This window comes from Giraffa tippelskirchi, chromosome 8 (assembly GCF_054371585.1).
Source record: "Giraffa tippelskirchi isolate mGirTip1 chromosome 8, T2T-mGirTip1v1.2.pri, whole genome shotgun sequence".
NCBI lineage: Eukaryota > Metazoa > Chordata > Mammalia > Artiodactyla > Giraffidae > Giraffa > Giraffa tippelskirchi.
In genome coordinates, this window is record NC_137282.1 from 67,334,185 (window position 1) to 68,292,500 (window position 958,316).

The 958,316-nt window shown below is 54.3% G+C and overlaps 99 protein-coding genes and 3 long non-coding RNA genes across 128 annotated transcripts; 4 read left to right on the plus strand and 98 right to left on the minus strand.

Annotated features, from left to right (window-relative positions):
* Positions 1 to 4,211: 4,211 nt before the first annotated feature.
* On the minus strand, positions 4,212 to 6,022 carry LOC145517302 (uncharacterized). Its single transcript, XM_081519581.1, has 3 exons — positions 5,837 to 6,022; positions 5,125 to 5,437; positions 4,212 to 4,872 (listed from the first exon to the last, which is right to left on the minus strand). The coding sequence occupies exons 1-3, from the start codon at positions 5,969 to 5,971 to the stop codon at positions 4,244 to 4,246; spliced, it is 1,077 nt and encodes a 358-aa protein (XP_081375707.1). The 5' UTR covers positions 5,972 to 6,022; the 3' UTR covers positions 4,212 to 4,243.
* A 5,843-nt stretch (positions 6,023 to 11,865) lies between these two features.
* LOC145517205 (uncharacterized) lies at positions 11,866 to 13,672 on the minus strand. Its single transcript, XM_081519473.1, has 3 exons — positions 13,480 to 13,672; positions 12,768 to 13,080; positions 11,866 to 12,515 (listed from the first exon to the last, which is right to left on the minus strand). Exons 1-3 carry the CDS (start codon positions 13,612 to 13,614, stop codon positions 11,887 to 11,889), a joined length of 1,077 nt encoding a protein of 358 aa, XP_081375599.1. The 5' UTR covers positions 13,615 to 13,672; the 3' UTR covers positions 11,866 to 11,886.
* Positions 13,673 to 19,508: 5,836 nt separating this feature from the next.
* On the minus strand, positions 19,509 to 21,314 carry LOC145517204 (uncharacterized). The gene is made up of 3 exons (XM_081519472.1): positions 21,122 to 21,314; positions 20,410 to 20,722; positions 19,509 to 20,157 (listed from the first exon to the last, which is right to left on the minus strand). Exons 1-3 carry the CDS (start codon positions 21,254 to 21,256, stop codon positions 19,529 to 19,531), a joined length of 1,077 nt encoding a protein of 358 aa, XP_081375598.1. The 5' UTR covers positions 21,257 to 21,314; the 3' UTR covers positions 19,509 to 19,528.
* Positions 21,315 to 27,151: 5,837 nt separating this feature from the next.
* LOC145517167 (uncharacterized) lies at positions 27,152 to 31,132 on the minus strand. Its single transcript, XM_081519430.1, has 3 exons — positions 28,764 to 31,132; positions 28,052 to 28,364; positions 27,152 to 27,799 (listed from the first exon to the last, which is right to left on the minus strand). The coding sequence occupies exons 1-3, from the start codon at positions 28,998 to 29,000 to the stop codon at positions 27,171 to 27,173; spliced, it is 1,179 nt and encodes a 392-aa protein (XP_081375556.1). The 5' UTR covers positions 29,001 to 31,132; the 3' UTR covers positions 27,152 to 27,170.
* A 3,647-nt stretch (positions 31,133 to 34,779) lies between these two features.
* On the minus strand, positions 34,780 to 38,773 carry LOC145517114 (uncharacterized). Its single transcript, XM_081519374.1, has 3 exons — positions 36,405 to 38,773; positions 35,693 to 36,005; positions 34,780 to 35,440 (listed from the first exon to the last, which is right to left on the minus strand). The coding sequence occupies exons 1-3, from the start codon at positions 36,639 to 36,641 to the stop codon at positions 34,812 to 34,814; spliced, it is 1,179 nt and encodes a 392-aa protein (XP_081375500.1). The 5' UTR covers positions 36,642 to 38,773; the 3' UTR covers positions 34,780 to 34,811.
* Positions 38,774 to 42,429: 3,656 nt separating this feature from the next.
* Positions 42,430 to 44,669, minus strand: LOC145517128 (uncharacterized). Its single transcript, XM_081519390.1, has 3 exons — positions 44,047 to 44,669; positions 43,335 to 43,647; positions 42,430 to 43,082 (listed from the first exon to the last, which is right to left on the minus strand). The coding sequence occupies exons 1-3, from the start codon at positions 44,281 to 44,283 to the stop codon at positions 42,454 to 42,456; spliced, it is 1,179 nt and encodes a 392-aa protein (XP_081375516.1). The 5' UTR covers positions 44,284 to 44,669; the 3' UTR covers positions 42,430 to 42,453.
* Positions 44,670 to 50,075: 5,406 nt separating this feature from the next.
* Positions 50,076 to 54,057, minus strand: LOC145517150 (uncharacterized). Its single transcript, XM_081519412.1, has 3 exons — positions 51,690 to 54,057; positions 50,978 to 51,290; positions 50,076 to 50,725 (listed from the first exon to the last, which is right to left on the minus strand). The coding sequence occupies exons 1-3, from the start codon at positions 51,924 to 51,926 to the stop codon at positions 50,097 to 50,099; spliced, it is 1,179 nt and encodes a 392-aa protein (XP_081375538.1). The 5' UTR covers positions 51,927 to 54,057; the 3' UTR covers positions 50,076 to 50,096.
* Positions 54,058 to 65,358: 11,301 nt separating this feature from the next.
* On the minus strand, positions 65,359 to 67,316 carry LOC145517118 (uncharacterized). The gene is made up of 3 exons (XM_081519379.1): positions 66,976 to 67,316; positions 66,264 to 66,576; positions 65,359 to 66,011 (listed from the first exon to the last, which is right to left on the minus strand). The coding sequence occupies exons 1-3, from the start codon at positions 67,210 to 67,212 to the stop codon at positions 65,383 to 65,385; spliced, it is 1,179 nt and encodes a 392-aa protein (XP_081375505.1). The 5' UTR covers positions 67,213 to 67,316; the 3' UTR covers positions 65,359 to 65,382.
* Positions 67,317 to 73,002: 5,686 nt separating this feature from the next.
* Positions 73,003 to 74,960, minus strand: LOC145517170 (uncharacterized). The gene is made up of 3 exons (XM_081519434.1): positions 74,620 to 74,960; positions 73,908 to 74,220; positions 73,003 to 73,655 (listed from the first exon to the last, which is right to left on the minus strand). The coding sequence occupies exons 1-3, from the start codon at positions 74,854 to 74,856 to the stop codon at positions 73,027 to 73,029; spliced, it is 1,179 nt and encodes a 392-aa protein (XP_081375560.1). The 5' UTR covers positions 74,857 to 74,960; the 3' UTR covers positions 73,003 to 73,026.
* Positions 74,961 to 80,645: 5,685 nt separating this feature from the next.
* On the minus strand, positions 80,646 to 82,455 carry LOC145517243 (uncharacterized). The gene is made up of 3 exons (XM_081519514.1): positions 82,263 to 82,455; positions 81,551 to 81,863; positions 80,646 to 81,298 (listed from the first exon to the last, which is right to left on the minus strand). Exons 1-3 carry the CDS (start codon positions 82,395 to 82,397, stop codon positions 80,670 to 80,672), a joined length of 1,077 nt encoding a protein of 358 aa, XP_081375640.1. The 5' UTR covers positions 82,398 to 82,455; the 3' UTR covers positions 80,646 to 80,669.
* Positions 82,456 to 88,291: 5,836 nt separating this feature from the next.
* LOC145517198 (uncharacterized) lies at positions 88,292 to 90,098 on the minus strand. The gene is made up of 3 exons (XM_081519465.1): positions 89,906 to 90,098; positions 89,194 to 89,506; positions 88,292 to 88,941 (listed from the first exon to the last, which is right to left on the minus strand). Exons 1-3 carry the CDS (start codon positions 90,038 to 90,040, stop codon positions 88,313 to 88,315), a joined length of 1,077 nt encoding a protein of 358 aa, XP_081375591.1. The 5' UTR covers positions 90,041 to 90,098; the 3' UTR covers positions 88,292 to 88,312.
* A 3,673-nt stretch (positions 90,099 to 93,771) lies between these two features.
* LOC145517350 (uncharacterized) lies at positions 93,772 to 217,601 on the plus strand. Its single transcript, XR_014061987.1, has 61 exons — positions 93,772 to 93,894; positions 100,552 to 100,809; positions 101,425 to 101,536; positions 108,198 to 108,455; positions 109,071 to 109,182; positions 111,278 to 111,394; positions 113,376 to 113,601; positions 115,844 to 116,101; positions 116,719 to 116,830; positions 118,922 to 119,038; positions 121,020 to 121,245; positions 123,488 to 123,745; positions 124,361 to 124,472; positions 128,662 to 128,887; positions 131,130 to 131,387; positions 132,004 to 132,115; positions 134,207 to 134,323; positions 136,305 to 136,530; positions 138,773 to 139,030; positions 139,646 to 139,757; positions 141,849 to 141,965; positions 143,947 to 144,172; positions 146,415 to 146,672; positions 147,288 to 147,399; positions 149,491 to 149,607; positions 151,589 to 151,814; positions 154,057 to 154,314; positions 154,931 to 155,042; positions 157,134 to 157,250; positions 159,232 to 159,457; positions 161,700 to 161,957; positions 162,574 to 162,685; positions 164,777 to 164,893; positions 166,875 to 167,100; positions 169,343 to 169,600; positions 170,217 to 170,328; positions 172,420 to 172,536; positions 174,518 to 174,743; positions 176,986 to 177,243; positions 177,860 to 177,971; positions 180,063 to 180,179; positions 182,161 to 182,386; positions 184,629 to 184,886; positions 185,504 to 185,615; positions 185,836 to 185,933; positions 189,805 to 190,030; positions 192,273 to 192,530; positions 193,148 to 193,259; positions 195,351 to 195,467; positions 197,449 to 197,674; positions 199,917 to 200,174; positions 200,790 to 200,901; positions 205,091 to 205,316; positions 207,559 to 207,816; positions 208,433 to 208,544; positions 210,636 to 210,752; positions 212,734 to 212,959; positions 215,202 to 215,459; positions 216,076 to 216,187; positions 216,408 to 216,505; positions 217,009 to 217,601. It is a non-coding gene; the product is annotated as an uncharacterized LOC145517350 (long non-coding RNA).
* On the minus strand, positions 95,932 to 97,741 carry LOC145517259 (uncharacterized). The gene is made up of 3 exons (XM_081519533.1): positions 97,549 to 97,741; positions 96,837 to 97,149; positions 95,932 to 96,584 (listed from the first exon to the last, which is right to left on the minus strand). The coding sequence occupies exons 1-3, from the start codon at positions 97,681 to 97,683 to the stop codon at positions 95,956 to 95,958; spliced, it is 1,077 nt and encodes a 358-aa protein (XP_081375659.1). The 5' UTR covers positions 97,684 to 97,741; the 3' UTR covers positions 95,932 to 95,955.
* On the minus strand, positions 103,570 to 105,387 carry LOC145517223 (uncharacterized). The gene is made up of 3 exons (XM_081519493.1): positions 105,195 to 105,387; positions 104,483 to 104,795; positions 103,570 to 104,230 (listed from the first exon to the last, which is right to left on the minus strand). The coding sequence occupies exons 1-3, from the start codon at positions 105,327 to 105,329 to the stop codon at positions 103,602 to 103,604; spliced, it is 1,077 nt and encodes a 358-aa protein (XP_081375619.1). The 5' UTR covers positions 105,330 to 105,387; the 3' UTR covers positions 103,570 to 103,601.
* Positions 111,227 to 113,033, minus strand: LOC145517193 (uncharacterized). Its single transcript, XM_081519460.1, has 3 exons — positions 112,841 to 113,033; positions 112,129 to 112,441; positions 111,227 to 111,876 (listed from the first exon to the last, which is right to left on the minus strand). The coding sequence occupies exons 1-3, from the start codon at positions 112,973 to 112,975 to the stop codon at positions 111,248 to 111,250; spliced, it is 1,077 nt and encodes a 358-aa protein (XP_081375586.1). The 5' UTR covers positions 112,976 to 113,033; the 3' UTR covers positions 111,227 to 111,247.
* Positions 118,871 to 122,853, minus strand: LOC145517140 (uncharacterized). The gene is made up of 3 exons (XM_081519401.1): positions 120,485 to 122,853; positions 119,773 to 120,085; positions 118,871 to 119,520 (listed from the first exon to the last, which is right to left on the minus strand). The coding sequence occupies exons 1-3, from the start codon at positions 120,719 to 120,721 to the stop codon at positions 118,892 to 118,894; spliced, it is 1,179 nt and encodes a 392-aa protein (XP_081375527.1). The 5' UTR covers positions 120,722 to 122,853; the 3' UTR covers positions 118,871 to 118,891.
* Positions 126,514 to 128,304, minus strand: LOC145517260 (uncharacterized). Its single transcript, XM_081519534.1, has 3 exons — positions 128,127 to 128,304; positions 127,415 to 127,727; positions 126,514 to 127,162 (listed from the first exon to the last, which is right to left on the minus strand). The coding sequence occupies exons 1-3, from the start codon at positions 128,259 to 128,261 to the stop codon at positions 126,534 to 126,536; spliced, it is 1,077 nt and encodes a 358-aa protein (XP_081375660.1). The 5' UTR covers positions 128,262 to 128,304; the 3' UTR covers positions 126,514 to 126,533.
* On the minus strand, positions 134,153 to 138,138 carry LOC145517139 (uncharacterized). Its single transcript, XM_081519400.1, has 3 exons — positions 135,770 to 138,138; positions 135,058 to 135,370; positions 134,153 to 134,805 (listed from the first exon to the last, which is right to left on the minus strand). The coding sequence occupies exons 1-3, from the start codon at positions 136,004 to 136,006 to the stop codon at positions 134,177 to 134,179; spliced, it is 1,179 nt and encodes a 392-aa protein (XP_081375526.1). The 5' UTR covers positions 136,007 to 138,138; the 3' UTR covers positions 134,153 to 134,176.
* Positions 141,795 to 145,780, minus strand: LOC145517115 (uncharacterized). The gene is made up of 3 exons (XM_081519375.1): positions 143,412 to 145,780; positions 142,700 to 143,012; positions 141,795 to 142,447 (listed from the first exon to the last, which is right to left on the minus strand). Exons 1-3 carry the CDS (start codon positions 143,646 to 143,648, stop codon positions 141,819 to 141,821), a joined length of 1,179 nt encoding a protein of 392 aa, XP_081375501.1. The 5' UTR covers positions 143,649 to 145,780; the 3' UTR covers positions 141,795 to 141,818.
* LOC145517188 (uncharacterized) lies at positions 147,287 to 151,676 on the minus strand. Its single transcript, XM_081519454.1, has 3 exons — positions 151,054 to 151,676; positions 150,342 to 150,654; positions 147,287 to 150,089 (listed from the first exon to the last, which is right to left on the minus strand). Exons 1-3 carry the CDS (start codon positions 151,288 to 151,290, stop codon positions 149,461 to 149,463), a joined length of 1,179 nt encoding a protein of 392 aa, XP_081375580.1. The 5' UTR covers positions 151,291 to 151,676; the 3' UTR covers positions 147,287 to 149,460.
* LOC145517154 (uncharacterized) lies at positions 157,080 to 161,064 on the minus strand. The gene is made up of 3 exons (XM_081519415.1): positions 158,697 to 161,064; positions 157,985 to 158,297; positions 157,080 to 157,732 (listed from the first exon to the last, which is right to left on the minus strand). The coding sequence occupies exons 1-3, from the start codon at positions 158,931 to 158,933 to the stop codon at positions 157,104 to 157,106; spliced, it is 1,179 nt and encodes a 392-aa protein (XP_081375541.1). The 5' UTR covers positions 158,934 to 161,064; the 3' UTR covers positions 157,080 to 157,103.
* Positions 164,723 to 168,708, minus strand: LOC145517153 (uncharacterized). The gene is made up of 3 exons (XM_081519414.1): positions 166,340 to 168,708; positions 165,628 to 165,940; positions 164,723 to 165,375 (listed from the first exon to the last, which is right to left on the minus strand). The coding sequence occupies exons 1-3, from the start codon at positions 166,574 to 166,576 to the stop codon at positions 164,747 to 164,749; spliced, it is 1,179 nt and encodes a 392-aa protein (XP_081375540.1). The 5' UTR covers positions 166,577 to 168,708; the 3' UTR covers positions 164,723 to 164,746.
* On the minus strand, positions 172,366 to 176,351 carry LOC145517169 (uncharacterized). Its single transcript, XM_081519433.1, has 3 exons — positions 173,983 to 176,351; positions 173,271 to 173,583; positions 172,366 to 173,018 (listed from the first exon to the last, which is right to left on the minus strand). Exons 1-3 carry the CDS (start codon positions 174,217 to 174,219, stop codon positions 172,390 to 172,392), a joined length of 1,179 nt encoding a protein of 392 aa, XP_081375559.1. The 5' UTR covers positions 174,220 to 176,351; the 3' UTR covers positions 172,366 to 172,389.
* LOC145517127 (uncharacterized) lies at positions 180,009 to 183,994 on the minus strand. Its single transcript, XM_081519389.1, has 3 exons — positions 181,626 to 183,994; positions 180,914 to 181,226; positions 180,009 to 180,661 (listed from the first exon to the last, which is right to left on the minus strand). The coding sequence occupies exons 1-3, from the start codon at positions 181,860 to 181,862 to the stop codon at positions 180,033 to 180,035; spliced, it is 1,179 nt and encodes a 392-aa protein (XP_081375515.1). The 5' UTR covers positions 181,863 to 183,994; the 3' UTR covers positions 180,009 to 180,032.
* On the minus strand, positions 187,653 to 189,404 carry LOC145517065 (uncharacterized). The gene is made up of 3 exons (XM_081519340.1): positions 189,270 to 189,404; positions 188,558 to 188,870; positions 187,653 to 188,305 (listed from the first exon to the last, which is right to left on the minus strand). The coding sequence occupies exons 1-3, from the start codon at positions 189,402 to 189,404 to the stop codon at positions 187,677 to 187,679; spliced, it is 1,077 nt and encodes a 358-aa protein (XP_081375466.1). The 3' UTR covers positions 187,653 to 187,676.
* LOC145517184 (uncharacterized) lies at positions 195,297 to 199,281 on the minus strand. The gene is made up of 3 exons (XM_081519449.1): positions 196,914 to 199,281; positions 196,202 to 196,514; positions 195,297 to 195,949 (listed from the first exon to the last, which is right to left on the minus strand). Exons 1-3 carry the CDS (start codon positions 197,148 to 197,150, stop codon positions 195,321 to 195,323), a joined length of 1,179 nt encoding a protein of 392 aa, XP_081375575.1. The 5' UTR covers positions 197,151 to 199,281; the 3' UTR covers positions 195,297 to 195,320.
* LOC145517066 (uncharacterized) lies at positions 202,939 to 204,690 on the minus strand. Its single transcript, XM_081519341.1, has 3 exons — positions 204,556 to 204,690; positions 203,844 to 204,156; positions 202,939 to 203,591 (listed from the first exon to the last, which is right to left on the minus strand). Exons 1-3 carry the CDS (start codon positions 204,688 to 204,690, stop codon positions 202,963 to 202,965), a joined length of 1,077 nt encoding a protein of 358 aa, XP_081375467.1. The 3' UTR covers positions 202,939 to 202,962.
* Positions 210,585 to 212,376, minus strand: LOC145517327 (uncharacterized). The gene is made up of 3 exons (XM_081519607.1): positions 212,199 to 212,376; positions 211,487 to 211,799; positions 210,585 to 211,234 (listed from the first exon to the last, which is right to left on the minus strand). Exons 1-3 carry the CDS (start codon positions 212,331 to 212,333, stop codon positions 210,606 to 210,608), a joined length of 1,077 nt encoding a protein of 358 aa, XP_081375733.1. The 5' UTR covers positions 212,334 to 212,376; the 3' UTR covers positions 210,585 to 210,605.
* LOC145517301 (uncharacterized) lies at positions 216,050 to 220,019 on the minus strand. Its single transcript, XM_081519580.1, has 3 exons — positions 219,842 to 220,019; positions 219,130 to 219,442; positions 216,050 to 218,877 (listed from the first exon to the last, which is right to left on the minus strand). The coding sequence occupies exons 1-3, from the start codon at positions 219,974 to 219,976 to the stop codon at positions 218,249 to 218,251; spliced, it is 1,077 nt and encodes a 358-aa protein (XP_081375706.1). The 5' UTR covers positions 219,977 to 220,019; the 3' UTR covers positions 216,050 to 218,248.
* A 5,847-nt stretch (positions 220,020 to 225,866) lies between these two features.
* LOC145517135 (uncharacterized) lies at positions 225,867 to 229,852 on the minus strand. Its single transcript, XM_081519396.1, has 3 exons — positions 227,484 to 229,852; positions 226,772 to 227,084; positions 225,867 to 226,519 (listed from the first exon to the last, which is right to left on the minus strand). Exons 1-3 carry the CDS (start codon positions 227,718 to 227,720, stop codon positions 225,891 to 225,893), a joined length of 1,179 nt encoding a protein of 392 aa, XP_081375522.1. The 5' UTR covers positions 227,721 to 229,852; the 3' UTR covers positions 225,867 to 225,890.
* LOC145517346 (uncharacterized) lies at positions 225,927 to 238,590 on the plus strand. The gene is made up of 6 exons (XM_081519629.1): positions 225,927 to 226,037; positions 228,019 to 228,244; positions 230,487 to 230,744; positions 231,358 to 231,469; positions 235,659 to 235,884; positions 238,127 to 238,590. The coding sequence occupies exons 2-5, from the start codon at positions 228,043 to 228,045 to the stop codon at positions 235,726 to 235,728; spliced, it is 642 nt and encodes a 213-aa protein (XP_081375755.1). The 5' UTR covers positions 225,927 to 226,037; positions 228,019 to 228,042; the 3' UTR covers positions 235,729 to 235,884; positions 238,127 to 238,590.
* On the minus strand, positions 233,507 to 237,491 carry LOC145517146 (uncharacterized). The gene is made up of 3 exons (XM_081519408.1): positions 235,124 to 237,491; positions 234,412 to 234,724; positions 233,507 to 234,159 (listed from the first exon to the last, which is right to left on the minus strand). The coding sequence occupies exons 1-3, from the start codon at positions 235,358 to 235,360 to the stop codon at positions 233,531 to 233,533; spliced, it is 1,179 nt and encodes a 392-aa protein (XP_081375534.1). The 5' UTR covers positions 235,361 to 237,491; the 3' UTR covers positions 233,507 to 233,530.
* Positions 238,591 to 241,147: 2,557 nt separating the features above from the next.
* LOC145517164 (uncharacterized) lies at positions 241,148 to 245,133 on the minus strand. Its single transcript, XM_081519427.1, has 3 exons — positions 242,765 to 245,133; positions 242,053 to 242,365; positions 241,148 to 241,800 (listed from the first exon to the last, which is right to left on the minus strand). The coding sequence occupies exons 1-3, from the start codon at positions 242,999 to 243,001 to the stop codon at positions 241,172 to 241,174; spliced, it is 1,179 nt and encodes a 392-aa protein (XP_081375553.1). The 5' UTR covers positions 243,002 to 245,133; the 3' UTR covers positions 241,148 to 241,171.
* A 3,660-nt stretch (positions 245,134 to 248,793) lies between these two features.
* LOC145517147 (uncharacterized) lies at positions 248,794 to 252,776 on the minus strand. The gene is made up of 3 exons (XM_081519409.1): positions 250,408 to 252,776; positions 249,696 to 250,008; positions 248,794 to 249,443 (listed from the first exon to the last, which is right to left on the minus strand). The coding sequence occupies exons 1-3, from the start codon at positions 250,642 to 250,644 to the stop codon at positions 248,815 to 248,817; spliced, it is 1,179 nt and encodes a 392-aa protein (XP_081375535.1). The 5' UTR covers positions 250,645 to 252,776; the 3' UTR covers positions 248,794 to 248,814.
* Positions 252,777 to 256,424: 3,648 nt separating this feature from the next.
* Positions 256,425 to 260,418, minus strand: LOC145517157 (uncharacterized). The gene is made up of 3 exons (XM_081519419.1): positions 258,050 to 260,418; positions 257,338 to 257,650; positions 256,425 to 257,085 (listed from the first exon to the last, which is right to left on the minus strand). Exons 1-3 carry the CDS (start codon positions 258,284 to 258,286, stop codon positions 256,457 to 256,459), a joined length of 1,179 nt encoding a protein of 392 aa, XP_081375545.1. The 5' UTR covers positions 258,287 to 260,418; the 3' UTR covers positions 256,425 to 256,456.
* Positions 260,419 to 264,067: 3,649 nt separating this feature from the next.
* LOC145517242 (uncharacterized) lies at positions 264,068 to 265,885 on the minus strand. Its single transcript, XM_081519513.1, has 3 exons — positions 265,693 to 265,885; positions 264,981 to 265,293; positions 264,068 to 264,728 (listed from the first exon to the last, which is right to left on the minus strand). The coding sequence occupies exons 1-3, from the start codon at positions 265,825 to 265,827 to the stop codon at positions 264,100 to 264,102; spliced, it is 1,077 nt and encodes a 358-aa protein (XP_081375639.1). The 5' UTR covers positions 265,828 to 265,885; the 3' UTR covers positions 264,068 to 264,099.
* A 5,832-nt stretch (positions 265,886 to 271,717) lies between these two features.
* On the minus strand, positions 271,718 to 273,527 carry LOC145517294 (uncharacterized). The gene is made up of 3 exons (XM_081519572.1): positions 273,335 to 273,527; positions 272,623 to 272,935; positions 271,718 to 272,370 (listed from the first exon to the last, which is right to left on the minus strand). Exons 1-3 carry the CDS (start codon positions 273,467 to 273,469, stop codon positions 271,742 to 271,744), a joined length of 1,077 nt encoding a protein of 358 aa, XP_081375698.1. The 5' UTR covers positions 273,470 to 273,527; the 3' UTR covers positions 271,718 to 271,741.
* A 5,826-nt stretch (positions 273,528 to 279,353) lies between these two features.
* On the minus strand, positions 279,354 to 281,171 carry LOC145517226 (uncharacterized). Its single transcript, XM_081519496.1, has 3 exons — positions 280,979 to 281,171; positions 280,267 to 280,579; positions 279,354 to 280,014 (listed from the first exon to the last, which is right to left on the minus strand). The coding sequence occupies exons 1-3, from the start codon at positions 281,111 to 281,113 to the stop codon at positions 279,386 to 279,388; spliced, it is 1,077 nt and encodes a 358-aa protein (XP_081375622.1). The 5' UTR covers positions 281,114 to 281,171; the 3' UTR covers positions 279,354 to 279,385.
* Positions 281,172 to 286,995: 5,824 nt separating this feature from the next.
* Positions 286,996 to 290,989, minus strand: LOC145517100 (uncharacterized). Its single transcript, XM_081519358.1, has 3 exons — positions 288,621 to 290,989; positions 287,909 to 288,221; positions 286,996 to 287,656 (listed from the first exon to the last, which is right to left on the minus strand). The coding sequence occupies exons 1-3, from the start codon at positions 288,855 to 288,857 to the stop codon at positions 287,028 to 287,030; spliced, it is 1,179 nt and encodes a 392-aa protein (XP_081375484.1). The 5' UTR covers positions 288,858 to 290,989; the 3' UTR covers positions 286,996 to 287,027.
* A 3,657-nt stretch (positions 290,990 to 294,646) lies between these two features.
* Positions 294,647 to 298,632, minus strand: LOC145517124 (uncharacterized). The gene is made up of 3 exons (XM_081519385.1): positions 296,264 to 298,632; positions 295,552 to 295,864; positions 294,647 to 295,299 (listed from the first exon to the last, which is right to left on the minus strand). Exons 1-3 carry the CDS (start codon positions 296,498 to 296,500, stop codon positions 294,671 to 294,673), a joined length of 1,179 nt encoding a protein of 392 aa, XP_081375511.1. The 5' UTR covers positions 296,501 to 298,632; the 3' UTR covers positions 294,647 to 294,670.
* A 3,657-nt stretch (positions 298,633 to 302,289) lies between these two features.
* Positions 302,290 to 304,247, minus strand: LOC145517155 (uncharacterized). The gene is made up of 3 exons (XM_081519417.1): positions 303,907 to 304,247; positions 303,195 to 303,507; positions 302,290 to 302,942 (listed from the first exon to the last, which is right to left on the minus strand). The coding sequence occupies exons 1-3, from the start codon at positions 304,141 to 304,143 to the stop codon at positions 302,314 to 302,316; spliced, it is 1,179 nt and encodes a 392-aa protein (XP_081375543.1). The 5' UTR covers positions 304,144 to 304,247; the 3' UTR covers positions 302,290 to 302,313.
* Positions 304,248 to 309,931: 5,684 nt separating this feature from the next.
* LOC145517104 (uncharacterized) lies at positions 309,932 to 313,917 on the minus strand. The gene is made up of 3 exons (XM_081519362.1): positions 311,549 to 313,917; positions 310,837 to 311,149; positions 309,932 to 310,584 (listed from the first exon to the last, which is right to left on the minus strand). The coding sequence occupies exons 1-3, from the start codon at positions 311,783 to 311,785 to the stop codon at positions 309,956 to 309,958; spliced, it is 1,179 nt and encodes a 392-aa protein (XP_081375488.1). The 5' UTR covers positions 311,786 to 313,917; the 3' UTR covers positions 309,932 to 309,955.
* A 3,657-nt stretch (positions 313,918 to 317,574) lies between these two features.
* Positions 317,575 to 319,532, minus strand: LOC145517142 (uncharacterized). Its single transcript, XM_081519403.1, has 3 exons — positions 319,192 to 319,532; positions 318,480 to 318,792; positions 317,575 to 318,227 (listed from the first exon to the last, which is right to left on the minus strand). The coding sequence occupies exons 1-3, from the start codon at positions 319,426 to 319,428 to the stop codon at positions 317,599 to 317,601; spliced, it is 1,179 nt and encodes a 392-aa protein (XP_081375529.1). The 5' UTR covers positions 319,429 to 319,532; the 3' UTR covers positions 317,575 to 317,598.
* Positions 319,533 to 325,211: 5,679 nt separating this feature from the next.
* On the minus strand, positions 325,212 to 327,029 carry LOC145517253 (uncharacterized). The gene is made up of 3 exons (XM_081519526.1): positions 326,837 to 327,029; positions 326,125 to 326,437; positions 325,212 to 325,872 (listed from the first exon to the last, which is right to left on the minus strand). Exons 1-3 carry the CDS (start codon positions 326,969 to 326,971, stop codon positions 325,244 to 325,246), a joined length of 1,077 nt encoding a protein of 358 aa, XP_081375652.1. The 5' UTR covers positions 326,972 to 327,029; the 3' UTR covers positions 325,212 to 325,243.
* Positions 327,030 to 332,863: 5,834 nt separating this feature from the next.
* On the minus strand, positions 332,864 to 334,673 carry LOC145517199 (uncharacterized). The gene is made up of 3 exons (XM_081519467.1): positions 334,481 to 334,673; positions 333,769 to 334,081; positions 332,864 to 333,516 (listed from the first exon to the last, which is right to left on the minus strand). Exons 1-3 carry the CDS (start codon positions 334,613 to 334,615, stop codon positions 332,888 to 332,890), a joined length of 1,077 nt encoding a protein of 358 aa, XP_081375593.1. The 5' UTR covers positions 334,616 to 334,673; the 3' UTR covers positions 332,864 to 332,887.
* Positions 334,674 to 338,330: 3,657 nt separating this feature from the next.
* LOC145517351 (uncharacterized) lies at positions 338,331 to 469,837 on the plus strand. The gene is made up of 66 exons (XR_014061988.1): positions 338,331 to 338,468; positions 345,126 to 345,383; positions 346,001 to 346,112; positions 352,770 to 353,027; positions 353,646 to 353,757; positions 355,849 to 355,965; positions 357,947 to 358,172; positions 360,415 to 360,672; positions 361,292 to 361,403; positions 363,495 to 363,611; positions 365,593 to 365,818; positions 368,061 to 368,318; positions 368,937 to 369,048; positions 371,140 to 371,256; positions 373,238 to 373,463; positions 375,706 to 375,963; positions 376,581 to 376,692; positions 378,784 to 378,900; positions 380,882 to 381,107; positions 383,350 to 383,607; positions 384,224 to 384,335; positions 386,427 to 386,543; positions 388,525 to 388,750; positions 390,993 to 391,250; positions 391,866 to 391,977; positions 394,069 to 394,185; positions 396,167 to 396,392; positions 398,635 to 398,892; positions 399,509 to 399,620; positions 401,712 to 401,828; positions 403,810 to 404,035; positions 406,279 to 406,536; positions 407,155 to 407,266; positions 407,487 to 407,584; positions 411,456 to 411,681; positions 413,925 to 414,182; positions 414,801 to 414,912; positions 421,570 to 421,827; positions 422,445 to 422,556; positions 424,648 to 424,764; positions 426,746 to 426,971; positions 429,214 to 429,471; positions 430,089 to 430,200; positions 432,292 to 432,408; positions 434,390 to 434,615; positions 436,858 to 437,115; positions 437,733 to 437,844; positions 438,065 to 438,162; positions 442,034 to 442,259; positions 444,502 to 444,759; positions 445,377 to 445,488; positions 445,709 to 445,806; positions 447,580 to 447,696; positions 449,678 to 449,903; positions 452,146 to 452,403; positions 453,020 to 453,131; positions 455,223 to 455,339; positions 457,321 to 457,546; positions 459,789 to 460,046; positions 460,663 to 460,774; positions 462,866 to 464,198; positions 464,964 to 465,189; positions 467,432 to 467,689; positions 468,307 to 468,418; positions 468,639 to 468,736; positions 469,240 to 469,837. It is a non-coding gene; the product is annotated as an uncharacterized LOC145517351 (long non-coding RNA).
* Positions 340,506 to 344,491, minus strand: LOC145517099 (uncharacterized). Its single transcript, XM_081519357.1, has 3 exons — positions 342,123 to 344,491; positions 341,411 to 341,723; positions 340,506 to 341,158 (listed from the first exon to the last, which is right to left on the minus strand). The coding sequence occupies exons 1-3, from the start codon at positions 342,357 to 342,359 to the stop codon at positions 340,530 to 340,532; spliced, it is 1,179 nt and encodes a 392-aa protein (XP_081375483.1). The 5' UTR covers positions 342,360 to 344,491; the 3' UTR covers positions 340,506 to 340,529.
* On the minus strand, positions 348,142 to 349,955 carry LOC145517224 (uncharacterized). Its single transcript, XM_081519494.1, has 3 exons — positions 349,767 to 349,955; positions 349,055 to 349,367; positions 348,142 to 348,802 (listed from the first exon to the last, which is right to left on the minus strand). The coding sequence occupies exons 1-3, from the start codon at positions 349,899 to 349,901 to the stop codon at positions 348,174 to 348,176; spliced, it is 1,077 nt and encodes a 358-aa protein (XP_081375620.1). The 5' UTR covers positions 349,902 to 349,955; the 3' UTR covers positions 348,142 to 348,173.
* On the minus strand, positions 355,799 to 357,752 carry LOC145517145 (uncharacterized). Its single transcript, XM_081519407.1, has 3 exons — positions 357,412 to 357,752; positions 356,700 to 357,012; positions 355,799 to 356,447 (listed from the first exon to the last, which is right to left on the minus strand). Exons 1-3 carry the CDS (start codon positions 357,646 to 357,648, stop codon positions 355,819 to 355,821), a joined length of 1,179 nt encoding a protein of 392 aa, XP_081375533.1. The 5' UTR covers positions 357,649 to 357,752; the 3' UTR covers positions 355,799 to 355,818.
* Positions 363,441 to 365,250, minus strand: LOC145517217 (uncharacterized). Its single transcript, XM_081519486.1, has 3 exons — positions 365,058 to 365,250; positions 364,346 to 364,658; positions 363,441 to 364,093 (listed from the first exon to the last, which is right to left on the minus strand). Exons 1-3 carry the CDS (start codon positions 365,190 to 365,192, stop codon positions 363,465 to 363,467), a joined length of 1,077 nt encoding a protein of 358 aa, XP_081375612.1. The 5' UTR covers positions 365,193 to 365,250; the 3' UTR covers positions 363,441 to 363,464.
* On the minus strand, positions 371,086 to 372,895 carry LOC145517210 (uncharacterized). The gene is made up of 3 exons (XM_081519478.1): positions 372,703 to 372,895; positions 371,991 to 372,303; positions 371,086 to 371,738 (listed from the first exon to the last, which is right to left on the minus strand). Exons 1-3 carry the CDS (start codon positions 372,835 to 372,837, stop codon positions 371,110 to 371,112), a joined length of 1,077 nt encoding a protein of 358 aa, XP_081375604.1. The 5' UTR covers positions 372,838 to 372,895; the 3' UTR covers positions 371,086 to 371,109.
* Positions 378,722 to 382,715, minus strand: LOC145517148 (uncharacterized). Its single transcript, XM_081519410.1, has 3 exons — positions 380,347 to 382,715; positions 379,635 to 379,947; positions 378,722 to 379,382 (listed from the first exon to the last, which is right to left on the minus strand). The coding sequence occupies exons 1-3, from the start codon at positions 380,581 to 380,583 to the stop codon at positions 378,754 to 378,756; spliced, it is 1,179 nt and encodes a 392-aa protein (XP_081375536.1). The 5' UTR covers positions 380,584 to 382,715; the 3' UTR covers positions 378,722 to 378,753.
* On the minus strand, positions 386,365 to 390,357 carry LOC145517158 (uncharacterized). The gene is made up of 3 exons (XM_081519420.1): positions 387,990 to 390,357; positions 387,278 to 387,590; positions 386,365 to 387,025 (listed from the first exon to the last, which is right to left on the minus strand). Exons 1-3 carry the CDS (start codon positions 388,224 to 388,226, stop codon positions 386,397 to 386,399), a joined length of 1,179 nt encoding a protein of 392 aa, XP_081375546.1. The 5' UTR covers positions 388,227 to 390,357; the 3' UTR covers positions 386,365 to 386,396.
* Positions 394,019 to 395,824, minus strand: LOC145517299 (uncharacterized). Its single transcript, XM_081519578.1, has 3 exons — positions 395,632 to 395,824; positions 394,920 to 395,232; positions 394,019 to 394,667 (listed from the first exon to the last, which is right to left on the minus strand). The coding sequence occupies exons 1-3, from the start codon at positions 395,764 to 395,766 to the stop codon at positions 394,039 to 394,041; spliced, it is 1,077 nt and encodes a 358-aa protein (XP_081375704.1). The 5' UTR covers positions 395,767 to 395,824; the 3' UTR covers positions 394,019 to 394,038.
* LOC145517317 (uncharacterized) lies at positions 401,660 to 403,442 on the minus strand. The gene is made up of 3 exons (XM_081519596.1): positions 403,275 to 403,442; positions 402,563 to 402,875; positions 401,660 to 402,310 (listed from the first exon to the last, which is right to left on the minus strand). The coding sequence occupies exons 1-3, from the start codon at positions 403,407 to 403,409 to the stop codon at positions 401,682 to 401,684; spliced, it is 1,077 nt and encodes a 358-aa protein (XP_081375722.1). The 5' UTR covers positions 403,410 to 403,442; the 3' UTR covers positions 401,660 to 401,681.
* Positions 409,304 to 413,289, minus strand: LOC145517138 (uncharacterized). The gene is made up of 3 exons (XM_081519399.1): positions 410,921 to 413,289; positions 410,209 to 410,521; positions 409,304 to 409,956 (listed from the first exon to the last, which is right to left on the minus strand). Exons 1-3 carry the CDS (start codon positions 411,155 to 411,157, stop codon positions 409,328 to 409,330), a joined length of 1,179 nt encoding a protein of 392 aa, XP_081375525.1. The 5' UTR covers positions 411,158 to 413,289; the 3' UTR covers positions 409,304 to 409,327.
* Positions 416,950 to 418,907, minus strand: LOC145517109 (uncharacterized). The gene is made up of 3 exons (XM_081519368.1): positions 418,567 to 418,907; positions 417,855 to 418,167; positions 416,950 to 417,602 (listed from the first exon to the last, which is right to left on the minus strand). Exons 1-3 carry the CDS (start codon positions 418,801 to 418,803, stop codon positions 416,974 to 416,976), a joined length of 1,179 nt encoding a protein of 392 aa, XP_081375494.1. The 5' UTR covers positions 418,804 to 418,907; the 3' UTR covers positions 416,950 to 416,973.
* LOC145517105 (uncharacterized) lies at positions 424,597 to 426,481 on the minus strand. Its single transcript, XM_081519364.1, has 3 exons — positions 426,211 to 426,481; positions 425,499 to 425,811; positions 424,597 to 425,246 (listed from the first exon to the last, which is right to left on the minus strand). The coding sequence occupies exons 1-3, from the start codon at positions 426,445 to 426,447 to the stop codon at positions 424,618 to 424,620; spliced, it is 1,179 nt and encodes a 392-aa protein (XP_081375490.1). The 5' UTR covers positions 426,448 to 426,481; the 3' UTR covers positions 424,597 to 424,617.
* On the minus strand, positions 432,238 to 434,477 carry LOC145517171 (uncharacterized). Its single transcript, XM_081519436.1, has 3 exons — positions 433,855 to 434,477; positions 433,143 to 433,455; positions 432,238 to 432,890 (listed from the first exon to the last, which is right to left on the minus strand). Exons 1-3 carry the CDS (start codon positions 434,089 to 434,091, stop codon positions 432,262 to 432,264), a joined length of 1,179 nt encoding a protein of 392 aa, XP_081375562.1. The 5' UTR covers positions 434,092 to 434,477; the 3' UTR covers positions 432,238 to 432,261.
* LOC145517201 (uncharacterized) lies at positions 439,886 to 441,686 on the minus strand. The gene is made up of 3 exons (XM_081519469.1): positions 441,499 to 441,686; positions 440,787 to 441,099; positions 439,886 to 440,534 (listed from the first exon to the last, which is right to left on the minus strand). The coding sequence occupies exons 1-3, from the start codon at positions 441,631 to 441,633 to the stop codon at positions 439,906 to 439,908; spliced, it is 1,077 nt and encodes a 358-aa protein (XP_081375595.1). The 5' UTR covers positions 441,634 to 441,686; the 3' UTR covers positions 439,886 to 439,905.
* LOC145517166 (uncharacterized) lies at positions 447,518 to 451,511 on the minus strand. The gene is made up of 3 exons (XM_081519429.1): positions 449,143 to 451,511; positions 448,431 to 448,743; positions 447,518 to 448,178 (listed from the first exon to the last, which is right to left on the minus strand). The coding sequence occupies exons 1-3, from the start codon at positions 449,377 to 449,379 to the stop codon at positions 447,550 to 447,552; spliced, it is 1,179 nt and encodes a 392-aa protein (XP_081375555.1). The 5' UTR covers positions 449,380 to 451,511; the 3' UTR covers positions 447,518 to 447,549.
* Positions 455,161 to 459,154, minus strand: LOC145517119 (uncharacterized). The gene is made up of 3 exons (XM_081519380.1): positions 456,786 to 459,154; positions 456,074 to 456,386; positions 455,161 to 455,821 (listed from the first exon to the last, which is right to left on the minus strand). Exons 1-3 carry the CDS (start codon positions 457,020 to 457,022, stop codon positions 455,193 to 455,195), a joined length of 1,179 nt encoding a protein of 392 aa, XP_081375506.1. The 5' UTR covers positions 457,023 to 459,154; the 3' UTR covers positions 455,161 to 455,192.
* LOC145517112 (uncharacterized) lies at positions 462,804 to 465,051 on the minus strand. The gene is made up of 3 exons (XM_081519372.1): positions 464,429 to 465,051; positions 463,717 to 464,029; positions 462,804 to 463,464 (listed from the first exon to the last, which is right to left on the minus strand). Exons 1-3 carry the CDS (start codon positions 464,663 to 464,665, stop codon positions 462,836 to 462,838), a joined length of 1,179 nt encoding a protein of 392 aa, XP_081375498.1. The 5' UTR covers positions 464,666 to 465,051; the 3' UTR covers positions 462,804 to 462,835.
* A 610-nt stretch (positions 469,838 to 470,447) lies between the features above and the next one.
* LOC145517106 (uncharacterized) lies at positions 470,448 to 474,441 on the minus strand. The gene is made up of 3 exons (XM_081519365.1): positions 472,073 to 474,441; positions 471,361 to 471,673; positions 470,448 to 471,108 (listed from the first exon to the last, which is right to left on the minus strand). The coding sequence occupies exons 1-3, from the start codon at positions 472,307 to 472,309 to the stop codon at positions 470,480 to 470,482; spliced, it is 1,179 nt and encodes a 392-aa protein (XP_081375491.1). The 5' UTR covers positions 472,310 to 474,441; the 3' UTR covers positions 470,448 to 470,479.
* Positions 474,442 to 478,091: 3,650 nt separating this feature from the next.
* LOC145517137 (uncharacterized) lies at positions 478,092 to 482,135 on the minus strand. Its single transcript, XM_081519398.1, has 3 exons — positions 479,717 to 482,135; positions 479,005 to 479,317; positions 478,092 to 478,752 (listed from the first exon to the last, which is right to left on the minus strand). The coding sequence occupies exons 1-3, from the start codon at positions 479,951 to 479,953 to the stop codon at positions 478,124 to 478,126; spliced, it is 1,179 nt and encodes a 392-aa protein (XP_081375524.1). The 5' UTR covers positions 479,954 to 482,135; the 3' UTR covers positions 478,092 to 478,123.
* LOC145517344 (uncharacterized) lies at positions 481,386 to 806,803 on the plus strand. 27 transcript variants are annotated; one of them, XM_081519625.1, is made up of 25 exons: positions 682,228 to 682,434; positions 689,092 to 689,349; positions 689,966 to 690,077; positions 696,735 to 696,992; positions 697,609 to 697,720; positions 704,378 to 704,635; positions 705,252 to 705,363; positions 712,021 to 712,278; positions 712,895 to 713,006; positions 719,664 to 719,921; positions 720,538 to 720,649; positions 727,307 to 727,564; positions 728,182 to 728,293; positions 732,483 to 732,708; positions 734,947 to 735,204; positions 735,821 to 735,932; positions 738,024 to 738,140; positions 740,122 to 740,347; positions 742,586 to 742,843; positions 743,460 to 743,571; positions 750,225 to 750,482; positions 751,099 to 751,210; positions 757,863 to 758,120; positions 758,734 to 758,845; positions 759,066 to 760,259. In XM_081519625.1, exons 17-21 carry the CDS (start codon positions 738,030 to 738,032, stop codon positions 750,244 to 750,246), a joined length of 729 nt encoding a protein of 242 aa, XP_081375751.1. In that variant the 5' UTR covers positions 682,228 to 682,434; positions 689,092 to 689,349; positions 689,966 to 690,077; positions 696,735 to 696,992; positions 697,609 to 697,720; positions 704,378 to 704,635; positions 705,252 to 705,363; positions 712,021 to 712,278; positions 712,895 to 713,006; positions 719,664 to 719,921; positions 720,538 to 720,649; positions 727,307 to 727,564; positions 728,182 to 728,293; positions 732,483 to 732,708; positions 734,947 to 735,204; positions 735,821 to 735,932; positions 738,024 to 738,029; the 3' UTR covers positions 750,247 to 750,482; positions 751,099 to 751,210; positions 757,863 to 758,120; positions 758,734 to 758,845; positions 759,066 to 760,259. The 27 variants fall into 27 exon arrangements, 1 of the variants encoding a protein (XP_081375751.1); XR_014061976.1 differs by lacking the exons at positions 682,228 to 682,434; positions 689,092 to 689,349; positions 689,966 to 690,077; ... (19 more) ...; positions 757,863 to 758,120; positions 759,066 to 760,259 and adding exons at positions 758,601 to 758,636; positions 765,503 to 765,760; positions 766,376 to 766,487; ... (10 more) ...; positions 804,560 to 804,671; positions 805,246 to 806,803; XR_014061963.1 differs by lacking the exons at positions 682,228 to 682,434; positions 689,092 to 689,349; positions 689,966 to 690,077; ... (20 more) ...; positions 758,734 to 758,845; positions 759,066 to 760,259 and adding exons at positions 773,883 to 773,921; positions 774,019 to 774,130; positions 780,784 to 781,041; ... (8 more) ...; positions 804,560 to 804,671; positions 805,246 to 806,803.
* On the minus strand, positions 485,736 to 489,729 carry LOC145517121 (uncharacterized). Its single transcript, XM_081519382.1, has 3 exons — positions 487,361 to 489,729; positions 486,649 to 486,961; positions 485,736 to 486,396 (listed from the first exon to the last, which is right to left on the minus strand). The coding sequence occupies exons 1-3, from the start codon at positions 487,595 to 487,597 to the stop codon at positions 485,768 to 485,770; spliced, it is 1,179 nt and encodes a 392-aa protein (XP_081375508.1). The 5' UTR covers positions 487,598 to 489,729; the 3' UTR covers positions 485,736 to 485,767.
* On the minus strand, positions 493,380 to 497,372 carry LOC145517144 (uncharacterized). The gene is made up of 3 exons (XM_081519406.1): positions 495,005 to 497,372; positions 494,293 to 494,605; positions 493,380 to 494,040 (listed from the first exon to the last, which is right to left on the minus strand). The coding sequence occupies exons 1-3, from the start codon at positions 495,239 to 495,241 to the stop codon at positions 493,412 to 493,414; spliced, it is 1,179 nt and encodes a 392-aa protein (XP_081375532.1). The 5' UTR covers positions 495,242 to 497,372; the 3' UTR covers positions 493,380 to 493,411.
* LOC145517161 (uncharacterized) lies at positions 501,024 to 505,017 on the minus strand. Its single transcript, XM_081519424.1, has 3 exons — positions 502,649 to 505,017; positions 501,937 to 502,249; positions 501,024 to 501,684 (listed from the first exon to the last, which is right to left on the minus strand). Exons 1-3 carry the CDS (start codon positions 502,883 to 502,885, stop codon positions 501,056 to 501,058), a joined length of 1,179 nt encoding a protein of 392 aa, XP_081375550.1. The 5' UTR covers positions 502,886 to 505,017; the 3' UTR covers positions 501,024 to 501,055.
* On the minus strand, positions 508,667 to 512,659 carry LOC145517122 (uncharacterized). The gene is made up of 3 exons (XM_081519383.1): positions 510,292 to 512,659; positions 509,580 to 509,892; positions 508,667 to 509,327 (listed from the first exon to the last, which is right to left on the minus strand). The coding sequence occupies exons 1-3, from the start codon at positions 510,526 to 510,528 to the stop codon at positions 508,699 to 508,701; spliced, it is 1,179 nt and encodes a 392-aa protein (XP_081375509.1). The 5' UTR covers positions 510,529 to 512,659; the 3' UTR covers positions 508,667 to 508,698.
* Positions 516,311 to 518,128, minus strand: LOC145517298 (uncharacterized). Its single transcript, XM_081519576.1, has 3 exons — positions 517,936 to 518,128; positions 517,224 to 517,536; positions 516,311 to 516,971 (listed from the first exon to the last, which is right to left on the minus strand). The coding sequence occupies exons 1-3, from the start codon at positions 518,068 to 518,070 to the stop codon at positions 516,343 to 516,345; spliced, it is 1,077 nt and encodes a 358-aa protein (XP_081375702.1). The 5' UTR covers positions 518,071 to 518,128; the 3' UTR covers positions 516,311 to 516,342.
* On the minus strand, positions 523,955 to 525,756 carry LOC145517262 (uncharacterized). The gene is made up of 3 exons (XM_081519536.1): positions 525,580 to 525,756; positions 524,868 to 525,180; positions 523,955 to 524,615 (listed from the first exon to the last, which is right to left on the minus strand). The coding sequence occupies exons 1-3, from the start codon at positions 525,712 to 525,714 to the stop codon at positions 523,987 to 523,989; spliced, it is 1,077 nt and encodes a 358-aa protein (XP_081375662.1). The 5' UTR covers positions 525,715 to 525,756; the 3' UTR covers positions 523,955 to 523,986.
* Positions 531,599 to 535,592, minus strand: LOC145517102 (uncharacterized). The gene is made up of 3 exons (XM_081519360.1): positions 533,224 to 535,592; positions 532,512 to 532,824; positions 531,599 to 532,259 (listed from the first exon to the last, which is right to left on the minus strand). Exons 1-3 carry the CDS (start codon positions 533,458 to 533,460, stop codon positions 531,631 to 531,633), a joined length of 1,179 nt encoding a protein of 392 aa, XP_081375486.1. The 5' UTR covers positions 533,461 to 535,592; the 3' UTR covers positions 531,599 to 531,630.
* Positions 539,250 to 541,059, minus strand: LOC145517258 (uncharacterized). Its single transcript, XM_081519532.1, has 3 exons — positions 540,867 to 541,059; positions 540,155 to 540,467; positions 539,250 to 539,902 (listed from the first exon to the last, which is right to left on the minus strand). The coding sequence occupies exons 1-3, from the start codon at positions 540,999 to 541,001 to the stop codon at positions 539,274 to 539,276; spliced, it is 1,077 nt and encodes a 358-aa protein (XP_081375658.1). The 5' UTR covers positions 541,002 to 541,059; the 3' UTR covers positions 539,250 to 539,273.
* LOC145517176 (uncharacterized) lies at positions 546,893 to 550,878 on the minus strand. Its single transcript, XM_081519440.1, has 3 exons — positions 548,510 to 550,878; positions 547,798 to 548,110; positions 546,893 to 547,545 (listed from the first exon to the last, which is right to left on the minus strand). Exons 1-3 carry the CDS (start codon positions 548,744 to 548,746, stop codon positions 546,917 to 546,919), a joined length of 1,179 nt encoding a protein of 392 aa, XP_081375566.1. The 5' UTR covers positions 548,747 to 550,878; the 3' UTR covers positions 546,893 to 546,916.
* On the minus strand, positions 554,536 to 556,341 carry LOC145517222 (uncharacterized). Its single transcript, XM_081519491.1, has 3 exons — positions 556,153 to 556,341; positions 555,441 to 555,753; positions 554,536 to 555,188 (listed from the first exon to the last, which is right to left on the minus strand). The coding sequence occupies exons 1-3, from the start codon at positions 556,285 to 556,287 to the stop codon at positions 554,560 to 554,562; spliced, it is 1,077 nt and encodes a 358-aa protein (XP_081375617.1). The 5' UTR covers positions 556,288 to 556,341; the 3' UTR covers positions 554,536 to 554,559.
* LOC145517130 (uncharacterized) lies at positions 562,171 to 566,164 on the minus strand. The gene is made up of 3 exons (XM_081519392.1): positions 563,796 to 566,164; positions 563,084 to 563,396; positions 562,171 to 562,831 (listed from the first exon to the last, which is right to left on the minus strand). The coding sequence occupies exons 1-3, from the start codon at positions 564,030 to 564,032 to the stop codon at positions 562,203 to 562,205; spliced, it is 1,179 nt and encodes a 392-aa protein (XP_081375518.1). The 5' UTR covers positions 564,033 to 566,164; the 3' UTR covers positions 562,171 to 562,202.
* LOC145517101 (uncharacterized) lies at positions 569,814 to 573,807 on the minus strand. The gene is made up of 3 exons (XM_081519359.1): positions 571,439 to 573,807; positions 570,727 to 571,039; positions 569,814 to 570,474 (listed from the first exon to the last, which is right to left on the minus strand). The coding sequence occupies exons 1-3, from the start codon at positions 571,673 to 571,675 to the stop codon at positions 569,846 to 569,848; spliced, it is 1,179 nt and encodes a 392-aa protein (XP_081375485.1). The 5' UTR covers positions 571,676 to 573,807; the 3' UTR covers positions 569,814 to 569,845.
* LOC145517252 (uncharacterized) lies at positions 577,458 to 581,449 on the minus strand. Its single transcript, XM_081519525.1, has 3 exons — positions 579,083 to 581,449; positions 578,371 to 578,683; positions 577,458 to 578,118 (listed from the first exon to the last, which is right to left on the minus strand). The coding sequence occupies exons 1-3, from the start codon at positions 579,317 to 579,319 to the stop codon at positions 577,490 to 577,492; spliced, it is 1,179 nt and encodes a 392-aa protein (XP_081375651.1). The 5' UTR covers positions 579,320 to 581,449; the 3' UTR covers positions 577,458 to 577,489.
* LOC145517103 (uncharacterized) lies at positions 585,102 to 589,095 on the minus strand. Its single transcript, XM_081519361.1, has 3 exons — positions 586,727 to 589,095; positions 586,015 to 586,327; positions 585,102 to 585,762 (listed from the first exon to the last, which is right to left on the minus strand). The coding sequence occupies exons 1-3, from the start codon at positions 586,961 to 586,963 to the stop codon at positions 585,134 to 585,136; spliced, it is 1,179 nt and encodes a 392-aa protein (XP_081375487.1). The 5' UTR covers positions 586,964 to 589,095; the 3' UTR covers positions 585,102 to 585,133.
* Positions 592,752 to 596,737, minus strand: LOC145517152 (uncharacterized). Its single transcript, XM_081519413.1, has 3 exons — positions 594,369 to 596,737; positions 593,657 to 593,969; positions 592,752 to 593,404 (listed from the first exon to the last, which is right to left on the minus strand). The coding sequence occupies exons 1-3, from the start codon at positions 594,603 to 594,605 to the stop codon at positions 592,776 to 592,778; spliced, it is 1,179 nt and encodes a 392-aa protein (XP_081375539.1). The 5' UTR covers positions 594,606 to 596,737; the 3' UTR covers positions 592,752 to 592,775.
* On the minus strand, positions 600,387 to 602,204 carry LOC145517238 (uncharacterized). Its single transcript, XM_081519510.1, has 3 exons — positions 602,012 to 602,204; positions 601,300 to 601,612; positions 600,387 to 601,047 (listed from the first exon to the last, which is right to left on the minus strand). The coding sequence occupies exons 1-3, from the start codon at positions 602,144 to 602,146 to the stop codon at positions 600,419 to 600,421; spliced, it is 1,077 nt and encodes a 358-aa protein (XP_081375636.1). The 5' UTR covers positions 602,147 to 602,204; the 3' UTR covers positions 600,387 to 600,418.
* Positions 608,030 to 609,925, minus strand: LOC145517160 (uncharacterized). Its single transcript, XM_081519422.1, has 3 exons — positions 609,655 to 609,925; positions 608,943 to 609,255; positions 608,030 to 608,690 (listed from the first exon to the last, which is right to left on the minus strand). The coding sequence occupies exons 1-3, from the start codon at positions 609,889 to 609,891 to the stop codon at positions 608,062 to 608,064; spliced, it is 1,179 nt and encodes a 392-aa protein (XP_081375548.1). The 5' UTR covers positions 609,892 to 609,925; the 3' UTR covers positions 608,030 to 608,061.
* On the minus strand, positions 615,682 to 617,476 carry LOC145517232 (uncharacterized). The gene is made up of 3 exons (XM_081519503.1): positions 617,299 to 617,476; positions 616,587 to 616,899; positions 615,682 to 616,334 (listed from the first exon to the last, which is right to left on the minus strand). The coding sequence occupies exons 1-3, from the start codon at positions 617,431 to 617,433 to the stop codon at positions 615,706 to 615,708; spliced, it is 1,077 nt and encodes a 358-aa protein (XP_081375629.1). The 5' UTR covers positions 617,434 to 617,476; the 3' UTR covers positions 615,682 to 615,705.
* On the minus strand, positions 623,329 to 625,283 carry LOC145517120 (uncharacterized). Its single transcript, XM_081519381.1, has 3 exons — positions 624,943 to 625,283; positions 624,231 to 624,543; positions 623,329 to 623,978 (listed from the first exon to the last, which is right to left on the minus strand). The coding sequence occupies exons 1-3, from the start codon at positions 625,177 to 625,179 to the stop codon at positions 623,350 to 623,352; spliced, it is 1,179 nt and encodes a 392-aa protein (XP_081375507.1). The 5' UTR covers positions 625,180 to 625,283; the 3' UTR covers positions 623,329 to 623,349.
* Positions 630,970 to 634,954, minus strand: LOC145517168 (uncharacterized). The gene is made up of 3 exons (XM_081519432.1): positions 632,587 to 634,954; positions 631,875 to 632,187; positions 630,970 to 631,622 (listed from the first exon to the last, which is right to left on the minus strand). Exons 1-3 carry the CDS (start codon positions 632,821 to 632,823, stop codon positions 630,994 to 630,996), a joined length of 1,179 nt encoding a protein of 392 aa, XP_081375558.1. The 5' UTR covers positions 632,824 to 634,954; the 3' UTR covers positions 630,970 to 630,993.
* Positions 638,612 to 640,499, minus strand: LOC145517126 (uncharacterized). The gene is made up of 3 exons (XM_081519388.1): positions 640,229 to 640,499; positions 639,517 to 639,829; positions 638,612 to 639,264 (listed from the first exon to the last, which is right to left on the minus strand). Exons 1-3 carry the CDS (start codon positions 640,463 to 640,465, stop codon positions 638,636 to 638,638), a joined length of 1,179 nt encoding a protein of 392 aa, XP_081375514.1. The 5' UTR covers positions 640,466 to 640,499; the 3' UTR covers positions 638,612 to 638,635.
* Positions 646,255 to 648,064, minus strand: LOC145517220 (uncharacterized). The gene is made up of 3 exons (XM_081519489.1): positions 647,872 to 648,064; positions 647,160 to 647,472; positions 646,255 to 646,907 (listed from the first exon to the last, which is right to left on the minus strand). The coding sequence occupies exons 1-3, from the start codon at positions 648,004 to 648,006 to the stop codon at positions 646,279 to 646,281; spliced, it is 1,077 nt and encodes a 358-aa protein (XP_081375615.1). The 5' UTR covers positions 648,007 to 648,064; the 3' UTR covers positions 646,255 to 646,278.
* Positions 653,898 to 655,707, minus strand: LOC145517212 (uncharacterized). The gene is made up of 3 exons (XM_081519480.1): positions 655,515 to 655,707; positions 654,803 to 655,115; positions 653,898 to 654,550 (listed from the first exon to the last, which is right to left on the minus strand). The coding sequence occupies exons 1-3, from the start codon at positions 655,647 to 655,649 to the stop codon at positions 653,922 to 653,924; spliced, it is 1,077 nt and encodes a 358-aa protein (XP_081375606.1). The 5' UTR covers positions 655,650 to 655,707; the 3' UTR covers positions 653,898 to 653,921.
* LOC145517113 (uncharacterized) lies at positions 661,542 to 663,781 on the minus strand. Its single transcript, XM_081519373.1, has 3 exons — positions 663,159 to 663,781; positions 662,447 to 662,759; positions 661,542 to 662,194 (listed from the first exon to the last, which is right to left on the minus strand). Exons 1-3 carry the CDS (start codon positions 663,393 to 663,395, stop codon positions 661,566 to 661,568), a joined length of 1,179 nt encoding a protein of 392 aa, XP_081375499.1. The 5' UTR covers positions 663,396 to 663,781; the 3' UTR covers positions 661,542 to 661,565.
* LOC145517129 (uncharacterized) lies at positions 669,185 to 673,170 on the minus strand. Its single transcript, XM_081519391.1, has 3 exons — positions 670,802 to 673,170; positions 670,090 to 670,402; positions 669,185 to 669,837 (listed from the first exon to the last, which is right to left on the minus strand). Exons 1-3 carry the CDS (start codon positions 671,036 to 671,038, stop codon positions 669,209 to 669,211), a joined length of 1,179 nt encoding a protein of 392 aa, XP_081375517.1. The 5' UTR covers positions 671,039 to 673,170; the 3' UTR covers positions 669,185 to 669,208.
* On the minus strand, positions 676,822 to 678,639 carry LOC145517290 (uncharacterized). The gene is made up of 3 exons (XM_081519567.1): positions 678,447 to 678,639; positions 677,735 to 678,047; positions 676,822 to 677,482 (listed from the first exon to the last, which is right to left on the minus strand). The coding sequence occupies exons 1-3, from the start codon at positions 678,579 to 678,581 to the stop codon at positions 676,854 to 676,856; spliced, it is 1,077 nt and encodes a 358-aa protein (XP_081375693.1). The 5' UTR covers positions 678,582 to 678,639; the 3' UTR covers positions 676,822 to 676,853.
* Positions 684,464 to 688,457, minus strand: LOC145517180 (uncharacterized). The gene is made up of 3 exons (XM_081519445.1): positions 686,089 to 688,457; positions 685,377 to 685,689; positions 684,464 to 685,124 (listed from the first exon to the last, which is right to left on the minus strand). The coding sequence occupies exons 1-3, from the start codon at positions 686,323 to 686,325 to the stop codon at positions 684,496 to 684,498; spliced, it is 1,179 nt and encodes a 392-aa protein (XP_081375571.1). The 5' UTR covers positions 686,326 to 688,457; the 3' UTR covers positions 684,464 to 684,495.
* On the minus strand, positions 689,965 to 693,924 carry LOC145517292 (uncharacterized). Its single transcript, XM_081519570.1, has 3 exons — positions 693,732 to 693,924; positions 693,020 to 693,332; positions 689,965 to 692,767 (listed from the first exon to the last, which is right to left on the minus strand). The coding sequence occupies exons 1-3, from the start codon at positions 693,864 to 693,866 to the stop codon at positions 692,139 to 692,141; spliced, it is 1,077 nt and encodes a 358-aa protein (XP_081375696.1). The 5' UTR covers positions 693,867 to 693,924; the 3' UTR covers positions 689,965 to 692,138.
* On the minus strand, positions 697,607 to 701,567 carry LOC145517296 (uncharacterized). Its single transcript, XM_081519574.1, has 3 exons — positions 701,375 to 701,567; positions 700,663 to 700,975; positions 697,607 to 700,410 (listed from the first exon to the last, which is right to left on the minus strand). The coding sequence occupies exons 1-3, from the start codon at positions 701,507 to 701,509 to the stop codon at positions 699,782 to 699,784; spliced, it is 1,077 nt and encodes a 358-aa protein (XP_081375700.1). The 5' UTR covers positions 701,510 to 701,567; the 3' UTR covers positions 697,607 to 699,781.
* LOC145517181 (uncharacterized) lies at positions 707,393 to 711,386 on the minus strand. Its single transcript, XM_081519446.1, has 3 exons — positions 709,018 to 711,386; positions 708,306 to 708,618; positions 707,393 to 708,053 (listed from the first exon to the last, which is right to left on the minus strand). Exons 1-3 carry the CDS (start codon positions 709,252 to 709,254, stop codon positions 707,425 to 707,427), a joined length of 1,179 nt encoding a protein of 392 aa, XP_081375572.1. The 5' UTR covers positions 709,255 to 711,386; the 3' UTR covers positions 707,393 to 707,424.
* LOC145517293 (uncharacterized) lies at positions 715,036 to 716,853 on the minus strand. Its single transcript, XM_081519571.1, has 3 exons — positions 716,661 to 716,853; positions 715,949 to 716,261; positions 715,036 to 715,696 (listed from the first exon to the last, which is right to left on the minus strand). The coding sequence occupies exons 1-3, from the start codon at positions 716,793 to 716,795 to the stop codon at positions 715,068 to 715,070; spliced, it is 1,077 nt and encodes a 358-aa protein (XP_081375697.1). The 5' UTR covers positions 716,796 to 716,853; the 3' UTR covers positions 715,036 to 715,067.
* Positions 720,537 to 724,496, minus strand: LOC145517295 (uncharacterized). Its single transcript, XM_081519573.1, has 3 exons — positions 724,304 to 724,496; positions 723,592 to 723,904; positions 720,537 to 723,339 (listed from the first exon to the last, which is right to left on the minus strand). Exons 1-3 carry the CDS (start codon positions 724,436 to 724,438, stop codon positions 722,711 to 722,713), a joined length of 1,077 nt encoding a protein of 358 aa, XP_081375699.1. The 5' UTR covers positions 724,439 to 724,496; the 3' UTR covers positions 720,537 to 722,710.
* Positions 768,525 to 770,411, minus strand: LOC145517357 (uncharacterized). The gene is made up of 2 exons (XR_014061994.1): positions 769,430 to 770,411; positions 768,525 to 769,177 (listed from the first exon to the last, which is right to left on the minus strand). It is a non-coding gene; the product is annotated as an uncharacterized LOC145517357 (long non-coding RNA).
* Positions 783,810 to 785,593, minus strand: LOC145517337 (uncharacterized). The gene is made up of 3 exons (XM_081519617.1): positions 785,423 to 785,593; positions 784,711 to 785,023; positions 783,810 to 784,458 (listed from the first exon to the last, which is right to left on the minus strand). The coding sequence occupies exons 1-3, from the start codon at positions 785,555 to 785,557 to the stop codon at positions 783,884 to 783,886; spliced, it is 1,023 nt and encodes a 340-aa protein (XP_081375743.1). The 5' UTR covers positions 785,558 to 785,593; the 3' UTR covers positions 783,810 to 783,883.
* Positions 791,445 to 793,192, minus strand: LOC145518973 (uncharacterized). Its single transcript, XM_081524237.1, has 3 exons — positions 793,058 to 793,192; positions 792,346 to 792,658; positions 791,445 to 792,093 (listed from the first exon to the last, which is right to left on the minus strand). The coding sequence occupies exons 1-3, from the start codon at positions 793,190 to 793,192 to the stop codon at positions 791,519 to 791,521; spliced, it is 1,023 nt and encodes a 340-aa protein (XP_081380363.1). The 3' UTR covers positions 791,445 to 791,518.
* Positions 799,068 to 800,862, minus strand: LOC145517338 (uncharacterized). Its single transcript, XM_081519618.1, has 3 exons — positions 800,692 to 800,862; positions 799,980 to 800,292; positions 799,068 to 799,727 (listed from the first exon to the last, which is right to left on the minus strand). Exons 1-3 carry the CDS (start codon positions 800,824 to 800,826, stop codon positions 799,153 to 799,155), a joined length of 1,023 nt encoding a protein of 340 aa, XP_081375744.1. The 5' UTR covers positions 800,827 to 800,862; the 3' UTR covers positions 799,068 to 799,152.
* Positions 806,804 to 958,316: the final 151,513 nt, after the last annotated feature.

Here is a 958,316-nt window from a genome sequence, read left to right on the forward strand (position 1 = left end):
GTGTCTGACTCTGCGCGACCCCATGGCCTGCAGCCTACCAGGCTCCTCCGTCCAGGGCATTTTCCAGGCAAGAGTACTGGAGTGGGTCGCCATTGCCTTCTCCGATACTCTCCTGAGGATCCTAGTTTGGTCGTCTAATTTCCTTTCACACAACCTTGGATGTCCATATCGGGGCTTTTTCGTCGGATTGTATTGACAATTTAGGCTCTTTTCTGTTTCCGTACCCCTTTTGCAATTCTTGGTTGGGTGCGAAAATGCATTGGCATTTTGGGAGGAATAGCATCGAAGCTGTGGATTGCCTTGTGGGGCTGGGATATCATTTTCCAAATAGGAATTCTTTCAAGCCCTGAGCACAGCTTCTCTTTCCAGGGATTGGTGTGGGCTTGATCTTCCTTCTTCCATCTCTCGCCGTTTTGTGAGAACAGGTCCTTCCTTCCCTTCTGGGTTAGATGGACCCGTGGGGATCACTTCAGTGAATGGCATTGTCAGTGGGGGTGATAATTCCCTTCTCATTGGAAGACTTTGCTGTGAGTATTAGAAATGCAAGTGATTTCTCTTCCCCTTCCTCCCTGTCCATCTCTCAGAGCCACCGGGAAACAGAGGCCTCACCCAGGGTCACACAGGCCTGAGGAGGTACAACTAGACTGTTGATTCTTCAGGCCCTCAGTGCTGGACATCATCCGGGATACTCTGTGTGTGTCTTCCTCAGTCTGGTGTCCCTTCAGACCTTTCCCTAGTTTTCACAGGCTTGTTGTGTTGGTGTTCTTTGTCTGTTTGGAGACACATCCTTGATAAGCTTTGTGTTTCCACTCATTCGTCTCGCGATGTATGACCTGTCTTTTGCTTTTGTACTGAGGTCTTTCCCACAGTAGATATCTTTGATTTTGCAAAGTCCACTGTATTCTCCTGGTTTTTTTTGTGGACTGCCTTTTAGTTTTGTGTGTGAAGACTCAAAGCACGTGTCCGGTTTCGGCTCATTGTTCCTCTAGATTTGTGACAAGTTTTCATGGAGTGTTTGTCTAGGGATAACTGGAAGTGAACTCGGTGTAAGGTGTCAAGTCTCCATCTTCATTCATGTCATCCCCTGCAGTTTCCAATACCCTGTTCCTGAGTGGTATTGGAGACCTTGAGGGAAGTTTGCTTGCATTGGAGTTTGCGTTTCCACCTTGATTAACTTCACACTGTTCTGCCCTCAGGGACACTGTCAAGGGGGAGTGAGGAGCAGCCTGCACTTCCAGCAGTGACCACACGGTGGGGCGAGTGCTGCTCTCCCCTCTGGGAGCCCCAGGCCACAGGCATCCCAGTGAGGAGCCAGCTCTGTGCTCAGCTGAAAGGAGTTAGTCTCTCAGGAGCCTCTGAGCCCTTCCGTTTGGATCACCCAGGGTGGGCATTTACTGTGACAGAAAAAATTGCCCTGAATTCCATGGACGGAAGAGCCTGGCTGTGTAGAGATCGTGAGTTGCCGTGAATCAGACACAACTGAGGACACAAAAATTCAATAGATTAAAACACTTTTTGGGTGTGGGGGGGAGTAAAAGGGGGTGATGTGGGTTTTTTTGTCTTATAAAATAGCCAAGGGAAATCTAGTTTAAACCTAAATTCACATATATGGGATAGGTATAGCTCTCCGTCACCCTATTAAAAAAACTACTAAACTTTTTTGAAAGTTTATTTTGTAGCTTCCTTGAGCACTTCATTGTGAAGCTTTTTTTTTTTTTTTTTCTGTGACTTTGGCCTCATTAAAAAGTACGGTTTGCCTTTACTGGATAATTTTGTTCATTGGTTTCTTAGGGAATCTTGGTAATATTTGAGTTTCCTGGGGAGTATGGTCACATGACCTGGCCCTGGCCAATCGGTGCCTTCCACCTCCTTGGCCACTGTGATTGGCTCCGGACTGGGGCAGTGCCCAATCGGGGCCCAGGGCCGGGCCTCACGTTAGAAGCCAGGGGAAGAGGAGCTCTCGTCCTGCTGGGGTAGGGGAAGGGGTGGGGCCGGGGGAGGTCAGGCTCCATAAGTGGGAGGGGCGTGAGGTCCGCCTGCGGCAGTTGGTGACCTTCCTGCTCCCCTCAGGGCAGAGCCGCCGGCGTGAGAATGAGGGCGCTGCTGAGCCCAGGGACTGGGATGGCCTGTTGCTGCTGTGGTCCCAGAGCTCCACCCGAGACCTGAGGGAAGCCGTCTGCCCGTGAGTCCTCTCCCGCTTGTCTGTCAGCTTGTTTGAAACATGCTGGGTTTTCTGCCCAGCTGGCTAAGGGGAGTCCCTGGAAACGCAAGGGTGTGGGTTTTGGCAGACTTCAGGGAAGACATGCCAGATGAGCCTGGGAGACTCCAGCTTAATCTGGATTCAGGAGATATCTCCTCGGGCCAGCTAGTAATTGTAGGATAAGCCTAATGAGTCTTCACAGGATGAAGAGAGTAACGTGCCAAGGTAGCAATCGATGTCCTCATTCGAGAGGTTGAAGCTGGTGCTCAGAGAAGCGGGGAACTTGGCCAGAACAAGCAGGTGTGCACCCAGACAGAACCCCCAGATCCGGCCATTGGAGCTCAGGGAGGCCACTGGTGTGGCTTGTCCCTGTGGCAGGGGCCGAGGCATGCAGCCCACCCTGATTCCTGCGGGGGCCTGACTTGGGAAGTGCCATCTGGTAGCTTTGAGACTCACCAAACCAAATTGCACTGGAGAGAGGAAGGACACCTTCCTTCATCCACCCCCCACCCCCGCCGGATTCCCACATACCCTGACCCCTTTCTCTGGATTTCGGAGCCATTTCCAGAGTCCCGCTCATATGACCTCATTCGAAGTGCACTGTGGACGAGCTGCCATCTGCAGCTGCTACCACAGCAGCCAAGGGCTTTAGCTCCCGAGTACCTCCCTTCCTTTGGAACTTGGGGGCCCTCTACTCCCCACTTGCACACCACACACCTTTGCTGAGGATTGTGGGGACCCTCACTCAGTTTGCAGCACGTTGTAGCCATCCCTGTCCTCTCAATACCTCCCTTGAAACTCAGCTTGTGAGCTCCTTTGGAGCAGCGTGGCCCACCTGCAACACTGCAACGGAAGAGACACAGCTGACAGTGAAACAGCAGCTTAGATCTGACGGCCGGAAAGCTCTGTCAAAAGGGACCTCCCTCTTCACACCGTAGAGGCTCTAGGAGCCGCCAGGGTTTCGGAACCAGTGCTGGGGCCAAAAGGACTCCACAGCTGTTTTCCTTCCTGGGGAGGGTTCTGGCTCGAGTGGGAATGGCTCAAGTCTCCTAAGGTTCTGAAAGCCCACTGTGTGCAGATTCACGGTACACAGAGAGCAGAAGGTGGAGTCCTGTCCTGGAGGTGGTCACAGCTCACGGATGAGCCAGGCAGGCAGGCAGGCAGGGCATGAGAACACCTGAGCTGCCTTCATGAGTGAATGGTGTGGGGGCAGAGGAAGAGAAGCCGGTCTGCTCCCTCGTGTGGTGCCCAGGGCAGGTTGTCCCCAGAGGAATCCCTTACGACAGTGAGGACTATCACGGCTGTTTCCCAAGGGGTTCTGTCAGTGCGTGTCTTCCCCGGAGCGGTCAGGCCGTCTCTAAAATACACTGGCCATGGGCATTGCCTCTCCTTGGAACTTCCCATCTGTTTCTCTTTTTTATGGAACAGTGAATTTCTAGAGGGGTTCTGGGCCACAAGGATGTTGGGTCATTTTCTAGCCTTCTGTCATGAAGAACGCTTTCCTGGGCGTTGGGGTGGTTTGTTGTTCCAGCTCCCTTTCTTGGCTTCTTTTGGGAGCTGGTGCAACAAGAGGAGCTCAGCCTCTGCCTTCTGGCTGAGATGGCACCCTTCAAACAGCAATGCCTGCCTGGAGATAATGATGGCATTTGCCAAAAGGGCTTCGTTTGGCACATGGTATCTTGAAAGGACGTACAACGTCCTTTCGGCTATCAAAGGCTAGTTCAAAGGACATAAACATGAGAACTCTCCAGTGGAGTCTTACAGTAGGTGGAGCGTCCGAAAAAAACTCCTTCAGTCATTTCACTGAGAGTCATTGATTGGGGACACCAAGAATATAGGAAGGAATGCAGAAGGAAAAGATGAAACTGTGTTCAGGATCGGGCGGAGGGATGAACAGGGCGTGCTTGCCTTGAATCCAGGCTTTGTTGGGGGGTGGGGCATAAAGATGGAACGGGTCTGAAACTACAAAGTGGTGATGGTAACACAGTATCACCAGAGTTACACAACAGTGTTCCCAAATTGCAACAATGATGAAAAAGTTTACTAATCCCAACTTAACCAACAAAAATACAGGAAACCACGCAAAAAAGAAAACATCACCAGAAAGGTGGAAACAAACCAAATGCAAAGCAGTTCGGGGGAAAGGAACTCCATGTCCCCTGGGGGCAGACCGAGTTGACGGCGTCCACGGTGAGCAGACAGGGGTGGAGGCTGCAGAGCCGACCGCTCCCCTGGACGTGGTGTTTCCGGCAAGGGCTCTGGGTCTCTGTCCAGAGCGGGGGCTCGTTCTCCCTGCAGGGGTGGGTGAGTCATCGTGGGCGTCTGGGTGTTGCGCGGGAGCCAGGGCAGGCTCTCCCTGCCGAGGCGGTGACTCCTCCTCTGCCTCGGGTTCTCCTGCCAAAGGCCGAGCAGGTAGAGGTGCACGTGGAGGTGGAGGTTCTGGCTGAGGGGGTGGGACATCAGTGCCTGGGGCTGGGGGTCCTGCAGGCACGGAGATCCGATCTGCCCGGTGTGCTGGCCAGTACCCAGCTGGCCTGGTGTCTCTGCGAGGGCAAGTCTCGGTTCTCCATCTGCCCTCGGTGGATCCCTGGGTCCTGCACCTGGAGCCACCACCTCTGTAGGGACAGGTCTGGGAAGTGGAGCCTGGTTCCAGTTGGAGGCCAGTGCTAGAGCTGTGGGAGAAGCATCGTTTGCCCGCAGGCCAGCCTTGGCATGTGCGTATCCCGGGACAGAAAGCTTCCAAGAGATTCCCAAAGAATACCCAGGGTCGGATGTCTTTTGGGACTGAAGTGTGCAAGATGGGGGGCGGGGGGTGTGAGGCCAGCGCTTGCTGCAGGCCCAGCAGCAGCTTTCGGGGACTCGTCCCTGTGTAGCTCAGCACCCCCTCCGCACACACTCCCGTACACCAGCCCCAGCGTCCTCACCTCTGTGCTCTGGCGTGCTGGGCTCCAGGTCCTCCTGCTGCCTCAGAGGCCGGGGTTCTCGGGACTCTGGGTCAGAGCCGGGTGTGCTGAGCTCCGTGGCAGCCTCAGACTGGGCCGCCGGGTGTATCCTGGGCGGTGTCTCGGCAGCAGGCCTTCCCCGCCTCCGCTTCGCCCCCGGTGGGGCTGATGCCTCCGTGGGCACGCTCACCTGGAGCCTGCACTGGGCCTCACGGGCGGGGGGGTGGTGCTCCGACCCCTCCCTCCGGGAGCTGGATGGGGTGTCCCCGTCCTCGGCCTCATCACGTGGGAAGCTCTGCAACGACAGTGACCGTCAGCCAGCCATGCTGGGAGTTTTCCGAGCTGGGCCTGGCCAGTGGAGCCGCTGCTTCGGCCTGCTCGAACTTCTCTGCCCAGAAGGGTCAGAGACGTGTGTCTGCTCAGATCCCCACCCGGGAGGAAAGAGACCCACCTGAGGGTGTGAGGTCAGCCTGGGCGGCCGGCCCTGCCCGCACTCTCCCCATCCCGCCCAGCATGCTCTCCCCTGGGGTGTGGACACAACTTGTCCGCAGGCTTCTGACCCCACATCCACCTGGGCTTCCTTGAGGGAGACACACCCCGAGAAACCCGCATCCACACACACAGGCAAAGGACCCGGTGTTTCCGGGTGGCATGGGAGAGGTGGCCTGGCCCGGCCTGGGGCTCCCCGTGTTACCTTTCTGTTTCTCCGGGCAAAGGGCCAGAGGCGTCTCGGGGGTGCCCTGAGCCAACGTCGACAGGGTGCCCACGCACACTGCCTGTGAGCTCTCCTGAGGCCCCGGCCTCTGGGCAGGGGCAAACAGCAGAACATCTCGGCAGCAAGTGATCTGGCTGGGGGCTCCTCTCCGCTCTCGAGGCCTGGATACCCGGGTTGCGGGTTCTGTTGGGTTCTGTTGCCGGCAGGTGACATCATTTCCTGGGGTTCGTGCTGAGGTCCCTTCCCCAAAACTTCCCAAGGGAATCCCTGGGTTTCTGACTGCTCGACCACCACCCTTAAGCCATGTGCAGGCACAGTGACACCCACCCAGCCCAGCCGACAGCCCTGGGGAGGCCTGGGTGCAGCCAGGGCCTGAGCTCCGAGGGCCCCGCTGCTCTCAGACCAGGCTCCTTCTTCTCATAAGTGGTGTGGCCCTGGACAAGCATATGCCCCTCAGGGTTTCCCCAGTCTCTCCATCTGCAGAGTGGCGGTCATTCTCCCATCTGCTTCCTAGGTCTGTCGGCCTACGAGCAGCTCCATGCCTTTCCACCTGGGGCCGATATCACGTGGAGCGTGTGCGCTGAGACTTCAGAAAGAAAGATTCCTTCCTGGGCTGACACAGCACAGAATGGGGCAGAACGAGGCCTGGATGTGCCGTGGTACCCAGGAAAAGGCACTCCCCCTCCTGACTGTTTTGAGACCCCGCATCCAAGTTGGAGGACCGAAAGGAAGACTCGAAGGTCTCCCTCTCTTATAGAAAAGAGTGGCCAACTTTCTGGTCCTCTGTTTCCATTGAGATTCTGTTCAAGTGTCCCAGCTCGGCTTCTGCGGGTGGCTGAGCTTCTAATGGCTCCCTGCGTTCTTGTCTTTTCCTCTCCAAACCTTCCGTCCTTTTCCCCCTTCTGGGGTGGATGGGCGCTGTCATTGCTTCTACCTTCGAGACAGATTGATGAAAAGTCTGGACCATCGACTCCTTTCCTCTCTTTGGTTCCGTGTCTCTCTCTGGCTGTGTCCCTCTCTTTTCCTTTCTCAATTCAGTCTGTGTCTTCCTCTTTCTCTCTCGTGTGTGGACGGATGGATGCTAGGAATGCACATGTATATGATTAGATGAGGGTTATGTTTTAGGGATAGGTTAGAGGGAGAGAAAGGCTTTAGGTCGGAGTTGGTCATGGGGGAAGGGTCAAGGGTGGTGGTGGTGTTTCTTGGAATCTGAGTGCTGTGCATTCTTCGTCTCTTTCCATATGAACCCCTTCTCAGATACACCACTTGCAAGGAGTCTCTCGTGTTCCGTTTCCTCTCTTTTGCATTTGTGAATGCTTGCTTAGCTTCTCTGTTGTGAAGAGGTTCCATTGGATGGAAACCCATTGGTGTACTTCGTGTACCTCTTTCCCTTACTTGAAGAGACCCATTTCTACCTCCGCCCAGCAAATGGCAAGGAGACTCTGATGTTAAGGAGCCTTTGACCTACGCTTCTTTCTAGCTATCTCATGACATCAGCCTTTAGGGTGAGGTTTTCCCCGATATTGAGGTGGTCTGAGATCAAAACCAATAGCGTTCTTCAGATGTAGCTGTCTGGTTTTCCCATGGACATGTATTGAAGAGGCTTTCTTGTTCCCATTTGGATATTCTCCCCTTCTGTGTCAGAGATGAGTTGAGCATGGATGCTGGGGTCTGTGTCTGGACCCTCAACTTTATTCCATCGATCTGGATCTGTGTGTGTTGTTGTATTCCCAATAGCATACTGTCCGGCTCCTGCTGCTGCTGCTGCGGCTAAGTCACTTCAGTCGTGTCTGACTCTGCGCGACCCCATGGCCTGCAGCCTACCAGGCTCCTCCGTCCAGGGCATTTTCCAGGCAAGAGTACTGGAGTGGGTCGCCATTGCCTTCTCCGATACTCTCCTGAGGATCCTAGTTTGGTCGTCTAATTTCCTTTCACACAACCTTGGATGTCCGTATCGGGGCTTTTTCGTCGGATTGTATTGACAATTTAGGCTCTTTTCTGTTTCCGTACCCCTTTTGCAATTCTTGGTTGGGTGCGAAAATGCATTGGCATTTTGGGAGGAATAGCATCGAAGCTGTGGATTGCCTTGTGGGGCTGGGATATCATTTTCCAAATAGGAATTCTTTCAAGCCCTGAGCACAGCTTCTCTTTCCAGGGATTGGTGTGGGCTTGATCTTCCTTCTTCCATCTCTCGCCGTTTTGTGAGAACAGGTCCTTCCTTCCCTTCTGGGTTAGATGGACCCGTGGGGATCACTTCAGTGAATGGCATTGTCAGTGGGGGTGATAATTCCCTTCTCATTGGAAGACTTTGCTGTGAGTATTAGAAATGCAAGTGATTTCTCTTCCCCTTCCTCCCTGTCCATCTCTCAGAGCCACCGGGAAACAGAGGCCTCACCCAGGGTCACACAGGCCTGAGGAGGTACAACTAGACTGTTGATTCTTCAGGCCCTCAGTGCTGGACATCATCCGGGATACTCTGTGTGTGTCTTCCTCAGTCTGGTGTCCCTTCAGACCTTTCCCTAGTTTTCACAGGCTTGTTGTGTTGGTGTTCTTTGTCTGTTTGGAGACACATCCTTGATAAGCTTTGTGTTTCCACTCATTCGTCTCGCGATGTATGACCTGTCTTTTGCTTTTGTACTGAGGTCTTTCCCACAGTAGATATCTTTGATTTTGCAAAGTCCACTGTATTCTCCTGGTTTTTTTTGTGGACTGCCTTTTAGTTTTGTGTGTGAAGACTCAAAGCACGTGTCCGGTTTCGGCTCATTGTTCCTCTAGATTTGTGACAAGTTTTCATGGAGTGTTTGTCTAGGGATAACTGGAAGTGAACTCGGTGTAAGGTGTCAAGTCTCCATCTTCATTCATGTCATCCCCTGCAGTTTCCAATACCCTGTTCCTGAGTGGTATTGGAGACCTTGAGGGAAGTTTGCTTGCATTGGAGTTTGCGTTTCCACCTTGATTAACTTCACACTGTTCTGCCCTCAGGGACACTGTCAAGGGGGAGTGAGGAGCAGCCTGCACTTCCAGCAGTGACCACACGGTGGGGCGAGTGCTGCTCTCCCCTCTGGGAGCCCCAGGCCACAGGCATCCCAGTGAGGAGCCAGCTCTGTGCTCAGCTGAAAGGAGTTAGTCTCTCAGGAGCCTCTGAGCCCTTCCGTTTGGATCACCCAGGGTGGGCATTTACTGTGACAGAAAAAATTGCCCTGAATTCCATGGACGGAAGAGCCTGGCTGTGTAGAGATCGTGAGTTGCCGTGAATCAGACACAACTGAGGACACAAAAATTCAATAGATTAAAACACTTTTTGGGTGTGGGGGGGAGTAAAAGGGGGTGATGTGGGTTTTTTTGTCTTATAAAATAGCCAAGGGAAATCTAGTTTAAACCTAAATTCACATATATGGGATAGGTATAGCTCTCCGTCACCCTATTAAAAAAACTACTAAACTTTTTTGAAAGTTTATTTTGTAGCTTCCTTGAGCACTTCATTGTGAAGCTTTTTTTTTTTTTTTTTCTGTGACTTTGGCCTCATTAAAAAGTACGGTTTGCCTTTACTGGATAATTTTGTTCATTGGTTTCTTAGGGAATCTTGGTAATATTTGAGTTTCCTGGGGAGTATGGTCACATGACCTGGCCCTGGCCAATCGGTGCCTTCCACCTCCTTGGCCACTGTGATTGGCTCCGGACTGGGGCAGTGCCCAATCGGGGCCCAGGGCCGGGCCTCACGTTAGAAGCCAGGGGAAGAGGAGCTCTCGTCCTGCTGGGGTAGGGGAAGGGGTGGGGCCGGGGGAGGTCAGGCTCCATAAGTGGGAGGGGCGTGAGGTCCGCCTGCGGCAGTTGGTGACCTTCCTGCTCCCCTCAGGGCAGAGCCGCCGGCGTGAGAATGAGGGCGCTGCTGAGCCCAGGGACTGGGATGGCCTGTTGCTGCTGTGGTCCCAGAGCTCCACCCGAGACCTGAGGGAAGCCGTCTGCCCGTGAGTCCTCTCCCGCTTGTCTGTCAGCTTGTTTGAAACATGCTGGGTTTTCTGCCCAGCTGGCTAAGGGGAGTCCCTGGAAACGCAAGGGTGTGGGTTTTGGCAGACTTCAGGGAAGACATGCCAGATGAGCCTGGGAGACTCCAGCTTAATCTGGATTCAGGAGATATCTCCTCGGGCCAGCTAGTAATTGTAGGATAAGCCTAATGAGTCTTCACAGGATGAAGAGAGTAACGTGCCAAGGTAGCAATCGATGTCCTCATTCGAGAGGTTGAAGCTGGTGCTCAGAGAAGCGGGGAACTTGGCCAGAACAAGCAGGTGTGCACCCAGACAGAACCCCCAGATCCGGCCATTGGAGCTCAGGGAGGCCACTGGTGTGGCTTGTCCCTGTGGCAGGGGCCGAGGCATGCAGCCCACCCTGATTCCTGCGGGGGCCTGACTTGGGAAGTGCCATCTGGTAGCTTTGAGACTCACCAAACCAAATTGCACTGGAGAGAGGAAGGACACCTTCCTTCATCCACCCCCCACCCCCGCCGGATTCCCACATACCCTGACCCCTTTCTCTGGATTTCGGAGCCATTTCCAGAGTCCCGCTCATATGACCTCATTCGAAGTGCACTGTGGACGAGCTGCCATCTGCAGCTGCTACCACAGCAGCCAAGGGCTTTAGCTCCCGAGTACCTCCCTTCCTTTGGAACTTGGGGGCCCTCTACTCCCCACTTGCACACCACACACCTTTGCTGAGGATTGTGGGGACCCTCACTCAGTTTGCAGCACGTTGTAGCCATCCCTGTCCTCTCAATACCTCCCTTGAAACTCAGCTTGTGAGCTCCTTTGGAGCAGCGTGGCCCACCTGCAACACTGCAACGGAAGAGACACAGCTGACAGTGAAACAGCAGCTTAGATCTGACGGCCGGAAAGCTCTGTCAAAAGGGACCTCCCTCTTCACACCGTAGAGGCTCTAGGAGCCGCCAGGGTTTCGGAACCAGTGCTGGGGCCAAAAGGACTCCACAGCTGTTTTCCTTCCTGGGGAGGGTTCTGGCTCGAGTGGGAATGGCTCAAGTCTCCTAAGGTTCTGAAAGCCCACTGTGTGCAGATTCACGGTACACAGAGAGCAGAAGGTGGAGTCCTGTCCTGGAGGTGGTCACAGCTCACGGATGAGCCAGGCAGGCAGGCAGGCAGGGCATGAGAACACCTGAGCTGCCTTCATGAGTGAATGGTGTGGGGGCAGAGGAAGAGAAGCCGGTCTGCTCCCTCGTGTGGTGCCCAGGGCAGGTTGTCCCCAGAGGAATCCCTTACGACAGTGAGGACTATCACGGCTGTTTCCCAAGGGGTTCTGTCAGTGCGTGTCTTCCCCGGAGCGGTCAGGCCGTCTCTAAAATACACTGGCCATGGGCATTGCCTCTCCTTGGAACTTCCCATCTGTTTCTCTTTTTTATGGAACAGTGAATTTCTAGAGGGGTTCTGGGCCACAAGGATGTTGGGTCATTTTCTAGCCTTCTGTCATGAAGAACGCTTTCCTGGGCGTTGGGGTGGTTTGTTGTTCCAGCTCCCTTTCTTGGCTTCTTTTGGGAGCTGGTGCAACAAGAGGAGCTCAGCCTCTGCCTTCTGGCTGAGATGGCACCCTTCAAACAGCAATGCCTGCCTGGAGATAATGATGGCATTTGCCAAAAGGGCTTCGTTTGGCACATGGTATCTTGAAAGGACGTACAACGTCCTTTCGGCTATCAAAGGCTAGTTCAAAGGACATAAACATGAGAACTCTCCAGTGGAGTCTTACAGTAGGTGGAGCGTCCGAAAAAAACTCCTTCAGTCATTTCACTGAGAGTCATTGATTGGGGACACCAAGAATATAGGAAGGAATGCAGAAGGAAAAGATGAAACTGTGTTCAGGATCGGGTGGAGGGATGAACAGGGCGTGCTTGCCTTGAATCCAGGCTTTGTTGGGGGGTGGGGCATAAAGATGGAACGGGTCTGAAACTACAAAGTGGTGATGGTAACACAGTATCACCAGAGTTACACAACAGTGTTCCCAAATTGCAACAATGATGAAAAAGTTTACTAATCCCAACTTAACCAACAAAAATACAGGAAACCACGCAAAAAAGAAAACATCACCAGAAAGGTGGAAACAAACCAAATGCAAAGCAGTTCGGGGGAAAGGAACTCCATGTCCCCTGGGGGCAGACCGAGTTGACGGCGTCCACGGTGAGCAGACAGGGATGGAGGCTGCAGAGCCGACCGCTCCCCTGGACGTGGTGTTTCCGGCAAGGGCTCTGGGTCTCTGTCCAGAGCGGGGGCTCGTTCTCCCTGCAGGGGTGGGTGAGTCATCGTGGGCGTCTGGGTGTTGCGCGGGAGCCAGGGCAGGCTCTCCCTGCCGAGGCGGTGACTCCTCCTCTGCCTCGGGTTCTCCTGCCAAAGGCCGAGCAGGTAGAGGTGCACGTGGAGGTGGAGGTTCTGGCTGAGGGGGTGGGACATCAGTGCCTGGGGCTGGGGGTCCTGCAGGCACGGAGATCCGATCTGCCCGGTGTGCTGGCCAGTACCCAGCTGGCCTGGTGTCTCTGCGAGGGCAAGTCTCGGTTCTCCATCTGCCCTCGGTGGATCCCTGGGTCCTGCACCTGGAGCCACCACCTCTGTAGGGACAGGTCTGGGAAGTGGAGCCTGGTTCCAGTTGGAGGCCAGTGCTAGAGCTGTGGGAGAAGCATCGTTTGCCCGCAGGCCAGCCTTGGCATGTGCGTATCCCGGGACAGAAAGCTTCCAAGAGATTCCCAAAGAATACCCAGGGTCGGATGTCTTTTGGGACTGAAGTGTGCAAGATGGGGGGCGGGGGGTGTGAGGCCAGCGCTTGCTGCAGGCCCAGCAGCAGCTTTCGGGGACTCGTCCCTGTGTAGCTCAGCACCCCCTCCGCACACACTCCCGTACACCAGCCCCAGCGTCCTCACCTCTGTGCTCTGGCGTGCTGGGCTCCAGGTCCTCCTGCTGCCTCAGAGGCCGGGGTTCTCGGGACTCTGGGTCGGAGCCGGGTGTGCTGAGCTCCGTGGCAGCCTCAGACTGGGCCGCCGGGTGTATCCTGGGCGGTGTCTCGGCAGCAGGCCTTCCCCGCCTCCGCTTCGCCCCCGGTGGGGCTGATGCCTCCGTGGGCACGCTCACCTGGAGCCTGCACTGGGCCTCACGGGCGGGGGGGTGGTGCTCCGACCCCTCCCTCCGGGAGCTGGATGGGGTGTCCCCGTCCTCGGCCTCATCACGTGGGAAGCTCTGCAACGACAGTGACCGTCAGCCAGCCATGCTGGGAGTTTTCCGAGCTGGGCCTGGCCAGTGGAGCCGCTGCTTCGGCCTGCTCGAACTTCTCTGCCCAGAAGGGTCAGAGACGTGTGTCTGCTCAGATCCCCACCCGGGAGGAAAGAGACCCACCTGAGGGTGTGAGGTCAGCCTGGGCGGCCGGCCCTGCCCGCACTCTCCCCATCCCGCCCAGCATGCTCTCCCCTGGGGTGTGGACACAACTTGTCCGCAGGCTTCTGACCCCACATCCACCTGGGCTTCCTTGAGGGAGACACACCCCGAGAAACCCGCATCCACACACACAGGCAAAGGACCCGGTGTTTCCGGGTGGCATGGGAGAGGTGGCCTGGCCCGGCCTGGGGCTCCCCGTGTTACCTTTCTGTTTCTCCGGGCAAAGGGCCAGAGGCGTCTCGGGGGTGCCCTGAGCCAACGTCGACAGGGTGCCCACGCACACTGCCTGTGAGCTCTCCTGAGGCCCCGGCCTCTGGGCAGGGGCAAACAGCAGAACATCTCGGCAGCAAGTGATCTGGCTGGGGGCTCCTCTCCGCTCTCGAGGCCTGGATACCCGGGTTGCGGGTTCTGTTGGGTTCTGTTGCCGGCAGGTGACATCATTTCCTGGGGTTCGTGCTGAGGTCCCTTCCCCAAAACTTCCCAAGCGAATCCCTGGGTTTCTGACTGCTCGACCACCACCCTTAAGCCATGTGCAGGCACAGTGACACCCACCCAGCCCAGCCGACAGCCCTGGGGAGGCCTGGGTGCAGCCAGGGCCTGAGCTCCGAGGGCCCCGCTGCTCTCAGACCAGGCTCCTTCTTCTCATAAGTGGTGTGGCCCTGGACAAGCATATGCCCCTCAGGGTTTCCCCAGTCTCTCCATCTGCAGAGTGGCGGTCATTCTCCCATCTGCTTCCTAGGTCTGTCGGCCTACGAGCAGCTCCATGCCTTTCCACCTGGGGCCGATATCACGTGGAGCGTGTGCGCTGAGACTTCAGAAAGAAAGATTCCTTCCTGGGCTGACACAGCACAGAATGGGGCAGAACGAGGCCTGGATGTGCCGTGGTACCCAGGAAAAGGCACTCCCCCTCCTGACTGTTTTGAGACCCCGCATCCAAGTTGGAGGACCGAAAGGAAGACTCGAAGGTCTCCCTCTCTTATAGAAAAGAGTGGCCAACTTTCTGGTCCTCTGTTTCCATTGAGATTCTGTTCAAGTGTCCCAGCTCGGCTTCTGCGGGTGGCTGAGCTTCTAATGGCTCCCTGCGTTCTTGTCTTTTCCTCTCCAAACCTTCCGTCCTTTTCCCCCTTCTGGGGTGGATGGGCGCTGTCATTGCTTCTACCTTCGAGACAGATTGATGAAAAGTCTGGACCATCGACTCCTTTCCTCTCTTTGGTTCCGTGTCTCTCTCTGGCTGTGTCCCTCTCTTTTCCTTTCTCAATTCAGTCTGTGTCTTCCTCTTTCTCTCTCGTGTGTGGACGGATGGATGCTAGGAATGCACATGTATATGATTAGATGAGGGTTATGTTTTAGGGATAGGTTAGAGGGAGAGAAAGGCTTTAGGTCGGAGTTGGTCATGGGGGAAGGGTCAAGGGTGGTGGTGGTGTTTCTTGGAATCTGAGTGCTGTGCATTCTTCGTCTCTTTCCATATGAACCCCTTCTCAGATACACCACTTGCAAGGAGTCTCTCGTGTTCCGTTTCCTCTCTTTTGCATTTGTGAATGCTTGCTTAGCTTCTCTGTTGTGAAGAGGTTCCATTGGATGGAAACCCATTGGTGTACTTCGTGTACCTCTTTCCCTTACTTGAAGAGACCCATTTCTACCTCCGCCCAGCAAATGGCAAGGAGACTCTGATGTTAAGGAGCCTTTGACCTACGCTTCTTTCTAGCTATCTCATGACATCAGCCTTTAGGGCGAGGTTTTCCCCGATATTGAGGTGGTCTGAGATCAAAACCAATAGCGTTCTTCAGATGTAGCTGTCTGGTTTTCCCATGGACATGTATTGAAGAGGCTTTCTTGTTCCCATTTGGATATTCTCCCCTTCTGTGTCAGAGATGAGTTGAGCATGGATGCTGGGGTCTGTGTCTGGACCCTCAACTTTATTCCATCGATCTGGATCTGTGTGTGTTGTTGTATTCCCAATAGCATACTGTCCGGCTCCTGCTGCTGCTGCTGCGGCTAAGTCACTTCAGTCGTGTCTGACTCTGCGCGACCCCATGGCCTGCAGCCTACCAGGCTCCTCCGTCCAGGGCATTTTCCAGGCAAGAGTACTGGAGTGGGTCGCCATTGCCTTCTCCGATACTCTCCTGAGGATCCTAGTTTGGTCGTCTAATTTCCTTTCACACAACCTTGGATGTCCGTATCGGGGCTTTTTCGTCGGATTGTATTGACAATTTAGGCTCTTTTCTGTTTCCGTACCCCTTTTGCAATTCTTGGTTGGGTGCGAAAATGCATTGGCATTTTGGGAGGAATAGCATCGAAGCTGTGGATTGCCTTGTGGGGCTGGGATATCATTTTCCAAATAGGAATTCTTTCAAGCCCTGAGCACAGCTTCTCTTTCCAGGGATTGGTGTGGGCTTGATCTTCCTTCTTCCATCTCTCGCCGTTTTGTGAGAACAGGTCCTTCCTTCCCTTCTGGGTTAGATGGACCCGTGGGGATCACTTCAGTGAATGGCATTGTCAGTGGGGGTGATAATTCCCTTCTCATTGGAAGACTTTGCTGTGAGTATTAGAAATGCAAGTGATTTCTCTTCCCCTTCCTCCCTGTCCATCTCTCAGAGCCACCGGGAAACAGAGGCCTCACCCAGGGTCACACAGGCCTGAGGAGGTACAACTAGACTGTTGATTCTTCAGGCCCTCAGTGCTGGACATCATCCGGGATACTCTGTGTGTGTCTTCCTCAGTCTGGTGTCCCTTCAGACCTTTCCCTAGTTTTCACAGGCTTGTTGTGTTGGTGTTCTTTGTCTGTTTGGAGACACATCCTTGATAAGCTTTGTGTTTCCACTCATTCGTCTCGCGATGTATGACCTGTCTTTTGCTTTTGTACTGAGGTCTTTCCCACAGTAGATATCTTTGATTTTGCAAAGTCCACTGTATTCTCCTGGTTTTTTTTGTGGACTGCCTTTTAGTTTTGTGTGTGAAGACTCAAAGCACGTGTCCGGTTTCGGCTCATTGTTCCTCTAGATTTGTGACAAGTTTTCATGGAGTGTTTGTCTAGGGATAACTGGAAGTGAACTCGGTGTAAGGTGTCAAGTCTCCATCTTCATTCATGTCATCCCCTGCAGTTTCCAATACCCTGTTCCTGAGTGGTATTGGAGACCTTGAGGGAAGTTTGCTTGCATTGGAGTTTGCGTTTCCACCTTGATTAACTTCACACTGTTCTGCCCTCAGGGACACTGTCAAGGGGGAGTGAGGAGCAGCCTGCACTTCCAGCAGTGACCACACGGTGGGGCGAGTGCTGCTCTCCCCTCTGGGAGCCCCAGGCCACAGGCATCCCAGTGAGGAGCCAGCTCTGTGCTCAGCTGAAAGGAGTTAGTCTCTCAGGAGCCTCTGAGCCCTTCCGTTTGGATCACCCAGGGTGGGCATTTACTGTGACAGAAAAAATTGCCCTGAATTCCATGGACGGAAGAGCCTGGCTGTGTAGAGATCGTGAGTTGCCGTGAATCAGACACAACTGAGGACACAAAAATTCAATAGATTAAAACACTTTTTGGGTGTGGGGGGGAGTAAAAGGGGGTGATGTGGGTTTTTTTGTCTTATAAAATAGCCAAGGGAAATCTAGTTTAAACCTAAATTCACATATATGGGATAGGTATAGCTCTCCGTCACCCTATTAAAAAAACTACTAAACTTTTTTGAAAGTTTATTTTGTAGCTTCCTTGAGCACTTCATTGTGAAGCTTTTTTTTTTTTTTTTCTGTGACTTTGGCCTCATTAAAAAGTACGGTTTGCCTTTACTGGATAATTTTGTTCATTGGTTTCTTAGGGAATCTTGGTAATATTTGAGTTTCCTGGGGAGTATGGTCACATGACCTGGCCCTGGCCAATCGGTGCCTTCCACCTCCTTGGCCACTGTGATTGGCTCCGGACTGGGGCAGTGCCCAATCGGGGCCCAGGGCCGGGCCTCACGTTAGAAGCCAGGGGAAGAGGAGCTCTCGTCCTGCTGGGGTAGGGGAAGGGGTGGGGCCGGGGGAGGTCAGGCTCCATAAGTGGGAGGGGCGTGAGGTCCGCCTGCGGCAGTTGGTGACCTTCCTGCTCCCCTCAGGGCAGAGCCGCCGGCGTGAGAATGAGGGCGCTGCTGAGCCCAGGGACTGGGATGGCCTGTTGCTGCTGTGGTCCCAGAGCTCCACCCGAGACCTGAGGGAAGCCGTCTGCCCGTGAGTCCTCTCCCGCTTGTCTGTCAGCTTGTTTGAAACATGCTGGGTTTTCTGCCCAGCTGGCTAAGGGGAGTCCCTGGAAACGCAAGGGTGTGGGTTTTGGCAGACTTCAGGGAAGACATGCCAGATGAGCCTGGGAGACTCCAGCTTAATCTGGATTCAGGAGATATCTCCTCGGGCCAGCTAGTAATTGTAGGATAAGCCTAATGAGTCTTCACAGGATGAAGAGAGTAACGTGCCAAGGTAGCAATCGATGTCCTCATTCGAGAGGTTGAAGCTGGTGCTCAGAGAAGCGGGGAACTTGGCCAGAACAAGCAGGTGTGCACCCAGACAGAACCCCCAGATCCGGCCATTGGAGCTCAGGGAGGCCACTGGTGTGGCTTGTCCCTGTGGCAGGGGCCGAGGCATGCAGCCCACCCTGATTCCTGCGGGGGCCTGACTTGGGAAGTGCCATCTGGTAGCTTTGAGACTCACCAAACCAAATTGCACTGGAGAGAGGAAGGACACCTTCCTTCATCCACCCCCCACCCCCGCCGGATTCCCACATACCCTGACCCCTTTCTCTGGATTTCGGAGCCATTTCCAGAGTCCCGCTCATATGACCTCATTCGAAGTGCACTGTGGACGAGCTGCCATCTGCAGCTGCTACCACAGCAGCCAAGGGCTTTAGCTCCCGAGTACCTCCCTTCCTTTGGAACTTGGGGGCCCTCTACTCCCCACTTGCACACCACACACCTTTGCTGAGGATTGTGGGGACCCTCACTCAGTTTGCAGCACGTTGTAGCCATCCCTGTCCTCTCAATACCTCCCTTGAAACTCAGCTTGTGAGCTCCTTTGGAGCAGCGTGGCCCACCTGCAACACTGCAACGGAAGAGACACAGCTGACAGTGAAACAGCAGCTTAGATCTGACGGCCGGAAAGCTCTGTCAAAAGGGACCTCCCTCTTCACACCGTAGAGGCTCTAGGAGCCGCCAGGGTTTCGGAACCAGTGCTGGGGCCAAAAGGACTCCACAGCTGTTTTCCTTCCTGGGGAGGGTTCTGGCTCGAGTGGGAATGGCTCAAGTCTCCTAAGGTTCTGAAAGCCCACTGTGTGCAGATTCACGGTACACAGAGAGCAGAAGGTGGAGTCCTGTCCTGGAGGTGGTCACAGCTCACGGATGAGCCAGGCAGGCAGGCAGGCAGGGCATGAGAACACCTGAGCTGCCTTCATGAGTGAATGGTGTGGGGGCAGAGGAAGAGAAGCCGGTCTGCTCCCTCGTGTGGTGCCCAGGGCAGGTTGTCCCCAGAGGAATCCCTTACGACAGTGAGGACTATCACGGCTGTTTCCCAAGGGGTTCTGTCAGTGCGTGTCTTCCCCGGAGCGGTCAGGCCGTCTCTAAAATACACTGGCCATGGGCATTGCCTCTCCTTGGAACTTCCCATCTGTTTCTCTTTTTTATGGAACAGTGAATTTCTAGAGGGGTTCTGGGCCACAAGGATGTTGGGTCATTTTCTAGCCTTCTGTCATGAAGAACGCTTTCCTGGGCGTTGGGGTGGTTTGTTGTTCCAGCTCCCTTTCTTGGCTTCTTTTGGGAGCTGGTGCAACAAGAGGAGCTCAGCCTCTGCCTTCTGGCTGAGATGGCACCCTTCAAACAGCAATGCCTGCCTGGAGATAATGATGGCATTTGCCAAAAGGGCTTCGTTTGGCACATGGTATCTTGAAAGGACATACAACGTCCTTTCGGCTATCAAAGGCTAGTTCAAAGGACATAAACATGAGAACTCTCCAGTGGAGTCTTACAGTAGGTGGAGCGTCCGAAAAAAACTCCTTCAGTCATTTCACTGAGAGTCATTGATTGGGGACACCAAGAATATAGGAAGGAATGCAGAAGGAAAAGATGAAATTGTGTTCAGGATCGGGCGGAGGGATGAACAGGGCGTGCTTGCCTTGAATCCAGGCTTTGTTGGGGGGTGGGGCATAAAGATGGAACGGGTCTGAAACTACAAAGTGGTGATGGTAACACAGTATCACCAGAGTTACACAACAGTGTTCCCAAATTGCAACAATGATGAAAAAGTTTACTAATCCCAACTTAACCAACAAAAATACAGGAAACCACGCAAAAAAGAAAACATCACCAGAAAGGTGGAAACAAACCAAATGCAAAGCAGTTCGGGGGAAAGGAACTCCATGTCCCCTGGGGGCAGACCGAGTTGACGGCGTCCACGGTGAGCAGACAGGGATGGAGGCTGCAGAGCCGACCGCTCCCCTGGACGTGGTGTTTCCGGCAAGGGCTCTGGGTCTCTGTCCAGAGCGGGGGCTCGTTCTCCCTGCAGGGGTGGGTGAGTCATCGTGGGCGTCTGGGTGTTGCGCGGGAGCCAGGGCAGGCTCTCCCTGCCGAGGCGGTGACTCCTCCTCTGCCTCGGGTTCTCCTGCCAAAGGCCGAGCAGGTAGAGGTGCACGTGGAGGTGGAGGTTCTGGCTGAGGGGGTGGGACATCAGTGCCTGGGGCTGGGGGTCCTGCAGGCACGGAGATCCGATCTGCCCGGTGTGCTGGCCAGTACCCAGCTGGCCTGGTGTCTCTGCGAGGGCAAGTCTCGGTTCTCCATCTGCCCTCGGTGGATCCCTGGGTCCTGCACCTGGAGCCACCACCTCTGTAGGGACAGGTCTGGGAAGTGGAGCCTGGTTCCAGTTGGAGGCCAGTGCTAGAGCTGTGGGAGAAGCATCGTTTGCCCGCAGGCCAGCCTTGGCATGTGCGTATCCCGGGACAGAAAGCTTCCAAGAGATTCCCAAAGAATACCCAGGGTCGGATGTCTTTTGGGACTGAAGTGTGCAAGATGGGGGGCGGGGGGTGTGAGGCCAGCGCTTGCTGCAGGCCCAGCAGCAGCTTTCGGGGACTCGTCCCTGTGTAGCTCAGCACCCCCTCCGCACACACTCCCGTACACCAGCCCCAGCGTCCTCACCTCTGTGCTCTGGCGTGCTGGGCTCCAGGTCCTCCTGCTGCCTCAGAGGCCGGGGTTCTCGGGACTCTGGGTCGGAGCCGGGTGTGCTGAGCTCCGTGGCAGCCTCAGACTGGGCCGCCGGGTGTATCCTGGGCGGTGTCTCGGCAGCAGGCCTTCCCCGCCTCCGCTTCGCCCCCGGTGGGGCTGATGCCTCCGTGGGCACGCTCACCTGGAGCCTGCACTGGGCCTCACGGGCGGGGGGGTGGTGCTCCGACCCCTCCCTCCGGGAGCTGGATGGGGTGTCCCCGTCCTCGGCCTCATCACGTGGGAAGCTCTGCAACGACAGTGACCGTCAGCCAGCCATGCTGGGAGTTTTCCGAGCTGGGCCTGGCCAGTGGAGCCGCTGCTTCGGCCTGCTCGAACTTCTCTGCCCAGAAGGGTCAGAGACGTGTGTCTGCTCAGATCCCCACCCGGGAGGAAAGAGACCCACCTGAGGGTGTGAGGTCAGCCTGGGCGGCCGGCCCTGCCCGCACTCTCCCCATCCCGCCCAGCATGCTCTCCCCTGGGGTGTGGACACAACTTGTCCGCAGGCTTCTGACCCCACATCCACCTGGGCTTCCTTGAGGGAGACACACCCCGAGAAACCCGCATCCACACACACAGGCAAAGGACCCGGTGTTTCCGGGTGGCATGGGAGAGGTGGCCTGGCCCGGCCTGGGGCTCCCCGTGTTACCTTTCTGTTTCTCCGGGCAAAGGGCCAGAGGCGTCTCGGGGGTGCCCTGAGCCAACGTCGACAGGGTGCCCACGCACACTGCCTGTGAGCTCTCCTGAGGCCCCGGCCTCTGGGCAGGGGCAAACAGCAGAACATCTCGGCAGCAAGTGATCTGGCTGGGGGCTCCTCTCCGCTCTCGAGGCCTGGATACCCGGGTTGCGGGTTCTGTTGGGTTCTGTTGCCGGCAGGTGACATCATTTCCTGGGGTTCGTGCTGAGGTCCCTTCCCCAAAACTTCCCAAGGGAATCCCTGGGTTTCTGACTGCTCGACCACCACCCTTAAGCCATGTGCAGGCACAGTGACACCCACCCAGCCCAGCCGACAGCCCTGGGGAGGCCTGGGTGCAGCCAGGGCCTGAGCTCTGAGGGCCCCGCTGCTCTCAGACCAGGCTCCTTCTTCTCATAAGTGGTGTGGCCCTGGACAAGCATATGCCCCTCAGGGTTTCCCCAGTCTCTCCATCTGCAGAGTGGCGGTCATTCTCCCATCTGCTTCCTAGGTCTGTCGGCCTACGAGCAGCTCCATGCCTTTCCACCTGGGGCCGATATCACGTGGAGCGTGTGCGCTGAGACTTCAGAAAGAAAGATTCCTTCCTGGGCTGACACAGCACAGAATGGGGCAGAACGAGGCCTGGATGTGCCGTGGTACCCAGGAAAAGGCACTCCCCCTCCTGACTGTTTTGAGACCCCGCATCCAAGTTGGAGGACCGAAAGGAAGACTCGAAGGTCTCCCTCTCTTATAGAAAAGAGTGGCCAACTTTCTGGTCCTCTGTTTCCATTGAGATTCTGTTCAAGTGTCCCAGCTCGGCTTCTGCGGGTGGCTGAGCTTCTAATGGCTCCCTGCGTTCTTGTCTTTTCCTCTCCAAACCTTCCGTCCTTTTCCCCCTTCTGGGGTGGATGGGCGCTGTCATTGCTTCTACCTTCGAGACAGATTGATGAAAAGTCTGGACCATCGACTCCTTTCCTCTCTTTGGTTCCGTGTCTCTCTCTGGCTGTGTCCCTCTCTTTTCCTTTCTCAATTCAGTCTGTGTCTTCCTCTTTCTCTCTCGTGTGTGGACGGATGGATGCTAGGAATGCACATGTATATGATTAGATGAGGGTTATGTTTTAGGGATAGGTTAGAGGGAGAGAAAGGCTTTAGGTCGGAGTTGGTCATGGGGGAAGGGTCAAGGGTGGTGGTGGTGTTTCTTGGAATCTGAGTGCTGTGCATTCTTCGTCTCTTTCCATATGAACCCCTTCTCAGATACACCACTTGCAAGGAGTCTCTCGTGTTCCGTTTCCTCTCTTTTGCATTTGTGAATGCTTGCTTAGCTTCTCTGTTGTGAAGAGGTTCCATTGGATGGAAACCCATTGGTGTACTTCGTGTACCTCTTTCCCTTACTTGAAGAGACCCATTTCTACCTCCGCCCAGCAAATGGCAAGGAGACTCTGATGTTAAGGAGCCTTTGACCTACGCTTCTTTCTAGCTATCTCATGACATCAGCCTTTAGGGCGAGGTTTTCCCCGATATTGAGGTGGTCTGAGATCAAAACCAATAGCGTTCTTCAGATGTAGCTGTCTGGTTTTCCCATGGACATGTATTGAAGAGGCTTTCTTGTTCCCATTTGGATATTCTCCCCTTCTGTGTCAGAGATGAGTTGAGCATGGATGCTGGGGTCTGTGTCTGGACCCTCAACTTTATTCCATCGATCTGGATCTGTGTGTGTTGTTGTATTCCCAATAGCATACTGTCCGGCTCCTGCTGCTGCTGCTGCGGCTAAGTCACTTCAGTCGTGTCTGACTCTGCGCGACCCCATGGCCTGCAGCCTACCAGGCTCCTCCGTCCAGGGCATTTTTCAGGCAAGAGTACTGGAGTGGGTCGCCATTGCCTTCTCCGATACTCTCCTGAGGATCCTAGTTTGGTCGTCTAATTTCCTTTCACACAACCTTGGATGTCCGTATCGGGGCTTTTTCGTCGGATTGTATTGACAATTTAGGCTCTTTTCTGTTTCCGTACCCCTTTTGCAATTCTTGGTTGGGTGCGAAAATGCATTGGCATTTTGGGAGGAATAGCATCGAAGCTGTGGATTGCCTTGTGGGGCTGGGATATCATTTTCCAAATAGGAATTCTTTCAAGCCCTGAGCACAGCTTCTCTTTCCAGGGATTGGTGTGGGCTTGATCTTCCTTCTTCCATCTCTCGCCGTTTTGTGAGAACAGGTCCTTCCTTCCCTTCTGGGTTAGATGGACCCGTGGGGATCACTTCAGTGAATGGCATTGTCAGTGGGGGTGATAATTCCCTTCTCATTGGAAGACTTTGCTGTGAGTATTAGAAATGCAAGTGATTTCTCTTCCCCTTCCTCCCTGTCCATCTCTCAGAGCCACCGGGAAACAGAGGCCTCACCCAGGGTCACACAGGCCTGAGGAGGTACAACTAGACTGTTGATTCTTCAGGCCCTCAGTGCTGGACATCATCCGGGATACTCTGTGTGTGTCTTCCTCAGTCTGGTGTCCCTTCAGACCTTTCCCTAGTTTTCACAGGCTTGTTGTGTTGGTGTTCTTTGTCTGTTTGGAGACACATCCTTGATAAGCTTTGTGTTTCCACTCATTCGTCTCGCGATGTATGACCTGTCTTTTGCTTTTGTACTGAGGTCTTTCCCACAGTAGATATCTTTGATTTTGCAAAGTCCACTGTATTCTCCTGGTTTTTTTTGTGGACTGCCTTTTAGTTTTGTGTGTGAAGACTCAAAGCACGTGTCCGGTTTCGGCTCATTGTTCCTCTAGATTTGTGACAAGTTTTCATGGAGTGTTTGTCTAGGGATAACTGGAAGTGAACTCGGTGTAAGGTGTCAAGTCTCCATCTTCATTCATGTCATCCCCTGCAGTTTCCAATACCCTGTTCCTGAGTGGTATTGGAGACCTTGAGGGAAGTTTGCTTGCATTGGAGTTTGCGTTTCCACCTTGATTAACTTCACACTGTTCTGCCCTCAGGGACACTGTCAAGGGGGAGTGAGGAGCAGCCTGCACTTCCAGCAGTGACCACACGGTGGGGCGAGTGCTGCTCTCCCCTCTGGGAGCCCCAGGCCACAGGCATCCCAGTGAGGAGCCAGCTCTGTGCTCAGCTGAAAGGAGTTAGTCTCTCAGGAGCCTCTGAGCCCTTCCGTTTGGATCACCCAGGGTGGGCATTTACTGTGACAGAAAAAATTGCCCTGAATTCCATGGACGGAAGAGCCTGGCTGTGTAGAGATCGTGAGTTGCCGTGAATCAGACACAACTGAGGACACAAAAATTCAATAGATTAAAACACTTTTTGGGTGTGGGGGGGAGTAAAAGGGGGTGATGTGGGTTTTTTTGTCTTATAAAATAGCCAAGGGAAATCTAGTTTAAACCTAAATTCACATATATGGGATAGGTATAGCTCTCCGTCACCCTATTAAAAAAACTACTAAACTTTTTTGAAAGTTTATTTTGTAGCTTCCTTGAGCACTTCATTGTGAAGCTTTTTTTTTTTTTTTTCTGTGACTTTGGCCTCATTAAAAAGTACGGTTTGCCTTTACTGGATAATTTTGTTCATTGGTTTCTTAGGGAATCTTGGTAATATTTGAGTTTCCTGGGGAGTATGGTCACATGACCTGGCCCTGGCCAATCGGTGCCTTCCACCTCCTTGGCCACTGTGATTGGCTCCGGACTGGGGCAGTGCCCAATCGGGGCCCAGGGCCGGGCCTCACGTTAGAAGCCAGGGGAAGAGGAGCTCTCGTCCTGCTGGGGTAGGGGAAGGGGTGGGGCCGGGGGAGGTCAGGCTCCATAAGTGGGAGGGGCGTGAGGTCCGCCTGCGGCAGTTGGTGACCTTCCTGCTCCCCTCAGGGCAGAGCCGCCGGCGTGAGAATGAGGGCGCTGCTGAGCCCAGGGACTGGGATGGCCTGTTGCTGCTGTGGTCCCAGAGCTCCACCCGAGACCTGAGGGAAGCCGTCTGCCCGTGAGTCCTCTCCCGCTTGTCTGTCAGCTTGTTTGAAACATGCTGGGTTTTCTGCCCAGCTGGCTAAGGGGAGTCCCTGGAAACGCAAGGGTGTGGGTTTTGGCAGACTTCAGGGAAGACATGCCAGATGAGCCTGGGAGACTCCAGCTTAATCTGGATTCAGGAGATATCTCCTCGGGCCAGCTAGTAATTGTAGGATAAGCCTAATGAGTCTTCACAGGATGAAGAGAGTAACGTGCCAAGGTAGCAATCGATGTCCTCATTCGAGAGGTTGAAGCTGGTGCTCAGAGAAGCGGGGAACTTGGCCAGAACAAGCAGGTGTGCACCCAGACAGAACCCCCAGATCCGGCCATTGGAGCTCAGGGAGGCCACTGGTGTGGCTTGTCCCTGTGGCAGGGGCCGAGGCATGCAGCCCACCCTGATTCCTGCGGGGGCCTGACTTGGGAAGTGCCATCTGGTAGCTTTGAGACTCACCAAACCAAATTGCACTGGAGAGAGGAAGGACACCTTCCTTCATCCACCCCCCACCCCCGCCGGATTCCCACATACCCTGACCCCTTTCTCTGGATTTCGGAGCCATTTCCAGAGTCCCGCTCATATGACCTCATTCGAAGTGCACTGTGGACGAGCTGCCATCTGCAGCTGCTACCACAGCAGCCAAGGGCTTTAGCTCCCGAGTACCTCCCTTCCTTTGGAACTTGGGGGCCCTCTACTCCCCACTTGCACACCACACACCTTTGCTGAGGATTGTGGGGACCCTCACTCAGTTTGCAGCACGTTGTAGCCATCCCTGTCCTCTCAATACCTCCCTTGAAACTCAGCTTGTGAGCTCCTTTGGAGCAGCGTGGCCCACCTGCAACACTGCAACGGAAGAGACACAGCTGACAGTGAAACAGCAGCTTAGATCTGACGGCCGGAAAGCTCTGTCAAAAGGGACCTCCCTCTTCACACCGTAGAGGCTCTAGGAGCCGCCAGGGTTTCGGAACCAGTGCTGGGGCCAAAAGGACTCCACAGCTGTTTTCCTTCCTGGGGAGGGTTCTGGCTCGAGTGGGAATGGCTCAAGTCTCCTAAGGTTCTGAAAGCCCACTGTGTGCAGATTCACGGTACACAGAGAGCAGAAGGTGGAGTCCTGTCCTGGAGGTGGTCACAGCTCACGGATGAGCCAGGCAGGCAGGCAGGCAGGGCATGAGAACACCTGAGCTGCCTTCATGAGTGAATGGTGTGGGGGCAGAGGAAGAGAAGCCGGTCTGCTCCCTCGTGTGGTGCCCAGGGCAGGTTGTCCCCAGAGGAATCCCTTACGACAGTGAGGACTATCACGGCTGTTTCCCAAGGGGTTCTGTCAGTGCGTGTCTTCCCCGGAGCGGTCAGGCCGTCTCTAAAATACACTGGCCATGGGCATTGCCTCTCCTTGGAACTTCCCATCTGTTTCTCTTTTTTATGGAACAGTGAATTTCTAGAGGGGTTCTGGGCCACAAGGATGTTGGGTCATTTTCTAGCCTTCTGTCATGAAGAACGCTTTCCTGGGCGTTGGGGTGGTTTGTTGTTCCAGCTCCCTTTCTTGGCTTCTTTTGGGAGCTGGTGCAACAAGAGGAGCTCAGCCTCTGCCTTCTGGCTGAGATGGCACCCTTCAAACAGCAATGCCTGCCTGGAGATAATGATGGCATTTGCCAAAAGGGCTTCGTTTGGCACATGGTATCTTGAAAGGACGTACAACGTCCTTTCGGCTATCAAAGGCTAGTTCAAAGGACATAAACATGAGAACTCTCCAGTGGAGTCTTACAGTAGGTGGAGCGTCCGAAAAAAACTCCTTCAGTCATTTCACTGAGAGTCATTGATTGGGGACACCAAGAATATAGGAAGGAATGCAGAAGGAAAAGATGAAACTGTGTTCAGGATCGGGCGGAGGGATGAACAGGGCGTGCTTGCCTTGAATCCAGGCTTTGTTGGGGGGTGGGGCATAAAGATGGAACGGGTCTGAAACTACAAAGTGGTGATGGTAACACAGTATCACCAGAGTTACACAACAGTGTTCCCAAATTGCAACAATGATGAAAAAGTTTACTAATCCCAACTTAACCAACAAAAATACAGGAAACCACGCAAAAAAGAAAACATCACCAGAAAGGTGGAAACAAACCAAATGCAAAGCAGTTCGGGGGAAAGGAACTCCATGTCCCCTGGGGGCAGACCGAGTTGACGGCGTCCACGGTGAGCAGACAGGGATGGAGGCTGCAGAGCCGACCGCTCCCCTGGACGTGGTGTTTCCGGCAAGGGCTCTGGGTCTCTGTCCAGAGCGGGGGCTCGTTCTCCCTGCAGGGGTGGGTGAGTCATCGTGGGCGTCTGGGTGTTGCGCGGGAGCCAGGGCAGGCTCTCCCTGCCGAGGCGGTGACTCCTCCTCTGCCTCGGGTTCTCCTGCCAAAGGCCGAGCAGGTAGAGGTGCACGTGGAGGTGGAGGTTCTGGCTGAGGGGGTGGGACATCAGTGCCTGGGGCTGGGGGTCCTGCAGGCACGGAGATCCGATCTGCCCGGTGTGCTGGCCAGTACCCAGCTGGCCTGGTGTCTCTGCGAGGGCAAGTCTCGGTTCTCCATCTGCCCTCGGTGGATCCCTGGGTCCTGCACCTGGAGCCACCACCTCTGTAGGGACAGGTCTGGGAAGTGGAGCCTGGTTCCAGTTGGAGGCCAGTGCTAGAGCTGTGGGAGAAGCATCGTTTGCCCGCAGGCCAGCCTTGGCATGTGCGTATCCCGGGACAGAAAGCTTCCAAGAGATTCCCAAAGAATACCCAGGGTCGGATGTCTTTTGGGACTGAAGTGTGCAAGATGGGGGGCGGGGGGTGTGAGGCCAGCGCTTGCTGCAGGCCCAGCAGCAGCTTTCGGGGACTCGTCCCTGTGTAGCTCAGCACCCCCTCCGCACACACTCCCGTACACCAGCCCCAGCGTCCTCACCTCTGTGCTCTGGCGTGCTGGGCTCCAGGTCCTCCTGCTGCCTCAGAGGCCGGGGTTCTCGGGACTCTGGGTCGGAGCCGGGTGTGCTGAGCTCCGTGGCAGCCTCAGACTGGGCCGCCGGGTGTATCCTGGGCGGTGTCTCGGCAGCAGGCCTTCCCCGCCTCCGCTTCGCCCCCGGTGGGGCTGATGCCTCCGTGGGCACGCTCACCTGGAGCCTGCACTGGGCCTCACGGGCGGGGGGGTGGTGCTCCGACCCCTCCCTCCGGGAGCTGGATGGGGTGTCCCCGTCCTCGGCCTCATCACGTGGGAAGCTCTGCAACGACAGTGACCGTCAGCCAGCCATGCTGGGAGTTTTCCGAGCTGGGCCTGGCCAGTGGAGCCGCTGCTTCGGCCTGCTCGAACTTCTCTGCCCAGAAGGGTCAGAGACGTGTGTCTGCTCAGATCCCCACCCGGGAGGAAAGAGACCCACCTGAGGGTGTGAGGTCAGCCTGGGCGGCCGGCCCTGCCCGCACTCTCCCCATCCCGCCCAGCATGCTCTCCCCTGGGGTGTGGACACAACTTGTCCGCAGGCTTCTGACCCCACATCCACCTGGGCTTCCTAGAGGGAGACACACCCCGAGAAACCCGCATCCACACACACAGGCAAAGGACGCGGTGTTTCCGGGTGGCATGGGAGAGGTGGCCTGGCCCGGCCTGGGGCTCCCTGTGTTACCTTTCTGTTTCTCCGGGCAAAGGGCCAGAGGCGTCTCGGGGGTGCCCTGAGCCAACGTCGACAGGGTGCCCACGCACACTGCCTGTGAGCTCTCCTGAGGCCCCGGCCTCTGGGCAGGGGCAAACAGCAGAACATCTCGGCAGCAAGTGATCTGGCTGGGGGCTCCTCTCCGCTCTCGAGGCCTGGATACCCGGGTTGCGGGTTCTGTTGGGTTCTGTTGCCGGCAGGTGACATCATTTCCTGGGGTTCGTGCTGAGGTCCCTTCCCCAAAACTTCCCAAGCGAATCCCTGGGTTTCTGACTGCTCGACCACCACCCTTAAGCCATGTGCAGGCACAGTGACACCCACCCAGCCCAGCCGACAGCCCTGGGGAGGCCTGGGTGCAGCCAGGGCCTGAGCTCCGAGGGCCCCGCTGCTCTCAGACCAGGCTCCTTCTTCTCATAAGTGGTGTGGCCCTGGACAAGCATATGCCCCTCAGGGTTTCCCCAGTCTCTCCATCTGCAGAGTGGCGGTCATTCTCCCATCTGCTTCCTAGGTCTGTCGGCCTACGAGCAGCTCCATGCCTTTCCACCTGGGGCCGATATCACGTGGAGCGTGTGCGCTGAGACTTCAGAAAGAAAGATTCCTTCCTGGGCTGACACAGCACAGAATGGGGCAGAACGAGGCCTGGATGTGCCGTGGTACCCAGGAAAAGGCACTCCCCCTCCTGACTGTTTTGAGACCCCGCATCCAAGTTGGAGGACCGAAAGGAAGACTCGAAGGTCTCCCTCTCTTATAGAAAAGAGTGGCCAACTTTCTGGTCCTCTGTTTCCATTGAGATTCTGTTCAAGTGTCCCAGCTCGGCTTCTGCGGGTGGCTGAGCTTCTAATGGCTCCCTGCGTTCTTGTCTTTTCCTCTCCAAACCTTCCGTCCTTTTCCCCCTTCTGGGGTGGATGGGCGCTGTCATTGCTTCTACCTTCGAGACAGATTGATGAAAAGTCTGGACCATCGACTCCTTTCCTCTCTTTGGTTCCGTGTCTCTCTCTGGCTGTGTCCCTCTCTTTTCCTTTCTCAATTCAGTCTGTGTCTTCCTCTTTCTCTCTCGTGTGTGGACGGATGGATGCTAGGAATGCACATGTATATGATTAGATGAGGGTTATGTTTTAGGGATAGGTTAGAGGGAGAGAAAGGCTTTAGGTCGGAGTTGGTCATGGGGGAAGGGTCAAGGGTGGTGGTGGTGTTTCTTGGAATCTGAGTGCTGTGCATTCTTCGTCTCTTTCCATATGAACCCCTTCTCAGATACACCACTTGCAAGGAGTCTCTCGTGTTCCGTTTCCTCTCTTTTGCATTTGTGAATGCTTGCTTAGCTTCTCTGTTGTGAAGAGGTTCCATTGGATGGAAACCCATTGGTGTACTTCGTGTACCTCTTTCCCTTACTTGAAGAGACCCATTTCTACCTCCGCCCAGCAAATGGCAAGGAGACTCTGATGTTAAGGAGCCTTTGACCTACGCTTCTTTCTAGCTATCTCATGACATCAGCCTTTAGGGTGAGGTTTTCCCCGATATTGAGGTGGTCTGAGATCAAAACCAATAGCGTTCTTCAGATGTAGCTGTCTGGTTTTCCCATGGACATGTATTGAAGAGGCTTTCTTGTTCCCATTTGGATATTCTCCCCTTCTGTGTCAGAGATGAGTTGAGCATGGATGCTGGGGTCTGTGTCTGGACCCTCAACTTTATTCCATCGATCTGGATCTGTGTGTGTTGTTGTATTCCCAATAGCATACTGTCCGGCTCCTGCTGCTGCTGCTGCGGCTAAGTCACTTCAGTCGTGTCTGACTCTGCGCGACCCCATGGCCTGCAGCCTACCAGGCTCCTCCGTCCAGGGCATTTTCCAGGCAAGAGTACTGGAGTGGGTCGCCATTGCCTTCTCCGATACTCTCCTGAGGATCCTAGTTTGGTCGTCTAATTTCCTTTCACACAACCTTGGATGTCCGTATCGGGGCTTTTTCGTCGGATTGTATTGACAATTTAGGCTCTTTTCTGTTTCCGTACCCCTTTTGCAATTCTTGGTTGGGTGCGAAAATGCATTGGCATTTTGGGAGGAATAGCATCGAAGCTGTGGATTGCCTTGTGGGGCTGGGATATCATTTTCCAAATAGGAATTCTTTCAAGCCCTGAGCACAGCTTCTCTTTCCAGGGATTGGTGTGGGCTTGATCTTCCTTCTTCCATCTCTCGCCGTTTTGTGAGAACAGGTCCTTCCTTCCCTTCTGGGTTAGATGGACCCGTGGGGATCACTTCAGTGAATGGCATTGTCAGTGGGGGTGATAATTCCCTTCTCATTGGAAGACTTTGCTGTGAGTATTAGAAATGCAAGTGATTTCTCTTCCCCTTCCTCCCTGTCCATCTCTCAGAGCCACCGGGAAACAGAGGCCTCACCCAGGGTCACACAGGCCTGAGGAGGTACAACTAGACTGTTGATTCTTCAGGCCCTCAGTGCTGGACATCATCCGGGATACTCTGTGTGTGTCTTCCTCAGTCTGGTGTCCCTTCAGACCTTTCCCTAGTTTTCACAGGCTTGTTGTGTTGGTGTTCTTTGTCTGTTTGGAGACACATCCTTGATAAGCTTTGTGTTTCCACTCATTCGTCTCGCGATGTGTGACCTGTTTTTTGCTTTTGTACTGAGGTCTTTCCCACAGTAGATATCTTTGATTTTGCAAAGTCCACTGTATTCTCCTGGTTTTTTTTGTGGACTGCCTTTTAGTTTTGTGTGTGAAGACTCAAAGCACGTGTCCGGTTTCGGCTCATTGTTCCTCTAGATTTGTGACAAGTTTTCATGGAATGTTTGTCTAGGGATAACTGGAAGTGAACTCGGTGTAAGGTGTCAAGTCTCCATCTTCATTCATGTCATCCCCTGCAGTTTCCAATACCCTGTTCCTGAGTGGTATTGGAGACCTTGAGGGAAGTTTGCTTGCATTGGAGTTTGCGTTTCCACCTTGATTAACTTCACACTGTTCTGCCCTCAGGGACACTGTCAAGGGGGAGTGAGGAGCAGCCTGCACTTCCAGCAGTGACCACACGGTGGGGCGAGTGCTGCTCTCCCCTCTGGGAGCCCCAGGCCACAGGCATCCCAGTGAGGAGCCAGCTCTGTGCTCAGCTGAAAGGAGTTAGTCTCTCAGGAGCCTCTGAGCCCTTCCGTTTGGATCACCCAGGGTGGGCATTTACTGTGACAGAAAAAATTGCCCTGAATTCCATGGACGGAAGAGCCTGGCTGTGTAGAGATCGTGAGTTGCCGTGAATCAGACACAACTGAGGACACAAAAATTCAATAGATTAAAACACTTTTTGGGTGTGGGGGGGAGTAAAAGGGGGTGATGTGGGTTTTTTTGTCTTATAAAATAGCCAAGGGAAATCTAGTTTAAACCTAAATTCACATATATGGGATAGGTATAGCTCTCCGTCACCCTATTAAAAAAACTACTAAACTTTTTTGAAAGTTTATTTTGTAGCTTCCTTGAGCACTTCATTGTGAAGCTTTTTTTTTTTTTTTCTGTGACTTTGGCCTCATTAAAAAGTACGGTTTGCCTTTACTGGATAATTTTGTTCATTGGTTTCTTAGGGAATCTTGGTAATATTTGAGTTTCCTGGGGAGTATGGTCACATGACCTGGCCCTGGCCAATCGGTGCCTTCCACCTCCTTGGCCACTGTGATTGGCTCCGGACTGGGGCAGTGCCCAATCGGGGCCCAGGGCCGGGCCTCACGTTAGAAGCCAGGGGAAGAGGAGCTCTCGTCCTGCTGGGGTAGGGGAAGGGGTGGGGCCGGGGGAGGTCAGGCTCCATAAGTGGGAGGGGCGTGAGGTCCGCCTGCGGCAGTTGGTGACCTTCCTGCTCCCCTCAGGGCAGAGCCGCCGGCGTGAGAATGAGGGCGCTGCTGAGCCCAGGGACTGGGATGGCCTGTTGCTGCTGTGGTCCCAGAGCTCCACCCGAGACCTGAGGGAAGCCGTCTGCCCGTGAGTCCTCTCCCGCTTGTCTGTCAGCTTGTTTGAAACATGCTGGGTTTTCTGCCCAGCTGGCTAAGGGGAGTCCCTGGAAACGCAAGGGTGTGGGTTTTGGCAGACTTCAGGGAAGACATGCCAGATGAGCCTGGGAGACTCCAGCTTAATCTGGATTCAGGAGATATCTCCTCGGGCCAGCTAGTAATTGTAGGATAAGCCTAATGAGTCTTCACAGGATGAAGAGAGTAACGTGCCAAGGTAGCAATCGATGTCCTCATTCGAGAGGTTGAAGCTGGTGCTCAGAGAAGCGGGGAACTTGGCCAGAACAAGCAGGTGTGCACCCAGACAGAACCCCCAGATCCGGCCATTGGAGCTCAGGGAGGCCACTGGTGTGGCTTGTCCCTGTGGCAGGGGCCGAGGCATGCAGCCCACCCTGATTCCTGCGGGGGCCTGACTTGGGAAGTGCCATCTGGTAGCTTTGAGACTCACCAAACCAAATTGCACTGGAGAGAGGAAGGACACCTTCCTTCATCCACCCCCCACCCCCGCCGGATTCCCACATACCCTGACCCCTTTCTCTGGATTTCGGAGCCATTTCCAGAGTCCCGCTCATATGACCTCATTCGAAGTGCACTGTGGACGAGCTGCCATCTGCAGCTGCTACCACAGCAGCCAAGGGCTTTAGCTCCCGAGTACCTCCCTTCCTTTGGAACTTGGGGGCCCTCTACTCCCCACTTGCACACCACACACCTTTGCTGAGGATTGTGGGGACCCTCACTCAGTTTGCAGCACGTTGTAGCCATCCCTGTCCTCTCAATACCTCCCTTGAAACTCAGCTTGTGAGCTCCTTTGGAGCAGCGTGGCCCACCTGCAACACTGCAACGGAAGAGACACAGCTGACAGTGAAACAGCAGCTTAGATCTGACGGCCGGAAAGCTCTGTCAAAAGGGACCTCCCTCTTCACACCGTAGAGGCTCTAGGAGCCGCCAGGGTTTCGGAACCAGTGCTGGGGCCAAAAGGACTCCACAGCTGTTTTCCTTCCTGGGGAGGGTTCTGGCTCGAGTGGGAATGGCTCAAGTCTCCTAAGGTTCTGAAAGCCCACTGTGTGCAGATTCACGGTACACAGAGAGCAGAAGGTGGAGTCCTGTCCTGGAGGTGGTCACAGCTCACGGATGAGCCAGGCAGGCAGGCAGGCAGGGCATGAGAACACCTGAGCTGCCTTCATGAGTGAATGGTGTGGGGGCAGAGGAAGAGAAGCCGGTCTGCTCCCTCGTGTGGTGCCCAGGGCAGGTTGTCCCCAGAGGAATCCCTTACGACAGTGAGGACTATCACGGCTGTTTCCCAAGGGGTTCTGTCAGTGCGTGTCTTCCCCGGAGCGGTCAGGCCGTCTCTAAAATACACTGGCCATGGGCATTGCCTCTCCTTGGAACTTCCCATCTGTTTCTCTTTTTTATGGAACAGTGAATTTCTAGAGGGGTTCTGGGCCACAAGGATGTTGGGTCATTTTCTAGCCTTCTGTCATGAAGAACGCTTTCCTGGGCGTTGGGGTGGTTTGTTGTTCCAGCTCCCTTTCTTGGCTTCTTTTGGGAGCTGGTGCAACAAGAGGAGCTCAGCCTCTGCCTTCTGGCTGAGATGGCACCCTTCAAACAGCAATGCCTGCCTGGAGATAATGATGGCATTTGCCAAAAGGGCTTCGTTTGGCACATGGTATCTTGAAAGGACGTACAACGTCCTTTCGGCTATCAAAGGCTAGTTCAAAGGACATAAACATGAGAACTCTCCAGTGGAGTCTTACAGTAGGTGGAGCGTCCGAAAAAAACTCCTTCAGTCATTTCACTGAGAGTCATTGATTGGGGACACCAAGAATATAGGAAGGAATGCAGAAGGAAAAGATGAAACTGTGTTCAGGATCGGGCGGAGGGATGAACAGGGCGTGCTTGCCTTGAATCCAGGCTTTGTTGGGGGGTGGGGCATAAAGATGGAACGGGTCTGAAACTACAAAGTGGTGATGGTAACACAGTATCACCAGAGTTACACAACAGTGTTCCCAAATTGCAACAATGATGAAAAAGTTTACTAATCCCAACTTAACCAACAAAAATACAGGAAACCACGCAAAAAAGAAAACATCACCAGAAAGGTGGAAACAAACCAAATGCAAAGCAGTTCGGGGGAAAGGAACTCCATGTCCCCTGGGGGCAGACCGAGTTGACGGCGTCCACGGTGAGCAGACAGGGATGGAGGCTGCAGAGCCGACCGCTCCCCTGGACGTGGTGTTTCCGGCAAGGGCTCTGGGTCTCTGTCCAGAGCGGGGGCTCGTTCTCCCTGCAGGGGTGGGTGAGTCATCGTGGGCGTCTGGGTGTTGCGCGGGAGCCAGGGCAGGCTCTCCCTGCCGAGGCGGTGACTCCTCCTCTGCCTCGGGTTCTCCTGCCAAAGGCCGAGCAGGTAGAGGTGCACGTGGAGGTGGAGGTTCTGGCTGAGGGGGTGGGACATCAGTGCCTGGGGCTGGGGGTCCTGCAGGCACGGAGATCCGATCTGCCCGGTGTGCTGGCCAGTACCCAGCTGGCCTGGTGTCTCTGCGAGGGCAAGTCTCGGTTCTCCATCTGCCCTCGGTGGATCCCTGGGTCCTGCACCTGGAGCCACCACCTCTGTAGGGACAGGTCTGGGAAGTGGAGCCTGGTTCCAGTTGGAGGCCAGTGCTAGAGCTGTGGGAGAAGCATCGTTTGCCCGCAGGCCAGCCTTGGCATGTGCGTATCCCGGGACAGAAAGCTTCCAAGAGATTCCCAAAGAATACCCAGGGTCGGATGTCTTTTGGGACTGAAGTGTGCAAGATGGGGGGCGGGGGGTGTGAGGCCAGCGCTTGCTGCAGGCCCAGCAGCAGCTTTCGGGGACTCGTCCCTGTGTAGCTCAGCACCCCCTCCGCACACACTCCCGTACACCAGCCCCAGCGTCCTCACCTCTGTGCTCTGGCGTGCTGGGCTCCAGGTCCTCCTGCTGCCTCAGAGGCCGGGGTTCTCGGGACTCTGGGTCGGAGCCGGGTGTGCTGAGCTCCGTGGCAGCCTCAGACTGGGCCGCCGGGTGTATCCTGGGCGGTGTCTCGGCAGCAGGCCTTCCCCGCCTCCGCTTCGCCCCCGGTGGGGCTGATGCCTCCGTGGGCACGCTCACCTGGAGCCTGCACTGGGCCTCACGGGCGGGGGGGTGGTGCTCCGACCCCTCCCTCCGGGAGCTGGATGGGGTGTCCCCGTCCTCGGCCTCATCACGTGGGAAGCTCTGCAACGACAGTGACCGTCAGCCAGCCATGCTGGGAGTTTTCCGAGCTGGGCCTGGCCAGTGGAGCCGCTGCTTCGGCCTGCTCGAACTTCTCTGCCCAGAAGGGTCAGAGACGTGTGTCTGCTCAGATCCCCACCCGGGAGGAAAGAGACCCACCTGAGGGTGTGAGGTCAGCCTGGGCGGCCGGCCCTGCCCGCACTCTCCCCATCCCGCCCAGCATGCTCTCCCCTGGGGTGTGGACACAACTTGTCCGCAGGCTTCTGACCCCACATCCACCTGGGCTTCCTAGAGGGAGACACACCCCGAGAAACCCGCATCCACACACACAGGCAAAGGACGCGGTGTTTCCGGGTGGCATGGGAGAGGTGGCCTGGCCCGGCCTGGGGCTCCCCGTGTTACCTTTCTGTTTCTCCGGGCAAAGGGCCAGAGGCGTCTCGGGGGTGCCCTGAGCCAACGTCGACAGGGTGCCCACGCACACTGCCTGTGAGCTCTCCTGAGGCCCCGGCCTCTGGGCAGGGGCAAACAGCAGAACATCTCGGCAGCAAGTGATCTGGCTGGGGGCTCCTCTCCGCTCTCGAGGCCTGGATACCCGGGTTGCGGGTTCTGTTGGGTTCTGTTGCCGGCAGGTGACATCATTTCCTGGGGTTCGTGCTGAGGTCCCTTCCCCAAAACTTCCCAAGCGAATCCCTGGGTTTCTGACTGCTCGACCACCACCCTTAAGCCATGTGCAGGCACAGTGACACCCACCCAGCCCAGCCGACAGCCCTGGGGAGGCCTGGGTGCAGCCAGGGCCTGAGCTCCGAGGGCCCCGCTGCTCTCAGACCAGGCTCCTTCTTCTCATAAGTGGTGTGGCCCTGGACAAGCATATGCCCCTCAGGGTTTCCCCAGTCTCTCCATCTGCAGAGTGGCGGTCATTCTCCCATCTGCTTCCTAGGTCTGTCGGCCTACGAGCAGCTCCATGCCTTTCCACCTGGGGCCGATATCACGTGGAGCGTGTGCGCTGAGACTTCAGAAAGAAAGATTCCTTCCTGGGCTGACACAGCACAGAATGGGGCAGAACGAGGCCTGGATGTGCCGTGGTACCCAGGAAAAGGCACTCCCCCTCCTGACTGTTTTGAGACCCCGCATCCAAGTTGGAGGACCGAAAGGAAGACTCGAAGGTCTCCCTCTCTTATAGAAAAGAGTGGCCAACTTTCTGGTCCTCTGTTTCCATTGAGATTCTGTTCAAGTGTCCCAGCTCGGCTTCTGCGGGTGGCTGAGCTTCTAATGGCTCCCTGCGTTCTTGTCTTTTCCTCTCCAAACCTTCCGTCCTTTTCCCCCTTCTGGGGTGGATGGGCGCTGTCATTGCTTCTACCTTCGAGACAGATTGATGAAAAGTCTGGACCATCGACTCCTTTCCTCTCTTTGGTTCCGTGTCTCTCTCTGGCTGTGTCCCTCTCTTTTCCTTTCTCAATTCAGTCTGTGTCTTCCTCTTTCTCTCTCGTGTGTGGACGGATGGATGCTAGGAATGCACATGTATATGATTAGATGAGGGTTATGTTTTAGGGATAGGTTAGAGGGAGAGAAAGGCTTTAGGTCGGAGTTGGTCATGGGGGAAGGGTCAAGGGTGGTGGTGGTGTTTCTTGGAATCTGAGTGCTGTGCATTCTTCGTCTCTTTCCATATGAACCCCTTCTCAGATACACCACTTGCAAGGAGTCTCTCGTGTTCCGTTTCCTCTCTTTTGCATTTGTGAATGCTTGCTTAGCTTCTCTGTTGTGAAGAGGTTCCATTGGATGGAAACCCATTGGTGTACTTCGTGTACCTCTTTCCCTTACTTGAAGAGACCCATTTCTACCTCCGCCCAGCAAATGGCAAGGAGACTCTGATGTTAAGGAGCCTTTGACCTACGCTTCTTTCTAGCTATCTCATGACATCAGCCTTTAGGGTGAGGTTTTCCCCGATATTGAGGTGGTCTGAGATCAAAACCAATAGCGTTCTTCAGATGTAGCTGTCTGGTTTTCCCATGGACATGTATTGAAGAGGCTTTCTTGTTCCCATTTGGATATTCTCCCCTTCTGTGTCAGAGATGAGTTGAGCATGGATGCTGGGGTCTGTGTCTGGACCCTCAACTTTATTCCATCGATCTGGATCTGTGTGTGTTGTTGTATTCCCAATAGCATACTGTCCGGCTCCTGCTGCTGCTGCTGCGGCTAAGTCACTTCAGTCGTGTCTGACTCTGCGCGACCCCATGGCCTGCAGCCTACCAGGCTCCTCCGTCCAGGGCATTTTCCAGGCAAGAGTACTGGAGTGGGTCGCCATTGCCTTCTCCGATACTCTCCTGAGGATCCTAGTTTGGTCGTCTAATTTCCTTTCACACAACCTTGGATGTCCGTATCGGGGCTTTTTCGTCGGATTGTATTGACAATTTAGGCTCTTTTCTGTTTCCGTACCCCTTTTGCAATTCTTGGTTGGGTGCGAAAATGCATTGGCATTTTGGGAGGAATAGCATCGAAGCTGTGGATTGCCTTGTGGGGCTGGGATATCATTTTCCAAATAGGAATTCTTTCAAGCCCTGAGCACAGCTTCTCTTTCCAGGGATTGGTGTGGGCTTGATCTTCCTTCTTCCATCTCTCGCCGTTTTGTGAGAACAGGTCCTTCCTTCCCTTCTGGGTTAGATGGACCCGTGGGGATCACTTCAGTGAATGGCATTGTCAGTGGGGGTGATAATTCCCTTCTCATTGGAAGACTTTGCTGTGAGTATTAGAAATGCAAGTGATTTCTCTTCCCCTTCCTCCCTGTCCATCTCTCAGAGCCACCGGGAAACAGAGGCCTCACCCAGGGTCACACAGGCCTGAGGAGGTACAACTAGACTGTTGATTCTTCAGGCCCTCAGTGCTGGACATCATCCGGGATACTCTGTGTGTGTCTTCCTCAGTCTGGTGTCCCTTCAGACCTTTCCCTAGTTTTCACAGGCTTGTTGTGTTGGTGTTCTTTGTCTGTTTGGAGACACATCCTTGATAAGCTTTGTGTTTCCACTCATTCGTCTCGCGATGTGTGACCTGTCTTTTGCTTTTGTACTGAGGTCTTTCCCACAGTAGATATCTTTGATTTTGCAAAGTCCACTGTATTCTCCTGGTTTTTTTTGTGGACTGCCTTTTAGTTTTGTGTGTGAAGACTCAAAGCACGTGTCCGGTTTCGGCTCATTGTTCCTCTAGATTTGTGACAAGTTTTCATGGAATGTTTGTCTAGGGATAACTGGAAGTGAACTCGGTGTAAGGTGTCAAGTCTCCATCTTCATTCATGTCATCCCCTGCAGTTTCCAATACCCTGTTCCTGAGTGGTATTGGAGACCTTGAGGGAAGTTTGCTTGCATTGGAGTTTGCGTTTCCACCTTGATTAACTTCACACTGTTCTGCCCTCAGGGACACTGTCAAGGGGGAGTGAGGAGCAGCCTGCACTTCCAGCAGTGACCACACGGTGGGGCGAGTGCTGCTCTCCCCTCTGGGAGCCCCAGGCCACAGGCATCCCAGTGAGGAGCCAGCTCTGTGCTCAGCTGAAAGGAGTTAGTCTCTCAGGAGCCTCTGAGCCCTTCCGTTTGGATCACCCAGGGTGGGCATTTACTGTGACAGAAAAAATTGCCCTGAATTCCATGGACGGAAGAGCCTGGCTGTGTAGAGATCGTGAGTTGCCGTGAATCAGACACAACTGAGGACACAAAAATTCAATAGATTAAAACACTTTTTGGGTGTGGGGGGGAGTAAAAGGGGGTGATGTGGGTTTTTTTGTCTTATAAAATAGCCAAGGGAAATCTAGTTTAAACCTAAATTCACATATATGGGATAGGTATAGCTCTCCGTCACCCTATTAAAAAAACTACTAAACTTTTTTGAAAGTTTATTTTGTAGCTTCCTTGAGCACTTCATTGTGAAGCTTTTTTTTTTTTTTTTCTGTGACTTTGGCCTCATTAAAAAGTACGGTTTGCCTTTACTGGATAATTTTGTTCATTGGTTTCTTAGGGAATCTTGGTAATATTTGAGTTTCCTGGGGAGTATGGTCACATGACCTGGCCCTGGCCAATCGGTGCCTTCCACCTCCTTGGCCACTGTGATTGGCTCCGGACTGGGGCAGTGCCCAATCGGGGCCCAGGGCCGGGCCTCACGTTAGAAGCCAGGGGAAGAGGAGCTCTCGTCCTGCTGGGGTAGGGGAAGGGGTGGGGCCGGGGGAGGTCAGGCTCCATAAGTGGGAGGGGCGTGAGGTCCGCCTGCGGCAGTTGGTGACCTTCCTGCTCCCCTCAGGGCAGAGCCGCCGGCGTGAGAATGAGGGCGCTGCTGAGCCCAGGGACTGGGATGGCCTGTTGCTGCTGTGGTCCCAGAGCTCCACCCGAGACCTGAGGGAAGCCGTCTGCCCGTGAGTCCTCTCCCGCTTGTCTGTCAGCTTGTTTGAAACATGCTGGGTTTTCTGCCCAGCTGGCTAAGGGGAGTCCCTGGAAACGCAAGGGTGTGGGTTTTGGCAGACTTCAGGGAAGACATGCCAGATGAGCCTGGGAGACTCCAGCTTAGTCTGGATTCAGGAGATATCTCCTCGGGCCAGCTAGTAATTGTAGGATAAGCCTAATGAGTCTTCACAGGATGAAGAGAGTAACGTGCCAAGGTAGCAATCGATGTCCTCATTCGAGAGGTTGAAGCTGGTGCTCAGAGAAGCGGGGAACTTGGCCAGAACAAGCAGGTGTGCACCCAGACAGAACCCCCAGATCCGGCCATTGGAGCTCAGGGAGGCCACTGGTGTGGCTTGTCCCTGTGGCAGGGGCCGAGGCATGCAGCCCACCCTGATTCCTGCGGGGGCCTGACTTGGGAAGTGCCATCTGGTAGCTTTGAGACTCACCAAACCAAATTGCACTGGAGAGAGGAAGGACACCTTCCTTCATCCACCCCCCACCCCCGCCGGATTCCCACATACCCTGACCCCTTTCTCTGGATTTCGGAGCCATTTCCAGAGTCCCGCTCATATGACCTCATTCGAAGTGCACTGTGGACGAGCTGCCATCTGCAGCTGCTACCACAGCAGCCAAGGGCTTTAGCTCCCGAGTACCTCCCTTCCTTTGGAACTTGGGGGCCCTCTACTCCCCACTTGCACACCACACACCTTTGCTGAGGATTGTGGGGACCCTCACTCAGTTTGCAGCACGTTGTAGCCATCCCTGTCCTCTCAATACCTCCCTTGAAACTCAGCTTGTGAGCTCCTTTGGAGCAGCGTGGCCCACCTGCAACACTGCAACGGAAGAGACACAGCTGACAGTGAAACAGCAGCTTAGATCTGACGGCCGGAAAGCTCTGTCAAAAGGGACCTCCCTCTTCACACCGTAGAGGCTCTAGGAGCCGCCAGGGTTTCGGAACCAGTGCTGGGGCCAAAAGGACTCCACAGCTGTTTTCCTTCCTGGGGAGGGTTCTGGCTCGAGTGGGAATGGCTCAAGTCTCCTAAGGTTCTGAAAGCCCACTGTGTGCAGATTCACGGTACACAGAGAGCAGAAGGTGGAGTCCTGTCCTGGAGGTGGTCACAGCTCACGGATGAGCCAGGCAGGCAGGCAGGCAGGGCATGAGAACACCTGAGCTGCCTTCATGAGTGAATGGTGTGGGGGCAGAGGAAGAGAAGCCGGTCTGCTCCCTCGTGTGGTGCCCAGGGCAGGTTGTCCCCAGAGGAATCCCTTACGACAGTGAGGACTATCACGGCTGTTTCCCAAGGGGTTCTGTCAGTGCGTGTCTTCCCCGGAGCGGTCAGGCCGTCTCTAAAATACACTGGCCATGGGCATTGCCTCTCCTTGGAACTTCCCATCTGTTTCTCTTTTTTATGGAACAGTGAATTTCTAGAGGGGTTCTGGGCCACAAGGATGTTGGGTCATTTTCTAGCCTTCTGTCATGAAGAACGCTTTCCTGGGCGTTGGGGTGGTTTGTTGTTCCAGCTCCCTTTCTTGGCTTCTTTTGGGAGCTGGTGCAACAAGAGGAGCTCAGCCTCTGCCTTCTGGCTGAGATGGCACCCTTCAAACAGCAATGCCTGCCTGGAGATAATGATGGCATTTGCCAAAAGGGCTTCGTTTGGCACATGGTATCTTGAAAGGACGTACAACGTCCTTTCGGCTATCAAAGGCTAGTTCAAAGGACATAAACATGAGAACTCTCCAGTGGAGTCTTACAGTAGGTGGAGCGTCCGAAAAAAACTCCTTCAGTCATTTCACTGAGAGTCATTGATTGGGGACACCAAGAATATAGGAAGGAATGCAGAAGGAAAAGATGAAACTGTGTTCAGGATCGGGCGGAGGGATGAACAGGGCGTGCTTGCCTTGAATCCAGGCTTTGTTGGGGGGTGGGGCATAAAGATGGAACGGGTCTGAAACTACAAAGTGGTGATGGTAACACAGTATCACCAGAGTTACACAACAGTGTTCCCAAATTGCAACAATGATGAAAAAGTTTACTAATCCCAACTTAACCAACAAAAATACAGGAAACCACGCAAAAAAGAAAACATCACCAGAAAGGTGGAAACAAACCAAATGCAAAGCAGTTCGGGGGAAAGGAACTCCATGTCCCCTGGGGGCAGACCGAGTTGACGGCGTCCACGGTGAGCAGACAGGGATGGAGGCTGCAGAGCCGACCGCTCCCCTGGACGTGGTGTTTCCGGCAAGGGCTCTGGGTCTCTGTCCAGAGCGGGGGCTCGTTCTCCCTGCAGGGGTGGGTGAGTCATCGTGGGCGTCTGGGTGTTGCGCGGGAGCCAGGGCAGGCTCTCCCTGCCGAGGCGGTGACTCCTCCTCTGCCTCGGGTTCTCCTGCCAAAGGCCGAGCAGGTAGAGGTGCACGTGGAGGTGGAGGTTCTGGCTGAGGGGGTGGGACATCAGTGCCTGGGGCTGGGGGTCCTGCAGGCACGGAGATCCGATCTGCCCGGTGTGCTGGCCAGTACCCAGCTGGCCTGGTGTCTCTGCGAGGGCAAGTCTCGGTTCTCCATCTGCCCTCGGTGGATCCCTGGGTCCTGCACCTGGAGCCACCACCTCTGTAGGGACAGGTCTGGGAAGTGGAGCCTGGTTCCAGTTGGAGGCCAGTGCTAGAGCTGTGGGAGAAGCATCGTTTGCCCGCAGGCCAGCCTTGGCATGTGCGTATCCCGGGACAGAAAGCTTCCAAGAGATTCCCAAAGAATACCCAGGGTCGGATGTCTTTTGGGACTGAAGTGTGCAAGATGGGGGGCGGGGGGTGTGAGGCCAGCGCTTGCTGCAGGCCCAGCAGCAGCTTTCGGGGACTCGTCCCTGTGTAGCTCAGCACCCCCTCCGCACACACTCCCGTACACCAGCCCCAGCGTCCTCACCTCTGTGCTCTGGCGTGCTGGGCTCCAGGTCCTCCTGCTGCCTCAGAGGCCGGGGTTCTCGGGACTCTGGGTCGGAGCCGGGTGTGCTGAGCTCCGTGGCAGCCTCAGACTGGGCCGCCGGGTGTATCCTGGGCGGTGTCTCGGCAGCAGGCCTTCCCCGCCTCCGCTTCGCCCCCGGTGGGGCTGATGCCTCCGTGGGCACGCTCACCTGGAGCCTGCACTGGGCCTCACGGGCGGGGGGGTGGTGCTCCGACCCCTCCCTCCGGGAGCTGGATGGGGTGTCCCCGTCCTCGGCCTCATCACGTGGGAAGCTCTGCAACGACAGTGACCGTCAGCCAGCCATGCTGGGAGTTTTCCGAGCTGGGCCTGGCCAGTGGAGCCGCTGCTTCGGCCTGCTCGAACTTCTCTGCCCAGAAGGGTCAGAGACGTGTGTCTGCTCAGATCCCCACCCGGGAGGAAAGAGACCCACCTGAGGGTGTGAGGTCAGCCTGGGCGGCCGGCCCTGCCCGCACTCTCCCCATCCCGCCCAGCATGCTCTCCCCTGGGGTGTGGACACAACTTGTCCGCAGGCTTCTGACCCCACATCCACCTGGGCTTCCTTGAGGGAGACACACCCCGAGAAACCCGCATCCACACACACAGGCAAAGGACCCGGTGTTTCCGGGTGGCATGGGAGAGGTGGCCTGGCCCGGCCTGGGGCTCCCCGTGTTACCTTTCTGTTTCTCCGGGCAAAGGGCCAGAGGCGTCTCGGGGGTGCCCTGAGCCAACGTCGACAGGGTGCCCACGCACACTGCCTGTGAGCTCTCCTGAGGCCCCGGCCTCTGGGCAGGGGCAAACAGCAGAACATCTCGGCAGCAAGTGATCTGGCTGGGGGCTCCTCTCCGCTCTCGAGGCCTGGATACCCGGGTTGCGGGTTCTGTTGGGTTCTGTTGCCGGCAGGTGACATCATTTCCTGGGGTTCGTGCTGAGGTCCCTTCCCCAAAACTTCCCAAGCGAATCCCTGGGTTTCTGACTGCTCGACCACCACCCTTAAGCCATGTGCAGGCACAGTGACACCCACCCAGCCCAGCCGACAGCCCTGGGGAGGCCTGGGTGCAGCCAGGGCCTGAGCTCCGAGGGCCCCGCTGCTCTCAGACCAGGCTCCTTCTTCTCATAAGTGGTGTGGCCCTGGACAAGCATATGCCCCTCAGGGTTTCCCCAGTCTCTCCATCTGCAGAGTGGCGGTCATTCTCCCATCTGCTTCCTAGGTCTGTCGGCCTACGAGCAGCTCCATGCCTTTCCACCTGGGGCCGATATCACGTGGAGCGTGTGCGCTGAGACTTCAGAAAGAAAGATTCCTTCCTGGGCTGACACAGCACAGAATGGGGCAGAACGAGGCCTGGATGTGCCGTGGTACCCAGGAAAAGGCACTCCCCCTCCTGACTGTTTTGAGACCCCGCATCCAAGTTGGAGGACCGAAAGGAAGACTCGAAGGTCTCCCTCTCTTATAGAAAAGAGTGGCCAACTTTCTGGTCCTCTGTTTCCATTGAGATTCTGTTCAAGTGTCCCAGCTCGGCTTCTGCGGGTGGCTGAGCTTCTAATGGCTCCCTGCGTTCTTGTCTTTTCCTCTCCAAACCTTCCGTCCTTTTCCCCCTTCTGGGGTGGATGGGCGCTGTCATTGCTTCTACCTTCGAGACAGATTGATGAAAAGTCTGGACCATCGACTCCTTTCCTCTCTTTGGTTCCGTGTCTCTCTCTGGCTGTGTCCCTCTCTTTTCCTTTCTCAATTCAGTCTGTGTCTTCCTCTTTCTCTCTCGTGTGTGGACGGATGGATGCTAGGAATGCACATGTATATGATTAGATGAGGGTTATGTTTTAGGGATAGGTTAGAGGGAGAGAAAGGCTTTAGGTCGGAGTTGGTCATGGGGGAAGGGTCAAGGGTGGTGGTGGTGTTTCTTGGAATCTGAGTGCTGTGCATTCTTCGTCTCTTTCCATATGAACCCCTTCTCAGATACACCACTTGCAAGGAGTCTCTCGTGTTCCGTTTCCTCTCTTTTGCATTTGTGAATGCTTGCTTAGCTTCTCTGTTGTGAAGAGGTTCCATTGGATGGAAACCCATTGGTGTACTTCGTGTACCTCTTTCCCTTACTTGAAGAGACCCATTTCTACCTCCGCCCAGCAAATGGCAAGGAGACTCTGATGTTAAGGAGCCTTTGACCTACGCTTCTTTCTAGCTATCTCATGACATCAGCCTTTAGGGTGAGGTTTTCCCCGATATTGAGGTGGTCTGAGATCAAAACCAATAGCGTTCTTCAGATGTAGCTGTCTGGTTTTCCCATGGACATGTATTGAAGAGGCTTTCTTGTTCCCATTTGGATATTCTCCCCTTCTGTGTCAGAGATGAGTTGAGCATGGATGCTGGGGTCTGTGTCTGGACCCTCAACTTTATTCCATCGATCTGGATCTGTGTGTGTTGTTGTATTCCCAATAGCATACTGTCCGGCTCCTGCTGCTGCTGCTGCGGCTAAGTCACTTCAGTCGTGTCTGACTCTGCGCGACCCCATGGCCTGCAGCCTACCAGGCTCCTCCGTCCAGGGCATTTTCCAGGCAAGAGTACTGGAGTGGGTCGCCATTGCCTTCTCCGATACTCTCCTGAGGATCCTAGTTTGGTCGTCTAATTTCCTTTCACACAACCTTGGATGTCCGTATCGGGGCTTTTTCGTCGGATTGTATTGACAATTTAGGCTCTTTTCTGTTTCCGTACCCCTTTTGCAATTCTTGGTTGGGTGCGAAAATGCATTGGCATTTTGGGAGGAATAGCATCGAAGCTGTGGATTGCCTTGTGGGGCTGGGATATCATTTTCCAAATAGGAATTCTTTCAAGCCCTGAGCACAGCTTCTCTTTCCAGGGATTGGTGTGGGCTTGATCTTCCTTCTTCCATCTCTCGCCGTTTTGTGAGAACAGGTCCTTCCTTCCCTTCTGGGTTAGATGGACCCGTGGGGATCACTTCAGTGAATGGCATTGTCAGTGGGGGTGATAATTCCCTTCTCATTGGAAGACTTTGCTGTGAGTATTAGAAATGCAAGTGATTTCTCTTCCCCTTCCTCCCTGTCCATCTCTCAGAGCCACCGGGAAACAGAGGCCTCACCCAGGGTCACACAGGCCTGAGGAGGTACAACTAGACTGTTGATTCTTCAGGCCCTCAGTGCTGGACATCATCCGGGATACTCTGTGTGTGTCTTCCTCAGTCTGGTGTCCCTTCAGACCTTTCCCTAGTTTTCACAGGCTTGTTGTGTTGGTGTTCTTTGTCTGTTTGGAGACACATCCTTGATAAGCTTTGTGTTTCCACTCATTCGTCTCGCGATGTGTGACCTGTCTTTTGCTTTTGTACTGAGGTCTTTCCCACAGTAGATATCTTTGATTTTGCAAAGTCCACTGTATTCTCCTGGTTTTTTTTGTGGACTGCCTTTTAGTTTTGTGTGTGAAGACTCAAAGCACGTGTCCGGTTTCTGCTCATTGTTCCTCTAGATTTGTGACAAGTTTTCATGGAATGTTTGTCTAGGGATAACTGGAAGTGAACTCGGTGTAAGGTGTCAAGTCTCCATCTTCATTCATGTCATCCCCTGCAGTTTCCAATACCCTGTTCCTGAGTGGTATTGGAGACCTTGAGGGAAGTTTGCTTGCATTGGAGTTTGCGTTTCCACCTTGATTAACTTCACACTGTTCTGCCCTCAGGGACACTGTCAAGGGGGAGTGAGGAGCAGCCTGCACTTCCAGCAGTGACCACACGGTGGGGCGAGTGCTGCTCTCCCCTCTGGGAGCCCCAGGCCACAGGCATCCCAGTGAGGAGCCAGCTCTGTGCTCAGCTGAAAGGAGTTAGTCTCTCAGGAGCCTCTGAGCCCTTCCGTTTGGATCACCCAGGGTGGGCATTTACTGTGACAGAAAAAATTGCCCTGAATTCCATGGACGGAAGAGCCTGGCTGTGTAGAGATCGTGAGTTGCCGTGAATCAGACACAACTGAGGACACAAAAATTCAATAGATTAAAACACTTTTTGGGTGTGGGGGGGAGTAAAAGGGGGTGATGTGGGTTTTTTTGTCTTATAAAATAGCCAAGGGAAATCTAGTTTAAACCTAAATTCACATATATGGGATAGGTATAGCTCTCCGTCACCCTATTAAAAAAACTACTAAACTTTTTTGAAAGTTTATTTTGTAGCTTCCTTGAGCACTTCATTGTGAAGCTTTTTTTTTTTTTTTTTCTGTGACTTTGGCCTCATTAAAAAGTACGGTTTGCCTTTACTGGATAATTTTGTTCATTGGTTTCTTAGGGAATCTTGGTAATATTTGAGTTTCCTGGGGAGTATGGTCACATGACCTGGCCCTGGCCAATCGGTGCCTTCCACCTCCTTGGCCACTGTGATTGGCTCCGGACTGGGGCAGTGCCCAATCGGGGCCCAGGGCCGGGCCTCACGTTAGAAGCCAGGGGAAGAGGAGCTCTCGTCCTGCTGGGGTAGGGGAAGGGGTGGGGCCGGGGGAGGTCAGGCTCCATAAGTGGGAGGGGCGTGAGGTCCGCCTGCGGCAGTTGGTGACCTTCCTGCTCCCCTCAGGGCAGAGCCGCCGGCGTGAGAATGAGGGCGCTGCTGAGCCCAGGGACTGGGATGGCCTGTTGCTGCTGTGGTCCCAGAGCTCCACCCGAGACCTGAGGGAAGCCGTCTGCCCGTGAGTCCTCTCCCGCTTGTCTGTCAGCTTGTTTGAAACATGCTGGGTTTTCTGCCCAGCTGGCTAAGGGGAGTCCCTGGAAACGCAAGGGTGTGGGTTTTGGCAGACTTCAGGGAAGACATGCCAGATGAGCCTGGGAGACTCCAGCTTAGTCTGGATTCAGGAGATATCTCCTCGGGCCAGCTAGTAATTGTAGGATAAGCCTAATGAGTCTTCACAGGATGAAGAGAGTAACGTGCCAAGGTAGCAATCGATGTCCTCATTCGAGAGGTTGAAGCTGGTGCTCAGAGAAGCGGGGAACTTGGCCAGAACAAGCAGGTGTGCACCCAGACAGAACCCCCAGATCCGGCCATTGGAGCTCAGGGAGGCCACTGGTGTGGCTTGTCCCTGTGGCAGGGGCCGAGGCATGCAGCCCACCCTGATTCCTGCGGGGGCCTGACTTGGGAAGTGCCATCTGGTAGCTTTGAGACTCACCAAACCAAATTGCACTGGAGAGAGGAAGGACACCTTCCTTCATCCACCCCCCACCCCCGCCGGATTCCCACATACCCTGACCCCTTTCTCTGGATTTCGGAGCCATTTCCAGAGTCCCGCTCATATGACCTCATTCGAAGTGCACTGTGGACGAGCTGCCATCTGCAGCTGCTACCACAGCAGCCAAGGGCTTTAGCTCCCGAGTACCTCCCTTCCTTTGGAACTTGGGGGCCCTCTACTCCCCACTTGCACACCACACACCTTTGCTGAGGATTGTGGGGACCCTCACTCAGTTTGCAGCACGTTGTAGCCATCCCTGTCCTCTCAATACCTCCCTTGAAACTCAGCTTGTGAGCTCCTTTGGAGCAGCGTGGCCCACCTGCAACACTGCAACGGAAGAGACACAGCTGACAGTGAAACAGCAGCTTAGATCTGACGGCCGGAAAGCTCTGTCAAAAGGGACCTCCCTCTTCACACCGTAGAGGCTCTAGGAGCCGCCAGGGTTTCGGAACCAGTGCTGGGGCCAAAAGGACTCCACAGCTGTTTTCCTTCCTGGGGAGGGTTCTGGCTCGAGTGGGAATGGCTCAAGTCTCCTAAGGTTCTGAAAGCCCACTGTGTGCAGATTCACGGTACACAGAGAGCAGAAGGTGGAGTCCTGTCCTGGAGGTGGTCACAGCTCACGGATGAGCCAGGCAGGCAGGCAGGCAGGGCATGAGAACACCTGAGCTGCCTTCATGAGTGAATGGTGTGGGGGCAGAGGAAGAGAAGCCGGTCTGCTCCCTCGTGTGGTGCCCAGGGCAGGTTGTCCCCAGAGGAATCCCTTACGACAGTGAGGACTATCACGGCTGTTTCCCAAGGGGTTCTGTCAGTGCGTGTCTTCCCCGGAGCGGTCAGGCCGTCTCTAAAATACACTGGCCATGGGCATTGCCTCTCCTTGGAACTTCCCATCTGTTTCTCTTTTTTATGGAACAGTGAATTTCTAGAGGGGTTCTGGGCCACAAGGATGTTGGGTCATTTTCTAGCCTTCTGTCATGAAGAACGCTTTCCTGGGCGTTGGGGTGGTTTGTTGTTCCAGCTCCCTTTCTTGGCTTCTTTTGGGAGCTGGTGCAACAAGAGGAGCTCAGCCTCTGCCTTCTGGCTGAGATGGCACCCTTCAAACAGCAATGCCTGCCTGGAGATAATGATGGCATTTGCCAAAAGGGCTTCGTTTGGCACATGGTATCTTGAAAGGACGTACAACGTCCTTTCAGCTATCAAAGGCTAGTTCAAAGGACATAAACATGAGAACTCTCCAGTGGAGTCTTACAGTAGGTGGAGCGTCCGAAAAAAACTCCTTCAGTCATTTCACTGAGAGTCATTGATTGGGGACACCAAGAATATAGGAAGGAATGCAGAAGGAAAAGATGAAACTGTGTTCAGGATCGGGCGGAGGGATGAACAGGGCGTGCTTGCCTTGAATCCAGGCTTTGTTGGGGGGTGGGGCATAAAGATGGAACGGGTCTGAAACTACAAAGTGGTGATGGTAACACAGTATCACCAGAGTTACACAACAGTGTTCCCAAATTGCAACAATGATGAAAAAGTTTACTAATCCCAACTTAACCAACAAAAATACAGGAAACCACGCAAAAAAGAAAACATCACCAGAAAGGTGGAAACAAACCAAATGCAAAGCAGTTCGGGGGAAAGGAACTCCATGTCCCCTGGGGGCAGACCGAGTTGACGGCGTCCACGGTGAGCAGACAGGGATGGAGGCTGCAGAGCCGACCGCTCCCCTGGACGTGGTGTTTCCGGCAAGGGCTCTGGGTCTCTGTCCAGAGCGGGGGCTCGTTCTCCCTGCAGGGGTGGGTGAGTCATCGTGGGCGTCTGGGTGTTGCGCGGGAGCCAGGGCAGGCTCTCCCTGCCGAGGCGGTGACTCCTCCTCTGCCTCGGGTTCTCCTGCCAAAGGCCGAGCAGGTAGAGGTGCACGTGGAGGTGGAGGTTCTGGCTGAGGGGGTGGGACATCAGTGCCTGGGGCTGGGGGTCCTGCAGGCACGGAGATCCGATCTGCCCGGTGTGCTGGCCAGTACCCAGCTGGCCTGGTGTCTCTGCGAGGGCAAGTCTCGGTTCTCCATCTGCCCTCGGTGGATCCCTGGGTCCTGCACCTGGAGCCACCACCTCTGTAGGGACAGGTCTGGGAAGTGGAGCCTGGTTCCAGTTGGAGGCCAGTGCTAGAGCTGTGGGAGAAGCATCGTTTGCCCGCAGGCCAGCCTTGGCATGTGCGTATCCCGGGACAGAAAGCTTCCAAGAGATTCCCAAAGAATACCCAGGGTCGGATGTCTTTTGGGACTGAAGTGTGCAAGATGGGGGGCGGGGGGTGTGAGGCCAGCGCTTGCTGCAGGCCCAGCAGCAGCTTTCGGGGACTCGTCCCTGTGTAGCTCAGCACCCCCTCCGCACACACTCCCGTACACCAGCCCCAGCGTCCTCACCTCTGTGCTCTGGCGTGCTGGGCTCCAGGTCCTCCTGCTGCCTCAGAGGCCGGGGTTCTCGGGACTCTGGGTCGGAGCCGGGTGTGCTGAGCTCCGTGGCAGCCTCAGACTGGGCCGCCGGGTGTATCCTGGGCGGTGTCTCGGCAGCAGGCCTTCCCCGCCTCCGCTTCGCCCCCGGTGGGGCTGATGCCTCCGTGGGCACGCTCACCTGGAGCCTGCACTGGGCCTCACGGGCGGGGGGGTGGTGCTCCGACCCCTCCCTCCGGGAGCTGGATGGGGTGTCCCCGTCCTCGGCCTCATCACGTGGGAAGCTCTGCAACGACAGTGACCGTCAGCCAGCCATGCTGGGAGTTTTCCGAGCTGGGCCTGGCCAGTGGAGCCGCTGCTTCGGCCTGCTCGAACTTCTCTGCCCAGAAGGGTCAGAGACGTGTGTCTGCTCAGATCCCCACCCGGGAGGAAAGAGACCCACCTGAGGGTGTGAGGTCAGCCTGGGCGGCCGGCCCTGCCCGCACTCTCCCCATCCCGCCCAGCATGCTCTCCCCTGGGGTGTGGACACAACTTGTCCGCAGGCTTCTGACCCCACATCCACCTGGGCTTCCTTGAGGGAGACACACCCCGAGAAACCCGCATCCACACACACAGGCAAAGGACCCGGTGTTTCCGGGTGGCATGGGAGAGGTGGCCTGGCCCGGCCTGGGGCTCCCCGTGTTACCTTTCTGTTTCTCCGGGCAAAGGGCCAGAGGCGTCTCGGGGGTGCCCTGAGCCAACGTCGACAGGGTGCCCACGCACACTGCCTGTGAGCTCTCCTGAGGCCCCGGCCTCTGGGCAGGGGCAAACAGCAGAACATCTCGGCAGCAAGTGATCTGGCTGGGGGCTCCTCTCCGCTCTCGAGGCCTGGATACCCGGGTTGCGGGTTCTGTTGGGTTCTGTTGCCGGCAGGTGACATCATTTCCTGGGGTTCGTGCTGAGGTCCCTTCCCCAAAACTTCCCAAGCGAATCCCTGGGTTTCTGACTGCTCGACCACCACCCTTAAGCCATGTGCAGGCACAGTGACACCCACCCAGCCCAGCCGACAGCCCTGGGGAGGCCTGGGTGCAGCCAGGGCCTGAGCTCCGAGGGCCCCGCTGCTCTCAGACCAGGCTCCTTCTTCTCATAAGTGGTGTGGCCCTGGACAAGCATATGCCCCTCAGGGTTTCCCCAGTCTCTCCATCTGCAGAGTGGCGGTCATTCTCCCATCTGCTTCCTAGGTCTGTCGGCCTACGAGCAGCTCCATGCCTTTCCACCTGGGGCCGATATCACGTGGAGCGTGTGCGCTGAGACTTCAGAAAGAAAGATTCCTTCCTGGGCTGACACAGCACAGAATGGGGCAGAACGAGGCCTGGATGTGCCGTGGTACCCAGGAAAAGGCACTCCCCCTCCTGACTGTTTTGAGACCCCGCATCCAAGTTGGAGGACCGAAAGGAAGACTCGAAGGTCTCCCTCTCTTATAGAAAAGAGTGGCCAACTTTCTGGTCCTCTGTTTCCATTGAGATTCTGTTCAAGTGTCCCAGCTCGGCTTCTGCGGGTGGCTGAGCTTCTAATGGCTCCCTGCGTTCTTGTCTTTTCCTCTCCAAACCTTCCGTCCTTTTCCCCCTTCTGGGGTGGATGGGCGCTGTCATTGCTTCTACCTTCGAGACAGATTGATGAAAAGTCTGGACCATCGACTCCTTTCCTCTCTTTGGTTCCGTGTCTCTCTCTGGCTGTGTCCCTCTCTTTTCCTTTCTCAATTCAGTCTGTGTCTTCCTCTTTCTCTCTCGTGTGTGGACGGATGGATGCTAGGAATGCACATGTATATGATTAGATGAGGGTTATGTTTTAGGGATAGGTTAGAGGGAGAGAAAGGCTTTAGGTCGGAGTTGGTCATGGGGGAAGGGTCAAGGGTGGTGGTGGTGTTTCTTGGAATCTGAGTGCTGTGCATTCTTCGTCTCTTTCCATATGAACCCCTTCTCAGATACACCACTTGCAAGGAGTCTCTCGTGTTCCGTTTCCTCTCTTTTGCATTTGTGAATGCTTGCTTAGCTTCTCTGTTGTGAAGAGGTTCCATTGGATGGAAACCCATTGGTGTACTTCGTGTACCTCTTTCCCTTACTTGAAGAGACCCATTTCTACCTCCGCCCAGCAAATGGCAAGGAGACTCTGATGTTAAGGAGCCTTTGACCTACGCTTCTTTCTAGCTATCTCATGACATCAGCCTTTAGGGTGAGGTTTTCCCCGATATTGAGGTGGTCTGAGATCAAAACCAATAGCGTTCTTCAGATGTAGCTGTCTGGTTTTCCCATGGACATGTATTGAAGAGGCTTTCTTGTTCCCATTTGGATATTCTCCCCTTCTGTGTCAGAGATGAGTTGAGCATGGATGCTGGGGTCTGTGTCTGGACCCTCAACTTTATTCCATCGATCTGGATCTGTGTGTGTTGTTGTATTCCCAATAGCATACTGTCCGGCTCCTGCTGCTGCTGCTGCGGCTAAGTCACTTCAGTCGTGTCTGACTCTGCGCGACCCCATGGCCTGCAGCCTACCAGGCTCCTCCGTCCAGGGCATTTTCCAGGCAAGAGTACTGGAGTGGGTCGCCATTGCCTTCTCCGATACTCTCCTGAGGATCCTAGTTTGGTCGTCTAATTTCCTTTCACACAACCTTGGATGTCCGTATCGGGGCTTTTTCGTCGGATTGTATTGACAATTTAGGCTCTTTTCTGTTTCCGTACCCCTTTTGCAATTCTTGGTTGGGTGCGAAAATGCATTGGCATTTTGGGAGGAATAGCATCGAAGCTGTGGATTGCCTTGTGGGGCTGGGATATCATTTTCCAAATAGGAATTCTTTCAAGCCCTGAGCACAGCTTCTCTTTCCAGGGATTGGTGTGGGCTTGATCTTCCTTCTTCCATCTCTCGCCGTTTTGTGAGAACAGGTCCTTCCTTCCCTTCTGGGTTAGATGGACCCGTGGGGATCACTTCAGTGAATGGCATTGTCAGTGGGGGTGATAATTCCCTTCTCATTGGAAGACTTTGCTGTGAGTATTAGAAATGCAAGTGATTTCTCTTCCCCTTCCTCCCTGTCCATCTCTCAGAGCCACCGGGAAACAGAGGCCTCACCCAGGGTCACACAGGCCTGAGGAGGTACAACTAGACTGTTGATTCTTCAGGCCCTCAGTGCTGGACATCATCCGGGATACTCTGTGTGTGTCTTCCTCAGTCTGGTGTCCCTTCAGACCTTTCCCTAGTTTTCACAGGCTTGTTGTGTTGGTGTTCTTTGTCTGTTTGGAGACACATCCTTGATAAGCTTTGTGTTTCCACTCATTCGTCTCGCGATGTGTGACCTGTCTTTTGCTTTTGTACTGAGGTCTTTCCCACAGTAGATATCTTTGATTTTGCAAAGTCCACTGTATTCTCCTGGTTTTTTTTGTGGACTGCCTTTTAGTTTTGTGTGTGAAGACTCAAAGCACGTGTCCGGTTTCGGCTCATTGTTCCTCTAGATTTGTGACAAGTTTTCATGGAATGTTTGTCTAGGGATAACTGGAAGTGAACTCGGTGTAAGGTGTCAAGTCTCCATCTTCATTCATGTCATCCCCTGCAGTTTCCAATACCCTGTTCCTGAGTGGTATTGGAGACCTTGAGGGAAGTTTGCTTGCATTGGAGTTTGCGTTTCCACCTTGATTAACTTCACACTGTTCTGCCCTCAGGGACACTGTCAAGGGGGAGTGAGGAGCAGCCTGCACTTCCAGCAGTGACCACACGGTGGGGCGAGTGCTGCTCTCCCCTCTGGGAGCCCCAGGCCACAGGCATCCCAGTGAGGAGCCAGCTCTGTGCTCAGCTGAAAGGAGTTAGTCTCTCAGGAGCCTCTGAGCCCTTCCGTTTGGATCACCCAGGGTGGGCATTTACTGTGACAGAAAAAATTGCCCTGAATTCCATGGACGGAAGAGCCTGGCTGTGTAGAGATCGTGAGTTGCCGTGAATCAGACACAACTGAGGACACAAAAATTCAATAGATTAAAACACTTTTTGGGTGTGGGGGGGAGTAAAAGGGGGTGATGTGGGTTTTTTTGTCTTATAAAATAGCCAAGGGAAATCTAGTTTAAACCTAAATTCACATATATGGGATAGGTATAGCTCTCCGTCACCCTATTAAAAAAACTACTAAACTTTTTTGAAAGTTTATTTTGTAGCTTCCTTGAGCACTTCATTGTGAAGCTTTTTTTTTTTTTTTTTCTGTGACTTTGGCCTCATTAAAAAGTACGGTTTGCCTTTACTGGATAATTTTGTTCATTGGTTTCTTAGGGAATCTTGGTAATATTTGAGTTTCCTGGGGAGTATGGTCACATGACCTGGCCCTGGCCAATCGGTGCCTTCCACCTCCTTGGCCACTGTGATTGGCTCCGGACTGGGGCAGTGCCCAATCGGGGCCCAGGGCCGGGCCTCACGTTAGAAGCCAGGGGAAGAGGAGCTCTCGTCCTGCTGGGGTAGGGGAAGGGGTGGGGCCGGGGGAGGTCAGGCTCCATAAGTGGGAGGGGCGTGAGGTCCGCCTGCGGCAGTTGGTGACCTTCCTGCTCCCCTCAGGGCAGAGCCGCCGGCGTGAGAATGAGGGCGCTGCTGAGCCCAGGGACTGGGATGGCCTGTTGCTGCTGTGGTCCCAGAGCTCCACCCGAGACCTGAGGGAAGCCGTCTGCCCGTGAGTCCTCTCCCGCTTGTCTGTCAGCTTGTTTGAAACATGCTGGGTTTTCTGCCCAGCTGGCTAAGGGGAGTCCCTGGAAACGCAAGGGTGTGGGTTTTGGCAGACTTCAGGGAAGACATGCCAGATGAGCCTGGGAGACTCCAGCTTAGTCTGGATTCAGGAGATATCTCCTCGGGCCAGCTAGTAATTGTAGGATAAGCCTAATGAGTCTTCACAGGATGAAGAGAGTAACGTGCCAAGGTAGCAATCGATGTCCTCATTCGAGAGGTTGAAGCTGGTGCTCAGAGAAGCGGGGAACTTGGCCAGAACAAGCAGGTGTGCACCCAGACAGAACCCCCAGATCCGGCCATTGGAGCTCAGGGAGGCCACTGGTGTGGCTTGTCCCTGTGGCAGGGGCCGAGGCATGCAGCCCACCCTGATTCCTGCGGGGGCCTGACTTGGGAAGTGCCATCTGGTAGCTTTGAGACTCACCAAACCAAATTGCACTGGAGAGAGGAAGGACACCTTCCTTCATCCACCCCCCACCCCCGCCGGATTCCCACATACCCTGACCCCTTTCTCTGGATTTCGGAGCCATTTCCAGAGTCCCGCTCATATGACCTCATTCGAAGTGCACTGTGGACGAGCTGCCATCTGCAGCTGCTACCACAGCAGCCAAGGGCTTTAGCTCCCGAGTACCTCCCTTCCTTTGGAACTTGGGGGCCCTCTACTCCCCACTTGCACACCACACACCTTTGCTGAGGATTGTGGGGACCCTCACTCAGTTTGCAGCACGTTGTAGCCATCCCTGTCCTCTCAATACCTCCCTTGAAACTCAGCTTGTGAGCTCCTTTGGAGCAGCGTGGCCCACCTGCAACACTGCAACGGAAGAGACACAGCTGACAGTGAAACAGCAGCTTAGATCTGACGGCCGGAAAGCTCTGTCAAAAGGGACCTCCCTCTTCACACCGTAGAGGCTCTAGGAGCCGCCAGGGTTTCGGAACCAGTGCTGGGGCCAAAAGGACTCCACAGCTGTTTTCCTTCCTGGGGAGGGTTCTGGCTCGAGTGGGAATGGCTCAAGTCTCCTAAGGTTCTGAAAGCCCACTGTGTGCAGATTCACGGTACACAGAGAGCAGAAGGTGGAGTCCTGTCCTGGAGGTGGTCACAGCTCACGGATGAGCCAGGCAGGCAGGCAGGCAGGGCATGAGAACACCTGAGCTGCCTTCATGAGTGAATGGTGTGGGGGCAGAGGAAGAGAAGCCGGTCTGCTCCCTCGTGTGGTGCCCAGGGCAGGTTGTCCCCAGAGGAATCCCTTACGACAGTGAGGACTATCACGGCTGTTTCCCAAGGGGTTCTGTCAGTGCGTGTCTTCCCCGGAGCGGTCAGGCCGTCTCTAAAATACACTGGCCATGGGCATTGCCTCTCCTTGGAACTTCCCATCTGTTTCTCTTTTTTATGGAACAGTGAATTTCTAGAGGGGTTCTGGGCCACAAGGATGTTGGGTCATTTTCTAGCCTTCTGTCATGAAGAACGCTTTCCTGGGCGTTGGGGTGGTTTGTTGTTCCAGCTCCCTTTCTTGGCTTCTTTTGGGAGCTGGTGCAACAAGAGGAGCTCAGCCTCTGCCTTCTGGCTGAGATGGCACCCTTCAAACAGCAATGCCTGCCTGGAGATAATGATGGCATTTGCCAAAAGGGCTTCGTTTGGCACATGGTATCTTGAAAGGACGTACAACGTCCTTTCAGCTATCAAAGGCTAGTTCAAAGGACATAAACATGAGAACTCTCCAGTGGAGTCTTACAGTAGGTGGAGCGTCCGAAAAAAACTCCTTCAGTCATTTCACTGAGAGTCATTGATTGGGGACACCAAGAATATAGGAAGGAATGCAGAAGGAAAAGATGAAACTGTGTTCAGGATCGGGCGGAGGGATGAACAGGGCGTGCTTGCCTTGAATCCAGGCTTTGTTGGGGGGTGGGGCATAAAGATGGAACGGGTCTGAAACTACAAAGTGGTGATGGTAACACAGTATCACCAGAGTTACACAACAGTGTTCCCAAATTGCAACAATGATGAAAAAGTTTACTAATCCCAACTTAACCAACAAAAATACAGGAAACCACGCAAAAAAGAAAACATCACCAGAAAGGTGGAAACAAACCAAATGCAAAGCAGTTCGGGGGAAAGGAACTCCATGTCCCCTGGGGGCAGACCGAGTTGACGGCGTCCACGGTGAGCAGACAGGGATGGAGGCTGCAGAGCCGACCGCTCCCCTGGACGTGGTGTTTCCGGCAAGGGCTCTGGGTCTCTGTCCAGAGCGGGGGCTCGTTCTCCCTGCAGGGGTGGGTGAGTCATCGTGGGCGTCTGGGTGTTGCGCGGGAGCCAGGGCAGGCTCTCCCTGCCGAGGCGGTGACTCCTCCTCTGCCTCGGGTTCTCCTGCCAAAGGCCGAGCAGGTAGAGGTGCACGTGGAGGTGGAGGTTCTGGCTGAGGGGGTGGGACATCAGTGCCTGGGGCTGGGGGTCCTGCAGGCACGGAGATCCGATCTGCCCGGTGTGCTGGCCAGTACCCAGCTGGCCTGGTGTCTCTGCGAGGGCAAGTCTCGGTTCTCCATCTGCCCTCGGTGGATCCCTGGGTCCTGCACCTGGAGCCACCACCTCTGTAGGGACAGGTCTGGGAAGTGGAGCCTGGTTCCAGTTGGAGGCCAGTGCTAGAGCTGTGGGAGAAGCATCGTTTGCCCGCAGGCCAGCCTTGGCATGTGCGTATCCCGGGACAGAAAGCTTCCAAGAGATTCCCAAAGAATACCCAGGGTCGGATGTCTTTTGGGACTGAAGTGTGCAAGATGGGGGGCGGGGGGTGTGAGGCCAGCGCTTGCTGCAGGCCCAGCAGCAGCTTTCGGGGACTCGTCCCTGTGTAGCTCAGCACCCCCTCCGCACACACTCCCGTACACCAGCCCCAGCGTCCTCACCTCTGTGCTCTGGCGTGCTGGGCTCCAGGTCCTCCTGCTGCCTCAGAGGCCGGGGTTCTCGGGACTCTGGGTCGGAGCCGGGTGTGCTGAGCTCCGTGGCAGCCTCAGACTGGGCCGCCGGGTGTATCCTGGGCGGTGTCTCGGCAGCAGGCCTTCCCCGCCTCCGCTTCGCCCCCGGTGGGGCTGATGCCTCCGTGGGCACGCTCACCTGGAGCCTGCACTGGGCCTCATGGGCGGGGGGGTGGTGCTCCGACCCCTCCCTCCGGGAGCTGGATGGGGTGTCCCCGTCCTCGGCCTCATCACGTGGGAAGCTCTGCAACGACAGTGACCGTCAGCCAGCCATGCTGGGAGTTTTCCGAGCTGGGCCTGGCCAGTGGAGCCGCTGCTTCGGCCTGCTCGAACTTCTCTGCCCAGAAGGGTCAGAGACGTGTGTCTGCTCAGATCCCCACCCGGGAGGAAAGAGACCCACCTGAGGGTGTGAGGTCAGCCTGGGCGGCCGGCCCTGCCCGCACTCTCCCCATCCCGCCCAGCATGCTCTCCCCTGGGGTGTGGACACAACTTGTCCGCAGGCTTCTGACCCCACATCCACCTGGGCTTCCTTGAGGGAGACACACCCCGAGAAACCCGCATCCACACACACAGGCAAAGGACCCGGTGTTTCCGGGTGGCATGGGAGAGGTGGCCTGGCCCGGCCTGGGGCTCCCCGTGTTACCTTTCTGTTTCTCCGGGCAAAGGGCCAGAGGCGTCTCGGGGGTGCCCTGAGCCAACGTCGACAGGGTGCCCACGCACACTGCCTGTGAGCTCTCCTGAGGCCCCGGCCTCTGGGCAGGGGCAAACAGCAGAACATCTCGGCAGCAAGTGATCTGGCTGGGGGCTCCTCTCCGCTCTCGAGGCCTGGATACCCGGGTTGCGGGTTCTGTTGGGTTCTGTTGCCGGCAGGTGACATCATTTCCTGGGGTTCGTGCTGAGGTCCCTTCCCCAAAACTTCCCAAGCGAATCCCTGGGTTTCTGACTGCTCGACCACCACCCTTAAGCCATGTGCAGGCACAGTGACACCCACCCAGCCCAGCCGACAGCCCTGGGGAGGCCTGGGTGCAGCCAGGGCCTGAGCTCCGAGGGCCCCGCTGCTCTCAGACCAGGCTCCTTCTTCTCATAAGTGGTGTGGCCCTGGACAAGCATATGCCCCTCAGGGTTTCCCCAGTCTCTCCATCTGCAGAGTGGCGGTCATTCTCCCATCTGCTTCCTAGGTCTGTCGGCCTACGAGCAGCTCCATGCCTTTCCACCTGGGGCCGATATCACGTGGAGCGTGTGCGCTGAGACTTCAGAAAGAAAGATTCCTTCCTGGGCTGACACAGCACAGAATGGGGCAGAACGAGGCCTGGATGTGCCGTGGTACCCAGGAAAAGGCACTCCCCCTCCTGACTGTTTTGAGACCCCGCATCCAAGTTGGAGGACCGAAAGGAAGACTCGAAGGTCTCCCTCTCTTATAGAAAAGAGTGGCCAACTTTCTGGTCCTCTGTTTCCATTGAGATTCTGTTCAAGTGTCCCAGCTCGGCTTCTGCGGGTGGCTGAGCTTCTAATGGCTCCCTGCGTTCTTGTCTTTTCCTCTCCAAACCTTCCGTCCTTTTCCCCCTTCTGGGGTGGATGGGCGCTGTCATTGCTTCTACCTTCGAGACAGATTGATGAAAAGTCTGGACCATCGACTCCTTTCCTCTCTTTGGTTCCGTGTCTCTCTCTGGCTGTGTCCCTCTCTTTTCCTTTCTCAATTCAGTCTGTGTCTTCCTCTTTCTCTCTCGTGTGTGGACGGATGGATGCTAGGAATGCACATGTATATGATTAGATGAGGGTTATGTTTTAGGGATAGGTTAGAGGGAGAGAAAGGCTTTAGGTCGGAGTTGGTCATGGGGGAAGGGTCAAGGGTGGTGGTGGTGTTTCTTGGAATCTGAGTGCTGTGCATTCTTCGTCTCTTTCCATATGAACCCCTTCTCAGATACACCACTTGCAAGGAGTCTCTCGTGTTCCGTTTCCTCTCTTTTGCATTTGTGAATGCTTGCTTAGCTTCTCTGTTGTGAAGAGGTTCCATTGGATGGAAACCCATTGGTGTACTTCGTGTACCTCTTTCCCTTACTTGAAGAGACCCATTTCTACCTCCGCCCAGCAAATGGCAAGGAGACTCTGATGTTAAGGAGCCTTTGACCTACGCTTCTTTCTAGCTATCTCATGACATCAGCCTTTAGGGTGAGGTTTTCCCTGATATTGAGGTGGTCTGAGATCAAAACCAATAGCGTTCTTCAGATGTAGCTGTCTGGTTTTCCCATGGACATGTATTGAAGAGGCTTTCTTGTTCCCATTTGGATATTCTCCCCTTCTGTGTCAGAGATGAGTTGAGCATGGATGCTGGGGTCTGTGTCTGGACCCTCAACTTTATTCCATCGATCTGGATCTGTGTGTGTTGTTGTATTCCCAATAGCATACTGTCCGGCTCCTGCTGCTGCTGCTGCGGCTAAGTCACTTCAGTCGTGTCTGACTCTGCGCGACCCCATGGCCTGCAGCCTACCAGGCTCCTCCGTCCAGGGCATTTTCCAGGCAAGAGTACTGGAGTGGGTCGCCATTGCCTTCTCCGATACTCTCCTGAGGATCCTAGTTTGGTCGTCTAATTTCCTTTCACACAACCTTGGATGTCCGTATCGGGGCTTTTTCGTCGGATTGTATTGACAATTTAGGCTCTTTTCTGTTTCCGTACCCCTTTTGCAATTCTTGGTTGGGTGCGAAAATGCATTGGCATTTTGGGAGGAATAGCATCGAAGCTGTGGATTGCCTTGTGGGGCTGGGATATCATTTTCCAAATAGGAATTCTTTCAAGCCCTGAGCACAGCTTCTCTTTCCAGGGATTGGTGTGGGCTTGATCTTCCTTCTTCCATCTCTCGCCGTTTTGTGAGAACAGGTCCTTCCTTCCCTTCTGGGTTAGATGGACCCGTGGGGATCACTTCAGTGAATGGCATTGTCAGTGGGGGTGATAATTCCCTTCTCATTGGAAGACTTTGCTGTGAGTATTAGAAATGCAAGTGATTTCTCTTCCCCTTCCTCCCTGTCCATCTCTCAGAGCCACCGGGAAACAGAGGCCTCACCCAGGGTCACACAGGCCTGAGGAGGTACAACTAGACTGTTGATTCTTCAGGCCCTCAGTGCTGGACATCATCCGGGATACTCTGTGTGTGTCTTCCTCAGTCTGGTGTCCCTTCAGACCTTTCCCTAGTTTTCACAGGCTTGTTGTGTTGGTGTTCTTTGTCTGTTTGGAGACACATCCTTGATAAGCTTTGTGTTTCCACTCATTCGTCTCGCGATGTGTGACCTGTCTTTTGCTTTTGTACTGAGGTCTTTCCCACAGTAGATATCTTTGATTTTGCAAAGTCCACTGTATTCTCCTGGTTTTTTTTGTGGACTGCCTTTTAGTTTTGTGTGTGAAGACTCAAAGCACGTGTCCGGTTTCGGCTCATTGTTCCTCTAGATTTGTGACAAGTTTTCATGGAGTGTTTGTCTAGGGATAACTGGAAGTGAACTCGGTGTAAGGTGTCAAGTCTCCATCTTCATTCATGTCATCCCCTGCAGTTTCCAATACCCTGTTCCTGAGTGGTATTGGAGACCTTGAGGGAAGTTTGCTTGCATTGGAGTTTGCGTTTCCACCTTGATTAACTTCACACTGTTCTGCCCTCAGGGACACTGTCAAGGGGGAGTGAGGAGCAGCCTGCACTTCCAGCAGTGACCACACGGTGGGGCGAGTGCTGCTCTCCCCTCTGGGAGCCCCAGGCCACAGGCATCCCAGTGAGGAGCCAGCTCTGTGCTCAGCTGAAAGGAGTTAGTCTCTCAGGAGCCTCTGAGCCCTTCCGTTTGGATCACCCAGGGTGGGCATTTACTGTGACAGAAAAAATTGCCCTGAATTCCATGGACGGAAGAGCCTGGCTGTGTAGAGATCGTGAGTTGCCGTGAATCAGACACAACTGAGGACACAAAAATTCAATAGATTAAAACACTTTTTGGGTGTGGGGGGGAGTAAAAGGGGGTGATGTGGGTTTTTTTGTCTTATAAAATAGCCAAGGGAAATCTAGTTTAAACCTAAATTCACATATATGGGATAGGTATAGCTCTCCGTCACCCTATTAAAAAAACTACTAAACTTTTTTGAAAGTTTATTTTGTAGCTTCCTTGAGCACTTCATTGTGAAGCTTTTTTTTTTTTTTTTTCTGTGACTTTGGCCTCATTAAAAAGTACGGTTTGCCTTTACTGGATAATTTTGTTCATTGGTTTCTTAGGGAATCTTGGTAATATTTGAGTTTCCTGGGGAGTATGGTCACATGACCTGGCCCTGGCCAATCGGTGCCTTCCACCTCCTTGGCCACTGTGATTGGCTCCGGACTGGGGCAGTGCCCAATCGGGGCCCAGGGCCAGGCCTCACGTTAGAAGCCAGGGGAAGAGGAGCTCTCGTCCTGCTGGGGTAGGGGAAGGGGTGGGGCCGGGGGAGGTCAGGCTCCATAAGTGGGAGGGGCGTGAGGTCCGCCTGCGGCAGTTGGTGACCTTCCTGCTCCCCTCAGGGCAGAGCCGCCGGCGTGAGAATGAGGGCGCTGCTGAGCCCAGGGACTGGGATGGCCTGTTGCTGCTGTGGTCCCAGAGCTCCACCCGAGACCTGAGGGAAGCCGTCTGCCCGTGAGTCCTCTCCCGCTTGTCTGTCAGCTTGTTTGAAACATGCTGGGTTTTCTGCCCAGCTGGCTAAGGGGAGTCCCTGGAAACGCAAGGGTGTGGGTTTTGGCAGACTTCAGGGAAGACATGCCAGATGAGCCTGGGAGACTCCAGCTTAATCTGGATTCAGGAGATATCTCCTCGGGCCAGCTAGTAATTGTAGGATAAGCCTAATGAGTCTTCACAGGATGAAGAGAGTAACGTGCCAAGGTAGCAATCGATGTCCTCATTCGAGAGGTTGAAGCTGGTGCTCAGAGAAGCGGGGAACTTGGCCAGAACAAGCAGGTGTGCACCCAGACAGAACCCCCAGATCCGGCCATTGGAGCTCAGGGAGGCCACTGGTGTGGCTTGTCCCTGTGGCAGGGGCCGAGGCATGCAGCCCACCCTGATTCCTGCGGGGGCCTGACTTGGGAAGTGCCATCTGGTAGCTTTGAGACTCACCAAACCAAATTGCACTGGAGAGAGGAAGGACACCTTCCTTCATCCACCCCCCACCCCCGCCGGATTCCCACATACCCTGACCCCTTTCTCTGGATTTCGGAGCCATTTCCAGAGTCCCGCTCATATGACCTCATTCGAAGTGCACTGTGGACGAGCTGCCATCTGCAGCTGCTACCACAGCAGCCAAGGGCTTTAGCTCCCGAGTACCTCCCTTCCTTTGGAACTTGGGGGCCCTCTACTCCCCACTTGCACACCACACACCTTTGCTGAGGATTGTGGGGACCCTCACTCAGTTTGCAGCACGTTGTAGCCATCCCTGTCCTCTCAATACCTCCCTTGAAACTCAGCTTGTGAGCTCCTTTGGAGCAGCGTGGCCCACCTGCAACACTGCAACGGAAGAGACACAGCTGACAGTGAAACAGCAGCTTAGATCTGACGGCCGGAAAGCTCTGTCAAAAGGGACCTCCCTCTTCACACCGTAGAGGCTCTAGGAGCCGCCAGGGTTTCGGAACCAGTGCTGGGGCCAAAAGGACTCCACAGCTGTTTTCCTTCCTGGGGAGGGTTCTGGCTCGAGTGGGAATGGCTCAAGTCTCCTAAGGTTCTGAAAGCCCACTGTGTGCAGATTCACGGTACACAGAGAGCAGAAGGTGGAGTCCTGTCCTGGAGGTGGTCACAGCTCACGGATGAGCCAGGCAGGCAGGCAGGCAGGGCATGAGAACACCTGAGCTGCCTTCATGAGTGAATGGTGTGGGGGCAGAGGAAGAGAAGCCGGTCTGCTCCCTCGTGTGGTGCCCAGGGCAGGTTGTCCCCAGAGGAATCCCTTACGACAGTGAGGACTATCACGGCTGTTTCCCAAGGGGTTCTGTCAGTGCGTGTCTTCCCCGGAGCGGTCAGGCCGTCTCTAAAATACACTGGCCATGGGCATTGCCTCTCCTTGGAACTTCCCATCTGTTTCTCTTTTTTATGGAACAGTGAATTTCTAGAGGGGTTCTGGGCCACAAGGATGTTGGGTCATTTTCTAGCCTTCTGTCATGAAGAACGCTTTCCTGGGCGTTGGGGTGGTTTGTTGTTCCAGCTCCCTTTCTTGGCTTCTTTTGGGAGCTGGTGCAACAAGAGGAGCTCAGCCTCTGCCTTCTGGCTGAGATGGCACCCTTCAAACAGCAATGCCTGCCTGGAGATAATGATGGCATTTGCCAAAAGGGCTTCGTTTGGCACATGGTATCTTGAAAGGACGTACAACGTCCTTTCAGCTATCAAAGGCTAGTTCAAAGGACATAAACATGAGAACTCTCCAGTGGAGTCTTACAGTAGGTGGAGCGTCCGAAAAAAACTCCTTCAGTCATTTCACTGAGAGTCATTGATTGGGGACACCAAGAATATAGGAAGGAATGCAGAAGGAAAAGATGAAACTGTGTTCAGGATCGGGCGGAGGGATGAACAGGGCGTGCTTGCCTTGAATCCAGGCTTTGTTGGGGGGTGGGGCATAAAGATGGAACGGGTCTGAAACTACAAAGTGGTGATGGTAACACAGTATCACCAGAGTTACACAACAGTGTTCCCAAATTGCAACAATGATGAAAAAGTTTACTAATCCCAACTTAACCAACAAAAATACAGGAAACCACGCAAAAAAGAAAACATCACCAGAAAGGTGGAAACAAACCAAATGCAAAGCAGTTCGGGGGAAAGGAACTCCATGTCCCCTGGGGGCAGACCGAGTTGACGGCGTCCACGGTGAGCAGACAGGGATGGAGGCTGCAGAGCCGACCGCTCCCCTGGACGTGGTGTTTCCGGCAAGGGCTCTGGGTCTCTGTCCAGAGCGGGGGCTCGTTCTCCCTGCAGGGGTGGGTGAGTCATCGTGGGCGTCTGGGTGTTGCGCGGGAGCCAGGGCAGGCTCTCCCTGCCGAGGCGGTGACTCCTCCTCTGCCTCGGGTTCTCCTGCCAAAGGCCGAGCAGGTAGAGGTGCACGTGGAGGTGGAGGTTCTGGCTGAGGGGGTGGGACATCAGTGCCTGGGGCTGGGGGTCCTGCAGGCACGGAGATCCGATCTGCCCGGTGTGCTGGCCAGTACCCAGCTGGCCTGGTGTCTCTGCGAGGGCAAGTCTCGGTTCTCCATCTGCCCTCGGTGGATCCCTGGGTCCTGCACCTGGAGCCACCACCTCTGTAGGGACAGGTCTGGGAAGTGGAGCCTGGTTCCAGTTGGAGGCCAGTGCTAGAGCTGTGGGAGAAGCATCGTTTGCCCGCAGGCCAGCCTTGGCATGTGCGTATCCCGGGACAGAAAGCTTCCAAGAGATTCCCAAAGAATACCCAGGGTCGGATGTCTTTTGGGACTGAAGTGTGCAAGATGGGGGGCGGGGGGTGTGAGGCCAGCGCTTGCTGCAGGCCCAGCAGCAGCTTTCGGGGACTCGTCCCTGTGTAGCTCAGCACCCCCTCCGCACACACTCCCGTACACCAGCCCCAGCGTCCTCACCTCTGTGCTCTGGCGTGCTGGGCTCCAGGTCCTCCTGCTGCCTCAGAGGCCGGGGTTCTCGGGACTCTGGGTCGGAGCCGGGTGTGCTGAGCTCCGTGGCAGCCTCAGACTGGGCCGCCGGGTGTATCCTGGGCGGTGTCTCGGCAGCAGGCCTTCCCCGCCTCCGCTTCGCCCCCGGTGGGGCTGATGCCTCCGTGGGCACGCTCACCTGGAGCCTGCACTGGGCCTCACGGGCGGGGGGGTGGTGCTCCGACCCCTCCCTCCGGGAGCTGGATGGGGTGTCCCCGTCCTCGGCCTCATCACGTGGGAAGCTCTGCAACGACAGTGACCGTCAGCCAGCCATGCTGGGAGTTTTCCGAGCTGGGCCTGGCCAGTGGAGCCGCTGCTTCGGCCTGCTCGAACTTCTCTGCCCAGAAGGGTCAGAGACGTGTGTCTGCTCAGATCCCCACCCGGGAGGAAAGAGACCCACCTGAGGGTGTGAGGTCAGCCTGGGCGGCCGGCCCTGCCCGCACTCTCCCCATCCCGCCCAGCATGCTCTCCCCTGGGGTGTGGACACAACTTGTCCGCAGGCTTCTGACCCCACATCCACCTGGGCTTCCTTGAGGGAGACACACCCCGAGAAACCCGCATCCACACACACAGGCAAAGGACCCGGTGTTTCCGGGTGGCATGGGAGAGGTGGCCTGGCCCGGCCTGGGGCTCCCCGTGTTACCTTTCTGTTTCTCCGGGCAAAGGGCCAGAGGCGTCTCGGGGGTGCCCTGAGCCAACGTCGACAGGGTGCCCACGCACACTGCCTGTGAGCTCTCCTGAGGCCCCGGCCTCTGGGCAGGGGCAAACAGCAGAACATCTCGGCAGCAAGTGATCTGGCTGGGGGCTCCTCTCCGCTCTCGAGGCCTGGATACCCGGGTTGCGGGTTCTGTTGGGTTCTGTTGCCGGCAGGTGACATCATTTCCTGGGGTTCGTGCTGAGGTCCCTTCCCCAAAACTTCCCAAGCGAATCCCTGGGTTTCTGACTGCTCGACCACCACCCTTAAGCCATGTGCAGGCACAGTGACACCCACCCAGCCCAGCCAACAGCCCTGGGGAGGCCTGGGTGCAGCCAGGGCCTGAGCTCCGAGGGCCCCGCTGCTCTCAGACCAGGCTCCTTCTTCTCATAAGTGGTGTGGCCCTGGACAAGCATATGCCCCTCAGGGTTTCCCCAGTCTCTCCATCTGCAGAGTGGCGGTCATTCTCCCATCTGCTTCCTAGGTCTGTCGGCCTACGAGCAGCTCCATGCCTTTCCACCTGGGGCCGATATCACGTGGAGCGTGTGCGCTGAGACTTCAGAAAGAAAGATTCCTTCCTGGGCTGACACAGCACAGAATGGGGCAGAACGAGGCCTGGATGTGCCGTGGTACCCAGGAAAAGGCACTCCCCCTCCTGACTGTTTTGAGACCCCGCATCCAAGTTGGAGGACCGAAAGGAAGACTCGAAGGTCTCCCTCTCTTATAGAAAAGAGTGGCCAACTTTCTGGTCCTCTGTTTCCATTGAGATTCTGTTCAAGTGTCCCAGCTCGGCTTCTGCGGGTGGCTGAGCTTCTAATGGCTCCCTGCGTTCTTGTCTTTTCCTCTCCAAACCTTCCGTCCTTTTCCCCCTTCTGGGGTGGATGGGCGCTGTCATTGCTTCTACCTTCGAGACAGATTGATGAAAAGTCTGGACCATCGACTCCTTTCCTCTCTTTGGTTCCGTGTCTCTCTCTGGCTGTGTCCCTCTCTTTTCCTTTCTCAATTCAGTCTGTGTCTTCCTCTTTCTCTCTCGTGTGTGGACGGATGGATGCTAGGAATGCACATGTATATGATTAGATGAGGGTTATGTTTTAGGGATAGGTTAGAGGGAGAGAAAGGCTTTAGGTCGGAGTTGGTCATGGGGGAAGGGTCAAGGGTGGTGGTGGTGTTTCTTGGAATCTGAGTGCTGTGCATTCTTCGTCTCTTTCCATATGAACCCCTTCTCAGATACACCACTTGCAAGGAGTCTCTCGTGTTCCGTTTCCTCTCTTTTGCATTTGTGAATGCTTGCTTAGCTTCTCTGTTGTGAAGAGGTTCCATTGGATGGAAACCCATTGGTGTACTTCGTGTACCTCTTTCCCTTACTTGAAGAGACCCATTTCTACCTCCGCCCAGCAAATGGCAAGGAGACTCTGATGTTAAGGAGCCTTTGACCTACGCTTCTTTCTAGCTATCTCATGACATCAGCCTTTAGGGTGAGGTTTTCCCCGATATTGAGGTGGTCTGAGATCAAAACCAATAGCGTTCTTCAGATGTAGCTGTCTGGTTTTCCCATGGACATGTATTGAAGAGGCTTTCTTGTTCCCATTTGGATATTCTCCCCTTCTGTGTCAGAGATGAGTTGAGCATGGATGCTGGGGTCTGTGTCTGGACCCTCAACTTTATTCCATCGATCTGGATCTGTGTGTGTTGTTGTATTCCCAATAGCATACTGTCCGGCTCCTGCTGCTGCTGCTGCGGCTAAGTCACTTCAGTCGTGTCTGACTCTGCGCGACCCCATGGCCTGCAGCCTACCAGGCTCCTCCGTCCAGGGCATTTTCCAGGCAAGAGTACTGGAGTGGGTCGCCATTGCCTTCTCCGATACTCTCCTGAGGATCCTAGTTTGGTCGTCTAATTTCCTTTCACACAACCTTGGATGTCCGTATCGGGGCTTTTTCGTCAGATTGTATTGACAATTTAGGCTCTTTTCTGTTTCCGTACCCCTTTTGCAATTCTTGGTTGGGTGCGAAAATGCATTGGCATTTTGGGAGGAATAGCATCGAAGCTGTGGATTGCCTTGTGGGGCTGGGATATCATTTTCCAAATAGGAATTCTTTCAAGCCCTGAGCACAGCTTCTCTTTCCAGGGATTGGTGTGGGCTTGATCTTCCTTCTTCCATCTCTCGCCGTTTTGTGAGAACAGGTCCTTCCTTCCCTTCTGGGTTAGATGGACCCGTGGGGATCACTTCAGTGAATGGCATTGTCAGTGGGGGTGATAATTCCCTTCTCATTGGAAGACTTTGCTGTGAGTATTAGAAATGCAAGTGATTTCTCTTCCCCTTCCTCCCTGTCCATCTCTCAGAGCCACCGGGAAACAGAGGCCTCACCCAGGGTCACACAGGCCTGAGGAGGTACAACTAGACTGTTGATTCTTCAGGCCCTCAGTGCTGGACATCATCCGGGATACTCTGTGTGTGTCTTCCTCAGTCTGGTGTCCCTTCAGACCTTTCCCTAGTTTTCACAGGCTTGTTGTGTTGGTGTTCTTTGTCTGTTTGGAGACACATCCTTGATAAGCTTTGTGTTTCCACTCATTCGTCTCGCGATGTATGACCTGTCTTTTGCTTTTGTACTGAGGTCTTTCCCACAGTAGATATCTTTGATTTTGCAAAGTCCACTGTATTCTCCTGGTTTTTTTTGTGGACTGCCTTTTAGTTTTGTGTGTGAAGACTCAAAGCACGTGTCCGGTTTCGGCTCATTGTTCCTCTAGATTTGTGACAAGTTTTCATGGAGTGTTTGTCTAGGGATAACTGGAAGTGAACTCGGTGTAAGGTGTCAAGTCTCCATCTTCATTCATGTCATCCCCTGCAGTTTCCAATACCCTGTTCCTGAGTGGTATTGGAGACCTTGAGGGAAGTTTGCTTGCATTGGAGTTTGCGTTTCCACCTTGATTAACTTCACACTGTTCTGCCCTCAGGGACACTGTCAAGGGGGAGTGAGGAGCAGCCTGCACTTCCAGCAGTGACCACACGGTGGGGCGAGTGCTGCTCTCCCCTCTGGGAGCCCCAGGCCACAGGCATCCCAGTGAGGAGCCAGCTCTGTGCTCAGCTGAAAGGAGTTAGTCTCTCAGGAGCCTCTGAGCCCTTCCGTTTGGATCACCCAGGGTGGGCATTTACTGTGACAGAAAAAATTGCCCTGAATTCCATGGACGGAAGAGCCTGGCTGTGTAGAGATCGTGAGTTGCCGTGAATCAGACACAACTGAGGACACAAAAATTCAATAGATTAAAACACTTTTTGGGTGTGGGGGGGAGTAAAAGGGGGTGATGTGGGTTTTTTTGTCTTATAAAATAGCCAAGGGAAATCTAGTTTAAACCTAAATTCACATATATGGGATAGGTATAGCTCTCCGTCACCCTATTAAAAAAACTACTAAACTTTTTTGAAAGTTTATTTTGTAGCTTCCTTGAGCACTTCATTGTGAAGCTTTTTTTTTTTTTTTTTTCTGTGACTTTGGCCTCATTAAAAAGTACGGTTTGCCTTTACTGGATAATTTTGTTCATTGGTTTCTTAGGGAATCTTGGTAATATTTGAGTTTCCTGGGGAGTATGGTCACATGACCTGGCCCTGGCCAATCGGTGCCTTCCACCTCCTTGGCCACTGTGATTGGCTCCGGACTGGGGCAGTGCCCAATCGGGGCCCAGGGCCGGGCCTCACGTTAGAAGCCAGGGGAAGAGGAGCTCTCGTCCTGCTGGGGTAGGGGAAGGGGTGGGGCCGGGGGAGGTCAGGCTCCATAAGTGGGAGGGGCGTGAGGTCCGCCTGCGGCAGTTGGTGACCTTCCTGCTCCCCTCAGGGCAGAGCCGCCGGCGTGAGAATGAGGGCGCTGCTGAGCCCAGGGACTGGGATGGCCTGTTGCTGCTGTGGTCCCAGAGCTCCACCCGAGACCTGAGGGAAGCCGTCTGCCCGTGAGTCCTCTCCCGCTTGTCTGTCAGCTTGTTTGAAACATGCTGGGTTTTCTGCCCAGCTGGCTAAGGGGAGTCCCTGGAAACGCAAGGGTGTGGGTTTTGGCAGACTTCAGGGAAGACATGCCAGATGAGCCTGGGAGACTCCAGCTTAATCTGGATTCAGGAGATATCTCCTCGGGCCAGCTAGTAATTGTAGGATAAGCCTAATGAGTCTTCACAGGATGAAGAGAGTAACGTGCCAAGGTAGCAATCGATGTCCTCATTCGAGAGGTTGAAGCTGGTGCTCAGAGAAGCGGGGAACTTGGCCAGAACAAGCAGGTGTGCACCCAGACAGAACCCCCAGATCCGGCCATTGGAGCTCAGGGAGGCCACTGGTGTGGCTTGTCCCTGTGGCAGGGGCCGAGGCATGCAGCCCACCCTGATTCCTGCGGGGGCCTGACTTGGGAAGTGCCATCTGGTAGCTTTGAGACTCACCAAACCAAATTGCACTGGAGAGAGGAAGGACACCTTCCTTCATCCACCCCCCACCCCCGCCGGATTCCCACATACCCTGACCCCTTTCTCTGGATTTCGGAGCCATTTCCAGAGTCCCGCTCATATGACCTCATTCGAAGTGCACTGTGGACGAGCTGCCATCTGCAGCTGCTACCACAGCAGCCAAGGGCTTTAGCTCCCGAGTACCTCCCTTCCTTTGGAACTTGGGGGCCCTCTACTCCCCACTTGCACACCACACACCTTTGCTGAGGATTGTGGGGACCCTCACTCAGTTTGCAGCACGTTGTAGCCATCCCTGTCCTCTCAATACCTCCCTTGAAACTCAGCTTGTGAGCTCCTTTGGAGCAGCGTGGCCCACCTGCAACACTGCAACGGAAGAGACACAGCTGACAGTGAAACAGCAGCTTAGATCTGACGGCCGGAAAGCTCTGTCAAAAGGGACCTCCCTCTTCACACCGTAGAGGCTCTAGGAGCCGCCAGGGTTTCGGAACCAGTGCTGGGGCCAAAAGGACTCCACAGCTGTTTTCCTTCCTGGGGAGGGTTCTGGCTCGAGTGGGAATGGCTCAAGTCTCCTAAGGTTCTGAAAGCCCACTGTGTGCAGATTCACGGTACACAGAGAGCAGAAGGTGGAGTCCTGTCCTGGAGGTGGTCACAGCTCACGGATGAGCCAGGCAGGCAGGCAGGCAGGGCATGAGAACACCTGAGCTGCCTTCATGAGTGAATGGTGTGGGGGCAGAGGAAGAGAAGCCGGTCTGCTCCCTCGTGTGGTGCCCAGGGCAGGTTGTCCCCAGAGGAATCCCTTACGACAGTGAGGACTATCACGGCTGTTTCCCAAGGGGTTCTGTCAGTGCGTGTCTTCCCCGGAGCGGTCAGGCCGTCTCTAAAATACACTGGCCATGGGCATTGCCTCTCCTTGGAACTTCCCATCTGTTTCTCTTTTTTATGGAACAGTGAATTTCTAGAGGGGTTCTGGGCCACAAGGATGTTGGGTCATTTTCTAGCCTTCTGTCATGAAGAACGCTTTCCTGGGCGTTGGGGTGGTTTGTTGTTCCAGCTCCCTTTCTTGGCTTCTTTTGGGAGCTGGTGCAACAAGAGGAGCTCAGCCTCTGCCTTCTGGCTGAGATGGCACCCTTCAAACAGCAATGCCTGCCTGGAGATAATGATGGCATTTGCCAAAAGGGCTTCGTTTGGCACATGGTATCTTGAAAGGACGTACAACGTCCTTTCAGCTATCAAAGGCTAGTTCAAAGGACATAAACATGAGAACTCTCCAGTGGAGTCTTACAGTAGGTGGAGCGTCCGAAAAAAACTCCTTCAGTCATTTCACTGAGAGTCATTGATTGGGGACACCAAGAATATAGGAAGGAATGCAGAAGGAAAAGATGAAACTGTGTTCAGGATCGGGCGGAGGGATGAACAGGGCGTGCTTGCCTTGAATCCAGGCTTTGTTGGGGGGTGGGGCATAAAGATGGAACGGGTCTGAAACTACAAAGTGGTGATGGTAACACAGTATCACCAGAGTTACACAACAGTGTTCCCAAATTGCAACAATGATGAAAAAGTTTACTAATCCCAACTTAACCAACAAAAATACAGGAAACCACGCAAAAAAGAAAACATCACCAGAAAGGTGGAAACAAACCAAATGCAAAGCAGTTCGGGGGAAAGGAACTCCATGTCCCCTGGGGGCAGACCGAGTTGACGGCGTCCACGGTGAGCAGACAGGGATGGAGGCTGCAGAGCCGACCGCTCCCCTGGACGTGGTGTTTCCGGCAAGGGCTCTGGGTCTCTGTCCAGAGCGGGGGCTCGTTCTCCCTGCAGGGGTGGGTGAGTCATCGTGGGCGTCTGGGTGTTGCGCGGGAGCCAGGGCAGGCTCTCCCTGCCGAGGCGGTGACTCCTCCTCTGCCTCGGGTTCTCCTGCCAAAGGCCGAGCAGGTAGAGGTGCACGTGGAGGTGGAGGTTCTGGCTGAGGGGGTGGGACATCAGTGCCTGGGGCTGGGGGTCCTGCAGGCACGGAGATCCGATCTGCCCGGTGTGCTGGCCAGTACCCAGCTGGCCTGGTGTCTCTGCGAGGGCAAGTCTCGGTTCTCCATCTGCCCTCGGTGGATCCCTGGGTCCTGCACCTGGAGCCACCACCTCTGTAGGGACAGGTCTGGGAAGTGGAGCCTGGTTCCAGTTGGAGGCCAGTGCTAGAGCTGTGGGAGAAGCATCGTTTGCCCGCAGGCCAGCCTTGGCATGTGCGTATCCCGGGACAGAAAGCTTCCAAGAGATTCCCAAAGAATACCCAGGGTCGGATGTCTTTTGGGACTGAAGTGTGCAAGATGGGGGGCGGGGGGTGTGAGGCCAGCGCTTGCTGCAGGCCCAGCAGCAGCTTTCGGGGACTCGTCCCTGTGTAGCTCAGCACCCCCTCCGCACACACTCCCGTACACCAGCCCCAGCGTCCTCACCTCTGTGCTCTGGCGTGCTGGGCTCCAGGTCCTCCTGCTGCCTCAGAGGCCGGGGTTCTCGGGACTCTGGGTCGGAGCCGGGTGTGCTGAGCTCCGTGGCAGCCTCAGACTGGGCCGCCGGGTGTATCCTGGGCGGTGTCTCGGCAGCAGGCCTTCCCCGCCTCCGCTTCGCCCCCGGTGGGGCTGATGCCTCCGTGGGCACGCTCACCTGGAGCCTGCACTGGGCCTCACGGGCGGGGGGGTGGTGCTCCGACCCCTCCCTCCGGGAGCTGGATGGGGTGTCCCCGTCCTCGGCCTCATCACGTGGGAAGCTCTGCAACGACAGTGACCGTCAGCCAGCCATGCTGGGAGTTTTCCGAGCTGGGCCTGGCCAGTGGAGCCGCTGCTTCGGCCTGCTCGAACTTCTCTGCCCAGAAGGGTCAGAGACGTGTGTCTGCTCAGATCCCCACCCGGGAGGAAAGAGACCCACCTGAGGGTGTGAGGTCAGCCTGGGCGGCCGGCCCTGCCCGCACTCTCCCCATCCCGCCCAGCATGCTCTCCCCTGGGGTGTGGACACAACTTGTCCGCAGGCTTCTGACCCCACATCCACCTGGGCTTCCTTGAGGGAGACACACCCCGAGAAACCCGCATCCACACACACAGGCAAAGGACCCGGTGTTTCCGGGTGGCATGGGAGAGGTGGCCTGGCCCGGCCTGGGGCTCCCCGTGTTACCTTTCTGTTTCTCCGGGCAAAGGGCCAGAGGCGTCTCGGGGGTGCCCTGAGCCAACGTCGACAGGGTGCCCACGCACACTGCCTGTGAGCTCTCCTGAGGCCCCGGCCTCTGGGCAGGGGCAAACAGCAGAACATCTCGGCAGCAAGTGATCTGGCTGGGGGCTCCTCTCCGCTCTCGAGGCCTGGATACCCGGGTTGCGGGTTCTGTTGGGTTCTGTTGCCGGCAGGTGACATCATTTCCTGGGGTTCGTGCTGAGGTCCCTTCCCCAAAACTTCCCAAGCGAATCCCTGGGTTTCTGACTGCTCGACCACCACCCTTAAGCCATGTGCAGGCACAGTGACACCCACCCAGCCCAGCCAACAGCCCTGGGGAGGCCTGGGTGCAGCCAGGGCCTGAGCTCCGAGGGCCCCGCTGCTCTCAGACCAGGCTCCTTCTTCTCATAAGTGGTGTGGCCCTGGACAAGCATATGCCCCTCAGGGTTTCCCCAGTCTCTCCATCTGCAGAGTGGCGGTCATTCTCCCATCTGCTTCCTAGGTCTGTCGGCCTACGAGCAGCTCCATGCCTTTCCACCTGGGGCCGATATCACGTGGAGCGTGTGCGCTGAGACTTCAGAAAGAAAGATTCCTTCCTGGGCTGACACAGCACAGAATGGGGCAGAACGAGGCCTGGATGTGCCGTGGTACCCAGGAAAAGGCACTCCCCCTCCTGACTGTTTTGAGACCCCGCATCCAAGTTGGAGGACCGAAAGGAAGACTCGAAGGTCTCCCTCTCTTATAGAAAAGAGTGGCCAACTTTCTGGTCCTCTGTTTCCATTGAGATTCTGTTCAAGTGTCCCAGCTCGGCTTCTGCGGGTGGCTGAGCTTCTAATGGCTCCCTGCGTTCTTGTCTTTTCCTCTCCAAACCTTCCGTCCTTTTCCCCCTTCTGGGGTGGATGGGCGCTGTCATTGCTTCTACCTTCGAGACAGATTGATGAAAAGTCTGGACCATCGACTCCTTTCCTCTCTTTGGTTCCGTGTCTCTCTCTGGCTGTGTCCCTCTCTTTTCCTTTCTCAATTCAGTCTGTGTCTTCCTCTTTCTCTCTCGTGTGTGGACGGATGGATGCTAGGAATGCACATGTATATGATTAGATGAGGGTTATGTTTTAGGGATAGGTTAGAGGGAGAGAAAGGCTTTAGGTCGGAGTTGGTCATGGGGGAAGGGTCAAGGGTGGTGGTGGTGTTTCTTGGAATCTGAGTGCTGTGCATTCTTCGTCTCTTTCCATATGAACCCCTTCTCAGATACACCACTTGCAAGGAGTCTCTCGTGTTCCGTTTCCTCTCTTTTGCATTTGTGAATGCTTGCTTAGCTTCTCTGTTGTGAAGAGGTTCCATTGGATGGAAACCCATTGGTGTACTTCGTGTACCTCTTTCCCTTACTTGAAGAGACCCATTTCTACCTCCGCCCAGCAAATGGCAAGGAGACTCTGATGTTAAGGAGCCTTTGACCTACGCTTCTTTCTAGCTATCTCATGACATCAGCCTTTAGGGCGAGGTTTTCCCCGATATTGAGGTGGTCTGAGATCAAAACCAATAGCGTTCTTCAGATGTAGCTGTCTGGTTTTCCCATGGACATGTATTGAAGAGGCTTTCTTGTTCCCATTTGGATATTCTCCCCTTCTGTGTCAGAGATGAGTTGAGCATGGATGCTGGGGTCTGTGTCTGGACCCTCAACTTTATTCCATCGATCTGGATCTGTGTGTGTTGTTGTATTCCCAATAGCATACTGTCCGGCTCCTGCTGCTGCTGCTGCGGCTAAGTCACTTCAGTCGTGTCTGACTCTGCGCGACCCCATGGCCTGCAGCCTACCAGGCTCCTCCGTCCAGGGCATTTTCCAGGCAAGAGTACTGGAGTGGGTCGCCATTGCCTTCTCCGATACTCTCCTGAGGATCCTAGTTTGGTCGTCTAATTTCCTTTCACACAACCTTGGATGTCCGTATCGGGGCTTTTTCGTCGGATTGTATTGACAATTTAGGCTCTTTTCTGTTTCCGTACCCCTTTTGCAATTCTTGGTTGGGTGCGAAAATGCATTGGCATTTTGGGAGGAATAGCATCGAAGCTGTGGATTGCCTTGTGGGGCTGGGATATCATTTTCCAAATAGGAATTCTTTCAAGCCCTGAGCACAGCTTCTCTTTCCAGGGATTGGTGTGGGCTTGATCTTCCTTCTTCCATCTCTCGCCGTTTTGTGAGAACAGGTCCTTCCTTCCCTTCTGGGTTAGATGGACCCGTGGGGATCACTTCAGTGAATGGCATTGTCAGTGGGGGTGATAATTCCCTTCTCATTGGAAGACTTTGCTGTGAGTATTAGAAATGCAAGTGATTTCTCTTCCCCTTCCTCCCTGTCCATCTCTCAGAGCCACCGGGAAACAGAGGCCTCACCCAGGGTCACACAGGCCTGAGGAGGTACAACTAGACTGTTGATTCTTCAGGCCCTCAGTGCTGGACATCATCTGGGATACTCTGTGTGTGTCTTCCTCAGTCTGGTGTCCCTTCAGACCTTTCCCTAGTTTTCACAGGCTTGTTGTGTTGGTGTTCTTTGTCTGTTTGGAGACACATCCTTGATAAGCTTTGTGTTTCCACTCATTCGTCTCGCGATGTATGACCTGTCTTTTGCTTTTGTACTGAGGTCTTTCCCACAGTAGATATCTTTGATTTTGCAAAGTCCACTGTATTCTCCTGGTTTTTTTTGTGGACTGCCTTTTAGTTTTGTGTGTGAAGACTCAAAGCACGTGTCCGGTTTCGGCTCATTGTTCCTCTAGATTTGTGACAAGTTTTCATGGAGTGTTTGTCTAGGGATAACTGGAAGTGAACTCGGTGTAAGGTGTCAAGTCTCCATCTTCATTCATGTCATCCCCTGCAGTTTCCAATACCCTGTTCCTGAGTGGTATTGGAGACCTTGAGGGAAGTTTGCTTGCATTGGAGTTTGCGTTTCCACCTTGATTAACTTCACACTGTTCTGCCCTCAGGGACACTGTCAAGGGGGAGTGAGGAGCAGCCTGCACTTCCAGCAGTGACCACACGGTGGGGCGAGTGCTGCTCTCCCCTCTGGGAGCCCCAGGCCACAGGCATCCCAGTGAGGAGCCAGCTCTGTGCTCAGCTGAAAGGAGTTAGTCTCTCAGGAGCCTCTGAGCCCTTCCGTTTGGATCACCCAGGGTGGGCATTTACTGTGACAGAAAAAATTGCCCTGAATTCCATGGACGGAAGAGCCTGGCTGTGTAGAGATCGTGAGTTGCCGTGAATCAGACACAACTGAGGACACAAAAATTCAATAGATTAAAACACTTTTTGGGTGTGGGGGGGAGTAAAAGGGGGTGATGTGGGTTTTTTTGTCTTATAAAATAGCCAAGGGAAATCTAGTTTAAACCTAAATTCACATATATGGGATAGGTATAGCTCTCCGTCACCCTATTAAAAAAACTACTAAACTTTTTTGAAAGTTTATTTTGTAGCTTCCTTGAGCACTTCATTGTGAAGCTTTTTTTTTTTTTTTTTCTGTGACTTTGGCCTCATTAAAAAGTACGGTTTGCCTTTACTGGATAATTTTGTTCATTGGTTTCTTAGGGAATCTTGGTAATATTTGAGTTTCCTGGGGAGTATGGTCACATGACCTGGCCCTGGCCAATCGGTGCCTTCCACCTCCTTGGCCACTGTGATTGGCTCCGGACTGGGGCAGTGCCCAATCGGGGCCCAGGGCCGGGCCTCACGTTAGAAGCCAGGGGAAGAGGAGCTCTCGTCCTGCTGGGGTAGGGGAAGGGGTGGGGCCGGGGGAGGTCAGGCTCCATAAGTGGGAGGGGCGTGAGGTCCGCCTGCGGCAGTTGGTGACCTTCCTGCTCCCCTCAGGGCAGAGCCGCCGGCGTGAGAATGAGGGCGCTGCTGAGCCCAGGGACTGGGATGGCCTGTTGCTGCTGTGGTCCCAGAGCTCCACCCGAGACCTGAGGGAAGCCGTCTGCCCGTGAGTCCTCTCCCGCTTGTCTGTCAGCTTGTTTGAAACATGCTGGGTTTTCTGCCCAGCTGGCTAAGGGGAGTCCCTGGAAACGCAAGGGTGTGGGTTTTGGCAGACTTCAGGGAAGACATGCCAGATGAGCCTGGGAGACTCCAGCTTAATCTGGATTCAGGAGATATCTCCTCGGGCCAGCTAGTAATTGTAGGATAAGCCTAATGAGTCTTCACAGGATGAAGAGAGTAACGTGCCAAGGTAGCAATCGATGTCCTCATTCGAGAGGTTGAAGCTGGTGCTCAGAGAAGCGGGGAACTTGGCCAGAACAAGCAGGTGTGCACCCAGACAGAACCCCCAGATCCGGCCATTGGAGCTCAGGGAGGCCACTGGTGTGGCTTGTCCCTGTGGCAGGGGCCGAGGCATGCAGCCCACCCTGATTCCTGCGGGGGCCTGACTTGGGAAGTGCCATCTGGTAGCTTTGAGACTCACCAAACCAAATTGCACTGGAGAGAGGAAGGACACCTTCCTTCATCCACCCCCCACCCCCGCCGGATTCCCACATACCCTGACCCCTTTCTCTGGATTTCGGAGCCATTTCCAGAGTCCCGCTCATATGACCTCATTCGAAGTGCACTGTGGACGAGCTGCCATCTGCAGCTGCTACCACAGCAGCCAAGGGCTTTAGCTCCCGAGTACCTCCCTTCCTTTGGAACTTGGGGGCCCTCTACTCCCCACTTGCACACCACACACCTTTGCTGAGGATTGTGGGGACCCTCACTCAGTTTGCAGCACGTTGTAGCCATCCCTGTCCTCTCAATACCTCCCTTGAAACTCAGCTTGTGAGCTCCTTTGGAGCAGCGTGGCCCACCTGCAACACTGCAACGGAAGAGACACAGCTGACAGTGAAACAGCAGCTTAGATCTGACGGCCGGAAAGCTCTGTCAAAAGGGACCTCCCTCTTCACACCGTAGAGGCTCTAGGAGCCGCCAGGGTTTCGGAACCAGTGCTGGGGCCAAAAGGACTCCACAGCTGTTTTCCTTCCTGGGGAGGGTTCTGGCTCGAGTGGGAATGGCTCAAGTCTCCTAAGGTTCTGAAAGCCCACTGTGTGCAGATTCACGGTACACAGAGAGCAGAAGGTGGAGTCCTGTCCTGGAGGTGGTCACAGCTCACGGATGAGCCAGGCAGGCAGGCAGGCAGGGCATGAGAACACCTGAGCTGCCTTCATGAGTGAATGGTGTGGGGGCAGAGGAAGAGAAGCCGGTCTGCTCCCTCGTGTGGTGCCCAGGGCAGGTTGTCCCCAGAGGAATCCCTTACGACAGTGAGGACTATCACGGCTGTTTCCCAAGGGGTTCTGTCAGTGCGTGTCTTCCCCGGAGCGGTCAGGCCGTCTCTAAAATACACTGGCCATGGGCATTGCCTCTCCTTGGAACTTCCCATCTGTTTCTCTTTTTTATGGAACAGTGAATTTCTAGAGGGGTTCTGGGCCACAAGGATGTTGGGTCATTTTCTAGCCTTCTGTCATGAAGAACGCTTTCCTGGGCGTTGGGGTGGTTTGTTGTTCCAGCTCCCTTTCTTGGCTTCTTTTGGGAGCTGGTGCAACAAGAGGAGCTCAGCCTCTGCCTTCTGGCTGAGATGGCACCCTTCAAACAGCAATGCCTGCCTGGAGATAATGATGGCATTTGCCAAAAGGGCTTCGTTTGGCACATGGTATCTTGAAAGGACGTACAACGTCCTTTCAGCTATCAAAGGCTAGTTCAAAGGACATAAACATGAGAACTCTCCAGTGGAGTCTTACAGTAGGTGGAGCGTCCGAAAAAAACTCCTTCAGTCATTTCACTGAGAGTCATTGATTGGGGACACCAAGAATATAGGAAGGAATGCAGAAGGAAAAGATGAAACTGTGTTCAGGATCGGGCGGAGGGATGAACAGGGCGTGCTTGCCTTGAATCCAGGCTTTGTTGGGGGGTGGGGCATAAAGATGGAACGGGTCTGAAACTACAAAGTGGTGATGGTAACACAGTATCACCAGAGTTACACAACAGTGTTCCCAAATTGCAACAATGATGAAAAAGTTTACTAATCCCAACTTAACCAACAAAAATACAGGAAACCACGCAAAAAAGAAAACATCACCAGAAAGGTGGAAACAAACCAAATGCAAAGCAGTTCGGGGGAAAGGAACTCCATGTCCCCTGGGGGCAGACCGAGTTGACGGCGTCCACGGTGAGCAGACAGGGATGGAGGCTGCAGAGCCGACCGCTCCCCTGGACGTGGTGTTTCCGGCAAGGGCTCTGGGTCTCTGTCCAGAGCGGGGGCTCGTTCTCCCTGCAGGGGTGGGTGAGTCATCGTGGGCGTCTGGGTGTTGCGCGGGAGCCAGGGCAGGCTCTCCCTGCCGAGGCGGTGACTCCTCCTCTGCCTCGGGTTCTCCTGCCAAAGGCCGAGCAGGTAGAGGTGCACGTGGAGGTGGAGGTTCTGGCTGAGGGGGTGGGACATCAGTGCCTGGGGCTGGGGGTCCTGCAGGCACGGAGATCCGATCTGCCCGGTGTGCTGGCCAGTACCCAGCTGGCCTGGTGTCTCTGCGAGGGCAAGTCTCGGTTCTCCATCTGCCCTCGGTGGATCCCTGGGTCCTGCACCTGGAGCCACCACCTCTGTAGGGACAGGTCTGGGAAGTGGAGCCTGGTTCCAGTTGGAGGCCAGTGCTAGAGCTGTGGGAGAAGCATCGTTTGCCCGCAGGCCAGCCTTGGCATGTGCGTATCCCGGGACAGAAAGCTTCCAAGAGATTCCCAAAGAATACCCAGGGTCGGATGTCTTTTGGGACTGAAGTGTGCAAGATGGGGGGCGGGGGGTGTGAGGCCAGCGCTTGCTGCAGGCCCAGCAGCAGCTTTCGGGGACTCGTCCCTGTGTAGCTCAGCACCCCCTCCGCACACACTCCCGTACACCAGCCCCAGCGTCCTCACCTCTGTGCTCTGGCGTGCTGGGCTCCAGGTCCTCCTGCTGCCTCAGAGGCCGGGGTTCTCGGGACTCTGGGTCGGAGCCGGGTGTGCTGAGCTCCGTGGCAGCCTCAGACTGGGCCGCCGGGTGTATCCTGGGCGGTGTCTCGGCAGCAGGCCTTCCCCGCCTCCGCTTCGCCCCCGGTGGGGCTGATGCCTCCGTGGGCACGCTCACCTGGAGCCTGCACTGGGCCTCACGGGCGGGGGGGTGGTGCTCCGACCCCTCCCTCCGGGAGCTGGATGGGGTGTCCCCGTCCTCGGCCTCATCACGTGGGAAGCTCTGCAACGACAGTGACCGTCAGCCAGCCATGCTGGGAGTTTTCCGAGCTGGGCCTGGCCAGTGGAGCCGCTGCTTCGGCCTGCTCGAACTTCTCTGCCCAGAAGGGTCAGAGACGTGTGTCTGCTCAGATCCCCACCCGGGAGGAAAGAGACCCACCTGAGGGTGTGAGGTCAGCCTGGGCGGCCGGCCCTGCCCGCACTCTCCCCATCCCGCCCAGCATGCTCTCCCCTGGGGTGTGGACACAACTTGTCCGCAGGCTTCTGACCCCACATCCACCTGGGCTTCCTTGAGGGAGACACACCCCGAGAAACCCGCATCCACACACACAGGCAAAGGACCCGGTGTTTCCGGGTGGCATGGGAGAGGTGGCCTGGCCCGGCCTGGGGCTCCCCGTGTTACCTTTCTGTTTCTCCGGGCAAAGGGCCAGAGGCGTCTCGGGGGTGCCCTGAGCCAACGTCGACAGGGTGCCCACGCACACTGCCTGTGAGCTCTCCTGAGGCCCCGGCCTCTGGGCAGGGGCAAACAGCAGAACATCTCGGCAGCAAGTGATCTGGCTGGGGGCTCCTCTCCGCTCTCGAGGCCTGGATACCCGGGTTGCGGGTTCTGTTGGGTTCTGTTGCCGGCAGGTGACATCATTTCCTGGGGTTCGTGCTGAGGTCCCTTCCCCAAAACTTCCCAAGGGAATCCCTGGGTTTCTGACTGCTCGACCACCACCCTTAAGCCATGTGCAGGCACAGTGACACCCACCCAGCCCAGCCGACAGCCCTGGGGAGGCCTGGGTGCAGCCAGGGCCTGAGCTCCGAGGGCCCCGCTGCTCTCAGACCAGGCTCCTTCTTCTCATAAGTGGTGTGGCCCTGGACAAGCATATGCCCCTCAGGGTTTCCCCAGTCTCTCCATCTGCAGAGTGGCGGTCATTCTCCCATCTGCTTCCTAGGTCTGTCGGCCTACGAGCAGCTCCATGCCTTTCCACCTGGGGCCGATATCACGTGGAGCGTGTGCGCTGAGACTTCAGAAAGAAAGATTCCTTCCTGGGCTGACACAGCACAGAATGGGGCAGAACGAGGCCTGGATGTGCCGTGGTACCCAGGAAAAGGCACTCCCCCTCCTGACTGTTTTGAGACCCCGCATCCAAGTTGGAGGACCGAAAGGAAGACTCGAAGGTCTCCCTCTCTTATAGAAAAGAGTGGCCAACTTTCTGGTCCTCTGTTTCCATTGAGATTCTGTTCAAGTGTCCCAGCTCGGCTTCTGCGGGTGGCTGAGCTTCTAATGGCTCCCTGCGTTCTTGTCTTTTCCTCTCCAAACCTTCCGTCCTTTTCCCCCTTCTGGGGTGGATGGGCGCTGTCATTGCTTCTACCTTCGAGACAGATTGATGAAAAGTCTGGACCATCGACTCCTTTCCTCTCTTTGGTTCCGTGTCTCTCTCTGGCTGTGTCCCTCTCTTTTCCTTTCTCAATTCAGTCTGTGTCTTCCTCTTTCTCTCTCGTGTGTGGACGGATGGATGCTAGGAATGCACATGTATATGATTAGATGAGGGTTATGTTTTAGGGATAGGTTAGAGGGAGAGAAAGGCTTTAGGTCGGAGTTGGTCATGGGGGAAGGGTCAAGGGTGGTGGTGGTGTTTCTTGGAATCTGAGTGCTGTGCATTCTTCGTCTCTTTCCATATGAACCCCTTCTCAGATACACCACTTGCAAGGAGTCTCTCGTGTTCCGTTTCCTCTCTTTTGCATTTGTGAATGCTTGCTTAGCTTCTCTGTTGTGAAGAGGTTCCATTGGATGGAAACCCATTGGTGTACTTCGTGTACCTCTTTCCCTTACTTGAAGAGACCCATTTCTACCTCCGCCCAGCAAATGGCAAGGAGACTCTGATGTTAAGGAGCCTTTGACCTACGCTTCTTTCTAGCTATCTCATGACATCAGCCTTTAGGGCGAGGTTTTCCCCGATATTGAGGTGGTCTGAGATCAAAACCAATAGCGTTCTTCAGATGTAGCTGTCTGGTTTTCCCATGGACATGTATTGAAGAGGCTTTCTTGTTCCCATTTGGATATTCTCCCCTTCTGTGTCAGAGATGAGTTGAGCATGGATGCTGGGGTCTGTGTCTGGACCCTCAACTTTATTCCATCGATCTGGATCTGTGTGTGTTGTTGTATTCCCAATAGCATACTGTCCGGCTCCTGCTGCTGCTGCTGCGGCTAAGTCACTTCAGTCGTGTCTGACTCTGCGCGACCCCATGGCCTGCAGCCTACCAGGCTCCTCCGTCCAGGGCATTTTCCAGGCAAGAGTACTGGAGTGGGTCGCCATTGCCTTCTCCGATACTCTCCTGAGGATCCTAGTTTGGTCGTCTAATTTCCTTTCACACAACCTTGGATGTCCGTATCGGGGCTTTTTCGTCGGATTGTATTGACAATTTAGGCTCTTTTCTGTTTCCGTACCCCTTTTGCAATTCTTGGTTGGGTGCGAAAATGCATTGGCATTTTGGGAGGAATAGCATCGAAGCTGTGGATTGCCTTGTGGGGCTGGGATATCATTTTCCAAATAGGAATTCTTTCAAGCCCTGAGCACAGCTTCTCTTTCCAGGGATTGGTGTGGGCTTGATCTTCCTTCTTCCATCTCTCGCCGTTTTGTGAGAACAGGTCCTTCCTTCCCTTCTGGGTTAGATGGACCCGTGGGGATCACTTCAGTGAATGGCATTGTCAGTGGGGGTGATAATTCCCTTCTCATTGGAAGACTTTGCTGTGAGTATTAGAAATGCAAGTGATTTCTCTTCCCCTTCCTCCCTGTCCATCTCTCAGAGCCACCGGGAAACAGAGGCCTCACCCAGGGTCACACAGGCCTGAGGAGGTACAACTAGACTGTTGATTCTTCAGGCCCTCAGTGCTGGACATCATCCGGGATACTCTGTGTGTGTCTTCCTCAGTCTGGTGTCCCTTCAGACCTTTCCCTAGTTTTCACAGGCTTGTTGTGTTGGTGTTCTTTGTCTGTTTGGAGACACATCCTTGATAAGCTTTGTGTTTCCACTCATTCGTCTCGCGATGTATGACCTGTCTTTTGCTTTTGTACTGAGGTCTTTCCCACAGTAGATATCTTTGATTTTGCAAAGTCCACTGTATTCTCCTGGTTTTTTTTGTGGACTGCCTTTTAGTTTTGTGTGTGAAGACTCAAAGCACGTGTCCGGTTTCGGCTCATTGTTCCTCTAGATTTGTGACAAGTTTTCATGGAGTGTTTGTCTAGGGATAACTGGAAGTGAACTCGGTGTAAGGTGTCAAGTCTCCATCTTCATTCATGTCATCCCCTGCAGTTTCCAATACCCTGTTCCTGAGTGGTATTGGAGACCTTGAGGGAAGTTTGCTTGCATTGGAGTTTGCGTTTCCACCTTGATTAACTTCACACTGTTCTGCCCTCAGGGACACTGTCAAGGGGGAGTGAGGAGCAGCCTGCACTTCCAGCAGTGACCACACGGTGGGGCGAGTGCTGCTCTCCCCTCTGGGAGCCCCAGGCCACAGGCATCCCAGTGAGGAGCCAGCTCTGTGCTCAGCTGAAAGGAGTTAGTCTCTCAGGAGCCTCTGAGCCCTTCCGTTTGGATCACCCAGGGTGGGCATTTACTGTGACAGAAAAAATTGCCCTGAATTCCATGGACGGAAGAGCCTGGCTGTGTAGAGATCGTGAGTTGCCGTGAATCAGACACAACTGAGGACACAAAAATTCAATAGATTAAAACACTTTTTGGGTGTGGGGGGGAGTAAAAGGGGGTGATGTGGGTTTTTTTGTCTTATAAAATAGCCAAGGGAAATCTAGTTTAAACCTAAATTCACATATATGGGATAGGTATAGCTCTCCGTCACCCTATTAAAAAAACTACTAAACTTTTTTGAAAGTTTATTTTGTAGCTTCCTTGAGCACTTCATTGTGAAGCTTTTTTTTTTTTTTTTTCTGTGACTTTGGCCTCATTAAAAAGTACGGTTTGCCTTTACTGGATAATTTTGTTCATTGGTTTCTTAGGGAATCTTGGTAATATTTGAGTTTCCTGGGGAGTATGGTCACATGACCTGGCCCTGGCCAATCGGTGCCTTCCACCTCCTTGGCCACTGTGATTGGCTCCGGACTGGGGCAGTGCCCAGTCGGGGCCCAGGGCCGGGCCTCACGTTAGAAGCCAGGGGAAGAGGAGCTCTCGTCCTGCTGGGGTAGGGGAAGGGGTGGGGCCGGGGGAGGTCAGGCTCCATAAGTGGGAGGGGCGTGAGGTCCGCCTGCGGCAGTTGGTGACCTTCCTGCTCCCCTCAGGGCAGAGCCGCCGGCGTGAGAATGAGGGCGCTGCTGAGCCCAGGGACTGGGGTGGCCTGTTGCTGCTGTGGTCCCAGAGCTCCACCCGAGACCTGAGGGAAGCCGTCTGCCCGTGAGTCCTCTCCCGCTTGTCTGTCAGCTTGTTTGAAACATGCTGGGTTTTCTGCCCAGCTGGCTAAGGGGAGTCCCTGGAAACGCAAGGGTGTGGGTTTTGGCAGACTTCAGGGAAGACATGCCAGATGAGCCTGGGAGACTCCAGCTTAATCTGGATTCAGGAGATATCTCCTCGGGCCAGCTAGTAATTGTAGGATAAGCCTAATGAGTCTTCACAGGATGAAGAGAGTAACGTGCCAAGGTAGCAATCGATGTCCTCATTCGAGAGGTTGAAGCTGGTGCTCAGAGAAGCGGGGAACTTGGCCAGAACAAGCAGGTGTGCACCCAGACAGAACCCCCAGATCCGGCCATTGGAGCTCAGGGAGGCCACTGGTGTGGCTTGTCCCTGTGGCAGGGGCCGAGGCATGCAGCCCACCCTGATTCCTGCGGGGGCCTGACTTGGGAAGTGCCATCTGGTAGCTTTGAGACTCACCAAACCAAATTGCACTGGAGAGAGGAAGGACACCTTCCTTCATCCACCCCCCACCCCCGCCGGATTCCCACATACCCTGACCCCTTTCTCTGGATTTCGGAGCCATTTCCAGAGTCCCGCTCATATGACCTCATTCGAAGTGCACTGTGGACGAGCTGCCATCTGCAGCTGCTACCACAGCAGCCAAGGGCTTTAGCTCCCGAGTACCTCCCTTCCTTTGGAACTTGGGGGCCCTCTACTCCCCACTTGCACACCACACACCTTTGCTGAGGATTGTGGGGACCCTCACTCAGTTTGCAGCACGTTGTAGCCATCCCTGTCCTCTCAATACCTCCCTTGAAACTCAGCTTGTGAGCTCCTTTGGAGCAGCGTGGCCCACCTGCAACACTGCAACGGAAGAGACACAGCTGACAGTGAAACAGCAGCTTAGATCTGACGGCCGGAAAGCTCTGTCAAAAGGGACCTCCCTCTTCACACCGTAGAGGCTCTAGGAGCCGCCAGGGTTTCGGAACCAGTGCTGGGGCCAAAAGGACTCCACAGCTGTTTTCCTTCCTGGGGAGGGTTCTGGCTCGAGTGGGAATGGCTCAAGTCTCCTAAGGTTCTGAAAGCCCACTGTGTGCAGATTCACGGTACACAGAGAGCAGAAGGTGGAGTCCTGTCCTGGAGGTGGTCACAGCTCACGGATGAGCCAGGCAGGCAGGCAGGCAGGGCATGAGAACACCTGAGCTGCCTTCATGAGTGAATGGTGTGGGGGCAGAGGAAGAGAAGCCGGTCTGCTCCCTCGTGTGGTGCCCAGGGCAGGTTGTCCCCAGAGGAATCCCTTACGACAGTGAGGACTATCACGGCTGTTTCCCAAGGGGTTCTGTCAGTGCGTGTCTTCCCCGGAGCGGTCAGGCCGTCTCTAAAATACACTGGCCATGGGCATTGCCTCTCCTTGGAACTTCCCATCTGTTTCTCTTTTTTATGGAACAGTGAATTTCTAGAGGGGTTCTGGGCCACAAGGATGTTGGGTCATTTTCTAGCCTTCTGTCATGAAGAACGCTTTCCTGGGCGTTGGGGTGGTTTGTTGTTCCAGCTCCCTTTCTTGGCTTCTTTTGGGAGCTGGTGCAACAAGAGGAGCTCAGCCTCTGCCTTCTGGCTGAGATGGCACCCTTCAAACAGCAATGCCTGCCTGGAGATAATGATGGCATTTGCCAAAAGGGCTTCGTTTGGCACATGGTATCTTGAAAGGACGTACAACGTCCTTTCAGCTATCAAAGGCTAGTTCAAAGGACATAAACATGAGAACTCTCCAGTGGAGTCTTACAGTAGGTGGAGCGTCCGAAAAAAACTCCTTCAGTCATTTCACTGAGAGTCATTGATTGGGGACACCAAGAATATAGGAAGGAATGCAGAAGGAAAAGATGAAACTGTGTTCAGGATCGGGCGGAGGGATGAACAGGGCGTGCTTGCCTTGAATCCAGGCTTTGTTGGGGGGTGGGGCATAAAGATGGAACGGGTCTGAAACTACAAAGTGGTGATGGTAACACAGTATCACCAGAGTTACACAACAGTGTTCCCAAATTGCAACAATGATGAAAAAGTTTACTAATCCCAACTTAACCAACAAAAATACAGGAAACCACGCAAAAAAGAAAACATCACCAGAAAGGTGGAAACAAACCAAATGCAAAGCAGTTCGGGGGAAAGGAACTCCATGTCCCCTGGGGGCAGACCGAGTTGACGGCGTCCACGGTGAGCAGACAGGGATGGAGGCTGCAGAGCCGACCGCTCCCCTGGACGTGGTGTTTCCGGCAAGGGCTCTGGGTCTCTGTCCAGAGCGGGGGCTCGTTCTCCCTGCAGGGGTGGGTGAGTCATCGTGGGCGTCTGGGTGTTGCGCGGGAGCCAGGGCAGGCTCTCCCTGCCGAGGCGGTGACTCCTCCTCTGCCTCGGGTTCTCCTGCCAAAGGCCGAGCAGGTAGAGGTGCACGTGGAGGTGGAGGTTCTGGCTGAGGGGGTGGGACATCAGTGCCTGGGGCTGGGGGTCCTGCAGGCACGGAGATCCGATCTGCCCGGTGTGCTGGCCAGTACCCAGCTGGCCTGGTGTCTCTGCGAGGGCAAGTCTCGGTTCTCCATCTGCCCTCGGTGGATCCCTGGGTCCTGCACCTGGAGCCACCACCTCTGTAGGGACAGGTCTGGGAAGTGGAGCCTGGTTCCAGTTGGAGGCCAGTGCTAGAGCTGTGGGAGAAGCATCGTTTGCCCGCAGGCCAGCCTTGGCATGTGCGTATCCCGGGACAGAAAGCTTCCAAGAGATTCCCAAAGAATACCCAGGGTCGGATGTCTTTTGGGACTGAAGTGTGCAAGATGGGGGGCGGGGGGTGTGAGGCCAGCGCTTGCTGCAGGCCCAGCAGCAGCTTTCGGGGACTCGTCCCTGTGTAGCTCAGCACCCCCTCCGCACACACTCCCGTACACCAGCCCCAGCGTCCTCACCTCTGTGCTCTGGCGTGCTGGGCTCCAGGTCCTCCTGCTGCCTCAGAGGCCGGGGTTCTCGGGACTCTGGGTCGGAGCCGGGTGTGCTGAGCTCCGTGGCAGCCTCAGACTGGGCCGCCGGGTGTATCCTGGGCGGTGTCTCGGCAGCAGGCCTTCCCCGCCTCCGCTTCGCCCCCGGTGGGGCTGATGCCTCCGTGGGCACGCTCACCTGGAGCCTGCACTGGGCCTCACGGGCGGGGGGGTGGTGCTCCGACCCCTCCCTCCGGGAGCTGGATGGGGTGTCCCCGTCCTCGGCCTCATCACGTGGGAAGCTCTGCAACGACAGTGACCGTCAGCCAGCCATGCTGGGAGTTTTCCGAGCTGGGCCTGGCCAGTGGAGCCGCTGCTTCGGCCTGCTCGAACTTCTCTGCCCAGAAGGGTCAGAGACGTGTGTCTGCTCAGATCCCCACCCGGGAGGAAAGAGACCCACCTGAGGGTGTGAGGTCAGCCTGGGCGGCCGGCCCTGCCCGCACTCTCCCCATCCCGCCCAGCATGCTCTCCCCTGGGGTGTGGACACAACTTGTCCGCAGGCTTCTGACCCCACATCCACCTGGGCTTCCTTGAGGGAGACACACCCCGAGAAACCCGCATCCACACACACAGGCAAAGGACGCGGTGTTTCCGGGTGGCATGGGAGAGGTGGCCTGGCCCGGCCTGGGGCTCCCCGTGTTACCTTTCTGTTTCTCCGGGCAAAGGGCCAGAGGCGTCTCGGGGGTGCCCTGAGCCAACGTCGACAGGGTGCCCACGCACACTGCCTGTGAGCTCTCCTGAGGCCCCGGCCTCTGGGCAGGGGCAAACAGCAGAACATCTCGGCAGCAAGTGATCTGGCTGGGGGCTCCTCTCCGCTCTCGAGGCCTGGATACCCGGGTTGCGGGTTCTGTTGGGTTCTGTTGCCGGCAGGTGACATCATTTCCTGGGGTTCGTGCTGAGGTCCCTTCCCCAAAACTTCCCAAGGGAATCCCTGGGTTTCTGACTGCTCGACCACCACCCTTAAGCCATGTGCAGGCACAGTGACACCCACCCAGCCCAGCCGACAGCCCTGGGGAGGCCTGGGTGCAGCCAGGGCCTGAGCTCCGAGGGCCCCGCTGCTCTCAGACCAGGCTCCTTCTTCTCATAAGTGGTGTGGCCCTGGACAAGCATATGCCCCTCAGGGTTTCCCCAGTCTCTCCATCTGCAGAGTGGCGGTCATTCTCCCATCTGCTTCCTAGGTCTGTCGGCCTACGAGCAGCTCCATGCCTTTCCACCTGGGGCCGATATCACGTGGAGCGTGTGCGCTGAGACTTCAGAAAGAAAGATTCCTTCCTGGGCTGACACAGCACAGAATGGGGCAGAACGAGGCCTGGATGTGCCGTGGTACCCAGGAAAAGGCACTCCCCCTCCTGACTGTTTTGAGACCCCGCATCCAAGTTGGAGGACCGAAAGGAAGACTCGAAGGTCTCCCTCTCTTATAGAAAAGAGTGGCCAACTTTCTGGTCCTCTGTTTCCATTGAGATTCTGTTCAAGTGTCCCAGCTCGGCTTCTGCGGGTGGCTGAGCTTCTAATGGCTCCCTGCGTTCTTGTCTTTTCCTCTCCAAACCTTCCGTCCTTTTCCCCCTTCTGGGGTGGATGGGCGCTGTCATTGCTTCTACCTTCGAGACAGATTGATGAAAAGTCTGGACCATCGACTCCTTTCCTCTCTTTGGTTCCGTGTCTCTCTCTGGCTGTGTCCCTCTCTTTTCCTTTCTCAATTCAGTCTGTGTCTTCCTCTTTCTCTCTCGTGTGTGGACGGATGGATGCTAGGAATGCACATGTATATGATTAGATGAGGGTTATGTTTTAGGGATAGGTTAGAGGGAGAGAAAGGCTTTAGGTCGGAGTTGGTCATGGGGGAAGGGTCAAGGGTGGTGGTGGTGTTTCTTGGAATCTGAGTGCTGTGCATTCTTCGTCTCTTTCCATATGAACCCCTTCTCAGATACACCACTTGCAAGGAGTCTCTCGTGTTCCGTTTCCTCTCTTTTGCATTTGTGAATGCTTGCTTAGCTTCTCTGTTGTGAAGAGGTTCCATTGGATGGAAACCCATTGGTGTACTTCGTGTACCTCTTTCCCTTACTTGAAGAGACCCATTTCTACCTCCGCCCAGCAAATGGCAAGGAGACTCTGATGTTAAGGAGCCTTTGACCTACGCTTCTTTCTAGCTATCTCATGACATCAGCCTTTAGGGCGAGGTTTTCCCCGATATTGAGGTGGTCTGAGATCAAAACCAATAGCGTTCTTCAGATGTAGCTGTCTGGTTTTCCCATGGACATGTATTGAAGAGGCTTTCTTGTTCCCATTTGGATATTCTCCCCTTCTGTGTCAGAGATGAGTTGAGCATGGATGCTGGGGTCTGTGTCTGGACCCTCAACTTTATTCCATCGATCTGGATCTGTGTGTGTTGTTGTATTCCCAATAGCATACTGTCCGGCTCCTGCTGCTGCTGCTGCGGCTAAGTCACTTCAGTCGTGTCTGACTCTGCGCGACCCCATGGCCTGCAGCCTACCAGGCTCCTCCGTCCAGGGCATTTTCCAGGCAAGAGTACTGGAGTGGGTCGCCATTGCCTTCTCCGATACTCTCCTGAGGATCCTAGTTTGGTCGTCTAATTTCCTTTCACACAACCTTGGATGTCCGTATCGGGGCTTTTTCGTCGGATTGTATTGACAATTTAGGCTCTTTTCTGTTTCCGTACCCCTTTTGCAATTCTTGGTTGGGTGCGAAAATGCATTGGCATTTTGGGAGGAATAGCATCGAAGCTGTGGATTGCCTTGTGGGGCTGGGATATCATTTTCCAAATAGGAATTCTTTCAAGCCCTGAGCACAGCTTCTCTTTCCAGGGATTGGTGTGGGCTTGATCTTCCTTCTTCCATCTCTCGCCGTTTTGTGAGAACAGGTCCTTCCTTCCCTTCTGGGTTAGATGGACCCGTGGGGATCACTTCAGTGAATGGCATTGTCAGTGGGGGTGATAATTCCCTTCTCATTGGAAGACTTTGCTGTGAGTATTAGAAATGCAAGTGATTTCTCTTCCCCTTCCTCCCTGTCCATCTCTCAGAGCCACCGGGAAACAGAGGCCTCACCCAGGGTCACACAGGCCTGAGGAGGTACAACTAGACTGTTGATTCTTCAGGCCCTCAGTGCTGGACATCATCCGGGATACTCTGTGTGTGTCTTCCTCAGTCTGGTGTCCCTTCAGACCTTTCCCTAGTTTTCACAGGCTTGTTGTGTTGGTGTTCTTTGTCTGTTTGGAGACACATCCTTGATAAGCTTTGTGTTTCCACTCATTCGTCTCGCGATGTATGACCTGTCTTTTGCTTTTGTACTGAGGTCTTTCCCACAGTAGATATCTTTGATTTTGCAAAGTCCACTGTATTCTCCTGGTTTTTTTTGTGGACTGCCTTTTAGTTTTGTGTGTGAAGACTCAAAGCACGTGTCCGGTTTCGGCTCATTGTTCCTCTAGATTTGTGACAAGTTTTCATGGAGTGTTTGTCTAGGGATAACTGGAAGTGAACTCGGTGTAAGGTGTCAAGTCTCCATCTTCATTCATGTCATCCCCTGCAGTTTCCAATACCCTGTTCCTGAGTGGTATTGGAGACCTTGAGGGAAGTTTGCTTGCATTGGAGTTTGCGTTTCCACCTTGATTAACTTCACACTGTTCTGCCCTCAGGGACACTGTCAAGGGGGAGTGAGGAGCAGCCTGCACTTCCAGCAGTGACCACACGGTGGGGCGAGTGCTGCTCTCCCCTCTGGGAGCCCCAGGCCACAGGCATCCCAGTGAGGAGCCAGCTCTGTGCTCAGCTGAAAGGAGTTAGTCTCTCAGGAGCCTCTGAGCCCTTCCGTTTGGATCACCCAGGGTGGGCATTTACTGTGACAGAAAAAATTGCCCTGAATTCCATGGACGGAAGAGCCTGGCTGTGTAGAGATCGTGAGTTGCCGTGAATCAGACACAACTGAGGACACAAAAATTCAATAGATTAAAACACTTTTTGGGTGTGGGGGGGAGTAAAAGGGGGTGATGTGGGTTTTTTTGTCTTATAAAATAGCCAAGGGAAATCTAGTTTAAACCTAAATTCACATATATGGGATAGGTATAGCTCTCCGTCACCCTATTAAAAAAACTACTAAACTTTTTTGAAAGTTTATTTTGTAGCTTCCTTGAGCACTTCATTGTGAAGCTTTTTTTTTTTTTTTTTCTGTGACTTTGGCCTCATTAAAAAGTACGGTTTGCCTTTACTGGATAATTTTGTTCATTGGTTTCTTAGGGAATCTTGGTAATATTTGAGTTTCCTGGGGAGTATGGTCACATGACCTGGCCCTGGCCAATCGGTGCCTTCCACCTCCTTGGCCACTGTGATTGGCTCCGGACTGGGGCAGTGCCCAATCGGGGCCCAGGGCCGGGCCTCACGTTAGAAGCCAGGGGAAGAGGAGCTCTCGTCCTGCTGGGGTAGGGGAAGGGGTGGGGCCGGGGGAGGTCAGGCTCCATAAGTGGGAGGGGCGTGAGGTCCGCCTGCGGCAGTTGGTGACCTTCCTGCTCCCCTCAGGGCAGAGCCGCCGGCGTGAGAATGAGGGCGCTGCTGAGCCCAGGGACTGGGATGGCCTGTTGCTGCTGTGGTCCCAGAGCTCCACCCGAGACCTGAGGGAAGCCGTCTGCCCGTGAGTCCTCTCCCGCTTGTCTGTCAGCTTGTTTGAAACATGCTGGGTTTTCTGCCCAGCTGGCTAAGGGGAGTCCCTGGAAACGCAAGGGTGTGGGTTTTGGCAGACTTCAGGGAAGACATGCCAGATGAGCCTGGGAGACTCCAGCTTAATCTGGATTCAGGAGATATCTCCTCGGGCCAGCTAGTAATTGTAGGATAAGCCTAATGAGTCTTCACAGGATGAAGAGAGTAACGTGCCAAGGTAGCAATCGATGTCCTCATTCGAGAGGTTGAAGCTGGTGCTCAGAGAAGCGGGGAACTTGGCCAGAACAAGCAGGTGTGCACCCAGACAGAACCCCCAGATCCGGCCATTGGAGCTCAGGGAGGCCACTGGTGTGGCTTGTCCCTGTGGCAGGGGCCGAGGCATGCAGCCCACCCTGATTCCTGCGGGGGCCTGACTTGGGAAGTGCCATCTGGTAGCTTTGAGACTCACCAAACCAAATTGCACTGGAGAGAGGAAGGACACCTTCCTTCATCCACCCCCCACCCCCGCCGGATTCCCACATACCCTGACCCCTTTCTCTGGATTTCGGAGCCATTTCCAGAGTCCCGCTCATATGACCTCATTCGAAGTGCACTGTGGACGAGCTGCCATCTGCAGCTGCTACCACAGCAGCCAAGGGCTTTAGCTCCCGAGTACCTCCCTTCCTTTGGAACTTGGGGGCCCTCTACTCCCCACTTGCACACCACACACCTTTGCTGAGGATTGTGGGGACCCTCACTCAGTTTGCAGCACGTTGTAGCCATCCCTGTCCTCTCAATACCTCCCTTGAAACTCAGCTTGTGAGCTCCTTTGGAGCAGCGTGGCCCACCTGCAACACTGCAACGGAAGAGACACAGCTGACAGTGAAACAGCAGCTTAGATCTGACGGCCGGAAAGCTCTGTCAAAAGGGACCTCCCTCTTCACACCGTAGAGGCTCTAGGAGCCGCCAGGGTTTCGGAACCAGTGCTGGGGCCAAAAGGACTCCACAGCTGTTTTCCTTCCTGGGGAGGGTTCTGGCTCGAGTGGGAATGGCTCAAGTCTCCTAAGGTTCTGAAAGCCCACTGTGTGCAGATTCACGGTACACAGAGAGCAGAAGGTGGAGTCCTGTCCTGGAGGTGGTCACAGCTCACGGATGAGCCAGGCAGGCAGGCAGGCAGGGCATGAGAACACCTGAGCTGCCTTCATGAGTGAATGGTGTGGGGGCAGAGGAAGAGAAGCCGGTCTGCTCCCTCGTGTGGTGCCCAGGGCAGGTTGTCCCCAGAGGAATCCCTTACGACAGTGAGGACTATCACGGCTGTTTCCCAAGGGGTTCTGTCAGTGCGTGTCTTCCCCGGAGCGGTCAGGCCGTCTCTAAAATACACTGGCCATGGGCATTGCCTCTCCTTGGAACTTCCCATCTGTTTCTCTTTTTTATGGAACAGTGAATTTCTAGAGGGGTTCTGGGCCACAAGGATGTTGGGTCATTTTCTAGCCTTCTGTCATGAAGAACGCTTTCCTGGGCGTTGGGGTGGTTTGTTGTTCCAGCTCCCTTTCTTGGCTTCTTTTGGGAGCTGGTGCAACAAGAGGAGCTCAGCCTCTGCCTTCTGGCTGAGATGGCACCCTTCAAACAGCAATGCCTGCCTGGAGATAATGATGGCATTTGCCAAAAGGGCTTCGTTTGGCACATGGTATCTTGAAAGGACGTACAACGTCCTTTCAGCTATCAAAGGCTAGTTCAAAGGACATAAACATGAGAACTCTCCAGTGGAGTCTTACAGTAGGTGGAGCGTCCGAAAAAAACTCCTTCAGTCATTTCACTGAGAGTCATTGATTGGGGACACCAAGAATATAGGAAGGAATGCAGAAGGAAAAGATGAAACTGTGTTCAGGATCGGGCGGAGGGATGAACAGGGCGTGCTTGCCTTGAATCCAGGCTTTGTTGGGGGGTGGGGCATAAAGATGGAACGGGTCTGAAACTACAAAGTGGTGATGGTAACACAGTATCACCAGAGTTACACAACAGTGTTCCCAAATTGCAACAATGATGAAAAAGTTTACTAATCCCAACTTAACCAACAAAAATACAGGAAACCACGCAAAAAAGAAAACATCACCAGAAAGGTGGAAACAAACCAAATGCAAAGCAGTTCGGGGGAAAGGAACTCCATGTCCCCTGGGGGCAGACCGAGTTGACGGCGTCCACGGTGAGCAGACAGGGATGGAGGCTGCAGAGCCGACCGCTCCCCTGGACGTGGTGTTTCCGGCAAGGGCTCTGGGTCTCTGTCCAGAGCGGGGGCTCGTTCTCCCTGCAGGGGTGGGTGAGTCATCGTGGGCGTCTGGGTGTTGCGCGGGAGCCAGGGCAGGCTCTCCCTGCCGAGGCGGTGACTCCTCCTCTGCCTCGGGTTCTCCTGCCAAAGGCCGAGCAGGTAGAGGTGCACGTGGAGGTGGAGGTTCTGGCTGAGGGGGTGGGACATCAGTGCCTGGGGCTGGGGGTCCTGCAGGCACGGAGATCCGATCTGCCCGGTGTGCTGGCCAGTACCCAGCTGGCCTGGTGTCTCTGCGAGGGCAAGTCTCGGTTCTCCATCTGCCCTCGGTGGATCCCTGGGTCCTGCACCTGGAGCCACCACCTCTGTAGGGACAGGTCTGGGAAGTGGAGCCTGGTTCCAGTTGGAGGCCAGTGCTAGAGCTGTGGGAGAAGCATCGTTTGCCCGCAGGCCAGCCTTGGCATGTGCGTATCCCGGGACAGAAAGCTTCCAAGAGATTCCCAAAGAATACCCAGGGTCGGATGTCTTTTGGGACTGAAGTGTGCAAGATGGGGGGCGGGGGGTGTGAGGCCAGCGCTTGCTGCAGGCCCAGCAGCAGCTTTCGGGGACTCGTCCCTGTGTAGCTCAGCACCCCCTCCGCACACACTCCCGTACACCAGCCCCAGCGTCCTCACCTCTGTGCTCTGGCGTGCTGGGCTCCAGGTCCTCCTGCTGCCTCAGAGGCCGGGGTTCTCGGGACTCTGGGTCGGAGCCGGGTGTGCTGAGCTCCGTGGCAGCCTCAGACTGGGCCGCCGGGTGTATCCTGGGCGGTGTCTCGGCAGCAGGCCTTCCCCGCCTCCGCTTCGCCCCCGGTGGGGCTGATGCCTCCGTGGGCACGCTCACCTGGAGCCTGCACTGGGCCTCACGGGCGGGGGGGTGGTGCTCCGACCCCTCCCTCCGGGAGCTGGATGGGGTGTCCCCGTCCTCGGCCTCATCACGTGGGAAGCTCTGCAACGACAGTGACCGTCAGCCAGCCATGCTGGGAGTTTTCCGAGCTGGGCCTGGCCAGTGGAGCCGCTGCTTCGGCCTGCTCGAACTTCTCTGCCCAGAAGGGTCAGAGACGTGTGTCTGCTCAGATCCCCACCCGGGAGGAAAGAGACCCACCTGAGGGTGTGAGGTCAGCCTGGGCGGCCGGCCCTGCCCGCACTCTCCCCATCCCGCCCAGCATGCTCTCCCCTGGGGTGTGGACACAACTTGTCCGCAGGCTTCTGACCCCACATCCACCTGGGCTTCCTTGAGGGAGACACACCCCGAGAAACCCGCATCCACACACACAGGCAAAGGACCCGGTGTTTCCGGGTGGCATGGGAGAGGTGGCCTGGCCCGGCCTGGGGCTCCCCGTGTTACCTTTCTGTTTCTCCGGGCAAAGGGCCAGAGGCGTCTCGGGGGTGCCCTGAGCCAACGTCGACAGGGTGCCCACGCACACTGCCTGTGAGCTCTCCTGAGGCCCCGGCCTCTGGGCAGGGGCAAACAGCAGAACATCTCGGCAGCAAGTGATCTGGCTGGGGGCTCCTCTCCGCTCTCGAGGCCTGGATACCCGGGTTGCGGGTTCTGTTGGGTTCTGTTGCCGGCAGGTGACATCATTTCCTGGGGTTCGTGCTGAGGTCCCTTCCCCAAAACTTCCCAAGGGAATCCCTGGGTTTCTGACTGCTCGACCACCACCCTTAAGCCATGTGCAGGCACAGTGACACCCACCCAGCCCAGCCGACAGCCCTGGGGAGGCCTGGGTGCAGCCAGGGCCTGAGCTCCGAGGGCCCCGCTGCTCTCAGACCAGGCTCCTTCTTCTCATAAGTGGTGTGGCCCTGGACAAGCATATGCCCCTCAGGGTTTCCCCAGTCTCTCCATCTGCAGAGTGGCGGTCATTCTCCCATCTGCTTCCTAGGTCTGTCGGCCTACGAGCAGCTCCATGCCTTTCCACCTGGGGCCGATATCACGTGGAGCGTGTGCGCTGAGACTTCAGAAAGAAAGATTCCTTCCTGGGCTGACACAGCACAGAATGGGGCAGAACGAGGCCTGGATGTGCCGTGGTACCCAGGAAAAGGCACTCCCCCTCCTGACTGTTTTGAGACCCCGCATCCAAGTTGGAGGACCGAAAGGAAGACTCGAAGGTCTCCCTCTCTTATAGAAAAGAGTGGCCAACTTTCTGGTCCTCTGTTTCCATTGAGATTCTGTTCAAGTGTCCCAGCTCGGCTTCTGCGGGTGGCTGAGCTTCTAATGGCTCCCTGCGTTCTTGTCTTTTCCTCTCCAAACCTTCCGTCCTTTTCCCCCTTCTGGGGTGGATGGGCGCTGTCATTGCTTCTACCTTCGAGACAGATTGATGAAAAGTCTGGACCATCGACTCCTTTCCTCTCTTTGGTTCCGTGTCTCTCTCTGGCTGTGTCCCTCTCTTTTCCTTTCTCAATTCAGTCTGTGTCTTCCTCTTTCTCTCTCGTGTGTGGACGGATGGATGCTAGGAATGCACATGTATATGATTAGATGAGGGTTATGTTTTAGGGATAGGTTAGAGGGAGAGAAAGGCTTTAGGTCGGAGTTGGTCATGGGGGAAGGGTCAAGGGTGGTGGTGGTGTTTCTTGGAATCTGAGTGCTGTGCATTCTTCGTCTCTTTCCATATGAACCCCTTCTCAGATACACCACTTGCAAGGAGTCTCTCGTGTTCCGTTTCCTCTCTTTTGCATTTGTGAATGCTTGCTTAGCTTCTCTGTTGTGAAGAGGTTCCATTGGATGGAAACCCATTGGTGTACTTCGTGTACCTCTTTCCCTTACTTGAAGAGACCCATTTCTACCTCCGCCCAGCAAATGGCAAGGAGACTCTGATGTTAAGGAGCCTTTGACCTACGCTTCTTTCTAGCTATCTCATGACATCAGCCTTTAGGGCGAGGTTTTCCCCGATATTGAGGTGGTCTGAGATCAAAACCAATAGCGTTCTTCAGATGTAGCTGTCTGGTTTTCCCATGGACATGTATTGAAGAGGCTTTCTTGTTCCCATTTGGATATTCTCCCCTTCTGTGTCAGAGATGAGTTGAGCATGGATGCTGGGGTCTGTGTCTGGACCCTCAACTTTATTCCATCGATCTGGATCTGTGTGTGTTGTTGTATTCCCAATAGCATACTGTCCGGCTCCTGCTGCTGCTGCTGCGGCTAAGTCACTTCAGTCGTGTCTGACTCTGCGCGACCCCATGGCCTGCAGCCTACCAGGCTCCTCCGTCCAGGGCATTTTCCAGGCAAGAGTACTGGAGTGGGTCGCCATTGCCTTCTCCGATACTCTCCTGAGGATCCTAGTTTGGTCGTCTAATTTCCTTTCACACAACCTTGGATGTCCGTATCGGGGCTTTTTCGTCGGATTGTATTGACAATTTAGGCTCTTTTCTGTTTCCGTACCCCTTTTGCAATTCTTGGTTGGGTGCGAAAATGCATTGGCATTTTGGGAGGAATAGCATCGAAGCTGTGGATTGCCTTGTGGGGCTGGGATATCATTTTCCAAATAGGAATTCTTTCAAGCCCTGAGCACAGCTTCTCTTTCCAGGGATTGGTGTGGGCTTGATCTTCCTTCTTCCATCTCTCGCCGTTTTGTGAGAACAGGTCCTTCCTTCCCTTCTGGGTTAGATGGACCCGTGGGGATCACTTCAGTGAATGGCATTGTCAGTGGGGGTGATAATTCCCTTCTCATTGGAAGACTTTGCTGTGAGTATTAGAAATGCAAGTGATTTCTCTTCCCCTTCCTCCCTGTCCATCTCTCAGAGCCACCGGGAAACAGAGGCCTCACCCAGGGTCACACAGGCCTGAGGAGGTACAACTAGACTGTTGATTCTTCAGGCCCTCAGTGCTGGACATCATCCGGGATACTCTGTGTGTGTCTTCCTCAGTCTGGTGTCCCTTCAGACCTTTCCCTAGTTTTCACAGGCTTGTTGTGTTGGTGTTCTTTGTCTGTTTGGAGACACATCCTTGATAAGCTTTGTGTTTCCACTCATTCGTCTCGCGATGTATGACCTGTCTTTTGCTTTTGTACTGAGGTCTTTCCCACAGTAGATATCTTTGATTTTGCAAAGTCCACTGTATTCTCCTGGTTTTTTTTGTGGACTGCCTTTTAGTTTTGTGTGTGAAGACTCAAAGCACGTGTCCGGTTTCGGCTCATTGTTCCTCTAGATTTGTGACAAGTTTTCATGGAGTGTTTGTCTAGGGATAACTGGAAGTGAACTCGGTGTAAGGTGTCAAGTCTCCATCTTCATTCATGTCATCCCCTGCAGTTTCCAATACCCTGTTCCTGAGTGGTATTGGAGACCTTGAGGGAAGTTTGCTTGCATTGGAGTTTGCGTTTCCACCTTGATTAACTTCACACTGTTCTGCCCTCAGGGACACTGTCAAGGGGGAGTGAGGAGCAGCCTGCACTTCCAGCAGTGACCACACGGTGGGGCGAGTGCTGCTCTCCCCTCTGGGAGCCCCAGGCCACAGGCATCCCAGTGAGGAGCCAGCTCTGTGCTCAGCTGAAAGGAGTTAGTCTCTCAGGAGCCTCTGAGCCCTTCCGTTTGGATCACCCAGGGTGGGCATTTACTGTGACAGAAAAAATTGCCCTGAATTCCATGGACGGAAGAGCCTGGCTGTGTAGAGATCGTGAGTTGCCGTGAATCAGACACAACTGAGGACACAAAAATTCAATAGATTAAAACACTTTTTGGGTGTGGGGGGGAGTAAAAGGGGGTGATGTGGGTTTTTTTGTCTTATAAAATAGCCAAGGGAAATCTAGTTTAAACCTAAATTCACATATATGGGATAGGTATAGCTCTCCGTCACCCTATTAAAAAAACTACTAAACTTTTTTGAAAGTTTATTTTGTAGCTTCCTTGAGCACTTCATTGTGAAGCTTTTTTTTTTTTTTTTCTGTGACTTTGGCCTCATTAAAAAGTACGGTTTGCCTTTACTGGATAATTTTGTTCATTGGTTTCTTAGGGAATCTTGGTAATATTTGAGTTTCCTGGGGAGTATGGTCACATGACCTGGCCCTGGCCAATCGGTGCCTTCCACCTCCTTGGCCACTGTGATTGGCTCCGGACTGGGGCAGTGCCCAATCGGGGCCCAGGGCCGGGCCTCACGTTAGAAGCCAGGGGAAGAGGAGCTCTCGTCCTGCTGGGGTAGGGGAAGGGGTGGGGCCGGGGGAGGTCAGGCTCCATAAGTGGGAGGGGCGTGAGGTCCGCCTGCGGCAGTTGGTGACCTTCCTGCTCCCCTCAGGGCAGAGCCGCCGGCGTGAGAATGAGGGCGCTGCTGAGCCCAGGGACTGGGATGGCCTGTTGCTGCTGTGGTCCCAGAGCTCCACCCGAGACCTGAGGGAAGCCGTCTGCCCGTGAGTCCTCTCCCGCTTGTCTGTCAGCTTGTTTGAAACATGCTGGGTTTTCTGCCCAGCTGGCTAAGGGGAGTCCCTGGAAACGCAAGGGTGTGGGTTTTGGCAGACTTCAGGGAAGACATGCCAGATGAGCCTGGGAGACTCCAGCTTAATCTGGATTCAGGAGATATCTCCTCGGGCCAGCTAGTAATTGTAGGATAAGCCTAATGAGTCTTCACAGGATGAAGAGAGTAACGTGCCAAGGTAGCAATCGATGTCCTCATTCGAGAGGTTGAAGCTGGTGCTCAGAGAAGCGGGGAACTTGGCCAGAACAAGCAGGTGTGCACCCAGACAGAACCCCCAGATCCGGCCATTGGAGCTCAGGGAGGCCACTGGTGTGGCTTGTCCCTGTGGCAGGGGCCGAGGCATGCAGCCCACCCTGATTCCTGCGGGGGCCTGACTTGGGAAGTGCCATCTGGTAGCTTTGAGACTCACCAAACCAAATTGCACTGGAGAGAGGAAGGACACCTTCCTTCATCCACCCCCCACCCCCGCCGGATTCCCACATACCCTGACCCCTTTCTCTGGATTTCGGAGCCATTTCCAGAGTCCCGCTCATATGACCTCATTCGAAGTGCACTGTGGACGAGCTGCCATCTGCAGCTGCTACCACAGCAGCCAAGGGCTTTAGCTCCCGAGTACCTCCCTTCCTTTGGAACTTGGGGGCCCTCTACTCCCCACTTGCACACCACACACCTTTGCTGAGGATTGTGGGGACCCTCACTCAGTTTGCAGCACGTTGTAGCCATCCCTGTCCTCTCAATACCTCCCTTGAAACTCAGCTTGTGAGCTCCTTTGGAGCAGCGTGGCCCACCTGCAACACTGCAACGGAAGAGACACAGCTGACAGTGAAACAGCAGCTTAGATCTGACGGCCGGAAAGCTCTGTCAAAAGGGACCTCCCTCTTCACACCGTAGAGGCTCTAGGAGCCGCCAGGGTTTCGGAACCAGTGCTGGGGCCAAAAGGACTCCACAGCTGTTTTCCTTCCTGGGGAGGGTTCTGGCTCGAGTGGGAATGGCTCAAGTCTCCTAAGGTTCTGAAAGCCCACTGTGTGCAGATTCACGGTACACAGAGAGCAGAAGGTGGAGTCCTGTCCTGGAGGTGGTCACAGCTCACGGATGAGCCAGGCAGGCAGGCAGGCAGGCAGGGCATGAGAACACCTGAGCTGCCTTCATGAGTGAATGGTGTGGGGGCAGAGGAAGAGAAGCCGGTCTGCTCCCTCGTGTGGTGCCCAGGGCAGGTTGTCCCCAGAGGAATCCCTTACGACAGTGAGGACTATCACGGCTGTTTCCCAAGGGGTTCTGTCAGTGCGTGTCTTCCCCGGAGCGGTCAGGCCGTCTCTAAAATACACTGGCCATGGGCATTGCCTCTCCTTGGAACTTCCCATCTGTTTCTCTTTTTTATGGAACAGTGAATTTCTAGAGGGGTTCTGGGCCACAAGGATGTTGGGTCATTTTCTAGCCTTCTGTCATGAAGAACGCTTTCCTGGGCGTTGGGGTGGTTTGTTGTTCCAGCTCCCTTTCTTGGCTTCTTTTGGGAGCTGGTGCAACAAGAGGAGCTCAGCCTCTGCCTTCTGGCTGAGATGGCACCCTTCAAACAGCAATGCCTGCCTGGAGATAATGATGGCATTTGCCAAAAGGGCTTCGTTTGGCACATGGTATCTTGAAAGGACGTACAACGTCCTTTCAGCTATCAAAGGCTAGTTCAAAGGACATAAACATGAGAACTCTCCAGTGGAGTCTTACAGTAGGTGGAGCGTCCGAAAAAAACTCCTTCAGTCATTTCACTGAGAGTCATTGATTGGGGACACCAAGAATATAGGAAGGAATGCAGAAGGAAAAGATGAAACTGTGTTCAGGATCGGGTGGAGGGATGAACAGGGCGTGCTTGCCTTGAATCCAGGCTTTGTTGGGGGGTGGGGCATAAAGATGGAACGGGTCTGAAACTACAAAGTGGTGATGGTAACACAGTATCACCAGAGTTACACAACAGTGTTCCCAAATTGCAACAATGATGAAAAAGTTTACTAATCCCAACTTAACCAACAAAAATACAGGAAACCACGCAAAAAAGAAAACATCACCAGAAAGGTGGAAACAAACCAAATGCAAAGCAGTTCGGGGGAAAGGAACTCCATGTCCCCTGGGGGCAGACCGAGTTGACGGCGTCCACGGTGAGCAGACAGGGATGGAGGCTGCAGAGCCGACCGCTCCCCTGGACGTGGTGTTTCCGGCAAGGGCTCTGGGTCTCTGTCCAGAGCGGGGGCTCGTTCTCCCTGCAGGGGTGGGTGAGTCATCGTGGGCGTCTGGGTGTTGCGCGGGAGCCAGGGCAGGCTCTCCCTGCCGAGGCGGTGACTCCTCCTCTGCCTCGGGTTCTCCTGCCAAAGGCCGAGCAGGTAGAGGTGCACGTGGAGGTGGAGGTTCTGGCTGAGGGGGTGGGACATCAGTGCCTGGGGCTGGGGGTCCTGCAGGCACGGAGATCCGATCTGCCCGGTGTGCTGGCCAGTACCCAGCTGGCCTGGTGTCTCTGCGAGGGCAAGTCTCGGTTCTCCATCTGCCCTCGGTGGATCCCTGGGTCCTGCACCTGGAGCCACCACCTCTGTAGGGACAGGTCTGGGAAGTGGAGCCTGGTTCCAGTTGGAGGCCAGTGCTAGAGCTGTGGGAGAAGCATCGTTTGCCCGCAGGCCAGCCTTGGCATGTGCGTATCCCGGGACAGAAAGCTTCCAAGAGATTCCCAAAGAATACCCAGGGTCGGATGTCTTTTGGGACTGAAGTGTGCAAGATGGGGGGCGGGGGGTGTGAGGCCAGCGCTTGCTGCAGGCCCAGCAGCAGCTTTCGGGGACTCGTCCCTGTGTAGCTCAGCACCCCCTCCGCACACACTCCCGTACACCAGCCCCAGCGTCCTCACCTCTGTGCTCTGGCGTGCTGGGCTCCAGGTCCTCCTGCTGCCTCAGAGGCCGGGGTTCTCGGGACTCTGGGTCAGAGCCGGGTGTGCTGAGCTCCGTGGCAGCCTCAGACTGGGCCGCCGGGTGTATCCTGGGCGGTGTCTCGGCAGCAGGCCTTCCCCGCCTCCGCTTCGCCCCCGGTGGGGCTGATGCCTCCGTGGGCACGCTCACCTGGAGCCTGCACTGGGCCTCACGGGCGGGGGGGTGGTGCTCCGACCCCTCCCTCCGGGAGCTGGATGGGGTGTCCCCGTCCTCGGCCTCATCACGTGGGAAGCTCTGCAACGACAGTGACCGTCAGCCAGCCATGCTGGGAGTTTTCCGAGCTGGGCCTGGCCAGTGGAGCCGCTGCTTCGGCCTGCTCGAACTTCTCTGCCCAGAAGGGTCAGAGACGTGTGTCTGCTCAGATCCCCACCCGGGAGGAAAGAGACCCACCTGAGGGTGTGAGGTCAGCCTGGGCGGCCGGCCCTGCCCGCACTCTCCCCATCCCGCCCAGCATGCTCTCCCCTGGGGTGTGGACACAACTTGTCCGCAGGCTTCTGACCCCACATCCACCTGGGCTTCCTTGAGGGAGACACACCCCGAGAAACCCGCATCCACACACACAGGCAAAGGACCCGGTGTTTCCGGGTGGCATGGGAGAGGTGGCCTGGCCCGGCCTGGGGCTCCCCGTGTTACCTTTCTGTTTCTCCGGGCAAAGGGCCAGAGGCGTCTCGGGGGTGCCCTGAGCCAACGTCGACAGGGTGCCCACGCACACTGCCTGTGAGCTCTCCTGAGGCCCCGGCCTCTGGGCAGGGGCAAACAGCAGAACATCTCGGCAGCAAGTGATCTGGCTGGGGGCTCCTCTCCGCTCTCGAGGCCTGGATACCCGGGTTGCGGGTTCTGTTGGGTTCTGTTGCCGGCAGGTGACATCATTTCCTGGGGTTCGTGCTGAGGTCCCTTCCCCAAAACTTCCCAAGGGAATCCCTGGGTTTCTGACTGCTCGACCACCACCCTTAAGCCATGTGCAGGCACAGTGACACCCACCCAGCCCAGCCGACAGCCCTGGGGAGGCCTGGGTGCAGCCAGGGCCTGAGCTCCGAGGGCCCCACTGCTCTCAGACCAGGCTCCTTCTTCTCATAAGTGGTGTGGCCCTGGACAAGCATATGCCCCTCAGGGTTTCCCCAGTCTCTCCATCTGCAGAGTGGCGGTCATTCTCCCATCTGCTTCCTAGGTCTGTCGGCCTACGAGCAGCTCCATGCCTTTCCACCTGGGGCCGATATCACGTGGAGCGTGTGCGCTGAGACTTCAGAAAGAAAGATTCCTTCCTGGGCTGACACAGCACAGAATGGGGCAGAACGAGGCCTGGATGTGCCGTGGTACCCAGGAAAAGGCACTCCCCCTCCTGACTGTTTTGAGACCCCGCATCCAAGTTGGAGGACCGAAAGGAAGACTCGAAGGTCTCCCTCTCTTATAGAAAAGAGTGGCCAACTTTCTGGTCCTCTGTTTCCATTGAGATTCTGTTCAAGTGTCCCAGCTCGGCTTCTGCGGGTGGCTGAGCTTCTAATGGCTCCCTGCGTTCTTGTCTTTTCCTCTCCAAACCTTCCGTCCTTTTCCCCCTTCTGGGGTGGATGGGCGCTGTCATTGCTTCTACCTTCGAGACAGATTGATGAAAAGTCTGGACCATCGACTCCTTTCCTCTCTTTGGTTCCGTGTCTCTCTCTGGCTGTGTCCCTCTCTTTTCCTTTCTCAATTCAGTCTGTGTCTTCCTCTTTCTCTCTCGTGTGTGGACGGATGGATGCTAGGAATGCACATGTATATGATTAGATGAGGGTTATGTTTTAGGGATAGGTTAGAGGGAGAGAAAGGCTTTAGGTCGGAGTTGGTCATGGGGGAAGGGTCAAGGGTGGTGGTGGTGTTTCTTGGAATCTGAGTGCTGTGCATTCTTCGTCTCTTTCCATATGAACCCCTTCTCAGATACACCACTTGCAAGGAGTCTCTCGTGTTCCGTTTCCTCTCTTTTGCATTTGTGAATGCTTGCTTAGCTTCTCTGTTGTGAAGAGGTTCCATTGGATGGAAACCCATTGGTGTACTTCGTGTACCTCTTTCCCTTACTTGAAGAGACCCATTTCTACCTCCGCCCAGCAAATGGCAAGGAGACTCTGATGTTAAGGAGCCTTTGACCTACGCTTCTTTCTAGCTATCTCATGACATCAGCCTTTAGGGCGAGGTTTTCCCCGATATTGAGGTGGTCTGAGATCAAAACCAATAGCGTTCTTCAGATGTAGCTGTCTGGTTTTCCCATGGACATGTATTGAAGAGGCTTTCTTGTTCCCATTTGGATATTCTCCCCTTCTGTGTCAGAGATGAGTTGAGCATGGATGCTGGGGTCTGTGTCTGGACCCTCAACTTTATTCCATCGATCTGGATCTGTGTGTGTTGTTGTATTCCCAATAGCATACTGTCCGGCTCCTGCTGCTGCTGCTGCGGCTAAGTCACTTCAGTCGTGTCTGACTCTGCGCGACCCCATGGCCTGCAGCCTACCAGGCTCCTCCGTCCAGGGCATTTTCCAGGCAAGAGTACTGGAGTGGGTCGCCATTGCCTTCTCCGATACTCTCCTGAGGATCCTAGTTTGGTCGTCTAATTTCCTTTCACACAACCTTGGATGTCCGTATCGGGGCTTTTTCGTCGGATTGTATTGACAATTTAGGCTCTTTTCTGTTTCCGTACCCCTTTTGCAATTCTTGGTTGGGTGCGAAAATGCATTGGCATTTTGGGAGGAATAGCATCGAAGCTGTGGATTGCCTTGTGGGGCTGGGATATCATTTTCCAAATAGGAATTCTTTCAAGCCCTGAGCACAGCTTCTCTTTCCAGGGATTGGTGTGGGCTTGATCTTCCTTCTTCCATCTCTCGCCGTTTTGTGAGAACAGGTCCTTCCTTCCCTTCTGGGTTAGATGGACCCGTGGGGATCACTTCAGTGAATGGCATTGTCAGTGGGGGTGATAATTCCCTTCTCATTGGAAGACTTTGCTGTGAGTATTAGAAATGCAAGTGATTTCTCTTCCCCTTCCTCCCTGTCCATCTCTCAGAGCCACCGGGAAACAGAGGCCTCACCCAGGGTCACACAGGCCTGAGGAGGTACAACTAGACTGTTGATTCTTCAGGCCCTCAGTGCTGGACATCATCCGGGATACTCTGTGTGTGTCTTCCTCAGTCTGGTGTCCCTTCAGACCTTTCCCTAGTTTTCACAGGCTTGTTGTGTTGGTGTTCTTTGTCTGTTTGGAGACACATCCTTGATAAGCTTTGTGTTTCCACTCATTCGTCTCGCGATGTATGACCTGTCTTTTGCTTTTGTACTGAGGTCTTTCCCACAGTAGATATCTTTGATTTTGCAAAGTCCACTGTATTCTCCTGGTTTTTTTTGTGGACTGCCTTTTAGTTTTGTGTGTGAAGACTCAAAGCACGTGTCCGGTTTCGGCTCATTGTTCCTCTAGATTTGTGACAAGTTTTCATGGAGTGTTTGTCTAGGGATAACTGGAAGTGAACTCGGTGTAAGGTGTCAAGTCTCCATCTTCATTCATGTCATCCCCTGCAGTTTCCAATACCCTGTTCCTGAGTGGTATTGGAGACCTTGAGGGAAGTTTGCTTGCATTGGAGTTTGCGTTTCCACCTTGATTAACTTCACACTGTTCTGCCCTCAGGGACACTGTCAAGGGGGAGTGAGGAGCAGCCTGCACTTCCAGCAGTGACCACACGGTGGGGCGAGTGCTGCTCTCCCCTCTGGGAGCCCCAGGCCACAGGCATCCCAGTGAGGAGCCAGCTCTGTGCTCAGCTGAAAGGAGTTAGTCTCTCAGGAGCCTCTGAGCCCTTCCGTTTGGATCACCCAGGGTGGGCATTTACTGTGACAGAAAAAATTGCCCTGAATTCCATGGACGGAAGAGCCTGGCTGTGTAGAGATCGTGAGTTGCCGTGAATCAGACACAACTGAGGACACAAAAATTCAATAGATTAAAACACTTTTTGGGTGTGGGGGGGAGTAAAAGGGGGTGATGTGGGTTTTTTTGTCTTATAAAATAGCCAAGGGAAATCTAGTTTAAACCTAAATTCACATATATGGGATAGGTATAGCTCTCCGTCACCCTATTAAAAAAACTACTAAACTTTTTTGAAAGTTTATTTTGTAGCTTCCTTGAGCACTTCATTGTGAAGCTTTTTTTTTTTTTTTTCTGTGACTTTGGCCTCATTAAAAAGTACGGTTTGCCTTTACTGGATAATTTTGTTCATTGGTTTCTTAGGGAATCTTGGTAATATTTGAGTTTCCTGGGGAGTATGGTCACATGACCTGGCCCTGGCCAATCGGTGCCTTCCACCTCCTTGGCCACTGTGATTGGCTCCGGACTGGGGCAGTGCCCAATCGGGGCCCAGGGCCGGGCCTCACGTTAGAAGCCAGGGGAAGAGGAGCTCTCGTCCTGCTGGGGTAGGGGAAGGGGTGGGGCCGGGGGAGGTCAGGCTCCATAAGTGGGAGGGGCGTGAGGTCCGCCTGCGGCAGTTGGTGACCTTCCTGCTCCCCTCAGGGCAGAGCCGCCGGCGTGAGAATGAGGGCGCTGCTGAGCCCAGGGACTGGGATGGCCTGTTGCTGCTGTGGTCCCAGAGCTCCACCCGAGACCTGAGGGAAGCCGTCTGCCCGTGAGTCCTCTCCCGCTTGTCTGTCAGCTTGTTTGAAACATGCTGGGTTTTCTGCCCAGCTGGCTAAGGGGAGTCCCTGGAAACGCAAGGGTGTGGGTTTTGGCAGACTTCAGGGAAGACATGCCAGATGAGCCTGGGAGACTCCAGCTTAATCTGGATTCAGGAGATATCTCCTCGGGCCAGCTAGTAATTGTAGGATAAGCCTAATGAGTCTTCACAGGATGAAGAGAGTAACGTGCCAAGGTAGCAATCGATGTCCTCATTCGAGAGGTTGAAGCTGGTGCTCAGAGAAGCGGGGAACTTGGCCAGAACAAGCAGGTGTGCACCCAGACAGAACCCCCAGATCCGGCCATTGGAGCTCAGGGAGGCCACTGGTGTGGCTTGTCCCTGTGGCAGGGGCCGAGGCATGCAGCCCACCCTGATTCCTGCGGGGGCCTGACTTGGGAAGTGCCATCTGGTAGCTTTGAGACTCACCAAACCAAATTGCACTGGAGAGAGGAAGGACACCTTCCTTCATCCACCCCCCACCCCCGCCGGATTCCCACATACCCTGACCCCTTTCTCTGGATTTCGGAGCCATTTCCAGAGTCCCGCTCATATGACCTCATTCGAAGTGCACTGTGGACGAGCTGCCATCTGCAGCTGCTACCACAGCAGCCAAGGGCTTTAGCTCCCGAGTACCTCCCTTCCTTTGGAACTTGGGGGCCCTCTACTCCCCACTTGCACACCACACACCTTTGCTGAGGATTGTGGGGACCCTCACTCAGTTTGCAGCACGTTGTAGCCATCCCTGTCCTCTCAATACCTCCCTTGAAACTCAGCTTGTGAGCTCCTTTGGAGCAGCGTGGCCCACCTGCAACACTGCAACGGAAGAGACACAGCTGACAGTGAAACAGCAGCTTAGATCTGACGGCCGGAAAGCTCTGTCAAAAGGGACCTCCCTCTTCACACCGTAGAGGCTCTAGGAGCCGCCAGGGTTTCGGAACCAGTGCTGGGGCCAAAAGGACTCCACAGCTGTTTTCCTTCCTGGGGAGGGTTCTGGCTCGAGTGGGAATGGCTCAAGTCTCCTAAGGTTCTGAAAGCCCACTGTGTGCAGATTCACGGTACACAGAGAGCAGAAGGTGGAGTCCTGTCCTGGAGGTGGTCACAGCTCACGGATGAGCCAGGCAGGCAGGCAGGCAGGCAGGGCATGAGAACACCTGAGCTGCCTTCATGAGTGAATGGTGTGGGGGCAGAGGAAGAGAAGCCGGTCTGCTCCCTCGTGTGGTGCCCAGGGCAGGTTGTCCCCAGAGGAATCCCTTACGACAGTGAGGACTATCACGGCTGTTTCCCAAGGGGTTCTGTCAGTGCGTGTCTTCCCCGGAGCGGTCAGGCCGTCTCTAAAATACACTGGCCATGGGCATTGCCTCTCCTTGGAACTTCCCATCTGTTTCTCTTTTTTATGGAACAGTGAATTTCTAGAGGGGTTCTGGGCCACAAGGATGTTGGGTCATTTTCTAGCCTTCTGTCATGAAGAACGCTTTCCTGGGCGTTGGGGTGGTTTGTTGTTCCAGCTCCCTTTCTTGGCTTCTTTTGGGAGCTGGTGCAACAAGAGGAGCTCAGCCTCTGCCTTCTGGCTGAGATGGCACCCTTCAAACAGCAATGCCTGCCTGGAGATAATGATGGCATTTGCCAAAAGGGCTTCGTTTGGCACATGGTATCTTGAAAGGACGTACAACGTCCTTTCGGCTATCAAAGGCTAGTTCAAAGGACATAAACATGAGAACTCTCCAGTGGAGTCTTACAGTAGGTGGAGCGTCCGAAAAAAACTCCTTCAGTCATTTCACTGAGAGTCATTGATTGGGGACACCAAGAATATAGGAAGGAATGCAGAAGGAAAAGATGAAACTGTGTTCAGGATCGGGCGGAGGGATGAACAGGGCGTGCTTGCCTTGAATCCAGGCTTTGTTGGGGGGTGGGGCATAAAGATGGAACGGGTCTGAAACTACAAAGTGGTGATGGTAACACAGTATCACCAGAGTTACACAACAGTGTTCCCAAATTGCAACAATGATGAAAAAGTTTACTAATCCCAACTTAACCAACAAAAATACAGGAAACCACGCAAAAAAGAAAACATCACCAGAAAGGTGGAAACAAACCAAATGCAAAGCAGTTCGGGGGAAAGGAACTCCATGTCCCCTGGGGGCAGACCGAGTTGACGGCGTCCACGGTGAGCAGACAGGGATGGAGGCTGCAGAGCCGACCGCTCCCCTGGACGTGGTGTTTCCGGCAAGGGCTCTGGGTCTCTGTCCAGAGCGGGGGCTCGTTCTCCCTGCAGGGGTGGGTGAGTCATCGTGGGCGTCTGGGTGTTGCGCGGGAGCCAGGGCAGGCTCTCCCTGCCGAGGCGGTGACTCCTCCTCTGCCTCGGGTTCTCCTGCCAAAGGCCGAGCAGGTAGAGGTGCACGTGGAGGTGGAGGTTCTGGCTGAGGGGGTGGGACATCAGTGCCTGGGGCTGGGGGTCCTGCAGGCACGGAGATCCGATCTGCCCGGTGTGCTGGCCAGTACCCAGCTGGCCTGGTGTCTCTGCGAGGGCAAGTCTCGGTTCTCCATCTGCCCTCGGTGGATCCCTGGGTCCTGCACCTGGAGCCACCACCTCTGTAGGGACAGGTCTGGGAAGTGGAGCCTGGTTCCAGTTGGAGGCCAGTGCTAGAGCTGTGGGAGAAGCATCGTTTGCCCGCAGGCCAGCCTTGGCATGTGCGTATCCCGGGACAGAAAGCTTCCAAGAGATTCCCAAAGAATACCCAGGGTCGGATGTCTTTTGGGACTGAAGTGTGCAAGATGGGGGGCGGGGGGTGTGAGGCCAGCGCTTGCTGCAGGCCCAGCAGCAGCTTTCGGGGACTCGTCCCTGTGTAGCTCAGCACCCCCTCCGCACACACTCCCGTACACCAGCCCCAGCGTCCTCACCTCTGTGCTCTGGCGTGCTGGGCTCCAGGTCCTCCTGCTGCCTCAGAGGCCGGGGTTCTCGGGACTCTGGGTCGGAGCCGGGTGTGCTGAGCTCCGTGGCAGCCTCAGACTGGGCCGCCGGGTGTATCCTGGGCGGTGTCTCGGCAGCAGGCCTTCCCCGCCTCCGCTTCGCCCCCGGTGGGGCTGATGCCTCCGTGGGCACGCTCACCTGGAGCCTGCACTGGGCCTCACGGGCGGGGGGGTGGTGCTCCGACCCCTCCCTCCGGGAGCTGGATGGGGTGTCCCCGTCCTCGGCCTCATCACGTGGGAAGCTCTGCAACGACAGTGACCGTCAGCCAGCCATGCTGGGAGTTTTCCGAGCTGGGCCTGGCCAGTGGAGCCGCTGCTTCGGCCTGCTCGAACTTCTCTGCCCAGAAGGGTCAGAGACGTGTGTCTGCTCAGATCCCCACCCGGGAGGAAAGAGACCCACCTGAGGGTGTGAGGTCAGCCTGGGCGGCCGGCCCTGCCCGCACTCTCCCCATCCCGCCCAGCATGCTCTCCCCTGGGGTGTGGACACAACTTGTCCGCAGGCTTCTGACCCCACATCCACCTGGGCTTCCTTGAGGGAGACACACCCCGAGAAACCCGCATCCACACACACAGGCAAAGGACCCGGTGTTTCCGGGTGGCATGGGAGAGGTGGCCTGGCCCGGCCTGGGGCTCCCCGTGTTACCTTTCTGTTTCTCCGGGCAAAGGGCCAGAGGCGTCTCGGGGGTGCCCTGAGCCAACGTCGACAGGGTGCCCACGCACACTGCCTGTGAGCTCTCCTGAGGCCCCGGCCTCTGGGCAGGGGCAAACAGCAGAACATCTCGGCAGCAAGTGATCTGGCTGGGGGCTCCTCTCCGCTCTCGAGGCCTGGATACCCGGGTTGCGGGTTCTGTTGGGTTCTGTTGCCGGCAGGTGACATCATTTCCTGGGGTTCGTGCTGAGGTCCCTTCCCCAAAACTTCCCAAGGGAATCCCTGGGTTTCTGACTGCTCGACCACCACCCTTAAGCCATGTGCAGGCACAGTGACACCCACCCAGCCCAGCCGACAGCCCTGGGGAGGCCTGGGTGCAGCCAGGGCCTGAGCTCCGAGGGCCCCGCTGCTCTCAGACCAGGCTCCTTCTTCTCATAAGTGGTGTGGCCCTGGACAAGCATATGCCCCTCAGGGTTTCCCCAGTCTCTCCATCTGCAGAGTGGCGGTCATTCTCCCATCTGCTTCCTAGGTCTGTCGGCCTACGAGCAGCTCCATGCCTTTCCACCTGGGGCCGATATCACGTGGAGCGTGTGCGCTGAGACTTCAGAAAGAAAGATTCCTTCCTGGGCTGACACAGCACAGAATGGGGCAGAACGAGGCCTGGATGTGCCGTGGTACCCAGGAAAAGGCACTCCCCCTCCTGACTGTTTTGAGACCCCGCATCCAAGTTGGAGGACCGAAAGGAAGACTCGAAGGTCTCCCTCTCTTATAGAAAAGAGTGGCCAACTTTCTGGTCCTCTGTTTCCATTGAGATTCTGTTCAAGTGTCCCAGCTCGGCTTCTGCGGGTGGCTGAGCTTCTAATGGCTCCCTGCGTTCTTGTCTTTTCCTCTCCAAACCTTCCGTCCTTTTCCCCCTTCTGGGGTGGATGGGCGCTGTCATTGCTTCTACCTTCGAGACAGATTGATGAAAAGTCTGGACCATCGACTCCTTTCCTCTCTTTGGTTCCGTGTCTCTCTCTGGCTGTGTCCCTCTCTTTTCCTTTCTCAATTCAGTCTGTGTCTTCCTCTTTCTCTCTCGTGTGTGGACGGATGGATGCTAGGAATGCACGTGTATATGATTAGATGAGGGTTATGTTTTAGGGATAGGTTAGAGGGAGAGAAAGGCTTTAGGTCGGAGTTGGTCATGGGGGAAGGGTCAAGGGTGGTGGTGGTGTTTCTTGGAATCTGAGTGCTGTGCATTCTTCGTCTCTTTCCATATGAACCCCTTCTCAGATACACCACTTGCAAGGAGTCTCTCGTGTTCCGTTTCCTCTCTTTTGCATTTGTGAATGCTTGCTTAGCTTCTCTGTTGTGAAGAGGTTCCATTGGATGGAAACCCATTGGTGTACTTCGTGTACCTCTTTCCCTTACTTGAAGAGACCCATTTCTACCTCCGCCCAGCAAATGGCAAGGAGACTCTGATGTTAAGGAGCCTTTGACCTACGCTTCTTTCTAGCTATCTCATGACATCAGCCTTTAGGGTGAGGTTTTCCCCGATATTGAGGTGGTCTGAGATCAAAACCAATAGCGTTCTTCAGATGTAGCTGTCTGGTTTTCCCATGGACATGTATTGAAGAGGCTTTCTTGTTCCCATTTGGATATTCTCCCCTTCTGTGTCAGAGATGAGTTGAGCATGGATGCTGGGGTCTGTGTCTGGACCCTCAACTTTATTCCATCGATCTGGATCTGTGTGTGTTGTTGTATTCCCAATAGCATACTGTCCGGCTCCTGCTGCTGCTGCTGCGGCTAAGTCACTTCAGTCGTGTCTGACTCTGCGCGACCCCATGGCCTGCAGCCTACCAGGCTCCTCCGTCCAGGGCATTTTCCAGGCAAGAGTACTGGAGTGGGTCGCCATTGCCTTCTCCGATACTCTCCTGAGGATCCTAGTTTGGTCGTCTAATTTCCTTTCACACAACCTTGGATGTCCGTATCGGGGCTTTTTCGTCGGATTGTATTGACAATTTAGGCTCTTTTCTGTTTCCGTACCCCTTTTGCAATTCTTGGTTGGGTGCGAAAATGCATTGGCATTTTGGGAGGAATAGCATCGAAGCTGTGGATTGCCTTGTGGGGCTGGGATATCATTTTCCAAATAGGAATTCTTTCAAGCCCTGAGCACAGCTTCTCTTTCCAGGGATTGGTGTGGGCTTGATCTTCCTTCTTCCATCTCTCGCCGTTTTGTGAGAACAGGTCCTTCCTTCCCTTCTGGGTTAGATGGACCCGTGGGGATCACTTCAGTGAATGGCATTGTCAGTGGGGGTGATAATTCCCTTCTCATTGGAAGACTTTGCTGTGAGTATTAGAAATGCAAGTGATTTCTCTTCCCCTTCCTCCCTGTCCATCTCTCAGAGCCACCGGGAAACAGAGGCCTCACCCAGGGTCACACAGGCCTGAGGAGGTACAACTAGACTGTTGATTCTTCAGGCCCTCAGTGCTGGACATCATCCGGGATACTCTGTGTGTGTCTTCCTCAGTCTGGTGTCCCTTCAGACCTTTCCCTAGTTTTCACAGGCTTGTTGTGTTGGTGTTCTTTGTCTGTTTGGAGACACATCCTTGATAAGCTTTGTGTTTCCACTCATTCGTCTCGCGATGTGTGACCTGTTTTTTGCTTTTGTACTGAGGTCTTTCCCACAGTAGATATCTTTGATTTTGCAAAGTCCACTGTATTCTCCTGGTTTTTTTTGTGGACTGCCTTTTAGTTTTGTGTGTGAAGACTCAAAGCACGTGTCCGGTTTCGGCTCATTGTTCCTCTAGATTTGTGACAAGTTTTCATGGAGTGTTTGTCTAGGGATAACTGGAAGTGAACTCGGTGTAAGGTGTCAAGTCTCCATCTTCATTCATGTCATCCCCTGCAGTTTCCAATACCCTGTTCCTGAGTGGTATTGGAGACCTTGAGGGAAGTTTGCTTGCATTGGAGTTTGCGTTTCCACCTTGATTAACTTCACACTGTTCTGCCCTCAGGGACACTGTCAAGGGGGAGTGAGGAGCAGCCTGCACTTCCAGCAGTGACCACACGGTGGGGCGAGTGCTGCTCTCCCCTCTGGGAGCCCCAGGCCACAGGCATCCCAGTGAGGAGCCAGCTCTGTGCTCAGCTGAAAGGAGTTAGTCTCTCAGGAGCCTCTGAGCCCTTCCGTTTGGATCACCCAGGGTGGGCATTTACTGTGACAGAAAAAATTGCCCTGAATTCCATGGACGGAAGAGCCTGGCTGTGTAGAGATCGTGAGTTGCCGTGAATCAGACACAACTGAGGACACAAAAATTCAATAGATTAAAACACTTTTTGGGTGTGGGGGGGAGTAAAAGGGGGTGATGTGGGTTTTTTTGTCTTATAAAATAGCCAAGGGAAATCTAGTTTAAACCTAAATTCACATATATGGGATAGGTATAGCTCTCCGTCACCCTATTAAAAAAACTACTAAACTTTTTTGAAAGTTTATTTTGTAGCTTCCTTGAGCACTTCATTGTGAAGCTTTTTTTTTTTTTTTTTTCTGTGACTTTGGCCTCATTAAAAAGTACGGTTTGCCTTTACTGGATAATTTTGTTCATTGGTTTCTTAGGGAATCTTGGTAATATTTGAGTTTCCTGGGGAGTATGGTCACATGACCTGGCCCTGGCCAATCGGTGCCTTCCACCTCCTTGGCCACTGTGATTGGCTCCGGACTGGGGCAGTGCCCAATCGGGGCCCAGGGCCGGGCCTCACGTTAGAAGCCAGGGGAAGAGGAGCTCTCGTCCTGCTGGGGTAGGGGAAGGGGTGGGGCCGGGGGAGGTCAGGCTCCATAAGTGGGAGGGGCGTGAGGTCCGCCTGCGGCAGTTGGTGACCTTCCTGCTCCCCTCAGGGCAGAGCCGCCGGCGTGAGAATGAGGGCGCTGCTGAGCCCAGGGACTGGGATGGCCTGTTGCTGCTGTGGTCCCAGAGCTCCACCCGAGACCTGAGGGAAGCCGTCTGCCCGTGAGTCCTCTCCCGCTTGTCTGTCAGCTTGTTTGAAACATGCTGGGTTTTCTGCCCAGCTGGCTAAGGGGAGTCCCTGGAAACGCAAGGGTGTGGGTTTTGGCAGACTTCAGGGAAGACATGCCAGATGAGCCTGGGAGACTCCAGCTTAGTCTGGATTCAGGAGATATCTCCTCGGGCCAGCTAGTAATTGTAGGATAAGCCTAATGAGTCTTCACAGGATGAAGAGAGTAACGTGCCAAGGTAGCAATCGATGTCCTCATTCGAGAGGTTGAAGCTGGTGCTCAGAGAAGCGGGGAACTTGGCCAGAACAAGCAGGTGTGCACCCAGACAGAACCCCCAGATCCGGCCATTGGAGCTCAGGGAGGCCACTGGTGTGGCTTGTCCCTGTGGCAGGGGCCGAGGCATGCAGCCCACCCTGATTCCTGCGGGGGCCTGACTTGGGAAGTGCCATCTGGTAGCTTTGAGACTCACCAAACCAAATTGCACTGGAGAGAGGAAGGACACCTTCCTTCATCCACCCCCCACCCCCGCCGGATTCCCACATACCCTGACCCCTTTCTCTGGATTTCGGAGCCATTTCCAGAGTCCCGCTCATATGACCTCATTCGAAGTGCACTGTGGACGAGCTGCCATCTGCAGCTGCTACCACAGCAGCCAAGGGCTTTAGCTCCCGAGTACCTCCCTTCCTTTGGAACTTGGGGGCCCTCTACTCCCCACTTGCACACCACACACCTTTGCTGAGGATTGTGGGGACCCTCACTCAGTTTGCAGCACGTTGTAGCCATCCCTGTCCTCTCAATACCTCCCTTGAAACTCAGCTTGTGAGCTCCTTTGGAGCAGCGTGGCCCACCTGCAACACTGCAACGGAAGAGACACAGCTGACAGTGAAACAGCAGCTTAGATCTGACGGCCGGAAAGCTCTGTCAAAAGGGACCTCCCTCTTCACACCGTAGAGGCTCTAGGAGCCGCCAGGGTTTCGGAACCAGTGCTGGGGCCAAAAGGACTCCACAGCTGTTTTCCTTCCTGGGGAGGGTTCTGGCTCGAGTGGGAATGGCTCAAGTCTCCTAAGGTTCTGAAAGCCCACTGTGTGCAGATTCACGGTACACAGAGAGCAGAAGGTGGAGTCCTGTCCTGGAGGTGGTCACAGCTCACGGATGAGCCAGGCAGGCAGGCAGGCAGGGCATGAGAACACCTGAGCTGCCTTCATGAGTGAATGGTGTGGGGGCAGAGGAAGAGAAGCCGGTCTGCTCCCTCGTGTGGTGCCCAGGGCAGGTTGTCCCCAGAGGAATCCCTTACGACAGTGAGGACTATCACGGCTGTTTCCCAAGGGGTTCTGTCAGTGCGTGTCTTCCCCGGAGCGGTCAGGTCGTCTCTAAAATACACTGGCCATGGGCATTGCCTCTCCTTGGAACTTCCCATCTGTTTCTCTTTTTTATGGAACAGTGAATTTCTAGAGGGGTTCTGGGCCACAAGGATGTTGGGTCATTTTCTAGCCTTCTGTCATGAAGAACGCTTTCCTGGGCGTTGGGGTGGTTTGTTGTTCCAGCTCCCTTTCTTGGCTTCTTTTGGGAGCTGGTGCAACAAGAGGAGCTCAGCCTCTGCCTTCTGGCTGAGATGGCACCCTTCAAACAGCAATGCCTGCCTGGAGATAATGATGGCATTTGCCAAAAGGGCTTCGTTTGGCACATGGTATCTTGAAAGGACGTACAACGTCCTTTCGGCTATCAAAGGCTAGTTCAAAGGACATAAACATGAGAACTCTCCAGTGGAGTCTTACAGTAGGTGGAGCGTCCGAAAAAAACTCCTTCAGTCATTTCACTGAGAGTCATTGATTGGGGACACCAAGAATATAGGAAGGAATGCAGAAGGAAAAGATGAAACTGTGTTCAGGATCGGGCGGAGGGATGAACAGGGCGTGCTTGCCTTGAATCCAGGCTTTGTTGGGGGGTGGGGCATAAAGATGGAACGGGTCTGAAACTACAAAGTGGTGATGGTAACACAGTATCACCAGAGTTACACAACAGTGTTCCCAAATTGCAACAATGATGAAAAAGTTTACTAATCCCAACTTAACCAACAAAAATACAGGAAACCACGCAAAAAAGAAAACATCACCAGAAAGGTGGAAACAAACCAAATGCAAAGCAGTTCGGGGGAAAGGAACTCCATGTCCCCTGGGGGCAGACCGAGTTGACGGCGTCCACGGTGAGCAGACAGGGATGGAGGCTGCAGAGCCGACCGCTCCCCTGGACGTGGTGTTTCCGGCAAGGGCTCTGGGTCTCTGTCCAGAGCGGGGGCTCGTTCTCCCTGCAGGGGTGGGTGAGTCATCGTGGGCGTCTGGGTGTTGCGCGGGAGCCAGGGCAGGCTCTCCCTGCCGAGGCGGTGACTCCTCCTCTGCCTCGGGTTCTCCTGCCAAAGGCCGAGCAGGTAGAGGTGCACGTGGAGGTGGAGGTTCTGGCTGAGGGGGTGGGACATCAGTGCCTGGGGCTGGGGGTCCTGCAGGCACGGAGATCCGATCTGCCCGGTGTGCTGGCCAGTACCCAGCTGGCCTGGTGTCTCTGCGAGGGCAAGTCTCGGTTCTCCATCTGCCCTCGGTGGATCCCTGGGTCCTGCACCTGGAGCCACCACCTCTGTAGGGACAGGTCTGGGAAGTGGAGCCTGGTTCCAGTTGGAGGCCAGTGCTAGAGCTGTGGGAGAAGCATCGTTTGCCCGCAGGCCAGCCTTGGCATGTGCGTATCCCGGGACAGAAAGCTTCCAAGAGATTCCCAAAGAATACCCAGGGTCGGATGTCTTTTGGGACTGAAGTGTGCAAGATGGGGGGCGGGGGGTGTGAGGCCAGCGCTTGCTGCAGGCCCAGCAGCAGCTTTCGGGGACTCGTCCCTGTGTAGCTCAGCACCCCCTCCGCACACACTCCCGTACACCAGCCCCAGCGTCCTCACCTCTGTGCTCTGGCGTGCTGGGCTCCAGGTCCTCCTGCTGCCTCAGAGGCCGGGGTTCTCGGGACTCTGGGTCGGAGCCGGGTGTGCTGAGCTCCGTGGCAGCCTCAGACTGGGCCGCCGGGTGTATCCTGGGCGGTGTCTCGGCAGCAGGCCTTCCCCGCCTCCGCTTCGCCCCCGGTGGGGCTGATGCCTCCGTGGGCACGCTCACCTGGAGCCTGCACTGGGCCTCACGGGCGGGGGGGTGGTGCTCCGACCCCTCCCTCCGGGAGCTGGATGGGGTGTCCCCGTCCTCGGCCTCATCACGTGGGAAGCTCTGCAACGACAGTGACCGTCAGCCAGCCATGCTGGGAGTTTTCCGAGCTGGGCCTGGCCAGTGGAGCCGCTGCTTCGGCCTGCTCGAACTTCTCTGCCCAGAAGGGTCAGAGACGTGTGTCTGCTCAGATCCCCACCCGGGAGGAAAGAGACCCACCTGAGGGTGTGAGGTCAGCCTGGGCGGCCGGCCCTGCCCGCACTCTCCCCATCCCGCCCAGCATGCTCTCCCCTGGGGTGTGGACACAACTTGTCCGCAGGCTTCTGACCCCACATCCACCTGGGCTTCCTAGAGGGAGACACACCCCGAGAAACCCGCATCCACACACACAGGCAAAGGACGCGGTGTTTCCGGGTGGCATGGGAGAGGTGGCCTGGCCCGGCCTGGGGCTCCCCGTGTTACCTTTCTGTTTCTCCGGGCAAAGGGCCAGAGGCGTCTCGGGGGTGCCCTGAGCCAACGTCGACAGGGTGCCCACGCACACTGCCTGTGAGCTCTCCTGAGGCCCCGGCCTCTGGGCAGGGGCAAACAGCAGAACATCTCGGCAGCAAGTGATCTGGCTGGGGGCTCCTCTCCGCTCTCGAGGCCTGGATACCCGGGTTGCGGGTTCTGTTGGGTTCTGTTGCCGGCAGGTGACATCATTTCCTGGGGTTCGTGCTGAGGTCCCTTCCCCAAAACTTCCCAAGCGAATCCCTGGGTTTCTGACTGCTCGACCACCACCCTTAAGCCATGTGCAGGCACAGTGACACCCACCCAGCCCAGCCGACAGCCCTGGGGAGGCCTGGGTGCAGCCAGGGCCTGAGCTCCGAGGGCCCCGCTGCTCTCAGACCAGGCTCCTTCTTCTCATAAGTGGTGTGGCCCTGGACAAGCATATGCCCCTCAGGGTTTCCCCAGTCTCTCCATCTGCAGAGTGGCGGTCATTCTCCCATCTGCTTCCTAGGTCTGTCGGCCTACGAGCAGCTCCATGCCTTTCCACCTGGGGCCGATATCACGTGGAGCGTGTGCGCTGAGACTTCAGAAAGAAAGATTCCTTCCTGGGCTGACACAGCACAGAATGGGGCAGAACGAGGCCTGGATGTGCCGTGGTACCCAGGAAAAGGCACTCCCCCTCCTGACTGTTTTGAGACCCCGCATCCAAGTTGGAGGACCGAAAGGAAGACTCGAAGGTCTCCCTCTCTTATAGAAAAGAGTGGCCAACTTTCTGGTCCTCTGTTTCCATTGAGATTCTGTTCAAGTGTCCCAGCTCGGCTTCTGCGGGTGGCTGAGCTTCTAATGGCTCCCTGCGTTCTTGTCTTTTCCTCTCCAAACCTTCCGTCCTTTTCCCCCTTCTGGGGTGGATGGGCGCTGTCATTGCTTCTACCTTCGAGACAGATTGATGAAAAGTCTGGACCATCGACTCCTTTCCTCTCTTTGGTTCCGTGTCTCTCTCTGGCTGTGTCCCTCTCTTTTCCTTTCTCAATTCAGTCTGTGTCTTCCTCTTTCTCTCTCGTGTGTGGACGGATGGATGCTAGGAATGCACGTGTATATGATTAGATGAGGGTTATGTTTTAGGGATAGGTTAGAGGGAGAGAAAGGCTTTAGGTCGGAGTTGGTCATGGGGGAAGGGTCAAGGGTGGTGGTGGTGTTTCTTGGAATCTGAGTGCTGTGCATTCTTCGTCTCTTTCCATATGAACCCCTTCTCAGATACACCACTTGCAAGGAGTCTCTCGTGTTCCGTTTCCTCTCTTTTGCATTTGTGAATGCTTGCTTAGCTTCTCTGTTGTGAAGAGGTTCCATTGGATGGAAACCCATTGGTGTACTTCGTGTACCTCTTTCCCTTACTTGAAGAGACCCATTTCTACCTCCGCCCAGCAAATGGCAAGGAGACTCTGATGTTAAGGAGCCTTTGACCTACGCTTCTTTCTAGCTATCTCATGACATCAGCCTTTAGGGTGAGGTTTTCCCCGATATTGAGGTGGTCTGAGATCAAAACCAATAGCGTTCTTCAGATGTAGCTGTCTGGTTTTCCCATGGACATGTATTGAAGAGGCTTTCTTGTTCCCATTTGGATATTCTCCCCTTCTGTGTCAGAGATGAGTTGAGCATGGATGCTGGGGTCTGTGTCTGGACCCTCAACTTTATTCCATCGATCTGGATCTGTGTGTGTTGTTGTATTCCCAATAGCATACTGTCCGGCTCCTGCTGCTGCTGCTGCGGCTAAGTCACTTCAGTCGTGTCTGACTCTGCGCGACCCCATGGCCTGCAGCCTACCAGGCTCCTCCGTCCAGGGCATTTTCCAGGCAAGAGTACTGGAGTGGGTCGCCATTGCCTTCTCCGATACTCTCCTGAGGATCCTAGTTTGGTCGTCTAATTTCCTTTCACACAACCTTGGATGTCCGTATCGGGGCTTTTTCGTCGGATTGTATTGACAATTTAGGCTCTTTTCTGTTTCCGTACCCCTTTTGCAATTCTTGGTTGGGTGCGAAAATGCATTGGCATTTTGGGAGGAATAGCATCGAAGCTGTGGATTGCCTTGTGGGGCTGGGATATCATTTTCCAAATAGGAATTCTTTCAAGCCCTGAGCACAGCTTCTCTTTCCAGGGATTGGTGTGGGCTTGATCTTCCTTCTTCCATCTCTCGCCGTTTTGTGAGAACAGGTCCTTCCTTCCCTTCTGGGTTAGATGGACCCGTGGGGATCACTTCAGTGAATGGCATTGTCAGTGGGGGTGATAATTCCCTTCTCATTGGAAGACTTTGCTGTGAGTATTAGAAATGCAAGTGATTTCTCTTCCCCTTCCTCCCTGTCCATCTCTCAGAGCCACCGGGAAACAGAGGCCTCACCCAGGGTCACACAGGCCTGAGGAGGTACAACTAGACTGTTGATTCTTCAGGCCCTCAGTGCTGGACATCATCCGGGATACTCTGTGTGTGTCTTCCTCAGTCTGGTGTCCCTTCAGACCTTTCCCTAGTTTTCACAGGCTTGTTGTGTTGGTGTTCTTTGTCTGTTTGGAGACACATCCTTGATAAGCTTTGTGTTTCCACTCATTCGTCTCGCGATGTGTGACCTGTCTTTTGCTTTTGTACTGAGGTCTTTCCCACAGTAGATATCTTTGATTTTGCAAAGTCCACTGTATTCTCCTGGTTTTTTTTGTGGACTGCCTTTTAGTTTTGTGTGTGAAGACTCAAAGCACGTGTCCGGTTTCGGCTCATTGTTCCTCTAGATTTGTGACAAGTTTTCATGGAATGTTTGTCTAGGGATAACTGGAAGTGAACTCGGTGTAAGGTGTCAAGTCTCCATCTTCATTCATGTCATCCCCTGCAGTTTCCAATACCCTGTTCCTGAGTGGTATTGGAGACCTTGAGGGAAGTTTGCTTGCATTGGAGTTTGCGTTTCCACCTTGATTAACTTCACACTGTTCTGCCCTCAGGGACACTGTCAAGGGGGAGTGAGGAGCAGCCTGCACTTCCAGCAGTGACCACACGGTGGGGCGAGTGCTGCTCTCCCCTCTGGGAGCCCCAGGCCACAGGCATCCCAGTGAGGAGCCAGCTCTGTGCTCAGCTGAAAGGAGTTAGTCTCTCAGGAGCCTCTGAGCCCTTCCGTTTGGATCACCCAGGGTGGGCATTTACTGTGACAGAAAAAATTGCCCTGAATTCCATGGACGGAAGAGCCTGGCTGTGTAGAGATCGTGAGTTGCCGTGAATCAGACACAACTGAGGACACAAAAATTCAATAGATTAAAACACTTTTTGGGTGTGGGGGGGAGTAAAAGGGGGTGATGTGGGTTTTTTTGTCTTATAAAATAGCCAAGGGAAATCTAGTTTAAACCTAAATTCACATATATGGGATAGGTATAGCTCTCCGTCACCCTATTAAAAAAACTACTAAACTTTTTTGAAAGTTTATTTTGTAGCTTCCTTGAGCACTTCATTGTGAAGCTTTTTTTTTTTTTTTTCTGTGACTTTGGCCTCATTAAAAAGTACGGTTTGCCTTTACTGGATAATTTTGTTCATTGGTTTCTTAGGGAATCTTGGTAATATTTGAGTTTCCTGGGGAGTATGGTCACATGACCTGGCCCTGGCCAATCGGTGCCTTCCACCTCCTTGGCCACTGTGATTGGCTCCGGACTGGGGCAGTGCCCAATCGGGGCCCAGGGCCGGGCCTCACGTTAGAAGCCAGGGGAAGAGGAGCTCTCGTCCTGCTGGGGTAGGGGAAGGGGTGGGGCCGGGGGAGGTCAGGCTCCATAAGTGGGAGGGGCGTGAGGTCCGCCTGCGGCAGTTGGTGACCTTCCTGCTCCCCTCAGGGCAGAGCCGCCGGCGTGAGAATGAGGGCGCTGCTGAGCCCAGGGACTGGGATGGCCTGTTGCTGCTGTGGTCCCAGAGCTCCACCCGAGACCTGAGGGAAGCCGTCTGCCCGTGAGTCCTCTCCCGCTTGTCTGTCAGCTTGTTTGAAACATGCTGGGTTTTCTGCCCAGCTGGCTAAGGGGAGTCCCTGGAAACGCAAGGGTGTGGGTTTTGGCAGACTTCAGGGAAGACATGCCAGATGAGCCTGGGAGACTCCAGCTTAATCTGGATTCAGGAGATATCTCCTCGGGCCAGCTAGTAATTGTAGGATAAGCCTAATGAGTCTTCACAGGATGAAGAGAGTAACGTGCCAAGGTAGCAATCGATGTCCTCATTCGAGAGGTTGAAGCTGGTGCTCAGAGAAGCGGGGAACTTGGCCAGAACAAGCAGGTGTGCACCCAGACAGAACCCCCAGATCCGGCCATTGGAGCTCAGGGAGGCCACTGGTGTGGCTTGTCCCTGTGGCAGGGGCCGAGGCATGCAGCCCACCCTGATTCCTGCGGGGGCCTGACTTGGGAAGTGCCATCTGGTAGCTTTGAGACTCACCAAACCAAATTGCACTGGAGAGAGGAAGGACACCTTCCTTCATCCACCCCCCACCCCCGCCGGATTCCCACATACCCTGACCCCTTTCTCTGGATTTCGGAGCCATTTCCAGAGTCCCGCTCATATGACCTCATTCGAAGTGCACTGTGGACGAGCTGCCATCTGCAGCTGCTACCACAGCAGCCAAGGGCTTTAGCTCCCGAGTACCTCCCTTCCTTTGGAACTTGGGGGCCCTCTACTCCCCACTTGCACACCACACACCTTTGCTGAGGATTGTGGGGACCCTCACTCAGTTTGCAGCACGTTGTAGCCATCCCTGTCCTCTCAATACCTCCCTTGAAACTCAGCTTGTGAGCTCCTTTGGAGCAGCGTGGCCCACCTGCAACACTGCAACGGAAGAGACACAGCTGACAGTGAAACAGCAGCTTAGATCTGACGGCCGGAAAGCTCTGTCAAAAGGGACCTCCCTCTTCACACCGTAGAGGCCCTAGGAGCCGCCAGGGTTTCGGAACCAGTGCTGGGGCCAAAAGGACTCCACAGCTCTTTTCCTTCCTGGGGAGGGTTCTGGCTCGAGTGGGAATGGCTCAAGTCTCCTAAGGTTCTGAAAGCCCACTGTGTGCAGATTCACGGTACACAGAGAGCAGAAGGTGGAGTCCTGTCCTGGAGGTGGTCACAGCTCACGGATGAGCCAGGCAGGCAGGCAGGCAGGGCATGAGAACACCTGAGCTGCCTTCATGAGTGAATGGTGTGGGGGCAGAGGAAGAGAAGCCGGTCTGCTCCCTCGTGTGGTGCCCAGGGCAGGTTGTCCCCAGAGGAATCCCTTACGACAGTGAGGACTATCACGGCTGTTTCCCAAGGGGTTCTGTCAGTGCGTGTCTTCCCCGGAGCGGTCAGGCCGTCTCTAAAATACACTGGCCATGGGCATTGCCTCTCCTTGGAACTTCCCATCTGTTTCTCTTTTTTATGGAACAGTGAATTTCTAGAGGGGTTCTGGGCCACAAGGATGTTGGGTCATTTTCTAGCCTTCTGTCATGAAGAACGCTTTCCTGGGCGTTGGGGTGGTTTGTTGTTCCAGCTCCCTTTCTTGGCTTCTTTTGGGAGCTGGTGCAACAAGAGGAGCTCAGCCTCTGCCTTCTGGCTGAGATGGCACCCTTCAAACAGCAATGCCTGCCTGGAGATAATGATGGCATTTGCCAAAAGGGCTTCGTTTGGCACATGGTATCTTGAAAGGACGTACAACGTCCTTTCGGCTATCAAAGGCTAGTTCAAAGGACATAAACATGAGAACTCTCCAGTGGAGTCTTACAGTAGGTGGAGCGTCCGAAAAAAACTCCTTCAGTCATTTCACTGAGAGTCATTGATTGGGGACACCAAGAATATAGGAAGGAATGCAGAAGGAAAAGATGAAACTGTGTTCAGGATCGGGCGGAGGGATGAACAGGGCGTGCTTGCCTTGAATCCAGGCTTTGTTGGGGGGTGGGGCATAAAGATGGAACGGGTCTGAAACTACAAAGTGGTGATGGTAACACAGTATCACCAGAGTTACACAACAGTGTTCCCAAATTGCAACAATGATGAAAAAGTTTACTAATCCCAACTTAACCAACAAAAATACAGGAAACCACGCAAAAAAGAAAACATCACCAGAAAGGTGGAAACAAACCAAATGCAAAGCAGTTCGGGGGAAAGGAACTCCATGTCCCCTGGGGGCAGACCGAGTTGACGGCGTCCACGGTGAGCAGACAGGGATGGAGGCTGCAGAGCCGACCGCTCCCCTGGACGTGGTGTTTCCGGCAAGGGCTCTGGGTCTCTGTCCAGAGCGGGGGCTCGTTCTCCCTGCAGGGGTGGGTGAGTCATCGTGGGCGTCTGGGTGTTGCGCGGGAGCCAGGGCAGGCTCTCCCTGCCGAGGCGGTGACTCCTCCTCTGCCTCGGGTTCTCCTGCCAAAGGCCGAGCAGGTAGAGGTGCACGTGGAGGTGGAGGTTCTGGCTGAGGGGGTGGGACATCAGTGCCTGGGGCTGGGGGTCCTGCAGGCACGGAGATCCGATCTGCCCGGTGTGCTGGCCAGTACCCAGCTGGCCTGGTGTCTCTGCGAGGGCAAGTCTCGGTTCTCCATCTGCCCTCGGTGGATCCCTGGGTCCTGCACCTGGAGCCACCACCTCTGTAGGGACAGGTCTGGGAAGTGGAGCCTGGTTCCAGTTGGAGGCCAGTGCTAGAGCTGTGGGAGAAGCATCGTTTGCCCGCAGGCCAGCCTTGGCATGTGCGTATCCCGGGACAGAAAGCTTCCAAGAGATTCCCAAAGAATACCCAGGGTCGGATGTCTTTTGGGACTGAAGTGTGCAAGATGGGGGGCGGGGGGTGTGAGGCCAGCGCTTGCTGCAGGCCCAGCAGCAGCTTTCGGGGACTCGTCCCTGTGTAGCTCAGCACCCCCTCCGCACACACTCCCGTACACCAGCCCCAGCGTCCTCACCTCTGTGCTCTGGCGTGCTGGGCTCCAGGTCCTCCTGCTGCCTCAGAGGCCGGGGTTCTCGGGACTCTGGGTCGGAGCCGGGTGTGCTGAGCTCCGTGGCAGCCTCAGACTGGGCCGCCGGGTGTATCCTGGGCGGTGTCTCGGCAGCAGGCCTTCCCCGCCTCCGCTTCGCCCCCGGTGGGGCTGATGCCTCCGTGGGCACGCTCACCTGGAGCCTGCACTGGGCCTCACGGGCGGGGGGGTGGTGCTCCGACCCCTCCCTCCGGGAGCTGGATGGGGTGTCCCCGTCCTCGGCCTCATCACGTGGGAAGCTCTGCAACGACAGTGACCGTCAGCCAGCCATGCTGGGAGTTTTCCGAGCTGGGCCTGGCCAGTGGAGCCGCTGCTTCGGCCTGCTCGAACTTCTCTGCCCAGAAGGGTCAGAGACGTGTGTCTGCTCAGATCCCCACCCGGGAGGAAAGAGACCCACCTGAGGGTGTGAGGTCAGCCTGGGCGGCCGGCCCTGCCCGCACTCTCCCCATCCCGCCCAGCATGCTCTCCCCTGGGGTGTGGACACAACTTGTCCGCAGGCTTCTGACCCCACATCCACCTGGGCTTCCTAGAGGGAGACACACCCCGAGAAACCCGCATCCACACACACAGGCAAAGGACGCGGTGTTTCCGGGTGGCATGGGAGAGGTGGCCTGGCCCGGCCTGGGGCTCCCCGTGTTACCTTTCTGTTTCTCCGGGCAAAGGGCCAGAGGCGTCTCGGGGGTGCCCTGAGCCAACGTCGACAGGGTGCCCACGCACACTGCCTGTGAGCTCTCCTGAGGCCCCGGCCTCTGGGCAGGGGCAAACAGCAGAACATCTCGGCAGCAAGTGATCTGGCTGGGGGCTCCTCTCCGCTCTCGAGGCCTGGATACCCGGGTTGCGGGTTCTGTTGGGTTCTGTTGCCGGCAGGTGACATCATTTCCTGGGGTTCGTGCTGAGGTCCCTTCCCCAAAACTTCCCAAGGGAATCCCTGGGTTTCTGACTGCTCGACCACCACCCTTAAGCCATGTGCAGGCACAGTGACACCCACCCAGCCCAGCCGACAGCCCTGGGGAGGCCTGGGTGCAGCCAGGGCCTGAGCTCCGAGGGCCCCGCTGCTCTCAGACCAGGCTCCTTCTTCTCATAAGTGGTGTGGCCCTGGACAAGCATATGCCCCTCAGGGTTTCCCCAGTCTCTCCATCTGCAGAGTGGCGGTCATTCTCCCATCTGCTTCCTAGGTCTGTCGGCCTACGAGCAGCTCCATGCCTTTCCACCTGGGGCCGATATCACGTGGAGCGTGTGCGCTGAGACTTCAGAAAGAAAGATTCCTTCCTGGGCTGACACAGCACAGAATGGGGCAGAACGAGGCCTGGATGTGCCGTGGTACCCAGGAAAAGGCACTCCCCCTCCTGACTGTTTTGAGACCCCGCATCCAAGTTGGAGGACCGAAAGGAAGACTCGAAGGTCTCCCTCTCTTATAGAAAAGAGTGGCCAACTTTCTGGTCCTCTGTTTCCATTGAGATTCTGTTCAAGTGTCCCAGCTCGGCTTCTGCGGGTGGCTGAGCTTCTAATGGCTCCCTGCGTTCTTGTCTTTTCCTCTCCAAACCTTCCGTCCTTTTCCCCCTTCTGGGGTGGATGGGCGCTGTCATTGCTTCTACCTTCGAGACAGATTGATGAAAAGTCTGGACCATCGACTCCTTTCCTCTCTTTGGTTCCGTGTCTCTCTCTGGCTGTGTCCCTCTCTTTTCCTTTCTCAATTCAGTCTGTGTCTTCCTCTTTCTCTCTCGTGTGTGGACGGATGGATGCTAGGAATGCACATGTATATGATTAGATGAGGGTTATGTTTTAGGGATAGGTTAGAGGGAGAGAAAGGCTTTAGGTCGGAGTTGGTCATGGGGGAAGGGTCAAGGGTGGTGGTGGTGTTTCTTGGAATCTGAGTGCTGTGCATTCTTCGTCTCTTTCCATATGAACCCCTTCTCAGATACACCACTTGCAAGGAGTCTCTCGTGTTCCGTTTCCTCTCTTTTGCATTTGTGAATGCTTGCTTAGCTTCTCTGTTGTGAAGAGGTTCCATTGGATGGAAACCCATTGGTGTACTTCGTGTACCTCTTTCCCTTACTTGAAGAGACCCATTTCTACCTCCGCCCAGCAAATGGCAAGGAGACTCTGATGTTAAGGAGCCTTTGACCTACGCTTCTTTCTAGCTATCTCATGACATCAGCCTTTAGGGTGAGGTTTTCCCCGATATTGAGGTGGTCTGAGATCAAAACCAATAGCGTTCTTCAGATGTAGCTGTCTGGTTTTCCCATGGACATGTATTGAAGAGGCTTTCTTGTTCCCATTTGGATATTCTCCCCTTCTGTGTCAGAGATGAGTTGAGCATGGATGCTGGGGTCTGTGTCTGGACCCTCAACTTTATTCCATCGATCTGGATCTGTGTGTGTTGTTGTATTCCCAATAGCATACTGTCCGGCTCCTGCTGCTGCTGCTGCGGCTAAGTCACTTCAGTCGTGTCTGACTCTGCGCGACCCCATGGCCTGCAGCCTACCAGGCTCCTCCGTCCAGGGCATTTTCCAGGCAAGAGTACTGGAGTGGGTCGCCATTGCCTTCTCCGATACTCTCCTGAGGATCCTAGTTTGGTCGTCTAATTTCCTTTCACACAACCTTGGATGTCCGTATCGGGGCTTTTTCGTCGGATTGTATTGACAATTTAGGCTCTTTTCTGTTTCCGTACCCCTTTTGCAATTCTTGGTTGGGTGCGAAAATGCATTGGCATTTTGGGAGGAATAGCATCGAAGCTGTGGATTGCCTTGTGGGGCTGGGATATCATTTTCCAAATAGGAATTCTTTCAAGCCCTGAGCACAGCTTCTCTTTCCAGGGATTGGTGTGGGCTTGATCTTCCTTCTTCCATCTCTCGCCGTTTTGTGAGAACAGGTCCTTCCTTCCCTTCTGGGTTAGATGGACCCGTGGGGATCACTTCAGTGAATGGCATTGTCAGTGGGGGTGATAATTCCCTTCTCATTGGAAGACTTTGCTGTGAGTATTAGAAATGCAAGTGATTTCTCTTCCCCTTCCTCCCTGTCCATCTCTCAGAGCCACCGGGAAACAGAGGCCTCACCCAGGGTCACACAGGCCTGAGGAGGTACAACTAGACTGTTGATTCTTCAGGCCCTCAGTGCTGGACATCATCCGGGATACTCTGTGTGTGTCTTCCTCAGTCTGGTGTCCCTTCAGACCTTTCCCTAGTTTTCACAGGCTTGTTGTGTTGGTGTTCTTTGTCTGTTTGGAGACACATCCTTGATAAGCTTTGTGTTTCCACTCATTCGTCTCGCGATGTGTGACCTGTCTTTTGCTTTTGTACTGAGGTCTTTCCCACAGTAGATATCTTTGATTTTGCAAAGTCCACTGTATTCTCCTGGTTTTTTTTGTGGACTGCCTTTTAGTTTTGTGTGTGAAGACTCAAAGCACGTGTCCGGTTTCGGCTCATTGTTCCTCTAGATTTGTGACAAGTTTTCATGGAATGTTTGTCTAGGGATAACTGGAAGTGAACTCGGTGTAAGGTGTCAAGTCTCCATCTTCATTCATGTCATCCCCTGCAGTTTCCAATACCCTGTTCCTGAGTGGTATTGGAGACCTTGAGGGAAGTTTGCTTGCATTGGAGTTTGCGTTTCCACCTTGATTAACTTCACACTGTTCTGCCCTCAGGGACACTGTCAAGGGGGAGTGAGGAGCAGCCTGCACTTCCAGCAGTGACCACACGGTGGGGCGAGTGCTGCTCTCCCCTCTGGGAGCCCCAGGCCACAGGCATCCCAGTGAGGAGCCAGCTCTGTGCTCAGCTGAAAGGAGTTAGTCTCTCAGGAGCCTCTGAGCCCTTCCGTTTGGATCACCCAGGGTGGGCATTTACTGTGACAGAAAAAATTGCCCTGAATTCCATGGACGGAAGAGCCTGGCTGTGTAGAGATCGTGAGTTGCCGTGAATCAGACACAACTGAGGACACAAAAATTCAATAGATTAAAACACTTTTTGGGTGTGGGGGGGAGTAAAAGGGGGTGATGTGGGTTTTTTTGTCTTATAAAATAGCCAAGGGAAATCTAGTTTAAACCTAAATTCACATATATGGGATAGGTATAGCTCTCCGTCACCCTATTAAAAAAACTACTAAACTTTTTTGAAAGTTTATTTTGTAGCTTCCTTGAGCACTTCATTGTGAAGCTTTTTTTTTTTTTTTTTCTGTGACTTTGGCCTCATTAAAAAGTACGGTTTGCCTTTACTGGATAATTTTGTTCATTGGTTTCTTAGGGAATCTTGGTAATATTTGAGTTTCCTGGGGAGTATGGTCACATGACCTGGCCCTGGCCAATCGGTGCCTTCCACCTCCTTGGCCACTGTGATTGGCTCCGGACTGGGGCAGTGCCCAATCGGGGCCCAGGGCCGGGCCTCACGTTAGAAGCCAGGGGAAGAGGAGCTCTCGTCCTGCTGGGGTAGGGGAAGGGGTGGGGCCGGGGGAGGTCAGGCTCCATAAGTGGGAGGGGCGTGAGGTCCGCCTGCGGCAGTTGGTGACCTTCCTGCTCCCCTCAGGGCAGAGCCGCCGGCGTGAGAATGAGGGCGCTGCTGAGCCCAGGGACTGGGATGGCCTGTTGCTGCTGTGGTCCCAGAGCTCCACCCGAGACCTGAGGGAAGCCGTCTGCCCGTGAGTCCTCTCCCGCTTGTCTGTCAGCTTGTTTGAAACATGCTGGGTTTTCTGCCCAGCTGGCTAAGGGGAGTCCCTGGAAACGCAAGGGTGTGGGTTTTGGCAGACTTCAGGGAAGACATGCCAGATGAGCCTGGGAGACTCCAGCTTAGTCTGGATTCAGGAGATATCTCCTCGGGCCAGCTAGTAATTGTAGGATAAGCCTAATGAGTCTTCACAGGATGAAGAGAGTAACGTGCCAAGGTAGCAATCGATGTCCTCATTCGAGAGGTTGAAGCTGGTGCTCAGAGAAGCGGGGAACTTGGCCAGAACAAGCAGGTGTGCACCCAGACAGAACCCCCAGATCCGGCCATTGGAGCTCAGGGAGGCCACTGGTGTGGCTTGTCCCTGTGGCAGGGGCCGAGGCATGCAGCCCACCCTGATTCCTGCGGGGGCCTGACTTGGGAAGTGCCATCTGGTAGCTTTGAGACTCACCAAACCAAATTGCACTGGAGAGAGGAAGGACACCTTCCTTCATCCACCCCCCACCCCCGCCGGATTCCCACATACCCTGACCCCTTTCTCTGGATTTCGGAGCCATTTCCAGAGTCCCGCTCATATGACCTCATTCGAAGTGCACTGTGGACGAGCTGCCATCTGCAGCTGCTACCACAGCAGCCAAGGGCTTTAGCTCCCGAGTACCTCCCTTCCTTTGGAACTTGGGGGCCCTCTACTCCCCACTTGCACACCACACACCTTTGCTGAGGATTGTGGGGACCCTCACTCAGTTTGCAGCACGTTGTAGCCATCCCTGTCCTCTCAATACCTCCCTTGAAACTCAGCTTGTGAGCTCCTTTGGAGCAGCGTGGCCCACCTGCAACACTGCAACGGAAGAGACACAGCTGACAGTGAAACAGCAGCTTAGATCTGACGGCCGGAAAGCTCTGTCAAAAGGGACCTCCCTCTTCACACCGTAGAGGCTCTAGGAGCCGCCAGGGTTTCGGAACCAGTGCTGGGGCCAAAAGGACTCCACAGCTGTTTTCCTTCCTGGGGAGGGTTCTGGCTCGAGTGGGAATGGCTCAAGTCTCCTAAGGTTCTGAAAGCCCACTGTGTGCAGATTCACGGTACACAGAGAGCAGAAGGTGGAGTCCTGTCCTGGAGGTGGTCACAGCTCACGGATGAGCCAGGCAGGCAGGCAGGCAGGGCATGAGAACACCTGAGCTGCCTTCATGAGTGAATGGTGTGGGGGCAGAGGAAGAGAAGCCGGTCTGCTCCCTCGTGTGGTGCCCAGGGCAGGTTGTCCCCAGAGGAATCCCTTACGACAGTGAGGACTATCACGGCTGTTTCCCAAGGGGTTCTGTCAGTGCGTGTCTTCCCCGGAGCGGTCAGGCCGTCTCTAAAATACACTGGCCATGGGCATTGCCTCTCCTTGGAACTTCCCATCTGTTTCTCTTTTTTATGGAACAGTGAATTTCTAGAGGGGTTCTGGGCCACAAGGATGTTGGGTCATTTTCTAGCCTTCTGTCATGAAGAACGCTTTCCTGGGCGTTGGGGTGGTTTGTTGTTCCAGCTCCCTTTCTTGGCTTCTTTTGGGAGCTGGTGCAACAAGAGGAGCTCAGCCTCTGCCTTCTGGCTGAGATGGCACCCTTCAAACAGCAATGCCTGCCTGGAGATAATGATGGCATTTGCCAAAAGGGCTTCGTTTGGCACATGGTATCTTGAAAGGACGTACAACGTCCTTTCGGCTATCAAAGGCTAGTTCAAAGGACATAAACATGAGAACTCTCCAGTGGAGTCTTACAGTAGGTGGAGCGTCCGAAAAAAACTCCTTCAGTCATTTCACTGAGAGTCATTGATTGGGGACACCAAGAATATAGGAAGGAATGCAGAAGGAAAAGATGAAACTGTGTTCAGGATCGGGCGGAGGGATGAACAGGGCGTGCTTGCCTTGAATCCAGGCTTTGTTGGGGGGTGGGGCATAAAGATGGAACGGGTCTGAAACTACAAAGTGGTGATGGTAACACAGTATCACCAGAGTTACACAACAGTGTTCCCAAATTGCAACAATGATGAAAAAGTTTACTAATCCCAACTTAACCAACAAAAATACAGGAAACCACGCAAAAAAGAAAACATCACCAGAAAGGTGGAAACAAACCAAATGCAAAGCAGTTCGGGGGAAAGGAACTCCATGTCCCCTGGGGGCAGACCGAGTTGACGGCGTCCACGGTGAGCAGACAGGGATGGAGGCTGCAGAGCCGACCGCTCCCCTGGACGTGGTGTTTCCGGCAAGGGCTCTGGGTCTCTGTCCAGAGCGGGGGCTCGTTCTCCCTGCAGGGGTGGGTGAGTCATCGTGGGCGTCTGGGTGTTGCGCGGGAGCCAGGGCAGGCTCTCCCTGCCGAGGCGGTGACTCCTCCTCTGCCTCGGGTTCTCCTGCCAAAGGCCGAGCAGGTAGAGGTGCACGTGGAGGTGGAGGTTCTGGCTGAGGGGGTGGGACATCAGTGCCTGGGGCTGGGGGTCCTGCAGGCACGGAGATCCGATCTGCCCGGTGTGCTGGCCAGTACCCAGCTGGCCTGGTGTCTCTGCGAGGGCAAGTCTCGGTTCTCCATCTGCCCTCGGTGGATCCCTGGGTCCTGCACCTGGAGCCACCACCTCTGTAGGGACAGGTCTGGGAAGTGGAGCCTGGTTCCAGTTGGAGGCCAGTGCTAGAGCTGTGGGAGAAGCATCGTTTGCCCGCAGGCCAGCCTTGGCATGTGCGTATCCCGGGACAGAAAGCTTCCAAGAGATTCCCAAAGAATACCCAGGGTCGGATGTCTTTTGGGACTGAAGTGTGCAAGATGGGGGGCGGGGGGTGTGAGGCCAGCGCTTGCTGCAGGCCCAGCAGCAGCTTTCGGGGACTCGTCCCTGTGTAGCTCAGCACCCCCTCCGCACACACTCCCGTACACCAGCCCCAGCGTCCTCACCTCTGTGCTCTGGCGTGCTGGGCTCCAGGTCCTCCTGCTGCCTCAGAGGCCGGGGTTCTCGGGACTCTGGGTCGGAGCCGGGTGTGCTGAGCTCCGTGGCAGCCTCAGACTGGGCCGCCGGGTGTATCCTGGGCGGTGTCTCGGCAGCAGGCCTTCCCCGCCTCCGCTTCGCCCCCGGTGGGGCTGATGCCTCCGTGGGCACGCTCACCTGGAGCCTGCACTGGGCCTCACGGGCGGGGGGGTGGTGCTCCGACCCCTCCCTCCGGGAGCTGGATGGGGTGTCCCCGTCCTCGGCCTCATCACGTGGGAAGCTCTGCAACGACAGTGACCGTCAGCCAGCCATGCTGGGAGTTTTCCGAGCTGGGCCTGGCCAGTGGAGCCGCTGCTTCGGCCTGCTCGAACTTCTCTGCCCAGAAGGGTCAGAGACGTGTGTCTGCTCAGATCCCCACCCGGGAGGAAAGAGACCCACCTGAGGGTGTGAGGTCAGCCTGGGCGGCCGGCCCTGCCCGCACTCTCCCCATCCCGCCCAGCATGCTCTCCCCTGGGGTGTGGACACAACTTGTCCGCAGGCTTCTGACCCCACATCCACCTGGGCTTCCTAGAGGGAGACACACCCCGAGAAACCCGCATCCACACACACAGGCAAAGGACGCGGTGTTTCCGGGTGGCATGGGAGAGGTGGCCTGGCCCGGCCTGGGGCTCCCCGTGTTACCTTTCTGTTTCTCCGGGCAAAGGGCCAGAGGCGTCTCGGGGGTGCCCTGAGCCAACGTCGACAGGGTGCCCACGCACACTGCCTGTGAGCTCTCCTGAGGCCCCGGCCTCTGGGCAGGGGCAAACAGCAGAACATCTCGGCAGCAAGTGATCTGGCTGGGGGCTCCTCTCCGCTCTCGAGGCCTGGATACCCGGGTTGCGGGTTCTGTTGGGTTCTGTTGCCGGCAGGTGACATCATTTCCTGGGGTTCGTGCTGAGGTCCCTTCCCCAAAACTTCCCAAGCGAATCCCTGGGTTTCTGACTGCTCGACCACCACCCTTAAGCCATGTGCAGGCACAGTGACACCCACCCAGCCCAGCCGACAGCCCTGGGGAGGCCTGGGTGCAGCCAGGGCCTGAGCTCCGAGGGCCCCGCTGCTCTCAGACCAGGCTCCTTCTTCTCATAAGTGGTGTGGCCCTGGACAAGCATATGCCCCTCAGGGTTTCCCCAGTCTCTCCATCTGCAGAGTGGCGGTCATTCTCCCATCTGCTTCCTAGGTCTGTCGGCCTACGAGCAGCTCCATGCCTTTCCACCTGGGGCCGATATCACGTGGAGCGTGTGCGCTGAGACTTCAGAAAGAAAGATTCCTTCCTGGGCTGACACAGCACAGAATGGGGCAGAACGAGGCCTGGATGTGCCGTGGTACCCAGGAAAAGGCACTCCCCCTCCTGACTGTTTTGAGACCCCGCATCCAAGTTGGAGGACCGAAAGGAAGACTCGAAGGTCTCCCTCTCTTATAGAAAAGAGTGGCCAACTTTCTGGTCCTCTGTTTCCATTGAGATTCTGTTCAAGTGTCCCAGCTCGGCTTCTGCGGGTGGCTGAGCTTCTAATGGCTCCCTGCGTTCTTGTCTTTTCCTCTCCAAACCTTCCGTCCTTTTCCCCCTTCTGGGGTGGATGGGCGCTGTCATTGCTTCTACCTTCGAGACAGATTGATGAAAAGTCTGGACCATCGACTCCTTTCCTCTCTTTGGTTCCGTGTCTCTCTCTGGCTGTGTCCCTCTCTTTTCCTTTCTCAATTCAGTCTGTGTCTTCCTCTTTCTCTCTCGTGTGTGGACGGATGGATGCTAGGAATGCACATGTATATGATTAGATGAGGGTTATGTTTTAGGGATAGGTTAGAGGGAGAGAAAGGCTTTAGGTCGGAGTTGGTCATGGGGGAAGGGTCAAGGGTGGTGGTGGTGTTTCTTGGAATCTGAGTGCTGTGCATTCTTCGTCTCTTTCCATATGAACCCCTTCTCAGATACACCACTTGCAAGGAGTCTCTCGTGTTCCGTTTCCTCTCTTTTGCATTTGTGAATGCTTGCTTAGCTTCTCTGTTGTGAAGAGGTTCCATTGGATGGAAACCCATTGGTGTACTTCGTGTACCTCTTTCCCTTACTTGAAGAGACCCATTTCTACCTCCGCCCAGCAAATGGCAAGGAGACTCTGATGTTAAGGAGCCTTTGACCTACGCTTCTTTCTAGCTATCTCATGACATCAGCCTTTAGGGTGAGGTTTTCCCCGATATTGAGGTGGTCTGAGATCAAAACCAATAGCGTTCTTCAGATGTAGCTGTCTGGTTTTCCCATGGACATGTATTGAAGAGGCTTTCTTGTTCCCATTTGGATATTCTCCCCTTCTGTGTCAGAGATGAGTTGAGCATGGATGCTGGGGTCTGTGTCTGGACCCTCAACTTTATTCCATCGATCTGGATCTGTGTGTGTTGTTGTATTCCCAATAGCATACTGTCCGGCTCCTGCTGCTGCTGCTGCGGCTAAGTCACTTCAGTCGTGTCTGACTCTGCGCGACCCCATGGCCTGCAGCCTACCAGGCTCCTCCGTCCAGGGCATTTTCCAGGCAAGAGTACTGGAGTGGGTCGCCATTGCCTTCTCCGATACTCTCCTGAGGATCCTAGTTTGGTCGTCTAATTTCCTTTCACACAACCTTGGATGTCCGTATCGGGGCTTTTTCGTCGGATTGTATTGACAATTTAGGCTCTTTTCTGTTTCCGTACCCCTTTTGCAATTCTTGGTTGGGTGCGAAAATGCATTGGCATTTTGGGAGGAATAGCATCGAAGCTGTGGATTGCCTTGTGGGGCTGGGATATCATTTTCCAAATAGGAATTCTTTCAAGCCCTGAGCACAGCTTCTCTTTCCAGGGATTGGTGTGGGCTTGATCTTCCTTCTTCCATCTCTCGCCGTTTTGTGAGAACAGGTCCTTCCTTCCCTTCTGGGTTAGATGGACCCGTGGGGATCACTTCAGTGAATGGCATTGTCAGTGGGGGTGATAATTCCCTTCTCATTGGAAGACTTTGCTGTGAGTATTAGAAATGCAAGTGATTTCTCTTCCCCTTCCTCCCTGTCCATCTCTCAGAGCCACCGGGAAACAGAGGCCTCACCCAGGGTCACACAGGCCTGAGGAGGTACAACTAGACTGTTGATTCTTCAGGCCCTCAGTGCTGGACATCATCCGGGATACTCTGTGTGTGTCTTCCTCAGTCTGGTGTCCCTTCAGACCTTTCCCTAGTTTTCACAGGCTTGTTGTGTTGGTGTTCTTTGTCTGTTTGGAGACACATCCTTGATAAGCTTTGTGTTTCCACTCATTCGTCTCGCGATGTGTGACCTGTCTTTTGCTTTTGTACTGAGGTCTTTCCCACAGTAGATATCTTTGATTTTGCAAAGTCCACTGTATTCTCCTGGTTTTTTTTGTGGACTGCCTTTTAGTTTTGTGTGTGAAGACTCAAAGCACGTGTCCGGTTTCGGCTCATTGTTCCTCTAGATTTGTGACAAGTTTTCATGGAGTGTTTGTCTAGGGATAACTGGAAGTGAACTCGGTGTAAGGTGTCAAGTCTCCATCTTCATTCATGTCATCCCCTGCAGTTTCCAATACCCTGTTCCTGAGTGGTATTGGAGACCTTGAGGGAAGTTTGCTTGCATTGGAGTTTGCGTTTCCACCTTGATTAACTTCACACTGTTCTGCCCTCAGGGACACTGTCAAGGGGGAGTGAGGAGCAGCCTGCACTTCCAGCAGTGACCACACGGTGGGGCGAGTGCTGCTCTCCCCTCTGGGAGCCCCAGGCCACAGGCATCCCAGTGAGGAGCCAGCTCTGTGCTCAGCTGAAAGGAGTTAGTCTCTCAGGAGCCTCTGAGCCCTTCCGTTTGGATCACCCAGGGTGGGCATTTACTGTGACAGAAAAAATTGCCCTGAATTCCATGGACGGAAGAGCCTGGCTGTGTAGAGATCGTGAGTTGCCGTGAATCAGACACAACTGAGGACACAAAAATTCAATAGATTAAAACACTTTTTGGGTGTGGGGGGGAGTAAAAGGGGGTGATGTGGGTTTTTTTGTCTTATAAAATAGCCAAGGGAAATCTAGTTTAAACCTAAATTCACATATATGGGATAGGTATAGCTCTCCGTCACCCTATTAAAAAAACTACTAAACTTTTTTGAAAGTTTATTTTGTAGCTTCCTTGAGCACTTCATTGTGAAGCTTTTTTTTTTTTTTTTCTGTGACTTTGGCCTCATTAAAAAGTACGGTTTGCCTTTACTGGATAATTTTGTTCATTGGTTTCTTAGGGAATCTTGGTAATATTTGAGTTTCCTGGGGAGTATGGTCACATGACCTGGCCCTGGCCAATCGGTGCCTTCCACCTCCTTGGCCACTGTGATTGGCTCCGGACTGGGGCAGTGCCCAATCGGGGCCCAGGGCCGGGCCTCACGTTAGAAGCCAGGGGAAGAGGAGCTCTCGTCCTGCTGGGGTAGGGGAAGGGGTGGGGCCGGGGGAGGTCAGGCTCCATAAGTGGGAGGGGCGTGAGGTCCGCCTGCGGCAGTTGGTGACCTTCCTGCTCCCCTCAGGGCAGAGCCGCCGGCGTGAGAATGAGGGCGCTGCTGAGCCCAGGGACTGGGATGGCCTGTTGCTGCTGTGGTCCCAGAGCTCCACCCGAGACCTGAGGGAAGCCGTCTGCCCGTGAGTCCTCTCCCGCTTGTCTGTCAGCTTGTTTGAAACATGCTGGGTTTTCTGCCCAGCTGGCTAAGGGGAGTCCCTGGAAACGCAAGGGTGTGGGTTTTGGCAGACTTCAGGGAAGACATGCCAGATGAGCCTGGGAGACTCCAGCTTAGTCTGGATTCAGGAGATATCTCCTCGGGCCAGCTAGTAATTGTAGGATAAGCCTAATGAGTCTTCACAGGATGAAGAGAGTAACGTGCCAAGGTAGCAATCGATGTCCTCATTCGAGAGGTTGAAGCTGGTGCTCAGAGAAGCGGGGAACTTGGCCAGAACAAGCAGGTGTGCACCCAGACAGAACCCCCAGATCCGGCCATTGGAGCTCAGGGAGGCCACTGGTGTGGCTTGTCCCTGTGGCAGGGGCCGAGGCATGCAGCCCACCCTGATTCCTGCGGGGGCCTGACTTGGGAAGTGCCATCTGGTAGCTTTGAGACTCACCAAACCAAATTGCACTGGAGAGAGGAAGGACACCTTCCTTCATCCACCCCCCACCCCCGCCGGATTCCCACATACCCTGACCCCTTTCTCTGGATTTCGGAGCCATTTCCAGAGTCCCGCTCATATGACCTCATTCGAAGTGCACTGTGGACGAGCTGCCATCTGCAGCTGCTACCACAGCAGCCAAGGGCTTTAGCTCCCGAGTACCTCCCTTCCTTTGGAACTTGGGGGCCCTCTACTCCCCACTTGCACACCACACACCTTTGCTGAGGATTGTGGGGACCCTCACTCAGTTTGCAGCACGTTGTAGCCATCCCTGTCCTCTCAATACCTCCCTTGAAACTCAGCTTGTGAGCTCCTTTGGAGCAGCGTGGCCCACCTGCAACACTGCAACGGAAGAGACACAGCTGACAGTGAAACAGCAGCTTAGATCTGACGGCCGGAAAGCTCTGTCAAAAGGGACCTCCCTCTTCACACCGTAGAGGCTCTAGGAGCCGCCAGGGTTTCGGAACCAGTGCTGGGGCCAAAAGGACTCCACAGCTGTTTTCCTTCCTGGGGAGGGTTCTGGCTCGAGTGGGAATGGCTCAAGTCTCCTAAGGTTCTGAAAGCCCACTGTGTGCAGATTCACGGTACACAGAGAGCAGAAGGTGGAGTCCTGTCCTGGAGGTGGTCACAGCTCACGGATGAGCCAGGCAGGCAGGCAGGCAGGGCATGAGAACACCTGAGCTGCCTTCATGAGTGAATGGTGTGGGGGCAGAGGAAGAGAAGCCGGTCTGCTCCCTCGTGTGGTGCCCAGGGCAGGTTGTCCCCAGAGGAATCCCTTACGACAGTGAGGACTATCACGGCTGTTTCCCAAGGGGTTCTGTCAGTGCGTGTCTTCCCCGGAGCGGTCAGGCCGTCTCTAAAATACACTGGCCATGGGCATTGCCTCTCCTTGGAACTTCCCATCTGTTTCTCTTTTTTATGGAACAGTGAATTTCTAGAGGGGTTCTGGGCCACAAGGATGTTGGGTCATTTTCTAGCCTTCTGTCATGAAGAACGCTTTCCTGGGCGTTGGGGTGGTTTGTTGTTCCAGCTCCCTTTCTTGGCTTCTTTTGGGAGCTGGTGCAACAAGAGGAGCTCAGCCTCTGCCTTCTGGCTGAGATGGCACCCTTCAAACAGCAATGCCTGCCTGGAGATAATGATGGCATTTGCCAAAAGGGCTTCGTTTGGCACATGGTATCTTGAAAGGACGTACAACGTCCTTTCAGCTATCAAAGGCTAGTTCAAAGGACATAAACATGAGAACTCTCCAGTGGAGTCTTACAGTAGGTGGAGCGTCCGAAAAAAACTCCTTCAGTCATTTCACTGAGAGTCATTGATTGGGGACACCAAGAATATAGGAAGGAATGCAGAAGGAAAAGATGAAACTGTGTTCAGGATCGGGCGGAGGGATGAACAGGGCGTGCTTGCCTTGAATCCAGGCTTTGTTGGGGGGTGGGGCATAAAGATGGAACGGGTCTGAAACTACAAAGTGGTGATGGTAACACAGTATCACCAGAGTTACACAACAGTGTTCCCAAATTGCAACAATGATGAAAAAGTTTACTAATCCCAACTTAACCAACAAAAATACAGGAAACCACGCAAAAAAGAAAACATCACCAGAAAGGTGGAAACAAACCAAATGCAAAGCAGTTCGGGGGAAAGGAACTCCATGTCCCCTGGGGGCAGACCGAGTTGACGGCGTCCACGGTGAGCAGACAGGGATGGAGGCTGCAGAGCCGACCGCTCCCCTGGACGTGGTGTTTCCGGCAAGGGCTCTGGGTCTCTGTCCAGAGCGGGGGCTCGTTCTCCCTGCAGGGGTGGGTGAGTCATCGTGGGCGTCTGGGTGTTGCGCGGGAGCCAGGGCAGGCTCTCCCTGCCGAGGCGGTGACTCCTCCTCTGCCTCGGGTTCTCCTGCCAAAGGCCGAGCAGGTAGAGGTGCACGTGGAGGTGGAGGTTCTGGCTGAGGGGGTGGGACATCAGTGCCTGGGGCTGGGGGTCCTGCAGGCACGGAGATCCGATCTGCCCGGTGTGCTGGCCAGTACCCAGCTGGCCTGGTGTCTCTGCGAGGGCAAGTCTCGGTTCTCCATCTGCCCTCGGTGGATCCCTGGGTCCTGCACCTGGAGCCACCACCTCTGTAGGGACAGGTCTGGGAAGTGGAGCCTGGTTCCAGTTGGAGGCCAGTGCTAGAGCTGTGGGAGAAGCATCGTTTGCCCGCAGGCCAGCCTTGGCATGTGCGTATCCCGGGACAGAAAGCTTCCAAGAGATTCCCAAAGAATACCCAGGGTCGGATGTCTTTTGGGACTGAAGTGTGCAAGATGGGGGGCGGGGGGTGTGAGGCCAGCGCTTGCTGCAGGCCCAGCAGCAGCTTTCGGGGACTCGTCCCTGTGTAGCTCAGCACCCCCTCCGCACACACTCCCGTACACCAGCCCCAGCGTCCTCACCTCTGTGCTCTGGCGTGCTGGGCTCCAGGTCCTCCTGCTGCCTCAGAGGCCGGGGTTCTCGGGACTCTGGGTCGGAGCCGGGTGTGCTGAGCTCCGTGGCAGCCTCAGACTGGGCCGCCGGGTGTATCCTGGGCGGTGTCTCGGCAGCAGGCCTTCCCCGCCTCCGCTTCGCCCCCGGTGGGGCTGATGCCTCCGTGGGCACGCTCACCTGGAGCCTGCACTGGGCCTCACGGGCGGGGGGGTGGTGCTCCGACCCCTCCCTCCGGGAGCTGGATGGGGTGTCCCCGTCCTCGGCCTCATCACGTGGGAAGCTCTGCAACGACAGTGACCGTCAGCCAGCCATGCTGGGAGTTTTCCGAGCTGGGCCTGGCCAGTGGAGCCGCTGCTTCGGCCTGCTCGAACTTCTCTGCCCAGAAGGGTCAGAGATGTGTGTCTGCTCAGATCCCCACCCGGGAGGAAAGAGACCCACCTGAGGGTGTGAGGTCAGCCTGGGCGGCCGGCCCTGCCCGCACTCTCCCCATCCCGCCCAGCATGCTCTCCCCTGGGGTGTGGACACAACTTGTCCGCAGGCTTCTGACCCCACATCCACCTGGGCTTCCTTGAGGGAGACACACCCCGAGAAACCCGCATCCACACACACAGGCAAAGGACCCGGTGTTTCCGGGTGGCATGGGAGAGGTGGCCTGGCCCGGCCTGGGGCTCCCCGTGTTACCTTTCTGTTTCTCCGGGCAAAGGGCCAGAGGCGTCTCGGGGGTGCCCTGAGCCAACGTCGACAGGGTGCCCACGCACACTGCCTGTGAGCTCTCCTGAGGCCCCGGCCTCTGGGCAGGGGCAAACAGCAGAACATCTCGGCAGCAAGTGATCTGGCTGGGGGCTCCTCTCCGCTCTCGAGGCCTGGATACCCGGGTTGCGGGTTCTGTTGGGTTCTGTTGCCGGCAGGTGACATCATTTCCTGGGGTTCGTGCTGAGGTCCCTTCCCCAAAACTTCCCAAGCGAATCCCTGGGTTTCTGACTGCTCGACCACCACCCTTAAGCCATGTGCAGGCACAGTGACACCCACCCAGCCCAGCCGACAGCCCTGGGGAGGCCTGGGTGCAGCCAGGGCCTGAGCTCCGAGGGCCCCGCTGCTCTCAGACCAGGCTCCTTCTTCTCATAAGTGGTGTGGCCCTGGACAAGCATATGCCCCTCAGGGTTTCCCCAGTCTCTCCATCTGCAGAGTGGCGGTCATTCTCCCATCTGCTTCCTAGGTCTGTCGGCCTACGAGCAGCTCCATGCCTTTCCACCTGGGGCCGATATCACGTGGAGCGTGTGCGCTGAGACTTCAGAAAGAAAGATTCCTTCCTGGGCTGACACAGCACAGAATGGGGCAGAACGAGGCCTGGATGTGCCGTGGTACCCAGGAAAAGGCACTCCCCCTCCTGACTGTTTTGAGACCCCGCATCCAAGTTGGAGGACCGAAAGGAAGACTCGAAGGTCTCCCTCTCTTATAGAAAAGAGTGGCCAACTTTCTGGTCCTCTGTTTCCATTGAGATTCTGTTCAAGTGTCCCAGCTCGGCTTCTGCGGGTGGCTGAGCTTCTAATGGCTCCCTGCGTTCTTGTCTTTTCCTCTCCAAACCTTCCGTCCTTTTCCCCCTTCTGGGGTGGATGGGCGCTGTCATTGCTTCTACCTTCGAGACAGATTGATGAAAAGTCTGGACCATCGACTCCTTTCCTCTCTTTGGTTCCGTGTCTCTCTCTGGCTGTGTCCCTCTCTTTTCCTTTCTCAATTCAGTCTGTGTCTTCCTCTTTCTCTCTCGTGTGTGGACGGATGGATGCTAGGAATGCACATGTATATGATTAGATGAGGGTTATGTTTTAGGGATAGGTTAGAGGGAGAGAAAGGCTTTAGGTCGGAGTTGGTCATGGGGGAAGGGTCAAGGGTGGTGGTGGTGTTTCTTGGAATCTGAGTGCTGTGCATTCTTCGTCTCTTTCCATATGAACCCCTTCTCAGATACACCACTTGCAAGGAGTCTCTCGTGTTCCGTTTCCTCTCTTTTGCATTTGTGAATGCTTGCTTAGCTTCTCTGTTGTGAAGAGGTTCCATTGGATGGAAACCCATTGGTGTACTTCGTGTACCTCTTTCCCTTACTTGAAGAGACCCATTTCTACCTCCGCCCAGCAAATGGCAAGGAGACTCTGATGTTAAGGAGCCTTTGACCTACGCTTCTTTCTAGCTATCTCATGACATCAGCCTTTAGGGTGAGGTTTTCCCCGATATTGAGGTGGTCTGAGATCAAAACCAATAGCGTTCTTCAGATGTAGCTGTCTGGTTTTCCCATGGACATGTATTGAAGAGGCTTTCTTGTTCCCATTTGGATATTCTCCCCTTCTGTGTCAGAGATGAGTTGAGCATGGATGCTGGGGTCTGTGTCTGGACCCTCAACTTTATTCCATCGATCTGGATCTGTGTGTGTTGTTGTATTCCCAATAGCATACTGTCCGGCTCCTGCTGCTGCTGCTGCGGCTAAGTCACTTCAGTCGTGTCTGACTCTGCGCGACCCCATGGCCTGCAGCCTACCAGGCTCCTCCGTCCAGGGCATTTTCCAGGCAAGAGTACTGGAGTGGGTCGCCATTGCCTTCTCCGATACTCTCCTGAGGATCCTAGTTTGGTCGTCTAATTTCCTTTCACACAACCTTGGATGTCCGTATCGGGGCTTTTTCGTCGGATTGTATTGACAATTTAGGCTCTTTTCTGTTTCCGTACCCCTTTTGCAATTCTTGGTTGGGTGCGAAAATGCATTGGCATTTTGGGAGGAATAGCATCGAAGCTGTGGATTGCCTTGTGGGGCTGGGATATCATTTTCCAAATAGGAATTCTTTCAAGCCCTGAGCACAGCTTCTCTTTCCAGGGATTGGTGTGGGCTTGATCTTCCTTCTTCCATCTCTCGCCGTTTTGTGAGAACAGGTCCTTCCTTCCCTTCTGGGTTAGATGGACCCGTGGGGATCACTTCAGTGAATGGCATTGTCAGTGGGGGTGATAATTCCCTTCTCATTGGAAGACTTTGCTGTGAGTATTAGAAATGCAAGTGATTTCTCTTCCCCTTCCTCCCTGTCCATCTCTCAGAGCCACCGGGAAACAGAGGCCTCACCCAGGGTCACACAGGCCTGAGGAGGTACAACTAGACTGTTGATTCTTCAGGCCCTCAGTGCTGGACATCATCCGGGATACTCTGTGTGTGTCTTCCTCAGTCTGGTGTCCCTTCAGACCTTTCCCTAGTTTTCACAGGCTTGTTGTGTTGGTGTTCTTTGTCTGTTTGGAGACACATCCTTGATAAGCTTTGTGTTTCCACTCATTCGTCTCGCGATGTGTGACCTGTCTTTTGCTTTTGTACTGAGGTCTTTCCCACAGTAGATATCTTTGATTTTGCAAAGTCCACTGTATTCTCCTGGTTTTTTTTGTGGACTGCCTTTTAGTTTTGTGTGTGAAGACTCAAAGCACGTGTCCGGTTTCGGCTCATTGTTCCTCTAGATTTGTGACAAGTTTTCATGGAGTGTTTGTCTAGGGATAACTGGAAGTGAACTCGGTGTAAGGTGTCAAGTCTCCATCTTCATTCATGTCATCCCCTGCAGTTTCCAATACCCTGTTCCTGAGTGGTATTGGAGACCTTGAGGGAAGTTTGCTTGCATTGGAGTTTGCGTTTCCACCTTGATTAACTTCACACTGTTCTGCCCTCAGGGACACTGTCAAGGGGGAGTGAGGAGCAGCCTGCACTTCCAGCAGTGACCACACGGTGGGGCGAGTGCTGCTCTCCCCTCTGGGAGCCCCAGGCCACAGGCATCCCAGTGAGGAGCCAGCTCTGTGCTCAGCTGAAAGGAGTTAGTCTCTCAGGAGCCTCTGAGCCCTTCCGTTTGGATCACCCAGGGTGGGCATTTACTGTGACAGAAAAAATTGCCCTGAATTCCATGGACGGAAGAGCCTGGCTGTGTAGAGATCGTGAGTTGCCGTGAATCAGACACAACTGAGGACACAAAAATTCAATAGATTAAAACACTTTTTGGGTGTGGGGGGGAGTAAAAGGGGGTGATGTGGGTTTTTTTGTCTTATAAAATAGCCAAGGGAAATCTAGTTTAAACCTAAATTCACATATATGGGATAGGTATAGCTCTCCGTCACCCTATTAAAAAAACTACTAAACTTTTTTGAAAGTTTATTTTGTAGCTTCCTTGAGCACTTCATTGTGAAGCTTTTTTTTTTTTTTTTCTGTGACTTTGGCCTCATTAAAAAGTACGGTTTGCCTTTACTGGATAATTTTGTTCATTGGTTTCTTAGGGAATCTTGGTAATATTTGAGTTTCCTGGGGAGTATGGTCACATGACCTGGCCCTGGCCAATCGGTGCCTTCCACCTCCTTGGCCACTGTGATTGGCTCCGGACTGGGGCAGTGCCCAATCGGGGCCCAGGGCCGGGCCTCACGTTAGAAGCCAGGGGAAGAGGAGCTCTCGTCCTGCTGGGGTAGGGGAAGGGGTGGGGCCGGGGGAGGTCAGGCTCCATAAGTGGGAGGGGCGTGAGGTCCGCCTGCGGCAGTTGGTGACCTTCCTGCTCCCCTCAGGGCAGAGCCGCCGGCGTGAGAATGAGGGCGCTGCTGAGCCCAGGGACTGGGATGGCCTGTTGCTGCTGTGGTCCCAGAGCTCCACCCGAGACCTGAGGGAAGCCGTCTGCCCGTGAGTCCTCTCCCGCTTGTCTGTCAGCTTGTTTGAAACATGCTGGGTTTTCTGCCCAGCTGGCTAAGGGGAGTCCCTGGAAACGCAAGGGTGTGGGTTTTGGCAGACTTCAGGGAAGACATGCCAGATGAGCCTGGGAGACTCCAGCTTAGTCTGGATTCAGGAGATATCTCCTCGGGCCAGCTAGTAATTGTAGGATAAGCCTAATGAGTCTTCACAGGATGAAGAGAGTAACGTGCCAAGGTAGCAATCGATGTCCTCATTCGAGAGGTTGAAGCTGGTGCTCAGAGAAGCGGGGAACTTGGCCAGAACAAGCAGGTGTGCACCCAGACAGAACCCCCAGATCCGGCCATTGGAGCTCAGGGAGGCCACTGGTGTGGCTTGTCCCTGTGGCAGGGGCCGAGGCATGCAGCCCACCCTGATTCCTGCGGGGGCCTGACTTGGGAAGTGCCATCTGGTAGCTTTGAGACTCACCAAACCAAATTGCACTGGAGAGAGGAAGGACACCTTCCTTCATCCACCCCCCACCCCCGCCGGATTCCCACATACCCTGACCCCTTTCTCTGGATTTCGGAGCCATTTCCAGAGTCCCGCTCATATGACCTCATTCGAAGTGCACTGTGGACGAGCTGCCATCTGCAGCTGCTACCACAGCAGCCAAGGGCTTTAGCTCCCGAGTACCTCCCTTCCTTTGGAACTTGGGGGCCCTCTACTCCCCACTTGCACACCACACACCTTTGCTGAGGATTGTGGGGACCCTCACTCAGTTTGCAGCACGTTGTAGCCATCCCTGTCCTCTCAATACCTCCCTTGAAACTCAGCTTGTGAGCTCCTTTGGAGCAGCGTGGCCCACCTGCAACACTGCAACGGAAGAGACACAGCTGACAGTGAAACAGCAGCTTAGATCTGACGGCCGGAAAGCTCTGTCAAAAGGGACCTCCCTCTTCACACCGTAGAGGCTCTAGGAGCCGCCAGGGTTTCGGAACCAGTGCTGGGGCCAAAAGGACTCCACAGCTGTTTTCCTTCCTGGGGAGGGTTCTGGCTCGAGTGGGAATGGCTCAAGTCTCCTAAGGTTCTGAAAGCCCACTGTGTGCAGATTCACGGTACACAGAGAGCAGAAGGTGGAGTCCTGTCCTGGAGGTGGTCACAGCTCACGGATGAGCCAGGCAGGCAGGCAGGCAGGGCATGAGAACACCTGAGCTGCCTTCATGAGTGAATGGTGTGGGGGCAGAGGAAGAGAAGCCGGTCTGCTCCCTCGTGTGGTGCCCAGGGCAGGTTGTCCCCAGAGGAATCCCTTACGACAGTGAGGACTATCACGGCTGTTTCCCAAGGGGTTCTGTCAGTGCGTGTCTTCCCCGGAGCGGTCAGGCCGTCTCTAAAATACACTGGCCATGGGCATTGCCTCTCCTTGGAACTTCCCATCTGTTTCTCTTTTTTATGGAACAGTGAATTTCTAGAGGGGTTCTGGGCCACAAGGATGTTGGGTCATTTTCTAGCCTTCTGTCATGAAGAACGCTTTCCTGGGCGTTGGGGTGGTTTGTTGTTCCAGCTCCCTTTCTTGGCTTCTTTTGGGAGCTGGTGCAACAAGAGGAGCTCAGCCTCTGCCTTCTGGCTGAGATGGCACCCTTCAAACAGCAATGCCTGCCTGGAGATAATGATGGCATTTGCCAAAAGGGCTTCGTTTGGCACATGGTATCTTGAAAGGACGTACAACGTCCTTTCAGCTATCAAAGGCTAGTTCAAAGGACATAAACATGAGAACTCTCCAGTGGAGTCTTACAGTAGGTGGAGCGTCCGAAAAAAACTCCTTCAGTCATTTCACTGAGAGTCATTGATTGGGGACACCAAGAATATAGGAAGGAATGCAGAAGGAAAAGATGAAACTGTGTTCAGGATCGGGCGGAGGGATGAACAGGGCGTGCTTGCCTTGAATCCAGGCTTTGTTGGGGGGTGGGGCATAAAGATGGAACGGGTCTGAAACTACAAAGTGGTGATGGTAACACAGTATCACCAGAGTTACACAACAGTGTTCCCAAATTGCAACAATGATGAAAAAGTTTACTAATCCCAACTTAACCAACAAAAATACAGGAAACCACGCAAAAAAGAAAACATCACCAGAAAGGTGGAAACAAACCAAATGCAAAGCAGTTCGGGGGAAAGGAACTCCATGTCCCCTGGGGGCAGACCGAGTTGACGGCGTCCACGGTGAGCAGACAGGGATGGAGGCTGCAGAGCTGACCGCTCCCCTGGACGTGGTGTTTCCGGCAAGGGCTCTGGGTCTCTGTCCAGAGCGGGGGCTCGTTCTCCCTGCAGGGGTGGGTGAGTCATCGTGGGCGTCTGGGTGTTGCGCGGGAGCCAGGGCAGGCTCTCCCTGCCGAGGCGGTGACTCCTCCTCTGCCTCGGGTTCTCCTGCCAAAGGCCGAGCAGGTAGAGGTGCACGTGGAGGTGGAGGTTCTGGCTGAGGGGGTGGGACATCAGTGCCTGGGGCTGGGGGTCCTGCAGGCACGGAGATCCGATCTGCCCGGTGTGCTGGCCAGTACCCAGCTGGCCTGGTGTCTCTGCGAGGGCAAGTCTCGGTTCTCCATCTGCCCTCGGTGGATCCCTGGGTCCTGCACCTGGAGCCACCACCTCTGTAGGGACAGGTCTGGGAAGTGGAGCCTGGTTCCAGTTGGAGGCCAGTGCTAGAGCTGTGGGAGAAGCATCGTTTGCCCGCAGGCCAGCCTTGGCATGTGCGTATCCCGGGACAGAAAGCTTCCAAGAGATTCCCAAAGAATACCCAGGGTCGGATGTCTTTTGGGACTGAAGTGTGCAAGATGGGGGGCGGGGGGTGTGAGGCCAGCGCTTGCTGCAGGCCCAGCAGCAGCTTTCGGGGACTCGTCCCTGTGTAGCTCAGCACCCCCTCCGCACACACTCCCGTACACCAGCCCCAGCGTCCTCACCTCTGTGCTCTGGCGTGCTGGGCTCCAGGTCCTCCTGCTGCCTCAGAGGCCGGGGTTCTCGGGACTCTGGGTCGGAGCCGGGTGTGCTGAGCTCCGTGGCAGCCTCAGACTGGGCCGCCGGGTGTATCCTGGGCGGTGTCTCGGCAGCAGGCCTTCCCCGCCTCCGCTTCGCCCCCGGTGGGGCTGATGCCTCCGTGGGCACGCTCACCTGGAGCCTGCACTGGGCCTCACGGGCGGGGGGGTGGTGCTCCGACCCCTCCCTCCGGGAGCTGGATGGGGTGTCCCCGTCCTCGGCCTCATCACGTGGGAAGCTCTGCAACGACAGTGACCGTCAGCCAGCCATGCTGGGAGTTTTCCGAGCTGGGCCTGGCCAGTGGAGCCGCTGCTTCGGCCTGCTCGAACTTCTCTGCCCAGAAGGGTCAGAGACGTGTGTCTGCTCAGATCCCCACCCGGGAGGAAAGAGACCCACCTGAGGGTGTGAGGTCAGCCTGGGCGGCCGGCCCTGCCCGCACTCTCCCCATCCCGCCCAGCATGCTCTCCCCTGGGGTGTGGACACAACTTGTCCGCAGGCTTCTGACCCCACATCCACCTGGGCTTCCTTGAGGGAGACACACCCCGAGAAACCCGCATCCACACACACAGGCAAAGGACCCGGTGTTTCCGGGTGGCATGGGAGAGGTGGCCTGGCCCGGCCTGGGGCTCCCCGTGTTACCTTTCTGTTTCTCCGGGCAAAGGGCCAGAGGCGTCTCGGGGGTGCCCTGAGCCAACGTCGACAGGGTGCCCACGCACACTGCCTGTGAGCTCTCCTGAGGCCCCGGCCTCTGGGCAGGGGCAAACAGCAGAACATCTCGGCAGCAAGTGATCTGGCTGGGGGCTCCTCTCCGCTCTCGAGGCCTGGATACCCGGGTTGCGGGTTCTGTTGGGTTCTGTTGCCGGCAGGTGACATCATTTCCTGGGGTTCGTGCTGAGGTCCCTTCCCCAAAACTTCCCAAGCGAATCCCTGGGTTTCTGACTGCTCGACCACCACCCTTAAGCCATGTGCAGGCACAGTGACACCCACCCAGCCCAGCCGACAGCCCTGGGGAGGCCTGGGTGCAGCCAGGGCCTGAGCTCCGAGGGCCCCGCTGCTCTCAGACCAGGCTCCTTCTTCTCATAAGTGGTGTGGCCCTGGACAAGCATATGCCCCTCAGGGTTTCCCCAGTCTCTCCATCTGCAGAGTGGCGGTCATTCTCCCATCTGCTTCCTAGGTCTGTCGGCCTACGAGCAGCTCCATGCCTTTCCACCTGGGGCCGATATCACGTGGAGCGTGTGCGCTGAGACTTCAGAAAGAAAGATTCCTTCCTGGGCTGACACAGCACAGAATGGGGCAGAACGAGGCCTGGATGTGCCGTGGTACCCAGGAAAAGGCACTCCCCCTCCTGACTGTTTTGAGACCCCGCATCCAAGTTGGAGGACCGAAAGGAAGACTCGAAGGTCTCCCTCTCTTATAGAAAAGAGTGGCCAACTTTCTGGTCCTCTGTTTCCATTGAGATTCTGTTCAAGTGTCCCAGCTCGGCTTCTGCGGGTGGCTGAGCTTCTAATGGCTCCCTGCGTTCTTGTCTTTTCCTCTCCAAACCTTCCGTCCTTTTCCCCCTTCTGGGGTGGATGGGCGCTGTCATTGCTTCTACCTTCGAGACAGATTGATGAAAAGTCTGGACCATCGACTCCTTTCCTCTCTTTGGTTCCGTGTCTCTCTCTGGCTGTGTCCCTCTCTTTTCCTTTCTCAATTCAGTCTGTGTCTTCCTCTTTCTCTCTCGTGTGTGGACGGATGGATGCTAGGAATGCACATGTATATGATTAGATGAGGGTTATGTTTTAGGGATAGGTTAGAGGGAGAGAAAGGCTTTAGGTCGGAGTTGGTCATGGGGGAAGGGTCAAGGGTGGTGGTGGTGTTTCTTGGAATCTGAGTGCTGTGCATTCTTCGTCTCTTTCCATATGAACCCCTTCTCAGATACACCACTTGCAAGGAGTCTCTCGTGTTCCGTTTCCTCTCTTTTGCATTTGTGAATGCTTGCTTAGCTTCTCTGTTGTGAAGAGGTTCCATTGGATGGAAACCCATTGGTGTACTTCGTGTACCTCTTTCCCTTACTTGAAGAGACCCATTTCTACCTCCGCCCAGCAAATGGCAAGGAGACTCTGATGTTAAGGAGCCTTTGACCTACGCTTCTTTCTAGCTATCTCATGACATCAGCCTTTAGGGTGAGGTTTTCCCCGATATTGAGGTGGTCTGAGATCAAAACCAATAGCGTTCTTCAGATGTAGCTGTCTGGTTTTCCCATGGACATGTATTGAAGAGGCTTTCTTGTTCCCATTTGGATATTCTCCCCTTCTGTGTCAGAGATGAGTTGAGCATGGATGCTGGGGTCTGTGTCTGGACCCTCAACTTTATTCCATCGATCTGGATCTGTGTGTGTTGTTGTATTCCCAATAGCATACTGTCCGGCTCCTGCTGCTGCTGCTGCGGCTAAGTCACTTCAGTCGTGTCTGACTCTGCGCGACCCCATGGCCTGCAGCCTACCAGGCTCCTCCGTCCAGGGCATTTTCCAGGCAAGAGTACTGGAGTGGGTCGCCATTGCCTTCTCCGATACTCTCCTGAGGATCCTAGTTTGGTCGTCTAATTTCCTTTCACACAACCTTGGATGTCCGTATCGGGGCTTTTTCGTCGGATTGTATTGACAATTTAGGCTCTTTTCTGTTTCCGTACCCCTTTTGCAATTCTTGGTTGGGTGCGAAAATGCATTGGCATTTTGGGAGGAATAGCATCGAAGCTGTGGATTGCCTTGTGGGGCTGGGATATCATTTTCCAAATAGGAATTCTTTCAAGCCCTGAGCACAGCTTCTCTTTCCAGGGATTGGTGTGGGCTTGATCTTCCTTCTTCCATCTCTCGCCGTTTTGTGAGAACAGGTCCTTCCTTCCCTTCTGGGTTAGATGGACCCGTGGGGATCACTTCAGTGAATGGCATTGTCAGTGGGGGTGATAATTCCCTTCTCATTGGAAGACTTTGCTGTGAGTATTAGAAATGCAAGTGATTTCTCTTCCCCTTCCTCCCTGTCCATCTCTCAGAGCCACCGGGAAACAGAGGCCTCACCCAGGGTCACACAGGCCTGAGGAGGTACAACTAGACTGTTGATTCTTCAGGCCCTCAGTGCTGGACATCATCCGGGATACTCTGTGTGTGTCTTCCTCAGTCTGGTGTCCCTTCAGACCTTTCCCTAGTTTTCACAGGCTTGTTGTGTTGGTGTTCTTTGTCTGTTTGGAGACACATCCTTGATAAGCTTTGTGTTTCCACTCATTCGTCTCGCGATGTGTGACCTGTCTTTTGCTTTTGTACTGAGGTCTTTCCCACAGTAGATATCTTTGATTTTGCAAAGTCCACTGTATTCTCCTGGTTTTTTTTGTGGACTGCCTTTTAGTTTTGTGTGTGAAGACTCAAAGCACGTGTCCGGTTTCGGCTCATTGTTCCTCTAGATTTGTGACAAGTTTTCATGGAGTGTTTGTCTAGGGATAACTGGAAGTGAACTCGGTGTAAGGTGTCAAGTCTCCATCTTCATTCATGTCATCCCCTGCAGTTTCCAATACCCTGTTCCTGAGTGGTATTGGAGACCTTGAGGGAAGTTTGCTTGCATTGGAGTTTGCGTTTCCACCTTGATTAACTTCACACTGTTCTGCCCTCAGGGACACTGTCAAGGGGGAGTGAGGAGCAGCCTGCACTTCCAGCAGTGACCACACGGTGGGGCGAGTGCTGCTCTCCCCTCTGGGAGCCCCAGGCCACAGGCATCCCAGTGAGGAGCCAGCTCTGTGCTCAGCTGAAAGGAGTTAGTCTCTCAGGAGCCTCTGAGCCCTTCCGTTTGGATCACCCAGGGTGGGCATTTACTGTGACAGAAAAAATTGCCCTGAATTCCATGGACGGAAGAGCCTGGCTGTGTAGAGATCGTGAGTTGCCGTGAATCAGACACAACTGAGGACACAAAAATTCAATAGATTAAAACACTTTTTGGGTGTGGGGGGGAGTAAAAGGGGGTGATGTGGGTTTTTTTGTCTTATAAAATAGCCAAGGGAAATCTAGTTTAAACCTAAATTCACATATATGGGATAGGTATAGCTCTCCGTCACCCTATTAAAAAAACTACTAAACTTTTTTGAAAGTTTATTTTGTAGCTTCCTTGAGCACTTCATTGTGAAGCTTTTTTTTTTTTTTTTTCTGTGACTTTGGCCTCATTAAAAAGTACGGTTTGCCTTTACTGGATAATTTTGTTCATTGGTTTCTTAGGGAATCTTGGTAATATTTGAGTTTCCTGGGGAGTATGGTCACATGACCTGGCCCTGGCCAATCGGTGCCTTCCACCTCCTTGGCCACTGTGATTGGCTCCGGACTGGGGCAGTGCCCAATTGGGGCCCAGGGCCGGGCCTCACGTTAGAAGCCAGGGGAAGAGGAGCTCTCGTCCTGCTGGGGTAGGGGAAGGGGTGGGGCCGGGGGAGGTCAGGCTCCATAAGTGGGAGGGGCGTGAGGTCCGCCTGCGGCAGTTGGTGACCTTCCTGCTCCCCTCAGGGCAGAGCCGCCGGCGTGAGAATGAGGGCGCTGCTGAGCCCAGGGACTGGGATGGCCTGTTGCTGCTGTGGTCCCAGAGCTCCACCCGAGACCTGAGGGAAGCCGTCTGCCCGTGAGTCCTCTCCCGCTTGTCTGTCAGCTTGTTTGAAACATGCTGGGTTTTCTGCCCAGCTGGCTAAGGGGAGTCCCTGGAAACGCAAGGGTGTGGGTTTTGGCAGACTTCAGGGAAGACATGCCAGATGAGCCTGGGAGACTCCAGCTTAGTCTGGATTCAGGAGATATCTCCTCGGGCCAGCTAGTAATTGTAGGATAAGCCTAATGAGTCTTCACAGGATGAAGAGAGTAACGTGCCAAGGTAGCAATCGATGTCCTCATTCGAGAGGTTGAAGCTGGTGCTCAGAGAAGCGGGGAACTTGGCCAGAACAAGCAGGTGTGCACCCAGACAGAACCCCCAGATCCGGCCATTGGAGCTCAGGGAGGCCACTGGTGTGGCTTGTCCCTGTGGCAGGGGCCGAGGCATGCAGCCCACCCTGATTCCTGCGGGGGCCTGACTTGGGAAGTGCCATCTGGTAGCTTTGAGACTCACCAAACCAAATTGCACTGGAGAGAGGAAGGACACCTTCCTTCATCCACCCCCCACCCCCGCCGGATTCCCACATACCCTGACCCCTTTCTCTGGATTTCGGAGCCATTTCCAGAGTCCCGCTCATATGACCTCATTCGAAGTGCACTGTGGACGAGCTGCCATCTGCAGCTGCTACCACAGCAGCCAAGGGCTTTAGCTCCCGAGTACCTCCCTTCCTTTGGAACTTGGGGGCCCTCTACTCCCCACTTGCACACCACACACCTTTGCTGAGGATTGTGGGGACCCTCACTCAGTTTGCAGCACGTTGTAGCCATCCCTGTCCTCTCAATACCTCCCTTGAAACTCAGCTTGTGAGCTCCTTTGGAGCAGCGTGGCCCACCTGCAACACTGCAACGGAAGAGACACAGCTGACAGTGAAACAGCAGCTTAGATCTGACGGCCGGAAAGCTCTGTCAAAAGGGACCTCCCTCTTCACACCGTAGAGGCTCTAGGAGCCGCCAGGGTTTCGGAACCAGTGCTGGGGCCAAAAGGACTCCACAGCTGTTTTCCTTCCTGGGGAGGGTTCTGGCTCGAGTGGGAATGGCTCAAGTCTCCTAAGGTTCTGAAAGCCCACTGTGTGCAGATTCACGGTACACAGAGAGCAGAAGGTGGAGTCCTGTCCTGGAGGTGGTCACAGCTCACGGATGAGCCAGGCAGGCAGGCAGGCAGGGCATGAGAACACCTGAGCTGCCTTCATGAGTGAATGGTGTGGGGGCAGAGGAAGAGAAGCCGGTCTGCTCCCTCGTGTGGTGCCCAGGGCAGGTTGTCCCCAGAGGAATCCCTTACGACAGTGAGGACTATCACGGCTGTTTCCCAAGGGGTTCTGTCAGTGCGTGTCTTCCCCGGAGCGGTCAGGCCGTCTCTAAAATACACTGGCCATGGGCATTGCCTCTCCTTGGAACTTCCCATCTGTTTCTCTTTTTTATGGAACAGTGAATTTCTAGAGGGGTTCTGGGCCACAAGGATGTTGGGTCATTTTCTAGCCTTCTGTCATGAAGAACGCTTTCCTGGGCGTTGGGGTGGTTTGTTGTTCCAGCTCCCTTTCTTGGCTTCTTTTGGGAGCTGGTGCAACAAGAGGAGCTCAGCCTCTGCCTTCTGGCTGAGATGGCACCCTTCAAACAGCAATGCCTGCCTGGAGATAATGATGGCATTTGCCAAAAGGGCTTCGTTTGGCACATGGTATCTTGAAAGGACGTACAACGTCCTTTCAGCTATCAAAGGCTAGTTCAAAGGACATAAACATGAGAACTCTCCAGTGGAGTCTTACAGTAGGTGGAGCGTCCGAAAAAAACTCCTTCAGTCATTTCACTGAGAGTCATTGATTGGGGACACCAAGAATATAGGAAGGAATGCAGAAGGAAAAGATGAAACTGTGTTCAGGATCGGGCAGAGGGATGAACAGGGCGTGCTTGCCTTGAATCCAGGCTTTGTTGGGGGGTGGGGCATAAAGATGGAACGGGTCTGAAACTACAAAGTGGTGATGGTAACACAGTATCACCAGAGTTACACAACAGTGTTCCCAAATTGCAACAATGATGAAAAAGTTTACTAATCCCAACTTAACCAACAAAAATACAGGAAACCACGCAAAAAAGAAAACATCACCAGAAAGGTGGAAACAAACCAAATGCAAAGCAGTTCGGGGGAAAGGAACTCCATGTCCCCTGGGGGCAGACCGAGTTGACGGCGTCCACGGTGAGCAGACAGGGATGGAGGCTGCAGAGCCGACCGCTCCCCTGGACGTGGTGTTTCCGGCAAGGGCTCTGGGTCTCTGTCCAGAGCGGGGGCTCGTTCTCCCTGCAGGGGTGGGTGAGTCATCGTGGGCGTCTGGGTGTTGCGCGGGAGCCAGGGCAGGCTCTCCCTGCCGAGGCGGTGACTCCTCCTCTGCCTCGGGTTCTCCTGCCAAAGGCCGAGCAGGTAGAGGTGCACGTGGAGGTGGAGGTTCTGGCTGAGGGGGTGGGACATCAGTGCCTGGGGCTGGGGGTCCTGCAGGCACGGAGATCCGATCTGCCCGGTGTGCTGGCCAGTACCCAGCTGGCCTGGTGTCTCTGCGAGGGCAAGTCTCGGTTCTCCATCTGCCCTCGGTGGATCCCTGGGTCCTGCACCTGGAGCCACCACCTCTGTAGGGACAGGTCTGGGAAGTGGAGCCTGGTTCCAGTTGGAGGCCAGTGCTAGAGCTGTGGGAGAAGCATCGTTTGCCCGCAGGCCAGCCTTGGCATGTGCGTATCCCGGGACAGAAAGCTTCCAAGAGATTCCCAAAGAATACCCAGGGTCGGATGTCTTTTGGGACTGAAGTGTGCAAGATGGGGGGCGGGGGGTGTGAGGCCAGCGCTTGCTGCAGGCCCAGCAGCAGCTTTCGGGGACTCGTCCCTGTGTAGCTCAGCACCCCCTCCGCACACACTCCCGTACACCAGCCCCAGCGTCCTCACCTCTGTGCTCTGGCGTGCTGGGCTCCAGGTCCTCCTGCTGCCTCAGAGGCCGGGGTTCTCGGGACTCTGGGTCGGAGCCGGGTGTGCTGAGCTCCGTGGCAGCCTCAGACTGGGCCGCCGGGTGTATCCTGGGCGGTGTCTCGGCAGCAGGCCTTCCCCGCCTCCGCTTCGCCCCCGGTGGGGCTGATGCCTCCGTGGGCACGCTCACCTGGAGCCTGCACTGGGCCTCACGGGCGGGGGGGTGGTGCTCCGACCCCTCCCTCCGGGAGCTGGATGGGGTGTCCCCGTCCTCGGCCTCATCACGTGGGAAGCTCTGCAACGACAGTGACCGTCAGCCAGCCATGCTGGGAGTTTTCCGAGCTGGGCCTGGCCAGTGGAGCCGCTGCTTCGGCCTGCTCGAACTTCTCTGCCCAGAAGGGTCAGAGACGTGTGTCTGCTCAGATCCCCACCCGGGAGGAAAGAGACCCACCTGAGGGTGTGAGGTCAGCCTGGGCGGCCGGCCCTGCCCGCACTCTCCCCATCCCGCCCAGCATGCTCTCCCCTGGGGTGTGGACACAACTTGTCCGCAGGCTTCTGACCCCACATCCACCTGGGCTTCCTTGAGGGAGACACACCCCGAGAAACCCGCATCCACACACACAGGCAAAGGACCCGGTGTTTCCGGGTGGCATGGGAGAGGTGGCCTGGCCCGGCCTGGGGCTCCCCGTGTTACCTTTCTGTTTCTCCGGGCAAAGGGCCAGAGGCGTCTCGGGGGTGCCCTGAGCCAACGTCGACAGGGTGCCCACGCACACTGCCTGTGAGCTCTCCTGAGGCCCCGGCCTCTGGGCAGGGGCAAACAGCAGAACATCTCGGCAGCAAGTGATCTGGCTGGGGGCTCCTCTCCGCTCTCGAGGCCTGGATACCCGGGTTGCGGGTTCTGTTGGGTTCTGTTGCCGGCAGGTGACATCATTTCCTGGGGTTCGTGCTGAGGTCCCTTCCCCAAAACTTCCCAAGCGAATCCCTGGGTTTCTGACTGCTCGACCACCACCCTTAAGCCATGTGCAGGCACAGTGACACCCACCCAGCCCAGCCGACAGCCCTGGGGAGGCCTGGGTGCAGCCAGGGCCTGAGCTCCGAGGGCCCCGCTGCTCTCAGACCAGGCTCCTTCTTCTCATAAGTGGTGTGGCCCTGGACAAGCATATGCCCCTCAGGGTTTCCCCAGTCTCTCCATCTGCAGAGTGGCGGTCATTCTCCCATCTGCTTCCTAGGTCTGTCGGCCTACGAGCAGCTCCATGCCTTTCCACCTGGGGCCGATATCACGTGGAGCGTGTGCGCTGAGACTTCAGAAAGAAAGATTCCTTCCTGGGCTGACACAGCACAGAATGGGGCAGAACGAGGCCTGGATGTGCCGTGGTACCCAGGAAAAGGCACTCCCCCTCCTGACTGTTTTGAGACCCCGCATCCAAGTTGGAGGACCGAAAGGAAGACTCGAAGGTCTCCCTCTCTTATAGAAAAGAGTGGCCAACTTTCTGGTCCTCTGTTTCCATTGAGATTCTGTTCAAGTGTCCCAGCTCGGCTTCTGCGGGTGGCTGAGCTTCTAATGGCTCCCTGCGTTCTTGTCTTTTCCTCTCCAAACCTTCCGTCCTTTTCCCCCTTCTGGGGTGGATGGGCGCTGTCATTGCTTCTACCTTCGAGACAGATTGATGAAAAGTCTGGACCATCGACTCCTTTCCTCTCTTTGGTTCCGTGTCTCTCTCTGGCTGTGTCCCTCTCTTTTCCTTTCTCAATTCAGTCTGTGTCTTCCTCTTTCTCTCTCGTGTGTGGACGGATGGATGCTAGGAATGCACATGTATATGATTAGATGAGGGTTATGTTTTAGGGATAGGTTAGAGGGAGAGAAAGGCTTTAGGTCGGAGTTGGTCATGGGGGAAGGGTCAAGGGTGGTGGTGGTGTTTCTTGGAATCTGAGTGCTGTGCATTCTTCGTCTCTTTCCATATGAACCCCTTCTCAGATACACCACTTGCAAGGAGTCTCTCGTGTTCCGTTTCCTCTCTTTTGCATTTGTGAATGCTTGCTTAGCTTCTCTGTTGTGAAGAGGTTCCATTGGATGGAAACCCATTGGTGTACTTCGTGTACCTCTTTCCCTTACTTGAAGAGACCCATTTCTACCTCCGCCCAGCAAATGGCAAGGAGACTCTGATGTTAAGGAGCCTTTGACCTACGCTTCTTTCTAGCTATCTCATGACATCAGCCTTTAGGGTGAGGTTTTCCCTGATATTGAGGTGGTCTGAGATCAAAACCAATAGCGTTCTTCAGATGTAGCTGTCTGGTTTTCCCATGGACATGTATTGAAGAGGCTTTCTTGTTCCCATTTGGATATTCTCCCCTTCTGTGTCAGAGATGAGTTGAGCATGGATGCTGGGGTCTGTGTCTGGACCCTCAACTTTATTCCATCGATCTGGATCTGTGTGTGTTGTTGTATTCCCAATAGCATACTGTCCGGCTCCTGCTGCTGCTGCTGCGGCTAAGTCACTTCAGTCGTGTCTGACTCTGCGCGACCCCATGGCCTGCAGCCTACCAGGCTCCTCCGTCCAGGGCATTTTCCAGGCAAGAGTACTGGAGTGGGTCGCCATTGCCTTCTCCGATACTCTCCTGAGGATCCTAGTTTGGTCGTCTAATTTCCTTTCACACAACCTTGGATGTCCGTATCGGGGCTTTTTCGTCGGATTGTATTGACAATTTAGGCTCTTTTCTGTTTCCGTACCCCTTTTGCAATTCTTGGTTGGGTGCGAAAATGCATTGGCATTTTGGGAGGAATAGCATCGAAGCTGTGGATTGCCTTGTGGGGCTGGGATATCATTTTCCAAATAGGAATTCTTTCAAGCCCTGAGCACAGCTTCTCTTTCCAGGGATTGGTGTGGGCTTGATCTTCCTTCTTCCATCTCTCGCCGTTTTGTGAGAACAGGTCCTTCCTTCCCTTCTGGGTTAGATGGACCCGTGGGGATCACTTCAGTGAATGGCATTGTCAGTGGGGGTGATAATTCCCTTCTCATTGGAAGACTTTGCTGTGAGTATTAGAAATGCAAGTGATTTCTCTTCCCCTTCCTCCCTGTCCATCTCTCAGAGCCACCGGGAAACAGAGGCCTCACCCAGGGTCACACAGGCCTGAGGAGGTACAACTAGACTGTTGATTCTTCAGGCCCTCAGTGCTGGACATCATCCGGGATACTCTGTGTGTGTCTTCCTCAGTCTGGTGTCCCTTCAGACCTTTCCCTAGTTTTCACAGGCTTGTTGTGTTGGTGTTCTTTGTCTGTTTGGAGACACATCCTTGATAAGCTTTGTGTTTCCACTCATTCGTCTCGCGATGTGTGACCTGTCTTTTGCTTTTGTACTGAGGTCTTTCCCACAGTAGATATCTTTGATTTTGCAAAGTCCACTGTATTCTCCTGGTTTTTTTTGTGGACTGCCTTTTAGTTTTGTGTGTGAAGACTCAAAGCACGTGTCCGGTTTCGGCTCATTGTTCCTCTAGATTTGTGACAAGTTTTCATGGAGTGTTTGTCTAGGGATAACTGGAAGTGAACTCGGTGTAAGGTGTCAAGTCTCCATCTTCATTCATGTCATCCCCTGCAGTTTCCAATACCCTGTTCCTGAGTGGTATTGGAGACCTTGAGGGAAGTTTGCTTGCATTGGAGTTTGCGTTTCCACCTTGATTAACTTCACACTGTTCTGCCCTCAGGGACACTGTCAAGGGGGAGTGAGGAGCAGCCTGCACTTCCAGCAGTGACCACACGGTGGGGCGAGTGCTGCTCTCCCCTCTGGGAGCCCCAGGCCACAGGCATCCCAGTGAGGAGCCAGCTCTGTGCTCAGCTGAAAGGAGTTAGTCTCTCAGGAGCCTCTGAGCCCTTCCGTTTGGATCACCCAGGGTGGGCATTTACTGTGACAGAAAAAATTGCCCTGAATTCCATGGACGGAAGAGCCTGGCTGTGTAGAGATCGTGAGTTGCCGTGAATCAGACACAACTGAGGACACAAAAATTCAATAGATTAAAACACTTTTTGGGTGTGGGGGGGAGTAAAAGGGGGTGATGTGGGTTTTTTTGTCTTATAAAATAGCCAAGGGAAATCTAGTTTAAACCTAAATTCACATATATGGGATAGGTATAGCTCTCCGTCACCCTATTAAAAAAACTACTAAACTTTTTTGAAAGTTTATTTTGTAGCTTCCTTGAGCACTTCATTGTGAAGCTTTTTTTTTTTTTTTTTCTGTGACTTTGGCCTCATTAAAAAGTACGGTTTGCCTTTACTGGATAATTTTGTTCATTGGTTTCTTAGGGAATCTTGGTAATATTTGAGTTTCCTGGGGAGTATGGTCACATGACCTGGCCCTGGCCAATCGGTGCCTTCCACCTCCTTGGCCACTGTGATTGGCTCCGGACTGGGGCAGTGCCCAATCGGGGCCCAGGGCCGGGCCTCACGTTAGAAGCCAGGGGAAGAGGAGCTCTCGTCCTGCTGGGGTAGGGGAAGGGGTGGGGCCGGGGGAGGTCAGGCTCCATAAGTGGGAGGGGCGTGAGGTCCGCCTGCGGCAGTTGGTGACCTTCCTGCTCCCCTCAGGGCAGAGCCGCCGGCGTGAGAATGAGGGCGCTGCTGAGCCCAGGGACTGGGATGGCCTGTTGCTGCTGTGGTCCCAGAGCTCCACCCGAGACCTGAGGGAAGCCGTCTGCCCGTGAGTCCTCTCCCGCTTGTCTGTCAGCTTGTTTGAAACATGCTGGGTTTTCTGCCCAGCTGGCTAAGGGGAGTCCCTGGAAACGCAAGGGTGTGGGTTTTGGCAGACTTCAGGGAAGACATGCCAGATGAGCCTGGGAGACTCCAGCTTAGTCTGGATTCAGGAGATATCTCCTCGGGCCAGCTAGTAATTGTAGGATAAGCCTAATGAGTCTTCACAGGATGAAGAGAGTAACGTGCCAAGGTAGCAATCGATGTCCTCATTCGAGAGGTTGAAGCTGGTGCTCAGAGAAGCGGGGAACTTGGCCAGAACAAGCAGGTGTGCACCCAGACAGAACCCCCAGATCCGGCCATTGGAGCTCAGGGAGGCCACTGGTGTGGCTTGTCCCTGTGGCAGGGGCCGAGGCATGCAGCCCACCCTGATTCCTGCGGGGGCCTGACTTGGGAAGTGCCATCTGGTAGCTTTGAGACTCACCAAACCAAATTGCACTGGAGAGAGGAAGGACACCTTCCTTCATCCACCCCCCACCCCCGCCGGATTCCCACATACCCTGACCCCTTTCTCTGGATTTCGGAGCCATTTCCAGAGTCCCGCTCATATGACCTCATTCGAAGTGCACTGTGGACGAGCTGCCATCTGCAGCTGCTACCACAGCAGCCAAGGGCTTTAGCTCCCGAGTACCTCCCTTCCTTTGGAACTTGGGGGCCCTCTACTCCCCACTTGCACACCACACACCTTTGCTGAGGATTGTGGGGACCCTCACTCAGTTTGCAGCACGTTGTAGCCATCCCTGTCCTCTCAATACCTCCCTTGAAACTCAGCTTGTGAGCTCCTTTGGAGCAGCGTGGCCCACCTGCAACACTGCAACGGAAGAGACACAGCTGACAGTGAAACAGCAGCTTAGATCTGACGGCCGGAAAGCTCTGTCAAAAGGGACCTCCCTCTTCACACCGTAGAGGCTCTAGGAGCCGCCAGGGTTTCGGAACCAGTGCTGGGGCCAAAAGGACTCCACAGCTGTTTTCCTTCCTGGGGAGGGTTCTGGCTCGAGTGGGAATGGCTCAAGTCTCCTAAGGTTCTGAAAGCCCACTGTGTGCAGATTCACGGTACACAGAGAGCAGAAGGTGGAGTCCTGTCCTGGAGGTGGTCACAGCTCACGGATGAGCCAGGCAGGCAGGCAGGCAGGGCATGAGAACACCTGAGCTGCCTTCATGAGTGAATGGTGTGGGGGCAGAGGAAGAGAAGCCGGTCTGCTCCCTCGTGTGGTGCCCAGGGCAGGTTGTCCCCAGAGGAATCCCTTACGACAGTGAGGACTATCACGGCTGTTTCCCAAGGGGTTCTGTCAGTGCGTGTCTTCCCCGGAGCGGTCAGGCCGTCTCTAAAATACACTGGCCATGGGCATTGCCTCTCCTTGGAACTTCCCATCTGTTTCTCTTTTTTATGGAACAGTGAATTTCTAGAGGGGTTCTGGGCCACAAGGATGTTGGGTCATTTTCTAGCCTTCTGTCATGAAGAACGCTTTCCTGGGCGTTGGGGTGGTTTGTTGTTCCAGCTCCCTTTCTTGGCTTCTTTTGGGAGCTGGTGCAACAAGAGGAGCTCAGCCTCTGCCTTCTGGCTGAGATGGCACCCTTCAAACAGCAATGCCTGCCTGGAGATAATGATGGCATTTGCCAAAAGGGCTTCGTTTGGCACATGGTATCTTGAAAGGACGTACAACGTCCTTTCAGCTATCAAAGGCTAGTTCAAAGGACATAAACATGAGAACTCTCCAGTGGAGTCTTACAGTAGGTGGAGCGTCCGAAAAAAACTCCTTCAGTCATTTCACTGAGAGTCATTGATTGGGGACACCAAGAATATAGGAAGGAATGCAGAAGGAAAAGATGAAACTGTGTTCAGGATCGGGCGGAGGGATGAACAGGGCGTGCTTGCCTTGAATCCAGGCTTTGTTGGGGGGTGGGGCATAAAGATGGAACGGGTCTGAAACTACAAAGTGGTGATGGTAACACAGTATCACCAGAGTTACACAACAGTGTTCCCAAATTGCAACAATGATGAAAAAGTTTACTAATCCCAACTTAACCAACAAAAATACAGGAAACCACGCAAAAAAGAAAACATCACCAGAAAGGTGGAAACAAACCAAATGCAAAGCAGTTCGGGGGAAAGGAACTCCATGTCCCCTGGGGGCAGACCGAGTTGACGGCGTCCACGGTGAGCAGACAGGGATGGAGGCTGCAGAGCCGACCGCTCCCCTGGACGTGGTGTTTCCGGCAAGGGCTCTGGGTCTCTGTCCAGAGCGGGGGCTCGTTCTCCCTGCAGGGGTGGGTGAGTCATCGTGGGCGTCTGGGTGTTGCGCGGGAGCCAGGGCAGGCTCTCCCTGCCGAGGCGGTGACTCCTCCTCTGCCTCGGGTTCTCCTGCCAAAGGCCGAGCAGGTAGAGGTGCACGTGGAGGTGGAGGTTCTGGCTGAGGGGGTGGGACATCAGTGCCTGGGGCTGGGGGTCCTGCAGGCACGGAGATCCGATCTGCCCGGTGTGCTGGCCAGTACCCAGCTGGCCTGGTGTCTCTGCGAGGGCAAGTCTCGGTTCTCCATCTGCCCTCGGTGGATCCCTGGGTCCTGCACCTGGAGCCACCACCTCTGTAGGGACAGGTCTGGGAAGTGGAGCCTGGTTCCAGTTGGAGGCCAGTGCTAGAGCTGTGGGAGAAGCATCGTTTGCCCGCAGGCCAGCCTTGGCATGTGCGTATCCCGGGACAGAAAGCTTCCAAGAGATTCCCAAAGAATACCCAGGGTCGGATGTCTTTTGGGACTGAAGTGTGCAAGATGGGGGGCGGGGGGTGTGAGGCCAGCGCTTGCTGCAGGCCCAGCAGCAGCTTTCGGGGACTCGTCCCTGTGTAGCTCAGCACCCCCTCCGCACACACTCCCGTACACCAGCCCCAGCGTCCTCACCTCTGTGCTCTGGCGTGCTGGGCTCCAGGTCCTCCTGCTGCCTCAGAGGCCGGGGTTCTCGGGACTCTGGGTCGGAGCCGGGTGTGCTGAGCTCCGTGGCAGCCTCAGACTGGGCCGCCGGGTGTATCCTGGGCGGTGTCTCGGCAGCAGGCCTTCCCCGCCTCCGCTTCGCCCCCGGTGGGGCTGATGCCTCCGTGGGCACGCTCACCTGGAGCCTGCACTGGGCCTCACGGGCGGGGGGGTGGTGCTCCGACCCCTCCCTCCGGGAGCTGGATGGGGTGTCCCCGTCCTCGGCCTCATCACGTGGGAAGCTCTGCAACGACAGTGACCGTCAGCCAGCCATGCTGGGAGTTTTCCGAGCTGGGCCTGGCCAGTGGAGCCGCTGCTTCGGCCTGCTCGAACTTCTCTGCCCAGAAGGGTCAGAGACGTGTGTCTGCTCAGATCCCCACCCGGGAGGAAAGAGACCCACCTGAGGGTGTGAGGTCAGCCTGGGCGGCCGGCCCTGCCCGCACTCTCCCCATCCCGCCCAGCATGCTCTCCCCTGGGGTGTGGACACAACTTGTCCGCAGGCTTCTGACCCCACATCCACCTGGGCTTCCTTGAGGGAGACACACCCCGAGAAACCCGCATCCACACACACAGGCAAAGGACCCGGTGTTTCCGGGTGGCATGGGAGAGGTGGCCTGGCCCGGCCTGGGGCTCCCCGTGTTACCTTTCTGTTTCTCCGGGCAAAGGGCCAGAGGCGTCTCGGGGGTGCCCTGAGCCAACGTCGACAGGGTGCCCACGCACACTGCCTGTGAGCTCTCCTGAGGCCCCGGCCTCTGGGCAGGGGCAAACAGCAGAACATCTCGGCAGCAAGTGATCTGGCTGGGGGCTCCTCTCCGCTCTCGAGGCCTGGATACCCGGGTTGCGGGTTCTGTTGGGTTCTGTTGCCGGCAGGTGACATCATTTCCTGGGGTTCGTGCTGAGGTCCCTTCCCCAAAACTTCCCAAGCGAATCCCTGGGTTTCTGACTGCTCGACCACCACCCTTAAGCCATGTGCAGGCACAGTGACACCCACCCAGCCCAGCCGACAGCCCTGGGGAGGCCTGGGTGCAGCCAGGGCCTGAGCTCCGAGGGCCCCGCTGCTCTCAGACCAGGCTCCTTCTTCTCATAAGTGGTGTGGCCCTGGACAAGCATATGCCCCTCAGGGTTTCCCCAGTCTCTCCATCTGCAGAGTGGCGGTCATTCTCCCATCTGCTTCCTAGGTCTGTCGGCCTACGAGCAGCTCCATGCCTTTCCACCTGGGGCCGATATCACGTGGAGCGTGTGCGCTGAGACTTCAGAAAGAAAGATTCCTTCCTGGGCTGACACAGCACAGAATGGGGCAGAACGAGGCCTGGATGTGCCGTGGTACCCAGGAAAAGGCACTCCCCCTCCTGACTGTTTTGAGACCCCGCATCCAAGTTGGAGGACCGAAAGGAAGACTCGAAGGTCTCCCTCTCTTATAGAAAAGAGTGGCCAACTTTCTGGTCCTCTGTTTCCATTGAGATTCTGTTCAAGTGTCCCAGCTCGGCTTCTGCGGGTGGCTGAGCTTCTAATGGCTCCCTGCGTTCTTGTCTTTTCCTCTCCAAACCTTCCGTCCTTTTCCCCCTTCTGGGGTGGATGGGCGCTGTCATTGCTTCTACCTTCGAGACAGATTGATGAAAAGTCTGGACCATCGACTCCTTTCCTCTCTTTGGTTCCGTGTCTCTCTCTGGCTGTGTCCCTCTCTTTTCCTTTCTCAATTCAGTCTGTGTCTTCCTCTTTCTCTCTCGTGTGTGGACGGATGGATGCTAGGAATGCACATGTATATGATTAGATGAGGGTTATGTTTTAGGGATAGGTTAGAGGGAGAGAAAGGCTTTAGGTCGGAGTTGGTCATGGGGGAAGGGTCAAGGGTGGTGGTGGTGTTTCTTGGAATCTGAGTGCTGTGCATTCTTCGTCTCTTTCCATATGAACCCCTTCTCAGATACACCACTTGCAAGGAGTCTCTCGTGTTCCGTTTCCTCTCTTTTGCATTTGTGAATGCTTGCTTAGCTTCTCTGTTGTGAAGAGGTTCCATTGGATGGAAACCCATTGGTGTACTTCGTGTACCTCTTTCCCTTACTTGAAGAGACCCATTTCTACCTCCGCCCAGCAAATGGCAAGGAGACTCTGATGTTAAGGAGCCTTTGACCTACGCTTCTTTCTAGCTATCTCATGACATCAGCCTTTAGGGTGAGGTTTTCCCCGATATTGAGGTGGTCTGAGATCAAAACCAATAGCGTTCTTCAGATGTAGCTGTCTGGTTTTCCCATGGACATGTATTGAAGAGGCTTTCTTGTTCCCATTTGGATATTCTCCCCTTCTGTGTCAGAGATGAGTTGAGCATGGATGCTGGGGTCTGTGTCTGGACCCTCAACTTTATTCCATCGATCTGGATCTGTGTGTGTTGTTGTATTCCCAATAGCATACTGTCCGGCTCCTGCTGCTGCTGCTGCGGCTAAGTCACTTCAGTCGTGTCTGACTCTGCGCGACCCCATGGCCTGCAGCCTACCAGGCTCCTCCGTCCAGGGCATTTTCCAGGCAAGAGTACTGGAGTGGGTCGCCATTGCCTTCTCCGATACTCTCCTGAGGATCCTAGTTTGGTCGTCTAATTTCCTTTCACACAACCTTGGATGTCCGTATCGGGGCTTTTTCGTCGGATTGTATTGACAATTTAGGCTCTTTTCTGTTTCCGTACCCCTTTTGCAATTCTTGGTTGGGTGCGAAAATGCATTGGCATTTTGGGAGGAATAGCATCGAAGCTGTGGATTGCCTTGTGGGGCTGGGATATCATTTTCCAAATAGGAATTCTTTCAAGCCCTGAGCACAGCTTCTCTTTCCAGGGATTGGTGTGGGCTTGATCTTCCTTCTTCCATCTCTCGCCGTTTTGTGAGAACAGGTCCTTCCTTCCCTTCTGGGTTAGATGGACCCGTGGGGATCACTTCAGTGAATGGCATTGTCAGTGGGGGTGATAATTCCCTTCTCATTGGAAGACTTTGCTGTGAGTATTAGAAATGCAAGTGATTTCTCTTCCCCTTCCTCCCTGTCCATCTCTCAGAGCCACCGGGAAACAGAGGCCTCACCCAGGGTCACACAGGCCTGAGGAGGTACAACTAGACTGTTGATTCTTCAGGCCCTCAGTGCTGGACATCATCCGGGATACTCTGTGTGTGTCTTCCTCAGTCTGGTGTCCCTTCAGACCTTTCCCTAGTTTTCACAGGCTTGTTGTGTTGGTGTTCTTTGTCTGTTTGGAGACACATCCTTGATAAGCTTTGTGTTTCCACTCATTCGTCTCGCGATGTGTGACCTGTCTTTTGCTTTTGTACTGAGGTCTTTCCCACAGTAGATATCTTTGATTTTGCAAAGTCCACTGTATTCTCCTGGTTTTTTTTGTGGACTGCCTTTTAGTTTTGTGTGTGAAGACTCAAAGCACGTGTCCGGTTTCGGCTCATTGTTCCTCTAGATTTGTGACAAGTTTTCATGGAGTGTTTGTCTAGGGATAACTGGAAGTGAACTCGGTGTAAGGTGTCAAGTCTCCATCTTCATTCATGTCATCCCCTGCAGTTTCCAATACCCTGTTCCTGAGTGGTATTGGAGACCTTGAGGGAAGTTTGCTTGCATTGGAGTTTGCGTTTCCACCTTGATTAACTTCACACTGTTCTGCCCTCAGGGACACTGTCAAGGGGGAGTGAGGAGCAGCCTGCACTTCCAGCAGTGACCACACGGTGGGGCGAGTGCTGCTCTCCCCTCTGGGAGCCCCAGGCCACAGGCATCCCAGTGAGGAGCCAGCTCTGTGCTCAGCTGAAAGGAGTTAGTCTCTCAGGAGCCTCTGAGCCCTTCCGTTTGGATCACCCAGGGTGGGCATTTACTGTGACAGAAAAAATTGCCCTGAATTCCATGGACGGAAGAGCCTGGCTGTGTAGAGATCGTGAGTTGCCGTGAATCAGACACAACTGAGGACACAAAAATTCAATAGATTAAAACACTTTTTGGGTGTGGGGGGGAGTAAAAGGGGGTGATGTGGGTTTTTTTGTCTTATAAAATAGCCAAGGGAAATCTAGTTTAAACCTAAATTCACATATATGGGATAGGTATAGCTCTCCGTCACCCTATTAAAAAAACTACTAAACTTTTTTGAAAGTTTATTTTGTAGCTTCCTTGAGCACTTCATTGTGAAGCTTTTTTTTTTTTTTTTTCTGTGACTTTGGCCTCATTAAAAAGTACGGTTTGCCTTTACTGGATAATTTTGTTCATTGGTTTCTTAGGGAATCTTGGTAATATTTGAGTTTCCTGGGGAGTATGGTCACATGACCTGGCCCTGGCCAATCGGTGCCTTCCACCTCCTTGGCCACTGTGATTGGCTCCGGACTGGGGCAGTGCCCAATCGGGGCCCAGGGCCGGGCCTCACGTTAGAAGCCAGGGGAAGAGGAGCTCTCGTCCTGCTGGGGTAGGGGAAGGGGTGGGGCCGGGGGAGGTCAGGCTCCATAAGTGGGAGGGGCGTGAGGTCCGCCTGCGGCAGTTGGTGACCTTCCTGCTCCCCTCAGGGCAGAGCCGCCGGCGTGAGAATGAGGGCGCTGCTGAGCCCAGGGACTGGGATGGCCTGTTGCTGCTGTGGTCCCAGAGCTCCACCCGAGACCTGAGGGAAGCCGTCTGCCCGTGAGTCCTCTCCCGCTTGTCTGTCAGCTTGTTTGAAACATGCTGGGTTTTCTGCCCAGCTGGCTAAGGGGAGTCCCTGGAAACGCAAGGGTGTGGGTTTTGGCAGACTTCAGGGAAGACATGCCAGATGAGCCTGGGAGACTCCAGCTTAGTCTGGATTCAGGAGATATCTCCTCGGGCCAGCTAGTAATTGTAGGATAAGCCTAATGAGTCTTCACAGGATGAAGAGAGTAACGTGCCAAGGTAGCAATCGATGTCCTCATTCGAGAGGTTGAAGCTGGTGCTCAGAGAAGCGGGGAACTTGGCCAGAACAAGCAGGTGTGCACCCAGACAGAACCCCCAGATCCGGCCATTGGAGCTCAGGGAGGCCACTGGTGTGGCTTGTCCCTGTGGCAGGGGCCGAGGCATGCAGCCCACCCTGATTCCTGCGGGGGCCTGACTTGGGAAGTGCCATCTGGTAGCTTTGAGACTCACCAAACCAAATTGCACTGGAGAGAGGAAGGACACCTTCCTTCATCCACCCCCCACCCCCGCCGGATTCCCACATACCCTGACCCCTTTCTCTGGATTTCGGAGCCATTTCCAGAGTCCCGCTCATATGACCTCATTCGAAGTGCACTGTGGACGAGCTGCCATCTGCAGCTGCTACCACAGCAGCCAAGGGCTTTAGCTCCCGAGTACCTCCCTTCCTTTGGAACTTGGGGGCCCTCTACTCCCCACTTGCACACCACACACCTTTGCTGAGGATTGTGGGGACCCTCACTCAGTTTGCAGCACGTTGTAGCCATCCCTGTCCTCTCAATACCTCCCTTGAAACTCAGCTTGTGAGCTCCTTTGGAGCAGCGTGGCCCACCTGCAACACTGCAACGGAAGAGACACAGCTGACAGTGAAACAGCAGCTTAGATCTGACGGCCGGAAAGCTCTGTCAAAAGGGACCTCCCTCTTCACACCGTAGAGGCTCTAGGAGCCGCCAGGGTTTCGGAACCAGTGCTGGGGCCAAAAGGACTCCACAGCTGTTTTCCTTCCTGGGGAGGGTTCTGGCTCGAGTGGGAATGGCTCAAGTCTCCTAAGGTTCTGAAAGCCCACTGTGTGCAGATTCACGGTACACAGAGAGCAGAAGGTGGAGTCCTGTCCTGGAGGTGGTCACAGCTCACGGATGAGCCAGGCAGGCAGGCAGGCAGGGCATGAGAACACCTGAGCTGCCTTCATGAGTGAATGGTGTGGGGGCAGAGGAAGAGAAGCCGGTCTGCTCCCTCGTGTGGTGCCCAGGGCAGGTTGTCCCCAGAGGAATCCCTTACGACAGTGAGGACTATCACGGCTGTTTCCCAAGGGGTTCTGTCAGTGCGTGTCTTCCCCGGAGCGGTCAGGCCGTCTCTAAAATACACTGGCCATGGGCATTGCCTCTCCTTGGAACTTCCCATCTGTTTCTCTTTTTTATGGAACAGTGAATTTCTAGAGGGGTTCTGGGCCACAAGGATGTTGGGTCATTTTCTAGCCTTCTGTCATGAAGAACGCTTTCCTGGGCGTTGGGGTGGTTTGTTGTTCCAGCTCCCTTTCTTGGCTTCTTTTGGGAGCTGGTGCAACAAGAGGAGCTCAGCCTCTGCCTTCTGGCTGAGATGGCACCCTTCAAACAGCAATGCCTGCCTGGAGATAATGATGGCATTTGCCAAAAGGGCTTCGTTTGGCACATGGTATCTTGAAAGGACGTACAACGTCCTTTCAGCTATCAAAGGCTAGTTCAAAGGACATAAACATGAGAACTCTCCAGTGGAGTCTTACAGTAGGTGGAGCGTCCGAAAAAAACTCCTTCAGTCATTTCACTGAGAGTCATTGATTGGGGACACCAAGAATATAGGAAGGAATGCAGAAGGAAAAGATGAAACTGTGTTCAGGATCGGGCGGAGGGATGAACAGGGCGTGCTTGCCTTGAATCCAGGCTTTGTTGGGGGGTGGGGCATAAAGATGGAACGGGTCTGAAACTACAAAGTGGTGATGGTAACACAGTATCACCAGAGTTACACAACAGTGTTCCCAAATTGCAACAATGATGAAAAAGTTTACTAATCCCAACTTAACCAACAAAAATACAGGAAACCACGCAAAAAAGAAAACATCACCAGAAAGGTGGAAACAAACCAAATGCAAAGCAGTTCGGGGGAAAGGAACTCCATGTCCCCTGGGGGCAGACCGAGTTGACGGCGTCCACGGTGAGCAGACAGGGATGGAGGCTGCAGAGCCGACCGCTCCCCTGGACGTGGTGTTTCCGGCAAGGGCTCTGGGTCTCTGTCCAGAGCGGGGGCTCGTTCTCCCTGCAGGGGTGGGTGAGTCATCGTGGGCGTCTGGGTGTTGCGCGGGAGCCAGGGCAGGCTCTCCCTGCCGAGGCGGTGACTCCTCCTCTGCCTCGGGTTCTCCTGCCAAAGGCCGAGCAGGTAGAGGTGCACGTGGAGGTGGAGGTTCTGGCTGAGGGGGTGGGACATCAGTGCCTGGGGCTGGGGGTCCTGCAGGCACGGAGATCCGATCTGCCCGGTGTGCTGGCCAGTACCCAGCTGGCCTGGTGTCTCTGCGAGGGCAAGTCTCGGTTCTCCATCTGCCCTCGGTGGATCCCTGGGTCCTGCACCTGGAGCCACCACCTCTGTAGGGACAGGTCTGGGAAGTGGAGCCTGGTTCCAGTTGGAGGCCAGTGCTAGAGCTGTGGGAGAAGCATCGTTTGCCCGCAGGCCAGCCTTGGCATGTGCGTATCCCGGGACAGAAAGCTTCCAAGAGATTCCCAAAGAATACCCAGGGTCGGATGTCTTTTGGGACTGAAGTGTGCAAGATGGGGGGCGGGGGGTGTGAGGCCAGCGCTTGCTGCAGGCCCAGCAGCAGCTTTCGGGGACTCGTCCCTGTGTAGCTCAGCACCCCCTCCGCACACACTCCCGTACACCAGCCCCAGCGTCCTCACCTCTGTGCTCTGGCGTGCTGGGCTCCAGGTCCTCCTGCTGCCTCAGAGGCCGGGGTTCTCGGGACTCTGGGTCGGAGCCGGGTGTGCTGAGCTCCGTGGCAGCCTCAGACTGGGCCGCCGGGTGTATCCTGGGCGGTGTCTCGGCAGCAGGCCTTCCCCGCCTCCGCTTCGCCCCCGGTGGGGCTGATGCCTCCGTGGGCACGCTCACCTGGAGCCTGCACTGGGCCTCACGGGCGGGGGGGTGGTGCTCCGACCCCTCCCTCCGGGAGCTGGATGGGGTGTCCCCGTCCTCGGCCTCATCACGTGGGAAGCTCTGCAACGACAGTGACCGTCAGCCAGCCATGCTGGGAGTTTTCCGAGCTGGGCCTGGCCAGTGGAGCCGCTGCTTCGGCCTGCTCGAACTTCTCTGCCCAGAAGGGTCAGAGACGTGTGTCTGCTCAGATCCCCACCCGGGAGGAAAGAGACCCACCTGAGGGTGTGAGGTCAGCCTGGGCGGCCGGCCCTGCCCGCACTCTCCCCATCCCGCCCAGCATGCTCTCCCCTGGGGTGTGGACACAACTTGTCCGCAGGCTTCTGACCCCACATCCACCTGGGCTTCCTTGAGGGAGACACACCCCGAGAAACCCGCATCCACACACACAGGCAAAGGACCCGGTGTTTCCGGGTGGCATGGGAGAGGTGGCCTGGCCCGGCCTGGGGCTCCCCGTGTTACCTTTCTGTTTCTCCGGGCAAAGGGCCAGAGGCGTCTCGGGGGTGCCCTGAGCCAACGTCGACAGGGTGCCCACGCACACTGCCTGTGAGCTCTCCTGAGGCCCCGGCCTCTGGGCAGGGGCAAACAGCAGAACATCTCGGCAGCAAGTGATCTGGCTGGGGGCTCCTCTCCGCTCTCGAGGCCTGGATACCCGGGTTGCGGGTTCTGTTGGGTTCTGTTGCCGGCAGGTGACATCATTTCCTGGGGTTCGTGCTGAGGTCCCTTCCCCAAAACTTCCCAAGCGAATCCCTGGGTTTCTGACTGCTCGACCACCACCCTTAAGCCATGTGCAGGCACAGTGACACCCACCCAGCCCAGCCGACAGCCCTGGGGAGGCCTGGGTGCAGCCAGGGCCTGAGCTCCGAGGGCCCCGCTGCTCTCAGACCAGGCTCCTTCTTCTCATAAGTGGTGTGGCCCTGGACAAGCATATGCCCCTCAGGGTTTCCCCAGTCTCTCCATCTGCAGAGTGGCGGTCATTCTCCCATCTGCTTCCTAGGTCTGTCGGCCTACGAGCAGCTCCATGCCTTTCCACCTGGGGCCGATATCACGTGGAGCGTGTGCGCTGAGACTTCAGAAAGAAAGATTCCTTCCTGGGCTGACACAGCACAGAATGGGGCAGAACGAGGCCTGGATGTGCCGTGGTACCCAGGAAAAGGCACTCCCCCTCCTGACTGTTTTGAGACCCCGCATCCAAGTTGGAGGACCGAAAGGAAGACTCGAAGGTCTCCCTCTCTTATAGAAAAGAGTGGCCAACTTTCTGGTCCTCTGTTTCCATTGAGATTCTGTTCAAGTGTCCCAGCTCGGCTTCTGCGGGTGGCTGAGCTTCTAATGGCTCCCTGCGTTCTTGTCTTTTCCTCTCCAAACCTTCCGTCCTTTTCCCCCTTCTGGGGTGGATGGGCGCTGTCATTGCTTCTACCTTCGAGACAGATTGATGAAAAGTCTGGACCATCGACTCCTTTCCTCTCTTTGGTTCCGTGTCTCTCTCTGGCTGTGTCCCTCTCTTTTCCTTTCTCAATTCAGTCTGTGTCTTCCTCTTTCTCTCTCGTGTGTGGACGGATGGATGCTAGGAATGCACATGTATATGATTAGATGAGGGTTATGTTTTAGGGATAGGTTAGAGGGAGAGAAAGGCTTTAGGTCGGAGTTGGTCATGGGGGAAGGGTCAAGGGTGGTGGTGGTGTTTCTTGGAATCTGAGTGCTGTGCATTCTTCGTCTCTTTCCATATGAACCCCTTCTCAGATACACCACTTGCAAGGAGTCTCTCGTGTTCCGTTTCCTCTCTTTTGCATTTGTGAATGCTTGCTTAGCTTCTCTGTTGTGAAGAGGTTCCATTGGATGGAAACCCATTGGTGTACTTCGTGTACCTCTTTCCCTTACTTGAAGAGACCCATTTCTACCTCCGCCCAGCAAATGGCAAGGAGACTCTGATGTTAAGGAGCCTTTGACCTACGCTTCTTTCTAGCTATCTCATGACATCAGCCTTTAGGGTGAGGTTTTCCCCGATATTGAGGTGGTCTGAGATCAAAACCAATAGCGTTCTTCAGATGTAGCTGTCTGGTTTTCCCATGGACATGTATTGAAGAGGCTTTCTTGTTCCCATTTGGATATTCTCCCCTTCTGTGTCAGAGATGAGTTGAGCATGGATGCTGGGGTCTGTGTCTGGACCCTCAACTTTATTCCATCGATCTGGATCTGTGTGTGTTGTTGTATTCCCAATAGCATACTGTCCGGCTCCTGCTGCTGCTGCTGCGGCTAAGTCACTTCAGTCGTGTCTGACTCTGCGCGACCCCATGGCCTGCAGCCTACCAGGCTCCTCCGTCCAGGGCATTTTCCAGGCAAGAGTACTGGAGTGGGTCGCCATTGCCTTCTCCGATACTCTCCTGAGGATCCTAGTTTGGTCGTCTAATTTCCTTTCACACAACCTTGGATGTCCGTATCGGGGCTTTTTCGTCGGATTGTATTGACAATTTAGGCTCTTTTCTGTTTCCGTACCCCTTTTGCAATTCTTGGTTGGGTGCGAAAATGCATTGGCATTTTGGGAGGAATAGCATCGAAGCTGTGGATTGCCTTGTGGGGCTGGGATATCATTTTCCAAATAGGAATTCTTTCAAGCCCTGAGCACAGCTTCTCTTTCCAGGGATTGGTGTGGGCTTGATCTTCCTTCTTCCATCTCTCGCCGTTTTGTGAGAACAGGTCCTTCCTTCCCTTCTGGGTTAGATGGACCCGTGGGGATCACTTCAGTGAATGGCATTGTCAGTGGGGGTGATAATTCCCTTCTCATTGGAAGACTTTGCTGTGAGTATTAGAAATGCAAGTGATTTCTCTTCCCCTTCCTCCCTGTCCATCTCTCAGAGCCACCGGGAAACAGAGGCCTCACCCAGGGTCACACAGGCCTGAGGAGGTACAACTAGACTGTTGATTCTTCAGGCCCTCAGTGCTGGACATCATCCGGGATACTCTGTGTGTGTCTTCCTCAGTCTGGTGTCCCTTCAGACCTTTCCCTAGTTTTCACAGGCTTGTTGTGTTGGTGTTCTTTGTCTGTTTGGAGACACATCCTTGATAAGCTTTGTGTTTCCACTCATTCGTCTCGCGATGTGTGACCTGTCTTTTGCTTTTGTACTGAGGTCTTTCCCACAGTAGATATCTTTGATTTTGCAAAGTCCACTGTATTCTCCTGGTTTTTTTTGTGGACTGCCTTTTAGTTTTGTGTGTGAAGACTCAAAGCACGTGTCCGGTTTCGGCTCATTGTTCCTCTAGATTTGTGACAAGTTTTCATGGAGTGTTTGTCTAGGGATAACTGGAAGTGAACTCGGTGTAAGGTGTCAAGTCTCCATCTTCATTCATGTCATCCCCTGCAGTTTCCAATACCCTGTTCCTGAGTGGTATTGGAGACCTTGAGGGAAGTTTGCTTGCATTGGAGTTTGCGTTTCCACCTTGATTAACTTCACACTGTTCTGCCCTCAGGGACACTGTCAAGGGGGAGTGAGGAGCAGCCTGCACTTCCAGCAGTGACCACACGGTGGGGCGAGTGCTGCTCTCCCCTCTGGGAGCCCCAGGCCACAGGCATCCCAGTGAGGAGCCAGCTCTGTGCTCAGCTGAAAGGAGTTAGTCTCTCAGGAGCCTCTGAGCCCTTCCGTTTGGATCACCCAGGGTGGGCATTTACTGTGACAGAAAAAATTGCCCTGAATTCCATGGACGGAAGAGCCTGGCTGTGTAGAGATCGTGAGTTGCCGTGAATCAGACACAACTGAGGACACAAAAATTCAATAGATTAAAACACTTTTTGGGTGTGGGGGGGAGTAAAAGGGGGTGATGTGGGTTTTTTTGTCTTATAAAATAGCCAAGGGAAATCTAGTTTAAACCTAAATTCACATATATGGGATAGGTATAGCTCTCCGTCACCCTATTAAAAAAACTACTAAACTTTTTTGAAAGTTTATTTTGTAGCTTCCTTGAGCACTTCATTGTGAAGCTTTTTTTTTTTTTTTTTCTGTGACTTTGGCCTCATTAAAAAGTACGGTTTGCCTTTACTGGATAATTTTGTTCATTGGTTTCTTAGGGAATCTTGGTAATATTTGAGTTTCCTGGGGAGTATGGTCACATGACCTGGCCCTGGCCAATCGGTGCCTTCCACCTCCTTGGCCACTGTGATTGGCTCCGGACTGGGGCAGTGCCCAATCGGGGCCCAGGGCCGGGCCTCACGTTAGAAGCCAGGGGAAGAGGAGCTCTCGTCCTGCTGGGGTAGGGGAAGGGGTGGGGCCGGGGGAGGTCAGGCTCCATAAGTGGGAGGGGCGTGAGGTCCGCCTGCGGCAGTTGGTGACCTTCCTGCTCCCCTCAGGGCAGAGCCGCCGGCGTGAGAATGAGGGCGCTGCTGAGCCCAGGGACTGGGATGGCCTGTTGCTGCTGTGGTCCCAGAGCTCCACCCGAGACCTGAGGGAAGCCGTCTGCCCGTGAGTCCTCTCCCGCTTGTCTGTCAGCTTGTTTGAAACATGCTGGGTTTTCTGCCCAGCTGGCTAAGGGGAGTCCCTGGAAACGCAAGGGTGTGGGTTTTGGCAGACTTCAGGGAAGACATGCCAGATGAGCCTGGGAGACTCCAGCTTAGTCTGGATTCAGGAGATATCTCCTCGGGCCAGCTAGTAATTGTAGGATAAGCCTAATGAGTCTTCACAGGATGAAGAGAGTAACGTGCCAAGGTAGCAATCGATGTCCTCATTCGAGAGGTTGAAGCTGGTGCTCAGAGAAGCGGGGAACTTGGCCAGAACAAGCAGGTGTGCACCCAGACAGAACCCCCAGATCCGGCCATTGGAGCTCAGGGAGGCCACTGGTGTGGCTTGTCCCTGTGGCAGGGGCCGAGGCATGCAGCCCACCCTGATTCCTGCGGGGGCCTGACTTGGGAAGTGCCATCTGGTAGCTTTGAGACTCACCAAACCAAATTGCACTGGAGAGAGGAAGGACACCTTCCTTCATCCACCCCCCACCCCCGCCGGATTCCCACATACCCTGACCCCTTTCTCTGGATTTCGGAGCCATTTCCAGAGTCCCGCTCATATGACCTCATTCGAAGTGCACTGTGGACGAGCTGCCATCTGCAGCTGCTACCACAGCAGCCAAGGGCTTTAGCTCCCGAGTACCTCCCTTCCTTTGGAACTTGGGGGCCCTCTACTCCCCACTTGCACACCACACACCTTTGCTGAGGATTGTGGGGACCCTCACTCAGTTTGCAGCACGTTGTAGCCATCCCTGTCCTCTCAATACCTCCCTTGAAACTCAGCTTGTGAGCTCCTTTGGAGCAGCGTGGCCCACCTGCAACACTGCAACGGAAGAGACACAGCTGACAGTGAAACAGCAGCTTAGATCTGACGGCCGGAAAGCTCTGTCAAAAGGGACCTCCCTCTTCACACCGTAGAGGCTCTAGGAGCCGCCAGGGTTTCGGAACCAGTGCTGGGGCCAAAAGGACTCCACAGCTGTTTTCCTTCCTGGGGAGGGTTCTGGCTCGAGTGGGAATGGCTCAAGTCTCCTAAGGTTCTGAAAGCCCACTGTGTGCAGATTCACGGTACACAGAGAGCAGAAGGTGGAGTCCTGTCCTGGAGGTGGTCACAGCTCACGGATGAGCCAGGCAGGCAGGCAGGCAGGGCATGAGAACACCTGAGCTGCCTTCATGAGTGAATGGTGTGGGGGCAGAGGAAGAGAAGCCGGTCTGCTCCCTCGTGTGGTGCCCAGGGCAGGTTGTCCCCAGAGGAATCCCTTACGACAGTGAGGACTATCACGGCTGTTTCCCAAGGGGTTCTGTCAGTGCGTGTCTTCCCCGGAGCGGTCAGGCCGTCTCTAAAATACACTGGCCATGGGCATTGCCTCTCCTTGGAACTTCCCATCTGTTTCTCTTTTTTATGGAACAGTGAATTTCTAGAGGGGTTCTGGGCCACAAGGATGTTGGGTCATTTTCTAGCCTTCTGTCATGAAGAACGCTTTCCTGGGCGTTGGGGTGGTTTGTTGTTCCAGCTCCCTTTCTTGGCTTCTTTTGGGAGCTGGTGCAACAAGAGGAGCTCAGCCTCTGCCTTCTGGCTGAGATGGCACCCTTCAAACAGCAATGCCTGCCTGGAGATAATGATGGCATTTGCCAAAAGGGCTTCGTTTGGCACATGGTATCTTGAAAGGACGTACAACGTCCTTTCAGCTATCAAAGGCTAGTTCAAAGGACATAAACATGAGAACTCTCCAGTGGAGTCTTACAGTAGGTGGAGCGTCCGAAAAAAACTCCTTCAGTCATTTCACTGAGAGTCATTGATTGGGGACACCAAGAATATAGGAAGGAATGCAGAAGGAAAAGATGAAACTGTGTTCAGGATCGGGCGGAGGGATGAACAGGGCGTGCTTGCCTTGAATCCAGGCTTTGTTGGGGGGTGGGGCATAAAGATGGAACGGGTCTGAAACTACAAAGTGGTGATGGTAACACAGTATCACCAGAGTTACACAACAGTGTTCCCAAATTGCAACAATGATGAAAAAGTTTACTAATCCCAACTTAACCAACAAAAATACAGGAAACCACGCAAAAAAGAAAACATCACCAGAAAGGTGGAAACAAACCAAATGCAAAGCAGTTCGGGGGAAAGGAACTCCATGTCCCCTGGGGGCAGACCGAGTTGACGGCGTCCACGGTGAGCAGACAGGGATGGAGGCTGCAGAGCCGACCGCTCCCCTGGACGTGGTGTTTCCGGCAAGGGCTCTGGGTCTCTGTCCAGAGCGGGGGCTCGTTCTCCCTGCAGGGGTGGGTGAGTCATCGTGGGCGTCTGGGTGTTGCGCGGGAGCCAGGGCAGGCTCTCCCTGCCGAGGCGGTGACTCCTCCTCTGCCTCGGGTTCTCCTGCCAAAGGCCGAGCAGGTAGAGGTGCACGTGGAGGTGGAGGTTCTGGCTGAGGGGGTGGGACATCAGTGCCTGGGGCTGGGGGTCCTGCAGGCACGGAGATCCGATCTGCCCGGTGTGCTGGCCAGTACCCAGCTGGCCTGGTGTCTCTGCGAGGGCAAGTCTCGGTTCTCCATCTGCCCTCGGTGGATCCCTGGGTCCTGCACCTGGAGCCACCACCTCTGTAGGGACAGGTCTGGGAAGTGGAGCCTGGTTCCAGTTGGAGGCCAGTGCTAGAGCTGTGGGAGAAGCATCGTTTGCCCGCAGGCCAGCCTTGGCATGTGCGTATCCCGGGACAGAAAGCTTCCAAGAGATTCCCAAAGAATACCCAGGGTCGGATGTCTTTTGGGACTGAAGTGTGCAAGATGGGGGGCGGGGGGTGTGAGGCCAGCGCTTGCTGCAGGCCCAGCAGCAGCTTTCGGGGACTCGTCCCTGTGTAGCTCAGCACCCCCTCCGCACACACTCCCGTACACCAGCCCCAGCGTCCTCACCTCTGTGCTCTGGCGTGCTGGGCTCCAGGTCCTCCTGCTGCCTCAGAGGCCGGGGTTCTCGGGACTCTGGGTCGGAGCCGGGTGTGCTGAGCTCCGTGGCAGCCTCAGACTGGGCCGCCGGGTGTATCCTGGGCGGTGTCTCGGCAGCAGGCCTTCCCCGCCTCCGCTTCGCCCCCGGTGGGGCTGATGCCTCCGTGGGCACGCTCACCTGGAGCCTGCACTGGGCCTCACGGGCGGGGGGGTGGTGCTCCGACCCCTCCCTCCGGGAGCTGGATGGGGTGTCCCCGTCCTCGGCCTCATCACGTGGGAAGCTCTGCAACGACAGTGACCGTCAGCCAGCCATGCTGGGAGTTTTCCGAGCTGGGCCTGGCCAGTGGAGCCGCTGCTTCGGCCTGCTCGAACTTCTCTGCCCAGAAGGGTCAGAGACGTGTGTCTGCTCAGATCCCCACCCGGGAGGAAAGAGACCCACCTGAGGGTGTGAGGTCAGCCTGGGCGGCCGGCCCTGCCCGCACTCTCCCCATCCCGCCCAGCATGCTCTCCCCTGGGGTGTGGACACAACTTGTCCGCAGGCTTCTGACCCCACATCCACCTGGGCTTCCTTGAGGGAGACACACCCCGAGAAACCCGCATCCACACACACAGGCAAAGGACCCGGTGTTTCCGGGTGGCATGGGAGAGGTGGCCTGGCCCGGCCTGGGGCTCCCCGTGTTACCTTTCTGTTTCTCCGGGCAAAGGGCCAGAGGCGTCTCGGGGGTGCCCTGAGCCAACGTCGACAGGGTGCCCACGCACACTGCCTGTGAGCTCTCCTGAGGCCCCGGCCTCTGGGCAGGGGCAAACAGCAGAACATCTCGGCAGCAAGTGATCTGGCTGGGGGCTCCTCTCCGCTCTCGAGGCCTGGATACCCGGGTTGCGGGTTCTGTTGGGTTCTGTTGCCGGCAGGTGACATCATTTCCTGGGGTTCGTGCTGAGGTCCCTTCCCCAAAACTTCCCAAGCGAATCCCTGGGTTTCTGACTGCTCGACCACCACCCTTAAGCCATGTGCAGGCACAGTGACACCCACCCAGCCCAGCCGACAGCCCTGGGGAGGCCTGGGTGCAGCCAGGGCCTGAGCTCCGAGGGCCCCGCTGCTCTCAGACCAGGCTCCTTCTTCTCATAAGTGGTGTGGCCCTGGACAAGCATATGCCCCTCAGGGTTTCCCCAGTCTCTCCATCTGCAGAGTGGCGGTCATTCTCCCATCTGCTTCCTAGGTCTGTCGGCCTACGAGCAGCTCCATGCCTTTCCACCTGGGGCCGATATCACGTGGAGCGTGTGCGCTGAGACTTCAGAAAGAAAGATTCCTTCCTGGGCTGACACAGCACAGAATGGGGCAGAACGAGGCCTGGATGTGCCGTGGTACCCAGGAAAAGGCACTCCCCCTCCTGACTGTTTTGAGACCCCGCATCCAAGTTGGAGGACCGAAAGGAAGACTCGAAGGTCTCCCTCTCTTATAGAAAAGAGTGGCCAACTTTCTGGTCCTCTGTTTCCATTGAGATTCTGTTCAAGTGTCCCAGCTCGGCTTCTGCGGGTGGCTGAGCTTCTAATGGCTCCCTGCGTTCTTGTCTTTTCCTCTCCAAACCTTCCGTCCTTTTCCCCCTTCTGGGGTGGATGGGCGCTGTCATTGCTTCTACCTTCGAGACAGATTGATGAAAAGTCTGGACCATCGACTCCTTTCCTCTCTTTGGTTCCGTGTCTCTCTCTGGCTGTGTCCCTCTCTTTTCCTTTCTCAATTCAGTCTGTGTCTTCCTCTTTCTCTCTCGTGTGTGGACGGATGGATGCTAGGAATGCACATGTATATGATTAGATGAGGGTTATGTTTTAGGGATAGGTTAGAGGGAGAGAAAGGCTTTAGGTCGGAGTTGGTCATGGGGGAAGGGTCAAGGGTGGTGGTGGTGTTTCTTGGAATCTGAGTGCTGTGCATTCTTCGTCTCTTTCCATATGAACCCCTTCTCAGATACACCACTTGCAAGGAGTCTCTCGTGTTCCGTTTCCTCTCTTTTGCATTTGTGAATGCTTGCTTAGCTTCTCTGTTGTGAAGAGGTTCCATTGGATGGAAACCCATTGGTGTACTTCGTGTACCTCTTTCCCTTACTTGAAGAGACCCATTTCTACCTCCGCCCAGCAAATGGCAAGGAGACTCTGATGTTAAGGAGCCTTTGACCTACGCTTCTTTCTAGCTATCTCATGACATCAGCCTTTAGGGTGAGGTTTTCCCCGATATTGAGGTGGTCTGAGATCAAAACCAATAGCGTTCTTCAGATGTAGCTGTCTGGTTTTCCCATGGACATGTATTGAAGAGGCTTTCTTGTTCCCATTTGGATATTCTCCCCTTCTGTGTCAGAGATGAGTTGAGCATGGATGCTGGGGTCTGTGTCTGGACCCTCAACTTTATTCCATCGATCTGGATCTGTGTGTGTTGTTGTATTCCCAATAGCATACTGTCCGGCTCCTGCTGCTGCTGCTGCGGCTAAGTCACTTCAGTCGTGTCTGACTCTGCGCGACCCCATGGCCTGCAGCCTACCAGGCTCCTCCGTCCAGGGCATTTTCCAGGCAAGAGTACTGGAGTGGGTCGCCATTGCCTTCTCCGATACTCTCCTGAGGATCCTAGTTTGGTCGTCTAATTTCCTTTCACACAACCTTGGATGTCCGTATCGGGGCTTTTTCGTCGGATTGTATTGACAATTTAGGCTCTTTTCTGTTTCCGTACCCCTTTTGCAATTCTTGGTTGGGTGCGAAAATGCATTGGCATTTTGGGAGGAATAGCATCGAAGCTGTGGATTGCCTTGTGGGGCTGGGATATCATTTTCCAAATAGGAATTCTTTCAAGCCCTGAGCACAGCTTCTCTTTCCAGGGATTGGTGTGGGCTTGATCTTCCTTCTTCCATCTCTCGCCGTTTTGTGAGAACAGGTCCTTCCTTCCCTTCTGGGTTAGATGGACCCGTGGGGATCACTTCAGTGAATGGCATTGTCAGTGGGGGTGATAATTCCCTTCTCATTGGAAGACTTTGCTGTGAGTATTAGAAATGCAAGTGATTTCTCTTCCCCTTCCTCCCTGTCCATCTCTCAGAGCCACCGGGAAACAGAGGCCTCACCCAGGGTCACACAGGCCTGAGGAGGTACAACTAGACTGTTGATTCTTCAGGCCCTCAGTGCTGGACATCATCCGGGATACTCTGTGTGTGTCTTCCTCAGTCTGGTGTCCCTTCAGACCTTTCCCTAGTTTTCACAGGCTTGTTGTGTTGGTGTTCTTTGTCTGTTTGGAGACACATCCTTGATAAGCTTTGTGTTTCCACTCATTCGTCTCGCGATGTATGACCTGTCTTTTGCTTTTGTACTGAGGTCTTTCCCACAGTAGATATCTTTGATTTTGCAAAGTCCACTGTATTCTCCTGGTTTTTTTTGTGGACTGCCTTTTAGTTTTGTGTGTGAAGACTCAAAGCACGTGTCCGGTTTCGGCTCATTGTTCCTCTAGATTTGTGACAAGTTTTCATGGAATGTTTGTCTAGGGATAACTGGAAGTGAACTCGGTGTAAGGTGTCAAGTCTCCATCTTCATTCATGTCATCCCCTGCAGTTTCCAATACCCTGTTCCTGAGTGGTATTGGAGACCTTGAGGGAAGTTTGCTTGCATTGGAGTTTGCGTTTCCACCTTGATTAACTTCACACTGTTCTGCCCTCAGGGACACTGTCAAGGGGGAGTGAGGAGCAGCCTGCACTTCCAGCAGTGACCACACGGTGGGGCGAGTGCTGCTCTCCCCTCTGGGAGCCCCAGGCCACAGGCATCCCAGTGAGGAGCCAGCTCTGTGCTCAGCTGAAAGGAGTTAGTCTCTCAGGAGCCTCTGAGCCCTTCCGTTTGGATCACCCAGGGTGGGCATTTACTGTGACAGAAAAAATTGCCCTGAATTCCATGGACGGAAGAGCCTGGCTGTGTAGAGATCGTGAGTTGCCGTGAATCAGACACAACTGAGGACACAAAAATTCAATAGATTAAAACACTTTTTGGGTGTGGGGGGGAGTAAAAGGGGGTGATGTGGGTTTTTTTGTCTTATAAAATAGCCAAGGGAAATCTAGTTTAAACCTAAATTCACATATATGGGATAGGTATAGCTCTCCGTCACCCTATTAAAAAAACTACTAAACTTTTTTGAAAGTTTATTTTGTAGCTTCCTTGAGCACTTCATTGTGAAGCTTTTTTTTTTTTTTTTTTCTGTGACTTTGGCCTCATTAAAAAGTACGGTTTGCCTTTACTGGATAATTTTGTTCATTGGTTTCTTAGGGAATCTTGGTAATATTTGAGTTTCCTGGGGAGTATGGTCACATGACCTGGCCCTGGCCAATCGGTGCCTTCCACCTCCTTGGCCACTGTGATTGGCTCCGGACTGGGGCAGTGCCCAATCGGGGCCCAGGGCCGGGCCTCACGTTAGAAGCCAGGGGAAGAGGAGCTCTCGTCCTGCTGGGGTAGGGGAAGGGGTGGGGCCGGGGGAGGTCAGGCTCCATAAGTGGGAGGGGCGTGAGGTCCGCCTGCGGCAGTTGGTGACCTTCCTGCTCCCCTCAGGGCAGAGCCGCCGGCGTGAGAATGAGGGCGCTGCTGAGCCCAGGGACTGGGATGGCCTGTTGCTGCTGTGGTCCCAGAGCTCCACCCGAGACCTGAGGGAAGCCGTCTGCCCGTGAGTCCTCTCCCGCTTGTCTGTCAGCTTGTTTGAAACATGCTGGGTTTTCTGCCCAGCTGGCTAAGGGGAGTCCCTGGAAACGCAAGGGTGTGGGTTTTGGCAGACTTCAGGGAAGACATGCCAGATGAGCCTGGGAGACTCCAGCTTAATCTGGATTCAGGAGATATCTCCTCGGGCCAGCTAGTAATTGTAGGATAAGCCTAATGAGTCTTCACAGGATGAAGAGAGTAACGTGCCAAGGTAGCAATCGATGTCCTCATTCGAGAGGTTGAAGCTGGTGCTCAGAGAAGCGGGGAACTTGGCCAGAACAAGCAGGTGTGCACCCAGACAGAACCCCCAGATCCGGCCATTGGAGCTCAGGGAGGCCACTGGTGTGGCTTGTCCCTGTGGCAGGGGCCGAGGCATGCAGCCCACCCTGATTCCTGCGGGGGCCTGACTTGGGAAGTGCCATCTGGTAGCTTTGAGACTCACCAAACCAAATTGCACTGGAGAGAGGAAGGACACCTTCCTTCATCCACCCCCCACCCCCGCCGGATTCCCACATACCCTGACCCCTTTCTCTGGATTTCGGAGCCATTTCCAGAGTCCCGCTCATATGACCTCATTCGAAGTGCACTGTGGACGAGCTGCCATCTGCAGCTGCTACCACAGCAGCCAAGGGCTTTAGCTCCCGAGTACCTCCCTTCCTTTGGAACTTGGGGGCCCTCTACTCCCCACTTGCACACCACACACCTTTGCTGAGGATTGTGGGGACCCTCACTCAGTTTGCAGCACGTTGTAGCCATCCCTGTCCTCTCAATACCTCCCTTGAAACTCAGCTTGTGAGCTCCTTTGGAGCAGCGTGGCCCACCTGCAACACTGCAACGGAAGAGACACAGCTGACAGTGAAACAGCAGCTTAGATCTGACGGCCGGAAAGCTCTGTCAAAAGGGACCTCCCTCTTCACACCGTAGAGGCCCTAGGAGCCGCCAGGGTTTCGGAACCAGTGCTGGGGCCAAAAGGACTCCACAGCTCTTTTCCTTCCTGGGGAGGGTTCTGGCTCGAGTGGGAATGGCTCAAGTCTCCTAAGGTTCTGAAAGCCCACTGTGTGCAGATTCACGGTACACAGAGAGCAGAAGGTGGAGTCCTGTCCTGGAGGTGGTCACAGCTCACGGATGAGCCAGGCAGGCAGGCAGGCAGGGCATGAGAACACCTGAGCTGCCTTCATGAGTGAATGGTGTGGGGGCAGAGGAAGAGAAGCCGGTCTGCTCCCTCGTGTGGTGCCCAGGGCAGGTTGTCCCCAGAGGAATCCCTTACGACAGTGAGGACTATCACGGCTGTTTCCCAAGGGGTTCTGTCAGTGCGTGTCTTCCCCGGAGCGGTCAGGCCGTCTCTAAAATACACTGGCCATGGGCATTGCCTCTCCTTGGAACTTCCCATCTGTTTCTCTTTTTTATGGAACAGTGAATTTCTAGAGGGGTTCTGGGCCACAAGGATGTTGGGTCATTTTCTAGCCTTCTGTCATGAAGAACGCTTTCCTGGGCGTTGGGGTGGTTTGTTGTTCCAGCTCCCTTTCTTGGCTTCTTTTGGGAGCTGGTGCAACAAGAGGAGCTCAGCCTCTGCCTTCTGGCTGAGATGGCACCCTTCAAACAGCAATGCCTGCCTGGAGATAATGATGGCATTTGCCAAAAGGGCTTCGTTTGGCACATGGTATCTTGAAAGGACGTACAACGTCCTTTCAGCTATCAAAGGCTAGTTCAAAGGACATAAACATGAGAACTCTCCAGTGGAGTCTTACAGTAGGTGGAGCGTCCGAAAAAAACTCCTTCAGTCATTTCACTGAGAGTCATTGATTGGGGACACCAAGAATATAGGAAGGAATGCAGAAGGAAAAGATGAAACTGTGTTCAGGATCGGGCGGAGGGATGAACAGGGCGTGCTTGCCTTGAATCCAGGCTTTGTTGGGGGGTGGGGCATAAAGATGGAACGGGTCTGAAACTACAAAGTGGTGATGGTAACACAGTATCACCAGAGTTACACAACAGTGTTCCCAAATTGCAACAATGATGAAAAAGTTTACTAATCCCAACTTAACCAACAAAAATACAGGAAACCACGCAAAAAAGAAAACATCACCAGAAAGGTGGAAACAAACCAAATGCAAAGCAGTTCGGGGGAAAGGAACTCCATGTCCCCTGGGGGCAGACCGAGTTGACGGCGTCCACGGTGAGCAGACAGGGATGGAGGCTGCAGAGCCGACCGCTCCCCTGGACGTGGTGTTTCCGGCAAGGGCTCTGGGTCTCTGTCCAGAGCGGGGGCTCGTTCTCCCTGCAGGGGTGGGTGAGTCATCGTGGGCGTCTGGGTGTTGCGCGGGAGCCAGGGCAGGCTCTCCCTGCCGAGGCGGTGACTCCTCCTCTGCCTCGGGTTCTCCTGCCAAAGGCCGAGCAGGTAGAGGTGCACGTGGAGGTGGAGGTTCTGGCTGAGGGGGTGGGACATCAGTGCCTGGGGCTGGGGGTCCTGCAGGCACGGAGATCCGATCTGCCCGGTGTGCTGGCCAGTACCCAGCTGGCCTGGTGTCTCTGCGAGGGCAAGTCTCGGTTCTCCATCTGCCCTCGGTGGATCCCTGGGTCCTGCACCTGGAGCCACCACCTCTGTAGGGACAGGTCTGGGAAGTGGAGCCTGGTTCCAGTTGGAGGCCAGTGCTAGAGCTGTGGGAGAAGCATCGTTTGCCCGCAGGCCAGCCTTGGCATGTGCGTATCCCGGGACAGAAAGCTTCCAAGAGATTCCCAAAGAATACCCAGGGTCGGATGTCTTTTGGGACTGAAGTGTGCAAGATGGGGGGCGGGGGGTGTGAGGCCAGCGCTTGCTGCAGGCCCAGCAGCAGCTTTCGGGGACTCGTCCCTGTGTAGCTCAGCACCCCCTCCGCACACACTCCCGTACACCAGCCCCAGCGTCCTCACCTCTGTGCTCTGGCGTGCTGGGCTCCAGGTCCTCCTGCTGCCTCAGAGGCCGGGGTTCTCGGGACTCTGGGTCGGAGCCGGGTGTGCTGAGCTCCGTGGCAGCCTCAGACTGGGCCGCCGGGTGTATCCTGGGCGGTGTCTCGGCAGCAGGCCTTCCCCGCCTCCGCTTCGCCCCCGGTGGGGCTGATGCCTCCGTGGGCACGCTCACCTGGAGCCTGCACTGGGCCTCACGGGCGGGGGGGTGGTGCTCCGACCCCTCCCTCCGGGAGCTGGATGGGGTGTCCCCGTCCTCGGCCTCATCACGTGGGAAGCTCTGCAACGACAGTGACCGTCAGCCAGCCATGCTGGGAGTTTTCCGAGCTGGGCCTGGCCAGTGGAGCCGCTGCTTCGGCCTGCTCGAACTTCTCTGCCCAGAAGGGTCAGAGACGTGTGTCTGCTCAGATCCCCACCCGGGAGGAAAGAGACCCACCTGAGGGTGTGAGGTCAGCCTGGGCGGCCGGCCCTGCCCGCACTCTCCCCATCCCGCCCAGCATGCTCTCCCCTGGGGTGTGGACACAACTTGTCCGCAGGCTTCTGACCCCACATCCACCTGGGCTTCCTTGAGGGAGACACACCCCGAGAAACCCGCATCCACACACACAGGCAAAGGACCCGGTGTTTCCGGGTGGCATGGGAGAGGTGGCCTGGCCCGGCCTGGGGCTCCCCGTGTTACCTTTCTGTTTCTCCAGGCAAAGGGCCAGAGGCGTCTCGGGGGTGCCCTGAGCCAACGTCGACAGGGTGCCCACGCACACTGCCTGTGAGCTCTCCTGAGGCCCCGGCCTCTGGGCAGGGGCAAACAGCAGAACATCTCGGCAGCAAGTGATCTGGCTGGGGGCTCCTCTCCGCTCTCGAGGCCTGGATACCCGGGTTGCGGGTTCTGTTGGGTTCTGTTGCCGGCAGGTGACATCATTTCCTGGGGTTCGTGCTGAGGTCCCTTCCCCAAAACTTCCCAAGCGAATCCCTGGGTTTCTGACTGCTCGACCACCACCCTTAAGCCATGTGCAGGCACAGTGACACCCACCCAGCCCAGCCGACAGCCCTGGGGAGGCCTGGGTGCAGCCAGGGCCTGAGCTCCGAGGGCCCCGCTGCTCTCAGACCAGGCTCCTTCTTCTCATAAGTGGTGTGGCCCTGGACAAGCATATGCCCCTCAGGGTTTCCCCAGTCTCTCCATCTGCAGAGTGGCGGTCATTCTCCCATCTGCTTCCTAGGTCTGTCGGCCTACGAGCAGCTCCATGCCTTTCCACCTGGGGCCGATATCACGTGGAGCGTGTGCGCTGAGACTTCAGAAAGAAAGATTCCTTCCTGGGCTGACACAGCACAGAATGGGGCAGAACGAGGCCTGGATGTGCCGTGGTACCCAGGAAAAGGCACTCCCCCTCCTGACTGTTTTGAGACCCCGCATCCAAGTTGGAGGACCGAAAGGAAGACTCGAAGGTCTCCCTCTCTTATAGAAAAGAGTGGCCAACTTTCTGGTCCTCTGTTTCCATTGAGATTCTGTTCAAGTGTCCCAGCTCGGCTTCTGCGGGTGGCTGAGCTTCTAATGGCTCCCTGCGTTCTTGTCTTTTCCTCTCCAAACCTTCCGTCCTTTTCCCCCTTCTGGGGTGGATGGGCGCTGTCATTGCTTCTACCTTCGAGACAGATTGATGAAAAGTCTGGACCATCGACTCCTTTCCTCTCTTTGGTTCCGTGTCTCTCTCTGGCTGTGTCCCTCTCTTTTCCTTTCTCAATTCAGTCTGTGTCTTCCTCTTTCTCTCTCGTGTGTGGACGGATGGATGCTAGGAATGCACATGTATATGATTAGATGAGGGTTATGTTTTAGGGATAGGTTAGAGGGAGAGAAAGGCTTTAGGTCGGAGTTGGTCATGGGGGAAGGGTCAAGGGTGGTGGTGGTGTTTCTTGGAATCTGAGTGCTGTGCATTCTTCGTCTCTTTCCATATGAACCCCTTCTCAGATACACCACTTGCAAGGAGTCTCTCGTGTTCCGTTTCCTCTCTTTTGCATTTGTGAATGCTTGCTTAGCTTCTCTGTTGTGAAGAGGTTCCATTGGATGGAAACCCATTGGTGTACTTCGTGTACCTCTTTCCCTTACTTGAAGAGACCCATTTCTACCTCCGCCCAGCAAATGGCAAGGAGACTCTGATGTTAAGGAGCCTTTGACCTACGCTTCTTTCTAGCTATCTCATGACATCAGCCTTTAGGGTGAGGTTTTCCCCGATATTGAGGTGGTCTGAGATCAAAACCAATAGCGTTCTTCAGATGTAGCTGTCTGGTTTTCCCATGGACCTGTATTGAAGAGGCTTTCTTGTTCCCATTTGGATATTCTCCCCTTCTGTGTCAGAGATGAGTTGAGCATGGATGCTGGGGTCTGTGTCTGGACCCTCAACTTTATTCCATCGATCTGGATCTGTGTGTGTTGTTGTATTCCCAATAGCATACTGTCCGGCTCCTGCTGCTGCTGCTGCGGCTAAGTCACTTCAGTCGTGTCTGACTCTGCGCGACCCCATGGCCTGCAGCCTACCAGGCTCCTCCGTCCAGGGCATTTTCCAGGCAAGAGTACTGGAGTGGGTCGCCATTGCCTTCTCCGATACTCTCCTGAGGATCCTAGTTTGGTCGTCTAATTTCCTTTCACACAACCTTGGATGTCCGTATCGGGGCTTTTTCGTCGGATTGTATTGACAATTTAGGCTCTTTTCTGTTTCCGTACCCCTTTTGCAATTCTTGGTTGGGTGCGAAAATGCATTGGCATTTTGGGAGGAATAGCATCGAAGCTGTGGATTGCCTTGTGGGGCTGGGATATCATTTTCCAAATAGGAATTCTTTCAAGCCCTGAGCACAGCTTCTCTTTCCAGGGATTGGTGTGGGCTTGATCTTCCTTCTTCCATCTCTCGCCGTTTTGTGAGAACAGGTCCTTCCTTCCCTTCTGGGTTAGATGGACCCGTGGGGATCACTTCAGTGAATGGCATTGTCAGTGGGGGTGATAATTCCCTTCTCATTGGAAGACTTTGCTGTGAGTATTAGAAATGCAAGTGATTTCTCTTCCCCTTCCTCCCTGTCCATCTCTCAGAGCCACCGGGAAACAGAGGCCTCACCCAGGGTCACACAGGCCTGAGGAGGTACAACTAGACTGTTGATTCTTCAGGCCCTCAGTGCTGGACATCATCCGGGATACTCTGTGTGTGTCTTCCTCAGTCTGGTGTCCCTTCAGACCTTTCCCTAGTTTTCACAGGCTTGTTGTGTTGGTGTTCTTTGTCTGTTTGGAGACACATCCTTGATAAGCTTTGTGTTTCCACTCATTCGTCTCGCGATGTATGACCTGTCTTTTGCTTTTGTACTGAGGTCTTTCCCACAGTAGATATCTTTGATTTTGCAAAGTCCACTGTATTCTCCTGGTTTTTTTTGTGGACTGCCTTTTAGTTTTGTGTGTGAAGACTCAAAGCACGTGTCCGGTTTCGGCTCATTGTTCCTCTAGATTTGTGACAAGTTTTCATGGAATGTTTGTCTAGGGATAACTGGAAGTGAACTCGGTGTAAGGTGTCAAGTCTCCATCTTCATTCATGTCATCCCCTGCAGTTTCCAATACCCTGTTCCTGAGTGGTATTGGAGACCTTGAGGGAAGTTTGCTTGCATTGGAGTTTGCGTTTCCACCTTGATTAACTTCACACTGTTCTGCCCTCAGGGACACTGTCAAGGGGGAGTGAGGAGCAGCCTGCACTTCCAGCAGTGACCACACGGTGGGGCGAGTGCTGCTCTCCCCTCTGGGAGCCCCAGGCCACAGGCATCCCAGTGAGGAGCCAGCTCTGTGCTCAGCTGAAAGGAGTTAGTCTCTCAGGAGCCTCTGAGCCCTTCCGTTTGGATCACCCAGGGTGGGCATTTACTGTGACAGAAAAAATTGCCCTGAATTCCATGGACGGAAGAGCCTGGCTGTGTAGAGATCGTGAGTTGCCGTGAATCAGACACAACTGAGGACACAAAAATTCAATAGATTAAAACACTTTTTGGGTGTGGGGGGGAGTAAAAGGGGGTGATGTGGGTTTTTTTGTCTTATAAAATAGCCAAGGGAAATCTAGTTTAAACCTAAATTCACATATATGGGATAGGTATAGCTCTCCGTCACCCTATTAAAAAAACTACTAAACTTTTTTGAAAGTTTATTTTGTAGCTTCCTTGAGCACTTCATTGTGAAGCTTTTTTTTTTTTTTTTTTCTGTGACTTTGGCCTCATTAAAAAGTACGGTTTGCCTTTACTGGATAATTTTGTTCATTGGTTTCTTAGGGAATCTTGGTAATATTTGAGTTTCCTGGGGAGTATGGTCACATGACCTGGCCCTGGCCAATCGGTGCCTTCCACCTCCTTGGCCACTGTGATTGGCTCCGGACTGGGGCAGTGCCCAATCGGGGCCCAGGGCCGGGCCTCACGTTAGAAGCCAGGGGAAGAGGAGCTCTCGTCCTGCTGGGGTAGGGGAAGGGGTGGGGCCGGGGGAGGTCAGGCTCCATAAGTGGGAGGGGCGTGAGGTCCGCCTGCGGCAGTTGGTGACCTTCCTGCTCCCCTCAGGGCAGAGCCGCCGGCGTGAGAATGAGGGCGCTGCTGAGCCCAGGGACTGGGATGGCCTGTTGCTGCTGTGGTCCCAGAGCTCCACCCGAGACCTGAGGGAAGCCGTCTGCCCGTGAGTCCTCTCCCGCTTGTCTGTCAGCTTGTTTGAAACATGCTGGGTTTTCTGCCCAGCTGGCTAAGGGGAGTCCCTGGAAACGCAAGGGTGTGGGTTTTGGCAGACTTCAGGGAAGACATGCCAGATGAGCCTGGGAGACTCCAGCTTAATCTGGATTCAGGAGATATCTCCTCGGGCCAGCTAGTAATTGTAGGATAAGCCTAATGAGTCTTCACAGGATGAAGAGAGTAACGTGCCAAGGTAGCAATCGATGTCCTCATTCGAGAGGTTGAAGCTGGTGCTCAGAGAAGCGGGGAACTTGGCCAGAACAAGCAGGTGTGCACCCAGACAGAACCCCCAGATCCGGCCATTGGAGCTCAGGGAGGCCACTGGTGTGGCTTGTCCCTGTGGCAGGGGCCGAGGCATGCAGCCCACCCTGATTCCTGCGGGGGCCTGACTTGGGAAGTGCCATCTGGTAGCTTTGAGACTCACCAAACCAAATTGCACTGGAGAGAGGAAGGACACCTTCCTTCATCCACCCCCCACCCCCGCCGGATTCCCACATACCCTGACCCCTTTCTCTGGATTTCGGAGCCATTTCCAGAGTCCCGCTCATATGACCTCATTCGAAGTGCACTGTGGACGAGCTGCCATCTGCAGCTGCTACCACAGCAGCCAAGGGCTTTAGCTCCCGAGTACCTCCCTTCCTTTGGAACTTGGGGGCCCTCTACTCCCCACTTGCACACCACACACCTTTGCTGAGGATTGTGGGGACCCTCACTCAGTTTGCAGCACGTTGTAGCCATCCCTGTCCTCTCAATACCTCCCTTGAAACTCAGCTTGTGAGCTCCTTTGGAGCAGCGTGGCCCACCTGCAACACTGCAACGGAAGAGACACAGCTGACAGTGAAACAGCAGCTTAGATCTGACGGCCGGAAAGCTCTGTCAAAAGGGACCTCCCTCTTCACACCGTAGAGGCCCTAGGAGCCGCCAGGGTTTCGGAACCAGTGCTGGGGCCAAAAGGACTCCACAGCTCTTTTCCTTCCTGGGGAGGGTTCTGGCTCGAGTGGGAATGGCTCAAGTCTCCTAAGGTTCTGAAAGCCCACTGTGTGCAGATTCACGGTACACAGAGAGCAGAAGGTGGAGTCCTGTCCTGGAGGTGGTCACAGCTCACGGATGAGCCAGGCAGGCAGGCAGGCAGGGCATGAGAACACCTGAGCTGCCTTCATGAGTGAATGGTGTGGGGGCAGAGGAAGAGAAGCCGGTCTGCTCCCTCGTGTGGTGCCCAGGGCAGGTTGTCCCCAGAGGAATCCCTTACGACAGTGAGGACTATCACGGCTGTTTCCCAAGGGGTTCTGTCAGTGCGTGTCTTCCCCGGAGCGGTCAGGCCGTCTCTAAAATACACTGGCCATGGGCATTGCCTCTCCTTGGAACTTCCCATCTGTTTCTCTTTTTTATGGAACAGTGAATTTCTAGAGGGGTTCTGGGCCACAAGGATGTTGGGTCATTTTCTAGCCTTCTGTCATGAAGAACGCTTTCCTGGGCGTTGGGGTGGTTTGTTGTTCCAGCTCCCTTTCTTGGCTTCTTTTGGGAGCTGGTGCAACAAGAGGAGCTCAGCCTCTGCCTTCTGGCTGAGATGGCACCCTTCAAACAGCAATGCCTGCCTGGAGATAATGATGGCATTTGCCAAAAGGGCTTCGTTTGGCACATGGTATCTTGAAAGGACGTACAACGTCCTTTCAGCTATCAAAGGCTAGTTCAAAGGACATAAACATGAGAACTCTCCAGTGGAGTCTTACAGTAGGTGGAGCGTCCGAAAAAAACTCCTTCAGTCATTTCACTGAGAGTCATTGATTGGGGACACCAAGAATATAGGAAGGAATGCAGAAGGAAAAGATGAAATTGTGTTCAGGATCGGGCGGAGGGATGAACAGGGCGTGCTTGCCTTGAATCCAGGCTTTGTTGGGGGGTGGGGCATAAAGATGGAACGGGTCTGAAACTACAAAGTGGTGATGGTAACACAGTATCACCAGAGTTACACAACAGTGTTCCCAAATTGCAACAATGATGAAAAAGTTTACTAATCCCAACTTAACCAACAAAAATACAGGAAACCACGCAAAAAAGAAAACATCACCAGAAAGGTGGAAACAAACCAAATGCAAAGCAGTTCGGGGGAAAGGAACTCCATGTCCCCTGGGGGCAGACCGAGTTGACGGCGTCCACGGTGAGCAGACAGGGATGGAGGCTGCAGAGCCGACCGCTCCCCTGGACGTGGTGTTTCCGGCAAGGGCTCTGGGTCTCTGTCCAGAGCGGGGGCTCGTTCTCCCTGCAGGGGTGGGTGAGTCATCGTGGGCGTCTGGGTGTTGCGCGGGAGCCAGGGCAGGCTCTCCCTGCCGAGGCGGTGACTCCTCCTCTGCCTCGGGTTCTCCTGCCAAAGGCCGAGCAGGTAGAGGTGCACGTGGAGGTGGAGGTTCTGGCTGAGGGGGTGGGACATCAGTGCCTGGGGCTGGGGGTCCTGCAGGCACGGAGATCCGATCTGCCCGGTGTGCTGGCCAGTACCCAGCTGGCCTGGTGTCTCTGCGAGGGCAAGTCTCGGTTCTCCATCTGCCCTCGGTGGATCCCTGGGTCCTGCACCTGGAGCCACCACCTCTGTAGGGACAGGTCTGGGAAGTGGAGCCTGGTTCCAGTTGGAGGCCAGTGCTAGAGCTGTGGGAGAAGCATCGTTTGCCCGCAGGCCAGCCTTGGCATGTGCGTATCCCGGGACAGAAAGCTTCCAAGAGATTCCCAAAGAATACCCAGGGTCGGATGTCTTTTGGGACTGAAGTGTGCAAGATGGGGGGCGGGGGGTGTGAGGCCAGCGCTTGCTGCAGGCCCAGCAGCAGCTTTCGGGGACTCGTCCCTGTGTAGCTCAGCACCCCCTCCGCACACACTCCCGTACACCAGCCCCAGCGTCCTCACCTCTGTGCTCTGGCGTGCTGGGCTCCAGGTCCTCCTGCTGCCTCAGAGGCCGGGGTTCTCGGGACTCTGGGTCGGAGCCGGGTGTGCTGAGCTCCGTGGCAGCCTCAGACTGGGCCGCCGGGTGTATCCTGGGCGGTGTCTCGGCAGCAGGCCTTCCCCGCCTCCGCTTCGCCCCCGGTGGGGCTGATGCCTCCGTGGGCACGCTCACCTGGAGCCTGCACTGGGCCTCACGGGCGGGGGGGTGGTGCTCCGACCCCTCCCTCCGGGAGCTGGATGGGGTGTCCCCGTCCTCGGCCTCATCACGTGGGAAGCTCTGCAACGACAGTGACCGTCAGCCAGCCATGCTGGGAGTTTTCCGAGCTGGGCCTGGCCAGTGGAGCCGCTGCTTCGGCCTGCTCGAACTTCTCTGCCCAGAAGGGTCAGAGACGTGTGTCTGCTCAGATCCCCACCCGGGAGGAAAGAGACCCACCTGAGGGTGTGAGGTCAGCCTGGGCGGCCGGCCCTGCCCGCACTCTCCCCATCCCGCCCAGCATGCTCTCCCCTGGGGTGTGGACACAACTTGTCCGCAGGCTTCTGACCCCACATCCACCTGGGCTTCCTTGAGGGAGACACACCCCGAGAAACCCGCATCCACACACACAGGCAAAGGACCCGGTGTTTCCGGGTGGCATGGGAGAGGTGGCCTGGCCCGGCCTGGGGCTCCCCGTGTTACCTTTCTGTTTCTCCAGGCAAAGGGCCAGAGGCGTCTCGGGGGTGCCCTGAGCCAACGTCGACAGGGTGCCCACGCACACTGCCTGTGAGCTCTCCTGAGGCCCCGGCCTCTGGGCAGGGGCAAACAGCAGAACATCTCGGCAGCAAGTGATCTGGCTGGGGGCTCCTCTCCGCTCTCGAGGCCTGGATACCCGGGTTGCGGGTTCTGTTGGGTTCTGTTGCCGGCAGGTGACATCATTTCCTGGGGTTCGTGCTGAGGTCCCTTCCCCAAAACTTCCCAAGCGAATCCCTGGGTTTCTGACTGCTCGACCACCACCCTTAAGCCATGTGCAGGCACAGTGACACCCACCCAGCCCAGCCGACAGCCCTGGGGAGGCCTGGGTGCAGCCAGGGCCTGAGCTCCGAGGGCCCCGCTGCTCTCAGACCAGGCTCCTTCTTCTCATAAGTGGTGTGGCCCTGGACAAGCATATGCCCCTCAGGGTTTCCCCAGTCTCTCCATCTGCAGAGTGGCGGTCATTCTCCCATCTGCTTCCTAGGTCTGTCGGCCTACGAGCAGCTCCATGCCTTTCCACCTGGGGCCGATATCACGTGGAGCGTGTGCGCTGAGACTTCAGAAAGAAAGATTCCTTCCTGGGCTGACACAGCACAGAATGGGGCAGAACGAGGCCTGGATGTGCCGTGGTACCCAGGAAAAGGCACTCCCCCTCCTGACTGTTTTGAGACCCCGCATCCAAGTTGGAGGACCGAAAGGAAGACTCGAAGGTCTCCCTCTCTTATAGAAAAGAGTGGCCAACTTTCTGGTCCTCTGTTTCCATTGAGATTCTGTTCAAGTGTCCCAGCTCGGCTTCTGCGGGTGGCTGAGCTTCTAATGGCTCCCTGCGTTCTTGTCTTTTCCTCTCCAAACCTTCCGTCCTTTTCCCCCTTCTGGGGTGGATGGGCGCTGTCATTGCTTCTACCTTCGAGACAGATTGATGAAAAGTCTGGACCATCGACTCCTTTCCTCTCTTTGGTTCCGTGTCTCTCTCTGGCTGTGTCCCTCTCTTTTCCTTTCTCAATTCAGTCTGTGTCTTCCTCTTTCTCTCTCGTGTGTGGACGGATGGATGCTAGGAATGCACATGTATATGATTAGATGAGGGTTATGTTTTAGGGATAGGTTAGAGGGAGAGAAAGGCTTTAGGTCGGAGTTGGTCATGGGGGAAGGGTCAAGGGTGGTGGTGGTGTTTCTTGGAATCTGAGTGCTGTGCATTCTTCGTCTCTTTCCATATGAACCCCTTCTCAGATACACCACTTGCAAGGAGTCTCTCGTGTTCCGTTTCCTCTCTTTTGCATTTGTGAATGCTTGCTTAGCTTCTCTGTTGTGAAGAGGTTCCATTGGATGGAAACCCATTGGTGTACTTCGTGTACCTCTTTCCCTTACTTGAAGAGACCCATTTCTACCTCCGCCCAGCAAATGGCAAGGAGACTCTGATGTTAAGGAGCCTTTGACCTACGCTTCTTTCTAGCTATCTCATGACATCAGCCTTTAGGGTGAGGTTTTCCCCGATATTGAGGTGGTCTGAGATCAAAACCAATAGCGTTCTTCAGATGTAGCTGTCTGGTTTTCCCATGGACATGTATTGAAGAGGCTTTCTTGTTCCCATTTGGATATTCTCCCCTTCTGTGTCAGAGATGAGTTGAGCATGGATGCTGGGGTCTGTGTCTGGACCCTCAACTTTATTCCATCGATCTGGATCTGTGTGTGTTGTTGTATTCCCAATAGCATACTGTCCGGCTCCTGCTGCTGCTGCTGCGGCTAAGTCACTTCAGTCGTGTCTGACTCTGCGCGACCCCATGGCCTGCAGCCTACCAGGCTCCTCCGTCCAGGGCATTTTCCAGGCAAGAGTACTGGAGTGGGTCGCCATTGCCTTCTCCGATACTCTCCTGAGGATCCTAGTTTGGTCGTCTAATTTCCTTTCACACAACCTTGGATGTCCGTATCGGGGCTTTTTCGTCGGATTGTATTGACAATTTAGGCTCTTTTCTGTTTCCGTACCCCTTTTGCAATTCTTGGTTGGGTGCGAAAATGCATTGGCATTTTGGGAGGAATAGCATCGAAGCTGTGGATTGCCTTGTGGGGCTGGGATATCATTTTCCAAATAGGAATTCTTTCAAGCCCTGAGCACAGCTTCTCTTTCCAGGGATTGGTGTGGGCTTGATCTTCCTTCTTCCATCTCTCGCCGTTTTGTGAGAACAGGTCCTTCCTTCCCTTCTGGGTTAGATGGACCCGTGGGGATCACTTCAGTGAATGGCATTGTCAGTGGGGGTGATAATTCCCTTCTCATTGGAAGACTTTGCTGTGAGTATTAGAAATGCAAGTGATTTCTCTTCCCCTTCCTCCCTGTCCATCTCTCAGAGCCACCGGGAAACAGAGGCCTCACCCAGGGTCACACAGGCCTGAGGAGGTACAACTAGACTGTTGATTCTTCAGGCCCTCAGTGCTGGACATCATCCGGGATACTCTGTGTGTGTCTTCCTCAGTCTGGTGTCCCTTCAGACCTTTCCCTAGTTTTCACAGGCTTGTTGTGTTGGTGTTCTTTGTCTGTTTGGAGACACATCCTTGATAAGCTTTGTGTTTCCACTCATTCGTCTCGCGATGTATGACCTGTCTTTTGCTTTTGTACTGAGGTCTTTCCCACAGTAGATATCTTTGATTTTGCAAAGTCCACTGTATTCTCCTGGTTTTTTTTGTGGACTGCCTTTTAGTTTTGTGTGTGAAGACTCAAAGCACGTGTCCGGTTTCGGCTCATTGTTCCTCTAGATTTGTGACAAGTTTTCATGGAATGTTTGTCTAGGGATAACTGGAAGTGAACTCGGTGTAAGGTGTCAAGTCTCCATCTTCATTCATGTCATCCCCTGCAGTTTCCAATACCCTGTTCCTGAGTGGTATTGGAGACCTTGAGGGAAGTTTGCTTGCATTGGAGTTTGCGTTTCCACCTTGATTAACTTCACACTGTTCTGCCCTCAGGGACACTGTCAAGGGGGAGTGAGGAGCAGCCTGCACTTCCAGCAGTGACCACACGGTGGGGCGAGTGCTGCTCTCCCCTCTGGGAGCCCCAGGCCACAGGCATCCCAGTGAGGAGCCAGCTCTGTGCTCAGCTGAAAGGAGTTAGTCTCTCAGGAGCCTCTGAGCCCTTCCGTTTGGATCACCCAGGGTGGGCATTTACTGTGACAGAAAAAATTGCCCTGAATTCCATGGACGGAAGAGCCTGGCTGTGTAGAGATCGTGAGTTGCCGTGAATCAGACACAACTGAGGACACAAAAATTCAATAGATTAAAACACTTTTTGGGTGTGGGGGGGAGTAAAAGGGGGTGATGTGGGTTTTTTTGTCTTATAAAATAGCCAAGGGAAATCTAGTTTAAACCTAAATTCACATATATGGGATAGGTATAGCTCTCCGTCACCCTATTAAAAAAACTACTAAACTTTTTTGAAAGTTTATTTTGTAGCTTCCTTGAGCACTTCATTGTGAAGCTTTTTTTTTTTTTTTTCTGTGACTTTGGCCTCATTAAAAAGTACGGTTTGCCTTTACTGGATAATTTTGTTCATTGGTTTCTTAGGGAATCTTGGTAATATTTGAGTTTCCTGGGGAGTATGGTCACATGACCTGGCCCTGGCCAATCGGTGCCTTCCACCTCCTTGGCCACTGTGATTGGCTCCGGACTGGGGCAGTGCCCAATCGGGGCCCAGGGCCGGGCCTCACGTTAGAAGCCAGGGGAAGAGGAGCTCTCGTCCTGCTGGGGTAGGGGAAGGGGTGGGGCCGGGGGAGGTCAGGCTCCATAAGTGGGAGGGGCGTGAGGTCCGCCTGCGGCAGTTGGTGACCTTCCTGCTCCCCTCAGGGCAGAGCCGCCGGCGTGAGAATGAGGGCGCTGCTGAGCCCAGGGACTGGGATGGCCTGTTGCTGCTGTGGTCCCAGAGCTCCACCCGAGACCTGAGGGAAGCCGTCTGCCCGTGAGTCCTCTCCCGCTTGTCTGTCAGCTTGTTTGAAACATGCTGGGTTTTCTGCCCAGCTGGCTAAGGGGAGTCCCTGGAAACGCAAGGGTGTGGGTTTTGGCAGACTTCAGGGAAGACATGCCAGATGAGCCTGGGAGACTCCAGCTTAATCTGGATTCAGGAGATATCTCCTCGGGCCAGCTAGTAATTGTAGGATAAGCCTAATGAGTCTTCACAGGATGAAGAGAGTAACGTGCCAAGGTAGCAATCGATGTCCTCATTCGAGAGGTTGAAGCTGGTGCTCAGAGAAGCGGGGAACTTGGCCAGAACAAGCAGGTGTGCACCCAGACAGAACCCCCAGATCCGGCCATTGGAGCTCAGGGAGGCCACTGGTGTGGCTTGTCCCTGTGGCAGGGGCCGAGGCATGCAGCCCACCCTGATTCCTGCGGGGGCCTGACTTGGGAAGTGCCATCTGGTAGCTTTGAGACTCACCAAACCAAATTGCACTGGAGAGAGGAAGGACACCTTCCTTCATCCACCCCCCACCCCCGCCGGATTCCCACATACCCTGACCCCTTTCTCTGGATTTCGGAGCCATTTCCAGAGTCCCGCTCATATGACCTCATTCGAAGTGCACTGTGGACGAGCTGCCATCTGCAGCTGCTACCACAGCAGCCAAGGGCTTTAGCTCCCGAGTACCTCCCTTCCTTTGGAACTTGGGGGCCCTCTACTCCCCACTTGCACACCACACACCTTTGCTGAGGATTGTGGGGACCCTCACTCAGTTTGCAGCACGTTGTAGCCATCCCTGTCCTCTCAATACCTCCCTTGAAACTCAGCTTGTGAGCTCCTTTGGAGCAGCGTGGCCCACCTGCAACACTGCAACGGAAGAGACACAGCTGACAGTGAAACAGCAGCTTAGATCTGACGGCCGGAAAGCTCTGTCAAAAGGGACCTCCCTCTTCACACCGTAGAGGCCCTAGGAGCCGCCAGGGTTTCGGAACCAGTGCTGGGGCCAAAAGGACTCCACAGCTGTTTTCCTTCCTGGGGAGGGTTCTGGCTCGAGTGGGAATGGCTCAAGTCTCCTAAGGTTCTGAAAGCCCACTGTGTGCAGATTCACGGTACACAGAGAGCAGAAGGTGGAGTCCTGTCCTGGAGGTGGTCACAGCTCACGGATGAGCCAGGCAGGCAGGCAGGCAGGGCATGAGAACACCTGAGCTGCCTTCATGAGTGAATGGTGTGGGGGCAGAGGAAGAGAAGCCGGTCTGCTCCCTCGTGTGGTGCCCAGGGCAGGTTGTCCCCAGAGGAATCCCTTACGACAGTGAGGACTATCACGGCTGTTTCCCAAGGGGTTCTGTCAGTGCGTGTCTTCCCCGGAGCGGTCAGGCCGTCTCTAAAATACACTGGCCATGGGCATTGCCTCTCCTTGGAACTTCCCATCTGTTTCTCTTTTTTATGGAACAGTGAATTTCTAGAGGGGTTCTGGGCCACAAGGATGTTGGGTCATTTTCTAGCCTTCTGTCATGAAGAACGCTTTCCTGGGCGTTGGGGTGGTTTGTTGTTCCAGCTCCCTTTCTTGGCTTCTTTTGGGAGCTGGTGCAACAAGAGGAGCTCAGCCTCTGCCTTCTGGCTGAGATGGCACCCTTCAAACAGCAATGCCTGCCTGGAGATAATGATGGCATTTGCCAAAAGGGCTTCGTTTGGCACATGGTATCTTGAAAGGACGTACAACGTCCTTTCAGCTATCAAAGGCTAGTTCAAAGGACATAAACATGAGAACTCTCCAGTGGAGTCTTACAGTAGGTGGAGCGTCCGAAAAAAACTCCTTCAGTCATTTCACTGAGAGTCATTGATTGGGGACACCAAGAATATAGGAAGGAATGCAGAAGGAAAAGATGAAATTGTGTTCAGGATCGGGCGGAGGGATGAACAGGGCGTGCTTGCCTTGAATCCAGGCTTTGTTGGGGGGTGGGGCATAAAGATGGAACGGGTCTGAAACTACAAAGTGGTGATGGTAACACAGTATCACCAGAGTTACACAACAGTGTTCCCAAATTGCAACAATGATGAAAAAGTTTACTAATCCCAACTTAACCAACAAAAATACAGGAAACCACGCAAAAAAGAAAACATCACCAGAAAGGTGGAAACAAACCAAATGCAAAGCAGTTCGGGGGAAAGGAACTCCATGTCCCCTGGGGGCAGACCGAGTTGACGGCGTCCACGGTGAGCAGACAGGGATGGAGGCTGCAGAGCCGACCGCTCCCCTGGACGTGGTGTTTCCGGCAAGGGCTCTGGGTCTCTGTCCAGAGCGGGGGCTCGTTCTCCCTGCAGGGGTGGGTGAGTCATCGTGGGCGTCTGGGTGTTGCGCGGGAGCCAGGGCAGGCTCTCCCTGCCGAGGCGGTGACTCCTCCTCTGCCTCGGGTTCTCCTGCCAAAGGCCGAGCAGGTAGAGGTGCACGTGGAGGTGGAGGTTCTGGCTGAGGGGGTGGGACATCAGTGCCTGGGGCTGGGGGTCCTGCAGGCACGGAGATCCGATCTGCCCGGTGTGCTGGCCAGTACCCAGCTGGCCTGGTGTCTCTGCGAGGGCAAGTCTCGGTTCTCCATCTGCCCTCGGTGGATCCCTGGGTCCTGCACCTGGAGCCACCACCTCTGTAGGGACAGGTCTGGGAAGTGGAGCCTGGTTCCAGTTGGAGGCCAGTGCTAGAGCTGTGGGAGAAGCATCGTTTGCCCGCAGGCCAGCCTTGGCATGTGCGTATCCCGGGACAGAAAGCTTCCAAGAGATTCCCAAAGAATACCCAGGGTCGGATGTCTTTTGGGACTGAAGTGTGCAAGATGGGGGGCGGGGGGTGTGAGGCCAGCGCTTGCTGCAGGCCCAGCAGCAGCTTTCGGGGACTCGTCCCTGTGTAGCTCAGCACCCCCTCCGCACACACTCCCGTACACCAGCCCCAGCGTCCTCACCTCTGTGCTCTGGCGTGCTGGGCTCCAGGTCCTCCTGCTGCCTCAGAGGCCGGGGTTCTCGGGACTCTGGGTCGGAGCCGGGTGTGCTGAGCTCCGTGGCAGCCTCAGACTGGGCCGCCGGGTGTATCCTGGGCGGTGTCTCGGCAGCAGGCCTTCCCCGCCTCCGCTTCGCCCCCGGTGGGGCTGATGCCTCCGTGGGCACGCTCACCTGGAGCCTGCACTGGGCCTCACGGGCGGGGGGGTGGTGCTCCGACCCCTCCCTCCGGGAGCTGGATGGGGTGTCCCCGTCCTCGGCCTCATCACGTGGGAAGCTCTGCAACGACAGTGACCGTCAGCCAGCCATGCTGGGAGTTTTCCGAGCTGGGCCTGGCCAGTGGAGCCGCTGCTTCGGCCTGCTCGAACTTCTCTGCCCAGAAGGGTCAGAGACGTGTGTCTGCTCAGATCCCCACCCGGGAGGAAAGAGACCCACCTGAGGGTGTGAGGTCAGCCTGGGCGGCCGGCCCTGCCCGCACTCTCCCCATCCCGCCCAGCATGCTCTCCCCTGGGGTGTGGACACAACTTGTCCGCAGGCTTCTGACCCCACATCCACCTGGGCTTCCTTGAGGGAGACACACCCCGAGAAACCCGCATCCACACACACAGGCAAAGGACCCGGTGTTTCCGGGTGGCATGGGAGAGGTGGCCTGGCCCGGCCTGGGGCTCCCCGTGTTACCTTTCTGTTTCTCCAGGCAAAGGGCCAGAGGCGTCTCGGGGGTGCCCTGAGCCAACGTCGACAGGGTGCCCACGCACACTGCCTGTGAGCTCTCCTGAGGCCCCGGCCTCTGGGCAGGGGCAAACAGCAGAACATCTCGGCAGCAAGTGATCTGGCTGGGGGCTCCTCTCCGCTCTCGAGGCCTGGATACCCGGGTTGCGGGTTCTGTTGGGTTCTGTTGCCGGCAGGTGACATCATTTCCTGGGGTTCGTGCTGAGGTCCCTTCCCCAAAACTTCCCAAGCGAATCCCTGGGTTTCTGACTGCTCGACCACCACCCTTAAGCCATGTGCAGGCACAGTGACACCCACCCAGCCCAGCCGACAGCCCTGGGGAGGCCTGGGTGCAGCCAGGGCCTGAGCTCCGAGGGCCCCGCTGCTCTCAGACCAGGCTCCTTCTTCTCATAAGTGGTGTGGCCCTGGACAAGCATATGCCCCTCAGGGTTTCCCCAGTCTCTCCATCTGCAGAGTGGCGGTCATTCTCCCATCTGCTTCCTAGGTCTGTCGGCCTACGAGCAGCTCCATGCCTTTCCACCTGGGGCCGATATCACGTGGAGCGTGTGCGCTGAGACTTCAGAAAGAAAGATTCCTTCCTGGGCTGACACAGCACAGAATGGGGCAGAACGAGGCCTGGATGTGCCGTGGTACCCAGGAAAAGGCACTCCCCCTCCTGACTGTTTTGAGACCCCGCATCCAAGTTGGAGGACCGAAAGGAAGACTCGAAGGTCTCCCTCTCTTATAGAAAAGAGTGGCCAACTTTCTGGTCCTCTGTTTCCATTGAGATTCTGTTCAAGTGTCCCAGCTCGGCTTCTGCGGGTGGCTGAGCTTCTAATGGCTCCCTGCGTTCTTGTCTTTTCCTCTCCAAACCTTCCGTCCTTTTCCCCCTTCTGGGGTGGATGGGCGCTGTCATTGCTTCTACCTTCGAGACAGATTGATGAAAAGTCTGGACCATCGACTCCTTTCCTCTCTTTGGTTCCGTGTCTCTCTCTGGCTGTGTCCCTCTCTTTTCCTTTCTCAATTCAGTCTGTGTCTTCCTCTTTCTCTCTCGTGTGTGGATGGATGGATGCTAGGAATGCACATGTATATGATTAGATGAGGGTTATGTTTTAGGGATAGGTTAGAGGGAGAGAAAGGCTTTAGGTCGGAGTTGGTCATGGGGGAAGGGTCAAGGGTGGTGGTGGTGTTTCTTGGAATCTGAGTGCTGTGCATTCTTCGTCTCTTTCCATATGAACCCCTTCTCAGATACACCACTTGCAAGGAGTCTCTCGTGTTCCGTTTCCTCTCTTTTGCATTTGTGAATGCTTGCTTAGCTTCTCTGTTGTGAAGAGGTTCCATTGGATGGAAACCCATTGGTGTACTTCGTGTACCTCTTTCCCTTACTTGAAGAGACCCATTTCTACCTCCGCCCAGCAAATGGCAAGGAGACTCTGATGTTAAGGAGCCTTTGACCTACGCTTCTTTCTAGCTATCTCATGACATCAGCCTTTAGGGTGAGGTTTTCCCCGATATTGAGGTGGTCTGAGATCAAAACCAATAGCGTTCTTCAGATGTAGCTGTCTGGTTTTCCCATGGACATGTATTGAAGAGGCTTTCTTGTTCCCATTTGGATATTCTCCCCTTCTGTGTCAGAGATGAGTTGAGCATGGATGCTGGGGTCTGTGTCTGGACCCTCAACTTTATTCCATCGATCTGGATCTGTGTGTGTTGTTGTATTCCCAATAGCATACTGTCCGGCTCCTGCTGCTGCTGCTGCGGCTAAGTCACTTCAGTCGTGTCTGACTCTGCGCGACCCCATGGCCTGCAGCCTACCAGGCTCCTCCGTCCAGGGCATTTTCCAGGCAAGAGTACTGGAGTGGGTCGCCATTGCCTTCTCCGATACTCTCCTGAGGATCCTAGTTTGGTCGTCTAATTTCCTTTCACACAACCTTGGATGTCCGTATCGGGGCTTTTTCGTCGGATTGTATTGACAATTTAGGCTCTTTTCTGTTTCCGTACCCCTTTTGCAATTCTTGGTTGGGTGCGAAAATGCATTGGCATTTTGGGAGGAATAGCATCGAAGCTGTGGATTGCCTTGTGGGGCTGGGATATCATTTTCCAAATAGGAATTCTTTCAAGCCCTGAGCACAGCTTCTCTTTCCAGGGATTGGTGTGGGCTTGATCTTCCTTCTTCCATCTCTCGCCGTTTTGTGAGAACAGGTCCTTCCTTCCCTTCTGGGTTAGATGGACCCGTGGGGATCACTTCAGTGAATGGCATTGTCAGTGGGGGTGATAATTCCCTTCTCATTGGAAGACTTTGCTGTGAGTATTAGAAATGCAAGTGATTTCTCTTCCCCTTCCTCCCTGTCCATCTCTCAGAGCCACCGGGAAACAGAGGCCTCACCCAGGGTCACACAGGCCTGAGGAGGTACAACTAGACTGTTGATTCTTCAGGCCCTCAGTGCTGGACATCATCCGGGATACTCTGTGTGTGTCTTCCTCAGTCTGGTGTCCCTTCAGACCTTTCCCTAGTTTTCACAGGCTTGTTGTGTTGGTGTTCTTTGTCTGTTTGGAGACACATCCTTGATAAGCTTTGTGTTTCCACTCATTCGTCTCGCGATGTATGACCTGTCTTTTGCTTTTGTACTGAGGTCTTTCCCACAGTAGATATCTTTGATTTTGCAAAGTCCACTGTATTCTCCTGGTTTTTTTTGTGGACTGCCTTTTAGTTTTGTGTGTGAAGACTCAAAGCACGTGTCCGGTTTCGGCTCATTGTTCCTCTAGATTTGTGACAAGTTTTCATGGAATGTTTGTCTAGGGATAACTGGAAGTGAACTCGGTGTAAGGTGTCAAGTCTCCATCTTCATTCATGTCATCCCCTGCAGTTTCCAATACCCTGTTCCTGAGTGGTATTGGAGACCTTGAGGGAAGTTTGCTTGCATTGGAGTTTGCGTTTCCACCTTGATTAACTTCACACTGTTCTGCCCTCAGGGACACTGTCAAGGGGGAGTGAGGAGCAGCCTGCACTTCCAGCAGTGACCACACGGTGGGGCGAGTGCTGCTCTCCCCTCTGGGAGCCCCAGGCCACAGGCATCCCAGTGAGGAGCCAGCTCTGTGCTCAGCTGAAAGGAGTTAGTCTCTCAGGAGCCTCTGAGCCCTTCCGTTTGGATCACCCAGGGTGGGCATTTACTGTGACAGAAAAAATTGCCCTGAATTCCATGGACGGAAGAGCCTGGCTGTGTAGAGATCGTGAGTTGCCGTGAATCAGACACAACTGAGGACACAAAAATTCAATAGATTAAAACACTTTTTGGGTGTGGGGGGGAGTAAAAGGGGGTGATGTGGGTTTTTTTGTCTTATAAAATAGCCAAGGGAAATCTAGTTTAAACCTAAATTCACATATATGGGATAGGTATAGCTCTCCGTCACCCTATTAAAAAAACTACTAAACTTTTTTGAAAGTTTATTTTGTAGCTTCCTTGAGCACTTCATTGTGAAGCTTTTTTTTTTTTTTTTTCTGTGACTTTGGCCTCATTAAAAAGTACGGTTTGCCTTTACTGGATAATTTTGTTCATTGGTTTCTTAGGGAATCTTGGTAATATTTGAGTTTCCTGGGGAGTATGGTCACATGACCTGGCCCTGGCCAATCGGTGCCTTCCACCTCCTTGGCCACTGTGATTGGCTCCGGACTGGGGCAGTGCCCAATCGGGGCCCAGGGCCGGGCCTCACGTTAGAAGCCAGGGGAAGAGGAGCTCTCGTCCTGCTGGGGTAGGGGAAGGGGTGGGGCCGGGGGAGGTCAGGCTCCATAAGTGGGAGGGGCGTGAGGTCCGCCTGCGGCAGTTGGTGACCTTCCTGCTCCCCTCAGGGCAGAGCCGCCGGCGTGAGAATGAGGGCGCTGCTGAGCCCAGGGACTGGGATGGCCTGTTGCTGCTGTGGTCCCAGAGCTCCACCCGAGACCTGAGGGAAGCCGTCTGCCCGTGAGTCCTCTCCCGCTTGTCTGTCAGCTTGTTTGAAACATGCTGGGTTTTCTGCCCAGCTGGCTAAGGGGAGTCCCTGGAAACGCAAGGGTGTGGGTTTTGGCAGACTTCAGGGAAGACATGCCAGATGAGCCTGGGAGACTCCAGCTTAATCTGGATTCAGGAGATATCTCCTCGGGCCAGCTAGTAATTGTAGGATAAGCCTAATGAGTCTTCACAGGATGAAGAGAGTAACGTGCCAAGGTAGCAATCGATGTCCTCATTCGAGAGGTTGAAGCTGGTGCTCAGAGAAGCGGGGAACTTGGCCAGAACAAGCAGGTGTGCACCCAGACAGAACCCCCAGATCCGGCCATTGGAGCTCAGGGAGGCCACTGGTGTGGCTTGTCCCTGTGGCAGGGGCCGAGGCATGCAGCCCACCCTGATTCCTGCGGGGGCCTGACTTGGGAAGTGCCATCTGGTAGCTTTGAGACTCACCAAACCAAATTGCACTGGAGAGAGGAAGGACACCTTCCTTCATCCACCCCCCACCCGCGCCGGATTCCCACATACCCTGACCCCTTTCTCTGGATTTCGGAGCCATTTCCAGAGTCCCGCTCATATGACCTCATTCGAAGTGCACTGTGGACGAGCTGCCATCTGCAGCTGCTACCACAGCAGCCAAGGGCTTTAGCTCCCGAGTACCTCCCTTCCTTTGGAACTTGGGGGCCCTCTACTCCCCACTTGCACACCACACACCTTTGCTGAGGATTGTGGGGACCCTCACTCAGTTTGCAGCACGTTGTAGCCATCCCTGTCCTCTCAATACCTCCCTTGAAACTCAGCTTGTGAGCTCCTTTGGAGCAGCGTGGCCCACCTGCAACACTGCAACGGAAGAGACACAGCTGACAGTGAAACAGCAGCTTAGATCTGACGGCCGGAAAGCTCTGTCAAAAGGGACCTCCCTCTTCACACCGTAGAGGCTCTAGGAGCCGCCAGGGTTTCGGAACCAGTGCTGGGGCCAAAAGGACTCCACAGCTGTTTTCCTTCCTGGGGAGGGTTCTGGCTCGAGTGGGAATGGCTCAAGTCTCCTAAGGTTCTGAAAGCCCACTGTGTGCAGATTCACGGTACACAGAGAGCAGAAGGTGGAGTCCTGTCCTGGAGGTGGTCACAGCTCACGGATGAGCCAGGCAGGCAGGCAGGCAGGGCATGAGAACACCTGAGCTGCCTTCATGAGTGAATGGTGTGGGGGCAGAGGAAGAGAAGCCGGTCTGCTCCCTCGTGTGGTGCCCAGGGCAGGTTGTCCCCAGAGGAATCCCTTACGACAGTGAGGACTATCACGGCTGTTTCCCAAGGGGTTCTGTCAGTGCGTGTCTTCCCCGGAGCGGTCAGGCCGTCTCTAAAATACACTGGCCATGGGCATTGCCTCTCCTTGGAACTTCCCATCTGTTTCTCTTTTTTATGGAACAGTGAATTTCTAGAGGGGTTCTGGGCCACAAGGATGTTGGGTCATTTTCTAGCCTTCTGTCATGAAGAACGCTTTCCTGGGCGTTGGGGTGGTTTGTTGTTCCAGCTCCCTTTCTTGGCTTCTTTTGGGAGCTGGTGCAACAAGAGGAGCTCAGCCTCTGCCTTCTGGCTGAGATGGCACCCTTCAAACAGCAATGCCTGCCTGGAGATAATGATGGCATTTGCCAAAAGGGCTTCGTTTGGCACATGGTATCTTGAAAGGACGTACAACGTCCTTTCAGCTATCAAAGGCTAGTTCAAAGGACATAAACATGAGAACTCTCCAGTGGAGTCTTACAGTAGGTGGAGCGTCCGAAAAAAACTCCTTCAGTCATTTCACTGAGAGTCATTGATTGGGGACACCAAGAATATAGGAAGGAATGCAGAAGGAAAAGATGAAATTGTGTTCAGGATCGGGCGGAGGGATGAACAGGGCATGCTTGCCTTGAATCCAGGCTTTGTTGGGGGGTGGGGCATAAAGATGGAACGGGTCTGAAACTACAAAGTGGTGATGGTAACACAGTATCACCAGAGTTACACAACAGTGTTCCCAAATTGCAACAATGATGAAAAAGTTTACTAATCCCAACTTAACCAACAAAAATACAGGAAACCACGCAAAAAAGAAAACATCACCAGAAAGGTGGAAACAAACCAAATGCAAAGCAGTTCGGGGGAAAGGAACTCCATGTCCCCTGGGGGCAGACCGAGTTGACGGCGTCCACGGTGAGCAGACAGGGATGGAGGCTGCAGAGCCGACCGCTCCCCTGGACGTGGTGTTTCCGGCAAGGGCTCTGGGTCTCTGTCCAGAGCGGGGGCTCGTTCTCCCTGCAGGGGTGGGTGAGTCATCGTGGGCGTCTGGGTGTTGCGCGGGAGCCAGGGCAGGCTCTCCCTGCCGAGGCGGTGACTCCTCCTCTGCCTCGGGTTCTCCTGCCAAAGGCCGAGCAGGTAGAGGTGCACGTGGAGGTGGAGGTTCTGGCTGAGGGGGTGGGACATCAGTGCCTGGGGCTGGGGGTCCTGCAGGCACGGAGATCCGATCTGCCCGGTGTGCTGGCCAGTACCCAGCTGGCCTGGTGTCTCTGCGAGGGCAAGTCTCGGTTCTCCATCTGCCCTCGGTGGATCCCTGGGTCCTGCACCTGGAGCCACCACCTCTGTAGGGACAGGTCTGGGAAGTGGAGCCTGGTTCCAGTTGGAGGCCAGTGCTAGAGCTGTGGGAGAAGCATCGTTTGCCCGCAGGCCAGCCTTGGCATGTGCGTATCCCGGGACAGAAAGCTTCCAAGAGATTCCCAAAGAATACCCAGGGTCGGATGTCTTTTGGGACTGAAGTGTGCAAGATGGGGGGCGGGGGGTGTGAGGCCAGCGCTTGCTGCAGGCCCAGCAGCAGCTTTCGGGGACTCGTCCCTGTGTAGCTCAGCACCCCCTCCGCACACACTCCCGTACACCAGCCCCAGCGTCCTCACCTCTGTGCTCTGGCGTGCTGGGCTCCAGGTCCTCCTGCTGCCTCAGAGGCCGGGGTTCTCGGGACTCTGGGTCGGAGCCGGGTGTGCTGAGCTCCGTGGCAGCCTCAGACTGGGCCGCCGGGTGTATCCTGGGCGGTGTCTCGGCAGCAGGCCTTCCCCGCCTCCGCTTCGCCCCCGGTGGGGCTGATGCCTCCGTGGGCACGCTCACCTGGGGCCTGCACTGGGCCTCACGGGCGGGGGGGTGGTGCTCCGACCCCTCCCTCCGGGAGCTGGATGGGGTGTCCCCGTCCTCGGCCTCATCACGTGGGAAGCTCTGCAACGACAGTGACCGTCAGCCAGCCATGCTGGGAGTTTTCCGAGCTGGGCCTGGCCAGTGGAGCCGCTGCTTCGGCCTGCTCGAACTTCTCTGCCCAGAAGGGTCAGAGACGTGTGTCTGCTCAGATCCCCACCCGGGAGGAAAGAGACCCACCTGAGGGTGTGAGGTCAGCCTGGGCGGCCGGCCCTGCCCGCACTCTCCCCATCCCGCCCAGCATGCTCTCCCCTGGGGTGTGGACACAACTTGTCCGCAGGCTTCTGACCCCACATCCACCTGGGCTTCCTTGAGGGAGACACACCCCGAGAAACCCGCATCCACACACACAGGCAAAGGACCCGGTGTTTCCGGGTGGCATGGGAGAGGTGGCCTGGCCCGGCCTGGGGCTCCCCGTGTTACCTTTCTGTTTCTCCGGGCAAAGGGCCAGAGGCGTCTCGGGGGTGCCCTGAGCCAACGTCGACAGGGTGCCCACGCACACTGCCTGTGAGCTCTCCTGAGGCCCCGGCCTCTGGGCAGGGGCAAACAGCAGAACATCTCGGCAGCAAGTGATCTGGCTGGGGGCTCCTCTCCGCTCTCGAGGCCTGGATACCCGGGTTGCGGGTTCTGTTGGGTTCTGTTGCCGGCAGGTGACATCATTTCCTGGGGTTCGTGCTGAGGTCCCTTCCCCAAAACTTCCCAAGCGAATCCCTGGGTTTCTGACTGCTCGACCACCACCCTTAAGCCATGTGCAGGCACAGTGACACCCACCCAGCCCAGCCGACAGCCCTGGGGAGGCCTGGGTGCAGCCAGGGCCTGAGCTCCGAGGGCCCCGCTGCTCTCAGACCAGGCTCCTTCTTCTCATAAGTGGTGTGGCCCTGGACAAGCATATGCCCCTCAGGGTTTCCCCAGTCTCTCCATCTGCAGAGTGGCGGTCATTCTCCCATCTGCTTCCTAGGTCTGTCGGCCTACGAGCAGCTCCATGCCTTTCCACCTGGGGCCGATATCACGTGGAGCGTGTGCGCTGAGACTTCAGAAAGAAAGATTCCTTCCTGGGCTGACACAGCACAGAATGGGGCAGAACGAGGCCTGGATGTGCCGTGGTACCCAGGAAAAGGCACTCCCCCTCCTGACTGTTTTGAGACCCCGCATCCAAGTTGGAGGACCGAAAGGAAGACTCGAAGGTCTCCCTCTCTTATAGAAAAGAGTGGCCAACTTTCTGGTCCTCTGTTTCCATTGAGATTCTGTTCAAGTGTCCCAGCTCGGCTTCTGCGGGTGGCTGAGCTTCTAATGGCTCCCTGCGTTCTTGTCTTTTCCTCTCCAAACCTTCCGTCCTTTTCCCCCTTCTGGGGTGGATGGGCGCTGTCATTGCTTCTACCTTCGAGACAGATTGATGAAAAGTCTGGACCATCGACTCCTTTCCTCTCTTTGGTTCCGTGTCTCTCTCTGGCTGTGTCCCTCTCTTTTCCTTTCTCAATTCAGTCTGTGTCTTCCTCTTTCTCTCTCGTGTGTGGACGGATGGATGCTAGGAATGCACATGTATATGATTAGATGAGGGTTATGTTTTAGGGATAGGTTAGAGGGAGAGAAAGGCTTTAGGTCGGAGTTGGTCATGGGGGAAGGGTCAAGGGTGGTGGTGGTGTTTCTTGGAATCTGAGTGCTGTGCATTCTTCGTCTCTTTCCATATGAACCCCTTCTCAGATACACCACTTGCAAGGAGTCTCTCGTGTTCCGTTTCCTCTCTTTTGCATTTGTGAATGCTTGCTTAGCTTCTCTGTTGTGAAGAGGTTCCATTGGATGGAAACCCATTGGTGTACTTCGTGTACCTCTTTCCCTTACTTGAAGAGACCCATTTCTACCTCCGCCCAGCAAATGGCAAGGAGACTCTGATGTTAAGGAGCCTTTGACCTACGCTTCTTTCTAGCTATCTCATGACATCAGCCTTTAGGGTGAGGTTTTCCCCGATATTGAGGTGGTCTGAGATCAAAACCAATAGCGTTCTTCAGATGTAGCTGTCTGGTTTTCCCATGGACATGTATTGAAGAGGCTTTCTTGTTCCCATTTGGATATTCTCCCCTTCTGTGTCAGAGATGAGTTGAGCATGGATGCTGGGGTCTGTGTCTGGACCCTCAACTTTATTCCATCGATCTGGATCTGTGTGTGTTGTTGTATTCCCAATAGCATACTGTCCGGCTCCTGCTGCTGCTGCTGCGGCTAAGTCACTTCAGTCGTGTCTGACTCTGCGCGACCCCATGGCCTGCAGCCTACCAGGCTCCTCCGTCCAGGGCATTTTCCAGGCAAGAGTACTGGAGTGGGTCGCCATTGCCTTCTCCGATACTCTCCTGAGGATCCTAGTTTGGTCGTCTAATTTCCTTTCACACAACCTTGGATGTCCGTATCGGGGCTTTTTCGTCGGATTGTATTGACAATTTAGGCTCTTTTCTGTTTCCGTACCCCTTTTGCAATTCTTGGTTGGGTGCGAAAATGCATTGGCATTTTGGGAGGAATAGCATCGAAGCTGTGGATTGCCTTGTGGGGCTGGGATATCATTTTCCAAATAGGAATTCTTTCAAGCCCTGAGCACAGCTTCTCTTTCCAGGGATTGGTGTGGGCTTGATCTTCCTTCTTCCATCTCTCGCCGTTTTGTGAGAACAGGTCCTTCCTTCCCTTCTGGGTTAGATGGACCCGTGGGGATCACTTCAGTGAATGGCATTGTCAGTGGGGGTGATAATTCCCTTCTCATTGGAAGACTTTGCTGTGAGTATTAGAAATGCAAGTGATTTCTCTTCCCCTTCCTCCCTGTCCATCTCTCAGAGCCACCGGGAAACAGAGGCCTCACCCAGGGTCACACAGGCCTGAGGAGGTACAACTAGACTGTTGATTCTTCAGGCCCTCAGTGCTGGACATCATCCGGGATACTCTGTGTGTGTCTTCCTCAGTCTGGTGTCCCTTCAGACCTTTCCCTAGTTTTCACAGGCTTGTTGTGTTGGTGTTCTTTGTCTGTTTGGAGACACATCCTTGATAAGCTTTGTGTTTCCACTCATTCGTCTCGCGATGTATGACCTGTCTTTTGCTTTTGTACTGAGGTCTTTCCCACAGTAGATATCTTTGATTTTGCAAAGTCCACTGTATTCTCCTGGTTTTTTTTGTGGACTGCCTTTTAGTTTTGTGTGTGAAGACTCAAAGCACGTGTCCGGTTTCGGCTCATTGTTCCTCTAGATTTGTGACAAGTTTTCATGGAATGTTTGTCTAGGGATAACTGGAAGTGAACTCGGTGTAAGGTGTCAAGTCTCCATCTTCATTCATGTCATCCCCTGCAGTTTCCAATACCCTGTTCCTGAGTGGTATTGGAGACCTTGAGGGAAGTTTGCTTGCATTGGAGTTTGCGTTTCCACCTTGATTAACTTCACACTGTTCTGCCCTCAGGGACACTGTCAAGGGGGAGTGAGGAGCAGCCTGCACTTCCAGCAGTGACCACACGGTGGGGCGAGTGCTGCTCTCCCCTCTGGGAGCCCCAGGCCACAGGCATCCCAGTGAGGAGCCAGCTCTGTGCTCAGCTGAAAGGAGTTAGTCTCTCAGGAGCCTCTGAGCCCTTCCGTTTGGATCACCCAGGGTGGGCATTTACTGTGACAGAAAAAATTGCCCTGAATTCCATGGACGGAAGAGCCTGGCTGTGTAGAGATCGTGAGTTGCCGTGAATCAGACACAACTGAGGACACAAAAATTCAATAGATTAAAACACTTTTTGGGTGTGGGGGGGAGTAAAAGGGGGTGATGTGGGTTTTTTTGTCTTATAAAATAGCCAAGGGAAATCTAGTTTAAACCTAAATTCACATATATGGGATAGGTATAGCTCTCCGTCACCCTATTAAAAAAACTACTAAACTTTTTTGAAAGTTTATTTTGTAGCTTCCTTGAGCACTTCATTGTGAAGCTTTTTTTTTTTTTTTTTCTGTGACTTTGGCCTCATTAAAAAGTACGGTTTGCCTTTACTGGATAATTTTGTTCATTGGTTTCTTAGGGAATCTTGGTAATATTTGAGTTTCCTGGGGAGTATGGTCACATGACCTGGCCCTGGCCAATCGGTGCCTTCCACCTCCTTGGCCACTGTGATTGGCTCCGGACTGGGGCAGTGCCCAATCGGGGCCCAGGGCCGGGCCTCACGTTAGAAGCCAGGGGAAGAGGAGCTCTCGTCCTGCTGGGGTAGGGGAAGGGGTGGGGCCGGGGGAGGTCAGGCTCCATAAGTGGGAGGGGCGTGAGGTCCGCCTGCGGCAGTTGGTGACCTTCCTGCTCCCCTCAGGGCAGAGCCGCCGGCGTGAGAATGAGGGCGCTGCTGAGCCCAGGGACTGGGATGGCCTGTTGCTGCTGTGGTCCCAGAGCTCCACCCGAGACCTGAGGGAAGCCGTCTGCCCGTGAGTCCTCTCCCGCTTGTCTGTCAGCTTGTTTGAAACATGCTGGGTTTTCTGCCCAGCTGGCTAAGGGGAGTCCCTGGAAACGCAAGGGTGTGGGTTTTGGCAGACTTCAGGGAAGACATGCCAGATGAGCCTGGGAGACTCCAGCTTAATCTGGATTCAGGAGATATCTCCTCGGGCCAGCTAGTAATTGTAGGATAAGCCTAATGAGTCTTCACAGGATGAAGAGAGTAACGTGCCAAGGTAGCAATCGATGTCCTCATTCGAGAGGTTGAAGCTGGTGCTCAGAGAAGCGGGGAACTTGGCCAGAACAAGCAGGTGTGCACCCAGACAGAACCCCCAGATCCGGCCATTGGAGCTCAGGGAGGCCACTGGTGTGGCTTGTCCCTGTGGCAGGGGCCGAGGCATGCAGCCCACCCTGATTCCTGCGGGGGCCTGACTTGGGAAGTGCCATCTGGTAGCTTTGAGACTCACCAAACCAAATTGCACTGGAGAGAGGAAGGACACCTTCCTTCATCCACCCCCCACCCGCGCCGGATTCCCACATACCCTGACCCCTTTCTCTGGATTTCGGAGCCATTTCCAGAGTCCCGCTCATATGACCTCATTCGAAGTGCACTGTGGACGAGCTGCCATCTGCAGCTGCTACCACAGCAGCCAAGGGCTTTAGCTCCCGAGTACCTCCCTTCCTTTGGAACTTGGGGGCCCTCTACTCCCCACTTGCACACCACACACCTTTGCTGAGGATTGTGGGGACCCTCACTCAGTTTGCAGCACGTTGTAGCCATCCCTGTCCTCTCAATACCTCCCTTGAAACTCAGCTTGTGAGCTCCTTTGGAGCAGCGTGGCCCACCTGCAACACTGCAACGGAAGAGACACAGCTGACAGTGAAACAGCAGCTTAGATCTGACGGCCGGAAAGCTCTGTCAAAAGGGACCTCCCTCTTCACACCGTAGAGGCTCTAGGAGCCGCCAGGGTTTCGGAACCAGTGCTGGGGCCAAAAGGACTCCACAGCTGTTTTCCTTCCTGGGGAGGGTTCTGGCTCGAGTGGGAATGGCTCAAGTCTCCTAAGGTTCTGAAAGCCCACTGTGTGCAGATTCACGGTACACAGAGAGCAGAAGGTGGAGTCCTGTCCTGGAGGTGGTCACAGCTCACGGATGAGCCAGGCAGGCAGGCAGGCAGGGCATGAGAACACCTGAGCTGCCTTCATGAGTGAATGGTGTGGGGGCAGAGGAAGAGAAGCCGGTCTGCTCCCTCGTGTGGTGCCCAGGGCAGGTTGTCCCCAGAGGAATCCCTTACGACAGTGAGGACTATCACGGCTGTTTCCCAAGGGGTTCTGTCAGTGCGTGTCTTCCCCGGAGCGGTCAGGCCGTCTCTAAAATACACTGGCCATGGGCATTGCCTCTCCTTGGAACTTCCCATCTGTTTCTCTTTTTTATGGAACAGTGAATTTCTAGAGGGGTTCTGGGCCACAAGGATGTTGGGTCATTTTCTAGCCTTCTGTCATGAAGAACGCTTTCCTGGGCGTTGGGGTGGTTTGTTGTTCCAGCTCCCTTTCTTGGCTTCTTTTGGGAGCTGGTGCAACAAGAGGAGCTCAGCCTCTGCCTTCTGGCTGAGATGGCACCCTTCAAACAGCAATGCCTGCCTGGAGATAATGATGGCATTTGCCAAAAGGGCTTCGTTTGGCACATGGTATCTTGAAAGGACGTACAACGTCCTTTCAGCTATCAAAGGCTAGTTCAAAGGACATAAACATGAGAACTCTCCAGTGGAGTCTTACAGTAGGTGGAGCGTCCGAAAAAAACTCCTTCAGTCATTTCACTGAGAGTCATTGATTGGGGACACCAAGAATATAGGAAGGAATGCAGAAGGAAAAGATGAAACTGTGTTCAGGATCGGGCGGAGGGATGAACAGGGCGTGCTTGCCTTGAATCCAGGCTTTGTTGGGGGGTGGGGCATAAAGATGGAACGGGTCTGAAACTACAAAGTGGTGATGGTAACACAGTATCACCAGAGTTACACAACAGTGTTCCCAAATTGCAACAATGATGAAAAAGTTTACTAATCCCAACTTAACCAACAAAAATACAGGAAACCACGCAAAAAAGAAAACATCACCAGAAAGGTGGAAACAAACCAAATGCAAAGCAGTTCGGGGGAAAGGAACTCCATGTCCCCTGGGGGCAGACCGAGTTGACGGCGTCCACGGTGAGCAGACAGGGATGGAGGCTGCAGAGCCGACCGCTCCCCTGGACGTGGTGTTTCCGGCAAGGGCTCTGGGTCTCTGTCCAGAGCGGGGGCTCGTTCTCCCTGCAGGGGTGGGTGAGTCATCGTGGGCGTCTGGGTGTTGCGCGGGAGCCAGGGCAGGCTCTCCCTGCCGAGGCGGTGACTCCTCCTCTGCCTCGGGTTCTCCTGCCAAAGGCCGAGCAGGTAGAGGTGCACGTGGAGGTGGAGGTTCTGGCTGAGGGGGTGGGACATCAGTGCCTGGGGCTGGGGGTCCTGCAGGCACGGAGATCCGATCTGCCCGGTGTGCTGGCCAGTACCCAGCTGGCCTGGTGTCTCTGCGAGGGCAAGTCTCGGTTCTCCATCTGCCCTCGGTGGATCCCTGGGTCCTGCACCTGGAGCCACCACCTCTGTAGGGACAGGTCTGGGAAGTGGAGCCTGGTTCCAGTTGGAGGCCAGTGCTAGAGCTGTGGGAGAAGCATCGTTTGCCCGCAGGCCAGCCTTGGCATGTGCGTATCCCGGGACAGAAAGCTTCCAAGAGATTCCCAAAGAATACCCAGGGTCGGATGTCTTTTGGGACTGAAGTGTGCAAGATGGGGGGCGGGGGGTGTGAGGCCAGCGCTTGCTGCAGGCCCAGCAGCAGCTTTCGGGGACTCGTCCCTGTGTAGCTCAGCACCCCCTCCGCACACACTCCTGTACACCAGCCCCAGCGTCCTCACCTCTGTGCTCTGGCGTGCTGGGCTCCAGGTCCTCCTGCTGCCTCAGAGGCCGGGGTTCTCGGGACTCTGGGTCGGAGCCGGGTGTGCTGAGCTCCGTGGCAGCCTCAGACTGGGCCGCCGGGTGTATCCTGGGCGGTGTCTCGGCAGCAGGCCTTCCCCGCCTCCGCTTCGCCCCCGGTGGGGCTGATGCCTCCGTGGGCACGCTCACCTGGGGCCTGCACTGGGCCTCACGGGCGGGGGGGTGGTGCTCCGACCCCTCCCTCCGGGAGCTGGATGGGGTGTCCCCGTCCTCGGCCTCATCACGTGGGAAGCTCTGCAACGACAGTGACCGTCAGCCAGCCATGCTGGGAGTTTTCCGAGCTGGGCCTGGCCAGTGGAGCCGCTGCTTCGGCCTGCTCGAACTTCTCTGCCCAGAAGGGTCAGAGACGTGTGTCTGCTCAGATCCCCACCCGGGAGGAAAGAGACCCACCTGAGGGTGTGAGGTCAGCCTGGGCGGCCGGCCCTGCCCGCACTCTCCCCATCCCGCCCAGCATGCTCTCCCCTGGGGTGTGGACACAACTTGTCCGCAGGCTTCTGACCCCACATCCACCTGGGCTTCCTTGAGGGAGACACACCCCGAGAAACCCGCATCCACACACACAGGCAAAGGACCCGGTGTTTCCGGGTGGCATGGGAGAGGTGGCCTGGCCCGGCCTGGGGCTCCCCGTGTTACCTTTCTGTTTCTCCGGGCAAAGGGCCAGAGGCGTCTCGGGGGTGCCCTGAGCCAACGTCGACAGGGTGCCCACGCACACTGCCTGTGAGCTCTCCTGAGGCCCCGGCCTCTGGGCAGGGGCAAACAGCAGAACATCTCGGCAGCAAGTGATCTGGCTGGGGGCTCCTCTCCGCTCTCGAGGCCTGGATACCCGGGTTGCGGGTTCTGTTGGGTTCTGTTGCCGGCAGGTGACATCATTTCCTGGGGTTCGTGCTGAGGTCCCTTCCCCAAAACTTCCCAAGGGAATCCCTGGGTTTCTGACTGCTCGACCACCACCCTTAAGCCATGTGCAGGCACAGTGACACCCACCCAGCCCAGCCGACAGCCCTGGGGAGGCCTGGGTGCAGCCAGGGCCTGAGCTCCGAGGGCCCCGCTGCTCTCAGACCAGGCTCCTTCTTCTCATAAGTGGTGTGGCCCTGGACAAGCATATGCCCCTCAGGGTTTCCCCAGTCTCTCCATCTGCAGAGTGGCGGTCATTCTCCCATCTGCTTCCTAGGTCTGTCGGCCTACGAGCAGCTCCATGCCTTTCCACCTGGGGCCGATATCACGTGGAGCGTGTGCGCTGAGACTTCAGAAAGAAAGATTCCTTCCTGGGCTGACACAGCACAGAATGGGGCAGAACGAGGCCTGGATGTGCCGTGGTACCCAGGAAAAGGCACTCCCCCTCCTGACTGTTTTGAGACCCCGCATCCAAGTTGGAGGACCGAAAGGAAGACTCGAAGGTCTCCCTCTCTTATAGAAAAGAGTGGCCAACTTTCTGGTCCTCTGTTTCCATTGAGATTCTGTTCAAGTGTCCCAGCTCGGCTTCTGCGGGTGGCTGAGCTTCTAATGGCTCCCTGCGTTCTTGTCTTTTCCTCTCCAAACCTTCCGTCCTTTTCCCCCTTCTGGGGTGGATGGGCGCTGTCATTGCTTCTACCTTCGAGACAGATTGATGAAAAGTCTGGACCATCGACTCCTTTCCTCTCTTTGGTTCCGTGTCTCTCTCTGGCTGTGTCCCTCTCTTTTCCTTTCTCAATTCAGTCTGTGTCTTCCTCTTTCTCTCTCGTGTGTGGACGGATGGATGCTAGGAATGCACATGTATATGATTAGATGAGGGTTATGTTTTAGGGATAGGTTAGAGGGAGAGAAAGGCTTTAGGTCGGAGTTGGTCATGGGGGAAGGGTCAAGGGTGGTGGTGGTGTTTCTTGGAATCTGAGTGCTGTGCATTCTTCGTCTCTTTCCATATGAACCCCTTCTCAGATACACCACTTGCAAGGAGTCTCTCGTGTTCCGTTTCCTCTCTTTTGCATTTGTGAATGCTTGCTTAGCTTCTCTGTTGTGAAGAGGTTCCATTGGATGGAAACCCATTGGTGTACTTCGTGTACCTCTTTCCCTTACTTGAAGAGACCCATTTCTACCTCCGCCCAGCAAATGGCAAGGAGACTCTGATGTTAAGGAGCCTTTGACCTACGCTTCTTTCTAGCTATCTCATGACATCAGCCTTTAGGGTGAGGTTTTCCCCGATATTGAGGTGGTCTGAGATCAAAACCAATAGCGTTCTTCAGATGTAGCTGTCTGGTTTTCCCATGGACATGTATTGAAGAGGCTTTCTTGTTCCCATTTGGATATTCTCCCCTTCTGTGTCAGAGATGAGTTGAGCATGGATGCTGGGGTCTGTGTCTGGACCCTCAACTTTATTCCATCGATCTGGATCTGTGTGTGTTGTTGTATTCCCAATAGCATACTGTCCGGCTCCTGCTGCTGCTGCTGCGGCTAAGTCACTTCAGTCGTGTCTGACTCTGCGCGACCCCATGGCCTGCAGCCTACCAGGCTCCTCCGTCCAGGGCATTTTCCAGGCAAGAGTACTGGAGTGGGTCGCCATTGCCTTCTCCGATACTCTCCTGAGGATCCTAGTTTGGTCGTCTAATTTCCTTTCACACAACCTTGGATGTCCGTATCGGGGCTTTTTCGTCGGATTGTATTGACAATTTAGGCTCTTTTCTGTTTCCGTACCCCTTTTGCAATTCTTGGTTGGGTGCGAAAATGCATTGGCATTTTGGGAGGAATAGCATCGAAGCTGTGGATTGCCTTGTGGGGCTGGGATATCATTTTCCAAATAGGAATTCTTTCAAGCCCTGAACACAGCTTCTCTTTCCAGGGATTGGTGTGGGCTTGATCTTCCTTCTTCCATCTCTCGCCGTTTTGTGAGAACAGGTCCTTCCTTCCCTTCTGGGTTAGATGGACCCGTGGGGATCACTTCAGTGAATGGCATTGTCAGTGGGGGTGATAATTCCCTTCTCATTGGAAGACTTTGCTGTGAGTATTAGAAATGCAAGTGATTTCTCTTCCCCTTCCTCCCTGTCCATCTCTCAGAGCCACCGGGAAACAGAGGCCTCACCCAGGGTCACACAGGCCTGAGGAGGTACAACTAGACTGTTGATTCTTCAGGCCCTCAGTGCTGGACATCATCTGGGATACTCTGTGTGTGTCTTCCTCAGTCTGGTGTCCCTTCAGACCTTTCCCTAGTTTTCACAGGCTTGTTGTGTTGGTGTTCTTTGTCTGTTTGGAGACACATCCTTGATAAGCTTTGTGTTTCCACTCATTCGTCTCGCGATGTGTGACCTGTCTTTTGCTTTTGTACTGAGGTCTTTCCCACAGTAGATATCTTTGATTTTGCAAAGTCCACTGTATTCTCCTGGTTTTTTTTGTGGACTGCCTTTTAGTTTTGTGTGTGAAGACTCAAAGCACGTGTCCGGTTTCGGCTCATTGTTCCTCTAGATTTGTGACAAGTTTTCATGGAATGTTTGTCTAGGGATAACTGGAAGTGAACTCGGTGTAAGGTGTCAAGTCTCCATCTTCATTCATGTCATCCCCTGCAGTTTCCAATACCCTGTTCCTGAGTGGTATTGGAGACCTTGAGGGAAGTTTGCTTGCATTGGAGTTTGCGTTTCCACCTTGATTAACTTCACACTGTTCTGCCCTCAGGGACACTGTCAAGGGGGAGTGAGGAGCAGCCTGCACTTCCAGCAGTGACCACACGGTGGGGCGAGTGCTGCTCTCCCCTCTGGGAGCCCCAGGCCACAGGCATCCCAGTGAGGAGCCAGCTCTGTGCTCAGCTGAAAGGAGTTAGTCTCTCAGGAGCCTCTGAGCCCTTCCGTTTGGATCACCCAGGGTGGGCATTTACTGTGACAGAAAAAATTGCCCTGAATTCCATGGACGGAAGAGCCTGGCTGTGTAGAGATCGTGAGTTGCCGTGAATCAGACACAACTGAGGACACAAAAATTCAATAGATTAAAACACTTTTTGGGTGTGGGGGGGAGTAAAAGGGGGTGATGTGGGTTTTTTTGTCTTATAAAATAGCCAAGGGAAATCTAGTTTAAACCTAAATTCACATATATGGGATAGGTATAGCTCTCCGTCACCCTATTAAAAAAACTACTAAACTTTTTTGAAAGTTTATTTTGTAGCTTCCTTGAGCACTTCATTGTGAAGCTTTTTTTTTTTTTTTTCTGTGACTTTGGCCTCATTAAAAAGTACGGTTTGCCTTTACTGGATAATTTTGTTCATTGGTTTCTTAGGGAATCTTGGTAATATTTGAGTTTCCTGGGGAGTATGGTCACATGACCTGGCCCTGGCCAATCGGTGCCTTCCACCTCCTTGGCCACTGTGATTGGCTCCGGACTGGGGCAGTGCCCAGTCGGGGCCCAGGGCCGGGCCTCACGTTAGAAGCCAGGGGAAGAGGAGCTCTCGTCCTGCTGGGGTAGGGGAAGGGGTGGGGCCGGGGGAGGTCAGGCTCCATAAGTGGGAGGGGCGTGAGGTCCGCCTGCGGCAGTTGGTGACCTTCCTGCTCCCCTCAGGGCAGAGCTGCCGGCGTGAGAATGAGGGCGCTGCTGAGCCCAGGGACTGGGATGGCCTGTTGCTGCTGTGGTCCCAGAGCTCCACCCGAGACCTGAGGGAAGCCGTCTGCCCGTGAGTCCTCTCCCGCTTGTCTGTCAGCTTGTTTGAAACATGCTGGGTTTTCTGCCCAGCTGGCTAAGGGGAGTCCCTGGAAACGCAAGGGTGTGGGTTTTGGCAGACTTCAGGGAAGACATGCCAGATGAGCCTGGGAGACTCCAGCTTAATCTGGATTCAGGAGATATCTCCTCGGGCCAGCTAGTAATTGTAGGATAAGCCTAATGAGTCTTCACAGGATGAAGAGAGTAACGTGCCAAGGTAGCAATCGATGTCCTCATTCGAGAGGTTGAAGCTGGTGCTCAGAGAAGCGGGGAACTTGGCCAGAACAAGCAGGTGTGCACCCAGACAGAACCCCCAGATCCGGCCATTGGAGCTCAGGGAGGCCACTGGTGTGGCTTGTCCCTGTGGCAGGGGCCGAGGCATGCAGCCCACCCTGATTCCTGCGGGGGCCTGACTTGGGAAGTGCCATCTGGTAGCTTTGAGACTCACCAAACCAAATTGCACTGGAGAGAGGAAGGACACCTTCCTTCATCCACCCCCCACCCGCGCCGGATTCCCACATACCCTGACCCCTTTCTCTGGATTTCGGAGCCATTTCCAGAGTCCCGCTCATATGACCTCATTCGAAGTGCACTGTGGACGAGCTGCCATCTGCAGCTGCTACCACAGCAGCCAAGGGCTTTAGCTCCCGAGTACCTCCCTTCCTTTGGAACTTGGGGGCCCTCTACTCCCCACTTGCACACCACACACCTTTGCTGAGGATTGTGGGGACCCTCACTCAGTTTGCAGCACGTTGTAGCCATCCCTGTCCTCTCAATACCTCCCTTGAAACTCAGCTTGTGAGCTCCTTTGGAGCAGCGTGGCCCACCTGCAACACTGCAACGGAAGAGACACAGCTGACAGTGAAACAGCAGCTTAGATCTGACGGCCGGAAAGCTCTGTCAAAAGGGACCTCCCTCTTCACACCGTAGAGGCTCTAGGAGCCGCCAGGGTTTCGGAACCAGTGCTGGGGCCAAAAGGACTCCACAGCTGTTTTCCTTCCTGGGGAGGGTTCTGGCTCGAGTGGGAATGGCTCAAGTCTCCTAAGGTTCTGAAAGCCCACTGTGTGCAGATTCACGGTACACAGAGAGCAGAAGGTGGAGTCCTGTCCTGGAGGTGGTCACAGCTCACGGATGAGCCAGGCAGGCAGGCAGGCAGGGCATGAGAACACCTGAGCTGCCTTCATGAGTGAATGGTGTGGGGGCAGAGGAAGAGAAGCCGGTCTGCTCCCTCGTGTGGTGCCCAGGGCAGGTTGTCCCCAGAGGAATCCCTTACGACAGTGAGGACTATCACGGCTGTTTCCCAAGGGGTTCTGTCAGTGCGTGTCTTCCCCGGAGCGGTCAGGCCGTCTCTAAAATACACTGGCCATGGGCATTGCCTCTCCTTGGAACTTCCCATCTGTTTCTCTTTTTTATGGAACAGTGAATTTCTAGAGGGGTTCTGGGCCACAAGGATGTTGGGTCATTTTCTAGCCTTCTGTCATGAAGAACGCTTTCCTGGGCGTTGGGGTGGTTTGTTGTTCCAGCTCCCTTTCTTGGCTTCTTTTGGGAGCTGGTGCAACAAGAGGAGCTCAGCCTCTGCCTTCTGGCTGAGATGGCACCCTTCAAACAGCAATGCCTGCCTGGAGATAATGATGGCATTTGCCAAAAGGGCTTCGTTTGGCACATGGTATCTTGAAAGGACGTACAACGTCCTTTCAGCTATCAAAGGCTAGTTCAAAGGACATAAACATGAGAACTCTCCAGTGGAGTCTTACAGTAGGTGGAGCGTCCGAAAAAAACTCCTTCAGTCATTTCACTGAGAGTCATTGATTGGGGACACCAAGAATATAGGAAGGAATGCAGAAGGAAAAGATGAAATTGTGTTCAGGATCGGGCGGAGGGATGAACAGGGCGTGCTTGCCTTGAATCCAGGCTTTGTTGGGGGGTGGGGCATAAAGATGGAACGGGTCTGAAACTACAAAGTGGTGATGGTAACACAGTATCACCAGAGTTACACAACAGTGTTCCCAAATTGCAACAATGATGAAAAAGTTTACTAATCCCAACTTAACCAACAAAAATACAGGAAACCACGCAAAAAAGAAAACATCACCAGAAAGGTGGAAACAAACCAAATGCAAAGCAGTTCGGGGGAAAGGAACTCCATGTCCCCTGGGGGCAGACCGAGTTGACGGCGTCCACGGTGAGCAGACAGGGATGGAGGCTGCAGAGCCGACCGCTCCCCTGGACGTGGTGTTTCCGGCAAGGGCTCTGGGTCTCTGTCCAGAGCGGGGGCTCGTTCTCCCTGCAGGGGTGGGTGAGTCATCGTGGGCGTCTGGGTGTTGCGCGGGAGCCAGGGCAGGCTCTCCCTGCCGAGGCGGTGACTCCTCCTCTGCCTCGGGTTCTCCTGCCAAAGGCCGAGCAGGTAGAGGTGCACGTGGAGGTGGAGGTTCTGGCTGAGGGGGTGGGACATCAGTGCCTGGGGCTGGGGGTCCTGCAGGCACGGAGATCCGATCTGCCCGGTGTGCTGGCCAGTACCCAGCTGGCCTGGTGTCTCTGCGAGGGCAAGTCTCGGTTCTCCATCTGCCCTCGGTGGATCCCTGGGTCCTGCACCTGGAGCCACCACCTCTGTAGGGACAGGTCTGGGAAGTGGAGCCTGGTTCCAGTTGGAGGCCAGTGCTAGAGCTGTGGGAGAAGCATCGTTTGCCCGCAGGCCAGCCTTGGCATGTGCGTATCCCGGGACAGAAAGCTTCCAAGAGATTCCCAAAGAATACCCAGGGTCGGATGTCTTTTGGGACTGAAGTGTGCAAGATGGGGGGCGGGGGGTGTGAGGCCAGCGCTTGCTGCAGGCCCAGCAGCAGCTTTCGGGGACTCGTCCCTGTGTAGCTCAGCACCCCCTCCGCACACACTCCCGTACACCAGCCCCAGCGTCCTCACCTCTGTGCTCTGGCGTGCTGGGCTCCAGGTCCTCCTGCTGCCTCAGAGGCCGGGGTTCTCGGGACTCTGGGTCGGAGCCGGGTGTGCTGAGCTCCGTGGCAGCCTCAGACTGGGCCGCCGGGTGTATCCTGGGCGGTGTCTCGGCAGCAGGCCTTCCCCGCCTCCGCTTCGCCCCCGGTGGGGCTGATGCCTCCGTGGGCACGCTCACCTGGAGCCTGCACTGGGCCTCACGGGCGGGGGGGTGGTGCTCCGACCCCTCCCTCCGGGAGCTGGATGGGGTGTCCCCGTCCTCGGCCTCATCACGTGGGAAGCTCTGCAACGACAGTGACCGTCAGCCAGCCATGCTGGGAGTTTTCCGAGCTGGGCCTGGCCAGTGGAGCCGCTGCTTCGGCCTGCTCGAACTTCTCTGCCCAGAAGGGTCAGAGACGTGTGTCTGCTCAGATCCCCACCCGGGAGGAAAGAGACCCACCTGAGGGTGTGAGGTCAGCCTGGGCGGCCGGCCCTGCCCGCACTCTCCCCATCCCGCCCAGCATGCTCTCCCCTGGGGTGTGGACACAACTTGTCCGCAGGCTTCTGACCCCACATCCACCTGGGCTTCCTTGAGGGAGACACACCCCGAGAAACCCGCATCCACACACACAGGCAAAGGACCCGGTGTTTCCGGGTGGCATGGGAGAGGTGGCCTGGCCCGGCCTGGGGCTCCCCGTGTTACCTTTCTGTTTCTCCGGGCAAAGGGCCAGAGGCGTCTCGGGGGTGCCCTGAGCCAACGTCGACAGGGTGCCCACGCACACTGCCTGTGAGCTCTCCTGAGGCCCCGGCCTCTGGGCAGGGGCAAACAGCAGAACATCTCGGCAGCAAGTGATCTGGCTGGGGGCTCCTCTCCGCTCTCGAGGCCTGGATACCCGGGTTGCGGGTTCTGTTGGGTTCTGTTGCCGGCAGGTGACATCATTTCCTGGGGTTCGTGCTGAGGTCCCTTCCCCAAAACTTCCCAAGCGAATCCCTGGGTTTCTGACTGCTCGACCACCACCCTTAAGCCATGTGCAGGCACAGTGACACCCACCCAGCCCAGCCGACAGCCCTGGGGAGGCCTGGGTGCAGCCAGGGCCTGAGCTCCGAGGGCCCCGCTGCTCTCAGACCAGGCTCCTTCTTCTCATAAGTGGTGTGGCCCTGGACAAGCATATGCCCCTCAGGGTTTCCCCAGTCTCTCCATCTGCAGAGTGGCGGTCATTCTCCCATCTGCTTCCTAGGTCTGTCGGCCTACGAGCAGCTCCATGCCTTTCCACCTGGGGCCGATATCACGTGGAGCGTGTGCGCTGAGACTTCAGAAAGAAAGATTCCTTCCTGGGCTGACACAGCACAGAATGGGGCAGAACGAGGCCTGGATGTGCCGTGGTACCCAGGAAAAGGCACTCCCCCTCCTGACTGTTTTGAGACCCCGCATCCAAGTTGGAGGACCGAAAGGAAGACTCGAAGGTCTCCCTCTCTTATAGAAAAGAGTGGCCAACTTTCTGGTCCTCTGTTTCCATTGAGATTCTGTTCAAGTGTCCCAGCTCGGCTTCTGCGGGTGGCTGAGCTTCTAATGGCTCCCTGCGTTCTTGTCTTTTCCTCTCCAAACCTTCCGTCCTTTTCCCCCTTCTGGGGTGGATGGGCGCTGTCATTGCTTCTACCTTCGAGACAGATTGATGAAAAGTCTGGACCATCGACTCCTTTCCTCTCTTTGGTTCCGTGTCTCTCTCTGGCTGTGTCCCTCTCTTTTCCTTTCTCAATTCAGTCTGTGTCTTCCTCTTTCTCTCTCGTGTGTGGACGGATGGATGCTAGGAATGCACATGTATATGATTAGATGAGGGTTATGTTTTAGGGATAGGTTAGAGGGAGAGAAAGGCTTTAGGTCGGAGTTGGTCATGGGGGAAGGGTCAAGGGTGGTGGTGGTGTTTCTTGGAATCTGAGTGCTGTGCATTCTTCGTCTCTTTCCATATGAACCCCTTCTCAGATACACCACTTGCAAGGAGTCTCTCGTGTTCCGTTTCCTCTCTTTTGCATTTGTGAATGCTTGCTTAGCTTCTCTGTTGTGAAGAGGTTCCATTGGATGGAAACCCATTGGTGTACTTCGTGTACCTCTTTCCCTTACTTGAAGAGACCCATTTCTACCTCCGCCCAGCAAATGGCAAGGAGACTCTGATGTTAAGGAGCCTTTGACCTACGCTTCTTTCTAGCTATCTCATGACATCAGCCTTTAGGGTGAGGTTTTCCCCGATATTGAGGTGGTCTGAGATCAAAACCAATAGCGTTCTTCAGATGTAGCTGTCTGGTTTTCCCATGGACATGTATTGAAGAGGCTTTCTTGTTCCCATTTGGATATTCTCCCCTTCTGTGTCAGAGATGAGTTGAGCATGGATGCTGGGGTCTGTGTCTGGACCCTCAACTTTATTCCATCGATCTGGATCTGTGTGTGTTGTTGTATTCCCAATAGCATACTGTCCGGCTCCTGCTGCTGCTGCTGCGGCTAAGTCACTTCAGTCGTGTCTGACTCTGCGCGACCCCATGGCCTGCAGCCTACCAGGCTCCTCCGTCCAGGGCATTTTCCAGGCAAGAGTACTGGAGTGGGTCGCCATTGCCTTCTCCGATACTCTCCTGAGGATCCTAGTTTGGTCGTCTAATTTCCTTTCACACAACCTTGGATGTCCGTATCGGGGCTTTTTCGTCGGATTGTATTGACAATTTAGGCTCTTTTCTGTTTCCGTACCCCTTTTGCAATTCTTGGTTGGGTGCGAAAATGCATTGGCATTTTGGGAGGAATAGCATCGAAGCTGTGGATTGCCTTGTGGGGCTGGGATATCATTTTCCAAATAGGAATTCTTTCAAGCCCTGAGCACAGCTTCTCTTTCCAGGGATTGGTGTGGGCTTGATCTTCCTTCTTCCATCTCTCGCCGTTTTGTGAGAACAGGTCCTTCCTTCCCTTCTGGGTTAGATGGACCCGTGGGGATCACTTCAGTGAATGGCATTGTCAGTGGGGGTGATAATTCCCTTCTCATTGGAAGACTTTGCTGTGAGTATTAGAAATGCAAGTGATTTCTCTTCCCCTTCCTCCCTGTCCATCTCTCAGAGCCACCGGGAAACAGAGGCCTCACCCAGGGTCACACAGGCCTGAGGAGGTACAACTAGACTGTTGATTCTTCAGGCCCTCAGTGCTGGACATCATCCGGGATACTCTGTGTGTGTCTTCCTCAGTCTGGTGTCCCTTCAGACCTTTCCCTAGTTTTCACAGGCTTGTTGTGTTGGTGTTCTTTGTCTGTTTGGAGACACATCCTTGATAAGCTTTGTGTTTCCACTCATTCGTCTCGCGATGTGTGACCTGTCTTTTGCTTTTGTACTGAGGTCTTTCCCACAGTAGATATCTTTGATTTTGCAAAGTCCACTGTATTCTCCTGGTTTTTTTTGTGGACTGCCTTTTAGTTTTGTGTGTGAAGACTCAAAGCACGTGTCCGGTTTCGGCTCATTGTTCCTCTAGATTTGTGACAAGTTTTCATGGAGTGTTTGTCTAGGGATAACTGGAAGTGAACTCGGTGTAAGGTGTCAAGTCTCCATCTTCATTCATGTCATCCCCTGCAGTTTCCAATACCCTGTTCCTGAGTGGTATTGGAGACCTTGAGGGAAGTTTGCTTGCATTGGAGTTTGCGTTTCCACCTTGATTAACTTCACACTGTTCTGCCCTCAGGGACACTGTCAAGGGGGAGTGAGGAGCAGCCTGCACTTCCAGCAGTGACCACACGGTGGGGCGAGTGCTGCTCTCCCCTCTGGGAGCCCCAGGCCACAGGCATCCCAGTGAGGAGCCAGCTCTGTGCTCAGCTGAAAGGAGTTAGTCTCTCAGGAGCCTCTGAGCCCTTCCGTTTGGATCACCCAGGGTGGGCATTTACTGTGACAGAAAAAATTGCCCTGAATTCCATGGACGGAAGAGCCTGGCTGTGTAGAGATCGTGAGTTGCCGTGAATCAGACACAACTGAGGACACAAAAATTCAATAGATTAAAACACTTTTTGGGTGTGGGGGGGAGTAAAAGGGGGTGATGTGGGTTTTTTTGTCTTATAAAATAGCCAAGGGAAATCTAGTTTAAACCTAAATTCACATATATGGGATAGGTATAGCTCTCCGTCACCCTATTAAAAAAACTACTAAACTTTTTTGAAAGTTTATTTTGTAGCTTCCTTGAGCACTTCATTGTGAAGCTTTTTTTTTTTTTTCTGTGACTTTGGCCTCATTAAAAAGTACGGTTTGCCTTTACTGGATAATTTTGTTCATTGGTTTCTTAGGGAATCTTGGTAATATTTGAGTTTCCTGGGGAGTATGGTCACATGACCTGGCCCTGGCCAATCGGTGCCTTCCACCTCCTTGGCCACTGTGATTGGCTCCGGACTGGGGCAGTGCCCAGTCGGGGCCCAGGCCCGGGCCTCACGTTAGAAGCCAGGGGAAGAGGAGCTCTCGTCCTGCTGGGGTAGGGGAAGGGGTGGGGCCGGGGGAGGTCAGGCTCCATAAGTGGGAGGGGCGTGAGGTCCGCCTGCGGCAGTTGGTGACCTTCCTGCTCCCCTCAGGGCAGAGCCGCCGGCGTGAGAATGAGGGCGCTGCTGAGCCCAGGGACTGGGATGGCCTGTTGCTGCTGTGGTCCCAGAGCTCCACCCGAGACCTGAGGGAAGCCGTCTGCCCGTGAGTCCTCTCCCGCTTGTCTGTCAGCTTGTTTGAAACATGCTGGGTTTTCTGCCCAGCTGGCTAAGGGGAGTCCCTGGAAACGCAAGGGTGTGGGTTTTGGCAGACTTCAGGGAAGACATGCCAGATGAGCCTGGGAGACTCCAGCTTAATCTGGATTCAGGAGATATCTCCTCGGGCCAGCTAGTAATTGTAGGATAAGCCTAATGAGTCTTCACAGGATGAAGAGAGTAACGTGCCAAGGTAGCAATCGATGTCCTCATTCGAGAGGTTGAAGCTGGTGCTCAGAGAAGCGGGGAACTTGGCCAGAACAAGCAGGTGTGCACCCAGACAGAACCCCCAGATCCGGCCATTGGAGCTCAGGGAGGCCACTGGTGTGGCTTGTCCCTGTGGCAGGGGCCGAGGCATGCAGCCCACCCTGATTCCTGCGGGGGCCTGACTTGGGAAGTGCCATCTGGTAGCTTTGAGACTCACCAAACCAAATTGCACTGGAGAGAGGAAGGACACCTTCCTTCATCCACCCCCCACCCGCGCCGGATTCCCACATACCCTGACCCCTTTCTCTGGATTTCGGAGCCATTTCCAGAGTCCCGCTCATATGACCTCATTCGAAGTGCACTGTGGACGAGCTGCCATCTGCAGCTGCTACCACAGCAGCCAAGGGCTTTAGCTCCCGAGTACCTCCCTTCCTTTGGAACTTGGGGGCCCTCTACTCCCCACTTGCACACCACACACCTTTGCTGAGGATTGTGGGGACCCTCACTCAGTTTGCAGCACGTTGTAGCCATCCCTGTCCTCTCAATACCTCCCTTGAAACTCAGCTTGTGAGCTCCTTTGGAGCAGCGTGGCCCACCTGCAACACTGCAACGGAAGAGACACAGCTGACAGTGAAACAGCAGCTTAGATCTGACGGCCGGAAAGCTCTGTCAAAAGGGACCTCCCTCTTCACACCGTAGAGGCTCTAGGAGCCGCCAGGGTTTCGGAACCAGTGCTGGGGCCAAAAGGACTCCACAGCTGTTTTCCTTCCTGGGGAGGGTTCTGGCTCGAGTGGGAATGGCTCAAGTCTCCTAAGGTTCTGAAAGCCCACTGTGTGCAGATTCACGGTACACAGAGAGCAGAAGGTGGAGTCCTGTCCTGGAGGTGGTCACAGCTCACGGATGAGCCAGGCAGGCAGGCAGGCAGGGCATGAGAACACCTGAGCTGCCTTCATGAGTGAATGGTGTGGGGGCAGAGGAAGAGAAGCCGGTCTGCTCCCTCGTGTGGTGCCCAGGGCAGGTTGTCCCCAGAGGAATCCCTTACGACAGTGAGGACTATCACGGCTGTTTCCCAAGGGGTTCTGTCAGTGCGTGTCTTCCCCGGAGCGGTCAGGCCGTCTCTAAAATACACTGGCCATGGGCATTGCCTCTCCTTGGAACTTCCCATCTGTTTCTCTTTTTTATGGAACAGTGAATTTCTAGAGGGGTTCTGGGCCACAAGGATGTTGGGTCATTTTCTAGCCTTCTGTCATGAAGAACGCTTTCCTGGGCGTTGGGGTGGTTTGTTGTTCCAGCTCCCTTTCTTGGCTTCTTTTGGGAGCTGGTGCAACAAGAGGAGCTCAGCCTCTGCCTTCTGGCTGAGATGGCACCCTTCAAACAGCAATGCCTGCCTGGAGATAATGATGGCATTTGCCAAAAGGGCTTCGTTTGGCACATGGTATCTTGAAAGGACGTACAACGTCCTTTCAGCTATCAAAGGCTAGTTCAAAGGACATAAACATGAGAACTCTCCAGTGGAGTCTTACAGTAGGTGGAGCGTCCGAAAAAAACTCCTTCAGTCATTTCACTGAGAGTCATTGATTGGGGACACCAAGAATATAGGAAGGAATGCAGAAGGAAAAGATGAAATTGTGTTCAGGATCGGGCGGAGGGATGAACAGGGCGTGCTTGCCTTGAATCCAGGCTTTGTTGGGGGGTGGGGCATAAAGATGGAACGGGTCTGAAACTACAAAGTGGTGATGGTAACACAGTATCACCAGAGTTACACAACAGTGTTCCCAAATTGCAACAATGATGAAAAAGTTTACTAATCCCAACTTAACCAACAAAAATACAGGAAACCACGCAAAAAAGAAAACATCACCAGAAAGGTGGAAACAAACCAAATGCAAAGCAGTTCGGGGGAAAGGAACTCCATGTCCCCTGGGGGCAGACCGAGTTGACGGCGTCCACGGTGAGCAGACAGGGATGGAGGCTGCAGAGCCGACCGCTCCCCTGGACGTGGTGTTTCCGGCAAGGGCTCTGGGTCTCTGTCCAGAGCGGGGGCTCGTTCTCCCTGCAGGGGTGGGTGAGTCATCGTGGGCGTCTGGGTGTTGCGCGGGAGCCAGGGCAGGCTCTCCCTGCCGAGGCGGTGACTCCTCCTCTGCCTCGGGTTCTCCTGCCAAAGGCCGAGCAGGTAGAGGTGCACGTGGAGGTGGAGGTTCTGGCTGAGGGGGTGGGACATCAGTGCCTGGGGCTGGGGGTCCTGCAGGCACGGAGATCCGATCTGCCCGGTGTGCTGGCCAGTACCCAGCTGGCCTGGTGTCTCTGCGAGGGCAAGTCTCGGTTCTCCATCTGCCCTCGGTGGATCCCTGGGTCCTGCACCTGGAGCCACCACCTCTGTAGGGACAGGTCTGGGAAGTGGAGCCTGGTTCCAGTTGGAGGCCAGTGCTAGAGCTGTGGGAGAAGCATCGTTTGCCCGCAGGCCAGCCTTGGCATGTGCGTATCCCGGGACAGAAAGCTTCCAAGAGATTCCCAAAGAATACCCAGGGTCGGATGTCTTTTGGGACTGAAGTGTGCAAGATGGGGGGCGGGGGGTGTGAGGCCAGCGCTTGCTGCAGGCCCAGCAGCAGCTTTCGGGGACTCGTCCCTGTGTAGCTCAGCACCCCCTCCGCACACACTCCCGTACACCAGCCCCAGCGTCCTCACCTCTGTGCTCTGGCGTGCTGGGCTCCAGGTCCTCCTGCTGCCTCAGAGGCCGGGGTTCTCGGGACTCTGGGTCGGAGCCGGGTGTGCTGAGCTCCGTGGCAGCCTCAGACTGGGCCGCCGGGTGTATCCTGGGCGGTGTCTCGGCAGCAGGCCTTCCCCGCCTCCGCTTCGCCCCCGGTGGGGCTGATGCCTCCGTGGGCACGCTCACCTGGAGCCTGCACTGGGCCTCACGGGCGGGGGGGTGGTGCTCCGACCCCTCCCTCCGGGAGCTGGATGGGGTGTCCCCGTCCTCGGCCTCATCACGTGGGAAGCTCTGCAACGACAGTGACCGTCAGCCAGCCATGCTGGGAGTTTTCCGAGCTGGGCCTGGCCAGTGGAGCCGCTGCTTCGGCCTGCTCGAACTTCTCTGCCCAGAAGGGTCAGAGACGTGTGTCTGCTCAGATCCCCACCCGGGAGGAAAGAGACCCACCTGAGGGTGTGAGGTCAGCCTGGGCGGCCGGCCCTGCCCGCACTCTCCCCATCCCGCCCAGCATGCTCTCCCCTGGGGTGTGGACACAACTTGTCCGCAGGCTTCTGACCCCACATCCACCTGGGCTTCCTTGAGGGAGACACACCCCGAGAAACCCGCATCCACACACACAGGCAAAGGACCCGGTGTTTCCGGGTGGCATGGGAGAGGTGGCCTGGCCCGGCCTGGGGCTCCCCGTGTTACCTTTCTGTTTCTCCGGGCAAAGGGCCAGAGGCGTCTCGGGGGTGCCCTGAGCCAACGTCGACAGGGTGCCCACGCACACTGCCTGTGAGCTCTCCTGAGGCCCCGGCCTCTGGGCAGGGGCAAACAGCAGAACATCTCGGCAGCAAGTGATCTGGCTGGGGGCTCCTCTCCGCTCTCGAGGCCTGGATACCCGGGTTGCGGGTTCTGTTGGGTTCTGTTGCCGGCAGGTGACATCATTTCCTGGGGTTCGTGCTGAGGTCCCTTCCCCAAAACTTCCCAAGCGAATCCCTGGGTTTCTGACTGCTCGACCACCACCCTTAAGCCATGTGCAGGCACAGTGACACCCACCCAGCCCAGCCGACAGCCCTGGGGAGGCCTGGGTGCAGCCAGGGCCTGAGCTCCGAGGGCCCCGCTGCTCTCAGACCAGGCTCCTTCTTCTCATAAGTGGTGTGGCCCTGGACAAGCATATGCCCCTCAGGGTTTCCCCAGTCTCTCCATCTGCAGAGTGGCGGTCATTCTCCCATCTGCTTCCTAGGTCTGTCGGCCTACGAGCAGCTCCATGCCTTTCCACCTGGGGCCGATATCACGTGGAGCGTGTGCGCTGAGACTTCAGAAAGAAAGATTCCTTCCTGGGCTGACACAGCACAGAATGGGGCAGAACGAGGCCTGGATGTGCCGTGGTACCCAGGAAAAGGCACTCCCCCTCCTGACTGTTTTGAGACCCCGCATCCAAGTTGGAGGACCGAAAGGAAGACTCGAAGGTCTCCCTCTCTTATAGAAAAGAGTGGCCAACTTTCTGGTCCTCTGTTTCCATTGAGATTCTGTTCAAGTGTCCCAGCTCGGCTTCTGCGGGTGGCTGAGCTTCTAATGGCTCCCTGCGTTCTTGTCTTTTCCTCTCCAAACCTTCCGTCCTTTTCCCCCTTCTGGGGTGGATGGGCGCTGTCATTGCTTCTACCTTCGAGACAGATTGATGAAAAGTCTGGACCATCGACTCCTTTCCTCTCTTTGGTTCCGTGTCTCTCTCTGGCTGTGTCCCTCTCTTTTCCTTTCTCAATTCAGTCTGTGTCTTCCTCTTTCTCTCTCGTGTGTGGACGGATGGATGCTAGGAATGCACATGTATATGATTAGATGAGGGTTATGTTTTAGGGATAGGTTAGAGGGAGAGAAAGGCTTTAGGTCGGAGTTGGTCATGGGGGAAGGGTCAAGGGTGGTGGTGGTGTTTCTTGGAATCTGAGTGCTGTGCATTCTTCGTCTCTTTCCATATGAACCCCTTCTCAGATACACCACTTGCAAGGAGTCTCTCGTGTTCCGTTTCCTCTCTTTTGCATTTGTGAATGCTTGCTTAGCTTCTCTGTTGTGAAGAGGTTCCATTGGATGGAAACCCATTGGTGTACTTCGTGTACCTCTTTCCCTTACTTGAAGAGACCCATTTCTACCTCCGCCCAGCAAATGGCAAGGAGACTCTGATGTTAAGGAGCCTTTGACCTACGCTTCTTTCTAGCTATCTCATGACATCAGCCTTTAGGGTGAGGTTTTCCCCGATATTGAGGTGGTCTGAGATCAAAACCAATAGCGTTCTTCAGATGTAGCTGTCTGGTTTTCCCATGGACATGTATTGAAGAGGCTTTCTTGTTCCCATTTGGATATTCTCCCCTTCTGTGTCAGAGATGAGTTGAGCATGGATGCTGGGGTCTGTGTCTGGACCCTCAACTTTATTCCATCGATCTGGATCTGTGTGTGTTGTTGTATTCCCAATAGCATACTGTCCGGCTCCTGCTGCTGCTGCTGCGGCTAAGTCACTTCAGTCGTGTCTGACTCTGCGCGACCCCATGGCCTGCAGCCTACCAGGCTCCTCCGTCCAGGGCATTTTCCAGGCAAGAGTACTGGAGTGGGTCGCCATTGCCTTCTCCGATACTCTCCTGAGGATCCTAGTTTGGTCGTCTAATTTCCTTTCACACAACCTTGGATGTCCGTATCGGGGCTTTTTCGTCGGATTGTATTGACAATTTAGGCTCTTTTCTGTTTCCGTACCCCTTTTGCAATTCTTGGTTGGGTGCGAAAATGCATTGGCATTTTGGGAGGAATAGCATCGAAGCTGTGGATTGCCTTGTGGGGCTGGGATATCATTTTCCAAATAGGAATTCTTTCAAGCCCTGAGCACAGCTTCTCTTTCCAGGGATTGGTGTGGGCTTGATCTTCCTTCTTCCATCTCTCGCCGTTTTGTGAGAACAGGTCCTTCCTTCCCTTCTGGGTTAGATGGACCCGTGGGGATCACTTCAGTGAATGGCATTGTCAGTGGGGGTGATAATTCCCTTCTCATTGGAAGACTTTGCTGTGAGTATTAGAAATGCAAGTGATTTCTCTTCCCCTTCCTCCCTGTCCATCTCTCAGAGCCACCGGGAAACAGAGGCCTCACCCAGGGTCACACAGGCCTGAGGAGGTACAACTAGACTGTTGATTCTTCAGGCCCTCAGTGCTGGACATCATCCGGGATACTCTGTGTGTGTCTTCCTCAGTCTGGTGTCCCTTCAGACCTTTCCCTAGTTTTCACAGGCTTGTTGTGTTGGTGTTCTTTGTCTGTTTGGAGACACATCCTTGATAAGCTTTGTGTTTCCACTCATTCGTCTCGCGATGTGTGACCTGTCTTTTGCTTTTGTACTGAGGTCTTTCCCACAGTAGATATCTTTGATTTTGCAAAGTCCACTGTATTCTCCTGGTTTTTTTTGTGGACTGCCTTTTAGTTTTGTGTGTGAAGACTCAAAGCACGTGTCCGGTTTCGGCTCATTGTTCCTCTAGATTTGTGACAAGTTTTCATGGAGTGTTTGTCTAGGGATAACTGGAAGTGAACTCGGTGTAAGGTGTCAAGTCTCCATCTTCATTCATGTCATCCCCTGCAGTTTCCAATACCCTGTTCCTGAGTGGTATTGGAGACCTTGAGGGAAGTTTGCTTGCATTGGAGTTTGCGTTTCCACCTTGATTAACTTCACACTGTTCTGCCCTCAGGGACACTGTCAAGGGGGAGTGAGGAGCAGCCTGCACTTCCAGCAGTGACCACACGGTGGGGCGAGTGCTGCTCTCCCCTCTGGGAGCCCCAGGCCACAGGCATCCCAGTGAGGAGCCAGCTCTGTGCTCAGCTGAAAGGAGTTAGTCTCTCAGGAGCCTCTGAGCCCTTCCGTTTGGATCACCCAGGGTGGGCATTTACTGTGACAGAAAAAATTGCCCTGAATTCCATGGACGGAAGAGCCTGGCTGTGTAGAGATCGTGAGTTGCCGTGAATCAGACACAACTGAGGACACAAAAATTCAATAGATTAAAACACTTTTTGGGTGTGGGGGGGAGTAAAAGGGGGTGATGTGGGTTTTTTTGTCTTATAAAATAGCCAAGGGAAATCTAGTTTAAACCTAAATTCACATATATGGGATAGGTATAGCTCTCCGTCACCCTATTAAAAAAACTACTAAACTTTTTTGAAAGTTTATTTTGTAGCTTCCTTGAGCACTTCATTGTGAAGCTTTTTTTTTTTTTTTCTGTGACTTTGGCCTCATTAAAAAGTACGGTTTGCCTTTACTGGATAATTTTGTTCATTGGTTTCTTAGGGAATCTTGGTAATATTTGAGTTTCCTGGGGAGTATGGTCACATGACCTGGCCCTGGCCAATCGGTGCCTTCCACCTCCTTGGCCACTGTGATTGGCTCCGGACTGGGGCAGTGCCCAGTCGGGGCCCAGGCCCGGGCCTCACGTTAGAAGCCAGGGGAAGAGGAGCTCTCGTCCTGCTGGGGTAGGGGAAGGGGTGGGGCCGGGGGAGGTCAGGCTCCATAAGTGGGAGGGGCGTGAGGTCCGCCTGCGGCAGTTGGTGACCTTCCTGCTCCCCTCAGGGCAGAGCCGCCGGCGTGAGAATGAGGGCGCTGCTGAGCCCAGGGACTGGGATGGCCTGTTGCTGCTGTGGTCCCAGAGCTCCACCCGAGACCTGAGGGAAGCCATCTGCCCGTGAGTCCTCTCCCGCTTGTCTGTCAGCTTGTTTGAAACATGCTGGGTTTTCTGCCCAGCTGGCTAAGGGGAGTCCCTGGAAACGCAAGGGTGTGGGTTTTGGCAGACTTCAGGGAAGACATGCCAGATGAGCCTGGGAGACTCCAGCTTAATCTGGATTCAGGAGATATCTCCTCGGGCCAGCTAGTAATTGTAGGATAAGCCTAATGAGTCTTCACAGGATGAAGAGAGTAACGTGCCAAGGTAGCAATCGATGTCCTCATTCGAGAGGTTGAAGCTGGTGCTCAGAGAAGCGGGGAACTTGGCCAGAACAAGCAGGTGTGCACCCAGACAGAACCCCCAGATCCGGCCATTGGAGCTCAGGGAGGCCACTGGTGTGGCTTGTCCCTGTGGCAGGGGCCGAGGCATGCAGCCCACCCTGATTCCTGCGGGGGCCTGACTTGGGAAGTGCCATCTGGTAGCTTTGAGACTCACCAAACCAAATTGCACTGGAGAGAGGAAGGACACCTTCCTTCATCCACCCCCCACCCGCGCCGGATTCCCACATACCCTGACCCCTTTCTCTGGATTTCGGAGCCATTTCCAGAGTCCCGCTCATATGACCTCATTCGAAGTGCACTGTGGACGAGCTGCCATCTGCAGCTGCTACCACAGCAGCCAAGGGCTTTAGCTCCCGAGTACCTCCCTTCCTTTGGAACTTGGGGGCCCTCTACTCCCCACTTGCACACCACACACCTTTGCTGAGGATTGTGGGGACCCTCACTCAGTTTGCAGCACGTTGTAGCCATCCCTGTCCTCTCAATACCTCCCTTGAAACTCAGCTTGTGAGCTCCTTTGGAGCAGCGTGGCCCACCTGCAACACTGCAACGGAAGAGACACAGCTGACAGTGAAACAGCAGCTTAGATCTGACGGCCGGAAAGCTCTGTCAAAAGGGACCTCCCTCTTCACACCGTAGAGGCTCTAGGAGCCGCCAGGGTTTCGGAACCAGTGCTGGGGCCAAAAGGACTCCACAGCTGTTTTCCTTCCTGGGGAGGGTTCTGGCTCGAGTGGGAATGGCTCAAGTCTCCTAAGGTTCTGAAAGCCCACTGTGTGCAGATTCACGGTACACAGAGAGCAGAAGGTGGAGTCCTGTCCTGGAGGTGGTCACAGCTCACGGATGAGCCAGGCAGGCAGGCAGGCAGGGCATGAGAACACCTGAGCTGCCTTCATGAGTGAATGGTGTGGGGGCAGAGGAAGAGAAGCCGGTCTGCTCCCTCGTGTGGTGCCCAGGGCAGGTTGTCCCCAGAGGAATCCCTTACGACAGTGAGGACTATCACGGCTGTTTCCCAAGGGGTTCTGTCAGTGCGTGTCTTCCCCGGAGCGGTCAGGCCGTCTCTAAAATACACTGGCCATGGGCATTGCCTCTCCTTGGAACTTCCCATCTGTTTCTCTTTTTTATGGAACAGTGAATTTCTAGAGGGGTTCTGGGCCACAAGGATGTTGGGTCATTTTCTAGCCTTCTGTCATGAAGAACGCTTTCCTGGGCGTTGGGGTGGTTTGTTGTTCCAGCTCCCTTTCTTGGCTTCTTTTGGGAGCTGGTGCAACAAGAGGAGCTCAGCCTCTGCCTTCTGGCTGAGATGGCACCCTTCAAACAGCAATGCCTGCCTGGAGATAATGATGGCATTTGCCAAAAGGGCTTCGTTTGGCACATGGTATCTTGAAAGGACGTACAACGTCCTTTCAGCTATCAAAGGCTAGTTCAAAGGACATAAACATGAGAACTCTCCAGTGGAGTCTTACAGTAGGTGGAGCGTCCGAAAAAAACTCCTTCAGTCATTTCACTGAGAGTCATTGATTGGGGACACCAAGAATATAGGAAGGAATGCAGAAGGAAAAGATGAAATTGTGTTCAGGATCGGGCGGAGGGATGAACAGGGCGTGCTTGCCTTGAATCCAGGCTTTGTTGGGGGGTGGGGCATAAAGATGGAACGGGTCTGAAACTACAAAGTGGTGATGGTAACACAGTATCACCAGAGTTACACAACAGTGTTCCCAAATTGCAACAATGATGAAAAAGTTTACTAATCCCAACTTAACCAACAAAAATACAGGAAACCACGCAAAAAAGAAAACATCACCAGAAAGGTGGAAACAAACCAAATGCAAAGCAGTTCGGGGGAAAGGAACTCCATGTCCCCTGGGGGCAGACCGAGTTGACGGCGTCCACGGTGAGCAGACAGGGATGGAGGCTGCAGAGCCGACCGCTCCCCTGGACGTGGTGTTTCCGGCAAGGGCTCTGGGTCTCTGTCCAGAGCGGGGGCTCGTTCTCCCTGCAGGGGTGGGTGAGTCATCGTGGGCGTCTGGGTGTTGCGCGGGAGCCAGGGCAGGCTCTCCCTGCCGAGGCGGTGACTCCTCCTCTGCCTCGGGTTCTCCTGCCAAAGGCCGAGCAGGTAGAGGTGCACGTGGAGGTGGAGGTTCTGGCTGAGGGGGTGGGACATCAGTGCCTGGGGCTGGGGGTCCTGCAGGCACGGAGATCCGATCTGCCCGGTGTGCTGGCCAGTACCCAGCTGGCCTGGTGTCTCTGCGAGGGCAAGTCTCGGTTCTCCATCTGCCCTCGGTGGATCCCTGGGTCCTGCACCTGGAGCCACCACCTCTGTAGGGACAGGTCTGGGAAGTGGAGCCTGGTTCCAGTTGGAGGCCAGTGCTAGAGCTGTGGGAGAAGCATCGTTTGCCCGCAGGCCAGCCTTGGCATGTGCGTATCCCGGGACAGAAAGCTTCCAAGAGATTCCCAAAGAATACCCAGGGTCGGATGTCTTTTGGGACTGAAGTGTGCAAGATGGGGGGCGGGGGGTGTGAGGCCAGCGCTTGCTGCAGGCCCAGCAGCAGCTTTCGGGGACTCGTCCCTGTGTAGCTCAGCACCCCCTCCGCACACACTCCCGTACACCAGCCCCAGCGTCCTCACCTCTGTGCTCTGGCGTGCTGGGCTCCAGGTCCTCCTGCTGCCTCAGAGGCCGGGGTTCTCGGGACTCTGGGTCGGAGCCGGGTGTGCTGAGCTCCGTGGCAGCCTCAGACTGGGCCGCCGGGTGTATCCTGGGCGGTGTCTCGGCAGCAGGCCTTCCCCGCCTCCGCTTCGCCCCCGGTGGGGCTGATGCCTCCGTGGGCACGCTCACCTGGAGCCTGCACTGGGCCTCACGGGCGGGGGGGTGGTGCTCCGACCCCTCCCTCCGGGAGCTGGATGGGGTGTCCCCGTCCTCGGCCTCATCACGTGGGAAGCTCTGCAACGACAGTGACCGTCAGCCAGCCATGCTGGGAGTTTTCCGAGCTGGGCCTGGCCAGTGGAGCCGCTGCTTCGGCCTGCTCGAACTTCTCTGCCCAGAAGGGTCAGAGACGTGTGTCTGCTCAGATCCCCACCCGGGAGGAAAGAGACCCACCTGAGGGTGTGAGGTCAGCCTGGGCGGCCGGCCCTGCCCGCACTCTCCCCATCCCGCCCAGCATGCTCTCCCCTGGGGTGTGGACACAACTTGTCCGCAGGCTTCTGACCCCACATCCACCTGGGCTTCCTTGAGGGAGACACACCCCGAGAAACCCGCATCCACACACACAGGCAAAGGACCCGGTGTTTCCGGGTGGCATGGGAGAGGTGGCCTGGCCCGGCCTGGGGCTCCCCGTGTTACCTTTCTGTTTCTCCGGGCAAAGGGCCAGAGGCGTCTCGGGGGTGCCCTGAGCCAACGTCGACAGGGTGCCCACGCACACTGCCTGTGAGCTCTCCTGAGGCCCCGGCCTCTGGGCAGGGGCAAACAGCAGAACATCTCGGCAGCAAGTGATCTGGCTGGGGGCTCCTCTCCGCTCTCGAGGCCTGGATACCCGGGTTGCGGGTTCTGTTGGGTTCTGTTGCCGGCAGGTGACATCATTTCCTGGGGTTCGTGCTGAGGTCCCTTCCCCAAAACTTCCCAAGCGAATCCCTGGGTTTCTGACTGCTCGACCACCACCCTTAAGCCATGTGCAGGCACAGTGACACCCACCCAGCCCAGCCGACAGCCCTGGGGAGGCCTGGGTGCAGCCAGGGCCTGAGCTCCGAGGGCCCCGCTGCTCTCAGACCAGGCTCCTTCTTCTCATAAGTGGTGTGGCCCTGGACAAGCATATGCCCCTCAGGGTTTCCCCAGTCTCTCCATCTGCAGAGTGGCGGTCATTCTCCCATCTGCTTCCTAGGTCTGTCGGCCTACGAGCAGCTCCATGCCTTTCCACCTGGGGCCGATATCACGTGGAGCGTGTGCGCTGAGACTTCAGAAAGAAAGATTCCTTCCTGGGCTGACACAGCACAGAATGGGGCAGAACGAGGCCTGGATGTGCCGTGGTACCCAGGAAAAGGCACTCCCCCTCCTGACTGTTTTGAGACCCCGCATCCAAGTTGGAGGACCGAAAGGAAGACTCGAAGGTCTCCCTCTCTTATAGAAAAGAGTGGCCAACTTTCTGGTCCTCTGTTTCCATTGAGATTCTGTTCAAGTGTCCCAGCTCGGCTTCTGCGGGTGGCTGAGCTTCTAATGGCTCCCTGCGTTCTTGTCTTTTCCTCTCCAAACCTTCCGTCCTTTTCCCCCTTCTGGGGTGGATGGGCGCTGTCATTGCTTCTACCTTCGAGACAGATTGATGAAAAGTCTGGACCATCGACTCCTTTCCTCTCTTTGGTTCCGTGTCTCTCTCTGGCTGTGTCCCTCTCTTTTCCTTTCTCAATTCAGTCTGTGTCTTCCTCTTTCTCTCTCGTGTGTGGACGGATGGATGCTAGGAATGCACATGTATATGATTAGATGAGGGTTATGTTTTAGGGATAGGTTAGAGGGAGAGAAAGGCTTTAGGTCGGAGTTGGTCATGGGGGAAGGGTCAAGGGTGGTGGTGGTGTTTCTTGGAATCTGAGTGCTGTGCATTCTTCGTCTCTTTCCATATGAACCCCTTCTCAGATACACCACTTGCAAGGAGTCTCTCGTGTTCCGTTTCCTCTCTTTTGCATTTGTGAATGCTTGCTTAGCTTCTCTGTTGTGAAGAGGTTCCATTGGATGGAAACCCATTGGTGTACTTCGTGTACCTCTTTCCCTTACTTGAAGAGACCCATTTCTACCTCCGCCCAGCAAATGGCAAGGAGACTCTGATGTTAAGGAGCCTTTGACCTACGCTTCTTTCTAGCTATCTCATGACATCAGCCTTTAGGGTGAGGTTTTCCCCGATATTGAGGTGGTCTGAGATCAAAACCAATAGCGTTCTTCAGATGTAGCTGTCTGGTTTTCCCATGGACATGTATTGAAGAGGCTTTCTTGTTCCCATTTGGATATTCTCCCCTTCTGTGTCAGAGATGAGTTGAGCATGGATGCTGGGGTCTGTGTCTGGACCCTCAACTTTATTCCATCGATCTGGATCTGTGTGTGTTGTTGTATTCCCAATAGCATACTGTCCGGCTCCTGCTGCTGCTGCTGCGGCTAAGTCACTTCAGTCGTGTCTGACTCTGCGCGACCCCATGGCCTGCAGCCTACCAGGCTCCTCCGTCCAGGGCATTTTCCAGGCAAGAGTACTGGAGTGGGTCGCCATTGCCTTCTCCGATACTCTCCTGAGGATCCTAGTTTGGTCGTCTAATTTCCTTTCACACAACCTTGGATGTCCGTATCGGGGCTTTTTCGTCGGATTGTATTGACAATTTAGGCTCTTTTCTGTTTCCGTACCCCTTTTGCAATTCTTGGTTGGGTGCGAAAATGCATTGGCATTTTGGGAGGAATAGCATCGAAGCTGTGGATTGCCTTGTGGGGCTGGGATATCATTTTCCAAATAGGAATTCTTTCAAGCCCTGAGCACAGCTTCTCTTTCCAGGGATTGGTGTGGGCTTGATCTTCCTTCTTCCATCTCTCGCCGTTTTGTGAGAACAGGTCCTTCCTTCCCTTCTGGGTTAGATGGACCCGTGGGGATCACTTCAGTGAATGGCATTGTCAGTGGGGGTGATAATTCCCTTCTCATTGGAAGACTTTGCTGTGAGTATTAGAAATGCAAGTGATTTCTCTTCCCCTTCCTCCCTGTCCATCTCTCAGAGCCACCGGGAAACAGAGGCCTCACCCAGGGTCACACAGGCCTGAGGAGGTACAACTAGACTGTTGATTCTTCAGGCCCTCAGTGCTGGACATCATCCGGGATACTCTGTGTGTGTCTTCCTCAGTCTGGTGTCCCTTCAGACCTTTCCCTAGTTTTCACAGGCTTGTTGTGTTGGTGTTCTTTGTCTGTTTGGAGACACATCCTTGATAAGCTTTGTGTTTCCACTCATTCGTCTCGCGATGTGTGACCTGTCTTTTGCTTTTGTACTGAGGTCTTTCCCACAGTAGATATCTTTGATTTTGCAAAGTCCACTGTATTCTCCTGGTTTTTTTTGTGGACTGCCTTTTAGTTTTGTGTGTGAAGACTCAAAGCACGTGTCCGGTTTCGGCTCATTGTTCCTCTAGATTTGTGACAAGTTTTCATGGAATGTTTGTCTAGGGATAACTGGAAGTGAACTCGGTGTAAGGTGTCAAGTCTCCATCTTCATTCATGTCATCCCCTGCAGTTTCCAATACCCTGTTCCTGAGTGGTATTGGAGACCTTGAGGGAAGTTTGCTTGCATTGGAGTTTGCGTTTCCACCTTGATTAACTTCACACTGTTCTGCCCTCAGGGACACTGTCAAGGGGGAGTGAGGAGCAGCCTGCACTTCCAGCAGTGACCACACGGTGGGGCGAGTGCTGCTCTCCCCTCTGGGAGCCCCAGGCCACAGGCATCCCAGTGAGGAGCCAGCTCTGTGCTCAGCTGAAAGGAGTTAGTCTCTCAGGAGCCTCTGAGCCCTTCCGTTTGGATCACCCAGGGTGGGCATTTACTGTGACAGAAAAAATTGCCCTGAATTCCATGGACGGAAGAGCCTGGCTGTGTAGAGATCGTGAGTTGCCGTGAATCAGACACAACTGAGGACACAAAAATTCAATAGATTAAAACACTTTTTGGGTGTGGGGGGGAGTGAAAGGGGGTGATGTGGGTTTTTTTGTCTTATAAAATAGCCAAGGGAAATCTAGTTTAAACCTAAATTCACATATATGGGATAGGTATAGCTCTCCGTCACCCTATTAAAAAAACTACTAAACTTTTTTGAAAGTTTATTTTGCAGCTTCCTTGAGCACTTCATTGTGAAGCTTTTTTTTTTTTTTTTTCTGTGACTTTGGCCTCATTAAAAAGTACGGTTTGCCTTTACTGGATAATTTTGTTCATTGGTTTCTTAGGGAATCTTGGTAATATTTGAGTTTCCTGGGGAGTATGGTCACATGACCTGGCCCTGGCCAATCGGTGCCTTCCACCTCCTTGGCCACTGTGATTGGCTCCGGACTGGGGCAGTGCCCAATCGGGGCCCAGGCCCGGGCCTCACGTTAGAAGCCAGGGGAAGAGGAGCTCTCGTCCTGCTGGGGTAGGGGAAGGGGTGGGGCCGGGGGAGGTCAGGCTCCATAAGTGGGAGGGGCGTGAGGTCCGCCTGCGGCAGTTGGTGACCTTCCTGCTCCCCTCAGGGCAGAGCCGCCGGCGTGAGAATGAGGGCGCTGCTGAGCCCAGGGACTGGGATGGCCTGTTGCTGCTGTGGTCCCAGAGCTCCACCCGAGACCTGAGGGAAGCCGTCTGCCCGTGAGTCCTCTCCCGCTTGTCTGTCAGCTTGTTTGAAACATGCTGGGTTTTCTGCCCAGCTGGCTAAGGGGAGTCCCTGGAAACGCAAGGGTGTGGGTTTTGGCAGACTTCAGGGAAGACATGCCAGATGAGCCTGGGAGACTCCAGCTTAATCTGGATTCAGGAGATATCTCCTCGGGCCAGCTAGTAATTGTAGGATAAGCCTAATGAGTCTTCACAGGATGAAGAGAGTAACGTGCCAAGGTAGCAATCGATGTCCTCATTCGAGAGGTTGAAGCTGGTGCTCAGAGAAGCGGGGAACTTGGCCAGAACAAGCAGGTGTGCACCCAGACAGAACCCCCAGATCCGGCCATTGGAGCTCAGGGAGGCCACTGGTGTGGCTTGTCCCTGTGGCAGGGGCCGAGGCATGCAGCCCACCCTGATTCCTGCGGGGGCCTGACTTGGGAAGTGCCATCTGGTAGCTTTGAGACTCACCAAACCAAATTGCACTGGAGAGAGGAAGGACACCTTCCTTCATCCACCCCCCACCCGCGCCGGATTCCCACATACCCTGACCCCTTTCTCTGGATTTCGGAGCCATTTCCAGAGTCCCGCTCATATGACCTCATTCGAAGTGCACTGTGGACGAGCTGCCATCTGCAGCTGCTACCACAGCAGCCAAGGGCTTTAGCTCCCGAGTACCTCCCTTCCTTTGGAACTTGGGGGCCCTCTACTCCCCACTTGCACACCACACACCTTTGCTGAGGATTGTGGGGACCCTCACTCAGTTTGCAGCACGTTGTAGCCATCCCTGTCCTCTCAATACCTCCCTTGAAACTCAGCTTGTGAGCTCCTTTGGAGCAGCGTGGCCCACCTGCAACACTGCAACGGAAGAGACACAGCTGACAGTGAAACAGCAGCTTAGATCTGACGGCCGGAAAGCTCTGTCAAAAGGGACCTCCCTCTTCACACCGTAGAGGCTCTAGGAGCCGCCAGGGTTTCGGAACCAGTGCTGGGGCCAAAAGGACTCCACAGCTGTTTTCCTTCCTGGGGAGGGTTCTGGCTCGAGTGGGAATGGCTCAAGTCTCCTAAGGTTCTGAAAGCCCACTGTGTGCAGATTCACGGTACACAGAGAGCAGAAGGTGGAGTCCTGTCCTGGAGGTGGTCACAGCTCACGGATGAGCCAGGCAGGCAGGCAGGCAGGGCATGAGAACACCTGAGCTGCCTTCATGAGTGAATGGTGTGGGGGCAGAGGAAGAGAAGCCGGTCTGCTCCCTCGTGTGGTGCCCAGGGCAGGTTGTCCCCAGAGGAATCCCTTACGACAGTGAGGACTATCACGGCTGTTTCCCAAGGGGTTCTGTCAGTGCGTGTCTTCCCCGGAGCGGTCAGGCCGTCTCTAAAATACACTGGCCATGGGCATTGCCTCTCCTTGGAACTTCCCATCTGTTTCTCTTTTTTATGGAACAGTGAATTTCTAGAGGGGTTCTGGGCCACAAGGATGTTGGGTCATTTTCTAGCCTTCTGTCATGAAGAACGCTTTCCTGGGCGTTGGGGTGGTTTGTTGTTCCAGCTCCCTTTCTTGGCTTCTTTTGGGAGCTGGTGCAACAAGAGGAGCTCAGCCTCTGCCTTCTGGCTGAGATGGCACCCTTCAAACAGCAATGCCTGCCTGGAGATAATGATGGCATTTGCCAAAAGGGCTTCGTTTGGCACATGGTATCTTGAAAGGACGTACAACGTCCTTTCAGCTATCAAAGGCTAGTTCAAAGGACATAAACATGAGAACTCTCCAGTGGAGTCTTACAGTAGGTGGAGCGTCCGAAAAAAACTCCTTCAGTCATTTCACTGAGAGTCATTGATTGGGGACACCAAGAATATAGGAAGGAATGCAGAAGGAAAAGATGAAATTGTGTTCAGGATCGGGCGGAGGGATGAACAGGGCGTGCTTGCCTTGAATCCAGGCTTTGTTGGGGGGTGGGGCATAAAGATGGAACGGGTCTGAAACTACAAAGTGGTGATGGTAACACAGTATCACCAGAGTTACACAACAGTGTTCCCAAATTGCAACAATGATGAAAAAGTTTACTAATCCCAACTTAACCAACAAAAATACAGGAAACCACGCAAAAAAGAAAACATCACCAGAAAGGTGGAAACAAACCAAATGCAAAGCAGTTCGGGGGAAAGGAACTCCATGTCCCCTGGGGGCAGACCGAGTTGACGGCGTCCACGGTGAGCAGACAGGGATGGAGGCTGCAGAGCCGACCGCTCCCCTGGACGTGGTGTTTCCGGCAAGGGCTCTGGGTCTCTGTCCAGAGCGGGGGCTCGTTCTCCCTGCAGGGGTGGGTGAGTCATCGTGGGCGTCTGGGTGTTGCGCGGGAGCCAGGGCAGGCTCTCCCTGCCGAGGCGGTGACTCCTCCTCTGCCTCGGGTTCTCCTGCCAAAGGCCGAGCAGGTAGAGGTGCACGTGGAGGTGGAGGTTCTGGCTGAGGGGGTGGGACATCAGTGCCTGGGGCTGGGGGTCCTGCAGGCACGGAGATCCGATCTGCCCGGTGTGCTGGCCAGTACCCAGCTGGCCTGGTGTCTCTGCGAGGGCAAGTCTCGGTTCTCCATCTGCCCTCGGTGGATCCCTGGGTCCTGCACCTGGAGCCACCACCTCTGTAGGGACAGGTCTGGGAAGTGGAGCCTGGTTCCAGTTGGAGGCCAGTGCTAGAGCTGTGGGAGAAGCATCGTTTGCCCGCAGGCCAGCCTTGGCATGTGCGTATCCCGGGACAGAAAGCTTCCAAGAGATTCCCAAAGAATACCCAGGGTCGGATGTCTTTTGGGACTGAAGTGTGCAAGATGGGGGGCGGGGGGTGTGAGGCCAGCGCTTGCTGCAGGCCCAGCAGCAGCTTTCGGGGACTCGTCCCTGTGTAGCTCAGCACCCCCTCCGCACACACTCCCGTACACCAGCCCCAGCGTCCTCACCTCTGTGCTCTGGCGTGCTGGGCTCCAGGTCCTCCTGCTGCCTCAGAGGCCGGGGTTCTCGGGACTCTGGGTCGGAGCCGGGTGTGCTGAGCTCCGTGGCAGCCTCAGACTGGGCCGCCGGGTGTATCCTGGGCGGTGTCTCGGCAGCAGGCCTTCCCCGCCTCCGCTTCGCCCCCGGTGGGGCTGATGCCTCCGTGGGCACGCTCACCTGGAGCCTGCACTGGGCCTCACGGGCGGGGGGGTGGTGCTCCGACCCCTCCCTCCGGGAGCTGGATGGGGTGTCCCCGTCCTCGGCCTCATCACGTGGGAAGCTCTGCAACGACAGTGACCGTCAGCCAGCCATGCTGGGAGTTTTCCGAGCTGGGCCTGGCCAGTGGAGCCGCTGCTTCGGCCTGCTCGAACTTCTCTGCCCAGAAGGGTCAGAGACGTGTGTCTGCTCAGATCCCCACCCGGGAGGAAAGAGACCCACCTGAGGGTGTGAGGTCAGCCTGGGCGGCCGGCCCTGCCCACACTCTCCCCATCCCGCCCAGCATGCTCTCCCCTGGGGTGTGGACACAACTTGTCCGCAGGCTTCTGACCCCACATCCACCTGGGCTTCCTTGAGGGAGACACACCCCGAGAAACCCGCATCCACACACACAGGCAAAGGACCCGGTGTTTCCGGGTGGCATGGGAGAGGTGGCCTGGCCCGGCCTGGGGCTCCCCGTGTTACCTTTCTGTTTCTCCGGGCAAAGGGCCAGAGGCGTCTCGGGGGTGCCCTGAGCCAACGTCGACAGGGTGCCCACGCACACTGCCTGTGAGCTCTCCTGAGGCCCCGGCCTCTGGGCAGGGGCAAACAGCAGAACATCTCGGCAGCAAGTGATCTGGCTGGGGGCTCCTCTCCGCTCTCGAGGCCTGGATACCCGGGTTGCGGGTTCTGTTGGGTTCTGTTGCCGGCAGGTGACATCATTTCCTGGGGTTCGTGCTGAGGTCCCTTCCCCAAAACTTCCCAAGCGAATCCCTGGGTTTCTGACTGCTCGACCACCACCCTTAAGCCATGTGCAGGCACAGTGACACCCACCCAGCCCAGCCGACAGCCCTGGGGAGGCCTGGGTGCAGCCAGGGCCTGAGCTCCGAGGGCCCCGCTGCTCTCAGACCAGGCTCCTTCTTCTCATAAGTGGTGTGGCCCTGGACAAGCATATGCCCCTCAGGGTTTCCCCAGTCTCTCCATCTGCAGAGTGGCGGTCATTCTCCCATCTGCTTCCTAGGTCTGTCGGCCTACGAGCAGCTCCATGCCTTTCCACCTGGGGCCGATATCACGTGGAGCGTGTGCGCTGAGACTTCAGAAAGAAAGATTCCTTCCTGGGCTGACACAGCACAGAATGGGGCAGAACGAGGCCTGGATGTGCCGTGGTACCCAGGAAAAGGCACTCCCCCTCCTGACTGTTTTGAGACCCCGCATCCAAGTTGGAGGACCGAAAGGAAGACTCGAAGGTCTCCCTCTCTTATAGAAAAGAGTGGCCAACTTTCTGGTCCTCTGTTTCCATTGAGATTCTGTTCAAGTGTCCCAGCTCGGCTTCTGCGGGTGGCTGAGCTTCTAATGGCTCCCTGCGTTCTTGTCTTTTCCTCTCCAAACCTTCCGTCCTTTTCCCCCTTCTGGGGTGGATGGGCGCTGTCATTGCTTCTACCTTCGAGACAGATTGATGAAAAGTCTGGACCATCGACTCCTTTCCTCTCTTTGGTTCCGTGTCTCTCTCTGGCTGTGTCCCTCTCTTTTCCTTTCTCAATTCAGTCTGTGTCTTCCTCTTTCTCTCTCGTGTGTGGACGGATGGATGCTAGGAATGCACATGTATATGATTAGATGAGGGTTATGTTTTAGGGATAGGTTAGAGGGAGAGAAAGGCTTTAGGTCGGAGTTGGTCATGGGGGAAGGGTCAAGGGTGGTGGTGGTGTTTCTTGGAATCTGAGTGCTGTGCATTCTTCGTCTCTTTCCATATGAACCCCTTCTCAGATACACCACTTGCAAGGAGTCTCTCGTGTTCCGTTTCCTCTCTTTTGCATTTGTGAATGCTTGCTTAGCTTCTCTGTTGTGAAGAGGTTCCATTGGATGGAAACCCATTGGTGTACTTCGTGTACCTCTTTCCCTTACTTGAAGAGACCCATTTCTACCTCCGCCCAGCAAATGGCAAGGAGACTCTGATGTTAAGGAGCCTTTGACCTACGCTTCTTTCTAGCTATCTCATGACATCAGCCTTTAGGGTGAGGTTTTCCCCGATATTGAGGTGGTCTGAGATCAAAACCAATAGCGTTCTTCAGATGTAGCTGTCTGGTTTTCCCATGGACATGTATTGAAGAGGCTTTCTTGTTCCCATTTGGATATTCTCCCCTTCTGTGTCAGAGATGAGTTGAGCATGGATGCTGGGGTCTGTGTCTGGACCCTCAACTTTATTCCATCGATCTGGATCTGTGTGTGTTGTTGTATTCCCAATAGCATACTGTCCGGCTCCTGCTGCTGCTGCTGCGGCTAAGTCACTTCAGTCGTGTCTGACTCTGCGCGACCCCATGGCCTGCAGCCTACCAGGCTCCTCCGTCCAGGGCATTTTCCAGGCAAGAGTACTGGAGTGGGTCGCCATTGCCTTCTCCGATACTCTCCTGAGGATCCTAGTTTGGTCGTCTAATTTCCTTTCACACAACCTTGGATGTCCGTATCGGGGCTTTTTCGTCGGATTGTATTGACAATTTAGGCTCTTTTCTGTTTCCGTACCCCTTTTGCAATTCTTGGTTGGGTGCGAAAATGCATTGGCATTTTGGGAGGAATAGCATCGAAGCTGTGGATTGCCTTGTGGGGCTGGGATATCATTTTCCAAATAGGAATTCTTTCAAGCCCTGAGCACAGCTTCTCTTTCCAGGGATTGGTGTGGGCTTGATCTTCCTTCTTCCATCTCTCGCCGTTTTGTGAGAACAGGTCCTTCCTTCCCTTCTGGGTTAGATGGACCCGTGGGGATCACTTCAGTGAATGGCATTGTCAGTGGGGGTGATAATTCCCTTCTCATTGGAAGACTTTGCTGTGAGTATTAGAAATGCAAGTGATTTCTCTTCCCCTTCCTCCCTGTCCATCTCTCAGAGCCACCGGGAAACAGAGGCCTCACCCAGGGTCACACAGGCCTGAGGAGGTACAACTAGACTGTTGATTCTTCAGGCCCTCAGTGCTGGACATCATCCGGGATACTCTGTGTGTGTCTTCCTCAGTCTGGTGTCCCTTCAGACCTTTCCCTAGTTTTCACAGGCTTGTTGTGTTGGTGTTCTTTGTCTGTTTGGAGACACATCCTTGATAAGCTTTGTGTTTCCACTCATTCGTCTCGCGATGTGTGACCTGTCTTTTGCTTTTGTACTGAGGTCTTTCCCACAGTAGATATCTTTGATTTTGCAAAGTCCACTGTATTCTCCTGGTTTTTTTTGTGGACTGCCTTTTAGTTTTGTGTGTGAAGACTCAAAGCACGTGTCCGGTTTCGGCTCATTGTTCCTCTAGATTTGTGACAAGTTTTCATGGAATGTTTGTCTAGGGATAACTGGAAGTGAACTCGGTGTAAGGTGTCAAGTCTCCATCTTCATTCATGTCATCCCCTGCAGTTTCCAATACCCTGTTCCTGAGTGGTATTGGAGACCTTGAGGGAAGTTTGCTTGCATTGGAGTTTGCGTTTCCACCTTGATTAACTTCACACTGTTCTGCCCTCAGGGACACTGTCAAGGGGGAGTGAGGAGCAGCCTGCACTTCCAGCAGTGACCACACGGTGGGGCGAGTGCTGCTCTCCCCTCTGGGAGCCCCAGGCCACAGGCATCCCAGTGAGGAGCCAGCTCTGTGCTCAGCTGAAAGGAGTTAGTCTCTCAGGAGCCTCTGAGCCCTTCCGTTTGGATCACCCAGGGTGGGCATTTACTGTGACAGAAAAAATTGCCCTGAATTCCATGGACGGAAGAGCCTGGCTGTGTAGAGATCGTGAGTTGCCGTGAATCAGACACAACTGAGGACACAAAAATTCAATAGATTAAAACACTTTTTGGGTGTGGGGGGGAGTGAAAGGGGGTGATGTGGGTTTTTTTGTCTTATAAAATAGCCAAGGGAAATCTAGTTTAAACCTAAATTCACATATTTGGGATAGGTATAGCTCTCCGTCACCCTATTAAAAAAACTACTAAACTTTTTTGAAAGTTTATTTTGCAGCTTCCTTGAGCACTTCATTGTGAAGCTTTTTTTTTTTTTTTTCTGTGACTTTGGCCTCATTAAAAAGTACGGTTTGCCTTTACTGGATAATTTTGTTCATTGGTTTCTTAGGGAATCTTGGTAATATTTGAGTTTCCTGGGGAGTATGGTCACATGACCTGGCCCTGGCCAATCGGTGCCTTCCACCTCCTTGGCCACTGTGATTGGCTCCGGACTGGGGCAGTGCCCAGTCGGGGCCCAGGCCCGGGCCTCACGTTAGAAGCCAGGGGAAGAGGAGCTCTCGTCCTGCTGGGGTAGGGGAAGGGGTGGGGCCGGGGGAGGTCAGGCTCCATAAGTGGGAGGGGCGTGAGGTCCGCCTGCGGCAGTTGGTGACCTTCCTGCTCCCCTCAGGGCAGAGCCGCCGGCGTGAGAATGAGGGCGCTGCTGAGCCCAGGGACTGGGATGGCCTGTTGCTGCTGTGGTCCCAGAGCTCCACCCGAGACCTGAGGGAAGCCGTCTGCCCGTGAGTCCTCTCCCGCTTGTCTGTCAGCTTGTTTGAAACATGCTGGGTTTTCTGCCCAGCTGGCTAAGGGGAGTCCCTGGAAACGCAAGGGTGTGGGTTTTGGCAGACTTCAGGGAAGACATGCCAGATGAGCCTGGGAGACTCCAGCTTAATCTGGATTCAGGAGATATCTCCTCGGGCCAGCTAGTAATTGTAGGATAAGCCTAATGAGTCTTCACAGGATGAAGAGAGTAACGTGCCAAGGTAGCAATCGATGTCCTCATTCGAGAGGTTGAAGCTGGTGCTCAGAGAAGCGGGGAACTTGGCCAGAACAAGCAGGTGTGCACCCAGACAGAACCCCCAGATCCGGCCATTGGAGCTCAGGGAGGCCACTGGTGTGGCTTGTCCCTGTGGCAGGGGCCGAGGCATGCAGCCCACCCTGATTCCTGCGGGGGCCTGACTTGGGAAGTGCCATCTGGTAGCTTTGAGACTCACCAAACCAAATTGCACTGGAGAGAGGAAGGACACCTTCCTTCATCCACCCCCCACCCGCGCCGGATTCCCACATACCCTGACCCCTTTCTCTGGATTTCGGAGCCATTTCCAGAGTCCCGCTCATATGACCTCATTCGAAGTGCACTGTGGACGAGCTGCCATCTGCAGCTGCTACCACAGCAGCCAAGGGCTTTAGCTCCCGAGTACCTCCCTTCCTTTGGAACTTGGGGGCCCTCTACTCCCCACTTGCACACCACACACCTTTGCTGAGGATTGTGGGGACCCTCACTCAGTTTGCAGCACGTTGTAGCCATCCCTGTCCTCTCAATACCTCCCTTGAAACTCAGCTTGTGAGCTCCTTTGGAGCAGCGTGGCCCACCTGCAACACTGCAACGGAAGAGACACAGCTGACAGTGAAACAGCAGCTTAGATCTGACGGCCGGAAAGCTCTGTCAAAAGGGACCTCCCTCTTCACACCGTAGAGGCTCTAGGAGCCGCCAGGGTTTCGGAACCAGTGCTGGGGCCAAAAGGACTCCACAGCTGTTTTCCTTCCTGGGGAGGGTTCTGGCTCGAGTGGGAATGGCTCAAGTCTCCTAAGGTTCTGAAAGCCCACTGTGTGCAGATTCACGGTACACAGAGAGCAGAAGGTGGAGTCCTGTCCTGGAGGTGGTCACAGCTCACGGATGAGCCAGGCAGGCAGGCAGGCAGGGCATGAGAACACCTGAGCTGCCTTCATGAGTGAATGGTGTGGGGGCAGAGGAAGAGAAGCCGGTCTGCTCCCTCGTGTGGTGCCCAGGGCAGGTTGTCCCCAGAGGAATCCCTTACGACAGTGAGGACTATCACGGCTGTTTCCCAAGGGGTTCTGTCAGTGCGTGTCTTCCCCGGAGCGGTCAGGCCGTCTCTAAAATACACTGGCCATGGGCATTGCCTCTCCTTGGAACTTCCCATCTGTTTCTCTTTTTTATGGAACAGTGAATTTCTAGAGGGGTTCTGGGCCACAAGGATGTTGGGTCATTTTCTAGCCTTCTGTCATGAAGAACGCTTTCCTGGGCGTTGGGGTGGTTTGTTGTTCCAGCTCCCTTTCTTGGCTTCTTTTGGGAGCTGGTGCAACAAGAGGAGCTCAGCCTCTGCCTTCTGGCTGAGATGGCACCCTTCAAACAGCAATGCCTGCCTGGAGATAATGATGGCATTTGCCAAAAGGGCTTCGTTTGGCACATGGTATCTTGAAAGGACGTACAACGTCCTTTCAGCTATCAAAGGCTAGTTCAAAGGACATAAACATGAGAACTCTCCAGTGGAGTCTTACAGTAGGTGGAGCGTCCGAAAAAAACTCCTTCAGTCATTTCACTGAGAGTCATTGATTGGGGACACCAAGAATATAGGAAGGAATGCAGAAGGAAAAGATGAAATTGTGTTCAGGATCGGGCGGAGGGATGAACAGGGCGTGCTTGCCTTGAATCCAGGCTTTGTTGGGGGGTGGGGCATAAAGATGGAACGGGTCTGAAACTACAAAGTGGTGATGGTAACACAGTATCACCAGAGTTACACAACAGTGTTCCCAAATTGCAACAATGATGAAAAAGTTTACTAATCCCAACTTAACCAACAAAAATACAGGAAACCACGCAAAAAAGAAAACATCACCAGAAAGGTGGAAACAAACCAAATGCAAAGCAGTTCGGGGGAAAGGAACTCCATGTCCCCTGGGGGCAGACCGAGTTGACGGCGTCCACGGTGAGCAGACAGGGATGGAGGCTGCAGAGCCGACCGCTCCCCTGGACGTGGTGTTTCCGGCAAGGGCTCTGGGTCTCTGTCCAGAGCGGGGGCTCGTTCTCCCTGCAGGGGTGGGTGAGTCATCGTGGGCGTCTGGGTGTTGCGCGGGAGCCAGGGCAGGCTCTCCCTGCCGAGGCGGTGACTCCTCCTCTGCCTCGGGTTCTCCTGCCAAAGGCCGAGCAGGTAGAGGTGCACGTGGAGGTGGAGGTTCTGGCTGAGGGGGTGGGACATCAGTGCCTGGGGCTGGGGGTCCTGCAGGCACGGAGATCCGATCTGCCCGGTGTGCTGGCCAGTACCCAGCTGGCCTGGTGTCTCTGCGAGGGCAAGTCTCGGTTCTCCATCTGCCCTCGGTGGATCCCTGGGTCCTGCACCTGGAGCCACCACCTCTGTAGGGACAGGTCTGGGAAGTGGAGCCTGGTTCCAGTTGGAGGCCAGTGCTAGAGCTGTGGGAGAAGCATCGTTTGCCCGCAGGCCAGCCTTGGCATGTGTGTATCCCGGGACAGAAAGCTTCCAAGAGATTCCCAAAGAATACCCAGGGTCGGATGTCTTTTGGGACTGAAGTGTGCAAGATGGGGGGCGGGGGGTGTGAGGCCAGCGCTTGCTGCAGGCCCAGCAGCAGCTTTCGGGGACTCGTCCCTGTGTAGCTCAGCACCCCCTCCGCACACACTCCCGTACACCAGCCCCAGCGTCCTCACCTCTGTGCTCTGGCGTGCTGGGCTCCAGGTCCTCCTGCTGCCTCAGAGGCCGGGGTTCTCGGGACTCTGGGTCGGAGCCGGGTGTGCTGAGCTCCGTGGCAGCCTCAGACTGGGCCGCCGGGTGTATCCTGGGCGGTGTCTCGGCAGCAGGCCTTCCCCGCCTCCGCTTCGCCCCCGGTGGGGCTGATGCCTCCGTGGGCACGCTCACCTGGAGCCTGCACTGGGCCTCACGGGCGGGGGGGTGGTGCTCCGACCCCTCCCTCCGGGAGCTGGATGGGGTGTCCCCGTCCTCGGCCTCATCACGTGGGAAGCTCTGCAACGACAGTGACCGTCAGCCAGCCATGCTGGGAGTTTTCCGAGCTGGGCCTGGCCAGTGGAGCCGCTGCTTCGGCCTGCTCGAACTTCTCTGCCCAGAAGGGTCAGAGACGTGTGTCTGCTCAGATCCCCACCCGGGAGGAAAGAGACCCACCTGAGGGTGTGAGGTCAGCCTGGGCGGCCGGCCCTGCCCGCACTCTCCCCATCCCGCCCAGCATGCTCTCCCCTGGGGTGTGGACACAACTTGTCCGCAGGCTTCTGACCCCACATCCACCTGGGCTTCCTTGAGGGAGACACGCCCCGAGAAACCCGCATCCACACACACAGGCAAAGGACCCGGTGTTTCCGGGTGGCATGGGAGAGGTGGCCTGGCCCGGCCTGGGGCTCCCCGTGTTACCTTTCTGTTTCTCCGGGCAAAGGGCCAGAGGCGTCTCGGGGGTGCCCTGAGCCAACGTCGACAGGGTGCCCACGCACACTGCCTGTGAGCTCTCCTGAGGCCCCGGCCTCTGGGCAGGGGCAAACAGCAGAACATCTCGGCAGCAAGTGATCTGGCTGGGGGCTCCTCTCCGCTCTCGAGGCCTGGATACCCGGGTTGCGGGTTCTGTTGGGTTCTGTTGCCGGCAGGTGACATCATTTCCTGGGGTTCGTGCTGAGGTCCCTTCCCCAAAACTTCCCAAGCGAATCCCTGGGTTTCTGACTGCTCGACCACCACCCTTAAGCCATGTGCAGGCACAGTGACACCCACCCAGCCCAGCCGACAGCCCTGGGGAGGCCTGGGTGCAGCCAGGGCCTGAGCTCCGAGGGCCCCGCTGCTCTCAGACCAGGCTCCTTCTTCTCATAAGTGGTGTGGCCCTGGACAAGCATATGCCCCTCAGGGTTTCCCCAGTCTCTCCATCTGCAGAGTGGCGGTCATTCTCCCATCTGCTTCCTAGGTCTGTCGGCCTACGAGCAGCTCCATGCCTTTCCACCTGGGGCCGATATCACGTGGAGCGTGTGCGCTGAGACTTCAGAAAGAAAGATTCCTTCCTGGGCTGACACAGCACAGAATGGGGCAGAACGAGGCCTGGATGTGCCGTGGTACCCAGGAAAAGGCACTCCCCCTCCTGACTGTTTTGAGACCCCGCATCCAAGTTGGAGGACCGAAAGGAAGACTCGAAGGTCTCCCTCTCTTATAGAAAAGAGTGGCCAACTTTCTGGTCCTCTGTTTCCATTGAGATTCTGTTCAAGTGTCCCAGCTCGGCTTCTGCGGGTGGCTGAGCTTCTAATGGCTCCCTGCGTTCTTGTCTTTTCCTCTCCAAACCTTCCGTCCTTTTCCCCCTTCTGGGGTGGATGGGCGCTGTCATTGCTTCTACCTTCGAGACAGATTGATGAAAAGTCTGGACCATCGACTCCTTTCCTCTCTTTGGTTCCGTGTCTCTCTCTGGCTGTGTCCCTCTCTTTTCCTTTCTCAATTCAGTCTGTGTCTTCCTCTTTCTCTCTCGTGTGTGGACGGATGGATGCTAGGAATGCACATGTATATGATTAGATGAGGGTTATGTTTTAGGGATAGGTTAGAGGGAGAGAAAGGCTTTAGGTCGGAGTTGGTCATGGGGGAAGGGTCAAGGGTGGTGGTGGTGTTTCTTGGAATCTGAGTGCTGTGCATTCTTCGTCTCTTTCCATATGAACCCCTTCTCAGATACACCACTTGCAAGGAGTCTCTCGTGTTCCGTTTCCTCTCTTTTGCATTTGTGAATGCTTGCTTAGCTTCTCTGTTGTGAAGAGGTTCCATTGGATGGAAACCCATTGGTGTACTTCGTGTACCTCTTTCCCTTACTTGAAGAGACCCATTTCTACCTCCGCCCAGCAAATGGCAAGGAGACTCTGATGTTAAGGAGCCTTTGACCTACGCTTCTTTCTAGCTATCTCATGACATCAGCCTTTAGGGTGAGGTTTTCCCCGATATTGAGGTGGTCTGAGATCAAAACCAATAGCGTTCTTCAGATGTAGCTGTCTGGTTTTCCCATGGACATGTATTGAAGAGGCTTTCTTGTTCCCATTTGGATATTCTCCCCTTCTGTGTCAGAGATGAGTTGAGCATGGATGCTGGGGTCTGTGTCTGGACCCTCAACTTTATTCCATCGATCTGGATCTGTGTGTGTTGTTGTATTCCCAATAGCATACTGTCCGGCTCCTGCTGCTGCTGCTGCGGCTAAGTCACTTCAGTCGTGTCTGACTCTGCGCGACCCCATGGCCTGCAGCCTACCAGGCTCCTCCGTCCAGGGCATTTTCCAGGCAAGAGTACTGGAGTGGGTCGCCATTGCCTTCTCCGATACTCTCCTGAGGATCCTAGTTTGGTCGTCTAATTTCCTTTCACACAACCTTGGATGTCCGTATCGGGGCTTTTTCGTCGGATTGTATTGACAATTTAGGCTCTTTTCTGTTTCCGTACCCCTTTTGCAATTCTTGGTTGGGTGCGAAAATGCATTGGCATTTTGGGAGGAATAGCATCGAAGCTGTGGATTGCCTTGTGGGGCTGGGATATCATTTTCCAAATAGGAATTCTTTCAAGCCCTGAGCACAGCTTCTCTTTCCAGGGATTGGTGTGGGCTTGATCTTCCTTCTTCCATCTCTCGCCGTTTTGTGAGAACAGGTCCTTCCTTCCCTTCTGGGTTAGATGGACCCGTGGGGATCACTTCAGTGAATGGCATTGTCAGTGGGGGTGATAATTCCCTTCTCATTGGAAGACTTTGCTGTGAGTATTAGAAATGCAAGTGATTTCTCTTCCCCTTCCTCCCTGTCCATCTCTCAGAGCCACCGGGAAACAGAGGCCTCACCCAGGGTCACACAGGCCTGAGGAGGTACAACTAGACTGTTGATTCTTCAGGCCCTCAGTGCTGGACATCATCCGGGATACTCTGTGTGTGTCTTCCTCAGTCTGGTGTCCCTTCAGACCTTTCCCTAGTTTTCACAGGCTTGTTGTGTTGGTGTTCTTTGTCTGTTTGGAGACACATCCTTGATAAGCTTTGTGTTTCCACTCATTCGTCTCGCGATGTGTGACCTGTCTTTTGCTTTTGTACTGAGGTCTTTCCCACAGTAGATACCTTTGATTTTGCAAAGTCCACTGTATTCTCCTGGTTTTTTTTGTGGACTGCCTTTTAGTTTTGTGTGTGAAGACTCAAAGCACGTGTCCGGTTTCGGCTCATTGTTCCTCTAGATTTGTGACAAGTTTTCATGGAATGTTTGTCTAGGGATAACTGGAAGTGAACTCGGTGTAAGGTGTCAAGTCTCCATCTTCATTCATGTCATCCCCTGCAGTTTCCAATACCCTGTTCCTGAGTGGTATTGGAGACCTTGAGGGAAGTTTGCTTGCATTGGAGTTTGCGTTTCCACCTTGATTAACTTCACACTGTTCTGCCCTCAGGGACACTGTCAAGGGGGAGTGAGGAGCAGCCTGCACTTCCAGCAGTGACCACACGGTGGGGCGAGTGCTGCTCTCCCCTCTGGGAGCCCCAGGCCACAGGCATCCCAGTGAGGAGCCAGCTCTGTGCTCAGCTGAAAGGAGTTAGTCTCTCAGGAGCCTCTGAGCCCTTCCGTTTGGATCACCCAGGGTGGGCATTTACTGTGACAGAAAAAATTGCCCTGAATTCCATGGACGGAAGAGCCTGGCTGTGTAGAGATCGTGAGTTGCCGTGAATCAGACACAACTGAGGACACAAAAATTCAATAGATTAAAACACTTTTTGGGTGTGGGGGGGAGTGAAAGGGGGTGATGTGGGTTTTTTTGTCTTATAAAATAGCCAAGGGAAATCTAGTTTAAACCTAAATTCACATATATGGGATAGGTATAGCTCTCCGTCACCCTATTAAAAAAACTACTAAACTTTTTTGAAAGTTTATTTTGCAGCTTCCTTGAGCACTTCATTGTGAAGCTTTTTTTTTTTTTTTTTCTGTGACTTTGGCCTCATTAAAAAGTACGGTTTGCCTTTACTGGATAATTTTGTTCATTGGTTTCTTAGGGAATCTTGGTAATATTTGAGTTTCCTGGGGAGTATGGTCACATGACCTGGCCCTGGCCAATCGGTGCCTTCCACCTCCTTGGCCACTGTGATTGGCTCCGGACTGGGGCAGTGCCCAGTCGGGGCCCAGGCCCGGGCCTCACGTTAGAAGCCAGGGGAAGAGGAGCTCTCGTCCTGCTGGGGTAGGGGAAGGGGTGGGGCCGGGGGAGGTCAGGCTCCATAAGTGGGAGGGGCGTGAGGTCCGCCTGCGGCAGTTGGTGACCTTCCTGCTCCCCTCAGGGCAGAGCCGCCGGCGTGAGAATGAGGGCGCTGCTGAGCCCAGGGACTGGGATGGCCTGTTGCTGCTGTGGTCCCAGAGCTCCACCCGAGACCTGAGGGAAGCCGTCTGCCCGTGAGTCCTCTCCCGCTTGTCTGTCAGCTTGTTTGAAACATGCTGGGTTTTCTGCCCAGCTGGCTAAGGGGAGTCCCTGGAAACGCAAGGGTGTGGGTTTTGGCAGACTTCAGGGAAGACATGCCAGATGAGCCTGGGAGACTCCAGCTTAATCTGGATTCAGGAGATATCTCCTCGGGCCAGCTAGTAATTGTAGGATAAGCCTAATGAGTCTTCACAGGATGAAGAGAGTAACGTGCCAAGGTAGCAATCGATGTCCTCATTCGAGAGGTTGAAGCTGGTGCTCAGAGAAGCGGGGAACTTGGCCAGAACAAGCAGGTGTGCACCCAGACAGAACCCCCAGATCCGGCCATTGGAGCTCAGGGAGGCCACTGGTGTGGCTTGTCCCTGTGGCAGGGGCCGAGGCATGCAGCCCACCCTGATTCCTGCGGGGGCCTGACTTGGGAAGTGCCATCTGGTAGCTTTGAGACTCACCAAACCAAATTGCACTGGAGAGAGGAAGGACACCTTCCTTCATCCACCCCCCACCCGCGCCGGATTCCCACATACCCTGACCCCTTTCTCTGGATTTCGGAGCCATTTCCAGAGTCCCGCTCATATGACCTCATTCGAAGTGCACTGTGGACGAGCTGCCATCTGCAGCTGCTACCACAGCAGCCAAGGGCTTTAGCTCCCGAGTACCTCCCTTCCTTTGGAACTTGGGGGCCCTCTACTCCCCACTTGCACACCACACACCTTTGCTGAGGATTGTGGGGACCCTCACTCAGTTTGCAGCACGTTGTAGCCATCCCTGTCCTCTCAATACCTCCCTTGAAACTCAGCTTGTGAGCTCCTTTGGAGCAGCGTGGCCCACCTGCAACACTGCAACGGAAGAGACACAGCTGACAGTGAAACAGCAGCTTAGATCTGACGGCCGGAAAGCTCTGTCAAAAGGGACCTCCCTCTTCACACCGTAGAGGCTCTAGGAGCCGCCAGGGTTTCGGAACCAGTGCTGGGGCCAAAAGGACTCCACAGCTGTTTTCCTTCCTGGGGAGGGTTCTGGCTCGAGTGGGAATGGCTCAAGTCTCCTAAGGTTCTGAAAGCCCACTGTGTGCAGATTCACGGTACACAGAGAGCAGAAGGTGGAGTCCTGTCCTGGAGGTGGTCACAGCTCACGGATGAGCCAGGCAGGCAGGCAGGCAGGGCATGAGAACACCTGAGCTGCCTTCATGAGTGAATGGTGTGGGGGCAGAGGAAGAGAAGCCGGTCTGCTCCCTCGTGTGGTGCCCAGGGCAGGTTGTCCCCAGAGGAATCCCTTACGACAGTGAGGACTATCACGGCTGTTTCCCAAGGGGTTCTGTCAGTGCGTGTCTTCCCCGGAGCGGTCAGGCCGTCTCTAAAATACACTGGCCATGGGCATTGCCTCTCCTTGGAACTTCCCATCTGTTTCTCTTTTTTATGGAACAGTGAATTTCTAGAGGGGTTCTGGGCCACAAGGATGTTGGGTCATTTTCTAGCCTTCTGTCATGAAGAACGCTTTCCTGGGCGTTGGGGTGGTTTGTTGTTCCAGCTCCCTTTCTTGGCTTCTTTTGGGAGCTGGTGCAACAAGAGGAGCTCAGCCTCTGCCTTCTGGCTGAGATGGCACCCTTCAAACAGCAATGCCTGCCTGGAGATAATGATGGCATTTGCCAAAAGGGCTTCGTTTGGCACATGGTATCTTGAAAGGACGTACAACGTCCTTTCAGCTATCAAAGGCTAGTTCAAAGGACATAAACATGAGAACTCTCCAGTGGAGTCTTACAGTAGGTGGAGCGTCCGAAAAAAACTCCTTCAGTCATTTCACTGAGAGTCATTGATTGGGGACACCAAGAATATAGGAAGGAATGCAGAAGGAAAAGATGAAATTGTGTTCAGGATCGGGCGGAGGGATGAACAGGGCGTGCTTGCCTTGAATCCAGGCTTTGTTGGGGGGTGGGGCATAAAGATGGAACGGGTCTGAAACTACAAAGTGGTGATGGTAACACAGTATCACCAGAGTTACACAACAGTGTTCCCAAATTGCAACAATGATGAAAAAGTTTACTAATCCCAACTTAACCAACAAAAATACAGGAAACCACGCAAAAAAGAAAACATCACCAGAAAGGTGGAAACAAACCAAATGCAAAGCAGTTCGGGGGAAAGGAACTCCATGTCCCCTGGGGGCAGACCGAGTTGACGGCGTCCACGGTGAGCAGACAGGGATGGAGGCTGCAGAGCCGACCGCTCCCCTGGACGTGGTGTTTCCGGCAAGGGCTCTGGGTCTCTGTCCAGAGCGGGGGCTCGTTCTCCCTGCAGGGGTGGGTGAGTCATCGTGGGCGTCTGGGTGTTGCGCGGGAGCCAGGGCAGGCTCTCCCTGCCGAGGCGGTGACTCCTCCTCTGCCTCGGGTTCTCCTGCCAAAGGCCGAGCAGGTAGAGGTGCACGTGGAGGTGGAGGTTCTGGCTGAGGGGGTGGGACATCAGTGCCTGGGGCTGGGGGTCCTGCAGGCACGGAGATCCGATCTGCCCGGTGTGCTGGCCAGTACCCAGCTGGCCTGGTGTCTCTGCGAGGGCAAGTCTCGGTTCTCCATCTGCCCTCGGTGGATCCCTGGGTCCTGCACCTGGAGCCACCACCTCTGTAGGGACAGGTCTGGGAAGTGGAGCCTGGTTCCAGTTGGAGGCCAGTGCTAGAGCTGTGGGAGAAGCATCGTTTGCCCGCAGGCCAGCCTTGGCATGTGCGTATCCCGGGACAGAAAGCTTCCAAGAGATTCCCAAAGAATACCCAGGGTCGGATGTCTTTTGGGACTGAAGTGTGCAAGATGGGGGGCGGGGGGTGTGAGGCCAGCGCTTGCTGCAGGCCCAGCAGCAGCTTTCGGGGACTCGTCCCTGTGTAGCTCAGCACCCCCTCCGCACACACTCCCGTACACCAGCCCCAGCGTCCTCACCTCTGTGCTCTGGCGTGCTGGGCTCCAGGTCCTCCTGCTGCCTCAGAGGCCGGGGTTCTCGGGACTCTGGGTCGGAGCCGGGTGTGCTGAGCTCCGTGGCAGCCTCAGACTGGGCCGCCGGGTGTATCCTGGGCGGTGTCTCGGCAGCAGGCCTTCCCCGCCTCCGCTTCGCCCCCGGTGGGGCTGATGCCTCCGTGGGCACGCTCACCTGGAGCCTGCACTGGGCCTCACGGGCGGGGGGGTGGTGCTCCGACCCCTCCCTCCGGGAGCTGGATGGGGTGTCCCCGTCCTCGGCCTCATCACGTGGGAAGCTCTGCAACGACAGTGACCGTCAGCCAGCCATGCTGGGAGTTTTCCGAGCTGGGCCTGGCCAGTGGAGCCGCTGCTTCGGCCTGCTCGAACTTCTCTGCCCAGAAGGGTCAGAGACGTGTGTCTGCTCAGATCCCCACCCGGGAGGAAAGAGACCCACCTGAGGGTGTGAGGTCAGCCTGGGCGGCCGGCCCTGCCCGCACTCTCCCCATCCCGCCCAGCATGCTCTCCCCTGGGGTGTGGACACAACTTGTCCGCAGGCTTCTGACCCCACATCCACCTGGGCTTCCTTGAGGGAGACACGCCCCGAGAAACCCGCATCCACACACACAGGCAAAGGACCCGGTGTTTCCGGGTGGCATGGGAGAGGTGGCCTGGCCCGGCCTGGGGCTCCCCGTGTTACCTTTCTGTTTCTCCGGGCAAAGGGCCAGAGGCGTCTCGGGGGTGCCCTGAGCCAACGTCGACAGGGTGCCCACGCACACTGCCTGTGAGCTCTCCTGAGGCCCCGGCCTCTGGGCAGGGGCAAACAGCAGAACATCTCGGCAGCAAGTGATCTGGCTGGGGGCTCCTCTCCGCTCTCGAGGCCTGGATACCCGGGTTGCGGGTTCTGTTGGGTTCTGTTGCCGGCAGGTGACATCATTTCCTGGGGTTCGTGCTGAGGTCCCTTCCCCAAAACTTCCCAAGGGAATCCCTGGGTTTCTGACTGCTCGACCACCACCCTTAAGCCATGTGCAGGCACAGTGACACCCACCCAGCCCAGCCGACAGCCCTGGGGAGGCCTGGGTGCAGCCAGGGCCTGAGCTCCGAGGGCCCCGCTGCTCTCAGACCAGGCTCCTTCTTCTCATAAGTGGTGTGGCCCTGGACAAGCATATGCCCCTCAGGGTTTCCCCAGTCTCTCCATCTGCAGAGTGGCGGTCATTCTCCCATCTGCTTCCTAGGTCTGTCGGCCTACGAGCAGCTCCATGCCTTTCCACCTGGGGCCGATATCACGTGGAGCGTGTGCGCTGAGACTTCAGAAAGAAAGATTCCTTCCTGGGCTGACACAGCACAGAATGGGGCAGAACGAGGCCTGGATGTGCCGTGGTACCCAGGAAAAGGCACTCCCCCTCCTGACTGTTTTGAGACCCCGCATCCAAGTTGGAGGACCGAAAGGAAGACTCGAAGGTCTCCCTCTCTTATAGAAAAGAGTGGCCAACTTTCTGGTCCTCTGTTTCCATTGAGATTCTGTTCAAGTGTCCCAGCTCGGCTTCTGCGGGTGGCTGAGCTTCTAATGGCTCCCTGCGTTCTTGTCTTTTCCTCTCCAAACCTTCCGTCCTTTTCCCCCTTCTGGGGTGGATGGGCGCTGTCATTGCTTCTACCTTCGAGACAGATTGATGAAAAGTCTGGACCATCGACTCCTTTCCTCTCTTTGGTTCCGTGTCTCTCTCTGGCTGTGTCCCTCTCTTTTCCTTTCTCAATTCAGTCTGTGTCTTCCTCTTTCTCTCTCGTGTGTGGACGGATGGATGCTAGGAATGCACATGTATATGATTAGATGAGGGTTATGTTTTAGGGATAGGTTAGAGGGAGAGAAAGGCTTTAGGTCGGAGTTGGTCATGGGGGAAGGGTCAAGGGTGGTGGTGGTGTTTCTTGGAATCTGAGTGCTGTGCATTCTTCGTCTCTTTCCATATGAACCCCTTCTCAGATACACCACTTGCAAGGAGTCTCTCGTGTTCCGTTTCCTCTCTTTTGCATTTGTGAATGCTTGCTTAGCTTCTCTGTTGTGAAGAGGTTCCATTGGATGGAAACCCATTGGTGTACTTCGTGTACCTCTTTCCCTTACTTGAAGAGACCCATTTCTACCTCCGCCCAGCAAATGGCAAGGAGACTCTGATGTTAAGGAGCCTTTGACCTACGCTTCTTTCTAGCTATCTCATGACATCAGCCTTTAGGGTGAGGTTTTCCCCGATATTGAGGTGGTCTGAGATCAAAACCAATAGCGTTCTTCAGATGTAGCTGTCTGGTTTTCCCATGGACATGTATTGAAGAGGCTTTCTTGTTCCCATTTGGATATTCTCCCCTTCTGTGTCAGAGATGAGTTGAGCATGGATGCTGGGGTCTGTGTCTGGACCCTCAACTTTATTCCATCGATCTGGATCTGTGTGTGTTGTTGTATTCCCAATAGCATACTGTCCGGCTCCTGCTGCTGCTGCTGCGGCTAAGTCACTTCAGTCGTGTCTGACTCTGCGCGACCCCATGGCCTGCAGCCTACCAGGCTCCTCCGTCCAGGGCATTTTCCAGGCAAGAGTACTGGAGTGGGTCGCCATTGCCTTCTCCGATACTCTCCTGAGGATCCTAGTTTGGTCGTCTAATTTCCTTTCACACAACCTTGGATGTCCGTATCGGGGCTTTTTCGTCGGATTGTATTGACAATTTAGGCTCTTTTCTGTTTCCGTACCCCTTTTGCAATTCTTGGTTGGGTGCGAAAATGCATTGGCATTTTGGGAGGAATAGCATCGAAGCTGTGGATTGCCTTGTGGGGCTGGGATATCATTTTCCAAATAGGAATTCTTTCAAGCCCTGAGCACAGCTTCTCTTTCCAGGGATTGGTGTGGGCTTGATCTTCCTTCTTCCATCTCTCGCCGTTTTGTGAGAACAGGTCCTTCCTTCCCTTCTGGGTTAGATGGACCCGTGGGGATCACTTCAGTGAATGGCATTGTCAGTGGGGGTGATAATTCCCTTCTCATTGGAAGACTTTGCTGTGAGTATTAGAAATGCAAGTGATTTCTCTTCCCCTTCCTCCCTGTCCATCTCTCAGAGCCACCGGGAAACAGAGGCCTCACCCAGGGTCACACAGGCCTGAGGAGGTACAACTAGACTGTTGATTCTTCAGGCCCTCAGTGCTGGACATCATCCGGGATACTCTGTGTGTGTCTTCCTCAGTCTGGTGTCCCTTCAGACCTTTCCCTAGTTTTCACAGGCTTGTTGTGTTGGTGTTCTTTGTCTGTTTGGAGACACATCCTTGATAAGCTTTGTGTTTCCACTCATTCGTCTCGCGATGTGTGACCTGTCTTTTGCTTTTGTACTGAGGTCTTTCCCACAGTAGATACCTTTGATTTTGCAAAGTCCACTGTATTCTCCTGGTTTTTTTTGTGGACTGCCTTTTAGTTTTGTGTGTGAAGACTCAAAGCACGTGTCCGGTTTCGGCTCATTGTTCCTCTAGATTTGTGACAAGTTTTCATGGAATGTTTGTCTAGGGATAACTGGAAGTGAACTCGGTGTAAGGTGTCAAGTCTCCATCTTCATTCATGTCATCCCCTGCAGTTTCCAATACCCTGTTCCTGAGTGGTATTGGAGACCTTGAGGGAAGTTTGCTTGCATTGGAGTTTGCGTTTCCACCTTGATTAACTTCACACTGTTCTGCCCTCAGGGACACTGTCAAGGGGGAGTGAGGAGCAGCCTGCACTTCCAGCAGTGACCACACGGTGGGGCGAGTGCTGCTCTCCCCTCTGGGAGCCCCAGGCCACAGGCATCCCAGTGAGGAGCCAGCTCTGTGCTCAGCTGAAAGGAGTTAGTCTCTCAGGAGCCTCTGAGCCCTTCCGTTTGGATCACCCAGGGTGGGCATTTACTGTGACAGAAAAAATTGCCCTGAATTCCATGGACGGAAGAGCCTGGCTGTGTAGAGATCGTGAGTTGCCGTGAATCAGACACAACTGAGGACACAAAAATTCAATAGATTAAAACACTTTTTGGGTGTGGGGGGGAGTGAAAGGGGGTGATGTGGGTTTTTTTGTCTTATAAAATAGCCAAGGGAAATCTAGTTTAAACCTAAATTCACATATATGGGATAGGTATAGCTCTCCGTCACCCTATTAAAAAAACTACTAAACTTTTTTGAAAGTTTATTTTGCAGCTTCCTTGAGCACTTCATTGTGAAGCTTTTTTTTTTTTTTTTCTGTGACTTTGGCCTCATTAAAAAGTACGGTTTGCCTTTACTGGATAATTTTGTTCATTGGTTTCTTAGGGAATCTTGGTAATATTTGAGTTTCCTGGGGAGTATGGTCACATGACCTGGCCCTGGCCAATCGGTGCCTTCCACCTCCTTGGCCACTGTGATTGGCTCCGGACTGGGGCAGTGCCCAGTCGGGGCCCAGGCCCGGGCCTCACGTTAGAAGCCAGGGGAAGAGGAGCTCTCGTCCTGCTGGGGTAGGGGAAGGGGTGGGGCCGGGGGAGGTCAGGCTCCATAAGTGGGAGGGGCGTGAGGTCCGCCTGCGGCAGTTGGTGACCTTCCTGCTCCCCTCAGGGCAGAGCCGCCGGCGTGAGAATGAGGGCGCTGCTGAGCCCAGGGACTGGGATGGCCTGTTGCTGCTGTGGTCCCAGAGCTCCACCCGAGACCTGAGGGAAGCCGTCTGCCCGTGAGTCCTCTCCCGCTTGTCTGTCAGCTTGTTTGAAACATGCTGGGTTTTCTGCCCAGCTGGCTAAGGGGAGTCCCTGGAAACGCAAGGGTGTGGGTTTTGGCAGACTTCAGGGAAGACATGCCAGATGAGCCTGGGAGACTCCAGCTTAATCTGGATTCAGGAGATATCTCCTCGGGCCAGCTAGTAATTGTAGGATAAGCCTAATGAGTCTTCACAGGATGAAGAGAGTAACGTGCCAAGGTAGCAATCGATGTCCTCATTCGAGAGGTTGAAGCTGGTGCTCAGAGAAGCGGGGAACTTGGCCAGAACAAGCAGGTGTGCACCCAGACAGAACCCCCAGATCCGGCCATTGGAGCTCAGGGAGGCCACTGGTGTGGCTTGTCCCTGTGGCAGGGGCCGAGGCATGCAGCCCACCCTGATTCCTGCGGGGGCCTGACTTGGGAAGTGCCATCTGGTAGCTTTGAGACTCACCAAACCAAATTGCACTGGAGAGAGGAAGGACACCTTCCTTCATCCACCCCCCACCCGCGCCGGATTCCCACATACCCTGACCCCTTTCTCTGGATTTCGGAGCCATTTCCAGAGTCCCGCTCATATGACCTCATTCGAAGTGCACTGTGGACGAGCTGCCATCTGCAGCTGCTACCACAGCAGCCAAGGGCTTTAGCTCCCGAGTACCTCCCTTCCTTTGGAACTTGGGGGCCCTCTACTCCCCACTTGCACACCACACACCTTTGCTGAGGATTGTGGGGACCCTCACTCAGTTTGCAGCACGTTGTAGCCATCCCTGTCCTCTCAATACCTCCCTTGAAACTCAGCTTGTGAGCTCCTTTGGAGCAGCGTGGCCCACCTGCAACACTGCAACGGAAGAGACACAGCTGACAGTGAAACAGCAGCTTAGATCTGACGGCCGGAAAGCTCTGTCAAAAGGGACCTCCCTCTTCACACCGTAGAGGCTCTAGGAGCCGCCAGGGTTTCGGAACCAGTGCTGGGGCCAAAAGGACTCCACAGCTGTTTTCCTTCCTGGGGAGGGTTCTGGCTCGAGTGGGAATGGCTCAAGTCTCCTAAGGTTCTGAAAGCCCACTGTGTGCAGATTCACGGTACACAGAGAGCAGAAGGTGGAGTCCTGTCCTGGAGGTGGTCACAGCTCACGGATGAGCCAGGCAGGCAGGCAGGCAGGGCATGAGAACACCTGAGCTGCCTTCATGAGTGAATGGTGTGGGGGCAGAGGAAGAGAAGCCGGTCTGCTCCCTCGTGTGGTGCCCAGGGCAGGTTGTCCCCAGAGGAATCCCTTACGACAGTGAGGACTATCACGGCTGTTTCCCAAGGGGTTCTGTCAGTGCGTGTCTTCCCCGGAGCGGTCAGGCCGTCTCTAAAATACACTGGCCATGGGCATTGCCTCTCCTTGGAACTTCCCATCTGTTTCTCTTTTTTATGGAACAGTGAATTTCTAGAGGGGTTCTGGGCCACAAGGATGTTGGGTCATTTTCTAGCCTTCTGTCATGAAGAACGCTTTCCTGGGTGTTGGGGTGGTTTGTTGTTCCAGCTCCCTTTCTTGGCTTCTTTTGGGAGCTGGTGCAACAAGAGGAGCTCAGCCTCTGCCTTCTGGCTGAGATGGCACCCTTCAAACAGCAATGCCTGCCTGGAGATAATGATGGCATTTGCCAAAAGGGCTTCGTTTGGCACATGGTATCTTGAAAGGACGTACAACGTCCTTTCAGCTATCAAAGGCTAGTTCAAAGGACATAAACATGAGAACTCTCCAGTGGAGTCTTACAGTAGGTGGAGCGTCCGAAAAAAACTCCTTCAGTCATTTCACTGAGAGTCATTGATTGGGGACACCAAGAATATAGGAAGGAATGCAGAAGGAAAAGATGAAATTGTGTTCAGGATCGGGCGGAGGGATGAACAGGGCGTGCTTGCCTTGAATCCAGGCTTTGTTGGGGGGTGGGGCATAAAGATGGAACGGGTCTGAAACTACAAAGTGGTGATGGTAACACAGTATCACCAGAGTTACACAACAGTGTTCCCAAATTGCAACAATGATGAAAAAGTTTACTAATCCCAACTTAACCAACAAAAATACAGGAAACCACGCAAAAAAGAAAACATCACCAGAAAGGTGGAAACAAACCAAATGCAAAGCAGTTCGGGGGAAAGGAACTCCATGTCCCCTGGGGGCAGACCGAGTTGACGGCGTCCACGGTGAGCAGACAGGGATGGAGGCTGCAGAGCCGACCGCTCCCCTGGACGTGGTGTTTCCGGCAAGGGCTCTGGGTCTCTGTCCAGAGCGGGGGCTCGTTCTCCCTGCAGGGGTGGGTGAGTCATCGTGGGTGTCTGGGTGTTGCGCGGGAGCCAGGGCAGGCTCTCCCTGCCGAGGCGGTGACTCCTCCTCTGCCTCGGGTTCTCCTGCCAAAGGCCGAGCAGGTAGAGGTGCACGTGGAGGTGGAGGTTCTGGCTGAGGGGGTGGGACATCAGTGCCTGGGGCTGGGGGTCCTGCAGGCACGGAGATCCGATCTGCCCGGTGTGCTGGCCAGTACCCAGCTGGCCTGGTGTCTCTGCGAGGGCAAGTCTCGGTTCTCCATCTGCCCTCGGTGGATCCCTGGGTCCTGCACCTGGAGCCACCACCTCTGTAGGGACAGGTCTGGGAAGTGGAGCCTGGTTCCAGTTGGAGGCCAGTGCTAGAGCTGTGGGAGAAGCATCGTTTGCCCGCAGGCCAGCCTTGGCATGTGCGTATCCCGGGACAGAAAGCTTCCAAGAGATTCCCAAAGAATACCCAGGGTCGGATGTCTTTTGGGACTGAAGTGTGCAAGATGGGGGGCGGGGGGTGTGAGGCCAGCGCTTGCTGCAGGCCCAGCAGCAGCTTTCGGGGACTCGTCCCTGTGTAGCTCAGCACCCCCTCCCCACACACTCCCGTACACCAGCCCCAGCGTCCTCACCTCTGTGCTCTGGCGTGCTGGGCTCCAGGTCCTCCTGCTGCCTCAGAGGCCGGGGTTCTCGGGACTCTGGGTCGGAGCCGGGTGTGCTGAGCTCCGTGGCAGCCTCAGACTGGGCCGCCGGGTGTATCCTGGGCGGTGTCTCGGCAGCAGGCCTTCCCCGCCTCCGCTTCGCCCCCGGTGGGGCTGATGCCTCCGTGGGCACGCTCACCTGGAGCCTGCACTGGGCCTCACGGGCGGGGGGGTGGTGCTCCGACCCCTCCCTCCGGGAGCTGGATGGGGTGTCCCCGTCCTCGGCCTCATCACGTGGGAAGCTCTGCAACGACAGTGACCGTCAGCCAGCCATGCTGGGAGTTTTCCGAGCTGGGCCTGGCCAGTGGAGCCGCTGCTTCGGCCTGCTCGAACTTCTCTGCCCAGAAGGGTCAGAGACGTGTGTCTGCTCAGATCCCCACCCGGGAGGAAAGAGACCCACCTGAGGGTGTGAGGTCAGCCTGGGCGGCCGGCCCTGCCCGCACTCTCCCCATCCCGCCCAGCATGCTCTCCCCTGGGGTGTGGACACAACTTGTCCGCAGGCTTCTGACCCCACATCCACCTGGGCTTCCTTGAGGGAGACACGCCCCGAGAAACCCGCATCCACACACACAGGCAAAGGACCCGGTGTTTCCGGGTGGCATGGGAGAGGTGGCCTGGCCCGGCCTGGGGCTCCCCGTGTTACCTTTCTGTTTCTCCGGGCAAAGGGCCAGAGGCGTCTCGGGGGTGCCCTGAGCCAACGTCGACAGGGTGCCCACGCACACTGCCTGTGAGCTCTCCTGAGGCCCCGGCCTCTGGGCAGGGGCAAACAGCAGAACATCTCGGCAGCAAGTGATCTGGCTGGGGGCTCCTCTCCGCTCTCGAGGCCTGGATACCCGGGTTGCGGGTTCTGTTGGGTTCTGTTGCCGGCAGGTGACATCATTTCCTGGGGTTCGTGCTGAGGTCCCTTCCCCAAAACTTCCCAAGCGAATCCCTGGGTTTCTGACTGCTCGACCACCACCCTTAAGCCATGTGCAGGCACAGTGACACCCACCCAGCCCAGCCGACAGCCCTGGGGAGGCCTGGGTGCAGCCAGGGCCTGAGCTCCGAGGGCCCCGCTGCTCTCAGACCAGGCTCCTTCTTCTCATAAGTGGTGTGGCCCTGGACAAGCATATGCCCCTCAGGGTTTCCCCAGTCTCTCCATCTGCAGAGTGGCGGTCATTCTCCCATCTGCTTCCTAGGTCTGTCGGCCTACGAGCAGCTCCATGCCTTTCCACCTGGGGCCGATATCACGTGGAGCGTGTGCGCTGAGACTTCAGAAAGAAAGATTCCTTCCTGGGCTGACACAGCACAGAATGGGGCAGAACGAGGCCTGGATGTGCCGTGGTACCCAGGAAAAGGCACTCCCCCTCCTGACTGTTTTGAGACCCCGCATCCAAGTTGGAGGACCGAAAGGAAGACTCGAAGGTCTCCCTCTCTTATAGAAAAGAGTGGCCAACTTTCTGGTCCTCTGTTTCCATTGAGATTCTGTTCAAGTGTCCCAGCTCGGCTTCTGCGGGTGGCTGAGCTTCTAATGGCTCCCTGCGTTCTTGTCTTTTCCTCTCCAAACCTTCCGTCCTTTTCCCCCTTCTGGGGTGGATGGGCGCTGTCATTGCTTCTACCTTCGAGACAGATTGATGAAAAGTCTGGACCATCGACTCCTTTCCTCTCTTTGGTTCCGTGTCTCTCTCTGGCTGTGTCCCTCTCTTTTCCTTTCTCAATTCAGTCTGTGTCTTCCTCTTTCTCTCTCGTGTGTGGACGGATGGATGCTAGGAATGCACATGTATATGATTAGATGAGGGTTATGTTTTAGGGATAGGTTAGAGGGAGAGAAAGGCTTTAGGTCGGAGTTGGTCATGGGGGAAGGGTCAAGGGTGGTGGTGGTGTTTCTTGGAATCTGAGTGCTGTGCATTCTTCGTCTCTTTCCATATGAACCCCTTCTCAGATACACCACTTGCAAGGAGTCTCTCGTGTTCCGTTTCCTCTCTTTTGCATTTGTGAATGCTTGCTTAGCTTCTCTGTTGTGAAGAGGTTCCATTGGATGGAAACCCATTGGTGTACTTCGTGTACCTCTTTCCCTTACTTGAAGAGACCCATTTCTACCTCCGCCCAGCAAATGGCAAGGAGACTCTGATGTTAAGGAGCCTTTGACCTACGCTTCTTTCTAGCTATCTCATGACATCAGCCTTTAGGGTGAGGTTTTCCCCGATATTGAGGTGGTCTGAGATCAAAACCAATAGCGTTCTTCAGATGTAGCTGTCTGGTTTTCCCATGGACATGTATTGAAGAGGCTTTCTTGTTCCCATTTGGATATTCTCCCCTTCTGTGTCAGAGATGAGTTGAGCATGGATGCTGGGGTCTGTGTCTGGACCCTCAACTTTATTCCATCGATCTGGATCTGTGTGTGTTGTTGTATTCCCAATAGCATACTGTCCGGCTCCTGCTGCTGCTGCTGCGGCTAAGTCACTTCAGTCGTGTCTGACTCTGCGCGACCCCATGGCCTGCAGCCTACCAGGCTCCTCCGTCCAGGGCATTTTCCAGGCAAGAGTACTGGAGTGGGTCGCCATTGCCTTCTCCGATACTCTCCTGAGGATCCTAGTTTGGTCGTCTAATTTCCTTTCACACAACCTTGGATGTCCGTATCGGGGCTTTTTCGTCGGATTGTATTGACAATTTAGGCTCTTTTCTGTTTCCGTACCCCTTTTGCAATTCTTGGTTGGGTGCGAAAATGCATTGGCATTTTGGGAGGAATAGCATCGAAGCTGTGGATTGCCTTGTGGGGCTGGGATATCATTTTCCAAATAGGAATTCTTTCAAGCCCTGAGCACAGCTTCTCTTTCCAGGGATTGGTGTGGGCTTGATCTTCCTTCTTCCATCTCTCGCCGTTTTGTGAGAACAGGTCCTTCCTTCCCTTCTGGGTTAGATGGACCCGTGGGGATCACTTCAGTGAATGGCATTGTCAGTGGGGGTGATAATTCCCTTCTCATTGGAAGACTTTGCTGTGAGTATTAGAAATGCAAGTGATTTCTCTTCCCCTTCCTCCCTGTCCATCTCTCAGAGCCACCGGGAAACAGAGGCCTCACCCAGGGTCACACAGGCCTGAGGAGGTACAACTAGACTGTTGATTCTTCAGGCCCTCAGTGCTGGACATCATCCGGGATACTCTGTGTGTGTCTTCCTCAGTCTGGTGTCCCTTCAGACCTTTCCCTAGTTTTCACAGGCTTGTTGTGTTGGTGTTCTTTGTCTGTTTGGAGACACATCCTTGATAAGCTTTGTGTTTCCACTCATTCGTCTCGCGATGTGTGACCTGTCTTTTGCTTTTGTACTGAGGTCTTTCCCACAGTAGATACCTTTGATTTTGCAAAGTCCACTGTATTCTCCTGGTTTTTTTTGTGGACTGCCTTTTAGTTTTGTGTGTGAAGACTCAAAGCACGTGTCCGGTTTCGGCTCATTGTTCCTCTAGATTTGTGACAAGTTTTCATGGAATGTTTGTCTAGGGATAACTGGAAGTGAACTCGGTGTAAGGTGTCAAGTCTCCATCTTCATTCATGTCATCCCCTGCAGTTTCCAATACCCTGTTCCTGAGTGGTATTGGAGACCTTGAGGGAAGTTTGCTTGCATTGGAGTTTGCGTTTCCACCTTGATTAACTTCACACTGTTCTGCCCTCAGGGACACTGTCAAGGGGGAGTGAGGAGCAGCCTGCACTTCCAGCAGTGACCACACGGTGGGGCGAGTGCTGCTCTCCCCTCTGGGAGCCCCAGGCCACAGGCATCCCAGTGAGGAGCCAGCTCTGTGCTCAGCTGAAAGGAGTTAGTCTCTCAGGAGCCTCTGAGCCCTTCCGTTTGGATCACCCAGGGTGGGCATTTACTGTGACAGAAAAAATTGCCCTGAATTCCATGGACGGAAGAGCCTGGCTGTGTAGAGATCGTGAGTTGCCGTGAATCAGACACAACTGAGGACACAAAAATTCAATAGATTAAAACACTTTTTGGGTGTGGGGGGGAGTAAAAGGGGGTGATGTGGGTTTTTTTGTCTTATAAAATAGCCAAGGGAAATCTAGTTTAAACCTAAATTCACATATATGGGATAGGTATAGCTCTCCGTCACCCTATTAAAAAAACTACTAAACTTTTTTGAAAGTTTATTTTGTAGCTTCCTTGAGCACTTCATTGTGAAGCTTTTTTTTTTTTTTTTTTCTGTGACTTTGGCCTCATTAAAAAGTACGGTTTGCCTTTACTGGATAATTTTGTTCATTGGTTTCTTAGGGAATCTTGGTAATATTTGAGTTTCCTGGGGAGTATGGTCACATGACCTGGCCCTGGCCAATCGGTGCCTTCCACCTCCTTGGCCACTGTGATTGGCTCCGGACTGGGGCAGTGCCCAGTCGGGGCCCAGGGCCGGGCCTCACGTTAGAAGCCAGGGGAAGAGGAGCTCTCGTCCTGCTGGGGTAGGGGAAGGGGTGGGGCCGGGGGAGGTCAGGCTCCATAAGTGGGAGGGGCGTGAGGTCCGCCTGCGGCAGTTGGTGACCTTCCTGCTCCCCTCAGGGCAGAGCCGCCGGCGTGAGAATGAGGGCGCTGCTGAGCCCAGGGACTGGGATGGCCTGTTGCTGCTGTGGTCCCAGAGCTCCACCCGAGACCTGAGGGAAGCCGTCTGCCCGTGAGTCCTCTCCCGCTTGTCTGTCAGCTTGTTTGAAACATGCTGGGTTTTCTGCCCAGCTGGCTAAGGGGAGTCCCTGGAAACGCAAGGGTGTGGGTTTTGGCAGACTTCAGGGAAGACATGCCAGATGAGCCTGGGAGACTCCAGCTTAATCTGGATTCAGGAGATATCTCCTCGGGCCAGCTAGTAATTGTAGGATAAGCCTAATGAGTCTTCACAGGATGAAGAGAGTAACGTGCCAAGGTAGCAATCGATGTCCTCATTCGAGAGGTTGAAGCTGGTGCTCAGAGAAGCGGGGAACTTGGCCAGAACAAGCAGGTGTGCACCCAGACAGAACCCCCAGATCCGGCCATTGGAGCTCAGGGAGGCCACTGGTGTGGCTTGTCCCTGTGGCAGGGGCCGAGGCATGCAGCCCACCCTGATTCCTGCGGGGGCCTGACTTGGGAAGTGCCATCTGGTAGCTTTGAGACTCACCAAACCAAATTGCACTGGAGAGAGGAAGGACACCTTCCTTCATCCACCCCCCACCCGCGCCGGATTCCCACATACCCTGACCCCTTTCTCTGGATTTCGGAGCCATTTCCAGAGTCCCGCTCATATGACCTCATTCGAAGTGCACTGTGGACGAGCTGCCATCTGCAGCTGCTACCACAGCAGCCAAGGGCTTTAGCTCCCGAGTACCTCCCTTCCTTTGGAACTTGGGGGCCCTCTACTCCCCACTTGCACACCACACACCTTTGCTGAGGATTGTGGGGACCCTCACTCAGTTTGCAGCACGTTGTAGCCATCCCTGTCCTCTCAATACCTCCCTTGAAACTCAGCTTGTGAGCTCCTTTGGAGCAGCGTGGCCCACCTGCAACACTGCAACGGAAGAGACACAGCTGACAGTGAAACAGCAGCTTAGATCTGACGGCCGGAAAGCTCTGTCAAAAGGGACCTCCCTCTTCACACCGTAGAGGCTCTAGGAGCCGCCAGGGTTTCGGAACCAGTGCTGGGGCCAAAAGGACTCCACAGCTGTTTTCCTTCCTGGGGAGGGTTCTGGCTCGAGTGGGAATGGCTCAAGTCTCCTAAGGTTCTGAAAGCCCACTGTGTGCAGATTCACGGTACACAGAGAGCAGAAGGTGGAGTCCTGTCCTGGAGGTGGTCACAGCTCACGGATGAGCCAGGCAGGCAGGCAGGCAGGGCATGAGAACACCTGAGCTGCCTTCATGAGTGAATGGTGTGGGGGCAGAGGAAGAGAAGCCGGTCTGCTCCCTCGTGTGGTGCCCAGGGCAGGTTGTCCCCAGAGGAATCCCTTACGACAGTGAGGACTATCACGGCTGTTTCCCAAGGGGTTCTGTCAGTGCGTGTCTTCCCCGGAGCGGTCAGGCCGTCTCTAAAATACACTGGCCATGGGCATTGCCTCTCCTTGGAACTTCCCATCTGTTTCTCTTTTTTATGGAACAGTGAATTTCTAGAGGGGTTCTGGGCCACAAGGATGTTGGGTCATTTTCTAGCCTTCTGTCATGAAGAACGCTTTCCTGGGTGTTGGGGTGGTTTGTTGTTCCAGCTCCCTTTCTTGGCTTCTTTTGGGAGCTGGTGCAACAAGAGGAGCTCAGCCTCTGCCTTCTGGCTGAGATGGCACCCTTCAAACAGCAATGCCTGCCTGGAGATAATGATGGCATTTGCCAAAAGGGCTTCGTTTGGCACATGGTATCTTGAAAGGACGTACAACGTCCTTTCAGCTATCAAAGGCTAGTTCAAAGGACATAAACATGAGAACTCTCCAGTGGAGTCTTACAGTAGGTGGAGCGTCCGAAAAAAACTCCTTCAGTCATTTCACTGAGAGTCATTGATTGGGGACACCAAGAATATAGGAAGGAATGCAGAAGGAAAAGATGAAATTGTGTTCAGGATCGGGCGGAGGGATGAACAGGGCGTGCTTGCCTTGAATCCAGGCTTTGTTGGGGGGTGGGGCATAAAGATGGAACGGGTCTGAAACTACAAAGTGGTGATGGTAACACAGTATCACCAGAGTTACACAACAGTGTTCCCAAATTGCAACAATGATGAAAAAGTTTACTAATCCCAACTTAACCAACAAAAATACAGGAAACCACGCAAAAAAGAAAACATCACCAGAAAGGTGGAAACAAACCAAATGCAAAGCAGTTCGGGGGAAAGGAACTCCATGTCCCCTGGGGGCAGACCGAGTTGACGGCGTCCACGGTGAGCAGACAGGGATGGAGGCTGCAGAGCCGACCGCTCCCCTGGACGTGGTGTTTCCGGCAAGGGCTCTGGGTCTCTGTCCAGAGCGGGGGCTCGTTCTCCCTGCAGGGGTGGGTGAGTCATCGTGGGCGTCTGGGTGTTGCGCGGGAGCCAGGGCAGGCTCTCCCTGCCGAGGCGGTGACTCCTCCTCTGCCTCGGGTTCTCCTGCCAAAGGCCGAGCAGGTAGAGGTGCACGTGGAGGTGGAGGTTCTGGCTGAGGGGGTGGGACATCAGTGCCTGGGGCTGGGGGTCCTGCAGGCACGGAGATCCGATCTGCCCGGTGTGCTGGCCAGTACCCAGCTGGCCTGGTGTCTCTGCGAGGGCAAGTCTCGGTTCTCCATCTGCCCTCGGTGGATCCCTGGGTCCTGCACCTGGAGCCACCACCTCTGTAGGGACAGGTCTGGGAAGTGGAGCCTGGTTCCAGTTGGAGGCCAGTGCTAGAGCTGTGGGAGAAGCATCGTTTGCCCGCAGGCCAGCCTTGGCATGTGCGTATCCCGGGACAGAAAGCTTCCAAGAGATTCCCAAAGAATACCCAGGGTCGGATGTCTTTTGGGACTGAAGTGTGCAAGATGGGGGGCGGGGGGTGTGAGGCCAGCGCTTGCTGCAGGCCCAGCAGCAGCTTTCGGGGACTCGTCCCTGTGTAGCTCAGCACCCCCTCCCCACACACTCCCGTACACCAGCCCCAGCGTCCTCACCTCTGTGCTCTGGCGTGCTGGGCTCCAGGTCCTCCTGCTGCCTCAGAGGCCGGGGTTCTCGGGACTCTGGGTCGGAGCCGGGTGTGCTGAGCTCCGTGGCAGCCTCAGACTGGGCCGCCGGGTGTATCCTGGGCGGTGTCTCGGCAGCAGGCCTTCCCCGCCTCCGCTTCGCCCCCGGTGGGGCTGATGCCTCCGTGGGCACGCTCACCTGGAGCCTGCACTGGGCCTCACGGGCGGGGGGGTGGTGCTCCGACCCCTCCCTCCGGGAGCTGGATGGGGTGTCCCCGTCCTCGGCCTCATCACGTGGGAAGCTCTGCAACGACAGTGACCGTCAGCCAGCCATGCTGGGAGTTTTCCGAGCTGGGCCTGGCCAGTGGAGCCGCTGCTTCGGCCTGCTCGAACTTCTCTGCCCAGAAGGGTCAGAGACGTGTGTCTGCTCAGATCCCCACCCGGGAGGAAAGAGACCCACCTGAGGGTGTGAGGTCAGCCTGGGCGGCCGGCCCTGCCCGCACTCTCCCCATCCCGCCCAGCATGCTCTCCCCTGGGGTGTGGACACAACTTGTCCGCAGGCTTCTGACCCCACATCCACCTGGGCTTCCTTGAGGGAGACACGCCCCGAGAAACCCGCATCCACACACACAGGCAAAGGACCCGGTGTTTCCGGGTGGCATGGGAGAGGTGGCCTGGCCCGGCCTGGGGCTCCCCGTGTTACCTTTCTGTTTCTCCGGGCAAAGGGCCAGAGGCGTCTCGGGGGTGCCCTGAGCCAACGTCGACAGGGTGCCCACGCACACTGCCTGTGAGCTCTCCTGAGGCCCCGGCCTCTGGGCAGGGGCAAACAGCAGAACATCTCGGCAGCAAGTGATCTGGCTGGGGGCTCCTCTCCGCTCTCGAGGCCTGGATACCCGGGTTGCGGGTTCTGTTGGGTTCTGTTGCCGGCAGGTGACATCATTTCCTGGGGTTCGTGCTGAGGTCCCTTCCCCAAAACTTCCCAAGCGAATCCCTGGGTTTCTGACTGCTCGACCACCACCCTTAAGCCATGTGCAGGCACAGTGACACCCACCCAGCCCAGCCGACAGCCCTGGGGAGGCCTGGGTGCAGCCAGGGCCTGAGCTCCGAGGGCCCCGCTGCTCTCAGACCAGGCTCCTTCTTCTCATAAGTGGTGTGGCCCTGGACAAGCATATGCCCCTCAGGGTTTCCCCAGTCTCTCCATCTGCAGAGTGGCGGTCATTCTCCCATCTGCTTCCTAGGTCTGTCGGCCTACGAGCAGCTCCATGCCTTTCCACCTGGGGCCGATATCACGTGGAGCGTGTGCGCTGAGACTTCAGAAAGAAAGATTCCTTCCTGGGCTGACACAGCACAGAATGGGGCAGAACGAGGCCTGGATGTGCCGTGGTACCCAGGAAAAGGCACTCCCCCTCCTGACTGTTTTGAGACCCCGCATCCAAGTTGGAGGACCGAAAGGAAGACTCGAAGGTCTCCCTCTCTTATAGAAAAGAGTGGCCAACTTTCTGGTCCTCTGTTTCCATTGAGATTCTGTTCAAGTGTCCCAGCTCGGCTTCTGCGGGTGGCTGAGCTTCTAATGGCTCCCTGCGTTCTTGTCTTTTCCTCTCCAAACCTTCCGTCCTTTTCCCCCTTCTGGGGTGGATGGGCGCTGTCATTGCTTCTACCTTCGAGACAGATTGATGAAAAGTCTGGACCATCGACTCCTTTCCTCTCTTTGGTTCCGTGTCTCTCTCTGGCTGTGTCCCTCTCTTTTCCTTTCTCAATTCAGTCTGTGTCTTCCTCTTTCTCTCTCGTGTGTGGACGGATGGATGCTAGGAATGCACATGTATATGATTAGATGAGGGTTATGTTTTAGGGATAGGTTAGAGGGAGAGAAAGGCTTTAGGTCGGAGTTGGTCATGGGGGAAGGGTCAAGGGTGGTGGTGGTGTTTCTTGGAATCTGAGTGCTGTGCATTCTTCGTCTCTTTCCATATGAACCCCTTCTCAGATACACCACTTGCAAGGAGTCTCTCGTGTTCCGTTTCCTCTCTTTTGCATTTGTGAATGCTTGCTTAGCTTCTCTGTTGTGAAGAGGTTCCATTGGATGGAAACCCATTGGTGTACTTCGTGTACCTCTTTCCCTTACTTGAAGAGACCCATTTCTACCTCCGCCCAGCAAATGGCAAGGAGACTCTGATGTTAAGGAGCCTTTGACCTACGCTTCTTTCTAGCTATCTCATGACATCAGCCTTTAGGGTGAGGTTTTCCCCGATATTGAGGTGGTCTGAGATCAAAACCAATAGCGTTCTTCAGATGTAGCTGTCTGGTTTTCCCATGGACATGTATTGAAGAGGCTTTCTTGTTCCCATTTGGATATTCTCCCCTTCTGTGTCAGAGATGAGTTGAGCATGGATGCTGGGGTCTGTGTCTGGACCCTCAACTTTATTCCATCGATCTGGATCTGTGTGTGTTGTTGTATTCCCAATAGCATACTGTCCGGCTCCTGCTGCTGCTGCTGCGGCTAAGTCACTTCAGTCGTGTCTGACTCTGCGCGACCCCATGGCCTGCAGCCTACCAGGCTCCTCCGTCCAGGGCATTTTCCAGGCAAGAGTACTGGAGTGGGTCGCCATTGCCTTCTCCGATACTCTCCTGAGGATCCTAGTTTGGTCGTCTAATTTCCTTTCACACAACCTTGGATGTCCGTATCGGGGCTTTTTCGTCGGATTGTATTGACAATTTAGGCTCTTTTCTGTTTCCGTACCCCTTTTGCAATTCTTGGTTGGGTGCGAAAATGCATTGGCATTTTGGGAGGAATAGCATCGAAGCTGTGGATTGCCTTGTGGGGCTGGGATATCATTTTCCAAATAGGAATTCTTTCAAGCCCTGAGCACAGCTTCTCTTTCCAGGGATTGGTGTGGGCTTGATCTTCCTTCTTCCATCTCTCGCCGTTTTGTGAGAACAGGTCCTTCCTTCCCTTCTGGGTTAGATGGACCCGTGGGGATCACTTCAGTGAATGGCATTGTCAGTGGGGGTGATAATTCCCTTCTCATTGGAAGACTTTGCTGTGAGTATTAGAAATGCAAGTGATTTCTCTTCCCCTTCCTCCCTGTCCATCTCTCAGAGCCACCGGGAAACAGAGGCCTCACCCAGGGTCACACAGGCCTGAGGAGGTACAACTAGACTGTTGATTCTTCAGGCCCTCAGTGCTGGACATCATCCGGGATACTCTGTGTGTGTCTTCCTCAGTCTGGTGTCCCTTCAGACCTTTCCCTAGTTTTCACAGGCTTGTTGTGTTGGTGTTCTTTGTCTGTTTGGAGACACATCCTTGATAAGCTTTGTGTTTCCACTCATTCGTCTCGCGATGTGTGACCTGTCTTTTGCTTTTGTACTGAGGTCTTTCCCACAGTAGATATCTTTGATTTTGCAAAGTCCACTGTATTCTCCTGGTTTTTTTTGTGGACTGCCTTTTAGTTTTGTGTGTGAAGACTCAAAGCACGTGTCCGGTTTCGGCTCATTGTTCCTCTAGATTTGTGACAAGTTTTCATGGAATGTTTGTCTAGGGATAACTGGAAGTGAACTCGGTGTAAGGTGTCAAGTCTCCATCTTCATTCATGTCATCCCCTGCAGTTTCCAATACCCTGTTCCTGAGTGGTATTGGAGACCTTGAGGGAAGTTTGCTTGCATTGGAGTTTGCGTTTCCACCTTGATTAACTTCACACTGTTCTGCCCTCAGGGACACTGTCAAGGGGGAGTGAGGAGCAGCCTGCACTTCCAGCAGTGACCACACGGTGGGGCGAGTGCTGCTCTCCCCTCTGGGAGCCCCAGGCCACAGGCATCCCAGTGAGGAGCCAGCTCTGTGCTCAGCTGAAAGGAGTTAGTCTCTCAGGAGCCTCTGAGCCCTTCCGTTTGGATCACCCAGGGTGGGCATTTACTGTGACAGAAAAAATTGCCCTGAATTCCATGGACGGAAGAGCCTGGCTGTGTAGAGATCGTGAGTTGCCGTGAATCAGACACAACTGAGGACACAAAAATTCAATAGATTAAAACACTTTTTGGGTGTGGGGGGGAGTAAAAGGGGGTGATGTGGGTTTTTTTGTCTTATAAAATAGCCAAGGGAAATCTAGTTTAAACCTAAATTCACATATATGGGATAGGTATAGCTCTCCGTCACCCTATTAAAAAAACTACTAAACTTTTTTGAAAGTTTATTTTGTAGCTTCCTTGAGCACTTCATTGTGAAGCTTTTTTTTTTTTTTTTCTGTGACTTTGGCCTCATTAAAAAGTACGGTTTGCCTTTACTGGATAATTTTGTTCATTGGTTTCTTAGGGAATCTTGGTAATATTTGAGTTTCCTGGGGAGTATGGTCACATGACCTGGCCCTGGCCAATCGGTGCCTTCCACCTCCTTGGCCACTGTGATTGGCTCCGGACTGGGGCAGTGCCCAATCGGGGCCCAGGGCCGGGCCTCACGTTAGAAGCCAGGGGAAGAGGAGCTCTCGTCCTGCTGGGGTAGGGGAAGGGGTGGGGCCGGGGGAGGTCAGGCTCCATAAGTGGGAGGGGCGTGAGGTCCGCCTGCGGCAGTTGGTGACCTTCCTGCTCCCCTCAGGGCAGAGCCGCCGGCGTGAGAATGAGGGCGCTGCTGAGCCCAGGGACTGGGATGGCCTGTTGCTGCTGTGGTCCCAGAGCTCCACCCGAGACCTGAGGGAAGCCGTCTGCCCGTGAGTCCTCTCCCGCTTGTCTGTCAGCTTGTTTGAAACATGCTGGGTTTTCTGCCCAGCTGGCTAAGGGGAGTCCCTGGAAACGCAAGGGTGTGGGTTTTGGCAGACTTCAGGGAAGACATGCCAGATGAGCCTGGGAGACTCCAGCTTAATCTGGATTCAGGAGATATCTCCTCGGGCCAGCTAGTAATTGTAGGATAAGCCTAATGAGTCTTCACAGGATGAAGAGAGTAACGTGCCAAGGTAGCAATCGATGTCCTCATTCGAGAGGTTGAAGCTGGTGCTCAGAGAAGCGGGGAACTTGGCCAGAACAAGCAGGTGTGCACCCAGACAGAACCCCCAGATCCGGCCATTGGAGCTCAGGGAGGCCACTGGTGTGGCTTGTCCCTGTGGCAGGGGCCGAGGCATGCAGCCCACCCTGATTCCTGCGGGGGCCTGACTTGGGAAGTGCCATCTGGTAGCTTTGAGACTCACCAAACCAAATTGCACTGGAGAGAGGAAGGACACCTTCCTTCATCCACCCCCCACCCGCGCCGGATTCCCACATACCCTGACCCCTTTCTCTGGATTTCGGAGCCATTTCCAGAGTCCCGCTCATATGACCTCATTCGAAGTGCACTGTGGACGAGCTGCCATCTGCAGCTGCTACCACAGCAGCCAAGGGCTTTAGCTCCCGAGTACCTCCCTTCCTTTGGAACTTGGGGGCCCTCTACTCCCCACTTGCACACCACACACCTTTGCTGAGGATTGTGGGGACCCTCACTCAGTTTGCAGCACGTTGTAGCCATCCCTGTCCTCTCAATACCTCCCTTGAAACTCAGCTTGTGAGCTCCTTTGGAGCAGCGTGGCCCACCTGCAACACTGCAACGGAAGAGACACAGCTGACAGTGAAACAGCAGCTTAGATCTGACGGCCGGAAAGCTCTGTCAAAAGGGACCTCCCTCTTCACACCGTAGAGGCTCTAGGAGCCGCCAGGGTTTCGGAACCAGTGCTGGGGCCAAAAGGACTCCACAGCTGTTTTCCTTCCTGGGGAGGGTTCTGGCTCGAGTGGGAATGGCTCAAGTCTCCTAAGGTTCTGAAAGCCCACTGTGTGCAGATTCACGGTACACAGAGAGCAGAAGGTGGAGTCCTGTCCTGGAGGTGGTCACAGCTCACGGATGAGCCAGGCAGGCAGGCAGGCAGGGCATGAGAACACCTGAGCTGCCTTCATGAGTGAATGGTGTGGGGGCAGAGGAAGAGAAGCCGGTCTGCTCCCTCGTGTGGTGCCCAGGGCAGGTTGTCCCCAGAGGAATCCCTTACGACAGTGAGGACTATCACGGCTGTTTCCCAAGGGGTTCTGTCAGTGCGTGTCTTCCCCGGAGCGGTCAGGCCGTCTCTAAAATACACTGGCCATGGGCATTGCCTCTCCTTGGAACTTCCCATCTGTTTCTCTTTTTTATGGAACAGTGAATTTCTAGAGGGGTTCTGGGCCACAAGGATGTTGGGTCATTTTCTAGCCTTCTGTCATGAAGAACGCTTTCCTGGGCGTTGGGGTGGTTTGTTGTTCCAGCTCCCTTTCTTGGCTTCTTTTGGGAGCTGGTGCAACAAGAGGAGCTCAGCCTCTGCCTTCTGGCTGAGATGGCACCCTTCAAACAGCAATGCCTGCCTGGAGATAATGATGGCATTTGCCAAAAGGGCTTCGTTTGGCACATGGTATCTTGAAAGGACGTACAACGTCCTTTCAGCTATCAAAGGCTAGTTCAAAGGACATAAACATGAGAACTCTCCAGTGGAGTCTTACAGTAGGTGGAGCGTCCGAAAAAAACTCCTTCAGTCATTTCACTGAGAGTCATTGATTGGGGACACCAAGAATATAGGAAGGAATGCAGAAGGAAAAGATGAAATTGTGTTCAGGATCGGGCGGAGGGATGAACAGGGCGTGCTTGCCTTGAATCCAGGCTTTGTTGGGGGGTGGGGCATAAAGATGGAACGGGTCTGAAACTACAAAGTGGTGATGGTAACACAGTATCACCAGAGTTACACAACAGTGTTCCCAAATTGCAACAATGATGAAAAAGTTTACTAATCCCAACTTAACCAACAAAAATACAGGAAACCACGCAAAAAAGAAAACATCACCAGAAAGGTGGAAACAAACCAAATGCAAAGCAGTTCGGGGGAAAGGAACTCCATGTCCCCTGGGGGCAGACCGAGTTGACGGCGTCCACGGTGAGCAGACAGGGATGGAGGCTGCAGAGCCGACCGCTCCCCTGGACGTGGTGTTTCCGGCAAGGGCTCTGGGTCTCTGTCCAGAGCGGGGGCTCGTTCTCCCTGCAGGGGTGGGTGAGTCATCGTGGGCGTCTGGGTGTTGCGCGGGAGCCAGGGCAGGCTCTCCCTGCCGAGGCGGTGACTCCTCCTCTGCCTCGGGTTCTCCTGCCAAAGGCCGAGCAGGTAGAGGTGCACGTGGAGGTGGAGGTTCTGGCTGAGGGGGTGGGACATCAGTGCCTGGGGCTGGGGGTCCTGCAGGCACGGAGATCCGATCTGCCCGGTGTGCTGGCCAGTACCCAGCTGGCCTGGTGTCTCTGCGAGGGCAAGTCTCGGTTCTCCATCTGCCCTCGGTGGATCCCTGGGTCCTGCACCTGGAGCCACCACCTCTGTAGGGACAGGTCTGGGAAGTGGAGCCTGGTTCCAGTTGGAGGCCAGTGCTAGAGCTGTGGGAGAAGCATCGTTTGCCCGCAGGCCAGCCTTGGCATGTGCGTATCCCGGGACAGAAAGCTTCCAAGAGATTCCCAAAGAATACCCAGGGTCGGATGTCTTTTGGGACTGAAGTGTGCAAGATGGGGGGCGGGGGGTGTGAGGCCAGCGCTTGCTGCAGGCCCAGCAGCAGCTTTCGGGGACTCGTCCCTGTGTAGCTCAGCACCCCCTCCGCACACACTCCCGTACACCAGCCCCAGCGTCCTCACCTCTGTGCTCTGGCGTGCTGGGCTCCAGGTCCTCCTGCTGCCTCAGAGGCCGGGGTTCTCGGGACTCTGGGTCGGAGCCGGGTGTGCTGAGCTCCGTGGCAGCCTCAGACTGGGCCGCCGGGTGTATCCTGGGCGGTGTCTCGGCAGCAGGCCTTCCCCGCCTCCGCTTCGCCCCCGGTGGGGCTGATGCCTCCGTGGGCACGCTCACCTGGAGCCTGCACTGGGCCTCACGGGCGGGGGGGTGGTGCTCCGACCCCTCCCTCCGGGAGCTGGATGGGGTGTCCCCGTCCTCGGCCTCATCACGTGGGAAGCTCTGCAACGACAGTGACCGTCAGCCAGCCATGCTGGGAGTTTTCCGAGCTGGGCCTGGCCAGTGGAGCCGCTGCTTCGGCCTGCTCGAACTTCTCTGCCCAGAAGGGTCAGAGACGTGTGTCTGCTCAGATCCCCACCCGGGAGGAAAGAGACCCACCTGAGGGTGTGAGGTCAGCCTGGGCGGCCGGCCCTGCCCGCACTCTCCCCATCCCGCCCAGCATGCTCTCCCCTGGGGTGTGGACACAACTTGTCCGCAGGCTTCTGACCCCACATCCACCTGGGCTTCCTTGAGGGAGACACGCCCCGAGAAACCCGCATCCACACACACAGGCAAAGGACCCGGTGTTTCCGGGTGGCATGGGAGAGGTGGCCTGGCCCGGCCTGGGGCTCCCCGTGTTACCTTTCTGTTTCTCCGGGCAAAGGGCCAGAGGCGTCTCGGGGGTGCCCTGAGCCAACGTCGACAGGGTGCCCACGCACACTGCCTGTGAGCTCTCCTGAGGCCCCGGCCTCTGGGCAGGGGCAAACAGCAGAACATCTCGGCAGCAAGTGATCTGGCTGGGGGCTCCTCTCCGCTCTCGAGGCCTGGATACCCGGGTTGCGGGTTCTGTTGGGTTCTGTTGCCGGCAGGTGACATCATTTCCTGGGGTTCGTGCTGAGGTCCCTTCCCCAAAACTTCCCAAGCGAATCCCTGGGTTTCTGACTGCTCGACCACCACCCTTAAGCCATGTGCAGGCACAGTGACACCCACCCAGCCCAGCCGACAGCCCTGGGGAGGCCTGGGTGCAGCCAGGGCCTGAGCTCCGAGGGCCCCGCTGCTCTCAGACCAGGCTCCTTCTTCTCATAAGTGGTGTGGCCCTGGACAAGCATATGCCCCTCAGGGTTTCCCCAGTCTCTCCATCTGCAGAGTGGCGGTCATTCTCCCATCTGCTTCCTAGGTCTGTCGGCCTACGAGCAGCTCCATGCCTTTCCACCTGGGGCCGATATCACGTGGAGCGTGTGCGCTGAGACTTCAGAAAGAAAGATTCCTTCCTGGGCTGACACAGCACAGAATGGGGCAGAACGAGGCCTGGATGTGCCGTGGTACCCAGGAAAAGGCACTCCCCCTCCTGACTGTTTTGAGACCCCGCATCCAAGTTGGAGGACCGAAAGGAAGACTCGAAGGTCTCCCTCTCTTATAGAAAAGAGTGGCCAACTTTCTGGTCCTCTGTTTCCATTGAGATTCTGTTCAAGTGTCCCAGCTCGGCTTCTGCGGGTGGCTGAGCTTCTAATGGCTCCCTGCGTTCTTGTCTTTTCCTCTCCAAACCTTCCGTCCTTTTCCCCCTTCTGGGGTGGATGGGCGCTGTCATTGCTTCTACCTTCGAGACAGATTGATGAAAAGTCTGGACCATCGACTCCTTTCCTCTCTTTGGTTCCGTGTCTCTCTCTGGCTGTGTCCCTCTCTTTTCCTTTCTCAATTCAGTCTGTGTCTTCCTCTTTCTCTCTCGTGTGTGGACGGATGGATGCTAGGAATGCACATGTATATGATTAGATGAGGGTTATGTTTTAGGGATAGGTTAGAGGGAGAGAAAGGCTTTAGGTCGGAGTTGGTCATGGGGGAAGGGTCAAGGGTGGTGGTGGTGTTTCTTGGAATCTGAGTGCTGTGCATTCTTCGTCTCTTTCCATATGAACCCCTTCTCAGATACACCACTTGCAAGGAGTCTCTCGTGTTCCGTTTCCTCTCTTTTGCATTTGTGAATGCTTGCTTAGCTTCTCTGTTGTGAAGAGGTTCCATTGGATGGAAACCCATTGGTGTACTTCGTGTACCTCTTTCCCTTACTTGAAGAGACCCATTTCTACCTCCGCCCAGCAAATGGCAAGGAGACTCTGATGTTAAGGAGCCTTTGACCTACGCTTCTTTCTAGCTATCTGATGACATCAGCCTTTAGGGTGAGGTTTTCCCCGATATTGAGGTGGTCTGAGATCAAAACCAATAGCGTTCTTCAGATGTAGCTGTCTGGTTTTCCCATGGACATGTATTGAAGAGGCTTTCTTGTTCCCATTTGGATATTCTCCCCTTCTGTGTCAGAGATGAGTTGAGCATGGATGCTGGGGTCTGTGTCTGGACCCTCAACTTTATTCCATCGATCTGGATCTGTGTGTGTTGTTGTATTCCCAATAGCATACTGTCCGGCTCCTGCTGCTGCTGCTGCGGCTAAGTCACTTCAGTCGTGTCTGACTCTGCGCGACCCCATGGCCTGCAGCCTACCAGGCTCCTCCGTCCAGGGCATTTTCCAGGCAAGAGTACTGGAGTGGGTCGCCATTGCCTTCTCCGATACTCTCCTGAGGATCCTAGTTTGGTCGTCTAATTTCCTTTCACACAACCTTGGATGTCCGTATCGGGGCTTTTTCGTCGGATTGTATTGACAATTTAGGCTCTTTTCTGTTTCCGTACCCCTTTTGCAATTCTTGGTTGGGTGCGAAAATGCATTGGCATTTTGGGAGGAATAGCATCGAAGCTGTGGATTGCCTTGTGGGGCTGGGATATCATTTTCCAAATAGGAATTCTTTCAAGCCCTGAGCACAGCTTCTCTTTCCAGGGATTGGTGTGGGCTTGATCTTCCTTCTTCCATCTCTCGCCGTTTTGTGAGAACAGGTCCTTCCTTCCCTTCTGGGTTAGATGGACCCGTGGGGATCACTTCAGTGAATGGCATTGTCAGTGGGGGTGATAATTCCCTTCTCATTGGAAGACTTTGCTGTGAGTATTAGAAATGCAAGTGATTTCTCTTCCCCTTCCTCCCTGTCCATCTCTCAGAGCCACCGGGAAACAGAGGCCTCACCCAGGGTCACACAGGCCTGAGGAGGTACAACTAGACTGTTGATTCTTCAGGCCCTCAGTGCTGGACATCATCCGGGATACTCTGTGTGTGTCTTCCTCAGTCTGGTGTCCCTTCAGACCTTTCCCTAGTTTTCACAGGCTTGTTGTGTTGGTGTTCTTTGTCTGTTTGGAGACACATCCTTGATAAGCTTTGTGTTTCCACTCATTCGTCTCGCGATGTGTGACCTGTCTTTTGCTTTTGTACTGAGGTCTTTCCCACAGTAGATATCTTTGATTTTGCAAAGTCCACTGTATTCTCCTGGTTTTTTTTGTGGACTGCCTTTTAGTTTTGTGTGTGAAGACTCAAAGCACGTGTCCGGTTTCGGCTCATTGTTCCTCTAGATTTGTGACAAGTTTTCATGGAATGTTTGTCTAGGGATAACTGGAAGTGAACTCGGTGTAAGGTGTCAAGTCTCCATCTTCATTCATGTCATCCCCTGCAGTTTCCAATACCCTGTTCCTGAGTGGTATTGGAGACCTTGAGGGAAGTTTGCTTGCATTGGAGTTTGCGTTTCCACCTTGATTAACTTCACACTGTTCTGCCCTCAGGGACACTGTCAAGGGGGAGTGAGGAGCAGCCTGCACTTCCAGCAGTGACCACACGGTGGGGCGAGTGCTGCTCTCCCCTCTGGGAGCCCCAGGCCACAGGCATCCCAGTGAGGAGCCAGCTCTGTGCTCAGCTGAAAGGAGTTAGTCTCTCAGGAGCCTCTGAGCCCTTCCGTTTGGATCACCCAGGGTGGGCATTTACTGTGACAGAAAAAATTGCCCTGAATTCCATGGACGGAAGAGCCTGGCTGTGTAGAGATCGTGAGTTGCCGTGAATCAGACACAACTGAGGACACAAAAATTCAATAGATTAAAACACTTTTTGGGTGTGGGGGGGAGTAAAAGGGGGTGATGTGGGTTTTTTTGTCTTATAAAATAGCCAAGGGAAATCTAGTTTAAACCTAAATTCACATATATGGGATAGGTATAGCTCTCCGTCACCCTATTAAAAAAACTACTAAACTTTTTTGAAAGTTTATTTTGTAGCTTCCTTGAGCACTTCATTGTGAAGCTTTTTTTTTTTTTTTTTCTGTGACTTTGGCCTCATTAAAAAGTACGGTTTGCCTTTACTGGATAATTTTGTTCATTGGTTTCTTAGGGAATCTTGGTAATATTTGAGTTTCCTGGGGAGTATGGTCACATGACCTGGCCCTGGCCAATCGGTGCCTTCCACCTCCTTGGCCACTGTGATTGGCTCCGGACTGGGGCAGTGCCCAGTCGGGGCCCAGGGCCGGGCCTCACGTTAGAAGCCAGGGGAAGAGGAGCTCTCGTCCTGCTGGGGTAGGGGAAGGGGTGGGGCCGGGGGAGGTCAGGCTCCATAAGTGGGAGGGGCGTGAGGTCCGCCTGCGGCAGTTGGTGACCTTCCTGCTCCCCTCAGGGCAGAGCCGCCGGCGTGAGAATGAGGGCGCTGCTGAGCCCAGGGACTGGGATGGCCTGTTGCTGCTGTGGTCCCAGAGCTCCACCCGAGACCTGAGGGAAGCCGTCTGCCCGTGAGTCCTCTCCCGCTTGTCTGTCAGCTTGTTTGAAACATGCTGGGTTTTCTGCCCAGCTGGCTAAGGGGAGTCCCTGGAAACGCAAGGGTGTGGGTTTTGGCAGACTTCAGGGAAGACATGCCAGATGAGCCTGGGAGACTCCAGCTTAATCTGGATTCAGGAGATATCTCCTCGGGCCAGCTAGTAATTGTAGGATAAGCCTAATGAGTCTTCACAGGATGAAGAGAGTAACGTGCCAAGGTAGCAATCGATGTCCTCATTCGAGAGGTTGAAGCTGGTGCTCAGAGAAGCGGGGAACTTGGCCAGAACAAGCAGGTGTGCACCCAGACAGAACCCCCAGATCCGGCCATTGGAGCTCAGGGAGGCCACTGGTGTGGCTTGTCCCTGTGGCAGGGGCCGAGGCATGCAGCCCACCCTGATTCCTGCGGGGGCCTGACTTGGGAAGTGCCATCTGGTAGCTTTGAGACTCACCAAACCAAATTGCACTGGAGAGAGGAAGGACACCTTCCTTCATCCACCCCCCACCCCCGCCGGATTCCCACATACCCTGACCCCTTTCTCTGGATTTCGGAGCCATTTCCAGAGTCCCGCTCATATGACCTCCTTCGAAGTGCACTGTGGACGAGCTGCCATCTGCAGCTGCTACCACAGCAGCCAAGGGCTTTAGCTCCCGAGTACCTCCCTTCCTTTGGAACTTGGGGGCCCTCTACTCCCCACTTGCACACCACACACCTTTGCTGAGGATTGTGGGGACCCTCACTCAGTTTGCAGCACGTTGTAGCCATCCCTGTCCTCTCAATACCTCCCTTGAAACTCAGCTTGTGAGCTCCTTTGGAGCAGCGTGGCCCACCTGCAACACTGCAACGGAAGAGACACAGCTGACAGTGAAACAGCAGCTTAGATCTGACGGCCGGAAAGCTCTGTCAAAAGGGACCTCCCTCTTCACACCGTAGAGGCTCTAGGAGCCGCCAGGGTTTCGGAACCAGTGCTGGGGCCAAAAGGACTCCACAGCTGTTTTCCTTCCTGGGGAGGGTTCTGGCTCGAGTGGGAATGGCTCAAGTCTCCTAAGGTTCTGAAAGCCCACTGTGTGCAGATTCACGGTACACAGAGAGCAGAAGGTGGAGTCCTGTCCTGGAGGTGGTCACAGCTCACGGATGAGCCAGGCAGGCAGGCAGGCAGGGCATGAGAACACCTGAGCTGCCTTCATGAGTGAATGGTGTGGGGGCAGAGGAAGAGAAGCCGGTCTGCTCCCTCGTGTGGTGCCCAGGGCAGGTTGTCCCCAGAGGAATCCCTTACGACAGTGAGGACTATCACGGCTGTTTCCCAAGGGGTTCTGTCAGTGCGTGTCTTCCCCGGAGCGGTCAGGCCGTCTCTAAAATACACTGGCCATGGGCATTGCCTCTCCTTGGAACTTCCCATCTGTTTCTCTTTTTTATGGAACAGTGAATTTCTAGAGGGGTTCTGGGCCACAAGGATGTTGGGTCATTTTCTAGCCTTCTGTCATGAAGAACGCTTTCCTGGGCGTTGGGGTGGTTTGTTGTTCCAGCTCCCTTTCTTGGCTTCTTTTGGGAGCTGGTGCAACAAGAGGAGCTCAGCCTCTGCCTTCTGGCTGAGATGGCACCCTTCAAACAGCAATGCCTGCCTGGAGATAATGATGGCATTTGCCAAAAGGGCTTCGTTTGGCACATGGTATCTTGAAAGGACGTACAACGTCCTTTCAGCTATCAAAGGCTAGTTCAAAGGACATAAACATGAGAACTCTCCAGTGGAGTCTTACAGTAGGTGGAGCGTCCGAAAAAAACTCCTTCAGTCATTTCACTGAGAGTCATTGATTGGGGACACCAAGAATATAGGAAGGAATGCAGAAGGAAAAGATGAAATTGTGTTCAGGATCGGGCGGAGGGATGAACAGGGCGTGCTTGCCTTGAATCCAGGCTTTGTTGGGGGGTGGGGCATAAAGATGGAACGGGTCTGAAACTACAAAGTGGTGATGGTAACACAGTATCACCAGAGTTACACAACAGTGTTCCCAAATTGCAACAATGATGAAAAAGTTTACTAATCCCAACTTAACCAACAAAAATACAGGAAACCACGCAAAAAAGAAAACATCACCAGAAAGGTGGAAACAAACCAAATGCAAAGCAGTTCGGGGGAAAGGAACTCCATGTCCCCTGGGGGCAGACCGAGTTGACGGCGTCCACGGTGAGCAGACAGGGATGGAGGCTGCAGAGCCGACCGCTCCCCTGGACGTGGTGTTTCCGGCAAGGGCTCTGGGTCTCTGTCCAGAGCGGGGGCTCGTTCTCCCTGCAGGGGTGGGTGAGTCATCGTGGGCGTCTGGGTGTTGCGCGGGAGCCAGGGCAGGCTCTCCCTGCCGAGGCGGTGACTCCTCCTCTGCCTCGGGTTCTCCTGCCAAAGGCCGAGCAGGTAGAGGTGCACGTGGAGGTGGAGGTTCTGGCTGAGGGGGTGGGACATCAGTGCCTGGGGCTGGGGGTCCTGCAGGCACGGAGATCCGATCTGCCCGGTGTGCTGGCCAGTACCCAGCTGGCCTGGTGTCTCTGCGAGGGCAAGTCTCGGTTCTCCATCTGCCCTCGGTGGATCCCTGGGTCCTGCACCTGGAGCCACCACCTCTGTAGGGACAGGTCTGGGAAGTGGAGCCTGGTTCCAGTTGGAGGCCAGTGCTAGAGCTGTGGGAGAAGCATCGTTTGCCCGCAGGCCAGCCTTGGCATGTGCGTATCCCGGGACAGAAAGCTTCCAAGAGATTCCCAAAGAATACCCAGGGTCGGATGTCTTTTGGGACTGAAGTGTGCAAGATGGGGGGCGGGGGGTGTGAGGCCAGCGCTTGCTGCAGGCCCAGCAGCAGCTTTCGGGGACTCGTCCCTGTGTAGCTCAGCACCCCCTCCGCACACACTCCCGTACACCAGCCCCAGCGTCCTCACCTCTGTGCTCTGGCGTGCTGGGCTCCAGGTCCTCCTGCTGCCTCAGAGGCCGGGGTTCTCGGGACTCTGGGTCGGAGCCGGGTGTGCTGAGCTCCGTGGCAGCCTCAGACTGGGCCGCCGGGTGTATCCTGGGCGGTGTCTCGGCAGCAGGCCTTCCCCGCCTCCGCTTCGCCCCCGGTGGGGCTGATGCCTCCGTGGGCACGCTCACCTGGAGCCTGCACTGGGCCTCACGGGCGGGGGGGTGGTGCTCCGACCCCTCCCTCCGGGAGCTGGATGGGGTGTCCCCGTCCTCGGCCTCATCACGTGGGAAGCTCTGCAACGACAGTGACCGTCAGCCAGCCATGCTGGGAGTTTTCCGAGCTGGGCCTGGCCAGTGGAGCCGCTGCTTCGGCCTGCTCGAACTTCTCTGCCCAGAAGGGTCAGAGACGTGTGTCTGCTCAGATCCCCACCCGGGAGGAAAGAGACCCACCTGAGGGTGTGAGGTCAGCCTGGGCGGCCGGCCCTGCCCGCACTCTCCCCATCCCGCCCAGCATGCTCTCCCCTGGGGTGTGGACACAACTTGTCCGCAGGCTTCTGACCCCACATCCACCTGGGCTTCCTTGAGGGAGACACACCCCGAGAAACCCGCATCCACACACACAGGCAAAGGACCCGGTGTTTCCGGGTGGCATGGGAGAGGTGGCCTGGCCCGGCCTGGGGCTCCCCGTGTTACCTTTCTGTTTCTCCGGGCAAAGGGCCAGAGGCGTCTCGGGGGTGCCCTGAGCCAACGTCGACAGGGTGCCCACGCACACTGCCTGTGAGCTCTCCTGAGGCCCCGGCCTCTGGGCAGGGGCAAACAGCAGAACATCTCGGCAGCAAGTGATCTGGCTGGGGGCTCCTCTCCGCTCTCGAGGCCTGGATACCCGGGTTGCGGGTTCTGTTGGGTTCTGTTGCCGGCAGGTGACATCATTTCCTGGGGTTCGTGCTGAGGTCCCTTCCCCAAAACTTCCCAAGCGAATCCCTGGGTTTCTGACTGCTCGACCACCACCCTTAAGCCATGTGCAGGCACAGTGACACCCACCCAGCCCAGCCGACAGCCCTGGGGAGGCCTGGGTGCAGCCAGGGCCTGAGCTCCGAGGGCCCCGCTGCTCTCAGACCAGGCTCCTTCTTCTCATAAGTGGTGTGGCCCTGGACAAGCATATGCCCCTCAGGGTTTCCCCAGTCTCTCCATCTGCAGAGTGGCGGTCATTCTCCCATCTGCTTCCTAGGTCTGTCGGCCTACGAGCAGCTCCATGCCTTTCCACCTGGGGCCGATATCACGTGGAGCGTGTGCGCTGAGACTTCAGAAAGAAAGATTCCTTCCTGGGCTGACACAGCACAGAATGGGGCAGAACGAGGCCTGGATGTGCCGTGGTACCCAGGAAAAGGCACTCCCCCTCCTGACTGTTTTGAGACCCCGCATCCAAGTTGGAGGACCGAAAGGAAGACTCGAAGGTCTCCCTCTCTTATAGAAAAGAGTGGCCAACTTTCTGGTCCTCTGTTTCCATTGAGATTCTGTTCAAGTGTCCCAGCTCGGCTTCTGCGGGTGGCTGAGCTTCTAATGGCTCCCTGCGTTCTTGTCTTTTCCTCTCCAAACCTTCCGTCCTTTTCCCCCTTCTGGGGTGGATGGGCGCTGTCATTGCTTCTACCTTCGAGACAGATTGATGAAAAGTCTGGACCATCGACTCCTTTCCTCTCTTTGGTTCCGTGTCTCTCTCTGGCTGTGTCCCTCTCTTTTCCTTTCTCAATTCAGTCTGTGTCTTCCTCTTTCTCTCTCGTGTGTGGACGGATGGATGCTAGGAATGCACATGTATATGATTAGATGAGGGTTATGTTTTAGGGATAGGTTAGAGGGAGAGAAAGGCTTTAGGTCGGAGTTGGTCATGGGGGAAGGGTCAAGGGTGGTGGTGGTGTTTCTTGGAATCTGAGTGCTGTGCATTCTTCGTCTCTTTCCATATGAACCCCTTCTCAGATACACCACTTGCAAGGAGTCTCTCGTGTTCCGTTTCCTCTCTTTTGCATTTGTGAATGCTTGCTTAGCTTCTCTGTTGTGAAGAGGTTCCATTGGATGGAAACCCATTGGTGTACTTCGTGTACCTCTTTCCCTTACTTGAAGAGACCCATTTCTACCTCCGCCCAGCAAATGGCAAGGAGACTCTGATGTTAAGGAGCCTTTGACCTACGCTTCTTTCTAGCTATCTCATGACATCAGCCTTTAGGGTGAGGTTTTCCCCGATATTGAGGTGGTCTGAGATCAAAACCAATAGCGTTCTTCAGATGTAGCTGTCTGGTTTTCCCATGGACATGTATTGAAGAGGCTTTCTTGTTCCCATTTGGATATTCTCCCCTTCTGTGTCAGAGATGAGTTGAGCATGGATGCTGGGGTCTGTGTCTGGACCCTCAACTTTATTCCATCGATCTGGATCTGTGTGTGTTGTTGTATTCCCAATAGCATACTGTCCGGCTCCTGCTGCTGCTGCTGCGGCTAAGTCACTTCAGTCGTGTCTGACTCTGCGCGACCCCATGGCCTGCAGCCTACCAGGCTCCTCCGTCCAGGGCATTTTCCAGGCAAGAGTACTGGAGTGGGTCGCCATTGCCTTCTCCGATACTCTCCTGAGGATCCTAGTTTGGTCGTCTAATTTCCTTTCACACAACCTTGGATGTCCGTATCGGGGCTTTTTCGTCGGATTGTATTGACAATTTAGGCTCTTTTCTGTTTCCGTACCCCTTTTGCAATTCTTGGTTGGGTGCGAAAATGCATTGGCATTTTGGGAGGAATAGCATCGAAGCTGTGGATTGCCTTGTGGGGCTGGGATATCATTTTCCAAATAGGAATTCTTTCAAGCCCTGAGCACAGCTTCTCTTTCCAGGGATTGGTGTGGGCTTGATCTTCCTTCTTCCATCTCTCGCCGTTTTGTGAGAACAGGTCCTTCCTTCCCTTCTGGGTTAGATGGACCCGTGGGGATCACTTCAGTGAATGGCATTGTCAGTGGGGGTGATAATTCCCTTCTCATTGGAAGACTTTGCTGTGAGTATTAGAAATGCAAGTGATTTCTCTTCCCCTTCCTCCCTGTCCATCTCTCAGAGCCACCGGGAAACAGAGGCCTCACCCAGGGTCACACAGGCCTGAGGAGGTACAACTAGACTGTTGATTCTTCAGGCCCTCAGTGCTGGACATCATCCGGGATACTCTGTGTGTGTCTTCCTCAGTCTGGTGTCCCTTCAGACCTTTCCCTAGTTTTCACAGGCTTGTTGTGTTGGTGTTCTTTGTCTGTTTGGAGACACATCCTTGATAAGCTTTGTGTTTCCACTCATTCGTCTCGCGATGTGTGACCTGTCTTTTGCTTTTGTACTGAGGTCTTTCCCACAGTAGATATCTTTGATTTTGCAAAGTCCACTGTATTCTCCTGGTTTTTTTTGTGGACTGCCTTTTAGTTTTGTGTGTGAAGACTCAAAGCACGTGTCCGGTTTCGGCTCATTGTTCCTCTAGATTTGTGACAAGTTTTCATGGAATGTTTGTCTAGGGATAACTGGAAGTGAACTCGGTGTAAGGTGTCAAGTCTCCATCTTCATTCATGTCATCCCCTGCAGTTTCCAATACCCTGTTCCTGAGTGGTATTGGAGACCTTGAGGGAAGTTTGCTTGCATTGGAGTTTGCGTTTCCACCTTGATTAACTTCACACTGTTCTGCCCTCAGGGACACTGTCAAGGGGGAGTGAGGAGCAGCCTGCACTTCCAGCAGTGACCACACGGTGGGGCGAGTGCTGCTCTCCCCTCTGGGAGCCCCAGGCCACAGGCATCCCAGTGAGGAGCCAGCTCTGTGCTCAGCTGAAAGGAGTTAGTCTCTCAGGAGCCTCTGAGCCCTTCCGTTTGGATCACCCAGGGTGGGCATTTACTGTGACAGAAAAAATTGCCCTGAATTCCATGGACGGAAGAGCCTGGCTGTGTAGAGATCGTGAGTTGCTGTGAATCAGACACAACTGAGGACACAAAAATTCAATAGATTAAAACACTTTTTGGGTGTGGGGGGGAGTAAAAGGGGGTGATGTGGGTTTTTTTGTCTTATAAAATAGCCAAGGGAAATCTAGTTTAAACCTAAATTCACATATATGGGATAGGTATAGCTCTCCGTCACCCTATTAAAAAAACTACTAAACTTTTTTGAAAGTTTATTTTGTAGCTTCCTTGAGCACTTCATTGTGAAGCTTTTTTTTTTTTTTTTTCTGTGACTTTGGCCTCATTAAAAAGTACGGTTTGCCTTTACTGGATAATTTTGTTCATTGGTTTCTTAGGGAATCTTGGTAATATTTGAGTTTCCTGGGGAGTATGGTCACATGACCTGGCCCTGGCCAATCGGTGCCTTCCACCTCCTTGGCCACTGTGATTGGCTCCGGACTGGGGCAGTGCCCAGTCGGGGCCCAGGGCCGGGCCTCACGTTAGAAGCCAGGGGAAGAGGAGCTCTCGTCCTGCTGGGGTAGGGGAAGGGGTGGGGCCGGGGGAGGTCAGGCTCCATAAGTGGGAGGGGCGTGAGGTCCGCCTGCGGCAGTTGGTGACCTTCCTGCTCCCCTCAGGGCAGAGCCGCCGGCGTGAGAATGAGGGCGCTGCTGAGCCCAGGGACTGGGATGGCCTGTTGCTGCTGTGGTCCCAGAGCTCCACCCGAGACCTGAGGGAAGCCGTCTGCCCGTGAGTCCTCTCCCGCTTGTCTGTCAGCTTGTTTGAAACATGCTGGGTTTTCTGCCCAGCTGGCTAAGGGGAGTCCCTGGAAACGCAAGGGTGTGGGTTTTGGCAGACTTCAGGGAAGACATGCCAGATGAGCCTGGGAGACTCCAGCTTAATCTGGATTCAGGAGATATCTCCTCGGGCCAGCTAGTAATTGTAGGATAAGCCTAATGAGTCTTCACAGGATGAAGAGAGTAACGTGCCAAGGTAGCAATCGATGTCCTCATTCGAGAGGTTGAAGCTGGTGCTCAGAGAAGCGGGGAACTTGGCCAGAACAAGCAGGTGTGCACCCAGACAGAACCCCCAGATCCGGCCATTGGAGCTCAGGGAGGCCACTGGTGTGGCTTGTCCCTGTGGCAGGGGCCGAGGCATGCAGCCCACCCTGATTCCTGCGGGGGCCTGACTTGGGAAGTGCCATCTGGTAGCTTTGAGACTCACCAAACCAAATTGCACTGGAGAGAGGAAGGACACCTTCCTTCATCCACCCCCCACCCGCGCCGGATTCCCACATACCCTGACCCCTTTCTCTGGATTTCGGAGCCATTTCCAGAGTCCCGCTCATATGACCTCATTCGAAGTGCACTGTGGACGAGCTGCCATCTGCAGCTGCTACCACAGCAGCCAAGGGCTTTAGCTCCCGAGTACCTCCCTTCCTTTGGAACTTGGGGGCCCTCTACTCCCCACTTGCACACCACACACCTTTGCTGAGGATTGTGGGGACCCTCACTCAGTTTGCAGCACGTTGTAGCCATCCCTGTCCTCTCAATACCTCCCTTGAAACTCAGCTTGTGAGCTCCTTTGGAGCAGCGTGGCCCACCTGCAACACTGCAACGGAAGAGACACAGCTGACAGTGAAACAGCAGCTTAGATCTGACGGCCGGAAAGCTCTGTCAAAAGGGACCTCCCTCTTCACACCGTAGAGGCTCTAGGAGCCGCCAGGGTTTCGGAACCAGTGCTGGGGCCAAAAGGACTCCACAGCTGTTTTCCTTCCTGGGGAGGGTTCTGGCTCGAGTGGGAATGGCTCAAGTCTCCTAAGGTTCTGAAAGCCCACTGTGTGCAGATTCACGGTACACAGAGAGCAGAAGGTGGAGTCCTGTCCTGGAGGTGGTCACAGCTCACGGATGAGCCAGGCAGGCAGGCAGGCAGGGCATGAGAACACCTGAGCTGCCTTCATGAGTGAATGGTGTGGGGGCAGAGGAAGAGAAGCCGGTCTGCTCCCTCGTGTGGTGCCCAGGGCAGGTTGTCCCCAGAGGAATCCCTTACGACAGTGAGGACTATCACGGCTGTTTCCCAAGGGGTTCTGTCAGTGCGTGTCTTCCCCGGAGCGGTCAGGCCGTCTCTAAAATACACTGGCCATGGGCATTGCCTCTCCTTGGAACTTCCCATCTGTTTCTCTTTTTTATGGAACAGTGAATTTCTAGAGGGGTTCTGGGCCACAAGGATGTTGGGTCATTTTCTAGCCTTCTGTCATGAAGAACGCTTTCCTGGGCGTTGGGGTGGTTTGTTGTTCCAGCTCCCTTTCTTGGCTTCTTTTGGGAGCTGGTGCAACAAGAGGAGCTCAGCCTCTGCCTTCTGGCTGAGATGGCACCCTTCAAACAGCAATGCCTGCCTGGAGATAATGATGGCATTTGCCAAAAGGGCTTCGTTTGGCACATGGTATCTTGAAAGGACGTACAACGTCCTTTCAGCTATCAAAGGCTAGTTCAAAGGACATAAACATGAGAACTCTCCAGTGGAGTCTTACAGTAGGTGGAGCGTCCGAAAAAAACTCCTTCAGTCATTTCACTGAGAGTCATTGATTGGGGACACCAAGAATATAGGAAGGAATGCAGAAGGAAAAGATGAAATTGTGTTCAGGATCGGGCGGAGGGATGAACAGGGCGTGCTTGCCTTGAATCCAGGCTTTGTTGGGGGGTGGGGCATAAAGATGGAACGGGTCTGAAACTACAAAGTGGTGATGGTAACACAGTATCACCAGAGTTACACAACAGTGTTCCCAAATTGCAACAATGATGAAAAAGTTTACTAATCCCAACTTAACCAACAAAAATACAGGAAACCACGCAAAAAAGAAAACATCACCAGAAAGGTGGAAACAAACCAAATGCAAAGCAGTTCGGGGGAAAGGAACTCCATGTCCCCTGGGGGCAGACCGAGTTGACGGCGTCCACGGTGAGCAGACAGGGATGGAGGCTGCAGAGCCGACCGCTCCCCTGGACGTGGTGTTTCCGGCAAGGGCTCTGGGTCTCTGTCCAGAGCGGGGGCTCGTTCTCCCTGCAGGGGTGGGTGAGTCATCGTGGGCGTCTGGGTGTTGCGCGGGAGCCAGGGCAGGCTCTCCCTGCCGAGGCGGTGACTCCTCCTCTGCCTCGGGTTCTCCTGCCAAAGGCCGAGCAGGTAGAGGTGCACGTGGAGGTGGAGGTTCTGGCTGAGGGGGTGGGACATCAGTGCCTGGGGCTGGGGGTCCTGCAGGCACGGAGATCCGATCTGCCCGGTGTGCTGGCCAGTACCCAGCTGGCCTGGTGTCTCTGCGAGGGCAAGTCTCGGTTCTCCATCTGCCCTCGGTGGATCCCTGGGTCCTGCACCTGGAGCCACCACCTCTGTAGGGACAGGTCTGGGAAGTGGAGCCTGGTTCCAGTTGGAGGCCAGTGCTAGAGCTGTGGGAGAAGCATCGTTTGCCCGCAGGCCAGCCTTGGCATGTGCGTATCCCGGGACAGAAAGCTTCCAAGAGATTCCCAAAGAATACCCAGGGTCGGATGTCTTTTGGGACTGAAGTGTGCAAGATGGGGGGCGGGGGGTGTGAGGCCAGCGCTTGCTGCAGGCCCAGCAGCAGCTTTCGGGGACTCGTCCCTGTGTAGCTCAGCACCCCCTCCGCACACACTCCCGTACACCAGCCCCAGCGTCCTCACCTCTGTGCTCTGGCGTGCTGGGCTCCAGGTCCTCCTGCTGCCTCAGAGGCCGGGGTTCTCGGGACTCTGGGTCGGAGCCGGGTGTGCTGAGCTCCGTGGCAGCCTCAGACTGGGCCGCCGGGTGTATCCTGGGCGGTGTCTCGGCAGCAGGCCTTCCCCGCCTCCGCTTCGCCCCCGGTGGGGCTGATGCCTCCGTGGGCACGCTCACCTGGAGCCTGCACTGGGCCTCACGGGCGGGGGGGTGGTGCTCCGACCCCTCCCTCCGGGAGCTGGATGGGGTGTCCCCGTCCTCGGCCTCATCACGTGGGAAGCTCTGCAACGACAGTGACCGTCAGCCAGCCATGCTGGGAGTTTTCCGAGCTGGGCCTGGCCAGTGGAGCCGCTGCTTCGGCCTGCTCGAACTTCTCTGCCCAGAAGGGTCAGAGACGTGTGTCTGCTCAGATCCCCACCCGGGAGGAAAGAGACCCACCTGAGGGTGTGAGGTCAGCCTGGGCGGCCGGCCCTGCCCGCACTCTCCCCATCCCGCCCAGCATGCTCTCCCCTGGGGTGTGGACACAACTTGTCCGCAGGCTTCTGACCCCACATCCACCTGGGCTTCCTTGAGGGAGACACACCCCGAGAAACCCGCATCCACACACACAGGCAAAGGACCCGGTGTTTCCGGGTGGCATGGGAGAGGTGGCCTGGCCCGGCCTGGGGCTCCCCGTGTTACCTTTCTGTTTCTCCGGGCAAAGGGCCAGAGGCGTCTCGGGGGTGCCCTGAGCCAACGTCGACAGGGTGCCCACGCACACTGCCTGTGAGCTCTCCTGAGGCCCCGGCCTCTGGGCAGGGGCAAACAGCAGAACATCTCGGCAGCAAGTGATCTGGCTGGGGGCTCCTCTCCGCTCTCGAGGCCTGGATACCCGGGTTGCGGGTTCTGTTGGGTTCTGTTGCCGGCAGGTGACATCATTTCCTGGGGTTCGTGCTGAGGTCCCTTCCCCAAAACTTCCCAAGCGAATCCCTGGGTTTCTGACTGCTCGACCACCACCCTTAAGCCATGTGCAGGCACAGTGACACCCACCCAGCCCAGCCGACAGCCCTGGGGAGGCCTGGGTGCAGCCAGGGCCTGAGCTCCGAGGGCCCCGCTGCTCTCAGACCAGGCTCCTTCTTCTCATAAGTGGTGTGGCCCTGGACAAGCATATGCCCCTCAGGGTTTCCCCAGTCTCTCCATCTGCAGAGTGGCGGTCATTCTCCCATCTGCTTCCTAGGTCTGTCGGCCTACGAGCAGCTCCATGCCTTTCCACCTGGGGCCAATATCACGTGGAGCGTGTGCGCTGAGACTTCAGAAAGAAAGATTCCGTCCTGGGCTGACACAGCACAGAATGGGGCAGAACGAGGCCTGGATGTGCCGTGGTACCCAGGAAAAGGCACTCCCCCTCCTGACTGTTTTGAGACCCCGCATCCAAGTTGGAGGACCGAAAGGAAGACTCGAAGGTCTCCCTCTCTTATAGAAAAGAGTGGCCAACTTTCTGGTCCTCTGTTTCCATTGCGATTCTGTTCAAGTGTCCCAGCTCGGCTTCTGCGGGTGGCTGAGCTTCTAATGGCTCCCTGCGTTCTTGTCTTTTCCTCTCCAAACCTTCCGTCCTTTTCCCCCTTCTGGGGTGGATGGGCGCTGTCATTGCTTCTACCTTCGAGACAGATTGATGAAAAGTCTGGACCATCGACTCCTTTCCTCTCTTTGGTTCCGTGTCTCTCTCTGGCTGTGTCCCTCTCTTTTCCTTTCTCAATTCAGTCTGTGTCTTCCTCTTTCTCTCTCGTGTGTGGACGGATGGATGCTAGGAATGCACATGTATATGATTAGATGAGGGTTATGTTTTAGGGATAGGTTAGAGGGAGAGAAAGGCTTTAGGTCGGAGTTGGTCATGGGGGAAGGGTCAAGGGTGGTGGTGGTGTTTCTTGGAATCTGAGTGCTGTGCATTCTTCGTCTCTTTCCATATGAACCCCTTCTCAGATACACCACTTGCAAGGAGTCTCTCGTGTTCCGTTTCCTCTCTTTTGCATTTGTGAATGCTTGCTTAGCTTCTCTGTTGTGAAGAGGTTCCATTGGATGGAAACCCATTGGTGTACTTCGTGTACCTCTTTCCCTTACTTGAAGAGACCCATTTCTACCTCCGCCCAGCAAATGGCAAGGAGACTCTGATGTTAAGGAGCCTTTGACCTACGCTTCTTTCTAGCTATCTCATGACATCAGCCTTTAGGGTGAGGTTTTCCCCGATATTGAGGTGGTCTGAGATCAAAACCAATAGCGTTCTTCAGATGTAGCTGTCTGGTTTTCCCATGGACATGTATTGAAGAGGCTTTCTTGTTCCCATTTGGATATTCTCCCCTTCTGTGTCAGAGATGAGTTGAGCATGGATGCTGGGGTCTGTGTCTGGACCCTCAACTTTATTCCATCGATCTGGATCTGTGTGTGTTGTTGTATTCCCAATAGCATACTGTCCGGCTCCTGCTGCTGCTGCTGCGGCTAAGTCACTTCAGTCGTGTCTGACTCTGCGCGACCCCATGGCCTGCAGCCTACCAGGCTCCTCCGTCCAGGGCATTTTCCAGGCAAGAGTACTGGAGTGGGTCGCCATTGCCTTCTCCGATACTCTCCTGAGGATCCTAGTTTGGTCGTCTAATTTCCTTTCACACAACCTTGGATGTCCGTATCGGGGCTTTTTCGTCGGATTGTATTGACAATTTAGGCTCTTTTCTGTTTCCGTACCCCTTTTGCAATTCTTGGTTGGGTGCGAAAATGCATTGGCATTTTGGGAGGAATAGCATCGAAGCTGTGGATTGCCTTGTGGGGCTGGGATATCATTTTCCAAATAGGAATTCTTTCAAGCCCTGAGCACAGCTTCTCTTTCCAGGGATTGGTGTGGGCTTGATCTTCCTTCTTCCATCTCTCGCCGTTTTGTGAGAACAGGTCCTTCCTTCCCTTCTGGGTTAGATGGACCCGTGGGGATCACTTCAGTGAATGGCATTGTCAGTGGGGGTGATAATTCCCTTCTCATTGGAAGACTTTGCTGTGAGTATTAGAAATGCAAGTGATTTCTCTTCCCCTTCCTCCCTGTCCATCTCTCAGAGCCACCGGGAAACAGAGGCCTCACCCAGGGTCACACAGGCCTGAGGAGGTACAACTAGACTGTTGATTCTTCAGGCCCTCAGTGCTGGACATCATCCGGGATACTCTGTGTGTGTCTTCCTCAGTCTGGTGTCCCTTCAGACCTTTCCCTAGTTTTCACAGGCTTGTTGTGTTGGTGTTCTTTGTCTGTTTGGAGACACATCCTTGATAAGCTTTGTGTTTCCACTCATTCGTCTCGCGATGTGTGACCTGTCTTTTGCTTTTGTACTGAGGTCTTTCCCACAGTAGATATCTTTGATTTTGCAAAGTCCACTGTATTCTCCTGGTTTTTTTTGTGGACTGCCTTTTAGTTTTGTGTGTGAAGACTCAAAGCACGTGTCCGGTTTCGGCTCATTGTTCCTCTAGATTTGTGACAAGTTTTCATGGAATGTTTGTCTAGGGATAACTGGAAGTGAACTCGGTGTAAGGTGTCAAGTCTCCATCTTCATTCATGTCATCCCCTGCAGTTTCCAATACCCTGTTCCTGAGTGGTATTGGAGACCTTGAGGGAAGTTTGCTTGCATTGGAGTTTGCGTTTCCACCTTGATTAACTTCACACTGTTCTGCCCTCAGGGACACTGTCAAGGGGGAGTGAGGAGCAGCCTGCACTTCCAGCAGTGACCACACGGTGGGGCGAGTGCTGCTCTCCCCTCTGGGAGCCCCAGGCCACAGGCATCCCAGTGAGGAGCCAGCTCTGTGCTCAGCTGAAAGGAGTTAGTCTCTCAGGAGCCTCTGAGCCCTTCCGTTTGGATCACCCAGGGTGGGCATTTACTGTGACAGAAAAAATTGCCCTGAATTCCATGGACGGAAGAGCCTGGCTGTGTAGAGATCGTGAGTTGCCGTGAATCAGACACAACTGAGGACACAAAAATTCAATAGATTAAAACACTTTTTGGGTGTGGGGGGGAGTAAAAGGGGGTGATGTGGGTTTTTTTGTCTTATAAAATAGCCAAGGGAAATCTAGTTTAAACCTAAATTCACATATATGGGATAGGTATAGCTCTCCGTCACCCTATTAAAAAAACTACTAAACTTTTTTGAAAGTTTATTTTGTAGCTTCCTTGAGCACTTCATTGTGAAGCTTTTTTTTTTTTTTTTCTGTGACTTTGGCCTCATTAAAAAGTACGGTTTGCCTTTACTGGATAATTTTGTTCATTGGTTTCTTAGGGAATCTTGGTAATATTTGAGTTTCCTGGGGAGTATGGTCACATGACCTGGCCCTGGCCAATCGGTGCCTTCCACCTCCTTGGCCACTGTGATTGGCTCCGGACTGGGGCAGTGCCCAGTCGGGGCCCAGGGCCGGGCCTCACGTTAGAAGCCAGGGGAAGAGGAGCTCTCGTCCTGCTGGGGTAGGGGAAGGGGTGGGGCCGGGGGAGGTCAGGCTCCATAAGTGGGAGGGGCGTGAGGTCCGCCTGCGGCAGTTGGTGACCTTCCTGCTCCCCTCAGGGCAGAGCCGCCGGCGTGAGAATGAGGGCGCTGCTGAGCCCAGGGACTGGGATGGCCTGTTGCTGCTGTGGTCCCAGAGCTCCACCCGAGACCTGAGGGAAGCCGTCTGCCCGTGAGTCCTCTCCCGCTTGTCTGTCAGCTTGTTTGAAACATGCTGGGTTTTCTGCCCAGCTGGCTAAGGGGAGTCCCTGGAAACGCAAGGGTGTGGGTTTTGGCAGACTTCAGGGAAGACATGCCAGATGAGCCTGGGAGACTCCAGCTTAATCTGGATTCAGGAGATATCTCCTCGGGCCAGCTAGTAATTGTAGGATAAGCCTAATGAGTCTTCACAGGATGAAGAGAGTAACGTGCCAAGGTAGCAATCGATGTCCTCATTCGAGAGGTTGAAGCTGGTGCTCAGAGAAGCGGGGAACTTGGCCAGAACAAGCAGGTGTGCACCCAGACAGAACCCCCAGATCCGGCCATTGGAGCTCAGGGAGGCCACTGGTGTGGCTTGTCCCTGTGGCAGGGGCCGAGGCATGCAGCCCACCCTGATTCCTGCGGGGGCCTGACTTGGGAAGTGCCATCTGGTAGCTTTGAGACTCACCAAACCAAATTGCACTGGAGAGAGGAAGGACACCTTCCTTCATCCACCCCCCACCCGCGCCGGATTCCCACATACCCTGACCCCTTTCTCTGGATTTCGGAGCCATTTCCAGAGTCCCGCTCATATGACCTCATTCGAAGTGCACTGTGGACGAGCTGCCATCTGCAGCTGCTACCACAGCAGCCAAGGGCTTTAGCTCCCGAGTACCTCCCTTCCTTTGGAACTTGGGGGCCCTCTACTCCCCACTTGCACACCACACACCTTTGCTGAGGATTGTGGGGACCCTCACTCAGTTTGCAGCACGTTGTAGCCATCCCTGTCCTCTCAATACCTCCCTTGAAACTCAGCTTGTGAGCTCCTTTGGAGCAGCGTGGCCCACCTGCAACACTGCAACGGAAGAGACACAGCTGACAGTGAAACAGCAGCTTAGATCTGACGGCCGGAAAGCTCTGTCAAAAGGGACCTCCCTCTTCACACCGTAGAGGCTCTAGGAGCCGCCAGGGTTTCGGAACCAGTGCTGGGGCCAAAAGGACTCCACAGCTGTTTTCCTTCCTGGGGAGGGTTCTGGCTCGAGTGGGAATGGCTCAAGTCTCCTAAGGTTCTGAAAGCCCACTGTGTGCAGATTCACGGTACACAGAGAGCAGAAGGTGGAGTCCTGTCCTGGAGGTGGTCACAGCTCACGGATGAGCCAGGCAGGCAGGCAGGCAGGGCATGAGAACACCTGAGCTGCCTTCATGAGTGAATGGTGTGGGGGCAGAGGAAGAGAAGCCGGTCTGCTCCCTCGTGTGGTGCCCAGGGCAGGTTGTCCCCAGAGGAATCCCTTACGACAGTGAGGACTATCACGGCTGTTTCCCAAGGGGTTCTGTCAGTGCGTGTCTTCCCCGGAGCGGTCAGGCCGTCTCTAAAATACACTGGCCATGGGCATTGCCTCTCCTTGGAACTTCCCATCTGTTTCTCTTTTTTATGGAACAGTGAATTTCTAGAGGGGTTCTGGGCCACAAGGATGTTGGGTCATTTTCTAGCCTTCTGTCATGAAGAACGCTTTCCTGGGCGTTGGGGTGGTTTGTTGTTCCAGCTCCCTTTCTTGGCTTCTTTTGGGAGCTGGTGCAACAAGAGGAGCTCAGCCTCTGCCTTCTGGCTGAGATGGCACCCTTCAAACAGCAATGCCTGCCTGGAGATAATGATGGCATTTGCCAAAAGGGCTTCGTTTGGCACATGGTATCTTGAAAGGACGTACAACGTCCTTTCAGCTATCAAAGGCTAGTTCAAAGGACATAAACATGAGAACTCTCCAGTGGAGTCTTACAGTAGGTGGAGCGTCCGAAAAAAACTCCTTCAGTCATTTCACTGAGAGTCATTGATTGGGGACACCAAGAATATAGGAAGGAATGCAGAAGGAAAAGATGAAATTGTGTTCAGGATCGGGCGGAGGGATGAACAGGGCGTGCTTGCCTTGAATCCAGGCTTTGTTGGGGGGTGGGGCATAAAGATGGAACGGGTCTGAAACTACAAAGTGGTGATGGTAACACAGTATCACCAGAGTTACACAACAGTGTTCCCAAATTGCAACAATGATGAAAAAGTTTACTAATCCCAACTTAACCAACAAAAATACAGGAAACCACGCAAAAAAGAAAACATCACCAGAAAGGTGGAAACAAACCAAATGCAAAGCAGTTCGGGGGAAAGGAACTCCATGTCCCCTGGGGGCAGACCGAGTTGACGGCGTCCACGGTGAGCAGACAGGGATGGAGGCTGCAGAGCCGACCGCTCCCCTGGACGTGGTGTTTCCGGCAAGGGCTCTGGGTCTCTGTCCAGAGCGGGGGCTCGTTCTCCCTGCAGGGGTGGGTGAGTCATCGTGGGCGTCTGGGTGTTGCGCGGGAGCCAGGGCAGGCTCTCCCTGCCGAGGCGGTGACTCCTCCTCTGCCTCGGGTTCTCCTGCCAAAGGCCGAGCAGGTAGAGGTGCACGTGGAGGTGGAGGTTCTGGCTGAGGGGGTGGGACATCAGTGCCTGGGGCTGGGGGTCCTGCAGGCACGGAGATCCGATCTGCCCGGTGTGCTGGCCAGTACCCAGCTGGCCTGGTGTCTCTGCGAGGGCAAGTCTCGGTTCTCCATCTGCCCTCGGTGGATCCCTGGGTCCTGCACCTGGAGCCACCACCTCTGTAGGGACAGGTCTGGGAAGTGGAGCCTGGTTCCAGTTGGAGGCCAGTGCTAGAGCTGTGGGAGAAGCATCGTTTGCCCGCAGGCCAGCCTTGGCATGTGCGTATCCCGGGACAGAAAGCTTCCAAGAGATTCCCAAAGAATACCCAGGGTCGGATGTCTTTTGGGACTGAAGTGTGCAAGATGGGGGGCGGGGGGTGTGAGGCCAGCGCTTGCTGCAGGCCCAGCAGCAGCTTTCGGGGACTCGTCCCTGTGTAGCTCAGCACCCCCTCCGCACACACTCCCGTACACCAGCCCCAGCGTCCTCACCTCTGTGCTCTGGCGTGCTGGGCTCCAGGTCCTCCTGCTGCCTCAGAGGCCGGGGTTCTCGGGACTCTGGGTCGGAGCCGGGTGTGCTGAGCTCCGTGGCAGCCTCAGACTGGGCCGCCGGGTGTATCCTGGGCGGTGTCTCGGCAGCAGGCCTTCCCCGCCTCCGCTTCGCCCCCGGTGGGGCTGATGCCTCCGTGGGCACGCTCACCTGGAGCCTGCACTGGGCCTCACGGGCGGGGGGGTGGTGCTCCGACCCCTCCCTCCGGGAGCTGGATGGGGTGTCCCCGTCCTCGGCCTCATCACGTGGGAAGCTCTGCAACGACAGTGACCGTCAGCCAGCCATGCTGGGAGTTTTCCGAGCTGGGCCTGGCCAGTGGAGCCGCTGCTTCGGCCTGCTCGAACTTCTCTGCCCAGAAGGGTCAGAGACGTGTGTCTGCTCAGATCCCCACCCGGGAGGAAAGAGACCCACCTGAGGGTGTGAGGTCAGCCTGGGCGGCCGGCCCTGCCCGCACTCTCCCCATCCCGCCCAGCATGCTCTCCCCTGGGGTGTGGACACAACTTGTCCGCAGGCTTCTGACCCCACATCCACCTGGGCTTCCTTGAGGGAGACACACCCCGAGAAACCCGCATCCACACACACAGGCAAAGGACCCGGTGTTTCCGGGTGGCATGGGAGAGGTGGCCTGGCCCGGCCTGGGGCTCCCCGTGTTACCTTTCTGTTTCTCCGGGCAAAGGGCCAGAGGCGTCTCGGGGGTGCCCTGAGCCAACGTCGACAGGGTGCCCACGCACACTGCCTGTGAGCTCTCCTGAGGCCCCGGCCTCTGGGCAGGGGCAAACAGCAGAACATCTCGGCAGCAAGTGATCTGGCTGGGGGCTCCTCTCCGCTCTCGAGGCCTGGATACCCGGGTTGCGGGTTCTGTTGGGTTCTGTTGCCGGCAGGTGACATCATTTCCTGGGGTTCGTGCTGAGGTCCCTTCCCCAAAACTTCCCAAGCGAATCCCTGGGTTTCTGACTGCTCGACCACCACCCTTAAGCCATGTGCAGGCACAGTGACACCCACCCAGCCCAGCCGACAGCCCTGGGGAGGCCTGGGTGCAGCCAGGGCCTGAGCTCCGAGGGCCCCGCTGCTCTCAGACCAGGCTCCTTCTTCTCATAAGTGGTGTGGCCCTGGACAAGCATATGCCCCTCAGGGTTTCCCCAGTCTCTCCATCTGCAGAGTGGCGGTCATTCTCCCATCTGCTTCCTAGGTCTGTCGGCCTACGAGCAGCTCCATGCCTTTCCACCTGGGGCCGATATCACGTGGAGCGTGTGCGCTGAGACTTCAGAAAGAAAGATTCCTTCCTGGGCTGACACAGCACAGAATGGGGCAGAACGAGGCCTGGATGTGCCGTGGTACCCAGGAAAAGGCACTCCCCCTCCTGACTGTTTTGAGACCCCGCATCCAAGTTGGAGGACCGAAAGGAAGACTCGAAGGTCTCCCTCTCTTATAGAAAAGAGTGGCCAACTTTCTGGTCCTCTGTTTCCATTGAGATTCTGTTCAAGTGTCCCAGCTCGGCTTCTGCGGGTGGCTGAGCTTCTAATGGCTCCCTGCGTTCTTGTCTTTTCCTCTCCAAACCTTCCGTCCTTTTCCCCCTTCTGGGGTGGATGGGCGCTGTCATTGCTTCTACCTTCGAGACAGATTGATGAAAAGTCTGGACCATCGACTCCTTTCCTCTCTTTGGTTCCGTGTCTCTCTCTGGCTGTGTCCCTCTCTTTTCCTTTCTCAATTCAGTCTGTGTCTTCCTCTTTCTCTCTCGTGTGTGGACGGATGGATGCTAGGAATGCACATGTATATGATTAGATGAGGGTTATGTTTTAGGGATAGGTTAGAGGGAGAGAAAGGCTTTAGGTCGGAGTTGGTCATGGGGGAAGGGTCAAGGGTGGTGGTGGTGTTTCTTGGAATCTGAGTGCTGTGCATTCTTCGTCTCTTTCCATATGAACCCCTTCTCAGATACACCACTTGCAAGGAGTCTCTCGTGTTCCGTTTCCTCTCTTTTGCATTTGTGAATGCTTGCTTAGCTTCTCTGTTGTGAAGAGGTTCCATTGGATGGAAACCCATTGGTGTACTTCGTGTACCTCTTTCCCTTACTTGAAGAGACCCATTTCTACCTCCGCCCAGCAAATGGCAAGGAGACTCTGATGTTAAGGAGCCTTTGACCTACGCTTCTTTCTAGCTATCTCATGACATCAGCCTTTAGGGTGAGGTTTTCCCCGATATTGAGGTGGTCTGAGATCAAAACCAATAGCGTTCTTCAGATGTAGCTGTCTGGTTTTCCCATGGACATGTATTGAAGAGGCTTTCTTGTTCCCATTTGGATATTCTCCCCTTCTGTGTCAGAGATGAGTTGAGCATGGATGCTGGGGTCTGTGTCTGGACCCTCAACTTTATTCCATCGATCTGGATCTGTGTGTGTTGTTGTATTCCCAATAGCATACTGTCCGGCTCCTGCTGCTGCTGCTGCGGCTAAGTCACTTCAGTCGTGTCTGACTCTGCGCGACCCCATGGCCTGCAGCCTACCAGGCTCCTCCGTCCAGGGCATTTTCCAGGCAAGAGTACTGGAGTGGGTCGCCATTGCCTTCTCCGATACTCTCCTGAGGATCCTAGTTTGGTCGTCTAATTTCCTTTCACACAACCTTGGATGTCCGTATCGGGGCTTTTTCGTCGGATTGTATTGACAATTTAGGCTCTTTTCTGTTTCCGTACCCCTTTTGCAATTCTTGGTTGGGTGCGAAAATGCATTGGCATTTTGGGAGGAATAGCATCGAAGCTGTGGATTGCCTTGTGGGGCTGGGATATCATTTTCCAAATAGGAATTCTTTCAAGCCCTGAGCACAGCTTCTCTTTCCAGGGATTGGTGTGGGCTTGATCTTCCTTCTTCCATCTCTCGCCGTTTTGTGAGAACAGGTCCTTCCTTCCCTTCTGGGTTAGATGGACCCGTGGGGATCACTTCAGTGAATGGCATTGTCAGTGGGGGTGATAATTCCCTTCTCATTGGAAGACTTTGCTGTGAGTATTAGAAATGCAAGTGATTTCTCTTCCCCTTCCTCCCTGTCCATCTCTCAGAGCCACCGGGAAACAGAGGCCTCACCCAGGGTCACACAGGCCTGAGGAGGTACAACTAGACTGTTGATTCTTCAGGCCCTCAGTGCTGGACATCATCCGGGATACTCTGTGTGTGTCTTCCTCAGTCTGGTGTCCCTTCAGACCTTTCCCTAGTTTTCACAGGCTTGTTGTGTTGGTGTTCTTTGTCTGTTTGGAGACACATCCTTGATAAGCTTTGTGTTTCCACTCATTCGTCTCGCGATGTGTGACCTGTCTTTTGCTTTTGTACTGAGGTCTTTCCCACAGTAGATATCTTTGATTTTGCAAAGTCCACTGTATTCTCCTGGTTTTTTTTGTGGACTGCCTTTTAGTTTTGTGTGTGAAGACTCAAAGCACGTGTCCGGTTTCGGCTCATTGTTCCTCTAGATTTGTGACAAGTTTTCATGGAATGTTTGTCTAGGGATAACTGGAAGTGAACTCGGTGTAAGGTGTCAAGTCTCCATCTTCATTCATGTCATCCCCTGCAGTTTCCAATACCCTGTTCCTGAGTGGTATTGGAGACCTTGAGGGAAGTTTGCTTGCATTGGAGTTTGCGTTTCCACCTTGATTAACTTCACACTGTTCTGCCCTCAGGGACACTGTCAAGGGGGAGTGAGGAGCAGCCTGCACTTCCAGCAGTGACCACACGGTGGGGCGAGTGCTGCTCTCCCCTCTGGGAGCCCCAGGCCACAGGCATCCCAGTGAGGAGCCAGCTCTGTGCTCAGCTGAAAGGAGTTAGTCTCTCAGGAGCCTCTGAGCCCTTCCGTTTGGATCACCCAGGGTGGGCATTTACTGTGACAGAAAAAATTGCCCTGAATTCCATGGACGGAAGAGCCTGGCTGTGTAGAGATCGTGAGTTGCCGTGAATCAGACACAACTGAGGACACAAAAATTCAATAGATTAAAACACTTTTTGGGTGTGGGGGGGAGTAAAAGGGGGTGATGTGGGTTTTTTTGTCTTATAAAATAGCCAAGGGAAATCTAGTTTAAACCTAAATTCACATATATGGGATAGGTATAGCTCTCCGTCACCCTATTAAAAAAACTACTAAACTTTTTTGAAAGTTTATTTTGTAGCTTCCTTGAGCACTTCATTGTGAAGCTTTTTTTTTTTTTTTTTCTGTGACTTTGGCCTCATTAAAAAGTACGGTTTGCCTTTACTGGATAATTTTGTTCATTGGTTTCTTAGGGAATCTTGGTAATATTTGAGTTTCCTGGGGAGTATGGTCACATGACCTGGCCCTGGCCAATCGGTGCCTTCCACCTCCTTGGCCACTGTGATTGGCTCCGGACTGGGGCAGTGCCCAGTCGGGGCCCAGGGCCGGGCCTCACGTTAGAAGCCAGGGGAAGAGGAGCTCTCGTCCTGCTGGGGTAGGGGAAGGGGTGGGGCCGGGGGAGGTCAGGCTCCATAAGTGGGAGGGGCGTGAGGTCCGCCTGCGGCAGTTGGTGACCTTCCTGCTCCCCTCAGGGCAGAGCCGCCGGCGTGAGAATGAGGGCGCTGCTGAGCCCAGGGACTGGGATGGCCTGTTGCTGCTGTGGTCCCAGAGCTCCACCCGAGACCTGAGGGAAGCCGTCTGCCCGTGAGTCCTCTCCCGCTTGTCTGTCAGCTTGTTTGAAACATGCTGGGTTTTCTGCCCAGCTGGCTAAGGGGAGTCCCTGGAAACGCAAGGGTGTGGGTTTTGGCAGACTTCAGGGAAGACATGCCAGATGAGCCTGGGAGACTCCAGCTTAATCTGGATTCAGGAGATATCTCCTCGGGCCAGCTAGTAATTGTAGGATAAGCCTAATGAGTCTTCACAGGATGAAGAGAGTAACGTGCCAAGGTAGCAATCGATGTCCTCATTCGAGAGGTTGAAGCTGGTGCTCAGAGAAGCGGGGAACTTGGCCAGAACAAGCAGGTGTGCACCCAGACAGAACCCCCAGATCCGGCCATTGGAGCTCAGGGAGGCCACTGGTGTGGCTTGTCCCTGTGGCAGGGGCCGAGGCATGCAGCCCACCCTGATTCCTGCGGGGGCCTGACTTGGGAAGTGCCATCTGGTAGCTTTGAGACTCACCAAACCAAATTGCACTGGAGAGAGGAAGGACACCTTCCTTCATCCACCCCCCACCCGCGCCGGATTCCCACATACCCTGACCCCTTTCTCTGGATTTCGGAGCCATTTCCAGAGTCCCGCTCATATGACCTCATTCGAAGTGCACTGTGGACGAGCTGCCATCTGCAGCTGCTACCACAGCAGCCAAGGGCTTTAGCTCCCGAGTACCTCCCTTCCTTTGGAACTTGGGGGCCCTCTACTCCCCACTTGCACACCACACACCTTTGCTGAGGATTGTGGGGACCCTCACTCAGTTTGCAGCACGTTGTAGCCATCCCTGTCCTCTCAATACCTCCCTTGAAACTCAGCTTGTGAGCTCCTTTGGAGCAGCGTGGCCCACCTGCAACACTGCAACGGAAGAGACACAGCTGACAGTGAAACAGCAGCTTAGATCTGACGGCCGGAAAGCTCTGTCAAAAGGGACCTCCCTCTTCACACCGTAGAGGCTCTAGGAGCCGCCAGGGTTTCGGAACCAGTGCTGGGGCCAAAAGGACTCCACAGCTGTTTTCCTTCCTGGGGAGGGTTCTGGCTCGAGTGGGAATGGCTCAAGTCTCCTAAGGTTCTGAAAGCCCACTGTGTGCAGATTCACGGTACACAGAGAGCAGAAGGTGGAGTCCTGTCCTGGAGGTGGTCACAGCTCACGGATGAGCCAGGCAGGCAGGCAGGCAGGGCATGAGAACACCTGAGCTGCCTTCATGAGTGAATGGTGTGGGGGCAGAGGAAGAGAAGCCGGTCTGCTCCCTCGTGTGGTGCCCAGGGCAGGTTGTCCCCAGAGGAATCCCTTACGACAGTGAGGACTATCACGGCTGTTTCCCAAGGGGTTCTGTCAGTGCGTGTCTTCCCCGGAGCGGTCAGGCCGTCTCTAAAATACACTGGCCATGGGCATTGCCTCTCCTTGGAACTTCCCATCTGTTTCTCTTTTTTATGGAACAGTGAATTTCTAGAGGGGTTCTGGGCCACAAGGATGTTGGGTCATTTTCTAGCCTTCTGTCATGAAGAACGCTTTCCTGGGCGTTGGGGTGGTTTGTTGTTCCAGCTCCCTTTCTTGGCTTCTTTTGGGAGCTGGTGCAACAAGAGGAGCTCAGCCTCTGCCTTCTGGCTGAGATGGCACCCTTCAAACAGCAATGCCTGCCTGGAGATAATGATGGCATTTGCCAAAAGGGCTTCGTTTGGCACATGGTATCTTGAAAGGACGTACAACGTCCTTTCAGCTATCAAAGGCTAGTTCAAAGGACATAAACATGAGAACTCTCCAGTGGAGTCTTACAGTAGGTGGAGCGTCCGAAAAAAACTCCTTCAGTCATTTCACTGAGAGTCATTGATTGGGGACACCAAGAATATAGGAAGGAATGCAGAAGGAAAAGATGAAATTGTGTTCAGGATCGGGCGGAGGGATGAACAGGGCGTGCTTGCCTTGAATCCAGGCTTTGTTGGGGGGTGGGGCATAAAGATGGAACGGGTCTGAAACTACAAAGTGGTGATGGTAACACAGTATCACCAGAGTTACACAACAGTGTTCCCAAATTGCAACAATGATGAAAAAGTTTACTAATCCCAACTTAACCAACAAAAATACAGGAAACCACGCAAAAAAGAAAACATCACCAGAAAGGTGGAAACAAACCAAATGCAAAGCAGTTCGGGGGAAAGGAACTCCATGTCCCCTGGGGGCAGACCGAGTTGACGGCGTCCACGGTGAGCAGACAGGGATGGAGGCTGCAGAGCCGACCGCTCCCCTGGACGTGGTGTTTCCGGCAAGGGCTCTGGGTCTCTGTCCAGAGCGGGGGCTCGTTCTCCCTGCAGGGGTGGGTGAGTCATCGTGGGCGTCTGGGTGTTGCGCGGGAGCCAGGGCAGGCTCTCCCTGCCGAGGCGGTGACTCCTCCTCTGCCTCGGGTTCTCCTGCCAAAGGCCGAGCAGGTAGAGGTGCACGTGGAGGTGGAGGTTCTGGCTGAGGGGGTGGGACATCAGTGCCTGGGGCTGGGGGTCCTGCAGGCACGGAGATCCGATCTGCCCGGTGTGCTGGCCAGTACCCAGCTGGCCTGGTGTCTCTGCGAGGGCAAGTCTCGGTTCTCCATCTGCCCTCGGTGGATCCCTGGGTCCTGCACCTGGAGCCACCACCTCTGTAGGGACAGGTCTGGGAAGTGGAGCCTGGTTCCAGTTGGAGGCCAGTGCTAGAGCTGTGGGAGAAGCATCGTTTGCCCGCAGGCCAGCCTTGGCATGTGCGTATCCCGGGACAGAAAGCTTCCAAGAGATTCCCAAAGAATACCCAGGGTCGGATGTCTTTTGGGACTGAAGTGTGCAAGATGGGGGGCGGGGGGTGTGAGGCCAGCGCTTGCTGCAGGCCCAGCAGCAGCTTTCGGGGACTCGTCCCTGTGTAGCTCAGCACCCCCTCCGCACACACTCCCGTACACCAGCCCCAGCGTCCTCACCTCTGTGCTCTGGCGTGCTGGGCTCCAGGTCCTCCTGCTGCCTCAGAGGCCGGGGTTCTCGGGACTCTGGGTCGGAGCCGGGTGTGCTGAGCTCCGTGGCAGCCTCAGACTGGGCCGCCGGGTGTATCCTGGGCGGTGTCTCGGCAGCAGGCCTTCCCCGCCTCCGCTTCGCCCCCGGTGGGGCTGATGCCTCCGTGGGCACGCTCACCTGGAGCCTGCACTGGGCCTCACGGGCGGGGGGGTGGTGCTCCGACCCCTCCCTCCGGGAGCTGGATGGGGTGTCCCCGTCCTCGGCCTCATCACGTGGGAAGCTCTGCAACGACAGTGACCGTCAGCCAGCCATGCTGGGAGTTTTCCGAGCTGGGCCTGGCCAGTGGAGCCGCTGCTTCGGCCTGCTCGAACTTCTCTGCCCAGAAGGGTCAGAGACGTGTGTCTGCTCAGATCCCCACCCGGGAGGAAAGAGACCCACCTGAGGGTGTGAGGTCAGCCTGGGCGGCCGGCCCTGCCCGCACTCTCCCCATCCCGCCCAGCATGCTCTCCCCTGGGGTGTGGACACAACTTGTCCGCAGGCTTCTGACCCCACATCCACCTGGGCTTCCTTGAGGGAGACACACCCCGAGAAACCCGCATCCACACACACAGGCAAAGGACCCGGTGTTTCCGGGTGGCATGGGAGAGGTGGCCTGGCCCGGCCTGGGGCTCCCCGTGTTACCTTTCTGTTTCTCCGGGCAAAGGGCCAGAGGCGTCTCGGGGGTGCCCTGAGCCAACGTCGACAGGGTGCCCACGCACACTGCCTGTGAGCTCTCCTGAGGCCCCGGCCTCTGGGCAGGGGCAAACAGCAGAACATCTCGGCAGCAAGTGATCTGGCTGGGGGCTCCTCTCCGCTCTCGAGGCCTGGATACCCGGGTTGCGGGTTCTGTTGGGTTCTGTTGCCGGCAGGTGACATCATTTCCTGGGGTTCGTGCTGAGGTCCCTTCCCCAAAACTTCCCAAGCGAATCCCTGGGTTTCTGACTGCTCGACCACCACCCTTAAGCCATGTGCAGGCACAGTGACACCCACCCAGCCCAGCCGACAGCCCTGGGGAGGCCTGGGTGCAGCCAGGGCCTGAGCTCCGAGGGCCCCGCTGCTCTCAGACCAGGCTCCTTCTTCTCATAAGTGGTGTGGCCCTGGACAAGCATATGCCCCTCAGGGTTTCCCCAGTCTCTCCATCTGCAGAGTGGCGGTCATTCTCCCATCTGCTTCCTAGGTCTGTCGGCCTACGAGCAGCTCCATGCCTTTCCACCTGGGGCCGATATCACGTGGAGCGTGTGCGCTGAGACTTCAGAAAGAAAGATTCCTTCCTGGGCTGACACAGCACAGAATGGGGCAGAACGAGGCCTGGATGTGCCGTGGTACCCAGGAAAAGGCACTCCCCCTCCTGACTGTTTTGAGACCCCGCATCCAAGTTGGAGGACCGAAAGGAAGACTCGAAGGTCTCCCTCTCTTATAGAAAAGAGTGGCCAACTTTCTGGTCCTCTGTTTCCATTGAGATTCTGTTCAAGTGTCCCAGCTCGGCTTCTGCGGGTGGCTGAGCTTCTAATGGCTCCCTGCGTTCTTGTCTTTTCCTCTCCAAACCTTCCGTCCTTTTCCCCCTTCTGGGGTGGATGGGCGCTGTCATTGCTTCTACCTTCGAGACAGATTGATGAAAAGTCTGGACCATCGACTCCTTTCCTCTCTTTGGTTCCGTGTCTCTCTCTGGCTGTGTCCCTCTCTTTTCCTTTCTCAATTCAGTCTGTGTCTTCCTCTTTCTCTCTCGTGTGTGGACGGATGGATGCTAGGAATGCACATGTATATGATTAGATGAGGGTTATGTTTTAGGGATAGGTTAGAGGGAGAGAAAGGCTTTAGGTCGGAGTTGGTCATGGGGGAAGGGTCAAGGGTGGTGGTGGTGTTTCTTGGAATCTGAGTGCTGTGCATTCTTCGTCTCTTTCCATATGAACCCCTTCTCAGATACACCACTTGCAAGGAGTCTCTCGTGTTCCGTTTCCTCTCTTTTGCATTTGTGAATGCTTGCTTAGCTTCTCTGTTGTGAAGAGGTTCCATTGGATGGAAACCCATTGGTGTACTTCGTGTACCTCTTTCCCTTACTTGAAGAGACCCATTTCTACCTCCGCCCAGCAAATGGCAAGGAGACTCTGATGTTAAGGAGCCTTTGACCTACGCTTCTTTCTAGCTATCTCATGACATCAGCCTTTAGGGTGAGGTTTTCCCCGATATTGAGGTGGTCTGAGATCAAAACCAATAGCGTTCTTCAGATGTAGCTGTCTGGTTTTCCCATGGACATGTATTGAAGAGGCTTTCTTGTTCCCATTTGGATATTCTCCCCTTCTGTGTCAGAGATGAGTTGAGCATGGATGCTGGGGTCTGTGTCTGGACCCTCAACTTTATTCCATCGATCTGGATCTGTGTGTGTTGTTGTATTCCCAATAGCATACTGTCCGGCTCCTGCTGCTGCTGCTGCGGCTAAGTCACTTCAGTCGTGTCTGACTCTGCGCGACCCCATGGCCTGCAGCCTACCAGGCTCCTCCGTCCAGGGCATTTTCCAGGCAAGAGTACTGGAGTGGGTCGCCATTGCCTTCTCCGATACTCTCCTGAGGATCCTAGTTTGGTCGTCTAATTTCCTTTCACACAACCTTGGATGTCCGTATCGGGGCTTTTTCGTCGGATTGTATTGACAATTTAGGCTCTTTTCTGTTTCCGTACCCCTTTTGCAATTCTTGGTTGGGTGCGAAAATGCATTGGCATTTTGGGAGGAATAGCATCGAAGCTGTGGATTGCCTTGTGGGGCTGGGATATCATTTTCCAAATAGGAATTCTTTCAAGCCCTGAGCACAGCTTCTCTTTCCAGGGATTGGTGTGGGCTTGATCTTCCTTCTTCCATCTCTCGCCGTTTTGTGAGAACAGGTCCTTCCTTCCCTTCTGGGTTAGATGGACCCGTGGGGATCACTTCAGTGAATGGCATTGTCAGTGGGGGTGATAATTCCCTTCTCATTGGAAGACTTTGCTGTGAGTATTAGAAATGCAAGTGATTTCTCTTCCCCTTCCTCCCTGTCCATCTCTCAGAGCCACCGGGAAACAGAGGCCTCACCCAGGGTCACACAGGCCTGAGGAGGTACAACTAGACTGTTGATTCTTCAGGCCCTCAGTGCTGGACATCATCCGGGATACTCTGTGTGTGTCTTCCTCAGTCTGGTGTCCCTTCAGACCTTTCCCTAGTTTTCACAGGCTTGTTGTGTTGGTGTTCTTTGTCTGTTTGGAGACACATCCTTGATAAGCTTTGTGTTTCCACTCATTCGTCTCGCGATGTGTGACCTGTCTTTTGCTTTTGTACTGAGGTCTTTCCCACAGTAGATATCTTTGATTTTGCAAAGTCCACTGTATTCTCCTGGTTTTTTTTGTGGACTGCCTTTTAGTTTTGTGTGTGAAGACTCAAAGCACGTGTCCGGTTTCGGCTCATTGTTCCTCTAGATTTGTGACAAGTTTTCATGGAATGTTTGTCTAGGGATAACTGGAAGTGAACTCGGTGTAAGGTGTCAAGTCTCCATCTTCATTCATGTCATCCCCTGCAGTTTCCAATACCCTGTTCCTGAGTGGTATTGGAGACCTTGAGGGAAGTTTGCTTGCATTGGAGTTTGCGTTTCCACCTTGATTAACTTCACACTGTTCTGCCCTCAGGGACACTGTCAAGGGGGAGTGAGGAGCAGCCTGCACTTCCAGCAGTGACCACACGGTGGGGCGAGTGCTGCTCTCCCCTCTGGGAGCCCCAGGCCACAGGCATCCCAGTGAGGAGCCAGCTCTGTGCTCAGCTGAAAGGAGTTAGTCTCTCAGGAGCCTCTGAGCCCTTCCGTTTGGATCACCCAGGGTGGGCATTTACTGTGACAGAAAAAATTGCCCTGAATTCCATGGACGGAAGAGCCTGGCTGTGTAGAGATCGTGAGTTGCCGTGAATCAGACACAACTGAGGACACAAAAATTCAATAGATTAAAACACTTTTTGGGTGTGGGGGGGAGTAAAAGGGGGTGATGTGGGTTTTTTTGTCTTATAAAATAGCCAAGGGAAATCTAGTTTAAACCTAAATTCACATATATGGGATAGGTATAGCTCTCCGTCACCCTATTAAAAAAACTACTAAACTTTTTTGAAAGTTTATTTTGTAGCTTCCTTGAGCACTTCATTGTGAAGCTTTTTTTTTTTTTTTTTTTCTGTGACTTTGGCCTCATTAAAAAGTACGGTTTGCCTTTACTGGATAATTTTGTTCATTGGTTTCTTAGGGAATCTTGGTAATATTTGAGTTTCCTGGGGAGTATGGTCACATGACCTGGCCCTGGCCAATCGGTGCCTTCCACCTCCTTGGCCACTGTGATTGGCTCCGGACTGGGGCAGTGCCCAGTCGGGGCCCAGGGCCGGGCCTCACGTTAGAAGCCAGGGGAAGAGGAGCTCTCGTCCTGCTGGGGTAGGGGAAGGGGTGGGGCCGGGGGAGGTCAGGCTCCATAAGTGGGAGGGGCGTGAGGTCCGCCTGCGGCAGTTGGTGACCTTCCTGCTCCCCTCAGGGCAGAGCCGCCGGCGTGAGAATGAGGGCGCTGCTGAGCCCAGGGACTGGGATGGCCTGTTGCTGCTGTGGTCCCAGAGCTCCACCCGAGACCTGAGGGAAGCCGTCTGCCCGTGAGTCCTCTCCCGCTTGTCTGTCAGCTTGTTTGAAACATGCTGGGTTTTCTGCCCAGCTGGCTAAGGGGAGTCCCTGGAAACGCAAGGGTGTGGGTTTTGGCAGACTTCAGGGAAGACATGCCAGATGAGCCTGGGAGACTCCAGCTTAATCTGGATTCAGGAGATATCTCCTCGGGCCAGCTAGTAATTGTAGGATAAGCCTAATGAGTCTTCACAGGATGAAGAGAGTAACGTGCCAAGGTAGCAATCGATGTCCTCATTCGAGAGGTTGAAGCTGGTGCTCAGAGAAGCGGGGAACTTGGCCAGAACAAGCAGGTGTGCACCCAGACAGAACCCCCAGATCCGGCCATTGGAGCTCAGGGAGGCCACTGGTGTGGCTTGTCCCTGTGGCAGGGGCCGAGGCATGCAGCCCACCCTGATTCCTGCGGGGGCCTGACTTGGGAAGTGCCATCTGGTAGCTTTGAGACTCACCAAACCAAATTGCACTGGAGAGAGGAAGGACACCTTCCTTCATCCACCCCCCACCCCCGCCGGATTCCCACATACCCTGACCCCTTTCTCTGGATTTCGGAGCCATTTCCAGAGTCCCGCTCATATGACCTCATTCGAAGTGCACTGTGGACGAGCTGCCATCTGCAGCTGCTACCACAGCAGCCAAGGGCTTTAGCTCCCGAGTACCTCCCTTCCTTTGGAACTTGGGGGCCCTCTACTCCCCACTTGCACACCACACACCTTTGCTGAGGATTGTGGGGACCCTCACTCAGTTTGCAGCACGTTGTAGCCATCCCTGTCCTCTCAATACCTCCCTTGAAACTCAGCTTGTGAGCTCCTTTGGAGCAGCGTGGCCCACCTGCAACACTGCAACGGAAGAGACACAGCTGACAGTGAAACAGCAGCTTAGATCTGACGGCCGGAAAGCTCTGTCAAAAGGGACCTCCCTCTTCACACCGTAGAGGCTCTAGGAGCCGCCAGGGTTTCGGAACCAGTGCTGGGGCCAAAAGGACTCCACAGCTGTTTTCCTTCCTGGGGAGGGTTCTGGCTCGAGTGGGAATGGCTCAAGTCTCCTAAGGTTCTGAAAGCCCACTGTGTGCAGATTCACGGTACACAGAGAGCAGAAGGTGGAGTCCTGTCCTGGAGGTGGTCACAGCTCACGGATGAGCCAGGCAGGCAGGCAGGCAGGGCATGAGAACACCTGAGCTGCCTTCATGAGTGAATGGTGTGGGGGCAGAGGAAGAGAAGCCGGTCTGCTCCCTCGTGTGGTGCCCAGGGCAGGTTGTCCCCAGAGGAATCCCTTACGACAGTGAGGACTATCACGGCTGTTTCCCAAGGGGTTCTGTCAGTGCGTGTCTTCCCCGGAGCGGTCAGGCCGTCTCTAAAATACACTGGCCATGGGCATTGCCTCTCCTTGGAACTTCCCATCTGTTTCTCTTTTTTATGGAACAGTGAATTTCTAGAGGGGTTCTGGGCCACAAGGATGTTGGGTCATTTTCTAGCCTTCTGTCATGAAGAACGCTTTCCTGGGCGTTGGGGTGGTTTGTTGTTCCAGCTCCCTTTCTTGGCTTCTTTTGGGAGCTGGTGCAACAAGAGGAGCTCAGCCTCTGCCTTCTGGCTGAGATGGCACCCTTCAAACAGCAATGCCTGCCTGGAGATAATGATGGCATTTGCCAAAAGGGCTTCGTTTGGCACATGGTATCTTGAAAGGACGTACAACGTCCTTTCAGCTATCAAAGGCTAGTTCAAAGGACATAAACATGAGAACTCTCCAGTGGAGTCTTACAGTAGGTGGAGCGTCCGAAAAAAACTCCTTCAGTCATTTCACTGAGAGTCATTGATTGGGGACACCAAGAATATAGGAAGGAATGCAGAAGGAAAAGATGAAATTGTGTTCAGGATCGGGCGGAGGGATGAACAGGGCGTGCTTGCCTTGAATCCAGGCTTTGTTGGGGGGTGGGGCATAAAGATGGAACGGGTCTGAAACTACAAAGTGGTGATGGTAACACAGTATCACCAGAGTTACACAACAGTGTTCCCAAATTGCAACAATGATGAAAAAGTTTACTAATCCCAACTTAACCAACAAAAATACAGGAAACCACGCAAAAAAGAAAACATCACCAGAAAGGTGGAAACAAACCAAATGCAAAGCAGTTCGGGGGAAAGGAACTCCATGTCCCCTGGGGGCAGACCGAGTTGACGGCGTCCACGGTGAGCAGACAGGGATGGAGGCTGCAGAGCCGACCGCTCCCCTGGACGTGGTGTTTCCGGCAAGGGCTCTGGGTCTCTGTCCAGAGCGGGGGCTCGTTCTCCCTGCAGGGGTGGGTGAGTCATCGTGGGCGTCTGGGTGTTGCGCGGGAGCCAGGGCAGGCTCTCCCTGCCGAGGCGGTGACTCCTCCTCTGCCTCGGGTTCTCCTGCCAAAGGCCGAGCAGGTAGAGGTGCACGTGGAGGTGGAGGTTCTGGCTGAGGGGGTGGGACATCAGTGCCTGGGGCTGGGGGTCCTGCAGGCACGGAGATCCGATCTGCCCGGTGTGCTGGCCAGTACCCAGCTGGCCTGGTGTCTCTGCGAGGGCAAGTCTCGGTTCTCCATCTGCCCTCGGTGGATCCCTGGGTCCTGCACCTGGAGCCACCACCTCTGTAGGGACAGGTCTGGGAAGTGGAGCCTGGTTCCAGTTGGAGGCCAGTGCTAGAGCTGTGGGAGAAGCATCGTTTGCCCGCAGGCCAGCCTTGGCATGTGCGTATCCCGGGACAGAAAGCTTCCAAGAGATTCCCAAAGAATACCCAGGGTCGGATGTCTTTTGGGACTGAAGTGTGCAAGATGGGGGGCGGGGGGTGTGAGGCCAGCGCTTGCTGCAGGCCCAGCAGCAGCTTTCGGGGACTCGTCCCTGTGTAGCTCAGCACCCCCTCCGCACACACTCCCGTACACCAGCCCCAGCGTCCTCACCTCTGTGCTCTGGCGTGCTGGGCTCCAGGTCCTCCTGCTGCCTCAGAGGCCGGGGTTCTCGGGACTCTGGGTCGGAGCCGGGTGTGCTGAGCTCCGTGGCAGCCTCAGACTGGGCCGCCGGGTGTATCCTGGGCGGTGTCTCGGCAGCAGGCCTTCCCCGCCTCCGCTTCGCCCCCGGTGGGGCTGATGCCTCCGTGGGCACGCTCACCTGGAGCCTGCACTGGGCCTCACGGGCGGGGGGGTGGTGCTCCGACCCCTCCCTCCGGGAGCTGGATGGGGTGTCCCCGTCCTCGGCCTCATCACGTGGGAAGCTCTGCAACGACAGTGACCGTCAGCCAGCCATGCTGGGAGTTTTCCGAGCTGGGCCTGGCCAGTGGAGCCGCTGCTTCGGCCTGCTCGAACTTCTCTGCCCAGAAGGGTCAGAGACGTGTGTCTGCTCAGATCCCCACCCGGGAGGAAAGAGACCCACCTGAGGGTGTGAGGTCAGCCTGGGCGGCCGGCCCTGCCCGCACTCTCCCCATCCCGCCCAGCATGCTCTCCCCTGGGGTGTGGACACAACTTGTCCGCAGGCTTCTGACCCCACATCCACCTGGGCTTCCTTGAGGGAGACACGCCCCGAGAAACCCGCATCCACACACACAGGCAAAGGACCCGGTGTTTCCGGGTGGCATGGGAGAGGTGGCCTGGCCCGGCCTGGGGCTCCCCGTGTTACCTTTCTGTTTCTCCGGGCAAAGGGCCAGAGGCGTCTCGGGGGTGCCCTGAGCCAACGTCGACAGGGTGCCCACGCACACTGCCTGTGAGCTCTCCTGAGGCCCCGGCCTCTGGGCAGGGGCAAACAGCAGAACATCTCGGCAGCAAGTGATCTGGCTGGGGGCTCCTCTCCGCTCTCGAGGCCTGGATACCCGGGTTGCGGGTTCTGTTGGGTTCTGTTGCCGGCAGGTGACATCATTTCCTGGGGTTCGTGCTGAGGTCCCTTCCCCAAAACTTCCCAAGCGAATCCCTGGGTTTCTGACTGCTCGACCACCACCCTTAAGCCATGTGCAGGCACAGTGACACCCACCCAGCCCAGCCGACAGCCCTGGGGAGGCCTGGGTGCAGCCAGGGCCTGAGCTCCGAGGGCCCCGCTGCTCTCAGACCAGGCTCCTTCTTCTCATAAGTGGTGTGGCCCTGGACAAGCATATGCCCCTCAGGGTTTCCCCAGTCTCTCCATCTGCAGAGTGGCGGTCATTCTCCCATCTGCTTCCTAGGTCTGTCGGCCTACGAGCAGCTCCATGCCTTTCCACCTGGGGCCGATATCACGTGGAGCGTGTGCGCTGAGACTTCAGAAAGAAAGATTCCTTCCTGGGCTGACACAGCACAGAATGGGGCAGAACGAGGCCTGGATGTGCCGTGGTACCCAGGAAAAGGCACTCCCCCTCCTGACTGTTTTGAGACCCCGCATCCAAGTTGGAGGACCGAAAGGAAGACTCGAAGGTCTCCCTCTCTTATAGAAAAGAGTGGCCAACTTTCTGGTCCTCTGTTTCCATTGAGATTCTGTTCAAGTGTCCCAGCTCGGCTTCTGCGGGTGGCTGAGCTTCTAATGGCTCCCTGCGTTCTTGTCTTTTCCTCTCCAAACCTTCCGTCCTTTTCCCCCTTCTGGGGTGGATGGGCGCTGTCATTGCTTCTACCTTCGAGACAGATTGATGAAAAGTCTGGACCATCGACTCCTTTCCTCTCTTTGGTTCCGTGTCTCTCTCTGGCTGTGTCCCTCTCTTTTCCTTTCTCAATTCAGTCTGTGTCTTCCTCTTTCTCTCTCGTGTGTGGACGGATGGATGCTAGGAATGCACATGTATATGATTAGATGAGGGTTATGTTTTAGGGATAGGTTAGAGGGAGAGAAAGGCTTTAGGTCGGAGTTGGTCATGGGGGAAGGGTCAAGGGTGGTGGTGGTGTTTCTTGGAATCTGAGTGCTGTGCATTCTTCGTCTCTTTCCATATGAACCCCTTCTCAGATACACCACTTGCAAGGAGTCTCTCGTGTTCCGTTTCCTCTCTTTTGCATTTGTGAATGCTTGCTTAGCTTCTCTGTTGTGAAGAGGTTCCATTGGATGGAAACCCATTGGTGTACTTCGTGTACCTCTTTCCCTTACTTGAAGAGACCCATTTCTACCTCCGCCCAGCAAATGGCAAGGAGACTCTGATGTTAAGGAGCCTTTGACCTACGCTTCTTTCTAGCTATCTCATGACATCAGCCTTTAGGGTGAGGTTTTCCCCGATATTGAGGTGGTCTGAGATCAAAACCAATAGCGTTCTTCAGATGTAGCTGTCTGGTTTTCCCATGGACATGTATTGAAGAGGCTTTCTTGTTCCCATTTGGATATTCTCCCCTTCTGTGTCAGAGATGAGTTGAGCATGGATGCTGGGGTCTGTGTCTGGACCCTCAACTTTATTCCATCGATCTGGATCTGTGTGTGTTGTTGTATTCCCAATAGCATACTGTCCGGCTCCTGCTGCTGCTGCTGCGGCTAAGTCACTTCAGTCGTGTCTGACTCTGCGCGACCCCATGGCCTGCAGCCTACCAGGCTCCTCCGTCCAGGGCATTTTCCAGGCAAGAGTACTGGAGTGGGTCGCCATTGCCTTCTCCGATACTCTCCTGAGGATCCTAGTTTGGTCGTCTAATTTCCTTTCACACAACCTTGGATGTCCGTATCGGGGCTTTTTCGTCGGATTGTATTGACAATTTAGGCTCTTTTCTGTTTCCGTACCCCTTTTGCAATTCTTGGTTGGGTGCGAAAATGCATTGGCATTTTGGGAGGAATAGCATCGAAGCTGTGGATTGCCTTGTGGGGCTGGGATATCATTTTCCAAATAGGAATTCTTTCAAGCCCTGAGCACAGCTTCTCTTTCCAGGGATTGGTGTGGGCTTGATCTTCCTTCTTCCATCTCTCGCCGTTTTGTGAGAACAGGTCCTTCCTTCCCTTCTGGGTTAGATGGACCCGTGGGGATCACTTCAGTGAATGGCATTGTCAGTGGGGGTGATAATTCCCTTCTCATTGGAAGACTTTGCTGTGAGTATTAGAAATGCAAGTGATTTCTCTTCCCCTTCCTCCCTGTCCATCTCTCAGAGCCACCGGGAAACAGAGGCCTCACCCAGGGTCACACAGGCCTGAGGAGGTACAACTAGACTGTTGATTCTTCAGGCCCTCAGTGCTGGACATCATCCGGGATACTCTGTGTGTGTCTTCCTCAGTCTGGTGTCCCTTCAGACCTTTCCCTAGTTTTCACAGGCTTGTTGTGTTGGTGTTCTTTGTCTGTTTGGAGACACATCCTTGATAAGCTTTGTGTTTCCACTCATTCGTCTCGCGATGTGTGACCTGTCTTTTGCTTTTGTACTGAGGTCTTTCCCACAGTAGATATCTTTGATTTTGCAAAGTCCACTGTATTCTCCTGGTTTTTTTTGTGGACTGCCTTTTAGTTTTGTGTGTGAAGACTCAAAGCACGTGTCCGGTTTCGGCTCATTGTTCCTCTAGATTTGTGACAAGTTTTCATGGAATGTTTGTCTAGGGATAACTGGAAGTGAACTCGGTGTAAGGTGTCAAGTCTCCATCTTCATTCATGTCATCCCCTGCAGTTTCCAATACCCTGTTCCTGAGTGGTATTGGAGACCTTGAGGGAAGTTTGCTTGCATTGGAGTTTGCGTTTCCACCTTGATTAACTTCACACTGTTCTGCCCTCAGGGACACTGTCAAGGGGGAGTGAGGAGCAGCCTGCACTTCCAGCAGTGACCACACGGTGGGGCGAGTGCTGCTCTCCCCTCTGGGAGCCCCAGGCCACAGGCATCCCAGTGAGGAGCCAGCTCTGTGCTCAGCTGAAAGGAGTTAGTCTCTCAGGAGCCTCTGAGCCCTTCCGTTTGGATCACCCAGGGTGGGCATTTACTGTGACAGAAAAAATTGCCCTGAATTCCATGGACGGAAGAGCCTGGCTGTGTAGAGATCGTGAGTTGCCGTGAATCAGACACAACTGAGGACACAAAAATTCAATAGATTAAAACACTTTTTGGGTGTGGGGGGGAGTAAAAGGGGGTGATGTGGGTTTTTTTGTCTTATAAAATAGCCAAGGGAAATCTAGTTTAAACCTAAATTCACATATATGGGATAGGTATAGCTCTCCGTCACCCTATTAAAAAAACTACTAAACTTTTTTGAAAGTTTATTTTGTAGCTTCCTTGAGCACTTCATTGTGAAGCTTTTTTTTTTTTTTTTTTCTGTGACTTTGGCCTCATTAAAAAGTACGGTTTGCCTTTACTGGATAATTTTGTTCATTGGTTTCTTAGGGAATCTTGGTAATATTTGAGTTTCCTGGGGAGTATGGTCACATGACCTGGCCCTGGCCAATCGGTGCCTTCCACCTCCTTGGCCACTGTGATTGGCTCCGGACTGGGGCAGTGCCCAGTCGGGGCCCAGGGCCGGGCCTCACGTTAGAAGCCAGGGGAAGAGGAGCTCTCGTCCTGCTGGGGTAGGGGAAGGGGTGGGGCCGGGGGAGGTCAGGCTCCATAAGTGGGAGGGGCGTGAGGTCCGCCTGCGGCAGTTGGTGACCTTCCTGCTCCCCTCAGGGCAGAGCCGCCGGCGTGAGAATGAGGGCGCTGCTGAGCCCAGGGACTGGGATGGCCTGTTGCTGCTGTGGTCCCAGAGCTCCACCCGAGACCTGAGGGAAGCCGTCTGCCCGTGAGTCCTCTCCCACTTGTCTGTCAGCTTGTTTGAAACATGCTGGGTTTTCTGCCCAGCTGGCTAAGGGGAGTCCCTGGAAACGCAAGGGTGTGGGTTTTGGCAGACTTCAGGGAAGACATGCCAGATGAGCCTGGGAGACTCCAGCTTAATCTGGATTCAGGAGATATCTCCTCGGGCCAGCTAGTAATTGTAGGATAAGCCTAATGAGTCTTCACAGGATGAAGAGAATAACGTGCCAAGGTAGCAATCGATGTCCTCATTCGAGAGGTTGAAGCTGGTGCTCAGAGAAGCGGGGAACTTGGCCAGAACAAGCAGGTGTGCACCCAGACAGAACCCCCAGATCCGGCCATTGGAGCTCAGGGAGGCCACTGGTGTGGCTTGTCCCTGTGGCAGGGGCCGAGGCATGCAGCCCACCCTGATTCCTGCGGGGGCCTGACTTGGGAAGTGCCATCTGGTAGCTTTGAGACTCACCAAACCAAATTGCACTGGAGAGAGGAAGGACACCTTCCTTCATCCACCCCCCACCCCCGCCGGATTCCCACATACCCTGACCCCTTTCTCTGGATTTCGGAGCCATTTCCAGAGTCCCGCTCATATGACCTCATTCGAAGTGCACTGTGGACGAGCTGCCATCTGCAGCTGCTACCACAGCAGCCAAGGGCTTTAGCTCCCGAGTACCTCCCTTCCTTTGGAACTTGGGGGCCCTCTACTCCCCACTTGCACACCACACACCTTTGCTGAGGATTGTGGGGACCCTCACTCAGTTTGCAGCACGTTGTAGCCATCCCTGTCCTCTCAATACCTCCCTTGAAACTCAGCTTGTGAGCTCCTTTGGAGCAGCGTGGCCCACCTGCAACACTGCAACGGAAGAGACACAGCTGACAGTGAAACAGCAGCTTAGATCTGACGGCCGGAAAGCTCTGTCAAAAGGGACCTCCCTCTTCACACCGTAGAGGCTCTAGGAGCCGCCAGGGTTTCGGAACCAGTGCTGGGGCCAAAAGGACTCCACAGCTGTTTTCCTTCCTGGGGAGGGTTCTGGCTCGAGTGGGAATGGCTCAAGTCTCCTAAGGTTCTGAAAGCCCACTGTGTGCAGATTCACGGTACACAGAGAGCAGAAGGTGGAGTCCTGTCCTGGAGGTGGTCACAGCTCACGGATGAGCCAGGCAGGCAGGCAGGCAGGGCATGAGAACACCTGAGCTGCCTTCATGAGTGAATGGTGTGGGGGCAGAGGAAGAGAAGCCGGTCTGCTCCCTCGTGTGGTGCCCAGGGCAGGTTGTCCCCAGAGGAATCCCTTACGACAGTGAGGACTATCACGGCTGTTTCCCAAGGGGTTCTGTCAGTGCGTGTCTTCCCCGGAGCGGTCAGGCCGTCTCTAAAATACACTGGCCATGGGCATTGCCTCTCCTTGGAACTTCCCATCTGTTTCTCTTTTTTATGGAACAGTGAATTTCTAGAGGGGTTCTGGGCCACAAGGATGTTGGGTCATTTTCTAGCCTTCTGTCATGAAGAACGCTTTCCTGGGCGTTGGGGTGGTTTGTTGTTCCAGCTCCCTTTCTTGGCTTCTTTTGGGAGCTGGTGCAACAAGAGGAGCTCAGCCTCTGCCTTCTGGCTGAGATGGCACCCTTCAAACAGCAATGCCTGCCTGGAGATAATGATGGCATTTGCCAAAAGGGCTTCGTTTGGCACATGGTATCTTGAAAGGACGTACAACGTCCTTTCAGCTATCAAAGGCTAGTTCAAAGGACATAAACATGAGAACTCTCCAGTGGAGTCTTACAGTAGGTGGAGCGTCCGAAAAAAACTCCTTCAGTCATTTCACTGAGAGTCATTGATTGGGGACACCAAGAATATAGGAAGGAATGCAGAAGGAAAAGATGAAATTGTGTTCAGGATCGGGCGGAGGGATGAACAGGGCGTGCTTGCCTTGAATCCAGGCTTTGTTGGGGGGTGGGGCATAAAGATGGAACGGGTCTGAAACTACAAAGTGGTGATGGTAACACAGTATCACCAGAGTTACACAACAGTGTTCCCAAATTGCAACAATGATGAAAAAGTTTACTAATCCCAACTTAACCAACAAAAATACAGGAAACCACGCAAAAAAGAAAACATCACCAGAAAGGTGGAAACAAACCAAATGCAAAGCAGTTCGGGGGAAAGGAACTCCATGTCCCCTGGGGGCAGACCGAGTTGACGGCGTCCACGGTGAGCAGACAGGGATGGAGGCTGCAGAGCCGACCGCTCCCCTGGACGTGGTGTTTCCGGCAAGGGCTCTGGGTCTCTGTCCAGAGCGGGGGCTCGTTCTCCCTGCAGGGGTGGGTGAGTCATCGTGGGCGTCTGGGTGTTGCGCGGGAGCCAGGGCAGGCTCTCCCTGCCGAGGCGGTGACTCCTCCTCTGCCTCGGGTTCTCCTGCCAAAGGCCGAGCAGGTAGAGGTGCACGTGGAGGTGGAGGTTCTGGCTGAGGGGGTGGGACATCAGTGCCTGGGGCTGGGGGTCCTGCAGGCACGGAGATCCGATCTGCCCGGTGTGCTGGCCAGTACCCAGCTGGCCTGGTGTCTCTGCGAGGGCAAGTCTCGGTTCTCCATCTGCCCTCGGTGGATCCCTGGGTCCTGCACCTGGAGCCACCACCTCTGTAGGGACAGGTCTGGGAAGTGGAGCCTGGTTCCAGTTGGAGGCCAGTGCTAGAGCTGTGGGAGAAGCATCGTTTGCCCGCAGGCCAGCCTTGGCATGTGCGTATCCCGGGACAGAAAGCTTCCAAGAGATTCCCAAAGAATACCCAGGGTCGGATGTCTTTTGGGACTGAAGTGTGCAAGATGGGGGGCGGGGGGTGTGAGGCCAGCGCTTGCTGCAGGCCCAGCAGCAGCTTTCGGGGACTCGTCCCTGTGTAGCTCAGCACCCCCTCCGCACACACTCCCGTACACCAGCCCCAGCGTCCTCACCTCTGTGCTCTGGCGTGCTGGGCTCCAGGTCCTCCTGCTGCCTCAGAGGCCGGGGTTCTCGGGACTCTGGGTCGGAGCCGGGTGTGCTGAGCTCCGTGGCAGCCTCAGACTGGGCCGCCGGGTGTATCCTGGGCGGTGTCTCGGCAGCAGGCCTTCCCCGCCTCCGCTTCGCCCCCGGTGGGGCTGATGCCTCCGTGGGCACGCTCACCTGGAGCCTGCACTGGGCCTCACGGGCGGGGGGGTGGTGCTCCGACCCCTCCCTCCGGGAGCTGGATGGGGTGTCCCCGTCCTCGGCCTCATCACGTGGGAAGCTCTGCAACGACAGTGACCGTCAGCCAGCCATGCTGGGAGTTTTCCGAGCTGGGCCTGGCCAGTGGAGCCGCTGCTTCGGCCTGCTCGAACTTCTCTGCCCAGAAGGGTCAGAGACGTGTGTCTGCTCAGATCCCCACCCGGGAGGAAAGAGACCCACCTGAGGGTGTGAGGTCAGCCTGGGCGGCCGGCCCTGCCCGCACTCTCCCCATCCCGCCCAGCATGCTCTCCCCTGGGGTGTGGACACAACTTGTCCGCAGGCTTCTGACCCCACATCCACCTGGGCTTCCTTGAGGGAGACACACCCCGAGAAACCCGCATCCACACACACAGGCAAAGGACCCGGTGTTTCCGGGTGGCATGGGAGAGGTGGCCTGGCCCGGCCTGGGGCTCCCCGTGTTACCTTTCTGTTTCTCCGGGCAAAGGGCCAGAGGCGTCTCGGGGGTGCCCTGAGCCAACGTCGACAGGGTGCCCACGCACACTGCCTGTGAGCTCTCCTGAGGCCCCGGCCTCTGGGCAGGGGCAAACAGCAGAACATCTCGGCAGCAAGTGATCTGGCTGGGGGCTCCTCTCCGCTCTCGAGGCCTGGATACCCGGGTTGCGGGTTCTGTTGGGTTCTGTTGCCGGCAGGTGACATCATTTCCTGGGGTTCGTGCTGAGGTCCCTTCCCCAAAACTTCCCAAGCGAATCCCTGGGTTTCTGACTGCTCGACCACCACCCTTAAGCCATGTGCAGGCACAGTGACACCCACCCAGCCCAGCCGACAGCCCTGGGGAGGCCTGGGTGCAGCCAGGGCCTGAGCTCCGAGGGCCCCGCTGCTCTCAGACCAGGCTCCTTCTTCTCATAAGTGGTGTGGCCCTGGACAAGCATATGCCCCTCAGGGTTTCCCCAGTCTCTCCATCTGCAGAGTGGCGGTCATTCTCCCATCTGCTTCCTAGGTCTGTCGGCCTACGAGCAGCTCCATGCCTTTCCACCTGGGGCCGATATCACGTGGAGCGTGTGCGCTGAGACTTCAGAAAGAAAGATTCCGTCCTGGGCTGACACAGCACAGAATGGGGCAGAACGAGGCCTGGATGTGCCGTGGTACCCAGGAAAAGGCACTCCCCCTCCTGACTGTTTTGAGACCCCGCATCCAAGTTGGAGGACCGAAAGGAAGACTCGAAGGTCTCCCTCTCTTATAGAAAAGAGTGGCCAACTTTCTGGTCCTCTGTTTCCATTGAGATTCTGTTCAAGTGTCCCAGCTCGGCTTCTGCGGGTGGCTGAGCTTCTAATGGCTCCCTGCGTTCTTGTCTTTTCCTCTCCAAACCTTCCGTCCTTTTCCCCCTTCTGGGGTGGATGGGCGCTGTCATTGCTTCTACCTTCGAGACAGATTGATGAAAAGTCTGGACCATCGACTCCTTTCCTCTCTTTGGTTCCGTGTCTCTCTCTGGCTGTGTCCCTCTCTTTTCCTTTCTCAATTCAGTCTGTGTCTTCCTCTTTCTCTCTCGTGTGTGGACGGATGGATGCTAGGAATGCACATGTATATGATTAGATGAGGGTTATGTTTTAGGGATAGGTTAGAGGGAGAGAAAGGCTTTAGGTCGGAGTTGGTCATGGGGGAAGGGTCAAGGGTGGTGGTGGTGTTTCTTGGAATCTGAGTGCTGTGCATTCTTCGTCTCTTTCCATATGAACCCCTTCTCAGATACACCACTTGCAAGGAGTCTCTCGTGTTCCGTTTCCTCTCTTTTGCATTTGTGAATGCTTGCTTAGCTTCTCTGTTGTGAAGAGGTTCCATTGGATGGAAACCCATTGGTGTACTTCGTGTACCTCTTTCCCTTACTTGAAGAGACCCATTTCTACCTCCGCCCAGCAAATGGCAAGGAGACTCTGATGTTAAGGAGCCTTTGACCTACGCTTCTTTCTAGCTATCTCATGACATCAGCCTTTAGGGTGAGGTTTTCCCCGATATTGAGGTGGTCTGAGATCAAAACCAATAGCGTTCTTCAGATGTAGCTGTCTGGTTTTCCCATGGACATGTATTGAAGAGGCTTTCTTGTTCCCATTTGGATAGTCTCCCCTTCTGTGTCAGAGATGAGTTGAGCATGGATGCTGGGGTCTGTGTCTGGACCCTCAACTTTATTCCATCGATCTGGATCTGTGTGTGTTGTTGTATTCCCAATAGCATACTGTCCGGCTCCTGCTGCTGCTGCTGCGGCTAAGTCACTTCAGTCGTGTCTGACTCTGCGCGACCCCATGGCCTGCAGCCTACCAGGCTCCTCCGTCCAGGGCATTTTCCAGGCAAGAGTACTGGAGTGGGTCGCCATTGCCTTCTCCGATACTCTCCTGAGGATCCTAGTTTGGTCGTCTAATTTCCTTTCACACAACCTTGGATGTCCGTATCGGGGCTTTTTCGTCGGATTGTATTGACAATTTAGGCTCTTTTCTGTTTCCGTACCCCTTTTGCAATTCTTGGTTGGGTGCGAAAATGCATTGGCATTTTGGGAGGAATAGCATCGAAGCTGTGGATTGCCTTGTGGGGCTGGGATATCATTTTCCAAATAGGAATTCTTTCAAGCCCTGAGCACAGCTTCTCTTTCCAGGGATTGGTGTGGGCTTGATCTTCCTTCTTCCATCTCTCGCCGTTTTGTGAGAACAGGTCCTTCCTTCCCTTCTGGGTTAGATGGACCCGTGGGGATCACTTCAGTGAATGGCATTGTCAGTGGGGGTGATAATTCCCTTCTCATTGGAAGACTTTGCTGTGAGTATTAGAAATGCAAGTGATTTCTCTTCCCCTTCCTCCCTGTCCATCTCTCAGAGCCACCGGGAAACAGAGGCCTCACCCAGGGTCACACAGGCCTGAGGAGGTACAACTAGACTGTTGATTCTTCAGGCCCTCAGTGCTGGACATCATCCGGGATACTCTGTGTGTGTCTTCCTCAGTCTGGTGTCCCTTCAGACCTTTCCCTAGTTTTCACAGGCTTGTTGTGTTGGTGTTCTTTGTCTGTTTGGAGACACATCCTTGATAAGCTTTGTGTTTCCACTCATTCGTCTCGCGATGTGTGACCTGTCTTTTGCTTTTGTACTGAGGTCTTTCCCACAGTAGATATCTTTGATTTTGCAAAGTCCACTGTATTCTCCTGGTTTTTTTTGTGGACTGCCTTTTAGTTTTGTGTGTGAAGACTCAAAGCACGTGTCCGGTTTCGGCTCATTGTTCCTCTAGATTTGTGACAAGTTTTCATGGAATGTTTGTCTAGGGATAACTGGAAGTGAACTCGGTGTAAGGTGTCAAGTCTCCATCTTCATTCATGTCATCCCCTGCAGTTTCCAATACCCTGTTCCTGAGTGGTATTGGAGACCTTGAGGGAAGTTTGCTTGCATTGGAGTTTGCGTTTCCACCTTGATTAACTTCACACTGTTCTGCCCTCAGGGACACTGTCAAGGGGGAGTGAGGAGCAGCCTGCACTTCCAGCAGTGACCACACGGTGGGGCGAGTGCTGCTCTCCCCTCTGGGAGCCCCAGGCCACAGGCATCCCAGTGAGGAGCCAGCTCTGTGCTCAGCTGAAAGGAGTTAGTCTCTCAGGAGCCTCTGAGCCCTTCCGTTTGGATCACCCAGGGTGGGCATTTACTGTGACAGAAAAAATTGCCCTGAATTCCATGGACGGAAGAGCCTGGCTGTGTAGAGATCGTGAGTTGCCGTGAATCAGACACAACTGAGGACACAAAAATTCAATAGATTAAAACACTTTTTGGGTGTGGGGGGGAGTAAAAGGGGGTGATGTGGGTTTTTTTGTCTTATAAAATAGCCAAGGGAAATCTAGTTTAAACCTAAATTCACATATATGGGATAGGTATAGCTCTCCGTCACCCTATTAAAAAAACTACTAAACTTTTTTGAAAGTTTATTTTGTAGCTTCCTTGAGCACTTCATTGTGAAGCTTTTTTTTTTTTTTTTCTGTGACTTTGGCCTCATTAAAAAGTACGGTTTGCCTTTACTGGATAATTTTGTTCATTGGTTTCTTAGGGAATCTTGGTAATATTTGAGTTTCCTGGGGAGTATGGTCACATGACCTGGCCCTGGCCAATCGGTGCCTTCCACCTCCTTGGCCACTGTGATTGGCTCCGGACTGGGGCAGTGCCCAGTCGGGGCCCAGGGCCGGGCCTCACGTTAGAAGCCAGGGGAAGAGGAGCTCTCGTCCTGCTGGGGTAGGGGAAGGGGTGGGGCCGGGGGAGGTCAGGCTCCATAAGTGGGAGGGGCGTGAGGTCCGCCTGCGGCAGTTGGTGACCTTCCTGCTCCCCTCAGGGCAGAGCCGCCGGCGTGAGAATGAGGGCGCTGCTGAGCCCAGGGACTGGGATGGCCTGTTGCTGCTGTGGTCCCAGAGCTCCACCCGAGACCTGAGGGAAGCCGTCTGCCCGTGAGTCCTCTCCCGCTTGTCTGTCAGCTTGTTTGAAACATGCTGGGTTTTCTGCCCAGCTGGCTAAGGGGAGTCCCTGGAAACGCAAGGGTGTGGGTTTTGGCAGACTTCAGGGAAGACATGCCAGATGAGCCTGGGAGACTCCAGCTTAATCTGGATTCAGGAGATATCTCCTCGGGCCAGCTAGTAATTGTAGGATAAGCCTAATGAGTCTTCACAGGATGAAGAGAGTAACGTGCCAAGGTAGCAATCGATGTCCTCATTCGAGAGGTTGAAGCTGGTGCTCAGAGAAGCGGGGAACTTGGCCAGAACAAGCAGGTGTGCACCCAGACAGAACCCCCAGATCCGGCCATTGGAGCTCAGGGAGGCCACTGGTGTGGCTTGTCCCTGTGGCAGGGGCCGAGGCATGCAGCCCACCCTGATTCCTGCGGGGGCCTGACTTGGGAAGTGCCATCTGGTAGCTTTGAGACTCACCAAACCAAATTGCACTGGAGAGAGGAAGGACACCTTCCTTCATCCACCCCCCACCCGCGCCGGATTCCCACATACCCTGACCCCTTTCTCTGGATTTCGGAGCCATTTCCAGAGTCCCGCTCATATGACCTCATTCGAAGTGCACTGTGGACGAGCTGCCATCTGCAGCTGCTACCACAGCAGCCAAGGGCTTTAGCTCCCGAGTACCTCCCTTCCTTTGGAACTTGGGGGCCCTCTACTCCCCACTTGCACACCACACACCTTTGCTGAGGATTGTGGGGACCCTCACTCAGTTTGCAGCACGTTGTAGCCATCCCTGTCCTCTCAATACCTCCCTTGAAACTCAGCTTGTGAGCTCCTTTGGAGCAGCGTGGCCCACCTGCAACACTGCAACGGAAGAGACACAGCTGACAGTGAAACAGCAGCTTAGATCTGACGGCCGGAAAGCTCTGTCAAAAGGGACCTCCCTCTTCACACCGTAGAGGCTCTAGGAGCCGCCAGGGTTTCGGAACCAGTGCTGGGGCCAAAAGGACTCCACAGCTGTTTTCCTTCCTGGGGAGGGTTCTGGCTCGAGTGGGAATGGCTCAAGTCTCCTAAGGTTCTGAAAGCCCACTGTGTGCAGATTCACGGTACACAGAGAGCAGAAGGTGGAGTCCTGTCCTGGAGGTGGTCACAGCTCACGGATGAGCCAGGCAGGCAGGCAGGCAGGGCATGAGAACACCTGAGCTGCCTTCATGAGTGAATGGTGTGGGGGCAGAGGAAGAGAAGCCGGTCTGCTCCCTCGTGTGGTGCCCAGGGCAGGTTGTCCCCAGAGGAATCCCTTACGACAGTGAGGACTATCACGGCTGTTTCCCAAGGGGTTCTGTCAGTGCGTGTCTTCCCCGGAGCGGTCAGGCCGTCTCTAAAATACACTGGCCATGGGCATTGCCTCTCCTTGGAACTTCCCATCTGTTTCTCTTTTTTATGGAACAGTGAATTTCTAGAGGGGTTCTGGGCCACAAGGATGTTGGGTCATTTTCTAGCCTTCTGTCATGAAGAACGCTTTCCTGGGCGTTGGGGTGGTTTGTTGTTCCAGCTCCCTTTCTTGGCTTCTTTTGGGAGCTGGTGCAACAAGAGGAGCTCAGCCTCTGCCTTCTGGCTGAGATGGCACCCTTCAAACAGCAATGCCTGCCTGGAGATAATGATGGCATTTGCCAAAAGGGCTTCGTTTGGCACATGGTATCTTGAAAGGACGTACAACGTCCTTTCAGCTATCAAAGGCTAGTTCAAAGGACATAAACATGAGAACTCTCCAGTGGAGTCTTACAGTAGGTGGAGCGTCCGAAAAAAACTCCTTCAGTCATTTCACTGAGAGTCATTGATTGGGGACACCAAGAATATAGGAAGGAATGCAGAAGGAAAAGATGAAATTGTGTTCAGGATCGGGCGGAGGGATGAACAGGGCGTGCTTGCCTTGAATCCAGGCTTTGTTGGGGGGTGGGGCATAAAGATGGAACGGGTCTGAAACTACAAAGTGGTGATGGTAACACAGTATCACCAGAGTTACACAACAGTGTTCCCAAATTGCAACAATGATGAAAAAGTTTACTAATCCCAACTTAACCAACAAAAATACAGGAAACCACGCAAAAAAGAAAACATCACCAGAAAGGTGGAAACAAACCAAATGCAAAGCAGTTCGGGGGAAAGGAACTCCATGTCCCCTGGGGGCAGACCGAGTTGACGGCGTCCACGGTGAGCAGACAGGGATGGAGGCTGCAGAGCCGACCGCTCCCCTGGACGTGGTGTTTCCGGCAAGGGCTCTGGGTCTCTGTCCAGAGCGGGGGCTCGTTCTCCCTGCAGGGGTGGGTGAGTCATCGTGGGCGTCTGGGTGTTGCGCGGGAGCCAGGGCAGGCTCTCCCTGCCGAGGCGGTGACTCCTCCTCTGCCTCGGGTTCTCCTGCCAAAGGCCGAGCAGGTAGAGGTGCACGTGGAGGTGGAGGTTCTGGCTGAGGGGGTGGGACATCAGTGCCTGGGGCTGGGGGTCCTGCAGGCACGGAGATCCGATCTGCCCGGTGTGCTGGCCAGTACCCAGCTGGCCTGGTGTCTCTGCGAGGGCAAGTCTCGGTTCTCCATCTGCCCTCGGTGGATCCCTGGGTCCTGCACCTGGAGCCACCACCTCTGTAGGGACAGGTCTGGGAAGTGGAGCCTGGTTCCAGTTGGAGGCCAGTGCTAGAGCTGTGGGAGAAGCATCGTTTGCCCGCAGGCCAGCCTTGGCATGTGCGTATCCCGGGACAGAAAGCTTCCAAGAGATTCCCAAAGAATACCCAGGGTCGGATGTCTTTTGGGACTGAAGTGTGCAAGATGGGGGGCGGGGGGTGTGAGGCCAGCGCTTGCTGCAGGCCCAGCAGCAGCTTTCGGGGACTCGTCCCTGTGTAGCTCAGCACCCCCTCCGCACACACTCCCGTACACCAGCCCCAGCGTCCTCACCTCTGTGCTCTGGCGTGCTGGGCTCCAGGTCCTCCTGCTGCCTCAGAGGCCGGGGTTCTCGGGACTCTGGGTCGGAGCCGGGTGTGCTGAGCTCCGTGGCAGCCTCAGACTGGGCCGCCGGGTGTATCCTGGGCGGTGTCTCGGCAGCAGGCCTTCCCCGCCTCCGCTTCGCCCCCGGTGGGGCTGATGCCTCCGTGGGCACGCTCACCTGGAGCCTGCACTGGGCCTCACGGGCGGGGGGGTGGTGCTCCGACCCCTCCCTCCGGGAGCTGGATGGGGTGTCCCCGTCCTCGGCCTCATCACGTGGGAAGCTCTGCAACGACAGTGACCGTCAGCCAGCCATGCTGGGAGTTTTCCGAGCTGGGCCTGGCCAGTGGAGCCGCTGCTTCGGCCTGCTCGAACTTCTCTGCCCAGAAGGGTCAGAGACGTGTGTCTGCTCAGATCCCCACCCGGGAGGAAAGAGACCCACCTGAGGGTGTGAGGTCAGCCTGGGCGGCCGGCCCTGCCCGCACTCTCCCCATCCCGCCCAGCATGCTCTCCCCTGGGGTGTGGACACAACTTGTCCGCAGGCTTCTGACCCCACATCCACCTGGGCTTCCTTGAGGGAGACACACCCCGAGAAACCCGCATCCACACACACAGGCAAAGGACCCGGTGTTTCCGGGTGGCATGGGAGAGGTGGCCTGGCCCGGCCTGGGGCTCCCCGTGTTACCTTTCTGTTTCTCCGGGCAAAGGGCCAGAGGCGTCTCGGGGGTGCCCTGAGCCAACGTCGACAGGGTGCCCACGCACACTGCCTGTGAGCTCTCCTGAGGCCCCGGCCTCTGGGCAGGGGCAAACAGCAGAACATCTCGGCAGCAAGTGATCTGGCTGGGGGCTCCTCTCCGCTCTCGAGGCCTGGATACCCGGGTTGCGGGTTCTGTTGGGTTCTGTTGCCGGCAGGTGACATCATTTCCTGGGGTTCGTGCTGAGGTCCCTTCCCCAAAACTTCCCAAGCGAATCCCTGGGTTTCTGACTGCTCGACCACCACCCTTAAGCCATGTGCAGGCACAGTGACACCCACCCAGCCCAGCCGACAGCCCTGGGGAGGCCTGGGTGCAGCCAGGGCCTGAGCTCCGAGGGCCCCGCTGCTCTCAGACCAGGCTCCTTCTTCTCATAAGTGGTGTGGCCCTGGACAAGCATATGCCCCTCAGGGTTTCCCCAGTCTCTCCATCTGCAGAGTGGCGGTCATTCTCCCATCTGCTTCCTAGGTCTGTCGGCCTACGAGCAGCTCCATGCCTTTCCACCTGGGGCCGATATCACGTGGAGCGTGTGCGCTGAGACTTCAGAAAGAAAGATTCCTTCCTGGGCTGACACAGCACAGAATGGGGCAGAACGAGGCCTGGATGTGCCGTGGTACCCAGGAAAAGGCACTCCCCCTCCTGACTGTTTTGAGACCCCGCATCCAAGTTGGAGGACCGAAAGGAAGACTCGAAGGTCTCCCTCTCTTATAGAAAAGAGTGGCCAACTTTCTGGTCCTCTGTTTCCATTGAGATTCTGTTCAAGTGTCCCAGCTCGGCTTCTGCGGGTGGCTGAGCTTCTAATGGCTCCCTGCGTTCTTGTCTTTTCCTCTCCAAACCTTCCGTCCTTTTCCCCCTTCTGGGGTGGATGGGCGCTGTCATTGCTTCTACCTTCGAGACAGATTGATGAAAAGTCTGGACCATCGACTCCTTTCCTCTCTTTGGTTCCGTGTCTCTCTCTGGCTGTGTCCCTCTCTTTTCCTTTCTCAATTCAGTCTGTGTCTTCCTCTTTCTCTCTCGTGTGTGGACGGATGGATGCTAGGAATGCACATGTATATGATTAGATGAGGGTTATGTTTTAGGGATAGGTTAGAGGGAGAGAAAGGCTTTAGGTCGGAGTTGGTCATGGGGGAAGGGTCAAGGGTGGTGGTGGTGTTTCTTGGAATCTGAGTGCTGTGCATTCTTCGTCTCTTTCCATATGAACCCCTTCTCAGATACACCACTTGCAAGGAGTCTCTCGTGTTCCGTTTCCTCTCTTTTGCATTTGTGAATGCTTGCTTAGCTTCTCTGTTGTGAAGAGGTTCCATTGGATGGAAACCCATTGGTGTACTTCGTGTACCTCTTTCCCTTACTTGAAGAGACCCATTTCTACCTCCGCCCAGCAAATGGCAAGGAGACTCTGATGTTAAGGAGCCTTTGACCTACGCTTCTTTCTAGCTATCTGATGACATCAGCCTTTAGGGTGAGGTTTTCCCCGATATTGAGGTGGTCTGAGATCAAAACCAATAGCGTTCTTCAGATGTAGCTGTCTGGTTTTCCCATGGACATGTATTGAAGAGGCTTTCTTGTTCCCATTTGGATATTCTCCCCTTCTGTGTCAGAGATGAGTTGAGCATGGATGCTGGGGTCTGTGTCTGGACCCTCAACTTTATTCCATCGATCTGGATCTGTGTGTGTTGTTGTATTCCCAATAGCATACTGTCCGGCTCCTGCTGCTGCTGCTGCGGCTAAGTCACTTCAGTCGTGTCTGACTCTGCGCGACCCCATGGCCTGCAGCCTACCAGGCTCCTCCGTCCAGGGCATTTTCCAGGCAAGAGTACTGGAGTGGGTCGCCATTGCCTTCTCCGATACTCTCCTGAGGATCCTAGTTTGGTCGTCTAATTTCCTTTCACACAACCTTGGATGTCCGTATCGGGGCTTTTTCGTCGGATTGTATTGACAATTTAGGCTCTTTTCTGTTTCCGTACCCCTTTTGCAATTCTTGGTTGGGTGCGAAAATGCATTGGCATTTTGGGAGGAATAGCATCGAAGCTGTGGATTGCCTTGTGGGGCTGGGATATCATTTTCCAAATAGGAATTCTTTCAAGCCCTGAGCACAGCTTCTCTTTCCAGGGATTGGTGTGGGCTTGATCTTCCTTCTTCCATCTCTCGCCGTTTTGTGAGAACAGGTCCTTCCTTCCCTTCTGGGTTAGATGGACCCGTGGGGATCACTTCAGTGAATGGCATTGTCAGTGGGGGTGATAATTCCCTTCTCATTGGAAGACTTTGCTGTGAGTATTAGAAATGCAAGTGATTTCTCTTCCCCTTCCTCCCTGTCCATCTCTCAGAGCCACCGGGAAACAGAGGCCTCACCCAGGGTCACACAGGCCTGAGGAGGTACAACTAGACTGTTGATTCTTCAGGCCCTCAGTGCTGGACATCATCCGGGATACTCTGTGTGTGTCTTCCTCAGTCTGGTGTCCCTTCAGACCTTTCCCTAGTTTTCACAGGCTTGTTGTGTTGGTGTTCTTTGTCTGTTTGGAGACACATCCTTGATAAGCTTTGTGTTTCCACTCATTCGTCTCGCGATGTGTGACCTGTCTTTTGCTTTTGTACTGAGGTCTTTCCCACAGTAGATATCTTTGATTTTGCAAAGTCCACTGTATTCTCCTGGTTTTTTTTGTGGACTGCCTTTTAGTTTTGTGTGTGAAGACTCAAAGCACGTGTCCGGTTTCGGCTCATTGTTCCTCTAGATTTGTGACAAGTTTTCATGGAATGTTTGTCTAGGGATAACTGGAAGTGAACTCGGTGTAAGGTGTCAAGTCTCCATCTTCATTCATGTCATCCCCTGCAGTTTCCAATACCCTGTTCCTGAGTGGTATTGGAGACCTTGAGGGAAGTTTGCTTGCATTGGAGTTTGCGTTTCCACCTTGATTAACTTCACACTGTTCTGCCCTCAGGGACACTGTCAAGGGGGAGTGAGGAGCAGCCTGCACTTCCAGCAGTGACCACACGGTGGGGCGAGTGCTGCTCTCCCCTCTGGGAGCCCCAGGCCACAGGCATCCCAGTGAGGAGCCAGCTCTGTGCTCAGCTGAAAGGAGTTAGTCTCTCAGGAGCCTCTGAGCCCTTCCGTTTGGATCACCCAGGGTGGGCATTTACTGTGACAGAAAAAATTGCCCTGAATTCCATGGACGGAAGAGCCTGGCTGTGTAGAGATCGTGAGTTGCCGTGAATCAGACACAACTGAGGACACAAAAATTCAATAGATTAAAACACTTTTTGGGTGTGGGGGGGAGTAAAAGGGGGTGATGTGGGTTTTTTTGTCTTATAAAATAGCCAAGGGAAATCTAGTTTAAACCTAAATTCACATATATGGGATAGGTATAGCTCTCCGTCACCCTATTAAAAAAACTACTAAACTTTTTTGAAAGTTTATTTTGTAGCTTCCTTGAGCACTTCATTGTGAAGCTTTTTTTTTTTTTTTTTTCTGTGACTTTGGCCTCATTAAAAAGTACGGTTTGCCTTTACTGGATAATTTTGTTCATTGGTTTCTTAGGGAATCTTGGTAATATTTGAGTTTCCTGGGGAGTATGGTCACATGACCTGGCCCTGGCCAATCGGTGCCTTCCACCTCCTTGGCCACTGTGATTGGCTCCGGACTGGGGCAGTGCCCAGTCGGGGCCCAGGGCCGGGCCTCACGTTAGAAGCCAGGGGAAGAGGAGCTCTCGTCCTGCTGGGGTAGGGGAAGGGGTGGGGCCGGGGGAGGTCAGGCTCCATAAGTGGGAGGGGCGTGAGGTCCGCCTGCGGCAGTTGGTGACCTTCCTGCTCCCCTCAGGGCAGAGCCGCCGGCGTGAGAATGAGGGCGCTGCTGAGCCCAGGGACTGGGATGGCCTGTTGCTGCTGTGGTCCCAGAGCTCCACCCGAGACCTGAGGGAAGCCGTCTGCCCGTGAGTCCTCTCCCGCTTGTCTGTCAGCTTGTTTGAAACATGCTGGGTTTTCTGCCCAGCTGGCTAAGGGGAGTCCCTGGAAACGCAAGGGTGTGGGTTTTGGCAGACTTCAGGGAAGACATGCCAGATGAGCCTGGGAGACTCCAGCTTAATCTGGATTCAGGAGATATCTCCTCGGGCCAGCTAGTAATTGTAGGATAAGCCTAATGAGTCTTCACAGGATGAAGAGAGTAACGTGCCAAGGTAGCAATCGATGTCCTCATTCGAGAGGTTGAAGCTGGTGCTCAGAGAAGCGGGGAACTTGGCCAGAACAAGCAGGTGTGCACCCAGACAGAACCCCCAGATCCGGCCATTGGAGCTCAGGGAGGCCACTGGTGTGGCTTGTCCCTGTGGCAGGGGCCGAGGCATGCAGCCCACCCTGATTCCTGCGGGGGCCTGACTTGGGAAGTGCCATCTGGTAGCTTTGAGACTCACCAAACCAAATTGCACTGGAGAGAGGAAGGACACCTTCCTTCATCCACCCCCCACCCGCGCCGGATTCCCACATACCCTGACCCCTTTCTCTGGATTTCGGAGCCATTTCCAGAGTCCCGCTCATATGACCTCATTCGAAGTGCACTGTGGACGAGCTGCCATCTGCAGCTGCTACCACAGCAGCCAAGGGCTTTAGCTCCCGAGTACCTCCCTTCCTTTGGAACTTGGGGGCCCTCTACTCCCCACTTGCACACCACACACCTTTGCTGAGGATTGTGGGGACCCTCACTCAGTTTGCAGCACGTTGTAGCCATCCCTGTCCTCTCAATACCTCCCTTGAAACTCAGCTTGTGAGCTCCTTTGGAGCAGCGTGGCCCACCTGCAACACTGCAACGGAAGAGACACAGCTGACAGTGAAACAGCAGCTTAGATCTGACGGCCGGAAAGCTCTGTCAAAAGGGACCTCCCTCTTCACACCGTAGAGGCTCTAGGAGCCGCCAGGGTTTCGGAACCAGTGCTGGGGCCAAAAGGACTCCACAGCTGTTTTCCTTCCTGGGGAGGGTTCTGGCTCGAGTGGGAATGGCTCAAGTCTCCTAAGGTTCTGAAAGCCCACTGTGTGCAGATTCACGGTACACAGAGAGCAGAAGGTGGAGTCCTGTCCTGGAGGTGGTCACAGCTCACGGATGAGCCAGGCAGGCAGGCAGGCAGGGCATGAGAACACCTGAGCTGCCTTCATGAGTGAATGGTGTGGGGGCAGAGGAAGAGAAGCCGGTCTGCTCCCTCGTGTGGTGCCCAGGGCAGGTTGTCCCCAGAGGAATCCCTTACGACAGTGAGGACTATCACGGCTGTTTCCCAAGGGGTTCTGTCAGTGCGTGTCTTCCCCGGAGCGGTCAGGCCGTCTCTAAAATACACTGGCCATGGGCATTGCCTCTCCTTGGAACTTCCCATCTGTTTCTCTTTTTTATGGAACAGTGAATTTCTAGAGGGGTTCTGGGCCACAAGGATGTTGGGTCATTTTCTAGCCTTCTGTCATGAAGAACGCTTTCCTGGGCGTTGGGGTGGTTTGTTGTTCCAGCTCCCTTTCTTGGCTTCTTTTGGGAGCTGGTGCAACAAGAGGAGCTCAGCCTCTGCCTTCTGGCTGAGATGGCACCCTTCAAACAGCAATGCCTGCCTGGAGATAATGATGGCATTTGCCAAAAGGGCTTCGTTTGGCACATGGTATCTTGAAAGGACGTACAACGTCCTTTCAGCTATCAAAGGCTAGTTCAAAGGACATAAACATGAGAACTCTCCAGTGGAGTCTTACAGTAGGTGGAGCGTCCGAAAAAAACTCCTTCAGTCATTTCACTGAGAGTCATTGATTGGGGACACCAAGAATATAGGAAGGAATGCAGAAGGAAAAGATGAAATTGTGTTCAGGATCGGGCGGAGGGATGAACAGGGCGTGCTTGCCTTGAATCCAGGCTTTGTTGGGGGGTGGGGCATAAAGATGGAACGGGTCTGAAACTACAAAGTGGTGATGGTAACACAGTATCACCAGAGTTACACAACAGTGTTCCCAAATTGCAACAATGATGAAAAAGTTTACTAATCCCAACTTAACCAACAAAAATACAGGAAACCACGCAAAAAAGAAAACATCACCAGAAAGGTGGAAACAAACCAAATGCAAAGCAGTTCGGGGGAAAGGAACTCCATGTCCCCTGGGGGCAGACCGAGTTGACGGCGTCCACGGTGAGCAGACAGGGATGGAGGCTGCAGAGCCGACCGCTCCCCTGGACGTGGTGTTTCCGGCAAGGGCTCTGGGTCTCTGTCCAGAGCGGGGGCTCGTTCTCCCTGCAGGGGTGGGTGAGTCATCGTGGGCGTCTGGGTGTTGCGCGGGAGCCAGGGCAGGCTCTCCCTGCCGAGGCGGTGACTCCTCCTCTGCCTCGGGTTCTCCTGCCAAAGGCCGAGCAGGTAGAGGTGCACGTGGAGGTGGAGGTTCTGGCTGAGGGGGTGGGACATCAGTGCCTGGGGCTGGGGGTCCTGCAGGCACGGAGATCCGATCTGCCCGGTGTGCTGGCCAGTACCCAGCTGGCCTGGTGTCTCTGCGAGGGCAAGTCTCGGTTCTCCATCTGCCCTCGGTGGATCCCTGGGTCCTGCACCTGGAGCCACCACCTCTGTAGGGACAGGTCTGGGAAGTGGAGCCTGGTTCCAGTTGGAGGCCAGTGCTAGAGCTGTGGGAGAAGCATCGTTTGCCCGCAGGCCAGCCTTGGCATGTGCGTATCCCGGGACAGAAAGCTTCCAAGAGATTCCCAAAGAATACCCAGGGTCGGATGTCTTTTGGGACTGAAGTGTGCAAGATGGGGGGCGGGGGGTGTGAGGCCAGCGCTTGCTGCAGGCCCAGCAGCAGCTTTCGGGGACTCGTCCCTGTGTAGCTCAGCACCCCCTCCGCACACACTCCCGTACACCAGCCCCAGCGTCCTCACCTCTGTGCTCTGGCGTGCTGGGCTCCAGGTCCTCCTGCTGCCTCAGAGGCCGGGGTTCTCGGGACTCTGGGTCGGAGCCGGGTGTGCTGAGCTCCGTGGCAGCCTCAGACTGGGCCGCCGGGTGTATCCTGGGCGGTGTCTCGGCAGCAGGCCTTCCCCGCCTCCGCTTCGCCCCCGGTGGGGCTGATGCCTCCGTGGGCACGCTCACCTGGAGCCTGCACTGGGCCTCACGGGCGGGGGGGTGGTGCTCCGACCCCTCCCTCCGGGAGCTGGATGGGGTGTCCCCGTCCTCGGCCTCATCACGTGGGAAGCTCTGCAACGACAGTGACCGTCAGCCAGCCATGCTGGGAGTTTTCCGAGCTGGGCCTGGCCAGTGGAGCCGCTGCTTCGGCCTGCTCGAACTTCTCTGCCCAGAAGGGTCAGAGACGTGTGTCTGCTCAGATCCCCACCCGGGAGGAAAGAGACCCACCTGAGGGTGTGAGGTCAGCCTGGGCGGCCGGCCCTGCCCGCACTCTCCCCATCCCGCCCAGCATGCTCTCCCCTGGGGTGTGGACACAACTTGTCCGCAGGCTTCTGACCCCACATCCACCTGGGCTTCCTTGAGGGAGACACGCCCCGAGAAACCCGCATCCACACACACAGGCAAAGGACCCGGTGTTTCCGGGTGGCATGGGAGAGGTGGCCTGGCCCGGCCTGGGGCTCCCCGTGTTACCTTTCTGTTTCTCCGGGCAAAGGGCCAGAGGCGTCTCGGGGGTGCCCTGAGCCAACGTCGACAGGGTGCCCACGCACACTGCCTGTGAGCTCTCCTGAGGCCCCGGCCTCTGGGCAGGGGCAAACAGCAGAACATCTCGGCAGCAAGTGATCTGGCTGGGGGCTCCTCTCCGCTCTCGAGGCCTGGATACCCGGGTTGCGGGTTCTGTTGGGTTCTGTTGCCGGCAGGTGACATCATTTCCTGGGGTTCGTGCTGAGGTCCCTTCCCCAAAACTTCCCAAGCGAATCCCTGGGTTTCTGACTGCTCGACCACCACCCTTAAGCCATGTGCAGGCACAGTGACACCCACCCAGCCCAGCCGACAGCCCTGGGGAGGCCTGGGTGCAGCCAGGGCCTGAGCTCCGAGGGCCCCGCTGCTCTCAGACCAGGCTCCTTCTTCTCATAAGTGGTGTGGCCCTGGACAAGCATATGCCCCTCAGGGTTTCCCCAGTCTCTCCATCTGCAGAGTGGCGGTCATTCTCCCATCTGCTTCCTAGGTCTGTCGGCCTACGAGCAGCTCCATGCCTTTCCACCTGGGGCCGATATCACGTGGAGCGTGTGCGCTGAGACTTCAGAAAGAAAGATTCCGTCCTGGGCTGACACAGCACAGAATGGGGCAGAACGAGGCCTGGATGTGCCGTGGTACCCAGGAAAAGGCACTCCCCCTCCTGACTGTTTTGAGACCCCGCATCCAAGTTGGAGGACCGAAAGGAAGACTCGAAGGTCTCCCTCTCTTATAGAAAAGAGTGGCCAACTTTCTGGTCCTCTGTTTCCATTGAGATTCTGTTCAAGTGTCCCAGCTCGGCTTCTGCGGGTGGCTGAGCTTCTAATGGCTCCCTGCGTTCTTGTCTTTTCCTCTCCAAACCTTCCGTCCTTTTCCCCCTTCTGGGGTGGATGGGCGCTGTCATTGCTTCTACCTTCGAGACAGATTGATGAAAAGTCTGGACCATCGACTCCTTTCCTCTCTTTGGTTCCGTGTCTCTCTCTGGCTGTGTCCCTCTCTTTTCCTTTCTCAATTCAGTCTGTGTCTTCCTCTTTCTCTCTCGTGTGTGGACGGATGGATGCTAGGAATGCACATGTATATGATTAGATGAGGGTTATGTTTTAGGGATAGGTTAGAGGGAGAGAAAGGCTTTAGGTCGGAGTTGGTCATGGGGGAAGGGTCAAGGGTGGTGGTGGTGTTTCTTGGAATCTGAGTGCTGTGCATTCTTCGTCTCTTTCCATATGAACCCCTTCTCAGATACACCACTTGCAAGGAGTCTCTCGTGTTCCGTTTCCTCTCTTTTGCATTTGTGAATGCTTGCTTAGCTTCTCTGTTGTGAAGAGGTTCCATTGGATGGAAACCCATTGGTGTACTTCGTGTACCTCTTTCCCTTACTTGAAGAGACCCATTTCTACCTCCGCCCAGCAAATGGCAAGGAGACTCTGATGTTAAGGAGCCTTTGACCTACGCTTCTTTCTAGCTATCTCATGACATCAGCCTTTAGGGTGAGGTTTTCCCCGATATTGAGGTGGTCTGAGATCAAAACCAATAGCGTTCTTCAGATGTAGCTGTCTGGTTTTCCCATGGACATGTATTGAAGAGGCTTTCTTGTTCCCATTTGGATATTCTCCCCTTCTGTGTCAGAGATGAGTTGAGCATGGATGCTGGGGTCTGTGTCTGGACCCTCAACTTTATTCCATCGATCTGGATCTGTGTGTGTTGTTGTATTCCCAATAGCATACTGTCCGGCTCCTGCTGCTGCTGCTGCGGCTAAGTCACTTCAGTCGTGTCTGACTCTGCGCGACCCCATGGCCTGCAGCCTACCAGGCTCCTCCGTCCAGGGCATTTTCCAGGCAAGAGTACTGGAGTGGGTCGCCATTGCCTTCTCCGATACTCTCCTGAGGATCCTAGTTTGGTCGTCTAATTTCCTTTCACACAACCTTGGATGTCCGTATCGGGGCTTTTTCGTCGGATTGTATTGACAATTTAGGCTCTTTTCTGTTTCCGTACCCCTTTTGCAATTCTTGGTTGGGTGCGAAAATGCATTGGCATTTTGGGAGGAATAGCATCGAAGCTGTGGATTGCCTTGTGGGGCTGGGATATCATTTTCCAAATAGGAATTCTTTCAAGCCCTGAGCACAGCTTCTCTTTCCAGGGATTGGTGTGGGCTTGATCTTCCTTCTTCCATCTCTCGCCGTTTTGTGAGAACAGGTCCTTCCTTCCCTTCTGGGTTAGATGGACCCGTGGGGATCACTTCAGTGAATGGCATTGTCAGTGGGGGTGATAATTCCCTTCTCATTGGAAGACTTTGCTGTGAGTATTAGAAATGCAAGTGATTTCTCTTCCCCTTCCTCCCTGTCCATCTCTCAGAGCCACCGGGAAACAGAGGCCTCACCCAGGGTCACACAGGCCTGAGGAGGTACAACTAGACTGTTGATTCTTCAGGCCCTCAGTGCTGGACATCATCCGGGATACTCTGTGTGTGTCTTCCTCAGTCTGGTGTCCCTTCAGACCTTTCCCTAGTTTTCACAGGCTTGTTGTGTTGGTGTTCTTTGTCTGTTTGGAGACACATCCTTGATAAGCTTTGTGTTTCCACTCATTCGTCTCGCGATGTGTGACCTGTCTTTTGCTTTTGTACTGAGGTCTTTCCCACAGTAGATATCTTTGATTTTGCAAAGTCCACTGTATTCTCCTGGTTTTTTTTGTGGACTGCCTTTTAGTTTTGTGTGTGAAGACTCAAAGCACGTGTCCGGTTTCGGCTCATTGTTCCTCTAGATTTGTGACAAGTTTTCATGGAATGTTTGTCTAGGGATAACTGGAAGTGAACTCGGTGTAAGGTGTCAAGTCTCCATCTTCATTCATGTCATCCCCTGCAGTTTCCAATACCCTGTTCCTGAGTGGTATTGGAGACCTTGAGGGAAGTTTGCTTGCATTGGAGTTTGCGTTTCCACCTTGATTAACTTCACACTGTTCTGCCCTCAGGGACACTGTCAAGGGGGAGTGAGGAGCAGCCTGCACTTCCAGCAGTGACCACACGGTGGGGCGAGTGCTGCTCTCCCCTCTGGGAGCCCCAGGCCACAGGCATCCCAGTGAGGAGCCAGCTCTGTGCTCAGCTGAAAGGAGTTAGTCTCTCAGGAGCCTCTGAGCCCTTCCGTTTGGATCACCCAGGGTGGGCATTTACTGTGACAGAAAAAATTGCCCTGAATTCCATGGACGGAAGAGCCTGGCTGTGTAGAGATCGTGAGTTGCCGTGAATCAGACACAACTGAGGACACAAAAATTCAATAGATTAAAACACTTTTTGGGTGTGGGGGGGAGTAAAAGGGGGTGATGTGGGTTTTTTTGTCTTATAAAATAGCCAAGGGAAATCTAGTTTAAACCTAAATTCACATATATGGGATAGGTATAGCTCTCCGTCACCCTATTAAAAAAACTACTAAACTTTTTTGAAAGTTTATTTTGTAGCTTCCTTGAGCACTTCATTGTGAAGCTTTTTTTTTTTTTTTTTTTCTGTGACTTTGGCCTCATTAAAAAGTACGGTTTGCCTTTACTGGATAATTTTGTTCATTGGTTTCTTAGGGAATCTTGGTAATATTTGAGTTTCCTGGGGAGTATGGTCACATGACCTGGCCCTGGCCAATCGGTGCCTTCCACCTCCTTGGCCACTGTGATTGGCTCCGGACTGGGGCAGTGCCCAGTCGGGGCCCAGGGCCGGGCCTCACGTTAGAAGCCAGGGGAAGAGGAGCTCTCGTCCTGCTGGGGTAGGGGAAGGGGTGGGGCCGGGGGAGGTCAGGCTCCATAAGTGGGAGGGGCGTGAGGTCCGCCTGCGGCAGTTGGTGACCTTCCTGCTCCCCTCAGGGCAGAGCCGCCGGCGTGAGAATGAGGGCGCTGCTGAGCCCAGGGACTGGGATGGCCTGTTGCTGCTGTGGTCCCAGAGCTCCACCCGAGACCTGAGGGAAGCCGTCTGCCCGTGAGTCCTCTCCCGCTTGTCTGTCAGCTTGTTTGAAACATGCTGGGTTTTCTGCCCAGCTGGCTAAGGGGAGTCCCTGGAAACGCAAGGGTGTGGGTTTTGGCAGACTTCAGGGAAGACATGCCAGATGAGCCTGGGAGACTCCAGCTTAATCTGGATTCAGGAGATATCTCCTCGGGCCAGCTAGTAATTGTAGGATAAGCCTAATGAGTCTTCACAGGATGAAGAGAGTAACGTGCCAAGGTAGCAATCGATGTCCTCATTCGAGAGGTTGAAGCTGGTGCTCAGAGAAGCGGGGAACTTGGCCAGAACAAGCAGGTGTGCACCCAGACAGAACCCCCAGATCCGGCCATTGGAGCTCAGGGAGGCCACTGGTGTGGCTTGTCCCTGTGGCAGGGGCCGAGGCATGCAGCCCACCCTGATTCCTGCGGGGGCCTGACTTGGGAAGTGCCATCTGGTAGCTTTGAGACTCACCAAACCAAATTGCACTGGAGAGAGGAAGGACACCTTCCTTCATCCACCCCCCACCCGCGCCGGATTCCCACATACCCTGACCCCTTTCTCTGGATTTCGGAGCCATTTCCAGAGTCCCGCTCATATGACCTCATTCGAAGTGCACTGTGGACGAGCTGCCATCTGCAGCTGCTACCACAGCAGCCAAGGGCTTTAGCTCCCGAGTACCTCCCTTCCTTTGGAACTTGGGGGCCCTCTACTCCCCACTTGCACACCACACACCTTTGCTGAGGATTGTGGGGACCCTCACTCAGTTTGCAGCACGTTGTAGCCATCCCTGTCCTCTCAATACCTCCCTTGAAACTCAGCTTGTGAGCTCCTTTGGAGCAGCGTGGCCCACCTGCAACACTGCAACGGAAGAGACACAGCTGACAGTGAAACAGCAGCTTAGATCTGACGGCCGGAAAGCTCTGTCAAAAGGGACCTCCCTCTTCACACCGTAGAGGCTCTAGGAGCCGCCAGGGTTTCGGAACCAGTGCTGGGGCCAAAAGGACTCCACAGCTGTTTTCCTTCCTGGGGAGGGTTCTGGCTCGAGTGGGAATGGCTCAAGTCTCCTAAGGTTCTGAAAGCCCACTGTGTGCAGATTCACGGTACACAGAGAGCAGAAGGTGGAGTCCTGTCCTGGAGGTGGTCACAGCTCACGGATGAGCCAGGCAGGCAGGCAGGCAGGGCATGAGAACACCTGAGCTGCCTTCATGAGTGAATGGTGTGGGGGCAGAGGAAGAGAAGCCGGTCTGCTCCCTCGTGTGGTGCCCAGGGCAGGTTGTCCCCAGAGGAATCCCTTACGACAGTGAGGACTATCACGGCTGTTTCCCAAGGGGTTCTGTCAGTGCGTGTCTTCCCCGGAGCGGTCAGGCCGTCTCTAAAATACACTGGCCATGGGCATTGCCTCTCCTTGGAACTTCCCATCTGTTTCTCTTTTTTATGGAACAGTGAATTTCTAGAGGGGTTCTGGGCCACAAGGATGTTGGGTCATTTTCTAGCCTTCTGTCATGAAGAACGCTTTCCTGGGCGTTGGGGTGGTTTGTTGTTCCAGCTCCCTTTCTTGGCTTCTTTTGGGAGCTGGTGCAACAAGAGGAGCTCAGCCTCTGCCTTCTGGCTGAGATGGCACCCTTCAAACAGCAATGCCTGCCTGGAGATAATGATGGCATTTGCCAAAAGGGCTTCGTTTGGCACATGGTATCTTGAAAGGACGTACAACGTCCTTTCAGCTATCAAAGGCTAGTTCAAAGGACATAAACATGAGAACTCTCCAGTGGAGTCTTACAGTAGGTGGAGCGTCCGAAAAAAACTCCTTCAGTCATTTCACTGAGAGTCATTGATTGGGGACACCAAGAATATAGGAAGGAATGCAGAAGGAAAAGATGAAATTGTGTTCAGGATCGGGCGGAGGGATGAACAGGGCGTGCTTGCCTTGAATCCAGGCTTTGTTGGGGGGTGGGGCATAAAGATGGAACGGGTCTGAAACTACAAAGTGGTGATGGTAACACAGTATCACCAGAGTTACACAACAGTGTTCCCAAATTGCAACAATGATGAAAAAGTTTACTAATCCCAACTTAACCAACAAAAATACAGGAAACCACGCAAAAAAGAAAACATCACCAGAAAGGTGGAAACAAACCAAATGCAAAGCAGTTCGGGGGAAAGGAACTCCATGTCCCCTGGGGGCAGACCGAGTTGACGGCGTCCACGGTGAGCAGACAGGGATGGAGGCTGCAGAGCCGACCGCTCCCCTGGACGTGGTGTTTCCGGCAAGGGCTCTGGGTCTCTGTCCAGAGCGGGGGCTCGTTCTCCCTGCAGGGGTGGGTGAGTCATCGTGGGCGTCTGGGTGTTGCGCGGGAGCCAGGGCAGGCTCTCCCTGCCGAGGCGGTGACTCCTCCTCTGCCTCGGGTTCTCCTGCCAAAGGCCGAGCAGGTAGAGGTGCACGTGGAGGTGGAGGTTCTGGCTGAGGGGGTGGGACATCAGTGCCTGGGGCTGGGGGTCCTGCAGGCACGGAGATCCGATCTGCCCGGTGTGCTGGCCAGTACCCAGCTGGCCTGGTGTCTCTGCGAGGGCAAGTCTCGGTTCTCCATCTGCCCTCGGTGGATCCCTGGGTCCTGCACCTGGAGCCACCACCTCTGTAGGGACAGGTCTGGGAAGTGGAGCCTGGTTCCAGTTGGAGGCCAGTGCTAGAGCTGTGGGAGAAGCATCGTTTGCCCGCAGGCCAGCCTTGGCATGTGCGTATCCCGGGACAGAAAGCTTCCAAGAGATTCCCAAAGAATACCCAGGGTCGGATGTCTTTTGGGACTGAAGTGTGCAAGATGGGGGGCGGGGGGTGTGAGGCCAGCGCTTGCTGCAGGCCCAGCAGCAGCTTTCGGGGACTCGTCCCTGTGTAGCTCAGCACCCCCTCCGCACACACTCCCGTACACCAGCCCCAGCGTCCTCACCTCTGTGCTCTGGCGTGCTGGGCTCCAGGTCCTCCTGCTGCCTCAGAGGCCGGGGTTCTCGGGACTCTGGGTCGGAGCCGGGTGTGCTGAGCTCCGTGGCAGCCTCAGACTGGGCCGCCGGGTGTATCCTGGGCGGTGTCTCGGCAGCAGGCCTTCCCCGCCTCCGCTTTGCCCCCGGTGGGGCTGATGCCTCCGTGGGCACGCTCACCTGGAGCCTGCACTGGGCCTCACGGGCGGGGGGGTGGTGCTCCGACCCCTCCCTCCGGGAGCTGGATGGGGTGTCCCCGTCCTCGGCCTCATCACGTGGGAAGCTCTGCAACGACAGTGACCGTCAGCCAGCCATGCTGGGAGTTTTCCGAGCTGGGCCTGGCCAGTGGAGCCGCTGCTTCGGCCTGCTCGAACTTCTCTGCCCAGAAGGGTCAGAGACGTGTGTCTGCTCAGATCCCCACCCGGGAGGAAAGAGACCCACCTGAGGGTGTGAGGTCAGCCTGGGCGGCCGGCCCTGCCCGCACTCTCCCCATCCCGCCCAGCATGCTCTCCCCTGGGGTGTGGACACAACTTGTCCGCAGGCTTCTGACCCCACATCCACCTGGGCTTCCTTGAGGGAGACACGCCCCGAGAAACCCGCATCCACACACACAGGCAAAGGACCCGGTGTTTCCGGGTGGCATGGGAGAGGTGGCCTGGCCCGGCCTGGGGCTCCCCGTGTTACCTTTCTGTTTCTCCGGGCAAAGGGCCAGAGGCGTCTCGGGGGTGCCCTGAGCCAACGTCGACAGGGTGCCCACGCACACTGCCTGTGAGCTCTCCTGAGGCCCCGGCCTCTGGGCAGGGGCAAACAGCAGAACATCTCGGCAGCAAGTGATCTGGCTGGGGGCTCCTCTCCGCTCTCGAGGCCTGGATACCCGGGTTGCGGGTTCTGTTGGGTTCTGTTGCCGGCAGGTGACATCATTTCCTGGGGTTCGTGCTGAGGTCCCTTCCCCAAAACTTCCCAAGCGAATCCCTGGGTTTCTGACTGCTCGACCACCACCCTTAAGCCATGTGCAGGCACAGTGACACCCACCCAGCCCAGCCGACAGCCCTGGGGAGGCCTGGGTGCAGCCAGGGCCTGAGCTCCGAGGGCCCCGCTGCTCTCAGACCAGGCTCCTTCTTCTCATAAGTGGTGTGGCCCTGGACAAGCATATGCCCCTCAGGGTTTCCCCAGTCTCTCCATCTGCAGAGTGGCGGTCATTCTCCCATCTGCTTCCTAGGTCTGTCGGCCTACGAGCAGCTCCATGCCTTTCCACCTGGGGCCGATATCACGTGGAGCGTGTGCGCTGAGACTTCAGAAAGAAAGATTCCTTCCTGGGCTGACACAGCACAGAATGGGGCAGAACGAGGCCTGGATGTGCCGTGGTACCCAGGAAAAGGCACTCCCCCTCCTGACTGTTTTGAGACCCCGCATCCAAGTTGGAGGACCGAAAGGAAGACTCGAAGGTCTCCCTCTCTTATAGAAAAGAGTGGCCAACTTTCTGGTCCTCTGTTTCCATTGAGATTCTGTTCAAGTGTCCCAGCTCGGCTTCTGCGGGTGGCTGAGCTTCTAATGGCTCCCTGCGTTCTTGTCTTTTCCTCTCCAAACCTTCCGTCCTTTTCCCCCTTCTGGGGTGGATGGGCGCTGTCATTGCTTCTACCTTCGAGACAGATTGATGAAAAGTCTGGACCATCGACTCCTTTCCTCTCTTTGGTTCCGTGTCTCTCTCTGGCTGTGTCCCTCTCTTTTCCTTTCTCAATTCAGTCTGTGTCTTCCTCTTTCTCTCTCGTGTGTGGACGGATGGATGCTAGGAATGCACATGTATATGATTAGATGAGGGTTATGTTTTAGGGATAGGTTAGAGGGAGAGAAAGGCTTTAGGTCGGAGTTGGTCATGGGGGAAGGGTCAAGGGTGGTGGTGGTGTTTCTTGGAATCTGAGTGCTGTGCATTCTTCGTCTCTTTCCATATGAACCCCTTCTCAGATACACCACTTGCAAGGAGTCTCTCGTGTTCCGTTTCCTCTCTTTTGCATTTGTGAATGCTTGCTTAGCTTCTCTGTTGTGAAGAGGTTCCATTGGATGGAAACCCATTGGTGTACTTCGTGTACCTCTTTCCCTTACTTGAAGAGACCCATTTCTACCTCCGCCCAGCAAATGGCAAGGAGACTCTGATGTTAAGGAGCCTTTGACCTACGCTTCTTTCTAGCTATCTCATGACATCAGCCTTTAGGGTGAGGTTTTCCCCGATATTGAGGTGGTCTGAGATCAAAACCAATAGCGTTCTTCAGATGTAGCTGTCTGGTTTTCCCATGGACATGTATTGAAGAGGCTTTCTTGTTCCCATTTGGATATTCTCCCCTTCTGTGTCAGAGATGAGTTGAGCATGGATGCTGGGGTCTGTGTCTGGACCCTCAACTTTATTCCATCGATCTGGATCTGTGTGTGTTGTTGTATTCCCAATAGCATACTGTCCGGCTCCTGCTGCTGCTGCTGCGGCTAAGTCACTTCAGTCGTGTCTGACTCTGCGCGACCCCATGGCCTGCAGCCTACCAGGCTCCTCCGTCCAGGGCATTTTCCAGGCAAGAGTACTGGAGTGGGTCGCCATTGCCTTCTCCGATACTCTCCTGAGGATCCTAGTTTGGTCGTCTAATTTCCTTTCACACAACCTTGGATGTCCGTATCGGGGCTTTTTCGTCGGATTGTATTGACAATTTAGGCTCTTTTCTGTTTCCGTACCCCTTTTGCAATTCTTGGTTGGGTGCGAAAATGCATTGGCATTTTGGGAGGAATAGCATCGAAGCTGTGGATTGCCTTGTGGGGCTGGGATATCATTTTCCAAATAGGAATTCTTTCAAGCCCTGAGCACAGCTTCTCTTTCCAGGGATTGGTGTGGGCTTGATCTTCCTTCTTCCATCTCTCGCCGTTTTGTGAGAACAGGTCCTTCCTTCCCTTCTGGGTTAGATGGACCCGTGGGGATCACTTCAGTGAATGGCATTGTCAGTGGGGGTGATAATTCCCTTCTCATTGGAAGACTTTGCTGTGAGTATTAGAAATGCAAGTGATTTCTCTTCCCCTTCCTCCCTGTCCATCTCTCAGAGCCACCGGGAAACAGAGGCCTCACCCAGGGTCACACAGGCCTGAGGAGGTACAACTAGACTGTTGATTCTTCAGGCCCTCAGTGCTGGACATCATCCGGGATACTCTGTGTGTGTCTTCCTCAGTCTGGTGTCCCTTCAGACCTTTCCCTAGTTTTCACAGGCTTGTTGTGTTGGTGTTCTTTGTCTGTTTGGAGACACATCCTTGATAAGCTTTGTGTTTCCACTCATTCGTCTCGCGATGTGTGACCTGTCTTTTGCTTTTGTACTGAGGTCTTTCCCACAGTAGATATCTTTGATTTTGCAAAGTCCACTGTATTCTCCTGGTTTTTTTTGTGGACTGCCTTTTAGTTTTGTGTGTGAAGACTCAAAGCACGTGTCCGGTTTCGGCTCATTGTTCCTCTAGATTTGTGACAAGTTTTCATGGAATGTTTGTCTAGGGATAACTGGAAGTGAACTCGGTGTAAGGTGTCAAGTCTCCATCTTCATTCATGTCATCCCCTGCAGTTTCCAATACCCTGTTCCTGAGTGGTATTGGAGACCTTGAGGGAAGTTTGCTTGCATTGGAGTTTGCGTTTCCACCTTGATTAACTTCACACTGTTCTGCCCTCAGGGACACTGTCAAGGGGGAGTGAGGAGCAGCCTGCACTTCCAGCAGTGACCACACGGTGGGGCGAGTGCTGCTCTCCCCTCTGGGAGCCCCAGGCCACAGGCATCCCAGTGAGGAGCCAGCTCTGTGCTCAGCTGAAAGGAGTTAGTCTCTCAGGAGCCTCTGAGCCCTTCCGTTTGGATCACCCAGGGTGGGCATTTACTGTGACAGAAAAAATTGCCCTGAATTCCATGGACGGAAGAGCCTGGCTGTGTAGAGATCGTGAGTTGCCGTGAATCAGACACAACTGAGGACACAAAAATTCAATAGATTAAAACACTTTTTGGGTGTGGGGGGGAGTAAAAGGGGGTGATGTGGGTTTTTTTGTCTTATAAAATAGCCAAGGGAAATCTAGTTTAAACCTAAATTCACATATATGGGATAGGTATAGCTCTCCGTCACCCTATTAAAAAAACTACTAAACTTTTTTGAAAGTTTATTTTGTAGCTTCCTTGAGCACTTCATTGTGAAGCTTTTTTTTTTTTTTTTTTTTCTGTGACTTTGGCCTCATTAAAAAGTACGGTTTGCCTTTACTGGATAATTTTGTTCATTGGTTTCTTAGGGAATCTTGGTAATATTTGAGTTTCCTGGGGAGTATGGTCACATGACCTGGCCCTGGCCAATCGGTGCCTTCCACCTCCTTGGCCACTGTGATTGGCTCCGGACTGGGGCAGTGCCCAGTCGGGGCCCAGGGCCGGGCCTCACGTTAGAAGCCAGGGGAAGAGGAGCTCTCGTCCTGCTGGGGTAGGGGAAGGGGTGGGGCCGGGGGAGGTCAGGCTCCATAAGTGGGAGGGGCGTGAGGTCCGCCTGCGGCAGTTGGTGACCTTCCTGCTCCCCTCAGGGCAGAGCCGCCGGCGTGAGAATGAGGGCGCTGCTGAGCCCAGGGACTGGGATGGCCTGTTGCTGCTGTGGTCCCAGAGCTCCACCCGAGACCTGAGGGAAGCCGTCTGCCCGTGAGTCCTCTCCCGCTTGTCTGTCAGCTTGTTTGAAACATGCTGGGTTTTCTGCCCAGCTGGCTAAGGGGAGTCCCTGGAAACGCAAGGGTGTGGGTTTTGGCAGACTTCAGGGAAGACATGCCAGATGAGCCTGGGAGACTCCAGCTTAATCTGGATTCAGGAGATATCTCCTCGGGCCAGCTAGTAATTGTAGGATAAGCCTAATGAGTCTTCACAGGATGAAGAGAGTAACGTGCCAAGGTAGCAATCGATGTCCTCATTCGAGAGGTTGAAGCTGGTGCTCAGAGAAGCGGGGAACTTGGCCAGAACAAGCAGGTGTGCACCCAGACAGAACCCCCAGATCCGGCCATTGGAGCTCAGGGAGGCCACTGGTGTGGCTTGTCCCTGTGGCAGGGGCCGAGGCATGCAGCCCACCCTGATTCCTGCGGGGGCCTGACTTGGGAAGTGCCATCTGGTAGCTTTGAGACTCACCAAACCAAATTGCACTGGAGAGAGGAAGGACACCTTCCTTCATCCACCCCCCACCCCCGCCGGATTCCCACATACCCTGACCCCTTTCTCTGGATTTCGGAGCCATTTCCAGAGTCCCGCTCATATGACCTCATTCGAAGTGCACTGTGGACGAGCTGCCATCTGCAGCTGCTACCACAGCAGCCAAGGGCTTTAGCTCCCGAGTACCTCCCTTCCTTTGGAACTTGGGGGCCCTCTACTCCCCACTTGCACACCACACACCTTTGCTGAGGATTGTGGGGACCCTCACTCAGTTTGCAGCACGTTGTAGCCATCCCTGTCCTCTCAATACCTCCCTTGAAACTCAGCTTGTGAGCTCCTTTGGAGCAGCGTGGCCCACCTGCAACACTGCAACGGAAGAGACACAGCTGACAGTGAAACAGCAGCTTAGATCTGACGGCCGGAAAGCTCTGTCAAAAGGGACCTCCCTCTTCACACCGTAGAGGCTCTAGGAGCCGCCAGGGTTTCGGAACCAGTGCTGGGGCCAAAAGGACTCCACAGCTGTTTTCCTTCCTGGGGAGGGTTCTGGCTCGAGTGGGAATGGCTCAAGTCTCCTAAGGTTCTGAAAGCCCACTGTGTGCAGATTCACGGTACACAGAGAGCAGAAGGTGGAGTCCTGTCCTGGAGGTGGTCACAGCTCACGGATGAGCCAGGCAGGCAGGCAGGCAGGGCATGAGAACACCTGAGCTGCCTTCATGAGTGAATGGTGTGGGGGCAGAGGAAGAGAAGCCGGTCTGCTCCCTCGTGTGGTGCCCAGGGCAGGTTGTCCCCAGAGGAATCCCTTACGACAGTGAGGACTATCACGGCTGTTTCCCAAGGGGTTCTGTCAGTGCGTGTCTTCCCCGGAGCGGTCAGGCCGTCTCTAAAATACACTGGCCATGGGCATTGCCTCTCCTTGGAACTTCCCATCTGTTTCTCTTTTTTATGGAACAGTGAATTTCTAGAGGGGTTCTGGGCCACAAGGATGTTGGGTCATTTTCTAGCCTTCTGTCATGAAGAACGCTTTCCTGGGCGTTGGGGTGGTTTGTTGTTCCAGCTCCCTTTCTTGGCTTCTTTTGGGAGCTGGTGCAACAAGAGGAGCTCAGCCTCTGCCTTCTGGCTGAGATGGCACCCTTCAAACAGCAATGCCTGCCTGGAGATAATGATGGCATTTGCCAAAAGGGCTTCGTTTGGCACATGGTATCTTGAAAGGACGTACAACGTCCTTTCAGCTATCAAAGGCTAGTTCAAAGGACATAAACATGAGAACTCTCCAGTGGAGTCTTACAGTAGGTGGAGCGTCCGAAAAAAACTCCTTCAGTCATTTCACTGAGAGTCATTGATTGGGGACACCAAGAATATAGGAAGGAATGCAGAAGGAAAAGATGAAATTGTGTTCAGGATCGGGCGGAGGGATGAACAGGGCGTGCTTGCCTTGAATCCAGGCTTTGTTGGGGGGTGGGGCATAAAGATGGAACGGGTCTGAAACTACAAAGTGGTGATGGTAACACAGTATCACCAGAGTTACACAACAGTGTTCCCAAATTGCAACAATGATGAAAAAGTTTACTAATCCCAACTTAACCAACAAAAATACAGGAAACCACGCAAAAAAGAAAACATCACCAGAAAGGTGGAAACAAACCAAATGCAAAGCAGTTCGGGGGAAAGGAACTCCATGTCCCCTGGGGGCAGACCGAGTTGACGGCGTCCACGGTGAGCAGACAGGGATGGAGGCTGCAGAGCCGACCGCTCCCCTGGACGTGGTGTTTCCGGCAAGGGCTCTGGGTCTCTGTCCAGAGCGGGGGCTCGTTCTCCCTGCAGGGGTGGGTGAGTCATCGTGGGCGTCTGGGTGTTGCGCGGGAGCCAGGGCAGGCTCTCCCTGCCGAGGCGGTGACTCCTCCTCTGCCTCGGGTTCTCCTGCCAAAGGCCGAGCAGGTAGAGGTGCACGTGGAGGTGGAGGTTCTGGCTGAGGGGGTGGGACATCAGTGCCTGGGGCTGGGGGTCCTGCAGGCACGGAGATCCGATCTGCCCGGTGTGCTGGCCAGTACCCAGCTGGCCTGGTGTCTCTGCGAGGGCAAGTCTCGGTTCTCCATCTGCCCTCGGTGGATCCCTGGGTCCTGCACCTGGAGCCACCACCTCTGTAGGGACAGGTCTGGGAAGTGGAGCCTGGTTCCAGTTGGAGGCCAGTGCTAGAGCTGTGGGAGAAGCATCGTTTGCCCGCAGGCCAGCCTTGGCATGTGCGTATCCCGGGACAGAAAGCTTCCAAGAGATTCCCAAAGAATACCCAGGGTCGGATGTCTTTTGGGACTGAAGTGTGCAAGATGGGGGGCGGGGGGTGTGAGGCCAGCGCTTGCTGCAGGCCCAGCAGCAGCTTTCGGGGACTCGTCCCTGTGTAGCTCAGCACCCCCTCCGCACACACTCCCGTACACCAGCCCCAGCGTCCTCACCTCTGTGCTCTGGCGTGCTGGGCTCCAGGTCCTCCTGCTGCCTCAGAGGCCGGGGTTCTCGGGACTCTGGGTCGGAGCCGGGTGTGCTGAGCTCCGTGGCAGCCTCAGACTGGGCCGCCGGGTGTATCCTGGGCGGTGTCTCGGCAGCAGGCCTTCCCCGCCTCCGCTTCGCCCCCGGTGGGGCTGATGCCTCCGTGGGCACGCTCACCTGGAGCCTGCACTGGGCCTCACGGGCGGGGGGGTGGTGCTCCGACCCCTCCCTCCGGGAGCTGGATGGGGTGTCCCCGTCCTCGGCCTCATCACGTGGGAAGCTCTGCAACGACAGTGACCGTCAGCCAGCCATGCTGGGAGTTTTCCGAGCTGGGCCTGGCCAGTGGAGCCGCTGCTTCGGCCTGCTCGAACTTCTCTGCCCAGAAGGGTCAGAGACGTGTGTCTGCTCAGATCCCCACCCGGGAGGAAAGAGACCCACCTGAGGGTGTGAGGTCAGCCTGGGCGGCCGGCCCTGCCCGCACTCTCCCCATCCCGCCCAGCATGCTCTCCCCTGGGGTGTGGACACAACTTGTCCGCAGGCTTCTGACCCCACATCCACCTGGGCTTCCTTGAGGGAGACACACCCCGAGAAACCCGCATCCACACACACAGGCAAAGGACCCGGTGTTTCCGGGTGGCATGGGAGAGGTGGCCTGGCCCGGCCTGGGGCTCCCCGTGTTACCTTTCTGTTTCTCCGGGCAAAGGGCCAGAGGCGTCTCGGGGGTGCCCTGAGCCAACGTCGACAGGGTGCCCACGCACACTGCCTGTGAGCTCTCCTGAGGCCCCGGCCTCTGGGCAGGGGCAAACAGCAGAACATCTCGGCAGCAAGTGATCTGGCTGGGGGCTCCTCTCCGCTCTCGAGGCCTGGATACCCGGGTTGCGGGTTCTGTTGGGTTCTGTTGCCGGCAGGTGACATCATTTCCTGGGGTTCGTGCTGAGGTCCCTTCCCCAAAACTTCCCAAGCGAATCCCTGGGTTTCTGACTGCTCGACCACCACCCTTAAGCCATGTGCAGGCACAGTGACACCCACCCAGCCCAGCCGACAGCCCTGGGGAGGCCTGGGTGCAGCCAGGGCCTGAGCTCCGAGGGCCCCGCTGCTCTCAGACCAGGCTCCTTCTTCTCATAAGTGGTGTGGCCCTGGACAAGCATATGCCCCTCAGGGTTTCCCCAGTCTCTCCATCTGCAGAGTGGCGGTCATTCTCCCATCTGCTTCCTAGGTCTGTCGGCCTACGAGCAGCTCCATGCCTTTCCACCTGGGGCCGATATCACGTGGAGCGTGTGCGCTGAGACTTCAGAAAGAAAGATTCCTTCCTGGGCTGACACAGCACAGAATGGGGCAGAACGAGGCCTGGATGTGCCGTGGTACCCAGGAAAAGGCACTCCCCCTCCTGACTGTTTTGAGACCCCGCATCCAAGTTGGAGGACCGAAAGGAAGACTCGAAGGTCTCCCTCTCTTATAGAAAAGAGTGGCCAACTTTCTGGTCCTCTGTTTCCATTGAGATTCTGTTCAAGTGTCCCAGCTCGGCTTCTGCGGGTGGCTGAGCTTCTAATGGCTCCCTGCGTTCTTGTCTTTTCCTCTCCAAACCTTCCGTCCTTTTCCCCCTTCTGGGGTGGATGGGCGCTGTCATTGCTTCTACCTTCGAGACAGATTGATGAAAAGTCTGGACCATCGACTCCTTTCCTCTCTTTGGTTCCGTGTCTCTCTCTGGCTGTGTCCCTCTCTTTTCCTTTCTCAATTCAGTCTGTGTCTTCCTCTTTCTCTCTCGTGTGTGGACGGATGGATGCTAGGAATGCACATGTATATGATTAGATGAGGGTTATGTTTTAGGGATAGGTTAGAGGGAGAGAAAGGCTTTAGGTCGGAGTTGGTCATGGGGGAAGGGTCAAGGGTGGTGGTGGTGTTTCTTGGAATCTGAGTGCTGTGCATTCTTCGTCTCTTTCCATATGAACCCCTTCTCAGATACACCACTTGCAAGGAGTCTCTCGTGTTCCGTTTCCTCTCTTTTGCATTTGTGAATGCTTGCTTAGCTTCTCTGTTGTGAAGAGGTTCCATTGGATGGAAACCCATTGGTGTACTTCGTGTACCTCTTTCCCTTACTTGAAGAGACCCATTTCTACCTCCGCCCAGCAAATGGCAAGGAGACTCTGATGTTAAGGAGCCTTTGACCTACGCTTCTTTCTAGCTATCTCATGACATCAGCCTTTAGGGTGAGGTTTTCCCCGATATTGAGGTGGTCTGAGATCAAAACCAATAGCGTTCTTCAGATGTAGCTGTCTGGTTTTCCCATGGACATGTATTGAAGAGGCTTTCTTGTTCCCATTTGGATATTCTCCCCTTCTGTGTCAGAGATGAGTTGAGCATGGATGCTGGGGTCTGTGTCTGGACCCTCAACTTTATTCCATCGATCTGGATCTGTGTGTGTTGTTGTATTCCCAATAGCATACTGTCCGGCTCCTGCTGCTGCTGCTGCGGCTAAGTCACTTCAGTCGTGTCTGACTCTGCGCGACCCCATGGCCTGCAGCCTACCAGGCTCCTCCGTCCAGGGCATTTTCCAGGCAAGAGTACTGGAGTGGGTCGCCATTGCCTTCTCCGATACTCTCCTGAGGATCCTAGTTTGGTCGTCTAATTTCCTTTCACACAACCTTGGATGTCCGTATCGGGGCTTTTTCGTCGGATTGTATTGACAATTTAGGCTCTTTTCTGTTTCCGTACCCCTTTTGCAATTCTTGGTTGGGTGCGAAAATGCATTGGCATTTTGGGAGGAATAGCATCGAAGCTGTGGATTGCCTTGTGGGGCTGGGATATCATTTTCCAAATAGGAATTCTTTCAAGCCCTGAGCACAGCTTCTCTTTCCAGGGATTGGTGTGGGCTTGATCTTCCTTCTTCCATCTCTCGCCGTTTTGTGAGAACAGGTCCTTCCTTCCCTTCTGGGTTAGATGGACCCGTGGGGATCACTTCAGTGAATGGCATTGTCAGTGGGGGTGATAATTCCCTTCTCATTGGAAGACTTTGCTGTGAGTATTAGAAATGCAAGTGATTTCTCTTCCCCTTCCTCCCTGTCCATCTCTCAGAGCCACCGGGAAACAGAGGCCTCACCCAGGGTCACACAGGCCTGAGGAGGTACAACTAGACTGTTGATTCTTCAGGCCCTCAGTGCTGGACATCATCCGGGATACTCTGTGTGTGTCTTCCTCAGTCTGGTGTCCCTTCAGACCTTTCCCTAGTTTTCACAGGCTTGTTGTGTTGGTGTTCTTTGTCTGTTTGGAGACACATCCTTGATAAGCTTTGTGTTTCCACTCATTCGTCTCGCGATGTGTGACCTGTCTTTTGCTTTTGTACTGAGGTCTTTCCCACAGTAGATATCTTTGATTTTGCAAAGTCCACTGTATTCTCCTGGTTTTTTTTGTGGACTGCCTTTTAGTTTTGTGTGTGAAGACTCAAAGCACGTGTCCGGTTTCGGCTCATTGTTCCTCTAGATTTGTGACAAGTTTTCATGGAATGTTTGTCTAGGGATAACTGGAAGTGAACTCGGTGTAAGGTGTCAAGTCTCCATCTTCATTCATGTCATCCCCTGCAGTTTCCAATACCCTGTTCCTGAGTGGTATTGGAGACCTTGAGGGAAGTTTGCTTGCATTGGAGTTTGCGTTTCCACCTTGATTAACTTCACACTGTTCTGCCCTCAGGGACACTGTCAAGGGGGAGTGAGGAGCAGCCTGCACTTCCAGCAGTGACCACACGGTGGGGCGAGTGCTGCTCTCCCCTCTGGGAGCCCCAGGCCACAGGCATCCCAGTGAGGAGCCAGCTCTGTGCTCAGCTGAAAGGAGTTAGTCTCTCAGGAGCCTCTGAGCCCTTCCGTTTGGATCACCCAGGGTGGGCATTTACTGTGACAGAAAAAATTGCCCTGAATTCCATGGACGGAAGAGCCTGGCTGTGTAGAGATCGTGAGTTGCCGTGAATCAGACACAACTGAGGACACAAAAATTCAATAGATTAAAACACTTTTTGGGTGTGGGGGGGAGTAAAAGGGGGTGATGTGGGTTTTTTTGTCTTATAAAATAGCCAAGGGAAATCTAGTTTAAACCTAAATTCACATATATGGGATAGGTATAGCTCTCCGTCACCCTATTAAAAAAACTACTAAACTTTTTTGAAAGTTTATTTTGTAGCTTCCTTGAGCACTTCATTGTGAAGCTTTTTTTTTTTTTTTTTTTCTGTGACTTTGGCCTCATTAAAAAGTACGGTTTGCCTTTACTGGATAATTTTGTTCATTGGTTTCTTAGGGAATCTTGGTAATATTTGAGTTTCCTGGGGAGTATGGTCACATGACCTGGCCCTGGCCAATCGGTGCCTTCCACCTCCTTGGCCACTGTGATTGGCTCCGGACTGGGGCAGTGCCCAGTCGGGGCCCAGGGCCGGGCCTCACGTTAGAAGCCAGGGGAAGAGGAGCTCTCGTCCTGCTGGGGTAGGGGAAGGGGTGGGGCCGGGGGAGGTCAGGCTCCATAAGTGGGAGGGGCGTGAGGTCCGCCTGCGGCAGTTGGTGACCTTCCTGCTCCCCTCAGGGCAGAGCCGCCGGCGTGAGAATGAGGGCGCTGCTGAGCCCAGGGACTGGGATGGCCTGTTGCTGCTGTGGTCCCAGAGCTCCACCCGAGACCTGAGGGAAGCCGTCTGCCCGTGAGTCCTCTCCCGCTTGTCTGTCAGCTTGTTTGAAACATGCTGGGTTTTCTGCCCAGCTGGCTAAGGGGAGTCCCTGGAAACGCAAGGGTGTGGGTTTTGGCAGACTTCAGGGAAGACATGCCAGATGAGCCTGGGAGACTCCAGCTTAATCTGGATTCAGGAGATATCTCCTCGGGCCAGCTAGTAATTGTAGGATAAGCCTAATGAGTCTTCACAGGATGAAGAGAGTAACGTGCCAAGGTAGCAATCGATGTCCTCATTCGAGAGGTTGAAGCTGGTGCTCAGAGAAGCGGGGAACTTGGCCAGAACAAGCAGGTGTGCACCCAGACAGAACCCCCAGATCCGGCCATTGGAGCTCAGGGAGGCCACTGGTGTGGCTTGTCCCTGTGGCAGGGGCCGAGGCATGCAGCCCACCCTGATTCCTGCGGGGGCCTGACTTGGGAAGTGCCATCTGGTAGCTTTGAGACTCACCAAACCAAATTGCACTGGAGAGAGGAAGGACACCTTCCTTCATCCACCCCCCACCCCCGCCGGATTCCCACATACCCTGACCCCTTTCTCTGGATTTCGGAGCCATTTCCAGAGTCCCGCTCATATGACCTCATTCGAAGTGCACTGTGGACGAGCTGCCATCTGCAGCTGCTACCACAGCAGCCAAGGGCTTTAGCTCCCGAGTACCTCCCTTCCTTTGGAACTTGGGGGCCCTCTACTCCCCACTTGCACACCACACACCTTTGCTGAGGATTGTGGGGACCCTCACTCAGTTTGCAGCACGTTGTAGCCATCCCTGTCCTCTCAATACCTCCCTTGAAACTCAGCTTGTGAGCTCCTTTGGAGCAGCGTGGCCCACCTGCAACACTGCAACGGAAGAGACACAGCTGACAGTGAAACAGCAGCTTAGATCTGACGGCCGGAAAGCTCTGTCAAAAGGGACCTCCCTCTTCACACCGTAGAGGCTCTAGGAGCCGCCAGGGTTTCGGAACCAGTGCTGGGGCCAAAAGGACTCCACAGCTGTTTTCCTTCCTGGGGAGGGTTCTGGCTCGAGTGGGAATGGCTCAAGTCTCCTAAGGTTCTGAAAGCCCACTGTGTGCAGATTCACGGTACACAGAGAGCAGAAGGTGGAGTCCTGTCCTGGAGGTGGTCACAGCTCACGGATGAGCCAGGCAGGCAGGCAGGCAGGGCATGAGAACACCTGAGCTGCCTTCATGAGTGAATGGTGTGGGGGCAGAGGAAGAGAAGCCGGTCTGCTCCCTCGTGTGGTGCCCAGGGCAGGTTGTCCCCAGAGGAATCCCTTACGACAGTGAGGACTATCACGGCTGTTTCCCAAGGGGTTCTGTCAGTGCGTGTCTTCCCCGGAGCGGTCAGGCCGTCTCTAAAATACACTGGCCATGGGCATTGCCTCTCCTTGGAACTTCCCATCTGTTTCTCTTTTTTATGGAACAGTGAATTTCTAGAGGGGTTCTGGGCCACAAGGATGTTGGGTCATTTTCTAGCCTTCTGTCATGAAGAACGCTTTCCTGGGCGTTGGGGTGGTTTGTTGTTCCAGCTCCCTTTCTTGGCTTCTTTTGGGAGCTGGTGCAACAAGAGGAGCTCAGCCTCTGCCTTCTGGCTGAGATGGCACCCTTCAAACAGCAATGCCTGCCTGGAGATAATGATGGCATTTGCCAAAAGGGCTTCGTTTGGCACATGGTATCTTGAAAGGACGTACAACGTCCTTTCAGCTATCAAAGGCTAGTTCAAAGGACATAAACATGAGAACTCTCCAGTGGAGTCTTACAGTAGGTGGAGCGTCCGAAAAAAACTCCTTCAGTCATTTCACTGAGAGTCATTGATTGGGGACACCAAGAATATAGGAAGGAATGCAGAAGGAAAAGATGAAATTGTGTTCAGGATCGGGCGGAGGGATGAACAGGGCGTGCTTGCCTTGAATCCAGGCTTTGTTGGGGGGTGGGGCATAAAGATGGAACGGGTCTGAAACTACAAAGTGGTGATGGTAACACAGTATCACCAGAGTTACACAACAGTGTTCCCAAATTGCAACAATGATGAAAAAGTTTACTAATCCCAACTTAACCAACAAAAATACAGGAAACCACGCAAAAAAGAAAACATCACCAGAAAGGTGGAAACAAACCAAATGCAAAGCAGTTCGGGGGAAAGGAACTCCATGTCCCCTGGGGGCAGACCGAGTTGACGGCGTCCACGGTGAGCAGACAGGGATGGAGGCTGCAGAGCCGACCGCTCCCCTGGACGTGGTGTTTCCGGCAAGGGCTCTGGGTCTCTGTCCAGAGCGGGGGCTCGTTCTCCCTGCAGGGGTGGGTGAGTCATCGTGGGCGTCTGGGTGTTGCGCGGGAGCCAGGGCAGGCTCTCCCTGCCGAGGCGGTGACTCCTCCTCTGCCTCGGGTTCTCCTGCCAAAGGCCGAGCAGGTAGAGGTGCACGTGGAGGTGGAGGTTCTGGCTGAGGGGGTGGGACATCAGTGCCTGGGGCTGGGGGTCCTGCAGGCACGGAGATCCGATCTGCCCGGTGTGCTGGCCAGTACCCAGCTGGCCTGGTGTCTCTGCGAGGGCAAGTCTCGGTTCTCCATCTGCCCTCGGTGGATCCCTGGGTCCTGCACCTGGAGCCACCACCTCTGTAGGGACAGGTCTGGGAAGTGGAGCCTGGTTCCAGTTGGAGGCCAGTGCTAGAGCTGTGGGAGAAGCATCGTTTGCCCGCAGGCCAGCCTTGGCATGTGCGTATCCCGGGACAGAAAGCTTCCAAGAGATTCCCAAAGAATACCCAGGGTCGGATGTCTTTTGGGACTGAAGTGTGCAAGATGGGGGGCGGGGGGTGTGAGGCCAGCGCTTGCTGCAGGCCCAGCAGCAGCTTTCGGGGACTCGTCCCTGTGTAGCTCAGCACCCCCTCCGCACACACTCCCGTACACCAGCCCCAGCGTCCTCACCTCTGTGCTCTGGCGTGCTGGGCTCCAGGTCCTCCTGCTGCCTCAGAGGCCGGGGTTCTCGGGACTCTGGGTCGGAGCCGGGTGTGCTGAGCTCCGTGGCAGCCTCAGACTGGGCCGCCGGGTGTATCCTGGGCGGTGTCTCGGCAGCAGGCCTTCCCCGCCTCCGCTTCGCCCCCGGTGGGGCTGATGCCTCCGTGGGCACGCTCACCTGGAGCCTGCACTGGGCCTCACGGGCGGGGGGGTGGTGCTCCGACCCCTCCCTCCGGGAGCTGGATGGGGTGTCCCCGTCCTCGGCCTCATCACGTGGGAAGCTCTGCAACGACAGTGACCGTCAGCCAGCCATGCTGGGAGTTTTCCGAGCTGGGCCTGGCCAGTGGAGCCGCTGCTTCGGCCTGCTCGAACTTCTCTGCCCAGAAGGGTCAGAGACGTGTGTCTGCTCAGATCCCCACCCGGGAGGAAAGAGACCCACCTGAGGGTGTGAGGTCAGCCTGGGCGGCCGGCCCTGCCCGCACTCTCCCCATCCCGCCCAGCATGCTCTCCCCTGGGGTGTGGACACAACTTGTCCGCAGGCTTCTGACCCCACATCCACCTGGGCTTCCTTGAGGGAGACACACCCCGAGAAACCCGCATCCACACACACAGGCAAAGGACCCGGTGTTTCCGGGTGGCATGGGAGAGGTGGCCTGGCCCGGCCTGGGGCTCCCCGTGTTACCTTTCTGTTTCTCCGGGCAAAGGGCCAGAGGCGTCTCGGGGGTGCCCTGAGCCAACGTCGACAGGGTGCCCACGCACACTGCCTGTGAGCTCTCCTGAGGCCCCGGCCTCTGGGCAGGGGCAAACAGCAGAACATCTCGGCAGCAAGTGATCTGGCTGGGGGCTCCTCTCCGCTCTCGAGGCCTGGATACCCGGGTTGCGGGTTCTGTTGGGTTCTGTTGCCGGCAGGTGACATCATTTCCTGGGGTTCGTGCTGAGGTCCCTTCCCCAAAACTTCCCAAGCGAATCCCTGGGTTTCTGACTGCTCGACCACCACCCTTAAGCCATGTGCAGGCACAGTGACACCCACCCAGCCCAGCCGACAGCCCTGGGGAGGCCTGGGTGCAGCCAGGGCCTGAGCTCCGAGGGCCCCGCTGCTCTCAGACCAGGCTCCTTCTTCTCATAAGTGGTGTGGCCCTGGACAAGCATATGCCCCTCAGGGTTTCCCCAGTCTCTCCATCTGCAGAGTGGCGGTCATTCTCCCATCTGCTTCCTAGGTCTGTCGGCCTACGAGCAGCTCCATGCCTTTCCACCTGGGGCCGATATCACGTGGAGCGTGTGCGCTGAGACTTCAGAAAGAAAGATTCCTTCCTGGGCTGACACAGCACAGAATGGGGCAGAACGAGGCCTGGATGTGCCGTGGTACCCAGGAAAAGGCACTCCCCCTCCTGACTGTTTTGAGACCCCGCATCCAAGTTGGAGGACCGAAAGGAAGACTCGAAGGTCTCCCTCTCTTATAGAAAAGAGTGGCCAACTTTCTGGTCCTCTGTTTCCATTGAGATTCTGTTCAAGTGTCCCAGCTCGGCTTCTGCGGGTGGCTGAGCTTCTAATGGCTCCCTGCGTTCTTGTCTTTTCCTCTCCAAACCTTCCGTCCTTTTCCCCCTTCTGGGGTGGATGGGCGCTGTCATTGCTTCTACCTTCGAGACAGATTGATGAAAAGTCTGGACCATCGACTCCTTTCCTCTCTTTGGTTCCGTGTCTCTCTCTGGCTGTGTCCCTCTCTTTTCCTTTCTCAATTCAGTCTGTGTCTTCCTCTTTCTCTCTCGTGTGTGGACGGATGGATGCTAGGAATGCACATGTATATGATTAGATGAGGGTTATGTTTTAGGGATAGGTTAGAGGGAGAGAAAGGCTTTAGGTCGGAGTTGGTCATGGGGGAAGGGTCAAGGGTGGTGGTGGTGTTTCTTGGAATCTGAGTGCTGTGCAGTCTTCGTCTCTTTCCATATGAACCCCTTCTCAGATACACCACTTGCAAGGAGTCTCTCGTGTTCCGTTTCCTCTCTTTTGCATTTGTGAATGCTTGCTTAGCTTCTCTGTTGTGAAGAGGTTCCATTGGATGGAAACCCATTGGTGTACTTCGTGTACCTCTTTCCCTTACTTGAAGAGACCCATTTCTACCTCCGCCCAGCAAATGGCAAGGAGACTCTGATGTTAAGGAGCCTTTGACCTACGCTTCTTTCTAGCTATCTCATGACATCAGCCTTTAGGGTGAGGTTTTCCCCGATATTGAGGTGGTCTGAGATCAAAACCAATAGCGTTCTTCAGATGTAGCTGTCTGGTTTTCCCATGGACATGTATTGAAGAGGCTTTCTTGTTCCCATTTGGATATTCTCCCCTTCTGTGTCAGAGATGAGTTGAGCATGGATGCTGGGGTCTGTGTCTGGACCCTCAACTTTATTCCATCGATCTGGATCTGTGTGTGTTGTTGTATTCCCAATAGCATACTGTCCGGCTCCTGCTGCTGCTGCTGCGGCTAAGTCACTTCAGTCGTGTCTGACTCTGCGCGACCCCATGGCCTGCAGCCTACCAGGCTCCTCCGTCCAGGGCATTTTCCAGGCAAGAGTACTGGAGTGGGTCGCCATTGCCTTCTCCGATACTCTCCTGAGGATCCTAGTTTGGTCGTCTAATTTCCTTTCACACAACCTTGGATGTCCGTATCGGGGCTTTTTCGTCGGATTGTATTGACAATTTAGGCTCTTTTCTGTTTCCGTACCCCTTTTGCAATTCTTGGTTGGGTGCGAAAATGCATTGGCATTTTGGGAGGAATAGCATCGAAGCTGTGGATTGCCTTGTGGGGCTGGGATATCATTTTCCAAATAGGAATTCTTTCAAGCCCTGAGCACAGCTTCTCTTTCCAGGGATTGGTGTGGGCTTGATCTTCCTTCTTCCATCTCTCGCCGTTTTGTGAGAACAGGTCCTTCCTTCCCTTCTGGGTTAGATGGACCCGTGGGGATCACTTCAGTGAATGGCATTGTCAGTGGGGGTGATAATTCCCTTCTCATTGGAAGACTTTGCTGTGAGTATTAGAAATGCAAGTGATTTCTCTTCCCCTTCCTCCCTGTCCATCTCTCAGAGCCACCGGGAAACAGAGGCCTCACCCAGGGTCACACAGGCCTGAGGAGGTACAACTAGACTGTTGATTCTTCAGGCCCTCAGTGCTGGACATCATCCGGGATACTCTGTGTGTGTCTTCCTCAGTCTGGTGTCCCTTCAGACCTTTCCCTAGTTTTCACAGGCTTGTTGTGTTGGTGTTCTTTGTCTGTTTGGAGACACATCCTTGATAAGCTTTGTGTTTCCACTCATTCGTCTCGCGATGTGTGACCTGTCTTTTGCTTTTGTACTGAGGTCTTTCCCACAGTAGATACCTTTGATTTTGCAAAGTCCACTGTATTCTCCTGGTTTTTTTTGTGGACTGCCTTTTAGTTTTGTGTGTGAAGACTCAAAGCACGTGTCCGGTTTCGGCTCATTGTTCCTCTAGATTTGTGACAAGTTTTCATGGAATGTTTGTCTAGGGATAACTGGAAGTGAACTCGGTGTAAGGTGTCAAGTCTCCATCTTCATTCATGTCATCCCCTGCAGTTTCCAATACCCTGTTCCTGAGTGGTATTGGAGACCTTGAGGGAAGTTTGCTTGCATTGGAGTTTGCGTTTCCACCTTGATTAACTTCACACTGTTCTGCCCTCAGGGACACTGTCAAGGGGGAGTGAGGAGCAGCCTGCACTTCCAGCAGTGACCACACGGTGGGGCGAGTGCTGCTCTCCCCTCTGGGAGCCCCAGGCCACAGGCATCCCAGTGAGGAGCCAGCTCTGTGCTCAGCTGAAAGGAGTTAGTCTCTCAGGAGCCTCTGAGCCCTTCCGTTTGGATCACCCAGGGTGGGCATTTACTGTGACAGAAAAAATTGCCCTGAATTCCATGGACGGAAGAGCCTGGCTGTGTAGAGATCGTGAGTTGCCGTGAATCAGACACAACTGAGGACACAAAAATTCAATAGATTAAAACACTTTTTGGGTGTGGGGGGGAGTAAAAGGGGGTGATGTGGGTTTTTTTGTCTTATAAAATAGCCAAGGGAAATCTAGTTTAAACCTAAATTCACATATATGGGATAGGTATAGCTCTCCGTCACCCTATTAAAAAAACTACTAAACTTTTTTGAAAGTTTATTTTGTAGCTTCCTTGAGCACTTCATTGTGAAGCTTTTTTTTTTTTTTTTTTCTGTGACTTTGGCCTCATTAAAAAGTACGGTTTGCCTTTACTGGATAATTTTGTTCATTGGTTTCTTAGGGAATCTTGGTAATATTTGAGTTTCCTGGGGAGTATGGTCACATGACCTGGCCCTGGCCAATCGGTGCCTTCCACCTCCTTGGCCACTGTGATTGGCTCCGGACTGGGGCAGTGCCCAGTCGGGGCCCAGGGCCGGGCCTCACGTTAGAAGCCAGGGGAAGAGGAGCTCTCGTCCTGCTGGGGTAGGGGAAGGGGTGGGGCCGGGGGAGGTCAGGCTCCATAAGTGGGAGGGGCGTGAGGTCCGCCTGCGGCAGTTGGTGACCTTCCTGCTCCCCTCAGGGCAGAGCCGCCGGCGTGAGAATGAGGGCGCTGCTGAGCCCAGGGACTGGGATGGCCTGTTGCTGCTGTGGTCCCAGAGCTCCACCCGAGACCTGAGGGAAGCCGTCTGCCCGTGAGTCCTCTCCCGCTTGTCTGTCAGCTTGTTTGAAACATGCTGGGTTTTCTGCCCAGCTGGCTAAGGGGAGTCCCTGGAAACGCAAGGGTGTGGGTTTTGGCAGACTTCAGGGAAGACATGCCAGATGAGCCTGGGAGACTCCAGCTTAATCTGGATTCAGGAGATATCTCCTCGGGCCAGCTAGTAATTGTAGGATAAGCCTAATGAGTCTTCACAGGATGAAGAGAGTAACGTGCCAAGGTAGCAATCGATGTCCTCATTCGAGAGGTTGAAGCTGGTGCTCAGAGAAGCGGGGAACTTGGCCAGAACAAGCAGGTGTGCACCCAGACAGAACCCCCAGATCCGGCCATTGGAGCTCAGGGAGGCCACTGGTGTGGCTTGTCCCTGTGGCAGGGGCCGAGGCATGCAGCCCACCCTGATTCCTGCGGGGGCCTGACTTGGGAAGTGCCATCTGGTAGCTTTGAGACTCACCAAACCAAATTGCACTGGAGAGAGGAAGGACACCTTCCTTCATCCACCCCCCACCCGCGCCGGATTCCCACATACCCTGACCCCTTTCTCTGGATTTCGGAGCCATTTCCAGAGTCCCGCTCATATGACCTCATTCGAAGTGCACTGTGGACGAGCTGCCATCTGCAGCTGCTACCACAGCAGCCAAGGGCTTTAGCTCCCGAGTACCTCCCTTCCTTTGGAACTTGGGGGCCCTCTACTCCCCACTTGCACACCACACACCTTTGCTGAGGATTGTGGGGACCCTCACTCAGTTTGCAGCACGTTGTAGCCATCCCTGTCCTCTCAATACCTCCCTTGAAACTCAGCTTGTGAGCTCCTTTGGAGCAGCGTGGCCCACCTGCAACACTGCAACGGAAGAGACACAGCTGACAGTGAAACAGCAGCTTAGATCTGACGGCCGGAAAGCTCTGTCAAAAGGGACCTCCCTCTTCACACCGTAGAGGCTCTAGGAGCCGCCAGGGTTTCGGAACCAGTGCTGGGGCCAAAAGGACTCCACAGCTGTTTTCCTTCCTGGGGAGGGTTCTGGCTCGAGTGGGAATGGCTCAAGTCTCCTAAGGTTCTGAAAGCCCACTGTGTGCAGATTCACGGTACACAGAGAGCAGAAGGTGGAGTCCTGTCCTGGAGGTGGTCACAGCTCACGGATGAGCCAGGCAGGCAGGCAGGCAGGGCATGAGAACACCTGAGCTGCCTTCATGAGTGAATGGTGTGGGGGCAGAGGAAGAGAAGCCGGTCTGCTCCCTCGTGTGGTGCCCAGGGCAGGTTGTCCCCAGAGGAATCCCTTACGACAGTGAGGACTATCACGGCTGTTTCCCAAGGGGTTCTGTCAGTGCGTGTCTTCCCCGGAGCGGTCAGGCCGTCTCTAAAATACACTGGCCATGGGCATTGCCTCTCCTTGGAACTTCCCATCTGTTTCTCTTTTTTATGGAACAGTGAATTTCTAGAGGGGTTCTGGGCCACAAGGATGTTGGGTCATTTTCTAGCCTTCTGTCATGAAGAACGCTTTCCTGGGCGTTGGGGTGGTTTGTTGTTCCAGCTCCCTTTCTTGGCTTCTTTTGGGAGCTGGTGCAACAAGAGGAGCTCAGCCTCTGCCTTCTGGCTGAGATGGCACCCTTCAAACAGCAATGCCTGCCTGGAGATAATGATGGCATTTGCCAAAAGGGCTTCGTTTGGCACATGGTATCTTGAAAGGACGTACAACGTCCTTTCAGCTATCAAAGGCTAGTTCAAAGGACATAAACATGAGAACTCTCCAGTGGAGTCTTACAGTAGGTGGAGCGTCCGAAAAAAACTCCTTCAGTCATTTCACTGAGAGTCATTGATTGGGGACACCAAGAATATAGGAAGGAATGCAGAAGGAAAAGATGAAATTGTGTTCAGGATCGGGCGGAGGGATGAACAGGGCGTGCTTGCCTTGAATCCAGGCTTTGTTGGGGGGTGGGGCATAAAGATGGAACGGGTCTGAAACTACAAAGTGGTGATGGTAACACAGTATCACCAGAGTTACACAACAGTGTTCCCAAATTGCAACAATGATGAAAAAGTTTACTAATCCCAACTTAACCAACAAAAATACAGGAAACCACGCAAAAAAGAAAACATCACCAGAAAGGTGGAAACAAACCAAATGCAAAGCAGTTCGGGGGAAAGGAACTCCATGTCCCCTGGGGGCAGACCGAGTTGACGGCGTCCACGGTGAGCAGACAGGGATGGAGGCTGCAGAGCCGACCGCTCCCCTGGACGTGGTGTTTCCGGCAAGGGCTCTGGGTCTCTGTCCAGAGCGGGGGCTCGTTCTCCCTGCAGGGGTGGGTGAGTCATCGTGGGCGTCTGGGTGTTGCGCGGGAGCCAGGGCAGGCTCTCCCTGCCGAGGCGGTGACTCCTCCTCTGCCTCGGGTTCTCCTGCCAAAGGCCGAGCAGGTAGAGGTGCACGTGGAGGTGGAGGTTCTGGCTGAGGGGGTGGGACATCAGTGCCTGGGGCTGGGGGTCCTGCAGGCACGGAGATCCGATCTGCCCGGTGTGCTGGCCAGTACCCAGCTGGCCTGGTGTCTCTGCGAGGGCAAGTCTCGGTTCTCCATCTGCCCTCGGTGGATCCCTGGGTCCTGCACCTGGAGCCACCACCTCTGTAGGGACAGGTCTGGGAAGTGGAGCCTGGTTCCAGTTGGAGGCCAGTGCTAGAGCTGTGGGAGAAGCATCGTTTGCCCGCAGGCCAGCCTTGGCATGTGCGTATCCCGGGACAGAAAGCTTCCAAGAGATTCCCAAAGAATACCCAGGGTCGGATGTCTTTTGGGACTGAAGTGTGCAAGATGGGGGGCGGGGGGTGTGAGGCCAGCGCTTGCTGCAGGCCCAGCAGCAGCTTTCGGGGACTCGTCCCTGTGTAGCTCAGCACCCCCTCCGCACACACTCCCGTACACCAGCCCCAGCGTCCTCACCTCTGTGCTCTGGCGTGCTGGGCTCCAGGTCCTCCTGCTGCCTCAGAGGCCGGGGTTCTCGGGACTCTGGGTCGGAGCCGGGTGTGCTGAGCTCCGTGGCAGCCTCAGACTGGGCCGCCGGGTGTATCCTGGGCGGTGTCTCGGCAGCAGGCCTTCCCCGCCTCCGCTTCGCCCCCGGTGGGGCTGATGCCTCCGTGGGCACGCTCACCTGGAGCCTGCACTGGGCCTCACGGGCGGGGGGGTGGTGCTCCGACCCCTCCCTCCGGGAGCTGGATGGGGTGTCCCCGTCCTCGGCCTCATCACGTGGGAAGCTCTGCAACGACAGTGACCGTCAGCCAGCCATGCTGGGAGTTTTCCGAGCTGGGCCTGGCCAGTGGAGCCGCTGCTTCGGCCTGCTCGAACTTCTCTGCCCAGAAGGGTCAGAGACGTGTGTCTGCTCAGATCCCCACCCGGGAGGAAAGAGACCCACCTGAGGGTGTGAGGTCAGCCTGGGCGGCCGGCCCTGCCCGCACTCTCCCCATCCCGCCCAGCATGCTCTCCCCTGGGGTGTGGACACAACTTGTCCGCAGGCTTCTGACCCCACATCCACCTGGGCTTCCTTGAGGGAGACACGCCCCGAGAAACCCGCATCCACACACACAGGCAAAGGACCCGGTGTTTCCGGGTGGCATGGGAGAGGTGGCCTGGCCCGGCCTGGGGCTCCCCGTGTTACCTTTCTGTTTCTCCGGGCAAAGGGCCAGAGGCGTCTCGGGGGTGCCCTGAGCCAACGTCGACAGGGTGCCCACGCACACTGCCTGTGAGCTCTCCTGAGGCCCCGGCCTCTGGGCAGGGGCAAACAGCAGAACATCTCGGCAGCAAGTGATCTGGCTGGGGGCTCCTCTCCGCTCTCGAGGCCTGGATACCCGGGTTGCGGGTTCTGTTGGGTTCTGTTGCCGGCAGGTGACATCATTTCCTGGGGTTCGTGCTGAGGTCCCTTCCCCAAAACTTCCCAAGCGAATCCCTGGGTTTCTGACTGCTCGACCACCACCCTTAAGCCATGTGCAGGCACAGTGACACCCACCCAGCCCAGCCGACAGCCCTGGGGAGGCCTGGGTGCAGCCAGGGCCTGAGCTCCGAGGGCCCCGCTGCTCTCAGACCAGGCTCCTTCTTCTCATAAGTGGTGTGGCCCTGGACAAGCATATGCCCCTCAGGGTTTCCCCAGTCTCTCCATCTGCAGAGTGGCGGTCATTCTCCCATCTGCTTCCTAGGTCTGTCGGCCTACGAGCAGCTCCATGCCTTTCCACCTGGGGCCGATATCACGTGGAGCGTGTGCGCTGAGACTTCAGAAAGAAAGATTCCTTCCTGGGCTGACACAGCACAGAATGGGGCAGAACGAGGCCTGGATGTGCCGTGGTACCCAGGAAAAGGCACTCCCCCTCCTGACTGTTTTGAGACCCCGCATCCAAGTTGGAGGACCGAAAGGAAGACTCGAAGGTCTCCCTCTCTTATAGAAAAGAGTGGCCAACTTTCTGGTCCTCTGTTTCCATTGAGATTCTGTTCAAGTGTCCCAGCTCGGCTTCTGCGGGTGGCTGAGCTTCTAATGGCTCCCTGCGTTCTTGTCTTTTCCTCTCCAAACCTTCCGTCCTTTTCCCCCTTCTGGGGTGGATGGGCGCTGTCATTGCTTCTACCTTCGAGACAGATTGATGAAAAGTCTGGACCATCGACTCCTTTCCTCTCTTTGGTTCCGTGTCTCTCTCTGGCTGTGTCCCTCTCTTTTCCTTTCTCAATTCAGTCTGTGTCTTCCTCTTTCTCTCTCGTGTGTGGACGGATGGATGCTAGGAATGCACATGTATATGATTAGATGAGGGTTATGTTTTAGGGATAGGTTAGAGGGAGAGAAAGGCTTTAGGTCGGAGTTGGTCATGGGGGAAGGGTCAAGGGTGGTGGTGGTGTTTCTTGGAATCTGAGTGCTGTGCATTCTTCGTCTCTTTCCATATGAACCCCTTCTCAGATACACCACTTGCAAGGAGTCTCTCGTGTTCCGTTTCCTCTCTTTTGCATTTGTGAATGCTTGCTTAGCTTCTCTGTTGTGAAGAGGTTCCATTGGATGGAAACCCATTGGTGTACTTCGTGTACCTCTTTCCCTTACTTGAAGAGACCCATTTCTACCTCCGCCCAGCAAATGGCAAGGAGACTCTGATGTTAAGGAGCCTTTGACCTACGCTTCTTTCTAGCTATCTCATGACATCAGCCTTTAGGGTGAGGTTTTCCCCGATATTGAGGTGGTCTGAGATCAAAACCAATAGCGTTCTTCAGATGTAGCTGTCTGGTTTTCCCATGGACATGTATTGAAGAGGCTTTCTTGTTCCCATTTGGATATTCTCCCCTTCTGTGTCAGAGATGAGTTGAGCATGGATGCTGGGGTCTGTGTCTGGACCCTCAACTTTATTCCATCGATCTGGATCTGTGTGTGTTGTTGTATTCCCAATAGCATACTGTCCGGCTCCTGCTGCTGCTGCTGCGGCTAAGTCACTTCAGTCGTGTCTGACTCTGCGCGACCCCATGGCCTGCAGCCTACCAGGCTCCTCCGTCCAGGGCATTTTCCAGGCAAGAGTACTGGAGTGGGTCGCCATTGCCTTCTCCGATACTCTCCTGAGGATCCTAGTTTGGTCGTCTAATTTCCTTTCACACAACCTTGGATGTCCGTATCGGGGCTTTTTCGTCGGATTGTATTGACAATTTAGGCTCTTTTCTGTTTCCGTACCCCTTTTGCAATTCTTGGTTGGGTGCGAAAATGCATTGGCATTTTGGGAGGAATAGCATCGAAGCTGTGGATTGCCTTGTGGGGCTGGGATATCATTTTCCAAATAGGAATTCTTTCAAGCCCTGAGCACAGCTTCTCTTTCCAGGGATTGGTGTGGGCTTGATCTTCCTTCTTCCATCTCTCGCCGTTTTGTGAGAACAGGTCCTTCCTTCCCTTCTGGGTTAGATGGACCCGTGGGGATCACTTCAGTGAATGGCATTGTCAGTGGGGGTGATAATTCCCTTCTCATTGGAAGACTTTGCTGTGAGTATTAGAAATGCAAGTGATTTCTCTTCCCCTTCCTCCCTGTCCATCTCTCAGAGCCACCGGGAAACAGAGGCCTCACCCAGGGTCACACAGGCCTGAGGAGGTACAACTAGACTGTTGATTCTTCAGGCCCTCAGTGCTGGACATCATCCGGGATACTCTGTGTGTGTCTTCCTCAGTCTGGTGTCCCTTCAGACCTTTCCCTAGTTTTCACAGGCTTGTTGTGTTGGTGTTCTTTGTCTGTTTGGAGACACATCCTTGATAAGCTTTGTGTTTCCACTCATTCGTCTCGCGATGTGTGACCTGTCTTTTGCTTTTGTACTGAGGTCTTTCCCACAGTAGATACCTTTGATTTTGCAAAGTCCACTGTATTCTCCTGGTTTTTTTTGTGGACTGCCTTTTAGTTTTGTGTGTGAAGACTCAAAGCACGTGTCCGGTTTCGGCTCATTGTTCCTCTAGATTTGTGACAAGTTTTCATGGAATGTTTGTCTAGGGATAACTGGAAGTGAACTCGGTGTAAGGTGTCAAGTCTCCATCTTCATTCATGTCATCCCCTGCAGTTTCCAATACCCTGTTCCTGAGTGGTATTGGAGACCTTGAGGGAAGTTTGCTTGCATTGGAGTTTGCGTTTCCACCTTGATTAACTTCACACTGTTCTGCCCTCAGGGACACTGTCAAGGGGGAGTGAGGAGCAGCCTGCACTTCCAGCAGTGACCACACGGTGGGGCGAGTGCTGCTCTCCCCTCTGGGAGCCCCAGGCCACAGGCATCCCAGTGAGGAGCCAGCTCTGTGCTCAGCTGAAAGGAGTTAGTCTCTCAGGAGCCTCTGAGCCCTTCCGTTTGGATCACCCAGGGTGGGCATTTACTGTGACAGAAAAAATTGCCCTGAATTCCATGGACGGAAGAGCCTGGCTGTGTAGAGATCGTGAGTTGCCGTGAATCAGACACAACTGAGGACACAAAAATTCAATAGATTAAAACACTTTTTGGGTGTGGGGGGGAGTAAAAGGGGGTGATGTGGGTTTTTTTGTCTTATAAAATAGCCAAGGGAAATCTAGTTTAAACCTAAATTCACATATATGGGATAGGTATAGCTCTCCGTCACCCTATTAAAAAAACTACTAAACTTTTTTGAAAGTTTATTTTGTAGCTTCCTTGACCACTTCATTGTGAAGCTTTTTTTTTTTTTTTTTCTGTGACTTTGGCCTCATTAAAAAGTACGGTTTGCCTTTACTGGATAATTTTGTTCATTGGTTTCTTAGGGAATCTTGGTAATATTTGAGTTTCCTGGGGAGTATGGTCACATGACCTGGCCCTGGCCAATCGGTGCCTTCCACCTCCTTGGCCACTGTGATTGGCTCCGGACTGGGGCAGTGCCCAGTCGGGGCCCAGGGCCGGGCCTCACGTTAGAAGCCAGGGGAAGAGGAGCTCTCGTCCTGCTGGGGTAGGGGAAGGGGTGGGGCCGGGGGAGGTCAGGCTCCATAAGTGGGAGGGGCGTGAGGTCCGCCTGCGGCAGTTGGTGACCTTCCTGCTCCCCTCAGGGCAGAGCCGCCGGCGTGAGAATGAGGGCGCTGCTGAGCCCAGGGACTGGGATGGCCTGTTGCTGCTGTGGTCCCAGAGCTCCACCCGAGACCTGAGGGAAGCCGTCTGCCCGTGAGTCCTCTCCCGCTTGTCTGTCAGCTTGTTTGAAACATGCTGGGTTTTCTGCCCAGCTGGCTAAGGGGAGTCCCTGGAAACGCAAGGGTGTGGGTTTTGGCAGACTTCAGGGAAGACATGCCAGATGAGCCTGGGAGACTCCAGCTTAATCTGGATTCAGGAGATATCTCCTCGGGCCAGCTAGTAATTGTAGGATAAGCCTAATGAGTCTTCACAGGATGAAGAGAGTAACGTGCCAAGGTAGCAATCGATGTCCTCATTCGAGAGGTTGAAGCTGGTGCTCAGAGAAGCGGGGAACTTGGCCAGAACAAGCAGGTGTGCACCCAGACAGAACCCCCAGATCCGGCCATTGGAGCTCAGGGAGGCCACTGGTGTGGCTTGTCCCTGTGGCAGGGGCCGAGGCATGCAGCCCACCCTGATTCCTGCGGGGGCCTGACTTGGGAAGTGCCATCTGGTAGCTTTGAGACTCACCAAACCAAATTGCACTGGAGAGAGGAAGGACACCTTCCTTCATCCACCCCCCACCCCCGCCGGATTCCCACATACCCTGACCCCTTTCTCTGGATTTCGGAGCCATTTCCAGAGTCCCGCTCATATGACCTCATTCGAAGTGCACTGTGGACGAGCTGCCATCTGCAGCTGCTACCACAGCAGCCAAGGGCTTTAGCTCCCGAGTACCTCCCTTCCTTTGGAACTTGGGGGCCCTCTACTCCCCACTTGCACACCACACACCTTTGCTGAGGATTGTGGGGACCCTCACTCAGTTTGCAGCACGTTGTAGCCATCCCTGTCCTCTCAATACCTCCCTTGAAACTCAGCTTGTGAGCTCCTTTGGAGCAGCGTGGCCCACCTGCAACACTGCAACGGAAGAGACACAGCTGACAGTGAAACAGCAGCTTAGATCTGACGGCCGGAAAGCTCTGTCAAAAGGGACCTCCCTCTTCACACCGTAGAGGCTCTAGGAGCCGCCAGGGTTTCGGAACCAGTGCTGGGGCCAAAAGGACTCCACAGCTGTTTTCCTTCCTGGGGAGGGTTCTGGCTCGAGTGGGAATGGCTCAAGTCTCCTAAGGTTCTGAAAGCCCACTGTGTGCAGATTCACGGTACACAGAGAGCAGAAGGTGGAGTCCTGTCCTGGAGGTGGTCACAGCTCACGGATGAGCCAGGCAGGCAGGCAGGCAGGGCATGAGAACACCTGAGCTGCCTTCATGAGTGAATGGTGTGGGGGCAGAGGAAGAGAAGCCGGTCTGCTCCCTCGTGTGGTGCCCAGGGCAGGTTGTCCCCAGAGGAATCCCTTACGACAGTGAGGACTATCACGGCTGTTTCCCAAGGGGTTCTGTCAGTGCGTGTCTTCCCCGGAGCGGTCAGGCCGTCTCTAAAATACACTGGCCATGGGCATTGCCTCTCCTTGGAACTTCCCATCTGTTTCTCTTTTTTATGGAACAGTGAATTTCTAGAGGGGTTCTGGGCCACAAGGATGTTGGGTCATTTTCTAGCCTTCTGTCATGAAGAACGCTTTCCTGGGCGTTGGGGTGGTTTGTTGTTCCAGCTCCCTTTCTTGGCTTCTTTTGGGAGCTGGTGCAACAAGAGGAGCTCAGCCTCTGCCTTCTGGCTGAGATGGCACCCTTCAAACAGCAATGCCTGCCTGGAGATAATGATGGCATTTGCCAAAAGGGCTTCGTTTGGCACATGGTATCTTGAAAGGACGTACAACGTCCTTTCAGCTATCAAAGGCTAGTTCAAAGGACATAAACATGAGAACTCTCCAGTGGAGTCTTACAGTAGGTGGAGCGTCCGAAAAAAACTCCTTCAGTCATTTCACTGAGAGTCATTGATTGGGGACACCAAGAATATAGGAAGGAATGCAGAAGGAAAAGATGAAATTGTGTTCAGGATCGGGCGGAGGGATGAACAGGGCGTGCTTGCCTTGAATCCAGGCTTTGTTGGGGGGTGGGGCATAAAGATGGAACGGGTCTGAAACTACAAAGTGGTGATGGTAACACAGTATCACCAGAGTTACACAACAGTGTTCCCAAATTGCAACAATGATGAAAAAGTTTACTAATCCCAACTTAACCAACAAAAATACAGGAAACCACGCAAAAAAGAAAACATCACCAGAAAGGTGGAAACAAACCAAATGCAAAGCAGTTCGGGGGAAAGGAACTCCATGTCCCCTGGGGGCAGACCGAGTTGACGGCGTCCACGGTGAGCAGACAGGGATGGAGGCTGCAGAGCCGACCGCTCCCCTGGACGTGGTGTTTCCGGCAAGGGCTCTGGGTCTCTGTCCAGAGCGGGGGCTCGTTCTCCCTGCAGGGGTGGGTGAGTCATCGTGGGCGTCTGGGTGTTGCGCGGGAGCCAGGGCAGGCTCTCCCTGCCGAGGCGGTGACTCCTCCTCTGCCTCGGGTTCTCCTGCCAAAGGCCGAGCAGGTAGAGGTGCACGTGGAGGTGGAGGTTCTGGCTGAGGGGGTGGGACATCAGTGCCTGGGGCTGGGGGTCCTGCAGGCACGGAGATCCGATCTGCCCGGTGTGCTGGCCAGTACCCAGCTGGCCTGGTGTCTCTGCGAGGGCAAGTCTCGGTTCTCCATCTGCCCTCGGTGGATCCCTGGGTCCTGCACCTGGAGCCACCACCTCTGTAGGGACAGGTCTGGGAAGTGGAGCCTGGTTCCAGTTGGAGGCCAGTGCTAGAGCTGTGGGAGAAGCATCGTTTGCCCGCAGGCCAGCCTTGGCATGTGCGTATCCCGGGACAGAAAGCTTCCAAGAGATTCCCAAAGAATACCCAGGGTCGGATGTCTTTTGGGACTGAAGTGTGCAAGATGGGGGGCGGGGGGTGTGAGGCCAGCGCTTGCTGCAGGCCCAGCAGCAGCTTTCGGGGACTCGTCCCTGTGTAGCTCAGCACCCCCTCCGCACACACTCCCGTACACCAGCCCCAGCGTCCTCACCTCTGTGCTCTGGCGTGCTGGGCTCCAGGTCCTCCTGCTGCCTCAGAGGCCGGGGTTCTCGGGACTCTGGGTCGGAGCCGGGTGTGCTGAGCTCCGTGGCAGCCTCAGACTGGGCCGCCGGGTGTATCCTGGGCGGTGTCTCGGCAGCAGGCCTTCCCCGCCTCCGCTTCGCCCCCGGTGGGGCTGATGCCTCCGTGGGCACGCTCACCTGGAGCCTGCACTGGGCCTCACGGGCGGGGGGGTGGTGCTCCGACCCCTCCCTCCGGGAGCTGGATGGGGTGTCCCCGTCCTCGGCCTCATCACGTGGGAAGCTCTGCAACGACAGTGACCGTCAGCCAGCCATGCTGGGAGTTTTCCGAGCTGGGCCTGGCCAGTGGAGCCGCTGCTTCGGCCTGCTCGAACTTCTCTGCCCAGAAGGGTCAGAGACGTGTGTCTGCTCAGATCCCCACCCGGGAGGAAAGAGACCCACCTGAGGGTGTGAGGTCAGCCTGGGCGGCCGGCCCTGCCCGCACTCTCCCCATCCCGCCCAGCATGCTCTCCCCTGGGGTGTGGACACAACTTGTCCGCAGGCTTCTGACCCCACATCCACCTGGGCTTCCTTGAGGGAGACACGCCCCGAGAAACCCGCATCCACACACACAGGCAAAGGACCCGGTGTTTCCGGGTGGCATGGGAGAGGTGGCCTGGCCCGGCCTGGGGCTCCCCGTGTTACCTTTCTGTTTCTCCGGGCAAAGGGCCAGAGGCGTCTCGGGGGTGCCCTGAGCCAACGTCGACAGGGTGCCCACGCACACTGCCTGTGAGCTCTCCTGAGGCCCCGGCCTCTGGGCAGGGGCAAACAGCAGAACATCTCGGCAGCAAGTGATCTGGCTGGGGGCTCCTCTCCGCTCTCGAGGCCTGGATACCCGGGTTGCGGGTTCTGTTGGGTTCTGTTGCCGGCAGGTGACATCATTTCCTGGGGTTCGTGCTGAGGTCCCTTCCCCAAAACTTCCCAAGCGAATCCCTGGGTTTCTGACTGCTCGACCACCACCCTTAAGCCATGTGCAGGCACAGTGACACCCACCCAGCCCAGCCGACAGCCCTGGGGAGGCCTGGGTGCAGCCAGGGCCTGAGCTCCGAGGGCCCCGCTGCTCTCAGACCAGGCTCCTTCTTCTCATAAGTGGTGTGGCCCTGGACAAGCATATGCCCCTCAGGGTTTCCCCAGTCTCTCCATCTGCAGAGTGGCGGTCATTCTCCCATCTGCTTCCTAGGTCTGTCGGCCTACGAGCAGCTCCATGCCTTTCCACCTGGGGCCGATATCACGTGGAGCGTGTGCGCTGAGACTTCAGAAAGAAAGATTCCTTCCTGGGCTGACACAGCACAGAATGGGGCAGAACGAGGCCTGGATGTGCCGTGGTACCCAGGAAAAGGCACTCCCCCTCCTGACTGTTTTGAGACCCCGCATCCAAGTTGGAGGACCGAAAGGAAGACTCGAAGGTCTCCCTCTCTTATAGAAAAGAGTGGCCAACTTTCTGGTCCTCTGTTTCCATTGAGATTCTGTTCAAGTGTCCCAGCTCGGCTTCTGCGGGTGGCTGAGCTTCTAATGGCTCCCTGCGTTCTTGTCTTTTCCTCTCCAAACCTTCCGTCCTTTTCCCCCTTCTGGGGTGGATGGGCGCTGTCATTGCTTCTACCTTCGAGACAGATTGATGAAAAGTCTGGACCATCGACTCCTTTCCTCTCTTTGGTTCCGTGTCTCTCTCTGGCTGTGTCCCTCTCTTTTCCTTTCTCAATTCAGTCTGTGTCTTCCTCTTTCTCTCTCGTGTGTGGACGGATGGATGCTAGGAATGCACATGTATATGATTAGATGAGGGTTATGTTTTAGGGATAGGTTAGAGGGAGAGAAAGGCTTTAGGTCGGAGTTGGTCATGGGGGAAGGGTCAAGGGTGGTGGTGGTGTTTCTTGGAATCTGAGTGCTGTGCATTCTTCGTCTCTTTCCATATGAACCCCTTCTCAGATACACCACTTGCAAGGAGTCTCTCGTGTTCCGTTTCCTCTCTTTTGCATTTGTGAATGCTTGCTTAGCTTCTCTGTTGTGAAGAGGTTCCATTGGATGGAAACCCATTGGTGTACTTCGTGTACCTCTTTCCCTTACTTGAAGAGACCCATTTCTACCTCCGCCCAGCAAATGGCAAGGAGACTCTGATGTTAAGGAGCCTTTGACCTACGCTTCTTTCTAGCTATCTCATGACATCAGCCTTTAGGGTGAGGTTTTCCCCGATATTGAGGTGGTCTGAGATCAAAACCAATAGCGTTCTTCAGATGTAGCTGTCTGGTTTTCCCATGGACATGTATTGAAGAGGCTTTCTTGTTCCCATTTGGATATTCTCCCCTTCTGTGTCAGAGATGAGTTGAGCATGGATGCTGGGGTCTGTGTCTGGACCCTCAACTTTATTCCATCGATCTGGATCTGTGTGTGTTGTTGTATTCCCAATAGCATACTGTCCGGCTCCTGCTGCTGCTGCTGCGGCTAAGTCACTTCAGTCGTGTCTGACTCTGCGCGACCCCATGGCCTGCAGCCTACCAGGCTCCTCCGTCCAGGGCATTTTCCAGGCAAGAGTACTGGAGTGGGTCGCCATTGCCTTCTCCGATACTCTCCTGAGGATCCTAGTTTGGTCGTCTAATTTCCTTTCACACAACCTTGGATGTCCGTATCGGGGCTTTTTCGTCGGATTGTATTGACAATTTAGGCTCTTTTCTGTTTCCGTACCCCTTTTGCAATTCTTGGTTGGGTGCGAAAATGCATTGGCATTTTGGGAGGAATAGCATCGAAGCTGTGGATTGCCTTGTGGGGCTGGGATATCATTTTCCAAATAGGAATTCTTTCAAGCCCTGAGCACAGCTTCTCTTTCCAGGGATTGGTGTGGGCTTGATCTTCCTTCTTCCATCTCTCGCCGTTTTGTGAGAACAGGTCCTTCCTTCCCTTCTGGGTTAGATGGACCCGTGGGGATCACTTCAGTGAATGGCATTGTCAGTGGGGGTGATAATTCCCTTCTCATTGGAAGACTTTGCTGTGAGTATTAGAAATGCAAGTGATTTCTCTTCCCCTTCCTCCCTGTCCATCTCTCAGAGCCACCGGGAAACAGAGGCCTCACCCAGGGTCACACAGGCCTGAGGAGGTACAACTAGACTGTTGATTCTTCAGGCCCTCAGTGCTGGACATCATCCGGGATACTCTGTGTGTGTCTTCCTCAGTCTGGTGTCCCTTCAGACCTTTCCCTAGTTTTCACAGGCTTGTTGTGTTGGTGTTCTTTGTCTGTTTGGAGACACATCCTTGATAAGCTTTGTGTTTCCACTCATTCGTCTCGCGATGTGTGACCTGTCTTTTGCTTTTGTACTGAGGTCTTTCCCACAGTAGATACCTTTGATTTTGCAAAGTCCACTGTATTCTCCTGGTTTTTTTTGTGGACTGCCTTTTAGTTTTGTGTGTGAAGACTCAAAGCACGTGTCCGGTTTCGGCTCATTGTTCCTCTAGATTTGTGACAAGTTTTCATGGAATGTTTGTCTAGGGATAACTGGAAGTGAACTCGGTGTAAGGTGTCAAGTCTCCATCTTCATTCATGTCATCCCCTGCAGTTTCCAATACCCTGTTCCTGAGTGGTATTGGAGACCTTGAGGGAAGTTTGCTTGCATTGGAGTTTGCGTTTCCACCTTGATTAACTTCACACTGTTCTGCCCTCAGGGACACTGTCAAGGGGGAGTGAGGAGCAGCCTGCACTTCCAGCAGTGACCACACGGTGGGGCGAGTGCTGCTCTCCCCTCTGGGAGCCCCAGGCCACAGGCATCCCAGTGAGGAGCCAGCTCTGTGCTCAGCTGAAAGGAGTTAGTCTCTCAGGAGCCTCTGAGCCCTTCCGTTTGGATCACCCAGGGTGGGCATTTACTGTGACAGAAAAAATTGCCCTGAATTCCATGGACGGAAGAGCCTGGCTGTGTAGAGATCGTGAGTTGCCGTGAATCAGACACAACTGAGGACACAAAAATTCAATAGATTAAAACACTTTTTGGGTGTGGGGGGGAGTAAAAGGGGGTGATGTGGGTTTTTTTGTCTTATAAAATAGCCAAGGGAAATCTAGTTTAAACCTAAATTCACATATATGGGATAGGTATAGCTCTCCGTCACCCTATTAAAAAAACTACTAAACTTTTTTGAAAGTTTATTTTGTAGCTTCCTTGAGCACTTCATTGTGAAGCTTTTTTTTTTTTTTTTCTGTGACTTTGGCCTCATTAAAAAGTACAGTTTGCCTTTACTGGATAATTTTGTTCATTGGTTTCTTAGGGAATCTTGGTAATATTTGAGTTTCCTGGGGAGTATGGTCACATGACCTGGCCCTGGCCAATCGGTGCCTTCCACCTCCCTGGCCACTGTGATTGGCTCCGGACTGGGGCAGTGCCCAGTCGGGGCCCAGGGCCGGGCCTCACGTTAGAAGCCAGGGGAAGAGGAGCTCTCGTCCTGCTGGGGTAGGGGAAGGGGTGGGGCCGGGGGAGGTCAGGCTCCATAAGTGGGAGGGGCGTGAGGTCCGCCTGCGGCAGTTGGTGACCTTCCTGCTCCCCTCAGGGCAGAGCCGCCGGCGTGAGAATGAGGGCGCTGCTGAGCCCAGGGACTGGGATGGCCTGTTGCTGCTGTGGTCCCAGAGCTCCACCCGAGACCTGAGGGAAGCCGTCTGCCCGTGAGTCCTCTCCCGCTTGTCTGTCAGCTTGTTTGAAACATGCTGGGTTTTCTGCCCAGCTGGCTAAGGGGAGTCCCTGGAAACGCAAGGGTGTGGGTTTTGGCAGACTTCAGGGAAGACATGCCAGATGAGCCTGGGAGACTCCAGCTTAATCTGGATTCAGGAGATATCTCCTCGGGCCAGCTAGTAATTGTAGGATAAGCCTAATGAGTCTTCACAGGATGAAGAGAGTAACGTGCCAAGGTAGCAATCGATGTCCTCATTCGAGAGGTTGAAGCTGGTGCTCAGAGAAGCGGGGAACTTGGCCAGAACAAGCAGGTGTGCACCCAGACAGAACCCCCAGATCCGGCCATTGGAGCTCAGGGAGGCCACTGGTGTGGCTTGTCCCTGTGGCAGGGGCCGAGGCATGCAGCCCACCCTGATTCCTGCGGGGGCCTGACTTGGGAAGTGCCATCTGGTAGCTTTGAGACTCACCAAACCAAATTGCACTGGAGAGAGGAAGGACACCTTCCTTCATCCACCCCCCACCCCCGCCGGATTCCCACATACCCTGACCCCTTTCTCTGGATTTCGGAGCCATTTCCAGAGTCCCGCTCATATGACCTCATTCGAAGTGCACTGTGGACGAGCTGCCATCTGCAGCTGCTACCACAGCAGCCAAGGGCTTTAGCTCCCGAGTACCTCCCTTCCTTTGGAACTTGGGGGCCCTCTACTCCCCACTTGCACACCACACACCTTTGCTGAGGATTGTGGGGACCCTCACTCAGTTTGCAGCACGTTGTAGCCATCCCTGTCCTCTCAATACCTCCCTTGAAACTCAGCTTGTGAGCTCCTTTGGAGCAGCGTGGCCCACCTGCAACACTGCAACGGAAGAGACACAGCTGAGAGTGAAACAGCAGCTTAGATCTGACGGCCGGAAAGCTCTGTCAAAAGGGACCTCCCTCTTCACACCGTAGAGGCTCTAGGAGCCGCCAGGGTTTCGGAACCAGTGCTGGGGCCAAAAGGACTCCACAGCTGTTTTCCTTCCTGGGGAGGGTTCTGGCTCGAGTGGGAATGGCTCAAGTCTCCTAAGGTTCTGAAAGCCCACTGTGTGCAGATTCACGGTACACAGAGAGCAGAAGGTGGAGTCCTGTCCTGGAGGTGGTCACAGCTCACGGATGAGCCAGGCAGGCAGGCAGGCAGGGCATGAGAACACCTGAGCTGCCTTCATGAGTGAATGGTGTGGGGGCAGAGGAAGAGAAGCCGGTCTGCTCCCTCGTGTGGTGCCCAGGGCAGGTTGTCCCCAGAGGAATCCCTTACGACAGTGAGGACTATCACGGCTGTTTCCCAAGGGGTTCTGTCAGTGCGTGTCTTCCCCGGAGCGGTCAGGCCGTCTCTAAAATACACTGGCCATGGGCATTGCCTCTCCTTGGAACTTCCCATCTGTTTCTCTTTTTTATGGAACAGTGAATTTCTAGAGGGGTTCTGGGCCACAAGGATGTTGGGTCATTTTCTAGCCTTCTGTCATGAAGAACGCTTTCCTGGGCGTTGGGGTGGTTTGTTGTTCCAGCTCCCTTTCTTGGCTTCTTTTGGGAGCTGGTGCAACAAGAGGAGCTCAGCCTCTGCCTTCTGGCTGAGATGGCACCCTTCAAACAGCAATGCCTGCCTGGAGATAATGATGGCATTTGCCAAAAGGGCTTCGTTTGGCACATGGTATCTTGAAAGGACGTACAACGTCCTTTCAGCTATCAAAGGCTAGTTCAAAGGACATAAACATGAGAACTCTCCAGTGGAGTCTTACAGTAGGTGGAGCGTCCGAAAAAAACTCCTTCAGTCATTTCACTGAGAGTCATTGATTGGGGACACCAAGAATATAGGAAGGAATGCAGAAGGAAAAGATGAAATTGTGTTCAGGATCGGGCGGAGGGATGAACAGGGCGTGCTTGCCTTGAATCCAGGCTTTGTTGGGGGGTGGGGCATAAAGATGGAACGGGTCTGAAACTACAAAGTGGTGATGGTAACACAGTATCACCAGAGTTACACAACAGTGTTCCCAAATTGCAACAATGATGAAAAAGTTTACTAATCCCAACTTAACCAACAAAAATACAGGAAACCACGCAAAAAAGAAAACATCACCAGAAAGGTGGAAACAAACCAAATGCAAAGCAGTTCGGGGGAAAGGAACTCCATGTCCCCTGGGGGCAGACCGAGTTGACGGCGTCCACGGTGAGCAGACAGGGATGGAGGCTGCAGAGCCGACCGCTCCCCTGGACGTGGTGTTTCCGGCAAGGGCTCTGGGTCTCTGTCCAGAGCGGGGGCTCGTTCTCCCTGCAGGGGTGGGTGAGTCATCGTGGGCGTCTGGGTGTTGCGCGGGAGCCAGGGCAGGCTCTCCCTGCCGAGGCGGTGACTCCTCCTCTGCCTCGGGTTCTCCTGCCAAAGGCCGAGCAGGTAGAGGTGCACGTGGAGGTGGAGGTTCTGGCTGAGGGGGTGGGACATCAGTGCCTGGGGCTGGGGGTCCTGCAGGCACGGAGATCCGATCTGCCCGGTGTGCTGGCCAGTACCCAGCTGGCCTGGTGTCTCTGCGAGGGCAAGTCTCGGTTCTCCATCTGCCCTCGGTGGATCCCTGGGTCCTGCACCTGGAGCCACCACCTCTGTAGGGACAGGTCTGGGAAGTGGAGCCTGGTTCCAGTTGGAGGCCAGTGCTAGAGCTGTGGGAGAAGCATCGTTTGCCCGCAGGCCAGCCTTGGCATGTGCGTATCCCGGGACAGAAAGCTTCCAAGAGATTCCCAAAGAATACCCAGGGTCGGATGTCTTTTGGGACTGAAGTGTGCAAGATGGGGGGCGGGGGGTGTGAGGCCAGCGCTTGCTGCAGGCCCAGCAGCAGCTTTCGGGGACTCGTCCCTGTGTAGCTCAGCACCCCCTCCGCACACACTCCCGTACACCAGCCCCAGCGTCCTCACCTCTGTGCTCTGGCGTGCTGGGCTCCAGGTCCTCCTGCTGCCTCAGAGGCCGGGGTTCCCGGGACTCTGGGTCGGAGCCGGGTGTGCTGAGCTCCGTGGCAGCCTCAGACTGGGCCGCCGGGTGTATCCTGGGCGGTGTCTCGGCAGCAGGCCTTCCCCGCCTCCGCTTCGCCCCCGGTGGGGCTGATGCCTCCGTGGGCACGCTCACCTGGAGCCTGCACTGGGCCTCACGGGCGGGGGGGTGGTGCTCCGACCCCTCCCTCCGGGAGCTGGATGGGGTGTCCCCGTCCTCGGCCTCATCACGTGGGAAGCTCTGCAACGACAGTGACCGTCAGCCAGCCATGCTGGGAGTTTTCCGAGCTGGGCCTGGCCAGTGGAGCCGCTGCTTCGGCCTGCTCGAACTTCTCTGCCCAGAAGGGTCAGAGACGTGTGTCTGCTCAGATCCCCACCCGGGAGGAAAGAGACCCACCTGAGGGTGTGAGGTCAGCCTGGGCGGCCGGCCCTGCCCGCACTCTCCCCATCCCGCCCAGCATGCTCTCCCCTGGGGTGTGGACACAACTTGTCCGCAGGCTTCTGACCCCACATCCACCTGGGCTTCCTTGAGGGAGACACACCCCGAGAAACCCGCATCCACACACACAGGCAAAGGACCCGGTGTTTCCGGGTGGCATGGGAGAGGTGGCCTGGCCCGGCCTGGGGCTCCCCGTGTTACCTTTCTGTTTCTCCGGGCAAAGGGCCAGAGGCGTCTCGGGGGTGCCCTGAGCCAACGTCGACAGGGTGCCCACGCACACTGCCTGTGAGCTCTCCTGAGGCCCCGGCCTCTGGGCAGGGGCAAACAGCAGAACATCTCGGCAGCAAGTGATCTGGCTGGGGGCTCCTCTCCGCTCTCGAGGCCTGGATACCCGGGTTGCGGGTTCTGTTGGGTTCTGTTGCCGGCAGGTGACATCATTTCCTGGGGTTCGTGCTGAGGTCCCTTCCCCAAAACTTCCCAAGCGAATCCCTGGGTTTCTGACTGCTCGACCACCACCCTTAAGCCATGTGCAGGCACAGTGACACCCACCCAGCCCAGCCGACAGCCCTGGGGAGGCCTGGGTGCAGCCAGGGCCTGAGCTCCGAGGGCCCCGCTGCTCTCAGACCAGGCTCCTTCTTCTCATAAGTGGTGTGGCCCTGGACAAGCATATGCCCCTCAGGGTTTCCCCAGTCTCTCCATCTGCAGAGTGGCGGTCATTCTCCCATCTGCTTCCTAGGTCTGTCGGCCTACGAGCAGCTCCATGCCTTTCCACCTGGGGCCGATATCACGTGGAGCGTGTGCGCTGAGACTTCAGAAAGAAAGATTCCTTCCTGGGCTGACACAGCACAGAATGGGGCAGAACGAGGCCTGGATGTGCCGTGGTACCCAGGAAAAGGCACTCCCCCTCCTGACTGTTTTGAGACCCCGCATCCAAGTTGGAGGACCGAAAGGAAGACTCGAAGGTCTCCCTCTCTTATAGAAAAGAGTGGCCAACTTTCTGGTCCTCTGTTTCCATTGAGATTCTGTTCAAGTGTCCCAGCTCGGCTTCTGCGGGTGGCTGAGCTTCTAATGGCTCCCTGCGTTCTTGTCTTTTCCTCTCCAAACCTTCCGTCCTTTTCCCCCTTCTGGGGTGGATGGGCGCTGTCATTGCTTCTACCTTCGAGACAGATTGATGAAAAGTCTGGACCATCGACTCCTTTCCTCTCTTTGGTTCCGTGTCTCTCTCTGGCTGTGTCCCTCTCTTTTCCTTTCTCAATTCAGTCTGTGTCTTCCTCTTTCTCTCTCGTGTGTGGACGGATGGATGCTAGGAATGCACATGTATATGATTAGATGAGGGTTATGTTTTAGGGATAGGTTAGAGGGAGAGAAAGGCTTTAGGTCGGAGTTGGTCATGGGGGAAGGGTCAAGGGTGGTGGTGGTGTTTCTTGGAATCTGAGTGCTGTGCATTCTTCGTCTCTTTCCATATGAACCCCTTCTCAGATACACCACTTGCAAGGAGTCTCTCGTGTTCCGTTTCCTCTCTTTTGCATTTGTGAATGCTTGCTTAGCTTCTCTGTTGTGAAGAGGTTCCATTGGATGGAAACCCATTGGTGTACTTCGTGTACCTCTTTCCCTTACTTGAAGAGACCCATTTCTACCTCCGCCCAGCAAATGGCAAGGAGACTCTGATGTTAAGGAGCCTTTGACCTACGCTTCTTTCTAGCTATCTCATGACATCAGCCTTTAGGGTGAGGTTTTCCCCGATATTGAGGTGGTCTGAGATCAAAACCAATAGCGTTCTTCAGATGTAGCTGTCTGGTTTTCCCATGGACATGTATTGAAGAGGCTTTCTTGTTCCCATTTGGATATTCTCCCCTTCTGTGTCAGAGATGAGTTGAGCATGGATGCTGGGGTCTGTGTCTGGACCCTCAACTTTATTCCATCGATCTGGATCTGTGTGTGTTGTTGTATTCCCAATAGCATACTGTCCGGCTCCTGCTGCTGCTGCTGCGGCTAAGTCACTTCAGTCGTGTCTGACTCTGCGCGACCCCATGGCCTGCAGCCTACCAGGCTCCTCCGTCCAGGGCATTTTCCAGGCAAGAGTACTGGAGTGGGTCGCCATTGCCTTCTCCGATACTCTCCTGAGGATCCTAGTTTGGTCGTCTAATTTCCTTTCACACAACCTTGGATGTCCGTATCGGGGCTTTTTCGTCGGATTGTATTGACAATTTAGGCTCTTTTCTGTTTCCGTACCCCTTTTGCAATTCTTGGTTGGGTGCGAAAATGCATTGGCATTTTGGGAGGAATAGCATCGAAGCTGTGGATTGCCTTGTGGGGCTGGGATATCATTTTCCAAATAGGAATTCTTTCAAGCCCTGAGCACAGCTTCTCTTTCCAGGGATTGGTGTGGGCTTGATCTTCCTTCTTCCATCTCTCGCCGTTTTGTGAGAACAGGTCCTTCCTTCCCTTCTGGGTTAGATGGACCCGTGGGGATCACTTCAGTGAATGGCATTGTCAGTGGGGGTGATAATTCCCTTCTCATTGGAAGACTTTGCTGTGAGTATTAGAAATGCAAGTGATTTCTCTTCCCCTTCCTCCCTGTCCATCTCTCAGAGCCACCGGGAAACAGAGGCCTCACCCAGGGTCACACAGGCCTGAGGAGGTACAACTAGACTGTTGATTCTTCAGGCCCTCAGTGCTGGACATCATCCGGGATACTCTGTGTGTGTCTTCCTCAGTCTGGTGTCCCTTCAGACCTTTCCCTAGTTTTCACAGGCTTGTTGTGTTGGTGTTCTTTGTCTGTTTGGAGACACATCCTTGATAAGCTTTGTGTTTCCACTCATTCGTCTCGCGATGTGTGACCTGTCTTTTGCTTTTGTACTGAGGTCTTTCCCACAGTAGATACCTTTGATTTTGCAAAGTCCACTGTATTCTCCTGGTTTTTTTTGTGGACTGCCTTTTAGTTTTGTGTGTGAAGACTCAAAGCACGTGTCCGGTTTCGGCTCATTGTTCCTCTAGATTTGTGACAAGTTTTCATGGAATGTTTGTCTAGGGATAACTGGAAGTGAACTCGGTGTAAGGTGTCAAGTCTCCATCTTCATTCATGTCATCCCCTGCAGTTTCCAATACCCTGTTCCTGAGTGGTATTGGAGACCTTGAGGGAAGTTTGCTTGCATTGGAGTTTGCGTTTCCACCTTGATTAACTTCACACTGTTCTGCCCTCAGGGACACTGTCAAGGGGGAGTGAGGAGCAGCCTGCACTTCCAGCAGTGACCACACGGTGGGGCGAGTGCTGCTCTCCCCTCTGGGAGCCCCAGGCCACAGGCATCCCAGTGAGGAGCCAGCTCTGTGCTCAGCTGAAAGGAGTTAGTCTCTCAGGAGCCTCTGAGCCCTTCCGTTTGGATCACCCAGGGTGGGCATTTACTGTGACAGAAAAAATTGCCCTGAATTCCATGGACGGAAGAGCCTGGCTGTGTAGAGATCGTGAGTTGCCGTGAATCAGACACAACTGAGGACACAAAAATTCAATAGATTAAAACACTTTTTGGGTGTGGGGGGGAGTAAAAGGGGGTGATGTGGGTTTTTTTGTCTTATAAAATAGCCAAGGGAAATCTAGTTTAAACCTAAATTCACATATATGGGATAGGTATAGCTCTCCGTCACCCTATTAAAAAAACTACTAAACTTTTTTGAAAGTTTATTTTGTAGCTTCCTTGAGCACTTCATTGTGAAGCTTTTTTTTTTTTTTTTTCTGTGACTTTGGCCTCATTAAAAAGTACGGTTTGCCTTTACTGGATAATTTTGTTCATTGGTTTCTTAGGGAATCTTGGTAATATTTGAGTTTCCTGGGGAGTATGGTCACATGACCTGGCCCTGGCCAATCGGTGCCTTCCACCTCCCTGGCCACTGTGATTGGCTCCGGACTGGGGCAGTGCCCAGTCGGGGCCCAGGGCCGGGCCTCACGTTAGAAGCCAGGGGAAGAGGAGCTCTCGTCCTGCTGGGGTAGGGGAAGGGGTGGGGCCGGGGGAGGTCAGGCTCCATAAGTGGGAGGGGCGTGAGGTCCGCCTGCGGCAGTTGGTGACCTTCCTGCTCCCCTCAGGGCAGAGCCGCCGGCGTGAGAATGAGGGCGCTGCTGAGCCCAGGGACTGGGATGGCCTGTTGCTGCTGTGGTCCCAGAGCTCCACCCGAGACCTGAGGGAAGCCGTCTGCCCGTGAGTCCTCTCCCGCTTGTCTGTCAGCTTGTTTGAAACATGCTGGGTTTTCTGCCCAGCTGGCTAAGGGGAGTCCCTGGAAACGCAAGGGTGTGGGTTTTGGCAGACTTCAGGGAAGACATGCCAGATGAGCCTGGGAGACTCCAGCTTAATCTGGATTCAGGAGATATCTCCTCGGGCCAGCTAGTAATTGTAGGATAAGCCTAATGAGTCTTCACAGGATGAAGAGAGTAACGTGCCAAGGTAGCAATCGATGTCCTCATTCGAGAGGTTGAAGCTGGTGCTCAGAGAAGCGGGGAACTTGGCCAGAACAAGCAGGTGTGCACCCAGACAGAACCCCCAGATCCGGCCATTGGAGCTCAGGGAGGCCACTGGTGTGGCTTGTCCCTGTGGCAGGGGCCGAGGCATGCAGCCCACCCTGATTCCTGCGGGGGCCTGACTTGGGAAGTGCCATCTGGTAGCTTTGAGACTCACCAAACCAAATTGCACTGGAGAGAGGAAGGACACCTTCCTTCATCCACCCCCCACCCCCGCCGGATTCCCACATACCCTGACCCCTTTCTCTGGATTTCGGAGCCATTTCCAGAGTCCCGCTCATATGACCTCATTCGAAGTGCACTGTGGACGAGCTGCCATCTGCAGCTGCTACCACAGCAGCCAAGGGCTTTAGCTCCCGAGTACCTCCCTTCCTTTGGAACTTGGGGGCCCTCTACTCCCCACTTGCACACCACACACCTTTGCTGAGGATTGTGGGGACCCTCACTCAGTTTGCAGCACGTTGTAGCCATCCCTGTCCTCTCAATACCTCCCTTGAAACTCAGCTTGTGAGCTCCTTTGGAGCAGCGTGGCCCACCTGCAACACTGCAACGGAAGAGACACAGCTGACAGTGAAACAGCAGCTTAGATCTGACGGCCGGAAAGCTCTGTCAAAAGGGACCTCCCTCTTCACACCGTAGAGGCTCTAGGAGCCGCCAGGGTTTCGGAACCAGTGATGGGGCCAAAAGGACTCCACAGCTGTTTTCCTTCCTGGGGAGGGTTCTGGCTCGAGTGGGAATGGCTCAAGTCTCCTAAGGTTCTGAAAGCCCACTGTGTGCAGATTCACGGTACACAGAGAGCAGAAGGTGGAGTCCTGTCCTGGAGGTGGTCACAGCTCACGGATGAGCCAGGCAGGCAGGCAGGCAGGGCATGAGAACACCTGAGCTGCCTTCATGAGTGAATGGTGTGGGGGCAGAGGAAGAGAAGCCGGTCTGCTCCCTCGTGTGGTGCCCAGGGCAGGTTGTCCCCAGAGGAATCCCTTACGACAGTGAGGACTATCACGGCTGTTTCCCAAGGGGTTCTGTCAGTGCGTGTCTTCCCCGGAGCGGTCAGGCCGTCTCTAAAATACACTGGCCATGGGCATTGCCTCTCCTTGGAACTTCCCATCTGTTTCTCTTTTTTATGGAACAGTGAATTTCTAGAGGGGTTCTGGGCCACAAGGATGTTGGGTCATTTTCTAGCCTTCTGTCATGAAGAACGCTTTCCTGGGCGTTGGGGTGGTTTGTTGTTCCAGCTCCCTTTCTTGGCTTCTTTTGGGAGCTGGTGCAACAAGAGGAGCTCAGCCTCTGCCTTCTGGCTGAGATGGCACCCTTCAAACAGCAATGCCTGCCTGGAGATAATGATGGCATTTGCCAAAAGGGCTTCGTTTGGCACATGGTATCTTGAAAGGACGTACAACGTCCTTTCAGCTATCAAAGGCTAGTTCAAAGGACATAAACATGAGAACTCTCCAGTGGAGTCTTACAGTAGGTGGAGCGTCCGAAAAAAACTCCTTCAGTCATTTCACTGAGAGTCATTGATTGGGGACACCAAGAATATAGGAAGGAATGCAGAAGGAAAAGATGAAATTGTGTTCAGGATCGGGCGGAGGGATGAACAGGGCGTGCTTGCCTTGAATCCAGGCTTTGTTGGGGGGTGGGGCATAAAGATGGAACGGGTCTGAAACTACAAAGTGGTGATGGTAACACAGTATCACCAGAGTTACACAACAGTGTTCCCAAATTGCAACAATGATGAAAAAGTTTACTAATCCCAACTTAACCAACAAAAATACAGGAAACCACGCAAAAAAGAAAACATCACCAGAAAGGTGGAAACAAACCAAATGCAAAGCAGTTCGGGGGAAAGGAACTCCATGTCCCCTGGGGGCAGACCGAGTTGACGGCGTCCACGGTGAGCAGACAGGGATGGAGGCTGCAGAGCCGACCGCTCCCCTGGACGTGGTGTTTCCGGCAAGGGCTCTGGGTCTCTGTCCAGAGCGGGGGCTCGTTCTCCCTGCAGGGGTGGGTGAGTCATCGTGGGCGTCTGGGTGTTGCGCGGGAGCCAGGGCAGGCTCTCCCTGCCGAGGCGGTGACTCCTCCTCTGCCTCGGGTTCTCCTGCCAAAGGCCGAGCAGGTAGAGGTGCACGTGGAGGTGGAGGTTCTGGCTGAGGGGGTGGGACATCAGTGCCTGGGGCTGGGGGTCCTGCAGGCACGGAGATCCGATCTGCCCGGTGTGCTGGCCAGTACCCAGCTGGCCTGGTGTCTCTGCGAGGGCAAGTCTCGGTTCTCCATCTGCCCTCGGTGGATCCCTGGGTCCTGCACCTGGAGCCACCACCTCTGTAGGGACAGGTCTGGGAAGTGGAGCCTGGTTCCAGTTGGAGGCCAGTGCTAGAGCTGTGGGAGAAGCATCGTTTGCCCGCAGGCCAGCCTTGGCATGTGCGTATCCCGGGACAGAAAGCTTCCAAGAGATTCCCAAAGAATACCCAGGGTCGGATGTCTTTTGGGACTGAAGTGTGCAAGATGGGGGGCGGGGGGTGTGAGGCCAGCGCTTGCTGCAGGCCCAGCAGCAGCTTTCGGGGACTCGTCCCTGTGTAGCTCAGCACCCCCTCCGCACACACTCCCGTACACCAGCCCCAGCGTCCTCACCTCTGTGCTCTGGCGTGCTGGGCTCCAGGTCCTCCTGCTGCCTCAGAGGCCGGGGTTCCCGGGACTCTGGGTCGGAGCCGGGTGTGCTGAGCTCCGTGGCAGCCTCAGACTGGGCCGCCGGGTGTATCCTGGGCGGTGTCTCGGCAGCAGGCCTTCCCCGCCTCCGCTTCGCCCCCGGTGGGGCTGATGCCTCCGTGGGCACGCTCACCTGGAGCCTGCACTGGGCCTCACGGGCGGGGGGGTGGTGCTCCGACCCCTCCCTCCGGGAGCTGGATGGGGTGTCCCCGTCCTCGGCCTCATCACGTGGGAAGCTCTGCAACGACAGTGACCGTCAGCCAGCCATGCTGGGAGTTTTCCGAGCTGGGCCTGGCCAGTGGAGCCGCTGCTTCGGCCTGCTCGAACTTCTCTGCCCAGAAGGGTCAGAGACGTGTGTCTGCTCAGATCCCCACCCGGGAGGAAAGAGACCCACCTGAGGGTGTGAGGTCAGCCTGGGCGGCCGGCCCTGCCCGCACTCTCCCCATCCCGCCCAGCATGCTCTCCCCTGGGGTGTGGACACAACTTGTCCGCAGGCTTCTGACCCCACATCCACCTGGGCTTCCTTGAGGGAGACACACCCCGAGAAACCCGCATCCACACACACAGGCAAAGGACCCGGTGTTTCCGGGTGGCATGGGAGAGGTGGCCTGGCCCGGCCTGGGGCTCCCCGTGTTACCTTTCTGTTTCTCCGGGCAAAGGGCCAGAGGCGTCTCGGGGGTGCCCTGAGCCAACGTCGACAGGGTGCCCACGCACACTGCCAGTGAGCTCTCCTGAGGCCCCGGCCTCTGGGCAGGGGCAAACAGCAGAACATCTCGGCAGCAAGTGATCTGGCTGGGGGCTCCTCTCCGCTCTCGAGGCCTGGATACCCGGGTTGCGGGTTCTGTTGGGTTCTGTTGCCGGCAGGTGACATCATTTCCTGGGGTTCGTGCTGAGGTCCCTTCCCCAAAACTTCCCAAGCGAATCCCTGGGTTTCTGACTGCTCGACCACCACCCTTAAGCCATGTGCAGGCACAGTGACACCCACCCAGCCCAGCCGACAGCCCTGGGGAGGCCTGGGTGCAGCCAGGGCCTGAGCTCCGAGGGCCCCGCTGCTCTCAGACCAGGCTCCTTCTTCTCATAAGTGGTGTGGCCCTGGACAAGCATATGCCCCTCAGGGTTTCCCCAGTCTCTCCATCTGCAGAGTGGCGGTCATTCTCCCATCTGCTTCCTAGGTCTGTCGGCCTACGAGCAGCTCCATGCCTTTCCACCTGGGGCCGATATCACGTGGAGCGTGTGCGCTGAGACTTCAGAAAGAAAGATTCCTTCCTGGGCTGACACAGCACAGAATGGGGCAGAACGAGGCCTGGATGTGCCGTGGTACCCAGGAAAAGGCACTCCCCCTCCTGACTGTTTTGAGACCCCGCATCCAAGTTGGAGGACCGAAAGGAAGACTCGAAGGTCTCCCTCTCTTATAGAAAAGAGTGGCCAACTTTCTGGTCCTCTGTTTCCATTGAGATTCTGTTCAAGTGTCCCAGCTCGGCTTCTGCGGGTGGCTGAGCTTCTAATGGCTCCCTGCGTTCTTGTCTTTTCCTCTCCAAACCTTCCGTCCTTTTCCCCCTTCTGGGGTGGATGGGCGCTGTCATTGCTTCTACCTTCGAGACAGATTGATGAAAAGTCTGGACCATCGACTCCTTTCCTCTCTTTGGTTCCGTGTCTCTCTCTGGCTGTGTCCCTCTCTTTTCCTTTCTCAATTCAGTCTGTGTCTTCCTCTTTCTCTCTCGTGTGTGGACGGATGGATGCTAGGAATGCACATGTATATGATTAGATGAGGGTTATGTTTTAGGGATAGGTTAGAGGGAGAGAAAGGCTTTAGGTCGGAGTTGGTCATGGGGGAAGGGTCAAGGGTGGTGGTGGTGTTTCTTGGAATCTGAGTGCTGTGCATTCTTCGTCTCTTTCCATATGAACCCCTTCTCAGATACACCACTTGCAAGGAGTCTCTCGTGTTCCGTTTCCTCTCTTTTGCATTTGTGAATGCTTGCTTAGCTTCTCTGTTGTGAAGAGGTTCCATTGGATGGAAACCCATTGGTGTACTTCGTGTACCTCTTTCCCTTACTTGAAGAGACCCATTTCTACCTCCGCCCAGCAAATGGCAAGGAGACTCTGATGTTAAGGAGCCTTTGACCTACGCTTCTTTCTAGCTATCTCATGACATCAGCCTTTAGGGTGAGGTTTTCCCCGATATTGAGGTGGTCTGAGATCAAAACCAATAGCGTTCTTCAGATGTAGCTGTCTGGTTTTCCCATGGACATGTATTGAAGAGGCTTTCTTGTTCCCATTTGGATATTCTCCCCTTCTGTGTCAGAGATGAGTTGAGCATGGATGCTGGGGTCTGTGTCTGGACCCTCAACTTTATTCCATCGATCTGGATCTGTGTGTGTTGTTGTATTCCCAATAGCATACTGTCCGGCTCCTGCTGCTGCTGCTGCGGCTAAGTCACTTCAGTCGTGTCTGACTCTGCGCGACCCCATGGCCTGCAGCCTACCAGGCTCCTCCGTCCAGGGCATTTTCCAGGCAAGAGTACTGGAGTGGGTCGCCATTGCCTTCTCCGATACTCTCCTGAGGATCCTAGTTTGGTCGTCTAATTTCCTTTCACACAACCTTGGATGTCCGTATCGGGGCTTTTTCGTCGGATTGTATTGACAATTTAGGCTCTTTTCTGTTTCCGTACCCCTTTTGCAATTCTTGGTTGGGTGCGAAAATGCATTGGCATTTTGGGAGGAATAGCATCGAAGCTGTGGATTGCCTTGTGGGGCTGGGATATCATTTTCCAAATAGGAATTCTTTCAAGCCCTGAGCACAGCTTCTCTTTCCAGGGATTGGTGTGGGCTTGATCTTCCTTCTTCCATCTCTCGCCGTTTTGTGAGAACAGGTCCTTCCTTCCCTTCTGGGTTAGATGGACCCGTGGGGATCACTTCAGTGAATGGCATTGTCAGTGGGGGTGATAATTCCCTTCTCATTGGAAGACTTTGCTGTGAGTATTAGAAATGCAAGTGATTTCTCTTCCCCTTCCTCCCTGTCCATCTCTCAGAGCCACCGGGAAACAGAGGCCTCACCCAGGGTCACACAGGCCTGAGGAGGTACAACTAGACTGTTGATTCTTCAGGCCCTCAGTGCTGGACATCATCCGGGATACTCTGTGTGTGTCTTCCTCAGTCTGGTGTCCCTTCAGACCTTTCCCTAGTTTTCACAGGCTTGTTGTGTTGGTGTTCTTTGTCTGTTTGGAGACACATCCTTGATAAGCTTTGTGTTTCCACTCATTCGTCTCGCGATGTGTGACCTGTCTTTTGCTTTTGTACTGAGGTCTTTCCCACAGTAGATATCTTTGATTTTGCAAAGTCCACTGTATTCTCCTGGTTTTTTTTTGTGGACTGCCTTTTAGTTTTGTGTGTGAAGACTCAAAGCACGTGTCCGGTTTCGGCTCATTGTTCCTCTAGATTTGTGACAAGTTTTCATGGAATGTTTGTCTAGGGATAACTGGAAGTGAACTCGGTGTAAGGTGTCAAGTCTCCATCTTCATTCATGTCATCCCCTGCAGTTTCCAATACCCTGTTCCTGAGTGGTATTGGAGACCTTGAGGGAAGTTTGCTTGCATTGGAGTTTGCGTTTCCACCTTGATTAACTTCACACTGTTCTGCCCTCAGGGACACTGTCAAGGGGGAGTGAGGAGCAGCCTGCACTTCCAGCAGTGACCACACGGTGGGGCGAGTGCTGCTCTCCCCTCTGGGAGCCCCAGGCCACAGGCATCCCAGTGAGGAGCCAGCTCTGTGCTCAGCTGAAAGGAGTTAGTCTCTCAGGAGCCTCTGAGCCCTTCCGTTTGGATCACCCAGGGTGGGCATTTACTGTGACAGAAAAAATTGCCCTGAATTCCATGGACGGAAGAGCCTGGCTGTGTAGAGATCGTGAGTTGCCGTGAATCAGACACAACTGAGGACACAAAAATTCAATAGATTAAAACACTTTTTGGGTGTGGGGGGGAGTAAAAGGGGGTGATGTGGGTTTTTTTGTCTTATAAAATAGCCAAGGGAAATCTAGTTTAAACCTAAATTCACATATATGGGATAGGTATAGCTCTCCGTCACCCTATTAAAAAAACTACTAAACTTTTTTGAAAGTTTATTTTGTAGCTTCCTTGAGCACTTCATTGTGAAGCTTTTTTTTTTTTTTTTTTTCTGTGACTTTGGCCTCATTAAAAAGTACGGTTTGCCTTTACTGGATAATTTTGTTCATTGGTTTCTTAGGGAATCTTGGTAATATTTGAGTTTCCTGGGGAGTATGGTCACATGACCTGGCCCTGGCCAATCGGTGCCTTCCACCTCCTTGGCCACTGTGATTGGCTCCGGACTGGGGCAGTGCCCAATCGGGGCCCAGGGCCGGGCCTCACGTTAGAAGCCAGGGGAAGAGGAGCTCTCGTCCTGCTGGGGTAGGGGAAGGGGTGGGGCCGGGGGAGGTCAGGCTCCATAAGTGGGAGGGGCGTGAGGTCCGCCTGCGGCAGTTGGTGACCTTCCTGCTCCCCTCAGGGCAGAGCCGCCGGCGTGAGAATGAGGGCGCTGCTGAGCCCAGGGACTGGGATGGCCTGTTGCTGCTGTGGTCCCAGAGCTCCACCCGAGACCTGAGGGAAGCCGTCTGCCCGTGAGTCCTCTCCCGCTTGTCTGTCAGCTTGTTTGAAACATGCTGGGTTTTCTGCCCAGCTGGCTAAGGGGAGTCCCTGGAAACGCAAGGGTGTGGGTTTTGGCAGACTTCAGGGAAGACATGCCAGATGAGCCTGGGAGACTCCAGCTTAATCTGGATTCAGGAGATATCTCCTCGGGCCAGCTAGTAATTGTAGGATAAGCCTAATGAGTCTTCACAGGATGAAGAGAGTAACGTGCCAAGGTAGCAATCGATGTCCTCATTCGAGAGGTTGAAGCTGGTGCTCAGAGAAGCGGGGAACTTGGCCAGAACAAGCAGGTGTGCACCCAGACAGAACCCCCAGATCCGGCCATTGGAGCTCAGGGAGGCCACTGGTGTGGCTTGTCCCTGTGGCAGGGGCCGAGGCATGCAGCCCACCCTGATTCCTGCGGGGGCCTGACTTGGGAAGTGCCATCTGGTAGCTTTGAGACTCACCAAACCAAATTGCACTGGAGAGAGGAAGGACACCTTCCTTCATCCACCCCCCACCCCCGCCGGATTCCCACATACCCTGACCCCTTTCTCTGGATTTCGGAGCCATTTCCAGAGTCCCGCTCATATGACCTCATTCGAAGTGCACTGTGGACGAGCTGCCATCTGCAGCTGCTACCACAGCAGCCAAGGGCTTTAGCTCCCGAGTACCTCCCTTCCTTTGGAACTTGGGGGCCCTCTACTCCCCACTTGCACACCACACACCTTTGCTGAGGATTGTGGGGACCCTCACTCAGTTTGCAGCACGTTGTAGCCATCCCTGTCCTCTCAATACCTCCCTTGAAACTCAGCTTGTGAGCTCCTTTGGAGCAGCGTGGCCCACCTGCAACACTGCAACGGAAGAGACACAGCTGACAGTGAAACAGCAGCTTAGATCTGACGGCCGGAAAGCTCTGTCAAAAGGGACCTCCCTCTTCACACCGTAGAGGCTCTAGGAGCCGCCAGGGTTTCGGAACCAGTGCTGGGGCCAAAAGGACTCCACAGCTGTTTTCCTTCCTGGGGAGGGTTCTGGCTCGAGTGGGAATGGCTCAAGTCTCCTAAGGTTCTGAAAGCCCACTGTGTGCAGATTCACGGTACACAGAGAGCAGAAGGTGGAGTCCTGTCCTGGAGGTGGTCACAGCTCACGGATGAGCCAGGCAGGCAGGCAGGCAGGGCATGAGAACACCTGAGCTGCCTTCATGAGTGAATGGTGTGGGGGCAGAGGAAGAGAAGCCGGTCTGCTCCCTCGTGTGGTGCCCAGGGCAGGTTGTCCCCAGAGGAATCCCTTACGACAGTGAGGACTATCACGGCTGTTTCCCAAGGGGTTCTGTCAGTGCGTGTCTTCCCCGGAGCGGTCAGGCCGTCTCTAAAATACACTGGCCATGGGCATTGCCTCTCCTTGGAACTTCCCATCTGTTTCTCTTTTTTATGGAACAGTGAATTTCTAGAGGGGTTCTGGGCCACAAGGATGTTGGGTCATTTTCTAGCCTTCTGTCATGAAGAACGCTTTCCTGGGCGTTGGGGTGGTTTGTTGTTCCAGCTCCCTTTCTTGGCTTCTTTTGGGAGCTGGTGCAACAAGAGGAGCTCAGCCTCTGCCTTCTGGCTGAGATGGCACCCTTCAAACAGCAATGCCTGCCTGGAGATAATGATGGCATTTGCCAAAAGGGCTTCGTTTGGCACATGGTATCTTGAAAGGACGTACAACGTCCTTTCAGCTATCAAAGGCTAGTTCAAAGGACATAAACATGAGAACTCTCCAGTGGAGTCTTACAGTAGGTGGAGCGTCCGAAAAAAACTCCTTCAGTCATTTCACTGAGAGTCATTGATTGGGGACACCAAGAATATAGGAAGGAATGCAGAAGGAAAAGATGAAATTGTGTTCAGGATCGGGCGGAGGGATGAACAGGGCGTGCTTGCCTTGAATCCAGGCTTTGTTGGGGGGTGGGGCATAAAGATGGAACGGGTCTGAAACTACAAAGTGGTGATGGTAACACAGTATCACCAGAGTTACACAACAGTGTTCCCAAATTGCAACAATGATGAAAAAGTTTACTAATCCCAACTTAACCAACAAAAATACAGGAAACCACGCAAAAAAGAAAACATCACCAGAAAGGTGGAAACAAACCAAATGCAAAGCAGTTCGGGGGAAAGGAACTCCATGTCCCCTGGGGGCAGACCGAGTTGACGGCGTCCACGGTGAGCAGACAGGGATGGAGGCTGCAGAGCCGACCGCTCCCCTGGACGTGGTGTTTCCGGCAAGGGCTCTGGGTCTCTGTCCAGAGCGGGGGCTCGTTCTCCCTGCAGGGGTGGGTGAGTCATCGTGGGCGTCTGGGTGTTGCGCGGGAGCCAGGGCAGGCTCTCCCTGCCGAGGCGGTGACTCCTCCTCTGCCTCGGGTTCTCCTGCCAAAGGCCGAGCAGGTAGAGGTGCACGTGGAGGTGGAGGTTCTGGCTGAGGGGGTGGGACATCAGTGCCTGGGGCTGGGGGTCCTGCAGGCACGGAGATCCGATCTGCCCGGTGTGCTGGCCAGTACCCAGCTGGCCTGGTGTCTCTGCGAGGGCAAGTCTCGGTTCTCCATCTGCCCTCGGTGGATCCCTGGGTCCTGCACCTGGAGCCACCACCTCTGTAGGGACAGGTCTGGGAAGTGGAGCCTGGTTCCAGTTGGAGGCCAGTGCTAGAGCTGTGGGAGAAGCATCGTTTGCCCGCAGGCCAGCCTTGGCATGTGCGTATCCCGGGACAGAAAGCTTCCAAGAGATTCCCAAAGAATACCCAGGGTCGGATGTCTTTTGGGACTGAAGTGTGCAAGATGGGGGGCGGGGGGTGTGAGGCCAGCGCTTGCTGCAGGCCCAGCAGCAGCTTTCGGGGACTCGTCCCTGTGTAGCTCAGCACCCCCTCCGCACACACTCCCGTACACCAGCCCCAGCGTCCTCACCTCTGTGCTCTGGCGTGCTGGGCTCCAGGTCCTCCTGCTGCCTCAGAGGCCGGGGTTCTCGGGACTCTGGGTCGGAGCCGGGTGTGCTGAGCTCCGTGGCAGCCTCAGACTGGGCCGCCGGGTGTATCCTGGGCGGTGTCTCGGCAGCAGGCCTTCCCCGCCTCCGCTTCGCCCCCGGTGGGGCTGATGCCTCCGTGGGCACGCTCACCTGGAGCCTGCACTGGGCCTCACGGGCGGGGGGGTGGTGCTCCGACCCCTCCCTCCGGGAGCTGGATGGGGTGTCCCCGTCCTCGGCCTCATCACGTGGGAAGCTCTGCAACGACAGTGACCGTCAGCCAGCCATGCTGGGAGTTTTCCGAGCTGGGCCTGGCCAGTGGAGCCGCTGCTTCGGCCTGCTCGAACTTCTCTGCCCAGAAGGGTCAGAGACGTGTGTCTGCTCAGATCCCCACCCGGGAGGAAAGAGACCCACCTGAGGGTGTGAGGTCAGCCTGGGCGGCCGGCCCTGCCCGCACTCTCCCCATCCCGCCCAGCATGCTCTCCCCTGGGGTGTGGACACAACTTGTCCGCAGGCTTCTGACCCCACATCCACCTGGGCTTCCTTGAGGGAGACACACCCCGAGAAACCCGCATCCACACACACAGGCAAAGGACCCGGTGTTTCCGGGTGGCATGGGAGAGGTGGCCTGGCCCGGCCTGGGGCTCCCCGTGTTACCTTTCTGTTTCTCCGGGCAAAGGGCCAGAGGCGTCTCGGGGGTGCCCTGAGCCAACGTCGACAGGGTGCCCACGCACACTGCCTGTGAGCTCTCCTGAGGCCCCGGCCTCTGGGCAGGGGCAAACAGCAGAACATCTCGGCAGCAAGTGATCTGGCTGGGGGCTCCTCTCCGCTCTCGAGGCCTGGATACCCGGGTTGCGGGTTCTGTTGGGTTCTGTTGCCGGCAGGTGACATCATTTCCTGGGGTTCGTGCTGAGGTCCCTTCCCCAAAACTTCCCAAGCGAATCCCTGGGTTTCTGACTGCTCGACCACCACCCTTAAGCCATGTGCAGGCACAGTGACACCCACCCAGCCCAGCCGACAGCCCTGGGGAGGCCTGGGTGCAGCCAGGGCCTGAGCTCCGAGGGCCCCGCTGCTCTCAGACCAGGCTCCTTCTTCTCATAAGTGGTGTGGCCCTGGACAAGCATATGCCCCTCAGGGTTTCCCCAGTCTCTCCATCTGCAGAGTGGCGGTCATTCTCCCATCTGCTTCCTAGGTCTGTCGGCCTACGAGCAGCTCCATGCCTTTCCACCTGGGGCCGATATCACGTGGAGCGTGTGCGCTGAGACTTCAGAAAGAAAGATTCCTTCCTGGGCTGACACAGCACAGAATGGGGCAGAACGAGGCCTGGATGTGCCGTGGTACCCAGGAAAAGGCACTCCCCCTCCTGACTGTTTTGAGACCCCGCATCCAAGTTGGAGGACCGAAAGGAAGACTCGAAGGTCTCCCTCTCTTATAGAAAAGAGTGGCCAACTTTCTGGTCCTCTGTTTCCATTGAGATTCTGTTCAAGTGTCCCAGCTCGGCTTCTGCGGGTGGCTGAGCTTCTAATGGCTCCCTGCGTTCTTGTCTTTTCCTCTCCAAACCTTCCGTCCTTTTCCCCCTTCTGGGGTGGATGGGCGCTGTCATTGCTTCTACCTTCGAGACAGATTGATGAAAAGTCTGGACCATCGACTCCTTTCCTCTCTTTGGTTCCGTGTCTCTCTCTGGCTGTGTCCCTCTCTTTTCCTTTCTCAATTCAGTCTGTGTCTTCCTCTTTCTCTCTCGTGTGTGGACGGATGGATGCTAGGAATGCACATGTATATGATTAGATGAGGGTTATGTTTTAGGGATAGGTTAGAGGGAGAGAAAGGCTTTAGGTCGGAGTTGGTCATGGGGGAAGGGTCAAGGGTGGTGGTGGTGTTTCTTGGAATCTGAGTGCTGTGCATTCTTCGTCTCTTTCCATATGAACCCCTTCTCAGATACACCACTTGCAAGGAGTCTCTCGTGTTCCGTTTCCTCTCTTTTGCATTTGTGAATGCTTGCTTAGCTTCTCTGTTGTGAAGAGGTTCCATTGGATGGAAACCCATTGGTGTACTTCGTGTACCTCTTTCCCTTACTTGAAGAGACCCATTTCTACCTCCGCCCAGCAAATGGCAAGGAGACTCTGATGTTAAGGAGCCTTTGACCTACGCTTCTTTCTAGCTATCTCATGACATCAGCCTTTAGGGTGAGGTTTTCCCCGATATTGAGGTGGTCTGAGATCAAAACCAATAGCGTTCTTCAGATGTAGCTGTCTGGTTTTCCCATGGACATGTATTGAAGAGGCTTTCTTGTTCCCATTTGGATATTCTCCCCTTCTGTGTCAGAGATGAGTTGAGCATGGATGCTGGGGTCTGTGTCTGGACCCTCAACTTTATTCCATCGATCTGGATCTGTGTGTGTTGTTGTATTCCCAATAGCATACTGTCCGGCTCCTGCTGCTGCTGCTGCGGCTAAGTCACTTCAGTCGTGTCTGACTCTGCGCGACCCCATGGCCTGCAGCCTACCAGGCTCCTCCGTCCAGGGCATTTTCCAGGCAAGAGTACTGGAGTGGGTCGCCATTGCCTTCTCCGATACTCTCCTGAGGATCCTAGTTTGGTCGTCTAATTTCCTTTCACACAACCTTGGATGTCCGTATCGGGGCTTTTTCGTCGGATTGTATTGACAATTTAGGCTCTTTTCTGTTTCCGTACCCCTTTTGCAATTCTTGGTTGGGTGCGAAAATGCATTGGCATTTTGGGAGGAATAGCATCGAAGCTGTGGATTGCCTTGTGGGGCTGGGATATCATTTTCCAAATAGGAATTCTTTCAAGCCCTGAGCACAGCTTCTCTTTCCAGGGATTGGTGTGGGCTTGATCTTCCTTCTTCCATCTCTCGCCGTTTTGTGAGAACAGGTCCTTCCTTCCCTTCTGGGTTAGATGGACCCGTGGGGATCACTTCAGTGAATGGCATTGTCAGTGGGGGTGATAATTCCCTTCTCATTGGAAGACTTTGCTGTGAGTATTAGAAATGCAAGTGATTTCTCTTCCCCTTCCTCCCTGTCCATCTCTCAGAGCCACCGGGAAACAGAGGCCTCACCCAGGGTCACACAGGCCTGAGGAGGTACAACTAGACTGTTGATTCTTCAGGCCCTCAGTGCTGGACATCATCCGGGATACTCTGTGTGTGTCTTCCTCAGTCTGGTGTCCCTTCAGACCTTTCCCTAGTTTTCACAGGCTTGTTGTGTTGGTGTTCTTTGTCTGTTTGGAGACACATCCTTGATAAGCTTTGTGTTTCCACTCATTCGTCTCGCGATGTGTGACCTGTCTTTTGCTTTTGTACTGAGGTCTTTCCCACAGTAGATATCTTTGATTTTGCAAAGTCCACTGTATTCTCCTGGTTTTTTTTTGTGGACTGCCTTTTAGTTTTGTGTGTGAAGACTCAAAGCACGTGTCCGGTTTCGGCTCATTGTTCCTCTAGATTTGTGACAAGTTTTCATGGAATGTTTGTCTAGGGATAACTGGAAGTGAACTCGGTGTAAGGTGTCAAGTCTCCATCTTCATTCATGTCATCCCCTGCAGTTTCCAATACCCTGTTCCTGAGTGGTATTGGAGACCTTGAGGGAAGTTTGCTTGCATTGGAGTTTGCGTTTCCACCTTGATTAACTTCACACTGTTCTGCCCTCAGGGACACTGTCAAGGGGGAGTGAGGAGCAGCCTGCACTTCCAGCAGTGACCACACGGTGGGGCGAGTGCTGCTCTCCCCTCTGGGAGCCCCAGGCCACAGGCATCCCAGTGAGGAGCCAGCTCTGTGCTCAGCTGAAAGGAGTTAGTCTCTCAGGAGCCTCTGAGCCCTTCCGTTTGGATCACCCAGGGTGGGCATTTACTGTGACAGAAAAAATTGCCCTGAATTCCATGGACGGAAGAGCCTGGCTGTGTAGAGATCGTGAGTTGCCGTGAATCAGACACAACTGAGGACACAAAAATTCAATAGATTAAAACACTTTTTGGGTGTGGGGGGGAGTAAAAGGGGGTGATGTGGGTTTTTTTGTCTTATAAAATAGCCAAGGGAAATCTAGTTTAAACCTAAATTCACATATATGGGATAGGTATAGCTCTCCGTCACCCTATTAAAAAAACTACTAAACTTTTTTGAAAGTTTATTTTGTAGCTTCCTTGAGCACTTCATTGTGAAGCTTTTTTTTTTTTTTTTTTTCTGTGACTTTGGCCTCATTAAAAAGTACGGTTTGCCTTTACTGGATAATTTTGTTCATTGGTTTCTTAGGGAATCTTGGTAATATTTGAGTTTCCTGGGGAGTATGGTCACATGACCTGGCCCTGGCCAATCGGTGCCTTCCACCTCCTTGGCCACTGTGATTGGCTCCGGACTGGGGCAGTGCCCAATCGGGGCCCAGGGCCGGGCCTCACGTTAGAAGCCAGGGGAAGAGGAGCTCTCGTCCTGCTGGGGTAGGGGAAGGGGTGGGGCCGGGGGAGGTCAGGCTCCATAAGTGGGAGGGGCGTGAGGTCCGCCTGCGGCAGTTGGTGACCTTCCTGCTCCCCTCAGGGCAGAGCCGCCGGCGTGAGAATGAGGGCGCTGCTGAGCCCAGGGACTGGGATGGCCTGTTGCTGCTGTGGTCCCAGAGCTCCACCCGAGACCTGAGGGAAGCCGTCTGCCCGTGAGTCCTCTCCCGCTTGTCTGTCAGCTTGTTTGAAACATGCTGGGTTTTCTGCCCAGCTGGCTAAGGGGAGTCCCTGGAAACGCAAGGGTGTGGGTTTTGGCAGACTTCAGGGAAGACATGCCAGATGAGCCTGGGAGACTCCAGCTTAATCTGGATTCAGGAGATATCTCCTCGGGCCAGCTAGTAATTGTAGGATAAGCCTAATGAGTCTTCACAGGATGAAGAGAGTAACGTGCCAAGGTAGCAATCGATGTCCTCATTCGAGAGGTTGAAGCTGGTGCTCAGAGAAGCGGGGAACTTGGCCAGAACAAGCAGGTGTGCACCCAGACAGAACCCCCAGATCCGGCCATTGGAGCTCAGGGAGGCCACTGGTGTGGCTTGTCCCTGTGGCAGGGGCCGAGGCATGCAGCCCACCCTGATTCCTGCGGGGGCCTGACTTGGGAAGTGCCATCTGGTAGCTTTGAGACTCACCAAACCAAATTGCACTGGAGAGAGGAAGGACACCTTCCTTCATCCACCCCCCACCCCCGCCGGATTCCCACATACCCTGACCCCTTTCTCTGGATTTCGGAGCCATTTCCAGAGTCCCGCTCATATGACCTCATTCGAAGTGCACTGTGGACGAGCTGCCATCTGCAGCTGCTACCACAGCAGCCAAGGGCTTTAGCTCCCGAGTACCTCCCTTCCTTTGGAACTTGGGGGCCCTCTACTCCCCACTTGCACACCACACACCTTTGCTGAGGATTGTGGGGACCCTCACTCAGTTTGCAGCACGTTGTAGCCATCCCTGTCCTCTCAATACCTCCCTTGAAACTCAGCTTGTGAGCTCCTTTGGAGCAGCGTGGCCCACCTGCAACACTGCAACGGAAGAGACACAGCTGAGAGTGAAACAGCAGCTTAGATCTGACGGCCGGAAAGCTCTGTCAAAAGGGACCTCCCTCTTCACACCGTAGAGGCTCTAGGAGCCGCCAGGGTTTCGGAACCAGTGCTGGGGCCAAAAGGACTCCACAGCTGTTTTCCTTCCTGGGGAGGGTTCTGGCTCGAGTGGGAATGGCTCAAGTCTCCTAAGGTTCTGAAAGCCCACTGTGTGCAGATTCACGGTACACAGAGAGCAGAAGGTGGAGTCCTGTCCTGGAGGTGGTCACAGCTCACGGATGAGCCAGGCAGGCAGGCAGGCAGGGCATGAGAACACCTGAGCTGCCTTCATGAGTGAATGGTGTGGGGGCAGAGGAAGAGAAGCCGGTCTGCTCCCTCGTGTGGTGCCCAGGGCAGGTTGTCCCCAGAGGAATCCCTTACGACAGTGAGGACTATCACGGCTGTTTCCCAAGGGGTTCTGTCAGTGCGTGTCTTCCCCGGAGCGGTCAGGCCGTCTCTAAAATACACTGGCCATGGGCATTGCCTCTCCTTGGAACTTCCCATCTGTTTCTCTTTTTTATGGAACAGTGAATTTCTAGAGGGGTTCTGGGCCACAAGGATGTTGGGTCATTTTCTAGCCTTCTGTCATGAAGAACGCTTTCCTGGGCGTTGGGGTGGTTTGTTGTTCCAGCTCCCTTTCTTGGCTTCTTTTGGGAGCTGGTGCAACAAGAGGAGCTCAGCCTCTGCCTTCTGGCTGAGATGGCACCCTTCAAACAGCAATGCCTGCCTGGAGATAATGATGGCATTTGCCAAAAGGGCTTCGTTTGGCACATGGTATCTTGAAAGGACGTACAACGTCCTTTCAGCTATCAAAGGCTAGTTCAAAGGACATAAACATGAGAACTCTCCAGTGGAGTCTTACAGTAGGTGGAGCGTCCGAAAAAAACTCCTTCAGTCATTTCACTGAGAGTCATTGATTGGGGACACCAAGAATATAGGAAGGAATGCAGAAGGAAAAGATGAAATTGTGTTCAGGATCGGGCGGAGGGATGAACAGGGCGTGCTTGCCTTGAATCCAGGCTTTGTTGGGGGGTGGGGCATAAAGATGGAACGGGTCTGAAACTACAAAGTGGTGATGGTAACACAGTATCACCAGAGTTACACAACAGTGTTCCCAAATTGCAACAATGATGAAAAAGTTTACTAATCCCAACTTAACCAACAAAAATACAGGAAACCACGCAAAAAAGAAAACATCACCAGAAAGGTGGAAACAAACCAAATGCAAAGCAGTTCGGGGGAAAGGAACTCCATGTCCCCTGGGGGCAGACCGAGTTGACGGCGTCCACGGTGAGCAGACAGGGATGGAGGCTGCAGAGCCGACCGCTCCCCTGGACGTGGTGTTTCCGGCAAGGGCTCTGGGTCTCTGTCCAGAGCGGGGGCTCGTTCTCCCTGCAGGGGTGGGTGAGTCATCGTGGGCGTCTGGGTGTTGCGCGGGAGCCAGGGCAGGCTCTCCCTGCCGAGGCGGTGACTCCTCCTCTGCCTCGGGTTCTCCTGCCAAAGGCCGAGCAGGTAGAGGTGCACGTGGAGGTGGAGGTTCTGGCTGAGGGGGTGGGACATCAGTGCCTGGGGCTGGGGGTCCTGCAGGCACGGAGATCCGATCTGCCCGGTGTGCTGGCCAGTACCCAGCTGGCCTGGTGTCTCTGCGAGGGCAAGTCTCGGTTCTCCATCTGCCCTCGGTGGATCCCTGGGTCCTGCACCTGGAGCCACCACCTCTGTAGGGACAGGTCTGGGAAGTGGAGCCTGGTTCCAGTTGGAGGCCAGTGCTAGAGCTGTGGGAGAAGCATCGTTTGCCCGCAGGCCAGCCTTGGCATGTGCGTATCCCGGGACAGAAAGCTTCCAAGAGATTCCCAAAGAATACCCAGGGTCGGATGTCTTTTGGGACTGAAGTGTGCAAGATGGGGGGCGGGGGGTGTGAGGCCAGCGCTTGCTGCAGGCCCAGCAGCAGCTTTCGGGGACTCGTCCCTGTGTAGCTCAGCACCCCCTCCGCACACACTCCCGTACACCAGCCCCAGCGTCCTCACCTCTGTGCTCTGGCGTGCTGGGCTCCAGGTCCTCCTGCTGCCTCAGAGGCCGGGGTTCTCGGGACTCTGGGTCGGAGCCGGGTGTGCTGAGCTCCGTGGCAGCCTCAGACTGGGCCGCCGGGTGTATCCTGGGCGGTGTCTCGGCAGCAGGCCTTCCCCGCCTCCGCTTCGCCCCCGGTGGGGCTGATGCCTCCGTGGGCACGCTCACCTGGAGCCTGCACTGGGCCTCACGGGCGGGGGGGTGGTGCTCCGACCCCTCCCTCCGGGAGCTGGATGGGGTGTCCCCGTCCTCGGCCTCATCACGTGGGAAGCTCTGCAACGACAGTGACCGTCAGCCAGCCATGCTGGGAGTTTTCCGAGCTGGGCCTGGCCAGTGGAGCCGCTGCTTCGGCCTGCTCGAACTTCTCTGCCCAGAAGGGTCAGAGACGTGTGTCTGCTCAGATCCCCACCCGGGAGGAAAGAGACCCACCTGAGGGTGTGAGGTCAGCCTGGGCGGCCGGCCCTGCCCGCACTCTCCCCATCCCGCCCAGCATGCTCTCCCCTGGGGTGTGGACACAACTTGTCCGCAGGCTTCTGACCCCACATCCACCTGGGCTTCCTTGAGGGAGACACACCCCGAGAAACCCGCATCCACACACACAGGCAAAGGACCCGGTGTTTCCGGGTGGCATGGGAGAGGTGGCCTGGCCCGGCCTGGGGCTCCCCGTGTTACCTTTCTGTTTCTCCGGGCAAAGGGCCAGAGGCGTCTCGGGGGTGCCCTGAGCCAACGTCGACAGGGTGCCCACGCACACTGCCTGTGAGCTCTCCTGAGGCCCCGGCCTCTGGGCAGGGGCAAACAGCAGAACATCTCGGCAGCAAGTGATCTGGCTGGGGGCTCCTCTCCGCTCTCGAGGCCTGGATACCCGGGTTGCGGGTTCTGTTGGGTTCTGTTGCCGGCAGGTGACATCATTTCCTGGGGTTCGTGCTGAGGTCCCTTCCCCAAAACTTCCCAAGCGAATCCCTGGGTTTCTGACTGCTCGACCACCACCCTTAAGCCATGTGCAGGCACAGTGACACCCACCCAGCCCAGCCGACAGCCCTGGGGAGGCCTGGGTGCAGCCAGGGCCTGAGCTCCGAGGGCCCCGCTGCTCTCAGACCAGGCTCCTTCTTCTCATAAGTGGTGTGGCCCTGGACAAGCATATGCCCCTCAGGGTTTCCCCAGTCTCTCCATCTGCAGAGTGGCGGTCATTCTCCCATCTGCTTCCTAGGTCTGTCGGCCTACGAGCAGCTCCATGCCTTTCCACCTGGGGCCGATATCACGTGGAGCGTGTGCGCTGAGACTTCAGAAAGAAAGATTCCTTCCTGGGCTGACACAGCACAGAATGGGGCAGAACGAGGCCTGGATGTGCCGTGGTACCCAGGAAAAGGCACTCCCCCTCCTGACTGTTTTGAGACCCCGCATCCAAGTTGGAGGACCGAAAGGAAGACTCGAAGGTCTCCCTCTCTTATAGAAAAGAGTGGCCAACTTTCTGGTCCTCTGTTTCCATTGAGATTCTGTTCAAGTGTCCCAGCTCGGCTTCTGCGGGTGGCTGAGCTTCTAATGGCTCCCTGCGTTCTTGTCTTTTCCTCTCCAAACCTTCCGTCCTTTTCCCCCTTCTGGGGTGGATGGGCGCTGTCATTGCTTCTACCTTCGAGACAGATTGATGAAAAGTCTGGACCATCGACTCCTTTCCTCTCTTTGGTTCCGTGTCTCTCTCTGGCTGTGTCCCTCTCTTTTCCTTTCTCAATTCAGTCTGTGTCTTCCTCTTTCTCTCTCGTGTGTGGACGGATGGATGCTAGGAATGCACATGTATATGATTAGATGAGGGTTATGTTTTAGGGATAGGTTAGAGGGAGAGAAAGGCTTTAGGTCGGAGTTGGTCATGGGGGAAGGGTCAAGGGTGGTGGTGGTGTTTCTTGGAATCTGAGTGCTGTGCATTCTTCGTCTCTTTCCATATGAACCCCTTCTCAGATACACCACTTGCAAGGAGTCTCTCGTGTTCCGTTTCCTCTCTTTTGCATTTGTGAATGCTTGCTTAGCTTCTCTGTTGTGAAGAGGTTCCATTGGATGGAAACCCATTGGTGTACTTCGTGTACCTCTTTCCCTTACTTGAAGAGACCCATTTCTACCTCCGCCCAGCAAATGGCAAGGAGACTCTGATGTTAAGGAGCCTTTGACCTACGCTTCTTTCTAGCTATCTCATGACATCAGCCTTTAGGGTGAGGTTTTCCCCGATATTGAGGTGGTCTGAGATCAAAACCAATAGCGTTCTTCAGATGTAGCTGTCTGGTTTTCCCATGGACATGTATTGAAGAGGCTTTCTTGTTCCCATTTGGATATTCTCCCCTTCTGTGTCAGAGATGAGTTGAGCATGGATGCTGGGGTCTGTGTCTGGACCCTCAACTTTATTCCATCGATCTGGATCTGTGTGTGTTGTTGTATTCCCAATAGCATACTGTCCGGCTCCTGCTGCTGCTGCTGCGGCTAAGTCACTTCAGTCGTGTCTGACTCTGCGCGACCCCATGGCCTGCAGCCTACCAGGCTCCTCCGTCCAGGGCATTTTCCAGGCAAGAGTACTGGAGTGGGTCGCCATTGCCTTCTCCGATACTCTCCTGAGGATCCTAGTTTGGTCGTCTAATTTCCTTTCACACAACCTTGGATGTCCGTATCGGGGCTTTTTCGTCGGATTGTATTGACAATTTAGGCTCTTTTCTGTTTCCGTACCCCTTTTGCAATTCTTGGTTGGGTGCGAAAATGCATTGGCATTTTGGGAGGAATAGCATCGAAGCTGTGGATTGCCTTGTGGGGCTGGGATATCATTTTCCAAATAGGAATTCTTTCAAGCCCTGAGCACAGCTTCTCCTTCCAGGGATTGGTGTGGGCTTGATCTTCCTTCTTCCATCTCTCGCCGTTTTGTGAGAACAGGTCCTTCCTTCCCTTCTGGGTTAGATGGACCCGTGGGGATCACTTCAGTGAATGGCATTGTCAGTGGGGGTGATAATTCCCTTCTCATTGGAAGACTTTGCTGTGAGTATTAGAAATGCAAGTGATTTCTCTTCCCCTTCCTCCCTGTCCATCTCTCAGAGCCACCGGGAAACAGAGGCCTCACCCAGGGTCACACAGGCCTGAGGAGGTACAACTAGACTGTTGATTCTTCAGGCCCTCAGTGCTGGACATCATCCGGGATACTCTGTGTGTGTCTTCCTCAGTCTGGTGTCCCTTCAGACCTTTCCCTAGTTTTCACAGGCTTGTTGTGTTGGTGTTCTTTGTCTGTTTGGAGACACATCCTTGATAAGCTTTGTGTTTCCACTCATTCGTCTCGCGATGTGTGACCTGTCTTTTGCTTTTGTACTGAGGTCTTTCCCACAGTAGATATCTTTGATTTTGCAAAGTCCACTGTATTCTCCTGGTTTTTTTTGTGGACTGCCTTTTAGTTTTGTGTGTGAAGACTCAAAGCACGTGTCCGGTTTCGGCTCATTGTTCCTCTAGATTTGTGACAAGTTTTCATGGAATGTTTGTCTAGGGATAACTGGAAGTGAACTCGGTGTAAGGTGTCAAGTCTCCATCTTCATTCATGTCATCCCCTGCAGTTTCCAATACCCTGTTCCTGAGTGGTATTGGAGACCTTGAGGGAAGTTTGCTTGCATTGGAGTTTGCGTTTCCACCTTGATTAACTTCACACTGTTCTGCCCTCAGGGACACTGTCAAGGGGGAGTGAGGAGCAGCCTGCACTTCCAGCAGTGACCACACGGTGGGGCGAGTGTTGCTCTCCCCTCTGGGAGCCCCAGGCCACAGGCATCCCAGTGAGGAGCCAGCTCTGTGCTCAGCTGAAAGGAGTTAGTCTCTCAGGAGCCTCTGAGCCCTTCCGTTTGGATCACCCAGGGTGGGCATTTACTGTGACAGAAAAAATTGCCCTGAATTCCATGGACGGAAGAGCCTGGCTGTGTAGAGATCGTGAGTTGCCGTGAATCAGACACAACTGAGGACACAAAAATTCAATAGATTAAAACACTTTTTGGGTGTGGGGGGGAGTAAAAGGGGGTGATGTGGGTTTTTTTGTCTTATAAAATAGCCAAGGGAAATCTAGTTTAAACCTAAATTCACATATATGGGATAGGTATAGCTCTCCGTCACCCTATTAAAAAAACTACTAAACTTTTTTGAAAGTTTATTTTGTAGCTTCCTTGAGCACTTCATTGTGAAGCTTTTTTTTTTTTTTTTTTCTGTGACTTTGGCCTCATTAAAAAGTACGGTTTGCCTTTACTGGATAATTTTGTTCATTGGTTTCTTAGGGAATCTTGGTAATATTTGAGTTTCCTGGGGAGTATGGTCACATGACCTGGCCCTGGCCAATCGGTGCCTTCCACCTCCTTGGCCACTGTGATTGGCTCCGGACTGGGGCAGTGCCCAATCGGGGCCCAGGGCCGGGCCTCACGTTAGAAGCCAGGGGAAGAGGAGCTCTCGTCCTGCTGGGGTAGGGGAAGGGGTGGGGCCGGGGGAGGTCAGGCTCCATAAGTGGGAGGGGCGTGAGGTCCGCCTGCGGCAGTTGGTGACCTTCCTGCTCCCCTCAGGGCAGAGCCGCCGGCGTGAGAATGAGGGCGCTGCTGAGCCCAGGGACTGGGATGGCCTGTTGCTGCTGTGGTCCCAGAGCTCCACCCGAGACCTGAGGGAAGCCGTCTGCCCGTGAGTCCTCTCCCGCTTGTCTGTCAGCTTGTTTGAAACATGCTGGGTTTTCTGCCCAGCTGGCTAAGGGGAGTCCCTGGAAACGCAAGGGTGTGGGTTTTGGCAGACTTCAGGGAAGACATGCCAGATGAGCCTGGGAGACTCCAGCTTAATCTGGATTCAGGAGATATCTCCTCGGGCCAGCTAGTAATTGTAGGATAAGCCTAATGAGTCTTCACAGGATGAAGAGAGTAACGTGCCAAGGTAGCAATCGATGTCCTCATTCGAGAGGTTGAAGCTGGTGCTCAGAGAAGCGGGGAACTTGGCCAGAACAAGCAGGTGTGCACCCAGACAGAACCCCCAGATCCGGCCATTGGAGCTCAGGGAGGCCACTGGTGTGGCTTGTCCCTGTGGCAGGGGCCGAGGCATGCAGCCCACCCTGATTCCTGCGGGGGCCTGACTTGGGAAGTGCCATCTGGTAGCTTTGAGACTCACCAAACCAAATTGCACTGGAGAGAGGAAGGACACCTTCCTTCATCCACCCCCCACCCCCGCCGGATTCCCACATACCCTGACCCCTTTCTCTGGATTTCGGAGCCATTTCCAGAGTCCCGCTCATATGACCTCATTCGAAGTGCACTGTGGACGAGCTGCCATCTGCAGCTGCTACCACAGCAGCCAAGGGCTTTAGCTCCCGAGTACCTCCCTTCCTTTGGAACTTGGGGGCCCTCTACTCCCCACTTGCACACCACACACCTTTGCTGAGGATTGTGGGGACCCTCACTCAGTTTGCAGCACGTTGTAGCCATCCCTGTCCTCTCAATACCTCCCTTGAAACTCAGCTTGTGAGCTCCTTTGGAGCAGCGTGGCCCACCTGCAACACTGCAACGGAAGAGACACAGCTGACAGTGAAACAGCAGCTTAGATCTGACGGCCGGAAAGCTCTGTCAAAAGGGACCTCCCTCTTCACACCGTAGAGGCTCTAGGAGCCGCCAGGGTTTCGGAACCAGTGCTGGGGCCAAAAGGACTCCACAGCTGTTTTCCTTCCTGGGGAGGGTTCTGGCTCGAGTGGGAATGGCTCAAGTCTCCTAAGGTTCTGAAAGCCCACTGTGTGCAGATTCACGGTACACAGAGAGCAGAAGGTGGAGTCCTGTCCTGGAGGTGGTCACAGCTCACGGATGAGCCAGGCAGGCAGGCAGGCAGGGCATGAGAACACCTGAGCTGCCTTCATGAGTGAATGGTGTGGGGGCAGAGGAAGAGAAGCCGGTCTGCTCCCTCGTGTGGTGCCCAGGGCAGGTTGTCCCCAGAGGAATCCCTTACGACAGTGAGGACTATCACGGCTGTTTCCCAAGGGGTTCTGTCAGTGCGTGTCTTCCCCGGAGCGGTCAGGCCGTCTCTAAAATACACTGGCCATGGGCATTGCCTCTCCTTGGAACTTCCCATCTGTTTCTCTTTTTTATGGAACAGTGAATTTCTAGAGGGGTTCTGGGCCACAAGGATGTTGGGTCATTTTCTAGCCTTCTGTCATGAAGAACGCTTTCCTGGGCGTTGGGGTGGTTTGTTGTTCCAGCTCCCTTTCTTGGCTTCTTTTGGGAGCTGGTGCAACAAGAGGAGCTCAGCCTCTGCCTTCTGGCTGAGATGGCACCCTTCAAACAGCAATGCCTGCCTGGAGATAATGATGGCATTTGCCAAAAGGGCTTCGTTTGGCACATGGTATCTTGAAAGGACGTACAACGTCCTTTCAGCTATCAAAGGCTAGTTCAAAGGACATAAACATGAGAACTCTCCAGTGGAGTCTTACAGTAGGTGGAGCGTCCGAAAAAAACTCCTTCAGTCATTTCACTGAGAGTCATTGATTGGGGACACCAAGAATATAGGAAGGAATGCAGAAGGAAAAGATGAAATTGTGTTCAGGATCGGGCGGAGGGATGAACAGGGCGTGCTTGCCTTGAATCCAGGCTTTGTTGGGGGGTGGGGCATAAAGATGGAACGGGTCTGAAACTACAAAGTGGTGATGGTAACACAGTATCACCAGAGTTACACAACAGTGTTCCCAAATTGCAACAATGATGAAAAAGTTTACTAATCCCAACTTAACCAACAAAAATACAGGAAACCACGCAAAAAAGAAAACATCACCAGAAAGGTGGAAACAAACCAAATGCAAAGCAGTTCGGGGGAAAGGAACTCCATGTCCCCTGGGGGCAGACCGAGTTGACGGCGTCCACGGTGAGCAGACAGGGATGGAGGCTGCAGAGCCGACCGCTCCCCTGGACGTGGTGTTTCCGGCAAGGGCTCTGGGTCTCTGTCCAGAGCGGGGGCTCGTTCTCCCTGCAGGGGTGGGTGAGTCATCGTGGGCGTCTGGGTGTTGCGCGGGAGCCAGGGCAGGCTCTCCCTGCCGAGGCGGTGACTCCTCCTCTGCCTCGGGTTCTCCTGCCAAAGGCCGAGCAGGTAGAGGTGCACGTGGAGGTGGAGGTTCTGGCTGAGGGGGTGGGACATCAGTGCCTGGGGCTGGGGGTCCTGCAGGCACGGAGATCCGATCTGCCCGGTGTGCTGGCCAGTACCCAGCTGGCCTGGTGTCTCTGCGAGGGCAAGTCTCGGTTCTCCATCTGCCCTCGGTGGATCCCTGGGTCCTGCACCTGGAGCCACCACCTCTGTAGGGACAGGTCTGGGAAGTGGAGCCTGGTTCCAGTTGGAGGCCAGTGCTAGAGCTGTGGGAGAAGCATCGTTTGCCCGCAGGCCAGCCTTGGCATGTGCGTATCCCGGGACAGAAAGCTTCCAAGAGATTCCCAAAGAATACCCAGGGTCGGATGTCTTTTGGGACTGAAGTGTGCAAGATGGGGGGCGGGGGGTGTGAGGCCAGCGCTTGCTGCAGGCCCAGCAGCAGCTTTCGGGGACTCGTCCCTGTGTAGCTCAGCACCCCCTCCGCACACACTCCCGTACACCAGCCCCAGCGTCCTCACCTCTGTGCTCTGGCGTGCTGGGCTCCAGGTCCTCCTGCTGCCTCAGAGGCCGGGGTTCTCGGGACTCTGGGTCGGAGCCGGGTGTGCTGAGCTCCGTGGCAGCCTCAGACTGGGCCGCCGGGTGTATCCTGGGCGGTGTCTCGGCAGCAGGCCTTCCCCGCCTCCGCTTCGCCCCCGGTGGGGCTGATGCCTCCGTGGGCACGCTCACCTGGAGCCTGCACTGGGCCTCACGGGCGGGGGGGTGGTGCTCCGACCCCTCCCTCCGGGAGCTGGATGGGGTGTCCCCGTCCTCGGCCTCATCACGTGGGAAGCTCTGCAACGACAGTGACCGTCAGCCAGCCATGCTGGGAGTTTTCCGAGCTGGGCCTGGCCAGTGGAGCCGCTGCTTCGGCCTGCTCGAACTTCTCTGCCCAGAAGGGTCAGAGACGTGTGTCTGCTCAGATCCCCACCCGGGAGGAAAGAGACCCACCTGAGGGTGTGAGGTCAGCCTGGGCGGCCGGCCCTGCCCGCACTCTCCCCATCCCGCCCAGCATGCTCTCCCCTGGGGTGTGGACACAACTTGTCCGCAGGCTTCTGACCCCACATCCACCTGGGCTTCCTTGAGGGAGACACACCCCGAGAAACCCGCATCCACACACACAGGCAAAGGACCCGGTGTTTCCGGGTGGCATGGGAGAGGTGGCCTGGCCCGGCCTGGGGCTCCCCGTGTTACCTTTCTGTTTCTCCGGGCAAAGGGCCAGAGGCGTCTCGGGGGTGCCCTGAGCCAACGTCGACAGGGTGCCCACGCACACTGCCTGTGAGCTCTCCTGAGGCCCCGGCCTCTGGGCAGGGGCAAACAGCAGAACATCTCGGCAGCAAGTGATCTGGCTGGGGGCTCCTCTCCGCTCTCGAGGCCTGGATACCCGGGTTGCGGGTTCTGTTGGGTTCTGTTGCCGGCAGGTGACATCATTTCCTGGGGTTCGTGCTGAGGTCCCTTCCCCAAAACTTCCCAAGGGAATCCCTGGGTTTCTGACTGCTCGACCACCACCCTTAAGCCATGTGCAGGCACAGTGACACCCACCCAGCCCAGCCGACAGCCCTGGGGAGGCCTGGGTGCAGCCAGGGCCTGAGCTCCGAGGGCCCCGCTGCTCTCAGACCAGGCTCCTTCTTCTCATAAGTGGTGTGGCCCTGGACAAGCATATGCCCCTCAGGGTTTCCCCAGTCTCTCCATCTGCAGAGTGGCGGTCATTCTCCCATCTGCTTCCTAGGTCTGTCGGCCTACGAGCAGCTCCATGCCTTTCCACCTGGGGCCGATATCACGTGGAGCGTGTGCGCTGAGACTTCAGAAAGAAAGATTCCTTCCTGGGCTGACACAGCACAGAATGGGGCAGAACGAGGCCTGGATGTGCCGTGGTACCCAGGAAAAGGCACTCCCCCTCCTGACTGTTTTGAGACCCCGCATCCAAGTTGGAGGACCGAAAGGAAGACTCGAAGGTCTCCCTCTCTTATAGAAAAGAGTGGCCAACTTTCTGGTCCTCTGTTTCCATTGAGATTCTGTTCAAGTGTCCCAGCTCGGCTTCTGCGGGTGGCTGAGCTTCTAATGGCTCCCTGCGTTCTTGTCTTTTCCTCTCCAAACCTTCCGTCCTTTTCCCCCTTCTGGGGTGGATGGGCGCTGTCATTGCTTCTACCTTCGAGACAGATTGATGAAAAGTCTGGACCATCGACTCCTTTCCTCTCTTTGGTTCCGTGTCTCTCTCTGGCTGTGTCCCTCTCTTTTCCTTTCTCAATTCAGTCTGTGTCTTCCTCTTTCTCTCTCGTGTGTGGACGGATGGATGCTAGGAATGCACATGTATATGATTAGATGAGGGTTATGTTTTAGGGATAGGTTAGAGGGAGAGAAAGGCTTTAGGTCGGAGTTGGTCATGGGGGAAGGGTCAAGGGTGGTGGTGGTGTTTCTTGGAATCTGAGTGCTGTGCATTCTTCGTCTCTTTCCATATGAACCCCTTCTCAGATACACCACTTGCAAGGAGTCTCTCGTGTTCCGTTTCCTCTCTTTTGCATTTGTGAATGCTTGCTTAGCTTCTCTGTTGTGAAGAGGTTCCATTGGATGGAAACCCATTGGTGTACTTCGTGTACCTCTTTCCCTTACTTGAAGAGACCCATTTCTACCTCCGCCCAGCAAATGGCAAGGAGACTCTGATGTTAAGGAGCCTTTGACCTACGCTTCTTTCTAGCTATCTCATGACATCAGCCTTTAGGGTGAGGTTTTCCCCGATATTGAGGTGGTCTGAGATCAAAACCAATAGCGTTCTTCAGATGTAGCTGTCTGGTTTTCCCATGGACATGTATTGAAGAGGCTTTCTTGTTCCCATTTGGATATTCTCCCCTTCTGTGTCAGAGATGAGTTGAGCATGGATGCTGGGGTCTGTGTCTGGACCCTCAACTTTATTCCATCGATCTGGATCTGTGTGTGTTGTTGTATTCCCAATAGCATACTGTCCGGCTCCTGCTGCTGCTGCTGCGGCTAAGTCACTTCAGTCGTGTCTGACTCTGCGCGACCCCATGGCCTGCAGCCTACCAGGCTCCTCCGTCCAGGGCGTTTTCCAGGCAAGAGTACTGGAGTGGGTCGCCATTGCCTTCTCCGATACTCTCCTGAGGATCCTAGTTTGGTCGTCTAATTTCCTTTCACACAACCTTGGATGTCCGTATCGGGGCTTTTTCGTCGGATTGTATTGACAATTTAGGCTCTTTTCTGTTTCCGTACCCCTTTTGCAATTCTTGGTTGGGTGCGAAAATGCATTGGCATTTTGGGAGGAATAGCATCGAAGCTGTGGATTGCCTTGTGGGGCTGGGATATCATTTTCCAAATAGGAATTCTTTCAAGCCCTGAGCACAGCTTCTCCTTCCAGGGATTGGTGTGGGCTTGATCTTCCTTCTTCCATCTCTCGCCGTTTTGTGAGAACAGGTCCTTCCTTCCCTTCTGGGTTAGATGGACCCGTGGGGATCACTTCAGTGAATGGCATTGTCAGTGGGGGTGATAATTCCCTTCTCATTGGAAGACTTTGCTGTGAGTATTAGAAATGCAAGTGATTTCTCTTCCCCTTCCTCCCTGTCCATCTCTCAGAGCCACCGGGAAACAGAGGCCTCACCCAGGGTCACACAGGCCTGAGGAGGTACAACTAGACTGTTGATTCTTCAGGCCCTCAGTGCTGGACATCATCCGGGATACTCTGTGTGTGTCTTCCTCAGTCTGGTGTCCCTTCAGACCTTTCCCTAGTTTTCACAGGCTTGTTGTGTTGGTGTTCTTTGTCTGTTTGGAGACACATCCTTGATAAGCTTTGTGTTTCCACTCATTCGTCTCGCGATGTGTGACCTGTCTTTTGCTTTTGTACTGAGGTCTTTCCCACAGTAGATATCTTTGATTTTGCAAAGTCCACTGTATTCTCCTGGTTTTTTTTGTGGACTGCCTTTTAGTTTTGTGTGTGAAGACTCAAAGCACGTGTCCGGTTTCGGCTCATTGTTCCTCTAGATTTGTGACAAGTTTTCATGGAATGTTTGTCTAGGGATAACTGGAAGTGAACTCGGTGTAAGGTGTCAAGTCTCCATCTTCATTCATGTCATCCCCTGCAGTTTCCAATACCCTGTTCCTGAGTGGTATTGGAGACCTTGAGGGAAGTTTGCTTGCATTGGAGTTTGCGTTTCCACCTTGATTAACTTCACACTGTTCTGCCCTCAGGGACACTGTCAAGGGGGAGTGAGGAGCAGCCTGCACTTCCAGCAGTGACCACACGGTGGGGCGAGTGCTGCTCTCCCCTCTGGGAGCCCCAGGCCACAGGCATCCCAGTGAGGAGCCAGCTCTGTGCTCAGCTGAAAGGAGTTAGTCTCTCAGGAGCCTCTGAGCCCTTCCGTTTGGATCACCCAGGGTGGGCATTTACTGTGACAGAAAAAATTGCCCTGAATTCCATGGACGGAAGAGCCTGGCTGTGTAGAGATCGTGAGTTGCCGTGAATCAGACACAACTGAGGACACAAAAATTCAATAGATTAAAACACTTTTTGGGTGTGGGGGGGAGTAAAAGGGGGTGATGTGGGTTTTTTTGTCTTATAAAATAGCCAAGGGAAATCTAGTTTAAACCTAAATTCACATATATGGGATAGGTATAGCTCTCCGTCACCCTATTAAAAAAACTACTAAACTTTTTTGAAAGTTTATTTTGTAGCTTCCTTGAGCACTTCATTGTGAAGCTTTTTTTTTTTTTTTTTTCTGTGACTTTGGCCTCATTAAAAAGTACGGTTTGCCTTTACTGGATAATTTTGTTCATTGGTTTCTTAGGGAATCTTGGTAATATTTGAGTTTCCTGGGGAGTATGGTCACATGACCTGGCCCTGGCCAATCGGTGCCTTCCACCTCCTTGGCCACTGTGATTGGCTCCGGACTGGGGCAGTGCCCAATCGGGGCCCAGGGCCGGGCCTCACGTTAGAAGCCAGGGGAAGAGGAGCTCTCGTCCTGCTGGGGTAGGGGAAGGGGTGGGGCCGGGGGAGGTCAGGCTCCATAAGTGGGAGGGGCGTGAGGTCCGCCTGCGGCAGTTGGTGACCTTCCTGCTCCCCTCAGGGCAGAGCCGCCGGCGTGAGAATGAGGGCGCTGCTGAGCCCAGGGACTGGGATGGCCTGTTGCTGCTGTGGTCCCAGAGCTCCACCCGAGACCTGAGGGAAGCCGTCTGCCCGTGAGTCCTCTCCCGCTTGTCTGTCAGCTTGTTTGAAACATGCTGGGTTTTCTGCCCAGCTGGCTAAGGGGAGTCCCTGGAAACGCAAGGGTGTGGGTTTTGGCAGACTTCAGGGAAGACATGCCAGATGAGCCTGGGAGACTCCAGCTTAATCTGGATTCAGGAGATATCTCCTCGGGCCAGCTAGTAATTGTAGGATAAGCCTAATGAGTCTTCACAGGATGAAGAGAGTAACGTGCCAAGGTAGCAATCGATGTCCTCATTCGAGAGGTTGAAGCTGGTGCTCAGAGAAGCGGGGAACTTGGCCAGAACAAGCAGGTGTGCACCCAGACAGAACCCCCAGATCCGGCCATTGGAGCTCAGGGAGGCCACTGGTGTGGCTTGTCCCTGTGGCAGGGGCCGAGGCATGCAGCCCACCCTGATTCCTGCGGGGGCCTGACTTGGGAAGTGCCATCTGGTAGCTTTGAGACTCACCAAACCAAATTGCACTGGAGAGAGGAAGGACACCTTCCTTCATCCACCCCCCACCCCCGCCGGATTCCCACATACCCTGACCCCTTTCTCTGGATTTCGGAGCCATTTCCAGAGTCCCGCTCATATGACCTCATTCGAAGTGCACTGTGGACGAGCTGCCATCTGCAGCTGCTACCACAGCAGCCAAGGGCTTTAGCTCCCGAGTACCTCCCTTCCTTTGGAACTTGGGGGCCCTCTACTCCCCACTTGCACACCACACACCTTTGCTGAGGATTGTGGGGACCCTCACTCAGTTTGCAGCACGTTGTAGCCATCCCTGTCCTCTCAATACCTCCCTTGAAACTCAGCTTGTGAGCTCCTTTGGAGCAGCGTGGCCCACCTGCAACACTGCAACGGAAGAGACACAGCTGACAGTGAAACAGCAGCTTAGATCTGACGGCCGGAAAGCTCTGTCAAAAGGGACCTCCCTCTTCACACCGTAGAGGCTCTAGGAGCCGCCAGGGTTTCGGAACCAGTGCTGGGGCCAAAAGGACTCCACAGCTGTTTTCCTTCCTGGGGAGGGTTCTGGCTCGAGTGGGAATGGCTCAAGTCTCCTAAGGTTCTGAAAGCCCACTGTGTGCAGATTCACGGTACACAGAGAGCAGAAGGTGGAGTCCTGTCCTGGAGGTGGTCACAGCTCACGGATGAGCCAGGCAGGCAGGCAGGCAGGGCATGAGAACACCTGAGCTGCCTTCATGAGTGAATGGTGTGGGGGCAGAGGAAGAGAAGCCGGTCTGCTCCCTCGTGTGGTGCCCAGGGCAGGTTGTCCCCAGAGGAATCCCTTACGACAGTGAGGACTATCACGGCTGTTTCCCAAGGGGTTCTGTCAGTGCGTGTCTTCCCCGGAGCGGTCAGGCCGTCTCTAAAATACACTGGCCATGGGCATTGCCTCTCCTTGGAACTTCCCATCTGTTTCTCTTTTTTATGGAACAGTGAATTTCTAGAGGGGTTCTGGGCCACAAGGATGTTGGGTCATTTTCTAGCCTTCTGTCATGAAGAACGCTTTCCTGGGCGTTGGGGTGGTTTGTTGTTCCAGCTCCCTTTCTTGGCTTCTTTTGGGAGCTGGTGCAACAAGAGGAGCTCAGCCTCTGCCTTCTGGCTGAGATGGCACCCTTCAAACAGCAATGCCTGCCTGGAGATAATGATGGCATTTGCCAAAAGGGCTTCGTTTGGCACATGGTATCTTGAAAGGACGTACAACGTCCTTTCAGCTATCAAAGGCTAGTTCAAAGGACATAAACATGAGAACTCTCCAGTGGAGTCTTACAGTAGGTGGAGCGTCCGAAAAAAACTCCTTCAGTCATTTCACTGAGAGTCATTGATTGGGGACACCAAGAATATAGGAAGGAATGCAGAAGGAAAAGATGAAATTGTGTTCAGGATCGGGCGGAGGGATGAACAGGGCGTGCTTGCCTTGAATCCAGGCTTTGTTGGGGGGTGGGGCATAAAGATGGAACGGGTCTGAAACTACAAAGTGGTGATGGTAACACAGTATCACCAGAGTTACACAACAGTGTTCCCAAATTGCAACAATGATGAAAAAGTTTACTAATCCCAACTTAACCAACAAAAATACAGGAAACCACGCAAAAAAGAAAACATCACCAGAAAGGTGGAAACAAACCAAATGCAAAGCAGTTCGGGGGAAAGGAACTCCATGTCCCCTGGGGGCAGACCGAGTTGACGGCGTCCACGGTGAGCAGACAGGGATGGAGGCTGCAGAGCCGACCGCTCCCCTGGACGTGGTGTTTCCGGCAAGGGCTCTGGGTCTCTGTCCAGAGCGGGGGCTCGTTCTCCCTGCAGGGGTGGGTGAGTCATCGTGGGCGTCTGGGTGTTGCGCGGGAGCCAGGGCAGGCTCTCCCTGCCGAGGCGGTGACTCCTCCTCTGCCTCGGGTTCTCCTGCCAAAGGCCGAGCAGGTAGAGGTGCACGTGGAGGTGGAGGTTCTGGCTGAGGGGGTGGGACATCAGTGCCTGGGGCTGGGGGTCCTGCAGGCACGGAGATCCGATCTGCCCGGTGTGCTGGCCAGTACCCAGCTGGCCTGGTGTCTCTGCGAGGGCAAGTCTCGGTTCTCCATCTGCCCTCGGTGGATCCCTGGGTCCTGCACCTGGAGCCACCACCTCTGTAGGGACAGGTCTGGGAAGTGGAGCCTGGTTCCAGTTGGAGGCCAGTGCTAGAGCTGTGGGAGAAGCATCGTTTGCCCGCAGGCCAGCCTTGGCATGTGCGTATCCCGGGACAGAAAGCTTCCAAGAGATTCCCAAAGAATACCCAGGGTCGGATGTCTTTTGGGACTGAAGTGTGCAAGATGGGGGGCGGGGGGTGTGAGGCCAGCGCTTGCTGCAGGCCCAGCAGCAGCTTTCGGGGACTCGTCCCTGTGTAGCTCAGCACCCCCTCCGCACACACTCCCGTACACCAGCCCCAGCGTCCTCACCTCTGTGCTCTGGCGTGCTGGGCTCCAGGTCCTCCTGCTGCCTCAGAGGCCGGGGTTCTCGGGACTCTGGGTCGGAGCCGGGTGTGCTGAGCTCCGTGGCAGCCTCAGACTGGGCCGCCGGGTGTATCCTGGGCGGTGTCTCGGCAGCAGGCCTTCCCCGCCTCCGCTTCGCCCCCGGTGGGGCTGATGCCTCCGTGGGCACGCTCACCTGGAGCCTGCACTGGGCCTCACGGGCGGGGGGGTGGTGCTCCGACCCCTCCCTCCGGGAGCTGGATGGGGTGTCCCCGTCCTCGGCCTCATCACGTGGGAAGCTCTGCAACGACAGTGACCGTCAGCCAGCCATGCTGGGAGTTTTCCGAGCTGGGCCTGGCCAGTGGAGCCGCTGCTTCGGCCTGCTCGAACTTCTCTGCCCAGAAGGGTCAGAGACGTGTGTCTGCTCAGATCCCCACCCGGGAGGAAAGAGACCCACCTGAGGGTGTGAGGTCAGCCTGGGCGGCCGGCCCTGCCCGCACTCTCCCCATCCCGCCCAGCATGCTCTCCCCTGGGGTGTGGACACAACTTGTCCGCAGGCTTCTGACCCCACATCCACCTGGGCTTCCTTGAGGGAGACACACCCCGAGAAACCCGCATCCACACACACAGGCAAAGGACCCGGTGTTTCCGGGTGGCATGGGAGAGGTGGCCTGGCCCGGCCTGGGGCTCCCCGTGTTACCTTTCTGTTTCTCCGGGCAAAGGGCCAGAGGCGTCTCGGGGGTGCCCTGAGCCAACGTCGACAGGGTGCCCACGCACACTGCCTGTGAGCTCTCCTGAGGCCCCGGCCTCTGGGCAGGGGCAAACAGCAGAACATCTCGGCAGCAAGTGATCTGGCTGGGGGCTCCTCTCCGCTCTCGAGGCCTGGATACCCGGGTTGCGGGTTCTGTTGGGTTCTGTTGCCGGCAGGTGACATCATTTCCTGGGGTTCGTGCTGAGGTCCCTTCCCCAAAACTTCCCAAGCGAATCCCTGGGTTTCTGACTGCTCGACCACCACCCTTAAGCCATGTGCAGGCACAGTGACACCCACCCAGCCCAGCCGACAGCCCTGGGGAGGCCTGGGTGCAGCCAGGGCCTGAGCTCCGAGGGCCCCGCTGCTCTCAGACCAGGCTCCTTCTTCTCATAAGTGGTGTGGCCCTGGACAAGCATATGCCCCTCAGGGTTTCCCCAGTCTCTCCATCTGCAGAGTGGCGGTCATTCTCCCATCTGCTTCCTAGGTCTGTCGGCCTACGAGCAGCTCCATGCCTTTCCACCTGGGGCCGATATCACGTGGAGCGTGTGCGCTGAGACTTCAGAAAGAAAGATTCCTTCCTGGGCTGACACAGCACAGAATGGGGCAGAACGAGGCCTGGATGTGCCGTGGTACCCAGGAAAAGGCACTCCCCCTCCTGACTGTTTTGAGACCCCGCATCCAAGTTGGAGGACCGAAAGGAAGACTCGAAGGTCTCCCTCTCTTATAGAAAAGAGTGGCCAACTTTCTGGTCCTCTGTTTCCATTGAGATTCTGTTCAAGTGTCCCAGCTCGGCTTCTGCGGGTGGCTGAGCTTCTAATGGCTCCCTGCGTTCTTGTCTTTTCCTCTCCAAACCTTCCGTCCTTTTCCCCCTTCTGGGGTGGATGGGCGCTGTCATTGCTTCTACCTTCGAGACAGATTGATGAAAAGTCTGGACCATCGACTCCTTTCCTCTCTTTGGTTCCGTGTCTCTCTCTGGCTGTGTCCCTCTCTTTTCCTTTCTCAATTCAGTCTGTGTCTTCCTCTTTCTCTCTCGTGTGTGGACGGATGGATGCTAGGAATGCACATGTATATGATTAGATGAGGGTTATGTTTTAGGGATAGGTTAGAGGGAGAGAAAGGCTTTAGGTCGGAGTTGGTCATGGGGGAAGGGTCAAGGGTGGTGGTGGTGTTTCTTGGAATCTGAGTGCTGTGCATTCTTCGTCTCTTTCCATATGAACCCCTTCTCAGATACACCACTTGCAAGGAGTCTCTCGTGTTCCGTTTCCTCTCTTTTGCATTTGTGAATGCTTGCTTAGCTTCTCTGTTGTGAAGAGGTTCCATTGGATGGAAACCCATTGGTGTACTTCGTGTACCTCTTTCCCTTACTTGAAGAGACCCATTTCTACCTCCGCCCAGCAAATGGCAAGGAGACTCTGATGTTAAGGAGCCTTTGACCTACGCTTCTTTCTAGCTATCTCATGACATCAGCCTTTAGGGTGAGGTTTTCCCCGATATTGAGGTGGTCTGAGATCAAAACCAATAGCGTTCTTCAGATGTAGCTGTCTGGTTTTCCCATGGACATGTATTGAAGAGGCTTTCTTGTTCCCATTTGGATATTCTCCCCTTCTGTGTCAGAGATGAGTTGAGCATGGATGCTGGGGTCTGTGTCTGGACCCTCAACTTTATTCCATCGATCTGGATCTGTGTGTGTTGTTGTATTCCCAATAGCATACTGTCCGGCTCCTGCTGCTGCTGCTGCGGCTAAGTCACTTCAGTCGTGTCTGACTCTGCGCGACCCCATGGCCTGCAGCCTACCAGGCTCCTCCGTCCAGGGCGTTTTCCAGGCAAGAGTACTGGAGTGGGTCGCCATTGCCTTCTCCGATACTCTCCTGAGGATCCTAGTTTGGTCGTCTAATTTCCTTTCACACAACCTTGGATGTCCGTATCGGGGCTTTTTCGTCGGATTGTATTGACAATTTAGGCTCTTTTCTGTTTCCGTACCCCTTTTGCAATTCTTGGTTGGGTGCGAAAATGCATTGGCATTTTGGGAGGAATAGCATCGAAGCTGTGGATTGCCTTGTGGGGCTGGGATATCATTTTCCAAATAGGAATTCTTTCAAGCCCTGAGCACAGCTTCTCTTTCCAGGGATTGGTGTGGGCTTGATCTTCCTTCTTCCATCTCTCGCCGTTTTGTGAGAACAGGTCCTTCCTTCCCTTCTGGGTTAGATGGACCCGTGGGGATCACTTCAGTGAATGGCATTGTCAGTGGGGGTGATAATTCCCTTCTCATTGGAAGACTTTGCTGTGAGTATTAGAAATGCAAGTGATTTCTCTTCCCCTTCCTCCCTGTCCATCTCTCAGAGCCACCGGGAAACAGAGGCCTCACCCAGGGTCACACAGGCCTGAGGAGGTACAACTAGACTGTTGATTCTTCAGGCCCTCAGTGCTGGACATCATCCGGGATACTCTGTGTGTGTCTTCCTCAGTCTGGTGTCCCTTCAGACCTTTCCCTAGTTTTCACAGGCTTGTTGTGTTGGTGTTCTTTGTCTGTTTGGAGACACATCCTTGATAAGCTTTGTGTTTCCACTCATTCGTCTCGCGATGTGTGACCTGTCTTTTGCTTTTGTACTGAGGTCTTTCCCACAGTAGATATCTTTGATTTTGCAAAGTCCACTGTATTCTCCTGGTTTTTTTTGTGGACTGCCTTTTAGTTTTGTGTGTGAAGACTCAAAGCACGTGTCCGGTTTCGGCTCATTGTTCCTCTAGATTTGTGACAAGTTTTCATGGAATGTTTGTCTAGGGATAACTGGAAGTGAACTCGGTGTAAGGTGTCAAGTCTCCATCTTCATTCATGTCATCCCCTGCAGTTTCCAATACCCTGTTCCTGAGTGGTATTGGAGACCTTGAGGGAAGTTTGCTTGCATTGGAGTTTGCGTTTCCACCTTGATTAACTTCACACTGTTCTGCCCTCAGGGACACTGTCAAGGGGGAGTGAGGAGCAGCCTGCACTTCCAGCAGTGACCACACGGTGGGGCGAGTGCTGCTCTCCCCTCTGGGAGCCCCAGGCCACAGGCATCCCAGTGAGGAGCCAGCTCTGTGCTCAGCTGAAAGGAGTTAGTCTCTCAGGAGCCTCTGAGCCCTTCCGTTTGGATCACCCAGGGTGGGCATTTACTGTGACAGAAAAAATTGCCCTGAATTCCATGGACGGAAGAGCCTGGCTGTGTAGAGATCGTGAGTTGCCGTGAATCAGACACAACTGAGGACACAAAAATTCAATAGATTAAAACACTTTTTGGGTGTGGGGGGGAGTAAAAGGGGGTGATGTGGGTTTTTTTGTCTTATAAAATAGCCAAGGGAAATCTAGTTTAAACCTAAATTCACATATATGGGATAGGTATAGCTCTCCGTCACCCTATTAAAAAAACTACTAAACTTTTTTGAAAGTTTATTTTGTAGCTTCCTTGAGCACTTCATTGTGAAGCTTTTTTTTTTTTTTTTTTCTGTGACTTTGGCCTCATTAAAAAGTACGGTTTGCCTTTACTGGATAATTTTGTTCATTGGTTTCTTAGGGAATCTTGGTAATATTTGAGTTTCCTGGGGAGTATGGTCACATGACCTGGCCCTGGCCAATCGGTGCCTTCCACCTCCTTGGCCACTGTGATTGGCTCCGGACTGGGGCAGTGCCCAATCGGGGCCCAGGGCCGGGCCTCACGTTAGAAGCCAGGGGAAGAGGAGCTCTCGTCCTGCTGGGGTAGGGGAAGGGGTGGGGCCGGGGGAGGTCAGGCTCCATAAGTGGGAGGGGCGTGAGGTCCGCCTGCGGCAGTTGGTGACCTTCCTGCTCCCCTCAGGGCAGAGCCGCCGGCGTGAGAATGAGGGCGCTGCTGAGCCCAGGGACTGGGATGGCCTGTTGCTGCTGTGGTCCCAGAGCTCCACCCGAGACCTGAGGGAAGCCGTCTGCCCGTGAGTCCTCTCCCGCTTGTCTGTCAGCTTGTTTGAAACATGCTGGGTTTTCTGCCCAGCTGGCTAAGGGGAGTCCCTGGAAACGCAAGGGTGTGGGTTTTGGCAGACTTCAGGGAAGACATGCCAGATGAGCCTGGGAGACTCCAGCTTAATCTGGATTCAGGAGATATCTCCTCGGGCCAGCTAGTAATTGTAGGATAAGCCTAATGAGTCTTCACAGGATGAAGAGAGTAACGTGCCAAGGTAGCAATCGATGTCCTCATTCGAGAGGTTGAAGCTGGTGCTCAGAGAAGCGGGGAACTTGGCCAGAACAAGCAGGTGTGCACCCAGACAGAACCCCCAGATCCGGCCATTGGAGCTCAGGGAGGCCACTGGTGTGGCTTGTCCCTGTGGCAGGGGCCGAGGCATGCAGCCCACCCTGATTCCTGCGGGGGCCTGACTTGGGAAGTGCCATCTGGTAGCTTTGAGACTCACCAAACCAAATTGCACTGGAGAGAGGAAGGACACCTTCCTTCATCCACCCCCCACCCCCGCCGGATTCCCACATACCCTGACCCCTTTCTCTGGATTTCGGAGCCATTTCCAGAGTCCCGCTCATATGACCTCATTCGAAGTGCACTGTGGACGAGCTGCCATCTGCAGCTGCTACCACAGCAGCCAAGGGCTTTAGCTCCCGAGTACCTCCCTTCCTTTGGAACTTGGGGGCCCTCTACTCCCCACTTGCACACCACACACCTTTGCTGAGGATTGTGGGGACCCTCACTCAGTTTGCAGCACGTTGTAGCCATCCCTGTCCTCTCAATACCTCCCTTGAAACTCAGCTTGTGAGCTCCTTTGGAGCAGCGTGGCCCACCTGCAACACTGCAACGGAAGAGACACAGCTGACAGTGAAACAGCAGCTTAGATCTGACGGCCGGAAAGCTCTGTCAAAAGGGACCTCCCTCTTCACACCGTAGAGGCTCTAGGAGCCGCCAGGGTTTCGGAACCAGTGCTGGGGCCAAAAGGACTCCACAGCTGTTTTCCTTCCTGGGGAGGGTTCTGGCTCGAGTGGGAATGGCTCAAGTCTCCTAAGGTTCTGAAAGCCCACTGTGTGCAGATTCACGGTACACAGAGAGCAGAAGGTGGAGTCCTGTCCTGGAGGTGGTCACAGCTCACGGATGAGCCAGGCAGGCAGGCAGGCAGGGCATGAGAACACCTGAGCTGCCTTCATGAGTGAATGGTGTGGGGGCAGAGGAAGAGAAGCCGGTCTGCTCCCTCGTGTGGTGCCCAGGGCAGGTTGTCCCCAGAGGAATCCCTTACGACAGTGAGGACTATCACGGCTGTTTCCCAAGGGGTTCTGTCAGTGCGTGTCTTCCCCGGAGCGGTCAGGCCGTCTCTAAAATACACTGGCCATGGGCATTGCCTCTCCTTGGAACTTCCCATCTGTTTCTCTTTTTTATGGAACAGTGAATTTCTAGAGGGGTTCTGGGCCACAAGGATGTTGGGTCATTTTCTAGCCTTCTGTCATGAAGAACGCTTTCCTGGGCGTTGGGGTGGTTTGTTGTTCCAGCTCCCTTTCTTGGCTTCTTTTGGGAGCTGGTGCAACAAGAGGAGCTCAGCCTCTGCCTTCTGGCTGAGATGGCACCCTTCAAACAGCAATGCCTGCCTGGAGATAATGATGGCATTTGCCAAAAGGGCTTCGTTTGGCACATGGTATCTTGAAAGGACGTACAACGTCCTTTCAGCTATCAAAGGCTAGTTCAAAGGACATAAACATGAGAACTCTCCAGTGGAGTCTTACAGTAGGTGGAGCGTCCGAAAAAAACTCCTTCAGTCATTTCACTGAGAGTCATTGATTGGGGACACCAAGAATATAGGAAGGAATGCAGAAGGAAAAGATGAAATTGTGTTCAGGATCGGGCGGAGGGATGAACAGGGCGTGCTTGCCTTGAATCCAGGCTTTGTTGGGGGGTGGGGCATAAAGATGGAACGGGTCTGAAACTACAAAGTGGTGATGGTAACACAGTATCACCAGAGTTACACAACAGTGTTCCCAAATTGCAACAATGATGAAAAAGTTTACTAATCCCAACTTAACCAACAAAAATACAGGAAACCACGCAAAAAAGAAAACATCACCAGAAAGGTGGAAACAAACCAAATGCAAAGCAGTTCGGGGGAAAGGAACTCCATGTCCCCTGGGGGCAGACCGAGTTGACGGCGTCCACGGTGAGCAGACAGGGATGGAGGCTGCAGAGCCGACCGCTCCCCTGGACGTGGTGTTTCCGGCAAGGGCTCTGGGTCTCTGTCCAGAGCGGGGGCTCGTTCTCCCTGCAGGGGTGGGTGAGTCATCGTGGGCGTCTGGGTGTTGCGCGGGAGCCAGGGCAGGCTCTCCCTGCCGAGGCGGTGACTCCTCCTCTGCCTCGGGTTCTCCTGCCAAAGGCCGAGCAGGTAGAGGTGCACGTGGAGGTGGAGGTTCTGGCTGAGGGGGTGGGACATCAGTGCCTGGGGCTGGGGGTCCTGCAGGCACGGAGATCCGATCTGCCCGGTGTGCTGGCCAGTACCCAGCTGGCCTGGTGTCTCTGCGAGGGCAAGTCTCGGTTCTCCATCTGCCCTCGGTGGATCCCTGGGTCCTGCACCTGGAGCCACCACCTCTGTAGGGACAGGTCTGGGAAGTGGAGCCTGGTTCCAGTTGGAGGCCAGTGCTAGAGCTGTGGGAGAAGCATCGTTTGCCCGCAGGCCAGCCTTGGCATGTGCGTATCCCGGGACAGAAAGCTTCCAAGAGATTCCCAAAGAATACCCAGGGTCGGATGTCTTTTGGGACTGAAGTGTGCAAGATGGGGGGCGGGGGGTGTGAGGCCAGCGCTTGCTGCAGGCCCAGCAGCAGCTTTCGGGGACTCGTCCCTGTGTAGCTCAGCACCCCCTCCGCACACACTCCCGTACACCAGCCCCAGCGTCCTCACCTCTGTGCTCTGGCGTGCTGGGCTCCAGGTCCTCCTGCTGCCTCAGAGGCCGGGGTTCTCGGGACTCTGGGTCGGAGCCGGGTGTGCTGAGCTCCGTGGCAGCCTCAGACTGGGCCGCCGGGTGTATCCTGGGCGGTGTCTCGGCAGCAGGCCTTCCCCGCCTCCGCTTCGCCCCCGGTGGGGCTGATGCCTCCGTGGGCACGCTCACCTGGAGCCTGCACTGGGCCTCACGGGCGGGGGGGTGGTGCTCCGACCCCTCCCTCCGGGAGCTGGATGGGGTGTCCCCGTCCTCGGCCTCATCACGTGGGAAGCTCTGCAACGACAGTGACCGTCAGCCAGCCATGCTGGGAGTTTTCCGAGCTGGGCCTGGCCAGTGGAGCCGCTGCTTCGGCCTGCTCGAACTTCTCTGCCCAGAAGGGTCAGAGACGTGTGTCTGCTCAGATCCCCACCCGGGAGGAAAGAGACCCACCTGAGGGTGTGAGGTCAGCCTGGGCGGCCGGCCCTGCCCGCACTCTCCCCATCCCGCCCAGCATGCTCTCCCCTGGGGTGTGGACACAACTTGTCCGCAGGCTTCTGACCCCACATCCACCTGGGCTTCCTTGAGGGAGACACACCCCGAGAAACCCGCATCCACACACACAGGCAAAGGACCCGGTGTTTCCGGGTGGCATGGGAGAGGTGGCCTGGCCCGGCCTGGGGCTCCCCGTGTTACCTTTCTGTTTCTCCGGGCAAAGGGCCAGAGGCGTCTCGGGGGTGCCCTGAGCCAACGTCGACAGGGTGCCCACGCACACTGCCTGTGAGCTCTCCTGAGGCCCCGGCCTCTGGGCAGGGGCAAACAGCAGAACATCTCGGCAGCAAGTGATCTGGCTGGGGGCTCCTCTCCGCTCTCGAGGCCTGGATACCCGGGTTGCGGGTTCTGTTGGGTTCTGTTGCCGGCAGGTGACATCATTTCCTGGGGTTCGTGCTGAGGTCCCTTCCCCAAAACTTCCCAAGCGAATCCCTGGGTTTCTGACTGCTCGACCACCACCCTTAAGCCATGTGCAGGCACAGTGACACCCACCCAGCCCAGCCGACAGCCCTGGGGAGGCCTGGGTGCAGCCAGGGCCTGAGCTCCGAGGGCCCCGCTGCTCTCAGACCAGGCTCCTTCTTCTCATAAGTGGTGTGGCCCTGGACAAGCATATGCCCCTCAGGGTTTCCCCAGTCTCTCCATCTGCAGAGTGGCGGTCATTCTCCCATCTGCTTCCTAGGTCTGTCGGCCTACGAGCAGCTCCATGCCTTTCCACCTGGGGCCGATATCACGTGGAGCGTGTGCGCTGAGACTTCAGAAAGAAAGATTCCTTCCTGGGCTGACACAGCACAGAATGGGGCAGAACGAGGCCTGGATGTGCCGTGGTACCCAGGAAAAGGCACTCCCCCTCCTGACTGTTTTGAGACCCCGCATCCAAGTTGGAGGACCGAAAGGAAGACTCGAAGGTCTCCCTCTCTTATAGAAAAGAGTGGCCAACTTTCTGGTCCTCTGTTTCCATTGAGATTCTGTTCAAGTGTCCCAGCTCGGCTTCTGCGGGTGGCTGAGCTTCTAATGGCTCCCTGCGTTCTTGTCTTTTCCTCTCCAAACCTTCCGTCCTTTTCCCCCTTCTGGGGTGGATGGGCGCTGTCATTGCTTCTACCTTCGAGACAGATTGATGAAAAGTCTGGACCATCGACTCCTTTCCTCTCTTTGGTTCCGTGTCTCTCTCTGGCTGTGTCCCTCTCTTTTCCTTTCTCAATTCAGTCTGTGTCTTCCTCTTTCTCTCTCGTGTGTGGACGGATGGATGCTAGGAATGCACATGTATATGATTAGATGAGGGTTATGTTTTAGGGATAGGTTAGAGGGAGAGAAAGGCTTTAGGTCGGAGTTGGTCATGGGGGAAGGGTCAAGGGTGGTGGTGGTGTTTCTTGGAATCTGAGTGCTGTGCATTCTTCGTCTCTTTCCATATGAACCCCTTCTCAGATACACCACTTGCAAGGAGTCTCTCGTGTTCCGTTTCCTCTCTTTTGCATTTGTGAATGCTTGCTTAGCTTCTCTGTTGTGAAGAGGTTCCATTGGATGGAAACCCATTGGTGTACTTCGTGTACCTCTTTCCCTTACTTGAAGAGACCCATTTCTACCTCCGCCCAGCAAATGGCAAGGAGACTCTGATGTTAAGGAGCCTTTGACCTACGCTTCTTTCTAGCTATCTCATGACATCAGCCTTTAGGGTGAGGTTTTCCCCGATATTGAGGTGGTCTGAGATCAAAACCAATAGCGTTCTTCAGATGTAGCTGTCTGGTTTTCCCATGGACATGTATTGAAGAGGCTTTCTTGTTCCCATTTGGATATTCTCCCCTTCTGTGTCAGAGATGAGTTGAGCATGGATGCTGGGGTCTGTGTCTGGACCCTCAACTTTATTCCATCGATCTGGATCTGTGTGTGTTGTTGTATTCCCAATAGCATACTGTCCGGCTCCTGCTGCTGCTGCTGCGGCTAAGTCACCTCAGTCGTGTCTGACTCTGCGCGACCCCATGGCCTGCAGCCTACCAGGCTCCTCCGTCCAGGGCATTTTCCAGGCAAGAGTACTGGAGTGGGTCGCCATTGCCTTCTCCGATACTCTCCTGAGGATCCTAGTTTGGTCGTCTAATTTCCTTTCACACAACCTTGGATGTCCGTATCGGGGCTTTTTCGTCGGATTGTATTGACAATTTAGGCTCTTTTCTGTTTCCGTACCCCTTTTGCAATTCTTGGTTGGGTGCGAAAATGCATTGGCATTTTGGGAGGAATAGCATCGAAGCTGTGGATTGCCTTGTGGGGCTGGGATATCATTTTCCAAATAGGAATTCTTTCAAGCCCTGAGCACAGCTTCTCTTTCCAGGGATTGGTGTGGGCTTGATCTTCCTTCTTCCATCTCTCGCCGTTTTGTGAGAACAGGTCCTTCCTTCCCTTCTGGGTTAGATGGACCCGTGGGGATCACTTCAGTGAATGGCATTGTCAGTGGGGGTGATAATTCCCTTCTCATTGGAAGACTTTGCTGTGAGTATTAGAAATGCAAGTGATTTCTCTTCCCCTTCCTCCCTGTCCATCTCTCAGAGCCACCGGGAAACAGAGGCCTCACCCAGGGTCACACAGGCCTGAGGAGGTACAACTAGACTGTTGATTCTTCAGGCCCTCAGTGCTGGACATCATCCGGGATACTCTGTGTGTGTCTTCCTCAGTCTGGTGTCCCTTCAGACCTTTCCCTAGTTTTCACAGGCTTGTTGTGTTGGTGTTCTTTGTCTGTTTGGAGACACATCCTTGATAAGCTTTGTGTTTCCACTCATTCGTCTCGCGATGTGTGACCTGTCTTTTGCTTTTGTACTGAGGTCTTTCCCACAGTAGATATCTTTGATTTTGCAAAGTCCACTGTATTCTCCTGGTTTTTTTTGTGGACTGCCTTTTAGTTTTGTGTGTGAAGACTCAAAGCACGTGTCCGGTTTCGGCTCATTGTTCCTCTAGATTTGTGACAAGTTTTCATGGAATGTTTGTCTAGGGATAACTGGAAGTGAACTCGGTGTAAGGTGTCAAGTCTCCATCTTCATTCATGTCATCCCCTGCAGTTTCCAATACCCTGTTCCTGAGTGGTATTGGAGACCTTGAGGGAAGTTTGCTTGCATTGGAGTTTGCGTTTCCACCTTGATTAACTTCACACTGTTCTGCCCTCAGGGACACTGTCAAGGGGGAGTGAGGAGCAGCCTGCACTTCCAGCAGTGACCACACGGTGGGGCGAGTGCTGCTCTCCCCTCTGGGAGCCCCAGGCCACAGGCATCCCAGTGAGGAGCCAGCTCTGTGCTCAGCTGAAAGGAGTTAGTCTCTCAGGAGCCTCTGAGCCCTTCCGTTTGGATCACCCAGGGTGGGCATTTACTGTGACAGAAAAAATTGCCCTGAATTCCATGGACGGAAGAGCCTGGCTGTGTAGAGATCGTGAGTTGCCGTGAATCAGACACAACTGAGGACACAAAAATTCAATAGATTAAAACACTTTTTGGGTGTGGGGGGGAGTAAAAGGGGGTGATGTGGGTTTTTTTGTCTTATAAAATAGCCAAGGGAAATCTAGTTTAAACCTAAATTCACATATATGGGATAGGTATAGCTCTCCGTCACCCTATTAAAAAAACTACTAAACTTTTTTGAAAGTTTATTTTGTAGCTTCCTTGAGCACTTCATTGTGAAGCTTTTTTTTTTTTTTTTTTCTGTGACTTTGGCCTCATTAAAAAGTACGGTTTGCCTTTACTGGATAATTTTGTTCATTGGTTTCTTAGGGAATCTTGGTAATATTTGAGTTTCCTGGGGAGTATGGTCACATGACCTGGCCCTGGCCAATCGGTGCCTTCCACCTCCTTGGCCACTGTGATTGGCTCCGGACTGGGGCAGTGCCCAATCGGGGCCCAGGGCCGGGCCTCACGTTAGAAGCCAGGGGAAGAGGAGCTCTCGTCCTGCTGGGGTAGGGGAAGGGGTGGGGCCGGGGGAGGTCAGGCTCCATAAGTGGGAGGGGCGTGAGGTCCGCCTGCGGCAGTTGGTGACCTTCCTGCTCCCCTCAGGGCAGAGCCGCCGGCGTGAGAATGAGGGCGCTGCTGAGCCCAGGGACTGGGATGGCCTGTTGCTGCTGTGGTCCCAGAGCTCCACCCGAGACCTGAGGGAAGCCGTCTGCCCGTGAGTCCTCTCCCGCTTGTCTGTCAGCTTGTTTGAAACATGCTGGGTTTTCTGCCCAGCTGGCTAAGGGGAGTCCCTGGAAACGCAAGGGTGTGGGTTTTGGCAGACTTCAGGGAAGACATGCCAGATGAGCCTGGGAGACTCCAGCTTAATCTGGATTCAGGAGATATCTCCTCGGGCCAGCTAGTAATTGTAGGATAAGCCTAATGAGTCTTCACAGGATGAAGAGAGTAACGTGCCAAGGTAGCAATCGATGTCCTCATTCGAGAGGTTGAAGCTGGTGCTCAGAGAAGCGGGGAACTTGGCCAGAACAAGCAGGTGTGCACCCAGACAGAACCCCCAGATCCGGCCATTGGAGCTCAGGGAGGCCACTGGTGTGGCTTGTCCCTGTGGCAGGGGCCGAGGCATGCAGCCCACCCTGATTCCTGCGGGGGCCTGACTTGGGAAGTGCCATCTGGTAGCTTTGAGACTCACCAAACCAAATTGCACTGGAGAGAGGAAGGACACCTTCCTTCATCCACCCCCCACCCCCGCCGGATTCCCACATACCCTGACCCCTTTCTCTGGATTTCGGAGCCATTTCCAGAGTCCCGCTCATATGACCTCATTCGAAGTGCACTGTGGACGAGCTGCCATCTGCAGCTGCTACCACAGCAGCCAAGGGCTTTAGCTCCCGAGTACCTCCCTTCCTTTGGAACTTGGGGGCCCTCTACTCCCCACTTGCACACCACACACCTTTGCTGAGGATTGTGGGGACCCTCACTCAGTTTGCAGCACGTTGTAGCCATCCCTGTCCTCTCAATACCTCCCTTGAAACTCAGCTTGTGAGCTCCTTTGGAGCAGCGTGGCCCACCTGCAACACTGCAACGGAAGAGACACAGCTGACAGTGAAACAGCAGCTTAGATCTGACGGCCGGAAAGCTCTGTCAAAAGGGACCTCCCTCTTCACACCGCAGAGGCTCTAGGAGCCGCCAGGGTTTCGGAACCAGTGCTGGGGCCAAAAGGACTCCACAGCTGTTTTCCTTCCTGGGGAGGGTTCTGGCTCGAGTGGGAATGGCTCAAGTCTCCTAAGGTTCTGAAAGCCCACTGTGTGCAGATTCACGGTACACAGAGAGCAGAAGGTGGAGTCCTGTCCTGGAGGTGGTCACAGCTCACGGATGAGCCAGGCAGGCAGGCAGGCAGGGCATGAGAACACCTGAGCTGCCTTCATGAGTGAATGGTGTGGGGGCAGAGGAAGAGAAGCCGGTCTGCTCCCTCGTGTGGTGCCCAGGGCAGGTTGTCCCCAGAGGAATCCCTTACGACAGTGAGGACTATCACGGCTGTTTCCCAAGGGGTTCTGTCAGTGCGTGTCTTCCCCGGAGCGGTCAGGCCGTCTCTAAAATACACTGGCCATGGGCATTGCCTCTCCTTGGAACTTCCCATCTGTTTCTCTTTTTTATGGAACAGTGAATTTCTAGAGGGGTTCTGGGCCACAAGGATGTTGGGTCATTTTCTAGCCTTCTGTCATGAAGAACGCTTTCCTGGGCGTTGGGGTGGTTTGTTGTTCCAGCTCCCTTTCTTGGCTTCTTTTGGGAGCTGGTGCAACAAGAGGAGCTCAGCCTCTGCCTTCTGGCTGAGATGGCACCCTTCAAACAGCAATGCCTGCCTGGAGATAATGATGGCATTTGCCAAAAGGGCTTCGTTTGGCACATGGTATCTTGAAAGGACGTACAACGTCCTTTCAGCTATCAAAGGCTAGTTCAAAGGACATAAACATGAGAACTCTCCAGTGGAGTCTTACAGTAGGTGGAGCGTCCGAAAAAAACTCCTTCAGTCATTTCACTGAGAGTCATTGATTGGGGACACCAAGAATATAGGAAGAAATGCAGAAGGAAAAGATGAAATTGTGTTCAGGATCGGGCGGAGGGATGAACAGGGCGTGCTTGCCTTGAATCCAGGCTTTGTTGGGGGGTGGGGCATAAAGATGGAACGGGTCTGAAACTACAAAGTGGTGATGGTAACACAGTATCACCAGAGTTACACAACAGTGTTCCCAAATTGCAACAATGATGAAAAAGTTTACTAATCCCAACTTAACCAACAAAAATACAGGAAACCACGCAAAAAAGAAAACATCACCAGAAAGGTGGAAACAAACCAAATGCAAAGCAGTTCGGGGGAAAGGAACTCCATGTCCCCTGGGGGCAGACCGAGTTGACGGCGTCCACGGTGAGCAGACAGGGATGGAGGCTGCAGAGCCGACCGCTCCCCTGGACGTGGTGTTTCCGGCAAGGGCTCTGGGTCTCTGTCCAGAGCGGGGGCTCGTTCTCCCTGCAGGGGTGGGTGAGTCATCGTGGGCGTCTGGGTGTTGCGCGGGAGCCAGGGCAGGCTCTCCCTGCCGAGGCGGTGACTCCTCCTCTGCCTCGGGTTCTCCTGCCAAAGGCCGAGCAGGTAGAGGTGCACGTGGAGGTGGAGGTTCTGGCTGAGGGGGTGGGACATCAGTGCCTGGGGCTGGGGGTCCTGCAGGCACGGAGATCCGATCTGCCCGGTGTGCTGGCCAGTACCCAGCTGGCCTGGTGTCTCTGCGAGGGCAAGTCTCGGTTCTCCATCTGCCCTCGGTGGATCCCTGGGTCCTGCACCTGGAGCCACCACCTCTGTAGGGACAGGTCTGGGAAGTGGAGCCTGGTTCCAGTTGGAGGCCAGTGCTAGAGCTGTGGGAGAAGCATCGTTTGCCCGCAGGCCAGCCTTGGCATGTGCGTATCCCGGGACAGAAAGCTTCCAAGAGATTCCCAAAGAATACCCAGGGTCGGATGTCTTTTGGGACTGAAGTGTGCAAGATGGGGGGCGGGGGGTGTGAGGCCAGCGCTTGCTGCAGGCCCAGCAGCAGCTTTCGGGGACTCGTCCCTGTGTAGCTCAGCACCCCCTCCGCACACACTCCCGTACACCAGCCCCAGCGTCCTCACCTCTGTGCTCTGGCGTGCTGGGCTCCAGGTCCTCCTGCTGCCTCAGAGGCCGGGGTTCTCGGGACTCTGGGTCGGAGCCGGGTGTGCTGAGCTCCGTGGCAGCCTCAGACTGGGCCGCCGGGTGTATCCTGGGCGGTGTCTCGGCAGCAGGCCTTCCCCGCCTCCGCTTCGCCCCCGGTGGGGCTGATGCCTCCGTGGGCACGCTCACCTGGAGCCTGCACTGGGCCTCACGGGCGGGGGGGTGGTGCTCCGACCCCTCCCTCCGGGAGCTGGATGGGGTGTCCCCGTCCTCGGCCTCATCACGTGGGAAGCTCTGCAACGACAGTGACCGTCAGCCAGCCATGCTGGGAGTTTTCCGAGCTGGGCCTGGCCAGTGGAGCCGCTGCTTCGGCCTGCTCGAACTTCTCTGCCCAGAAGGGTCAGAGACGTGTGTCTGCTCAGATCCCCACCCGGGAGGAAAGAGACCCACCTGAGGGTGTGAGGTCAGCCTGGGCGGCCGGCCCTGCCCGCACTCTCCCCATCCCGCCCAGCATGCTCTCCCCTGGGGTGTGGACACAACTTGTCCGCAGGCTTCTGACCCCACATCCACCTGGGCTTCCTTGAGGGAGACACGCCCCGAGAAACCCGCATCCACACACACAGGCAAAGGACCCGGTGTTTCCGGGTGGCATGGGAGAGGTGGCCTGGCCCGGCCTGGGGCTCCCCGTGTTACCTTTCTGTTTCTCCGGGCAAAGGGCCAGAGGCGTCTCGGGGGTGCCCTGAGCCAACGTCGACAGGGTGCCCACGCACACTGCCTGTGAGCTCTCCTGAGGCCCCGGCCTCTGGGCAGGGGCAAACAGCAGAACATCTCGGCAGCAAGTGATCTGGCTGGGGGCTCCTCTCCGCTCTCGAGGCCTGGATACCCGGGTTGCGGGTTCTGTTGGGTTCTGTTGCCGGCAGGTGACATCATTTCCTGGGGTTCGTGCTGAGGTCCCTTCCCCAAAACTTCCCAAGCGAATCCCTGGGTTTCTGACTGCTCGACCACCACCCTTAAGCCATGTGCAGGCACAGTGACACCCACCCAGCCCAGCCGACAGCCCTGGGGAGGCCTGGGTGCAGCCAGGGCCTGAGCTCCGAGGGCCCCGCTGCTCTCAGACCAGGCTCCTTCTTCTCATAAGTGGTGTGGCCCTGGACAAGCATATGCCCCTCAGGGTTTCCCCAGTCTCTCCATCTGCAGAGTGGCGGTCATTCTCCCATCTGCTTCCTAGGTCTGTCGGCCTACGAGCAGCTCCATGCCTTTCCACCTGGGGCCGATATCACGTGGAGCGTGTGCGCTGAGACTTCAGAAAGAAAGATTCCTTCCTGGGCTGACACAGCACAGAATGGGGCAGAACGAGGCCTGGATGTGCCGTGGTACCCAGGAAAAGGCACTCCCCCTCCTGACTGTTTTGAGACCCCGCATCCAAGTTGGAGGACCGAAAGGAAGACTCGAAGGTCTCCCTCTCTTATAGAAAAGAGTGGCCAACTTTCTGGTCCTCTGTTTCCATTGAGATTCTGTTCAAGTGTCCCAGCTCGGCTTCTGCGGGTGGCTGAGCTTCTAATGGCTCCCTGCGTTCTTGTCTTTTCCTCTCCAAACCTTCCGTCCTTTTCCCCCTTCTGGGGTGGATGGGCGCTGTCATTGCTTCTACCTTCGAGACAGATTGATGAAAAGTCTGGACCATCGACTCCTTTCCTCTCTTTGGTTCCGTGTCTCTCTCTGGCTGTGTCCCTCTCTTTTCCTTTCTCAATTCAGTCTGTGTCTTCCTCTTTCTCTCTCGTGTGTGGACGGATGGATGCTAGGAATGCACATGTATATGATTAGATGAGGGTTATGTTTTAGGGATAGGTTAGAGGGAGAGAAAGGCTTTAGGTCGGAGTTGGTCATGGGGGAAGGGTCAAGGGTGGTGGTGGTGTTTCTTGGAATCTGAGTGCTGTGCATTCTTCGTCTCTTTCCATATGAACCCCTTCTCAGATACACCACTTGCAAGGAGTCTCTCGTGTTCCGTTTCCTCTCTTTTGCATTTGTGAATGCTTGCTTAGCTTCTCTGTTGTGAAGAGGTTCCATTGGATGGAAACCCATTGGTGTACTTCGTGTACCTCTTTCCCTTACTTGAAGAGACCCATTTCTACCTCCGCCCAGCAAATGGCAAGGAGACTCTGATGTTAAGGAGCCTTTGACCTACGCTTCTTTCTAGCTATCTCATGACATCAGCCTTTAGGGTGAGGTTTTCCCCGATATTGAGGTGGTCTGAGATCAAAACCAATAGCGTTCTTCAGATGTAGCTGTCTGGTTTTCCCATGGACATGTATTGAAGAGGCTTTCTTGTTCCCATTTGGATATTCTCCCCTTCTGTGTCAGAGATGAGTTGAGCATGGATGCTGGGGTCTGTGTCTGGACCCTCAACTTTATTCCATCGATCTGGATCTGTGTGTGTTGTTGTATTCCCAATAGCATACTGTCCGGCTCCTGCTGCTGCTGCTGCGGCTAAGTCACTTCAGTCGTGTCTGACTCTGCGCGACCCCATGGCCTGCAGCCTACCAGGCTCCTCCGTCCAGGGCATTTTCCAGGCAAGAGTACTGGAGTGGGTCGCCATTGCCTTCTCCGATACTCTCCTGAGGATCCTAGTTTGGTCGTCTAATTTCCTTTCACACAACCTTGGATGTCCGTATCGGGGCTTTTTCGTCGGATTGTATTGACAATTTAGGCTCTTTTCTGTTTCCGTACCCCTTTTGCAATTCTTGGTTGGGTGCGAAAATGCATTGGCATTTTGGGAGGAATAGCATCGAAGCTGTGGATTGCCTTGTGGGGCTGGGATATCATTTTCCAAATAGGAATTCTTTCAAGCCCTGAGCACAGCTTCTCTTTCCAGGGATTGGTGTGGGCTTGATCTTCCTTCTTCCATCTCTCGCCGTTTTGTGAGAACAGGTCCTTCCTTCCCTTCTGGGTTAGATGGACCCGTGGGGATCACTTCAGTGAATGGCATTGTCAGTGGGGGTGATAATTCCCTTCTCATTGGAAGACTTTGCTGTGAGTATTAGAAATGCAAGTGATTTCTCTTCCCCTTCCTCCCTGTCCATCTCTCAGAGCCACCGGGAAACAGAGGCCTCACCCAGGGTCACACAGGCCTGAGGAGGTACAACTAGACTGTTGATTCTTCAGGCCCTCAGTGCTGGACATCATCCGGGATACTCTGTGTGTGTCTTCCTCAGTCTGGTGTCCCTTCAGACCTTTCCCTAGTTTTCACAGGCTTGTTGTGTTGGTGTTCTTTGTCTGTTTGGAGACACATCCTTGATAAGCTTTGTGTTTCCACTCATTCGTCTCGCGATGTGTGACCTGTCTTTTGCTTTTGTACTGAGGTCTTTCCCACAGTAGATATCTTTGATTTTGCAAAGTCCACTGTATTCTCCTGGTTTTTTTTGTGGACTGCCTTTTAGTTTTGTGTGTGAAGACTCAAAGCACGTGTCCGGTTTCGGCTCATTGTTCCTCTAGATTTGTGACAAGTTTTCATGGAATGTTTGTCTAGGGATAACTGGAAGTGAACTCGGTGTAAGGTGTCAAGTCTCCATCTTCATTCATGTCATCCCCTGCAGTTTCCAATACCCTGTTCCTGAGTGGTATTGGAGACCTTGAGGGAAGTTTGCTTGCATTGGAGTTTGCGTTTCCACCTTGATTAACTTCACACTGTTCTGCCCTCAGGGACACTGTCAAGGGGGAGTGAGGAGCAGCCTGCACTTCCAGCAGTGACCACACGGTGGGGCGAGTGCTGCTCTCCCCTCTGGGAGCCCCAGGCCACAGGCATCCCAGTGAGGAGCCAGCTCTGTGCTCAGCTGAAAGGAGTTAGTCTCTCAGGAGCCTCTGAGCCCTTCCGTTTGGATCACCCAGGGTGGGCATTTACTGTGACAGAAAAAATTGCCCTGAATTCCATGGACGGAAGAGCCTGGCTGTGTAGAGATCGTGAGTTGCCGTGAATCAGACACAACTGAGGACACAAAAATTCAATAGATTAAAACACTTTTTGGGTGTGGGGGGGAGTAAAAGGGGGTGATGTGGGTTTTTTTGTCTTATAAAATAGCCAAGGGAAATCTAGTTTAAACCTAAATTCACATATATGGGATAGGTATAGCTCTCCGTCACCCTATTAAAAAAAACTACTAAACTTTTTTGAAAGTTTATTTTGTAGCTTCCTTGAGCACTTCATTGTGAAGCTTTTTTTTTTTTTTTTCTGTGACTTTGGCCTCATTAAAAAGTACGGTTTGCCTTTACTGGATAATTTTGTTCATTGGTTTCTTAGGGAATCTTGGTAATATTTGAGTTTCCTGGGGAGTATGGTCACATGACCTGGCCCTGGCCAATCGGTGCCTTCCACCTCCTTGGCCACTGTGATTGGCTCCGGACTGGGGCAGTGCCCAATCGGGGCCCAGGGCCGGGCCTCACGTTAGAAGCCAGGGGAAGAGGAGCTCTCGTCCTGCTGGGGTAGGGGAAGGGGTGGGGCCGGGGGAGGTCAGGCTCCATAAGTGGGAGGGGCGTGAGGTCCGCCTGCGGCAGTTGGTGACCTTCCTGCTCCCCTCAGGGCAGAGCCGCCGGCGTGAGAATGAGGGCGCTGCTGAGCCCAGGGACTGGGATGGCCTGTTGCTGCTGTGGTCCCAGAGCTCCACCCGAGACCTGAGGGAAGCCGTCTGCCCGTGAGTCCTCTCCCGCTTGTCTGTCAGCTTGTTTGAAACATGCTGGGTTTTCTGCCCAGCTGGCTAAGGGGAGTCCCTGGAAACGCAAGGGTGTGGGTTTTGGCAGACTTCAGGGAAGACATGCCAGATGAGCCTGGGAGACTCCAGCTTAATCTGGATTCAGGAGATATCTCCTCGGGCCAGCTAGTAATTGTAGGATAAGCCTAATGAGTCTTCACAGGATGAAGAGAGTAACGTGCCAAGGTAGCAATCGATGTCCTCATTCGAGAGGTTGAAGCTGGTGCTCAGAGAAGCGGGGAACTTGGCCAGAACAAGCAGGTGTGCACCCAGACAGAACCCCCAGATCCGGCCATTGGAGCTCAGGGAGGCCACTGGTGTGGCTTGTCCCTGTGGCAGGGGCCGAGGCATGCAGCCCACCCTGATTCCTGCGGGGGCCTGACTTGGGAAGTGCCATCTGGTAGCTTTGAGACTCACCAAACCAAATTGCACTGGAGAGAGGAAGGACACCTTCCTTCATCCACCCCCCACCCCCGCCGGATTCCCACATACCCTGACCCCTTTCTCTGGATTTCGGAGCCATTTCCAGAGTCCCGCTCATATGACCTCATTCGAAGTGCACTGTGGACGAGCTGCCATCTGCAGCTGCTACCACAGCAGCCAAGGGCTTTAGCTCCCGAGTACCTCCCTTCCTTTGGAACTTGGGGGCCCTCTACTCCCCACTTGCACACCACACACCTTTGCTGAGGATTGTGGGGACCCTCACTCAGTTTGCAGCACGTTGTAGCCATCCCTGTCCTCTCAATACCTCCCTTGAAACTCAGCTTGTGAGCTCCTTTGGAGCAGCGTGGCCCACCTGCAACACTGCAACGGAAGAGACACAGCTGACAGTGAAACAGCAGCTTAGATCTGACGGCCGGAAAGCTCTGTCAAAAGGGACCTCCCTCTTCACACCGCAGAGGCTCTAGGAGCCGCCAGGGTTTCGGAACCAGTGCTGGGGCCAAAAGGACTCCACAGCTGTTTTCCTTCCTGGGGAGGGTTCTGGCTCGAGTGGGAATGGCTCAAGTCTCCTAAGGTTCTGAAAGCCCACTGTGTGCAGATTCACGGTACACAGAGAGCAGAAGGTGGAGTCCTGTCCTGGAGGTGGTCACAGCTCACGGATGAGCCAGGCAGGCAGGCAGGCAGGGCATGAGAACACCTGAGCTGCCTTCATGAGTGAATGGTGTGGGGGCAGAGGAAGAGAAGCCGGTCTGCTCCCTCGTGTGGTGCCCAGGGCAGGTTGTCCCCAGAGGAATCCCTTACGACAGTGAGGACTATCACGGCTGTTTCCCAAGGGGTTCTGTCAGTGCGTGTCTTCCCCGGAGCGGTCAGGCCGTCTCTAAAATACACTGGCCATGGGCATTGCCTCTCCTTGGAACTTCCCATCTGTTTCTCTTTTTTATGGAACAGTGAATTTCTAGAGGGGTTCTGGGCCACAAGGATGTTGGGTCATTTTCTAGCCTTCTGTCATGAAGAACGCTTTCCTGGGCGTTGGGGTGGTTTGTTGTTCCAGCTCCCTTTCTTGGCTTCTTTTGGGAGCTGGTGCAACAAGAGGAGCTCAGCCTCTGCCTTCTGGCTGAGATGGCACCCTTCAAACAGCAATGCCTGCCTGGAGATAATGATGGCATTTGCCAAAAGGGCTTCGTTTGGCACATGGTATCTTGAAAGGACGTACAACGTCCTTTCAGCTATCAAAGGCTAGTTCAAAGGACATAAACATGAGAACTCTCCAGTGGAGTCTTACAGTAGGTGGAGCGTCCGAAAAAAACTCCTTCAGTCATTTCACTGAGAGTCATTGATTGGGGACACCAAGAATATAGGAAGGAATGCAGAAGGAAAAGATGAAATTGTGTTCAGGATCGGGCGGAGGGATGAACAGGGCGTGCTTGCCTTGAATCCAGGCTTTGTTGGGGGGTGGGGCATAAAGATGGAACGGGTCTGAAACTACAAAGTGGTGATGGTAACACAGTATCACCAGAGTTACACAACAGTGTTCCCAAATTGCAACAATGATGAAAAAGTTTACTAATCCCAACTTAACCAACAAAAATACAGGAAACCACGCAAAAAAGAAAACATCACCAGAAAGGTGGAAACAAACCAAATGCAAAGCAGTTCGGGGGAAAGGAACTCCATGTCCCCTGGGGGCAGACCGAGTTGACGGCGTCCACGGTGAGCAGACAGGGATGGAGGCTGCAGAGCCGACCGCTCCCCTGGACGTGGTGTTTCCGGCAAGGGCTCTGGGTCTCTGTCCAGAGCGGGGGCTCGTTCTCCCTGCAGGGGTGGGTGAGTCATCGTGGGCGTCTGGGTGTTGCGCGGGAGCCAGGGCAGGCTCTCCCTGCCGAGGCGGTGACTCCTCCTCTGCCTCGGGTTCTCCTGCCAAAGGCCGAGCAGGTAGAGGTGCACGTGGAGGTGGAGGTTCTGGCTGAGGGGGTGGGACATCAGTGCCTGGGGCTGGGGGTCCTGCAGGCACGGAGATCCGATCTGCCCGGTGTGCTGGCCAGTACCCAGCTGGCCTGGTGTCTCTGCGAGGGCAAGTCTCGGTTCTCCATCTGCCCTCGGTGGATCCCTGGGTCCTGCACCTGGAGCCACCACCTCTGTAGGGACAGGTCTGGGAAGTGGAGCCTGGTTCCAGTTGGAGGCCAGTGCTAGAGCTGTGGGAGAAGCATCGTTTGCCCGCAGGCCAGCCTTGGCATGTGCGTATCCCGGGACAGAAAGCTTCCAAGAGATTCCCAAAGAATACCCAGGGTCGGATGTCTTTTGGGACTGAAGTGTGCAAGATGGGGGGCGGGGGGTGTGAGGCCAGCGCTTGCTGCAGGCCCAGCAGCAGCTTTCGGGGACTCGTCCCTGTGTAGCTCAGCACCCCCTCCGCACACACTCCCGTACACCAGCCCCAGCGTCCTCACCTCTGTGCTCTGGCGTGCTGGGCTCCAGGTCCTCCTGCTGCCTCAGAGGCCGGGGTTCTCGGGACTCTGGGTCGGAGCCGGGTGTGCTGAGCTCCGTGGCAGCCTCAGACTGGGCCGCCGGGTGTATCCTGGGCGGTGTCTCGGCAGCAGGCCTTCCCCGCCTCCGCTTCGCCCCCGGTGGGGCTGATGCCTCCGTGGGCACGCTCACCTGGAGCCTGCACTGGGCCTCACGGGCGGGGGGGTGGTGCTCCGACCCCTCCCTCCGGGAGCTGGATGGGGTGTCCCCGTCCTCGGCCTCATCACGTGGGAAGCTCTGCAACGACAGTGACCGTCAGCCAGCCATGCTGGGAGTTTTCCGAGCTGGGCCTGGCCAGTGGAGCCGCTGCTTCGGCCTGCTCGAACTTCTCTGCCCAGAAGGGTCAGAGACGTGTGTCTGCTCAGATCCCCACCCGGGAGGAAAGAGACCCACCTGAGGGTGTGAGGTCAGCCTGGGCGGCCGGCCCTGCCCGCACTCTCCCCATCCCGCCCAGCATGCTCTCCCCTGGGGTGTGGACACAACTTGTCCGCAGGCTTCTGACCCCACATCCACCTGGGCTTCCTTGAGGGAGACACGCCCCGAGAAACCCGCATCCACACACACAGGCAAAGGACCCGGTGTTTCCGGGTGGCATGGGAGAGGTGGCCTGGCCCGGCCTGGGGCTCCCCGTGTTACCTTTCTGTTTCTCCGGGCAAAGGGCCAGAGGCGTCTCGGGGGTGCCCTGAGCCAACGTCGACAGGGTGCCCACGCACACTGCCTGTGAGCTCTCCTGAGGCCCCGGCCTCTGGGCAGGGGCAAACAGCAGAACATCTCGGCAGCAAGTGATCTGGCTGGGGGCTCCTCTCCGCTCTCGAGGCCTGGATACCCGGGTTGCGGGTTCTGTTGGGTTCTGTTGCCGGCAGGTGACATCATTTCCTGGGGTTCGTGCTGAGGTCCCTTCCCCAAAACTTCCCAAGCGAATCCCTGGGTTTCTGACTGCTCGACCACCACCCTTAAGCCATGTGCAGGCACAGTGACACCCACCCAGCCCAGCCGACAGCCCTGGGGAGGCCTGGGTGCAGCCAGGGCCTGAGCTCCGAGGGCCCCGCTGCTCTCAGACCAGGCTCCTTCTTCTCATAAGTGGTGTGGCCCTGGACAAGCATATGCCCCTCAGGGTTTCCCCAGTCTCTCCATCTGCAGAGTGGCGGTCATTCTCCCATCTGCTTCCTAGGTCTGTCGGCCTACGAGCAGCTCCATGCCTTTCCACCTGGGGCCGATATCACGTGGAGCGTGTGCGCTGAGACTTCAGAAAGAAAGATTCCTTCCTGGGCTGACACAGCACAGAATGGGGCAGAACGAGGCCTGGATGTGCCGTGGTACCCAGGAAAAGGCACTCCCCCTCCTGACTGTTTTGAGACCCCGCATCCAAGTTGGAGGACCGAAAGGAAGACTCGAAGGTCTCCCTCTCTTATAGAAAAGAGTGGCCAACTTTCTGGTCCTCTGTTTCCATTGAGATTCTGTTCAAGTGTCCCAGCTCGGCTTCTGCGGGTGGCTGAGCTTCTAATGGCTCCCTGCGTTCTTGTCTTTTCCTCTCCAAACCTTCCGTCCTTTTCCCCCTTCTGGGGTGGATGGGCGCTGTCATTGCTTCTACCTTCGAGACAGATTGATGAAAAGTCTGGACCATCGACTCCTTTCCTCTCTTTGGTTCCGTGTCTCTCTCTGGCTGTGTCCCTCTCTTTTCCTTTCTCAATTCAGTCTGTGTCTTCCTCTTTCTCTCTCGTGTGTGGACGGATGGATGCTAGGAATGCACATGTATATGATTAGATGAGGGTTATGTTTTAGGGATAGGTTAGAGGGAGAGAAAGGCTTTAGGTCGGAGTTGGTCATGGGGGAAGGGTCAAGGGTGGTGGTGGTGTTTCTTGGAATCTGAGTGCTGTGCATTCTTCGTCTCTTTCCATATGAACCCCTTCTCAGATACACCACTTGCAAGGAGTCTCTCGTGTTCCGTTTCCTCTCTTTTGCATTTGTGAATGCTTGCTTAGCTTCTCTGTTGTGAAGAGGTTCCATTGGATGGAAACCCATTGGTGTACTTCGTGTACCTCTTTCCCTTACTTGAAGAGACCCATTTCTACCTCCGCCCAGCAAATGGCAAGGAGACTCTGATGTTAAGGAGCCTTTGACCTACGCTTCTTTCTAGCTATCTCATGACATCAGCCTTTAGGGTGAGGTTTTCCCCGATATTGAGGTGGTCTGAGATCAAAACCAATAGCGTTCTTCAGATGTAGCTGTCTGGTTTTCCCATGGACATGTATTGAAGAGGCTTTCTTGTTCCCATTTGGATATTCTCCCCTTCTGTGTCAGAGATGAGTTGAGCATGGATGCTGGGGTCTGTGTCTGGACCCTCAACTTTATTCCATCGATCTGGATCTGTGTGTGTTGTTGTATTCCCAATAGCATACTGTCCGGCTCCTGCTGCTGCTGCTGCGGCTAAGTCACTTCAGTCGTGTCTGACTCTGCGCGACCCCATGGCCTGCAGCCTACCAGGCTCCTCCGTCCAGGGCATTTTCCAGGCAAGAGTACTGGAGTGGGTCGCCATTGCCTTCTCCGATACTCTCCTGAGGATCCTAGTTTGGTCGTCTAATTTCCTTTCACACAACCTTGGATGTCCGTATCGGGGCTTTTTCGTCGGATTGTATTGACAATTTAGGCTCTTTTCTGTTTCCGTACCCCTTTTGCAATTCTTGGTTGGGTGCGAAAATGCATTGGCATTTTGGGAGGAATAGCATCGAAGCTGTGGATTGCCTTGTGGGGCTGGGATATCATTTTCCAAATAGGAATTCTTTCAAGCCCTGAGCACAGCTTCTCTTTCCAGGGATTGGTGTGGGCTTGATCTTCCTTCTTCCATCTCTCGCCGTTTTGTGAGAACAGGTCCTTCCTTCCCTTCTGGGTTAGATGGACCCGTGGGGATCACTTCAGTGAATGGCATTGTCAGTGGGGGTGATAATTCCCTTCTCATTGGAAGACTTTGCTGTGAGTATTAGAAATGCAAGTGATTTCTCTTCCCCTTCCTCCCTGTCCATCTCTCAGAGCCACCGGGAAACAGAGGCCTCACCCAGGGTCACACAGGCCTGAGGAGGTACAACTAGACTGTTGATTCTTCAGGCCCTCAGTGCTGGACATCATCCGGGATACTCTGTGTGTGTCTTCCTCAGTCTGGTGTCCCTTCAGACCTTTCCCTAGTTTTCACAGGCTTGTTGTGTTGGTGTTCTTTGTCTGTTTGGAGACACATCCTTGATAAGCTTTGTGTTTCCACTCATTCGTCTCGCGATGTGTGACCTGTCTTTTGCTTTTGTACTGAGGTCTTTCCCACAGTAGATATCTTTGATTTTGCAAAGTCCACTGTATTCTCCTGGTTTTTTTTGTGGACTGCCTTTTAGTTTTGTGTGTGAAGACTCAAAGCACGTGTCCGGTTTCGGCTCATTGTTCCTCTAGATTTGTGACAAGTTTTCATGGAATGTTTGTCTAGGGATAACTGGAAGTGAACTCGGTGTAAGGTGTCAAGTCTCCATCTTCATTCATGTCATCCCCTGCAGTTTCCAATACCCTGTTCCTGAGTGGTATTGGAGACCTTGAGGGAAGTTTGCTTGCATTGGAGTTTGCGTTTCCACCTTGATTAACTTCACACTGTTCTGCCCTCAGGGACACTGTCAAGGGGGAGTGAGGAGCAGCCTGCACTTCCAGCAGTGACCACACGGTGGGGCGAGTGCTGCTCTCCCCTCTGGGAGCCCCAGGCCACAGGCATCCCAGTGAGGAGCCAGCTCTGTGCTCAGCTGAAAGGAGTTAGTCTCTCAGGAGCCTCTGAGCCCTTCCGTTTGGATCACCCAGGGTGGGCATTTACTGTGACAGAAAAAATTGCCCTGAATTCCATGGACGGAAGAGCCTGGCTGTGTAGAGATCGTGAGTTGCCGTGAATCAGACACAACTGAGGACACAAAAATTCAATAGATTAAAACACTTTTTGGGTGTGGGGGGGAGTAAAAGGGGGTGATGTGGGTTTTTTTGTCTTATAAAATAGCCAAGGGAAATCTAGTTTAAACCTAAATTCACATATATGGGATAGGTATAGCTCTCCGTCACCCTATTAAAAAAAACTACTAAACTTTTTTGAAAGTTTATTTTGTAGCTTCCTTGAGCACTTCATTGTGAAGCTTTTTTTTTTTTTTTTCTGTGACTTTGGCCTCATTAAAAAGTACGGTTTGCCTTTACTGGATAATTTTGTTCATTGGTTTCTTAGGGAATCTTGGTAATATTTGAGTTTCCTGGGGAGTATGGTCACATGACCTGGCCCTGGCCAATCGGTGCCTTCCACCTCCTTGGCCACTGTGATTGGCTCCGGACTGGGGCAGTGCCCAATCGGGGCCCAGGGCCGGGCCTCACGTTAGAAGCCAGGGGAAGAGGAGCTCTCGTCCTGCTGGGGTAGGGGAAGGGGTGGGGCCGGGGGAGGTCAGGCTCCATAAGTGGGAGGGGCGTGAGGTCCGCCTGCGGCAGTTGGTGACCTTCCTGCTCCCCTCAGGGCAGAGCCGCCGGCGTGAGAATGAGGGCGCTGCTGAGCCCAGGGACTGGGATGGCCTGTTGCTGCTGTGGTCCCAGAGCTCCACCCGAGACCTGAGGGAAGCCGTCTGCCCGTGAGTCCTCTCCCGCTTGTCTGTCAGCTTGTTTGAAACATGCTGGGTTTTCTGCCCAGCTGGCTAAGGGGAGTCCCTGGAAACGCAAGGGTGTGGGTTTTGGCAGACTTCAGGGAAGACATGCCAGATGAGCCTGGGAGACTCCAGCTTAATCTGGATTCAGGAGATATCTCCTCGGGCCAGCTAGTAATTGTAGGATAAGCCTAATGAGTCTTCACAGGATGAAGAGAGTAACGTGCCAAGGTAGCAATCGATGTCCTCATTCGAGAGGTTGAAGCTGGTGCTCAGAGAAGCGGGGAACTTGGCCAGAACAAGCAGGTGTGCACCCAGACAGAACCCCCAGATCCGGCCATTGGAGCTCAGGGAGGCCACTGGTGTGGCTTGTCCCTGTGGCAGGGGCCGAGGCATGCAGCCCACCCTGATTCCTGCGGGGGCCTGACTTGGGAAGTGCCATCTGGTAGCTTTGAGACTCACCAAACCAAATTGCACTGGAGAGAGGAAGGACACCTTCCTTCATCCACCCCCCACCCCCGCCGGATTCCCACATACCCTGACCCCTTTCTCTGGATTTCGGAGCCATTTCCAGAGTCCCGCTCATATGACCTCATTCGAAGTGCACTGTGGACGAGCTGCCATCTGCAGCTGCTACCACAGCAGCCAAGGGCTTTAGCTCCCGAGTACCTCCCTTCCTTTGGAACTTGGGGGCCCTCTACTCCCCACTTGCACACCACACACCTTTGCTGAGGATTGTGGGGACCCTCACTCAGTTTGCAGCACGTTGTAGCCATCCCTGTCCTCTCAATACCTCCCTTGAAACTCAGCTTGTGAGCTCCTTTGGAGCAGCGTGGCCCACCTGCAACACTGCAACGGAAGAGACACAGCTGACAGTGAAACAGCAGCTTAGATCTGACGGCCGGAAAGCTCTGTCAAAAGGGACCTCCCTCTTCACACCGCAGAGGCTCTAGGAGCCGCCAGGGTTTCGGAACCAGTGCTGGGGCCAAAAGGACTCCACAGCTGTTTTCCTTCCTGGGGAGGGTTCTGGCTCGAGTGGGAATGGCTCAAGTCTCCTAAGGTTCTGAAAGCCCACTGTGTGCAGATTCACGGTACACAGAGAGCAGAAGGTGGAGTCCTGTCCTGGAGGTGGTCACAGCTCACGGATGAGCCAGGCAGGCAGGCAGGCAGGGCATGAGAACACCTGAGCTGCCTTCATGAGTGAATGGTGTGGGGGCAGAGGAAGAGAAGCCGGTCTGCTCCCTCGTGTGGTGCCCAGGGCAGGTTGTCCCCAGAGGAATCCCTTACGACAGTGAGGACTATCACGGCTGTTTCCCAAGGGGTTCTGTCAGTGCGTGTCTTCCCCGGAGCGGTCAGGCCGTCTCTAAAATACACTGGCCATGGGCATTGCCTCTCCTTGGAACTTCCCATCTGTTTCTCTTTTTTATGGAACAGTGAATTTCTAGAGGGGTTCTGGGCCACAAGGATGTTGGGTCATTTTCTAGCCTTCTGTCATGAAGAACGCTTTCCTGGGCGTTGGGGTGGTTTGTTGTTCCAGCTCCCTTTCTTGGCTTCTTTTGGGAGCTGGTGCAACAAGAGGAGCTCAGCCTCTGCCTTCTGGCTGAGATGGCACCCTTCAAACAGCAATGCCTGCCTGGAGATAATGATGGCATTTGCCAAAAGGGCTTCGTTTGGCACATGGTATCTTGAAAGGACGTACAACGTCCTTTCAGCTATCAAAGGCTAGTTCAAAGGACATAAACATGAGAACTCTCCAGTGGAGTCTTACAGTAGGTGGAGCGTCCGAAAAAAACTCCTTCAGTCATTTCACTGAGAGTCATTGATTGGGGACACCAAGAATATAGGAAGGAATGCAGAAGGAAAAGATGAAATTGTGTTCAGGATCGGGCGGAGGGATGAACAGGGCGTGCTTGCCTTGAATCCAGGCTTTGTTGGGGGGTGGGGCATAAAGATGGAACGGGTCTGAAACTACAAAGTGGTGATGGTAACACAGTATCACCAGAGTTACACAACAGTGTTCCCAAATTGCAACAATGATGAAAAAGTTTACTAATCCCAACTTAACCAACAAAAATACAGGAAACCACGCAAAAAAGAAAACATCACCAGAAAGGTGGAAACAAACCAAATGCAAAGCAGTTCGGGGGAAAGGAACTCCATGTCCCCTGGGGGCAGACCGAGTTGACGGCGTCCACGGTGAGCAGACAGGGATGGAGGCTGCAGAGCCGACCGCTCCCCTGGACGTGGTGTTTCCGGCAAGGGCTCTGGGTCTCTGTCCAGAGCGGGGGCTCGTTCTCCCTGCAGGGGTGGGTGAGTCATCGTGGGCGTCTGGGTGTTGCGCGGGAGCCAGGGCAGGCTCTCCCTGCCGAGGCGGTGACTCCTCCTCTGCCTCGGGTTCTCCTGCCAAAGGCCGAGCAGGTAGAGGTGCACGTGGAGGTGGAGGTTCTGGCTGAGGGGGTGGGACATCAGTGCCTGGGGCTGGGGGTCCTGCAGGCACGGAGATCCGATCTGCCCGGTGTGCTGGCCAGTACCCAGCTGGCCTGGTGTCTCTGCGAGGGCAAGTCTCGGTTCTCCATCTGCCCTCGGTGGATCCCTGGGTCCTGCACCTGGAGCCACCACCTCTGTAGGGACAGGTCTGGGAAGTGGAGCCTGGTTCCAGTTGGAGGCCAGTGCTAGAGCTGTGGGAGAAGCATCGTTTGCCCGCAGGCCAGCCTTGGCATGTGCGTATCCCGGGACAGAAAGCTTCCAAGAGATTCCCAAAGAATACCCAGGGTCGGATGTCTTTTGGGACTGAAGTGTGCAAGATGGGGGGCGGGGGGTGTGAGGCCAGCGCTTGCTGCAGGCCCAGCAGCAGCTTTCGGGGACTCGTCCCTGTGTAGCTCAGCACCCCCTCCGCACACACTCCCGTACACCAGCCCCAGCGTCCTCACCTCTGTGCTCTGGCGTGCTGGGCTCCAGGTCCTCCTGCTGCCTCAGAGGCCGGGGTTCTCGGGACTCTGGGTCGGAGCCGGGTGTGCTGAGCTCCGTGGCAGCCTCAGACTGGGCCGCCGGGTGTATCCTGGGCGGTGTCTCGGCAGCAGGCCTTCCCCGCCTCCGCTTCGCCCCCGGTGGGGCTGATGCCTCCGTGGGCACGCTCACCTGGAGCCTGCACTGGGCCTCACGGGCGGGGGGGTGGTGCTCCGACCCCTCCCTCCGGGAGCTGGATGGGGTGTCCCCGTCCTCGGCCTCATCACGTGGGAAGCTCTGCAACGACAGTGACCGTCAGCCAGCCATGCTGGGAGTTTTCCGAGCTGGGCCTGGCCAGTGGAGCCGCTGCTTCGGCCTGCTCGAACTTCTCTGCCCAGAAGGGTCAGAGACGTGTGTCTGCTCAGATCCCCACCCGGGAGGAAAGAGACCCACCTGAGGGTGTGAGGTCAGCCTGGGCGGCCGGCCCTGCCCGCACTCTCCCCATCCCGCCCAGCATGCTCTCCCCTGGGGTGTGGACACAACTTGTCCGCAGGCTTCTGACCCCACATCCACCTGGGCTTCCTTGAGGGAGACACGCCCCGAGAAACCCGCATCCACACACACAGGCAAAGGACCCGGTGTTTCCGGGTGGCATGGGAGAGGTGGCCTGGCCCGGCCTGGGGCTCCCCGTGTTACCTTTCTGTTTCTCCGGGCAAAGGGCCAGAGGCGTCTCGGGGGTGCCCTGAGCCAACGTCGACAGGGTGCCCACGCACACTGCCTGTGAGCTCTCCTGAGGCCCCGGCCTCTGGGCAGGGGCAAACAGCAGAACATCTCGGCAGCAAGTGATCTGGCTGGGGGCTCCTCTCCGCTCTCGAGGCCTGGATACCCGGGTTGCGGGTTCTGTTGGGTTCTGTTGCCGGCAGGTGACATCATTTCCTGGGGTTCGTGCTGAGGTCCCTTCCCCAAAACTTCCCAAGCGAATCCCTGGGTTTCTGACTGCTCGACCACCACCCTTAAGCCATGTGCAGGCACAGTGACACCCACCCAGCCCAGCCGACAGCCCTGGGGAGGCCTGGGTGCAGCCAGGGCCTGAGCTCCGAGGGCCCCGCTGCTCTCAGACCAGGCTCCTTCTTCTCATAAGTGGTGTGGCCCTGGACAAGCATATGCCCCTCAGGGTTTCCCCAGTCTCTCCATCTGCAGAGTGGCGGTCATTCTCCCATCTGCTTCCTAGGTCTGTCGGCCTACGAGCAGCTCCATGCCTTTCCACCTGGGGCCGATATCACGTGGAGCGTGTGCGCTGAGACTTCAGAAAGAAAGATTCCTTCCTGGGCTGACACAGCACAGAATGGGGCAGAACGAGGCCTGGATGTGCCGTGGTACCCAGGAAAAGGCACTCCCCCTCCTGACTGTTTTGAGACCCCGCATCCAAGTTGGAGGACCGAAAGGAAGACTCGAAGGTCTCCCTCTCTTATAGAAAAGAGTGGCCAACTTTCTGGTCCTCTGTTTCCATTGAGATTCTGTTCAAGTGTCCCAGCTCGGCTTCTGCGGGTGGCTGAGCTTCTAATGGCTCCCTGCGTTCTTGTCTTTTCCTCTCCAAACCTTCCGTCCTTTTCCCCCTTCTGGGGTGGATGGGCGCTGTCATTGCTTCTACCTTCGAGACAGATTGATGAAAAGTCTGGACCATCGACTCCTTTCCTCTCTTTGGTTCCGTGTCTCTCTCTGGCTGTGTCCCTCTCTTTTCCTTTCTCAATTCAGTCTGTGTCTTCCTCTTTCTCTCTCGTGTGTGGACGGATGGATGCTAGGAATGCACATGTATATGATTAGATGAGGGTTATGTTTTAGGGATAGGTTAGAGGGAGAGAAAGGCTTTAGGTCGGAGTTGGTCATGGGGGAAGGGTCAAGGGTGGTGGTGGTGTTTCTTGGAATCTGAGTGCTGTGCATTCTTCGTCTCTTTCCATATGAACCCCTTCTCAGATACACCACTTGCAAGGAGTCTCTCGTGTTCCGTTTCCTCTCTTTTGCATTTGTGAATGCTTGCTTAGCTTCTCTGTTGTGAAGAGGTTCCATTGGATGGAAACCCATTGGTGTACTTCGTGTACCTCTTTCCCTTACTTGAAGAGACCCATTTCTACCTCCGCCCAGCAAATGGCAAGGAGACTCTGATGTTAAGGAGCCTTTGACCTACGCTTCTTTCTAGCTATCTCATGACATCAGCCTTTAGGGTGAGGTTTTCCCCGATATTGAGGTGGTCTGAGATCAAAACCAATAGCGTTCTTCAGATGTAGCTGTCTGGTTTTCCCATGGACATGTATTGAAGAGGCTTTCTTGTTCCCATTTGGATATTCTCCCCTTCTGTGTCAGAGATGAGTTGAGCATGGATGCTGGGGTCTGTGTCTGGACCCTCAACTTTATTCCATCGATCTGGATCTGTGTGTGTTGTTGTATTCCCAATAGCATACTGTCCGGCTCCTGCTGCTGCTGCTGCGGCTAAGTCACTTCAGTCGTGTCTGACTCTGCGCGACCCCATGGCCTGCAGCCTACCAGGCTCCTCCGTCCAGGGCATTTTCCAGGCAAGAGTACTGGAGTGGGTCGCCATTGCCTTCTCCGATACTCTCCTGAGGATCCTAGTTTGGTCGTCTAATTTCCTTTCACACAACCTTGGATGTCCGTATCGGGGCTTTTTCGTCGGATTGTATTGACAATTTAGGCTCTTTTCTGTTTCCGTACCCCTTTTGCAATTCTTGGTTGGGTGCGAAAATGCATTGGCATTTTGGGAGGAATAGCATCGAAGCTGTGGATTGCCTTGTGGGGCTGGGATATCATTTTCCAAATAGGAATTCTTTCAAGCCCTGAGCACAGCTTCTCTTTCCAGGGATTGGTGTGGGCTTGATCTTCCTTCTTCCATCTCTCGCCGTTTTGTGAGAACAGGTCCTTCCTTCCCTTCTGGGTTAGATGGACCCGTGGGGATCACTTCAGTGAATGGCATTGTCAGTGGGGGTGATAATTCCCTTCTCATTGGAAGACTTTGCTGTGAGTATTAGAAATGCAAGTGATTTCTCTTCCCCTTCCTCCCTGTCCATCTCTCAGAGCCACCGGGAAACAGAGGCCTCACCCAGGGTCACACAGGCCTGAGGAGGTACAACTAGACTGTTGATTCTTCAGGCCCTCAGTGCTGGACATCATCCGGGATACTCTGTGTGTGTCTTCCTCAGTCTGGTGTCCCTTCAGACCTTTCCCTAGTTTTCACAGGCTTGTTGTGTTGGTGTTCTTTGTCTGTTTGGAGACACATCCTTGATAAGCTTTGTGTTTCCACTCATTCGTCTCGCGATGTGTGACCTGTCTTTTGCTTTTGTACTGAGGTCTTTCCCACAGTAGATATCTTTGATTTTGCAAAGTCCACTGTATTCTCCTGGTTTTTTTTGTGGACTGCCTTTTAGTTTTGTGTGTGAAGACTCAAAGCACGTGTCCGGTTTCGGCTCATTGTTCCTCTAGATTTGTGACAAGTTTTCATGGAATGTTTGTCTAGGGATAACTGGAAGTGAACTCGGTGTAAGGTGTCAAGTCTCCATCTTCATTCATGTCATCCCCTGCAGTTTCCAATACCCTGTTCCTGAGTGGTATTGGAGACCTTGAGGGAAGTTTGCTTGCATTGGAGTTTGCGTTTCCACCTTGATTAACTTCACACTGTTCTGCCCTCAGGGACACTGTCAAGGGGGAGTGAGGAGCAGCCTGCACTTCCAGCAGTGACCACACGGTGGGGCGAGTGCTGCTCTCCCCTCTGGGAGCCCCAGGCCACAGGCATCCCAGTGAGGAGCCAGCTCTGTGCTCAGCTGAAAGGAGTTAGTCTCTCAGGAGCCTCTGAGCCCTTCCGTTTGGATCACCCAGGGTGGGCATTTACTGTGACAGAAAAAATTGCCCTGAATTCCATGGACGGAAGAGCCTGGCTGTGTAGAGATCGTGAGTTGCCGTGAATCAGACACAACTGAGGACACAAAAATTCAATAGATTAAAACACTTTTTGGGTGTGGGGGGGAGTAAAAGGGGGTGATGTGGGTTTTTTTGTCTTATAAAATAGCCAAGGGAAATCTAGTTTAAACCTAAATTCACATATATGGGATAGGTATAGCTCTCCGTCACCCTATTAAAAAAAACTACTAAACTTTTTTGAAAGTTTATTTTGTAGCTTCCTTGAGCACTTCATTGTGAAGCTTTTTTTTTTTTTTTTTCTGTGACTTTGGCCTCATTAAAAAGTACGGTTTGCCTTTACTGGATAATTTTGTTCATTGGTTTCTTAGGGAATCTTGGTAATATTTGAGTTTCCTGGGGAGTATGGTCACATGACCTGGCCCTGGCCAATCGGTGCCTTCCACCTCCTTGGCCACTGTGATTGGCTCCGGACTGGGGCAGTGCCCAATCGGGGCCCAGGGCCGGGCCTCACGTTAGAAGCCAGGGGAAGAGGAGCTCTCGTCCTGCTGGGGTAGGGGAAGGGGTGGGGCCGGGGGAGGTCAGGCTCCATAAGTGGGAGGGGCGTGAGGTCCGCCTGCGGCAGTTGGTGACCTTCCTGCTCCCCTCAGGGCAGAGCCGCCGGCGTGAGAATGAGGGCGCTGCTGAGCCCAGGGACTGGGATGGCCTGTTGCTGCTGTGGTCCCAGAGCTCCACCCGAGACCTGAGGGAAGCCGTCTGCCCGTGAGTCCTCTCCCGCTTGTCTGTCAGCTTGTTTGAAACATGCTGGGTTTTCTGCCCAGCTGGCTAAGGGGAGTCCCTGGAAACGCAAGGGTGTGGGTTTTGGCAGACTTCAGGGAAGACATGCCAGATGAGCCTGGGAGACTCCAGCTTAATCTGGATTCAGGAGATATCTCCTCGGGCCAGCTAGTAATTGTAGGATAAGCCTAATGAGTCTTCACAGGATGAAGAGAGTAACGTGCCAAGGTAGCAATCGATGTCCTCATTCGAGAGGTTGAAGCTGGTGCTCAGAGAAGCGGGGAACTTGGCCAGAACAAGCAGGTGTGCACCCAGACAGAACCCCCAGATCCGGCCATTGGAGCTCAGGGAGGCCACTGGTGTGGCTTGTCCCTGTGGCAGGGGCCGAGGCATGCAGCCCACCCTGATTCCTGCGGGGGCCTGACTTGGGAAGTGCCATCTGGTAGCTTTGAGACTCACCAAACCAAATTGCACTGGAGAGAGGAAGGACACCTTCCTTCATCCACCCCCCACCCCCGCCGGATTCCCACATACCCTGACCCCTTTCTCTGGATTTCGGAGCCATTTCCAGAGTCCCGCTCATATGACCTCATTCGAAGTGCACTGTGGACGAGCTGCCATCTGCAGCTGCTACCACAGCAGCCAAGGGCTTTAGCTCCCGAGTACCTCCCTTCCTTTGGAACTTGGGGGCCCTCTACTCCCCACTTGCACACCACACACCTTTGCTGAGGATTGTGGGGACCCTCACTCAGTTTGCAGCACGTTGTAGCCATCCCTGTCCTCTCAATACCTCCCTTGAAACTCAGCTTGTGAGCTCCTTTGGAGCAGCGTGGCCCACCTGCAACACTGCAACGGAAGAGACACAGCTGACAGTGAAACAGCAGCTTAGATCTGACGGCCGGAAAGCTCTGTCAAAAGGGACCTCCCTCTTCACACCGCAGAGGCTCTAGGAGCCGCCAGGGTTTCGGAACCAGTGCTGGGGCCAAAAGGACTCCACAGCTGTTTTCCTTCCTGGGGAGGGTTCTGGCTCGAGTGGGAATGGCTCAAGTCTCCTAAGGTTCTGAAAGCCCACTGTGTGCAGATTCACGGTACACAGAGAGCAGAAGGTGGAGTCCTGTCCTGGAGGTGGTCACAGCTCACGGATGAGCCAGGCAGGCAGGCAGGCAGGGCATGAGAACACCTGAGCTGCCTTCATGAGTGAATGGTGTGGGGGCAGAGGAAGAGAAGCCGGTCTGCTCCCTCGTGTGGTGCCCAGGGCAGGTTGTCCCCAGAGGAATCCCTTACGACAGTGAGGACTATCACGGCTGTTTCCCAAGGGGTTCTGTCAGTGCGTGTCTTCCCCGGAGCGGTCAGGCCGTCTCTAAAATACACTGGCCATGGGCATTGCCTCTCCTTGGAACTTCCCATCTGTTTCTCTTTTTTATGGAACAGTGAATTTCTAGAGGGGTTCTGGGCCACAAGGATGTTGGGTCATTTTCTAGCCTTCTGTCATGAAGAACGCTTTCCTGGGCGTTGGGGTGGTTTGTTGTTCCAGCTCCCTTTCTTGGCTTCTTTTGGGAGCTGGTGCAACAAGAGGAGCTCAGCCTCTGCCTTCTGGCTGAGATGGCACCCTTCAAACAGCAATGCCTGCCTGGAGATAATGATGGCATTTGCCAAAAGGGCTTCGTTTGGCACATGGTATCTTGAAAGGACGTACAACGTCCTTTCAGCTATCAAAGGCTAGTTCAAAGGACATAAACATGAGAACTCTCCAGTGGAGTCTTACAGTAGGTGGAGCGTCCGAAAAAAACTCCTTCAGTCATTTCACTGAGAGTCATTGATTGGGGACACCAAGAATATAGGAAGGAATGCAGAAGGAAAAGATGAAATTGTGTTCAGGATCGGGCGGAGGGATGAACAGGGCGTGCTTGCCTTGAATCCAGGCTTTGTTGGGGGGTGGGGCATAAAGATGGAACGGGTCTGAAACTACAAAGTGGTGATGGTAACACAGTATCACCAGAGTTACACAACAGTGTTCCCAAATTGCAACAATGATGAAAAAGTTTACTAATCCCAACTTAACCAACAAAAATACAGGAAACCACGCAAAAAAGAAAACATCACCAGAAAGGTGGAAACAAACCAAATGCAAAGCAGTTCGGGGGAAAGGAACTCCATGTCCCCTGGGGGCAGACCGAGTTGACGGCGTCCACGGTGAGCAGACAGGGATGGAGGCTGCAGAGCCGACCGCTCCCCTGGACGTGGTGTTTCCGGCAAGGGCTCTGGGTCTCTGTCCAGAGCGGGGGCTCGTTCTCCCTGCAGGGGTGGGTGAGTCATCGTGGGCGTCTGGGTGTTGCGCGGGAGCCAGGGCAGGCTCTCCCTGCCGAGGCGGTGACTCCTCCTCTGCCTCGGGTTCTCCTGCCAAAGGCCGAGCAGGTAGAGGTGCACGTGGAGGTGGAGGTTCTGGCTGAGGGGGTGGGACATCAGTGCCTGGGGCTGGGGGTCCTGCAGGCACGGAGATCCGATCTGCCCGGTGTGCTGGCCAGTACCCAGCTGGCCTGGTGTCTCTGCGAGGGCAAGTCTCGGTTCTCCATCTGCCCTCGGTGGATCCCTGGGTCCTGCACCTGGAGCCACCACCTCTGTAGGGACAGGTCTGGGAAGTGGAGCCTGGTTCCAGTTGGAGGCCAGTGCTAGAGCTGTGGGAGAAGCATCGTTTGCCCGCAGGCCAGCCTTGGCATGTGCGTATCCCGGGACAGAAAGCTTCCAAGAGATTCCCAAAGAATACCCAGGGTCGGATGTCTTTTGGGACTGAAGTGTGCAAGATGGGGGGCGGGGGGTGTGAGGCCAGCGCTTGCTGCAGGCCCAGCAGCAGCTTTCGGGGACTCGTCCCTGTGTAGCTCAGCACCCCCTCCGCACACACTCCCGTACACCAGCCCCAGCGTCCTCACCTCTGTGCTCTGGCGTGCTGGGCTCCAGGTCCTCCTGCTGCCTCAGAGGCCGGGGTTCTCGGGACTCTGGGTCGGAGCCGGGTGTGCTGAGCTCCGTGGCAGCCTCAGACTGGGCCGCCGGGTGTATCCTGGGCGGTGTCTCGGCAGCAGGCCTTCCCCGCCTCCGCTTCGCCCCCGGTGGGGCTGATGCCTCCGTGGGCACGCTCACCTGGAGCCTGCACTGGGCCTCACGGGCGGGGGGGTGGTGCTCCGACCCCTCCCTCCGGGAGCTGGATGGGGTGTCCCCGTCCTCGGCCTCATCACGTGGGAAGCTCTGCAACGACAGTGACCGTCAGCCAGCCATGCTGGGAGTTTTCCGAGCTGGGCCTGGCCAGTGGAGCCGCTGCTTCGGCCTGCTCGAACTTCTCTGCCCAGAAGGGTCAGAGACGTGTGTCTGCTCAGATCCCCACCCGGGAGGAAAGAGACCCACCTGAGGGTGTGAGGTCAGCCTGGGCGGCCGGCCCTGCCCGCACTCTCCCCATCCCGCCCAGCATGCTCTCCCCTGGGGTGTGGACACAACTTGTCCGCAGGCTTCTGACCCCACATCCACCTGGGCTTCCTTGAGGGAGACACGCCCCGAGAAACCCGCATCCACACACACAGGCAAAGGACCCGGTGTTTCCGGGTGGCATGGGAGAGGTGGCCTGGCCCGGCCTGGGGCTCCCCGTGTTACCTTTCTGTTTCTCCGGGCAAAGGGCCAGAGGCGTCTCGGGGGTGCCCTGAGCCAACGTCGACAGGGTGCCCACGCACACTGCCTGTGAGCTCTCCTGAGGCCCCGGCCTCTGGGCAGGGGCAAACAGCAGAACATCTCGGCAGCAAGTGATCTGGCTGGGGGCTCCTCTCCGCTCTCGAGGCCTGGATACCCGGGTTGCGGGTTCTGTTGGGTTCTGTTGCCGGCAGGTGACATCATTTCCTGGGGTTCGTGCTGAGGTCCCTTCCCCAAAACTTCCCAAGCGAATCCCTGGGTTTCTGACTGCTCGACCACCACCCTTAAGCCATGTGCAGGCACAGTGACACCCACCCAGCCCAGCCGACAGCCCTGGGGAGGCCTGGGTGCAGCCAGGGCCTGAGCTCCGAGGGCCCCGCTGCTCTCAGACCAGGCTCCTTCTTCTCATAAGTGGTGTGGCCCTGGACAAGCATATGCCCCTCAGGGTTTCCCCAGTCTCTCCATCTGCAGAGTGGCGGTCATTCTCCCATCTGCTTCCTAGGTCTGTCGGCCTACGAGCAGCTCCATGCCTTTCCACCTGGGGCCGATATCACGTGGAGCGTGTGCGCTGAGACTTCAGAAAGAAAGATTCCTTCCTGGGCTGACACAGCACAGAATGGGGCAGAACGAGGCCTGGATGTGCCGTGGTACCCAGGAAAAGGCACTCCCCCTCCTGACTGTTTTGAGACCCCGCATCCAAGTTGGAGGACCGAAAGGAAGACTCGAAGGTCTCCCTCTCTTATAGAAAAGAGTGGCCAACTTTCTGGTCCTCTGTTTCCATTGAGATTCTGTTCAAGTGTCCCAGCTCGGCTTCTGCGGGTGGCTGAGCTTCTAATGGCTCCCTGCGTTCTTGTCTTTTCCTCTCCAAACCTTCCGTCCTTTTCCCCCTTCTGGGGTGGATGGGCGCTGTCATTGCTTCTACCTTCGAGACAGATTGATGAAAAGTCTGGACCATCGACTCCTTTCCTCTCTTTGGTTCCGTGTCTCTCTCTGGCTGTGTCCCTCTCTTTTCCTTTCTCAATTCAGTCTGTGTCTTCCTCTTTCTCTCTCGTGTGTGGACGGATGGATGCTAGGAATGCACATGTATATGATTAGATGAGGGTTATGTTTTAGGGATAGGTTAGAGGGAGAGAAAGGCTTTAGGTCGGAGTTGGTCATGGGGGAAGGGTCAAGGGTGGTGGTGGTGTTTCTTGGAATCTGAGTGCTGTGCATTCTTCGTCTCTTTCCATATGAACCCCTTCTCAGATACACCACTTGCAAGGAGTCTCTCGTGTTCCGTTTCCTCTCTTTTGCATTTGTGAATGCTTGCTTAGCTTCTCTGTTGTGAAGAGGTTCCATTGGATGGAAACCCATTGGTGTACTTCGTGTACCTCTTTCCCTTACTTGAAGAGACCCATTTCTACCTCCGCCCAGCAAATGGCAAGGAGACTCTGATGTTAAGGAGCCTTTGACCTACGCTTCTTTCTAGCTATCTCATGACATCAGCCTTTAGGGTGAGGTTTTCCCCGATATTGAGGTGGTCTGAGATCAAAACCAATAGCGTTCTTCAGATGTAGCTGTCTGGTTTTCCCATGGACATGTATTGAAGAGGCTTTCTTGTTCCCATTTGGATATTCTCCCCTTCTGTGTCAGAGATGAGTTGAGCATGGATGCTGGGGTCTGTGTCTGGACCCTCAACTTTATTCCATCGATCTGGATCTGTGTGTGTTGTTGTATTCCCAATAGCATACTGTCCGGCTCCTGCTGCTGCTGCTGCGGCTAAGTCACTTCAGTCGTGTCTGACTCTGCGCGACCCCATGGCCTGCAGCCTACCAGGCTCCTCCGTCCAGGGCATTTTCCAGGCAAGAGTACTGGAGTGGGTCGCCATTGCCTTCTCCGATACTCTCCTGAGGATCCTAGTTTGGTCGTCTAATTTCCTTTCACACAACCTTGGATGTCCGTATCGGGGCTTTTTCGTCGGATTGTATTGACAATTTAGGCTCTTTTCTGTTTCCGTACCCCTTTTGCAATTCTTGGTTGGGTGCGAAAATGCATTGGCATTTTGGGAGGAATAGCATCGAAGCTGTGGATTGCCTTGTGGGGCTGGGATATCATTTTCCAAATAGGAATTCTTTCAAGCCCTGAGCACAGCTTCTCTTTCCAGGGATTGGTGTGGGCTTGATCTTCCTTCTTCCATCTCTCGCCGTTTTGTGAGAACAGGTCCTTCCTTCCCTTCTGGGTTAGATGGACCCGTGGGGATCACTTCAGTGAATGGCATTGTCAGTGGGGGTGATAATTCCCTTCTCATTGGAAGACTTTGCTGTGAGTATTAGAAATGCAAGTGATTTCTCTTCCCCTTCCTCCCTGTCCATCTCTCAGAGCCACCGGGAAACAGAGGCCTCACCCAGGGTCACACAGGCCTGAGGAGGTACAACTAGACTGTTGATTCTTCAGGCCCTCAGTGCTGGACATCATCCGGGATACTCTGTGTGTGTCTTCCTCAGTCTGGTGTCCCTTCAGACCTTTCCCTAGTTTTCACAGGCTTGTTGTGTTGGTGTTCTTTGTCTGTTTGGAGACACATCCTTGATAAGCTTTGTGTTTCCACTCATTCGTCTCGCGATGTGTGACCTGTCTTTTGCTTTTGTACTGAGGTCTTTCCCACAGTAGATATCTTTGATTTTGCAAAGTCCACTGTATTCTCCTGGTTTTTTTTGTGGACTGCCTTTTAGTTTTGTGTGTGAAGACTCAAAGCACGTGTCCGGTTTCGGCTCATTGTTCCTCTAGATTTGTGACAAGTTTTCATGGAATGTTTGTCTAGGGATAACTGGAAGTGAACTCGGTGTAAGGTGTCAAGTCTCCATCTTCATTCATGTCATCCCCTGCAGTTTCCAATACCCTGTTCCTGAGTGGTATTGGAGACCTTGAGGGAAGTTTGCTTGCATTGGAGTTTGCGTTTCCACCTTGATTAACTTCACACTGTTCTGCCCTCAGGGACACTGTCAAGGGGGAGTGAGGAGCAGCCTGCACTTCCAGCAGTGACCACACGGTGGGGCGAGTGCTGCTCTCCCCTCTGGGAGCCCCAGGCCACAGGCATCCCAGTGAGGAGCCAGCTCTGTGCTCAGCTGAAAGGAGTTAGTCTCTCAGGAGCCTCTGAGCCCTTCCGTTTGGATCACCCAGGGTGGGCATTTACTGTGACAGAAAAAATTGCCCTGAATTCCATGGACGGAAGAGCCTGGCTGTGTAGAGATCGTGAGTTGCCGTGAATCAGACACAACTGAGGACACAAAAATTCAATAGATTAAAACACTTTTTGGGTGTGGGGGGGAGTAAAAGGGGGTGATGTGGGTTTTTTTGTCTTATAAAATAGCCAAGGGAAATCTAGTTTAAACCTAAATTCACATATATGGGATAGGTATAGCTCTCCGTCACCCTATTAAAAAAAACTACTAAACTTTTTTGAAAGTTTATTTTGTAGCTTCCTTGAGCACTTCATTGTGAAGCTTTTTTTTTTTTTTTTTCTGTGACTTTGGCCTCATTAAAAAGTACGGTTTGCCTTTACTGGATAATTTTGTTCATTGGTTTCTTAGGGAATCTTGGTAATATTTGAGTTTCCTGGGGAGTATGGTCACATGACCTGGCCCTGGCCAATCGGTGCCTTCCACCTCCTTGGCCACTGTGATTGGCTCCGGACTGGGGCAGTGCCCAATCGGGGCCCAGGGCCGGGCCTCACGTTAGAAGCCAGGGGAAGAGGAGCTCTCGTCCTGCTGGGGTAGGGGAAGGGGTGGGGCCGGGGGAGGTCAGGCTCCATAAGTGGGAGGGGCGTGAGGTCCGCCTGCGGCAGTTGGTGACCTTCCTGCTCCCCTCAGGGCAGAGCCGCCGGCGTGAGAATGAGGGTGCTGCTGAGCCCAGGGACTGGGATGGCCTGTTGCTGCTGTGGTCCCAGAGCTCCACCCGAGACCTGAGGGAAGCCGTCTGCCCGTGAGTCCTCTCCCGCTTGTCTGTCAGCTTGTTTGAAACATGCTGGGTTTTCTGCCCAGCTGGCTAAGGGGAGTCCCTGGAAACGCAAGGGTGTGGGTTTTGGCAGACTTCAGGGAAGACATGCCAGATGAGCCTGGGAGACTCCAGCTTAATCTGGATTCAGGAGATATCTCCTCGGGCCAGCTAGTAATTGTAGGATAAGCCTAATGAGTCTTCACAGGATGAAGAGAGTAACGTGCCAAGGTAGCAATCGATGTCCTCATTCGAGAGGTTGAAGCTGGTGCTCAGAGAAGCGGGGAACTTGGCCAGAACAAGCAGGTGTGCACCCAGACAGAACCCCCAGATCCGGCCATTGGAGCTCAGGGAGGCCACTGGTGTGGCTTGTCCCTGTGGCAGGGGCCGAGGCATGCAGCCCACCCTGATTCCTGCGGGGGCCTGACTTGGGAAGTGCCATCTGGTAGCTTTGAGACTCACCAAACCAAATTGCACTGGAGAGAGGAAGGACACCTTCCTTCATCCACCCCCCACCCCCGCCGGATTCCCACATACCCTGACCCCTTTCTCTGGATTTCGGAGCCATTTCCAGAGTCCCGCTCATATGACCTCATTCGAAGTGCACTGTGGACGAGCTGCCATCTGCAGCTGCTACCACAGCAGCCAAGGGCTTTAGCTCCCGAGTACCTCCCTTCCTTTGGAACTTGGGGGCCCTCTACTCCCCACTTGCACACCACACACCTTTGCTGAGGATTGTGGGGACCCTCACTCAGTTTGCAGCACGTTGTAGCCATCCCTGTCCTCTCAATACCTCCCTTGAAACTCAGCTTGTGAGCTCCTTTGGAGCAGCGTGGCCCACCTGCAACACTGCAACGGAAGAGACACAGCTGACAGTGAAACAGCAGCTTAGATCTGACGGCCGGAAAGCTCTGTCAAAAGGGACCTCCCTCTTCACACCGCAGAGGCTCTAGGAGCCGCCAGGGTTTCGGAACCAGTGCTGGGGCCAAAAGGACTCCACAGCTGTTTTCCTTCCTGGGGAGGGTTCTGGCTCGAGTGGGAATGGCTCAAGTCTCCTAAGGTTCTGAAAGCCCACTGTGTGCAGATTCACGGTACACAGAGAGCAGAAGGTGGAGTCCTGTCCTGGAGGTGGTCACAGCTCACGGATGAGCCAGGCAGGCAGGCAGGCAGGGCATGAGAACACCTGAGCTGCCTTCATGAGTGAATGGTGTGGGGGCAGAGGAAGAGAAGCCGGTCTGCTCCCTCGTGTGGTGCCCAGGGCAGGTTGTCCCCAGAGGAATCCCTTACGACAGTGAGGACTATCACGGCTGTTTCCCAAGGGGTTCTGTCAGTGCGTGTCTTCCCCGGAGCGGTCAGGCCGTCTCTAAAATACACTGGCCATGGGCATTGCCTCTCCTTGGAACTTCCCATCTGTTTCTCTTTTTTATGGAACAGTGAATTTCTAGAGGGGTTCTGGGCCACAAGGATGTTGGGTCATTTTCTAGCCTTCTGTCATGAAGAACGCTTTCCTGGGCGTTGGGGTGGTTTGTTGTTCCAGCTCCCTTTCTTGGCTTCTTTTGGGAGCTGGTGCAACAAGAGGAGCTCAGCCTCTGCCTTCTGGCTGAGATGGCACCCTTCAAACAGCAATGCCTGCCTGGAGATAATGATGGCATTTGCCAAAAGGGCTTCGTTTGGCACATGGTATCTTGAAAGGACGTACAACGTCCTTTCAGCTATCAAAGGCTAGTTCAAAGGACATAAACATGAGAACTCTCCAGTGGAGTCTTACAGTAGGTGGAGCGTCCGAAAAAAACTCCTTCAGTCATTTCACTGAGAGTCATTGATTGGGGACACCAAGAATATAGGAAGGAATGCAGAAGGAAAAGATGAAATTGTGTTCAGGATCGGGCGGAGGGATGAACAGGGCGTGCTTGCCTTGAATCCAGGCTTTGTTGGGGGGTGGGGCATAAAGATGGAACGGGTCTGAAACTACAAAGTGGTGATGGTAACACAGTATCACCAGAGTTACACAACAGTGTTCCCAAATTGCAACAATGATGAAAAAGTTTACTAATCCCAACTTAACCAACAAAAATACAGGAAACCACGCAAAAAAGAAAACATCACCAGAAAGGTGGAAACAAACCAAATGCAAAGCAGTTCGGGGGAAAGGAACTCCATGTCCCCTGGGGGCAGACCGAGTTGACGGCGTCCACGGTGAGCAGACAGGGATGGAGGCTGCAGAGCCGACCGCTCCCCTGGACGTGGTGTTTCCGGCAAGGGCTCTGGGTCTCTGTCCAGAGCGGGGGCTCGTTCTCCCTGCAGGGGTGGGTGAGTCATCGTGGGCGTCTGGGTGTTGCGCGGGAGCCAGGGCAGGCTCTCCCTGCCGAGGCGGTGACTCCTCCTCTGCCTCGGGTTCTCCTGCCAAAGGCCGAGCAGGTAGAGGTGCACGTGGAGGTGGAGGTTCTGGCTGAGGGGGTGGGACATCAGTGCCTGGGGCTGGGGGTCCTGCAGGCACGGAGATCCGATCTGCCCGGTGTGCTGGCCAGTACCCAGCTGGCCTGGTGTCTCTGCGAGGGCAAGTCTCGGTTCTCCATCTGCCCTCGGTGGATCCCTGGGTCCTGCACCTGGAGCCACCACCTCTGTAGGGACAGGTCTGGGAAGTGGAGCCTGGTTCCAGTTGGAGGCCAGTGCTAGAGCTGTGGGAGAAGCATCGTTTGCCCGCAGGCCAGCCTTGGCATGTGCGTATCCCGGGACAGAAAGCTTCCAAGAGATTCCCAAAGAATACCCAGGGTCGGATGTCTTTTGGGACTGAAGTGTGCAAGATGGGGGGCGGGGGGTGTGAGGCCAGCGCTTGCTGCAGGCCCAGCAGCAGCTTTCGGGGACTCGTCCCTGTGTAGCTCAGCACCCCCTCCGCACACACTCCCGTACACCAGCCCCAGCGTCCTCACCTCTGTGCTCTGGCGTGCTGGGCTCCAGGTCCTCCTGCTGCCTCAGAGGCCGGGGTTCTCGGGACTCTGGGTCGGAGCCGGGTGTGCTGAGCTCCGTGGCAGCCTCAGACTGGGCCGCCGGGTGTATCCTGGGCGGTGTCTCGGCAGCAGGCCTTCCCCGCCTCCGCTTCGCCCCCGGTGGGGCTGATGCCTCCGTGGGCACGCTCACCTGGAGCCTGCACTGGGCCTCACGGGCGGGGGGGTGGTGCTCCGACCCCTCCCTCCGGGAGCTGGATGGGGTGTCCCCGTCCTCGGCCTCATCACGTGGGAAGCTCTGCAACGACAGTGACCGTCAGCCAGCCATGCTGGGAGTTTTCCGAGCTGGGCCTGGCCAGTGGAGCCGCTGCTTCGGCCTGCTCGAACTTCTCTGCCCAGAAGGGTCAGAGACGTGTGTCTGCTCAGATCCCCACCCGGGAGGAAAGAGACCCACCTGAGGGTGTGAGGTCAGCCTGGGCGGCCGGCCCTGCCCGCACTCTCCCCATCCCGCCCAGCATGCTCTCCCCTGGGGTGTGGACACAACTTGTCCGCAGGCTTCTGACCCCACATCCACCTGGGCTTCCTTGAGGGAGACACGCCCCGAGAAACCCGCATCCACACACACAGGCAAAGGACCCGGTGTTTCCGGGTGGCATGGGAGAGGTGGCCTGGCCCGGCCTGGGGCTCCCCGTGTTACCTTTCTGTTTCTCCGGGCAAAGGGCCAGAGGCGTCTCGGGGGTGCCCTGAGCCAACGTCGACAGGGTGCCCACGCACACTGCCTGTGAGCTCTCCTGAGGCCCCGGCCTCTGGGCAGGGGCAAACAGCAGAACATCTCGGCAGCAAGTGATCTGGCTGGGGGCTCCTCTCCGCTCTCGAGGCCTGGATACCCGGGTTGCGGGTTCTGTTGGGTTCTGTTGCCGGCAGGTGACATCATTTCCTGGGGTTCGTGCTGAGGTCCCTTCCCCAAAACTTCCCAAGCGAATCCCTGGGTTTCTGACTGCTCGACCACCACCCTTAAGCCATGTGCAGGCACAGTGACACCCACCCAGCCCAGCCGACAGCCCTGGGGAGGCCTGGGTGCAGCCAGGGCCTGAGCTCCGAGGGCCCCGCTGCTCTCAGACCAGGCTCCTTCTTCTCATAAGTGGTGTGGCCCTGGACAAGCATATGCCCCTCAGGGTTTCCCCAGTCTCTCCATCTGCAGAGTGGCGGTCATTCTCCCATCTGCTTCCTAGGTCTGTCGGCCTACGAGCAGCTCCATGCCTTTCCACCTGGGGCCGATATCACGTGGAGCGTGTGCGCTGAGACTTCAGAAAGAAAGATTCCTTCCTGGGCTGACACAGCACAGAATGGGGCAGAACGAGGCCTGGATGTGCCGTGGTACCCAGGAAAAGGCACTCCCCCTCCTGACTGTTTTGAGACCCCGCATCCAAGTTGGAGGACCGAAAGGAAGACTCGAAGGTCTCCCTCTCTTATAGAAAAGAGTGGCCAACTTTCTGGTCCTCTGTTTCCATTGAGATTCTGTTCAAGTGTCCCAGCTCGGCTTCTGCGGGTGGCTGAGCTTCTAATGGCTCCCTGCGTTCTTGTCTTTTCCTCTCCAAACCTTCCGTCCTTTTCCCCCTTCTGGGGTGGATGGGCGCTGTCATTGCTTCTACCTTCGAGACAGATTGATGAAAAGTCTGGACCATCGACTCCTTTCCTCTCTTTGGTTCCGTGTCTCTCTCTGGCTGTGTCCCTCTCTTTTCCTTTCTCAATTCAGTCTGTGTCTTCCTCTTTCTCTCTCGTGTGTGGACGGATGGATGCTAGGAATGCACATGTATATGATTAGATGAGGGTTATGTTTTAGGGATAGGTTAGAGGGAGAGAAAGGCTTTAGGTCGGAGTTGGTCATGGGGGAAGGGTCAAGGGTGGTGGTGGTGTTTCTTGGAATCTGAGTGCTGTGCATTCTTCGTCTCTTTCCATATGAACCCCTTCTCAGATACACCACTTGCAAGGAGTCTCTCGTGTTCCGTTTCCTCTCTTTTGCATTTGTGAATGCTTGCTTAGCTTCTCTGTTGTGAAGAGGTTCCATTGGATGGAAACCCATTGGTGTACTTCGTGTACCTCTTTCCCTTACTTGAAGAGACCCATTTCTACCTCCGCCCAGCAAATGGCAAGGAGACTCTGATGTTAAGGAGCCTTTGACCTACGCTTCTTTCTAGCTATCTCATGACATCAGCCTTTAGGGTGAGGTTTTCCCCGATATTGAGGTGGTCTGAGATCAAAACCAATAGCGTTCTTCAGATGTAGCTGTCTGGTTTTCCCATGGACATGTATTGAAGAGGCTTTCTTGTTCCCATTTGGATATTCTCCCCTTCTGTGTCAGAGATGAGTTGAGCATGGATGCTGGGGTCTGTGTCTGGACCCTCAACTTTATTCCATCGATCTGGATCTGTGTGTGTTGTTGTATTCCCAATAGCATACTGTCCGGCTCCTGCTGCTGCTGCTGCGGCTAAGTCACTTCAGTCGTGTCTGACTCTGCGCGACCCCATGGCCTGCAGCCTACCAGGCTCCTCCGTCCAGGGCATTTTCCAGGCAAGAGTACTGGAGTGGGTCGCCATTGCCTTCTCCGATACTCTCCTGAGGATCCTAGTTTGGTCGTCTAATTTCCTTTCACACAACCTTGGATGTCCGTATCGGGGCTTTTTCGTCGGATTGTATTGACAATTTAGGCTCTTTTCTGTTTCCGTACCCCTTTTGCAATTCTTGGTTGGGTGCGAAAATGCATTGGCATTTTGGGAGGAATAGCATCGAAGCTGTGGATTGCCTTGTGGGGCTGGGATATCATTTTCCAAATAGGAATTCTTTCAAGCCCTGAGCACAGCTTCTCTTTCCAGGGATTGGTGTGGGCTTGATCTTCCTTCTTCCATCTCTCGCCGTTTTGTGAGAACAGGTCCTTCCTTCCCTTCTGGGTTAGATGGACCCGTGGGGATCACTTCAGTGAATGGCATTGTCAGTGGGGGTGATAATTCCCTTCTCATTGGAAGACTTTGCTGTGAGTATTAGAAATGCAAGTGATTTCTCTTCCCCTTCCTCCCTGTCCATCTCTCAGAGCCACCGGGAAACAGAGGCCTCACCCAGGGTCACACAGGCCTGAGGAGGTACAACTAGACTGTTGATTCTTCAGGCCCTCAGTGCTGGACATCATCCGGGATACTCTGTGTGTGTCTTCCTCAGTCTGGTGTCCCTTCAGACCTTTCCCTAGTTTTCACAGGCTTGTTGTGTTGGTGTTCTTTGTCTGTTTGGAGACACATCCTTGATAAGCTTTGTGTTTCCACTCATTCGTCTCGCGATGTGTGACCTGTCTTTTGCTTTTGTACTGAGGTCTTTCCCACAGTAGATATCTTTGATTTTGCAAAGTCCACTGTATTCTCCTGGTTTTTTTTGTGGACTGCCTTTTAGTTTTGTGTGTGAAGACTCAAAGCACGTGTCCGGTTTCGGCTCATTGTTCCTCTAGATTTGTGACAAGTTTTCATGGAATGTTTGTCTAGGGATAACTGGAAGTGAACTCGGTGTAAGGTGTCAAGTCTCCATCTTCATTCATGTCATCCCCTGCAGTTTCCAATACCCTGTTCCTGAGTGGTATTGGAGACCTTGAGGGAAGTTTGCTTGCATTGGAGTTTGCGTTTCCACCTTGATTAACTTCACACTGTTCTGCCCTCAGGGACACTGTCAAGGGGGAGTGAGGAGCAGCCTGCACTTCCAGCAGTGACCACACGGTGGGGCGAGTGCTGCTCTCCCCTCTGGGAGCCCCAGGCCACAGGCATCCCAGTGAGGAGCCAGCTCTGTGCTCAGCTGAAAGGAGTTAGTCTCTCAGGAGCCTCTGAGCCCTTCCGTTTGGATCACCCAGGGTGGGCATTTACTGTGACAGAAAAAATTGCCCTGAATTCCATGGACGGAAGAGCCTGGCTGTGTAGAGATCGTGAGTTGCCGTGAATCAGACACAACTGAGGACACAAAAATTCAATAGATTAAAACACTTTTTGGGTGTGGGGGGGAGTAAAAGGGGGTGATGTGGGTTTTTTTGTCTTATAAAATAGCCAAGGGAAATCTAGTTTAAACCTAAATTCACATATATGGGATAGGTATAGCTCTCCGTCACCCTATTAAAAAAAACTACTAAACTTTTTTGAAAGTTTATTTTGTAGCTTCCTTGAGCACTTCATTGTGAAGCTTTTTTTTTTTTTTTTTCTGTGACTTTGGCCTCATTAAAAAGTACGGTTTGCCTTTACTGGATAATTTTGTTCATTGGTTTCTTAGGGAATCTTGGTAATATTTGAGTTTCCTGGGGAGTATGGTCACATGACCTGGCCCTGGCCAATCGGTGCCTTCCACCTCCTTGGCCACTGTGATTGGCTCCGGACTGGGGCAGTGCCCAATCGGGGCCCAGGGCCGGGCCTCACGTTAGAAGCCAGGGGAAGAGGAGCTCTCGTCCTGCTGGGGTAGGGGAAGGGGTGGGGCCGGGGGAGGTCAGGCTCCATAAGTGGGAGGGGCGTGAGGTCCGCCTGCGGCAGTTGGTGACCTTCCTGCTCCCCTCAGGGCAGAGCCGCCGGCGTGAGAATGAGGGCGCTGCTGAGCCCAGGGACTGGGATGGCCTGTTGCTGCTGTGGTCCCAGAGCTCCACCCGAGACCTGAGGGAAGCCGTCTGCCCGTGAGTCCTCTCCCGCTTGTCTGTCAGCTTGTTTGAAACATGCTGGGTTTTCTGCCCAGCTGGCTAAGGGGAGTCCCTGGAAACGCAAGGGTGTGGGTTTTGGCAGACTTCAGGGAAGACATGCCAGATGAGCCTGGGAGACTCCAGCTTAATCTGGATTCAGGAGATATCTCCTCGGGCCAGCTAGTAATTGTAGGATAAGCCTAATGAGTCTTCACAGGATGAAGAGAGTAACGTGCCAAGGTAGCAATCGATGTCCTCATTCGAGAGGTTGAAGCTGGTGCTCAGAGAAGCGGGGAACTTGGCCAGAACAAGCAGGTGTGCACCCAGACAGAACCCCCAGATCCGGCCATTGGAGCTCAGGGAGGCCACTGGTGTGGCTTGTCCCTGTGGCAGGGGCCGAGGCATGCAGCCCACCCTGATTCCTGCGGGGGCCTGACTTGGGAAGTGCCATCTGGTAGCTTTGAGACTCACCAAACCAAATTGCACTGGAGAGAGGAAGGACACCTTCCTTCATCCACCCCCCACCCCCGCCGGATTCCCACATACCCTGACCCCTTTCTCTGGATTTCGGAGCCATTTCCAGAGTCCCGCTCATATGACCTCATTCGAAGTGCACTGTGGACGAGCTGCCATCTGCAGCTGCTACCACAGCAGCCAAGGGCTTTAGCTCCCGAGTACCTCCCTTCCTTTGGAACTTGGGGGCCCTCTACTCCCCACTTGCACACCACACACCTTTGCTGAGGATTGTGGGGACCCTCACTCAGTTTGCAGCACGTTGTAGCCATCCCTGTCCTCTCAATACCTCCCTTGAAACTCAGCTTGTGAGCTCCTTTGGAGCAGCGTGGCCCACCTGCAACACTGCAACGGAAGAGACACAGCTGACAGTGAAACAGCAGCTTAGATCTGACGGCCGGAAAGCTCTGTCAAAAGGGACCTCCCTCTTCACACCGTAGAGGCTCTAGGAGCCGCCAGGGTTTCGGAACCAGTGCTGGGGCCAAAAGGACTCCACAGCTGTTTTCCTTCCTGGGGAGGGTTCTGGCTCGAGTGGGAATGGCTCAAGTCTCCTAAGGTTCTGAAAGCCCACTGTGTGCAGATTCACGGTACACAGAGAGCAGAAGGTGGAGTCCTGTCCTGGAGGTGGTCACAGCTCACGGATGAGCCAGGCAGGCAGGCAGGCAGGGCATGAGAACACCTGAGCTGCCTTCATGAGTGAATGGTGTGGGGGCAGAGGAAGAGAAGCCGGTCTGCTCCCTCGTGTGGTGCCCAGGGCAGGTTGTCCCCAGAGGAATCCCTTACGACAGTGAGGACTATCACGGCTGTTTCCCAAGGGGTTCTGTCAGTGCGTGTCTTCCCCGGAGCGGTCAGGCCGTCTCTAAAATACACTGGCCATGGGCATTGCCTCTCCTTGGAACTTCCCATCTGTTTCTCTTTTTTATGGAACAGTGAATTTCTAGAGGGGTTCTGGGCCACAAGGATGTTGGGTCATTTTCTAGCCTTCTGTCATGAAGAACGCTTTCCTGGGCGTTGGGGTGGTTTGTTGTTCCAGCTCCCTTTCTTGGCTTCTTTTGGGAGCTGGTGCAACAAGAGGAGCTCAGCCTCTGCCTTCTGGCTGAGATGGCACCCTTCAAACAGCAATGCCTGCCTGGAGATAATGATGGCATTTGCCAAAAGGGCTTCGTTTGGCACATGGTATCTTGAAAGGACGTACAACGTCCTTTCAGCTATCAAAGGCTAGTTCAAAGGACATAAACATGAGAACTCTCCAGTGGAGTCTTACAGTAGGTGGAGCGTCCGAAAAAAACTCCTTCAGTCATTTCACTGAGAGTCATTGATTGGGGACACCAAGAATATAGGAAGGAATGCAGAAGGAAAAGATGAAATTGTGTTCAGGATCGGGCGGAGGGATGAACAGGGCGTGCTTGCCTTGAATCCAGGCTTTGTTGGGGGGTGGGGCATAAAGATGGAACGGGTCTGAAACTACAAAGTGGTGATGGTAACACAGTATCACCAGAGTTACACAACAGTGTTCCCAAATTGCAACAATGATGAAAAAGTTTACTAATCCCAACTTAACCAACAAAAATACAGGAAACCACGCAAAAAAGAAAACATCACCAGAAAGGTGGAAACAAACCAAATGCAAAGCAGTTCGGGGGAAAGGAACTCCATGTCCCCTGGGGGCAGACCGAGTTGACGGCGTCCACGGTGAGCAGACAGGGATGGAGGCTGCAGAGCCGACCGCTCCCCTGGACGTGGTGTTTCCGGCAAGGGCTCTGGGTCTCTGTCCAGAGCGGGGGCTCGTTCTCCCTGCAGGGGTGGGTGAGTCATCGTGGGCGTCTGGGTGTTGCGCGGGAGCCAGGGCAGGCTCTCCCTGCCGAGGCGGTGACTCCTCCTCTGCCTCGGGTTCTCCTGCCAAAGGCCGAGCAGGTAGAGGTGCACGTGGAGGTGGAGGTTCTGGCTGAGGGGGTGGGACATCAGTGCCTGGGGCTGGGGGTCCTGCAGGCACGGAGATCCGATCTGCCCGGTGTGCTGGCCAGTACCCAGCTGGCCTGGTGTCTCTGCGAGGGCAAGTCTCGGTTCTCCATCTGCCCTCGGTGGATCCCTGGGTCCTGCACCTGGAGCCACCACCTCTGTAGGGACAGGTCTGGGAAGTGGAGCCTGGTTCCAGTTGGAGGCCAGTGCTAGAGCTGTGGGAGAAGCATCGTTTGCCCGCAGGCCAGCCTTGGCATGTGCGTATCCCGGGACAGAAAGCTTCCAAGAGATTCCCAAAGAATACCCAGGGTCGGATGTCTTTTGGGACTGAAGTGTGCAAGATGGGGGGCGGGGGGTGTGAGGCCAGCGCTTGCTGCAGGCCCAGCAGCAGCTTTCGGGGACTCGTCCCTGTGTAGCTCAGCACCCCCTCCGCACACACTCCCGTACACCAGCCCCAGCGTCCTCACCTCTGTGCTCTGGCGTGCTGGGCTCCAGGTCCTCCTGCTGCCTCAGAGGCCGGGGTTCTCGGGACTCTGGGTCGGAGCCGGGTGTGCTGAGCTCCGTGGCAGCCTCAGACTGGGCCGCCGGGTGTATCCTGGGCGGTGTCTCGGCAGCAGGCCTTCCCCGCCTCCGCTTCGCCCCCGGTGGGGCTGATGCCTCCGTGGGCACGCTCACCTGGAGCCTGCACTGGGCCTCACGGGCGGGGGGGTGGTGCTCCGACCCCTCCCTCCGGGAGCTGGATGGGGTGTCCCCGTCCTCGGCCTCATCACGTGGGAAGCTCTGCAACGACAGTGACCGTCAGCCAGCCATGCTGGGAGTTTTCCGAGCTGGGCCTGGCCAGTGGAGCCGCTGCTTCGGCCTGCTCGAACTTCTCTGCCCAGAAGGGTCAGAGACGTGTGTCTGCTCAGATCCCCACCCGGGAGGAAAGAGACCCACCTGAGGGTGTGAGGTCAGCCTGGGCGGCCGGCCCTGCCCGCACTCTCCCCATCCCGCCCAGCATGCTCTCCCCTGGGGTGTGGACACAACTTGTCCGCAGGCTTCTGACCCCACATCCACCTGGGCTTCCTTGAGGGAGACACGCCCCGAGAAACCCGCATCCACACACACAGGCAAAGGACCCGGTGTTTCCGGGTGGCATGGGAGAGGTGGCCTGGCCCGGCCTGGGGCTCCCCGTGTTACCTTTCTGTTTCTCCGGGCAAAGGGCCAGAGGCGTCTCGGGGGTGCCCTGAGCCAACGTCGACAGGGTGCCCACGCACACTGCCTGTGAGCTCTCCTGAGGCCCCGGCCTCTGGGCAGGGGCAAACAGCAGAACATCTCGGCAGCAAGTGATCTGGCTGGGGGCTCCTCTCCGCTCTCGAGGCCTGGATACCCGGGTTGCGGGTTCTGTTGGGTTCTGTTGCCGGCAGGTGACATCATTTCCTGGGGTTCGTGCTGAGGTCCCTTCCCCAAAACTTCCCAAGCGAATCCCTGGGTTTCTGACTGCTCGACCACCACCCTTAAGCCATGTGCAGGCACAGTGACACCCACCCAGCCCAGCCGACAGCCCTGGGGAGGCCTGGGTGCAGCCAGGGCCTGAGCTCCGAGGGCCCCGCTGCTCTCAGACCAGGCTCCTTCTTCTCATAAGTGGTGTGGCCCTGGACAAGCATATGCCCCTCAGGGTTTCCCCAGTCTCTCCATCTGCAGAGTGGCGGTCATTCTCCCATCTGCTTCCTAGGTCTGTCGGCCTACGAGCAGCTCCATGCCTTTCCACCTGGGGCCGATATCACGTGGAGCGTGTGCGCTGAGACTTCAGAAAGAAAGATTCCTTCCTGGGCTGACACAGCACAGAATGGGGCAGAACGAGGCCTGGATGTGCCGTGGTACCCAGGAAAAGGCACTCCCCCTCCTGACTGTTTTGAGACCCCGCATCCAAGTTGGAGGACCGAAAGGAAGACTCGAAGGTCTCCCTCTCTTATAGAAAAGAGTGGCCAACTTTCTGGTCCTCTGTTTCCATTGAGATTCTGTTCAAGTGTCCCAGCTCGGCTTCTGCGGGTGGCTGAGCTTCTAATGGCTCCCTGCGTTCTTGTCTTTTCCTCTCCAAACCTTCCGTCCTTTTCCCCCTTCTGGGGTGGATGGGCGCTGTCATTGCTTCTACCTTCGAGACAGATTGATGAAAAGTCTGGACCATCGACTCCTTTCCTCTCTTTGGTTCCGTGTCTCTCTCTGGCTGTGTCCCTCTCTTTTCCTTTCTCAATTCAGTCTGTGTCTTCCTCTTTCTCTCTCGTGTGTGGACGGATGGATGCTAGGAATGCACATGTATATGATTAGATGAGGGTTATGTTTTAGGGATAGGTTAGAGGGAGAGAAAGGCTTTAGGTCGGAGTTGGTCATGGGGGAAGGGTCAAGGGTGGTGGTGGTGTTTCTTGGAATCTGAGTGCTGTGCATTCTTCGTCTCTTTCCATATGAACCCCTTCTCAGATACACCACTTGCAAGGAGTCTCTCGTGTTCCGTTTCCTCTCTTTTGCATTTGTGAATGCTTGCTTAGCTTCTCTGTTGTGAAGAGGTTCCATTGGATGGAAACCCATTGGTGTACTTCGTGTACCTCTTTCCCTTACTTGAAGAGACCCATTTCTACCTCCGCCCAGCAAATGGCAAGGAGACTCTGATGTTAAGGAGCCTTTGACCTACGCTTCTTTCTAGCTATCTCATGACATCAGCCTTTAGGGTGAGGTTTTCCCCGATATTGAGGTGGTCTGAGATCAAAACCAATAGCGTTCTTCAGATGTAGCTGTCTGGTTTTCCCATGGACATGTATTGAAGAGGCTTTCTTGTTCCCATTTGGATATTCTCCCCTTCTGTGTCAGAGATGAGTTGAGCATGGATGCTGGGGTCTGTGTCTGGACCCTCAACTTTATTCCATCGATCTGGATCTGTGTGTGTTGTTGTATTCCCAATAGCATACTGTCCGGCTCCTGCTGCTGCTGCTGCGGCTAAGTCACTTCAGTCGTGTCTGACTCTGCGCGACCCCATGGCCTGCAGCCTACCAGGCTCCTCCGTCCAGGGCATTTTCCAGGCAAGAGTACTGGAGTGGGTCGCCATTGCCTTCTCCGATACTCTCCTGAGGATCCTAGTTTGGTCGTCTAATTTCCTTTCACACAACCTTGGATGTCCGTATCGGGGCTTTTTCGTCGGATTGTATTGACAATTTAGGCTCTTTTCTGTTTCCGTACCCCTTTTGCAATTCTTGGTTGGGTGCGAAAATGCATTGGCATTTTGGGAGGAATAGCATCGAAGCTGTGGATTGCCTTGTGGGGCTGGGATATCATTTTCCAAATAGGAATTCTTTCAAGCCCTGAGCACAGCTTCTCTTTCCAGGGATTGGTGTGGGCTTGATCTTCCTTCTTCCATCTCTCGCCGTTTTGTGAGAACAGGTCCTTCCTTCCCTTCTGGGTTAGATGGACCCGTGGGGATCACTTCAGTGAATGGCATTGTCAGTGGGGGTGATAATTCCCTTCTCATTGGAAGACTTTGCTGTGAGTATTAGAAATGCAAGTGATTTCTCTTCCCCTTCCTCCCTGTCCATCTCTCAGAGCCACCGGGAAACAGAGGCCTCACCCAGGGTCACACAGGCCTGAGGAGGTACAACTAGACTGTTGATTCTTCAGGCCCTCAGTGCTGGACATCATCCGGGATACTCTGTGTGTGTCTTCCTCAGTCTGGTGTCCCTTCAGACCTTTCCCTAGTTTTCACAGGCTTGTTGTGTTGGTGTTCTTTGTCTGTTTGGAGACACATCCTTGATAAGCTTTGTGTTTCCACTCATTCGTCTCGCGATGTGTGACCTGTCTTTTGCTTTTGTACTGAGGTCTTTCCCACAGTAGATATCTTTGATTTTGCAAAGTCCACTGTATTCTCCTGGTTTTTTTTGTGGACTGCCTTTTAGTTTTGTGTGTGAAGACTCAAAGCACGTGTCCGGTTTCGGCTCATTGTTCCTCTAGATTTGTGACAAGTTTTCATGGAATGTTTGTCTAGGGATAACTGGAAGTGAACTCGGTGTAAGGTGTCAAGTCTCCATCTTCATTCATGTCATCCCCTGCAGTTTCCAATACCCTGTTCCTGAGTGGTATTGGAGACCTTGAGGGAAGTTTGCTTGCATTGGAGTTTGCGTTTCCACCTTGATTAACTTCACACTGTTCTGCCCTCAGGGACACTGTCAAGGGGGAGTGAGGAGCAGCCTGCACTTCCAGCAGTGACCACACGGTGGGGCGAGTGCTGCTCTCCCCTCTGGGAGCCCCAGGCCACAGGCATCCCAGTGAGGAGCCAGCTCTGTGCTCAGCTGAAAGGAGTTAGTCTCTCAGGAGCCTCTGAGCCCTTCCGTTTGGATCACCCAGGGTGGGCATTTACTGTGACAGAAAAAATTGCCCTGAATTCCATGGACGGAAGAGCCTGGCTGTGTAGAGATCGTGAGTTGCCGTGAATCAGACACAACTGAGGACACAAAAATTCAATAGATTAAAACACTTTTTGGGTGTGGGGGGGAGTAAAAGGGGGTGATGTGGGTTTTTTTGTCTTATAAAATAGCCAAGGGAAATCTAGTTTAAACCTAAATTCACATATATGGGATAGGTATAGCTCTCCGTCACCCTATTAAAAAAACTACTAAACTTTTTTGAAAGTGTATTTTGTAGCTTCCTTGAGCACTTCATTGTGAAGCTTTTTTTTTTTTTTTTTTCTGTGACTTTGGCCTCATTAAAAAGTACGGTTTGCCTTTACTGGATAATTTTGTTCATTGGTTTCTTAGGGAATCTTGGTAATATTTGAGTTTCCTGGGGAGTATGGTCACATGACCTGGCCCTGGCCAATCGGTGCCTTCCACCTCCTTGGCCACTGTGATTGGCTCCGGACTGGGGCAGTGCCCAATCGGGGCCCAGGGCCGGGCCTCACGTTAGAAGCCAGGGGAAGAGGAGCTCTCGTCCTGCTGGGGTAGGGGAAGGGGTGGGGCCGGGGGAGGTCAGGCTCCATAAGTGGGAGGGGCGTGAGGTCCGCCTGCGGCAGTTGGTGACCTTCCTGCTCCCCTCAGGGCAGAGCCGCCGGCGTGAGAATGAGGGCGCTGCTGAGCCCAGGGACTGGGATGGCCTGTTGCTGCTGTGGTCCCAGAGCTCCACCCGAGACCTGAGGGAAGCCGTCTGCCCGTGAGTCCTCTCCCGCTTGTCTGTCAGCTTGTTTGAAACATGCTGGGTTTTCTGCCCAGCTGGCTAAGGGGAGTCCCTGGAAACGCAAGGGTGTGGGTTTTGGCAGACTTCAGGGAAGACATGCCAGATGAGCCTGGGAGACTCCAGCTTAATCTGGATTCAGGAGATATCTCCTCGGGCCAGCTAGTAATTGTAGGATAAGCCTAATGAGTCTTCACAGGATGAAGAGAGTAACGTGCCAAGGTAGCAATCGATGTCCTCATTCGAGAGGTTGAAGCTGGTGCTCAGAGAAGCGGGGAACTTGGCCAGAACAAGCAGGTGTGCACCCAGACAGAACCCCCAGATCCGGCCATTGGAGCTCAGGGAGGCCACTGGTGTGGCTTGTCCCTGTGGCAGGGGCCGAGGCATGCAGCCCACCCTGATTCCTGCGGGGGCCTGACTTGGGAAGTGCCATCTGGTAGCTTTGAGACTCACCAAACCAAATTGCACTGGAGAGAGGAAGGACACCTTCCTTCATCCACCCCCCACCCGCGCCGGATTCCCACATACCCTGACCCCTTTCTCTGGATTTCGGAGCCATTTCCAGAGTCCCGCTCATATGACCTCATTCGAAGTGCACTGTGGACGAGCTGCCATCTGCAGCTGCTACCACAGCAGCCAAGGGCTTTAGCTCCCGAGTACCTCCCTTCCTTTGGAACTTGGGGGCCCTCTACTCCCCACTTGCACACCACACACCTTTGCTGAGGATTGTGGGGACCCTCACTCAGTTTGCAGCACGTTGTAGCCATCCCTGTCCTCTCAATACCTCCCTTGAAACTCAGCTTGTGAGCTCCTTTGGAGCAGCGTGGCCCACCTGCAACACTGCAACGGAAGAGACACAGCTGACAGTGAAACAGCAGCTTAGATCTGACGGCCGGAAAGCTCTGTCAAAAGGGACCTCCCTCTTCACACCGTAGAGGCTCTAGGAGCCGCCAGGGTTTCGGAACCAGTGCTGGGGCCAAAAGGACTCCACAGCTGTTTTCCTTCCTGGGGAGGGTTCTGGCTCGAGTGGGAATGGCTCAAGTCTCCTAAGGTTCTGAAAGCCCACTGTGTGCAGATTCACGGTACACAGAGAGCAGAAGGTGGAGTCCTGTCCTGGAGGTGGTCACAGCTCACGGATGAGCCAGGCAGGCAGGCAGGCAGGGCATGAGAACACCTGAGCTGCCTTCATGAGTGAATGGTGTGGGGGCAGAGGAAGAGAAGCCGGTCTGCTCCCTCGTGTGGTGCCCAGGGCAGGTTGTCCCCAGAGGAATCCCTTACGACAGTGAGGACTATCACGGCTGTTTCCCAAGGGGTTCTGTCAGTGCGTGTCTTCCCCGGAGCGGTCAGGCCGTCTCTAAAATACACTGGCCATGGGCATTGCCTCTCCTTGGAACTTCCCATCTGTTTCTCTTTTTTATGGAACAGTGAATTTCTAGAGGGGTTCTGGGCCACAAGGATGTTGGGTCATTTTCTAGCCTTCTGTCATGAAGAACGCTTTCCTGGGCGTTGGGGTGGTTTGTTGTTCCAGCTCCCTTTCTTGGCTTCTTTTGGGAGCTGGTGCAACAAGAGGAGCTCAGCCTCTGCCTTCTGGCTGAGATGGCACCCTTCAAACAGCAATGCCTGCCTGGAGATAATGATGGCATTTGCCAAAAGGGCTTCGTTTGGCACATGGTATCTTGAAAGGACGTACAACGTCCTTTCAGCTATCAAAGGCTAGTTCAAAGGACATAAACATGAGAACTCTCCAGTGGAGTCTTACAGTAGGTGGAGCGTCCGAAAAAAACTCCTTCAGTCATTTCACTGAGAGTCATTGATTGGGGACACCAAGAATATAGGAAGGAATGCAGAAGGAAAAGATGAAATTGTGTTCAGGATCGGGCGGAGGGATGAACAGGGCGTGCTTGCCTTGAATCCAGGCTTTGTTGGGGGGTGGGGCATAAAGATGGAACGGGTCTGAAACTACAAAGTGGTGATGGTAACACAGTATCACCAGAGTTACACAACAGTGTTCCCAAATTGCAACAATGATGAAAAAGTTTACTAATCCCAACTTAACCAACAAAAATACAGGAAACCACGCAAAAAAGAAAACATCACCAGAAAGGTGGAAACAAACCAAATGCAAAGCAGTTCGGGGGAAAGGAACTCCATGTCCCCTGGGGGCAGACCGAGTTGACGGCGTCCACGGTGAGCAGACAGGGATGGAGGCTGCAGAGCCGACCGCTCCCCTGGACGTGGTGTTTCCGGCAAGGGCTCTGGGTCTCTGTCCAGAGCGGGGGCTCGTTCTCCCTGCAGGGGTGGGTGAGTCATCGTGGGCGTCTGGGTGTTGCGCGGGAGCCAGGGCAGGCTCTCCCTGCCGAGGCGGTGACTCCTCCTCTGCCTCGGGTTCTCCTGCCAAAGGCCGAGCAGGTAGAGGTGCACGTGGAGGTGGAGGTTCTGGCTGAGGGGGTGGGACATCAGTGCCTGGGGCTGGGGGTCCTGCAGGCACGGAGATCCGATCTGCCCGGTGTGCTGGCCAGTACCCAGCTGGCCTGGTGTCTCTGCGAGGGCAAGTCTCGGTTCTCCATCTGCCCTCGGTGGATCCCTGGGTCCTGCACCTGGAGCCACCACCTCTGTAGGGACAGGTCTGGGAAGTGGAGCCTGGTTCCAGTTGGAGGCCAGTGCTAGAGCTGTGGGAGAAGCATCGTTTGCCCGCAGGCCAGCCTTGGCATGTGCGTATCCCGGGACAGAAAGCTTCCAAGAGATTCCCAAAGAATACCCAGGGTCGGATGTCTTTTGGGACTGAAGTGTGCAAGATGGGGGGCGGGGGGTGTGAGGCCAGCGCTTGCTGCAGGCCCAGCAGCAGCTTTCGGGGACTCGTCCCTGTGTAGCTCAGCACCCCCTCCGCACACACTCCCGTACACCAGCCCCAGCGTCCTCACCTCTGTGCTCTGGCGTGCTGGGCTCCAGGTCCTCCTGCTGCCTCAGAGGCCGGGGTTCTCGGGACTCTGGGTCGGAGCCGGGTGTGCTGAGCTCCGTGGCAGCCTCAGACTGGGCCGCCGGGTGTATCCTGGGCGGTGTCTCGGCAGCAGGCCTTCCCCGCCTCCGCTTCGCCCCCGGTGGGGCTGATGCCTCCGTGGGCACGCTCACCTGGAGCCTGCACTGGGCCTCACGGGCGGGGGGGTGGTGCTCCGACCCCTCCCTCCGGGAGCTGGATGGGGTGTCCCCGTCCTCGGCCTCATCACGTGGGAAGCTCTGCAACGACAGTGACCGTCAGCCAGCCATGCTGGGAGTTTTCCGAGCTGGGCCTGGCCAGTGGAGCCGCTGCTTCGGCCTGCTCGAACTTCTCTGCCCAGAAGGGTCAGAGACGTGTGTCTGCTCAGATCCCCACCCGGGAGGAAAGAGACCCACCTGAGGGTGTGAGGTCAGCCTGGGCGGCCGGCCCTGCCCGCACTCTCCCCATCCCGCCCAGCATGCTCTCCCCTGGGGTGTGGACACAACTTGTCCGCAGGCTTCTGACCCCACATCCACCTGGGCTTCCTTGAGGGAGACACGCCCCGAGAAACCCGCATCCACACACACAGGCAAAGGACCCGGTGTTTCCGGGTGGCATGGGAGAGGTGGCCTGGCCCGGCCTGGGGCTCCCCGTGTTACCTTTCTGTTTCTCCGGGCAAAGGGCCAGAGGCGTCTCGGGGGTGCCCTGAGCCAACGTCGACAGGGTGCCCACGCACACTGCCTGTGAGCTCTCCTGAGGCCCCGGCCTCTGGGCAGGGGCAAACAGCAGAACATCTCGGCAGCAAGTGATCTGGCTGGGGGCTCCTCTCCGCTCTCGAGGCCTGGATACCCGGGTTGCGGGTTCTGTTGGGTTCTGTTGCCGGCAGGTGACATCATTTCCTGGGGTTCGTGCTGAGGTCCCTTCCCCAAAACTTCCCAAGCGAATCCCTGGGTTTCTGACTGCTCGACCACCACCCTTAAGCCATGTGCAGGCACAGTGACACCCACCCAGCCCAGCCGACAGCCCTGGGGAGGCCTGGGTGCAGCCAGGGCCTGAGCTCCGAGGGCCCCGCTGCTCTCAGACCAGGCTCCTTCTTCTCATAAGTGGTGTGGCCCTGGACAAGCATATGCCCCTCAGGGTTTCCCCAGTCTCTCCATCTGCAGAGTGGCGGTCATTCTCCCATCTGCTTCCTAGGTCTGTCGGCCTACGAGCAGCTCCATGCCTTTCCACCTGGGGCCGATATCACGTGGAGCGTGTGCGCTGAGACTTCAGAAAGAAAGATTCCTTCCTGGGCTGACACAGCACAGAATGGGGCAGAACGAGGCCTGGATGTGCCGTGGTACCCAGGAAAAGGCACTCCCCCTCCTGACTGTTTTGAGACCCCGCATCCAAGTTGGAGGACCGAAAGGAAGACTCGAAGGTCTCCCTCTCTTATAGAAAAGAGTGGCCAACTTTCTGGTCCTCTGTTTCCATTGAGATTCTGTTCAAGTGTCCCAGCTCGGCTTCTGCGGGTGGCTGAGCTTCTAATGGCTCCCTGCGTTCTTGTCTTTTCCTCTCCAAACCTTCCGTCCTTTTCCCCCTTCTGGGGTGGATGGGCGCTGTCATTGCTTCTACCTTCGAGACAGATTGATGAAAAGTCTGGACCATCGACTCCTTTCCTCTCTTTGGTTCCGTGTCTCTCTCTGGCTGTGTCCCTCTCTTTTCCTTTCTCAATTCAGTCTGTGTCTTCCTCTTTCTCTCTCGTGTGTGGACGGATGGATGCTAGGAATGCACATGTATATGATTAGATGAGGGTTATGTTTTAGGGATAGGTTAGAGGGAGAGAAAGGCTTTAGGTCGGAGTTGGTCATGGGGGAAGGGTCAAGGGTGGTGGTGGTGTTTCTTGGAATCTGAGTGCTGTGCATTCTTCGTCTCTTTCCATATGAACCCCTTCTCAGATACACCACTTGCAAGGAGTCTCTCGTGTTCCGTTTCCTCTCTTTTGCATTTGTGAATGCTTGCTTAGCTTCTCTGTTGTGAAGAGGTTCCATTGGATGGAAACCCATTGGTGTACTTCGTGTACCTCTTTCCCTTACTTGAAGAGACCCATTTCTACCTCCGCCCAGCAAATGGCAAGGAGACTCTGATGTTAAGGAGCCTTTGACCTACGCTTCTTTCTAGCTATCTCATGACATCAGCCTTTAGGGTGAGGTTTTCCCCGATATTGAGGTGGTCTGAGATCAAAACCAATAGCGTTCTTCAGATGTAGCTGTCTGGTTTTCCCATGGACATGTATTGAAGAGGCTTTCTTGTTCCCATTTGGATATTCTCCCCTTCTGTGTCAGAGATGAGTTGAGCATGGATGCTGGGGTCTGTGTCTGGACCCTCAACTTTATTCCATCGATCTGGATCTGTGTGTGTTGTTGTATTCCCAATAGCATACTGTCCGGCTCCTGCTGCTGCTGCTGCGGCTAAGTCACTTCAGTCGTGTCTGACTCTGCGCGACCCCATGGCCTGCAGCCTACCAGGCTCCTCCGTCCAGGGCATTTTCCAGGCAAGAGTACTGGAGTGGGTCGCCATTGCCTTCTCCGATACTCTCCTGAGGATCCTAGTTTGGTCGTCTAATTTCCTTTCACACAACCTTGGATGTCCGTATCGGGGCTTTTTCGTCGGATTGTATTGACAATTTAGGCTCTTTTCTGTTTCCGTACCCCTTTTGCAATTCTTGGTTGGGTGCGAAAATGCATTGGCATTTTGGGAGGAATAGCATCGAAGCTGTGGATTGCCTTGTGGGGCTGGGATATCATTTTCCAAATAGGAATTCTTTCAAGCCCTGAGCACAGCTTCTCTTTCCAGGGATTGGTGTGGGCTTGATCTTCCTTCTTCCATCTCTCGCCGTTTTGTGAGAACAGGTCCTTCCTTCCCTTCTGGGTTAGATGGACCCGTGGGGATCACTTCAGTGAATGGCATTGTCAGTGGGGGTGATAATTCCCTTCTCATTGGAAGACTTTGCTGTGAGTATTAGAAATGCAAGTGATTTCTCTTCCCCTTCCTCCCTGTCCATCTCTCAGAGCCACCGGGAAACAGAGGCCTCACCCAGGGTCACACAGGCCTGAGGAGGTACAACTAGACTGTTGATTCTTCAGGCCCTCAGTGCTGGACATCATCCGGGATACTCTGTGTGTGTCTTCCTCAGTCTGGTGTCCCTTCAGACCTTTCCCTAGTTTTCACAGGCTTGTTGTGTTGGTGTTCTTTGTCTGTTTGGAGACACATCCTTGATAAGCTTTGTGTTTCCACTCATTCGTCTCGCGATGTGTGACCTGTCTTTTGCTTTTGTACTGAGGTCTTTCCCACAGTAGATATCTTTGATTTTGCAAAGTCCACTGTATTCTCCTGGTTTTTTTTGTGGACTGCCTTTTAGTTTTGTGTGTGAAGACTCAAAGCACGTGTCCGGTTTCGGCTCATTGTTCCTCTAGATTTGTGACAAGTTTTCATGGAATGTTTGTCTAGGGATAACTGGAAGTGAACTCGGTGTAAGGTGTCAAGTCTCCATCTTCATTCATGTCATCCCCTGCAGTTTCCAATACCCTGTTCCTGAGTGGTATTGGAGACCTTGAGGGAAGTTTGCTTGCATTGGAGTTTGCGTTTCCACCTTGATTAACTTCACACTGTTCTGCCCTCAGGGACACTGTCAAGGGGGAGTGAGGAGCAGCCTGCACTTCCAGCAGTGACCACACGGTGGGGCGAGTGCTGCTCTCCCCTCTGGGAGCCCCAGGCCACAGGCATCCCAGTGAGGAGCCAGCTCTGTGCTCAGCTGAAAGGAGTTAGTCTCTCAGGAGCCTCTGAGCCCTTCCGTTTGGATCACCCAGGGTGGGCATTTACTGTGACAGAAAAAATTGCCCTGAATTCCATGGACGGAAGAGCCTGGCTGTGTAGAGATCGTGAGTTGCCGTGAATCAGACACAACTGAGGACACAAAAATTCAATAGATTAAAACACTTTTTGGGTGTGGGGGGGAGTAAAAGGGGGTGATGTGGGTTTTTTTGTCTTATAAAATAGCCAAGGGAAATCTAGTTTAAACCTAAATTCACATATATGGGATAGGTATAGCTCTCCGTCACCCTATTAAAAAAAACTACTAAACTTTTTTGAAAGTTTATTTTGTAGCTTCCTTGAGCACTTCATTGTGAAGCTTTTTTTTTTTTTTTTTCTGTGACTTTGGCCTCATTAAAAAGTACGGTTTGCCTTTACTGGATAATTTTGTTCATTGGTTTCTTAGGGAATCTTGGTAATATTTGAGTTTCCTGGGGAGTATGGTCACATGACCTGGCCCTGGCCAATCGGTGCCTTCCACCTCCTTGGCCACTGTGATTGGCTCCGGACTGGGGCAGTGCCCAATCGGGGCCCAGGGCCGGGCCTCACGTTAGAAGCCAGGGGAAGAGGAGCTCTCGTCCTGCTGGGGTAGGGGAAGGGGTGGGGCCGGGGGAGGTCAGGCTCCATAAGTGGGAGGGGCGTGAGGTCCGCCTGCGGCAGTTGGTGACCTTCCTGCTCCCCTCAGGGCAGAGCCGCCGGCGTGAGAATGAGGGCGCTGCTGAGCCCAGGGACTGGGATGGCCTGTTGCTGCTGTGGTCCCAGAGCTCCACCCGAGACCTGAGGGAAGCCGTCTGCCCGTGAGTCCTCTCCCGCTTGTCTGTCAGCTTGTTTGAAACATGCTGGGTTTTCTGCCCAGCTGGCTAAGGGGAGTCCCTGGAAACGCAAGGGTGTGGGTTTTGGCAGACTTCAGGGAAGACATGCCAGATGAGCCTGGGAGACACCAGCTTAATCTGGATTCAGGAGATATCTCCTCGGGCCAGCTAGTAATTGTAGGATAAGCCTAATGAGTCTTCACAGGATGAAGAGAGTAACGTGCCAAGGTAGCAATCGATGTCCTCATTCGAGAGGTTGAAGCTGGTGCTCAGAGAAGCGGGGAACTTGGCCAGAACAAGCAGGTGTGCACCCAGACAGAACCCCCAGATCCGGCCATTGGAGCTCAGGGAGGCCACTGGTGTGGCTTGTCCCTGTGGCAGGGGCCGAGGCATGCAGCCCACCCTGATTCCTGCGGGGGCCTGACTTGGGAAGTGCCATCTGGTAGCTTTGAGACTCACCAAACCAAATTGCACTGGAGAGAGGAAGGACACCTTCCTTCATCCACCCCCCACCCCCGCCGGATTCCCACATACCCTGACCCCTTTCTCTGGATTTCGGAGCCATTTCCAGAGTCCCGCTCATATGACCTCATTCGAAGTGCACTGTGGACGAGCTGCCATCTGCAGCTGCTACCACAGCAGCCAAGGGCTTTAGCTCCCGAGTACCTCCCTTCCTTTGGAACTTGGGGGCCCTCTACTCCCCACTTGCACACCACACACCTTTGCTGAGGATTGTGGGGACCCTCACTCAGTTTGCAGCACGTTGTAGCCATCCCTGTCCTCTCAATACCTCCCTTGAAACTCAGCTTGTGAGCTCCTTTGGAGCAGCGTGGCCCACCTGCAACACTGCAACGGAAGAGACACAGCTGACAGTGAAACAGCAGCTTAGATCTGACGGCCGGAAAGCTCTGTCAAAAGGGACCTCCCTCTTCACACCGTAGAGGCTCTAGGAGCCGCCAGGGTTTCGGAACCAGTGCTGGGGCCAAAAGGACTCCACAGCTGTTTTCCTTCCTGGGGAGGGTTCTGGCTCGAGTGGGAATGGCTCAAGTCTCCTAAGGTTCTGAAAGCCCACTGTGTGCAGATTCACGGTACACAGAGAGCAGAAGGTGGAGTCCTGTCCTGGAGGTGGTCACAGCTCACGGATGAGCCAGGCAGGCAGGCAGGCAGGGCATGAGAACACCTGAGCTGCCTTCATGAGTGAATGGTGTGGGGGCAGAGGAAGAGAAGCCGGTCTGCTCCCTCGTGTGGTGCCCAGGGCAGGTTGTCCCCAGAGGAATCCCTTACGACAGTGAGGACTATCACGGCTGTTTCCCAAGGGGTTCTGTCAGTGCGTGTCTTCCCCGGAGCGGTCAGGCCGTCTCTAAAATACACTGGCCATGGGCATTGCCTCTCCTTGGAACTTCCCATCTGTTTCTCTTTTTTATGGAACAGTGAATTTCTAGAGGGGTTCTGGGCCACAAGGATGTTGGGTCATTTTCTAGCCTTCTGTCATGAAGAACGCTTTCCTGGGCGTTGGGGTGGTTTGTTGTTCCAGCTCCCTTTCTTGGCTTCTTTTGGGAGCTGGTGCAACAAGAGGAGCTCAGCCTCTGCCTTCTGGCTGAGATGGCACCCTTCAAACAGCAATGCCTGCCTGGAGATAATGATGGCATTTGCCAAAAGGGCTTCGTTTGGCACATGGTATCTTGAAAGGACGTACAACGTCCTTTCAGCTATCAAAGGCTAGTTCAAAGGACATAAACATGAGAACTCTCCAGTGGAGTCTTACAGTAGGTGGAGCGTCCGAAAAAAACTCCTTCAGTCATTTCACTGAGAGTCATTGATTGGGGACACCAAGAATATAGGAAGGAATGCAGAAGGAAAAGATGAAATTGTGTTCAGGATCGGGCGGAGGGATGAACAGGGCGTGCTTGCCTTGAATCCAGGCTTTGTTGGGGGGTGGGGCATAAAGATGGAACGGGTCTGAAACTACAAAGTGGTGATGGTAACACAGTATCACCAGAGTTACACAACAGTGTTCCCAAATTGCAACAATGATGAAAAAGTTTACTAATCCCAACTTAACCAACAAAAATACAGGAAACCACGCAAAAAAGAAAACATCACCAGAAAGGTGGAAACAAACCAAATGCAAAGCAGTTCGGGGGAAAGGAACTCCATGTCCCCTGGGGGCAGACCGAGTTGACGGCGTCCACGGTGAGCAGACAGGGATGGAGGCTGCAGAGCCGACCGCTCCCCTGGACGTGGTGTTTCCGGCAAGGGCTCTGGGTCTCTGTCCAGAGCGGGGGCTCGTTCTCCCTGCAGGGGTGGGTGAGTCATCGTGGGCGTCTGGGTGTTGCGCGGGAGCCAGGGCAGGCTCTCCCTGCCGAGGCGGTGACTCCTCCTCTGCCTCGGGTTCTCCTGCCAAAGGCCGAGCAGGTAGAGGTGCACGTGGAGGTGGAGGTTCTGGCTGAGGGGGTGGGACATCAGTGCCTGGGGCTGGGGGTCCTGCAGGCACGGAGATCCGATCTGCCCGGTGTGCTGGCCAGTACCCAGCTGGCCTGGTGTCTCTGCGAGGGCAAGTCTCGGTTCTCCATCTGCCCTCGGTGGATCCCTGGGTCCTGCACCTGGAGCCACCACCTCTGTAGGGACAGGTCTGGGAAGTGGAGCCTGGTTCCAGTTGGAGGCCAGTGCTAGAGCTGTGGGAGAAGCATCGTTTGCCCGCAGGCCAGCCTTGGCATGTGCGTATCCCGGGACAGAAAGCTTCCAAGAGATTCCCAAAGAATACCCAGGGTCGGATGTCTTTTGGGACTGAAGTGTGCAAGATGGGGGGCGGGGGGTGTGAGGCCAGCGCTTGCTGCAGGCCCAGCAGCAGCTTTCGGGGACTCGTCCCTGTGTAGCTCAGCACCCCCTCCGCACACACTCCCGTACACCAGCCCCAGCGTCCTCACCTCTGTGCTCTGGCGTGCTGGGCTCCAGGTCCTCCTGCTGCCTCAGAGGCCGGGGTTCTCGGGACTCTGGGTCGGAGCCGGGTGTGCTGAGCTCCGTGGCAGCCTCAGACTGGGCCGCCGGGTGTATCCTGGGCGGTGTCTCGGCAGCAGGCCTTCCCCGCCTCCGCTTCGCCCCCGGTGGGGCTGATGCCTCCGTGGGCACGCTCACCTGGAGCCTGCACTGGGCCTCACGGGCGGGGGGGTGGTGCTCCGACCCCTCCCTCCGGGAGCTGGATGGGGTGTCCCCGTCCTCGGCCTCATCACGTGGGAAGCTCTGCAACGACAGTGACCGTCAGCCAGCCATGCTGGGAGTTTTCCGAGCTGGGCCTGGCCAGTGGAGCCGCTGCTTCGGCCTGCTCGAACTTCTCTGCCCAGAAGGGTCAGAGACGTGTGTCTGCTCAGATCCCCACCCGGGAGGAAAGAGACCCACCTGAGGGTGTGAGGTCAGCCTGGGCGGCCGGCCCTGCCCGCACTCTCCCCATCCCGCCCAGCATGCTCTCCCCTGGGGTGTGGACACAACTTGTCCGCAGGCTTCTGACCCCACATCCACCTGGGCTTCCTTGAGGGAGACACGCCCCGAGAAACCCGCATCCACACACACAGGCAAAGGACCCGGTGTTTCCGGGTGGCATGGGAGAGGTGGCCTGGCCCGGCCTGGGGCTCCCCGTGTTACCTTTCTGTTTCTCCGGGCAAAGGGCCAGAGGCGTCTCGGGGGTGCCCTGAGCCAACGTCGACAGGGTGCCCACGCACACTGCCTGTGAGCTCTCCTGAGGCCCCGGCCTCTGGGCAGGGGCAAACAGCAGAACATCTCGGCAGCAAGTGATCTGGCTGGGGGCTCCTCTCCGCTCTCGAGGCCTGGATACCCGGGTTGCGGGTTCTGTTGGGTTCTGTTGCCGGCAGGTGACATCATTTCCTGGGGTTCGTGCTGAGGTCCCTTCCCCAAAACTTCCCAAGCGAATCCCTGGGTTTCTGACTGCTCGACCACCACCCTTAAGCCATGTGCAGGCACAGTGACACCCACCCAGCCCAGCCGACAGCCCTGGGGAGGCCTGGGTGCAGCCAGGGCCTGAGCTCCGAGGGCCCCGCTGCTCTCAGACCAGGCTCCTTCTTCTCATAAGTGGTGTGGCCCTGGACAAGCATATGCCCCTCAGGGTTTCCCCAGTCTCTCCATCTGCAGAGTGGCGGTCATTCTCCCATCTGCTTCCTAGGTCTGTCGGCCTACGAGCAGCTCCATGCCTTTCCACCTGGGGCCGATATCACGTGGAGCGTGTGCGCTGAGACTTCAGAAAGAAAGATTCCTTCCTGGGCTGACACAGCACAGAATGGGGCAGAACGAGGCCTGGATGTGCCGTGGTACCCAGGAAAAGGCACTCCCCCTCCTGACTGTTTTGAGACCCCGCATCCAAGTTGGAGGACCGAAAGGAAGACTCGAAGGTCTCCCTCTCTTATAGAAAAGAGTGGCCAACTTTCTGGTCCTCTGTTTCCATTGAGATTCTGTTCAAGTGTCCCAGCTCGGCTTCTGCGGGTGGCTGAGCTTCTAATGGCTCCCTGCGTTCTTGTCTTTTCCTCTCCAAACCTTCCGTCCTTTTCCCCCTTCTGGGGTGGATGGGCGCTGTCATTGCTTCTACCTTCGAGACAGATTGATGAAAAGTCTGGACCATCGACTCCTTTCCTCTCTTTGGTTCCGTGTCTCTCTCTGGCTGTGTCCCTCTCTTTTCCTTTCTCAATTCAGTCTGTGTCTTCCTCTTTCTCTCTCGTGTGTGGACGGATGGATGCTAGGAATGCACATGTATATGATTAGATGAGGGTTATGTTTTAGGGATAGGTTAGAGGGAGAGAAAGGCTTTAGGTCGGAGTTGGTCATGGGGGAAGGGTCAAGGGTGGTGGTGGTGTTTCTTGGAATCTGAGTGCTGTGCATTCTTCGTCTCTTTCCATATGAACCCCTTCTCAGATACACCACTTGCAAGGAGTCTCTCGTGTTCCGTTTCCTCTCTTTTGCATTTGTGAATGCTTGCTTAGCTTCTCTGTTGTGAAGAGGTTCCATTGGATGGAAACCCATTGGTGTACTTCGTGTACCTCTTTCCCTTACTTGAAGAGACCCATTTCTACCTCCGCCCAGCAAATGGCAAGGAGACTCTGATGTTAAGGAGCCTTTGACCTACGCTTCTTTCTAGCTATCTCATGACATCAGCCTTTAGGGTGAGGTTTTCCCCGATATTGAGGTGGTCTGAGATCAAAACCAATAGCGTTCTTCAGATGTAGCTGTCTGGTTTTCCCATGGACATGTATTGAAGAGGCTTTCTTGTTCCCATTTGGATATTCTCCCCTTCTGTGTCAGAGATGAGTTGAGCATGGATGCTGGGGTCTGTGTCTGGACCCTCAACTTTATTCCATCGATCTGGATCTGTGTGTGTTGTTGTATTCCCAATAGCATACTGTCCGGCTCCTGCTGCTGCTGCTGCGGCTAAGTCACTTCAGTCGTGTCTGACTCTGCGCGACCCCATGGCCTGCAGCCTACCAGGCTCCTCCGTCCAGGGCATTTTCCAGGCAAGAGTACTGGAGTGGGTCGCCATTGCCTTCTCCGATACTCTCCTGAGGATCCTAGTTTGGTCGTCTAATTTCCTTTCACACAACCTTGGATGTCCGTATCGGGGCTTTTTCGTCGGATTGTATTGACAATTTAGGCTCTTTTCTGTTTCCGTACCCCTTTTGCAATTCTTGGTTGGGTGCGAAAATGCATTGGCATTTTGGGAGGAATAGCATCGAAGCTGTGGATTGCCTTGTGGGGCTGGGATATCATTTTCCAAATAGGAATTCTTTCAAGCCCTGAGCACAGCTTCTCTTTCCAGGGATTGGTGTGGGCTTGATCTTCCTTCTTCCATCTCTCGCCGTTTTGTGAGAACAGGTCCTTCCTTCCCTTCTGGGTTAGATGGACCCGTGGGGATCACTTCAGTGAATGGCATTGTCAGTGGGGGTGATAATTCCCTTCTCATTGGAAGACTTTGCTGTGAGTATTAGAAATGCAAGTGATTTCTCTTCCCCTTCCTCCCTGTCCATCTCTCAGAGCCACCGGGAAACAGAGGCCTCACCCAGGGTCACACAGGCCTGAGGAGGTACAACTAGACTGTTGATTCTTCAGGCCCTCAGTGCTGGACATCATCCGGGATACTCTGTGTGTGTCTTCCTCAGTCTGGTGTCCCTTCAGACCTTTCCCTAGTTTTCACAGGCTTGTTGTGTTGGTGTTCTTTGTCTGTTTGGAGACACATCCTTGATAAGCTTTGTGTTTCCACTCATTCGTCTCGCGATGTGTGACCTGTCTTTTGCTTTTGTACTGAGGTCTTTCCCACAGTAGATATCTTTGATTTTGCAAAGTCCACTGTATTCTCCTGGTTTTTTTTGTGGACTGCCTTTTAGTTTTGTGTGTGAAGACTCAAAGCACGTGTCCGGTTTCGGCTCATTGTTCCTCTAGATTTGTGACAAGTTTTCATGGAATGTTTGTCTAGGGATAACTGGAAGTGAACTCGGTGTAAGGTGTCAAGTCTCCATCTTCATTCATGTCATCCCCTGCAGTTTCCAATACCCTGTTCCTGAGTGGTATTGGAGACCTTGAGGGAAGTTTGCTTGCATTGGAGTTTGCGTTTCCACCTTGATTAACTTCACACTGTTCTGCCCTCAGGGACACTGTCAAGGGGGAGTGAGGAGCAGCCTGCACTTCCAGCAGTGACCACACGGTGGGGCGAGTGCTGCTCTCCCCTCTGGGAGCCCCAGGCCACAGGCATCCCAGTGAGGAGCCAGCTCTGTGCTCAGCTGAAAGGAGTTAGTCTCTCAGGAGCCTCTGAGCCCTTCCGTTTGGATCACCCAGGGTGGGCATTTACTGTGACAGAAAAAATTGCCCTGAATTCCATGGACGGAAGAGCCTGGCTGTGTAGAGATCGTGAGTTGCCGTGAATCAGACACAACTGAGGACACAAAAATTCAATAGATTAAAACACTTTTTGGGTGTGGGGGGGAGTAAAAGGGGGTGATGTGGGTTTTTTTGTCTTATAAAATAGCCAAGGGAAATCTAGTTTAAACCTAAATTCACATATATGGGATAGGTATAGCTCTCCGTCACCCTATTAAAAAAACTACTAAACTTTTTTGAAAGTTTATTTTGTAGCTTCCTTGAGCACTTCATTGTGAAGCTTTTTTTTTTTTTTTTTCTGTGACTTTGGCCTCATTAAAAAGTACGGTTTGCCTTTACTGGATAATTTTGTTCATTGGTTTCTTAGGGAATCTTGGTAATATTTGAGTTTCCTGGGGAGTATGGTCACATGACCTGGCCCTGGCCAATCGGTGCCTTCCACCTCCTTGGCCACTGTGATTGGCTCCGGACTGGGGCAGTGCCCAATCGGGGCCCAGGGCCGGGCCTCACGTTAGAAGCCAGGGGAAGAGGAGCTCTCGTCCTGCTGGGGTAGGGGAAGGGGTGGGGCCGGGGGAGGTCAGGCTCCATAAGTGGGAGGGGCGTGAGGTCCGCCTGCGGCAGTTGGTGACCTTCCTGCTCCCCTCAGGGCAGAGCCGCCGGCGTGAGAATGAGGGCGCTGCTGAGCCCAGGGACTGGGATGGCCTGTTGCTGCTGTGGTCCCAGAGCTCCACCCGAGACCTGAGGGAAGCCGTCTGCCCGTGAGTCCTCTCCCGCTTGTCTGTCAGCTTGTTTGAAACATGCTGGGTTTTCTGCCCAGCTGGCTAAGGGGAGTCCCTGGAAACGCAAGGGTGTGGGTTTTGGCAGACTTCAGGGAAGACATGCCAGATGAGCCTGGGAGACTCCAGCTTAATCTGGATTCAGGAGATATCTCCTCGGGCCAGCTAGTAATTGTAGGATAAGCCTAATGAGTCTTCACAGGATGAAGAGAGTAACGTGCCAAGGTAGCAATCGATGTCCTCATTCGAGAGGTTGAAGCTGGTGCTCAGAGAAGCGGGGAACTTGGCCAGAACAAGCAGGTGTGCACCCAGACAGAACCCCCAGATCCGGCCATTGGAGCTCAGGGAGGCCACTGGTGTGGCTTGTCCCTGTGGCAGGGGCCGAGGCATGCAGCCCACCCTGATTCCTGCGGGGGCCTGACTTGGGAAGTGCCATCTGGTAGCTTTGAGACTCACCAAACCAAATTGCACTGGAGAGAGGAAGGACACCTTCCTTCATCCACCCCCCACCCCCGCCGGATTCCCACATACCCTGACCCCTTTCTCTGGATTTCGGAGCCATTTCCAGAGTCCCGCTCATATGACCTCATTCGAAGTGCACTGTGGACGAGCTGCCATCTGCAGCTGCTACCACAGCAGCCAAGGGCTTTAGCTCCCGAGTACCTCCCTTCCTTTGGAACTTGGGGGCCCTCTACTCCCCACTTGCACACCACACACCTTTGCTGAGGATTGTGGGGACCCTCACTCAGTTTGCAGCACGTTGTAGCCATCCCTGTCCTCTCAATACCTCCCTTGAAACTCAGCTTGTGAGCTCCTTTGGAGCAGCGTGGCCCACCTGCAACACTGCAACGGAAGAGACACAGCTGACAGTGAAACAGCAGCTTAGATCTGACGGCCGGAAAGCTCTGTCAAAAGGGACCTCCCTCTTCACACCGTAGAGGCTCTAGGAGCCGCCAGGGTTTCGGAACCAGTGCTGGGGCCAAAAGGACTCCACAGCTGTTTTCCTTCCTGGGGAGGGTTCTGGCTCGAGTGGGAATGGCTCAAGTCTCCTAAGGTTCTGAAAGCCCACTGTGTGCAGATTCACGGTACACAGAGAGCAGAAGGTGGAGTCCTGTCCTGGAGGTGGTCACAGCTCACGGATGAGCCAGGCAGGCAGGCAGGCAGGGCATGAGAACACCTGAGCTGCCTTCATGAGTGAATGGTGTGGGGGCAGAGGAAGAGAAGCCGGTCTGCTCCCTCGTGTGGTGCCCAGGGCAGGTTGTCCCCAGAGGAATCCCTTACGACAGTGAGGACTATCACGGCTGTTTCCCAAGGGGTTCTGTCAGTGCGTGTCTTCCCCGGAGCGGTCAGGCCGTCTCTAAAATACACTGGCCATGGGCATTGCCTCTCCTTGGAACTTCCCATCTGTTTCTCTTTTTTATGGAACAGTGAATTTCTAGAGGGGTTCTGGGCCACAAGGATGTTGGGTCATTTTCTAGCCTTCTGTCATGAAGAACGCTTTCCTGGGCGTTGGGGTGGTTTGTTGTTCCAGCTCCCTTTCTTGGCTTCTTTTGGGAGCTGGTGCAACAAGAGGAGCTCAGCCTCTGCCTTCTGGCTGAGATGGCACCCTTCAAACAGCAATGCCTGCCTGGAGATAATGATGGCATTTGCCAAAAGGGCTTCGTTTGGCACATGGTATCTTGAAAGGACGTACAACGTCCTTTCAGCTATCAAAGGCTAGTTCAAAGGACATAAACATGAGAACTCTCCAGTGGAGTCTTACAGTAGGTGGAGCGTCCGAAAAAAACTCCTTCAGTCATTTCACTGAGAGTCATTGATTGGGGACACCAAGAATATAGGAAGGAATGCAGAAGGAAAAGATGAAATTGTGTTCAGGATCGGGCGGAGGGATGAACAGGGCGTGCTTGCCTTGAATCCAGGCTTTGTTGGGGGGTGGGGCATAAAGATGGAACGGGTCTGAAACTACAAAGTGGTGATGGTAACACAGTATCACCAGAGTTACACAACAGTGTTCCCAAATTGCAACAATGATGAAAAAGTTTACTAATCCCAACTTAACCAACAAAAATACAGGAAACCACGCAAAAAAGAAAACATCACCAGAAAGGTGGAAACAAACCAAATGCAAAGCAGTTCGGGGGAAAGGAACTCCATGTCCCCTGGGGGCAGACCGAGTTGACGGCGTCCACGGTGAGCAGACAGGGATGGAGGCTGCAGAGCCGACCGCTCCCCTGGACGTGGTGTTTCCGGCAAGGGCTCTGGGTCTCTGTCCAGAGCGGGGGCTCGTTCTCCCTGCAGGGGTGGGTGAGTCATCGTGGGCGTCTGGGTGTTGCGCGGGAGCCAGGGCAGGCTCTCCCTGCCGAGGCGGTGACTCCTCCTCTGCCTCGGGTTCTCCTGCCAAAGGCCGAGCAGGTAGAGGTGCACGTGGAGGTGGAGGTTCTGGCTGAGGGGGTGGGACATCAGTGCCTGGGGCTGGGGGTCCTGCAGGCACGGAGATCCGATCTGCCCGGTGTGCTGGCCAGTACCCAGCTGGCCTGGTGTCTCTGCGAGGGCAAGTCTCGGTTCTCCATCTGCCCTCGGTGGATCCCTGGGTCCTGCACCTGGAGCCACCACCTCTGTAGGGACAGGTCTGGGAAGTGGAGCCTGGTTCCAGTTGGAGGCCAGTGCTAGAGCTGTGGGAGAAGCATCGTTTGCCCGCAGGCCAGCCTTGGCATGTGCGTATCCCGGGACAGAAAGCTTCCAAGAGATTCCCAAAGAATACCCAGGGTCGGATGTCTTTTGGGACTGAAGTGTGCAAGATGGGGGGCGGGGGGTGTGAGGCCAGCGCTTGCTGCAGGCCCAGCAGCAGCTTTCGGGGACTCGTCCCTGTGTAGCTCAGCACCCCCTCCGCACACACTCCCGTACACCAGCCCCAGCGTCCTCACCTCTGTGCTCTGGCGTGCTGGGCTCCAGGTCCTCCTGCTGCCTCAGAGGCCGGGGTTCTCGGGACTCTGGGTCGGAGCCGGGTGTGCTGAGCTCCGTGGCAGCCTCAGACTGGGCCGCCGGGTGTATCCTGGGCGGTGTCTCGGCAGCAGGCCTTCCCCGCCTCCGCTTCGCCCCCGGTGGGGCTGATGCCTCCGTGGGCACGCTCACCTGGAGCCTGCACTGGGCCTCACGGGCGGGGGGGTGGTGCTCCGACCCCTCCCTCCGGGAGCTGGATGGGGTGTCCCCGTCCTCGGCCTCATCACGTGGGAAGCTCTGCAACGACAGTGACCGTCAGCCAGCCATGCTGGGAGTTTTCCGAGCTGGGCCTGGCCAGTGGAGCCGCTGCTTCGGCCTGCTCGAACTTCTCTGCCCAGAAGGGTCAGAGACGTGTGTCTGCTCAGATCCCCACCCGGGAGGAAAGAGACCCACCTGAGGGTGTGAGGTCAGCCTGGGCGGCCGGCCCTGCCCGCACTCTCCCCATCCCGCCCAGCATGCTCTCCCCTGGGGTGTGGACACAACTTGTCCGCAGGCTTCTGACCCCACATCCACCTGGGCTTCCTTGAGGGAGACACGCCCCGAGAAACCCGCATCCACACACACAGGCAAAGGACCCGGTGTTTCCGGGTGGCATGGGAGAGGTGGCCTGGCCCGGCCTGGGGCTCCCCGTGTTACCTTTCTGTTTCTCCGGGCAAAGGGCCAGAGGCGTCTCGGGGGTGCCCTGAGCCAACGTCGACAGGGTGCCCACGCACACTGCCTGTGAGCTCTCCTGAGGCCCCGGCCTCTGGGCAGGGGCAAACAGCAGAACATCTCGGCAGCAAGTGATCTGGCTGGGGGCTCCTCTCCGCTCTCGAGGCCTGGATACCCGGGTTGCGGGTTCTGTTGGGTTCTGTTGCCGGCAGGTGACATCATTTCCTGGGGTTCGTGCTGAGGTCCCTTCCCCAAAACTTCCCAAGCGAATCCCTGGGTTTCTGACTGCTCGACCACCACCCTTAAGCCATGTGCAGGCACAGTGACACCCACCCAGCCCAGCCGACAGCCCTGGGGAGGCCTGGGTGCAGCCAGGGCCTGAGCTCCGAGGGCCCCGCTGCTCTCAGACCAGGCTCCTTCTTCTCATAAGTGGTGTGGCCCTGGACAAGCATATGCCCCTCAGGGTTTCCCCAGTCTCTCCATCTGCAGAGTGGCGGTCATTCTCCCATCTGCTTCCTAGGTCTGTCGGCCTACGAGCAGCTCCATGCCTTTCCACCTGGGGCCGATATCACGTGGAGCGTGTGCGCTGAGACTTCAGAAAGAAAGATTCCTTCCTGGGCTGACACAGCACAGAATGGGGCAGAACGAGGCCTGGATGTGCCGTGGTACCCAGGAAAAGGCACTCCCCCTCCTGACTGTTTTGAGACCCCGCATCCAAGTTGGAGGACCGAAAGGAAGACTCGAAGGTCTCCCTCTCTTATAGAAAAGAGTGGCCAACTTTCTGGTCCTCTGTTTCCATTGAGATTCTGTTCAAGTGTCCCAGCTCGGCTTCTGCGGGTGGCTGAGCTTCTAATGGCTCCCTGCGTTCTTGTCTTTTCCTCTCCAAACCTTCCGTCCTTTTCCCCCTTCTGGGGTGGATGGGCGCTGTCATTGCTTCTACCTTCGAGACAGATTGATGAAAAGTCTGGACCATCGACTCCTTTCCTCTCTTTGGTTCCGTGTCTCTCTCTGGCTGTGTCCCTCTCTTTTCCTTTCTCAATTCAGTCTGTGTCTTCCTCTTTCTCTCTCGTGTGTGGACGGATGGATGCTAGGAATGCACATGTATATGATTAGATGAGGGTTATGTTTTAGGGATAGGTTAGAGGGAGAGAAAGGCTTTAGGTCGGAGTTGGTCATGGGGGAAGGGTCAAGGGTGGTGGTGGTGTTTCTTGGAATCTGAGTGCTGTGCATTCTTCGTCTCTTTCCATATGAACCCCTTCTCAGATACACCACTTGCAAGGAGTCTCTCGTGTTCCGTTTCCTCTCTTTTGCATTTGTGAATGCTTGCTTAGCTTCTCTGTTGTGAAGAGGTTCCATTGGATGGAAACCCATTGGTGTACTTCGTGTACCTCTTTCCCTTACTTGAAGAGACCCATTTCTACCTCCGCCCAGCAAATGGCAAGGAGACTCTGATGTTAAGGAGCCTTTGACCTACGCTTCTTTCTAGCTATCTCATGACATCAGCCTTTAGGGTGAGGTTTTCCCCGATATTGAGGTGGTCTGAGATCAAAACCAATAGCGTTCTTCAGATGTAGCTGTCTGGTTTTCCCATGGACATGTATTGAAGAGGCTTTCTTGTTCCCATTTGGATATTCTCCCCTTCTGTGTCAGAGATGAGTTGAGCATGGATGCTGGGGTCTGTGTCTGGACCCTCAACTTTATTCCATCGATCTGGATCTGTGTGTGTTGTTGTATTCCCAATAGCATACTGTCCGGCTCCTGCTGCTGCTGCTGCGGCTAAGTCACTTCAGTCGTGTCTGACTCTGCGCGACCCCATGGCCTGCAGCCTACCAGGCTCCTCCGTCCAGGGCATTTTCCAGGCAAGAGTACTGGAGTGGGTCGCCATTGCCTTCTCCGATACTCTCCTGAGGATCCTAGTTTGGTCGTCTAATTTCCTTTCACACAACCTTGGATGTCCGTATCGGGGCTTTTTCGTCGGATTGTATTGACAATTTAGGCTCTTTTCTGTTTCCGTACCCCTTTTGCAATTCTTGGTTGGGTGCGAAAATGCATTGGCATTTTGGGAGGAATAGCATCGAAGCTGTGGATTGCCTTGTGGGGCTGGGATATCATTTTCCAAATAGGAATTCTTTCAAGCCCTGAGCACAGCTTCTCTTTCCAGGGATTGGTGTGGGCTTGATCTTCCTTCTTCCATCTCTCGCCGTTTTGTGAGAACAGGTCCTTCCTTCCCTTCTGGGTTAGATGGACCCGTGGGGATCACTTCAGTGAATGGCATTGTCAGTGGGGGTGATAATTCCCTTCTCATTGGAAGACTTTGCTGTGAGTATTAGAAATGCAAGTGATTTCTCTTCCCCTTCCTCCCTGTCCATCTCTCAGAGCCACCGGGAAACAGAGGCCTCACCCAGGGTCACACAGGCCTGAGGAGGTACAACTAGACTGTTGATTCTTCAGGCCCTCAGTGCTGGACATCATCCGGGATACTCTGTGTGTGTCTTCCTCAGTCTGGTGTCCCTTCAGACCTTTCCCTAGTTTTCACAGGCTTGTTGTGTTGGTGTTCTTTGTCTGTTTGGAGACACATCCTTGATAAGCTTTGTGTTTCCACTCATTCGTCTCGCGATGTGTGACCTGTCTTTTGCTTTTGTACTGAGGTCTTTCCCACAGTAGATATCTTTGATTTTGCAAAGTCCACTGTATTCTCCTGGTTTTTTTTGTGGACTGCCTTTTAGTTTTGTGTGTGAAGACTCAAAGCACGTGTCCGGTTTCGGCTCATTGTTCCTCTAGATTTGTGACAAGTTTTCATGGAATGTTTGTCTAGGGATAACTGGAAGTGAACTCGGTGTAAGGTGTCAAGTCTCCATCTTCATTCATGTCATCCCCTGCAGTTTCCAATACCCTGTTCCTGAGTGGTATTGGAGACCTTGAGGGAAGTTTGCTTGCATTGGAGTTTGCGTTTCCACCTTGATTAACTTCACACTGTTCTGCCCTCAGGGACACTGTCAAGGGGGAGTGAGGAGCAGCCTGCACTTCCAGCAGTGACCACACGGTGGGGCGAGTGCTGCTCTCCCCTCTGGGAGCCCCAGGCCACAGGCATCCCAGTGAGGAGCCAGCTCTGTGCTCAGCTGAAAGGAGTTAGTCTCTCAGGAGCCTCTGAGCCCTTCCGTTTGGATCACCCAGGGTGGGCATTTACTGTGACAGAAAAAATTGCCCTGAATTCCATGGACGGAAGAGCCTGGCTGTGTAGAGATCGTGAGTTGCCGTGAATCAGACACAACTGAGGACACAAAAATTCAATAGATTAAAACACTTTTTGGGTGTGGGGGGGAGTAAAAGGGGGTGATGTGGGTTTTTTTGTCTTATAAAATAGCCAAGGGAAATCTAGTTTAAACCTAAATTCACATATATGGGATAGGTATAGCTCTCCGTCACCCTATTAAAAAAAACTACTAAACTTTTTTGAAAGTTTATTTTGTAGCTTCCTTGAGCACTTCATTGTGAAGCTTTTTTTTTTTTTTTTTCTGTGACTTTGGCCTCATTAAAAAGTACGGTTTGCCTTTACTGGATAATTTTGTTCATTGGTTTCTTAGGGAATCTTGGTAATATTTGAGTTTCCTGGGGAGTATGGTCACATGACCTGGCCCTGGCCAATCGGTGCCTTCCACCTCCTTGGCCACTGTGATTGGCTCCGGACTGGGGCAGTGCCCAATCGGGGCCCAGGGCCGGGCCTCACGTTAGAAGCCAGGGGAAGAGGAGCTCTCGTCCTGCTGGGGTAGGGGAAGGGGTGGGGCCGGGGGAGGTCAGGCTCCATAAGTGGGAGGGGCGTGAGGTCCGCCTGCGGCAGTTGGTGACCTTCCTGCTCCCCTCAGGGCAGAGCCGCCGGCGTGAGAATGAGGGCGCTGCTGAGCCCAGGGACTGGGATGGCCTGTTGCTGCTGTGGTCCCAGAGCTCCACCCGAGACCTGAGGGAAGCCGTCTGCCCGTGAGTCCTCTCCCGCTTGTCTGTCAGCTTGTTTGAAACATGCTGGGTTTTCTGCCCAGCTGGCTAAGGGGAGTCCCTGGAAACGCAAGGGTGTGGGTTTTGGCAGACTTCAGGGAAGACATGCCAGATGAGCCTGGGAGACACCAGCTTAATCTGGATTCAGGAGATATCTCCTCGGGCCAGCTAGTAATTGTAGGATAAGCCTAATGAGTCTTCACAGGATGAAGAGAGTAACGTGCCAAGGTAGCAATCGATGTCCTCATTCGAGAGGTTGAAGCTGGTGCTCAGAGAAGCGGGGAACTTGGCCAGAACAAGCAGGTGTGCACCCAGACAGAACCCCCAGATCCGGCCATTGGAGCTCAGGGAGGCCACTGGTGTGGCTTGTCCCTGTGGCAGGGGCCGAGGCATGCAGCCCACCCTGATTCCTGCGGGGGCCTGACTTGGGAAGTGCCATCTGGTAGCTTTGAGACTCACCAAACCAAATTGCACTGGAGAGAGGAAGGACACCTTCCTTCATCCACCCCCCACCCCCGCCGGATTCCCACATACCCTGACCCCTTTCTCTGGATTTCGGAGCCATTTCCAGAGTCCCGCTCATATGACCTCATTCGAAGTGCACTGTGGACGAGCTGCCATCTGCAGCTGCTACCACAGCAGCCAAGGGCTTTAGCTCCCGAGTACCTCCCTTCCTTTGGAACTTGGGGGCCCTCTACTCCCCACTTGCACACCACACACCTTTGCTGAGGATTGTGGGGACCCTCACTCAGTTTGCAGCACGTTGTAGCCATCCCTGTCCTCTCAATACCTCCCTTGAAACTCAGCTTGTGAGCTCCTTTGGAGCAGCGTGGCCCACCTGCAACACTGCAACGGAAGAGACACAGCTGACAGTGAAACAGCAGCTTAGATCTGACGGCCGGAAAGCTCTGTCAAAAGGGACCTCCCTCTTCACACCGTAGAGGCTCTAGGAGCCGCCAGGGTTTCGGAACCAGTGCTGGGGCCAAAAGGACTCCACAGCTGTTTTCCTTCCTGGGGAGGGTTCTGGCTCGAGTGGGAATGGCTCAAGTCTCCTAAGGTTCTGAAAGCCCACTGTGTGCAGATTCACGGTACACAGAGAGCAGAAGGTGGAGTCCTGTCCTGGAGGTGGTCACAGCTCACGGATGAGCCAGGCAGGCAGGCAGGCAGGGCATGAGAACACCTGAGCTGCCTTCATGAGTGAATGGTGTGGGGGCAGAGGAAGAGAAGCCGGTCTGCTCCCTCGTGTGGTGCCCAGGGCAGGTTGTCCCCAGAGGAATCCCTTACGACAGTGAGGACTATCACGGCTGTTTCCCAAGGGGTTCTGTCAGTGCGTGTCTTCCCCGGAGCGGTCAGGCCGTCTCTAAAATACACTGGCCATGGGCATTGCCTCTCCTTGGAACTTCCCATCTGTTTCTCTTTTTTATGGAACAGTGAATTTCTAGAGGGGTTCTGGGCCACAAGGATGTTGGGTCATTTTCTAGCCTTCTGTCATGAAGAACGCTTTCCTGGGCGTTGGGGTGGTTTGTTGTTCCAGCTCCCTTTCTTGGCTTCTTTTGGGAGCTGGTGCAACAAGAGGAGCTCAGCCTCTGCCTTCTGGCTGAGATGGCACCCTTCAAACAGCAATGCCTGCCTGGAGATAATGATGGCATTTGCCAAAAGGGCTTCGTTTGGCACATGGTATCTTGAAAGGACGTACAACGTCCTTTCAGCTATCAAAGGCTAGTTCAAAGGACATAAACATGAGAACTCTCCAGTGGAGTCTTACAGTAGGTGGAGCGTCCGAAAAAAACTCCTTCAGTCATTTCACTGAGAGTCATTGATTGGGGACACCAAGAATATAGGAAGGAATGCAGAAGGAAAAGATGAAATTGTGTTCAGGATCGGGCGGAGGGATGAACAGGGCGTGCTTGCCTTGAATCCAGGCTTTGTTGGGGGGTGGGGCATAAAGATGGAACGGGTCTGAAACTACAAAGTGGTGATGGTAACACAGTATCACCAGAGTTACACAACAGTGTTCCCAAATTGCAACAATGATGAAAAAGTTTACTAATCCCAACTTAACCAACAAAAATACAGGAAACCACGCAAAAAAGAAAACATCACCAGAAAGGTGGAAACAAACCAAATGCAAAGCAGTTCGGGGGAAAGGAACTCCATGTCCCCTGGGGGCAGACCGAGTTGACGGCGTCCACGGTGAGCAGACAGGGATGGAGGCTGCAGAGCCGACCGCTCCCCTGGACGTGGTGTTTCCGGCAAGGGCTCTGGGTCTCTGTCCAGAGCGGGGGCTCGTTCTCCCTGCAGGGGTGGGTGAGTCATCGTGGGCGTCTGGGTGTTGCGCGGGAGCCAGGGCAGGCTCTCCCTGCCGAGGCGGTGACTCCTCCTCTGCCTCGGGTTCTCCTGCCAAAGGCCGAGCAGGTAGAGGTGCACGTGGAGGTGGAGGTTCTGGCTGAGGGGGTGGGACATCAGTGCCTGGGGCTGGGGGTCCTGCAGGCACGGAGATCCGATCTGCCCGGTGTGCTGGCCAGTACCCAGCTGGCCTGGTGTCTCTGCGAGGGCAAGTCTCGGTTCTCCATCTGCCCTCGGTGGATCCCTGGGTCCTGCACCTGGAGCCACCACCTCTGTAGGGACAGGTCTGGGAAGTGGAGCCTGGTTCCAGTTGGAGGCCAGTGCTAGAGCTGTGGGAGAAGCATCGTTTGCCCGCAGGCCAGCCTTGGCATGTGCGTATCCCGGGACAGAAAGCTTCCAAGAGATTCCCAAAGAATACCCAGGGTCGGATGTCTTTTGGGACTGAAGTGTGCAAGATGGGGGGCGGGGGGTGTGAGGCCAGCGCTTGCTGCAGGCCCAGCAGCAGCTTTCGGGGACTCGTCCCTGTGTAGCTCAGCACCCCCTCCGCACACACTCCCGTACACCAGCCCCAGCGTCCTCACCTCTGTGCTCTGGCGTGCTGGGCTCCAGGTCCTCCTGCTGCCTCAGAGGCCGGGGTTCTCGGGACTCTGGGTCGGAGCCGGGTGTGCTGAGCTCCGTGGCAGCCTCAGACTGGGCCGCCGGGTGTATCCTGGGCGGTGTCTCGGCAGCAGGCCTTCCCCGCCTCCGCTTCGCCCCCGGTGGGGCTGATGCCTCCGTGGGCACGCTCACCTGGAGCCTGCACTGGGCCTCACGGGCGGGGGGGTGGTGCTCCGACCCCTCCCTCCGGGAGCTGGATGGGGTGTCCCCGTCCTCGGCCTCATCACGTGGGAAGCTCTGCAACGACAGTGACCGTCAGCCAGCCATGCTGGGAGTTTTCCGAGCTGGGCCTGGCCAGTGGAGCCGCTGCTTCGGCCTGCTCGAACTTCTCTGCCCAGAAGGGTCAGAGACGTGTGTCTGCTCAGATCCCCACCCGGGAGGAAAGAGACCCACCTGAGGGTGTGAGGTCAGCCTGGGCGGCCGGCCCTGCCCGCACTCTCCCCATCCCGCCCAGCATGCTCTCCCCTGGGGTGTGGACACAACTTGTCCGCAGGCTTCTGACCCCACATCCACCTGGGCTTCCTTGAGGGAGACACGCCCCGAGAAACCCGCATCCACACACACAGGCAAAGGACCCGGTGTTTCCGGGTGGCATGGGAGAGGTGGCCTGGCCCGGCCTGGGGCTCCCCGTGTTACCTTTCTGTTTCTCCGGGCAAAGGGCCAGAGGCGTCTCGGGGGTGCCCTGAGCCAACGTCGACAGGGTGCCCATGCACACTGCCTGTGAGCTCTCCTGAGGCCCCGGCCTCTGGGCAGGGGCAAACAGCAGAACATCTCGGCAGCAAGTGATCTGGCTGGGGGCTCCTCTCCGCTCTCGAGGCCTGGATACCCGGGTTGCGGGTTCTGTTGGGTTCTGTTGCCGGCAGGTGACATCATTTCCTGGGGTTCGTGCTGAGGTCCCTTCCCCAAAACTTCCCAAGCGAATCCCTGGGTTTCTGACTGCTCGACCACCACCCTTAAGCCATGTGCAGGCACAGTGACACCCACCCAGCCCAGCCGACAGCCCTGGGGAGGCCTGGGTGCAGCCAGGGCCTGAGCTCCGAGGGCCCCGCTGCTCTCAGACCAGGCTCCTTCTTCTCATAAGTGGTGTGGCCCTGGACAAGCATATGCCCCTCAGGGTTTCCCCAGTCTCTCCATCTGCAGAGTGGCGGTCATTCTCCCATCTGCTTCCTAGGTCTGTCGGCCTACGAGCAGCTCCATGCCTTTCCACCTGGGGCCGATATCACGTGGAGCGTGTGCGCTGAGACTTCAGAAAGAAAGATTCCTTCCTGGGCTGACACAGCACAGAATGGGGCAGAACGAGGCCTGGATGTGCCGTGGTACCCAGGAAAAGGCACTCCCCCTCCTGACTGTTTTGAGACCCCGCATCCAAGTTGGAGGACCGAAAGGAAGACTCGAAGGTCTCCCTCTCTTATAGAAAAGAGTGGCCAACTTTCTGGTCCTCTGTTTCCATTGAGATTCTGTTCAAGTGTCCCAGCTCGGCTTCTGCGGGTGGCTGAGCTTCTAATGGCTCCCTGCGTTCTTGTCTTTTCCTCTCCAAACCTTCCGTCCTTTTCCCCCTTCTGGGGTGGATGGGCGCTGTCATTGCTTCTACCTTCGAGACAGATTGATGAAAAGTCTGGACCATCGACTCCTTTCCTCTCTTTGGTTCCGTGTCTCTCTCTGGCTGTGTCCCTCTCTTTTCCTTTCTCAATTCAGTCTGTGTCTTCCTCTTTCTCTCTCGTGTGTGGACGGATGGATGCTAGGAATGCACATGTATATGATTAGATGAGGGTTATGTTTTAGGGATAGGTTAGAGGGAGAGAAAGGCTTTAGGTCGGAGTTGGTCATGGGGGAAGGGTCAAGGGTGGTGGTGGTGTTTCTTGGAATCTGAGTGCTGTGCATTCTTCGTCTCTTTCCATATGAACCCCTTCTCAGATACACCACTTGCAAGGAGTCTCTCGTGTTCCGTTTCCTCTCTTTTGCATTTGTGAATGCTTGCTTAGCTTCTCTGTTGTGAAGAGGTTCCATTGGATGGAAACCCATTGGTGTACTTCGTGTACCTCTTTCCCTTACTTGAAGAGACCCATTTCTACCTCCGCCCAGCAAATGGCAAGGAGACTCTGATGTTAAGGAGCCTTTGACCTACGCTTCTTTCTAGCTATCTCATGACATCAGCCTTTAGGGTGAGGTTTTCCCCGATATTGAGGTGGTCTGAGATCAAAACCAATAGCGTTCTTCAGATGTAGCTGTCTGGTTTTCCCATGGACATGTATTGAAGAGGCTTTCTTGTTCCCATTTGGATATTCTCCCCTTCTGTGTCAGAGATGAGTTGAGCATGGATGCTGGGGTCTGTGTCTGGACCCTCAACTTTATTCCATCGATCTGGATCTGTGTGTGTTGTTGTATTCCCAATAGCATACTGTCCGGCTCCTGCTGCTGCTGCTGCGGCTAAGTCACTTCAGTCGTGTCTGACTCTGCGCGACCCCATGGCCTGCAGCCTACCAGGCTCCTCCGTCCAGGGCATTTTCCAGGCAAGAGTACTGGAGTGGGTCGCCATTGCCTTCTCCGATACTCTCCTGAGGATCCTAGTTTGGTCGTCTAATTTCCTTTCACACAACCTTGGATGTCCGTATCGGGGCTTTTTCGTCGGATTGTATTGACAATTTAGGCTCTTTTCTGTTTCCGTACCCCTTTTGCAATTCTTGGTTGGGTGCGAAAATGCATTGGCATTTTGGGAGGAATAGCATCGAAGCTGTGGATTGCCTTGTGGGGCTGGGATATCATTTTCCAAATAGGAATTCTTTCAAGCCCTGAGCACAGCTTCTCTTTCCAGGGATTGGTGTGGGCTTGATCTTCCTTCTTCCATCTCTCGCCGTTTTGTGAGAACAGGTCCTTCCTTCCCTTCTGGGTTAGATGGACCCGTGGGGATCACTTCAGTGAATGGCATTGTCAGTGGGGGTGATAATTCCCTTCTCATTGGAAGACTTTGCTGTGAGTATTAGAAATGCAAGTGATTTCTCTTCCCCTTCCTCCCTGTCCATCTCTCAGAGCCACCGGGAAACAGAGGCCTCACCCAGGGTCACACAGGCCTGAGGAGGTACAACTAGACTGTTGATTCTTCAGGCCCTCAGTGCTGGACATCATCCGGGATACTCTGTGTGTGTCTTCCTCAGTCTGGTGTCCCTTCAGACCTTTCCCTAGTTTTCACAGGCTTGTTGTGTTGGTGTTCTTTGTCTGTTTGGAGACACATCCTTGATAAGCTTTGTGTTTCCACTCATTCGTCTCGCGATGTGTGACCTGTCTTTTGCTTTTGTACTGAGGTCTTTCCCACAGTAGATATCTTTGATTTTGCAAAGTCCACTGTATTCTCCTGGTTTTTTTTGTGGACTGCCTTTTAGTTTTGTGTGTGAAGACTCAAAGCACGTGTCCGGTTTCGGCTCATTGTTCCTCTAGATTTGTGACAAGTTTTCATGGAATGTTTGTCTAGGGATAACTGGAAGTGAACTCGGTGTAAGGTGTCAAGTCTCCATCTTCATTCATGTCATCCCCTGCAGTTTCCAATACCCTGTTCCTGAGTGGTATTGGAGACCTTGAGGGAAGTTTGCTTGCATTGGAGTTTGCGTTTCCACCTTGATTAACTTCACACTGTTCTGCCCTCAGGGACACTGTCAAGGGGGAGTGAGGAGCAGCCTGCACTTCCAGCAGTGACCACACGGTGGGGCGAGTGCTGCTCTCCCCTCTGGGAGCCCCAGGCCACAGGCATCCCAGTGAGGAGCCAGCTCTGTGCTCAGCTGAAAGGAGTTAGTCTCTCAGGAGCCTCTGAGCCCTTCCGTTTGGATCACCCAGGGTGGGCATTTACTGTGACAGAAAAAATTGCCCTGAATTCCATGGACGGAAGAGCCTGGCTGTGTAGAGATCGTGAGTTGCCGTGAATCAGACACAACTGAGGACACAAAAATTCAATAGATTAAAACACTTTTTGGGTGTGGGGGGGAGTAAAAGGGGGTGATGTGGGTTTTTTTGTCTTATAAAATAGCCAAGGGAAATCTAGTTTAAACCTAAATTCACATATATGGGATAGGTATAGCTCTCCGTCACCCTATTAAAAAAAACTACTAAACTTTTTTGAAAGTTTATTTTGTAGCTTCCTTGAGCACTTCATTGTGAAGCTTTTTTTTTTTTTTTTTCTGTGACTTTGGCCTCATTAAAAAGTACGGTTTGCCTTTACTGGATAATTTTGTTCATTGGTTTCTTAGGGAATCTTGGTAATATTTGAGTTTCCTGGGGAGTATGGTCACATGACCTGGCCCTGGCCAATCGGTGCCTTCCACCTCCTTGGCCACTGTGATTGGCTCCGGACTGGGGCAGTGCCCAATCGGGGCCCAGGGCCGGGCCTCACGTTAGAAGCCAGGGGAAGAGGAGCTCTCGTCCTGCTGGGGTAGGGGAAGGGGTGGGGCCGGGGGAGGTCAGGCTCCATAAGTGGGAGGGGCGTGAGGTCCGCCTGCGGCAGTTGGTGACCTTCCTGCTCCCCTCAGGGCAGAGCCGCCGGCGTGAGAATGAGGGCGCTGCTGAGCCCAGGGACTGGGATGGCCTGTTGCTGCTGTGGTCCCAGAGCTCCACCCGAGACCTGAGGGAAGCCGTCTGCCCGTGAGTCCTCTCCCGCTTGTCTGTCAGCTTGTTTGAAACATGCTGGGTTTTCTGCCCAGCTGGCTAAGGGGAGTCCCTGGAAACGCAAGGGTGTGGGTTTTGGCAGACTTCAGGGAAGACATGCCAGATGAGCCTGGGAGACACCAGCTTAATCTGGATTCAGGAGATATCTCCTCGGGCCAGCTAGTAATTGTAGGATAAGCCTAATGAGTCTTCACAGGATGAAGAGAGTAACGTGCCAAGGTAGCAATCGATGTCCTCATTCGAGAGGTTGAAGCTGGTGCTCAGAGAAGCGGGGAACTTGGCCAGAACAAGCAGGTGTGCACCCAGACAGAACCCCCAGATCCGGCCATTGGAGCTCAGGGAGGCCACTGGTGTGGCTTGTCCCTGTGGCAGGGGCCGAGGCATGCAGCCCACCCTGATTCCTGCGGGGGCCTGACTTGGGAAGTGCCATCTGGTAGCTTTGAGACTCACCAAACCAAATTGCACTGGAGAGAGGAAGGACACCTTCCTTCATCCACCCCCCACCCCCGCCGGATTCCCACATACCCTGACCCCTTTCTCTGGATTTCGGAGCCATTTCCAGAGTCCCGCTCATATGACCTCATTCGAAGTGCACTGTGGACGAGCTGCCATCTGCAGCTGCTACCACAGCAGCCAAGGGCTTTAGCTCCCGAGTACCTCCCTTCCTTTGGAACTTGGGGGCCCTCTACTCCCCACTTGCACACCACACACCTTTGCTGAGGATTGTGGGGACCCTCACTCAGTTTGCAGCACGTTGTAGCCATCCCTGTCCTCTCAATACCTCCCTTGAAACTCAGCTTGTGAGCTCCTTTGGAGCAGCGTGGCCCACCTGCAACACTGCAACGGAAGAGACACAGCTGACAGTGAAACAGCAGCTTAGATCTGACGGCCGGAAAGCTCTGTCAAAAGGGACCTCCCTCTTCACACCGTAGAGGCTCTAGGAGCCGCCAGGGTTTCGGAACCAGTGCTGGGGCCAAAAGGACTCCACAGCTGTTTTCCTTCCTGGGGAGGGTTCTGGCTCGAGTGGGAATGGCTCAAGTCTCCTAAGGTTCTGAAAGCCCACTGTGTGCAGATTCACGGTACACAGAGAGCAGAAGGTGGAGTCCTGTCCTGGAGGTGGTCACAGCTCACGGATGAGCCAGGCAGGCAGGCAGGCAGGGCATGAGAACACCTGAGCTGCCTTCATGAGTGAATGGTGTGGGGGCAGAGGAAGAGAAGCCGGTCTGCTCCCTCGTGTGGTGCCCAGGGCAGGTTGTCCCCAGAGGAATCCCTTACGACAGTGAGGACTATCACGGCTGTTTCCCAAGGGGTTCTGTCAGTGCGTGTCTTCCCCGGAGCGGTCAGGCCGTCTCTAAAATACACTGGCCATGGGCATTGCCTCTCCTTGGAACTTCCCATCTGTTTCTCTTTTTTATGGAACAGTGAATTTCTAGAGGGGTTCTGGGCCACAAGGATGTTGGGTCATTTTCTAGCCTTCTGTCATGAAGAACGCTTTCCTGGGCGTTGGGGTGGTTTGTTGTTCCAGCTCCCTTTCTTGGCTTCTTTTGGGAGCTGGTGCAACAAGAGGAGCTCAGCCTCTGCCTTCTGGCTGAGATGGCACCCTTCAAACAGCAATGCCTGCCTGGAGATAATGATGGCATTTGCCAAAAGGGCTTCGTTTGGCACATGGTATCTTGAAAGGACGTACAACGTCCTTTCAGCTATCAAAGGCTAGTTCAAAGGACATAAACATGAGAACTCTCCAGTGGAGTCTTACAGTAGGTGGAGCGTCCGAAAAAAACTCCTTCAGTCATTTCACTGAGAGTCATTGATTGGGGACACCAAGAATATAGGAAGGAATGCAGAAGGAAAAGATGAAATTGTGTTCAGGATCGGGCGGAGGGATGAACAGGGCGTGCTTGCCTTGAATCCAGGCTTTGTTGGGGGGTGGGGCATAAAGATGGAACGGGTCTGAAACTACAAAGTGGTGATGGTAACACAGTATCACCAGAGTTACACAACAGTGTTCCCAAATTGCAACAATGATGAAAAAGTTTACTAATCCCAACTTAACCAACAAAAATACAGGAAACCACGCAAAAAAGAAAACATCACCAGAAAGGTGGAAACAAACCAAATGCAAAGCAGTTCGGGGGAAAGGAACTCCATGTCCCCTGGGGGCAGACCGAGTTGACGGCGTCCACGGTGAGCAGACAGGGATGGAGGCTGCAGAGCCGACCGCTCCCCTGGACGTGGTGTTTCCGGCAAGGGCTCTGGGTCTCTGTCCAGAGCGGGGGCTCGTTCTCCCTGCAGGGGTGGGTGAGTCATCGTGGGCGTCTGGGTGTTGCGCGGGAGCCAGGGCAGGCTCTCCCTGCCGAGGCGGTGACTCCTCCTCTGCCTCGGGTTCTCCTGCCAAAGGCCGAGCAGGTAGAGGTGCACGTGGAGGTGGAGGTTCTGGCTGAGGGGGTGGGACATCAGTGCCTGGGGCTGGGGGTCCTGCAGGCACGGAGATCCGATCTGCCCGGTGTGCTGGCCAGTACCCAGCTGGCCTGGTGTCTCTGCGAGGGCAAGTCTCGGTTCTCCATCTGCCCTCGGTGGATCCCTGGGTCCTGCACCTGGAGCCACCACCTCTGTAGGGACAGGTCTGGGAAGTGGAGCCTGGTTCCAGTTGGAGGCCAGTGCTAGAGCTGTGGGAGAAGCATCGTTTGCCCGCAGGCCAGCCTTGGCATGTGCGTATCCCGGGACAGAAAGCTTCCAAGAGATTCCCAAAGAATACCCAGGGTCGGATGTCTTTTGGGACTGAAGTGTGCAAGATGGGGGGCGGGGGGTGTGAGGCCAGCGCTTGCTGCAGGCCCAGCAGCAGCTTTCGGGGACTCGTCCCTGTGTAGCTCAGCACCCCCTCCGCACACACTCCCGTACACCAGCCCCAGCGTCCTCACCTCTGTGCTCTGGCGTGCTGGGCTCCAGGTCCTCCTGCTGCCTCAGAGGCCGGGGTTCTCGGGACTCTGGGTCGGAGCCGGGTGTGCTGAGCTCCGTGGCAGCCTCAGACTGGGCCGCCGGGTGTATCCTGGGCGGTGTCTCGGCAGCAGGCCTTCCCCGCCTCCGCTTCGCCCCCGGTGGGGCTGATGCCTCCGTGGGCACGCTCACCTGGAGCCTGCACTGGGCCTCACGGGCGGGGGGGTGGTGCTCCGACCCCTCCCTCCGGGAGCTGGATGGGGTGTCCCCGTCCTCGGCCTCATCACGTGGGAAGCTCTGCAACGACAGTGACCGTCAGCCAGCCATGCTGGGAGTTTTCCGAGCTGGGCCTGGCCAGTGGAGCCGCTGCTTCGGCCTGCTCGAACTTCTCTGCCCAGAAGGGTCAGAGACGTGTGTCTGCTCAGATCCCCACCCGGGAGGAAAGAGACCCACCTGAGGGTGTGAGGTCAGCCTGGGCGGCCGGCCCTGCCCGCACTCTCCCCATCCCGCCCAGCATGCTCTCCCCTGGGGTGTGGACACAACTTGTCCGCAGGCTTCTGACCCCACATCCACCTGGGCTTCCTTGAGGGAGACACGCCCCGAGAAACCCGCATCCACACACACAGGCAAAGGACCCGGTGTTTCCGGGTGGCATGGGAGAGGTGGCCTGGCCCGGCCTGGGGCTCCCCGTGTTACCTTTCTGTTTCTCCGGGCAAAGGGCCAGAGGCGTCTCGGGGGTGCCCTGAGCCAACGTCGACAGGGTGCCCACGCACACTGCCTGTGAGCTCTCCTGAGGCCCCGGCCTCTGGGCAGGGGCAAACAGCAGAACATCTCGGCAGCAAGTGATCTGGCTGGGGGCTCCTCTCCGCTCTCGAGGCCTGGATACCCAGGTTGCGGGTTCTGTTGGGTTCTGTTGCCGGCAGGTGACATCATTTCCTGGGGTTCGTGCTGAGGTCCCTTCCCCAAAACTTCCCAAGCGAATCCCTGGGTTTCTGACTGCTCGACCACCACCCTTAAGCCATGTGCAGGCACAGTGACACCCACCCAGCCCAGCCGACAGCCCTGGGGAGGCCTGGGTGCAGCCAGGGCCTGAGCTCCGAGGGCCCCGCTGCTCTCAGACCAGGCTCCTTCTTCTCATAAGTGGTGTGGCCCTGGACAAGCATATGCCCCTCAGGGTTTCCCCAGTCTCTCCATCTGCAGAGTGGCGGTCATTCTCCCATCTGCTTCCTAGGTCTGTCGGCCTACGAGCAGCTCCATGCCTTTCCACCTGGGGCCGATATCACGTGGAGCGTGTGCGCTGAGACTTCAGAAAGAAAGATTCCTTCCTGGGCTGACACAGCACAGAATGGGGCAGAACGAGGCCTGGATGTGCCGTGGTACCCAGGAAAAGGCACTCCCCCTCCTGACTGTTTTGAGACCCCGCATCCAAGTTGGAGGACCGAAAGGAAGACTCGAAGGTCTCCCTCTCTTATAGAAAAGAGTGGCCAACTTTCTGGTCCTCTGTTTCCATTGAGATTCTGTTCAAGTGTCCCAGCTCGGCTTCTGCGGGTGGCTGAGCTTCTAATGGCTCCCTGCGTTCTTGTCTTTTCCTCTCCAAACCTTCCGTCCTTTTCCCCCTTCTGGGGTGGATGGGCGCTGTCATTGCTTCTACCTTCGAGACAGATTGATGAAAAGTCTGGACCATCGACTCCTTTCCTCTCTTTGGTTCCGTGTCTCTCTCTGGCTGTGTCCCTCTCTTTTCCTTTCTCAATTCAGTCTGTGTCTTCCTCTTTCTCTCTCGTGTGTGGACGGATGGATGCTAGGAATGCACATGTATATGATTAGATGAGGGTTATGTTTTAGGGATAGGTTAGAGGGAGAGAAAGGCTTTAGGTCGGAGTTGGTCATGGGGGAAGGGTCAAGGGTGGTGGTGGTGTTTCTTGGAATCTGAGTGCTGTGCATTCTTCGTCTCTTTCCATATGAACCCCTTCTCAGATACACCACTTGCAAGGAGTCTCTCGTGTTCCGTTTCCTCTCTTTTGCATTTGTGAATGCTTGCTTAGCTTCTCTGTTGTGAAGAGGTTCCATTGGATGGAAACCCATTGGTGTACTTCGTGTACCTCTTTCCCTTACTTGAAGAGACCCATTTCTACCTCCGCCCAGCAAATGGCAAGGAGACTCTGATGTTAAGGAGCCTTTGACCTACGCTTCTTTCTAGCTATCTCATGACATCAGCCTTTAGGGTGAGGTTTTCCCCGATATTGAGGTGGTCTGAGATCAAAACCAATAGCGTTCTTCAGATGTAGCTGTCTGGTTTTCCCATGGACATGTATTGAAGAGGCTTTCTTGTTCCCATTTGGATATTCTCCCCTTCTGTGTCAGAGATGAGTTGAGCATGGATGCTGGGGTCTGTGTCTGGACCCTCAACTTTATTCCATCGATCTGGATCTGTGTGTGTTGTTGTATTCCCAATAGCATACTGTCCGGCTCCTGCTGCTGCTGCTGCGGCTAAGTCACTTCAGTCGTGTCTGACTCTGCGCGACCCCATGGCCTGCAGCCTACCAGGCTCCTCCGTCCAGGGCATTTTCCAGGCAAGAGTACTGGAGTGGGTCGCCATTGCCTTCTCCGATACTCTCCTGAGGATCCTAGTTTGGTCGTCTAATTTCCTTTCACACAACCTTGGATGTCCGTATCGGGGCTTTTTCGTCGGATTGTATTGACAATTTAGGCTCTTTTCTGTTTCCGTACCCCTTTTGCAATTCTTGGTTGGGTGCGAAAATGCATTGGCATTTTGGGAGGAATAGCATCGAAGCTGTGGATTGCCTTGTGGGGCTGGGATATCATTTTCCAAATAGGAATTCTTTCAAGCCCTGAGCACAGCTTCTCTTTCCAGGGATTGGTGTGGGCTTGATCTTCCTTCTTCCATCTCTCGCCGTTTTGTGAGAACAGGTCCTTCCTTCCCTTCTGGGTTAGATGGACCCGTGGGGATCACTTCAGTGAATGGCATTGTCAGTGGGGGTGATAATTCCCTTCTCATTGGAAGACTTTGCTGTGAGTATTAGAAATGCAAGTGATTTCTCTTCCCCTTCCTCCCTGTCCATCTCTCAGAGCCACCGGGAAACAGAGGCCTCACCCAGGGTCACACAGGCCTGAGGAGGTACAACTAGACTGTTGATTCTTCAGGCCCTCAGTGCTGGACATCATCCGGGATACTCTGTGTGTGTCTTCCTCAGTCTGGTGTCCCTTCAGACCTTTCCCTAGTTTTCACAGGCTTGTTGTGTTGGTGTTCTTTGTCTGTTTGGAGACACATCCTTGATAAGCTTTGTGTTTCCACTCATTCGTCTCGCGATGTGTGACCTGTCTTTTGCTTTTGTACTGAGGTCTTTCCCACAGTAGATATCTTTGATTTTGCAAAGTCCACTGTATTCTCCTGGTTTTTTTTGTGGACTGCCTTTTAGTTTTGTGTGTGAAGACTCAAAGCACGTGTCCGGTTTCGGCTCATTGTTCCTCTAGATTTGTGACAAGTTTTCATGGAATGTTTGTCTAGGGATAACTGGAAGTGAACTCGGTGTAAGGTGTCAAGTCTCCATCTTCATTCATGTCATCCCCTGCAGTTTCCAATACCCTGTTCCTGAGTGGTATTGGAGACCTTGAGGGAAGTTTGCTTGCATTGGAGTTTGCGTTTCCACCTTGATTAACTTCACACTGTTCTGCCCTCAGGGACACTGTCAAGGGGGAGTGAGGAGCAGCCTGCACTTCCAGCAGTGACCACACGGTGGGGCGAGTGCTGCTCTCCCCTCTGGGAGCCCCAGGCCACAGGCATCCCAGTGAGGAGCCAGCTCTGTGCTCAGCTGAAAGGAGTTAGTCTCTCAGGAGCCTCTGAGCCCTTCCGTTTGGATCACCCAGGGTGGGCATTTACTGTGACAGAAAAAATTGCCCTGAATTCCATGGACGGAAGAGCCTGGCTGTGTAGAGATCGTGAGTTGCCGTGAATCAGACACAACTGAGGACACAAAAATTCAATAGATTAAAACACTTTTTGGGTGTGGGGGGGAGTAAAAGGGGGTGATGTGGGTTTTTTTGTCTTATAAAATAGCCAAGGGAAATCTAGTTTAAACCTAAATTCACATATATGGGATAGGTATAGCTCTCCGTCACCCTATTAAAAAAAACTACTAAACTTTTTTGAAAGTGTATTTTGTAGCTTCCTTGAGCACTTCATTGTGAAGCTTTTTTTTTTTTTTTTTCTGTGACTTTGGCCTCATTAAAAAGTACGGTTTGCCTTTACTGGATAATTTTGTTCATTGGTTTCTTAGGGAATCTTGGTAATATTTGAGTTTCCTGGGGAGTATGGTCACATGACCTGGCCCTGGCCAATCGGTGCCTTCCACCTCCTTGGCCACTGTGATTGGCTCCGGACTGGGGCAGTGCCCAATCGGGGCCCAGGGCCGGGCCTCACGTTAGAAGCCAGGGGAAGAGGAGCTCTCGTCCTGCTGGGGTAGGGGAAGGGGTGGGGCCGGGGGAGGTCAGGCTCCATAAGTGGGAGGGGCGTGAGGTCCGCCTGCGGCAGTTGGTGACCTTCCTGCTCCCCTCAGGGCAGAGCCGCCGGCGTGAGAATGAGGGCGCTGCTGAGCCCAGGGACTGGGATGGCCTGTTGCTGCTGTGGTCCCAGAGCTCCACCCGAGACCTGAGGGAAGCCGTCTGCCCGTGAGTCCTCTCCCGCTTGTCTGTCAGCTTGTTTGAAACATGCTGGGTTTTCTGCCCAGCTGGCTAAGGGGAGTCCCTGGAAACGCAAGGGTGTGGGTTTTGGCAGACTTCAGGGAAGACATGCCAGATGAGCCTGGGAGACTCCAGCTTAATCTGGATTCAGGAGATATCTCCTCGGGCCAGCTAGTAATTGTAGGATAAGCCTAATGAGTCTTCACAGGATGAAGAGAGTAACGTGCCAAGGTAGCAATCGATGTCCTCATTCGAGAGGTTGAAGCTGGTGCTCAGAGAAGCGGGGAACTTGGCCAGAACAAGCAGGTGTGCACCCAGACAGAACCCCCAGATCCGGCCATTGGAGCTCAGGGAGGCCACTGGTGTGGCTTGTCCCTGTGGCAGGGGCCGAGGCATGCAGCCCACCCTGATTCCTGCGGGGGCCTGACTTGGGAAGTGCCATCTGGTAGCTTTGAGACTCACCAAACCAAATTGCACTGGAGAGAGGAAGGACACCTTCCTTCATCCACCCCCCACCCCCGCCGGATTCCCACATACCCTGACCCCTTTCTCTGGATTTCGGAGCCATTTCCAGAGTCCCGCTCATATGACCTCATTCGAAGTGCACTGTGGACGAGCTGCCATCTGCAGCTGCTACCACAGCAGCCAAGGGCTTTAGCTCCCGAGTACCTCCCTTCCTTTGGAACTTGGGGGCCCTCTACTCCCCACTTGCACACCACACACCTTTGCTGAGGATTGTGGGGACCCTCACTCAGTTTGCAGCACGTTGTAGCCATCCCTGTCCTCTCAATACCTCCCTTGAAACTCAGCTTGTGAGCTCCTTTGGAGCAGCGTGGCCCACCTGCAACACTGCAACGGAAGAGACACAGCTGACAGTGAAACAGCAGCTTAGATCTGACGGCCGGAAAGCTCTGTCAAAAGGGACCTCCCTCTTCACACCGTAGAGGCTCTAGGAGCCGCCAGGGTTTCGGAACCAGTGCTGGGGCCAAAAGGACTCCACAGCTGTTTTCCTTCCTGGGGAGGGTTCTGGCTCGAGTGGGAATGGCTCAAGTCTCCTAAGGTTCTGAAAGCCCACTGTGTGCAGATTCACGGTACACAGAGAGCAGAAGGTGGAGTCCTGTCCTGGAGGTGGTCACAGCTCACGGATGAGCCAGGCAGGCAGGCAGGCAGGGCATGAGAACACCTGAGCTGCCTTCATGAGTGAATGGTGTGGGGGCAGAGGAAGAGAAGCCGGTCTGCTCCCTCGTGTGGTGCCCAGGGCAGGTTGTCCCCAGAGGAATCCCTTACGACAGTGAGGACTATCACGGCTGTTTCCCAAGGGGTTCTGTCAGTGCGTGTCTTCCCCGGAGCGGTCAGGCCGTCTCTAAAATACACTGGCCATGGGCATTGCCTCTCCTTGGAACTTCCCATCTGTTTCTCTTTTTTATGGAACAGTGAATTTCTAGAGGGGTTCTGGGCCACAAGGATGTTGGGTCATTTTCTAGCCTTCTGTCATGAAGAACGCTTTCCTGGGCGTTGGGGTGGTTTGTTGTTCCAGCTCCCTTTCTTGGCTTCTTTTGGGAGCTGGTGCAACAAGAGGAGCTCAGCCTCTGCCTTCTGGCTGAGATGGCACCCTTCAAACAGCAATGCCTGCCTGGAGATAATGATGGCATTTGCCAAAAGGGCTTCGTTTGGCACATGGTATCTTGAAAGGACGTACAACGTCCTTTCAGCTATCAAAGGCTAGTTCAAAGGACATAAACATGAGAACTCTCCAGTGGAGTCTTACAGTAGGTGGAGCGTCCGAAAAAAACTCCTTCAGTCATTTCACTGAGAGTCATTGATTGGGGACACCAAGAATATAGGAAGGAATGCAGAAGGAAAAGATGAAATTGTGTTCAGGATCGGGCGGAGGGATGAACAGGGCGTGCTTGCCTTGAATCCAGGCTTTGTTGGGGGGTGGGGCATAAAGATGGAACGGGTCTGAAACTACAAAGTGGTGATGGTAACACAGTATCACCAGAGTTACACAACAGTGTTCCCAAATTGCAACAATGATGAAAAAGTTTACTAATCCCAACTTAACCAACAAAAATACAGGAAACCACGCAAAAAAGAAAACATCACCAGAAAGGTGGAAACAAACCAAATGCAAAGCAGTTCGGGGGAAAGGAACTCCATGTCCCCTGGGGGCAGACCGAGTTGACGGCGTCCACGGTGAGCAGACAGGGATGGAGGCTGCAGAGCCGACCGCTCCCCTGGACGTGGTGTTTCCGGCAAGGGCTCTGGGTCTCTGTCCAGAGCGGGGGCTCGTTCTCCCTGCAGGGGTGGGTGAGTCATCGTGGGCGTCTGGGTGTTGCGCGGGAGCCAGGGCAGGCTCTCCCTGCCGAGGCGGTGACTCCTCCTCTGCCTCGGGTTCTCCTGCCAAAGGCCGAGCAGGTAGAGGTGCACGTGGAGGTGGAGGTTCTGGCTGAGGGGGTGGGACATCAGTGCCTGGGGCTGGGGGTCCTGCAGGCACGGAGATCCGATCTGCCCGGTGTGCTGGCCAGTACCCAGCTGGCCTGGTGTCTCTGCGAGGGCAAGTCTCGGTTCTCCATCTGCCCTCGGTGGATCCCTGGGTCCTGCACCTGGAGCCACCACCTCTGTAGGGACAGGTCTGGGAAGTGGAGCCTGGTTCCAGTTGGAGGCCAGTGCTAGAGCTGTGGGAGAAGCATCGTTTGCCCGCAGGCCAGCCTTGGCATGTGCGTATCCCGGGACAGAAAGCTTCCAAGAGATTCCCAAAGAATACCCAGGGTCGGATGTCTTTTGGGACTGAAGTGTGCAAGATGGGGGGCGGGGGGTGTGAGGCCAGCGCTTGCTGCAGGCCCAGCAGCAGCTTTCGGGGACTCGTCCCTGTGTAGCTCAGCACCCCCTCCGCACACACTCCCGTACACCAGCCCCAGCGTCCTCACCTCTGTGCTCTGGCGTGCTGGGCTCCAGGTCCTCCTGCTGCCTCAGAGGCCGGGGTTCTCGGGACTCTGGGTCGGAGCCGGGTGTGCTGAGCTCCGTGGCAGCCTCAGACTGGGCCGCCGGGTGTATCCTGGGCGGTGTCTCGGCAGCAGGCCTTCCCCGCCTCCGCTTCGCCCCCGGTGGGGCTGATGCCTCCGTGGGCACGCTCACCTGGAGCCTGCACTGGGCCTCACGGGCGGGGGGGTGGTGCTCCGACCCCTCCCTCCGGGAGCTGGATGGGGTGTCCCCGTCCTCGGCCTCATCACGTGGGAAGCTCTGCAACGACAGTGACCGTCAGCCAGCCATGCTGGGAGTTTTCCGAGCTGGGCCTGGCCAGTGGAGCCGCTGCTTCGGCCTGCTCGAACTTCTCTGCCCAGAAGGGTCAGAGACGTGTGTCTGCTCAGATCCCCACCCGGGAGGAAAGAGACCCACCTGAGGGTGTGAGGTCAGCCTGGGCGGCCGGCCCTGCCCGCACTCTCCCCATCCCGCCCAGCATGCTCTCCCCTGGGGTGTGGACACAACTTGTCCGCAGGCTTCTGACCCCACATCCACCTGGGCTTCCTTGAGGGAGACACGCCCCGAGAAACCCGCATCCACACACACAGGCAAAGGACCCGGTGTTTCCGGGTGGCATGGGAGAGGTGGCCTGGCCCGGCCTGGGGCTCCCCGTGTTACCTTTCTGTTTCTCCGGGCAAAGGGCCAGAGGCGTCTCGGGGGTGCCCTGAGCCAACGTCGACAGGGTGCCCACGCACACTGCCTGTGAGCTCTCCTGAGGCCCCGGCCTCTGGGCAGGGGCAAACAGCAGAACATCTCGGCAGCAAGTGATCTGGCTGGGGGCTCCTCTCCGCTCTCGAGGCCTGGATACCCGGGTTGCGGGTTCTGTTGGGTTCTGTTGCCGGCAGGTGACATCATTTCCTGGGGTTCGTGCTGAGGTCCCTTCCCCAAAACTTCCCAAGCGAATCCCTGGGTTTCTGACTGCTCGACCACCACCCTTAAGCCATGTGCAGGCACAGTGACACCCACCCAGCCCAGCCGACAGCCCTGGGGAGGCCTGGGTGCAGCCAGGGCCTGAGCTCCGAGGGCCCCGCTGCTCTCAGACCAGGCTCCTTCTTCTCATAAGTGGTGTGGCCCTGGACAAGCATATGCCCCTCAGGGTTTCCCCAGTCTCTCCATCTGCAGAGTGGCGGTCATTCTCCCATCTGCTTCCTAGGTCTGTCGGCCTACGAGCAGCTCCATGCCTTTCCACCTGGGGCCGATATCACGTGGAGCGTGTGCGCTGAGACTTCAGAAAGAAAGATTCCTTCCTGGGCTGACACAGCACAGAATGGGGCAGAACGAGGCCTGGATGTGCCGTGGTACCCAGGAAAAGGCACTCCCCCTCCTGACTGTTTTGAGACCCCGCATCCAAGTTGGAGGACCGAAAGGAAGACTCGAAGGTCTCCCTCTCTTATAGAAAAGAGTGGCCAACTTTCTGGTCCTCTGTTTCCATTGAGATTCTGTTCAAGTGTCCCAGCTCGGCTTCTGCGGGTGGCTGAGCTTCTAATGGCTCCCTGCGTTCTTGTCTTTTCCTCTCCAAACCTTCCGTCCTTTTCCCCCTTCTGGGGTGGATGGGCGCTGTCATTGCTTCTACCTTCGAGACAGATTGATGAAAAGTCTGGACCATCGACTCCTTTCCTCTCTTTGGTTCCGTGTCTCTCTCTGGCTGTGTCCCTCTCTTTTCCTTTCTCAATTCAGTCTGTGTCTTCCTCTTTCTCTCTCGTGTGTGGACGGATGGATGCTAGGAATGCACATGTATATGATTAGATGAGGGTTATGTTTTAGGGATAGGTTAGAGGGAGAGAAAGGCTTTAGGTCGGAGTTGGTCATGGGGGAAGGGTCAAGGGTGGTGGTGGTGTTTCTTGGAATCTGAGTGCTGTGCATTCTTCGTCTCTTTCCATATGAACCCCTTCTCAGATACACCACTTGCAAGGAGTCTCTCGTGTTCCGTTTCCTCTCTTTTGCATTTGTGAATGCTTGCTTAGCTTCTCTGTTGTGAAGAGGTTCCATTGGATGGAAACCCATTGGTGTACTTCGTGTACCTCTTTCCCTTACTTGAAGAGACCCATTTCTACCTCCGCCCAGCAAATGGCAAGGAGACTCTGATGTTAAGGAGCCTTTGACCTACGCTTCTTTCTAGCTATCTCATGACATCAGCCTTTAGGGTGAGGTTTTCCCCGATATTGAGGTGGTCTGAGATCAAAACCAATAGCGTTCTTCAGATGTAGCTGTCTGGTTTTCCCATGGACATGTATTGAAGAGGCTTTCTTGTTCCCATTTGGATATTCTCCCCTTCTGTGTCAGAGATGAGTTGAGCATGGATGCTGGGGTCTGTGTCTGGACCCTCAACTTTATTCCATCGATCTGGATCTGTGTGTGTTGTTGTATTCCCAATAGCATACTGTCCGGCTCCTGCTGCTGCTGCTGCGGCTAAGTCACTTCAGTCGTGTCTGACTCTGCGCGACCCCATGGCCTGCAGCCTACCAGGCTCCTCCGTCCAGGGCATTTTCCAGGCAAGAGTACTGGAGTGGGTCGCCATTGCCTTCTCCGATACTCTCCTGAGGATCCTAGTTTGGTCGTCTAATTTCCTTTCACACAACCTTGGATGTCCGTATCGGGGCTTTTTCGTCGGATTGTATTGACAATTTAGGCTCTTTTCTGTTTCCGTACCCCTTTTGCAATTCTTGGTTGGGTGCGAAAATGCATTGGCATTTTGGGAGGAATAGCATCGAAGCTGTGGATTGCCTTGTGGGGCTGGGATATCATTTTCCAAATAGGAATTCTTTCAAGCCCTGAGCACAGCTTCTCTTTCCAGGGATTGGTGTGGGCTTGATCTTCCTTCTTCCATCTCTCGCCGTTTTGTGAGAACAGGTCCTTCCTTCCCTTCTGGGTTAGATGGACCCGTGGGGATCACTTCAGTGAATGGCATTGTCAGTGGGGGTGATAATTCCCTTCTCATTGGAAGACTTTGCTGTGAGTATTAGAAATGCAAGTGATTTCTCTTCCCCTTCCTCCCTGTCCATCTCTCAGAGCCACCGGGAAACAGAGGCCTCACCCAGGGTCACACAGGCCTGAGGAGGTACAACTAGACTGTTGATTCTTCAGGCCCTCAGTGCTGGACATCATCCGGGATACTCTGTGTGTGTCTTCCTCAGTCTGGTGTCCCTTCAGACCTTTCCCTAGTTTTCACAGGCTTGTTGTGTTGGTGTTCTTTGTCTGTTTGGAGACACATCCTTGATAAGCTTTGTGTTTCCACTCATTCGTCTCGCGATGTGTGACCTGTCTTTTGCTTTTGTACTGAGGTCTTTCCCACAGTAGATATCTTTGATTTTGCAAAGTCCACTGTATTCTCCTGGTTTTTTTTGTGGACTGCCTTTTAGTTTTGTGTGTGAAGACTCAAAGCACGTGTCCGGTTTCGGCTCATTGTTCCTCTAGATTTGTGACAAGTTTTCATGGAATGTTTGTCTAGGGATAACTGGAAGTGAACTCGGTGTAAGGTGTCAAGTCTCCATCTTCATTCATGTCATCCCCTGCAGTTTCCAATACCCTGTTCCTGAGTGGTATTGGAGACCTTGAGGGAAGTTTGCTTGCATTGGAGTTTGCGTTTCCACCTTGATTAACTTCACACTGTTCTGCCCTCAGGGACACTGTCAAGGGGGAGTGAGGAGCAGCCTGCACTTCCAGCAGTGACCACACGGTGGGGCGAGTGCTGCTCTCCCCTCTGGGAGCCCCAGGCCACAGGCATCCCAGTGAGGAGCCAGCTCTGTGCTCAGCTGAAAGGAGTTAGTCTCTCAGGAGCCTCTGAGCCCTTCCGTTTGGATCACCCAGGGTGGGCATTTACTGTGACAGAAAAAATTGCCCTGAATTCCATGGACGGAAGAGCCTGGCTGTGTAGAGATCGTGAGTTGCCGTGAATCAGACACAACTGAGGACACAAAAATTCAATAGATTAAAACACTTTTTGGGTGTGGGGGGGAGTAAAAGGGGGTGATGTGGGTTTTTTTGTCTTATAAAATAGCCAAGGGAAATCTAGTTTAAACCTAAATTCACATATATGGGATAGGTATAGCTCTCCGTCACCCTATTAAAAAAACTACTAAACTTTTTTGAAAGTGTATTTTGTAGCTTCCTTGAGCACTTCATTGTGAAGCTTTTTTTTTTTTTTTTTCTGTGACTTTGGCCTCATTAAAAAGTACGGTTTGCCTTTACTGGATAATTTTGTTCATTGGTTTCTTAGGGAATCTTGGTAATATTTGAGTTTCCTGGGGAGTATGGTCACATGACCTGGCCCTGGCCAATCGGTGCCTTCCACCTCCTTGGCCACTGTGATTGGCTCCGGACTGGGGCAGTGCCCAATCGGGGCCCAGGGCCGGGCCTCACGTTAGAAGCCAGGGGAAGAGGAGCTCTCGTCCTGCTGGGGTAGGGGAAGGGGTGGGGCCGGGGGAGGTCAGGCTCCATAAGTGGGAGGGGCGTGAGGTCCGCCTGCGGCAGTTGGTGACCTTCCTGCTCCCCTCAGGGCAGAGCCGCCGGCGTGAGAATGAGGGCGCTGCTGAGCCCAGGGACTGGGATGGCCTGTTGCTGCTGTGGTCCCAGAGCTCCACCCGAGACCTGAGGGAAGCCGTCTGCCCGTGAGTCCTCTCCCGCTTGTCTGTCAGCTTGTTTGAAACATGCTGGGTTTTCTGCCCAGCTGGCTAAGGGGAGTCCCTGGAAACGCAAGGGTGTGGGTTTTGGCAGACTTCAGGGAAGACATGCCAGATGAGCCTGGGAGACTCCAGCTTAATCTGGATTCAGGAGATATCTCCTCGGGCCAGCTAGTAATTGTAGGATAAGCCTAATGAGTCTTCACAGGATGAAGAGAGTAACGTGCCAAGGTAGCAATCGATGTCCTCATTCGAGAGGTTGAAGCTGGTGCTCAGAGAAGCGGGGAACTTGGCCAGAACAAGCAGGTGTGCACCCAGACAGAACCCCCAGATCCGGCCATTGGAGCTCAGGGAGGCCACTGGTGTGGCTTGTCCCTGTGGCAGGGGCCGAGGCATGCAGCCCACCCTGATTCCTGCGGGGGCCTGACTTGGGAAGTGCCATCTGGTAGCTTTGAGACTCACCAAACCAAATTGCACTGGAGAGAGGAAGGACACCTTCCTTCATCCACCCCCCACCCCCGCCGGATTCCCACATACCCTGACCCCTTTCTCTGGATTTCGGAGCCATTTCCAGAGTCCCGCTCATATGACCTCATTCGAAGTGCACTGTGGACGAGCTGCCATCTGCAGCTGCTACCACAGCAGCCAAGGGCTTTAGCTCCCGAGTACCTCCCTTCCTTTGGAACTTGGGGGCCCTCTACTCCCCACTTGCACACCACACACCTTTGCTGAGGATTGTGGGGACCCTCACTCAGTTTGCAGCACATTGTAGCCATCCCTGTCCTCTCAATACCTCCCTTGAAACTCAGCTTGTGAGCTCCTTTGGAGCAGCGTGGCCCACCTGCAACACTGCAACGGAAGAGACACAGCTGACAGTGAAACAGCAGCTTAGATCTGACGGCCGGAAAGCTCTGTCAAAAGGGACCTCCCTCTTCACACCGTAGAGGCTCTAGGAGCCGCCAGGGTTTCGGAACCAGTGCTGGGGCCAAAAGGACTCCACAGCTGTTTTCCTTCCTGGGGAGGGTTCTGGCTCGAGTGGGAATGGCTCAAGTCTCCTAAGGTTCTGAAAGCCCACTGTGTGCAGATTCACGGTACACAGAGAGCAGAAGGTGGAGTCCTGTCCTGGAGGTGGTCACAGCTCACGGATGAGCCAGGCAGGCAGGCAGGCAGGGCATGAGAACACCTGAGCTGCCTTCATGAGTGAATGGTGTGGGGGCAGAGGAAGAGAAGCCGGTCTGCTCCCTCGTGTGGTGCCCAGGGCAGGTTGTCCCCAGAGGAATCCCTTACGACAGTGAGGACTATCACGGCTGTTTCCCAAGGGGTTCTGTCAGTGCGTGTCTTCCCCGGAGCGGTCAGGCCGTCTCTAAAATACACTGGCCATGGGCATTGCCTCTCCTTGGAACTTCCCATCTGTTTCTCTTTTTTATGGAACAGTGAATTTCTAGAGGGGTTCTGGGCCACAAGGATGTTGGGTCATTTTCTAGCCTTCTGTCATGAAGAACGCTTTCCTGGGCGTTGGGGTGGTTTGTTGTTCCAGCTCCCTTTCTTGGCTTCTTTTGGGAGCTGGTGCAACAAGAGGAGCTCAGCCTCTGCCTTCTGGCTGAGATGGCACCCTTCAAACAGCAATGCCTGCCTGGAGATAATGATGGCATTTGCCAAAAGGGCTTCGTTTGGCACATGGTATCTTGAAAGGACGTACAACGTCCTTTCAGCTATCAAAGGCTAGTTCAAAGGACATAAACATGAGAACTCTCCAGTGGAGTCTTACAGTAGGTGGAGCGTCCGAAAAAAACTCCTTCAGTCATTTCACTGAGAGTCATTGATTGGGGACACCAAGAATATAGGAAGGAATGCAGAAGGAAAAGATGAAATTGTGTTCAGGATCGGGCGGAGGGATGAACAGGGCGTGCTTGCCTTGAATCCAGGCTTTGTTGGGGGGTGGGGCATAAAGATGGAACGGGTCTGAAACTACAAAGTGGTGATGGTAACACAGTATCACCAGAGTTACACAACAGTGTTCCCAAATTGCAACAATGATGAAAAAGTTTACTAATCCCAACTTAACCAACAAAAATACAGGAAACCACGCAAAAAAGAAAACATCACCAGAAAGGTGGAAACAAACCAAATGCAAAGCAGTTCGGGGGAAAGGAACTCCATGTCCCCTGGGGGCAGACCGAGTTGACGGCGTCCACGGTGAGCAGACAGGGATGGAGGCTGCAGAGCCGACCGCTCCCCTGGACGTGGTGTTTCCGGCAAGGGCTCTGGGTCTCTGTCCAGAGCGGGGGCTCGTTCTCCCTGCAGGGGTGGGTGAGTCATCGTGGGCGTCTGGGTGTTGCGCGGGAGCCAGGGCAGGCTCTCCCTGCCGAGGCGGTGACTCCTCCTCTGCCTCGGGTTCTCCTGCCAAAGGCCGAGCAGGTAGAGGTGCACGTGGAGGTGGAGGTTCTGGCTGAGGGGGTGGGACATCAGTGCCTGGGGCTGGGGGTCCTGCAGGCACGGAGATCCGATCTGCCCGGTGTGCTGGCCAGTACCCAGCTGGCCTGGTGTCTCTGCGAGGGCAAGTCTCGGTTCTCCATCTGCCCTCGGTGGATCCCTGGGTCCTGCACCTGGAGCCACCACCTCTGTAGGGACAGGTCTGGGAAGTGGAGCCTGGTTCCAGTTGGAGGCCAGTGCTAGAGCTGTGGGAGAAGCATCGTTTGCCCGCAGGCCAGCCTTGGCATGTGCGTATCCCGGGACAGAAAGCTTCCAAGAGATTCCCAAAGAATACCCAGGGTCGGATGTCTTTTGGGACTGAAGTGTGCAAGATGGGGGGCGGGGGGTGTGAGGCCAGCGCTTGCTGCAGGCCCAGCAGCAGCTTTCGGGGACTCGTCCCTGTGTAGCTCAGCACCCCCTCCGCACACACTCCCGTACACCAGCCCCAGCGTCCTCACCTCTGTGCTCTGGCGTGCTGGGCTCCAGGTCCTCCTGCTGCCTCAGAGGCCGGGGTTCTCGGGACTCTGGGTCGGAGCCGGGTGTGCTGAGCTCCGTGGCAGCCTCAGACTGGGCCGCCGGGTGTATCCTGGGCGGTGTCTCGGCAGCAGGCCTTCCCCGCCTCCGCTTCGCCCCCGGTGGGGCTGATGCCTCCGTGGGCACGCTCACCTGGAGCCTGCACTGGGCCTCACGGGCGGGGGGGTGGTGCTCCGACCCCTCCCTCCGGGAGCTGGATGGGGTGTCCCCGTCCTCGGCCTCATCACGTGGGAAGCTCTGCAACGACAGTGACCGTCAGCCAGCCATGCTGGGAGTTTTCCGAGCTGGGCCTGGCCAGTGGAGCCGCTGCTTCGGCCTGCTCGAACTTCTCTGCCCAGAAGGGTCAGAGACGTGTGTCTGCTCAGATCCCCACCCGGGAGGAAAGAGACCCACCTGAGGGTGTGAGGTCAGCCTGGGCGGCCGGCCCTGCCCGCACTCTCCCCATCCCGCCCAGCATGCTCTCCCCTGGGGTGTGGACACAACTTGTCCGCAGGCTTCTGACCCCACATCCACCTGGGCTTCCTTGAGGGAGACACACCCCGAGAAACCCGCATCCACACACACAGGCAAAGGACCCGGTGTTTCCGGGTGGCATGGGAGAGGTGGCCTGGCCCGGCCTGGGGCTCCCCGTGTTACCTTTCTGTTTCTCCGGGCAAAGGGCCAGAGGCGTCTCGGGGGTGCCCTGAGCCAACGTCGACAGGGTGCCCACGCACACTGCCTGTGAGCTCTCCTGAGGCCCCGGCCTCTGGGCAGGGGCAAACAGCAGAACATCTCGGCAGCAAGTGATCTGGCTGGGGGCTCCTCTCCGCTCTCGAGGCCTGGATACCCGGGTTGCGGGTTCTGTTGGGTTCTGTTGCCGGCAGGTGACATCATTTCCTGGGGTTCGTGCTGAGGTCCCTTCCCCAAAACTTCCCAAGCGAATCCCTGGGTTTCTGACTGCTCGACCACCACCCTTAAGCCATGTGCAGGCACAGTGACACCCACCCAGCCCAGCCGACAGCCCTGGGGAGGCCTGGGTGCAGCCAGGGCCTGAGCTCCGAGGGCCCCGCTGCTCTCAGACCAGGCTCCTTCTTCTCATAAGTGGTGTGGCCCTGGACAAGCATATGCCCCTCAGGGTTTCCCCAGTCTCTCCATCTGCAGAGTGGCGGTCATTCTCCCATCTGCTTCCTAGGTCTGTCGGCCTACGAGCAGCTCCATGCCTTTCCACCTGGGGCCGATATCACGTGGAGCGTGTGCGCTGAGACTTCAGAAAGAAAGATTCCTTCCTGGGCTGACACAGCACAGAATGGGGCAGAACGAGGCCTGGATGTGCCGTGGTACCCAGGAAAAGGCACTCCCCCTCCTGACTGTTTTGAGACCCCGCATCCAAGTTGGAGGACCGAAAGGAAGACTCGAAGGTCTCCCTCTCTTATAGAAAAGAGTGGCCAACTTTCTGGTCCTCTGTTTCCATTGAGATTCTGTTCAAGTGTCCCAGCTCGGCTTCTGCGGGTGGCTGAGCTTCTAATGGCTCCCTGCGTTCTTGTCTTTTCCTCTCCAAACCTTCCGTCCTTTTCCCCCTTCTGGGGTGGATGGGCGCTGTCATTGCTTCTACCTTCGAGACAGATTGATGAAAAGTCTGGACCATCGACTCCTTTCCTCTCTTTGGTTCCGTGTCTCTCTCTGGCTGTGTCCCTCTCTTTTCCTTTCTCAATTCAGTCTGTGTCTTCCTCTTTCTCTCTCGTGTGTGGACGGATGGATGCTAGGAATGCACATGTATATGATTAGATGAGGGTTATGTTTTAGGGATAGGTTAGAGGGAGAGAAAGGCTTTAGGTCGGAGTTGGTCATGGGGGAAGGGTCAAGGGTGGTGGTGGTGTTTCTTGGAATCTGAGTGCTGTGCATTCTTCGTCTCTTTCCATATGAACCCCTTCTCAGATACACCACTTGCAAGGAGTCTCTCGTGTTCCGTTTCCTCTCTTTTGCATTTGTGAATGCTTGCTTAGCTTCTCTGTTGTGAAGAGGTTCCATTGGATGGAAACCCATTGGTGTACTTCGTGTACCTCTTTCCCTTACTTGAAGAGACCCATTTCTACCTCCGCCCAGCAAATGGCAAGGAGACTCTGATGTTAAGGAGCCTTTGACCTACGCTTCTTTCTAGCTATCTCATGACATCAGCCTTTAGGGTGAGGTTTTCCCCGATATTGAGGTGGTCTGAGATCAAAACCAATAGCGTTCTTCAGATGTAGCTGTCTGGTTTTCCCATGGACATGTATTGAAGAGGCTTTCTTGTTCCCATTTGGATATTCTCCCCTTCTGTGTCAGAGATGAGTTGAGCATGGATGCTGGGGTCTGTGTCTGGACCCTCAACTTTATTCCATCGATCTGGATCTGTGTGTGTTGTTGTATTCCCAATAGCATACTGTCCGGCTCCTGCTGCTGCTGCTGCGGCTAAGTCACTTCAGTCGTGTCTGACTCTGCGCGACCCCATGGCCTGCAGCCTACCAGGCTCCTCCGTCCAGGGCATTTTCCAGGCAAGAGTACTGGAGTGGGTCGCCATTGCCTTCTCCGATACTCTCCTGAGGATCCTAGTTTGGTCGTCTAATTTCCTTTCACACAACCTTGGATGTCCGTATCGGGGCTTTTTCGTCGGATTGTATTGACAATTTAGGCTCTTTTCTGTTTCCGTACCCCTTTTGCAATTCTTGGTTGGGTGCGAAAATGCATTGGCATTTTGGGAGGAATAGCATCGAAGCTGTGGATTGCCTTGTGGGGCTGGGATATCATTTTCCAAATAGGAATTCTTTCAAGCCCTGAGCACAGCTTCTCTTTCCAGGGATTGGTGTGGGCTTGATCTTCCTTCTTCCATCTCTCGCCGTTTTGTGAGAACAGGTCCTTCCTTCCCTTCTGGGTTAGATGGACCCGTGGGGATCACTTCAGTGAATGGCATTGTCAGTGGGGGTGATAATTCCCTTCTCATTGGAAGACTTTGCTGTGAGTATTAGAAATGCAAGTGATTTCTCTTCCCCTTCCTCCCTGTCCATCTCTCAGAGCCACCGGGAAACAGAGGCCTCACCCAGGGTCACACAGGCCTGAGGAGGTACAACTAGACTGTTGATTCTTCAGGCCCTCAGTGCTGGACATCATCCGGGATACTCTGTGTGTGTCTTCCTCAGTCTGGTGTCCCTTCAGACCTTTCCCTAGTTTTCACAGGCTTGTTGTGTTGGTGTTCTTTGTCTGTTTGGAGACACATCCTTGATAAGCTTTGTGTTTCCACTCATTCGTCTCGCGATGTGTGACCTGTCTTTTGCTTTTGTACTGAGGTCTTTCCCACAGTAGATATCTTTGATTTTGCAAAGTCCACTGTATTCTCCTGGTTTTTTTTGTGGACTGCCTTTTAGTTTTGTGTGTGAAGACTCAAAGCACGTGTCCGGTTTCGGCTCATTGTTCCTCTAGATTTGTGACAAGTTTTCATGGAATGTTTGTCTAGGGATAACTGGAAGTGAACTCGGTGTAAGGTGTCAAGTCTCCATCTTCATTCATGTCATCCCCTGCAGTTTCCAATACCCTGTTCCTGAGTGGTATTGGAGACCTTGAGGGAAGTTTGCTTGCATTGGAGTTTGCGTTTCCACCTTGATTAACTTCACACTGTTCTGCCCTCAGGGACACTGTCAAGGGGGAGTGAGGAGCAGCCTGCACTTCCAGCAGTGACCACACGGTGGGGCGAGTGCTGCTCTCCCCTCTGGGAGCCCCAGGCCACAGGCATCCCAGTGAGGAGCCAGCTCTGTGCTCAGCTGAAAGGAGTTAGTCTCTCAGGAGCCTCTGAGCCCTTCCGTTTGGATCACCCAGGGTGGGCATTTACTGTGACAGAAAAAATTGCCCTGAATTCCATGGACGGAAGAGCCTGGCTGTGTAGAGATCGTGAGTTGCCGTGAATCAGACACAACTGAGGACACAAAAATTCAATAGATTAAAACACTTTTTGGGTGTGGGGGGGAGTAAAAGGGGGTGATGTGGGTTTTTTTGTCTTATAAAATAGCCAAGGGAAATCTAGTTTAAAACTAAATTCACATATATGGGATAGGTATAGCTCTCCGTCACCCTATTAAAAAAACTACTAAACTTTTTTGAAAGTTTATTTTGTAGCTTCCTTGAGCACTTCATTGTGAAGCTTTTTTTTTTTTTTTTTCTGTGACTTTGGCCTCATTAAAAAGTACGGTTTGCCTTTACTGGATAATTTTGTTCATTGGTTTCTTAGGGAATCTTGGTAATATTTGAGTTTCCTGGGGAGTATGGTCACATGACCTGGCCCTGGCCAATCGGTGCCTTCCACCTCCTTGGCCACTGTGATTGGCTCCGGACTGGGGCAGTGCCCAATCGGGGCCCAGGGCCGGGCCTCACGTTAGAAGCCAGGGGAAGAGGAGCTCTCGTCCTGCTGGGGTAGGGGAAGGGGTGGGGCCGGGGGAGGTCAGGCTCCATAAGTGGGAGGGGCGTGAGGTCCGCCTGCGGCAGTTGGTGACCTTCCTGCTCCCCTCAGGGCAGAGCCGCCGGCGTGAGAATGAGGGCGCTGCTGAGCCCAGGGACTGGGATGGCCTGTTGCTGCTGTGGTCCCAGAGCTCCACCCGAGACCTGAGGGAAGCCGTCTGCCCGTGAGTCCTCTCCCGCTTGTCTGTCAGCTTGTTTGAAACATGCTGGGTTTTCTGCCCAGCTGGCTAAGGGGAGTCCCTGGAAACGCAAGGGTGTGGGTTTTGGCAGACTTCAGGGAAGACATGCCAGATGAGCCTGGGAGACTCCAGCTTAATCTGGATTCAGGAGATATCTCCTCGGGCCAGCTAGTAATTGTAGGATAAGCCTAATGAGTCTTCACAGGATGAAGAGAGTAACGTGCCAAGGTAGCAATCGATGTCCTCATTCGAGAGGTTGAAGCTGGTGCTCAGAGAAGCGGGGAACTTGGCCAGAACAAGCAGGTGTGCACCCAGACAGAACCCCCAGATCCGGCCATTGGAGCTCAGGGAGGCCACTGGTGTGGCTTGTCCCTGTGGCAGGGGCCGAGGCATGCAGCCCACCCTGATTCCTGCGGGGGCCTGACTTGGGAAGTGCCATCTGGTAGCTTTGAGACTCACCAAACCAAATTGCACTGGAGAGAGGAAGGACACCTTCCTTCATCCACCCCCCACCCCCGCCGGATTCCCACATACCCTGACCCCTTTCTCTGGATTTCGGAGCCATTTCCAGAGTCCCGCTCATATGACCTCATTCGAAGTGCACTGTGGACGAGCTGCCATCTGCAGCTGCTACCACAGCAGCCAAGGGCTTTAGCTCCCGAGTACCTCCCTTCCTTTGGAACTTGGGGGCCCTCTACTCCCCACTTGCACACCACACACCTTTGCTGAGGATTGTGGGGACCCTCACTCAGTTTGCAGCACATTGTAGCCATCCCTGTCCTCTCAATACCTCCCTTGAAACTCAGCTTGTGAGCTCCTTTGGAGCAGCGTGGCCCACCTGCAACACTGCAACGGAAGAGACACAGCTGACAGTGAAACAGCAGCTTAGATCTGACGGCCGGAAAGCTCTGTCAAAAGGGACCTCCCTCTTCACACCGTAGAGGCTCTAGGAGCCGCCAGGGTTTCGGAACCAGTGCTGGGGCCAAAAGGACTCCACAGCTGTTTTCCTTCCTGGGGAGGGTTCTGGCTCGAGTGGGAATGGCTCAAGTCTCCTAAGGTTCTGAAAGCCCACTGTGTGCAGATTCACGGTACACAGAGAGCAGAAGGTGGAGTCCTGTCCTGGAGGTGGTCACAGCTCACGGATGAGCCAGGCAGGCAGGCAGGCAGGGCATGAGAACACCTGAGCTGCCTTCATGAGTGAATGGTGTGGGGGCAGAGGAAGAGAAGCCGGTCTGCTCCCTCGTGTGGTGCCCAGGGCAGGTTGTCCCCAGAGGAATCCCTTACGACAGTGAGGACTATCACGGCTGTTTCCCAAGGGGTTCTGTCAGTGCGTGTCTTCCCCGGAGCGGTCAGGCCGTCTCTAAAATACACTGGCCATGGGCATTGCCTCTCCTTGGAACTTCCCATCTGTTTCTCTTTTTTATGGAACAGTGAATTTCTAGAGGGGTTCTGGGCCACAAGGATGTTGGGTCATTTTCTAGCCTTCTGTCATGAAGAACGCTTTCCTGGGCGTTGGGGTGGTTTGTTGTTCCAGCTCCCTTTCTTGGCTTCTTTTGGGAGCTGGTGCAACAAGAGGAGCTCAGCCTCTGCCTTCTGGCTGAGATGGCACCCTTCAAACAGCAATGCCTGCCTGGAGATAATGATGGCATTTGCCAAAAGGGCTTCGTTTGGCACATGGTATCTTGAAAGGACGTACAACGTCCTTTCAGCTATCAAAGGCTAGTTCAAAGGACATAAACATGAGAACTCTCCAGTGGAGTCTTACAGTAGGTGGAGCGTCCGAAAAAAACTCCTTCAGTCATTTCACTGAGAGTCATTGATTGGGGACACCAAGAATATAGGAAGGAATGCAGAAGGAAAAGATGAAATTGTGTTCAGGATCGGGCAGAGGGATGAACAGGGCGTGCTTGCCTTGAATCCAGGCTTTGTTGGGGGGTGGGGCATAAAGATGGAACGGGTCTGAAACTACAAAGTGGTGATGGTAACACAGTATCACCAGAGTTACACAACAGTGTTCCCAAATTGCAACAATGATGAAAAAGTTTACTAATCCCAACTTAACCAACAAAAATACAGGAAACCACGCAAAAAAGAAAACATCACCAGAAAGGTGGAAACAAACCAAATGCAAAGCAGTTCGGGGGAAAGGAACTCCATGTCCCCTGGGGGCAGACCGAGTTGACGGCGTCCACGGTGAGCAGACAGGGATGGAGGCTGCAGAGCCGACCGCTCCCCTGGACGTGGTGTTTCCGGCAAGGGCTCTGGGTCTCTGTCCAGAGCGGGGGCTCGTTCTCCCTGCAGGGGTGGGTGAGTCATCGTGGGCGTCTGGGTGTTGCGCGGGAGCCAGGGCAGGCTCTCCCTGCCGAGGCGGTGACTCCTCCTCTGCCTCGGGTTCTCCTGCCAAAGGCCGAGCAGGTAGAGGTGCACGTGGAGGTGGAGGTTCTGGCTGAGGGGGTGGGACATCAGTGCCTGGGGCTGGGGGTCCTGCAGGCACGGAGATCCGATCTGCCCGGTGTGCTGGCCAGTACCCAGCTGGCCTGGTGTCTCTGCGAGGGCAAGTCTCGGTTCTCCATCTGCCCTCGGTGGATCCCTGGGTCCTGCACCTGGAGCCACCACCTCTGTAGGGACAGGTCTGGGAAGTGGAGCCTGGTTCCAGTTGGAGGCCAGTGCTAGAGCTGTGGGAGAAGCATCGTTTGCCCGCAGGCCAGCCTTGGCATGTGCGTATCCCGGGACAGAAAGCTTCCAAGAGATTCCCAAAGAATACCCAGGGTCGGATGTCTTTTGGGACTGAAGTGTGCAAGATGGGGGGCGGGGGGTGTGAGGCCAGCGCTTGCTGCAGGCCCAGCAGCAGCTTTCGGGGACTCGTCCCTGTGTAGCTCAGCACCCCCTCCGCACACACTCCCGTACACCAGCCCCAGCGTCCTCACCTCTGTGCTCTGGCGTGCTGGGCTCCAGGTCCTCCTGCTGCCTCAGAGGCCGGGGTTCTCGGGACTCTGGGTCGGAGCCGGGTGTGCTGAGCTCCGTGGCAGCCTCAGACTGGGCCGCCGGGTGTATCCTGGGCGGTGTCTCGGCAGCAGGCCTTCCCCGCCTCCGCTTCGCCCCCGGTGGGGCTGATGCCTCCGTGGGCACGCTCACCTGGAGCCTGCACTGGGCCTCACGGGCGGGGGGGTGGTGCTCCGACCCCTCCCTCCGGGAGCTGGATGGGGTGTCCCCGTCCTCGGCCTCATCACGTGGGAAGCTCTGCAACGACAGTGACCGTCAGCCAGCCATGCTGGGAGTTTTCCGAGCTGGGCCTGGCCAGTGGAGCCGCTGCTTCGGCCTGCTCGAACTTCTCTGCCCAGAAGGGTCAGAGACGTGTGTCTGCTCAGATCCCCACCCGGGAGGAAAGAGACCCACCTGAGGGTGTGAGGTCAGCCTGGGCGGCCGGCCCTGCCCGCACTCTCCCCATCCCGCCCAGCATGCTCTCCCCTGGGGTGTGGACACAACTTGTCCGCAGGCTTCTGACCCCACATCCACCTGGGCTTCCTTGAGGGAGACACACCCCGAGAAACCCGCATCCACACACACAGGCAAAGGACCCGGTGTTTCCGGGTGGCATGGGAGAGGTGGCCTGGCCCGGCCTGGGGCTCCCCGTGTTACCTTTCTGTTTCTCCGGGCAAAGGGCCAGAGGCGTCTCGGGGGTGCCCTGAGCCAACGTCGACAGGGTGCCCACGCACACTGCCTGTGAGCTCTCCTGAGGCCCCGGCCTCTGGGCAGGGGCAAACAGCAGAACATCTCGGCAGCAAGTGATCTGGCTGGGGGCTCCTCTCCGCTCTCGAGGCCTGGATACCCGGGTTGCGGGTTCTGTTGGGTTCTGTTGCCGGCAGGTGACATCATTTCCTGGGGTTCGTGCTGAGGTCCCTTCCCCAAAACTTCCCAAGCGAATCCCTGGGTTTCTGACTGCTCGACCACCACCCTTAAGCCATGTGCAGGCACAGTGACACCCACCCAGCCCAGCCGACAGCCCTGGGGAGGCCTGGGTGCAGCCAGGGCCTGAGCTCCGAGGGCCCCGCTGCTCTCAGACCAGGCTCCTTCTTCTCATAAGTGGTGTGGCCCTGGACAAGCATATGCCCCTCAGGGTTTCCCCAGTCTCTCCATCTGCAGAGTGGCGGTCATTCTCCCATCTGCTTCCTAGGTCTGTCGGCCTACGAGCAGCTCCATGCCTTTCCACCTGGGGCCGATATCACGTGGAGCGTGTGCGCTGAGACTTCAGAAAGAAAGATTCCTTCCTGGGCTGACACAGCACAGAATGGGGCAGAACGAGGCCTGGATGTGCCGTGGTACCCAGGAAAAGGCACTCCCCCTCCTGACTGTTTTGAGACCCCGCATCCAAGTTGGAGGACCGAAAGGAAGACTCGAAGGTCTCCCTCTCTTATAGAAAAGAGTGGCCAACTTTCTGGTCCTCTGTTTCCATTGAGATTCTGTTCAAGTGTCCCAGCTCGGCTTCTGCGGGTGGCTGAGCTTCTAATGGCTCCCTGCGTTCTTGTCTTTTCCTCTCCAAACCTTCCGTCCTTTTCCCCCTTCTGGGGTGGATGGGCGCTGTCATTGCTTCTACCTTCGAGACAGATTGATGAAAAGTCTGGACCATCGACTCCTTTCCTCTCTTTGGTTCCGTGTCTCTCTCTGGCTGTGTCCCTCTCTTTTCCTTTCTCAATTCAGTCTGTGTCTTCCTCTTTCTCTCTCGTGTGTGGACGGATGGATGCTAGGAATGCACATGTATATGATTAGATGAGGGTTATGTTTTAGGGATAGGTTAGAGGGAGAGAAAGGCTTTAGGTCGGAGTTGGTCATGGGGGAAGGGTCAAGGGTGGTGGTGGTGTTTCTTGGAATCTGAGTGCTGTGCATTCTTCGTCTCTTTCCATATGAACCCCTTCTCAGATACACCACTTGCAAGGAGTCTCTCGTGTTCCGTTTCCTCTCTTTTGCATTTGTGAATGCTTGCTTAGCTTCTCTGTTGTGAAGAGGTTCCATTGGATGGAAACCCATTGGTGTACTTCGTGTACCTCTTTCCCTTACTTGAAGAGACCCATTTCTACCTCCGCCCAGCAAATGGCAAGGAGACTCTGATGTTAAGGAGCCTTTGACCTACGCTTCTTTCTAGCTATCTCATGACATCAGCCTTTAGGGTGAGGTTTTCCCCGATATTGAGGTGGTCTGAGATCAAAACCAATAGCGTTCTTCAGATGTAGCTGTCTGGTTTTCCCATGGACATGTATTGAAGAGGCTTTCTTGTTCCCATTTGGATATTCTCCCCTTCTGTGTCAGAGATGAGTTGAGCATGGATGCTGGGGTCTGTGTCTGGACCCTCAACTTTATTCCATCGATCTGGATCTGTGTGTGTTGTTGTATTCCCAATAGCATACTGTCCGGCTCCTGCTGCTGCTGCTGCGGCTAAGTCACTTCAGTCGTGTCTGACTCTGCGCGACCCCATGGCCTGCAGCCTACCAGGCTCCTCCGTCCAGGGCATTTTCCAGGCAAGAGTACTGGAGTGGGTCGCCATTGCCTTCTCCGATACTCTCCTGAGGATCCTAGTTTGGTCGTCTAATTTCCTTTCACACAACCTTGGATGTCCGTATCGGGGCTTTTTCGTCGGATTGTATTGACAATTTAGGCTCTTTTCTGTTTCCGTACCCCTTTTGCAATTCTTGGTTGGGTGCGAAAATGCATTGGCATTTTGGGAGGAATAGCATCGAAGCTGTGGATTGCCTTGTGGGGCTGGGATATCATTTTCCAAATAGGAATTCTTTCAAGCCCTGAGCACAGCTTCTCTTTCCAGGGATTGGTGTGGGCTTGATCTTCCTTCTTCCATCTCTCGCCGTTTTGTGAGAACAGGTCCTTCCTTCCCTTCTGGGTTAGATGGACCCGTGGGGATCACTTCAGTGAATGGCATTGTCAGTGGGGGTGATAATTCCCTTCTCATTGGAAGACTTTGCTGTGAGTATTAGAAATGCAAGTGATTTCTCTTCCCCTTCCTCCCTGTCCATCTCTCAGAGCCACCGGGAAACAGAGGCCTCACCCAGGGTCACACAGGCCTGAGGAGGTACAACTAGACTGTTGATTCTTCAGGCCCTCAGTGCTGGACATCATCCGGGATACTCTGTGTGTGTCTTCCTCAGTCTGGTGTCCCTTCAGACCTTTCCCTAGTTTTCACAGGCTTGTTGTGTTGGTGTTCTTTGTCTGTTTGGAGACACATCCTTGATAAGCTTTGTGTTTCCACTCATTCGTCTCGCGATGTGTGACCTGTCTTTTGCTTTTGTACTGAGGTCTTTCCCACAGTAGATATCTTTGATTTTGCAAAGTCCACTGTATTCTCCTGGTTTTTTTTGTGGACTGCCTTTTAGTTTTGTGTGTGAAGACTCAAAGCACGTGTCCGGTTTCGGCTCATTGTTCCTCTAGATTTGTGACAAGTTTTCATGGAATGTTTGTCTAGGGATAACTGGAAGTGAACTCGGTGTAAGGTGTCAAGTCTCCATCTTCATTCATGTCATCCCCTGCAGTTTCCAATACCCTGTTCCTGAGTGGTATTGGAGACCTTGAGGGAAGTTTGCTTGCATTGGAGTTTGCGTTTCCACCTTGATTAACTTCACACTGTTCTGCCCTCAGGGACACTGTCAAGGGGGAGTGAGGAGCAGCCTGCACTTCCAGCAGTGACCACACGGTGGGGCGAGTGCTGCTCTCCCCTCTGGGAGCCCCAGGCCACAGGCATCCCAGTGAGGAGCCAGCTCTGTGCTCAGCTGAAAGGAGTTAGTCTCTCAGGAGCCTCTGAGCCCTTCCGTTTGGATCACCCAGGGTGGGCATTTACTGTGACAGAAAAAATTGCCCTGAATTCCATGGACGGAAGAGCCTGGCTGTGTAGAGATCGTGAGTTGCCGTGAATCAGACACAACTGAGGACACAAAAATTCAATAGATTAAAACACTTTTTGGGTGTGGGGGGGAGTAAAAGGGGGTGATGTGGGTTTTTTTGTCTTATAAAATAGCCAAGGGAAATCTAGTTTAAAACTAAATTCACATATATGGGATAGGTATAGCTCTCCGTCACCCTATTAAAAAAACTACTAAACTTTTTTGAAAGTTTATTTTGTAGCTTCCTTGAGCACTTCATTGTGAAGCTTTTTTTTTTTTTTTTTCTGTGACTTTGGCCTCATTAAAAAGTACGGTTTGCCTTTACTGGATAATTTTGTTCATTGGTTTCTTAGGGAATCTTGGTAATATTTGAGTTTCCTGGGGAGTATGGTCACATGACCTGGCCCTGGCCAATCGGTGCCTTCCACCTCCTTGGCCACTGTGATTGGCTCCGGACTGGGGCAGTGCCCAATCGGGGCCCAGGGCCGGGCCTCACGTTAGAAGCCAGGGGAAGAGGAGCTCTCGTCCTGCTGGGGTAGGGGAAGGGGTGGGGCCGGGGGAGGTCAGGCTCCATAAGTGGGAGGGGCGTGAGGTCCGCCTGCGGCAGTTGGTGACCTTCCTGCTCCCCTCAGGGCAGAGCCGCCGGCGTGAGAATGAGGGCGCTGCTGAGCCCAGGGACTGGGATGGCCTGTTGCTGCTGTGGTCCCAGAGCTCCACCCGAGACCTGAGGGAAGCCGTCTGCCCGTGAGTCCTCTCCCGCTTGTCTGTCAGCTTGTTTGAAACATGCTGGGTTTTCTGCCCAGCTGGCTAAGGGGAGTCCCTGGAAACGCAAGGGTGTGGGTTTTGGCAGACTTCAGGGAAGACATGCCAGATGAGCCTGGGAGACTCCAGCTTAATCTGGATTCAGGAGATATCTCCTCGGGCCAGCTAGTAATTGTAGGATAAGCCTAATGAGTCTTCACAGGATGAAGAGAGTAACGTGCCAAGGTAGCAATCGATGTCCTCATTCGAGAGGTTGAAGCTGGTGCTCAGAGAAGCGGGGAACTTGGCCAGAACAAGCAGGTGTGCACCCAGACAGAACCCCCAGATCCGGCCATTGGAGCTCAGGGAGGCCACTGGTGTGGCTTGTCCCTGTGGCAGGGGCCGAGGCATGCAGCCCACCCTGATTCCTGCGGGGGCCTGACTTGGGAAGTGCCATCTGGTAGCTTTGAGACTCACCAAACCAAATTGCACTGGAGAGAGGAAGGACACCTTCCTTCATCCACCCCCCACCCCCGCCGGATTCCCACATACCCTGACCCCTTTCTCTGGATTTCGGAGCCATTTCCAGAGTCCCGCTCATATGACCTCATTCGAAGTGCACTGTGGACGAGCTGCCATCTGCAGCTGCTACCACAGCAGCCAAGGGCTTTAGCTCCCGAGTACCTCCCTTCCTTTGGAACTTGGGGGCCCTCTACTCCCCACTTGCACACCACACACCTTTGCTGAGGATTGTGGGGACCCTCACTCAGTTTGCAGCACATTGTAGCCATCCCTGTCCTCTCAATACCTCCCTTGAAACTCAGCTTGTGAGCTCCTTTGGAGCAGCGTGGCCCACCTGCAACACTGCAACGGAAGAGACACAGCTGACAGTGAAACAGCAGCTTAGATCTGACGGCCGGAAAGCTCTGTCAAAAGGGACCTCCCTCTTCACACCGTAGAGGCTCTAGGAGCCGCCAGGGTTTCGGAACCAGTGCTGGGGCCAAAAGGACTCCACAGCTGTTTTCCTTCCTGGGGAGGGTTCTGGCTCGAGTGGGAATGGCTCAAGTCTCCTAAGGTTCTGAAAGCCCACTGTGTGCAGATTCACGGTACACAGAGAGCAGAAGGTGGAGTCCTGTCCTGGAGGTGGTCACAGCTCACGGATGAGCCAGGCAGGCAGGCAGGCAGGGCATGAGAACACCTGAGCTGCCTTCATGAGTGAATGGTGTGGGGGCAGAGGAAGAGAAGCCGGTCTGCTCCCTCGTGTGGTGCCCAGGGCAGGTTGTCCCCAGAGGAATCCCTTACGACAGTGAGGACTATCACGGCTGTTTCCCAAGGGGTTCTGTCAGTGCGTGTCTTCCCCGGAGCGGTCAGGCCGTCTCTAAAATACACTGGCCATGGGCATTGCCTCTCCTTGGAACTTCCCATCTGTTTCTCTTTTTTATGGAACAGTGAATTTCTAGAGGGGTTCTGGGCCACAAGGATGTTGGGTCATTTTCTAGCCTTCTGTCATGAAGAACGCTTTCCTGGGCGTTGGGGTGGTTTGTTGTTCCAGCTCCCTTTCTTGGCTTCTTTTGGGAGCTGGTGCAACAAGAGGAGCTCAGCCTCTGCCTTCTGGCTGAGATGGCACCCTTCAAACAGCAATGCCTGCCTGGAGATAATGATGGCATTTGCCAAAAGGGCTTCGTTTGGCACATGGTATCTTGAAAGGACGTACAACGTCCTTTCAGCTATCAAAGGCTAGTTCAAAGGACATAAACATGAGAACTCTCCAGTGGAGTCTTACAGTAGGTGGAGCGTCCGAAAAAAACTCCTTCAGTCATTTCACTGAGAGTCATTGATTGGGGACACCAAGAATATAGGAAGGAATGCAGAAGGAAAAGATGAAATTGTGTTCAGGATCGGGCAGAGGGATGAACAGGGCGTGCTTGCCTTGAATCCAGGCTTTGTTGGGGGGTGGGGCATAAAGATGGAACGGGTCTGAAACTACAAAGTGGTGATGGTAACACAGTATCACCAGAGTTACACAACAGTGTTCCCAAATTGCAACAATGATGAAAAAGTTTACTAATCCCAACTTAACCAACAAAAATACAGGAAACCACGCAAAAAAGAAAACATCACCAGAAAGGTGGAAACAAACCAAATGCAAAGCAGTTCGGGGGAAAGGAACTCCATGTCCCCTGGGGGCAGACCGAGTTGACGGCGTCCACGGTGAGCAGACAGGGATGGAGGCTGCAGAGCCGACCGCTCCCCTGGACGTGGTGTTTCCGGCAAGGGCTCTGGGTCTCTGTCCAGAGCGGGGGCTCGTTCTCCCTGCAGGGGTGGGTGAGTCATCGTGGGCGTCTGGGTGTTGCGCGGGAGCCAGGGCAGGCTCTCCCTGCCGAGGCGGTGACTCCTCCTCTGCCTCGGGTTCTCCTGCCAAAGGCCGAGCAGGTAGAGGTGCACGTGGAGGTGGAGGTTCTGGCTGAGGGGGTGGGACATCAGTGCCTGGGGCTGGGGGTCCTGCAGGCACGGAGATCCGATCTGCCCGGTGTGCTGGCCAGTACCCAGCTGGCCTGGTGTCTCTGCGAGGGCAAGTCTCGGTTCTCCATCTGCCCTCGGTGGATCCCTGGGTCCTGCACCTGGAGCCACCACCTCTGTAGGGACAGGTCTGGGAAGTGGAGCCTGGTTCCAGTTGGAGGCCAGTGCTAGAGCTGTGGGAGAAGCATCGTTTGCCCGCAGGCCAGCCTTGGCATGTGCGTATCCCGGGACAGAAAGCTTCCAAGAGATTCCCAAAGAATACCCAGGGTCGGATGTCTTTTGGGACTGAAGTGTGCAAGATGGGGGGCGGGGGGTGTGAGGCCAGCGCTTGCTGCAGGCCCAGCAGCAGCTTTCGGGGACTCGTCCCTGTGTAGCTCAGCACCCCCTCCGCACACACTCCCGTACACCAGCCCCAGCGTCCTCACCTCTGTGCTCTGGCGTGCTGGGCTCCAGGTCCTCCTGCTGCCTCAGAGGCCGGGGTTCTCGGGACTCTGGGTCGGAGCCGGGTGTGCTGAGCTCCGTGGCAGCCTCAGACTGGGCCGCCGGGTGTATCCTGGGCGGTGTCTCGGCAGCAGGCCTTCCCCGCCTCCGCTTCGCCCCCGGTGGGGCTGATGCCTCCGTGGGCACGCTCACCTGGAGCCTGCACTGGGCCTCACGGGCGGGGGGGTGGTGCTCCGACCCCTCCCTCCGGGAGCTGGATGGGGTGTCCCCGTCCTCGGCCTCATCACGTGGGAAGCTCTGCAACGACAGTGACCGTCAGCCAGCCATGCTGGGAGTTTTCCGAGCTGGGCCTGGCCAGTGGAGCCGCTGCTTCGGCCTGCTCGAACTTCTCTGCCCAGAAGGGTCAGAGACGTGTGTCTGCTCAGATCCCCACCCGGGAGGAAAGAGACCCACCTGAGGGTGTGAGGTCAGCCTGGGCGGCCGGCCCTGCCCGCACTCTCCCCATCCCGCCCAGCATGCTCTCCCCTGGGGTGTGGACACAACTTGTCCGCAGGCTTCTGACCCCACATCCACCTGGGCTTCCTTGAGGGAGACACACCCCGAGAAACCCGCATCCACACACACAGGCAAAGGACCCGGTGTTTCCGGGTGGCATGGGAGAGGTGGCCTGGCCCGGCCTGGGGCTCCCCGTGTTACCTTTCTGTTTCTCCGGGCAAAGGGCCAGAGGCGTCTCGGGGGTGCCCTGAGCCAACGTCGACAGGGTGCCCACGCACACTGCCTGTGAGCTCTCCTGAGGCCCCGGCCTCTGGGCAGGGGCAAACAGCAGAACATCTCGGCAGCAAGTGATCTGGCTGGGGGCTCCTCTCCGCTCTCGAGGCCTGGATACCCGGGTTGCGGGTTCTGTTGGGTTCTGTTGCCGGCAGGTGACATCATTTCCTGGGGTTCGTGCTGAGGTCCCTTCCCCAAAACTTCCCAAGCGAATCCCTGGGTTTCTGACTGCTCGACCACCACCCTTAAGCCATGTGCAGGCACAGTGACACCCACCCAGCCCAGCCGACAGCCCTGGGGAGGCCTGGGTGCAGCCAGGGCCTGAGCTCCGAGGGCCCCGCTGCTCTCAGACCAGGCTCCTTCTTCTCATAAGTGGTGTGGCCCTGGACAAGCATATGCCCCTCAGGGTTTCCCCAGTCTCTCCATCTGCAGAGTGGCGGTCATTCTCCCATCTGCTTCCTAGGTCTGTCGGCCTACGAGCAGCTCCATGCCTTTCCACCTGGGGCCGATATCACGTGGAGCGTGTGCGCTGAGACTTCAGAAAGAAAGATTCCTTCCTGGGCTGACACAGCACAGAATGGGGCAGAACGAGGCCTGGATGTGCCGTGGTACCCAGGAAAAGGCACTCCCCCTCCTGACTGTTTTGAGACCCCGCATCCAAGTTGGAGGACCGAAAGGAAGACTCGAAGGTCTCCCTCTCTTATAGAAAAGAGTGGCCAACTTTCTGGTCCTCTGTTTCCATTGAGATTCTGTTCAAGTGTCCCAGCTCGGCTTCTGCGGGTGGCTGAGCTTCTAATGGCTCCCTGCGTTCTTGTCTTTTCCTCTCCAAACCTTCCGTCCTTTTCCCCCTTCTGGGGTGGATGGGCGCTGTCATTGCTTCTACCTTCGAGACAGATTGATGAAAAGTCTGGACCATCGACTCCTTTCCTCTCTTTGGTTCCGTGTCTCTCTCTGGCTGTGTCCCTCTCTTTTCCTTTCTCAATTCAGTCTGTGTCTTCCTCTTTCTCTCTCGTGTGTGGACGGATGGATGCTAGGAATGCACATGTATATGATTAGATGAGGGTTATGTTTTAGGGATAGGTTAGAGGGAGAGAAAGGCTTTAGGTCGGAGTTGGTCATGGGGGAAGGGTCAAGGGTGGTGGTGGTGTTTCTTGGAATCTGAGTGCTGTGCATTCTTCGTCTCTTTCCATATGAACCCCTTCTCAGATACACCACTTGCAAGGAGTCTCTCGTGTTCCGTTTCCTCTCTTTTGCATTTGTGAATGCTTGCTTAGCTTCTCTGTTGTGAAGAGGTTCCATTGGATGGAAACCCATTGGTGTACTTCGTGTACCTCTTTCCCTTACTTGAAGAGACCCATTTCTACCTCCGCCCAGCAAATGGCAAGGAGACTCTGATGTTAAGGAGCCTTTGACCTACGCTTCTTTCTAGCTATCTCATGACATCAGCCTTTAGGGTGAGGTTTTCCCCGATATTGAGGTGGTCTGAGATCAAAACCAATAGCGTTCTTCAGATGTAGCTGTCTGGTTTTCCCATGGACATGTATTGAAGAGGCTTTCTTGTTCCCATTTGGATATTCTCCCCTTCTGTGTCAGAGATGAGTTGAGCATGGATGCTGGGGTCTGTGTCTGGACCCTCAACTTTATTCCATCGATCTGGATCTGTGTGTGTTGTTGTATTCCCAATAGCATACTGTCCGGCTCCTGCTGCTGCTGCTGCGGCTAAGTCACTTCAGTCGTGTCTGACTCTGCGCGACCCCATGGCCTGCAGCCTACCAGGCTCCTCCGTCCAGGGCATTTTCCAGGCAAGAGTACTGGAGTGGGTCGCCATTGCCTTCTCCGATACTCTCCTGAGGATCCTAGTTTGGTCGTCTAATTTCCTTTCACACAACCTTGGATGTCCGTATCGGGGCTTTTTCGTCAGATTGTATTGACAATTTAGGCTCTTTTCTGTTTCCGTACCCCTTTTGCAATTCTTGGTTGGGTGCGAAAATGCATTGGCATTTTGGGAGGAATAGCATCGAAGCTGTGGATTGCCTTGTGGGGCTGGGATATCATTTTCCAAATAGGAATTCTTTCAAGCCCTGAGCACAGCTTCTCTTTCCAGGGATTGGTGTGGGCTTGATCTTCCTTCTTCCATCTCTCGCCGTTTTGTGAGAACAGGTCCTTCCTTCCCTTCTGGGTTAGATGGACCCGTGGGGATCACTTCAGTGAATGGCATTGTCAGTGGGGGTGATAATTCCCTTCTCATTGGAAGACTTTGCTGTGAGTATTAGAAATGCAAGTGATTTCTCTTCCCCTTCCTCCCTGTCCATCTCTCAGAGCCACCGGGAAACAGAGGCCTCACCCAGGGTCACACAGGCCTGAGGAGGTACAACTAGACTGTTGATTCTTCAGGCCCTCAGTGCTGGACATCATCCGGGATACTCTGTGTGTGTCTTCCTCAGTCTGGTGTCCCTTCAGACCTTTCCCTAGTTTTCACAGGCTTGTTGTGTTGGTGTTCTTTGTCTGTTTGGAGACACATCCTTGATAAGCTTTGTGTTTCCACTCATTCGTCTCGCGATGTGTGACCTGTCTTTTGCTTTTGTACTGAGGTCTTTCCCACAGTAGATATCTTTGATTTTGCAAAGTCCACTGTATTCTCCTGGTTTTTTTTGTGGACTGCCTTTTAGTTTTGTGTGTGAAGACTCAAAGCACGTGTCCGGTTTCGGCTCATTGTTCCTCTAGATTTGTGACAAGTTTTCATGGAATGTTTGTCTAGGGATAACTGGAAGTGAACTCGGTGTAAGGTGTCAAGTCTCCATCTTCATTCATGTCATCCCCTGCAGTTTCCAATACCCTGTTCCTGAGTGGTATTGGAGACCTTGAGGGAAGTTTGCTTGCATTGGAGTTTGCGTTTCCACCTTGATTAACTTCACACTGTTCTGCCCTCAGGGACACTGTCAAGGGGGAGTGAGGAGCAGCCTGCACTTCCAGCAGTGACCACACGGTGGGGCGAGTGCTGCTCTCCCCTCTGGGAGCCCCAGGCCACAGGCATCCCAGTGAGGAGCCAGCTCTGTGCTCAGCTGAAAGGAGTTAGTCTCTCAGGAGCCTCTGAGCCCTTCCGTTTGGATCACCCAGGGTGGGCATTTACTGTGACAGAAAAAATTGCCCTGAATTCCATGGACGGAAGAGCCTGGCTGTGTAGAGATCGTGAGTTGCCGTGAATCAGACACAACTGAGGACACAAAAATTCAATAGATTAAAACACTTTTTGGGTGTGGGGGGGAGTAAAAGGGGGTGATGTGGGTTTTTTTGTCTTATAAAATAGCCAAGGGAAATCTAGTTTAAACCTAAATTCACATATATGGGATAGGTATAGCTCTCCGTCACCCTATTAAAAAAACTACTAAACTTTTTTGAAAGTGTATTTTGTAGCTTCCTTGAGCACTTCATTGTGAAGCTTTTTTTTTTTTTTTTTCTGTGACTTTGGCCTCATTAAAAAGTACGGTTTGCCTTTACTGGATAATTTTGTTCATTGGTTTCTTAGGGAATCTTGGTAATATTTGAGTTTCCTGGGGAGTATGGTCACATGACCTGGCCCTGGCCAATCGGTGCCTTCCACCTCCTTGGCCACTGTGATTGGCTCCGGACTGGGGCAGTGCCCAATCGGGGCCCAGGGCCGGGCCTCACGTTAGAAGCCAGGGGAAGAGGAGCTCTCGTCCTGCTGGGGTAGGGGAAGGGGTGGGGCCGGGGGAGGTCAGGCTCCATAAGTGGGAGGGGCGTGAGGTCCGCCTGCGGCAGTTGGTGACCTTCCTGCTCCCCTCAGGGCAGAGCCGCCGGCGTGAGAATGAGGGCGCTGCTGAGCCCAGGGACTGGGATGGCCTGTTGCTGCTGTGGTCCCAGAGCTCCACCCGAGACCTGAGGGAAGCCGTCTGCCCGTGAGTCCTCTCCCGCTTGTCTGTCAGCTTGTTTGAAACATGCTGGGTTTTCTGCCCAGCTGGCTAAGGGGAGTCCCTGGAAACGCAAGGGTGTGGGTTTTGGCAGACTTCAGGGAAGACATGCCAGATGAGCCTGGGAGACTCCAGCTTAATCTGGATTCAGGAGATATCTCCTCGGGCCAGCTAGTAATTGTAGGATAAGCCTAATGAGTCTTCACAGGATGAAGAGAGTAACGTGCCAAGGTAGCAATCGATGTCCTCATTCGAGAGGTTGAAGCTGGTGCTCAGAGAAGCGGGGAACTTGGCCAGAACAAGCAGGTGTGCACCCAGACAGAACCCCCAGATCCGGCCATTGGAGCTCAGGGAGGCCACTGGTGTGGCTTGTCCCTGTGGCAGGGGCCGAGGCATGCAGCCCACCCTGATTCCTGCGGGGGCCTGACTTGGGAAGTGCCATCTGGTAGCTTTGAGACTCACCAAACCAAATTGCACTGGAGAGAGGAAGGACACCTTCCTTCATCCACCCCCCACCCCCGCCGGATTCCCACATACCCTGACCCCTTTCTCTGGATTTCGGAGCCATTTCCAGAGTCCCGCTCATATGACCTCATTCGAAGTGCACTGTGGACGAGCTGCCATCTGCAGCTGCTACCACAGCAGCCAAGGGCTTTAGCTCCCGAGTACCTCCCTTCCTTTGGAACTTGGGGGCCCTCTACTCCCCACTTGCACACCACACACCTTTGCTGAGGATTGTGGGGACCCTCACTCAGTTTGCAGCACGTTGTAGCCATCCCTGTCCTCTCAATACCTCCCTTGAAACTCAGCTTGTGAGCTCCTTTGGAGCAGCGTGGCCCACCTGCAACACTGCAACGGAAGAGACACAGCTGACAGTGAAACAGCAGCTTAGATCTGACGGCCGGAAAGCTCTGTCAAAAGGGACCTCCCTCTTCACACCGTAGAGGCTCTAGGAGCCGCCAGGGTTTCGGAACCAGTGCTGGGGCCAAAAGGACTCCACAGCTGTTTTCCTTCCTGGGGAGGGTTCTGGCTCGAGTGGGAATGGCTCAAGTCTCCTAAGGTTCTGAAAGCCCACTGTGTGCAGATTCACGGTACACAGAGAGCAGAAGGTGGAGTCCTGTCCTGGAGGTGGTCACAGCTCACGGATGAGCCAGGCAGGCAGGCAGGCAGGGCATGAGAACACCTGAGCTGCCTTCATGAGTGAATGGTGTGGGGGCAGAGGAAGAGAAGCCGGTCTGCTCCCTCGTGTGGTGCCCAGGGCAGGTTGTCCCCAGAGGAATCCCTTACGACAGTGAGGACTATCACGGCTGTTTCCCAAGGGGTTCTGTCAGTGCGTGTCTTCCCCGGAGCGGTCAGGCCGTCTCTAAAATACACTGGCCATGGGCATTGCCTCTCCTTGGAACTTCCCATCTGTTTCTCTTTTTTATGGAACAGTGAATTTCTAGAGGGGTTCTGGGCCACAAGGATGTTGGGTCATTTTCTAGCCTTCTGTCATGAAGAACGCTTTCCTGGGCGTTGGGGTGGTTTGTTGTTCCAGCTCCCTTTCTTGGCTTCTTTTGGGAGCTGGTGCAACAAGAGGAGCTCAGCCTCTGCCTTCTGGCTGAGATGGCACCCTTCAAACAGCAATGCCTGCCTGGAGATAATGATGGCATTTGCCAAAAGGGCTTCGTTTGGCACATGGTATCTTGAAAGGACGTACAACGTCCTTTCAGCTATCAAAGGCTAGTTCAAAGGACATAAACATGAGAACTCTCCAGTGGAGTCTTACAGTAGGTGGAGCGTCCGAAAAAAACTCCTTCAGTCATTTCACTGAGAGTCATTGATTGGGGACACCAAGAATATAGGAAGGAATGCAGAAGGAAAAGATGAAATTGTGTTCAGGATCGGGCGGAGGGATGAACAGGGCGTGCTTGCCTTGAATCCAGGCTTTGTTGGGGGGTGGGGCATAAAGATGGAACGGGTCTGAAACTACAAAGTGGTGATGGTAACACAGTATCACCAGAGTTACACAACAGTGTTCCCAAATTGCAACAATGATGAAAAAGTTTACTAATCCCAACTTAACCAACAAAAATACAGGAAACCACGCAAAAAAGAAAACATCACCAGAAAGGTGGAAACAAACCAAATGCAAAGCAGTTCGGGGGAAAGGAACTCCATGTCCCCTGGGGGCAGACCGAGTTGACGGCGTCCACGGTGAGCAGACAGGGATGGAGGCTGCAGAGCCGACCGCTCCCCTGGACGTGGTGTTTCCGGCAAGGGCTCTGGGTCTCTGTCCAGAGCGGGGGCTCGTTCTCCCTGCAGGGGTGGGTGAGTCATCGTGGGCGTCTGGGTGTTGCGCGGGAGCCAGGGCAGGCTCTCCCTGCCGAGGCGGTGACTCCTCCTCTGCCTCGGGTTCTCCTGCCAAAGGCCGAGCAGGTAGAGGTGCACGTGGAGGTGGAGGTTCTGGCTGAGGGGGTGGGACATCAGTGCCTGGGGCTGGGGGTCCTGCAGGCACGGAGATCCGATCTGCCCGGTGTGCTGGCCAGTACCCAGCTGGCCTGGTGTCTCTGCGAGGGCAAGTCTCGGTTCTCCATCTGCCCTCGGTGGATCCCTGGGTCCTGCACCTGGAGCCACCACCTCTGTAGGGACAGGTCTGGGAAGTGGAGCCTGGTTCCAGTTGGAGGCCAGTGCTAGAGCTGTGGGAGAAGCATCGTTTGCCCGCAGGCCAGCCTTGGCATGTGCGTATCCCGGGACAGAAAGCTTCCAAGAGATTCCCAAAGAATACCCAGGGTCGGATGTCTTTTGGGACTGAAGTGTGCAAGATGGGGGGCGGGGGGTGTGAGGCCAGCGCTTGCTGCAGGCCCAGCAGCAGCTTTCGGGGACTCGTCCCTGTGTAGCTCAGCACCCCCTCCGCACACACTCCCGTACACCAGCCCCAGCGTCCTCACCTCTGTGCTCTGGCGTGCTGGGCTCCAGGTCCTCCTGCTGCCTCAGAGGCCGGGGTTCTCGGGACTCTGGGTCGGAGCCGGGTGTGCTGAGCTCCGTGGCAGCCTCAGACTGGGCCGCCGGGTGTATCCTGGGCGGTGTCTCGGCAGCAGGCCTTCCCCGCCTCCGCTTCGCCCCCGGTGGGGCTGATGCCTCCGTGGGCACGCTCACCTGGAGCCTGCACTGGGCCTCACGGGCGGGGGGGTGGTGCTCCGACCCCTCCCTCCGGGAGCTGGATGGGGTGTCCCCGTCCTCGGCCTCATCACGTGGGAAGCTCTGCAACGACAGTGACCGTCAGCCAGCCATGCTGGGAGTTTTCCGAGCTGGGCCTGGCCAGTGGAGCCGCTGCTTCGGCCTGCTCGAACTTCTCTGCCCAGAAGGGTCAGAGACGTGTGTCTGCTCAGATCCCCACCCGGGAGGAAAGAGACCCACCTGAGGGTGTGAGGTCAGCCTGGGCGGCCGGCCCTGCCCGCACTCTCCCCATCCCGCCCAGCATGCTCTCCCCTGGGGTGTGGACACAACTTGTCCGCAGGCTTCTGACCCCACATCCACCTGGGCTTCCTTGAGGGAGACACGCCCCGAGAAACCCGCATCCACACACACAGGCAAAGGACCCGGTGTTTCCGGGTGGCATGGGAGAGGTGGCCTGGCCCGGCCTGGGGCTCCCCGTGTTACCTTTCTGTTTCTCCGGGCAAAGGGCCAGAGGCGTCTCGGGGGTGCCCTGAGCCAACGTCGACAGGGTGCCCACGCACACTGCCTGTGAGCTCTCCTGAGGCCCCGGCCTCTGGGCAGGGGCAAACAGCAGAACATCTCGGCAGCAAGTGATCTGGCTGGGGGCTCCTCTCCGCTCTCGAGGCCTGGATACCCGGGTTGCGGGTTCTGTTGGGTTCTGTTGCCGGCAGGTGACATCATTTCCTGGGGTTCGTGCTGAGGTCCCTTCCCCAAAACTTCCCAAGCGAATCCCTGGGTTTCTGACTGCTCGACCACCACCCTTAAGCCATGTGCAGGCACAGTGACACCCACCCAGCCCAGCCGACAGCCCTGGGGAGGCCTGGGTGCAGCCAGGGCCTGAGCTCCGAGGGCCCCGCTGCTCTCAGACCAGGCTCCTTCTTCTCATAAGTGGTGTGGCCCTGGACAAGCATATGCCCCTCAGGGTTTCCCCAGTCTCTCCATCTGCAGAGTGGCGGTCATTCTCCCATCTGCTTCCTAGGTCTGTCGGCCTACGAGCAGCTCCATGCCTTTCCACCTGGGGCCGATATCACGTGGAGCGTGTGCGCTGAGACTTCAGAAAGAAAGATTCCTTCCTGGGCTGACACAGCACAGAATGGGGCAGAACGAGGCCTGGATGTGCCGTGGTACCCAGGAAAAGGCACTCCCCCTCCTGACTGTTTTGAGACCCCGCATCCAAGTTGGAGGACCGAAAGGAAGACTCGAAGGTCTCCCTCTCTTATAGAAAAGAGTGGCCAACTTTCTGGTCCTCTGTTTCCATTGAGATTCTGTTCAAGTGTCCCAGCTCGGCTTCTGCGGGTGGCTGAGCTTCTAATGGCTCCCTGCGTTCTTGTCTTTTCCTCTCCAAACCTTCCGTCCTTTTCCCCCTTCTGGGGTGGATGGGCGCTGTCATTGCTTCTACCTTCGAGACAGATTGATGAAAAGTCTGGACCATCGACTCCTTTCCTCTCTTTGGTTCCGTGTCTCTCTCTGGCTGTGTCCCTCTCTTTTCCTTTCTCAATTCAGTCTGTGTCTTCCTCTTTCTCTCTCGTGTGTGGACGGATGGATGCTAGGAATGCACATGTATATGATTAGATGAGGGTTATGTTTTAGGGATAGGTTAGAGGGAGAGAAAGGCTTTAGGTCGGAGTTGGTCATGGGGGAAGGGTCAAGGGTGGTGGTGGTGTTTCTTGGAATCTGAGTGCTGTGCATTCTTCGTCTCTTTCCATATGAACCCCTTCTCAGATACACCACTTGCAAGGAGTCTCTCGTGTTCCGTTTCCTCTCTTTTGCATTTGTGAATGCTTGCTTAGCTTCTCTGTTGTGAAGAGGTTCCATTGGATGGAAACCCATTGGTGTACTTCGTGTACCTCTTTCCCTTACTTGAAGAGACCCATTTCTACCTCCGCCCAGCAAATGGCAAGGAGACTCTGATGTTAAGGAGCCTTTGACCTACGCTTCTTTCTAGCTATCTCATGACATCAGCCTTTAGGGTGAGGTTTTCCCCGATATTGAGGTGGTCTGAGATCAAAACCAATAGCGTTCTTCAGATGTAGCTGTCTGGTTTTCCCATGGACATGTATTGAAGAGGCTTTCTTGTTCCCATTTGGATATTCTCCCCTTCTGTGTCAGAGATGAGTTGAGCATGGATGCTGGGGTCTGTGTCTGGACCCTCAACTTTATTCCATCGATCTGGATCTGTGTGTGTTGTTGTATTCCCAATAGCATACTGTCCGGCTCCTGCTGCTGCTGCTGCGGCTAAGTCACTTCAGTCGTGTCTGACTCTGCGCGACCCCATGGCCTGCAGCCTACCAGGCTCCTCCGTCCAGGGCATTTTCCAGGCAAGAGTACTGGAGTGGGTCGCCATTGCCTTCTCCGATACTCTCCTGAGGATCCTAGTTTGGTCGTCTAATTTCCTTTCACACAACCTTGGATGTCCGTATCGGGGCTTTTTCGTCGGATTGTATTGACAATTTAGGCTCTTTTCTGTTTCCGTACCCCTTTTGCAATTCTTGGTTGGGTGCGAAAATGCATTGGCATTTTGGGAGGAATAGCATCGAAGCTGTGGATTGCCTTGTGGGGCTGGGATATCATTTTCCAAATAGGAATTCTTTCAAGCCCTGAGCACAGCTTCTCTTTCCAGGGATTGGTGTGGGCTTGATCTTCCTTCTTCCATCTCTCGCCGTTTTGTGAGAACAGGTCCTTCCTTCCCTTCTGGGTTAGATGGACCCGTGGGGATCACTTCAGTGAATGGCATTGTCAGTGGGGGTGATAATTCCCTTCTCATTGGAAGACTTTGCTGTGAGTATTAGAAATGCAAGTGATTTCTCTTCCCCTTCCTCCCTGTCCATCTCTCAGAGCCACCGGGAAACAGAGGCCTCACCCAGGGTCACACAGGCCTGAGGAGGTACAACTAGACTGTTGATTCTTCAGGCCCTCAGTGCTGGACATCATCCGGGATACTCTGTGTGTGTCTTCCTCAGTCTGGTGTCCCTTCAGACCTTTCCCTAGTTTTCACAGGCTTGTTGTGTTGGTGTTCTTTGTCTGTTTGGAGACACATCCTTGATAAGCTTTGTGTTTCCACTCATTCGTCTCGCGATGTGTGACCTGTCTTTTGCTTTTGTACTGAGGTCTTTCCCACAGTAGATATCTTTGATTTTGCAAAGTCCACTGTATTCTCCTGGTTTTTTTTGTGGACTGCCTTTTAGTTTTGTGTGTGAAGACTCAAAGCACGTGTCCGGTTTCGGCTCATTGTTCCTCTAGATTTGTGACAAGTTTTCATGGAATGTTTGTCTAGGGATAACTGGAAGTGAACTCGGTGTAAGGTGTCAAGTCTCCATCTTCATTCATGTCATCCCCTGCAGTTTCCAATACCCTGTTCCTGAGTGGTATTGGAGACCTTGAGGGAAGTTTGCTTGCATTGGAGTTTGCGTTTCCACCTTGATTAACTTCACACTGTTCTGCCCTCAGGGACACTGTCAAGGGGGAGTGAGGAGCAGCCTGCACTTCCAGCAGTGACCACACGGTGGGGCGAGTGCTGCTCTCCCCTCTGGGAGCCCCAGGCCACAGGCATCCCAGTGAGGAGCCAGCTCTGTGCTCAGCTGAAAGGAGTTAGTCTCTCAGGAGCCTCTGAGCCCTTCCGTTTGGATCACCCAGGGTGGGCATTTACTGTGACAGAAAAAATTGCCCTGAATTCCATGGACGGAAGAGCCTGGCTGTGTAGAGATCGTGAGTTGCCGTGAATCAGACACAACTGAGGACACAAAAATTCAATAGATTAAAACACTTTTTGGGTGTGGGGGGGAGTAAAAGGGGGTGATGTGGGTTTTTTTGTCTTATAAAATAGCCAAGGGAAATCTAGTTTAAACCTAAATTCACATATATGGGATAGGTATAGCTCTCCGTCACCCTATTAAAAAAAACTACTAAACTTTTTTGAAAGTTTATTTTGTAGCTTCCTTGAGCACTTCATTGTGAAGCTTTTTTTTTTTTTTTTCTGTGACTTTGGCCTCATTAAAAAGTACGGTTTGCCTTTACTGGATAATTTTGTTCATTGGTTTCTTAGGGAATCTTGGTAATATTTGAGTTTCCTGGGGAGTATGGTCACATGACCTGGCCCTGGCCAATCGGTGCCTTCCACCTCCTTGGCCACTGTGATTGGCTCCGGACTGGGGCAGTGCCCAATCGGGGCCCAGGGCCGGGCCTCACGTTAGAAGCCAGGGGAAGAGGAGCTCTCGTCCTGCTGGGGTAGGGGAAGGGGTGGGGCCGGGGGAGGTCAGGCTCCATAAGTGGGAGGGGCGTGAGGTCCGCCTGCGGCAGTTGGTGACCTTCCTGCTCCCCTCAGGGCAGAGCCGCCGGCGTGAGAATGAGGGCGCTGCTGAGCCCAGGGACTGGGATGGCCTGTTGCTGCTGTGGTCCCAGAGCTCCACCCGAGACCTGAGGGAAGCCGTCTGCCCGTGAGTCCTCTCCCGCTTGTCTGTCAGCTTGTTTGAAACATGCTGGGTTTTCTGCCCAGCTGGCTAAGGGGAGTCCCTGGAAACGCAAGGGTGTGGGTTTTGGCAGACTTCAGGGAAGACATGCCAGATGAGCCTGGGAGACTCCAGCTTAATCTGGATTCAGGAGATATCTCCTCGGGCCAGCTAGTAATTGTAGGATAAGCCTAATGAGTCTTCACAGGATGAAGAGAGTAACGTGCCAAGGTAGCAATCGATGTCCTCATTCGAGAGGTTGAAGCTGGTGCTCAGAGAAGCGGGGAACTTGGCCAGAACAAGCAGGTGTGCACCCAGACAGAACCCCCAGATCCGGCCATTGGAGCTCAGGGAGGCCACTGGTGTGGCTTGTCCCTGTGGCAGGGGCCGAGGCATGCAGCCCACCCTGATTCCTGCGGGGGCCTGACTTGGGAAGTGCCATCTGGTAGCTTTGAGACTCACCAAACCAAATTGCACTGGAGAGAGGAAGGACACCTTCCTTCATCCACCCCCCACCCCCGCCGGATTCCCACATACCCTGACCCCTTTCTCTGGATTTCGGAGCCATTTCCAGAGTCCCGCTCATATGACCTCATTCGAAGTGCACTGTGGACGAGCTGCCATCTGCAGCTGCTACCACAGCAGCCAAGGGCTTTAGCTCCCGAGTACCTCCCTTCCTTTGGAACTTGGGGGCCCTCTACTCCCCACTTGCACACCACACACCTTTGCTGAGGATTGTGGGGACCCTCACTCAGTTTGCAGCACGTTGTAGCCATCCCTGTCCTCTCAATACCTCCCTTGAAACTCAGCTTGTGAGCTCCTTTGGAGCAGCGTGGCCCACCTGCAACACTGCAACGGAAGAGACACAGCTGAGAGTGAAACAGCAGCTTAGATCTGACGGCCGGAAAGCTCTGTCAAAAGGGACCTCCCTCTTCACACCGTAGAGGCTCTAGGAGCCGCCAGGGTTTCGGAACCAGTGCTGGGGCCAAAAGGACTCCACAGCTGTTTTCCTTCCTGGGGAGGGTTCTGGCTCGAGTGGGAATGGCTCAAGTCTCCTAAGGTTCTGAAAGCCCACTGTGTGCAGATTCACGGTACACAGAGAGCAGAAGGTGGAGTCCTGTCCTGGAGGTGGTCACAGCTCACGGATGAGCCAGGCAGGCAGGCAGGCAGGGCATGAGAACACCTGAGCTGCCTTCATGAGTGAATGGTGTGGGGGCAGAGGAAGAGAAGCCGGTCTGCTCCCTCGTGTGGTGCCCAGGGCAGGTTGTCCCCAGAGGAATCCCTTACGACAGTGAGGACTATCACGGCTGTTTCCCAAGGGGTTCTGTCAGTGCGTGTCTTCCCCGGAGCGGTCAGGCCGTCTCTAAAATACACTGGCCATGGGCATTGCCTCTCCTTGGAACTTCCCATCTGTTTCTCTTTTTTATGGAACAGTGAATTTCTAGAGGGGTTCTGGGCCACAAGGATGTTGGGTCATTTTCTAGCCTTCTGTCATGAAGAACGCTTTCCTGGGCGTTGGGGTGGTTTGTTGTTCCAGCTCCCTTTCTTGGCTTCTTTTGGGAGCTGGTGCAACAAGAGGAGCTCAGCCTCTGCCTTCTGGCTGAGATGGCACCCTTCAAACAGCAATGCCTGCCTGGAGATAATGATGGCATTTGCCAAAAGGGCTTCGTTTGGCACATGGTATCTTGAAAGGACGTACAACGTCCTTTCAGCTATCAAAGGCTAGTTCAAAGGACATAAACATGAGAACTCTCCAGTGGAGTCTTACAGTAGGTGGAGCGTCCGAAAAAAACTCCTTCAGTCATTTCACTGAGAGTCATTGATTGGGGACACCAAGAATATAGGAAGGAATGCAGAAGGAAAAGATGAAATTGTGTTCAGGATCGGGCGGAGGGATGAACAGGGCGTGCTTGCCTTGAATCCAGGCTTTGTTGGGGGGTGGGGCATAAAGATGGAACGGGTCTGAAACTACAAAGTGGTGATGGTAACACAGTATCACCAGAGTTACACAACAGTGTTCCCAAATTGCAACAATGATGAAAAAGTTTACTAATCCCAACTTAACCAACAAAAATACAGGAAACCACGCAAAAAAGAAAACATCACCAGAAAGGTGGAAACAAACCAAATGCAAAGCAGTTCGGGGGAAAGGAACTCCATGTCCCCTGGGGGCAGACCGAGTTGACGGCGTCCACGGTGAGCAGACAGGGATGGAGGCTGCAGAGCCGACCGCTCCCCTGGACGTGGTGTTTCCGGCAAGGGCTCTGGGTCTCTGTCCAGAGCGGGGGCTCGTTCTCCCTGCAGGGGTGGGTGAGTCATCGTGGGCGTCTGGGTGTTGCGCGGGAGCCAGGGCAGGCTCTCCCTGCCGAGGCGGTGACTCCTCCTCTGCCTCGGGTTCTCCTGCCAAAGGCCGAGCAGGTAGAGGTGCACGTGGAGGTGGAGGTTCTGGCTGAGGGGGTGGGACATCAGTGCCTGGGGCTGGGGGTCCTGCAGGCACGGAGATCCGATCTGCCCGGTGTGCTGGCCAGTACCCAGCTGGCCTGGTGTCTCTGCGAGGGCAAGTCTCGGTTCTCCATCTGCCCTCGGTGGATCCCTGGGTCCTGCACCTGGAGCCACCACCTCTGTAGGGACAGGTCTGGGAAGTGGAGCCTGGTTCCAGTTGGAGGCCAGTGCTAGAGCTGTGGGAGAAGCATCGTTTGCCCGCAGGCCAGCCTTGGCATGTGCGTATCCCGGGACAGAAAGCTTCCAAGAGATTCCCAAAGAATACCCAGGGTCGGATGTCTTTTGGGACTGAAGTGTGCAAGATGGGGGGCGGGGGGTGTGAGGCCAGCGCTTGCTGCAGGCCCAGCAGCAGCTTTCGGGGACTCGTCCCTGTGTAGCTCAGCACCCCCTCCGCACACACTCCCGTACACCAGCCCCAGCGTCCTCACCTCTGTGCTCTGGCGTGCTGGGCTCCAGGTCCTCCTGCTGCCTCAGAGGCCGGGGTTCTCGGGACTCTGGGTCGGAGCCGGGTGTGCTGAGCTCCGTGGCAGCCTCAGACTGGGCCGCCGGGTGTATCCTGGGCGGTGTCTCGGCAGCAGGCCTTCCCCGCCTCCGCTTCGCCCCCGGTGGGGCTGATGCCTCCGTGGGCACGCTCACCTGGAGCCTGCACTGGGCCTCACGGGCGGGGGGGTGGTGCTCCGACCCCTCCCTCCGGGAGCTGGATGGGGTGTCCCCGTCCTCGGCCTCATCACGTGGGAAGCTCTGCAACGACAGTGACCGTCAGCCAGCCATGCTGGGAGTTTTCCGAGCTGGGCCTGGCCAGTGGAGCCGCTGCTTCGGCCTGCTCGAACTTCTCTGCCCAGAAGGGTCAGAGACGTGTGTCTGCTCAGATCCCCACCCGGGAGGAAAGAGACCCACCTGAGGGTGTGAGGTCAGCCTGGGCGGCCGGCCCTGCCCGCACTCTCCCCATCCCGCCCAGCATGCTCTCCCCTGGGGTGTGGACACAACTTGTCCGCAGGCTTCTGACCCCACATCCACCTGGGCTTCCTTGAGGGAGACACGCCCCGAGAAACCCGCATCCACACACACAGGCAAAGGACCCGGTGTTTCCGGGTGGCATGGGAGAGGTGGCCTGGCCCGGCCTGGGGCTCCCCGTGTTACCTTTCTGTTTCTCCGGGCAAAGGGCCAGAGGCGTCTCGGGGGTGCCCTGAGCCAACGTCGACAGGGTGCCCACGCACACTGCCTGTGAGCTCTCCTGAGGCCCCGGCCTCTGGGCAGGGGCAAACAGCAGAACATCTCGGCAGCAAGTGATCTGGCTGGGGGCTCCTCTCCGCTCTCGAGGCCTGGATACCCGGGTTGCGGGTTCTGTTGGGTTCTGTTGCCGGCAGGTGACATCATTTCCTGGGGTTCGTGCTGAGGTCCCTTCCCCAAAACTTCCCAAGCGAATCCCTGGGTTTCTGACTGCTCGACCACCACCCTTAAGCCATGTGCAGGCACAGTGACACCCACCCAGCCCAGCCGACAGCCCTGGGGAGGCCTGGGTGCAGCCAGGGCCTGAGCTCCGAGGGCCCCGCTGCTCTCAGACCAGGCTCCTTCTTCTCATAAGTGGTGTGGCCCTGGACAAGCATATGCCCCTCAGGGTTTCCCCAGTCTCTCCATCTGCAGAGTGGCGGTCATTCTCCCATCTGCTTCCTAGGTCTGTCGGCCTACGAGCAGCTCCATGCCTTTCCACCTGGGGCCGATATCACGTGGAGCGTGTGCGCTGAGACTTCAGAAAGAAAGATTCCTTCCTGGGCTGACACAGCACAGAATGGGGCAGAACGAGGCCTGGATGTGCCGTGGTACCCAGGAAAAGGCACTCCCCCTCCTGACTGTTTTGAGACCCCGCATCCAAGTTGGAGGACCGAAAGGAAGACTCGAAGGTCTCCCTCTCTTATAGAAAAGAGTGGCCAACTTTCTGGTCCTCTGTTTCCATTGAGATTCTGTTCAAGTGTCCCAGCTCGGCTTCTGCGGGTGGCTGAGCTTCTAATGGCTCCCTGCGTTCTTGTCTTTTCCTCTCCAAACCTTCCGTCCTTTTCCCCCTTCTGGGGTGGATGGGCGCTGTCATTGCTTCTACCTTCGAGACAGATTGATGAAAAGTCTGGACCATCGACTCCTTTCCTCTCTTTGGTTCCGTGTCTCTCTCTGGCTGTGTCCCTCTCTTTTCCTTTCTCAATTCAGTCTGTGTCTTCCTCTTTCTCTCTCGTGTGTGGACGGATGGATGCTAGGAATGCACATGTATATGATTAGATGAGGGTTATGTTTTAGGGATAGGTTAGAGGGAGAGAAAGGCTTTAGGTCGGAGTTGGTCATGGGGGAAGGGTCAAGGGTGGTGGTGGTGTTTCTTGGAATCTGAGTGCTGTGCATTCTTCGTCTCTTTCCATATGAACCCCTTCTCAGATACACCACTTGCAAGGAGTCTCTCGTGTTCCGTTTCCTCTCTTTTGCATTTGTGAATGCTTGCTTAGCTTCTCTGTTGTGAAGAGGTTCCATTGGATGGAAACCCATTGGTGTACTTCGTGTACCTCTTTCCCTTACTTGAAGAGACCCATTTCTACCTCCGCCCAGCAAATGGCAAGGAGACTCTGATGTTAAGGAGCCTTTGACCTACGCTTCTTTCTAGCTATCTCATGACATCAGCCTTTAGGGTGAGGTTTTCCCCGATATTGAGGTGGTCTGAGATCAAAACCAATAGCGTTCTTCAGATGTAGCTGTCTGGTTTTCCCATGGACATGTATTGAAGAGGCTTTCTTGTTCCCATTTGGATATTCTCCCCTTCTGTGTCAGAGATGAGTTGAGCATGGATGCTGGGGTCTGTGTCTGGACCCTCAACTTTATTCCATCGATCTGGATCTGTGTGTGTTGTTGTATTCCCAATAGCATACTGTCCGGCTCCTGCTGCTGCTGCTGCGGCTAAGTCACTTCAGTCGTGTCTGACTCTGCGCGACCCCATGGCCTGCAGCCTACCAGGCTCCTCCGTCCAGGGCATTTTCCAGGCAAGAGTACTGGAGTGGGTCGCCATTGCCTTCTCCGATACTCTCCTGAGGATCCTAGTTTGGTCGTCTAATTTCCTTTCACACAACCTTGGATGTCCGTATCGGGGCTTTTTCGTCGGATTGTATTGACAATTTAGGCTCTTTTCTGTTTCCGTACCCCTTTTGCAATTCTTGGTTGGGTGCGAAAATGCATTGGCATTTTGGGAGGAATAGCATCGAAGCTGTGGATTGCCTTGTGGGGCTGGGATATCATTTTCCAAATAGGAATTCTTTCAAGCCCTGAGCACAGCTTCTCTTTCCAGGGATTGGTGTGGGCTTGATCTTCCTTCTTCCATCTCTCGCCGTTTTGTGAGAACAGGTCCTTCCTTCCCTTCTGGGTTAGATGGACCCGTGGGGATCACTTCAGTGAATGGCATTGTCAGTGGGGGTGATAATTCCCTTCTCATTGGAAGACTTTGCTGTGAGTATTAGAAATGCAAGTGATTTCTCTTCCCCTTCCTCCCTGTCCATCTCTCAGAGCCACCGGGAAACAGAGGCCTCACCCAGGGTCACACAGGCCTGAGGAGGTACAACTAGACTGTTGATTCTTCAGGCCCTCAGTGCTGGACATCATCCGGGATACTCTGTGTGTGTCTTCCTCAGTCTGGTGTCCCTTCAGACCTTTCCCTAGTTTTCACAGGCTTGTTGTGTTGGTGTTCTTTGTCTGTTTGGAGACACATCCTTGATAAGCTTTGTGTTTCCACTCATTCGTCTCGCGATGTGTGACCTGTCTTTTGCTTTTGTACTGAGGTCTTTCCCACAGTAGATATCTTTGATTTTGCAAAGTCCACTGTATTCTCCTGGTTTTTTTTGTGGACTGCCTTTTAGTTTTGTGTGTGAAGACTCAAAGCACGTGTCCGGTTTCGGCTCATTGTTCCTCTAGATTTGTGACAAGTTTTCATGGAATGTTTGTCTAGGGATAACTGGAAGTGAACTCGGTGTAAGGTGTCAAGTCTCCATCTTCATTCATGTCATCCCCTGCAGTTTCCAATACCCTGTTCCTGAGTGGTATTGGAGACCTTGAGGGAAGTTTGCTTGCATTGGAGTTTGCGTTTCCACCTTGATTAACTTCACACTGTTCTGCCCTCAGGGACACTGTCAAGGGGGAGTGAGGAGCAGCCTGCACTTCCAGCAGTGACCACACGGTGGGGCGAGTGCTGCTCTCCCCTCTGGGAGCCCCAGGCCACAGGCATCCCAGTGAGGAGCCAGCTCTGTGCTCAGCTGAAAGGAGTTAGTCTCTCAGGAGCCTCTGAGCCCTTCCGTTTGGATCACCCAGGGTGGGCATTTACTGTGACAGAAAAAATTGCCCTGAATTCCATGGACGGAAGAGCCTGGCTGTGTAGAGATCGTGAGTTGCCGTGAATCAGACACAACTGAGGACACAAAAATTCAATAGATTAAAACACTTTTTGGGTGTGGGGGGGAGTAAAAGGGGGTGATGTGGGTTTTTTTGTCTTATAAAATAGCCAAGGGAAATCTAGTTTAAACCTAAATTCACATATATGGGATAGGTATAGCTCTCCGTCACCCTATTAAAAAAAACTACTAAACTTTTTTGAAAGTTTATTTTGTAGCTTCCTTGAGCACTTCATTGTGAAGCTTTTTTTTTTTTTTTTTCTGTGACTTTGGCCTCATTAAAAAGTACGGTTTGCCTTTACTGGATAATTTTGTTCATTGGTTTCTTAGGGAATCTTGGTAATATTTGAGTTTCCTGGGGAGTATGGTCACATGACCTGGCCCTGGCCAATCGGTGCCTTCCACCTCCTTGGCCACTGTGATTGGCTCCGGACTGGGGCAGTGCCCAATCGGGGCCCAGGGCCGGGCCTCACGTTAGAAGCCAGGGGAAGAGGAGCTCTCGTCCTGCTGGGGTAGGGGAAGGGGTGGGGCCGGGGGAGGTCAGGCTCCATAAGTGGGAGGGGCGTGAGGTCCGCCTGCGGCAGTTGGTGACCTTCCTGCTCCCCTCAGGGCAGAGCCGCCGGCGTGAGAATGAGGGCGCTGCTGAGCCCAGGGACTGGGATGGCCTGTTGCTGCTGTGGTCCCAGAGCTCCACCCGAGACCTGAGGGAAGCCGTCTGCCCGTGAGTCCTCTCCCGCTTGTCTGTCAGCTTGTTTGAAACATGCTGGGTTTTCTGCCCAGCTGGCTAAGGGGAGTCCCTGGAAACGCAAGGGTGTGGGTTTTGGCAGACTTCAGGGAAGACATGCCAGATGAGCCTGGGAGACACCAGCTTAATCTGGATTCAGGAGATATCTCCTCGGGCCAGCTAGTAATTGTAGGATAAGCCTAATGAGTCTTCACAGGATGAAGAGAGTAACGTGCCAAGGTAGCAATCGATGTCCTCATTCGAGAGGTTGAAGCTGGTGCTCAGAGAAGCGGGGAACTTGGCCAGAACAAGCAGGTGTGCACCCAGACAGAACCCCCAGATCCGGCCATTGGAGCTCAGGGAGGCCACTGGTGTGGCTTGTCCCTGTGGCAGGGGCCGAGGCATGCAGCCCACCCTGATTCCTGCGGGGGCCTGACTTGGGAAGTGCCATCTGGTAGCTTTGAGACTCACCAAACCAAATTGCACTGGAGAGAGGAAGGACACCTTCCTTCATCCACCCCCCACCCCCGCCGGATTCCCACATACCCTGACCCCTTTCTCTGGATTTCGGAGCCATTTCCAGAGTCCCGCTCATATGACCTCATTCGAAGTGCACTGTGGACGAGCTGCCATCTGCAGCTGCTACCACAGCAGCCAAGGGCTTTAGCTCCCGAGTACCTCCCTTCCTTTGGAACTTGGGGGCCCTCTACTCCCCACTTGCACACCACACACCTTTGCTGAGGATTGTGGGGACCCTCACTCAGTTTGCAGCACGTTGTAGCCATCCCTGTCCTCTCAATACCTCCCTTGAAACTCAGCTTGTGAGCTCCTTTGGAGCAGCGTGGCCCACCTGCAACACTGCAACGGAAGAGACACAGCTGAGAGTGAAACAGCAGCTTAGATCTGACGGCCGGAAAGCTCTGTCAAAAGGGACCTCCCTCTTCACACCGTAGAGGCTCTAGGAGCCGCCAGGGTTTCGGAACCAGTGCTGGGGCCAAAAGGACTCCACAGCTGTTTTCCTTCCTGGGGAGGGTTCTGGCTCGAGTGGGAATGGCTCAAGTCTCCTAAGGTTCTGAAAGCCCACTGTGTGCAGATTCACGGTACACAGAGAGCAGAAGGTGGAGTCCTGTCCTGGAGGTGGTCACAGCTCACGGATGAGCCAGGCAGGCAGGCAGGCAGGGCATGAGAACACCTGAGCTGCCTTCATGAGTGAATGGTGTGGGGGCAGAGGAAGAGAAGCCGGTCTGCTCCCTCGTGTGGTGCCCAGGGCAGGTTGTCCCCAGAGGAATCCCTTACGACAGTGAGGACTATCACGGCTGTTTCCCAAGGGGTTCTGTCAGTGCGTGTCTTCCCCGGAGCGGTCAGGCCGTCTCTAAAATACACTGGCCATGGGCATTGCCTCTCCTTGGAACTTCCCATCTGTTTCTCTTTTTTATGGAACAGTGAATTTCTAGAGGGGTTCTGGGCCACAAGGATGTTGGGTCATTTTCTAGCCTTCTGTCATGAAGAACGCTTTCCTGGGCGTTGGGGTGGTTTGTTGTTCCAGCTCCCTTTCTTGGCTTCTTTTGGGAGCTGGTGCAACAAGAGGAGCTCAGCCTCTGCCTTCTGGCTGAGATGGCACCCTTCAAACAGCAATGCCTGCCTGGAGATAATGATGGCATTTGCCAAAAGGGCTTCGTTTGGCACATGGTATCTTGAAAGGACGTACAACGTCCTTTCAGCTATCAAAGGCTAGTTCAAAGGACATAAACATGAGAACTCTCCAGTGGAGTCTTACAGTAGGTGGAGCGTCCGAAAAAAACTCCTTCAGTCATTTCACTGAGAGTCATTGATTGGGGACACCAAGAATATAGGAAGGAATGCAGAAGGAAAAGATGAAATTGTGTTCAGGATCGGGCGGAGGGATGAACAGGGCGTGCTTGCCTTGAATCCAGGCTTTGTTGGGGGGTGGGGCATAAAGATGGAACGGGTCTGAAACTACAAAGTGGTGATGGTAACACAGTATCACCAGAGTTACACAACAGTGTTCCCAAATTGCAACAATGATGAAAAAGTTTACTAATCCCAACTTAACCAACAAAAATACAGGAAACCACGCAAAAAAGAAAACATCACCAGAAAGGTGGAAACAAACCAAATGCAAAGCAGTTCGGGGGAAAGGAACTCCATGTCCCCTGGGGGCAGACCGAGTTGACGGCGTCCACGGTGAGCAGACAGGGATGGAGGCTGCAGAGCCGACCGCTCCCCTGGACGTGGTGTTTCCGGCAAGGGCTCTGGGTCTCTGTCCAGAGCGGGGGCTCGTTCTCCCTGCAGGGGTGGGTGAGTCATCGTGGGCGTCTGGGTGTTGCGCGGGAGCCAGGGCAGGCTCTCCCTGCCGAGGCGGTGACTCCTCCTCTGCCTCGGGTTCTCCTGCCAAAGGCCGAGCAGGTAGAGGTGCACGTGGAGGTGGAGGTTCTGGCTGAGGGGGTGGGACATCAGTGCCTGGGGCTGGGGGTCCTGCAGGCACGGAGATCCGATCTGCCCGGTGTGCTGGCCAGTACCCAGCTGGCCTGGTGTCTCTGCGAGGGCAAGTCTCGGTTCTCCATCTGCCCTCGGTGGATCCCTGGGTCCTGCACCTGGAGCCACCACCTCTGTAGGGACAGGTCTGGGAAGTGGAGCCTGGTTCCAGTTGGAGGCCAGTGCTAGAGCTGTGGGAGAAGCATCGTTTGCCCGCAGGCCAGCCTTGGCATGTGCGTATCCCGGGACAGAAAGCTTCCAAGAGATTCCCAAAGAATACCCAGGGTCGGATGTCTTTTGGGACTGAAGTGTGCAAGATGGGGGGCGGGGGGTGTGAGGCCAGCGCTTGCTGCAGGCCCAGCAGCAGCTTTCGGGGACTCGTCCCTGTGTAGCTCAGCACCCCCTCCGCACACACTCCCGTACACCAGCCCCAGCGTCCTCACCTCTGTGCTCTGGCGTGCTGGGCTCCAGGTCCTCCTGCTGCCTCAGAGGCCGGGGTTCTCGGGACTCTGGGTCGGAGCCGGGTGTGCTGAGCTCCGTGGCAGCCTCAGACTGGGCCGCCGGGTGTATCCTGGGCGGTGTCTCGGCAGCAGGCCTTCCCCGCCTCCGCTTCGCCCCCGGTGGGGCTGATGCCTCCGTGGGCACGCTCACCTGGAGCCTGCACTGGGCCTCACGGGCGGGGGGGTGGTGCTCCGACCCCTCCCTCCGGGAGCTGGATGGGGTGTCCCCGTCCTCGGCCTCATCACGTGGGAAGCTCTGCAACGACAGTGACCGTCAGCCAGCCATGCTGGGAGTTTTCCGAGCTGGGCCTGGCCAGTGGAGCCGCTGCTTCGGCCTGCTCGAACTTCTCTGCCCAGAAGGGTCAGAGACGTGTGTCTGCTCAGATCCCCACCCGGGAGGAAAGAGACCCACCTGAGGGTGTGAGGTCAGCCTGGGCGGCCGGCCCTGCCCGCACTCTCCCCATCCCGCCCAGCATGCTCTCCCCTGGGGTGTGGACACAACTTGTCCGCAGGCTTCTGACCCCACATCCACCTGGGCTTCCTTGAGGGAGACACGCCCCGAGAAACCCGCATCCACACACACAGGCAAAGGACCCGGTGTTTCCGGGTGGCATGGGAGAGGTGGCCTGGCCCGGCCTGGGGCTCCCCGTGTTACCTTTCTGTTTCTCCGGGCAAAGGGCCAGAGGCGTCTCGGGGGTGCCCTGAGCCAACGTCGACAGGGTGCCCACGCACACTGCCTGTGAGCTCTCCTGAGGCCCCGGCCTCTGGGCAGGGGCAAACAGCAGAACATCTCGGCAGCAAGTGATCTGGCTGGGGGCTCCTCTCCGCTCTCGAGGCCTGGATACCCAGGTTGCGGGTTCTGTTGGGTTCTGTTGCCGGCAGGTGACATCATTTCCTGGGGTTCGTGCTGAGGTCCCTTCCCCAAAACTTCCCAAGCGAATCCCTGGGTTTCTGACTGCTCGACCACCACCCTTAAGCCATGTGCAGGCACAGTGACACCCACCCAGCCCAGCCGACAGCCCTGGGGAGGCCTGGGTGCAGCCAGGGCCTGAGCTCCGAGGGCCCCGCTGCTCTCAGACCAGGCTCCTTCTTCTCATAAGTGGTGTGGCCCTGGACAAGCATATGCCCCTCAGGGTTTCCCCAGTCTCTCCATCTGCAGAGTGGCGGTCATTCTCCCATCTGCTTCCTAGGTCTGTCGGCCTACGAGCAGCTCCATGCCTTTCCACCTGGGGCCGATATCACGTGGAGCGTGTGCGCTGAGACTTCAGAAAGAAAGATTCCTTCCTGGGCTGACACAGCACAGAATGGGGCAGAACGAGGCCTGGATGTGCCGTGGTACCCAGGAAAAGGCACTCCCCCTCCTGACTGTTTTGAGACCCCGCATCCAAGTTGGAGGACCGAAAGGAAGACTCGAAGGTCTCCCTCTCTTATAGAAAAGAGTGGCCAACTTTCTGGTCCTCTGTTTCCATTGAGATTCTGTTCAAGTGTCCCAGCTCGGCTTCTGCGGGTGGCTGAGCTTCTAATGGCTCCCTGCGTTCTTGTCTTTTCCTCTCCAAACCTTCCGTCCTTTTCCCCCTTCTGGGGTGGATGGGCGCTGTCATTGCTTCTACCTTCGAGACAGATTGATGAAAAGTCTGGACCATCGACTCCTTTCCTCTCTTTGGTTCCGTGTCTCTCTCTGGCTGTGTCCCTCTCTTTTCCTTTCTCAATTCAGTCTGTGTCTTCCTCTTTCTCTCTCGTGTGTGGACGGATGGATGCTAGGAATGCACATGTATATGATTAGATGAGGGTTATGTTTTAGGGATAGGTTAGAGGGAGAGAAAGGCTTTAGGTCGGAGTTGGTCATGGGGGAAGGGTCAAGGGTGGTGGTGGTGTTTCTTGGAATCTGAGTGCTGTGCATTCTTCGTCTCTTTCCATATGAACCCCTTCTCAGATACACCACTTGCAAGGAGTCTCTCGTGTTCCGTTTCCTCTCTTTTGCATTTGTGAATGCTTGCTTAGCTTCTCTGTTGTGAAGAGGTTCCATTGGATGGAAACCCATTGGTGTACTTCGTGTACCTCTTTCCCTTACTTGAAGAGACCCATTTCTACCTCCGCCCAGCAAATGGCAAGGAGACTCTGATGTTAAGGAGCCTTTGACCTACGCTTCTTTCTAGCTATCTCATGACATCAGCCTTTAGGGTGAGGTTTTCCCCGATATTGAGGTGGTCTGAGATCAAAACCAATAGCGTTCTTCAGATGTAGCTGTCTGGTTTTCCCATGGACATGTATTGAAGAGGCTTTCTTGTTCCCATTTGGATATTCTCCCCTTCTGTGTCAGAGATGAGTTGAGCATGGATGCTGGGGTCTGTGTCTGGACCCTCAACTTTATTCCATCGATCTGGATCTGTGTGTGTTGTTGTATTCCCAATAGCATACTGTCCGGCTCCTGCTGCTGCTGCTGCGGCTAAGTCACTTCAGTCGTGTCTGACTCTGCGCGACCCCATGGCCTGCAGCCTACCAGGCTCCTCCGTCCAGGGCATTTTCCAGGCAAGAGTACTGGAGTGGGTCGCCATTGCCTTCTCCGATACTCTCCTGAGGATCCTAGTTTGGTCGTCTAATTTCCTTTCACACAACCTTGGATGTCCGTATCGGGGCTTTTTCGTCGGATTGTATTGACAATTTAGGCTCTTTTCTGTTTCCGTACCCCTTTTGCAATTCTTGGTTGGGTGCGAAAATGCATTGGCATTTTGGGAGGAATAGCATCGAAGCTGTGGATTGCCTTGTGGGGCTGGGATATCATTTTCCAAATAGGAATTCTTTCAAGCCCTGAGCACAGCTTCTCTTTCCAGGGATTGGTGTGGGCTTGATCTTCCTTCTTCCATCTCTCGCCGTTTTGTGAGAACAGGTCCTTCCTTCCCTTCTGGGTTAGATGGACCCGTGGGGATCACTTCAGTGAATGGCATTGTCAGTGGGGGTGATAATTCCCTTCTCATTGGAAGACTTTGCTGTGAGTATTAGAAATGCAAGTGATTTCTCTTCCCCTTCCTCCCTGTCCATCTCTCAGAGCCACCGGGAAACAGAGGCCTCACCCAGGGTCACACAGGCCTGAGGAGGTACAACTAGACTGTTGATTCTTCAGGCCCTCAGTGCTGGACATCATCCGGGATACTCTGTGTGTGTCTTCCTCAGTCTGGTGTCCCTTCAGACCTTTCCCTAGTTTTCACAGGCTTGTTGTGTTGGTGTTCTTTGTCTGTTTGGAGACACATCCTTGATAAGCTTTGTGTTTCCACTCATTCGTCTCGCGATGTGTGACCTGTCTTTTGCTTTTGTACTGAGGTCTTTCCCACAGTAGATATCTTTGATTTTGCAAAGTCCACTGTATTCTCCTGGTTTTTTTTGTGGACTGCCTTTTAGTTTTGTGTGTGAAGACTCAAAGCACGTGTCCGGTTTCGGCTCATTGTTCCTCTAGATTTGTGACAAGTTTTCATGGAATGTTTGTCTAGGGATAACTGGAAGTGAACTCGGTGTAAGGTGTCAAGTCTCCATCTTCATTCATGTCATCCCCTGCAGTTTCCAATACCCTGTTCCTGAGTGGTATTGGAGACCTTGAGGGAAGTTTGCTTGCATTGGAGTTTGCGTTTCCACCTTGATTAACTTCACACTGTTCTGCCCTCAGGGACACTGTCAAGGGGGAGTGAGGAGCAGCCTGCACTTCCAGCAGTGACCACACGGTGGGGCGAGTGCTGCTCTCCCCTCTGGGAGCCCCAGGCCACAGGCATCCCAGTGAGGAGCCAGCTCTGTGCTCAGCTGAAAGGAGTTAGTCTCTCAGGAGCCTCTGAGCCCTTCCGTTTGGATCACCCAGGGTGGGCATTTACTGTGACAGAAAAAATTGCCCTGAATTCCATGGACGGAAGAGCCTGGCTGTGTAGAGATCGTGAGTTGCCGTGAATCAGACACAACTGAGGACACAAAAATTCAATAGATTAAAACACTTTTTGGGTGTGGGGGGGAGTAAAAGGGGGTGATGTGGGTTTTTTTGTCTTATAAAATAGCCAAGGGAAATCTAGTTTAAACCTAAATTCACATATATGGGATAGGTATAGCTCTCCGTCACCCTATTAAAAAAAACTACTAAACTTTTTTGAAAGTGTATTTTGTAGCTTCCTTGAGCACTTCATTGTGAAGCTTTTTTTTTTTTTTTTTCTGTGACTTTGGCCTCATTAAAAAGTACGGTTTGCCTTTACTGGATAATTTTGTTCATTGGTTTCTTAGGGAATCTTGGTAATATTTGAGTTTCCTGGGGAGTATGGTCACATGACCTGGCCCTGGCCAATCGGTGCCTTCCACCTCCTTGGCCACTGTGATTGGCTCCGGACTGGGGCAGTGCCCAATCGGGGCCCAGGGCCGGGCCTCACGTTAGAAGCCAGGGGAAGAGGAGCTCTCGTCCTGCTGGGGTAGGGGAAGGGGTGGGGCCGGGGGAGGTCAGGCTCCATAAGTGGGAGGGGCGTGAGGTCCGCCTGCGGCAGTTGGTGACCTTCCTGCTCCCCTCAGGGCAGAGCCGCCGGCGTGAGAATGAGGGCGCTGCTGAGCCCAGGGACTGGGATGGCCTGTTGCTGCTGTGGTCCCAGAGCTCCACCCGAGACCTGAGGGAAGCCGTCTGCCCGTGAGTCCTCTCCCGCTTGTCTGTCAGCTTGTTTGAAACATGCTGGGTTTTCTGCCCAGCTGGCTAAGGGGAGTCCCTGGAAACGCAAGGGTGTGGGTTTTGGCAGACTTCAGGGAAGACATGCCAGATGAGCCTGGGAGACTCCAGCTTAATCTGGATTCAGGAGATATCTCCTCGGGCCAGCTAGTAATTGTAGGATAAGCCTAATGAGTCTTCACAGGATGAAGAGAGTAACGTGCCAAGGTAGCAATCGATGTCCTCATTCGAGAGGTTGAAGCTGGTGCTCAGAGAAGCGGGGAACTTGGCCAGAACAAGCAGGTGTGCACCCAGACAGAACCCCCAGATCCGGCCATTGGAGCTCAGGGAGGCCACTGGTGTGGCTTGTCCCTGTGGCAGGGGCCGAGGCATGCAGCCCACCCTGATTCCTGCGGGGGCCTGACTTGGGAAGTGCCATCTGGTAGCTTTGAGACTCACCAAACCAAATTGCACTGGAGAGAGGAAGGACACCTTCCTTCATCCACCCCCCACCCCCGCCGGATTCCCACATACCCTGACCCCTTTCTCTGGATTTCGGAGCCATTTCCAGAGTCCCGCTCATATGACCTCATTCGAAGTGCACTGTGGACGAGCTGCCATCTGCAGCTGCTACCACAGCAGCCAAGGGCTTTAGCTCCCGAGTACCTCCCTTCCTTTGGAACTTGGGGGCCCTCTACTCCCCACTTGCACACCACACACCTTTGCTGAGGATTGTGGGGACCCTCACTCAGTTTGCAGCACGTTGTAGCCATCCCTGTCCTCTCAATACCTCCCTTGAAACTCAGCTTGTGAGCTCCTTTGGAGCAGCGTGGCCCACCTGCAACACTGCAACGGAAGAGACACAGCTGACAGTGAAACAGCAGCTTAGATCTGACGGCCGGAAAGCTCTGTCAAAAGGGACCTCCCTCTTCACACCGTAGAGGCTCTAGGAGCCGCCAGGGTTTCGGAACCAGTGCTGGGGCCAAAAGGACTCCACAGCTGTTTTCCTTCCTGGGGAGGGTTCTGGCTCGAGTGGGAATGGCTCAAGTCTCCTAAGGTTCTGAAAGCCCACTGTGTGCAGATTCACGGTACACAGAGAGCAGAAGGTGGAGTCCTGTCCTGGAGGTGGTCACAGCTCACGGATGAGCCAGGCAGGCAGGCAGGCAGGGCATGAGAACACCTGAGCTGCCTTCATGAGTGAATGGTGTGGGGGCAGAGGAAGAGAAGCCGGTCTGCTCCCTCGTGTGGTGCCCAGGGCAGGTTGTCCCCAGAGGAATCCCTTACGACAGTGAGGACTATCACGGCTGTTTCCCAAGGGGTTCTGTCAGTGCGTGTCTTCCCCGGAGCGGTCAGGCCGTCTCTAAAATACACTGGCCATGGGCATTGCCTCTCCTTGGAACTTCCCATCTGTTTCTCTTTTTTATGGAACAGTGAATTTCTAGAGGGGTTCTGGGCCACAAGGATGTTGGGTCATTTTCTAGCCTTCTGTCATGAAGAACGCTTTCCTGGGCGTTGGGGTGGTTTGTTGTTCCAGCTCCCTTTCTTGGCTTCTTTTGGGAGCTGGTGCAACAAGAGGAGCTCAGCCTCTGCCTTCTGGCTGAGATGGCACCCTTCAAACAGCAATGCCTGCCTGGAGATAATGATGGCATTTGCCAAAAGGGCTTCGTTTGGCACATGGTATCTTGAAAGGACGTACAACGTCCTTTCAGCTATCAAAGGCTAGTTCAAAGGACATAAACATGAGAACTCTCCAGTGGAGTCTTACAGTAGGTGGAGCGTCCGAAAAAAACTCCTTCAGTCATTTCACTGAGAGTCATTGATTGGGGACACCAAGAATATAGGAAGGAATGCAGAAGGAAAAGATGAAATTGTGTTCAGGATCGGGCGGAGGGATGAACAGGGCGTGCTTGCCTTGAATCCAGGCTTTGTTGGGGGGTGGGGCATAAAGATGGAACGGGTCTGAAACTACAAAGTGGTGATGGTAACACAGTATCACCAGAGTTACACAACAGTGTTCCCAAATTGCAACAATGATGAAAAAGTTTACTAATCCCAACTTAACCAACAAAAATACAGGAAACCACGCAAAAAAGAAAACATCACCAGAAAGGTGGAAACAAACCAAATGCAAAGCAGTTCGGGGGAAAGGAACTCCATGTCCCCTGGGGGCAGACCGAGTTGACGGCGTCCACGGTGAGCAGACAGGGATGGAGGCTGCAGAGCCGACCGCTCCCCTGGACGTGGTGTTTCCGGCAAGGGCTCTGGGTCTCTGTCCAGAGCGGGGGCTCGTTCTCCCTGCAGGGGTGGGTGAGTCATCGTGGGCGTCTGGGTGTTGCGCGGGAGCCAGGGCAGGCTCTCCCTGCCGAGGCGGTGACTCCTCCTCTGCCTCGGGTTCTCCTGCCAAAGGCCGAGCAGGTAGAGGTGCACGTGGAGGTGGAGGTTCTGGCTGAGGGGGTGGGACATCAGTGCCTGGGGCTGGGGGTCCTGCAGGCACGGAGATCCGATCTGCCCGGTGTGCTGGCCAGTACCCAGCTGGCCTGGTGTCTCTGCGAGGGCAAGTCTCGGTTCTCCATCTGCCCTCGGTGGATCCCTGGGTCCTGCACCTGGAGCCACCACCTCTGTAGGGACAGGTCTGGGAAGTGGAGCCTGGTTCCAGTTGGAGGCCAGTGCTAGAGCTGTGGGAGAAGCATCGTTTGCCCGCAGGCCAGCCTTGGCATGTGCGTATCCCGGGACAGAAAGCTTCCAAGAGATTCCCAAAGAATACCCAGGGTCGGATGTCTTTTGGGACTGAAGTGTGCAAGATGGGGGGCGGGGGGTGTGAGGCCAGCGCTTGCTGCAGGCCCAGCAGCAGCTTTCGGGGACTCGTCCCTGTGTAGCTCAGCACCCCCTCCGCACACACTCCCGTACACCAGCCCCAGCGTCCTCACCTCTGTGCTCTGGCGTGCTGGGCTCCAGGTCCTCCTGCTGCCTCAGAGGCCGGGGTTCTCGGGACTCTGGGTCGGAGCCGGGTGTGCTGAGCTCCGTGGCAGCCTCAGACTGGGCCGCCGGGTGTATCCTGGGCGGTGTCTCGGCAGCAGGCCTTCCCCGCCTCCGCTTCGCCCCCGGTGGGGCTGATGCCTCCGTGGGCACGCTCACCTGGAGCCTGCACTGGGCCTCACGGGCGGGGGGGTGGTGCTCCGACCCCTCCCTCCGGGAGCTGGATGGGGTGTCCCCGTCCTCGGCCTCATCACGTGGGAAGCTCTGCAACGACAGTGACCGTCAGCCAGCCATGCTGGGAGTTTTCCGAGCTGGGCCTGGCCAGTGGAGCCGCTGCTTCGGCCTGCTCGAACTTCTCTGCCCAGAAGGGTCAGAGACGTGTGTCTGCTCAGATCCCCACCCGGGAGGAAAGAGACCCACCTGAGGGTGTGAGGTCAGCCTGGGCGGCCGGCCCTGCCCGCACTCTCCCCATCCCGCCCAGCATGCTCTCCCCTGGGGTGTGGACACAACTTGTCCGCAGGCTTCTGACCCCACATCCACCTGGGCTTCCTTGAGGGAGACACGCCCCGAGAAACCCGCATCCACACACACAGGCAAAGGACCCGGTGTTTCCGGGTGGCATGGGAGAGGTGGCCTGGCCCGGCCTGGGGCTCCCCGTGTTACCTTTCTGTTTCTCCGGGCAAAGGGCCAGAGGCGTCTCGGGGGTGCCCTGAGCCAACGTCGACAGGGTGCCCACGCACACTGCCTGTGAGCTCTCCTGAGGCCCCGGCCTCTGGGCAGGGGCAAACAGCAGAACATCTCGGCAGCAAGTGATCTGGCTGGGGGCTCCTCTCCGCTCTCGAGGCCTGGATACCCGGGTTGCGGGTTCTGTTGGGTTCTGTTGCCGGCAGGTGACATCATTTCCTGGGGTTCGTGCTGAGGTCCCTTCCCCAAAACTTCCCAAGCGAATCCCTGGGTTTCTGACTGCTCGACCACCACCCTTAAGCCATGTGCAGGCACAGTGACACCCACCCAGCCCAGCCGACAGCCCTGGGGAGGCCTGGGTGCAGCCAGGGCCTGAGCTCCGAGGGCCCCGCTGCTCTCAGACCAGGCTCCTTCTTCTCATAAGTGGTGTGGCCCTGGACAAGCATATGCCCCTCAGGGTTTCCCCAGTCTCTCCATCTGCAGAGTGGCGGTCATTCTCCCATCTGCTTCCTAGGTCTGTCGGCCTACGAGCAGCTCCATGCCTTTCCACCTGGGGCCGATATCACGTGGAGCGTGTGCGCTGAGACTTCAGAAAGAAAGATTCCTTCCTGGGCTGACACAGCACAGAATGGGGCAGAACGAGGCCTGGATGTGCCGTGGTACCCAGGAAAAGGCACTCCCCCTCCTGACTGTTTTGAGACCCCGCATCCAAGTTGGAGGACCGAAAGGAAGACTCGAAGGTCTCCCTCTCTTATAGAAAAGAGTGGCCAACTTTCTGGTCCTCTGTTTCCATTGAGATTCTGTTCAAGTGTCCCAGCTCGGCTTCTGCGGGTGGCTGAGCTTCTAATGGCTCCCTGCGTTCTTGTCTTTTCCTCTCCAAACCTTCCGTCCTTTTCCCCCTTCTGGGGTGGATGGGCGCTGTCATTGCTTCTACCTTCGAGACAGATTGATGAAAAGTCTGGACCATCGACTCCTTTCCTCTCTTTGGTTCCGTGTCTCTCTCTGGCTGTGTCCCTCTCTTTTCCTTTCTCAATTCAGTCTGTGTCTTCCTCTTTCTCTCTCGTGTGTGGACGGATGGATGCTAGGAATGCACATGTATATGATTAGATGAGGGTTATGTTTTAGGGATAGGTTAGAGGGAGAGAAAGGCTTTAGGTCGGAGTTGGTCATGGGGGAAGGGTCAAGGGTGGTGGTGGTGTTTCTTGGAATCTGAGTGCTGTGCATTCTTCGTCTCTTTCCATATGAACCCCTTCTCAGATACACCACTTGCAAGGAGTCTCTCGTGTTCCGTTTCCTCTCTTTTGCATTTGTGAATGCTTGCTTAGCTTCTCTGTTGTGAAGAGGTTCCATTGGATGGAAACCCATTGGTGTACTTCGTGTACCTCTTTCCCTTACTTGAAGAGACCCATTTCTACCTCCGCCCAGCAAATGGCAAGGAGACTCTGATGTTAAGGAGCCTTTGACCTACGCTTCTTTCTAGCTATCTCATGACATCAGCCTTTAGGGTGAGGTTTTCCCCGATATTGAGGTGGTCTGAGATCAAAACCAATAGCGTTCTTCAGATGTAGCTGTCTGGTTTTCCCATGGACATGTATTGAAGAGGCTTTCTTGTTCCCATTTGGATATTCTCCCCTTCTGTGTCAGAGATGAGTTGAGCATGGATGCTGGGGTCTGTGTCTGGACCCTCAACTTTATTCCATCGATCTGGATCTGTGTGTGTTGTTGTATTCCCAATAGCATACTGTCCGGCTCCTGCTGCTGCTGCTGCGGCTAAGTCACCTCAGTCGTGTCTGACTCTGCGCGACCCCATGGCCTGCAGCCTACCAGGCTCCTCCGTCCAGGGCATTTTCCAGGCAAGAGTACTGGAGTGGGTCGCCATTGCCTTCTCCGATACTCTCCTGAGGATCCTAGTTTGGTCGTCTAATTTCCTTTCACACAACCTTGGATGTCCGTATCGGGGCTTTTTCGTCGGATTGTATTGACAATTTAGGCTCTTTTCTGTTTCCGTACCCCTTTTGCAATTCTTGGTTGGGTGCGAAAATGCATTGGCATTTTGGGAGGAATAGCATCGAAGCTGTGGATTGCCTTGTGGGGCTGGGATATCATTTTCCAAATAGGAATTCTTTCAAGCCCTGAGCACAGCTTCTCTTTCCAGGGATTGGTGTGGGCTTGATCTTCCTTCTTCCATCTCTCGCCGTTTTGTGAGAACAGGTCCTTCCTTCCCTTCTGGGTTAGATGGACCCGTGGGGATCACTTCAGTGAATGGCATTGTCAGTGGGGGTGATAATTCCCTTCTCATTGGAAGACTTTGCTGTGAGTATTAGAAATGCAAGTGATTTCTCTTCCCCTTCCTCCCTGTCCATCTCTCAGAGCCACCGGGAAACAGAGGCCTCACCCAGGGTCACACAGGCCTGAGGAGGTACAACTAGACTGTTGATTCTTCAGGCCCTCAGTGCTGGACATCATCCGGGATACTCTGTGTGTGTCTTCCTCAGTCTGGTGTCCCTTCAGACCTTTCCCTAGTTTTCACAGGCTTGTTGTGTTGGTGTTCTTTGTCTGTTTGGAGACACATCCTTGATAAGCTTTGTGTTTCCACTCATTCGTCTCGCGATGTGTGACCTGTCTTTTGCTTTTGTACTGAGGTCTTTCCCACAGTAGATATCTTTGATTTTGCAAAGTCCACTGTATTCTCCTGGTTTTTTTTGTGGACTGCCTTTTAGTTTTGTGTGTGAAGACTCAAAGCACGTGTCCGGTTTCGGCTCATTGTTCCTCTAGATTTGTGACAAGTTTTCATGGAATGTTTGTCTAGGGATAACTGGAAGTGAACTCGGTGTAAGGTGTCAAGTCTCCATCTTCATTCATGTCATCCCCTGCAGTTTCCAATACCCTGTTCCTGAGTGGTATTGGAGACCTTGAGGGAAGTTTGCTTGCATTGGAGTTTGCGTTTCCACCTTGATTAACTTCACACTGTTCTGCCCTCAGGGACACTGTCAAGGGGGAGTGAGGAGCAGCCTGCACTTCCAGCAGTGACCACACGGTGGGGCGAGTGCTGCTCTCCCCTCTGGGAGCCCCAGGCCACAGGCATCCCAGTGAGGAGCCAGCTCTGTGCTCAGCTGAAAGGAGTTAGTCTCTCAGGAGCCTCTGAGCCCTTCCGTTTGGATCACCCAGGGTGGGCATTTACTGTGACAGAAAAAATTGCCCTGAATTCCATGGACGGAAGAGCCTGGCTGTGTAGAGATCGTGAGTTGCCGTGAATCAGACACAACTGAGGACACAAAAATTCAATAGATTAAAACACTTTTTGGGTGTGGGGGGGAGTAAAAGGGGGTGATGTGGGTTTTTTTGTCTTATAAAATAGCCAAGGGAAATCTAGTTTAAACCTAAATTCACATATATGGGATAGGTATAGCTCTCCGTCACCCTATTAAAAAAACTACTAAACTTTTTTGAAAGTGTATTTTGTAGCTTCCTTGAGCACTTCATTGTGAAGCTTTTTTTTTTTTTTTTCTGTGACTTTGGCCTCATTAAAAAGTACGGTTTGCCTTTACTGGATAATTTTGTTCATTGGTTTCTTAGGGAATCTTGGTAATATTTGAGTTTCCTGGGGAGTATGGTCACATGACCTGGCCCTGGCCAATCGGTGCCTTCCACCTCCTTGGCCACTGTGATTGGCTCCGGACTGGGGCAGTGCCCAATCGGGGCCCAGGGCCGGGCCTCACGTTAGAAGCCAGGGGAAGAGGAGCTCTCGTCCTGCTGGGGTAGGGGAAGGGGTGGGGCCGGGGGAGGTCAGGCTCCATAAGTGGGAGGGGCGTGAGGTCCGCCTGCGGCAGTTGGTGACCTTCCTGCTCCCCTCAGGGCAGAGCCGCCGGCGTGAGAATGAGGGCGCTGCTGAGCCCAGGGACTGGGATGGCCTGTTGCTGCTGTGGTCCCAGAGCTCCACCCGAGACCTGAGGGAAGCCGTCTGCCCGTGAGTCCTCTCCCGCTTGTCTGTCAGCTTGTTTGAAACATGCTGGGTTTTCTGCCCAGCTGGCTAAGGGGAGTCCCTGGAAACGCAAGGGTGTGGGTTTTGGCAGACTTCAGGGAAGACATGCCAGATGAGCCTGGGAGACTCCAGCTTAATCTGGATTCAGGAGATATCTCCTCGGGCCAGCTAGTAATTGTAGGATAAGCCTAATGAGTCTTCACAGGATGAAGAGAGTAACGTGCCAAGGTAGCAATCGATGTCCTCATTCGAGAGGTTGAAGCTGGTGCTCAGAGAAGCGGGGAACTTGGCCAGAACAAGCAGGTGTGCACCCAGACAGAACCCCCAGATCCGGCCATTGGAGCTCAGGGAGGCCACTGGTGTGGCTTGTCCCTGTGGCAGGGGCCGAGGCATGCAGCCCACCCTGATTCCTGCGGGGGCCTGACTTGGGAAGTGCCATCTGGTAGCTTTGAGACTCACCAAACCAAATTGCACTGGAGAGAGGAAGGACACCTTCCTTCATCCACCCCCCACCCCCGCCGGATTCCCACATACCCTGACCCCTTTCTCTGGATTTCGGAGCCATTTCCAGAGTCCCGCTCATATGACCTCATTCGAAGTGCACTGTGGACGAGCTGCCATCTGCAGCTGCTACCACAGCAGCCAAGGGCTTTAGCTCCCGAGTACCTCCCTTCCTTTGGAACTTGGGGGCCCTCTACTCCCCACTTGCACACCACACACCTTTGCTGAGGATTGTGGGGACCCTCACTCAGTTTGCAGCACATTGTAGCCATCCCTGTCCTCTCAATACCTCCCTTGAAACTCAGCTTGTGAGCTCCTTTGGAGCAGCGTGGCCCACCTGCAACACTGCAACGGAAGAGACACAGCTGACAGTGAAACAGCAGCTTAGATCTGACGGCCGGAAAGCTCTGTCAAAAGGGACCTCCCTCTTCACACCGTAGAGGCTCTAGGAGCCGCCAGGGTTTCGGAACCAGTGCTGGGGCCAAAAGGACTCCACAGCTGTTTTCCTTCCTGGGGAGGGTTCTGGCTCGAGTGGGAATGGCTCAAGTCTCCTAAGGTTCTGAAAGCCCACTGTGTGCAGATTCACGGTACACAGAGAGCAGAAGGTGGAGTCCTGTCCTGGAGGTGGTCACAGCTCACGGATGAGCCAGGCAGGCAGGCAGGCAGGGCATGAGAACACCTGAGCTGCCTTCATGAGTGAATGGTGTGGGGGCAGAGGAAGAGAAGCCGGTCTGCTCCCTCGTGTGGTGCCCAGGGCAGGTTGTCCCCAGAGGAATCCCTTACGACAGTGAGGACTATCACGGCTGTTTCCCAAGGGGTTCTGTCAGTGCGTGTCTTCCCCGGAGCGGTCAGGCCGTCTCTAAAATACACTGGCCATGGGCATTGCCTCTCCTTGGAACTTCCCATCTGTTTCTCTTTTTTATGGAACAGTGAATTTCTAGAGGGGTTCTGGGCCACAAGGATGTTGGGTCATTTTCTAGCCTTCTGTCATGAAGAACGCTTTCCTGGGCGTTGGGGTGGTTTGTTGTTCCAGCTCCCTTTCTTGGCTTCTTTTGGGAGCTGGTGCAACAAGAGGAGCTCAGCCTCTGCCTTCTGGCTGAGATGGCACCCTTCAAACAGCAATGCCTGCCTGGAGATAATGATGGCATTTGCCAAAAGGGCTTCGTTTGGCACATGGTATCTTGAAAGGACGTACAACGTCCTTTCAGCTATCAAAGGCTAGTTCAAAGGACATAAACATGAGAACTCTCCAGTGGAGTCTTACAGTAGGTGGAGCGTCCGAAAAAAACTCCTTCAGTCATTTCACTGAGAGTCATTGATTGGGGACACCAAGAATATAGGAAGGAATGCAGAAGGAAAAGATGAAATTGTGTTCAGGATCGGGCGGAGGGATGAACAGGGCGTGCTTGCCTTGAATCCAGGCTTTGTTGGGGGGTGGGGCATAAAGATGGAACGGGTCTGAAACTACAAAGTGGTGATGGTAACACAGTATCACCAGAGTTACACAACAGTGTTCCCAAATTGCAACAATGATGAAAAAGTTTACTAATCCCAACTTAACCAACAAAAATACAGGAAACCACGCAAAAAAGAAAACATCACCAGAAAGGTGGAAACAAACCAAATGCAAAGCAGTTCGGGGGAAAGGAACTCCATGTCCCCTGGGGGCAGACCGAGTTGACGGCGTCCACGGTGAGCAGACAGGGATGGAGGCTGCAGAGCCGACCGCTCCCCTGGACGTGGTGTTTCCGGCAAGGGCTCTGGGTCTCTGTCCAGAGCGGGGGCTCGTTCTCCCTGCAGGGGTGGGTGAGTCATCGTGGGCGTCTGGGTGTTGCGCGGGAGCCAGGGCAGGCTCTCCCTGCCGAGGCGGTGACTCCTCCTCTGCCTCGGGTTCTCCTGCCAAAGGCCGAGCAGGTAGAGGTGCACGTGGAGGTGGAGGTTCTGGCTGAGGGGGTGGGACATCAGTGCCTGGGGCTGGGGGTCCTGCAGGCACGGAGATCCGATCTGCCCGGTGTGCTGGCCAGTACCCAGCTGGCCTGGTGTCTCTGCGAGGGCAAGTCTCGGTTCTCCATCTGCCCTCGGTGGATCCCTGGGTCCTGCACCTGGAGCCACCACCTCTGTAGGGACAGGTCTGGGAAGTGGAGCCTGGTTCCAGTTGGAGGCCAGTGCTAGAGCTGTGGGAGAAGCATCGTTTGCCCGCAGGCCAGCCTTGGCATGTGCGTATCCCGGGACAGAAAGCTTCCAAGAGATTCCCAAAGAATACCCAGGGTCGGATGTCTTTTGGGACTGAAGTGTGCAAGATGGGGGGCGGGGGGTGTGAGGCCAGCGCTTGCTGCAGGCCCAGCAGCAGCTTTCGGGGACTCGTCCCTGTGTAGCTCAGCACCCCCTCCGCACACACTCCCGTACACCAGCCCCAGCGTCCTCACCTCTGTGCTCTGGCGTGCTGGGCTCCAGGTCCTCCTGCTGCCTCAGAGGCCGGGGTTCTCGGGACTCTGGGTCGGAGCCGGGTGTGCTGAGCTCCGTGGCAGCCTCAGACTGGGCCGCCGGGTGTATCCTGGGCGGTGTCTCGGCAGCAGGCCTTCCCCGCCTCCGCTTCGCCCCCGGTGGGGCTGATGCCTCCGTGGGCACGCTCACCTGGAGCCTGCACTGGGCCTCACGGGCGGGGGGGTGGTGCTCCGACCCCTCCCTCCGGGAGCTGGATGGGGTGTCCCCGTCCTCGGCCTCATCACGTGGGAAGCTCTGCAACGACAGTGACCGTCAGCCAGCCATGCTGGGAGTTTTCCGAGCTGGGCCTGGCCAGTGGAGCCGCTGCTTCGGCCTGCTCGAACTTCTCTGCCCAGAAGGGTCAGAGACGTGTGTCTGCTCAGATCCCCACCCGGGAGGAAAGAGACCCACCTGAGGGTGTGAGGTCAGCCTGGGCGGCCGGCCCTGCCCGCACTCTCCCCATCCCGCCCAGCATGCTCTCCCCTGGGGTGTGGACACAACTTGTCCGCAGGCTTCTGACCCCACATCCACCTGGGCTTCCTTGAGGGAGACACACCCCGAGAAACCCGCATCCACACACACAGGCAAAGGACCCGGTGTTTCCGGGTGGCATGGGAGAGGTGGCCTGGCCCGGCCTGGGGCTCCCCGTGTTACCTTTCTGTTTCTCCGGGCAAAGGGCCAGAGGCGTCTCGGGGGTGCCCTGAGCCAACGTCGACAGGGTGCCCACGCACACTGCCTGTGAGCTCTCCTGAGGCCCCGGCCTCTGGGCAGGGGCAAACAGCAGAACATCTCGGCAGCAAGTGATCTGGCTGGGGGCTCCTCTCCGCTCTCGAGGCCTGGATACCCGGGTTGCGGGTTCTGTTGGGTTCTGTTGCCGGCAGGTGACATCATTTCCTGGGGTTCGTGCTGAGGTCCCTTCCCCAAAACTTCCCAAGCGAATCCCTGGGTTTCTGACTGCTCGACCACCACCCTTAAGCCATGTGCAGGCACAGTGACACCCACCCAGCCCAGCCGACAGCCCTGGGGAGGCCTGGGTGCAGCCAGGGCCTGAGCTCCGAGGGCCCCGCTGCTCTCAGACCAGGCTCCTTCTTCTCATAAGTGGTGTGGCCCTGGACAAGCATATGCCCCTCAGGGTTTCCCCAGTCTCTCCATCTGCAGAGTGGCGGTCATTCTCCCATCTGCTTCCTAGGTCTGTCGGCCTACGAGCAGCTCCATGCCTTTCCACCTGGGGCCGATATCACGTGGAGCGTGTGCGCTGAGACTTCAGAAAGAAAGATTCCTTCCTGGGCTGACACAGCACAGAATGGGGCAGAACGAGGCCTGGATGTGCCGTGGTACCCAGGAAAAGGCACTCCCCCTCCTGACTGTTTTGAGACCCCGCATCCAAGTTGGAGGACCGAAAGGAAGACTCGAAGGTCTCCCTCTCTTATAGAAAAGAGTGGCCAACTTTCTGGTCCTCTGTTTCCATTGAGATTCTGTTCAAGTGTCCCAGCTCGGCTTCTGCGGGTGGCTGAGCTTCTAATGGCTCCCTGCGTTCTTGTCTTTTCCTCTCCAAACCTTCCGTCCTTTTCCCCCTTCTGGGGTGGATGGGCGCTGTCATTGCTTCTACCTTCGAGACAGATTGATGAAAAGTCTGGACCATCGACTCCTTTCCTCTCTTTGGTTCCGTGTCTCTCTCTGGCTGTGTCCCTCTCTTTTCCTTTCTCAATTCAGTCTGTGTCTTCCTCTTTCTCTCTCGTGTGTGGACGGATGGATGCTAGGAATGCACATGTATATGATTAGATGAGGGTTATGTTTTAGGGATAGGTTAGAGGGAGAGAAAGGCTTTAGGTCGGAGTTGGTCATGGGGGAAGGGTCAAGGGTGGTGGTGGTGTTTCTTGGAATCTGAGTGCTGTGCATTCTTCGTCTCTTTCCATATGAACCCCTTCTCAGATACACCACTTGCAAGGAGTCTCTCGTGTTCCGTTTCCTCTCTTTTGCATTTGTGAATGCTTGCTTAGCTTCTCTGTTGTGAAGAGGTTCCATTGGATGGAAACCCATTGGTGTACTTCGTGTACCTCTTTCCCTTACTTGAAGAGACCCATTTCTACCTCCGCCCAGCAAATGGCAAGGAGACTCTGATGTTAAGGAGCCTTTGACCTACGCTTCTTTCTAGCTATCTCATGACATCAGCCTTTAGGGTGAGGTTTTCCCCGATATTGAGGTGGTCTGAGATCAAAACCAATAGCGTTCTTCAGATGTAGCTGTCTGGTTTTCCCATGGACATGTATTGAAGAGGCTTTCTTGTTCCCATTTGGATATTCTCCCCTTCTGTGTCAGAGATGAGTTGAGCATGGATGCTGGGGTCTGTGTCTGGACCCTCAACTTTATTCCATCGATCTGGATCTGTGTGTGTTGTTGTATTCCCAATAGCATACTGTCCGGCTCCTGCTGCTGCTGCTGCGGCTAAGTCACCTCAGTCGTGTCTGACTCTGCGCGACCCCATGGCCTGCAGCCTACCAGGCTCCTCCGTCCAGGGCATTTTCCAGGCAAGAGTACTGGAGTGGGTCGCCATTGCCTTCTCCGATACTCTCCTGAGGATCCTAGTTTGGTCGTCTAATTTCCTTTCACACAACCTTGGATGTCCGTATCGGGGCTTTTTCGTCGGATTGTATTGACAATTTAGGCTCTTTTCTGTTTCCGTACCCCTTTTGCAATTCTTGGTTGGGTGCGAAAATGCATTGGCATTTTGGGAGGAATAGCATCGAAGCTGTGGATTGCCTTGTGGGGCTGGGATATCATTTTCCAAATAGGAATTCTTTCAAGCCCTGAGCACAGCTTCTCTTTCCAGGGATTGGTGTGGGCTTGATCTTCCTTCTTCCATCTCTCGCCGTTTTGTGAGAACAGGTCCTTCCTTCCCTTCTGGGTTAGATGGACCCGTGGGGATCACTTCAGTGAATGGCATTGTCAGTGGGGGTGATAATTCCCTTCTCATTGGAAGACTTTGCTGTGAGTATTAGAAATGCAAGTGATTTCTCTTCCCCTTCCTCCCTGTCCATCTCTCAGAGCCACCGGGAAACAGAGGCCTCACCCAGGGTCACACAGGCCTGAGGAGGTACAACTAGACTGTTGATTCTTCAGGCCCTCAGTGCTGGACATCATCCGGGATACTCTGTGTGTGTCTTCCTCAGTCTGGTGTCCCTTCAGACCTTTCCCTAGTTTTCACAGGCTTGTTGTGTTGGTGTTCTTTGTCTGTTTGGAGACACATCCTTGATAAGCTTTGTGTTTCCACTCATTCGTCTCGCGATGTGTGACCTGTCTTTTGCTTTTGTACTGAGGTCTTTCCCACAGTAGATATCTTTGATTTTGCAAAGTCCACTGTATTCTCCTGGTTTTTTTTGTGGACTGCCTTTTAGTTTTGTGTGTGAAGACTCAAAGCACGTGTCCGGTTTCGGCTCATTGTTCCTCTAGATTTGTGACAAGTTTTCATGGAATGTTTGTCTAGGGATAACTGGAAGTGAACTCGGTGTAAGGTGTCAAGTCTCCATCTTCATTCATGTCATCCCCTGCAGTTTCCAATACCCTGTTCCTGAGTGGTATTGGAGACCTTGAGGGAAGTTTGCTTGCATTGGAGTTTGCGTTTCCACCTTGATTAACTTCACACTGTTCTGCCCTCAGGGACACTGTCAAGGGGGAGTGAGGAGCAGCCTGCACTTCCAGCAGTGACCACACGGTGGGGCGAGTGCTGCTCTCCCCTCTGGGAGCCCCAGGCCACAGGCATCCCAGTGAGGAGCCAGCTCTGTGCTCAGCTGAAAGGAGTTAGTCTCTCAGGAGCCTCTGAGCCCTTCCGTTTGGATCACCCAGGGTGGGCATTTACTGTGACAGAAAAAATTGCCCTGAATTCCATGGACGGAAGAGCCTGGCTGTGTAGAGATCGTGAGTTGCCGTGAATCAGACACAACTGAGGACACAAAAATTCAATAGATTAAAACACTTTTTGGGTGTGGGGGGGAGTAAAAGGGGGTGATGTGGGTTTTTTTGTCTTATAAAATAGCCAAGGGAAATCTAGTTTAAACCTAAATTCACATATATGGGATAGGTATAGCTCTCCGTCACCCTATTAAAAAAAACTACTAAACTTTTTTGAAAGTTTATTTTGTAGCTTCCTTGAGCACTTCATTGTGAAGCTTTTTTTTTTTTTTTTCTGTGACTTTGGCCTCATTAAAAAGTACGGTTTGCCTTTACTGGATAATTTTGTTCATTGGTTTCTTAGGGAATCTTGGTAATATTTGAGTTTCCTGGGGAGTATGGTCACATGACCTGGCCCTGGCCAATCGGTGCCTTCCACCTCCTTGGCCACTGTGATTGGCTCCGGACTGGGGCAGTGCCCAATCGGGGCCCAGGGCCGGGCCTCACGTTAGAAGCCAGGGGAAGAGGAGCTCTCGTCCTGCTGGGGTAGGGGAAGGGGTGGGGCCGGGGGAGGTCAGGCTCCATAAGTGGGAGGGGCGTGAGGTCCGCCTGCGGCAGTTGGTGACCTTCCTGCTCCCCTCAGGGCAGAGCCGCCGGCGTGAGAATGAGGGCGCTGCTGAGCCCAGGGACTGGGATGGCCTGTTGCTGCTGTGGTCCCAGAGCTCCACCCGAGACCTGAGGGAAGCCGTCTGCCCGTGAGTCCTCTCCCGCTTGTCTGTCAGCTTGTTTGAAACATGCTGGGTTTTCTGCCCAGCTGGCTAAGGGGAGTCCCTGGAAACGCAAGGGTGTGGGTTTTGGCAGACTTCAGGGAAGACATGCCAGATGAGCCTGGGAGACACCAGCTTAATCTGGATTCAGGAGATATCTCCTCGGGCCAGCTAGTAATTGTAGGATAAGCCTAATGAGTCTTCACAGGATGAAGAGAGTAACGTGCCAAGGTAGCAATCGATGTCCTCATTCGAGAGGTTGAAGCTGGTGCTCAGAGAAGCGGGGAACTTGGCCAGAACAAGCAGGTGTGCACCCAGACAGAACCCCCAGATCCGGCCATTGGAGCTCAGGGAGGCCACTGGTGTGGCTTGTCCCTGTGGCAGGGGCCGAGGCATGCAGCCCACCCTGATTCCTGCGGGGGCCTGACTTGGGAAGTGCCATCTGGTAGCTTTGAGACTCACCAAACCAAATTGCACTGGAGAGAGGAAGGACACCTTCCTTCATCCACCCCCCACCCCCGCCGGATTCCCACATACCCTGACCCCTTTCTCTGGATTTCGGAGCCATTTCCAGAGTCCCGCTCATATGACCTCATTCGAAGTGCACTGTGGACGAGCTGCCATCTGCAGCTGCTACCACAGCAGCCAAGGGCTTTAGCTCCCGAGTACCTCCCTTCCTTTGGAACTTGGGGGCCCTCTACTCCCCACTTGCACACCACACACCTTTGCTGAGGATTGTGGGGACCCTCACTCAGTTTGCAGCACGTTGTAGCCATCCCTGTCCTCTCAATACCTCCCTTGAAACTCAGCTTGTGAGCTCCTTTGGAGCAGCGTGGCCCACCTGCAACACTGCAACGGAAGAGACACAGCTGAGAGTGAAACAGCAGCTTAGATCTGACGGCCGGAAAGCTCTGTCAAAAGGGACCTCCCTCTTCACACCGTAGAGGCTCTAGGAGCCGCCAGGGTTTCGGAACCAGTGCTGGGGCCAAAAGGACTCCACAGCTGTTTTCCTTCCTGGGGAGGGTTCTGGCTCGAGTGGGAATGGCTCAAGTCTCCTAAGGTTCTGAAAGCCCACTGTGTGCAGATTCACGGTACACAGAGAGCAGAAGGTGGAGTCCTGTCCTGGAGGTGGTCACAGCTCACGGATGAGCCAGGCAGGCAGGCAGGCAGGGCATGAGAACACCTGAGCTGCCTTCATGAGTGAATGGTGTGGGGGCAGAGGAAGAGAAGCCGGTCTGCTCCCTCGTGTGGTGCCCAGGGCAGGTTGTCCCCAGAGGAATCCCTTACGACAGTGAGGACTATCACGGCTGTTTCCCAAGGGGTTCTGTCAGTGCGTGTCTTCCCCGGAGCGGTCAGGCCGTCTCTAAAATACACTGGCCATGGGCATTGCCTCTCCTTGGAACTTCCCATCTGTTTCTCTTTTTTATGGAACAGTGAATTTCTAGAGGGGTTCTGGGCCACAAGGATGTTGGGTCATTTTCTAGCCTTCTGTCATGAAGAACGCTTTCCTGGGCGTTGGGGTGGTTTGTTGTTCCAGCTCCCTTTCTTGGCTTCTTTTGGGAGCTGGTGCAACAAGAGGAGCTCAGCCTCTGCCTTCTGGCTGAGATGGCACCCTTCAAACAGCAATGCCTGCCTGGAGATAATGATGGCATTTGCCAAAAGGGCTTCGTTTGGCACATGGTATCTTGAAAGGACGTACAACGTCCTTTCAGCTATCAAAGGCTAGTTCAAAGGACATAAACATGAGAACTCTCCAGTGGAGTCTTACAGTAGGTGGAGCGTCCGAAAAAAACTCCTTCAGTCATTTCACTGAGAGTCATTGATTGGGGACACCAAGAATATAGGAAGGAATGCAGAAGGAAAAGATGAAATTGTGTTCAGGATCGGGCGGAGGGATGAACAGGGCGTGCTTGCCTTGAATCCAGGCTTTGTTGGGGGGTGGGGCATAAAGATGGAACGGGTCTGAAACTACAAAGTGGTGATGGTAACACAGTATCACCAGAGTTACACAACAGTGTTCCCAAATTGCAACAATGATGAAAAAGTTTACTAATCCCAACTTAACCAACAAAAATACAGGAAACCACGCAAAAAAGAAAACATCACCAGAAAGGTGGAAACAAACCAAATGCAAAGCAGTTCGGGGGAAAGGAACTCCATGTCCCCTGGGGGCAGACCGAGTTGACGGCGTCCACGGTGAGCAGACAGGGATGGAGGCTGCAGAGCCGACCGCTCCCCTGGACGTGGTGTTTCCGGCAAGGGCTCTGGGTCTCTGTCCAGAGCGGGGGCTCGTTCTCCCTGCAGGGGTGGGTGAGTCATCGTGGGCGTCTGGGTGTTGCGCGGGAGCCAGGGCAGGCTCTCCCTGCCGAGGCGGTGACTCCTCCTCTGCCTCGGGTTCTCCTGCCAAAGGCCGAGCAGGTAGAGGTGCACGTGGAGGTGGAGGTTCTGGCTGAGGGGGTGGGACATCAGTGCCTGGGGCTGGGGGTCCTGCAGGCACGGAGATCCGATCTGCCCGGTGTGCTGGCCAGTACCCAGCTGGCCTGGTGTCTCTGCGAGGGCAAGTCTCGGTTCTCCATCTGCCCTCGGTGGATCCCTGGGTCCTGCACCTGGAGCCACCACCTCTGTAGGGACAGGTCTGGGAAGTGGAGCCTGGTTCCAGTTGGAGGCCAGTGCTAGAGCTGTGGGAGAAGCATCGTTTGCCCGCAGGCCAGCCTTGGCATGTGCGTATCCCGGGACAGAAAGCTTCCAAGAGATTCCCAAAGAATACCCAGGGTCGGATGTCTTTTGGGACTGAAGTGTGCAAGATGGGGGGCGGGGGGTGTGAGGCCAGCGCTTGCTGCAGGCCCAGCAGCAGCTTTCGGGGACTCGTCCCTGTGTAGCTCAGCACCCCCTCCGCACACACTCCCGTACACCAGCCCCAGCGTCCTCACCTCTGTGCTCTGGCGTGCTGGGCTCCAGGTCCTCCTGCTGCCTCAGAGGCCGGGGTTCTCGGGACTCTGGGTCGGAGCCGGGTGTGCTGAGCTCCGTGGCAGCCTCAGACTGGGCCGCCGGGTGTATCCTGGGCGGTGTCTCGGCAGCAGGCCTTCCCCGCCTCCGCTTCGCCCCCGGTGGGGCTGATGCCTCCGTGGGCACGCTCACCTGGAGCCTGCACTGGGCCTCACGGGCGGGGGGGTGGTGCTCCGACCCCTCCCTCCGGGAGCTGGATGGGGTGTCCCCGTCCTCGGCCTCATCACGTGGGAAGCTCTGCAACGACAGTGACCGTCAGCCAGCCATGCTGGGAGTTTTCCGAGCTGGGCCTGGCCAGTGGAGCCGCTGCTTCGGCCTGCTCGAACTTCTCTGCCCAGAAGGGTCAGAGACGTGTGTCTGCTCAGATCCCCACCCGGGAGGAAAGAGACCCACCTGAGGGTGTGAGGTCAGCCTGGGCGGCCGGCCCTGCCCGCACTCTCCCCATCCCGCCCAGCATGCTCTCCCCTGGGGTGTGGACACAACTTGTCCGCAGGCTTCTGACCCCACATCCACCTGGGCTTCCTTGAGGGAGACACGCCCCGAGAAACCCGCATCCACACACACAGGCAAAGGACCCGGTGTTTCCGGGTGGCATGGGAGAGGTGGCCTGGCCCGGCCTGGGGCTCCCCGTGTTACCTTTCTGTTTCTCCGGGCAAAGGGCCAGAGGCGTCTCGGGGGTGCCCTGAGCCAACGTCGACAGGGTGCCCACGCACACTGCCTGTGAGCTCTCCTGAGGCCCCGGCCTCTGGGCAGGGGCAAACAGCAGAACATCTCGGCAGCAAGTGATCTGGCTGGGGGCTCCTCTCCGCTCTCGAGGCCTGGATACCCAGGTTGCGGGTTCTGTTGGGTTCTGTTGCCGGCAGGTGACATCATTTCCTGGGGTTCGTGCTGAGGTCCCTTCCCCAAAACTTCCCAAGCGAATCCCTGGGTTTCTGACTGCTCGACCACCACCCTTAAGCCATGTGCAGGCACAGTGACACCCACCCAGCCCAGCCGACAGCCCTGGGGAGGCCTGGGTGCAGCCAGGGCCTGAGCTCCGAGGGCCCCGCTGCTCTCAGACCAGGCTCCTTCTTCTCATAAGTGGTGTGGCCCTGGACAAGCATATGCCCCTCAGGGTTTCCCCAGTCTCTCCATCTGCAGAGTGGCGGTCATTCTCCCATCTGCTTCCTAGGTCTGTCGGCCTACGAGCAGCTCCATGCCTTTCCACCTGGGGCCGATATCACGTGGAGCGTGTGCGCTGAGACTTCAGAAAGAAAGATTCCTTCCTGGGCTGACACAGCACAGAATGGGGCAGAACGAGGCCTGGATGTGCCGTGGTACCCAGGAAAAGGCACTCCCCCTCCTGACTGTTTTGAGACCCCGCATCCAAGTTGGAGGACCGAAAGGAAGACTCGAAGGTCTCCCTCTCTTATAGAAAAGAGTGGCCAACTTTCTGGTCCTCTGTTTCCATTGAGATTCTGTTCAAGTGTCCCAGCTCGGCTTCTGCGGGTGGCTGAGCTTCTAATGGCTCCCTGCGTTCTTGTCTTTTCCTCTCCAAACCTTCCGTCCTTTTCCCCCTTCTGGGGTGGATGGGCGCTGTCATTGCTTCTACCTTCGAGACAGATTGATGAAAAGTCTGGACCATCGACTCCTTTCCTCTCTTTGGTTCCGTGTCTCTCTCTGGCTGTGTCCCTCTCTTTTCCTTTCTCAATTCAGTCTGTGTCTTCCTCTTTCTCTCTCGTGTGTGGACGGATGGATGCTAGGAATGCACATGTATATGATTAGATGAGGGTTATGTTTTAGGGATAGGTTAGAGGGAGAGAAAGGCTTTAGGTCGGAGTTGGTCATGGGGGAAGGGTCAAGGGTGGTGGTGGTGTTTCTTGGAATCTGAGTGCTGTGCATTCTTCGTCTCTTTCCATATGAACCCCTTCTCAGATACACCACTTGCAAGGAGTCTCTCGTGTTCCGTTTCCTCTCTTTTGCATTTGTGAATGCTTGCTTAGCTTCTCTGTTGTGAAGAGGTTCCATTGGATGGAAACCCATTGGTGTACTTCGTGTACCTCTTTCCCTTACTTGAAGAGACCCATTTCTACCTCCGCCCAGCAAATGGCAAGGAGACTCTGATGTTAAGGAGCCTTTGACCTACGCTTCTTTCTAGCTATCTCATGACATCAGCCTTTAGGGTGAGGTTTTCCCCGATATTGAGGTGGTCTGAGATCAAAACCAATAGCGTTCTTCAGATGTAGCTGTCTGGTTTTCCCATGGACATGTATTGAAGAGGCTTTCTTGTTCCCATTTGGATATTCTCCCCTTCTGTGTCAGAGATGAGTTGAGCATGGATGCTGGGGTCTGTGTCTGGACCCTCAACTTTATTCCATCGATCTGGATCTGTGTGTGTTGTTGTATTCCCAATAGCATACTGTCCGGCTCCTGCTGCTGCTGCTGCGGCTAAGTCACTTCAGTCGTGTCTGACTCTGCGCGACCCCATGGCCTGCAGCCTACCAGGCTCCTCCGTCCAGGGCATTTTCCAGGCAAGAGTACTGGAGTGGGTCGCCATTGCCTTCTCCGATACTCTCCTGAGGATCCTAGTTTGGTCGTCTAATTTCCTTTCACACAACCTTGGATGTCCGTATCGGGGCTTTTTCGTCGGATTGTATTGACAATTTAGGCTCTTTTCTGTTTCCGTACCCCTTTTGCAATTCTTGGTTGGGTGCGAAAATGCATTGGCATTTTGGGAGGAATAGCATCGAAGCTGTGGATTGCCTTGTGGGGCTGGGATATCATTTTCCAAATAGGAATTCTTTCAAGCCCTGAGCACAGCTTCTCTTTCCAGGGATTGGTGTGGGCTTGATCTTCCTTCTTCCATCTCTCGCCGTTTTGTGAGAACAGGTCCTTCCTTCCCTTCTGGGTTAGATGGACCCGTGGGGATCACTTCAGTGAATGGCATTGTCAGTGGGGGTGATAATTCCCTTCTCATTGGAAGACTTTGCTGTGAGTATTAGAAATGCAAGTGATTTCTCTTCCCCTTCCTCCCTGTCCATCTCTCAGAGCCACCGGGAAACAGAGGCCTCACCCAGGGTCACACAGGCCTGAGGAGGTACAACTAGACTGTTGATTCTTCAGGCCCTCAGTGCTGGACATCATCCGGGATACTCTGTGTGTGTCTTCCTCAGTCTGGTGTCCCTTCAGACCTTTCCCTAGTTTTCACAGGCTTGTTGTGTTGGTGTTCTTTGTCTGTTTGGAGACACATCCTTGATAAGCTTTGTGTTTCCACTCATTCGTCTCGCGATGTGTGACCTGTCTTTTGCTTTTGTACTGAGGTCTTTCCCACAGTAGATATCTTTGATTTTGCAAAGTCCACTGTATTCTCCTGGTTTTTTTTGTGGACTGCCTTTTAGTTTTGTGTGTGAAGACTCAAAGCACGTGTCCGGTTTCGGCTCATTGTTCCTCTAGATTTGTGACAAGTTTTCATGGAATGTTTGTCTAGGGATAACTGGAAGTGAACTCGGTGTAAGGTGTCAAGTCTCCATCTTCATTCATGTCATCCCCTGCAGTTTCCAATACCCTGTTCCTGAGTGGTATTGGAGACCTTGAGGGAAGTTTGCTTGCATTGGAGTTTGCGTTTCCACCTTGATTAACTTCACACTGTTCTGCCCTCAGGGACACTGTCAAGGGGGAGTGAGGAGCAGCCTGCACTTCCAGCAGTGACCACACGGTGGGGCGAGTGCTGCTCTCCCCTCTGGGAGCCCCAGGCCACAGGCATCCCAGTGAGGAGCCAGCTCTGTGCTCAGCTGAAAGGAGTTAGTCTCTCAGGAGCCTCTGAGCCCTTCCGTTTGGATCACCCAGGGTGGGCATTTACTGTGACAGAAAAAATTGCCCTGAATTCCATGGACGGAAGAGCCTGGCTGTGTAGAGATCGTGAGTTGCCGTGAATCAGACACAACTGAGGACACAAAAATTCAATAGATTAAAACACTTTTTGGGTGTGGGGGGGAGTAAAAGGGGGTGATGTGGGTTTTTTTGTCTTATAAAATAGCCAAGGGAAATCTAGTTTAAACCTAAATTCACATATATGGGATAGGTATAGCTCTCCGTCACCCTATTAAAAAAAACTACTAAACTTTTTTGAAAGTGTATTTTGTAGCTTCCTTGAGCACTTCATTGTGAAGCTTTTTTTTTTTTTTTTCTGTGACTTTGGCCTCATTAAAAAGTACGGTTTGCCTTTACTGGATAATTTTGTTCATTGGTTTCTTAGGGAATCTTGGTAATATTTGAGTTTCCTGGGGAGTATGGTCACATGACCTGGCCCTGGCCAATCGGTGCCTTCCACCTCCTTGGCCACTGTGATTGGCTCCGGACTGGGGCAGTGCCCAATCGGGGCCCAGGGCCGGGCCTCACGTTAGAAGCCAGGGGAAGAGGAGCTCTCGTCCTGCTGGGGTAGGGGAAGGGGTGGGGCCGGGGGAGGTCAGGCTCCATAAGTGGGAGGGGCGTGAGGTCCGCCTGCGGCAGTTGGTGACCTTCCTGCTCCCCTCAGGGCAGAGCCGCCGGCGTGAGAATGAGGGCGCTGCTGAGCCCAGGGACTGGGATGGCCTGTTGCTGCTGTGGTCCCAGAGCTCCACCCGAGACCTGAGGGAAGCCGTCTGCCCGTGAGTCCTCTCCCGCTTGTCTGTCAGCTTGTTTGAAACATGCTGGGTTTTCTGCCCAGCTGGCTAAGGGGAGTCCCTGGAAACGCAAGGGTGTGGGTTTTGGCAGACTTCAGGGAAGACATGCCAGATGAGCCTGGGAGACTCCAGCTTAATCTGGATTCAGGAGATATCTCCTCGGGCCAGCTAGTAATTGTAGGATAAGCCTAATGAGTCTTCACAGGATGAAGAGAGTAACGTGCCAAGGTAGCAATCGATGTCCTCATTCGAGAGGTTGAAGCTGGTGCTCAGAGAAGCGGGGAACTTGGCCAGAACAAGCAGGTGTGCACCCAGACAGAACCCCCAGATCCGGCCATTGGAGCTCAGGGAGGCCACTGGTGTGGCTTGTCCCTGTGGCAGGGGCCGAGGCATGCAGCCCACCCTGATTCCTGCGGGGGCCTGACTTGGGAAGTGCCATCTGGTAGCTTTGAGACTCACCAAACCAAATTGCACTGGAGAGAGGAAGGACACCTTCCTTCATCCACCCCCCACCCCCGCCGGATTCCCACATACCCTGACCCCTTTCTCTGGATTTCGGAGCCATTTCCAGAGTCCCGCTCATATGACCTCATTCGAAGTGCACTGTGGACGAGCTGCCATCTGCAGCTGCTACCACAGCAGCCAAGGGCTTTAGCTCCCGAGTACCTCCCTTCCTTTGGAACTTGGGGGCCCTCTACTCCCCACTTGCACACCACACACCTTTGCTGAGGATTGTGGGGACCCTCACTCAGTTTGCAGCACGTTGTAGCCATCCCTGTCCTCTCAATACCTCCCTTGAAACTCAGCTTGTGAGCTCCTTTGGAGCAGCGTGGCCCACCTGCAACACTGCAACGGAAGAGACACAGCTGACAGTGAAACAGCAGCTTAGATCTGACGGCCGGAAAGCTCTGTCAAAAGGGACCTCCCTCTTCACACCGTAGAGGCTCTAGGAGCCGCCAGGGTTTCGGAACCAGTGCTGGGGCCAAAAGGACTCCACAGCTGTTTTCCTTCCTGGGGAGGGTTCTGGCTCGAGTGGGAATGGCTCAAGTCTCCTAAGGTTCTGAAAGCCCACTGTGTGCAGATTCACGGTACACAGAGAGCAGAAGGTGGAGTCCTGTCCTGGAGGTGGTCACAGCTCACGGATGAGCCAGGCAGGCAGGCAGGCAGGGCATGAGAACACCTGAGCTGCCTTCATGAGTGAATGGTGTGGGGGCAGAGGAAGAGAAGCCGGTCTGCTCCCTCGTGTGGTGCCCAGGGCAGGTTGTCCCCAGAGGAATCCCTTACGACAGTGAGGACTATCACGGCTGTTTCCCAAGGGGTTCTGTCAGTGCGTGTCTTCCCCGGAGCGGTCAGGCCGTCTCTAAAATACACTGGCCATGGGCATTGCCTCTCCTTGGAACTTCCCATCTGTTTCTCTTTTTTATGGAACAGTGAATTTCTAGAGGGGTTCTGGGCCACAAGGATGTTGGGTCATTTTCTAGCCTTCTGTCATGAAGAACGCTTTCCTGGGCGTTGGGGTGGTTTGTTGTTCCAGCTCCCTTTCTTGGCTTCTTTTGGGAGCTGGTGCAACAAGAGGAGCTCAGCCTCTGCCTTCTGGCTGAGATGGCACCCTTCAAACAGCAATGCCTGCCTGGAGATAATGATGGCATTTGCCAAAAGGGCTTCGTTTGGCACATGGTATCTTGAAAGGACGTACAACGTCCTTTCAGCTATCAAAGGCTAGTTCAAAGGACATAAACATGAGAACTCTCCAGTGGAGTCTTACAGTAGGTGGAGCGTCCGAAAAAAACTCCTTCAGTCATTTCACTGAGAGTCATTGATTGGGGACACCAAGAATATAGGAAGGAATGCAGAAGGAAAAGATGAAATTGTGTTCAGGATCGGGCGGAGGGATGAACAGGGCGTGCTTGCCTTGAATCCAGGCTTTGTTGGGGGGTGGGGCATAAAGATGGAACGGGTCTGAAACTACAAAGTGGTGATGGTAACACAGTATCACCAGAGTTACACAACAGTGTTCCCAAATTGCAACAATGATGAAAAAGTTTACTAATCCCAACTTAACCAACAAAAATACAGGAAACCACGCAAAAAAGAAAACATCACCAGAAAGGTGGAAACAAACCAAATGCAAAGCAGTTCGGGGGAAAGGAACTCCATGTCCCCTGGGGGCAGACCGAGTTGACGGCGTCCACGGTGAGCAGACAGGGATGGAGGCTGCAGAGCCGACCGCTCCCCTGGACGTGGTGTTTCCGGCAAGGGCTCTGGGTCTCTGTCCAGAGCGGGGGCTCGTTCTCCCTGCAGGGGTGGGTGAGTCATCGTGGGCGTCTGGGTGTTGCGCGGGAGCCAGGGCAGGCTCTCCCTGCCGAGGCGGTGACTCCTCCTCTGCCTCGGGTTCTCCTGCCAAAGGCCGAGCAGGTAGAGGTGCACGTGGAGGTGGAGGTTCTGGCTGAGGGGGTGGGACATCAGTGCCTGGGGCTGGGGGTCCTGCAGGCACGGAGATCCGATCTGCCCGGTGTGCTGGCCAGTACCCAGCTGGCCTGGTGTCTCTGCGAGGGCAAGTCTCGGTTCTCCATCTGCCCTCGGTGGATCCCTGGGTCCTGCACCTGGAGCCACCACCTCTGTAGGGACAGGTCTGGGAAGTGGAGCCTGGTTCCAGTTGGAGGCCAGTGCTAGAGCTGTGGGAGAAGCATCGTTTGCCCGCAGGCCAGCCTTGGCATGTGCGTATCCCGGGACAGAAAGCTTCCAAGAGATTCCCAAAGAATACCCAGGGTCGGATGTCTTTTGGGACTGAAGTGTGCAAGATGGGGGGCGGGGGGTGTGAGGCCAGCGCTTGCTGCAGGCCCAGCAGCAGCTTTCGGGGACTCGTCCCTGTGTAGCTCAGCACCCCCTCCGCACACACTCCCGTACACCAGCCCCAGCGTCCTCACCTCTGTGCTCTGGCGTGCTGGGCTCCAGGTCCTCCTGCTGCCTCAGAGGCCGGGGTTCTCGGGACTCTGGGTCGGAGCCGGGTGTGCTGAGCTCCGTGGCAGCCTCAGACTGGGCCGCCGGGTGTATCCTGGGCGGTGTCTCGGCAGCAGGCCTTCCCCGCCTCCGCTTCGCCCCCGGTGGGGCTGATGCCTCCGTGGGCACGCTCACCTGGAGCCTGCACTGGGCCTCACGGGCGGGGGGGTGGTGCTCCGACCCCTCCCTCCGGGAGCTGGATGGGGTGTCCCCGTCCTCGGCCTCATCACGTGGGAAGCTCTGCAACGACAGTGACCGTCAGCCAGCCATGCTGGGAGTTTTCCGAGCTGGGCCTGGCCAGTGGAGCCGCTGCTTCGGCCTGCTCGAACTTCTCTGCCCAGAAGGGTCAGAGACGTGTGTCTGCTCAGATCCCCACCCGGGAGGAAAGAGACCCACCTGAGGGTGTGAGGTCAGCCTGGGCGGCCGGCCCTGCCCGCACTCTCCCCATCCCGCCCAGCATGCTCTCCCCTGGGGTGTGGACACAACTTGTCCGCAGGCTTCTGACCCCACATCCACCTGGGCTTCCTTGAGGGAGACACGCCCCGAGAAACCCGCATCCACACACACAGGCAAAGGACCCGGTGTTTCCGGGTGGCATGGGAGAGGTGGCCTGGCCCGGCCTGGGGCTCCCCGTGTTACCTTTCTGTTTCTCCGGGCAAAGGGCCAGAGGCGTCTCGGGGGTGCCCTGAGCCAACGTCGACAGGGTGCCCACGCACACTGCCTGTGAGCTCTCCTGAGGCCCCGGCCTCTGGGCAGGGGCAAACAGCAGAACATCTCGGCAGCAAGTGATCTGGCTGGGGGCTCCTCTCCGCTCTCGAGGCCTGGATACCCGGGTTGCGGGTTCTGTTGGGTTCTGTTGCCGGCAGGTGACATCATTTCCTGGGGTTCGTGCTGAGGTCCCTTCCCCAAAACTTCCCAAGCGAATCCCTGGGTTTCTGACTGCTCGACCACCACCCTTAAGCCATGTGCAGGCACAGTGACACCCACCCAGCCCAGCCGACAGCCCTGGGGAGGCCTGGGTGCAGCCAGGGCCTGAGCTCCGAGGGCCCCGCTGCTCTCAGACCAGGCTCCTTCTTCTCATAAGTGGTGTGGCCCTGGACAAGCATATGCCCCTCAGGGTTTCCCCAGTCTCTCCATCTGCAGAGTGGCGGTCATTCTCCCATCTGCTTCCTAGGTCTGTCGGCCTACGAGCAGCTCCATGCCTTTCCACCTGGGGCCGATATCACGTGGAGCGTGTGCGCTGAGACTTCAGAAAGAAAGATTCCTTCCTGGGCTGACACAGCACAGAATGGGGCAGAACGAGGCCTGGATGTGCCGTGGTACCCAGGAAAAGGCACTCCCCCTCCTGACTGTTTTGAGACCCCGCATCCAAGTTGGAGGACCGAAAGGAAGACTCGAAGGTCTCCCTCTCTTATAGAAAAGAGTGGCCAACTTTCTGGTCCTCTGTTTCCATTGAGATTCTGTTCAAGTGTCCCAGCTCGGCTTCTGCGGGTGGCTGAGCTTCTAATGGCTCCCTGCGTTCTTGTCTTTTCCTCTCCAAACCTTCCGTCCTTTTCCCCCTTCTGGGGTGGATGGGCGCTGTCATTGCTTCTACCTTCGAGACAGATTGATGAAAAGTCTGGACCATCGACTCCTTTCCTCTCTTTGGTTCCGTGTCTCTCTCTGGCTGTGTCCCTCTCTTTTCCTTTCTCAATTCAGTCTGTGTCTTCCTCTTTCTCTCTCGTGTGTGGACGGATGGATGCTAGGAATGCACATGTATATGATTAGATGAGGGTTATGTTTTAGGGATAGGTTAGAGGGAGAGAAAGGCTTTAGGTCGGAGTTGGTCATGGGGGAAGGGTCAAGGGTGGTGGTGGTGTTTCTTGGAATCTGAGTGCTGTGCATTCTTCGTCTCTTTCCATATGAACCCCTTCTCAGATACACCACTTGCAAGGAGTCTCTCGTGTTCCGTTTCCTCTCTTTTGCATTTGTGAATGCTTGCTTAGCTTCTCTGTTGTGAAGAGGTTCCATTGGATGGAAACCCATTGGTGTACTTCGTGTACCTCTTTCCCTTACTTGAAGAGACCCATTTCTACCTCCGCCCAGCAAATGGCAAGGAGACTCTGATGTTAAGGAGCCTTTGACCTACGCTTCTTTCTAGCTATCTCATGACATCAGCCTTTAGGGTGAGGTTTTCCCCGATATTGAGGTGGTCTGAGATCAAAACCAATAGCGTTCTTCAGATGTAGCTGTCTGGTTTTCCCATGGACATGTATTGAAGAGGCTTTCTTGTTCCCATTTGGATATTCTCCCCTTCTGTGTCAGAGATGAGTTGAGCATGGATGCTGGGGTCTGTGTCTGGACCCTCAACTTTATTCCATCGATCTGGATCTGTGTGTGTTGTTGTATTCCCAATAGCATACTGTCCGGCTCCTGCTGCTGCTGCTGCGGCTAAGTCACCTCAGTCGTGTCTGACTCTGCGCGACCCCATGGCCTGCAGCCTACCAGGCTCCTCCGTCCAGGGCATTTTCCAGGCAAGAGTACTGGAGTGGGTCGCCATTGCCTTCTCCGATACTCTCCTGAGGATCCTAGTTTGGTCGTCTAATTTCCTTTCACACAACCTTGGATGTCCGTATCGGGGCTTTTTCGTCGGATTGTATTGACAATTTAGGCTCTTTTCTGTTTCCGTACCCCTTTTGCAATTCTTGGTTGGGTGCGAAAATGCATTGGCATTTTGGGAGGAATAGCATCGAAGCTGTGGATTGCCTTGTGGGGCTGGGATATCATTTTCCAAATAGGAATTCTTTCAAGCCCTGAGCACAGCTTCTCTTTCCAGGGATTGGTGTGGGCTTGATCTTCCTTCTTCCATCTCTCGCCGTTTTGTGAGAACAGGTCCTTCCTTCCCTTCTGGGTTAGATGGACCCGTGGGGATCACTTCAGTGAATGGCATTGTCAGTGGGGGTGATAATTCCCTTCTCATTGGAAGACTTTGCTGTGAGTATTAGAAATGCAAGTGATTTCTCTTCCCCTTCCTCCCTGTCCATCTCTCAGAGCCACCGGGAAACAGAGGCCTCACCCAGGGTCACACAGGCCTGAGGAGGTACAACTAGACTGTTGATTCTTCAGGCCCTCAGTGCTGGACATCATCCGGGATACTCTGTGTGTGTCTTCCTCAGTCTGGTGTCCCTTCAGACCTTTCCCTAGTTTTCACAGGCTTGTTGTGTTGGTGTTCTTTGTCTGTTTGGAGACACATCCTTGATAAGCTTTGTGTTTCCACTCATTCGTCTCGCGATGTGTGACCTGTCTTTTGCTTTTGTACTGAGGTCTTTCCCACAGTAGATATCTTTGATTTTGCAAAGTCCACTGTATTCTCCTGGTTTTTTTTGTGGACTGCCTTTTAGTTTTGTGTGTGAAGACTCAAAGCACGTGTCCGGTTTCGGCTCATTGTTCCTCTAGATTTGTGACAAGTTTTCATGGAATGTTTGTCTAGGGATAACTGGAAGTGAACTCGGTGTAAGGTGTCAAGTCTCCATCTTCATTCATGTCATCCCCTGCAGTTTCCAATACCCTGTTCCTGAGTGGTATTGGAGACCTTGAGGGAAGTTTGCTTGCATTGGAGTTTGCGTTTCCACCTTGATTAACTTCACACTGTTCTGCCCTCAGGGACACTGTCAAGGGGGAGTGAGGAGCAGCCTGCACTTCCAGCAGTGACCACACGGTGGGGCGAGTGCTGCTCTCCCCTCTGGGAGCCCCAGGCCACAGGCATCCCAGTGAGGAGCCAGCTCTGTGCTCAGCTGAAAGGAGTTAGTCTCTCAGGAGCCTCTGAGCCCTTCCGTTTGGATCACCCAGGGTGGGCATTTACTGTGACAGAAAAAATTGCCCTGAATTCCATGGACGGAAGAGCCTGGCTGTGTAGAGATCGTGAGTTGCCGTGAATCAGACACAACTGAGGACACAAAAATTCAATAGATTAAAACACTTTTTGGGTGTGGGGGGGAGTAAAAGGGGGTGATGTGGGTTTTTTTGTCTTATAAAATAGCCAAGGGAAATCTAGTTTAAACCTAAATTCACATATATGGGATAGGTATAGCTCTCCGTCACCCTATTAAAAAAACTACTAAACTTTTTTGAAAGTGTATTTTGTAGCTTCCTTGAGCACTTCATTGTGAAGCTTTTTTTTTTTTTTTTTTCTGTGACTTTGGCCTCATTAAAAAGTACGGTTTGCCTTTACTGGATAATTTTGTTCATTGGTTTCTTAGGGAATCTTGGTAATATTTGAGTTTCCTGGGGAGTATGGTCACATGACCTGGCCCTGGCCAATCGGTGCCTTCCACCTCCTTGGCCACTGTGATTGGCTCCGGACTGGGGCAGTGCCCAATCGGGGCCCAGGGCCGGGCCTCACGTTAGAAGCCAGGGGAAGAGGAGCTCTCGTCCTGCTGGGGTAGGGGAAGGGGTGGGGCCGGGGGAGGTCAGGCTCCATAAGTGGGAGGGGCGTGAGGTCCGCCTGCGGCAGTTGGTGACCTTCCTGCTCCCCTCAGGGCAGAGCCGCCGGCGTGAGAATGAGGGCGCTGCTGAGCCCAGGGACTGGGATGGCCTGTTGCTGCTGTGGTCCCAGAGCTCCACCCGAGACCTGAGGGAAGCCGTCTGCCCGTGAGTCCTCTCCCGCTTGTCTGTCAGCTTGTTTGAAACATGCTGGGTTTTCTGCCCAGCTGGCTAAGGGGAGTCCCTGGAAACGCAAGGGTGTGGGTTTTGGCAGACTTCAGGGAAGACATGCCAGATGAGCCTGGGAGACTCCAGCTTAATCTGGATTCAGGAGATATCTCCTCGGGCCAGCTAGTAATTGTAGGATAAGCCTAATGAGTCTTCACAGGATGAAGAGAGTAACGTGCCAAGGTAGCAATCGATGTCCTCATTCGAGAGGTTGAAGCTGGTGCTCAGAGAAGCGGGGAACTTGGCCAGAACAAGCAGGTGTGCACCCAGACAGAACCCCCAGATCCGGCCATTGGAGCTCAGGGAGGCCACTGGTGTGGCTTGTCCCTGTGGCAGGGGCCGAGGCATGCAGCCCACCCTGATTCCTGCGGGGGCCTGACTTGGGAAGTGCCATCTGGTAGCTTTGAGACTCACCAAACCAAATTGCACTGGAGAGAGGAAGGACACCTTCCTTCATCCACCCCCCACCCCCGCCGGATTCCCACATACCCTGACCCCTTTCTCTGGATTTCGGAGCCATTTCCAGAGTCCCGCTCATATGACCTCATTCGAAGTGCACTGTGGACGAGCTGCCATCTGCAGCTGCTACCACAGCAGCCAAGGGCTTTAGCTCCCGAGTACCTCCCTTCCTTTGGAACTTGGGGGCCCTCTACTCCCCACTTGCACACCACACACCTTTGCTGAGGATTGTGGGGACCCTCACTCAGTTTGCAGCACATTGTAGCCATCCCTGTCCTCTCAATACCTCCCTTGAAACTCAGCTTGTGAGCTCCTTTGGAGCAGCGTGGCCCACCTGCAACACTGCAACGGAAGAGACACAGCTGACAGTGAAACAGCAGCTTAGATCTGACGGCCGGAAAGCTCTGTCAAAAGGGACCTCCCTCTTCACACCGTAGAGGCTCTAGGAGCCGCCAGGGTTTCGGAACCAGTGCTGGGGCCAAAAGGACTCCACAGCTGTTTTCCTTCCTGGGGAGGGTTCTGGCTCGAGTGGGAATGGCTCAAGTCTCCTAAGGTTCTGAAAGCCCACTGTGTGCAGATTCACGGTACACAGAGAGCAGAAGGTGGAGTCCTGTCCTGGAGGTGGTCACAGCTCACGGATGAGCCAGGCAGGCAGGCAGGCAGGGCATGAGAACACCTGAGCTGCCTTCATGAGTGAATGGTGTGGGGGCAGAGGAAGAGAAGCCGGTCTGCTCCCTCGTGTGGTGCCCAGGGCAGGTTGTCCCCAGAGGAATCCCTTACGACAGTGAGGACTATCACGGCTGTTTCCCAAGGGGTTCTGTCAGTGCGTGTCTTCCCCGGAGCGGTCAGGCCGTCTCTAAAATACACTGGCCATGGGCATTGCCTCTCCTTGGAACTTCCCATCTGTTTCTCTTTTTTATGGAACAGTGAATTTCTAGAGGGGTTCTGGGCCACAAGGATGTTGGGTCATTTTCTAGCCTTCTGTCATGAAGAACGCTTTCCTGGGCGTTGGGGTGGTTTGTTGTTCCAGCTCCCTTTCTTGGCTTCTTTTGGGAGCTGGTGCAACAAGAGGAGCTCAGCCTCTGCCTTCTGGCTGAGATGGCACCCTTCAAACAGCAATGCCTGCCTGGAGATAATGATGGCATTTGCCAAAAGGGCTTCGTTTGGCACATGGTATCTTGAAAGGACGTACAACGTCCTTTCAGCTATCAAAGGCTAGTTCAAAGGACATAAACATGAGAACTCTCCAGTGGAGTCTTACAGTAGGTGGAGCGTCCGAAAAAAACTCCTTCAGTCATTTCACTGAGAGTCATTGATTGGGGACACCAAGAATATAGGAAGGAATGCAGAAGGAAAAGATGAAATTGTGTTCAGGATCGGGCGGAGGGATGAACAGGGCGTGCTTGCCTTGAATCCAGGCTTTGTTGGGGGGTGGGGCATAAAGATGGAACGGGTCTGAAACTACAAAGTGGTGATGGTAACACAGTATCACCAGAGTTACACAACAGTGTTCCCAAATTGCAACAATGATGAAAAAGTTTACTAATCCCAACTTAACCAACAAAAATACAGGAAACCACGCAAAAAAGAAAACATCACCAGAAAGGTGGAAACAAACCAAATGCAAAGCAGTTCGGGGGAAAGGAACTCCATGTCCCCTGGGGGCAGACCGAGTTGACGGCGTCCACGGTGAGCAGACAGGGATGGAGGCTGCAGAGCCGACCGCTCCCCTGGACGTGGTGTTTCCGGCAAGGGCTCTGGGTCTCTGTCCAGAGCGGGGGCTCGTTCTCCCTGCAGGGGTGGGTGAGTCATCGTGGGCGTCTGGGTGTTGCGCGGGAGCCAGGGCAGGCTCTCCCTGCCGAGGCGGTGACTCCTCCTCTGCCTCGGGTTCTCCTGCCAAAGGCCGAGCAGGTAGAGGTGCACGTGGAGGTGGAGGTTCTGGCTGAGGGGGTGGGACATCAGTGCCTGGGGCTGGGGGTCCTGCAGGCACGGAGATCCGATCTGCCCGGTGTGCTGGCCAGTACCCAGCTGGCCTGGTGTCTCTGCGAGGGCAAGTCTCGGTTCTCCATCTGCCCTCGGTGGATCCCTGGGTCCTGCACCTGGAGCCACCACCTCTGTAGGGACAGGTCTGGGAAGTGGAGCCTGGTTCCAGTTGGAGGCCAGTGCTAGAGCTGTGGGAGAAGCATCGTTTGCCCGCAGGCCAGCCTTGGCATGTGCGTATCCCGGGACAGAAAGCTTCCAAGAGATTCCCAAAGAATACCCAGGGTCGGATGTCTTTTGGGACTGAAGTGTGCAAGATGGGGGGCGGGGGGTGTGAGGCCAGCGCTTGCTGCAGGCCCAGCAGCAGCTTTCGGGGACTCGTCCCTGTGTAGCTCAGCACCCCCTCCGCACACACTCCCGTACACCAGCCCCAGCGTCCTCACCTCTGTGCTCTGGCGTGCTGGGCTCCAGGTCCTCCTGCTGCCTCAGAGGCCGGGGTTCTCGGGACTCTGGGTCGGAGCCGGGTGTGCTGAGCTCCGTGGCAGCCTCAGACTGGGCCGCCGGGTGTATCCTGGGCGGTGTCTCGGCAGCAGGCCTTCCCCGCCTCCGCTTCGCCCCCGGTGGGGCTGATGCCTCCGTGGGCACGCTCACCTGGAGCCTGCACTGGGCCTCACGGGCGGGGGGGTGGTGCTCCGACCCCTCCCTCCGGGAGCTGGATGGGGTGTCCCCGTCCTCGGCCTCATCACGTGGGAAGCTCTGCAACGACAGTGACCGTCAGCCAGCCATGCTGGGAGTTTTCCGAGCTGGGCCTGGCCAGTGGAGCCGCTGCTTCGGCCTGCTCGAACTTCTCTGCCCAGAAGGGTCAGAGACGTGTGTCTGCTCAGATCCCCACCCGGGAGGAAAGAGACCCACCTGAGGGTGTGAGGTCAGCCTGGGCGGCCGGCCCTGCCCGCACTCTCCCCATCCCGCCCAGCATGCTCTCCCCTGGGGTGTGGACACAACTTGTCCGCAGGCTTCTGACCCCACATCCACCTGGGCTTCCTTGAGGGAGACACACCCCGAGAAACCCGCATCCACACACACAGGCAAAGGACCCGGTGTTTCCGGGTGGCATGGGAGAGGTGGCCTGGCCCGGCCTGGGGCTCCCCGTGTTACCTTTCTGTTTCTCCGGGCAAAGGGCCAGAGGCGTCTCGGGGGTGCCCTGAGCCAACGTCGACAGGGTGCCCACGCACACTGCCTGTGAGCTCTCCTGAGGCCCCGGCCTCTGGGCAGGGGCAAACAGCAGAACATCTCGGCAGCAAGTGATCTGGCTGGGGGCTCCTCTCCGCTCTCGAGGCCTGGATACCCGGGTTGCGGGTTCTGTTGGGTTCTGTTGCCGGCAGGTGACATCATTTCCTGGGGTTCGTGCTGAGGTCCCTTCCCCAAAACTTCCCAAGCGAATCCCTGGGTTTCTGACTGCTCGACCACCACCCTTAAGCCATGTGCAGGCACAGTGACACCCACCCAGCCCAGCCGACAGCCCTGGGGAGGCCTGGGTGCAGCCAGGGCCTGAGCTCCGAGGGCCCCGCTGCTCTCAGACCAGGCTCCTTCTTCTCATAAGTGGTGTGGCCCTGGACAAGCATATGCCCCTCAGGGTTTCCCCAGTCTCTCCATCTGCAGAGTGGCGGTCATTCTCCCATCTGCTTCCTAGGTCTGTCGGCCTACGAGCAGCTCCATGCCTTTCCACCTGGGGCCGATATCACGTGGAGCGTGTGCGCTGAGACTTCAGAAAGAAAGATTCCTTCCTGGGCTGACACAGCACAGAATGGGGCAGAACGAGGCCTGGATGTGCCGTGGTACCCAGGAAAAGGCACTCCCCCTCCTGACTGTTTTGAGACCCCGCATCCAAGTTGGAGGACCGAAAGGAAGACTCGAAGGTCTCCCTCTCTTATAGAAAAGAGTGGCCAACTTTCTGGTCCTCTGTTTCCATTGAGATTCTGTTCAAGTGTCCCAGCTCGGCTTCTGCGGGTGGCTGAGCTTCTAATGGCTCCCTGCGTTCTTGTCTTTTCCTCTCCAAACCTTCCGTCCTTTTCCCCCTTCTGGGGTGGATGGGCGCTGTCATTGCTTCTACCTTCGAGACAGATTGATGAAAAGTCTGGACCATCGACTCCTTTCCTCTCTTTGGTTCCGTGTCTCTCTCTGGCTGTGTCCCTCTCTTTTCCTTTCTCAATTCAGTCTGTGTCTTCCTCTTTCTCTCTCGTGTGTGGACGGATGGATGCTAGGAATGCACATGTATATGATTAGATGAGGGTTATGTTTTAGGGATAGGTTAGAGGGAGAGAAAGGCTTTAGGTCGGAGTTGGTCATGGGGGAAGGGTCAAGGGTGGTGGTGGTGTTTCTTGGAATCTGAGTGCTGTGCATTCTTCGTCTCTTTCCATATGAACCCCTTCTCAGATACACCACTTGCAAGGAGTCTCTCGTGTTCCGTTTCCTCTCTTTTGCATTTGTGAATGCTTGCTTAGCTTCTCTGTTGTGAAGAGGTTCCATTGGATGGAAACCCATTGGTGTACTTCGTGTACCTCTTTCCCTTACTTGAAGAGACCCATTTCTACCTCCGCCCAGCAAATGGCAAGGAGACTCTGATGTTAAGGAGCCTTTGACCTACGCTTCTTTCTAGCTATCTCATGACATCAGCCTTTAGGGTGAGGTTTTCCCCGATATTGAGGTGGTCTGAGATCAAAACCAATAGCGTTCTTCAGATGTAGCTGTCTGGTTTTCCCATGGACATGTATTGAAGAGGCTTTCTTGTTCCCATTTGGATATTCTCCCCTTCTGTGTCAGAGATGAGTTGAGCATGGATGCTGGGGTCTGTGTCTGGACCCTCAACTTTATTCCATCGATCTGGATCTGTGTGTGTTGTTGTATTCCCAATAGCATACTGTCCGGCTCCTGCTGCTGCTGCTGCGGCTAAGTCACCTCAGTCGTGTCTGACTCTGCGCGACCCCATGGCCTGCAGCCTACCAGGCTCCTCCGTCCAGGGCATTTTCCAGGCAAGAGTACTGGAGTGGGTCGCCATTGCCTTCTCCGATACTCTCCTGAGGATCCTAGTTTGGTCGTCTAATTTCCTTTCACACAACCTTGGATGTCCGTATCGGGGCTTTTTCGTCGGATTGTATTGACAATTTAGGCTCTTTTCTGTTTCCGTACCCCTTTTGCAATTCTTGGTTGGGTGCGAAAATGCATTGGCATTTTGGGAGGAATAGCATCGAAGCTGTGGATTGCCTTGTGGGGCTGGGATATCATTTTCCAAATAGGAATTCTTTCAAGCCCTGAGCACAGCTTCTCTTTCCAGGGATTGGTGTGGGCTTGATCTTCCTTCTTCCATCTCTCGCCGTTTTGTGAGAACAGGTCCTTCCTTCCCTTCTGGGTTAGATGGACCCGTGGGGATCACTTCAGTGAATGGCATTGTCAGTGGGGGTGATAATTCCCTTCTCATTGGAAGACTTTGCTGTGAGTATTAGAAATGCAAGTGATTTCTCTTCCCCTTCCTCCCTGTCCATCTCTCAGAGCCACCGGGAAACAGAGGCCTCACCCAGGGTCACACAGGCCTGAGGAGGTACAACTAGACTGTTGATTCTTCAGGCCCTCAGTGCTGGACATCATCCGGGATACTCTGTGTGTGTCTTCCTCAGTCTGGTGTCCCTTCAGACCTTTCCCTAGTTTTCACAGGCTTGTTGTGTTGGTGTTCTTTGTCTGTTTGGAGACACATCCTTGATAAGCTTTGTGTTTCCACTCATTCGTCTCGCGATGTGTGACCTGTCTTTTGCTTTTGTACTGAGGTCTTTCCCACAGTAGATATCTTTGATTTTGCAAAGTCCACTGTATTCTCCTGGTTTTTTTTGTGGACTGCCTTTTAGTTTTGTGTGTGAAGACTCAAAGCACGTGTCCGGTTTCGGCTCATTGTTCCTCTAGATTTGTGACAAGTTTTCATGGAATGTTTGTCTAGGGATAACTGGAAGTGAACTCGGTGTAAGGTGTCAAGTCTCCATCTTCATTCATGTCATCCCCTGCAGTTTCCAATACCCTGTTCCTGAGTGGTATTGGAGACCTTGAGGGAAGTTTGCTTGCATTGGAGTTTGCGTTTCCACCTTGATTAACTTCACACTGTTCTGCCCTCAGGGACACTGTCAAGGGGGAGTGAGGAGCAGCCTGCACTTCCAGCAGTGACCACACGGTGGGGCGAGTGCTGCTCTCCCCTCTGGGAGCCCCAGGCCACAGGCATCCCAGTGAGGAGCCAGCTCTGTGCTCAGCTGAAAGGAGTTAGTCTCTCAGGAGCCTCTGAGCCCTTCCGTTTGGATCACCCAGGGTGGGCATTTACTGTGACAGAAAAAATTGCCCTGAATTCCATGGACGGAAGAGCCTGGCTGTGTAGAGATCGTGAGTTGCCGTGAATCAGACACAACTGAGGACACAAAAATTCAATAGATTAAAACACTTTTTGGGTGTGGGGGGGAGTAAAAGGGGGTGATGTGGGTTTTTTTGTCTTATAAAATAGCCAAGGGAAATCTAGTTTAAACCTAAATTCACATATATGGGATAGGTATAGCTCTCCGTCACCCTATTAAAAAAACTACTAAACTTTTTTGAAAGTTTATTTTGTAGCTTCCTTGAGCACTTCATTGTGAAGCTTTTTTTTTTTTTTTTTTCTGTGACTTTGGCCTCATTAAAAAGTACGGTTTGCCTTTACTGGATAATTTTGTTCATTGGTTTCTTAGGGAATCTTGGTAATATTTGAGTTTCCTGGGGAGTATGGTCACATGACCTGGCCCTGGCCAATCGGTGCCTTCCACCTCCTTGGCCACTGTGATTGGCTCCGGACTGGGGCAGTGCCCAATCGGGGCCCAGGGCCGGGCCTCACGTTAGAAGCCAGGGGAAGAGGAGCTCTCGTCCTGCTGGGGTAGGGGAAGGGGTGGGGCCGGGGGAGGTCAGGCTCCATAAGTGGGAGGGGCGTGAGGTCCGCCTGCGGCAGTTGGTGACCTTCCTGCTCCCCTCAGGGCAGAGCCGCCGGCGTGAGAATGAGGGCGCTGCTGAGCCCAGGGACTGGGATGGCCTGTTGCTGCTGTGGTCCCAGAGCTCCACCCGAGACCTGAGGGAAGCCGTCTGCCCGTGAGTCCTCTCCCGCTTGTCTGTCAGCTTGTTTGAAACATGCTGGGTTTTCTGCCCAGCTGGCTAAGGGGAGTCCCTGGAAACGCAAGGGTGTGGGTTTTGGCAGACTTCAGGGAAGACATGCCAGATGAGCCTGGGAGACTCCAGCTTAATCTGGATTCAGGAGATATCTCCTCGGGCCAGCTAGTAATTGTAGGATAAGCCTAATGAGTCTTCACAGGATGAAGAGAGTAACGTGCCAAGGTAGCAATCGATGTCCTCATTCGAGAGGTTGAAGCTGGTGCTCAGAGAAGCGGGGAACTTGGCCAGAACAAGCAGGTGTGCACCCAGACAGAACCCCCAGATCCGGCCATTGGAGCTCAGGGAGGCCACTGGTGTGGCTTGTCCCTGTGGCAGGGGCCGAGGCATGCAGCCCACCCTGATTCCTGCGGGGGCCTGACTTGGGAAGTGCCATCTGGTAGCTTTGAGACTCACCAAACCAAATTGCACTGGAGAGAGGAAGGACACCTTCCTTCATCCACCCCCCACCCCCGCCGGATTCCCACATACCCTGACCCCTTTCTCTGGATTTCGGAGCCATTTCCAGAGTCCCGCTCATATGACCTCATTTGAAGTGCACTGTGGACGAGCTGCCATCTGCAGCTGCTACCACAGCAGCCAAGGGCTTTAGCTCCCGAGTACCTCCCTTCCTTTGGAACTTGGGGGCCCTCTACTCCCCACTTGCACACCACACACCTTTGCTGAGGATTGTGGGGACCCTCACTCAGTTTGCAGCACATTGTAGCCATCCCTGTCCTCTCAATACCTCCCTTGAAACTCAGCTTGTGAGCTCCTTTGGAGCAGCGTGGCCCACCTGCAACACTGCAACGGAAGAGACACAGCTGACAGTGAAACAGCAGCTTAGATCTGACGGCCGGAAAGCTCTGTCAAAAGGGACCTCCCTCTTCACACCGTAGAGGCTCTAGGAGCCGCCAGGGTTTCGGAACCAGTGCTGGGGCCAAAAGGACTCCACAGCTGTTTTCCTTCCTGGGGAGGGTTCTGGCTCGAGTGGGAATGGCTCAAGTCTCCTAAGGTTCTGAAAGCCCACTGTGTGCAGATTCACGGTACACAGAGAGCAGAAGGTGGAGTCCTGTCCTGGAGGTGGTCACAGCTCACGGATGAGCCAGGCAGGCAGGCAGGCAGGGCATGAGAACACCTGAGCTGCCTTCATGAGTGAATGGTGTGGGGGCAGAGGAAGAGAAGCCGGTCTGCTCCCTCGTGTGGTGCCCAGGGCAGGTTGTCCCCAGAGGAATCCCTTACGACAGTGAGGACTATCACGGCTGTTTCCCAAGGGGTTCTGTCAGTGCGTGTCTTCCCCGGAGCGGTCAGGCCGTCTCTAAAATACACTGGCCATGGGCATTGCCTCTCCTTGGAACTTCCCATCTGTTTCTCTTTTTTATGGAACAGTGAATTTCTAGAGGGGTTCTGGGCCACAAGGATGTTGGGTCATTTTCTAGCCTTCTGTCATGAAGAACGCTTTCCTGGGCGTTGGGGTGGTTTGTTGTTCCAGCTCCCTTTCTTGGCTTCTTTTGGGAGCTGGTGCAACAAGAGGAGCTCAGCCTCTGCCTTCTGGCTGAGATGGCACCCTTCAAACAGCAATGCCTGCCTGGAGATAATGATGGCATTTGCCAAAAGGGCTTCGTTTGGCACATGGTATCTTGAAAGGACGTACAACGTCCTTTCAGCTATCAAAGGCTAGTTCAAAGGACATAAACATGAGAACTCTCCAGTGGAGTCTTACAGTAGGTGGAGCGTCCGAAAAAAACTCCTTCAGTCATTTCACTGAGAGTCATTGATTGGGGACACCAAGAATATAGGAAGGAATGCAGAAGGAAAAGATGAAATTGTGTTCAGGATCGGGCAGAGGGATGAACAGGGCGTGCTTGCCTTGAATCCAGGCTTTGTTGGGGGGTGGGGCATAAAGATGGAACGGGTCTGAAACTACAAAGTGGTGATGGTAACACAGTATCACCAGAGTTACACAACAGTGTTCCCAAATTGCAACAATGATGAAAAAGTTTACTAATCCCAACTTAACCAACAAAAATACAGGAAACCACGCAAAAAAGAAAACATCACCAGAAAGGTGGAAACAAACCAAATGCAAAGCAGTTCGGGGGAAAGGAACTCCATGTCCCCTGGGGGCAGACCGAGTTGACGGCGTCCACGGTGAGCAGACAGGGATGGAGGCTGCAGAGCCGACCGCTCCCCTGGACGTGGTGTTTCCGGCAAGGGCTCTGGGTCTCTGTCCAGAGCGGGGGCTCGTTCTCCCTGCAGGGGTGGGTGAGTCATCGTGGGCGTCTGGGTGTTGCGCGGGAGCCAGGGCAGGCTCTCCCTGCCGAGGCGGTGACTCCTCCTCTGCCTCGGGTTCTCCTGCCAAAGGCCGAGCAGGTAGAGGTGCACGTGGAGGTGGAGGTTCTGGCTGAGGGGGTGGGACATCAGTGCCTGGGGCTGGGGGTCCTGCAGGCACGGAGATCCGATCTGCCCGGTGTGCTGGCCAGTACCCAGCTGGCCTGGTGTCTCTGCGAGGGCAAGTCTCGGTTCTCCATCTGCCCTCGGTGGATCCCTGGGTCCTGCACCTGGAGCCACCACCTCTGTAGGGACAGGTCTGGGAAGTGGAGCCTGGTTCCAGTTGGAGGCCAGTGCTAGAGCTGTGGGAGAAGCATCGTTTGCCCGCAGGCCAGCCTTGGCATGTGCGTATCCCGGGACAGAAAGCTTCCAAGAGATTCCCAAAGAATACCCAGGGTCGGATGTCTTTTGGGACTGAAGTGTGCAAGATGGGGGGCGGGGGGTGTGAGGCCAGCGCTTGCTGCAGGCCCAGCAGCAGCTTTCGGGGACTCGTCCCTGTGTAGCTCAGCACCCCCTCCGCACACACTCCCGTACACCAGCCCCAGCGTCCTCACCTCTGTGCTCTGGCGTGCTGGGCTCCAGGTCCTCCTGCTGCCTCAGAGGCCGGGGTTCTCGGGACTCTGGGTCGGAGCCGGGTGTGCTGAGCTCCGTGGCAGCCTCAGACTGGGCCGCCGGGTGTATCCTGGGCGGTGTCTCGGCAGCAGGCCTTCCCCGCCTCCGCTTCGCCCCCGGTGGGGCTGATGCCTCCGTGGGCACGCTCACCTGGAGCCTGCACTGGGCCTCACGGGCGGGGGGGTGGTGCTCCGACCCCTCCCTCCGGGAGCTGGATGGGGTGTCCCCGTCCTCGGCCTCATCACGTGGGAAGCTCTGCAACGACAGTGACCGTCAGCCAGCCATGCTGGGAGTTTTCCGAGCTGGGCCTGGCCAGTGGAGCCGCTGCTTCGGCCTGCTCGAACTTCTCTGCCCAGAAGGGTCAGAGACGTGTGTCTGCTCAGATCCCCACCCGGGAGGAAAGAGACCCACCTGAGGGTGTGAGGTCAGCCTGGGCGGCCGGCCCTGCCCGCACTCTCCCCATCCCGCCCAGCATGCTCTCCCCTGGGGTGTGGACACAACTTGTCCGCAGGCTTCTGACCCCACATCCACCTGGGCTTCCTTGAGGGAGACACACCCCGACAAACCCGCATCCACACACACAGGCAAAGGACCCGGTGTTTCCGGGTGGCATGGGAGAGGTGGCCTGGCCCGGCCTGGGGCTCCCCGTGTTACCTTTCTGTTTCTCCGGGCAAAGGGCCAGAGGCGTCTCGGGGGTGCCCTGAGCCAACGTCGACAGGGTGCCCACGCACACTGCCTGTGAGCTCTCCTGAGGCCCCGGCCTCTGGGCAGGGGCAAACAGCAGAACATCTCGGCAGCAAGTGATCTGGCTGGGGGCTCCTCTCCGCTCTCGAGGCCTGGATACCCGGGTTGCGGGTTCTGTTGGGTTCTGTTGCCGGCAGGTGACATCATTTCCTGGGGTTCGTGCTGAGGTCCCTTCCCCAAAACTTCCCAAGCGAATCCCTGGGTTTCTGACTGCTCGACCACCACCCTTAAGCCATGTGCAGGCACAGTGACACCCACCCAGCCCAGCCGACAGCCCTGGGGAGGCCTGGGTGCAGCCAGGGCCTGAGCTCCGAGGGCCCCGCTGCTCTCAGACCAGGCTCCTTCTTCTCATAAGTGGTGTGGCCCTGGACAAGCATATGCCCCTCAGGGTTTCCCCAGTCTCTCCATCTGCAGAGTGGCGGTCATTCTCCCATCTGCTTCCTAGGTCTGTCGGCCTACGAGCAGCTCCATGCCTTTCCACCTGGGGCCGATATCACGTGGAGCGTGTGCGCTGAGACTTCAGAAAGAAAGATTCCTTCCTGGGCTGACACAGCACAGAATGGGGCAGAACGAGGCCTGGATGTGCCGTGGTACCCAGGAAAAGGCACTCCCCCTCCTGACTGTTTTGAGACCCCGCATCCAAGTTGGAGGACCGAAAGGAAGACTCGAAGGTCTCCCTCTCTTATAGAAAAGAGTGGCCAACTTTCTGGTCCTCTGTTTCCATTGAGATTCTGTTCAAGTGTCCCAGCTCGGCTTCTGCGGGTGGCTGAGCTTCTAATGGCTCCCTGCGTTCTTGTCTTTTCCTCTCCAAACCTTCCGTCCTTTTCCCCCTTCTGGGGTGGATGGGCGCTGTCATTGCTTCTACCTTCGAGACAGATTGATGAAAAGTCTGGACCATCGACTCCTTTCCTCTCTTTGGTTCCGTGTCTCTCTCTGGCTGTGTCCCTCTCTTTTCCTTTCTCAATTCAGTCTGTGTCTTCCTCTTTCTCTCTCGTGTGTGGACGGATGGATGCTAGGAATGCACATGTATATGATTAGATGAGGGTTATGTTTTAGGGATAGGTTAGAGGGAGAGAAAGGCTTTAGGTCGGAGTTGGTCATGGGGGAAGGGTCAAGGGTGGTGGTGGTGTTTCTTGGAATCTGAGTGCTGTGCATTCTTCGTCTCTTTCCATATGAACCCCTTCTCAGATACACCACTTGCAAGGAGTCTCTCGTGTTCCGTTTCCTCTCTTTTGCATTTGTGAATGCTTGCTTAGCTTCTCTGTTGTGAAGAGGTTCCATTGGATGGAAACCCATTGGTGTACTTCGTGTACCTCTTTCCCTTACTTGAAGAGACCCATTTCTACCTCCGCCCAGCAAATGGCAAGGAGACTCTGATGTTAAGGAGCCTTTGACCTACGCTTCTTTCTAGCTATCTCATGACATCAGCCTTTAGGGTGAGGTTTTCCCCGATATTGAGGTGGTCTGAGATCAAAACCAATAGCGTTCTTCAGATGTAGCTGTCTGGTTTTCCCATGGACATGTATTGAAGAGGCTTTCTTGTTCCCATTTGGATATTCTCCCCTTCTGTGTCAGAGATGAGTTGAGCATGGATGCTGGGGTCTGTGTCTGGACCCTCAACTTTATTCCATCGATCTGGATCTGTGTGTGTTGTTGTATTCCCAATAGCATACTGTCCGGCTCCTGCTGCTGCTGCTGCGGCTAAGTCACTTCAGTCGTGTCTGACTCTGCGCGACCCCATGGCCTGCAGCCTACCAGGCTCCTCCGTCCAGGGCATTTTCCAGGCAAGAGTACTGGAGTGGGTCGCCATTGCCTTCTCCGATACTCTCCTGAGGATCCTAGTTTGGTCGTCTAATTTCCTTTCACACAACCTTGGATGTCCGTATCGGGGCTTTTTCGTCAGATTGTATTGACAATTTAGGCTCTTTTCTGTTTCCGTACCCCTTTTGCAATTCTTGGTTGGGTGCGAAAATGCATTGGCATTTTGGGAGGAATAGCATCGAAGCTGTGGATTGCCTTGTGGGGCTGGGATATCATTTTCCAAATAGGAATTCTTTCAAGCCCTGAGCACAGCTTCTCTTTCCAGGGATTGGTGTGGGCTTGATCTTCCTTCTTCCATCTCTCGCCGTTTTGTGAGAACAGGTCCTTCCTTCCCTTCTGGGTTAGATGGACCCGTGGGGATCACTTCAGTGAATGGCATTGTCAGTGGGGGTGATAATTCCCTTCTCATTGGAAGACTTTGCTGTGAGTATTAGAAATGCAAGTGATTTCTCTTCCCCTTCCTCCCTGTCCATCTCTCAGAGCCACCGGGAAACAGAGGCCTCACCCAGGGTCACACAGGCCTGAGGAGGTACAACTAGACTGTTGATTCTTCAGGCCCTCAGTGCTGGACATCATCCGGGATACTCTGTGTGTGTCTTCCTCAGTCTGGTGTCCCTTCAGACCTTTCCCTAGTTTTCACAGGCTTGTTGTGTTGGTGTTCTTTGTCTGTTTGGAGACACATCCTTGATAAGCTTTGTGTTTCCACTCATTCGTCTCGCGATGTGTGACCTGTCTTTTGCTTTTGTACTGAGGTCTTTCCCACAGTAGATATCTTTGATTTTGCAAAGTCCACTGTATTCTCCTGGTTTTTTTTGTGGACTGCCTTTTAGTTTTGTGTGTGAAGACTCAAAGCACGTGTCCGGTTTCGGCTCATTGTTCCTCTAGATTTGTGACAAGTTTTCATGGAATGTTTGTCTAGGGATAACTGGAAGTGAACTCGGTGTAAGGTGTCAAGTCTCCATCTTCATTCATGTCATCCCCTGCAGTTTCCAATACCCTGTTCCTGAGTGGTATTGGAGACCTTGAGGGAAGTTTGCTTGCATTGGAGTTTGCGTTTCCACCTTGATTAACTTCACACTGTTCTGCCCTCAGGGACACTGTCAAGGGGGAGTGAGGAGCAGCCTGCACTTCCAGCAGTGACCACACGGTGGGGCGAGTGCTGCTCTCCCCTCTGGGAGCCCCAGGCCACAGGCATCCCAGTGAGGAGCCAGCTCTGTGCTCAGCTGAAAGGAGTTAGTCTCTCAGGAGCCTCTGAGCCCTTCCGTTTGGATCACCCAGGGTGGGCATTTACTGTGACAGAAAAAATTGCCCTGAATTCCATGGACGGAAGAGCCTGGCTGTGTAGAGATCGTGAGTTGCCGTGAATCAGACACAACTGAGGACACAAAAATTCAATAGATTAAAACACTTTTTGGGTGTGGGGGGGAGTAAAAGGGGGTGATGTGGGTTTTTTTGTCTTATAAAATAGCCAAGGGAAATCTAGTTTAAACCTAAATTCACATATATGGGATAGGTATAGCTCTCCGTCACCCTATTAAAAAAACTACTAAACTTTTTTGAAAGTGTATTTTGTAGCTTCCTTGAGCACTTCATTGTGAAGCTTTTTTTTTTTTTTTTTTCTGTGACTTTGGCCTCATTAAAAAGTACGGTTTGCCTTTACTGGATAATTTTGTTCATTGGTTTCTTAGGGAATCTTGGTAATATTTGAGTTTCCTGGGGAGTATGGTCACATGACCTGGCCCTGGCCAATCGGTGCCTTCCACCTCCTTGGCCACTGTGATTGGCTCCGGACTGGGGCAGTGCCCAATCGGGGCCCAGGGCCGGGCCTCACGTTAGAAGCCAGGGGAAGAGGAGCTCTCGTCCTGCTGGGGTAGGGGAAGGGGTGGGGCCGGGGGAGGTCAGGCTCCATAAGTGGGAGGGGCGTGAGGTCCGCCTGCGGCAGTTGGTGACCTTCCTGCTCCCCTCAGGGCAGAGCCGCCGGCGTGAGAATGAGGGCGCTGCTGAGCCCAGGGACTGGGATGGCCTGTTGCTGCTGTGGTCCCAGAGCTCCACCCGAGACCTGAGGGAAGCCGTCTGCCCGTGAGTCCTCTCCCGCTTGTCTGTCAGCTTGTTTGAAACATGCTGGGTTTTCTGCCCAGCTGGCTAAGGGGAGTCCCTGGAAACGCAAGGGTGTGGGTTTTGGCAGACTTCAGGGAAGACATGCCAGATGAGCCTGGGAGACTCCAGCTTAATCTGGATTCAGGAGATATCTCCTCGGGCCAGCTAGTAATTGTAGGATAAGCCTAATGAGTCTTCACAGGATGAAGAGAGTAACGTGCCAAGGTAGCAATCGATGTCCTCATTCGAGAGGTTGAAGCTGGTGCTCAGAGAAGCGGGGAACTTGGCCAGAACAAGCAGGTGTGCACCCAGACAGAACCCCCAGATCCGGCCATTGGAGCTCAGGGAGGCCACTGGTGTGGCTTGTCCCTGTGGCAGGGGCCGAGGCATGCAGCCCACCCTGATTCCTGCGGGGGCCTGACTTGGGAAGTGCCATCTGGTAGCTTTGAGACTCACCAAACCAAATTGCACTGGAGAGAGGAAGGACACCTTCCTTCATCCACCCCCCACCCCCGCCGGATTCCCACATACCCTGACCCCTTTCTCTGGATTTCGGAGCCATTTCCAGAGTCCCGCTCATATGACCTCATTCGAAGTGCACTGTGGACGAGCTGCCATCTGCAGCTGCTACCACAGCAGCCAAGGGCTTTAGCTCCCGAGTACCTCCCTTCCTTTGGAACTTGGGGGCCCTCTACTCCCCACTTGCACACCACACACCTTTGCTGAGGATTGTGGGGACCCTCACTCAGTTTGCAGCACGTTGTAGCCATCCCTGTCCTCTCAATACCTCCCTTGAAACTCAGCTTGTGAGCTCCTTTGGAGCAGCGTGGCCCACCTGCAACACTGCAACGGAAGAGACACAGCTGACAGTGAAACAGCAGCTTAGATCTGACGGCCGGAAAGCTCTGTCAAAAGGGACCTCCCTCTTCACACCGTAGAGGCTCTAGGAGCCGCCAGGGTTTCGGAACCAGTGCTGGGGCCAAAAGGACTCCACAGCTGTTTTCCTTCCTGGGGAGGGTTCTGGCTCGAGTGGGAATGGCTCAAGTCTCCTAAGGTTCTGAAAGCCCACTGTGTGCAGATTCACGGTACACAGAGAGCAGAAGGTGGAGTCCTGTCCTGGAGGTGGTCACAGCTCACGGATGAGCCAGGCAGGCAGGCAGGCAGGGCATGAGAACACCTGAGCTGCCTTCATGAGTGAATGGTGTGGGGGCAGAGGAAGAGAAGCCGGTCTGCTCCCTCGTGTGGTGCCCAGGGCAGGTTGTCCCCAGAGGAATCCCTTACGACAGTGAGGACTATCACGGCTGTTTCCCAAGGGGTTCTGTCAGTGCGTGTCTTCCCCGGAGCGGTCAGGCCGTCTCTAAAATACACTGGCCATGGGCATTGCCTCTCCTTGGAACTTCCCATCTGTTTCTCTTTTTTATGGAACAGTGAATTTCTAGAGGGGTTCTGGGCCACAAGGATGTTGGGTCATTTTCTAGCCTTCTGTCATGAAGAACGCTTTCCTGGGCGTTGGGGTGGTTTGTTGTTCCAGCTCCCTTTCTTGGCTTCTTTTGGGAGCTGGTGCAACAAGAGGAGCTCAGCCTCTGCCTTCTGGCTGAGATGGCACCCTTCAAACAGCAATGCCTGCCTGGAGATAATGATGGCATTTGCCAAAAGGGCTTCGTTTGGCACATGGTATCTTGAAAGGACGTACAACGTCCTTTCAGCTATCAAAGGCTAGTTCAAAGGACATAAACATGAGAACTCTCCAGTGGAGTCTTACAGTAGGTGGAGCGTCCGAAAAAAACTCCTTCAGTCATTTCACTGAGAGTCATTGATTGGGGACACCAAGAATATAGGAAGGAATGCAGAAGGAAAAGATGAAATTGTGTTCAGGATCGGGCGGAGGGATGAACAGGGCGTGCTTGCCTTGAATCCAGGCTTTGTTGGGGGGTGGGGCATAAAGATGGAACGGGTCTGAAACTACAAAGTGGTGATGGTAACACAGTATCACCAGAGTTACACAACAGTGTTCCCAAATTGCAACAATGATGAAAAAGTTTACTAATCCCAACTTAACCAACAAAAATACAGGAAACCACGCAAAAAAGAAAACATCACCAGAAAGGTGGAAACAAACCAAATGCAAAGCAGTTCGGGGGAAAGGAACTCCATGTCCCCTGGGGGCAGACCGAGTTGACGGCGTCCACGGTGAGCAGACAGGGATGGAGGCTGCAGAGCCGACCGCTCCCCTGGACGTGGTGTTTCCGGCAAGGGCTCTGGGTCTCTGTCCAGAGCGGGGGCTCGTTCTCCCTGCAGGGGTGGGTGAGTCATCGTGGGCGTCTGGGTGTTGCGCGGGAGCCAGGGCAGGCTCTCCCTGCCGAGGCGGTGACTCCTCCTCTGCCTCGGGTTCTCCTGCCAAAGGCCGAGCAGGTAGAGGTGCACGTGGAGGTGGAGGTTCTGGCTGAGGGGGTGGGACATCAGTGCCTGGGGCTGGGGGTCCTGCAGGCACGGAGATCCGATCTGCCCGGTGTGCTGGCCAGTACCCAGCTGGCCTGGTGTCTCTGCGAGGGCAAGTCTCGGTTCTCCATCTGCCCTCGGTGGATCCCTGGGTCCTGCACCTGGAGCCACCACCTCTGTAGGGACAGGTCTGGGAAGTGGAGCCTGGTTCCAGTTGGAGGCCAGTGCTAGAGCTGTGGGAGAAGCATCGTTTGCCCGCAGGCCAGCCTTGGCATGTGCGTATCCCGGGACAGAAAGCTTCCAAGAGATTCCCAAAGAATACCCAGGGTCGGATGTCTTTTGGGACTGAAGTGTGCAAGATGGGGGGCGGGGGGTGTGAGGCCAGCGCTTGCTGCAGGCCCAGCAGCAGCTTTCGGGGACTCGTCCCTGTGTAGCTCAGCACCCCCTCCGCACACACTCCCGTACACCAGCCCCAGCGTCCTCACCTCTGTGCTCTGGCGTGCTGGGCTCCAGGTCCTCCTGCTGCCTCAGAGGCCGGGGTTCTCGGGACTCTGGGTCGGAGCCGGGTGTGCTGAGCTCCGTGGCAGCCTCAGACTGGGCCGCCGGGTGTATCCTGGGCGGTGTCTCGGCAGCAGGCCTTCCCCGCCTCCGCTTCGCCCCCGGTGGGGCTGATGCCTCCGTGGGCACGCTCACCTGGAGCCTGCACTGGGCCTCACGGGCGGGGGGGTGGTGCTCCGACCCCTCCCTCCGGGAGCTGGATGGGGTGTCCCCGTCCTCGGCCTCATCACGTGGGAAGCTCTGCAACGACAGTGACCGTCAGCCAGCCATGCTGGGAGTTTTCCGAGCTGGGCCTGGCCAGTGGAGCCGCTGCTTCGGCCTGCTCGAACTTCTCTGCCCAGAAGGGTCAGAGACGTGTGTCTGCTCAGATCCCCACCCGGGAGGAAAGAGACCCACCTGAGGGTGTGAGGTCAGCCTGGGCGGCCGGCCCTGCCCGCACTCTCCCCATCCCGCCCAGCATGCTCTCCCCTGGGGTGTGGACACAACTTGTCCGCAGGCTTCTGACCCCACATCCACCTGGGCTTCCTTGAGGGAGACACACCCCGAGAAACCCGCATCCACACACACAGGCAAAGGACCCGGTGTTTCCGGGTGGCATGGGAGAGGTGGCCTGGCCCGGCCTGGGGCTCCCCGTGTTACCTTTCTGTTTCTCCGGGCAAAGGGCCAGAGGCGTCTCGGGGGTGCCCTGAGCCAACGTCGACAGGGTGCCCACGCACACTGCCTGTGAGCTCTCCTGAGGCCCCGGCCTCTGGGCAGGGGCAAACAGCAGAACATCTCGGCAGCAAGTGATCTGGCTGGGGGCTCCTCTCCGCTCTCGAGGCCTGGATACCCGGGTTGCGGGTTCTGTTGGGTTCTGTTGCCGGCAGGTGACATCATTTCCTGGGGTTCGTGCTGAGGTCCCTTCCCCAAAACTTCCCAAGCGAATCCCTGGGTTTCTGACTGCTCGACCACCACCCTTAAGCCATGTGCAGGCACAGTGACACCCACCCAGCCCAGCCGACAGCCCTGGGGAGGCCTGGGTGCAGCCAGGGCCTGAGCTCCGAGGGCCCCGCTGCTCTCAGACCAGGCTCCTTCTTCTCATAAGTGGTGTGGCCCTGGACAAGCATATGCCCCTCAGGGTTTCCCCAGTCTCTCCATCTGCAGAGTGGCGGTCATTCTCCCATCTGCTTCCTAGGTCTGTCGGCCTACGAGCAGCTCCATGCCTTTCCACCTGGGGCCGATATCACGTGGAGCGTGTGCGCTGAGACTTCAGAAAGAAAGATTCCTTCCTGGGCTGACACAGCACAGAATGGGGCAGAACGAGGCCTGGATGTGCCGTGGTACCCAGGAAAAGGCACTCCCCCTCCTGACTGTTTTGAGACCCCGCATCCAAGTTGGAGGACCGAAAGGAAGACTCGAAGGTCTCCCTCTCTTATAGAAAAGAGTGGCCAACTTTCTGGTCCTCTGTTTCCATTGAGATTCTGTTCAAGTGTCCCAGCTCGGCTTCTGCGGGTGGCTGAGCTTCTAATGGCTCCCTGCGTTCTTGTCTTTTCCTCTCCAAACCTTCCGTCCTTTTCCCCCTTCTGGGGTGGATGGGCGCTGTCATTGCTTCTACCTTCGAGACAGATTGATGAAAAGTCTGGACCATCGACTCCTTTCCTCTCTTTGGTTCCGTGTCTCTCTCTGGCTGTGTCCCTCTCTTTTCCTTTCTCAATTCAGTCTGTGTCTTCCTCTTTCTCTCTCGTGTGTGGACGGATGGATGCTAGGAATGCACATGTATATGATTAGATGAGGGTTATGTTTTAGGGATAGGTTAGAGGGAGAGAAAGGCTTTAGGTCGGAGTTGGTCATGGGGGAAGGGTCAAGGGTGGTGGTGGTGTTTCTTGGAATCTGAGTGCTGTGCATTCTTCGTCTCTTTCCATATGAACCCCTTCTCAGATACACCACTTGCAAGGAGTCTCTCGTGTTCCGTTTCCTCTCTTTTGCATTTGTGAATGCTTGCTTAGCTTCTCTGTTGTGAAGAGGTTCCATTGGATGGAAACCCATTGGTGTACTTCGTGTACCTCTTTCCCTTACTTGAAGAGACCCATTTCTACCTCCGCCCAGCAAATGGCAAGGAGACTCTGATGTTAAGGAGCCTTTGACCTACGCTTCTTTCTAGCTATCTCATGACATCAGCCTTTAGGGTGAGGTTTTCCCCGATATTGAGGTGGTCTGAGATCAAAACCAATAGCGTTCTTCAGATGTAGCTGTCTGGTTTTCCCATGGACATGTATTGAAGAGGCTTTCTTGTTCCCATTTGGATATTCTCCCCTTCTGTGTCAGAGATGAGTTGAGCATGGATGCTGGGGTCTGTGTCTGGACCCTCAACTTTATTCCATCGATCTGGATCTGTGTGTGTTGTTGTATTCCCAATAGCATACTGTCCGGCTCCTGCTGCTGCTGCTGCGGCTAAGTCACTTCAGTCGTGTCTGACTCTGCGCGACCCCATGGCCTGCAGCCTACCAGGCTCCTCCGTCCAGGGCATTTTCCAGGCAAGAGTACTGGAGTGGGTCGCCATTGCCTTCTCCGATACTCTCCTGAGGATCCTAGTTTGGTCGTCTAATTTCCTTTCACACAACCTTGGATGTCCGTATCGGGGCTTTTTCGTCGGATTGTATTGACAATTTAGGCTCTTTTCTGTTTCCGTACCCCTTTTGCAATTCTTGGTTGGGTGCGAAAATGCATTGGCATTTTGGGAGGAATAGCATCGAAGCTGTGGATTGCCTTGTGGGGCTGGGATATCATTTTCCAAATAGGAATTCTTTCAAGCCCTGAGCACAGCTTCTCTTTCCAGGGATTGGTGTGGGCTTGATCTTCCTTCTTCCATCTCTCGCCGTTTTGTGAGAACAGGTCCTTCCTTCCCTTCTGGGTTAGATGGACCCGTGGGGATCACTTCAGTGAATGGCATTGTCAGTGGGGGTGATAATTCCCTTCTCATTGGAAGACTTTGCTGTGAGTATTAGAAATGCAAGTGATTTCTCTTCCCCTTCCTCCCTGTCCATCTCTCAGAGCCACCGGGAAACAGAGGCCTCACCCAGGGTCACACAGGCCTGAGGAGGTACAACTAGACTGTTGATTCTTCAGGCCCTCAGTGCTGGACATCATCCGGGATACTCTGTGTGTGTCTTCCTCAGTCTGGTGTCCCTTCAGACCTTTCCCTAGTTTTCACAGGCTTGTTGTGTTGGTGTTCTTTGTCTGTTTGGAGACACATCCTTGATAAGCTTTGTGTTTCCACTCATTCGTCTCGCGATGTGTGACCTGTCTTTTGCTTTTGTACTGAGGTCTTTCCCACAGTAGATATCTTTGATTTTGCAAAGTCCACTGTATTCTCCTGGTTTTTTTTGTGGACTGCCTTTTAGTTTTGTGTGTGAAGACTCAAAGCACGTGTCCGGTTTCGGCTCATTGTTCCTCTAGATTTGTGACAAGTTTTCATGGAATGTTTGTCTAGGGATAACTGGAAGTGAACTCGGTGTAAGGTGTCAAGTCTCCATCTTCATTCATGTCATCCCCTGCAGTTTCCAATACCCTGTTCCTGAGTGGTATTGGAGACCTTGAGGGAAGTTTGCTTGCATTGGAGTTTGCGTTTCCACCTTGATTAACTTCACACTGTTCTGCCCTCAGGGACACTGTCAAGGGGGAGTGAGGAGCAGCCTGCACTTCCAGCAGTGACCACACGGTGGGGCGAGTGCTGCTCTCCCCTCTGGGAGCCCCAGGCCACAGGCATCCCAGTGAGGAGCCAGCTCTGTGCTCAGCTGAAAGGAGTTAGTCTCTCAGGAGCCTCTGAGCCCTTCCGTTTGGATCACCCAGGGTGGGCATTTACTGTGACAGAAAAAATTGCCCTGAATTCCATGGACGGAAGAGCCTGGCTGTGTAGAGATCGTGAGTTGCCGTGAATCAGACACAACTGAGGACACAAAAATTCAATAGATTAAAACACTTTTTGGGTGTGGAGGGGAGTAAAAGGGGGTGATGTGGGTTTTTTTGTCTTATAAAATAGCCAAGGGAAATCTAGTTTAAACCTAAATTCACATATATGGGATAGGTATAGCTCTCCGTCACCCTATTAAAAAAACTACTAAACTTTTTTGAAAGTGTATTTTGTAGCTTCCTTGAGCACTTCATTGTGAAGCTTTTTTTTTTTTTTTTCTGTGACTTTGGCCTCATTAAAAAGTACGGTTTGCCTTTACTGGATAATTTTGTTCATTGGTTTCTTAGGGAATCTTGGTAATATTTGAGTTTCCTGGGGAGTATGGTCACATGACCTGGCCCTGGCCAATCGGTGCCTTCCACCTCCTTGGCCACTGTGATTGGCTCCGGACTGGGGCAGTGCCCAATCGGGGCCCAGGGCCGGGCCTCACGTTAGAAGCCAGGGGAAGAGGAGCTCTCGTCCTGCTGGGGTAGGGGAAGGGGTGGGGCCGGGGGAGGTCAGGCTCCATAAGTGGGAGGGGCGTGAGGTCCGCCTGCGGCAGTTGGTGACCTTCCTGCTCCCCTCAGGGCAGAGCCGCCGGCGTGAGAATGAGGGCGCTGCTGAGCCCAGGGACTGGGATGGCCTGTTGCTGCTGTGGTCCCAGAGCTCCACCCGAGACCTGAGGGAAGCCGTCTGCCCGTGAGTCCTCTCCCGCTTGTCTGTCAGCTTGTTTGAAACATGCTGGGTTTTCTGCCCAGCTGGCTAAGGGGAGTCCCTGGAAACGCAAGGGTGTGGGTTTTGGCAGACTTCAGGGAAGACATGCCAGATGAGCCTGGGAGACTCCAGCTTAATCTGGATTCAGGAGATATCTCCTCGGGCCAGCTAGTAATTGTAGGATAAGCCTAATGAGTCTTCACAGGATGAAGAGAGTAACGTGCCAAGGTAGCAATCGATGTCCTCATTCGAGAGGTTGAAGCTGGTGCTCAGAGAAGCGGGGAACTTGGCCAGAACAAGCAGGTGTGCACCCAGACAGAACCCCCAGATCCGGCCATTGGAGCTCAGGGAGGCCACTGGTGTGGCTTGTCCCTGTGGCAGGGGCCGAGGCATGCAGCCCACCCTGATTCCTGCGGGGGCCTGACTTGGGAAGTGCCATCTGGTAGCTTTGAGACTCACCAAACCAAATTGCACTGGAGAGAGGAAGGACACCTTCCTTCATCCACCCCCCACCCCCGCCGGATTCCCACATACCCTGACCCCTTTCTCTGGATTTCGGAGCCATTTCCAGAGTCCCGCTCATATGACCTCATTCGAAGTGCACTGTGGACGAGCTGCCATCTGCAGCTGCTACCACAGCAGCCAAGGGCTTTAGCTCCCGAGTACCTCCCTTCCTTTGGAACTTGGGGGCCCTCTACTCCCCACTTGCACACCACACACCTTTGCTGAGGATTGTGGGGACCCTCACTCAGTTTGCAGCACGTTGTAGCCATCCCTGTCCTCTCAATACCTCCCTTGAAACTCAGCTTGTGAGCTCCTTTGGAGCAGCGTGGCCCACCTGCAACACTGCAACGGAAGAGACACAGCTGAGAGTGAAACAGCAGCTTAGATCTGACGGCCGGAAAGCTCTGTCAAAAGGGACCTCCCTCTTCACACCGTAGAGGCTCTAGGAGCCGCCAGGGTTTCGGAACCAGTGCTGGGGCCAAAAGGACTCCACAGCTGTTTTCCTTCCTGGGGAGGGTTCTGGCTCGAGTGGGAATGGCTCAAGTCTCCTAAGGTTCTGAAAGCCCACTGTGTGCAGATTCACGGTACACAGAGAGCAGAAGGTGGAGTCCTGTCCTGGAGGTGGTCACAGCTCACGGATGAGCCAGGCAGGCAGGCAGGCAGGGCATGAGAACACCTGAGCTGCCTTCATGAGTGAATGGTGTGGGGGCAGAGGAAGAGAAGCCGGTCTGCTCCCTCGTGTGGTGCCCAGGGCAGGTTGTCCCCAGAGGAATCCCTTACGACAGTGAGGACTATCACGGCTGTTTCCCAAGGGGTTCTGTCAGTGCGTGTCTTCCCCGGAGCGGTCAGGCCGTCTCTAAAATACACTGGCCATGGGCATTGCCTCTCCTTGGAACTTCCCATCTGTTTCTCTTTTTTATGGAACAGTGAATTTCTAGAGGGGTTCTGGGCCACAAGGATGTTGGGTCATTTTCTAGCCTTCTGTCATGAAGAACGCTTTCCTGGGCGTTGGGGTGGTTTGTTGTTCCAGCTCCCTTTCTTGGCTTCTTTTGGGAGCTGGTGCAACAAGAGGAGCTCAGCCTCTGCCTTCTGGCTGAGATGGCACCCTTCAAACAGCAATGCCTGCCTGGAGATAATGATGGCATTTGCCAAAAGGGCTTCGTTTGGCACATGGTATCTTGAAAGGACGTACAACGTCCTTTCAGCTATCAAAGGCTAGTTCAAAGGACATAAACATGAGAACTCTCCAGTGGAGTCTTACAGTAGGTGGAGCGTCCGAAAAAAACTCCTTCAGTCATTTCACTGAGAGTCATTGATTGGGGACACCAAGAATATAGGAAGGAATGCAGAAGGAAAAGATGAAATTGTGTTCAGGATCGGGCGGAGGGATGAACAGGGCGTGCTTGCCTTGAATCCAGGCTTTGTTGGGGGGTGGGGCATAAAGATGGAACGGGTCTGAAACTACAAAGTGGTGATGGTAACACAGTATCACCAGAGTTACACAACAGTGTTCCCAAATTGCAACAATGATGAAAAAGTTTACTAATCCCAACTTAACCAACAAAAATACAGGAAACCACGCAAAAAAGAAAACATCACCAGAAAGGTGGAAACAAACCAAATGCAAAGCAGTTCGGGGGAAAGGAACTCCATGTCCCCTGGGGGCAGACCGAGTTGACGGCGTCCACGGTGAGCAGACAGGGATGGAGGCTGCAGAGCCGACCGCTCCCCTGGACGTGGTGTTTCCGGCAAGGGCTCTGGGTCTCTGTCCAGAGCGGGGGCTCGTTCTCCCTGCAGGGGTGGGTGAGTCATCGTGGGCGTCTGGGTGTTGCGCGGGAGCCAGGGCAGGCTCTCCCTGCCGAGGCGGTGACTCCTCCTCTGCCTCGGGTTCTCCTGCCAAAGGCCGAGCAGGTAGAGGTGCACGTGGAGGTGGAGGTTCTGGCTGAGGGGGTGGGACATCAGTGCCTGGGGCTGGGGGTCCTGCAGGCACGGAGATCCGATCTGCCCGGTGTGCTGGCCAGTACCCAGCTGGCCTGGTGTCTCTGCGAGGGCAAGTCTCGGTTCTCCATCTGCCCTCGGTGGATCCCTGGGTCCTGCACCTGGAGCCACCACCTCTGTAGGGACAGGTCTGGGAAGTGGAGCCTGGTTCCAGTTGGAGGCCAGTGCTAGAGCTGTGGGAGAAGCATCGTTTGCCCGCAGGCCAGCCTTGGCATGTGCGTATCCCGGGACAGAAAGCTTCCAAGAGATTCCCAAAGAATACCCAGGGTCGGATGTCTTTTGGGACTGAAGTGTGCAAGATGGGGGGCGGGGGGTGTGAGGCCAGCGCTTGCTGCAGGCCCAGCAGCAGCTTTCGGGGACTCGTCCCTGTGTAGCTCAGCACCCCCTCCGCACACACTCCCGTACACCAGCCCCAGCGTCCTCACCTCTGTGCTCTGGCGTGCTGGGCTCCAGGTCCTCCTGCTGCCTCAGAGGCCGGGGTTCTCGGGACTCTGGGTCGGAGCCGGGTGTGCTGAGCTCCGTGGCAGCCTCAGACTGGGCCGCCGGGTGTATCCTGGGCGGTGTCTCGGCAGCAGGCCTTCCCCGCCTCCGCTTCGCCCCCGGTGGGGCTGATGCCTCCGTGGGCACGCTCACCTGGAGCCTGCACTGGGCCTCACGGGCGGGGGGGTGGTGCTCCGACCCCTCCCTCCGGGAGCTGGATGGGGTGTCCCCGTCCTCGGCCTCATCACGTGGGAAGCTCTGCAACGACAGTGACCGTCAGCCAGCCATGCTGGGAGTTTTCCGAGCTGGGCCTGGCCAGTGGAGCCGCTGCTTCGGCCTGCTCGAACTTCTCTGCCCAGAAGGGTCAGAGACGTGTGTCTGCTCAGATCCCCACCCGGGAGGAAAGAGACCCACCTGAGGGTGTGAGGTCAGCCTGGGCGGCCGGCCCTGCCCGCACTCTCCCCATCCCGCCCAGCATGCTCTCCCCTGGGGTGTGGACACAACTTGTCCGCAGGCTTCTGACCCCACATCCACCTGGGCTTCCTTGAGGGAGACACACCCCGAGAAACCCGCATCCACACACACAGGCAAAGGACCCGGTGTTTCCGGGTGGCATGGGAGAGGTGGCCTGGCCCGGCCTGGGGCTCCCCGTGTTACCTTTCTGTTTCTCCGGGCAAAGGGCCAGAGGCGTCTCGGGGGTGCCCTGAGCCAACGTCGACAGGGTGCCCACGCACACTGCCTGTGAGCTCTCCTGAGGCCCCGGCCTCTGGGCAGGGGCAAACAGCAGAACATCTCGGCAGCAAGTGATCTGGCTGGGGGCTCCTCTCCGCTCTCGAGGCCTGGATACCCGGGTTGCGGGTTCTGTTGGGTTCTGTTGCCGGCAGGTGACATCATTTCCTGGGGTTCGTGCTGAGGTCCCTTCCCCAAAACTTCCCAAGCGAATCCCTGGGTTTCTGACTGCTCGACCACCACCCTTAAGCCATGTGCAGGCACAGTGACACCCACCCAGCCCAGCCGACAGCCCTGGGGAGGCCTGGGTGCAGCCAGGGCCTGAGCTCCGAGGGCCCCGCTGCTCTCAGACCAGGCTCCTTCTTCTCATAAGTGGTGTGGCCCTGGACAAGCATATGCCCCTCAGGGTTTCCCCAGTCTCTCCATCTGCAGAGTGGCGGTCATTCTCCCATCTGCTTCCTAGGTCTGTCGGCCTACGAGCAGCTCCATGCCTTTCCACCTGGGGCCGATATCACGTGGAGCGTGTGCGCTGAGACTTCAGAAAGAAAGATTCCTTCCTGGGCTGACACAGCACAGAATGGGGCAGAACGAGGCCTGGATGTGCCGTGGTACCCAGGAAAAGGCACTCCCCCTCCTGACTGTTTTGAGACCCCGCATCCAAGTTGGAGGACCGAAAGGAAGACTCGAAGGTCTCCCTCTCTTATAGAAAAGAGTGGCCAACTTTCTGGTCCTCTGTTTCCATTGAGATTCTGTTCAAGTGTCCCAGCTCGGCTTCTGCAGGTGGCTGAGCTTCTAATGGCTCCCTGCGTTCTTGTCTTTTCCTCTCCAAACCTTCCGTCCTTTTCCCCCTTCTGGGGTGGATGGGCGCTGTCATTGCTTCTACCTTCGAGACAGATTGATGAAAAGTCTGGACCATCGACTCCTTTCCTCTCTTTGGTTCCGTGTCTCTCTCTGGCTGTGTCCCTCTCTTTTCCTTTCTCAATTCAGTCTGTGTCTTCCTCTTTCTCTCTCGTGTGTGGACGGATGGATGCTAGGAATGCACATGTATATGATTAGATGAGGGTTATGTTTTAGGGATAGGTTAGAGGGAGAGAAAGGCTTTAGGTCGGAGTTGGTCATGGGGGAAGGGTCAAGGGTGGTGGTGGTGTTTCTTGGAATCTGAGTGCTGTGCATTCTTCGTCTCTTTCCATATGAACCCCTTCTCAGATACACCACTTGCAAGGAGTCTCTCGTGTTCCGTTTCCTCTCTTTTGCATTTGTGAATGCTTGCTTAGCTTCTCTGTTGTGAAGAGGTTCCATTGGATGGAAACCCATTGGTGTACTTCGTGTACCTCTTTCCCTTACTTGAAGAGACCCATTTCTACCTCCGCCCAGCAAATGGCAAGGAGACTCTGATGTTAAGGAGCCTTTGACCTACGCTTCTTTCTAGCTATCTCATGACATCAGCCTTTAGGGTGAGGTTTTCCCCGATATTGAGGTGGTCTGAGATCAAAACCAATAGCGTTCTTCAGATGTAGCTGTCTGGTTTTCCCATGGACATGTATTGAAGAGGCTTTCTTGTTCCCATTTGGATATTCTCCCCTTCTGTGTCAGAGATGAGTTGAGCATGGATGCTGGGGTCTGTGTCTGGACCCTCAACTTTATTCCATCGATCTGGATCTGTGTGTGTTGTTGTATTCCCAATAGCATACTGTCCGGCTCCTGCTGCTGCTGCTGCGGCTAAGTCACTTCAGTCGTGTCTGACTCTGCGCAACCCCATGGCCTGCAGCCTACCAGGCTCCTCCGTCCAGGGCATTTTCCAGGCAAGAGTACTGGAGTGGGTCGCCATTGCCTTCTCCGATACTCTCCTGAGGATCCTAGTTTGGTCGTCTAATTTCCTTTCACACAACCTTGGATGTCCGTATCGGGGCTTTTTCGTCGGATTGTATTGACAATTTAGGCTCTTTTCTGTTTCCGTACCCCTTTTGCAATTCTTGGTTGGGTGCGAAAATGCATTGGCATTTTGGGAGGAATAGCATCGAAGCTGTGGATTGCCTTGTGGGGCTGGGATATCATTTTCCAAATAGGAATTCTTTCAAGCCCTGAGCACAGCTTCTCTTTCCAGGGATTGGTGTGGGCTTGATCTTCCTTCTTCCATCTCTCGCCGTTTTGTGAGAACAGGTCCTTCCTTCCCTTCTGGGTTAGATGGACCCGTGGGGATCACTTCAGTGAATGGCATTGTCAGTGGGGGTGATAATTCCCTTCTCATTGGAAGACTTTGCTGTGAGTATTAGAAATGCAAGTGATTTCTCTTCCCCTTCCTCCCTGTCCATCTCTCAGAGCCACCGGGAAACAGAGGCCTCACCCAGGGTCACACAGGCCTGAGGAGGTACAACTAGACTGTTGATTCTTCAGGCCCTCAGTGCTGGACATCATCCGGGATACTCTGTGTGTGTCTTCCTCAGTCTGGTGTCCCTTCAGACCTTTCCCTAGTTTTCACAGGCTTGTTGTGTTGGTGTTCTTTGTCTGTTTGGAGACACATCCTTGATAAGCTTTGTGTTTCCACTCATTCGTCTCGCGATGTGTGACCTGTCTTTTGCTTTTGTACTGAGGTCTTTCCCACAGTAGATATCTTTGATTTTGCAAAGTCCACTGTATTCTCCTGGTTTTTTTTGTGGACTGCCTTTTAGTTTTGTGTGTGAAGACTCAAAGCACGTGTCCGGTTTCGGCTCATTGTTCCTCTAGATTTGTGACAAGTTTTCATGGAATGTTTGTCTAGGGATAACTGGAAGTGAACTCGGTGTAAGGTGTCAAGTCTCCATCTTCATTCATGTCATCCCCTGCAGTTTCCAATACCCTGTTCCTGAGTGGTATTGGAGACCTTGAGGGAAGTTTGCTTGCATTGGAGTTTGCGTTTCCACCTTGATTAACTTCACACTGTTCTGCCCTCAGGGACACTGTCAAGGGGGAGTGAGGAGCAGCCTGCACTTCCAGCAGTGACCACACGGTGGGGCGAGTGCTGCTCTCCCCTCTGGGAGCCCCAGGCCACAGGCATCCCAGTGAGGAGCCAGCTCTGTGCTCAGCTGAAAGGAGTTAGTCTCTCAGGAGCCTCTGAGCCCTTCCGTTTGGATCACCCAGGGTGGGCATTTACTGTGACAGAAAAAATTGCCCTGAATTCCATGGACGGAAGAGCCTGGCTGTGTAGAGATCGTGAGTTGCCGTGAATCAGACACAACTGAGGACACAAAAATTCAATAGATTAAAACACTTTTTGGGTGTGGGGGGGAGTAAAAGGGGGTGATGTGGGTTTTTTTGTCTTATAAAATAGCCAAGGGAAATCTAGTTTAAACCTAAATTCACATATATGGGATAGGTATAGCTCTCCGTCACCCTATTAAAAAAACTACTAAACTTTTTTGAAAGTTTATTTTGTAGCTTCCTTGAGCACTTCATTGTGAAGCTTTTTTTTTTTTTTTTTCTGTGACTTTGGCCTCATTAAAAAGTACGGTTTGCCTTTACTGGATAATTTTGTTCATTGGTTTCTTAGGGAATCTTGGTAATATTTGAGTTTCCTGGGGAGTATGGTCACATGACCTGGCCCTGGCCAATCGGTGCCTTCCACCTCCTTGGCCACTGTGATTGGCTCCGGACTGGGGCAGTGCCCAATCGGGGCCCAGGGCCGGGCCTCACGTTAGAAGCCAGGGGAAGAGGAGCTCTCGTCCTGCTGGGGTAGGGGAAGGGGTGGGGCCGGGGGAGGTCAGGCTCCATAAGTGGGAGGGGCGTGAGGTCCGCCTGCGGCAGTTGGTGACCTTCCTGCTCCCCTCAGGGCAGAGCCGCCGGCGTGAGAATGAGGGCGCTGCTGAGCCCAGGGACTGGGATGGCCTGTTGCTGCTGTGGTCCCAGAGCTCCACCCGAGACCTGAGGGAAGCCGTCTGCCCGTGAGTCCTCTCCCGCTTGTCTGTCAGCTTGTTTGAAACATGCTGGGTTTTCTGCCCAGCTGGCTAAGGGGAGTCCCTGGAAACGCAAGGGTGTGGGTTTTGGCAGACTTCAGGGAAGACATGCCAGATGAGCCTGGGAGACTCCAGCTTAATCTGGATTCAGGAGATATCTCCTCGGGCCAGCTAGTAATTGTAGGATAAGCCTAATGAGTCTTCACAGGATGAAGAGAGTAACGTGCCAAGGTAGCAATCGATGTCCTCATTCGAGAGGTTGAAGCTGGTGCTCAGAGAAGCGGGGAACTTGGCCAGAACAAGCAGGTGTGCACCCAGACAGAACCCCCAGATCCGGCCATTGGAGCTCAGGGAGGCCACTGGTGTGGCTTGTCCCTGTGGCAGGGGCCGAGGCATGCAGCCCACCCTGATTCCTGCGGGGGCCTGACTTGGGAAGTGCCATCTGGTAGCTTTGAGACTCACCAAACCAAATTGCACTGGAGAGAGGAAGGACACCTTCCTTCATCCACCCCCCACCCCCGCCGGATTCCCACATACCCTGACCCCTTTCTCTGGATTTCGGAGCCATTTCCAGAGTCCCGCTCATATGACCTCATTCGAAGTGCACTGTGGACGAGCTGCCATCTGCAGCTGCTACCACAGCAGCCAAGGGCTTTAGCTCCCGAGTACCTCCCTTCCTTTGGAACTTGGGGGCCCTCTACTCCCCACTTGCACACCACACACCTTTGCTGAGGATTGTGGGGACCCTCACTCAGTTTGCAGCACGTTGTAGCCATCCCTGTCCTCTCAATACCTCCCTTGAAACTCAGCTTGTGAGCTCCTTTGGAGCAGCGTGGCCCACCTGCAACACTGCAACGGAAGAGACACAGCTGAGAGTGAAACAGCAGCTTAGATCTGACGGCCGGAAAGCTCTGTCAAAAGGGACCTCCCTCTTCACACCGTAGAGGCTCTAGGAGCCGCCAGGGTTTCGGAACCAGTGCTGGGGCCAAAAGGACTCCACAGCTGTTTTCCTTCCTGGGGAGGGTTCTGGCTCGAGTGGGAATGGCTCAAGTCTCCTAAGGTTCTGAAAGCCCACTGTGTGCAGATTCACGGTACACAGAGAGCAGAAGGTGGAGTCCTGTCCTGGAGGTGGTCACAGCTCACGGATGAGCCAGGCAGGCAGGCAGGCAGGGCATGAGAACACCTGAGCTGCCTTCATGAGTGAATGGTGTGGGGGCAGAGGAAGAGAAGCCGGTCTGCTCCCTCGTGTGGTGCCCAGGGCAGGTTGTCCCCAGAGGAATCCCTTACGACAGTGAGGACTATCACGGCTGTTTCCCAAGGGGTTCTGTCAGTGCGTGTCTTCCCCGGAGCGGTCAGGCCGTCTCTAAAATACACTGGCCATGGGCATTGCCTCTCCTTGGAACTTCCCATCTGTTTCTCTTTTTTATGGAACAGTGAATTTCTAGAGGGGTTCTGGGCCACAAGGATGTTGGGTCATTTTCTAGCCTTCTGTCATGAAGAACGCTTTCCTGGGCGTTGGGGTGGTTTGTTGTTCCAGCTCCCTTTCTTGGCTTCTTTTGGGAGCTGGTGCAACAAGAGGAGCTCAGCCTCTGCCTTCTGGCTGAGATGGCACCCTTCAAACAGCAATGCCTGCCTGGAGATAATGATGGCATTTGCCAAAAGGGCTTCGTTTGGCACATGGTATCTTGAAAGGACGTACAACGTCCTTTCAGCTATCAAAGGCTAGTTCAAAGGACATAAACATGAGAACTCTCCAGTGGAGTCTTACAGTAGGTGGAGCGTCCGAAAAAAACTCCTTCAGTCATTTCACTGAGAGTCATTGATTGGGGACACCAAGAATATAGGAAGGAATGCAGAAGGAAAAGATGAAATTGTGTTCAGGATCGGGCGGAGGGATGAACAGGGCGTGCTTGCCTTGAATCCAGGCTTTGTTGGGGGGTGGGGCATAAAGATGGAACGGGTCTGAAACTACAAAGTGGTGATGGTAACACAGTATCACCAGAGTTACACAACAGTGTTCCCAAATTGCAACAATGATGAAAAAGTTTACTAATCCCAACTTAACCAACAAAAATACAGGAAACCACGCAAAAAAGAAAACATCACCAGAAAGGTGGAAACAAACCAAATGCAAAGCAGTTCGGGGGAAAGGAACTCCATGTCCCCTGGGGGCAGACCGAGTTGACGGCGTCCACGGTGAGCAGACAGGGATGGAGGCTGCAGAGCCGACCGCTCCCCTGGACGTGGTGTTTCCGGCAAGGGCTCTGGGTCTCTGTCCAGAGCGGGGGCTCGTTCTCCCTGCAGGGGTGGGTGAGTCATCGTGGGCGTCTGGGTGTTGCGCGGGAGCCAGGGCAGGCTCTCCCTGCCGAGGCGGTGACTCCTCCTCTGCCTCGGGTTCTCCTGCCAAAGGCCGAGCAGGTAGAGGTGCACGTGGAGGTGGAGGTTCTGGCTGAGGGGGTGGGACATCAGTGCCTGGGGCTGGGGGTCCTGCAGGCACGGAGATCCGATCTGCCCGGTGTGCTGGCCAGTACCCAGCTGGCCTGGTGTCTCTGCGAGGGCAAGTCTCGGTTCTCCATCTGCCCTCGGTGGATCCCTGGGTCCTGCACCTGGAGCCACCACCTCTGTAGGGACAGGTCTGGGAAGTGGAGCCTGGTTCCAGTTGGAGGCCAGTGCTAGAGCTGTGGGAGAAGCATCGTTTGCCCGCAGGCCAGCCTTGGCATGTGCGTATCCCGGGACAGAAAGCTTCCAAGAGATTCCCAAAGAATACCCAGGGTCGGATGTCTTTTGGGACTGAAGTGTGCAAGATGGGGGGCGGGGGGTGTGAGGCCAGCGCTTGCTGCAGGCCCAGCAGCAGCTTTCGGGGACTCGTCCCTGTGTAGCTCAGCACCCCCTCCGCACACACTCCCGTACACCAGCCCCAGCGTCCTCACCTCTGTGCTCTGGCGTGCTGGGCTCCAGGTCCTCCTGCTGCCTCAGAGGCCGGGGTTCTCGGGACTCTGGGTCGGAGCCGGGTGTGCTGAGCTCCGTGGCAGCCTCAGACTGGGCCGCCGGGTGTATCCTGGGCGGTGTCTCGGCAGCAGGCCTTCCCCGCCTCCGCTTCGCCCCCGGTGGGGCTGATGCCTCCGTGGGCACGCTCACCTGGAGCCTGCACTGGGCCTCACGGGCGGGGGGGTGGTGCTCCGACCCCTCCCTCCGGGAGCTGGATGGGGTGTCCCCGTCCTCGGCCTCATCACGTGGGAAGCTCTGCAACGACAGTGACCGTCAGCCAGCCATGCTGGGAGTTTTCCGAGCTGGGCCTGGCCAGTGGAGCCGCTGCTTCGGCCTGCTCGAACTTCTCTGCCCAGAAGGGTCAGAGACGTGTGTCTGCTCAGATCCCCACCCGGGAGGAAAGAGACCCACCTGAGGGTGTGAGGTCAGCCTGGGCGGCCGGCCCTGCCCGCACTCTCCCCATCCCGCCCAGCATGCTCTCCCCTGGGGTGTGGACACAACTTGTCCGCAGGCTTCTGACCCCACATCCACCTGGGCTTCCTTGAGGGAGACACACCCCGAGAAACCCGCATCCACACACACAGGCAAAGGACCCGGTGTTTCCGGGTGGCATGGGAGAGGTGGCCTGGCCCGGCCTGGGGCTCCCCGTGTTACCTTTCTGTTTCTCCGGGCAAAGGGCCAGAGGCGTCTCGGGGGTGCCCTGAGCCAACGTCGACAGGGTGCCCACGCACACTGCCTGTGAGCTCTCCTGAGGCCCCGGCCTCTGGGCAGGGGCAAACAGCAGAACATCTCGGCAGCAAGTGATCTGGCTGGGGGCTCCTCTCCGCTCTCGAGGCCTGGATACCCGGGTTGCGGGTTCTGTTGGGTTCTGTTGCCGGCAGGTGACATCATTTCCTGGGGTTCGTGCTGAGGTCCCTTCCCCAAAACTTCCCAAGCGAATCCCTGGGTTTCTGACTGCTCGACCACCACCCTTAAGCCATGTGCAGGCACAGTGACACCCACCCAGCCCAGCCGACAGCCCTGGGGAGGCCTGGGTGCAGCCAGGGCCTGAGCTCCGAGGGCCCCGCTGCTCTCAGACCAGGCTCCTTCTTCTCATAAGTGGTGTGGCCCTGGACAAGCATATGCCCCTCAGGGTTTCCCCAGTCTCTCCATCTGCAGAGTGGCGGTCATTCTCCCATCTGCTTCCTAGGTCTGTCGGCCTACGAGCAGCTCCATGCCTTTCCACCTGGGGCCGATATCACGTGGAGCGTGTGCGCTGAGACTTCAGAAAGAAAGATTCCTTCCTGGGCTGACACAGCACAGAATGGGGCAGAACGAGGCCTGGATGTGCCGTGGTACCCAGGAAAAGGCACTCCCCCTCCTGACTGTTTTGAGACCCCGCATCCAAGTTGGAGGACCGAAAGGAAGACTCGAAGGTCTCCCTCTCTTATAGAAAAGAGTGGCCAACTTTCTGGTCCTCTGTTTCCATTGAGATTCTGTTCAAGTGTCCCAGCTCGGCTTCTGCAGGTGGCTGAGCTTCTAATGGCTCCCTGCGTTCTTGTCTTTTCCTCTCCAAACCTTCCGTCCTTTTCCCCCTTCTGGGGTGGATGGGCGCTGTCATTGCTTCTACCTTCGAGACAGATTGATGAAAAGTCTGGACCATCGACTCCTTTCCTCTCTTTGGTTCCGTGTCTCTCTCTGGCTGTGTCCCTCTCTTTTCCTTTCTCAATTCAGTCTGTGTCTTCCTCTTTCTCTCTCGTGTGTGGACGGATGGATGCTAGGAATGCACATGTATATGATTAGATGAGGGTTATGTTTTAGGGATAGGTTAGAGGGAGAGAAAGGCTTTAGGTCGGAGTTGGTCATGGGGGAAGGGTCAAGGGTGGTGGTGGTGTTTCTTGGAATCTGAGTGCTGTGCATTCTTCGTCTCTTTCCATATGAACCCCTTCTCAGATACACCACTTGCAAGGAGTCTCTCGTGTTCCGTTTCCTCTCTTTTGCATTTGTGAATGCTTGCTTAGCTTCTCTGTTGTGAAGAGGTTCCATTGGATGGAAACCCATTGGTGTACTTCGTGTACCTCTTTCCCTTACTTGAAGAGACCCATTTCTACCTCCGCCCAGCAAATGGCAAGGAGACTCTGATGTTAAGGAGCCTTTGACCTACGCTTCTTTCTAGCTATCTCATGACATCAGCCTTTAGGGTGAGGTTTTCCCCGATATTGAGGTGGTCTGAGATCAAAACCAATAGCGTTCTTCAGATGTAGCTGTCTGGTTTTCCCATGGACATGTATTGAAGAGGCTTTCTTGTTCCCATTTGGATATTCTCCCCTTCTGTGTCAGAGATGAGTTGAGCATGGATGCTGGGGTCTGTGTCTGGACCCTCAACTTTATTCCATCGATCTGGATCTGTGTGTGTTGTTGTATTCCCAATAGCATACTGTCCGGCTCCTGCTGCTGCTGCTGCGGCTAAGTCACTTCAGTCGTGTCTGACTCTGCGCAACCCCATGGCCTGCAGCCTACCAGGCTCCTCCGTCCAGGGCATTTTCCAGGCAAGAGTACTGGAGTGGGTCGCCATTGCCTTCTCCGATACTCTCCTGAGGATCCTAGTTTGGTCGTCTAATTTCCTTTCACACAACCTTGGATGTCCGTATCGGGGCTTTTTCGTCGGATTGTATTGACAATTTAGGCTCTTTTCTGTTTCCGTACCCCTTTTGCAATTCTTGGTTGGGTGCGAAAATGCATTGGCATTTTGGGAGGAATAGCATCGAAGCTGTGGATTGCCTTGTGGGGCTGGGATATCATTTTCCAAATAGGAATTCTTTCAAGCCCTGAGCACAGCTTCTCTTTCCAGGGATTGGTGTGGGCTTGATCTTCCTTCTTCCATCTCTCGCCGTTTTGTGAGAACAGGTCCTTCCTTCCCTTCTGGGTTAGATGGACCCGTGGGGATCACTTCAGTGAATGGCATTGTCAGTGGGGGTGATAATTCCCTTCTCATTGGAAGACTTTGCTGTGAGTATTAGAAATGCAAGTGATTTCTCTTCCCCTTCCTCCCTGTCCATCTCTCAGAGCCACCGGGAAACAGAGGCCTCACCCAGGGTCACACAGGCCTGAGGAGGTACAACTAGACTGTTGATTCTTCAGGCCCTCAGTGCTGGACATCATCCGGGATACTCTGTGTGTGTCTTCCTCAGTCTGGTGTCCCTTCAGACCTTTCCCTAGTTTTCACAGGCTTGTTGTGTTGGTGTTCTTTGTCTGTTTGGAGACACATCCTTGATAAGCTTTGTGTTTCCACTCATTCGTCTCGCGATGTGTGACCTGTCTTTTGCTTTTGTACTGAGGTCTTTCCCACAGTAGATATCTTTGATTTTGCAAAGTCCACTGTATTCTCCTGGTTTTTTTTGTGGACTGCCTTTTAGTTTTGTGTGTGAAGACTCAAAGCACGTGTCCGGTTTCGGCTCATTGTTCCTCTAGATTTGTGACAAGTTTTCATGGAATGTTTGTCTAGGGATAACTGGAAGTGAACTCGGTGTAAGGTGTCAAGTCTCCATCTTCATTCATGTCATCCCCTGCAGTTTCCAATACCCTGTTCCTGAGTGGTATTGGAGACCTTGAGGGAAGTTTGCTTGCATTGGAGTTTGCGTTTCCACCTTGATTAACTTCACACTGTTCTGCCCTCAGGGACACTGTCAAGGGGGAGTGAGGAGCAGCCTGCACTTCCAGCAGTGACCACACGGTGGGGCGAGTGCTGCTCTCCCCTCTGGGAGCCCCAGGCCACAGGCATCCCAGTGAGGAGCCAGCTCTGTGCTCAGCTGAAAGGAGTTAGTCTCTCAGGAGCCTCTGAGCCCTTCCGTTTGGATCACCCAGGGTGGGCATTTACTGTGACAGAAAAAATTGCCCTGAATTCCATGGACGGAAGAGCCTGGCTGTGTAGAGATCGTGAGTTGCCGTGAATCAGACACAACTGAGGACACAAAAATTCAATAGATTAAAACACTTTTTGGGTGTGGGGGGGAGTAAAAGGGGGTGATGTGGGTTTTTTTGTCTTATAAAATAGCCAAGGGAAATCTAGTTTAAACCTAAATTCACATATATGGGATAGGTATAGCTCTCCGTCACCCTATTAAAAAAACTACTAAACTTTTTTGAAAGTTTATTTTGTAGCTTCCTTGAGCACTTCATTGTGAAGCTTTTTTTTTTTTTTTTTCTGTGACTTTGGCCTCATTAAAAAGTACGGTTTGCCTTTACTGGATAATTTTGTTCATTGGTTTCTTAGGGAATCTTGGTAATATTTGAGTTTCCTGGGGAGTATGGTCACATGACCTGGCCCTGGCCAATCGGTGCCTTCCACCTCCTTGGCCACTGTGATTGGCTCCGGACTGGGGCAGTGCCCAATCGGGGCCCAGGGCCGGGCCTCACGTTAGAAGCCAGGGGAAGAGGAGCTCTCGTCCTGCTGGGGTAGGGGAAGGGGTGGGGCCGGGGGAGGTCAGGCTCCATAAGTGGGAGGGGCGTGAGGTCCGCCTGCGGCAGTTGGTGACCTTCCTGCTCCCCTCAGGGCAGAGCCGCCGGCGTGAGAATGAGGGCGCTGCTGAGCCCAGGGACTGGGATGGCCTGTTGCTGCTGTGGTCCCAGAGCTCCACCCGAGACCTGAGGGAAGCCGTCTGCCCGTGAGTCCTCTCCCGCTTGTCTGTCAGCTTGTTTGAAACATGCTGGGTTTTCTGCCCAGCTGGCTAAGGGGAGTCCCTGGAAACGCAAGGGTGTGGGTTTTGGCAGACTTCAGGGAAGACATGCCAGATGAGCCTGGGAGACTCCAGCTTAATCTGGATTCAGGAGATATCTCCTCGGGCCAGCTAGTAATTGTAGGATAAGCCTAATGAGTCTTCACAGGATGAAGAGAGTAACGTGCCAAGGTAGCAATCGATGTCCTCATTCGAGAGGTTGAAGCTGGTGCTCAGAGAAGCGGGGAACTTGGCCAGAACAAGCAGGTGTGCACCCAGACAGAACCCCCAGATCCGGCCATTGGAGCTCAGGGAGGCCACTGGTGTGGCTTGTCCCTGTGGCAGGGGCCGAGGCATGCAGCCCACCCTGATTCCTGCGGGGGCCTGACTTGGGAAGTGCCATCTGGTAGCTTTGAGACTCACCAAACCAAATTGCACTGGAGAGAGGAAGGACACCTTCCTTCATCCACCCCCCACCCCCGCCGGATTCCCACATACCCTGACCCCTTTCTCTGGATTTCGGAGCCATTTCCAGAGTCCCGCTCATATGACCTCATTCGAAGTGCACTGTGGACGAGCTGCCATCTGCAGCTGCTACCACAGCAGCCAAGGGCTTTAGCTCCCGAGTACCTCCCTTCCTTTGGAACTTGGGGGCCCTCTACTCCCCACTTGCACACCACACACCTTTGCTGAGGATTGTGGGGACCCTCACTCAGTTTGCAGCACGTTGTAGCCATCCCTGTCCTCTCAATACCTCCCTTGAAACTCAGCTTGTGAGCTCCTTTGGAGCAGCGTGGCCCACCTGCAACACTGCAACGGAAGAGACACAGCTGACAGTGAAACAGCAGCTTAGATCTGACGGCCGGAAAGCTCTGTCAAAAGGGACCTCCCTCTTCACACCGTAGAGGCTCTAGGAGCCGCCAGGGTTTCGGAACCAGTGCTGGGGCCAAAAGGACTCCACAGCTGTTTTCCTTCCTGGGGAGGGTTCTGGCTCGAGTGGGAATGGCTCAAGTCTCCTAAGGTTCTGAAAGCCCACTGTGTGCAGATTCACGGTACACAGAGAGCAGAAGGTGGAGTCCTGTCCTGGAGGTGGTCACAGCTCACGGATGAGCCAGGCAGGCAGGCAGGCAGGGCATGAGAACACCTGAGCTGCCTTCATGAGTGAATGGTGTGGGGGCAGAGGAAGAGAAGCCGGTCTGCTCCCTCGTGTGGTGCCCAGGGCAGGTTGTCCCCAGAGGAATCCCTTACGACAGTGAGGACTATCACGGCTGTTTCCCAAGGGGTTCTGTCAGTGCGTGTCTTCCCCGGAGCGGTCAGGCCGTCTCTAAAATACACTGGCCATGGGCATTGCCTCTCCTTGGAACTTCCCATCTGTTTCTCTTTTTTATGGAACAGTGAATTTCTAGAGGGGTTCTGGGCCACAAGGATGTTGGGTCATTTTCTAGCCTTCTGTCATGAAGAACGCTTTCCTGGGCGTTGGGGTGGTTTGTTGTTCCAGCTCCCTTTCTTGGCTTCTTTTGGGAGCTGGTGCAACAAGAGGAGCTCAGCCTCTGCCTTCTGGCTGAGATGGCACCCTTCAAACAGCAATGCCTGCCTGGAGATAATGATGGCATTTGCCAAAAGGGCTTCGTTTGGCACATGGTATCTTGAAAGGACGTACAACGTCCTTTCAGCTATCAAAGGCTAGTTCAAAGGACATAAACATGAGAACTCTCCAGTGGAGTCTTACAGTAGGTGGAGCGTCCGAAAAAAACTCCTTCAGTCATTTCACTGAGAGTCATTGATTGGGGACACCAAGAATATAGGAAGGAATGCAGAAGGAAAAGATGAAATTGTGTTCAGGATCGGGCGGAGGGATGAACAGGGCGTGCTTGCCTTGAATCCAGGCTTTGTTGGGGGGTGGGGCATAAAGATGGAACGGGTCTGAAACTACAAAGTGGTGATGGTAACACAGTATCACCAGAGTTACACAACAGTGTTCCCAAATTGCAACAATGATGAAAAAGTTTACTAATCCCAACTTAACCAACAAAAATACAGGAAACCACGCAAAAAAGAAAACATCACCAGAAAGGTGGAAACAAACCAAATGCAAAGCAGTTCGGGGGAAAGGAACTCCATGTCCCCTGGGGGCAGACCGAGTTGACGGCGTCCACGGTGAGCAGACAGGGATGGAGGCTGCAGAGCCGACCGCTCCCCTGGACGTGGTGTTTCCGGCAAGGGCTCTGGGTCTCTGTCCAGAGCGGGGGCTCGTTCTCCCTGCAGGGGTGGGTGAGTCATCGTGGGCGTCTGGGTGTTGCGCGGGAGCCAGGGCAGGCTCTCCCTGCCGAGGCGGTGACTCCTCCTCTGCCTCGGGTTCTCCTGCCAAAGGCCGAGCAGGTAGAGGTGCACGTGGAGGTGGAGGTTCTGGCTGAGGGGGTGGGACATCAGTGCCTGGGGCTGGGGGTCCTGCAGGCACGGAGATCCGATCTGCCCGGTGTGCTGGCCAGTACCCAGCTGGCCTGGTGTCTCTGCGAGGGCAAGTCTCGGTTCTCCATCTGCCCTCGGTGGATCCCTGGGTCCTGCACCTGGAGCCACCACCTCTGTAGGGACAGGTCTGGGAAGTGGAGCCTGGTTCCAGTTGGAGGCCAGTGCTAGAGCTGTGGGAGAAGCATCGTTTGCCCGCAGGCCAGCCTTGGCATGTGCGTATCCCGGGACAGAAAGCTTCCAAGAGATTCCCAAAGAATACCCAGGGTCGGATGTCTTTTGGGACTGAAGTGTGCAAGATGGGGGGCGGGGGGTGTGAGGCCAGCGCTTGCTGCAGGCCCAGCAGCAGCTTTCGGGGACTCGTCCCTGTGTAGCTCAGCACCCCCTCCCCACACACTCCCGTACACCAGCCCCAGCGTCCTCACCTCTGTGCTCTGGCGTGCTGGGCTCCAGGTCCTCCTGCTGCCTCAGAGGCCGGGGTTCTCGGGACTCTGGGTCGGAGCCGGGTGTGCTGAGCTCCGTGGCAGCCTCAGACTGGGCCGCCGGGTGTATCCTGGGCGGTGTCTCGGCAGCAGGCCTTCCCCGCCTCCGCTTCGCCCCCGGTGGGGCTGATGCCTCCGTGGGCACGCTCACCTGGAGCCTGCACTGGGCCTCACGGGCGGGGGGGTGGTGCTCCGACCCCTCCCTCCGGGAGCTGGATGGGGTGTCCCCGTCCTCGGCCTCATCACGTGGGAAGCTCTGCAACGACAGTGACCGTCAGCCAGCCATGCTGGGAGTTTTCCGAGCTGGGCCTGGCCAGTGGAGCCGCTGCTTCGGCCTGCTCGAACTTCTCTGCCCAGAAGGGTCAGAGACGTGTGTCTGCTCAGATCCCCACCCGGGAGGAAAGAGACCCACCTGAGGGTGTGAGGTCAGCCTGGGCGGCCGGCCCTGCCCGCACTCTCCCCATCCCGCCCAGCATGCTCTCCCCTGGGGTGTGGACACAACTTGTCCGCAGGCTTCTGACCCCACATCCACCTGGGCTTCCTTGAGGGAGACACACCCCGAGAAACCCGCATCCACACACACAGGCAAAGGACCCGGTGTTTCCGGGTGGCATGGGAGAGGTGGCCTGGCCCGGCCTGGGGCTCCCCGTGTTACCTTTCTGTTTCTCCGGGCAAAGGGCCAGAGGCGTCTCGGGGGTGCCCTGAGCCAACGTCGACAGGGTGCCCACGCACACTGCCTGTGAGCTCTCCTGAGGCCCCGGCCTCTGGGCAGGGGCAAACAGCAGAACATCTCGGCAGCAAGTGATCTGGCTGGGGGCTCCTCTCCGCTCTCGAGGCCTGGATACCCGGGTTGCGGGTTCTGTTGGGTTCTGTTGCCGGCAGGTGACATCATTTCCTGGGGTTCGTGCTGAGGTCCCTTCCCCAAAACTTCCCAAGCGAATCCCTGGGTTTCTGACTGCTCGACCACCACCCTTAAGCCATGTGCAGGCACAGTGACACCCACCCAGCCCAGCCGACAGCCCTGGGGAGGCCTGGGTGCAGCCAGGGCCTGAGCTCCGAGGGCCCCGCTGCTCTCAGACCAGGCTCCTTCTTCTCATAAGTGGTGTGGCCCTGGACAAGCATATGCCCCTCAGGGTTTCCCCAGTCTCTCCATCTGCAGAGTGGCGGTCATTCTCCCATCTGCTTCCTAGGTCTGTCGGCCTACGAGCAGCTCCATGCCTTTCCACCTGGGGCCGATATCACGTGGAGCGTGTGCGCTGAGACTTCAGAAAGAAAGATTCCTTCCTGGGCTGACACAGCACAGAATGGGGCAGAACGAGGCCTGGATGTGCCGTGGTACCCAGGAAAAGGCACTCCCCCTCCTGACTGTTTTGAGACCCCGCATCCAAGTTGGAGGACCGAAAGGAAGACTCGAAGGTCTCCCTCTCTTATAGAAAAGAGTGGCCAACTTTCTGGTCCTCTGTTTCCATTGAGATTCTGTTCAAGTGTCCCAGCTCGGCTTCTGCGGGTGGCTGAGCTTCTAATGGCTCCCTGCGTTCTTGTCTTTTCCTCTCCAAACCTTCCGTCCTTTTCCCCCTTCTGGGGTGGATGGGCGCTGTCATTGCTTCTACCTTCGAGACAGATTGATGAAAAGTCTGGACCATCGACTCCTTTCCTCTCTTTGGTTCCGTGTCTCTCTCTGGCTGTGTCCCTCTCTTTTCCTTTCTCAATTCAGTCTGTGTCTTCCTCTTTCTCTCTCGTGTGTGGACGGATGGATGCTAGGAATGCACATGTATATGATTAGATGAGGGTTATGTTTTAGGGATAGGTTAGAGGGAGAGAAAGGCTTTAGGTCGGAGTTGGTCATGGGGGAAGGGTCAAGGGTGGTGGTGGTGTTTCTTGGAATCTGAGTGCTGTGCATTCTTCGTCTCTTTCCATATGAACCCCTTCTCAGATACACCACTTGCAAGGAGTCTCTCGTGTTCCGTTTCCTCTCTTTTGCATTTGTGAATGCTTGCTTAGCTTCTCTGTTGTGAAGAGGTTCCATTGGATGGAAACCCATTGGTGTACTTCGTGTACCTCTTTCCCTTACTTGAAGAGACCCATTTCTACCTCCGCCCAGCAAATGGCAAGGAGACTCTGATGTTAAGGAGCCTTTGACCTACGCTTCTTTCTAGCTATCTCATGACATCAGCCTTTAGGGTGAGGTTTTCCCCGATATTGAGGTGGTCTGAGATCAAAACCAATAGCGTTCTTCAGATGTAGCTGTCTGGTTTTCCCATGGACATGTATTGAAGAGGCTTTCTTGTTCCCATTTGGATATTCTCCCCTTCTGTGTCAGAGATGAGTTGAGCATGGATGCTGGGGTCTGTGTCTGGACCCTCAACTTTATTCCATCGATCTGGATCTGTGTGTGTTGTTGTATTCCCAATAGCATACTGTCCGGCTCCTGCTGCTGCTGCTGCGGCTAAGTCACCTCAGTCGTGTCTGACTCTGCGCGACCCCATGGCCTGCAGCCTACCAGGCTCCTCCGTCCAGGGCATTTTCCAGGCAAGAGTACTGGAGTGGGTCGCCATTGCCTTCTCCGATACTCTCCTGAGGATCCTAGTTTGGTCGTCTAATTTCCTTTCACACAACCTTGGATGTCCGTATCGGGGCTTTTTCGTCGGATTGTATTGACAATTTAGGCTCTTTTCTGTTTCCGTACCCCTTTTGCAATTCTTGGTTGGGTGCGAAAATGCATTGGCATTTTGGGAGGAATAGCATCGAAGCTGTGGATTGCCTTGTGGGGCTGGGATATCATTTTCCAAATAGGAATTCTTTCAAGCCCTGAGCACAGCTTCTCTTTCCAGGGATTGGTGTGGGCTTGATCTTCCTTCTTCCATCTCTCGCCGTTTTGTGAGAACAGGTCCTTCCTTCCCTTCTGGGTTAGATGGACCCGTGGGGATCACTTCAGTGAATGGCATTGTCAGTGGGGGTGATAATTCCCTTCTCATTGGAAGACTTTGCTGTGAGTATTAGAAATGCAAGTGATTTCTCTTCCCCTTCCTCCCTGTCCATCTCTCAGAGCCACCGGGAAACAGAGGCCTCACCCAGGGTCACACAGGCCTGAGGAGGTACAACTAGACTGTTGATTCTTCAGGCCCTCAGTGCTGGACATCATCCGGGATACTCTGTGTGTGTCTTCCTCAGTCTGGTGTCCCTTCAGACCTTTCCCTAGTTTTCACAGGCTTGTTGTGTTGGTGTTCTTTGTCTGTTTGGAGACACATCCTTGATAAGCTTTGTGTTTCCACTCATTCGTCTCGCGATGTGTGACCTGTCTTTTGCTTTTGTACTGAGGTCTTTCCCACAGTAGATATCTTTGATTTTGCAAAGTCCACTGTATTCTCCTGGTTTTTTTTGTGGACTGCCTTTTAGTTTTGTGTGTGAAGACTCAAAGCACGTGTCCGGTTTCGGCTCATTGTTCCTCTAGATTTGTGACAAGTTTTCATGGAATGTTTGTCTAGGGATAACTGGAAGTGAACTCGGTGTAAGGTGTCAAGTCTCCATCTTCATTCATGTCATCCCCTGCAGTTTCCAATACCCTGTTCCTGAGTGGTATTGGAGACCTTGAGGGAAGTTTGCTTGCATTGGAGTTTGCGTTTCCACCTTGATTAACTTCACACTGTTCTGCCCTCAGGGACACTGTCAAGGGGGAGTGAGGAGCAGCCTGCACTTCCAGCAGTGACCACACGGTGGGGCGAGTGCTGCTCTCCCCTCTGGGAGCCCCAGGCCACAGGCATCCCAGTGAGGAGCCAGCTCTGTGCTCAGCTGAAAGGAGTTAGTCTCTCAGGAGCCTCTGAGCCCTTCCGTTTGGATCACCCAGGGTGGGCATTTACTGTGACAGAAAAAATTGCCCTGAATTCCATGGACGGAAGAGCCTGGCTGTGTAGAGATCGTGAGTTGCCGTGAATCAGACACAACTGAGGACACAAAAATTCAATAGATTAAAACACTTTTTGGGTGTGGGGGGGAGTAAAAGGGGGTGATGTGGGTTTTTTTGTCTTATAAAATAGCCAAGGGAAATCTAGTTTAAACCTAAATTCACATATATGGGATAGGTATAGCTCTCCGTCACCCTATTAAAAAAACTACTAAACTTTTTTGAAAGTTTATTTTGTAGCTTCCTTGAGCACTTCATTGTGAAGCTTTTTTTTTTTTTTTTTTCTGTGACTTTGGCCTCATTAAAAAGTACGGTTTGCCTTTACTGGATAATTTTGTTCATTGGTTTCTTAGGGAATCTTGGTAATATTTGAGTTTCCTGGGGAGTATGGTCACATGACCTGGCCCTGGCCAATCGGTGCCTTCCACCTCCTTGGCCACTGTGATTGGCTCCGGACTGGGGCAGTGCCCAATCGGGGCCCAGGGCCGGGCCTCACGTTAGAAGCCAGGGGAAGAGGAGCTCTCGTCCTGCTGGGGTAGGGGAAGGGGTGGGGCCGGGGGAGGTCAGGCTCCATAAGTGGGAGGGGCGTGAGGTCCGCCTGCGGCAGTTGGTGACCTTCCTGCTCCCCTCAGGGCAGAGCCGCCGGCGTGAGAATGAGGGCGCTGCTGAGCCCAGGGACTGGGATGGCCTGTTGCTGCTGTGGTCCCAGAGCTCCACCCGAGACCTGAGGGAAGCCGTCTGCCCGTGAGTCCTCTCCCGCTTGTCTGTCAGCTTGTTTGAAACATGCTGGGTTTTCTGCCCAGCTGGCTAAGGGGAGTCCCTGGAAACGCAAGGGTGTGGGTTTTGGCAGACTTCAGGGAAGACATGCCAGATGAGCCTGGGAGACTCCAGCTTAATCTGGATTCAGGAGATATCTCCTCGGGCCAGCTAGTAATTGTAGGATAAGCCTAATGAGTCTTCACAGGATGAAGAGAGTAACGTGCCAAGGTAGCAATCGATGTCCTCATTCGAGAGGTTGAAGCTGGTGCTCAGAGAAGCGGGGAACTTGGCCAGAACAAGCAGGTGTGCACCCAGACAGAACCCCCAGATCCGGCCATTGGAGCTCAGGGAGGCCACTGGTGTGGCTTGTCCCTGTGGCAGGGGCCGAGGCATGCAGCCCACCCTGATTCCTGCGGGGGCCTGACTTGGGAAGTGCCATCTGGTAGCTTTGAGACTCACCAAACCAAATTGCACTGGAGAGAGGAAGGACACCTTCCTTCATCCACCCCCCACCCCCGCCGGATTCCCACATACCCTGACCCCTTTCTCTGGATTTCGGAGCCATTTCCAGAGTCCCGCTCATATGACCTCATTCGAAGTGCACTGTGGACGAGCTGCCATCTGCAGCTGCTACCACAGCAGCCAAGGGCTTTAGCTCCCGAGTACCTCCCTTCCTTTGGAACTTGGGGGCCCTCTACTCCCCACTTGCACACCACACACCTTTGCTGAGGATTGTGGGGACCCTCACTCAGTTTGCAGCACGTTGTAGCCATCCCTGTCCTCTCAATACCTCCCTTGAAACTCAGCTTGTGAGCTCCTTTGGAGCAGCGTGGCCCACCTGCAACACTGCAACGGAAGAGACACAGCTGACAGTGAAACAGCAGCTTAGATCTGACGGCCGGAAAGCTCTGTCAAAAGGGACCTCCCTCTTCACACCGTAGAGGCTCTAGGAGCCGCCAGGGTTTCGGAACCAGTGCTGGGGCCAAAAGGACTCCACAGCTGTTTTCCTTCCTGGGGAGGGTTCTGGCTCGAGTGGGAATGGCTCAAGTCTCCTAAGGTTCTGAAAGCCCACTGTGTGCAGATTCACGGTACACAGAGAGCAGAAGGTGGAGTCCTGTCCTGGAGGTGGTCACAGCTCACGGATGAGCCAGGCAGGCAGGCAGGCAGGGCATGAGAACACCTGAGCTGCCTTCATGAGTGAATGGTGTGGGGGCAGAGGAAGAGAAGCCGGTCTGCTCCCTCGTGTGGTGCCCAGGGCAGGTTGTCCCCAGAGGAATCCCTTACGACAGTGAGGACTATCACGGCTGTTTCCCAAGGGGTTCTGTCAGTGCGTGTCTTCCCCGGAGCGGTCAGGCCGTCTCTAAAATACACTGGCCATGGGCATTGCCTCTCCTTGGAACTTCCCATCTGTTTCTCTTTTTTATGGAACAGTGAATTTCTAGAGGGGTTCTGGGCCACAAGGATGTTGGGTCATTTTCTAGCCTTCTGTCATGAAGAACGCTTTCCTGGGCGTTGGGGTGGTTTGTTGTTCCAGCTCCCTTTCTTGGCTTCTTTTGGGAGCTGGTGCAACAAGAGGAGCTCAGCCTCTGCCTTCTGGCTGAGATGGCACCCTTCAAACAGCAATGCCTGCCTGGAGATAATGATGGCATTTGCCAAAAGGGCTTCGTTTGGCACATGGTATCTTGAAAGGACGTACAACGTCCTTTCAGCTATCAAAGGCTAGTTCAAAGGACATAAACATGAGAACTCTCCAGTGGAGTCTTACAGTAGGTGGAGCGTCCGAAAAAAACTCCTTCAGTCATTTCACTGAGAGTCATTGATTGGGGACACCAAGAATATAGGAAGGAATGCAGAAGGAAAAGATGAAATTGTGTTCAGGATCGGGCGGAGGGATGAACAGGGCGTGCTTGCCTTGAATCCAGGCTTTGTTGGGGGGTGGGGCATAAAGATGGAACGGGTCTGAAACTACAAAGTGGTGATGGTAACACAGTATCACCAGAGTTACACAACAGTGTTCCCAAATTGCAACAATGATGAAAAAGTTTACTAATCCCAACTTAACCAACAAAAATACAGGAAACCACGCAAAAAAGAAAACATCACCAGAAAGGTGGAAACAAACCAAATGCAAAGCAGTTCGGGGGAAAGGAACTCCATGTCCCCTGGGGGCAGACCGAGTTGACGGCGTCCACGGTGAGCAGACAGGGATGGAGGCTGCAGAGCCGACCGCTCCCCTGGACGTGGTGTTTCCGGCAAGGGCTCTGGGTCTCTGTCCAGAGCGGGGGCTCGTTCTCCCTGCAGGGGTGGGTGAGTCATCGTGGGCGTCTGGGTGTTGCGCGGGAGCCAGGGCAGGCTCTCCCTGCCGAGGCGGTGACTCCTCCTCTGCCTCGGGTTCTCCTGCCAAAGGCCGAGCAGGTAGAGGTGCACGTGGAGGTGGAGGTTCTGGCTGAGGGGGTGGGACATCAGTGCCTGGGGCTGGGGGTCCTGCAGGCACGGAGATCCGATCTGCCCGGTGTGCTGGCCAGTACCCAGCTGGCCTGGTGTCTCTGCGAGGGCAAGTCTCGGTTCTCCATCTGCCCTCGGTGGATCCCTGGGTCCTGCACCTGGAGCCACCACCTCTGTAGGGACAGGTCTGGGAAGTGGAGCCTGGTTCCAGTTGGAGGCCAGTGCTAGAGCTGTGGGAGAAGCATCGTTTGCCCGCAGGCCAGCCTTGGCATGTGCGTATCCCGGGACAGAAAGCTTCCAAGAGATTCCCAAAGAATACCCAGGGTCGGATGTCTTTTGGGACTGAAGTGTGCAAGATGGGGGGCGGGGGGTGTGAGGCCAGCGCTTGCTGCAGGCCCAGCAGCAGCTTTCGGGGACTCGTCCCTGTGTAGCTCAGCACCCCCTCCGCACACACTCCCGTACACCAGCCCCAGCGTCCTCACCTCTGTGCTCTGGCGTGCTGGGCTCCAGGTCCTCCTGCTGCCTCAGAGGCCGGGGTTCTCGGGACTCTGGGTCGGAGCCGGGTGTGCTGAGCTCCGTGGCAGCCTCAGACTGGGCCGCCGGGTGTATCCTGGGCGGTGTCTCGGCAGCAGGCCTTCCCCGCCTCCGCTTCGCCCCCGGTGGGGCTGATGCCTCCGTGGGCACGCTCACCTGGAGCCTGCACTGGGCCTCACGGGCGGGGGGGTGGTGCTCCGACCCCTCCCTCCGGGAGCTGGATGGGGTGTCCCCGTCCTCGGCCTCATCACGTGGGAAGCTCTGCAACGACAGTGACCGTCAGCCAGCCATGCTGGGAGTTTTCCGAGCTGGGCCTGGCCAGTGGAGCCGCTGCTTCGGCCTGCTCGAACTTCTCTGCCCAGAAGGGTCAGAGACGTGTGTCTGCTCAGATCCCCACCCGGGAGGAAAGAGACCCACCTGAGGGTGTGAGGTCAGCCTGGGCGGCCGGCCCTGCCCGCACTCTCCCCATCCCGCCCAGCATGCTCTCCCCTGGGGTGTGGACACAACTTGTCCGCAGGCTTCTGACCCCACATCCACCTGGGCTTCCTTGAGGGAGACACACCCCGAGAAACCCGCATCCACACACACAGGCAAAGGACCCGGTGTTTCCGGGTGGCATGGGAGAGGTGGCCTGGCCCGGCCTGGGGCTCCCCGTGTTACCTTTCTGTTTCTCCGGGCAAAGGGCCAGAGGCGTCTCGGGGGTGCCCTGAGCCAACGTCGACAGGGTGCCCACGCACACTGCCTGTGAGCTCTCCTGAGGCCCCGGCCTCTGGGCAGGGGCAAACAGCAGAACATCTCGGCAGCAAGTGATCTGGCTGGGGGCTCCTCTCCGCTCTCGAGGCCTGGATACCCGGGTTGCGGGTTCTGTTGGGTTCTGTTGCCGGCAGGTGACATCATTTCCTGGGGTTCGTGCTGAGGTCCCTTCCCCAAAACTTCCCAAGCGAATCCCTGGGTTTCTGACTGCTCGACCACCACCCTTAAGCCATGTGCAGGCACAGTGACACCCACCCAGCCCAGCCGACAGCCCTGGGGAGGCCTGGGTGCAGCCAGGGCCTGAGCTCCGAGGGCCCCGCTGCTCTCAGACCAGGCTCCTTCTTCTCATAAGTGGTGTGGCCCTGGACAAGCATATGCCCCTCAGGGTTTCCCCAGTCTCTCCATCTGCAGAGTGGCGGTCATTCTCCCATCTGCTTCCTAGGTCTGTCGGCCTACGAGCAGCTCCATGCCTTTCCACCTGGGGCCGATATCACGTGGAGCGTGTGCGCTGAGACTTCAGAAAGAAAGATTCCTTCCTGGGCTGACACAGCACAGAATGGGGCAGAACGAGGCCTGGATGTGCCGTGGTACCCAGGAAAAGGCACTCCCCCTCCTGACTGTTTTGAGACCCCGCATCCAAGTTGGAGGACCGAAAGGAAGACTCGAAGGTCTCCCTCTCTTATAGAAAAGAGTGGCCAACTTTCTGGTCCTCTGTTTCCATTGAGATTCTGTTCAAGTGTCCCAGCTCGGCTTCTGCGGGTGGCTGAGCTTCTAATGGCTCCCTGCGTTCTTGTCTTTTCCTCTCCAAACCTTCCGTCCTTTTCCCCCTTCTGGGGTGGATGGGCGCTGTCATTGCTTCTACCTTCGAGACAGATTGATGAAAAGTCTGGACCATCGACTCCTTTCCTCTCTTTGGTTCCGTGTCTCTCTCTGGCTGTGTCCCTCTCTTTTCCTTTCTCAATTCAGTCTGTGTCTTCCTCTTTCTCTCTCGTGTGTGGACGGATGGATGCTAGGAATGCACATGTATATGATTAGATGAGGGTTATGTTTTAGGGATAGGTTAGAGGGAGAGAAAGGCTTTAGGTCGGAGTTGGTCATGGGGGAAGGGTCAAGGGTGGTGGTGGTGTTTCTTGGAATCTGAGTGCTGTGCATTCTTCGTCTCTTTCCATATGAACCCCTTCTCAGATACACCACTTGCAAGGAGTCTCTCGTGTTCCGTTTCCTCTCTTTTGCATTTGTGAATGCTTGCTTAGCTTCTCTGTTGTGAAGAGGTTCCATTGGATGGAAACCCATTGGTGTACTTCGTGTACCTCTTTCCCTTACTTGAAGAGACCCATTTCTACCTCCGCCCAGCAAATGGCAAGGAGACTCTGATGTTAAGGAGCCTTTGACCTACGCTTCTTTCTAGCTATCTCATGACATCAGCCTTTAGGGTGAGGTTTTCCCCGATATTGAGGTGGTCTGAGATCAAAACCAATAGCGTTCTTCAGATGTAGCTGTCTGGTTTTCCCATGGACATGTATTGAAGAGGCTTTCTTGTTCCCATTTGGATATTCTCCCCTTCTGTGTCAGAGATGAGTTGAGCATGGATGCTGGGGTCTGTGTCTGGACCCTCAACTTTATTCCATCGATCTGGATCTGTGTGTGTTGTTGTATTCCCAATAGCATACTGTCCGGCTCCTGCTGCTGCTGCTGCGGCTAAGTCACCTCAGTCGTGTCTGACTCTGCGCGACCCCATGGCCTGCAGCCTACCAGGCTCCTCCGTCCAGGGCATTTTCCAGGCAAGAGTACTGGAGTGGGTCGCCATTGCCTTCTCCGATACTCTCCTGAGGATCCTAGTTTGGTCGTCTAATTTCCTTTCACACAACCTTGGATGTCCGTATCGGGGCTTTTTCGTCGGATTGTATTGACAATTTAGGCTCTTTTCTGTTTCCGTACCCCTTTTGCAATTCTTGGTTGGGTGCGAAAATGCATTGGCATTTTGGGAGGAATAGCATCGAAGCTGTGGATTGCCTTGTGGGGCTGGGATATCATTTTCCAAATAGGAATTCTTTCAAGCCCTGAGCACAGCTTCTCTTTCCAGGGATTGGTGTGGGCTTGATCTTCCTTCTTCCATCTCTCGCCGTTTTGTGAGAACAGGTCCTTCCTTCCCTTCTGGGTTAGATGGACCCGTGGGGATCACTTCAGTGAATGGCATTGTCAGTGGGGGTGATAATTCCCTTCTCATTGGAAGACTTTGCTGTGAGTATTAGAAATGCAAGTGATTTCTCTTCCCCTTCCTCCCTGTCCATCTCTCAGAGCCACCGGGAAACAGAGGCCTCACCCAGGGTCACACAGGCCTGAGGAGGTACAACTAGACTGTTGATTCTTCAGGCCCTCAGTGCTGGACATCATCCGGGATACTCTGTGTGTGTCTTCCTCAGTCTGGTGTCCCTTCAGACCTTTCCCTAGTTTTCACAGGCTTGTTGTGTTGGTGTTCTTTGTCTGTTTGGAGACACATCCTTGATAAGCTTTGTGTTTCCACTCATTCGTCTCGCGATGTGTGACCTGTCTTTTGCTTTTGTACTGAGGTCTTTCCCACAGTAGATATCTTTGATTTTGCAAAGTCCACTGTATTCTCCTGGTTTTTTTTGTGGACTGCCTTTTAGTTTTGTGTGTGAAGACTCAAAGCACGTGTCCGGTTTCGGCTCATTGTTCCTCTAGATTTGTGACAAGTTTTCATGGAATGTTTGTCTAGGGATAACTGGAAGTGAACTCGGTGTAAGGTGTCAAGTCTCCATCTTCATTCATGTCATCCCCTGCAGTTTCCAATACCCTGTTCCTGAGTGGTATTGGAGACCTTGAGGGAAGTTTGCTTGCATTGGAGTTTGCGTTTCCACCTTGATTAACTTCACACTGTTCTGCCCTCAGGGACACTGTCAAGGGGGAGTGAGGAGCAGCCTGCACTTCCAGCAGTGACCACACGGTGGGGCGAGTGCTGCTCTCCCCTCTGGGAGCCCCAGGCCACAGGCATCCCAGTGAGGAGCCAGCTCTGTGCTCAGCTGAAAGGAGTTAGTCTCTCAGGAGCCTCTGAGCCCTTCCGTTTGGATCACCCAGGGTGGGCATTTACTGTGACAGAAAAAATTGCCCTGAATTCCATGGACGGAAGAGCCTGGCTGTGTAGAGATCGTGAGTTGCCGTGAATCAGACACAACTGAGGACACAAAAATTCAATAGATTAAAACACTTTTTGGGTGTGGGGGGGAGTAAAAGGGGGTGATGTGGGTTTTTTTGTCTTATAAAATAGCCAAGGGAAATCTAGTTTAAACCTAAATTCACATATATGGGATAGGTATAGCTCTCCGTCACCCTATTAAAAAAACTACTAAACTTTTTTGAAAGTTTATTTTGTAGCTTCCTTGAGCACTTCATTGTGAAGCTTTTTTTTTTTTTTTTTCTGTGACTTTGGCCTCATTAAAAAGTACGGTTTGCCTTTACTGGATAATTTTGTTCATTGGTTTCTTAGGGAATCTTGGTAATATTTGAGTTTCCTGGGGAGTATGGTCACATGACCTGGCCCTGGCCAATCGGTGCCTTCCACCTCCTTGGCCACTGTGATTGGCTCCGGACTGGGGCAGTGCCCAATCGGGGCCCAGGGCCGGGCCTCACGTTAGAAGCCAGGGGAAGAGGAGCTCTCGTCCTGCTGGGGTAGGGGAAGGGGTGGGGCCGGGGGAGGTCAGGCTCCATAAGTGGGAGGGGCGTGAGGTCCGCCTGCGGCAGTTGGTGACCTTCCTGCTCCCCTCAGGGCAGAGCCGCCGGCGTGAGAATGAGGGCGCTGCTGAGCCCAGGGACTGGGATGGCCTGTTGCTGCTGTGGTCCCAGAGCTCCACCCGAGACCTGAGGGAAGCCGTCTGCCCGTGAGTCCTCTCCCGCTTGTCTGTCAGCTTGTTTGAAACATGCTGGGTTTTCTGCCCAGCTGGCTAAGGGGAGTCCCTGGAAACGCAAGGGTGTGGGTTTTGGCAGACTTCAGGGAAGACATGCCAGATGAGCCTGGGAGACTCCAGCTTAATCTGGATTCAGGAGATATCTCCTCGGGCCAGCTAGTAATTGTAGGATAAGCCTAATGAGTCTTCACAGGATGAAGAGAGTAACGTGCCAAGGTAGCAATCGATGTCCTCATTCGAGAGGTTGAAGCTGGTGCTCAGAGAAGCGGGGAACTTGGCCAGAACAAGCAGGTGTGCACCCAGACAGAACCCCCAGATCCGGCCATTGGAGCTCAGGGAGGCCACTGGTGTGGCTTGTCCCTGTGGCAGGGGCCGAGGCATGCAGCCCACCCTGATTCCTGCGGGGGCCTGACTTGGGAAGTGCCATCTGGTAGCTTTGAGACTCACCAAACCAAATTGCACTGGAGAGAGGAAGGACACCTTCCTTCATCCACCCCCCACCCCCGCCGGATTCCCACATACCCTGACCCCTTTCTCTGGATTTCGGAGCCATTTCCAGAGTCCCGCTCATATGACCTCATTCGAAGTGCACTGTGGACGAGCTGCCATCTGCAGCTGCTACCACAGCAGCCAAGGGCTTTAGCTCCCGAGTACCTCCCTTCCTTTGGAACTTGGGGGCCCTCTACTCCCCACTTGCACACCACACACCTTTGCTGAGGATTGTGGGGACCCTCACTCAGTTTGCAGCACGTTGTAGCCATCCCTGTCCTCTCAATACCTCCCTTGAAACTCAGCTTGTGAGCTCCTTTGGAGCAGCGTGGCCCACCTGCAACACTGCAACGGAAGAGACACAGCTGACAGTGAAACAGCAGCTTAGATCTGACGGCCGGAAAGCTCTGTCAAAAGGGACCTCCCTCTTCACACCGTAGAGGCTCTAGGAGCCGCCAGGGTTTCGGAACCAGTGCTGGGGCCAAAAGGACTCCACAGCTGTTTTCCTTCCTGGGGAGGGTTCTGGCTCGAGTGGGAATGGCTCAAGTCTCCTAAGGTTCTGAAAGCCCACTGTGTGCAGATTCACGGTACACAGAGAGCAGAAGGTGGAGTCCTGTCCTGGAGGTGGTCACAGCTCACGGATGAGCCAGGCAGGCAGGCAGGCAGGGCATGAGAACACCTGAGCTGCCTTCATGAGTGAATGGTGTGGGGGCAGAGGAAGAGAAGCCGGTCTGCTCCCTCGTGTGGTGCCCAGGGCAGGTTGTCCCCAGAGGAATCCCTTACGACAGTGAGGACTATCACGGCTGTTTCCCAAGGGGTTCTGTCAGTGCGTGTCTTCCCCGGAGCGGTCAGGCCGTCTCTAAAATACACTGGCCATGGGCATTGCCTCTCCTTGGAACTTCCCATCTGTTTCTCTTTTTTATGGAACAGTGAATTTCTAGAGGGGTTCTGGGCCACAAGGATGTTGGGTCATTTTCTAGCCTTCTGTCATGAAGAACGCTTTCCTGGGCGTTGGGGTGGTTTGTTGTTCCAGCTCCCTTTCTTGGCTTCTTTTGGGAGCTGGTGCAACAAGAGGAGCTCAGCCTCTGCCTTCTGGCTGAGATGGCACCCTTCAAACAGCAATGCCTGCCTGGAGATAATGATGGCATTTGCCAAAAGGGCTTCGTTTGGCACATGGTATCTTGAAAGGACGTACAACGTCCTTTCAGCTATCAAAGGCTAGTTCAAAGGACATAAACATGAGAACTCTCCAGTGGAGTCTTACAGTAGGTGGAGCGTCCGAAAAAAACTCCTTCAGTCATTTCACTGAGAGTCATTGATTGGGGACACCAAGAATATAGGAAGGAATGCAGAAGGAAAAGATGAAATTGTGTTCAGGATCGGGCGGAGGGATGAACAGGGCGTGCTTGCCTTGAATCCAGGCTTTGTTGGGGGGTGGGGCATAAAGATGGAACGGGTCTGAAACTACAAAGTGGTGATGGTAACACAGTATCACCAGAGTTACACAACAGTGTTCCCAAATTGCAACAATGATGAAAAAGTTTACTAATCCCAACTTAACCAACAAAAATACAGGAAACCACGCAAAAAAGAAAACATCACCAGAAAGGTGGAAACAAACCAAATGCAAAGCAGTTCGGGGGAAAGGAACTCCATGTCCCCTGGGGGCAGACCGAGTTGACGGCGTCCACGGTGAGCAGACAGGGATGGAGGCTGCAGAGCCGACCGCTCCCCTGGACGTGGTGTTTCCGGCAAGGGCTCTGGGTCTCTGTCCAGAGCGGGGGCTCGTTCTCCCTGCAGGGGTGGGTGAGTCATCGTGGGCGTCTGGGTGTTGCGCGGGAGCCAGGGCAGGCTCTCCCTGCCGAGGCGGTGACTCCTCCTCTGCCTCGGGTTCTCCTGCCAAAGGCCGAGCAGGTAGAGGTGCACGTGGAGGTGGAGGTTCTGGCTGAGGGGGTGGGACATCAGTGCCTGGGGCTGGGGGTCCTGCAGGCACGGAGATCCGATCTGCCCGGTGTGCTGGCCAGTACCCAGCTGGCCTGGTGTCTCTGCGAGGGCAAGTCTCGGTTCTCCATCTGCCCTCGGTGGATCCCTGGGTCCTGCACCTGGAGCCACCACCTCTGTAGGGACAGGTCTGGGAAGTGGAGCCTGGTTCCAGTTGGAGGCCAGTGCTAGAGCTGTGGGAGAAGCATCGTTTGCCCGCAGGCCAGCCTTGGCATGTGCGTATCCCGGGACAGAAAGCTTCCAAGAGATTCCCAAAGAATACCCAGGGTCGGATGTCTTTTGGGACTGAAGTGTGCAAGATGGGGGGCGGGGGGTGTGAGGCCAGCGCTTGCTGCAGGCCCAGCAGCAGCTTTCGGGGACTCGTCCCTGTGTAGCTCAGCACCCCCTCCGCACACACTCCCGTACACCAGCCCCAGCGTCCTCACCTCTGTGCTCTGGCGTGCTGGGCTCCAGGTCCTCCTGCTGCCTCAGAGGCCGGGGTTCTCGGGACTCTGGGTCGGAGCCGGGTGTGCTGAGCTCCGTGGCAGCCTCAGACTGGGCCGCCGGGTGTATCCTGGGCGGTGTCTCGGCAGCAGGCCTTCCCCGCCTCCGCTTCGCCCCCGGTGGGGCTGATGCCTCCGTGGGCACGCTCACCTGGAGCCTGCACTGGGCCTCACGGGCGGGGGGGTGGTGCTCCGACCCCTCCCTCCGGGAGCTGGATGGGGTGTCCCCGTCCTCGGCCTCATCACGTGGGAAGCTCTGCAACGACAGTGACCGTCAGCCAGCCATGCTGGGAGTTTTCCGAGCTGGGCCTGGCCAGTGGAGCCGCTGCTTCGGCCTGCTCGAACTTCTCTGCCCAGAAGGGTCAGAGACGTGTGTCTGCTCAGATCCCCACCCGGGAGGAAAGAGACCCACCTGAGGGTGTGAGGTCAGCCTGGGCGGCCGGCCCTGCCCGCACTCTCCCCATCCCGCCCAGCATGCTCTCCCCTGGGGTGTGGACACAACTTGTCCGCAGGCTTCTGACCCCACATCCACCTGGGCTTCCTTGAGGGAGACACACCCCGACAAACCCGCATCCACACACACAGGCAAAGGACCCGGTGTTTCCGGGTGGCATGGGAGAGGTGGCCTGGCCCGGCCTGGGGCTCCCCGTGTTACCTTTCTGTTTCTCCGGGCAAAGGGCCAGAGGCGTCTCGGGGGTGCCCTGAGCCAACGTCGACAGGGTGCCCACGCACACTGCCTGTGAGCTCTCCTGAGGCCCCGGCCTCTGGGCAGGGGCAAACAGCAGAACATCTCGGCAGCAAGTGATCTGGCTGGGGGCTCCTCTCCGCTCTCGAGGCCTGGATACCCGGGTTGCGGGTTCTGTTGGGTTCTGTTGCCGGCAGGTGACATCATTTCCTGGGGTTCGTGCTGAGGTCCCTTCCCCAAAACTTCCCAAGCGAATCCCTGGGTTTCTGACTGCTCGACCACCACCCTTAAGCCATGTGCAGGCACAGTGACACCCACCCAGCCCAGCCGACAGCCCTGGGGAGGCCTGGGTGCAGCCAGGGCCTGAGCTCCGAGGGCCCCGCTGCTCTCAGACCAGGCTCCTTCTTCTCATAAGTGGTGTGGCCCTGGACAAGCATATGCCCCTCAGGGTTTCCCCAGTCTCTCCATCTGCAGAGTGGCGGTCATTCTCCCATCTGCTTCCTAGGTCTGTCGGCCTACGAGCAGCTCCATGCCTTTCCACCTGGGGCCGATATCACGTGGAGCGTGTGCGCTGAGACTTCAGAAAGAAAGATTCCTTCCTGGGCTGACACAGCACAGAATGGGGCAGAACGAGGCCTGGATGTGCCGTGGTACCCAGGAAAAGGCACTCCCCCTCCTGACTGTTTTGAGACCCCGCATCCAAGTTGGAGGACCGAAAGGAAGACTCGAAGGTCTCCCTCTCTTATAGAAAAGAGTGGCCAACTTTCTGGTCCTCTGTTTCCATTGAGATTCTGTTCAAGTGTCCCAGCTCGGCTTCTGCGGGTGGCTGAGCTTCTAATGGCTCCCTGCGTTCTTGTCTTTTCCTCTCCAAACCTTCCGTCCTTTTCCCCCTTCTGGGGTGGATGGGCGCTGTCATTGCTTCTACCTTCGAGACAGATTGATGAAAAGTCTGGACCATCGACTCCTTTCCTCTCTTTGGTTCCGTGTCTCTCTCTGGCTGTGTCCCTCTCTTTTCCTTTCTCAATTCAGTCTGTGTCTTCCTCTTTCTCTCTCGTGTGTGGACGGATGGATGCTAGGAATGCACATGTATATGATTAGATGAGGGTTATGTTTTAGGGATAGGTTAGAGGGAGAGAAAGGCTTTAGGTCGGAGTTGGTCATGGGGGAAGGGTCAAGGGTGGTGGTGGTGTTTCTTGGAATCTGAGTGCTGTGCATTCTTCGTCTCTTTCCATATGAACCCCTTCTCAGATACACCACTTGCAAGGAGTCTCTCGTGTTCCGTTTCCTCTCTTTTGCATTTGTGAATGCTTGCTTAGCTTCTCTGTTGTGAAGAGGTTCCATTGGATGGAAACCCATTGGTGTACTTCGTGTACCTCTTTCCCTTACTTGAAGAGACCCATTTCTACCTCCGCCCAGCAAATGGCAAGGAGACTCTGATGTTAAGGAGCCTTTGACCTACGCTTCTTTCTAGCTATCTCATGACATCAGCCTTTAGGGTGAGGTTTTCCCCGATATTGAGGTGGTCTGAGATCAAAACCAATAGCGTTCTTCAGATGTAGCTGTCTGGTTTTCCCATGGACATGTATTGAAGAGGCTTTCTTGTTCCCATTTGGATATTCTCCCCTTCTGTGTCAGAGATGAGTTGAGCATGGATGCTGGGGTCTGTGTCTGGACCCTCAACTTTATTCCATCGATCTGGATCTGTGTGTGTTGTTGTATTCCCAATAGCATACTGTCCGGCTCCTGCTGCTGCTGCTGCGGCTAAGTCACCTCAGTCGTGTCTGACTCTGCGCGACCCCATGGCCTGCAGCCTACCAGGCTCCTCCGTCCAGGGCATTTTCCAGGCAAGAGTACTGGAGTGGGTCGCCATTGCCTTCTCCGATACTCTCCTGAGGATCCTAGTTTGGTCGTCTAATTTCCTTTCACACAACCTTGGATGTCCGTATCGGGGCTTTTTCGTCGGATTGTATTGACAATTTAGGCTCTTTTCTGTTTCCGTACCCCTTTTGCAATTCTTGGTTGGGTGCGAAAATGCATTGGCATTTTGGGAGGAATAGCATCGAAGCTGTGGATTGCCTTGTGGGGCTGGGATATCATTTTCCAAATAGGAATTCTTTCAAGCCCTGAGCACAGCTTCTCTTTCCAGGGATTGGTGTGGGCTTGATCTTCCTTCTTCCATCTCTCGCCGTTTTGTGAGAACAGGTCCTTCCTTCCCTTCTGGGTTAGATGGACCCGTGGGGATCACTTCAGTGAATGGCATTGTCAGTGGGGGTGATAATTCCCTTCTCATTGGAAGACTTTGCTGTGAGTATTAGAAATGCAAGTGATTTCTCTTCCCCTTCCTCCCTGTCCATCTCTCAGAGCCACCGGGAAACAGAGGCCTCACCCAGGGTCACACAGGCCTGAGGAGGTACAACTAGACTGTTGATTCTTCAGGCCCTCAGTGCTGGACATCATCCGGGATACTCTGTGTGTGTCTTCCTCAGTCTGGTGTCCCTTCAGACCTTTCCCTAGTTTTCACAGGCTTGTTGTGTTGGTGTTCTTTGTCTGTTTGGAGACACATCCTTGATAAGCTTTGTGTTTCCACTCATTCGTCTCGCGATGTGTGACCTGTCTTTTGCTTTTGTACTGAGGTCTTTCCCACAGTAGATATCTTTGATTTTGCAAAGTCCACTGTATTCTCCTGGTTTTTTTTTGTGGACTGCCTTTTAGTTTTGTGTGTGAAGACTCAAAGCACGTGTCCGGTTTCGGCTCATTGTTCCTCTAGATTTGTGACAAGTTTTCATGGAATGTTTGTCTAGGGATAACTGGAAGTGAACTCGGTGTAAGGTGTCAAGTCTCCATCTTCATTCATGTCATCCCCTGCAGTTTCCAATACCCTGTTCCTGAGTGGTATTGGAGACCTTGAGGGAAGTTTGCTTGCATTGGAGTTTGCGTTTCCACCTTGATTAACTTCACACTGTTCTGCCCTCAGGGACACTGTCAAGGGGGAGTGAGGAGCAGCCTGCACTTCCAGCAGTGACCACACGGTGGGGCGAGTGCTGCTCTCCCCTCTGGGAGCCCCAGGCCACAGGCATCCCAGTGAGGAGCCAGCTCTGTGCTCAGCTGAAAGGAGTTAGTCTCTCAGGAGCCTCTGAGCCCTTCCGTTTGGATCACCCAGGGTGGGCATTTACTGTGACAGAAAAAATTGCCCTGAATTCCATGGACGGAAGAGCCTGGCTGTGTAGAGATCGTGAGTTGCCGTGAATCAGACACAACTGAGGACACAAAAATTCAATAGATTAAAACACTTTTTGGGTGTGGGGGGGAGTAAAAGGGGGTGATGTGGGTTTTTTTGTCTTATAAAATAGCCAAGGGAAATCTAGTTTAAACCTAAATTCACATATATGGGATAGGTATAGCTCTCCGTCACCCTATTAAAAAAACTACTAAACTTTTTTGAAAGTTTATTTTGTAGCTTCCTTGAGCACTTCATTGTGAAGCTTTTTTTTTTTTTTTTTTCTGTGACTTTGGCCTCATTAAAAAGTACGGTTTGCCTTTACTGGATAATTTTGTTCATTGGTTTCTTAGGGAATCTTGGTAATATTTGAGTTTCCTGGGGAGTATGGTCACATGACCTGGCCCTGGCCAATCGGTGCCTTCCACCTCCTTGGCCACTGTGATTGGCTCCGGACTGGGGCAGTGCCCAATCGGGGCCCAGGGCCGGGCCTCACGTTAGAAGCCAGGGGAAGAGGAGCTCTCGTCCTGCTGGGGTAGGGGAAGGGGTGGGGCCGGGGGAGGTCAGGCTCCATAAGTGGGAGGGGCGTGAGGTCCGCCTGCGGCAGTTGGTGACCTTCCTGCTCCCCTCAGGGCAGAGCCGCCGGCGTGAGAATGAGGGCGCTGCTGAGCCCAGGGACTGGGATGGCCTGTTGCTGCTGTGGTCCCAGAGCTCCACCCGAGACCTGAGGGAAGCCGTCTGCCCGTGAGTCCTCTCCCGCTTGTCTGTCAGCTTGTTTGAAACATGCTGGGTTTTCTGCCCAGCTGGCTAAGGGGAGTCCCTGGAAACGCAAGGGTGTGGGTTTTGGCAGACTTCAGGGAAGACATGCCAGATGAGCCTGGGAGACTCCAGCTTAATCTGGATTCAGGAGATATCTCCTCGGGCCAGCTAGTAATTGTAGGATAAGCCTAATGAGTCTTCACAGGATGAAGAGAGTAACGTGCCAAGGTAGCAATCGATGTCCTCATTCGGGAGGTTGAAGCTGGTGCTCAGAGAAGCGGGGAACTTGGCCAGAACAAGCAGGTGTGCACCCAGACAGAACCCCCAGATCCGGCCATTGGAGCTCAGGGAGGCCACTGGTGTGGCTTGTCCCTGTGGCAGGGGCCGAGGCATGCAGCCCACCCTGATTCCTGCGGGGGCCTGACTTGGGAAGTGCCATCTGGTAGCTTTGAGACTCACCAAACCAAATTGCACTGGAGAGAGGAAGGACACCTTCCTTCATCCACCCCCCACCCCCGCCGGATTCCCACATACCCTGACCCCTTTCTCTGGATTTCGGAGCCATTTCCAGAGTCCCGCTCATATGACCTCATTCGAAGTGCACTGTGGACGAGCTGCCATCTGCAGCTGCTACCACAGCAGCCAAGGGCTTTAGCTCCCGAGTACCTCCCTTCCTTTGGAACTTGGGGGCCCTCTACTCCCCACTTGCACACCACACACCTTTGCTGAGGATTGTGGGGACCCTCACTCAGTTTGCAGCACGTTGTAGCCATCCCTGTCCTCTCAATACCTCCCTTGAAACTCAGCTTGTGAGCTCCTTTGGAGCAGCGTGGCCCACCTGCAACACTGCAACGGAAGAGACACAGCTGACAGTGAAACAGCAGCTTAGATCTGACGGCCGGAAAGCTCTGTCAAAAGGGACCTCCCTCTTCACACCGTAGAGGCTCTAGGAGCCGCCAGGGTTTCGGAACCAGTGCTGGGGCCAAAAGGACTCCACAGCTGTTTTCCTTCCTGGGGAGGGTTCTGGCTCGAGTGGGAATGGCTCAAGTCTCCTAAGGTTCTGAAAGCCCACTGTGTGCAGATTCACGGTACACAGAGAGCAGAAGGTGGAGTCCTGTCCTGGAGGTGGTCACAGCTCACGGATGAGCCAGGCAGGCAGGCAGGCAGGGCATGAGAACACCTGAGCTGCCTTCATGAGTGAATGGTGTGGGGGCAGAGGAAGAGAAGCCGGTCTGCTCCCTCGTGTGGTGCCCAGGGCAGGTTGTCCCCAGAGGAATCCCTTACGACAGTGAGGACTATCACGGCTGTTTCCCAAGGGGTTCTGTCAGTGCGTGTCTTCCCCGGAGCGGTCAGGCCGTCTCTAAAATACACTGGCCATGGGCATTGCCTCTCCTTGGAACTTCCCATCTGTTTCTCTTTTTTATGGAACAGTGAATTTCTAGAGGGGTTCTGGGCCACAAGGATGTTGGGTCATTTTCTAGCCTTCTGTCATGAAGAACGCTTTCCTGGGCGTTGGGGTGGTTTGTTGTTCCAGCTCCCTTTCTTGGCTTCTTTTGGGAGCTGGTGCAACAAGAGGAGCTCAGCCTCTGCCTTCTGGCTGAGATGGCACCCTTCAAACAGCAATGCCTGCCTGGAGATAATGATGGCATTTGCCAAAAGGGCTTCGTTTGGCACATGGTATCTTGAAAGGACGTACAACGTCCTTTCAGCTATCAAAGGCTAGTTCAAAGGACATAAACATGAGAACTCTCCAGTGGAGTCTTACAGTAGGTGGAGCGTCCGAAAAAAACTCCTTCAGTCATTTCACTGAGAGTCATTGATTGGGGACACCAAGAATATAGGAAGGAATGCAGAAGGAAAAGATGAAATTGTGTTCAGGATCGGGCGGAGGGATGAACAGGGCGTGCTTGCCTTGAATCCAGGCTTTGTTGGGGGGTGGGGCATAAAGATGGAACGGGTCTGAAACTACAAAGTGGTGATGGTAACACAGTATCACCAGAGTTACACAACAGTGTTCCCAAATTGCAACAATGATGAAAAAGTTTACTAATCCCAACTTAACCAACAAAAATACAGGAAACCACGCAAAAAAGAAAACATCACCAGAAAGGTGGAAACAAACCAAATGCAAAGCAGTTCGGGGGAAAGGAACTCCATGTCCCCTGGGGGCAGACCGAGTTGACGGCGTCCACGGTGAGCAGACAGGGATGGAGGCTGCAGAGCCGACCGCTCCCCTGGACGTGGTGTTTCCGGCAAGGGCTCTGGGTCTCTGTCCAGAGCGGGGGCTCGTTCTCCCTGCAGGGGTGGGTGAGTCATCGTGGGCGTCTGGGTGTTGCGCGGGAGCCAGGGCAGGCTCTCCCTGCCGAGGCGGTGACTCCTCCTCTGCCTCGGGTTCTCCTGCCAAAGGCCGAGCAGGTAGAGGTGCACGTGGAGGTGGAGGTTCTGGCTGAGGGGGTGGGACATCAGTGCCTGGGGCTGGGGGTCCTGCAGGCACGGAGATCCGATCTGCCCGGTGTGCTGGCCAGTACCCAGCTGGCCTGGTGTCTCTGCGAGGGCAAGTCTCGGTTCTCCATCTGCCCTCGGTGGATCCCTGGGTCCTGCACCTGGAGCCACCACCTCTGTAGGGACAGGTCTGGGAAGTGGAGCCTGGTTCCAGTTGGAGGCCAGTGCTAGAGCTGTGGGAGAAGCATCGTTTGCCCGCAGGCCAGCCTTGGCATGTGCGTATCCCGGGACAGAAAGCTTCCAAGAGATTCCCAAAGAATACCCAGGGTCGGATGTCTTTTGGGACTGAAGTGTGCAAGATGGGGGGCGGGGGGTGTGAGGCCAGCGCTTGCTGCAGGCCCAGCAGCAGCTTTCGGGGACTCGTCCCTGTGTAGCTCAGCACCCCCTCCCCACACACTCCCGTACACCAGCCCCAGCGTCCTCACCTCTGTGCTCTGGCGTGCTGGGCTCCAGGTCCTCCTGCTGCCTCAGAGGCCGGGGTTCCCGGGACTCTGGGTCGGAGCCGGGTGTGCTGAGCTCCGTGGCAGCCTCAGACTGGGCCGCCGGGTGTATCCTGGGCGGTGTCTCGGCAGCAGGCCTTCCCCGCCTCCGCTTCGCCCCCGGTGGGGCTGATGCCTCCGTGGGCACGCTCACCTGGAGCCTGCACTGGGCCTCACGGGCGGGGGGGTGGTGCTCCGACCCCTCCCTCCGGGAGCTGGATGGGGTGTCCCCGTCCTCGGCCTCATCACGTGGGAAGCTCTGCAACGACAGTGACCGTCAGCCAGCCATGCTGGGAGTTTTCCGAGCTGGGCCTGGCCAGTGGAGCCGCTGCTTCGGCCTGCTCGAACTTCTCTGCCCAGAAGGGTCAGAGACGTGTGTCTGCTCAGATCCCCACCCGGGAGGAAAGAGACCCACCTGAGGGTGTGAGGTCAGCCTGGGCGGCCGGCCCTGCCCGCACTCTCCCCATCCCGCCCAGCATGCTCTCCCCTGGGGTGTGGACACAACTTGTCCGCAGGCTTCTGACCCCACATCCACCTGGGCTTCCTTGAGGGAGACACACCCCGACAAACCCGCATCCACACACACAGGCAAAGGACCCGGTGTTTCCGGGTGGCATGGGAGAGGTGGCCTGGCCCGGCCTGGGGCTCCCCGTGTTACCTTTCTGTTTCTCCGGGCAAAGGGCCAGAGGCGTCTCGGGGGTGCCCTGAGCCAACGTCGACAGGGTGCCCACGCACACTGCCTGTGAGCTCTCCTGAGGCCCCGGCCTCTGGGCAGGGGCAAACAGCAGAACATCTCGGCAGCAAGTGATCTGGCTGGGGGCTCCTCTCCGCTCTCGAGGCCTGGATACCCGGGTTGCGGGTTCTGTTGGGTTCTGTTGCCGGCAGGTGACATCATTTCCTGGGGTTCGTGCTGAGGTCCCTTCCCCAAAACTTCCCAAGCGAATCCCTGGGTTTCTGACTGCTCGACCACCACCCTTAAGCCATGTGCAGGCACAGTGACACCCACCCAGCCCAGCCGACAGCCCTGGGGAGGCCTGGGTGCAGCCAGGGCCTGAGCTCCGAGGGCCCCGCTGCTCTCAGACCAGGCTCCTTCTTCTCATAAGTGGTGTGGCCCTGGACAAGCATATGCCCCTCAGGGTTTCCCCAGTCTCTCCATCTGCAGAGTGGCGGTCATTCTCCCATCTGCTTCCTAGGTCTGTCGGCCTACGAGCAGCTCCATGCCTTTCCACCTGGGGCCGATATCACGTGGAGCGTGTGCGCTGAGACTTCAGAAAGAAAGATTCCTTCCTGGGCTGACACAGCACAGAATGGGGCAGAACGAGGCCTGGATGTGCCGTGGTACCCAGGAAAAGGCACTCCCCCTCCTGACTGTTTTGAGACCCCGCATCCAAGTTGGAGGACCGAAAGGAAGACTCGAAGGTCTCCCTCTCTTATAGAAAAGAGTGGCCAACTTTCTGGTCCTCTGTTTCCATTGAGATTCTGTTCAAGTGTCCCAGCTCGGCTTCTGCGGGTGGCTGAGCTTCTAATGGCTCCCTGCGTTCTTGTCTTTTCCTCTCCAAACCTTCCGTCCTTTTCCCCCTTCTGGGGTGGATGGGCGCTGTCATTGCTTCTACCTTCGAGACAGATTGATGAAAAGTCTGGACCATCGACTCCTTTCCTCTCTTTGGTTCCGTGTCTCTCTCTGGCTGTGTCCCTCTCTTTTCCTTTCTCAATTCAGTCTGTGTCTTCCTCTTTCTCTCTCGTGTGTGGACGGATGGATGCTAGGAATGCACATGTATATGATTAGATGAGGGTTATGTTTTAGGGATAGGTTAGAGGGAGAGAAAGGCTTTAGGTCGGAGTTGGTCATGGGGGAAGGGTCAAGGGTGGTGGTGGTGTTTCTTGGAATCTGAGTGCTGTGCATTCTTCGTCTCTTTCCATATGAACCCCTTCTCAGATACACCACTTGCAAGGAGTCTCTCGTGTTCCGTTTCCTCTCTTTTGCATTTGTGAATGCTTGCTTAGCTTCTCTGTTGTGAAGAGGTTCCATTGGATGGAAACCCATTGGTGTACTTCGTGTACCTCTTTCCCTTACTTGAAGAGACCCATTTCTACCTCCGCCCAGCAAATGGCAAGGAGACTCTGATGTTAAGGAGCCTTTGACCTACGCTTCTTTCTAGCTATCTCATGACATCAGCCTTTAGGGTGAGGTTTTCCCCGATATTGAGGTGGTCTGAGATCAAAACCAATAGCGTTCTTCAGATGTAGCTGTCTGGTTTTCCCATGGACATGTATTGAAGAGGCTTTCTTGTTCCCATTTGGATATTCTCCCCTTCTGTGTCAGAGATGAGTTGAGCATGGATGCTGGGGTCTGTGTCTGGACCCTCAACTTTATTCCATCGATCTGGATCTGTGTGTGTTGTTGTATTCCCAATAGCATACTGTCCGGCTCCTGCTGCTGCTGCTGCGGCTAAGTCACCTCAGTCGTGTCTGACTCTGCGCGACCCCATGGCCTGCAGCCTACCAGGCTCCTCCGTCCAGGGCATTTTCCAGGCAAGAGTACTGGAGTGGGTCGCCATTGCCTTCTCCGATACTCTCCTGAGGATCCTAGTTTGGTCGTCTAATTTCCTTTCACACAACCTTGGATGTCCGTATCGGGGCTTTTTCGTCGGATTGTATTGACAATTTAGGCTCTTTTCTGTTTCCGTACCCCTTTTGCAATTCTTGGTTGGGTGCGAAAATGCATTGGCATTTTGGGAGGAATAGCATCGAAGCTGTGGATTGCCTTGTGGGGCTGGGATATCATTTTCCAAATAGGAATTCTTTCAAGCCCTGAGCACAGCTTCTCTTTCCAGGGATTGGTGTGGGCTTGATCTTCCTTCTTCCATCTCTCGCCGTTTTGTGAGAACAGGTCCTTCCTTCCCTTCTGGGTTAGATGGACCCGTGGGGATCACTTCAGTGAATGGCATTGTCAGTGGGGGTGATAATTCCCTTCTCATTGGAAGACTTTGCTGTGAGTATTAGAAATGCAAGTGATTTCTCTTCCCCTTCCTCCCTGTCCATCTCTCAGAGCCACCGGGAAACAGAGGCCTCACCCAGGGTCACACAGGCCTGAGGAGGTACAACTAGACTGTTGATTCTTCAGGCCCTCAGTGCTGGACATCATCCGGGATACTCTGTGTGTGTCTTCCTCAGTCTGGTGTCCCTTCAGACCTTTCCCTAGTTTTCACAGGCTTGTTGTGTTGGTGTTCTTTGTCTGTTTGGAGACACATCCTTGATAAGCTTTGTGTTTCCACTCATTCGTCTCGCGATGTATGACCTGTCTTTTGCTTTTGTACTGAGGTCTTTCCCACAGTAGATATCTTTGATTTTGCAAAGTCCACTGTATTCTCCTGGTTTTTTTTGTGGACTGCCTTTTAGTTTTGTGTGTGAAGACTCAAAGCACGTGTCCGGTTTCGGCTCATTGTTCCTCTAGATTTGTGACAAGTTTTCATGGAATGTTTGTCTAGGGATAACTGGAAGTGAACTCGGTGTAAGGTGTCAAGTCTCCATCTTCATTCATGTCATCCCCTGCAGTTTCCAATACCCTGTTCCTGAGTGGTATTGGAGACCTTGAGGGAAGTTTGCTTGCATTGGAGTTTGCGTTTCCACCTTGATTAACTTCACACTGTTCTGCCCTCAGGGACACTGTCAAGGGGGAGTGAGGAGCAGCCTGCACTTCCAGCAGTGACCACACGGTGGGGCGAGTGCTGCTCTCCCCTCTGGGAGCCCCAGGCCACAGGCATCCCAGTGAGGAGCCAGCTCTGTGCTCAGCTGAAAGGAGTTAGTCTCTCAGGAGCCTCTGAGCCCTTCCGTTTGGATCACCCAGGGTGGGCATTTACTGTGACAGAAAAAATTGCCCTGAATTCCATGGACGGAAGAGCCTGGCTGTGTAGAGATCGTGAGTTGCCGTGAATCAGACACAACTGAGGACACAAAAATTCAATAGATTAAAACACTTTTTGGGTGTGGGGGGGAGTAAAAGGGGGTGATGTGGGTTTTTTTGTCTTATAAAATAGCCAAGGGAAATCTAGTTTAAACCTAAATTCACATATATGGGATAGGTATAGCTCTCCGTCACCCTATTAAAAAAACTACTAAACTTTTTTGAAAGTTTATTTTGTAGCTTCCTTGAGCACTTCATTGTGAAGCTTTTTTTTTTTTTTTTCTGTGACTTTGGCCTCATTAAAAAGTACGGTTTGCCTTTACTGGATAATTTTGTTCATTGGTTTCTTAGGGAATCTTGGTAATATTTGAGTTTCCTGGGGAGTATGGTCACATGACCTGGCCCTGGCCAATCGGTGCCTTCCACCTCCTTGGCCACTGTGATTGGCTCCGGACTGGGGCAGTGCCCAGTCGGGGCCCAGGGCCGGGCCTCACGTTAGAAGCCAGGGGAAGAGGAGCTCTCGTCCTGCTGGGGTAGGGGAAGGGGTGGGGCCGGGGGAGGTCAGGCTCCATAAGTGGGAGGGGCGTGAGGTCCGCCTGCGGCAGTTGGTGACCTTCCTGCTCCCCTCAGGGCAGAGCCGCCGGCGTGAGAATGAGGGCGCTGCTGAGCCCAGGGACTGGGATGGCCTGTTGCTGCTGTGGTCCCAGAGCTCCACCCGAGACCTGAGGGAAGCCGTCTGCCCGTGAGTCCTCTCCCGCTTGTCTGTCAGCTTGTTTGAAACATGCTGGGTTTTCTGCCCAGCTGGCTAAGGGGAGTCCCTGGAAACGCAAGGGTGTGGGTTTTGGCAGACTTCAGGGAAGACATGCCAGATGAGCCTGGGAGACTCCAGCTTAATCTGGATTCAGGAGATATCTCCTCGGGCCAGCTAGTAATTGTAGGATAAGCCTAATGAGTCTTCACAGGATGAAGAGAGTAACGTGCCAAGGTAGCAATCGATGTCCTCATTCGAGAGGTTGAAGCTGGTGCTCAGAGAAGCGGGGAACTTGGCCAGAACAAGCAGGTGTGCACCCAGACAGAACCCCCAGATCCGGCCATTGGAGCTCAGGGAGGCCACTGGTGTGGCTTGTCCCTGTGGCAGGGGCCGAGGCATGCAGCCCACCCTGATTCCTGCGGGGGCCTGACTTGGGAAGTGCCATCTGGTAGCTTTGAGACTCACCAAACCAAATTGCACTGGAGAGAGGAAGGACACCTTCCTTCATCCACCCCCCACCCCCGCCGGATTCCCACATACCCTGACCCCTTTCTCTGGATTTCGGAGCCATTTCCAGAGTCCCGCTCATATGACCTCATTCGAAGTGCACTGTGGACGAGCTGCCATCTGCAGCTGCTACCACAGCAGCCAAGGGCTTTAGCTCCCGAGTACCTCCCTTCCTTTGGAACTTGGGGGCCCTCTACTCCCCACTTGCACACCACACACCTTTGCTGAGGATTGTGGGGACCCTCACTCAGTTTGCAGCACGTTGTAGCCATCCCTGTCCTCTCAATACCTCCCTTGAAACTCAGCTTGTGAGCTCCTTTGGAGCAGCGTGGCCCACCTGCAACACTGCAACGGAAGAGACACAGCTGACAGTGAAACAGCAGCTTAGATCTGACGGCCGGAAAGCTCTGTCAAAAGGGACCTCCCTCTTCACACCGTAGAGGCTCTAGGAGCCGCCAGGGTTTCGGAACCAGTGCTGGGGCCAAAAGGACTCCACAGCTGTTTTCCTTCCTGGGGAGGGTTCTGGCTCGAGTGGGAATGGCTCAAGTCTCCTAAGGTTCTGAAAGCCCACTGTGTGCAGATTCACGGTACACAGAGAGCAGAAGGTGGAGTCCTGTCCTGGAGGTGGTCACAGCTCACGGATGAGCCAGGCAGGCAGGCAGGCAGGGCATGAGAACACCTGAGCTGCCTTCATGAGTGAATGGTGTGGGGGCAGAGGAAGAGAAGCCGGTCTGCTCCCTCGTGTGGTGCCCAGGGCAGGTTGTCCCCAGAGGAATCCCTTACGACAGTGAGGACTATCACGGCTGTTTCCCAAGGGGTTCTGTCAGTGCGTGTCTTCCCCGGAGCGGTCAGGCCGTCTCTAAAATACACTGGCCATGGGCATTGCCTCTCCTTGGAACTTCCCATCTGTTTCTCTTTTTTATGGAACAGTGAATTTCTAGAGGGGTTCTGGGCCACAAGGATGTTGGGTCATTTTCTAGCCTTCTGTCATGAAGAACGCTTTCCTGGGCGTTGGGGTGGTTTGTTGTTCCAGCTCCCTTTCTTGGCTTCTTTTGGGAGCTGGTGCAACAAGAGGAGCTCAGCCTCTGCCTTCTGGCTGAGATGGCACCCTTCAAACAGCAATGCCTGCCTGGAGATAATGATGGCATTTGCCAAAAGGGCTTCGTTTGGCACATGGTATCTTGAAAGGACGTACAACGTCCTTTCAGCTATCAAAGGCTAGTTCAAAGGACATAAACATGAGAACTCTCCAGTGGAGTCTTACAGTAGGTGGAGCGTCCGAAAAAAACTCCTTCAGTCATTTCACTGAGAGTCATTGATTGGGGACACCAAGAATATAGGAAGGAATGCAGAAGGAAAAGATGAAATTGTGTTCAGGATCGGGCGGAGGGATGAACAGGGCGTGCTTGCCTTGAATCCAGGCTTTGTTGGGGGGTGGGGCATAAAGATGGAACGGGTCTGAAACTACAAAGTGGTGATGGTAACACAGTATCACCAGAGTTACACAACAGTGTTCCCAAATTGCAACAATGATGAAAAAGTTTACTAATCCCAACTTAACCAACAAAAATACAGGAAACCACGCAAAAAAGAAAACATCACCAGAAAGGTGGAAACAAACCAAATGCAAAGCAGTTCGGGGGAAAGGAACTCCATGTCCCCTGGGGGCAGACCGAGTTGACGGCGTCCACGGTGAGCAGACAGGGATGGAGGCTGCAGAGCCGACCGCTCCCCTGGACGTGGTGTTTCCGGCAAGGGCTCTGGGTCTCTGTCCAGAGCGGGGGCTCGTTCTCCCTGCAGGGGTGGGTGAGTCATCGTGGGCGTCTGGGTGTTGCGCGGGAGCCAGGGCAGGCTCTCCCTGCCGAGGCGGTGACTCCTCCTCTGCCTCGGGTTCTCCTGCCAAAGGCCGAGCAGGTAGAGGTGCACGTGGAGGTGGAGGTTCTGGCTGAGGGGGTGGGACATCAGTGCCTGGGGCTGGGGGTCCTGCAGGCACGGAGATCCGATCTGCCCGGTGTGCTGGCCAGTACCCAGCTGGCCTGGTGTCTCTGCGAGGGCAAGTCTCGGTTCTCCATCTGCCCTCGGTGGATCCCTGGGTCCTGCACCTGGAGCCACCACCTCTGTAGGGACAGGTCTGGGAAGTGGAGCCTGGTTCCAGTTGGAGGCCAGTGCTAGAGCTGTGGGAGAAGCATCGTTTGCCCGCAGGCCAGCCTTGGCATGTGCGTATCCCGGGACAGAAAGCTTCCAAGAGATTCCCAAAGAATACCCAGGGTCGGATGTCTTTTGGGACTGAAGTGTGCAAGATGGGGGGCGGGGGGTGTGAGGCCAGCGCTTGCTGCAGGCCCAGCAGCAGCTTTCGGGGACTCGTCCCTGTGTAGCTCAGCACCCCCTCCCCACACACTCCCGTACACCAGCCCCAGCGTCCTCACCTCTGTGCTCTGGCGTGCTGGGCTCCAGGTCCTCCTGCTGCCTCAGAGGCCGGGGTTCCCGGGACTCTGGGTCGGAGCCGGGTGTGCTGAGCTCCGTGGCAGCCTCAGACTGGGCCGCCGGGTGTATCCTGGGCGGTGTCTCGGCAGCAGGCCTTCCCCGCCTCCGCTTCGCCCCCGGTGGGGCTGATGCCTCCGTGGGCACGCTCACCTGGAGCCTGCACTGGGCCTCACGGGCGGGGGGGTGGTGCTCCGACCCCTCCCTCCGGGAGCTGGATGGGGTGTCCCCGTCCTCGGCCTCATCACGTGGGAAGCTCTGCAACGACAGTGACCGTCAGCCAGCCATGCTGGGAGTTTTCCGAGCTGGGCCTGGCCAGTGGAGCCGCTGCTTCGGCCTGCTCGAACTTCTCTGCCCAGAAGGGTCAGAGACGTGTGTCTGCTCAGATCCCCACCCGGGAGGAAAGAGACCCACCTGAGGGTGTGAGGTCAGCCTGGGCGGCCGGCCCTGCCCGCACTCTCCCCATCCCGCCCAGCATGCTCTCCCCTGGGGTGTGGACACAACTTGTCCGCAGGCTTCTGACCCCACATCCACCTGGGCTTCCTTGAGGGAGACACACCCCGACAAACCCGCATCCACACACACAGGCAAAGGACCCGGTGTTTCCGGGTGGCATGGGAGAGGTGGCCTGGCCCGGCCTGGGGCTCCCCGTGTTACCTTTCTGTTTCTCCGGGCAAAGGGCCAGAGGCGTCTCGGGGGTGCCCTGAGCCAACGTCGACAGGGTGCCCACGCACACTGCCTGTGAGCTCTCCTGAGGCCCCGGCCTCTGGGCAGGGGCAAACAGCAGAACATCTCGGCAGCAAGTGATCTGGCTGGGGGCTCCTCTCCGCTCTCGAGGCCTGGATACCCGGGTTGCGGGTTCTGTTGGGTTCTGTTGCCGGCAGGTGACATCATTTCCTGGGGTTCGTGCTGAGGTCCCTTCCCCAAAACTTCCCAAGCGAATCCCTGGGTTTCTGACTGCTCGACCACCACCCTTAAGCCATGTGCAGGCACAGTGACACCCACCCAGCCCAGCCGACAGCCCTGGGGAGGCCTGGGTGCAGCCAGGGCCTGAGCTCCGAGGGCCCCGCTGCTCTCAGACCAGGCTCCTTCTTCTCATAAGTGGTGTGGCCCTGGACAAGCATATGCCCCTCAGGGTTTCCCCAGTCTCTCCATCTGCAGAGTGGCGGTCATTCTCCCATCTGCTTCCTAGGTCTGTCGGCCTACGAGCAGCTCCATGCCTTTCCACCTGGGGCCGATATCACGTGGAGCGTGTGCGCTGAGACTTCAGAAAGAAAGATTCCTTCCTGGGCTGACACAGCACAGAATGGGGCAGAACGAGGCCTGGATGTGCCGTGGTACCCAGGAAAAGGCACTCCCCCTCCTGACTGTTTTGAGACCCCGCATCCAAGTTGGAGGACCGAAAGGAAGACTCGAAGGTCTCCCTCTCTTATAGAAAAGAGTGGCCAACTTTCTGGTCCTCTGTTTCCATTGAGATTCTGTTCAAGTGTCCCAGCTCGGCTTCTGCGGGTGGCTGAGCTTCTAATGGCTCCCTGCGTTCTTGTCTTTTCCTCTCCAAACCTTCCGTCCTTTTTCCCCTTCTGGGGTGGATGGGCGCTGTCATTGCTTCTACCTTCGAGACAGATTGATGAAAAGTCTGGACCATCGACTCCTTTCCTCTCTTTGGTTCCGTGTCTCTCTCTGGCTGTGTCCCTCTCTTTTCCTTTCTCAATTCAGTCTGTGTCTTCCTCTTTCTCTCTCGTGTGTGGACGGATGGATGCTAGGAATGCACATGTATATGATTAGATGAGGGTTATGTTTTAGGGATAGGTTAGAGGGAGAGAAAGGCTTTAGGTCGGAGTTGGTCATGGGGGAAGGGTCAAGGGTGGTGGTGGTGTTTCTTGGAATCTGAGTGCTGTGCATTCTTCGTCTCTTTCCATATGAACCCCTTCTCAGATACACCACTTGCAAGGAGTCTCTCGTGTTCCGTTTCCTCTCTTTTGCATTTGTGAATGCTTGCTTAGCTTCTCTGTTGTGAAGAGGTTCCATTGGATGGAAACCCATTGGTGTACTTCGTGTACCTCTTTCCCTTACTTGAAGAGACCCATTTCTACCTCCGCCCAGCAAATGGCAAGGAGACTCTGATGTTAAGGAGCCTTTGACCTACGCTTCTTTCTAGCTATCTCATGACATCAGCCTTTAGGGTGAGGTTTTCCCCGATATTGAGGTGGTCTGAGATCAAAACCAATAGCGTTCTTCAGATGTAGCTGTCTGGTTTTCCCATGGACATGTATTGAAGAGGCTTTCTTGTTCCCATTTGGATATTCTCCCCTTCTGTGTCAGAGATGAGTTGAGCATGGATGCTGGGGTCTGTGTCTGGACCCTCAACTTTATTCCATCGATCTGGATCTGTGTGTGTTGTTGTATTCCCAATAGCATACTGTCCGGCTCCTGCTGCTGCTGCTGCGGCTAAGTCACTTCAGTCGTGTCTGACTCTGCGCGACCCCATGGCCTGCAGCCTACCAGGCTCCTCCGTCCAGGGCATTTTCCAGGCAAGAGTACTGGAGTGGGTCGCCATTGCCTTCTCCGATACTCTCCTGAGGATCCTAGTTTGGTCGTCTAATTTCCTTTCACACAACCTTGGATGTCCGTATCGGGGCTTTTTCGTCGGATTGTATTGACAATTTAGGCTCTTTTCTGTTTCCGTACCCCTTTTGCAATTCTTGGTTGGGTGCGAAAATGCATTGGCATTTTGGGAGGAATAGCATCGAAGCTGTGGATTGCCTTGTGGGGCTGGGATATCATTTTCCAAATAGGAATTCTTTCAAGCCCTGAGCACAGCTTCTCTTTCCAGGGATTGGTGTGGGCTTGATCTTCCTTCTTCCATCTCTCGCCGTTTTGTGAGAACAGGTCCTTCCTTCCCTTCTGGGTTAGATGGACCCGTGGGGATCACTTCAGTGAATGGCATTGTCAGTGGGGGTGATAATTCCCTTCTCATTGGAAGACTTTGCTGTGAGTATTAGAAATGCAAGTGATTTCTCTTCCCCTTCCTCCCTGTCCATCTCTCAGAGCCACCGGGAAACAGAGGCCTCACCCAGGGTCACACAGGCCTGAGGAGGTACAACTAGACTGTTGATTCTTCAGGCCCTCAGTGCTGGACATCATCCGGGATACTCTGTGTGTGTCTTCCTCAGTCTGGTGTCCCTTCAGACCTTTCCCTAGTTTTCACAGGCTTGTTGTGTTGGTGTTCTTTGTCTGTTTGGAGACACATCCTTGATAAGCTTTGTGTTTCCACTCATTCGTCTCGCGATGTATGACCTGTCTTTTGCTTTTGTACTGAGGTCTTTCCCACAGTAGATATCTTTGATTTTGCAAAGTCCACTGTATTCTCCTGGTTTTTTTTGTGGACTGCCTTTTAGTTTTGTGTGTGAAGACTCAAAGCACGTGTCCGGTTTCGGCTCATTGTTCCTCTAGATTTGTGACAAGTTTTCATGGAATGTTTGTCTAGGGATAACTGGAAGTGAACTCGGTGTAAGGTGTCAAGTCTCCATCTTCATTCATGTCATCCCCTGCAGTTTCCAATACCCTGTTCCTGAGTGGTATTGGAGACCTTGAGGGAAGTTTGCTTGCATTGGAGTTTGCGTTTCCACCTTGATTAACTTCACACTGTTCTGCCCTCAGGGACACTGTCAAGGGGGAGTGAGGAGCAGCCTGCACTTCCAGCAGTGACCACACGGTGGGGCGAGTGCTGCTCTCCCCTCTGGGAGCCCCAGGCCACAGGCATCCCAGTGAGGAGCCAGCTCTGTGCTCAGCTGAAAGGAGTTAGTCTCTCAGGAGCCTCTGAGCCCTTCCGTTTGGATCACCCAGGGTGGGCATTTACTGTGACAGAAAAAATTGCCCTGAATTCCATGGACGGAAGAGCCTGGCTGTGTAGAGATCGTGAGTTGCCGTGAATCAGACACAACTGAGGACACAAAAATTCAATAGATTAAAACACTTTTTGGGTGTGGGGGGGAGTAAAAGGGGGTGATGTGGGTTTTTTTGTCTTATAAAATAGCCAAGGGAAATCTAGTTTAAACCTAAATTCACATATATGGGATAGGTATAGCTCTCCGTCACCCTATTAAAAAAACTACTAAACTTTTTTGAAAGTTTATTTTGTAGCTTCCTTGAGCACTTCATTGTGAAGCTTTTTTTTTTTTTTTTTCTGTGACTTTGGCCTCATTAAAAAGTACGGTTTGCCTTTACTGGATAATTTTGTTCATTGGTTTCTTAGGGAATCTTGGTAATATTTGAGTTTCCTGGGGAGTATGGTCACATGACCTGGCCCTGGCCAATCGGTGCCTTCCACCTCCTTGGCCACTGTGATTGGCTCCGGACTGGGGCAGTGCCCAGTCGGGGCCCAGGGCCGGGCCTCACGTTAGAAGCCAGGGGAAGAGGAGCTCTCGTCCTGCTGGGGTAGGGGAAGGGGTGGGGCCGGGGGAGGTCAGGCTCCATAAGTGGGAGGGGCGTGAGGTCCGCCTGCGGCAGTTGGTGACCTTCCTGCTCCCCTCAGGGCAGAGCCGCCGGCGTGAGAATGAGGGCGCTGCTGAGCCCAGGGACTGGGATGGCCTGTTGCTGCTGTGGTCCCAGAGCTCCACCCGAGACCTGAGGGAAGCCGTCTGCCCGTGAGTCCTCTCCCGCTTGTCTGTCAGCTTGTTTGAAACATGCTGGGTTTTCTGCCCAGCTGGCTAAGGGGAGTCCCTGGAAACGCAAGGGTGTGGGTTTTGGCAGACTTCAGGGAAGACATGCCAGATGAGCCTGGGAGACTCCAGCTTAATCTGGATTCAGGAGATATCTCCTCGGGCCAGCTAGTAATTGTAGGATAAGCCTAATGAGTCTTCACAGGATGAAGAGAGTAACGTGCCAAGGTAGCAATCGATGTCCTCATTCGAGAGGTTGAAGCTGGTGCTCAGAGAAGCGGGGAACTTGGCCAGAACAAGCAGGTGTGCACCCAGACAGAACCCCCAGATCCGGCCATTGGAGCTCAGGGAGGCCACTGGTGTGGCTTGTCCCTGTGGCAGGGGCCGAGGCATGCAGCCCACCCTGATTCCTGCGGGGGCCTGACTTGGGAAGTGCCATCTGGTAGCTTTGAGACTCACCAAACCAAATTGCACTGGAGAGAGGAAGGACACCTTCCTTCATCCACCCCCCACCCCCGCCGGATTCCCACATACCCTGACCCCTTTCTCTGGATTTCGGAGCCATTTCCAGAGTCCCGCTCATATGACCTCATTCGAAGTGCACTGTGGACGAGCTGCCATCTGCAGCTGCTACCACAGCAGCCAAGGGCTTTAGCTCCCGAGTACCTCCCTTCCTTTGGAACTTGGGGGCCCTCTACTCCCCACTTGCACACCACACACCTTTGCTGAGGATTGTGGGGACCCTCACTCAGTTTGCAGCACGTTGTAGCCATCCCTGTCCTCTCAATACCTCCCTTGAAACTCAGCTTGTGAGCTCCTTTGGAGCAGCGTGGCCCACCTGCAACACTGCAACGGAAGAGACACAGCTGACAGTGAAACAGCAGCTTAGATCTGACGGCCGGAAAGCTCTGTCAAAAGGGACCTCCCTCTTCACACCGTAGAGGCTCTAGGAGCCGCCAGGGTTTCGGAACCAGTGCTGGGGCCAAAAGGACTCCACAGCTGTTTTCCTTCCTGGGGAGGGTTCTGGCTCGAGTGGGAATGGCTCAAGTCTCCTAAGGTTCTGAAAGCCCACTGTGTGCAGATTCACGGTACACAGAGAGCAGAAGGTGGAGTCCTGTCCTGGAGGTGGTCACAGCTCACGGATGAGCCAGGCAGGCAGGCAGGCAGGGCATGAGAACACCTGAGCTGCCTTCATGAGTGAATGGTGTGGGGGCAGAGGAAGAGAAGCCGGTCTGCTCCCTCGTGTGGTGCCCAGGGCAGGTTGTCCCCAGAGGAATCCCTTACGACAGTGAGGACTATCACGGCTGTTTCCCAAGGGGTTCTGTCAGTGCGTGTCTTCCCCGGAGCGGTCAGGCCGTCTCTAAAATACACTGGCCATGGGCATTGCCTCTCCTTGGAACTTCCCATCTGTTTCTCTTTTTTATGGAACAGTGAATTTCTAGAGGGGTTCTGGGCCACAAGGATGTTGGGTCATTTTCTAGCCTTCTGTCATGAAGAACGCTTTCCTGGGCGTTGGGGTGGTTTGTTGTTCCAGCTCCCTTTCTTGGCTTCTTTTGGGAGCTGGTGCAACAAGAGGAGCTCAGCCTCTGCCTTCTGGCTGAGATGGCACCCTTCAAACAGCAATGCCTGCCTGGAGATAATGATGGCATTTGCCAAAAGGGCTTCGTTTGGCACATGGTATCTTGAAAGGACGTACAACGTCCTTTCAGCTATCAAAGGCTAGTTCAAAGGACATAAACATGAGAACTCTCCAGTGGAGTCTTACAGTAGGTGGAGCGTCCGAAAAAAACTCCTTCAGTCATTTCACTGAGAGTCATTGATTGGGGACACCAAGAATATAGGAAGGAATGCAGAAGGAAAAGATGAAATTGTGTTCAGGATCGGGCGGAGGGATGAACAGGGCGTGCTTGCCTTGAATCCAGGCTTTGTTGGGGGGTGGGGCATAAAGATGGAACGGGTCTGAAACTACAAAGTGGTGATGGTAACACAGTATCACCAGAGTTACACAACAGTGTTCCCAAATTGCAACAATGATGAAAAAGTTTACTAATCCCAACTTAACCAACAAAAATACAGGAAACCACGCAAAAAAGAAAACATCACCAGAAAGGTGGAAACAAACCAAATGCAAAGCAGTTCGGGGGAAAGGAACTCCATGTCCCCTGGGGGCAGACCGAGTTGACGGCGTCCACGGTGAGCAGACAGGGATGGAGGCTGCAGAGCCGACCGCTCCCCTGGACGTGGTGTTTCCGGCAAGGGCTCTGGGTCTCTGTCCAGAGCGGGGGCTCGTTCTCCCTGCAGGGGTGGGTGAGTCATCGTGGGCGTCTGGGTGTTGCGCGGGAGCCAGGGCAGGCTCTCCCTGCCGAGGCGGTGACTCCTCCTCTGCCTCGGGTTCTCCTGCCAAAGGCCGAGCAGGTAGAGGTGCACGTGGAGGTGGAGGTTCTGGCTGAGGGGGTGGGACATCAGTGCCTGGGGCTGGGGGTCCTGCAGGCACGGAGATCCGATCTGCCCGGTGTGCTGGCCAGTACCCAGCTGGCCTGGTGTCTCTGCGAGGGCAAGTCTCGGTTCTCCATCTGCCCTCGGTGGATCCCTGGGTCCTGCACCTGGAGCCACCACCTCTGTAGGGACAGGTCTGGGAAGTGGAGCCTGGTTCCAGTTGGAGGCCAGTGCTAGAGCTGTGGGAGAAGCATCGTTTGCCCGCAGGCCAGCCTTGGCATGTGCGTATCCCGGGACAGAAAGCTTCCAAGAGATTCCCAAAGAATACCCAGGGTCGGATGTCTTTTGGGACTGAAGTGTGCAAGATGGGGGGCGGGGGGTGTGAGGCCAGCGCTTGCTGCAGGCCCAGCAGCAGCTTTCGGGGACTCGTCCCTGTGTAGCTCAGCACCCCCTCCCCACACACTCCCGTACACCAGCCCCAGCGTCCTCACCTCTGTGCTCTGGCGTGCTGGGCTCCAGGTCCTCCTGCTGCCTCAGAGGCCGGGGTTCCCGGGACTCTGGGTCGGAGCCGGGTGTGCTGAGCTCCGTGGCAGCCTCAGACTGGGCCGCCGGGTGTATCCTGGGCGGTGTCTCGGCAGCAGGCCTTCCCCGCCTCCGCTTCGCCCCCGGTGGGGCTGATGCCTCCGTGGGCACGCTCACCTGGAGCCTGCACTGGGCCTCACGGGCGGGGGGGTGGTGCTCCGACCCCTCCCTCCGGGAGCTGGATGGGGTGTCCCCGTCCTCGGCCTCATCACGTGGGAAGCTCTGCAACGACAGTGACCGTCAGCCAGCCATGCTGGGAGTTTTCCGAGCTGGGCCTGGCCAGTGGAGCCGCTGCTTCGGCCTGCTCGAACTTCTCTGCCCAGAAGGGTCAGAGACGTGTGTCTGCTCAGATCCCCACCCGGGAGGAAAGAGACCCACCTGAGGGTGTGAGGTCAGCCTGGGCGGCCGGCCCTGCCCGCACTCTCCCCATCCCGCCCAGCATGCTCTCCCCTGGGGTGTGGACACAACTTGTCCGCAGGCTTCTGACCCCACATCCACCTGGGCTTCCTTGAGGGAGACACACCCCGACAAACCCGCATCCACACACACAGGCAAAGGACCCGGTGTTTCCGGGTGGCATGGGAGAGGTGGCCTGGCCCGGCCTGGGGCTCCCCGTGTTACCTTTCTGTTTCTCCGGGCAAAGGGCCAGAGGCGTCTCGGGGGTGCCCTGAGCCAACGTCGACAGGGTGCCCACGCACACTGCCTGTGAGCTCTCCTGAGGCCCCGGCCTCTGGGCAGGGGCAAACAGCAGAACATCTCGGCAGCAAGTGATCTGGCTGGGGGCTCCTCTCCGCTCTCGAGGCCTGGATACCCGGGTTGCGGGTTCTGTTGGGTTCTGTTGCCGGCAGGTGACATCATTTCCTGGGGTTCGTGCTGAGGTCCCTTCCCCAAAACTTCCCAAGCGAATCCCTGGGTTTCTGACTGCTCGACCACCACCCTTAAGCCATGTGCAGGCACAGTGACACCCACCCAGCCCAGCCGACAGCCCTGGGGAGGCCTGGGTGCAGCCAGGGCCTGAGCTCCGAGGGCCCCGCTGCTCTCAGACCAGGCTCCTTCTTCTCATAAGTGGTGTGGCCCTGGACAAGCATATGCCCCTCAGGGTTTCCCCAGTCTCTCCATCTGCAGAGTGGCGGTCATTCTCCCATCTGCTTCCTAGGTCTGTCGGCCTACGAGCAGCTCCATGCCTTTCCACCTGGGGCCGATATCACGTGGAGCGTGTGCGCTGAGACTTCAGAAAGAAAGATTCCTTCCTGGGCTGACACAGCACAGAATGGGGCAGAACGAGGCCTGGATGTGCCGTGGTACCCAGGAAAAGGCACTCCCCCTCCTGACTGTTTTGAGACCCCGCATCCAAGTTGGAGGACCGAAAGGAAGACTCGAAGGTCTCCCTCTCTTATAGAAAAGAGTGGCCAACTTTCTGGTCCTCTGTTTCCATTGAGATTCTGTTCAAGTGTCCCAGCTCGGCTTCTGCGGGTGGCTGAGCTTCTAATGGCTCCCTGCGTTCTTGTCTTTTCCTCTCCAAACCTTCCGTCCTTTTCCCCCTTCTGGGGTGGATGGGCGCTGTCATTGCTTCTACCTTCGAGACAGATTGATGAAAAGTCTGGACCATCGACTCCTTTCCTCTCTTTGGTTCCGTGTCTCTCTCTGGCTGTGTCCCTCTCTTTTCCTTTCTCAATTCAGTCTGTGTCTTCCTCTTTCTCTCTCGTGTGTGGACGGATGGATGCTAGGAATGCACATGTATATGATTAGATGAGGGTTATGTTTTAGGGATAGGTTAGAGGGAGAGAAAGGCTTTAGGTCGGAGTTGGTCATGGGGGAAGGGTCAAGGGTGGTGGTGGTGTTTCTTGGAATCTGAGTGCTGTGCATTCTTCGTCTCTTTCCATATGAACCCCTTCTCAGATACACCACTTGCAAGGAGTCTCTCGTGTTCCGTTTCCTCTCTTTTGCATTTGTGAATGCTTGCTTAGCTTCTCTGTTGTGAAGAGGTTCCATTGGATGGAAACCCATTGGTGTACTTCGTGTACCTCTTTCCCTTACTTGAAGAGACCCATTTCTACCTCCGCCCAGCAAATGGCAAGGAGACTCTGATGTTAAGGAGCCTTTGACCTACGCTTCTTTCTAGCTATCTCATGACATCAGCCTTTAGGGTGAGGTTTTCCCCGATATTGAGGTGGTCTGAGATCAAAACCAATAGCGTTCTTCAGATGTAGCTGTCTGGTTTTCCCATGGACATGTATTGAAGAGGCTTTCTTGTTCCCATTTGGATATTCTCCCCTTCTGTGTCAGAGATGAGTTGAGCATGGATGCTGGGGTCTGTGTCTGGACCCTCAACTTTATTCCATCGATCTGGATCTGTGTGTGTTGTTGTATTCCCAATAGCATACTGTCCGGCTCCTGCTGCTGCTGCTGCGGCTAAGTCACCTCAGTCGTGTCTGACTCTGCGCGACCCCATGGCCTGCAGCCTACCAGGCTCCTCCGTCCAGGGCATTTTCCAGGCAAGAGTACTGGAGTGGGTCGCCATTGCCTTCTCCGATACTCTCCTGAGGATCCTAGTTTGGTCGTCTAATTTCCTTTCACACAACCTTGGATGTCCGTATCGGGGCTTTTTCGTCGGATTGTATTGACAATTTAGGCTCTTTTCTGTTTCCGTACCCCTTTTGCAATTCTTGGTTGGGTGCGAAAATGCATTGGCATTTTGGGAGGAATAGCATCGAAGCTGTGGATTGCCTTGTGGGGCTGGGATATCATTTTCCAAATAGGAATTCTTTCAAGCCCTGAGCACAGCTTCTCTTTCCAGGGATTGGTGTGGGCTTGATCTTCCTTCTTCCATCTCTCGCCGTTTTGTGAGAACAGGTCCTTCCTTCCCTTCTGGGTTAGATGGACCCGTGGGGATCACTTCAGTGAATGGCATTGTCAGTGGGGGTGATAATTCCCTTCTCATTGGAAGACTTTGCTGTGAGTATTAGAAATGCAAGTGATTTCTCTTCCCCTTCCTCCCTGTCCATCTCTCAGAGCCACCGGGAAACAGAGGCCTCACCCAGGGTCACACAGGCCTGAGGAGGTACAACTAGACTGTTGATTCTTCAGGCCCTCAGTGCTGGACATCATCCGGGATACTCTGTGTGTGTCTTCCTCAGTCTGGTGTCCCTTCAGACCTTTCCCTAGTTTTCACAGGCTTGTTGTGTTGGTGTTCTTTGTCTGTTTGGAGACACATCCTTGATAAGCTTTGTGTTTCCACTCATTCGTCTCGCGATGTATGACCTGTCTTTTGCTTTTGTACTGAGGTCTTTCCCACAGTAGATATCTTTGATTTTGCAAAGTCCACTGTATTCTCCTGGTTTTTTTTGTGGACTGCCTTTTAGTTTTGTGTGTGAAGACTCAAAGCACGTGTCCGGTTTCGGCTCATTGTTCCTCTAGATTTGTGACAAGTTTTCATGGAATGTTTGTCTAGGGATAACTGGAAGTGAACTCGGTGTAAGGTGTCAAGTCTCCATCTTCATTCATGTCATCCCCTGCAGTTTCCAATACCCTGTTCCTGAGTGGTATTGGAGACCTTGAGGGAAGTTTGCTTGCATTGGAGTTTGCGTTTCCACCTTGATTAACTTCACACTGTTCTGCCCTCAGGGACACTGTCAAGGGGGAGTGAGGAGCAGCCTGCACTTCCAGCAGTGACCACACGGTGGGGCGAGTGCTGCTCTCCCCTCTGGGAGCCCCAGGCCACAGGCATCCCAGTGAGGAGCCAGCTCTGTGCTCAGCTGAAAGGAGTTAGTCTCTCAGGAGCCTCTGAGCCCTTCCGTTTGGATCACCCAGGGTGGGCATTTACTGTGACAGAAAAAATTGCCCTGAATTCCATGGACGGAAGAGCCTGGCTGTGTAGAGATCGTGAGTTGCCGTGAATCAGACACAACTGAGGACACAAAAATTCAATAGATTAAAACACTTTTTGGGTGTGGGGGGGAGTAAAAGGGGGTGATGTGGGTTTTTTTGTCTTATAAAATAGCCAAGGGAAATCTAGTTTAAACCTAAATTCACATATATGGGATAGGTATAGCTCTCCGTCACCCTATTAAAAAAACTACTAAACTTTTTTGAAAGTTTATTTTGTAGCTTCCTTGAGCACTTCATTGTGAAGCTTTTTTTTTTTTTTTTTCTGTGACTTTGGCCTCATTAAAAAGTACGGTTTGCCTTTACTGGATAATTTTGTTCATTGGTTTCTTAGGGAATCTTGGTAATATTTGAGTTTCCTGGGGAGTATGGTCACATGACCTGGCCCTGGCCAATCGGTGCCTTCCACCTCCTTGGCCACTGTGATTGGCTCCGGACTGGGGCAGTGCCCAGTCGGGGCCCAGGGCCGGGCCTCACGTTAGAAGCCAGGGGAAGAGGAGCTCTCGTCCTGCTGGGGTAGGGGAAGGGGTGGGGCCGGGGGAGGTCAGGCTCCATAAGTGGGAGGGGCGTGAGGTCCGCCTGCGGCAGTTGGTGACCTTCCTGCTCCCCTCAGGGCAGAGCCGCCGGCGTGAGAATGAGGGCGCTGCTGAGCCCAGGGACTGGGATGGCCTGTTGCTGCTGTGGTCCCAGAGCTCCACCCGAGACCTGAGGGAAGCCGTCTGCCCGTGAGTCCTCTCCCGCTTGTCTGTCAGCTTGTTTGAAACATGCTGGGTTTTCTGCCCAGCTGGCTAAGGGGAGTCCCTGGAAACGCAAGGGTGTGGGTTTTGGCAGACTTCAGGGAAGACATGCCAGATGAGCCTGGGAGACTCCAGCTTAATCTGGATTCAGGAGATATCTCCTCGGGCCAGCTAGTAATTGTAGGATAAGCCTAATGAGTCTTCACAGGATGAAGAGAGTAACGTGCCAAGGTAGCAATCGATGTCCTCATTCGAGAGGTTGAAGCTGGTGCTCAGAGAAGCGGGGAACTTGGCCAGAACAAGCAGGTGTGCACCCAGACAGAACCCCCAGATCCGGCCATTGGAGCTCAGGGAGGCCACTGGTGTGGCTTGTCCCTGTGGCAGGGGCCGAGGCATGCAGCCCACCCTGATTCCTGCGGGGGCCTGACTTGGGAAGTGCCATCTGGTAGCTTTGAGACTCACCAAACCAAATTGCACTGGAGAGAGGAAGGACACCTTCCTTCATCCACCCCCCACCCCCGCCGGATTCCCACATACCCTGACCCCTTTCTCTGGATTTCGGAGCCATTTCCAGAGTCCCGCTCATATGACCTCATTCGAAGTGCACTGTGGACGAGCTGCCATCTGCAGCTGCTACCACAGCAGCCAAGGGCTTTAGCTCCCGAGTACCTCCCTTCCTTTGGAACTTGGGGGCCCTCTACTCCCCACTTGCACACCACACACCTTTGCTGAGGATTGTGGGGACCCTCACTCAGTTTGCAGCACGTTGTAGCCATCCCTGTCCTCTCAATACCTCCCTTGAAACTCAGCTTGTGAGCTCCTTTGGAGCAGCGTGGCCCACCTGCAACACTGCAACGGAAGAGACACAGCTGACAGTGAAACAGCAGCTTAGATCTGACGGCCGGAAAGCTCTGTCAAAAGGGACCTCCCTCTTCACACCGTAGAGGCTCTAGGAGCCGCCAGGGTTTCGGAACCAGTGCTGGGGCCAAAAGGACTCCACAGCTGTTTTCCTTCCTGGGGAGGGTTCTGGCTCGAGTGGGAATGGCTCAAGTCTCCTAAGGTTCTGAAAGCCCACTGTGTGCAGATTCACGGTACACAGAGAGCAGAAGGTGGAGTCCTGTCCTGGAGGTGGTCACAGCTCACGGATGAGCCAGGCAGGCAGGCAGGCAGGGCATGAGAACACCTGAGCTGCCTTCATGAGTGAATGGTGTGGGGGCAGAGGAAGAGAAGCCGGTCTGCTCCCTCGTGTGGTGCCCAGGGCAGGTTGTCCCCAGAGGAATCCCTTACGACAGTGAGGACTATCACGGCTGTTTCCCAAGGGGTTCTGTCAGTGCGTGTCTTCCCCGGAGCGGTCAGGCCGTCTCTAAAATACACTGGCCATGGGCATTGCCTCTCCTTGGAACTTCCCATCTGTTTCTCTTTTTTATGGAACAGTGAATTTCTAGAGGGGTTCTGGGCCACAAGGATGTTGGGTCATTTTCTAGCCTTCTGTCATGAAGAACGCTTTCCTGGGCGTTGGGGTGGTTTGTTGTTCCAGCTCCCTTTCTTGGCTTCTTTTGGGAGCTGGTGCAACAAGAGGAGCTCAGCCTCTGCCTTCTGGCTGAGATGGCACCCTTCAAACAGCAATGCCTGCCTGGAGATAATGATGGCATTTGCCAAAAGGGCTTCGTTTGGCACATGGTATCTTGAAAGGACGTACAACGTCCTTTCAGCTATCAAAGGCTAGTTCAAAGGACATAAACATGAGAACTCTCCAGTGGAGTCTTACAGTAGGTGGAGCGTCCGAAAAAAACTCCTTCAGTCATTTCACTGAGAGTCATTGATTGGGGACACCAAGAATATAGGAAGGAATGCAGAAGGAAAAGATGAAATTGTGTTCAGGATCGGGCGGAGGGATGAACAGGGCGTGCTTGCCTTGAATCCAGGCTTTGTTGGGGGGTGGGGCATAAAGATGGAACGGGTCTGAAACTACAAAGTGGTGATGGTAACACAGTATCACCAGAGTTACACAACAGTGTTCCCAAATTGCAACAATGATGAAAAAGTTTACTAATCCCAACTTAACCAACAAAAATACAGGAAACCACGCAAAAAAGAAAACATCACCAGAAAGGTGGAAACAAACCAAATGCAAAGCAGTTCGGGGGAAAGGAACTCCATGTCCCCTGGGGGCAGACCGAGTTGACGGCGTCCACGGTGAGCAGACAGGGATGGAGGCTGCAGAGCCGACCGCTCCCCTGGACGTGGTGTTTCCGGCAAGGGCTCTGGGTCTCTGTCCAGAGCGGGGGCTCGTTCTCCCTGCAGGGGTGGGTGAGTCATCGTGGGCGTCTGGGTGTTGCGCGGGAGCCAGGGCAGGCTCTCCCTGCCGAGGCGGTGACTCCTCCTCTGCCTCGGGTTCTCCTGCCAAAGGCCGAGCAGGTAGAGGTGCACGTGGAGGTGGAGGTTCTGGCTGAGGGGGTGGGACATCAGTGCCTGGGGCTGGGGGTCCTGCAGGCACGGAGATCCGATCTGCCCGGTGTGCTGGCCAGTACCCAGCTGGCCTGGTGTCTCTGCGAGGGCAAGTCTCGGTTCTCCATCTGCCCTCGGTGGATCCCTGGGTCCTGCACCTGGAGCCACCACCTCTGTAGGGACAGGTCTGGGAAGTGGAGCCTGGTTCCAGTTGGAGGCCAGTGCTAGAGCTGTGGGAGAAGCATCGTTTGCCCGCAGGCCAGCCTTGGCATGTGCGTATCCCGGGACAGAAAGCTTCCAAGAGATTCCCAAAGAATACCCAGGGTCGGATGTCTTTTGGGACTGAAGTGTGCAAGATGGGGGGCGGGGGGTGTGAGGCCAGCGCTTGCTGCAGGCCCAGCAGCAGCTTTCGGGGACTCGTCCCTGTGTAGCTCAGCACCCCCTCCCCACACACTCCCGTACACCAGCCCCAGCGTCCTCACCTCTGTGCTCTGGCGTGCTGGGCTCCAGGTCCTCCTGCTGCCTCAGAGGCCGGGGTTCCCGGGACTCTGGGTCGGAGCCGGGTGTGCTGAGCTCCGTGGCAGCCTCAGACTGGGCCGCCGGGTGTATCCTGGGCGGTGTCTCGGCAGCAGGCCTTCCCCGCCTCCGCTTCGCCCCCGGTGGGGCTGATGCCTCCGTGGGCACGCTCACCTGGAGCCTGCACTGGGCCTCACGGGCGGGGGGGTGGTGCTCCGACCCCTCCCTCCGGGAGCTGGATGGGGTGTCCCCGTCCTCGGCCTCATCACGTGGGAAGCTCTGCAACGACAGTGACCGTCAGCCAGCCATGCTGGGAGTTTTCCGAGCTGGGCCTGGCCAGTGGAGCCGCTGCTTCGGCCTGCTCGAACTTCTCTGCCCAGAAGGGTCAGAGACGTGTGTCTGCTCAGATCCCCACCCGGGAGGAAAGAGACCCACCTGAGGGTGTGAGGTCAGCCTGGGCGGCCGGCCCTGCCCGCACTCTCCCCATCCCGCCCAGCATGCTCTCCCCTGGGGTGTGGACACAACTTGTCCGCAGGCTTCTGACCCCACATCCACCTGGGCTTCCTTGAGGGAGACACACCCCGACAAACCCGCATCCACACACACAGGCAAAGGACCCGGTGTTTCCGGGTGGCATGGGAGAGGTGGCCTGGCCCGGCCTGGGGCTCCCCGTGTTACCTTTCTGTTTCTCCGGGCAAAGGGCCAGAGGCGTCTCGGGGGTGCCCTGAGCCAACGTCGACAGGGTGCCCACGCACACTGCCTGTGAGCTCTCCTGAGGCCCCGGCCTCTGGGCAGGGGCAAACAGCAGAACATCTCGGCAGCAAGTGATCTGGCTGGGGGCTCCTCTCCGCTCTCGAGGCCTGGATACCCGGGTTGCGGGTTCTGTTGGGTTCTGTTGCCGGCAGGTGACATCATTTCCTGGGGTTCGTGCTGAGGTCCCTTCCCCAAAACTTCCCAAGCGAATCCCTGGGTTTCTGACTGCTCGACCACCACCCTTAAGCCATGTGCAGGCACAGTGACACCCACCCAGCCCAGCCGACAGCCCTGGGGAGGCCTGGGTGCAGCCAGGGCCTGAGCTCCGAGGGCCCCGCTGCTCTCAGACCAGGCTCCTTCTTCTCATAAGTGGTGTGGCCCTGGACAAGCATATGCCCCTCAGGGTTTCCCCAGTCTCTCCATCTGCAGAGTGGCGGTCATTCTCCCATCTGCTTCCTAGGTCTGTCGGCCTACGAGCAGCTCCATGCCTTTCCACCTGGGGCCGATATCACGTGGAGCGTGTGCGCTGAGACTTCAGAAAGAAAGATTCCTTCCTGGGCTGACACAGCACAGAATGGGGCAGAACGAGGCCTGGATGTGCCGTGGTACCCAGGAAAAGGCACTCCCCCTCCTGACTGTTTTGAGACCCCGCATCCAAGTTGGAGGACCGAAAGGAAGACTCGAAGGTCTCCCTCTCTTATAGAAAAGAGTGGCCAACTTTCTGGTCCTCTGTTTCCATTGAGATTCTGTTCAAGTGTCCCAGCTCGGCTTCTGCGGGTGGCTGAGCTTCTAATGGCTCCCTGCGTTCTTGTCTTTTCCTCTCCAAACCTTCCGTCCTTTTCCCCCTTCTGGGGTGGATGGGCGCTGTCATTGCTTCTACCTTCGAGACAGATTGATGAAAAGTCTGGACCATCGACTCCTTTCCTCTCTTTGGTTCCGTGTCTCTCTCTGGCTGTGTCCCTCTCTTTTCCTTTCTCAATTCAGTCTGTGTCTTCCTCTTTCTCTCTCGTGTGTGGACGGATGGATGCTAGGAATGCACATGTATATGATTAGATGAGGGTTATGTTTTAGGGATAGGTTAGAGGGAGAGAAAGGCTTTAGGTCGGAGTTGGTCATGGGGGAAGGGTCAAGGGTGGTGGTGGTGTTTCTTGGAATCTGAGTGCTGTGCATTCTTCGTCTCTTTCCATATGAACCCCTTCTCAGATACACCACTTGCAAGGAGTCTCTCGTGTTCCGTTTCCTCTCTTTTGCATTTGTGAATGCTTGCTTAGCTTCTCTGTTGTGAAGAGGTTCCATTGGATGGAAACCCATTGGTGTACTTCGTGTACCTCTTTCCCTTACTTGAAGAGACCCATTTCTACCTCCGCCCAGCAAATGGCAAGGAGACTCTGATGTTAAGGAGCCTTTGACCTACGCTTCTTTCTAGCTATCTGATGACATCAGCCTTTAGGGTGAGGTTTTCCCCGATATTGAGGTGGTCTGAGATCAAAACCAATAGCGTTCTTCAGATGTAGCTGTCTGGTTTTCCCATGGACATGTATTGAAGAGGCTTTCTTGTTCCCATTTGGATATTCTCCCCTTCTGTGTCAGAGATGAGTTGAGCATGGATGCTGGGGTCTGTGTCTGGACCCTCAACTTTATTCCATCGATCTGGATCTGTGTGTGTTGTTGTATTCCCAATAGCATACTGTCCGGCTCCTGCTGCTGCTGCTGCGGCTAAGTCACCTCAGTCGTGTCTGACTCTGCGCGACCCCATGGCCTGCAGCCTACCAGGCTCCTCCGTCCAGGGCATTTTCCAGGCAAGAGTACTGGAGTGGGTCGCCATTGCCTTCTCCGATACTCTCCTGAGGATCCTAGTTTGGTCGTCTAATTTCCTTTCACACAACCTTGGATGTCCGTATCGGGGCTTTTTCGTCGGATTGTATTGACAATTTAGGCTCTTTTCTGTTTCCGTACCCCTTTTGCAATTCTTGGTTGGGTGCGAAAATGCATTGGCATTTTGGGAGGAATAGCATCGAAGCTGTGGATTGCCTTGTGGGGCTGGGATATCATTTTCCAAATAGGAATTCTTTCAAGCCCTGAGCACAGCTTCTCTTTCCAGGGATTGGTGTGGGCTTGATCTTCCTTCTTCCATCTCTCGCCGTTTTGTGAGAACAGGTCCTTCCTTCCCTTCTGGGTTAGATGGACCCGTGGGGATCACTTCAGTGAATGGCATTGTCAGTGGGGGTGATAATTCCCTTCTCATTGGAAGACTTTGCTGTGAGTATTAGAAATGCAAGTGATTTCTCTTCCCCTTCCTCCCTGTCCATCTCTCAGAGCCACCGGGAAACAGAGGCCTCACCCAGGGTCACACAGGCCTGAGGAGGTACAACTAGACTGTTGATTCTTCAGGCCCTCAGTGCTGGACATCATCCGGGATACTCTGTGTGTGTCTTCCTCAGTCTGGTGTCCCTTCAGACCTTTCCCTAGTTTTCACAGGCTTGTTGTGTTGGTGTTCTTTGTCTGTTTGGAGACACATCCTTGATAAGCTTTGTGTTTCCACTCATTCGTCTCGCGATGTATGACCTGTCTTTTGCTTTTGTACTGAGGTCTTTCCCACAGTAGATATCTTTGATTTTGCAAAGTCCACTGTATTCTCCTGGTTTTTTTTGTGGACTGCCTTTTAGTTTTGTGTGTGAAGACTCAAAGCACGTGTCCGGTTTCGGCTCATTGTTCCTCTAGATTTGTGACAAGTTTTCATGGAATGTTTGTCTAGGGATAACTGGAAGTGAACTCGGTGTAAGGTGTCAAGTCTCCATCTTCATTCATGTCATCCCCTGCAGTTTCCAATACCCTGTTCCTGAGTGGTATTGGAGACCTTGAGGGAAGTTTGCTTGCATTGGAGTTTGCGTTTCCACCTTGATTAACTTCACACTGTTCTGCCCTCAGGGACACTGTCAAGGGGGAGTGAGGAGCAGCCTGCACTTCCAGCAGTGACCACACGGTGGGGCGAGTGCTGCTCTCCCCTCTGGGAGCCCCAGGCCACAGGCATCCCAGTGAGGAGCCAGCTCTGTGCTCAGCTGAAAGGAGTTAGTCTCTCAGGAGCCTCTGAGCCCTTCCGTTTGGATCACCCAGGGTGGGCATTTACTGTGACAGAAAAAATTGCCCTGAATTCCATGGACGGAAGAGCCTGGCTGTGTAGAGATCGTGAGTTGCCGTGAATCAGACACAACTGAGGACACAAAAATTCAATAGATTAAAACACTTTTTGGGTGTGGGGGGGAGTAAAAGGGGGTGATGTGGGTTTTTTTGTCTTATAAAATAGCCAAGGGAAATCTAGTTTAAACCTAAATTCACATATATGGGATAGGTATAGCTCTCCGTCACCCTATTAAAAAAACTACTAAACTTTTTTGAAAGTTTATTTTGTAGCTTCCTTGAGCACTTCATTGTGAAGCTTTTTTTTTTTTTTTTTCTGTGACTTTGGCCTCATTAAAAAGTACGGTTTGCCTTTACTGGATAATTTTGTTCATTGGTTTCTTAGGGAATCTTGGTAATATTTGAGTTTCCTGGGGAGTATGGTCACATGACCTGGCCCTGGCCAATCGGTGCCTTCCACCTCCTTGGCCACTGTGATTGGCTCCGGACTGGGGCAGTGCCCAGTCGGGGCCCAGGGCCGGGCCTCACGTTAGAAGCCAGGGGAAGAGGAGCTCTCGTCCTGCTGGGGTAGGGGAAGGGGTGGGGCCGGGGGAGGTCAGGCTCCATAAGTGGGAGGGGCGTGAGGTCCGCCTGCGGCAGTTGGTGACCTTCCTGCTCCCCTCAGGGCAGAGCCGCCGGCGTGAGAATGAGGGCGCTGCTGAGCCCAGGGACTGGGATGGCCTGTTGCTGCTGTGGTCCCAGAGCTCCACCCGAGACCTGAGGGAAGCCGTCTGCCCGTGAGTCCTCTCCCGCTTGTCTGTCAGCTTGTTTGAAACATGCTGGGTTTTCTGCCCAGCTGGCTAAGGGGAGTCCCTGGAAACGCAAGGGTGTGGGTTTTGGCAGACTTCAGGGAAGACATGCCAGATGAGCCTGGGAGACTCCAGCTTAATCTGGATTCAGGAGATATCTCCTCGGGCCAGCTAGTAATTGTAGGATAAGCCTAATGAGTCTTCACAGGATGAAGAGAGTAACGTGCCAAGGTAGCAATCGATGTCCTCATTCGAGAGGTTGAAGCTGGTGCTCAGAGAAGCGGGGAACTTGGCCAGAACAAGCAGGTGTGCACCCAGACAGAACCCCCAGATCCGGCCATTGGAGCTCAGGGAGGCCACTGGTGTGGCTTGTCCCTGTGGCAGGGGCCGAGGCATGCAGCCCACCCTGATTCCTGCGGGGGCCTGACTTGGGAAGTGCCATCTGGTAGCTTTGAGACTCACCAAACCAAATTGCACTGGAGAGAGGAAGGACACCTTCCTTCATCCACCCCCCACCCCCGCCGGATTCCCACATACCCTGACCCCTTTCTCTGGATTTCGGAGCCATTTCCAGAGTCCCGCTCATATGACCTCATTCGAAGTGCACTGTGGACGAGCTGCCATCTGCAGCTGCTACCACAGCAGCCAAGGGCTTTAGCTCCCGAGTACCTCCCTTCCTTTGGAACTTGGGGGCCCTCTACTCCCCACTTGCACACCACACACCTTTGCTGAGGATTGTGGGGACCCTCACTCAGTTTGCAGCACGTTGTAGCCATCCCTGTCCTCTCAATACCTCCCTTGAAACTCAGCTTGTGAGCTCCTTTGGAGCAGCGTGGCCCACCTGCAACACTGCAACGGAAGAGACACAGCTGACAGTGAAACAGCAGCTTAGATCTGACGGCCGGAAAGCTCTGTCAAAAGGGACCTCCCTCTTCACACCGTAGAGGCTCTAGGAGCCGCCAGGGTTTCGGAACCAGTGCTGGGGCCAAAAGGACTCCACAGCTGTTTTCCTTCCTGGGGAGGGTTCTGGCTCGAGTGGGAATGGCTCAAGTCTCCTAAGGTTCTGAAAGCCCACTGTGTGCAGATTCACGGTACACAGAGAGCAGAAGGTGGAGTCCTGTCCTGGAGGTGGTCACAGCTCACGGATGAGCCAGGCAGGCAGGCAGGCAGGGCATGAGAACACCTGAGCTGCCTTCATGAGTGAATGGTGTGGGGGCAGAGGAAGAGAAGCCGGTCTGCTCCCTCGTGTGGTGCCCAGGGCAGGTTGTCCCCAGAGGAATCCCTTACGACAGTGAGGACTATCACGGCTGTTTCCCAAGGGGTTCTGTCAGTGCGTGTCTTCCCCGGAGCGGTCAGGCCGTCTCTAAAATACACTGGCCATGGGCATTGCCTCTCCTTGGAACTTCCCATCTGTTTCTCTTTTTTATGGAACAGTGAATTTCTAGAGGGGTTCTGGGCCACAAGGATGTTGGGTCATTTTCTAGCCTTCTGTCATGAAGAACGCTTTCCTGGGCGTTGGGGTGGTTTGTTGTTCCAGCTCCCTTTCTTGGCTTCTTTTGGGAGCTGGTGCAACAAGAGGAGCTCAGCCTCTGCCTTCTGGCTGAGATGGCACCCTTCAAACAGCAATGCCTGCCTGGAGATAATGATGGCATTTGCCAAAAGGGCTTCGTTTGGCACATGGTATCTTGAAAGGACGTACAACGTCCTTTCAGCTATCAAAGGCTAGTTCAAAGGACATAAACATGAGAACTCTCCAGTGGAGTCTTACAGTAGGTGGAGCGTCCGAAAAAAACTCCTTCAGTCATTTCACTGAGAGTCATTGATTGGGGACACCAAGAATATAGGAAGGAATGCAGAAGGAAAAGATGAAATTGTGTTCAGGATCGGGCGGAGGGATGAACAGGGCGTGCTTGCCTTGAATCCAGGCTTTGTTGGGGGGTGGGGCATAAAGATGGAACGGGTCTGAAACTACAAAGTGGTGATGGTAACACAGTATCACCAGAGTTACACAACAGTGTTCCCAAATTGCAACAATGATGAAAAAGTTTACTAATCCCAACTTAACCAACAAAAATACAGGAAACCACGCAAAAAAGAAAACATCACCAGAAAGGTGGAAACAAACCAAATGCAAAGCAGTTCGGGGGAAAGGAACTCCATGTCCCCTGGGGGCAGACCGAGTTGACGGCGTCCACGGTGAGCAGACAGGGATGGAGGCTGCAGAGCCGACCGCTCCCCTGGACGTGGTGTTTCCGGCAAGGGCTCTGGGTCTCTGTCCAGAGCGGGGGCTCGTTCTCCCTGCAGGGGTGGGTGAGTCATCGTGGGCGTCTGGGTGTTGCGCGGGAGCCAGGGCAGGCTCTCCCTGCCGAGGCGGTGACTCCTCCTCTGCCTCGGGTTCTCCTGCCAAAGGCCGAGCAGGTAGAGGTGCACGTGGAGGTGGAGGTTCTGGCTGAGGGGGTGGGACATCAGTGCCTGGGGCTGGGGGTCCTGCAGGCACGGAGATCCGATCTGCCCGGTGTGCTGGCCAGTACCCAGCTGGCCTGGTGTCTCTGCGAGGGCAAGTCTCGGTTCTCCATCTGCCCTCGGTGGATCCCTGGGTCCTGCACCTGGAGCCACCACCTCTGTAGGGACAGGTCTGGGAAGTGGAGCCTGGTTCCAGTTGGAGGCCAGTGCTAGAGCTGTGGGAGAAGCATCGTTTGCCCGCAGGCCAGCCTTGGCATGTGCGTATCCCGGGACAGAAAGCTTCCAAGAGATTCCCAAAGAATACCCAGGGTCGGATGTCTTTTGGGACTGAAGTGTGCAAGATGGGGGGCGGGGGGTGTGAGGCCAGCGCTTGCTGCAGGCCCAGCAGCAGCTTTCGGGGACTCGTCCCTGTGTAGCTCAGCACCCCCTCCCCACACACTCCCGTACACCAGCCCCAGCGTCCTCACCTCTGTGCTCTGGCGTGCTGGGCTCCAGGTCCTCCTGCTGCCTCAGAGGCCGGGGTTCCCGGGACTCTGGGTCGGAGCCGGGTGTGCTGAGCTCCGTGGCAGCCTCAGACTGGGCCGCCGGGTGTATCCTGGGCGGTGTCTCGGCAGCAGGCCTTCCCCGCCTCCGCTTCGCCCCCGGTGGGGCTGATGCCTCCGTGGGCACGCTCACCTGGAGCCTGCACTGGGCCTCACGGGCGGGGGGGTGGTGCTCCGACCCCTCCCTCCGGGAGCTGGATGGGGTGTCCCCGTCCTCGGCCTCATCACGTGGGAAGCTCTGCAACGACAGTGACCGTCAGCCAGCCATGCTGGGAGTTTTCCGAGCTGGGCCTGGCCAGTGGAGCCGCTGCTTCGGCCTGCTCGAACTTCTCTGCCCAGAAGGGTCAGAGACGTGTGTCTGCTCAGATCCCCACCCGGGAGGAAAGAGACCCACCTGAGGGTGTGAGGTCAGCCTGGGCGGCCGGCCCTGCCCGCACTCTCCCCATCCCGCCCAGCATGCTCTCCCCTGGGGTGTGGACACAACTTGTCCGCAGGCTTCTGACCCCACATCCACCTGGGCTTCCTTGAGGGAGACACACCCCGACAAACCCGCATCCACACACACAGGCAAAGGACCCGGTGTTTCCGGGTGGCATGGGAGAGGTGGCCTGGCCCGGCCTGGGGCTCCCCGTGTTACCTTTCTGTTTCTCCGGGCAAAGGGCCAGAGGCGTCTCGGGGGTGCCCTGAGCCAACGTCGACAGGGTGCCCACGCACACTGCCTGTGAGCTCTCCTGAGGCCCCGGCCTCTGGGCAGGGGCAAACAGCAGAACATCTCGGCAGCAAGTGATCTGGCTGGGGGCTCCTCTCCGCTCTCGAGGCCTGGATACCCGGGTTGCGGGTTCTGTTGGGTTCTGTTGCCGGCAGGTGACATCATTTCCTGGGGTTCGTGCTGAGGTCCCTTCCCCAAAACTTCCCAAGCGAATCCCTGGGTTTCTGACTGCTCGACCACCACCCTTAAGCCATGTGCAGGCACAGTGACACCCACCCAGCCCAGCCGACAGCCCTGGGGAGGCCTGGGTGCAGCCAGGGCCTGAGCTCCGAGGGCCCCGCTGCTCTCAGACCAGGCTCCTTCTTCTCATAAGTGGTGTGGCCCTGGACAAGCATATGCCCCTCAGGGTTTCCCCAGTCTCTCCATCTGCAGAGTGGCGGTCATTCTCCCATCTGCTTCCTAGGTCTGTCGGCCTACGAGCAGCTCCATGCCTTTCCACCTGGGGCCGATATCACGTGGAGCGTGTGCGCTGAGACTTCAGAAAGAAAGATTCCTTCCTGGGCTGACACAGCACAGAATGGGGCAGAACGAGGCCTGGATGTGCCGTGGTACCCAGGAAAAGGCACTCCCCCTCCTGACTGTTTTGAGACCCCGCATCCAAGTTGGAGGACCGAAAGGAAGACTCGAAGGTCTCCCTCTCTTATAGAAAAGAGTGGCCAACTTTCTGGTCCTCTGTTTCCATTGAGATTCTGTTCAAGTGTCCCAGCTCGGCTTCTGCGGGTGGCTGAGCTTCTAATGGCTCCCTGCGTTCTTGTCTTTTCCTCTCCAAACCTTCCGTCCTTTTCCCCCTTCTGGGGTGGATGGGCGCTGTCATTGCTTCTACCTTCGAGACAGATTGATGAAAAGTCTGGACCATCGACTCCTTTCCTCTCTTTGGTTCCGTGTCTCTCTCTGGCTGTGTCCCTCTCTTTTCCTTTCTCAATTCAGTCTGTGTCTTCCTCTTTCTCTCTCGTGTGTGGACGGATGGATGCTAGGAATGCACATGTATATGATTAGATGAGGGTTATGTTTTAGGGATAGGTTAGAGGGAGAGAAAGGCTTTAGGTCGGAGTTGGTCATGGGGGAAGGGTCAAGGGTGGTGGTGGTGTTTCTTGGAATCTGAGTGCTGTGCATTCTTCGTCTCTTTCCATATGAACCCCTTCTCAGATACACCACTTGCAAGGAGTCTCTCGTGTTCCGTTTCCTCTCTTTTGCATTTGTGAATGCTTGCTTAGCTTCTCTGTTGTGAAGAGGTTCCATTGGATGGAAACCCATTGGTGTACTTCGTGTACCTCTTTCCCTTACTTGAAGAGACCCATTTCTACCTCCGCCCAGCAAATGGCAAGGAGACTCTGATGTTAAGGAGCCTTTGACCTACGCTTCTTTCTAGCTATCTGATGACATCAGCCTTTAGGGTGAGGTTTTCCCCGATATTGAGGTGGTCTGAGATCAAAACCAATAGCGTTCTTCAGATGTAGCTGTCTGGTTTTCCCATGGACATGTATTGAAGAGGCTTTCTTGTTCCCATTTGGATATTCTCCCCTTCTGTGTCAGAGATGAGTTGAGCATGGATGCTGGGGTCTGTGTCTGGACCCTCAACTTTATTCCATCGATCTGGATCTGTGTGTGTTGTTGTATTCCCAATAGCATACTGTCCGGCTCCTGCTGCTGCTGCTGCGGCTAAGTCACCTCAGTCGTGTCTGACTCTGCGCGACCCCATGGCCTGCAGCCTACCAGGCTCCTCCGTCCAGGGCATTTTCCAGGCAAGAGTACTGGAGTGGGTCGCCATTGCCTTCTCCGATACTCTCCTGAGGATCCTAGTTTGGTCGTCTAATTTCCTTTCACACAACCTTGGATGTCCGTATCGGGGCTTTTTCGTCGGATTGTATTGACAATTTAGGCTCTTTTCTGTTTCCGTACCCCTTTTGCAATTCTTGGTTGGGTGCGAAAATGCATTGGCATTTTGGGAGGAATAGCATCGAAGCTGTGGATTGCCTTGTGGGGCTGGGATATCATTTTCCAAATAGGAATTCTTTCAAGCCCTGAGCACAGCTTCTCTTTCCAGGGATTGGTGTGGGCTTGATCTTCCTTCTTCCATCTCTCGCCGTTTTGTGAGAACAGGTCCTTCCTTCCCTTCTGGGTTAGATGGACCCGTGGGGATCACTTCAGTGAATGGCATTGTCAGTGGGGGTGATAATTCCCTTCTCATTGGAAGACTTTGCTGTGAGTATTAGAAATGCAAGTGATTTCTCTTCCCCTTCCTCCCTGTCCATCTCTCAGAGCCACCGGGAAACAGAGGCCTCACCCAGGGTCACACAGGCCTGAGGAGGTACAACTAGACTGTTGATTCTTCAGGCCCTCAGTGCTGGACATCATCCGGGATACTCTGTGTGTGTCTTCCTCAGTCTGGTGTCCCTTCAGACCTTTCCCTAGTTTTCACAGGCTTGTTGTGTTGGTGTTCTTTGTCTGTTTGGAGACACATCCTTGATAAGCTTTGTGTTTCCACTCATTCGTCTCGCGATGTATGACCTGTCTTTTGCTTTTGTACTGAGGTCTTTCCCACAGTAGATATCTTTGATTTTGCAAAGTCCACTGTATTCTCCTGGTTTTTTTTGTGGACTGCCTTTTAGTTTTGTGTGTGAAGACTCAAAGCACGTGTCCGGTTTCGGCTCATTGTTCCTCTAGATTTGTGACAAGTTTTCATGGAATGTTTGTCTAGGGATAACTGGAAGTGAACTCGGTGTAAGGTGTCAAGTCTCCATCTTCATTCATGTCATCCCCTGCAGTTTCCAATACCCTGTTCCTGAGTGGTATTGGAGACCTTGAGGGAAGTTTGCTTGCATTGGAGTTTGCGTTTCCACCTTGATTAACTTCACACTGTTCTGCCCTCAGGGACACTGTCAAGGGGGAGTGAGGAGCAGCCTGCACTTCCAGCAGTGACCACACGGTGGGGCGAGTGCTGCTCTCCCCTCTGGGAGCCCCAGGCCACAGGCATCCCAGTGAGGAGCCAGCTCTGTGCTCAGCTGAAAGGAGTTAGTCTCTCAGGAGCCTCTGAGCCCTTCCGTTTGGATCACCCAGGGTGGGCATTTACTGTGACAGAAAAAATTGCCCTGAATTCCATGGACGGAAGAGCCTGGCTGTGTAGAGATCGTGAGTTGCCGTGAATCAGACACAACTGAGGACACAAAAATTCAATAGATTAAAACACTTTTTGGGTGTGGGGGGGAGTAAAAGGGGGTGATGTGGGTTTTTTTGTCTTATAAAATAGCCAAGGGAAATCTAGTTTAAACCTAAATTCACATATATGGGATAGGTATAGCTCTCCGTCACCCTATTAAAAAAACTACTAAACTTTTTTGAAAGTTTATTTTGTAGCTTCCTTGAGCACTTCATTGTGAAGCTTTTTTTTTTTTTTTTTCTGTGACTTTGGCCTCATTAAAAAGTACGGTTTGCCTTTACTGGATAATTTTGTTCATTGGTTTCTTAGGGAATCTTGGTAATATTTGAGTTTCCTGGGGAGTATGGTCACATGACCTGGCCCTGGCCAATCGGTGCCTTCCACCTCCTTGGCCACTGTGATTGGCTCCGGACTGGGGCAGTGCCCAGTCGGGGCCCAGGGCCGGGCCTCACGTTAGAAGCCAGGGGAAGAGGAGCTCTCGTCCTGCTGGGGTAGGGGAAGGGGTGGGGCCGGGGGAGGTCAGGCTCCATAAGTGGGAGGGGCGTGAGGTCCGCCTGCGGCAGTTGGTGACCTTCCTGCTCCCCTCAGGGCAGAGCCGCCGGCGTGAGAATGAGGGCGCTGCTGAGCCCAGGGACTGGGATGGCCTGTTGCTGCTGTGGTCCCAGAGCTCCACCCGAGACCTGAGGGAAGCCGTCTGCCCGTGAGTCCTCTCCCGCTTGTCTGTCAGCTTGTTTGAAACATGCTGGGTTTTCTGCCCAGCTGGCTAAGGGGAGTCCCTGGAAACGCAAGGGTGTGGGTTTTGGCAGACTTCAGGGAAGACATGCCAGATGAGCCTGGGAGACTCCAGCTTAATCTGGATTCAGGAGATATCTCCTCGGGCCAGCTAGTAATTGTAGGATAAGCCTAATGAGTCTTCACAGGATGAAGAGAGTAACGTGCCAAGGTAGCAATCGATGTCCTCATTCGAGAGGTTGAAGCTGGTGCTCAGAGAAGCGGGGAACTTGGCCAGAACAAGCAGGTGTGCACCCAGACAGAACCCCCAGATCCGGCCATTGGAGCTCAGGGAGGCCACTGGTGTGGCTTGTCCCTGTGGCAGGGGCCGAGGCATGCAGCCCACCCTGATTCCTGCGGGGGCCTGACTTGGGAAGTGCCATCTGGTAGCTTTGAGACTCACCAAACCAAATTGCACTGGAGAGAGGAAGGACACCTTCCTTCATCCACCCCCCACCCCCGCCGGATTCCCACATACCCTGACCCCTTTCTCTGGATTTCGGAGCCATTTCCAGAGTCCCGCTCATATGACCTCATTCGAAGTGCACTGTGGACGAGCTGCCATCTGCAGCTGCTACCACAGCAGCCAAGGGCTTTAGCTCCCGAGTACCTCCCTTCCTTTGGAACTTGGGGGCCCTCTACTCCCCACTTGCACACCACACACCTTTGCTGAGGATTGTGGGGACCCTCACTCAGTTTGCAGCACGTTGTAGCCATCCCTGTCCTCTCAATACCTCCCTTGAAACTCAGCTTGTGAGCTCCTTTGGAGCAGCGTGGCCCACCTGCAACACTGCAACGGAAGAGACACAGCTGAGAGTGAAACAGCAGCTTAGATCTGACGGCCGGAAAGCTCTGTCAAAAGGGACCTCCCTCTTCACACCGTAGAGGCTCTAGGAGCCGCCAGGGTTTCGGAACCAGTGCTGGGGCCAAAAGGACTCCACAGCTGTTTTCCTTCCTGGGGAGGGTTCTGGCTCGAGTGGGAATGGCTCAAGTCTCCTAAGGTTCTGAAAGCCCACTGTGTGCAGATTCACGGTACACAGAGAGCAGAAGGTGGAGTCCTGTCCTGGAGGTGGTCACAGCTCACGGATGAGCCAGGCAGGCAGGCAGGCAGGGCATGAGAACACCTGAGCTGCCTTCATGAGTGAATGGTGTGGGGGCAGAGGAAGAGAAGCCGGTCTGCTCCCTCGTGTGGTGCCCAGGGCAGGTTGTCCCCAGAGGAATCCCTTACGACAGTGAGGACTATCACGGCTGTTTCCCAAGGGGTTCTGTCAGTGCGTGTCTTCCCCGGAGCGGTCAGGCCGTCTCTAAAATACACTGGCCATGGGCATTGCCTCTCCTTGGAACTTCCCATCTGTTTCTCTTTTTTATGGAACAGTGAATTTCTAGAGGGGTTCTGGGCCACAAGGATGTTGGGTCATTTTCTAGCCTTCTGTCATGAAGAACGCTTTCCTGGGCGTTGGGGTGGTTTGTTGTTCCAGCTCCCTTTCTTGGCTTCTTTTGGGAGCTGGTGCAACAAGAGGAGCTCAGCCTCTGCCTTCTGGCTGAGATGGCACCCTTCAAACAGCAATGCCTGCCTGGAGATAATGATGGCATTTGCCAAAAGGGCTTCGTTTGGCACATGGTATCTTGAAAGGACGTACAACGTCCTTTCAGCTATCAAAGGCTAGTTCAAAGGACATAAACATGAGAACTCTCCAGTGGAGTCTTACAGTAGGTGGAGCGTCCGAAAAAAACTCCTTCAGTCATTTCACTGAGAGTCATTGATTGGGGACACCAAGAATATAGGAAGGAATGCAGAAGGAAAAGATGAAATTGTGTTCAGGATCGGGCGGAGGGATGAACAGGGCGTGCTTGCCTTGAATCCAGGCTTTGTTGGGGGGTGGGGCATAAAGATGGAACGGGTCTGAAACTACAAAGTGGTGATGGTAACACAGTATCACCAGAGTTACACAACAGTGTTCCCAAATTGCAACAATGATGAAAAAGTTTACTAATCCCAACTTAACCAACAAAAATACAGGAAACCACGCAAAAAAGAAAACATCACCAGAAAGGTGGAAACAAACCAAATGCAAAGCAGTTCGGGGGAAAGGAACTCCATGTCCCCTGGGGGCAGACCGAGTTGACGGCGTCCACGGTGAGCAGACAGGGATGGAGGCTGCAGAGCCGACCGCTCCCCTGGACGTGGTGTTTCCGGCAAGGGCTCTGGGTCTCTGTCCAGAGCGGGGGCTCGTTCTCCCTGCAGGGGTGGGTGAGTCATCGTGGGCGTCTGGGTGTTGCGCGGGAGCCAGGGCAGGCTCTCCCTGCCGAGGCGGTGACTCCTCCTCTGCCTCGGGTTCTCCTGCCAAAGGCCGAGCAGGTAGAGGTGCACGTGGAGGTGGAGGTTCTGGCTGAGGGGGTGGGACATCAGTGCCTGGGGCTGGGGGTCCTGCAGGCACGGAGATCCGATCTGCCCGGTGTGCTGGCCAGTACCCAGCTGGCCTGGTGTCTCTGCGAGGGCAAGTCTCGGTTCTCCATCTGCCCTCGGTGGATCCCTGGGTCCTGCACCTGGAGCCACCACCTCTGTAGGGACAGGTCTGGGAAGTGGAGCCTGGTTCCAGTTGGAGGCCAGTGCTAGAGCTGTGGGAGAAGCATCGTTTGCCCGCAGGCCAGCCTTGGCATGTGCGTATCCCGGGACAGAAAGCTTCCAAGAGATTCCCAAAGAATACCCAGGGTCGGATGTCTTTTGGGACTGAAGTGTGCAAGATGGGGGGCGGGGGGTGTGAGGCCAGCGCTTGCTGCAGGCCCAGCAGCAGCTTTCGGGGACTCGTCCCTGTGTAGCTCAGCACCCCCTCCCCACACACTCCCGTACACCAGCCCCAGCGTCCTCACCTCTGTGCTCTGGCGTGCTGGGCTCCAGGTCCTCCTGCTGCCTCAGAGGCCGGGGTTCCCGGGACTCTGGGTCGGAGCCGGGTGTGCTGAGCTCCGTGGCAGCCTCAGACTGGGCCGCCGGGTGTATCCTGGGCGGTGTCTCGGCAGCAGGCCTTCCCCGCCTCCGCTTCGCCCCCGGTGGGGCTGATGCCTCCGTGGGCACGCTCACCTGGAGCCTGCACTGGGCCTCACGGGCGGGGGGGTGGTGCTCCGACCCCTCCCTCCGGGAGCTGGATGGGGTGTCCCCGTCCTCGGCCTCATCACGTGGGAAGCTCTGCAACGACAGTGACCGTCAGCCAGCCATGCTGGGAGTTTTCCGAGCTGGGCCTGGCCAGTGGAGCCGCTGCTTCGGCCTGCTCGAACTTCTCTGCCCAGAAGGGTCAGAGACGTGTGTCTGCTCAGATCCCCACCCGGGAGGAAAGAGACCCACCTGAGGGTGTGAGGTCAGCCTGGGCGGCCGGCCCTGCCCGCACTCTCCCCATCCCGCCCAGCATGCTCTCCCCTGGGGTGTGGACACAACTTGTCCGCAGGCTTCTGACCCCACATCCACCTGGGCTTCCTTGAGGGAGACACACCCCGACAAACCCGCATCCACACACACAGGCAAAGGACCCGGTGTTTCCGGGTGGCATGGGAGAGGTGGCCTGGCCCGGCCTGGGGCTCCCCGTGTTACCTTTCTGTTTCTCCGGGCAAAGGGCCAGAGGCGTCTCGGGGGTGCCCTGAGCCAACGTCGACAGGGTGCCCACGCACACTGCCTGTGAGCTCTCCTGAGGCCCCGGCCTCTGGGCAGGGGCAAACAGCAGAACATCTCGGCAGCAAGTGATCTGGCTGGGGGCTCCTCTCCGCTCTCGAGGCCTGGATACCCGGGTTGCGGGTTCTGTTGGGTTCTGTTGCCGGCAGGTGACATCATTTCCTGGGGTTCGTGCTGAGGTCCCTTCCCCAAAACTTCCCAAGCGAATCCCTGGGTTTCTGACTGCTCGACCACCACCCTTAAGCCATGTGCAGGCACAGTGACACCCACCCAGCCCAGCCGACAGCCCTGGGGAGGCCTGGGTGCAGCCAGGGCCTGAGCTCCGAGGGCCCCGCTGCTCTCAGACCAGGCTCCTTCTTCTCATAAGTGGTGTGGCCCTGGACAAGCATATGCCCCTCAGGGTTTCCCCAGTCTCTCCATCTGCAGAGTGGCGGTCATTCTCCCATCTGCTTCCTAGGTCTGTCGGCCTACGAGCAGCTCCATGCCTTTCCACCTGGGGCCGATATCACGTGGAGCGTGTGCGCTGAGACTTCAGAAAGAAAGATTCCTTCCTGGGCTGACACAGCACAGAATGGGGCAGAACGAGGCCTGGATGTGCCGTGGTACCCAGGAAAAGGCACTCCCCCTCCTGACTGTTTTGAGACCCCGCATCCAAGTTGGAGGACCGAAAGGAAGACTCGAAGGTCTCCCTCTCTTATAGAAAAGAGTGGCCAACTTTCTGGTCCTCTGTTTCCATTGAGATTCTGTTCAAGTGTCCCAGCTCGGCTTCTGCGGGTGGCTGAGCTTCTAATGGCTCCCTGCGTTCTTGTCTTTTCCTCTCCAAACCTTCCGTCCTTTTCCCCCTTCTGGGGTGGATGGGCGCTGTCATTGCTTCTACCTTCGAGACAGATTGATGAAAAGTCTGGACCATCGACTCCTTTCCTCTCTTTGGTTCCGTGTCTCTCTCTGGCTGTGTCCCTCTCTTTTCCTTTCTCAATTCAGTCTGTGTCTTCCTCTTTCTCTCTCGTGTGTGGACGGATGGATGCTAGGAATGCACATGTATATGATTAGATGAGGGTTATGTTTTAGGGATAGGTTAGAGGGAGAGAAAGGCTTTAGGTCGGAGTTGGTCATGGGGGAAGGGTCAAGGGTGGTGGTGGTGTTTCTTGGAATCTGAGTGCTGTGCATTCTTCGTCTCTTTCCATATGAACCCCTTCTCAGATACACCACTTGCAAGGAGTCTCTCGTGTTCCGTTTCCTCTCTTTTGCATTTGTGAATGCTTGCTTAGCTTCTCTGTTGTGAAGAGGTTCCATTGGATGGAAACCCATTGGTGTACTTCGTGTACCTCTTTCCCTTACTTGAAGAGACCCATTTCTACCTCCGCCCAGCAAATGGCAAGGAGACTCTGATGTTAAGGAGCCTTTGACCTACGCTTCTTTCTAGCTATCTCATGACATCAGCCTTTAGGGTGAGGTTTTCCCCGATATTGAGGTGGTCTGAGATCAAAACCAATAGCGTTCTTCAGATGTAGCTGTCTGGTTTTCCCATGGACATGTATTGAAGAGGCTTTCTTGTTCCCATTTGGATATTCTCCCCTTCTGTGTCAGAGATGAGTTGAGCATGGATGCTGGGGTCTGTGTCTGGACCCTCAACTTTATTCCATCGATCTGGATCTGTGTGTGTTGTTGTATTCCCAATAGCATACTGTCCGGCTCCTGCTGCTGCTGCTGCGGCTAAGTCACTTCAGTCGTGTCTGACTCTGCGCGACCCCATGGCCTGCAGCCTACCAGGCTCCTCCGTCCAGGGCATTTTCCAGGCAAGAGTACTGGAGTGGGTCGCCATTGCCTTCTCCGATACTCTCCTGAGGATCCTAGTTTGGTCGTCTAATTTCCTTTCACACAACCTTGGATGTCCGTATCGGGGCTTTTTCGTCGGATTGTATTGACAATTTAGGCTCTTTTCTGTTTCCGTACCCCTTTTGCAATTCTTGGTTGGGTGCGAAAATGCATTGGCATTTTGGGAGGAATAGCATCGAAGCTGTGGATTGCCTTGTGGGGCTGGGATATCATTTTCCAAATAGGAATTCTTTCAAGCCCTGAGCACAGCTTCTCTTTCCAGGGATTGGTGTGGGCTTGATCTTCCTTCTTCCATCTCTCGCCGTTTTGTGAGAACAGGTCCTTCCTTCCCTTCTGGGTTAGATGGACCCGTGGGGATCACTTCAGTGAATGGCATTGTCAGTGGGGGTGATAATTCCCTTCTCATTGGAAGACTTTGCTGTGAGTATTAGAAATGCAAGTGATTTCTCTTCCCCTTCCTCCCTGTCCATCTCTCAGAGCCACCGGGAAACAGAGGCCTCACCCAGGGTCACACAGGCCTGAGGAGGTACAACTAGACTGTTGATTCTTCAGGCCCTCAGTGCTGGACATCATCCGGGATACTCTGTGTGTGTCTTCCTCAGTCTGGTGTCCCTTCAGACCTTTCCCTAGTTTTCACAGGCTTGTTGTGTTGGTGTTCTTTGTCTGTTTGGAGACACATCCTTGATAAGCTTTGTGTTTCCACTCATTCGTCTCGCGATGTATGACCTGTCTTTTGCTTTTGTACTGAGGTCTTTCCCACAGTAGATATCTTTGATTTTGCAAAGTCCACTGTATTCTCCTGGTTTTTTTTGTGGACTGCCTTTTAGTTTTGTGTGTGAAGACTCAAAGCACGTGTCCGGTTTCGGCTCATTGTTCCTCTAGATTTGTGACAAGTTTTCATGGAATGTTTGTCTAGGGATAACTGGAAGTGAACTCGGTGTAAGGTGTCAAGTCTCCATCTTCATTCATGTCATCCCCTGCAGTTTCCAATACCCTGTTCCTGAGTGGTATTGGAGACCTTGAGGGAAGTTTGCTTGCATTGGAGTTTGCGTTTCCACCTTGATTAACTTCACACTGTTCTGCCCTCAGGGACACTGTCAAGGGGGAGTGAGGAGCAGCCTGCACTTCCAGCAGTGACCACACGGTGGGGCGAGTGCTGCTCTCCCCTCTGGGAGCCCCAGGCCACAGGCATCCCAGTGAGGAGCCAGCTCTGTGCTCAGCTGAAAGGAGTTAGTCTCTCAGGAGCCTCTGAGCCCTTCCGTTTGGATCACCCAGGGTGGGCATTTACTGTGACAGAAAAAATTGCCCTGAATTCCATGGACGGAAGAGCCTGGCTGTGTAGAGATCGTGAGTTGCCGTGAATCAGACACAACTGAGGACACAAAAATTCAATAGATTAAAACACTTTTTGGGTGTGGGGGGGAGTAAAAGGGGGTGATGTGGGTTTTTTTGTCTTATAAAATAGCCAAGGGAAATCTAGTTTAAACCTAAATTCACATATATGGGATAGGTATAGCTCTCCGTCACCCTATTAAAAAAACTACTAAACTTTTTTGAAAGTTTATTTTGTAGCTTCCTTGAGCACTTCATTGTGAAGCTTTTTTTTTTTTTTTTTCTGTGACTTTGGCCTCATTAAAAAGTACGGTTTGCCTTTACTGGATAATTTTGTTCATTGGTTTCTTAGGGAATCTTGGTAATATTTGAGTTTCCTGGGGAGTATGGTCACATGACCTGGCCCTGGCCAATCGGTGCCTTCCACCTCCTTGGCCACTGTGATTGGCTCCGGACTGGGGCAGTGCCCAGTCGGGGCCCAGGGCCGGGCCTCACGTTAGAAGCCAGGGGAAGAGGAGCTCTCGTCCTGCTGGGGTAGGGGAAGGGGTGGGGCCGGGGGAGGTCAGGCTCCATAAGTGGGAGGGGCGTGAGGTCCGCCTGCGGCAGTTGGTGACCTTCCTGCTCCCCTCAGGGCAGAGCCGCCGGCGTGAGAATGAGGGCGCTGCTGAGCCCAGGGACTGGGATGGCCTGTTGCTGCTGTGGTCCCAGAGCTCCACCCGAGACCTGAGGGAAGCCGTCTGCCCGTGAGTCCTCTCCCGCTTGTCTGTCAGCTTGTTTGAAACATGCTGGGTTTTCTGCCCAGCTGGCTAAGGGGAGTCCCTGGAAACGCAAGGGTGTGGGTTTTGGCAGACTTCAGGGAAGACATGCCAGATGAGCCTGGGAGACTCCAGCTTAATCTGGATTCAGGAGATATCTCCTCGGGCCAGCTAGTAATTGTAGGATAAGCCTAATGAGTCTTCACAGGATGAAGAGAGTAACGTGCCAAGGTAGCAATCGATGTCCTCATTCGAGAGGTTGAAGCTGGTGCTCAGAGAAGCGGGGAACTTGGCCAGAACAAGCAGGTGTGCACCCAGACAGAACCCCCAGATCCGGCCATTGGAGCTCAGGGAGGCCACTGGTGTGGCTTGTCCCTGTGGCAGGGGCCGAGGCATGCAGCCCACCCTGATTCCTGCGGGGGCCTGACTTGGGAAGTGCCATCTGGTAGCTTTGAGACTCACCAAACCAAATTGCACTGGAGAGAGGAAGGACACCTTCCTTCATCCACCCCCCACCCCCGCCGGATTCCCACATACCCTGACCCCTTTCTCTGGATTTCGGAGCCATTTCCAGAGTCCCGCTCATATGACCTCATTCGAAGTGCACTGTGGACGAGCTGCCATCTGCAGCTGCTACCACAGCAGCCAAGGGCTTTAGCTCCCGAGTACCTCCCTTCCTTTGGAACTTGGGGGCCCTCTACTCCCCACTTGCACACCACACACCTTTGCTGAGGATTGTGGGGACCCTCACTCAGTTTGCAGCACGTTGTAGCCATCCCTGTCCTCTCAATACCTCCCTTGAAACTCAGCTTGTGAGCTCCTTTGGAGCAGCGTGGCCCACCTGCAACACTGCAACGGAAGAGACACAGCTGAGAGTGAAACAGCAGCTTAGATCTGACGGCCGGAAAGCTCTGTCAAAAGGGACCTCCCTCTTCACACCGTAGAGGCTCTAGGAGCCGCCAGGGTTTCGGAACCAGTGCTGGGGCCAAAAGGACTCCACAGCTGTTTTCCTTCCTGGGGAGGGTTCTGGCTCGAGTGGGAATGGCTCAAGTCTCCTAAGGTTCTGAAAGCCCACTGTGTGCAGATTCACGGTACACAGAGAGCAGAAGGTGGAGTCCTGTCCTGGAGGTGGTCACAGCTCACGGATGAGCCAGGCAGGCAGGCAGGCAGGGCATGAGAACACCTGAGCTGCCTTCATGAGTGAATGGTGTGGGGGCAGAGGAAGAGAAGCCGGTCTGCTCCCTCGTGTGGTGCCCAGGGCAGGTTGTCCCCAGAGGAATCCCTTACGACAGTGAGGACTATCACGGCTGTTTCCCAAGGGGTTCTGTCAGTGCGTGTCTTCCCCGGAGCGGTCAGGCCGTCTCTAAAATACACTGGCCATGGGCATTGCCTCTCCTTGGAACTTCCCATCTGTTTCTCTTTTTTATGGAACAGTGAATTTCTAGAGGGGTTCTGGGCCACAAGGATGTTGGGTCATTTTCTAGCCTTCTGTCATGAAGAACGCTTTCCTGGGCGTTGGGGTGGTTTGTTGTTCCAGCTCCCTTTCTTGGCTTCTTTTGGGAGCTGGTGCAACAAGAGGAGCTCAGCCTCTGCCTTCTGGCTGAGATGGCACCCTTCAAACAGCAATGCCTGCCTGGAGATAATGATGGCATTTGCCAAAAGGGCTTCGTTTGGCACATGGTATCTTGAAAGGACGTACAACGTCCTTTCAGCTATCAAAGGCTAGTTCAAAGGACATAAACATGAGAACTCTCCAGTGGAGTCTTACAGTAGGTGGAGCGTCCGAAAAAAACTCCTTCAGTCATTTCACTGAGAGTCATTGATTGGGGACACCAAGAATATAGGAAGGAATGCAGAAGGAAAAGATGAAATTGTGTTCAGGATCGGGCGGAGGGATGAACAGGGCGTGCTTGCCTTGAATCCAGGCTTTGTTGGGGGGTGGGGCATAAAGATGGAACGGGTCTGAAACTACAAAGTGGTGATGGTAACACAGTATCACCAGAGTTACACAACAGTGTTCCCAAATTGCAACAATGATGAAAAAGTTTACTAATCCCAACTTAACCAACAAAAATACAGGAAACCACGCAAAAAAGAAAACATCACCAGAAAGGTGGAAACAAACCAAATGCAAAGCAGTTCGGGGGAAAGGAACTCCATGTCCCCTGGGGGCAGACCGAGTTGACGGCGTCCACGGTGAGCAGACAGGGATGGAGGCTGCAGAGCCGACCGCTCCCCTGGACGTGGTGTTTCCGGCAAGGGCTCTGGGTCTCTGTCCAGAGCGGGGGCTCGTTCTCCCTGCAGGGGTGGGTGAGTCATCGTGGGCGTCTGGGTGTTGCGCGGGAGCCAGGGCAGGCTCTCCCTGCCGAGGCGGTGACTCCTCCTCTGCCTCGGGTTCTCCTGCCAAAGGCCGAGCAGGTAGAGGTGCACGTGGAGGTGGAGGTTCTGGCTGAGGGGGTGGGACATCAGTGCCTGGGGCTGGGGGTCCTGCAGGCACGGAGATCCGATCTGCCCGGTGTGCTGGCCAGTACCCAGCTGGCCTGGTGTCTCTGCGAGGGCAAGTCTCGGTTCTCCATCTGCCCTCGGTGGATCCCTGGGTCCTGCACCTGGAGCCACCACCTCTGTAGGGACAGGTCTGGGAAGTGGAGCCTGGTTCCAGTTGGAGGCCAGTGCTAGAGCTGTGGGAGAAGCATCGTTTGCCCGCAGGCCAGCCTTGGCATGTGCGTATCCCGGGACAGAAAGCTTCCAAGAGATTCCCAAAGAATACCCAGGGTCGGATGTCTTTTGGGACTGAAGTGTGCAAGATGGGGGGCGGGGGGTGTGAGGCCAGCGCTTGCTGCAGGCCCAGCAGCAGCTTTCGGGGACTCGTCCCTGTGTAGCTCAGCACCCCCTCCCCACACACTCCCGTACACCAGCCCCAGCGTCCTCACCTCTGTGCTCTGGCGTGCTGGGCTCCAGGTCCTCCTGCTGCCTCAGAGGCCGGGGTTCCCGGGACTCTGGGTCGGAGCCGGGTGTGCTGAGCTCCGTGGCAGCCTCAGACTGGGCCGCCGGGTGTATCCTGGGCGGTGTCTCGGCAGCAGGCCTTCCCCGCCTCCGCTTCGCCCCCGGTGGGGCTGATGCCTCCGTGGGCACGCTCACCTGGAGCCTGCACTGGGCCTCACGGGCGGGGGGGTGGTGCTCCGACCCCTCCCTCCGGGAGCTGGATGGGGTGTCCCCGTCCTCGGCCTCATCACGTGGGAAGCTCTGCAACGACAGTGACCGTCAGCCAGCCATGCTGGGAGTTTTCCGAGCTGGGCCTGGCCAGTGGAGCCGCTGCTTCGGCCTGCTCGAACTTCTCTGCCCAGAAGGGTCAGAGACGTGTGTCTGCTCAGATCCCCACCCGGGAGGAAAGAGACCCACCTGAGGGTGTGAGGTCAGCCTGGGCGGCCGGCCCTGCCCGCACTCTCCCCATCCCGCCCAGCATGCTCTCCCCTGGGGTGTGGACACAACTTGTCCGCAGGCTTCTGACCCCACATCCACCTGGGCTTCCTTGAGGGAGACACACCCCGAGAAACCCGCATCCACACACACAGGCAAAGGACCCGGTGTTTCCGGGTGGCATGGGAGAGGTGGCCTGGCCCGGCCTGGGGCTCCCCGTGTTACCTTTCTGTTTCTCCGGGCAAAGGGCCAGAGGCGTCTCGGGGGTGCCCTGAGCCAACGTCGACAGGGTGCCCACGCACACTGCCTGTGAGCTCTCCTGAGGCCCCGGCCTCTGGGCAGGGGCAAACAGCAGAACATCTCGGCAGCAAGTGATCTGGCTGGGGGCTCCTCTCCGCTCTCGAGGCCTGGATACCCGGGTTGCGGGTTCTGTTGGGTTCTGTTGCCGGCAGGTGACATCATTTCCTGGGGTTCGTGCTGAGGTCCCTTCCCCAAAACTTCCCAAGCGAATCCCTGGGTTTCTGACTGCTCGACCACCACCCTTAAGCCATGTGCAGGCACAGTGACACCCACCCAGCCCAGCCGACAGCCCTGGGGAGGCCTGGGTGCAGCCAGGGCCTGAGCTCCGAGGGCCCCGCTGCTCTCAGACCAGGCTCCTTCTTCTCATAAGTGGTGTGGCCCTGGACAAGCATATGCCCCTCAGGGTTTCCCCAGTCTCTCCATCTGCAGAGTGGCGGTCATTCTCCCATCTGCTTCCTAGGTCTGTCGGCCTACGAGCAGCTCCATGCCTTTCCACCTGGGGCCGATATCACGTGGAGCGTGTGCGCTGAGACTTCAGAAAGAAAGATTCCTTCCTGGGCTGACACAGCACAGAATGGGGCAGAACGAGGCCTGGATGTGCCGTGGTACCCAGGAAAAGGCACTCCCCCTCCTGACTGTTTTGAGACCCCGCATCCAAGTTGGAGGACCGAAAGGAAGACTCGAAGGTCTCCCTCTCTTATAGAAAAGAGTGGCCAACTTTCTGGTCCTCTGTTTCCATTGAGATTCTGTTCAAGTGTCCCAGCTCGGCTTCTGCGGGTGGCTGAGCTTCTAATGGCTCCCTGCGTTCTTGTCTTTTCCTCTCCAAACCTTCCGTCCTTTTCCCCCTTCTGGGGTGGATGGGCGCTGTCATTGCTTCTACCTTCGAGACAGATTGATGAAAAGTCTGGACCATCGACTCCTTTCCTCTCTTTGGTTCCGTGTCTCTCTCTGGCTGTGTCCCTCTCTTTTCCTTTCTCAATTCAGTCTGTGTCTTCCTCTTTCTCTCTCGTGTGTGGACGGATGGATGCTAGGAATGCACATGTATATGATTAGATGAGGGTTATGTTTTAGGGATAGGTTAGAGGGAGAGAAAGGCTTTAGGTCGGAGTTGGTCATGGGGGAAGGGTCAAGGGTGGTGGTGGTGTTTCTTGGAATCTGAGTGCTGTGCATTCTTCGTCTCTTTCCATATGAACCCCTTCTCAGATACACCACTTGCAAGGAGTCTCTCGTGTTCCGTTTCCTCTCTTTTGCATTTGTGAATGCTTGCTTAGCTTCTCTGTTGTGAAGAGGTTCCATTGGATGGAAACCCATTGGTGTACTTCGTGTACCTCTTTCCCTTACTTGAAGAGACCCATTTCTACCTCCGCCCAGCAAATGGCAAGGAGACTCTGATGTTAAGGAGCCTTTGACCTACGCTTCTTTCTAGCTATCTGATGACATCAGCCTTTAGGGTGAGGTTTTCCCCGATATTGAGGTGGTCTGAGATCAAAACCAATAGCGTTCTTCAGATGTAGCTGTCTGGTTTTCCCATGGACATGTATTGAAGAGGCTTTCTTGTTCCCATTTGGATATTCTCCCCTTCTGTGTCAGAGATGAGTTGAGCATGGATGCTGGGGTCTGTGTCTGGACCCTCAACTTTATTCCATCGATCTGGATCTGTGTGTGTTGTTGTATTCCCAATAGCATACTGTCCGGCTCCTGCTGCTGCTGCTGCGGCTAAGTCACTTCAGTCGTGTCTGACTCTGCGCGACCCCATGGCCTGCAGCCTACCAGGCTCCTCCGTCCAGGGCATTTTCCAGGCAAGAGTACTGGAGTGGGTCGCCATTGCCTTCTCCGATACTCTCCTGAGGATCCTAGTTTGGTCGTCTAATTTCCTTTCACACAACCTTGGATGTCCGTATCGGGGCTTTTTCGTCGGATTGTATTGACAATTTAGGCTCTTTTCTGTTTCCGTACCCCTTTTGCAATTCTTGGTTGGGTGCGAAAATGCGTTGGCATTTTGGGAGGAATAGCATCGAAGCTGTGGATTGCCTTGTGGGGCTGGGATATCATTTTCCAAATAGGAATTCTTTCAAGCCCTGAGCACAGCTTCTCTTTCCAGGGATTGGTGTGGGCTTGATCTTCCTTCTTCCATCTCTCGCCGTTTTGTGAGAACAGGTCCTTCCTTCCCTTCTGGGTTAGATGGACCCGTGGGGATCACTTCAGTGAATGGCATTGTCAGTGGGGGTGATAATTCCCTTCTCATTGGAAGACTTTGCTGTGAGTATTAGAAATGCAAGTGATTTCTCTTCCCCTTCCTCCCTGTCCATCTCTCAGAGCCACCGGGAAACAGAGGCCTCACCCAGGGTCACACAGGCCTGAGGAGGTACAACTAGACTGTTGATTCTTCAGGCCCTCAGTGCTGGACATCATCCGGGATACTCTGTGTGTGTCTTCCTCAGTCTGGTGTCCCTTCAGACCTTTCCCTAGTTTTCACAGGCTTGTTGTGTTGGTGTTCTTTGTCTGTTTGGAGACACATCCTTGATAAGCTTTGTGTTTCCACTCATTCGTCTCGCGATGTGTGACCTGTCTTTTGCTTTTGTACTGAGGTCTTTCCCACAGTAGATATCTTTGATTTTGCAAAGTCCACTGTATTCTCCTGGTTTTTTTTGTGGACTGCCTTTTAGTTTTGTGTGTGAAGACTCAAAGCACGTGTCCGGTTTCGGCTCATTGTTCCTCTAGATTTGTGACAAGTTTTCATGGAATGTTTGTCTAGGGATAACTGGAAGTGAACTCGGTGTAAGGTGTCAAGTCTCCATCTTCATTCATGTCATCCCCTGCAGTTTCCAATACCCTGTTCCTGAGTGGTATTGGAGACCTTGAGGGAAGTTTGCTTGCATTGGAGTTTGCGTTTCCACCTTGATTAACTTCACACTGTTCTGCCCTCAGGGACACTGTCAAGGGGGAGTGAGGAGCAGCCTGCACTTCCAGCAGTGACCACACGGTGGGGCGAGTGCTGCTCTCCCCTCTGGGAGCCCCAGGCCACAGGCATCCCAGTGAGGAGCCAGCTCTGTGCTCAGCTGAAAGGAGTTAGTCTCTCAGGAGCCTCTGAGCCCTTCCGTTTGGATCACCCAGGGTGGGCATTTACTGTGACAGAAAAAATTGCCCTGAATTCCATGGACGGAAGAGCCTGGCTGTGTAGAGATCGTGAGTTGCCGTGAATCAGACACAACTGAGGACACAAAAATTCAATAGATTAAAACACTTTTTGGGTGTGGGGGGGAGTAAAAGGGGGTGATGTGGGTTTTTTTGTCTTATAAAATAGCCAAGGGAAATCTAGTTTAAACCTAAATTCACATATATGGGATAGGTATAGCTCTCCGTCACCCTATTAAAAAAACTACTAAACTTTTTTGAAAGTTTATTTTGTAGCTTCCTTGAGCACTTCATTGTGAAGCTTTTTTTTTTTTTTTTTTCTGTGACTTTGGCCTCATTAAAAAGTACGGTTTGCCTTTACTGGATAATTTTGTTCATTGGTTTCTTAGGGAATCTTGGTAATATTTGAGTTTCCTGGGGAGTATGGTCACATGACCTGGCCCTGGCCAATCGGTGCCTTCCACCTCCTTGGCCACTGTGATTGGCTCCGGACTGGGGCAGTGCCCAATCGGGGCCCAGGGCCGGGCCTCACGTTAGAAGCCAGGGGAAGAGGAGCTCTCGTCCTGCTGGGGTAGGGGAAGGGGTGGGGCCGGGGGAGGTCAGGCTCCATAAGTGGGAGGGGCGTGAGGTCCGCCTGCGGCAGTTGGTGACCTTCCTGCTCCCCTCAGGGCAGAGCCGCCGGCGTGAGAATGAGGGCGCTGCTGAGCCCAGGGACTGGGATGGCCTGTTGCTGCTGTGGTCCCAGAGCTCCACCCGAGACCTGAGGGAAGCCGTCTGCCCGTGAGTCCTCTCCCGCTTGTCTGTCAGCTTGTTTGAAACATGCTGGGTTTTCTGCCCAGCTGGCTAAGGGGAGTCCCTGGAAACGCAAGGGTGTGGGTTTTGGCAGACTTCAGGGAAGACATGCCAGATGAGCCTGGGAGACTCCAGCTTAATCTGGATTCAGGAGATATCTCCTCGGGCCAGCTAGTAATTGTAGGATAAGCCTAATGAGTCTTCACAGGATGAAGAGAGTAACGTGCCAAGGTAGCAATCGATGTCCTCATTCGAGAGGTTGAAGCTGGTGCTCAGAGAAGCGGGGAACTTGGCCAGAACAAGCAGGTGTGCACCCAGACAGAACCCCCAGATCCGGCCATTGGAGCTCAGGGAGGCCACTGGTGTGGCTTGTCCCTGTGGCAGGGGCCGAGGCATGCAGCCCACCCTGATTCCTGCGGGGGCCTGACTTGGGAAGTGCCATCTGGTAGCTTTGAGACTCACCAAACCAAATTGCACTGGAGAGAGGAAGGACACCTTCCTTCATCCACCCCCCACCCCCGCCGGATTCCCACATACCCTGACCCCTTTCTCTGGATTTCGGAGCCATTTCCAGAGTCCCGCTCATATGACCTCATTCGAAGTGCACTGTGGACGAGCTGCCATCTGCAGCTGCTACCACAGCAGCCAAGGGCTTTAGCTCCCGAGTACCTCCCTTCCTTTGGAACTTGGGGGCCCTCTACTCCCCACTTGCACACCACACACCTTTGCTGAGGATTGTGGGGACCCTCACTCAGTTTGCAGCACGTTGTAGCCATCCCTGTCCTCTCAATACCTCCCTTGAAACTCAGCTTGTGAGCTCCTTTGGAGCAGCGTGGCCCACCTGCAACACTGCAACGGAAGAGACACAGCTGAGAGTGAAACAGCAGCTTAGATCTGACGGCCGGAAAGCTCTGTCAAAAGGGACCTCCCTCTTCACACCGTAGAGGCTCTAGGAGCCGCCAGGGTTTCGGAACCAGTGCTGGGGCCAAAAGGACTCCACAGCTGTTTTCCTTCCTGGGGAGGGTTCTGGCTCGAGTGGGAATGGCTCAAGTCTCCTAAGGTTCTGAAAGCCCACTGTGTGCAGATTCACGGTACACAGAGAGCAGAAGGTGGAGTCCTGTCCTGGAGGTGGTCACAGCTCACGGATGAGCCAGGCAGGCAGGCAGGCAGGGCATGAGAACACCTGAGCTGCCTTCATGAGTGAATGGTGTGGGGGCAGAGGAAGAGAAGCCGGTCTGCTCCCTCGTGTGGTGCCCAGGGCAGGTTGTCCCCAGAGGAATCCCTTACGACAGTGAGGACTATCACGGCTGTTTCCCAAGGGGTTCTGTCAGTGCGTGTCTTCCCCGGAGCGGTCAGGCCGTCTCTAAAATACACTGGCCATGGGCATTGCCTCTCCTTGGAACTTCCCATCTGTTTCTCTTTTTTATGGAACAGTGAATTTCTAGAGGGGTTCTGGGCCACAAGGATGTTGGGTCATTTTCTAGCCTTCTGTCATGAAGAACGCTTTCCTGGGCGTTGGGGTGGTTTGTTGTTCCAGCTCCCTTTCTTGGCTTCTTTTGGGAGCTGGTGCAACAAGAGGAGCTCAGCCTCTGCCTTCTGGCTGAGATGGCACCCTTCAAACAGCAATGCCTGCCTGGAGATAATGATGGCATTTGCCAAAAGGGCTTCGTTTGGCACATGGTATCTTGAAAGGACGTACAACGTCCTTTCAGCTATCAAAGGCTAGTTCAAAGGACATAAACATGAGAACTCTCCAGTGGAGTCTTACAGTAGGTGGAGCGTCCGAAAAAAACTCCTTCAGTCATTTCACTGAGAGTCATTGATTGGGGACACCAAGAATATAGGAAGGAATGCAGAAGGAAAAGATGAAATTGTGTTCAGGATCGGGCGGAGGGATGAACAGGGCGTGCTTGCCTTGAATCCAGGCTTTGTTGGGGGGTGGGGCATAAAGATGGAACGGGTCTGAAACTACAAAGTGGTGATGGTAACACAGTATCACCAGAGTTACACAACAGTGTTCCCAAATTGCAACAATGATGAAAAAGTTTACTAATCCCAACTTAACCAACAAAAATACAGGAAACCACGCAAAAAAGAAAACATCACCAGAAAGGTGGAAACAAACCAAATGCAAAGCAGTTCGGGGGAAAGGAACTCCATGTCCCCTGGGGGCAGACCGAGTTGACGGCGTCCACGGTGAGCAGACAGGGATGGAGGCTGCAGAGCCGACCGCTCCCCTGGACGTGGTGTTTCCGGCAAGGGCTCTGGGTCTCTGTCCAGAGCGGGGGCTCGTTCTCCCTGCAGGGGTGGGTGAGTCATCATGGGCGTCTGGGTGTTGCGCGGGAGCCAGGGCAGGCTCTCCCTGCCGAGGCGGTGACTCCTCCTCTGCCTCGGGTTCTCCTGCCAAAGGCCGAGCAGGTAGAGGTGCACGTGGAGGTGGAGGTTCTGGCTGAGGGGGTGGGACATCAGTGCCTGGGGCTGGGGGTCCTGCAGGCACGGAGATCCGATCTGCCCGGTGTGCTGGCCAGTACCCAGCTGGCCTGGTGTCTCTGCGAGGGCAAGTCTCGGTTCTCCATCTGCCCTCGGTGGATCCCTGGGTCCTGCACCTGGAGCCACCACCTCTGTAGGGACAGGTCTGGGAAGTGGAGCCTGGTTCCAGTTGGAGGCCAGTGCTAGAGCTGTGGGAGAAGCATCGTTTGCCCGCAGGCCAGCCTTGGCATGTGCGTATCCCGGGACAGAAAGCTTCCAAGAGATTCCCAAAGAATACCCAGGGTCGGATGTCTTTTGGGACTGAAGTGTGCAAGATGGGGGGCGGGGGGTGTGAGGCCAGCGCTTGCTGCAGGCCCAGCAGCAGCTTTCGGGGACTCGTCCCTGTGTAGCTCAGCACCCCCTCCCCACACACTCCCGTACACCAGCCCCAGCGTCCTCACCTCTGTGCTCTGGCGTGCTGGGCTCCAGGTCCTCCTGCTGCCTCAGAGGCCGGGGTTCCCGGGACTCTGGGTCGGAGCCGGGTGTGCTGAGCTCCGTGGCAGCCTCAGACTGGGCCGCCGGGTGTATCCTGGGCGGTGTCTCGGCAGCAGGCCTTCCCCGCCTCCGCTTCGCCCCCGGTGGGGCTGATGCCTCCGTGGGCACGCTCACCTGGAGCCTGCACTGGGCCTCACGGGCGGGGGGGTGGTGCTCCGACCCCTCCCTCCGGGAGCTGGATGGGGTGTCCCCGTCCTCGGCCTCATCACGTGGGAAGCTCTGCAACGACAGTGACCGTCAGCCAGCCATGCTGGGAGTTTTCCGAGCTGGGCCTGGCCAGTGGAGCCGCTGCTTCGGCCTGCTCGAACTTCTCTGCCCAGAAGGGTCAGAGACGTGTGTCTGCTCAGATCCCCACCCGGGAGGAAAGAGACCCACCTGAGGGTGTGAGGTCAGCCTGGGCGGCCGGCCCTGCCCGCACTCTCCCCATCCCGCCCAGCATGCTCTCCCCTGGGGTGTGGACACAACTTGTCCGCAGGCTTCTGACCCCACATCCACCTGGGCTTCCTTGAGGGAGACACACCCCGAGAAACCCGCATCCACACACACAGGCAAAGGACCCGGTGTTTCCGGGTGGCATGGGAGAGGTGGCCTGGCCCGGCCTGGGGCTCCCCGTGTTACCTTTCTGTTTCTCCGGGCAAAGGGCCAGAGGCGTCTCGGGGGTGCCCTGAGCCAACGTCGACAGGGTGCCCACGCACACTGCCTGTGAGCTCTCCTGAGGCCCCGGCCTCTGGGCAGGGGCAAACAGCAGAACATCTCGGCAGCAAGTGATCTGGCTGGGGGCTCCTCTCCGCTCTCGAGGCCTGGATACCCGGGTTGCGGGTTCTGTTGGGTTCTGTTGCCGGCAGGTGACATCATTTCCTGGGGTTCGTGCTGAGGTCCCTTCCCCAAAACTTCCCAAGCGAATCCCTGGGTTTCTGACTGCTCGACCACCACCCTTAAGCCATGTGCAGGCACAGTGACACCCACCCAGCCCAGCCGACAGCCCTGGGGAGGCCTGGGTGCAGCCAGGGCCTGAGCTCCGAGGGCCCCGCTGCTCTCAGACCAGGCTCCTTCTTCTCATAAGTGGTGTGGCCCTGGACAAGCATATGCCCCTCAGGGTTTCCCCAGTCTCTCCATCTGCAGAGTGGCGGTCATTCTCCCATCTGCTTCCTAGGTCTGTCGGCCTACGAGCAGCTCCATGCCTTTCCACCTGGGGCCGATATCACGTGGAGCGTGTGCGCTGAGACTTCAGAAAGAAAGATTCCTTCCTGGGCTGACACAGCACAGAATGGGGCAGAACGAGGCCTGGATGTGCCGTGGTACCCAGGAAAAGGCACTCCCCCTCCTGACTGTTTTGAGACCCCGCATCCAAGTTGGAGGACCGAAAGGAAGACTCGAAGGTCTCCCTCTCTTATAGAAAAGAGTGGCCAACTTTCTGGTCCTCTGTTTCCATTGAGATTCTGTTCAAGTGTCCCAGCTCGGCTTCTGCGGGTGGCTGAGCTTCTAATGGCTCCCTGCGTTCTTGTCTTTTCCTCTCCAAACCTTCCGTCCTTTTCCCCCTTCTGGGGTGGATGGGCGCTGTCATTGCTTCTACCTTCGAGACAGATTGATGAAAAGTCTGGACCATCGACTCCTTTCCTCTCTTTGGTTCCGTGTCTCTCTCTGGCTGTGTCCCTCTCTTTTCCTTTCTCAATTCAGTCTGTGTCTTCCTCTTTCTCTCTCGTGTGTGGACGGATGGATGCTAGGAATGCACATGTATATGATTAGATGAGGGTTATGTTTTAGGGATAGGTTAGAGGGAGAGAAAGGCTTTAGGTCGGAGTTGGTCATGGGGGAAGGGTCAAGGGTGGTGGTGGTGTTTCTTGGAATCTGAGTGCTGTGCATTCTTCGTCTCTTTCCATATGAACCCCTTCTCAGATACACCACTTGCAAGGAGTCTCTCGTGTTCCGTTTCCTCTCTTTTGCATTTGTGAATGCTTAGCTTCTCTGTTGTGAAGAGGTTCCATTGGATGGAAACCCATTGGTGTACTTCGTGTACCTCTTTCCCTTACTTGAAGAGACCCATTTCTACCTCCGCCCAGCAAATGGCAAGGAGACTCTGATGTTAAGGAGCCTTTGACCTACGCTTCTTTCTAGCTATCTGATGACATCAGCCTTTAGGGTGAGGTTTTCCCCGATATTGAGGTGGTCTGAGATCAAAACCAATAGCGTTCTTCAGATGTAGCTGTCTGGTTTTCCCATGGACATGTATTGAAGAGGCTTTCTTGTTCCCATTTGGATATTCTCCCCTTCTGTGTCAGAGATGAGTTGAGCATGGATGCTGGGGTCTGTGTCTGGACCCTCAACTTTATTCCATCGATCTGGATCTGTGTGTGTTGTTGTATTCCCAATAGCATACTGTCCGGCTCCTGCTGCTGCTGCTGCGGCTAAGTCACTTCAGTCGTGTCTGACTCTGCGCGACCCCATGGCCTGCAGCCTACCAGGCTCCTCCGTCCAGGGCATTTTCCAGGCAAGAGTACTGGAGTGGGTCGCCATTGCCTTCTCCGATACTCTCCTGAGGATCCTAGTTTGGTCGTCTAATTTCCTTTCACACAACCTTGGATGTCCGTATCGGGGCTTTTTCGTCGGATTGTATTGACAATTTAGGCTCTTTTCTGTTTCCGTACCCCTTTTGCAATTCTTGGTTGGGTGCGAAAATGCGTTGGCATTTTGGGAGGAATAGCATCGAAGCTGTGGATTGCCTTGTGGGGCTGGGATATCATTTTCCAAATAGGAATTCTTTCAAGCCCTGAGCACAGCTTCTCTTTCCAGGGATTGGTGTGGGCTTGATCTTCCTTCTTCCATCTCTCGCCGTTTTGTGAGAACAGGTCCTTCCTTCCCTTCTGGGTTAGATGGACCCGTGGGGATCACTTCAGTGAATGGCATTGTCAGTGGGGGTGATAATTCCCTTCTCATTGGAAGACTTTGCTGTGAGTATTAGAAATGCAAGTGATTTCTCTTCCCCTTCCTCCCTGTCCATCTCTCAGAGCCACCGGGAAACAGAGGCCTCACCCAGGGTCACACAGGCCTGAGGAGGTACAACTAGACTGTTGATTCTTCAGGCCCTCAGTGCTGGACATCATCCGGGATACTCTGTGTGTGTCTTCCTCAGTCTGGTGTCCCTTCAGACCTTTCCCTAGTTTTCACAGGCTTGTTGTGTTGGTGTTCTTTGTCTGTTTGGAGACACATCCTTGATAAGCTTTGTGTTTCCACTCATTCGTCTCGCGATGTATGACCTGTCTTTTGCTTTTGTACTGAGGTCTTTCCCACAGTAGATATCTTTGATTTTGCAAAGTCCACTGTATTCTCCTGGTTTTTTTTGTGGACTGCCTTTTAGTTTTGTGTGTGAAGACTCAAAGCACGTGTCCGGTTTCGGCTCATTGTTCCTCTAGATTTGTGACAAGTTTTCATGGAATGTTTGTCTAGGGATAACTGGAAGTGAACTCGGTGTAAGGTGTCAAGTCTCCATCTTCATTCATGTCATCCCCTGCAGTTTCCAATACCCTGTTCCTGAGTGGTATTGGAGACCTTGAGGGAAGTTTGCTTGCATTGGAGTTTGCGTTTCCACCTTGATTAACTTCACACTGTTCTGCCCTCAGGGACACTGTCAAGGGGGAGTGAGGAGCAGCCTGCACTTCCAGCAGTGACCACACGGTGGGGCGAGTGCTGCTCTCCCCTCTGGGAGCCCCAGGCCACAGGCATCCCAGTGAGGAGCCAGCTCTGTGCTCAGCTGAAAGGAGTTAGTCTCTCAGGAGCCTCTGAGCCCTTCCGTTTGGATCACCCAGGGTGGGCATTTACTGTGACAGAAAAAATTGCCCTGAATTCCATGGACGGAAGAGCCTGGCTGTGTAGAGATCGTGAGTTGCCGTGAATCAGACACAACTGAGGACACAAAAATTCAATAGATTAAAACACTTTTTGGGTGTGGGGGGGAGTAAAAGGGGGTGATGTGGGTTTTTTTGTCTTATAAAATAGCCAAGGGAAATCTAGTTTAAACCTAAATTCACATATATGGGATAGGTATAGCTCTCCGTCACCCTATTAAAAAAACTACTAAACTTTTTTGAAAGTTTATTTTGTAGCTTCCTTGAGCACTTCATTGTGAAGCTTTTTTTTTTTTTTTTTCTGTGACTTTGGCCTCATTAAAAAGTACGGTTTGCCTTTACTGGATAATTTTGTTCATTGGTTTCTTAGGGAATCTTGGTAATATTTGAGTTTCCTGGGGAGTATGGTCACATGACCTGGCCCTGGCCAATCGGTGCCTTCCACCTCCTTGGCCACTGTGATTGGCTCCGGACTGGGGCAGTGCCCAATCGGGGCCCAGGGCCGGGCCTCACGTTAGAAGCCAGGGGAAGAGGAGCTCTCGTCCTGCTGGGGTAGGGGAAGGGGTGGGGCCGGGGGAGGTCAGGCTCCATAAGTGGGAGGGGCGTGAGGTCCGCCTGCGGCAGTTGGTGACCTTCCTGCTCCCCTCAGGGCAGAGCCGCCGGCGTGAGAATGAGGGCGCTGCTGAGCCCAGGGACTGGGATGGCCTGTTGCTGCTGTGGTCCCAGAGCTCCACCCGAGACCTGAGGGAAGCCGTCTGCCCGTGAGTCCTCTCCCGCTTGTCTGTCAGCTTGTTTGAAACATGCTGGGTTTTCTGCCCAGCTGGCTAAGGGGAGTCCTTGGAAACGCAAGGGTGTGGGTTTTGGCAGACTTCAGGGAAGACATGCCAGATGAGCCTGGGAGACTCCAGCTTAATCTGGATTCAGGAGATATCTCCTCGGGCCAGCTAGTAATTGTAGGATAAGCCTAATGAGTCTTCACAGGATGAAGAGAGTAACGTGCCAAGGTAGCAATCGATGTCCTCATTCGAGAGGTTGAAGCTGGTGCTCAGAGAAGCGGGGAACTTGGCCAGAACAAGCAGGTGTGCACCCAGACAGAACCCCCAGATCCGGCCATTGGAGCTCAGGGAGGCCACTGGTGTGGCTTGTCCCTGTGGCAGGGGCCGAGGCATGCAGCCCACCCTGATTCCTGCGGGGGCCTGACTTGGGAAGTGCCATCTGGTAGCTTTGAGACTCACCAAACCAAATTGCACTGGAGAGAGGAAGGACACCTTCCTTCATCCACCCCCCACCCCCGCCGGATTCCCACATACCCTGACCCCTTTCTCTGGATTTCGGAGCCATTTCCAGAGTCCCGCTCATATGACCTCATTCGAAGTGCACTGTGGACGAGCTGCCATCTGCAGCTGCTACCACAGCAGCCAAGGGCTTTAGCTCCCGAGTACCTCCCTTCCTTTGGAACTTGGGGGCCCTCTACTCCCCACTTGCACACCACACACCTTTGCTGAGGATTGTGGGGACCCTCACTCAGTTTGCAGCACGTTGTAGCCATCCCTGTCCTCTCAATACCTCCCTTGAAACTCAGCTTGTGAGCTCCTTTGGAGCAGCGTGGCCCACCTGCAACACTGCAACGGAAGAGACACAGCTGAGAGTGAAACAGCAGCTTAGATCTGACGGCCGGAAAGCTCTGTCAAAAGGGACCTCCCTCTTCACACCGTAGAGGCTCTAGGAGCCGCCAGGGTTTCGGAACCAGTGCTGGGGCCAAAAGGACTCCACAGCTGTTTTCCTTCCTGGGGAGGGTTCTGGCTCGAGTGGGAATGGCTCAAGTCTCCTAAGGTTCTGAAAGCCCACTGTGTGCAGATTCACGGTACACAGAGAGCAGAAGGTGGAGTCCTGTCCTGGAGGTGGTCACAGCTCACGGATGAGCCAGGCAGGCAGGCAGGCAGGGCATGAGAACACCTGAGCTGCCTTCATGAGTGAATGGTGTGGGGGCAGAGGAAGAGAAGCCGGTCTGCTCCCTCGTGTGGTGCCCAGGGCAGGTTGTCCCCAGAGGAATCCCTTACGACAGTGAGGACTATCACGGCTGTTTCCCAAGGGGTTCTGTCAGTGCGTGTCTTCCCCGGAGCGGTCAGGCCGTCTCTAAAATACACTGGCCATGGGCATTGCCTCTCCTTGGAACTTCCCATCTGTTTCTCTTTTTTATGGAACAGTGAATTTCTAGAGGGGTTCTGGGCCACAAGGATGTTGGGTCATTTTCTAGCCTTCTGTCATGAAGAACGCTTTCCTGGGCGTTGGGGTGGTTTGTTGTTCCAGCTCCCTTTCTTGGCTTCTTTTGGGAGCTGGTGCAACAAGAGGAGCTCAGCCTCTGCCTTCTGGCTGAGATGGCACCCTTCAAACAGCAATGCCTGCCTGGAGATAATGATGGCATTTGCCAAAAGGGCTTCGTTTGGCACATGGTATCTTGAAAGGACGTACAACGTCCTTTCAGCTATCAAAGGCTAGTTCAAAGGACATAAACATGAGAACTCTCCAGTGGAGTCTTACAGTAGGTGGAGCGTCCGAAAAAAACTCCTTCAGTCATTTCACTGAGAGTCATTGATTGGGGACACCAAGAATATAGGAAGGAATGCAGAAGGAAAAGATGAAATTGTGTTCAGGATCGGGCGGAGGGATGAACAGGGCGTGCTTGCCTTGAATCCAGGCTTTGTTGGGGGGTGGGGCATAAAGATGGAACGGGTCTGAAACTACAAAGTGGTGATGGTAACACAGTATCACCAGAGTTACACAACAGTGTTCCCAAATTGCAACAATGATGAAAAAGTTTACTAATCCCAACTTAACCAACAAAAATACAGGAAACCATGCAAAAAAGAAAACATCACCAGAAAGGTGGAAACAAACCAAATGCAAAGCAGTTCGGGGGAAAGGAACTCCATGTCCCCTGGGGGCAGACCGAGTTGACGGCGTCCACGGTGAGCAGACAGGGATGGAGGCTGCAGAGCCGACCGCTCCCCTGGACGTGGTGTTTCCGGCAAGGGCTCTGGGTCTCTGTCCAGAGCGGGGGCTCGTTCTCCCTGCAGGGGTGGGTGAGTCATCATGGGCGTCTGGGTGTTGCGCGGGAGCCAGGGCAGGCTCTCCCTGCCGAGGCGGTGACTCCTCCTCTGCCTCGGGTTCTCCTGCCAAAGGCCGAGCAGGTAGAGGTGCACGTGGAGGTGGAGGTTCTGGCTGAGGGGGTGGGACATCAGTGCCTGGGGCTGGGGGTCCTGCAGGCACGGAGATCCGATCTGCCCGGTGTGCTGGCCAGTACCCAGCTGGCCTGGTGTCTCTGCGAGGGCAAGTCTCGGTTCTCCATCTGCCCTCGGTGGATCCCTGGGTCCTGCACCTGGAGCCACCACCTCTGTAGGGACAGGTCTGGGAAGTGGAGCCTGGTTCCAGTTGGAGGCCAGTGCTAGAGCTGTGGGAGAAGCATCGTTTGCCCGCAGGCCAGCCTTGGCATGTGCGTATCCCGGGACAGAAAGCTTCCAAGAGATTCCCAAAGAATACCCAGGGTCGGATGTCTTTTGGGACTGAAGTGTGCAAGATGGGGGGCGGGGGGTGTGAGGCCAGCGCTTGCTGCAGGCCCAGCAGCAGCTTTCGGGGACTCGTCCCTGTGTAGCTCAGCACCCCCTCCCCACACACTCCCGTACACCAGCCCCAGCGTCCTCACCTCTGTGCTCTGGCGTGCTGGGCTCCAGGTCCTCCTGCTGCCTCAGAGGCCGGGGTTCCCGGGACTCTGGGTCGGAGCCGGGTGTGCTGAGCTCCGTGGCAGCCTCAGACTGGGCCGCCGGGTGTATCCTGGGCGGTGTCTCGGCAGCAGGCCTTCCCCGCCTCCGCTTCGCCCCCGGTGGGGCTGATGCCTCCGTGGGCACGCTCACCTGGAGCCTGCACTGGGCCTCACGGGCGGGGGGGTGGTGCTCCGACCCCTCCCTCCGGGAGCTGGATGGGGTGTCCCCGTCCTCGGCCTCATCACGTGGGAAGCTCTGCAACGACAGTGACCGTCAGCCAGCCATGCTGGGAGTTTTCCGAGCTGGGCCTGGCCAGTGGAGCCGCTGCTTCGGCCTGCTCGAACTTCTCTGCCCAGAAGGGTCAGAGACGTGTGTCTGCTCAGATCCCCACCCGGGAGGAAAGAGACCCACCTGAGGGTGTGAGGTCAGCCTGGGCGGCCGGCCCTGCCCGCACTCTCCCCATCCCGCCCAGCATGCTCTCCCCTGGGGTGTGGACACAACTTGTCCGCAGGCTTCTGACCCCACATCCACCTGGGCTTCCTTGAGGGAGACACACCCCGACAAACCCGCATCCACACACACAGGCAAAGGACCCGGTGTTTCCGGGTGGCATGGGAGAGGTGGCCTGGCCCGGCCTGGGGCTCCCCGTGTTACCTTTCTGTTTCTCCGGGCAAAGGGCCAGAGGCGTCTCGGGGGTGCCCTGAGCCAACGTCGACAGGGTGCCCACGCACACTGCCTGTGAGCTCTCCTGAGGCCCCGGCCTCTGGGCAGGGGCAAACAGCAGAACATCTCGGCAGCAAGTGATCTGGCTGGGGGCTCCTCTCCGCTCTCGAGGCCTGGATACCCGGGTTGCGGGTTCTGTTGGGTTCTGTTGCCGGCAGGTGACATCATTTCCTGGGGTTCGTGCTGAGGTCCCTTCCCCAAAACTTCCCAAGCGAATCCCTGGGTTTCTGACTGCTCGACCACCACCCTTAAGCCATGTGCAGGCACAGTGACACCCACCCAGCCCAGCCGACAGCCCTGGGGAGGCCTGGGTGCAGCCAGGGCCTGAGCTCCGAGGGCCCCGCTGCTCTCAGACCAGGCTCCTTCTTCTCATAAGTGGTGTGGCCCTGGACAAGCATATGCCCCTCAGGGTTTCCCCAGTCTCTCCATCTGCAGAGTGGCGGTCATTCTCCCATCTGCTTCCTAGGTCTGTCGGCCTACGAGCAGCTCCATGCCTTTCCACCTGGGGCCGATATCACGTGGAGCGTGTGCGCTGAGACTTCAGAAAGAAAGATTCCTTCCTGGGCTGACACAGCACAGAATGGGGCAGAACGAGGCCTGGATGTGCCGTGGTACCCAGGAAAAGGCACTCCCCCTCCTGACTGTTTTGAGACCCCGCATCCAAGTTGGAGGACCGAAAGGAAGACTCGAAGGTCTCCCTCTCTTATAGAAAAGAGTGGCCAACTTTCTGGTCCTCTGTTTCCATTGAGATTCTGTTCAAGTGTCCCAGCTCGGCTTCTGCGGGTGGCTGAGCTTCTAATGGCTCCCTGCGTTCTTGTCTTTTCCTCTCCAAACCTTCCGTCCTTTTCCCCCTTCTGGGGTGGATGGGCGCTGTCATTGCTTCTACCTTCGAGACAGATTGATGAAAAGTCTGGACCATCGACTCCTTTCCTCTCTTTGGTTCCGTGTCTCTCTCTGGCTGTGTCCCTCTCTTTTCCTTTCTCAATTCAGTCTGTGTCTTCCTCTTTCTCTCTCGTGTGTGGACGGATGGATGCTAGGAATGCACATGTATATGATTAGATGAGGGTTATGTTTTAGGGATAGGTTAGAGGGAGAGAAAGGCTTTAGGTCGGAGTTGGTCATGGGGGAAGGGTCAAGGGTGGTGGTGGTGTTTCTTGGAATCTGAGTGCTGTGCATTCTTCGTCTCTTTCCATATGAACCCCTTCTCAGATACACCACTTGCAAGGAGTCTCTCGTGTTCCGTTTCCTCTCTTTTGCATTTGTGAATGCTTAGCTTCTCTGTTGTGAAGAGGTTCCATTGGATGGAAACCCATTGGTGTACTTCGTGTACCTCTTTCCCTTACTTGAAGAGACCCATTTCTACCTCCGCCCAGCAAATGGCAAGGAGACTCTGATGTTAAGGAGCCTTTGACCTACGCTTCTTTCTAGCTATCTGATGACATCAGCCTTTAGGGTGAGGTTTTCCCCGATATTGAGGTGGTCTGAGATCAAAACCAATAGCGTTCTTCAGATGTAGCTGTCTGGTTTTCCCATGGACATGTATTGAAGAGGCTTTCTTGTTCCCATTTGGATATTCTCCCCTTCTGTGTCAGAGATGAGTTGAGCATGGATGCTGGGGTCTGTGTCTGGACCCTCAACTTTATTCCATCGATCTGGATCTGTGTGTGTTGTTGTATTCCCAATAGCATACTGTCCGGCTCCTGCTGCTGCTGCTGCGGCTAAGTCACTTCAGTCGTGTCTGACTCTGCGCGACCCCATGGCCTGCAGCCTACCAGGCTCCTCCGTCCAGGGCATTTTCCAGGCAAGAGTACTGGAGTGGGTCGCCATTGCCTTCTCCGATACTCTCCTGAGGATCCTAGTTTGGTCGTCTAATTTCCTTTCACACAACCTTGGATGTCCGTATCGGGGCTTTTTCGTCGGATTGTATTGACAATTTAGGCTCTTTTCTGTTTCCGTACCCCTTTTGCAATTCTTGGTTGGGTGCGAAAATGCGTTGGCATTTTGGGAGGAATAGCATCGAAGCTGTGGATTGCCTTGTGGGGCTGGGATATCATTTTCCAAATAGGAATTCTTTCAAGCCCTGAGCACAGCTTCTCTTTCCAGGGATTGGTGTGGGCTTGATCTTCCTTCTTCCATCTCTCGCCGTTTTGTGAGAACAGGTCCTTCCTTCCCTTCTGGGTTAGATGGACCCGTGGGGATCACTTCAGTGAATGGCATTGTCAGTGGGGGTGATAATTCCCTTCTCATTGGAAGACTTTGCTGTGAGTATTAGAAATGCAAGTGATTTCTCTTCCCCTTCCTCCCTGTCCATCTCTCAGAGCCACCGGGAAACAGAGGCCTCACCCAGGGTCACACAGGCCTGAGGAGGTACAACTAGACTGTTGATTCTTCAGGCCCTCAGTGCTGGACATCATCCGGGATACTCTGTGTGTGTCTTCCTCAGTCTGGTGTCCCTTCAGACCTTTCCCTAGTTTTCACAGGCTTGTTGTGTTGGTGTTCTTTGTCTGTTTGGAGACACATCCTTGATAAGCTTTGTGTTTCCACTCATTCGTCTCGCGATGTATGACCTGTCTTTTGCTTTTGTACTGAGGTCTTTCCCACAGTAGATATCTTTGATTTTGCAAAGTCCACTGTATTCTCCTGGTTTTTTTTGTGGACTGCCTTTTAGTTTTGTGTGTGAAGACTCAAAGCACGTGTCCGGTTTCGGCTCATTGTTCCTCTAGATTTGTGACAAGTTTTCATGGAATGTTTGTCTAGGGATAACTGGAAGTGAACTCGGTGTAAGGTGTCAAGTCTCCATCTTCATTCATGTCATCCCCTGCAGTTTCCAATACCCTGTTCCTGAGTGGTATTGGAGACCTTGAGGGAAGTTTGCTTGCATTGGAGTTTGCGTTTCCACCTTGATTAACTTCACACTGTTCTGCCCTCAGGGACACTGTCAAGGGGGAGTGAGGAGCAGCCTGCACTTCCAGCAGTGACCACACGGTGGGGCGAGTGCTGCTCTCCCCTCTGGGAGCCCCAGGCCACAGGCATCCCAGTGAGGAGCCAGCTCTGTGCTCAGCTGAAAGGAGTTAGTCTCTCAGGAGCCTCTGAGCCCTTCCGTTTGGATCACCCAGGGTGGGCATTTACTGTGACAGAAAAAATTGCCCTGAATTCCATGGACGGAAGAGCCTGGCTGTGTAGAGATCGTGAGTTGCCGTGAATCAGACACAACTGAGGACACAAAAATTCAATAGATTAAAACACTTTTTGGGTGTGGGGGGGAGTAAAAGGGGGTGATGTGGGTTTTTTTGTCTTATAAAATAGCCAAGGGAAATCTAGTTTAAACCTAAATTCACATATATGGGATAGGTATAGCTCTCCGTCACCCTATTAAAAAAACTACTAAACTTTTTTGAAAGTTTATTTTGTAGCTTCCTTGAGCACTTCATTGTGAAGCTTTTTTTTTTTTTTTTTCTGTGACTTTGGCCTCATTAAAAAGTACGGTTTGCCTTTACTGGATAATTTTGTTCATTGGTTTCTTAGGGAATCTTGGTAATATTTGAGTTTCCTGGGGAGTATGGTCACATGACCTGGCCCTGGCCAATCGGTGCCTTCCACCTCCTTGGCCACTGTGATTGGCTCCGGACTGGGGCAGTGCCCAATCGGGGCCCAGGGCCGGGCCTCACGTTAGAAGCCAGGGGAAGAGGAGCTCTCGTCCTGCTGGGGTAGGGGAAGGGGTGGGGCCGGGGGAGGTCAGGCTCCATAAGTGGGAGGGGCGTGAGGTCCGCCTGCGGCAGTTGGTGACCTTCCTGCTCCCCTCAGGGCAGAGCCGCCGGCGTGAGAATGAGGGCGCTGCTGAGCCCAGGGACTGGGATGGCCTGTTGCTGCTGTGGTCCCAGAGCTCCACCCGAGACCTGAGGGAAGCCGTCTGCCCGTGAGTCCTCTCCCGCTTGTCTGTCAGCTTGTTTGAAACATGCTGGGTTTTCTGCCCAGCTGGCTAAGGGGAGTCCCTGGAAACGCAAGGGTGTGGGTTTTGGCAGACTTCAGGGAAGACATGCCAGATGAGCCTGGGAGACTCCAGCTTAATCTGGATTCAGGAGATATCTCCTCGGGCCAGCTAGTAATTGTAGGATAAGCCTAATGAGTCTTCACAGGATGAAGAGAGTAACGTGCCAAGGTAGCAATCGATGTCCTCATTCGAGAGGTTGAAGCTGGTGCTCAGAGAAGCGGGGAACTTGGCCAGAACAAGCAGGTGTGCACCCAGACAGAACCCCCAGATCCGGCCATTGGAGCTCAGGGAGGCCACTGGTGTGGCTTGTCCCTGTGGCAGGGGCCGAGGCATGCAGCCCACCCTGATTCCTGCGGGGGCCTGACTTGGGAAGTGCCATCTGGTAGCTTTGAGACTCACCAAACCAAATTGCACTGGAGAGAGGAAGGACACCTTCCTTCATCCACCCCCCACCCCCGCCGGATTCCCACATACCCTGACCCCTTTCTCTGGATTTCGGAGCCATTTCCAGAGTCCCGCTCATATGACCTCATTCGAAGTGCACTGTGGACGAGCTGCCATCTGCAGCTGCTACCACAGCAGCCAAGGGCTTTAGCTCCCGAGTACCTCCCTTCCTTTGGAACTTGGGGGCCCTCTACTCCCCACTTGCACACCACAGACCTTTGCTGAGGATTGTGGGGACCCTCACTCAGTTTGCAGCACGTTGTAGCCATCCCTGTCCTCTCAATACCTCCCTTGAAACTCAGCTTGTGAGCTCCTTTGGAGCAGCGTGGCCCACCTGCAACACTGCAACGGAAGAGACACAGCTGACAGTGAAACAGCAGCTTAGATCTGACGGCCGGAAAGCTCTGTCAAAAGGGACCTCCCTCTTCACACCGTAGAGGCTCTAGGAGCCGCCAGGGTTTCGGAACCAGTGCTGGGGCCAAAAGGACTCCACAGCTGTTTTCCTTCCTGGGGAGGGTTCTGGCTCGAGTGGGAATGGCTCAAGTCTCCTAAGGTTCTGAAAGCCCACTGTGTGCAGATTCACGGTACACAGAGAGCAGAAGGTGGAGTCCTGTCCTGGAGGTGGTCACAGCTCACGGATGAGCCAGGCAGGCAGGCAGGCAGGGCATGAGAACACCTGAGCTGCCTTCATGAGTGAATGGTGTGGGGGCAGAGGAAGAGAAGCCGGTCTGCTCCCTCGTGTGGTGCCCAGGGCAGGTTGTCCCCAGAGGAATCCCTTACGACAGTGAGGACTATCACGGCTGTTTCCCAAGGGGTTCTGTCAGTGCGTGTCTTCCCCGGAGCGGTCAGGCCGTCTCTAAAATACACTGGCCATGGGCATTGCCTCTCCTTGGAACTTCCCATCTGTTTCTCTTTTTTATGGAACAGTGAATTTCTAGAGGGGTTCTGGGCCACAAGGATGTTGGGTCATTTTCTAGCCTTCTGTCATGAAGAACGCTTTCCTGGGCGTTGGGGTGGTTTGTTGTTCCAGCTCCCTTTCTTGGCTTCTTTTGGGAGCTGGTGCAACAAGAGGAGCTCAGCCTCTGCCTTCTGGCTGAGATGGCACCCTTCAAACAGCAATGCCTGCCTGGAGATAATGATGGCATTTGCCAAAAGGGCTTCGTTTGGCACATGGTATCTTGAAAGGACGTACAACGTCCTTTCAGCTATCAAAGGCTAGTTCAAAGGACATAAACATGAGAACTCTCCAGTGGAGTCTTACAGTAGGTGGAGCGTCCGAAAAAAACTCCTTCAGTCATTTCACTGAGAGTCATTGATTGGGGACACCAAGAATATAGGAAGGAATGCAGAAGGAAAAGATGAAATTGTGTTCAGGATCGGGCGGAGGGATGAACAGGGCGTGCTTGCCTTGAATCCAGGCTTTGTTGGGGGGTGGGGCATAAAGATGGAACGGGTCTGAAACTACAAAGTGGTGATGGTAACACAGTATCACCAGAGTTACACAACAGTGTTCCCAAATTGCAACAATGATGAAAAAGTTTACTAATCCCAACTTAACCAACAAAAATACAGGAAACCATGCAAAAAAGAAAACATCACCAGAAAGGTGGAAACAAACCAAATGCAAAGCAGTTCGGGGGAAAGGAACTCCATGTCCCCTGGGGGCAGACCGAGTTGACGGCGTCCACGGTGAGCAGACAGGGATGGAGGCTGCAGAGCCGACCGCTCCCCTGGACGTGGTGTTTCCGGCAAGGGCTCTGGGTCTCTGTCCAGAGCGGGGGCTCGTTCTCCCTGCAGGGGTGGGTGAGTCATCGTGGGCGTCTGGGTGTTGCGCGGGAGCCAGGGCAGCCTCTCCCTGCCGAGGCGGTGACTCCTCCTCTGCCTCGGGTTCTCCTGCCAAAGGCCGAGCAGGTAGAGGTGCACGTGGAGGTGGAGGTTCTGGCTGAGGGGGTGGGACATCAGTGCCTGGGGCTGGGGGTCCTGCAGGCACGGAGATCCGATCTGCCCGGTGTGCTGGCCAGTACCCAGCTGGCCTGGTGTCTCTGCGAGGGCAAGTCTCGGTTCTCCATCTGCCCTCGGTGGATCCCTGGGTCCTGCACCTGGAGCCACCACCTCTGTAGGGACAGGTCTGGGAAGTGGAGCCTGGTTCCAGTTGGAGGCCAGTGCTAGAGCTGTGGGAGAAGCATCGTTTGCCCGCAGGCCAGCCTTGGCATGTGCGTATCCCGGGACAGAAAGCTTCCAAGAGATTCCCAAAGAATACCCAGGGTCGGATGTCTTTTGGGACTGAAGTGTGCAAGATGGGGGGCGGGGGGTGTGAGGCCAGCGCTTGCTGCAGGCCCAGCAGCAGCTTTCGGGGACTCGTCCCTGTGTAGCTCAGCACCCCCTCCCCACACACTCCCGTACACCAGCCCCAGCGTCCTCACCTCTGTGCTCTGGCGTGCTGGGCTCCAGGTCCTCCTGCTGCCTCAGAGGCCGGGGTTCCCGGGACTCTGGGTCGGAGCCGGGTGTGCTGAGCTCCGTGGCAGCCTCAGACTGGGCCGCCGGGTGTATCCTGGGCGGTGTCTCGGCAGCAGGCCTTCCCCGCCTCCGCTTCGCCCCCGGTGGGGCTGATGCCTCCGTGGGCACGCTCACCTGGAGCCTGCACTGGGCCTCACGGGCGGGGGGGTGGTGCTCCGACCCCTCCCTCCGGGAGCTGGATGGGGTGTCCCCGTCCTCGGCCTCATCACGTGGGAAGCTCTGCAACGACAGTGACCGTCAGCCAGCCATGCTGGGAGTTTTCCGAGCTGGGCCTGGCCAGTGGAGCCGCTGCTTCGGCCTGCTCGAACTTCTCTGCCCAGAAGGGTCAGAGACGTGTGTCTGCTCAGATCCCCACCCGGGAGGAAAGAGACCCACCTGAGGGTGTGAGGTCAGCCTGGGCGGCCGGCCCTGCCCGCACTCTCCCCATCCCGCCCAGCATGCTCTCCCCTGGGGTGTGGACACAACTTGTCCGCAGGCTTCTGACCCCACATCCACCTGGGCTTCCTTGAGGGAGACACACCCCGACAAACCCGCATCCACACACACAGGCAAAGGACCCGGTGTTTCCGGGTGGCATGGGAGAGGTGGCCTGGCCCGGCCTGGGGCTCCCCGTGTTACCTTTCTGTTTCTCCGGGCAAAGGGCCAGAGGCGTCTCGGGGGTGCCCTGAGCCAACGTCGACAGGGTGCCCACGCACACTGCCTGTGAGCTCTCCTGAGGCCCCGGCCTCTGGGCAGGGGCAAACAGCAGAACATCTCGGCAGCAAGTGATCTGGCTGGGGGCTCCTCTCCGCTCTCGAGGCCTGGATACCCGGGTTGCGGGTTCTGTTGGGTTCTGTTGCCGGCAGGTGACATCATTTCCTGGGGTTCGTGCTGAGGTCCCTTCCCCAAAACTTCCCAAGCGAATCCCTGGGTTTCTGACTGCTCGACCACCACCCTTAAGCCATGTGCAGGCACAGTGACACCCACCCAGCCCAGCCGACAGCCCTGGGGAGGCCTGGGTGCAGCCAGGGCCTGAGCTCCGAGGGCCCCGCTGCTCTCAGACCAGGCTCCTTCTTCTCATAAGTGGTGTGGCCCTGGACAAGCATATGCCCCTCAGGGTTTCCCCAGTCTCTCCATCTGCAGAGTGGCGGTCATTCTCCCATCTGCTTCCTAGGTCTGTCGGCCTACGAGCAGCTCCATGCCTTTCCACCTGGGGCCGATATCACGTGGAGCGTGTGCGCTGAGACTTCAGAAAGAAAGATTCCTTCCTGGGCTGACACAGCACAGAATGGGGCAGAACGAGGCCTGGATGTGCCGTGGTACCCAGGAAAAGGCACTCCCCCTCCTGACTGTTTTGAGACCCCGCATCCAAGTTGGAGGACCGAAAGGAAGACTCGAAGGTCTCCCTCTCTTATAGAAAAGAGTGGCCAACTTTCTGGTCCTCTGTTTCCATTGAGATTCTGTTCAAGTGTCCCAGCTCGGCTTCTGCGGGTGGCTGAGCTTCTAATGGCTCCCTGCGTTCTTGTCTTTTCCTCTCCAAACCTTCCGTCCTTTTCCCCCTTCTGGGGTGGATGGGCGCTGTCATTGCTTCTACCTTCGAGACAGATTGATGAAAAGTCTGGACCATCGACTCCTTTCCTCTCTTTGGTTCCGTGTCTCTCTCTGGCTGTGTCCCTCTCTTTTCCTTTCTCAATTCAGTCTGTGTCTTCCTCTTTCTCTCTCGTGTGTGGACGGATGGATGCTAGGAATGCACATGTATATGATTAGATGAGGGTTATGTTTTAGGGATAGGTTAGAGGGAGAGAAAGGCTTTAGGTCGGAGTTGGTCATGGGGGAAGGGTCAAGGGTGGTGGTGGTGTTTCTTGGAATCTGAGTGCTGTGCATTCTTCGTCTCTTTCCATATGAACCCCTTCTCAGATACACCACTTGCAAGGAGTCTCTCGTGTTCCGTTTCCTCTCTTTTGCATTTGTGAATGCTTAGCTTCTCTGTTGTGAAGAGGTTCCATTGGATGGAAACCCATTGGTGTACTTCGTGTACCTCTTTCCCTTACTTGAAGAGACCCATTTCTACCTCCGCCCAGCAAATGGCAAGGAGACTCTGATGTTAAGGAGCCTTTGACCTACGCTTCTTTCTAGCTATCTGATGACATCAGCCTTTAGGGTGAGGTTTTCCCCGATATTGAGGTGGTCTGAGATCAAAACCAATAGCGTTCTTCAGATGTAGCTGTCTGGTTTTCCCATGGACATGTATTGAAGAGGCTTTCTTGTTCCCATTTGGATATTCTCCCCTTCTGTGTCAGAGATGAGTTGAGCATGGATGCTGGGGTCTGTGTCTGGACCCTCAACTTTATTCCATCGATCTGGATCTGTGTGTGTTGTTGTATTCCCAATAGCATACTGTCCGGCTCCTGCTGCTGCTGCTGCGGCTAAGTCACTTCAGTCGTGTCTGACTCTGCGCGACCCCATGGCCTGCAGCCTACCAGGCTCCTCCGTCCAGGGCATTTTCCAGGCAAGAGTACTGGAGTGGGTCGCCATTGCCTTCTCCGATACTCTCCTGAGGATCCTAGTTTGGTCGTCTAATTTCCTTTCACACAACCTTGGATGTCCGTATCGGGGCTTTTTCGTCGGATTGTATTGACAATTTAGGCTCTTTTCTGTTTCCGTACCCCTTTTGCAATTCTTGGTTGGGTGCGAAAATGCGTTGGCATTTTGGGAGGAATAGCATCGAAGCTGTGGATTGCCTTGTGGGGCTGGGATATCATTTTCCAAATAGGAATTCTTTCAAGCCCTGAGCACAGCTTCTCTTTCCAGGGATTGGTGTGGGCTTGATCTTCCTTCTTCCATCTCTCGCCGTTTTGTGAGAACAGGTCCTTCCTTCCCTTCTGGGTTAGATGGACCCGTGGGGATCACTTCAGTGAATGGCATTGTCAGTGGGGGTGATAATTCCCTTCTCATTGGAAGACTTTGCTGTGAGTATTAGAAATGCAAGTGATTTCTCTTCCCCTTCCTCCCTGTCCATCTCTCAGAGCCACCGGGAAACAGAGGCCTCACCCAGGGTCACACAGGCCTGAGGAGGTACAACTAGACTGTTGATTCTTCAGGCCCTCAGTGCTGGACATCATCCGGGATACTCTGTGTGTGTCTTCCTCAGTCTGGTGTCCCTTCAGACCTTTCCCTAGTTTTCACAGGCTTGTTGTGTTGGTGTTCTTTGTCTGTTTGGAGACACATCCTTGATAAGCTTTGTGTTTCCACTCATTCGTCTCGCGATGTATGACCTGTCTTTTGCTTTTGTACTGAGGTCTTTCCCACAGTAGATATCTTTGATTTTGCAAAGTCCACTGTATTCTCCTGGTTTTTTTTGTGGACTGCCTTTTAGTTTTGTGTGTGAAGACTCAAAGCACGTGTCCGGTTTCGGCTCATTGTTCCTCTAGATTTGTGACAAGTTTTCATGGAATGTTTGTCTAGGGATAACTGGAAGTGAACTCGGTGTAAGGTGTCAAGTCTCCATCTTCATTCATGTCATCCCCTGCAGTTTCCAATACCCTGTTCCTGAGTGGTATTGGAGACCTTGAGGGAAGTTTGCTTGCATTGGAGTTTGCGTTTCCACCTTGATTAACTTCACACTGTTCTGCCCTCAGGGACACTGTCAAGGGGGAGTGAGGAGCAGCCTGCACTTCCAGCAGTGACCACACGGTGGGGCGAGTGCTGCTCTCCCCTCTGGGAGCCCCAGGCCACAGGCATCCCAGTGAGGAGCCAGCTCTGTGCTCAGCTGAAAGGAGTTAGTCTCTCAGGAGCCTCTGAGCCCTTCCGTTTGGATCACCCAGGGTGGGCATTTACTGTGACAGAAAAAATTGCCCTGAATTCCATGGACGGAAGAGCCTGGCTGTGTAGAGATCGTGAGTTGCCGTGAATCAGACACAACTGAGGACACAAAAATTCAATAGATTAAAACACTTTTTGGGTGTGGGGGGGAGTAAAAGGGGGTGATGTGGGTTTTTTTGTCTTATAAAATAGCCAAGGGAAATCTAGTTTAAACCTAAATTCACATATATGGGATAGGTATAGCTCTCCGTCACCCTATTAAAAAAACTACTAAACTTTTTTGAAAGTTTATTTTGTAGCTTCCTTGAGCACTTCATTGTGAAGCTTTTTTTTTTTTTTTTTCTGTGACTTTGGCCTCATTAAAAAGTACGGTTTGCCTTTACTGGATAATTTTGTTCATTGGTTTCTTAGGGAATCTTGGTAATATTTGAGTTTCCTGGGGAGTATGGTCACATGACCTGGCCCTGGCCAATCGGTGCCTTCCACCTCCTTGGCCACTGTGATTGGCTCCGGACTGGGGCAGTGCCCAATCGGGGCCCAGGGCCGGGCCTCACGTTAGAAGCCAGGGGAAGAGGAGCTCTCGTCCTGCTGGGGTAGGGGAAGGGGTGGGGCCGGGGGAGGTCAGGCTCCATAAGTGGGAGGGGCGTGAGGTCCGCCTGCGGCAGTTGGTGACCTTCCTGCTCCCCTCAGGGCAGAGCCGCCGGCGTGAGAATGAGGGCGCTGCTGAGCCCAGGGACTGGGATGGCCTGTTGCTGCTGTGGTCCCAGAGCTCCACCCGAGACCTGAGGGAAGCCGTCTGCCCGTGAGTCCTCTCCCGCTTGTCTGTCAGCTTGTTTGAAACATGCTGGGTTTTCTGCCCAGCTGGCTAAGGGGAGTCCCTGGAAACGCAAGGGTGTGGGTTTTGGCAGACTTCAGGGAAGACATGCCAGATGAGCCTGGGAGACTCCAGCTTAATCTGGATTCAGGAGATATCTCCTCGGGCCAGCTAGTAATTGTAGGATAAGCCTAATGAGTCTTCACAGGATGAAGAGAGTAACGTGCCAAGGTAGCAATCGATGTCCTCATTCGAGAGGTTGAAGCTGGTGCTCAGAGAAGCGGGGAACTTGGCCAGAACAAGCAGGTGTGCACCCAGACAGAACCCCCAGATCCGGCCATTGGAGCTCAGGGAGGCCACTGGTGTGGCTTGTCCCTGTGGCAGGGGCCGAGGCATGCAGCCCACCCTGATTCCTGCGGGGGCCTGACTTGGGAAGTGCCATCTGGTAGCTTTGAGACTCACCAAACCAAATTGCACTGGAGAGAGGAAGGACACCTTCCTTCATCCACCCCCCACCCCCGCCGGATTCCCACATACCCTGACCCCTTTCTCTGGATTTCGGAGCCATTTCCAGAGTCCCGCTCATATGACCTCATTCGAAGTGCACTGTGGACGAGCTGCCATCTGCAGCTGCTACCACAGCAGCCAAGGGCTTTAGCTCCCGAGTACCTCCCTTCCTTTGGAACTTGGGGGCCCTCTACTCCCCACTTGCACACCACAGACCTTTGCTGAGGATTGTGGGGACCCTCACTCAGTTTGCAGCACGTTGTAGCCATCCCTGTCCTCTCAATACCTCCCTTGAAACTCAGCTTGTGAGCTCCTTTGGAGCAGCGTGGCCCACCTGCAACACTGCAACGGAAGAGACACAGCTGACAGTGAAACAGCAGCTTAGATCTGACGGCCGGAAAGCTCTGTCAAAAGGGACCTCCCTCTTCACACCGTAGAGGCTCTAGGAGCCGCCAGGGTTTCGGAACCAGTGCTGGGGCCAAAAGGACTCCACAGCTGTTTTCCTTCCTGGGGAGGGTTCTGGCTCGAGTGGGAATGGCTCAAGTCTCCTAAGGTTCTGAAAGCCCACTGTGTGCAGATTCACGGTACACAGAGAGCAGAAGGTGGAGTCCTGTCCTGGAGGTGGTCACAGCTCACGGATGAGCCAGGCAGGCAGGCAGGCAGGGCATGAGAACACCTGAGCTGCCTTCATGAGTGAATGGTGTGGGGGCAGAGGAAGAGAAGCCGGTCTGCTCCCTCGTGTGGTGCCCAGGGCAGGTTGTCCCCAGAGGAATCCCTTACGACAGTGAGGACTATCACGGCTGTTTCCCAAGGGGTTCTGTCAGTGCGTGTCTTCCCCGGAGCGGTCAGGCCGTCTCTAAAATACACTGGCCATGGGCATTGCCTCTCCTTGGAACTTCCCATCTGTTTCTCTTTTTTATGGAACAGTGAATTTCTAGAGGGGTTCTGGGCCACAAGGATGTTGGGTCATTTTCTAGCCTTCTGTCATGAAGAACGCTTTCCTGGGCGTTGGGGTGGTTTGTTGTTCCAGCTCCCTTTCTTGGCTTCTTTTGGGAGCTGGTGCAACAAGAGGAGCTCAGCCTCTGCCTTCTGGCTGAGATGGCACCCTTCAAACAGCAATGCCTGCCTGGAGATAATGATGGCATTTGCCAAAAGGGCTTCGTTTGGCACATGGTATCTTGAAAGGACGTACAACGTCCTTTCAGCTATCAAAGGCTAGTTCAAAGGACATAAACATGAGAACTCTCCAGTGGAGTCTTACAGTAGGTGGAGCGTCCGAAAAAAACTCCTTCAGTCATTTCACTGAGAGTCATTGATTGGGGACACCAAGAATATAGGAAGGAATGCAGAAGGAAAAGATGAAATTGTGTTCAGGATCGGGCGGAGGGATGAACAGGGCGTGCTTGCCTTGAATCCAGGCTTTGTTGGGGGGTGGGGCATAAAGATGGAACGGGTCTGAAACTACAAAGTGGTGATGGTAACACAGTATCACCAGAGTTACACAACAGTGTTCCCAAATTGCAACAATGATGAAAAAGTTTACTAATCCCAACTTAACCAACAAAAATACAGGAAACCATGCAAAAAAGAAAACATCACCAGAAAGGTGGAAACAAACCAAATGCAAAGCAGTTCGGGGGAAAGGAACTCCATGTCCCCTGGGGGCAGACCGAGTTGACGGCGTCCACGGTGAGCAGACAGGGATGGAGGCTGCAGAGCCGACCGCTCCCCTGGACGTGGTGTTTCCGGCAAGGGCTCTGGGTCTCTGTCCAGAGCGGGGGCTCGTTCTCCCTGCAGGGGTGGGTGAGTCATCGTGGGCGTCTGGGTGTTGCGCGGGAGCCAGGGCAGCCTCTCCCTGCCGAGGCGGTGACTCCTCCTCTGCCTCGGGTTCTCCTGCCAAAGGCCGAGCAGGTAGAGGTGCACGTGGAGGTGGAGGTTCTGGCTGAGGGGGTGGGACATCAGTGCCTGGGGCTGGGGGTCCTGCAGGCACGGAGATCCGATCTGCCCGGTGTGCTGGCCAGTACCCAGCTGGCCTGGTGTCTCTGCGAGGGCAAGTCTCGGTTCTCCATCTGCCCTCGGTGGATCCCTGGGTCCTGCACCTGGAGCCACCACCTCTGTAGGGACAGGTCTGGGAAGTGGAGCCTGGTTCCAGTTGGAGGCCAGTGCTAGAGCTGTGGGAGAAGCATCGTTTGCCCGCAGGCCAGCCTTGGCATGTGCGTATCCCGGGACAGAAAGCTTCCAAGAGATTCCCAAAGAATACCCAGGGTCGGATGTCTTTTGGGACTGAAGTGTGCAAGATGGGGGGCGGGGGGTGTGAGGCCAGCGCTTGCTGCAGGCCCAGCAGCAGCTTTCGGGGACTCGTCCCTGTGTAGCTCAGCACCCCCTCCCCACACACTCCCGTACACCAGCCCCAGCGTCCTCACCTCTGTGCTCTGGCGTGCTGGGCTCCAGGTCCTCCTGCTGCCTCAGAGGCCGGGGTTCCCGGGACTCTGGGTCGGAGCCGGGTGTGCTGAGCTCCGTGGCAGCCTCAGACTGGGCCGCCGGGTGTATCCTGGGCGGTGTCTCGGCAGCAGGCCTTCCCCGCCTCCGCTTCGCCCCCGGTGGGGCTGATGCCTCCGTGGGCACGCTCACCTGGAGCCTGCACTGGGCCTCACGGGCGGGGGGGTGGTGCTCCGACCCCTCCCTCCGGGAGCTGGATGGGGTGTCCCCGTCCTCGGCCTCATCACGTGGGAAGCTCTGCAACGACAGTGACCGTCAGCCAGCCATGCTGGGAGTTTTCCGAGCTGGGCCTGGCCAGTGGAGCCGCTGCTTCGGCCTGCTCGAACTTCTCTGCCCAGAAGGGTCAGAGACGTGTGTCTGCTCAGATCCCCACCCGGGAGGAAAGAGACCCACCTGAGGGTGTGAGGTCAGCCTGGGCGGCCGGCCCTGCCCGCACTCTCCCCATCCCGCCCAGCATGCTCTCCCCTGGGGTGTGGACACAACTTGTCCGCAGGCTTCTGACCCCACATCCACCTGGGCTTCCTTGAGGGAGACACACCCCGACAAACCCGCATCCACACACACAGGCAAAGGACCCGGTGTTTCCGGGTGGCATGGGAGAGGTGGCCTGGCCCGGCCTGGGGCTCCCCGTGTTACCTTTCTGTTTCTCCGGGCAAAGGGCCAGAGGCGTCTCGGGGGTGCCCTGAGCCAACGTCGACAGGGTGCCCACGCACACTGCCTGTGAGCTCTCCTGAGGCCCCGGCCTCTGGGCAGGGGCAAACAGCAGAACATCTCGGCAGCAAGTGATCTGGCTGGGGGCTCCTCTCCGCTCTCGAGGCCTGGATACCCGGGTTGCGGGTTCTGTTGGGTTCTGTTGCCGGCAGGTGACATCATTTCCTGGGGTTCGTGCTGAGGTCCCTTCCCCAAAACTTCCCAAGGGAATCTCTGGGTTTCTGACTGCTCGACCACCACCCTTAAGCCATGTGCAGGCACAGTGACACCCACCCAGCCCAGCCGACAGCCCTGGGGAGGCCTGGGTGCAGCCAGGGCCTGAGCTCCGAGGGCCCCGCTGCTCTCAGACCAGGCTCCTTCTTCTCATAAGTGGTGTGGCCCTGGACAAGCATATGCTCCTCAGGGTTTCCCCAGTCTCTCCATCTGCAGATTGGCGGTCATTCTCCCATCTGCTTCCTAGGTCTGTCGGCCTACGAGCAGCTCCATGCCTTTCCACCTGGGGCCGATATCACGTGGAGCTTGTGCGCTGAGACTTCAGAAAGAAAGATTCCTTCCTGGGCTGACACAGCACAGAATGGGGCAGAACGAGGCCTGGATGTGCCGTGGTACCCAGGAAAAGGCACTCCCCCTCCTGACTGTTTTGAGACCCCGCATCCAAGTTGGAGGACCGAAAGGAAGACTCGAAGGTCTCCCTCTCTTATAGAAAAGAGTGGCCAACTTTCTGGTCCTCTGTTTCCATTGAGATTCTGTTCAAGTGTCCCAGCTCGGCTTCTGCGGGTGGCTGAGCTTCTAATGGCTCCCTGCGTTCTTGTCTTTTCCTCTCCAAACCTTCCGTCCTTTTCCCCCTTCTGGGGTGGATGGGCGCTGTCATTGCTTCTACCTTCGAGACAGATTGATGAAAAGTCAGGCCATCGACTCCTTTCCTCTCTTTGGTTCCGTGTCTCTCTCTGGCTGTGTCCCTCTCTTTTCCTTTCTCAATTCAGTCTGTGTCTTCCTCTTTCTCTCTCGTGTGTGGACGGATGGATGCTAGGAATGCACATGTATATGATTAGATGAGGGTTATGTTTTAGGGATAGGTTAGAGGGAGAGAAAGGCTTTAGGTCGGAGTTGGTCATGGGGGAAGGGTCAAGGGTGGTGGTGGTGTTTCTTGGAATCTGAGTGCTGTGCATTCTTCGTCTCTTTCCATATGAACCCCTTCTCAGATACACCACTTGCAAGGAGTCTCTCGTGTTCCGTTTCCTCTCTTTTGCATTTGTGAATGCTTAGCTTCTCTGTTGTGAAGAGGTTCCATTGGATGGAAACCCATTGGTGTACTTCGTGTACCTCTTTCCCTTACTTGAAGAGACCCATTTCTACCTCCGCCCAGCAAATGGCAAGGAGACTCTGATGTTAAGGAGCCTTTGACCTACGCTTCTTTCTAGCTATCTCATGACATCAGCCTTTAGGGTGAGGTTTTCCCCGATATTGAGGTGGTCTGAGATCAAAACCAATAGCGTTCTTCAGATGTAGCTGTCTGGTTTTCCCATGGACATGTATTGAAGAGGCTTTCTTGTTCCCATTTGGATATTCTCCCCTTCTGTGTCAGAGATGAGTTGAGCATGGATGCTGGGGTCTGTGTCTGGACCCTCAACTTTATTCCATCGATCTGGATCTGTGTGTGTTGTTGTATTCCCAATAGCATACTGTCCGGCTCCTGCTGCTGCTGCTGCGGCTAAGTCACTTCAGTCGTGTCTGACTCTGCGCGACCCCATGGCCTGCAGCCTACCAGGCTCCTCCGTCCAGGGCATTTTCCAGGCAAGAGTACTGGAGTGGGTCGCCATTGCCTTCTCCGATACTCTCCTGAGGATCCTAGTTTGGTCGTCTAATTTCCTTTCACACAACCTTGGATGTCCGTATCGGGGCTTTTTCGTCGGATTGTATTGACAATTTAGGCTCTTTTCTGTTTCCGTACCCCTTTTGCAATTCTTGGTTGGGTGCGAAAATGCATTGGCATTTTGGGAGGAATAGCATCGAAGCTGTGGATTGCCTTGTGGGGCTGGGATATCATTTTCCAAATAGGAATTCTTTCAAGCCCTGAGCACAGCTTCTCTTTCCAGGGATTGGTGTGGGCTTGATCTTCCTTCTTCCATCTCTCGCCGTTTTGTGAGAACAGGTCCTTCCTTCCCTTCTGGGTTAGATGGACCCGTGGGGATCACTTCAGTGAATGGCATTGTCAGTGGGGGTGATAATTCCCTTCTCATTGGAAGACTTTGCTGTGAGTATTAGAAATGCAAGTGATTTCTCTTCCCCTTCCTCCCTGTCCATCTCTCAGAGCCACCGGGAAACAGAGGCCTCACCCAGGGTCACACAGGCCTGAGGAGGTACAACTAGACTGTTGATTCTTCAGGCCCTCAGTGCTGGACATCATCCGGGATACTCTGTGTGTGTCTTCCTCAGTCTGGTGTCCCTTCAGACCTTTCCCTAGTTTTCACAGGCTTGTTGTGTTGGTGTTCTTTGTCTGTTTGGAGACACATCCTTGATAAGCTTTGTGTTTCCACTCATTCGTCTCGCGATGTATGACCTGTCTTTTGCTTTTGTACTGAGGTCTTTCCCACAGTAGATATCTTTGATTTTGCAAAGTCCACTGTATTCTCCTGGTTTTCTTTGTGGACTGCCTTTTAGTTTTGTGTGTGAAGACTCAAAGCACGTGTCCGGTTTCGGCTCATTGTTCCTCTAGATTTGTGACAAGTTTTCATGGAATGTTTGTCTAGGGATAACTGAAAGTGAACTCGGGGTAAGGTGTCAAGTCTCCATCTTCATTCATGTCATCCCCTGCAGTTTCCAATACCCTGTTCCTGAGTGGTATTGGAGACCTTGAGGGAAGTTTGCTTGCATTGGAGTTTGCGTTTCCACCTTGATTAACTTCACACTGTTCTGCCCTCAGGGACACTGTCAAGGGGGAGTGAGGAGCAGCCTGCACTTCCAGCAGTGACCACACGGTGGGGCGAGTGCTGCTCTCCCCTCTGGGAGCCCCAGGCCACAGGCATCCCAGTGAGGAGCCAGCTCTGTGCTCAGCTGAAAGGAGTTAGTCTCTCAGGAGCCTCTGAGCCCTTCCGTTTGGATCACCCAGGGTGGGCATTTACTGTGACAGAAAAAATTGCCCTGAATTCCATGGACGGAAGAGCCTGGCTGTGTAGAGATCGTGAGTTGCCGTGAATCAGACACAACTGAGGACACAAAAATTCAATAGATTAAACACTTTTTGGGTGTGGGGGGGAGTAAAAGGGGGTGATGTGGGTTTTTTTGTCTTATAAAATAGCCAAGGGAAATCTAGTTTAAACCTCAATTCACATATATGGGATAGGTATAGCTCTCCGTCACCCTACTAAAAAAACTACTAAACTTTTTTGAAAGTTTATTTTGTAGCTTCCTTGAGCACTTCATTGTGAAGCTTTTTTTTTTTTTTTCTGTGACTTTGGCCTCATTAAAAAGTACAGTTTGCCTTTACTGGATAATTTTGTTCATTGGTTTCTTAGGGAATCTTGGTAATATTTGAGTTTCCTGGGGAGTATGGTCACATGACCTGGCCCTGGCCAATCGGTGCCTTCCACCTCCTTGGCCACTGTGATTGGCTCCGGACTGGGGCAGTGCCCAATCGGGGCCCAGGGCCGGGCCTCACGTTAGAAGCCAGGGGAAGAGGAGCTCTCGTCCTGCTGGGGTAGGGGAAGGGGTGGGGCCGGGGGAGGTCAGGCTCCATAAGTGGGAGGGGCGTGAGGTCCGCCTGCGGCAGTTGGTGACCTTCCTGCTCCCCTCAGGGCAGAGCCGCCGGCGTGAGAATGAGGGCGCTGCTGAGCCCAGGGACTGGGATGGCCTGTTGCTGCTGTGGTCCCAGAGCTCCACCCGAGACCTGAGGGAAGCCGTCTGCCCGTGAGTCCTCTCCCGCTTGTCTGTCAGCTTGTTTGAAACATGCTGGGTTTTCTGCCCAGCTGGCTAAGGGGAGTCCCTGGAAATGCAAGGGTGTGGGTTTTGGCAGACTTCAGGGAAGACATGCCAGATGAGCCTGGGAGACTCCAGCTTAATCTGGATTCAGGAGATATCTCCTCGGGCCAGCTAGTAATTGTAGGATAAGCCTAATGAGTCTTCACAGGATGAAGAGAGTAACGTGCCAAGGTAGCAATCGATGTCCTCATTCGAGAGGTTGAAGCTGGTGCTCAGAGAAGCGGGGAACTTGGCCAGAACAAGCAGGTGTGCACCCAGACAGAACCCCCAGATCCGGCCATTGGAGCTCAGGGAGGCCACTGGTGTGGCTTGTCCCTGTGGCAGGGGCCGAGGCATGCAGCCCACCCTGATTCCTGCGGGGGCCTGACTTGGGAAGTGCCATCTGGTAGCTTTGAGACTCACCAAACCAAATTGCACTGGAGAGAGGAAGGACACCTTCCTTCATCCACCCCCCACCCCCGCCGGATTCCCACATACCCTGACCCCTTTCTCTGGATTTCGGAGCCATTTCCAGAGTCCCGCTCATATGACCTCATTCGAAGTGCACTGTGGACGAGCTGCCATCTGCAGCTGCTACCACAGCAGCCAAGGGCTTTAGCTCCCGAGTACCTCCCTTCCTTTGGAACTTGGGGGCCCTCTACTCCCCACTTGCACACCACAGACCTTTGCTGAGGATTGTGGGGACCCTCACTCAGTTTGCAGCACGTTGTAGCCATCCCTGTCCTCTCAATACCTCCCTTGAAACTCAGCTTGTGAGCTCCTTTGGAGCAGCGTGGCCCACCTGCAACACTGCAACGGAAGAGACACAGCTGAGAGTGAAACAGCAGCTTAGATCTGACGGCCGGAAAGCTCTGTCAAAAGGGACCTCCCTCTTCACACCGTAGAGGCTCTAGGAGCCGCCAGGGTTTCGGAACCAGTGCTGGGGCCAAAAGGACTCCACAGCTGTTTTCCTTCCTGGGGAGGGTTCTGGCTCGAGTGGGAATGGCTCAAGTCTCCTAAGGTTCTGAAAGCCCACTGTGTGCAGATTCACGGTACACAGAGAGCAGAAGGTGGAGTCCTGTCCTGGAGGTGGTCACAGCTCACGGATGAGCCAGGCAGGCAGGCAGGCAGGGCATGAGAACACCTGAGCTGCCTTCATGAGTGAATGGTGTGGGGGCAGAGGAAGAGAAGCCGGTCTGCTCCCTCGTGTGGTGCCCAGGGCAGGTTGTCCCCAGAGGAATCCCTTACGACAGTGAGGACTATCACGGCTGTTTCCCAAGGGGTTCTGTCAGTGCGTGTCTTCCCCGGAGCGGTCAGGCCGTCTCTAAAATACACTGGCCATGGGCATTGCCTCTCCTTGGAACTTCCCATCTGTTTCTCTTTTTTATGGAACAGTGAATTTCTAGAGGGGTTCTGGGCCACAAGGATGTTGGGTCATTTTCTAGCCTTCTGTCATGAAGAACGCTTTCCTGGGCGTTGGGGTGGTTTGTTGTTCCAGCTCCCTTTCTTGGCTTCTTTTGGGAGCTGGTGCAACAAGAGGAGCTCAGCCTCTGCCTTCTGGCTGAGATGGCACCCTTCAAACAGCAATGCCTGCCTGGAGATAATGATGGCATTTGCCAAAAGGGCTTCGTTTGGCACATGGTATCTTGAAAGGACGTACAACGTCCTTTCAGCTATCAAAGGCTAGTTCAAAGGACATAAACATGAGAACTCTCCAGTGGAGTCTTACAGTAGGTGGAGCGTCCGAAAAAAACTCCTTCAGTCATTTCACTGAGAGTCATTGATTGGGGACACCAAGAATATAGGAAGGAATGCAGAAGGAAAAGATGAAATTGTGTTCAGGATCGGGCGGAGGGATGAACAGGGCGTGCTTGCCTTGAATCCAGGCTTTGTTGGGGGGTGGGGCATAAAGATGGAACGGGTCTGAAACTACAAAGTGGTGATGGTAACACAGTATCACCAGAGTTACACAACAGTGTTCCCAAATTGCAACAATGATGAAAAAGTTTACTAATCCCAACTTAACCAACAAAAATACAGGAAACCATGCAAAAAAGAAAACATCACCAGAAAGGTGGAAACAAACCAAATGCAAAGCAGTTCGGGGGAAAGGAACTCCATGTCCCCTGGGGGCAGACCGAGTTGACGGCGTCCACGGTGAGCAGACAGGGATGGAGGCTGCAGAGCCGACCGCTCCCCTGGACGTGGTGTTTCCGGCAAGGGCTCTGGGTCTCTGTCCAGAGCGGGGGCTCGTTCTCCCTGCAGGGGTGGGTGAGTCATCGTGGGCGTCTGGGTGTTGCGCGGGAGCCAGGGCAGGCTCTCCCTGCCGAGGCGGTGACTCCTCCTCTGCCTCGGGTTCTCCTGCCAAAGGCCGAGCAGGTAGAGGTGCACGTGGAGGTGGAGGTTCTGGCTGAGGGGGTGGGACATCAGTGCCTGGGGCTGGGGGTCCTGCAGGCACGGAGATCCGATCTGCCCGGTGTGCTGGCCAGTACCCAGCTGGCCTGGTGTCTCTGCGAGGGCAAGTCTCGGTTCTCCATCTGCCCTCGGTGGATCCCTGGGTCCTGCACCTGGAGCCACCACCTCTGTAGGGACAGGTCTGGGAAGTGGAGCCTGGTTCCAGTTGGAGGCCAGTGCTAGAGCTGTGGGAGAAGCATCGTTTGCCCGCAGGCCAGCCTTGGCATGTGCGTATCCCGGGACAGAAAGCTTCCAAGAGATTCCCAAAGAATACCCAGGGTCGGATGTCTTTTGGGACTGAAGTGTGCAAGATGGGGGGCGGGGGGTGTGAGGCCAGCGCTTGCTGCAGGCCCAGCAGCAGCTTTCGGGGACTCGTCCCTGTGTAGCTCAGCACCCCCTCCCCACACACTCCCGTACACCAGCCCCAGCGTCCTCACCTCTGTGCTCTGGCGTGCTGGGCTCCAGGTCCTCCTGCTGCCTCAGAGGCCGGGGTTCCCGGGACTCTGGGTCGGAGCCGGGTGTGCTGAGCTCCGTGGCAGCCTCAGACTGGGCCGCCGGGTGTATCCTGGGCGGTGTCTCGGCAGCAGGCCTTCCCCGCCTCCGCTTCGCCCCCGGTGGGGCTGATGCCTCCGTGGGCACGCTCACCTGGAGCCTGCACTGGGCCTCACGGGCGGGGGGGTGGTGCTCCGACCCCTCCCTCCGGGAGCTGGATGGGGTGTCCCCGTCCTCGGCCTCATCACGTGGGAAGCTCTGCAACGACAGTGACCGTCAGCCAGCCATGCTGGGAGTTTTCCGAGCTGGGCCTGGCCAGTGGAGCCGCTGCTTCGGCCTGCTCGAACTTCTCTGCCCAGAAGGGTCAGAGACGTGTGTCTGCTCAGATCCCCACCCGGGAGGAAAGAGACCCACCTGAGGGTGTGAGGTCAGCCTGGGCGGCCGGCCCTGCCCGCACTCTCCCCATCCCGCCCAGCATGCTCTCCCCTGGGGTGTGGACACAACTTGTCCGCAGGCTTCTGACCCCACATCCACCTGGGCTTCCTTGAGGGAGACACACCCCGACAAACCCGCATCCACACACACAGGCAAAGGACCCGGTGTTTCCGGGTGGCATGGGAGAGGTGGCCTGGCCCGGCCTGGGGCTCCCCGTGTTACCTTTCTGTTTCTCCGGGCAAAGGGCCAGAGGCGTCTCGGGGGTGCCCTGAGCCAACGTCGACAGGGTGCCCACGCACACTGCCTGTGAGCTCTCCTGAGGCCCCGGCCTCTGGGCAGGGGCAAACAGCAGAACATCTCGGCAGCAAGTGATCTGGCTGGGGGCTCCTCTCCGCTCTCGAGGCCTGGATACCCGGGTTGCGGGTTCTGTTGGGTTCTGTTGCCGGCAGGTGACATCATTTCCTGGGGTTCGTGCTGAGGTCCCTTCCCCAAAACTTCCCAAGCGAATCCCTGGGTTTCTGACTGCTCGACCACCACCCTTAAGCCATGTGCAGGCACAGTGACACCCACCCAGCCCAGCCGACAGCCCTGGGGAGGCCTGGGTGCAGCCAGGGCCTGAGCTCCGAGGGCCCCGCTGCTCTCAGACCAGGCTCCTTCTTCTCATAAGTGGTGTGGCCCTGGACAAGCATATGCCCCTCAGGGTTTCCCCAGTCTCTCCATCTGCAGAGTGGCGGTCATTCTCCCATCTGCTTCCTAGGTCTGTCGGCCTACGAGCAGCTCCATGCCTTTCCACCTGGGGCCGATATCACGTGGAGCGTGTGCGCTGAGACTTCAGAAAGAAAGATTCCTTCCTGGGCTGACACAGCACAGAATGGGGCAGAACGAGGCCTGGATGTGCCGTGGTACCCAGGAAAAGGCACTCCCCCTCCTGACTGTTTTGAGACCCCGCATCCAAGTTGGAGGACCGAAAGGAAGACTCGAAGGTCTCCCTCTCTTATAGAAAAGAGTGGCCAACTTTCTGGTCCTCTGTTTCCATTGAGATTCTGTTCAAGTGTCCCAGCTCGGCTTCTGCGGGTGGCTGAGCTTCTAATGGCTCCCTGCGTTCTTGTCTTTTCCTCTCCAAACCTTCCGTCCTTTTCCCCCTTCTGGGGTGGATGGGCGCTGTCATTGCTTCTACCTTCGAGACAGATTGATGAAAAGTCTGGACCATCGACTCCTTTCCTCTCTTTGGTTCCGTGTCTCTCTCTGGCTGTGTCCCTCTCTTTTCCTTTCTCAATTCAGTCTGTGTCTTCCTCTTTCTCTCTCGTGTGTGGACGGATGGATGCTAGGAATGCACATGTATATGATTAGATGAGGGTTATGTTTTAGGGATAGGTTAGAGGGAGAGAAAGGCTTTAGGTCGGAGTTGGTCATGGGGGAAGGGTCAAGGGTGGTGGTGGTGTTTCTTGGAATCTGAGTGCTGTGCATTCTTCGTCTCTTTCCATATGAACCCCTTCTCAGATACACCACTTGCAAGGAGTCTCTCGTGTTCCGTTTCCTCTCTTTTGCATTTGTGAATGCTTGCTTAGCTTCTCTGTTGTGAAGAGGTTCCATTGGATGGAAACCCATTGGTGTACTTCGTGTACCTCTTTCCCTTACTTGAAGAGACCCATTTCTACCTCCGCCCAGCAAATGGCAAGGAGACTCTGATGTTAAGGAGCCTTTGACCTACGCTTCTTTCTAGCTATCTCATGACATCAGCCTTTAGGGTGAGGTTTTCCCCGATATTGAGGTGGTCTGAGATCAAAACCAATAGCGTTCTTCAGATGTAGCTGTCTGGTTTTCCCATGGACATGTATTGAAGAGGCTTTCTTGTTCCCATTTGGATATTCTCCCCTTCTGTGTCAGAGATGAGTTGAGCATGGATGCTGGGGTCTGTGTCTGGACCCTCAACTTTATTCCATCGATCTGGATCTGTGTGTGTTGTTGTATTCCCAATAGCATACTGTCCGGCTCCTGCTGCTGCTGCTGCGGCTAAGTCACCTCAGTCGTGTCTGACTCTGCGCGACCCCATGGCCTGCAGCCTACCAGGCTCCTCCGTCCAGGGCATTTTCCAGGCAAGAGTACTGGAGTGGGTCGCCATTGCCTTCTCCGATACTCTCCTGAGGATCCTAGTTTGGTCGTCTAATTTCCTTTCACACAACCTTGGATGTCCGTATCGGGGCTTTTTCGTCGGATTGTATTGACAATTTAGGCTCTTTTCTGTTTCCGTACCCCTTTTGCAATTCTTGGTTGGGTGCGAAAATGCGTTGGCATTTTGGGAGGAATAGCATCGAAGCTGTGGATTGCCTTGTGGGGCTGGGATATCATTTTCCAAATAGGAATTCTTTCAAGCCCTGAGCACAGCTTCTCTTTCCAGGGATTGGTGTGGGCTTGATCTTCCTTCTTCCATCTCTCGCCGTTTTGTGAGAACAGGTCCTTCCTTCCCTTCTGGGTTAGATGGACCCGTGGGGATCACTTCAGTGAATGGCATTGTCAGTGGGGGTGATAATTCCCTTCTCATTGGAAGACTTTGCTGTGAGTATTAGAAATGCAAGTGATTTCTCTTCCCCTTCCTCCCTGTCCATCTCTCAGAGCCACCGGGAAACAGAGGCCTCACCCAGGGTCACACAGGCCTGAGGAGGTACAACTAGACTGTTGATTCTTCAGGCCCTCAGTGCTGGACATCATCCGGGATACTCTGTGTGTGTCTTCCTCAGTCTGGTGTCCCTTCAGACCTTTCCCTAGTTTTCACAGGCTTGTTGTGTTGGTGTTCTTTGTCTGTTTGGAGACACATCCTTGATAAGCTTTGTGTTTCCACTCATTCGTCTCGCGATGTATGACCTGTCTTTTGCTTTTGTACTGAGGTCTTTCCCACAGTAGATATCTTTGATTTTGCAAAGTCCACTGTATTCTCCTGGTTTTTTTTGTGGACTGCCTTTTAGTTTTGTGTGTGAAGACTCAAAGCACGTGTCCGGTTTCGGCTCATTGTTCCTCTAGATTTGTGACAAGTTTTCATGGAATGTTTGTCTAGGGATAACTGGAAGTGAACTCGGTGTAAGGTGTCAAGTCTCCATCTTCATTCATGTCATCCCCTGCAGTTTCCAATACCCTGTTCCTGAGTGGTATTGGAGACCTTGAGGGAAGTTTGCTTGCATTGGAGTTTGCGTTTCCACCTTGATTAACTTCACACTGTTCTGCCCTCAGGGACACTGTCAAGGGGGAGTGAGGAGCAGCCTGCACTTCCAGCAGTGACCACACGGTGGGGCGAGTGCTGCTCTCCCCTCTGGGAGCCCCAGGCCACAGGCATCCCAGTGAGGAGCCAGCTCTGTGCTCAGCTGAAAGGAGTTAGTCTCTCAGGAGCCTCTGAGCCCTTCCGTTTGGATCACCCAGGGTGGGCATTTACTGTGACAGAAAAAATTGCCCTGAATTCCATGGACGGAAGAGCCTGGCTGTGTAGAGATCGTGAGTTGCCGTGAATCAGACACAACTGAGGACACAAAAATTCAATAGATTAAAACACTTTTTGGGTGTGGGGGGGAGTAAAAGGGGGTGATGTGGGTTTTTTTGTCTTATAAAATAGCCAAGGGAAATCTAGTTTAAACCTAAATTCACATATATGGGATAGGTATAGCTCTCCGTCACCCTATTAAAAAAACTACTAAACTTTTTTGAAAGTTTATTTTGTAGCTTCCTTGAGCACTTCATTGTGAAGCTTTTTTTTTTTTTTTTCTGTGACTTTGGCCTCATTAAAAAGTACGGTTTGCCTTTACTGGATAATTTTGTTCATTGGTTTCTTAGGGAATCTTGGTAATATTTGAGTTTCCTGGGGAGTATGGTCACATGACCTGGCCCTGGCCAATCGGTGCCTTCCACCTCCTTGGCCACTGTGATTGGCTCCGGACTGGGGCAGTGCCCAGTCGGGGCCCAGGGCCGGGCCTCACGTTAGAAGCCAGGGGAAGAGGAGCTCTCGTCCTGCTGGGGTAGGGGAAGGGGTGGGGCCGGGGGAGGTCAGGCTCCATAAGTGGGAGGGGCGTGAGGTCCGCCTGCGGCAGTTGGTGACCTTCCTGCTCCCCTCAGGGCAGAGCCGCCGGCGTGAGAATGAGGGCGCTGCTGAGCCCAGGGACTGGGATGGCCTGTTGCTGCTGTGGTCCCAGAGCTCCACCCGAGACCTGAGGGAAGCCGTCTGCCCGTGAGTCCTCTCCCGCTTGTCTGTCAGCTTGTTTGAAACATGCTGGGTTTTCTGCCCAGCTGGCTAAGGGGAGTCCCTGGAAACGCAAGGGTGTGGGTTTTGGCAGACTTCAGGGAAGACATGCCAGATGAGCCTGGGAGACTCCAGCTTAATCTGGATTCAGGAGATATCTCCTCGGGCCAGCTAGTAATTGTAGGATAAGCCTAATGAGTCTTCACAGGATGAAGAGAGTAACGTGCCAAGGTAGCAATCGATGTCCTCATTCGAGAGGTTGAAGCTGGTGCTCAGAGAAGCGGGGAACTTGGCCAGAACAAGCAGGTGTGCACCCAGACAGAACCCCCAGATCCGGCCATTGGAGCTCAGGGAGGCCACTGGTGTGGCTTGTCCCTGTGGCAGGGGCCGAGGCATGCAGCCCACCCTGATTCCTGCGGGGGCCTGACTTGGGAAGTGCCATCTGGTAGCTTTGAGACTCACCAAACCAAATTGCACTGGAGAGAGGAAGGACACCTTCCTTCATCCACCCCCCACCCCCGCCGGATTCCCACATACCCTGACCCCTTTCTCTGGATTTCGGAGCCATTTCCAGAGTCCCGCTCATATGACCTCATTCGAAGTGCACTGTGGACGAGCTGCCATCTGCAGCTGCTACCACAGCAGCCAAGGGCTTTAGCTCCCGAGTACCTCCCTTCCTTTGGAACTTGGGGGCCCTCTACTCCCCACTTGCACACCACACACCTTTGCTGAGGATTGTGGGGACCCTCACTCAGTTTGCAGCACGTTGTAGCCATCCCTGTCCTCTCAATACCTCCCTTGAAACTCAGCTTGTGAGCTCCTTTGGAGCAGCGTGGCCCACCTGCAACACTGCAACGGAAGAGACACAGCTGAGAGTGAAACAGCAGCTTAGATCTGACGGCCGGAAAGCTCTGTCAAAAGGGACCTCCCTCTTCACACCGTAGAGGCTCTAGGAGCCGCCAGGGTTTCGGAACCAGTGCTGGGGCCAAAAGGACTCCACAGCTGTTTTCCTTCCTGGGGAGGGTTCTGGCTCGAGTGGGAATGGCTCAAGTCTCCTAAGGTTCTGAAAGCCCACTGTGTGCAGATTCACGGTACACAGAGAGCAGAAGGTGGAGTCCTGTCCTGGAGGTGGTCACAGCTCACGGATGAGCCAGGCAGGCAGGCAGGCAGGGCATGAGAACACCTGAGCTGCCTTCATGAGTGAATGGTGTGGGGGCAGAGGAAGAGAAGCCGGTCTGCTCCCTCGTGTGGTGCCCAGGGCAGGTTGTCCCCAGAGGAATCCCTTACGACAGTGAGGACTATCACGGCTGTTTCCCAAGGGGTTCTGTCAGTGCGTGTCTTCCCCGGAGCGGTCAGGCCGTCTCTAAAATACACTGGCCATGGGCATTGCCTCTCCTTGGAACTTCCCATCTGTTTCTCTTTTTTATGGAACAGTGAATTTCTAGAGGGGTTCTGGGCCACAAGGATGTTGGGTCATTTTCTAGCCTTCTGTCATGAAGAACGCTTTCCTGGGCGTTGGGGTGGTTTGTTGTTCCAGCTCCCTTTCTTGGCTTCTTTTGGGAGCTGGTGCAACAAGAGGAGCTCAGCCTCTGCCTTCTGGCTGAGATGGCACCCTTCAAACAGCAATGCCTGCCTGGAGATAATGATGGCATTTGCCAAAAGGGCTTCGTTTGGCACATGGTATCTTGAAAGGACGTACAACGTCCTTTCAGCTATCAAAGGCTAGTTCAAAGGACATAAACATGAGAACTCTCCAGTGGAGTCTTACAGTAGGTGGAGCGTCCGAAAAAAACTCCTTCAGTCATTTCACTGAGAGTCATTGATTGGGGACACCAAGAATATAGGAAGGAATGCAGAAGGAAAAGATGAAATTGTGTTCAGGATCGGGCGGAGGGATGAACAGGGCGTGCTTGCCTTGAATCCAGGCTTTGTTGGGGGGTGGGGCATAAAGATGGAACGGGTCTGAAACTACAAAGTGGTGATGGTAACACAGTATCACCAGAGTTACACAACAGTGTTCCCAAATTGCAACAATGATGAAAAAGTTTACTAATCCCAACTTAACCAACAAAAATACAGGAAACCATGCAAAAAAGAAAACATCACCAGAAAGGTGGAAACAAACCAAATGCAAAGCAGTTCGGGGGAAAGGAACTCCATGTCCCCTGGGGGCAGACCGAGTTGACGGCGTCCACGGTGAGCAGACAGGGATGGAGGCTGCAGAGCCGACCGCTCCCCTGGACGTGGTGTTTCCGGCAAGGGCTCTGGGTCTCTGTCCAGAGCGGGGGCTCGTTCTCCCTGCAGGGGTGGGTGAGTCATCGTGGGCGTCTGGGTGTTGCGCGGGAGCCAGGGCAGGCTCTCCCTGCCGAGGCGGTGACTCCTCCTCTGCCTCGGGTTCTCCTGCCAAAGGCCGAGCAGGTAGAGGTGCACGTGGAGGTGGAGGTTCTGGCTGAGGGGGTGGGACATCAGTGCCTGGGGCTGGGGGTCCTGCAGGCACGGAGATCCGATCTGCCCGGTGTGCTGGCCAGTACCCAGCTGGCCTGGTGTCTCTGCGAGGGCAAGTCTCGGTTCTCCATCTGCCCTCGGTGGATCCCTGGGTCCTGCACCTGGAGCCACCACCTCTGTAGGGACAGGTCTGGGAAGTGGAGCCTGGTTCCAGTTGGAGGCCAGTGCTAGAGCTGTGGGAGAAGCATCGTTTGCCCGCAGGCCAGCCTTGGCATGTGCGTATCCCGGGACAGAAAGCTTCCAAGAGTTTCCCAAAGAATACCCAGGGTCGGATGTCTTTTGGGACTGAAGTGTGCAAGATGGGGGGCGGGGGGTGTGAGGCCAGCGCTTGCTGCAGGCCCAGCAGCAGCTTTCGGGGACTCGTCCCTGTGTAGCTCAGCACCCCCTCCCCACACACTCCCGTACACCAGCCCCAGCGTCCTCACCTCTGTGCTCTGGCGTGCTGGGCTCCAGGTCCTCCTGCTGCCTCAGAGGCCGGGGTTCCCGGGACTCTGGGTCGGAGCCGGGTGTGCTGAGCTCCGTGGCAGCCTCAGACTGGGCCGCCGGGTGTATCCTGGGCGGTGTCTCGGCAGCAGGCCTTCCCCGCCTCCGCTTCGCCCCCGGTGGGGCTGATGCCTCCGTGGGCACGCTCACCTGGAGCCTGCACTGGGCCTCACGGGCGGGGGGGTGGTGCTCCGACCCCTCCCTCCGGGAGCTGGATGGGGTGTCCCCGTCCTCGGCCTCATCACGTGGGAAGCTCTGCAACGACAGTGACCGTCAGCCAGCCATGCTGGGAGTTTTCCGAGCTGGGCCTGGCCAGTGGAGCCGCTGCTTCGGCCTGCTCGAACTTCTCTGCCCAGAAGGGTCAGAGACGTGTGTCTGCTCAGATCCCCACCCGGGAGGAAAGAGACCCACCTGAGGGTGTGAGGTCAGCCTGGGCGGCCGGCCCTGCCCGCACTCTCCCCATCCCGCCCAGCATGCTCTCCCCTGGGGTGTGGACACAACTTGTCCGCAGGCTTCTGACCCCACATCCACCTGGGCTTCCTTGAGGGAGACACACCCCGAGAAACCCGCATCCACACACACAGGCAAAGGACCCGGTGTTTCCGGGTGGCATGGGAGAGGTGGCCTGGCCCGGCCTGGGGCTCCCCGTGTTACCTTTCTGTTTCTCCGGGCAAAGGGCCAGAGGCGTCTCGGGGGTGCCCTGAGCCAACGTCGACAGGGTGCCCACGCACACTGCCTGTGAGCTCTCCTGAGGCCCCGGCCTCTGGGCAGGGGCAAACAGCAGAACATCTCGGCAGCAAGTGATCTGGCTGGGGGCTCCTCTCCGCTCTCGAGGCCTGGATACCCGGGTTGCGGGTTCTGTTGGGTTCTGTTGCCGGCAGGTGACATCATTTCCTGGGGTTCGTGCTGAGGTCCCTTCCCCAAAACTTCCCAAGCGAATCCCTGGGTTTCTGACTGCTCGACCACCACCCTTAAGCCATGTGCAGGCACAGTGACACCCACCCAGCCCAGCCGACAGCCCTGGGGAGGCCTGGGTGCAGCCAGGGCCTGAGCTCCGAGGGCCCCGCTGCTCTCAGACCAGGCTCCTTCTTCTCATAAGTGGTGTGGCCCTGGACAAGCATATGCCCCTCAGGGTTTCCCCAGTCTCTCCATCTGCAGAGTGGCGGTCATTCTCCCATCTGCTTCCTAGGTCTGTCGGCCTACGAGCAGCTCCATGCCTTTCCACCTGGGGCCGATATCACGTGGAGCGTGTGCGCTGAGACTTCAGAAAGAAAGATTCCTTCCTGGGCTGACACAGCACAGAATGGGGCAGAACGAGGCCTGGATGTGCCGTGGTACCCAGGAAAAGGCACTCCCCCTCCTGACTGTTTTGAGACCCCGCATCCAAGTTGGAGGACCGAAAGGAAGACTCGAAGGTCTCCCTCTCTTATAGAAAAGAGTGGCCAACTTTCTGGTCCTCTGTTTCCATTGAGATTCTGTTCAAGTGTCCCAGCTCGGCTTCTGCGGGTGGCTGAGCTTCTAATGGCTCCCTGCGTTCTTGTCTTTTCCTCTCCAAACCTTCCGTCCTTTTCCCCCTTCTGGGGTGGATGGGCGCTGTCATTGCTTCTACCTTCGAGACAGATTGATGAAAAGTCTGGACCATCGACTCCTTTCCTCTCTTTGGTTCCGTGTCTCTCTCTGGCTGTGTCCCTCTCTTTTCCTTTCTCAATTCAGTCTGTGTCTTCCTCTTTCTCTCTCGTGTGTGGACGGATGGATGCTAGGAATGCACATGTATATGATTAGATGAGGGTTATGTTTTAGGGATAGGTTAGAGGGAGAGAAAGGCTTTAGGTCGGAGTTGGTCATGGGGGAAGGGTCAAGGGTGGTGGTGGTGTTTCTTGGAATCTGAGTGCTGTGCATTCTTCGTCTCTTTCCATATGAACCCCTTCTCAGATACACCACTTGCAAGGAGTCTCTCGTGTTCCCTTTCCTCTCTTTTGCATTTGTGAATGCTTGCTTAGCTTCTCTGTTGTGAAGAGGTTCCATTGGATGGAAACCCATTGGTGTACTTCGTGTACCTCTTTCCCTTACTTGAAGAGACCCATTTCTACCTCCGCCCAGCAAATGGCAAGGAGACTCTGATGTTAAGGAGCCTTTGACCTACGCTTCTTTCTAGCTATCTCATGACATCAGCCTTTAGGGTGAGGTTTTCCCCGATATTGAGGTGGTCTGAGATCAAAACCAATAGCGTTCTTCAGATGTAGCTGTCTGGTTTTCCCATGGACATGTATTGAAGAGGCTTTCTTGTTCCCATTTCGATATTCTCCCCTTCTGTGTCAGAGATGAGTTGAGCATGGATGCTGGGGTCTGTGTCTGGACCCTCAACTTTATTCCATCGATCTGGATCTGTGTGTGTTGTTGTATTCCCAATAGCATACTGTCCGGCTCCTGCTGCTGCTGCTGTGGCTAAGTCACCTCAGTCGTGTCTGACTCTGCGCGACCCCATGGCCTGCAGCCTACCAGGCTCCTCCGTCCAGGGCATTTTCCAGGCAAGAGTACTGGAGTGGGTCGCCATTGCCTTCTCCGATACTCTCCTGAGGATCCTAGTTTGGTCGTCTAATTTCCTTTCACACAACCTTGGATGTCCGTATCGGGGCTTTTTCGTCGGATTGTATTGACAATTTAGGCTCTTTTCTGTTTCCGTACCCCTTTTGCAATTCTTGGTTGGGTGCGAAAATGCGTTGGCATTTTGGGAGGAATAGCATCGAAGCTGTGGATTGCCTTGTGGGGCTGGGATATCATTTTCCAAATAGGAATTCTTTCAAGCCCTGAGCACAGCTTCTCTTTCCAGGGATTGGTGTGGGCTTGATCTTCCTTCTTCCATCTCTCGCCGTTTTGTGAGAACAGGTCCTTCCTTCCCTTCTGGGTTAGATGGACCCGTGGGGATCACTTCAGTGAATGGCATTGTCAGTGGGGGTGATAATTCCCTTCTCATTGGAAGACTTTGCTGTGAGTATTAGAAATGCAAGTGATTTCTCTTCCCCTTCCTCCCTGTCCATCTCTCAGAGCCACCGGGAAACAGAGGCCTCACCCAGGGTCACACAGGCCTGAGGAGGTACAACTAGACTGTTGATTCTTCAGGCCCTCAGTGCTGGACATCATCCGGGATACTCTGTGTGTGTCTTCCTCAGTCTGGTGTCCCTTCAGACCTTTCCCTAGTTTTCACAGGCTTGTTGTGTTGGTGTTCTTTGTCTGTTTGGAGACACATCCTTGATAAGCTTTGTGTTTCCACTCATTCGTCTCGCGATGTATGACCTGTCTTTTGCTTTTGTACTGAGGTCTTTCCCACAGTAGATATCTTTGATTTTGCAAAGTCCACTGTATTCTCCTGGTTTTTTTTGTGGACTGCCTTTTAGTTTTGTGTGTGAAGACTCAAAGCACGTGTCCGGTTTCGGCTCATTGTTCCTCTAGATTTGTGACAAGTTTTCATGGAATGTTTGTCTAGGGATAACTGGAAGTGAACTCGGTGTAAGGTGTCAAGTCTCCATCTTCATTCATGTCATCCCCTGCAGTTTCCAATACCCTGTTCCTGAGTGGTATTGGAGACCTTGAGGGAAGTTTGCTTGCATTGGAGTTTGCGTTTCCACCTTGATTAACTTCACACTGTTCTGCCCTCAGGGACACTGTCAAGGGGGAGTGAGGAGCAGCCTGCACTTCCAGCAGTGACCACACGGTGGGGCGAGTGCTGCTCTCCCCTCTGGGAGCCCCAGGCCACAGGCATCCCAGTGAGGAGCCAGCTCTGTGCTCAGCTGAAAGGAGTTAGTCTCTCAGGAGCCTCTGAGCCCTTCCGTTTGGATCACCCAGGGTGGGCATTTACTGTGACAGAAAAAATTGCCCTGAATTCCATGGACGGAAGAGCCTGGCTGTGTAGAGATCGTGAGTTGCCGTGAATCAGACACAACTGAGGACACAAAAATTCAATAGATTAAAACACTTTTTGGGTGTGGGGGGGAGTAAAAGGGGGTGATGTGGGTTTTTTTGTCTTATAAAATAGCCAAGGGAAATCTAGTTTAAACCTAAATTCACATATATGGGATAGGTATAGCTCTCCGTCACCCTATTAAAAAAACTACTAAACTTTTTTGAAAGTTTATTTTGTAGCTTCCTTGAGCACTTCATTGTGAAGCTTTTTTTTTTTTTTTTTCTGTGACTTTGGCCTCATTAAAAAGTACGGTTTGCCTTTACTGGATAATTTTGTTCATTGGTTTCTTAGGGAATCTTGGTAATATTTGAGTTTCCTGGGGAGTATGGTCACATGACCTGGCCCTGGCCAATCGGTGCCTTCCACCTCCTTGGCCACTGTGATTGGCTCCGGACTGGGGCAGTGCCCAGTCGGGGCCCAGGGCCGGGCCTCACGTTAGAAGCCAGGGGAAGAGGAGCTCTCGTCCTGCTGGGGTAGGGGAAGGGGTGGGGCCGGGGGAGGTCAGGCTCCATAAGTGGGAGGGGCGTGAGGTCCGCCTGCGGCAGTTGGTGACCTTCCTGCTCCCCTCAGGGCAGAGCCGCCGGCGTGAGAATGAGGGCGCTGCTGAGCCCAGGGACTGGGATGGCCTGTTGCTGCTGTGGTCCCAGAGCTCCACCCGAGACCTGAGGGAAGCCGTCTGCCCGTGAGTCCTCTCCCGCTTGTCTGTCAGCTTGTTTGAAACATGCTGGGTTTTCTGCCCAGCTGGCTAAGGGGAGTCCCTGGAAACGCAAGGGTGTGGGTTTTGGCAGACTTCAGGGAAGACATGCCAGATGAGCCTGGGAGACTCCAGCTTAATCTGGATTCAGGAGATATCTCCTCGGGCCAGCTAGTAATTGTAGGATAAGCCTAATGAGTCTTCACAGGATGAAGAGAGTAACGTGCCAAGGTAGCAATCGATGTCCTCATTCGAGAGGTTGAAGCTGGTGCTCAGAGAAGCGGGGAACTTGGCCAGAACAAGCAGGTGTGCACCCAGACAGAACCCCCAGATCCGGCCATTGGAGCTCAGGGAGGCCACTGGTGTGGCTTGTCCCTGTGGCAGGGGCCGAGGCATGCAGCCCACCCTGATTCCTGCGGGGGCCTGACTTGGGAAGTGCCATCTGGTAGCTTTGAGACTCACCAAACCAAATTGCACTGGAGAGAGGAAGGACACCTTCCTTCATCCACCCCCCACCCCCGCCGGATTCCCACATACCCTGACCCCTTTCTCTGGATTTCGGAGCCATTTCCAGAGTCCCGCTCATATGACCTCATTCGAAGTGCACTGTGGACGAGCTGCCATCTGCAGCTGCTACCACAGCAGCCAAGGGCTTTAGCTCCCGAGTACCTCCCTTCCTTTGGAACTTGGGGGCCCTCTACTCCCCACTTGCACACCACACACCTTTGCTGAGGATTGTGGGGACCCTCACTCAGTTTGCAGCACGTTGTAGCCATCCCTGTCCTCTCAATACCTCCCTTGAAACTCAGCTTGTGAGCTCCTTTGGAGCAGCGTGGCCCACCTGCAACACTGCAACGGAAGAGACACAGCTGAGAGTGAAACAGCAGCTTAGATCTGACGGCCGGAAAGCTCTGTCAAAAGGGACCTCCCTCTTCACACCGTAGAGGCTCTAGGAGCCGCCAGGGTTTCGGAACCAGTGCTGGGGCCAAAAGGACTCCACAGCTGTTTTCCTTCCTGGGGAGGGTTCTGGCTCGAGTGGGAATGGCTCAAGTCTCCTAAGGTTCTGAAAGCCCACTGTGTGCAGATTCACGGTACACAGAGAGCAGAAGGTGGAGTCCTGTCCTGGAGGTGGTCACAGCTCACGGATGAGCCAGGCAGGCAGGCAGGCAGGGCATGAGAACACCTGAGCTGCCTTCATGAGTGAATGGTGTGGGGGCAGAGGAAGAGAAGCCGGTCTGCTCCCTCGTGTGGTGCCCAGGGCAGGTTGTCCCCAGAGGAATCCCTTACGACAGTGAGGACTATCACGGCTGTTTCCCAAGGGGTTCTGTCAGTGCGTGTCTTCCCCGGAGCGGTCAGGCCGTCTCTAAAATACACTGGCCATGGGCATTGCCTCTCCTTGGAACTTCCCATCTGTTTCTCTTTTTTATGGAACAGTGAATTTCTAGAGGGGTTCTGGGCCACAAGGATGTTGGGTCATTTTCTAGCCTTCTGTCATGAAGAACGCTTTCCTGGGCGTTGGGGTGGTTTGTTGTTCCAGCTCCCTTTCTTGGCTTCTTTTGGGAGCTGGTGCAACAAGAGGAGCTCAGCCTCTGCCTTCTGGCTGAGATGGCACCCTTCAAACAGCAATGCCTGCCTGGAGATAATGATGGCATTTGCCAAAAGGGCTTCGTTTGGCACATGGTATCTTGAAAGGACGTACAACGTCCTTTCAGCTATCAAAGGCTAGTTCAAAGGACATAAACATGAGAACTCTCCAGTGGAGTCTTACAGTAGGTGGAGCGTCCGAAAAAAACTCCTTCAGTCATTTCACTGAGAGTCATTGATTGGGGACACCAAGAATATAGGAAGGAATGCAGAAGGAAAAGATGAAATTGTGTTCAGGATCGGGCGGAGGGATGAACAGGGCGTGCTTGCCTTGAATCCAGGCTTTGTTGGGGGGTGGGGCATAAAGATGGAACGGGTCTGAAACTACAAAGTGGTGATGGTAACACAGTATCACCAGAGTTACACAACAGTGTTCCCAAATTGCAACAATGATGAAAAAGTTTACTAATCCCAACTTAACCAACAAAAATACAGGAAACCATGCAAAAAAGAAAACATCACCAGAAAGGTGGAAACAAACCAAATGCAAAGCAGTTCGGGGGAAAGGAACTCCATGTCCCCTGGGGGCAGACCGAGTTGACGGCGTCCACGGTGAGCAGACAGGGATGGAGGCTGCAGAGCCGACCGCTCCCCTGGACGTGGTGTTTCCGGCAAGGGCTCTGGGTCTCTGTCCAGAGCGGGGGCTCGTTCTCCCTGCAGGGGTGGGTGAGTCATCGTGGGCGTCTGGGTGTTGCGCGGGAGCCAGGGCAGGCTCTCCCTGCCGAGGCGGTGACTCCTCCTCTGCCTCGGGTTCTCCTGCCAAAGGCCGAGCAGGTAGAGGTGCACGTGGAGGTGGAGGTTCTGGCTGAGGGGGTGGGACATCAGTGCCTGGGGCTGGGGGTCCTGCAGGCACGGAGATCCGATCTGCCCGGTGTGCTGGCCAGTACCCAGCTGGCCTGGTGTCTCTGCGAGGGCAAGTCTCGGTTCTCCATCTGCCCTCGGTGGATCCCTGGGTCCTGCACCTGGAGCCACCACCTCTGTAGGGACAGGTCTGGGAAGTGGAGCCTGGTTCCAGTTGGAGGCCAGTGCTAGAGCTGTGGGAGAAGCATCGTTTGCCCGCAGGCCAGCCTTGGCATGTGCGTATCCCGGGACAGAAAGCTTCCAAGAGATTCCCAAAGAATACCCAGGGTCGGATGTCTTTTGGGACTGAAGTGTGCAAGATGGGGGGCGGGGGGTGTGAGGCCAGCGCTTGCTGCAGGCCCAGCAGCAGCTTTCGGGGACTCGTCCCTGTGTAGCTCAGCACCCCCTCCCCACACACTCCCGTACACCAGCCCCAGCGTCCTCACCTCTGTGCTCTGGCGTGCTGGGCTCCAGGTCCTCCTGCTGCCTCAGAGGCCGGGGTTCCCGGGACTCTGGGTCGGAGCCGGGTGTGCTGAGCTCCGTGGCAGCCTCAGACTGGGCCGCCGGGTGTATCCTGGGCGGTGTCTCGGCAGCAGGCCTTCCCCGCCTCCGCTTCGCCCCCGGTGGGGCTGATGCCTCCGTGGGCACGCTCACCTGGAGCCTGCACTGGGCCTCACGGGCGGGGGGGTGGTGCTCCGACCCCTCCCTCCGGGAGCTGGATGGGGTGTCCCCGTCCTCGGCCTCATCACGTGGGAAGCTCTGCAACGACAGTGACCGTCAGCCAGCCATGCTGGGAGTTTTCCGAGCTGGGCCTGGCCAGTGGAGCCGCTGCTTCGGCCTGCTCGAACTTCTCTGCCCAGAAGGGTCAGAGACGTGTGTCTGCTCAGATCCCCACCCGGGAGGAAAGAGACCCACCTGAGGGTGTGAGGTCAGCCTGGGCGGCCGGCCCTGCCCGCACTCTCCCCATCCCGCCCAGCATGCTCTCCCCTGGGGTGTGGACACAACTTGTCCGCAGGCTTCTGACCCCACATCCACCTGGGCTTCCTTGAGGGAGACACACCCCGACAAACCCGCATCCACACACACAGGCAAAGGACCCGGTGTTTCCGGGTGGCATGGGAGAGGTGGCCTGGCCCGGCCTGGGGCTCCCCGTGTTACCTTTCTGTTTCTCCGGGCAAAGGGCCAGAGGCGTCTCGGGGGTGCCCTGAGCCAACGTCGACAGGGTGCCCACGCACACTGCCTGTGAGCTCTCCTGAGGCCCCGGCCTCTGGGCAGGGGCAAACAGCAGAACATCTCGGCAGCAAGTGATCTGGCTGGGGGCTCCTCTCCGCTCTCGAGGCCTGGATACCCGGGTTGCGGGTTCTGTTGGGTTCTGTTGCCGGCAGGTGACATCATTTCCTGGGGTTCGTGCTGAGGTCCCTTCCCCAAAACTTCCCAAGCGAATCCCTGGGTTTCTGACTGCTCGACCACCACCCTTAAGCCATGTGCAGGCACAGTGACACCCACCCAGCCCAGCCGACAGCCCTGGGGAGGCCTGGGTGCAGCCAGGGCCTGAGCTCCGAGGGCCCCGCTGCTCTCAGACCAGGCTCCTTCTTCTCATAAGTGGTGTGGCCCTGGACAAGCATATGCCCCTCAGGGTTTCCCCAGTCTCTCCATCTGCAGAGTGGCGGTCATTCTCCCATCTGCTTCCTAGGTCTGTCGGCCTACGAGCAGCTCCATGCCTTTCCACCTGGGGCCGATATCACGTGGAGCGTGTGCGCTGAGACTTCAGAAAGAAAGATTCCTTCCTGGGCTGACACAGCACAGAATGGGGCAGAACGAGGCCTGGATGTGCCGTGGTACCCAGGAAAAGGCACTCCCCCTCCTGACTGTTTTGAGACCCCGCATCCAAGTTGGAGGACCGAAAGGAAGACTCGAAGGTCTCCCTCTCTTATAGAAAAGAGTGGCCAACTTTCTGGTCCTCTGTTTCCATTGAGATTCTGTTCAAGTGTCCCAGCTCGGCTTCTGCGGGTGGCTGAGCTTCTAATGGCTCCCTGCGTTCTTGTCTTTTCCTCTCCAAACCTTCCGTCCTTTTCCCCCTTCTGGGGTGGATGGGCGCTGTCATTGCTTCTACCTTCGAGACAGATTGATGAAAAGTCTGGACCATCGACTCCTTTCCTCTCTTTGGTTCCGTGTCTCTCTCTGGCTGTGTCCCTCTCTTTTCCTTTCTCAATTCAGTCTGTGTCTTCCTCTTTCTCTCTCGTGTGTGGACGGATGGATGCTAGGAATGCACATGTATATGATTAGATGAGGGTTATGTTTTAGGGATAGGTTAGAGGGAGAGAAAGGCTTTAGGTCGGAGTTGGTCATGGGGGAAGGGTCAAGGGTGGTGGTGGTGTTTCTTGGAATCTGAGTGCTGTGCATTCTTCGTCTCTTTCCATATGAACCCCTTCTCAGATACACCACTTGCAAGGAGTCTCTCGTGTTCCGTTTCCTCTCTTTTGCATTTGTGAATGCTTAGCTTCTCTGTTGTGAAGAGGTTCCATTGGATGGAAACCCATTGGTGTACTTCGTGTACCTCTTTCCCTTACTTGAAGAGACCCATTTCTACCTCCGCCCAGCAAATGGCAAGGAGACTCTGATGTTAAGGAGCCTTTGACCTACGCTTCTTTCTAGCTATCTCATGACATCAGCCTTTAGGGTGAGGTTTTCCCCGATATTGAGGTGGTCTGAGATCAAAACCAACAGCGTTCTTCAGATGTAGCTGTCTGGTTTTCCCATGGACATGTATTGAAGAGGCTTTCTTGTTCCCATTTGGATATTCTCCCCTTCTGTGTCAGAGATGAGTTGAGCATGGATGCTGGGGTCTGTGTCTGGACCCTCAACTTTATTCCATCGATCTGGATCTGTGTGTGTTGTTGTATTCCCAATAGCATACTGTCCGGCTCCTGCTGCTGCTGCTGCGGCTAAGTCACTTCAGTCGTGTCTGACTCTGCGCGACCCCATGGCCTGCAGCCTACCAGGCTCCTCCGTCCAGGGCATTTTCCAGGCAAGAGTACTGGAGTGGGTCGCCATTGCCTTCTCCGATACTCTCCTGAGGATCCTAGTTTGGTCGTCTAATTTCCTTTCACACAACCTTGGATGTCCGTATCGGGGCTTTTTCGTCGGATTGTATTGACAATTTAGGCTCTTTTCTGTTTCCGTACCCCTTTTGCAATTCTTGGTTGGGTGCGAAAATGCATTGGCATTTTGGGAGGAATAGCATCGAAGCTGTGGATTGCCTTGTGGGGCTGGGATATCATTTTCCAAATAGGAATTCTTTCAAGCCCTGAGCACAGCTTCTCTTTCCAGGGATTGGTGTGGGCTTGATCTTCCTTCTTCCATCTCTCGCCGTTTTGTGAGAACAGGTCCTTCCTTCCCTTCTGGGTTAGATGGACCCGTGGGGATCACTTCAGTGAATGGCATTGTCAGTGGGGGTGATAATTCCCTTCTCATTGGAAGACTTTGCTGTGAGTATTAGAAATGCAAGTGATTTCTCTTCCCCTTCCTCCCTGTCCATCTCTCAGAGCCACCGGGAAACAGAGGCCTCACCCAGGGTCACACAGGCCTGAGGAGGTACAACTAGACTGTTGATTCTTCAGGCCCTCAGTGCTGGACATCATCCGGGATACTCTGTGTGTGTCTTCCTCAGTCTGGTGTCCCTTCAGACCTTTCCCTAGTTTTCACAGGCTTGTTGTGTTGGTGTTCTTTGTCTGTTTGGAGACACATCCTTGATAAGCTTTGTGTTTCCACTCATTCGTCTCGCGATGTATGACCTGTCTTTTGCTTTTGTACTGAGGTCTTTCCCACAGTAGATATCTTTGATTTTGCAAAGTCCACTGTATTCTCCTGGTTTTTTTTGTGGACTGCCTTTTAGTTTTGTGTGTGAAGACTCAAAGCACGTGTCCGGTTTCGGCTCATTGTTCCTCTAGATTTGTGACAAGTTTTCATGGAATGTTTGTCTAGGGATAACTGGAAGTGAACTCGGTGTAAGGTGTCAAGTCTCCATCTTCATTCATGTCATCCCCTGCAGTTTCCAATACCCTGTTCCTGAGTGGTATTGGAGACCTTGAGGGAAGTTTGCTTGCATTGGAGTTTGCGTTTCCACCTTGATTAACTTCACACTGTTCTGCCCTCAGGGACACTGTCAAGGGGGAGTGAGGAGCAGCCTGCACTTCCAGCAGTGACCACATGGTGGGGCGAGTGCTGCTCTCCCCTCTGGGAGCCCCAGGCCACAGGCATCCCAGTGAGGAGCCAGCTCTGTGCTCAGCTGAAAGGAGTTAGTCTCTCAGGAGCCTCTGAGCCCTTCCGTTTGGATCACCCAGGGTGGGCATTTACTGTGACAGAAAAAATTGCCCTGAATTCCATGGACGGAAGAGCCTGGCTGTGTAGAGATCGTGAGTTGCCGTGAATCAGACACAACTGAGGACACAAAAATTCAATAGATTAAAACACTTTTTGGGTGTGGGGGGGAGTAAAAGGGGGTGATGTGGGTTTTTTTGTCTTATAAAATAGCCAAGGGAAATCTAGTTTAAACCTAAATTCACATATATGGGATAGGTATAGCTCTCCGTCACCCTATTAAAAAAACTACTAAACTTTTTTGAAAGTTTATTTTGTAGCTTCCTTGAGCACTTCATTGTGAAGCTTTTTTTTTTTTTTTTCCTGTGACTTTGGCCTCATTAAAAAGTACGGTTTGCCTTTACTGGATAATTTTGTTCATTGGTTTCTTAGGGAATCTTGGTAATATTTGAGTTTCCTGGGGAGTATGGTCACATGACCTGGCCCTGGCCAATCGGTGCCTTCCACCTCCTTGGCCACTGTGATTGGCTCCGGACTGGGGCAGTGCCCAATCGGGGCCCAGGGCCGGGCCTCACGTTAGAAGCCAGGGGAAGAGGAGCTCTCGTCCTGCTGGGGTAGGGGAAGGGGTGGGGCCGGGGGAGGTCAGGCTCCATAAGTGGGAGGGGCGTGAGGTCCGCCTGCGGCAGTTGGTGACCTTCCTGCTCCCCTCAGGGCAGAGCCGCCGGCGTGAGAATGAGGGCGCTGCTGAGCCCAGGGACTGGGATGGCCTGTTGCTGCTGTGGTCCCAGAGCTCCACCCGAGACCTGAGGGAAGCCGTCTGCCCGTGAGTCCTCTCCCGCTTGTCTGTCAGCTTGTTTGAAACATGCTGGGTTTTCTGCCCAGCTGGCTAAGGGGAGTCCCTGGAAACGCAAGGGTGTGGGTTTTGGCAGACTTCAGGGAAGACATGCCAGATGAGCCTGGGAGACTCCAGCTTAATCTGGATTCAGGAGATATCTCCTCGGGCCAGCTAGTAATTGTAGGATAAGCCTAATGAGTCTTCACAGGATGAAGAGAGTAACGTGCCAAGGTAGCAATCGATGTCCTCATTCGAGAGGTTGAAGCTGGTGCTCAGAGAAGCGGGGAACTTGGCCAGAACAAGCAGGTGTGCACCCAGACAGAACCCCCAGATCCGGCCATTGGAGCTCAGGGAGGCCACTGGTGTGGCTTGTCCCTGTGGCAGGGGCCGAGGCATGCAGCCCACCCTGATTCCTGCGGGGGCCTGACTTGGGAAGTGCCATCTGGTAGCTTTGAGACTCACCAAACCAAATTGCACTGGAGAGAGGAAGGACACCTTCCTTCATCCACCCCCCACCCCCGCCGGATTCCCACATACCCTGACCCCTTTCTCTGGATTTCGGAGCCATTTCCAGAGTCCCGCTCATATGACCTCATTCGAAGTGCACTGTGGACGAGCTGCCATCTGCAGCTGCTACCACAGCAGCCAAGGGCTTTAGCTCCCGAGTACCTCCCTTCCTTTGGAACTTGGGGGCCCTCTACTCCCCACTTGCACACCACACACCTTTGCTGAGGATTGTGGGGACCCTCACTCAGTTTGCAGCACGTTGTAGCCATCCCTGTCCTCTCAATACCTCCCTTGAAACTCAGCTTGTGAGCTCCTTTGGAGCAGCGTGGCCCACCTGCAACACTGCAACGGAAGAGACACAGCTGACAGTGAAACAGCAGCTTAGATCTGACGGCCGGAAAGCTCTGTCAAAAGGGACCTCCCTCTTCACACCGTAGAGGCTCTAGGAGCCGCCAGGGTTTCGGAACCAGTGCTGGGGCCAAAAGGACTCCACAGCTGTTTTCCTTCCTGGGGAGGGTTCTGGCTCGAGTGGGAATGGCTCAAGTCTCCTAAGGTTCTGAAAGCCCACTGTGTGCAGATTCACGGTACACAGAGAGCAGAAGGTGGAGTCCTGTCCTGGAGGTGGTCACAGCTCACGGATGAGCCAGGCAGGCAGGCAGGCAGGGCATGAGAACACCTGAGCTGCCTTCATGAGTGAATGGTGTGGGGGCAGAGGAAGAGAAGCCGGTCTGCTCCCTCGTGTGGTGCCCAGGGCAGGTTGTCCCCAGAGGAATCCCTTACGACAGTGAGGACTATCACGGCTGTTTCCCAAGGGGTTCTGTCAGTGCGTGTCTTCCCCGGAGCGGTCAGGCCGTCTCTAAAATACACTGGCCATGGGCATTGCCTCTCCTTGGAACTTCCCATCTGTTTCTCTTTTTTATGGAACAGTGAATTTCTAGAGGGGTTCTGGGCCACAAGGATGTTGGGTCATTTTCTAGCCTTCTGTCATGAAGAATGCTTTCCTGGGCGTTGGGGAGGTTTGTTGTTCCAGCTCCCTTTCTTGGCTTCTTTTGGGAGCTGGTGCAACAAGAGGAGCTCAGCCTCTGCCTTCTGGCTGAGATGGCACCCTTCAAACAGCAATGCCTGCCTGGAGATAATGATGGCATTTGCCAAAAGGGCTTCGTTTGGCACATGGTATCTTGAAAGGACGTACAACGTCCTTTCAGCTATCAAAGGCTAGTTCAAAGGACATAAACATGAGAACTCTCCAGTGGAGTCTTACAGTAGGTGGAGCGTCCGAAAAAAACTCCTTCAGTCATTTCACTGAGAGTCATTGATTGGGGACACCAAGAATATAGGAAGGAATGCAGAAGGAAAAGATGAAATTGTGTTCAGGATCGGGCGGAGGGATGAACAGGGCGTGCTTGCCTTGAATCCAGGCTTTGTTGGGGGGTGGGGCATAAAGATGGAACGGGTCTGAAACTACAAAGTGGTGATGGTAACACAGTATCACCAGAGTTGCACAACAGTGTTCCCAAATTGCAACAATGATGAAAAAGTTTACTAATCCCAACTTAACCAACAAAAATACAGGAAACCATGCAAAAAAGAAAACATCACCAGAAAGGTGGAAACAAACCAAATGCAAAGCAGTTCGGGGGAAAGGAACTCCATGTCCCCTGGGGGCAGACCGAGTTGACGGCGTCCACGGTGAGCAGACAGGGATGGAGGCTGCAGAGCCGACCGCTCCCCTGGACGTGGTGTTTCCGGCAAGGGCTCTGGGTCTCTGTCCAGAGCGGGGGCTCGTTCTCCTGCAGGGGTGGGTGAGTCATCGTGGGCGTCTGGGTGTTGCGCGGGAGCCAGGGCAGCCTCTCCCTGCCGAGGCGGTGACTCCTCCTCTGCCTCGGGTTCTCCTGCCAAAGGCCGAGCAGGTTGAGGTGCACGTGGAGGTGGAGGTTCTGGCTGAGGGGGTGGGACATCAGTGCCTGGGGCTGGGGGTCCTGCAGGCACGGAGATCCGATCTGCCCGGTGTGCTGGCCAGTACCCAGCTGGCCTGGTGTCTCTGCGAGGGCAAGTCTCGGTTCTCCATCTGCCCTCGGTGGATCCCTGGGTCCTGCACCTGGAGCCACCACCTCTGTAGGGACAGGTCTGGGAAGTGGAGCCTGGTTCCAGTTGGAGGCCAGTGCTAGAGCTGTGGGAGAAGCATCGTTTGCCCGCAGGCCAGCCTTGGCATGTGCGTATCCCGGGACAGAAAGCTTCCAAGAGATTCCCAAAGAATACCCAGGGTCGGATGTCTTTTGGGACTGAAGTGTGCAAGATGGGGGGCGGGGGGTGTGAGGCCAGCGCTTGCTGCAGGCCCAGCAGCAGCTTTCGGGGACTCGTCCCTGTGTAGCTCAGCACCCCCTCCCCACACACTCCCGTACACCAGCCCCAGCGTCCTCACCTCTGTGCTCTGGCGTGCTGGGCTCCAGGTCCTCCTGCTGCCTCAGAGGCCGGGGTTCTCGGGACTCTGGGTCGGAGCCGGGTGTGCTGAGCTCCGTGGCAGCCTCAGACTGGGCCGCCGGGTGTATCCTGGGCGGTGTCTCGGCAGCAGGCCTTCCCCGCCTCCGCTTCGCCCCCGGTGGGGCTGATGCCTCCGTGGGCACGCTCACCTGGAGCCTGCACTGGGCCTCACGGGCGGGGGGGTGGTGCTCCGACCCCTCCCTCCGGGAGCTGGATGGGGTGTCCCCGTCCTCGGCCTCATCACGTGGGAAGCTCTGCAACGACAGTGACCGTCAGCCAGCCATGCTGGGAGTTTTCCGAGCTGGGCCTGGCCAGTGGAGCCGCTGCTTCGGCCTGCTCGAACTTCTCTGCCCAGAAGGGTCAGAGACGTGTGTCTGCTCAGATCCCCACCCGGGAGGAAAGAGACCCACCTGAGGGTGTGAGGTCAGCCTGGGCGGCCGGCCCTGCCCGCACTCTCCCCATCCCGCCCAGCATGCTCTCCCCTGGGGTGTGGACACAACTTGTCCGCAGGCTTCTGACCCCACATCCACCTGGGCTTCCTTGAGGGAGACACACCCCGACAAACCCGCATCCACACACACAGGCAAAGGACCCGGTGTTTCCGGGTGGCATGGGAGAGGTGGCCTGGCCCGGCCTGGGGCTCCCCGTGTTACCTTTCTGTTTCTCCGGGCAAAGGGCCAGAGGCGTCTCGGGGGTGCCCTGAGCCAACGTCGACAGGGTGCCCACGCACACTGCCTGTGAGCTCTCCTGAGGCCCCGGCCTCTGGGCAGGGGCAAACAGCAGAACATCTCGGCAGCAAGTGATCTGGCTGGGGGCTCCTCTCCGCTCTCGAGGCCTGGATACCCGGGTTGCGGGTTCTGTTGGGTTCTGTTGCCGGCAGGTGACATCATTTCCTGGGGTTCGTGCTGAGGTCCCTTCCCCAAAACTTCCCAAGGGAATCTCTGGGTTTCTGACTGCTCGACCACCACCCTTAAGCCATGTGCAGGCACAGTGACACCCACCCAGCCCAGCCGACAGCCCTGGGGAGGCCTGGGTGCAGCCAGGGCCTGAGCTCCGAGGGCCCCGCTGCTCTCAGACCAGGCTCCTTCTTCTCATAAGTGGTGTGGCCCTGGACAAGCATATGCTCCTCAGGGTTTCCCCAGTCTCTCCATCTGCAGATTGGCGGTCATTCTCCCATCTGCTTCCTAGGTCTGTCGGCCTACGAGCAGCTCCATGCCTTTCCACCTGGGGCCGATATCACGTGGAGCTTGTGCGCTGAGACTTCAGAAAGAAAGATTCCTTCCTGGGCTGACACAGCACAGAATGGGGCAGAACGAGGCCTGGATGTGCCGTGGTACCCAGGAAAAGGCACTCCCCCTCCTGACTGTTTTGAGACCCCGCATCCAAGTTGGAGGGCCGAAAGGAAGACTCGAAGGTCTCCCTCTCTTATAGAAAAGAGTGGCCAACTTTCTGGTCCTCTGTTTCCATTGAGATTCTGTTCAAGTGTCCCAGCTCGGCTTCTGCGGGTGGCTGAGCTTCTAATGGCTCCCTGCGTTCTTGTCTTTTCCTCTCCAAACCTTCCGTCCTTTTCCCCCTTCTGGGGTGGATGGGCGCTGTCATTGCTTCTACCTTCGAGACAGATTGATGAAAAGTCAGGCCATCGACTCCTTTCCTCTCTTTGGTTCCGTGTCTCTCTCTGGCTGTGTCCCTCTCTTTTCCTTTCTCAATTCAGTCTGTGTCTTCCTCTTTCTCTCTCGTGTGTGGACGGATGGATGCTAGGAATGCACATGTATATGATTAGATGAGGGTTATGTTTTAGGGATAGGTTAGAGGGAGAGAAAGGCTTTAGGTCGGAGTTGGTCATGGGGGAAGGGTCAAGGGTGGTGGTGGTGTTTCTTGGAATCTGAGTGCTGTGCATTCTTCGTCTCTTTCCATATGAACCCCTTCTCAGATACACCACTTGCAAGGAGTCTCTCGTGTTCCGTTTCCTCTCTTTTGCATTTGTGAATGCTTAGCTTCTCTGTTGTGAAGAGGTTCCATTGGATGGAAACCCATTGGTGTACTTCGTGTACCTCTTTCCCTTACTTGAAGAGACCCATTTCTACCTCCGCCCAGCAAATGGCAAGGAGACTCTGATGTTAAGGAGCCTTTGACCTACGCTTCTTTCTAGCTATCTGATGACATCAGCCTTTAGGGTGAGGTTTTCCCCGATATTGAGGTGGTCTGAGATCAAAACCAATAGCGTTCTTCAGATGTAGCTGTCTGGTTTTCCCATGGACATGTATTGAAGAGGCTTTCTTGTTCCCATTTGGATATTCTCCCCTTCTGTGTCAGAGATGAGTTGAGCATGGATGCTGGGGTCTGTGTCTGGACCCTCAACTTTATTCCATCGATCTGGATCTGTGTGTGTTGTTGTATTCCCAATAGCATACTGTCCGGCTCCTGCTGCTGCTGCTGCGGCTAAGTCACTTCAGTCGTGTCTGACTCTGCGCGACCCCATGGCCTGCAGCCTACCAGGCTCCTCCGTCCAGGGCATTTTCCAGGCAAGAGTACTGGAGTGGGTCGCCATTGCCTTCTCCGATACTCTCCTGAGGATCCTAGTTTGGTCGTCTAATTTCCTTTCACACAACCTTGGATGTCCGTATCGGGGCTTTTTCGTCGGATTGTATTGACAATTTAGGCTCTTTTCTGTTTCCGTACCCCTTTTGCAATTCTTGGTTGGGTGCGAAAATGCATTGGCATTTTGGGAGGAATAGCATCGAAGCTGTGGATTGCCTTGTGGGGCTGGGATATCATTTTCCAAATAGGAATTCTTTCAAGCCCTGAGCACAGCTTCTCTTTCCAGGGATTGGTGTGGGCTTGATCTTCCTTCTTCCATCTCTCGCCGTTTTGTGAGAACAGGTCCTTCCTTCCCTTCTGGGTTAGATGGACCCGTGGGGATCACTTCAGTGAATGGCATTGTCAGTGGGGGTGATAATTCCCTTCTCATTGGAAGACTTTGCTGTGAGTATTAGAAATGCAAGTGATTTCTCTTCCCCTTCCTCCCTGTCCATCTCTCAGAGCCACCGGGAAACAGAGGCCTCACCCAGGGTCACACAGGCCTGAGGAGGTACAACTAGACTGTTGATTCTTCAGGCCCTCAGTGCTGGACATCATCCGGGATACTCTGTGTGTGTCTTCCTCAGTCTGGTGTCCCTTCAGACCTTTCCCTAGTTTTCACAGGCTTGTTGTGTTGGTGTTCTTTGTCTGTTTGGAGACACATCCTTGATAAGCTTTGTGTTTCCACTCATTCGTCTCGCGATGTATGACCTGTCTTTTGCTTTTGTACTGAGGTCTTTCCCACAGTAGATATCTTTGATTTTGCAAAGTCCACTGTATTCTCCTGGTTTTTTTTGTGGACTGCCTTTTAGTTTTGTGTGTGAAGACTCAAAGCACGTGTCCGGTTTCGGCTCATTGTTCCTCTAGATTTGTGACAAGTTTTCATGGAATGTTTGTCTAGGGATAACTGAAAGTGAACTCGGGGTAAGGTGTCAAGTCTCCATCTTCATTCATGTCATCCCCTGCAGTTTCCAATACCCTGTTCCTGAGTGGTATTGGAGACCTTGAGGGAAGTTTGCTTGCATTGGAGTTTGCGTTTCCACCTTGATTAACTTCACACTGTTCTGCCCTCAGGGACACTGTCAAGGGGGAGTGAGGAGCAGCCTGCACTTCCAGCAGTGACCACACGGTGGGGCGAGTGCTGCTCTCCCCTCTGGGAGCCCCAGGCCACAGGCATCCCAGTGAGGAGCCAGCTCTGTGCTCAGCTGAAAGGAGTTAGTCTCTCAGGAGCCTCTGAGCCCTTCCGTTTGGATCACCCAGGGTGGGCATTTACTGTGACAGAAAAAATTGCCCTGAATTCCATGGACGGAAGAGCCTGGCTGTGTAGAGATCGTGAGTTGCCGTGAATCAGACACAACTGAGGACACAAAAATTCAATAGATTAAACACTTTTTGGGTGTGGGGGGGAGTAAAAGGGGGTGATGTGGGTTTTTTTGTCTTATAAAATAGCCAAGGGAAATCTAGTTTAAACCTCAATTCACATATATGGGATAGGTATAGCTCTCCGTCACCCTACTAAAAAAACTACTAAACTTTTTTGAAAGTTTATTTTGTAGCTTCCTTGAGCACTTCATTGTGAAGCTTTTTTTTTTTTTTTTCTGTGACTTTGGCCTCATTAAAAAGTACGGTTTGCCTTTACTGGATAATTTTGTTCATTGGTTTCTTAGGGAATCTTGGTAATATTTGAGTTTCCTGGGGAGTATGGTCACATGACCTGGCCCTGGCCAATCGGTGCCTTCCACCTCCTTGGCCACTGTGATTGGCTCCGGACTGGGGCAGTGCCCAATCGGGGCCCAGGGCCGGGCCTCACGTTAGAAGCCAGGGGAAGAGGAGCTCTCGTCCTGCTGGGGTAGGGGAAGGGGTGGGGCCGGGGGAGGTCAGGCTCCATAAGTGGGAGGGGCGTGAGGTCCGCCTGCGGCAGTTGGTGACCTTCCTGCTCCCCTCAGGGCAGAGCCGCCGGCGTGAGAATGAGGGCGCTGCTGAGCCCAGGGACTGGGATGGCCTGTTGCTGCTGTGGTCCCAGAGCTCCACCCGAGACCTGAGGGAAGCCGTCTGCCCGTGAGTCCTCTCCCGCTTGTCTGTCAGCTTGTTTGAAACATGCTGGGTTTTCTGCCCAGCTGGCTAAGGGGAGTCCCTGGAAATGCAAGGGTGTGGGTTTTGGCAGACTTCAGGGAAGACATGCCAGATGAGCCTGGGAGACTCCAGCTTAATCTGGATTCAGGAGATATCTCCTCGGGCCAGCTAGTAATTGTAGGATAAGCCTAATGAGTCTTCACAGGATGAAGAGAGTAACGTGCCAAGGTAGCAATCGATGTCCTCATTCGAGAGGTTGAAGCTGGTGCTCAGAGAAGCGGGGAACTTGGCCAGAACAAGCAGGTGTGCACCCAGACAGAACCCCCAGATCCGGCCATTGGAGCTCAGGGAGGCCACTGGTGTGGCTTGTCCCTGTGGCAGGGGCCGAGGCATGCAGCCCACCCTGATTCCTGCGGGGGCCTGACTTGGGAAGTGCCATCTGGTAGCTTTGAGACTCACCAAACCAAATTGCACTGGAGAGAGGAAGGACACCTTCCTTCATCCACCCCCCACCCCCGCCGGATTCCCACATACCCTGACCCCTTTCTCTGGATTTCGGAGCCATTTCCAGAGTCCCGCTCATATGACCTCATTCGAAGTGCACTGTGGACGAGCTGCCATCTGCAGCTGCTACCACAGCAGCCAAGGGCTTTAGCTCCCGAGTACCTCCCTTCCTTTGGAACTTGGGGGCCCTCTACTCCCCACTTGCACACCACACACCTTTGCTGAGGATTGTGGGGACCCTCACTCAGTTTGCAGCACGTTGTAGCCATCCCTGTCCTCTCAATACCTCCCTTGAAACTCAGCTTGTGAGCTCCTTTGGAGCAGCGTGGCCCACCTGCAACACTGCAACGGAAGAGACACAGCTGACAGTGAAACAGCAGCTTAGATCTGACGGCCGGAAAGCTCTGTCAAAAGGGACCTCCCTCTTCACACCGTAGAGGCTCTAGGAGCCGCCAGGGTTTCGGAACCAGTGCTGGGGCCAAAAGGACTCCACAGCTGTTTTCCTTCCTGGGGAGGGTTCTGGCTCGAGTGGGAATGGCTCAAGTCTCCTAAGGTTCTGAAAGCCCACTGTGTGCAGATTCACGGTACACAGAGAGCAGAAGGTGGAGTCCTGTCCTGGAGGTGGTCACAGCTCACGGATGAGCCAGGCAGGCAGGCAGGCAGGGCATGAGAACACCTGAGCTGCCTTCATGAGTGAATGGTGTGGGGGCAGAGGAAGAGAAGCCGGTCTGCTCCCTCGTGTGGTGCCCAGGGCAGGTTGTCCCCAGAGGAATCCCTTACGACAGTGAGGACTATCACGGCTGTTTCCCAAGGGGTTCTGTCAGTGCGTGTCTTCCCCGGAGCGGTCAGGCCGTCTCTAAAATACACTGGCCATGGGCATTGCCTCTCCTTGGAACTTCCCATCTGTTTCTCTTTTTTATGGAACAGTGAATTTCTAGAGGGGTTCTGGGCCACAAGGATGTTGGGTCATTTTCTAGCCTTCTGTCATGAAGAATGCTTTCCTGGGCGTTGGGGTGGTTTGTTGTTCCAGCTCCCTTTCTTGGCTTCTTTTGGGAGCTGGTGCAACAAGAGGAGCTCAGCCTCTGCCTTCTGGCTGAGATGGCACCCTTCAAACAGCAATGCCTGCCTGGAGATAATGATGGCATTTGCCAAAAGGGCTTCGTTTGGCACATGGTATCTTGAAAGGACGTACAACGTCCTTTCGGCTATCAAAGGCTAGTTCAAAGGACATAAACATGAGAACTCTCCAGTGGAGTCTTACAGTAGGTGGAGCGTCCGAAAAAAACTCCTTCAGTCATTTCACTGAGAGTCATTGATTGGGGACACCAAGAATATAGGAAGGAATGCAGAAGGAAAAGATGAAATTGTGTTCAGGATCGGGCGGAGGGATGAACAGGGCGTGCTTGCCTTGAATCCAGGCTTTGTTGGGGGGTGGGGCATAAAGATGGAACGGGTCTGAAACTACAAAGTGGTGATGGTAACACAGTATCACCAGAGTTGCACAACAGTGTTCCCAAATTGCAACAATGATGAAAAAGTTTACTAATCCCAACTTAACCAACAAAAATACAGGAAACCACGCAAAAAAGAAAACATCACCAGAAAGGTGGAAACAAACCAAATGCAAAGCAGTTCGGGGGAAAGGAACTCCATGTCCCCTGGGGGCAGACCGAGTTGACGGCGTCCACGGTGAGCAGACAGGGATGGAGGCTGCAGAGCCGACCGCTCCCCTGGACGTGGTGTTTCCGGCAAGGGCTCTGGGTCTCTGTCCAGAGCGGGGGCTCGTTCTCCTGCAGGGGTGGGTGAGTCATCGTGGGCGTCTGGGTGTTGCGCGGGAGCCAGGGCAGCCTCTCCCTGCCGAGGCGGTGACTCCTCCTCTGCCTCGGGTTCTCCTGCCAAAGGCCGAGCAGGTTGAGGTGCACGTGGAGGTGGAGGTTCTGGCTGAGGGGGTGGGACATCAGTGCCTGGGGCTGGGGGTCCTGCAAGCACGGAGATCCGATCTGCCCGGTGTGCTGGCCAGTACCCAGCTGGCCTGGTGTCTCTGCGAGGGCAAGTCTCGGTTCTCCATCTGCCCTCGGTGGATCCCTGGGTCCTGCACCTGGAGCCACCACCTCTGTAGGGACAGGTCTGGGAAGTGGAGCCTGGTTCCAGTTGGAGGCCAGTGCTAGAGCTGTGGGAGAAGCATCGTTTGCCCGCAGGCCAGCCTTGGCATGTGCGTATCCCGGGACAGAAAGCTTCCAAGAGATTCCCAAAGAATACCCAGGGTCGGATGTCTTTTGGGACTGAAGTGTGCAAGATGGGGGGCGGGGGGTGTGAGGCCAGCGCTTGCTGCAGGCCCAGCAGCAGCTTTCGGGGACTCGTCCCTGTGTAGCTCAGCACCCCCTCCCCACACACTCCCGTACACCAGCCCCAGCGTCCTCACCTCTGTGCTCTGGCGTGCTGGGCTCCAGGTCCTCCTGCTGCCTCAGAGGCCGGGGTTCTCGGGACTCTGGGTCGGAGCCGGGTGTGCTGAGCTCCGTGGCAGCCTCAGACTGGGCCGCCGGGTGTATCCTGGGCGGTGTCTCGGCAGCAGGCCTTCCCCGCCTCCGCTTCGCCCCCGGTGGGGCTGATGCCTCCGTGGGCACGCTCACCTGGAGCCTGCACTGGGCCTCACGGGCGGGGGGGTGGTGCTCCGACCCCTCCCTCCGGGAGCTGGATGGGGTGTCCCCGTCCTCGGCCTCATCACGTGGGAAGCTCTGCAACGACAGTGACCGTCAGCCAGCCATGCTGGGAGTTTTCCGAGCTGGGCCTGGCCAGTGGAGCCGCTGCTTCGGCCTGCTCGAACTTCTCTGCCCAGAAGGGTCAGAGACGTGTGTCTGCTCAGATCCCCACCCGGGAGGAAAGAGACCCACCTGAGGGTGTGAGGTCAGCCTGGGCGGCCGGCCCTGCCCGCACTCTCCCCATCCCGCCCAGCATGCTCTCCCCTGGGGTGTGGACACAACTTGTCCGCAGGCTTCTGACCCCACATCCACCTGGGCTTCCTTGAGGGAGACACACCCCGAGAAACCCGCATCCACACACACAGGCAAAGGACCCGGTGTTTCCGGGTGGCATGGGAGAGGTGGCCTGGCCCGGCCTGGGGCTCCCCGTGTTACCTTTCTGTTTCTCCGGGCAAAGGGCCAGAGGCGTCTCGGGGGTGCCCTGAGCCAACGTCGACAGGGTGCCCACGCACACTGCCTGTGAGCTCTCCTGAGGCCCCGGCCTCTGGGCAGGGGCAAACAGCAGAACATCTCGGCAGCAAGTGATCTGGCTGGGGGCTCCTCTCCGCTCTCGAGGCCTGGATACCCGGGTTGCGGGTTCTGTTGGGTTCTGTTGCCGGCAGGTGACATCATTTCCTGGGGTTCGTGCTGAGGTCCCTTCCCCAAAACTTCCCAAGGGAATCTCTGGGTTTCTGACTGCTCGACCACCACCCTTAAGCCATGTGCAGGCACAGTGACACCCACCCAGCCCAGCCGACAGCCCTGGGGAGGCCTGGGTGCAGCCAGGGCCTGAGCTCCGAGGGCCCCGCTGCTCTCAGACCAGGCTCCTTCTTCTCATAAGTGGTGTGGCCCTGGACAAGCATATGCTCCTCAGGGTTTCCCCAGTCTCTCCATCTGCAGATTGGCGGTCATTCTCCCATCTGCTTCCTAGGTCTGTCGGCCTACGAGCAGCTCCATGCCTTTCCACCTGGGGCCGATATCACGTGGAGCTTGTGCGCTGAGACTTCAGAAAGAAAGATTCCTTCCTGGGCTGACACAGCACAGAATGGGGCAGAACGAGGCCTGGATGTGCCGTGGTACCCAGGAAAAGGCACTCCCCCTCCTGACTGTTTTGAGACCCCGCATCCAAGTTGGAGGACCGAAAGGAAGACTCGAAGGTCTCCCTCTCTTATAGAAAAGAGTGGCCAACTTTCTGGTCCTCTGTTTCCATTGAGATTCTGTTCAAGTGTCCCAGCTCGGCTTCTGCGGGTGGCTGAGCTTCTAATGGCTCCCTGCGTTCTTGTCTTTTCCTCTCCAAACCTTCCGTCCTTTTCCCCCTTCTGGGGTGGATGGGCGCTGTCATTGCTTCTACCTTCGAGACAGATTGATGAAAAGTCAGGCCATCGACTCCTTTCCTCTCTTTGGTTCCGTGTCTCTCTCTGGCTGTGTCCCTCTCTTTTCCTTTCTCAATTCAGTCTGTGTCTTCCTCTTTCTCTCTCGTGTGTGGACGGATGGATGCTAGGAATGCACATGTATATGATTAGATGAGGGTTATGTTTTAGGGATAGGTTAGAGGGAGAGAAAGGCTTTAGGTCGGAGTTGGTCATGGGGGAAGGGTCAAGGGTGGTGGTGGTGTTTCTTGGAATCTGAGTGCTGTGCATTCTTCGTCTCTTTCCATATGAACCCCTTCTCAGATACACCACTTGCAAGGAGTCTCTCGTGTTCCGTTTCCTCTCTTTTGCATTTGTGAATGCTTAGCTTCTCTGTTGTGAAGAGGTTCCATTGGATGGAAACCCATTGGTGTACTTCGTGTACCTCTTTCCCTTACTTGAAGAGACCCATTTCTACCTCCGCCCAGCAAATGGCAAGGAGACTCTGATGTTAAGGAGCCTTTGACCTACGCTTCTTTCTAGCTATCTGATGACATCAGCCTTTAGGGTGAGGTTTTCCCCGATATTGAGGTGGTCTGAGATCAAAACCAATAGCGTTCTTCAGATGTAGCTGTCTGGTTTTCCCATGGACATGTATTGAAGAGGCTTTCTTGTTCCCATTTGGATATTCTCCCCTTCTGTGTCAGAGATGAGTTGAGCATGGATGCTGGGGTCTGTGTCTGGACCCTCAACTTTATTCCATCGATCTGGATCTGTGTGTGTTGTTGTATTCCCAATAGCATACTGTCCGGCTCCTGCTGCTGCTGCTGCGGCTAAGTCACTTCAGTCGTGTCTGACTCTGCGCGACCCCATGGCCTGCAGCCTACCAGGCTCCTCCGTCCAGGGCATTTTCCAGGCAAGAGTACTGGAGTGGGTCGCCATTGCCTTCTCCGATACTCTCCTGAGGATCCTAGTTTGGTCGTCTAATTTCCTTTCACACAACCTTGGATGTCCGTATCGGGGCTTTTTCGTCGGATTGTATTGACAATTTAGGCTCTTTTCTGTTTCCGTACCCCTTTTGCAATTCTTGGTTGGGTGCGAAAATGCATTGGCATTTTGGGAGGAATAGCATCGAAGCTGTGGATTGCCTTGTGGGGCTGGGATATCATTTTCCAAATAGGAATTCTTTCAAGCCCTGAGCACAGCTTCTCTTTCCAGGGATTGGTGTGGGCTTGATCTTCCTTCTTCCATCTCTCGCCGTTTTGTGAGAACAGGTCCTTCCTTCCCTTCTGGGTTAGATGGACCCGTGGGGATCACTTCAGTGAATGGCATTGTCAGTGGGGGTGATAATTCCCTTCTCATTGGAAGACTTTGCTGTGAGTATTAGAAATGCAAGTGATTTCTCTTCCCCTTCCTCCCTGTCCTTCTCTCAGAGCCACCGGGAAACAGAGGCCTCACCCAGGGTCACACAGGCCTGAGGAGGTACAACTAGACTGTTGATTCTTCAGGCCCTCAGTGCTGGACATCATCCGGGATACTCTGTGTGTGTCTTCCTCAGTCTGGTGTCCCTTCAGACCTTTCCCTAGTTTTCACAGGCTTGTTGTGTTGGTGTTCTTTGTCTGTTTGGAGACACATCCTTGATAAGCTTTGTGTTTCCACTCATTCGTCTCGCGATGTATGACCTGTCTTTTGCTTTTGTACTGAGGTCTTTCCCACAGTAGATATCTTTGATTTTGCAAAGTCCACTGTATTCTCCTGGTTTTTTTTGTGGACTGCCTTTTAGTTTTGTGTGTGAAGACTCAAAGCACGTGTCCGGTTTCGGCTCATTGTTCCTCTAGATTTGTGACAAGTTTTCATGGAATGTTTGTCTAGGGATAACTGGAAGTGAACTCGGTGTAAGGTGTCAAGTCTCCATCTTCATTCATGTCATCCCCTGCAGTTTCCAATACCCTGTTCCTGAGTGGTATTGGAGACCTTGAGGGAAGTTTGCTTGCATTGGAGTTTGCGTTTCCACCTTGATTAACTTCACACTGTTCTGCCCTCAGGGACACTGTCAAGGGGGAGTGAGGAGCAGCCTGCACTTCCAGGAGTGACCACACGGTGGGGCGAGTGCTGCTCTCCCCTCTGGGAGCCCCAGGCCACAGGCATCCCAGTGAGGAGCCAGCTCTGTGCTCAGCTGAAAGGAGTTAGTCTCTCAGGAGCCTCTGAGCCCTTCCGTTTGGATCACCCAGGGTGGGCATTTACTGTGACAGAAAAAATTGCCCTGAATTCCATGGACGGAAGAGCCTGGCTGTGTAGAGATCGTGAGTTGCCGTGAATCAGACACAACTGAGGACACAAAAATTCAATAGATTAAACACTTTTTGGGTGTGGGGGGGAGTAAAAGGGGGTGATGTGGGTTTTTTTGTCTTATAAAATAGCCAAGGGAAATCTAGTTTAAACCTCAATTCACATATATGGGATAGGTATAGCTCTCCGTCACCCTACTAAAAAAACTACTAAACTTTTTTGAAAGTTTATTTTGTAGCTTCCTTGAGCACTTCATTGTGAAGCTTTTTTTTTTTTTTTCTGTGACTTTGGCCTCATTAGAAAGTACGGTTTGCCTTTACTGGATAATTTTGTTCATTGGTTTCTTAGGGAATCTTGGTAATATTTGAGTTTCCTGGGGAGTATGGTCACATGACCTGGCCCTGGCCAATCGGTGCCTTCCACCTCCTTGGCCACTGTGATTGGCTCCGGACTGGGGCAGTGCCCAATCGGGGCCCAGGGCCGGGCCTCACGTTAGAAGCCAGGGGAAGAGGAGCTCTCGTCCTGCTGGGGTAGGGGAAGGGGTGGGGCCGGGGGAGGTCAGGCTCCATAAGTGGGAGGGGCGTGAGGTCCGCCTGCGGCAGTTGGTGACCTTCCTGCTCCCCTCAGGGCAGAGCCGCCGGCGTGAGAATGAGGGCGCTGCTGAGCCCAGGGACTGGGATGGCCTGTTGCTGCTGTGGTCCCAGAGCTCCACCCGAGACCTGAGGGAAGCCGTCTGCCCGTGAGTCCTCTCCCGCTTGTCTGTCAGCTTGTTTGAAACATGCTGGGTTTTCTGCCCAGCTGGCTAAGGGGAGTCCCTGGAAATGCAAGGGTGTGGGTTTTGGCAGACTTCAGGGAAGACATGCCAGATGAGCCTGGGAGACTCCAGCTTAATCTGGATTCAGGAGATATCTCCTCGGGCCAGCTAGTAATTGTAGGATAAGCCTAATGAGTCTTCACAGGATGAAGAGAGTAACGTGCCAAGGTAGCAATCGATGTCCTCATTCGAGAGGTTGAAGCTGGTGCTCAGAGAAGCGGGGAACTTGGCCAGAACAAGCAGGTGTGCACCCAGACAGAACCCCCAGATCCGGCCATTGGAGCTCAGGGAGGCCACTGGTGTGGCTTGTCCCTGTGGCAGGGGCCGAGGCATGCAGCCCACCCTGATTCCTGCGGGGGCCTGACTTGGGAAGTGCCATCTGGTAGCTTTGAGACTCACCAAACCAAATTGCACTGGAGAGAGGAAGGACACCTTCCTTCATCCACCCCCCACCCCCGCCGGATTCCCACATACCCTGACCCCTTTCTCTGGATTTCGGAGCCATTTCCAGAGTCCCGCTCATATGACCTCATTCGAAGTGCACTGTGGACGAGCTGCCATCTGCAGCTGCTACCACAGCAGCCAAGGGCTTTAGCTCCCGAGTACCTCCCTTCCTTTGGAACTTGGGGGCCCTCTACTCCCCACTTGCACACCACACACCTTTGCTGAGGATTGTGGGGACCCTCACTCAGTTTGCAGCACGTTGTAGCCATCCCTGTCCTCTCAATACCTCCCTTGAAACTCAGCTTGTGAGCTCCTTTGGAGCAGCGTGGCCCACCTGCAACACTGCAACGGAAGAGACACAGCTGAGAGTGAAACAGCAGCTTAGATCTGACGGCCGGAAAGCTCTGTCAAAAGGGACCTCCCTCTTCACACCGTAGAGGCTCTAGGAGCCGCCAGGGTTTCGGAACCAGTGCTGGGGCCAAAAGGACTCCACAGCTGTTTTCCTTCCTGGGGAGGGTTCTGGCTCGAGTGGGAATGGCTCAAGTCTCCTAAGGTTCTGAAAGCCCACTGTGTGCAGATTCACGGTACACAGAGAGCAGAAGGTGGAGTCCTGTCCTGGAGGTGGTCACAGCTCACGGATGAGCCAGGCAGGCAGGCAGGCAGGGCATGAGAACACCTGAGCTGCCTTCATGAGTGAATGGTGTGGGGGCAGAGGAAGAGAAGCCGGTCTGCTCCCTCGTGTGGTGCCCAGGGCAGGTTGTCCCCAGAGGAATCCCTTACGACAGTGAGGACTATCACGGCTGTTTCCCAAGGGGTTCTGTCAGTGCGTGTCTTCCCCGGAGCGGTCAGGCCGTCTCTAAAATACACTGGCCATGGGCATTGCCTCTCCTTGGAACTTCCCATCTGTTTCTCTTTTTTATGGAACAGTGAATTTCTAGAGGGGTTCTGGGCCACAAGGATGTTGGGTCATTTTCTAGCCTTCTGTCATGAAGAATGCTTTCCTGGGCGTTGGGGTGGTTTGTTGTTCCAGCTCCCTTTCTTGGCTTCTTTTGGGAGCTGGTGCAACAAGAGGAGCTCAGCCTCTGCCTTCTGGCTGAGATGGCACCCTTCAAACAGCAATGCCTGCCTGGAGATAATGATGGCATTTGCCAAAAGGGCTTCGTTTGGCACATGGTATCTTGAAAGGACGTACAACGTCCTTTCGGCTATCAAAGGCTAGTTCAAAGGACATAAACATGAGAACTCTCCAGTGGAGTCTTACAGTAGGTGGAGCGTCCGAAAAAAACTCCTTCAGTCATTTCACTGAGAGTCATTGATTGGGGACACCAAGAATATAGGAAGGAATGCAGAAGGAAAAGATGAAATTGTGTTCAGGATCGGGCGGAGGGATGAACAGGGCGTGCTTGCCTTGAATCCAGGCTTTGTTGGGGGGTGGGGCATAAAGATGGAACGGGTCTGAAACTACAAAGTGGTGATGGTAACACAGTATCACCAGAGTTGCACAACAGTGTTCCCAAATTGCAACAATGATGAAAAAGTTTACTAATCCCAACTTAACCAACAAAAATACAGGAAACCATGCAAAAAAGAAAACATCACCAGAAAGGTGGAAACAAACCAAATGCAAAGCAGTTCGGGGGAAAGGAACTCCATGTCCCCTGGGGGCAGACCGAGTTGACGGCGTCCACGGTGAGCAGACAGGGATGGAGGCTGCAGAGCCGACCGCTCCCCTGGACGTGGTGTTTCCGGCAAGGGCTCTGGGTCTCTGTCCAGAGCGGGGGCTCGTTCTCCTGCAGGGGTGGGTGAGTCATCGTGGGCGTCTGGGTGTTGCGCGGGAGCCAGGGCAGGCTCTCCCTGCCGAGGCGGTGACTCCTCCTCTGCCTCGGGTTCTCCTGCCAAAGGCCGAGCAGGTTGAGGTGCACGTGGAGGTGGAGGTTCTGGCTGAGGGGGTGGGACATCAGTGCCTGGGGCTGGGGGTCCTGCAGGCACGGAGATCCGATCTGTCCGGTGTGCTGGCCAGTACCCAGCTGGCCTGGTGTCTCTGCGAGGGCAAGTCTCGGTTCTCCATCTGCCCTCGGTGGATCCCTGGGTCCTGCACCTGGAGCCACCACCTCTGTAGGGACAGGTCTGGGAAGTGGAGCCTGGTTCCAGTTGGAGGCCAGTGCTACAGCTGTGGGAGAAGCATCGTTTGCCCGCAGGCCAGCCTTGGCATGTGCGTATCCCGGGACAGAAAGCTTCCAAGAGATTCCCAAAGAATACCCAGGGTCGGATGTCTTTTGGGACTGAAGTGTGCAAGATGGGGGGCGGGGGGTGTGAGGCCAGCGCTTGCTGCAGGCCCAGCAGCAGCTTTCGGGGACTCGTCCCTGTGTAGCTCAGCACCCCCTCCCCACACACTCCCGTACACCAGCCCCAGCGTCCTCACCTCTGTGCTCTGGCGTGCTGGGCTCCAGGTCCTCCTGCTGCCTCAGAGGCAGGGGTTCTCGGGACTCTGGGTCGGAGCCGGGTGTGCTGAGCTCCGTGGCAGCCTCAGACTGGGCCGCCGGGTGTATCCTGGGCGGTGTCTCGGCAGCAGGCCTTCCCCGCCTCCGCTTCGCCCCCGGTGGGGCTGATGCCTCCGTGGGCACGCTCACCTGGAGCCTGCACTGGGCCTCACGGGCGGGGGGGTGGTGCTCCGACCCCTCCCTCCGGGAGCTGGATGGGGTGTCCCCGTCCTCGGCCTCATCACGTGGGAAGCTCTGCAACGACAGTGACCGTCAGCCAGCCATGCTGGGAGTTTTCCGAGCTGGGCCTGGCCAGTGGAGCCGCTGCTTCGGCCTGCTCGAACTTCTCTGCCCAGAAGGGTCAGAGACGTGTGTCTGCTCAGATCCCCACCCGGGAGGAAAGAGACCCACCTGAGGGTGTGAGGTCAGCCTGGGCGGCCGGCCCTGCCCGCACTCTCCCCATCCCGCCCAGCATGCTCTCCCCTGGGGTGTGGACACAACTTGTCCGCAGGCTTCTGACCCCACATCCACCTGGGCTTCCTTGAGGGAGACACACCCCGACAAACCCGCATCCACACACACAGGCAAAGGACCCGGTGTTTCCGGGTGGCATGGGAGAGGTGGCCTGGCCCGGCCTGGGGCTCCCCGTGTTACCTTTCTGTTTCTCCGGGCAAAGGGCCAGAGGCGTCTCGGGGGTGCCCTGAGCCAACGTCGACAGGGTGCCCACGCACACTGCCTGTGAGCTCTCCTGAGGCCCCGGCCTCTGGGCAGGGGCAAACAGCAGAACATCTCGGCAGCAAGTGATCTGGCTGGGGGCTCCTCTCCGCTCTCGAGGCCTGGATACCCGGGTTGCGGGTTCTGTTGGGTTCTGTTGCCGGCAGGTGACATCATTTCCTGGGGTTCGTGCTGAGGTCCCTTCCCCAAAACTTCCCAAGGGAATCTCTGGGTTTCTGACTGCTCGACCACCACCCTTAAGCCATGTGCAGGCACAGTGACACCCACCCAGCCCAGCCGACAGCCCTGGGGAGGCCTGGGTGCAGCCAGGGCCTGAGCTCCGAGGGCCCCGCTGCTCTCAGACCAGGCTCCTTCTTCTCATAAGTGGTGTGGCCCTGGACAAGCATATGCTCCTCAGGGTTTCCCCAGTCTCTCCATCTGCAGATTGGTGGTCATTCTCCCATCTGCTTCCTAGGTCTGTCGGCCTACGAGCAGCTCCATGCCTTTCCACCTGGGGCCGATATCACGTGGAGCGTGTGCGCTGAGACTTCAGAAAGAAAGATTCCTTCCTGGGCTGACACAGCACAGAATGGGGCAGAACGAGGCCTGGATGTGCCGTGGTACCCAGGAAAAGGCACTCCCCCTCCTGACTGTTTTGAGACCCCGCATCCAAGTTGGAGGACCGAAAGGAAGACTCGAAGGTCTCCCTCTCTTATAGAAAAGAGTGGCCAACTTTCTGGTCCTCTGTTTCCATTGAGATTCTGTTCAAGTGTCCCAGCTCGGCTTCTGCGGGTGGCTGAGCTTCTAATGGCTCCCTGCGTTCTTGTCTTTTCCTCTCCAAACCTTCCGTCCTTTTCCCCCTTCTGGGGTGGATGGGCGCTGTCATTGCTTCTACCTTCGAGACAGATTGATGAAAAGTCAGGCCATCGACTCCTTTCCTCTCTTTGGTTCCGTGTCTCTCTCTGGCTGTGTCCCTCTCTTTTCCTTTCTCAATTCAGTCTGTGTCTTCCTCTTTCTCTCTCGTGTGTGGACGGATGGATGCTAGGAATGCACATGTATATGATTAGATGAGGGTTATGTTTTAGGGATAGGTTAGAGGGAGAGAAAGGCTTTAGGTTGGAGTTTGTCATGGGGGAAGGGTCAAGGGTGGTGGTGGTGTTTCTTGGAATCTGAGTGCTGTGCATTCTTCGTCTCTTTCCATATGAACCCCTTCTCAGATACACCACTTGCAAGGAGTCTCTCGTGTTCCGTTTCCTCTCTTTTGCATTTGTGAATGCTTAGCTTCTCTGTTGTGAAGAGGTTCCATTGGATGGAAACCCATTGGTGTACTTCGTGTACCTCTTTCCCTTACTTGAAGAGACCCATTTCTACCTCCGCCCAGCAAATGGCAAGGAGACTCTGATGTTAAGGAGCCTTTGACCTACGCTTCTTTCTAGCTATCTGATGACATCAGCCTTTAGGGTGAGGTTTTCCCCGATATTGAGGTGGTCTGAGATCAAAACCAATAGCGTTCTTCAGATGTAGCTGTCTGGTTTTCCCATGGACATGTATTGAAGAGGCTTTCTTGTTCCCATTTGGATATTCTCCCCTTCTGTGTCAGAGATGAGTTGAGCATGGATGCTGGGGTCTGTGTCTGGACCCTCAACTTTATTCCATCGATCTGGATCTGTGTGTGTTGTTGTATTCCCAATAGCATACTGTCCGGCTCCTGCTGCTGCTGCTGCGGCTAAGTCACTTCAGTCGTGTCTGACTCTGCGCGACCCCATGGCCTGCAGCCTACCAGGCTCCTCCGTCCAGGGCATTTTCCAGGCAAGAGTACTGGAGTGGGTCGCCATTGCCTTCTCCGATACTCTCCTGAGGATCCTAGTTTGGTCGTCTAATTTCCTTTCACACAACCTTGGATGTCCGTATCGGGGCTTTTTCGTCGGATTGTATTGACAATTTAGGCTCTTTTCTGTTTCCGTACCCCTTTTGCAATTCTTGGTTGGGTGCGAAAATGCATTGGCATTTTGGGAGGAATAGCATCGAAGCTGTGGATTGCCTTGTGGGGCTGGGATATCATTTTCTAAATAGGAATTCTTTCAAGCCTTGAGCACAGCTTCTCTTTCCAGGGATTGGTGTGGGCTTGATCTTCCTTCTTCCATCTCTCGCCGTTTTGTGAGAACAGGTCCTTCCTTCCCTTCTGGGTTAGATGGACCCGTGGGGATCACTTCAGTGAATGGCATTGTCAGTGGGGGTGATAATTTCCTTCTCATTGGAAGACTTTGCTGTGAGTATTAGAAATGCAAGTGATTTCTCTTCCCCTTCCTCCCTGTCCATCTCTCAGAGCCACCGGGAAACAGAGGCCTCACCCAGGGTCACACAGGCCTGAGGAGGTACAACTAGACTGTTGATTCTTCAGGCCCTCAGTGCTGGACATCATCCGGGATACTCTGTGTGTGTCTTCCTCAGTCTGGTGTCCCTTCAGACCTTTCCCTAGTTTTCACAGGCTTGTTGTGTTGGTGTTCTTTGTCTGTTTGGAGACACATCCTTGATAAGCTTTGTGTTTCCACTCATTCGTCTCGCGATGTATGACCTGTCTTTTGCTTTTGTACTGAGGTCTTTCCCACAGAAGATATCTTTGATTTTGCAAAGTCCACTGTATTCTCCTGGTTTTTTTGTGGACTGCCTTTTAGTTTTGTGTGTGAAGACTCAAAGCACGTGTCCGGTTTCGGCTCATTGTTCCTCTAGATTTGTGACAAGTTTTCATGGAATGTTTGTCTAGGGATAACTGGAAGTGAACTCGGTGTAAGGTGTCAAGTCTCCATCTCCATTCATGTCATCCCCTGCAGTTTCCAATACCCTGTTCCTGAGTGGTATTGGAGACCTTGAGGGAAGTTTGCTTGCATTGGAGTTTGCGTTTCCACCTTGATTAACTTCACACTGTTCTGCCCTCAGGGACACTGTCAAGGGGGAGTGAGGAGCAGCCTGCACTTCCAGCAGTGACCACACTGTGGGGCGAGTGCTGCTCTCCCCTCTGGGAGCCCCAGGCCACAGGCATCCCAGTGAGGAGCCAGCTCTGTGCTCAGCTGAAAGGAGTTAGTCTCTCAGGAGCCTCTGAGCCCTTCCGTTTGGATCACCCAGGGTGGGCATTTACTGTGACAGAAAAAATTGCCCTGAATTCCATGGACGGAAGAGCCTGGCTGTGTAGAGATCGTGAGTTGCCGTGAATCAGACACAACTGAGGACACAAAAATTCAATAGATTAAAACACTTTTTGGGTGTGGGGGGGAGTGAAAGGGGGTGATGTGGGTTTTTTTGTCTTATAAAATAGCCAAGGGAAATCTAGTTTAAACCTAAATTCACATATATGGGATAGGTATAGCTCTCCGTCACCCTATTAAAAAAACTACTAAACTTTTCTGAAAGTTTATTTTGCAGCTTCCTTGAGCACTTCATTGTGAAGCTTTTTTTTTTTTTTCTGTGACTTTGGCCTCATTAAAAAGTACGGTTTGCCTTTACTGGATAATTTTGTTCATTGGTTTCTTAGGGAATCTTGGTAATATTTGAGTTTCCTGGGGAGTATGGTCACATGACCTGGCCCTGGCCAATCGGTGCCTTCCACCTCCTTGGCCACTGTGATTGGCTCCGGACTGGGGCAGTGCCCAATCGGGGCCCAGGGCCGGGCCTCACGTTAGAAGCCAGGGGAAGAGGAGCTCTCGTCCTGCTGGGGTAGGGGAAGGGGTGGGGCCGGGGGAGGTCAGGCTCCATAAGTGGGATGGGCGTGAGGTCTGCCTGCGGCAGTTGGTGACCTTCCTGCTCCCCTCAGGGCAGAGCCGCCGGCGTGAGAATGAGGGCGCTGCTGAGCCCAGGGACTGGGATGGCCTGTTGCTGCTGTGGTCCCAGAGCTCCACCCGAGACCTGAGGGAAGCCGTCTGCCCGTGAGTCCTCTCCCGCTTGTCTGTCAGCTTGTTTGAAACATGCTGGGTTTTCTGCCCAGCTGGCTAAGGGGAGTCCCTGGAAATGCAAGGGTGTGGGTTTTGGCAGACTTCAGGGAAGACATGCCAGATGAGCCTGGGAGACTCCAGCTTAATCTGGATTCAGGAGATATCTCCTCTGGCCAGCTAGTAATTGTAGGATAAGCCTAATGAGTCTTCACAGGATGAAGAGAGTAACGTGCCAAGGTAGCAATCGATGTCCTCATTCGAGAGGTTGAAGCTGGTGCTCAGAGAAGCGGGGAACTTGGCCAGAACAAGCAGGTGTGCACCCAGACAGAACCCCCAGATCTGGCCATTGGAGCTCAGGGAGGCCACTGGTGTGGCTTGTCCCTGTGGCAGGGGCCGAGGCATGCAGCCCACCCTGATTCCTGCGGGGGCCTGACTTGGGAAGTGCCGTCTGATAGCTTTGAGACTCACCAAACCAAACTGCACTGGTGAGAGGAAGGACGCCTTCCTTCATCCATCCCCCACCCCCGCCACTTTCCCACATGCCCTGACCCCTTTCTCTTGGTTTCAGAGCCATTTCCAGAGTCCCGCTCATATGACCTCATTCGAAGTGCACAGTGGACGAGCTGCCATCTGCAGCTGCTACCACAGCAGCCAAGGGCTTTAGCTCCCGAGTACCTCCCTTCCTTTGGAACTTGGGGGCCCTCTACTCCCCACTTGCACACCACAGACCTTTGCTGAGGATTGTCGGGACCCTCACTCCGTTTGAAGCACGTTGTAGCCATTCCTGTCCTCTCAATACCTCCCTTGAAACTCAGCTTGTGAGCTCCTTTGGAGCAGCGTGGCCCACCTGGCTGAAACGGAAGAGACACAACTGACAGTGAAAGGAGAGCTTAGATCTGACCGCCGGAAAGCTCTGTCAGAAGGGTCCTCCCTCTTCACACCGTACAGGCTGTAGGAGCCGCCAGGGTTTCGGAACCAGTGCTGGGGCCAAAATGACTCTACAGCTGTTTTCCCTCCTGGGGAGGTTTCTGGCTCGAGTGGAATGGCTCAAGGTTTCTAAGGTTCTGAAAACCCACTGTGTGCCGATTCACGGTACTCAGAGAAGTGCAGGTGGAGTCCTGCCCTGGAAGTGGTCACAGCTCACGGATGAGCCAGGAAGGCATACAGGCAGGCCATGAGAACACCTGAGCTGCCTTCATGAGTGAATGGTGTGGGAGCAGAGGAAGAAAAGCCAGTCTGCTCCCTCGTGTGGTGCCCAGGGTAGGTTGTCCCCAGAGGAAACCCTTACGACGGTGAGGACTATCACTGCTGTTTCCCAAAGGGTTCCGTCGGTGCCTGTCTTCCCCGGAGCGGTCAGGCCGTCTCTAAAGTACACTGGCCATGGGCATTGCCTCTCCTTGGAACTCCCCATGTGTTCCTCTTTTTCATGGAACAGTGATTTTCTAGAGGGGTTCTGGGCCACAAGGATGTTGGGTCATTTTCTAGCCTTCTGTCGTGAAGAACGCTTTCCTGGGCTTTGGGGTGGTTTCTTGTTCCAGCTCCCTTTCTTGGCTTCTTTTGGGAGCTGGTGCAACAAGACGAGCTCAGCCTCTGCCTTCTGGCTGAGATGTCACCCTTCAAACAGCAATGTCTGCCTGGAGATAATGATGGCATTTGCCAAAAGGGCTTCGTTTGAAACATGGTATCTTGAAAGGACGTACACCATCCTTTCAGATATCAAAGGCTTCTTCAAATGACATAAAAATGAGAACTCTCCAATGGAGTCTTACAGTAGGTGAAGAGTCCGAAAAAAACTCCTTCAGTCATTTCACTGAGAGTCATTGATTGGGGACACCAAGAATATAGGAAGGAATGCAGAAAGAAAAGATGAAATGGTGTTCAGGATCGGGGGGAGGGATGGACAGGACATGCTTGCCTTGAATCCAGGCTTTGTTGTGGGGGTGGGGCATTAAGATCGAACGGGTCTGAAACTACAAAGTGGTGATGGTAACACAGTATCACCAGAGTTACACAACAGTGTTCCCAAATTGCAACAATGATGAAAAAGTTTACTAATCCCAACTTAAGCAACAAAAATACACGAAACCATACAAAAAATAAAACATCACCAGAAAGGTGGAAACAAACCTAATGCAAAGCAGTTCAGGGGAAAGGAACTGCATGTCCCCTGGGGGCAGACCGAGTTGATGGCGTCCACAGTGAGCAGACAGGGATGGAGGCTACAGAGCCGACCGCTCCCCTGGACGTGGTGTTTCCGGTAAGGGCTCTGGGTCTCTGTCCAGATCAGGGGCTCCTTCTCCCTTCAGGGGTGGGTGAGTCATCATGGGCGTCTGGTTGTTGCGCGGGAGCCAGGGCAGTCTCTCCCTGCCGAGGCGGTGAATCCTCCTCTGCCTCGTGTTCTCCTGCCAAAGGCCGATCAGGTACAGGTACACGTGGAGGTGGAGGTTCTGGCTGAGGGGGTGGGACATCAGTGCCTGGGGCTGGGGGTCCTGCAGGCACGGAGATCCGATCTGCCTGGTGTATTCGCCAGTACCCAGCTGGCCTGGTGTCTCTGCGAGGGCAAGTCTCGGTTCTCCATCTGCCCTCTGTGGATCCCTGGGTCCTTCACCTGGAGCCACCACCTCTGTAGGGACAGGTCTGGGAAGTGGAGCCTGGTTCCAGTTGGAGGCCAGTGCTAGAGCTGGGGGAAAAGCAAAGTTTGCCCACAGGCCAGCCTTGGCATGTGCATATCCCGGGACAGAAAGCTTCCAAGAGATTCCCAAAGAATACCCAGGGTCGGATGTCTTTTGGGACTGAAGTGTGCAAGATGGGGGGCGGGGGCTGTGAGGCCAGCGCTTGGTGCAGGCCCAGCAGCAGCTTTCGGGGACTCGTCCCTCTGTAGCTCAGCACCCCCTCCCCACAGACTCCCGTGAACCAGCCCCAGCGTCCTCATCTCTGTGCTCTGGTGTGCTGGGCTCCAGGTCCTCCTGCTGCCTCAGAGGCCGGCTTCTCGGGACTCTGGGTCGGAGCCGGGTGTGCTGAGCTCCGTGGCAGCTTCAGACTGGGCCGCTGGGTGTATCCTGCGCGGTGTCTCGGCAGCAGGTCTTCCCTGCCTCTGCTTCGCCCCCGGTGGGGCTGATGCCTCTGTGGGCACACTCACCTGGAGCCTGCACTGGGCCTCACGGGCAGGGGGGTGGTGCTCCGACCCCTCCCTCCTGGAGCTGGATGGGGTGTCCCCGTCCTCGGCCTCATCACGTGGGAAGCTCTGGAACGACAGTGACCCTCAGCCAGCCATGCTGGGAGTTTTCCAAGCTGGGCCTGGCCAGTGGAGCTGCTGCTTCCGCTTGCTCGAACTTCTCTTCCCAGAAGGGTCAGAGACGTGTGTCTGCTCAGATCCCCACCCGGGAGGAAAGAGACCCACCTCAGGGTGTGAGGTCAGCCTGGGCGGCCGGCGCAGTCCGCACTCTCCCCATCCGGCCCAGCCTGCTCTCCCCTGGGGTGTGGACACAACTTGTCTGCAGGCTTCTGACCACACATCCGCCTGGGCTTCCTTGAGGGAGACACACCCCGACAAACCCGCATCCACACACACAGGCAAAGGACCCGGTGTTTCCGGGTGGCATGGGAGAGGCGGCCTGGCCCGGCCTGGGGCTCCCCGTGTTACCTTTCTGTTTCTCCGGGCAAAGGGCCAGAGGCCTCTCGGGGGTGCCCTGAGCCAACGTCGACAGGGTGCCCATGCACACTGCCTGTGAGCGAGCTCTCCTGAGGCCCCGGCCTCTGGGCAGGGGCAAACAGCAGAACATCTTGGCAGCAAGTGATCTGGCTGGGTGCTCCTCTCCGCTCTGGAGGCCTGCATACCCGGGTTGTGGGTTCTGTTGCCGGCAGGTGACATCATTTCCTGGGGTTCGTGCTGAGGTCCCTTCCCCAAAACTTCCGAAGGGAATCTCTGGGATTCTGACTGCTCGACCACCCCCCTTAGGCCATGTGCAGGCACAATGACACCGACACAGACCAGCCCACAGCCCTGGGGAGGTTGGGTGCAGCCAAGGCCTGAGCTCCGAGGACCCCGCTGCTCTCAGACCAGGCTCCTTCTTCTCATAAGTGGTGTGGCCCTGGACAAGCATATGCCCCTCAGGGTTTCCCCAGTCTCTCCATCTGCAGAGTGGGGGTCATTCTCCCATCTGCTTCCTAGGTCTGTCGGCCTACGAGCAGCTCCATGCCTTTCCACCTGTGCCCAATATCACGTGGAGCTTGTGCGCTGAGACTTCAGAAAGTAAGATTCCATCCAGGGCTGACACAGCACAGAATGGGGCAGAACGAGGCCTGGATGTGCCATGGTAGCCAGGAAAAGGCACTGCCCCTCCTGACTGTTTTGAGACCCCGCATCCAAGTTGGAGAACCGAAAGGAAGACTCGAAGGTCTCCCTCTCTTATAGAAAAGAGTACCCAAATTTCTGGTCCTCTGTTTCCATTGAGATTCTGTTCAAGTGTCCCAGCTCGGCTTCTGCGGGTGGCTGAGCTTCTAATGGCTCCCTGCATTCTTGTCTTTTCCTCTCCAAACCTTCCGTCCTTTTCCCCCTTCTGGGGTTGGTGGGCGCTGTCATTGCTTCTACCTTCGACACAGACTGATGAGAAGTCTGGACCATCGACTCCTTTGCTCTCTTTGGTTCCGTGTCTCTCTCTGTCTGTGTCCCTCTCTTTTCCTTTCTCAATTCAGTGTGTGTCTTCCTCTTTCTCTCTCGTGTGTGGATGGATGGATGCTAGGAATGCACATGTATATGATTAGATGAGGGTTATGTTTTAGGGATAGGGTAGAGGGAGAGAAAGGCTTTAGGTCAGAGCTGGTAATAGGGGAAGTGTCAAGGGTGGTGGTGGTGTTTCTTGGAATCTGAGTGCTGTGCATTCTTCGTCTCTTTCCATATGAACCCCTTCTCAGATACACTACTTGCAAGGAGTCTCTGGTGTTCCATTTCCTATCTTTTGCATTTGTGAATGCTTAGCTTCTCTGTTGTGAAGAGGTTCCATTGGATGGAAACCCATTGGTGTACTTCGTTTATCTCTTTCCCTTACTTGAAGAGACCCATTTCTACCTGCGCCCAGCAAATGGCAAGGAGACTCTGATATTAAGGAGCCTATGACCTACGCTTCTTTCTAGCTATTTCATGACATCAGTCTTTAAGGTGAGGTTTTTCCCCGATATTGAGGTGGTCTGAGATCAAAACCAATAGCGTTCTTCAGATGTAGCTGTGTGTTTTTCCCATGGACATATATTGAAGAGGCTTTCTTGTTCCCATTTGGATATTCTCCCCTTCTGTGTCAGTGATGAGTTGACCATGGATGCTGGTGTGTGTTTCTGGACCTCTTGTTACCTCTGGGAAATCCCAGCCTCCTTTGCAATTTCCAGGGGCAGCAGGGCTTCCCCTCGAGTCGCTGCAATGCCATTCGGCACCATGTGCCATTGCGGGGTTCCTCGGGGAACTTTTGTCTTCGGGCCGAAACTGGTTTCTTGGGGCCTCCTCTCGAGCGTCAGTAGAAGTGGCAGGCCTTCTCTTGAGGTGCAAAGCAAAGTAGGGATTCCCGTCGAGGGGAGGCAAAGCCGGCGGCCCCCCTCTGGAGAAGAGGTGGCGTACGGGATGCAAGGTGGCTGTCGAGCCGCGCCTGGAGTCTTGGGGTTCCACTCGCATGGGGACACGGGGATCTCGGGGAGCCTCTGGGGCCGCCCAGAGGGAGTGCAGCCCCCTTTCCAGTGCCAGAGTTAACTCAGGATGGCTCTCGAGGCCCTGCAGGTGCAAAGGGCCCCGTCTCACGTTGAGGGGGGCACCCCCTGCACACTCTCGGGTTGTGGCGGGAAGCCCTGCCTTCTTTGCAGGTTGGCACGGGTATCTCGGGGGACACCTGGGGTCTCCCACAATGAGTCAAGCACCGGTCCGAGCAGGGAGATGTGCCGGGGCACTGCTCTCCATGCCCTGCATGGCAAAAGAGCCTCATCTCGCCATGGCCGTGGATTCAGGTGGGTTTACTTTACGTGTGGCAGGGGGCTCTCGAGTGGCGGTGGGTACCCCTGCCAGTCTCCCCCGTTAGCACAGCGAGGTCGTTTCACCTCCTTTCGAGTGGCGATGGGAGGGGGCAGCCTCGGGATCCCTCAAGGGCCACTGTAGCGCACAGGTCCTTGTCAAGCGTTGAGGCAGGACCCTCGGGGTGCCCCTCGAGGTGGGATGGGGCATCTCGGGGCATCTCTGGAGTGGCATCAAGGGAGTGGAGGGGACGCAGCCTTTCTTGCAGCTCACTGCAAAGGGAAATCAGTCTTCATCTCGTGTGGAGAGTCGAAGTTGGTGCTTTTCCGTGAGTTGCAGCAGGAAGCTGTCTGTGCCTCTGGCGTTCCGGGGCGGGGTCGCGTCAGGGAGCCTCTCATCTTGCCTCTGCGAAGTGCAGGACTCCTTTGGAGTTGCCACGGGGCAGCTGGGCTTCCCCTCGCGTCCTGCAAGGGAATTGACTCCTTTGCCGACGGGGGGTTCCTCGGGGACCTTTCGTCTTGCGGCCGGAACCGGCCTCTTGGTGCCTCTTTTCGAAGCTCAGGAGAGGCGACAGGCCCGCCCTTGGGGTGCGAGGGAATGTAGGGATTCCGGTTGAGGCAGGTAGGGGATTCCACCCCTCTTTCGAGAGGAGAAGTCGAGGGAGCCGGAGGGCCCCTCTTGAGCTGCGTCTGCAGGCTCTGGGTTCCACCCGCGTGGGGACACGGGGATCTCGGGGAACCTCTGGGTGCGCCTAGAGGGTGTCCAGCCTCCTTTCCAGTGCCAGGTTGAACTCAGGATAGCTCTCAAGTCGCTGCAGATCCAAAGGACCCCGTCTCGCAGGGAGGGGGTTCCAGGGGACCCTCTCGCGGTGTGGCGGGAAGCCCTGCCTTCTTTGCAGTGTGGCACGGGTATCTCGGGGGACACCTGGGGTCGCCCGCGAGGAGTCAAGCCCAGTTCTGAGCCGGGAGAGGTGCCGGGGCATGCTCTCAATGCCCTGCAAGTGAAAGGCGCCTCCTCACACAATGGGCATGGCATCAGGTCGGTTTTGTCGACTTGCGGCGGTGGGTTCTCGAGTTGCGGCGGGTACCCTGGTCCAACTCCCCTGTAAGCCCAGCGGGGTCGTGGTGCCTCCTTTCGAGTGGCGTGGGGAGGGAGCAGCCTCGGGATTCCCCAGGAGGCGCTGCAGTGCACTGGCTCCGCGTCAGGCATTGAGCTATGACCCTCGGGGTTCCCCTGTGGGGGGAGGGTACAGGTATAGCAGGCCCCTGTGGAGTGGCATAAAGGGAGTCCAGTGGACTCAGCCTTTCTCTCGGGTCACAGCAAGGGGAAATCGGGCTTCATCTCGAATGCAAGGTCGAAGGTCCTGCTTCCCCCCCCCCCCCCCCGCGAGTCGCAGCAGGAAGCGGGGGTTGCCTCTCCGGATCAGATGCGAGGCGCCTCAGGGAGCCTCTCTTGTTGCCTCTGGGAAGTCCCGGCCTCCTTTGCCATTGCCAGGGGCAGCTGAGCTTCCCCTCGTGTCGCTGCAATGCAATTGGGCCCCATGTGCCATTGCGGGGTTCCTCGGGGACCTTTCGTCTTGAGGCCGGAACTGCTGTCTTGGGGCGTCCTCTCGAGCGTCAGTAGAAGTGACAGGCCTCCTCTTGAGGTTGGAAGGAATGTAGGGATTCCCATGGAGGGGAGGCAAAGCGGGCAACCGGCCTCTTGGTGCCTCTTTTCGAAGCTCAGGAGAGGCGACAGGCACGCTCTGGGGGTGCGAGGGAATGTAGGGATTCCGGTTGAGTCAGGTAGGGGATTCGACCCCTCTTTCGAGAGGAGAAGTCGAGGGCGATGGGGGGCCCCTCTTGAGCTGCGTCTGCAGGCTCAGGGTTCCACCCGCGTGGGGACACGGGGATCTCGCAGAACCTCTGGGTGCTCCTAGAGGGAGTCCAGCCTCCTTTCCAGTGCCAGAGAGAACTCATGATGGCTCTCGAGTCCCTGCAGACCCAAAGGACCCCATCTCGCAGGGAGGGGGGGGTCCAGGGGACCCTCTCGCGGTGTGGCGGGAAGCCCTGCCTTCTTTGCAGGGTGGCACGGGTATCTCGGGTATCTCGGGGGACACCTGGGGTCGCCCGCAAGGAGTCAAGCACCGTTCTGAGCCGGGAGAGGTGCCGGGGCATGCTGTCAATGCCCTGCAAGGGAAAAGCGCCTCCTCACTCAATGGGCGTGGCATCACGTGGGTTTACTGGACTTGCCGCATTGGGTTCTCGAGTTGCGGTGGGTACCCTGGTCCGACTCCCCTGTGAGCCCAGCGGGGTCGTGGTGCCTCCTTTCGAGCGGCGAGTGGAGGGAGCAGCCTCAGGATTCCCCAGGAGGCACTGCAGTGCACTGGCTGCGCGTCAGGCATTGAGCTAGGACCCTCGGGGTTCCCCTGGGGGGGGAGGGGACAGGTATAGCGGGCCCCTGTGGAGTGGCATAAAGGGGGTCCAAGGGACACAGCCTTTCTCTCGGGTCACAGCCAGGGGAAATCGCGCTTCATCACCAATGCAGGGTCGAAGGTCGTGCTTCCCCCCCCACCCCCCCGCCAGTCGCAGCGGGAAGCGGGGGTTGCCTCTCTGGATCCGATGCGAGGCGCCTCAGGGAGCCTCTCTTGTTGCCTCTGGGAAGTCCCGGCCTCCTTTGCCATTGCCAGGGGCAGCTGGGCTTCCCCTCGTGTCGCTGCAATGCAATTGGGCCCCATGTGCCATTGCGGGGTTCCTCGGGGATCTTTCATCTTGGGTCCGGAACTGGTGTCTTGGGGCCTCCTCTCGAGCGTCAGTAGAAGTGACAGGCCTCCTCTTGAGGTGCGAAGGAAAGTAGGGATTCCCGTGGAGGGGAGGCAAAGCGGGCGGCCCCCCTCTGGAGAAGAAGTGGCGTAGGGAAGGCGGTGTCGCTGGCGAGCCGCGCCTGGAGACTTGGGGTTCCGCTCGCGTGGGGACACGGGGATCTTGGGGAGCCTCTGGGGCCGCCTAGAGGGAGTGCAGCCCCCTTTCCAGTGCCAGAGGGAACTCAGGATGGCTCTCGAGGCACTGCAGGTGCAAAGGGCCCCGTCTCGCGTTGAGGGGGCATCCCGTGCACGCTCTGGGGTTGTGGCGGGAAGTTCTGCCTTCTTTGCAGGGTGGCACAGGGATCTCGGGGGAAACCTGGGGTCTCCCACAACGAGTCAAGCCCCGTTCCGAGCCGGGAGACGTGCCGGGACTTTGCTCTCCACGCCCTGCATGGGAAAAGGGCCTCGTCTCGTGATGGGCGTGGATTCAGGTGGGTTTTCTCAACGTGCGGCAGGGGGCTCTCGAGTGGCGGCGGGTACCCCTGCCAGTCTCCCCCGTTAGCCCAGCGCGGTCGTTGCACCTCCTTTCGAGCGGCGATGGGAGGGGGCAGCCTCAGGATCCCTCAAGAGCCACTGCAGCGCACAGGTCCTCGTCAAGCGTTGAGGCAGGACCCTCGGGATGCCCCTCGAGGTGGGATGGGGCATCTCGGGGCATCTCTGGAGTGGCATCAAGGGAGTGGAGGGGACAAAGCCTTTCTCGCAGCTCACTGCAAAGGGAAATCAGTCTTCATCTCGTGTGGAGAGTCGAAGTTGGTGCTTTTCCGTGAGTTGCAGCAGGAAGCTGTCTGTGCCTCTGGCGTTCCGGGGCGGGGTCGCGTCAGGGAGCCTCTCATCTTGCCTCTGCGAAGTGCAGGACTCCTTTGGCGTTGCCAGGGGGCAGCTGGACTTGCCCTCGCGTCGCTGCAAGTGAATTGCACTCGTTTGCCAATGGGGGGCTTCCTCGGGGACCTTTCGTCTTGCGGCCGGAACCGGGCTCTAGGGGCCTCTTTTCGGAGCTCAGGAGAGGCGACAGGCCCGCTCTGGGGGTGCGAGGGAATGTAGGGATTCCAGTTGAGTCAGGTAGGGCATTCGACCCCTCTTTCGAGAGGAGGGGTCGAGGGCGACGGGGGGCCCCTCTTGAGCTGCGTCTGCAGGCTCAGGGTTCCACCCGCGTGGGGACACGGGGATCTCGGGGAACCTCTGGGGGCGCCTAGAGGGAGTCCAGCCTCCTTTCCAGTGCCAGAGAGAACTCAGGATGGCTCTCGAGTCGCTGCAGATACAAAGGGCCCCTTCTCGCAGGGAGGGGGGCCCAGGGGACGCTCTCGCAATGTGGCGGGAAGCCCTGCCTTCTTTGCAGGTTGGCACGGGTATCTCAGTGGACACCTGGTGTCGTCCGCTCGGAGTCGAGCCCCGTTCTGAGCCGGGAGAGGTGCCGGGGCATTCTCTCAATGCCCTGCAAGGGAAAAGCGCCTCATCACGCAATGGGCGTGGTATCTGGTGGCTTTTGTCGCCTTGCGGCGGTGTGTTCTCGAGTTGCTGCGGGTACCCTGTCCGGTCTCCATGTTACCCAAATTCATGTTTCAGGTCACTTGGCCCAGACATGCGACCCAGACTCATATTCCGGGTCACGTAGTCCAGACATGTGTCACAGAGTCATGCTCCGAGTCAAGTTGCCCAAATACGTGACCCAGACATATGGCTGAAGCATGTATCCTAGATACGTGTCCCAGACTCACATGACCCAAACACGTGGCTCAGACATTTAACCCATACACATGTCCCCTTCACCTGGCCCAGAAACGTGACCAACACACATGGCCCAAACCACATGGACGAACATGTGACCTAAATTCATGTTCCAGGTCACGTGGCCCAGACACGTGACCCCAAAAAGTGGCCTAGACTCGTAACACAGAGTGTTATTCTGGATCACGTGGCACAGACACGTGACCCAGACTCATATTTCGTGTCATGTGGCCCAGACACGTGACCTTGACTCATATTCTGGGTCACATGCCCATACACGACACCCAGACTCTTATTCCGCATCGCTTGGCCCAAAAACGTGACCCAGACTCATATTCCTGGTCACGTGTCCTAGACATGTGACCCAGATTCATATTCCTGGTCACGTGGTGCAGACACGTAACCCAAAAAAGTGGCCTGGACACATGTCCCAGACTCATATTCTGGATTACATGGCACAGACATGTGACCCAGACATGTGGCCTGGACACGTGACCCTGACGCATATTCCGGGTCACTTGGCCCAGAAATGTGGTCTAGACTCGTGACCCAGACTTGTATTCTGGGTCACGTGCACAAGACACCTGACCCAGACTCATATTCCTGGTCTCGTGCACCAGACACGTGATCGAGACACATATTCTGGGTCACGTGGCCCAGACATGTGACCCAGACACATGGCCTAGACACGTGTCCCTGACTCATATTCCAGGTCACGTGGCCCAGGCATGTGACCCAGACACGTGGCATAGACAGGTGACCTTGACTCATATTCCTGGTGACGTGACCCAGACACGAGACCCCTACTCGTATTCCGGGTCACGTGGCCCAGACACGTGACCCAGACTCATATTTCATGTCACGTGGCCCAGACACGTGACCTTGACTCATATTCTGGGTCACATGCCCATACACGACACCCAGACTCTTATTCCACATCGCTTGGCCCAAAAACGTGACCCAGACTCTTATTCCGGATCACGTGGCCCAGACACTTGATCCAGACTCATATTACGGGTCAGGTGGTGCAGACACGTAACCCAAACAAGTGGCCTAGACACATGACGCAGACTCGTATTCCGGATCATGTGGCACAGACACGTGACCCAAAAAAGTGACCTCGACACGTGACCCAGTCTCATATTCCCAGTCACGTGGCCTAGACACGTGACCGAGATTCCTATTCCAGGTCACGTGGCCCAGACACGTGACCCAGACCTGTGGCCAAGACACCTTTCCCTGACTCATACTCGGGTCATGTGGCCCAGACACGTGACTGTACACGTGGCCTTGACACGTGACCCTGACTCATATTCCTAGTCACGTGGCTCAGACACGTGACCGAGACTCATATTCCGGGTCACGTGGCCCAGACACGTGTCCTTGTCTCGTATTCCTGGTCACATGGCCCGGACACATGACCCAGACTCATGTTCCAGGTCACGTGGCCCAGACACGTGACTCGACACGTGGTCTTGACACATGACCCAGACTCATATTCCGAGTAACATGGCAAAGACACGTGACCCAAAAGAGTGGCCTAGACACGTAACCCAGACTCATATTCCAGAACACTTGGCCCAGACACGTGACCCAGACTCATATTCCCGGTCACGTCCCCTAGACACGTGACCCAGACTCATTTTCCGGATCACGTGGCCCAGACACGTGACCCAAAAAAGTGACCTAAACACGTGACCCAGACTCATATTCCTGGTCATGTTGCCCAGACTCGTGACTCAGAATCATATTCCGTGTCACGTGGCCCAAACAGGTGACCCTGACTCATATTCTGGGTCACGTGCCCAGACACGACACCCAGACACTTATTCCGGATCTCTTGGCCAAGAAACGTGAACCAGACTCATATTCCTGGTCACGTGGCGTAGACACAAGACCCAGATTCATATTCCGGGTCACGTGATACAGACACGTCACCCAAAAAAGTGGCCTAGACACGTGACCCAGACTCATATTCCTGGTCATGTGGCCCAGACACGTGACCCAGGCACGTGGCACAGACACGTGACCCAGACTCATATACCCGGTCACGTGGGCTAGACACGTGACCCAGATTCATATTCTGGGTCACGTGGTACAGACACGTAACCCGAAAGAGTGGCCTAGACATGTAACCCAGATTCATATTATGGATCACATGGCACAGACTCGTGACCCAGACTCATATTCCAGGTCACGTGGCCCAGACACGTGACCCAGACATGTGGCCTGGACATATGACCCTGACGCATATTCCGGGACACTTGGCCCAGACATGTGGCCTAGACTCATGACCCAGACTCGTATTCTGGGACTCGTGGCCCAGACACGTGACTCAGACTCATATTCTGGGTCCCGTGGCCCAGAAACTTGATCGAGACACATATTCCACATCACGTGGCCCAGACATGTGACCGAGACACGTGGCCGAGACACATGTTCCTGACTCATATTCCAGGTAATGTGGCCCAGACACGTGACACAGACATGTGGCATACACACGTGACCCCGACTCGTATTCCAGGTCACGTTGCCCAGATACGTGACCCAGACTCATATTCCGGATCACGTGGCCCAGACATGGGACCCTGACTCATATTCCGGGTCACGTGGCCGAGACACCAGACCGAAAAAGTGGCCTAGACACGTGACGCAGTCTTATCTTCCAGATCACGTGGCCCAGACACGTGGCATAGACAAGTGTCCCTAACTCATATTCCTGGTCACGTGGCCCAGACACGTGACCAGACACGTGTCCTAGACACCTGCTCCTGACTCATACTCGGGTCATGTGGCCCAGACACGTGACTGTACACGTGGCCTTGACATGTGACCCAGACTCATATTCCGAGTCACGTGGCCTAGACATGTGACCCACATTCATATTCCGGGTCACGTGGCCCAGACACGTGACCCAAAATGTGGCCTAGACACCTAACCCAGACTCATATTCTGGATCATGTGGCACAGACACGTGACCCCGAGTCATATTCCGGGTCACGTGGCCCAGACATGCGGCCCAGACACGTGGCCTAGACAAGTGTCCCTAAGTCATATTCCAGGTCACGTGGCCCAGACAGGTGACCCAGACTCATATTCCCGGTCACGTGGCCTAGACACGTGCCCCAGATTCTTATTCCGGATCACGTGTCACAGACATGTGACCCACACTCATATTCCAGGTGACGTGGCCCAGACATGTGACCCAGAAACGTGGCACTGACTTGTGACCCTGATTCATATTCCTGGTCTCATGTCTGAGACACATGACCCAGACTCATATTCCGGGTCACGTGGCCCAGACACGGGACCCAAAAAAGTGACCTAGACACGTAACCCAGACTCATATTCCGTATCACTTGGCCCAGACACGTGACCCAGACTCATATTCCTGATCACGTGGCCCAGACACGTGACCAAAAAAAGTGACCTAGACACGTAACCCAGACTCATATTCCGGGTCACGTGGCCCAGACACGTGACCCAAAAAAGTGACCTAGACACGTGACCCAGACTCATATTCCGGGCCACGTGGCCCAGACACGTGACCCTGACTCATATTCTGGGTCAAGTATCCAGACACAATGCCCAGAATCTTATTCCAGATCGCTTGGCCAAGACATGGGTCCCAGACTCATATTCTCGATCACATGGCACAGACATGTGACCCAGACTCCTATTCCAGGTCACGTGGCCCAGACTCGTGACCCAGACACGAGGAATAGACACGTGACACTGACTCATATTCCTGGTTACTTGACCCAGACACGTGACTCAGACTCATGTTCCGGGTCACGTGGCCCAGACAAGTGACACAGACATGTCGCCTAGACACATGTCCCTGACTCATATTCCAGGTCACCAGTCACGTGACCCCGACTCGGATTCCGGGTCACGTGGCGCAGACACGTAAGCTAAAAAAGTGGCATAGACACGAGACCCAGATTCATAGTCTGGGTCACGTGGTGCAGACACATAACCCAAAAAAGTGGCCTAGACACGTGACCCAGATTCATATTCAAGGTCACGTGGCCCAGACACGTGACTCAGACACGTGGCATAGACACGTGACCCTGACTCTTATTCCTGGTCACGTCGCCCAGACACGTGACCCAGACTCATATTCCGGGTACGTGGCCCAGACACGTGACTTGACACGTGGCCTTGACACGTGACCCAGACTCATATTCCGAGTAACGTGGCAAAGACACATGGCCCAGACACGTGACCCAGACTCATATTCCCGGTCACGTGGCCTATTCACATGATCCAGATTCATATTCTGGGTCACGTGGTGCAGACACCTAACCCAAAAATGTGGCACAGACACGTGACCCAGATTCATATTCTGGACCACGTGGCACAGACTCATGACCCAAACTCTTATTCCAGGTCCCGTGGCCCAGAAACGTGACCCTGACTCATATTCCTGGTCTCGTGGCCCAGAGACGGGACTCAGACTCATATTCCGAGTCACGTGGCACAAACAAGTGACCCAAAAAAGTGTCCTCGACATGTGACTCAGACTCATATTCCTGGTCACTTGGACCAGACACGTGACTCAGACTCATATTCCGGGTCACGTGGCCCAGACACGTGACCCAGACACGTGGCCCTGACTCGTATTCCTGGTCACGTGGCCCAGACACGTAACCCAGACTCATGTTCCAGGTCACGTGTCCCGGACACGTGACACAGACATGTGGCATAGGCACGTGACCCCGACTCTTATTCCTGGTCACGTGACCCAGACACGTGACCCCGACTCTTATTCCGGTCACGTGGCCCAGACACGTGACCCTGACTCATATTCCGGGTCACGTGGCTGAGACACGTGACCAGAAAAAGTGGCCTAGACACGTGACCCAGTCTTATCTTCTGGATCACGTGGCCCAGACACGTAGCTCAGACTCATATTCTGGATCACGTGGCCCAGAAACATGACCCAGACTCATATTCCCGGTCACGTGGCCTAGACATGTGACCCAGATTCTTAATGTGGATCACGTGGCACAGACACGTAACCCAAAAAATTTGTCTAGACACGTGACCCAGTCTCATATTCTGGATCACGTGGCACAGATATGTGACCCACATTCATATTACAGGTCACGTGGCTCAGACACGTGACCCAGACACGTGGCACCGACGTGTGACCCTGATTCATATTCCTGGTCACGTGGCTCAGACACATGACCCAGACTTATATTCTGGGTCACGTGCCCCAGACATGTAACCCTGACTCATTCCTGGTCACGTGACCCAGACACGTCACCCTGACTCATATTCCAGGTCACGTGGCCGAGACACTTGACCCAGACACGTGACCGAGATACGTGTCCCTGACTCATATTCCTGGTCACGTGGCCCAGACACGTGACCAGACTCGTGTCCTAGACATGTGACCCAGACTCATATTCCAGGTCACGTGGCCCAGACACTTGACCCAGACTCATATTCCGTGTCACATGGCCCAGACACGTGACCTAGACTCGTGTCCTAGACACAATACCCTGACTGATATTCCAGATCACGTGGCTCAGATACGTGACACAGACTCATGTTCCGGGTCCTGTGGTCCAGACACGTGATCCAAAAAAGTGGCCTAGACATGTGACCCAAACACATATTCCAGATCACGTGGCCCAGACACGTGATTCAGACTCATATTCCTGGTTACGTGGCCGAGACACGTGACCCAGACACGTGGCCTAGACTCGTGACCCTGACTCCTATTGCAGGTCATGTGGCCCAGAGACATGACCAGACACGTGGCCTAGAGACGTGACCCAGACTCTTATTCCTAATCACGTGGCCCAGATACTTAACCCAGACTCAGATTCCAAGTCACGTGCCCCAGACACGTGACCCAGACACGTGACATAGATACGTGACCCTGACTCATATTCCTGGTCAAGTGGCCAAGACATGTGTCCCAGACTCATATTCCGGGTCATGTGACCCAGACACGTGACCCAGACTCATGTTCCGGGTCATGTGGCCCAGACACGTTACCCAGACTCATATTCCGGATCACGTAGCCCAGACACGTGACCCAGACTTATATCCCCTCCCGTCCGTCCTTCCATCATTCCTCGCCCAGGGACGTTCTCAAGAAGTGTGGGCGGATCCCGTTCTCCTGTCTGCGCAGTTGAATGATCGGGGAATCACACACTAGGATGGGCTGCATCTGGCAACCAGTCCCCGTCGGTTGCCCACTAAGCTCCTATCCTGGGGCTGGCTCACTGGATAGCTGGTTTGGGGTCAGGCGCCACCTGTCTGTCGGTCGCTTTTTCAGATGGTCTTTGGGCGGGGCAACCACAGATGGAGCCAGCCTGGGCCGGCTAACTCTTGAACGCCTTGAGGCTGTGGAAGGAGGTGGTGTATGAACGGCACCTTGGGACAGAGGTCAAGGGGGTGGGGATGGGTAGCCACTTCGGCTTTTTGGTTTGGGTTGGAAATCTTCTTTTCAAAACTTGATGGATTTGAGAAAACGGGCATTGGAACCCAAGGAAATTGACTTCCTTCTTTCTGGCCTTGTCACTTCGCATGGGGGAATCTTATTTCTCCCGCCAAGGATGTTGAAACCAAAACATGACAGATCACGCGGGCCCATTCGCTCCAGTAAGGTTCAGGGGCAGAACGCAAGGATCAAAGCTCGCCTCTTGACAGCAAAACCCTGCACACCCCCCCCACCACCTTGGCCAATTCGGAACACTCCCTTGTCTGCTAAAGACAAGTGCTGGCTGGTGGTGTCTGAGGTGAGGGTGGCAGACTCCCGTTTCATGGGAGTGAGCTTGATCCCGGAGGTGATGAGCTCAGAAAACACAAGCAAATATTCAGAAGAATATCCATGCACGTTGTCCTTTGCCTGACTGTGTCTTTCTGTCTTGGCCTGCACCAAATACACACGATGCCCATGCCCCCAAAGCGTACACACACAGCACACGCACTCCCCCACAGCACTACGCAGCACCCGCACACACGCCGGCCACACCCCACACACCCACTCACACACACACACAGCATTGTCCTTGGCCTGGCTGTGTCTCTCAGCCCGCCTCCCCCACACCCACAGGCGCACACACCCACGTGGCACCCGCGCACAGCACAGACACACCACCCCCTACACACTGCCCCCCTACACACACGGTCCTATGAGCCATCCCACACACGCACACACCCCGCACACACACTCCCCCCTTCACTATGTTGTCCTTGGCCTGGCTGTGTCTCTCTGCCTCTTTCTCTGCCCGCCTCCCCACTCACACCCACATGGCACCTGAACACAGCACAGACTCACCCCCCACACACACACACTGACCCCCCATGGTCCTATGCGCCACCGCACACACGCACACACACCGCACGCACACTCCCCCCCACACCCCCCACCCTCTATGTTGTCCTTGGCCTGGCTGTGTGTCTCTCTGCCTCTGTCTCTGCCCACCCCCGCATACCCATGTGGTACCCGCACACAGCACAGACACACCTCCCCCATGACTCTGCCCCCCTACACACACGGTCCTCTGTGCCACCCCACACAGGCACACACCCCACACGCACACTTCCCCCCCCACCCCCCCACACACGATGTTGTCCTTGGCCTGGATGTGTCTCTCTGCCTCTGTCTCTGCCCACCCCCCCCACACCCACATCCACTGGTGCACACACTCACATGGCACCCGCACAGCACAGACACATCCCCCCACACACACTGCCCCCACACACACTGCCCCTCTACACACACGGTCCTATGCACCATCCCACACATGCACACACCCCACATGCACACTCCCACCCCCCACCCCGCCCCCCACACACTATGTTGTCCTTGGCCTGGCTGTCTCTCTCTGCCTCTGTCACTGCCCACCCTCCCCCTCACACCCGCACCCACAGGTGCACACACCCACATGGCACCCGCACACAGCACAGACACACCAATGCCCACACACTGCCCCCCTACACACACGGTCCTATGTGCCACCCCACACAAGCACACACCCCGCATGCACCCTCCGCCCCCGCCCCCCCCCACACACTGTGTTGTCTATGGTCTGGCTGTGTCTCTCTGCCTCTGTCTCTGGCTGCCTCTCCTCACACCCGCACCCACAGGTGCACACACCCACGTGGAACCCGCACACGGCACAGACAACAGACACCCCCACCCCCCACACACACACACTGTGTGGTGTCCCTGTCGCTCACTTTCTCCTTCCCTTCGTTGTCGTCCCTCTGCCCTTCCTTCCCCACCTCCAGCTTCACAGGACAGGGTGCCTCTAAGATGCGTCTGCCTGTTAATACACCCTTGATATGAAGATTTCTACAGTCTGACCCGTCACGCCTGTCACCTGGGAGGCGGGGGGGTGGGGTGGTCAAGCATTCTTGGTGTGCTAGGTAGAACTTTCTCTGTGGAAGGTGGAAGCAAATGCTGTTTACCACTTGGGGCATACCTTCCACGGTCTCTAGTGGTTGATAGGCCACCCACTTCACTGAGCAAATCCTAGGAGCCTTCACTGAATCTCTTGCAAAATTCTTCAGAACTGTCAGTCTTCCGGTCACCCCCCATCATCAGGCGAGGTGTAGAGGGCCAATGGAAAAAAGGGAGGATTGACTTCTTCCATGGGATTGGATGAACTGAGGAGTAGGATGCTAAAATGGATGCCTGACTTCTTGACAAAAATACGGTGGGGCGGGGAGGGGCAGGACGGTCCACTTAGGAGGTCGGGTTGAGCGTGTACACATACGACAAGTACATCAAACAATCCACAAGCATCTACTAGGCAGCACAGGAAATGTAGGCTTCCTACTTTGGATTCACCTCTGAGGGAAAAAATCTGAAAACCCGAAATGAGCACGACTTTGTAAACCCACTCTGTACTTCATTTCTGCCATAAGGGTGGTGTCATCTGCATATCTGAGGTGATTGCTATTTCTCCCAGCCATCTTGATTCCAGCTTGTGCTTCATCCATCCCAGAATTTCTCATGATGCTGTACTTGGAATATAAGTTAAATAAGCAGGGTGACAACAGACAGCCTTGATGGACTCCTTACCCTATTTGGAACCAGTCTGTTATGTTCCATGTCTAGTTATTACCTGTTGCTTCCTGACCTGCAGAAATACAGATTTCTCACTTCTTTTGTTGCTGTTGTTGTTGTTATTGTGAATTCCCTAACCTGAGTGAAAAGCGCGAGAGACAGAGAGAAGAGGGGGAGGGACAGGCAGACAGGCAGGGGGGAAAAATAATCATAATCATAATCATAAAAAAAGGACCTTACCGTTAAATCTGTTGCTTTCTAAATACAAAGAGACCACAAAGGACCGGAAAGGACACAATGTTTAAAATGTGAATTGGAAAAGATGGACATCCACTTGGTCGCTTCAAACAATAATACCCCTGTCAGCAGAATAGAATCGTTTCTCTTTTTCTCTCTACCTGGCCCTTCCAGACTTCAGAAACTCTCAGTGAGGATTCTTTTCTCCTTGGCGATAGAGTGATTTCCCTACATTCCTTAGGGGCCCAGAGGATGTTTCCGTGAAACGGGGATACATACTTCTGGATAGGAGATTCCTGGGCTGTGTGTGTTTGTTCCTTTGCCTGTGGTGCTTCCCCCAAAAGTGGGACTGGATCCTGAAGTTTTCTGAGTTGCCTCCGATATCGGGGGACAATCCTCTCTGGGGGGACATTTCCCACCATCTCTTGCCCTTCTGATGGAGAACTCAAAAGGCCCTGTGCCTGAAGCTCTGCAGATGGAAGCTAGAGTGAAGGAGGAAACAGACAGAGCTGGACTCCATCTTAGGCCAGGCCACAAACATTAGGCTACATGCACGGTCACCCTCCCAAAGGACTCTGAACTTTGTGCCCGGTGTCTATAGAAAGGGCATACCAATGGAAAACCAGACACACACACACACACACACACACACACACACACACACACACACACAGAGATAAAACAGCCTTTAGGGCTTATACCTGGACTCTCCGTGGCCTAAAAGAATATGCTAATTATCTCTGTCACAGAACAAAGCCATCAGTTCCATTATGTGTATCAGGATATGACCATAGGCCTATGGATAAATGTCCACTGTGTATCTAGTCTTATAACACATGAATGATGGGGTTATTGGGATTGTCTTTGCCCTTCCTTTGTTTAGGTAAGTCTCAAGGAATTTGGGGTGGTGGGTTCAGACACATACCCCTGAGGTATAAAAGATTTTCATGAATGCTGGTCGGGGTCCTTGGCTAAGAGAAGACTCTGCCTTGGGCTCGCCGGTGTAATAAACTGCACTCCACTACCTGCATGGTCCTTCTGAGTGAGTTTGTTTCCCAGAACACGTGGCTACAACAAGAGGACTTGGTGAACATTTCTGACAGAGCTTCCTTGGTGGCTCACACAGTCAAGAGTCTGCCTGCAATGCAGGAGACCCGGGTTCCATCCCCAGGCCAGGAAGGTCTCCTGGAGAAGGACATGGCAACCCACTCCAGGACCCGACCCTGACATCTAGAAATCTCCTTGACTGACTCCCCCTGCACCGACTGGTTTCGAATCCGCTCCAGGGATGAACCTGTGTGTTTCCTTGGTTTCCCTACAAGTGCCTCTGAGGAAATACCTGATTGCTTGCACCCCAAGCCTGCTTTCCCAAACCCATCCATCGACATCACAGCCTCCTGAGAGGAGATATGAGAACTGGTTCACTGAATGGAGGATCTGTGCTTAGAAACTTTCCACGACAGGGAGGCCCATACTAACTAACCTATTTGGTCCCTCCCTCCTTCCCTCGTTCCTTCCTTCTTTCCTTCTGGATTTTCTTTTTTTTCTTTCTTTCTTCTTTCCTTCTTTCTCTCTTTCTTCCTTTCTCCCTTTCTCTCTTTCTCCATTTCTCTCCTTCTCTCTTTCTTTCTCTCTCTGTCTGTCTCTCTTTCTTTCTTTCTCTCCTTCCTTTTTCTCTTTTTCTCTCACGCACACGCGCCATCTCTCATGTACACGCGTACATGCATGCATTCACACACACACACAGTCACCAGCTCAGCTTTTCTTGGGTTCCAAGCAAGTGTCAGAGGAGGGAACTGCTGGGGTCCAGAGTAGGCCGCCGCCCCCACACCACACCACACCACCCCACACACGCACTCCTCCATGCCCTATGGAGTATTTTGCATTCAAGTGAGTTAAAAACCGGCCAGCGCCAGAGGAACGCTCTGCCCCTCCCTCCTTTTCTGTCTCTCTGAAGGCAGGCAGGAAGGAAAAACTCCTCCCATGGGGAAAGATGTCAAGTGATGATGGCTGCTTCGATGCACGTCTGTGATCCTCACATGCATTAGCGGTTTTTCCTGGGTTATGAAAAGGAGGAGACTCCTTTGGCCTGACACAAGACGAGTTTGTCCCTCAGCCTCCCTCCCAAACCCCCAGCCCCTTTCCTCCGCGCAGTGCTGAAGGGGCAGCCTCAAGGTGGAGAAATGGGGGTGGGGTCGGGGCGGATCACCATTCAATAGAGAGAAGCTCCAGGCAAAGTCCAAAGGCTCTTCCTTGACTGGAAAGCTTTCTGCATTTGAATGAAGCTATCCAACGAGGATATTTAAAAGCAGAGACGTGGAGCCCATTATACAGAGTGAAGTAAGCCAGAAAGAAAAACAACAATACAGTATACTAATGCATATATATGGAATCTGAAAGATGGTAACGATAACCCTATATGCGGGACAGAATGAGAGACACAGATGCATGGAACAATTTTATGGACTCTGAGGGAGAAGGTGAGGGTGGGACGTTCTGGGAGAATGGCATTGAGACATGTGTATTGTCATATGTGAAACAGAGCACCATTCCATGTTCGATGCATGTGACAAGGGCTCGGGGCCGGGGCAGTGGGATGATCCAGAGGGATGGGAGGGGGAGGGAGGTGGGTGGGGGGTTCGGGAAGGGGAACACATGTAAACCCATGGCTGATTCTTGTCAATGTATGGCAAAAACTATTACAATATTGTAAAGTAATTAGCCCCCAAGTAAAATAAATAAATTTATTAAAAAAAAAAAATAATAAAAGCAGAGACGTTACTTTGCCAACAAAAGTCCATCTAGTCAAGGCTATGGTTTTTCCAGTGGTCATGTATGGATGTGAGAGTTGGACGGTGAAGAAAGCTGAGCGCCACAGAATTGATGCTTTTGAACTGTGGTGTTGGAGAAGACTCTTGAGAGTCCCTTGGACTACAAGGAGATCCAATCAATGCATCCTCAAAGAGATCAATCCTGGGTGTTCATTGGAAGGTCTGATGTTGAAGCTGAAACTCCAATACTTTGGCCCTCATGTGAAGGGTTGACTCATTGGAAAAGACCCTAATGCTGGGTAGGATTGGGGGCGGGAAGAGAAGGGGACGACAGAGGATGAGATGGTTGGATGGCATCACTGACTCGATGAACATGGGTTGGGTAGACTCCGGGAGTTGGTGATGGACAGAGAGGTCTGGCGTGCTGCAATTCATGGGGTCGCAAATAGTCGGACACGACTGAGTGACTGGACTGAACTGATCCGACAAGGGGCCTGCAGGGGGAGTGGGAGCAGGAGGGGGAGGGGGGAGGGTGGGGGGGGCCCACAGACAATAGCCCTGGACGGCCGGACCACCTTGCCGGGCTGAGGAAGCCCTCTGGCGGTGGCAGGGCCATGCCCCTGACTCCTGCAACTTGATCCCTTCAAGGAAACTTCTGTGGTGACTCCTGTCCAGGGGAATCATCAAAGTTGGCCTGTTTCTGAAAAAGGCCCGAGTCACAGCTGTGACAGATTCTCTGGATCTCTTGACACATGGATTGACCTGCACCCTCCTATCCTGGCAGATCCTTTGGACACGCCTGAAGAGGCCTTTGGCCTCCACCAGAAAACAAGCCAAGATAGACAAACATATATGTTCTTGTCTAGTTTTGTTGAACAGGCCGAAAAACGATGCATGGCCTTGGATTGGAGAGAAATCTGCTCCTCTCACACACCTGAAGGCAGGAAGTTCTCAGCGGGACAGAACCTGCCTTCACGTCTCAGCGGGACCACCGGGGGACGGTCCCCTGGCCCCGTGTGCCCCCAAACCCTAGCCCAGCTCCCCCGTCTCCTCTCTGTAACCCCCCACACCCCCAGCCCCCAGCCACCAAGGGGGAGCCGGGGAGGGATGGCGGTCTCAGCTCCGGTTCTGAGATGTCACTTATGAAACCGCCCTAGCTAGGCTGAGATTCCAGATGTGGCTGCCCTGTTGCTTCATGTCCATCTCCGTCAGCCATGCCCAAAAGTCACATGAAATAATTGACAGCAAATAGCGCACCCAGAAAACGCAAAATGATCCTCCTGAACACCAAACGGCCATTTTTATTGATCCACGGTAGAGGTGGTTGATATCCCCACTTGATGCATGAATAATATTCACACGGACTCGATTTCTTTTCGCTTTGCCTGGGTGCCCTATCCAGACAGATCACGTGGGCCAGAAAGCAAACACAGAAGAGAACAAAACCCAAAACCACAGCCAAGTCGAGGGGGTGCTGAACTGCAGGAACTCACAGATCCTATGAGGGGACCCAGATGGTGAAGAGGCGTTTGTGCTCGCGTATTTCTGTGGAGGTTGAAAGGGGCCCTTGCCAGCGATGCAGATGCCGCGCGAGTGGCCGGAGATGTTTCTCCATAGGATCTCTTGGAATGTCACAGGGTGCCGGGTGCAGGGACACCCTGGGAGGCCCGATCCACCGAAAAGTCTGAAAAGTCAGCGTGTGGGGCAGGCACAGAAAGGTTTCTTGCAGGGCCGGGCTAGGAGAATTCAGGGGCCCATACCTCCAAGCCCCACAAGCCTTGAAAGGGTTCCACGTAGCATTCTGAAAGGCCAGGCGATAGAGGGAAGGGGTTCATGGCTGCAAAAAACGTCTGGCTGGAGGAATTCTTTGTCTTTGGCGACGGTTCATCCTGTAGGTCAGGTCATGAGGTTCCTAGACACTTTCCACTGGGCAGATGTTCACTGGAGTAATGGGAACAGGAGGGTGGACTCGCAGGCCACCCTCCTGTTCCCACTGCTCCTCTCCAAGAACTGGAGTTCGAATCTAGATGGGCCTCTGACTACACACATCGCTGGGTTTACATCATGCCAGTTTGACCTTCGGTTCTCACAAACTGGCACTCTTGCTGCTTCTAGAAGTGTCCTAGAGAAGAAGACATTGGGTTCCGTATTAGATCAGCTTCTTTGATGTGACCCTTTGGAGCCTGTGGCTTTGGCTTCAGGTGAAGCATGCTGCCTATAGTATAGCCTGGCCGGGAAGCTCATCCAAAGATTCCTAACGATTTCACGAGCATCCAGGATTTTGTTTATGAAAGGTGTATTCTGGAACCAGGCAACTTGGGAGAACATGTCACTGGTCTGGAAAAAGGAAGGCCACTGTCAGAGGGCTCAGTGACCTTTACTCTCCCTCCTTTCACTTGAAAGGTTTCCTCTATTTTCTCTCCCCTCCCCCATAACACACAGGCCCCAGCGCCCGGGTAGTGCTCCCACAGGGCTCCGGGACATCAAGGCACCCTCCATACTGCTATTCTGCTACGCTTGCTCTGCAGGAGAGAGCTCGCGAGACTAGGCCTGGCCTAACTCGGGAATTGAGGCACTGGAATCAGCCCCATTGTCCTGGTGTCTGAACAGCCCAACACTTGCTGTGCGAGGGAGGAGTGAAAACCCACTCTCTGAGGCTGCCTTGCTCCCTCCAAGGAAGAGAGCCTGCCGGGCCGCCTTCAGGCTGAAAGTCACATGGGGCTGGGAAGTGCTAGCTGGGAAGTCAGTTTTTAGGTGCCATAGCTGTCGGAGTCCAGCTCCAGCTGGTCCAGGGGTTCCCTCAGGATGGACGGTGTGGGCGATGTGAATGAGAAGACACAGCAAGTCTCGGTGTTTCCGAGTGTCTTCTGACTTTATTGTTTTTAAGACAGCTTTTATATTTTTAGTGGTACATAGAAACAAATGTAAAGTGTAGAGTCATACCAAATCAGCTTAATGGGTCCGCAGTTTTGACCCTCATCGAAACCGTTTGTATATCTTTAGTTACAAAAAGCCTCATTTTGTTTACATAATCTTCTGCCCTGGGGACCTGCTAACATCTTATGACTCTCCATTGATAAGGGTTGATCAGTCAGAACACTTTTGTTTCAGGCACAGCAGGAAAGAATTCATCAACAGAAAGTTTTAAGGTAAAATCTGTTTTCGGTAATCTATCCTACACCTTGAGCTTACCAGAAAAGAATGTGGTTCCATAAAGTCATAGAACAGCAAGCTGAAGGTGAGCTCTAAGTAAGAGTCATCAATTAAATCAACAATTGTCTTATTATTTGTATTAAAGCTAAACTTCTATTTATATAAATCTCTAAATATTATGCTTTCATTTTACGGGTGAAATATGTTTAGAACAAAAACATAGTGAGTAAATATAAACTAAGTAACAGTTTCATAAAGCAATATTTTTTATATTTCCTAATAAGCCTTTTTTCCTACGAAGGGTTCTGTGCCCATTGGGGCTTTCTGTGCGGAGGCTCTCAATATTGTTTTATTGTTAAGGAGCAGTCATGCACACTAGCTCCAAAGGCACAGGTACATTTATTAACAAACTAATATGCTAGCAAGAGGAATTTGGATCAGTATAATCTATGTCTTAGATAATTTTATTAGGGCGCTACCATTTCAGGGGCCTTATCGATTGAGGTTGCAGTTAGATCTATTTTAGAAGAGAATCAGGAAAAGCCTTTTGCCCAAGTCACAGAAAATAAGAAGAGGTTTATTATAGCTAACATCAGAAAGACAAATATCATCTTTAAGGTGAGTGCTGAGGCAGCCTTCTGAGAATCCCTGAGGCCTGAGAAGCCGTGCTCAATCAGTCCTTTTCCTCATGGCCTTGCCGTGGGTGGGATCTCATGAGCTGGCTCCCGGCATCTCCCCCTTTTTTATTTTTTTAAGATGGCCAGATGGATTTCAGTCGCGAGCTTTTGAGTGCTCAGCTGGAGAGCTATGACAATATAAGGAAGGATTATAATGAGAAGCAGAATTAAGGCAGCTACAGCAACATAACTGAAGATAGTTGATAAGACTTTTTTTTTTAGTAATGAAGTTGGAAAAGGTATGAAAGAAATCATTAGCGGCCCCTGCAGTAGCGAAATCTAGACGTGACTGCTCCAAGGTCCTTATTTGATCATGAAGTTTTTTTCAGATCTAAGCTAATGTTGGAGGTATTCCAAACACCTGAAATACGGTTTTTAATTTTTTTCTAATTTTAATCTGTATCATTTACCTTTAAGGGTGTAACACAAATCCATCGATAGTCCAAATGACAGGATAATGTTAACTTTACTTTTAAAGCCTATAACTCGGTTTCAGTATGCATGACTGCTTCCTCTAGAGCATCCACTTTCGTTTTTATTCCTTTATCTATAATTTCTTGCATAGCTAAAGTTAGAGAAATATTTTTGGATATAGTATTGACATATTGAGCAATATGTACTTGTTGAGTCAACAATATTGTTGCCACAGTAACAGAAGTAATTGCTGTTATTAAAGCTGAAATTCTTAATATAAGTAGTCCCACAAACCGTCGGGGACACATTAAATCTTGTGATTGTTGCAGAACAGCTAGACAGTAATCGTCATACCAATAGGTATTTACTGTGACAGGCAAGCAATGTAAGCACAACAATAACAACAAAAAGATATCCGGGAGTTGTGGTGGCTCCCCACTTGACCACGAGCCTGTGAGCATCCTCAGTCAACCTCCTAACTTGGCCCCAGGTAGGAAGGTCAGTGGCTCTAGTCGAAGCAGCAGGGTGAGGATGTCTGCGCGGCACAGGTGTAGGTCCCGGTCTGGGGCAAATGGGTCCTGGAGCGTCGTTCAGAGTGAGATTCTGAAACTGCTGACAGGGCGGTGCCTGTTTTGAAAGAGGCTGTGGTTTTTTGAAAAGAAAGTAGGGAGAGGGTGGGGGCTGCTTTTTTAGCAGCGGCGGAAGATGGACTCGAGCAGTATGTCTCTCTTGAAGCACCAGGTGCCTGAAGCGATGTACTAGTAGTGAAGCCTCAGGTGAAAAGTCATTTGCCTTTTGGCTTTTTTTTTTTTTTCCAAGTCAGGAATCTAAACAGAAGAAGTGGAATCCTGTAGAAACACAAGCACACCCTCTCTCGCAAGTTAAGAGCACAAATGGCCCTTTTTACTCTCTAGTAAGGAGGTCTTGTCACTTAACCAGGGGCCGAGTCGTAGCCCCTTCAGGAATCCAGTGTCTCATCATAGCAGTCTGCCCCTGTGTGTCTACGTTTAAATGATTAATTATAAACAAAGCATGGTGTAGAACATGATGTGGAGAGGAATACTTAAATTTTACCTGTCTTAATTTAGCTGTCTGATTTTTTAAAGTCTGGTGTGCCCTTTTTATTATGGCTTGGTCTTGGGGATTTATTGTTAATGTTGGGCAGTCTGGACACAACTTGACTATTTGTCTAGCTGCCTCCCTAGGGATATGAAACTCATGCCTTAAACCAGATGCATTTTAACGGTGAATTTAAAGTAATTATTTTAGTTAATGCATCTGCCAAAGCATTTTTTTTCTTTTTTTGTAAAGGGCCAGGCAAGCTGGAATGGGCTCTAATATGTCCCACAAAATATTTTTTATCTCTGTGTTTAATTTCTTTTTGTAAATTAAATAACAAGGAGAAGATAGTAGTCTTATTTTTCAGAATATTAGCAGTTTTAATATAAGGAAACATCCCTACAGTATATCAGAAGTCAGTTACAAGATTGAAGGCATGGTTTCTCTAATGTTGAAAAGCCCAAATAACTGCTCTTAACTCAGCTCTTTGGGCAGATGTCTCTACAGTTACCTGAACATGGGATTTTTTATTAATAATTGTAACTGCTTTACCCTTAGAGGAACCATCTGTGAAAACTAAAATTGCCCCTTTTAAAGGTTGAATAGAAATTTTTTTCGGAGAAATCACGGAATGTGTTTTTTAAAAAATGTAAAAGGGGGCTTGAGGGTAAATGAAACAAAATTTGTCCCCTGAAATCTATCAGGGCAACTTGCCAATCATCACTATTTTGTAAAAGAAATTGCAGTTGATCATTATTGAATGGAATCACTATACTTGCTACTTCTTTTTTAAAAATTTTATGCTTTTTTTTTTTTTTACTTTTTATAATTAATTGTGCCACCAAGCTGGGAGAAGATAAAACTATTTTGGGGGGGGTCACTGGTAGATGGAGTCATTCTTGGGCCTTTTTGTCACAAGCATCCTGTAGGTGTATGTTTTGTGGCGACAATAATTAAATCCTATCTTCAGGTAATATTAATTATAATTAACTGATCATTTAAAGCCTCATCCACTTTAACAAGAGCCGACTCTGTATCACTAGTCAATTTTATCTTAGAACTGGGATTAAGATCGTCCGTTAAGCAATAAATAAAGGCTTTAAATCTGCAGTAGTCAGTCTTAAATGTGTGTGTATCTAATTAATATCTCCTAATAATTTTTGGAAATTATTTAAAGTTAGTAAACGATCTCTTTGCAGCTGCAAAGGAGCATGACTCACAGTATGGGTATTTAACACCCTTTTTAAATAAGAAAAAGGAGGAATTACTTGTATCTTATTTGGAGCTATCCTCAAACCCCAGTTTCTCAAGGCCTCAATCAATTCAGATAAGATTTGTTGCAATAAGACTCTATCTTTATTGGCAGCCAAAATATCATCCATATAGTGTATCAAATATTAATCTTTATATTTTCGTCTAACATTTTGCACATCTTGATCCACAAATTTTTGACACAAGGTGGGGTTATTTTTTATTCCCTGAGGCAAAACCTTGGGAGAGCTCATTTCCAGGTCTCGGGAAAATTTTATTGATAGGCCACTCAGTGTGTTGTTATTGGACCAGGACTTGTAAGTAGCAAAAGTCTCTGGACCACTGTCTTACTAGCCTCTTGGTCCAGGAAAATATTTCTTCTTGTTGCTTTTTCTCATATCTAGAGTTATATTATTATAATCATTGATCTCATATGGAGCTGCATATCAGCATTACATCACAGGCTCAGTCACACATGTGTTAACGTAAGAAATAATCTTTTGAAACAAGTGACATAGAAGATAATATAGAGATAGCTAGCAGTTATTCATAAAGTCATAAGTAAGAATTATAAGTCATGAACTTTTATTAGATAGAGCCCAGTATACCCCAGATCATCTGACTTCATTTGTTAAATGATTATAGCCTGGTGTTAATCTCCTGGTTGTACATCATGGAGCACCTGATCTTTATCTGAAGATTGGTTACTGAGATCAGCCTTAGAAACAAACTTAGAGTGTCCTTTTTAATAACTTAATTAAATCTTTTAGCAATATAATATAAGAAAGAACTATCTCAGAAGTGAGTCTTAGTAAACGCTAGACTTTAATTAACGAAACTAGAAACTTAGTTTAACAATTTGTAAAACTTAATATTTAGTGAAACATGATTTTTTTCATTATGGAGGCTTTAACCCATCAAATAAAAATGAGGTTTGTCAGGGAGCTGGGAAAAGCCAAGCGGCCATCTTGGATTTCCCATAGCCCTGGCTCTTTGATTTTTAGAATAAGCTTTTACATGTACCATAATCTTAAATAATGCTTATTTACTTTACCAAAGTAACAAAAGTCTTTAAAAACAATTACAAATCACTTAAAGGCAAAGAAATTCATAATCTGTTATTAACAGAAAATGAACTCAGGTAGTTTAATAGCTCTTTGGGATGTCTCAGGGGCCCTCTGAAGCATCCCAAAGTTAGCTAGAAGTCAAGTTATTTAGGCAGTTTTGTCGATAGATATCACAAGAGTTTATAACATTCAGTCAGATAGAATCATATAGATCACTATGAAATAATATATTCACTTAGCCAAAGTAACAAAGAAGATTTCAGGTAAGGTAAACATAGAACAGAACACTTCAGATGTAAAGAAACTTAAAATTCATTATCAAAGGCAGTTCAACATCTCAATAAAACTTGCAAAACTCTTTCCTTGGGGTCTACTTTCTACAAAAACTTTTTATCACTTACTGTACCCGTTCGTTCTCCCATCTTGAAACAGCCACCTATAAGTCAGACCTACTTCCTTTTCCCTTTATAAAATGTAACTTCATTCCTCATACCTTCTTTACTGAAAACACACATCCTACTTGTCTTAATCAACCAAGAACTGACCTTTATATTAGCATTTTATAGATTGGTGAACATAAATACCAGTGATAATTTTTTTAAAATTTTAGCGAACTTTTTTCAGGATGGCATCAAACATTATTTATTAATAGTCCAAAATCTTTTTTTTGTAAGTTGGTATTTAGTAATGAATGTTTCAGAATCTTATTTTCTTTGGAAATGACCTAGCTATTAAATAAACTTCTGTTATTTAGTTTAGCACAACCCTAGAAATTCAGGTTACTGAAATTTAGAGAGACTGTTTTAGACAGACATTTTTAATCTTAATAGAGTTTATCTAAAAGTTCATATCTCATTTATATATATATATTAAGTTTCTTCACTCGAGGTACCTTCCTTATCGACAAACTTGTGACAGATATAACAATATAACAATATTTAACTTATAGTAAACCTAGGTACAATAAAAATATGCTTAATGTTAATGACTATTAGACATGTCTATATTAGATTAGCAAATAAACATTAATATTAGATACTTAATATTGAATATTTTTGAGTTCACGTGAATCTGAAATTCAGTTAGGTTAATTTTTCTTGTATTTAGAATTGTCTGATTTGTAAGCAATTATTTTTCTTTTAGGCCAATTAAATAGAGCTCATTGATCAATTAGGCTTTAGCAATGTTGTACAATGACAGAGACACATACTGAGACACACATAAATCTGGACAGGCAGAACATACTGAGACACACATAAATCTGGACAGACAACACCTCACAGTTTTCCACTTCAAATTTAAAATGTCTATTTGCCTTTTTTGCTTTTCTTTTTTGATTTTGGAGCCTGATTAGATTTCATGGATGGTATAGTTAGAGATATTTCTTTTAAACTTTTAGGAGCTTCTTTGGCTAAGAAGGACCAATTTTCATCAGAATAGTAATAAGCTGCTGCTTCTTCCAAATTTTCCTCATCCTGGGGTGAAAGTTGTTCCTCTTTTTTATTTTTATTTTTTATAGGCCCATCAGTGGTCATGGCAGCCAGCATATTTTTTAATTGTTGATAGCTAGGCTTGGGCTCTTCTTTCTTATTTTTTTTAACAGGTATTTTTTTAGATTCATGCACGGGATCTAGGGCATCTCTAATCATGTTACATAAGGAAAAGGTATCAGTAGGCACCTTTTCTGGACCGTGCAGAGTAAAATAAGTTTTTAATTGTTTTCCTACTTTCTCCCAGGTATCTAAGTTAACAGTACCCTCTTCTGGAAGAAAAGATTGGACATTAGCCTTCTTCACCTTAATTCCTCTTTTGTTCAACAACTGTAAGATGACTTGTATAAAAAGTTGTCATTTTTTTGACTCACTGTTTACCCATCTTAATCTTTTTTGTTCTCAAAAAATCCCTCCCAATATATATATATATATATATATATATATATATATATATATATATATATATATATATTCTTCGAGAATTATTCTCGAGGCCTCAAAATCTTCTCAAAATGTTCTCACCTACCCACTATACCTCACCCTACCTATCTTATGCAGGGGGGTCTGCAGTACCCTCAGTGGGGGGCCTATCTGTCGCCTAAAACTTAACAATGGAGAGAATTACCTTCAGGTCCCTGTTCAGGCGCCACTTGCCGGAGTCCAGCTCTAGCTGGTCCAGGGGTTCCCTCAGGATGGACGGCGTCGGCGATGTGAATGAGAAGACACAACGAGTCTCGGTGTTTCCAAGTGTCTTCTGACTTTATTGTTTTTAAGACAGCTTTTATATTTTTAGTGGTACATAGAAACAAATGTAAAGTGTAGAGTCATACCAAATCAGCTTAATGGGTCCGCAGTTTTGACCCTCATCGAAACCGTTTGTATATCTTTAGTTACAAAAAGCCTCATTTTGTTTACATCATCTTCTGGCCTGGGGGCCTGCTAACATCTTATGACTCTCCATTGATAAGGGTTGATCAGTCAGAACACTTTTGTATCAGGCACAGCAGGAAAGAATTCATCAATAGAAAGTTTTAGGGTAAAACCTGTTTTCGGTAATCTATCCTACACCTTGAGCTTACCAGAAAAGAATGTGGTTCCATAAAGTCATAGATCAGCAAGCTGAAGGTCAGCTCTAAGTAAGAATCATCACTTAAATCAACAATTGTCTTATTATTTGTATTAAAGCTAAGCTTCTATTTATATAAATCTCTAACTATTATGCTTTCATTATATAGGCTAAACATGTTAAGAACAAAAACATAGTGAGTAAATATAAACTAAGTAACAGTTTCATAAAGCAATATTTTTTATATTTCCTAATAAGCCTTTTTTCCTACGAAGGGTTCTGTGCCCATTGGGGCTTTCTGTGAGGAGGCTCTCAATACTGTTTTATTGTTAAGGAGCAGTCATGCACACTAGCTCCAAAGGCACAGGTAAATTTATTAACAAACTAATATGCTAGCAAGAGGAGTTTGGATTAGTATACTCTATGTCTTAGATGATTTTATTAGGATGCTACTGTTCAGGGGCCTTATCGATTGAGGTTTCAGATATATCTATTTTAGAAGAGAATCAGGAAAAGCCTTTTGCCCAGTCACAGAAAATAAGATGAAGTTTATTATAGCTAACATCAAAAAGAGAGATATCATCTTTAAGGTGAGTGCTGAGGCAGCCTTCTGAGAATCCCTGAGGCCTGAGAAGCCATTCTCGGTCAGTCCTTTTCCTCATGGCCTTACCAGGGTGGGATCTCGTGAGCTGGCTCCTGGCACATAGCCGCTCGGACCGCACGCCCGGGTAGACCTCCCACAAGGCCCGGGAACATCAAGGCACCCTCCACATGGCTGTCCTGTCACATTTTCTCTGCAGCAGAGAGTTCCCAAGACTAGGCCAGGCCTGACTCGGGAATTAAGGCCCTGGGAGCAGACCCACTGTTCTGGTGTCTGAACAACCTCACACTTGAAGTGCGAGGGAGGACTGGAAACACACTATCTGGGGCTGCCTTTCCTCCCTCCACGGAAGAGAGCCTGCCAGACCGCCTTCGGGCTGAAAGTCACATGGGGCTGGGAAGTGCTAGCTGAAAAGTCAGTTTTTAGGGGCCATAGTGAATAGGCCCCAGCGCACGGGTAGGGCTCCCTCAGTGTTCAGGAACATTAATGCACCCTCCATACAGCTGTTCCGACACGTTTGCTCTGCAGCAGAGAGCTCGCGAGACTAGGCCTGGCCTGACTTGGGAATTGAGGACCAGGGAGCAGACCAATGGTTCTGATGTCTGAACAGCCCCACACTTGCTGCACGAGGGAGGACTGAAAACACAATCTCTGGGGATGCCTTTCCTCCCTCCACAGAAGACAGCCTGCCAGGCCGCCTTCGGGCTGAAAGTCACATGGAGGTAGAAGTGCTAGCTGGGATGTCAGTTTTTAGGGTCCATAGCCGATCGGCCCCCGTGCCCGGGTAGAGCTCCCACAAGGCCCAGGAACATCAAGGCACCCTCCATCCCACAGTTCCGTCATGTTTGCTCTGCAGAAAAGAGCTCACGAGACTAGGTCTGGCCTGACTCGGGAATTGAAGCCATGGGAGCAGCCCAATTGTTCTGCCGTCTGAACAGCCCCACACTTGCTGCGTGAGGGAGTTATGAAAACCCACTCTCTGGGGCTGCCTTTCCTCCCTCCACAGACGAGAGCCTGACAGGCCGCCGTCAGGCTAAAAGTCACATGGGGCTAGGAAGTGGTAGCTGTGAAGTGAGTTTTTAGGGGCAATAGCCGCTCGGCCCCCGTGCCTGGGTAGGGCTCCCACAAGGCTCGGGAACGTCAAGACATCCTCCATACGGCTGTTCCGACATGTTTGCTCTGCAGCAGAGAGCTCGCAAGACTAGGCCTGGCCTGACTTGGGAACTGAGGCCCTGGAAGCAGCCCCATTGTTCTGGCGTCCGAACAGCCCCACACTTGCTGCGTGAGGGAGTTATGAAAACCCACTCTCTGGGGATGCCTTTCCTCCTTCCATGCAAGAGAGCCTGGCAGGCAGTCTTCAGGCTGAAAGTCACATGGGGCTGGGAAGTGCTAGCTGGGAAGGCAGTTTTTAGGGGCCATGGCCCCTGGGCACACACATCCGGGTAGGGCTCCCACACTGCCCGGGAACATCAAGGCACCCTCCACACAGCTATTACATCACGTTTGCTCTGCAGGAGAGAGCTCGCGAGACTAGGCCTGGCTTGACTCCGGAATTGAGGTAGTGGTTGCAGAGTTTTTTTTCTGGTGTCTGAAGAGCCCCACACTTGCTGTATGAAGGAGGACTGAAAACCCACTCTCAGGGGCTGCCTTTCCTCCCTCCAAGGAAGAGAGCCTGCCAGGCAGCCTTCAGGCTGAATGTCACATGGGGGCAGTGAAGTGATAGCTGGGAAGTCAGTTTTTAGGGTCCATGGCCCCTGGGCACACGCTCACAGGAAGGGCTCCCACACGGCCCAGGAACGTCAAGGCACCCTTCATATGGCTGTTCTGACACATTTGCTCTGCAGCAGAGAGCTCGCGAGACTAGGCCTGGCGTGACTCGGAAATTGAGGACCTGGAAGCAGCCCCATTGTTCTGGCGTCTGAAGAGCCCCACATTCGCTCTGCGAGGGAGGACTGAAAACCCACTCTCTGGGGCTGCCCTTCCTCCCTGCATGAAAGAGAGCCTGCCAGGCCGCCTACAGGCAGAAAGTCACATGGGGCTGGTAAGTGCTAGCTGGGAAGTCAGTTTTTAGGGGCCAGAGCCGCTCGGCCCCTACGCCCGGGTGGGGCTCCCACACTGCCCGGGAATGCCCAGGCACCCTCCACATGGCTGTTCCGTCACGTTTGCTCTGTCAGAGAGAGCTCACAAGACTAGGCCTGGCCTGACTCATGAATTGAGGCCATGGGAGAAGCCCGGAATTCTGGCATCATGGGACCCGAGGCCATGATCTTAGCTTTCTGAATGTTGAGCTTTAAGCCAACTTTTTCACACTTTTCTTTCACTTTCATCAAGTGGCTCTTTAGTTCTTCTTTACTTCCATGCCATAAGGGTAGTGTCATGTGCATATTGGAGGTTATTGAGACTTCTCCCGGCATTCTTGATTCCAGCTTGTGCTTCTTCCAACCCATCGTTTCTCATGATGTACTCTGAATAGAAGTTAAATAAGCAGGGTGACAATATACAGCCTGGAACACTTCTTTTCATATTTGGAAGCAGTCTGTTGTTCCATGTTCAGTTCCAACTAGCTTCCTGACCTGCATACAGGTTTCTCAAGAGTTGGATCAGGTCATCTGGTATTCCCATCTCTTGAAGAATTTTTCACAGTTTATTGTGATCCACACAGTCAAAGGCTCTGACATCGTCAGTAAAGCAGAAATAGATATTTCATCTGGAACTCTCTTGCTCTTTTGATGATTCCACGAATGTTAGCAGTTTGATCTCTGGTTCCTCTGCCGTTTCTAAATCAAGCTTGAACATCTGGAAGTTCACAGTTCACGGTCCAGGCTCCAGTGTGATGTGCTGCTGCTCCCTAAGTTCTTCCCATCTCCACCAGGAAAAGAGCTCTCGGGAGCTGCAGGTCTATTAAACCACAGGTTCCTGATTGTCAGAATGACACAAGGGCTAACAACATTGATCATGAAATATATTTAACAAAATGACAGAAGTACAGACAAGGCAGGGGATGGGAAGCAGTAGGATTGACTACCTTTCAGGACTTTAGCAGAAATGTATCCGAAATACCTCCACAGCAGCTCAGGAGAGCCCACATGGAGGAAATACAATGGAAAATCAGGCTGTGGGTCTAATTTGCTGAGGAGATGAATCTACACTGTGCAGGCCCCAGAGACCAAAGTGCCAATCCACCAACCTTACTGTGCACATGCAGACTCCAAAGGAAGAAACACAGACCTTGCCTTTGGAAGTCGTAGCCAGACTGAATGTTGGGCTTGCTCAGCATGGTCAGTGGTCACTATGGACTCAGTCCCTCCTCCATGCTCAGATCCTCTGTCCTCACTGTAACACACATGGTTCACTACAGAGAACTTTCCGGGGGTACTTTTGTCTATGGCTGCTGCTGCTGCTGCTACATCGCTTCAGTCATGTACGACTCTGTGCGACCCCATAGATGGCAGCCCACCAGGCTCCACTGTCCACAGTATTGTCCAGGCAAGAATACTGGAGTGGGTTGCCATTTCCTTCTCCTCCTGTATATACTAGAATCTCCCAAAAGTCAAATATGATGAGAAGTTGCAGAAAACGACACCTGCCTCTGGGGTGCTTGACAAATTACAAAAGATCTGAAGTCCTTGATACTTGGGATTTTAGAAAATGCTTCTTAATATGTAAATAGAGAAAGAGGCCCACTGGAGCTCTTTGGTATCCATTGGGTGAGTAATTAATTTGGATCCTTACCTCACAAAACACGACCAAAGCAATTAGACACATAAGAAGAAAGAACAATTGAAAGAAAAACTTGACAAATTTTACAACAATTTTTGAGTCGTGAATATCTTTTCTTTTAATTGAAGTATTGTTGCTTTTTAATGATGTGTTAGTTTCATGTGTACAGCAAAGTGATTCAGTGATTCCCTGATTCAGGTGCTTCTCTGGAAAAAATGCAATCCCTTTGGGAGGCCTCTGGGCCATGTCATCTACTCAGAACAGCCAACAATCCTGAAAACACAGAGCAGAATTTGGCGGTGCTCGTGGGTGGTTTTTGGCTGAATACTTCATTCTAATATAACACAAACAACAAGCCTAGAGGCTGGGAGAGGATCTCCAAACCTATCTTCAAACAGGAAGGCTTGCTCCCCTGAACCTGGGTGCATAAAACAGGGCTTGGAAGGGAAGAGGTGTGTCCAGAATATTTTGTCTGTAAAGCACAGTGTGGTGTGCAGAGAGGATGCACAGACATGTACCAGGACCCAGAGCGTGTGGACACAGTGACTGGACTCTCAGCCCTGCTCTTGGGGCATCCCATAGTCACCAGCCCTGGCACAGGGTGAGGAGCTCAGGAGTTTCCTGGAGAGTATGGTGACATGACCTGGCCCTGGCCAATCGGTGTGTTCCACCTCCCTGGTCCCTGTGATTGGCTCCGGACTGGGATAGTGCCCAATCGGGGCCCAGGGCTGGGCCTCTTGTTGGAACCAAGGGGAAGACAAGCCCTCGTCCTGCTCAGGTAGGGGTAGGGGTCTGGCCGGGGAGGTCAGGCTCCAGCAGTGGAAGGGGCGTGAGGTCCGCCTGCGGCAGTTGGTGACCTTCCTGCTCCCCTCAGGGCAGAGCCGCTGGCCCAAGAATGAGGGCACTGCTGAGCTCAGGGGCTGAGATTGCCAGTTCCTGCTGTGGTCCCAGAGCTCCACCCGAGACCTGAGGGAAGCTGTCTGCCCGTGAGTCCTCTCCTGCTTGTCTGTCAACTTGTTTGAACCATGCTGGGTTTTCTGCCCAGCTGGCTAAGTGGAGTCCCTGGAAATGCAAAGGTATGGGTTTGGCTGCCTTCAGGGAAGAAATGCCAGATGACCCTGGGAGGCTCCAGCTTAATCTGGATTCAGGGGATATCTCTTCTGGCCAGATATTAATTGAAGGATTACCCTAATGAGTCTTCATAGGATGAAGACAGTAACCTGCTAAGATATCCTCATTCCAGATGATGAACCTGTTGCTCACAGAAGGGGCTAACTTCACAAGAGCAAGTAGGTGTGTACCCAGACAGAACCCCCAGATCTGGTCATTTGAGCTCAGGGAAGCCAGTGGTGTGGCTTGTCCCTGTGGCAGGGGCCGAGGCATGCAGCCCACCCTAGTTACTGTGGGGGCCTGCCTTGGTAACTGCCATCTGGTAGCTTTGAGACTCACAAAACCAAATTGCACTGGAGAGAGAAAGGACACCACGCTTCATCCACCTCACCACCCACTCTGGTTTCCCACATACCCTGACCCCTTTCTCTTGATTTCTGAGCCATTTCCAGAGTCCCGCTCATGTGACCACATTTGATGTACACTCTTCACGAGCTGCCATCTGGAGCTGCTACAACAGCAGCCAAGGGCCTTTGTCCCGAGAATCTCTCTTCCTTTGGAACGTGGGGGCCCTCTACTTCCCACTTGCACAGCACAGACCTTTTCTGAATATTGTGTGGGCCCTCACTCAGTTTGCAGCACTTTGTAGCCATTACTGTCCTTTTAATACCTCCTGTGAAACTCAGCTTGTGAGCTCTTTGCAGCAGCGTGGTCCACCTGGCCGCACCAGAAGAGAGAGAGCTGACAATGAAACAACAGCTAAGATCTGACAGCCGAAAACTCTGTAAAACGGAACCTCATTCTTCACACCGTAGAGGCTGTACGAGCTGCCAGAGTTTTGGAACCAGTGCTTGGGTCAAAATGACTCCACAGCTGTTTTGATTCCTGGGGAGGGTTCTGGCTCCAGTGGGAACAGCTCAAGTCTCCTGAGGTGCTGAAAGTTCACTGTGTGCAGATTCACAGTACACAGAGAGGACAAAGTGGAGTCCTGCCCTGGAGGTGGTCACAGCTCATGGATCAGCCAGGCAGGCAGGCAGGGCATGACAGCACCTGAGCTGCCTTCATGAGTGAAAGGTGTGGGGGCAGAGGGAGAGAAGCTGGTCTGCTCCCTCATGTGATACCCAGGGCAGGTTGTCACCAAAGGAAACCCTTACGACTGAGGACTATCACTGCTGTTTCCAAAGGGTTTCCATTGGTGCATGTCTTCCTCTCAGTGGTAAAGTCGTCTCTAAACTACACTGGCCATGGGCATTGTCTCTCCTTGGAACTTCCCTTGTGTTCTCTTTTTTATGGAACATTGATTTTCCAGAGGGTTTCTCGGCCAGAAGTGTGTTGGGTCATTTTCTAGCCTTCTCTCATGAGGAACGCTTTACTGGGTGTTGGGGTGGTTTGTTTTTCCAGCTCCGTTTCTGGGCTTCTTTTGTGAGCTTGTGCAACAAGAAGAGCTCAGCATCTGCCTTCTGGCTGAGATGTCACCCTTAAAACAGCAATGCCTGCCTGGATATTAGGGCAGCATTTGCCAAAAGGGCTTCGTTTGGCACATGATATCTTGAAAGGACGTACATCATCCCTTCAGATATCAAAGGCTAGTTGAAATGACATAAAAATAAGAATTCTCAAATGTAGTATTACAATATGTGGGTAGTCAGAATAAAAAATTCTTCAGTCATCTCACTGATAGTCATTGATTGAGGACACCCAGAATATAGGAAGGAACGAAGAAGGAAATATTCATGTGTGTTCAGGATTGGGGGTAGGGATGAAGAGGGCGTGCTTGCTGTGAATACAGGATGTGTTGGGAGGTGGGGCATAAAGATTGAAAGGGTCTGAAACTACAAAGTGGCGATGGTAACACAGCATCTCCACAGTTACACAACAGTGATCCCATAGTGGAACAATTATGATAAAATTTACTAATCCAAATTTAACCAAAAAATAAATACAGGAAGCCATAAAAAATGAAACATGACTAAAAAGTTAGAAGCAAACCAAATGCAAAGAATTTCCGGGGAAAGGAAGTCAATCTCCCCTGGATAGAACCGAGTTGATAACGTTGACAGTGCCAGACAGGGATGAAAGCTGCAGAGCCGACCGATCCCCTGAACTTGGTGTTTCCAGAAAGGGCTCTGGGTCTCTGTCCAGAGCGGGGACCCGTTCTCCCTGCGGGGCTGAGTGAGTAATCGTGGGTGTCTGGGTGTCGTACAGGAGCCAGGGCCGGCTCTCCCTGCCAAGGCGGTGACTCCTCCTCTGCCTCGGGTTCTCCTGCCAAAGCCTGAGCAGGTGCAGGAGCACATGGAGGTGGAGGTTCTCGCTGAGGGGGTGGGACATCAGTGCCTGGGGCTGGGGGTCCTGCAGGCACAGAGATCCGACCTGCCCAGTGTGCTGGCCAGTACCCAGCTGGCCTGATGTCTCTGCGAGGGCAAGTCTCAGGTCTCTATCTCCCCTCAGAGGATCCTTGGGTCCTGAATCTGGAAAAACCACCTCTGTAGGGACAGGTCTGGAAAGTGTAGCCTGGTTCCAGTTGGAGGCCAGTGCTAGAGCTGGGAGAGAAGAAAAGTTTCCCCACAGGCCAGCCTTGTCATGTGCGTATCCAGGGACAGAAATCTTCCACGAAATTCCCAAAGAATACCCAGTGTAGGATGTCTTTTCTGACTGAAGTGTGCGAGATGGGTGCTGTGCGGCTAGACTTTGCTCCAGGCCCAGCACCAACTTTCGGGAACTCGTCACTGGGTAGCTAAGCACCCCCTCCCCACACACTCCCATGCACCAGCCCCAGCGTCCTCACCTCTGTGCTCTGGCGTGCTGGGCTCCAGGTCCTCCTTCTGTCTCAGAGGCCGGGGTTCTCGGTGTTCTGGGTCAGAGCCGGGTGTGCTGAGGTCTGTGGCAGCCTGAGACTGGGCCACTGCGTGTATCCTGGCTGGTGTCTTGGCAGCAGGCCTTCCCCGCTTCCGCTTCATCCCCATTTCGCCTGAACCCTCCATGGGCATGGTCACCTAGAGCCTGCACTGGGCCTCACTGGCAGGGAGGTGGTGCTCTGACCCCTCCCTCGGGGAAGTGGATGGGGTGTACTTGTCATTGGCCTCATCATGTGGGAAGCTCTGCAACGACCGTGACCATCAGCCAGCCATGCTTGGAGTTTTGTGAGCTGGGCCTAGCCAGTAGAGCTGCTGTTTCTGCCCACTCAAATTTCTCTTCCCAGAAGGGGCAGAGACGTGTGTCTGCTCAGATCCCCACTCGGGAGGAAGGAGACCCACCTGAGAGCGTGAGGTCAGCCTGGGCAGTTGGCACTGCCTGCACTCTCCCCATCCCGCCCAGCCTGCTCTCCCCTGGGGTGTGGACACAACTTGTCTGCAGGCTTCTCACCCCACATCCACCTGGGCTTACTTGAGGGAGACACACCCCGAGAAACCCGCATCCACACACACAGGCAAAGAACCCAGTGTTTCCGGGTGGCATGGGAGACGTGGCCTGGCCTGGTCTGGAGCTCCCCGTGTTACCTTTCTGTTCCTTCAGGCAAAGGGCCAGGTTCCTCTCGGATGGGCCCTGAGCCAACGTCGACAGGGTTCCCACACACTCTGCCTGTGAGCTCTCCTGAGGCCCGGCCTCTGGGCAGGGGTAAAGAGCATAACATTTTGGCAGCAAGTGATCTGGCTGGGGACTCCTCTCCGCTCTGGAGGCCTGGATAACCTGGGCTGCGGGTTCTGTTGGGTTCTGTTGCCAGCAAGTGACATCATTTCCTGGGTTTCGGGTTCAGGTCCCTTACACAAAGCTCCCTAAGAGAATCTCTTTGTTTCTGACTAGTAAACCACCCGCTCAGGACATGTGCAGGCACAGTGACACCCACACAGCCCACCCCACAGCCTTGGGGAAGTCTGGGTGCAGCCAGGGCCTGAGCTCGGAGGACCCCACTACTCACAGACCAGGCTCCTTCTTCTCATAAGTGATGTGGCCTTGGACAAGCATATGCCCCTCAGGGTTTCCCCAGTCTCTCCATCTGCAGAGTGGGGGTCATTCTCCCATCTGCTTCCTAGGTCTGTCAGCCTACAAGCAGCTCCATGCCTTTCCACCTGGGGCCGATATCACGTGGAGCTTGTGTGCTGAGACTTCAGAAAGAAAGATTCCATCCAGGGCTGACACAGCACAGAATGGGGCAGAACGAGGCCTGGATGCGCCGTGGTACGCAGGAAAAGGCACTCCCCCTCCTGACTGTTTTGAGACCCCGCATCCAAGTTGGAGAACCGAAAGGAAGACTCGAAGGTCTCCCTGTCTTTTAGAAAAGAGTAGCCAACTTTCTGGTCCTCTGTTTCCATTGAGATTCTGTTCAAGTGTCCCAGCTCGGCTTCTGCGGGTGGCTGAGCTTCTAATGGCTCCCTGCGTTCTTGTCTTTTCCTCTCCAAACCTTCCGTCCTTTTCCTCCTTCTGGGGTGGATGGGCACTGTCATTGCTTCTAACTTCGAGATAGATTGATGAAAAGTCTGGACAATCTATTCCTTCCCTCTCTTTGGTTCCGTGTCTCTCTCTGGCTGTGTCCCTCTCTTTTCCTTTCTAAATTCAGTCTGTGTCTTCCTCTTTCTCTCTCGTGTGTGGATGGATGGATGCTATGAATGCACATGTATATGATAAGATGAGGGTTATATTTTAGGGTTACGTTAGAGGGAGAGAAAGGCTTCAGGTTGGAGTTGGTATTGGGGAAAGTGTCAAGGGTTGTGGTGGTGTTTCTTGGAAACTGAGTGCTGTGCATTCTTAGTCTCTTTACATATGAACCCCTTCTCAAATACCCCACTTGCAAGGAGTCTCTCATGTTCAGTTTCCTATCTTCTGGATTTGTGAATGCTTAGCTTTTCTGTTGCGAAGATGTTCAGTTGGTTGGAAACCCATTGGTGTACTTCATTTTCCTGTTTCCTTTACTTGAAGAGACCCATTTCTGCTTCCACCCACCAAATGTGAAGGTGACTCTGATGTTTAGGAGCCTTAGACCTATGGTTATTTCTATGTATCTCATAACATCAGTCTTTAGGTTGATGTTTTTCACCGATATTGAGGTGGTCTGAGATAAAAACCAATAGAATTCTTCAGATGTAACCGTCTGGTTTTCACATGGACATTTATTGAAGAGGCTTTCTTGTTCCCATTTGGATATTCTCCCCTTCTTTGTCAGAGATGAGTTGACCATGGATGCTGGGGTTTATTTCTGGACTCTCAACTTTATTCCATTGATCTGGATCTGTGTGTGTTGTTGTATATTACCAGTAGCATGCTGTCTTGCTGCTGCTGCTGCTGCGAAGTCGCTTCAGTCGTGTCTGACTCTTTGCGACCCCATGGCCTGCAGCCTACCAGATTCCCCCGTCCAGGGCATTTTCCAGGCAAGAGTAGTGGAGTGGTTTACCATTGCCTTCTCCAATACTGTCCAGAGGATCCTAGTTTTGTAGTCTAATTTCCTTTCACACAACCTTGTATGGCCATCTTGGGGCTTTTTCATCAGATTGTATTGACTATTTAGGCTCTTTTCTCTTTCCATACACATTTAGGAGTTCTTTGTTCACTGAAAAAATCCATTGGTATTTTGGGATGAATAACATCGAACCTATGGATTGCCTCGTGGGAGTGTGACTTCATTTTATCAATAGGAATTCTTTCAATCCATGAGCACAGCCTATCTTTCCACTGGTTTGTGTGGGTTTCATCTTCTTTCTTCCATCTCTTGCAGTTTTCTAGAACAGGTCCTTACTTCCCTTCTGGGTTAGATGGACTCGTGGGTATTTCACTTCAGGGAATGTCATTGTCAGTGGGGGTGATAATTCCCTTCTCATTGGAAGACTTTGCTGTGAGTATTAGAAATGCAAGTGATTTCTCTTCCCCTTCCTCCCTGTCCATCTCTCAGAGCCACCGGGAAACACAGGCCTCATCCAGGGTCACACAGGACTGAGGGAGTGCAACTAGACTGTTGTATCTTCAGACTCTCAGTACTGGACATCATCTGGTATACTCTCTGTGTGTCTTCTTTGGTCTGGTATCTCTTCAGACTTTTCCCTAGTTTTAACAGGCTTGTTTTGTTAGTGTTCTTTGTCTGTTTGGAGACAAATCCTTGGTAAGCTATGTGTTTGCAATTATTTGTCTCAAGGTGTATGACCCGTCTTTTGCTTTTGTAATAAGGTCTTTACCACAGTAGATATCTTTGGTTTTACAAAGTCCACTGTATTCTCTGGAATTTTTTTGTTTTTGTTTTTGTTTTGTCTCCTTAGTTTGCCTATCTTTCTCTTTCTATACATTAATATTAGGTAGATGAACTATGTCACCAAGATGAATTAGTGGACTTAGGTACAGTGTCTCCTTTGTGGCTCAGAAGAACAGTTGTCCCAGGTCACCAGAGACAGGAAACACAGCATGTCTCCTGTGTAGGCTGAATGTGGTGTGCTGTTGGACGTATCATCGTTGCTTTGGGCATGCTTGTGGGTCTGGTTGACCACCAGTGCAGCTGACCTCGAGCCCCACCTCAACAGTTGCAGATGTGTTTCTGGCTGGAGCTGACCCTGAGTGGGAACCACCTTGAGGGGATGCAAGTCATGGCTGAGTCCACCCACTGTGTGTGGTAGGGATGGAGTCTCTTGTGGGGGAATCCAAACCCTCGGGGGGATGCCATTTTGGAGGAGCATTGTGGGCATGGCTGGGTTGGATATGTGTGTTTCACCGGGAACAGAGAGACTGGAAGGGCAAGCAGTGCTAGCAAGTTAAGTGGGGAATGTCAGAAATGTCTCCTGCTAGCACTGGGCCAGCTGTATACAGGGAGGATTTTTTTAAAAGTCAGTGATTTTTCATCCCTAGAGAAAGTTCCAACAAATCCTTGCCCCTTTGGCACTTGTCCTAAAATCAGTCCATGATTCTTTTCCCCATATGACCCATGCAGTTTTCAAGCTGCTCCCTGTGAGCTGATTTTCAGCATGAGTACTTTGGCACAAGCATATTACGTGCTAGGGCCCACATGGGATCTCATTGATAAGATGGCTCGTTATGATGATCTCACAAAGAATAAATCACAGTGATCTGTGAAACTGACCAAATTGCCCAAATGGCATCCTGTAATCTCACTGGTGCCTATCTTCTCAAAGTTGTGAGACCACAAGATTCCAGACCTCTGGCTACGTGATAATCCCTTCAGAGAATTTTCCATTGGTGGGGTATAAGAAGGACTCCATCAGAAAGGGAGAAGGCTGGTTCTCCTTAAGAGCCACTCACCCTCTTTTTTCCCTCTAATAAATTTCCTTTTCTTGTCTGACTGCCTGGCTTGCTCTCTTTTTCTCTGCACTCGCCTTACATTTTGGTGCCAAAATCCTGGAAGAAAGAATCATGGCAACTGGTTGGGCTCCTCTTATGAGCCCACCTCTGGTGGTCCCCTCCCTTGGATCTTGCCAAGAAACTGAGATGATCTCCGGCCGGGACTCTCCATTTGCCTTGCTGGACTGACATCTACATACCCGCCCACTTTTCATCCATCGGTTAGAAAGGTGAGTGAAATCCCATCCTCTCGGATCCTCTCTCTCTCTCACTGGGCGGGAGGATTTCCATGGCCCTTGCACTCCATCTGACTTTGAAACAGGGGACGCCCATTTCAAAGCAGACTGTTACTACTCTCTGAGAAATTCCAGAGAACGGGGAAGCCTTTTCTCTCGAAAGTCCAGAGAACGGGGAAGCCTTTTCTCTCGGAACTATCTCCTCACTTTCTCTCGCCCTTGTCTAACCTCCCTATTCAGTGGCAATGGGAAAATCTCAATCCTAGCCCTCAAAACCTACTCCTTTAGGGTGCCTTCTCCATAACCTAACAGCCTTGGGCTTCCAAGGGGAGATAAGACCAAAAATACTTATTTACTATTCTAACACTGTCTGGCTGCAATACAGACTTGATAACAGGTCCCGATGGCAAGAAAATGGAACTCTTGATTATGATACTATACTGGACCTCGATAACTTCTGCCAGCACAATGGCAAGTGGTTAGAAATCGCTTTTGTTTTGGCTTTCTTTGCTTTTTGCTCTCGCCTCTCTCTCTCTGTGAATCCATTCTGGGCCACATCCTCCAAACACAATGTCTCGTGATCCCTGTTCAGACTTTTCTTCTTCTTCCTTCAACCGTTCTGACCACAGCCCACCCTCTGTAGTTCCTGATCCCCTTGCAGCAGCTCCAGATCCAGTTTCACAACCTCCATCTTATGCCCCTTACTCCCTCCCCCCTCCCCAGACTGTGCCTGAGATAAGCTCTGAGACCTCAGCACCACCCTCTACACAGAGGACCCAAGGCTTTACCCCACCTCCTTAGATCCCCTCCCCAGTACCCTGTCCTGAACACCTTTAAAACAGGCAACTTCACCACAGGAGCCCACTCCTTTCTCTGCTCCACTCCTCCCTTTAGGGGAAGTAGCTGGGGCAGAAGGCATTGTTCGAGTTCGTGTCCCATTCTTCCTCTCTGATCTATCTCAGATTGAAGTGTCTTGACTCCTTCTCCTCAGATCCTGATAATTATCTAAAAGAATTCAATCATCTTACCCAGTCTTACAACTTAACCCGGCATGATATTTACATCATCCTTTCCTCCACTCTTCTCCCAGAAGAGAAGGAATGAGTATGACAAGTGCCTCAGGCACATGCTGATGAGATACACAGGACAGACGACATTAAGCCCATATGGGCAACAGCTGTCCCCTGAGAAGATCCCAACTGGGATTATCAGGCAGGGAGATCTGGACGAGCAGCCTGTAATCACTCGGTTTCTTGCTTCATTGTGGGCTTCCAAATGGCAAGGAATAAAGCTGTCAACTTTGATAAGCTCTCAGAAATAACTCAAGGGCTAGATGAAAACCCAGCACAATTTCTAGCCAGGTTAACAGAAGCGTTACAAAAATACACAACATTAGACCCCACTTCAGCAGAGGGCACCATTGTCCTTAATACCCATTTTATCTGCCAGTCATCCCCAGATATATGAAAGAAACTATAAAAGGCAGAAGGTCCTCAAACCCCTCAAAGAGACCTTTTAAATTTAGCCTTAAAGATTTTCTATAACCAGGAAGGACAGGCAAATCTAGAGAAGGGCCAACGAGATCAGGCCAAATGCCACCTTTGAGCCACTGCTCTACATGGCTCCAAGCCTCCATCAACCAACAAAGAAAGGAAGCCACCTGGGCCCTGCTTCAAATGCGGCAAAGCAGGCCACTGCATTCACTCATGCCTAAAGCCAAGGCCCCCTCCAGGTCCATGTCCCAGCTGTGGCAAAAAAGGACATTGGACCCCTCTAGCGAACCAGACATCCCCTCCTGATCCTGAGCAGGAGTTCTCTGACCCAGCTCTGCCCAGCCTCCTCAGGCTCAGTGCTGAAATACTGGAGGTGCCCAGGGCCCCAGGCCCCAACTCTCATCACCTCTATGGAGCCTAGGGTAATTTTACAGTGGCAGGTGTAGACTAAAAAAAGATGTACAACTTGAGAGTTGTGAGTTAAGTTTTATTTGGGGAAAAATGAGGACTGAAGCCCAGAAGGCAACATCTCAGATAGCTCTGAGAGACTGCTCTCAAGCAGCAGTGGGGGAAAGACGATATATAAGGTTTGGGGGAAGTAGTAGTAGTAGTCGTTTAGTCGGTAAGTCATGTCCAACTCTTGCGACCCCATGGACTGCAGTCCACCAGGCTCCTCTGTCATGGGATTCTCCAGGCAAGAATACTGGACTGGATTGCCATTTCCTTCTCCAGGGGATCTTCCCAACCCAGGAATTGAACCTGGGTCTCCTGCACTGCAGGCAGATTCTTTATCAAAGGGGAAGTTCAATACCATGAAGCACTCATTTTATAAAGGCGTTTTGTTAGTCAGGAGGATCTGATATCACCATGAAGGGATTAAGTGTTTCTTTAGATATGAGGAGATGCAAGGATTGAGATCATAAAATCTGTTCCTAAAAACATCCAATTATCTAAAGACCTGTCCCACCAGATTCCCTGGAGCACAGAGTGCCTCACTCCACCCTGAACTCCATCAGGGGTTGTTGAAAGTCAACAGCTATAGCAGCGTGGGGTTCAGTCTCTGTAGACGCTTTTGTTGTTCAGTCGTTGACAATGCTCTGGGTACATGTCAATTTGTAGTTGACATGGCCCCCATGTGGTCATAAATCCGATCATACTTTGGGGGTCATTTCATGACCATTTTGTTCCGCGTTGCTGGGAAGGCTCGTTCCCAGTTCTGAAGGTTTTGGTTGATACGACACTCAATGTGCTATTACTGGACTAGGTCTTAATAGTCAAAGATCTCTAGACACCTGTCTTCTACTTATGGTCCAGGAAAGTATTCCCTCTCGTTGCATCTGTTCAAACCTAGAGTTGCACTATTACAATCATTGATCATATATCGAGCTATACATTTGATCAACTGCTTCAATTCTAGTCATCATTTTCTTTGGAGGTTCATACACTTGGTAATACAAGAAATGATAATCTTGTGAAACAAGCAAAATGCAAATGGTATAGTTAATAACACTAGTGGAATTAAAAGTAAATATTTTAGCCATGAACCTCCCACACCAGTTTTCTTAAAAGATCGTCAAGATTAGGGAATGGGTCACTTAAAGCAGAAATCTTATTTTTCATGTTGTTCAAATGTGTCACATTAAAGGATTTACCAGGTATGAAAATATAGCATTCAGTTTGCATTATAGCACAGATATCTCCCTGAGATGTTTTAAGGTGTCAAGGGCCTTGAAGTTGTGTAGCACTGCCTCTCTCATCATAGAGATCTCAGAATTCAATCGGCTAATAGCTCGGTTACTCTCACTTAAAGCTTATGAAAGATGTTAAGGCTTAGATATGGTCAATTACATCCTCCAGCCCCATTGAAGGCACAAACACACACATACACACAAGCTGCTAAATGGTCATACCAATAGAATACAGATCTTTGACCCATTGGGATCATACCAATGGTAGACTGGTTAGGGTTCTCTCTAATTCGTTAACATGTATGACCTAAAATTCATGGGAATCCCAGGCCACACCTTCGTATCCAAGTCTGTAGATGTGAAGGCCATAAATTAGTGCCACAAATCCACTGAGTTCCATACCAATAAGTCTCTCTAAGGGTAATAAGAGACATAGTTCATAAAGCACCCAGCCTTGCCTCATAATTAACAAGCTGATAATTTTTAGTATGATTTGACCCTTCCCAACATAGAGGAGCTTTTAAATTTAAATGACCATAGCCTGGTGTTAACCATGTAGATCCACCCCATAATTGTGGGAATTTTCCTTTTCACAGATGAGAGGTTAATTTTTTTAATTGAGACTTAGCTCATCACTCTGATGGAGTTAAAATGACCCTAAGATAAAACTTAAATCTATGGCCAGCATCCCCAGAGCAGGTATTATTAATTGGCCAGGTGAGGGAATCCCATCTGTAATATCACGAAGATAGGCCAAGACTGAACACTCACCTAAAACGAATTTCCTAGTGGGTATCCCTAGAGAACAGAAATCCACCAAGAAACCCCAGAAGTACTAGACATAGGTAATTGGCCACAATCAGACAATTGGATTGAGTTTTAAACTAGCATAGAATCATGTCCATGATAGAAAAGATTTGATTGGTAGTCATAGGTCCAAGGAATCAAGAAAACATGATAAATGATCATAAAACTCAGATCAGCATATTGGGCACACTGTCTACTTCTGATGTCCTCCTCTTCTCCTCCTAGTGTAGTGCAGTTTCCTTTGTCTGAACATTGTTTTAAGGTGCATTTGAGGTCAGCAGGCCTCTCTATAGACCAGTCCAGCTTAGGGGCCTTTGGAAGTGGGAGTTAACCCAAGAGTCAATTTTCCTTCAATTTCACTGGGCATGAACTAGTTAAGAGTACCTGATAGAAAGGTCCATCCATCCAGGTTGGAAATTTCCTTAAATTATGTCTTCTTTCAGTCTTGATTGCAGGTCATGCCTGAGGCATCTGATCTTCATCCAGAGACAGATTACTAAAATAAGCTTCAGAAACAACCCTAGAGTGTCCTTTAATAATGCAATTAAATTTTACATTAATATACCCTAACAACAAAGAACTATCCAGGAAATGAGTCTTAGTAGATACAGACCTCCATTAACAAACTGGGATTTAACATTCATTGAAACATCTTTTTCTCCCTAAAATCACCGTCATTTTTACCAAATATAGCCAAATTAAGACTTGTTTGTAATATAGGTCTGGTCACAATGAACTTTGCCTGATGATTTGGATAACCATAATTGATCATAAATGTTTTTGCTTTGCTGAGACTATAAAAGTCTCAGACTGAACTTTTAAAATAAAACTTTTCAGGGCTAGGAAAGTCATGCCAAATGTTTATCACAGATTTTGCCTAACAGATTCTACATGAATTCCTCCTCTCTCAAGGTCTCAGATTCCTTCAAGTTCCTTCAGATTTCTGTATCTGTTAGTGAAATCATCTTCCTAACTTATCTGATAAAATTACTGGAAACTAAGAGTTTCCAATGTCTGGAGGGTTCAGATAGAGAGAAAAGGTAAATGTTTCAATTTGTTTATAAAATATAATTTTACCAAATTACCATCATAATTAGTTTGAGGGGAAGGTTTTTCTTAAACCTGGAAAACTAGAAACCATAAAAGTGATAAGCATATTCACCAGTTCATTCAGTCCTTTTGTTAACCTTTGTGAAGTCAGCAGATTTTTCATTAGAATCTTTCCTCAGTTCAGAAACTGGTATTTATCTAAAAGTCCTTTTTATAAATCTTGAAGAGGACTCATTTTTGTGAAATTTGGTTAGTGCTATGACAATATTTTGAGATAGTAACAGAATTATGCCTGATAACATTTTATCCAAACATATCAAAATTTTAGGAACTCCATACAGTTTCTAGGATATTTATATTAGTAACATATTACCATACAATATAACCTGAGACTTATTACTCACTTGACAATGCTTCCCAAGTAATTCTGTATACAAAACGAACCTAATTAGTGTAATATCTCTCTTTGGGATGTTTCAGAGGCCCTCTGAAGCATCCCAAAGTTAGGCTAGAAATCTTCTTCATTAGAATGATTAAGAAGTTTTGTCAACAAATAGCAAAAAGGTTTAGAACAACTCAGTCAGATAGGACTACAGGTCATTGTGAAACAGTACTGTTCAGCTAGCCAAAGTCACAATAAAGAATTTCAGAACGGATCATTTAAGAGATATAGAAACTTAAATCTATTGTCAAAGGCAGTTCTTTATCTGAAGAAAATGTGTCCTCTTAACAGAGAGAAAAAGATAAATTCAAGTGTTTGCACCAGCTTACTTTACTTAAAAGGTAAACTTAGTTAACTTTATTTTAAACTTAGTCTTAACCATATATATATATATATATATATATATATATATATATATATATATATATATATATGTATACACCTCTTACCTCATGATTCACTTTTCACAAACCTTATCACTTTCTGTACCCATTACTGTGTTCTTCCATCCTAAAAAGTCACCTGTAAGTCAGACTTACTTCCTTTTCCCTTCAGAAAATGCAATTCTATTCCTCATACCTTCTTTCCTGAAAACACACTTCCTACTTCCCTTAAGCAACCAAGAACTGACTTTTATATTAGCATTTTACAGATAAATAAATACCAGTGATAATTTCTAAAACCTTTGCTTTCTTAGAGAACATTTTAGAATGGCACCAAACATCATTTATGTTTATGTTAATCTCAAATCTCTTTAGTTTCTCTGTAAGAGGTAATTAGTGTTTAGTAGTAAATGTTTCAAAATCTTATTTTATTTGGAAATAACTTAGCTATTCAATAGACTTCCAACACTTAGTTTAGCACAACCCTTAGAAGTTCAAGTTACCCCAATCTGGAGAGACTATTTTAGACACATTTTCCTAAAGAGCATAATTATTTTTAATAGTGTCTATCTAAAGGCTCATATCTCATCTACATTGTTTAGAAGCCTTTTCACTCGAGGTCTTTTCCTTGCTGACATACTTGTAACAGATACAATAATATTTAACTTATATTAAACCTAGGTACAATGGAAATATTCTGCTTAATATTAAGTACTCTTAGACATGTTTACATTATTTAGATCAACAAATAAACATTAATATCAGGTATTTAACACTGAATATTTCCTATTTCACATGAACCTGAAATTCATTTAGGTTAATATGTCTTGTATTTAGAATTATTGATTTGTAAGTGTTTACTTTTTTATTAGGGTCAATTAAATTAGAGCTCATGTACAAAGTGATCTCAGCAGTCACCAATATTATCAAAAAAAGCAAAGACACGCACTGAGACATACATACATCCAAATAGACACAAGAGATCCTATAGCTTTGTTTTCCAAACTTAGTTATGAATAAAAAAAAAATGGTTGGAGTAAGATTTTAAAAGGCTTTTTCCACCTTTATGTTCCTTTTGGTTTCATGAATTAGATATGGTCTAGATGTATAGGAGGAATTATTTCCTCAGGGCAAGAATTCTTAAAGAGATAATTTTTTCTTCAAGCTTCCTCTGGAGTCTAAATATTGTGATCACATTGTCAAAAATTGTATTTTTTTGTTACCATAGTTTTATAGCTGAAATTTAGACCAGATAGAGACCAACTTGGCCCTGATAACAAGGGCAGATTGGTCCCAGCAGGGATTGTCCCTCTGGGGAAGTAGGAGTCTCAGTTTGATCAGCCCCTGGCTGTTGATTACAGGAGGAAGTCCTGGAAGTAAGGGAACTTCAGTCCATTTTCCTATTCTATGCCAATAAAGATCTAATATTTTTAGGTCACTTTTCTTGGAATCAGATCATAGCTATAGATTGATCAGTCATTTAAAAACTTTCCCCAAGCGGTTCCCAGTGGGGTGTAGAACCTTAGAGTGAGCAATTCACATATTAGCTTCAACAGTTTGTACCAGATATCTCTGCACTCAAACCAAACCAACAAACCAGACTGAACCAGAACTTCACCAGCCAGGAGTCACCCTCCAAATGAAACAAAAAGCAAAGAGATGGCCAGAAATCAAAAGCCAAGTGGCAAGAGTGCCCCCAAAAGGAAAAACCAAATGGCATAAATGCCAAGCGTGACTTCCCAGTTCCACTATACCTGTGAACTGGCAGAGTCAGTGCTAGCAGCCTTTTTAGTTTTGGTAGTTTCAAGCAATTTCTTGTTGATTTTCTGCAAAGAAGTGACTCTTACCATTTTCTGTTTTACAAGCTTCTAGATACCAGTCAAAGCACAGCTGGCATTTTTTAACTCTGCACCAAAAAATATCAATTTTAGAAAATCAAAAAAGCCCCAATTTGGCCATTTTAGGTTGAGATCCCTTTTAGTATAATTTCTCCAATTAACTAGGTACTTGCAAGTATGAGCCCCATATGTATTGTACATGAAGCTAGCTAAGAGTGTTAGTCAGAGGCTGACACTCTGACATCCATTTGTTTCTGTTTTTGAGAGATTCTATTTCCCATTTTAATCTGAATTTTTCAGGGATAAAAATCACTAGTGAACTTATGTAGTGGGCCCATGTGCTGCTTGTGAGCTTAACTCCTCCAGGAGTCACCCCAGAGTCATTTCGCCTCATCTTACATGTCTTGGATTCTGCCTCCGGCAATCTAGCAACACCGCATCTGCTCAGTCGGCTGAATGGCCAGTCCTCATGTGCGACCCCCAGACGAGCCGGTATTTTAATTAATGAGTGGGTTTCCTATGGGACCATTGAACGGTATGAGGACTAGGCCTCTTCCACTCCCGTAAATTTCTCAGTCACCGGACAAAACCGAAACTGGCCAGGAGGAGTCTTGTCCCTTTTCTTCAGAGCAAAGCTCTCATGTATTTTCCTCACTTTTATCCTGTCATATTCTATAATGGCAGTCACATTGAGGAAAAGTGTCAGATCAGCCTCTTACTTGACCACTCAGCCAAGACCATTCAGTCCCCTACAACGGAGCTACCTCGGCATCTTTCAGCCGAGCCCCGGGTATTCATTGATTTCTTTTCCCAGTCAAGCCCCCCTACCCAGTACTTTTCCATTGCATGGGCAATTCTCATGGCATCTTTCAGGCAGCCCCCTCACCCAGCATCTTTCGACTGGGTGGGAATTCCTCGGTATCTTTCAACCAAGCCCCACTCAGTGTCTAGACCATGAGTGGGTATGCCCTGGATATTTCACCAGGGGCCCCCCTTAGTATTTTCTTCCTAGGAGGGAGCAGGTAATCTGTTCCTATTTGCTATTGATTTCGGCTGTTGTCTTCTTACTCCTGGAATATTTTTCTTTTGTGGAACCACTACTTATTTATGTCTTCCTACTAACTGGACAGGAACATGCACCCTGGTATATCTGGCCCCAGATATGTCTATTGCTCCTAGCACTCAAACCCTTCTTATCCCACTAACTCATAACTGACCCAGATGGGCAATTCAATTCATTCCTCTATTAATCAGTTTAGGAATAGCCACTGGGATTGGGACAGGGAGTGCTGGACTCACAACCTCTTTAAATTACTATCAAAGCCTTTCTAAAGACATCACTGACAGCCTAGAAGAAACAGTTAACAGCCTTATCACTATCCGAAACCAGCTAGATTCCCTGATAACCATGGTGCTCCAAAACAAAAGAGGATTAGACTTCCTCATAGCAGACAAAGGAGGGCTATGCCTATTTTTGGAGGAAGCCTGCTGATCATACGCCAATAAATCAAACAGTGTAAAGGAAGCAGCAAGAAATAGGGGATGCCAACACACCACTAATTCATGGGAAAACTGGTAAAGTAATTGGAATTGGATACCTTTTCTAGGCCCTCTCCTTCTACTTACCATTATTCTAACTTTAAGTTCAGTTCAGTCACTGGGTCATGTTCGACTCTTTGTGACCCCATGAACCACAGCACGCCAGGCCTCCCTGCCCATCACCAACTCCCAGAGTTTACCCAAACTCATGTCCATTGAGTTGGTGATGCCATCCAAACATCTCATCCTCTGCCGTCCCCTTCCTCTCCTGACTTCAATCTTTTCCAACATCAAGGAAATGACTCATCTCTCCAAATGAGCTCTTTGCATCAGGTGGCCAAAGTATTGGAGTTTCAGCTTCAGCAACAGTCCTTCTAAAGAACACCCAGGACCAATTTCCTTTAGGATGGATGGGTTGATTCTCCTTGCAGTCCAAGGGACTTTCAAGAGTCTTCTCCAACACCACAGTTCAAAAGCATCAATTCTTCAGTGCTCAGCTTTCTTTATAGTCCAACTCTCACATCCATATGTGACTACTGGAAAAACCATAGCCTTGACAAGATGGACTTTTGTTCACGAAGTAATGTCTCTGTTTTTTAACATGCTGTCTAGGTTGGTCATAACTTTCCTTCCAAGGAGTAAGTGCCTTTTAGTTTCATAGCTATAGCTACAGTCACCATCTGCAGTGATTTTGTAGCCCCCTAAAATAAAATCAGCTTCTGTTTCCACTGTTTCCCCATCTGTTTGCCATGAAGTGATCTTAGTTTTCTGAATGTTGAGCTTTAAGCCAACTTCTTCACTCTCCTCTTTCACTTTCATCAAGAAGCTCTTTAGTTCTTCACTTTCTGCTATAAGGGTGGTGTCAGTTGCATATCTGAGGTTGTTGATATTTCTCCCAGCAATCTTGATTCCAGCTTGTACTTCATCCAGCCTGGCATTTCATATGATGTATTCTGCATATAAGTTAAATAAGCAGGGTGACAATATACAGGATTTGCATACTCCTTTTCCTATTTGGAACCAGTCTATTGTTCCATGTTCTAACTGTTGCTTCCTGACCTGCATACAGGTTTCTTAAGAGGCAGGTCAGGTCGTCTGGTATTCACATCTCTTGAAGAATTTTCCACAGTTTATTGTGATCAACCCAATCAAAGGCTTTGGTATAGTCAATAAAGCAGAAATAGATGTTTTTTCTGGAACTCTCTTGGCTTTTCGATGATCCAGGAATGTAGTCAATTTGATCTCTGGTTCCTCTGCCTTTTCTAAAACCAGCTGAAACATCTGGAAGTTCACGGTTCACATATTTCTGAAGACTGGCTTGGAGAATTTTGAGCATTACTTTACTAGCGTGTGAGATGAGTGCAATTGTGTGATAGTTTGAGATTCTTTGGCATTGCCTTTCTTTGGGATTGGAATGAAAACTGACCTTTTCCAGTCCTGTGGCCACTGCTGAGTTTTCCAGATTTGCTGGCATATTGAGTGCAGCACTTTCACAGCATCATCTTTTAGGATTTGAAATAGCTCAACTGGAATCCCATCACCTCCACTAGCTTTGTTCGTAGTGATGCTCTCTAAGGCCCACTTGACTTCACATTCCAGGATATCTGGCTCTAGGTGACTGATCACACCATCGTGATTATCTGGGTCATGAAGATCTTTTTTGTATAGTTCTTCTGTGCACACTTGCCACCTCATCTTAATATCTTCTTCTTCTGTTAGGTCCATACCATTTCTATCCTTTATTGAGCCCATCTTTACATGAAATATTCCCTTGGTATCTCTAATTTTCTTGAAGCGATCTCTAGTCTTTCCCATTCTGTTGTTTTCCTCTATTTCTTTGCATTCGTCTCTGAGGAAGGCTTTCTTATCTATCCTTGCTATTCTTTGGAACTCTGTATTTCAATGGGTATATCTTTCCTTTTCTCCTTTCCTTTTCACTTCTCTTCTTTTCACAGCTGTTGGTAAGGCCTCCTCAGACAGCCATTTTGCTTTTTTGCATTTCTTTTTCTTGGGGATGATCTTGATCCCTGTCTCCTGTACAATGTCACAAACTTCTGTCCTTAGTTCATCAGGCACTATGTCTATCAGATCTAGTCCCTTAAATCTATTTCTCACTTCCACTGTGTAATCATAAGGGATTTGACTTAGGTCATACCTGAATGGTCTAGTGGTTTTCCCCACTTTCTTCAATTTAAGTCTGAATTTGGCAATAAGGAGTTCATGATCTGAGCCACAGTCAGCTCCCAGTCTTGTTTTTGCTGAATACATCTTTTTTCAAAATTTCTTCAGGACCACTTTTAAGCCTTCACCAATTGAACTATCCATAAGTTACTTCTAACTACTCAGGTTATCAAGAACTTCCACCCCACACAAATCCCCATGACCTGCATTGCAGCCTTTTCTTATCTTACCCCCATGACACCCCTGTCCCACAGGAAGCAGTTACAGAAGACTGACCTTCAGCCCTTATCCTAAATCAAACGGCTGGAATGATAAGGCCCACATGGGGGATCATTGATAAAATGGTTCGTTATGTCGACCTCACAGACAAAGAATAAATCACAGTGATCTGTGAGAATGATCAAATTGCCCAAATAGCATCCTGTTATCTCACTGACGCCTGTCTTCTCAAAGCTGTGAGACCACCAGATTCCAGACCTCTGGCTACGTGACCATCCCTTCAGAGATCTGTCAGAAAGGGAGAACGCTGGTTCTCCTTAAGAGCTGGTCAACCTCTCTTTTCCCTCTAATAAATTTCTTTTTTTTTCTTTCTTGCCTGACTGCCTATTGCCCTTTTTTTTCTGCACTCGCCTTAGAGTTGGCAGCCATTTTAGGGGCAGCCTCCCCATCCACTAGAGGCAGAGAAGGGGCACTTGAAGCAGAATCTCAATGGAACAGGAGGATGAGAAAGGTACGAGAGAGGGTAATATCTGAATCTTTCTGTCGATATTCCCAGTGGAGGGTCTCGAAATAGGCAGGACGGGGAGTGCCTTTTCCTAGGTCCCAGAGCCCAATCCAGGTCTGTTTCTGCCCCATTCTGTGCTATGTCAGCCCTGTATTGAATCTTTCCTCTATGACGTCTCAGGGCATGAGCTCCACGTGATATCAGTCCACGGGTTGAACAGGCACTGGAGCTGTTCGTAGGCCAAGAGACCTATGCAGTAGATGGGAGAATGACTTCCACTCTGCAGATTGAGAGACTGGGGAAATCCTGAGGTGTACATGGCTTGTCCAGAGACACATGATTTATGAGAAGAAGGAGCCTGGTCTGAAAGCAGCTGTGTCCTCAGAGCTCAGGCAATGGCTACACCCAGGTCTCCCTAAGGTTGTGCGGTGGGCTGTGTGGGTGTTCCTGTGCCTGCACATGACCAAAGGGGTGCTTGAACAGAGGTTCCCTTGGGGAGCTTTGTGTAAGGGACCTCGGCAATGAACCCCAGGAAATGATGTGACTTCCTGGCACAGAACCCAACAAAACCCGGAACCCGGGTATTCAGGCCTCCAGAGTGGAGAGGAGCCCCCAGCCAGATCACTTGCTGCCAAGATGTTCTGCTGTTTGCCCCTGCCCAGAGGCCGGGGCCTCAGGAGAGCTCAAAGACAGAGTATGTGTGAACGCGGTCCATGCTGGCTCGCCCGAGAGGCCTCTGGCCCTTTGCCCAAAGGAACAGACAGGTAACACGAGGAGCCCCAGGCTGGGGCAGGACATCTCTCCCATCCCACCTGGAAACAGTGTGTCCTTTCCCTGTGTGTGTGGATGGGGGTTTCTTGGGGTGTGTCTGCCTCAAGCAAGCCGAGGCAGATGTGGGGTCAGAAGTCTGTGGGCCGGTTGTGTCCACATCCCAGGGGAGAGCAGGCTGGGCAGGATGAGGACAGTGCAGGCAACACCAGCCCCCCAGGCTGACCTGACACCCTCAGGTGGGTCTCCATTCTCCCGGGTAGGTATCTGAGCAGACACACGTCTCTGTTCGTTCTGGGAGCAAAAGTTTGAGTAGGCAGAAGCAACAGCCATACTGACCAGGCCCAGCTCGGAAAACTCCAAGCAGGGCTGGCTGATGGTCACTGTCATTGCAGAGCTTCCCACTGGATATGCCAATGAGGGGGACACCCCATCCACCTCCCCGAGAGAGGGGTCGGAACACCACCCCCCGCCCTTGAGGCCCAGTGCAGCCTCCAGGTGAGCGAGCCCACAGAGGGTTTAGCCCACCTGGGAATGAAGAGGAAGCAGGGAAGACCTGCTGCCCACTCACCACCCAAGACACACCCGGTGGCCCAGTCTCAGGCTGCCACAGAGCTCAGCACACCCGGTTCCGACCCAGAGCACTGAGAACCTCTGCCTCTGAGGCAGCAGGAGGACCAGGAGCCCAGTGTGGTGAGCACAGAGGTGAGGAGGTGCTGGTGCATGTGACAGTGTGGGGAAGGAGTCCTGAGCTACACAGGAGGAGTCCCCCAAAGCTGTGCTGGGCCTGGAGCAAAGGCTGGCCTCAGACCATCCGCTTGGTGTACTGCAGTCAGGACGACATCCTATTGTGACTTCCTAAACTGAGAATTGTCTCAAAAGCTCAGGGTAGAATTGTCTCCAGAGAGGCAAAGGGCAAAGGCAGGCCTGTGGGTAACCTTTTCTTCTCTCACAGCTCCAGCTCCAGCACCAGCCCCCAGGTTCAACCAGGCTCCACTTCCCAGACCTGTCCCTACAGAGGTGGTTGCTACATGTCCAGGACTCAGGGATCCACTGAGGGGAGATCGAGACCTGAGACATGCCTTCCCATAGACACTAGGCCAACTGGGTATTGGCCAGCACACTGGGAAGATCAGATCTCTGTGCAAGCAGGACCCCCAGGCCCAGGCACCAATGCTCCAATCCCCGGGGGAGAACCTCCACCTCCACCTACATGTTCCGTTATGCCTGCCTATGCTCGGATTTTGGTAGGAGAACCTGAGTCAGGGGATAAGAGAACACCTCTGAAAGGAGAGCCTGCCCTGGCTTCTGCCCAAAACCCAGATGCCCACTATGAGTGACCCACCTCTGCAAGGAGAATGGGCCCCTGCTTTGGACAGAGACTCAGAGCCCTTTCCAAGTTTTCATTTCTGGAAACACCGTGTCCAGGGGAGGGTTTGGCTTTGCATCCTCCATCCCTCTCTGCCCCCCGTGGATGCCATCAACTAGCTTTCTACCCAGTGGAGATTGAATTCGCTTCCCCTGAGCTTCTTTTCATTCAGTTTTTCTGTATTTTATTTTCTTGATTTATATTTTGTTTGTCACAGATTTGTGTATTTTTTCCTTAAATTTTTAATCAATAAAATTGATGTTAGGTGGTACATTTCTGGAGCATTAAGGACCTTCACAATCTTCTGCAACCATCACCACTTTCTAGTTTGGGACACTTTCATTCTCCATAACCAACACTCCCTCACCCCCTGCAAATCCTGTATTCACCTCAAGCACTCCTTGTTGCTCCCTTGCCCCTGACAACCTTTAATTCTCTCATATCTCAGTGTCTTCCCATATTCTGGATGTCTCCAGTTAATGCCTACCAATGAAATCATAGAAAAGGTGGTTTCATTAGACAACCCACATATTTTAGGACTATACTTGGGACTTCTTGTTTTTTATTTCTTTAATGCAGCCTTTGTGTATCAGAAAGGGCAGTGCAGATGATTTCAAGATGTCATCTGCAAAACGAGGCCCTTTTGGCAACTAATCTCCAGGTAGGCATTACTGTTGTGTGACGTCTCAGCCAGAAGAGAAATGCTGAGCTCTTCCTCAGGCACAAACAAAGTCACAAAAAGAAGCCAGGAAAGAGAACGGGCAAAACAGAGCACACCATCAACCAGAAACAATGTGGTTGCCTCAACTTCATGAGACAAGGCTAGAGAAAGACCCAACATCCTTGTGGCCCAAACACACTCTTGAAAATAAATGTGCAGTAAAGAAGAGAAGAAAGCTGTGAAGTTGCGAGGACAGGCAATGCACTTGGCCAGTGTAGCCTAGTCCTACAAGTTAGACCTGAGAGTTCTAGCCTAGGAGCCCTGGCCTAGAAGTTGCAAGGAGAGGCAGTGCACATGGTCTGACTGCTCAGATGAGGATACGCACCAATGAAAACCTTTTGGAGACAGCAGGGCCGGTCATCACCGTGGTCCGTGTCTGGACTGGTGAGAGCCTGCCCTCGGCAGCCCACGAGGGAACAGAGTCTCCAGCATGCCCACTAAAGAGCTCTCTGTGCAGGACCTTCAAGGGGCCTCAAGTGCATCTCTTTAGGAGCAGTGGCGGATGTCATATGGGTTCTCACTTCACTTGCAGTTCAATGGTTCCTGTCACTGTAAACTCCCACCCTGGGTGACCCAAAGGCAACCTCACAGAGGCTCCTGAGAGACTAACTCCTTTCAGCTGTGAACAGAGCTGGCTACTCACTTGGATGCCTGTGGCCTGTGGCTCCCAGAGGGGAGAGCAACACTCACCCCACAGTGTGGTCAGTGCTGGGAGTGCAGGCTGCCCCTCACTCCCCCTTTACCATGTCTCTGCTGGCAGGACTGGGTGAATCTATTAAAGAGCAGAAATTCAAACTGAAAGGCAACCAAACTTCCCACAAGGTCTCCAAAAGAGTTCAGGAGCGATGAATTGAAAACCAGAGGGGATGACATGAATGAGGATGGAAACTTGACACCTTACACCAAATTCGTTTCCAATTTTTCTGAGACATATTTTCCATGCCAAACATCTCACAAATCCAGCAGAAAATCGAGCAGAGGCTAGACATGAGCTTTGAGTCTTCACACACAATACAGAAAGGCAATGCACAAAACGGCAATACTGTGGACTGTGCAAAATCAAAGGTCTCCACTCTGGTAAAGACCTTATGAAAAAAGGCAAAGGACACGTCACACACTGGCAGACAAATACTTGCAAAAACACAGCTGATAAAGGATGTGTCTCCAAAGAGACAAAGAACACAAGCAAGGTTATTAAAACTAGGGAAAGGTCTGAAGGGACACCAGACCAAGGAAGGTACATGGAGAGTATACCGAATGATGCCCAGCACTGAGGGCCTGAGAAACACGGTCTAGCTGCACTCCCTGAGCCCCGTGTGACGCTGACTAGGCCTGTTCTACCTCGTGGCTCAGAGAGATGGACAGGGAGGAAGGAAGGAAAATCGTTTGCATTTCCAATGCTCACCGCAAACTCTTAGAATGAGAAGGTAAGTATCAACCCATTGACAATGACATACACTGGGAGGAAATACCCAGGAGTCCATCTAACCCAGGAGGGAAGGACCTGGTCTCAGAAAACTGCAAGAGATGGATGAAAGAAGATGATATCCACATGATCCGATGGAAAATAAGCTGAGCTCATGGATTGGAAGGATTCCTATTGGTAAAATGATGTCACATTCCTGAAGGCAATCCAGAGGGTCCATGCTATTCCTCTCAAATTGCCAAGGGATGTTCTCAGGGCACTAAACCAAGGAACTCCAAAATGGGTATGGCAACACAAAGGAGCCTATATTGTCTGTACAGTCTAAGGAAAGAAGGCCTGATATGGGCCTACCAGGATGCCTGATAGCCAACTAGACTGCAACACTAGGATCATCTGGACAGTATGGTGTTGGGTACACAAACATACACACAGATCCAGATCCATACAATAGAGTTGAGAGTCCAAGAAAAAACCCCAAGCTTCTATGGTCAATTCACCTACTACAAAGGAGGGGAGAATATGCAAATGGGAACACAAAAGCCTCTCAAGAAAGGGCCATGGCAAAACTGGATGGCTGCATCTGAAGAATCACATTGGCTTTTGTTCTCATAGCACCTCAAAATCAGTGAAACACGTCAACCCAAAGCTAGAAGTTATGAGTGAAAGTGAAAGTCGCTCAGTTGTGTCTGACTCTTTGCAACCCCATGGACTATACAGGCCATTGGATTCTCCAGGCCAGAATACTGGAGTTGGTAGCTTTTCCCTTCCCCAGGGGATTTCCCAACCCGGGAATCGAACCCAGGTCTCCCGCTTTGCAGGCGGATTCTATACTGGATGAGCCACAAGAGAGGTTTGAAACTCCTTGAAATAAGCATGTGCCTTAGGCTCCTTAACATTTGGTGTGGGAAGCAAAAATGGGTCTCTTCAAGTAAGGGAAAAAGGAAACCAAAGAACACCAGGGGCTTCCATGCAATTGAACAGCTTTGCAACAAAAAAGCTAAGCATTCACAAATAAAAAAGGTAGCAAACTGAACATGAGGGACTATTTGCAAGTGGTGTCTATGAGGAGGGGTTCATATGAAAAACAGACTAAGAACTCACACCACTCAGTGAACCAGAAACAACAGCATCACCCCTATCCCTTCCCCTCACAGCAACTCCAACCCCAATCCTTTATCTCACTGAAAACTAAATCCTAAAACTTAACCCTAGGCTAACAATAGACATGCATACATATATTCATAGGCATGCATACACAGGAGAGACACAGAGAGAGGGAAAAATTGATAGACTGAATTTAGAAAGGTTAAGAAACAGACACATTTAGAGAGAGAGACTGAAAAAGGAGAGAGGAAATGAGAAGATTTCACAGAATTTGCATGAATCAATCTCAAGTTTTGAAATAATGAGAGGCTCCATTCACACTGAAAGGGGGGAAATGACCCAAGGGGATGAGAGTAAAAGAGAGTAGGCTGGGAGGCATCGTAGGGGAAACCTCGATCTCCCCTAGAGACTGAGGTGGGACACTTGAGCCAGAATCTCAATGGAACAGGAGGGTGACGAAGGTTGCTGTATATTAGAGGGGAGAGGTCTGAAACTTACCTCAAGATCTCCCACTGTGCGGGGGGTGGTGGGATCTTGAAATAGTCAGGAAGGCCATGTGACTGCCTTTTCCTAGGTCCAGAGCCCATCCAGGCAACGTTCTGCCCCACTCGGTGGTATGTCAGCCCTATATTGAATTCTTCTTTTGGAAGTCTCAGTGCACAAACTCCGTGAGATATCAGCACCAGGTTGAAAGGCATGGAGGTGCTCATAGGCTGACAGACCTAGGAGGAAGATGGGAGAATGATCCATACTCTGCAGATGGAGAGACTGGGGAAACCCTGAGGGGCATATGCTTGTCCAGGGCCACATCATTTATGAGAAGAAGGAGCCTGGTCTGAGAGCAGCGGGGTCCTCCGAGCTCAGGCCCTGGCTGCACCCAGGCTTCCCCAAGGCTGTGGGGTTGGCTGTGTGGGTGTCACTGTGCCTGCACATGGCCTAGGGGGGTGATCGAGCAGTCAGAAACCCAGAAACCCAGAGATTCCCTTGGGGAGTTTTGGGGAAGGGACCTCAGCATGAACCCCAGGAAATGATGCCAGCAACAGAACCCAACAGAATCCGCAACCCGGGGATCCAGGCCTCCAGAGCAGAGAGGAGCCCCCAGCCAGATCACTTGCTGCCAAGATGTTCTGCTGTTTGCCCCTGCCCAGAGGCCGGGGCCTCAGGAGAGCTCACAGGCAGAGTGTGTGGGAACCTTGTCGACGCTGGCTCAGCCCCCCCGCCCCGAGAGGCCTCTGGCCCTTTGCCGGAGAAACAGAAAGGTAAAATGGGGAGCCCCAGGCCGGGCCAGGCCGCCTCTCCCATGCCACCCAGAAACACCGGGTCCTTTGCCTGTGTGTGTGGATGCGGGTTTCTCGGGGTGTGTCTCCCTCAAGGAAGCCCAGGCGGATGTGGGGTCAGAAGCCTGCGGACAAGTTGTGTCCACACCCCAGGGGAGAGCATGCTGGGCGGGATGGGGAGAGTGCGGGCAGGGCCGGCCGCCCAGGCTGACCTCACACCCTCAGGTGGGTCTCTTACCTTCCGGGCGGGGATCTGAGCAGACACACGTCTCTGCCCCTTCTGGGAACAGAAGTTCGAGCAGGCAGAAGCAGCAGCTCCACTGGCCAGGCCCAGCTCAGAAAACTCCAAGCATGGCTGGCTGACGGTCACTGTCATGGCAGAGCTTCCCACGTGATGAGGCCGAGGACGGGGACACCCCATCCACCTCCCGGAGTGAGGGGCCAGAGCACCACCCCACCGCCCGTGAGGCCCAGTGCAGGCTCCAGGTGAGCGTGCCAGGAGGCTTCAGCCCAATGGCGGAGAAGCGGAAGCGGGGAAGGCCTGCTGCCAAGACACCACCCAGGATACACGCGACGGCCCAGTCTCAGGCTTCCACGGAACTCAGCACACCCGGCTCCGACCCACATGCCCAAGAACCCCGGCCTCTGAGGGAGCAGGAGGACCTGGAGCCAAGTACGGCAGAGCACAGAGGTGAGGACCCTGGGGCTGGTGCTTGGGAGTGTGTGGGGAGGGGGTGCTGAGCTACACAGGGACAAGTCCCTGAAAGCTACTGCTGGGCCTGGAGCAAGCGCTGGCCTCATACCAACCATCTTGCACACTTCGGTCCCAAAAGACATCTGACACTGGGTATTCTTTGGGAATTTCTTGGAAGCTTTCTGTCCCGGGATACGCACATGCCAAGGCAGGCGTGTGGGCAAACTTTTCTTCTCTCCCAGCTCTAGCATTGGCCTCCAACTGGAACTGGGCTCCACTTCCCAGATCTGTCCCTGCAGAGGTGGTGGCTCCAGGTGCAGGACCCAGGGATCCACTGAGGGGAGATGGAGAACCGAGACTTGCCCTCACAGAGACAGCAGGCCAGCTGGGTACTGACAAGCACACTGGGCAGGTTGGATCTCTGTGCCTGCAGGACCCCCAGCCCCAGGCACTGATGTCCCACCCCCTCAGCGAGAACCTCCACCTCCACGTGCACCTGCACCTGCTCGGGCTTTGGCAGGAGAGCCCGAGGCAGAGGAGGGGTCACCGCCTCGGCAGGGAGAGGCGCAACACCCAGACGCCCACAATTACTCACCCACCCCTGCAGGGAGAACAGGCCCCCACTCTGGACAGAGACCCAGAGCCCTTGCCGGAAACACCACGTCCAGGGGAGTGGTCAGCTCTGAAGCCTCCATCCCTGTCTGCTCACCGTGGATGCTGTCAAGGGCCCCCAAGTTCCAAAGGAAGGGAGGTACTCAGGAGCCAAAGCCCTTGGCTGCTGTTGTAACAGCTGCAGATGGCAGCTCATCCACAGTGCACTTCGAATGAGGTCACATGAGCGTGACTCTGGAAATGGCTCCAAAATCAAGAGAAAGGGGTCAGGGTATGTGGGAATCCGGAGGGGATGGTGGGGTGGATGAAGGGAGGTGTCCTTCCTCTCTCCAGTGCAATTTGGTTTTGTGAGTCTCAAAGCTACCAGATGGCACTTCCCAAGTAAGTCTCCTGCAGGAATCAGGGTGGGCTGTGTGCCTCGGCCCCTGCCACAGGGACAAGCCACACCAGTGGCTTCCCTGAGCTCAAATGGCCGGATCTGGGTTTTCTGTCTGTGTACACACCTCCTTGCTTTTGCCAGGTTCCCCTCTTCTCTGAGCAACAGCTTCATCCTCTCAAATGAGGACATCGATTGCTACCTTAGCACGTTACTCTCTTCATCCTATGAAGGCTCATTAGCATTATCCTACAATTACTAGCTGGCCCGAAGAGATATCCCCTGAATCCAGATTAAGCTGGAGTCTCCCAATGTCATCTGGCATGTCTTCCCTGAAGTCAGCCCAAACCCACACCCTTGCATTTCCAGGGACTCCCCTTAGCCAGCTGGGCAGAAAACCCAGCATGGTTTAAAGAAGCTGACAGACAAGCAGGAGAGGACTCACGGGCAGACGGCTTCCCTCAGGTCTCGGGTGGAACTCTGGGACCACAGCAGCAACGGGCCATCTCAGCCCCTGGGCTCAGCAGCGCCCTCATTCTCAGGCCGGCGGCTCTGCCCTGAGGGGAGCAGGAAGGTCACCAACTGCCCCAGGCGGACCTCACACCCCTCCCACTGCTGGAGCCTGACCTCCCCCGACCAGACCCCTTCCCCTACCCGACCAAGATGAGAACTCCTCTTCCCCTTGGTTCCAAAGTGAGGCGCAGCCCTGGGCCCCGATTGGGCACTGCCCCAGTCTGGAGCCAATCACAGTGGCCAGGGAGGTGGAACACACCGATTGGCCAGGGCCAGGTCATGTGACCATACTCACCAGGAAACTCCTGAGCTTCTCACCCTGTGCCAGGGCTGGTGACTATGCGATGCCCCAAGAGCAGGGCTGAGAGTCCAATCACGGTGTCCACATGCTCAGTGTCCTGCGAAGTGCCTGCGCTTCCTCTCTACACACCACGCTGTCCGTTGCAGACAAAATATTCTGGACACACCTCTTCCATTCCAAGCCCTGTTCTACGAGCCCAGGTTCAGGGGAGCAAGGCCCCCTGTTTGGAGATAGGTTTGGAGATCCTCTCCCAGCGTCTAGGCTTCTTTTTGGTGTCCTATTAGCATAATGTATTCAGCTAAAAAACACCCACGTGCACCGCCACATGCCGCTCTGTGTTTTCAGGATTGTTGGCTGTTCTGAGTAGACGACACGGCCCAGGGGCCTCCCAGAGGGATTGTATTTTGTCCAGAGAAGCACCTGAGACAGGGAATCACTGAATCACTTTGCTGTACACATGAAACTAACACATCATTAAAAAAGCAACCATACTTCAATTAAAAAAAAAAGATATTCACGCCTCAAAAATTGTTGCAAAATTTGTTAAGTTTTTCTTTCAAGTGTTCATTCTTCTTATGTGTCTAATTGCTTTGGTGGTGTTTTGTGAGGTAGGGATCCAACTTACTTGCCCATTGGATACCAAATAGTCCCAGTGGGCCTCCTTTCTCTATTTACATATGAAGAAGCATTTTCTAAAATCCCAACTATCAAGGACTTCAGACCTTTTGTCATTTGGAAAGCACCCCAGAGGCAGGTGTCCTTTTCTGCGTCTTCTCCTTGCAGTTGTCTTTTGGATGTTTCTAGCATACACAAGAACCCCCGGAATGTTCTCTGTAGTGAACCCTGTGTGTTACTTTGAGGACAGAGGATCTGAGCATGGAGGAGGGACTAAGTCCATAGTGACCACTGCCCATGCTGAGCAAGCCCAATATCAAGTCTGGCTATGACTTCCAAAGGCAAGGTCTGTGTTTCTTCCTTTGGAGTCTTCATGCACACAGTAAGGTTGGTGGATGGGGACTTTGGTGTCTGGGGCCTGCAGAGTGGACCTTCATCTCCTCAGCAGATTAGACCCACAGCCTGATTTTCCATTGTATTTCCTCCATGTGGGCTCTCCTGAGCTGCTTTGGAGATATTTCAGGTATATTTCTGCTAAAGTCCTGAAAGGTAGTCAATCCTTCTGCTTCCCAACCCCTGCCTCGTCTGTACTTCTGTCATTTTTGTAAATATATTTCATGATCAATATTGTTAGCCCTTGTGTCATTCTGACACTCAGGCACCTATGGTCTAATAGACCTGCAGCTCCCGAGAGCTCTTTTCCTGGTGGAGACGGGAAGAACTCAGGCAGCAGCACCACATCCCAGTGGAGCCTGGACCAGACAGAAACTTCTTACAAGGAAGGCTCCGTCCCTGCTGTGGGGGGATTCCAAGTTATCCCTTCTGATTTGGTATCCCCTGCTCCTTGGTTCAGGCCCCACTCTGAGATCTGGAAAGGAGGTGGCCTCCCTCCCTGACCCACAACTAGTATCATCTTTGCCCTGGTGCTCGTCCAGACCCATCTGGCTTCCCAGCTGCACACTTGACCGTCGCCGACAGGATGAGGAGAGTCCAGTTCCAGAAAAGCTTCACACAAGGAGAGCCTGCTGGAGAACCTCCAACCCCCTGGTATCAAGAAGCATTTCTTTTTAGTTTCACAACCCTGGGAGGAGGTACTGGTTTGGTGCCCATTTGGCAGTTGCAATGCTTGAGCCTCAGGTCATTGTGTGATTTGCCCAGGGTCACACAGCAGTTTAGCGAGGGAGCGGGGATTTCAACCCAGACTTCCTGGCTTGGAACCCTTGACACTTTGCAAGTCTTTCAGCTCCTGGTTTACATTGATTTCAAGGTATTTTATTACTTGGGATGCATTTCTAAATGGGACTGTTTTCTTCATTTCTCTCTCTGACGTTTTATCTCTTGTTATCTTGAGGAATTTACTAGTTCTAACAGCGTTTTCTGGGGTAGTTTGTAGGGTTTCCGATAATATCATCTCATAATCACGTCGTGACAGTTTTACTTCTTCTGGTCTAATAGGGATGCCTTTTGAGTTCCTTTTCAGGCCTAACTGCTCTGGGGAGGACTTCCAATACTCTGTTGAAGAAAATTGGTGAGAGCTGGCATCCTTCTTCTCTTCCTGATCTTTTAGGGAAAACCTTCAACTCTTCACCACTGAGTCTGATGCTAGATGTGGTCTTGTCTTCTATGGCCTTTCCTATGTTCCATGTATAAACACTTTAGTGAAAGCTGGAATCACATAGAGAGATTACATTTGATCAAGAGCTTTTTTTGCAACTAGTGGGGTGATCATACGGTTTGTATTCTTTAGTTTGCGTATATTCTCTACCGCATAGTTTGATTTGCAGATAATGTCATCCTTGCATCCTTAGAAATAGTTCCATTTGATTAGAGTGGAAGATTCTTTTAATGTATTATTGAATTTGGTTTGCTAATATTCTCTTGGGAATTTTTGCATCCATTGACACCATGGTCGGGCTTCTCCGGTGGTTCAGATGTTAGCAAATCTGCCTACCATGCCGGAGACCCAGCATTCCTGGTCAGAAAGGTATCCTGGAGGACGGAATGGCTACCCACTCCAATATTATTGCCCAGAGAATTGTTTGGACAGAGGAGCCTGGCAGGATACAGCCAGTGGGTCATAAACAATCGAACACGATTGCATGAGTAACACACACAAGGGTCCCTCTTGACATTCTTTACATTTCAATTGAAAATGTTATTTCAGGGAAAAACTACACTCAAAGGAAAAATACACAAGGGAACGAGTCCTTAGAAGCAAGTGACAATAAGGCAAAACAGATGAAAACACTATTCCAAATAACTTACTTTTCATATGGCTTTTACATTTTCAGGGTAATTCTCTCTAAACTGAATTGAACATGAAAGCTTTAAGTTTCAATATAAACCTATTTTGGCATTCTATTTCTAGGATGAGACTGACATTTTTCTAATTTATGTAAGTTATTGAGGAAGAGTGTGGAGCTATGAAAATCATACTTTGCTAACCTTTAAGGAATGAAGACGCACTAATATATAGTGGAAAAGGAGCTAGGAATAGAGGATGATTCCATAGAGTTTCGATGACAGTACAGACGTATTGAGTGAGAATGTTCAAATTTGTTTCTTTCTAATTGAGGAAGAACTGCTTTACACTGTTTAGTTTCCCTCCCTCATACAATAACATGAATCCGTTTTAAGTATATACATATATCCCCTTCTTGGGGATCCAGGAATGTGAACTCAAGTGGGCATTAGGAAGCATCAGTATGCACAAAGCTAGTGGAGGTGATGGACATTCCTGTTGAGCTATTTCAAATCCTAAAAGATGATGCTGTGAAAGTGCTGTCCTCAATATGCCAGCAAATTAGGAAAACTCAGCAGTGGACCCAGAACTGGAAAAGGCCGGTTTTCATTCCAATCACAAAGAAAGGCAATGCCAAAGAGTGCTCTAGCTATGGCACAATTCCCCTCAGCTCACATGCTAGTAAAGTCATGCTCAAAATTCTCAAAGCCAGGCTTCAGAAATACGGGAACCGTGAACTTCCAGACGTTCAAGCTGGATTTAGAAAAGGCAGAGGAACTAGAGATCAAATTGCTAACATTCGTTGCATCGTCAAAGAGCAAGAAAGTTCCAGATCAAACATATATTTCTGCTTTACTGACGATGCCACAGCCTTTGACTGTGTGGATCACAATAAACTGTGGAAAATTCTTCAAGAGATGGGAATCCCAGACCATCTGACCTGCCTCTAGAGAAACCTGTGTACAGGTCAGGAAGCTACTTGGAAATGAACATGGAACAACAGACTGGTTCCAAATCGGAAAAGGAGTGTTCCAAGCTGTATATTGTCACCCTGCTTATTTAACTTCTATGCAGAGTACATCCTGAGAAACACTGGCTTGGGTGAAGCACAAGCTGGAATCAAGAATGACGGGAGAAGTCTCAACAACCTCCAATATGCAGATGACACCACCCTTATGGCATGAAGGTGAAGAACTAAAGAGCCTCTTGATGAAAGTGAAAGAGAAGAGTGAAAAAGTTGGCTTAAAGCTCAACATTCAGAAAGCTAAGATCATGGCCTCGGGTCCCATCACATCATGGCAAATGGATTCTTAAAGAGTGGCAGACTTTACTTTTGGGGGCTCCAAAATCACTGCAGATGGTGACTGCAGCCATGAAATGAAATGACGCTTAATCCTTGGAAGGAAAGTTATGACCAACCTTGACAGCATTTTCAAAAGCAGAGACACTACTTTGCCAACCAAAGTCCGTCTAGTCAAGGCTATGGTTTTTCCAGGAGTCATGGATGGATGTGAGAGTTGGACTTCAAGAAAGCTGGATGCCAAAGAATTGATGCTTTTGAAGTGTGGTGCTGGAGAAGACTCTTGAGAGGCCCTTGGGCTGCAAGGAGGGCCAACCAGTCCATCGTAAAGGAGATCAGCCTTAATATTCTTTGGAAGGATGGATGCTGAAGCTCCAATACTTTGACCACCTGATGGAAAGAACCGACTCATTGGAAAAGGCCCTGATGTCGGGAAAGATGGAAGGTGGGTGGACAAGGGGACGACAGAGGATGAGCTGAGGGGATGGCATCACTGACTCGATGGCCATGAATCTGAGGAAGCTCCAGGAGTTGCTGATGGACACCGAAGACTGTTGTGCTATGGTACATGGGGTTTCAAACAGCTGGACAAGACTGAGCGAAACAACTGAACAAAACAACTTGCAGTGAATCACCAAGAATTTAAATCAAAGGTCAATTTTCACTAATGATTCGTTAAAAGGCCAATTTCAATTATGAATTCAAAGGCCAAAGAAAAGTACAACGGGAAAACTGCATAAAATTCATAAGATATAAATAATAACTCAAAGAAGCTTATAACTAAATCCAAAGTACCAACATACACATTCGTGGGCTTTTTCAAGTAACACTGTGCAATTATAGGGTCAGCATACAGCCATTTTGCATGAGAGACAAAAAATAATACAAGAAGATTAAAACTTTATTATGAATCAAACATTACCAAGATTCCCTAAGAAACCAATGAACAAATTTATCCAGTAAAGGCAAACCGTGCTTTTTAATGAGGCCAATTTCACAGAAAATAAAAATGCTTCAAAATGAACCACTCAAGGAAGCTACTAAATAAATTTTCAGAAAAGTTTAATAGTTGTTTGTTTTTTTTTTTAAAGGGTGACGGAGAGCTATGCCTTTCCCATCTATGTGAATTTAGGTTTAAACTAGATTTCCCTTGGCCATCATATACGGCAAAAAAACCCACAACCCCCTTCCCCCTCCCCCCCAAAAAAGTGTTTTTATATATTGAATTTTTGTGTGCTCAGTTGTGTCTGATTCACAGCAACTCACGAACTCTCCACAGCCAGGCTCTTCCGTCCATGGAATTCAGGGCAATTTTTTCTGTCACAGTAAATGTCCACCCTGGGTGACCCAAAGGCAAGGGCTCAGAGGCTCCTGAGAGACTAACTCCTTTCAGCTGAGCACAGAGCTGGCTCCTCACTGGGATGCCTGTGGCCTGGGGCTCCCAGAGGGGAGAGCAGCACTCGCCCCACCGTGTGGTCACTGCTGGAAGTGCAGGCTGCTCCTCACTCCCCCTTGACAGTGTCCCTGAGGGCAGAACAGTGTGAATCGAATCAAGGTGGAAATTCAGACTCAAATGCAACCAAACTTCCCACAAGGTCTCCAAAACAACTCAGAAACAGGGAATTGGAAACTGAAGGGGATGGCATGAATGGAGATGGAGACTTGACACCTTACACCGAATTCACTTCCAATTATCCCTAGACAAACTTTCCATGAAAGCTTGTCACAAATCTAGAAGAACAAGGAGCAGAAATTGGACACGTGCTTGGAGTCTTCACGCACAAAACTAAAAGGCAGTCCACAAAAAAAAAACCCAGAGAATACAGTGGACTTTGCAAAATCAAAGATATCTACTGTGGTAAAGACCTTATTACAAAAGCAAAAGACAGGTCATACATCGTGAGACAAATAAGTGAAAACACAAAGCTTATCAAGGATTTGTCTACAAACAGATAAGGAACACCAACAAAACAAGCCTGTGAAAACTAGGGAAAGGTCTGAAGGGACACCAGACCAAGAAAGACACACACAGAGTATCCCGGATGATGTACAGCACTGAGGGCCTGAAGAAACAACAGTCTAGTTGCACCCCCTCAGGCCTGTGTGACCCTGGATGAGGCCTCTGTTTCCAGGTGGCTCTGAGAGATGGACAGGGAGGAAGGGGAAGAGAAATCACTTGCATTTCTAATACTCACAGCAAAGTCTTCCAATGAGAAGGGAATTATCACCCCCACTGACAATGCCATTCACTGAAGTGATACCCACGAGTCCATCGAACCCAGAAGGGAAGGAAGGACCTGTTCTCACAAAACGGCAAGAGATGGAAGAAAGAAGATCAAGCCCACACAAATCACTGGAAAGATAAGCTGTGCTCAGGGCTTGAAAGAATTCCTATTGGGAAAATGATGTCACAGCCCCACAAGGCAATCCATAGCTTTGATGCTATTCCTCCCAAAATGCCAATGCATTTTCGCACCGAACAAAGAATTCCAAAAGGTATTCAGACAAAGAAAAGAGCCTAAATAGTCAATACAATCAGACGAAAAAGCCCCGAAACGGACATCCAAGGTTGTGCAAAAGGAAATTAGACTACAAAACTAGGATCCTCAGTAGAGTGTCGGAGAAGGGAATAGCAACCCACTCCAGTACTCTTGCCTGGAAAATGCCCTGGACAGAGGAGCCTGGTAGGCTGCAGGCCATGGGATCACGCAGAGTCAGACATGACTGAAGTGACTTAGCAGCAGCAGCAGCAGCAGGACAGTATGCTTTTGGTAATACAACAACAAACGCAGATCCAGATCGATGGAAAAAATTTGAGAGTTCAGAAACAAACACCAGCATCCATGGTCAACTCATCTCTGACAAAGAAGGGGAGAATATCCAAATGGGAACAAGAAAGCCTCTTCAATAAATGTCCATGGGAAAACCAGACAGCTACATCTGAAGAATGCTATTGGTTTTTATCTCAGACCACCTCAATATCACTGAAAAACCTCAGCCTAAAGGCTGATGTTATGAGATAGCTAGAAAGAAGCGTAGGTCAGAGGCTCGTTAATATCAGGGTCTCCTTGACATTTGGTGGGTGGAAGTAGAAATGGATCTCTTCAAGTAAGGGAAAGAGGAAAACGAAGTACACCAATGGGTTTCCATCCAATGGAACCTCTTCACAATGGAAAAGCTAAACATTCACAAATCCAAAAGATAAGAAACGGAACATGAGAGACTCCTTGCAAGTGGTGTATCTGAGAAGGGGTTCATATGGAAAGAGACTAAGAATGCACAGTGCTCAGATTCCAAGAAACACCACCACCACCCTTGACCCTTCCCCCATGACCAACTCCAACCTAAAGCCTTTCTCTCCCTCTAACCTATCCCTAAAACTTAACCCTCATCTAATCATATACCTGTGCATTCATAGGCATCCATCCATCCACACACGAGAGAGAAAGAGGAAGACACAGACTGAATTTAGAAAGGAAAAGAGAGGGACACAGCCAGAGAGAGACACGGAACCAAAGAGAGGGAAGGAATAGATTGTCCTGACTTTTCATCAATCTATCTCGAAGTTAGAAGCAATGACAGTGCCCATCCACCCCAGAAGGGGGAAAAGGACGGAAGGTTTGGAGAGGAAAAGACAAGAACGCAGGGAGCCATTAGAAGCTCAGCCACCTGCAGAAGCCGAGCTGGGGCACTTGAACAGAATCTCAATGGAAACAGAGGACCAGAAATTTGGCTACTGTTTTCTATAAGAGAGGGAGACCCTCGAATCTTCCTTTCAGTCCTCCAACTTGCATGCGGGGTCTCAAAACAGTCAGAAGGGGGAGTGCCTTTTCCTGGGTACCACAGCGCATCCAGGCCTCGTTCTGCCCCATTCTGTGCTATGTCAGCCCTGTATGGAATCTTTCTTTCTGAAGTCTCAGGGCACAAGCTCCATGTGATATCGACCCCAGGCGGAAAGGTATGGAGGTGCTCGTAGGCCAACATACCTAGGAAGCAAATGGGAGAATGACCCCCACTCTGCAGATGGAGAAACTGGGGAAACCCTGAGGGGCATATTCTTGTCCAGGACCACATCACTTATGAGAAGAAGGAGCCTGGTCTGAGAGGAGTGGGGTCCTCCAAGCTCAGGCCCTGGCTGCACCCAGGCCTCCCCAAGGCTGTGGAGTGGGCTGTGTGGGTGTCACTGTGCCTGCACATGGCCTAAGGGGGTGGTCGAGCAGTCAGGAACCCAGAGATTCCCTTGGGAAGCTTTGAGGAAGGGACCTCAGTACGAACCCCAGGAAATGATGTCACTTGCCGGCAACAGAACCCAACAGAACCCACAACCTTGGTATCCAGGCCTCCAGAGAGGAGAGGAGCCCCCAGCCAGATCACTTGCTGCCAAGATGTTCTGCTGTTTGCCCCTGTTGAGTTGTGAGGGACTTCACTCAACTTACTTTAGGGAGCTTGTCTTTATTTGTGGCAGAAGAGCATCTTTCTATTTGTTATATCCTGGGGGACTCCTAGCTAGTTGTGCTGGGGGAATTCTCTTCAGTTTCAGCTGGGTATCCCCTCCGTCATTTTGGCCTGTCCCCTCTTTTCTTGTTCCAGCCTAGGGCTCCTGTCAAATTGCAGCAGTGAACCCACAGTGCCTCTTGAGTTGCAGCAGGTGACTTGAAGTTCCTTTAGAGTTGTGGTGGAGCCTCCTCTTGATCTGAAGTGGGGCAATTATTCTCTAGTAGCGATGTGCTGGCTTTCCCCAGTGTAAGTGCAATGTGTGGGAGGATACTCTCTAGTTGTGGCATGGGGCTCCATTCTAATTGCCGTGAGGGTCCACTCTTTATTTGTGGTGGATTGGCTCCTCTCTAGCTGTCATTTGCAGACTCCTCTCTAGTTTTGGCAGAGGGGCTCCTTCTTGTGGTAGCCTTGCTCCTCTCTAGTTGTAGTAGAACTTTCTTCTCAAACTGTGATTGAGATGACTCCTCTCTGGTTGTGATGAGAAGGGACACTTTTTCTAGTTCCGATGTGCAGGAGGCTACACTCTCGTTGTGGCAGTGGGAGTCCCCTTTAGTTGTAGCATGGTGGGCTCCTCTCTACTTGTGGCAGGTGGCTTCTGTCTAATTGTGCTGTATGGGTATGCTCCTCTCTAATGGCTATATTCGGGGGGGATTAGCTCCAACTGCAGCAGGGGTCTCCTCTCTAGTTGTGATCTTGGCCTCCTCTTTCATTATGATCCATGTGGGAGTTCCGCTCTAGTTTTGATGTGCATGGGCACTTTTCTCTAATTGTGATGTGTGGGGCAGGCTCCTATCTACCTGTAACAGGTGTGTCCACTCTAGTTGTGGCAGTGGTTCTCCACTCTAGATGTGATGTACAGGAGGGGTTGGGCACCCATCTAGTTACAGCCTTGTGCTCCTCACTATTTGTGCCTGAGAGTCAACTATCTAGTTGTGGCATGTATTCAACTCTCTAGTTTTGGCGTGTGGGCTTCTCTCAAGTTGTGTTGTGCCAGAGTGCTCCTCCCTAGTTGTGCTGTTCCTGGGGAAGTCCTCTCTAATTGTGGATGGGATCTCCTGTCTTGTTGCATCATGTTGTGTGGCTCTTCTCTAGGTGCAGTTTTCTGGCTCATCTCTATTTGTGGTTTGAGGGGCTACTCTCTAGGAGTGGTGTGGAGCCTCCTCTCTCGATGTGGTGTACAAGATTGCTCCACTCTAGGGGCAGGGTGTGGGGCCTCCTTTCTTAATGCAGTGTCCGGGTGGGTTCTTCTCTAGTTGTGGTGCAGGACTCCTCTCGAGTTGCATCGGGGGACTTGGTGCTCCTCTCGAGTTGAGGTGGGGCCTCCTCAAGTTTTGGTGGGGTGGCTCCCCTCTAGTAGCATTGTGCAGAGTGGCTTCTGTTTAGTTGTGATGTGTGGGTGGCTAATCTCCCTGCGGCATGGGGTACTCTCTAGTTGATGTGGGGGGTCAACTCTTAGTTGTCTCGAGTGGGCTCCTCTCTAGTTGTGGTGTTCAGTCTCAAGTTTTAGGGGGCTTTTCTCTAGTTGTGGTGTGTGTGGGGGGCACCTCTAGTGTTGTAGTGCACTGTTCCTCTTGAATTGTTGAGGGGGTTTCCTCTGTGATAGCAATGTGCACAGGCAATCTTTCCAGGTGCAATATGTGTGAGCCTGCTCTTGAATTTTGGCACGGATCCTGCTCTTTAGTTGTCCCATGGGAGCCTCCTCTCTAGCTGTGGAAGGAGGATTCTGTGTAATTTCAATGTGTGGAAATGCTCCTCTCAAATGGCGATGTTCAAGGGGCTGCTCTCTAGGTGTGACGAGGTTACTCGTCTCTGACGGTGGTAGGGGGATCTATTCGACTTGCAGCATAGCGTTCATCACTATTTGCATTGGAGGGGACCCTCTGTAGGTGCGATGTCTGGGGTCTCCTCTCCAATTGGAGTGGTGGAACACTCTCTAGTTCTGGTCGGTGGGCTCCTCTCTCGTGGCCGTGAGCTTCTCTTGAGTTTTGGCATAGGCCCCCTCTCAAGTTTAGGAGGGGACTCAGGGCACTTCTCTGGTTATGGTGTCACCTCCTCTGAGAGTTCTCTGTGGGGAGGCTGTTCTCTCTACTTGTAGCATTGGGGGCTCCTCAGTAGTTTTCTGGAGAAGGCGATGGCACCCCACTCCAGTACTCCTGCCTGGAAAATCCCATGGACGGAGGAGCCTGGTAGGGTGCAGTCCATGGGGTTGCGAAGAGTTGGACACGACTGAGCGACTTCACTTTCACTTTTCACTTTCATGCATTGGAGAAGGAAATGACAACCCGCTTCAGTGTTCTTGCCTGGAAAATCCCAGCGATGGGAGAGCCTGGTGGGCTGCCATCTATGGGGTCGCACAGAGTCGGACATGACTGAAGCGACTTAGCAGCAGCAGCAGCAGCAACAGCAGCACTAGTTTGCACAGGGTTGCTCCACTCCCAGTTGTTAGAGGCTTGTTTTGAGTTATTTCAGGGGCCTCATCTCTGTTTGCAGCAGAGGGGATCCTCTCTCAGCACAATGTGCTGTAGGGCTCCTCTCTAGTTTTGGCAGGGCAATCCTCTCAAGTTATGGCATGGCACTCCTCTGTTTGTTGCTGGGGGCTCCTTCCTTGTGATGGCACAGGACTACTTTCAGGTTGTGGTGGGCGACTCGGGGTTCCTCTCGAATTGGAACAGATGACTTGGGGTTCATTTAGAGTTGTGGTGGGTCCTCCTCTTGAGCTGAGTGGGGCAGCTCCTCTCTAGTAGTGATTAGCAGGCTGGCTCCTGTCTAGTTGTGATGTGCGGTAGGCTACTGTATTTTTATTGCATGGGGCTCCACTCTAGTTGCAGTGGGGTCAACTTATTTTTTTTTCCTGCACCTCTCTTGTTGTGGTTTGCAGACTCCTCTATAGTTGTGGCGGGGTGGGGGTTCTCCTCTTTAGTTATGGTATGGGGCTTCTTTTCTTGTTGTGGTGGCATGCTCCTCTCAAATTGTGTTTGGGGTGGCTCCTCTTGGGAATCCTCTGGAGTTGCATCTGGGGTCTTGGGGCTCATCTCGAGTTGCTCTCTCATGCCCTTGCACCCACTTGCACTCTTTGGCACATCCTCGCACACACTTGCACTCTCTCACACATCCTCATATGCCCTTTGCATACCCTTGCACGCCCTCAGATGGCCTTGTAGACTCTTGCACGCCCTCTCCCTACCTCCCATGCTCTCATATGTCCTTGCATGTCTTCATACATTCTAGCACACCCACCCACGACCTGGAATGTCTTTGCATGAACTCGCATGCCATGGCATGTCCTGGCACAACTTCAAACGCCTTCGCACATCCTCGCACGAACTCACATGCTCTTGCACATTTTGCACACTCTCATGGCATTCCATGCCCTCAAATGCCCTCACACACCCTCCTGCATCCTCACACAAACTCACATGCCCTTGAACACCTTCACAGGAACTTGCATGACCTTGCACATCCTCTCACCCTCTCACAAGCCCTCCTATTCGCTCACATTGCCTCATACACTCTTGCAGTTCTTTCATGGACTCGCCTGCTCTTGCCCCCATGCATACTCTTGTACTCCCTTGCATGGCCTTGCACACTCGTTCACATACCCACACGTCCTTGAATGATGCTGCACGTGCTCACAAGGCCTCACATGGCCACTATGCTCTTGCACACCCTTGCACACCCTAGCACGTCTTTGCAAAACCTTGCACACCCTTACACACTCTCTCACATCATCACACTCCCTCTCATGTGTTCCTCACACATCCTTGCACAGCCTGGATGCCCTCGCACATCCTCACACACCCTCGCATGTCCTCAAACACAATTGCACGGCCTCATTCAACCTTGCACGGCCTCACATACTCTCGCATTCCCTCCCAAGTTTTTGCACTTCCTCACACGACCTCACACATCCTCACACACTCTTGCACGTTCTCCCATCCCCTGCCATGCTCTCACATGTCCTCACATGCCTTTGCACATCCTAGTATACCCGCCCACACCTTCACACGTCCTAGATCACCCTCTCACAGAATCATATGACCTTTCATGCTCTCTCACACTCTCACACATTTTCGCACACCCTTACACGCTCTCACACAAACTTGCACACTTTTGCAGGTCCTCACACGCTCTCGCATCCTCTCAAATGGCCTCACATGTCCTTGCACACCCTCTCATGCCCTCAAATGCTCTCATATGGCCTTGCACACCATCACACGCCCTTGCATATCCTCGCATGCCCTCCCACGCCCTTGCACATCTTTGCACACCCTCACATGCCCTTGCAAACTCCCACATGTTCTTGCATGAACCTGCACACACTTGCACGGCATTATCACACATCCTCACATGAACTCAAACAACTTTGCACGTCCTGGCACCCCCCCCCCCACATTCTCGCAAGTCCTCACGTGCCCTCACAAACTCTAGCACGCCCTTGGACACCCTCAGACGAATTTGCATGCCCTCACATGCCCTCCCACATTCTCGCACAAACTGGCCCACCATTTCACATCCTCGTACAACCTTGCATGTCCTTGCACGTCCTCACACAAACTTGCACAACCTTACATGTCCTCAAACACTCTTGCATGCTCTCGTACAGTCTCGCACATCCTTGCATATCCTCGCATGCCCTCAAACACCCTCACACTCCCTCAAATGCTCTCCCATGACCTCACATCATCGCACATCCTCCCAAGCCCTTGCACGCCCTTGCATGACCTCACACATCTTTGCTGGCTCTTGAATGTTCTCTTACACCCTCACACACCCTCGCATGCCCTTGCATGTCCTCACACACCGTCACACATCCTTGTTCAGATTCGCACATCCTCACATACCCTTGCATGCCATCCCACGCTCTCCCACATCCTCTCACATTCTTGCACACCCTCACATGGTCTCATACACCGTCGTATGCTCTTGCACGCTCTTGCAAGTCTTTGCACTCCCTTGCATGCTCTCACACATTCTCGCATGCCCTCAAATGCCCTCGTATGCTTATGCAAGCCCTCGCATGCCATCACATGCTCTCGCCCTTCATTGCATGCTCTCATGCCCTCACTCACCTTCTCACCTCCTCGCATGCCCTGACAAGATATTGCACAGCATCAGACAACCTGACATGCTCTTGCATGCTCTCGTATATCTTCACCTTTCTCATACATACTCACACACTCTTGCAAGCTTTCTCATGCCCTTGCACCCCCTCACTCTCCCTCACACACCCTAGCACGACCTCACCCACACTAGCATAGTCTCCAACACTCTCGCATGTCCACTCATGCTTTCACATGTCCTCGCATGCCATCACATGCCTTCATATGCTCTTGAACATCTTCACACGCCCTTGCACAACCTCACACGCTCTTCCACACCTTCTCATGCCCCTGCAAGCTCTCGCATGACCTCGAAGGCCCTCGCACGCCCTCACACGCTCTTGAATGCCCTAGCATGCCCTCTCATGTGATCACATGTTCTTGTACGTCCTCGCACACTCTTGTACGTCCTAGAATGCTCTCAAACGCCCTTGCATGCATTCGTCTGCTCTTGCATGCCATCACACAGCCTCACATATCCTCACAAACCCTTGCAAATGCTTGCATGCCTTTGCATGCCTTCACAGGGCCTTACACACTCTCGAACTCCTTTGTATGGTCTCAAACGTCCTCACATACCCTTGCAGGTCCTTGCACGCTCTCTAACTTCCTCACACACTCTTGCATGCCCTCACCTGCTCGTGCATGACCCTACATTCCCTTGCACATGCTCGCATACCCTTGCACACTCTTACACAGCTACACATACACTTGCATATCCTTGCATACCCTGGCACGCCATCACACACCATTGCACACTCCTGCACGTCCTCCCATGCCTTTGTATACTCTCACATGGACTCACATGATCTTTATGCCCTCATATGTGCTCACCCACTCTCACACATTTTCACACACACTCACACACCCTCGCATGGGGTTGCACATCCTCACACTTCCGTGCATGCCCTTGCAAGCCCTTGCATGCCCTTGAACATCCTAGCATGCTCTCACATGCGCCCACACACTCGTGCACATCCCCGGGCAGCCTTGCACATCCTCTCACACACTCAGATGCCCTCAAAAGCTCTTGCACTCACACACATATCTCGAACAGCCACATACCTCCTCACACACACTTGCACACCCTCACACGTCCTCCCACAACCTAACATGTCCTCAAATGCCCTCGCATACCCCTTCATGCCCTTGTGCTCTCACACACTGTTGAATGCTCTCACACGTCCTCGCACAGTCTCACATGCCCTCGCATACCCTCACATGCCCTCGCATGCACTCGCACGTCCTCATATGCCCTCGAATGCTTTCACACGCCCACAAACACTCTCACACAGCCACACACCTCCTTGCATGTGCTTGCACGCACTTGCACGTCCTACCAAATTTCCCCATGCCCTAACACACCCTCAAATGCCCACACACACCCCTGCATACCCTTGCACTCTCTTGCACATTGTCAAATGCTCTTGCACATCTTCACACACCCTTGCATGACCTCGCATGCTATTGCATGCCTTTGCACACCCTTGTATGTCCTCGTACACTCTTTCACATTCTCCCATGCACTCACATACCCTTGCACACTGTCATACAGTCTTGCACTCCCACGCACATCATTACACCCTCTCACACATCCTTGCACCCTCTTGCAGTCCTCGCATGTTCTCACATGCTCTCATAAGCTCTCCCACACTTTCATCCACTCTCACACGTCCTCACACGCCTTTGCATGTCCTCACACACCCTCACATGCTCTTGCCCATACTCACACACACTCACACACCCTCAGATGACCTCACACGCCCTCACATGCCCGTGTATGCTCTAGCACACACTTGCACGTGCTCGCAGATCCTCACACACTCTCGCACGTCCTGGCACGCCCTCACATGCCCGCACACATTCTAGAATGCCCTTTCCTGTGCTCACATATTCTCGCACGTCCTCACATGCTCTTTCACATCTTTGCATGCCCTCACATGTCCGTGCATGCCCTAGCACACCCTCACACATTCTCGCACATCCTCACATGCTTTCACACAGCTTCACATGCACTCAAATGTCCTTGCACACTCTCACAAGTCCCGCAAGCCACCTCACGCCCTTGCACGGCGTTGCACACCTTCGCACATTCTCGTAAGCTCGTACATATCATGGCACGCTCTCTCACATCCTCATACGCCCTTGTAGATTCTCGCACATCCTTGCATGCCCTCGTAGACTCTCCCACGGACTCACATGCACTCGCACATCCTCGTACACCCTCGCACATCCATCCCCACAAGCCCTCACACACTCTTGTACAGCCTCACATGCTCTTGCATACCCTTGCACATGCTCACCTGCTCTCACACAGCCTTGCACATTCTCGCACACACTCACATGGCCTCTCACGTCCTCACATGACATTACAAATAATCGCATGTCCTCCCACTCTCTTGCAAGCCCTCACACACCCTCCAACATCTTCATATGCTTTTGCATGCCCTCACATGCCCTTGCACAGCCTCGCACACCCTCGTTCGCCCTCAAGTTCTCTCACAGCCACAAACGTACTCCCAAGCCCTCACACGACCACACACACCCTCACACACCCTTTCAGGCCCTACCACACTCTTGCCCATGTTTGCACATTCTCGCACATCCTGGCATGCACTTGTGTGACCTCAAATGGCCTCTCATGCCCTCACACACTCCCGCATGCCCTTGCACATCCTCGCATGCCCTCTCAAGTGCTCACACGCCCTCACTCTTGAACATCCTCACACATGCCCTCACATGACCTCATGCACCCTTGCACACCCTCCACGATCTCGCATGCTCTCGCACATTATCAGACGCACTGCCACACCCTCACATGCACTTGAACACCTTAGCATGCCCTCACGTCCCCTCACACATCCTTGCACCCTCTTGCATGCACTCACATGCCCTCACGTGCTCTCACATGGCCTCACACTTCCTCGCATGTCCTCGCACGCACTTGCATGCCATCACACAGCCTCACACACCTATGCACATTCTCACATGGCCTTTCATGTCCTCCCATGCCCTCGTCTCCCCTTGCATGTCCTTGCACCCTCTCGCATGTGCTTGCATGCCCTCACACACTCTCACATGGCCTCACACTCTCTCGACTGTCCTCACACACTCTCGCAATTCCTTGCATGACCTCACATGCTCTTGCAAGCCCTCGCATCCCTTACACCTACTCACATACTCTGACACCCACTTGAACTACCTCATAGGCCCTCCCACGCCCTCTCACCCTCTTACAGGCCCTCACGTGCCCTTGCACGCCCTTGCACACCCTCACACACCCTTGAACATTCTCACATGACCTCTCACATCCTTGCACTCCCTAACATGGCCTCACACACTCTGGCACACCATCACATGGTCTCGCTCACCCTTGCACACTCTTGCTTGACCCCACATGCTCTCACACACCCTTGGAAACCCTTGCATGGCTTCACCTGCCCTCGCAGTCTCTCACAGGGCCTCGCATGCTCTCTCACTCCCTCTGTGTCCTCGCATGTCCTCACATCCCTTGCATGTCTTTGCACACTCTCACACGTCCTCACACTTGCTTGCTTTCATACACCATTGCACGGCCTCTTACAGGCCCACATACTCTCCCACGTCCTTGCACACCCTCTCACGCTATTTCCTGTCCTCGCACGCCCTCACAAACCCTCGCACTCTCTCACATGTCTGTGGATGCTCTCACATGCCTTCACACGCCCTCATACTCACATGGCCACACACACCCTTCCATGTCTTCACATGCTCTTGCATCCCCTCATACACTCTTGCTTAACCTTGCACATCCTTGAACATCCTTGTATGCTCTCACGTCCTCATACATCCTCAAATGAAACCGCCTGCCCTTGCACACCATCACACACTCTTGCACATCCTCGCATGTTCTTGGACACCCTCATACACTCTTACAGTCACTCACACACACTTACACACTATTACACTCCCTCCCACTACCTCACACATTGTTACACTCCTCTCACACCTTTGCAGTCTTACAACTCCTCATTCACCCTTACACTCCCTCACACCATATCACACACTCTTGCACACCCTTGCACACTCTTACACTCCCTTGCATCCCCTCACACACTCTTATACTCCATTGCACACCCTCACACACTTACACTTCCTTGCTGGCTTTTACACTCCTTGCACACCCTCACACATTCTTATCCTTCCTCCTATGTTCTTACAATCCCTGAAACAACCACTAGTTCCAGGGTGACTCCCAACCTATCCTGCACCTGGGATCTCTCTTAAACTCCCTGGAACACCCTCTCACACTCTTACATTCCATCTCACACCCTAGCACACTCTTACACTACCTCACAGAACTCTCACACACTCTTATACTCCCTTGCATACCCTTCCACATTCTTACATCCCCTCTCATGCTCTTCCACTCCCTGGCACACCCTCTCACACTATTACAGTCCATCTCACACCCTAGCACACCCTCACACACTCTTATACTCCCTTGCAGACCCTCACATACTCTTACACTCCCTTACATGCTCTTCCACTCCCTCACACAGCATCCTCCACTCTTACACTCTCTCACATAGTACTACACTGCCTCACACCCTCCTACACTCCCTTGCACACCCACACACTTACACTCCCTTACTCATCTTCGCACACTCTTTACACTCCTTTGCATGCTCTGACACTTCCTCGCCCAACCTCACACACCCTTACACTTCATCACACACCCTTGCATACTCTTACACTACTTCACATGCTGTTACACTCCTTTGCACACCTCTCACACTCTTACACTCCCTCACACACCGTCATACACTCTTACACTCCCTTGCATGCTATTACACTCCATTGCATACCCTCACACACTGTTACAGTCCCCCACACGTTCTTACACACTTTCCCACAACCTTGCACACTCGTGCACTCCCTATCATGCTCTTATACTCTCTCTCACAACCTTAAATGCTCTTACACTTCCTTGCAGGCTCTTACAGTCCCTTGCACACCTTTGATCACCCTTACACTCCGTCGGACACCCTCACACACTCTTACACTCCCTTGCATGCTCTTACACTCCGTGGCACAACCTGACAGACTTACAATCCTTTGCACACCCTTGCACACTCTTACACTTCCTCACATGCTCTTATACTCTCCTGCACACCCTCACACACTCTTACATTCCATCACACATCCTCACACATTGTTACACTCCCTCACACACCCTTGCACACTCGTACATATTCTCACACACCCTTGCACACTATTACGTTCCTTCACACAGTCTGACACTCCCTCGCACACCCTCACACACTCTTTCACTCCATCATACACCCTTGCACACTTTTACACTCCCTCATACACTTTACACTCCCTCGCACATCCTTGCACACTCTTACACTCCCTCACATGCCCTCATGCACTATTACTCACACTCTCTTACACTCTCTTGCACACTCTTATATTCCCTCTCACACCTGTGCACACTCTTACACTCCTTCACAAACCTACACCTGTGGTCACAGGTACATAGTCTCAGGGTTAACCACTCTCAGACCATATACATGTTGTTACAAGTTCTCAGTCTCCCTGGTTATCTCACCTACCAGACCATGTACCTGGAGTCACATTCCAGTTTCCCTGGTAATCCCCACACCCAGACCCTATACATTGTGTCACTTGTCCACAGACTCCAAAGTGAACCCCTCCCAGACCCTCACCTAGTGTCACATGTCCAGTCTCCACAGTGACCTTATACTACCTACCCTGTACCTGGGGTAATGGTAACCCTCCTTCCAGACCCTGTACCTGGGGTCACATGTCCACAGTCACCAGGGTGAACCCCTTTCCAGACACTGTACATGGGGTCACACGTACACAGTCTCCATGGTGACCCCTTATCCCAGACTCTGTCTATTTATTTTCTATTTACTAACCCCTCACCCCTTAACAGTCCTTAGTGGCGGTGGTTTAGTCACTAAGTCGTGCCCAACTCTTGTGACCCCATGGACTGTAGCCAGTGATGTTCCTCTATCCATGGGATTCTCCAGGAATAATACTGGAGTGGGTTGCCATTTCCTTCTCCGGAAAATCTTCTCAATGCAGGAATCGAACCCAGGCCTCCTGCATTGCAGGTAGATTCTTTACCGACTGAGCTATGGGGGAAGCTTTTGAGCTATCAGGGAATGCCCAGACCCTGTGTCTGGGGTCACACTTTGACAATATCCAGGGTGTCCCTCCTGCCCATAACCTGTACTTGGGGTCACACATTCAGTCTCCAGGGTGATCCCCCTCCAAGACCCTGCACCGGTGGTCACACGTCCACAGTCCAGGGTGACACCCTCCCAGAAACTGTACTTGGGGTCACACTTCCACAATCTCCAGGGTGACCCCCCTCCAAGACCCTGCACCTGGGTCACATTTCCACAGTCTCCAGGGTGATCCAACTCCCAAACAATGTACTTGGGATCTGATGTCACAGTCTCCAGGGTGAGCCACCTCCCAGACCCTGCACCTGGGATCCTATGTCCACAATCTCCAGGGTGACTCTGGACCGGGGTCACATGTCTACAGTCTAAAGTGTGATCCCCCCTCCTATACCATATGTGTGGAGTCATGCATCCACAATCTCCAGGGTGACACCCTCCCAGACCATGCACGTGAATCACGCATTCAGTCTTCAGGGTTAGACCTCTCCCCAGACCCTATACTTTGGGTCAGATGTCCACATTACCTATGTTGACCCCACCTCCCAGATGCTGTACCTGGGGTCACATGTCCACAGTCTCCAGGGTGACCCTGTCCCCAAGACCCAGTACCTGGGGTCACACATCCAGAGTGTTCATGGTGACCTCCTCCCAGACTCTGCACCTAGGGTAAGAAATCCATGGTATCTACAGAGGCCCCTTTCCAGACCCTGCACGTGGGATCACATGTCCATAGTCCATAGGGTGACCCCATCACTCTGATCCTGTACCTACTGCCACATGTCCACAGTCCCCAGGGTGACAGCACCCCCCAGACCCTGTACCTGAAGTCAAAGGTGCACCATCTCCAGGGTGACAAACATCCCAGACCCTGAAACTGGGTCATACATGCACAGTCTCCAGGGTGACCGCAGCCCACATCCAAACACCTTGTGTGCATGTCCACAGTCTTCATGCTGACACCCCTCTTCAGACACTATACCAGGTGTCACATGGCCACAGTCTCCCTGGTGAACACTTTTTCAGACCCTGTACATGGAATCACATGTCCACATTCTCCAGGCTGAACCTGCCTCAAGACCCTACCCCTGGGGTTGCATGTCCAGAGTCTCAAGGGTGACCCCACATCCCAGACCCTTGCCCTGGGTTCACACATCCACAGGCTCCAGGTTGACTACTTCAAAGTACCTGCACCTGGGGTCACATGTCAAAATTCTCCTTGTTGGCACTGCTCACACCCCACACCTGGGTTCACATGTCCACAGTCTCCAGGGTGACCACCTTACCAGGTTCACAAGTCCACATTCATCAGAGTGACACCCTCTCAGACACTGTATGTGTGGTCACACATCCACAGTCTCCTTGGTGAGACCCCTCCCCAGACCTGGGATCTTGGGTCACATGTCCACTGTCCCCAGGGTAACCCCACCTCCCAGACCCTGTACCTGGGGTCACATGTCTAGAGTCTAAAGGGTGATCCACCTCCCAGACCCTGCACCTGGGGTCACATGTAAACAGTCTCCAGGATGAGACCACCTCCAGACTATGTACCTGGGGTCACATGACCACAGTGCCCAGTGTGACATCTCTTCCCAGTTTCTGCACCTAGGGTCGCCCATCCACTGTCTCCAGGGTGAACCCCTCCCAGATCATTCATCTGGAGTAACATGTCCACAATCCCCAGAGTGACACCACTTCCCAGACACTGCACCTAAGGTCCTATGTCCACAAGATACCGCGTGACCCCCTCCCACACCCTGGACCAGGATCACATGTCTACAGTCTGAAGTGTGACTCCACCTCCCAGAAACTGCACATGGGGTCACACATAAACAGTCTCCAGGGTAACCCCCTCTTGACCCTGTACCTGGGGTCAAATTTCTGTAGTATCCAGGGTGACTCCCTCCCAGACCATATACAGGAGATCACATGTCCATAGTCTCTAGTATGAGCCACCATCCAGACTCTGTACCTGAGGTCTCATGACCACAGTGTCCTGGGTGACACCACCTCCCAGTCCCTGCACTTAGGGTAACACGTCCAGAGTCTCCAGGGTCACCCCCATCCAGACCATTCACCTGATGTAACATGTCCACAATCCCCAGAGTGACCCCACGTCCCAGATCCTGCATCTGGGATCACACATCCACAGTATGCAGGGAGAGCTCCCTCCCCAGACCCTGCACTTTGGGTCACACATCCATAGTCCTCAGGGTGACCCCACCACCCAGACCCAGTAACCAGAAACACCTGCACACAATCTGCATGGTAACCCCACCTCCCAGACCCTATAACTGGAATTTCACATCCATAATCTCCATGATGAACCCCTCCCAGACCATGCACCTGGGTCACACACCCACACTTTCCAGGGTGACCCCCTTCCCCCCTGCACCAGGGGTTATATGACCACAGTCTCCATGTTCACACCCACATCAGATCCTTTACCTGGTGTCACATGGCCACAGTTTCTCTGGTGAACCCCTTCATAGACCCTATTCATAGGGTCACATGTCCATAGTCTTCAGGGTGAACATTCTCCCAGATCCTTCACCTGGGTTTACACGTCCACAGTCTCCACAGTGACCCCACCTCCCAGACACTTCACCTGGCTTTACTCATCCACAGGCTCCAGGGTCATCCTCTACCCCAGACACTGCATTTTGGGTCACCCGTCCTCTTTCTCCAGAGAGAAAATACCTCAAAGAACCTGCATCTTGGGTCACATGTCCACAGTCTCCACAAACAGCCCTCTCCCCAGACCCTGCACCTGATGTTAGATGTCCACACTCCAGGGTGACCCCTACTCCCAGACATTTCACCTGGGATCACACATCCACTGGCTAAAGGGTGACCCCTTTGAAAGACAAGCACCTGGGGTCAAAGGTCCACAGTCTCCTTGGTGACACCTCGCCCAGACCCTGTACCTGGGATCACATTTTCAGTTTCCAGGGTAACCGCCTATTCCAGACTCTACACCTGGGATCACACGCCCACATTCTCCATGGTGACCCCACCTCACCAGAACTTTTACCTCTGGTCACATGTATACAGTCTCCAGGGTGACCACCACTCCCAGATTTTGAACTTCTGGTCACATTTCCAGCCTCCAAGGTGACACCCCCCTCCAAGACCCGTACCTGTGGACACAGTCCACAGACTTCAGGGTGACACTACCACATCAGTCTGAGCATCTGGGATGATACGACCACAGTTTCCATTGTGAACTCCCTTCCCAGACCATACCCTCATGTTACATGTCCACAGTTCCCAGGGTGACACCCTCCCAGATCCTGTATCTGAGATCACATGTCTTCTGTCCCCAGGGTGACCTCTCCCAGGCACTGTATTTGGGGTCACATATCCACACTCTCTACCATGTGCATTCTCCCAGACCCAGTACCTGGTGACACATGTCCATAGTCTCCGGGGTGATGTCATTTCCCAGACCTTGTACCTGGGTCACATGTCTACAGTCTTAAGTGTGAACCCCTACCCATACCCTGTACCTGGGGTCAAATATCTGCCATCTTCAGAGGACACCCTTCATACCCTGTACCTGAGGTCACACTTACAAAATATTCAGGATGACATCCCCGCCCAAATCCTGCACCTGGTGTCACCTGTGCACAGTCTCCAGTGTGACCACCCTCACAGACCCTGCACCTAGGGTCAAATATCTGCAGTTTACAGGCTAACACCCTCCCTAACCCTGTACCTGGGAACACACATCCATGTATCCCAGGGTGAGCCCCCTCCATGACCCAGCATCTGTGGTCACAGGTCCAGAGCCCCCAGGGTGACCCCTCCTTCCAGACTCTGTCCCTGGTGTCACATATGCACACTCACCAGTGTGATTTCCCTCCCAGACCATGTCCTGGGGTCACACGTCCAGTCTCCAAGGTGACCCCTCTCACATACCCTGCACCTGGAGTCACACATGAATAGTCTCTAGGGTGACACCCTTCCCAGACCCTGTACCTGGGGTCACATATTCAGTCTTCAGGGTGATGACTCCCTAACAATGCACCTGAGTTCACACATCCAAAGTCTCCTATGTGACCCCATCCAGATCCTGCACTTCAGTTCACAGGTCCACAGTATCCAGGGTGACACCCCTATCAGACCCTGCACCTCAGCTCACAAGTCCACAGTATCCAGGTTGACACCCTTCCCAGACCCTGCACCTGGGGTCATATGTCCACAGTCTCCATTGTGACACCCCCCTGCCAGACCTTGCCCCTGCTGTCCACATGTCCACAGTCTCCAGGGTGACAATGTTCCCCAGATTGTATACTTGGGGTCACACGTCCACATTTTCCAGGGTGACCCAACCTCACTGACCCTGGTCTGGGGCATCAGGATCACAGTCTTGAGGCGACCTAACCTTACAGACTCTGCCCCTGGGTTCTCACGACCAGTCTCCAGGGTAAACCCCTCCCAGAACCTGCATCTGAGGTAACATATTTACAGTCTCCAGGGTGAACGCATCTCACTGATCATGTATCTGGGGTCATATGTCCACAATCTCCTGGGTGAGACCCTCCCCATAACCTGCACCTTGGGTCTCCAGGCTTACCCCACCCCTAGACCCTGCACCTGGGGTGGCACATCTACAAGCTCCAAGGTGTCCCCTTGCCACCCTCCCAGAACCTGCATCTGAGGTAACATGTCCACAGTCTCCAGGGTGACCCCACCTCCTCGACCCTGTACCTGGGGTCAAATGTCCATAGTTTCCAGGGTGATCCCAGCTCTCAGACTCTGCACCTGGGTTCTCACATCTACAGTCTCAAGGTGACACGTCCCAAACCTACACCTGTGGTCACAAGTACATAATGTCCAGGGTTACCCCCTCCCAGACTATATACATATTGTCATAAGTCCACAGTCTCCAAGGTCAGCCTCTCCCCCAGACACTGCACTTTGGATCACACGTCCACAGTCTCCTAATGAACCCACCTCCCAGAACCTGTACTGTACATGTGTACAGTCCCCAGGGAAACCCCAGCTCAGAGATTCTACATCTGGGGTCACATGTCCAAAGTCTCCAGTGTGACCCCACCTCCTAGACCCTGCACCTGGGGTCACATGTCCACAATATCCAGGGTGCACCCTCTCGACTCTGGACCTGGGTCACATTTCCAGTTTCTAAGGTGACACCCCTCCTCAGACACTATACCTGGGGACACACATCCACAGTCGTCAGGGTGACTCCACACCTCAGAGCGAAAAACTAGGAGTATATACCCATAGTCCAGGATAACCCCAAAGCCTAAACCTGTAGTCACACATCCATAGTATCCATGGTGACTCTCTCCTAGACCATCCATCGAGGATCACAAGACGACTATCTCCAGGGTGACCCCCACCCAACCCTGCACCTGGGGTCACATTCCACAGTCTCTAGGGTGACACTTCTCCCTAGACCCTGTACCTGGGGTCATACAGGCACAGTCTCCAGGATGACCCCACTCCCCAGACCCTGCCCCTGTAGAAACATGTCCACAATCGGCAGGGTAACACTACTTCCTAGACCCTATACCTGGAGTTGCACATCCAGTTTCTATGGTGACCCCCTCCTAAAGCATGCACCTTGGATCACATGTCCACAGTCTCCAGGGAGAGCACCCTCCCCTAAATCTGCACTTTGAATCACACATCCACAGTCCTCAGGGTGACCCCACCTCCCAGATGAATGAAAGGCATAAAAACAGAGTGCTTTTCAGACATCCATTTCTCAGCAACTGTCTAGATTCTAAGATGTGAGAACTCCAGATTTGCAAGAGGCCTTAATTTCCAGAGTCATAGGCAGTATATTTCCCTGCATTTCCTGAGCCTTGTGAACCCATTGCTAGCTCATATTGGGTCTGCCCCTGAGGAAACAGGCTTGGGAAATTGTCTAAGAGTGCTGAGTGCCATACTGTTCTTACCTTGATTAGCTGACATTCTAATGGAAATGATCCTGCAGCAAGGAGTAGCAAGCTGCCTGCTTGCACCAGAAATTTTGACCAACGTCATTTGAATGGATTATCAGGCAGCTGCCAGCCCACACCCTTTTAGCGCCAACAGAGAGAAAATGCTAATTTTGCTAACAAGGTTTAATAACAAGGTTCACACTCAGTATTTGTCCCTGCAGTATCCAAGAATTTTCCAAACAGACCTAGAATCACTGGATCTCTCCTACAGAGATAAGTTGATGGAACTTTTACTCTGAAGGGTGAGTCTTGTTGAGGTGAGTCCTTCCCCAAGGCCACAGCTGGGAGGCCTCACACCACGGCCACAGACATGGAGCCCACAACGAAGGTCACCTGTGAATCTGACTGAGTCCATTTGCAACTGTTGCCAAAAGCCCCTGATCATCACTAACAAGCTTCCTGACTCCCTACCAGGTCAAGAGGCCCACTCCGGTAAACACCCTATGGTGCCCCAACCAATCACCTAACATCAACCTTCCAGCAGGAATTTTGTTTGTCTTGAAGCCACAAAAGCTGTCGACTTTCCCTAGTCTGTCAGCAGGTTGGCCTGCTGCGCTCACTATGCCCTCTTTATCTCTGCTCTTTGTTCCCTTCTGAAACACTCTACGTCTGGAAATTCTTTTCCAACTCATGCTCAGACTGCCTCAACAAGTCTCCCATCACCAGGGCCGCTTTCCTGGATCACACTCACCATTTGTTGTCCACTCCCAGCTCAGAACAGAAAGGCCCCCTCGGCCTGGTCCTTCCCTCTCACATCCCATGCCTGGTCACCAGGAGCTCCTACTGTCCCTGGCCAGGCTGCCTTCTGTGTCCTGGAGAGGCCTCTGTAGTGTCAGGTGGAAGAAACCAGAGGTACCCATGAGGTACCCACACCAGCACAGCAACCAGTACCCTTCTACTGACCTCTTCACTCCGGATGGGCCTTAGGGTGTTTCTGGGGATGTCCCCCAGCATGTCCTTGTTCTCATCTAATCCAAGCACTGCCCACGTGAGAGTTGCTAAGCTATTCTGTGATGACTGCACAGAGAGAATACTTGTTCACTCACACCTCCCAGGAGCACGGGATTCTTATGGGCAGGCACCTCCCAAGATATGGAGTTCACCTGGGCAGGTATTCCGCAGGGCTCAGCATCCAGGAACTGTCCACAAAGCCCTCATTGCAGAGCACCCCCAGCCCCTCTGTTGGACATATCTTTCCTTGAGCCCCTCAGAGCAGGACCTGAGATAACAAACAGCTGCTTCTGGACAGGTCTGTGACCCTGGGCTTCACTGTGTGCAGCCTCCTTCCAGCAGGTTTTCCAGAGGCTTCCATTGCACCTGGGCACTGAGCCTGTCTCCACCTACCACCCCCCCAACCCCTGGGTCACTCTCATTAGAAAAAGGTCTTCCTGAAATTCTCTCCCAGGTGGAGAGAATTTCCTGAAATTCTCTCTCTTGTGGACCAGATCAAATGATTAGAAAACAAGTCAGAGCTGCAGCCCCATAACCATCCTCACCCTTAGGACTCACAGGTGCTCCTGGAACCTTGGCCAGCACAACGAGGCCCATTTTCTGAAACCACAAGCCCAGATGGGCAGTGATTGACTGACCTGGCTGGCCTGCCCTTTGCACGTGTGCGTGGGTTGAGATCTATATAAACCCCATCAAGTGCCTGCAGCTGTACTTAATGCCGTCTTTTCTGCTTAGACGTTGCAGGGATGGTTTGGCAAGAGAGAGTGAGGGGCCATGGCGTTTCAGGGGATCTGGTCTTTGTGGGACTCTGCTGGACCTTCTTCAGGAGGTGCTAGGCTGTCACTTGCTAAGGATGGGCTGTTTTGCCTGTTCCTGCTGTTGGAAATCTTCTCAGGCAGAGGTGAAGAAGCAAGAAAACAGCCAGTGGAAGCAGGGCAGGAGGAGTAACTCAGGTAGGAAAGTGGAAAGTTTCCAGAAGATCACCCGGGCCAGGACCATCCTGCCTGACCTACAAGAGCCAGCTTGGTAAGCATGCTGTCGCTGGAGTGGCTCCAAACACTTTTCTCCAGCCTGCGAGGTCTTTGCACATATTCAAGTGTTTTACCTGTGAGGTGTGGATGAGGTTCGGGAGTGGCTGTCCTGGGGGTCAGCCAGCATTTACTTAGAGATGACTCCGTGGGTTCTCCCAGCTACCCACTGAAGACCTTTGTTGGGAGGGGAGGGGTAGGGAGTGTGGAAGGGCTGCTGGCTGCACATGAGTAAGTCACCACACCTGACTATCTTCAGAATTACTCATCCCTGGAGCAAGTGTCCTAATTGGTTTTTCACCTGTGTAACTAGCGGCTTCTTAATTAGCAATATGAACAGTGATAAAAAATGTCCTCAGTCAGGACTGAGATGTTACACCACATGTACCAGTGTAAGAACCTGAGGAGGCGTGTGCAGCCAGTACCCCTAGGGACAGGCTTCAGACTTGAACCCTCAACATTCTGAAGTACAGCTACTGCTTTAGCATTTCTCAGGGCCCAGTGATGACTCTAAGGGTTCTGTAATCCAGGCTGTATCTGCCTTTAGTGAGACCCACACTTCTAGGATCTTACAGAGCAGGGTCTGTGTGGCTGCTCTGTAGCTTCTCTAACAAATGATCACAAGCTGGGTGGGTTAAAACAACAGGAGTTCATCCTCCCCTAGTCCTGGAGACCAGACACCTGAGATCAAGGTGGCACAGGGCTGAGGTCCCTCCAGAGGCTCCAGGATAGGGTCCTTCCTGCCTTTTCCAGCTTCAGGGGCTCTGGGGTCCCTGGGCTTGTGGCCCCCTCCCTCCCATCTCTGCCTTTAAGAGGCTTCTCTTCTGTGTCCTCTTTTGTCTCTTCGAAGGACTCTGTCAGTTGGATTGAAGGTCACCCTAACCCTAGATGACCTTACCTTGATATCCTTAACTACATCTACAAAGATCCTTTTCCCAGATACGGCCCTGTTCTGCAGGGACACATCTTTGGTGGCCACCATTCATCCCATTCTCTGTGTATCAAACAACCCTCATTTTAGGGGATCACCACAGACCCATATAGATGGGTGCAGACAGTGGCCACACACGTGGAGTCTGGAGAGAATGAGGCCCTTGGAGTCACCTGGAATGGATGAAGGCCTGGTTTCATCAGGCAAGGGAAATCCCAGGGAGCAGAGGGGCATGGTCTTGTTCAGGCTTCAAAAAGACTACGTTGGGATGGGATGTGAGATGCACTGTGGGGGCAGGGAGCTTTTTCAGGGCCTAATGGAGGGGTTAGGTTTGGGCCAGGACTGTGGATGTCGAGGGGACTTAGTGTGGGGATTGGCCATACACACCGGAGGAGGAGCTCACAGTCACTGGGGCACGAGGAACTGGGAACCTGGGAGGCCTCCATGTTCCTGTACCTGAAGAGGAAACGTTAAAATTTTAGATCACCTCCTGCTCCTTCCACCTCTGTAACTCAGCTTGCTCCTTGCAAAGTCTGGATCACGTAGGTCACACAGTCTCAGAAAGTAGGGACTTACAATACTTCGAGCTGGAGCTTGCCTCCTTCACCCTGTCCTAGCCCCTGCAAACCTGCTTGATCATTTCTGTCCATGATAATGCAGAGCCCACCTCCCTGACACCCCCACCCCCCACCACAAGGGGAACTCCTCGCTCTGCTAGAGCGCTTCCAGTGGCTGTGGGTGGCCACTGACAGGACACTGGTCTCCTCAGGACCTGCTGGGGCTTCAGATTCAGGACAGTGTGAGGTTCAGTTCAGGCTGACAGGAGATAGGTCACTACAGGACCTGCATGGTTTCAGCTTTGGGACATTGTGGGGTTCAGCTCAGGCTGACAGGAGATGGATCACCACAGGACCCATGTGGTTTTGGCTTTGGGACGTTGTGGGGTTCAGTTCAGGCTGATGGAATCTGGTCTCCTCAGGACCCACTTGGGCTTCAGTCTGGGGGCATTGTGGGGTTCAGTTGAGGCTGACAGGACTCTGGTATACTCAGGACCCGCTGGGGCTTCAGCTTTGGGACATTGTGGGGTTCAGCCGAGTCTGACGGGAGTCTAGTTTCCTCAAGATCTGCAAGGATGTGGTGCTGCTGAAGGAAAATGTGAGGAAAATTGGGAAGAAGCTTTCTGTGTGTGGCTGTTGCTGAAAGTCTGCCTTGAGAGGACCCAGGACTGTTAGGGTCTGATGTGGAAAGTTGTGGGATTTTAGTCAGTTTTTGTCTGTGGTATAAGATGGTGTCCTGTATTGCTCCTTGGTGTGTGGTTTCCATTTCTCCCAACATGGTTTATTGGGAGGGACTGTCCTTTCCTGCGTGTATATTCTTAGTTCCTTTATTGTAAACTAATTACCATGTACCTGTAGGTTTACTTCTGAGCTCTCTTATCTCTGTGCCTATTTCTGTGCCAATTCCACACGTCTTGTGGTGACTTTAGGTGCATACTCTAGATTGAAGTCAGGAATAGACATGCCACCAGCCTGGTCTGCTTTCTTTGGATCTTCTAGTTCTTTTGTGGCTCCACACAGATGTGAAGATTGCTGTTGCTTTTGTGAAAAATATCATTGAATTGTTGGCAGTGATTGCATGAATGTGTATGTTGCTTTGGTTAGAATGGATATTTTAATGGTATTTTCACCCACAAACATGGGCTATCATTTTACTTGTGTCCATTCAGTTTCTTTGATCATTGTCTTGTAGTTTTTAGCTTGCAGGTCTTTCAAGTCCTTGGTTAGATTTCTAGTTGTTTGGCAGGGGTGGGGGATGCAATTGTAAAAGGGATTATTTTCTTAATTTCTCTTTCTAATAGCCCATTATTAGTGTAGAGAATCACAAATGATCTTGCAGTTCTACTGATTTTTTTTTTTTGGCCCTGCAGCTCAACATGTTGGATGACATGTTCCCTGACAAAGGATCAAACTCGTACCCCCTGCAGTGGAAGTTCAGAGTCTTAACCACTGGGCTGTCAGGAAAGTCCATGAATTTGCTTTTAAGTTCTGACAGTTGCTTTGGTGTAGTGTTATGTGGAAAACTAGAATTAAGACATCTCATAGTTTCAGTTCCATCTGGGTCATTCACAGCACCCAAGGCATGGTGTCTACTAATATACTCTTCCTACAGTGTCTTTTAATACCATGTGGATTAGTACAAGGCAATTAGCATCATTACTTTAGATATTAAGAAGAGGTGGCAAGAATACACAGAATAACTGTACAAAAAAGATCTTCACAACCCAGATAATCATGATGGTGTGATCACTCACCTAGAACCAGACATCCTGGAACGTGAAGTCAAGTGGGCCTTGGAAAGAATCACTACAAACAAAGCTAGTGGAGGTGATGAAATTCCAGTTGAGCTATTTCAAATCCTCAAAGGTGATGCTGTGAAAGTGCTGCACTCAATATGCCAGCAAATTTGGAAAACTCAGCAGTGGCCACAGGACTGGAAAAGGTCAGTTTTTGTTCCAATCCCAAAGAAAGGCAATGCCAAAGAATGCTCAAACTACAGCACAATTGCACTCATCTCACATGCTAGTAAAGTAATGCTCAAAATTCTCCAAGCCAGGCTTCAGCAATACGTGAACCATGAACTTCCAGATGTTCAAGCTGGTTTTAGAAAAGACAGAGGAACCAGAGATCAAATTGTTAATATCTGCTGGATCGTCAAAAAAGCAAGAGAGTTCCAGAAAAATATCTATTTCTGCTTTTTTGACTATGCCAAAGCCTTTGACTGTGCACAGTTTTCACAATAAACTGTGGAAAATTCTGAAAGAGATGGGAATACCAGACCATCTGACCTGTCTCTTGAGAAATCTGTATGCAGGTCAGGAAGCAACAGTTAGAACTGGACATGGAACAACAGACTGGTTCCAAATAGGAAAAGGAGTCCGTCAAGGCTGTATATTGTCACCCTGCTTATTTAACTTATATGCAGAATACATCATGAGAAATGCTGGGCTGGAAGAAACACAAGCTGGAATCAAGATTGCCGGGAGAAATATCAATCAAGTCAGATATGCAGATGACACCAGCCTTATGGCAGAAAGTGAAGAACTAAAGAGCCTCTTGATGAAAGTGAAAGACGAGAGTGAAACAGTTGGCTTAAAGCTCAACATTCAGAAAACTAAGATCATGGCATCTGGTCCCATCACTTCATGGGAAATAGATGGAGAAACAGTGGAAACAATATCAGACTTTATTTTGGGGGGCTTCAAAGTCACTGCTGATGGTGATTGAAGCCATGAAATTAAAAGACGCTTACTCCTTGGAAGGAAGGTTATGGGCACCCTAGATGGCATATTTAAAAGCAGAGACATTACTTTGCCAACAAAAGTCCATCTAGTCAAGGCTATGGTTTTTCCAGTGGTCATGTATGGGTGTGAGTGTTGGACAGTGAAGAAAGCTGAGCGCCGAAGAATTGATGTTTTTGAACTGTGGTGTTGGAGAAGACTTTTGAGAGTCCCTTGGACTGTAAGGAGATACAATCAATCCATCCTAAAGGAGATCAATCCTGGGTGTTCATTGGAAGGGCTGATGTTGAAGCTGAAACTCCAATACTTTGGCTGCCTCATGCGAAGAGTTGACTCATTGGAGAAGACCCTAATGCTGGGTGGGATTGGGGGCAGGAGGAGAAGGGGACGACAGAGGATGAGATGGTTGGATGGCATCACTGACTCAATGGACATGGGTTTGGGTAGACTCCGGGAGTTGGTGATGGACAGAGAGGCCTGGCATGCTGTAATTCATGGGGTCGCAAAGAGTTGGACATGACTGAGCGACTGAACTGAACTAAACTTTAGTTGAATTTGGTTTGATTAAGTCTTGGCCTCTGTTGCAATATTCAATGTTATCTCTGTTTTTCTGGCATGTGACTTACATTGTTGTATTGAAAATTAATTTACTTTCTTGTAAAATTTCAGATGCTTTGACTTTAAATAGTGGTACAAAGTTTTCTACATTCACATCAAATACTGCAATGTGTTTTACCCAAAACAGGGTCACTTTCCCGGGGAACCAGCCCATAACCCCAAAATGGGGGATAATTATGGTTTCCACATTACAATCCTATCCATAGGACCAATTCAACTTTCATCAGCTGCCCAAGCTTCATGCAAATGACTTTCTCCATTCCAATGCAGTTTTCTTTTTCTGGAGCCATCACTGGGGCTTTCCCTCATATTAAAAACCTTCGTGGATTTAAAGTGACAAGATGATTATCATCTGGGTGGCTTTTTCTGTGTGGTTTCTTTCACTGGGGATGTTTTCAGTGCTTTTCCACGTTGTTCCATGTGTTATTTGTTCATTGTGCTTACAAACATATAACAACATTTACCATTTGAGTCCTTTTAAGTATGCACTTCTATAGCATTAACTGCACTCACATTGTTGTAAAAATTTTCCCCACCATTCATCTCCAGAATCTTTTCCTTTTCCTGATGTGACACTGTAACCATTAACCACTCACCACCCTCAATCCCTGGCCATCTTATTCTACTTGGAATTTGTCTTATATGGATATCTCATACTAGTGGATCATAGCACATTTTTCCTTTTGTGCCCGGCTTGTTTCACTTCGCATAATGACTTGAGGTTTCATCCACATTATAGCATGTGTGAGAGTTATCGTGTTTTTAGAGGTTGAATCATATTCCATTGTGTTTTCACTACATTGTGCTTATCCAGTCATCTGTTGAACACTTGTGTTGCTTCCACCTTTTGGCTACTGTGAATAATGCTGCTATGAATATGGGGTTTGAATATCTGTTCCAGTTCTTGGTTTTAAATATTTTGGGTGTATAACCTGGACCGGAATTGGTAGATTTCATGTTAACTCTGTGTTTAAGTTTTTGAGAATCCCCCTACTGTTTTCTGCAGCTGTGGCATTATTTTACTATATTCCTTTACATGGCAAAATAACACATGGATGGATTACTGTGGATGGATCTACCCTATTTGCTCTTCCATTCACCTGTGGGTGGACATTTTCATTGTTTTTAACTTGGGCTCTCAAGAACACTGCTGCTGTGAATATTGGTGTGCAAGTTTATATTTGAACACCTGTTTTAAATTCTTTGGGTGTATATCTAGGAGTGGAGTTGCCAAAACATATGATAATTCAGTTCAGTCACTCAGTCATGTCCGATTCTTTGTGACCCCATGGAATGCAGCACACCAGGCTTCCCTATCCATCACCAACTCCCGGAGCTTGCTCAAACTCATGTCCATCGAGTTGGTGATGCCATCCAACCACCTCAACCTGTTATCCTCTTCTGCTTCTGCCTTCAGTCTTACTCAGCATCAGGGTCTTTTCCAATGAATCAGTTCTTCACATCAGGTGGCCAAAGTATTGCAGTTTCAGCTTCAGCATCAGTCCTTCCAATGAATATTCAGGGATGATTTCCCTTAGGATTGACTGGTTGGATCTCCTTGCAGTTCAAGAGGTTCTCAAGAGTTTCTCCAATGCCACAGTTCAAAAGCATCACTTCTTAGGCATTTGGTTTTCTTTGTAGTACAGCTCTAACATCGATACATGACTAGTGAAAAAAACATAGCTTTGTGTACACAGATCTTTGTTGGGAATGTCTTTGCTTTTTAATATGCTGTCTAGATAGATCATAACTTTTCTTCCAAGGAGCAGACGTCTTTTAATTTCATGGCTGCAGTCACCATCTGCAGTGATTTTGGAGCCTCCCGAAATAAAGTCTGTCACTGTTTCCATTGTTTCCCCATCTATTTGCCATAAAGTGATGGGACCAGATAACATGATCTTAGTTTTCTGAATACTGAGTTTTAAAACAACTTTTTCACTCTCCTCTTTCACTTTCATCAAGAGGCTCTTTAGTTCTTCTTTGCTTTCTACAGAAGAGTGGTGTCATCTGTGTATCTGAGATTATTGATATTTCTTCCAGCAGTCTTGATTCCAGCTTGTGCTCATCCAGCCCCAGGATTTCACATGATGTACTCTGAATATAAGTTAAATAAGCAGGGTGACAATATACATCCTTGCCGTAATCCTTTCCCGATTTGGAACCAGTCCATTGTTCTATGTCCAGTTCTAGCTGTTGCTTCTTCACATGCATACGGATTTCTCAGGAGGCAGGTAAGGTGGTCTGGTATTCCCATCTCTAAGAATATTCCACAGTTTGTGGTGATCCACACAGTCAAAGGCTTTGGGTTGTAAGTGAAGCAGAAGTAGATGTTTTTCTGGATGTTTTTCTCTCTTGCTTTTTCAATGATCCAACGGATGTTGGCAATTTGATCTCTGGTTCCTCTGCCTTTTCTAAATCCAGCTTGAACATCTGGAAGTTCATGGTTCACGTACTGTTGAAGCCTGGCTTGGAGAATTTTGAGCATTACTTTGCTAACGTGTGAGATGAGTGCAACTGTGCAGTAGTTGGAACATTCTTTGGCATTGCCTTTCTTTGGAATTGGAACAAAAACTGACCTTTTCTAGTCCTGTGGCCACTGCTGAGTGTTATAATTATATTTTCATGTTTTTGATAAAATGCTGGCTTTACACACATAGATCGCACCATTTTACATCTTTACAAGGAAAGTTTGAGTTCCAATTTCTGTACAGTTTCGCCAACATTTGTCATTAGTCTTTATTGTTGATTTCCCCCACGTCCATCCTGAGTGCCTTATTAAGGAGGAAGTCATAATGTAGGACCCACATTTGAGGAGAGGGGAGTTAGCTTCACATGCTTGATGGACAGCTGAGTGTCCGTGTCAATTATTTAGAATCTTTCTGCATAGAATTTTTTATTCAACACTACTCTTATAACCTATGTTGTTGTTTTTTTAACCTGTTTGGACACCTGAAAATTATTTTAAACTTTTGAGAGCTTCCCTGGTGGCTCAGACTGTAAAAGCATCTGCTTTCAATGTAGGAGAACTGGGTTTGATCCGTGGGTGGGGAAAATGCCCTGGAGAAGGAAATGGCAACCCATTTCAGTACTCTTGCCTGGAAAACTTCATGGATGGAGCAGCCTCTTAGGCTGCAGTCCATGGGGTTGCAGAGAGTCAGACATGACTGAGAGACTTCATTTTCACTTTCTTTTGACTATAATCCAGCCAATTAGACTTCTTAGTTCGTTCTTGCTTTGGCTATTGAGAGCTTTTCCCATGCTATCCTGATTTTATTTTTACACAATTCAGCTTTCATGGGGTTTTTTGGTTCTTTTTTCTCATATTTTAAGATTATACTGATTTTCATATTTACTGTCTCAGTCCTAGTATCAGCCACATATTTAAAGTGTCCTTGTTCCTTTTTATTTAAAAAAAGATAAAAATTTGCATGTGGGAACTTAATAATCTCACCAGAAAATGAATGGAAATACATATGGATGTATCCCAGACTATGCATACACACAGTTATGAAGATTTTCACATGGAGCTCTGTGTTTTTGTATTAGGCTAAAGATAGTTTGGGCTTCCCTGGTGGCTCAGAGGGTAAAGCGTCTGCTTGCAATGCGGGAGACCTGGGTTCAATACCTGTGTCGGGAAGATCCCCTGGAGAAGGAAATGGCAACCCACTCCAGTATTCTTGCCTGGAGAACCCCACGGATGGAGGAGCCTGGTAGGCTACAGTCCATGGAGTCGCAAAGAGTCGGACATGACTGAGCGACTTAAAGTAAAGAAAAGATAGTTTATAATGATGTCTCCAACCTGATCTCTTATGACACAGGTATTATAACCTTTTCCCTTTATCTGCCTGTAACTTCCCACTCCAGTGGTAAGAAACCTGGCTTCCGCTACTTGTCATTTATCAAAATCAGTGCTTGCTCCATTAGATGACTGATACGGTAGTTTCAGTTCTGTTACATACAACACCCTGCAGAAAGAACTTACAGAGCCCATTGCTTATGTTTCATACATTTTGCCTTTGGCCTGCAGATTCTATTCATTTCCACAGTGAACTTAAGTCAGATAATTTTGTCCTAACACTAAGAGTGTCTTTTGAAAAAATTTCTTCTTCTTTTTTAATCTCTTGGCTGTGCTGTGGCATGTGGGATTTTAGGTCCCTGACCAGGAATTGAACCCACCTCTCCCTCATTGGTAACGTGGAATCTTAACCACTGGCCCTCCAGGGAAGTCTGAAGTTTTTCATATATTTTGCAATCTGTTAGATTCTTTGTTAAATTCTGTATTCCAGTCTTTGACACCCCCATACCATAAATAAATAAATGTTAATAGGTAATAATTTACTTGTTGGGTTCTGAAAACAAACATCTATGTGCTTAGACAAATGCATAGTGTCAGGTATTCATCATTAAAATACCATGTGAAATATTTCAGCCGTATATTCCATAAACTGTTTATCATGTCTGTTTTACCTTTTCTAAAATGTCTTATAAGGTCATACAGTGTATAGCACTTGAGGCTGGATTCCTTCCCTTAGTAATATAAGTGTTAGATTTATGCTTTTCTTTTTCTTTTTTAATAAATGTGTTGGTCATTCATTCCTTTATATCTCTGAATACTATTGTATTGCATTATATGAGAGGAAAAATAATTTTCCCTCTACCCTCAATGTTCTTTATTGAGATTCTCGTAATGAAAGGGAGATGGACTGGAGAAAAACAATCAGAAGTTTAATATATGCCATGCATACCTTCTGTATAGTTGAAAGATACCTGGGGAAACTGAGTCATTTCTTGAAATGGTCCAAGACTTTACCTTAAATGCTATCATCAGCTAAGAATGAAAGAAGGAGGTTAGGGAATGGAAGAAGCCATTTAAGGGAGATTATTACGTGAAGCACAGTAAACAAAGGTATGGTGGTTATGCAGATCAACATCCAGGTCCATTCCATAGATCTTGATATTTAGTCAAGTCATTTAGTCAAGCCAAGTCATTATTGATATTTAGTCATCCTCCATTTCCTTGTTCAGAGAGGCACACATCCTTACAGATGGAGATATCCTTAATAAATGTAAATCTACTTCATAAAATGGCATTTCTACTTGGTTTTCAAAGATTCCCCGAGGGCTGCTCCTTTTTAAATTAATCAGTCTAAAATAATCCTTTTGTCAAATGGGCATATTTTGGGTGTGCCCCTTTGTGCTCCCCTTGAAATGTCTGTGCCCTAATTTACCTATGAATACACATCTATGGGAAGATATCCTGATATTTTCAAGTTTTTAATTATTATGAATTATGAATCGAGCTCTCGTACATTACTTGATGCTAGATTTTATTTCAGTTTTCCAAAGCAGGTGTCTAAATACAAGAGGTGCACTTGTTGATTCCTAAGGTGAGACTCTTTAGATTTGGAGAAATGTGCCAAACTGTCTTCCAAAGTTGACTGTACATGCATTCCACCAGCATCTTGAGTATACTCTTGTATGCTTATTTACAATCTCTTTATCTTCTTTGGCCAGGTGTGTGTTTCAATCTTCATCAAATTTAGATGCTGTGGAGACAATCTTGAATAATTGAACTTTTCTAAGAATCTGTCCATTTCTTCCATTTATTGATTTTACTGACATATAGTTGTTCATAATAGTCGAATATAATCCATTTATTTCTGCATTGTCTGTTGTAACCACTACCCAGGTGCAGGTTCTGGGAGGTGGGTTCACCATGGGGACTGCGGATGTGTGACCCCAATAGAGGGTCTACGAGGTGGGGTCACCCTTGAGAATGTGGACATGTGACCCCAGGTACAGTACTGGGAGGTGGGGTCAACCTGGAGACTGTGAATGTGTGAGCCTAGGTGTGGAGTCTGGGAGGTGGGGTCACCCGGGAGTGTGGACTTGTGAAGCCAGGTACAGGATCTTGAGGGTGGGATCACCCTGGAGACTGAACATGTGATCTCTGGTACAGGATGTGGGGAGGGGTGTCATCTTTGAGACTGTGGATATGTGACCCCAGGTACAGGTCTAGAGGGTGAGGTCACCCTGGAGACTATGGACGTGTGACCCCAGGTACAGGGCCTGGGGAGGGTTTCACCATGGAGACTAAATGTGTGACCCTAGGAAAAGGGTCTGGAGTGTGGTGTCACCCTTGAGACTGTGGACGTGTGTACAGGGTCTGGGAGGGTGTAACCCTGAAGACTGGAAATTGGACCTCAGGTGGAGGCACTGTGAGGTGTTGTCACCCCAGAGACTGAGGACATGTGCCTCTAGGTTCAGAGTCTAGGAGGGGTGTCACCCTGCAGACAGTGGACATCAGACCCTGGGTTCAGGATCTGGGTGGTGGAGTCACCCTGGAGACTGTGGATGTGTGAACCCACAAACAGGGTCTTGAGTGTGGGGTCACTCTGGAGACTGTGGGTGTGCAATCCCAGTTGCAGGGTGTAGGGAGCGTGTTCACCATGAAGACGGTGGATGTGTGACCCCAGGTTCTGGTCTGGAGGGTGCAGTCACCCTGGAAACTGTGGACATGTGACCCCAGTTTCAGGGTATGAAAGGGTATCACCCTGGAAAGTGTGTATGTGTAACCCCAGATTCAGGATCTGGGGAGGAGTGTCATCCTGGAGACTGTGGCTATGTGACCCCATGGACAGGGACTGGGGTGGTCACCCTGGAGAATGTGGATATGTGACCCCAGGGGAACGGACAGGAAGAGGTACGCTGGGGAATGTGGACGTGTGACTCCAAGTACAGTGTCTGGGAGGGATCACTCAGGGGACTGTAGCTGTGTGACCCTAGGTATAGGGTTTGGGAGAGTGTCACCTTGCAGATTGTGGACATGTGACCCCAGGTGCAGGATCTGGGGTGAGGTCGCTCTGGAGACTGTGGACAGGTGACAAATGTGCAGGGATAGGGGATGGGGTCACCTTGACTACTGTGGACATGTGACCCCCGGTGCACTGTCTGGGAGGGACATCATACTGGAGACTGGACATGTGACCATAGATACAGGGTCTGAATGGGGTCACCCTAGACACGTGGATATCTTAACCCAGGTACAGGGTCTGGGGCGGGAATGACCCAGGAGTCTCTGGACATGTGACCCTGACAGAGTCATTTCCTAGGCAGGTTGATAAGAAGTCCAGGGGTCCCCAAGAAGAGAGGGGTCTGGAATTCTCAAGGAGGAAGAAAGGACAAACTTTTTTTCCCCCTCTACATTCCTTAGGAATATATAACAATAATGTATCCTGCTTGACGACAGTCTCTGGAAAAAACCTTCTGGATTGTGGGAGTGGGTCTGGTGAGGTCTTTACAACCTCCAGACATTCTTTTGATTCAGTGTAATAACTAATTAGAGAGTATATAGTTCCATCGCTAACACTAACAAGGGGGTAATATTTCTGCCCCCTTCTGATGCCTATGTCAGAAGCTTTCTCTATCTCCTTTATACTTTAATAAAGCTTTATTACACAAAAGCTCTGAGCAATCAAGCCTCGTCTCTGGCCCCGTATTGAATTCTTCTCCTCCGGAGGCCAAGAATCCCTACGTCTCTTCGTGGTTCCGCAACAACCTTTCAACCCCAGGTACAGTGTATGGAGGTTCACTCTGGAGACAGCAGACTTTTAACCACAGGTAAAGGGTCTTCAAGGAGTGTCACCCTAGAGAATGTGGACGTGTGAGCCCAGGTGCAGTGTGTGAAATGGAGTTCACGCTGGAGACTGTGGACATGTGAATCCAGCTGCAGGTTAGGGGAGGGCAGTCATCCTGGAGATTGTGGACGTGTGTGGAAACAAGTACAGGGTCTGGAGGGGGGGTCACCCTGGAAACTGGATGTGTGAGCCCAGGTGCAGTGTGTGAAATGGAGTTCACACTGCAGACTGTGGACATGTGAATCCAGCTGCAGGGTAGGAGAAGGCAGTCATCCTGGAGACTGTGGATGTGTGGAAACAAGTACAGGGTCTGGAGGGAAGGGGGTCACCCTGGAAACTGTGGACAACTCACCCCAGGTACAGATTATGAGAGGTAGGGTCACACTGGAAACTGAGGACATGTGATCTCAATTACAGAGTCTGGCAAGGGAGTTACACTGGAGCCTGTGGACATGTGACCACAGGTTCAGTGTCTGGGAAGTGACATCATACAGGAGACTGTGGACACATGACCACAGGTGCAGGGTCTGGGAGGGAGTCCCCCTGGAGACTAAATGTGTGACCCCAGGTACAGGATTTTGGATGAGTCACTCTGGAGACTGTGGATATGTGATTCCAGGGGGAGTGTCTGCGAGGGGCTCACCTTGGAGACTGTGTATGTGTGACCCCAGGTACAGGGTCTGGAAGTTGGGGTAACCTGGCGACTGTGCCCATGTGACACTGGTACAGTGTCTGGGGAGGGTTGTCATCCTGGCCATCATGAAAATATGACCCCAAGTACAAGGTCTGAGATATGGGGTCACCCTGGAGACTGAGGCCAAGTAAACCGAGGTACAAAGTTTGGTGAGGGGGGTCACATGGGCGACTGTGGATGTGTAACCACAGCTGCAGTGTCTGGGAGGGGTGTCACCCTGGAATCTATGGATGTGTGACCCCAGATGGAAGAGGGGAGTCACATTGGAGACTGTGGCCATGTGACCCAAGGTGCAGAGCCTGAGACATGGGGTCACACTGAAGACTGTGGATGTGTGAGCCAGGTACAAGAAATGGGAGGGGTGTTAACCTGGAGACTGTGGATGTGTGAGACCAGGTGCACGAAGTGGGAGGGGTTATAACCTGGTGAAGATGGACGTGTGACCCCGCTTCAGGGTGTGTGAAGGGTGTCACTCTGGGGAATGTGGAAATCTGATTCCAGGGTTCCTCTAGAGTTGAAGTGGGGAACATGGGATTCCTCTCAAGTTGTGGCGGGAAACTCGGGATTTCTCTTGAGTTGGATCAGGGGTCTCAAAGCTCCCCTCTAGTTGCCACAGGAACTCAGTGTTCTCTCCAATTGCAGCGTGGAACTTAGGGTTCCACTCGAGGCGTGGCAGGGAACTTGGGTTCTTCTTGAGTTGGGGGTTTACTCAGGGTTCTTCTCGACTTGTGGTGGGGCCTCCACTCGAGTTTCCTTGGGGCATTTCATCTCTAGCAGGGATGTGCAGGGTGGCTCCTTTCTTGTTGCAATGTGCGGGTGACTACTCACTAGTTTTGGCATGGGATTTCCTAGGTGTGGTCAGGGTCAACTCTATAGTTCTGGTGGGCTCAATTCTCTCTAGTTGTGGTGTGAGGTTCGTCTCTATTAGCAGCAGAAGGGCTTATCTCAATGTTTGATGTCCATTGGGTTCCTCTCGAGTAGTGGTGGAGGGCTCCTCTCAAGTTGACGAGTCCTTTCTGGTTGGGGTGTGGGTGGCTCCATGGGGAAGGTCCTCTATTTTTGGCGATAGGGGTTCCTCACTAACATTAGTGGGATTGCTTCTCTCTAGTTGTGAAGGATACCGCTCAACTTATTTCAGGGAGCTCATCTCTCTTTGTGGCAGAGCAGCTTCTCTCTAGGTGTGATGTCCTGGGTGAATCCACTCTAGTTTTTCTGGGGGAATCCGCTTCAGTTTTATCCAGGGAGCCCCAGTATCAGTATGGCCAGAGGCCCCTTTTCTTGTTATTGCCTAGGGCTCCTGTCAAATTGCAACAGGGAACTCAGCGTGCCTCTTGAGTTACAGCAGGTGACTCAGGATTCCTTTAGTTGTGGTGGAACCTCCTCTCGAGCTTCAGTGGGGCAGATCCTTTCTAGAAGCGCTGAGCAGGCTAGTCCCTGTCTACCTCCATTGTGCGGGAGGCTACTCTCTAATTGTGGCATGAGGCTCCATTCTAGTTGCAGTGGGGGTCCACTCTTTATTTGTGGTGGATCAGCTCCTCTCTACTTGTCATTTGCAGACTCCTCTCTAGTTGTGTCAGGGGGGCTCTTTAGTTGTGGTAGTTGGGCTCCTCTCTAGTTGTGGTAGAGTGCTCTCCTCGAACTGTGATGGGATGGCTACTGTCTGGTTGTGATACGAAGGGGCACTTTTTCTAACTTTAATGTGCAGGAGGCTACTCTCTAGTTGCAGCAATGGGAGGCCTCTTTAGTTGTAACATGGTGGGCTCCACTCTACTTGTGGAAGGAGGCTTCTGTCTAATTGTGATGTGTGGGTATGAGCCTCTCTAATGGCAATGTTAAGGGGGGATTATCTCTCATTGTAACAGGGGTCTCCTCTCTAGCTGAAGTGTTGGCCTCCTCTTTGGTTTTGATCCGTATAGGAATTCCACTCTAGTTGTGATGTGCATGGGCACTTTTTTCTAATTGTGATGTGTGAGATGCGCTCATATCTACCTGTGGGAGGGGTGTCCACTCTAGTTGTGGCAGTGGTTCTCCACTCTAAATGCAATGTAAGGGAGGGCAGGGTACCTCTCTAGTTTCGGTGGTGTGCTCCTCTAGTTGTGCCTGAGGGTAAACTATCTAGTTGTGGTGTGTATTCAACTCTCCAGTTTTGGCAGTTGGACCTCTCTCTAGTGGTAATGTGCTGAGGCGCTCCTCCCTAGGTGTGCTGTGCCTGGGGAAATCCTCTTTAGCTGTGGAGTGGGAACTCCTTTCTTGTTGCATTAAACTGTGTAGCTCTTCTCTAGATGAAGTTTTCTGTCTCATCTCTATTTGTGATTTGATGGGCTACTCTCTAGTAGTGGTGTAGAGCCGCCTCTCTAGATGAGGTGTAGGAGATTGCTCCTCTCTTGGGGCAGGGTGTGGGGCCTCCTTTCTTCATGTGGTGTCTGGGTGGGCTCCTTTCTTGTTGCAGTGTATGGGATCCTCTCTAGTTGTGGTGGGGGAGACTTGATGTTTCTCTCGAGGTGAGATGAGGCCTCCACTCGAGTTTTGGTGGGGGGTGGCTTCTGTTTAGTTGTGATGTGTAGATGGCTAAACTCCCTGCGGTATGGGTATCCTCTCTAGTAGGTGTGGGGGGTCAACTCTTAGTTGTGTTGGTTTGGCTTCCCACTAGTTGTGGTGTGCAATCTCCTTTCAAGTTGTGATAGGGATCTCTTCTCTATTTATGCTGTTTGGGGGGCACCTCTAAAGCTGCAGTGGAATGTTTCTCTCCAATTGGGAAGGGGGTTTTCTCTCTGGTAGCAATGTGCACAGGCACTCTTTCCAGGTGTGGTATTTGCGAGCCTACTCTAATTTTGGCACAGCCCCTCCTCTTTAGTTGTGGCATGGTAGCCTCCTCTATAGTTGTGGAAGGAGGCTTCTGAGTAATTGTGATGTGTAGAAATGCTCCCCTCAAGTGGCAATGTTCAAGGGGCTGCTCTCTAGTTGTGGCATGGGGTCTACTCTATAGATGTGGTGAGGTTACCCCTCTCTGATTGTGGTAGGGGAATGTGCTCAGCTTGCAGCAGAGGATCATCTCTATTTGTGGTGGAGGGGACCCTCTCTAGGTGCAATGTCCAGGGTTTCGTCTCCTGTTGTGGTGGTGGGACACTCTCCAGTTTTGGCGGGTAGGCTCTTTTCTCGTTGTGATCATGGGCTTCTCTTGAGCTGCGGCATAGGCCTCCTCTCAAGTTTACCAGGGGCCTTGGGGCTCCTCTGTAGTTGGGGTGGTGATTCCTCTGAGGGTCCTATGTGGGGAGTTTGTTCTATCTACTTGTGGCATTGGTGGTTCTTCACTAGTTTTCACGGGGTTCCTCCACTCTAGTTGTGGCAGGCTCATCTCAAGTTACTTCAGGTTCCTCATCTCTATTTGCAGCAGAGGGGCTCCTTCCTAGGTGCAATGTGCTGGAGGGCTCCTATCTAATGTTGGCAGGGGAATCCTCTCCAGTTTTCATGGAGGTGCTCCTAGCTTTGTCACTGGGGGCTCTTTCCTTGTGATGGCATAGGGCTCCTCTCGAGATGTGGTGGAGGACTCGGGGTTCCTCTCAAGTTGGGACAGGTGACTTGGGGTTCCTTTAGAGTTGTGGTGGGGCCTCCTCTTGAGCTGCATGGGGCAGCTCCTCTCTAGTAGCGATTAGCAGGCTGCCTCCTGTCTACTTGTGATGTGAGGTAGGCTATTGTATAGTTAGAGTATGGGACTCCACTCTAGTTGCAGTGGGGTCAACTGACGTTTTTGTTTCCACTCCTCTCTAGCTGTGATTTGGACTCCTCTCTGGTTGTGGTTTGCAGACTCCTCTTTAGTTGTGGCAGGGTAGGACTCCTCTTTAGTTGTGGTATGACGCTACCTCTCTTGTTGCAGTAGAGTTCTCCTCTCGAATTATGGTGGAGGTGGCTCCTCTTGGGAATCCTCTCGAGTTGCCTCAGTGCTTGGGGCTGATCTCGATTTGTGACAGGGAACTCGGTGTTCCTCTTGAGTCGCAGTAGGGGAATCGGGCCTCTTCTCCAGTTGAGGTGGGTAATTCAGGGTTCTTCCCAAATTTCAGCGGGAAACTCAGGATTCCTCTTGAGTTGTGATGGGGAAACTCGGTGTTCACCTCGAGTTGCAACAGGGGAGTCAGGTCTCCTCTCGAGTTGAGGCAAGAAACTTGGGTTTCCTCTCGAGGTGTAGCAGGGGAGTCAGGGTTCCTCTCTAGTGGCAACAGGGGGCTTGGGTTTCCACTCGAGTTGTGGCTGGTAACACTGGGTAGCTCTCAAGTTGCAGCATTAATCTTGGAGTTCCTTTCGACTTACAGCAGGGTATTCAGAGTTCCTCTCGAGTTGTGGCAAGAACTCTGGGTTCCTCTTGAGTTGCAGTGCGGGCCTCAGGGTTCCACTTGAGCCGTGGTGGGGAACTCAGTTTTCTTCTCAAGTTGGGGGACTATACATGGTTTCTCTCATGTTGTGATGGGGCCTCCTCTCGTGATATCTTGGGGTGACTGGTCTCTAGTAGGGATGTGCAGGTTGGCTTCTCTCTTGTTACAATGTGTGGGTGACTACTCACTAGTTTTGGCATGGGACTTCTCTCTAGATATGGTCCGGGTCAACTCTGTAGTTGTGGTGGGTTCAATTCTCTCTGGTTGTAGTCTGCAAGCTCCTGTCTAGTTGTGTTGTGAGGGTGTCTCTATTAGCAGCAGAAGAGATCCTCTCTATGTGTGATGTCCAGCAGGCTCCTCTCGAGTTGCCAGGCTGTGTCCTCTCTGGTTAGGGTGTGGGTGGCTCCATGCAAAAGGTCCGCTCTACTTTTGGCACTAGAGGTTCCTAATATTAGTGGACTTGCTTCTGTCTAGTTGTGAGTGACTCCACTCGATTTAATTCAGGGAGCTTATTTCTATTTGCTGCATAGGGACTTCTCTCTAGATGTGATGTCCTGGGGGACTCCACTCTATTTCTGCCTGGGGAATCCACTACATTTTTGCCAGGGGAGCTCCTCTGTCATTTGGCCAGGTTATCCTTTCTTGTTACAACATAGTGTTCCTGTCAGATTGCAGTGGGGAACTTGGCATTTCTCTTGAGTTTCAGCAGGGGACTCAGGGTTCCTTTAAGTTGTGGGGGAGCCTCCTCTTGAATCGCACTGGGGCAGATCCTCTAGAAGTGATGTGCAGGCTGGCTCCTGTCTTGTTGCAATTTGTGGGACTCTACTCTCTAGTTGCAGCATGGGGCTCCACTCCAGTTGCAGTGGGGATCCACTCTTTATTTGTGGTGGGTCAGCTCCTCTCTAGTTGTCATTTCCAGACTCCTCTCTAGCTTTGGCAGGGGGGCTCCTCCTCTCTAGTTGTGGCAGGGGAGGGGCTCCTCCTTAGTTGTGTAGTTGGGCTCCTCTCTAGTTGTGGTAAAGAGCTCTTCTCAAATTGTGATGGGTGCGGCTCCTCTCTGGTTGTGGTGTGAAGGGGCCTTTTTCTACTTGCAATGTGCAGGAGGCTACTCTCTAGTTATGGTAGTGGGTGTTTTCTTTAGTTGTGGCATGGTGGTCTCCTTTCTACTCGTGGCAAAGGGCTTCTGTCTAATTGTGATATGTGGGTATGCTCCTCTCTAATGGCAATGTTCAGGGTGGCTTATCTCTAGTTGTGGCAGAGGTCTCCTCTTTAGTTGCAGTGTTGGCCTCCTCCGTGTGGGAGTTCCACTCTAGTTTTCTCTAATTGTGATGTGTTGGACACACTCCTATCTAGCTGTGCAAGGGTTATTCACTCAGGTTATGGCAGTGGTGCTACACTCTAGTTGTGATTTAAGGCGGGGGTGGCACCTCTGTAGTTGCAGCAATATGCTCCTTACGCCTGAATGTCAGTTATCTATTTGTGGCATGTATTCAACTCCAGTTTTGGCAGTTGGGATTCACTCTAGTGGTGAAGTGCTGTGGTGCTCTTCCCTAGTTGCATTCTTCCTGGGGTTGTCCTCTCTAGTTTTGGAGTGGGAACTCCTGTTTGTTGCATTATGCTGTGCTGCTCCTCTCTAGGTGCAGTTTGCTGGCTCATCTCTATTTGTGGTTTGAGTGTCTACTCTCTAGTATTGGAGTGGATCCTCTTCTCTAGATATGGTGTTCAAGACTGCTTCTCTCTAGGGGAGGGGTGTAGGTCCTCCTTTCTACATGCAGTGTCCAGTTTGGCTCCTCTCTTGTTGCAGTGTTGGGCTCCTCCCAAGTTGTGGTGGGGGACTCCAATCGAGTTGCGTTGGGAGACTTGTTGTTCCTTCGAGTTGAGGTAGGGCCTCCACTCAAATTTTGGCGGGGTGGCTCCTCTCTAGTAGCAGTGTGCAGGGTTGCTTCTGTTTAGTTTCGATGTGTGGGTGGCTAAACTATCTGTGGCATGGGGCTCCTCTCTAGTTGGTGTGGGGGGTCAACTCTTAGTTGTGTTGGGTGGGCTCCTCTCTAGTTGTGGTGTGCAGGCTCCTCTCGAGTTGTGTTAAGGGAGGTCTTTCCTAGTTGTAGTGTTCGGACGGCACCTCTAGAGTTGTGGTGGAGTGTTCCTCTCGAATTGTGGTGAAGGTTTGCTGTCTGGGAGTGATGTGCACAGGCATTCTTTCCAGGTGCGATATCCGTGAGCCTACTAATTTTGACATGGCCCCTCGTCTTTAGTTGTGGCATCTGTGCCTCCTCTCTTGTTTTGGCAGGAGACTTCTGTCTAATTGCATTGTGCTGGAATACTCCTCTCAAGTGTTGATGTTCAGGGAGCTGCTCTCTATTTGTGGCGTGTGGTCTACTTGCTAGTTTTGGCTAGTTTGTTCCTCTCTGACATTTGCAGGGGCATCTACTCGACTTGCAGGAGTGGGTTCGTCTCTTTTTGCTGTGGAGGTGACCCTGTCTAGGTGCAATGTCAGAGGTCTCCTCTCTAGCTGTGGTAGGGGTGATACTCTCCAGTTTTGGTGAGTGGGCTCCTCTCTCATTGTGGCCATTGGCTTCTCTCGAGTTGTGGCATAGGCCTCCTCTCAAATTCAGGAGGGGTTTGGGGCTCCATTCTCATTGCAGGGTTCCTCATCTAGGGGTTCTCTGTGGAGTGAGTATTCACTCTACTTGTTTTTTGGGGGCTCCTAACTTTTTTTTCATGGGGTTGCTCCACTCTAGTTGTGATGGGCTTCTCTCGAGTTACTTCAGTGGCTTCATCACTGTTTGCGGCACAGGGCCTCCTCTCTAGGTGCAATGTGCCAGAGGGCTCCTCTCTAGTTTTGGCAGGGAAATTCTCTCCAGTTTTGAGGGGGATGGCTCCTACTTTCATCGCTGAGGGCTCCTTCCTTGTGATGGCAAAGGACTCCAGTCGAGTTGTTGTGGAGGACTTGGTGTTCCTCTCGAGTTGTGACAGGTGACTTGGGGTTTCTTTAGATTTGTGGAGGGGCATCCTCTCAAGCTGCATGGGGTAGCTCCACTCTAGTAGCAATTAGTAGGCTGGCTCCTGTCTAGTTGTGATGTGTGGTATGCTACTGTATAGTTACTGTATAGGGTTCCACTCTAGTTGCAGTGGGGGTCAACTGACATCTTTGTTTCTGCTCCCCTCTAGTTGTGGTTTGCAGACTCGTCTACAGTTGTGGCAGCAGAGGGGTGGGCTCCTCTTTAGTTGTGGTATGGGGATTCCTCTCTAGATGTGGTAACATACTCTTCTCGGACTGTGGTGAGGGTGCCTCTTCTCAGCTTGTGGTGTGAAAGGGCACTTTTTCCAGTTGTGAGTTGAAGGAATATACGCTCTAATTGTAGCAAGGGACATCCTCTTTTGTTGTGGTGTGTTGGCCTCTTCTCTACTCATAACTGGGAGCTTATGTTTAGCTGTGGGCTTATGTTTAGCTGTGATGTGTTGATGTGCTTCTCTCTAGTGGAAATGATCAGCAGAGCTAATTCTCCCCTATAGTTGTGGTGTGGGGCTCCCTCTTATTACAATCTGAGTGAAAGGTCCTCTCTAGTTGTGGAGCCCTTTTCTCTAGTTGTCTTGTGTAGGCTCCTCTCTAGTTGTGGAAGGGTGCTCCTTTCTAGTTGTGACAGGAGGCTCTGAGCTAGCTGCAGGGTGCACGAGGCTCTCAAATTGTGGCTGGGACTCCTCTCCAGTTGTAGCATGAGTCACCTCTCGAGTTGTTGCTGGAGGCACCTCTCGAGTTTTGGTGAGGGACTCATCTGAAATTGGAGATGGAAATGGCAACCAACTCCAGTACTCATGCCTGGAAAATCCCATGGATGGAGGAGCCTGCTAGGCTACAGTCCATGGGGTTGCAAAGAGTCAGACACTACTGAATGAATTAACTTTCACTTTTCATCATAGGCCCACGGTGGCTGAGATGGTAAAGAATCTGCCTGGGATGCAGGAGACCTGCGTTTGATCCCTGGGTCAGGAAGATCTCCTGGAGAAGTGCATGGCAACCCACTCTGGTATTCTTGCCTGTAGAATCCCATGGACAGAAGAGCCTGGCTAGCTACACAGTCCATGGGGTCACAAAGAGTCAGAGACGACTGAGCAGCTAACACACGATCATCTGTAATTGTGGTGGGGGACTCCTTTCTATCTGTGGCATGGTGCCTCCTTTCTAGTTGTGTTGTGCTGGTGAGCTCCACTTAAGTTTCAGTGGGCAGCTCCTCTCTAGGTGTGATGGTGGACTCATCTATAGCTGTAATATGGGGGACTCTTTCTAGCTGCAGTGCACAGGGTCCTCTCTAGTCATAGTGAAGTGCTCTTCTTTAGTTGTGATGTCTGTGGGGATTCCTCTCTCATTGCGATGTGCAGGGGGTCTCCTCTCTAGTTGTGACGTGAGGCTTGTCTCTCTTTGCAGTGAATGGGCTCCTCTCTAGATGTGATGTCCAGAGGGCTCCTCTCCCATTGTGGACGGGGGCTTCTCTTGAGTTGGGTCGAAGATCTCCTCTAGAGTTTTCACAGGGTACTTGGAACTCCTCTTCAGATGTGGTTGTGCCTCCTCTAGCATTTGTCATGTGGGGAGCTACGTGGCAAGGGGTCTTCTCTACTTTTTGCGCTATGGTTCCTCACTCATTTTGGTGTGGTTGACTCCCTCTAGTTGTGACGGGTGGTCAACTCTCTAGTTGTGGTGAGGGAACTCCTCTCCGGTTGCATTGGGCGGGGCTTTTCCTCAATAGTTGTGGTTTGTCTGGGGGTCTTCTCCACATGAGGAATGCAGGCTCTTCTGCAGTTTCAGCGGGATGCTTGTCTATTGTTGTCAAAGCGGGCTCCACTCTAAGTCTAATTCCAGGTTCTCCTGTTTAGTTGTGGGGGACTTCTCTCTAGTTGTGTTGTGTGGGCTCCTCTCTAGTGGTGGCAGGATGCAACTTTCTTATTGTGGTAAAGGACTCCAAGATAATTGCGTTGTTCATGGGTCTCTCTAGTTGTGGTGGGGGTATCTCTGTATTTGCAGTCGTGGGCTCCTCCTTATTTGTCTCAGGAGACAGATATCATTTTGCTGTGGGAGCTCTGTGCTCCTCTAAAAGGACGCAGAGGATCCTGTCGAGATGAAGCAGGAGGCTCCTCTGGAGTTCCTTTGGGGGGCTCTTCTCTAATGGTGGTTGGGGACTCCTCTCTACCTGTGGCATGGGGGTTTCTTTCTAGTTGTGGTGTGCTGGTGAGCTCCTCTCGAGTATCAGTGGGGGCTCTTCTCTAATTGTGGGTGATAATCTCTAGTTGCAGTGTGGCTGCTCGAGTATCAGTGGGGGCTCTTCTCTAATTGTGGGTGATAATCTCTAGTTGCAGTGTGGCTGCTCCCTTCTATTTGTGGTGTGCTGGTGGGCTACTCTCTAGATGTGATGTGCAGGCTCCTTTCTAGTTATGATGAGGGTCTCTTTAGTTGCAATATCTGACGGGAGTCCTCTCTCATTGCAATGTGCAAATGCTTCCTTTCTTATGGTGGGGTAGCTCATCAATATTTGCCACAGTATGACTCCACTCTAGGTATAATGTGTGGGGACATTGTCTCACATTTTGTCCAGTGGCTTTTCTCGAGTGGCGGTGGAGTTCTTTTCTTGAGTTGTGGCAGTATACTCAGGGCTCCTCTCGAGTTGCAGTAGTCCCTCCTCTTAGGTTGTGATGGGGGGCTCTGCAGGTGGTTCTGCTCTTCTTTTGACACTAGGTGTTCCTTACAAATTTTCGCATGGTTACTCCTCTCTACTTGTGAGGACCTCCTCTCAATTGACTTCAGGTTGGTCCTCTCTGTTTGCAGCAGAGGAGCTCTTCTCTACATGTTATGTCTTGGTGAACTCCTCTCTACATATGGTGGGGGAAATCTGTCCAGTTTTGGTGGAGGTCACCTCTGTCATTGTGGCCAGTGACTCCTCTCGTGTTGCAGCAAATAACTTTGTGGTACCTCTCTAGTTGCCTTGGCAGTGGTGTTTCTCAATCATTGCAGTATGCAGGGGACTCTATACATATGCAGTGTGCAGACTCCTCTCTCATTTTGGCGTGTGGTCAACAAGCTAGCTGTGGCCAGGGGCTCTATCTAGTTGCACTATACTAGGGGTTTCGTTCTAGTTGTGTGGTGGCTCTTTCAAGTTGTTGCAGTCGTTACTCTAGTTGCTGTGAGAAAGGCACTACTCTCTAGTTGAGGTGGGATATCCAATCTAGTTTTATCGAGAAGGCTCCTCTCTAGTTGCGGTGGAGGTCAACACTCTGTTTCTGGTTAGGGTGTCTGGTGTCGGGTTAGGGTTAGGGTTAGAGTTAGGCTTAGGGTGTTGGGTTAGGGTTAGTGTGTCGTGTTAGGGTTAGGTTTAGGATTATGGTTAGGGTTAAGGATAGGGATAGGGTTAGGCTTAGGGTTAGGATATCGGGTTAGGGTGTCGGGTTAGTGTGTCGGGTTAGGGTTAGGGTTTGGGTGTCGGGTTAGGGTTAGGGTTAGGGTGTCTGGTGTCGCGTTAGGGTTAGGGTTAGGGTGTCTGCTGTCGGGTTAGGGTTAGGGTTAGGGTGTCTGGTGTTGGGTTACGTTTAGGGTTAGGGTTAGGGTGTGGTTGTCTTGTTAGGGTTAGGGTTAGGGTGTCTGGTGTCGGGTTAGGGTTAGGGTGAGGGTTAGGGTTAGGCTTAAGGTGTAGGATTAGGCTTAGGGTTAGTGTGTCGTGTTAGGGTTAGGGTTAGTGTTACGGTTAGGGTTAGGGTTAGGGTAAGGGTTAGGGATAGGGTTAGGGTTAGGGTTAGGATTTGGTTTAGGGTTAGGTTTAGGTTGTCGGGTTAGCGTTAAGGTTAGGGTTACAGTTAGGGTTAGGGTTAGGATGTCATGTTAGGGTTAGGGTGTCGGGTTAGGTTTAAGGTTAGGGTGTCGTGTTAGGATTAGAGTTAGGGTTAGGGTTAGAGTTTGGGTGTTCCCTTTGTGTTATTGTTAGGGTTAGGTTTAGGGTTATGGCTTGATTTAGGGCTAGGATATCGGGTTACAGTGTCGGTTTAGGGTAGTGGGTTAGTGTGTCAGGTAAGGGGTAGGGTTTCGTGTAAGAGTTGGGTTAGGTTTTGGGTGTCGGGTTAGGGTTAGGGTGTATGGTGTCGGGTTAGGGTTAGGGTGTCTGCTGTCGTGTTAGGGTTAGGGTTAGGGTGTCTGTTGTCGGATTAGGGTTAGGGTTTCGGGTAAGTGTTAGGGTTAGGGTTTGGGTGTCAGGTTAGTGTTAGTGTTCGGGTGTCTGGTGTCGGGTTATGGTTAGGGTGAGGGTTAGGGGTAGGGTTTGGGTGTCGGGTTAGGGTTAGAGTGCCTGCTGTCATGTTAGGGTTAGTGTTAGGGTTAGGGTTAGGATTAGGGTTAGAGTTAGGGTTAGGTTTAGGGTGTTTGGTGTCAGGTTGGAGTTAGGGTTAGGGTTAGGGTTAGGCTTAAGGTGTAGGGTTAGGTTTAGGGTTAGTGTGGCGTGTTAGGTAGTTGGGTTAGCGTTTCGGGTTAGCGTGTTGGGTTAGGGTTAGAGTATCGTGTAAGGCTTAGTGTGAGGGTGAGCGTTAGGGTAAGGGTCAGGGTGTCTGGTGTCGGGTTAGGGTTAGGGTTAGGTTTAGGGTTAGGGTTAGAATGTCAGGATAGTGTTAGGGTTAGGGTTAGGGTTAGGGTTAGAGTGTCAGGATAGTGTTAGGTTTAGGGTTAGGGATAGGTTTAGCGTTAGGATTACCGTTAGGTTAGGGTTACGGTTAGGGTTAGGGTTAGGGTTACGGTTATGGCTTGGGCTAGGTTTAGGATGTCAGGGAAGGATGTCAGGTTAGGGTGTCGGGTAAGGGTTAGGATTACGGTTTGGGTGTCAGGTTAGGGTTAGGTATAGGGTGTCTGGTGTCGGATTAGTGTTAGGGTTAGTGTTAGGTTTAGCTTTAGGGTTAGGTTTAGGGTTAGGGTTAGGGTTTGGATGTCAGCTTATGGTTAGGGGTATATTTAGGGTTAGGGTGAGGGATAGGGTTAGGGTTAGGGATTTGGGTTAGCATTAGGGTTAGGGTTAGGGATGGGTTAGATTTTGGGTGTCCGGTTAGTGTTAGTGTTAGTGTTAGGGTTAGGGTTAGGGTTAGGGTTAGGGATTGGGTTAGGGTTAGTGTTAGGGTTAGGCTTATGGTTAGGGATCGTGTTAGGGTTTCGGTGTCATGATAGGGTTGGGGTTAGAGTTAGGGTTACGGTTAGGGATCGGGTTAGGGTTAGTGTTAGTGTTAGGGTTACAGTTAGGGATCGGGTTAGGGTTAGTGTTAGGGTTAGGGTTAGGGTTTCGGTGTCGTGATAGGGTTAGGGTTAGGGTATCTTGTGTCAGGTTAGGGTTAGGGTTAGGGTGTGGCGTTAGGGTTAGGGTTATGGTTACGGCGTCCGTTTAGGTTTAGGGTGTCGAGTTAGGGTTACGTTTAGGGATAGGGATAGGGTTAGGGTTCGGGTTAGGGGTTGGGTGTCGGCTTAGGATTAGGGTGAGGGTGTCTGGTTTTCTGGTTAGGGTTAGGTTTAGGGTTAGGTTTAGCGTGTCAGGTTACAGTTAGGGTTAGGGATAGGTTTAGCGTTAGGGTTAGGGTTTGGGTGTCGGGTTAGGGTTAGGTATAGGGTTAGGTTTACGGTTAGGTTTAGGGTTAGCGTTAGGGTTAGAGTGTATGGTTAGTGTTAGAGATAGGGTTAGGGTAAGGGTTAGGGTTAGAATGTACGGTTAGTGTTAGAGTTAAGGTTGGGGTTAGGGTTAGGGTTACGGCTTGGGTTAGGGTTAGGATGTCTGGATAGGGTGTCAGGTGAGGGTATCTGGTTAGCGTGTCGTGTTAGGGTTAGGGTGTTGGGTAAGGATTAGAGTTAGGGTTTGGGTGTCGGTTTAGGGTTAGTGTTAGGGTGTCTGGTGTCGGGTTAGGATTAGGGTTAGGGTTAAGGTTAGGGTGTCGGGTAGGTTTAGGGTTAAGGTGTCGTGTTAGGGTTAGGTTTAGGGTTAGGGATAGGGTTAGGGTTAGAGTTTGGGTGTCTGGTTAGTGTTAGGGTTAGTGTTAGTGTTAGTGTTAGGGTTAGGGTTACGGCTTCGATTAGGGTTAGGATGTCGGGTTAGTGTGTCAGGTTAGGGTGTCCGGTTAGTGTATCAGGTTAGGGTTAGCGTATTGGGGAAGGGTGAGGTTTAGGGTTTCGGTGTCGGGTTAGGCTTAGGGTTAGGGTGTCTGGTGTTGTGTTAGGCTTAGGGTTAGGGTTAGTGTTAAGGTGTGGCGTTAGGGTTTGTGTGTAGGTTAGGGTGTCGGTTTAGTGTTAGGGTGTCGAGGTAGGGTTAGGAATAGGGATAGGGATAGGGATAGGGTTAGGGATAGGGTTAGAGCTTGGGTGTCGGGTTAGGGTTGGGTTTAGGGTTAGGGTGTCTGGTGTCGGGTTTGTGTTGGGGTTAGGGTTTGGGTGTCGGGTTAGTGTTAGGGTGTCTGGTGTCGGGTTATGGTAAGGGTTAGTGTTAGGGTGTCGTGTTAGGGTTAGAGTTAGGGTTAGGTTTATGGTTAGGGATAGGGTTAGGGTCAGAGTTAGCCTTAGGGTGTCTGGTTAACGTTAGGGTTATGGTTAGGTATAGGGTTAGGTTCACGGTTAGGGTTAGGGTTAGAATGTACGGTTAGTGTTTGTGTTAGGGTTTGGGTTAGGGTTAGGGTTAGGGTTACGGCTTGGTTTAGGGTTAGGATATCGGGATAGGGTGTCGGGTTATGGTGTCTGGTTACCGTGTCGGATTAGGGTTAGGGTTTGGGTGTCGGGTTAGGGTTAGGGTGTCTGGTGTCGGTTTAGGGTTAGGATTAGGGTTAGGTTTAAGTTTAGGGTGTCGGGTTAGGTTTATGGTTTCGGGTAAGTGTTAGGGTTAGGTTTTGGGTGTTGGGTTAGGGTTAGGGTTATGGTTAGGTTGTCTGTTTTCGGGTTAGGGTGAGGGTTAGAGTGAGGGTTTGGGTGTCGGGTAAGGGTTGCGGTGTCTGCTGTCGTTTTAGGGTTAAGATTAGTGTTAGGGTTAGGATGTCGTCTTGTGGTTAGGATTTGGGTTAGGGTTAGGTTTAGGGTGTTTGGTGTCGGGTTCGGGTTAGGGTTAGGGTTCGGGTTAGGGTGGCGGGTTAGGGCTTGGTTTAGGGTTAGGGTGTCGGTTTAGGGTTTTGGGTTAACGTGTCAGGTTAGGGTTAAAGTATCATGTAAGGCATAGTGTGAGGGTTAGGTTTAGTGTTAGGGTTAGGGTTAGGGTGTCTGGTGTCGGGTTAGGGTTAGAGTGTCAGATTAGGGTTAGCATTAGGTATAGTTTTAGCATTAGGGTTACCATTAGGTTTCGGGTTAGGGTTAGGATTTGGGTTAGGGTTAGGGTTAGGGTTAGGTTTAGGGTTAGGGTTAGGGTGTCTGCTGTCGGGTTAGGGTTAGGATTAGGGTTAGGGTTAGGGAGTCTGCTGTCGTGTTAGGCTTAGGTTTAGGGTTAGGGTTAGGGTAGGGTGTTGGTTTAGGTTTAGGGTTAGGGTTAGCGTGTCTGGTGTCAGTTTAGGGTTAGGGTGTCTGCTCGCGTGTTAGTGTTAGTGTTAGAGTTAGGTTTAGAATGTCGGGTTAGGGTTAGTTGTAGGGTTAAGGTTAGGGTTAGGTTTAGGGTGTTTGGTGTCGGGTTAGGGTTAGGGTTAGGGTTAGGCTTAAGGTGTTGGGTTAGGGTTAGGGTTAGTTTGTCGTGTTAGGGTTAGGGTTAGTGTTAGGGTTAATGTTTTGGATAGGGATAGCATTAGGGTTAGTGTTAGGGTTAGGGTTATGGTACGGTTCGGGTTTGGGTTAGGGTGGCTGGTGAGGGCTTGGGTTAGGGTTAGGGTGTCGGGTTAGGTTTTCGGATTAGGGCTTCAGTTTATCGTGTCGGGTGAGGGTTAGTGTATCATTTAAGATTTAGTGTGAGGGTTAGGCTTAGGTTTAGAGTTAGGGTTAGGATTAGGGATAGGGTTAGGGTTTGGGTGTCGTTTTATGGTTAGGGTGTCTGGTGTCATGTTAGGGTTAGGGTTAGTGTTAAGGTTAGGGCCAAGGTGTCCAGTTAGGGTTAGGGAGTCTGGTGTCGGGTTAGGTTTAGTGATAGGGTTAGTGATACAGTGTCAGGTTAGGGTTAGTGTTAGGGATAGGTTTAGCGTTAGGGTTAGGGTTAGGTATAGGGATAGGGTGTCTTGTTATGGTTAGGGTTAGGGTTAGGGTGTCGTGTTAGGTTTAGGCTTAGGGATAGGTTTAGGTTTAGGGTTAGTGTTAGGGTTGGGGTTAGAGTTTGGGTGTCGAGTTAGGGTTAGGGTGTCTGGTGTCGGGTTAGGGTTAGGGTTTCGGGTTAGGGTTAGGGTTAGGGTGTCAGGTTATGTTTAGGGTTAGGGTGTCATGGGTTAGGGTTAGAGTGTTGGGTTCACGTGTCTAGTTAGGGTTATGGTGTTGTGTAAGACTTAGGGTCAGGTTTAGGGTTAGGGTTTGGGTGTCGGGTTAGAGTTAGGTTTAGGGTTAGGGTGTCGCGTTAGGGTGAGGGTGTTGGGTTAGGGTGTTGAATTAGTATGTTGGGTTAGGGTTAGGTTTAGGGTTAGGGATAGGGTTAGGGTGTCTTGTTAGGGTTAGTGTTAGGATATCAGGTTAGGAATTGGGTGTCGTGTTAGGGTTAGGTATAGGGTGTCTGGTGTTGGGTTAGGGTTAGGGTTAGTGTGTCGTGTTAGGGTTAGGCTTAGGAATAGGTTTAGGTTTAGGGTTAGTGTTAGGGTTGCGGTTAGGGTTTGGGTGTCGTGTTAGGGTTACGGTGTCTGGTGTCGGGTTTGGGTCAGGGTTTGGGTGTCGGGTTAGCTTGTCGGGTTAGGGTGTCGGGTTAGCATGTCAGGTTAGGTTTAGGGTGTCCTGTAAGGCTTAGTGTGAAGTTTAGGTATTGGGTGTTGGGTTAGGGTTAGCATTAGGGTGTCTGGTGTCATGTTAGGGTTAGGGTTAGGATTAGGGTGTCGCATTAGGGTTAGGATAAGTGTGTCGGTTTAGGGTTAGGGTGTCGAGTTAGGGTTAGGGTTAGGGTAAGGGTTAGGGTTTTTGTGTCGTGATAGGGTTAGGGTTTGGGTGTCTTGTGTCGGGTTCGGGTTAGGGTTTGGGTGTCAGGTTAGGTTGTCGGGTTAGGGTGTCGGGTTAGCATTTTAGGTTCTGGATAGGGTGTCATGTAAGGCTTAGGGTGAGGGTTAGGGTTAGGGTTTGGGTGTCGGGTTAGGGTGTCTGGTGTCATGTTAGGGTTAGGGTTAGGGTTAGTGTTAGGGCTAGGGTTAGAGTTAGGGTTAGGGTTAGAGATAGGGTTAGGGTTAGAGTTAGGGTTAGGGTTAGGGATTTGTTTAGCGTTAGGGTTAGGGTTAATGTTAGGGTTAGGGTTTGGGTGTCGTGTTAGGGTTAGGGTGTCTCGTGTCTGGTTGGGGTAAGGGTTAGGGTAAGTGTTAGGGTTAGGGTTAGCTTTAGAGTTAGGGTTAGGGTTAGGGTTATGGTTAGGGTTAAGTTTAGTGTTAGGATTAGGGTTTGGGTGTCGTGTTAGGGTTAGGTTTAGTGTTAGGGTTAAGGTTAGGGTTAGAGTTGGGGGGTCGTGTTAGGGTTAGGCTGTCTCGTGTCGGGTTGGGTTAAGGGCTAGGTTTAGGGCTAGGATGTCCGAAGGGGTTAGGTTTAGGGTGTCGTTTTAGGGTTAGGGTATCCTGTAAGGTTTAGCGTGTAGGGTTAGTGTTAGGGTGTCGGATTAAGGTGTTGAATTAGCGTGTCGGGTTAGTTTGTCAGGTTACAGTTAGGGTGTCACATTATGTTTTGGCTTAGGGTGTCGGGTTAGGGTTAGCGTTAGTGTGTCGTGTTATGGTTATGGTGTCGGGTAAGGGTTAGGGTTAGTGTTAGGGATAGGGTTAGGGATAGGTTTAGGGTTAGGGTTAGGGTTAGGGTTAGTGTTTGTGTGTCGTGTTAGGGTTAGGTTTAGGGTTAGGGTTAGATTTAGGGTTAGGGTTAAGTTTAGGGTTAGGGTTAGGGTTAGGGTGTCGGGTTATAGTTAGAGTGCTGTGTTAGGTTTAGGGTTAGGGTTAGAGTGTCAGATTAGGGTGTCGGGTTTGGGTCAGGGTTAGGTTTAGGGTGTCTGGTTAGTTTAAGGTTAGTGCTAGGTTGATGGTTATGGTTATGGTGAGGGTTACGACTTGGGTTAGGGTTAGTATGTCGGGTTAGGGTGTCGGGTGTCCAGTAAGGGTTAGGGTTAGCGTTTGGGTGTCAGTTAGGTTGTCGGGTTAGGTTGTCGGGTTAGCGTGTTCAATTGGGATTAGGTTTAGGTTTAGCATTTGGGTTAGGGTTAGCATTAGGGTTAAGGTTAGGTTTAAGGTTAGGTTTAGGGTTAGGGTTAGGGTTTGGGTGTCATGTTATGGTTAGGGTTAGGGTGTCCAGTTAGGGTTATGTATAGGGTTTCGGGTTAGGGTTTCGAGTTATGTTTTGGGTGTAAGATTAGAGTGTCGGGTTAGGTTTAAGGTTAGGGTGTCGTGTTAGGGTTAGGGTTAGGGTTAGAGTTAGGGATAGGTTTAGGGTTAGGGTTAAGGTTAGGGTTAGGGTTAGGGTGTCTGGTGTCGGGTTAGGTTTAGGGATTCGGGTAAGTGTTAGGGTTAGGTTTTGTGTGTTGGGTTAGGGTTAGGGTTAGAGTTAGGGTGTCTGTTGACGGGTTAGGGTTAGGGTGTCTGATGTCAGGTTAGGGTTAGGGTTATGGTTATGGTTATGGTTAGGTTTAGGGTTAGGGTTAGGGCGTCTGCTGTTGGGTTAGGGTTAGGGGTTCGGGTAAGTGTTAGGGTTAGGTTTTGGGTGTTGGGTTAGGGTTAGGGTTAGGGTGTCTGTTGTCGGGTTAGGGTTAGGGTGAGGTTTAGGGTTAGGGTTTGGATGTCGGGTTAGAGTTGGGGTGTCTGCTGTCGTGTTAGGGTTAGGGTTAGTGTTAGGGTTAGGATTTGGCTTAGGGTTAGGGTTAGGTTTAGGGTGTTTGGTGTCGGGTTAGGGTTAGGGTAAGGGTTAGAGTTAGGCTTAACATGTTGTGTTAGGTTTAGGGTTAGTGTGTCATGTTAGGGTTAGGGTTAGGGTTAGGGTTGCGGTTAGGGATAGCGTTAGGGTTAGGGTAAGGGTTAGGTTTAGGGTTAGGGATAGGGTTAGGGTTACGGTTAGATTAGGGTTAGGGTTAGAGTGTTGGGTTAGTGTTAGGTTTATGGTTAGGGTTAGGGTTAGGGATAGGGTTAGGGTAGTGATAGTCTTAGGGTTAAGGTTAGGGTTAGAGTGTCGGGTTAGGGTTAGGTTTTGGGTGTCGGGTTAAGGTTAGGGTTAGGGTTAGGGTGTCAGATTAGGGTGTCGTGTTGGGTTCAGGGTTAGGGTGTCTGGTTAGTTAGGGTTAGTGTTAAGGTTATGTTTATGGTTATGGTGAGGGTTACGGCTTCGGTTAGGGTTAGGTTTTAGGGTTAGGTTAGGGTTAGGATTAGGGTTAGGGTTAGAGTGTCGGGTTAGCGTTAGGGTTACGGTTAGGGTTAGTGTTAGGAATAGGTTTAGATTAGGGATAGTTTTGGGGTTAGGTTTAGGGTTAGAGTGTCGGGTTACGGTTAGGTTTTGGGTGTTGGGTTAGGGTTAGAGTTAGGGTTAGGGTGTCAGATTAGAGTGTCGGGTTGGGGTCAGGGTTCGGGTTAGGTTGTCTGGTTAGTTTTAGGGTTAGTGTTAGGGTTATGGTTGTGGTTATGGTTATGTTTATGGTGAGGGTTACCGCTTGGGTTAGGATTAGGATGTCGGGTTATGGTGTCGGGTTAGGGTGTCGGGTTAGTGTGTCGCGTTAGGGTAAAGGTGTCAGGCAAGGGTTAGGGTTAGGGTTTTGGTGTCGGTTAGGTTGTCAGATTAGGTTGTCATGTTAGCGTGTCGGATTAGGGTTAGTGTGTCGTGTAAGGCTTAGGGTGAGGGTTAGGTTTTCGGGTTTGTGTGTCGGGTTAGGGTTAATGTTAGGGTGTCTGCTGTCATGTTAGGGTTAGAGTTAGGGGTAGGTTGTCACATTAGGGTTAGGGTTAAGGTTAGGTTGTTGGTTTAGGGTTAGTGTTAGGGTAGGGATAGGGATAGGTTTAGTGTTATGGTTATGGTTCGGGTTTGGGTGTCGGGTTAGGGTTAAGGTTAGTGTTGCAGATAGGGATAGCATAGGGTTAGGGTTAGGGTTAGCGTGTTAGGCTTAGGCTTAGGGTTAGGGTTAGGGTGTCTGGTTAGTTTTAGGGTTAGTGTTAGGATTATGGTATGGTTATGGCTTGGGTTAGGGTTAAGATATCAGCTTATGTTGTCAGTTTAGGGAGTCGTGTTAGCTTGTCGGGTTAGGGTTAGGGTGTCTTGTGTCAGGTTAGGGTTAGTTTCAGGGTGTCTGCTGTCGTTTAGTGTTTAGGTTTAAGGTTAGGTTTAGGATTATGGTTAGGGTTAGGGTTAGGGTGTCTTTTGTCAGGTTACGGTTAGGGTTAGGGTTAGGACGTCTGCTGTCGGGTGAGGGTTAGGGTTTCGGGTAAGTGTTAGGGTTAGGTTTTGGGTGTTGGGTTAGGGTTAGGGTTAGGGTGTCTGTTGTCTAGTTAGGGTTAGGGTGAGGTTTAGGGTTAGGGTTTGGGTGTCGGGTTAGAGTTGGGGTGTCTGCTGTCTTGTTAGGGTTAGTGTTAGGGTTAGGATGTCGTGTTATGGTTAGGATTTGGGATAGGGTTAGGGTTAGGTTTAGGGTGTTTGGTGTCGGGTTAGGGTTAGGGTTAGGGTAAGGCTTAACATGTTGGGTTAGGGTTAGGTTTAGTGTGTCGTGTTAGGCTTAAGGTTAGGGTTAGGGTTAGTGTTGCGGATAGTGATAGCGTTAGGGTTAGGGTTAGAGTTAGTGTGTTAGGGTTAGGGTTAGGGTTAGTGTGTTAGGGTTAGGGTTAGGGTTAGGGATAGGGTTAGGGTTAGGGTTAGAGTGTCGGGTTAGGGTTAGGTTTTGGGTGTCGGTTTAGGGTTAGGGTTAGGGTGTCAGATTATGGTGTCGGGTTGGGTTCAGGGTTAGGGTTAGGGTGTCTGTTTAGTTTTAGGGTTAGTGTTAGGGTTATGGTTATGGTTATGGTGAGGGTTATGGCTTGGGTTAGGGTTAGGATGTCGGGTTATTTTGTCAGGTTAGGGTGTCGGGTTAGCGTGTTGGGTTAGGGTTAGGGTGTCATGTAAGGGTTAGAGTTAGGGTTTGGTTGTCGGTTAGGTTGTTGGGTTAGATTGTCGGGTTAGCGTGTCGAATTAGGGTTAGGGTGTCGTGTAAGGCTTAGGGTGAGTGTTAGGGTTTCGGGTTTGTGTGTCGGGTTAGGGTTAATATTAGGGTGTCTGGTGTCATGTTAGGGTTATGGTTAGGGGTAGGGTGTCACGTTAGGGTTAGGGTTAAGGTTAGGGTGTCGGTTTAGGGTTAGTGTTAGTGTAGGGATAGGGTTAGGGTTATGGTTATGGTTCGGGTTTGGGTGTTGGGTTAGGGTTGGGGTTAGGTCAGGTTAGGGTTAGGGTTAGGGTTAGGTTTTGGGTTAGGGTTAGTTTAAGGGTTAGTGTTTGGGTGTCGTGTTAGGGTTAGGGTTTGGGTGTCTAGTGTCGGGTTAGGCTTAGGGTGTTTGGTGTCGGGTTAGGGTTAAGGTTAGGGATAGGGTTAGGGTTAGGGTTAGGGTTAGTGTTTGGGTGTCATGTTAGGGTTAGGGTTTGGGTGTCTGGTGTCAGGTTAGGGTTAGAGTTTGTGTGTCGGGATAGGTTGTCGTGTTAGGGTGTCCGGTTAGCATGTAAGGTTACGGTTAGTGTGTCATGTAAAGTTTAGGGTGAGGGTTAGGTTTAGGGTTGGCTGTCAGGTTAAGTTTAGTGTTAAGGTATCTGGTGTCGTGTTAGGGTTAGGGTTAGGGTTAGGGTTTGGTTGTCAGGTTAGGGTTAGGGATAGGGTGTCTGGTGTCGGGTTAGGGTTAGGGTTAGAATTAGGTTTAGGGTTAGGGTTTGGGTGTCGTGTTAGGGTTAGAGTTTGGGTGTCTGGTGTCGGGTTAGGGTTACAGTTTGGGTGTTGGGTTAGGTTGTCCGGCTAGGGTGTCGGTTTAGCATGTCAGGTTAGGGTTAGGGTTTCGGGTAAGTGTTAGCCTTAGGTTTTGGATGTTCGGTTAGGGTTAGGGTTAGGGTTAGGTTGTCTGGTTAGTTTTAGGTTTAGTGTTAGGGTTATGGTCATGGTTATGGTGAGGGCTATAGCTTGGGTTAGGGTTAAGATGTTGGGTTAAGGTGTCGGGTTAGGGTGTCGAGTTAGCGTGTTGGGTTAGGGTTAGGGTGTCAGGTAAGGGTTAGGGTTAGGGTTTGTGTGTCGGTTAGGATGTCGGGTTAGGGTGCCAGGTTAGCGTGTTGGGTTAGGGTTAGGGTGTCGTGTAAGGTTTAGGGTGAGGGTTAGGGTTAGGGATTGTTTGTCGGGTTAGGGTTAGCGTTAGGGTGTCTGATGTCATGTTAGGGTTAGGATTAGGGTGTCGCGTTAGAGTTAGGGTTAGGATAAGTGTGTCAGTATAGGTTTAGGGTGTCGAGTTAGGGTTAAGGGTAGGGATCAGTTTATAGTTAGGGTTAGGGTTAGGATTAGGGATAGGGTTAGGGTAGGGATAGTTTTAGAGTTAGGGTTAGGGTTAGAGTGTTGGGGTAGGGTTAGGTTTTGGGTGTCGGGTTAGGGTTAGGGTGTCAGATTAGGGTCTCGGGTTGGGGTCAGGGTTAGGTTTAGGTTGTCTGGTTAGATTTAGGGTTAGTGTTAGGGTTAAGGTTATGGTTATGATGAGGGTTATGGCTTGGGTTAGGGTTAGGATGTCGGGTTAAGGTGTCAGGTTAGGGTGTCGGGTTAGGGTGTTGGGTTAGCTTGTCGGGTTAGGGTTAGGGTGTCGTGTAAGGCTTAGGGTGAGGGTTAGGTTTCAGGTTTGTGTGTCAGGTTAGGGTGAATGTTAGGGTGTCTGGTGTCGTGTTAGGGTTAGGGATAGGGTGTTGCATTAGGGTTAGGGTTAAGTTTAAGGTTTCGGTTTAGGGTTAGTGTTAGGGTAGGTATAGGGATAGGGTTAGGGTTAGGGTTAGGGTTAGGGTTAGGTCGGGTTAGGGTTAGGGTTAGGGTGAGGGTTAGGGTTAGGGTTAGGGTTAGGGATAGGGTTAGGTTTAGGGTTACGGTGGGGTTAGGGTTAGTGTTAAGATTAGGGTTAGGGTTAGAGTTAGAGTGTCGGGTTAGCGTTAGGGTTAGGGTTATAGTTAGGGTTAGGTTTAGGTATAGGATTAGGGTTGGGATAGTGTTAGGGTAGGGATAGTTTTAGGGTTAGGTTTAGGATTAGAGTGTCAGGTTAGGGTTAGGTTAGGGTTAAGGTTAGGGTTAGGGTTAGGGTTAGAGTGTCGGGTTAGTGTTAGGGTTAGGGTTAGAGTTAGGGTTAGGTTTAGGGATAGGGTTAGGGTTAGGGTTAGGGATAGGGTTAGGTTTAGGGTTATGGTGGGTTTAGTGTTAGGATTAGGATTAGGGTGAGGGTTAGGGTTAGAGTGTCGGGTTAGCATTACTGTTAGCGTTAGAGTTAGGCTTTGGGTTAGGGATATGGGTTACGGTTAGGGTTAGGGTTAGGGTTTGGGTGTTGGTTAGGTTGTTGGTTAGGGTGTCGGGTTAGCGTGTTCTATTAGTGTTAGGGTTAGTGTTAGGGCTACGGTTAGGGTTAGGGTTAGGGTTAGGTTTAGAGTGTCTGGTGTCGGGTTAGGGTTAGGGTTTCAAATAAGTGTTATGGTTAGGTTTTGGGTGTTGGGTTATGGTTATGGTTAGGGTTAGGGTGTCTGCTGTTGTGTTAGGGTTAGGGTTTCGGGTAAGTGTTAGGGTTAGGTTTTGGGTGTTGGGTTACGGTTAGGGTTAGGGTTAGGGTGTCTGCTGTTGTGTTAGGGTTAAGGTTTTGGGTAAGTGTTAGGGTTAGGTTTTGGGTGTTGGGTTAGGGTTAGGATATCGTGTTATGGTTAGGATTTGGGTTAGGGTTAGGGTTAGGTTTAGGGTGTTTGGAGTCGGGTTAGGTTTAGGGTTAGGGTAAGGGTTAGGCTTAACATGTTGGGTTAGGGTTAGGGTTAGGGTTAGTGTTACGGCTATGATTCGGGTTTGGGTGTTGGGTTAGGGTTAGGGTTAGGGTTAGGTCAGGTTAGGGTTAGGGTTAGGGTTAGGGTTAGAGTGTCGGGTTAGCGTTAGGGTTATGGTTAGGGTTAGGTTTAGGGATAGGGTTGGGTAGGGATAGTTTTAGGGTTAGGGTTAGAGTGTTGGGTTAGGGTTAGGTTTTGGGTGTCGGGTTAGGGTTAGGGTTAGGGTGTCAGATTAGGGTGTCGGGTTGGAGTTAGGGCTAGGGTTAGGGTGTCTGGTTAGTTTTAGGGTTTGTGTTAGGGTTATGGTTATGGTTATGGTGAGTGTTACGGCTTGGGTTAGGGTTAGGATGTCTGGTTGGGGTGTCGGGTTAGCATGTCGGTTTAGGATTAGAGTGTCAGGTAAGGGTTAGGGTTAGGGTTTGGGTGTCGGTTAGGTTGTCGGGTTAGGGTGTCAGGTTAGCGTGTTCGATTAGGGTCAGGGTTAGTGTTAGGGTTACGGTTAGGGTTAGGGTGTCTGCTGTCGGGTTAGGGTTAGGGTTTCGGGTAAGTCTTAGGGTTATGTTTTGGGTGTTGGGTTAGGGTTAGGGTTAGTGTTAGGGTGTCTATTGTCCAGTTAGGGTTAGGGTGAGGTTTAGGGTTAGGGTTTGGGTGTCGGGTTAGAGTTGGGGTGTCTGCTGTCGTGTTATGGTTAGGATTTGGGTTTGGGTTAGAGTTAGGTTTAGGGTGTTTAGAGTCGGGTTAGGGTTAGGGTTAGCCTTAACATGTTGGGTTGGGGTTAGGGTTAGGGATAGGGTTAGTGTAGGGATAGTTTTAGGGTTAGGGTTAGGGTTAGGGATAGGGTTAGGGTAGGGATAGTTTTAGGGTTAGGGTTAGGGTTAGGGTTAGGGTTAGGGATAGGGTTAGGGTAGGGATAGTTTTAGGGTTAGAGTGTCGGGTTAGGGTTAGGGTTAGGGTTAGTGTTGCGGATAGGGATAGCGTTAGGGTTAGGGTTAGGTTTAGGGTTAGGGATAGGGTTAGGGTTAGAGTTAGGTTAGGGTTACGGTAGGGATAGTTTTAGGGTAGGGATAGTTTTAGGGTTAGGGTTAGAGTGTCGGGTTAGTGTTAGATTTTGGGTGTCGGTTTAGGGTTAGGGTTAGGGTTAGTGTGTCCGATTATGGTGTCGGGTTGGGTTCAGGGTTAGTGTTAGGGTGTCTGGTTAGTTTTAGGGTTAGTGTTAGGGTTATGGTTATGGTTATGGTTATGGTGAGGTTTATGGCTTGGGTTAGGATTATGATGTCGGGTTATGGTGTCAGGTTAGCATGTCGGGTTAGCGTTAGGGTGTCAGGTAAGGGTTAGGGTTAGGGTTTGGGTGTCGGTTAGGTTGTCGGGTTAGATTGTCGGGTTAGCGTGTCGGATTAGGGTTAGGGTGTCGTGTAAGGCTTAGGGTGAGGGTTAGGGTTTCGGGTTTGTGTGTCAGGTTAGGGTTAATGTTAGGGTGTCTGGTGTCATGTTAGGGTTAAGGTTAATGTTAGAGTGTCTGGTGTCATGTTAGGATTAGGGTTAGGGGTAGGGTGTCGCGTTAGGATTAGGATTAAGGTTAGGGTGTCGGTTTAGGGTTAGTGTTAGGGTAGGGATAGGGATAGCGTTAGGGTTACGGTTATGGTTCGGGTTTGGGTGTTGGGTTAGGGTTAATGTTAGGGTTAGGGTTAGGTCAGGTTAGGGTTAGGGTTTGGGTTAGGGTTACGGTTAGGGTTAGGTTTAGGGTTTGGGTTAGGGTTAGTGTTAGGGTTAGGGTTAGGGTTAGGGTTAGGGTTAGTGTTTGGGTGTCTTGTTAGGGTTGGGGTTTGGGTGTCTGCTGTCAGGTTGTGGTCAGGTTTAGGGTTAGGGTGTCTGGTTAGTTTTAGGGTTAAGGTTAGGGTTATGGTTATGGTTATGGTGAGGGTTACGGCTTGGGTTAGGGTTAGGATGTTGGGTTAGGGTGTCGGGTTAATGTGTTGGCTCAGGGTTAGGGTGTCAGGTAAGGGTTAGGGTTAGGTTTAGGGTTAGGTTTAGGGTTAGGGTTAGGTTTAGGGGTTAGTGTTAGGGTTAGGGTTTGGGTGTCGGTTAGGTTGTTGGGTTAGGGTGTCGGGTAAGGGTGTTCTATTAGGGTTAGTGTTAGGGTTAGGGTTACGGTTAGGGTTAGGGTTAGGGGTAGGGTGTCTGGTGTCAGGTTAGGGGGTTAGGGTTAGGGTTAGGGTTAGGTTTAGGGTTACGGTGGGGTTAGGGTTAGGGTTAGGGTTAGGATTAGAGTGAGGGTTAGTGTTAGAGTGTCGGGTTAGCATTAGTGTTAGCGTTAGAGTTAGGCTTTGGGTTAGGGATATGGGTTAGGGTTAGGGTTAGGGTTTGGGTGTTGGTTAGGTTGTCGGGTTAGGGTGTCGGGTTAGCATGTTCTATCAGGGTTAGGGTTAGTGTTAGGGCTATGGTTAGGGTTAGGGTTAGGTTTAGGGTGTCTGGTGTCGGGTTAGGGTTAGGTTTAGGGGGTCTGCTGTCGGGTTAGGGTTAGGGTTTCGAATAAATGTTATGGTTAGGTTTTGGGTGTTGGGTTACGGTTAGGGTTAGGGTTAGGGTGTCTGCTGTCGTGTTAGGGTTAGGGTTTCGGGTAAGTGTTAGGGTTAGGTTTTGGGTGTTTGGTTAGGGTTAGTGTTAGGGTTAGGATATCGTGTTATGGTTAGGATTTGGGTTAGGGTTAGGGTTAGGGTTAGGTTTAGGGTGTTTGGAGTCGGGTTAGGTTTAGGGTTAGGGTAAGGGTTAGGCTTAACATGTTGGGTTAGGGTTAGGGTTAGGGTTAGTTAGTGTTATGGCTATGATTCGGGTTTAGGGTTAGGGTTAGGGTTAGGGTTACGGTTAGGGTTAGGTTTAGGGTTTGGTTAGGGTTAGGGTTAGTGTTAGGTTTAGAGTTAGGTTTAAGGTTAGTGTTTGGGTGTCTTGTTAGGGTTGGTGTTTGGGTGTCTGGTGTCAGGTTGGGGTCAGGGTTAGGGTTAGGGTGTCTGGTTAGTTTTAGGGTTAGTGTTAGGGTTATGGTTATGGTTATGGTGAGGGTTACGGCTTGGGTTAGGGTTAGGGTGTCGGGTTAGGGTGTCGGGTTAACGTGTCAGCTTAGGGTTAGGGTGTCAGGTAAGGGTTAGGGTTAGGTTAGGGTTAGGGTGTCTGGTGTCGGGTTAGGGTTAGGTTTAGGGGTTAGGGTTAGGGTTTGGGTGTCGGTTAGGTTGTTGGGTTAGGGTGTCGGGTAAGGGTGGTCTATTAGGGTTAGTGTTAGGGTTAGGGTTACGGTTAGGGTTAGGGTTAGGGTTAGGGGTAGGGTGTCTGGTGTTGGGTTAGGGTTACGGTTTCGGGTAAGTGTTATGGTTAGGTTTTTGTTGTAGGGTTAGGGTGTCTGTTGTCGGGTTAGGGTTAGGGTTAGGGGGTTAGGGTTATGGTTAGCATTAGGGTTAGGTTTAGTGTTAGGGATAGGGTTAGGGTTAGGTTAGGGTTAGTGTTAGGGTTAGGTATAGGGTTAGGGTAGGGACAGTTTTAAGGTTAGGGTTAGAGTGTCGGGTTAGGGTTAGGTTTTGGGTGTCGGTTTAGGGTTAGGGTTAGGGTGTCAGATTATGGTGTTGGGTTGGGTTCAGGTTTAGGTTTAGGGTGTCTGGTTAGTTTTGGGGTTAATGTTAGGTTTATGGTTATCGTTATGGTGAGGGTTACGGCTTCGGTTAGGGTTAGGATGCGGGTCAGCGTGTCAGGTTAGGGTGTCGGGTGAGGGTTAGGGTGTCAGGTAAGGGTTTGGGTTAGTGTTTGGGTGTCGGTTAGGTTTTCAGGTTAGATTATCGGGTTAACATGTCGGATTAGGGTTAGGGTGTCGTGTAAGGCTTAGGATGAGGTTTAGTGTTAGGGTTTGTGTGTCGGGGTAGGGTTAGCGTTAGGGTGTCTGGTGTCGTGTTAGGGTTAGGATTAGGGTGTCGCGTTAGAGTTAGGGTTAGGATAAGTGTGTCAATATAGGTTTAGGGTGTCGAGTTAGGGTTAGGGTTGGGGTAGGGGTAGGGATAGGTTTAGGGTTAGGTTTAGGGTTAGAGTGTTAGGTTCGGGATAGGTTTAGGGTTAGGGATAGGTTTAGCATTAGGTTTAGGGTTTGGATTCAGGGTAGGTTTTGGGTGTCGGGTTAGGGTTAGGCTTAGGGTTAGGTTATCGTGTTAGGTTTAGTGGTAGGATTAGGGTTAGGGATAGTTTTAAGGTTAGGGTTAGGGTTAGAGTGTCGGGTTAGGGTTAGGTTTGGGTTAGGGTTAGGTGTATGGTTAGGGTTAGGGTTAGGGATAGGTTTAGGGTTAAGGTTAGAGAGTCAGGTTAGCATTAGGGTAAGAGTTAGGGTTACGTTTATGTATAGTGTTATGTTGAGGGTTAGGGTTAGGTTTAGGGTTAGGCTTTGGGTGTCGTGTTATGGTTAGAGTGTCTCGTGTCTGGTTAGGGTTAAGGTTAGGGTGTCTGGTTTCGTGTTAGGGTTCTGTTTAGGTTTAGGGTGTCGCAATGGGGTTCGGATTAGGGTTGGGTTAGTGTTAGGGCGTCGAGTTAGTGTTAGGGTTAGGGTGTCTGGTGTCGGGTTAGGGTTAGGGTTAGGGTTAGAGTTAGGGATAGGGTTAGGGTTAGTGTTAGGGTGTCGGGTGAGGGTTAGGGTTAGGTTGTCTGGTGTCAGGTTAGGGTAAGGTAATGGTTAGGGTTAGGATTATGGTTAGGGTTAGGGTTAGGGTTAGGTTGTCTGGTGTCAGGTTACGGTTAGGGTAAGTGTTAGGGTTAGGATTATGGTTAAGGTTAGGGTTAGGGTTAGGTTGTCTGGTGTCAGGTTACGGTTAGGGTAAGTGTTAGGGTTAGGATTAGGTTTAGGGTTAGGGTTAGGGTTAGGGTTAGGGTTAGGTTTTGGGTGTCATGTTAGGGTGCTGACTTAGGGTGTTGGGTTGACGTGTCGGGTTACAGTTAGGGTGTCCGGTAAGGGTTTGGGTTCGGATTTTGGTGACACTTTAGGGTTAGAGTTAGGGTGTCTGTTGTCGAGTTAGGGTTAGTGTAAGGGTTAGGTTTAGGGTGTCAGATTAGTTTTAGGGCTAGGGTGTCAGGTAAGGGTTAGGGTTAAGGTTTGAGTGTCAGTTAGGTTGTCGGGTTAGAGAGTCGGGTTAGGGTTAGGGTGTCATGTAAAGCTTAGGGTGAGGGTTAGGTTTTGGGTTTGTGTGTCGGGTTAGGGTGAATGTTAGGGTGTCTGGTGTCATGTTAGGGTTAGGGGTAGGGTGTCGCATTAGGGTTAGGGTTAAGGTTAGGGTGTTGGTTTAGGGTTAGTGTTAGAGTAGGGATAGGGATAGGGTTAGCGTTAAGGTTAGGGTTATGGTTAGGGTTAGGTCGGGTTAGGGTTAGGGTGAAGGTTAGGGTTAGGGTTAGGGTTCGAGTTAGGGTTAGGGTAGCGTTAGGGTTAGGGTTAGGGTTAGGTTTAGGGTTAGGTTTAGGGTTAGTGTTTGGGTGTCTTGTTAGGGTTGGGGTTTGGGTGTAGGGTTAGGGTTAGGGTTAGGGTTAGGGTTAGGTACAGGGTGTCGGGTTAGGGTTTCGAGTTATGTTTTGGGTGGCAGATTAGGGTGTCGGGTTAGGTTTAAGGTTAGGGTGTCATGTTAGTTTTAGGCTTAGGATTAGGGTTAAGATTAGGTTTAGGGTTAGTGTTTGGGTGTCCGGTAAGTGTTAGGGTGGGTGTTAAGGTTAGGGTAAGGGTTAGGGTTAAGTTTACGGCTTGGGTTAGGGTTAGGATATCGGGTTAGGTTGTTGGTTTAGGGTTAGGGTTAGGGTTAGGTTAGGGTGTCTGTTGTCGGGTTAGGGTTAGGGTTAGTGTTAGCGTGTTAGGCTTAGGATTAGGGTTAGGGTTAGGTTTAGGGTTAGGGATAGGTTTAGGGTTAGGGTTAAGTTATGGTTAGGATTAGGGTTAGGTTTAGGGTTAGAATGTCGGGTTAGCATTAGGGTTAAGGTTCGGGTTAGGGTTAGGGATAGGGTTAGGGTAGGGATAGTTTTAGGATTAGGGTTAGGGTTAGAGTGTCGGTTTAGGGTTAGGTTTTGGGTGTTGGGTTAGGGTTAGGGTTAAGGTTAGATTTAGTGTTAGGGATAGGGTTAGGGTTAGGGTTAGGTTTAGGGTTAGGGATAGGGTTAGGGTAGGGATAGTTTTAGGATTAGGGTTAGGGTTAGAGTGTCGGGTTAGGGTTATGTTTTGGGTGTCGTGTTAGGGTTAAGGTTAGGGTGTCAGATTAGGGTGTTGGGTTGGGGTCAGGGTTAGGGTTAGGGTGTCTGGTTAGTTTTAGAGTTAATGTTAGCGTTATGGTTATGGTTATGGTGAGGGTTACATCTTGGGTTAGGGTTAGGATGTCGTGTTAGGGTGTCGGTTTAGGGTGTCATGTTAGCATGTCAGGTTAGGGTTAGGGTTTCGGGTAAGAGTTAGGGTTAGTGTTTGTGTGTCGGGTTAGGGTTAGGGTGGCTTGTGTCATGTTAGGGTTAGGGTTCGGGTGTCCTCTGTCGTGTTAGGGTTTAGGTTTAAGGTTAGGTTTACGGTTAGGGTTAGTTTTAGGGTTAGGGTGTCTGGTGTCGGGTTAGGGTTAGGGTTTCGGGTAAGCATTAGGGTTAGGTTTTGGCTGTTGGTTTAGGGTTAGTGTTAGGGTTACGGTGTCTTTTGTCAGGTTACGGTTAGGGATAGCGTTAGGGTTAGGGTTAGTGCGTCTGCTGTCGGGTTAGGATTTTGGTTTCAGGTACGTGTTAGGGTTAGGTTTTGGGTGTTGGGTTAGGGTTAGGGTTAGGGTGTCTGTTTTCGGGTTAGGGTTAGGGTGAGGTTTAGGGTTAGTGTTTGGGTGTTGGGTTAGAGTTGGGGTGTCTGCTGTCAGGGTTAGGGTTAGTGTTTTGGACAGGATGTCGTGTAATGGTTAGGATTTGGGTTAGGGTTAGGGTTAGGTTTAGGGTATTTAGTGTCGGATTAGGGTTAGGGTTAGGGTTAGGCTTAACATGTTGGGTTAGGGTTAGTGTTAATGTGTCGTGTTAGGGTTAGGGTTAGTGTTGCGGATAGGGATAGCGTTAGGATTAGGGTTAGGGTTAGGGTTAGCGTGTTAGGCTTAGGGTTAGGGTTAGGGTTAGGTTTAGGGTTAGGGATAGGGTTAGGGTTAGGGTTAGGGTTAGGGTTAGGGTTAGGGATAGGGTTAGGGTTAGGGTTAAGTTATGGTTAGGATTATGGTTAGGTTTAGGGTTAGAGTGTCGGGTTAGCATTAGGGTTAGGGTTAGGGATAGGGTTAGGGTAGGGATAGTTTTAGGATTAGGGTTAGGGTTAGAGTGTCCGGTTAGGGTTCGATTTTGGGTGTCTGGTTAGGATTAGGGATAGGGTGAGGGTGTCAAATTAGGGTGTCTGGTTGTGGTCAGGTTTAGGGTTAGGGTGTCTGGTTAGTTTTAGGGTTAGTGTTAGGGTTATGGTTATGTTTATGGTGAGGGTTACGTCTTGGGTTAAGGTTAGGATGTCGGGTTAGGGTGTCGGTTTAGAGTGTCCTGTTAGTGTTAGGGTTAGGGTTAGGGTTTCGGGTAAGAATTAGAGTTAGGGTTTGGGTGTCGTGTTAGGGTTAGGGTGTCTTGTGTCAGTTTAGGGTTAGGGTTAGGTTTAGGGTGTCTGCTGTCGTGTTAGGGTTTAGGTTAAGGGTTAGTGTTAGGGTTAGGTTGTCTGGTGTCGGGTTAGGGTTAAGGTTTCGGATAAGTGTTAGGGTTAGGTTTTGGGTGTTGGGTTAGGGTTAGGGTTAGGGTTAGGCTTAACATGTTGGGTTAGGTTTAGGGTTAGTGTGTCATGTTAGGATTAGGGTTAGGGTGTTACCGTTAGGATTAGGGTTAGGGTTAGGGTTAGGTTAGGGTTAGGGTTAGGGTTAGTATTAGAGTGTCAAGTTAGCGTTAGGGTTACGGTTAGGGTTATGTTTAGGGATAGGGTTAGGGTAGGGATAGTTTTAGGGTTAGGGTTAGGGTTAGAGTGTTGGGTTAGGGTTAGGTTTTGGGTGTCGGGTAAGGGTTAGGGTTAGGGTGTCAGATTAGGGTGTTGGGTTGGGGTCAGGCTTAGGGTTAGGTTGTCTGGTTAGTTTTAGGGTTAGTGTTAGGGTTATGGTTATGGTTATGGTGAGGGTTATGGCTTGGGTTAGGGTTCGGGTGTCGGGTTAGGATGTCGGGTTAGAGTATCGGGTTAGCGTGTCAGGTTAGCATTAGTGTGTCAGGTAAGGGTTAGGGTTAGGGTTTGGGTGTCGGTTAGGTTGTCAGGTTAGGGTGTCGGGTTAGGGTTAGGGTGTCATGTAAGGCATAGGGTGAGGGTTAGGTTTCGGGTTTGTGTGTCGGGTTAGGGTTAATGTTAGGGTGTTTGATGTCATGTCAGGGTTAGGATTAGGGTTAGGGTGTCGCATTAAGGTTAGGGTTAAGGTTACGGTGTCGGTTTAGGTTTAGTGTTAGGCTAGGGATAGTGATAGAGTTAGGGTTAGGGTTAGGGTTATGGTTAGGGTTAGTGTGAGGGTTAGGGTTATGGTTAAGGATTGGGTTAGGGTTAGGGTAGGTTTAGGGTTAGGGTTAGGGATAGAGTTAGGGTTTGGGTTAGGATTAGGGTTAGGGTTAAAGTGTTGGGTTAGTGTTATGGTTAGGGTTAGAGTTAGGGTTAGGGTTAGGGATAGGGTTAGGGTTAGGTTTAGGGATAGGTTTAGGGTTAGCGTTAGCGTTAGGTTTAGGGTTAGGGTTAGGGTTCGGGATAGGGTTAGGGTAAGGGTTACGGTTAGGTTAGGGTTAGGTTTAGGGTTAGGGTTAGGGTTAGGGAAGGGTTAGTGTTAGGGATAGGGTTAGGGTTGGTTTTAGGGCTAGGGTTAGGGTTACAGTTAGGGTTAGGGTGGTGGGATAGGGCTTGTGTCAGCCTTAGGGATTCGGGTTAGGGTGTCGGGATAGCGTGTCGTGTTAAGGTTAGGGTGACAGGTAAGGCTTAGGGTGAGGGCTGGGTTAGGATTTGGGTGTCGAGTTAGGATTAGGGTTAGGTTGACTGGTGTCGGGTTAGGGTTAGGTTTAGGGTGTCAGGTTATGGTGTCGGGTTAGGGGTAGGGTGTCGCATGAGTGTTAGGGTGTCAAGTTACGGTTACGGCTAGGGTTTGGGTTATGGTTGGGTTAGGGTTAGGGTTAGGGTTTGGGTGTCAGGTCAGGGTGTCAGGTAAGGGTCAGGGTTAGGTTTAGGCTGTCGGGTTAAGGTGTCAGGTTAGGGCTTGGGTTAGCGTTAGGGTATCGTGTTAGGGTTAGGGTATCGTGTTAGGGATAGGGTTTGGGTTAGGCTTACGGTTAGGGTTAGGGTTAAGGTTAGGATATCGGGTTAGTCTTAGAGTTAGGTTTAGGGTTATGGTTAGGGTGTCTGGTTTCGGTTTAGTGTTAGGGTGTCATTTTAGGGTTAGGGTTACGGTTAGGGATAGGGTGTCAGGTTAGGGCTTGGGTTAGGGTTAGGTTGTTGTGTTAGGGTTAGGGTTAGGGTTAGGTTTAGGGTGTCACGTTAGGGTTAGGGTTAGGGTGTCGTGTTAGGTTTAGGGTGTCGGGTTAGGGTGTCGGGTTAGGGTGTCGGGTTAGGGTGTTGAATTAGCATGTCGTATTATGGTGTCGGGTTACAGTTAGGGTGTTGGGTTAGGGTTAGGCTTAGGGTGTCGGGTTAGGGTTAGGGTGTCAGATTAGGGTGTCGGGTTGGGGTCAGTGTTAGGGTTAGGGTGTCTGGTTAGTGTTAGGGTTATGGTTATGGTTATGGTGAGGGTTATGGCTTGGGTTAGGGTTAGGATGTCCGGTTAGCGTGTCGGGTTAGCGTGTCGGGTTAGGGTTAGGGTGTCAGGTAAGGGTTAGGGTTAGGGTCTGGGTGTCGGTTATGTTTTCGGGTTAGGGTGTCAGGTGAGAGTGTCAGATTAGCGTTAGTGTGTGGTGTAAGGCTCAGGGTGAGGGTTAGGGTTTCGGGTTTCTGTGTCAGGTTAGGGTTAATTTTAGGGTGTCTGGTGTCGTGTTAGGGTTAGGGTTAGGGTTTGGGTGTCAGGTTAGGGTTAGGGATAGGTTGTCTGGTGTCGGGTTAGGGTTAAGGTTAGGGATATGGTTAGGGTTAGGGTTAGGGTGTCGTGTAAGGCTTAGAGTGAGGGTCAGGGTTAGGGTTGGCTGTCGGGTTAAGTTTAGCGTTAGAGTGTCTGGTGTCTTGTTAGGGTTAGGGTTAGGAATAGGGTGTCCGATTATTGTTAGGTTAAGGTTAGGGTTCGAGTTAGGATTAGGGTGGCGGGTTAGGGCTTGGATTATCATTAAGGTGATGGGTTAGGGTGTCAGATTAGGGTTAGGGTGTCGGGTTACGGTTAGGCTTAGGGTGTCGGGTTAGGGTGTCGGGTTAGCGTTAGGGTGTCAGATTAGGGTGTCGGATTAGGGTCAGGGTTAGGGTTAGGGTGTCCGGTTAGTGTTAGGGTTAGGGTTAGGATTAGGCACCCGCAGCTCGTCGACAGAGTTAGGGAAGGGGGGAGGGGATAGAGCCTCGTCGTGCCCGTCGAACCGCCGCTCCTGGCGGCTCTGTGGCCGAGTTAGGGAAGGGGGGTGAGGGGCAGACTCCCTGACAGCCGGGAGACGCGCGCGCGGCGGCTCGGGGGAAGAGGTCGCGAGTGGGAGAAGCCTGGCCAGCAGGTGGACACGCGGGCACCGCCAGCTCGGCGGCTGAGTGAGGAAAGGGGGGGGAGGGTCAGGCACCCTGACAACCGGGCGTCGGGCGCGCGCAGGCGGCTGGGCGGTCGAGGTCGCGAGTGGGAGAGGTCCGGCGCGCAGGTGGACCCGCGGGCACCTGCAGCTCGTCGACAGAGTTAGGGAAGTGGGGGGAGGGGATAGAGCCCCGTCGGGCCCGTCGACCTGCCGCTCCTGACGGCCCTGCGGCCGAGTTAGGGAAGGGGATGAGGGGCAGACTCCCTGAAGCCGGGCGACGCGCGCGCGCCGGCGGCTCGGCGGCAGAGGTCGCGAGTGGGAGAAGCCCGGACCGCCGGTGGACCCGCGGGCACCGCCAGCTCGCCGGCAGAGTGAGGAAAGAGGGGGAGGGGCGGAGACCCTGCCAGGCGGGGGACGCGTGCGCCCTGGCGCCTCGGCGGCATTGATGGCGAGTGGGAGAGGTCCGGCCGACAGGTGGACACGCCTTTACCGAGACCACGGCGGCAGAGTTAGGGAAGGGGGGGAGAGGATAGAGCACCGTCGGGCTCGTCGACCCGCGGCTGCTGGCGGTACTGCGGCCGAGTTAGGGAAGGAGGGGGGGGAGGGGTAGACTCCCTGACAGCCGGGCGACGCGCGCGCGCTGGCGGCTCGGCGGCAGAGGTCGCGAGTGGGGGAGGCCCTTCCAGCAGTTGGACATGCGGGCACCGCCAGCTCGGCGATAGTGTGAAGGGAAGGAGGGGGGAGGGGGGAGGGGTGGAGGCCCTGCCAGGGGGCCACGCTCGCGCGCTGGCGGCTTGGCGCCAGAGGTCGTGAGTGCGAGAGGCCCGGCCGACAGGTGGACACGCGGGCACCGCCAGCTCGGCGGCAGAGTGAGGGAAGGAGGGGGGAGGGGCAGACACCCTGACAGCCGGGCGACGGGCGCACATTGGCGCCTCGGTGGCATTGGTCGCGAGAGGGGGAGGCCCGGCCGACAGGTGGACACGCCTTTACCGAGAGCACGGCGGCCGAGTTAGGGAAGGGGGGGGAGGGGATAGAGCCCCGTCGGGCTCGTAGACCCGCGGCTGCTGGCGGTTCTGCGGCCGGGTTAGGGAAGGAGGCGGGGAGGTGCAGACTCCCTGCCTGGCGGGCGACGCGTGCGCGCTGGCGGCTCGTCACCAGGGGTCGCGAGTGCCGGAGGCCCGGCCGACAGGTGGACCCGTGGGCACCGCCGGCTCGGCGGCAGCGTGAGGAAAGGCGGGGGAGGGGCAGACACCTAGACAGCAGGGCAACGCGCGCGCTGGCGGCTCGTCACCAGAGGTCGCGAGTGCGAGAGGCTCGGCCGGCAGGTGGACACGCGGTCACCGCCGGCTCGTCGACAGAGTGAGGGAAGTGGGGGGAGGGGATAGAGACCCGTCGGGCCCGTCGACCCGCCGATCCTGGTGCCTCTGCGGCCGAGTTAGGGAAGGGGGGTGAGGGGCAGTCTCCCTGAAGCCGGGCGACGCAGGCGCGCCGGCGGCTCGTCAGCAGAGGTCGCGAGTGGGGGAAGCCTGGACCGCCGGTGGACCCGCGGGCACCGCCAGCTCGCCAGCAGAGTGAGGAAAGAGGGGGGAGGGGCGGAGACCCTGCCAGGCGGGCGACGAGCTCGCGCGGGCACCTCGGCGGCATTGGTGGCGAGTGGGAGTGGTCCGGCCGACAGGTGGACACGCCTTTCCCGAGAACACAGCGGCAGAGTTAGGGAAGGGGGGGAGGTGATAGAGCCCCGTCGGGCTCCTCGACCCGCGGCTGCTGGCGGTGCTGCCGCCGAGTTAGGGAAGGAGGGGGGGAGGGGCAGACTCCCTGACAGCCAGGCGACTAGCGCGCGCTGGCGGCTCGGCGGCAGAGGTCGCGAGTGGGGGAGGCCCTTCCAGCAGTTGGACACGCGGGCACCGCCAGCTCGGCGATAGTGTGAAGGGAAGGAGGGGGGAGGGGGGAGGGCCGAAGGTCCTGCCAGGGGGCCACGCTCGCGCGCGGGCGGCTCGGCGCCAGAGGGCGCGAGTGCGAGAGGCCCGGCCGACAGGTGGACACGCGGGCACCGCCAGCTCGGCGGCAGAGTGAGGGTAGGAGGGGGGAGGGGCAGACACCTCGACAGCCGGGCGACGCGCGCGCACTGGCGGCTCGTCACCAGGGGTCGCGAGTGCCGGAGGCCCGGCTGACAGGTGGACACGCGGGCACCGCCAGCTCGGCGGCAGAGTGAGGGTAGGAGGGGGGAGCGGCAGACACCTCGACAGCCGGGCGACGCGCGCGCACTGGCGGCTCGTCACCAGGGGTCGCGAGTGCCGGAGGCCCGGCTGACAGGTGGACCCGCGGGCACCGTCAGCTCGGCAGCAGAGTGAGGGAAGGGGGGGAGGGGCAGACACCATGACAGCCGGGCGACGGGCGCGCGCTGGTGGCTCGGCGGGCGAGGTCGCGAGTGGGAGAGGCCCGGCCCGCAGGTGGACCCGTGGGCACCCGCAGCTCGTCGACAGAGGTAGGGAAGTGGGGGGAGCGGATAGAGCCCCGTCGGGCTCGTCGACCCGAGGCTCCTGGCTTCTCTGCGGCCGAGTTAGGGAAGGAGGGGGGAGGGGCAGACTCCCTGACAGCCGGGCGACGCGCGCGCTCTGGCGGCTCGGCGGCACAGGTCGCGAGTGGGGGAGGCCCGGCCGGCAGGTGGACACGCGGGCACTGCCAGCTCGGCGGCAGAGTGAGGAAAGAGGGGGGAGGGGCAGAGACCCTGCCACGCGGGAGACGCGTGCGCGCTGGCGCCTGGGCGGCATTGGTGGCAGGTGGGAGAGGCCCGGCCGACAGGTGGACACGCCTTTCCCGAGAGCACGGCGGCAGAGTTAGGGAAGGGGGGGAGGGGATAGAGCCCCGTCGGGCTCCTCGACCCGCGGCTGCTGGCGGTTCTGCGGACGAGTTAGGGAAGGAGGGGGGGAGGGGCAGACTCCCTGACAGCCGGGCGACACGCGCGCGCTGGCGGCTCGGCGACAGAGGTCGCGAGTGGGGGAGGCCCTTCCAGCAGTTGGACACGCGGGCACCGCCAGCTCGGCGATAGTGTGAAGGGAAGGAGGGGGAGGGGGGAGGGGTGGAGGCCCTGCCAGGGGGCCATGCTCGCGCTCTGGCGGCTCGGCGCCAGAGGTCGCGAGTGCGAGAGGCCCGGCCGGCAGGTTGACACGCGGGCACCGCCAGCTCGGCGGCAGAGTGAGGGAAGGAGGGGGAGGGGTTGAGACCCTGCCAGGCGGGCGACGGGTGCGCGATGGCGGCTGGGCGGGCGAGGTCGCGAGTGGGAGAAGCTCGGCCGTCAGGTGGACCCGCGGGCACCGCCAGCTCGGCGACACTGTGAGGAAAGGGGGGGAGGGGCAGACAGCCTGACAGCCGGGCCACGCGCGCGCGCTGGCGGCTCGGCGGGCGAGGTCGCGAGTGGGAGAGCCCTGGTCGCAGGTGGACCTGCGGGCACCCGCAGCTCGTCGACAGAGTTAGGGAAGTAGGGGGAGGGGATAGAGCCCCGTCGGGCTCGTCGACCCGCGGCTCCTGGCGGCTCTGCGGACGAGTTAGGGAAGGAGGGGGGAGGGGCAGACACCCTGACAGCCGGGCGACGCGCGCGCGCTGGCGGCTCGTGACCAGAGGTCGCGTGTAGGGGAGCACCGGCCGGCAGGTGGACCCGCGGGCACCGCCAGCTCGGCGGCAGAGTGAGGGAAGGAGGGGGAGGGGCGGATTGCAAGCCAGGCGGGCGACGCGCGCGCGCTGGCGTCTCGTCAAAAGAGATCGCGAGTACGAGAGGCCCGGCCGGCAGGTGGACACGCGGCAATCGCCAGCTCGGCGACAGAGTGAGGAAAGCGGGGTTAGGAGCAGACACCCTGACAGCCGGGCGACGGGCGCGAGCTGGCGCCTCGGCGGCATTGCTCACGAGTGGGGGAGGCCCGGCCGGCAGGTGGACACCGGGCACCGCCAGCTCGGCGGCAGAGTGAAGAAAGGGGGTGGAGAAGCAGACACCTAGACAGCCGAGCGACGCGCGCGCGCTGGCGGCTCGTCACCAGAGGTCGCGAGTGCCTGAGGCCCGGCCGACATGTGAAGCCGCGGGCACCGCCGGCTCGGCGGCAGTGTGAGGGAAGGAGGGGCGAGGGGCAGACACCCTGACAGCCGGGATACGGGCGCGCGCTGGCGGCTCGTCACCAGGGGTCGCGAGTGCCGGAGGCCCGGCCGACAGGTGGACCCGCGGGCACCGCCAGCTCGCCGGCAGAGTGAGGAAAGAGGGGGGAGGGGCAGAGACCCTGCCACGCGGGAGACGCGTGCGCGCTGGCGCCTGGGCGGCATTGGTGGCAGGTGGGAGAGGCCCGGCCGACAGGTGGACACGCCTTTCCCGAGAGCACGGCGGCAGAGTTAGGGAAGGGGGGAAGGGGATAGAGCCCCGTCGGGCTCCTCGACCCGCGGCTGCTGGCGGTTCTGCGGACGAGTTAGGGAAGGAGGGGGGGAGGGGCAGACACCCTGACAGCCGGGCGACGCGGCGCGCTGGCGGCTCGTGACCAGAGGTCGCGTGTAGGGGAGCACCGGCCGGCAGGTGGACCCGCGGGCACCGCCAGCTCGGCGGCAGAGTGAGGGAAGGAGGGGGAGGGGCGGATTGCAAGCCAGGCGGGCGACGCGCGCGCGCTGGTGTCTCGTCACCACAGATCGCGAGTGCGAGAGGCCCGGCCGGCAGGTGGACACGCGGGCTCCGCCAGCTCGGCGGCAGAGTATGGGAAGTGGGGGGAGGGGATAGAGCCCCGTCGGGCTCGTCGACCCGCGGCTCCTGGCGGCTCTGCGGCCGAGTTAGGGAAGGAGGGGGGGAGGGGCAGACTCCCTGACAGCCGGGTGATGCGTGCGCGCCGGCGGCTCGGCGGCACAGGTCGCGAGTGGGGGAGGCCCGGCCGGCAGGTGGACACGCGGGCACCGCCAGCTCGGCGGCAGAGTGAGGAAAGGGGGGGCGGGGCAGACACCTCGACAGCCGGGCGACGCGCGCGCGCTGGCGGCTCGTCACCAGAGGTCGCGAGTGCAAGAGGCCAGGCCGGCAGGTGGACACGCGGGCACCCGCAGCTCGTCGGCAGGGTTAGGGAAGGGGGGGAGGGGATAGAGCCCCGTCCGGCTGGTCGACCCGCGGGCACTGCCAGGCGGGCGACGGGCGCGCGCTGGCGGCTGGGCGGGCGAGGTCGCCAGTGGGAGAGTGCCGGCCGGCAGGTGCCCGCGGGCAACGCCAGCTGTGCGGCAGAGTGAGGGGAGGAGCGGGGGAGGGGCAGACAGCCTGACAGCCGGGCGACGGGCGCGCGCTGGCGGCTCGGCGGGCGAGGTCGCGAGTGGGAGAGCCCCGGTCGCAGGTGGACCCGCGGGCACCCGCAGCTCGTCGACAGAGTTAGGGAAGAGGGGGGAGGGGATAGAGCCCCGTCGGGCTCGTCGACCCGCGGCTCCTGGCGGCTCTGCGGCCGAGTTAGGGAAGGAGGGGGGGAGGGGCAGACTCCCTGACAGCCGGGCGATGCGCGCGCGCCGGCGGCTCGGCGGCACAGGTCGCGAGTGGGGGAGGCCCGGCCGGCAGGTGGACACGCGGACACCGCCAGCTCGGCGGCAGAGTGAGGAAAGGGGGGGGAGGGGCAGACACCTAGACAGCCGGGCGACGCGCGCGCGCTGGCGGCTCGTGACCAGAGGTCGCGTGTAGGGGAGCACCGGCCAGCAGGTGGACCCGCGGGCACCGCCAGCTCGGCGGCAGAGTGAGGGAAGGAGGGGGAGGGGCGGATTCCAAGCCAGGCGGGCGACGCGTGCGCGCTGGCGTCTCGTCACCAGAGATCGCGAGTGCGAGAGGCCCGGCCGGCAGGTGGACACGCGGGCACCGCCAGCTCGGCGGCAGACTGATGGAAGGAGGGGGGGAGGGGCAGACTCCCTGACAGCCGGGCGATGCGCGCGCGCCGGCGGCTCGGCGGCACAGGTCGCGAGTGGGGGAGGCCCGGCCGGCAGGTGGACACGCGGGCACCGCCAGCTCGGCGGCAGAGTGAGGGAAGGAGGGGGAGGGGCGGATTCCAAGCCAGGCGGGCGACGCGTGCGCGCTGGCGTCTCGTCACCAGAGATCGCGAGTGCGAGAGGCCCGGCCGGCAGGTGGACACGCGGGCACCGCCGGCTCGGCGGCAGAGTCAGGGAAGTGGGGGGAGGGGATAGAGCCCCGTCGGGCTCGTCGACCCGCGGCTCCTGGCGGCTCTGCGGCCGAGTTAGGGAAGGAGGGGGGGAGGGGCAGATTCCCTGACAGCCGGGTGATGCGCGCGCGCCGGGGGCTCGGCAGCACAGGTCGCGAGTGGGGGAGGCCCGGCCGGCAGGTGGACACGCGGGCACCGCCAGCTCGGCGGCAGAGTGAGGGAAGGAGGGGGAGGGGCGGATTCCAAGCCAGGCGGGCGACGCGCGCGCGCTGGCGTCTCGTCACCAGAGATCACGAGTGCGAGAGGCCCGGCCGGCAGGTGGACACGCGGGCACCGCCAGCTCGGCGGCAGAGTGAGGGAAGGAGGGGGGGAGGGGCAGACTCCCTGACAGCCGGGCGATGCGCGCGCGCCGGCGGCTCGGCGGCACAGGTCGCGAGTGGGGGAGGCCCGGCCGGCAGGTGGACACGCGGGCACCGCCAGCTCGGCGGCAGAGTGAGGGAAGGAGGGGGAGGGGCGGCTTCCAAGCCAGGCGGGCGACGCGCGCGCACTGGCGTCTCGTCACCAGAGATCGCGAGTGTGAGAGGCCCGGCCGGCAGGTGGACACGCGGGCACCGCCGGCTCGGCGGCAGAGTCAGGGAAGTGGGGGGAGGGTATAGAGCCCCGTCGGGCTCGTCGACCCGCGGCTCCTGGCGGCTCTGCGGCCGAGTTATGGAAGGAGGTGGGGAGGGGCAGACTCCCTGACAGCCGGGGGATGCGCGCCCGCCGGCGGCTCTGCGGCACAGTTCGCGAGTGCGGGAGGCCCGGCCGGCAGGTGGACACGCGGGCACCGCCAGCTCGGCGGCAGAGTGAGGAAAGGGGGGGGAGGGGCAGACACCTAGACAGCCGGGCGACGCGCGCGCGCTGGCGGCTCGTGACCAGAGGTCGCGTGTAGGGGAGCACCGGCCGGCAGGTGGACCCGCGGGCACCGCCAGCTCGGCGGCAGAGTGAGGGAAGGAGGGGGAGGGGCGGATTCCAAGCCAGTTGGGCGACGAGCGCGTGCTGGCGTCTCGTCACCAGAGATCGCGAGTGCGAGAGGCCCGGCCGGCAGGTGGACACGCGGGCACCGCCGGCTCGGCGGCAGAGTCAGGGAAGTGGGGGGAGGGGATAGGGCCCCGTCGGGCTCGTCGACCCGCGGCTCCTGGCGGCTCTGCGGCCGAGTTAGGGAAGGAGGGGGGGAGGGGCAGACTCCCTGACAGCCGGGCGATGCGCGCGCGCCGACGGCTCGGCGGCACAGGTCGCGAGTGGGGGAGGCCCGGCCGGCAGGTGGACACGCGGGCACCGCCAGCTCGGCGGCAGAGTGAGGAAAGGGGGGGCGGGGCAGACACCTCGACAGCCGGGCGACGCGCGCGCGCTGGCGGCTCGTCACCAGAGGTCGCGACTGCGAGAGGCCCGGCCGGCAGCTGGACACGCGGGCACCGCCAGCTCGGTAGCAGAGTCAGGGAAGTGGGGGGAGGGGATAGAGCCCCGTCGGGCTCGTCGACCCGCGGCTCCTGGCGGCTCTGCGGCCGAGTTAGGGAAGGAGGGGGGGAGGGGCAGACTCCCTGAAAGCCGGGCGATGCGCGCGCGCCGGCGCCTCGGCGGCACAGGTCGCGAGTGGGGGAGGCCCGGCCGGCAGGTGGAAACGCGGGCACCGCCAGCTCGGCGGCAGAGTGAGGAAAGGGGGGGCGGGGCAGACACCTCGACAGCCGGGCGACGCGCGCGCGCTGGCGGCTCGTCACCATAGGTCGCGAGTGCGAGAGGCCAGGCCGGCAGGTGGACACGCGGGCACCCGCAGCTCATCGGCAGGGTTAGGGAAGGGGGGAGGGGATAGAGCCCCGTCCGGCTGGTCGACCCGCGGGCACTGCCAGGCGGCCGACGGGCGCGCGCTGGCGGCTGGGCGGGCGAGGTCGCCAGTGGGAGAGGCCCGGCCGGCAGGTGCCCGCGGGCAACGCCAGCTGGGCGGCAGAGTGAGGGGAGGAGCGGGGGAGGGGCAGACAGCCTGACAGCCGGGCGACGGGCGCGCGCTGGCGGCTCGGCGGGCGAGGTCGCGAGTGGGAGAGCCCCGGTCGCAGGTGGACCCGTGGGCACCCGCAGCTCGTCGACAGAGTTAGGGAAGTGGGGGGAGGGGATAGAGCCCCGTCGGGCTCGTCGACCCGCGGCTCCTGGCGGCTCTGCGGCCGAGTTAGGGAAGGAGGGGGGGAGGGGCAGACTCCCTGACAGCCGGGTGATGCGCGCGCGCCGGCGGCTCGGCGGCACAGGTCGCGAGTGGGGGAGGCCCGGCCGGCAGGTGGACACGCGGGCACCGCCAGCTCGGCGGCAGAGTGAGGAAAGTGGGGGGAGGGGCAGACACCTAGACAGCCGGGCGACGCGCGCGCGCTGGCGGCTCGTGACCAGAGGTCGCGTGTAGGGGAGCACCGGCCGGCAGGTGGACCCGCGGGCACCGCCAGCTCGGCGGCAGAGTGAGGGAAGGAGGGGGAGGGGCGGATTCCAAGCCAGGCGGGCGACGCGCGCGCGCTGGCGTCTCGTCACCAGAGATCGCGAGTGCGAGAGGCCCGGCCGGCAGGTGGACACGCGGGCACCGCCGGCTCGGCGGCAGAGTCAGGGAAGTGGGGGGAGGGGATAGAGCCCCGTCGGGCTCTTCGACCCGCGGCTCCTGGCGGCTCTGCGGCCGAGTTAGGGAAGGAGGGGGGGAGGGGCAGACTCCCTGACAGCCGGGCGATGCGCGCGCGCCGGCGCCTCGGCGGCACAGGTCGCGAGTGGGGGAGGCCCGGCCGGCAGGTGGACACGCGGGCACCGCCAGCTCGGCGGCAGAGTGAGGAAAGGGGGGGCGGGGCAGACACCTCGACAGCCGGGCGACGCGCGCGCGCTGGCGGCTCGTCACCAGAAGTCGCGAGTGCGAGAGGCCCGGCCGGCAGGTGGACACGCGGGCACCGCCGGCTCGGCGGCAGAGTCAGGGAAGTGGGGGGAGGGGATAGAGCCCCGTCGGGCTCGTCGACCCGCGGCTCCTGGCGGCTCAGCGGCCGAGTTAGGGACGGAGGGGGGGAGGGGCAGACTCCCTGACAGCCGGGCGATGCGCGCGCGCCGGCGGCTCGGCGGCACAGGTCGCGAGTGGGGGAGGCCCGGCCGGCAGGTGGACACGCGGGCACCGCCAGCTCGGCGGCAGAGTGAGGAAAGGTGGGGCGGGGCAGACACCTCGACAGCCGGGCGACGCGCGTGCGCTGGCGGCTCGTCACCAGAGGTCGCGAGTGCGAGAGGCCAGGCCGGCAGGTGGACACGCGGGCACCCGCAGCTCGTCGGCAGGGTTAGGGAAGGGGGGGAGGGGATAGAGCCCCGTCCGGCTGGTCGACCCGCGGGCACTGCCAGGCGGGCGACGGGCACGCGCTGGCGGCTGGGCGGGCGAGGTCGCCAGTGGGAGAGGCCCGGCCGGCAGGTGCCCGCGGGCAACGCCAGCTGGGCGGCAGAGTGAGGGGAGGAGCGGGGGAGGGGCAGACAGCCTGACAGCCGGGCGACGGGCGCGCGCTGGCGGCTCGGCGGGCGAGGTCGCGAGTGGGAGAGCCCCGGTCGCAGGTGGACCCGCGGGCACCCGCAGCTCGTCGACAGAGTTAGGGAAGTGGGGGGAGGGATAGAGCCCGGTCGGGCTCGTCGACCCGCGGCTCCTGGCGGCTCTGCGGCCGAGTTAGGGAAGGAGGGGGGGAGGGGCAGACTCCCTGACAGCCGGGCGATGCGCGCGCGCCGGCGGCTCGGCGACACAGGTCGCGAGTGGGGGAGGCCCGGCCGGCAGGTGGACACGCGGGCACCGCCAGCTCGGCGGCAGAGTGAGGAAAGGGGGGGGAGGGGCAGACACCTAGACAGCCGGGCGACGCGCGCGCGCTGGCGGCTCGTGACCAGAGGTCGCGTGTAGGGGAGCACCGGCCGGCAGGTGGACCCGCGGGCACCGCCAGCTCGGCGGCAGAGTGAGGGAAGGAGGGGGAGGGGCGGATTCCAAGCCAGGCGGGCGACGCGCGCGCGCTGGCGTCTCGTCACCAGAGATCGCGAGTGCGAGAGGCCCGGCCGGCAGGTGGACACGCGGGCACCGCCGGCTCGGCGGCAGAGTCAGGGAAGTGGGGGGAGGGGATAGAGCCCCGTCGGGCTCGTCGACCCGCGGCTCCTGGCGGCTCTGCGGCCGAGTTAGGGAAGGAGGGGGGGAGGGGCAGACTCCCTGACAGCCGGGCGATGCGCGCGCGCCGGCGGCTCGGCGGCACAGGTTGCGAGTTGGGGAGGCCCGGCCGGCAGGTGGACACGCGGGCACCGCCAGCTCGGCGGCAGAGTGAGGAAAGGGGGGGGCGGGGCAGACACCTAGACAGCCGGGCGACGTGCGCGCGCTGGCGGCTCGTGACCAGAGGTCGCGTGTAGGGGAGCACCGGCCGGCAGGTGGACCCGCGGGCACCGCCAGCTCGGCGGCAGAGTGAGGGAAGGAGGGGGAGGGGCGGATTCCAAGCCAGGCGGGCGACGCGCGCGCGCTGGCGTCTCGTCACCAGAGATCGCGAGTGCGAGAGGCCCGGCCGGCAGGTGGACACGCGGGCACCGCCGGCTCGGCGGCAGAGTCAGGGAAGTGGGGGGAGGGGATAGAGCCCCGTCGGGCTCGTCGACCCGCGGCTCCTGGCGGCTCTGCGGCCGAGTTAGGGAAGGAGGGGGGGAGGGGCAGACTCCCTGACAGCCGGGCGATGCGCGCGCGCCGGCGGCTCGGCGGCACAGGTCGCGAGTGGGGGAGGCCCGGCCGGCAGGTGGACACACGGGCACCGCCAGCTCGGCGGCAGAGTGAGGAAAGGGGGGGCGGGGCAGACACCTCGAAAGCCGGGCGACGCGCGCGCGCTGGCGGCTTGTCACCAGAGGTCGCGAGTGCGAGAGGCCCGGCCGGCAGGTGGACACGCGGGCACCGCCGGCTCGGCGGCAGAGTCAGGGAAGTGGGGGGAGAGGATAGAGCCCCGTCGGGCTCGTCGACCCGCGGCTCCTGGCGGCTCTGCGGCCGAGTTAGGGAAGGAGGGGGGGAGGGGCAGACTCCCTGACAGCCGGGCGATGCGCGCGCGCCGGCGGCTCGGCGGCACAGGTCGCGAGTGGGGGAGGCCCAGCCGGCAGGTGGACACGCGGGCACCGCCAGCTCGGCGGCAGAGTGAGGAAAGGGGGGGCGGGGCAGACACCTCGACAGCCGGGCGACCCGCGCGCGCTGGCG

Bases quoted from the DNA above. Each gene is read 5' to 3' on its own strand.
- LOC145517302 (XM_081519581.1), bottom strand. From the start codon at position 5,971: ATGTTCTGCTGTTTGCCCCTGCCCAGAGGCCGGGGCCTCAGGAGAGCT. The intron at 5,438-5,836 runs GTAACACGGGGA...CTGTCGTTGCAG, and splicing joins TTGCCCGGAGAAACAGAAAG to AGCTTCCCACGTGATGAGGC. The intron at 4,873-5,124 runs GTGAGGACGCTG...CTTCTCCCACAG, and splicing joins CAGCACGCCAGAGCACAGAG to CTCTAGCACTGGCCTCCAAC.
- LOC145517205 (XM_081519473.1), bottom strand. From the start codon at position 13,614: ATGTTCTGCTGTTTGCCCCTGCCCAGAGGCCGGGGCCTCAGGAGAGCT. The intron at 13,081-13,479 runs GTAACACGGGGA...CTGTCGTTGCAG, and splicing joins TTGCCCGGAGAAACAGAAAG to AGCTTCCCACGTGATGAGGC. The intron at 12,516-12,767 runs GTGAGGACGCTG...CTTCTCCCACAG, and splicing joins CAGCACGCCAGAGCACAGAG to CTCTAGCACTGGCCTCCAAC.
- LOC145517204 (XM_081519472.1), bottom strand. From the start codon at position 21,256: ATGTTCTGCTGTTTGCCCCTGCCCAGAGGCCGGGGCCTCAGGAGAGCT. The intron at 20,723-21,121 runs GTAACACGGGGA...CTGTCGTTGCAG, and splicing joins TTGCCCGGAGAAACAGAAAG to AGCTTCCCACGTGATGAGGC. The intron at 20,158-20,409 runs GTGAGGACGCTG...CTTCTCCCACAG, and splicing joins CAGCACGCCAGAGCACAGAG to CTCTAGCACTGGCCTCCAAC.
- LOC145517167 (XM_081519430.1), bottom strand. From the start codon at position 29,000: ATGATGTCACCTGCCGGCAACAGAACCCAACAGAACCCGCAACCCGGG. The intron at 28,365-28,763 runs GTAACACAGGGA...CTGTCGTTGCAG, and splicing joins TTGCCCGGAGAAACAGAAAG to AGCTTCCCACGTGATGAGGC. The intron at 27,800-28,051 runs GTGAGGACGCTG...CTTCTCCCACAG, and splicing joins CAGCACGCCAGAGCACAGAG to CTCTAGCACTGGCCTCCAAC.
- LOC145517114 (XM_081519374.1), bottom strand. From the start codon at position 36,641: ATGATGTCACCTGCCGGCAACAGAACCCAACAGAACCCGCAACCCGGG. The intron at 36,006-36,404 runs GTAACACGGGGA...CTGTCGTTGCAG, and splicing joins TTGCCCGGAGAAACAGAAAG to AGCTTCCCACGTGATGAGGC. The intron at 35,441-35,692 runs GTGAGGACGCTG...CTTCTCCCACAG, and splicing joins CAGCACGCCAGAGCACAGAG to CTCTAGCACTGGCCTCCAAC.
- LOC145517128 (XM_081519390.1), bottom strand. From the start codon at position 44,283: ATGATGTCACCTGCCGGCAACAGAACCCAACAGAACCCGCAACCCGGG. The intron at 43,648-44,046 runs GTAACACGGGGA...CTGTCGTTGCAG, and splicing joins TTGCCCGGAGAAACAGAAAG to AGCTTCCCACGTGATGAGGC. The intron at 43,083-43,334 runs GTGAGGACGCTG...CTTCTCCCACAG, and splicing joins CAGCACGCCAGAGCACAGAG to CTCTAGCACTGGCCTCCAAC.
- LOC145517150 (XM_081519412.1), bottom strand. From the start codon at position 51,926: ATGATGTCACCTGCCGGCAACAGAACCCAACAGAACCCGCAACCCGGG. The intron at 51,291-51,689 runs GTAACACGGGGA...CTGTCGTTGCAG, and splicing joins TTGCCCGGAGAAACAGAAAG to AGCTTCCCACGTGATGAGGC. The intron at 50,726-50,977 runs GTGAGGACGCTG...CTTCTCCCACAG, and splicing joins CAGCACGCCAGAGCACAGAG to CTCTAGCACTGGCCTCCAAC.
- LOC145517118 (XM_081519379.1), bottom strand. From the start codon at position 67,212: ATGATGTCACCTGCCGGCAACAGAACCCAACAGAACCCGCAACCCGGG. The intron at 66,577-66,975 runs GTAACACGGGGA...CTGTCGTTGCAG, and splicing joins TTGCCCGGAGAAACAGAAAG to AGCTTCCCACGTGATGAGGC. The intron at 66,012-66,263 runs GTGAGGACGCTG...CTTCTCCCACAG, and splicing joins CAGCACGCCAGAGCACAGAG to CTCTAGCACTGGCCTCCAAC.
- LOC145517170 (XM_081519434.1), bottom strand. From the start codon at position 74,856: ATGATGTCACCTGCCGGCAACAGAACCCAACAGAACCCGCAACCCGGG. The intron at 74,221-74,619 runs GTAACACGGGGA...CTGTCGTTGCAG, and splicing joins TTGCCCGGAGAAACAGAAAG to AGCTTCCCACGTGATGAGGC. The intron at 73,656-73,907 runs GTGAGGACGCTG...CTTCTCCCACAG, and splicing joins CAGCACGCCAGAGCACAGAG to CTCTAGCACTGGCCTCCAAC.
- LOC145517243 (XM_081519514.1), bottom strand. From the start codon at position 82,397: ATGTTCTGCTGTTTGCCCCTGCCCAGAGGCCGGGGCCTCAGGAGAGCT. The intron at 81,864-82,262 runs GTAACACGGGGA...CTGTCGTTGCAG, and splicing joins TTGCCCGGAGAAACAGAAAG to AGCTTCCCACGTGATGAGGC. The intron at 81,299-81,550 runs GTGAGGACGCTG...CTTCTCCCACAG, and splicing joins CAGCACGCCAGAGCACAGAG to CTCTAGCACTGGCCTCCAAC.
- LOC145517198 (XM_081519465.1), bottom strand. From the start codon at position 90,040: ATGTTCTGCTGTTTGCCCCTGCCCAGAGGCCGGGGCCTCAGGAGAGCT. The intron at 89,507-89,905 runs GTAACACGGGGA...CTGTCGTTGCAG, and splicing joins TTGCCCGGAGAAACAGAAAG to AGCTTCCCACGTGATGAGGC. The intron at 88,942-89,193 runs GTGAGGACGCTG...CTTCTCCCACAG, and splicing joins CAGCACGCCAGAGCACAGAG to CTCTAGCACTGGCCTCCAAC.
- LOC145517259 (XM_081519533.1), bottom strand. From the start codon at position 97,683: ATGTTCTGCTGTTTGCCCCTGCCCAGAGGCCGGGGCCTCAGGAGAGCT. The intron at 97,150-97,548 runs GTAACACGGGGA...CTGTCGTTGCAG, and splicing joins TTGCCCGGAGAAACAGAAAG to AGCTTCCCACGTGATGAGGC. The intron at 96,585-96,836 runs GTGAGGACGCTG...CTTCTCCCACAG, and splicing joins CAGCACGCCAGAGCACAGAG to CTCTAGCACTGGCCTCCAAC.
- LOC145517223 (XM_081519493.1), bottom strand. From the start codon at position 105,329: ATGTTCTGCTGTTTGCCCCTGCCCAGAGGCCGGGGCCTCAGGAGAGCT. The intron at 104,796-105,194 runs GTAACACGGGGA...CTGTCGTTGCAG, and splicing joins TTGCCCGGAGAAACAGAAAG to AGCTTCCCACGTGATGAGGC. The intron at 104,231-104,482 runs GTGAGGACGCTG...CTTCTCCCACAG, and splicing joins CAGCACGCCAGAGCACAGAG to CTCTAGCACTGGCCTCCAAC.
- LOC145517193 (XM_081519460.1), bottom strand. From the start codon at position 112,975: ATGTTCTGCTGTTTGCCCCTGCCCAGAGGCCGGGGCCTCAGGAGAGCT. The intron at 112,442-112,840 runs GTAACACGGGGA...CTGTCGTTGCAG, and splicing joins TTGCCCGGAGAAACAGAAAG to AGCTTCCCACGTGATGAGGC. The intron at 111,877-112,128 runs GTGAGGACGCTG...CTTCTCCCACAG, and splicing joins CAGCACGCCAGAGCACAGAG to CTCTAGCACTGGCCTCCAAC.
- LOC145517140 (XM_081519401.1), bottom strand. From the start codon at position 120,721: ATGATGTCACCTGCCGGCAACAGAACCCAACAGAACCCGCAACCCGGG. The intron at 120,086-120,484 runs GTAACACGGGGA...CTGTCGTTGCAG, and splicing joins TTGCCCGGAGAAACAGAAAG to AGCTTCCCACGTGATGAGGC. The intron at 119,521-119,772 runs GTGAGGACGCTG...CTTCTCCCACAG, and splicing joins CAGCACGCCAGAGCACAGAG to CTCTAGCACTGGCCTCCAAC.
- LOC145517260 (XM_081519534.1), bottom strand. From the start codon at position 128,261: ATGTTCTGCTGTTTGCCCCTGCCCAGAGGCCGGGGCCTCAGGAGAGCT. The intron at 127,728-128,126 runs GTAACACGGGGA...CTGTCGTTGCAG, and splicing joins TTGCCCGGAGAAACAGAAAG to AGCTTCCCACGTGATGAGGC. The intron at 127,163-127,414 runs GTGAGGACGCTG...CTTCTCCCACAG, and splicing joins CAGCACGCCAGAGCACAGAG to CTCTAGCACTGGCCTCCAAC.
- LOC145517139 (XM_081519400.1), bottom strand. From the start codon at position 136,006: ATGATGTCACCTGCCGGCAACAGAACCCAACAGAACCCGCAACCCGGG. The intron at 135,371-135,769 runs GTAACACGGGGA...CTGTCGTTGCAG, and splicing joins TTGCCCGGAGAAACAGAAAG to AGCTTCCCACGTGATGAGGC. The intron at 134,806-135,057 runs GTGAGGACGCTG...CTTCTCCCACAG, and splicing joins CAGCACGCCAGAGCACAGAG to CTCTAGCACTGGCCTCCAAC.
- LOC145517115 (XM_081519375.1), bottom strand. From the start codon at position 143,648: ATGATGTCACCTGCCGGCAACAGAACCCAACAGAACCCGCAACCCGGG. The intron at 143,013-143,411 runs GTAACACGGGGA...CTGTCGTTGCAG, and splicing joins TTGCCCGGAGAAACAGAAAG to AGCTTCCCACGTGATGAGGC. The intron at 142,448-142,699 runs GTGAGGACGCTG...CTTCTCCCACAG, and splicing joins CAGCACGCCAGAGCACAGAG to CTCTAGCACTGGCCTCCAAC.
- LOC145517188 (XM_081519454.1), bottom strand. From the start codon at position 151,290: ATGATGTCACCTGCCGGCAACAGAACCCAACAGAACCCGCAACCCGGG. The intron at 150,655-151,053 runs GTAACACGGGGA...CTGTCGTTGCAG, and splicing joins TTGCCCGGAGAAACAGAAAG to AGCTTCCCACGTGATGAGGC. The intron at 150,090-150,341 runs GTGAGGACGCTG...CTTCTCCCACAG, and splicing joins CAGCACGCCAGAGCACAGAG to CTCTAGCACTGGCCTCCAAC.
- LOC145517154 (XM_081519415.1), bottom strand. From the start codon at position 158,933: ATGATGTCACCTGCCGGCAACAGAACCCAACAGAACCCGCAACCCGGG. The intron at 158,298-158,696 runs GTAACACGGGGA...CTGTCGTTGCAG, and splicing joins TTGCCCGGAGAAACAGAAAG to AGCTTCCCACGTGATGAGGC. The intron at 157,733-157,984 runs GTGAGGACGCTG...CTTCTCCCACAG, and splicing joins CAGCACGCCAGAGCACAGAG to CTCTAGCACTGGCCTCCAAC.
- LOC145517153 (XM_081519414.1), bottom strand. From the start codon at position 166,576: ATGATGTCACCTGCCGGCAACAGAACCCAACAGAACCCGCAACCCGGG. The intron at 165,941-166,339 runs GTAACACGGGGA...CTGTCGTTGCAG, and splicing joins TTGCCCGGAGAAACAGAAAG to AGCTTCCCACGTGATGAGGC. The intron at 165,376-165,627 runs GTGAGGACGCTG...CTTCTCCCACAG, and splicing joins CAGCACGCCAGAGCACAGAG to CTCTAGCACTGGCCTCCAAC.
- LOC145517169 (XM_081519433.1), bottom strand. From the start codon at position 174,219: ATGATGTCACCTGCCGGCAACAGAACCCAACAGAACCCGCAACCCGGG. The intron at 173,584-173,982 runs GTAACACGGGGA...CTGTCGTTGCAG, and splicing joins TTGCCCGGAGAAACAGAAAG to AGCTTCCCACGTGATGAGGC. The intron at 173,019-173,270 runs GTGAGGACGCTG...CTTCTCCCACAG, and splicing joins CAGCACGCCAGAGCACAGAG to CTCTAGCACTGGCCTCCAAC.
- LOC145517127 (XM_081519389.1), bottom strand. From the start codon at position 181,862: ATGATGTCACCTGCCGGCAACAGAACCCAACAGAACCCGCAACCCGGG. The intron at 181,227-181,625 runs GTAACACGGGGA...CTGTCGTTGCAG, and splicing joins TTGCCCGGAGAAACAGAAAG to AGCTTCCCACGTGATGAGGC. The intron at 180,662-180,913 runs GTGAGGACGCTG...CTTCTCCCACAG, and splicing joins CAGCACGCCAGAGCACAGAG to CTCTAGCACTGGCCTCCAAC.
- LOC145517065 (XM_081519340.1), bottom strand. From the start codon at position 189,404: ATGTTCTGCTGTTTGCCCCTGCCCAGAGGCCGGGGCCTCAGGAGAGCT. The intron at 188,871-189,269 runs GTAACACGGGGA...CTGTCGTTGCAG, and splicing joins TTGCCTGGAGAAACAGAAAG to AGCTTCCCACGTGATGAGGC. The intron at 188,306-188,557 runs GTGAGGACGCTG...CTTCTCCCACAG, and splicing joins CAGCACGCCAGAGCACAGAG to CTCTAGCACTGGCCTCCAAC.
- LOC145517184 (XM_081519449.1), bottom strand. From the start codon at position 197,150: ATGATGTCACCTGCCGGCAACAGAACCCAACAGAACCCGCAACCCGGG. The intron at 196,515-196,913 runs GTAACACGGGGA...CTGTCGTTGCAG, and splicing joins TTGCCTGGAGAAACAGAAAG to AGCTTCCCACGTGATGAGGC. The intron at 195,950-196,201 runs GTGAGGACGCTG...CTTCTCCCACAG, and splicing joins CAGCACGCCAGAGCACAGAG to CTCTAGCACTGGCCTCCAAC.
- LOC145517066 (XM_081519341.1), bottom strand. From the start codon at position 204,690: ATGTTCTGCTGTTTGCCCCTGCCCAGAGGCCGGGGCCTCAGGAGAGCT. The intron at 204,157-204,555 runs GTAACACGGGGA...CTGTCGTTGCAG, and splicing joins TTGCCTGGAGAAACAGAAAG to AGCTTCCCACGTGATGAGGC. The intron at 203,592-203,843 runs GTGAGGACGCTG...CTTCTCCCACAG, and splicing joins CAGCACGCCAGAGCACAGAG to CTCTAGCACTGGCCTCCAAC.
- LOC145517327 (XM_081519607.1), bottom strand. From the start codon at position 212,333: ATGTTCTGCTGTTTGCCCCTGCCCAGAGGCCGGGGCCTCAGGAGAGCT. The intron at 211,800-212,198 runs GTAACACGGGGA...CTGTCGTTGCAG, and splicing joins TTGCCCGGAGAAACAGAAAG to AGCTTCCCACGTGATGAGGC. The intron at 211,235-211,486 runs GTGAGGACGCTG...CTTCTCCCACAG, and splicing joins CAGCACGCCAGAGCACAGAG to CTCTAGCACTGGCCTCCAAC.
- LOC145517301 (XM_081519580.1), bottom strand. From the start codon at position 219,976: ATGTTCTGCTGTTTGCCCCTGCCCAGAGGCCGGGGCCTCAGGAGAGCT. The intron at 219,443-219,841 runs GTAACACGGGGA...CTGTCGTTGCAG, and splicing joins TTGCCCGGAGAAACAGAAAG to AGCTTCCCACGTGATGAGGC. The intron at 218,878-219,129 runs GTGAGGACGCTG...CTTCTCCCACAG, and splicing joins CAGCACGCCAGAGCACAGAG to CTCTAGCACTGGCCTCCAAC.
- LOC145517135 (XM_081519396.1), bottom strand. From the start codon at position 227,720: ATGATGTCACCTGCCGGCAACAGAACCCAACAGAACCCGCAACCCGGG. The intron at 227,085-227,483 runs GTAACACGGGGA...CTGTCGTTGCAG, and splicing joins TTGCCCGGAGAAACAGAAAG to AGCTTCCCACGTGATGAGGC. The intron at 226,520-226,771 runs GTGAGGACGCTG...CTTCTCCCACAG, and splicing joins CAGCACGCCAGAGCACAGAG to CTCTAGCACTGGCCTCCAAC.
- LOC145517346 (XM_081519629.1), top strand. From the start codon at position 228,043: ATGCCTTTCCACCTGGGGCCGATATCACGTGGAGCGTGTGCGCTGAGA. The intron at 228,245-230,486 runs GTCTCCCTCTCT...TTCTGCCCTCAG, and splicing joins ACCGAAAGGAAGACTCGAAG to GGACACTGTCAAGGGGGAGT. The intron at 231,470-235,658 runs GTGAGTCCTCTC...TCTGCTTCCTAG, and splicing joins CTGAGGGAAGCCGTCTGCCC to GTCTGTCGGCCTACGAGCAG.
- LOC145517146 (XM_081519408.1), bottom strand. From the start codon at position 235,360: ATGATGTCACCTGCCGGCAACAGAACCCAACAGAACCCGCAACCCGGG. The intron at 234,725-235,123 runs GTAACACGGGGA...CTGTCGTTGCAG, and splicing joins TTGCCCGGAGAAACAGAAAG to AGCTTCCCACGTGATGAGGC. The intron at 234,160-234,411 runs GTGAGGACGCTG...CTTCTCCCACAG, and splicing joins CAGCACGCCAGAGCACAGAG to CTCTAGCACTGGCCTCCAAC.
- LOC145517164 (XM_081519427.1), bottom strand. From the start codon at position 243,001: ATGATGTCACCTGCCGGCAACAGAACCCAACAGAACCCGCAACCCGGG. The intron at 242,366-242,764 runs GTAACACGGGGA...CTGTCGTTGCAG, and splicing joins TTGCCCGGAGAAACAGAAAG to AGCTTCCCACGTGATGAGGC. The intron at 241,801-242,052 runs GTGAGGACGCTG...CTTCTCCCACAG, and splicing joins CAGCACGCCAGAGCACAGAG to CTCTAGCACTGGCCTCCAAC.
- LOC145517147 (XM_081519409.1), bottom strand. From the start codon at position 250,644: ATGATGTCACCTGCCGGCAACAGAACCCAACAGAACCCGCAACCCGGG. The intron at 250,009-250,407 runs GTAACACGGGGA...CTGTCGTTGCAG, and splicing joins TTGCCCGGAGAAACAGAAAG to AGCTTCCCACGTGATGAGGC. The intron at 249,444-249,695 runs GTGAGGACGCTG...CTTCTCCCACAG, and splicing joins CAGCACGCCAGAGCACAGAG to CTCTAGCACTGGCCTCCAAC.
- LOC145517157 (XM_081519419.1), bottom strand. From the start codon at position 258,286: ATGATGTCACCTGCCGGCAACAGAACCCAACAGAACCCGCAACCCGGG. The intron at 257,651-258,049 runs GTAACACGGGGA...CTGTCGTTGCAG, and splicing joins TTGCCCGGAGAAACAGAAAG to AGCTTCCCACGTGATGAGGC. The intron at 257,086-257,337 runs GTGAGGACGCTG...CTTCTCCCACAG, and splicing joins CAGCACGCCAGAGCACAGAG to CTCTAGCACTGGCCTCCAAC.
- LOC145517242 (XM_081519513.1), bottom strand. From the start codon at position 265,827: ATGTTCTGCTGTTTGCCCCTGCCCAGAGGCCGGGGCCTCAGGAGAGCT. The intron at 265,294-265,692 runs GTAACACGGGGA...CTGTCGTTGCAG, and splicing joins TTGCCCGGAGAAACAGAAAG to AGCTTCCCACGTGATGAGGC. The intron at 264,729-264,980 runs GTGAGGACGCTG...CTTCTCCCACAG, and splicing joins CAGCACGCCAGAGCACAGAG to CTCTAGCACTGGCCTCCAAC.
- LOC145517294 (XM_081519572.1), bottom strand. From the start codon at position 273,469: ATGTTCTGCTGTTTGCCCCTGCCCAGAGGCCGGGGCCTCAGGAGAGCT. The intron at 272,936-273,334 runs GTAACACGGGGA...CTGTCGTTGCAG, and splicing joins TTGCCCGGAGAAACAGAAAG to AGCTTCCCACGTGATGAGGC. The intron at 272,371-272,622 runs GTGAGGACGCTG...CTTCTCCCACAG, and splicing joins CAGCACGCCAGAGCACAGAG to CTCTAGCACTGGCCTCCAAC.
- LOC145517226 (XM_081519496.1), bottom strand. From the start codon at position 281,113: ATGTTCTGCTGTTTGCCCCTGCCCAGAGGCCGGGGCCTCAGGAGAGCT. The intron at 280,580-280,978 runs GTAACACGGGGA...CTGTCGTTGCAG, and splicing joins TTGCCCGGAGAAACAGAAAG to AGCTTCCCACGTGATGAGGC. The intron at 280,015-280,266 runs GTGAGGACGCTG...CTTCTCCCACAG, and splicing joins CAGCACGCCAGAGCACAGAG to CTCTAGCACTGGCCTCCAAC.
- LOC145517100 (XM_081519358.1), bottom strand. From the start codon at position 288,857: ATGATGTCACCTGCCGGCAACAGAACCCAACAGAACCCGCAACCCGGG. The intron at 288,222-288,620 runs GTAACACGGGGA...CTGTCGTTGCAG, and splicing joins TTGCCCGGAGAAACAGAAAG to AGCTTCCCACGTGATGAGGC. The intron at 287,657-287,908 runs GTGAGGACGCTG...CTTCTCCCACAG, and splicing joins CAGCACGCCAGAGCACAGAG to CTCTAGCACTGGCCTCCAAC.
- LOC145517124 (XM_081519385.1), bottom strand. From the start codon at position 296,500: ATGATGTCACCTGCCGGCAACAGAACCCAACAGAACCCGCAACCCGGG. The intron at 295,865-296,263 runs GTAACACGGGGA...CTGTCGTTGCAG, and splicing joins TTGCCCGGAGAAACAGAAAG to AGCTTCCCACGTGATGAGGC. The intron at 295,300-295,551 runs GTGAGGACGCTG...CTTCTCCCACAG, and splicing joins CAGCACGCCAGAGCACAGAG to CTCTAGCACTGGCCTCCAAC.
- LOC145517155 (XM_081519417.1), bottom strand. From the start codon at position 304,143: ATGATGTCACCTGCCGGCAACAGAACCCAACAGAACCCGCAACCCGGG. The intron at 303,508-303,906 runs GTAACACGGGGA...CTGTCGTTGCAG, and splicing joins TTGCCCGGAGAAACAGAAAG to AGCTTCCCACGTGATGAGGC. The intron at 302,943-303,194 runs GTGAGGACGCTG...CTTCTCCCACAG, and splicing joins CAGCACGCCAGAGCACAGAG to CTCTAGCACTGGCCTCCAAC.
- LOC145517104 (XM_081519362.1), bottom strand. From the start codon at position 311,785: ATGATGTCACCTGCCGGCAACAGAACCCAACAGAACCCGCAACCCGGG. The intron at 311,150-311,548 runs GTAACACGGGGA...CTGTCGTTGCAG, and splicing joins TTGCCCGGAGAAACAGAAAG to AGCTTCCCACGTGATGAGGC. The intron at 310,585-310,836 runs GTGAGGACGCTG...CTTCTCCCACAG, and splicing joins CAGCACGCCAGAGCACAGAG to CTCTAGCACTGGCCTCCAAC.
- LOC145517142 (XM_081519403.1), bottom strand. From the start codon at position 319,428: ATGATGTCACCTGCCGGCAACAGAACCCAACAGAACCCGCAACCCGGG. The intron at 318,793-319,191 runs GTAACACGGGGA...CTGTCGTTGCAG, and splicing joins TTGCCCGGAGAAACAGAAAG to AGCTTCCCACGTGATGAGGC. The intron at 318,228-318,479 runs GTGAGGACGCTG...CTTCTCCCACAG, and splicing joins CAGCACGCCAGAGCACAGAG to CTCTAGCACTGGCCTCCAAC.
- LOC145517253 (XM_081519526.1), bottom strand. From the start codon at position 326,971: ATGTTCTGCTGTTTGCCCCTGCCCAGAGGCCGGGGCCTCAGGAGAGCT. The intron at 326,438-326,836 runs GTAACACGGGGA...CTGTCGTTGCAG, and splicing joins TTGCCCGGAGAAACAGAAAG to AGCTTCCCACGTGATGAGGC. The intron at 325,873-326,124 runs GTGAGGACGCTG...CTTCTCCCACAG, and splicing joins CAGCACGCCAGAGCACAGAG to CTCTAGCACTGGCCTCCAAC.
- LOC145517199 (XM_081519467.1), bottom strand. From the start codon at position 334,615: ATGTTCTGCTGTTTGCCCCTGCCCAGAGGCCGGGGCCTCAGGAGAGCT. The intron at 334,082-334,480 runs GTAACACGGGGA...CTGTCGTTGCAG, and splicing joins TTGCCCGGAGAAACAGAAAG to AGCTTCCCACGTGATGAGGC. The intron at 333,517-333,768 runs GTGAGGACGCTG...CTTCTCCCACAG, and splicing joins CAGCACGCCAGAGCACAGAG to CTCTAGCACTGGCCTCCAAC.
- LOC145517099 (XM_081519357.1), bottom strand. From the start codon at position 342,359: ATGATGTCACCTGCCGGCAACAGAACCCAACAGAACCCGCAACCCGGG. The intron at 341,724-342,122 runs GTAACACGGGGA...CTGTCGTTGCAG, and splicing joins TTGCCCGGAGAAACAGAAAG to AGCTTCCCACGTGATGAGGC. The intron at 341,159-341,410 runs GTGAGGACGCTG...CTTCTCCCACAG, and splicing joins CAGCACGCCAGAGCACAGAG to CTCTAGCACTGGCCTCCAAC.
- LOC145517224 (XM_081519494.1), bottom strand. From the start codon at position 349,901: ATGTTCTGCTGTTTGCCCCTGCCCAGAGGCCGGGGCCTCAGGAGAGCT. The intron at 349,368-349,766 runs GTAACACGGGGA...CTGTCGTTGCAG, and splicing joins TTGCCCGGAGAAACAGAAAG to AGCTTCCCACGTGATGAGGC. The intron at 348,803-349,054 runs GTGAGGACGCTG...CTTCTCCCACAG, and splicing joins CAGCACGCCAGAGCACAGAG to CTCTAGCACTGGCCTCCAAC.
- LOC145517145 (XM_081519407.1), bottom strand. From the start codon at position 357,648: ATGATGTCACCTGCCGGCAACAGAACCCAACAGAACCCGCAACCCGGG. The intron at 357,013-357,411 runs GTAACACGGGGA...CTGTCGTTGCAG, and splicing joins TTGCCCGGAGAAACAGAAAG to AGCTTCCCACGTGATGAGGC. The intron at 356,448-356,699 runs GTGAGGACGCTG...CTTCTCCCACAG, and splicing joins CAGCACGCCAGAGCACAGAG to CTCTAGCACTGGCCTCCAAC.
- LOC145517217 (XM_081519486.1), bottom strand. From the start codon at position 365,192: ATGTTCTGCTGTTTGCCCCTGCCCAGAGGCCGGGGCCTCAGGAGAGCT. The intron at 364,659-365,057 runs GTAACACGGGGA...CTGTCGTTGCAG, and splicing joins TTGCCCGGAGAAACAGAAAG to AGCTTCCCACGTGATGAGGC. The intron at 364,094-364,345 runs GTGAGGACGCTG...CTTCTCCCACAG, and splicing joins CAGCACGCCAGAGCACAGAG to CTCTAGCACTGGCCTCCAAC.
- LOC145517210 (XM_081519478.1), bottom strand. From the start codon at position 372,837: ATGTTCTGCTGTTTGCCCCTGCCCAGAGGCCGGGGCCTCAGGAGAGCT. The intron at 372,304-372,702 runs GTAACACGGGGA...CTGTCGTTGCAG, and splicing joins TTGCCCGGAGAAACAGAAAG to AGCTTCCCACGTGATGAGGC. The intron at 371,739-371,990 runs GTGAGGACGCTG...CTTCTCCCACAG, and splicing joins CAGCACGCCAGAGCACAGAG to CTCTAGCACTGGCCTCCAAC.
- LOC145517148 (XM_081519410.1), bottom strand. From the start codon at position 380,583: ATGATGTCACCTGCCGGCAACAGAACCCAACAGAACCCGCAACCCGGG. The intron at 379,948-380,346 runs GTAACACGGGGA...CTGTCGTTGCAG, and splicing joins TTGCCCGGAGAAACAGAAAG to AGCTTCCCACGTGATGAGGC. The intron at 379,383-379,634 runs GTGAGGACGCTG...CTTCTCCCACAG, and splicing joins CAGCACGCCAGAGCACAGAG to CTCTAGCACTGGCCTCCAAC.
- LOC145517158 (XM_081519420.1), bottom strand. From the start codon at position 388,226: ATGATGTCACCTGCCGGCAACAGAACCCAACAGAACCCGCAACCCGGG. The intron at 387,591-387,989 runs GTAACACGGGGA...CTGTCGTTGCAG, and splicing joins TTGCCCGGAGAAACAGAAAG to AGCTTCCCACGTGATGAGGC. The intron at 387,026-387,277 runs GTGAGGACGCTG...CTTCTCCCACAG, and splicing joins CAGCACGCCAGAGCACAGAG to CTCTAGCACTGGCCTCCAAC.
- LOC145517299 (XM_081519578.1), bottom strand. From the start codon at position 395,766: ATGTTCTGCTGTTTGCCCCTGCCCAGAGGCCGGGGCCTCAGGAGAGCT. The intron at 395,233-395,631 runs GTAACACGGGGA...CTGTCGTTGCAG, and splicing joins TTGCCCGGAGAAACAGAAAG to AGCTTCCCACGTGATGAGGC. The intron at 394,668-394,919 runs GTGAGGACGCTG...CTTCTCCCACAG, and splicing joins CAGCACGCCAGAGCACAGAG to CTCTAGCACTGGCCTCCAAC.
- LOC145517317 (XM_081519596.1), bottom strand. From the start codon at position 403,409: ATGTTCTGCTGTTTGCCCCTGCCCAGAGGCCGGGGCCTCAGGAGAGCT. The intron at 402,876-403,274 runs GTAACACGGGGA...CTGTCGTTGCAG, and splicing joins TTGCCCGGAGAAACAGAAAG to AGCTTCCCACGTGATGAGGC. The intron at 402,311-402,562 runs GTGAGGACGCTG...CTTCTCCCACAG, and splicing joins CAGCACGCCAGAGCACAGAG to CTCTAGCACTGGCCTCCAAC.
- LOC145517138 (XM_081519399.1), bottom strand. From the start codon at position 411,157: ATGATGTCACCTGCCGGCAACAGAACCCAACAGAACCCGCAACCCGGG. The intron at 410,522-410,920 runs GTAACACGGGGA...CTGTCGTTGCAG, and splicing joins TTGCCCGGAGAAACAGAAAG to AGCTTCCCACGTGATGAGGC. The intron at 409,957-410,208 runs GTGAGGACGCTG...CTTCTCCCACAG, and splicing joins CAGCACGCCAGAGCACAGAG to CTCTAGCACTGGCCTCCAAC.
- LOC145517109 (XM_081519368.1), bottom strand. From the start codon at position 418,803: ATGATGTCACCTGCCGGCAACAGAACCCAACAGAACCCGCAACCCGGG. The intron at 418,168-418,566 runs GTAACACGGGGA...CTGTCGTTGCAG, and splicing joins TTGCCCGGAGAAACAGAAAG to AGCTTCCCACGTGATGAGGC. The intron at 417,603-417,854 runs GTGAGGACGCTG...CTTCTCCCACAG, and splicing joins CAGCACGCCAGAGCACAGAG to CTCTAGCACTGGCCTCCAAC.
- LOC145517105 (XM_081519364.1), bottom strand. From the start codon at position 426,447: ATGATGTCACCTGCCGGCAACAGAACCCAACAGAACCCGCAACCCGGG. The intron at 425,812-426,210 runs GTAACACGGGGA...CTGTCGTTGCAG, and splicing joins TTGCCCGGAGAAACAGAAAG to AGCTTCCCACGTGATGAGGC. The intron at 425,247-425,498 runs GTGAGGACGCTG...CTTCTCCCACAG, and splicing joins CAGCACGCCAGAGCACAGAG to CTCTAGCACTGGCCTCCAAC.
- LOC145517171 (XM_081519436.1), bottom strand. From the start codon at position 434,091: ATGATGTCACCTGCCGGCAACAGAACCCAACAGAACCCGCAACCCGGG. The intron at 433,456-433,854 runs GTAACACGGGGA...CTGTCGTTGCAG, and splicing joins TTGCCCGGAGAAACAGAAAG to AGCTTCCCACGTGATGAGGC. The intron at 432,891-433,142 runs GTGAGGACGCTG...CTTCTCCCACAG, and splicing joins CAGCACGCCAGAGCACAGAG to CTCTAGCACTGGCCTCCAAC.
- LOC145517201 (XM_081519469.1), bottom strand. From the start codon at position 441,633: ATGTTCTGCTGTTTGCCCCTGCCCAGAGGCCGGGGCCTCAGGAGAGCT. The intron at 441,100-441,498 runs GTAACACGGGGA...CTGTCGTTGCAG, and splicing joins TTGCCCGGAGAAACAGAAAG to AGCTTCCCACGTGATGAGGC. The intron at 440,535-440,786 runs GTGAGGACGCTG...CTTCTCCCACAG, and splicing joins CAGCACGCCAGAGCACAGAG to CTCTAGCACTGGCCTCCAAC.
- LOC145517166 (XM_081519429.1), bottom strand. From the start codon at position 449,379: ATGATGTCACCTGCCGGCAACAGAACCCAACAGAACCCGCAACCCGGG. The intron at 448,744-449,142 runs GTAACACGGGGA...CTGTCGTTGCAG, and splicing joins TTGCCCGGAGAAACAGAAAG to AGCTTCCCACGTGATGAGGC. The intron at 448,179-448,430 runs GTGAGGACGCTG...CTTCTCCCACAG, and splicing joins CAGCACGCCAGAGCACAGAG to CTCTAGCACTGGCCTCCAAC.
- LOC145517119 (XM_081519380.1), bottom strand. From the start codon at position 457,022: ATGATGTCACCTGCCGGCAACAGAACCCAACAGAACCCGCAACCCGGG. The intron at 456,387-456,785 runs GTAACACGGGGA...CTGTCGTTGCAG, and splicing joins TTGCCCGGAGAAACAGAAAG to AGCTTCCCACGTGATGAGGC. The intron at 455,822-456,073 runs GTGAGGACGCTG...CTTCTCCCACAG, and splicing joins CAGCACGCCAGAGCACAGAG to CTCTAGCACTGGCCTCCAAC.
- LOC145517112 (XM_081519372.1), bottom strand. From the start codon at position 464,665: ATGATGTCACCTGCCGGCAACAGAACCCAACAGAACCCGCAACCCGGG. The intron at 464,030-464,428 runs GTAACACGGGGA...CTGTCGTTGCAG, and splicing joins TTGCCCGGAGAAACAGAAAG to AGCTTCCCACGTGATGAGGC. The intron at 463,465-463,716 runs GTGAGGACGCTG...CTTCTCCCACAG, and splicing joins CAGCACGCCAGAGCACAGAG to CTCTAGCACTGGCCTCCAAC.
- LOC145517106 (XM_081519365.1), bottom strand. From the start codon at position 472,309: ATGATGTCACCTGCCGGCAACAGAACCCAACAGAACCCGCAACCCGGG. The intron at 471,674-472,072 runs GTAACACGGGGA...CTGTCGTTGCAG, and splicing joins TTGCCCGGAGAAACAGAAAG to AGCTTCCCACGTGATGAGGC. The intron at 471,109-471,360 runs GTGAGGACGCTG...CTTCTCCCACAG, and splicing joins CAGCACGCCAGAGCACAGAG to CTCTAGCACTGGCCTCCAAC.
- LOC145517137 (XM_081519398.1), bottom strand. From the start codon at position 479,953: ATGATGTCACCTGCCGGCAACAGAACCCAACAGAACCCGCAACCCGGG. The intron at 479,318-479,716 runs GTAACACGGGGA...CTGTCGTTGCAG, and splicing joins TTGCCCGGAGAAACAGAAAG to AGCTTCCCACGTGATGAGGC. The intron at 478,753-479,004 runs GTGAGGACGCTG...CTTCTCCCACAG, and splicing joins CAGCACGCCAGAGCACAGAG to CTCTAGCACTGGCCTCCAAC.
- LOC145517121 (XM_081519382.1), bottom strand. From the start codon at position 487,597: ATGATGTCACCTGCCGGCAACAGAACCCAACAGAACCCGCAACCCGGG. The intron at 486,962-487,360 runs GTAACACGGGGA...CTGTCGTTGCAG, and splicing joins TTGCCCGGAGAAACAGAAAG to AGCTTCCCACGTGATGAGGC. The intron at 486,397-486,648 runs GTGAGGACGCTG...CTTCTCCCACAG, and splicing joins CAGCACGCCAGAGCACAGAG to CTCTAGCACTGGCCTCCAAC.
- LOC145517144 (XM_081519406.1), bottom strand. From the start codon at position 495,241: ATGATGTCACCTGCCGGCAACAGAACCCAACAGAACCCGCAACCCGGG. The intron at 494,606-495,004 runs GTAACACGGGGA...CTGTCGTTGCAG, and splicing joins TTGCCCGGAGAAACAGAAAG to AGCTTCCCACGTGATGAGGC. The intron at 494,041-494,292 runs GTGAGGACGCTG...CTTCTCCCACAG, and splicing joins CAGCACGCCAGAGCACAGAG to CTCTAGCACTGGCCTCCAAC.
- LOC145517161 (XM_081519424.1), bottom strand. From the start codon at position 502,885: ATGATGTCACCTGCCGGCAACAGAACCCAACAGAACCCGCAACCCGGG. The intron at 502,250-502,648 runs GTAACACGGGGA...CTGTCGTTGCAG, and splicing joins TTGCCCGGAGAAACAGAAAG to AGCTTCCCACGTGATGAGGC. The intron at 501,685-501,936 runs GTGAGGACGCTG...CTTCTCCCACAG, and splicing joins CAGCACGCCAGAGCACAGAG to CTCTAGCACTGGCCTCCAAC.
- LOC145517122 (XM_081519383.1), bottom strand. From the start codon at position 510,528: ATGATGTCACCTGCCGGCAACAGAACCCAACAGAACCCGCAACCCGGG. The intron at 509,893-510,291 runs GTAACACGGGGA...CTGTCGTTGCAG, and splicing joins TTGCCCGGAGAAACAGAAAG to AGCTTCCCACGTGATGAGGC. The intron at 509,328-509,579 runs GTGAGGACGCTG...CTTCTCCCACAG, and splicing joins CAGCACGCCAGAGCACAGAG to CTCTAGCACTGGCCTCCAAC.
- LOC145517298 (XM_081519576.1), bottom strand. From the start codon at position 518,070: ATGTTCTGCTGTTTGCCCCTGCCCAGAGGCCGGGGCCTCAGGAGAGCT. The intron at 517,537-517,935 runs GTAACACGGGGA...CTGTCGTTGCAG, and splicing joins TTGCCCGGAGAAACAGAAAG to AGCTTCCCACGTGATGAGGC. The intron at 516,972-517,223 runs GTGAGGACGCTG...CTTCTCCCACAG, and splicing joins CAGCACGCCAGAGCACAGAG to CTCTAGCACTGGCCTCCAAC.
- LOC145517262 (XM_081519536.1), bottom strand. From the start codon at position 525,714: ATGTTCTGCTGTTTGCCCCTGCCCAGAGGCCGGGGCCTCAGGAGAGCT. The intron at 525,181-525,579 runs GTAACACGGGGA...CTGTCGTTGCAG, and splicing joins TTGCCCGGAGAAACAGAAAG to AGCTTCCCACGTGATGAGGC. The intron at 524,616-524,867 runs GTGAGGACGCTG...CTTCTCCCACAG, and splicing joins CAGCACGCCAGAGCACAGAG to CTCTAGCACTGGCCTCCAAC.
- LOC145517102 (XM_081519360.1), bottom strand. From the start codon at position 533,460: ATGATGTCACCTGCCGGCAACAGAACCCAACAGAACCCGCAACCCGGG. The intron at 532,825-533,223 runs GTAACACGGGGA...CTGTCGTTGCAG, and splicing joins TTGCCCGGAGAAACAGAAAG to AGCTTCCCACGTGATGAGGC. The intron at 532,260-532,511 runs GTGAGGACGCTG...CTTCTCCCACAG, and splicing joins CAGCACGCCAGAGCACAGAG to CTCTAGCACTGGCCTCCAAC.
- LOC145517258 (XM_081519532.1), bottom strand. From the start codon at position 541,001: ATGTTCTGCTGTTTGCCCCTGCCCAGAGGCCGGGGCCTCAGGAGAGCT. The intron at 540,468-540,866 runs GTAACACGGGGA...CTGTCGTTGCAG, and splicing joins TTGCCCGGAGAAACAGAAAG to AGCTTCCCACGTGATGAGGC. The intron at 539,903-540,154 runs GTGAGGACGCTG...CTTCTCCCACAG, and splicing joins CAGCACGCCAGAGCACAGAG to CTCTAGCACTGGCCTCCAAC.
- LOC145517176 (XM_081519440.1), bottom strand. From the start codon at position 548,746: ATGATGTCACCTGCCGGCAACAGAACCCAACAGAACCCGCAACCCGGG. The intron at 548,111-548,509 runs GTAACACGGGGA...CTGTCGTTGCAG, and splicing joins TTGCCCGGAGAAACAGAAAG to AGCTTCCCACGTGATGAGGC. The intron at 547,546-547,797 runs GTGAGGACGCTG...CTTCTCCCACAG, and splicing joins CAGCACGCCAGAGCACAGAG to CTCTAGCACTGGCCTCCAAC.
- LOC145517222 (XM_081519491.1), bottom strand. From the start codon at position 556,287: ATGTTCTGCTGTTTGCCCCTGCCCAGAGGCCGGGGCCTCAGGAGAGCT. The intron at 555,754-556,152 runs GTAACACGGGGA...CTGTCGTTGCAG, and splicing joins TTGCCCGGAGAAACAGAAAG to AGCTTCCCACGTGATGAGGC. The intron at 555,189-555,440 runs GTGAGGACGCTG...CTTCTCCCACAG, and splicing joins CAGCACGCCAGAGCACAGAG to CTCTAGCACTGGCCTCCAAC.
- LOC145517130 (XM_081519392.1), bottom strand. From the start codon at position 564,032: ATGATGTCACCTGCCGGCAACAGAACCCAACAGAACCCGCAACCCGGG. The intron at 563,397-563,795 runs GTAACACGGGGA...CTGTCGTTGCAG, and splicing joins TTGCCCGGAGAAACAGAAAG to AGCTTCCCACGTGATGAGGC. The intron at 562,832-563,083 runs GTGAGGACGCTG...CTTCTCCCACAG, and splicing joins CAGCACGCCAGAGCACAGAG to CTCTAGCACTGGCCTCCAAC.
- LOC145517101 (XM_081519359.1), bottom strand. From the start codon at position 571,675: ATGATGTCACCTGCCGGCAACAGAACCCAACAGAACCCGCAACCCGGG. The intron at 571,040-571,438 runs GTAACACGGGGA...CTGTCGTTGCAG, and splicing joins TTGCCCGGAGAAACAGAAAG to AGCTTCCCACGTGATGAGGC. The intron at 570,475-570,726 runs GTGAGGACGCTG...CTTCTCCCACAG, and splicing joins CAGCACGCCAGAGCACAGAG to CTCTAGCACTGGCCTCCAAC.
- LOC145517252 (XM_081519525.1), bottom strand. From the start codon at position 579,319: ATGATGTCACCTGCCGGCAACAGAACCCAACAGAACCCGCAACCTGGG. The intron at 578,684-579,082 runs GTAACACGGGGA...CTGTCGTTGCAG, and splicing joins TTGCCCGGAGAAACAGAAAG to AGCTTCCCACGTGATGAGGC. The intron at 578,119-578,370 runs GTGAGGACGCTG...CTTCTCCCACAG, and splicing joins CAGCACGCCAGAGCACAGAG to CTCTAGCACTGGCCTCCAAC.
- LOC145517103 (XM_081519361.1), bottom strand. From the start codon at position 586,963: ATGATGTCACCTGCCGGCAACAGAACCCAACAGAACCCGCAACCCGGG. The intron at 586,328-586,726 runs GTAACACGGGGA...CTGTCGTTGCAG, and splicing joins TTGCCCGGAGAAACAGAAAG to AGCTTCCCACGTGATGAGGC. The intron at 585,763-586,014 runs GTGAGGACGCTG...CTTCTCCCACAG, and splicing joins CAGCACGCCAGAGCACAGAG to CTCTAGCACTGGCCTCCAAC.
- LOC145517152 (XM_081519413.1), bottom strand. From the start codon at position 594,605: ATGATGTCACCTGCCGGCAACAGAACCCAACAGAACCCGCAACCCGGG. The intron at 593,970-594,368 runs GTAACACGGGGA...CTGTCGTTGCAG, and splicing joins TTGCCCGGAGAAACAGAAAG to AGCTTCCCACGTGATGAGGC. The intron at 593,405-593,656 runs GTGAGGACGCTG...CTTCTCCCACAG, and splicing joins CAGCACGCCAGAGCACAGAG to CTCTAGCACTGGCCTCCAAC.
- LOC145517238 (XM_081519510.1), bottom strand. From the start codon at position 602,146: ATGTTCTGCTGTTTGCCCCTGCCCAGAGGCCGGGGCCTCAGGAGAGCT. The intron at 601,613-602,011 runs GTAACACGGGGA...CTGTCGTTGCAG, and splicing joins TTGCCCGGAGAAACAGAAAG to AGCTTCCCACGTGATGAGGC. The intron at 601,048-601,299 runs GTGAGGACGCTG...CTTCTCCCACAG, and splicing joins CAGCACGCCAGAGCACAGAG to CTCTAGCACTGGCCTCCAAC.
- LOC145517160 (XM_081519422.1), bottom strand. From the start codon at position 609,891: ATGATGTCACCTGCCGGCAACAGAACCCAACAGAACCCGCAACCCGGG. The intron at 609,256-609,654 runs GTAACACGGGGA...CTGTCGTTGCAG, and splicing joins TTGCCCGGAGAAACAGAAAG to AGCTTCCCACGTGATGAGGC. The intron at 608,691-608,942 runs GTGAGGACGCTG...CTTCTCCCACAG, and splicing joins CAGCACGCCAGAGCACAGAG to CTCTAGCACTGGCCTCCAAC.
- LOC145517232 (XM_081519503.1), bottom strand. From the start codon at position 617,433: ATGTTCTGCTGTTTGCCCCTGCCCAGAGGCCGGGGCCTCAGGAGAGCT. The intron at 616,900-617,298 runs GTAACACGGGGA...CTGTCGTTGCAG, and splicing joins TTGCCCGGAGAAACAGAAAG to AGCTTCCCACGTGATGAGGC. The intron at 616,335-616,586 runs GTGAGGACGCTG...CTTCTCCCACAG, and splicing joins CAGCACGCCAGAGCACAGAG to CTCTAGCACTGGCCTCCAAC.
- LOC145517120 (XM_081519381.1), bottom strand. From the start codon at position 625,179: ATGATGTCACCTGCCGGCAACAGAACCCAACAGAACCCGCAACCCGGG. The intron at 624,544-624,942 runs GTAACACGGGGA...CTGTCGTTGCAG, and splicing joins TTGCCCGGAGAAACAGAAAG to AGCTTCCCACGTGATGAGGC. The intron at 623,979-624,230 runs GTGAGGACGCTG...CTTCTCCCACAG, and splicing joins CAGCACGCCAGAGCACAGAG to CTCTAGCACTGGCCTCCAAC.
- LOC145517168 (XM_081519432.1), bottom strand. From the start codon at position 632,823: ATGATGTCACCTGCCGGCAACAGAACCCAACAGAACCCGCAACCCGGG. The intron at 632,188-632,586 runs GTAACACGGGGA...CTGTCGTTGCAG, and splicing joins TTGCCCGGAGAAACAGAAAG to AGCTTCCCACGTGATGAGGC. The intron at 631,623-631,874 runs GTGAGGACGCTG...CTTCTCCCACAG, and splicing joins CAGCACGCCAGAGCACAGAG to CTCTAGCACTGGCCTCCAAC.
- LOC145517126 (XM_081519388.1), bottom strand. From the start codon at position 640,465: ATGATGTCACCTGCCGGCAACAGAACCCAACAGAACCCGCAACCCGGG. The intron at 639,830-640,228 runs GTAACACGGGGA...CTGTCGTTGCAG, and splicing joins TTGCCCGGAGAAACAGAAAG to AGCTTCCCACGTGATGAGGC. The intron at 639,265-639,516 runs GTGAGGACGCTG...CTTCTCCCACAG, and splicing joins CAGCACGCCAGAGCACAGAG to CTCTAGCACTGGCCTCCAAC.
- LOC145517220 (XM_081519489.1), bottom strand. From the start codon at position 648,006: ATGTTCTGCTGTTTGCCCCTGCCCAGAGGCCGGGGCCTCAGGAGAGCT. The intron at 647,473-647,871 runs GTAACACGGGGA...CTGTCGTTGCAG, and splicing joins TTGCCCGGAGAAACAGAAAG to AGCTTCCCACGTGATGAGGC. The intron at 646,908-647,159 runs GTGAGGACGCTG...CTTCTCCCACAG, and splicing joins CAGCACGCCAGAGCACAGAG to CTCTAGCACTGGCCTCCAAC.
- LOC145517212 (XM_081519480.1), bottom strand. From the start codon at position 655,649: ATGTTCTGCTGTTTGCCCCTGCCCAGAGGCCGGGGCCTCAGGAGAGCT. The intron at 655,116-655,514 runs GTAACACGGGGA...CTGTCGTTGCAG, and splicing joins TTGCCCGGAGAAACAGAAAG to AGCTTCCCACGTGATGAGGC. The intron at 654,551-654,802 runs GTGAGGACGCTG...CTTCTCCCACAG, and splicing joins CAGCACGCCAGAGCACAGAG to CTCTAGCACTGGCCTCCAAC.
- LOC145517113 (XM_081519373.1), bottom strand. From the start codon at position 663,395: ATGATGTCACCTGCCGGCAACAGAACCCAACAGAACCCGCAACCCGGG. The intron at 662,760-663,158 runs GTAACACGGGGA...CTGTCGTTGCAG, and splicing joins TTGCCCGGAGAAACAGAAAG to AGCTTCCCACGTGATGAGGC. The intron at 662,195-662,446 runs GTGAGGACGCTG...CTTCTCCCACAG, and splicing joins CAGCACGCCAGAGCACAGAG to CTCTAGCACTGGCCTCCAAC.
- LOC145517129 (XM_081519391.1), bottom strand. From the start codon at position 671,038: ATGATGTCACCTGCCGGCAACAGAACCCAACAGAACCCGCAACCCGGG. The intron at 670,403-670,801 runs GTAACACGGGGA...CTGTCGTTGCAG, and splicing joins TTGCCCGGAGAAACAGAAAG to AGCTTCCCACGTGATGAGGC. The intron at 669,838-670,089 runs GTGAGGACGCTG...CTTCTCCCACAG, and splicing joins CAGCACGCCAGAGCACAGAG to CTCTAGCACTGGCCTCCAAC.
- LOC145517290 (XM_081519567.1), bottom strand. From the start codon at position 678,581: ATGTTCTGCTGTTTGCCCCTGCCCAGAGGCCGGGGCCTCAGGAGAGCT. The intron at 678,048-678,446 runs GTAACACGGGGA...CTGTCGTTGCAG, and splicing joins TTGCCCGGAGAAACAGAAAG to AGCTTCCCACGTGATGAGGC. The intron at 677,483-677,734 runs GTGAGGACGCTG...CTTCTCCCACAG, and splicing joins CAGCACGCCAGAGCACAGAG to CTCTAGCACTGGCCTCCAAC.
- LOC145517180 (XM_081519445.1), bottom strand. From the start codon at position 686,325: ATGATGTCACCTGCCGGCAACAGAACCCAACAGAACCCGCAACCCGGG. The intron at 685,690-686,088 runs GTAACACGGGGA...CTGTCGTTGCAG, and splicing joins TTGCCCGGAGAAACAGAAAG to AGCTTCCCACGTGATGAGGC. The intron at 685,125-685,376 runs GTGAGGACGCTG...CTTCTCCCACAG, and splicing joins CAGCACGCCAGAGCACAGAG to CTCTAGCACTGGCCTCCAAC.
- LOC145517292 (XM_081519570.1), bottom strand. From the start codon at position 693,866: ATGTTCTGCTGTTTGCCCCTGCCCAGAGGCCGGGGCCTCAGGAGAGCT. The intron at 693,333-693,731 runs GTAACACGGGGA...CTGTCGTTGCAG, and splicing joins TTGCCCGGAGAAACAGAAAG to AGCTTCCCACGTGATGAGGC. The intron at 692,768-693,019 runs GTGAGGACGCTG...CTTCTCCCACAG, and splicing joins CAGCACGCCAGAGCACAGAG to CTCTAGCACTGGCCTCCAAC.
- LOC145517296 (XM_081519574.1), bottom strand. From the start codon at position 701,509: ATGTTCTGCTGTTTGCCCCTGCCCAGAGGCCGGGGCCTCAGGAGAGCT. The intron at 700,976-701,374 runs GTAACACGGGGA...CTGTCGTTGCAG, and splicing joins TTGCCCGGAGAAACAGAAAG to AGCTTCCCACGTGATGAGGC. The intron at 700,411-700,662 runs GTGAGGACGCTG...CTTCTCCCACAG, and splicing joins CAGCACGCCAGAGCACAGAG to CTCTAGCACTGGCCTCCAAC.
- LOC145517181 (XM_081519446.1), bottom strand. From the start codon at position 709,254: ATGATGTCACCTGCCGGCAACAGAACCCAACAGAACCCGCAACCCGGG. The intron at 708,619-709,017 runs GTAACACGGGGA...CTGTCGTTGCAG, and splicing joins TTGCCCGGAGAAACAGAAAG to AGCTTCCCACGTGATGAGGC. The intron at 708,054-708,305 runs GTGAGGACGCTG...CTTCTCCCACAG, and splicing joins CAGCACGCCAGAGCACAGAG to CTCTAGCACTGGCCTCCAAC.
- LOC145517293 (XM_081519571.1), bottom strand. From the start codon at position 716,795: ATGTTCTGCTGTTTGCCCCTGCCCAGAGGCCGGGGCCTCAGGAGAGCT. The intron at 716,262-716,660 runs GTAACACGGGGA...CTGTCGTTGCAG, and splicing joins TTGCCCGGAGAAACAGAAAG to AGCTTCCCACGTGATGAGGC. The intron at 715,697-715,948 runs GTGAGGACGCTG...CTTCTCCCACAG, and splicing joins CAGCACGCCAGAGCACAGAG to CTCTAGCACTGGCCTCCAAC.
- LOC145517295 (XM_081519573.1), bottom strand. From the start codon at position 724,438: ATGTTCTGCTGTTTGCCCCTGCCCAGAGGCCGGGGCCTCAGGAGAGCT. The intron at 723,905-724,303 runs GTAACACGGGGA...CTGTCGTTGCAG, and splicing joins TTGCCCGGAGAAACAGAAAG to AGCTTCCCACGTGATGAGGC. The intron at 723,340-723,591 runs GTGAGGACGCTG...CTTCTCCCACAG, and splicing joins CAGCACGCCAGAGCACAGAG to CTCTAGCACTGGCCTCCAAC.
- LOC145517344 (XM_081519625.1), top strand. From the start codon at position 738,030: ATGCAAAAAAGAAAACATCACCAGAAAGGTGGAAACAAACCAAATGCA. The intron at 738,141-740,121 runs GTGAGCAGACAG...TCTGCTTCCTAG, and splicing joins CCGAGTTGACGGCGTCCACG to GTCTGTCGGCCTACGAGCAG. The intron at 740,348-742,585 runs GTCTCCCTCTCT...TTCTGCCCTCAG, and splicing joins ACCGAAAGGAAGACTCGAAG to GGACACTGTCAAGGGGGAGT.
- LOC145517337 (XM_081519617.1), bottom strand. From the start codon at position 785,557: ATGTTCTGCTGTTTGCCCCTGCCCAGAGGCCGGGGCCTCAGGAGAGCT. The intron at 785,024-785,422 runs GTAACACGGGGA...CTGTCGTTGCAG, and splicing joins TTGCCCGGAGAAACAGAAAG to AGCTTCCCACGTGATGAGGC. The intron at 784,459-784,710 runs GTGAGGACGCTG...CTTCTCCCACAG, and splicing joins CAGCACGCCAGAGCACAGAG to CTCTAGCACTGGCCTCCAAC.
- LOC145518973 (XM_081524237.1), bottom strand. From the start codon at position 793,192: ATGTTCTGCTGTTTGCCCCTGCCCAGAGGCCGGGGCCTCAGGAGAGCT. The intron at 792,659-793,057 runs GTAACACGGGGA...CTGTCGTTGCAG, and splicing joins TTGCCCGGAGAAACAGAAAG to AGCTTCCCACGTGATGAGGC. The intron at 792,094-792,345 runs GTGAGGACGCTG...CTTCTCCCACAG, and splicing joins CAGCACGCCAGAGCACAGAG to CTCTAGCACTGGCCTCCAAC.
- LOC145517338 (XM_081519618.1), bottom strand. From the start codon at position 800,826: ATGTTCTGCTGTTTGCCCCTGCCCAGAGGCCGGGGCCTCAGGAGAGCT. The intron at 800,293-800,691 runs GTAACACGGGGA...CTGTCGTTGCAG, and splicing joins TTGCCCGGAGAAACAGAAAG to AGCTTCCCACGTGATGAGGC. The intron at 799,728-799,979 runs GTGAGGACGCTG...CTTCTCCCACAG, and splicing joins CAGCACGCCAGAGCACAGAG to CTGTAGCACTGGCCTCCAAC.